This window comes from Podarcis cretensis (genome assembly GCF_951804945.1).
Source record: "Podarcis cretensis genome assembly, chromosome: 12".
NCBI classification, from domain to species: Eukaryota; Metazoa; Chordata; class Lepidosauria; order Squamata; family Lacertidae; genus Podarcis; species Podarcis cretensis.
Window position 1 is genome coordinate 17979010 of NC_137181.1, and position 1153433 is coordinate 19132442.

The window sequence follows — 1153433 nt, forward strand, 5'->3', positions numbered from 1 at the left end:
GGGGTTGGACTAGATGTCGGTCTCTTCCAAATTTGCAATCCTATGATTCTATGATACTTATTCCCACCTAAAACAGGAGGCGTCCTACTAACCCAGATGGAAATAATGTTATATGCTGCAATAAATCCGTGTTTTATTTTTTAAAATCATTTCACGGTTTATTATTGCTTTTATTTTGAATTGCAAAAGGTCAAGGGCCATACACTTCTCAGTGCTTGAGTGCCTCTACATGTCTGGATCTAGATCTGCATGTGACAGACAGACAGACAGACAGACAGACAGACAGACAGCAATGCTCTTCTCTTTCAGGACTCTGGAATTGATCCCCAAAGGAACCTAAGGCCACCATTTGGGCTTAATGTGGGTTGGGGCTATTTTTATAGTGGGGGTCGTAGGTGGCCTTTTTAAAAATATTTCTGAACTGCAGTTCCCATAATCTCTGACCATTGCACATGCTGGCTGGGGCTGAAAAGTGTTGTAATCCCACTCCTCTTTTAATGACTAAGACAGTTATGATCTTGAGGTTTCAGTATCTAACCTGTTAGTCAGCATTTAACCCTTCCATTTGTGATACTTTGCTTCCAATTTTTATTTCATTTATTTGCCAAAGGCGGGGTTGGATCGCACCCTTAATCATGTGCTCAACCTGTGTAAACGTTCTGAAGGCAAATACTTCCTCCACTGGCACAGAAGCTTTCTGTGACTATGCTCCTAGTTATGAGTCCCCTCTTAAAACACACACACCCATCCTAAAATTAATTTGAATAGCAACCAATAACCCATTAAGTGTGCAAAGCCACATTTTATCCTTTTTCTAGGTTTGTTCATGCTCTCCGTTGCAATCTGACCATGTGCATCTGTTTGTGCCAGAGAGAGATGTAGCTCTGAGGATGAATATTTGTTCTTCCTTTGACTGTGTTTTCACTGGGTCACTTCAGATCAGGAGCGTCCATCAGCTCTTCCACACCATGGACCCATCATGTTTTCATATGTAGCACTCATGTGATAAAATGGAGGGGATGTAAAAATTCAGTTTCTAGTCTTCATGGTGTATGCAAAATATATTTAGAATATGTGTCTCTGCATTGGGGTTTATATATCCTCCTCCCACAAGCTCCATGGCAAAGGCTCATCAAGTCAAGCATGCTTTTCTCAGAGACCAATGAGAAACCCATGGGAAGCCCACAAGTAGGACATGACTGCAATAACACTCTCATCCTCACGGTCCCCAGCAATCGGAGCATCCTCTCTCTGATCCCGGATTTAATATATAACGATCATGTAGCTGTTGGTGGCCATGAATTTGTTTAATTCCCCCTTTAAAGCCATCCAGGCTGGTGGCCACCAGTGCAGCTTGCAATTCCCTCCTTTAACTATGGCATAGGACAATATATTTTCAGTCTCTCAGCATTTATCTACATTGGATGACCCAAGGACATAGTAACATGATGGCCCAGCCACTTGTTCATGTCATGCCCAATTTTACACACCTCTTTCATGCAACCCTTACTCATCTTTTCTCTAAGCTGCAAAGCCCCAGATGTTTCTCCATCCCTGGCCCTTTCCCAGCACCATTATATCCTTGTTGAGGTGTGGCAACCAGAACGGCAGTATTCCCAGTGTGGCCGCACTGTAGACTTGTGACAATATTGGCATTTGATCTTCTTGACCCCTTTCCTAATGGGGCCTGACGTGGAATTTGCCTAACCCTTGCCAGCTCTGCAGGCTCTCTTGTATTCACACTGAAGGAACCAGCACTTGTGGAAGGTCCAAAGCTCTCTGCTGGAGTATGTTCAATGGTCCAATGGTCCACATCTCATTTCTTGGATAAGAATAGATCTCAGGGGGCTGGACTAGAAAAAAAGCTTTCCTACGATCCCAGAGAGCTACTGCCAGTCAGAACAAAGGTAGATAAGACTAGTGGTCTGATCTAATATAAGAGCTCCCGTTTGTTTGTTTGTTTGTTTGTTTGTTTGTTTGTGAATACAGTGGTACCCCGGGTTAAGTACTTAATTCGTTCCGGAGGTCCATTCTTAACCTGAAACTGTTCTTAACTTGAAGCAACACTTTAGCTAATGGGGCCTTCTGCCGCCGGAGCACAATTTCTGTTCTCATCCTGAAGGAAAGTTCTTAACCCAAAGCACTATTTCTGGGTTAGTGGAGTCTGTAACCTGAAGCGTATGTAACCTGAAGCGTATGTAACCCAAGGTACCACTGTATGTTTAACTTCCAGAGTTGCCAAAGTGTGTAGTGTGACTCCATGTATGATCTGCTGCTGCCAGTGGCCAGAAGATGGTCAATTCATCCTAAAAGTGCCCTTGTATGGAAGGGCCATAGCTCAGTGGTGGGACATCTGCTTTGGACACAGGAGGTCCCAGATTCAGGCCACAGCATCTCCAGGTAGAACTGGGGATGTTCACTGTCTGAAACCCTAGACTGTACTGAGCTTGATGAACTGTTGGCCTGACTTCATACAAGCACCTATCTTCCCATGCAACTTCCCTCTGTGTTTGAGACTCTGAGCAGAACCATTTTGCAGCTGCTGAAATAAGGAGCTTCATAGTTCCTGGGCTTTGGGTCACTGCCTGGGGCAAGCAGGCAGACAGGTCTTGTTAACTCCCTCTTGCTTTTCTTCCCCTGCCCCTATCTGGATGGAGCAGCTGTCAAACCCTAAGCTCACTGGTGAGCGAGACTGAAAGCAGGCAAGAATATGGAGGTAAGGGGAAGAAAATGGCAGCACTCCTGCTGAAAGTTATTTTAGTAAGCTTTTACCTCAGTTATTCAGTGCAACAATGGGAGACACATCTCTGTGCACAATGATCTCTGCTTACTCATTGGTTAGGCAGATGAGTGGTGGGTCAGCAGGGAAGCAAATGTAGAAAAAGTTTAGAAGTGGGGGGTCCATTTAAGCACACTTGCAAAACATTATCTGTAGTGGAAGATAAGTGCCATCAAAATAGATGGGATTTGTGTCTGCTTAATGGGCTTATCATGGGAGCACATGAGATCCCTTGCGCCTGCATGATAAACCCATTAAGCAAAAGTAAATCCCATTTCAAACTTGTTAAGTGCACAATTTGCTTGGCACACATACTAAACAACACACTTCCTATATTGTTGCTTCCTGGCCTCTGAAGGAAATTGACATAGCAAAAAGATGCTATGCCATTAATGAACAAAACGCTTAACATCCAAGTCAGGGTCTCTGCCCCAATAAGCTTACAATCCAAAATTCAGACCAGGAGAGACAAGAGAGGATGGATGCAAGAAGAGACAGAGTCAGAATACAGAGTCACACGCACTTAGGTTTAGCTGTCTGTGGTGCCGTAAGGGCAGGACTTCGGGGCCAAAGACCAGGGTCCCCAACTCAGTGGATTGGGCAGGATAATCCCTAAGCACAGGAGGACTGGTTAGCTTGCCAACTTTTGAAATGAGCGAACCAACACACATTGCCACCCAGGGAAGAGTTGGAAGACCATTAAGTCCAGAGCCCAACTGTGACAGTGGAAATGGTGCAATTAGCTAAGGAGAGTAGGAAGACAGGGTTTTGCAGAGGTCCAGGGGTAAGGCATCTCAGTCCCAGGGGGTGAATGTGACCCTCCATACCTCTCTGTCCGGCGTGCTGGACTCTCCCCAGGCCCCACCCCTTCACTAGCCCTTCAATTTGCACCCCCAGGTGGTTTTGCCTGGCTGGAAAGTGTCCTTTAACTGATTATGCCTCTTGCCTGCCTTGGATGGAGGATACAGAGTGACGTGTGTAGAAATTAGTCTCCTGGGCAATGCAGCCTTCAGGGCTGTGTATAGAACTGTAGAGCTGGAAGGGACCACAAGGGTCATCTGGTCCAAGCCCCTGCAATGCAGGGATGTTTTTGCCCAATGTGGGGCTCAAATCCAATGTGAGCCTCATGCTTATAGAGATGGGGTTGAAGAAGATTCCCCACTTCTGGTATGGGGTTGGAGTCAGGGTTTTTTAAAAAAAGGTAAAGGACCCTTCACAGTTAAGTCCAGTTGCGAATGACTCTGGGGTTGCGCGCTCATCTTGCTTTACTGGCCGAGGGAGCCAACATTTGTCTGCAGACAGTTTTTCCAGGTCATGTGTCCAGCATGACTAAGCCGCTTCTGGCGAAACCAGAGCAGCGCACAGAAATGCCGTTTACCTTCTCGCTGGAGCGGTACCTATTTAGCTACTTGCACTTGCCGTGCTTTCAAACTGCTAGGTTGGCAGGAGCAGGGACCAAACAACGGGAGCTCACCCCGTCGTGGGGATTCAAACCGCCGAACTTTCGATTGGCAAGCCCAAGAGGCTCTGTGGTTTAGACCACAGCGCCACCCGTGTCCCTTTGAGTTGGATAGGCAAGTCCATATTAAATAAATACATAATATAAAAGGTGACTGCCAAGATTTGAAGGGAGAGGGAGAGAAATGGCCTGAAGGATGAATATTTGCTGAACCTGGCAGGGAAGGCAATGAATAAACTGGTGCCACCTGCTGCCATCCCAGACCAAAACGTACTGGTTCTCCACATCCCAGTGAAATCTGCATAGTAAAGCCAGCAGCAGCAGTTGCTACCATTAGCCGCTCCAGCTAGATAGATGCCATTTGAAGCAGCGCCTCATCCCATTCCCATAATATTCCCAAGGGAGTGCCTCGGATGCAGAATTTGCACGAAGCCACACAGGACACCTGTTTGCAACACTGTTTATTAACTAAAAGGAAACGCTGTTGCATGCGCTCCTGCTAAGCTCAAGTATTTCAAGCCTGGGGAAAAGTGTTTTTATAAGCCCCACTAACAATGTAACACAGAACTTCTGGCGAAGAAATCTTCATTTTTATTATATGTGAATTGAATACTAGCCACTATAGGACTGGGAACGGGTGTTTAGTTTGGGTGTTGTTTGGAGCAGAATCCCATTTTTATGCAACTTACCTGCCAAAGTGTTAAAGCGGGACATTTACACTTTTTTTAAAGAAAAAAACACCGAGGAACCGACAGTGAGCCCAGGGCCTTAAAGGGCCAGCAGCGGCAGTCGCCTTCCCACCCCGGTGCGAAACCCGCTCCACCTTAAGCGAGCCTGCTGGGTCGGGGTCCCTGTTCCCCGCCCGGAGCCCTCGTGATAGGTAGCTGGGACAGGCGAGGCGGGGCCTGGCTTCCTCCTCTATAAATATCCCTGAGAGCGCGGCCACCGGATTGGCGCTGCTGGAGCTGGAGCGAGCGAGAAGTTGTGCCAAAGGGACTGGCGGGGCTGCTGCCGCCGCCGCCGCCACTGCCGCTCCGCGAGCCTCTCTTTCTCAGGTGGCAGCGCTTCTTCGGGAGCTAGCGAGGGCTGCAAGTCTCCCGCAGCTGCTCGGGGATCTGGAAGGCGACTCGCTGGGCGCAGGGGGACCGGCGATCTCCCGGGAAGCGCGGAGAGCGCGCTGAACGCCGCCGCAGCTTTCGGGGCTCCTCAGCCATCTTGACACCGCACGGCTGGGGGAAAGTTGCGGGAAGCGAGCAGCAGCAGCAGCAGCAGCCGCCGAGCCCGTCCTTGCGACAAAGCCGAGCGGGGAAGAGATGAACGCGAGACGGCGGGAAGCGGACTGAGCCGAGAAGGGAAGGAGCAGGAGGCGCCCCAAAGCGGCGGGGGATCCCCCGAGCCGCCGCTTCTGCCGGGCCAGAGGGCGCACTTGCTTCGCGGGAAGGAGGCGGCGAGGCGAGCTGGAGCTTGGAGAGGTGGCGCCCGGAGCAGCGGCGGAGGAGGAGATCGGCTTGGCAGCGGCAGCGGCAGCAGCAGCAGCAGGAGGAGGACCGGCGTGGCTGGCTCGTTCGGCGCCCGAGGAGTCTGCCTGGACGCGCCGCCGCCGCCGCCGCTCCGGGCCGAGCATGGAGCGCAGTTACCTGTTGGCCGTGGCTTTCCTCCCGCTCTTGCTGCCGGCTTGGTCGCCGGGGCTGCCGCGCTCTAGGTGCGCCGCCTCGGCCGCTTCTGCCGCCGCGGCTGCAGCCGCCGCCGCCGCCGCGTCGTCGTCATCCTCTTCGGCGTCTTCTTCGTCCGCGTCGGCGTCGTCGGCCAAGGAGCTGTCTTGCCAGGAGATCACGGTGCCCCTGTGCAAAGGCATCGGCTACAACTACACGTACATGCCCAACCAGTTCAACCACGACACGCAGGACGAGGCGGGGCTGGAGGTGCACCAGTTCTGGCCCCTGGTGGAGATCCAGTGCTCGGCGGACCTGCGCTTCTTCCTGTGCAGCATGTACACGCCCATCTGCCTGGACGACTACAAGAAGCCGCTGCCGCCGTGCCGCAGCGTGTGCGAGCGGGCCAAGGCCGGCTGCGCGCCCCTCATGCGCCAGTACGGCTTCGCCTGGCCCGACCGCATGCGCTGCGACCGCCTGCCCGAGCAGGGCAACCAGGACACGCTCTGCATGGACTACAACCGCACCGAGCTCGCCACCGCCGCGCCGCCGCCCCCGCAGCCCAAGCCGCCGCACCGCAAGCCCGCCGGCGGCGGCGGCGCCAGGATCCCCGGCGCGGCCGTCCCTCCGCCGCCGCCGCCGCCCGCCGAGCCGCCCCTGCGCAAGGCCCGGCCTCCGGCGCCGTGCGAGCCGGGCTGCCAGTGCCGCGCGCCCATGGTCTCCGTGTCCAGCGAGCGCCACCCGCTCTACAACCGCGTCAAGACCGGCCAGATCGCCAACTGCGCGCTGCCCTGCCACAACCCCTACTTCAGCCCCGACGAGCGCGCCTTCACCGCCTTCTGGATCGGCCTGTGGTCCATCCTGTGCTTCATCTCCACTTTCGCCACCGTCTCCACCTTCCTCATCGACATGGAGCGCTTCAAGTACCCTGAGCGGCCCATCATCTTCCTGGCCGCCTGCTACCTCTTCGTCTCCTTGGGCTACCTGGTGCGCCTCGTCGCCGGCCACGAGAAAGTGGCTTGCAGCGGCGGCGCGGCGGCGGGTGCAGTGCCGGCGGGCGCCGGCGGGGGCGCTGCAGGAGCAGCCGCGGCAGTCGGAGGGCGCGGGGCGGCAGGGGGCGCTGCGGAGCTGCAGCCGGAACTAGCCGTGGCGGAGCACGTGCGCTACGAGAGCACTGGCCCTGCCCTGTGCACGGTGGTCTTCCTGCTGGTGTACTTCTTTGGCATGGCCAGCTCCATCTGGTGGGTCATCCTGTCGCTCACCTGGTTCCTGGCGGCCGGCATGAAGTGGGGCAACGAAGCCATAGCGGGCTATGCGCAGTACTTCCACCTGGCCGCCTGGCTGCTGCCCAGTGTCAAGTCCATTGCCGTGCTGGCTCTCAGCTCGGTGGACGGGGACCCTGTGGCGGGCATCTGCTACGTGGGCAACCAGAGCCTGGAGAACTTGCGGGGCTTTGTGCTGGCCCCCTTGCTGATATACCTGGCCATCGGCTCCATGTTCCTGCTGGCGGGCTTCGTCTCGCTCTTCCGCATCCGCAGCGTCATCAAGCAGCAAGGGGGCCCCACCAAGACGCACAAGCTGGAGAAGCTCATGATCCGCCTGGGCCTCTTCACCGTCCTCTACACGGTCCCGGCCGCCAGTGTGGTGGCCTGCCTCTTCTACGAGCAGCACAACCGCCCCCGCTGGGAGGCCACGCACAACTGCCCTTGCCTGCGGGACCAGCAGCCCGACCAGGCACGCCGGCCGGACTACGCGGTCTTTATGCTCAAGTACTTCATGTGCCTCGTGGTGGGCATCACGTCCGGAGTGTGGGTCTGGTCCGGGAAGACTCTGGAGTCCTGGAAGGCGCTCTGCACCCGTTGCTGCTGGGCCAGCAAGGGGACCGCTGCCGCAGTGGCGGCAGGGAGCATTGGAGCGGTTGGCGGCGGTGGAGGGGGCATGGTGACTGCCGCTGCGGTGGGGGGACTGGGGGGCGGAGCGGGGTCCATGTACAGCGACGTCAGCACCGGCTTAACGTGGAGGTCTGGCACCGCCAGCTCAGTCTCATATCCAAAACAGATGCCCTTGTCCCAGGTGTAAAAGATGGAGTTCTTGGGGACAGGTGGGGAGAGGGTGCAGCTGACTATATTCCCCGCCTCCCCTTCATTCCCAAGCTTCTCAGTGGCCTCTCCAGGTGCAGGACGGATACAGCTGCTGGAGGCTGTCAAGTGCCAGGCCAGCTCCTCCTCAGCCCCCTTCCTACACTCCTTGTCTAGTCACGTGCTCCATACTTCAAGGCACCAGCCTCCCAAAGCAAAGGACTGTCTTGAGACGCTCCTTGGACTGGCAGGAGTCCACTTGGTTGTTGGATGGGGTTGCCCCTGCTTTGCTTTTTCTCCTACTTTCAAACTCAAAAGGTGACATCAAAGCAGCAGGTGTCTATGATAGGACTGCAGGGTTTGGGAAACTTGCTTTTTAAAAAACAAAAACAAAATGACTTTCTTTTTAAAAAAACAAAATCAAATGAACAAACTGGCAGATGCCTTAAACACATTCAAGTTGTGTCTTAATTATACACCCCAAATAAATACGGGTTTCCTATGTTAAAAGATGTATTTATATAATTATTTGGTACCTTGTACAAAATGTGTAAGATATGTATATAACCCAAATGCTTTACAGTCTGTAAATTTTTTTTGTAAAAAGAAAAAAGTTTAGAGGCTTACCACCAACTGCTCCCTCTTAAGAGCAAATATTTGAGTATTCTATTTTGTCAATAAAATAATGATAAATGATCTGTTTGACAGGGGAAACATCCCCCTATCAATGCCCTGATTATTCCTGTGGGTTGACTCTGGAGTAAGTGTGAAATTTTGCATATCATCTAAGAGCAGAGTTGACTAGGAAAAAATCATGGGAGGCTTAAAGGGGTCTAGGGTTTGCACCTTCAAGATTTAAATGGCCTTGTTCCTCTAAGTCAGGGTTGGAGAATCAGTGGCAGTCCAGATGTTGCTGTCCAACTCCCATCAGCCCCAGCCAGCCTGGTCAGGAATGATGGAAACTGGAGTCCAGCAACATCTGAAGTGCCACTGATTCTCCATCCTGTGCTTTAGTGTTCCTCTAAGAAAGGTGTGGGGGACCTTTGGTCCTCTAGCTGTTAATGAACTACAACTCCCATCAGCCCCAGCAAGCATGCTAATGGCCAGGGTTGATGGGGGATGTAGTTTGAACAGCTGTTCAAAAACAAGGATAGGGAGCCTATGGTTTCTCCATATGCTGTTGGACTACATCTCCCAACATTCCTGTCCACTGGCAATGCTGACTAGGGCTCATGGGAGTTGTAATTCAGCAACCTCTGGAGGGCCCATGTTCTTTCTTCTTTAAGATTCATTGCCAACTCTGGAGTTGAGTATGATTTGACAACGGGGAGCAGCCTTGTTAACTCAAAAGTATACAAAGGTTCCCAATCTACAAGTAGTTTGCTTTTGAATAGTGCCGTCTGAAATCTGAGGCAGGCTGGGAGGGCAGCTGAGGTATTTTGCCTCAGAGCTTTGCTTTTTAAACAGCAGAAAATCCTCAGGGTGGATGCAAAACTCCATACTCACTATGGTGAGGAAAAAAAGAGAAAAGGAACCATTCCAGAGTGGTACTCCAAACTGCTTCCTCCCAGAGACTTTTCAGGTCTCCTTTAGAGCAGATGTACTGGAGACTCGAGACCTTCCTTGTGGGCCATCATTTCTCTTGCAGCCGTTTGCTGCCCTGTCACAAGGAATATAAACAAGGGCCGGGTATTCGTCTCTCTTGGCTGCTTTGTTTTGACTTCTGCCCAATGAATGTTGCTTTAGGAATGCGAGAGACCTGCATGCTCCATTTTGCCTGTTTTTGTCCATGCTTGTTGGCGTGATCAGCACCTGCCCCTTCTGCAGGCTGAGGCAGAATCACTAAAGCTGGTTTAGGGAAGAAAAGTAAGCTGAGAATTGTCAGAAGCATTTTTTATTTTTATTTTTTGAGTGGGGGTGGAAGCACTTAGGGATAGCTATCTCCCTCCTGGGAGATGGAGACTGTCCTTGTCAAGGCTAAAGCTAATTGATTGGGGTAAGAGGCGGTGGAATTAGCAGAATGCCTGGGTGGGGGAAAGCTGAACTTTTTACCTGTCTACACCAGTGGCTCAGAACATCTCCTTTTAAATAGGAACTAAATGAATAGGGTTAATCTGTCAGGATCTTGGTTCCTTTTGTGATTGGGGAAAAACTTTGATCTTTTCTCTAAATGTACTGCATAGGACTGTGTGGTGTGGCTTTCTTTTCTTTTTTCCCCAAAAAAATCCCACCTCCTGCCCAGATTCTCTTGTTGCAGACCAATTGGCCACCACGGAGTCCTTCAATTAAAAAGAATGTGGGGTTTGCTTTTTCGTTCTTTTTTTTTTTAAGGGAGACTTGTAACAGTTTGTGAACACCAGAGGAAAAGGAGAGAACAGCCTTTTAAACAGATTTTCCTAGCATTGTTAGTCAGACTGCAGGCAGTAAGGCCCACGTTTTAGAGTATTATAAAGGTGGGGGGGGGGAGGTAGAGTAATCCATGAATACTCTACAGGTGGTCTTCTTACAATTGCTTCAATTTAAAGCATTTCTTTTTGCAGAGAACAAAATTCTTCTCTATAGCCACTAATTGAACCAGAGGAGAACTATTACCAACACGACATATTGTGTGTGTGTGTGTGTGTGTGTGTGTGTGTGTGTGAAGGGAAGTCTTCAGTGCTTGAAATTCTAGCACTACAATATTTGTTTTAGAACCAACGTTTCAATACACAAAAAGCTATATTCTGCTTCATATTTGTATGCCTGTGGCTTCTGTTATATCTTTATATCTTCTAGAATACATGCTCAATAGATCAGAGGGCATGTCAGCAGTAAAAAACAACAACCCCAAAACTGTCCCAGGACTGTTTGGTGCTAGGCAGCCATTTTGCTTAAGGCCAAAATTGCAAACAGAACTGTGAAAAGGGAAGGTCTACTCCGTTTTCTCCCAGTGTGGTGACATATTAAATCCCCTGACACCACTGAGTGAGAGAGGGTAGTCCTGGTATATTTTTCACATTTGCCTCCATGCTACCAGTATTTAACTCAGTTGTACTTTGAGCAGATCCATTGAAATTAACAAACATGACTAATTTCAATGGGTATTCTCTGAGTAAAACTTAGTTGAATGCAACCCATTATTATTTATTAAACAGGATTTATATACTACTTAACCATCAAAACCTCCAAGTGATTTACATAAAATATAGAATATACATTAAATTCACCAATAAGACCATATGTTAAAAAAGTTAGCCTAATTCCCCCCAAAAAAATAATAATATCAGTTTTAAAATAAGTGTTATGAAAGACATACTTAAATTATGTGTCTGGGTAGGTTTGCTTAAAGAAAAAGGGTTTCTAGTAGGTGCCCAAAAAGGTTCAGTAAAATGATTATCCATGGGCAGGGAGTTCCAAAGCCTAAGTTCTGCCACACTAACAAATCAATTCCTTGCAAGTGCAGAACTACCATTGTGTGACAAATCATTTCTCTTCCCTTCCTTTAAAAATCCCCAAACAGGGATTTTCTCATTTGATTATTGTACCCTGTATAAGGGAAAACTTAAGATGGGAAATTAACTTACCGTATGTGTTTTGTCCAAAGAAAATTCATTTATTTATTTATTTGACTCCTATGTGATTTCAGCTGCTGAAGCAGAACACAACCTGCTGAGTTAAAATAGCCCAGTCAGCATTTTTTTTTTTTTCTTAAAGTGAGATGGGGGTTGAGGAGTGAAGCTGTTGCTTTGACTTGTCCAAGCAGTAAGCTTAGAGCTTAGAGTGTGCATTTTCTAGCAACTAAAAGCAAATGGGGAGCAACTTGTGCTCTTTCCATGAGACGTTGTTGTTGTTGTTTAGTCATTCAGTCATGTCCGACTCTTTGTGACCCCATGGACCAGAGCACGCCAGGCACGCCTCTCTTCCACTGCCTTCTGCAGTTTGGTCAGACTCATGCTGGTAGCTTCGAGAACACTGTCCCACCATCTCGTCCTCTGTTGTCCCCTTCTCCTTGTGCCCTCAATCTTTCCCAACATCAGGGTCTTTTCTAGGGAGTCTTCTCTTCTCATGAGGTGGCCAAAGTATTGGAGCCTCAGCTTCACAATCTGTCCTTCCAGTGAGCACTCAGGGCTGATTTCCTTCAGAATGGATAGGTTTGATCTTCTTGCAGTCCATGGGACTCTCAAGAGTCTATCCAGTGCAACACAATGACGTACGGCAGGGGTAGCCAATGCTTGGGACTCCCAACTCCCATCAGCCCCAGCTAGTATGACTGATGGTCAAGGCTGATGGGAAGTTGTAGTCACCACTTTGGCTTACAGGCTGAAATAAGACATAGTGTATTGTAAAGTCATCCTTGGATTAAGCCCACTGAAATATATAAACTTGACTAGCTTAAGCCCACTGACTGCAATGGGTTTACTCTGTAGTAAATGATCAGTGGCTGCATGAATGCAAAAGGTACTGGAGAAACTTTGTTACTGTTGTATTGGTTGGCAGAATTGTTCTTTTCCTTATTAGCTGGAATAGTACTCAGAAATTCCATTTTTGTCTCACCACATGTCAGTCATTCGAAGTCTTAGGAGCCCCGAGGGTGGAATCATAGAACTGTAGAGTTGGACGGGACCCTGAGGATCATCTAGTCCAACCCCCCAAAATGCAGAAATATGCAGCTGTCCCATATGGGGGTTGAACCTGCGACCTTGGCATTATCAGCACCATGCTCTAACCAACTGAGCTCTCCAGGCTGAACTACAGTGGGACTGTTGGTTATTTCACATTTCAACAACACGTGTTTCTACATGTGAAGTGCCCTTTACAGCTTCTTTAAATTCCTGTAATTAGTTGCAAATCTAGGTGGTGGTCGGTTGGTTCTTTAAGAAATACTGCTTTCCCCCAGGAAGCAGATTGGGCTAAAAAGCAATGCAAATAAAAACAAGCCTGAAGGAATCTGTAGAAATCTGTGAAAGTTCATGACCGCATTGGAGAACTCCTCACAGTTAAAACAAATTGGATAAAATTATAAACACCTTACAAAGTGGATGTTTCTCAAGATCAGTATTCCTAATTAGTCAAGTTGGTTTCTTGTTGAATTCGACTTGGAGGAAATGACGAATTTAGAAAAGTAGAGGGAAACATCCTGTGTATAGTTAGGGAGCAGTGCCACTTAGTGGCCACACAGGAAATTAACCCCAAGCAAAGTGGAATAGAAAGGTTGCAAAGTGGAACAGAAAACTTACTTGTGCTAATTTAAATAGTATGCACTCTTGATAAAAAGAATGAAGGGAATTGGGTGCATTTTAACATTTGGTTTCAGAACAGGCAGTCATAATTTGCTTCTTCTTCCCACCTCCCACCCCCACTTCTTTAGATTTGCTTCGCATAAGATTAATACCCTGCATACAACTCACTTTAATGTAGGAAAATTGTGTCAGTCCACATTATGGCTTCATAATATATACGTGTACATCCTGCGAGTGCCATCTTAGGCAGGTCAACTCAGATATAGGTCTCATTGAGTTTAACGGGGATTATTCCGAGGCAAGTGTATATAGGACTGCATACTTGTCTTATCACCAGTAAGCTAATTCAGGCTTACATGGCTGCTGCATGGATTAGTTAGTGGGTATTTTTACTATGTGTGGTATTACAAGTAAATTCTACTCAGAGTAAACCTATTAAAATGAACCCAATTTAGCCATGTTCATTCATCTCTGTGTTGCAGCTCTGAGGAAAACTTAGTTGAATACTATCTGATTTTTGTATTCATATGTATAGGTTAAATTAGTCTGCATTTAAATTTATTTTAAAAAGAGTCAGGTTGCAATATGCTGAAGCTGCATTCAAATCAATGTGGTTTGCTTTCAAGTAAAAAAGCAATAGGACTGAGCCGGACACTTGAGGAGAAAGATACCAGAACAGGCTTCAAATCACATACCACAGTTTCCCTTTAAAGATTTCACTTCCTTTTGCTTACAGTTCTGTAATCACGACTACTAATATTAATTACCACTCTCTTCCTACCTACACATTGACCACTCTTTTATTTCTTTAGATTAGTTTTGGGGAACCTGCTGTGCTCCAGAACTCCCACCATCCCTGACCATTGGCCATTGCTGGCTGGGCATGATGGGAACTGAACCTCTGACAAGCCACAGGTTTCCCTCCCCTGGTGTAAGGAAGAGAGTTAATCAATGAACATCTAGACAGAGAATGCCATTAGCACTTGTGACCACAGAACTTACTGTGGATTAAGTATTCTGTATTTAAAAGTTTAACATTGTGCATGCACAATTCCGTGCACTGTGTCAAAAGAGGTTTGCTCCCTTTTGTGTTTAGAGATGCGGCTGATGTGGACCCAAACGCTACAATGTTTGTATTAGCAGAATGGCAAAGTTGTATGGCTTTTTAAACTAACCAATGCAGCATATGTCCACAGCATAGTACCCACTGAGGGTACTATCAGCTATTGGATCTTTGCAGCTTGCCTTCTTTGTTTCGAGTTGGTACCCTTAACTTTCTCAAAATATAAGAATGTGTGCCCATCATTCCTTCAGTCTCAAACTCCCAAGGAACACTGTTAATGGCAAAAGTACTGAGTTCCCTCTTGGAACATTGGTGGATACACAGAACTCTACAGGTTTTCTGGGTAAAAAGTCCCCTGACTTCTGGTACCAGAGTAGAACTTGCTCATTGGGGTGAAGTACTGATTTCTTGGTTCTGTGCAGGTTGTAGTCTGGGAAATATATGATCTGCCTCTTGCATTCTGGGCAAGTTGTCCAGGATTGTGTATCAAGAAAATGGCCATGGAGCACATCACTGCATGTGACAATTGTGTTTGTGTATTTCACAGCAAGTATTCAAACTAGGAATTTGCAAGTGGAGTTTCTTAGCCTTCTATTTACCATGTGTACATTTTTAAATAGGTAGCATAATGATGAGCTTTCCCTCTGCTCTTCTCACACCAGTACCATCCCAGTTTCCATGATGCTGCAGACATTCAGTAGGCATATATGACCAGTTTCCCCAGGTGCAACCACTGGCCTGGTTTGCATGTCACAAAAACTGAAACCATGACTTAATGCAAATGTGCATGTTCCTGGAGAGGACCTCACAGCCACTTTGCTGCTTCCTGGTTATTTGCAGCACAGACCTAAACCATGGTTTGCATGTCATTCAAACCCAGTTCGTGGTTTAAAGGTAAAGGTACCCCTGCCCGTACGGGCCAGTCTTGACAGACTCTGGGGTTGTGCGCCCATCTCACTCAAGAGGCCGGGGGCCAGCGCTGTCCGGAGACACTTCCGGGTCACGTGGCCAGCGTGACATCGCTGCTCTGGCAAGCCAGAGCCGCACACGGAAACGCCGTTTACCTTCCCGCTGGTAAGCGGTCCCTATTTATCTACTTGCACCCGGAGGTGCTTTCGAACTGCTAGGTTGACAGGCGCTGGGACCGAGCAGCGGGAGCGCACCCCGCCGCAGGGATTCGAACCGCCGACCTTTCGATCGGCAAGTCCTAGGCGCTGAGGCTTTAACCCACAGTGCCACCTGCATCCTAGCTCTCCTGAATACACAACCACAAGCCACAAAGCAGGTATGGGGAAACTCTGACCCACCAGATGTTGCTGAACTAAAACTGTTATCACCCCTAATCACAGGCCACACTTGCTAGAGCTGATGGGAGTTGTAAACCATGGTTGTAAACCATGGTTACAGTACATGGTTATTACACTCAAGCCAGGGTTTGGACAACAGCCTAAGCCTAGCACAAGACAGTGGCATAGCAGAATGACCAGGCAGGAGCAATCTAGATATAATAGCCACAGATGCTCCAAGTGTCCTATTTTATAAGGATGTCCCTGATTTAGAGAAGCCGTTCCAGTTTCTGATTTCATCCTGGAATGTCCCACTTTTCCTTAGGATGTCCCTATGTTCATTGGAGAAATGTTGGAGGGCATGGAGTTACCTGACCTCCAAGCTGTCTGAAGGCAATCTTGTATAGGGAACCATCTGGCATGGCTGGGGCAACCCAGTAAGATGTGTGGTATATAAATAGTAAAATTATTATGGAATGGGGTGTCCCTGTTTTCATCAGAGAAGTGTTGGAGGGTATGTAGCCATGTTTGCACTAAGCCATGGTTCGGTTCATGTAAGAAGTGGGTTCACATCAGGCTCAGTGAAGAGACAAGCTACTTATACCCAACAGAAGATGGTCAGCTGGCAGAAAAGCCAAGAAGGAAATGGTGTATAATATATCAATGGGAGCCCAAAGCAAAGAATATACCCAGGGAAATGTTAGGACTGGGTGAGGTGGAATCCTATATAGCACTAGCAAATTCATTCAGTGTGTCAATCTTTTAAGGGTTGGAATGGTGTGGGACTGGCTGGTGCTCTGAACTCCAGCCTGCAAACGCAGCAATGTTTCATTTCAGACTCCCAAGGGGAAAGTTGGGCTGCAGGTTCTGTCTCTGAAAGTTGCTCCACCTACATCATCCAGTTCTGATTTTCTGATGGGGCATCTACTCTTCTAACTGCAGGAATGGCAGACACAGATACGTGGGACAATTGCTTCCCGGTCAGGCCTCTAAAATGAGCCTGTGGGAGAGCAAAGCCTCTTTAACTGGGTCTCTGTCGTGGTTCATTGCCCCCACAGACCCCATTAAGAACGTCTGCAACCCCCTGGAATCTTGCACCACTAGAGGAAACTGGAGCAGCGTGTGACAATATTTAGCTGCAGGCACGCTTGTTAAGAAACAGTGCCAAACGTAAAGGCTCCAGGCAAACCAATATCCTACCCTATCTGGCTTCAGAGAAAGTTGCCTATATGGTGTTGCATGAGCAAGAAGTATCCTAATGTTTTCCCTTCCATGGAATAAGAGAACAGAACTTTGCACCATGCCCTCTGCTGGTAAAAAGGATGAAATTCATAAATATCTAGTAAAAGTGATTCAACTGAAAGGAAGTGTATCTTCAGGCCAGTTAGCTATGATAATTAACCAGTTTTTGTTTTATTTTGAATCTATGTAGAGAATTTATATTTTAGGGATTATTATCTTACTCCAGTGAGAACATTCAGAATAGTAACACATAAATGCAAGTTGTGTAAAATATTAGCAATATATATATTTTTTAATGCTATAATACTAAAATCTCCAGCTCATCCATAACTTAATGAAATGAAAACCTATTCTTGATTTTAGAGGTAACAGTAACTCTCAAAGAGGTTTAAAAAAATGTATAAACCTACTCACCCAATACACTACAAGACAAATATCTCACACTGATGTTTTAAAATCATGAATTACCGTAATTGTGGTGCATTTCAATCCAATACCAGGTTAGCAAAGTGTAAGAGGGTCACAACTCCTACCACCTTCCCTGGTAACCCTCAACAAAAACCCAAGTTCAGTCTTGGAACCACACTTGTCTAAAAAAAAAGGCAGTAGCTAAAATGATTAATAAGAGAACAGGAAAGAGAAGGGAAATAAAATAAAATAAAATTGGGCAGAATGAGATAGCCTCCCTATTTCATTCACAGGAAATTCATCCAGATTTTCTGGAAGAGTTTTGATTACTGTCTTCCATTATAAGCCAGGCATCCTTTCACAGCCTGGTCTATCAAACTCATCCTAAAACACTGGGCAGTTTGCAATGCTGTAGAATTTATCAAGGCCAACTTTTGTATGCATCCAGTTGTCAACGAAGCAAGAACATGTTCAACAACTTCTACTCTGCTAAGATATCTGCTAGTTCTTAGGGTGGACAACATGGAGGTAAAGGGTTGAATCCAATAATAGCCATACGAAGAGTAGACCCATTGAAATTAAACATCTACTGACTTATTTGCAACACCAAGGTTTAAATCTTACACTCTTCCAATTCTTCTAGAGAGTAGTATGTCAATTACCTGATTGTACTAAAGGGGAGATTTCAATTTAATAGCACAGACAGGCCTGCAATTGCACTTCTAGCACACTTTGGGGATAAATGGATCAGAAGCAAAGCTTTCCAAAATTCCAGCAAGAGAAAAATAAATAGGGCTGAGCTATCAGAATAATCCCACTCCACAGCTATATATTTCTGTTAATGTTGGACGTCATGCAACCAAACCAACTGTCATGAATGCAGGTTTGGAAGATATATGTTGCCATTTGGAGCACTGAAACCCCATCTCTGACCATTAGACATTTTAAACCAACCTTAAATTTTGAATTTTTCAGCAGGCATTGTCCCCACACTTTCAAGCATACGTTTCACAAATGTTGAAGATTAGATGCTTTCTCTTTCAAATATGAAAGCTGACGTTCGGAGCAATCCATATTCTGTTCTGATCTACTACATTCTGTGCACTTTTACAGAACACACGTTTTTCAAGATGAATTATTCTTTTTTAAAAATACAAAGTGGTATGTCTTCTGACACCTAAGTGATTCCAGAATGAGTGAAGAAATGTTATGTTTTATGTTGTGAACTGCCCTGAGATCTGCGGGTGAAGGGCAGTATATAAATTTAATAAAGAGTAATAATTATTTTTAAAAGAAATCTGAAATTGTGAATGTCAAAATATACAAGAAATGAATGAAATATTTGTCAATGCACATTTTGTACACATATTTTAATGGTTAATGAGCAATGGTGAATGGACATAAACAAACGTGGGACATTTCCTCTCTCTCCCCCCAACTTTCCTTTTGTAGCTGCTGCCATGTATGCACTTCTAAATTGTTCAAAAGCTGAAAATAAAAGGACTGCTACTAAGCATTCAAAACATACTGCTTACAATGACTTCTCTGCAACTAAGCCAAATCTCACACCAAAAGGCATGCAAGTTCCATCAGAGGAATCAAGGCATCCTGGGACCCCCATCCTCAATCCCTCCTTGAAAGTGAATGGGCCCTTTTTAAAACCAGCTTCTTGAACAAGGGGAATCCAAGCTATGCGACTCCACGATCCAAGTCTTGGTGCGTGGATTTGCTTTAGAAAAAAAACACAAAAAAACAGTCATGCCTCATGTTACGTCCACTTCATGTTATGTTCTTTCAGGTTATGTCTCGTGGCGACCCAGAAGTACCAGAAAGGGTTACTTCTGGGTTTTGCCGCTTGTGCAGGCAAAGATGAGCAAAATGGCATCACGCACATGCGCAGAAGTGGCGAATTGCAACCTGTGTGTGCGCAGATGCGCCTCTGCGGGTTGCATTCTTTTCACGTTGCGAATGGGCCTCTGGAACGGATCCCGTTCGCAACCAGAGGTACCACAGTATTCTATTTCTGCTATTCAGAGGAGGAGATGCAAAAGAGAGAGATAGGCAGAGCAGTAAAGACTACAGAAATTCTTGTTAAAACCACTTTGGAGTTCTGAGAATTCAACAGATATTTCAGTCTGCATTTTAGAGCTTCCCTTGTGATCATTAAGTCCAGAAACATGTTTGGGGTTTTTTTTGTAAAACACACACACAAGCCAATATTCTCAGAGTCCTGAATTTTGCCTCAAAAATGCACATTCATTCATTCTTAACAGGGGCTCTCCCTTTTATGATTACCTCCTCACCTCTACTTTGGGTCTCCATCAGCACCACTCCCCCATCCATGCACTGGGAGAAAGATCTGACGATGGGAGCCCCATCAACATGCACAGGTTCCCTGTGTGACTCTGTACCCCAACCACACAGGGTTCTAAACAGCATGAGAAGCCGGTTTGTGCAGAGCAGGATCCACTCCTCAGACCTTCTTCCCGAAGCAGATTGGGTGGCCAGTTGATGGAGGGGCCACATCCAGCAACCAGAGCCTTGCTGCCCCCACCCACCCAATTGCAAACATGTGGGAAGATTTAGTTATTTCCCCTTTTGCTTTAGCTACTCTGTGCTTGTGGCCAAAATGTATAAATAAGCACCTCCAGATGTAGCATGCATGTACACTTCATTAGCGAGTCTCCCTAGTAAAAGAAAACAAACCATCTAGCTGCATGCACAGAATGGCAAAACGTATATTCAACCAAGGAGTCTATTCCTACACTGTTCTTTAGATTGGCAGTATTTGGTAGTAGTTTTTCTGCCACTCTATTCTGACATTTTACACCCATTCGGATTTTTTGGATCTGGAGCAGCCAGCACTGCTGCAGACAGATTGGACATCAGAAGCCTTTCTCTCAAGGGAAGAATAATGAACCGAGGGCTTGTGGCTACTTGCAGGCGAATGGGCTCCATAACGGCACCCGTCCAGGGTTTTAAAAACCAACGCTCCTTTGAGAACGCCTGGCGGCTGCTCGAATCTCGATTGCTCACAGGAGATCTCTGGCTGCTCACTGTCATGGAAAGATACCCCTTTGCCCTCTTGGTGGGCAGCTCCAACACACGATTTGTTACTACTGTTGCTGCTGTTGAGGTTAGGGCCATTTTTTTGCTGAGCATTGAACACAGCTTGAAAGGAGCACACTTCCTTCACCTCTCGGCCAAGCAAACAGTTGCTGCAGTTGTCAATGACGGCTGTGTTGCCTTGGCCCCCCAGCAAATCGTTGCTTAGCTTGTCCCCTTGGTGCAGCAGGCCAGGACTGCATTTCTCTCCGGCCATGAAACTTTCTGACAGCAGCTTCCTTCTCCGATTCCTCACAGCGGTGGTTCGGAAGGCAAAGCCCAGATCAACAAGGCTGAGGAAAAATGAGAGGCTGCTGAGCCCCCAGATGAAAAGCATCATAATGGATTTTTCTGTGGGCCTGGAGATGTAGCAGTCCACGTAACTCGAACAAGGGGATTGGTTACAGGAGAAACGTCTTGGAACAAAGAATCCAAAGAGGTAATAGTGCCCCACTCCAAAGCTGGCCTCTGTCAATATTCTCAGAAGAAGGTGAACTGCATACGCCCTGGAAAAATCAGGAACAGCCATTTCGTTTCCTGTATGGGTGACTCTGCTCCTTTTCCCTTTGGACGATTTCTTTGCGACTTTGCCGCCCGCCGAAGGTTTGATCTCTTTGTAACGATGGTAGGCTGCGGAATGTGCCTTCACAACTTGCCTGCACACTTTGTGCAATACGTAGACGCCAAAGATGGCATAAGGGAGCAAGACGCACACGGTCTGAATGAGCCAGAAGCGAAAGTGGGACACGGGAGCAAAAATGTCGTAACACACATTGGAGCACCCTGGCTGTAAAGTGTTGCAGACAAAGCGTTCTTGCTCGTCTTGGTAGAGAGGGTAGGCTGCTAAGAATATCACCATAAACCTCAGCAGGATCACAAGAGTTAACCAAATCTTCCCTAGAAAGGAAGAACAAAGGTAGACATGTCATCGCTAAAGGAGTTGTGTCGTATTGTAGAATCCCTGCATATTTTTTACCCTGGTTGGCAACCACACACATACACACACACACACACCAGCTTCACCAATTGGCTCACTCATACACCAGCCAACCAGCAGGCAAGAGGGTAAATTACAGTTGCCATATTTCAAAAAGTGAACACAAAAGTTGTTGAGGTGTTGTTGTTGTTTTTTGAGAATTTAAGTTTTGAGCTATTTTTAAGGAAATTCGCCAAAATCTAGACTTCTGACATGAGTTGCCATACATCCGGATTTCCCTGGAGATTTAAGAGATTTCCGCCTGGACACTGTTTCCGACTGCCGTATTCCAGCTATGTCTGGGAAATTCCAGATGTATGGTAACCGTACTCTAGATATTCCATGCATACAGCAACAGAGGGCTTTGGTTAAGAGTTCACCCCTGACACTCAGCTGATCACATCCATTTATCTCTGTTGTCATGTATATGGGAGCCAACAGCTGAGATGCACAGACTTGAACCCCACGTTGGGCGAAAGATCCCTGCATTGCAGGGGCTGGACCTGATTATCCTCACAGACCCTCCCAACTCCATGATTCTATGATAAATTCTATGATGATAAATTCTGTGAAGACTCTGTTGCTGCTCACATTGGGAACGGGGGGGATGTGAAAGGGTTTTCACTCGCATCTTGACTCGCATGGCAGAAAGTGGCTGAGGTGCATAATGTAGAAATCCTTGAGAAACAAAATGAAGATCGGAGATTATCAGCCTTCCACAACCTAACCGACTGAAAACATTGTCAGACTACAACATGCTGTGTCCTCATTAGCCTGTGTTCTGTCCACACCAGCACCCACTTTAATGTTCTTTTCAGAAGGTTTTTCAATACCTCAGCAAAACTTGGGGTTCTTTTGAGCCTCCTGCAGTTCCTCCAGCACCTCATGGATGGACCACTTTGGCTATCTGGGGTGCAGCACTCAGATAAGAGTTTGCTATTATTAAAGACGATTTGAGGATTTCTCCTAAGGTGCACCTGGCAACATTTCTCAGGAGACGCTTCCCAATTTTGAAGCATAGGTGGTTGCTCTACCTCAGGTGAACATTTGAGAGAAGCTTTTCCCCCTTCCCCTTTTTTTAAATAAAGCATAGGAACAGAAGTAGCTGCCTTATGCTGAATGAGAGCATTGGTTCATCTAGCTCAGTATGGTTCACACTGACTGGCAGAAGCTCTCTGGGGTTCTTTCTTAGCCCCGAGATGCTGGGGGTTGAACCCGGGACATTCTGCATGTAAAGCAGATGCCCTACCATTGAGCTATGGCCTTTTGCCCAAAGACTTGGAAGTTCTGCACAGACAGAAACCAGAGGATCATCAAGCCCAACTTTTCATCACAAGAGAAGAGAAATGGAGACGGAGGAAATGCAAAGCTTTTGGTATGCACTCTTAGTACTGTTCTTGCTTGCTTGTTTGCTACCTTGAGGGTGGAGCCCCATTTGCTGGGAGAGAAAAAAAATCAGGGGGGAAAGATATATCATAAATACATAATTTTTAAAAAATAAAAATTCGGCACATCGGTTTGGGAACACAAGGCATCTCAGCTCTAGAGAGCGCCAATTCTAGAATGCCTTGAACCCATTAAGAGCTTAGCAATGACCTTCATTAATTTATTTACTCCAAATTGCTGTAGGCAATATGAATAGAAACACCCACAGAAATCACTCTCACCAAGAGGACTGACAGAATCAAGTTTTTCGATCAGTGCAAAGTTAAGGGGGGAACCAGATGTACACATGCTAGCTATTGGCCTCAAAAATCAAACAGAGGACTCAGTGAGAACTTGGTTCAGCAGTTGCCCATCAAATTACTTCAAGCCTCCTTATTTTCATCTGGGATCTGCACTGTTGAAATGATTGCTTAATAAAAGTGTAACTAGGCTATCTTGCAAGGCATAATAAGTTCATGCTCTTGCATCTACATTTGTCTTCATGTGCTATTTTTCTAGAAAAAGAGGTGTTCTCCTATAATGGCATTGGTGCCCATCTGAGAGGTGCTGGAACTGAGTTCCAGTGAGTTCCGGCTGAAAAAAGCCCTGAAACAACTAATGAGAAAGACCAAAACCAGCCCTAAATTTAAATAAAGGATAGACGTCAAACAGCAATATCAAGCAAATTTTTCATTTACAAGCAAATGTTATTAAAATGCAAATGAGTGAATTCTAGAAACAAGCAAAAATACACACGCACAAAACAAAAACCAGGACACAGTTTCCAGGAACTGGGTGCCAACCCTGAACAAAAATTAAGATGTGGGTTTTTGTTTTTTTAATACTCACCAATAATCGTCACATTGTAGCTGACAGCAATGATTAAAAAGCCGACTGAATCCCAACATTCCATGTTTGAACTCAGTTGCAGGGATCCCCTACTTACTGAAGGAATACGAAAAAATTGAGCATTTTCAAAAACCACGGCGATCTAAACGGAGAGGGCAAAAAACATTCGAGAGCTGGCCAAGAACAGGAGTAACAAAATCCTCTGCAGAGAGAAAAGAGCCTTCCTTTGGAGACCCAGCTAAATACCACAACTTCACAGTCCTATTGATTGCTCTTACCTCTGCCCCGACAACTGCAAGAAGACAAAAGGCAACAGGAATTATCTCTGCCATTGTCGGCTATTCTTACTCTCCCGGGGCATTCCAGCCTCCTGAAATTGCTGGGATAGTTCAGTGGTGAAAGAGAAATCAAGCAGTGGAAGAAATAATAGAAGCGGCTTTGTTTCTCCCCCGACAAGTGATAAAAATGGATAACGTGAGGAAAGAGGATACTGAAACATCAAGTGTTATGTCTGCAAATGGCATTTTCCTCTACAGCAGCGCCATATGAAACGAGAAATAAAATCCAGCTTCCAAAAGATGGTCACACGGTAGCGTCACCAACGGAAATCAGTGGTGTCTCTGCACATTCCTATTTCACTCTCCTCAGTAAATGAACAGGAAATTTATTCCTGTGGGACAACAAAGCCCTGAACCTGGGGACATGAAACCTGCCTTGCTCCCTCAGTGTTGGGTGGCCTGGTCTTTAAAAGCACGAACGCTGAGAGGTGGCGGCAAAAGTGTGTCTGTGCGGAATACCTTCCGCAGAGGTGCTCATAATATACAGTATCTCCTTCCTCACACATTCCGCCCCTCAAAGGAAATTAATGGGAGAGGTATATAAAATTATACATGGCGTGGAGATATAATAAAACTTGGTGGGTCAGCCAAATAAAACTGAATTTCAGAAGGTTCAGGTCAGACAAAAGGAAATATTTATTCACTCACACTGTGCCTAGTTACAACTACGGCTGTGGTGGACACCACATTGGAAGGCGATTTTAGCAGGGGATTACTCACATTTATGAATGATAAGGCTTGTCAATGCCCACTAGTCATGGTGGCTTATATATTACCTCAAGTATTAGGGGCAGTGTGGCAGTCCCTGTGAAACACGAATGGAAGAGAGATGTTGCACTCACATCCTGCTTATCGACTTTCCATAGATAACCGATTGACAGAGTTGGCCCTACCATTAGGCAAAGTGAGGCAATCGCCTCTGGCGGTAGATGGAGGTGGCAGGGTCAGCACTCCCCAACTGTTTGCACCATCTGAACTGTGTCTCCTCAGAAGTATGCCCTACTGAATTCAATTGAACAGACGCCCAGATATGTGGGGCTAGGATTGCAGCCTCCATCATACTTAAAAGAGCAGATCCAATAAAACCATTTCAATGGGATCTAGTCTACGTAGGACTAAGTCAGGATACAACTTGCCACATACATATTTCAATGATTTTACACCTGTATTATTTACTATGTTCTAGCTGAAGGAGTTTAATTTTAACCTATTTTTATTTACATGTCCTCTGTTGCCGTATATGTCCAAATCTCTGGTCTGTGACCGTAATAAATCGATTCAGCCTGTCACCTTAATACAAACACACCCAGCTCTGGGAGTTGTTTGGGTGAAAGGCAGTTCAGAATTTGGAAGAAAAAAAGAATATTACAAAATTGATAACAAAGCCTGTGTTAGGTGCTGTTCTTACCCCATCTTGCACATTATATTTCCTTACGGCTGGCAAGGAGGATCTCCAGCCCACAGACCTAATCCGGATAACCATGCCTCTTACTCCAGTCCCTGGCACTCCCATGGCCCATTTCCTGCAAACCACACTACTTCTCCCTCACCTCGTCCCCATCCTGTGCCAGCAAGACAGCCATACAGGAAGAAAAGAGTGGTTCCCTTTCCATCCTGTCTATCTGCCAGCTCACCGCATTTCTGTGCTGGCCTCGGAGGAAGAGACTTTCCTTCCTTTGTAGTCAGGGCTGATATCAAGTGAGCTGGCACAGAAGGAACGATCAGTCCTTCTTCCACCATCCCACTCCCTTGTCTGAATGGAACTGCTGGCCTAGGCTATGAGACTGTAGTTTTATGGCATTTCTCCATGCAGTAACTAGAGGAGGGTACCCAAGCACATTGCTGCTTTGCGGCATTCACCAAGTGTTTATTATTTTGGCGATGGGGGGGGCGGTCCTTGTAGGTGCATTAATAAAGTTGCTTTAAAAATATATATATAAGTCACCACTGCAGAGTTAAAATAAGAATCCTTTACAGATTCTTGGGTTTCTCCAGTGACCGTGTTAAAAGACAAAGCTCAAATCTGTTTATTCAGTTACTGAATGAAGATACTGTTTTGTGTGTGCTTCACCGCCTCCAGCCATTTGAGAAAGAGAGATGGTGGCAAGATGGGCCGCTGGATTTTGGCAAGAAAAAGTGATATCCACAAACAGAAGCTGCATTTCAACTAGGGCACAGAGACCAAAGCAACGATAATGAACTGATGCTATGAAACAGGTTTACTTACCTATAATTTTGCCTGTTCTCTTTTAGTAGCCACACACACAGGACTGCGAGTGTGTGGATCGTGGCAAAGAAACAACCAACGCTTCGAGAGGCATTCTTTGTCCTTCCCCTGTTGCAGAAAGCAACAAACACCTTTCCCCTTAATTCTTTTTTGATGTTCTTAGGAGGCTGCATAGAGACCACATTAAGGATACGAAAACACAGAGATCGGGTGCCACCCTACTCTTCATGTTGCTTATCCATCTTCCAGCGGTGCCAAAAGGAAACTCTGGGAATGCAGGATTTAAAACTGTGTTCAAAATCTATCTACTCTTTCAGGTTGAAGGAAAGGAGAGCAAAAGGTGAGATAGGCAGGGTCCCCCCCCACCCCCAATTTCTAGACCAAGGGTGACAACTCCAATGGAGACGTGGGAAGAGAGGGAGAGGATTCTGTAGTCACAAGTGCTGGAGAAGGCCTGTTCTCCACAGTAATTTTCACTATTCTGCACCATTTATTCTGGGTTTGGTAGTCATGCGCAGGAGCCAAAAGTACCCCCTCCAACCACTGGACATTTTATTCAGCCTCCTCTCTTGCTGCTGAGATTTCAGCAGGCTTTCCCTATACCAGGGGTCAGCAAACTTTTTAAGCAGGGGGGCAGTCCACTGTCCCTCAGACCTTGTAGGGGGCCGAACTATATTTTGAGGGGAAAATGAACAAAATTCCTATGCCCCACAAATAATCCAGCATTTTAAATAAAAAGACACATTCTACTCATGTAAAAACACAGAGATTCCAGGACTGTCCGTGGGCTAGATTTAGAAGGCGATTGGGCCGGATCCGGCCCCTGGGCCTTAGTTTGCCTACCCATGCCCTATACCTTTGCAAGCGTTTTTTTCTTATCTATAAAAGGGAAATATCACAATACCACATGCTAAGCTTCCACCAAGACCAACACCAGCTCCGCCAAGACCACGTGTTAAACAATGGTGCCACTTTGGGGCAGAAGACCAGGGTCCCAATCAGGAGAATGGACAGGGGGCGCCAAATGCACCAGAACTAGCAGTGAATCAGCTTGAAAACACAGGGCAAATTTAACAAGCCAGAATTTTTCAGCAGTTTTTAGCAACCTTTGATGAAAGGGAAACAGATCTCGTAGGAACAGTAAACTTTACGGAATCATCCAGAGAAGAACCCTAAAAAATAGTAATGCTGGAGTACTGCAAAAATGTAAAATTAACAAAAGTAAAAATAAAACCCACATTTAACAGATTTTGTTTTGTTTTTTAATTTTTAGTGCAAGAAACATAACCAAGTTAAATCACAGAATCAGTACTAATTGAAGAATATGGAAAATTCTCCTATACAGAGGTAGAATCCAGTGCACAAGGCTAAAACGATATCCAATATAGTCTAAACAAGACTGAGCCAGGTTTTACGGAATCCACTTGAAATTTTACAATAAATAGACTATACAATCTTTAAAGTTGTTTAATAAATTTCACAAAATTATAGTAGATGCATTGAGAACTTTACATAATGCAAACCTTGCTCTCTTTCTGATCTTCCCTTACACCAGCCTTCCCCAACCTGTTGCCCTCAAGATGTTTTAGATTACAACTCCCGCTGGTCCAAACCAGTTGTAGTCCAATGCATTCGGAGGGACTTGGTTGGGGAAGGCTGTCCTATACCCACTGCAAACTGTGCTTGCTAGAAAGTCAACCAACCAGCCCCAAAATGTTCTGCAGACTGTTGATAAAACAACTCCATGTACAATCACATTTCTATTGGGAGAGGCACCGTAACCCAATTCTAACAAAAGCTGGCCTTTTTCACTCTTGCTCTTCTCTTTTCTTTAAAGAATTTTTAAATTTGAAACAATCTAGTCAAGGAAAAAGCAAAGGCAAAAGGGGGACCCTCAAAACTCGATAAAATCGAAATTTCGCTATATTGGCACAGTAATAAAAATAGTAGCAACAACAATAGCAAAGTAATGAGAATTAAACTGATTGGGGAACATAGATGGGCAAAACCTTCATGTCATGTAATACATGTTAGTAGAAAACTCTACTTAGTTATTAGCAATTTAACCTCATCAGTGTGTGTTACCCTTTTAAGGCAGATAGCATAATCAAGGACACAGTTGTCTGATAAAAACCTTTAATGCTCTGGGGTCATAAGCATATTTAGGGAACACAGAGGGAGCATCATTCTGCGTTCCTGATTCGGCACTGTGGAACCAAGCTAGTAGCATGGTAAGTGTCTTAGGGAAGGGAAGGGAACCTGGGGCTCTTCTAATATTGTACTACAACTCCCATAATCCCTGACCATGCTGGTTGAGGCTGGTGGGAGTTGCGAATCCACCATCTGGAGGACCACAGATTCCCTACTCCTGTCCTAAGAAAACCAAAGTCTTCTGCCTACCCAGGACTGGGGAGCTGGGTATGTAGGTGATAAGAGCCTCAACTATAGGCCTGCTGGGAACCAGCATGTCTAAGCCACCCTAACTTGCACTCCTTAGTCAAGATCCCCAGACGGAAACATGAATTCACACGAGAGAATTAAGCGCTTTCTGTTTCTTATGCAGCAGCTCACAGCAGTAGGGAGCAGTTGTTCGGTTGCCTCTTTAGTAACAGGAGCTGTCGCAGAAGAAATTGAGAAAAAACTTTCAGGTGTGCAGACATACCTCCTCTTTGGCATCCTGTAGGGATTGGAAGCAAAGAGCTTCCCATAATCAGAGCCGCATGGATGTGCTCTTGTCACATGAAGCAGTTGGGTTGGAAATGTCAAGTGAACAATTCCTAATAGGGGTTTTAAGGCTCAATGAGACCAGATAAAGAAATGTGTAAGGGCATGTCTCCTGCAAGAGATGACACTGAAGCTAATGGTAGTAGCTCAGGATGATAGCTTGTCCTGCACAACACCCAAGGGGAGTGGGGTGCAAGTGCACATCTGGAATAGGAGTTTCTGCAGAAGATGCTCTGGTGGAATGTGGTGTGTATGGTTTCACTCGAGTAGTGCATGTAGAGCAAGTGCCACACATTGAAGACGAGGCCTCGTCTATTTCGCTGTGGCTTGCACAGGAGAATTTGTGGAGCTTCAAGATCACGGAACTTACTGTACAACTGATTTTGGTTTTTGTTTGTCTTATGCATCGTAAAATGGCATCCTTCTCAAAATGTGCAAAATAATTCATAGATGCTTATATAGAGCACAAGGCTTTTCCCCCTTTCCTTTTTTTTCAGAGATAACGTGATTTGCTTTATATCAAAAAGGTATTCAACTCGTTTATCCCATTAAGGAAAAGAAGAGTGGGAACCAGTAGTAACAACAACAGAAGTACAATAGAATCAACAAAGCAACAAAATTTTCTTCACAGTTTGCATTTTGTTTAAATTTCTAGAAGCACCTACACTGAAAAATGCATTTTAACGGTTTTTATTCTGAAATCTAACCTGTGACAAAACACTTGGTAAAATTAATATAGATTTCTTCTTCTTCTCTTCCTCCTCCCTCTTCTTCCATGGACCCTTTTCCACTAGAACAAAAACTCTTTTTTTCATTTTTTTTCTATTTTATAAAAACAGAGATTGGTTTCCATTTAAAGTAAACATATAAAAAACTTGAGGCTATTGCTTGCAACATTGAACCAGGAAGTGAAGGAAATCATCTGTCTCTGCCATACAAAAGAAGATTCTCTCTCTTTCTCTCCCACTTTCTCTCTCACTTAATCTCTGCTAAATCTATAAATGCAGTGAAAAAAAATTGCAAACAAAAAAAGGACTACTGCCTCCAATGCAAATTTCACCTCCTTGGCCCAAGTTCCACTCTCACCTGGATCCTTCCAACAACCATAACTTTATAGTAAGGAAAAATAAAACTATCCCAAAGAACATAGGAAGGCACATGCAGCCACATATACTATGAAGCAGCCAGTATCCAAGATGCAACCTGTGGGAACGCACCACGGACACGGTCGCTATAAATTAAAAAAAGAAAGAATTCCAAACAATCACCTGATCTTCTTTTTTTTTTGTATACTTTTGGTTCAGCACTAGAAATCAAGTCAAATTTTGTTTTTTCAAAAAATACAATAAAGGCATACGAGAAACAAAATATGCATAATAATTAAGGGGGAGAAAAGGCTAATAAAACAGCTTATGAAGGGAAGCCTAGTGGATGGAGTAGGATGGAGGCGAGGGGAGAGAAGAAAACAATCGATGGCGTCTGGTTCGGAGGCTTGTGCTACAGTAGATACTGCCTTCTTCATATTTGCTGCTTTGCAGAAGCAGGAAAAGCGAATCCCAGACAAACAGCAAGGGAGGAATGAAAAAAGATATAAAACCCAGAAAACCAATGGAAAACACTGAAGAGAAAGTGAAATACTTTCAAAATCCTCTCTCATAGTGCTTCTTCCAAGCCAATCTCGTGGTGCGTTTTTAAAATTCCCATGCTATTGTCTCTGCTGAGGATCTTTTTCTTTTTAATAACACACACACTTGCTTTTCTGTTCTTCCAAGCATATGTATGTAGTTTGCCTTTTCCTCACATAAAAAAGGACAAATCTGCAGCAAAACAACAGAACCAGCTTTCTTCCGAAGTTCTTCCCGATGTACTGACGTCTCTCTCCTGTCCGTATATTTATTCTTGTGTGCTACGCAACGGGGGAGGCACTGTAAAGGCAGATCTAAAAACAAGAATAAGGAGAAGGGGGGGGAAGAACAAGGGGGGAAAATAACAACCCCCTCGCTCCCAAAGTTGATGATAGAAACGGTATTTCTGAGGACTATCCAAGACTTCAAACATTAGGAGATAATCGCAGGTGACCACCTAACTACAGTCAGATTGTCCGAACTGACTGACCGTTTCTTTGCTGATTTCCTGAAGTCCTTATACTTGTCTTCACACAAGCGGGAGATGGCCTGTAGGGAGATGGGCAAGGGAGAAAGGTCAGACACGTGAAATAGCCTAGTTCTGACTGCTCCGACTGGCAGTAGCTCTCTAAGGCTTCAGGAAGAGGAAAGTCTTTCCCATCCTCTGCGTTCTACCTGACCCTTTTAACTAGAAATACCAGGGGCTAGACCTGGGCTTTGCTTTCCCCAAAAAACTGGAGATGCCATGGCTTTACTTTGGGGCCTTCTGCTTGCAAGCCCATGCTCTGCCACCTAAGCTATGACCCCTCCATCTTTCTTTGTAATCCAAGCCTGGCGAAGTTGAGACCCTAGCAATCCAAAAACAGCCTGTCTGCCATGCAGCCCACCCAGGTGCTCACTAACCCCATTCCTGTTCCATTACTCCAATTTTGTAGCCCATCCAGATAGGAGGAGGAGTTTGGATTTGATACCCTGCTTTATCACTACCCGAAGGAGTCTCAAAGCGGCTAACATTCTCCTTTCCCTTCCTCCCCCGCAACAAACACTCTGTGAGGTGAGTGGGGCTGAGAGACTTCAGAGAAGTATAACTAGCCCAAGGTCACCCAGCAGCTGCATGTGGAGGAGCAGAGACGCGAACCCGGTTCCCCAGATTACGAGACTACCGCTCTTAACCACTACACCACACCGGCTCTGGTGGTTAGCAATGGCAATGATCCCTCTCTCTCCCAACTTTGTGACATCCCAACTTTGCTCTTTCATTTATCTTGCTATTGTACAGTATGACACTGTTGTAAATTGATTGCTCTGTTTGTTGTGTGTGTACACACACACACACACACACACACACACACCTTAAAGCCTACACTCAAGTTTTTCTAGTGGGCTTACATCTTGTTTGAAAATTTTCAGAGAGTGCACAATAAAAGGTCAGCTTGCCACATCCACAAGGTGCTTGCGATGGGAGGAGATCAAGGGTCTCACCTCAAGTTTATATGCCCTGTCCCTGCTGAGCGGCTCCAATGGAAAGCTCAGGTTGTTTGCTTCTGCCAGGGAGCGCAAATCAAAATAATACTTGGCATAAACACTGGAGGGAACATTAATGTTGAACTGCAACAACTCAAGAAACTGGCGTTCCAACTCATTCCTGCAAAATAAATAGCAAGGCACGTTTTAAACTCTTGACCCGAAGGACAATAATTTACTTTGTCTTATAACAGGCTGACGCCAGAGAAAGAAAACGTATTTTAAGCTTGTCACAGACATCTCATGGGAACCTGAGCTATCTTCAGCCCAGGCAGTTTGGGGACAGTTTCTCCTCCCCACCCACCCAAATGTTCAGGTTCAACAAAAGGTTGTCATATGTAAGCTTTTATCTCATGTTTGTTAATGAACTATCAAGCATTCATTTCCATTGCATGCTTGTGCCTCACTTCCCAGCAATGGCCAAGTATGAAATTTAACAGCAGATGCTCAGTCGTCAATACAAAAAAAAATAAATTGTATTAGATCAGTCATGTGCTTCAGTTGCTTGTGATTTACTTGGTCAGACAAGTTCCAGCACATTTTGACTTGTATAAGGAATTTTGGACTGTAACAGGACTACACAATATAATCTGTAGGGGAATCAAATTCTCTTTGTTTTATGAGCTTTTAAATAGGGCTTTTTGTATACTGTTGAATTTCATTCCAAAGCAGCATCTGTTCCTCAAGCTAACACACATAAATATAAACAAGCTCAGATCGACTTTCCCCATTTTTGATGTACCTGTGTAGGAAACTCCAATGCTTCACAATGGAAGAAGAGGTATAACCAGAACACCCTGAGGCAAAGGGAGTGTAAGTCAAGGAACTATCCTACTTTGATGAAGTCTGAAAGCCGCTCCTTCACTTGCCTCGTCTGCTCTCTTCCTCTTTCATGCGTTTGACCAAAGCTTCCCTTCCTCCTTACTCTGTAAAACTAACCCATGTCTTCTTGAAAGTTGCAAAGATTTTAGAATTCTGCTTGATTTCTGTTTAGGTACACCAAGGTACATCAAGCGTGAGCAATTGCACCCACATAAAGCAGACCATAAAGAAAACCACTCTGCAATGTGTTAGACTGCCATCATTCAAGCCTGCAGCGAAGCATAACTAGAATAAGACTATCAATGGCTACCAGCCAGCATGGCTATCATCTACTGTCCAAGGTAGCATTCTTCCAAATACCAGTTCTTATGCAGCAATGGGAGCTCACCCCATCACGGGGATTTGAACTGCCGTGATGGGGTGAGCTCCCGTTGCTCGGTCCCTGCTCCTGCCAATCTAGCAGTTCGAAAGCATATCAAAGTGCCAGTAGATAAATAGGTACCGCTCTGGTGGGAAGGTAAACGGCGTTTCCGTGTGCTGCTCTGGTTCGCCAGAAGCTGCTTAGTCATGCTGGCCACATGACCCAGAAGCTGTACGCTGGCTCCCTCAGCCAATAAAGCGAGATGAGCACCACAACCCCAGAGTTGGCCACGACTGGACCTAATGGTCAGGGGTTCCTTTACCTTTACAGAGTGGTAGTTCTATTAGCCGTTGTGAGAATGCCAATAGTTAAGACAGAAGACCCATCTAACCGGGTTGAATCCAAGTTAAATTAGTTGAACTTACTTCTCTTTGAAAAATCAGCGGGACTTAAGTTATGGCTAACCTCCCATTGATTTAAATGGCACCTAATCTCAACTAATTTAGTCTAGCTCCAACCTTGTTTATTTATCTGTTGTGTTTATTTCTCTACCAAATAGCTCCAAAAGTGGTGTGCAATGCAAGATGGATCATCATAATAAATTTAAACAACAACAATTTATTTTATTTTTTTTAAAAGGCAAAATAATGGTCAGTTCTATTGTACGTCATGGGGACAACAGAAAGAACAGTGAACTCACATGTCCTCAACGGTGATATCTTTCAGAATCTGACAGTAGTCCACATTCCACACGGCCTGGTCGTCCCAAACTTTTGATGCCAGTAGAATTGCACCCAGCACAATTCGCTTCCAGTTTGCTGGACATATATCTATCTCCGCGTAAGTTAAAAGTCTTTCAAGATATACCTGAAAAGACACAGAATTTTCATTCGTTCATTCATAGCACTTTACGAATAACAGGTGTGACACATCCCTACCCCAAGGGGGCTTACAATCTAAAAACAGACAAAAGGAAAACAACAGAAGATGGGGGGGGGGAGAGATGGGTAGGCAGGGCAGGCAAGGGTTTATTTAATTTAAAAAATGCACAATGTGTTTCATTTAAACATGCTGTGGCTTAATAATGATGAGGAAGATAGTGATGTCAAAGTTGGCCCAAGTTATTGGTAGAGAGAAGGACTGGCCAAATCCAGTTCTTCACCTCTGGATTATGCTCTAGAGATTCATAAGTATATATCTATTGCCACTGGAATTTTCCCTCTCCCACCAGCTGCACATATAGTACCTTGAAACACAATCCTATGAAATTAATTCCCTCCATTCTCCTTGTGATTACTTGTTCCATATGGCCTAAAATACCAGATTGCTAGTACTCTGTCAGCATCACTTTACTGCCACATAATTGTTCCCTAGAGACTTGTCTTCCCTACATTTCAAAAGCTTCCTATACTTTCCTGATACAACATTCATGGGTCCATATTCAAGAAAAACCACAGCAATTTAGCCTCCCTTTACTGCTGGTATTTTCAGACTCCTACAGAGAGACAGCTTTCATCAGTACTGGTATGGTAATACAGCTTCAGGAGTCATAGGTAAAAATCAAGGTAACTTCAAGCATTGCATTTTCAAATCCAAGCCATCTAAGTAAGTGGGGAAATACTATTCTGAGGTATTTAGCCACACGAGAGTTTAGCATAGACAGGACTGTTTGGAGGACAACCATGAATTAAGCAGGACAATGTAGATCAGCGAAAGGCGCCAGAAGTGCCTTGCCACTTAACACAGGTTAGGTTCCCACTTAACACGGAAACGGAACACAGGTATCAGATGCAAAGTTAGGCTAGAACCCTGACTTGCCCTAACCATGGTTAAAACTGCTGGCAATGGTTAACTTCCCAGCAGGGGAAATTAGTATTCTGGAAGAGAGATAAGCCAAAAGGGAGCACATGATCTCTTCAGCTGCTTGCAAATGTAACCGTGATTAAAACAATCATCAGTGTTATTTATTTAGGAGACCACTGTAAGCAGATGAAAACATCAGCAGGATTCTAATCGCACTTGTAACAAATGTGATGGATAAAATAGACAGATATAAAATATAGATTATGATATAATATGCAGTTGGAAACACTGGCATTAGGACCCACAGAGGGGATGGTGGGAAGTCGCGAAATTAAGAGAAATCTCTGTACAGTGGTACCTCTGGATGCGAACGGGATCTGTTCCGCAGCCCCGTTCGCATCCTGAAGCGAACGTAACATGTGACTGCGCATCTGCGCATGCGCTGGTCGCGTTTTGCCGCTTCCACGCATACATGTGACATCATTTTGAGCGTCTGTGCATGCGCGAGTGGCGAAACCCGGAAGTAACGCGTTCCGTTACTTCTGGGTTGCCGCAGAGCACAACCCGAAAATATTCACCCCGAAGCTACTTCAACCTGAGGTATGACTGTATATGGAAATGTAATTGGTTTTGTTATACATTTATACTTGAAAAATCAAATAAAAATGATTTCAATATATATATATATAAAATAAAACAATCATCAGTGTCATATCTGCCTTGGCCTCTACAACTGGCAACATCAGATGCACTCAATTAAAACTTTATATCCTATATCAGAGGAAGCAATATTTCTAGCGGTTCTGGTGCAAAACAAGTACTGTATTTTTCGCTCTATAACACGCACCTGACCATAACACACACATCGTTTTTAGAGGAGGAAAACAAGGGAAAAAACATTCTGAATGAAACAGTGGATGTATCATTTTTGTGCTTCATGCTGTGGCCACAGACATGTGATCTGATGGTGAATTTGGGCTGACCCAATGCAAAGATCCTGAGGATCCATGTGGATCCATGTTTTGTAACCACGTTTTTGCACCATTGCAGCCCCAGGCAACAGTGGGTGCGTGATTTTGGGGGGGGGGCAGGCTGTAGCCATGGACATGCTATGTGCTCTGATGGTGAATTTGGGCTGACCCAATGCAAAGATCCTGAGGATCCATGTGGATCTATGTTTTGTAACCACGTTTTTGCACCATTGCAGCCCCAGGCAACAGTGGGTGCGTGATTTTTGGGGGGCAGGCTGTAACCATGGACATGCTATGTGATCTGATGGTGAATTTGGGATGACTGAATGCAAAGATCCTGAGGATCCATGTAGATCCATGCTTTTTAACCACGTTTTTGCACCATTGCAGCCCCAGGCAACAGTGGGTGCGTGGTTTTTGGGGGGCAGGCTGTAACCATGGACATGCTATGTGATCTGATGGTGAATTTGGGATGACTGAATGCAAAGATCCTGAGGATCCATGTAGATCCATGCTTTTTAACCACGTTTTTGCACCATTGCAGCCCCAGGCAACAGTGGGTGCGTGATTTTGGGGGGGCAGGCTGTAGCCATGGACATGCTATGTGATCTGATGGTGAATTTGGGCTGACCCAATGCAAAGATCCTGAGGATCCATGTGGATCCATGCTTTTTAACCACATTTTTGCACCATTGCAGCCCCAGGCAACAGTGGGTTCGTGATTTGGGGGGGGGGGGCAGGCTGTAGCCATGGACATGCTATGTGATCTGATGGTGAATTTGGGTTGACCCAATGCAAAGATCCTGAGGATCCATGTGGATCCATGCTTTTTAACCACATTTTAAGTGGGGAGGGAAGGAAAAACACAGAAGGGACAAGGAGCAGGAGAGGGGTGTGCAGAGAAGCAGCTGGCTAAGAATGCAGGAGAGGGGTATAGGGAGGAAAGGAAGGCAAAAGTTTTCCCTCACCTACCCACCCAAGCCAGCCAGCTCGCTCTCTCTCTCTCTCTCTCTCTCTCCCTCCTGCATGTTTTCAGCTTTCCCCTCTGCTTGCCTGGAGGGGAGGGGCTTTCCCTGCTCTTTGTTCTGTTTGAGCAAACACAGCAAGGAAACAGAGGTGGGTGGGCAGTAAGACCCTGAGGCAGAATGCCGGAAAGCAGCCGCTTCCTCTTTTCAGGTTTCCCTTCTAGGAGATGCGCGATTTGATTTTTGCCTGCTTTTTTTTGCCTCCCCTTGCAGTATTTGGCTCCAGGGACCGCACATTCGCTCAATAACACGCACAGACATTTCCCCTTCCTTTTTAGGAGAAAAAATCTGCGTGTTATAGAAGGAAAAATACGGTAATTCCAGGTGTTCCTGCACTATGCATCATATGTGTGTTATTATTTACACACCCACTTCACAACCATCTTTGTGTTATCTAATAGTAACTGCCTCTTGGCCAAGGTTGCTAGAACGCTAGGTGTATACACCTAATGGCTATTTCCATTGGTGTGTGTGTGTGTGTTTGCTGTTTGATGCTTAGGAAAGAGGTTTCAAGAAATAGAGCTTCTTCTCCAAGCAAGCAATAGTCAATGTCTCCAGGGAGCGGTTCTTGCAGGCTTCAGGGTCTGAATCCTATCCACTAAACTCAACCAATGTTATCAGGGGGAAATTCAGTGTGTACGTCAGCAAATTGCACTCCAAAAGCAGTATTCATGAGCCTGCTCTTCATGCTTCATTGCAGACTTCCCTAGTGAGCATTCCACTATCAAATATCCTCATATAAAAACACCTTATTTAAAGATGTCCTAATTGAGCTTAGTCAGCTGTGGTTTGTAGATATTAAACATCTGAGGCAACAAAAATACTGCTTATGGGCTTCTCACTGGCATCTAGTTGGCCACAGTGAAAATAGAATGTTGGGCCAGATGGGCCTTTGGTCTGATCCTGCACGGCTCCTCTTAGGGTTTTATGGCAGGCAGAGTAAGAAGTCACTTCTATGTTTTTCCCCCAGAGCTAATTTTCCACTTAATCTATGCTCAACATTGCATGTTGAGTGAATGGTGTTGCTAGTATTCTAATGCATGGCTCTTGCCACTCGCTTATATTTCTGCTCCTGGCCCATTGTAACGGAGTCACAGGATACACCAAGATACTATTTTAACAGGATTACCTGTTCACTCAGAAGCAAGGCCCAACTCTGTTCAATAAACCTAACTCCCAGGTATAATAAATGCACATAGAGGTTGCAGAGTATGGAGAAAATAAAAGATAAAGTGCAAGATTGGCTACATTATGCTCAGATTAAAGAAGTTTTTAAGTTGGATAAAAAGATAGGATTCCAGGTGGAAAAATCAAAGTTAGAAACAGAACTGTTAGAACCCAGCTCTAAGATACTGTCAAGAATGTATAACTTGCTGTTAAAATGGAATACACAGGATGAAACGGTCAAATCAGCTATGATAAAATGGGCACAGGATATAGGGTACAACATTATGTTTGCTGACTGGGAAAAGTTATGGACTACAGGTCTGAGATATACCGCATGTAACGCCTTGAAGGAAAATATTTTGAAAATGATATATAGGTGGTAAATGACCCCAGTCAAGCTTGCAAAGATATACCATTTGCCTGATAATAAATGTTGGAAGTGTAAAGAAGCTGAAGGAACATTCTTTCACCTCTGGTGGACTTGCCCCAGGGTTAAGGCCTTCTGGGAAATGATATATAATGAGCTGAAAAAGGTATTTAAGTATACCTTTCTTAAGAAACCAGAGGCCTTCCTTTTGGGCATTGTGGACCAGAGTGTGCAAAAGAAGGACCGAACCTTTTTTATGTATGCCACAACAGCAGCAAGGATAAAGGTAAAGGTAAAGGTACCCCTGCCCGTACGGGCCAGTCTTGACAGACTCTGGGGTTGTGCGCCCATCTCACTTAAGAGGCCAGGAGCCAGCGCTGTCCGGAGACACTTCCGGGTCACGTGGCCAGCGTGACATCGCTGCTCTGGCCAGAGCCAGAGCCGCACACGGAAACGCCGTTTACCTTCCCGCTGGTAAGCGGTCCCTATTTATCTACTTGCACCCGGAGGTGCTTTGGAACTGCTAGGTTGGCAGGCGCTGGGACCGAGCAGCGGGAGCGCACCCCGCCGCAGGGATTCGAACCGCCGACCTTTCGATCGGCAAGCCCTAGGCGCTGAGGCTTTAACCCACAGCGCCACCTGCGTCCAAACTCAAGATTTGCCCACATTGGAAGAATGGCAGATGCAACTGATGGACTATATGGAATTGGCAGAGATGACTGGCAGAATCCGAGACCAGGGAGAAGAATTGGTGGAGGAGGATTGGAAGAATTTTAAGGACTATCTACAAAAATATTGTAAACTGTATGAATGTTAAGAAAGATGTAAGATCCGCAATAAGATGGTTCCAACAAATTAGTTATAAAGAATATAAATTTAAATGTGATTGAAAGAAAAGGTAAATTTTGGATGAACAATATGTTAGAACTAGAGTGTTTTAAATTATAAGATTTGAGATTTAATATTGGATAATTAAATGATATAAATTGAATTAAGTGAATAATTTGCTAGAAAAATCTATGTGTTTAGAAAGCAGGAACAAGAGATGTGAGGAAGTCCAAAGATGTGAATGAAACGTGGTTAATGAGAAAGACCTTGTTGTTATCTATGTGGATTTTTGTTTTATAAAATTAATAAATAATATTATAAAAAAAAAATGCACATAGAATTTCATATATCTCAAGCCTTTCTCCCACCTGTTATATATGGGTTTGTTTCCGAAGATATATATATATTGCTGTACACCACCCTGATATTTTGTGAGATGGTGGTATAGAAATATTCTTATACACAGATAAACGTAGTTCAAAAAGTAAAAACAAAAAACCTAGCTTTATGACTGCGTTTTAGTTTAAAAAAAACCCCAAAAGCATTTCAGTCAGCAATTTGAAAAATAAAATTCATAAAATTCAATTAATGTTCATTAAGGCTTTTAATGCATGTGGGATCATAATTTAATTGTCTTCCCCTCCGATTTTAATTTCATCACCTATTAGAACACAAAATCTCTTGGCAGCTTTGGAAGCGGTGAGAAAAATTACATAGTTTGTGCTTAATTACGACTCGCCTTTTCTTGTGGAGTTAAAACAGGTTTTAATTGAAAGAACTTAATTAAAGGCACGGAGGGCTGGCAATTTGCCCCTCTCCTAGTTTTTCCCTGCTGGAGACCTGTTCTTCCAGTGCAAAGGAAGAACTCACCTAGCTTAGTGGCTACAGCAAATCCCACTGAATCTGACAAAAGGCTGAGCAGAGGAAGTCCTGAGCAGCAGCCAGCCGTGCTGTGCACCATCTTGAGCTCCTGGGAGGAAGGGTGGGGTAAAACTGTGCTTACCTTTTTATAATTAAAACAAGCTATCACCAGATTCTACCTACAGGGCAAATCTGGAGATTTCTCCTCAGATGAAACATCTGAAGAAAACAAAAAATATTTTAGCGTGATTAGTGAAATGTCTCAAGAGGGGTTGACACATCTCTTTCGTCCGCATGCCAACACAGAAATATGCAGCTGCACATTCAGGTCAACCTCTGGTCTATTGCAGAGAGATCAAGCAAGGAAGCTTGCTCACAACTAAAAATGTTATGTGCAAGAAAGCAAATGTCTAAGTTCCCTGGAGAAATATTGTAAACTGGTTGATAAGTCTCTAAAAGTAGGACCAATTCAGCCAGCTAGCCCTGGGGATTATCTAATTGATTTTTGAATTTTATTGTTATTCATGTTTCTATACTGTATTTTATGCTGCTTTTATAATTAAGTGTTTTAAATTTGTTGTTAGCCGTCCTGAGCCTGGTTTTTGAATCGGGAAGGGCGGGGTATAAATAAAAAAATATTTATTTTATTATTTTAAAGCCAAAGCACACAACAGACCTTGTATCCACTTACAGTATGAAGAAACGTAAGGACAGAGAGCCTCAGAACAATGCTCGGAAGACCTGGGGGTTCATGCTTGTAAAACGAGAACCACAAGCTAACACAGAATGATCATTAATTCTTCAAACCAGGATTTATTGGCCTAGCGCCACCCACAGGCTCTTCCCACTGACAGGATTTTGGAAATATATTTGATGTGGTTTTGGAATCCTGTAAGGAAAGGGCTAGTAAATGTTCTTTGCGTTCTGTTCCTGGCAGGCCTCGTCACAGAAGGGGACTCAGCCAGGTGTCTCCCAATTTCAAAGCAAGGAGCACAACTTCTTGTACATACAGTCCGAGGTCATGTTTTCCATCTTTCCAGATGCAGGGCTGCAGGGCAACTGTGCAAATGGGTCTTGATTTAGCAGCAACTGCACAAAGAACATGGATCCAAGTAGCTTACAATTGGAGACTGAATCTAGTGATGGTAGAGCAGTGGGCCTTGTGTGAAGCAGGGTTAAGTTTAAGCAATTCCAATTAGAGTGATTTATTCCGGTGTATGGAACAAGAAAGGTGGGAACTTGGGCGAAGGATACTGTATCCTCTCCCCTCCCATGCCGTCCCATATCCAAGTTCCTTGGGTGAGGTGAAAAGAACCCTCTCCCATTCCATGGAATGCCTCCTTGCATGAGTTTGAGTTTGAGTTTGAGTGTCAAACTCATTTTTCTTCCCACCACAAGTCTGGATGGGGAGGGAACTTCCTTGGATGGGAAAGAAACATATTACTGGGTCTGCCAAGTAGGTTCCTTCATATGCATGTTTGCAGGATGGTACAGGAAGACAGCACAGTGAAATAGCTCCACCACAGCTGTCCGTAAGCATGCCCAAATTATCAGACATCCCCAAACCATATTGACCTCAGAGGACTATTTTGTAAAGATGATCAACAAATAAGCCAAGGAAGGAAAGAGAGTTCAGCTCTCCTTTCTTTAGAACAGATATGTAATTTTTTTTGAAAATTATGCATCATAAAAAAATGTGTAGCTTTAAATGGAATTGGGGGGAGTATTGAAAAATTGGCAATACTTTCTTCGGCACCCTTTAAAGAGCTAAGGTCATTTTATTACTTTAGGAACATAAAATGCATTTATCTATAATTCTGTTATAGAATAAAATACAATTTATTCAGACACTGATTGCAAATTTAATTGGTGTTCCTTTTAATTTTGGTTACGAATGGAGCTACCCTAGCATGACTGAGTTTTTGCCTGTTTAAGAGAAGCAGACAAAAGAAGAAGCTGAAAACAGAAAAAAACCCATCAACATTATAGTAAAAAAGTAAAGTTATTGCATATTGCTGCCATCACATCTTATTTGAAAAAGGGGACAAAAATGAAGGCACAGTTTAAAGGAGCATTAAAAAAAAATATCACAAATTCCTTCCTTCCTTCCTTCCTTCCTTCCTCTGATCTTCCTGCAAATTGCTCAGGATTGCACATGGTTACCTTTTATCCTCACAACAACACTGTGAGGCAGGTTAGGTGAGAACGTGTGATCAGCCAATGACAGGATTTGAACCCAGTTGGGACAATCCTGTGTTTGGGCTCCCCTTCCTTGGTGGATGACCCTGGCTGTTTGAAAGGGGAACTGCCCTCAGAGCAGATCCCAGAAACTCCTTACCTACTGGAAATGCTTTTGCAAGAAGAGCTATGCAGCCAGTAATCCTCCGGCTTGAGAACATTGCACTGGTCTCCTCAGATTTGGAGGAGTCCATTTCAGAAGCCCCAGTGCAACTGAAGTCTCACCTTCTCTGCCAGACGTCAGTCTGCTGAAGAAGGCTGGGGCCCTTTAAATTAAGAGGAACCTCTCAGGAAGGCACAGGTAGCTGCTGAGACACGGTCCCTATATAAGGCTCATTCCGAGTGTAAGCCGCTGCTGAAGAGACATGTCTCCACCAAGCAGTCAGCGTGAGCCCTGCCTGGAGCTGTCCAGGGAACAGGGACCTCTGCTGAGGTCTCCCTGGCTGCAATCTTCTAGCCATTGATGCCACACACTGGGAGATATGGAGAATAGGAAGACAGTAGAAATCAGAACAACTGTGAGGCTATAATAATCCACAGCAGTTTTGATTAAGCAAGGAGGAGGAGGAGAAACATTCACATTTTGCAGCTCAGCCAATGAAGTAATGAACAACTGACAGCAAAGGCTAGACAACTTCAAGGGTTTTGCTCTGCCTCATCTTAAGCTGGCATACATGTGACACTGCTAAATGATTATGCCACATGACTGAAAGGCCCTGGAACATATCCAGCGCTGCTGAGATTAAATAAGAGAGTCACAGTGGCCCAATGGACAGAGAAGGGGTTTTGCATGCAGACGATCCACTTTCAATGATGGGGTCAGCCAAAGATTTTGCATCTATAGAACCTTTGCTCTTGCAGCTCCCAGCAACTGGTACTCAGAGCTATATGAGCTTTCCCTGTGGAGGCAGAACGGAGCCATTGTGGCAGATAGCCATCGATACCCTTAGCCTTCATGGATTTCTCCAATCCTCTTAAAGGCTGGTGGCCATTGTGGCATCAAATCCCATATTCCAGATATGTGTTTTGTGAAGAAATAGCTGAACCTTTCAACGTTCACCTTCCTTGGATGCATGTGAGTTTTCCCATACCGTGCATATTCCTACATGCCTTTATCAGCCCTCAGTCCTTTACTCGCCTTTTTCCCCCTTTAACGAAAAAGCCCCAAATAGTGTAAGCTCAGCTCCTGAGAGCTCCAGCCCCTTGATTGTTTTGGCTGCCCTTTTCTGAACCTTGTCCAGCTTTGCAATAGCCTGCTTGATCTTTAAGCAATAATGGCTTATTTTTAGGTGGGTGACCCTCGCCCTCAGCTATCAACATTGCTCGATAGTCCCGCACGCGCCAGCAAGACGCGTATGCAGGATTAATCCTTTTTTTTAAAAAAAAAAGAGACCTCACTTCGCATCAGCCACAAATGTGTGCCAGTCACTCACGCAGCCCTTTGTGCATCCATCAGCTTTTATTAATGCTCCTGTCTGTTGTTGACAGTTGTCCAAGATTCTTTGCTTGAAGCTATAATGATTTACAATCAGCCGCACACAAACATGGAAAAGTTCCAGACTTCAACATCCACAGGATGCCTGCACGACTACAACCCCCACCTGTGTATTATATGAATCAATCACCGGGGCAGAGTGTAACAGTATCCCTTCGCACAGCCAAGTTATAATCTAGGCTAAGCCCTCTTTAAATAGATTCCCTTACTGTATACAGTGGTACCTCGGGTTACAAACACTTCAGGTTACAAAATCCACTCACCCAGAAGTAGTACCTTGGGTTACAAACTTTGCCCCAAGATGAGAACGGAAATCATGTGCTGAGGGCGCGGCGGCAGTGGGAGGCCCCATTAGCAAAAACGCGCCTCAGGTTAAGAACAGTTTCGGGTTAAGAACAGACCTTCGGAACGAATTAAGTTCGTAACCAGAGGTACCACTGTATAGCAATGGCTACAACTCTCCTCCCCATTCACCCACACCCCAAAAAACACCCCAGTCATAGGTGCCTTGCTGCATATAACAACACTCAATCTCTTTACAAGGAAAAAATTGTACTTTACTGCCCCAAGGGAAAATCAACAATTGTGATATGCCATGCTGATCATGTTCATGCCTCAAGATGGGCTTCTTCTTCTTCTTTGGTGATATCTCGTACCCGAGTAAGATTGTCTTCCATGAACACAGTCTTAACAGTGAGTCCATAAGTGACTGGAGGCCAATTCTGGATCCACACGTCCTTCCACAGTGGGGACATTGGTTTCTGAGCAGGAGTTGATCACGGTGTGGATTTGCCAAGTGTACCTTCCTATTAGCACGTTCCTCCCTTGAGTCCTGAGTTCGAGCGTCTTCAAAGCCCATGACCCCTTTGGCAAAGGCTGTTTGCCAATTGGAGCTCTCACAGGCAGTGTTTCCCAGCTGTCAGTGTTTATACTACATGTTTTTAGATTTGCCTTGAGAGAGTCTTTAAACCTCTTTTGTTGACCACCAGCATATTGCTTTCCATTTTTAAGTTCAGAATAGAGTATTTGCTTTGGAAGATGATCATCAGGCATCCGAACAACATGACCAGTCCAACGAAGTTGATGTTGAAGAATCATTGCTTCGACACTCATGATCTTTGCTTCTTCCAGTACACTGGCATTAGTTCGCCTGTCTTCCCAAGTGACGTCTAAAAATTTTCGGAGACACCGTTGATAGAATCTTTCGAGGAGTTGGAGATGGCATTTATAAGCGGTCCATGTTTCACAAGCATACAGTAAGGTAGGGATGGGCACCTGTAATGGGGCATGTGGTTTTACAATATGCCCTAAGAGTGTGTACTACCAGAAGCGGCATCGGGGCAATCCTAAAGAGGCAGTAGCACTGCAAATCCAGGTAGCGGTACTTCCCAAACTTGGGGCTCCAGCTGCTGATGGGACTATTACTCCCACCATCCCTAGCTAGCAGGACCAGTGGTCCAGGACCTTCAGCACACGGAACAGATGCCTTACCAGTGAGATATGGTCCTTCCCCAATGAGTTATGGTTCAACCTAGAGGGTGGCACGGTGGCTTTGCATACTCACCAGGGTGACAATGGCACATTCAGCAGTCAGCTGAGCGGCGCTGAACAGCGTCCGCACAAAGCGGTAAATCTGCTTCTGCTCTGGGTCATGTTTGTCATAATCTGGCGGCACTTCGGATTTCTGCAGGAACAGCATTATTTAAAAGGTGAGCAAACTACAATCCATGGCTTTGAAGCAATTAGCGGGGTGGGTAGAATGCACCTCAAGAAGAAACAAATGAAAGAATGAGGCAGATGATCTTTACCGTAAGGGGGTGGAGGTTTTCATCAAAAATATCTAGGAGCATCCTTCCATCTGTGTCCCTGGAAAGAGAGAACGAAAAAAAGAAAAGAAAAGAAAAATACAAAATTGTTACGCCATGGAGGGCGTAAGAGGAGGAAGTGGGAAACTATTATTATGGCAAAATGGAAGAACTCTATACACTTGGAATCACTTCTCTCTGCTCCAGTAATGTATATGAAAGAGCCACATGGCTGCGGACAATAATAAAGTTTCATCTCATGCAAATATTGCCCTATCACATTAAATTAATCAATTGCTTAATTTCCAGAATAGCCCATGTGTTGCCCTCCAGATGTTATTGGACTACAACTTCCATCAGCCCCAAGCAGCAGGGCCAATGGTCAAAGATGATGGGAGCTGGAGTTTAACAACAATGGGAGGGCACCAAGTTGGGGAAGGCTGCTCTACAGAAACAACTGCAAGCATTACAGAAACTTGTGCTTATAATTTTGGTTGCGGAAGCACAAATGTAAATATTGTTGACAGAGGGTTGTTTTACTATTCCCAACTGGACCCCAGGAGAGACCTGAGCAACCCACCCAGGGGGTCTGTGGCACCATTCACAAAACAAAACTACCATAAAGATATCAAAATTTTCAAAAGCAGGGGGTCAATGGTTTAGGTTTTGAAAAACAGGGGGTCCACCATACTTAGCTAACTGGGAGCCACTGCTTTGGACAATTAAAAAAAAACACACACACCTCAAACTGTTAACATAATGTGAAAGTCTTTCCCATTTATTTTATGTTTTAAGTTCTTTTGAAACTTCACACAATGCATAATAGATGTGTAGAATTCACTGTCATTACATGCAGGGGTGACCAATACTTTAGATGGACCAATACTTTAGAGGATCAGGCTACGAATCATGATGGCTAATGGCTATATTTACTGTGATGTGCTCTGTATGAGCTTTAATTGGATTTGTTTGCAGAAATCTCACAGACCACCTGAACGAAGCTAATGGTCCACCAGCAGACCATGGACTACAGTTTGGGAAATCCTATTTTATAGGTTGTGGAGGGAGAATCTGTGCTGAAATGCAGAGGAGAAGTGGAATTGCTCCAGTCTTAAGTCACTGATTGTTCCGCAATAGAACTGTTTCAAAAGGCCTCTCTTAGTGGATGGGATTTGTTAGATTGGTTTTTACATATATCCATATTTTCAGTTTTTATTTTAATTTAGCTTTATGTTAGTTTTAATTTTTGTATTATATTGTAAATCACTTTAAGATTCCATTTCATTAAAAAGTGACTGAGTAATAATGATAATAATGATAATGATGATGATGATAATAAATATACTATTTCCAGGATCAGAGGCAGTTTGTTATGGAAAACCTGTTGCAATGGAACAATGGGGGAGGGCTATTGTCTTCCTGCCCTGTTTGAGGGCTTCCCATGGGCATTAGCTAGCTGCTTGTAGGGTCAAAGAGCATTCTGGACTAGATAGGACCTTTGCTCTGAGCCAGCTCAGAGCAAAGCACAATATCCCAGAGATCCAGCAGAGGGCGCATGGAGAACATGCTGTGTACTGACAACCACAATAAGATTCCCATAGCAATTTCCACTTGAAAAAAATTACGTTTTTACCAGTACATTTCCGAGCACAATTCAAAGTGTTGGTGCTAACCTTTAAAGTCCTAAACGGCCTTGGTCCTGTATACCTGAAGGAACATCTCCACCCCCATCTTTCATCCCGGACACAGAGGTCCAGCTCCGAGGGCCTTCTGGCAGTTTCCTCAGTGTGAGATGTGAGGTTACAGGGAACCAGGCAGAGGGCCTTATCGGTAGTGGCACCCTCCCGTCAGATCTCAAGGAAACAAACAACTATCTGACTTTTATAAGACATCTGAAGGCAGCCCTGTTTAGGGAAGTTTTAAATGTTTTAAGTTTTATTCTGTTTTTAGTGTTCTGTTGGGAGCCACCCAAAGTGGCAGGGGAAGCCCAGCCAGGTAGGCAGGGTATAAATAATAAATTATTATAAATTATTACTGGTTAGATTGTAAAAGAACAAAACCACCACCAGCAGCAGCAGCTCTTATCCGCCCCCAAGCTCATGCCCAGCTCATCTCCAGAGTTCTGAAAACTATTTTTAGAGCACACCTAAGTTTGTGATAATCAGTATAGGAAGAGGGGGAAATTAGAGCAAGCGGAGAGAGAAATGGCAAAGGGAGCATAATCCCCAAACCCGACTTGAGCCATCAACCCTAGTTAAGGGTCAGCTAATATTATGTCTGCAGAAACACCAAGAAATTAAAAGGGAATCTTTGGCAAGACTTCCAGTTTCTAGGAGATGGGATTTTAGTGGCTTTGCTGCCCCGCTACTTCAGGATGTGAGTATATTCTCCTTCCACCCTGCTCTCTGTCTAAGGAACTTGCTAAGCTGGTCTAAATTCTAAGGAAACTTAAAAGCCACCATCAGAGTTACGCAAGCTCAGCGGACAATGAACATTAGATGGAAGAAAGTTGAGACCTGGCCTTATTTTAAGAGCCGCATCCAATAGTGTTGTTACAGTGTTTGGAATCCCAGGGCCATATGGGCATGGCCAATTTACACGTTTTTTATTCTGTTTTTGCTCTTCCAGGTGATGATCAAGTAGGGAAGGATTCATATCACAGTTGCAGAGCAAAAGCTTCCAATAGTGTTGTTTTTGTTGTTGTCATCTTAAAAACATAAGACGAGCTTGTTGGATCAGGACAATGGCCCATCTAGTAAAGGACCTGCCTGGGTTTTGAGATCTTTGAGGGAAACCCTTCTCTGAGTTCCACCAGGCTACATGGGGACATGAGAGAGGGCCTTTTTGGTGGCTGCTCCCAGGCTTTGGAACTCCCTCCCTAGAGAAGTAGACTAGCTCCCCCCTTGCTGTCATTCCACTGGCAGGTGAAGACAGCTTTATTCAGACAGGCTTTTGGGGAACTCACTGCTTTTAATGAAAGGGCTGGTGGCATTCCATTCTTTCAATTATTGGTATGGTTTTAATAGATGTTATAAATGCATGTAAGTTTTAATCCTATTAATGTTTAATTTTTTAAAAATGATTTTCTCTTATGTTTTTAGCAGTTCTTATTTGTGTATGGGCAATCTATCCGGAAGATAAAATTGTATTTCGAGGAGTTAGTGATCTGACTCGGTTGCCCTCTTCCTGCCCTCTGTTCCTTCTTCCTCTCCTTGTCTCTTAAATTCTTTGATGGCATGAGAGCAGCCTTTAATGTCCTAATCTGTAGAAGGAAGTGATAGGGCTAGGTACCTTCTTTGATGCTGGACATTGTTTGGAGAAAGTGAGGCATTGGCTAATGAATAATCTGCACGTAGCCAGTTGGGCAAACCACACAGGCTAAAGGTAAAGGTAAAGGTACCCCTGCCCGTACGGGCCAGTCTTGATAGACTCTGGGGTTGTGTGCCCATCTCACTTAAGAGGCCAGGGGCCAGCGCTGTCCGGAGACACTTCCGGATCATGTGGCCAGTGTGACATCGCTGCTCTGGCCAGAGCCAGAGCCAGAGCCAGAGCCGCACATGGAAACGCCGTTTACCTTCCCGCTGGTAAGCGGTCCCTATTTATCTACTTGCACCCGGAGGTGCTTTCGAACTGCTAGGTTGGCAGGCGCTGGGACCGAGCAGCGGGAGCGCACCCCGCCGCAGGGATTCGAACCGCCGACCTTTCGATCGGCAAGCCCTAGGCGCTGAGGCTTTAACCCACAGCGCCACCTGCGTCCCTAATGAATAAAAGCACGTAGCCAGTTGGGCAAACCACACAGGCTAGCTATCTATAAATCGGATGGTTGTGGGCAGAGTTTTAGAGAGAAGCTCATGCACGGACTGACAGTTGTGGGGCCGTGCAACCTGAGGCTACCTGGGGAGTCACTTCGCCGCTTGAGGGCTTCCAAGTGGCAGATTGAGATGCTTGCTTGGTATGTATATATTGCTTGCTGTTTAGAATAAAATCTTTAATCTTCTCACTCACTTGTGTTTTGTATTATTTCTGAATCCCGTTTTAAAAGAACCACCTTGCATTTTGTAAGCTGCCTTGAGTCCCATTAGGGGGGAAAGGCAGGGTATAAGTAAAGATAATCCTGTTCTCACAGTGCCTGACCAGATATCTGTGGGACAAGCTGGACATGAGTGCAATACCACTCTGCCCACCTGCAATTACCATCAAGTGATATTCTGAGGCATAATGCCATTGTAGAGCACAGCCATTGTGGCTGGCCGCCACTGATTACCTCGCCTTCCGTAAATTTGCCTAATCCTCTTTATCATTTATTTAGATTTCTTGCCTGCCCTTTACCATAAGGTGCCAGGGCAAACTGCAGCCATTTCAAAATACAATATTTAAAACAGTTTAAAACAAATCACAGTCCCAACAATTTGATGGGCCCTAGAAATATATATATATATATATATATATATACACACACACACACACACACACACACACACACACACACACACATAAAGTGTCAAAGGCCAGGGTAGAGGGTTCCAGGTGCAATCTCTGGTGTCGGCTGACAGGGCTAAGAAAGACCCCCATCTGAAGCCCTGGAGAACTGTTGTTGCCGCTGAGGTAACATATGAATTGGTCTTACACCAAGTATTATTGCTTGCACACGTTAACTACAGGCAATTAAACAGAGGGTGAGAGGAAACTAATGAATGGCAGGGCAGGGGAATAATTAGTTCTCCCAACATAAACGTACCTGTTTCTGATGTGGTAATATATTGCAAGAGCTACACTGTAAAAGAAAACAGAGTGAAAATACAGAGTTAGTGATCTGGGATACCAATTTAATGTTTTCTACAAAGTCACATTGCTAAGCCTTGACAACCATTTTTAACCTTCCGAGGAGGCTCAGACAACCTGTAGGAACCGTTTCTTGCCAAGGGAGAGAGCAGGGATCAATAAACAAAGTGGTGGATGTTAACCTGTAGCACGCAGGGCTAGCTCCCATCAATCTGCACAGCACTAAATAAAGTGCTTCTTCAGATCTTTGAGAGAAGCGCATTTTAAAAGAAATTGATTCAAAAGAGGAGAGGGAATTGAAACCACCAGCGGTGGCAGAGGTCTTCTGTGTGCCGAGAGCAGAATCAGGCGGGTGGGGGGCAGGTCAACCTGCCTCGCAAGTAGTTCAAGTGGTAGCTTGGGAATGCAATACTTTTAGGGGCATCAGTGAAACTAGCACACCAGCAAATCTAGTGCAATTGGAGCAGTGCATCCCAATATCATTTGCAGCGCCACAAGCAAAGTGTAGATACTTCGACTTGCAAAATATTTTGGATAGGCCGTGGAGTTGTAATGGGGAGGAACAAAAGTGGAATGGGAAAAGGGGACAAACTGCAGAAACTGACAGGGATCCAGCGCAGAAACTTACAGAGAGGTCAAATGCAATTGCAGCAAGGAGGACAATTTCTGAACTGAGTGAAGGAGGGAGAGAGAGAACAGAAAGACAAACCAGCAATAGGGGGTATACTTGGTATAAGGATATCAGTTTGGGGAGAAGAGTTTTATCAATTGACTATGGAAAAGGAATAATAGCAGGTAATCTAGAGGAGGAAGCAGTAAGAACTATTGCTCTAACTGTTCAGAGGAGATGAACAGAAAACCTAAAGGAAGCAGAAAAAGAGAGAAGATATTTTATAGTATCTACTTCTTGAACAACAATCTACTTCTATTATCAACAATTTACTGTTTGCTAGTCTTATCTGGGCTTGCAACTTTCCACTGTGTCCTTTATAGACGTGTGTGTGTGTGTGTGTGTGTGTGTGTGTGTCTAGCTAGATTTTCTCCTCAAAAGGACTTTTACAAGAAAACCACTATTTTTCCAATGCATCATGAGTTAACACAGACAGCACGGTCCAATTATACTATGATTTGCCTTTTATGGGGTTTCAAAAGCTTTTGGGAGCAAATTGGGGAGGAGAGGGAAGAAAGGACACAAAGGGGTTATTTATGCCTCTTCTAGAAGTTTGCACTATTTTTTACAAACAAATATGCTAGAATTTCGGTGTCATGGTAATTGCAAAGCTCAACCACAACTTTTGAATATAAACATCAATGATGTTAATGGGTCAAAGGTTTATGGTGTGTTTGCATCCACATGTACATATTGAAAGTGAACAGATGACTAAAAACCTGACTGCAGCAGCAAAATCAAAGGTTTCCTTGTGGAAAAACAAATGTTTGTGTTCATTGATGGCACAGTTCTTTCACTATAGCAGTTTCACAAGTGTACAATTTGGGTACAGCATACTTGAGCTGTACACTCAGTTATTCACATGGAAAGTTCAATGTGTACACAATCTTGTGTTGCCGTATACACAATAGCTGAACTGGAAAAAAAGACTCTTTCACAGAAACACCTGTACGTGTGCAGAGATAGCCTGTACCTGTGTTTAGTTTAATGTGTAAAAAAACAAAACATAGAAGACTTCTGAAGCCAAATGTTGACTTCAAGCATTCAGACATCTGAATAAGCCAGCAAGCATGTGGTTTATTACTGGAGCGCTTCATTCAAAGCAAATCCAGCTGTTTCAGACTACAACTCCCATCAGTTCCAGCCTGCATGGCCAAATGGCCAAGGATGATGGGAGATATACTGCAAAAACATCTGGAGAGCACCCACCAGGTTGGGAAAGGTTGGATTAGGTCCTCCCTCCTCTTTTGGAGTGCCTCTGTTATAGAAGCAATTATGCAGAAATTACAAAAACAAAAAACCACCACCATACCCACCTTTTAATTGTATACTTGAGGTTGGGCTGAGTGACTGTGCTGTCATCCAGGAAAATAGTGGAACAGGAACTGTATTTCCTTCTCAGTTGACCAGGAGCATGCTAGAAGGCAAACATACAAGAATAGTGCCAGTGACGTTGGACCAAAGGCATTCCTTAGACAGCACAACACTGAGTAAACAGTTCCTCTCTGTCTCTTGCACACACACGTAGGCACACTCAAGTCAACAGGGGTCTGGGAATTCTTTTTTTCAGGGCTTGGGTACCTCATGAATCACACAGAAATGAGACTTTGCTAGTGGCTCAATAAAGCAAATGGGGACAATTTGATTCAAACACACACACACACACACACACACACACACACACAAAATGTTTGCATGGGTTCATAAGTAGAATCAACCACCACACTTTCATTTCAAAATACAATGACTAAAGGACTGAAGAAACTAGTTTACTTATTATTTATTTCTTTAAAGGCATTTCTAAACCCCTTAGTATTTTTAAATTTCCTAAGCGGTGTACAAGAACAACAAAGCAACAAACAATATTATTAAAACAAAAACAGTAGTATAAAAGCATATAAACACAAATAAAAGGAGGAATGCGGGGAATTCATGTAAATTATTTTTAAGGGTCTGGTTTTATGGGTCAGGAAAAGCCTGGGCAAAAAGAGAGGTCTTTACAAGATGACTGAAGCAACTGATAGTTGACATTTCACGTGTGTGAGATAAAAAGCCATTCTATATTACAGGGGAAACAGCAGAATGTACCTGCTTTTTGTTCACCACCCTATGATATTCTGCAGGCTGCAGTATCAGGAGTAGAACTTTTGAAATGATCTAAGTGGTCTATACAGGATCCGATTATATTTCAAGTAACTTGGTCCATAGTTGTTCAGGGATTTATATGTTAACAACAAAACTGTGAACCTGACCCAGCAGCTCATCAGCAGTAGCTGATCACACAGATGCTCCACACAGCAAACCCAGCTGCTGTCCCTCTCCGGAAGAAGGTCCTCCATCAGAGCAATCAAGACCGATTTTGTCCCAAAACCAGGCCTGAACCCATACTGAAGTGAATCAACATACCGTATATACTCGAGTATAAGCCGACCTGAATATAAGCCGAGGCACCTAATTTTAGCACAAAAATTGGGAAAACTTATTGACTCGAGTATAAGCCGGTTCACCACACCACAAACCTGGTGGTGGCAGCAGCGGCGGAGGAAGAACAAGCAGCCCAAAAGGGCTGCTTTCGGCCTGCTCATTCCTCCGGAGCAGCCTGAAAGGACCCTCACTCGAGTATAAGCCGAGGGGGGCTTTTTCAGCATAAAAAATGGGCTGGAAAAGTCGGCTTATACTCGAGTATATACGGTAATCAGTTTCCTTCAAGAGTTTCTGCAGCTGGACTGCTACCACCTGCGGTAGCACCTTACCCAGAAAAGGAGCATTTGTTACTGTGGCAACACACACACACACACCAACCACTCCCGGACCCACCTATCCAACTCAGCTAGCTTAAATAAAGTTACGATGCACAGGGGTCGAGGGAGCATGTTATACAAGCATTTGGTCTACCATTAAACTGATCCCACAAGACCAGGCAAGAAGTTGTGAATCTGTTATAATGGGAGCATTCAACTCAACAAGACGACAAGTTATTTTATTGCCTAAGTTCCAGTTATGAACTTAATTCGTTCCGGAGGTCCATTATTAAGCCAAAATCGCTCATAACATGAGGCGTGCTTTTGCTAATGGCGCCTCCCGCTGCTGCCACGTGACTTCCGCTCACATCCTGGGGCAAAGTCTGCAACCAGGAGCATCTACTTTTGGGTTAGCGGAGCTCGAAACCCAAAGCATTCGCAAGGAGGACGGTAAGTCCACTCTCCACATGGAATAGCTCTGCTGACCAACTACTCAAGGATGTGATGGAAAAACCAAATTAGCCTTCTTTGCCCCTTTCACCACCACACAATATGTGTGACTATGACATCTACCACATGCCCAATCAACTTCAGGCATCTCTGTACACAGTCAACACTTCTCCATGAGACAAAAGAAAGGAAGATTTGAAACCAACAACAACAAAAGAGGTTTATCCAGCAAAGGGATTTTTCTTGAAGGAGGTCATCTTGGTTTACCCCATCTTCAGAATGTTAACAACAAAACTACTCCAGTCCACACAGGGCTGCAGCCAATAAATGTGCAAGTGGTGAACCAGGCTTAATTGTGGAGCTATTCATGATCATTGGGGCTGATGGGAGTTGTAGTCCAAAATATTTGGAGAGCACCAAGCTGGCAAAGGCTTTGTGCTAAGCAATCAGATTATGGTGTGTAAATATTGTAGAAATACCTATTATCTGTGATGAAAGAAGGAAATGACTTAGGTGCCTCGCAACTTCTGTCCCACCACCTGCTACTTTACACATCTAAGCCTCTGAATACATATTAGAGCCAACAGGCTGACCCTTAAGAGAAGAAAAAACAGATCAAGCTGGCAAAAAGCTGAATTCAAATCTCATCGAAAGCTCTACATTAAAAAAAAAATCCAACACATTTATACAGAACAGATTGAAGCTGAATCATATCGTGTTGGACTACCGGTCCACCTCAAGCCCAATATTGTCCATACTGCCTGGTAGCAGCTCTCTTAAGGCTACTGCTGCAGATAATTGAACAAGGGACACTGGGATGTGAACCTGGGAACCTTGCAAACGCAAAACATGCACTTTATTACTGAGGTATAGCTACTCCACACATTTGGATCATCATTAGTAAAAAGCAGCATTTTTATATTGAGTTACCGTCTTGCATAGACAATGCTACAAATTTTATGGATCAATGAGGAACCCCATACTGGGAAAGATGTTCCATCTACCTTGATCGTGAACAGTGGTGGGAGAAAGGCTTCACTTGTTTCTGGCTCCCAACCCTCCCTGGAACTTTGTGTCCTCCCTATACAGTTTGAGACCCACTGGTCTTAAGATAAGCAGTACTGAGACCTGCAGAAACTATTTCAATTGAGCATGAACTCTATGGCACTGCTATCTTCAATGCTACCACAACAGTATTTATTTCTGACACTTTTGCATGATGCCAACAAACATCAGCACCTCTCAGTTGTCCTTTCCACATTGCCTTTTTAAAAAGCACACTGTATTAGGAAGAATGAGAGAAATAACTGCTCTGGAATTACAGTATAGGGGAGCCAACTTGCACTGCTCCGAGATGCACCATGCACTTATGGAGGAAAAACATAAAATACAAAAGCACAAACCAACAACTCTAAAAAAAAAAAAGTTTGACAGAAAGCGTGGGCACCAAGTCCACTGCTGCTTTATCCAAAACTATTAAGGGGCTTTAGAGATAATTGCTTTCCTAGATCTCCTGGGCTTCTACTCTCCTCTTCCACTATTTCCTTCTTTATTTCCATCTTCCCATAGAAGTAAGAAATGTTGAGTTGGAAGGGATCCTGAGAGTCATCTAATCCAACCCCACATCTAGACTACAAACAACCTTTATCCAGCAAACTGGTGAAGATTTCTTGAAGTGCTGTTCATTATGAACCAAGGCAACTCCGAAAACCTTCATCAGATTCTGGGAAAAGTTGCTGTGAAGGTTTTTTTTAAGTCTCTGGGAACATTGCTTCCAGGCTTAGAGACTTTGATAAGCTGGTAACAATCTGATAAGCTTACAGGCTTATAGAGACTCTGGTAAGCTGAAGAAAGGGTGTTGGCTACTTAAATACAATCATCATCACCATCTCCCCTGTGCTCCTTCAAGATACCTTTTTGTAAAAATAAATAAAAACCAAAATGAAGCCAGGACTACTAGCACAAGAGGAAGTGGCAGCCTTGGCTCCGGTTCAGCTCGTGTCTGCTGGATGGGTGCCTACTGCAAATGATTGCAGTCTAAAAACATGCATAATGAACCTGCAATAACCGGACTCAGGCCAAATGTCATTAGGTGATACCCTTGTGGGCAAATATAATGACAGTTGACTGGTATATGTTGGTAGAGTGCCACTACCACACACCCCTCCTCCTCTTCCTCCTCCTTTTGAGCTGTGGCTGGTATTACTGTGCCCTTACTGTGCCTCCAGAGGAAATATATAGGAGGGGGAGAGGCTCCGCACCTTCATGCAGAGGGCCTACAGCATGGAAAGGAGGTCACCAGAGGGTCTCATGTCAAGCCCTCCACCCTCTCACAAACCCCCCAGTGCAGCTGGCCCTGATCTGACTGCAAGAAAATATTGGTAGAAGTTGTTTCTACATTATTTCAGAAGGAAAGAAGAGCCCCACTGGTTCTGACCAAAGGTCCATCCACTCTGGACCTCATGTCTCAGAAGTCTGGCAATTGCCTTCTTCCCACACCATTACCATCAGGAGAATGTAACAAATGGACTGCTGGGCATTGCGTCCCAAGTTTGAAAAGGATGAAGTACAGATCCCAGGGCGTGGGAGAGTCCATGGCTGTGGGTGGTGTTATAGGAATATAGAATAAATGTTGGGAATTGCACAAGGTAAAACACACATACATAAGTATACAAACCACATGTCTAAAATAGTAAAAGGTAAAGGTAAAGGTACCCCTGCCCGTACGGGCCAGTCTTGACAGACTCTGGGGTTGTGCGCCCATCTCACTTAAGAGGCCAGGGGCCAGCGCTGTCCGGAGACACTTCCGGGTCACGTGGCCAGCGTGACATCGCTGCTCTGGCGAGCCAGAGCCGCACACGGAAACGCCGTTTACCTTCCCGCTGGGAAGCGGTCCCTATTTATCTACTTGCACCCGGGGGTGCTTTCGAACTGCTAGGTTGGCAGGCACTGGGACCGAGCAGCGGGAGCGCACCCCGCCGCAGGGATTCGAACCGCCGACCTTTCGATCGGCAAGTCCTAGGCACTGAGGCTTTAACCCACAGCGCCACCTGCGTCCCTATACCAATGATAGTACAGGAGAGCAATCCAAAAGCCATCTTGGCTCTTCTAAAGACTCTAGATATTTCCTCTACCTCCTTAATCCCCCTTGCCTGAGAACATGGGAAAGTTCCTGAAGAGATTCCTCTCCTGTATCTATGAACCTCCTTTGTATTGATTTTCATTGTTTGCCCAGATACTCTGCACTGAAGGATGTTTGACAGGCACTCTGATTGTCTTATCAAACGCTCATGTTTTGTGTAAACTGTGTCTGGAACTATGTGAAACTTGCTAAATCCTCAGGGATATCCCACCTTGGCCTGCCTGAGCCACAGAAACCCCACCTTATGTGTGATGTCATTTCTGACTGTTTGCAGCAGCAGCGTTTGGATTTGATATCCCGCCTTTCACTCCCTTTAAGGAGTGTAGAGGGAATGTCCTTCTTCTCCACTCCAAAATGCAAACCCTTAAGAGAGATGCTTCTTCTTGGTTCTGGGTCTCTCTTGCCTCCTTGCTAGGAGGGGAGGGAACTCTATTGCAACAGAAAATAAATATCTGCATTGCTTTCACTGCATCCTGCCTCCATTCATTCATCTCTGACCGATCATGGACTTAGGGGACTCACTCCCTTGGGGAGTTGGGCAGCAAAAGCCAACCACACCTATTTTTCTGTATCAGTTGAAATGCAGTTCCTGTGCTGCCAAGGTAGGAGCTGGAACTTGTGTCGGCAGAGTCAAGCAAACTTACAAGCCAGGAAGGAAACTTTCGCTTTCCTATCAGCAATGGCAGAGCCATCTAAAGCCACAAAAGGAAATTTGGGTATCAAATCAGCAGCCTTACCAGCCAGATTCAAGCACCTTCCCTTCTGGGGGCACCAAAGCAGCATGCCTGCTGAAGGATTTTAGGGCTGAACTGGGACCCAGGGTCACCGCTACGCAGTATCAGATGCCCCAACAGATGATCTAGTGGACCAATGCAGCTTTTCCTGGTTCTAAGAAGTGTCAGCCTTGAGGACCAATTGCTCTTCAGTTTCATCAACTTATCCCCGGATAAAAACATCCTGCCAACCTAAGTTCCCACTTTCCAGCCTTCCAAATACTCTGCCTCTGGAACCGGCCTATAGCTACACTGCTTCCGGCCTACCCTGGGCCCAGTAAGTAGTATCTGAACAGGGCCTCAAGATCACAAGCTGTGGTTGTGGAAAGCATTGTAAGACAGCAGGCAGAGAAAATGGAAGCAGTGGTTTGTGTTTTGAGGATCAAGTTGCATTTGCCAGAAACTGAGAAAAAAGGCACAGCTTGGAAAACAAGAGTAACCTTCCCCAACACCTGCTTTCAAGTGGCCTTTAAATCACAAAAGAAAACCACAAAGGAAATGACCAGGAACCAAAGTTCTGACATTATTGCTAGGGGCATTTTCTTGTTTTGTCTTTGCCACAACGCATTTGGAACTCTGGAGATATATTGCTGCTGCTATTTGGCACACAGGTTCACCACTGTGCATCATTTTTGAACTTTCAAAGCCCCACTGTTTAGCTCTGTTGTAGCAGCTATTCTACTTTATTTTATTTTTTGTGGGGGAAATGTCTGAACAGCTCTAATCTTCAGCAGAATGCCTCTTATCAAAATCAGAACAGTCAGCAGCCTGAGAGTCACTGATAAAAAGATTTTTAAAATGGACAAGCTCAGAAGCACTTGTAGTTCACTTTGCTGTTTTATCAATTCCTTTATGGCTCACAATTTTTATTCTAATGTTAACAGAATCTGGGGTATTTTAAGTTGTGTGCGGGGGTGGGAGGGAAAAGCCTTGATATCTCTACCCAAAGTACTGAAAGCCGAATAACAGATGACACAGTATCAAAAAACCAGGTGGGTTGAAAAAAAGGAGTATGAAAAGGTTTGGAGAGACAAAACAAACAGCAGTTGAGATCAGAATACTTCAGACTTTAAGCACCATATAAAAAAGCACCACAAGGCAAGGAGTCATTTTCAAGTATGATATGCTTTATTCAGTGAGGCAACACAGTCCAAAACTGGCTCTGATCCATACAAATCTTGGCCTTTTTTTCACTAGGGTTTGGAATTATGTCCAAACCCAAGAGCCTTTGCTTAACCATGTATTACTTGGCCATCCAACCCGGATGCTTGCCAAGCTGCAAAGGCACAAGGTAAGAGCAACTGGAAAATAACACCGTGAGTAGACTAGAAGTAGATGGGGGACGGCTGGAAAAAACAAACTTTGGAAGAACAAGCTATGGTTTGTTCGCTCATCTGCAAGCAGAGCAGAGTCAAGATATTTTGCCAACTGATGCAAAGGGTAAGATGGTGCCCTTCCTCATTCCATCTAAAGATGCTGCCTGGACAGGCAGCTGAATCTTCTTTCAACACTGGTGGCAGGATAACATCCTTCATAGCACCTAAAGTCAGTAGGCCAGTTTGGGTAGTGTCAGGACAGGCAATTTAGCATACACAGCTCTTTCATCCCATAGAGGGGAATGGCTGAGGGCTTAGGGGGAACAGCCAGAGGGTTGCTGTCACTGCTCCCCAGCACCTGCCAACTAAGGTAATTACTTTGCCTGATGGCTAGGTCAACCCTATCTGTGACAACTTGCAGTTTGCTGACCGAGCCATGGTTAAACAAACAATGGCTTCTTCACATTATGTGCAGGTACAACTATTAATTTATATCAGTTATCAGAAAATAGCCCATCTTAACCCTAGACAATGCAATGTCAAACTCATTTTAGTAGAGGGCTAATATCCACCACAGATTTTTTTTAAAGAGAGAAGCCACTGACATATACTGTTTGCTGAAAAGACCTTGTAGCATCTTGGCTCCAGCTAGAAATCCTTCGTTACACTAGCTCAGGAGCATGGGGAAGCCAAAGTGTTCTTCAGAATTACTGTCCTAAATGACTCAGCTACCTTGATTACATTTAAGTTGCTTCCTTCCTTCAGCAGGTCTGATATTATTTATTTATTCATCCTTTAATGAGCACCACTGCGGGGCGGGGCGGGGCGGGGCGGGAAGGGAAGGGAAGGGAAGGGAAGGGAAGGGAAGAAGGAAGATGAGGCTTTATGAATTTTGGCTGACGTGATATGGAAGTTCAGCAAACAACAACATCAGGGGGTGATTTTCAACAAGAAGGCAGCACCAGGAGCAAAGAGTTAACCTCTCTGCATGCTACAACTCCTAAGCACGCACAAACACACAAACACACACACAGAGAGAGAGAGAGAGAGAGAGAGAGAGAGAGAGCGCAAGCAGAAAAAATGAAACTGCAAACACATTAACAAAATTACTTATATCAACATGGGGGTAAGGAAAAGAAAACAGGAGAAGCTGCTCTCAGGTTTTAAAAGATATTTTTTTTCATATTTCTCCCTGGTTCTGCAAAACAGTATATTTATGAGGAAAGCATATGGACTGTTGTCAAAAGATGAATTTTCGCTTGCTGGAGTTTCACCTACATTTATATATTTCGGAAAAGGCCAGATATTAGGTTTAATATTATGTAAGTTTCTAGGAGCTGGGTGGGGGGTACTGGGGAAGGGAGGGAGGAAGAGAAAGAGAGAAAACGCAACACATTCGTATTAAACCCTGATAACAAAGGAGTCTCACCTAATCCTAGGACCACCAGTTAGTAAATGTTTAGTACTTAGGTACATACCCTTCACTAAAAATACAAGCACTTAAGTTCCATTTTATTATTATTATTATTATTATTATTATTATTATATTATATCCCAACCTTCTTCCCAAAAGGAAGCACAGGGCTGTTAACCTCATAAAACAATTCATTAATCTTAAAACACCTGAAACATCAACTAGATTCTCGTCTGTAAAAATAGCAGAAGCAGAAAATACTCCCCTAACACAAATCATACCCAAAGGCATGGATAAAAGGTGAGCTTTCAAATTGTGCCTGAAAGGAGCCGGAATGGGGAATAAGCAGATTTCTCATGGGAGGGAGTTCCATAGGTGGAGCACTGCCATGAAGAATGTTCTGCCTTGTGTGGCTGTCCTCTTTGCCACCTTCACTAATGGAACCACGATCAGAGGACTTCCCACTGATCACAAAGTCGGGTCAGAAGATACTGAGAAAGGTGCTCCTTCAAATCCTTGGGCCCCAAGTCATTCAGGGCTTTGTATGAACACCTTGAATCAAGTCAAGCAGATACACTAGCAGCCAGTATAGTGTTTTAAGAATTAGGGTGGAGATAATTCCCTCTCGCTGACCCTAAAACCAGCCAGGCAGCAGCATTCAATAGCAGTCACAGCTTCTGGAACTTTTTCAAGGGTAGCCCCACTGACGACAGCACATTGCAACAGTCTATATAACAGGTTATTGGAGCACAGATAACCAATCATGATAGATGACACATGCATATTTAAATTACTGCTTTGCTTGACTACACAGCAAGATGGCAACAGATCAGGTCTCAAGTTGAATGCATTTTGCTGAGAAAAAATGATAATGTAGATATATGTATACTATTCACAACTGAGCCTAAAATTCATCTGCAAAACCATTCAGCTCATTTAGCCTCGTTACCCTACTTTTCTGTTCTAATATGTGGCAAGAAGAAGTGATAAGAAAAGGGCATCTCCAGTCTAAAACTGCATCTAAAATGTATTTTTTGCACACTTCCTTGCCATAGGCTTCTGCAACAGATTCCTATAATACAGGAGGTCTCCTTCTACAGTCTCTAAATAACTTTTGGCACTCCACTGGCTATACATTTAGACAGCTGATTTGCTTGAAAACCAGACTTTTAGATTTAATAGTGTAAACTCAAAACATGCTATTCAGCCAGAAAAAGTTGCATTTTTTTCACTTACGTGGTTTATAAAGAGACTCTTCCGCTTTTCTCTCACTGTGAAAACACAAAACACATTGTAGGAATGTTATATGAATTTGTTTGATTTTAGTTAACTCTCCCAACCACAGAATCTATCATTGGAAAATGAAAAAACTAAATTCAATGCTAAGTTAGTGAATAATCAAATGCTTGGCATGTGTAAAGTAAAACAAGGTGTATTAAAATTCTGCTTTCTAAATTAAATGGTGCTAATGTTATGTTGTACATTGCTTTGAGATGTTTAAACATTAGATGGTTCATAAATGCTTATAAACAAAACAAAAAAAAGCACAGCCCATTTAGTTTAATTGGAACTTTGTTATAAACTCTAAGAAAGCTTTTGATGTACTCGAATGGCACCTGCCAATTAAATGTGTTTTTAACAATGTGAAAATGTTAACAGACATTGAGATTTACCCGTTAATAAACATCCTTGCAGATCAATTTCAAATATTTCAATATGCTAAAAAGACAAACCAAAAGTTTTTGATACCAAATTAGACACAAGCTGCCTCCAGAACCTCAAACTATTTCATTCAGGACTACTTCACTCCACCATCCCCTTTCCTTCATCTGTATCCTTGCTGCTGTAGATCCAAAAAGTGCGCTGATGCCAATCCAATGAATGGCTGATGCAGGACATATAACCAACATTCTAGAGTCCCCACACCTACAAGAGTTCCACCCCTGCTCCCCACAAGAATTCTTGAACATATCTCATATCATCTCATGCTGACCACATGGTGACCTTAGAACAAAATGCAATAATTATCTGTTTTATTTAGGTGCCAGGGACACCTAGCTGAAAAGATGGTGCATGATGAAAAAAGCAGGCATTAACAGTGCAACACTCTATGAGTATACTCAGAAGTAAGCCAGAATTCAAAGGGACCAGCTCCCAGGTGTAAGGCTGCAAGCCTCAATGAAACTGAATACAATCAAATCCAGGTTGAAAAGTTCAGCTGACAAGCTGCTGCAACAACCAACAAAAATTGCATTCTATGGTTTCTTAATTTGCTTTATTTTTAAAGCCAAGTGCCCAGTTCTAATTTCTGAAAGTGTAGTTTAACTGTTAAGGTTTTTAGTGCCGTAGGGTGAAATTAAGCAGCATTAAAATTAAGGGAGAAAAGGCACTTTTTCCTTATTATTGTGCTTTTCTGTAGTCTTTTGTGCAGTGTGTAAGAGACAATTTTAGTGGGAGACTTCAAAAGGACAAAAGGCAATATCCTTGAGTTAATAATTACACATCAATTACAACCTCTTGCATTTTGATAGCTTTTAAATAATTTAGTACAGAAATAAAAGCTTCTAGTTTCTTCTAGTTAAGGGAATTGTCTGGTACTGATCTAAGCAAAGGACTACACGAGTTCAAAGAAAAGCTGACTCGGTTTCTCCTCAACTCTTAAAATGAAAAGTGGAATTTTCTTTGGTCTTTTCAAGCTGACAAGTGCATACTGGCAACAAACAAGCACAATCTCACTCAATTGAGGCAAGCAAGCAGGGAGGGGGCTAAATCTAAAGCGGTGCATCCACAGAATGTACTCCAAGGCGAACAACATTGCTCTAGGGCAAGGGTTGGGAAGCTCAGGCCTGGGAGCAAAATGCAGGCCTCTCTATGTGGCCCTCGGGACTGTACACAGGCCACACCTCCTGTACTTGCCACAGCCTTAACTGGCCTTGCTCCACCCTGCTTGAATGGTTTTGTTTTTAAGGGCACTTGGACGCGGGTGGCGCTGTGGGTTACACCAAAGAGCCTAGGACTTGCCGATCAGAAGGTCAGCGGTTCGAATCCCCGCGATAGGGTGAGCTCCCGTTGCTTGGTCCCTGCTCCTGTCAACCTAGCAGTTTGAAAGCACATCAAAGTGCAAGTAGATAAATAGGTACCGTTCCGGCGAGAAGGTAAACGGCGTTTCCGTGCGCTGCTCTGGTTCGCCAGAAGCGGCTTAGTCATGCTGGCCACATGACCCAGAAGCTGTATGCTGGCTCCCTTGGCCAATAAAGCGAGATTAGCACCGGAACCCCAGAGTCGGCCACGACTGGACCTAATGGTCAGGGGTCCCCTTTACCCTTAAGGACTCCATGGAGCCCGCTTCCACAGTGAGTCCACCTCCTCACCATAATTATCACTAACTCCTGCAGTGGCTCTTCATCATCATCACTGATGTGGGCCACTCTGGGCATGCCATTTTGTGGTAGAGGAGGACTGCTTTGTTCTACCACTAAGTGGCATAGCTGAAGTGGCCTGCATGTCAAGGAAATGGTCGTTCTGGCCACACCACACTGTCGGTTGCACCAAAATGCCTCCAGGAGGTGAGAAGCAGTGGCAGCAGCAGAGGAGGTAGGCAAAGGGGAAAGGGTGGGAGAGGGGTGTATGTATCGTCACCTACTTTTTCTTTCTTTCAAATAAAGCACTGACGATGACGAGGAGCAGGTCCAGGGGGTTACTGCCTGTGAGTCCCATGCTGGGATTATGCCCTGTTATCACCTCATTCCTGTTCAGAGTTCCGTTTCACTTTTTTCCTTTTCCACTGCAACTTTAAAATTTATTCCTGGACCTGCATCATGCTCTTCTTCTGACTCTGCTAATCCCTCGGCTTCAAATGAGAGCACCACATGCATCTCAAACTGTTTTGTGCGCAACTAGCAAATTCAAATGCAACCTGAATTTGTTCCTAACACCAGAGCCTACTTGCCAACTGCTCTTCTCTGGCTTCCACAATGCCACCGGTTTTATTTTGGGAATGGAATTTCACATATTTTTGCAGGCACGGCCTAAATTTAGAAATTCTGAGCAGCATTTCGGGAGCGAGAGGCTGCACAACAATAAAAGATGTTCCAGTTTATTATACAAAGATGCGGGCTGCAATCCAGAGGATCAGAAATGGGCATATATATAGCCATGGTCTCCTCAGAGCAACAGCACAGAACCCAAATCCCTCTGACAAATGTCAGAAAGCCCAATATATATTTATTTTATTTATTTGTATTCCACCTTTTTAAATAAATAAAAAACATCCACAATTAAAAGCACAACAGCTAAGAAATCTAAACACAGCAAAACATGATTATAAAAGTGTCCAAAGTTACAAAAACAAAGTCAACATAGCAGCAGGAAGCATCATGCAACAACAAAACAGCATAATTAGTAAAATTCCAGCGGCAACAATAAAAATCATAACCACTGTTTATTCAAATCCCAGGCTAATCTGTTTTGACCCAGTGCCTATAATCTGAGTAGGCTGTAGGAAAAGTTGCTTCTTTTTTGTTTTGCCTTAGGCCATCTTTCAACAGGTTTCAGGTACTTGGTATATATTTTAGCACTCCCAACTCCTGCAGTACTGGCACTTGGTCAGCCTACATTGGCTTGCAGAGGTCCACACAGAAGACCAGAACCAGCATGCAACTAGGCGTCTGGCTGGCTTTTCACAGCAATTACAGAGTGTTGCAAAGCACAGGCTATCTCCCTGCCCCAAGGAAAATTCTTCTAAGTGGAAGTTGTTCTTAAAGCTACAACAAAATTGGACAAGGACGATAGTAGGGCTGGGCGATATAGAGTCGTACCTCCGTTAATGTAACCTTCTGGTTACGTAAACTTTGGGATGCGTGTGTGGCAAACCCAGAAGTATTTTACCGGGTTTCACTGTGCGCACATGCGCAGAAGCGGTCTGCACATGCGCAGAAGCGGTCCTCAGGTTGCAGAAACCTCGGGATCCGTATATCGTGATGTTTAGCTGGTGATATATATCATGATGTTGAAAACCAGATATTGCCCAGGCCTAGACAGTAGTATCCTGATCAACTGACATCCAAAAACAAACCTAGGAAGTAATCCACTGCGTAGCAGTGCTTTCCATTTGATTTAACTCTGCAAGTACAGGAAAACTACACTTGATTATAAAGGTGTTTTATAATTGAGAAGCTGTTCACACTCTGGGCGTTAATGTAAGACTGTGGTAGATTGTAAAGAAAACCAGAATTGGAACAATGGTCCGCAAAATAATCCAGTTTTACAATCACTGGAATGCAATATTCCCAGCTGACGCTGGAATAACAAATCACAAAACTGCAAGACTGCACCAAATGTTCATTTACAAACATTTCTGATGTGAAAACCTAGAACATAAGAAAAGCCTGCTAGAGCACATCTAGTCCATCATCCTGTTCTCACATTGACCAACCAGATACCTGTGAGAAACCTACAAGCAGGAACTGAGCACAAGAGCAGTCTACCCCTTCTGAGGTTTCCAGAAACTGGAATTCATGATGATATTGCCTGTGAATTTTTTCAGCTTAGCCCAATATTTTTCTGACCATTCACACTTCTCATGTCTATTTGTATTGGTTATCTCCCAAGTGTTTTGTTGCCAATTCTAGATTTTGTTGCCAATCCTACTTCATTTCACGATCTTAGCCAATGAGGACTTGCACACAGAACATTAGAATAACATGGTACCACAAAGTCAGACTACCTGATGATATAGAAGGGAGGCCAACATAAGCAAGTGCAATGCTGTAAATGGGCACTGGAAAGTGAAAGTGAAAGTAAGCTTGTTCCTGTTGCCCCAACTGATCAATATGACATTCTGTGGTTAACCAAACTGTGTAATTTACTTGTCTTGGTACCAGGCAATTGTGATCCTTCTTTCACACTCCATTAAGAGTGGAGGAAATGAGTCGGTCTTTAGTGAAACTATCCTGCAGCCAAATCTATTGTTATACTGTGCTTCTTCTACCCTTCCACTGAAGGGTGTTGTCATGGTGCAGAAGGGTTTACTGAAATCATTCCCCCATTGGGATTCATCTCTGTTTCAGCAACCACTAAAGGTTACATAAGTGTTAAAAGGATTTTAGAGATCACACATGGCACACCGAGGGTTGTATTCCATGTTGGTTCAATTCAGGACAGACCCACTAAAATTAATGGTCTGTATTCCAATGGGCCTACACTGTGTAGAACACAGTTGGATATAGTCCTGATTTCCCAATGCTCCTCTTGCATTAAGTCATAAGAAAACACTGCACAGAAAAACAATTCTCTTTTTGAAATCATATACCTCTGTATCAGTCTTTCCCAACCTGGAGCTCTCCATAAGTTTTGAACTCCAACCCCCTCAGCCTCTGCCAGCATGTAGTCCAAAACATATTGGGGACGGCTTTCATTACCCTCTTGTAGAGCTTATTCCCTGTCTTGATGCAATTGTTTTGTGAATATCTCTAGCAGACACACACCAGCCAATTATAGATGCATTCTTGGAAAACAAAGATGGTGGAAGCTGCAGCAGCCACTGGTAACTTTCTGCTGAGCATTGGGCTGAATGCAGAGAAGGGTGGCAGTGGTCAGCTTGGTCCTTGGCATTCAGCAACATAATATGCAGCAGGCACCTCTATCTTTCTTTCCCTTGAGGGTCCACTAGGTTGGGGGGGCACAGCTTATTTCCCAGAGCCACCACACCTCAGAACTGGCTTGTGATATCAGGACATAGCTGTCAATGTTTCCGTTTTTTAAGGGAAATTCCCTTATTCCAAATAAGGTTCCTCACAAGAAAAGGGAAACGTTGACAGCTATGTATCAGGACATGCTATCACAGCAGGGGTAGAGAAGACTTAACAGAGGGTTGACTTTTGTCAAGGATATCTAGAAAACATTTCAGAGACAAAATGATTGCCATTTATTATACCTGACAGCTTCAGAACAAGGGGGAACTATCATCACTGAGGCCCAGCACTACAGATTGAATAAGCCAACAGTAAATGAATCTCCCTCCACTGATTGCATCAAGGTTCACTCTAAGGCAAATACTGTTAATTTCCAGGTGCTGTAGAAACCCAGACTAATAAATGATGATGTTCGACTCCACTGATCAATGAGTGCAAGGAGAAAGACTGTTTTATTTTTAAAATGTGCAGCCTGCAAGCAAAATACTATAAATCAACCACCTCAGCTCTGAGGCCTCTCTAACTGAACTAACTTGTTGAAAAATTATTCCTAAAGTTTCCAATAAGTAACTCTTCCCTGTTTTGTAAAACAAGTCATCATTTACAACATGAGTCTGTGTGGTCCAGTGGAAAATTTGTTGCAAGTAGCTTCAGGTCCTTGCAAAGCAACAGTGCCTTGAGCAAAAGAACTGTCTCTCAGCCTATTTGGTACAAGAGAGGACCAGTCTTTGTAGATGTACTTGGTCCTCACCGGCCTAAATAGATGGGTTCATATAAAGCACAACAACTTAAGAACAAAGTGAGACCTTACTCCACAGTCTTTTCAAAAGGAAGATTTGTATCGAGTTAATATGTGAGAATTCTATGCTACAATACATCAATTTCAAAACACTTAACTATACAATTGTGTCTGTATAATGGGAAAAGATTAATTGTTGATAAACACAAAGGATTGTGGGGGGGAGAGAATCTAAATAAATAATCCAGTAGTCTAAACATAACAATTTGCTATGAAATATAGCCCTTATTGAGAATCAATAGCACATAGGCGCATAAGTGGTCTTGGAAAAAGGATTATGTGTGTATGGGGCCCTCATTTATCAGATTGCATTAAGCCAACTAGCTGATGGAATGCTTTAAAAACAGAGTTCAGATTTATGCCTCAAGATAAGTCAAGATTATTTCTCTCTCACAGATCATTTTGTTAAAGTCCTAAAAATGAAAATAAGTCAATAAGACTCTCATGCTAAACATGTTTAGGATCCTGAACATGTTTAGGATGAAAGACTTGCATGGTTAATTTCCATTTCTGATGCTGCTGTTAAAACAATCCAAGCCAGTGGCCCACTCTGAATAGCAGGTCAGCCACAAACCACAGCTTTTTAAATAAAATAAATATAATAGCTAATTATCTATCCAAATTGTTATCAGGTATGGTCTTGCAATAGGGCTATATGCATATTATAAACTATGCATGAAGCGTATGTTATAAAGTGCACATGAATCTTTTGTTGTTTGTATAATAAGACTGGTGACTTACCGTCTGTTTGAGATTTGCTGAGGAAGATTGTGCTGGCCCGTGGATGATCTGATGGGTTAAACTCCATGTTCAGATCTTGAAAGAAAAAAGAGATAACGTTAAAATAATGCCCCACGTGAGTCCATATTTAAGTAACTTTGGCCTTGAGACCCTACTCCTACATCCAATTCTTTTTAAAGAGCTGAGTCTATTCAGATATATTTTCAAGCAGGATTTGTAGTTGCAAAAATCAGTTGTACTGCAGCATAAACATGTATTGTGCAAATCGTTCATATAAGGACACCAAATACTGTCAGATCATTTTCAGATATGGAACTGACAGCTGGCAAGATCCAACATACTGCCCTCCCGCTGTTCTGATGCCTAGCAAGTAATATACCCACTTCACTAATAGGGAGGAATAATATTATTAATCTTTGTTTCACCAAATCCCATAATGAGTGGCTGTTGTTTTTTCCTGGTTAGCCTGAGTTAAGAGATACAGGAACCTAGGAAGCTGACTTATACTGAGTCAAGACCACCAGGTCCATGTGGCTCCATGTTGTCAACACTGTCTTGAGATTGAACACAGGAGCTTCTACATAGAACGCAGACACCCTGCCCTGAGCTACAGCCCTTTCCCCAAAATTCTCTTATTTGCATTACCAACTCAAGAGTAATGACCAAAGCAGGATGAGATGTGTCAGGGAACTGACATCAGAGCAAGAGGTGGAGGCAAGGCTCCAAAGCAATGCAGGAGAGGGGACCAGCAGGGGGGAAGGAATTCAGCGTAACACCAGTAGAGAAGGGAGGGAGATGGAGGATTCGGAGAGAGATCTCCAAGACTCTTCACCCAAGACTAGTGGGGAGAGCATGGGCACGCCTCTGCCTACTCCTTCCTTGCGCAGAAGAGTCCCGCGCAGGGAGAGTAGGCGGAGACTTGGCATCAAACAGCTTTTATGCTGAAAGAGGTTCAAGAAACACCCACTGACGGATTCTGCAAGCGACTGAACGGCCACGGAGTGAGGGCTGTCAGCAAAGGCATGGTTAGCCAGGCACTCTAGCCAAAAGTGACGGCAACTTACGCACAAGTAACCCCTTATAACCATTACAAGATGCATTGGGACTAAAACAACCTGAAAAGCATGGAATTGAGTATCGCACATTTTTATGAGTGTACCTCTACCCACCCGCTGCAGAAGACTTAAACCGCTGTAAGTAATGATGCGGCACTGAGTGACTATTAGCTGAGTGATTGCTAAATGCAATGCGGTTGCTAAAGAAGGGTAACTCCTTCTGAGTTTAAAAATAGGTCAACACATATGTGGGCAAAAAAAGGTGCATTTCCATTTACGTCCACTTCCTATGTATGAGGAACACACACAGGAGAGGAGAAAGAATAAGGGTGGTTTTCAATAGCTCATTTCTAATCTAGTCACACAGCAATGAATAGGTTCACACACAGTCAATGAAGGTTCCCCAGCTACCTCCCACCAGCTTAATGGCTGACTTGTAGCTAAGTATTAAGGTAAAGGTAAAGGGACCCCTGACCGTTAGGTCCAGTAACAGATGACTCTGGGGTTGCGGCGCTCATCACACTTTACTGGCCAAGGGAGCCAGCATACAGCTTCCAGGTCATAATAATAATAATAATAATAATTTATTATTTATACCCCGCCCATCTGGCTGGGCCTCCTCAGCCACTCTGGGCGGCTTCCATAGAAACCAAAAATACAGTAAAATATCACACGTTAAAAAGTTCCCTAAACAGGGCTGCCTTAAGATGTCTTCTGAATGTCAGGTAGTTGTTTATCGCTTTGACATCTGCTGGAAGGGCGTTCCACAGGGCGGGTGCCACTACCGAGAAGGCCCTCTGCCTGGTTCCCTGTAGCTTTGCTTCTCGCAATGAGGGAACCACCAGAAGGCCCTCGGCGCTGGACCTCAGCGTCTGGGCAGAATGATGGGGGTGGAGACGCTCCTTCAGGTATACTGGACCGAGGCTGTTTAGGGCTTTAAAGGTCAGCACCAACACTTTGAATTGTGCTCGGAAACGTACTGGGAGCCAATGTAGGTCTTTCAAGACCGGTGTTATATGGTCTCGGCGGCCACCCCCAGTCACCAATCTAGCTGCCGCATTCTGGATTAGTTGTAGTTTCCGAGTCACCTTCAAAGGTAGCCCCACGTAGAGTGCACTGCAGTAGTCCAAGCGGGAGATAAACAGAGCATGCACCACTCTGGCGAGACAGTCCACAAGCAGACAGGGTCTCAGCCTACGTACCAGATGGAGCTGGTAAACAGCTGCCCTGGACACAGATTTGACCTGCGCCTCCATGGACAGCTGTGAGTCCAAAATGACTCCCAGGCTGCGCACCTGGTCCTTCAGGGGCACAGTTACCCCATTCAGGACCAGGGAATCCTCCACACCCGCCCACCTCCTGTCCCCCAGAAACAGTACTTCTGTCTTGTCAGGATTCAACCTCAATCTGTTAGCCACCATCCATCCTCCAACCCACAGGACCTTCACCGCCTTCACTGGTTCTGATTTAAAAGAGAGGTAGAGCTGGGTATCATCCGCATAATGATGAACACCCAGCCCAAACCTCCTGATGATCTCTCCCAGTGGCTGCATGTAGATGTTGAAAAGCATGGGGGAGAGGACAGAACCCTGAGGCACCCCACAAGTGAGAGCCCAGGGGTCTGAACACTCATTTCCCACCACCACTTTCTGAACACGGCCCAGGAGGAAGGAGTGGAACCACTGTATGACAGTGCCCCCAGCTCCCAGCCCCTCAAGACGGTCCAGAAGGATGTTATGGTCAATGGTATCAAATGCCGCTGAGAGATCCAGCAGAACTAGGAAACAGCTCTCACCTTTGTCCCTAGCCCGCCGGAGATCATCAACCAGTGTGACCAAGCAAGTTTCAGTCCCATGATGAGGCCTGAATCCCGACTGGAAGGGATCCAAATGGTTCGCTTCTTCCAGGCGTGCCTGGAGTTGTTCGGCAACCGCTCGCTCAATCACCTTGCCCAAGAATGGAAGATTTGAGACTGGGCGATAGTTGGCCATCGTGGCCGCATCTAAAGATGTTTTTTTTAAGAAGCGGTTTAATAACCGCCTCTTTCAGCGGGTCTGGGAAGGCTCCCTCACGGAGGGAAGCATTCACCACCCCACGAAGCCCATCGCCCAGTCCTTCCTGGCTAGCTTTTATAAGCCAGGATGGGCAAGGATCCAGGAGACAGGTGGTTGGTTTCACTCGTCCAAGCTGCCTGTCCACATCCTCGGAGGTAACAGATTGGAATTGATCCCACTCAACTTGACTAGACAGAACTCTAGCACTCTCCCGCCCCGGCACTGCTCCCACGGTGGAGTCTACTTCTTCCCGAATCTGAGCGATTTTATCTGCAAAAAACTTTGCAAAATCATTGCAGGAGAACACATGGCCCGTACTGGGCCCCGATGTTGCAGGTGGTTCCGCTAAATTGTGAACCCCGATGTGGCCAGCATGACTAAGCAGCTTCTGGCGAACCAGAGCAGCACACGGAAATGCCATTTATCTTCCCACCGGAGTGGTACCTATTTATCTACTTGCACTTTGACGTGCTTTTGAACTGCTAGGTTGGCAGGATCAGAGACTGAGCAACGGGAGCTCACCCCGTTGCGGGGATTCGAACCGCCAATCTTCTGATCGGCAAGCCCTAGGCTCTGTGGTATTAAAGGCGGACCCATTCTGAATACCTCCACTATTATGGTAAGAGTCAAAGCTGTTGAGAATCTCAGTTTACTCCCTCTACAGTAGCAAGCTGTTGAGTTCCGTGTAATCTATGCTGCTTAAAAGGCCTGAACTAGAAATAACGAGGGACACATGGCTGCTGACCCACATCTCCCCAGTAATATATAGTGGAAGAAGGCTTGTGACCCAACATCATCCCACTTAGCATTTCCCTGACCCTTTTCCACTTCACTGGTTGCCATTTGCAAGACGTAAGCAAATGCTGAGGTCGTCAACACCACATCACATAATTTATTTTGCCAGCCATGATTTATGGTGGATTCACACAAGCATGCAGAAATAATACCTGCTACTAGTTTGCTCTGGACTGTACCACTTTATACTGCGTAGGGGCAGGGTTTACATGTCTGAATGCTTCTCCGTGTAAAAGACTCATTGCATGGGGAGAATGGGATATTATCCCAGTTTTCTCCTTGAGAGGTCCACAAGGAAGAATTGGGAAATGAATTGGAAGTGACAGGGATTTGCCAACTTGGGCAGGAATGAACACCCAATTTACTTGCTGGATGATTCTCTAAATGATACAGGACGTCTTCATGCATTATGTTTTCATGAGCGCACCTAAAAGGAGAAGCGTGTGACTTTGGCAAATGAGTGTTTTCAGACACAGGTGTCCCCTATGGTCCCCAGGAAGTCAGGAGTAGCTGCAGTTCCCTATTGAATGTACACTTAGCAGCAAATGCAGGGCAATGTGAGAAAATGGTCCTCTCCTTTGTGCCGTGATCTGCAAACTAACTGGGGAGGAAGGGACCAGTCTGATCTGTTCTTTTGCCTTTCACAGCAGAAGTCAGCCTGGGAATTTTATTTTAAAGCACGAGCATGCACACTATCACCTGATGTTAAAGGTACAGAAAAAGGGATAGATGGGGAAAAGTTGGCAATGCAAGGATGGCAATCATGATGTAAGCAGCTGTAAATCACCTTATTATATGGTTTGGGCACACAAATCAAACTGCCAGGCATTTCCTTAAGTTCATGCCAAAGGTCAAAACAGGAGCCATTTATCTTGTTTGGAAAAAGTTGGCATGAGATTGTGCCTATTAAAAATGCACTATACTTTCAGGGAAATGTAGCCAGGCAAACTTTCCATTCATAGGTCAGTGACCAAAGCAGAAGACTTCCAGGCCACCCAGCATATTGGGTACTCGCTCAGTCCAGTTCTATATATACTCTGATCCTCACAGGCACTCAGGACAGAACTGCCTCTTGGTGGCTCATTAGTAAATGTGACATATTAGTAAATAAGCTTGTTGTGTATTGTTCCAAATTTTCTCAATCCCTCACTTAAGGGACACTAGGATTTAAAAACAGTGACCAGAAAAATAATTATGCAAGTGAGGTGGAATGAAAAAGTGAAAGCCTACTGGCATCATTTTAAAGAAAGGGAGAGAAATTCCTTAAACTCATTAGTGCACAGGAAGGAGACAGCCATAAAAAGAATGAAGGCCAGGTATCCTAGCAACTAGCTGCTTCTGAAGAATTCTCATCACAGCTTCCCTGGGTGTGCAATAGGAAACACTAGTGATTGCTGCCTGGTTTTATCACAAATGTTACAGAAACAAGCTGAAGGAACAAGAATGCACACAGACACTTTGGAGGGAAAGTTCAGACTTATTTTCTGATACTTTCGCATGGGCCAGGCTTGCACTCAACTCCTGTTAACAAACGAAGCACTTTCAAGCAGAAAGCAGGAATGCCACTTCAAGTTTCCATGACCAGGAAAGGGGTGGAGGTTCATCTTCCGGCTGAAAAGCCTGCCCTTTGATATAGTCATGACTCAGGTACAAAGAGCACAATGCATCTTAAGAGCGCTTGCTGAGTTTATATTTTTATATATTATAACCAGAGATTCAAAGCTACTCCTGAGGAATAATCTAATGTGATCTGACTCATGATGTGCTTTTCCTAAATAATTGTAAGAAGAGCAGAAATCGTAACTTGCATTAAATCCCGATGCCAACTATTACAGTGGTACCTCAGGTTACATTCACTTCAGGTTACATACGCTTCAGGTTACAGACTCCGCTAACCCAGAAATATTACCTCGGGTTAAGAACTTTGCTTCAGGATGAGAACAGAAATCACGCAGTGGCAGCAGGAGGCCCTATTAACTAAAGTGGTACTTCAGGTTAAGGACAGTTTCAGGTTAAGAACGAACCTCCGGAACGAGTTAAGTACTTAACCCGAGGTACCACTGTATATTATTGTTTATCGCTTTCCATGCACATCTCAAGGAGATGTACCGACTGCAATAAAACAGCTAAAAAACCCCTCAGCAGACAAAGTAACAGTAGCAGATAAAACAACAACACCAAGTAGTCACCCATGGTAAAGACCTATTCATCCAACTTGGAGGGGTTATTGGGACCAAAAAAGATCTTCAATTGTTTAGGGAAAGTGCAGATAATGGGTGCCTGCTGTATCTCACCAGAAATACTCTTCCACAGAACAAGGACAGCCATGCTAGAAGCCGTGCTCTGAGTTACTGTAGAGAGAGCTCCTGAGATCTTTGGAACCTGCATCTTAGAGCAGTGTTGCTCCAGCTGTTGTTGGACTACAACTCCCATCATCTCTAGCTAGCAGGATGATGGGAGTTGTAGTCTGTCAACAGCTGGAGACCCCAGTTTGAGAAACAGTGCCCTAGAAGATCTGTAGGAATGGAGGCGATTTTTCCGATATTTGGGGCTTTAAAGATCCAACAACTCCCTGGCTCAACTCAGCTACCTACAGCTCACTCTGACTTTATGAGCAAACTCTGACCTGCACCTATCACCCTAATTTGGTTATCAAGCAGGGATTCAGTCAGTTCATGGCTACCTTTCTGTGGTCATGCAGAAGCAGCAGCAGGAGGATGAAAGACTTCCTTGCTGGTGTGGTTGACCACCAACAACCCAGAGCAGGTAAGGTAATATCCCCCAACTGCAAATCAGAGGTGGGGAACCTGTTTTCTTCCAGGTGTTTTGGGCTATAATTCCCACCATCCCTAACCATTGGCCACAATGGCTGAGGCTGATGGGACTTGGAGTCTTAACAAAATCTGGAGGGCCAAAGATTACTCATCAATGCTAAAAAGTACTTCTAGAAAGTATTGCTCACTAGTCCCAGCAACTAGTAGACTCTTTACTACAGACTTTGCCCATTCCTCAACTTGGTGTGCCATGTGCACATGACAGCATTCTGTACCCAAGAACGAATCCATGCTACTTTTCTGGAAGTGATTTTTAAATTCTATTTTTGTACGCTTCTTGTTCCAGCACATATTCTCAAATTGTCTCCCTAGATTTCTACAGCCTAAACAAATACCAGCTGGAGTTATATAATCCCTTGCTCACTCCTCTCAGCAGCAATCAAAATTCTATTCTTGCAGACAGCCTATGCTTGCCTCTCAGCAGGAATAAAAAATGGTGCACAAACATTCTGCACTGATAATGCCTTCAATCAGTTCCTTGCTATGGATACTGATTGAGATGAAGTTCCTAGACTAAATAGACCAAGGAGTCACACCCAGATAGTGTTTGGGGAGTCCTTGGGCAAGACCCTTGTAATAATATAATGATAATAATAATTTATTATTTATACCCCACCCATCTGGCTGGGTTTCCCTAGCCACTCTGGGCAGCTCCCAACAGAATACTAAAAACACATTAAAACATCAAACATTGAAAACTTTCCTAAACAGGGCTGCTTTCAGATGTCTTATAAAAGTCAGATAGTTTGTTTATTTCCTTGACATCTGATGGGAGGGCATTCCACAGGGCAGGCGCCACTATTGAGAAGGCCCTCTGCCTGGTTCCCTATAACCTCACTTCTCGCAGTGAGGGAACCACCAGAAGGCCCTCGGAGCTAGACCTCAGTGTCTGGGCTGAACGATGGGGGTGGAGACGTCTTCTGTCAGAGTTGCTTCCTCCCCCCCCCCCATAGTCACTCACAGCTCATTCATTTGCTCCATCTCAATCTGCACCATTGTCCAGAGCGAGAAGACAAGGAAACAGAGGCTCCTTCTCCTTGTTTTGTTCTCACAGTTTGAAGATGGCAGATGAACAGGCACCCGTAGCAATGGCAAGGAGAGGAGCCGGGGAGTCAGCAGTGTGACCCCTGCTAGTGTGTGCATGTCACAGCAGACACCTGACAATGCCACTAGTTCCTGGTGCAATCAATACAATGAAACTGAGGTTTTGCACTCCAGCTCTAAATGTGGACTGTCTTTGAAAACTGGTCAAAAGTTCAGCATACATGATGGTGATGATTAAAATTTCTATACAGACGTAACTTGGATCTCAAACGCCTTGGCTCCCAAACAAATCAGCTCCCAAATGATCAAAACCCAGGAGTGTGCGTTCCAGTTTCTGAACGATTTTTGGAAGCCAAACATCTGGCAAGGTTTCCACGGCTTCCGATTGGCTACAGGACATTCCTGCAGCCAATCAGAAGCCACACCTTGGTTTTCGAACAGTTCGGGAATCGAACAGACTCCCGGAACACATTCTGTTCGAGAACCAAGGCACGACTGTACCACTCTTCATCTGAGGATTACAGGTATAAAAACACAAAAACCCATAAAATAATTACAAACAAAAACAATTAACCCCCCCCCCACTGCTTAAAAGGCCATTTGCTGTTGTTTAGTCGTTTAGCCATGTCCGACTCTTCGTGACCCCATGGACCAGAGCATGCCAGGCACTCCTATCTTCCTCTGCCTCCCACAGTTTGGTCAAACTCACGCTGGTAGCTTTGAGAACACTGTCCAACCATCTCATCCTCTGTCGTCCCCTTCTCCTTGTGCCCTCAATCTTTCCCAACATCAGGGTCTTTTCCAGGGAGTCTTCTCTTCTCATGAGGTGGTCAAAGTATTGGAGCCTCAGATTCAGGATCTGTCCTTCTAGTGAGCCATAGCTTGTTTAATTAGCCAAAGGCCACAGAGTTGCCTGCCCTTTCAGGAGAGTGATAAAGACCTAAAATAAGCCATCTGTTGTTGCATTCTTACACACACAACCACACTCACACTGACCCCTGCATTTGATTCTGAGAAACTGTATTGAAGGAAGTCCCTCTGGTCTAACCATATAGGCATTGGCATCACTTATAAAGTTCTCTTAGAACACCCTGAAAGAGGCGAGCAAGACTGACTAATAGCACCTCTTCATTTCTAATTTCAGCTGTTTGGCAGTGAAACCCCTTTGGAATAACAGCTGCTGCTGAGTACCAGCTTTTCACTCAAGTACAAATGATTTTTAAAATTTAAAAAAATTCATTGCATAAGGCGATAACTCAAGAAGAGGAGAGCACAATGAAAAACAGGTGCTTGCCGGTTGCTTTTCTGTTCTAGTGAAATGAGGAAGACCAAGTCTCCCAGGGAAGAATGTCAGGTCAACTATTGTGAGAAAAGGGAAGAACCTATCATTGTGATTGCTTTATGTCAAGGCGGATATGCTCTGCTCCTGAAAATGTTCACATGTCAAAGGGAAAACTGAGCAGCAATTTGGTAACCAAAAACTCCCCTGCATATATATTAGGCGAACTGACAAGAGAGGGAGGGAAGCATTTTTATGGCTGCTGAATACATGACAGTCCAATGACGACAAAATTACCAGGGAGGTTAATTCCACCCTCTAATGGAATAAGGTGAAACTTATCATTTCATGCTGCTCCTGGAGAACACACTGCCTTGATTCTGTGACCTCATTAAGTGAATGAACGTAAATCTTGCTGAGCCCAGCGTTATCCTCTGTTATTAAAACAGAGATCTTTCTTTACCATTATTTCATTCATAATTTTTTCTGTTTCTTACAGAAAAAGTTAAAGATTATGCTCAAGTACAGGCGTATGCAAAGGACAACCCAGGGAAAATAAAGGCATTTCTTGCTTGAAGAAGCAATCAGCATTGCATTATGCTTGCTTTCAGAACGTAATTAAAGAGCTGGAACTGCAGACACAAACACAAATACTCTTCAAAAATAAGATACATTATCAGAGTTGTGTGAGCGCTGCCCTAGATAGCTAGATGATGATAGCTAGATGATAGCTAGATGATAGATAGATGATAGATAGATGATAGATAGATAGATAGATAGATAGATAGACAGATAGATAGATGATAGATAGATAGATAGATAGATAGATAGATAGATAGATAGATGATAGATAGATAGATAGATAGATAGATAGATAGATGATAGATAGATAGATAGATAGACAGATAGATAGATGATAGATAGATAGATAGATAGATAGATAGATAGATAGATAGACAGAGAGATAAGACGGGGGGGGGGGAGAGAGAGATTTTCATTTTTCATCCAACAGAACTGCCTAGGCAGTCCCTTTCTTCCCTTCTCATGACCTGCAGCAGCAGAACAAACAGCATTTGCCAAAAATTCTTAGAAGTAGCAGCAAAGAGCCAGAGAATTAAGGGTCATATTAAGGGTAATCACACATTACTGAACAGCAAATCTGGATTTGCCACGAAGTATACATCAGTGGTAGCTGAAGCCAATCACAACTCTGTAACAAGGGTACTTGTTCCCTGTTCTGTATTCATACTTTTTAATAATATTTTTATTGATGTTTCAATTTTTTATCACATCTGCAACAATTCTAAGAAAAACCCAGCAACGTTAGTAACAGCAAAGTAATTCAGAGCAGGGTGACATTTGTAAGTCCAAAAGATCTCTCTCCACATGTTGTTTAGGAACATTGCAATGTGTGAAGCAGCCTTTCAGCTCAACCAAATAGTCAATTTATATTATGTTTCCCCCAAACCATTTCATGTTCTGAAGTTCGCCATACCTTTAAAGCACATTTACACCACTTTAACAGTTATGAGTTTCCCTCCAAGAGTGCTGGGAACCAGTTTACCACTCAAAGACCTAAAATTCCCAGCATGCGTAACAAACTACAGATCCCATGATCCTTTGGAGGGAAACATGTGCTTTAAAATGTATGGTGTGAATGTGACCGAAGTGTTGAAAGAGGGGTGTTTTTCTTTTGTTAATACATAGAAATGTATTATATCCCTCCTCCTTTTGCTTTAAAAAATGCTTATCTGCTTTACACCATCTTCATTTTCCAGCACATTGAGAAGACTCAAGCATTCATTTTATGAGCTATAAGGACTCATTAAGCCCTTTGTTTTTGAAAAATTCTATCGAATCCCTGAAAGTCTTAAATCGACTTCATTTGTATATAGAATTGGAGGGGTGTGTGCAACTCATAATTATGCTGACCCATTTATTATGCCTAGTTACAGAGTACAAACCGAAAAACAAACCTTGTTCAGATTACTTTGAACCTTTTCACTCGGAAAATAATTAGAAGCTACTTGCATGGTGAAATCTGAGATTTCAAGGAAAACACAGCTGCTTCTTTAATATGCAGAATTATAATTTGCAATCTTTTCTGCAGAAGACAAAGGAGGGGGCTTGGTAAAGGACAAATGCCACCCCTCCCATCCCGTTTCCTCACCCCTTCCAAAAAATACATGCACATGGCAACAAGACGAAAATTACCAGGCTAGCAAATGACAGTATTAAAGCAGCTTTCCAAAAACATCACCATCTAAAGCGACAAAATGAGACAGAGGAGAATGTGTGGGAAAGGAAGCCCCTCTCTTGACAAACAGTATCTAAATAATTTATTGCACATATTTTTATGTCAAGGAGATAGTACAACAACCTCCAGATAAAAAAGGGAATAGGAGAACTGAAGCTGTACACATTTATTTGACACGCCGTTATGCGCAGTCACCCCAAAGCCTTTGAAGGCCTCTTCCCACATTTCTTTTAAGTATACACCTAGAAATGTAACATGTGAATGCAACGAATGTGTTTTTAAGAAGCATATGCATCGTACAGGTTTGCCACATGTATCTCCAGAGGTACATTTGATGGCAGACATGACCTTATTGCCATATAGTAATGCAATGTTGGGATGCGGGTGGCGCTGTGGGTTAAACCATAGAGCCTAGGACTTGCCGATCAGAAGGTCGGCAGTTCGAATCCCCGCAATGGGGTGAGCTCCCATTGCTTGGTCCCTGCTCCTGCTAACCTAGCAGTTCGAAAGCACATCAAAGTGCAAGTAGATAGGTACCGCTCTGGCGGGAAGGTAAACAGCATTTCCGTGCGCTGCTCTGGTTCGCCAGAAGCGGCTTAGTCATGCTGGCCACATGACCCGGAAGCTGTACGCCAGCTGCCTCGGCCAATAAAGCGAGATGAGCAGCGCAACTCCAGAGTCGATCACGACTGGACCTAATGGTCAGGGGTCCCTTTACCTTTACCTTTTAATGCAACGTTGCTCTAAGGGCATTTTCATACATGACACTAAGGCCACTTCCTGATGGTTGCAATTTTGCAGGTGGGGTTTGGTTACACAATTAATGTGGATTTGGGGCTCTCCCACCCCCCACCCCACTGCACTGGGAAAGTATGGGCTAACAACTGATTGATGATAAAGGACTCATCTGACCTCTGGACACCCTAACCTAGCAGGCCAATTTATCGGCCGCAGCAGTGGACTACACCTGAGTATACCATGATTCTACTGTCAGGTCTGTTGCAGAGCACCAGCAGCCAGCAGCAAAGATGTCAACATATCCCAGTGAGATAAATGTTGATTTGATGGATCTATTATTCCTAGCACAGCAAACAAAGGAGCTGGACCTACTCTTATATTACAAATTAATCCAATTTCTTTGAAGACCGATGATCAAAGGCAGTCCTCATTACTAGAATACGCCAATAGGAAGCTCACAAGCAGAACCTGAGCACAACAGCATTCCCCCGCGCCCACTTGCAATGCTCAGCTGTTATTCAAAGGCAGACTGCCTCAAGCAGTGGCTAGCGGTCATTGATAGCTTCATCCTCTATGAAATTGCCTCATCTTCATTCAAAGGCATCCATATTGTTTGTCATTACTACCTACATCTTCTGTGAGTGAATTCCATAATTAATTATGTGTACGCTGAAGAAGTATTATCTTTTTTCCCCCTGTCCTGAATCTTCCACCATTCAGCTTCACTGGCCTGAGTGCTCGTACAGTGGTACCTCGGGTTACATACACTTCAGGTTACATACGCTTCAGGTTACAGACTCCGCTAACCCAGAAATATTACCTCAGGTTAAGAACTTTGCTTCAGGATGAGAACAGAAATCGTGCTCCGGCAGCGCAGCGGCAGCAGGAGGCCCCATTAGCTAAAGTGGTGCTTCAGGTTAAGAACAGTTTCAGGTTAAGAACGGACCTTTGGAACATATTAAGTACTTAACCTGAGGTACCACTGTATTAGGAAGCAGCCTATCCACTTTCTGCACACTATGCAGAATGGCAGCTTCAAGAAGGCAAGTTTATGAATAATAATAATAATAATAATTTATTTATACCCCACCACGCTGGGCAGCTTCCAACAGAATATTAAAATACAGTAGTCTATTAAACATTAAAAGCTTCCCAAAAAGATGTCTTCTAAAAGTCTGGTAGTTGTTTTTCTCTTTGACATCTGGTGGGAGGGCGTTCCACAGGACAGGTGCCACTACCGAAAAGGCCCTCTGCCTGGTTCCCTGTAACTTGGCTTCTCACAGTGAGGGAACCTCCAGAAGGCCCTCAGCACTGGATCTCAGTATCCGGGCAGAACGATGGGGGTGGAGACGCTCCTTCAGGTATACTGGATCAAGGCCGTTTAGGGCTTTAAAGGTCAGCACCAACACTTTGAATTGTGCTCAGAAACGTACGGAAATGAACTTCACAGAGGAGCACTCTGAACCACACTCCTCATTACTGACTTCCTTTGCACACACAAGAAAGGGCTATCACGACATGTTATACAGGCAACTCCCAATTCACGCAGGGGTTACGTTCCAAGTCACTGCGTGTTTAAGTGAAAATGTATGTATCTGAAACATCATTGAAAAATCCTGCAGAAATATAAACTGCATAACACAGCACCCTGACTGGCTGGTACTGGCTGCCAGGCAGGGCATTACAGCATCAAGGTTGAAAATTTCACAGTCATCTTATTTGTTTCTGGTTATAACTCAAGAGTACTTGCTCTGGTCTTCAAAACTCTATATAGCTTGGGTCTGGAGTGCATTGAAGGACTGTCTTCTCTTTTATGAACTTGTCCGAGAACTAAGGTGAAGCAGGTGGCCACTGGAGAGGGGTCCTTTTCCCTAGCCTGGCACCTTCATCATTATGTTATATGTGTCTGGTTAAGATTTGGCTTCCCTATTTTGAATGATTTTAATCCACCAATTTATAATTAATCCACTGTGTTATCTGTCATTTGTATTTGTGTGTTTTATGTGTTTTTCCCTCAATTTACCTTGCTTAAGATTTTGTTGTTCAACTGTCTTTGTTTAAAATGTTTTATTATCACCCTCTGGGTATCTTTTACAAATTGATAAAGCAAACTATAAAATGATTATATATGACCTTAGGGCAGGGAGGAAGAGGCAAAATTAACAATAAATTGCTGTTTTCACTTAATTCGGCCTTAAGTAAACAAAATAAATCAGAATAAAATTTACCGCAGGGATTCACTTTAGCCCAATTATTTTTTCCTCTCATGCACAGAGATTAACTCTTCCATGCTGCCTATAATACTGGCATAATATTTATTTAATAAAGAAAGTGTTGGTGTTTCTCTCCTTTGAATTACATCCAGGTGATATCTTAGTATTATACTAACCATTATTGTACTTGGTTATATAATCCATATCAGACACTGTAAAGGACCCCCTTCATCCTCAATAAAATGATGATATTATCTGAGTTTTTAAAGATCTGTCAGCCCAAATCTGAATTATTCCTTCAAGAAATAAATCCATAAATTAACTATAGCCTGGAAACAGACTGATCCAAGAATCAGCATGTATTTTTAACAGCCAGATGAATTATTCATGGTCCACAGAACTGGTGAAACTAAATCCTGAGATCTGAAATTTGCAAGAGATACCTTGCTGCTAGGAAGTTGCTTATTGCTCTATTGTAGAATACTTTTCTTTGATTTTTTTTTTAATTCTTTGAGCAATTCAAATATTGAAATGCTGAAATAGGAAACACAGTGTGTCTTTCCATATATACACAGAACAAATACATCTAATCATCATTATAATTATTATTATTTACCTGTACTTTTCGTGGGGTGAGGAAATCAAGAAATGTCTCTTTTATAAGAAACTTATACAAGATTGTGATCTCAGCTTGACTGGGTTCTAGTCTAAGCGGGGTGATGTTAAGCGTGATCCCAGTTCTGGCGAGGCAAAGTCAAGCAAATCAGAAGTCAAGTTCCAAGATGGCAAAGTCAAAGAAAAGCAGGTAACTCTCTGGCTCACTCTATGTGGTGCTCAGCCCAAAGACTCATAGCAGCAGACTTCTGTCCCCAGCAGCAAGCAGAGGCAAGCTGCTTAGACCAGAGCTCTGTCAAGCTGAGACCACCACCTGGGATGAAGCAAAACCACAATATGACATTGGCTTGTTTCAAGAAGCAACAGTTGGACACAGTGACCAAAATCTGAATGTGGGTGCTTCCAATAAGCTCCTCATGGCCAAGCCAGACAACGGGGCAGAGAAGGGATGCTTGGTAATATTAGCAGGTTGCGTCCAATGTCCTACACAAACTATTCTTGTTGCTGTGACCAGATATGATATTTCTCCATCATTAGGTTGCAACAGATACACACACACACACACACTGAGAAAGAGAGAGAGAGAGAGAGAGAGAGAGAGAGAGAGATCACCCCCATCCCAGCACTTTTTCATTAAAGATCATCTGTTTCATGACATTTCCAACTATTTGTGCTTGTGAGAGTTACTAACAGGAGTTCCATATCCATTTGCCATTGTTTTAAAACAATTCTCTCTCACTACTGTACTTAGAGAGAACTTGTGACTGGGTGACCATACGTTTCCCCAGGCCTACATGGGAATATGATTTCCTGTATCCTCTTAAGTCATCGTATTTACTCTTTACAAGAGATTGCTGACACGACAGTGTCTCTACTAATGACAATGGCTATATGGGGAGAAATAAAGAGAGGAACGATAGCAGCCTCACTGTTGACCTTTCAAATTCATAAGGGCCTGTACAAACAAAAAATACATATCTTTACCTAACACAACTGCAGTTGTGAGTCTTTGTATAGGACAACTCCAGAGAAAACTTGCCATTCTCTTCCTCTAATTCAGGGGTCGGTAAGGTTTACCTTGCCTGGGCCGGTTCACTCCAGCGGAGATCCCTCTGTGGGCCGGATCGCGCATGCACATCCAGCGTCTGCGTCAACGCAGTTTCCAGGGTCTGCACAGATATGATTTTCGGCGTCTGCATCTGTGCAGACACGATTTCCGGCACCACAAAAGTGAGTCCCTGTGCCGTGCTGTGCCGGTTTAGCGCAACGTGCGTGGACTCGCCGAGTGGGCGGCTCAGTTTGGGGGCAGCTTGTGGGCCAGTTAAATGACTCCCATGGGCCGATTGCGGCCCATGGGCCTTAGGTTGCTGACCCCCGCTCTAATTCCTATTAGAATATGAACCATGAACTCAGTCAGTAACTGGCAACAAAAAAAACGATTTTGCAGATGCAATATTCTGCAGCTGACTACCAGGGACTGGCGGGACAAAGAGGAGTGGTGGCAGGCACCAGCCGGGGAACCCTCAATGGAAACTCCAGAGGAGAAATGTTTAGAGCCAGGGGATGGTGGCAGAACATAGAGGAGAGGTCAGAGGGAGAGGATTGAGAGGAGGGGCCAGATGCTGAAGGGGCAACAGGATTTAGTGAGCAGGAAGAGCTTTTGATAGGGAGCAGTTCAGACTCTGAGGCTGAAGCAGAGGAGGGGGGTCAAGAGGCCACTGCAGAATTCAATGACTCTCCCTCTCCTGCTGTGACAAGCACCCCACTCCCTTGGTCTCCAAGAACACGCAATATAATGAGGTGAGCAGAACAGAGGCCAAAGGTGCAGAGGCGTAGTTTGAGACTGCTTGGGAAACATTTGGGAGGAGCCTTAGAAAGGGTGGAAGGCAGGGACCTCCAGTCCTGGCAACTGCTCCATAGGGGCAAGACCTCCTAGGAAGTGTTGATGAGCTATATGCTGTTTCCTTGAATAAAGCGTTAACTCCACTGACAATGGAGCCCTGTGACTTTCGTGCTGACCAGAGTCTGACTCCAGCCCTGACACTGACCACCAGTGTCTCTGCAACAAGCAAGACTTCATTCTTAGTCTTAACACTGTAACGTGGCAGAGAGTCATTCAAGCTCTTTAGCAAAACTTTACAGGCAGCACTTGAAATTAGCCAGAGACAGGGTGTGATTGAAAATCTGGACAGTAAATTTAAAATTTGCAATTTTGTAGCATATTTTCAAATATTTATTTAAGCTCTTTATATGCCACAACTACCAAAGTGTCTCAGCAGTGTACATCATCATCATCATTAATGAGGCAAGTGGTCCTCACTGACCTGATGCCAGGGGTGTAGGAAGGGTGATGATGATGATGATGATGTGGCGCTTGGAATGTTGTCCAGGAGGGAATCTAGCCCTCAGGCTAAAAATGCTTCCCTGGCTGTACTCTAGGGTAAAAGAGATTTGGAAGAAATAAAGTTTTCAAGCAAATCGATTATTTTAATCTGTGCTATAGTAGCCCCACTAATCCTGCTTCTGGTAAAGTTTCATGTGAGCAAGACCCTAAGGCAGGGGTATCCAGAAGGGTATTCCCAGAACGTAGGGTAGGGGCTACCTCAAAGTTTTGAGCAACCCCTGAGAAACATACTCCCACAGTTTAATGCACACATTCCAGAAGAAGGAAATGAAAGATTCTGTTTTATATTTTCTTTAGGAGATAGAAAGCCATTTACAGCAGCAGTTCCTGCCTGCTACAAAATTTGGAAACTGCTATCCGCTGCCATCCTGCAGCTTCTCTCATTCAAACATCAGAATGCCTGCCATAAAATGTGATGAGGCTGAACTGCTGCTCGCCAACAATTTAGTACTGCTGGGATTTTATTGTTTTTCTCTATCAGTGTCTAATTCTGGTAAGAATAGCCCCATGTCAGCAGGGGAGAGAATAGCAGAGTTGTTGATTGCTGACTTATACAGTGGTACCTCGGGTTAAGTACTTAATTCGTTCCGGAGGTCCGTTCTTAACCTGAAACTGTTCTTAACCTGAAGCATCACTTTAGCTAATGGGGCCTACTGCTGCTGCCACGCCGCCGGAGCCCGATTTCTGTTCTTATCCTGAAGCAAAGTTATTAACCTGAAGCACTATTTCTGGGTTAGCGGAGTGTGTAACCTGAAGTGTATGTAACCTGAAGCGTATGTAACCCAAGGTACCACTGTATTCAATGAGGGTTATGGGGTTTTTTAAGATTTCAGCTGCAACTCAAAACAAGGTGGGTATTATCCCATACTAAGGAGGGGAGTATCTTTCACCAGAACACACACACACACACACACACACACGAGCAAAAAATGTTTTCCCCAATGCTTACTTGAAGGGGATATTGCCTATTATCCGCTTGCATTTACTAAGCTATTGTAAGATGTTGAATCAATTTAGGGATCTGCTTCTATCTACACATAGCCGACCTGACTCAGGGTCAAATATTACAGAATCCAAGTTGAAGCCACTAAAATCTCAACTGCACGGAGGCACTCCACAATGGGGTTTATTCGTGTTTTAAATGCACGTGGCAGGTGAACGGCTCAGACTGTGTGGAGAATAAAACAACATACCTAGGTTTCAAGAAACTGTATTTTGAAGATAACGTTTCAAAACTTCACAGTTGAGGATGTGCTGTCAGATACCTCTGGGAAAACTTCACATGATTCGCCCACTCAGTAGTAATCTGTTTGCAAAGCTGCCTAATGTTGAAAAAAGCAACATGCAGTTTTACTCTGTGTATGCAAGAGACTCTCAACAGAAGAGAGTCTGATGACACAAGCAACCAGAAAATAGAATGAGATGAAAATATATTAGAACATATATTGTTGTTTTTCTGGATGGGGTGGTGGTGGTGGTGGAAATCATGAATATTTTGACCCCTATGGGAGGGGAGAGTGGTCTTGTGCTGTTTTTCTGCTTGCTGGTTTCCCAAAGGCATCTGGTTAAAGGTAAAGGGGTAAAGGGACCCCTGACCATTAGGTCCAGTCGTGGCCGACTCTGGGGTTGTGGCGCTCATCTCGCTTTATTGGCCGAGGGAGCCAGCGTACAGCTTCCAGGTCATGTGGCCAGCATGACTAAGCCGCTTCTGGCAAACCAGAGCAGCACACGGAAACGCCGTTTACCTTCCCGCTGGAGGTACTTGCACTTTTGACATGCTTTCAAACTGCTAGGTGGGCAGGAGCTGGGACCGAGCAACGGGAGCTCACCCCGTTGCGGGGATTCGAACCGCCGACCTTCTGATCAGCAAGCCCTAGGCTCTGTGGTTTAACCCACAGTGCCACCCGTGTCCCTAGGCATCTGGTTAGCCGCTGTGAAATCATGACGCTAGACTAGATGGGCCACTGTCCTGATCCAGCAGGCTCCCAGCCAGTTATTGAGGTTACAGAGATAAATTTACCATTCTGCTTTATCATCCCCTACCATTTCCTACTGCTGGTTAAAGATTGCTAAAAGGTATGCAGATATTGGAAAAACAAATCCAAGTTTCTTAACTTCAAAACATCAATGGAGCTGACCCAGATTTGATACAAACACACAGAGGCAGCCAAACCCTGGAAAGATCAAAACAGACTTAAGAATTAAATGTCAAGAAGTGATAGGTCTCTTCTCAGTTCACAAGCTCTCAGCAAACATCTGAGTTCTTATTCACGCCAATCATCCTCTTGGGGTGGGGGTGGATTTAATAGTAAACAGCCAGTGCAAATCCAGACACCTCTCCAATAAGGGTGCTTGAAAGAATGAGGAAAGAATGGTTTCATATAATACCAGCATGGACAACAAGGAGTCCCCCAAGCTGTGGGTGCACACCAAAAGACTGCAAGACTTTAATATATGGCTCCATCATTGTGGTTGGGAAATAACTTCCCCCATTGTCTGCTGGTTCTTACACCATCTGTTTTATTGTTTGCAAGCTCCAAGACCCCACATACAAGCAGGGATGGAAACCTGCAGACTCCAATTCCATCAGCCCATTAGCATGGTCAAGGATAATGGGGGTTGTAGCTCAGCAACAATTGTTTCATTGGTATAGATACAGACAAAGGTGAGCAACATCAACATGTCTCCAAACACAGTGTACATCCAAGATGATGATGTGAGTTCACTGACTTCCTTCCTTAAATAATTGCCAAGCATAAAAGAATTTTGTCCTGAAAACCCACCTTCTACCATCTGAAGTATCTCCATTAGCTGCACACAATAATAGGGGCACACACTGTGAACTGTGTCAGCACAACTTGTGTATTAGGCTCCTGAAGTCCATCATAGTGAGCCTCCACTCTTCATGAGACTTACTTGGGAGCTACCGTCCTCTGAGTAAATAAGTAATGTGCAATACCTCACACACTTGTAAACCAAAGAGAAGTGGCCCACCACTAACCAAGTTGCATAAACTGGGAGAGGGGATACTGGCACTCCACCTGTTGCCCAGTCAAAGGGCTTGGGTGGGCTGAAAAAGTCTAACTTTCCTTAGAAGCTTTCCCCCTCACCTTTAGACCCTCATACCCTATCCTACATACTGTACACATACCACAAAAGTAGAGCTGTGCAACAAAGATGTGGCATAAAAATATAAACCTTATGGGCCAGTAAAATCCATGTCACAAAAAACAGAAGTCTTTACAAGGTATCTGAAGCAACTGGTGGATGATGCTTCATGCATAGCAGAAGGAAGAGAATTCAGAAGTTAAGGGGCAATGGGAGAAAATGTCCATTTCTGGATCCCAGCCTTGTGATAGTCTGAGGTGCCATGAGTAAAATTTCTTCAGATGATGTAAGTCATCTTGCAGGTCTATAGACAGGCAGTTGCTGCTTCTGGTAACCTGGTCCTCAGTTGTTTACTAGGTACTTACTAGATACGTCTAGTAAATCCACAAACAACAAGGAATGAAAACAACAGCCATCTTCTATTGTTGGTCTCAGCCATCTGATATTCAAAGGTATGCTGCCTCTAAAGAGGGTGATGTCATTTAGCAATTATGGTGCTCAAAATCACGCAAAACATGAACACATGCTCAAAGAATGAGACATGTGGCACTAAAATGAGTAGTCAACAGAAAACTGGCTTTCGTGGACCAGATTTAATTAATGCTGATAGCTGTTCTATAATTAGGCAGCTCTATATGTACAGAACGATCACATCCACAAACAAAAAATCATTTTTTTAAATGACTGGATATCAAAAAGGTAACTCACACAAAAGCACGTATACCAACGCAGACATAAAACTCATAGCCTCTGATCTTTAAAAATGACTGTCCAAAAATGAAAGTGATTTAGTTTCAAGCTGCCACAACTGTTCTAAAATACTTGACAGTTTTATCAACAGTCATAAATCATGCACATTTCATTCATCAAAGTCAGTGTTGACACGTCAACAAAAACTGCAGCCCCACCCCAAAATCATTTTCTTGCTCACTCGCGAGACATGAAAATTCTTCTTGAAAATGGGTTTCTGTTGGGCTTGAATGTGAAAGCAGGATACTGTAATGTAAATCCACATGGAATTTTATCTATCTAAAATATTTCTCCATTGCAAAGCAACCCCAGAGCAGGTTGCAATTAAGTCAAGAATATAACATATTATACACACACACACACACCAAAAATAATAAAAAACAGGAAAAGCAACCAATCATTTTATAGCCAGAGTTAATTAAGAACCAACAAGCTCAGCACTAAGATCCAACAGAAGTCAGGGTGAATAAGGTCTTCAGTTGATGCCAAAAACTTGGAACCCATCCAACATTCACACTTAAATCTATCTGGGACTCTAGTTGCTTCTACTATCCTGCTGGGAGGGCCTGAGATTTGTGCAGGCAAAGTGTGAGGCTACTCCACAAAAAAGGGCTTGCTTGTCAACAGGTCCTTCGCTCCTGTAATGTCTGTGGTTTCTGCCAGCCAGTCCCAGAGTGCCAGGACTGATTTTCACTTCTGGCCCTGCTTTTGCCTGTAACAACTGCTTGGCATCCGTCTGCTCGGGAGGTAACAGAAGAGTATGCCTTCAGGGGTGAAGTCAAACCACAGGAGAGTTACAGCACCTGCGGAGACCAATATAGGAGAGACGTGTTTTGTTGCAGGTGGGACAGATGGAGGCGTCCGGTTGTGCTGATGAAGGTGTAGCTCCTTCCTCGGAGGAGGTTGGATGGACATCTGTGATGGATGCTTTAGCTGAGATTCCTGCATTGCAGGGGGTTGCAGAGGGATGGCCCTTGTGATCCCTCCTTCCAACTCTACAATGTTATGGTGTTTCATCTTTCTGTGCTCCCCCAGCCACCATTCCAACAAGACTCATTTTATTCCTACAACCTGTTGCCTGGACCCTCACACCTTGGAAACTATTCCTTGCTATTTGTTGATTGACAAAACAGGATGTGGCAATGTTAATATTTAAGATGGAGCTTCTTGTCTCTTTGCCCCAGAGAATTGCTGCTGATTCTCAAAAGCCTCTTGCCTGTCCTAGTGAGGGCCATGAGCTTTGGAGAAACACAGACAAAAACTGGACGTTCAGGCTATTTTAGCAGGGCAGAGAAAAATCTGGTACCCTGTTGTCATGCTATTCCCCTCAACCATAACTGCGGGAGGGCAGCACACAGCTCATGTAATCCATGGAGAAACATGAAAGCTCAGTGGTAAATGGCCAACAGCATGTCTGCTCTGTCGTGTGATTAGCTTACACAGCCACAAGCACAGATCACATAGAAAGAAGCAAGTTGAGATGGACTGAGCCACATTCAATCTCTATGTTGCACTTACACTGAGAAGTTTGCTAACCATGCCACATATGCATTGCAATTATTTTTCTCCACAGGTATGCTGGTGTTGGGGAAGGTGCTACTGAACATGAGCAAGGGAAGCTGGATTGTGCACCTGCCAGTCTTAAATAATAAAGCTTCTTTCAGAAAGGAGCCTGCTTTCATTTCCTAGGACAAAATGAGCCTTTTTATCTATTAATATCAGTGCACTACTGAAGAGCACTCACTCTTCTGCAACCAACTTGCAATGCTTTCCACGTGTTGGAAAAACAAGACCTTAGATTTGCATTTGGGGATTTGTTTGTTTGTTTCAGTTGGTTTCCAGGAAGGCACTGGGAGCACAGGCCAAGGTGAATTAGTAATTCTTGCCCACACTGAACGACAAGGGGTCTATAATGACAGATCATTGAAAAACACCAATTCTGCTGCTATATAAAATATGGTATAGAGAAGCAGCATTATTGTAGGTGAAAGAGAAAGAAAGAAGGAGAAACACATACAATCAGACAGTACTCCTTATTTATCCTGTTTCCAATTCAGCTAAAACCTACTGCCTTCGTTTCTGCATGGTCTCCTTTCATATTCTGGGGGAGATTTTCAGAGGCGATTCTGTTTCCACAATATAAATAATAACTTACCGTAGTCAGCATGTGTGACCGGAATCAGATTAAGCTTCACAGAATTGATATGATAACATCATCTGTTACATTTGTCACACAAGGAAGGTAAAGCAAAGGACCAGGCTGTTGTTTTTAAGTTTCACTGCAGAAGAAATTTGCAAAGACTAAATACAATAGAGTTCGTTGCTATTACATACTTCACTAAAGCAGGGGTCGGAAACTCCAGACTTCCTGATCTGCCTTGACTTTTACCCAAACCCTGAGCTGCAGCCACGAGAAACAGCCTCTTAGAATTAAGGACTAGAATGCCTCTGAGCACATGCCAAGCCCAGGATTTTGTTTCTAGGACCCACACTGAGCTCGCAGTCCTGTTACTCAAAAATCCGCTCCCGTCTTTTATTTACAGTATTTATTAAATCCATATCCTGTCCTTCCTCCCTAAAGAGGCAGCAAACATACAAGCAATAAAAGAAGTGAAACATTTTAAAAACAGACTGAAAAAGACCTCGACTTAAAAGGCTTTTGGGAAGAGGGAGGTCTTCAGTAAGTGCTGCAAAAACAAAAATTGCCAAACAACTGCGAGTCAGAATCTTTGCTGATCTACTGCAAGTCACACAGAGAAGATCATAATCTACCCTCTGCCTGTCACTGCTATGAAGATCACTGAACTATCTTCCCAGCACCAGTTCAAAGTTTTGAGGGACCATTCAGCAAGATGTGCTGAGTAGACCCATTTCCCCCTTGCTATTGTCACTATTGCTCAGGTCTCCCTCTGGACCCATTCCACACAATGCTCTGAGGAAGAACACAATGCTTGCAGAGCATCACTGCTCTTTCTCCTCACTCTTGCCTCTGCTCGCATGCTTAGAGGGGGAAGATGGACAAGCATGGAAGCCAAGAGTCTTCAGATGTTGGCAATGGGCCTCCTGATGGGGTATGGTTCTCAGCAGCTGCCCAGCGCCTGGCATCCAACCTGTTCTTCCTGTAATCATCAACAAATACGAAGTGAGCAAATACCGGAACCAAGCTGAGCATTGCCTGTCATACTGCTTCCCTTTTCCTTCCATGAAAGGCTGTTGAGAAGAAAAGAACATGTGTGGCATGACTGCGAATGAAAGCCGGCTTCTAATCTTCTTCATTTAATTCTGTGGCACTGCCCTAATATATCCTCCTGCGAGTCAAGCAGCATCAAATTATTGAAAATATCACCTAATCACTTTCAGGAGCTCAGGAACTGGAATACAGGTGTCATGCAGTTGCTAACAATTCAGCTTACTGCTTTCATTTTACGAGCCAGAAAGCAGGGTCTGTAGGGGCCTTATTTTTAGAAAGGTTTTATTGCTGTTGTGCTGTAGACAAACATGTTCTAATGCTGTTCTAAAGAACAAACATCACAAGGGGCCTTTCAGCAACACAGTAGTATTTGGAATACCACACACAAAGTCTGCGGGAGTACAAAAAGCATATACTCCCTTGCTGTTTGAGAAATACCTCTGCTCTGCTAAGACAAGGTTTCTGCTAAACCTTGCAATTCGCAAGTCAACATAACATTACTTAACAACAACAACAACAACAACAGACCTCTTCCACCATGAAAAGAAAATACAGTGGTGCCTCGCAAGACGAAATCAATCCGTTCCGTGAGGCTCTTCATATAGCGGTTTTTTCGTCTTGCGAAGCAAGCCCATTGACAGCTTAGCGGATTAGCGCTATTAGCTGTTTAGCGGCTTTTAGCGGATCAGCTGATAAGCGGCTTTTCAGCGGATCAGCTGATAAGCGGCTTAGGGCTTAGGAAAAGGGGGGAGGGGAAAAAACCCCGCAGGAACTCGCAAGACATTTTCGTCTTGTGAAGCAAGCCCATAGGGAAATTCGTTTTGCGAAGCGCCTCCAAAACGGAAAACCCTTTCGTCTAGCGGGTTTTCCGTCTTCCGAGGCATTCGTCTTGCGGGGCACCACTGTACATTGTTTTGGTAAGTTTCCTGAATGTTCACTGCCAATATTTTTTTCTGTGCACCGCTTCAGGTAGCTCAAGTGGGAAAATAAGCCAAATTACCTGGGCGTGGTTTGGCTGTGACCAGAGCAAGCCCCTAGATCATGGGGGCCTAACATGCAGCCCATGGGCCACATGTGACCTTCTGCAACATTTGAACCCCCCACAGCCAGGTAAGTGAGGTGCCAAACTTCGGGAAGGAGGTGTGACGGCTCTGGCAAGGTCCTAGTGCTTTCCCCGCTTTGGGAAGGAGGTGGGAGCGCTCTAGGACCTTGCCAAAGCCTTGCACCTCCTCCCCAAAGCTGGGCGAGCTTTGATAAGGCAGTGGAAGGGTTGGGGGGGTTGTCAAATTTTGGCCTCACTCCCACCCCCACCCCACTCCCCGCATTTCGGAACGCTTAAGAGTTTGGGAGGTTCTCATGCACTGAAGCCATTTTTTTATGCAGTATAATTTCTATTTATATTGATGTTTAATATTACTGTAATTTAATCCTATGAATTGTTCTTTAACTACATCATCATTTCCCCACAAGAATCAAGCTACCACGGGATGGACTCATCAAGCAGCCAAAAATATTGACTGACACCATGAAGCCATAAATTCTGTTTATCCTTAGAGTCAGAGCCACCACTACCACCTTTGGCTATACTTAAAGAGATAAAAGAGCCCTCTCTCAAAGGATTATTTTTTTAAAAGAAATAACACATCACTTACATCAAATCACAAATGCCACTGATGTCCCTAAGCTGTCCCACTCAATTGGCTTTCTTACGTCAAACACCACTCACCAACTGTCACAAATTCATGAGACTTCAGACATTCTTTAACAAACTAGTGAGGACCAAAAACAATAATAATCTTAAGACCACTCCACAGAATTGCGAGCTAATAATATCACAAAAGCCGATCTCTCTTCCTCTGTAGACATACACCCACATATTTTATGGCACAATGCAAAAGCAGAACAAGTTGATCACAATATTTGAAAACTAAAGCAACAGTCTACGTGCAAGGCCAAAAGAGGATATTGAAAGCTGGAATGTGGAGAAATCAAGAGATAAGAGCAGAGATTTAGCTCTCTCAAACTCTGCAGGCAGTTTACAAGGTTATCAGCATAAAACACAGAAGACTACCGAAAAAGCCCAAAGACTAATTCACCTAGCATTTGCACAGCGCTTTCATAGCACATGAATTATCATGTTTAGGGGTAACCAAGAAGGTGTCATCCAGATGTTTGGACTATAGCTTCCATCATCTTTGACCACTGGCCCTGCCAGTTGGGAATGATGGGAGTTCCTAATCATATGGAGAGAACAATGATGGCTATCTCTGGTTTAGTTTTAATCCTAACAATAACACTGTAAGGAAGTCAGAATTATGACCCCCCCCCCAAATTACAGAGAGGAGGGACTGAAGCTTACAGAAAGTGTGAGTCGATGGCAGAGGCAGAGACAAAATTTGAACCAGGGCCTTCTGAGTTGTAGCTCAATCTCTTAGCTACTGTGCTGCATCAACTGGTCATATTATGTATTTATAAACGATTTCTGTTCTCATCCTGAAGCAAAGTTCTTAACCCGAGGTACTATTTCTGGGTTAGCGGAGTCTGTAACCTGAAGCGTATGTAACCAGAGTTACCACTGTAGCCCAAGCAGGAGACAACAAGAGCATGCACCACTCCGGCAAGACAGTCCACGGGCAGGTAGGGTCTCAGTCTGCATACCAGATGGAGCTAGTAGACAGCTGTCCTGGAAACAGAATTGATCTGCACCTCCATGGACACCTGTGAGTCTAAAATGACTCCCAGGCTGCACACCTGGTCCTTCAGAGGCACAGTTACCCCATTCAGGAGCGTTGAGCATCATGTTCAAAAATATGGCAGTAAATGTCAAAAAATGTAGAAACTGCAGGGGGCGATAAACAATTATCCCCCCCCTCGCCCAAAAAAGTCTGATGAACTAAAATAGCCAAAAGTTCAATCTTGTCCAAGAACAAATAGGCAGTCATAAGATCATCAGCTGCCTATGATGATGTGTGCAACTGTAAGAAACTCATACATTTTTACTTGCAGGCAAAAAAAAAAAATCTGAAATGTATCACATCTATGTCCCAGCATCACACCAAAGCCAAACAGATTACAAAAGCAGCAGGTATTGGGTTTGGTGTAACACAATACACAGACCTCATTTCCAAAAAGTGTATTACACTGTATATGACTTACTGCCCAGCTCATTCTTCAACCTAATCCATTTGCAGATATTATTGAAAAGACACGATGGATTATAACAGAATGGCCATCTGCAGACCGTGATTTTGCAGCCAGTAAGATTCGGGTGACAAATAATAACCAGAATATATTTCACTCCAGTAAACAGAAGCATGACCAATTCTGCTCCCATTTGTCATGACTCTGGACCTGAGCACAGACTCAGCGGGACTTGCTGAACCCAAGTCCCCCAAGCCCAAGATGTCTGAGAACTCCAGAACCAAGATGCCAGAGACCTCCTGAGTCTGGACTGCAGCCACCTATATTCAAGGACAACAAGTGCCCAGGATAACTGCCGCCAAGGGTCTCACACTCCATAGTTCAAAACAAGATTACCTTCACTTCCTCCTTCTGGCGCTCACTCTCTCTCTCTCTGTGCCATGGGATTGCACTGTGCTTGCTACCCATAAAGCAATTTGTGTGACTGCATGCATGTATGCACATGGATGTGTGCATAGATATGCAGCATTAGTCTAATGTCTCTACTATGCGCACAGATGTGCAGCATTAGCCTATGCCTCTACTATGGCCAAAAGTGTACACCTAAATCAGGGGTCAGCAAACCTTTTCAGCAGGGAGCCAGTCCACTGTCCCTCAGACCTTGTGGGGGGGGCGGACTATATTTTTTGGGGGTGAACATATTCCTATGGCCCACAAATAACCCAGAGATGCATTTTAAATAAAAGGACACATTCTACTCATGTAAAAACACGCTGATTTCCGGATTGTCCGCAGGCTGGATTTAGAAGGCGATTGGGCCACATCCGCCCCCCCAGGACTTAGTTTGCCTACCCATGACCTAAATAGAAGGGAAAGGACAACTAGAGAGACCTTCAAGAATGAAGGAGTTTGGGTGGTGTGGATTTCAGGTAGTAGCAAGGAAGGTCTCTTGGAGAAAAACTGAAAAGGAGCACCCCCACCCTGCCCAGAACATGCTGGAAGAATGTTTTGCTAGGGCTTGTGGTTTTTTACATGCACTTTTAACACACTGTTGATGCCATACTCTGTGGAACATTTTCCCACTTGCTGAAGATTTTTCAGTTGTACTTATTGAAATGGTTCTGAATTGCCTTTAACTTTCCATTTAAAAAAGAAAGCCAATATATAAGAGTCTAGAAATAAATGAAAATGTACCTAGCAATGACTAAGGTTATTGCAATGACAACAGCAAGCTGTATCTCCCTTTATGTCTCATATTGCTTCAAATTAATTTTATCTTGTGGAAGCGCAACAGTGATGATACTATTGCTAACTTACCAACTAATGATTGCAAGGGAAATGTTCAGAAAAGCTCTTTAATCAACAAGGTTCAAGGGAGGACTTGGAAATAATTGTCAGGGAGACGGCAGCAACTGAACAGCTTTGAATACTATGATTCCATGAATACGAAGCTTCAGGCATATAGAGAATGGGGAGGGGAAAGGGGAGAGAATTAGTGCAAAGCACTTCAGTCAGGGAAGGACCTTGAGAAGCCCTGCAAACAACCTCCTAGATCTTAATTAAAGCATTCAAGGTTGACTACTCAGAATTTCTGTTATTTTATACACACTTGTACTAGTTACACATTATAGAACTGCTGTTATATGGTCATCATGTAGGAAGCTACAGGGAGCTTATTCTCAGCAAAGCATCTGATCTGAGGGAAACAGCAGCTTTCCCCTAAAAACCTCAGAAGAAACTCTTAAAACTATGGAACAAAAGTGGGATCTGCCCTAAGTTGCAACTGCCATGATCTGGGAAATCGGCAGATCAGAACCTTAACATCTTTTTCCTGGGATCAAAACATGAGCATGTCATTATGAAGTTAATGGGCTGGTTTTGTTTCTTCCTACTCGTGCCTGGGAGAAACAAACCACAATCCCTGGCTCAGTGTTACGTCTGAATCAAGGATCACAGCCTCTTTTGCTCCAGTGGCAACCAAGGCAAAACTTGTAGCACCTTAAAGACAAATAAACTTTTGTAGACTAGAATCCACTCCATCCGCTGTCATTCTCAGCTTTTCAAATACGTATCAATTAAAGGTTAAACGTATTCAAAATAAGAACAGTGACCTTTCAGGAGTAATTGGTGATAAGGCAATTATTCCCGACCTGCTGTGTTAATGAACACCTGTGGAGGGACCAGAAACCCTTGTTTCTATTCATGTTCAGACTGATAGCATTTATCCAAGAGTTGGATTCTAATTTGGAAATTTCAGAAGCTTTTAAAGTTTGTTTGTTGAAAAATACAGTGTCATAAGAGTGAAATGCTGCTAAAGACTAATGCACCTAGCCCTCTGGAAAACAAATCTTGCAGTACCCGTATTTTTTGCTCTATAAGATGCACCAGACCACAAGACGCACCTAGTTTTTGGAGGAGGAAAACAAGAAAAAAAATATTCTGAATCTCAGAAGCCAGAACAGCAAGAGGGATTGTTGTGCAGTGAAAGCAGCAATCCCTCTTGCTGTTCTGGCTTCTGTGATAGCTGCGCAGCCTGCATTCACTCCATAAGATGCACACACATTTCCCCTTACTTTTTAGGAGGGAAAAAGTGAGTCTTATAGAGCAAAAAATACGGTACTTTTGCCTTTCAGCACCTTGAAACATGCAGGTCCCAGATGACAGCCTCCTCCTCAAAATTCCACTGGAATGGAAGTAGTTGCAACTGGCCCCACAGAGACCCAGGTGGTCTCCAGGGAAAAGTGTGTCTATCTACCGGCTCTTGAAGAGATACCTGTCTGACAAGCATTCCCCTGACCTCCTGACCTGAACCTCTTGTATTGTTTTAGTCACCGATTCAACTGTTTTAATGAGTGTGCTCTTTTAATGAGTTTGTTTCATTGTACATTTTAATTGTGGGTGTTTGTTGTCTTTATTGCACATTTAATCGTGTTTTTTAAAAAACCAGTTTTATACTTGTCAACCTTTCAGAAGCCACTTTGACAAGTAGGCAGTACATATGTTTAATAAAAAATAATAATAACAATAATATTAACAGTTTTGGTTGGTGCATCGACTGTGCCCTTTTCCTGGGCAAGGATAGCTTGGCCACTGTGACTCAAGCACTGGTAACCTCACTTTTAGACTGCTATAGTGTGCTCTACATAGGGCTTCCTCTATGTTTGGTCTGGAAACTACAGCTGGTACCAAGCACATATCAAGCCAGTGCTGAAGGATCTGCACTGGCTTGTCCATTAGCCACCAAGTCAGTTTTAAGGTCCTGTTACTTAAGTAACTCTGGACCAGGCTACCTGAAAGAGAAGATTTCCTCTCCATTGTGTAACTGGTTTTCATACTTTGCAAACCCACTCTAAAAGTCTATTTTGACATTAAGAGGTATACTGTATAACTAAATAAAGACTATTTGGATGAGCAAGAGTTAAAGTAGACCAAATTCTGAATGAGGATATCATTACATTCAAAATAAACACTATGCAGACATACACAACAAGGTCTGCTAAAGCTGTTGAATGAGTCCTGTATTACAATAATAAAAAATCTATTCTTTTTTTTTAAAAAAAGAGAGGCATTCATGCTGATTTATAGCGGCCGGCGGTTTCTGCTCAGGCAGCATCTCAGTCTGAACATGGCTCTCATGAGCAGAAATCCCCACAGGCCTGCAGCTTCTAATTATGTAAAGGTCTGGAATGAAACACGCACAATGAAGAAATCAATAAATATGGTAATAAGAGAAGAATCCCCTTGCTACCAAGTTCAGTAAGCCAAAACATAAAAATGGGAAATTGTTTTCTCTGTGAAAGTTGTATCATTGGAGGCAGCTTATTCCTCCATCAGTGTGGCACCTTTAAAAAGCATATGCAAAAGACCTACTGATCAGCACCAACAGAGAGACAAGGAGAAGGAGAAGGTTTCTGCACGTGATTCTAGTTGAAGATGACAGAGTCTTATGACATTCTGACAATATGTCAAAATGACATTATTGATGGTACCAAGGTCAGGAGTAGAGAAAGAGGACAGAAACTAAAGGCCACGTACAAAAAGATGCCAGAGATATCTGACTTTTTCTGTAACCAAGATAAGGGCAACAAATGGACTGAAGCTCACAAACATTCCCAAACACTTAATCATGGCTAAGCAATTGTGAATGGGATATGGGATCAGGAGCTCCTTCCCCACGGCTCCTCCTTTCCGCAGCTCAAATCCCAGCCCCTTTCCCTGCTTGCCTAAACCACAGTTATAGGATTGCAAGCAGCAGCAAAGAACCAGGATTTCAAACCAATCAGGGTTTCAAGTTGGTTACAAACTCTGCTAAAGAGTGTCAATAACACACTTAACTGCTGTTAAGGCTAGCAGGAGAGAATTTGCACTCAGAGGATACCATACAGTATACCCCCAAGGATTGCTTCCAGTTGTTTAACCATGATTAAGCATTACATGTTCCCAAGCCCATTAGCAACTATAGCAGCTCTATGGTGTCAGCCCATGTTATAATTATCTTAACACTGTAAGCATATAATTGTGCTTTAGTTATAATTACATTGTATACCTTCCTCCTCCTACATGCCTCCCAAAAAAGTATTAATGATTTCCTAAAAAATAAACCTTAAGATTGCCTAAAATTTTACTTAAGAACTTTGGAATACACACAGCACACACACACATTCACTGTATGAGTTGCCAATTATCTCTGTTATGAAGTGGCATAATTTAACCCACAATAGAACTATGATATAGTCCTATAAACTAATACAGTCCTTCTATGTGAACTAATCCTACTATATAAACTAATATGATATAGTCCTGTAAACTAATCACCAGCACTATCTTAAATTCAAATTACTGTTCTGCATGAGCCACAGTGCAGAATGAAGGCTAGTTTGGGTGAGACAAAAAGTGCCAAATTCTGAACAAATCTGTGAGATACTGATAAGCGCTGCTGGAGGCATTAAGACAAAAAAGATGGCAGAATTGCACACGCTTTTCACCTTTTCTTCCCTAGTTACCTGCAAAAGATAACCTACAACAAAGCACCTAATGAAGCAGACTCTATTCCATGAAAATTTCACCATTATAAATTTGTCAGTCTTTCCTGTGCTGTGAAGTCTCTTCATTGTTTCTACAGCAAACATGAAATGTAGTCCATTTACTGGCAACACCCAGGGATAGAATGCTACAGCATTAGCAGAGGAATACAAACGTTCTGGCAGCAATAGAGCCCTAACAATGCAATACCATGAGTTGTAATTCTGTAAAAAGAAAACTGCAACCTGAATTAGTAAAACAGACCTCGCTGATGGTACTGGTCCGCCAAGGGCCTTCAGACATGGACCACTTGCACAGAACCTATCAGGAAATGGAGATGGCACAGCTGGTGACAACGTGGCAGTGCTGATTTTGGAATTTACCAAAGCTACTGTCCATGTTGAGGACACAGGTGGCGCTGTGGTGTAAACCACTGAGCCTTGGGCTTGCCGATCAGAAGGTCAGCGGTTCAAATCCTCGCGATGGGGTGACCTCCCATTGTTCGGTCCCAGCTCCTGCCAACCTAGCAGTTCGAAAGCATGCCAAAGTGCAAGTAGATAAATAGGTACCACTCCGGCGGGAAGGTAAACAGTGTTTCCGCGCTCTGCTCTGGGTTCGCCAGAAGTGGCTCAGTCATGCTGGCCACATGACCCAGAAAAATTGTCTGCGGACAAACGTTGGCTCCCTCGGCCAATAAAGCGAAATGAGCGCCACAACCCCAGAGTCATTTGCAACTGGACTCAACTGTCAGGGATCCTTTACCTTTACCTTTTTACTGTCCATGTTTCATTCCTCTGATTCAGGATTGAGGAATTTATGGTGCTCCAGATGTTGCTGTGCTATAGCTCTCATATTCCCAGACCACTGGCCATGCTGGCTGGAGCTGATGTTTTAAGTAGGAAGTATGATTGACGAGTTCTTTGGCACAGGACAGAGATGGATGGCAAGCAACTGCAGCGCTGTATGGATCAGGCTATTAGTATTAACCACATTTATCATTTCAAGTACATACTACAACATACACCAGGAAATAATTTAACCAATAATTTCTCTTCCTGGTATTCAAAGATCGGCATATAGCCCAATGTACTACACAAGTGTGTGCCACAACATGCAGACACCCCACAAAAAAAGTCACACAATAAAATGTCAGTAAGAGTTTAGCACTTCCGCATGTGGTCGATATGTATCATTTCAGGAAATGTTTATTGTTCTTCTATTTTTGTCACACAGCTTTTTAGTTCTAACCCATGAGATCTCTTGACTCATCGCCAGTCTTCCTTTTTTAACCTTGATTTTACTGCTCACTTTCCACTACAACGTTGCACAGTTTCTCCAAGGCGGTGAAGAGTTGGAAGGTGTGTGCATCTCATCGTGTGCTGCAATGATTTTTAAAATATATAAATTGCATTAATTTATGTTGCCCAATAGCTTCAAAAACCTCTCATTACTGAAGACATGCTGGATAAGGCAAAAGGTCTATTGGTTCCAGCATCCTAAATCCCAGTGGCCAAAAAGATTCTGATAGGAAGCACCAAGGCAGAACATGACTGCAACTGCCCTCTCTTGCTCTTCTTATGCAGAAACTAGTATTTAGAGGCATGATGCATTGTGACAGCTGTCCACTTATCCCTGCTTTCTGCTTCCTGTTCTTCAGCTAGTCACCAATCTATAATTTTTATTTATCCAGAATATATATTAAGCTAATTGGCCTGTAACAGCCTAGTTCTCTTATCAAAATTAGTGTTCCATTGGGCCGATTATAGTCCTCTGGAGCAGAGGCTGAACTCAGGGACATATTTTTGTCAAAAGGTCACTAAGCATGATGTGTTCTTTTCCCCCCCTCCTTCTCTCATCCCCCCTTTTTGCCTCAGGTCTTCAGACTCCCTTCCTGTGAAAGGTACGGTAGTTCAGGCGAAAAATTCATTCAGCTTCTCTGCAATCTTTTTTCCCCTCCTCAGCAAACCTTAAATCTTTATTGATTATTGCTCATTAACCAGTTTCCTTCTAATGTATTTAATGCTCCTTTTTAATGTCTTTAGTGATATGCTCCTCTTTTTATACCATACTGCCTGCTTACGTTTCTTTTGTTAAAGTTTGTGTTCCTTTTCATTCTTCTCATTTGGGCAAAGACTTCTCAATTCTTGAAGGAAGTCTGCTCATTAACCATACTGTCATCCTCTTGGCCGTAGTGGCACCTTTCTTGACATGTGGAATACATTCTAGCTGAGCTTCTATTATTGCTATTTTTTTTTTCAACCCATGAGGATTCCAGAGCGATGTGGCCCACTTCAAATTCTCTTTCAACTTCCTTTTAACCAATCCCCTCATTTGGGAGAAAATTTCCTCTTCTGAAGTCAACTGTGATTGCAAGGACTTTCTTGGTGATTGTCCACTTACGTATATGTTGAATGCAATTGCACTCTAGCCACTGTTTCCAACTGCATCCACAACATTCAGCCACCACTTAGCATTAAGTTTGGGGTCACCTCTCTAGCTGACTCCATGTCCAACTGTTCTACAACAGTCACTTAGGGTGTCTGCATTTTACCTCTTTGTCATCACTAGAACACACTTTGATAATCTGCATGGGGGGAATTGTTGTTGTCACCCATTAACAACAACACTTTCTCCTTTGAATGCCCATTTGATTCCATCTCTTCAATATCACCCTGAAAATGTTGGTCCTCCATACCCAATTACTACTGAGGTCAAGTTTTGCCACCTATAGCCAACCAGTGAAGTCTAACCCCTTGGGATTTCTAGCTCATTTGGCTCCATGCCCTCTTTGACATATGGAGAAACACCCGTACACTCTTCCCTGGTGTCCCAATGAAGTTTGTAACCATATCCTATTGGTTCTTTCCCTCAGGGGTGAGCTTAAAAGCTACTCTACCACTTGTTTTGATATTAAGCATAAGGAGACGGGTACCATTTTTGCTCTCTCTTTTGGTCCACAATGCTTGAGAGGTCCAAAACCCCTCTCTTCACTTTCTCTTCCCCCCACTGACATCCTCCTTCCCTAAGACCCTCATCATCCATGATGACAGAACAGGAGCTGCCAGTTTGGGGGTGGGGTGCTGCCATCACATCCCTAAAAGCCCCATCTGCAAGCCTCTAAGCTTCTCCAGGTCAGCAACCGTGAGCTCAACGTGCAACTGGAGAAGCCAGGAGCTCATTGCACCCAGCACATGCTGCAACTTATGTTCAAGTGGGCGGGTAGTCGTATATGTTATACACTGCAAGAGAAAGGATAGCTCACATCCACCTGCATAACTGTTATATATTGATATGAATATAAATTAGCCATGTTACGAAGAGAAGAAAATACTGAATTTCTTTTTAGACCCCGCTCTCTGAGGCATCCCTCACTACCCCCAAGTCAAAGAGACAAGGAAATCCCTTATGCAGAAACCGCACAGCTGTTCTAACATTCTGACATATTTTTTTCATCTATTTTGTGATTTGTATAGTGCACATATTCTGAACACAATGCTTTTGATAATTACAAAACACCAACTGGAAAATAATTCCTTTGGCGGTGGCGGAGAAGGAAGCTTTCATCCCTATCCAACAGCATGCGCTCTGAACAAGGGACAAATTAGTACTATGCATACTGGCACATTTATGGCATTTGATAGTCCTTGGAAGCCAGCTGCTCTTCATCCATCAATAAAAGCAGACCCATGACAAATTTCATGTGACCAGTTGTAGGAAACATCATGGGATTTCTGCCATGAAGGCTATCTAGTTCTGCGGCTAGAACAAGCACTTTGCTTTTAGTTCCACATCGAAACCACTTTGTTTCAACTGCACCTTAAGTTCCCTTCCCCACTGTAATAGATAGAAGTCCCCAAGCTTAAGAGCACAGTCTGAAAAAACATTTCAGTGGTCAAAAATTGAACCCACACAACTCACTGCTGCCCTCCCTCCTCTTCGCTGTCATTCTTCAACTGTTTCATCTTTACTTGCTCTTCAACAAAACTTTTCATTTCCCCTCTTACTCTGCTATAGTTGTACCTCCCCCAACCAATCCTGTAGTCCTTGCAAGCTCCCACACATGGGCACCAGGGACTACTTTTTAAAAATTCCTGTAACTATTCATTTTCTGCAAGTGCCCATGAGCAGCACTTTGAATGACTCCCACGCACTCACTTCAGATGCATAATTTTGTCAGCGATTGGAACATAGTTATAACACAGTTGATATCCTCATTAAATCCAGAAACAAAAACAGGGTCATTTTTTCTAGTATAGGACGTGCCTTTAAAGTCAACATCTACCCAACTGAAGTAGGAACACAAGGGGCGTTATGAATCATCAGCCAACCGGTTCTGAGGAACATGCCCCTTCAAATTTCACACCAAAGTATTTAAAAATAATTACTGTCAGAATGCCTGTATTCTAAAGATTGTCAGTGCAACTCCAAAAGATACACCAGGGAGCCTCCCAAAAACATTAAAAATATATCCTAATTCAGTGCCAAGAGATTTCAAATAGTTATGTACCCATAATGACATGTACAAGTAGCTCTATATGTATATTATTTACTGTGCATAACTAATTCTTGCTTCTAAGATGCTGAGCTTTAAAATAAAGAATTTGGAATTATCTGACTGTAAAAGTTGTGGACAAAGCGTGTTCTCCTTCATGGAGAGCATGTGTTGCGGTGGGGGCCGCCAGGACACTCCAAAGTTGGGGGCAGGCTAATTGATCATTGGCCACTGATGCGATTGGGGCTTCCCTTGTTGTTGGGAAGAAGTTAATGTTGCCATTTGTTGATTGACAGCCAGAAATGCTAAAACTCCTTGCACGAGGCTAGGGCTTCCTCTTTTTGCCTGTGCATCGGACTGCCCGTCCCCCCCTCCCTAGAATTAGGGCTGTTCGCTTTGACCTTGATATGTCTGTCATGGGGTCGTCTGCTCTTGGGGCAGGGGCCCGGTAGGAATTTTGTCCATCTGGCTGATTGGCTGGGGCCATTTGGTTTTTGCCTACTGCATAGCAAATAGTCACAACTTGTAAGGTTGTGGTTCGGCATCGGTTTATGGTTTGGTTGGTTGAGGGGCATGGATTGGCTGTGCCTGCCCCTCTAATGCTGCTGCTGCAAGGGATTCCGTTAAAGGAATCAGGGGCTAACTATTGCTTGTCCACTCTGTCAAGGGGGCTCGGGCCATAGCAATGAGCTCCTGGTTGCATTTGGGGAGGGCTGAGGGCAGGTTCCCTGCTCCGTCGCTACCCCCAAGTGTATTCCCCTATTCTGACTTTCGCATCGTGCGGAATGTCAGTCTGTCCCCCATGGTCGCAACCAATGCCTAAGCAACCACTCACATTTTTCTATTTTAATAAAGTTGTGGCCAAAATTATGCCAAAAACCTTAAACAAAAAATTCTGTGTGATGTGTGAGCTATTGGGGTGGCCCTGGGGACCTCAACACGCAAGAAGAGGGAATAATGGATAAAGTGAAGGAGAAGAGGACAGAAACTGAGGATTCTTGAGAACTAGGGGCTAAATTTTGACACTCCCCATAACCAGACACCCCCAAAACAGCAGTGCCCCAAGGAGAGTTCTCAAATGCAGGCAACTAAATTGATCTATTATTCTACACATGCAGACATAGCAACACTTTATGCATGCCTGCAATCCTATGCATTTTCCCTGAGAGTAAGCTCCACTGAACTTAATGATACTACTTATTTCTGATTTGCATAGGTTCAACTTGAAAACTCACTGAACTTTAATGAAGCATCTTCTGACAGCTGGGTACTTATCGCTTACTTACAAATGGAAGCAAAGAAATGTTGCCCTTTAAAGTACTAGGCCCATCAATTAACCTTGCTAAAGGAAAGAGGGGGAAATAAATAGCTTGCTTAATTGTTTTCTTCTTTCTCCAACTTCCTGAATGCTAATCTATCACAAACAAACTAGAAAGTCTCAACATTATTCATTTGTCAGAGCCAGGGTGGTCTGTAAATTACTCCAACACAGATGAAATTATCACTCCTATTGTGGGGGGGAAAACCCTGGAGCTGCACTTTGCTATCTTCCCCTCCACAACACCACTAGACAGTCGTTTTGAGAGGAAACAAGGAGCAAGACAGACAGGCGAAGCGCCTAATGACTGCAAGACCCCCCCATCCGATAAGATATTTTAAAGAAAGATAACATATTCATGATTGCAGTTCTATTTACTGAGCATAAAATTCTCAATATACATACCGTATTTTTCGCCCTATAGGACGCACTTTTCCCCCTCCAAAAATGAAGGGGAAATGTGTGTGTGTCCTATGGGGCGAATGCAGTGCGCACCGACCCCTCTCGCTCTCCAGGCTTCGTGCAGCTCTTCGCAAGCCGTGGGAGCCCAGCGCTGGGCTCCCACGGCTTGCGGAGAGTTGCCTGTTCTGGGGGCTGAGGTCGGGGGAAGCTCGGGCTGGGGGGGGGGAAATGATTTTTCCCCCTTTATTTCCCCCAAAAAAACTGGGTGCGCCTTATGGGCCGCATCCTATGGGGCGAAAAATACGGTAAGTTTCCAATGAAGAAAAGGGAATCCCTTAATATACACAACTCTTTATCCAGCATTTCAGTACTAAACAATGAATTAATGTTCAGAATGAAGGAAATAGAATTAAGTTCATCAATGAAGGAAATAGAATTAAGTTCATCAATGGAGGTGAGGAAGGTAGACATCAATACAGAGAATGAAACAGAGGACAACCCTCCCATTTTAAAAAATATATATCAGTCACATATACCAATAGATCTTCGATTGCCCTACACCTACCGTATTTTTCACGCTATTGGACGCACCGGACCATAGGACGCACCAGACCATAGGAGGACCTCTAAAACAAGGTGCGTTCTGTGCGTTCAAGGTGCGTTCACCTGAAGCCTCCGGAGCCCAGCGGGAGTTCCCGCTGGGCTCTGGAGGCTTTGGGTTCCTTTCAACCTGCTCTTTGGGGCTGGGGGGGGAGCGCTGCTTTCCCCCACCGCCAGCCCCAAAGACCAGGTCGGGGAACAGCTTTAAGGCGGCGCTCCGCTGCCCCGCTGTCCCCCGAGCTTGTGGGGTTGGCGGTGGGAAGAAGCGCTGCTTTCCCCACTGCCAGCCTCCAAACCAGGTCGGGTTTGGAGGCTCCCAAGGCTTGCGGATATCTGCCCGAAGCTCGGGGCACGCTGTGCAGCGCTCCCCGGGCTTCGGGATGCAGGCTGTGGATAGCTTCCAGAAGCCTGGAGAGCGAGAGGGGTCGGTGCGCACCGACCCCTCTCGCTCTCCAGGCTTCAGCGAAAGCCTGCATTCACTCCCTAGGACGCACACACATTTCCCCTTCATTTTTGAAGGCGGGAAAGTGCGTCCTATAGAGCGAAAAATACGGTATTTCATTCTGCCATGGGTCCATTTTTAGTGCAGGTTCTTCCTGTGGGGAGCTGTAACATTTGAAGACCCACAAGTATAAGCATGAGGCCAGTGATATGGGTGAGCTACAGAATCAGCAACTTAAATTCCAGCAGGATACCAGTTTCCTATCATGTACCCACCCCACCAGCCTGTGGTTGTGGGTCTTGGAAAAACTGCAGATGCACCACGGGAAGAATATGCTTCAAAGCAGTTCCTGTGACAGAGCTGTAGTGTGCAAAAGGAATCCACACCAGGAGGGTGCTAGTTCCATGAGACAGATAAAATCAGTCAGTCCAACCCATGTGTTTTGGGGGCTTTAATTGGGATTGATGGGAGTTGTAGTCTCAACATCTGGAGGACACCATGTTGGCAGAGGCTGGGCTACAACACAACACCACACAACATATGCTACCTTAACTGTGTGTGTGTGTGTGTGTGTGTGTGTGTGTGTGTGGAATCTTTCAATCAAGCAAATTAAAGTAGTCATAATCAATAGAGGAACCGAATTCTAAAACCCAATATGGAGCACTCACTTGCTGAAAAGAGGAAATACAGGACCAGTGGCTATCTTACTGAACCATGCCCCAGTAAACTACTTCATGTTTTGCTATCAACTCTGCAATGAGGAAGGAAAAACAGTCTTCCTGTTACTGACGAAAGCAAGTTTTCCAGGGGTAAAAAGGACAACAAACAAAAGGGGAAAGTTTTCTAAGAGCAAAAGCAGCAGAACAGAGATTAACTCCACAAGCATGATAACTGGAGAGTGTGGGGGGGGGGAGCTATTGCTTTTCACAAACTTTTCCTGTATCACAGAATAGAATTCCATGCATACCTTGCACGCTCAATGTTTCCAGCCCAACAAGAGTTCAGTGCACTTATGCTCACAGATTTCACTGGGCTTTTGTTACAAATTCTGTGATGGATGGTGGTTAATACCAACTGCTTCTACACTGGGCATAACTAGAAAGCAGCAAGTATGTGTGCAGAGGGCAGCAGCAACAGAACGGGCCTTTTCTGTGGTGGCTCCCTGTTTGTGGAATGCTCTCCTCAGAGAGGCTCACCTGGCACCTTCATTGCATATCATACGTCCCAGTCAAAAGCATTCCTCTTCACCCAGGCCTCTGCTTTATTAATCAATCAATGGCCTTTTAAACTGTGGAGTGTTTATTGTTTTTGTTTGTTACAATGTTATATATTTTTGTGTTTTTATATTGCAAACTGCCCTGTGATCCTCAGATGAAGGGCAGTATAGAAATGTAACAAACACACACCTATTTTTTTATCCAAGTTGAATAACTCTTCCAGTGACTGTCTAGAGGTTCTCAAGCTTTTTTCTCTGCGACACATTTTCAGAATAAAAATTTGCTCACGCCATGTCCAATTTCTCATTGACAAAAAATACACTGGAAAGCACAATTAGGATTGTCCTCCGTATCACTTGATGCTCTTGCTCTTGTTTTGAAAAGACGTATCTCCATATTCTGCCAACAAATAAAACTATTTTTTTGATACTATACTACACTGAAATGTTTCAATGTTTCTGTAATTGTCCTGAAATCTTCCTGCCACTCTTGCCATCCTCTCCTACCACAACCTTTGAGAACCACTGGTCTAGAATCATGGTCAGTTCACACTGTCAGAATCAAGTAGCAACACTTTTCTGGACCACAGTAGTTTGGCTTGAGGATGAAGTTACATGTCCAAATGCTCCCCCACGGCGGGGCGGGGAATGAACACAACACCCTACATGGAGAATGTGATCCTTGAAATCACATGAAGCTACTTCCAAAGTTCTAACCCCACTTCCTAGGGGGCAGGGAGGAACCTCTTCTTTCTTAAAGGTAAAGGGACCCCTGACCATTAGGTCCAGTTGTGACCGACTCTGGGGTTGCGGCGCTCACCTCGCTTTATTGGCCGAGGGAGCCAGCGTACAGCTTCCGGGTCATGTGGCCAGCATGACTAAGCCACTTCTGGCGAACCAGAGCAGTGCACGGAAATGCTGTTTACCTTCCCACCGTAGTGGTACCTATTTATCTACTTGCACTTTGACGTGCTTTCAAACTGCTAGGTTGGCAAGAGCTGGGACCAAGCAACGGGAGCTCACCCCATCGCAGGGATTCAAACCGCCGACCTTCTGATCAGCAAGTCCTAGGCTCTGTGGTTTAACCCACAGTGCCACCTGCGTCCCTCTCTTCTTTCTTAGGTCAACACCAATACCCTAGAGCAGAGGTAGCGCCCTCTGGATATTGCTGGAGCCCCATCCAGCAGCATGCCAGCTGTTTATGGCAAATGTTCAGGGGCGTTGGGAGTTGTAGCCCAATCATATCAGAAGGGCAGACAAAAGGCAAAGCTGAGCCACTTGAGCTTTGTACATTTACCAGGATGGAAGACTCCTCCGGCAAGGCAATCCTGTATAGGAGTAATTCTGGTTGAGTTCAATAGGGCCTATTCCCAGGTACACATGCAAACAGGACTACAGTCTGAATATCTCGGAGCCAGTGGTGGATGGTACCCATTGGGACTGGCAGGGCAGAAGGCAAGGAGCCCAAACTGTAGGTGGAACCAGAGCTAGAGCCCATGACAGGCAGCTCTTCCAGTTTGGTCCCCATCCTCTTCCTTTCTGAGTTCTACAAGGGGCAAAACCGAGGCTAAGGAGGAGAGGGAAGCTTGATGGCCAGGGTTAGCCTCTATCCTAAGTAAGAAAGTAGGCAGGTAGCAGCTAGGTGAGGACAGACTGAGGGTGGTGGATCCAATGGATCAGCTCTCACTGCTCAAAGCAAAAGTGAATGTATTGTTGTAATAAAGAAATAAATAATAGACTACTCTGGTGCTGCCGTTGACTTGTTTTAATATTGTGATGAGTATACACAGCTGCTACCTCCCCGTTTTAATTCTCTCAAATGAGGAATTGAAGACAAAGGTGTTACAGGCTTCCATTAAAAGGGAAATTAATTATTGTTGTGGGCATGGCAAGAAGCTTGCAGCACACATGCAAAATAAGAAGGAAGAACAAACTGAAATGTGTGTGTGTGTGTGTCCTCTTGTAACTAAAACATATCCAAAGAGCCAATCGGACTTGGCCACCTTCCACTCTGAAACCAGGAATGAGATGCCAGAACCAGTAAATGTGGTAGATGAGAGACCATGTACAAGCAAGAACTATCCAACAGACATTTCTCCTGCTAGCACAGCAGCAAGAGAGTTAAAATTTATCCTGGAAAAGCAACAAAAAACCCTCAACTTCTAAAGTCTAGTGGCCCCTCTTCAGAAATTCCGGCACACCCTAACGGACACTGCATATTTCTCCCTTTGAAAAGGGCATCAGACTGGCAGACGTCCTAAGTGCCTTTTACACATCAATGATCACACATGAAATTTCCCAATGATGAAAGGAAAAACCCTAACATGCAGCATAAAGAAAAAATGTGAACTTTATGCTTCCAAACCCGAATTTCAGCTTAAGTAAACATGTTCAAATATGCATTGTAAAGAGTGCATTCTACAGTTGAGTAAGGTCATTTAAGTAATTTTCAAAGCACCATGAATATCCGTCAGCTTTATCTTCCTCTCTCCCACCTACCCTTAGAATGGGGCTTATCCCATTTTATCCTGTCCATTGGGTTCATAGGGGTGAGAGGTATGGCTGGCTCAAGGCTACCCAGGGAGCTAGACAGCAGTTTCAGACCAGCCCTAAGAGACAATCCACTATATCACACTGTTTTTAATATGTTAGATATTATATGCTAGTAACCCCATGTTACTATAGGTAGTAAACCTCAAACCAGTATCAACAGCTTGCAAAACTGCTCACCTAAGCAACAAAACATTAGTTCTTCTGATGCCACATAATCACAAATTTTCAATTCGTTGTACTCAGCCAAAGGGGAGAAAAATCTCTTCCACAGATTTGGTTCTCAAAACTCTGGAAAGGGAAACAGCAGACAGATCAATTCTCAGCTTATCCCTTGCAGGAGTCATGCAGAAAGAAGTATTTTCACCTGTCACCCTTTTCTCACCAGGCTCTCTGACATTACCGCTGAGATGCACTTGTTTAGAGAAACGTGATGTGATAGGAGTTTATATGATTATGCATGGCATGGAGCAAGTGGATAGAGAAATAGAGAAAAGTTTTCCCCCTCTCTCCTAACACTAAAACTCAGGTGCATCCAATGTAGCTGAAAATTCAAGACAGATAAAGTACCGTAGGTACTTCTTCAAACAGTGCAAAGTTAAACTATGGAACTCACTCCCACAGGATGCAATCATGGCCACTAACTTTGGGTGGCTTTAAAATTCATGGAAGAAGACAAGGCTATCAACAGCTACGAACCACAATGGCTATGTTCTACTTTCATTAGCAGAGTCATTACACCTCTGAATACCTGCTGCTGGGGATTGCAGGTGGGCAGAGTGCTGTTGTGCTCATGGCCAGCTTGTGAGCTTCCAATAGGCAGTGGTCAGCCACTGTGAGTACAGGATGCTGGACCAGATGGGCCATTGGCCTGATCCAGCAGGCTCACCTTATCTTCTTATATCACACAGCCTTGAATGACTGCAGCTCCCTGCTTAGTCCATACCTGGATTTGCCACTATGTAACATGCAAAGTAGTGCTCAGAGTTAATAGTGAATTGTTGAGCTGATAGTGACATTATTATTATTATTATTATTATTATTATTATTATTATTATTTTCTGGGCGGCTTCCAACATATATAAAAACATAATAAAACATTAAACATTAAAAAGCTTCCCTATACAGGGCTGCCTTCAGTTGTCTCCTGAAGGTAATCTAGTTATTCATCTCCTCGACATCTGATGAGAGAGCGTTCCACCAGGTGGGTGCCACTACCGAAAAGGGCCTCTGCCTGGTTCCCTGTAGCTTCACTTCTCACAGTGAGGGAACCGCCAGAAGGCCCTCAGTGCTGGATCTCAGCATGGGGTGGGTGGGAAGAGGAGGAGTTTAGAACAGTCTTCCTCAACCTCGGCCCTCCAGATGTTTTTGGCCTACAACTCCCATGTTCCCTAGCTAGCAGGACCAGTGGTCAGGGATGCTGGGAATTGTAGTCTCAAAACACCTGAAGGGCCGAGGTTGAGGAAGCCTGGTTTAGAACTTTAGTCTAAAATTTCCTATTCCAAATCTTATAGAAAGAGATTTTCCATGCACTATGCTTTACTTAACACTCAAAAGTTTGCTTATCTTTCCAGAAGTTAGCATTTTTAATAGTTGTGCTGCCATCCCAATTTCAGTGCTTGTTACTTTTGACAGCCGGCCTGGAAATGGAAGCGTTCACCAACGAGCTTACATGCTGCCATTCTGAATCAGCCACCAGAAACAAAACATGACATCATTTCCTTCCCTCCAACTTACAAAGACTGGAGTTTTATTCTTCAGTGATGAAATATGTGGCACAACATGCATGACTAAATCATTTGTTCAAAATTAACATGTGCAGCGATTAATCTGCCTGCTTCCTCGCATCCTTCTCAGACTTAATGACTGTGCATCAGATGGTGAAAAGAAATATCTGTAAACTCCATAAGCTATTCAGCATGGACACCAAGAAGTCCATAAAATCAGTTCTGTTTCACACAAGACCTTTTAAATAATTTTTTTTTGCCATGCATGAAAATCATCTAAGTAACTATATAGACCCAATCATACGCAGAGCACGGGGGGAGGGGGGAAGTGAGGCAAATCTGTGCTTATCTATGAAATCAGCTGCTACTGTACACAAACTGATGGATTGGAAAGAAGCATAATGCAATCTTGGGAATTAAAGAATGTGTTTGAGCCTTTAAGAAGGATGCTAACTTCCAGATAATTGATGGCATTAGCATTATTTATTGGGATTTCCCAGAAAATTAGAGTGCTTCAAGTTCTAAAAACAGGGAATCAAGTAAACAAGGGATCAAGTATTTTTAGAGAGAGTCTGTCTGCAGAGCGGCTGGGTTATGTAGCACAGCATACTTCCAACTCCCCAGGTTGCAATGTGAATAAAGATGAACCCGAGGATACAGGTTTATAGCATCCTCCAGTGAGGAGGCCATGACTAATTCAACCTGCACATATAACTTTGTTCCCCACACACCCAAATGTGCCAAATATCATTCCTTTGATATTCAACACACACACACACACACACACACACACACACACACACACACAGAGTTTGTTCCCACATTCTCTCTCTTTTTTCCCCCCACAGAACCATTAAGTAATGGAAATTCTTCTCGTAAGAAGTGGGGGCTTTAAGCTCAATGTCACACTGGCGATTTTTTTTAAAGCACGTCCATATGCCAAGAACGAAAAGTGCTCGTTCAGTAATATTTACTTGTTGCTCTCCTATGCCAGTTACAGCATGGTTTAAATTGAAGGTAAAAACCTGACGAATACATTCTCCACATATAACTGCATTACCAGCAGGTTTGCTGACCAAAGAAATAAAGCGAGGTGTGCTCTACCTGTGCAACTCTTTGCTGGATCAGGCCGGTTGTCCATCTAGTTCAGCATCCTGTTCTCACAGTGGCCAAACGGGTATTTGTGGGAACCCCAAAGCAGGACCTGAGTGCTGCAGTTCTGTCCCTGCATATGATATTTTGCAACTGGTATATAGAAACATGCTCCCACCAGCAATGGATATACAACACAGCCATTATGGCAAGCGGCCACTGATAGCCCTATCCCCCCCCCCCCCCCCGGTGAATCTGTCTAATCCACTTTTAATGCCACTCAGGTTGGTGGCAGCTACTAGATCTCGAGCGAGCAAATTCCAAAGTTCAGCTATACGTGCCTTGAACGTCCTGAATCTGATAGGATTCCAGCTAAGGATGATTGCAAGAGAAGATAAGAGGGCCAAACATTTGAGGCAGGGGGATGGGCTCCAGGCAATGTTGTAATGGCGCATCTGAAGTTTAGATGTGGTAGGGAATGGCTCCTAAAAGTTTCACTTTGATTTCTTGGAATCCATATTATCTTGTGATGCCCTGCTCCTCCCATCCTTTGGACTAGAAAACCATGAACAAGTGGGAGGAACAGAGAACACAGAGATGCAATATCACACTAAACAAGCTCTGTTTCCATGTTTTCCCTCACCTGGGATCAAATTTCTCTCCAGCTAATGATCTAGCAGCAAACCATTGTTTCCCATTGCAGTTGAATGGCAAACAATGTTTCACTACTAAATCAGAAGTGAAAGGGAAAATCATTTAGACATTAACAGGATTATTGTAAAAACTTGCAGTTTCTAAAAAGATATATAAAATAGATGAGGAAAAGAATAAATAGAGTCAATTGGGATATGCAGAAGAAAAAGAAAGAGGGTAAATTCACAGAACCGCTGAAAGAGGGGGAAGGAAGTCAAGGTTTGATATGTGAGAATTGTTTTTAAAAAATTGAAATGTTTGTTTTAAATGAAAATTATAAATAAACTTATTTTTTAAAAAGAAGTAGTAAATGGGAATTTAATATAATAATAAATAATAATAATAATAATAATAATAATAATAATAATTTATTATATGTACCCCTCCTATCTGGCTGGGTTTCCCCAGCCACTCTGGGCAGCTTCCACAAAGCCCAAAAATACACTAAGATGTCACACATTAAAAACTTCCCTGAACAAGGCTGTCTTAAGATGTCTTCTGAATGTCAGGTAGTTGTTTATCTCTTTGACATCTGATGGGAGGGCGTTCCACAGAGCGGGCGCCACTACTGAGAAGGCCCTCTGCCTGGTTCCCTGTAGCTTTGCTTCTCGCAATGAGGGAACCGCCAGAAGGCCCTCAGCGCTGGACCTCAGCATCCAGGCAGAACGATGGGGGTGGAGACGCTCCTTCAGGTATACTGGGCCGAGGAAAATCAAAGACCACATGAAAACAGTTTGGCATTATGTCTGAACCTATATATTTAAAAGGTGTACAGTCATACCTCATGTTGCATTTGTTTCACATTGCGGCTTTTCAGGTTACGAACGCGGAAAAGTGTTATTTCCGGGTTCACCGGAAGTGTTTATTTCCGGGTTCACCGCACGCACGTGCACAGAAGCGCTCTATCGCGCTTAACACACGCGCAGTAGCGGCGTTCTACCTATAGACTTTTCGGGCTGCAAACGGCACCCCGAAACAGATCGCATTCGTAAGTAGAGGTACCACTGTACACTAATAGATTTCTCAGTGCCTTTCAAACTACAAATCTTGGAATCGTCAAAAGGAGGAAAAATTGCTTTTTCTAGTGCAGTTCATAGCACTACAGTCCTACACAACTTGTGAACCACCAAGGCGAACAGAGAACACCCCCATCCACCTCCTTTATGAAGTTTTCAAGACTCCTGTCATCTATGGCTGCTGAGCCGCACTCACTTGGTGAGTAACAAGTCATGCGCTGTATTTGGCAATAATAGTAGAGATTTGAGAAAGTCCAGGTCAGGGCTCTCGCTTATGAGGTGACTGCGAGAATAGGATATATGCCAGGGGTAGGGAACTTCAGACCTAGGGACCAAATATGGCCCCTCCAGACCTCTCTATTCAGCCCTCAGAACTCTTTCCGGGCTGCACACTCTTCCAAGCCACATCTCTTGCCAGCCCTGCTCTGCACGCTCCTTGCATGTTCTGCCTTGCTGGAATGTGTCCTTGAACTCCAATAAGACTGCTTGCTTGTCTGGGTGGAGGATAAAGATAAGTAAGTGTGTGTGTGTGTGTGTGTGTGTGTGTGTGTGTAAAACTAGGTTATTACTCCATGAACTTTTAAGGGAAAAAGCATGTAATTTCATCCAATGACAGATTTATCTGCTAAACAAGTTGATTCATAATGGCATTAGCCTAAAAGTTTCATCTGCAGGAAATTCCCAGCCCTAAAAAGGTCTCCTGGGTCAACGTTCCCCATGTTAAGATGAACAAAGCTATTCCTTCTGTCTTAACTGAAAACACCAAAGAAAAGTTCCCAACAGGCCACAGCTATTTTTGATATGCAAAACAAGACTGTATTCTCTAACTTCTCATAAACATAGTGTTGTTCTTAGAATGCCAAGTTGTAGGAGGGAGTACAGGAGCATGGTTTTATATCTGACCTCCTAAGATAAAGGGGTAGGATAAATATGCAGCAAACTGATAATAAAATACTCACAGGTATAGGGAGGTTTCAGCACATGCTCATCTTGCTCAAATCAGATTCCTCCTGCCTTCTGCACCAGGGGTTACCAAACTACAGTCCACAAACCACCAACGGTCTGCAAGCTTCACTCAGGTGGCCCTCAGTCTGCTTGTGAATGTGCAGCTGAAGATGGGAGGTGGCACATCCATTGCACAAAACATTTAGTTTGATTTTTACTTGTATTCTTATTTCTTCTTATATTTCTCATATTATATTAAGATTTTAATTGTGTGGAAATCATACAGCATCTAACACGGCCCATTACAATTGCTACAACAGGCAGAAAAACAATTAAGTGGTCCAGCAAGAACATAAGCAATTTTCAAGCGGTCTATTGGGGTGGGGTTTGGGGAACCACTGTTCTATATGATTGTAAAAGACAGTATTTTAAAACACAGATCTGCCACCTTCATATCTAATTTGGACCCAAATGAAACCCCAGCAACTCAGCTGACACTGAGTTGTCGCTTTTGCTAAAAGCCATCGGCAACAAATAGGGTCATAAACCAACAAACCTACGCATGCTGACTCAGAAGTACCGCTCTATTCAGAGTGATCTATGCACATGTAAGTGTACATAGAGATGCATCCTGGAAGATTTTATTTTTCCCTGTGTTATTTCTTCAACAACTACTTCAGCAATAAAAAAGCATCGCAATTTCCATTTCCAGAACTGACCAAGGTGGGAGGGAGTCAAAGAAGGTTCACACTTATTTTATTTTTTGCAGCCAAGGCAATCTCTTGCTAGTTCATGCCAAGCGAAGGCAAAGCTATTCAGCAGCCTTTTACGCCATCATATCTTTCACCAGGTATTCCAAGCTAGCACACTGTATTCCAACCAAGGCTGGATTAGCCCAGCATGATTTACACAGGGAGAGATGCTTGTCAGAATGACTGCTAGCAACAGGAATGCTCATAACAGCAGGTGAGGCTCAGGAAGCAGCACAGGCAATTTGGGCAATTTCCCACAAAGGGCTTTGTTTCAACCATCATATGGAAGTTACCACTCTTGACAAGTGCTGGGAGAAGCACACGGTGCAAAAAGGGAGGAGGGAAAGCATGCTGCCATTTCCTGCAGACTATGCAGTTTAGTACTTTTCCTTCAGTTCAACGATCTCACAGAAAACTAAAAAGAACATGTCAGCAGCAAAAGACAACAGAGGCCAAAAGCAGCTTGCTCTTTGCCATTGGCAATCACAGTTTTGTGATGCCTTTGGAAGCCAAGCCCAACATTCTGGGTGCTTGCCCTTCCCTGCTGAAAGTGCCCCACCCCAACGCCAAAGCAGAAAAAGGGGGCAGATCACCTCCGTAGCACAGTGGCCAAATCCCTCTCAGCCATGTTTCCAACCATGGAGTGGGAAAGGGGTGGCGATGGCAGGACAGCTGCCAGAACAATCCCCACCCACTTCTCAGAAAGAAGGAAGGGGTTGTCCTGCTCACCAGACAAGACAGTGGCACACGGCCCATAGCAAGTGAAAAATGTGCCGCTGCTGCCACAAATGACCAGTCATCAGGTTCCACAGCTGCAATTCTGTCCATCTGATAATGTGGTGTTGCATCCCGAGGGTTGCTGGCCAGGAGGAAACAGTGGGTGTATCAAGCTGAAACATTTGGACCACGGCCCAGAACCTCCTCATTTAGACAATCAGATGACACCAAACAGCCAATCCTGTGCCACTGAGTGATCAAAAGCTCACAGTTCTGTCCATTATCCATGGAGGCAGTGAGAGATTTTACTTTCTTGGGCTCCATGATCACTGCAGATGGTGACAGCAGTCACAAAATTAAAAGACGCCTGCTTCTTGGGAGAAAAGCAATGACAAACCTAGACAGCATCTTAAAAAGCAGAGACATCACCTTGCCAACAAAGGTCCGTATAGTTCAAGCTATGGTTTTCCCAGTAATGATGTATGGAAGTGAGAGCTGGACCATAAAGAAGGCTGATCGCTGAAGAATTGATACTTTTGCATTATGGTGCTGGAGGAGACTCTTGAGAGTCCCATGGACTGCAAGAAGATCAAACGTATCCCTTCTGAAGGAAATCAGCCCTGAGTGCTCACTGGAAGGACAGATCCTGAAGCTGAGGCTCCAATACTTTGGCCACCTCATGAGAACAGAAGACTGCCTGGAAAAGACCTTAATGTTGGGAAAGATGGAAGGCACAAGGAGAAGGGGATGACAGAGGACGAGATGGTTGGACAGTGTTCTCAAAGCTACCAGCATGAGTTTGACCAAACTGCAGGAGGCCGTGGAAGAAAGGAGTGGCTGGCGTGCTCTGGTCCATGGGGTCACGAAGAGTCAGACACGACTAAACAATAAACAACAACAACATGGAATTTATCACCAAAGGAGACCACCAGCTTCTCCCTATATGAACAAGCTACTAACTTGTCTTCTTTTCTGCCTTTTCCAAATGCTGCTAATAATTGTTATTATTATTTCTTGTACTCCGCCCATAAGACTGAGTTGCCCCAGCCACTCTGAGTGGCTTCCAACAGACTACAAGAAAACCACAGCAAAACATCAAACATTAAAAGCTTCCTGAAACAGGGCTGCCTTCCGATGTCGGCGAAAAGTCATATAAAATAATAATTTATCTCCAGCAATATTATTTGCCTGCTTGTGGCGCTGAACACCTGACAACCATGTTCAAAAGTCAGAGGATCTGTGACAACGTGGAACAATCACAATTTTTGCACACCCCCTGAAATTGTGGAGAGACTGAGGAGGGAAGTCACTTGTGGTGTGCCAGGAAGGAACCAAACAAATGTATCTCCAAGCAAAAGTTATGAAACGGAGCTGTGCACCAACATCTCTTCATCTGGCACAACTCTCATAAATGTCAAAGGCGTTTTGCAAAGGAGGCATCCCTGATGGATTCTGTCCCAAGTGCACTGATGCAGGGCATCAAGAATCACACCTTGATTGGGTTCCTAAAATGCAAAACAAAAGCAGTTCAAATACCTCTAAGGAAAAATTACAACCAGCGGAGTGGATGGGGAGTCTCGTTGTTCAACTCGCCTCATTGACTGTAGGCATTAAAGGAGGTCAGTAAGTCATCTGTAGCAGGACTTGGAAGTTGTGTCGGCACACGCTGACTGGAGAGAGAATTCGCCAGGCAAGCTTCATTCAAACAAATGTGCTGCAGAACTATCTGGCAGGCACAGACAGGGCTCTTACATGCAACGTCTAAATAACCTTTTCCAAAATGACCATCAAAACAGTATGTAGCCTTGTACAAGGTAGCTTGGCTTGCACAAAGCTATACTCAGCTTTCTGAATGTGAATATTGTTTGTATTTTTTAAAAACACAGTGGTAGTGCAGGGAGGGGGGGAATAATGAGAATGAAAAGCCCCGGGTAGTGTCACCCTGGAGCAGAAGACAAAATTATTCAGCTGATATGAACTCCTGTGAAATCTAAAATACACAATTCCTTGAATGGGCCCAGAAATACAGAGAGCCTTTTCTGCTGGATAGGAACAATGCTCCTTAGTACCAAAGACGACAAATGGAGCTATATATTTATTTCAGCCCTGGGTTCTACCATTCAACCAAGAAACACTTTCATTTCCTTCCAAAAGCAACAGGCAAAAAGCTGAAAATGACCCTGGGTGGCAGAGGTGTTAGATCAAACACACCAAGCATTCTTGTTTCTATTCTAAATACCTGCGTATATTGTAGAAACGTTACCTTGTCCTCTGTCTACAACTCTATCTGTATTTTTTGGCTTTGAGGCCAATGCTCCTGCTGGATGCAAATACGATATGGTTTCTACCTACAGGGTTTACAGAAGAAAATACACATGGAAGGAGAAAGGAATGTTTAGTGGTAGGTCCCTTTTGTCCAGGGGTCAGCAAACTTTTTCAGCAGGGGGCTGGTCCACTGTCCCTCAGACCTTGTGGGGGGCCAGACTATATTTTTTTGGGGGGATGAACAAATTCCTATGCCCCACAAATAACCCAGAGATGCATTTTAAATAAAAGGACACATTCTACTCATGTAAAAACACACTGATTCCTGGACCGTCTGCAGGCTGGATTTAGAAGGCGATTGGGCCGGATACGGGCCCCCGGGCCTTAGTTTGCCTACCCATGCTTTTGTCCACAAATTCAATCCCCAGCTTCTCCAGGCATGGCAGGGAAAGACACCCTTTCTGAAATCCTGAAGATCTGCTACCAGCCAGTGTAGATGATAATGACCAAGATAGACCCATTGTCTGACTTGGTATAAGACAGATCTCCTTGTCCCTATGCTACCATTATGGGATGATAGGGATTCATTGCAGAAAACTAACTATGCATACTAGGAAAGCAGCAGAAGACATAGAAAAGGTAAGCCCAGAAAGGTCAGGTGAAGGGAGACTTTCTTAACAGGCTTTGCAATCATCTGATATCTTGCCTAAAGGTAAAGGTAAAGGGACCCCTGACCATTAGGTCCAGTCGCGGACGACTCTGGGGTTGCGGCGCTCATCTCGCTTTATTGGCCGAGGGAGCCGGCGTACAGCTTCCGGGTCATGTGGCCAGCATAACTAAGCCGCTTCTGGCGAACCAGAGCAGTGCATGGAAACACCGTTTACCTTCCTGCCGGAGCGGTACCTATTTATCTACTTGCACTTCGTGCTTTCAAACTTCTAGGTTGGCAGGAGCAGGGACTGAGCAACGGGAGCTCACCCCACTGCGGGGATTTGAACCACCGACCTTCTGATCGGCAAGCCCTAGGCTCTGTGGTTTAACCCACAGCGCCACCCACGTCCCAATATCTTGCCTACCTGTTTGGTATTTTCAGCTCACACTTAATGCTACTGTTTAGCTGAAGGCAGCACACGGTGCTGAGGGGTTTTTGTGTTTATTGTACACTCTGATCCACCCGGCCACTATCGGCCTCACCTCACCAAAAACTCAAGGCGCCATTTCTTGCCCTACTGAGGCTGTAGAGACCGATGCAGGAGAGACATGTTTTGTTGCAGCCGGGGCAAACAAAGGTGTCTGGTTGTGCTGCAGCAGATGCACCATGGCGTTTCTTCTCTCTGCGCTCCTCCCAGAAGTCATTCCTCCTCTGGACACTGCTATGAATCCTCTCTAAGGATTCTTAAAATCACATGTTTCTTGAAGGAAGAGGTCCCAAAGAAGGTAATGCCAGGCGTACAGGAAAGAGCACAGCAGAAAGCAGGAGTGGGAGAAGGCAACCAAAAGGAGACTAAGGAGAGAGGATGCGGTTATCCAGACCATAACCAAGGCCTGATGCTGACACTGGGCTGCAGCCAACTAACTCCTACTCAGAGTAGCGCCCCCCCCCAAATGAATACACCTAAGTTCTCTGTGTTCATTAACTTCAATGGGTCTACTCTGAGTAGGACTAAGCATGGATACAACTCATTGTCCTCATAGTGGGGATAGACCTGCATCCTCATTCTTTAACCTTTAGAAGGGACAATCACATACAGTCATACCTCGGGTTTCAGACGCTTCAGGTTGTGTGTTTTCGGGTTACGGACGTGCCAAAACCCGGAAGTACTAGAACGGGTTACTTCCGGGTTTCGCAGCTCGCGCATGCACAGAAGTGCTAAATCGTGCTTTGTGCATGAGCGGAAGCACTGAATCGTGACCCGCGCGTGCGCAGACCCGGTGCTGCGGGTTGCAAACGTGCCTCCCGCACGGATCACGTTTGCAACCCGAGCGTCCACTGTACTCTCAGCTGCAAGGCTCACCCCCAGCATTCACCAGTCAGTTCATGCCCTTTCCTCTGTGATCCCCAGAAGGTGAAACAATCACCAGGTTAAGGCAATTTCTGGGTGCCAGAACTACACATCCACCACTTAGCGCCAACAGCAGCTGCTCGTTCATCTAAGTGCCAGCTACTTTCACTAACTAAGTAACACGAAAATCAGTCTCGCAGTTTACTTGAGCAGGAGAAGAGGAAGGAGACATGTGACGCAATTATTAGACAGCCGCCATCAAGGGTGAGGGGGAAGTCACAAATCATGCCCCTGGCACAACCTGGCCCTCACAGTCGTCACATTCTCTAAAGAAGAGAGAATTGGCAATTACTGTCAGGGCCAAAGGGTAGGTTGTTACTTTCAGCAAGTACACTGTCAAGGTATACTGGGCACAAAGCCTCGATTTCACTGTACATTTCCTGCTGGACATATCTGACAGCAATTCCTTCCTTGCTGGTACACAAAGATAGTACATTGCGATTTACGGCATATATTATTTTTCTGATTGATCTGGAATGTTTATGAGGTAGGCTTCCAGGTGGGAACTGGGAGGGTCTACCTTTCTGTGTGTGGATAAATGAAATGATATATATGATAGAAATATAAATAAAAATTATTATTAATTATTATTATTATTATTATTAAATGTGATAAAGGCCCCTTATAGTTATTTTTCCCCTCCTTTCTCTTTTCTTTTCTCTTTCATTTCTTGGGTTTCTTAAATTTTTTGTTTAATTGGTTTAATTTTTATTTTATTTATTGAAAACTTTCAATAAAAATGCTTATTTTAAAAATGAAATGTTTGTGAACTACTACACATCACAGTATCATCAGTATAAAACAAGAGTGGTATACAATAATAAAAATAAAGCAAGAACAGATAGAATAGTTCTTTAAAAAAAGGGGGGGAGCAAATACTGCCTGCGAGTAAACTCATTCTTCTAAGAAAGCCTGAGAAAATAAAAAATAAAAAGTTTTTAGCATCTGACAAAATGCATACAGTGTTGGAATCTACCTTCAACAGGCACTCTGTTCCATAGGATAGCTGAAGGACCTTGTCCAAGCTGCCATGAAATGAACCTCTGGGGCATGCAGTATCACAAGCATGACCCCTTGTAGATAACGGCAGCGGGCAGGAAGGTATATAGTCATTGAGGTCATTCTTGAGATATCCTAGTCCCACATTGTTTAGGGCTTTATACTGCAACAGTAAAACCTTAAAACTTGGCCCGGTAGCGTAATAGTAGCCAGTGTAGTTCCCTCAGCACTGACATGATGTATTCACAGAAGACAACCCCAGCCATAAGAGGGGCTGCGATACATCCTGCACGAGCCGCAGCTTCCGGACCAAACCTAAGGGCATACATATTCACAAGACAGTGCACAGTCACACATCAAAAAGCTTCAAAGGGAGAAAAAAGGAACATGCCCATTTAGAACTCCCAAGCACAAGAAGCCACTGGGCACAGCCATATTTGTTTACACATTTGTTTACACATTTGTTTACACATGGAGGCCATATTTTTTTTTAAGGTTAAGCGTAAATAGTTCTGTAAGTATAGCGGCTGGACCTGGCACTGGGAAAGCTGTCAAGGAGTTGAGCCCAGTATACCAGCAGATTGACTGAGTGATGTTGCTTCATGAATATGCGCTCTCTGGTGTGAGCTCCCAAGTAGGGAGACTGTGTGCCATAGATCCCAGTTGAAAACAGCACGTGAGTTAAGTTGGATCTGTAAAGGAGAAGAAAGCAGAGTCTTCTCATATAATCCTTTTGACTGGAAATAAAAACGTACATTATGCATTATGCTAACTTTCTTGTAGAGGTAATGAATATAGGTAGATTTTTTAAAAAAAGAAGTTATAGAATGTTAATTCTCTTAATGAGGGGTTGCTAGGTGGCGACAGCAAAGCAATGACAAACCTAGACAGCATCTTAAAAAGCACATACATCACCTTGCCGACAAAGGTCCGTATAGTTAAAGCTATGGTTTTCCCAGTAGTGATGTATGGAAATGAGAGCTGGACCATAAAGAAGGCTGGTCGCCAAAGAATTTACGCTTCTGAATGATGGTGTTGGAGGAGACTCTTGAGAGTCCCATGGACTGCAAGAAGATCAAACGTATCCCTTCTGAAGGAAATCAGCCCTGAGTGCTCACTGGAAGGACAGATCCTGAAGGTGAGGCTGCAATACTTTGGCCACCTCATGAGAAGAGAAGACTCCCTGGAAAAGACCCCGATGTTGGGAAAGATTGAGGGCACAAGGCGAAGGGGACGACAGAGAATGAGATGGTTGGACAGTGTTTTCGAAACTACTAACATGAGTTTGACCAAACTGCGGGAGGCAGTGGAAGACAGGAGTGCCTGGAATGCTCTGGCCCATGGGGTCACGAAGAGTCGGACACAACTAAACAACAACAAAGGATGGCAGAGGGGAATGACTGGGATAATGGGAGATAATAAATGTGCATCAGCAAAAAGGGGGACAGTGGGACATGTGGTGAGGAACATTCCTTTAAAGTCACTATCAAGACTGTAATGAAACCTACAATTTTGTGTCTGTCTCTACTAGCTCAGGTACAGGCGAGGAGGCTGAGAAAAGGGTCTGTCACTGGAGCTCCCAATGGATTCTTATTCCTACTTAAAAAATTTTTTTAAAACCACTACTCCAACATAAAGGAGAGAGGGAAGCATCAGTTTTGCTTTCTTTACATTCTCAATGACCTTGCCCAGAGCAAAATGCAAAGTATCTACAGAGAAAGTGAATACATTTTAATCTGCGCATGCAAGTTCATGTACTAACAGAAATGAAGAAGAAACTTCTTCCCTACCCATCCTTCAAAAAAAAAAAAAAAAAAAGGTAAGCAAAAGTCACTGTTAGGTCCTGCAACACAAAATGGATATAGCTAGAAAGGAAATTAGTAATTGATTCCAAATCTAAATTGGCTTTCAAGCTACAGAGTCCTCTCTTATTATCCTCCTCTAACTTAGCAAGAGAGCTTGATGCAACATGGCAGGATTGTGCGTTCAAACATCTACATTTACCCTAAAGATTTCCAGAACTCATGCAAAGGGGTAGAGACAGAGACACCACATATTCTGTTACTGATTATTTGGAAATTGTGAAGAGGTCGCAGGACTGCAAGAACAATTTGCTAACAGACACCCATACCCATAAATTGCTGAATCAGTAATGCACAAGGGAAACTTTGCAGGGAAACAAATGAACTTTGATCTGGTTCCTTCACCCACTTCACTCTTCAACTTCCCTGTTCTCTCCACAATGACACTGCTGCACCTGGAAAAATGCAACTATATGCCATCATATATAATCCTTTTTATGCAAACTACATAACGATGAACAGCGGAGGAGCACACTGAATAGCCACTTAAGTATTTGCTACTCACTCTTTCTGGCATACACCACGTATCCTCATTAACTAACAAGACTAGCAAAGAGTTAATAATCCCTCTTTAAAAAGGAGCAGGTCTCTTCAGTTATACTTTGCTTTACTGCTGCATCCTCCAGGAATGAAAGCTGAGATTTAAGTTGGTGAAGGTCTTCGCTCTCAAAGCTATTGTTGTATGAGCAGCTTTACAACCACAGGGGCAGAACACTGCCTTCCAAAGTGGCTTTCTAGTGCCTTCCTGCACTTGACATTTAAGTGGCAATATATGCCAGAAACATTTCAATTTCTACACATTTACTCTTTACACAGTAGCAAGCTTCAAATATGTAATACAGCTGGTTTTTAAATGAAAAATGAATAAATTATGCATGTGATTTAAATTTACACCCATACAATGTGCCATGAATTAAGACCACTTTCACAGCTCAGTACAATCCAAGGCACAGTTTTGTACTTTTTTTTATTATAAACCAATGGCAAATATGCATATACAAAAAAATTCCTTGGCCGTTTATCAAAGTGGAAAGAATGGCAAGGTCTTGGCAGCCAGCAAGCACTGAATCCACGGCAAGCACTGAATCCAGAAGGGTTTTAAGAGACAAGAGTTTATAATGGGATGTGCAAACAGAAAAGTTTCTGGCTACCAGTTCCCAAGGCAACATCTCATGTATGGCAAGACCAATAGGAGAAATTATGCCATGGCTGCGGAATGACCACATAAGCATATCACACAACATAGGTGGAGCACTCAGTTCAATATCAACTATAATATATAAATTTCAGCGATCACATCTGGATGGCATGGTAAGCCATAAACCATGGTTTGTTGTGAATAAGCAGATAGTGTATGATGCCAAATGGTGCCAACCACAATCATCTTCTGGTGTGACCAGGAACAACAAACCATTTGGACATCCAAATCAATCCTCATAGCTGGTTTCTCTCCAAACCAATCATGATCTGAAAAGGCTACCTTTGGTTTCCCCCTGGAAGAAACAACCACAATCACTAGTCCAAATGCAATACTAACCCAAGGATTATGGTTTATTACCCTGCTTACACAAAGAAATGAGTGCAGCAGGAGCACTCAGCAGCATGAATTAGCATGGTACTCATTCCCATAGATAAGCCACATGGCTTCCCTTGTCGTCCCAATACAGCCAATGTGCGAGCCTTTTAACAAAGTACGATCACTTATACATTTTCAAGTATTCTTATGTCTAGTTATTAAAAATGACTGATATGCCAACTTCCTTACACCTTGTCTGCATATGCCTTGCCCAGACCTCTAACTGAATAATACACTAGGCATACAATTTATCAGAATTCATTCAATCGTCAACTGCAAGGAAATACCAAAAAAAGTATCAGCAGCGCTGAAAGGCTCACATTCCAGATGATGAAATTACTCTAAAGTTTGTGTGTACTGTATATATATATAAGAGGAAGATTATACTGTAGCAATACTTTGAAAAACTATAAATATTTTGATTCCTTAACAATGCACTCCATCCTTAACAGCACATGCACTATTCCAGACTCAATGGAGCTCTATGGGTATGCGTCCTGAATATGTTGCGACCCAATCTAACTGAACGTTCCTTTTTATTAAATTTTCTTTAAGCAAGCCATGCAAAGACTGCAAAACAATCTGTCTGCTGCTCTGAAACCCTGAGTCTTTTGCATCCAGTTCCACAAACCTAAAAGCTCTTGTACAATTCTGCCTTTGATCAAAAAATTTCCCACATACTTGGTTAAACAAAATAAACAGCCCTTGTCTAGCAAATAAATCATGTTGAAAAACAATCCCCAGTCAAGAGTTCTCCCACCATGCACAGAAAATTTAACACGCGATTGACATGCCATAAAAAGGAGGCCTGAATGGATTTTATTAGTGGCCCAGTTATATGGGATGCAGATTTCTGATCCGGAATTGACAGTGCAAGATGTGATCTAGCAGTACTGTGTTAGTGTTTCATTCCAAGCATGAGGGAGGAAAACACTGCATCAGAGCTGAAATTATTACGCTATTAATATTCAAACCCACCCCACAAACAGCATCTGGCATTGTTATATGGCTACAATATCCTGGATCAGCGTGTGACGTGAGTGGGAACATCACAGATAACGACGGCATAGCAGTGCAGAAATCATTGCATCTAATCTTAAATGCTAATTTGCCAGTGCTTCAACTAATAGGATCGTGTTGCAAGAGCATTTTAAGGATCAGATGATGCTTTAGCCGGTTCTTAACAGCATTAATCCCCTAATTAATGGAATTTATAAAACAGTTGCTTTTAGCAAAAGGTAGAGAGGGCCTGCATTTGTTGAGCGCAACCAGTTGTTACACTCGCCACAAAAAGGTCTTAATGGTGGCAAATATCACTTAACGGCTAAAGCATGATTAATGTATTATACATATGATGTTAGCTGCTCTGAGCCCAGTTTTGGCCGGGGAGGGCAGGGGCTAAATTATTATTATTATTATTATTGTTGTTGTTGTTGTTGTTGTTGTTGTTGTTGTTGTTGAACCAGGGAGGGCGGGTGTCATAAATTCAACATAAACTGAACCCTGAACATTACGGTCAAGAAGTAATCTTTTTCTTCAACAGCCAGTGATAAAGAGTAACTTCAGTAAAAGGGCAAGGCCAGACAAATTCCTCCACTGTGAGAATGTGCAGGATTTTTGAAGTTTCAAGTTGTAAACAATTAAAGACATGCAAGAATTATGGTGTCGGTCTTCTCAAGAAATGGCATGAGAGAGAGGATTTGTTTTATTGCATGCTGGAATCATTCTAACCACCTCCAACTAGGAAATCTCCAATAGTTATGACTGCAAAATTAAAGATACACAGTGCTATATGCCTGTTTGAGAGACAAAGATTTATTTCCCTTCCATCCTTTGATCCACACCAAACCTTGAGGTACTGAGCCTGAAACAAGTTTGTTGGTATCTAATTCAGAGAAGCAATGCAAATAATTAACAAAAAAGACACATGGTTATATACATTCTTATATATCAGAAAATATTTGTATATTGCTGAGCTATCAAAGTCCAACAAATACCAACATTTCTTTCGATCTATTTGACACATATTACATTGCTTATCTGGGTGGGACGCAGGTGGCGCTGTGGGTTAAAGCCTCAGCGCCTAGGACTTGCCGATCGAAAGTTCGGCGGTTCGAATCCCTGCGGCGGGGTGCGCTCCCACTGCTCGGTCCCAGCGCCTGCCAACCTAGCAGTTCGAAAGCACCTCCGGGTGCAAGTAGATAAATAGGGACCGCTTACCAGCGGGAAGGTAAACGGCGTTTCCGTGTGCGACTCTGGCTCGCCAGAGCAGCGATGTCACGCTGGCCACATGACCCGGAAGTGTCTGCGGACAGCGCTGGCCCCTGGCCTCTTAAGTGAGATGGGCGCACAACCCCAGAGTCTGTCAAGACTGGCCCGTACGGACAGGGGTACCTTTACCTTTACCTTTACATTGCTTATCTACTGGGGTTAATAGTCCCACATATAAACACACCTGAATAACTCATTAACTGAGAGCTCAGACTAGGCCACACCTCACCTCTGCTTTCATTCAAAATGAACCCTGTGAACACTCTGGTTTTCAGCCAGGGGTCAAATCAAGTCAAGTGTAGATTATTTCGCAAAAAGAAATCTTACACAAAACAATTATTTTTTAGAACTGTCATTTTACCTTGAAAAGGTACAAAATAAATACCACACAGCACTGAGCACATCTTGTCAGATGGTCAGATTTTTTCCCCCTACTAGCGTTTCATAAAATGCACTCATTGCTAACCTGGCCACTTCTGACGTTACAACATAAGAATTAATCACTCTGAGGGCATTAGGAATGCTCATCAGCTACTCATCTGTGGCCCAAAAAAGTCTACAAATAATAATAATAATAATAATAATAATAATAATGTGTTTTAATTGTCTCAACTTTAGCCAACATCCACACACTATTAAGAAACAATAGTCTGTCTATGCAATATTTCAAATCAAACCAATGCACATGGGGAAATAATGTGTTAAAATAAAATCTGGTGTATGAAAGCTGTTGAATGTTGAAGCTACCAGTTTTGCTTTTTTTTTTTAAAGAGAAACACATGTGTGGATGGACACACTTTTAAAAGAACTGACAAGATTCCAATTAACTCATACAAAGGACACCCACTTGACAGGCAAGTCAGGATTTCCCAGACACTTTTCAAATAGCTCTCTGACTCTAGCACAAGTGTTAATCCATTATGCCAATGTCTTGTCAATCCATGCAGGGGAAGGCATCAGTAAAGACTGCCACAGAAGAAACCTGCCCAGTATCTGTAACTGTCTACATTTCTCAGTGAAATTTAGCACAAACCAGCACAAACCAGAACAATTATCCCATGATACTAATTGAGATCCGATGGACCGCAGCTTGTTTCTGAAACTGAATATAGACAGATTCTTAAGGCTATGGTTTGTATCCAGCACTAGTCATACTTAGAATAAACCCAGTTAATGAGTAGAAGCCAGAACAAAAGTTAACAAAGATGACTAACTTAGGTCTATTACTTTCAATGGGTCTACTCTTGAGTAGTTAGTTGGTCACAACCCTACCAATTTGATTGAACTTGGGACGCTTGTATATTGCAAGAACCCGTATATGTCCACAACATGTTGTGAAGCCCAAAAGTATAGCATTCTTAAATATTACAGGTTTTCCCACAGATATACATCCTTTAAAAGGTTGGGGGGGCGAGAACCCAGATTTTCCTGTTGGACTATGCCCCATAAAAGGCAACACAAAAATGAGTGAAATTTGTTGCCTAGGAACACACTGCACCTTAAACAAAAAGTAACTATGGGATTTTGGGAGGGGGGGTTGCGAGGCTTTCCCTTCTAGAGTATGAGGAAAAATACTGACGGGCCCAAAAAGCCGTCCCCCAGAGTGTCATGATAACATCCAAAAGCTTCTTCCATCAAAAGCAAGAGCAACATATGCTAGCATTTCCCACAACAGAATGACAGTGATGCTCACATGTGGATGGATGAACAGCATGAGGTACAACAAAAAAACAAAAACAAGAAAACCCCACAGTATTTTGACACTGCCACTTTCAAATGAAAGCGCCGGAGGCATGAGCTACACGAGAGGAAAAAATAAAATTTCAGTCAGTAATGAGATGGAGGGAGGAAAGGCACACCCTAGTCCCTTTCCTACCCCACTAAAACAGTCTTCCCAAACCTAGTGCTCTTCATCATGGGAGTTGTAGTCCAAAAACCAGCAAAGTGCACCAGGTTAAGGGGTAAATTAGGCTACCCTAGAAACACACCCTGAGAACCATCTCACAGTGTCCATGGGACCGCAACAGTATTTTCAAGGTCGTCTTCAGTTTCTCTTCACAAAAAGGCGGTCAGGGGGGGAAAGACCTAGAGCTGCCCCTTCTCCTCCCTTCAAATACTGGCTATTTCTCTTAGTAACTCAAGGTCACACACATTCCTCTGTGAACTGGAGTTGGGAAACAACTGTTGGATACTCCCTTCCCTTCTTACGTTAAACACTTGAGAAGATTGGGAAATGGGCAGAAATTCCAACATTGTCCCAAGACCTCTTGCTCACAGACTGAAGGGTTAGCTCTCTTCCCCCTTGGTATGGTGGCAGGGCAAAAAGTGTGACCCTCCAGATGTTTAGACTCCAATTCCCATCAGCCCATAGCTGTCAACTTTTTCCTTTTTTTAAGGGAAATTTCCTTATTCCAAATAGAAAAGGGGGAAGTTGACAGCTATGCATCAGCCCCTGCCAGTACGGTCAATGGTCAAACACGGTCGTAGCTGCGGTAAAGCTGCATCTATGGGGAAAGAATGTGCTTACCTTGTGCCACCCTAGAAGTTGTAGGTTTTGTTTATGAAGTAAGGTTGGCCTAGCACAACGTACCACAAAACTGCACCATCCAGTTCTGCGGTACACTGGCTAGGTCAGCCTGGCTTCACCAAGAAAATTAGCAGGGCGAGGTGAGAGTCATTTTCCCTTCGCAACTCTGCTGAAGAGACCAAGGGAAGTGACCTGGACCCCAGGCAAATTGTGGGACCTGCTCCATGACAATTGCTTGAAGAAAGTCTTTGAGCTATGTCCTCCCCGCGCACAGCTCTCAACAAGAGAACATGGCTCCAGCGCTGACCCCCACACAAAAAGCACAAGCAGCATGTGGAGACTCACTAGTAGCCCATGAGGAAATATATTTTTTTAAACCAAGGCATATTTCTTAGGTTGGAAGTTTGAAAAATGGTCCACATCTGCCATCAGGATTTCAGGAGCTAGAAGAGACATATTGCCCCAGATGGCCTATTCCACCATGGCTGGGCCATTCTATCTACTACCAACTGCTCTGTGGCAGGAAGGATCCTGGGTACTTTTTATATGTTGGTGCTGTTTACTGTGATTAAAAAACAACAACCCACAAACCATCACAAGCTGCCTTGGAAGGCTTTTCATCCTGAATATAAATACATGCAGTAAATAAACAGAACTAAAACGATGGGAAGGCCTCAAACCTCTAACTCTTTGGTGGCATCTGCTAAAGGATCCTTGAGACACCCAGCAGTGTCCCAAATCAAGCCCTTTCCCCAAGGCTCTGTCATTAGGCAAGGGAGGCATATTTTGCTACCTGAGGGGGGGGGGGCAGGTGGAGAAAAAATATCAAAATGCAATCCTCTTATGCAACTGACAATCTGCAACCCTTAATAGAACCCCCAAAATCTGACACCTCAGGTGGCTTTCTCCTCATCATGCGTAAGGGCAGAGCCCGCCCGAAGAGCAATCAGCACATGCTCAGAGGCTACCGCTCGCTTAACACACACACACACCCAAAACATGCTCAGGAGCGCTCTTCCGCATTCCTTCTTCGGGGATGCCGATCTCTAGCTTGCAAAGAAAGAAAGGCAAAGAAAGAAAGACCGCTCCAAGGCTCAAGTTTTTATTAAGCCGTCTTTGGAATGTTGCTTGTTGCTTGACGCGTGCAGGGAGGCTTTCCCACGTGCATGAAGGTGGGGAATCTCTCTCTCTCTCTTTTCCCACATCCACGCCGCAAAATCCGGGGTCTCGCGCGGTTGTGGGCGAGGGGGGGTGGAGATCGGGGGTTTCTCCTTACCGTCGATGTTCTCCCTGTCGCTGATGTGCTGCAGGTTGCATCCCGTGTCCTCCCGGCTCAGCTCGGTGTCGGGGCGGTAGGACTCCAGCCGGGAATGGGCATTCCTCCGCAGCTTGGGGCTGGACGACACGCAGCATGAGGTCGTGTTCCCCATCTCCGCCGCCCGTGGAAAAAGGAGGAAGGAAGGAAGGAAAAAGAAGGGAAGGAAGGGTGATGGTAGTGAAGGAGGAGGAGGAGGGAGGCAGCAGTCACCAGCGACGTCGAGAAACCATCAGCGTGCTGGGAAACGGCAAGCGCCGCTGCGGGGCAAGACGACGGTGGCGGCGGCAGCAAGCGAGGCTCCCGCCGGCCGCGCTCCCCGGCGGCTGCTGCTGTGCCCCGAGGCTCATGCAAGCCGCCTTGCCCCGCCGCGCGGCTCAGTCCTCGTGCCCAGGCAGGCGCTGCTGCAAAGCCGGGCTATGCCTCTGCTGCTGCTGCTGCTGCTGCTGCAGAGCCGCAGCCCCATTGCCCTCCGCCGCTCCGCCGCCTCTTCTTCCTCTTCCCAGCAGCAGCGGCAGGAGGGGCGGGCTGGCGGCGGCGGCGGCAACACCGCAGCCTTTTCTCCCCCGCCAGCGAGCAGAAGCAGCAGCAGCGGCGACAGCGAACCCCGAGGCTGCCTTTTGCCAAAAGGAAAAAAAAGAAGCGGGGGGAAGAAAAGGGGGAAAACGGTTCCGGTTCAAGTGGGTGGGAACGCCGGGCTTGCTCGCTCTCGCTGCTGCTGCTGCTAGTCAAACAGGGCAGGCAGGCAGGCAGGCGGGCGTCTGTTTCTTTAAGCAGCAGCAGCGCCTCTTCTGCTGGCTCCTCCCGTCGGGGGAAGCCCGGCCCGGCCGCAGCCGAGCGCGAGAGGGAGGGGATCCCAGCCGCGGGCGGAGGGAAAAGCCCCCTGCACGGCAAGGAGCGGGAGAGCCGGCCGCGGCCAGAGACAGCACCGCCTCCCTCCTTTTTGCCGGCTGCCCTGGAAGGAAACGGGCCGGAGGCTCCTCCGCGGCCGGGATCCTCCTCTGCGTGGCTCCGCTGTGGGAGGTCTTTGCTCTGCTTTCGCTTTCCTCCCCCCTCCCTGAGCTTAGTTTTGGAAGTGACAAGCTGAGGGGCTGGGATAACCCGCGCCCCTTCTGGTTTAGGGGGCAGGAGGGCCCGATCCGAAAGACGCTGCTAAGGGAACAAGGTCTTGTGTTCGAGTTTGGGCACCACCAGTGCCCCAAATGGATGTAAAGGCTGGCTTCCAGCGGGGGCGTGGGGGGGGGCGTAATTGGATACCTGAAAGTTTCGGGGCAGGGGAGCATCAACACAAATCTGCAAATGCGCATTTATAGGATGCGGATTTGGCATGGCACAGAAGGCAAAGCCAATCACTGTAAATAAATTGTTTAGTTTGAACCCCACCTTAGATCACCCCAAATCAGCTTCTCTTCGATTCATTTTACCCCCATTAATTTCTCTCTTTTGCAAATCAATTACGGTACACTATTTCTCCCCAATTCATTACCCCTGCAAAGTTAAGTAAATTGATTACCCAAAATTTATATCCTACCCAGTAACCAAGATCGCACGCACACAAATTCAGTTTCTCCCAAATTCATAACCCACCCAGATATATTCAAGTGGGCACTCATAGAAAGATGGGGGGGGTCATGCCCCATTTGGATCCATGCCCACCCCAGGTATACCTCTGACGTCAAGCAATGGGGCCTCACCTGGATCACCTAGTCATAGGAGAAAGGAACCATAAAGGTAAAGGTAAAGGTACCCCTGCCTAGGGTTGTGCGCCCATCTCACTTAAGAGGCCAGGGGCCAGCGCTGTCCGGAGACACTTCCGGGTCACGTGGCCAGCGTGACATCGCTGCTCTGGCGCTTACCTTCCCGCTGGTAAGCGGTCCCTATTTATCTACTTGCACCTGGAGGTGCTTTCGAACTGCTAGGTTGGCAGGCGCTGGGACCGAGCAGTGGGAGCGCACCCCGCCGCAGGGATTCGAACCGCCGACCTTTCGATCGGCAAGTCCTAGGCGCTGAGGCTTTAACCCACAGCGCCACCTGCGTCCCTAAAGGAACCATACACATTCTCAAATACAGGGCCATCCCTACCATAAAACAGATTAAGACGGTTTCCTCAAGAGACAGATGGCAGGCATGACAGAAGTTCCCTGATTCCCTTAGGCTAGCCTGCTCTGCACATCCTAATTCATCCCACTGCCTTCAGATATCATGGAAGATGTTGTTTCACTGCCCATCTTGAAATAACATTCAGTGAGAAAGAGGCAGGATTTGATTCAGCTTGTATTAAAGGCAAACCTACCTAATGTCCACTTTCTGAAATAAAATGCAAACCGAAACATAGCCATGCTTCAAAACTCACTCTTCAGATTTTGCTGTGCAATTCTCAAAAACATGTACAAAAAATTACATATACCAGGATAAAGGGTGCATAAGTTTGCATATATAAGTGAATCTAACATACAAAAATGTTCTATAGTAAGGAAAGTCACTGCAAAAAATTGCCTGTTAGGGAATGAATTTTCAGGAGGACATTTTTTAAAAAATAAAATAAAACGTTTGTGGAAATGTAGAAAATTTAAGACTGGAAAAATGAGAAAATGAAAGAAATGAAAACTGTTAGATTTGTCTGTCTTTAAATTCAGCTGCCACAGTCCAGTTAGATTCTGTATGTGGAAGTGGGGGTGCCATCCTGTCCTTAGCCTCTGGCACCAAAATGTATTGGGATGGCCCTCCTCAAAAATGCAATGCTTTTCTATTTGGATTGCATGTGTCACATCCTACCTTGGGAAGCAGGCTCTGTTGAGGCCTGGTTCAAATTATGCTTCTTCAGCATGTAGCGCACACATGCATACCCTCTGACCGCACATTATGTGGTTTGCAACGCTTTCAGGAGTTAGGAGATCCTGAATCACAGCAATTGTTGTCAGTAATTTTCCTCTTCTTAGTGCGCAGCCAAAGCTTCCTGTGGCTGTTGTAGGATGTGGTTGGTTTGTATTTTTTAAATGAATTGTGTGTGTGTGTGTGTGTGTTTAAAAGGTTTTATTTCATTAGCTAGGGGGAAAATCCCTTATTTCATTTGAAAGAGAGTACCATGCTGAGTTCTGGACACCACATCTGAAGAACAGTACTAACAAACTGCATTGTGTCAAGAAGAAAGGGAAGCAGGATTATCTGGAAACTTAAGTCTTTTGAAGATTGGTTGGACGAGTTGAGCATGTTTAGCCTGGAGAAGATCAGATTAAGGGGTAGTCTCCAGATCTCTCCGAAGGGTTGTCACACTGCAAATGGGGCAGGTTTGTTCTTTGAGGGCAGGAATAGGCCCAGTGAGTGGAAAACTGCAGGCGTCCAATGAAACATCTTAACAGCACAGGCTATTTGAGGGTGAAGCAAATGGCATTGGGAGGTGGAGGGCTCTCCTTCACTCTTGGATCCGGCAGCCATAGTAGCTCCAGAACTTCTGACTGGTTGCCAAGGAGACACATCCACCAGCACTAAAGAAATGTGGAACATGCTTTGTTGGTGTGCAAGCCATAGTTCCTACACGTACAAATGGGTTGGGGTGTTTATCTTGGTGTGTTTCTTGTTATTGTAGTTAATGTTGTTGTTGTTTAGTCATGTCCAACTCTTCGTGACCCCATGGAACAGAGCATGCCAGGCACTCCTTTCTTCCACTGCCTCTCGCAGTTTGGTCAAACTCATGTTGGTAGCTTCGAGAACACTGTCCCACCATCTCGTCCTCTGTAGTCCCCTTCTCCTTGTGCCCTCAATCTTTCCCAACATCAGGGTCTTTTCCAGGGAGTCTTCTCTTCTCATGAGGTGGCCAAAGTATTGCAGCCTCAGCTTCAGGATCTGTCAATCCAGTGAGCATTCAGGGTTGATTTCCTTCAGAATGGATAGGTTTGATCTTCTTGCAGTCCATGGGACTCTCAAAAGTCTCCTCCAGCACCTTATTTCAAAAGCATCAATTCTTCGGCGATCAGCCTTCTTTATGGTCCAGCTCTCACTTCCATACATCACTAATGGGAAAACCATAGCTTTAACTATACGGACCTTTGTCGGCATGGTGATGTCTCTGCTTTTTAAGATGCTGTCTAGGTTTGTCATCACTTCTCTCCCATGAAACAGGCGTCTTTTAATTTCGTGACTGCTGTCACCATCTGCAGTGATCATGCAACCCAAGAAAGTAAAATCTCTCACTGCCTCCATTTCTTCCTGTTATACTGGCTACCAATTCTGGACTCCATTAAAAGTGCTAGTTTTGGCCTCTAAAGACCTTCAGAGCCTGGTACTGAAGGACTAGTGCTGCAGTTAGTCTAATGGAAAAGGACTCTTTAGACTGTGATGTGTTTTACTCTTCTTATTTCAAACTGTGATACGAGTTAACATTCTTGCCTTTGGAAGCCCCTCCTGTGAATCCTGCTGAATGGGGCCCTGCACTTCTGCCCCAAAGTCCTGCCTCGACAGTGTCAAGAGGAAGGATCACCCCTCACAGCTGAAACTTGTGTCAGCAACCAGTTGGTTAAATTAAGGAGAAGGTGGGGATTCTGTGGCCCTCCAGATATTGGACTCCAACTCCCATCAGCCCCAGCCAGTATGAGAAATGGATTGTGGGAACTGTAGTACAATGACATCTGGAGGGCCACTGGTTCGCAATCCCTGATTTAGGGTCTGATGCTGGTTTCCGTATTCCATATTCCATATTCCAAAAACACATTTATCTGTGTTTTTTGTTGATGTTTTGCTTTCATCTGATCATATGATTTGTGTGCCACTTTGAGATTTCAAAAAGCAGTTTATAATCTCTAAAATCAATCTGCCAGCAAATGCATTTCTGCCAACGCAAGTCAACACAAAAGAATGTTCAATAAAAAGGGGATTAGTTGTCACCTTATGTCTTTGAAAGCAAATGTCACACACCTCTGCTGCTGCTGCTGCTTTTAACAGCTGACCCAAATAAATGTGGGAATTAAATGTCAGAAAGGCATGCTCCAGCTTTGGTGGTGATAAATTAATTCATTTCAGCCAAACCAAAAAAGTGGGATGCTTCTGTAAAAATGGTCATCATGTGAGCCACTGTTCAACAAAGCCTCTTCACTGTGCCATGGTTGGCTTGCTTAAAGGCTTATTGAATGGCGATATTGTTTGGCGCATTTCATTCAGTTAGAGACCACTTACTATATAGATTGCTGCTTACATGCATGAACTTCCCTATTCTCTGAGGAGCTCTCTGCAGAAAAACAGGAGCATCAGAGAAGTCCAGAGGCTGTAGGGTGGCCCACCGGCTGTATTCACATGAACAAAAAAAGAATTGTATTCAAACTAAATGGAAATTTGTATTTAACCTTTCTTCCCCTAAACCACACTGGAACAGAGCCCAAACCATTACTTTGGAAGTCTTAAATGAAAATGAACAGGGACAGGCCTTAGAAATGCAAGTTACTAGTCCAGAATAAGGGTATATCGAGAAAGACTGAAGTGGTGGTATATTCACTGCTGCAAATCATAAGCATGTCAAGCGGCTGGTAAGCAGCGCCAGGATGGAAACCTGTTGCTTTTGAAGGAGCTGTGATTTACGGTAATCTCCTGCCATTCATTGGCCTGATTCTGCAGATCAACAGAGTTCAGCAGGCTACATCTGTGAGAGGGTGGACAGCCTTGCAGGATATAGCATCCTGCCAGTACTCAAACTGCAGTAGGTACATTTAGAAAAGTACCGGATTTGGCAGCATGAAGCTAGATAGTGTGACAGTAAGAGAACAGATGTGTGTATGTTGCGGGGGGCAGGGTGTAATAATAATGCTAACTATGCTTTTTCATTATATCTCCTTCAATATCCCACCAACATTCTAGCAAATCCATTTCTAAATGTTTCTCTTTTTCAAATTCCTGCAGGTGTAATTTTTTTAGTCTATTTCTTCTAGTATTAACATGAGTAGACAACATCCGTTGATAAGTTCTAGTCATCATCCCATGCATAGAATCATAGAATTGCAGGGTTGGAAGGGACCCTGCGGGTCATGGAGCCCACCTCAATTTCGGAATCTCAAACTAAAGCATCCCTAACAGAGGGCCATCCAGTTATATTAATATCAGTTATATTAATCACTCCTAGACAAATCAGCCTTTATTGAAAGGGTTCTGAGTAATGCATAAACATAGGAGACTGTGGGATGGCCACAGCTCAGTAGCAGAACATCTGCTATAAATGCAGAAGGTTTCAGGTTTAATCCCTGACATCTCCAGGTAGGGCTAGGAAAAGACTCCCTGCCTGCAGGTCTGGAGAACCTGTGCCAGTCAGTGTCAATAGATGTACAAATGGTCCGACTTGGCCCAAGGCACCATGCGATATTCCTATGTAAGCTTGCTTCTGCCAGGTCAGACGATTTGTACATTTGTTTAGGGAAGCTTTTAATGTTTGATGCATTACTGTATTTTAATATTGTGTTGGAAGCCGCCCAGAGTGGCTGGGGAAACCCAGCCAGTTGGGCAGGGTATACCTAAATAATTATTATTATTATTATTATTATTATTATTATTATTATTATTATGCATCAGAACTGCCTACTTTGACTCACAGAAGCTCCCTAGGCCCTTGGGCAAAGGTATTTTTACATTACCTGTGCTACATGCTCCTTTTAACTGAATAGCCCAGGGACTGAACCTTGGACCTTACACTGCATACAGTGGATGTCAGTGATCTGTGGTCACAGTCATTAAATCAATAGGGTTTATTATTATTTTTTTAAAAAAGATTATTATCTGTTGTTTTTTAAGTCCCCAAAATAAAAAGGATCTTTCTGAAGGATGCATGGGAGGCAGATACAAGGAAAATATAATTACGTGGCAATTAGAAATGTAATCTCATTCTCTTGCCTGTCTGGTTTATGAAGACACTTCATTTACTTAGGAACCAGCATGTTTCATCGGTACTTAATCATGTCCCACTGCGAGGGGTTGCATGATGGATGCGAAACAGCATGCTGAGACTTTTTATAAGAGCCGTGTATCTCTGAGGTTTAGTGGTTTAAGAGCTACCTGTTGACTATCACAGAGGTTGGGGGAAAGGGGGAATTTTCAACTTGAGAGACTTTGGTGGAAGGAAACAGACAAAAAGTAAGAGTTTGAAAGTTGCCACTTGGCAACCTTCATCTAATTACAAGCTGATGAACTAAGAAAAAATACTGGTTTTAGGTAGATTTTGCATGCATACCCCCTCTGCTGGGGAAAGAGTTGCTTGTTAAGGCTTCAGAGCCACCTGTTCCCGTCATCTCCAAATGATTTCCCTAAAACACATCTATATCATAATAACATAATGTCCTTGTACTTCCTGCCATTTTACTTCTATCTCAGCTTACACAGTCTATTTTTTCCTTCACCATATGGTGCTCCTTGATCTACTTTTGTTCTTTTCAGTGATTACTTTTTTTTATGCTCCGTGGAGTGTAGCCAGTAAGATCCAGTAGGATGCGTTTTTAGGTCAGGGACTAATTTTTTCCCAGGCTCACATTATAAGCTTGGGTGATTTATCCATGCTCTATTTATAGTGAAAAGATGGCAAGTCTCATAACTTTTATAGCCGTGGCATTGCAGTGCTCACCTTGGCGTTCCAATCTCCTGTTGATGGATTCTTCCCACCTGCTTGGGTGATGAAGCTGTGGCTCCGGTTCCTGAACCAGGGTGGTTTTGTGGCCCCCTGCATTGTGCTGCCGGGTTGTAATTGAGATGTACAACAGAGAAACAAGCAGCTGATCCATGTTCTCATAAGCAGTGTGTGCTACTCCCAGGACTGTGCCACTTCAGAATACAGCAAAGGCATGTGTGTTTGGGGAAAGGCCATAGCTCAGTGGTAGAGGCCCTGCTGGGTGTGCAGAGTACCCAGGCATCTCCAGGTAAGGCTGAGAAAGGCTCAGTCATGAAATCCTACCATCAGTGTAGACAACACTGCACCCTTTCCTCCACGATCAAACAGTCTCGGGGAGTTGTGTACCTTGTCCTTCTCATGGACATTCACATTTTTTGTGTGTTTATGCACATAGAACATAGAGAGCGTCCTTCTGGATCAGGCCCAAAGCCCATCTAGTCCAACATCCTGTTTTCTTTCTTTTCTTTTTGTGTATAATTTTTATTAAATTTTCTGTTTTACAATTTAAAATATTCATTTAAGCAACTTTAAAATGTCAGTGACTTCCCTTCTTCTCTTTCCATGGTTCATTTTTCATATCATAAATCCCTGCATATGATACATAAACTAAACCATTCAGTATTCCAGTATTACATCCATCAAAACTTCTTTACACTGTTGAATTTATCTTAATGCTGCCAACGTTTTTAAATGTACACAATTCCCCTCCTCCCATATATTCAATAAACATTTTCCAATCTTCTTTAAGTGTATGTTCTTCTTGTTCTCTTATTCTATATGTTCGGTCTGAAAGCTGCACATATTCCATCATTTTAAGTTGCCATTCTTCTTTAGTTGGGACCTCGCTCGCTTTCCATTTGGGGGCTAACAAAACATGGGCCGCAATAGTGGCATACATAAATAACCTTTGTTGACACCTCAGAATTTCCATCTGTATTATTCCCAACGAAAAGGACTCTGGGGTGGGTTTTTTGGGAAAAGAATTTTTAAACATTTTTTTCAATTCATTATGAATTATTTCCCAATACTCTTACCCTTTTACAGGTCCACCATATGTGAAAGAACGTACATTCCAGCATCCTGTTTTCACAGAGACCAACCAGACACCCATGGAAAACCCACAAGCAGAACCTGAGCACAACAGCACACCTGCGATTCCCAGCAATGGGTATTCAGCGGAGGGGGTGGATCACGCATCACTGTGATCCAGACTAAATCTGTGGGTGAGAGGGCCTTTCTCTCCATCCTGAATACCAGCAATACTAACTACATGTTTCTTTTCAAGTATGGCCAGAGACACATGGGAATATCGAAGGGTAGCACAATGACCCTGAAACTTCCAGCTTAACTTTTGTCACTGAAACACGGCTAGTGATAGCAGAAACGTACAATATTTTCAGTTTACAGTAGCTATGTATGCACTGTTTCAGCTATAGGTGCAAATGAGTGGCGATTCCAAAAACCTTACAGATTTTCCCTTCTCCCACTTGATCTTCCTATAATGTTAACAGTCAAGCAAGCATGACTTCAAAACAGAAACCTTGAAGCGACATAAAGAAGAGAAGAAGAGTTTGGATTTGATATCCCGCTTTATCACTACCCGAAGGAGTCACAAAATGGCTAACATTCTCCTTTCCCTTCCTCCCTCACAACAAACACTCTGTGAGGTGAGTGGGGCTGAGAGACTTCAGGGAAGTGTGACTGGCCCAAGGTCACCCAGCAGCTGCATGTGGAGGAGCAGAGACGCGAACCCGGTTCACCAGATTACAACTCTATTGGTCTTAACCACTACACACACTGGCTCTCTATTGCCTTGCTTGAAGCCATGTGATTTGGGCACAAGAGATGAGGAACATTGTCACATTGTCACACAGTAACATAGACTCTTTGGGCAAGGACTGTAGCTCAAGGGCAGAGTTCCTGCTTTGCATGCAGAAGGTCCCAGGTTCAATCCTCAGGAAGGTGAAACCTTAAAGATTTGGCTGCTGCAGCTACCCAAGTGTCCCTATTTTCCAGGGACAGTCTGGGATTTACAGAAGCCATCCTGGTTTCTGACTTGATCCTGGAATGTTCTGAGCTAAACAGCCCCGGGGTCTGAATCGGTATAAGATAGCCTCCTCTGTTCTGTGGCTTATACCAAGTCAGACCATTGGCTCATTTAGCTCAGTGTCTTTCATATGGCCAACCTTACCTAGCAGTTGGGAGGATGAAGAACTGGAAGATGAGCTGCAAGCTGCTGGATTCTCTTTGAGAGGCTCCAGATATGATGTGTTTCCTAAAATGATCCTGTAACCAGCAGACAAGCCACATCTTCAGCGGCAATGAGTATTGTAGTTACATATTCTTGGCCACAGCTCTGTAGCACGACAGTTGGAAATAGCAAATGCACGTATGGTTACCAGATTTTTTTCAATGAATCCGGGGGCCCTTTCCCCCCGTGTTGTTGTTTTGAAGCTGAGTAGCAACAGGGAGTCAGTAGTGGGGATGGTGAGGCAAAAGACCCTGGGCCCAAGCACACATGCATATTGTATAAAGGTGCAAAGCCCTTCTTTCGCACCCTGTGAAACATAAGTGCGGAGAGGCTTTTTTAAAAAAACTGGGCAATGTCTGCCTGCCTGCGGCTCCCGAGCCTCCCCCGATCTGTCAAACCAAAGGGGGCAGGAGATCAGGGGAGGCCTGGGAGTCATGGGCAGGCAGTACAGTACAGGGTGTGAAAGAAGGGCCTTGCACCTTGCCCGGCAGAGAAACCACGTGCCTTGCACCCCTCCTGGGCAACGTCTACCTGCCCGCAACTCCCGAGCCTCCCCCATCAATCAAAACAAAGGGGGAAGGGGGCAGAGGATCTGTACTGCTGGATGTCCCCAGTTCCCTTTCTGCGGTGGCGGCGGCAGTGGCAGTCAACAGCCTAGAGCCAGCCAGAGCCAACTGTGCTACCAGGCTGGCTCCGGGCTGCTGAGGCTGCCGCTGACACATTTCCCGGGGACAGATTTGCAAATCTGGGGACTGTCTCCGGGAACCGGGGACCTCTGGTAACCCTAAGCCCAAAGTCTGGGTTCCATTTTTCAAGAGGTGACCTCATCTTCTATCTGCATAAAAAGCAAATACTTATTTGTTGCAATCCATTTCTTGACCAGAGGGGTGGTGTGGAGTGTCCTTTGTTCCCCTGTAGATGCAAGAGGATCCATACAGAATACCCAGACAAAACGTTTTTGCAAATCTTTGTTATTTATCTACAGAATGCAATTCCTTTGGCACCAAATCTGTGTTTTCTTGTTGCAGTGTTATTTTCTGCTCTATATTTTATTTTATTTTTTTAAGCATGAATAATTTTGAGGTGTTTTTTAGCAAGACTAAAACGGTGGGGTTGAGACAGTTGCGCTGAATGTGGATGCTGCATTAAGTTAAATAATTCTTCTGTAATAATAATAATAATAATAATAATAATAATAATAAATCGGGCCTTTTAGCTTTGACAGATGAAACAGGCAAGGAGGTCTGGAACAGAACAGCCTGACACTTGTATGTCACGCAAGCACTCCAGATGGGAAACTGTTTAATGGCAGCACAGCTTGTTTTTGTGCCTCGGTTTGGTTTCTTACATTTCCCTTTTGAAAGTGCTTTTATTGTTCTCGTGGGGGTAGGGAGGCAGTAGCTCCCACCATTTTAAATAAATACTAAAGCCTACTATGACTGGATAATTATAGCTATGAAAACGTCAAGTCATCAGGACGGAAGAAGGCAGCGATCTCAGTGCCAAACACACACACACACACTGCAAACACTGGCACAAGGCGGCTAGAGTGTAAGAGAAGGATGAGAGCGAGCGGCAGCTGGCTGTGTCAGGTTAAAGCAGGGATGGAGGCCCTGAGGCCCTCTAGATTTGGCCAATAGTCAGGGACGATGGGACTTGTAGTCCAACAGCATCTGGAGCTCTACAGGTTCCCCACTTCTGGGATACAGCAAAAGTAGGACTTCTCCCTCACTTACAGCTTTTTACCGGGTAGCAAGAGTCTCAAGCACAGTTAAAACTAGATGTGGGGCTAGTCAAATGTGGTGCAATGTGGACTACAACAGCTGGGGAGCTGTTTTATTTATTAAATTTGTATACCACCCCATACCCGTAGATCTCAGGGCGATTCACAGCATAAATTTCACAATATAAAAAGCACAAAATGATAAAAATGGGAACAAAACTAACTAGAAATTCCCCCTTCCCCAACACATTTGAGAGGGCATCATTCCTGACCATTGACTATCTTGGCTGTGGCTGATGGGAGTTGTAGTCCAAATGTCTGGAGACCCCTATGTTGCCTCCCCCTGAATTAAAAGCATTCACCATCAATACTTGCTAACAATGCTCATAGCTCAAAAGGGGGTGGGAGGAGAGAGAGTCTCATTCTTGGGACCTTAGAGGCTAATAGATTTGTTGTAGCATAAGCCTTTTTGAACTAGATACCACTTCATCAGATATTAACTAATCTTGCAAAGATTATCAAGTTTGGCTCCTCTTTTCATGCTTCATGCTGTCAACCAGTCCCATCAGAAGGAGATGAACCAAGGGCACTTGAGTCACCCTGGGGTCAGTAAAGTGCTAAATCAAGACATGAGATGCTCCCAAGGAATAAACTGGAAGAATATCAGGTCAGCCCTTCTGGATTAGACCAAAGGTCCATGTAGTCCAGCACCCAGTTTCCATTGCTGGCCAGTCTCGGAGATGCTTACAAGACAGACATGCAGGTAACAGTCTTCCCCTTGGTTTGTTCTTGGTGCTTGGTATTCATAGATACATTGCTTCTGAATTCTGAAGTTCCATTTTGTTACCATGCTACATGAACGTTGATAGACCTCCTCGCAATCTCTGTTCATCAAAGGGAAATGTTCACTCTCTCCTTGTAGCAAGATTGGGGAATGTATGGCCCTCCAGGCATTGTTGGACTCCAGCTCCCATCAGCCTCTTACAGCATTGCTAATGGTTAGGGAATGATGGAAGTTGTAGTCCAGCAACATCTGAAAGGTGATAGGTTCCTCAGGCACACAACACCCTCCTAGCACTTTTTGTCACTTTTTAGATGAGGATTTGGGAAACTGTGTCTCTCCATATGTGGATTAAATACAACTCCCATCGTATCTGACCACTGGCCCTGAAGACTGGGACTGATGGGAGTTGAAACCCAACATCTAGAGAGCTACAAGTTTCCCATCCCTAGTTTCGATGCTTTCTTCCTCTATCAATTTGCCCCTTTTGGTCAAAACATGGGAAGGGCTGTGCTGGATCATATCAAAAGCTTTTCTAGTCCAGCATCCCTTTCACAGAGTGGCGAACCAGACACCTACATGAAGCTTCCAAGCAAAACACAAACTGGTATTCAGAGACATAAAGTGGTACCTCGGGTTACAGACACTTCAGGTTACAGACGCTTCAGGTTACAGACTCCGCTAACCCAGAAATAGTACCTCGGGTTAAGAACTTTGCTTCAGGATGAGAACAGAAATCACACTGTGACGGCGTGGCAGCAGTGGGAGGCCCCATTAGCTAAAGTGGTACCTCAGGTTAAGAACAGTTTCAGGTTAAGAACGGACCTCCAGAATGAATTAAGTTCTTAACCCGAGGTACCGCTATACTGGCTCTGACACTTGAGGCAGCAGCCATTGATAGCTTTGTCCTCCGTGGGTTTGTCTTAACCACATTTAAAGCCATCCAAGTTACTCATGGCTGTAGCTGCCTGTTTGGCACTTGTGTAGACATCGTTTGGAGTAATCCCACCAGTATTAGTGTGTGATTAAGTCCTAAATTTGCTGCAAGTTAAAACCAGAAGATTTGCATTTAATTAATCAAGTGAATTGAGAGAACGTTGGAAAATGTCGATTAGCAAAGAGGACTTCCGAAACAGGCAGTAATCTCATATTATCTTAGCCAAACATAACATGAAGCTCAGGGGGACTATTAAAAATGGTTTTAGTGCCCTGCCAGAAAATTACTGAAAACCTCTTAGTCAACACAAAACATTCTGGCCAGAGGGTTTATACCACCCACATAACGCACTATTCCACCTTGCCCTGATGTATAATTAAAATCATTTAGTAAGGGGGGAGGGGAATTGTTTCTCGCATCAATAAAATCAAATGAACTGGCACGCTAAAGGAATCCACCAGGGTTAACCTGGAAAAGATGCTGCAATAGCTTCCTTCAGTAACTTCAGACAGGTAAAGAGGATGTTCCTTGGCAGAGTACCATTATTACCTGTACAGTGGTACCTCGGGTTAAGTGCTTAATTTGTTCTGGAGGTCCGAAACTGTTCTTAACCTGAAGCACCACTTTAGCTAATGGGGCCTCCTGCTGCTGCCGCGCCGCCGGAGCACGATTTTTGTTCTCGTCCTGAAGCAAAGTTCTTAACCTGAAGCACTATTTCTGGGTTAGCGGAGTCTGTAACCTGAAGTGTATGTAACCTGAAGCGTATGTAACCCGAGGTACCACTGTAGTTTGATATGATCCAGCACAGCCCTTCCCATGTTTTGACCAAAAGGGGCAAATTGATAGAGGAAGAAAGCATCGAAACTAGGGATGGGAAACTTGTAGCTCTCTAGATGTTGGGTTTCAACTCCCATCAGTCCCAGTCTTCAGGGCCAGTAGGTCAGATACGATGGGAGTTGTATTTAATCCACATATGGAGAGTATCAGCCTTAGTAACTCAGTATCAGCCTTAGTAACATACTGAAGCTAGTTTGCAGGGTTGGGGCAGGTCAGAAATGAATTAGAACCTTGTATTAATATTAGAAATGCCAGACTACAGCCCATAGATGTCTTTTATATTTCAGGATTTAACAACATTACAAAATGAACTATGGAAAAACAAGGCATTCAGGATTATTTCTACTTAAACTCTAGTTTTCACAAAGGTGACAGCATATGCCACAATCAATGTGTTAGTCTTGAAGGGGCAACAGGACTCGTTTTTTACTGCAAGAGACTAAAACAGCTACCCCTCTGGAAATCTTCATTTTGTCACTCATACGCCCACCGCGTTGCCAAACTTTCTTTAAAATAAAAGTTAGGAAGTCCATGGTTCTCAGAAAAGATCCATGGGTTTTAAGGGCTGCAGAGGCGGGTGGAATGGTTTAGCAAATGCATTTGTCCACATCTCAGAACTTTGTATGGTTGAGATTCACATTTAGGCAACCTACCTGTCAATATGGTAGGGTACCTGTCATACTTGGATGGAGCCGACAGAGGGATTATGTCAACATCACTTTCTGTTATAGTTTGGAATGGACTTTGGAGCCAGTAATTGTAATGTACACAGCAACCTGCTTTCATCATGCATGGAAGAACAACTCTCTTTCCTTATTTTTGATCGGTAAACTGTATGAGTGTTACACAGCTAATGCTATAGACCAGTCATGCATTCAGTAACTCTATTAGGTGCAAAGACAGATTGATGTAAGGACCAGAGAAGTCACAGAGTTATGAACCAAGCGCTCCATTTTTTATTGCAATGCAATAAATCAAAATCACCACAAACAAACAAAGCAGGGAAATCTCCAGCTAGGGTTGCCTCTGGCTGTTGCAGTCGTGCTGTTTGATGAAGGTGCTAGCGTGAATTATTATTATTTTACTTAAAGCATTAAACAATAGAAAACAAATAGCTTTATTACTTTTACAAGCTTTATTGGAGAGTTCACAAATAATCACTGTAAATATAGTTACATGTAAATATAGTTACATCTCTGTTGAGAGGTAACAAGATTCCAGGGGCTTCCAGGAGATAGCCCAGGGTTTGTTTCTCTTTTGGAAATGAGGCACAGTAGAAACTGCAGAAATAACTTCTCCCCTTTCCACTTACAGAAACTTTCTGCTCCATGCCAGGTAGAGTGTCTTACGTTTGTGGATAGCTAACCATTATCAAACAAACCAAGCCATTATCAGCCTTTTGCGTCTTCAACAACCTACCCACAGTGAGCCATCACCAGGCTGGCCTCATGATGAAACTAGCTGCTGTTATTTCCAGCCTTTGCTAAATTCATGAATTTATGAGTCTACTCAAATTCTAACCCTTGACTGCACCTGGAAGTTTGTCCCACCCCCACAAAAAACACATATAACAATATGAAAATTCTGGATGACCTGGAAGGTGTAGAAAAATTTAATTTCCCAGTTATATATTTGGCCTTCTTGGCCTTAATTTGTATTTTCTGCCCTTATTATAGCTATCTTTTGCTCTCACGTGGAGCTACTGGTGGTGTCCCAGACTGATGGTGAGGCCCTCACCTGCTTATGCTCACAGCATTGCGGAGGCTGCATTTGCAGCATGCATTTAAAGAATATTTAAACCTGTAGGCATTTATGCACTTGAGTTGAAAGGGGTTTTGATGCAGGAAATCAAGAACTAGAGCACCTTCAACAGATGGTTGTTCCTCGCTGAAGGCTTTTAAGACAAGCAGAGATTGGAGAGCTCACCCGTTTTGTTCCATTGTCAAACCTCTTTTGTCACAAAGAAGTTCAATGGAGGTCTAACTTTCTGTAACTTCAGCCCTTTAGACCATTGGTTCCCTTCACCAAACTATAATTCCCAGAGTGGTTTTTACAGTCAATCCCTCTTCCCAGGGAACGCTGGGAATTGGAACTCTGTGAGAGGAACAGGGGTGCTGCAGACAGTTATTCAGAGGCCCCTAACAAACTACAGCTCCCAGGATTCTTTGGGGGAAGCCACGACTGTTTAAAAGTGGGCTAATACTGCTTTAAATGTGTAATGCAGATGGGGCCCTAAAACTGAAGCACTGAGAACTGGACACAGTCCTGCAGATGAGGCATGGCTACCATAGAATAAAGAGGAACTATTGTCAGTAGTTCCTCTTTATTGATGCCTAGACAGCATCTTAAAAAGCAGAGACATCACCTTGCCAACAAAGGTCCGTATAGTTAAAGTTATGGTTTTCGCAGTAGTGATGTATGTAAGTGAGAGATGGACCATAAAGAAGGCTGATCGCCGAAGAATTGATGCTTTTGAATTATGGTTCTGGAGGAGACTCTCGAGAGTCCCATGGACTGCAAGAAGATCAAACCTATCCATTCTTAAGGAAATCAGCCCTGAGAACTCACTGGAAGGACAGATCCTGAAGCTGAGGCTGCAATACTTTGGCCACCTCATGAGAAGACTCCCTGGAAAAGACCCTGATGCTGGGAAAGATTGAAGGCACAAGGAGAAGGGGGTGGCAGAGGACAAGATGGTTGGACAGTGTTCTTGAAGCTACCAGCATGAGTTTGACCAAACTGTGGGAGGCTGTGGAAGACAGGAGTGCCTGGCGTGCTCTGGTCCATGGGGTCATGAAGAGTCAGACACGACTAAATGACTAAACAACAACAACATTGTCAATAGTGCTACAGCATCTGTGCTCCCAGATCATTCACTGCTCACACTCAAAGTTATTTTTGTAAGTCCTTTTCCGAAATCAGCTTATGTTCTCCAGATATTATTCAATTACAATTGTCACCATCCCCATCCAGCTTAGCCAATGGTCAGGGATGATGTAGTCCCAAGTACAACTGGTGTGCCAAGGTTGAATAGTTCTAATCTCAGGGCCACCTTCCCCAGTAGTAAAACTAGGTTTGACACCAAGTGTCTACTGAAAAGAGAGTTAAGCTCCATGATAAGTGGGCTGCATGATAGTACTGAAAGCGTCTGTTTGCTGCATTTACAGTGCACAGGAAAAGGTGTTGGCTCTCACGGTACAGGTAGGAAAGCAATTTTACACAAAAGTTATTTTGCCCAGGGGTCAGCAAACTTTTTCAGCTGGAGGCCGGTCCACTGTCCCTCAGACCTAGTGGGGGGCCGGACTATATTTTGGAAAAACAACAACGACGAATTCCTATGGCGCACAAATAACCCAGAGATGCATTTTAAATAAAAGCACACATTCCGCTCATGTAAAAACATGCTGATTTCTGGACCGTCCTTGGGCCGGATTTAGAAGGTGATTGATTGGGCCAGATCTGGCCCCCAGCTCTTAGTTTGCTTACACACGATTTTGCCAATAAACTGAAGACGAAGCAATCAGAAGCTGAAGCAGTTTTACTGGCGCTAACACACCCAAATCATTCATGTGCCGCCTAAAAGTCTCAAACGTCTGAGAGATACAGAAGACAGCAGTTCTTTTCCTAGATTCAGAATAAGTTTGGCTCCCTCTGGTGGCTTTAACCTGGAATATCATTCTGTGTTCAGTCGCCACACAGATTGCCGTTCGCACATGACCGTTGCAGCTTGACCGTTCATTGTTTTTTAAGGCACTGATTATAAACAGCAAGTCATGCAAATTCAGCAGAGAGCACAAATAAGCATTGGTGATGGTGCACATTCACATGAGTGTGTGGAGAACGTACACAAACAAGGGACAGGAATTTGCATTATATTGAATCAGGCCATTGCTACATCTAGCGCAGTAATGTCAACACTGACTGGCAGCAGTTCCTCTGGGTTTCAGTTAGGAGTCTTTCCCAGCTGACATGGCAATGCAAGGGACTGAACCCAGAACATTTTGCATGCAGAACAAGTGCTCAGCTATGACCCTGCCCCTACCTTTCTTGGTTTACTTGCACTCTTTTTTTAAAAAAAAACATTTTTATTAAATTTTACATAACAGATCTTCTTGTTCCAGGGAGGCAGATCTTTGTCTCCATACTGTGGGGCAACCTTGACAGTCAGTGGCACAACCCACCTGTCAACCATCTAATATCAAAATAACACCTGATGATTGGTGGGTTGTCCCACCTACCTGCCAAATTTTTTGTTGAAACTGTTGCTAAAATGGAGCTTTCTCTTCTATTTTAGCAGCGGTTTCAATGCAAACGACTATCAAATGCAAACCAATATCTGGAAGGCCAGAGGTTGACGTAGAGCACATTTTAGTCAAAGTTAAGTGTATTTAAGGCAAAACACTTTCAGAACTGCAGATAAGCACATGCTTAAGTATATCCCATGAAATCAGCAGAACTTAAAAATACTTAACTTTAGCTGGAGCATGCCCTGAACAGATTCACAGTGCAACCCTATCTGCAACTGCTCAGAACCAAGCCCCATTGTTTAATGGGATTTACTCCCAGGTGTATAGGACTGCAACCTCAGTTACTTCTGTGCAAGCTGCAATCATAGAGCCCAGTAATTCCAGCACTTCACTTCACATTATTGTGCAGGGGATTCCCTAGTTACCAATTATTCTGGTTCCATCTCCCCATTCATGAGGTAAAACTTGCTGAATCACTTCCTATCAGCGTTATAGGAACACTTGAGCCTAACTGGCTGAATAGCAGGCCAGTGGCTTTGTGATGTCACAAATTTGGCCTTCAGCCACTTCCCTAAAAACCCTTTTCCTAATGTATGGGGGTATTACTGCTCTCAGGCCATATTGCACTTCAGAGTTCATTACTCAGTATTTCATTTCTGACAACTATCAGCAGTGGATAATTTGTTATCACACATTCATGCCAACACTGACCCATACTTACATGGTTAACTGGAAAGAAGAACATCACCACGAACAACTGCATATGCCTAGAAATTCTCATGCACACAAAATTATCCACAGATACAATACCTTTCATTTTCTTTATCAGGAAACATTCAGTGTCAAAATAACGGGAACCATTTTTAAAAGATGATGACACTTACCATCATGGTGTTGTTGTTTTGGTCTTTACCTTGAGCCATTTTAACTCTAGTGATCTTCTTGAGATAAATCTGTTGCAAATGCTAATTTTTGCTAAATGTTTTTCTATTAGGCTGCAAACTTTGGTTTCATAAACAAATTAACAAAAATGATGATTCATTAGCAGAGGCTAGTTTTAATCACTAAGGTAAATGTTTGTCAGTGTGAGGCATCTGATCATAGCCTGCATTTTTAATCAAGGCTTATATTTTGATCAAGGTTGTATCTTAAAAATTAGCTTAAATCCACAAATGTTTCTTTCGAGGCAGGAAACCAGCAGGCAGCTGGCAATCACTTGGGCAGGGGCCCTCTGGTTTATTGCAGTCATAAAAAGGCTGGAAGCAAAAGGTCAAACTGACCATACAAATTACAAAATACTGCAAAAGCACTCAAGTCTCTAAATAGAAACAGCATCTCGCTGGCAAGAGGGAGAGTGAAGAGCCGTTCTTTAAGCTGTTCCTTGTTCTTTTAAAACTTGAGATTCTTTTACTCTGCAAAGATTTCTTTTCCTTTTAAAAGGTTATTTATGTTATGTATTAAATATATTGGCTTAAATGTAATTATGCAAAGGATTTAGAAAGTAAGAAATGTTGGATTCTTATTTCATATAGTTGTAAGAGACCACAGGGGCCATCAGCCCAGCCCCCTGTCAGGCAGGAAAACACCATCAGAGCACTCCAGACATATGGTTGTCAGGCCTTTGTTTAAAGGAACCTCCAAAGAAGGAGATCTTTCATTGATGATGCGTGAGAATGTGAACACAAAGATCTCTGACATCTGTTTAAAATAAAATTAGCCACCATCTGTTTTATTTTAGAATTAAGGGGGCAAAGGTGATCTGGTAATTAAGGTGCCTTGTAGAGGTTAATGGCTACTTGTTTGCCAATTATAAATATAGCTTTTTATTTCCCATAAAAGGCAATAGGAAATGGGTGTATCTTTTGTGATTGGTTCCAGCAAACAGCCAATAGGAATTTCAACCAGGCTGATTGGACAGAGGCAGCCAAAGGAGGAGCAAGGGGCTGGGTTAAGGAAATATAAGTGCTGGCCATAATGGCAGGAGACCAGGCCAGAGCTTGGTAACCATATACCACTGTGCCTCTCATTTATTTGTCTGACAAATAAATTATTATTTTAATTTCTCTATTGCTGCGTTGAATATTTCATTCCAGCTAAGCGTTAACCACAAGCAGGGTGCTACAAGTGGAGCTGAGAATTAAAGACACAGATTCCTTTTTTAAAGTTAGTTTGGGCCTAGATGTGTTATTGCAACAGGAAATGAAAGAGATGTTATTAAAGATGTGCATTAAATTGCAAGTCATCATACACTTCCTTCATTGCTTTGAGAAGCCATGTACATATAGGTTTTTAATATGCAATCTTATTTGATACTTTTAATTGGGTAGTAGATTGGAGATTAACTATGTGGCAGTAAATGTTTTTCAATGCTAAGGTGAATCATGTGGCATTATAAACATAAAGTCAACTTTTACTTTGATCTCTTAAATCAGGGTTGGTTCATTTGTGGTCTTAACTACAGCTCCCATCATCCACTGCCATTGGTTGCTAACTACAACTCCCATCATCCCTTGTTATTGGTCATGTTGCCATGCTGGAAGTTGGAGTTCAACAACATTGGGAAGACCAGAGGTTCTCCTTCCCTGCTACGAACCTGGAAAAACTGACTTGTTTCAATGGCATTTAGATAAAAACATGTTCCGGCCTCTGCCACCAGCAATGGAAAGACTAGCCTCATCCATCAGCCAGAAAAGGAGCAGCTACAGAGAGCATGCTTCTCTAATTCTCTGCTTAAAAGAGCTCTCTACTTCAACTGCTACTTGTGAGGGTATACATAACAGAAGGGAATCAGGATGCTCTGACCCCATCAATCAATAAGAAGACAAGAAGACTGGGTTGTGTAAGCTTGGGACGGGGCCCAGTATTAATGCAACCTGTTGCAAACTCCCTTAAGAATTATTCAGTGGTAAGGCACACCATAAATCTCCAAAATAGTTAATTTTTAATCCTATGTGGACTCAGGCCAAATTAAACCCAAATATCCATTACAAAATTCAGAAATATTATTAATCAAAGAATCCGATTACTGAGGGAGAACAGGGCATACATTTAGGTATAGAAGGAAATTAAGGAAACATAGCATATTCTCACAGCTAAAAAGCAACAAAGTTTGTTCTGGTCTCTAAGGTAAAAGGTAAAGGTAAAGATACCCCTGCCCGTACGGGCCAGTCTTGACAGACTCTGGGGTTGTGCGCCCATCTCACTCAAGAGGCCGGGGGCCAGCGCTGTCCGGAGACACTTCCGGGTCACGTGGCCAGCGTGACATCGCTGCTCTGGCGAGCCAGAGCCGCACACGGAAACGCCGTTTACCTTCCCGCTGGTAAGCGGTCCCTATTTATCTACTTGCACTCGGAGGTGCTTTCGAACTGCTAGATTGGCAGGCGCTGGGACCGAGCAGCGGGAGCGCACCCCGCCGCAGGGATTCGAACCGCCGACCTTTCGATCGGCAAGTCCTAGGCGCTGAGGCTTTAACCCACAGCGCCACCTGCGTCCCTGGTCTCTAAGGTGCTACTGGACAATTTTTAAATTTATTTCGACTGCGTCAGACCCACACGGCTACCTACCTGAAGCTAAAAAGCAGGATGAAACAGAAAGTGTCCATTTAGCAGGATTCTGGAGAACCAAAGTGCTTTTCTACTTTTGCCAAAGCTAAGTGCTTCCAACACACTGAGGTATGTCTATGGAAACAGCAAAATGCAATCAAGTATTTCCAACAAGGAAACATCCTTATATGGAAAAGGGATTATTATTTCATTTGGTGCCATGCCCTTTTATGGTGTGTAGCTGATGAGGAGCAGTTATAATGCTCTCTAGCAGAGAGAAATTTTAATTAATATACCGGAACATAAAGTATACAGCTACCACTTTCAGAGATTTAAGGAAGTACACCCTGACATTTACATTTTTGAGCTCTTAATTCTACACCTGTACACCAGTGATGGCCAAACCTGGCCCTCCAGCTGTTTGGGGACTACAACTCCCATCATCCCTAGCTAACAGGATCAGTGGTCAGGGATGATGGGAACTGTAGTCCCAAAACAGCTGGAGGGCCAAGTCTGGCCATTACTGCTATACACTTTTATCTATATTTTAGGCTCCTTGTGTCCACAAGATGGCATTGTACAACTAATATTGAAAGTTTCACAAGGCATTGTCAGAGAATTGTGAAAGAACATCAGAGATAAAATGCTATTGTTTAGCAGATCGTGATGTATCAGATGATGAAAAAATGATGTGTCAACAGCAGGAGCTGTTCGCTTCACCTCCATCTTAAAATATGTGGTCAAGTCAGAGGCTGAAGTAAATTAAATAGTTATTCTTGAAGAGCCCTTAAGATTTCAACTGCCAGCAACTGAATTTGAAAGGCGTCTGACATAACTTTTTCAGACACTCATCTTAAGACCCATTTCTTCATACAAATGGATGACCATTCAACAGTTATGGTCAGGAATACCAACTAGTGGGGATGTTTTAAAACTCATCTAATTAACGCTTCTTTGCAAAAAAGGGCATTTTAGACTAAAATCATTTTAAAATGCTGATCGCTGGTATCTTTAATACCTTTTACTGGAATTTCTGGGAGAGAATATAAGCTTTTTGCATGTCTGAGAGCACCTTCTTTCAGAATAGAGAAGCAAAATAGATTTTCAGGGAAGCTGAAGAAGTTTGTCATTGCATACAAACCAAATTCATTAACACATGAAATACTTGTAACTTCGTATCAATATTGTATTTATAATAAACACCCCTGTTGTTATATAGCCTGATGGCTGTTGCTGTAATCCCAGGTATCTCATCCCCGCCCCCAATAAAGCACATTGGGTGTGGGTGTGGGAGTCCTAGCCCTTCTGGCCAGAGAAATCCTTAAACAGGCCACGGCAAAACACTTCAGTTGAGGTCCACATTTGCCTCCACCTCCTTCAGTTGCAGCCAATAATTTAACATGTATTAAATTGTGTGAACACAGGATAAAAACCCAGCACTGGAAATACAGCGAGCGCAGAGTAAACAGAAGTGTGAACACTGTCGAAGTTGAGATTCTGTAAAAACTTAAACTAAACCATGCTGAAGCTCTCCTCCCAGGCACGTGAAGAGGAGCACATGAGCCAAACATTTGCCTCAAGGTAGTTTTTGTTGAGAATTTCCATTCCAGCTTAAGGAATAGACATGGGATTGTTACGTGTCACATGTCTGTTTACATTCCAGCACAGTATGCTGGGAACTTCCGTTTGTGTGTAGCTTTTGCTTTTCTCTGTCTCTCTGAGGAGAAGAAAGGGAGACGACATGTTTTCTTTGTCCTGATTTATGTTTAATAAATCTTTAGCTATTAGTATGTTTCTACAAACGCAGGTGGCGCTGTGGGTTAAAGCCTCAGCGCCTAGGACTTGCCGATCGAAAGGTCGGCGGTTCGAATCCCTGCGGCGGGGTGCGCTCCCGCTGCTCGGTCCCAGCGCCTGCCAACCTAGCAGTTCGAAAGCACCTCCGGGTGCAAGTAGATAAATAGGGACCGCTTACCAGCGGGAAGGTAAATGGCGTTTCCGTGTGCGGCTCTGGCTCGCCAGATGCAGCTTTGTCACGCTGGCCACGTGACCCGGAAGTGTCTCCGGACAGCGCTGGCCCCTGGCCTCTTAAGTGAGATGGGCGCACAACCCCAGAGTCTGTCAAGACTGGCCCATACAGGCAGGGGTACCTTTACCTTTACCTTTACAAACCTCATGCCTGTTCTGTTTGCGCAGTATGCTCTGCTAATATAGCGTGCTCAGGCTTTTGAAGCCTGGGTCACTGATTTACATGGCACCAGAGATTGGGGGACTGTCATGGCTGGAAGGGCATGATCCAGCTGAGGGCTAGCCAGCTTGCATCTCAATCCCCGAAGGATGCTGACGAAAGTTTTGTCCACATATCACTAAACCATGGTTTAGCATTACATGCTGACACAGTTGCTGAGAACAGACGCTGGGAGCCTACTCTTGCTTTCATGCTCAGTTTGTGGGCTTCCAAGAGGCTGGTGCCTGTGAAAACAAGGTTCTGGTCCAGATGGACCTTTTCAACTGACCCAGGTGGCTTCTTAGGTTTTTATGTATGCAACTAGCAAAGGCAATGATGTAGAAGTGGCCTTTATCCAGTGACCCAAATCACACTGACCCAACTTTATGTTCGTGGGATTGATTTGAGATCCCAGCCACACAGAATCCTCAAATATCATGAAATTCTCTAGCCTGAAAACTTAAACTTACTTTGTGTAATCCACAGCATTTTGCCTACATAAAAGTTATTATGGTTACTAATGCCACTGGGCTGGAGGAGACTCTTGAGAGTTCCATGGACTGCAAGAAGATCAAACCGATCCATTCTTAAGGAAATCAGCCCTGAGTGCTCACTGGAAGGACAGATCCTGGAGCTGAGGTTCCAATACTTTGGCCACCTCATGAGAAGAGAAGACTCCCTGGAAAAGACCCTGTTGCTGGGAAAGATGGAGGGCACAAGGAGAAGGGGACGACAGAGGACGAGATGGTTGGACAGTGTTCTCGAAGCTACCAGCATGAGTCTGACTAAACTGTGGGAGGCAGTGGAAGACAGGAGTGCCTGGCGTGCTCTGGTCCATGGGGTCACGAAGAGTCAGACACAACTAAATAACTAAACAACAACAATGCCACTGGGACATTCGGAAGAAGTACAAAATTATAACATGTGCACTATCTACTCTTCCAAGGTTAGTAGAACACCCCTCCCACGTCATACACTTCTCTCCCCAACTCAGGCTGGTTTTAACAAGTGTCACGAATACATCTCCCAACGCTTCTTGATCCGGCATCATAAACCTGCCCATATTTCAGAAGGTGAGCTTCAAAATGTGGTTGCAGCTGCCACCGCAAACTTTTAAACAACAGATCACAGAGAAATTACAAGCCCTCAAACTGCAATGAACCACATGCCAAAATAACATCTTGGCTGGAAAAACAAAGATGTAAGAGTGACATCAATATCCAAACCCATCATTGTGTTGGGCTACCCACATCAAACACAATCAGCAGTCATTAAAAGGGCAGGAAAAGCCTCAGTGGGTAACAGCATTTCCTTTCCCTTGTTGTTGCCACCGATTTTAAAGAGACTTCAAGATGCAGTTAACGTGATTTAGAGTCCTCTCTGTTAAATCTACATGAGTCATATTTCCTAGTGCCAGCAGCTGTGTTAGTCATCGGTGACCAAAGAAGTGTGATGTGCAATGGCAAGAACATGTTGGGAATGAGTAGGAAACACCCAGGATCGAAACCCTATACACTAGGAGCTGCAATCCTGCCACAACAGAATGCTGATGAGGACAGATCCGGCAGCTTCAGAACCAGAATCAAGCAGTCACCTATACAGGAAACACCTACTTCCTCTCACTGGTGAAATCAAATTAAACATAGCATTTAGAACATTAGACTGAAATCAGATGGCTTTGGATAAGTTATCAACTCACAGCTGGTGGTGTTTCTTGGTAAAACAAGACCAGGAAAAAAAGGAGTAATGACTTACCTCACAGGATCAGCGGGATGCTGGAGGAGGCTAAAGAACAGAGCACACATGGGGACAAACATTTCTATAAAAATGGAGAACAACTGGAATCCTCCTTGCATGTGCTTTTACTAAAATGTAAGACGTCTGACCTCTAGGAGCACCTGTTAGTAAAACTGTAGGTAAAAATACTGTGGAAACAGACAAAAGCCTTTATTATTTACTATGAATATCTTTATCAATCTCATTGAGACTATAACAAAAGCTACTGACCAATTCTATAAGCTTTTGCAAGAATTACATACTCATTACACCTTTAGTACCCTATTTCTAAGCAAGTATTTTGTTCTTCTCTAACAACAGTGTGTGCTTTATTTTATTGAAGGTTAACTGCCACATCTCTTGCCTGTTGTTTTGTCTGGCTAGAGCTGTGAACTTGAAATGATAAGGCATTCCTTCCAATAAACCTCTAGAACTACATGTACTAAAAATTTGCTGCTGGCCAGCTAACTCCACGGATAGCGCTGTTGGTTAGAGCATGGTGCTGATAATGCCAAGGTTGCAGGTTCAATCCCATTTGGGAAAACTGCATACTCCTGCAATGCAGGGGATTGGACTAGATGATTCTCAGGGTCCCAGTACATAAAACATTATGGCACATAAAACATTTATCAAGTCCTCCTGCTTTGGAGCAGCCTGTAGTAGCTGTCTGAATAACCTGTTTGCAAAAGACAGGCATTCCAGGGTCTCCTTGCACATTTCCATTGACTAGGCCTGGACACACTGCAATTTCTCAGCTTCAGGTATACCATTTGTAAAGTGGAAGCAACAAGCACCTACCTCACCATGACATATTTATTGCACTTCACATATACTTTAAAAGAACTGAAACACTGGTCTTTTTTTGCCAAATGCAATGAGCTGAAGTCTTGAGAATCTATTTTCCACTGTCTTCTGAAAAGCAAATGGCAGCCAACTAGAGGAATTTCTTTTAGCAGATCCATCATCAAATCGGTAGAATTGGTACTCGTCGTTTACTGCTTTTATTTCATTTTTTAAAAACATAAGAATAAACTGCAATTCATTTTAATTACAGCACATATCCACAGTTCATCATCTAAGAAGGTGCTTGGAATGAATCTGTTCTAGTATTCTTTTTCAAAATATTTGTTTGCAAAGTCTTTTGTGATTTTACTCTATCCGGTTTAACTGCAGGCATTAAAAAAGGCCCAAGGATGCTATCACAGGGAAAGGAAGCACGGCTATGTTCACGCAAAAGGAAATCCCCCCTAGCTCCTGTTTGTGACAGCAATTGTGGCTGCATACACATCTCATGTTTAAAGCATATCTTGATAAACTGTAGTTTACCCCTCATAGAATTACATTCCCCAGCACCCTCAACAAGTCACAGTTCTCAAGATTCTGTTTTGGGGGGTGGGGAGGAAATGTGCTTTAAATGTGTGGCGTGTACACAGTTCCTGAAGAGTTGCTGGATGTCCCTACGTGCTTTCTCTTTTCAGAGCTCAAGATCAGCAGGAAACACTGCTTCAGCTAAGCAGGCATGAATGTAGGCCAGGAGGAAACACAAGAGAGACTGGCGTCACACAACTGCAAAGCAATATAGCCAAATGAAGAGGGCACGGAGGATGGCAGTGGAAAAATCACCTTCAGCAAATGTGGTTTACATCCATAGCACATATCAAACAGTAAAAATCACCTCCTACTAGGGGTATTTAATAAGATTTTGACAGGCAACAGCCACTGAGTAGAGCTGACTAACCATGGTTGTGCATGTTGTGTGAAATACCCTTTAAAAAAGATTGCTTAGCCTGGAAGATGATGACAAGGGAATCATTGGTATGACACAGACCTTTAAAAATACCAGCGCCAGTATTATTTACAAGTAGCCTTTGTGCAAACAGTGGGTCCGAGCATGAGCAGATTTTTAATCCCTGCATTACAATTCTGGTGGTGGCTTATGAAATATAAGACACACCGTAAATATATGTCTGCTAAAATTACTTCATAACATGCAGCATAAATTTTAAAATTTCTTAGCTGGGCCAGATGTTCAAATAAACACCAAACACTACAAAGTTTAACCAACATGGTTCTATTTAAAAACTAGTTTCAACCATGGCACTCAGTGACAGTAATACAATACTTTCTTCACAAAGTGATGAATATAAAAATATGCCATAAATTCATTTGTAAACTAGTATTCTAATACATGTATGTCATTACAACATACCTTTATATATATATTTATATATATAACTCTTTCCTGAGATACTTAGGGTGGTTTTCATTTTATTGTGTTGGATGCATTATCTTTGATCACTTTAAAATACTGGTGCAAGTGGGAACAACCAAAATTATACATTTAAAGTAATTAATGCAAAGATTGGGCAGAGGAACAGCTCTTACACATGTTGCATTTTGAAAAGATGGAACAGACACTGCCTTAACCATTTGACTCTTTCTGGATCAGAAAGAAACCTGAAGTTTCAATTAAGAATCTACAAAAATGCAGCGTTTCAGGAATGTTAGAGGCTGGAGTAGAAGACAAATGATACAAAGGAAAAGTCATAATTCTTGTTGACTAGACATTGCCTGCAGAAGCATCTGTACATGCTGTAGCCAGTTCACAGTTTCAATATTGATACTAGTCTGTCTTGGAAGAGCAAATGTCTTTTAAGGTTTCTAGCTCTTCTATAAGTTTCTTGTTTTGAACTTCTAACATCGCAACACGACTCTCCAGACATTTCACATATTCTTTCTTCCGCCGTCGACATTCTTTTGCAGCCTCCCTGAAAAAAGCAGAAGTAAAAAGGGCAAACAAAAACACTTTTTGGCATGCTACTGGAGTGGCGGGAGCAGGGAGGGGGCAGGGAAACGCAGTGATGATGGTCAATATAATATGGACACCATTATGCTTTCCAAAATTTAGAACAACTCTTCAAAAACACCTAAGGACAACTGGGATTGCAAGGGCAACGCACTGTCCCTTCCTCAAGGGCCACATGGCAATCTGTAGAATTGCTTCATCTCATGCCTTGATTAGCATTTTTAGCCAAAAAAAAAAAAAAAAAAAAAGGTCCATTGCCCATTGCCAGTTACTCTGCTTTATGGCAATAAAGATCTTTGAGGGCCTTGAGTTCCTCAATGAGAGTCTTGTTTTGGTTCTCAAGCACAGCCACGCGATTTTCAAGACATTTGACATACTCCTTCTTCTTCCTGCGACACTCACGAGCAGCTTCCCTGGAACCAACACAAGGCAAATGACTATAGGAAAAGGCACAGCACAACGACAACCTGGATTAAAAAAAAAAGAACCTCCAGCACCAGAAATGCTGAAATCAGCAAGTGCCAAATTGGTAAACTGTACAACAATCACACCACCAATTCTACCGACAATGCAGGGCAGCGGGAGAAGCATGATGATAAACACAGGAACACAGATGGATGGACAGCGTTCTATTCAGATGTTAACAAAGCACCGCTCGCTACATCAAAACTCGCATTAGAACAAAAAGCACAGGACTGACAAACATCCCACCTCATCTGTTTCCATAATTCGCCATATTCACATGCATAAACGGGGGAGAAGCATCAAAGCCCCGTCTGCCAAAATGTTATCAACTAAACTGTCTGCAAAGATCAATGTCATGCTTTCTCTTCAGACTGAAGTCTAGATACCAGACTGAAATTTTGCCCCCCAAAATCCTGTTTGGGGCAAAAGGTCAAATCAGTTATAAAGGCATTAAAAGGAACCCGAATGGGTTTGCAATTCGAATCTTAAGTTTTAAAATAACTATTATAGCTTAACTCACTGTACTGAAAGAGCATGGCTTGCCTGACTCCCTAGTAAGTTCATGGCTGAGCAGACCAGCTGGAGGTTTACTAGCTACAGTTCAAATTACAAGCCATTTTACTGTACCAGCTATGGCTAAATGACAGGAACAGCATTTAAACAAACATGTTGTGCTCTTTACAAAGGAAGGGAAAGTCCATCCCTTCCATCGATGGTGTATACAATAAGATCCAGCTCTTCTTTAGGTAAATATGGGAACCTTCCATCTTGGATTTGCTGTTATGGGCACATTTTTTCATACTATTTTGGGCACTCGGTTAACAATCTGAAGCACCTTCTCTCCTCCTCTGAAACTCAAAACAGCTTAACTAAAGCATGTTTGAAAGTCACCTATGTGAACAGCTCTGAGAACATTTTTGTTGTTGTTGAAAAGCAGTATATAAATATTGTAAATAAGCCCAAACAAGCAACAGTGAGAAGCTTTCAGCCATGCCATCAGCACCTCAGTTTCTGTTAACTCACCTAAAAGCTAGGGAGATTTTATGGGGTGGGATCCACCCTCTTTTTTGTAGGGTTCACAAACAAAAGGCACTTCTGCTTGCACGAGGGGGTGGGCAAGATTTCCCCCTAGAAACATCTGCACACCCAAGCTGGGATCCATTAGCTACCATATTTATTTATACAGAAAGAAAGTACACCTTAAGAAAAACTGGTGCGTGTTGCACATGTGTTACTGATGGCAGACACAAGGCTAAACCTGGTAAGAGAATGAAAGAGAAAAAGAGAGCGCAAACATCTGGAATCTAAGGCATGAGTTTTTATGGATGAGCAATTTAAGACAAAGGGCATGAGAAAAAGCAATACCATGGATGCAGTGAGCAATGGCAGGGTTAGTTACAACTGAGACGACTTTTTCCTACAAAGCGCATGCCAACAGCAGACATTAATATAAGAGTTCATGCACTGACACCAAAAACAAGACACACAAATAGCACAAATAAGCTGACCACCACCACAAAAGGGGGGAGGGGAGACATCCAAATTGCAAATTACAGCAAATTTGTTTTGCTGTAACAGACACGAAATCAGTTGTTGGGAAGTTAACAGAATACCCCTCAAATTAAGCAAAACACTTCCACCCTTCCTTTATAGAAGCAGATGCTACATTGAAACTGCCTGCCTCAAATTCATATCCCAAACACTGGCAATAAGAGAAATGCATAAATATAACCTCTCACCACATCTACACCATATATAGTTGTGTAATATATGAAAATACTGAATATAGCATTTCATAAGCTATAGATCTTAAGGGGGAGAACTCTACAAAACACCCAATAATATGCATTGCCAAAAGCCACCAGTGTGTGCCACCTCCGAGGGAGGTCCAGAGGGTGACAAAGACAGAACGGGCCTTCTCTGTCGTAGCCCCTTGTTTATAGAATGCTCTCCCCGTGTTCATACAATTCTGTTATTTTATATTTTACTTGGTTGTAAATCGCTTCAGGACTTCTTCAGCGGGGAGCAATGCATAAATTCAATAACCTAACCTCACTTTAACCTCCTATCTCCCCCTCAGGAACTATAAAGCAAAGGTAATCTAAGTTTTCCATGATCTCATAAGGAACTTCAGGAGGTTTGTTGCCATTTATATCCCCATAGCAAGTGAAGAAATTGTGTTTCTTTTCTATTTGGATAGTTGGCAGGTTGGTGAACTTAGAAACCTGCACAGACTAGGCTGACTCTTGTCCCAAACAGCCACAGCCTGTTTCAAATCCGCTACCACATGAAGTGGTGGAAGTTTGGCTGTTCGGCCTTTGGAGAACAGTTGTTCTAAAGCAGCTTTTTTGAACTTGGGGTCCTCCAAATTTATTGGGCTACAACTCTCACGATCCCCAGCCAGTGTGGCCATGCTTGCTAGAGCTGATGGGAGTTGTAGGCCAAACATCTGGGGAGGCACCAGATTGAGGAATCCTGCTTTAAAAGCCACAAAGATTCAGTAATGCAACTGTATAGTATTCAACGGCACTTTAAGTGCCAGGGCAAAGGTCATCAGCAGTCAAGAGAGAAGGCACTGCCCTCTTCTCCCCAGTAAATTACGTGGAAAAACCCACTGGCCAATTTTATCTTTGGGAAAATGTTCCTTAGCAACTATACTGATTTACCACCCCCATCTTTCCTGTCATCAGCTCTTGAAAGTAAATTCAACTCATTGCTTTTTCTTGAAATAGCAATACCTATTTTTCATGAGCCTTAGCTCTCTTTTACGTGTTGCTTCTTCTGCGAGCTGCTGTGGGCTATGCAATGTTCCTGGGGATGCTGCCATGACTACCCCTTGAGGTAAGGCTGTGGTTGGAGTTCGGATCTGGTAAGTTGGCATGTCACCTGTAGCAGCTGCAACAAAAGAAGAAAATGACACAAAAGAAATGTCACACAGTTCCATGATCTAAAACGTTGGTTAGCATGTTGGTTTCGAATACCAGGAAGAACTTAATTCACATTCTGTGACCAGTTCCTTAGATTTGAGGAGGTTCTCCCATTCTCCCACCACTGCGGTGTCACAGATAGGGCCTTCTCAGTTGTTGGCGCCCCAGTTACGGAATGCCTTTCCCCAGGCACCAAAAGTTTTGACATTTCAGCACCTGGCTAAGATCTGCTTTTTTGCCCAAGCAGCTTGGGGATATTAGTCTGCTGCTGAAGTTCATTTTGGTAGTTTTAACATGGTATTTTTACCTGATCTTTATTTACTTAATATGGATGTGGTGGTTGTGTTATTTTAAAGTTATACAATCCACCCTGAGATCTGTGGATGATGGGCAGCCTAAAAATATTCAAATAGATGAATTAAATAACATCCAGACGAGAATGTTCTCCATCTATTCAAGTGCAAACAGAACAAAAAGTGCATTGCTTACTGTAGAGAAAATCAGCAACACAGAAATATTCAAAGGTCTAAAAAGCACTACAAACATGTTTTCTTATAAAACAAAAACAATCAAAAACTAAGATGCCCAGGAAAATAAAAAGGTGGGATGGACAATACCACAATGTAGATGTGAGGTGAGCTTTTCATAGAATCATAGAATAGAATCATAGAATCATAGAGTTGGAAGAGACCACAAGGGCCATCGAGTCCAACCCCCTGCCAAGCAGGAAACACCATCAGAGCACTCCTGACATATGGTTGTCAAGCCTCTGCTTAAAGACCTCCAAAGAAGGAGACTCCACCACACTCCTTGGCAGCAAATTCCACTGTCGAACAGCTCTTACTGTCAGGAAGTTCTTCCTAATGTTTAGGTGGAATCTTCTTTCTTGTAGTTTGGAACCATTGCTCCGTGTCCGCTTCTCTGGAGCAGCAGAAAACAACCTTTCTCCCTCCTCTATGTGACATCCTTTTATATATTTGAACATGGCTATCATATCACCCCTTAACCTCCTCTTCTCCAGGCTAAACATGCCCACCTCCTTAGCCATTCCTCATAAGGCATCGTTTCCAGGCCTTTGACCATTTTGGTTGCCCTCCTCTGGACACGTTCCAGTTTGTCAGTGTCCTTCTTGAACTGTGGTGCCCAGAACTGGACACAGTACTCCAGGTGAGGTCTGACCAGAGCAGAATACAGTGGCACTATTACTTCCCTTGATCTAGATGCTATACTCCTATTGATGCAGCCCTGAATTGCATTGGCTTTTTTAGCTGCCGCGTCACACTGTTGGCTCATGTCAAGTTTGTGGTCAACCAAGACTCCTAGATCCTTTTCACATGTACTGCTCTCAAGCCAGGTGTCACCCATCTTGTATTTGTGCCTCTCATTTTTTTTGCCCAAGTGCAATACTTTACATTTCTCCCTGTTAAAATTCATCTTGTTTGTTTTGGCCCAGTTCTCTCATCTGTCAAGGTCGTTTTGAAGTGTGATCCTGTCCTCTGGGGTGTTAGCCACCCCTCCCAGTTTGGTGTCATCTGCAAATTTGATCAGGATGCCCTTGAGTCCATCATCCAAGTCGTTGATAAAGATGTTGAATAAGACCGGGCCCAAGACAGAACCCTGTGGCACCCCACTAGTCACTCTTCTCCAGGATGAAGAGGAACCATTGATGAGCACCCTTTGGCTTCGGTCAGTCAGCCAGAAGAAGGCATCGTACAGCTGGGAAGCCACTACAGTGGTACCTCTGGATACGACTGGGATCCGTTCCGGAGCCCTGTTCGCATCCAGAAACAAACGTAACTAGTAACGGCACGTCTGTGCACGCACACGTCGCTTTTCACCACTTCTGCGCATGCGCGTGACGTCATTTTGAGCGTCTGTGCATGCGTGAGCGGCAAAACCCAGAAGTAACGCGCTCAGTTACTTCCGGGTTGCCGCAGAGCACAACTCGAACGTGCTCAACATGAAGCATATTCAACCCGAGGTATGACTGTATTGAAAAAGCCCTCTCCTTAGCAGCTACGAGACATTTCTCCATCTCTGTGACAAAGTGTTGGGACTTTATACTATACTCTACATAGGGCTTAACACACTATAGATGTGACTTAATTTATAAGCAATAGCAAAAATTGCTGTAAACCACTCTGGTATTTTTTTATGAATAGTGGTATATAAATATTTCTATAGATATAAATAAATAAAAACAATCATAAGAGAAACCATAGAATCATAGAGTTGGAAGGGACCACAAGTGTTATCTAGTTCAACTCCCTGCAACTGAAGAAATATTTTGTTCAACATGGGTCTCGAACCCACCATCCTAAGATTAAGAGTCTCATGCTCTACCAACTAAGTTAGCTAATTAATGGGCAACCAAGTTCCTCAAGCCCTGGCAGGCCACTATATATAACTGTAGGAGGCCATTCAGCCTGGTGGGTCACATATTTTGCAGGCCTATTTTGAGAGGTACCAGCAATCAGTAACTCCAGAAAACACAGGGATTTTTTAACAGAATTTTAACAGGGCCTTCATCACCTCACATGTAGGAAGCAAGAGCCTCAAGTCAGCCTAGGTCTGTCCAGACAGATGGATGCTCTCTTGATCTCTCGAAGCCAATGATCACAGAAAGTGGGATGGGCTGCCAAACTGGCAGATTTTTCTTGGGCTCTACCTCACTTTTGCTAAACGTAGTTAATAGCTAAATGCAAGTAAATATCAAAAAGTACATTTTCTTCCTTCTGTCCTTTAACAGAACAAATGTCAATGCATCCAGATAAATTCTGCAATTATTATCTATTGAATCTGTTGTCATGGTGACCACTACCAAGCAATGTCCAATATTGTTCTTTGTAAAGTATGGGGAAGTAGAAGCAAAAAGCAGTAGGATAGATAAAAGAGATAATATTCCAATGAATGTCTTACCCTGCTAGTCCTTCTTCGGGGAATTTCAGGGACATAAAGACTGAACATTTAGATGTGCTGTCCATAGCTGTCAACTTTTCCCTTTTCTTGTGGGGAATCCTATTTGGAATAAGGGAATTTCCCTTAAAAAAAAGGGAAACGTTGACAGCTATGGTGCTGTCTCTTCCTATGGTCATAAGAAAAGCATTTTGGGGGGCAGGAATCTCATTCACCCTATTGTTTTTTTGCTCCTACTTCCATTTCCCGGGGGGGGGTCTGTTTTTGTTGCAGTTTGTAAAGTATTGCCTTAGATGCCTTACAAATATCAGCAATAAGTACGTGAATGGCCGCTGCTGTAATTATTATTATTTATTAAATTTATCAGGCTGCAATCTGGTAGCTTTACACAGGTAGGGATTAAAGTTCCAGTCAGTGATATCATTCTTCCTCTGCTCCTACCCCCCACCATATTATGAAGTTTTGACACTGTTGACCATTAACATTTTAAATTCCTGCGTGATAAAAATGGCTTTAAAACAGCATGCAAAAATGCAGAAGTAAAGAGATGGTATTCCGGTTTTAGGTGAACTGCTTTGAGGGTGTTGTTGTTTTTTCCCAATCAAGCAGTGTATTAATTTTATGAAATAAATAAATAAATTCCCAAAAATGTATACAGTACACTGTTCAACTTTTGCCAAGTTTGAGTTTGAGAAAAGCACAATAGCCATTGTGTCATTGTTCCCCTTTACCCTTATTGCAACCAGGAACCTATTTTGTACATTGCATGGGGTCATTTAATTAAGCTTTGCTTACAGAACTCCATCTCAAGACTGATACAAACTGGAGAACTCTGGTCTTGTCCATTATGCCAAACTTGCTCATGCTCCCCCATACACACCCCTTTTTGTAATTTTAACATCCAGAAAAAATATTGAGAACTCCAAAGCTTCTCCATGACTCTGAGACATTTTACTTGGCCCTAATAATTTTTTTTTACTCAACTGTGTCTTCTGGATTCCCTCCCCCCCCCCCCAGGTATCAATATGGCTATCGGCAATGTTTATAGCTGTTACTGTTTTTTTGCTATATAAATTAAATTGGGGAAGGGGGGGGTGAATCCAGGTTTCATTCTGTAACTAAACCATAATTCATAAAATAACCAAATAGCCTATGGTACAAAAACTACCTGCAAGGAATGATCAGTCCGCTCCTGATTCCCACCACAAATATTATTATTTTTTTAAAAACCTGCCACTCAGTACTGGCAAGCAGAACCAGGCATGCTACATATAACAGAAGTCTGAGTTTCACCCACATTCCCCTCCACACACGGCTAGCAACCTTTACCACAAGGATTATAAACTTCACTCAAGTCTGCTGCGCTGCTCCTGGTCCTTTGGCTCGTGTGAGCCTGAGGTCTTTTATTACTATTATTTAAAGAAAATATCCCGTTGGATCAGCAAACAAACAAAAGACACAAAAGCCAGGCTTACTTAGCTCCAGAGACAGCATGCAGGCTACTGAATTAACGCTGTAACAAACATGCCAGCAGCGGCGGCAGCACTGGTTGAAGCAGAAAGGAACTGACTAAATCACAGCATGACTCGCAGCTGACGTCAATGTGTTTGTTGTTTGTGGAGTTTAACTTTTCCAGCCCCGCTGAAACGCGATTCCAGGAAATCTATCTGACGTCAGCCTGCTGAACTCTGCTGTGGAACAGGCAGTTTTTTGAGTGGAGGAGGCGCAAAATAACTAAATCATAAAGCCCAAAGCATTGCTGGAGCACCCACGCGGGTCACTCAGATTTCATTTCTGCTCTTTATTACCTGTCAGAGATGGAAGACCGATTACATGGCTGAAGTGAGCACAGTCCACACAACTACATGCTGGCTGCCGGAAGCTGAAAAAGCAATCTTTCATATACTTCCAAGCTGTTTAATCATTCTAAAAAAGCACCAAGGGAGACAAGTTCCTTGTTCGCACTGCTTAAATAAAAGGATTGCTTCAAAGCTCATGTTAGCAAGGAAAAACAGCACAAAAACTGAAAGAGCACCCATCGGTCTAACTAACTAAAATGCTGCATCAGCTAAAGAAATGTTAATGACAGCTTCCAGGAGTCTATAAAAAAAATGTGCTTGGTAACTAAGTGCTCTAGACCAGCAACGCTGTCGCTGGGTGTTCTAGCAAACAATTCCCCCTGCTTGCAATTTGGCTGCCTAAATCCCACAGATTCCGTGGGATTTCAGCAGCCCAGCTGTGAACAGCACTACAGCCCCAATTTCCCCTTTCAAAAAATAAGCTTACAGAATTGCCTACCGGTTTCGTCTCTGGTTACAGCCATGGCCAGCGTCTGCTCGAAGGCTTCTCCTCTGCCACCAGCAGAACATGAAATGTTCCAAACAAGCAAGCATGTGCAGGATTACAAGCTCCAGCACTGACATCATAATGACCTCACTAGCCTACCCCGTCATTAATGTGCTTTCTCACTGGAACAGCTCATTGAAACAGGAGCCCAGGGAAAACCTTTGCTAACAAACAATCACTTCAGACTTTTTATATAGCCTAGCTTTGCTCTCCCCGCAATACAAAGGCAGGCACAGATCCAGGGAGCCGGCTATAAATCAGGCTCCACAGACGCATCTGCAGCAAGGGCAGATGTTATTTCGGTGCCAACGCTTTTCAAAATAAAGGTTCTGAAAACTGTACTTTAAACAATAATGCAATTCAGTATCTGTATGAATTAAAAGTTGGCAAGCCAGGGTAGAACTGTTTCGTACCATGTCAAGACACCATAAGAGGAGCCCTCCGGCTTCATGATGACAACAACTTAACATTTACTAAAACACCTACATTTCTCCAAGCACTATACATATATTAAAAGATGAAACAGCCCCTGCTCAGAGTCTAATAGACGTGATACAAAAGCGAAAAGGGAAGAGGAGGGAAGAGGAAAGGAAACATGGGGACAACTGCTTCTTCACTAGCTAGTGGAAAAAGTCAGGTTGGTCTCCTTTTTGTTCTAATTTTCTACCTGGGAGGCAGGGGAAGCAGCCTCCCAGTTGGTCCTAAGTCACTTTGCTAGTGACAGAGGCTAGAGTGTGCCTCCTTTCAGCTCTGCAAAACCAGGTAACAGAGCAAAGGACGTCAAGTTCAGCATCCTGTTCCTCACACTGACTAACCAGATATCCTACAATCAAGACATAAAGGCAATATCCTCCGTGGACTGCTGTTTCCCTGCAACAGATACTCAGAGGCACAATACCTCTGACCCTCGGGGCAGTATGTTCTTACCTTTATCCCCACTTCTGAGTAAGGATGAATATAAACCCACATGAATAAATATTCCATTGCTATTTATCTACTTTTCATGCATTGCCACCCTGCCTTTCAAGGCATGTTGCCCTCGGCAGTTTTCCCTTGGCATACTTGCACTTGATAAAAATTGCACAGCTCTTGGTAACTACTAAGAGAGAAAAAAGATGATGTTGATTTTCTCCAAACCCATCAGTTCACACTAACCTCTCATAAATATTTTCCTGCAGATCTTGTGACTGATAGGAATTTCTTCTTGTCTCCAACAGCCATGTTGTGAGCCTCTACCATTTCTGTACATAGACTCTTTCCAGCATCAAGGCAAACAACTATTATAGAGACTCCATTGCAGAATGTTACGGGGCAATAACCACTTGTATATAAACTACTTGGACTAAGAGGCTCTCATATGCAGTTTTTGGAACCATACTTCCATTCAGCCTCTGGTGTGATGACAATGGAGTGCAATCACAGGAGTCACCAGATGTATACGGTTATTGCTATAAAAAGTATCATGCACATTTTGGTCCTCAGCATGGAATAGAAACAGCAGCAAAGGAACAGAAGTGCTTTAGTACAGGGTGGGCAGAAGATAGATTGGGATCTACAGGTAAATCTCTGGGTGATTTTCAGTGGATCAGCAGGAGCTTTAGACTCCCAGAGGTTTAGCACTAGCAACAACTAAAAGGCTCTCTCACATACAATTAGCTTGCTGAAATGAAGAAAGCTTGTGGGGAAAGCAGGAATGGATTTATGTGAGAAAGCACTGCAACATCAGAGAGAACAAATGCCTTGGCTGAGCAGCAATTCTAAGTGTGCAGAAATCCCCCTGTGCCATCATTCTGATCTGGCTCTGGGTGGTAGATCTGGAGGTTATAGTAAAAATCAAATTAGTTCCATTGAGCCTCAAGTCTGTCCACCCCTGGCTTAGTTTCCACGTCACTGAAGAGGCAACACAAGAGTGCAAAAGGAAAGTACTCTAGTGCTGAAGTTAATGTAAGAGGTGCCTTTGCTTTGTTGTGTAAATGTCCACCCAGGTGTATTTTCAGAAACCCTCTGTTATGTACTGAGCTGAATAGGATCCAAAATGCAGCAGTCTGATTGGTCCTAGAACAATAGGATTCAGAATGCAGCAGTCTGATTGGTCCTAGAACAATGCAGCAGTATGATTGGTCCGCAGGAGCCACCCAATCCAGCTCCAGGTGGAAGTGAATCCACAACCTGATTGGCCTATGGAAAATCCCGGAATTAGCCAATCATGTGCAGTCCATTGTGTAAATAATGTATATAAAGCAGATATTTTGGGGGAACTTCCATTCCTCCTCACCACTATGAGCTGAATAAAGAGCATGGAGTCCACTCTTGACTCCGACTATATTTCACCCTCATATCCTCTCTCTCAACCTCCTTCCTATTTTGCTCAACAGGCCTGGTTTACTCTGTGCACAAGAGAAGTTAGCAATCTCTTTTCATTATTGTAGCAGCTTTCCAGGTAGTGTTCACAAAGTGGCTGCTTATCATGGTTTATTGCAAACAGGATTTATTGTCTGATGGCTCCTAATTCACTCCTCCTCCCCGGAGGGATAAACAAACCAGAACGTCATAATTAAACTCAGCTTTCCATGAGGTCTAGACCTCAGATCATTGTTTCTTCCTTCCTACCAAGCCAGTATTGCTAACCAGACTAAAACTGTTGGTTTAGGAGTACTGGCTAGTTGGGGAGCAAGCCACAATCCTGGGTTTGGATGTTACAGGAAGTCAGCAATAATTGTTGGCTTCCTGGTTTGTTTATCCTGCTTGCATCAGGGAAGGAGAGAAGTGGGTGTAATTTGACAGTGTTCAACAGCACACTTCCCTTTCCTAGCAAACCATAATAACCCAGCAACACTGGTTTATTGTGACATGTCAATTGAGGCAGCTGTAGTCTGAGCCATTTCCTTTGGGGAAACTGGTAACTAAATGAGATTAGAATTAAATGAGATTACCACTTTTGAACACAACTTTTACCTGGCACCTTCATTGTATATCCTTAGGCACCAGACAAGAACATTCCTCTTATCCCAGGCCTTTGGCTAATTAAACAATCTATGGCTTTTTAAGCTGGAGGGGAATTGTTTTTGTTTGTTTTTGTGTTATGTATTTTTTCCATGTTTATATTGTAAACCACCCTGTGATCCTCAGATGAAAGGCGGTATAGAAATTTAATTACTTAATAATAATAGAATACTCTTGACCCTGCTTCTTTGTGGCTTCACACTAGCATCTTAGGATCATCTTGCAGTTTATCGTTATGTCTAAGACTAAGAAACATTTAATCTAATTCCTACTCACACATCATCCATTGTACATAAGCAACACACAGTAGTATAGCATGACAGAATGTGCCCTTGTCACCATAAGCTGGGCACAATGTGTAGCTGAAGAGTATGTGGCTATTTTATTTATTAACAAAATTTATATACTACTTGCTTGTAACAAAATCGAAACAACAACAATTTTCAAACCTCTCCTCTCATTTTGCCTGGTAAAGATCACAGATTATCAGACTTCTGTGTATTACGTGCTTCATCTCTGGACATTACATCCAAGGCAATGAGGCATAAGAACCTACTACTTCAGAGTGCATTAAGTTATATGCAAATTTGCCAACCTCTAAAGAGAGCTTGAATTTCGCAGACTCTTGACTTTTAAATATGGTACTTGAGTTGAAGTTACCAACTGTTCTACCATCTACATTAAAACAAACCCTTCTTTCATGTCTATTAGAGGAAAGGCAGAAAGCAAAGTGCAAGAGACTTTTTCAAAGCAAGAAGAGGATGATAAAGGGAACAAGTTACTCCCTGGCATAGCATCCAAAAGACCACAGAAATAACCCTGGTGTCCTAGTAAAGGTATACATCAAAAAGGAACAAAAATAAGCCACAAAAAAGGAGCCACTCACACAGTGAAAAGGCCAACATTGATCAAATTATATACAGAAATATATTGCACCCACCTCAGCATTTCAGACTAAGTTACTGTATCATCCATTTATCCAAGAATCCATGCTATGTAAGTACACTGCTTCAATTTTTTTCTAGCAATGATTAAAGTTGATCAAACCATGCTCTGCTCCTTAGATGAATTGGCCATGAAACACATATATTTGCCTATAGTGCATATTTTACCGTATTTACTGTTAAACTTTATTTTCATGTTTGTAAGCTCATCGTTAAGTATTTTACCTTAACTCTGTCATTTTGTAGTTGTAGGGAAGAGGGTCCTTTCCTGTTTTTGTTTGTTATTTGCTGGCTACTTATAGCCCACCTTTCTGCTGAAAAATCTATTAAGTGTTCAAAACAAATAGAGACATACAAATGCCATTTAAAAGCAAATATAAAATGAAAGCATACCTTGGACAACAACTTGACTCCCAGGTACAAAGAACTGTTGTGTGCCATCAGCTGTTTGGGCTGCATATTGTACAATTGTAGCACCGGGCTGAGGAGCTCCTGAATTTGTCATTGTTAATGTCTGCAACCCCTGAACGCCGTCAGATGCCTGGTTAGAGATCTGGATTGCTCCACCTTGGGCTATAGCAACTTAACAAAAGCAATAATGGTATTAACCAACGGAAACAAGAGTCTTTGGAACAGCTCTAATCCAGCCATTCCTAAACTGTGTGTTGGGACACGTTAGTGCACCTTAAAAGAACTAGTAGTGTGCCATAAGAAATTAATAATGAAGAGCTTTTTTGAGGCTCTGCAACCACTGCTTTTCAGTCAGTCTTCTTCTACAAATGCAGGCAACACTGCTGAGTCTTTGCATCAGGAGCAAGTGATTTCACCTGATACAGACAGAGAACAGAATTACCTGTCCTCAGAAAAGGCCTCCCATTTCCCCTCTGCAATTCTCTTATCTTGGTTATGCTATTTTCTATCATATATATATAGTATTAAGAGTGTAGTAGGCCTCCTGTGTTGATTTGGAAGAAAATAAGGGTGACTTGGCTATCAGAGGTTTAGGAAACACTGATTCAGTGTGTACTACCACTTTTGTAATTTGGATACAGTCTAACTCAGGAAAGGGTCGCTTGTAGCTCTTCAGATATATTTGGACTCCAACACTTATCTGCCCAAGCCAGCATGGTGAATGGTCAGGAATTATGGGAACTAAAAATCTAGTAACACATTCCCCAGCCCTGATCTAAGTCAACTTTGTATTGCCTCAAGGGATGCTTTGCCGTGCAGAGACAACTTTTATCAGTGAAATCTTGTACAACAGAAGACAGTACAAAACGGCTGCATAAATTATATTTGAATTTTAAAAAGAGAAAAGAATAAGAATAAGCTGTTAACTTTTCCTTACATGACCTGCTACAGTTTTCATAACAAAATGCTACATTATAGGGTATAGATTTTAGGTGTCAGAACAGGAACAACGCGATGCAAAGTTAAATGTTCCATTCTCCAACATGACAAAACAACCTTTTAAATAAGTTCTCCGTCACAGATATTTCAACTCTGCTCATACTTTACATGGAAAATATGCTTATTGAAGATTTATCTGTCACCATGTACAACTCTCTACTACATTTTCCAGTCAATGCCAAATTGTTGGACTCTGCACTCCAAAGCAGAACAGTAAAAACTAGATTCTACACAAAATCCCCAAAGGGCACACTCTAGTGGGAACAACTTTTGTACAATTATTAGGATTTGGAGTGTTTCCTCCTTTAAGTCAAGGATGCTTAGTGCAGGATTAGTTCCCAGTGAACTGGTGTCTAATTCTAAACTCATAAAAAAGATTGCAAGTTGCATTTCTTTTTATCTTAAGGACTGTATTTATGGAAGAAAATTGTACAAACTTCCTTGTGTACCCTAGCTTCCAACACACATTAAGGAGCATAAGATTTGAAGAAACAGAATGGAACAAAGTGAGCAAAATTTAATTTTTGCTTATCAGATCATTACTGTAAATTATAAGAGATCTTTATTGATGTAAGCATGAATTTCACTTGGGTTTTAACTGAGACTTTTTCTTGAATATTCCCCCCACTCTCCACAATAGATCTAGCTTACTAAGTTAGCGATTTACATTTTGGTTTTAAGGACAAAAGCTAAATATCTTGTTTGATGTTATGGGATACATACTGTACTGCCCGGTGCTAGTCTGATAAAGGCTCGTTGGCACTGCCATGGCAGGGATGCCAGAGGGCGCTCCTTCTTCCTCTGGCTTTCCTTCTTCAATCTTAGTGACACCGGGTGCATCAGAAGAAAGTTCATTCAGAATTTTTCTGACACAAGTAAAAACACACATACATTTAAAAGCAGCTGGCCCATGAAATGAGTGACTCATTTTAACCGAAAAGCACCAATTGTTACAACACAAAATTATAGCTTACCGATATGAAGGCCTCCTTGAAAGTATCTCCCTCCGTTTCTGAGAATCAATGACAACCTCTGACTCTGTAGATTCATCTGCACTTGTAGCTGATGCTACCTAAAATATGAACATTAAAAAATTAACCATCTTAGGAGTAGACTCAGAAGAGTTAACTTGCAGCATGGAATCCAGATTTGCAGAGGAGATTTTACTACCAGTGATCCATCTCACAGGACTGTCATAAAACTGCTTTGAAAATTTAACAATGCTTTGTAAATTAAAGATAGCAGCACCAACATCTAATGGTAAGGCTATTGATAGGGGGTGGCCCAGAGGGCTGAAGCCTCAGGTGTTTTGCACTGGATCTTGGATTCCCTGCCTACACCACCCCTTTTTTTTAAAAAAACCCAACAACAACACTTTTTTAAACCTTGCTTGCAGAGCTGCTGGACATACTTCAAATCACCGTGCTGGTCATATCACCAATCAACTATTATTATTGGGTGGCACCCAAAGCAGTGCCAGAGGTGTTTTGCCAACACAGTGCCAGATCTGTCTCCTCTTTTCCCCCCAGTGTGATCTCCAAATTTTCTCCAGTGTGTCCCCCAGCTCTCCAGTGCCTATTTTGAGGGCAGGAAAGGGGGAGACTGCTGAGCAGAGGAATGAAAAGTTCTGATCCTCTAGTGCACGGGTGTCAAACACAAGGCCCGTGGGCCGAATCCGGCCCGCCAGACCTCGTCATGTGGCACGTGTAGCCGCCGCCGGCTGCCAGCCTTCACCTTTTATTCTCGCTTTTTTTTTTTTACACAAGAAAACCGCCTCTTCAGCGCATGCGCGGCAGCCTACAAGCCAGAGAACGTCTGCCCTCTAGCGGCGCGGCCGTTCTACACAGGAAACCTCCACTTTACATGCATTCAGGAAACCTCCACTTGTTTTTATATTGAGCGCATGCCATACTGTGATGTGACAGATCCAATGGCTGCCTGAACCCTTCTCTCCTGTACTGTAAGTACATATGATGTATGTGTGGGGGGGAGGGGCATCTGCTTATTATTCTGCTTAAAAGTCTGAGCGGTAAACTTTGGATATACTGACCACTTCCGGCCCTTTGAGGGTGACCAAACTGCTGATGTGGCCCCCGATGAATTTGAGTTTGACACCCCTGCTCTAGTGCATGTCTCTTCCATTAGCAGAACAGGAGTGTTGGATACCATACTTGCTTCTATCTATTTCTATATTAGCATATGCAAATTTTGTTTCATGAGCCTATACCCTGATTATTTTAAGTACCTAGCAATGCCCCTAACAGCATATGCAAAATCTTGATCATCTTGGCTTCCGAAGCAAACCCTGTGGTCCCCACAAATACACAGTTCTCTAACCTGAGAATGACTTCCCCTTTCCTGCTATGAGAGCAAAGAAACACTGATTAGTTGGGGGCACCTGTTTACCTTCACAGAACATAGAGAGAAATAACACCATCCTTGCTCAGGAGAAAGGATAAGGAAAAGATGGAAGGAGGAAACATTGAGGTGAATTAATGACAAACTAGAAATGGTTCTGCAGGTAGAAATGCATTTTTTCAGTAAATGGCAAATATATATCTTTGATGGGCAGAAGAGGAGAGGATAATCTACATATAATAGTATAATAATAATAATAATAATAATAATAATAATAATTAATTTTTTATTTATACCCCGCCCTCCCCAGCCAAGGCCGGGCTCAGAGCGGCTTACAAACAATAATAAAAACAAGAAGAATGATTACAACTTAAAAACAAAAATAAAATACAACATTAAAATAATGGAACATTAAAATATTAAAATGTAGCCTCATTGCAGGAGGAGAAGGAAAAGAAAAAGAGAGAGAGAGAGAGAGAGAGAGAGAGAGAGAGAGGGAGGGAGGGAGGGAATCAAATTGGCTCCAAGCCAAAGGCCAGGCGGCCTTTATTTATAAATTTATAAGAAGAGTGGGAGAAAGGAACAAAAGGGGGCTGGGAGCAAAACAGCTGGAGAGAGAGAAAAACAGAGCATAATGGCAGAGAGCTTAAAAGGTAAATGCAAAAACAGGTATGTAATCTATCTAGGAGTACTCAATCCATCATTGTCACTGGAGGCTTAAGTGACTGTAGTTGCTGGGAGTGCTTTACAATTGGACAACTTTGAAATGTGCTCTGTTGTGGCTGCCCTTACATTTGGTCCAGAAACTACACCAAGCGAAGGTAACACCAGTGCTGAAGGAACTACACTAACTGCCAGTATTCTGCTAGGTCAGTTTTAAGGTTTTACTGTTACTGTATAAACTAAAGCCCTAAACAACTTGGGACCAGGATCTCTGACTTACCCTCTATACCTCATTCCCCCAGTTTCAAATTTTGTATCTGAAATTTCATTTGAATACAGCAGCCCTCCTTGAGTATGTTGGGATCCTTGAAATTTTAGTGCTGTCCCACTCCTTGTACTTGAGCACACAGTTCAAATGGCATTTGGCACCTAACATTAATATGCTAAGATCTGTATGTGTGTTTAATTCTTTATTCTTTAATGCCAGGACAGGTGTGGGGAACCTCAGGTCTGAGATTTTGGCTCTTGGGACAATGCCCAGGTCACACTCCTCACCCATGGCCACAGCCCTCACCAATCCTGCTTCATACCCTGCTCAAGAGCTTTTACCTGGATCAAATTTGTACCTGAATTGTGATAATGCCTCCTGCTTAGACTCATAGAATTGCAGAGTTGAAGGGACCACGAGGGTCCAACCCTATGCAGTGCAGGGATTTTTTTGCCCAATGTGGGGCTTGAACCCAGAACTCTTAAATTAAGAGTCTCATGCTCTACTGACTGAGCTATGGGTGGAAGTGTGCTTGTGTAGGCATGAATATAGAAACCTCTGAAGTTTGCATGGCGGCAATATAGATTACTGCAGAAAAGTAAGAGTTACATATTGTCAGGGAACTGCCAACAGCTCAGAGGCGAGAGGTGGAAGGGCAGTTGGGTTATAGGGAGCCTCCGAAGATCGTGAGAAGCAGTTCTTCCTCCGGGGAGGAGGGAAGCCATGCCTCCGGTGGGGAAGGGATGCAGGGCTCGGAGGATGCAAGGGAGAGCCACAACACCAAGCCTGAGCAAAACGAGGGGGAAGGCAGATCCCCCTTTACCTATGCCCTCTCTGCGCAGTTAGTTTACGCGCAGAGAGGGGACGCGTAGGATGGGGGTCAAAAGACTGCTCTGCTGGGGAAAGTTTAAGGACCACCCACTCTGAGTTTGCTAGTGACTGAGCAGACATGGAATTGAGACGTTCTGTACTGTGAATGTTTTGCACCAATAATAAAGCCTTGAAAAGACCAGTGGGGGTCCTGCCTGTTCGCTCTCGAGCAACCACGCCGGCACACATAACACATATGTTGCCCCATTCACTTTTTCCTTTAGCCACACTCACTGGCATGTGACACACACCCCTCCATACTACTATGAGAGCTAGAAACATGTTGTGGGTTTTTTTAAAAAATAATAATAATAAAGTAAAAGAAACAATATATACAGAATTCTAAATATCACATCTATGCATGATTTTTTCCTAGCATATATGTCACAATTGGTGACATGCAGAGTTCCTGGCCACTGCATACCTTGCAATAGTGTTAGATTATCCACACACAAAAAAGGGGGAGCAGCAGCACATGGGCATAACAATGAGACAATTTTTATGTATGTATAAGGTACAAGCCTACGTGCTCTGGTTTGAAGTAATCACTCTTTAAAGAAGCAGACAGAAGTATCATCTTTATATTCTCCTGATGGCAGAATATGAGTCAACCCTTGCTATGAAATACAATGAAGCTCTTCTCTCCATTGCTAGGGCAAAAATTAGAAGTCAGTGATGCCAAGTAAATGTTAAGTAAAGCCGTCAGGAACGTTAAGAGAGATGCAACTAACCTGAACAGATTGCAACTGTGGTGACTGAATAACTGAAGGCTGAGTTGCTTGAATCACTCCCTGCACGTGGACCGTTTGACCAGAAGGCAATTGCACTACAGTTACAGAGGGAGATCCTCTTCCAGTTGTTGATCCCGCTACAGAAACCTATTGCATTGGTGAAAAATAACAGGAAGACATTAGCAGTGTGAGCACCTGCATACCAGTGATGATGATTTGGCAAAAGGTTTCCAGGGTGAAATTAAGGTTTAGCCTTTGAAACACGATGTGCTGTTTTCCAATACAGTAAAAGTTATATCAGCTTATATCATTTTAGTTATTTCATAAAATTTATACATTGCTTAATTGTATAAAAAAACACTTTAGAGCAGTTTACACAGAGAATACAACAATAAAATTACCAGGGAAACCTGTAAAAAACAACTATTTAAAATATTAAATGAAATAAAATCAGCAATAAGCCAAAAACAGATTAAAACACACATCAATATTCTACATGTCAGGGTAAACCTGCCTAAACAATAATGTTTTTAGCAGGCACTGAAATGAGAACAGTGAAGGCACCTGCCTGATGTCAATATATTACAATGACAATTGGGTTTCCAATAGCACATGAAATATAATTCATATTTCTGCTTCTTGCTTCAGAAATGTAACACATAAAGCTCTGGCACATGGTACTTCACCCCAGTGAAAACTGAAAGAGCCTTTTTTGGTTCAAATGACAATGCGGTCCCATATTGTATAACTTTGATGGGGACAGAGAGGTAATTGTTTTTGTAGTCCTTTTATAGCAAAAGACTGTCTATTTGTGCAAGTTAATGATAAAATTCATTTTTAATTTTTTCTCGTCTAAACACTACATTGCGTATTGAACACAAAGAAGCTCTGAGACCCATTTTACAAATGAAGAACACAAGAACTAGCAACTTGTCAAAAGGCGAGTCAGCAAGTCCATCATTTAATGTCAACTTGAAGGTGAATCTTCCCCATCTTAGTCCAACATTTCATTCATGGAAATACTGTACAGGGGCTATTAGTGCACCAAGCAGCTGCTTATACTGAAACTGCATAGGAAGAAAACTATGCCCAATGGTTTGCTCTATATGATATTGTAATGCTAAATTACAATATTTGAAAATGTTTGTGCCAAAAGTACCCAGTGTCTTCATTTTGGGATGTAAGGTAAAGGTAAAGGAGACCCCTGATCCTTAGGTCCAGTCGTGACTGACTCTGGGGTTGTGGCGCTCATCTCGCTTTATTGGCCAAGGGAGCCGGTGTACAGCTTCCGGGTCATGTGGCCAGCATGACTAAGCCGCTTCTGGCGAACCAGAGCAGCGCACGGAAACGCCGTTTACCTTCCCGCCAGAGCGGTACCTATTTATCTACTTGCACTTTGACGTGCTTTTGAACTGCTAGGTTGGCAGGAGCAGGGATGAGCAACGGGCGCTCACCCCGTCACGGGGATCCAAACTGCCGACCTTCTGATCGGTAAGTCCTAGGCTCTATGGTTTAACCCACAGCGCCACCTGCGTCCCTCTTGGGATGTAAGACAAGCATATAAAGAACTGAGCATGAATCACAGGGAAAAGCCCTCTCTCTTGTAACTCACATGCACAATGAGAAGTACTAAAGGCACTTTTCAATTTCTTAAAATGGCTGGATAATATTTGAAAGTTTACAAGGAATCTCCCAAGCATCCTGTGCTCCTTTTATTTTTTTGGATTTACAAAATTATTTCTCTAATGGTAAACTGACAGTACAATGAACAAGTTTAAATTATTTGAAAGATGCATTTGTTTCCTCCTCTGCTTTAGTTGCAATATTTTAAAACTGCACCCTTTCCTATTCTGACATTCACAAATGTTTGCTTGATTACTCATGTGGAGGTGGCAGCAGTTCTAGCAATCCTGACGTCAATAAGGCGAGGAACCAGCTATGGCACTTGCATTTGAATACGTGCAAAGACTCTATATTACTGGAAGCAGACAGTCTGCAGAACAATTTAGCAGACTGGGAAACAAAGTTTTATAGCGCTGCACAGAGTAATTCCAGAAATGGTCAGAAACACACATACACAGTCAGCTCTTTCAGGGGAAATTTATTTCAGATAAATAGGTATTCTGCAGCTTCTACTGCATATGCACAGTATTCCAGGCTTGTTAATGCTTAACTTCCAAAACTACACTTAATCCATTGTACAATATAGGCATTTAAATCCAGGTTAGAGCCAGCCTCTATGGTGTTTATTTAAAACTGGGGAAAGTCTCAAAGGTTTAAGCTTTAAAGAAATAAAATAGTATCATAATTGTTGGACTGGGGCTTAAGTTAGCTGAACTTAGGTTTGATAGATTTCAGTGGAACCTAAATGCAATTAACCAAAATTATCCAACCCTTACCATTATATAGCACTTTTTAATTGTTCAGAGTATGCAGTGTATATATTGCAGCAATTCTTCCAACAACCCTGTAAAATAGGTTAGGATTATTATCCCCATAAGGCAGATTTGAGGTTGAACTCAAAACTGGCTGGTTTGGACTACCTAGTATAGTCCATGGCTGAGATAACATTTCAAAATAGGGCCTTCCTGGCTTACAACTCATACAGTAAGGTAAAGGTAAAGGTACCCCTGCCTGTATGGGCCAGTCTTGACAGACTCTGGGGTTGTGCGCCCATCTCACTTAAGAGGCCAGGGGCCAGCGCTGTCCGGAGACACTTCCGGGTCACGTGGCCAGCGTGACATCGCTGCTCTGGCCAGAGCCAGAGCCAGAGCCAGAGCCGCACACGGAAACGCCGTTTACCTTCCCGCTGGTAAGCGGTCCCCATTTATCTACTTGCACCCAGAGGTGCTTTCGAACTGCTAGGTTGGCAGGCGCTGGGACCGAGCAGCGGGAGCGCACCCCGCCGAGGGATTCGAACCGCCGACCTTTCGATCGGCAAGCCCTAGGCGCTGAGGCTTTAACCCACAGCGCCACCTGCGTCCCTAACTCATACAGTACTAGCACCCAAAATCAGAGACAAATAATGCAAGTGACTTAAAGTGGAGTTTGTGCTGTGAGAGTGAATACTTTTTCATAAAAAGCCCTGGACAAAAGAAAAAAAAAAGAAAAAAGCAGAAACATGATGAAAACAACATAGAGGCAGAATACAGGCAAGGAGAGTCTGTCTCATCTCCTTGAATATCAATCCATGCCTGTCTTCTCAGTCCTTGCCCCCAAAGAAAACACCTGAGGATGAAAAGGTGCAACTTCACTGCATACAAAGGACGGTGGCCACGTTCCCAACAAGGCAGCCCCTCATGGCACAGATATTCCTAACACTGGCTTGGAATGGATGAAATAGTCACCTACTGCTAAGCTAAGCCAGAGATGGAGTCCGTGTACTTGAGGGGTTCTGGACAAAACTGGATATGTAAGTAGAGATTTCACCATCATTTTACACATACTGTAGTTCATGCATTGCTTATGATCAGAATCCCAACTACTAGAAAGGTCTAAACCTATTTTTTACATTTTGCTCAGATATTTATCTCTGTACCCCATGCTATCCCAATCTATCCTCACAGGAACTTTGCAATGCAGACTAGGCTGAATGGCACAAGACCTTCCACTGAGCTAAGTGGGCTTTTGAACTGAGAGGTCCAACATTTTATCGGCTTCCCCAAAGCCCAAAGTATGCAGGCAAGTCTTGCATTCTTCTACCTGCCTGTAGTAGCTAACTATATAGGTGTTGGTGTCAGGTTACATGTCAGATTACCTGTGCTATAGTAGATATCTGATTTTGGCCAGATGGAGACTGTATAGTAGCAGCATCACTTTCTGCAACAGAGTCTGCTGCATTGCCATCTTGCTGTGATTCACCTGTTTCCATGGTCATTTGTCTAAAAATGAGAGAAAAATGCACAAGATAGTACATGAAACAATTCATGCCTCTATCACCATTCACTTCATCTCTTCATTTTTGCCTTCTTTTTAATATGTGGTTAAATAAAGCATGACATCATAATATGATACCACAAGAGAGTTCCAGCGCATTTATCACCAGCTGAAAACCCAAATGAAGGAACACCACCTTTTGATATATGAATGTCCTCCCCATTATTTAAGACAGGGAACCTGTGGAACCTGTGCCCCTTAAAATGTTGTTAGACTCCAACTCTCAGATTCAGCCAGAATTTCCAACGATCAGGGATAATGGGAGTTGCAGTCCAGTAATATCTGGAGGGCCATCGGTTCACCATCCTCACTGTAAGACTGGAGGACAAGGCCTTCCTCCATATGCCATTGTTTCAGAAATAAAGAACTTCTAGTGATCAGAGTAGGGAATTTCCAGAGGTGGCACTAGAATTGTGAAATGCTGTCCCCAGGGAGATTTGGTGGGCTGCATACAGTGTCATGTATTTCTTGTTTTTTTGTGTGTGGGTTGGTTGGGTAAGCTGAGTTTGCTTCTCGGTTGTTGCTTTTGAATTATTATTTCTTTGGAAAATGTTATTTATTTAAAGCTTTTTAGCACCCAAGTAGCATACAGATATAGTTACCGTATATTTTTAAAGAAGTTGGTGGGACTGTACAGTTGCCCCCAAATACTGGAAGGGTATGTGGATTGCATTAAGAGTATTGCTGCCTATAAGATTCTGTGGTCTCCTTTCAGACTATTACTGAACTGTTTACATCCTACAGAAGAATGGAACTTAGAACTTAGGTTGCAAACTAATTTACTTCAGCTAGAATACTATTGGGCAAATACTAGACACCGGAGCAATTGACACCAATACAGTGGTACCTCTGGTTACAAATTTAATTCGTTCCAGAGGTCCATTCTTAACCTGAAACCGTTCTTAACCTGAGGTACCACTTTAGCTAATGGGGCCTCCCGCTGCCACCGCATGATTTATGTTCTCACCCTGAGGTAAAGTTCTTAACATAAGGTACTACTTCCGGGTAGGCGGAGTCAGTGGCGTAGCATGGGGGGTGCGGGGGGGGGGGGCCGGCCGCACCGGGCGCAACATCTGGGGGTTAGGGAAATCCACGGGTTAGGGGGCACAAATCCATGGGTTAGGGGGCGCAAATTACTTGCCTTGCCCCGGGTGCTGATAACCCACGCTACGCCACTGGGCGGAGTCTGTAACCCAAAGTGTTTGTAACCCGAGGTACCACTGTAGCAGAGAAAAGTGATGGATTAGTGTCAGCTTAAAACTATAAAAGACGCCAGGACAGCAGAATCAGCCCAAGCAGTATGCTACAATAATGTAAGGGCCATGCTTTATTTACTTGAATTGTGTGAGTGTGCCAGAAATCATAGAATCATAGAGGTTTTGGCTTTCTTATAAACTGGGTCCATTTGGATTATCATAGTATAAAAAGCCATTTCTGTGTGCTCTGGCTTCCGTCACGGTGTTCTGTTGTGCCAGAAGTGGTTTAGTCTTGCTGGCCACATGACCTGGAAAGCTGTCTGCAGACAAACGCGGGCTCCCTCGGCCTGAAGTGAGATGAGCGCTGCACCCCATAGTCACCTTTGACTGGACTTAACCATCCAAGGGTCCTTTACCTTACCTTTTTGCCTAGTATAAATAGATTGGAATTAGATTTAGGCTGCAATCCTAACCCCATTTACCAGGAAATAAGCAACCCCTCCATTTCAACAGGGTTTACACTTGAGCATACAAGTTTTAGTAGTATATCTCTTGGGCTTCATTGTTGTCCCAATAGCAGGCCTGTTAACTGGTTTTCTGAACCATCACCCAAGCCCTGAGACTTTGGTTGTAAAAAGAGACTGCTAAGAAAATAAAAATAGATTGGACCAGTTTAGCTTGGCATACTTGTTCAAAGGAATGGGCTTTGCATAGTTAGTTAGCCAAGTAGCCATAGGAGCAAACTGGTAGAGAACTTGATTCTCCACCCAGGGGCTGGAGGTGGTGTCCTCAAGAGGTTTGTTGTGCAGTTAAAGAGAACAAAAGGGAACAATAGCCTTGAAACTGGATTTGAAAGAGGCACAGAGGCTTGATTTACCGTATTTTTCGCTCTATAACACGCACCAGACCATAACACACACACAGTTTTTAGAGGAGGAAAACAAAACAAAACAAAAATATTCTAAACGAAATAGTGGATATATGATTTTTGTGGTTCATGCTGTGGCCACAGACATGTGATCTGACAGTGAGTTTGGAGTAGTCCAATGCAAAAATCCTGAGGATCCATGCTTTGTAACCATGGAGGAGGAACCAAGGAAGGGGAACCATGGATCCTCTGCTCACGACTGCAGCAGATCCCCCCCGCCACCCGCAGGCATTCGCTCCATAACACGTACGGACATTTCCCCTTACTTTCTAGGAGGAAAAAAGTGAGTGTTGTGGTGCAAAAAATACGGTACTTTCTGGGAGAAAGCAAATCTATGTACTTCCAAAAAATCTGAAGAGGAACAGGATCTATTGGAGTGTTAATGCAGTGAATTTTCCGTCACAAGTTTGTGCAGAGTATGTGTATAAATAAGACTTACATCACATTAGCATTACAAGTCTCCAATTACCTTCATTCTAAGAAAAGAAAACCCAAGGTTTTTGCTGGAAGCCCTGAAACTTTTCACTACTTAAGAGACTGGAGTGCATGTAACATATTATGTTTTGGTCTCTATCTTATATCTTGGGTTATGTAAATAGCAGCTGTTACAATATATATGATCTTACTTTTAAAATAGCATGATTTTCTTCTTTTTGTATTTAAGAAAACAAGTTAGAGGAGATAAAATTAATAATAAAAAGATGAGTCCTTGCACTGTTAAGGACAAGAAGCTCACAATAACCCCAAGTTTGTTCAGGTACCAAAAGAGATGTCCAGATAGGTGAAAAGATCACATCCATTTAAGGTTACAGGAAGTGTCTTTGACAAACATATGCTCAGTACATTTCAAGACGCCAGGACCAGCATGATGGCATAAGCAACCAAACTGGTACCTTTGGGTGAGAAAATGTTTTCGGAAATGCCAACAAGGAAATGAAAGGGCCCCCCATGATTCCTTGGAACATCATAGCAGATGCTGGGACACAATTTGTAGCTGAATGTGCCACGTTGGTCTGAAACAATTTTCCAGTACACACACACACAGAGGTTTTTCTTGCAGAAACTTCTGTTAAATTCATTGGTTTTAAAATAGTCTAAAGCCAATAGCTTTATGTATCACTTAGGAGAAAGGAAAGCATTCTGTTAAACAGCTGGCACTGGGGTGAAACTACTCTAGTGTAATAACTCAGTTGGAAGTCATTCAGCCTTTGTTTCTCCTAAATCAAGGTTTTGTCTGAAGATTAGTAAATTCTGCATGTCAATCTTTTGAGAGAGAAAAATATTTTGAAGGAACTGTAGTCGTTTTCAACCTGTAACATTGGCTTGTAGAATTAGCTTCGGATACATGAAGCTAATTATTATGGGTGGTATCAGGTATTAGTCACTCAAAGCAGACTCGTTGAAATCAAGAGTTATTAATGTCATTAATTTCAGTGGACATCATGACTTATTTATTTAAAAGCATTTATATACTTTATATTTTTAAAATCTCTTAAGCAGTGCATGATAACCATATATGGATACCACATGTCTGCAAAAAGTCTGTGTAATGCACCATATAATTCTCCTTATCCCAAAGGAAACTAGGTTATCACAGTGACCCCAAAACATGTGTCTATCTGTGTGAATGTGAATTATGTAGAGATGCAGCTGCCACCGTGATGGTGGCAGTCTTGGCTATCTGGCACCTGCAGCTATATGATATAAAGGGTTACAGAATCAAAGAACTGTAGACTTTGAAGGGACCCTAAGGGTCATCTAATCCAATCCCCTGCAATGCAGGAATTGCAGCTAAAAAATCCCTGACAGCCATCCAACCTGTTTGAAAACCTCCAATGAAGGCGCCTACCACCTTCCAAGGTTCCACTGTCAAACAGCTCTGGCCATCAGAAAGTTCTTCCTAATGTTTAGTCAGAATCTCCTTTCTCATAATTAGCATCCTTTGGTTTGAGTCCTACTCTCTGGAACAGCAGAAAACAAGATTGCGTGTGACAACCCTTGAGATATTTGAAGATTATTATTTCACTTCTGTCTTCTTTTTGCCAGGTTAACATACCCAACTCCCTCAGCAATTACTCATAAGGCTTGGTTTCCAGACCCTTGATCATCTTGGTTGCCCTCTTCTGCACATGTTCCAGCTTGTGAATATCCTGTGTGGTGCCCAGAAATGGATGCAGTACTCCAGGTAGGGTCTGACCAGGTAGAATAAAGGTAAAGGTAAAGGTACCCCTGCCCGTACGGGCCAGTCTTGACAGACTCTGGGGTTGTGCGCCCATCTCACTTAAGAGGCCAGGGGCCAGCGCTGTCCGGAGACACTTCCGGGTCACGTGGCCAGCGTGACATCGCTGCTCTGGCGAGCCAGAGCCGCACACGGAAACGCCGTTTACCTTCCCGCTGGTAAGCGGTCCCTATTTATCTACTTGCACCCGGAGGTGCTTTCGAACTGCTAGGTTGGCAGGCGCTGGGACCGAGCAGCGGGAGCGCACCCCGCCGCAGGGATTCGAACCGCCGACCTTTCGATCAGCAAGTCCTAGGCGCTGAGGCTTTAACCCACAGCGCCACCTGCGTCCCTACCAGGTAGAATAGAGTAGTACTATTACTTTCCTTGTTTTGGACCCTAAACTTACGTTGATGCAGTCAAGAATTGCATGAGCCTTTTTGCTGCTACGTCTCACTTATGTTAAGCTTGTGGACTCATTAAGACACCCCAGATCCTTTTCACATGTACTGCTGTCAAGGTGTCCCCCATCCTGAATTTGTGCAGCTGGTTCTTCCTCCTTAAGTGTAGAACCTTCTATTTGTCCATACCAAAAATCATTTAATTATTTTCCAATCTGCCTGGTTCTCCAATCTGTAAAACTCATCTTGAATCCTTGTTCTATCTTCTGTGATATTAGCTACCACTCCCAGTTTGGTGTCATCTGTAAATCTGATAAGCATCCTCTCTATTACCGTACTTTAGCCGTCATTTATAAATATGTTGTACAACACTGGGCCCTGGATAGATCCCTGCGGCATATTACATTTCATTAATTGGCTCCTACAAAAAAATCATGCCTAGCAAGTAAATGAGTATTTTTTTAAAAAAAGTTTGACATAAAAATTTCAACTTTGTTGCTAGTCAAATTGAGAGCATTAGATTGAATACATAAAGAAAAGCCTTCTTTCTAAATTTTAAGATCTTTATGTGCTTGGTTGTTCCTCAGGTTATCTGATCCACTAATATATGAAACACCTTCTACATACTTGCAGTGCGGAAACATATTTTAACAAACCCAGCCAGATGGGCGGGGTATAAATAAATAAATATATTATTATTATTATTATTATTATTATTATTATTATTAATTATACAATGGCTACCTTATGTTAATTCTTGCATGCTGTTTTTTGCCACATTTGCTCATTATGATTGAATTTTTTTTTAAGGACTTCTTCCTTCTCCAGACCACTCTCCCTCTTAGTGAACCTTGCAGTGAAGTTATGTTCCATTTATGATGTCATAACTAACTACCATAGCAACCAACACTCACAATGTTACAATACACAAGGTTCATTAGAATATTGAACAGAAGCGCAGAAGAGGAAAAAAAGCTTTCTTTCGATCACACGCAAGAGATTTTATAAGTATTATGGAACACACTCACCCAGTGAAGAATTGGGAGGGGGGGGAGCACCTTAGCTAAAGTTCTGAATTAAAGATTTGACAAGAGTTTTGAAGACCTAATTGCGATGCAAGGAAGGCTGTGTGATCCAAGGTACCTATGCCACAATGTTCAACTCAATTTCATACTCCACAACTGTGGTTTTCAAACTTTTGTCAGCAAGTATTTTCCATACATCAGGTAAATAATACGCATTCACTTGCCAGAGAATTTATGTCCATGGCCAGATTCTGGGATAGGTTTGTTGTAGGGCACATGCCCCATTGATTTGACATGTTTAGGAGGCTTGTTATCCCATGTAAAGTGAGAGTGCACCTCCAACACTCCCCAGCACAAATATAGAAGGGTTTTAACACAAAGAAGAGCCTCAAACTTTGGAAACAAACCTTTATTTGGGGAGGGACACCCGCCTGGATGCAAGAAAATACATCCTACAAAAAATCTACATAGTTTTGCACTTTATAGAATATATTCTCAGGAAACACGGAATCTTATTTCACATGCTAGAAACAAGAGTGGATCCAAATGTTTAATAATGAAAGTTGCTGAATAATTGAATAAGAATATGCAGCATTATGCTGATAATGTCTTAAAAGTACACTTTCAAAATTTTACTTTATTCCAAGTTATAGCTTTGTTTTTTGATTGTTTTTGCAAAGCCTTGTTATACTGTTACCATTAATTATTTGCAGTTAACAGTTTATGGATGTAGTTTATAAATCTTGAAGCTGGGTATTTTTTCATGTTCATGTGCAAGAGAAAGAAATTTCTCTCCATTTTTCATTGTGGCTTCAAAGACTCTGAAACCTTGCATTTCATAATTTCACACTTCAACTCGTGATGACATAAAAATCATATGTGCTTCTTCTCTGTACGTGATGGAGCTGCATCCTGGTCCAGGAAATGTTGAAGTATGAAGAAAAAACATAGCTTCATATACTGCACAGCCTGAAATTTTCCTCACTACAGTGACTTTGACTGAAAAAAGCATGAATCTCACATTCAGCTGAAAACAAGTCCTTTTCAGGTAACTATAGTTAATACAGCATCATTTTTAGGTGACTATTTACAGAAGAACATACTAAACAGCAGTTGTTTCATTTAACATTCCAAGTTCAAAAAAGCCAAAAAAGCCATACCCATAATCCAGGTGCAATGGAGGTATAAGGTACACTAAACAGCTATGTTTCTTGTTACAATACATACATAAACATGTTCTAGAGGAAAATCCAAACCTCATTATATGACATGGTACAGTGCAATGATTCTTGAGTTATGTGTTCCCAAACACCTTTTGCTTACTGTTACATGGAACCAAGGACTATTAAATAGCTATATCACCTCTGTCCCAGCAATAACATAAAGGGATGATCAACCTGATCACTACTGGAATTAAATGCCCATTAAGAAACTCACTAATATGTCATGTAAAACTAACCTTTCTCCTGTACCTTCCTTCCTCTGCTTCCCTTTTGTTTATACTTTTAGATTTTAAAATTAGTGCAGGGCTTGAGCTATTATTTTGATGTTCGTTTAAACACTAGAAATAACGGCAAAAAAACCCTATTCCTTGAAAGTTGTGAAACTTTCAATTCTGCTTCCTGTTTTTGTGTATAAGATTACTTTCACTGGACCAGATACTGTCTCACTTGCTCTGTTATTCTGTATAACCAACAACTAAACACTGTTATGCCTAAAGAGTATAGCTTTTGGGGGGAGGGCAGGATGAAGAGAGAAGCACTTCCTTTACTAGTTATTTTACTCCATTTAAGCAGTATTTAAAAGACACCACCCTGCAACAAATAAATTAGATATTTTTATCAACATAATTGAAAGTCAAAGTTATTGAAGACAGCCAGGGTCTGCATGAAGGCTTTCCATATACAGACTGAAGGGAGATTATGTATGCCTAGGTTGTTTGTAATATTACCCCTCATACAGTCCCTTTTTTCTAATTGAAGCCTAGTGTTTTCTATTTCAAGATAAAGAAAAACTGGTGGCTCCTTTGACAACTTCCTTCAGCCTTGCTGGAGAATATGGTGCCTTTGTTTCTTACATTTTCTCTACAATCTGTGGCAGGGTATGCATGGAAGACAGATGAAACAGTCAAACAAAGCAATCCTAGGCATGTTTACTCAAAAGGAAGCCCCACTGTGTTCAATGAAGAGCCAGTTATTTCATACTAACAGCCAAGCAGCTTCACAAGACTTGACCTATGAAACATTTATAAGGGGGGGGGGGGTCTGCATTGGGTTACATCACACCAATCAGCTAAAAATACACTTTGTTTTGTAAACTATCCTCTTTCCTTCCGTACACAGAACATATACTGTACTCTCTTTCTTTTGCTATCAGCAAATATTGCATTTCCCGGGCTCATCCTGTTAAAATTTAAACTGTAATATGCTTTACAATCTGTGTGCTCATGCTTACCAAAAGAGTGTGACAGATCATTGCTAGGATTCCTTTCTTGCCTTCAAACTGAGGCTATTGATAACATAACTTGACCAAGGCCAGATCAGACAGTGAGACCATAACATCGTATCTTCTGAATGATGTGTTTGCTTATTAGAGGCCAACTGCAGCCACTGGATCACAATGGAACTCTCCTTGCTTTATTTTCAAATTTTCCTTTCTCATTCTTAATTTATGTGATAAGCCCAAACCTATCACTAAGGGGAGGCCTCCCCATAACTCTGCTTTCTTATCTCCATGTGAGTTCTGACTCCACATGCCTAATGTGTTGCTTCCTCTTTCATATCTAGCCTAAGGCAGGGCTTAACTTAAGACCCCTTTCTTTCTATTAAACTCCTCACCCTACCCTCAGCAGCAGCATAGTTACCAAAGAGGAAATCTCTTGAAAAAGATGGAAACACCAGAGGAGAAAAAGCACAAACTCAGGATTAAGGCTGCAATCCTAAAACACGTTTTACTAGGGAACAAGTTACAGATAGGTAGCCGTGTTGGTCTGCCATAGTCAAAACAAAATAAAAAAATTCCTTCCAGTAGCACCTTAAAGACCAACTAAGTTAGTTCTTGGTATGAGCTTTCGTGTGCATGCACACTTCAGATACACTGAAACAGAAGTCACCAGACCCTTCTATATAGTGAGAAGGTGGGGAGGGGTATTACTCAGAAGGGTGGTGGGATTGGGTGATTGGCAGATAGAAGGGTCTGGTGACTTCTGTTTCAGTGTATCTGAAGAAGTGTGCATGCACACGAAAGCTCATACCAAGAACTAACTTAGTTGGTCTTTAAGGTGCTACTGGAAGGAATTTTTTTACTAGGGAACAAGTTTGTTTTAACTCAGGAGGGCTTACTCCTGCATAAACATGTTGAAGACTATGCCTTTAGGAAGGAAATACAGAAAGCTGCCTTCTGAGTCAGGCCCATTGGTCCATCAGTATTGTCTGCACTGACTGGCAGAGGGTTCAAACGGGATTTCTCTCCCATGCCTGGAGACCCTGCGAAGCAGATGCTCTGCCCCTGAGCTGTGGCCATTCCCCTACGGATAAAGGTAAAGGGACCCCTGACCATTAGGTTGAGTCGTGTCCGACTCTGGGGTTGCGGTGCTCATCTCGCTTTAATGGCCGAGGGAGCCGGCGTACAGCTTCCGGGTCATGTGGCCAGCATGACTAAGCCGCTTCTGGCGAACCATAGCAGTGCACGGAAACGTTGTTTACCTTCCCGCCGGAGGGATTCGAACCGCCGACCTTCTGATCAGCAAGTCCTAGCCTCTGTGGTTTAACCCACAGCGCCACACAGGTCCCCTACGATACTTACTGGCAAATATGCACTATAGAGGGACATAGTGGGACTTCCCCTCAAGTAACCCTGAACAGGATTGCGCTGTATTTTTAGTATTACTGTGTTCAGTGCTTTTATTCTAAAAATATATATATTTAGGGGTACTCTCATTTTCCTACTAATACTGAAATACGGCTCCTCAATGAGGCCAAACTTAGATTCACCAAATGTCATGGGGTCTGCAGGTGAAAAAATACTGTGTTTTCTGAAACCTGCCACGGTGCGTGGGACGGTGGCCACTCTGCACATGCGCAGAGGGGGGGGCAACACGGCCGGTCTCTGGCTGTCACAACGAAGCCGCGTTGATTTCGGCCTTCGTGTGTGAGGGAGAAAGCAGCCAGGCTTTGACTCAGCCTCCCTCGAGCGCCGCCGATGCTGCCCCCCCGCCCCGCCCCGCTTCTCCCGATCTTCGCCGTCCCGCCTAGCCCCTTCCGAGCTGCCTGTCAGAGCTCGCCCCGCCGCCCCAACCGCCTTCCCCTCCTCAAAACCCGGGCCGCCCCCTCCGAAGGGCCCGGCCGCCTTGCGCGCTCCCGCCTTGTCCCCGCCCCCTCTCGCGACTCACCCGAGTACGTGGCGCCCCCGTCACAGGGGAAAGTAGGTCGGGGAGGAGGGATTGGGCCGGGCGAGGCCGCGCGTCGCCCCCACGTCAGCGCTGATGCCGCTGCGCCGTCGTCACCGCGGGTGGGGAGGTGGGGGTTGCTCAGGAAATGGCGACCATCGCCGCGCCTTTAGCCTCGCTCACCTGAGCCGGCGGCGAAAGGAAGGGGGGGGGGAGAGAGAGAGAAAGAGGGAGCGTGGGGGAAGCGGAGGGCGGGGCCACGGCCAGCGAGGGCCAGCCTGGCCCCCCCTCCCCACCGGCCAACGCCCATTGGCTACTTAGGCGGTCTAACGGCTGGAACTCGCGCCAACCGCCGAGCCGACGTTTCGGCTCACTGATTGGCTAATCGGGAACGGCGGGGGGGGGGGCGCGCGGAAATTGAGCCATGGTGATTGCGGTGTTTTTCGTGGGTGTAATACTCCCCCGCCCCCGCTCGCAAGATGCAAAATGAATGTGGTCCCGAGGCGACCTGTCCGAAGTTTGGCCGCGCTCGCTGACTGACTAGGGATTTCAGCTCCATTAAGCAGTAGGGATTTACTTCCGAGTAAAGTTTTACAAAGCGATACGCGGCGTGATGATGATGATAATACTGTAACAATAATAAATATTTATACCCCGCCCATCTGGCTGTGTTTCCCCAGCCACTCTGAGCGGCTTCCAGCCAAATATTAAAATATAATAATTCAGCAACTATTAAAAGCTTCCCTAAACAGAAATGTCAAGGGCTGAGAGAGGTACTGCTGCGAGTTTGCAGATTTAACATATAGAATAAGAACCAGAATGTACGTTCGAAGAAGACTGGGAAATGTTTACTGAAGATATGGGTGAAGATTGTGTTCATTTAAAAACGCTGGTAGCATTAAGATAAATTCAACAGTGTAAATAAGTTTTGATGGATATAACAATGGATTACTGAACGGTCTAGTTAATGTAAAATATGCAGGGATGTATAGTATGCAAATGAACCATGGAAAGAGAAGGGAAGTCATTGATTTTATTTTATTTTTGCCATTCATCTTTATTGGTTTCTTTAGACATACATTTGTCCTATCACATTGTAACAAATTGATTTTTCTGTAAATTAAACATACAGTTGTTTACAACAGATTACATATTTATTTGATTCATTTGTAATCCATTTGCATTTGAGGAAGTCATTGATTTAAGGTTGTTTAAATGAATATTTTGAAATGTAAATTGGAAAAATTAATAAAGGCTAACCCTGCAGCAGCAGGTCTCTTTATAAAGAGATCTGCTGCTGCAGGGTTAACCTCGTGGGCACATTTCTTGAGTAAAAACAGGTAGGATCTAACCGTTAGGCTGGGCTCCAATATGACGGCCTGTGAAATTCATATTACATTGACAGGAAATGTGCCAATGGCAGTGAGCGTGCAGTGAGGGCTTTTTTTAAAAAGTTACAAAGCAAAGGTGGTGAAGCTCTAGCCGTGCATATGTTTTTGGACTACTATTCCCTATTAGAACTTCTGATCATTGCCTATGCTGGACATCTAACAGGAGCATCTGGAGAGCTACACTGAACAATCCCAGGACTCCTTAATGAGAGAGGGAGAGACTTATAGATAAAGCTGCAAGGACAAAAGACCCTTCTGTATCAGCTATTAGACCAGCATCCTGCGGCCAACTGTGTTTTGGAAGTCCACCTGGGCACAAGAGCATTCTTTTCTCTTGGAAGTTTCCAGTGACTGGTATTCAGAAGCAATAACGGCCTCCAGCTGGATGCAGAGCATAGGTTTCTTGGCTAGCAGCCACTGATACTAGTTGTTACCTGTTTCTTTGTTAAGCCGGGTAAGAAAGGGAGAGCCAGCTTACTTCATAGCTGGACTTGCTCAAAACAAGGTTTTACAACCTAATTCCTATGCTTATAATTTTGCTGCCAAGGATGAGACTTTGAAACTGTTCAACCCACATAGTGGGGTGCCTGGAATGATAAATTGCAATTAATATGGCATTTCCAAGGCAGTTAGCTGATTTACTTCTAGGCAGTTAGCTGGTTGGAGTGTGGTGCTGATAATGCCACGGTCATGGGTTCAAGCCACCAAGGATGGGTTCATATTCCTGCATATTCCTAGAAGATCTTCAGGGTCCCTTCCAACCTGATGATTAAAACCCATCCCCCAAAACACTGTTCACATGTATTTCTGATAGTCTCCCCAAGATCACTGAACTGTAGGAGTACCATACATAATTGAGAGTACGCCATGAGACCAGGAATGCACATTATCAATTTATATTTTAATGTGCAGTTTTATTTTCCTATTGCATCAGTTCTCCAATAAGACAAGCTATGTAAACTTTACTGAGATTGAGTTACTGCTTTATATTAAGTCAGAACATTGGTCTATCTAGCCCAGTACTGTTAGCAGTGACTGGCAGTGGCTCTCCAGAGTTTCAGGCAGGGGCCTTTCCTAGTCCTAAAGGTAAAGGGATCCCTGACAATTAAGTCCAGTTGCGAACGACTCTGGGGTTGCGGCGCTCATCTCGCTTTACAGGCTGAGGGAGCCGGCGTTTGTCCGCTTCTGCAGAGTTTTTCCGGGTCATGCGGCCAGCATGACTAAGCTGCTTCTGGCGAAACCAGAGCAGTGCACGGAAATGCAGTTTACCTTCTTGCCAGAGCTGTATCTATTTATCTACTTGCACTGCGTGCTTTCAAACTTCCAGGTTGGCAGGAGCTGGCACTGAACAACGGGAGCTCACCCCGTCGCGGGGATTCAAGCCGCTGATCTTTCAATTGGCAAGCCCAAACGGCACAGTGGTTTAACCCACAGTGCCGCCCATCCCTTTCCTAGTCCTACCTGGATACAAACATAGAACCTTCTGCATGCAATGCATATTATGAATTATTTATTAATTCCCCCACCTTTTTCCCTGACGGGGTTCAAGGGGACTTACATGTAAAAATGAGAACTGCTAAAAACATAGAAAAAATGATTTATAACAATTAAAATTTTTAGAAGTAAAACTATACACATACATAAAATCTGTTAATATACATATGGATACATATATGAAACCATACAAATAATTACAATAAGAGCACAGCACCAGCCCTTTCATTAAAAGCAATCGGTTCCCAAAAGCTTGTTGGAACAAAAAAGTCTTCAACTGCCTGAAGAAGGACAATAAGTAGGGGGCCAGTCTAGCTTCTCTAGGGAGGGCATTCCAAAATCTGGGAGCAGCCGCCAAAAAGGCATCTCCCGAGACCCCACCAGGCTTGACTGTGATATGCATATGCTGTACCATTGAGGTATGGTATTTCCTGGATTTGGAAGCAAATGCATTACAATAGGATTTCCTGGATGTTCTTTATACAAATTCAGCAATTCAGATTGTGCAATTACTGTACTCCTTTTCGTAAAGCTTGGCCTTGGGAGTAGGCTGTTGGCAGAATTCTGTAAGGCATTTGAGATTGCAAACTACATCATTTGCCACTAAGTGCTGCTTGTTTATAGTTTTGCAAGAACCCTGGTGTTCCTCAACCCTGTCACAACTTCCCCCCACTTGATATTTAATGTTTCATCAAGTTAGCTTTTTACTTGCACAGAAAATACACTTGAGAGTTGACCTGCTTATTTATAAAAGAGCCTACAGGTTTTTTTACTCCATGGGATTTACCAGTGCTTTTCCCCTAAAAAATTCTTTAGGGGTAGTCGAGAAAATCACCGGGAAAGGAAATGAAGCCGCCATCGGAGGTGGTAACAACGAAACTGACCAATCACCATGCTACAGTCCAACTCCTACTTCACATATTAAATGTTCGCTTCCATCTGAGACTCAGGAAACACCGTGACTGGAAATGAGGCCGCCATTGGGGTTAGCAACGGAACTGACAATTCACCGTGCTTTTCAACAGAACTGACAATTCACAGTGCTAGAGAAGAATCTAATTTTTTTTTTTAAAAAAAAATTAGTTTCTTCTCCCGTTAGATTAACAAAATGTTTAGGGGTATGTGTACCTCTGCACCCCCAGAAAAAAAGCACTGGGGTTTACTAATCACATTGGTAGCCGTAACTTCCCTGTTATTGTACCATGTAAGATATGCATTTCTTATGAGAACTCTGCACAAACTCAGAATCACTTCTATTTACTGTACACATTTTTATATCATTCATGTATCTCTTCTTTGTTATTGTAAATGTTTTCACTGGCTTATACTTTGATGATAATAATATTAATAAACTATGGTAAGGTGGAAAAACTGCACATTTTATGATACCTGGCTGCATGAGATGCTAGTTTTACTTGACTTAGGTTCGCTAAATAAAACATAGCAAACATGACACAATTTCTAGAGAGGTATCCTTATCTGTTGCAACAAAAGCAAGGAGCTTTGTGGCACCTTAAAGTCAAACAAATTTATTATGGTATACTGTATATGGTTTCATAGACTACAGCACACTTAATCAGATGTGTGAAGTATTATCCTGTCAAAATACTCTCCTCAGTTATTAAAGACACCCTACATTAGATAAAAATAATTTATCTTCACTAGTATCAGAACTTTATATTTGGCTGAATAGTGAAAGACATGAGGATTCTCATTCTGCAGTCTGCCAACTTTAAATTGCAGAGGATCGGGTGCCCTCTAGGTGGCTGCTGCTGCTGCTGCTGCTGCTTTTTCAGATTCAAGACAGTGAGGCTTGGAAGTATAACTGGAACCTATTCAGTGCTTACTTATTTTGCATGGGATTGCAAAGTTAAAATGTTACAGCAGCATTATCTTCATGCAAAGAGATAAAGCTGACCTGGATGTATAGTCTACTAAAATCAATTTTGTTGTTTAGTTGTGTCCAACTCTTCATGACCCCATGGACCAGAGCACGCCAAGCACTCCTGTCTTCCACTTCCTTCCACAGTTTGGTCAGACGTTGGTAGCTTCGAGAACACTGTCCAACCATCTTGTCCTGTCATCCCCTTCTCCTTGTGCCCTCAATCTTTCCCAACATCAGGGTCTTTTCCAGGGAGTCTTCTCTTCTCATGAGGTGGCCAAAGTTAAATCTATGTTAAATCGTCAATCCCAAATTTCACTAATGGTTGAAATTTCATTTCAAACTAATCAACTTGTATACCAACTTCTAACAACAAAAACACAGGTTTTGCTGAGTTTTCAGAGGGGATTCCACATCTGAGGATAAGCAGACCAGTGACAATCCAGTTCCACCCACCACAGGTTCATTGTAGTGGATACCTCAAAACACACACACACACACACACACACACACACGAGGGAGGACCTGGAATTTGGGGGAAATGACTCAGCCCCAGCAAAACCTGTTCTGCGGTATTCCACAACACAGATTGCCTATTGGTCATTGTGGAAACAGAATGCTGGAGAAGGGGTTTGGCTTGATCTAGCAGGGCTCATGTATGTATGAAACAACAGTGATCGCACTTGAGCATACGCAAAGCACATCACTCTTCACCATACTGTACAATCAAAGCCCAGCCTTCTCACCAGGCGTTAAGATACTGGATTTCTATGAAGTCTTGGGCCCCAATACTTTCAGCTGATACATCACTCGCACACAGAGATGCCTATTTCTATTTCTGTGCGATTTCGTGTGTTTGTTTTTGTTTTTACAATCAAACGGTATATACATAATTTTAAAAATACATTTTTTCTCTTTCACCACACCCCATCTTGCATTTGCTGACTTGAGGACTAGCGACAATACAGAAACGCCTACTTTGCTAAAACATTCCTTTTCCCGCGGGGCCACAATTTTATTTTTGCACGTCCTAACTCGTTCCACGCAAGAGCGCGGCAGCCCGCCCCGGCGAAAGAGCACGTAATCACGCACGGCCAAATTAGGAAGCGCGCGCATACAAAAGAAGAGAGCGGCGCACGCGCAGCCCAACCTCTCCTTTTCGTCTGCGGTAAAGGAAGCCGTGTTATTTATTTCTTTGAGGGGACGGAAGTGGCGAGGAAGATTGGCCTTCCGCGCTTCCCGTAGTCCGGGCGATACCAACTGTCTCTGCGATTCCGAGGGAGAGGAGAGAAAAGGGGGAAAGACGAAGGCGCGCTTATGAACGGCCTGCCTCCGGGGGCCGAACGCGACACCTTGATGGGGGGAGCCTGACGCGCCGAGAAGAGGGGAGAAGCGGCCTTGGCGCGCGCCTTGGAGGCGGCCGCGGGAAAAGGGTGAGGTGAATGGGCGCGCCCTCCCCTTCCACAACCTGCCCGCGTTGAGCTACTGGGAAGCCAGTGGGCGGGGCTCAACGGGCAGCCGTGGCGGCTGGGTAATGGCAGCCCTGTGAGGAGGATCCCGGGGAGCGGAGGGGCAGGAGCCGCAGCCTGCGCAGGAGACGCGCCGTGTGGGGAGGGGGCGGGGAGGCGACACTGACCCAGGCCTCTCCTGTTGCCAGGTAACCGGGGGGGGGGAGCGGGGCCGCCCTCTCTCTCCGCTTCTCTTTCCTCCGCCTCCCCCTCACCCCCCTCGCCTATTTCCCTTGTGGGTCAGGCGCCCCTTATGTTCTGCCTCGCCCCCGGCTTTCTTCTTCTTTTCTTTTCGGCCTTCTTCCCCCCATGTCTAGAGAACGGGCCATAGGATCTCCCTGCCGGTATGTGTCCCGCTGCTGCGACCCGTCCCCGTTGGCTGCCCTTTACCTCGAGCCCCGACCTCATGGATGTTTGCGGGCGTGTTCAGAATCTCCGGGTCGGATCCAGACTTGTGCCGCGCTTTGCATTGCTTTCCATGGGGCTTAAGCACCTTGGCTCGTTCAGGGCTCGTTTCCTGGGAGCATTGAAATCATCAGGGTTTACCTCTGAGTAGACACGGTTAAGGATTGCGATGCTAGTTTTGGATCATAACCTTACCTGTCGAGTGTGTGGCATCAAAGAACACCTGAATAAGACTGTGCTCAAGCAAGCACTACGAGGGTACAACCGCAGGCCTTTTGTTCCCATTTTGGAAATGGCAAGTCAGTCACAAACAAAGAAGTGTCTAGATGAATGGCAAAATGCAGGGAGGGTTAATGTTGTTTTAGTTCAGTGTTTCCGGTTTTGCTTTGCATGAGTAATACTGCTGGATTTTTAAACCAGGTACTGAAAGTGAAGGTGATGGTTCTAAGAATTCTGATAATGAAAAATCCGCCTTGCATGCAGTAGCACCATTGAAAATTTATGTATCACTTTTTTCCATTATCGCCTCAGCAAAACAAGAGTTTTATTAAATCCGCAGGGAGGTTGGGCATCCAAAATGTGTCCTTTGAAACACCACCAACTGTCTGGCCCATAAAATTAAATTTATCTGCAACACTTTTGAAGAACTTCCTCTAAGAAAGCCATAGCCTTATAAACAACTCCTCCAGAAAAAAGTATCATTGACAATATACTCTCCTGGCATTTATCCTATCAGAAAAAAATCCTCCTGCACAAGAGTGTGAAAGATATTAGGAATGAACATCATATTCCTGTTGTGGTTTACATTGCAAATAAGGAGATAGGTAGTTGACACTGCCTTGACAGAAGTCAATAGTAAGCCTTATTTCATTGCTTCCTGCTCTCTCCAGACCTCTCTCAAATGATTTGTGAGAGATGAATTAAAATAGTCAGTGTTGGACTGCATGTTAGTGAATGCAAGAATTATATCTCTTGCATTTCTTCTAGTTGAGAATTAACTGAATTATAATTACAGCATTATAAAATACAAACATCATGCTGTGTCATGCAGTAAACCAGGGATACATCTTATGCACATTTAACTTGCATGCAATCAGCTTTACATACTTGGCCAAAAAAAAATATTAAAATTAAAAATTGGAAAGGGAACGGGCTTCCAGGGGGAAATTTTTTTTGCAAACCCACTTGTCATTAAACCCACTGTGCTTTGACTATATGTGATTTTGGCTTTATATGCTATCACCAGAATGTAACCACCACATAAGTTGAGAGTCACCTGTATATATGTATCTCATTCCATTTTAGCATATAAGCCTTTTCCTTTTTTGGTGTAATCATATGTTTTGTACCTCTATTTATAAATCCATTCACACACTGCCAAATTCACCATTCACTTAATGTATCCTATCAAGATGACTTCAGCAGTGGACCTGGCAGACTACCTACCAGGCAGGATTTTTTCTTTAGCAGGTATCAATTTTCCAAGGCTTGGACAAAGTTAAGATGTGGAGAGATGTAATGTGCATACCTCAGTAATGAAGTACTACCACAATGTCGTTGTATTCTGTAGAATCTTAGGACCACTTCACACTTGATAGGGACTCAAAAACCTTCTCCATGGTGGCGCTCCTATTTTTGAAGTGCTCATGAGAAATGGCTGGCACCAACTCTTATTTGCTTTTACACAGGGCATTTGTGCTAAGACTCGGCCATTTGTTATTGATGGCTACTATGCTGGGTAGTTGTTTTAATTTATTAACTGACCCATTTATGCTATTATTGAATATTTTTTGTAGTTATCTTTTATTGTTTTATCCCTGAGCTAATGAGGAGTGAGCTAAAACATGCTTAGATTGACTGAAACAAAATTCATGCCCACATTTCCCTTAATGCACAGTTGTTATCTCCATTAGGGAAAATGTCATTATGACATCTGATATGGTGTTTGGTGGTTTTTGTTTTTAAAAAAGGACTGGACAGAAATTCATGAAAGATAGAGCCATGAACTGCTATTAGCCATAATAGAGACAATGAAAATTATGTATTTAGAGCTGGTATATTTTTGAATATCAGGTGATGGGTCAGCCAATATGAGAAAACACTTATCACTATCATGCTGTACATGGGAGTTATGGGGAAGAATCTAGCAGGCCTCCAGACACTTGTCTGATAAGTTCAGTCCTTGAGAATATTGTTTTCATATATTGTGTCTATCTTCCCCCAAGTTTTGTAGACTTCAGGATAAGCAATTTTAGTTCCAACTCATCTTAAGACATCTTTTAGATTTATCAAGAAAGACCAGTCTGAATTTCTTGTGTGTGAAGTATGCCTGGATAAGATAGGTATGCAGGTGTAAGTTGTTGTTAACAGAATTGCCTGAAGGTAAAATGTTGTAATTGATTCATAAAGAAGGAACCATACTATAGGAAATTGTAACTCTATAAATTATGCACCTTAAAGAGTTGCGTTAGGTTTGTTTACATAAACAGTTTTTTACTTATTGACATACCACCCATAGTAAATTAACCAATTTCCATCTTTCCGAAAAGTAATAGCAATTGATTCACCACTGTGAGAACTGTCAACGGTTTTATTCTGCTTCTGTTTCTATTCTATTTCTGAGTGTTTGCCCTTGTTTTCCATTGTTTCTTCTCTTCTTTCATTGTATTCTGGAGATAGTTATTGATACATCTTTGGTATGAGTAAGGAAGCATACAGTGTGCTGTGTTTTAAAATGGCGATTTCGCTTATTTGTACAGTATGGCAAAAATGCACTTTTAGAATAGTCAGCATTATCAGCTAAATTTGGGTTCATTGGTCTGCTTAGATAACTTGAAGTAATGTTGGTATTGCTGTTAGAAGTGAACAAATACAAACTTATTGAGGAATATTGAATATTCCACACCACTTGGAAATTGCTAGGAGTCTAGGTATAAATAGTCATTATAATATGTTATACAAATAAAACTACTTACACAACTCATATTTTAATAATGACAGTATTTTTAGTGGGGTGGATGCACCTTTTTGGAGTGCTAAGTTCTCTGAAGTGACTCTTGCTATCAAAAAACCAAAGTGCTATGTCAAGTCTAGATACTTTCAGCTGCTTCGCAACTTTTCTGTGGACCTGAATGGATTTTGTGAACTAGAGTTTGAGAATCTCTGCTCTAGCCCTCAGTGAGCCCAGGGTTAGTACAGTTATTAACTGCAGTTTAGAGATCGGGATATGGGTATATCTGCCCCCCCATCCTCTCTTCAGCTGGATATCCTTGCCTTGCCGTAACCACACTTAGAGGTCAGGTTGGCGCCAATGTTGACTCTGTGGATTATTTCAAATTGTGGTTCTGATTCTGTTTTGGAAGCAGACTGTTATTAGCAGTAAGCAGCAAACTATGGTTACTAGTGACCAGGAAGTGGTGGAGGGAGTCTGCTTGCATGAGAAGGAGGAGGGGTTGTATAAGCCCGCAGTAGGTTCCTGATGGCAGAAAAACTGATTTGTTGACCTGAACCAGTTTGCTTTGTAGAGAGTCTTGGATTCAGTGCTTGGTTAAGTGTACATTTCCCTATGGTTTGTGTTTAAATTCAGATTTAATTTTAAATCTATATAGCATAAAATGCACACACACCCCAGATCTTTTATATATACAGTATAAGTAAATGATCTCTTTGGGACATTAATACGGGACAGTGATTGTCCCAAGATCACCCAGTGATCCATGACTGAGTGGAGATTTGAACCTTGGTCTGTCCAGTCCTCCTCCAATGCACTTAACTGTTCTGCTACACTGACTCATTTAAAAAGTAATTTTCTGCAATTGAAGTGCAAGCTATTGAAGTGCAACTCAAATTTTCTGTTTGTTTGCTACTTAATTGCAGCATCATCGACCTCCCTATTGGCTTCCTGTTGGAACAGCAAAATCATTCATTGTTACGGGATTCCATTTGCTATTGCAAGAAACACCTAAAAGGAAACAGTTTGGCTACTTTTTCTCGGCTCTGTGCTACTCTGTGTACTTTTCCTAGAAACCTCTCTAGGTCTGATGCATGTAATTGACCCCGATCTACTCAGGCTCTTTCTGGGAATCACGCTGTTTGTTCTGTGATTCATTCTTGCGCGCATTATTTGTAGTATACATGGCAACAGTGAGGACCACGGAATATTGCACTTTGCTAGAGAAGTACCACAGAGCAACATTTCTGTAGCAAAGATTTCTAAGAGTACCAGCAGAAATCAGCCTGGGTAATAGAGCAGGTCGGTTGGGGAAGCTTTTAATGTTTGATGTTTTGTGTTTTTAGTATTCTGTTGGGAGCCGGCCAGAGTGGCTGGGGCAACCCAGTCAGATGGGCGGCATACAAATAATACAATCATCTACATCCTCCTCCTCCTCTAAATAATTATAAGGTTTAAAACAAAAGAGTTAAGCGATATAGTAATATTTTGTGGCTAACATTAGTTTGAAACTAATCATCTGGATTTTTCTCTTTTTTGCAGATCAATACTAACGCCCCACAATGTCCTTGAAACCACGAGTAGTTGATTTTGATGAAACATGGAACAAGCTGCTTACAACAATTAAAGCTGTTGTTATGTTGGATTATGTGGAAAGATCAACATGGAATGACCGCTTTTCGTATCCTTTTAATAGAAGCTGGCCTCTGATTGCATGTCATCGTGTGTCTTGCAGATATTGGTTTGGCGTAACCTTGCATAAATTTGTGCCCAGCATTATGCCAGCTGGAATAAAATGTCTTCTATGACCCCCATTTTTGACAACTTCTGAGAAAATGAGGACCTCATTGTAAAAAAAAGTTGTCAGAAATGTTGCATACAGTGAAATGGGGAAAATCTGAATTGATCACTTCCTAAGAACTGTTGCTATGGATAAATGATAATGATTGTCTAATTACATTGAGTTTAGTACATGACTTTTTGGTATATATTCTGAATGCAAGATGTGGCTTTTTTATTCACTTAGAGCAGCCAAATTGACATCCCTAATAAATATGCCAACAGTCCGACTGGCACAAGTAGCCTCATCTGAACTATTGTTTATTGCTTTACTGCAGTTGGGTTAGATTTCTAACTGTTGCTTTGATTGACTATGACAGTGGATAGCTTGATGTTTGGTTTGCTTTGGAAGAAAAGATAGCCATCCTTTGTATTATTGGTAACACTGACTGCCTTTTTCCAGAGAATTGTTCAACAAAAGGCCTTTTTGAAGGATTGTCAGTGTATTTGCAATTAATTATTTGTATAAGCTGGATGCAACCCATCTATATATGCAAATTGTGAATGTTTATGTTTGCAAGATAAGACACATGCTACTGAAGGAACTAGCAAAACCTCAAGCCAGGTGGAATCTGTCAGTAGCTATTTCCTTTATGACTCAGTAGCAGAGCGACTGTTCTCATCAGCATATACAAAGCTGGACACTTGGTCTATCTGTATAGTCTGCACTGACTGGCAGTTGCTCTCCAGGGTTTCAGACAGGATTCTTTCCTAGCCCTTACCTGGAAATGCCAGGAATCGAAGCTATATTTTGCTGGATGCATGACCAATTATCTTTTGGAATATGTAGTATAGGGGATGGAAACAACCTGCTTTTCTTACAGAAACAACCTGCCTACCTGTGATGTTGATATTGCATCCTGGTAAACTTAGTACATCATGATGCATTAGCAGAGGGGAATCTATTGTACCTTACAGATGGGTGCAAACAAGTCCTATGCAGGCAGTTGCTGTTCCTTTGCTCATATGATGCCCAAATGTGTTGATGTTCACAGCAGGTTTTAATTCAGTTTTTCGATAGTGTGTACCTTCCTTGAGACTGAAAGCAGAGTAAATATGCTCAGGATACTGTGCTCCGGTATAATACCAAGTCCTCTTGTAAAGAGCAATGGAGATCACATGCTACTTTTATTTAAAGCATTGACTCACTTTCAGCTACCTTTTGACCTTCAGATCTGTTCAGCCTGAACCCCTGCAGGAACAAGATATTTCTGGCACTGTGCTTCCCTCGCAGCATAACTTAAGCATGTTACTAGTAGTAATTTACTGTTTTATAACTTCATTCTAGAAAGTTAGTTTTGCTTTTTAAAGTAAAAGTCATTTCCAAGTTTCCATTGAATGGTTCAGGCTGGTAGAAACAGATTTTTGATGTGGCAGGGTGCCTTTTAACACAATTCTGGCATTCTGTCTTTACTCCATTTTTCACCCTAGTAAACGACTCCTGTTTCTTTATGTCCCTGCTCTCATTTCTTGGCATTGGTTGTTCTTGAAATTGGTGGATAGGCTTTCAACAAGATCTTATTGCAGCATTTGCAATGTGTTACCATAATACCAGGGACGCAGGTGGCGCTGTGGGTTAAAGCCTCAGCACCTAGGACTTGCCGATCGAAAGGTCGGCGGTTCGAATCCCTGCGGCGGGGTGCGCTCCCGCTGCTCGGTCCCAGCGCCTGCCAACCTAGCAGTTCGAAAGCACCTCCAGGTGCAAGTAGATAAATAGGGACCGCTTACCAGCGGGAAGGTAAACGGCGTTTCCGTGTGCGGCTCTGGCTCGCCAGATGCAGCTTTGTCACGCTGGCCACGTGACCCGGAAGTGTCTCCGGACAGCGCTGGCCCCTGGCCTCTTAAGTGAGATGGGCGCACAACCCCAGAGTCTGTCAAGACTGGCCCGTACGGGCAGGGGTACCTTTACCTTTACCTTTACCATAATACCAGTGGTTGCCAAAATACCACTTCTGTCCCCTGGAAACCTGTTTGTTGCTTCAGGAAGGTAGACCCCAGTAATCCATAAACTGCAGTGTAGTTCTGGTTCTAAACAGAAATCTAAATATAGGAAGAAGAACAAATTATGGAGGGTTCTGCTTTTTGTGGGTCCCCCCACTGCTTGCTACAGGAGTGTCCTCGCCAGGATGCTAAGCAAGGTGTGAAGGGAACTGAAACAGAATTTGGGTTAAGAGAATCAGACTTTGCAGCACCAAGCAAGGCAAATACAACAGGACCCAAAATTCAGCTGAGACCTTATCTCATCAAGCAGGTTGGATAGCCTCTAGAACTCCACCCATCAAATGAAGATGCTGGGTATTAAAGGACTCAGATGCTGTTTAATGATGTTGATAGCTTCTTCCTTTTAAAACTTGCTTTGGGTAGTGGGTAGACCAATTCAGATGTTTCACCCAAAGGTCAGCTGCCATTTCAAGACTTGAGGTCTAGTCACTTTTTCTTCTCCCTTTGGAAAGTTCCCACTGAAATTCTACATATTTTACATTCTGGGGCCATGAGACAAGCTTCTGATCATTATTGGAAAAGTCGCTATCAGAGGGGCTTGATCACACAGAAATATATGAGTTTAGTGAATCTTAAAGCTTAGGAATTGAAGAAGTCCAGTTCACAATTTGTTGCTTATCTTTGTATTTTTCAGAATAACATGGTTAGGGCAACTGCTTATTATTTGCTACAATGAGTCAGTCCTTACGAAAACTACTAGGTATGTAATAAACTCCCCAGACTTTCAAGGTTTCTCATAAATGCAACAGCAGCAACATTTTCTGGTATTCAGAAATAAAAAGCTGGCTTCATAGATGCCTTGTATAGGCAGGATTTTATTTTAGAAAGAATTATTTTTGTTTCATCCGTTATTTCATGCTTCTAGTCTACTCAGTTGCTTTAGAAAAGACCAAGAGTATAATAGTTCTTTTTCCACATAGATGCATCAGCTATGGATCAGATCCTTCTGGAAAAACCTTGCTTGTTTCAATGCTTTGTGTTTTGGATGGCTTATGGGGGAAACAAATTTGACAGTGTGTTTTTTATAATGAGCAATAATAACGTGGTGCCATTATCATTTTTTTGGCTAAATATCTTACTTTTCTGTCTTCCAGGAAAGCTTTAATAGAGGTGGGGTGTTGGGGGGGGGGAGGCTTATTTTAGGAACTATGTAGCCTGTTATTACAGACAAATTAGACTGCAAGACATTTTTCTGGAGGAGATATTATTTCACATATGGCTAACTGTTACGTTGTTAGTGTTGAGTATTCAAAGGAAGCAGACCATAATGAAGAACATCCTCTCGGAAGCCAAAGTTTACAAGAAGAACATGCTGAAGCTTCTACTAGTATGAAGTGGTGTATTGTTAAAAATTCTGTAGGTAACTTTGCTCTTGTTGTGAGGAACTGCTTCCTGCTCTAGATTTGGAGAAATAACACTGTTCTCAAAAAAGGATTGTTTGAAAGATACCGTTTCTTTACAGGTTATGCTACACTGTAAATACAGGCCAGGGCAAAAGGCCCATGCATGGCTTTCTGGTGATTTTCAGGCCCTACATTCCCACTTGTGATGCTTTTTCTATAGGCTGGGAAGGCCTCTCCTGAACAGCCTTCTCTGCAGTACATGGAACTGCAACTGAAAGAGAAAGCCAGCAACTTTTCCATGTGCAAGCCTTGAAACCAAGCCACATTGTTCATTTGTTTTTAAGATCTTGTTAAAAGTTTGGGTTAAGAGAATTTGAAAATATGTTTCATCCTTGACTTTAAACCCAGGGACATTTATGCTTTGTGTGTGGCCTATCCTGAACCACTGGGGGAGAGACTTTATATGGAAACAAAGAATTTTTTGGAAAATCATGTACGCCATTTGCACAAGGTAACTATAAAGTGTACAAGACGTGAGTCTTCTCACTGTATGAGGATTTCATGACTGTGAATACAAGCTGTTTCACTATTTGTTAAGGATTACAGTCATTTTTTAATTTGTAAAATATTTTGTGAATTACAACCTGGGAGTAGAGCTAGCCGATACAGTGGTACCTCATTTTGAGTCCGGGATCTGTTCCGGAGCCCTGGATGCTCGATGAAAGGGACGCTCGACAAAGCGCATCTTTGCGCATGCGCGTGAGCAATTTTGCACTTCTGCGTGTGCGCAAGCGACAAACCCAGAAGTAACCCGTTCCGGTACTTCTGGGTTTGCTGCAGACGTTCCACAAAATGGATGCTAAACAGGGCGGACTCACTACGAGGTACTACTGTATATCAATATATAGTCCAAAACCGGTATATCAATATATAGTCCAAAACCCTATTGTGATACTGGTTTTATAATTTTTGACCTGGCAATATATTATGCATCATGACTTGTGTGTGTATGTGTATTCACGCTGTGCAGAAATCACAATATAGGAAAAACCGTGAAGCCAGCCATTCCCTCAACATAGCTCCATTGTTATTTCAGACATTGTGATATATCAGTATATCGCAACGTTTAGCTGGTGATATATCATGAAGTTGAAAACCAAATATCACCCAGCCCTACTGTTTGTGTCTACATAGTTCCATCCTTATTTCAGACATCATTATATATTGGTATATCACAATGTTTAGCTGGTGATATATTGCAGTGTTGACAACCAGATATTGCCCAACCCTACCTGAGAGTAGCATGTAAATATGTATGGTATTTCCCCCCAAAAAAATTTGAAACAGTGCAGATATGAGAATGTATTATAGAATTTTGTTCTTCAGCATTTCTGACATTGTTACTACAGTGCAAATTGTGGAATTGATCTTTTTCCCTTATGCTATTTTTTGTAGAGAGTCATGGACTCTGAAGAACAAGTACTGGTAATGTATCATAGATACTGGGATGAATACAGTAAAGGGGCAGACTATATGGACTGTTTATACAGGTAAATTTTGGAGAAAACATGTTAAAAGTGTAATTGATGCAAAAAAAATTATAGAAGAAAGCTGAAGCTGTTGGGAGATGGACACAGTCACAATTTGATTTCAAAACTATGTTTAGGACAGGATTATGAAGTGCTTCCAGCATTATTTTATTTATGTAGGTTACAACATGTAGATGCTTCTCTTATTTACAAAACTCAGATTAATAAAAATATGACAACTAAAAAGATATTCTGTATGAAATATATTTGTTGTGTGCATATATGCAGAAACGTGGGGTTTTATAAAGGTTTGTTTAGCTGTTAAATGACAGTTTAGATCAGCAGATGCGCAGGAAGAATGTGAGCAGCTTGTCTATTTCCCTTGCAATCATTCCATGCCTTTCCAGAGAAAGCCTCACTATCCTGTGGATCCAGCAACCATAGATTTAAGATAAATATTTTTGGATAGTTTGTTGAATGCCTGTAGGATGGACACCAAGTGATCTCATTTAACTAATTCATTTAAAGTAACGTAACAGTGGAATGGGAAAAGAGTTAACTGTGCCCCTTGGAGGAAGAACTGTAAAAAGTGAGAGTGCACCCTGATCTTAAACATGCTTCTATGGGCATAAACCCTGTTTCATAAATCCAGCTGGAGCAGCAATTCATAAGCCTCTTCAGTACACAGCTAGGTTTCCAGTAGGCTTTCAGGTCTGCTCAAAGTTGAGGAAAACCATGTACATCAGGCTTCCATATAATCAGGCATTCATGTGGAGGGTCTGCTTAAGAATGTAATAAAATCCTGTTGGATCAGAGCAATAGGTCCTCTAGTTATCATCCTGCTCTCACATGGCTGACCAGATGCCTGTGGGAAACCCACAACCAGAATTCAAACACAAGAGCACTCTTCCCAGTTTCCAGGAACTGTTTTTTTTAGAAGCCTCCAACTGCAGCAGCAGAGCATAGCCATCATGGCTGTAAACCACTTTGCTATATATTTTTATGACACAGCAAATAATTTTTTTAAGATTTATAATAATTATGTCTAACACAGCCATTGTTTCCTGTGTGGTGTTGTCTTCTGCCTACAGCTCTACGATTTTGATAGTGAGATGTGTCTTTTTTTCCTGACCTAGATTTGCTTCAGAAAACATCTAAAAACACTCACAATATGTTTTGTTTTCATAGATACCTCAATACACAGTTTATTAAGAAGAACAAATTGACTGAAGCTGATCTTCAGTATGGTTATGGAGGTGTGGATATGAGTGAACCATTGATGGAGATTGGAGAGGTAGGCAGTCTATGGATGTTCTTCCAGAAAGTTAATAAGTGCATTTAATTCTCTCTTCCTCACAATAACTTGCCATGGTCACCTTTGTTGAAAACCGTATAGCCCATTTTGTTGGATCAGTAAAATAAATGCCTCATTTATTGCCTTCGTAAGTCTTCACAGTGAGGCATTCAATGCTTTTATTGGTTTTTCAGCCAGCCTTAGTGAACAGACTATTGTTGTGTATTATTTACTTGCTGTGAAATGAATATAGATTATACAGTATCTTGGTGGGATTGGTGGATACAGAAAGAGAAATGGGGCTCTGATGATAAAGAGCTGCAAAGAAAGAAGTACGAAATGCACAACACTTAATAATTTACAGTAGTGCCTTTAATATGAAGCTGACAAGAATAAGGGCTTGGTGAGGCATTGTTTTATTAACTTGTTTCATTAGAAGTGATGCTTGGGGTGGCATATACTTAAACCCTACATACATACTTTTCTCAAAGAGGAAAGTCTGATCTCTGAATGACACTCATCTCTGGACCCTGTTAATTGACCCCTGGAATTGACAAGTTTTTGCATCTCTGATGGAATAAAAGAAAGCCCAGATATAAGGAGGATTATATTAGGGCTGTTTCACATGTAAAAAATAATAGTGGGTTGTATCCAAACCAACAGTGCAGTCCTATACATGTCTACTTAGAAGTAATCCCGATTGAGTGTAACGGAACTTACTCCTAGGTCAGTGTTTATAGGATTGCAGCCTATGCCTGCAACCTAACTACACTGACCTGGGAGTAAGTCCCCCCTTGGGAGGAGTCATAGTTCATGTTAGATTATCTGCTTTGCTGCCTGAAGGTCCCATGTTAAATCCTCAGTATCTCCAGGTACGATTGGTAGAGATCTCCTTCTGAAACCTGGGAGAGCCGCTGGCAGTTATATCAAACTAGACTCTATATAAGACACCTCCTTATAACACTGATTACTTCTGAGTAGACACGGCTAGTTCATTGTGCAATAAGTTAGTTATCTATTCCCATTGATTGCAGTGGGAATTAACTTGCCCCGTTGATTTCAACTAATTTAAGCCCAGTTTGCCATGGTTGGGCTTAGCGTTATGTGCAAAACATGAATGAGTAACCATGCAAGTGCATGGAGCAAAAATCATGGCCACTTTGATCCCCCCCACCCCCGTCCTGCCCTCACATTTCCCAGAGCTCAGCTTTTGTGTCCGAACCAACTAGTGGTTTGTCTCCCCCAGACCAACCACGAGTGGTAAGGCAAGAACAAACCATGGCTATTGAGCGTACACTCGGAGGCAGCCTTAGTGTTACTACTGTTGGTTTCTTTTGCCTTGTACACATGTGCAACAGGCCAAAGAGGACTACTTTTCCTTTCTGCACATTCCAACAGTATTGTAAGGATTTTTCAATAGATAAATGCAAACTGGCTTTGAGTAGCCAAAGCTAATCTGAGGGGATGCTTGAGTTCGGTACTGGCTATTGTTGATCACAAGAGTTGGGAACCTGTGGCTTTCCAAATGTTATTGGACTTCAGCTCTCATCAGCCCCAGCCTGCAACACATATTTCCCAATCCTGGATTATGCTAATTTAATCTAATATTTTCTACATTTAAATACAATATTACCTTATTTTAATGCAATATTACCCTACAATCCATTAGGATTGAGCAGTTTTTAATTCTAAATAATCTAAAATAAACAAATGAATCATCTGTGCTTGACATGTTTCTGTTGTGCATTTTTTCATAACAGCTAGCACTTGATATGTGGAGGAGGTTAATGATTGAGCCTTTACAGGCTGTCCTCATTCGAATGCTCCTCCGTGAAATCAAAAAGTGAGTTAATCCTTTTGTTGTTGTTGTTGTTAATGCAAGTTGCCTGCTTTATATATGCTTACTTACTGTACTTACCCGAGAATTGTAATTGCTTGATTTAAGAACGTCACTATTCACTTCTTACTGTTGTTTCTTTAGATCGTAACTGGGTTTTTATATGTTGGCAACATATTCAGGGAAAGCAGAATCTTTTTTGAGACGTGAAATTGGCTCTAAAAGCAGGTAGTGTGTCCTAGCAAATAGAGGATGTTATTGGAGCCCTAAAGCCAGTGTTCATTTCTGCTACTTGCTGTGAAACCTTGATCTTGATCTAGTGATTTTGCAGTCTGGCCTAGAACATTTGAATCTATTGAATTACCAAACAAATGTACTTTTAAGTTCCTTCGAATTAGGTGTTATGGAGTATTGTATAAATGTTTTTCTTAAAAAGAGGACTGACACTAGATCTAGAATTCTTTCTGAAATTCTGAATGTATTACAGAACTGAGCAGCAGTACAAGCTTCAGCTACTTCTGTCAGTCAGCCTTGTTCCAGGGTAAGGCTCTGATTGCCAGCAATGTAAAATATTGCATATTCTATAGCTTGTTAGCAAATGCATAGAAAAGCCAACCAAATCTAACCAACCAACCTTCTATATTTCACCATGCACTGAGGTTTCTTTGTGACCTCCTGTCCCAAAGCTGCTGTCAGGTGAAACAGAATTTGCCTTATGGCACCTTTACAGGAGTTGTGAAGAGCAGCCGCAATCCAAGGCACAATTAAGTGTGCTTCAGTCTGTTGATCTTGCAGGTCTTCCGCATGCTTAACTGTGCCCTAGGTTATATTTGGTATCATTTGCAAAAATTAATGCATAGGGATGAAGTGCCCTATAGCTCTAAGCAACAGTTTCGGGCAGATAACAGTTAAATCTAGCTTGAATGTGCTCTTTAAAGCTCACATATGGAAGTAGCTTCTCTGAGCATACGAACAGAGGATTCCCATCTTCCTGGATGGGTGTTTCATAGAAACCAGTTCTTTTTGACAATTAAAAAAATAATTAAACTCCAGGGCCAAGTCATGACTCTTCTGTTAATTTTAAGAAGTGCAGGAGAGGAAAGAAAAAAATATACTCCCAATAGGAGTTTGCTCCATGGAGCCGCTGTGAAACCTGCAGTGACCCAGTGCTCAGCAACTGAGGCAGAATTGTAAAGTTAGCAGTCCTATGGCCACGATCCTGAGTACCACCAGATTTGTTCTGTGTGTACTGGCATTTGCATGATCAGTGTCTTCCACTAGGACATATCTTGCCCTTTTTATCCTGAATTTTAACTTCCTTTTCTTTTCATGTAAAGCTGTTCTTGATTGCTTCTTACTGTCCTGATCTAATATCTATAGAAGCTGCTATAGTTTGTACGGAGGACTCTTCAGGTTGGCCTCTGCCTGCCCCTAATGTTTTTTTCTCCTACCTAGCCTCTTGAATATTGTGCGGGTTATCAGTTTCTGTTTTGCAGATGTAAGTGTTGGTGTTTTAGTGGCCAGAAGGTTTTGTGTGTTTCGGTTTGCAACTATTGAAGGCAGAGATGTAGAAACGATATCATGTTTAAAAGATTGCAATAGAACTTTTGCATATTGGGCAGCTGGCACATGTACTGTAGTAGTTTTATGTATTCACGTTCCCCCTTCATATACAGACAAGTGTCATATCTGATGAAGAAAAAGTTCTGATGTTTACTTCTGTAGGTATCCTAGGCAGTTTGTGGTCATCTTAACTGACATGGTGAAAGGGGCAGGGTGAAATCTCTGGATAAGAACACCTGATACTTCTTTTAGTTAAGCTCAGCCACAGACATTTCTTCAGCTGTTAATGCTGCAATCCTAACCACATATAACTGGAAGTAAACCCCACTGAAATCAACAGGGCCTGTTTCTGAGTAAGCATGGTTATGATTGTGCTGTAAGAAGTTTATATATGGTAATCTTCACATTCACAATCAGTTCCGGACTTCCAGATATGAGTAACTTCATAGAACTGGGAGTTGACAGCCTAGAGGCTTGGTTCAGTTTGAATTAGGGTTTCCTGAAGAACTGTCTGTAGATAGTTTTTTCCCCTTACATTTTTTATTATTCTTGATTTTGTTATTTATTATATTATTCTTCAACACACACAAAAGCCTCCCAGAATGGCATACAATTATCAGTGAGATGACAGTTCCTCAGATATACAATCTAAGAGGCATGACACAAAAAGAAAAGGGGAGTGGGAATGACTTGGATATCCTGGAGCAATTCCCTGTGCCAGAACTTCATGTGACATAGGTTATATTTCATAAAATGTTAGAGTGGGGACAGACGCAAAGAGTCATCTAATGCAAGCCCCTGCAGTGCTGGAGTTTGATCCTAGGTAGTCACCAATTGGGACGCAGGTGGCGCTGTGGTCTAAACCATTGAGCCTAGGGCTTGCTGATCGGAAGGTCGGTGGTTTGAATCCCCGCGACTGGGTGAGCTCCAGTTCGGTCCCAGCTCCTGCCCACCTAGCAGTTCGAAAGCAAGTCAAAGTGCAAGTAGATAAATAGGTACCACTCCTGCGGGAAGGTAAATGGCCTTTCCGTATACTGCTCTGGTTTCGCCAGAAGCAGCTTAGTCATGCTGGCCACATGACCTGGAAGCTGTCTGCGGACAAACACCCGCTCCCTCGGCCTATAGAGCAAGATGAGTGCACAACCCCAGAATCATCCGTGACTGGACCTAATGGTCAGGGGTACCTTTATCTTTAGTCACCAATTAGAATTGTGTTTTGGACTTGGTTCTATGGTACTTAGCACCTCTATGTGACAGTGAGGCAGACATTGTCATGCAGGTTTGCGGCTTGAAATAACAGTGCATCTTACCAAGAGAAGAGGCAACCTGTCACGAGGAAGCACTCCATTTGGCTCTTGTTAAGCCTAGTTGTTCTATGGCTCTTTCTGTGACAGTCTCATGCTTGCGTGTACTGTAGTCAGGGAAAGATTAGCTCAGGCATAAGTGAGAGACCAAGGAACAAATCTGGAGAACAAAAGTTAAACCTAACTGATTATCTTCTTAGGTTATGATTCAGTTGGCCTCAAATTCACTCCTGGACTCCTGGATGGGGAGGAAGTGGCATGCTGGCAAGAGTTGTCCCCTTTAGCACAACACCTTGCAGGGTTCTAAATTGTGCAAGGAATTCTTGGAGGGCTCCAGGAGGGGCTGCAAAGACATGCAGTGTGATGTGCAGAAAGGCGTAGAGCTTGCTACCACACCCCTGCTATCTGTTGCATGATGATAATGAGCATCATAGAATACAGCTTGTGTCAAAGTGTAGCTGAAATGGTTTATACATTTGCCTGCCTCAAATGAAGCTTTTTCTGTTTTAAACTACTATAGGGAAGCCTAAAGCAAGTCCCTCTCAGATTTTAAGACACTTTGGGATTTGCCATTTGCTCGGGTTTAATTTTTGTCCTTTAGAAGCCCACCTTCTGCTTTTTTGCTGCCTGTTCAAGGAAGGTGGGAGGAAACCGAAGGTCTGCTACTTGTTGCTTCCAAGCCATTAGGTCAATTTTGTGTCTGTTTATTTTCACACTCTTCATTCTTGAGGGTACCAGTTTTGGTGGCAACACTGCTTTCAAGTTTTAATCTGCTTGGCATAAATAAGAATGTGAGGTCAGTGTAAGGTGTCAGCTATTAAACATTGAAGCCATCCTTCCCCCCTCTTCCTGTTCGTAATATGTGGTGGAATGAAAACACATTTCTCGACACTCTTCCTGCTGTTGTGCACTTTTGCCTGCGTCATATAATGGTGTCAGAACTCCTTATCCTTAGCCTGCAATGTGGGATGTAGTTGGAATATTGTACAGTATACCTTGAACTTTCTTCTCTTTCTTGGTCTACCTTGCTCTCCTCCACTCTTCTCTCTCTCATGCTTTTGCCTCACCTTGAAAACATTTTAAAAGGAAAAAGTGGACTGCTGCTTGTTCAACCCACCATAGATGAGCAAGCCAACCCAGGTGCAGGTCACCCTCACCTGTTTACCAGGTCTGAATGCTCATTGCCCTCTGGTGAGAAGGACTCTCAGAAGCCTCAATTGCATTGTAGTTTGCATAATAAAAGAAACATTTCTCCTAATGTCCCCCCCCCCTTATCCAAATCTTGTGTACAAGTGAGGCAAGACTCTGCCTGCTACTGCTAGCAAGAAAGCCATGCTTTCTGGAAATCTTGAATAATGATAGTAAGGAGAAATTGAGGCTTCCCTTCTGTTCTCAGTAAGAAATAGCCCAGCTTCTGCCTCCCTGAGCTCTGGCCAAGAAATCCAAAGGTGATCAAGGAGCACTTTATAAATTTTAAAAATTAAAATTAGGTGCCAAGTTCCATTTCAAATGAAATATGCTTGGGTAGTATTACAGAAATAGTATTCTAAGATAGTACTACATTTTTTGTGTGGTGGTATTAAACAAGCATACAGTTGTTAAATAATTTTAAGGTAAACGCGCTAACAAAGATTACCTGTTTTTGGTTTCGGCTGTTTGTGTTGAGAGGTTTTAGTGCTGCAGAAGGGGTGGGAATGGGGAACGAGATCCAAAGACTTTGCCTGAGGACTGGGAGAGTACAAGCCTGCACTTTAAAATAGGTGTCGGTTTGCATTTCGCTTTTTCCACTAATGAAATGCAGTCAATGTGGTTCCCTCCAGATGCTGCAGTCCAGCCACTCCCATCAGCCCCAGCCAGGGAGCTTTGAGGTTGTAGCCCCATAACATGTGCAGAGCCCCACACTGGCTACCCCTGCATTACATATGCACTCCCCAAAGGGTTTGTGAATTGAACAGCACAGACAGCAGACTGCTTGGTCCTTGAAAAGGCTACCAACAGCCAGGCCTATTTGTCTTTCTGGTTTTGAAGTCTGGTCCATGTGTAAAATTGCATGCATTATGAGAGCTTCGTTTTTCCACCTTTCAGTGATCGCTGTGGAGAAGATCCAAATCAAAAAGTAATCCATGGGGTTATTAACTCCTTTGTTCATGTTGAACAGTATAAGAAGAAATTCCCTCTGAAGGTAAAAGATCCTTTCTTTCTTTTTTCTTTCGTTGTCTTGGCTTATTGTTCCATCTCTTGCCTTATTTGTACTTGATCACCCTCTCTCGTTTTAGTTTTATCAGGAAATTTTTGAGTGTCCTTTTCTGAATGAAACAGGGGAGTATTATAAACAAGAAGCTTCAAATTTAATGCAAGAGTCAAACTGCTCACAGTATATGGAAAAGGTAAGACACTCATATTTATGTGCAGCATAGATGCCAATTATTCAGTGTTCCTCAAGAGAAAATATACACCAGCTCATTGGTTTCTGTACATCAAAGGCAGGGCCATCTCAGGGAGTATGGGGTGACTGCCCTGGGCCCTGCACTTTAGGGGTTCTGCACCTCGTGCCAGTGACCATCGTTCACTGCCAGCGCTTTTGCCTCTTTCTCACCTGTGGGAGGCTTTGTACCATCTCCCTTCCTTGAAAAAGGCAGGCAGGGAGGAGGTGGGTCCCCCTTGGATATACTGGCACTGCCAGGAAAAGGAAAAATATAAGCCACCGTAGAGGTTGCCACCATTAAAAGGCAGCAAAACAAATAAAATTAAGGCAAGTGGGAGGGGCTAGTATACTCTGCAAGTTATGTTCATAGGATCATGGAAAGAAAGCACTTTGCATTCTGTAAACTTTATCATATGGGGATCATTTGACCCCTGGATTGTCAGCTTCCATGGCAAATGAGAAATGTGGGTGAGCAACTGGTGTGGCAGTGGAACTTGACCATTTTCAGCGATGAGGCTCAGCTTTCTTGCCCCCTAGCAAGGTGGAATGCTACCCTTGGGTTCTGGAGTTGTGGACTTTGGCCCGATTTATTAAGGTACTTAACATGCTCCTCATATCCAGCCACCTGCCACCAGGCAGCAGAGAAACCCAAAATAGGGCTTCTGATCTGAGTGCTAAAAGTTGTTTGGTAGGGTGAAGAGGATATCCATTTGCAATGGAGATATCTAGCAACTGATTGCTTTTTTATTTTTCTAAGTAGGTTCCATTCTTCAAATGCAGCTGACTTCTAATGCTGATTTATAAGAGAGAGATTCAGAAGGCCTATTTCCATTCAGAGATCTCATGCTATCCATATGGACAATCATACATAGCTGATGATAGTTGAGAGAACTTAAGAAGATTGCAATAAATTTGATTAGCATCCTAAAGAGTCAGGATAAGGTCCACTGTTCTTTCCGTTTCAAGAATATGAGCAATTGTGACAGAAGTTTGCAGTGTATTGGGGCATCTGTTCTGCCTAAATAGTTCCCTTGGTCATAATTTGTTTCTGTTACTTTAAACTTGAATGTTTGTTCTGTCCCTAAATAACCATGCAGTGCTTCATTTTGTTCTCCCATCTCAAAAAATTCTTTTAGGTTTTATGTAGATTAAAAGATGAAGAAATGAGGTGTCGAAAATATTTACACCCCAGTTCCTATGGCAAAGTAATTAATGAATGCCAACAGCGAATGGTAGCAGATCACTTACAGTTCCTTCACGCAGAATGCCATAATATTATCCGACAAGAGAAGAGAAACGGTAAAGACATACAGGGTGATTAAGTTTGAATTCAAAATATAATATACCTTCTAAATATTTTTAATTGAATTTATAGTCACCTATGTTGTTTTCTAGTATAAATAAGCATAGTGATCCAGGAAGGGACACTCTCGAGTGTCTCGATAGGGGGGGAACCCTTTTGGCTCCACAGAGTAGATCCTTGTCAGCATCAGCCTCATGGATCAGAATTGACAAGTGGGCAGCCTACCTACCTTCTTATCACATGATGTCATTATGATGTGACATGATTAACAAGAAGGTTTTCCTGCCCACCAGAATCTCTTGCGGGGCTTCCAAGCACCCATTGCCGCTGAGGGAAACCTGACAAAGAAGGCTGCAATGCTATCAGTGTTTCCCACTTCTGAGAGAAGGGGAAACTATGGACCTACACTTCGTTCAAGGGCTATGGTGGTGTTGTGAAGGAAGCATCTCCTCAGTGCTGCTCAGTCAACATCTGTCTGGGGAGCAAACCTGCATTTGTCCATGCCTATAGGTCCTTCATGCACCCATTGCAGCATCTCTTCCTTTACAGCTAGGAACCACCAGTATAGTGCCTTTGAACAAAACTCCATCCAGCACATACAAGTCCCCTGCAAAACAGTTCTCAGGACTTCATGTGTTTTCCACATCCATCGGAATTGATTACTTGTATTATTTGTTTCAAAATAATATCCTGAGCTTGTGGCCCTTGTAGTTATGGACCACAACTGGTTAGAGACCAGATTTTCTTGTACTACTCCAGAATCTGAATTTGCCTCAGTCTTAGTCCCATCATAAGCTCTGGGCAAAGTGTCTTCAGTTACTAAGCATTTACCAGAGCTATATTCCGGTTGCAAATCATCTGATTGTACTTCAGAAAACAGTCTGTCCAACCTGGAAGATGTATCTGCTAAACTCAGTGTTACTTTTCCCCTAGGTGGGTTATTTCCTTAACTCTAAAGATCTTCATTTTTGTCTATTTCAAGCCAGCTTTACAAGCTCTTTCCAGAGCCTTCTGTAGTCTCTGGTTATGTTCATCTAATGTTCTCCTCCATATCAGAACAGCATTGATATAAACTTTAGTACCTTCAGGCCCTTCAAAGATTTGTTGTATCTTTCTATGAAAGAGTTCAGAGGTGGAACAAATTCCAAAAGGCAATCTAGTAAAGCAATACCTACAAAAAGGAGTATTGAAAACATACAGTCATTTACTATTTTGTTCTAGGGTCACTTTCCAGAATCCAGAAGATTCATTCAAATATGAAATAAATGTTGCATTTGCCATTTAACCAAATATTTCCTCTCTAGTAGTAATTGGAAAATGTTCTCGCAACTTATTTGTTCAGTTCTTTAAGATCCAGACACAGCCGTAGGGATCCATCTTTTTTTGTAACTATGACTAGAGAATGAACCCCTTCTTTGGGTTCTTCAACTTCCTCTATAATGTAAAGTTTAATGAGTCTATCTAGTTTCTCTTTTATCTCTAAGAGCCAGCCGGACATTCCTGGGTGCATGTATAACTTGAAAATAGGGTTCAAACAGTTTATTTTATAATCTGCTGAGAGCTTACCAATGCCAATAAAGACACATGATCTTCGGTGTTCATGTGACCCTGTCCTTCTGCACTGTACAACTTCCTAATAAAATCTATAATCTGACATGTTTTTCAGTCCCCATATAGGCATCCCATTTCCAGCAGCAACAACTCCAGATTATAACTTTACCATTTTGTTGCTTACTTGAACATTCATTTTCCAAACTCCCCTAGTTCAAATAAGCTTTCCACTTTTAAGTTGGAGCTGTTTGCATGCTCTATGGCTTGGCTTTCTCTCCCAAGTCTTTCACAGTAGCCTCAGATACAGATACATTTACTTGAGCTCCAGTATCCAATTTGTAAGTAACAAAAGTCCCATTTGTATTCAGAGTCCAGTCCAGTAACTGAATCCTGATGCCTCTGGAAGACTTCCCAAATAAAAGTTTTCTCCTGTGCTGGTGCTGTAATCTGAGCCCAGTCTGTGCTTGCTTTCAAACCTTTGCAAAGTGAAGTTGTTCTTTGCAAAAGTTGCAGGTCTTTCCAAATCCAGGACATTGGCTGGGTCTATGTCTGCTCCTATAGTGTGAACACTCAGTTATGCAGGAATTGCCAGAAAGAGGCGCCATCCAACAACCTTAGGGACCACTCTGGGTTTGTGTTGGGTTTACTCCTTGGCCTTTTCCTCTCCTGATGATGTCCCACAAGGCAGTGGGATGCGGATTATTCCTCAGGATTTACTCCCGAAGCCTTTCTCATGATTGAGTATAGCCACAAGGCAGCCAAGGTTTAAGATTAGAGTTTTCTTTCTCCTAGATGGGCTACCTTTCCAGGTTGATGAGCCCCATCTGTCCCTCACTTCCCTCTACAGCACTTGCAGAAACCAGATTCTTGACCTTGGTCTTGTCTATTCTGTGTGGCAGATTGACTGGACAAGTCCCTAATTTACCAAGGGTTTAAGACCCATTGGCTACCCTCCCCTGGTTTAGCTGGCCAGTCGTAGCCATTCCTGGGGTGTGGATACAGTTGCATGCAAACACTTCTAGGAACCACAGGTGAGAGCTGAGTCCAGGGTGGGGACCAAAGGTGGACAAACTACCCCAGAAACAGCACGACGGGTCTCCCAGCAGATGTACTCCCCCTCCCCCAACACCCCATATACCCCTTCAAAATTACATTTCTTGCTTTACAATCTAAGATGTGTAATGAGGAATTCAAATGTTTCCCCATCCTTTTGTACTCTCCTATGAAACTGGTATCTCTCGAAGTTTTCATTTGTCTGCAATATGGTCTCATAATTAGCTAGTTCTTCACTCAGTTGCAAATTGAGTGAATAAAGCTAATACCTCTCACCTATCAATGCCTTCTGCTCTCTGTCTTTCTCTGTAGCTCCACTTGCTTTCATAAAGAGGTCAAAATCTTGCCTGAATCTTTTCCAGCAGTCTGCTGAATTCCTGGAGCAAGCAAGAGGTTCTGGAGTTACTAGATGCTCCATCTTTTTTGCTTAATTAAAAAAATCTCCCTCTCTCCCTGGTCTTTTGTATCTTTTCCACCTTCTTTGTTACTCTGTGCAGTCAGTCCGGCCTGCGCCCAACCATTTCTGGTGCCATGTGTTATTCTTTGATTAATAACTTTCAGAATCCAGGATGTCCATAAACATAATATAAACTTTATTAACTACTTACAAAATGAGGAGTCTCTGTTAAGGGAAGCTATAGCTTCTCTATTGCTGCATCATTCTATCCAGAGGCCCCTTCCAGTCTCACCTGACTTGCTTAAGCACAACCCACTTAAAGGGATAGTGTCCTCACAATAAGCTTCCTTATCGCAAGTAAACTCAATAACACAGGGTTGTAACCTACCGAGGTCTACTGTGAGTATGACTAGCACTGGAAGGAATCCACATATACTTGATGATTCAGTATCACAACTCAGCAATCTGTTCCAGGGCAATTCTGACATTTTGTCTATAGCATCATCTCACACACCGTAACAAGGTTTCATAGTATTTTCTAGCAGGAACATTGGTAACAATATATTTACACATTACTTTAAAGCAATTCTGTAAGCAAGTGCTCTTTCTGATACATAACATCCATACAGAATACAATTTCTGACTACATCAAAGGTTTAGAAATACACCTTGAAGCTAGAAGAATGTTGTGCTGTGATTGCCCATGTTAGGAAGCAGAGGTGGTGAGCCTGTGACTCTCTTGATGTTGTTAGACTACAATTCCATCATCTCTGAGCATTGGCCATGCAGGCTGGGCCTGATGGGAGTTGGAGTCCAACGATGTCCGGAGGACCACAGGTTCTTCACTGGTGCTGTTTTGAATGACTTACGATAGCTTAACCAGTGCTTGTTCAGGTGGTGGTGGTCTAGGATATGTAATGATAATGGGGGGGGGTGTTCCTAATTTTTGTAAACTGCTCTGAGAGCCTTTCTGCTTTAATTTCAGTTAATTTTCATATTAATTACAGCAGGCATCATATTAATTACAGCAGGGGAATCTATTAGGATAACGGGATCAACCAGGGACACCCCTGAATTACAGCATAGTCTTGACCACAGCCTCTCCTTTGTTGCTCTTTTGCCAAATTTGCATGTATGTGGTACCTTCATTTTTTAGTATCATTATGCTGTTTAAACATTGGTGGTGTTATAGTGATTTTTTTTTTTGTACATCTGAAAACCTGGACCTTCCTTTTTTTGCAGACATGGCAAATATGTACACGTTGCTTCATGCTGTGCCAAGTGGATTACCTCATATGATTCAGGAACTACAAAATCATATCCATGATGAGGGCCTTAGAGCAACCAGCAATCTCTCTCAGGAAAACGTAAGTTTTGTCTTCAATGGGAATAGTGTGGAATTTCTGATCAATCTAAGCATAAAGATGATGTTGGGAAGTTGGGGGGGGGGTGCTTCTATAAGGTTGTCGCCATTTAGTCTATACTAAATCTGTGTGCTTTCTTTTCTGCCATTTTTGTTTTTTCACAAGAGCTAGTGGTTTAGCATACAGTGGAATAGAAACTATTATTATAGCCATGGCATTCCTTTATTGCTGCACATGTAATCAGTGTAAGAAAGTCTACTGTGTTTCTGACCCTGCCAAAAATGATTACATGGTAGTAGTGCTCCTCACTATTTTTTCTAACACAGCGTGAAATCTGACATTTCTTAATATGCTCATGTGTCCTTTAGTATTCACACACCCAGGGAACCAATAGGATGGGACTAGCTTAAAGTAAATGCATTTATAGCTGCAGTTTGCTGCCAATCTTTCAAGAAGAGAGCTGCAATCACTACATTTCTGTATGAGACATGTAACTGTACTTATTGCTAGCATAAACCAATGCAATGTGTGAATTCTGTGATGCACAGTTGTGTAAATTGAGTACAGCAAATATTCCCTGGAGGTTGTATTATTCTGTTATATTTTCACACCTTAGTAGCTGGGAATAAGCCACATCAAATCCAGTAGGACTTACTTCTGAGTAGACATTATAAGGCCTGTGCTGCACTTTACATTTTCTCTCTGGCATAATTCCCAACACCTTTTGGCCAAGCAAAGTGCCTGTTTGTAATATTACTCTGTTGCATTTGGAAAAAATACCTGTGATTCTATCCTCAGATGCCCACTCAGTTTGTGGAGTCAGTGTTGGAAGTACACAGTAAATTTGTTCAGCTCATCAGCAGCGTTTTGAACGGTGACCAGCGATTTATGAGTGCCCTTGACAAGGTAAGCCTAGTGAAAAGGCTTCGTCTACCAAATAATTGTAAGGAACATAATTGATGAGGAATCCTACCTGTTGCATTGAATAGTGAGATTGAATATCAGTCGTGAATATGGCTTGATGTATCATAAATTGGTGGGAATGATTTCACCTGGCATAAAGTAATTGGAACAGGATGGTGATCTAATGTTTTCAAGACAATTTGGAAGCAAAATCAAATAAATAAGCACAGGTTTCTTTAAACATATAAGGTTTTGGTACATGGATGTATAAAACCAGGTAGTGGAAACCTTTGGTCCTCCAGATGTTGTTGGACTACAAGTCCCATCAACTCTGTTGTTGGACTACAGGTCCCATCACCTCTGCCCACTGACCATTACTAGGGCTGATGGCAGTTGTAGTTCAGTAAGATCAGAAGGGCCATAGGTTTCCCACACCTGTGCTAAACTAATCTCCCACACTGTGTTAGATGGATAAAAGAGGTAACCATTGACATGTGCTACAGGATCTAATGTCAACAAACCATTCATGGATTGTGTTTACTGGGAAACTCACAAGCATAATCCATGGTCCTGAATTACACGTGCTCATTGGCTTTTCATAGTCATCTAGAGTGGTCTGTGCATAAGTTTCTATCCCAATAAATGAGCAGTTATAGAAAATGTGCACAAGTTTGGAATTGGAGGCATAGGTTAATGGCCTATACAGTACCATTGTGGTTTTTTTAGTCATTCAGTTATGAGAAGTATACTCCTTTTGGTAATAGGTAAAGGTAAAGGTACCCATGCCCGTACGGGCCAGTCGTGTCCGACTCTGGGGTTGCGCGCCCATCTCGCTTAAGAGGCCGGGGGCCAGCGCTGTCCGAAGACACTTCCGGGTCACGTGGCCAGCGTGACAAGCTGCATCTGGCAAGCCAGCGCAGCACACGGAAACGCCATTTACCTTCCCACTAGTAAGCGGTTCCTATTTATCTACTTGCACCTGGGGGTGCTTTCGAACTGCTAGGTTGGCAGGCGCTGGGACCGAGCAACGGGAGTGCACCCCGCCGCGGGGATTTGAACCGCCGACCTGACGATCGGCGAGTCCTAGGCGCTGAGGTTTTACCCACAGCGCCACCCGCGTCCCTCCCTTTTGGTAATACAGTGTTTTAAATACTTTCATTCCTCGCTTGCAGTTACACTTAATTATCATATGATGGCGTCACATTTTTTAAAAATCCTGCGTATTATCACAAAATACCTGTAAGTTCATTGCACATTGGAAGGAGACTAACTCCTTTCTAACCTACTTGTATTAGGTTTGTATCCAGTACTAGTCCTACTCAGAGTAGACCTGTTGAAGTTAGTGGGCATGGCTTAGTTTCATTTACTTCATTGGGTCTCTTCTGAACCTGTCTAGCACTGAATATAACCCACAATTTCTAAAATCTTGGAAATCTAGTTTTTGGTGTTCCTAAAACACATATCCTTTGCAGACATTGAATGCAGTCCTTAATAACAGACACCCATATTCATGTCTCCCAGCATGCTTTGCATCTAGCAGGTACCCTATTCCCCAATATTGTCCTGAGACTTAAAAGCAGTTACTTGAATGTTTCAGTCTTGAGTTAGTGGGAAGGGCTTGACTTTTCACCCTTACGTTTTACACTAGGTTTACCCAGTGGCCAGAGCAGGGGTTTTTTTGTGTTTGTTGTTTTTGTGTGTATACCTGATAGACACTTTTGTACCTTACAGCACACTGCTAGCACCCAATAAATGTTTAGTAATTGAAAACAGTTGTGAAGAGCTTGATTTTGCCAGGATCTTGTTGAAGAAGCATGATAGAGCCTATATGCATTAGTTGGGGACCCACTTGGAATTGGCTCTGAGATTATGTATGACCATGTGTGTGGGGCTGATATATTTCTTGTATTCCTAAATAGGCCTTGACATCCGTAGTGAACTATAGGGAACCAAAGTCTATCTGCAAAGCTCCTGAGCTGGTAAGTACCAGATACTTGTTTAAAGTGTTTAGATGTAAGCATTAACTTTATTCAGGTAACATCCTGTGGTTTTTCAAAGGCTTTTCCAGACCAGTTCATCTAAGCACTGAGATGCCCTGTTGAGGCAAAATGGTCCTTGCTTTGTCTTAACCAGGGGTAGGCAACCTAAGGCCCGTGGGCCAAATGCGGCCCAGTCGCCTTCTGAATCTGGCCTGGGACAGTCCGGAAAACAGTGTGTTTTTACATGAGTAGAATGTGTGCTTTTATTTAAAATGCATCTCTGGGTTATTTGTGGGGCATAGGAATCTGTTCATATATTTTTTTCAAAATATAGTCCGGCCCACCACATGGTCTGAGGGACGGTGGACCGGCCCACGGCTGGAAAAGGTTGCTGACCCCTGGTCTTAACGTACAACCATGGTGGGACACCTGTGTGCCCTCCAGGATGCCAGCTCCCATCAGCCCTAGCCAGCATGGCTGGTGGTAAACCAGTATCATCTAGAAGACTGCAGGTTGCCCATCCTTAATTTACAAGCCTGTTTTTAACAATAACTGAAAGTTTATGTGAAGCTCTTTGGACACTTGATCTGTGCATTCTTAAAAATACTCGCAGTGGCACGTACCTTTTCCAAAAGAAGACACAACTATGCTGCCTTAACTACATTGTTAAAAAGGTAAAGGTACCCCTGCCCGTACGGGCCAGTCTTGACAGACTCTGGGGTTGTGCGCCCATCTCACTCAAGAGGCCAGGGGCCAGCGCTGTCCGGAGACACTTCCGGGTCACGTGGCCAACGTGACATCGCTGCTCTGGCAAGCCAGAGCCGCACACGGAAACGCCGTTTACCTTCCCGCTGGTAAGCGGTCCCTATTTATCTACTTGCACCCGGAGGTGCTTTCGAACTGCTAGGTTGGCAGGCGCTGGGACCGAGCAGCGGGAGCGCACCCCGCCGCAGGGATTCGAACCGCCGACCTTTCGATCGGCAAGTCCTAGGCGCTGAGGCTTTAACCCACAGCGCCACCTGCGTCCCAAACTACATTGTTAGACCCACCTTAATACTATTCTGCTTGACGAATGTCCTTTTCTTCTTTCTTTACACTTGAGCTGGCCAAGTATTGTGACAACTTGCTAAAAAAATCTGCAAAAGGCATGACAGAAAATGAAGTAGAAGACAAACTTACTAGCTTCATTACTGTTTTCAAATACATTGACGACAAAGATGTTTTCCAAAAAGTAAGTAATCGCTATTTTTAAAATTATTTATATTCTAGTTTTTCCTCTCTCGGAGCGTGTCTTGAAATGCAACGAAATCTGAACTCTTGCTCTTCTTCTATACAGTTCTATGCCAGAATGTTGGCAAAACGACTTATACATGGTTTGTCTATGTCCATGGACTCTGAAGAAGCTATGATTAACAAATTGAAGGTAATTTCCAGCTTACTAGAACAGTAAAATCAACAGTACAGTAATAGCCGTTCTTGACACTTTTAAGCTGCTACTAAGCTGATTCTGAGGAAATGTCCCTAAACATGCTTAGAATCTGACCTAATTTTAGGAACCTGCTTTTAATTGTGTTTATAAAATCATATGATTGCAAACCCACCCCCACCCCCCAAAAAGATTCTGGTGGGATTGTCCAGTCTGTACGTTTTATCTGAGAATTAGCTAGCCGATGCTTGTCATTTTAAAAACCAACCAGCAGATGGTGCCCAAAAGCTGCAAGCTGACAAATTGCATTCCTTGCCATTCTCAGTACAGCTGAGATGTCCAGATGTTATTGGATCCTCAACTCCTGCCAACCCCAGCCTGCCTGGCCAATGGCTATGAGAGTTGTTGTAGTACAACAACATGTGGTCACAGCTTCCCCACCCGTTTTAGAGCTTTTGCTGCCTGAAATACGCATCTTAATTTTGTCTGCTATCACAGTCTGGTTCTGCAGAGCTCATCAGCCGATATCTTGAGAACAGCCAAAACTAGTCCTGGTACTGCTGCAATCAGTGTGTATATGGCTGTTGGTTCTGTTTGTGAGCCACATGGCACCACTTAGATTGAGCACCTCCTTGCTCTCATGCCTAAAGCCCTTTTAGGTGGTTTCCTAGATTACAGTCGATGGTGTGAGCATATCCGCTATTAACAAGTAGCTTTTAAAAGAGAAATACAATTGCAACCCTAGTGTCCCCACACCTCCAACCTCCAAGTGCTGGAGTGGTTTTAAAACTTGTCCTCAAAAGTGGAGATGGTGTGCCTGTTCAGTATTTATCATGTAGCTCTTTAAAACAAAAGCAGGCTACTCACTTGCTGACTGTCTATGTGTGCCTTAACTACAAATCTTGTATGTGCATTTTTTGTTTTCCAGCAAGCCTGTGGTTATGAATTTACTAGCAAGCTCCATCGAATGTATACAGACATGAGTGTCAGTGCAGATCTTAACAACAAATTCAACAACTTCATAAAAAATCAGGACACCGTCGTAGATTTGGGAATTAGTTTTCAGATATACGTTCTTCAGGTATTTAAGGCGTGTGTGTGTGTGTGTGTGTGTTGCTTCATTTCAAATAGCCTTCTTCATGTGTTCAGGGTGAACACATGTAGCCTTAAAGTGGGTGTGGGGTGTGGGAGTGGGCATGCAGGCCTTGCTACTAATATTGCTGTGCATGCCTGTTCCAATTCAGACATTATTATTAATTATTATTATTATTATTATTTATAGCCCGCCCATCTGGCTGGGTTTCCCCAACCACTCTGGGTGGCTCCCAACCAAATATTAAAAACACAGTACAGTACAGCATTATACATTAAAAACTTCCCTAAACAGGGCTGCCTTCAGATGTCTTTTAAAAGGAAAATAGTTGCTTATTGCCTTAACATCTGCTGGGAGTGCGTTCCCACATTCAGTGCATTGGGACTGGGGTTTGCATGTGCATTGTCACTCGCTCCCCACTTTAAGCCCATATGTGTTCACTCTGAATGCAGTTAGTTTGGCCAAGCTATATGTGTGATAGGGAGCAGCACTTACGAAGGAGCAACTTGGAGCGTGTTCAAAACTCCCAGGTTTCTCTGTATAATTGTGTCCAGAAATGCAGATATGGGGTAGATGGGTATGGTTTGTGGGGAACCTTGCAGGCCAAATTGGGACCCATGTTAGTAGGCCTACTTTAAACCAAGGCTCAAAGCGTTTTACTCAACTCCAGGAACAAGGTGGCAAGAGCAGAAAAGCAGAGTGATCACAACCAGGTATAGCTTGGATGGATGCAGTATGGGAGGGTAAACAGTCAATCTCTAGTCAACCCAGCCTTCCTTCCTTGGTTGCTAATAGGGAAAGCAGCCATAGTTTTCAGCCTGTAGCAATCAAGGCTGAAACCCTTATCAGCTGGCTTTGACAGATGGGAGAGTCTTTCTCTGCTTTTGAGCCAACTCTTCCTATGTGGAGAGCTTTTGTTTTGTGTTCTGAAACTTTTTTATGGTATTCCATGGGTTTCCATTTGCGCCCCATAATTTCCAATAAGGTTGCTGTGATTCAGCTTGGCTGTCATGGCGTGTGTGCGCACGCGTGTGCGTGTATGTATGTGTGTGTGTGTATATATATATATATATATGTGTGTGTGTGTGTAAGAGTGTTTGTGGGTGGGTGTGGGTGTGGACGTATGAGAGAGAGAATGATGGCTGGTTTATATGCCTTTTCTAGAAAAGTTTTAGTATAACAATGTATTTAATGTGTTTATTTTTCAGGCTGGTGCGTGGCCTTTGACTCAGGCGCCTTCATCTACATTTGCAATTCCTCAGGAACTGGAAAAAAGTGTACAGATGGTAGGTTAGTAGGAGATTTCTTGCAGATTTAATAATTAACAGTCTTACGTTGAGAATTGAAATTCTTCAACCAGCCCTCCCTGACCTGTTGCCTTCCAAATGTTGTTGGACACCAACTCCTATTGACCGTAGCCAGCATGGCCATTGGTCAATGATGATGGGAGCTATAGTTCAAACATATGTGGAGGGCACCAGCTTGTAGAAGAAAAGCCACCTTTAACGGATCAGTGTTAGTGTAGAAATAATTCACATTGCATATAAATACAGTGGTACCTCCGGTTACAAACAATCCATTCCGGAGGTCCGTTTGTAACCCGAAACTGCTGGTAACATGAGGCACACTTTCGCTAATGGCGCCTCCCGCTGCTGCCGGGGCACGACTTCCACTTGCATCCCAAGGCAAAGTTCACAACAAGGGGGCATCTACTTCCTGGTTAGCGGAACTTGTAACCTGCAGCATTTGCAAGGAGGACGGTACATAACACTAGGTTCCACTGTAACTTAAATGCTTGTTCAGCTTGGATGCTGTCACAAAGTGCTTGTATAGTTCTGTAAGGAACGTTAGGTATGATAACTTACATTCTGCTAACGGGACAGCACAAATCTCCTATCCTTTAATATTATGAGAATTCTCCTGTGGCAGGGAAATGGGCTGAGGTCCAGTCTAGCACTTCCAGATTGCCAGTAAACATACAGTGGTACCTTGGGTTACAGACGCTTCAGGTTACAGATGCTTCAGGTTGCAGACTCTGCTAACCCAGAAATAGTGCCTCGGGTTAAGAACTTTGCTTCAGGATGAGAACAGAAATCGCACAGCAGTAGCGCGGCGGCAGCGGGAGGCCCCATTAGCTAAAGTGGTGCTTCAGGTTAAGAACAGTTTCAGGTTATGAACAGACTTCCAGAACGAATTAAGTTCTTAACCCGAGGTACCACTGTATCTTTAAAATTCCAATTTTGATTCATTCAGATTTGAAGTTTAATTGTATTCCTCTGTAAGTTACAATGTAACCTGCAAGCATAAAAAAACCTACAAAGTGTTTGGAATACTATATACTGTCTCCAACAAGGGGGTGCATCAGTGTCCTTCCAGTATATGTTGCCTGCTACATATTTTCCTATGTGTTGTGATTTACAAGTTTATACTATTGATTAACTTGACCCCATTCTCATGGTTGTAGTATTGGTGCATTGAGACAAACCTGTGTGTTCATAAGTTCATTGCTCCCCTCTGCTGCTTTTAATTATCGGCATTCCATACTCACTTGCTGAGAAATTTATCTTAATTTCTAGACCAGAAAAATGTATTTGTTCCTGAGCACTGAATGCTCTGGACATTTTCACTGCCTCTGCCAACTTTCATCTTGGACAAATAGCTGCTTAATATTTTTTGGGAGCTAATTGTGAGAAACATCCCAAATTTAGCAGCAAATACTCAGCTTTAAGCTTCTGGCAACCATTAGGAACTTTTAACACCCTGGTATATTACAACTTGAAGGTGACTGAAATTTCAGTATTGTTGACTTTTCTAATAAACAAGAAGGTTTTTGTATGTGGGAATATCAGTAAGATGTCTGGATAAAATGTTCAGTTTCCAAATAGTTTGATTAAGGTTTTTTTTTCATGTGTACAGCTAGCATAAATCATGTGTTCCCTGGCAAGCACGGTTTTTGATGTTCTTCTGTATAATTTGAAAAACCACCTGTTCTTTCTGTAGGTTATAAGTTGGGTGCTTAGGAGAAGATTAGTTGTGTCATAAAACTCTTGCTGATTCTACTGAAAGATATATTCTCTCATACCTGCGTGCGTGTGTGCGTGTGCGTGTGTGTGCGCGCACACACGCACACAGACACACACGAAGAAAGAAACTGAATTCAACCCACTGGCTCATAGTTTGTTCCTAACAGTTTTGAAAACACTAATTGCTTACTGACATTTTATTTTATAGTTCAGAAACTCTCTGTTCCTTCTGGACTTTAAGAAAAAGCAAAATATTGTTCCTCCAGTGAAAATAGTTCCTTCATGTGATAGACTTTACCTCCTAAAACACAATGCAAATTACGTATGATATTTGATTGGAATATATTATTTCTAAGAGTGCTCCAATTTCCATCACTTCATTATGGGAAGATCTTTTGCATCTACATTGTTAGCACAATGGTCTTAAGAGTTCACATGTCATGTTTAGTGTCAGGGTTTATTTTTTCTTTCTTTCTGGCAACTTTGATTAACAGAGATTGGGTCATATTCCCATTATTAGAAACAATGAGACACATCTTTCTGTCTGCATTGTGCATTTTATAGCCAGAGAATTCATTCTTGAACATAGTTCCTGATTTCTTGTTGCTTTTGTGGCAATTTGGGGGGAAAGATGGCTTTTCCTTTTAAAACAGCCTTGTACTTGCAACCTGATGTACTCCAGTTGACATAAAGAAAATAACAAGCTCTCTTAAGGACCGCTTTTTATTTTCCTCCACTTAGACAGCCATCAGCTTGGCCCTAACCTCTTGATGCCACTCGGTGGCACCAAGGGAAGAGGCCACTCTGTTTCCAAGTGACTAGTTAAATGAAAAGAATCCGACCAGTTCTGTGTTGTTTGCAGATCTTGGATGGCTGCTGAATATCTTTTCAGATCTCTGGGGAAAGGAGTAGTCAGCCTTCAGACTGGAAGTTACTTCCGTTGTGGCACTTACACAGAACTTGTCAGATAAAATGAATTTGACACCCATCTGCTAGGGAACCTTTTCTCGTTCCCTAAGAAGTCAGAAACAGTTTAGCTTTCCTCTTCCACCATCATTTTCTTTTTTAAAAAACTGCTTTTTTCTCCCTAGCACTATCAGGATTGGTGGGTTAGACATAGTGGAAGAATGGGAAGTATCTGCTCTTTGCCCATGAGGTGATTTTTCCCATGGAGTCTTTAAAGCTCCTGTTTGCTGCTAGGCTATTAAGTTTTTAGGGAAGTTTTTAATGTTTGATGTTTTATCGCTTTATTATTATCATTATTAATACTATGTTGGGAGCCGCCCAGAGTAGCTGGGAAAACCCAGCCAGATGGGCGGGGTGTCTCTCTCTCTCTCTCTAATAATAATAATAATAATAATAATAATAATAATAATAATTTTATTTTATTATTAAATGTGAATGCTTTAGAGTTTGGGAAAAATCTGATCAGAGAGTATGAGGTATTCTCTGCCTTCATAGGCTGGGGGCCTGGGTACCAAGAACACTCTAAATAGCTACCTCACTTTTACCAGTGTGAGGATTGGCAGACTGCGTATATATTAGGAGACCAGGTGAGAAACATAGCTGTCCTATGATAGCAAACCTAAAAGGCATTGTTAAAGTTCCTAAACTTTTCCCATTCCTAACAGCTGGTTTTGTAGGCTTGTTCCTTCCATCCTTCATGTGGTATCAGTCGTTGTGTGGTTTTGGGTTGGAAACCGAGAACTACCACCACTGTAATTCGTGCATCTTTTCACAAGTTCCAAGAATTGTAGAAATCAAAGTGGCAAGGTTATGATAGTGGGTGGGAGATAATTCTTTTGGGTACAGAGAAGCTGGTCAATCCTAACTCGGGTCCCTGGTTTGTTCATAAACGGAGGGCTTCTTTCAGGTAAGGACAGTCTTTGTAACTAATACCCAGTGCTTGACACAGCCTCAGCAACCAACCACCTTTCAGCAGAGCCAACCGTGTTATCTGACCATGTAAAATTCACATTTTGGCGGCTTCTTCTGCAGGCAGCATAACTAATAAATGTTCCACTCTTTTCATCCTCCATTTGCACTGGATTCCTGCCTCCAAATACGATGGGGCTATATGGTTCTTCTACTCCCTCTCCTGCCCTAAAAAGTTGAAATAAAAAGACAGCAGATACTATCACAGTATTGTTGGATTTTTGCTGCCATTCCTTTCTACCCTTCCACCCAGCACACTTGGTAGGGATGCGAGAGAGGGACTTCTCAGTGGCTTCTCCCAGATTTTGCAACTCCCTAGAGAAGCTAGAGGGATGTGGGTGGCACTGTGGGTTAAACCACAGAGCCTAGGACTTGCCAATCAGAAGGTTGGCGGTTCGAATCCCCGCCGCGGGGTGAGCTCCCTTTGCTCTGTCCCTGCTCCTGCCAACCTAGCAGTTCGAAAGTACGTCAAAGTGCAAGTAGATAAATAGGTACCGCTCTGGCGGGAAGGTAAATGGCGTTTCCGTGCGCTGCTCTGGTTCACCAGAAGCGGCTTAGTCATGCTGGCCACATGACCCGGAAGCTGTACGCCGGTTCCCTCGGCCAATAAAGCGAGATGAGCGCCGTAACCCCAGAGTCGGTCATGACTGGACCTAATGGTCAGGGGTCCCTTTACCTTTTAGAGAAGCTAGACAGGCTCCCTCCTTGTAGTCCTCCTGCTGTTTATCCAAATAATTGTTATTGGTTTTCATGTAAATACAAGCACAACATATAACTACAGTAACTTGTCGAGTGGTACATTCTTACTAAGTTTCATATGCAGTTAACTGGGCATCAGGGTTAAGACTTTCTTGTTCCAACAGGCTTTTGGAAACTGGCTGCTTATAATGAGAGAGCTGGTGCGCTGCTGTTTTTATTGTAATTATTGGTAAAGTGGGGAGGCAGCCGAGATACATTTCAGACATCGTGATATATCAGCATATTGCGGTATTTAGCTGCTGATATATCATGTTGTCGAAAACCAGGTATTGACCCAATCCTGTGAAGCAGAAATACGTTGTGTGTCCTTACAGATGGCCAAGGGAAGTTAGTAGGAAATTTTAGTACTACAAACTGGTATGAAATGCACCACATTAAAATTCTATGGTTATTAGGAACAGCTTGATACCAATGGACTGTCCAGCATGACTACAAAGGGATACTGCTTACTTTTTTGTGTACATCCCTGGGGCCAGATGCTGCTACATAGTGAATGGTAATGACAGGACTGATGCACAAATTGTTAGTTGACATCAACCTTTCTTGCAGATTTGCAGAATTGAAATGTTAGCAACAGCCTTAATAAGGGCTTAACTCTGTGCTATTTAAATTGTCATTTTAATCAGTGATTTGCTTTCTAAATCCCGCTTTCTAATTTATTTGATCAGACAAAATTAACTAATGTACTTAGAATTTAGATAGAGTTTGCCTTTTTCTGAGCTGGTTTCAGACAGGCTTCAAAGGAAAAGGGGAGGCTCTGAAATGGAAAGTCTCCTGTGTTTTTTCTTTTTATGAACCTCCTTGTGTCAGTGGGAGATGGCCCCAATAAATTCTAACCCCTGAGGCTTGTGAATTAAATTAGACCGGGGTTTTTTGATGTTGTATTAGCAATCTCCACTGTAGCTATCAGTTTTATTTAATGAGCAATTAATGTAAGTAATGAGTGATAAATGTTTCTTAATAGGAAAGATATGAAATACAGTTCTAAAGGCTATTACTTGAATTGTTAACATGTACATTTGACTTTCATGAATATCTAGTGCTCAATTCCAGTAATAAACCTTTATTAATTATCATTAGTGAATTATTAATCTTTTGGTTTATCTTTTATAATAAGTATAGCATGAGGCATTCTTTGGATTTGCTTGAAGAATTGCAGGCTTTTCTCCCAATTCCTCCTTTAACAAAAGACAGAATGTTCAAAGTTCTGTTGTGGTGTTTAAAGATTCTGTGGCCGGTTAAAATAATATGATTTAACCCTAACTAGTGGGTGGTATTACATTCTACCATCTCCGAAGATACTGCTGTATAGTTAGTTAGCTCAAAGTAAGGGAAAAAGAAAGGAACTAGGAATACTCCTCTTGAAATTTTGTAGTCCTCTCATCCATGACTTGCTCTGAATTTAGAGCGTACCTAGCAGTTTTTGAAGCTAATTCTTAGAGTTAAGGGACCCTTAAACAAAGCCTGATTTGCTGGCTCCTCTAGTGACCTTTTTGCTGTCTTCCAAGAGGGACTCAATGGGGTGCTCAGGAGTTACCAACACACATTTCCTGAGAAACACTGTCAGTCGCCCAGCCAGTCTAAGCTTTAAGAAGAGCGGGAACTGCCTGCCTCGCAAGTTGCTTGCTTGAAATTGCTTCATGTGTCTTAAGGAGCTAGTTACTTTCTTCACAGGGTGGTGGCTGGTCATATTAAAAATCTATATAAAGTGATTAACTATGAATAAATAAAAAGGTATATTCTGCAGTGGAATGCTAATAGATCCAGTTAAAGATACATGTCAATAATTGTACTAATTAAAGTTGGCAGTAATAATAGTAATTATTATTCTTATTAAACTGTATTATCCACCCATCACCATCAGGTCCCAGGGCAGATTACAGCAATTTAAACTTCAATATTAAAAAATAGTTAAAACAGATTCGTCAAAAGAAGGTCCTGAAAATGCATAGTGTCAAAAGCCAGAGTAAAGATGCATGTCTCCAGCATACTATGCTGAATTTAACACCCAAGAGGGTCTGTAGGAAAGGAAGTGATCTTTCAGAGATGTGGGGCCTAGCCCAAACCATGCTATCAAAAGCACTGAGTGCTGGTAGCAAAGCAACACACACACACACACACACACACACACACACACACACACACTACCCCACTACCCAGTTCTACAGTGGTTAAAATGTTGTATTCAGATGGGGAGTAGGATGATTAAAATGTTAAACTCTTAATAAATATTCTTGCAATGCAGGGGGTTGGACTAGATGATCCTCAGGGTTCCTTCCAACTTTACAGTTCCATGATTCTGTGTTTGCACTTTCTTTGTGATTGGATCTTTTTGCTTCATGAGTTTACAAGCATACGTTGCATTATATCTGACATTTGAAGAAGGTTCATTGTATTATTGTGTATTATTATGCTAAGCTCTGCACTAACCAGAATTCTTTGTCTTGAGGTATTTGGCTGAGGACTTAATCTCTTAAAATATTTGACCCAAAGAATGATTTTGTTTTACAGTTTGAATTATTTTACAGTCAGCATTTCAGTGGGAGGAAACTCACCTGGCTTCATTATCTCTGCACAGGTAAAAATAAGTGTGCATGCTTTTTACCTTCTGGAAATTTCTAATATGCTAATACTAGTTTTTTATTATTGGAACCCATAAATCCTTTGGAAGTTTAGTAAATTTTTTAAAACCCTCTTAAAATTACTTTCGTTGACATTGTTAATATGGTTGTGCTGATTTAGCACTAATAGGTATCTTAATTTCATCTCCTTTGAAGCTTGCCTGTAGGATTTATTGCTTTACAGATTGTATCTTTGCGATATTAACAGTGTTCTTCAGAAATGAGCTGTATTTCGAGACAGCCTTTTGGAAAACACCCAGTTATTAGTATAGGTTGAAAAAAGTAAAATGTTAACATAAGATTCAGGTTGATTATACAGGCAACTCGGCATAGTTTGATTCTTTAACAGTGCATTGAGCTGGAGCAGTTTAAGGTCCTTGTTAGCAAGACCTAGAAAACTGGGACAGAAGGCCGTTATGGAAGTGTGTGTGCAAGGAACAAATTAATGCAGACACCGGGAGACAGGATTGGGGGGTAATGGATGTGGATATGACTACACTAAATGAAAGACAAAATGAATAGCCTGGCTGAATCAGACTGGCAGCTCATTCGGTCCAGCATCCTGTTCTTACAGTGACCAACTAGATGCCCATGGGAAGTCAGCAAACACAACCTAAACTCCACAATATTTTGCCCACTTACGTTTCACACCAGCTGGTAATCAGAGGCACATTACCTCTGGCAGTATAGGTAGTAAATAGCCATCATGGCCAGTAGCCACTGAGGTATTTCCATGAATTTACAAATAGGTGGCCAGCACTGCTACTTGTGAGAGTAAATTCCATTGTTCAACTATGCACTGTGTGAAGACGTTTGTTCTTTTGTCTGACCTGAATCTTCCAACATTCAGCCATATTGGGTGGTCTTGGGGCCTAGTACTATGAGAGAAGGAGAAAAATGTCTTGCTATCCACTTTCTCACACTGTGCATAATTTTTATATACCTCAGTATCCCAGCTGTGTACAGCAACATGCTTTATTTGAGTTATTTCTTTCACTGAGAGAACCAGTTAATAAAACCCTTAGCTCATTTCTTCTCTGCATGCTTGGTTCAGTTAACCACCAGGCCTTGGGCTACTCCATGCCTGGCCCCACGTTGAAGGAGAGTGCCATTTTTAAAATTTGTAATGTGAGCTAAACCGGTTCATGAAATGCATCGTTGATTTGCAGGTGAAGTTAAAATGAATTATTTGTGCAAACCATATGTAGCCATGGTTACAACATACCAAATGGCAGTGCTGCTTGCCTTCAACAACAGTGAAACTGTCAGTTATAGAGAACTTCAAGACAGTACGCAGATGAATGAGAAGGAATTGACAAAAACGATCAAGTCGTTACTTGATGTCAAAATGATCAACCATGACTCTGAGAAGGTACGTCGCCAAAGGGACATAGAATGTATTTGCTTCTGTCTCCACTTGCTGGACATTTGCAAGTGTTTTGTGTTTGTTTTATGGGGGAGATGTAGCACTGCCTTCCGTCACTATCGCCCACAGCTTGTATAGTAACGGAGGGCAACCTGTGCTTCCCCAGATGTTGCTGAACTGCAGCTCCCATCATATCTGACCATTGACCATTCTGGCTGGGAGTGATGGGAGTTGGAGTCCATCAACATCTGGAGAGCCACAGGTTCCTCATCGTTTGCTTATAGAATTTCAGATTGGCCACATTTTTATGTGGTTTTGGAACACTGTGTCAGGAGCTTGTCCTACACTCGAGTAGGACCCTGGCAGAGACACATGCCCGACTGGCATGTTCTCTCCTTCCTGGTCTTTCGTTCAGGAGCTTCAAAAGCTTTCTTCTGCCTGAACATCACAGCGACCGATGCCAACAGACATCAGCACACTTAGGGATCCACAGAGTCTTGGCAGCTTGCATAACAGACCTCAGCAACTCAGCATTTTGGCTAATCTACTTTATTTATGTATAAACACACACGGAGCACTGCAACATGGCTCCCTCTCTCTCTCTAGCATCAGACAGCAAAGAGAAAGAACAAAGGACAATAGTCCCACTTCACGGAACACAGTAACACAAACATCCTGTCTCTATCACTTCCCACTTCGTGGAGTCAAAACATACCACGTCATGTGAAATACAACAATCCCATAAGAGCCATCATGGAGCAGGAATTCTAACACATTGTCCATGAGAACAATGCAAATTACACCTGCCTAAAAACCTTGAACTTCATGCCTCTCAAGTAAGGTAAAGGTAAAGGACCCCTGGATGATTAAGTCCCATCAAAGGGGTGTGGTGCTTATTTCACTTTTCGAGGCTGAGAGAGCCGGCGTTTGTCCGCAGACAGCTTTCCGGGTCATGTGGCCAGCATGACTTAAACTGCTTCTGGTGCAACGGGACAAGTGCCAGAGTGCATGGAAATGCCGTTTACCTTCCTTCCACAGCGGTACCTATCTACTCGCACTGATATGCTTTCAAACTGCTGGGTTGGCAGAAGCTGGGACAGAGCGACGGGAGCTCACCCCATTGTGCAGATTCAAACCGCGACCTTTCGATTGGCAAGCCCAAGTGGCTTAGTGGTTTAGACCACAGCGCCACCCACGTCCCTCTCAAGTACCAGTCCCCATGCCCCTTTGCAAACTGCTTTTGAAACTCAGTGTTCTTTCAGAAAAAGTTGGTAAAAATGACATGAAGTTTTACTCCTCAAAATGGACAAAACCTCAAAAATCTCACCTACACCTAGGCCCCATCTAAAGTACTGAAGCTTGGAGTGCTGTGTGTGCCTGTTTCCTGTGCATCTGAGGGGACTTGAGCTTCCATAGTTAGCAAAAAGAACATCCTGAAGTACAGCTTACCCAGAACATTCCTGACTATGGGCCTTCTAGACAAGACAGTAGACAGTTATTACAAACCTAATCCTTGAACAGTGCAACAAACTCATGTTCTTAAAGCTATATCTATCCCCATAGGCTGAAATGAGATTATCTGTAAGAAATGGTCCATTTTTCCTCAGTGCCTTTTTGTAATTCAATTTAAGAGGACTAGGAAGTGCACTTTCTAACTTTCCCCAGGAATGTCACAGGATTGATAGACTAAAACATGTTCTAATTATTTTTCAGTAGTTGGTCTTGCTATATTTCAATCTTGTTAACAACATTAGGCATTTTTGTGTTCAGCGTAGTGGAACAATTGCACTGGGCTCGTTTTAAAAACAATCATATATGTAAAATGCATTATCTTGAGTGCCTTGAGTTGCCAAACTGCTCCATAGGGAAGTTAAATAATTCAGACCTGCCAAATTGAAGAAAAAAATAGCAATATGTTTATATTTCAACAGCGAAGATGTAAGCCATATGTAACTCTAGATATTTTTCATGCAAGCTGTTCACTGTTCTTGGGGAAACAGACAAGCTGTTAATGTGTTTGGCATCATTTGTGTGTGAAATACACATGCTTTTCTCATTGCAGGAAGATGTAGAAGCAGAGTCTACTTTTTCATTAAATATGAACTTCAGCAGTAAACGGACAAAATTTAAAATCACTACATCAATGCAAAAAGATACACCGCAGGCAAGTATCAACTTCTTTGATATGAACTAGCTTGAATTGCACGAATAGTATAAAACTGAAACCTATTTTTAAAACTGCTAACTTTTTGGTGTTAGAAGTAGAAAGAGTTATGGGAGGCAAGCAAGATCATTGCAATGAGGTTGCTAGTATAGACAGCATCGCATTTTCAAGGCGATCCAGTGCAAATTGGGCTTCAAATTGAGAAGTGTGGATTAAATTGGGAATTTCCAATTTACCGAATTGCTCTAAGTCTCATCAGTCCTTTACAGCTAACAGCATTAGTCATTCCAACTTGTTCACAGTGATTACAGCTTGAAAAATAAAACATTTGAACTAGGAATGTCATTCCTTTCAACCATGTGTCATGACAGATATCTAGATAAGCTAAGAATTAATATTTCTTGAATCTCAGTTGCGTAATGAACTAAACTTTTATCAAATTAGTCTTATTACTTCACTTATCCAATTGATCCACCACCTTCTCCAAAAACCGGATATTGCAACTGGCCGATAGCTGGGAGTCAGTAACCTCTGGACCTTCCATAATTACTCAGCTGGCTGGCTACTAGAGGACATAATGCAAACTGCAAAAAGAGCTTTATTCATAGCCCACACTTCCAGTGGCAAGCATGATTGTAAATACTTGCCAGTGTTCGGTTGGCTTCAGAGCGAGACTAGCCACTTGTGCTCCAGTCTTCTCCTACCTGGTCCATAGTCTAGAGCAGAGTTTCCCAAACTTGGGTCTCTAGCTGTTATTGGACAATAATTGCCACCATCCCTAACTAGCAGGGCTAGTGATCAGGGATGCTGAGAAGTTTGGGAAACCCTGGTCTAGAACTCCTTAGAGTCCCAAGGAGCTGCTCCAGCTCCATCACGCCTCTGAAGGCGGGCCATCTGAATGGGCCCACCATTCTTACAGGGGAGAATTGCCAGTGTCCGCCCAGATAATGACAGGGGTCTGACCATGACAAGGAAGTGCTTTGCACTCCTGCTACATCAAGAGTGTGCCCTGCCTGGTGTGTTGGACCAATGGCCATCTGAGAGAGACCCATGGTTGTCATGGATGTCATGAAGTCTCTAGCTGGCCTGACAGCAGCCTTCATGTGGATATGGATATGGAAATCACCCAAGATTATCATCTGAGGGTCCTCCTCAGAAACTACTTTAGCAAGCCTGATCAGGGATGTTTAGTAGACCAGCAGCACCCCTGTCTTTCTGTCCCAATACCAGATGCAGACCCTCTGAGCCCATCTCAAGATCAAGAGGCTTCCTGGCCAAGGAGATGTTGCTCTTATGGACAATAGCAACACCCCCACCTCAACCCCCTAGTTATGCACAATCAGGTTGTGCATGAGCATGGTTTTATTATGGACCAATCTAGCATTCAGCAACAGCACCACCGGACCAGAGGAGACAGTGGATATGCTACCAGTAACTTCTGATGGAGTCAGAGGGCTGAAACAAGGATCAGAGACCAAATCCCTAGGCCTCTGTCCCTGATGGTGGTCAGCCCCCACCCCTGCTCAAAATGTGCCTTCCCCTGCCCAACACCACTGAAATCTTGCCCAACCAGAAGCATTAGCACGCCATAATTCACCCCATATGCAGCTTGGAGATTTGAATACAGAATAGCAAGCTCAGGACCAGTACTAGATGCATCCTACACAGCCAGAAGTTGATGTTAAATCCCCTAACCACTCTCTTCCCCCTGCCTCTCACTCACAACTTCCACAAAGCAAGACTTCCCCTCCACCTGGCTCTCACCCTAGCTGAGGGTCACAGGCCTGTTTCACACAGTGCCTTCTATATCCTGACTGACAGTATGGGGCGCCCCTGCCCCTGTCTCTTCCTGACGTATGACTCAAAAGTGGCAAGCCCCTTTGGTGTCAAGCTGGTTATAGCAAGGCAAGCCCTGGGAACCCCCCCCCCAACTGCATTCACTCAGCCAGCAATCAGGCAATAACCCACGCTATTAAGCAGAGCAAACACTGTTACCTTCAGCCAGATGATACACAGGTCAAGCAAATGCTGCACACACTTGCTGGCTGGGAGGACAGACCAGGCAAGGACCAGGATGGTACAAAGTCCTCCCTGTTTTCTCTGTGAGTCTGCTGACTTTTTGTTAAGTAGCTTAGAGAGTGTTTCAGTGGTCTCACATCCAGACACTGCTGAGATCCAACTCACCTTAACTTCCAAGTGCACAATAGCATTAGCATCGCCATCAGGATTCACTAACAGAAACCATAGTGTTAGCTATGAGCACAATTCAATGCACAGCCTGAACATACAATTCCACAACTGCATTCCTGGTGCAAACTTCACAGCCAACCCCCTGAATTATACCTTGTTAGACTATTGAATCAGTCTCTTGGTATATAAATCAGTTAATATGTGTGTGTGTGTGTGTGTGTTGCAGGAAATGGAGCAAACCAGAAGCGCTGTAGATGAAGATAGAAAAATGTACCTTCAAGCTGCTATAGTTCGTATCATGAAAGCGCGGAAGCTTCTGCGACACAATGCTCTTATTCAGGAGGTAAGAGCATGTGCCGACCAGTGTTATGGACTTGATGAAAACATGTAACTTATTCTGTTCTGGTGGAAATTTGTAGAATGTAGTAGGAGATCTTGTTAAGGACAGTGGTTTGGTTATTGCTGTTTTTGGCCAGGTTGGAAGCCCCTAATGCTATATATAAATTGGAACTCTGGTGTTAGAACTGTCAACTTTAAATACAAAACATAGGGCACAAAATGCCATGTTAGGTATCCCCAAGCAGAGTCACAAGGCGTTCAAGAACCAAGGTACGACTGTATACTCTGTGGAAAGCTCAAGACTGTTCACAAGGAGGAAAAATAATATTATATGAACTATCCCACAGTTCAGGAAAAAAATGAATGTATGCCCTTTTAGAATGATGTGCAGAAGGTGACATTGGTTTTGTTTTGAAGCTTTATAACTCATTTGAATCAGGTATATGTTAAATAAAGCATCTCTCTCTCTCTCTTTCAGGTCATTAGCCAATCAAGAGCTAGGTTTAATCCAAGTATCAGCATGATTAAGAAGTGTATTGAAGTTCTGATTGACAAACAATACATTGAGCGGAGCCAGTCCTCAGCAGATGAGTACAGCTATGTAGCATGAGGGTAATATCCTGCAGGTATGGTTGTACGGAGATCATTGCTGTCACTGCTTGGTGTGTCCTGTGGGGGGGAAAAAAGCAGGCCTGCTGTGTCTCCATAATTGGTCACTTTGGCAGCCCCTGTTTTTTCTGCTGTTTACAACATCACCAGTGCCACGTCATGAGCGTCAACGAAAAGAAATGAAAAGCCTATAGATATTCCAAGCTCATGTCATTATGACATTTCTTAAAACTTTACTAAACGAGAATGAGTAAAGTATTGCTGAAATGTGGAAATTTTGGTTGGATACCATGCTTCCCCCCTTCCACCCCCTCCATGCCCCCCACGTTTGCAGTTGATGTTTTTTAATGTATCTTAAAAGACAAAGTTAAAACAGACTAAATATTGTAATATGGCAGATAACATAATAATTGTATCTACATTAAAATGTAAAAAGAACATGATACTGCTGCTTGTCAAATAAATAAAGAAATGGAATATGTTGTGGTGATTTGATTTTAATTAATAAATCAACTTTGAAGGACATCTAAATTACTGTTCTATCTGCACTTCCATCGATGGGTTCTGCAGCTGTGCAGAGCTACCTGCAGGTAGCTGTGTGTTTCTTATTTGGAAGCAAAGGCCCACTAAGCTCAGTGGGGTTTATCTCACGTCATTGAGATTGTGGTCTAGTTAGTTTTATTATGTTAAGGCAGTTGTTCATATTCCAAGTTATGCTGTCCAGCATTGAAGTGCAAGTCTGGAAATGGGGATTCTGATCATCTGCAATATGATTAGGGCTCTTTGTGTCAATTATCTAGTATTAAAAGAATTGGTGTGTGTGTGAGTACAGAACCATGTGACTAATGTGTGTAAACCAGTTATAGGGAGCCAGGAAACAGTTCTTTGTTTGTGGCTGCACTTTTTCTAGCAAATGGCACAATGGGAAATGATTAACCTTTGAACTTACATTAGGATTGCAAACAGATGCATTTGCGTTTTGTCAAACATGTCCCTAAGGATGTTTTAGCAAATATTTCCTTCAGTATGTCATCTCTTTTGACTCTCCTAAACATAACCGAAATACCTATTCTAAACATTGACCCATCCAGGAATCCTTAAAAGCCTCCTTTTGATCTTTTCCATTATTGTTCCACTTTTGGTTTATTGATGAGCCATTCAGAGACCATTAAACTTTGAGCAGGATTTGCCACCATCCTGCCTAAGTTGCAGTGGCATAGATTGTCTCCAGGACAACTTCACCCACAGTGCCTCACTCTTGAAGGACTCCTTACTCAGAATGAATTGTGCTGGGACCAGAAAGCCCTGTTGGAGGACCACCGCCTGTTTTTCTCACAGCAACCGCACACCATTTCTATCAGGCTCACAGTGCTCCATTCCTTTGCTCAGATTAGCAGCAGCTGCCGCAGGTGGGTGATCCATGGTACACCAGCAGCAGGTTTCAAGAAATAGTCTTGTGTAGAACATGGCAAAAGATGGGCACAATATTTCTTTCAAGACACATTCCTGAGTGTGTTTTTTTCCTTAACATTTTAAAAGTGACCATAGCAGTATAATAATTTTTAAACTTTTTTCCCACTCAGTGGTGGGGTGGGACAAAGCTACTGGAGCCGCATATAGCAGCTAAGAACTTGCATCACTGTCTGCTAGCAAATTGCAAGTATCCTTGCTAGGATAAATGAGCCTGCTCCATCCTAGTGCCCTCTAGATATTTTGGACTACAGCTTCAATAATCCCTGACCATTGGCTAGATATAAAGATGCCATGAATTCTTTGGATTGGCTCAGAGTACAAAATACCATCTTGATGAATTTTAATCTGCTAGAAACTTGTTAAGTCTTGCTGTGAAAAGTGTAGTGGAATTTAAATAGCACTAATGCCCTGGGGAAATGAGTCCACAAGGGCAAGCAGCAACAGCAGTTACATCAACCAGCTATTAAGGTTTTGGGAAAGAATAATATAAAGTCCAAGAAGGACCCGGAAGGAGATGGGCTCTTTTATTCATGAGATTTTTAGAACAATATTTGAGCACATGACATATTTAATTGTTGACATGGACTCTGGCTTAGCTACCTGACTGCCGGGTAAAGGGAAGGAAGGGGAGCTTGAGGCTGGGTATGAAGAAGAAAGGGGAGAGGTTTTAATTCTATACTGTGTTCTTGCAAATTCAACTACTTGTGGTCTAGTTGCTACCCCTAAAAATGTTTGGACGCTTAGGAGGTTGATATTATTGGCTTTCCCCTAATTAAATAGCATTTTTGCAAACCACGCAGCCTCCTACTCTGCAGTAGCACAAGGAAGCGTAATGCACTTGCTGCATGCTGCTGCTGTGATTTTTGCTCATTTTAGTAGAAGAAGAAGAGTTTGGATTTGATATCCCGCCTTTCACTCCCTTTAAGGAGTCTCAAAGCGGCTAACATTCTCCTTTCCCTTCCTCCCCCAAAACAAACACTCTGTGAGGTGAGTGGGGCTGAGAGACTTAAAAGAAGTGTGACTGGCCCAAGGTCACCCAGCAGCTGCATGTGGAGGAGCGGAGACGCGAACCCTGTTCCCCAGATTACGAGACTACACCACTACACCACACTGGCTCTCATACAGTTTGGTAGAATGGTCATTCCCCTTTCTCTCCTGTTTACTGCTGGTTGGATTTCAGCATCCTTTCCTTGCCCTTCTTATATGGCGTCTGACTGAAAGATATCATAGTAAGAAATGCATATCTTCCTTCATGTTCCTATCCCTGAGCAGATGTCAGGTTCTGCTTGGTGGTTTTACTAGAATATTATGATTGACAGGCTTCTGCGCTCTGGAACAAGGACCAAGGTACTTCTGAGCAGATGTTCAGCCCAGGAGCATATTTTTACAACCCAAACTGACCTGAAGATCCTGTCATACACAATTCCACTCCCCAAGCTTTATTTGGAAGGCATTTTGGTTGCTATTGTGAAACCACTTGGGGGGGGGTGTCAAACACTTTCTGATCTACTGCAAATCACCTTGAGATCTACCAGTAGATCCCAAACTACTTTCTGGCCCAGACCAACCCACCTGGCAGGGTGACACCACTGTCTCAGGTGGCGGAAGCCCCGAGACAGCACCGTCACAGGCACCCTGCCACCTCCGCCACTGGGGGAGAAGCAGAACTGACATCAGCGCTGATTTCCAGTGAGATCTCAACAGAAATTGGTGCCAATGTCTGTACCACTTCACCACTGGCAGAGGCAGCCAGGCAGGGAGACACTTCCCATTTTGCCTCAAGCTGTGAAATGGGACACAGTGCCCTTGTTTGTCCACCCCTGCTCTAACTTGCTTACTTGCTGTGCAACACCACTGCTGGAGCACTACCTCTGCCTCCTGTTTTAAAAGCATGACTGCCCCTCTGCTTTGCTACCTCTCTGCCTTTTCTGAGAGGTCAAGGTTTAAGGGAGCATTGAAGCCAAGTATAAAATGTTTGGGGTGGTGTGCATACTTCTTCTCATTGTGGTGGAAGGGCCAGAGTGAATCCATTGTACTGTGGAATGTACACCTGCTTATAAAAAGCAGTTCTATGGCGGCTGCATTCCTCTCTAGTCAGATCTCCTGAGAGCCTGTGAACTTGTGACTTTTGAAAGAAAAGTGGATGGAACGGGAGCAGTTAGCAAGCTAGATAGCTCGCCCTTTCCAGAGTATAAAGTGATGTCAATTTGTCTAATTCAGTGGTATTTTATTTATATATTGTACTCTTCCAAAACCTCCTTGGCACTTTAATAACCCAAATTCTCTGGTGCTTTCTTTTGCTAGAGCATGTTTTTATTTTTCATCAGGCTGGTTGGAAAACAGCAATGTAGCGCTAACTACTCCTTTTTTATTGCCTTTTTATTTATTACTCTTCCACTTTTTATGTCCATCTCTTGCAGCACCACATTTCCCCGAACACATTGAAATGGTATGAGCATCGGCCTCCTGTTAGACCAGCCGGGAATTAAATTAAGTTTGTATTGTGCTAGCAAAGTGGATGTCAAGTTTTCATTTCAGGAGGTGCCACACTTTGCCGGTGCTTGAAGCATCATTGCAGTGCAGTGTGCAAACACTTTCCTTTCCCCATTGAAAGGTTTTATGTTAAACAAATGGATAAGGTTGTAGGGTAAATGTGTGCCAAGATTGTGCAAGGTAATGTATGGAAGAATGTGAAATTCCCCCAGCTCTTAAAAACATTTGGCCTGAAGTAAAGAATACTTTTTTCCCAATATCGGCAAGGTAGAGACAGAATGAGAGAGGCAGTATGCTCAAACAGCTGCAGGTCTTGACTGAACATTCATGCCCTCTGCCCTACTCATGACCACTGTTCAAACTGTGTGTATGCCGTGGATGGTATGTGCTTAGGATGACCATATATCCTACTTGACAAAGGACAGTCCTCTGTTTTCAGAAATACTCTATTTGAAGCTCCAAACCTTGTCTGAAGATAAAAAACTGCTAAGAAAAGAGAATAGGGGCTGGACCAGGGCAGCTGACGTGAGCAGACAACACTGACCAGAGGCTTCCTCACTGTGCTGAGACGGATTGCATTTCTATTTAAATTACAGCGATTATTTCTAAATTTGCAACAATATTTTAAACCAGGCAAATTTTATGGAAGTCTGTCCACTTTTGTTCTCTTTTGTATGTGATCCATTCCCTCTTATTTGTTTTATTTAAGGCATTTATGTGTTGCTTAATCATTCACAACTCTAAGCAGTGTGCACAAAAACAATCCACAACATGCAATAAAATGAACAAAAATTCATAAAACTCAAACAATTCCAAGTTATGGTTATTGCTTGGGATCCCAGGTTGACTGTTCAACATTTCTATTAAGTTCTCAGCTAAATTTTACCATTCTTCTCTTGCTGTAATACGTTTGTAAGCTACTTTGGAAGCCCTGTTTGTACCAAAAGGTGAATAAACATATTATTTTGTAAGGCAAGGTGGTAGAGGTGATCTCCCTAAGAGAGGACAATACTTCCTCAATACAAATTGGAAAATGCATCTATCATCTCCGACACCCAGGCCATTCCTTCATTTTGATACTTCTCTATGCAGCTGAAGTTAAACTTCCATGAGGGAGGGGGCAGACGAAAAAGAAATTACATCTTAGACAATTATCACAAGAGGGATGGATGCATAAAAACACAAGGTTAAGAGGACAGCAGCTGAGATTACCCTGTTTTCAGCACATTCAGTGAATGAGAAATACTATAATTATTGGCCTTTTGAGTGCCCGTTATTTTCTTCAATATTGAAGTGCATTCTGCTGCAGCTGTGAAGCAGTTAGACCCCTTGCAATTGCCTTGCAATTTATTTTGGCACCAGCAATGGTGTCTTGTTTCAAGCCTGTAACTCAGTGTAATCCTAAATGTTCATTGTTTGTCAATAACATTATCTGCTAAACACAACTTGGCTTAGTGATGTGGAAGAGCTTGTTTGCTGAATCACATTCATTGTGAAATGCCACACCTTTATGTACAGTACTGTCAGGGGCTCAGGAGCAGAGGCACAGGGAAGAGAGAAGATGGAGAGCGAAGGAGAAGAGGACAGTGGACCGAGGGATTCCATGAGCCTCTCCAGCGAATCGGAAGATTCACAGAAGGGGGCGCCGGTGGCCAGGGCAAGGGGGGTCCCAAGGGGGACACCCCAGAAGCAAGGGGCCAGCGGGGACTCCCAGAGCAGCAGTTGGAAATCAGGACCAGCTTCCCCACCAGAGCATAGTGGGGGGGAAGAGTCACAGGTATCGGGAGTAGCGTCTCCCCCAGCAGGGAGAGGAGAGGAGTCAAGGCTGACCACGCCTCCATCGGAGAGTCAGACAACGGAGGGGAGGTCAGATCCGGCCAGTATCCCGGAAGAGGGAAGCAGTGACAGAAGTAGTGTAACGGTCAGGAGGAAGGTCACTGGGTTGGCGCGAGAGGCAAGTTCAAATGTACAGGAGTGTGGGACAGCAGAGAATGAGGATTGGGAACCGGGTCCTAAAGCCCGCCGGAGGCAGGGGGAGGAGCTAAGCGACTCAGAGTCAGAGGAGTCCAGAAAGGGGAATGCCCCAGCGGGCAGGAGGACCCAGAGGAGAAGAGAGCAGCGGAAAAGGTGGAGCAGGGCTAGGATCTTAAACTGGTGTCAGAGGGGAGGAGATTCAGACGGGACTTCGCCGATCTAGGGTTTAAGATGTAGGGCTGCGCGCTGCGGCTTTGAAATGGAAATTGAACTTCAATAAAGACTTTAGTACATTACGACAGCCTAGCGTTGGTCCTCTGTGAGCTGGGACCTAGAGGCAGCACTGACAAGTACCATGGAGGATAAAGCTATATTCTTGCTCCTGCATATCAGGTGTTGGGAATCACAAGCATGGAGAGTGCTGGTTTACTAATGTCCTGCTTGGAGGCTTCCCATAGGCATCTGGTTAGCCACTATGAAAGCAGGATGCTGATTAGATGGATCTTTGGCCTGATCCAGGAAATGGTTCTTACATTCTTTTGGCTGTTCCCTTTTCCATATTCTGGGCCATCACTGTTTCACTCGCTATACTTTGCCCTAGTAATCAAATTGGAATACTTGAGGAGAACCTTAATTTGGCAGTATGCCACATAGGGTGGTCAGATGCAAAAAAAGTGGACTGGGGTCCTGTATATAAATAAAATAGTCAAATAAGTAGGGCATGAGTGCCATAGTATTCTCCCCCTTAGGATGCTCAGCAACTGGTATTCAGAGAGGTAACCTGACACTTTAAGTAATATAGACATCGTGACCATTGATAGCCTTACCTGATCCCCATTTAAAGCTATCTGAGTTGCTGGCCATCCCTACATCCTGTGGTAGAAAATCCCATAGCTTAACACGTGCCAAATGAAGGTTCAGAAATCTCGTTTCTTTTGCATATGGTCACTCCAATTAACGGCCAACCAAATTACTTTATGCTGCATGTGTGCCTGGTTCCTGTTCCTGTTAAAGGATCCCTGAGTTAATAGAGTTTGGAAAGAAGCCTTGCCAGAAACACTTAAAAGCCTCTGTCAGTCGGAGAAGGCCGTGCTGAGCCAGAAGCACCACAGATCTGACGTTGGTAAGGTGCAGCTTTGTGTGTTCTGATGTAGCTTCTAAAACGGTGAAACAATGGTCTTGCTAGATCAAACCATCTAAAGGTTTGTTGCAGCTGGCTAGGTGCTTCCAACTGCTCTGACTGGTCCTTGAGAAATGCCAGTTGCTACAGCGCAACAGGGAGAGAGGGTTATAGCCCTCATGCCCTGCTTGTAGGCTTCCCAGAGGCATCTGATCAGCCCCTGTGGAGAAACAGGAGGCTTGACTGGTGCTCCATTCACACTATACATTTGAAGTACTAGGATACTACAGTGATACCTCGGAAGTCGAACGTAATCCATTCTAGAAGTCCGTTCAACTTCCAAAATGTTCAGAAACCAAGGCCAATCGGAAGCCACAGAAGCCATATCAGATGTTTGGGTTCCAAAGAATGTTTGCAAACCAGAACACTCACTTCTGGGTTTGTGGTGTTCAGGAGCCAAAACAAAGGTTTGACTCACAAGGCATTTGGGATCCAAGGTATGACTTTATAACAGTCATGGCTTACCTTCCTTCAAAGAATCCTGGGGGTTGTAGTTTGTTAAGAGTACTGAGAGTTGTTAGGAAACCCATATTCATTCCTCTCACAGAGTTACAATTTCCAGAGCGGTTTAGCAATTAATTCCCACTTTCCAGGGAATTCTGGGAATTGTAGCTCTGGGCAGGGAGCATGGATCTCCTAACAACTCTCATCACCTACAGCTGCCATAATTCTTGGTTTAAGGCAGCTGAAGTGCTTTGAATGTATGGTGTGAATGTGCTGTCATAGGTCTGTGATCTGATCCAGCTGGGCTAATTCAGTTAATTGACAAAACTTGAGGTTGTTAAAAGAAAAAGAAAAAAAAAGCCCGCTAGGATATTAGAGAGGGAAAATCCCCTATTTGAAGAGGAGCTTCACCAGTAAATAAAAATATGCACTGTGGGTGTTTCTTTCTCTTTTTACTCATTCTCACACCCAGAAGGAGCTCTGGAGTGTGGGCCTGTCAGGGCCAGTAAACCCACTCCTTCCCTTGTTTGTGCTGTTCTTGTGAGTGTGGGGAGGGAAGAATGGGTCCCAACATGCCTTGCTTTGTTGACAGCTCCGTGAGCAGATTTCATGTGGGAACATCTCTAAAGCGCTGTTAGGTTCAGCACCTTGCGACACAGAGTAATTCAGGTAATAATAATAAAAATAAATCAGAGTTGGCAGGGCTTGGACTGTCTGTGAAATAAAATAAGCATGGGCCGAAAATGAAATGCTTTGCGATGTCCCACAATGGGCAGAGGAATTGTCTGAGCGAATAATGTTCTGACAGTCAAGAGTTGTGAAATGCCTGTTTTTCATATTGAAGTATTCGGAGGAAGCCCTATCTATTTTAGTATTAGTATTTTTTTACAATATAAGAGAGGTAAATTTTAATACTTTGGGGAGCAAAAGGAATATTGAACACAAAACAAAATATGTTATCTTCATCATAGTTCTATAACATTGTGCCATAGATTTGTAGTTATTCCCTTCTAGGGAGCACTTATTTAGTTGCATGAAATGCTCTCAACTTACTCTTCTTAATTTAATCTACCCCCTGTGAAGTAGAGATTTAACCGAAGCCCTAGAGTGAAGCAGAGGATTTAAATATGGGACTGTATGCATGAATCAGACATCTCAGCCTTCAGTCTATCAATGTGTAAACAGGCACATAATAAATTGAAGTTGAGACCTCGCAGGTAATCCGGTATGGCATTATCATTGAATTTGTTTTTGTTCCAGGCAATTGGAAACTAGTGAACCTCATCTCTAGCAGCAGAGTGGCCTGCCATGGGCTTCTGACTTTACAATTGAACTTATTTATATGGAAATATGCCTAGAGGGCAAGAAGTAGGAGTTCTGTGGCAGCATCTGAAAATCCTAAAGACATGTGCTCCATTTGTTAATCTAACATGGCTTCTACCACCCCATAATAATTAAAGAAGGCCCTTTTAAATAACAGAGGGTGGGGGGTTAATTATATGAGGCATAGTTTCCTATTCCCATCTGCATTGACAGTAGGACTTGCGCTGTGTTTAAAATCAATGCAAATGAGTTTCCTGTCAACCACACTTGCCACCATTGTCTCCTGAGCCTATTCAGCTGTCAGTGCTTGCCAACTAATAATTGCCACGCTGTTTTGGGCTACGCCACCCTGCTGACCTGCTTAGCTGATACTACCATCTTCTCTAAATAGCCCTTGAGGAGGGAGATCATTTTCCCCTTAAGAAACGCTGCTTAAGAAACCACATGGTTGGGTTTTCCTTTTTTTAAAAAAGCTGTTTTACTTACTGCTTTAAAAAATTAATTTAAAATGGCAATTTATTTGGTAGCTAATATGAAGGCTGCTAAACAGGAGAGCGGAAGTAAAAGTCATAACCAATTAAAGCAGCCTCCCCCAACCTAGTGCTCTCCAAATATTTTGCATTACAATTCCTATCGTCCCTGACCAATGGCCATACTGGCTGAGACTGATGGGAGATGTAGTTCAAGATCATTTAGAGTGTGATATCATTTTGTGGCAAAGTGGTTAGAGATCTGGAAGACCAGGGTTCAAATGCCCCATGCACCCATGAAAGTGACCCTGAGCCAGTCACAGTCTCTCAGGTTAATCTGCCTTGTAGTGTTATTTTGAGGATTTAAAAAGTAGAAAGGAATATGGCACCTTGATTTATTGCACCTTGAGCTCCTTCAGGTAAAGGCGTCATTGTGTAACATTTAATTTACAACTTTGTACCAATTTGCAGGGGACAACACATTTGTTGCAATTAAAAGGGAAAAGGGAAAGCTGAAGCCCAACACAGGTTTTCTGTCTGATTATTGGATGCTGACCTCGTTTTCAGAGGATCAGTTCTTCTTCTTCTGAACATCCCACTTTCTTCTTGCGATATAGAAGGCTATTTTATGCCTGCAATGTGTTCCTTTCTCTCTTCCAGGATCAATTTAGTCTCCCATCTCCAGATGCAGTGCTTTAGCCCAAACTGAAGATGCCATTGCTTATGGCAGAAAATAGAAGAATTTGCAACATTACTTATCCTGCCCCCCTTGTCTTCATCATAACAAACCTCTCATTTCCACTCAGAGAACATATGACATATCTTAAAAAGTAGCAAACAGGCAAGCCAACTATCTCTTTGCTTGATAGACTTTTCTCCAGAACATTTTTGACATAATAGCATTGTGCATTTGAGTTAACTGAACACTATAATTAATTGAAGTGCATTGTATATTTGTCAGCTGATTGAGATAGTTATTCTTCTTTCTATATTTAATTCTGCTGTGAGCTTTTAAAAAAAAGAAGCAGCCATGTTTCCCCTTATTAACAACTAGTCCTCTTAAACTAGATAGGACTCTGAAAAACACTGTTGCCTTTCCTCCAAATTTAATAACATTACCCAGAATAAATGGTACAAAACTTGGAATTTCATCAGTTGTTTGGTTGCAACAGTGTGCATATTCCCCTTGGCATTCTCTTGTGAAAATTGAGGCTTGGTTCTAGATAGTGATCCTATGATAATGGCAAGACTTCCATGCTGTGGGAAGCACTCTGTAATTGCAGGATTTGCTCCTGCTTATTAAGTGAAGAGGAGCCTAGTGGGAGCATTTTAAATTATTTAAGGCAAAGCAGTTGTTTGTGTAGCTCATTATGGAAAAGAGCGGATGAAATCTGGGCTCTTCAGTATGAGCTGTTTATTTTTCAAGTCCTCTGGGAATTTCAGTGTGTGTTTGAGAAGCTCTTTTGACCAAAGTCAGAGCAAGTGAATTTTCTGCCCTTGAGATGATTTTTTAAAAATATATATAAAAAGGAAAAGCAAACTGTGTAATGAACATTTTCTTCAGGGAAGGAAACATGATCCTATGTTGCAATTGCTGTGTGTGTATTTGTGGCTGCCTTATATTAGGAAATGAAGGCGTTTGTATATATTTTTACTTGAATGTAATACAGTCGGGTTTTAGAGCAACATTTCCCACACTTGGGAGAATATTAAATATTTGTCCTTTTGGGGATTCTAACTTTGAAAATATGGGACGCAGGTGGCGCTGTGGGTTAAAGCCTCAGCGCCTAGGGCTTGCCGATTGAAAGGTCGGCGGTTTGAATCCCTGCGGCGGGGTGCGCTCCCGCTGCTCGGTCCCAGCGCCTGCCAACCTAGCAGTTCGAAAGCACCTCCGGGTGCAAGTAGATAAATAGGGACCGCTTACCAGCGGGAAGGTAAACGGCGTTTCCATGTGCGGCTCTGGCTCGCCAGAGCAGCGATGTCACGCTGGCCACGTGACCCGGAAGTGTCTCCGGACAGCGCTGGCCCCTGGCCTCTTAAGTGAGATGGGCGCACAACCCCAGAGTCTGTCAAGACTGGCCCGTACGGGCGGGGGTACCTTTACCTTTACCTTTACCTTTAACTTTGAAAATGAGATAAGAAACATTTCTCCATTTTTAAGAACAAGGCCAAACCACAATTGTTATGGAAGCATGGCTTAGTATTTGAACAAATCTAAAACAAATCTCAAATGGAACATCTCTTTTCCTGCAACAGTAGAGACATGCTGATGCATGATTAGATATAGTCCCTGGTGGATCGGTAACTATTAATGTCAGTGGCAAAAAGAGAATTGGGCAGAGAAGTGGAAAGTAGCAGAATTGGGGAAAATACAACAAAAGCAAATATGGAGTGAAGCATTAAGGTGTGTTGTTGGTTCTATGACTCCAGAAATAAGGGATTTCTTGATATAGGGTTCTAGCTGCACATAGGTATTAGAGCAAAGCAGCTAGTGGCTCGAGACTGGAGAAACATCATGAAAAATGGGGAAGAGTTGTAGCTGATCAAGGGTTGCATTCAATGCTAGCTACTTTGGGTAGGTTGCTACTAAACCAGCCCCTTCACCCCTACTTGTGATTTGAGGTAAAAAATCTATTCCCTGGGCACTTCACAGGAACACACAAGAAATAAAAAGCGCTTGTTTGCTCACTCATTATGTAGCCATGGAAAAAAAACACCTAATATACACGTATACAGTGTTTTAGTGTTTCGTAGCATTGCTGGCCTACTCTCTTGAGAACTAGATGTGTCCCTTTCCCAGAGAGCAGAAATTTCAGGTGCTTTTATAAGTAATTTGAAGCCAGCTCTAGTGTTAGCAGCTCTGCCTGAGCATCTGCGGCTTGGTCCTGAGGGAATCGTGTTAAATGCTGGCAACAAGTGAGACTCTGATATCTCGGATGAAAGAGGAAATAAAAATTAAGCTTTCCTCTGTGTCAAATGATTAAAGGCTGTAGTAAACAAGCCAGCAAAGCTTTCCTTCGGTAGCAGTCACATACTAATCTTCACAAAGGCGCAAGATGTGCTTTGTACAAACAAGCAGCTACTATTACGGACTTAGTGGCTCGGTACTTATTCATCCTAATGGCTGCTCTTTGAATTGTCTCAGTCCATATCATGCAAAAATAATTTTTATTACTGCCACATCTGCACTGTATATTTAAAGGAGCCATTTTAAACAGCTGTGTTTTACTCCTCCTGCCCCCAAAAAATCTGGGAGCTTTGTGGGTTTGAGGGTACTGAGTGTACTTAGGAGACCCATATTGCCCTCGTAGAAATTCCCAGAGCAGTTTTTAAAAAACAATCCTCAGGGAAGTCATTCTACTATTATAACGGGGGAGTTCTGTGGTTTATTGTTAGAAAATGGTTAAACAGATTAATTTGAAGCTTGACAAAACAGGAGCAGTAAGTTTGTGGACGGTCCATGCTGCACTTGGGGTAGAAGCAATAATAAATGGCTTATTTTTTTTAACAATTGCAACATTTGACGAGGGGCTGTTGACAAGTTCTGTGCATTTTTCTTCCACACGCTTTCCTGGGGTGTGCTTTCCATAAAGATTTCTCTGTTTTCACTACATTTATTGGGGGGGGGGGGAATTGTCTGATTCCTTAGGTTCAGGAGGCGTCTAAGATGTGCTTTTGTGTAGTAGATGTGTTACATGTTTGTAGTTATTAAAGGCTGGGGGGGGGCAATGCAAGACAAAGGGATTTCACAAGGCTCTTCCCAGAAATGCTCAGCATGAACCTGTTTTGAGAGGGTAAGTGGGGGGAGGGGGAGGGGTGTTGAATGGAATGTTGGGTGGAGTGAGTGTCAGGCAGAGAGGTTGACAGTTGGAAAATGACAGTTAGATGAGGCCGTGTGAGGAACAGGAAAAACTGGGGGGGGGGGAGAGACAAGAGAGATGCAAATAAATAAAATGAATATATGTCTTTATTATAAGGCCACAGCTGTAGTCCTATTTGTCAAGGGTGAGTCAGGAAAATAGCATTCTGCCATTAAGCTGGGGGAAAAAAATGGTGTCTTTTTTTTTTTTTTAGTAACTTTGATGGCTTGAAAATGACTGCATAGCAGTGGTCTGATTTGAAACTTGGCAGTGTAGTTTGAGGACAGACCACGCCAAATTTCAAGTTTGCCTGCTGAGGGTTGTTGTAGGCATGGCCTTCTCAAATTCAGTTAACAAACAAACAAACAAAAACAGTTCAGTTTGGCATGCTTTGTTGAGGGCATTCAATATTCATTCAAGCTCCAAAATGCCAAGGAACGGGTGCTGTCAAAGGCCACATTTGTCTCTTCAGTCTACGCAACTGAAGCGACCATTCCACATTACAAGTAAACAATGGCAAGCAGTGCCCTGCACATAGAATAATAGCGTTCAGTTCTCCCATGGGAAACACTCCCTGACTGAAACCCCAGAGAGCCCCTGCCAGTCAGTGTTGACAGTTCTGGGCTAGATGTTCCCATGGTCCCTGACTCAAGAATGAGGCAGTTTCCTGTGTTTCCTACACCTGGGCAATGTTAAATGATGATTGCCCTCAGAAGCTAGATAAGCTGTCAAAGGTCTGGTGCAAAAGGAACAGGGGCCACTGAAGGGCAAGTTAGTCAACAACTGCCTATGGGCCAGTGATCAGGAATGTGAGAGCAAAGGCAGACAGGTGGCAGCTGCCAACAGCTACACAGCCTTAACCCACTGATAACTCTTCTTTCCCTCCACCCCACCTCCCATTTTTGAATTCCTGACTCAGCTGTCTCAGTATAGCTGAACACTTGGCCTTGCATCTGGTGTCTGTGATTCGGTTACCGTTTTGTACACATTGATCTTTCCGCCCATGTTAGCCGATGCAGTTGTGGGCTCTTGGAGAAGGGGAGACACACACCACATGAACACAAAACAGATTCCACTTAGCAAGAAGTATTTGCATAAGGCTTTTCCACCAGCTGGCTAAACCGTTCTGCAATTGCATCATAGTAAAGAACACATTAATATATGTTTCTCTGCTTTGCTGGGTAAATGTTACATTATAGCTCTTTTCCTCTGAATTAGGGGCACTCTTGGGATTTAATTTAATCTCTGAGGCTCAGGAGAGCCCAAACCCAGTATCTATATTGATTGCCAGAGCTTAGCCCTGGACCCTGTGCATTAGTAATGAAAGAGAGTGCTTCTGAGCGTATGCAGAGTACAATTTCCCTCACTACAGCTGCCAATCCTCTTCACATGTGAGACTAGCCTAACTGCTTGTGTAGGCTCCCAGGTATGGGGTGCAGAAGAATTGCCCATTTCAACTACTAGTTTGTGTGCAATTTTAAAAGTGCATATATTGAACAAGTTATCACATCTATAGATAATAAACGGGTGGAAAAAAGGACCTTGAAACTATTTTGCCATATGACAATAACAACAGCCCCCCCCCCATTTTCATGGCACAGAAGTACAAGTGTATAAAGAGTGGGGAATGACATATCTGGTGACATCAGCTGTTATGTCACGTCACACTCAGATACAGTGGTACCTCGGGTTAAGAACTTAATTTGTTTTGGAGGTCCGTTCTTAACCTGAAACTGTTCTTAACCTGAGGTACCACTTTAGCTAATGGGGCCTCCTGCCGCCGCCGCGTGATTTCTGTTCTCATCCTGAAGCAAAGTTCTTAACCTGAGGTACTATTTCTGGGTTAGCGGAGTCTGTAACCTGAAGCATCTGTAACCTGAAGCGTCTGTAACTCGAGGTACCACTGTATTTAGCAGGACATAAATAATCCATAGTTCCAGAACAGAATGGGTACTGCAGTGTAAAAGGAGCATTTGAAGCTAGGACAGAAGTGCTAATAGCATCATAACTAGGAAAACTAATGCAATAATCCTCACAATAATAATCTGAATGCACCCATAGTAGTAAAATACTCCACATTTTAACATTGTTTTTCTCTTTGGGCCCTGGGTCCTGGGCCCTGGTCCATTAGGGCAAATGGGGCACTGCCCCAACAACCCTCAGCCTGTCTTCAACCCACCCCACCTGCCAGCCAGAAGATGGTTCCCCCTACTGTTGGTCTCCTTGCCTCCTTCCTTCCCAGTTCCTATAAGCACTAACCACCAGTGCTATTTTTCTAGAAAAAGAGGTGCCGGAAATCACCACATACACCTCCCTTGTTCTCTTATAATGGCAATGGCACCCACCTGAGAGGTGCCAGAACTCAGTTCTGGCTGAAAAAAAAGCCCTGCTAACCACTATTGTCTTTGGGAATTTTGTGTGTAATGCCCCATCATTGACTGACTTGTAAAACCCTTATTCCCAGAGGGCTCCTGGTTTAACTGGACATGATTTTTGATTTTTTATTATGAGCAGATGGAGAGAAGAAAAGAGAGTTATAAATTAAGAGAAAGTAAATAAATCAATAATTTAAACTTGCCAATTACACACCTTAATTTATAATGAGTGGGCTTACGGGTTATATGTAGTAACCAATCATTATTGCTAACTATGGAGAGACTTTGGATGTGTAAATTATATAAACCGCAGCACAGTCAGAAAAAACCCTGTAGTTGATCAAATCAGTATTTGATCAGAATCTTCACTGGCTTTCATATAGAACAGAAGCAGAAAATATGCCATCAGAGTATCTTCTGTAATTCTATGCTTGCTGGACTTCTTCAATGAATTTGTACATGGTTATCATTTCCCAGATTTTAGCTATTTATTTATTTAAAATATATACCATTGTATCATAAAAACATATCACAGTGGTTTACAACAGTATAAAAACATAAATTGTTTTATGCTGTTTTATTGCTATTTAGAGGCTTGCTTGGGAGACTTCTAGTTATTATATGACACATCCTGTCTATGAATGCTTACAAAAGTCTTTCTTCATGTAGGAATCCAGAAGCATGGCTTTTAGGAGGTACTCATTGCCTATGTGGAAAAATTCTCCTACCTAGCAACCATGTTCCAGATCTTACCCATATTTTGCTCCCTCCTCCATGGAGTATGAACCAACCTGCCCATGCTCCTTCTAACATTGTCGGCTATAACTTGGATACATTAGCAGAAGCTTCGCAGAGGTAATATATAACTTACTCAGAACTCTTATATCCTGTTTTTCCCCCCTTTGTATTTAAAATTATTTGTAAGGTGGCAAATGTCCAGATGTCAATCCAATTATTTTGCCCACCCTAGCCCAAGTCATCCCACCCCATTCTTGAACTCAGACGGGGATGTTGTCCAAAAATTGCATTTGGAGGATATTATAAATGCAGGTTTTTCTCTTGGATTTTTGACTGCTGGCTGCATCTCTGAAGGATTCAAAAGATACGAGTGGGAGTTTGGTCACCTACTTGATATGAGACTGGCAAAGAAAATGATTTATTGCAGGTATACAAAGATGGCAAGATTGGTTTTGCCTCCCCACCCCCTTTGTGACTGCAAACTTTATTTGCAGATCTTCCCCAATATCTTTAACAACAGTTCTGCATGCAGGTATTGACCTGTACATCTTTGCCCTGCGAGTGCCAAACTATAGTCAGAACAATGTGAGGGATTGTGGAAACGCAATAGCAGAGATGATTCTGTGTGCAGCTCCCCCCCCCTTTTCCCCCTGGAAATAATTTTTATTTGATTTTACAAACAAGAAGTTATAACAATATCAAATACATAACCATATATTGAGAGTTCTCTGAATCTCCTGACTTCCCACCCTCCCCTCCATGGGTCCTATTGTCAACATCAACAACTGCATTTTATTTCACAGGCCATAAATTGTATCTCTCCATATTATCCACAGTGTTTGTTACATTACAAGTGTTATTAAAATCCTGCTAGTGTTTTTATCTGCTTACAGTGGTCTCCTAAATAGACTGTGAATTTTTCCCATTCTTTCTTAAAGTCTTTTTCTTCTTGGTTCCTGGGCTTTCCAGTCAGTTTTGCAATTTCGGCGTACTCCAACTGCTTAATTTGCCATTCCTCTCTGGTAGGCACTTTGTCTTCTTTCCATCTGGTTCCACCTTTTTCAAGGCAGCTGCAATAGCAGAGAGGTTCCTCCTTATCTAATAAGTCAACCAGTCTACATATATTTGCATCATTTTATTATGGAAACTAGACTCTTTTGAGTTTATAGTGAACCACTGCCGGGAGAACAGAGCACCCCCTTGAAAGTTAGCCATCCCTGTTCATGTAGGAAATAGCTGTGCTCTTGCTTTTACCCCTGGAAGAGTCTGTAGCTCAGGAGTGGGGAACCTTTGACCCTCCAGATGTTATTGGACTCCATCTCCCATCAGTCACAATGAGCATGACCAAAGATCAGGAATGAGGGGAGTTGTAGTCCCATATCATCTGGATGACCACGGGTTCATCTCCATTGCTTGAAGCTCTACTTATATAAGAAGGACATGTTAATGTGGCGTCAGTTGGTTTTGAAGATAAAATTAGCCATTTTTCAGTTTAGCAGTTTTGGAGGTTCAGATTTTGATTTATTGTTTAGGGCTTCCACATTAACATTTGGAAGGAAGTTGTAATGTGTGTGACAAGGGCTGAGTCGGAATGAGGTAACCATGTAACATTTCCAGGCATAGTCCCTCTTGCACAGGCTTCAACAAGAATCTAGGGTGGCATCCAGAAGTCATTGCAGGAACATAAAATATTATATGGAAATGGGCCCTCAACAGATGAATATCTTTCCTTAACTTCACATTAGCAAATCTTTAAAAGATAAGTAGAATATGAACAACAGCCTTCTTACCCCCACACAAATGGTTGGCAGTGAGGCTTAACTAGGTAATAATCTGAAATGTCTATATAAGTGTAATTATTGATACTTTCACACCTCCTTGGCAGCTATCGGCCAATGCATGTTGGGAGCAATTTCCAGTTCCAGCTGAACTAAACTGATGTAAAGGTGGCTTTAAGCCATCTCTGTGCTGCTGCTCCTTGACTTGCACATTGCCTTGTGCCAACACCCGAGGCCCTGGCCCATTCATTTCTTTCTCAAGAGTGGATTGAGACAGGTTGAGGCAGATCTCTTAAAAGCCATTCTCCCTTTTCTGAAGTCATTGCCTTCAGCCTTCCCATGCACACACCTGCTGCATTGTCATTTGGGTAGAACTAACGTTTTACACACATCAGGTGGCTCTGGATCCTTTCTCTGGCACTCTCTGTGATTAATTAGAATGAGAATGTCTGTACCTTTCAGAGGTTTGTTTATCCTTGTTGGGGTCAGGATGTGATGTGTTAATTTCATAGCTCTTTTTTTTTTTTTTTTTTTGCTTCCTCCCACAGCCCATAGTCACTATTCACTTGTTGAGACTTGTCATAATTCTGTAGGGGCAAGCACTTTTTTCTTCTTATTTAGCTGTGTAGCTCCAAATAGTCAGGAGCTCTTCATTTTGGCTTTGTCTCACCCTTAGGCACCAGGTCAAATTCCAAGAAGTGGGTCTTCAATGGGAGCCTTCCTAAAGGCCACAATTGCACCTGCACAAACAAGAGGGAGAACATTTAATGAGAGCAAGTACACCAAGTCATTTGGTGAGGACTAGAAGCTTGCCAAGTGCAAGTAGATAAATAGGTACCGCTCTGGCAGGAAGGTAAACGGCGTTTCTGTGCGCTGATCTGGTTCGCCAGAAGCAGCTTGTCATCCTGGCCACATGACCCGGAAGCTGTCTGTGGACAAACGCCGGCTCCCTTGGCCAGTAAGCGAGATGAGTGCCATAACCCCAGAGTCGTCCACGACTGGATGTAACGGTCAGGGGTACCTTTACCTTTACCTTTACCTTTACCTTTACCAAGAAGCTTGGACCAAATAGCAGAAGCAAATTTAATGTTTCCATAACTAAATCATTTGCATACGGAATACATACATCCCAGGACAAGGTGCTGAGCCTTTAATGGTTGCATGATAGGCATAAATTAAATGTAAATATTTTCTCACTAATGCACATTCACTGGCAAATCTTTATTTATTATACAGTTGCTAAAGGCACAGAGTATCTGAGACATATAAATAGTGGCAAAATTCCTTTGAATATGTACATAGTGCTTTTCCTCATCACTAGCACATCACAACCTACCAGTACAGAGTTTCCAGGTCAAATGGTGTGATGCCCAGGTTGACTTGGAAGGTTTTAGAACATTTAAATTACTTGTTACTTATTCTGTGGGATTAAATGCTACTGATTATTCTGGGCAGTGCTTCTGTTTTCTTCATTTTGGATCATGTGTTTTCAGTCAGGCTGTACGGCCCTGGCCTGAGAACCATGCTGTTGACCATGTGTTGTTTTCTTGGCTCTTCCCCCAAAACTAGTGCTTACTTTATCCTCTAACTCTGTGTTCTTGGAGCTTGGAGCCAGGCACTCCCAAAGTCTAAGAGCTGATTCATTACTTAGCCTTCAGCAAGTCTAATAACTTGCCGCTTTGTATTTCAGGTTCCCATTTCTGTCTTTCATAGTGATTGTATTATAGCTCTCTAAGGGAGGGGGGGGGAAAGAAAAATATTGTGTTCGAGTGGCATTTTGGAAAGGTGCAGCCTGATCCTGTGTGCTTTCTTGGTTAGCCCAGTGAGGCTTTTTCTCAGGAAAATGTGGACAGGACTGCAGGATTTTCATATGGTGTTGGTATATTAATAATATACTTCAGCTTCCTGGCTTTGCTTTTAGATATGAGTAATCATGAGCTAGGGTTTCATCTGGGCCATATGGAGCAGTTGCAGCAACAGTGGGACCTCTCTCCTCCTCCAGCTTATATACTCTCATCTGATAGGTTGAAGTCATCACTGCTCTTCACTTTTCTGCTTCAGACTGCCCTGACTCTCCCTCGTCCCCTGGCTCCTTGTGGGTGGCATGATACTCCACAAATCACTGGTGCCCTCACCTAGGTCACTCTCCTCATCCCCTGCCTCCACCACACATACTCTTCAGAGCCCTGCCACTCCCTGATGTCTAATAATAATAATTTTATTATTTATACCCCACCCATCTGACTGGGTTTTCCCAGCCACTCTAATATTCCTGGAGACCCACTGGGCAACAGCACAGAGTGCTTTGGGGTGACAAGTGGTGGTGAGGTGTTGGTTGACAGAGTTGTATATGCCATACAGCCTGTCCCACACTTCTAACATAGCCTGCTGCCCATCACTCCCTAAATTAACCCTGTTATCTTAAGTCCTGCAGTCACAACTTCTATACACAGAATGGGGGTGGACACCATCTTGTCTATCATCTCAAACAACAAAATGCATCATGTCCATCCCAAATGCACAGATTTAAGCAATTGTTATAATTTATTTCCACAAAACAAGCTGGATACTTTGGAATTATAGACCCCTTTAATTACCACTGGGTTCATTGCTAGGCCTGGTGAAACGGCGTTATGTAATTGGGGTGTGACAACCATTATAAAATGGACTTTTGTGTAAACTGTGGGTGTTGCACTAGCTAGCAGAGAGGGCCCTCAAATTAAAATGGCTCCTGCTCCTGTGGATGAGAGGTCTGCAGCCTTCAATTAATCTCGCTGGAGCTGAACTCTTATAACCTTGTGGTTAGAGAATTATAGGATAGAGTGAAAAAGGAAAATGTCTGGGGACAAAGTATGGTTTTGGCATGGAGAGATTTAGGAGTGAAAAGAAAGCTAGCTATATGTTAAACTGTAGGAATGTTAAACTTCACATTGTATTCTCCGCCCCCCCCCCCAGCAGGGTTAAAAATACACACACGTCATTAGTTGCTTTGATGGGTTTCATATAAAAGACAATAACAAGCTCTCCTTTTCTGTCGTTACCCTTCATTTTGCAAGCATCAGTGTGGCCGAGCTGTTATATTACTGCATCTGTTAACAATTTGGTTCGGTTTGCGTATGTCTATATGAATGGTCGGCTCTTTACAGGTCTCCAAAAAAGCTCCATGCATGAGCTATGAGAAACCATGAAATAGCATTAAGTGTAGCAAAAGAAGGTCTTTAGATACCTAAGTATGGTTCTGAAATTAAATCACGAAAATGAAAGGCAATATGCCTAGATTCAATCAATGAGTGGGCCCCTAACATTCTATGTGGTCTTGGTACAGTAATTGGATCACTGTAATCTATAGACTACTCACTATGCCAATCCTCAAAACAGATGTAATAATCACATCCTATGAAAACACTTGGTGGTTGAGAATTCAAAAGACACACTAAAAAGTGCTTTTTAAATAGCACCAATGTGGAACATTTTCTGCTTGCTTGTCCCCATGCTTGCAAACTGTATACTAAGTTACACCAAAATTGCTTAATTTACATAAAGTACACAGGTTGTAGAATTCAGCTAATATACAGAATGTGGATCATCTTTTACACTTAAACAGAATTTTGCACTGAGCAAATAGAAACCTGGCTATAATGTAACAATTATGCCATGTAGTGAGTTGTATATATAAATATACAGTTTAAATATCTTTAGACTATTGTTACAACAAAGATCCCAGAAAGGCTGGAGGACTCCATTAATAGCCTATGATTGCTTACTGCCACATAGAATCATGATATGTTGTAATAGTGAGTCCGAAATCATGATATGATCTGTGAGAAAGAGAAAATAGGTCATGAGAAGAACAATTAAAACTTCTGATAGCAAACTTTACAATCAAATTGTTTCAATCACAGCACACTATATAAGGACTTCAGTTTATTAAGCCTGAGATCCTAAACACACTTTCTGTTAGGAGTAAGTCCCAGAAAAGACAGTAAACTTCTGAATGGACATATACAAGGTTGCACTATACAACTTGAGCTTGATGGCCCCCATTCTAATAAAGGTAAATGCTTCCCAAATCAGCTTCCCAAGCTGGTTTTATTTATTATCATAGTTATATCCTGCATTTCCTCCAAGGAGCTCAAGTTGGTGTACAGTGGTGCCCCGCAAGATGAATGCCTCGCAAGACAGAAAACCCGCTAGACGAAAGGGTTTTCCGTTTTGGAGGCGCTTCGCAAAACGAATTTCCCTATGGGCTTGCTTTGCAAGATGAAAATGTCTTGCGAGTTCCTGCGGGGTTTTTTTCCTCCCCCCCCTTTTCCTAAGCCGTTAAGCCGCTTATCAGCTGATCTGCTGATAAGCCGCTTAACAGCTGATCGCTAAAAGCCGCTAAACCGCTAATAGCGCTAATCCGCTAAGCTGTCAATGGGCTTGCTTCGCAGGACGAAAAAACCACTATACGAAGAGCCTCACGGAATGGATTAATTTCGTCTTGCGAGGCACCACTGTACATGGTTCTCCCCTACCCATTTTATCCTCACAGCAACCCTGTGAGGTAGGCTAGACAGAGAGATGGTGACTAGCCTAAGGTGACCCAATCAGCTGAGTGTGTATTTAATCTTGGCCTCCCATGACAAAGTTTGACACTCTAACTACTATACCACATAATATCCAAATATTATCCCCAGAAGCAAACTATTGTGCCAGACTCAAGAGACTTGTTATTGCCAGTGGACCAACATTGGGCAATAAAGCTTCCCTTCATTGACACTACAGGTGCACAGTGGGCTTAAATAGTAACTAATATTTACGTAATGCACAAGCATATATTTAATAGTGCAAGATCAATGCAATGTTTCCCAGCCCTCCCAAATGAAATGCATTGATTTCTCAGTCTATACAAACAGGATCTGAGAGGATATAGAGGATTTGACTGTGTTCGTTAAAAAAACTCATCAAGAGAAGAGTAGGAGTGTCATATTGTACCTCCTTAACGATAAAGCCACATTGTCCCCAGTTCATCTGGCTTCTTCAGATAGCTTGATGCTCATTCTTCTCACAGGCATTACTAATGCTCATAAATAAATACTGAAAATGCATGTGCTGCTCTGACACATTTATCAGCAGGTGCATGTGTGGGCATGCTTATAGAGGTGGATAGAGTATACCCCCAGTAACAGCATTAACAAGAAACAACTTCAGGGACTAGGTGTATATATAAATAGATTCCGTAACCATTGAACTACTGTGTTAATCAAAGAGATGCTGAGCCTACAGAAATGTTACGAAAACTGGTGAATGGGAAACACAATAAAGATTTACATTCTGAGATCTGGCACCTTTTATCCGTGCTAAAATTACCGCTACTCAAGTACTACAGACAGCCCATGGTTCTTAGCATTCCGTGGCATTCCTCAAGTGTAGGGTAGAGAAGGTGATCAGGATCGACCAGCAAATATCTGAGTCATTTGTAGTAGAGTGGCAAGGATGTCTGACTCCCAACTGTTTAACCAGTGGTGTAGCATGGGGAAGCATGGGGGGGGGGTGATATGCTAGGCCATGCCAGATCCTGTCCCCTTGGGAGCACACTCAGTGCCCGCCCTGGGCACTGTTTGATTACACTCTGCCACTGTGTTTTAACAACAGCAGTAAAAAAATGATTCTCCTTATCTTGGATTATAAGGCTATCAATGGCTACTAGCTACTAGATAAGCACCTGGTCTGATCCAGCAGAGCTCTTCTTATGAGCTAATATTCTCCTCATCCTGCTCTAAATTATACTAGTGAACTGAAGAAAGCCTGAGGTAACCAGGAGTGGAGATTTGTACATGTGGAAGGACAATGAGCTCCATTTAGTTCTCATACTCAAAACAAATTCCTGGGCTCTTGAGTTCTGACAATCTTAAGGTATGCCTTTTTTCATCAGGCTCCAGTTAACAGATCTCAGGGTTTTTGTAAAAAAAATAAAAATAAAAAGGAAAGGAAAGGAAAGGAAAGGAAAGGAAAAGAAAAGAAAAGAAAAGAAAAGAAAAGAAGAAAGAAATCACAAAGTAGAGTCTAGAAGTCTGCTCACTTCTGCTGTAGAACACTAGCAACTATTTTTGGTAGCTGTAAAAGTAGACCAGCTCACTGAATATGCAACATGAGGGTCTGAGCAGTGGTCTATGTAGTCCAGAAGTGGGGAAACTGTAACCCTCCAGATGTTGCTGGACTGCAACTCCCATCTTCCCTGAACAGTTCTTCAATCTATCAGAGTCTTCCACAAGTGGGAGAAAGGCAATTTTCACTGGTTCCCACTCACATCTGCATCCCCCTGCACCTTTCCAAATCTGCTCCAGAAGGTTGGGAGATCCCAGGAACTCAGGGAGATGCCTTATACCAAGTCAGATCATTGGCCCATCTAGCTCAGTATTCTCCACACTGACTGACAGTAGATCTCCAGAATTTCAAGCAGGGAGTCTCTCCCAGCCTTACCTGGAGGTGCTGGAGATTGAACCCAGGATCTAATGCATGCAAAACAGATGCTCTATCCCTAAGCTACACCCCATCCTCTAAAGTTTAGAACTGCTTGGGAAGTTATGCAGGGGTGGCTACAGGAGAAAGATGGAATGTGCAAAAATCACCTTATTTCCTATTCCCTTCCCAGAAGCTTCAGTTGTATCTAAAAGCCTTTTATAAGTGGAGGAAGGCAATTTGATATAACCCAAAATGTGCTATGACATCAAAACATCGTTAACAAAACTGGTAACACATCATTTTTAAAATATTGGGTAGAAAGAATTGTAAACTTGGGCTTGAGCACATTTTGAAATGCAGGCCTGGCAGGACTTAAAAGCTGAATCATACAACATAAATATTGCATTTCAGACATCTTATCTTGTTCTGTTTATTGTCAGACGTCTTCCTTATGCTCTGCAAAATGCAGATGTATTTACAGTATATGACATACTGTCAAATGGGGTTTAGCTCAGCAGAAAGGGGTCTCCTATTTCACTGCATTTTCTTGCTGCATCTCAAGAGCTAAAACTATAGCTTGAAAAGACAGGATGGGTGGAAGATGACGACAGTGGATAAAAGGTGAAGAGGAGTGGTAAAGAAAAGGATATACTGTATACCAAATAATGGTGGGGAAACAAAAAAAAATGTAGTGCAAAACAAAACAAAATGGTAAAGGAGAAAATAATTCAATAGAATTTTTTACTCTCTTGGTCTCTGTTTCTTAGACTTTGTTTCTGATTTTTTCTTTACATTGTTTTCTCACAATTTGGTCGGTCACGACTGGACCTAATGGTCAGGGGTCCCCTTTACCTTTACCCTTTACTGGACCTGGAAGCAGTCTGTGGACAAACACTTGCTCCCTCGGCCAGTAAAGTGAGATGAGCACCACAACCCCAGGGTCGTCCACGACTGGACTTAACGGTCAGGGTCCCTTTACCTTTACTAGAAGGGGACAGGTCTGAAGAAGTGAGTTCTTAATAATATATCACTGCCCCTTGACAAATGACTAGCACTCTTCTAAGTATACACATCTGGGAGAAAGTCCAATTTAATTAAGTGGGACTCACTTCCAAGAAGAAGTGCACTGGACTGCCCTGGGAAAACCGTTGAATACATAAATTATATGGATCTAGGTTTACCAGTTACAGTGGCCAGATGCAAAAAGAAGGTGGAGCCCCTGCATATTTAATAGTGATGTAGAAGAGGGCGTTTCAGCAGGTGTATCTTGCCTGACAAGCTACACCAGCTGAAATCCTTCTACACAACCCTTAAAGGTACAGGAGTATTGCCTTCTTTTCCATAGTAGCCAGATATGTTCAAAGTTACCGTATTTAAAAGTCATTTAATTACACCACAGGGAGGAATTAAGTAGAATACTGCCTGCACCTTTTTCCTTAGTGAAAGAGCTACAGATTTACTTTTTAGAATGAAAGTTGAACATTCATCTGCTCTTTCACATTTTTCAGTGGAACCTAAATCCAGCTAAGTCTGGATCCAAACTATTGATCTAATCACAAACACTCATGCACCTGGTGTTTATGAATGAGCACTGGTATGATTTGTTTTCCTGCAAACTAAAAAGTACCACATGCTCACACTAAATGAACATTGTAAAGAAAGACAGTGTTGGGGAAATAAGTCAGTTTTGCCAATTTGAAAATGAAGATGAACTGTTTCAGCTATTGTTTCACCTGTTGCGTGGATACTTAAGTACATAGTGCACAACAGGTGAGGCTTGAACTTAGCATCCCCCCAAGCCCAGTTGCCCAGCCAGTTGCCTAGGTCACATGCCCTTTACTGCAGCCCTAAAGATGTGTGCAGCAGTGCTTGAGAGGGGGGAAGAATACTGGTATGTGCATTTTCAAAAAAGCTACATATGTTAATAAAGGAAAGGAAAAGTTACCCAAAACAATGTGTGTTGCTGTGGATAAGAAAGGCCACTCTTGCTGAAATTGTCTACTTCAAGTGCCTATTTGTATTAGTAATGTAGGGTATACATTATAGAAAGAATGAAAAAAACAATTTATTATGGTTGTATTAGTAATATGCATTAATTATAAATAACAAAAATATGTACAGAAACATATACATATGTACATCTACATAGAAAAGGGATGTTGACATACTTGCATGTACAAATAAATAATTTTACTTATAAACAATATTTCTTACCCACTCTTTGCCATAAGGTCCCAAGGTGGGTTACAACAACAGAATCCACAATTATAGAAACAAATAAAATAATCATTCCAATTCTGAAACACAAAAGACCATTCCAAATAGAGCATGGTAATCTTAATACTAAATTAGTCCCACCAATAAGTTATGAGAGTTAAATCACGTGTTGCTTAATTTGGAAAGAGAAACATAAGAAACCAGCAAGCTAGGTAAGTATTTAGAGTTATAGAGCAGGAGAGTGGAGGAACTGTTTCAATAAATGATGCAAAAGTAACCCTTGCAAAAAGTATTCACAATGTGCAGATGGAGTTGGGTAGTTGTGTTGGTTACTAATCACGCTCCTACAGACATTGGCTAAGTGTTATACATGCTGTACTCTGAGCTGTAATTGATGTAGTAGGATTAGCGGTGTGGTAGGAAAGGAGTTGCATTTACTAAAGGGCAAAATATTGTGGCCTATGTGTTGGGAAAATACAACAATAGGCCATATTGGAGAAAAGCATTCTGGATCAGGTACAGCAACTGAGCAGTAGCTGCACAATTACTGAACTAAATTAACAATCTGGAAAGTCATAGTAAATCCTAGTGATGCCTCTGAGAATTAATTTTACTTGGTGTTCTTCCAAGAACAACCTACCCACATAGCCACGTGTTTACAACCTAAAACAATATGTTAATTCTCTGAGCAAAAGAGAATATTGCTCTGGATCGAATATTTACACAGGAAATGATATGTGGTTCAAATTTTGGTGACCGCAAAAAGCATCTCAATAAATTTTAGGAGCACATGCTTGGTCATGTTATTGTGTAAATCTATTTCCCTCCTTTTAGTCATCCTCCTATGATACTATAAAGTTGTGGAGGGGACATGTGGCTCTCCAGATGTTGAACTACAACTCCCATTGGCCATACAGGCTAGGGAGTTGTAGTCCAAAACATCTGGAGAGCCCAAGGCTGGGCAATTGTTCTTCAGTCCTGTTCTAATGACTTCAATAAGTACAGAGACTCCAAGAAGTCCACCATGTATTGCAAGTACATTGGGACTATAGAAGATCTATAAGGCCCTAGGTTGGGAGGTTAGACAAAACTGATTTCCTCACATGCCTCTTTCCCTTTTGCTGCTCCTTATTCTAGGAACTGCTTCTCAGAACACCTTCATGAAACCATAGCTGCATTCACACATGGAGGTTATTATGGTAGTTTTACTGGTTATAATGCTAGCCCTTCTGCCCTGATTTTTAATCTTCCATTTACACTGCAGTACCTGTTGTGCTATAGAACTGTGGCTCTTTGACGATATACTGCCATGTCATGCTACATTTCATCCACACCTGCAAGTGTGATGTGACACAACAATGAACACCATCAGACATATTGCAACTCTCTCACCCTTTCTACACACACACATTCCCCCCCCCCTGATTTACCATGCAGTATGTCAAAATAGCACCCAAAATTTCATTACATGAGCAGTGCGGGAAACTAACAATGCAAAACTCATGAGAAATTCTAGGTTCCAGGATTGCAAATGTTTTTCTTTCTTTCTGGAAACAATTACCATGGGAATGAGCACTAAACTTCTGCTAGATTTCCAGAAGTGGATTTTGCATTATGTGACATAAGGTCATTTAGGTCACATAAAACATGGAAATTAACAGGTAAGGAACAGTAGAAAGATAGAATTCAATGCTATCTGAATGCTGTCCTTCTGGTCCAGTAGCATTCCTCAACTTGGGGCCTCTAGATATTTTTGGACAATACATCTATTGTTAGACAATATTAGAGGCCACAGCATGGCCCATGGTCAATGGTTAGATATAATCAGTGCTTTTTTCTGGGGATACACAGGGGTACGCATACCCCTAAACATTTTGTGAATCTAAGTTTGGCCTCATTGAGGAGCAGCATTTCAATATGAGTAGGAAAATGAGAGTGCCCCTAAACATTTTTTTAAGGAAAAAAAAAGCACTGGATATAATGGTAGCTGTAGTTCTGCAAAATCTGGAGAACACCAGGTTGAGGAAGGCCTACTATGTAACTAAGCCTAAATATAAGCAAATGAATGTATATTAATCCATTCTCCAAACTCCTGGCTCTTTCTCTGTTGTCTCTCCCTGTGTCAAATTACAAACTGTAAGCTTCTCAGTGCAGAGATCTTTCCTCTTGTACTCTGCAAAGTGCATGTACATAGGGGAAGCTATGTAAACCGTGATCCACCACCCAATGCTAGGTTTCTGATGCAGACAGTTCCTCCCTCCACAAATACCCCTTCAATTAAAGTGGCAGGAATTTTGCTAGTAAAATACAGTCATCCCTTTTAAAAACCCAAGCTTCTTCCAATGATTCATGACTCTATGGAGTTCAGATGTTGACTTAAGTCGTGTCAAGTTCTTCCCTACTCATTTTCTGTCACAGCCTTCTGAACTCTTTCAAACTATTATAGAAATCCTGTCAATGAAAGTTATGAATCACTTCAAATATAGGAGGAGAGAGACGTCTCTACCCAAGCATCACCCCAATCTTAGGCAAACAGAAGTCCCTAATCAGCTAAGAAGCCCTCTTACAAATCCTTGAAAGTCATGCTTGTGGAATAGGATCTGAGATTGAAGTACTGTAATCTAACAATGCTATAGCATTGGAGAACTCTCTGGGTCTTAAGGCTATTTATCCAACAAGCCCTAATGCTACTGTGGTAAATGAAGCAATTCCTCCTGATTTCCTGAGGTGCTCACTTTGGAAGAGAAAGCCTTGGATTCAGTTTAAAAACAGTGTGCTCAACACACTTCTAACTACAAGTATTAGACCACTGGCAAATCATTTAAATCTACAACTTAAATAACTATGCTTGCATTAATATAAGTATTAATATTAGTGTGCATCCATACTTTCATTTATATATTCCTATATAATACAGTATGAACTGTTGCCAGTTTAGACTTCTGGGCAGGGGGCAAGATGCAGTGTCAGTGACAGCTCAGGCCACTCACCAAATTGCCAGAGGGAAATGCATGTCATGGACCTGTCTCCCAAGCTGCTTAAGTGCCCAGAAAAGTCTGCCAACATTAGGTACTATGTTGGTCAACTCAGTCCTGGCTCCACCCAAGCTTTCCCAGATCAGTGGTACCAGCCAGACCACATACCCAGATGGACCTTAGAGAAGCAGCCAAGTCTGAGAGGACTTTGCATGTGCTTGTAGATTTGAGAGTTGCTGGCTCTGGCCCTGTCATCATTTCTCCATACTTGTGGGAAACATTCACTGGTACCAAAATGGTGCCTTTTGGCAGTAGGCAATTGTCAATAGATCCCAATATGTAAAAGATTCATAGTAAGCATTGCCTGAAAACCCCTGGCTGAAATCCAGCTCAATGTCTTTGGAAGTATCCACATTTAACTCATTGGGAAACTACAGTACTTCCAAGTAAACTGGTCCAGTTAGTAAGAATATTCTTACCTTGCCAAAACTAGACCGGGATCTTCCATAGGCATCAGTCAAATTCTGTGTCATATGTATTCAACTACCAACTTGGAAAAATAAGTGCAAAAGAGCAATAATAGGTCACATCTACATTTAAACCACTCATTCCATTTTAACAGTCATGGCTTCCCCCAAAGTATATTGGGAACTGAGGTTTGTTAAAGGTGCTGAGAACTGTTGCCTTGAAGCTACAATTCCCAGCACCTTTAACAAACTACAATTCCCAGGATTTTTTGAGGGAAGCAACGTGCTTTAAATGTGTGTTCCTGCATTGCAGGGAGTTAGACTAGATGACCCTTGTGGTACCTTCCAACTCTACAATGCTATGATTCTGTATATATGATCCTCCAGCACTTGGTTCTCACAGTGGCCAAACAGAAGCACAAGCTACAAAGTTATTTCTTAAGTGACTCCACAAGGCATTTTTTTTTTTTTGGTAAAGGGATCTTTTGGTACTCTCAATACCTTCTTGTTGTCACAACAGTAATTGCCTCATAAAGGAAATCACCCAGTAACACTCTGGTTAATGAGGGATTTGTCATATCTTGAAGAATATTAGCCCTAGCAAAAAAACAAAACTGGCACCTGAAGAAACTTCAGATACTTATTTGCCACCCACACTGAAGCGGGGCGTTGTTCTAGTCAGCACAGGGAGAGAATTCCTAATTTGTATAAATCAGTAACCTGTGCCAGTTTTACTCTTGATTACTATAATCTGTTATGTTAGGAATGTTTTATATTTCAGGTATTTTGTGGTGTTAACCCTTGGACACTTTCAGAGATATGCTTAATTTTTCCTGGACCATTTTTTATTTGATCATCTGTGTGATGTCTCTTTGGATATATGATCACAAAATACTGGGCGGAGTTGAGGGATGAGATATATTTGCTCTACTATTTTCAAACCCCTTTTTGGGTTTAAGATTTGGCAGTCACATAATTCTTCCGCTTCCTAATCTTGAAAAACAACAACAACACTTTATTAACTTGAACTTGATAGTGTGATTACTTACGTAAAATATTCCCATGCGTTTGCAAGAATTGGCTTTCAGTCAACAAAACAGGCAAATCTAGTTTATCCATTTGTAAGGATATGATGAAATATTTAAAGTTCCTTCCAAGCATGTTTCTGTGTTGTTTAAGAGAACAGTACATAATGCTGAGAGAAATGAAGAAGCAAAAAAGGGTAGCCCTTGAAGGCAGAGCTTCTGATCCTGTTCAATTTGTTTAAATCCAATGTAATTTGCATGAGAATAAGACTACATATTTTCAAGTAACCAGATGTAAGAATGTGTTGTCTGTCACCCTAATGGAGCAAGTTAATCATGCCCAATTTCAGGTCCTTTTGCTTTAAATGGGCCAAACCAGATGCTATGATAAATATACTGCTGCTACTAAAAATGGTAACCTGCCATCATAGAATGGTTATCTAGTTGAACCCCCTGCAATGCAGGAATCACAACTAAAGCATCCCTGACAGATGGCCATCCAACCTCTGCTTAAAAACCTCCAATGAAGGAGAGTCCACCACACCTTCCAAGGGAGTCTGGTCCACTATCAAGCGGTTCTTACTGTCAGAAAGTTCTTCCTATGTGTGGTCAGAATCTCCTTTCAGCTGATCCTTCCTCTCCCTCTATAATGTCCAGTAAAATGAGTCTTAAAAAAAAAATGTGGCTTCCAACCAGCAACCTTATTATTTATATGTACTTAATTTTGCAAGAGAGAGAGAAATGGTTGGATATGCTACAGTGCTATTATGTTTCAGTAGTTAATGGATATGACAAGTGACACATTAAAGCTGCATATTGCAAAGTTTCCTATGCCACTGTAAAAAAATTACTTATTAAAGACAGTGCTTCTCTGCATTGCCTCTCTCAGGTTACTGCTCCTAAACAGCATTTCTCAGGTTGACATTTATTAATAATAATAATAATAATAATAATACCATGATTTATCCTCCTCCCCTCAACTAGGCACATTTTCCAGGAACGTCAATAGTCAGTGGAAAATACAATAGCAGGTTGATGGAAAACTTGATGGTTTTCAACAATAAATTTGATAACCCATTGCTATTAAACAGCTAGTGCATTTGCTCACTCTAGGCGTATCAGCTGTAAAACTGTTTATGCCAGTTTTAGTTTTACAAGGCACTACACATTCTGTTTCATTTTTAATGCAACTGGAAAATTATGGACAGCAAGTGCGCAACAGAATGTATTCTAATTTGGCAGCCATTGTTTTATTTACCAGTGGCTTGCATTAAAACTGTCATCCTTCAACAATCCAAATAGGATTTTGGTAGCAGCCTGAGGGTGTAATTCAGCCCCGGAGGGCTCCAAATGTGGCCCAGGAGTCTGTTTTCCCTAAGCCATGCCTACATGTCCTACACTTGACATCATGTCCATATAACCCATGGAACCTAAACATCTGGGTCCTTTGGCTGCAGTTCCCCACCCCTGGGCTATGGCTACAAACATGAGCACACTAACTTGAGAGCAGGCCCCACTGAACTTGGTGGGGTTTACTTCCATGTAAGCATGCTGCATAGGCTCACAATTAAGGTTATGATCATCTCCATGTTTACCTGGGAGCGAGTCCTGTTGAACACAGCTCATGGAACATTTATTTCTAAGTTCTACATGCATACAACCAAGCTTCCCATTGACAGGAGACAATCTTTTATAGCTGGCCCATCTGTCAGGCACACATTTATGATGACCTCTTGGACATGTCTGCTGGCAGAGGTTCCCAGAAATTTGGGCACATCTAGGAATGAATAATTATTTGGATCTGCCTCCCCCCCAAAATAAAATAAAAGAAGAACATAGCTGGAGCAGGCCAAAGGTCTTCTAGTTCAGCAACAAGATTCTCTCAGCAGTCATCCAGATGAAGTCCACAAGCACAGCTTGAAATAAATTCCTCTCACCTGTTCCCCCTCTCCAACAATTTGGTATCCTCCTGCTTGTCAACCTGGATAGGGAACTAGATCAAGGGGCAGGTCAAGTGTTCATTTCTAAACCAGGGTGGGGGTGGGGCATTTCCCCAGCTCAAGGACTGTTAGCTGATAGGCAGGTGGACATTGTTTGGGGAAAATGGTTTCGAGGGCCAAACTGGATCCCCTAGTGGGCCAAGATTGGTCTGCAGAGTGAAGATTTGTCACCCTTGGATTAGATACTGGTTTAGTATTTTGTTTTCCTTTCGATTGTGCGTAGTCTATGTTTCTTACCTTGTCCCCCACCCCCTTCTCCACTTATATAGATATTTAAGAAGATTTCTGGAGTGTAATTGTTTTTGAATAGACTGAGATCTATTCTGGCAACATTGTTTTGGTCTTTTGGTCTATGTTGCTGGTTTAAAATGCCTGAGACGTCAGGAGTGAATTAAGGCTAAAGTTGACAGAAAGGAGCCTTTGAAAAGGGCTGGCAGTTTTCTTACTCCTGAGTATACCACCATAAGGCTGTAGACATACTACAACCCATCTTCTAGGTGACAAATAAGCATGTGGGGTGGGAAGAGAGAGAGAAGCAGTATGGGTCACTGCTAGTGAACTACTCTAACTGGATTTGTGCAGCAGTGGGGTCTCCCCATTCATCACCATGGGCAAAGCAAGAGATGCAACTCTTACCTTTGTATAATAGATTACATTCCAGCCATGAAAAAGTCAGAGGTTCCCACCCACCTTCATCCCCCACCCAGGCCAGAGAACAGGCTTTGCCACATTTCAAGGGCACGTTTGAGAAAGAGAAGGACAAACCAGACGCAAAGGTGGACAGGCCTCCTGCTCCTTGAATTGTGGAAGGTGCAGTTTTCCAGATCACTAACAATGTACACCTACCATGGAAAAGGTACAGACAGTCCACATCTTTTGGCTGCAGCTCAAGGTGGATCCTAGTTTGAAAAATGTGAAGAGTACTGCTCAAAGGCATCCTCTTCATCACTGTTGCTTCACATGTCTGAGGGCCAGACATTGAAATATTATTGGCATTGAAAACATGATCTGGAGCTAAGCTCAGCTGAATGTCGTTGGCAGGTAACTCAGCATTGGCAAGTGGCTGCAGAAGTAAACAAAACTGATGAAGTTGGGACACATCCAACATGTCCTAATATTTAATCTGTTTCCTGCCCAGTGTATAAGATGCAAACGAACTACTTACTCTGGAATATGCATGAGGAATCTGTGACCCACAGTACATAGCGAAACGGTGGAATTTGCCCCCAGAAGATGTAGTAATTGCCACCAACTTGGATGACTTTAAAAGAGGATGAGACAAATTCATGTGCTGTTGACCATGATTGTTGTGTTCTGCCTCTACTGTCAGAGTTAGCATGTCTCTGAATACCAGTTTCTGGGAACCATGGGTCAGGAAAGTGCCACTGTGCTCAGGTTCTGCTTGAGAGCAGAACAGGATGCTTGACTAGATGAGCCGCCTTCTTATGTTTCCCATTGACCCCTGCAGCAGGGGTGATCTTGGGCCAGTCAGTTTTTCTACGCTTAATGGTCTTCACAGCATTGTTGTGAGGATTTAAAAAGGGGGGCGGCATTTTGTGCTAGCCTTCCCCAGCCTGGTGCCCTACAGATGTTTTGGTTTGCAACTCTCATCAGCACCAGTCATTAGAGTTGTGGTTCAAAACAACTTGAGGGCACTAGATGGTTGTTCTAGAGATGGATGTTCTATGTTGTCCTGAGATCCTTTGGGAAAGGGCAAGATAAAAGATAAAGGGGTGGGGATATATTGAAAACTTCTTGGGGCAGGGACTTATATTTTTAATTTATGCTGTGTCAACCACCATATACCTTGGTGATTCTGAATCTCAAGTACAACTGTTTCCCTGAAGTCAATGACGTTTTTCAAGAGTATTGAGTTCAGGGTTGAAGGATGTATTACAAGTAATGGCTTGAAAGTAAAGGAAAGATAATGAATCTTATGGCTACAGCCTTAGCCATGCTTATTTGGGATTAAGCCACATGGAACTCATGTATTTCTGTGTAGGATGCTTGCAGCTGTCTGTCCCTGACTTGCTGGCGCTGACAATGTCAAAGTGAACATTCTTTGCAGGATTGGGGTATAGCAGTTCAGTTAATCAGGACATTGTTTAGCTACACATTACAAAACCCGAAATGCTGTCCAACTATGACCTGCATTCCAAAAGCTCAGAAGATTATATTTTGTACCCATTTACATAGAAAGCTGTCATATACCAAGCCAGGCTGTTGGTCTATCTATTTTCGTGTTGTTGACATTGACTGGCATCAGCTTTCCAGGTTTTCAGATGCAGGAATCTTCCAGCCTTACCTGGAGATGCCAGGGATGGAAGATCGAATAAATAACAAGATCCTGAATCAAAAAGTAGAACTGTTTCCCCATCCTTTTAAAACAGTATATTGGCATAGTTTTAGACTAAAAGGAACACTAGTCTCTTCCACCCCCTCCTTTCTTACCTACTGAACTTCAAAATGCATAGCCAAAACTGGACATACTCTATTGAAGGAATGAGGAATACTGTTCTCAGAAGTGTCAACATGACTTTGACAAGTATCATAAGCTTTCAAGATGACTTACAGCATGATCTGCTAAAAATAGCAGGCTTGCACTTAACTCGACAACTTCCAATGAAATCAGTGGGACTAACTCTTCTTTAACCAGTTCTGATCTGAACTGTTTTCTCCACTCAGAGTAATTCCTTCCTAGAATCTTAATTCCTCAGCTCCTTGAAGGTATTTCACATACAAGTTTCAAGTTCACATTTGCTAATAAACATTTTATTAATGATCTGTTTTGTTGCTTATCTTTCTTCAGAAGACCCTCACCCTCAAGGTGACCCCTCCCATAATATAGGTAAATAGAATGAAAACATGTTAAAAGCATTCATATTCAGTGTAACAAGGGAAAAATGGCTATGTATATGTTGTCATTCATTTTTGGTGATCTTTTATAACAATACAATTGTACCACTGGTCTGATGCAGTGCAAGGCACCTTCGTTTAATACAATTCTTTAAATGTATTTATACATGGATCACTGCCTTGCTGTGGCGAAGGGGCTTGAATAACTCAGAGCAGCTATGAGCTATGCTGTGCAGGGCCACCCAAGATGTACAGGTCATAGTGGAGAGTTTTGACCAAACGTGATCCACCTGGAGCAGGAACCGGCAAGCCACTCCAGTATCCCTGCCAAGAAAACTCCATGGACAAAGACAACAGGCATATAAAAGTTAGGAATTAAAGAACCTTTTAATGGGGATGAAAGAGGAGAGTGCAAAATATGGTCTGAAGCTCAACACCAAAAAAACGAAGATCATGGCCACTGGTCCCATCAACTCCTGGCAAATAGAAGGGGAAGAAATGGAGGCAGTGAGAGATTTTACTTTCTTGGGCTCCATGACCACTGCAGATGGTGACAGCAGCCACGAAATTAAAAGATGCCTGCTTCTTGGGAGAAAAGCAATGGCAAACCTAGACAGCATCATAAAAAGCAGAGACATCACCTTGCCAACAAAGGTCCGTATTGTTAACGCTATGGTTTTCCCAGTAGTGATGTATGGAAGTGAGAGCTGGACCATAAAGAAGGCTGATCACCGAAGAATTGATGCTTTTGAATTATGGTGCTGGAGGAGACTCTTGAGAGTCCCATGGACTGCAAGAAGATCAGACCTATCCATTCTGAAGGAAATCAGCCCTGAGTGCTCACTGGAAGGACAGATCCTGAAGCTGGGGCTTCAATACTTTGGCCACCTCATGAGAAGAGAAGACTCCCTGGAAAAGACCCTGATGTTGGGAAAGATTGAGGGCACAAGGAGAAGGGGACGACAGAGGACGAGATGGTTGGACAGTGTTCTCGAAGTTACCAGCATGAGTTTGACCAAACTGCAGGAAGCAGTAGAAGACAGGAGTGCCTGGCGTGCTCTGGTTCATGGGTCATGAAGAGTCGGACATGACTAAACGACTAAACGACAACAACATAAATGTATACTTAGAAGCTCCATCAAGTTTAATGGGACTTACTCCCAAGTAACTGTATATAGGATGACAGCTTTACTGAGGAATAAACCACATTGAACAGAGTGTGACTTACTTCTGAGTAAACATAAATGTATTTAATCATGCTTTTGAATATAGACTCTGGGGCAGGTCATAATACATATCCATTTTACAGATGGAAAGCAGATTTAAAAAAAAAAAATCTAAGGTTAAATGGCACTGAACTCCATAGCTTAGTAGGAATTTGAAGCTGCATGCCATATTCCTTAAACTCACTACTTTATTCCAATAGGACAGTAACCAATTAATTTCAGAAACAAATATATCACAAGAAAATATGTAGTATGTTCAATTGCATTAGTATAGTTTTAGCTGCCTATCTAGCAGAAAGACAGCATTTTCTCAAAGAAAACACACATCAAATGTTAAGTGTTTGAAGAAATTGTTACAAATGTCATCTGGAATGCATAATGGTCCAGCCACCAAACCAGAGCAACTCTTTTCTGTTGCTAATACTATGCAGGTCTGGGCCCGTAAGGCTGCTGCAATCCTATGCACATTCATCAGCTGACTGGATCAGCTTTCCTCTTTATCATTTGATTTTGCTGATTGCATAAACTGGTTTTTAATGCTCTGGTGCTTGTGCCTTCAAGGGTCCCCTCTGTGTCTTGACTTGCAAAGGAGGCAAAGTTTGCAATGGGACTCTAGTTCGATCTTGCATCTCATGCAAAACCTTTTTCTTTCTAGTTGTCATAGTTAACATTGCTTAGAGCATTTCCTCAGCTGAGAATTTGAATCAGGGAGAGAGAAACCTAACCAAATGAAAATGCAAACTAGCAAATGAAAGAAAACACTTATTAAAAAAACCCCAACAACAACAACAACCACCCTAGGGCAAACTGACTGATCTATACTGATCTATAGTAGTAAGGCTGTCTAACAAGTGGTCATGTTGGCATCAAAATTATGACTCCCTGTGATTTAGTCTGATGCATGCTTACTCAGAAATCACTACTGACTTTGGACCTTCCAGACATCTTCGTTATTGTGCATTCATGATGACTGGTGCTCATGACAGTATCAGGGAAGTTATATGTAATCCTGCTTTCGATTAATTATTTTATTTATGGAAATTTTTGACATATAGCAATGTTGACATAAAACAACATTGTAAGCAGAGTATAGCAATAATGTACAGTAAAAAAATAGGGGAAAGTATAAGTAGACAGTGCTCTACTTCTGCATTTACTAAGTTCTGCCCCTCAGGGGGCTTCAGGTTTCCTTATGGTGAGAATATCCCTCCATAGTGGCATTATAGACTCATAGAGTTGGAAGGGACCCTGAGGATCATCTAGTCCAACTTGTAGTACATTTCCATCCTTGTTTAGCTATAAAGAGAGTCAAAATTGTATCAAAAGTTATCCGTTTTGGCAATTCCTTTTACCATCCAATTCTGATAAGTTAATTGTTCAGAAAAAGCCATATTCAGATTCTGCCAACCCTTTACCATAAACCCTGTGGTTTTTCAGTAACCTGCTAATTCTAGGTACCCCCCCAAGAACCACTAGTTCTCAGTATATTGAGCAGCTTCACATGTTAACCTGTGACAGGGCCTTTTCAGTGGTGTTTGCCCAATTGTAGCACACTTGATTCCATTATATACAACTTTCAGGAAGAATTTGAAAACATTCCTGTTTACCCAGGCATTTGGTGACTGAAGAATACTGTGACTGGCAACCCTGAGATCACTGAATGGAAGAAAGTTTTTAACTGTAACTGGTTTTAGATGTTTTTAACTGTAATTGTTTTTATAATGCTTTAACTGTTTTAGAACGCTTACGCTTTGTTATTGTTTTTAAATTGTGCATCTGTTTGCCACCCTGGGCTCCTTTGAAAGGGTGAGATATAAATTCAATAAATAATAATAATAACAACAACTGTTAAGGGTTTGACCTGGAGGCATAATTTGATCTGTGATAATCAGTGGCGTAGCGTGGGTTGTCAGCACCCGGGGCAAGGCAAGTAATTTGCGCCCCCTAACCCATGGATTTGCGCCCCCTAACCTGTGGATTTGCGCCCCCTAACCCTAACCCCCAGATGTTGCGCCCGGTGCGGCCGGCCCCCCCTGCACCCCCCACGCTACGCCACTGGTGATAATTAATGTATTAGTGAATACTGTGTTCCAGAATTCCTTTATGTAGTGACACCCCCCATCATAGACTGAGTAGCTTCCTCTCTCCCCACACCCTTTCCAGCAGTCCCTTAAAAGTATCTGGATTTATTCTGTGCATTTTGAGTGGGGTCCAGTATTAACTATTATAACTTTGAATGTTGCTTCCTAAATGCTTGCTGACATTGTCTGTTGGAGTGCTTTATCTCACTTTATCTTCTGGTAGCTACAGGTTTATGCTTTCAATGCTGTTTGCAACTGCAAAAGTTTCAGGGTGGACATGCTGCTGTGCACCAGTGCACACGCCATAACTTTCTGCTGAGAACCTGCACATTTTTTATCCCACAAGTGCTCCACTTTTGTGGTGCTATAGCATAAGAGTGCCCCTCTAGATGGCAATAATGTGATGATGCAGAGGAAGTATCACGGAACAACTAATAAAGTGGATGCATGGATGGTTTGGCATAAATCCACCACTAACGTACTACTTCTGTATAAACTGGGATGTTGCAAAATACACTTACAAAAAACCAGTCTGAAGGGATGCTTTGAGGAGACGAAGTCTGCAATCCTAAACCCATTTACTTCCCGACCACAGTCTACTTGTGCGTCAACATGCACAGAATCCTGCTGTTGCTCTCAGTGGAAAGTAAGCATGGGCCGGCAGCCTTACTCCTCTCCTAACGCTGCGCACATTTCCCACCGAGTAACCCGAACCAGCTGGGGCTGCGCATCTGTTGCGGATCACCCAATCTCTGGAGCCACAACTGCCGAGTGCTCACTTAATTCCACCAAGGCGGAGAGGCCTGGCGCCCCAGCACCCACCCCATTTAGGACTGCGGCCTCTCTGGGCAAGGAGACAGTTTGCAAGACGACAGTTACTCCGGAATAAAGCTGATAGCGGGAAAGCAAACAGCCAGGAAGTAGAGCAAAACTTTCAAAGTGGTGGGAAGGTGGAAAAGAACCAACTCTCCGAGAAAAGAAGAAGAGAGCTGGCGGGTACCTAGTGCGCCTGGCCATGCATCTGACCCCTTAACGGGGCTGGGTGTGGGGGGAGCCTTGGAGAGCGACTGGCGAAGAGCAATGCCCTGCACGGCCTTCGCGGGGAGACAGCCCGGCCCTTCCCGTGTCGCAGGAGTGAGGCAAGCCGCCGCCTAGCTGCGCGCAGGAGGAGACGCCGAACAGGTGGCCAGAGGCAGCGGCTGGCGCGCCAGGAAGGGAGCGGGCGAGCAGCGAGCGAGCGAGCGAGGAGCGAGCATGCCTGCTTAGCGCTGGCGACAGCGGCGGCGCCCCGCTCCTCCTCCCTCCGCAGCATGTGAACGGGCGCCCGCCCGGGCCTCCCCCTTCGCGCCGCCACGGGACTCCGCCGACTTGGTAGCTGCAGGCTCCGCCAGCCGCCCGCCCTCGGGCCGGGCTCCCGCTTGGCGCTGCTGGCCGGGCGCGGAAGCGGGGAAGCGCGAAGGGCCAGCCGAGCGGCGCTCGTCTCCCTCCGCGCTGCCGCCGATCTGCGCGTAGCAGCAGCAGCAGCAGCAGCAGCGGGCTCCGGGAAGCGGCGGGCCGAGGATCGGGGCCGGGAGCCGCGCTGGGCGGCAGGATGAAAGTCACCGTGTGCTTCGGCCGGACCCGGGTGGTCGTGCCCTGCGGGGACGGCCAGATGAAAGTTTTCAGTCTGATCGAGCAAGCGGTGACCAGGTACAGGAAGGCGATCGCCAAGGTGAGTGTGTGGGCGCGACGTGGGGGCCGAAGGGTGGGGTGGGGTGGGGGAGCTGGGCGGCGGGGAGGGGGAGAGAACTTGGGCGAGGTGAGCAGGAAAGACGGGCTGGAGGCGAAGGAGCAGCAGCAGCTGGAGGAGGAGGGAGAGCGAGCGAGCGAGAGAGGGCGCCTGGGATCAATATGGCGCTTCCTGGAGAGGGGAGGGAGCTGGAAAGAGAGGCAAAAAGTGGAGGCTGGTGGGGAAGGGAGCCGGAGGAGCGAGCGGGGCTCCGATCGGGACACCCCCAGCCCGGGGTTGGGAGCTTTGTCAGCTGAGCTGGAGCTGGGATTCGGAAAGTCTCCCAAGGAAGCGTGGACGAGAGTTTGGGGGAGCAGGGATCGCTTCCTCTCGCTTTCCGTCGTCGTCCGCTGCCGCCTCCCCCTTCCCGCCCCGGGACAGTAAACTTTCAAGCGCCCAGAGCTCTTGTATCCGTCCCTGTTACTGATCCAGAAGGAGGAGAGTGTGCGTGTGTGAGAGAGAGCGCGATTGGAAATGGGAAGCTTCCGAGTTTGGGGCTGGCTGAACATCATGGCTCCTTTCCCCCCCTTTTGTGCTTCTTCGCTGAGATTTGTGGTTCTTGCCTGTTGTTTTTTTAAGTCCGGTGTGGCCAGATACACAGTTGCAAAAGAGAGTCGCGCGTGGCTTTTGGGGCCTGAACTCTTTGTTGCAGTTTTTGTGTTGGGTGTGTGTGTGTGTGTTTGGAAGCGGCAAGTGGTCGTCGTGGCCGTAGTTCAGCCTCTCTCCCCCCATTCCCACTTATAAAGACCCCCGCCCACCCCCTCCAATCACGTAGTTCTTTCGAGGAGGATGGTGTTGGGGAGCTGTTGTGTTGCATTCATCGCCTATGCACGCCGAGGGTTGCAAAGCACAGCTAGGCTGTTAGATGTCACTTAAGGCTGACATCTCTCCAGTTGCAATTGTTACACGGAGTTGTAGTTCGGCGTTGTTGTTCAACAGCGAGTTATATCCACAGAGGTGTGTGGGTTTTCGAAAACAACAACAACGCTGTGTTATTATTTTTGAAAGAAAAAAACCCTTCTTTCATTCCTTCCTGCACCGGGTAAATTTCACCCCACCCCCCTCTCTTCGTGAGCTGTGGTTACTGCAAAGACTTGAAATCCAGCCCCAGGCTTTCCAGCTAGTCCAGGCCGGAGAGAGAAAACCCTAAACATGAAATCATGGAGTTCTCATGCATAGGAACAGTAACTGAGTTCTGCTATTAAAAAATAAATAAACTCCGAGCTTTATTTTTCTTCCACTTCCTTTCAGCTCTCAAACACAGAATTGGTTAACTAAAGCAAAAATTAGATTTCTTTTTTTAAAAATTCTTTCAAGTGAGTTCTATTTTCCTGTAAGATAAATAGCTGTGCCTTGATTATAATTGTGCAGGTCACATTTTCCACAAATTACGGGCTGTACCCAACTAAGTGCTACTCAGAGTAAACCCACTGATATTAATGGGCATAGGTTAGTCACTTTAATTCATTTTGGTGGGCCTTCTTTGAATGTGGCTTAACATTGGATGCAGCCATCATATCCTCACCATGCTTCCTGAAACACTGTCAGCATGTAGAGTGTGTTTGCCTACTTTTGTATGGGGAAGGAGAGAGTGAGGCTGTAAGACACCCCAGGGACCGAAATCCCTCCTTTGCACAATTGCCTTTTTGGATGGTGGGAAACATAAGCAACTGTTTAATTGTGGGTTTCATGAGGTGCTGAACAAAATTAGAATATGCCCAGAACTGTAACTGCTCTGTTGTTCTGGAGCACACTGTCCACTGGAGTTCACATGTCCTCCTGCCTCATATAAAGCTTGCTTGGATTTTTACTGGATTTGCAGGACGCCTGCAAAATAATAATAATAATAATAATAATAATAATAATAATAATAATAATAAATTCTGATGTAGTTTTGGCAGAATACATAGCTATTTGTAATGTTCAGCTCTTCTGCCTTATTGTAAGATACAATCCCTTTTCTAAAACAGAAAGAAAATACATTCTGTAATTCTGTAACTTTCCCTTTGACTGACAAGTTGATTGCAGGCTTTCATTCTAGAGATGTTTAGTTCTCATCTCTATCTTGCAGCTTGGGGAATTTTTTTTGGACTTTGTAATTGAGAGAGAGCATAGGTAATTACAGGAAGGGGTGTTTGGGTAAGCCATACAATCCTTTTCTGTTGATATTCCTACTTCCCAGTATATTTTAGAACCGTGCATTGAAAATAACAAAACACAGTAGACTCTAGATTCAAAGGTAGCTGGCAAATAAGTCTTGTGTGCTCACAGTGCTACTTGTTCTGGGTGGGGGACCAAATCCATGGGAAAATCCAAATGACATAAGGAAATACAAACAAAAAAGGCCCCTGTTAGGAAAATAAGCAACCTATTTATTTTGGAAAACAAAATAGGACACCCCCCCATCGAGGTATGTAAGCTCCTAAGAAGTGTTTTTATTCACAGCTTGAACCCCCATCCAAAGTGCAAGAAAATGCCTTGCTGTGAAGAGGAGAGCTGGCTTTTAGTGAGAGACAAGCCCAGCAGGTTGTGAGTCATATCAGAATGGCTGGTAGAGGCAGCAGCAGCAGCAGCAGCAGCATGTTGCCTGCAAACCGCAGGACAGCGTGAAAAGAAAGGTGCTGTTGCTTATATAGCACTTCCTTTGACATGCCCAGCACTTCTTAAAGCCAAATGAAAGGTGGTGCATGATGGAGTTTTCATTTTGAAACAGGCAACTGGAGATGATTGCAGAGGCACCTTGGGAAGTAGGGTATCACACATATAACAGGCTGGAGGTTGCTGCTGTTTTGCATGCTATGGATTTGCTCTAAAAAAACTTGCCTGAAATAGATTTTTATTATATTTATATTTATTATTATATTATATTTATATCTCACTTTTATTCCAAGGAGCTCAAAGTGGCATACCTGTTTCCCTCCCCTTCTCCATTTTATCCTAGCAACAACCCTGTGTGGTAGGCTAGACTGCAAGATAGTAACTCACCCAAGGTCACCCATTGGAGTCCATGGCTGAGTGGGGATGTAAACTCTAGTCTCTGGATCCCAGGTCCTAGTTTGATGCTCTAATCACTACACCACACTGGCAAGAATGTGAAGTAAGAATCTTGCTGACCTATTGCAGTCGTTAAGAGTCGTCAACAGGCTCATCACAGCTATCTGCCAATCACCCAATCCCACCACCCTTCTGAGTAATACCCCTCCCCACCTTCTCACTATATAGAAGGGTCTGGTGACTTCTGTTTCAGTGTATCTGAAGAAGTGTGCATGCACACGAAAGCTCATACCAAGAACTAACTTGGTTGGTCTTTAAGGTGCTACTGGAAGGAATTTTTTTATTTTGTTTTGACTATGGCAGACCAACACGGCTACCTATCTGTAACTGAATCTTGGGCTGTTACTCATGTACCCTTTGACACCTCCCTTTCCTTAAAAAATAATAAAATTGGCTTGTTTGGGCACTGCAGCCAACCCCCCCTTACTTTCAGCAAATGTGTTCATACTCTTGTTCTCAAGAAGTTATCTTCCTCTGTTATATCAGCCATTGATAACTTCTTGGAATACAAGGTCTTAACTCTAGCTGAATACAGTATCAGGTTATGCATGGTTGCACATGGGTAGGGAAAAGAGATTAGAGAGGTGGCTCACGAGACTCCTTCAGTTCTGTGGTTAAAAGGTGGGAAACGATTCTCAAAGGGTTTTGACAGAGTTTCAAGTTTGCTTTTCACTGTTTGCTCTCTGCTTCCCAAACAATTAACGTTTGGGATTGTTTCAACATTGCACCACAGCAAACTTGGATTTGCAACAAAGTGTTATTTGGAAGGAGGCTCCAGACAATCTTGTTTTCCTAAGTGCAACAACAGCATGATATACAGTAATGGTACACAAACATCAACCTGTAGCATTCGTGCTTAGTGTACTTAGGGGCACACTTAAGATGTTTAAGCATATACTTAAAAATCTAATGTATGAAGAGTCCCTTTGTTTTTGGAGAGAGATGCCTCTCACTCAGATATGCCAGCTCACAGTGTATGGGGTGTGTGAGTGTGTGAGGACTTTAAGGTGATGATGTTTTCAAGCTCTCAAACCCCAGAGGTGGTTCAGACATGTCAGAGGGCTGTAGCATATGCTTTTCTGCATGACTGAATAATAATTTCATATGGCAATATTTTCATTCAGCAGAGATGCCTAGGCATCTCCAGAACTTTATTAAGTTGTACATTAAATGTGCATCCTCTCCCTCTCCCAGAGCACCACATTATAAAAGTACTTAACTGAATACCTAAATGTGCATTATGTGAAATGTTTTGCAGTCAGTGCTGCCATCCATAAGAAAATACTATGCCACTAATTTAAATGTTTGCTTATCCTATTTCTAATCTGCTCTTTACCCTATGGTTATAGAGCAGATTATAGCAATCAAATGTACAATACTGAATGCTTTATGGGAAAGGGTGGGGAATCTGTGGTCCTCCCAGATGTTTCAAGCCCACAACTCCCATCTTCCTTGACCATTGGCAGTGTTAGCTGGTGATGATGAATTCTGGAGTTGAACAAGATGTAGAGGGTCAGCTCACAGGTTTCCCACTGCTGCGTTATGGCCTCACCCCATCTACAAAAAGCTTTATGGTATGGTTAAACTTGATTGGGAGAAATTGTACAAATAACTTCAAAATAAAGGATATGAAAATGGATGCCATATATTTAAATATTCAAATATACTGATAGATTGCCCTGCTGGTATTATTGGTCAAAATGTTTTGCATTTGAACAGTAAACCTTTGAAACACTCATTGTATTCTTTTTCTAGTCTTATGCAGGCAGTTGGCATCTACCGAAAGTTTATTTGACGTATTTGAATATGTTTTATACATAACAACTCCTGCCGGTGCCTGTGGGGTGTGTGTGTGTTTGTGTGCACGCACCTAGGGGTGGTGGAACGAAAATGAAATTCCTTAAAACAGCATGTCCCTCCTTTAAAACAATCTTGATGACAACCTTATTAAAGCCTAACATTATCCACAGCCATCTCTTGTTTCTCTTGCCCAGGGGTTGGCAAGGTTTACCTCGCCTGGGCTGGTTCACTCCAGTGGAGATCCCTCCATGGGCCAGATCATGCACCCGCACCTGCAGTTTCTGGTGTCTGCGCAGACGTGATTTCCAGCACTGTGGAAGCGAGTCCCCACGCTGCGCTGCACTGGTTTAGTGCAGCACATGGGGGCTTGCTGAGCAGGTGGCTTGGTCTGGGGGCGGCTCATGGGCCGGTTAAACAACCCCTGTGGACTGCTTGTGGCCGATGGGCCTTAAGTTGCCAACCCCTGCTCTTGCCTTTGCCAGTCCTTGTCTTCCTCTGTAGCAACTCTGAAATGTAGATTGTGTGCTCTTTGGGGCATGTATCTTCCCTTTCTTAAGTTAGTTTGTGACGTGTAACATACACTATGTAAATCATGGATGGAGAACCTTGATCATTCAGAAGTTGTTGGGCTTCATCATTCCCGACCACTGGCCATGCTGGCTGGGGAGTGAGAGTTGTTGCAAGTCCAACATCTTCGGGGGCGGGGTGTCGCGTAGGTTTCCTATCCTTCGTATAAATATTCTGTTGGGCTATCCTATTCATGCTTACTTGAAAGTAAATTCCATTGTGCTTAGTGGAACTTACTCCAGGTAGACACGGTAGATTCCAGGTTCACCTATAAAAATGCTTTTACTAGAGGAAAGAATTAACCCATAAAAGCTACCATCAATTTAGGCATGACGAGGTCTGAAAAGTGACTATATTATCCTATGCACATCTGCCTACTCACATTTAAGAGTCGTAGATCTCAATGGAATTTACTCCCAAGTAAGTATCTATGTACAAGTGTAGCCAAAGGCTTCAATCCTCCACACACTTGCCAGGAACTAAGCCCCATTGACCACAGTGAAGCTGACTTCCAATTAAACATGCACATGCTTGCACAATAGGGCTGCAGTTCTGTACATGCTTACCTGGGGCAAAATCTCATGGAGCTCAGTGTGACTTCTAAGTAGCAGACATGCATAGCATAGGGGTGTCAGAGAACTCATATAGAAACAGGAGCAGAAATTGGTGAAACTCACTTATTTGCTTCCATGTCTGGAAGGCAAATCAGTCAGGTGAAAACAATCAGTATTCACTTTTGTCTTTCAGGCTGTAAATGATAAGTAATTGATTGCCCCCCTTCCCATCTGCATTGCATTTCCTCTGCACTGAAATTGATGGCGTGAAATAATGTAATCAGTTATGTACTTTATTATTTAAAATTTTGCCCAGCCCAGCAGACAAAGAGATGAACAACAGTTTTTTTTGAAAGCCAAACTAACTGCAGTAGAAAGGAAACAGTGCTGTATGTGACAAACATGGGTCAGAATTTGATTTTTTCTTGCATCCCTAGCCTAAGATTACCTGTTGGATACCTCAGTGGCAGGATCAACTTTGTAGCTATATAGAACTTTGTAGAATTGTTCTAGCTCTGCTTTTCCTTTTCTTGACATGCCCTCGTGGCAGTAGTCTGTCAGAGTCATATTATTTTGCAAATTAAAAAGCAAAAGATGAATTCTCGGGTGCTGATAATACCTTTTATAGGAAGCAGTGCTCAAAATTAAGTCAAGTATAATACAAATGACATCTTTTGTTGTTGTTGGAATGGGATCATTATGCTAGGAAAATGAAAAGTTAATTACATGGCAAGAGACAGAAGTTGCTATAAAAAGGAGACTTAAGAAAACACAGGACTAAATGCACCTTATTTTGTCTACTGTATTTTATAATAATGGGGAGATTGAATAATGTCCCATCCTTGCACTTTGGGCTGTGGAGACCCAAAGACATGTAAGTGGAAATTTGTGCTTCTTGTTGAATGCAAAATAAGTCTGTAAGGTAGCGTTGGGAACCTTTCTTTAAAAAAAAAAAAAATTATTAAGAATTTTTAATACAATACATAAGAATAAACAGTATAACATATATCTCAGCATAGTTTCACCACTTCTTTGGACTTCCTCTCATCTCCCGCTCCTACCTTCATTCCAATAAAATTTGCCAGCAATTTATCATCTTGATTCTACTCTTATATCTAATTTTCTGGTCTCCAATCCCCTTTAACCAAATCTTAGAAATTTAACTATAATTTAATAATTATTCAAAAAAATTTAATTATTTTAAATTGTTACATAGCTTATCTTCATTACTCCATCTAGTTTAGTGGTGCCATATTATTTATGATCCAGCATCCTTCTTAACATTCAACCAAATTACAATGTTTTTGCAAATAAATCTTGAATTTCTTCCAGTCTTCTTCCATCCTCTCCTCTCCCAGGTCTCGGATTCTGCCAGTCATTTCTGCCAGTTCCATGTAGCCTATCAGTTGTGTCTGCCATTCTTCCAGTGTGGGTAGATCTTGGGTTTTCCAGTATTTAGCGATAAGTATCCTTGCTGCCGTTGTTGCATACAGGAAAAAAGTTCGGTCCTTCTTTGCCACCCTCTGACCGATAATGCCCAAAAGGAAGGCCTCTGGTTTCTTAAGGAAGGTATACCTAAATACCTTTTTCAGCTCATTATATATCATTTCCCAAAAGGCCTTCACTTTAGGACAGGTCCACCAGAGGTGAAAGAATGTTCCTTCATTCTCTTTACATTTCCAACATTTATTATCAGACAAATGGTATATTTTGCGAGTTTGACTGGGGTCATGTACCATCTATATATCATTTTCATAACATTTTCTTTCAAAGCATTACATGCAGTGAAATTCAACCCAGAGGTCCACAACCTTTCCCAGTCCTCAAACATGATATTATGTCCAATATCCTGTGCCCATTTAATCATGACCGATTTGACCGTTTCATCTTGTGTATTCCATTTTAACAGCAAGTTATACATTCTTGAAAGTACCTTAGTCCTAGGTTCTAACAGTTCTGTTTCCAATTTCGATTTCTCCACCTGGAATCCTAACTTTTTGTCATTTTTAAACATTTCTTTAATCTGAGAGTAATGTAACCAGTCTCGCACTTTATCCTTCATTTTCTCAAAACTCTGCAATTTCCAGTTGTCTCCATCTTTTTCTAGTATTTCCCAATATTTTGGCCATTTGGCCTCCATATTGAGTCTTTTTCGGGCCTTAGCTTCCAAAGATGAGAGCCACCTTGGAGTTTTGTTTTCCAATAAGTCTTTATATTTTATCCAGACATTAAACACTGCCTTTCTGACAATATGGTTCTTAAAGGCCTTATTGATCTTAACCTTGTCATACCATAAGTATGCATGCCAACCAAAAGCATTGTTAAAACCTTCCAGATCCAATACATCAGTGTCTTTGAGAAGTAGCCAGTCTTTTAGCCAGCAGAAAGCTGCTGACTCATAGTACAACCTTAGGTCTGGCAGGGCAAAGCCCCCTCTTTCTTTCGCATCAGTTAATATCTTAAACTTAATTCTGGGCTTTTTGCCCTGCCAGACCTTTCATTCCCCAGATGTTGCTGGCTCGCACATTGCAGCAATCCAGTTGTGCCAGCGCATAGGCAGCTGTGGCCAAGGTATCCCATGATTGACAACTGTTTAAAATCATAATACAGTGGTACCTCACAAGACAAATGCCTTGTAAGACGAAAAACTCGCAAGACGAAAGAGTTTTTCGTTTTTTGAGTTGCTTCGCAAGACGAATTTCCCTATGGGCTTGCTTCGCAAGACGAAAACGTCTTGCAAGTTTGTTTCTTGTCTTGCAAGTTTGTTTCCTTTTTCTTAAAACCGTGCATTCAGGGGGTGCAGTTGCGACTTGACTTCGAGGAGCAACTCATAGCACGCGGTGTGGTAGCCTTTTTTGAGGTTTTTGAAGACTTTGGTGATTTTTGAAGCTTTTCCAAAATCCGTGCTTCGCAAGACGAAAAAATCGCAAGACGAAAAAACTCGCAGAACGAATTAATTTTGTCTTGCGAGGTACCACTGTACTTTAAACCAGTTCTGGGGAACCAAATGCAGCCCTCCAGTCTTCTCTTTCCGGTCCTCTGGACTTACTGCCCTCCCAAGCCATGCCACCACTAGCCTTGCTGTGCACCAAAACTATGTTTTTACCTCGATGGAATGTATCCTTGAACTCCAATAATGCTTCTTTCTTGCTTGTATGGGTTGTGTGATTGTGAAGAAACTAGCCTACTGTCTAAAGACAAAATTCACGCTAGTTGCTCTGATACAGCACCCAGAAGGTTGCCAAGACGGGAATGTGGCTCTTAGGCCATGTTGCCCCACCTCTGCAATTATATGCACAAAACACATGACGTTAAAATTTATTTAAAAGCAACAACAGCAGAGCTCACAAGTAACAATGACCTTAGAAGGCAAAAGCCTGGCAGAATAAAAATGTTTATAACTAGCTAGGTGAAAGACAGTCAGGGAGGCTCCTATCCTTGATAGATTAACTTGGAAGTAAGTCCTGTCTATGAAATTTGCTGTAAATGGCAGCTTTAGGGGAAATAGCAGCTTTGTGCAGAGCACCGTATTTTTTGCTCTATAAGACGCACCAGACCACAAGACGCACCTAGTTTTTGAAGGTGGAAAACAAGAAAAAAATTATTCTGAATCTCAGAAGCCAGAACAGCAAGAGGGATCGCTGTGCAGCGGAAGCAGCAATCCCTCTTGCTGTTCTGGCTTCTGGGATAGCTGCGCAGCCTGCATTTGCTCCATAAGACGCACACACATTTCCCCTTACTTTTTAGGAGGGAAAAAGTGAGTCTTATAGAGCAAAAAATACAGTAATTTTCAGAAGAGAAAATGTCATGGGACGAAAGGGTTAAAAACCTCAGGACGCCATCAATCTGATCCAGATTGCTCCTCCCCATGCAGTTGTGAGTTTAAAAAAGAAAAGGAGAACCCCTGTTTAGGGAAGCTTTTAATGTTTGATGCATTACTGTATTTTAATATTTTTGTTGGAAGCTGCCCGGAGTGGCTGGGGAGGCCCAGCCAGATAGGGTGGGTATAAATAACAAATTATTATTATTATTATTATTATTGGATTTGAATTGGTCAGCCGTGGCTAGAGGGAGCCCAGCATGAAATAAAAATGCATTTTGGTTGCCCTCCTCTGGACACGTTCCACTTTGTCAGTGTCCTTCTTGAACTGTGGTTCCCAGAACTGGACACAGTACTCCAGGTGAGGTCTGACCAGAGCAGAATACAGTGTCACTATTACTTCCCTTGATCTAGATGCAATACTCCTATTGATGCAGCCTAGAATTGCATTGGCTTTTTTAGCTGCCGCGTCACACTGTTGGCTCATGTCAAGTTTGTGGTGAACCAAGACTCCTAGATCCTTTTCACATGTACTGCTCTCAAGCCAGGTGTCACCCATCTTGTATTTGTGCCTCTCATTTTTTTTTGTCCAAGTGCAATACTTTACATTTCTCCCTGTTAAAATTCATCTTGTTTGTTTTGGCCCAGTTCTCTAATCTGTCAAGGTCGTTTTGAAGTGTGATCCTGTCCCCTGGGGTGTTAGCCACCCCTCCCAGTTTGGTGTCACCTGCAAATTTGATCAGGATGCCCTTGAGTCCATCATCCAAGTCGTTGATAAAGATGTTGAATAAGACCGGGCCCAAGACAGAACCCTGTGGCACCCCACTAGTCACTCTTCTCCAGGATGAAGAGGAACCATTGATGAGCACCCTTTGGGTTCGGTCAGTCAGCCAGTTACAAATCCACTGAGTGGTAGCATAGTCAAGACCGCATTTTACCAGCTTCTTTACAAGAATATCATGGGGCACCTTGTCAAATGCCTTGCTGAAATCAAGGTAGGCTACATCCACTGCGTTCCCTTCATCTACCAGGCTTGTAATTCTGTCAAAAAACGAGATCAGGTTAGTCTGACATGACTTATTTTTCAGAAATCCATGCTGACTATTGGTGATCACAGCATTCCTTTCTAGGTGCTCACAGACTGTTTGCTTAATGATCTGCTCCAGAATCTTCCCTGGTATTGATGTCAGACTGACTGGGCGGTAATTATTTGGGTCCTCTCTTTCCCCCCTTTTGAAAATAGGGACAACATTTGCCCTCCTCCAGTCTGCCGGGACTTTGCCTGTTCTCCAGGAATTCTCAAAGAACCAGTGGTTCTGAGATCACATCTGCCAGTTCTTTTAATACTCTTGGATGCAGTTCATCTGGCCCTGGAGACTTGAATAGATCTAAACTAGCCAAGTATTCTTGTACTATCTCCTTAGTTATTCTGGGCTGTGTTTCCTCTGCTGAATCATTTGCTCCAAATTCTTCAGGTCGGGCATTGTTTTCTTTATCGGAGAAGACTGAGGCAAAGAAGGCATTGAGGAGTTCAGCCCTTTCTGTGTCCCCTGTTTGCATTTCACCATCTTCTCCTCTGAGTGACCCCACTGTTTCTTTCTTCTTCCTTTTGCTACAAACATACCCATAAAAGCCTTTTTTGTTGCTTTTAACCTCTCTAGCAAGCCTGAGTTCATTCTGTGCTTTAGCTTTTCTGACTTTGTGTCTACACGTGCTGGCTATTTGTTTGAATTCCTCTTTGGTGGTTTACCCCCTTTTCCATTTTTTGTACACATTCTTTTTTAATCTTAACTCAGTTAAAAGTTCTTTAGATAGCCACCCTGGCTTCTTTAGGCACCTTCCATGTTTCCGTCTCATTGGCATTGCCTGAAGTTGTGCTTTTACTATCTCCCTCTTAACAAACTCCCAGCCATCATGAACTCCCTTTCCTTTTAGTATTACTGTCCATGGGATCTCACCCAGCACTTCCCTAAGTTTTATGAAGTCGGCTTTCTTAAAGTCAAGAAATTGAATCCTAGTATGCTTGGCGAACAGCGGGAAGGTAAACGGCGTTTCCGTGTGCGGCTCTGGCTCGCCAGAGCAGCGATGTCACGCTGGCCACGTGACCCGGAAGTGTCTCCGGACAGCGCTGGCCCCTGGCCTCTTAAGTGAGATGGGCGCACAACCCCAGAGTCTGGCAAGACTGGCCCGTACAGGCAGGGGTACCTTTACCTTTACCTTTATGCTTGGCGAGAGTACTCATCACAGGTTCTCCTGGACACCCGTATCTGTTTGTTGACTGGTAGGCTTGGAGTTGCAGCTATTTTGTACCCGTCTTCCTTGCACTTAAACTGCAAAAATGAACAAGGTTTCATTTTTGAAGTACTGGAGAAGGAAGCCTGCATTTCAAAGCTCTGCAGTGCCCCTGTAGATACTAGCAACTCATTTCCTACTTTGAAGGCTTATATCCTATATAATAGTAGCAAACACAGTTTGAGTGCCACTTCTTACATAGCCAGTCACAAGATGGAAGTTTCAGCAGGCTTCAGAAGCCCCAAGATTTGCAGAAGTTGCTCCCCCATCTCCCTAACCCTAACCCCAAAACAGGCTGATGGACAACTGAGCACAGGACCAGCATAAGACATTCTGACACCTGAGGTGAACCACAAAATGACACTTCCTCTCCAGGGAAGAAGGGGGTGAGTGAGGATCAACATCAGGAACAAGCAGGGAACAATAAACATCCACCTTGGGATCTGCTGCCCATGTAGATCCTGCCGCCTGAGGCTGTTGCCTCACCTTGCCTAATGCATGGATTCTTGAGGGTTGTGTCCCTCTGTTCACAGGTAGCTCTTTGCTCCAGCAGATTGACTTCCAAAAAATGGAGAGGGCAGGGAAGTTGTTTTTTTAAAAAAGAAGAAAAATCTACCTTTCTCTTGCTGCCCCCATAGTATTCAAAACAGGTCCTCCAACCCTTTGATCTGAAGAAGGTTGCAGGGGAATGGGGGCACTGGCAAAAATTGCTTTCTCCTCTTCCATTCGTGGAAACCTCTCCTGGACTGAAGAACCTTCCATGAGCAGGAAGCTGCAACTGGTTGAAACCCATAGCTTTAGGTCCCAGTGTCAAGTATTTATTCCTGAAGGGATTACTCAGTTTTGTTTATAGTTGTATGTGCTAATTGTAAAAGTAGTATGCCACAGCCCCTCTGACAGTAGTTTGGCACCCATCAGGTTTTTTTTAATGTAAATGATACTTTTAATTGGGTGTGGGCACATTATTCAAATTAGCATTTTGCTGTCAAGCTCTTGGTAAGTACAGGCCTCTGTGGCTGAATCACCTTGCATAAGAGAGTGCTTTGAAATATTTAGTTATTCTTTGTTTTCCAAAGCCACCCTTCCTCCTCCTGGAGCCCACCAGCCCTAACAATAACAATAAAATACGAACACATAAAAATGTTTAAAATATCCATAACATCTCCATAAAATTTATCAGCAATCAAAACATGAGGCAGGAAGCAATAAAACTGTTAAATTCCAGCACAACTATGTTCCAAATACCTGGTGGAGGAGAAACATACATTTTGAATCCACACCAGAATGTTATCAGGGGATGACTTGTGACTCCATGGTGGAGCATCTGTTTTGCATGTGCAGAGTCCCAGGTTCAACCCCGGATATCTCCAGTTAGATTTGGAAGAGACCCCTGGCTTGAACCCTGGAGAGGTGCTAACAGTAAGTGTAGACAGTAGTGAGCTAGATGAACCACAATGGCTTAACTTGGCATAAGGCTCCCATCAGTATGGAGGGCACTGGGTTTCATTAAGGATGGACTTCCACAATAGGGTGGCCACCCCTGAAAATGCCCTGTTTCAGTCTTAACACTCCATGTGCCATGCTAATCAATGGCACAATGAACTGCTCCACCCCCAGGTATATAAACTTCATCTTTATTTTGTTTCTACTATTACAGCTAAAAAAGAAGTGACTTGATAAAACCACCTTTCATTTGCTTTTGTTCATGAAAGTTTTGCCATCTTGTGGGAGGCTTTTGTGTGTTGGCACATCTGTTAGTGCTTTTGTATATTGTCCTTCACAGCAGAAAGCCTGTGAATTCCATCTTTGTTGATTCAGTGTGCAGCTCTTTTTCTTGCGTAACTGGTTTTCAGTTCTGTGGGAAACAAGTGTTTGAATTATACCTGTTAGAAAACTCTAAGAGCAACATTGTACAGCCTTCAGTCTTTTGGCTCCTGATCAGTCTTCTAATGAAGGCTCTAAAGATAAGGTAAAGGTACCCCTGCCCGTACGGGCCAGTCTTGACAGACTCTGGGGTTGTGCGCCCATCTCACTTAAGAGGCCAGGGGGCAGCGCTGTCCGGAGACACTTCCGGGTCACGTGGCCAGCGTGACATCGCTGCTCTGGCGAGCCAGAGCCGCACACGGAAACGCCGTTTACCTTCCCGCTGGTAAGCGGTCCCTATTTATCTACTTGCACCCGGAGGTGCTTTCGAACTGCTAGGTTGGCAGGCGCTGGGACCGAGCAGCGGGAGCGCACCCCGCCGCAGGGATTCGAACCGCTGACCTTTCGATCGGCAAGTCCTAGGCGCTGAGGCTTTAACCCACAGCGCCACCTGCGTCCCAATGAAGGCTCTAGCTCCCAGTTAACTCCAGGCTTGGGGGCTTGATTTGGCCCCCAGGCACTTTTTCTGACACACACCCCGACTGCCCCTCCTGATTTTGACAATGATGGCAAAAAGGGAAAAAAATAAATAAATTGGACAGTGCACTGGATTGGGTGGAGAGGTTTAAATCTTGCCCAACCAAGCACCCTGATGGAAATGCAAAGCACCTTTACTTCTTGATCACCTGCATTGGATCAGTTGAGGTGGGCTGTTGTTGACTTGTACACGTGTGCAGAGAGTATGTGGTGGCCACATCAGCTGCTTGTGTGCAGTTCCCAGAAGGGTGGTCAACGTTGAATGGGATCCTTGGACCAAGAAAGGGTAACTACCCCCTACTTATAGCTTAATGATTGCTATGAAAAGGGAGAATATCCTGGGAGAAACATTGAGTTGGATCTCAGTTTTTCAGAGCAGTCCTAAGTACATCTATTTAGAAGTAGTTCATCCTATTGAATTCAGTGGGGCTAATTCACAGGTGAGTGGAGTTAGGATTGCAGTTTCAGCTGTGCTTGAAAGTTATTTCAGTGGGTCTGCTATATGCATGTCTTGAATCTGGATCCAATCCATTGACACACTCTAAGCTGAATATGGTCTTGATATGTGCCAGGGGCTATTTGACCTAAACTGTGAAGGTATAGAGGGTCCCTCAGAATTTGGGGAGCACAGGAGGCTGCATCAGAAAGGGTTGTTGTTGTTGTTGCTGCTGCTGCTGCTGCAAAAATTGCCTCCCCTGTTCTTATATTAGCACAGGTGTACAGAACCTTTAGCCCACATATGTTGTTGAACTACAACTCCCATTGGTCATGCTTCTGAGGACCAATGGAAGCTGTAGTTTGGCAACACCCCGAGAGCCAAAGATTCCCCACTCCTGCATTAGCGGATGTCTCTACTGGTTCCTGCACCACTCTGCAAGAGGAATGACAGGCTTGGATCTTTAATTTCTGGTGGGTGTAGGTGTAGGGGGGTGAATGGGTCACTGGGCTAGGAGCCATCCATTTGGTTTCTTTTACAAACTGTCTTAATTTTATTTGGCAAAATATTTTTAGCAGTTGTGGATTTATGGAATAGTAGCTCCAATTGTTGTTTTTGAATAATGTGTTCCAGATGTGTTCCAAGATAAAAGGAGATGTTTGAACTAACTTGTTTGGGTTTTTTGCAGTTTAAATAACATAAAATTCTAAATAGCCCATTGTTTATACCTACAAGGCTATATTTTTCTCCTTATTTTTAAAGGCTGTGTGAGATAGTTAAAATAAAATACAGCTATCAACTGCAAATATGTTTGCTTTTACTCAAAAGTAGCTAAAAAAGCTTACCTTAGCACATTTACACTGCAGAATGTCTACTTCTTGGCCAAAGTGTGTGCCTGTGTGTGTGGCAAACTATGCATTGTAAATAAATGAAGGTTTGGTTTTGGGTTAAGAATTGGTATGTAAATAGACTTGACATACTCATGTAAATACACAAGAAAATGTATGTTTCTGAAGGGGGCGAAAGTAACACAGAGTATCCCTCTGGTGGTGTTAGCGTAGTATAATAAATTTTGATAGCTAGAGAGAGAGAGAGAGAGAGAGAGAGAGAGAGAGAGAGATGTTTCCTTTGAAATTTCCAGTTCTCCTCTCCCCATTCTCATTGCCCTGAATTTTAGCCTTTTTTTTGCATTTCCTCATTTTTATGAGAACTGGAAATATCCTCAGCACTGAGAATTCAGTGCTAAAGGACCATCTTGTCTCCCAAGGAACTGTGCCCCTATTTCTGTGGAGTTGGAAGGAATGTTCATCTGAACCTGTGTTAGAAATTCAGATAGGTTTATTTGCCAAATGCTCCTTAAACCCAGGTTATGGGCACCACAATGGCTTGTCTAGATGCCAGTGAGTGTGTGATGTGGTCAGGGAATGGGCATGTTAGCCCCACCTGCAGCTGCTATGTCAGGGTTCCCAGTTGTTTGGAGAGGCCCTTTGGACATAAGGACATAAGGAGAGCCCAGCTGAATCAGGTCAGAGGCCCTTCTATTACAGCATCTTGTGTCTCACAGTGGGGAGCCAGACACCAAGGCAAGCCCACAAGCTGAACTGGAGTCCTACACAGTCCTTCCCGCTTGTGATTCTGAGCAGCTGTATTTGGAGGCATGGTGCCCCATCAGTGGAGACAGAGCACAGACATAATGGCTAGTAGACACTGATAGCCCTATCCTTCATGCAGCTCTGCTTCTCATTCTCCCTGTGGCTTTTGATCGACCACGGTATCCTCCTGGAACAGCTCTGCGGGATGGGTACTGGGGACACTGTATCATTGGTTCCTAGAGGGTCATATTCAGACACTAGCATTGGGAGACTGTGTTTCAGCTCCATGGTATTTGCACTATAGTACAATTTTGTCCCCAGTGCTGTTTAACATCTATATGCAGGGTGTGTCCACAAATGTAAGTTTGTGGGAAGCTGGGGTGTTTTGTAGTGTACCCAGCACTGTATTTTGTAGTGTACCCAGCTGCCCTCTGTGTGCATATACATTGACACCTCGGATTAAGGACAGTCCTATTTACAAACGATTCGGTTTATGAACTCTGCAAAACCGGAAGTAGTGTTCCAGTTTGCGAACTTTACCTTGGTCTAAGAACGGAATCCAAACAGTGGAAGGTCGGCGGTGGGAGGTCTCATTAGGGAAAGCACCTCTCAGTTTAATAATAGTTTTGGTTTAAGAACGGATTTCCGGAACGGATTAAGTTTGTAAACCGAGGTAGCACTGTATCTTGTTATGCAGGGCTTTTTTGTGTGTAAATAGCCTGGCAACTTAATCATAAACACATTATGCCATTAACACATTCCTACAAAATTATATATTTATTAATATTAATGAATGGCATGTGTTTTGTATGAATTAGTGGTGTAATGCATTTGGTTTTCAAATGCATTGTAAGTTGCTTGGAAACCTTAGGGTAGGTGTGGGGAACCTTTGGCCTTCCAGATGTTGCTGAACAACAACTTCTGTCAATCCCAGTAAACATGGCCAACGACCAGGGTTGATGGGAATTGTAGTCCAGCAACTGCTTGAAGGCCAGGCATAAGCAAACTCGGCCCTCCAGATGTTTTGGGACTGCAACTCCCATCATCACTAGCTAACAGGACCAGTGGTCAGGGATGATGGGAATTGTAGTCTCAAAACATCTGGGGGGCTGAGTTTGCCTATGCCTGTTGAAGGCCAAAGGTTCCCTACACCTACCTTAGAATGATGTTGGCAATGATGATGATGAAGATATAAAAAGGGAGGGAAGGGGACAGGGTCTAGGGTTCAGTACAGAAAGCTTGGGAGGGTGGACCCCCTTCTAACACAGAAAAAGCTAATGTGAAGCCTTCCTGATGTTGCTGAACTACAACTCTCATCATTCCTGGCCACTGACCATTTTGGCTGGTGCTGATGGGAATTGTAGTCTAACAACAGGGTATCCTGTTGGCTTCCTCTGCTCCAACAATACCCTTGCTAATCTACAAATTAGGTGGCATCACATTTAAGATGCCACCAGATGCTGTGTTTTCTTTTGCAATAGACTAACAAAGGTTTCTGCTCCCCTTTAATAGATGGGTAGGGGAGGGAATTTCAGCAAGTGCAGATTTGTATCATACCTGCAGGATTAAGACAGGGCAAAATTCCCCTGCAATACAACTGTTAAAATTCTGTCCACAGTTTCATCTGGTTTTCCTAGTGGTGGGTAATGGGGAGAAATAATTGAGATGTTGAAGGAGTTGTGGGGCAGGTGGCTCTGTAGGGCTGGATAAAAGGGGAAATGATTTGTTTCATTGCTATGAATAAGCACTTTCTACCCTACTCTGTGTATCTATCTGCCTGTCTCTTTTCCTTGTTCTAAAAAGCAGGATCAAAGCAGGAAGACCATAACAATAAGCCCTTAAAACACATAGTAGGTGGGAGAAAGACTGATTGGGGAAAAAAGGTAAGGAGCTGAAGGGGAAATAGTTAAAGGTGATGCATCCATCCTAATAAAAAGAGATAAGGGTGACATTTTTGAGAGACCTGGTTAACGTTTTACAAAATGAATGGGGGAAACGCTGCAGGACAAATAACTGGGAAGAAGAGTTTGAATAAAATGATTGGAAAGTAGAGACACATTATTCAAGGATAGGGTCACTATATATACCAGAAAATTCTGGTAATGTCCGTGGTGAGAGCTTAATTGGTGTCCAGGAGGAAATTTCAATTTAATAGTAAATGTCTGCGCTGTGAGGTCGCTTTCTTGTTGCTGTGCAGGGATGATTTTGCATGCATGTAAGGGACGCGGGTGGTGCTGTGCTGTAAACCACTGAGCCTTGGGCTTGCCGATCGGAATGTCAGTGGTTTGAATCCCCGTGACGGGGTGAGCTCTCGTTGCTTGGTCCCAGCTCCTGCCAACCTAGCAGTTCAAAAGCATGTCAAAGTGCAAGTAGATAAATAGGTACTGCTCTGGTGGGAAGGTAAACAGCGTTTCCGTGCGCTTCTCTGTCATGCTAGTCATGCTGGCCACATGACCTGGAAAAACTGTCCGTGGACAAACGTCGGCTCCCTTGGCCAGTAAAGCGAGATGAGCGCCACAACCCCAGAGTCGTTCGCGACTGGACTTAACTGTCAGGAGTCCTTTACCTTTACCTAAGTCAACCTTGCCCTTTAATTCAGTAACAACCCTAATGTGGGTTGTTGGGTTAATGTACCTAAAAATGATTGTGTTAAAGTTTAGTGTAGGTTCGTGTAGGTAAGACACAATTTTTTTTATTTCTGACTGTGCATCTCTGTGCATTTAAGTTGTGTGTTGAATTGTATGGCCATCCTGAGTCACTGTATTGATATAGTAATGAAACACATGTGGACTCCGTGGATCCACTGACATTAGCTTTCCTGCCAAGGATATTCAGGCCTTTTCATATGTTAGTGGTGCACAATCATATGATTCAAAAACAACTGCTATTTCTCCCATTTGTGGAGTGTTATAATAACCCCCCCCCCCAAGGTTCTTATGAAACCATACGGAATACACTTTGCACTTTCCTCTTTCTTCTGGTATATGTATATCTTGCATATGGATATGTTTATTGGATGGTAGTTTAATCCCCCCAAATCTCTTCATTCAGCACCACATTCATTTCCAGTATTCAAATCAATATGCTCCATGTCCAGTTTTGAAAATTGTCTCTCAGATAAAAAAGAAAATGTGCTTTAATACAGAGGTCTTTTGCTGTGCTTATTCAGTTCAGTAGTTTGATTTAGCTCAGTCTTATTTAGGAGACCATCCTAGTGAGTTGTGCCTTCAGACTTAAAATAATATGTAAGTGACTTTACAAAGCAAAACAGTTTTACCTATGTAGCTCTCTTTGCAAAATCCATATAAGCAGATGTTATGATGTCATGACACAATGCTAAGTGTTACCACATGCTGCAGAAAGAAAGGATCAGTTCGGCAAATGAGTGCTGCTTTTGAGGACAGCATCGTGCTTTCTGTAGCATGTACTTCTTCCCTTAGTTTTTCAGAGAAGTGCTGTGATATTGTCTGTTTATCATTGTCAAGTTGCACGAAACCTGTAGAGAAAGGAAAAACTCATTGTTGAAGGCTTAGAGAAAAAAGAAGCACAAAAGATTTGATACTTTCCTTCCATTAAGCTACACTTGAAATTTCTGAGACTTTGAACAAAGTAAATAATTTGAGCAGTTCCCTTTTTATTTTCTCTTTCCAATAATGAAAATGGAGCAAAGCAGGATTCATTTAATGAAAAACAAAATGTCTCTGAAAAAAAATCAGACCAAAAGTCCATCTACTCCAGCTTTTCATGTCCAATAATGACCAGCCAGATGTTTCTGAGCTTTCACAAATAGGATGTGAAAGCGTTTGGCGTTTTTCTTTTTGACTTTACCTGGCATCTGGTCTTCTGAGGTACACTTTCTCTGGAAGTTCATTTAACAAGGCTCTACATACTGTTCACTGTGATGAAGAGTTGCCTCCAGATGAAGGAGCTGAGCAGCAGTATTTTATGTGTCACATTACTCATCTGATACAAAGTACCATCACCTCCCCTCCCCTTACTTCCCATTGTCATTTTGTGCTGACATTCATGGCACTTTTATCAATATATGTGCACTTACTCATATTTTTACCAAAACGAAAACAAAAAACCCCACCGGAGCTGAGCCAATTAATTAAATACTGGCAAAGAAGAATTTCAACACTTGATCATAGAGCGGGTGATAAGCCTCGTGACACAATAAGTGTACTGAGCATTTCTAGTGCATACAACTTCATGTGCTAGAGAAATACATGTTTTTGCTTGTTCAACACACTTTATTTATTATTTTTCTTGAATATATTTTTCTTGAACAATTTTAGCAAACAAATTATCAATCAACATAAAGATTTACATTCCCCCCCCTTTCCCCCTCCCTCCCTCCCTCCCCTTCCTCCCCCCCCCCGCAGGACTTCCCTCAGCTCTCCTCCCTGGTTTCTTTGCACATATTATCCTCTGCATATTATAAAATTGTACATATTGTTGCCTTATCTACCATATTTTCAACTGATAACTTTGTGGGTGTTTATTCTGTTCAACACACTTTAGAGTGCTGGGCTCACATGTAATGCCATAGTGAAAACAAGCCAAGGTTTGTAAGTGAAAAAACAAGCCATGATTTCAGATCATACCGTTAGCAGTAAAATAACCATAGCTAAACTACTGGACAAAATCTGCACATAATGTTGAGCCGTGGGGTAATAGACCATAGTGTAATGAACAGTGGCTTAGTGTTATTGTGTGAACCAGGCTTATTGGAAGTAACTATCACCAAACTGCGGGAGGCAGTGGAAGACAGGAGTGCCTGGCGTGCTCTGGTCCATGGGGTCACGAAGAGTCGGACATGACTAAATGACTAAACAACAAAAATCATCTAGTTTGGACTAACTTAAATGTACACTTTGCCATTATTTTGCTACAGGGAACATGCATTAATGTGAGTTAGGTACATTTCCTCTGTGGGGTGAAGCAAGAGTTTTGACTTAAATTTGCCTGGGGTTGTTGTCCCTTGAGCTTTTACCCTTTTGAGTCCTCTTACACGGGCTGGTAAGAGCTCAGGTTGTTTAACACGCTACGACTGAGAGAAGTGCTACAGGCAGTGACTGATTTAACAAAATAAGTTACAGTGGCTGCATCAGCCAAATCTTATGGCAAAGAAGTCAGAAATGTCTTTTAAGCCGTGTTGTCTGTGAGTTGAAATATAATGTGTTTCGTTCTGCCTAGTATAACTCAAAGGCATTCTTAAGCACAGTGCCCAAAATGATGGGTGTCGCAATTTAAAGTGCTTGTTGCGCTGCAACCCAAAAGGAATATGGTTGTACTGTAAGCCCTCAACTTATGCAGGGGTTATGCATATCACATGTAGTTGAAACATATTGGGTGTAATGGTGGGTGCCATTGCCAAAACCTTTTCCCCTGGACATCTGCCCCCTTTCCACCACATTTTTTAAAATTTCTTTGTCAAGCGCCTAAAGCTGAATTTACACAAGTTAAATGTGCATAAGTTGCAGACTTACTGTAATTCATCCTAACTATGGGTGAATCATTTGGTACCTTAAAGGCAAGCAAGTTTATTATCATGAATATGATAGAGATAAAGGCGCTGGAGCAGTAGTTCAAGTTCAAGTTTATTTTAGCAAAAGGCTGTGACCAACTTGTAGCAATCATATTAATATAACAATACAGAACATCCATCCATTATAAGCCAACATCCATGATATAAGCAAGACAATATACCAGAGACACCAACAAGCTTAAATATAGCTTGATTTCAGATTAAACTTTGAACCACCAAAAGAGCTTATAGTGTTTTTATGTAAACCCTTTATCCTGATTTTTTTTTTTAAAAGTTTGCAGCTAGTGCATAGAGGGGCACTCTCTGTGTTATGAAGCTATAATTAGTACTTCACAGAAACCTTTTCTGCCAGGGTGTAGCCGCTTGCTTGTATGAACAAAGGTTGCAGAAAGCGATCTCTTGGGTCTCTATATAAGGCGCAGGCTAACAGTTAATGAGTGATATTTTCCTGAAGTTGACCAAAAATGCAAAGCCTGTTTTCATACCGGACCTTGTTGCAGAGGCCACCGAAGACTCATCATTTGGAAACACAGCTCAATAAAGGCAAACTGGTGAGGGTTTGGTCAATAACTAGCTCCGAAATGCTCAGTTCTCAGGAGTGGGATGCCAAGGGGGGGAAATTGTGTTTCTAATTAGTTTCAGGTCCCTTCTGTATTCCATCCAGAAGAGTCAATCACTTAGTTGACACTTACTCAAGGACAATGCAGAACTCAGTTCTGGAGAATAATAATAGCATATTGAGAGGCTGCTTTCCAGAGTTGGTTATCACCCTGTTTCATACAGAACAGCACAGGAAAACACTCAGGTGGGTTATTAATTTATTAATTAATTAAATTTGTATACTGCTCTTCATCCCAAGATCCCAGGACAGAGAAATGCAAAACGAGAAGTAGCAGTTCTTTTAATATACTTGAACTGAACACAGTATGCTCTTGCTTTAATTGTTGGCCAAGATAAAGGTGAAAAGACCAGTTAATGGTCACTTCACTGGAGGCCCATTAGACATGTGACTGCATGTGCAAAGCTTTTCGTGCTGCCTGGGGAGAAGAAAAATGAATTGGACCAATTTTTAAAAGCTGTTGTCCTGCAGTTTCTTGGAGCCCTAATTAAATATTGTTTGTATGGATTGTGCAGACTGTGGGTGAGTTCCCACCCCCTGTTGAAATAAATTTCTTTATAGGGATGGTAATATAAAGAGTCTGGTCATATCAACTTGAACCAGAAGGAGAGAAAAACATCTCTGTATGGAGATGCTCATTGATAAACTGGACTGTGTAGCCTAATTTTCAGTCTCATTGGTGCTCTGTTGCATCCCACTTTGTGTGCAGATTTGTTTTCTTAAGAATGCATGAAGAGTCTGCATGTCAATTGTATACAACTTGTTTGTGCTTTTTATGAAAAATGAATACTTACCAATGCATTCATTGGTTGCATACTTGTGCTCCAGTCTACAAGCATAGGATTGCACTGGTTTACTGTTAAAGGTAGACCTAATGAATTCGTTCTCCATCTCTATAGAAAACACGTGGAATCTGCAAGCTGCACATTCCTAGTCTTGTGCTACTGCAGGAGGAGGGACAGGAAAGGCTGGTCAGTTGCAGAATGAAGTACCATTTTCACTGCTGTCTCCAGGGCAAAAGTTAGACTGGTGGAGATCTATAGCTGTGGTGCTTGTAGTTGCAGGCTGGCTAGTTCTTAACAGCTTGCCCAGAAATGGGAAATTCCATGATACCATACCTGATCTGAATTGAACTATGTGTTATTGCAGTTGCTTTTCTTTTTTAATATGACAGGAGTAGCCAGGGTAGTGCCCTCTATGTTGGATATTGTCCGATGATAACTCATTATCCCTGGCCATTGGCCATGCTAGCTGTGGCTATTTGGAGTTGGGACTCCAATAAGATCTGGAGGGCACCATGTTTGCTACCCTTGTAATACACCCATGGACTTGTCTGCCTTTCATTTATTATCCCAGCCAGGATAGGCCTTGTTGCAGTTACTGTAAAATGTTTGGAAATGCAACACTGTGAGCTTTTGAAACACAGCACCAAAAATACTGCCGCTTACCTTTTTAAGTTTCCCACTGAAGCCTTTTCTCCGAACCTGTTGCCCTGATGGATGCAGTGCAGCTGCTTGCTTTAGTGTTTGGAACAGGCAACACAAGTGGCCTTTGCAAGCAGAAGAATCTGGTAAATACCCTTCAGCAACATGATAGCCATTGTTTGTGTTGTGTCTCCTTTGTCATCTTAAGAAGCCTTCTTAAGGCTACTTTGCATTCAAGATGATTTTTTGTGCTTTGGGGAAAGGCTTTGTGTATAGTAAATTAAGGAAGGATATGCACTTGGAAGCAAGGCTTGTAGTGATCAAAGGGTCTGCTTCACTACTATATTTTGGAATTTCTTATAATGCTTTCCCTTTGATATCATTTCAAGGCTCATTTTTGGAGCTGGTACCCACAACTCTTGGCCATTAATCATTGAACAAGCATATAAGATTGTGCATGGTGTGGAGAAAATGTATAAAGAAAGGTTTCTCTCTCTCTCTCTCCAATAATACTAATACTCAGGGGCATCCAGTGAAGCTGAATGCTGGAAGATTCAAGGTGGACAAAAGAAAGTAGTTTTTCACACAAGACATAGATATCCCACAAGATATCGAGATGGCCACCATGGAAGGCTTTAAAAGAGCATTGGACAATTTTGTGAAGGATAAGACTTAGTATAGCTACCAGGCACAGAGCCTATGTTCTACCTCCATTGTCAGAAGCAGTAAGTCTCTGAATACCAGTTGCTTGGAGACACAGGTGGGGAGAGTGGTAGTGTGTTCAGGTTGTACTTTCAGGCTTCCCATGGGCATCTGGTTGGTCATTGTGTGAATCACATGCTGGACTAGGTGGGCCTTTGATCTGATCCAGCAAGGCCTTTCTTTATGTACATTCAACCATCTAGGGACTCATTACTCATGCAGTGTTGCATCTTTGCTTCCCACCAATGCCCTATTCTGTCCCCCACCCCGTTTATTGGGAAACAGCATGGGTTGTATCTCTTAATCTGGAAAGATATTTTCACCCTATAATGGTTGAGTCCCCTCACCCATGATCCAGTTTTTCAAAGAGTTATCTCTACTTCAATTAGTTTCTCACTTTGACAGGCTGCTGCACTCCAGTTTGCTTCAGCTGTTATCACTCTGGTTTTCTTTTCCTTCCCCAGTTTCAGCCTCCCAAGTAAATAAGACCTAAATGAAAATTATCTCATTTGAAAGTTAAGCTTGTTCAAGAATGCTGTTCCTGCTTTCCTTTTGTTCTGTGGCCTCCTTTTATTTCCTTTTTCCATTGTGCTTTAAGTGTGCATTCTTAATCTTAAATGGTTTCACAGGTAATCTCAGTAGATTTTGTCAAAAGTCCCCATTGGCTTGAAGAAGACAGACTGAGGGCTAGGACACATCATATGGTTGCTGCATTGCAACAGCTCTCAGTGACTTTCCTGTGCCAGCAGTTTCTACGCAAGAGGCTGGTAACAGTTCTGCACCCAAACCATGTGACACCCCAAACCACGAGCTGCCTATCAGCCAAGGCTCTAGCTGCCTACTAGAAATGGGGTTGCCAAGTTCCTGGCAGGCTATGTTACATGCATACATTTGTCTTGGTGGACCACCTATGAGGTAGGTAGGTTAGCATGACTGACTCAAGATCACCCAGTGAACTTCATGGCTGAGTCGGGATTTGAATCCTAGTCTCCCAGGTCATAGACCAATACTCTAACCACTACACCACGCTGACACTGTTCTCCTAAATACGACTTAGATGAAACATTGGGCACATCTCTGCAATTAATTGTTAACAATACATGCACCATATTCTTTTGCCTGTTAGTCTTCCTTAAAAAAAGAAAATAGCTGCATCTTTCTGACACACGAAAAAAATATGTACCGGTACCTTTGTTAAATATATTATTTTGGACATTTAGGCATCATCCCACTAAATCCCACAACCAACTCTACTATCAGTTTTCTGCCCACCTGCTTGATTATTTTAAGATAATTGTATGCCACCATGCTGAATAAAAATTTGTCCCTAGTGGCTTCAAAATTAAAACAAGAGTAGATAAACTGCAACAGTATAAAATAGCACACCCAACCAAAATTAAATAACAAGATCTTTAAGACATATAGAATATAATCAGCAATAGAAGATCCCTACAGCTGAACATCACTGTCAAGCATCATTGACTACAACCAGCTGAGCCTCTGTTAGGATGATAACAAGTGGTAAATACTCGATGCCTCATGGAAAACACCTTTTAGCATTTGATTTGTCTTTACATTGTTACAAGCTGTAGTCTAGACAGTTTGAGCATTCTGGCCTGATGTATATTTAACAGCCTTATTCCTCCAAAGTGTCTTGTAAATGCAAAGGTTTTCTGTAAATAGTGTTGTGTCATTCTTTCCACAGCTCATATGTTCCGTAATTGGGATCTGAAACCATTGTCTCCTCTGCCTTGCCCATGCTTTGAAGTGCAACTCGCTTCTTTAATTTCAAGCAGTACTTGCTTTTGCATCAATGTGCTAGCACATTATTTGTCATTTCTAGAAGAGTTCTTGATCTAAAGACCTTACATCAGTCAGGAGCTTTTTCACTCCACTTTGTCAGATGTCACATTAATGCAGGAGTCACCAAAGCGCACCTGCAAAGGCCCTTCCTGGTGCCCATAGCACTCTCCCCATCAAGCTTGAAAGAGCAAGTCTATTGTAGCCAATAGAACAGGTGGCATGTGCTTGGTTATGGATGACCACAACAGGTTGGTTTTCCCCCAGTGTGCAAATGTGCCAAAGAGCCCCAAAAGATTGGCGACCCTGTCATTAAGGCTGCAATCCTGTGTACAACCAAGGGAACAAATCCTCTTAACCAGTTATTACATACTTCTGAGTAAATAACCATAGGATTGGGTCACATGAGGTTTTTTGGTTAAGTGTGTGTGCCTCACATTTATGATATCTAGCTTTTTATTATGTTGGGTTTGGTTTGTTTGTTTTTTTGTGATATCTAAGCATTTCTTTTCCCCTAAAGGATGTATAAATGTTTTACTGAAACTGTATCCCTTTACATTTTACTTTCTAATGCAATGCAATAAAATTATTGCATTCTTTGGATAAACAGTAGCAAGGGGTTTGAAATAAACCTTGAATTTTGACTGCATGTGTAGTGGTAGCTTATCTCTAATTGTGCCCATAAAAAATCTTGCCAAGTCAGATGTACTAGGTAAGTGTGTGTGTGTGTGTGTGTGTGTGAGAGAGAGAGAGAGAGAGAGAGAGAGAGAGAGGATGATTATTCTGAAAGATGGTCAATAAAGGCAGCTTTGCACCTCAATTAGTGTATCGACCAGCAAGCTATTTAAGGGCTAAAACATGGGACAAACCCTTTCCCCTCTCTCATTTTCCCCTCAGCAATTCCAAGGCATGTGATTCTGCAGTTTTCCTTTTCATTTCCTCTGAAGACCTGCCTTTTAACAGTCTGGTTCAAGACTCCCTGGTGTGTGTTAACATTCAGATAGGATAACACCTTGCAGGGTGAGATGCTGCTGAGTTTGCAGCCTTGAAAGAGATTTTGCTCTTTCAGTATCCAGGAAAAGTTGGGAGGTTTACCTATAGAGAACAACTTGCTCTCTTGGGCTATATAGAGTGCTCCCCTATGGGTGGGCCATGAAGTTAGTAAGGTGATACAGGAAGGACTCTGCCCATGTGGAACTTGTTTTAGGTTGATCGGTAGATCTTTTGAGCCTTTGGGGCACAGACTGCCTTATATTCTGTGTCTGCACAGCCTCCTAAGTAATGCAAATAATTACAATAATTAAATGCTAATGTGCACTGGTGTCTTTTGATCCTTTAGTTTTTCAGTTGCCAAAGAAAAGGCTTCGATCTTGTTCAGGCTTATGCTTAGCTTAGTTGCAAAATATGAATATGGTTATCTCGTTCTCTCTTGGAACCTGATTTCAGCCAGTGCTGATATGTGTAGAGGCCCATTTTAAAGTCATTGTGGGCCCTGCTGCAGAACTGGATTGGCACAAGTCAAGGGCCTGCTGGGGAACTGAACTGCAGATCCCAAGCCGAGAAGCTGTAAGGAGCTGTGAACACATAGGGAAGGATGGATGGAATATTGTGGTATGTGCTCTAATGGAATCAAATTGTTAGCCTGGTTGATGCAGGATTCAATATGGGGATCAGAAACTTGAAATCTCAGGAAATTTCTAGGTCCCCCCAAAGTACCATTTTTTAAATAAAAAACCCCTCAAATGATGAAAGGTCACTTTTCTGTTCTTGAGATCGCACACCATGTTGATCAGCTGATCAACATATTAGCCATCAAGCAACATGGCTATCAAGCAACATGATCAAGCAACTCTTATGTATATGCACTTTTATGCTAGCAAATGAGGGAGGTGGCATAATTACATGCTGTTTGTTGTGCCCTGGTATACGGTGGCAGATGTTCAAAATAGGGAAGGCCTGCTCCCTGTGCAGAAATGCTGTGCAGAAATGCTGTGCCCTGCATGACTTAGCTGTAGTTTGATAGTTGGGCAGGCATGACTATTTATGACATGTTAAATCCATGATGTAGAAAACCACACCTTGATGGTTGTGATTTTGCTTCCCAAATGACAAAATTCATCATTTTTTTTCAAGTTGGATGCCAGTTCCTCATTCTTACTCCACTACTGCTTTTAGGAGTCCCCTAGACTCATTATATGTGTGAGTTAAATAGAAATGGAATACCATTTATCCCGTCAATTTATTGTGACTACAGCTATTCCAAACAGCTTTTGATTCTTTCCACGTGTGTGGCAGTATTAAGGACCCCAAATGCTAAATTTTGAAGATGTCTAAAGTGGGCCCAGTTGATGTCATCACAAAGGCCCGGGGAATTCCAAAAGGAATGTCAGTTTCTTTTCTGAAAGAACCCAGAGGGTGCCTCTTGTTAGGTGCCGGCATCCTTCTCTTGTATGAAAGCCAGCTGTGTTTCACTTGCTGTCTTAACAGCTGCTCAGGCTTCCAGTCTCTATGTGGCTTCTATTGGAGAAGGGGGCGGGTGGGGAGAGGCAAGCTACTGCTGCTGAGAAGCGCTTGTCCCTCTCCACTGTTGCAATGAAAGCTCATTTTTTAAAGGAGAGTGATTCCTTGTTTGGTTTTTGGCACTAAAGACAGCGTTTCATAGTACTCTTGAGATGCCAGTTGATGACACTGAATCTGTGAACCGACGCTTGCAATCTGCTTGTGTGGCATTACTTCTGCCTGTGCTAGCTGATACATTTACTTGGGAACTATTCATTGCTTCTTAGGTATCAACAATCTCAGTGGTGACTTCCAGTTGTGTGTGGTGAATAACTCTTCTAAATAAGAATAACTGAAACTGGCTGCTTATTGTTTATATCTGAGCTCTTTGTTGCTTGGTTTATGATCAAACAACTTGCAGCCTGTCATCTTTAAATGCTAATTAGCTGCTTGTGGCATACAGTTTTATGTAGCAGCCCCCACTCCTGCAAACATGCTGCCCTTCATATGTTTTGGACTGCATGCTGCCGTCTTATGCAAGCATGAAAAGCTGGGATAGCTCAGTCAGTAAAGCATGAGACACTCAATCTCAGGATCATGGATTCAAGCCCCACATTGTGCAAACGATTCCTGCATTGCAAGGGTTCGACTACATGATCCTCATGGTCCATTCCAACTCTACAGTTATATGATTACAATTCCCATCAGCTTCAGCTAGCATGGCTGTGTTGTCCAAAACACATGGAGAGCACCAAATTGGAGATGGGTTGACTGAAGTCTGCTTTTATGGGATCATAGAATTGTAAAGTTGGAAGGGACTCTAGTCTGTCTGCCTGTCTGCCTGCCTGCCTGCCCCTCTCTCTCTCTCTCTCTCTCTCTCTCTGTATATATAATAATAATAATAATAATAATAATAATAATAATAATAATATAATTTATTATTTGTACCCCGCCCATCTGGCTGTGCTTCCCCAGCCACTCTGGGCGGCTTCCAAAAAAAATATTAAAATACTCTAATACATTAAAAGCTTCCCTGAACAGGGCTGACTTCAGATGTCTTCTAAAAGTCTGGTAGTAGTTGTTCTCTTTGACATCTGGTGGGAGGGCATTCCACAGGGAGGGCGCCACTACCGAGAAAATAGTGGTTTCTACATATGTTTTCCAAACATAACATCCCATTTTAAACAACATAACAAACCTTTGGTTATCACAACCTAGGGCTTCCATCAACATCGACTGGTGGTTTTCTAACTTCCTTTCTAATTTTGCATTTTATTATTATAGTTATTGCTATTAAATCCAAATCCTAAATAAACTCCTCCTTAGTCTTCTAAGGAGAACTATATGAACTATTGTGAAAGAGGACTAGGAAGGGACTTTAGTCTGACTCCCATGCAATGCAGGAATCCTCCCCACAGCTGTCTCTGTGGCTGAACCACCAACCTTCTCAGTAACAGCCAGATGCATTAACTCATTGCTTTATCAGGGAACTAAGCAGGACCTAGTCTATGAAAGTCTTATACCAGAATCAATAATTTGGGAGAAAGTCTAAATTTGGATGGGAACGGAATATAAGGATGATTTCAAGGCTCACCCAGTGCCCTGCTGGGCTTGCATTATCTATTTTGCAGGAAGGTATGGGGGTTTGGTGGGGGAGTGAAATTGTTTTGGATCCAAACTGCTACACCTTTTTTGGCATTATTGACTAGGGAGTTTTGTTGTCTGTTGGATCAGTGCATTGAGATTTCTGTTGTGCTCTGTGTTTGTGTTGGCAGGGGGCTTGGGGAGGAATCTGACAGCAGATTTCCCCTCCAGCATCTGAGAGGGTGGTCTGATATATCTGGGGTACCCTCCCAGAGACTGAAGGATTACATCCTTAGATATTCTTTTTTAAAGTGCAAGGGGACTAATAGATTTTGTTGCATCAGTCTAGCATGTTCACTGCTCTGAACTGTAATGTAAGACACTTGTACATCCTATTGCTTTTCCATTCATTTAGCAATTTTGATTTGTAAACTGTATCTGCAACCAATTTCACAGCATCCTTTTGAGAGAGGCACTGTTGCTCCCATTTTACTGAAGGGGATACAAGGCTAAGCCTGGTACAGAAGTTAACTCTGGATATCCCAGATTGCATTGAACATAAACTACAAACACTAGGATTTTTTTAAAAAGGTGATTGGAATTTTTTAGTCACTCATTTGGCCATTCATCATTTTAAAAACCTTTAAAATTCAAGTTGGTGGATACCTAATTGTAACACTTAACTCATGATCTCCAATTAAAGTTCCAGGTATAAGTGAAAGTAGTGTCTAAACCAAATTCAGTGGGAATGTAAAATAATAATATAATTTTTTTTTTTTGCTGCTACTGCTGAAAAAGAATAATAATGGAGCTGTAAATATTTTATTAATGCTGCAACACAGGCTAAAGGTGCACAGATTTTATCTTTCCATATATCAGCACAGTGGATATACAAACTACAGGTGCTGTAGTGAAAAAGCTAGAAGGTGAAATAACGTAGTGGTCTCTGTAAAGACTAGGGAGGTACAACAGTTCTGACAGAAACAGAAAGGGAAGTGGAAATTTCCAAAGTTCACTTATTTGTTCCAAGTTTGGAATGGAGAGCAGTCCAATGAATATGAGGGTTTTTTACTCGTATTATTGCTTTCAGTTTGCAAACAATACATAATTGATGGCACTCCTCTACTTAACATTGTGTTTTCTTTGCACTGAAATAAATGATGTGGAGTAACATAATTAAGTATGTAAAATTCCACCACAGGGGACAGTGACATAAATAATATAGCTTTTGTCAGAAGCCAAACTGCCACGGTTTGGAAATAGCATTGCATGCAACAGACATGGGTTGGAACAGAAATTGGTGCATTCTTACACCCCTAGAAGAGACCCCTTTACCCAAACTGTGGGTAAAGAGCTATAGATACCCTTTCCCTCCTTCCAGTGAGAATTCCACAGGTCTACTCTTGAATAACGTGACTTTCAGCTTATGATTAGGTATCATTGGCACCCAAGCATAGGTATCCCCTTCCTCAACTTTATTTATTGCCATTACTTTGTACAGCTGAATGCTCTCTAGGGTGACACACCCTATCGTCAAGCGGGAGTCGCTCACACCAAGTTCCCTCCTGCTTGGGAACAAAGGTTTAATTGGGCATTTGCACACAGAGAGTATCGTCTGAGTCACTTAGACTGTATGCGTGTTGAGTGATTTATTAAAAAGTCATTTCTGGGGATTTTTTTAGTCTCAGTTACTGCATTGTGCGTTTTGGTCTCTGGACAGGGTTTCTTTTGCAGGGTGACTCACTTTCTCATGTTTAACTTTCTAGTGTATGCTGGATTTTAAAAGAAAATAAAACAACATCTCTAAAAGAATTCAGAATGTTAACTGTTTGCACTAGAGAAAGGACTGTGGAATGATTTTCTGTCACTTACCTTTGTTTTTGCACTTCTAGCAAAGTACAGGTGATTAATTTTTTCAGCGATTGAATGGTAATATCAGTAAATATATTTACACAGTACTAACAGTATCACACAAACATTTAAGAATTGGCAAAGGAGTAGCTGAGGCAAACTAAGACCACCCACTCAGTTCATGACACATGCAGTACTGTATTTGAACTTCCTGGTTTATAGCTGAGTCTAGTTATACTACACAAACCCTCAAATTAGAAAGCATAACTCAGAAACACATTAGTAAGAAGAGTTGGGCTTTTTGCTGCTTTAACACTTACTGAAAGGGAGCAATAGAGGAGAACTGGAGACTGAGCCGGTTCAGTTCATCCATCATGACTCTGCTCTACTGCGCTCATGCAAGTGACTTCCTTCCAGGGCGAGTGACTGACTCCCATGAGCAGTGCAATATTAGAAGAGATTGCTCATGGAAGATGCAAGAGGAATGCTTGTCAGCAAAGGAGTTCTGTGTCCCTAATGTGGTCGGTTCATCAAAGGCGCCATTTTACCTGCTAATGCATATTGTTCTCTGAGGTTGCATGGGAAGTAGGCTTCTCACATGATGCACATTGAAGCTGATTCTTAGCATAGGAGCATATCCTAGACTTTATTGAATGGCCCCAGATATTCTGCTTTTCACCCAGATGTCAGCTCAGTGTGGTAAGACCTTGGTGCATGATCATTTATGACACTGAGCAGACAGGACAGAAAAGCTCAGGGGTGGAGGCCAAATGTGGACCTCGAATGCTAGGCCATGTCCATATCAGCCTTGGGTCCTTTCCCTTGGCTGGAATGTGCTCTTATTGGTGTATGGAGAGTGGTGTGTGCAGGATGTGTATAGAAATACTTTTGCATTGCTGGAATGCATCCTATTATATAAAAAGGCAAGAGTCACATCCATTGCTCCACCCACTTTCACCTCTGATCATACCCATTATTGTCATGTGGCCATGGATGGTTGCATATGCAGGAATGCAGCCCTCAGCAGAAAAAGATTTCCGACCACCCTCTTTTTTTGCTGGCTCCACTTCAGGTTCTGATTCAAGTCTCCAGTCCCAGCAATGACTGGCAGGGTTGCAAAATCACCAGACTGATTCTGGCTCTTCTCTTAAGCCAAACCCATAATCCAACCCCTACCAGGACCTGACCTTGACTTTGATAGCCTTCCTTGGGAAGGCTGTATTAGTAAGAATCTTGTCCGAGGAGTTTAAGATTTTCATTGCATCCTTTCAGATCACATTTCCTGGCCACAAACTACATATGCAAGATATCTAATGAGTAGTTAAAAATAAAGACAGAGATCTACAACCCTTAGCATGAACCTTTCCATTAACATAACAGCCTAATGTCCTCAGGTCAATTTAAATCAATGTAACAACTTGCATGTCTAAAGTCTATTTGCTAAAAGGGTCTGCAAGATAGCCACAAAGGAAGCTCATAATACAGACCTAGTCACATTGGGAAATGATGGATCAAATAACATTAAGATCTGGAAGAACGCTTCAATAATAAAGCTGTTTAGCATTTTTTTACCATGGAAATTATTAAAGTTGTTTGCTGGGTATACACCATATGATTAAAGATATTACTCCTCCAAAGGAATCATGGGAAATGTGGTTTACCCATTCAATTTCCAGCACCCTTAACAAACTATAGCCTATCAGATTCTTTGGGGAAAACGGGCTTTAAACGTGTGTGTGTGTGTGTGTGTGTGTGTGTGTGTGTGTGTGCAGAGCTTAGGGCTTCCAGGCTCCTTTGCATATGAGAGGAAGGCTTTTTCTATTTTGTCCTCAAACCACAGTCCCAATCTACTCTAGAATCCTGTTCTGAGGGCAAAATATAGCTGTCATCAAAACCCAGTTTGCTAAATTCAGATGACATGACAAACTTTAGTTTGCCCCTAAGTGGAAGCAGAATTTTCCCCACATGCACTAAGGAAAGACAGGAGGAGGCCAGCAGGGAGCATCTGAGCCTGAGGGCATCTGCTTCTCCTTCTCATACCAAGAAACCATGGTTTGCCACTATGAGTTGAGTCTTAAAGAGTATTTATTTATTTTTATATTTTTTTAAGAAAAGAAGGGTCACAAGCTAAAACGAAAAGTTTTCTGGAGAAGTGGTATACTGGAACCAGAGTGAATAATGCCAGATCATGTTTTCACAGTGAGCTGTAGTCTTGGGAAAAAAAATACACAAAGTTCTGCTAGATTAGAGAATGATTTTAATGAAGCTGTTTGAAGTTGTTGTGTAAACACTCATTTTGGATTCAAGTGATTCAACCTGGGCTTGAAGTTGATTCCAAGAAGGCAATTATAATCTAAGACAGTTAGGCCCATATAAAGAAGTTCATATTCTGATTACCATTACTAAATTAAGATGGGGGGCAAATGCAGTGGTTTCAGAATGAGTTCCAGATTGTCATTAGATGGCTGCTCTAGGCCAAGTATTTGCTCTTGTTTTGTCATTTGCAGACTACCTCCTCAGGGATGACAGTGGTATACAACATCATCTGATAAGGCTTGGGAGATGAGCCCTTTAGGGATTTATTTTAAAAATGCACAGTGCGCTCTCTCTCTCTCTCTCACACACACACATACACACTCTGTATTTTTGTAAACTGGGATGACCATATGAATATATACTGTACTTTCATCTTTAGGAATATATTATGAAGCATATAGGGGGACAGGGTTCTTGGCATACATGTTGGGATGAAAATACTTTTTAATGCAGCAATTTTCATATCACAAACTACATGTCTCCTTATGCAGAATAATCTATGCAAATCTTTAAAGGATTTCTTGGAGGCTATTTCCTGCTATTTGAAGGTCAGATTGAAAGGCCCTTCTTCAGGTCCTACTATTGTTAGAAGGTTGTGACCAGAATTAGTTTTGAAACTGTGTCTCCAGATCATTTTACCTGGCTGTTGTCTTTTCAGTGCCAGGTCATATCAACACTTTTTCATTCTCTAAAGCTGCGCACACACTACACACTGCACACTATACATTTGGAGCACATTCTTCCTCTCAAAGATTTATGGGCACTGTAGTTTAATCTTTATAGATTTACAATTCCCAGCAACCCTGAAACTGCAATATGCAGAATTCTTTGAGGGGGAAATCGTGCTTCAAATGTGCTTTGAAGGTATAGTGTGTACACAGCCATTGTTTGCTTTAGGAAAGACAATCAAGAGTTTTGTGGTACCTTTAATACCATCACACTTATTATGGCTCAAGCTTTTGTGGTTCACTTTGTGAGATGAATGAAGTGTTAATCCCAAGTTTCAGGCATACATGTCTTGTGGAGAGAGTGGAATCCAAAGGAGGTTCAGCTGGATAGTTTGCTAGTGGTCTTCATGAAAACAATGAAAACTTCTTTTCTTGAGGCTTTTATAATGTGACAGATGGCTGATTGTACTTCATTGATGCTGTCAGCCAACTTGTGGCTGCTCATCTGCTGATCTGATTTTTTTTTAACTGTTTGATTGTTTCTCATGTTTTATTAGGTGTTGAGTGGGTCACTGGTTAGTGGTAAATTTTAATAGAAATGAAAAAAACCAAAGCAGGTACGCAAACTTGTCATGGGAATCAGCCTCCACATTGCATTGGGAAAAGAGAGTTCCTTGTATCTCCCAGCTGTGGTAATGGCCTTTGAACAGATCTATTGTCATTCCTTATGAGTGTGAGGAGACAGAACATTTCTGCCTTGTGATGTGCAGGGGGAGGGCAATCCTGTTCAGCCACAGGAAAACCTTTCAGGAACCACATGCCGGAGGGTGATGGCAAACATGACTAAAGCAACCAATGCAACTCTCTCCTTTTGTACAATTAGCCACCTTCCAGCCACACAAAAGAAGTTCATAGGCTATGCTTATTCCACACATTTAAAGTGCATGACTTCCCCCAAAGAATCCTGGTGTTAGAAAGTGGAATAGTTAGAAACCAGAATAGGAATGCTAGGCACCTTTTGTGACTGGGTAGAGATGTCCAGGCCACAACCCTTGGCACCTATCATCTCCACCTGCCTGGCTGCAGTCAGCTGGTCTGCCTGCATCTTTTGCTGCCGTGCTATCCTCACCAAGCACCTGATATGCCCAGCAGCACAGCAGCAAAATACGTGGGTGAATCAGGTGTTTGGCAGGGATAGAGCAGTAGCAAAAGATGCACCTATTTTGCTGCTGTTGTGCCTGGCAGACCAGCTGACTGCAGCCAGGCAGGTGGAGATGCTAGGGGCCAAGGGTGGTGCCTGGACATCTCCATCCAGTTGCAAAAGGCCTGGGTGTTAATTGAAAATATAAAATGTAATTTGAATTTTTGACCATGCTAAAATTTGTTGTAAAATCTCAATAAAAATAATTAAAAATAAATGTATGGTGTCTATGCAGCTACACACAACTTTTCCATGCAGGCAAGCAGGAGACATCATCACAGTTCAAGAACACAATCTAGACAGGCAAAAGGACTGAAGAGGGATGTGGAGCAGCATTGGTGTGTGGTGTGGCTAGCGGAGGGTCTCAAAGTCTGACCTGGAGGGCTGCATTATGATTTGCCCTCTGCACTAGTTGTTGTTTAGTCATTTAGTCGTGTCCGACTCTTCATAACCCCATGGACCAGAGCACGCCAGGCACTCCTGTCTTCCACTGCCTCCTGCAGTTTGGTCAAACTCATGCTGGTAGCTTCGAGAACACTGTCCAACCATCTCGTCCTCTGTCGTCCCCTTCTCCTTGTGCCCTCAATCTTTCCCAACATCAGGGTCTTTTCCAGGGAGTCTTCTCTTCTCATGAGGTGGCCAATTTAATATAGAAGTGTCATCTGTGGTGCTGTAACAGCCTCTGTGATACTAGAACTAGACACAGTTCTAATTCTGATACAATACCTGTGATAAATTTAACACGTCAAATGCTCCATCCCCCTTTTTATTTATGCAGGCAAGAGCCGTATTGGCAGAATTTGGAGTTGCTATACTTGACTGTCTCCAGTACCAGCCTCTATTATTATTATTATTATTACTGCAAAATATTTTTGTGCCTTGTTTCCCCCTGGTTGCATTAATAAGTCTTGTGGGAGCTCAGACACGTTCATCTACAGGGACATAAAATCTGAGCTTATGAGGATTGTGTTTCACTGTCGGACTAAGTGGAGTTGGCAGCATCTTATCTTTTTTTGCAGCATGCGGGCACTGAGAGGTTGCCCATGAGGCAAATCTTCACTGTGTCACAGGTTCATGTTGTAACATGATAGCACACTGAGTGTTACAACATGGTTAGTCTTGCTGAGAGGGAATTTGGTGCAAAGGCATTAGCACAATGCGATTGGGACTGGCATTCCCTGCTTTTCCTTACCCTACCCTGCTCTGACTTCATGCTGCACCATTGGGTGGGATGCCTCACTGTTCTCCCTCCCTTCTTGCCCCATCATAGAACTAGGACAGTGGTGTTAGTTGTGACAATCCATATCTTTACATCCTGTTTCTCCAAGCAGGAAAGGCTCAAATGATGTTGTGACATGGAATGCATTTGTAGAACATGTACAGACAACACCCATTCAGGGTGGGTTTGGGTTTGGGAAGAGCTATGAGTCAGAGTGGTCAAAATGAATATGTATCAAAGACTCCCACACTAGGTCTTTCTCTCACACATGGCTGCCTTCTTCCCATGTCTGTGTGGTGACTTTAGTGAATGACAAAATCATGAGGCGCAAGCCTTAGTTCTCTAGACCTCACTATAACCTTTCCCTCTGTATCAGTGTTTCCAGTTTCCTGTGTTCCTGCCAGTTTCCAAATAGCCAAGCTCAAAAGAGTCACTTCAGGCAGTATTTTTAGTTTTTAGGCAATGAAAGGTAACTTTGTTACATTTTAAGGGTATGTAGCCTTTTGCCTGGCTAAGAATGATGGATGTTGCATGCACTGTTGGGCATCGCCCAAATAATGATATTACAGTGGTACCTTGGTTCCTGAACTTAATCTTTTCTGGGAGTCCGTTCAATTCCCAAAACTGTTTGAAAACCAAGGCACGGCTTCCGATTGGCTGCAGGAGCTTCCTGCACTCAACTGGAAGCTGCAGAAGCTGCGTCGGACATTTGGCTTCCGAAAAATGTTTACAAACCTGAATACTTCTGGGTTTGCGGCATTCGGAAGCCGATTTGTTCGAAAACTAAGCCATTCCAGAACCAAGGTACCACTGTATAGATAATCAGGGGTCCTGATTTAACCCACAAAATCATTCTGCTGCTCCAGCTGGGGCTGGGCAATGTATTGATACATTGTCCAAAATTGGTTTGAAGTCCACATTGCGGGAGCAGTTTCATAATATGCAACATGGCAATATATTGCGAATCACAATGTGTGTGTGCTATGTAAAAAATCACAGTATGGGAAAAACCATGAAGCTGGTCAAAACTTCTCTCATGATTGTTGCTTTAGACTATATGATAACAGTTGTAACAATATGTTAAAGGCAAAAAATAAAAAAATAAAAATCAGTTTAAGTAGTAGCAGTGGCCAGGATGTTACCCTATTTGCGTCTACATCGTTCCATTCTTATCTCAGACATTGTGATATATAGCTGGTGATATATCACAATGTTGTACACTAGACATTGTTCAGCCCTACCCCCAGCCATGCCTACCTGTCCCATCCTTGATATGGTAAATGGCATCAGGGGCTCAGGGGTCAGGCAGGTAAAGGTGTGGCTGCCTCATCTTTGAAGTCCATTTGCAGGCAGTTTGTAGTGAAACCTCTTGCAAACAAACTTAATATCCCCTCACCCTTCTGTCAAACTGGGACCCTGTGGGGTGGGAGAAGGAAGGATCCAGTGCCCCACTCACAGATTAAGGCATCAGTTTGACCTTTTGAACAATGCTTTGGCATGATATGAGCAGCCATGGTGAGTATAATAATTTAGTAGGATTCTTTTTTTAAATGCATTTTTACTTTCCACAGTATCCATTTGCTTTTTATAATTTTTTTAATGATTGAAGATTGTTGCAAGTTTTTACTTTGAGTAATATCATGGTGTAGGACAGTAGCTTTCTTTTTTAAAAAAAGAAAAATCAACAGCCAACACATGTATCCACATGTAGATTTGCTGTGCAAAATGCTGAGGTCTGGATTAGCTGGTCCTGTTTAACAGCAGTGTTATTCTTAGTAGCGGAGATAGGTTGCATTGGATTTTGGGAGTGGGGAATAACTATTGTTTTTACATATACTGTAGTTAGCCATTGCACAATGGCTATTTTATTTATTTATTTATTTATTTATTTATTTATTTATTTATGAGATATATAGATATTGGGAGTGCCCCATAAGTTGTTAGTGCTACTACACTACTGAACTGGCATTAATTTCAGTGTTGATGACCTAGTGTGGCACAGTGGGTACATTGGGTTTGGATGGGAGAGACCTAGCTACAAATCACTGCTCCACTTCCAAGCCCATTGTGTGCCTAGGGCATGCTGCCCTCTCTGAAGTCAAGTGGGGCCACCACCTAGCTACAACTCAGGAAATCTGAGTCTGGTATGACCACCCTGAATGGGTGACCATCTAGATAACTCCTGGATTTCACAGTAGAAGAAAGGCAAGAAAATGAATAAAACACCTGCCTTGGAGAACTGTAAAATGTACTTACAGTCTCAGGCTGCCCTGGTTTACTGGCTGCTGGTTTACACTGTGTTGTCCTTTTAACATCGGGTTGTTTTTTTCGATGGAACACCACCTTGTGATTTCAAAAGGAAGGCAGTATATTGATATTTTAAATATAATAATGATTAAAATATGTTGAATTGTATGTCTTGAGCACATTGGTGTCCATGCATATACTAATGTTTTTACTGAACAGACACTAGGGATGAGTGGAACAGAACAGTTGCATTCCAGAATAATTTTGAGATTCCCGGATCCTTTTGGTTCTGCTTTGGTTGACTCCCAGTTGAATGCACATCTTGTTGCTGCTTAATATGCTGTCTCTGGGTTCATGTGGTAATGGTAAGCCAGAGTTCAACAAGCTATGTCTTACCAGGAATGAGTGAGCATGCTGCTGCTACACACTGCTCAAATTCCTCCCTCCTGTGCCCTTTGTGATGCCAGGAGGAAACAAACCAGAGTGCTGGCTTAGTCTTGTGTACAAACCAGTCTTCGAGGTTTGTATCTCTTCAGACAACCCATAAGAACAAGCCAAGAACAAATAACCGTCTATTCTTGGCTTGTTCTCATTGTTTATTTGAGAGAAACAAACCTTGAGTGCTGGTTTGCATGTAAGCCAGTTGTTGTGGCTTGTTTCCTCCTAATGTGGCAGAGGGTAGTGGGTTCAGTTGGAGCACTGTGCACCCAGTATGTTTGCACATTCCTAATAAGCCAGGCATGTCCAAAGTCTGTTTCGGGGGCCTAATGCGGCCCATCGGTTGATTTAATCCGGCCCCCGAGGCTGTACATATCCTGGGGTAAAATCCTAAAAAGCTCAACAACTTTGGTCAGCCCTCACGCATGTTCACTTCATCAAATCTGGCCCTTTTTGAAAAAAGTCTGAGCACCCCTGTGTTTGGCTCACAGTTGAATGCAAACCAGTAATGTGTTAGTAAATAAAAAGAGCACCATAGGGTAATGAGGGATGAGGCAGCCAAAGTTAGCAACCAGTTCTTAGCTGTACAGAGGGGTGTCAACCTGGGACACAGGCATGCTGCAGGAAAGAGCCAGAAAACTGCTAGAAAAGAAGTCGCAGCAATTTGCAGATTCCTGAAGTAAACATTTTGCAATACTAATTAAAAAGGAAACGGAATAACATTTGCAGTCCTTTTCAAGTATAGAAAGGCCCTAAACTGTGTATGTATCTCCCCCCTCCCTTGTAGAAATAAATCCTGGATCAGTGTTGCAATTGATGGTTTAACTTAATATGTAACAAGAAACAAGAGCCTTTTTGTTAGTTTGTTTTGTTCTCTTGTTTTTAAAATTCTTACTAACTGTAAACATAGTTCTGGAACAGATGATCCTGCACTGTTAAGAACCTTTTCAGACTAATCTTGATCAAATAGCCCATTGCAGAGCACTCTGCGCTCTTTATTGCTGAGAGAAAATGTTAAATGCTGTATGCAAGAATCTTGCCACTTTGTTCATCATGTAGGGTGTGTGTACTTTTAAGTCTGTTTCTTGCATCTAATGGAAGAGACTGAAACCATAAGCCAACCACTGTCAATAAGGCAGTGGTGGGGAAATCTTATGCCCAGGGAGCAAATCTCCCCCTAAGGTCCCTTTATCTTTTTCTTGCCCTCAGAACTCACCCCAGGCTGCACCCTTCACTGGCCTTTCTTCACCCCAAGTGTTTTTGTCTAACTGGAATCTGCCCTTCTGATGCCTCTTGCCTATCTGGAAGGAAGGTTGAGGGGGCTATGTGAGTGTCTGTAGAAACTAGCTTACTGTGCCAAGGCAAAACTTACATTCAGTGCTCAACCCACTTTTTCCTCTGGCCCTGCCCACTATTGACATGTGGTCTTTGGAAGGGAATGCAGCGTATTCTTTATCAAAGAGTTGTCACAGTACTAGTTTATGGTATTATCAAGGTACTGGTGGGACATCATAGTCTTCAGAAAAATATTACAATATGACATAAAAACGTGAATTCTAAGTTTGAATACAGGAATGAACTAGTGTACGGTATTACACCAACAGGTCAAGCTTCATGAGGGCAGGAGGAATATTATGAAGGGGCTGTGGAGTACTCTGTGAGTCAGGATGATGAGCTTGAGCCATCAAGTTTCAAATAAAAGAAAAATCCACTCCTTTGCCTGCAATTTACTTGAGAGTCCTTTAGCTACTGTAAGATGATTTGGAATGGACTTAATTTTAATTATTCTACTGCTGCTTTGATTTTGTTTGATTGTGGAGAGAGTGAATGAAGTCTGCTATCCCGCTCCTTTACTAAAATTTGATGAAATTGATTTGCCAGTACATTCTTGATAGCAAGCAGAGTACCTCTTCTTCATGTAACATGCTGTTAATGTACAGAATTCACCACTTCCACAAAATGCAAGGATGGCTATTAACGTAAGCTTTTGGTGGATTTTAAAAAGAGTTGAATGCAGGGATTGGCCACGATACCTAAATGGTACCTCCATGTTTGCAGGTAGTATACAGACTCTCCTGGAGACAGGACTGTAGGAAGCTGCTTTATATTGAGTCAGACAATCAGTTGCTCTCCAGGGTTTCAGACAGGGGGTCCTTCCCAGCTTTGGCTGGAGTTGCCAGGAATTCATCCTGGGGTCTTCTGCATGCAAAGTGGATGCTGTACCACTGAGCTATGGCCCTTTCCAGATATATATGGTAATGTGGAAGGGCTGTTGCCTTCATACTCCAGTTTTTTTGTCCATGGAGGCATCTGGCTTGATGCTTTTAGCAGTAGGATGCTGGACTTCATAGATCCCTTGTCTGGACCACAGGAGTCTTCTATTCTTACTGTGCCTTTTTAAAAAAATGTTAATGATCTTTCATTTGATTGCATTGTACTTCTGGGGTATTTTAGCGTGTAAGTTAATTTGTACATAAACCTTAAAACCCCCAAACCAAATATATTTGAAATCCAATTTCTTGCCTAAAGATAACAAAAACAACTTCATCGCAAATCACCTGTTTTGTAGCCTTATGTAAGTATCTTTCCATAGAAAATGTGCATCATATTTGTCCTATAGATGCTGAGAAAACAAGGTATGTTCTTTAATGTGATGGTGGCCATTTTGATGATGTCATCTCAGCTGTCTGCTACACATGAGAGAGGGGCCTTAGATACCCTTCAACTTTGGAGGACTGTGAATCAAACAAACCCATCTGTATTTAATTATGTTCCCTGACTGTATATTTTTAAACAGAAAAGTTATAAATATATGTATGGTGAAGGGAGGAGGAGAAGAAGTTGAACATAGTGTGTTGTCTTCCTCAGGGTCTACATTCTCCTTGAAAGTTGTATAATGATGTTACTTTGCCTGTAAGGATTTCTGGTGCTAAAAGACCAGCTGCTCAGGCTCCACTATGATGTCCCAGAGTTCTGACCTGGTTCTGCTTATAGATAACCTCAGCTTCAAAAAAGCTAAAGTCTTAATACCAAAGTGGAATGCACTGGGTTTATGTTACAAAAGTCCTATAAAAATAATATTGAGTGTTCATTTTAATATCTAGCAGGATCAGAAAGCCCTGTACAATGCTTTCCTGAAAAAGCCTCAGTATTCCAAATCAGTACTGGAATATGCAGCAGCTCCATGTTGGGAATTTAAAGGTGATATGAAAGTCATTTTGTAGAAAGAAAGAAACTGTGTGGTCCTTCCTTCCCAGTTTGGTTATGGTGCAACACATTAAGCATTCAGTGTGTGGAATAAATGTAAAAGCCCCCCTGTTTTGTTGGGGAAACTATAGATTTCTCTCTGTGGTTTGTTTTTCTCTGTGGCAGGGATGGGCTCCCAGCCCCCATCAGCCCCAGCCAGCATGGCCAGCAGTCATGGATGATGGGATCTGTAGTTCAACAGCATAGGGAGGCCACAGGTTTGCCATCTCTGCCCCATAGCTTCCCAACATCTGGCTCCACAGTTATGTTCCTCCTGGCCTCATTTGAATAACAAAGCCATGAGCAGTGGGTTAGCTTCATTCCTTGCCCCCCCCCCCAATTTTTGAGCCAGCAGGACAGGTAGCTAGCTACATCCAAGAGTGCTGACAGCATAATTTCCGGAACACTAAATTTGCTAATGTGCTTGGTAAGGATGTTCTGCAGCTGTGAAAATTTTGTTTATGCTGATCTACAAAACTGAAGGTGTTAAGTCATTGTGACAGACACAAACATTTTTCTATTTTTATTTTTTCTTTGCAGGTATATGTGAGAGGAACATGCACACACATCTGGCATAATTGGCAGCAGTAGCTAAATACGAATCCATGGCCAGTTTAGCATATACCTAGTTAAGGGATTTTTTGCAAGAATTTTGGGATGCCTAGAAAGTGAGACTTGGGTTTTGGACTAGGGGAGAGATTTGCATGATAAATGAACACGCATTGCCAAGCTGATGCCTTCCAGCATATGCTGGCTGGAGCTGATGGGAGTTGTAGTTAAGAACAACAGGAGGGCATTGGGTTGGCAAATGCTGTATTCTGGTTTAAACTGGTTGTTGAGCTGGCTACAAATGGAGGCACTTTTTGTACTTCTTTGCTTGTGGATCTGCAAGATGTAGGCACACACCCACACACCTCACACACTCCAAAACTGCTTAGGATCTCGCTCCTGTTGCCAAGATGCAAAGTAGATACAGTGGTGCCCCGCAAGACGAACGCCTCGCAAGACGGAAAACCCGCTAGACGAAAGGGTTTTCCGTTTTGGAGGCGCTTCGCAAAACGAATTTCCCTATGGGCTTCCTTCGCAAGACGAAAGCCCATAGGGAAATCTCCGGGACAGCGGGGAAGCGCAGCGCGTCTTCCCCACTGTCCTCGGACCTCCTCCGAAGGCTGGCGGTGGGGCGGAGAGACCTCCTCCCGCCGCCAGCCTTCGGATGGCTGTCCTGAAGACTTGCGGTGGGAGGTGGGTTTTCCTTCCCACCGCCAACTTTCAGAATGCTGTTCTGAATGTTGGCGTGGGGAGGAAAAACCCTCCTCCCACCGCAAGCCCCGGGAACAGAGGAGAAGCGCTGCGCGCCTTCCCCTCTGTTCCCGTACCTGTCCTGAAGGCTTGCGGTGGGGAGAGAAGCCCTTCTCCGCACCGCCAGCCTGGCAAGCGGTCTCCATAGGAACGCATTAATTGATTTTCAATGCATTCCTATGGGAAACCGTGCTTCGCAAGACAAAAAACTCGCAAGAAGAAAAAACTTGCGGAACGAATTAATTTCGTCTTGTGAGGCACCACTGTATCTCTCTTTAACCAAAGAGGATCTGGCATAATTTGTCCTGTTTTGCAGATGACATGTGGTTAGGACCCTCCCCGCCCAGAGGCATTATGCCAACTGTCACTGAGCTGGTTCTTAGCAGCCATTCCTGATAAATTGCTTTTGAATCATTAGTGAGTTTGTATCGGTAAGTTGAGGTTATTTAGTCAGAAGCTGATATACATCAAATACAGAGTAGGGCTGTCAGGACAACCATAGAGAAAGGAAAAGGGGGAACCAGTATACATACACACAAAAATGAGTGGGCAAAAGTCTATAAAGGCATTGATATGTTAGGGTTCCCCGCCCCTTTACTGATATGCCTGTGTGTGTGTGTGAGAGAGAGAGTGAGAATATGAAATTGATACAGTGGTGCCTCGCAAGACGAAAAGAATCCGTTCCGCGATTCTCTTCATCTAGCGGTTTTTTCGTCTTGCGAAGCAAGCCCATTGATGGCTTAGCGGATTAGCGCTATTAGCGGTTTAGCGGCTTTTAGCGGCTTAGCGGATAAGCGGCTTAGCGGCTTAGAAAAAGGGGGGGGGGAGGAAAAAAACCCCGCAGGAACTTGCAAGACATTTTCGTCTTGCAAAGCAAGCCCATAGGAAATTCGTCTAGCGAGTTTTCCGTCTTGCGAGGCATTCGTCTTGCGGGGCACCACTGTAGAATGTTACTCTGGATACATACTTAATTTGTTCCGGAGGTCCATTCTTAACCTGAAACTGTTCTTAACCTGAAGCACCACTTTAGCTAATGGGGCCCCCCACTGCTGCTGCGCCGCCGCGCAATTTCTGTTCTCATCCTGAAGCAAAGTTCTTAACCCGAGGTAATATTTCTGGGTTAGCGGAGTCTGTAACCTGAAGCGTATGTAACCCGAGGTACCACTGTATTTGAATGCTCCATCATGAGTCGCTTTGAGGTCAACTTTGTTGCTGGAAAAGTGGCATGCAACTATCAAAGCAAAGCAAGTTCAAATGGATCCATGACATATCTCTGGCACCTGAAAGGCAGCTGTTTGCAGGAAAGGGGAGAGGTCAGGGGTTAGACAGCTGGTTCCAAAGCAACATGTGAAAGTACTACAAAATAACAACAAGAAAAAATGTTTATGCTTCAGGATGATGTGACAATTCTCCTGACTCATCATCTGAGAGCATACATGGATATGTTTTGTAGTGCATCCATTCTTTGTGGAAGAGCCTAGGTTTTTTTGCAGTCATCATAATCAACAATAAGAGTGACCCATCTGAGAGTCCCAACAACATACTACTACTATTTTGCCAAACCTTTATTAGGCATTACAAATATAGGCCACCATAAAGCATCCATTTATACAATTTAAAAATATATACAGTGGTGCCCCGCAAGACGAACGCCTTGCAAGACGGAAAACCTGCTAGACGAAAGGGTTTTCCGTTTTGGAGGTGCTTCGCAAAACGAATTTCCCTATGGGCTTGCTTTGCAAGACGAAAATGTCTTGCGAGTTCCTGTGGGTTTTTCCCCCTCCCCCCCTTTTTCTAAGCCGCTAAAAGCCGCTAAGCCGCTAATAGCGCTAATCCGCTAAGCCGTCAGTGGGCTTGCTTTGCAAGACGAAAAAACCGCTAGACGAAGAGAATCGCGGAACGGATTCTTTTCGTCTTGCGAGGCACCACTGTACAAATAAACAGCCATGTAAAAATATGTAATGAGGATTTCCATCCCACCTGAGTTTCTTCCTGCTAAATAGTGCCATTCACCACTCTGAGAGATACTATTGATAAAAACTCAGTCACTCTTGTGGTTATTTCCAGGTTAATGTCAGACAGATAGAATCTGATATTTTCATTGTTTCGTGATGTTAGACTACCTTAAAAAAGGGGATAGCACATGTTTGCATAGCCAGTTGTTGGACAGTAGAAAGGAACATGTTCTACTGTGTCCAGCGCATTCAAAAAACATCTGCAATGTCTATCGTTTCTGGAGATTTTAAAATATCTGCCCTTGACAAAAGCTGAGGGAAAAGCATTCCATTGGGCTAACATAAAGGCCTTGCATTGGACTAGAATTACAAATTTTGAAATATAAGTGAGCCTGTTATCTGTTGTTTTTAGACCATAAGACTTGGGGATGAATATTTATTTACAGCTGACTTGATGTTTTGTTTTTCAATGTCCCTTAATCTGATTTGAATATTACGATAAATATATTGCGCACTTGAATTATACAAGAGTTCTAAGTCAATACCATTACATCTGATTTTGCTATGTAGGAGTTGAAACCATCTGGATTTATAAAAGTCCTTAAGTAAGAAAGCAGACTAGAAGGTTGGCAACGGAAATGGCAACGCAACCAGGTTTTTTATAGTGCTAGCCCACACCCAATATTCCATTGTGTGTATACCTAGTTCTGCACGCATCATCTCATATCTGGGAATATATATATTTTCTAATTTGTGTAACCTTATTTGCAGAGAATTGCCACCAAGTAAAGGTCACTGGCTTATTCCGCACTCCATTCATTGCTGAATGAGGGCAAAGAAAACACTGGGCACTGGGTTAAAGGAGAATATAAGAGGATCTCTCAGTGCTCTGCTTGCCATCATCTTGTATTTGCCAGTTTGTGCTCTGTGATCGTAAAACTTGATGCAAGGAAGGGAGGTGATGCTTGATGTCAACACCAGATCAGTTACTGACAGCAAGTGCCAGTTTAAAAAGACGTTTAGGGAGATGTGCAGTGCTTCAGGCAAAAATGTTCTTGTGTTGCAAGCAAGATTCTGATCAAAGAATAAAGCAAATGTGTCTGGTGTAAAGAATAATAATAATAATAATAATAATAATAATAATAATAATAATAATGGTTGTGCCTATGAAGAAGGGGTTTTAAGTCTGATAAAGGCAAGGAGCTTACCATTTTTAGGAATTTGTTGGCCACTCTTGCCCCGTCCCCAGAATGGGAACCTGGACTACTTTTTTTGGTCAAAAAGCAGAGGGCCCAGCCTCTTGGCTGGCATAGCAGGGCCATTGCTCAGGAGTAGAGTACGTGCTTTGCACATAGAATACCCCAAATTCAGTCCCTTGCAACAACAAGTAGGGCTGTGAATGATCCCTGCCTGAAACTGTGGAGAGCCGTTGCCACTTGCTGCAGACAATACTGAGTTAAATGGACCAATGTTCTGACACTATAAGGCTCCTTCCATATAGGAGTAACATTTAGGAAGGTCAAGGAAGTACCTACTTGGTATGGTTTTGGGTTGAGTAGGTATGTGGGAGAAAAAGCAATAATTGGCATCCGAGAATTTTTAATAAATCCCCAAAATCTCATCATTATCTAGATCAAAGATGAGGAATATACTTTCCCCCAACTCCCAGCCTAGTGGTTAGGGATGGTGGGAATTGTAACCCAACAACATTCAAAGGGACACATCTTCCCAGTTCCTGCCCTAGAGAGAACATGGGGGAGCTGTAGTTTAGCTAGCAGAATCTAAGCTTCAGATTTTGACTTAGGTTTGGTTAAGAGGCTTCCCTGGAGCTGGTTAGGTAAAGTCTGAGGCTGTGTGCCATTTTTCTCCTAAGCCTTTGGGAGCTTTCCCCACCACCAGTTCCAAGACGGAGTATAGTTGCACAGCCTGTTGCCTGGTCTAATTGTATGCAAACCTTGGCCTACTTTCACATGCTCTCTGTGAGCAATCAGTTCAGATATCTGGCAAGAGTCACCTTGTCTCTTCCTCAGCAGCCTGTTGGGTTAAAAGGACGGGGAGGGGGCAGAGAGAATAGGAGGACATGGGGTGGGGAGACACCTACCACTGTCTTCAGCCCCAGCCCCAGTTAGCAGACGGGGCCCTCCTACTTGTGGTTCCCAGCAGCTGGGATGCAGATGGATAGTGCCTCTGACACTGGAGCCAATATAGCCACCATGACTAGTAGCCACTGTTAGCCTTATCCTGCGGGTATTTATTTATCTAATGAAGTGAATGGACCCCATTGATTCATAAATAGTTTTCATTCATTATGAAGTGAATGTACACCCCCAGGCCCAATTAACATTGCTTCCCATTCAGACACTGCAGCCCACGGCAAATGCTATTGCAGCATTCATTATCGGTTGCATTCATCATCTGTAGAAGTCGAGGCTAAGCAGCTGTATCTTCCTCCCCTCACTAGAGGAATCAAAGCTCTGGTTTCCCATCCTTCATCAGAAGCTGTCCAGATGCTTCCAGTTTGCAGCCTTCTCAGCCAAGACGATTTTAAAAAGAGTTTCCAGTAAAAAAAACCAACCTTCCATTGTAGGGATTTCAGTGAGAACCCTACAACATTGGCTTCTGTCCCTGATTCCATGTGCAAAGAACCCCTGCTGACCTGTTTTTGCTGCTGCTTCCATACATGCCATAATTTACTTTTTTTTATTCCAGGCTTTCCCCGGAGCTAGCTAAGATATTGCAATGCACATTTTACAACCGTGGGAAACTGGCAATATTTCTCTCTCTGCAGATATCAGTGACTTTTCAGTGCCTGAGGCCTTCAAGTGGCCTGTGATCACAGATACAGTTTTTACCTTATTCAAAACAAGAAGAGATGTACTGCCTCTTGAATCAAATCTTTTCCCTTCAGGCTGACTTTTTAGTTGTTTATAGGTCTAAATGTACTAAGCAAAAGAACTTGATTGTGCTTTCCATTTTATTTTCTCCAGATATATTTTCCCATTTTGGGGTGGCTTGTTGTTGTTATATTATATATATTTATTATATATTCACTTCCACTTTGTGTTCACAGATGGATATATGGATGGGAACCACTCTCCTAGTCTGTTCCCAAACCATTTGGGATTGTGTGGGAATGAAACAGCCACATGGAAAGGGTAGTGATCAGGTGTCAAAGATCCATATAACCATTCCTCTCCACACTCATCTGAGTTTAGAATTAAACACATTTTTAATTTTTTTAAATTATTGCATTTCTATCTTGTCTTTCCTCTGAGGGTTTCAGGTTGGTGTACAGGTTTCCCCCCTTATTTTATATTCACAATGCTTTCAGGTAGATTAGGCTGAAAGATGGTAACTGGCCCAAGGTAACTCAGTGAGGTTCCTGGCTGAGTCAAAATATATACCCTGGTCTCCCAATTCCTTGTTCAGTTTTTGAAGCATGACACCACACAGGCTTTCATTCTGCTGCAGTTGTGTGTGAGGATGTAGCAGGCATCTCTCTCTTCCTCCAGCCTTGTATCATGCTGTTAAAATTTTTTGTTTTACTCTCCAGATCTGCTTTCCCCTCTTGCTTATTTCAGGTATTGGAACTCTTAACCAGCTCAACCAAAAGCATAATTCTGTACTGGAAATTTTCCTTTTGCAAAAGCCCTTATTTCAGTTTTGAAACACTCGTTAACCATGCCAATGAGTCAGATTAGAGCATTATATATAAGCTTGTGCAAAATGCATGCTTTATTCTGAAATGGGTATTTAATGGTTTTTGGCAAGCAACAGTGTGTGGGCTGGGAAGAGAGTAGGACTTTAAACTGAGCAGGCAGTGGGGCTATATAGGTTGGAAATATAAAGCAGGAAACCACAAAGAAAGGGAAGGTCAGATAGCTGTGCTGGATGGAGCTGAAATAGTTGATTATTTATCCTCACTTTTTTAAAAAAAGTGAAACCTGCACTTGCTGCAGCTGTTTCTTGTGCCAGAGTCACTCCCTAACTGCTAAATATCAAAGAGGAATCCCCCCCTTTTTTACTCTTTCTATCTGTGTATCACCTTTCCTCCAAGCAACTCAAGGGGGCATAAATGCTTTTCTTCTTCCTCCCCTTTATTTTCACAACAGTCCTATGAAGTAGGCTAGGCTGAGAGACTGTGACTGGCCCAAAGCCACTCAGTGAGTTTCATGACTGAGCAGGGATTTGAACCCAGGTCTCCTAGGTCCTAGCCCAACACTTTTCCCACAGTGATGGAGGCTGGGATGGCCATCAGTTTGGACCACATTTAAAAAAGGAATAGAAAAAATTCAGCAGGCTCTTAATGATTACTAGTCAGGTTTGCTATATTCTGCCTTCACGGTTAGAAGCAGTAATGCTTCTGAATACCAGTTGCTAGCAACCACAGGATGGGGAGAGTTCCACTGGGCTGGGGTCTTGCTTGTGGCTTCCCACAGACATCTGTGAGAACAGGATGCTGGACTAGCTGGGCTGTTGGCCTGATCCATCGGGGTATTCTTACATTGAGAGATACATCTCTTTAGGGTCAGGCAAATATGTTTACTATCACCACCCTGGAAATACTGATGACAAGCAGTCGCCTCTGTGTCAGTTATCAGCCTGGCTGGACACTGGCTGAGGACTCCCAGGGCTCAGAAGGACCTTTGTCTCTCTGACCTACCACCTACTCACTTGCCACTAGTTCCAGGTGATCCACATGTTAATGACATCCATGTTAATGACAGAAGGAGGTCTAAGAGAGCAGGGAATAATTGAAGAACACTTTGAACATAAATACAGGTAGTCTTTTAAAGTTATTTGGGCTAGGAAGTTATACTCCCCTTTCTCCCCCCCCAATTAAGCTGAACTTTTAGGAAGAGGCCTTGAATATTCACAAGGAGCCTATCCCTGTTGTGGCTACTGCCTTGAGGTGTTCTAGGGCAGGGGTCAGCAACCTTTTTCAGCCATAGGCCGGTCCACTGTCCCTCAGACCATGTGGTGGGCCAGACTATATTTTGGAAAAAAATATGAACAAATTCCTATGCCCCACAAATAACCCAGAGTTGTATTTTAAATAAAAGCACACATTCTACTCATGTAAAAATGCCAGGCAGGCCCCACAAATAACCGAGAGATGCATTTTAAATAAAAGGACACATTCTATTCGTGTAAAAACACACTGATTCCCGGACCATCCATGGGCCGGATTTAGAAGGCGATTGGGCTGCATCCAGCCCACGGACCTTAGGTTGCCTACCCCTGGTTCTAGGGGCACCAAGGCATTTCCATTTCTACTTGCAAAATATTGTGGAGAGCATGAACTTGTCCTGTTCTCCTTCCCTTCCCTTCCCTTCCCTTCCCTTCCCTTCCCTTCTCTTGCTGCAGCTCTGGTCCAACAGAGGAATTATAAGGGCACAAAAGGAAAAGAGAAAAAGCAGTCAATAACATTGGAAAATATTTTCCTCAGTGTTCATTGTTTGCCCACAAAAGTTAAGAACGGTTTAATCTCTTTTTATTTCCCCAGTTTTAGTTATTTAACAGCTTTTCAAACTGTTTGTTGCTTGCTCTAGGTTGGGTTGTTTAGCTGGAGAATTGATTTTAAGAGTCCGTATAAGATTTTTGCATGCTGGATTATTATGATAACATTTAGGCACCCCAGGGCATACTGCAGCATTCAGTTAATACACTCCCTTTGCCTGTGACCTTACATTTGGCAATGAACCAGGTGTCTGTGTTAATGAGCCAGTGAAACAGGCCTTGTTATATCATCCCATCTCAGAGCAATACTTCTCAGCGATCAAGGGAATAACTTATAAGTGATTATTGAAGTGTGGATGTGTGAAATGAAGAAAATTTATACTCCCCATTAAAGTTTCTTTGTTTCCTCTTTTAGCAAAGAGTAGTAGCTTTTGTTTCTGAGATTTTAAGTTCTTACACTTTTTCAATGTATATCTAAAGGGAATCTTAACTGAGTTTTTCATAACAATAAAATGTGTTTTAAAATCTTTTATCATTTTTTAGACTGAAAATGGATCAGGCCTCAAGAAATGCTCCAAATCTTTGGGCAACTTCATTCAACATATGCCATTTTAAAGCGAGAGTAAAATAGCAGAAATATAAGAGACATTAAAAAGTCTCAACTCCTCCTGGTTTGAAAATAAATCCTTGGTGCAACCTGGTTTAAATTATTTTTAAAGAAAAAAGACTTGTTATGCTTAACAGCTTGAGTGTAGCTAGCCATTAATTCACTTTGGCGAGCCACTATGACAGTCAGTGTGGCGTAGTGGTTAGAATGCCAAGACAATGGAGATATGTAGTCAAATCCCTACTGCTCCTTGACACTCACTGAGTGACCTTGACTCATTTAGTCTCTCTCAGCCTAACCTTCCTGACAGGGTTATAATGAAGATAACATGGGAGGGAGGTGATAGGAGGGAGAGGACTTAGTAAGTCTCTCTGAGCAATTTGTATGAAGGGCAGGATTTTAAAAGTAAGTAAATATATAAAATATTCTCTTAAATCACAGTGGCTCCTTAGTCATATGGAACTGCAACTACGTGTCTATCTTACTAGCACCATTGTGAATGGTTCTTGAGATAATGACCTTGTTTGCACATCACAGCAAGCCAAACCATGGGTTGCTGGGATCACACAAACATTCTGGCTCCTGGGAAGGAGCTTGGGCCCACTTTGCTCTCCTCAATCAAAACCGTGGCTACAGGTTGTAGTCAAGAAAGAGATGCATTAAAGACAATAATCCCAGGTTCAGATGACATGCCGTGCTGTGTCGTGCGTCTCTAGGTTGCCGTGCTGTGCTGTGCGTCTCTAGGAGCAAGCATGTTCCATGCAGTCCCTATAAGCCATAGCTTGGTTTACTGTGATGTGTGAACCAGGACAATGTAATGTATGAGAAACCCTTGGCACCCTTATCGGACATTAGTTATTCTTATCAGTGTGGAATGTGGCACCCTGGCTCCCTTTCGGAGCTCCGTCTGGGTTGCAGTCCTCAAATTACCCTGCAGTAGACTCGCTGGCTATTCTAGAAATAAGTAAACAGTTGAAGGATGAAGTTGATGGTTCTAAATTTTGCTTCCTCTTGTCTTGGTATGTGTATATGCTACAAATGCAGATCTTAGTCACACATATCCAAAAAAAATCGAGGCACGTTTTCTAAAAAGTCTGGGAAGCTCTTGTTGTAATGGAGAACAAGGAAATCAGGATTCTTACAGCATTCGTCATTAAGGAAATGGCTCAAAACACAATTCTCCACAGAATGCTTGGCTCAGCAAAAATAGGTGCAGCCATCAATGCTTTCCATTGTTTCAAGGAATGGTGAGAACATTTTAAAGGTGGAAACTTGAGGATAATATTTTAAACATTCCAACTTGGAGCACAAATCTTTCAAAGTTGATTGCTCTGCTGCCTACAGATAGTGGTGTATGGTGATGTTGAGTGTTCCATGAAAATCCTGAAAGTGGAGGAAAAATACTTTAAAAAGAACGAGTAGATTGATCTACAAAGAGTTATGCATCTCTAGCAAAACAATGGATCTTATGAACACTTTGGGAATGGAGTGAGTTCAGAATTGCAGGGTGTTCATAATTGAGTACACTCTCCCTTCTATGTGCAGTATCTAATAGCCTACAAATCCAACTTGACAAATTTCTTGCTATTCCCTCCCTCCAGTTCTTTCCCTTGGTCTTTCTAAGGCTCCCTTTAATCTAAATCCTACCCATCAACTTCCATTTGCAAAAAAAGACAAGTACACATTATCAGTGGCTCTGAATCAACAGCCTTTGGGAAAGGGGCAATGCATCTGTGCATTGTGACCATGTAGCTGGGATAGGGTTTTCCGCTTTTAAAGCCACCCATGATAACAAAAAAGAGTTGAGTATACCAGTGCTATAATCTCAGTAATTATGGTTGCATTAAGTAAGAGCTGGAATCGTTATCCTGTGGTATGCGGAGACCAATAGTGTTAAGACATTGGTCTTCAGCTGGGGCCCTGTATTGGATCACAGTCTGGTGTAAAGTGGGTCACTGAATGTTGATGACATTGAAATGAAATGAAGGGGTTCTAGTAAATAAGGTAAATAAGAGTATGAAAGAAGGGATAGATATTGGATGAAAATCTGAATAGTACAACAAGTGAAGGAATTGTTAAAGGATAAAACTAATAAGAATGAATTTGCTAAATCAATTTTAAAGTGGAATACAAGAAAGGAAGGCGGGTGGAAGTCAGGAAAATAAGTTTATGAAGGATAAGAATACGAAAAGAGGCTCTCTTTTCTTTTTTATGTTAATTATTTAAGCCATTTATGTTTGTTATAATTTCTCTTTTCTTTTTCTTTTTTTGCTGTGTTCTAATTGTTTGTTTGTCGGTTGTATTTTTGACTTTTGATATATATTGTTTTTCTTTTGTGTTGTTTCTTTCTGTAAAACCTAATAAAATATTATTTTAAAAAAAAAAGTAAAGTGGGTCACAACAGCAACAATACTGCCACATAATTACAGTAGCAGGCATGTCCAAATATTTAATCCGTTCCCCGAAGCAGTAGCAGTATATGTTATGGGGTAAAATCCTTTAAAAAGCTCTGCAACTTCAATCCGAAAAAAAGCTCAACAACTTTGGTCGGCCTTCATGCATGTTCACTTCATCAAATCTGGCCCTCTTTGAAAAAAGTTTGGGCATCCCTGCATGTGTTTGGGCTAAAGGCGGCTCTGGTTCTGCAGAGGTTGAAGACTATAAAGCAGTCTATAGTCCTTCTCTTTCTAGTTATTACTTCTTGTTAAACCAGCCTTTGCCCTCCAGATGTTTTGGAATACCTTCCCCATCAGTCCCTGTCACTACTGGCTGGGATTGAGTAGAACAAAACATCTGGGGTATTCCAGGTTAGCAAAGGTTGCATTACACCTTTATCATTGCAGAAAAAGATGGGTTCATTGCTGTGATCTAGTCAGGGGTTTTCCATGGTATTGGTTGAAGTTACCATTGATATATTGTGTTGGTCCTTCTACAGATGGGCTGGTAGAACCATTCATAATGGTAACTCCCCAGATATTTCTTGTTTTATACTATATTTTCAGATTTTCTCACAACTCCATCTCCTTTTGGATGAAATCTGAAAACAAAATATCATGCTACCCAAAAAACCTGAATATTAACAACACTTCCTTTTTATTTATTTAGACATTTGTTTCTTACCTGCCTATGGTAAAATCAAACTCTTAGTAGCTTACAAATAAAAATATTAATTGCATAAAAAATTAAAAACAAACACCAATAAGAACAGCATAATAAAAGCCAAGTCTGAATATCCCATCCCATATCCCATATCAGCATTATTTTACTCCACCCCCCCCCCCCCAGTATGAAAAATGGATGTAGAGATAGGTCTCATGGAGGAACCTTACTTGGGAGAAATGGGTATATTTTGCCCAGTCACACCTCTACTAAAATCCCGGGAGTTTATTCCAATGAAGGTATTCCATTGGCACAAGGATTTCCTCCTGTGCAATGGGCTAACAGAACAACTTCATTGACTACAACCTCAAGCATCAGATTTCCCCCGATGGGGGCAGCAGTCACTTCTCCACTAGGGAAGAACAGCATAATAAAATATGAACCAAGAACTTCCTTACTTCCTTCTCTGTAGGCACCGTTTGTGTTACTCTAACCTTCTCGTTGCCTTCTCTGTTTTTCTAAAGGTCACTCTTTGCCATGACTTAATTACTTGGCTTAAAACATTGAAAGGCTGGAGCAGGCTAGTTTCTCACAAAATGAATGAGCAGAATAGTGGCTGCACACTTTGCCTCATATCTTTGGCTCTCAAAGGGCTAGAGTCTTGCTTTCTAAGGAAAAGAAGAAAACTAGGAATCCATAACATGGCATAATTGTGGGTGTCAGGGGGAAGCTCCTCTCCCCTTGACCACCTGTGGATGCCCATACTTGAGACCCTGCAGATGTTGTTGGCTCCAGTTAGTCACAGCTATCATGGCCAGTTGTTGGGGATGATGGGAGCTGGACTCCAGCAACATCTGGAAGCCACATGTTTGCCATCTTTGCTCTAGTCACACTAGAAGGGAGATGGCAGTGCTGTGAAAGGTCTTTCATTTGGAACCCATTTGGTTTATACATGCCCAGGAAGGAAATGAGGCTTTATGAGCAAGAAAATGATACTTCCTGGGCAACCTTTATATGAATGCTTAGTAATTTGCAGATTATTGAGATTAGATGTCGTGACATGCAAAAGTTCTCAAAATTGGATGCAGTGTTCTTGAATTTCAAAAATGCAGAAAAGATGCACTTAGATATTTTGCACATCAATTTCATGTAATATCAAAACCAGATTTTTTTCAGGGATTTCTTTTTTTTAAAAAAAGAGCTATAGAAAAAATAAGAGCTCTAGGTTTGATGCTGCAGTTTCATTTTAATGAAAGACTAAGTATTTGCACAGCAATTTAAGAGCATATGAAACATTACATTTATCTATCATCTATCTATCTATCTATCATCTATCTTATCTATCTAGTGCACATTATCTGAGTAATCCTCACAATAATCCTAAAAGGTGGGCCAGTATTACTGCCCATATATTGTAGATCAGTAGTCTTCAACTTTTTCAGTCCCAGAACCCACTTTTAACCCAAACATGCATTTGGGTACCCATTTCCTAATCTTTTACTGCATATTCACCTGTTGGTACTGCTCCTGTTGCAGCCCACCTTGGATCAGGCCATGACCTACTAGTAAATCCCAGCTCACCAGTTGAAGACTTGTAGATGATGTCTGTGTTGTAGATGATGAGAGGTGGGAGGGAGAAGCCGAGAAGAGAGTGGCCTGCTGAAGTAAATGAATTGCAGAGCAACATTGGAACTAGAGTCATTGTGATTCTTGCCTCAGTATCCTTCCCACTATTCTTAGAATTTTGTTAATGTCTAATAAAAAGACTTTCATCCCGTATCTTATAAACTGAATAGCACTGGTTAGTGTTGGCAAATTCCAGGGCAAGGAGACAAGGATTTGGGCTCTTAACTCTAATAAATAATAGACTTTTTATTCTATTCCAATATAACTCTGGACCTCTGTTACATCCCAATATTTTCCTGGTAATTTAGCAGATGATGAGCTAGTTTGGAAATGAATAGTGGTGGAACAGGCTACATTTAATATACAAACTGACTTTTCTCATTGTGCCCCCTACTGATTGAAAAATGGAAGTGTAGCATATGAGATCCTCATGCTCCTTCCTCAATTTTAAGGGGAGACAAAGAAGGCTTGTGTGTGTGTGTGTGTGAGAGAGAGAGAGAGTGCATGAGGTCTAGAGATAGTTTAGGCAGGAGTTTCAATTGATTACCGCCACACATTTGAAATCTTCAGAGGTAACTTTATTTAAGCACATACTTATCTACTTTTGGCCTTTGAATGATAACAGGATTTGAGACACAAGTAAAGCTCTGACACCACCTTGGCATGCAAACTTGCACTTCAGTTTATTTCTGTAATAGCAAAAGGACAAAGTCCTCGAAGTCAGTGGAAGCTTGTTGATACATGCATGGTGTTTAACAAGGAAGTCTTTTCTGACAAGAAAAGAAAAGAATAGAAAATCTCATGTTCTTTGTATACAAAGAAGGAAGATAAAATTTGAATTAAGTACTGTACTTCAGTTAAAGCAAAGCATCTGTATTGAGCCGGGGGGAAATAGTTAATGGCTTGACACATTTATTTATTAATTAAGTTGCATGTGTAGAAAAAAAATGATAATGGGACAAATAAGCCAAACAGAAAACACAAACAACTTAGGTAACTAACCCTGTGTAGAAGTGTGTGGGAGCTGCAAAACAACAGAGGTAGATGTTGGTGGGAAAGCCTTGCCTGTCAGCAAGATGCAATGTGTAACTGATCAATAAAGCATTAATCTCTTTCACTCAGCACTCATTGAGTCATTTAGTGAAGATTTGGCAAGTTTGGATGCACAATTATCTTCTAGTATGAGTGGTGGCTGGTGCCTGTAGGAATTGATAGGGTGGAAGGCAGGGAGACCAAAAGCAGGTGGGCTCAGAGCCAATGATAGGAAGAGCCAACTAATTCTAGCTTTGTCTCCATCCCTCTTCCATGCTGAGGTATCCAAAGGACAAAAGTGAGACTAAAGAGGAGGAACTTTAATCCCTTGGTCGAATTGAACAAAGAAGGCAGGTAGGTGAGGCTAGGTTGTGTTGTTCATACCAGGAGATGGGAAGCATTAAATTGACTCTGCTGGTGTGTTTGCACTACATAAACTTTGCTGTCGCCTTGCTCTTCCCTATCTACCCTTTCAGTAAACAGCAGGATCACCACACTGTCAACTGCAGGATGGAGGGCAACAGCAAATCTATTGTTTAATTTTTATTTTTTACTATTACTGTATTTTGGCTGCATACAATAAACTACACGTTATGCTAAGTACAAGCAGTAGCAATGCTATTCTGTAGTATTTTGGTTTTGGAATGTTACGTTTTTAAGCACTGAAAAGTATCTCTCCTATTTTTTAAAAACCATTTAAAGATAGTTTAAGCAGGGGCTGGATGGCCACTTGTCATGTATGATCTGCATTGCAGAGGGTTGGACTAAATGACTCTCAGGGTCCCTTTCAACTCTACAATTCCAATTCTGTGATTCTATAGTTCTATAAGACTAATATGCATTTTGGAATTTGTCTTCAGCTTCTTCCCTGTTTCCAGTTCTTTTGAACATGTGTGACAACATGTTTACAGCTTATTTTTTAGGACTAGTAACACAGTTAGCATATTTTCAGCTGTATAATGTTCCTGGTTGGTTAATCAGTGGTTATCCAGTAAGGCAAAACGAAGCCTCAGGCCCATGAGCCAAATGGGCTCCTCCAGGCCTTTTTGTCTGGCCCTTAGGACTTTCACTATCATTGACTCTGTTTCATATAATCCTTGGGGCTTTTTGCTGGAATGTGTCTTTGAACTCTGATAATGCCCATTGCTTGTCTGGATGCAGAACAGAAAAGTGTGTGGGTGTGTGGAAACTAGCCTGCTCTACAAAACTAACATTTACATTTGTTGCACCAATCATTTTTGCTTTTGGCCTCACCCACCACTGCCACGTGGCCCCCAGAAGGTTGTTGAGAAGGAATGTGGTATTTGGCCTAAAAATGTTCCCACACCACTGCAGAAAAGAGTTTTAATTTGCTTACATTTCTTTTTTAACTACAGTGTCCCAGTCCAGTTTTGCAATCATTGCTACTTTAGTGTTCAATAATTTATTCTCTTGCAATTTTGCGTGCGACATCCCACATTGAGTTTTAAAGCCCGAAATGATGCAAAGACAATGCCTCAGGCCCTGGAAGAGTGAGAGCTGTTCCATGTACTGATCACCTCTGATTTTCAGTGCTTGATTATTCCTTTTAATCTTGAAAGATGGAGATGCTCAAATAGCTGCACTTGATCACTTTAGATTATGGGTAATGCCATATAACATCTTGGCAAATTGCCTGAAAGATTTTTTTCCCTTTTAACACCATCTATGCAAGTAAAACCTATTGAGACTCAATTAAGAATTTTATTAGGTTTTCTTACAGTTATAAGGACGTGCAGTGGATGCTGGATAAAAGGCATTGGCTTTCCAGGCTCTACAGCGGTAGGGAATTTTGCTCACTTAATGATGCTACTTCTTTATGTTCTTTTGTGGCAGTGGAAATAGCTACTATCCATTACAGTCAAGAAACTGTGTGGAAACAAGTCTCTAGCTTTTAGTCCTCCATGTATGTGAGAGTTTTCTTCTAGTAGTTGCCCCATTTGTTTTATACTGTCTTTGGGGGAAGCCATGACAGTTAACATGGTATAATAGCACTTTAAAAGTATGGTGTGGGTGTGGTCTTGGATTCATTTTTTATGTTAGTTATGCTGCCCTTCTTCTCATTAGGAGCCCAGAGCCATGTACAACATAAGTACATTTGTTACAGTAATTTAGAGTATGTTAAATTTCATCTCTAAAATACATAATACCAGATTACCAATCTGCTGAAACCCCTCAGGCAACATTCATATCCCCAAACCCCAAGCAATCAAGTATACTTTCATTTTATGTCTAAATGATATCAATTTGTGGTGAACAAATTCAGTTCCTCAGGGAGCGAGTCCCAGAACTGGGGTGCCACCACAGAAGAGGCCCTGTTCCAAGTTGCCACCCCACAGGCCATACCAACCAGTGGCACCACAAAAGTTACCAAATTCAAAAGGGTTTGAGGTTTTGAATAAATCAGGAAAAAGATGAGATGTCTATTTTCAACATTTACAAAAATAAAATAGTTTTTCCCCTGTTCCAGATTGATTGTGAAACTTCAAGTCATTCCCCCTTCTTCATTACATGCAGCTAGTTGTGTGTGTGTGGGGGGGGATTTTGCCATGAGCTAGGAAGACTTTCTCACATCAATCTGCCTGCTGTTTCAATGAAAAGAATCCTTTATTAAAACCGGTTAGTCTACAGGGCTGCCGTCAAGATTTTATGTTTTGTTATTTTGCAAAGTTGGAGGCATCCAGACATGTTTAAGGTTAACTGAGTAGAGAACAGTGTGAAATTTGATTCAGGCGAATCAGAAAGTGGATCACTACATTTGTTTTTACAGGTCTTATGCAACCCAGACAACTCTTTTTACACTTTCTGCATTTTAAACCCAATGTATTTTTATGTGATTTCAGCAGTTCTCTTTCCAGAGCTGAGAATTCTTAACTTAGAACCCATTGTGGAAAAAGACTCCCCACCTCCCTTTCATGAACATTTTGACTCACTATGCACACACTTAAGCTGATTAGTTGTTTTGAATTAAGCTGCCATTCAGACTTTTACTATACAGATCCTTCAGATGTCTTTTAAAAGTAAGGTAGTTGCTTATTTGCTTGACATCTGATGGGAGGGTGTTCCACTGGGCAGGAGCTACTACCGAGAAGGCCCTCTGCCTGGTTCCCTGGAACCTCACTTCTTGCAGTGAGGGAACCGTCAGAAGGCCCTCGGTGCTAGATTTCAGTGTCTGGGCTTGAACGGTGGGGGTGGAGACGCTCCTTCAGGTATACAGGACCGAGGCCGTTTAGGACTTTAAAGGTCAGCACCAACGCTTCAAATTGTGCTCTGAAACGTACTGGGAGCCAATGTAGGTGTGATGGGATGATGAACTGCTTGTGCGTAAAGCTTAGTCCCTCAGAGTTTGCTCAACTTAGCAAGGCTCTGTTTTTAGCGGAGCCCTTAAGCATGGCTCCCTCAATCGCTGGCAGAATCCGACAGTGGGCATTTACGGAATCTACTCCAGCATAAAAGCTCCTTGACGGAAACGCGTCGTCTAGATTCTCGGCGCGACAGTTTCCGGCGAGGAGTGGGTGTACCTATGGGAGGACCTGAGACTTCTCCGCTGTTATCGCTGGAAGACTCCCTGAGCCATTCCTTCGTCTCTCTCTCTCCCTGATCTCCCACTCTCCCCCTGCTGCTGCCTTCCGCCGCTGCTGAGTCTCTCCTGACTTCTGAGAGCCCCTCCACCGCCTGTCTTTCCGATGGCAGTTCCCTGACAGTAGGTCTTTCAGGACTGGTGTTATACAGTCTCGGCAGCCACTCCCAGTCACCAGTCTAGCTGCCACATTCTGGATTAATTTCAGTTTCCAAGTCACCTTCTGGCGAGACAGTCCATGGGCAGGTAGGGTCTCAGCCTGCGTACCAGATGGAGCTGGTAAACAACTGCCCTGGACACAGAATTGACCTGCGCCTCCATGGACAGCTGTGAGTCCAAAATGACTCCCAGGCTGCTCACCTGGTCCTTCAGGGGCACAGTTACCCCATTCAAGACCAGGGAGTCCTCCACACCAGCCCACCCCCTGTCCCCCAAGAACAGTACTTCTGTCTTGTCAGAATTCGACCTCAATCTGTTAGCTGCCATCCATCCTCCAGCCCCCTCCAGGCACTCACACAGGACTTTCACTGTCTTCACTGGTTCTGATTTAAAGGAGAGTACCATCCACATATAGATGAACACCCAGCCCAAACCCCCTGATGATCTCTCCCAGCAGCTTCATATAAATATTAAAAAGCATGGGGGAGAGGACGGAACCCTGAGGCACCCCACAAGTGAGAGTCCAGGGGGCTGAACACTCATCCCCCAACACCACTTTGTGGCCAAGGCCCAGGAGAAAGGAGCAGAACCACTGTATAATGGTCCCCCCAGCTCCCAGCCCCGCCCCCCCTGATGATGCAGATGATGGTGCCATGATTGATGGTATCAAAGGCTGCTGAGACATCCAGCAGAACTAGGAAACAGCTCTCACCTTTGTCCCTAGCCTGCCAGAGATCATCGACCAGTGTGATCAAGGCAGTTTCAGTCCATGATGAGCCTGAATCCCAATTGGAAGGGATCCAAATGGTCTGCATCCTCCAGGCATGCTTGGAGTTGTTCAGCACCCACCCGCTCAGTCACCTTGCCCAAGAATGGTAGATTTGAGACTGTGCGATAGTTGGCCATATTGGCTGGGTCTAAAGTTGTTTTTTTAAGAAGCGGTTTAATAACCGCCTCTTTCAGTAAGCCTGGGAAGTATTCACCACCCCCCAGAGCCCAGCCCCCAGCCCTTCCTGGCTCACTTTTATGAGCCAGGATGGACAAGGATCAAGAAGATAGGTGGTTGGTTTCACTCATCCAAGCAGCCTGTCCACATCCTCAGAATTCTTTGTGGGAAGCCATGACAGTTTAAAGTGGTACCAAAGTGCTTTAAATGTATGGCATGAATGTGGCCTAAGTTTGTCATCCAAACAAAGACTCGTCCTCCCACTAAGCTGTAGCTGTGAAGTTGGGGGGGGGGAGGGACAGTGAACAGAAATAAGATGGATTTATTTCAAGTCAGTCCAGTCTCAATTTCCCTTGCCCCATTCACCATCTTTAGAGATGTAAACTGTTTGTTTAAGAGCTAGAATTACATGCATGAAACAGACAGAGTTGCTATAAATCAAGCCAAAACTATTAATGAATGTTGTCTAGTGTTAAGTATGACATGTCTTTAAAAAATAGTTCCAGATGTTCCTCATTGCACATTCTCATTGCAGGGTCTGGGCAAGATGTGTAGTCAGCATGTCTATGTCTTTCCCCCAAACTTTGTGTTTACATAATCTTCAGCCAACATGTAGAACTATGCCACTGCTGATGCCAAACCATCATTTGACATTACATCTGAACCATCTCAGATGATGTCTGCCCTCCCTAGAAGTAATTGGGCCGGAAACATGAAGAGTGAATTTTCTTGTCCCCAGGAAAAGAATTAGTGAATAAATAGACTTGCCACTTGGTTGCTAGCCTGTGAGAGTTTGTGGCCTTTGCTTGCCAAATGAAATTAAGCAGCTGGAATTGTGGCTTTTTGCTATTAAAACGACATCCAAGAGCAGCTAGTTAATTGACCATGACTGTCATTTTCAATTGAGTGGCTTGGGACTGTATCTTTTAGCCTGGTAGTAGCTAAAATGGGCTAATGACCAATTCATGTTGTTCAGCACCAGAAAATGAATAGGCACTAATTTTTGTCGTGAGCATTGGGGTGGTAGTTTAATGTAATTTGAGAGATTAAAAAATAAATCAGTATTGCTGGAAAATGTTCCATGGAGGAAGGAATTAGCATAATGTTCTGCCACATAAATTCCTGTTCGTATTCAGCAGCTATCTTTCTTTCTTTCTTTTTTTATTCACAAGAGTGCTCCATTTCTGTGCAGATGTCATTTGTTGCCTGGAAAAGTGTTCTAAATGACTATGTGGAAGAATTTAGGATTACTGGAATGAAGCAAACACTTTTTGAGCTGTGACACGGGGGTTCCTGCTTGATCCTGCTGTCAGATTTAGTTTCTGTTGCTAATTTCTTCAGCTTTCATAAAATTTCATTGATGTAGAAAAGGAATAGGGAACCCATAAGCCTCCAGACATTTCAGAACTAGAGCTCCCATCATCCCTGACCGTTGGGTCATGCTGGCTGGAACTGATGGAGCTGGAGTCCACCAACCTCTGGAGGGCCACAGATCTCTGATACATATTTTAAGTTATTGAGCACATGCTTTTAGAATTGACCCATTAAGTTAGCCTTGTTGGCCCTTAAGAAAAATTATAAAACCCTATTTATCTTCAAGAATCTAATATGTGTTGGCAAATTCACTTAAATAATGTAGATGGAGTCCAGAGACAAAAATGCTGATAACGTTACGTTACTGAGGAAATGTAACAAAACAATATATAATTTGAGGAGATATACACAGAGAGATTTTGGTCTTTCCTAGTTATTGCTTGGCTCTTCAGATCAAAATTTAATAATCTTCAACATAATATGCTAGCATTTTTTTATTTTATTTTATTTTTTTATCCTGCTATGGCTGTATGCTAATGCAATAAAGGTTTGATTGAATATGATGATGATGAGGCTAGTGGTGATGAAGGTGAGGACCTCTTTAATCTCTCGTGACCTGGCAATGGAATATGGTCCCATGATATGGTCTGAGGGCACATGAGGTTGCCACCTTCCTGATGCTCAGCAGGTCTGGGTCTGATCAGTGCCTGGATGGAAGACTTCAAGATTCCATGATGGGAGAAAAGTAGGGTGTAAATGTAAATAAAATAAATAAATGCCCTCCAAAAAGAGGCTCAATTGATACCCTAACGCTACTATTTTTTAGGGTTCAGTTTAAAATGTTTTTATTCTCTCAGTCATTTTAGGACCTCATTTTAACTGTTCCCCAAACTTTTCCAGTCTGCTCTTTTATGGTATATTTTATTGCTTTTTAAATTGATACACACCACCCATGTGCATGGTGCTTTTTGAGATACAAGAGGACAGATTCCTGCTGTGAGGAGCTTAGAATCTAAAATTCAGTGTGGGAAACAGCGAAAGAAAGGAACTGAAGTTGAAGCAAGGACTGAACAGGAAAGTGATACATGGTTGTTTCAAGTTGCATATTCTTAGGTGGAGTTACAGTGGGCTGTTTTGCATATTTGGGGGCAAACTTTTCATGCGTGTTTGTTGTAGCTGCTGTGGCAGCCATAATGGGATAAGATTTTATGAGGGATGGTCTGCAAATATTTTCAATATGAGGGCTGACTAGGGATGTGCTGCCACACAGTAATTTTTGCTTGTGAGTTGGGAAGCAGTTACTGCTAACAGTGTGCTCCTCTCCTGCAAACAAAGAACACACATTACACATTATATTGCAAACCCATTCAGCCTTATTTTGTCACCTTGTAGTTTTGGGACTCCATTGAGAAACCTCACAGAAAGCACTGTAACATGATTACTCTGAATCTGCTGTTTTCCCCCACCCCCAAAAGTCTCCCAGCTGCTGAGTTTTTGTTAGTTAGTTGCTTGATTACATTTCTCTAACTGAAATCCTGGAAGGCATGCCTTCTGAATGAGATGTAATCCAACCTCTAGTGTTTGTTGTTTCTGGGTTGTTGGACTGAAGAAAGTAATAGGAATCCAACTTGTACAATAAAAGCTGTGTCTTTTCCCACCTTAACAAACAACCCGAATGCTTGCTTTGGCTGTTCCTTTGAGCACAACATGCATGGAAAAATATGATTATTAGCAAATTAACAAAAGGGATGCTTGCTTTTTTTAAGAGAGGAAAATGGACATATTGGATTCCCTCCTTCCTTTGCACTGGTTATAATTCCAGGTCCTCCAACATTATGTTCCAAATGACTTAAAATCAGGGCAGAAGATACAGAGCAGATTTCTCACCCTTTCATAAATCCAGGCCTCTGGGAAGCATATCACTGGGTTTTTTCCCCAGCTCAAACCTAGCCTCCTATGCTCAGTACCACAAATGCAATGACCACCTAGGTAAATGGGCTATTATAATAATATATATATATTAAGATATGAAAAAAATTCCTTGTTTACAAAAGTGCATGCACTGTGTCTTTCTTCAGGTTGTGTTTGCTACAGATCAGTTACATTTGTTGTGAGACATTGGTGTTATATGCAGTATAGGGCCCATTTCCTACATTCCTTCATTCATTCTTTTCAGCAGTTCTTACACTGGTATTTCTTTTCTGTGGTTCCTTACTGACTGCCCACTCCTGGCATGCTAAAAGCAACTACTAAAGGCATGCCTTGCTATTGAGGAAATAAGTGCCCTCAGTGTGGTGGGCCTTGTAATGGCTGAGGGTGCGATTACATAAGAACATTTATGTAAGGACCCTGCTGAAAGGCCATCTAGTGCAGTATCCTGTTCTCATAGTGGCCAGCCAATTGCTCATGGGAAGCCTGCAAACAGAACCTAAGTGCAACATCAACTAGCAATTCCCAGCAACTGGGATGGAGGTAGTTGTTGGTGGCCTTATCATCTGAATAATCTGATCACCTTTTACAAGTAGTTCAGGAATCAGGATACGTTCCCAATTCAAGACAGATAAAACAAAGTGCTTCTTTCCACAGTGCATAGTTAAACTATGGAATTCACTCCCACAGGAATTCTCACCCAAGAAAGCTTATTTGACCCCCACTTTGATGGCATATTGGTCTGATATCTAGCAATGACCATCTGGTTTTGACATGCTTTTGATTTACAGAATCACTTGCTTATCTCATCCTTATCTGTACATTCCTTTGCAGCACTGTTCTTGTCATTTGCGGCTGATTCTGTTGCTCTGTGTCTTGCTTTCTATTTATATATTCTTTGCAGGACAGAAAGTGAGGATAAAAATAGTTTATTAATAAAACGTGTGCTTAGAATTGGTTTGATTTCAGTGCAGCTTAAGAGCTGTTCTGCCCTATTACACAGATTGATGTAGCTGGCAAGGATGGTAGATTCATGGTTTGTACCACTTCAGATTGCAGATGGGGATGTATGTATCACATTTTAAATATTTCCTCTACAGAAAAAGCTCCCTGAGTGTACTGTCTGAGCACTGGGATGAAAGGGACTTTGGTAAAGTTTTCGCTTTGTTGAGAATATTTTCTACACACAGGAAGTTTCTTATGAGTCTCCTACCTGCAGTCTGAGGTCTTACACATTGGAAAGCACATCTTTTTCTGTGTAATCTATAGATTCCCTTCCCTTAGATTCCCTTCAATAAAAAAAGGAAAACAACTAATAAACATTAGGGGATTTTAATTCAGGACGCCTGAAGTGTTGCGAGCTGCTGATTCAGAGTTCCATATGCTGAGTTGCTGCTGCTCACATAAGAACTGTTTCAGTCTTTTAAGTATAAGCTATTACTTTAGCTCTGTTCAGACAGTGCTCTCTGCTGGCCTTCCTGTAGGGACCTTTTGAAACATATTAGCCTTACTCAAATGTACTGTGAAATCCTTTGTGTTTGTGATGTTGACACTGTGATCATAAAGATATAAATCCTTGTTACTAACATTTAGGCATACACAAAGAAGCAGGGCTTTTTAAAGTTTACAGTGTCATGAAAAAAAACTGCTTGGGAAGTTTTAGGAATCTTTTCTTCTGATCATTAAGATATGTTGAAGTTTCTCCTGTCTGAGAAGGTTAGATGACATAGTGTTGAATTAAAATATTCCCAAAGAGCTACAGTTTGGCTGTGCCTTGTCATATGATACTTCATTGTAAAGAAGAGGCTTTCAGGTGATATCCAGCTAAGTCATTTTCAGATTAGACCCATTTGAAATGGTTACTGAAGTCTGCTGATTTCAAGGGGGTCAACTCTAACTAGTGTTGGATACCACTCTCTGTATTGTCTACGTTTTCAGAGGCAAGAGGAAGATTCTGTTTCATTTTTGTTGTTAACAGAAGAATACTGCAGTATCTGTTTTATTATTTAATGCTATCATTTCCTCAGGATTGCTTGGTGAAATAAAGAGCACATAACCATGATAAGTGCTGTTCATGGTTTGTTGCCTTAATCAGAGAAAGGCTGTGTTCACATGCAGTGCTAAACCACAGTTAAGCACTATGTGTGATAGTGAGCTTCAAGCTTTTGTGTTCTTCTTCTCCCTTCCCCTCAAAATCCTGAGGCCCGCATGTCTAAACTGTTGTTTAACTTTATATATGAATCAGATCATACAGCAAAGCTATGATTTAGCTCACTGCACTGCTTGTGTTGAGAGACACCAGTGACATGTGTTTGCTATCTTGAAACAGGCTGGAGAAGTGGCAAAAAGTGCCTTTGATGTGGCTTGCATGGTGCAGACATGTTGCTTAACCACAGTTAATGCAAACTCACTCCAAGCAGCAGTTTCCAACTTGGATTTTTGCAGTCCTTGATCATGGTTTCCATATTTAGATGCAACACATAACCATGGTGAAGAAAAGCAAACCAAAGTCACACATTATTTTATGGGTATGAAGACCATGGGTCTTTACATTTCTCTTTTACTATCAAGTGAGGAAGTTTTATAGCAAAGTTGGCTTTGTGTTTGAATGAATTTCCTTGAAATATTTTTAGTTTTACTTCTACATTTCTTGAAGTCACTGAGTAGTTGACATGCAATATTTGTGTTGGAGGTGAGATTCTTTCTGTATAGGTAGCAAAACATTTATTTCGTAGAAATCTCTGAGGAGCATGCCATAAACCTGTAAAATCTTTACAACCTTTAGGTGTAAACTTGGCTTCCTTGAAGTCCATAGATACCGGTAAGTGCGTTGCTTTAGTCTGTCGGTTGTGAAATACTTTAAGTCAGTTTCAGAATGTCATGAAAGGGGAAAATGTAGCTGGGTGTAAGCAGGAAATAAGAGACTTCACTTGTTTTTACTTGTGGGGTGTAGCTAAGTGATCATATTGTTGTGCTGTTTTATGCAGTTTCCTGATAAACTGGCCAGTCTTCTTACACACTGTGTAAGCTGAATATAAAGCAGTGGATATAGATCTTATAATTATAACTTCCCAATATATCAGGTTAAAAAGTATGCATCGTCTTACAGGTGCATATGCATTATACTTATAGCCTCATCCAAAAGTTATTGAAAATGTAACATTTAGAGCAAGGATAGCCAACGTGGTGGCTTCCTGATGCTGTTGGACTAGAGTTCCCATAATCCCTGACTATTGGCCATGCTGGTTGGGGCTGACTGGAGTTGCAGTCCAAACCATCTGGAGGACACTCCATTCGTGGCCCCTCATTTGGAGGTTTAGACTATGAGGTCAGGTGTGGCGAACCTTTGGCCCTCCAGATGTTGCTCAGCTACAAGTCCCACTGACCCTGGCCTTTGTCCATGCTTGCTAGGATTCATGGAAATTAAGGACATAAGATGCACCTGTTGGATCAGGCCAATGGCCCATCTAGTCCAGCATCCTATTTGCACAGTGGCCGACTAGATGCCTTCTGGGAAACCCTCAAACAAGAACTGAGCACAAGAGTACTCTCCCTTCCTGCAGTTTCCAGAAACTGGTATTCAGAAGCATCACTGCCTCTGAAGGTGGAGGCAGAGCATAGCTATCATGGCTAGTAGTGACTGATAACCAGTCCTCTTTTAAAGCCACTGAAGTTGGTGGCCACCACTGCCTCCTGTGGAAGTGAGTTCCATAGTTTAACTATGCACTACATGAAGAAGTAGGGTGGCACTGTGGGTTAAACCACAGAGTCTAGGACTTGCCAATCATAAGGTCGGCAGTTTGAATCCCCGCAACGGGGTGAGCTCCCGTTGCTTGGTCCCAGCTCCTGCCAACCTAGCAGTTCGAAAGCACGTCAAAGTGCAAGTAGATAAATAGGTACCGCTCTGGCGGGAAGGTAAACGGCGTTTCCGTGCGCTGTTCTGGTTTGCCAGAAGCGGCTTAGTCATGCTGGCCACATGACCCGGAAGCTGTACCCTGGCTCCCTCGGTCAATAAAGCGAGATGAGCGCCGCAACCCCAGAGTCAGTCACGACTGGACCTAAGGGTCAGGGGTCCCTTTACCTTACATGAAGAAGTACTTTCTTTTATTTGTCCTGAATCTTCCTCCATTCAGCTGTCCATGAGAGAGGGAGAAAAGACATTTCTGTCCACTTTCTCCATGCCATGCATAGTTTAATAAACTTCTATCATGTTTGCCTTTTCTCTAAACAGCCTTTCACAAGGAAGTCATTCCATCCCCTTGATATTATTTCTGCACTTTTTCCACTTCTACAATACACTTTTTGAAGGAAGGTGATCAGAACTTTACACAATATTCCATTTGTGGGAGCACCATAATTTGTATAATGGTATTGTGTTATTGGCAGTTCTTTTTTCACTTCATTATTCAATGATCCCTAGTAGGGAATTTACCTTTCACTGTCAGCTCAGACCCTACACGTTGTAGTTCGGCGACATCTGGAGGGACAAAGGTTCCCCACTTTTCTGTTAGGTTAATGCACCTTTAACTAGAGTGGAAGAGCTGCATATTCTGAAGTAGATCTGCATTCCCACATTATGATTACATATCTAAAGACTGAGCTATGAATTAGGAAGCTTCCCCCTCCACTCATTCTGAATCTTGCCCCAGCTGATTTACCTAGCTGCATTGTCGATATATTTATCCCTTACAATGTTGTTCTTAAGTACGAAAGAAAGTTTGAAAATCACTGGCAATGCAAGATTTGCTGGAAGAATAAGGCTATTGCTTTGAAGGAGAAAATAAGAACATTTTTCTTCACTAGAGAGCTGTTGAATGCAAGAGAATTGAGATTATTTTCATACCTATTTACGAGATCCTACAGTAATAGAAGCTGCTGTCAAACTAGTTTAGGGTGTTCCTTGCCTTGTCTAGTCTTGCTGACCTACTGTTTTATGTAATACCTTTGCTGAACAGGAAGAGTCGCAAGAGGCTTGCCTCTAACTGCTGGAGAATGGCATGTAGGGATTTTTTATGGTTGTGGTTGTGAAATAGAAAGAGAGCCTGTCTCCTTTTCTAAGATTCTTTCATGAAGGCAGCAATGCCTGTTACAAATTCGTAAGGCATTTGAAAGCAATGTGGGTTTTAACAACGACGCATATAAATGTAAAGCTTCTTTTGAAGATTGGTTTCAAGTGTCGCACTGATAAGAATCAAGTGTTAGGTTCAAAGTGCTGCCCACACAGTACTTCACTCTTTCCCAGCCTGGCACTTTCCAAACATTGTTGGACTACACTTCCCCCCAAGCTCCAGCCTGCATGAAGGGATGAAGGAAGTTGTAGCCTACAACATCTGGAGGGTGGCATATGGAAGATCTTCCAGGAGACAATAAAATGCTGTTAGTTAGTCAGCATCACTACCTGTTTTCCAGAAGGATAATTGTGGTTTGTGATTTGAGGATTCTGCATTTTCATCCTCTGATCAGTGGCCGTGTCCAGGGAAAGGGGAATTGGTGTACCTCTGTCATGGTACCTGGTTTAACCTTTCAGCCAACAATACTTGTTTATATCTACAAGCGTGCTGGTGCAAGACAATACTGCAAAACTATGCAGGTTCTCTAGTAGATATCAACAAATAACTAAATGCCTTGCTTAAAGTGCAAATACCACTTTGTTGTGGTTCTCACCTCTATTTCTCTGCTAGTATTTTCATTATGGTTATGGAGTATTTAGGACTTTCTTGTAGCAGTTGAGGTATATTGTACAACAGAATAATAATCACCTTTTGCATGTCGCTCCCAAGTTTAATGGTGACATTGAAGTTCACCCAACTGGAGATTCCTGTCTTGCTTTTCTTTATGATCTTCCTAATATTTGATTGCTGTGTAATGGAACTGATGTATCAGAAAAAGTTGTGTTTGCTAGTAATCTTTTAATATCAGCTTCATTGTCACCATAGGCAGCTGGGCATGGAGGAAGCTGGCGTGTGAATCTCAGCCTTACTGTACTGGAGCCAGAGTTAGAAATAGAGGAAGCTGACTTACATTGTGTCCGAGCCACTAGTCTACCTAGCTTAGTACTGTCTATGCTAACTGACAGTGACTCTCCCAAGATTTCAGGCAGGATTCTCTCCCAGCTCTACCTGGAGATGACGGGAATTCAGCTTGGGACATTATATTTGCAGGAGTTATGGCACTTTCTCAAATTGGATGGAGAACTTAGGGCAAATGCACTGTTAGGGTCAATCAAAAGGCAAATTCAGTCTCCAGAAACTTTCAAATATGGAACTTCTGCACTCTGAGTAGGTCTTGTGTCACTGCATGACATCTCCACGCCTCAATCCTTGTGACTAGAACTAGGCAGTGTTTTTCTAGTCATGAGTTTTCTCAACTAGAAGTGGACTGTAGTCCATCAAACAGTTTATGCCACAATAAAACTGTCAGCCTCGGCGCTGCTAGACTTTTTGTTCAACAAAAACATGTCGTGGGTACTTATACTTTGTGGATACTAAAAATGAGGTTGTCATTTGGTAGTTATATAAGAGGCTAGAAGTCATCTAAGTTTTATTTAACAAGATTTATATACTGCTTAATCAACAAAGATTAGCAGTTTACATAAAACAATATGATGTATTCATTTTAAAAAATACCGATAAAATCAAATGTTGAAGTATAGACACATGCACTCCCCCCCCCCCCCAGTTTTAAAACAAATGTATATGATAAAATTATATTTGCAAATCCTCATTTTGACTGGTTATTTTTATTTCATGCACCACTATCAAGATGTCAACTAATTGTGCTACATATATGCATAAACCACATGCACACATAGTGCTGTTTTTGTTCAAAACCTTCCTGCCCGTAGGTGGAATTAGCAAAGCTTCTATAAATATAAACTTTTGTGCAATGTATGAACTATGAAGGAGCAGCACAACCATGTCTTGGCTAATGAGATTAAAATAAGATAGTTTTGCTTTCTAATGGGTTTTCTTTCTGAGCATGAAATCAAAGTGTGTCCTCCCTCCCTCTGCCAGTTGTGCTGCCAAAAGTGATGTGATTGGGTGGGGAAAGTATGCACTTAGTACCACGTAGCTTGAGTAGTAGTTTGCAGGATGTTGTTTTCAAACAGCAGAGGGAGTGTAGCAGCAAAGCAATGGGCAGGGCAAGAACATGAAAACACCCAGTATGTAGATTTTGATGAAAAAAGAAAGGAAGGAGAAAATGCAGAAAACTTTAGTGACTTCCATTAAAGAGGAGCCTTGTCAATATTTTTTTTCTTTGCTGTGCTGGCAGCAACATAATTGACCTAATAATTATTTGGGATATATTTTCCTCCAGCAGTTTTCACACTTCCTTTCAACAGTTACTTTTAACCCTGGTTAACTCTACATTTCATTTATTGTGTAGAACTTGGGGTTGCCACCAAATGTACACTTAATAAGAATGCAGTTTTTAACAGGTGTACCTGTACAATTATATTTTCAAATATCTGGTTGTCATCATTCACACTCCTTGTTGGTGTATGCTTAAGAACAAAGGTTAGCTTCCCATATTTTAAAAGTGTGTGCATTGACTCTTCAGAGTGGTGTGGAAGAGAATAATGCCGACGAGGCAGAAAACTGTTTTAGTCTGCTGCATAGGTTCTATATAGATTCTGCTAGATATTTTGAAATGTAACTTCCACCCCTCATTTTATATATTGCCTATTTGTTGATGATCTACAAGAACTAAGAGTTCTACTACTCATTTATCCACCTCAGGGACCTGGTGACTTCCCACTTTGCAGAATGCTGTGCTTGACTGACATTACATGCATAAGTTATCACGGTTAAATTTCAGTGACCTGAAAGGGCAGAGGAGGGAATAGAACCACGGGAAATGGTGATCCATGGCATGCAAATTAAGCATCCAACTTGCACATGCTTTACATCATACAAAAAGCCTCAAGATCAAGCCAAGGTATCTGCATATAAGGCCGAAATGTCTCCTGCCTGAAATTCTGGAAGGGTGCTGCCAGTCCGTGTTGACAGTACTGAGCTAGTTTGGACCGATAGTCTGACTCAATATAGGATGACTTCCTTTGTTCCTATGTATCATTGGGAAGCAGGGAATGGAAGAGTTACAAACAAAAGGTTGTGACTGTGACAACATGTTTGGAAACTTTTGAGTATGGAATGGGGAAAAAAGATGAAATTATTCTAACAGCTTTCAAGCAGCAATCTTCAACAAATCTTAATAGGAATTAAGATTGAGGTTGAATCCTGACAAGACAGAAGTACTGTTTTTGGGGGGCAGGAGGTGAGCAGGTGTGGAGGACTCCCTGGTCCTGGATGGGGTAACTGTGTCCCTGAAGGGCCAGGTGCGCAGCCTGGGAGTCATTTTGGACTCACAACTGTCCATGGAGGCACAGGTCAAATCTGTGTCCAGGGCATTTGTTTATCAGCTCCATCTGATACACAGGCTGAGACCCTATCTGCCCGTGTACTGTCTCGCCAGAGTGCTGCATGCTCTGGTTATCTCTTGCTTGGACTACTGAAATGTGTTCTACGTGGGGCTACCTTTGAAGGTGACCCATAAACTACAACTAATCCAGAATGCGGCAGCTAGACTGGTGACTGGGAGCGGCCGCTGAGACCACATAACACCAGTCTTGAAAGACCTACATTGGCTCCCAGTACATTTCTGAGCACAATTCAAAGTGTTGGTGCTGACCTTTAAAGCCCTAAACGGCCTTGGTCCAGTATACCTGAAGGAGCATCTCCACCCCCATCATTCTACCCGGACACTGAGGTCCAGCACCGAGGGCCTTCTGGCGGTTCTCTCACTGCGAGAAGCAAAGTTACAGGGAACCAGACAGAGGGCCTTCTCAGTAGTGGCACCCGCCCTGTGGAACGCCCTCCCACCAGATGTCAAAGAGAACAACAACTCCCAGACTTTTAGAAGACATCTGAAGGCAGCCCTGCTTAGGGAAGCCTTTAATGTTTGATGGATTACTGTATTTTAATGTTTTGTTGGAAGTCGCCCAGAGTGGCTGGGGAAGCCCAGCCAGATGGGCGGGGTATAAATAAATTATTATTATTATTATTATTATTATTATTATTATTATTATTATTATTATTATTATCATCATCATCGTCATCATCATCATCATCCCCTGGAAATGAATGGAACTTCTTTCCAACTTAACGTACTACCATACATACCAGGAGAGTTTGTAGCTTAACTGTCACGGTTGCAATCTGTCAAGCAAGATAAAACTAGCAAGCAAATGGATAGTTGGCACACAGCTTGTACGAAAACTGTTGCCATGAAAGCTGAAGATTAATTATACCCCTCCCATTGCAGCTATATAGGAACATTCCTGGATTCATATGCTTCAAGATTAGGCCTCCTGGAACCTTAGTTGACCGAACGAGTTCAAAAGCTTCTTCTGTCTTAAACCAAAACAAATTCTGCCTATCCCTGATGCAGATCAGTGGAAAGCTGTGCAGGGCATGTCCTAATATTGGCTCCAAGCACAACAGGTTTGTGATTAACCGTTCAAGAATGTTTTAGTTGCTCATTTGCTATAGTCTAACAATGCCCTTGGCTCAGTACCACCTGCTCTCTCCATGACAGAGTTTGCAATCTGATTCATCTAGGGTAAACAAAGCACACTTGTAATAAATGAACTGCAAACCAGAGTGAAGACTTGGGTCTCTGTCTGCTCTACATTCCGTGTCCATGCTCTGGTCATCTCTTGTCTAGAAGAGATTACTGAATCTCCTGTCTCTTTGCTGTTTCTCCAGTCATGTTCTAACTTGCTTGGTTGATTGAGAAATGTGTCTCCTATGTAAGGTTCTTTTTCTGACTTAGTCCAGCAGCTAAGGCCTTGCAACTGTCCATTTTAACCTCTTCTGATAGCTACCTGTCAGTCTGCATTGACTTCAAACTCCCTGTCCTTGGCTGCACTCCAAAATGAGTGTTTATATGTGACTATAAGAGAGTCATTTGTGTAAGGGGAGATTCCTTTGTGCTGGTTCCCACCATCCAGTTGGTGGGTATTGTTGAGTTAGAAATGGATCAGAAAACGTCAACCAAAATGATCAAAGGGATGGAGTTGCAGTGAAGAAAGGCTGCAGTGTTTCAGACTTTTTAGTTTAGAGAAAAAGTGAGTAAGAGGTGACATGATAGAAGTTTATAAAATCTTGCATGGCATGGAGAAGGTGGATAGTGAAAAGTCCCACCCCCATAACACTAGAATTCATGGGCATCCAATGAAGCTTTTATGGTGCACCTGTGGAACAGTGGCCTGTTGGAGTCAGAGGATTGGACCAGCTAGCCCTGCCCATGAACCATAAGAACTTAGCTGTGGCTCATTTCCAGGGAACAAGGCTATTTGTGGGGTGCAATGAGGGTGAGGGCACACCCCAATCAGTGATTGTTGTGGATGGCTTCACTCCTGGGTGAGAGATTGGAGCAGCCAAGGTGGGCGGGCTGTGAGTTAACCTGGCTTCCAAGTGAGAGATGGATTGTTGGGGAGTTGTATTTGTGTTGAGAGCATGAATGAAGGTCACAAATGTGAAGTATTTGATGATTTTGCTATTTCATATTGCCTTGTTGTAGTCATTGCACTTCCTGCATCATTCTTTTATGTTATTCCACTTTGGGCCAAACAGAAGCAAACAAACAAACTAATATGGTGCTGATTTAAATGGACCAATAGTCTGAATGCATACAGGGCAAGTTGACATTTGGTTTTTCATTGGCAGAGAGATTTTGAGTGTGTGAGGAGGGGACACCTTCAAACAGGCCGTAGTTGTGGAGTTACCAACCGTGGAATAATTTCTTGTTTATTATGCTTTTTTTTGGTTTGCAGGATCCAAACTACTGGATACAGGTGCATCGTCTAGAACATGGTGATGGGGGAATCCTTGACCGTGATGACATTCTCTGTGACGTCGCTGATGATAAAGACAGAGTGAGTATAAATGCTTGGAAGATTGTTCTATATAAGCACCCAGAAGCTTTCACTCATGGTATTCACTGTATAGCTAGAGTACAAAAGGAAAGATGGGATAGAAAGGGCATTTTGCAAGGTTTGAAACAAATAATTTTGGGATATGAAAGAAATCATTTCACATATTTATGGCAGTGCTAGTCCTAATTGCAAATCAGAGTGAGCCTTGGGTCATCAGATGGTGTATGACCACAAACCTCATAGTCCCCAGGCAGCATGGTCAATGTTCAGGAATGGGAGTTGCCATCCACCCCCATCTGGGGGCCCAAGGTTGAGGAAAGCTGGGATAGATTGTGGGAGACAAACAAAAAATTCCAGTATTGTCACCGTAGCACACTCAAATAATTTGAAGGCAAGAATTAAATTAAGCAAGAAAGTATACTTAGTTGAAACATGAGAGTGTTGCGTGTTAAGATCTTTTTAAAGGCATAACAGTCCTAAAGACCCTGTGGAATGTATCTCCTCCTTTAACAGGAATGTGGCCCTGGTCAGTATCTGGTTTTACTAGAAAAAGGTGGAGGCCCTTTCTCATACCTCAAAGTGGACTGAAAGCAAGTCTCACTGATACAGCCAACCACTCCCTCCACACACCTCTCTTGACTCCAAGACAGCCGTTGGGAGGGGATGTGAGAAGTCAGATGACACACTCTAGTGGGTAGATTTGGCTGTGAGGCCTCCATTTGTTAGTCCTTTCTGTAATGAAGTGGATTAAACTTCCAAAAAGGCGGCAGCGGCAGCGGCGGTGTGTGTGTCTTCTGAAAAGATTGTACAGGCAGAACTCTCTTAAGATGACATGAATGCATGTAACTCCCCCCCCCCCCATTTTACTATGTGGCTTTTACATTTTTAAAGGTAACTTGTCATCGCTCATGGTATCCCAAAGACTTGAGCATATTTGAGGTTTTGTTCTTCTAGCACAACTTTTAATACTGACACTGTGTGTGGGTGTTTTTATGTCAACAGTTTATGGCTCACAGCTCTTGACTGCTGCATTAAACAGGCAACCTCATTACTGTATTACAATAGTAAATGCTATTGTGTCTGTGTCAGCAGGTGATATACCTGTCCGACAACTGAAGATTATCTCCCCCCACCCCCACTCCTCATTCTCCCAAGTTCTCTCCCCTTTCTTGTGATGACAGTCTCTCAAGTTGTTGGCACTGTGTTCATGGGGATGTTGTAATCACTCACAGTCGTTGTAGAACTGCTGGATTGCCTTGAATTGGTCATTTGAGTCTCCTTGCTTGTTTCTGCCAAATGCTTCTGCCCATAGTGTTTGCCAACGGCATACCTTTCTACACCCACTTGGAGTATAGCTGGCTTTTGATGCTTAGCCATTCTTTCCCCTTGTCATGAATGGTTTTCATTGTACATTGTTAAACCTTCTCTATTTATAGCTCAGTCAACTTGGTATTGTGTCCTCTGGCCTGCACGCTCTCAGGCGGGGTATTTGAACATGTGCTTTTGAGGATCTGTTTAAAGGCTACTGCACATACAAGTTGCAGTCCTAAATGTGCAGGGGCTCCTTGTTTCCCCACCCCCACCCCCATAAAAAGGAATGCTTAGCTCAAAATGGTTTCTTGCTGTCTTTATGTTCAACACAGAATGTCTTTCAGTTCTCCTTATGACTGGCTCAGAATGGTTTTCGGTTGTCTTCCGGTGAATAGAGTAAGCTGGAGAAGGGGCAGAGTTTTCTGGTCACAGCTCCTGATATCTGGTCCTGTTATTTTGCTGCAGTTGTTTTCAGTATATGGAGGGGGAGTTGATAATGACAGCCCACTAAGATCTATGAGAAAGCTAAAGCAGATTATAAAGGAGAGAGACCCACATATGTCTAGCATAATCTTGAACCTTCCTTTGGGAAAAGATGGGCTACGCATTCATTCAAGTAAGGAGCAAAACACTATAACCTCCAGACTGTCTTTGTATGAACAAAGCCAAATTTTCATTTCCGTATAACATTTTGTAAGCTGGTCACAGGTTGTGTTGAATTAAGTTCTGCTCAGAGTTGTTGTTGTTTGTTGTTGTTTAGTCGTTTAGTCGTGTCCTACTCTTCGTGACCCCATGGACCAGAGAACGCCAGGCACTCCTGTCCTCCACTGCCCCCCGCAGCTTGGTCACACTCATGCTGGTAACCTCGAAAACACTATCCAACCATCTCGTCCTCTGTCGCCCCCTTCTCCTTGTGCCCTCCATCTTTCCCAACATCAGGGTCTTCTCCAGGGAGTCTTCTCTTCTCATGAGGTGGCCAAAGTACTGGAGCCTCAGCTTCACAATCTGTCCTTCCAGTGAGCACTCAGGGCTGATTTCCTTCAGAATGGAGAGGTTTGATCTTCTTGCAGTCCATGGGACTCTCAAGAGTCTCCTCCAGCACCATAATTCAAAAGCATCAATTCTTCGGCGATCAGCCTTCTTTATGGTCCAGCTCTCACTTCCATACATCACTACTGGGAAAACCATGGCTTTAACTATACGGACCTTTGTTGGTAAGGTGACGTCTCTACTTCTCAAGATGCTGTCTAGGCCTGTCATTGCCCTTCTCCCAAGAAGCAGGCGTCTTTTAATTTCGTGGCTGCTGTCACCATCTGCAGTGATCATGGAGCCCAAGAAAGTAAAATCTCTCACTGCCTCCATTTCTTCCCCTTCTATTTGCCAGGAGGTGATGGGACCAGTAGCCATGATCTTCGTTTTTTTGATGTTGAGCTTCAGACCATATTTTGCACTCTCCTCTTTCACCCTCAATAAAAGGTTCTTTAATTCCTCCTCACTTTCTGCCATCAAGGTTGTGTCATCTGCATATCTGAGGTTGTTGATATTTCTTCCGGCAATCTTAATTCCGGCTAGGGATTCATCCAGCCCAGCCTTTTGCATGATGAATTCTGCATATAAGTTAAATAAGCAGGGAGACAAAATGCAGCCTTGTCGTACTCCTTTCCCAATTTTGAACCAGTCAGTTGTTCCATATCCAGTTCTAACTGTAGACCCAGTGAAATTAATGAACCTAAGCCATGTCCATGAACTTCAGTGTGTCATCATAGGTCTTCGGCTATTCTTCCATGAGCTGCAGAAAGTTTTATGGCACTAAACTCTAGAAATGTTTTTATATTGGTTTTATGTCATATCCACACTGGCATAACCTTTTGAGAGCCTTTCTGGAAGGTCAGATTCCTCGACAATCAGTTGCTCATTGAATTCAGATTTGCTTTTGCATTTCCAGATCAGGCAAAGCGTAGTTGATCTTTGTACAGTGCAAACATTTCCTAATAGTTGTCTCTTTCTGTTGTAGAGAGATACAGAAGAGATACATTTTCCTAAAGGGTTGGTGTGTGCTTTAAAACAATGTTGTTATTCTTTCAACAGTGTTTAAAATTAGTGTTTCTATTGCTACATTCATGTTTGAACTGTAAAAAGAATAACTATGAAAAAGTGAGTTAAGGATGTGATTGAACAAAATGCCCCCTCTCCCCCAAAAATCTGTGGCAAAGTAGCTTGCATAGGCATCTTAGACATTGTGCTGACATGGTGGAGGGGCTTTAACTAATTGGTAGAGCCCCTACAATGCATGTAGGAAGTCCCAGGTTCAATCTCTAGTATCTACAATTAGTCAATTGAAACCCTAGAGAGCCACTTCCTGTCATTGTGTAGGCAATACAGAGCTTGATGGGCCCCATGACCTGATTCAGCATAAGGCAGCTTCTTGAGTTCCTATGAGTGGTTTGTGTGTACTAGTGAAAGAAATCTTAAAAGGTTATAACTCTGAATAAATGAGCTTGAAAACTGTGTACAAGATTTGTACTCAGCATCACTTCAAGAGTCTCTTGGGGTTTATTCAAAACCACGATAACACAGGAAGCTCGGGTAAAATGTATACCGCAGATGAGGAAGCCAGGCCAAGAAGATGGCCTTGTGGTTGACTAGCACAATCAGGAAAGCCGTAATAGGCAAGAGCACTTCCTTTAAAAAGTGAAAGTGCTTTCCCAAGAAAGGAAAATGAAAAAGCTTCTCAAACTCTGGAAAAAGTGCTGCATGTTTTTATGCAAAAATCAATACTGCATTCTAGAGGACAATATTGCTATCAATGTTAAACAAAGCGTGTTCTCCCTAAAATGAGAGCACGGGTTGTGGTGGGGGCTCCCAGGCCAGCCCTCTGTTGCCAGGCAGGTTAATGGTTATGGCCTGGCGCAACGATTGGCTGACCAGGTTGCTGGGGCAAATTGCATGTAGCAAATTGGGTGGGACCTTAGGCTTTAAATATTGGGGCTCACTGCTTCTGCTTTCTTTCGCAGTGTGCATCGGATCGCCCGCCCGCCCGCCCTGTGTTCCAGTTGACCTTGCTTTGCCTGTCATGGGGTCGTCTGCCTTGGGGCAGGGGCCTAGTAGGATTTTTGCCATTTGGCTGATTGGCTGGTGCCATCTGGTTTTTGGCTACTACTTAGCAATTCGTCACAACTTGTAAGGTTGCGGTTAGGGATTGGTTATAAAAATTGGTGGAGGAGGGGTCAGGATAGGCTATGCCTGCCCCTCCAATGGTGCTGGAAGGGAATTCCATTAAAGGAATCCTGGAGCTTGCCACGATTTCGTCCAATCCCTGAAATGGGACCAGGGCCGTTAAGCCTTGGGGAGCTGGTTGGGTGAGCGGTGAGGGACTGTCGCTCAGCTCAACTGATCCCCAACATTGTTTTCCCTTCACTGGCGTCCGATGGAGTTCAGATAGTCAGTTCTGTCCCAGGCGGGGGAACAGATAGTCATAACCAATGCCTAAGCAACCACTCACAGATTTTGTATTTTAATAAAGTTGTAGCCAAAATAGTGCCAAAAACCTTAAACTAAAATTATGTGTGATTTGTGAATTATTTTGAGGGGTGGCTTGGGGACCTCCACACGGAAAGATCTATGAGGGAGGAACTAAATTGTTAGATAATAGATGGGAGAGCACTGTAGTTTTTTTAAGGGTACTGGGAATAGTAGCTCAGTGAGGTGAAAACTATAGTTCCCATGATTCTTTGGGGGAGCCATGTTCTTTAAATATATGGTGTGGATGTGACCTCAGCCTTCATTCTGGAAGACGTCAGGCAGGTCCCTCCCCCCCCCGCCCCCGGGATGTTATCTGAGGGCAAGATGTGACATTCTGTGGCAAATCGACAAATTGTTAAAGAACTTTAAATGTGAAACTTCTGATATTCTAAACAGAAATAGGCGACTCGCCTTTACAGTTTGCTGCCTTGACAGAGGGTTGGCGGGTAGCTTATTAATGCCATTAAAAAAAAAGATTCCTTTATCATTTGATGGAAAATCTCCATTATAGATGGAGGGTTCTAGCCGACTGCATTCTACTCAACGAAGACACATTGAAAGCAATGGATCTAAGTTATGTCTTTTAATTTCAGCAGGGTCTGGGCCCTACATATGACTAACATTGAGTACATCTCCAAATTACAAAGCGTTTAGTTGGGCTTGCTCAGCTGCCATTTTTTGTTGAAGTGACTCAAGAGGTCCATTGGGTGGCTGCGCAGCTATAAGGAGATGTGACATAATGTAAAAACGTACCTTCCCTGATTTGGCACATGCTGAAAGACTTTGAAGGTGCTTGTGCAATGTGAGGCAGCAAGCCTTTCTCTACCTTCTCTGCGAGTGTGATGATTTGAATAGATATGGATATGCAGAGTAGGGAGATGGTGTGCTTTCTCCTGCTGGCGTAAACATAAGTCAGTGCAAAGCCATATCAGATTTGTACTGGCCTGTTTAGGAATTATTCTGCTGGTATGCGGCTGGTACTGACGGCAGAGTGTGTCCCTCCCTGCCATAATGTGCAATTATTTCAGCAATTATTATGATATTTCTTACCACTCCCTCTCCCCTCACCCTGGTAAACCTTTACCTCTCTGATGCTTGAAAGAAGACTCTGATAATAATTTTTAAATGTATTTTTTTAATGAGCTGGTACATCATAGGGGCTAGGAGTTTGTGCTTCGGGTCAAGGAGTTCAAATCTTAAATAGCCTACTGTTCAGAACTTAGCCAAATTTGAACATGATGATAAACAGACTTTCTGGCTAATTGTGAAGGGTGATTGGGTGGCATGCACAAGCACACCAGTCACTCTGAATAAAGCACAATAAGCCAGAAAATCTGTCATACTGTTACAAGCAAATGTGACTTCACCCTCTCTCAGCTTTATCTCCCCGCCCCCCCAATCTCTGTAATATGGGAATAATAGTTCTCATCTACTTTACAGGGTTGTTATAAGAATTATAACCAGATAATGTATGTGAAGCACTTTGAACACTTCAAAGCACTATAATGGAGAATAAACATGTTCCCCATTTATCGTTGTAACAGCTTCCTTTGTGGTCTGTTGTGCTACGGTTGCTAAAGGCTGTCAGCTATTCGTTTCCTCACCTTTTGCTTAGGAATATAGAAATGATGTCAACTGTGTTTGCAGTCACCTGTTTTCCAGTGGAGAAGCATAAATTCCTTCGCTTGGCTTCCCATCCCTTAATATTCAGTCAGCATTTTTGCTCCCTTATAACTCTTCATCTCTTATTTATGCACTTGGGAGTGCCGAGATGCAAAGCGAGGCGATGAGGGGGTAGGAAAGTGGAGGTGTCTAGACCAGATTTCCCCATCAGTACATCAGCGTTGCTGCCCTTGATTTGTGAGGTTGTTTGTCCTGCCTCCTACTCCTGCTTTGCAAAACAGATTAGGGTGCTATCTTCTTCTTGTTGATCAGGCACATCCTCTGCAAAGACTTGAGAAAGGGAGCCCAAGGAATTTTGTTGTGTGCTTTTGTTTTGAGAACTGTAGGTGGTGGGGACGAGAAGTTCATTTTAGTAGATCAGTGCTGAACTGGAGTTCATAAAACATTCATTGCACAGAGCCATGTTAAGTGATCAAATTGCTGCTGAAATTTCCAGCGAGATAACAAATTGCTTTATGTGCAGAACCCCATTTTAAAGCTCTGCAAGGGTTCTTTATCCGTTTAATTAATGTCTGGCTGTTATTTGCCTGGCTGTAGAAAATGCAGGGTTTAAGCAGCTGAAGCGCTGTGAGCAGGGTGTGGGGTGTGGGGGAGAGACGATTGAAGGAAGTACAGTAAAGCAGCTGGAGATGAGGCTAGAGTATTTTACATATTGGTAGCCTGATTCTTTTTTTTAATTTCCCTTGACCCTCTCAGACTTCTATTTACACAGATGTAAGTCCTGCTGAACTCAATCAGCAGCAAGTGATTGAGGTGAGCAAAAGAAAGCTGACCTCTTTCCCCCTGTAGCCTCTGTTAGGAATCTGATTCATAATGCCGTATGTAGCTTGTGCCATTTGTTTCTAAAGCTCCTCATTGTAAGTCTGAATTGCTTCTAAAACACAGTACAGTCATGCCATATGTGTTGATGACCGGGAGAGCAGAAGCTTTCATGGTCCAATCTGCTGCAGTGGTAATTGCTGTTTGAAATACATTTTGTAGCAATGTTGTGAGCATTGCTCATGTTCTTCCACCAGCATTGCCCAGCTGCTTAGTAGTGAGGGAGAGGTCCTTTGCACATGCTCAGAGGCATCCTTCTTTATTATTTCACATGTTTGTGGGCTCCAGAATCAAACTGAACCCTGTGAGCCCTGTGTGATCAGCTTATGCTTATGCCTTCTTTGAATGTTCATCTATAGGGGGAGGGGTCATAGCTCAGTGGTTTCTGTGTTGCATGCAGAAAGTCCTAGGTTTAATCCCTGGCATCTCCAGGTAGGAAATCCTGCCTGCAGTCCTGGAGAACTGTTGCTTATCAGTGCGTAGTGCATACTGAGCTAGATGGACCAATGGTTTCTGCCTCTGTATAAGGCAACTTCCTATGTTTGCATTATTCCCATCCATCCCTGGAATGTCTAATGAATGATTCAGATATAGAATAGCAGGTGACCTTCTGCTGGGGATGGAACACCTCTGAGGCCTAGATTTGCCATTAATGTAAAGGTGCTCCTGCATGCATTTCTTCCTGTTCATGCTCTCTGATATGCTCACATAGCTGTGTTCTGGTTTTACTTTCTCTCTCTGTTGTCTTCCCACATTCTTTCTGTAAAATTGTTCCTTCCTTGGAGCAGAGATTTCTTTGTTTGTTGTGGCTATGTCATAAAGCATTGTGCTATTGCCATCATAATGTATGGTTATTTCAAATTAGAGCTGATGATTGGACTGCTTTCAAGTAGCAAAGGCCATTTCATTACTTTAGAGCAAGGGTGCAGAACATTTTTCAACCCAAGGACTACTTTATCTCAAGTCCAGCCTCCTGGTGGTCGAGCCAAAACAAAAATGCGTAGTGCCAAAGCCCGGTGGGTGGAGCTAAATCAAGCAGTGCCACCCAGCATGCTCTAAATCATATACAGTACCCCTCATACATAAGGGACGTGGGTGACGCTGTGGTCTAAACCACTGAGCCTTTTGGGCTTGCTGATCAGAAGGTTGGCGGTTCAAATCCCTGCGACGGGGTGAGCTCCCGTTGCTTGGTCCTAGCTCCTGCCCACCTAGCAGTTCAAAAGAACTTCAAAGTGCAAGTAGATAAATAGGTACCACTCTGATGGGAAGGTAAGCAGTGTTTCCGTGCGCTGCTCTGGTTTGCCACATGACCCGGAAGCTGTCTGCGAACAAACGCCGGCTCCCTCGGCCTATAGAGCGAGATGAGCGCGCAACCCCAGAGTCATCCGCGACTGGACCTAGCGGTCAGGGGTACCTTTACCCTTACCTTTACCCCTCACACATACACAATATACATCTCTATATGCTTACGTAGTGTGACTGCATTCACATCTTACAGCACATGGAATGCACAGTTTTCTGTCATATTATGCTTTCGTCTCAAATAGCCGACATGGCAGTATTCAGACATTTTAACAACAACTCTCATCAGCCCCAGACAATGTGGCCAATGGTAAGAGGTGTTGGGAATTCTAGGACAAAAAAACCATAGAGAGTACAATGTTAGCTACCCCACTCTAGTCAATAAGGCTGTTAGTGTTACTGTAGGTGCTGCCATCTGGAATAATGTATGGCTTTGACTCATTAGGCTTTTGACTTGGTGCAATTATTTGGTGAAACAAGCAGCATTTTAGAAATAATTATTTGGTGAAACAATAGGCATTTTAGAAATAATCTGTGTGCCAGTCATTAACTATGTTAGAAAAGAGATCTGCAAAATACAATGGTAAAACAGCTGTTTTATTTAAAGTGACATTTGAAGCTGTGTTGGAGTCAGTTTAAAAGAATGATTTGAGGAATGATAGCATTTGCACAGAACACTGGGTTTATGAGAATGAGCTGCATCGATCCTAGGGTTACACAACTCCCCCGGCCCAGTATAGCCATGAAGTGTCTGGAAGCTCTCACTCACGTTTTAGACTAAGCACAACTTGTGACATCTGAATTCAGACAAACTGTGGTTGGTTTTAACTATGGTTAGTAGAAACAAGTTTAAACCATATGTTGTGAAGCTGGCTTGTTTTCCCTAAGCAAAGGGGTTGGACCTGACTCTAAAGTATGGTTCATCTAAAAGAGGCCCAGATGTCTCCTGTCTTATGGACACACTAGCAGAGAAGGGAGGAAGTATATGAGCCTGGGGCTTGCTGCATGTAATGCTACATTATGGTTTAGTGTTGCATGTGAACTGGTTCAGTATCTCAGGAAATGTAGGTTTTTGATCATTTTTCTGTTTGTCCTCTTGCAGTCCTCTTGTATTCTACCTGAATACAAGGTAGAAAACATTGTTGTTATTATTAGGCATTTCAAAGGTTGTGAAATTTTTGATGCTGGAGGAATTCTGTTCAAAGGGAACTGAACGTATCTTCACAAGTTCCTTTTTGCATAGTACGTGAGCCTCTTCAGGTGTGTTAGTCTGATTTAGAAAAACACCCAGAGGGGAGCAATGGGATTGACTGTGCACTAGCTCCATCCTATATCACACTCCATGAATTTGAGAAAATTGGGATTCTGAAACACATGGGGAGCCTCTATGAGTACAGACGACCCCCTACTTGAGATCATAAAAACAGAAGAAGAGCCCCGCTGGATCTGACTAGAGACCCATCTAGTTGAGCATCCTGTTTTCACAGTAGCCAATCAGATCCCTATGCTGCCAGAATGGAGTGCTCTTCCCATCAGAGATTCCCAGCAACTGGTATGCAGAGGCAAAATGCCTCTGACAGTGAAAGTGGTGCAGAACCATCATAGCTTGTACTCCATAAGTTTGCCTTTAAACTCATGAAGGGTGATGGGAATCATAATGGGGGATAGACCTAGTGCGGTCATTCCCTTTGCCTGCCTTTCTTGTTTTACTTACCGGTAACTTGGAAGAAGAATATCTGAAGAAGGCTATGGCTTAAAACAGTAGATGATGATGATGATAATAATAATAATAATAATAGCAGCAGCAGCAATTGTAATTTCTGATGACACTAAACAAACATCTGAGGTGATCAAGTCTGACATTTGTCCAGTTTCTATAAGGTTATATATTTATTAAAACAAATGATCTTAGGGACATTTTGCTTTTACTTGAGAGGTTGTTGAGAACAGCAGATATCTCCATGTTATCCTGTTTACCAGGGTAAAGGAGGAGAAAGCAGAAGCAGTTTATTATAGTTGGTCTGCAAAGCAGATGTTGCATGCAGGCTGCCAGCATTTTGGCAAGAGTTCTTCTGATTCAAAAGCAAAACCACACACAAAAATGTGTTGTGGTTTCTGCCACCCTCAGTTAAAAGTGCCCCCAAGGAATACTAGGAAATACTTCTCTGCCTGTTTGGGTTTCCCCCCACGTTGGATGACTGTCTCACGCTTCTTAAGATCATGGCAATTCTAGACCTTCTGCTGTTGCTGGCCATGTGGCTCATTAGAGCCTTATATTCCTAGAAACGTTCCTAGGACAGGTTTTAACATGGCAGTGGGATCCCATGCTTGCTATACGTTGCAGAATATAAGTCTGCATCATGATCGTTGCATAAGTTGGATAAATAAATGAGGCTATAAATACAGCTTCCTAAAATGACTCCTACTTAACTCAGTAGGATTTATTACTAAGTAAACATGTAGGAACATAGGTACCTGCCCCATACCGAGTCGGACCATTGGTCCATCCATCTCAACATTGGCTATACTGACTAGCAGCGCCTCTCCAGGGTTTCAGGCAGGGAACATTCTTAGCCCTGCCAGGAGATGCTAGGGATTGAACCTGGGACCTTCTCCATGCAAAACACACAGTCTTACTTTTGAGCTATGGTTCTTCCCTAAATAATAGAAGAAAACAAAGGCGAGAGGTGCAAAAGACAAGGAAAAAATTAGAGGCAACTTACATTTCTCAGAACACACTTTTTGAATGCTGGTATATATATTTTTCTCACCCCTTACTGAAAAAGAAAGTCACGTTCCCTGTAGACAGAGAGGCCACTTTTATCTAAATCTGGCCTAGAACAATGGTGGAATTTGGGAGGATATGCAAAATGGTAACCAGGCTACCAATATAGTTGCTTTACTGCCACCACTGCTAATGACGAACTATTGGATAATGTTACAGAGGGGTTTAACAGTAATGTTAGCATGTGTTTCTTAGGACTGAGCTTCCTGCTTGTTGAAGCAGAATGTAATGTAGGTGTGGATTAACTGGTAGCCCATGTCTTAAACCGGAAGGACAATGTACGATTTGGATATGCAACACTTTTGTAGTCAATCACAGCATTTTATAGTTGAGCAATGATCTTCTGTGGCAATTCAGGTGAATTTACAAATCTAGGCCATGTTAGCATTAGCACACCCTGAACGCTGACTCCTCTTTTCCATTCATTCAGTGACTCTGCCATTAATCCTTATCTTGTAAAGAGAGGAGAATGCAGTTATACTTTAAAGCTGTGAGTGTGTATAACAAATCATAGCCCTTTTATCTCTTGACATTTGGAGGGTTTACTATAACTCCTCACATGTGTCTCCTAGAAACAGTGAGATTTATACTACAAAGCTCTGACCCCCCACCTAGTTTTGGTTAAGGTGGTCCTTTGCTAAAACCACATTGCCTATAAATTGTTTTCACTTGTTTTATGTGGAATGGATCACACAAACACACACAGGGGAAAGATCTCTTAACTCAGCACAGACCATGTTCTGTTTAAGGCAAGGCTAGTTCTCCTATTAGGGAAGCCTTATGTATTCTTGTTTACAGTCATTGGACCATGTGTGTAATTGATGGCACTTTTGAGTGGGAAACCCAGCCAGATGGGTGGGGTATAAATAATAAATTCTTATTATAAAATTCTTATTAGTATTTGCCTTCAGCAGAAGAACAGGTTGGGTCATGGGCTGGATCAGCTCGACCTATGAATATGTCTAAAGAGTTTCTTACACATTCCACAGAGGGAAACCTGGAAGGGCTCTGCAGCCAATTTCAGTTTTCTGATAAGTATACTATCTGATACATAGCTGTATGAAAGGGCAATGTGGCTCTTAGGGAAGAGCTGTAGCTCAGTGTCAAAGTATCCTCCCTGCATGCAGAAGGTCATAGGTTCAATCCCTGGCAGCTGCAGCTTAGGTTGGGAGAGAACCCTGCAGAGCTGCTGCCATTCGCTGATACTGAGCTAGATGGACCAATAGGTCTGGTTCAAGATAAGGTAGCTTCCTATGCCTTCAATTTCTTTTTTCATGCATATGTTTCCTGCAGCCACACTTTGCAGATTTGGTGCATTCTTATAATATCTTAGCGAAGAAATGTCAGCTATGAGCCTAAGCATCATTCCAAGTTTATGTACCATATGCTCATAAATGAAAGAGTTTGGGCTCAGTCATGCATACTTGATATCTCATTACTCAGAACATGGAATGTCTGAACTTTCTCCTTTGCACGGTTTTTGTATAGTGTCATGAAAGCTTTGTCTCTGATGGTGGCTCTTTTATACATGAAAGTCATCAGTTGATGTTGTGAGCATTGAAGGGTGATCATGCTTGTGAAAGCTTGCCCTGTAGCCATGACATTCCACAGTGGATTAAAACAGGGCTGAGGGCTGCATTTCATTGTAGCTATCCTTTTGGGGGGCTCATGCCTGCATTGAGCGGGGCTAGTCCCAAGCTGGGCTGGCCCAGTACAAAATGGGCAGAATCGTTTACAGTGCGTTTTTTCTAGAAAAATAGGTGCCGGTACTCACCATGAAGTTGTTACTGTAAGTGCCACAAGTTTTTAACAACAGAAAAGGGGGCTGGTACTGCGTACCTTTGAGTACCCCCTGGGGAAAAAGCACTGGTTATATACATAAATAAACAGACAGGATAGCTCAGTTGGGTAGAGCGCAGTGCTGATAATGCTGAGGTTGCAGGTTCAATCCCTCTATAGGACAGCTTCACTAGATGATCCTCAGGGTCCCTTCCAGTTCTATGATTCACACACAAACATGCACATGCATTTGTAACACTCACACATAACAATCAAGCATCATAATGTAATTACATAATTAAAAATACAGGACAATTGGAACGATGGCTGATATTCCTGTCATTATTTTCAATTAACTTGTCTGCCTTGGTGTAATCCTGAAGCCCCAAGTGTTTTTTTTAAATCTCTACTGAGAAGCAAAGTGCTTCATGAATGCTTGGTGGCTTCCAATTAAATGAAGAGCATCCTCTTGCTTGTAGAAGAGAAAGCTGAAATTATTTTGAATGTACAGAGCTCCATTTGAGTTTCTGGATCCTAGCCATTGCAAGCTGCTTTACTACTTTAGATCTTGTTGAATTGCATGCCGTCTATTTTTAAAAATCTGGTAGCTCCAGTCTGAATTTGCTTACAATGGCTTCCTACTAACACAGAGTCTGTGTCATTAATATGTTGCTGGTAACTTTCTGGCACATAATTCATAAGCTACTGCTCATATGAGTCATAAGCTACTGTATAAATGAGAGGCTAAGCAAATTGGAGGCGTCTCAGGCTCAGAAACATACCACATCCTGGAGGGCCAATCCAAATGATATATTTAATTTTAAGACAAAATATGTGCTAAGGGATTATATGCAAATTGAAATTTAATTAACATATATTTTATGGGTGGGCATGTTGCAACTTTGTTGTGGGCCTGTTGTTGTCTCAGCCTGATGTTGCCAAAATTGTACATACCCTGCAGGCCATGAGCTGTTGTTGTTAGTGTTTTGGGTAGGCTATCAAGCACATGATGGAAGCAATACTGGCACTTTTGGCATTGCTAGATCAGTTGTGCAACCCTTGCTAAGCCACATTCTTAGTTACAATTGGTTTTGTTGTTAAAAAATAAATACTGTATTTTTTGCTCCATAAGACGTACTTTCTTCCTCCTGAAAAGTAAGGGGAAATGTCTGTGTGTCTTATGGAGTGGATGCCTATGGACAGCGGCGGGATCACAATGATCAGTTGTATGGAAGTGAGTGATGAAAAATAGGGTCAACTTAATTTCTCATTTTCTTTTCCAAATGAAACTTCTTTTTAATATATTTTATTATAATATAGAAATATATTACTATATTTACACATTTTAGGAAGAAAGAGGGCTTCTGTTTCAACCTAGTGTCTTTAGCCAGGTGGCTCTTGATAGGCAGTGGATATGACAGTTCCCTAGATGTTAGGTGAGTGTTGCTACAAGGAACAGACCTTTTCTGGACTGATACTCCAATCACTGTACTCCTTCCGTTGGCTCAGTCACTGCTCATTATCTGTTCAGACACCAGGAGAAGCCTGTCCTGTTCACCCAAGCCATCACCCTCCATTAAGCTGATCTGCTGTTGCTGGTTCACATGTCTTTAGGCTGTTTATGCTTGATTTGCTCTTCTTAGTGTTTTATATTGCTTTCAATTGCACCTGTAAGCTGCCTTGAGGACTACAATGCTGGAAAGATGGGGGTGTAAACCTTTTAAAATAAACATTTCCAAGATGTTAAAACTGGCAGCTCTTAATTTCTGAGAAATTGAAAGCAGGCGGGCAAAGGATGAAAATGCTCAGCATCTTTGGCCTGTGTGTTTGAGGGTGGGAGCGCATTTGAAATGTGGCTTCAGTGAAAGTTCTAATGGTCGGTTTGTCTCTGGAAACTCAACCCAGTTAATACAATACAGCTTGTGCAATGAGTCTGTGCAAGGGAGGAGTTCAGAAGATGGCTTTGAACCCCAGTTGAGCTGCTTCACCTCCACCCTGTAGGTGCTGACACTACTTCCACACCCTTTTGGTTTGCATTAAGTTACCTTTCCTTCACCTTTGGTATGCTTCAGATGGATAAGCGCTGCGGCTTTACATCAGCATTGCATACTGCTTTTGGTATGAAAAATCTGCTCTCACTTCCCAGTGACAGCAACTCTTAGAAGAGAAGGTGTCACCATTTGAACACATGACAGATGCTTTCCGAGTGGCACCTGTTGGGCCAGGCTGCTTGCTTTCCTGTAAGACTGAAGGCATTCGACTCACCTGGAAAGTTGGAAGTGTCTAGAAGTTGCTGTCTGTGCACTGCAGCTTGGGGGATCGAAGGCCTGGCTTTGGCGCTGGCATTTGTGGATTTAAATGGAAGACAAACCCAGAATGAAAATGAAAAAGAAATCGAAGTCATTTTCTTTTGATCGCCGAAGGGATTCGGTGAAAGTTAAGAGGCAGACCAAATCTCTCCGCTTTAAGTCTGCTACCTTGGAAACCTGTAAAAGACAAGGGAAAGACAGGCAGGTTGGTACAAGTTCATTTTACATAGTTCCTAATCACATGATGTTAATACAGATCTTAATTTTCATCTACTAGGTGCAGTTCTACGTCTCAACCCCCCTCCCAACTGGTTGTCCTGCTTGCCCTTTTCATGTTTTGAATGATTTGTCTTTTCCCCATTTAGTGTAACTTTCCTTAATATTGAGTCCCCAGATCTTGCTGGGCTACAACTCTCAGCACTCACGGCCCATGTGGCTGTCAGGGATGATGGGGGTCCAACAACATGTGGGGATACCAGGTAGGCGAAGGCTGAGCTAGAGCAGCCTTGTTTGTTTTCTGAGGACTTTGTGAGAGGGTGAGATGTGAGCTTTTATCTGCTTTTTAAGAGCACTCTTGTGGATGATCATTGCTCTGAACTAGATCCTGGGCTATTTTGAAATCCAATTATTCAGGGTTTGGCTATTTCCTCTGCTAATTACTTCTAGTCCCAATTGAACAGAAGTTCAAAAAAGTCACAATCAGAAGTACCTTTCTGGGCGCTTTCTGGTTTGGCTTTGCTGCTAGGGCTGGCAGGTCCTAATTTACACATGTGTTTTGTGAAATGATTAAAGAATTTAGAAAGCTTAATGTTTGGCAGAGGTGTGTGCCCGGGTGTGTTTGTGTCACAGTGACCTTAAACTTTGCAAAGAAAGTTCGTGAGTACTATGGGCAGAATGGCTCCTAGGAATTCAAATACATTGTGTTAAGTTGTGTGGAGCTGAACAAACAGAAAAAAAGTGTCCCTCACCTGTTCTGGAGGGACCAGTTTTCTTTTACCTGTTCTTATCCTGCTTTTCTCCCTTAGGCACAGGCATTGGTGAGAACTTTAAGGAAAATAAATACATGCTATAAACATCTCGGGAAGCATAAATGGTGGGGAGTTACTCTTAGAAGAAGAAAAGCAAAGATAGGTGAGGAGATACAGGTAGCCATTACACAGGTGCCTTGCGATATTATTGTAGCATGGAAATGGGGTTTGTTGCATGTAAAACATAAAATTAAAAATGTCAATATACTTACAGATAACCCTAATACATACCTATTTTTTTATGAAGCTGATTTATGACTCCCACAGTGAACAGAACTGGTGTTATTGAATTCCACCTGGAGATACTATACTGCAGACTTGCCAAGGGATTCCATGTCCACTGCAGCTTGTGCATAATCTTTTAGCATACTCTCATAGAGTGCTTTGGAATAATTCATTTATGAGTGTACTGTAGCATGGATAACTGTGGTTAGGCTGTCCTGGTCCAGGAAAAACTTGAGCTGACAGACCAGAGCTGGGCATAGGCACTGCTAGCTACTGATGCCACTCAAACTTAAAGTGAGAGTTTGGAATCCAAGAGTACCACTAGTGAAACAGCTCCTGGTTGCACCCAGTTGTGGGAACCAACTACCATCAGTGCTTCCATCTTTCTCATTACTGCCTTGGTGCAGTGATTCAGTACCTGTACAGTTTCACCTTACTCAGATGGAATAGAGATAGAACTAGGTGTCATAGAATCATAGAATTGCAGAGTTAGAAGGGCCCCAAGTGTCATCTGGTCCAACCCTCTGCAAATTGGAATCTCAACTAGATCATATCCAACCTCAGCTTAAAAACCTCCAAGGAAGGAGAGTCCATCACCTCTTGTGGGAGTCTGTTCCACTCTTGGAACAGATCTTACTGCCAGAAAGATCTTCCTGATATTTAATCCGAATCTCCTTTCTTGTAACTTGAATCCATTGGTTTGGCTCCTAGCCATCGGAGCAGGAGAAAACAAGTTTATTCCATCCTACACATGACAGCCCTTTAAATATTTGACCATGGCTATCTTATCTCCTCTCAGTCTCATCTTTTCCAGACTAAACATACTCAGTTCCCTCAACAATTCCTCATGAGGGTTGATAATCTTGGTTGCCTTCCTCTGCACACATTCCAGTTTGTCAATATCCTTCTTCAGTTGTGGTGCAGGTGCCCAGAACTGGACACAGTACTCCAGGTGTTGTCTGACCAAGAAGAGAATACAGCAGGACTATTACTTCCTTTAATCAGAACAAAATAAAAGAAAAAAAAATTCCTTCCAGTAGCACCTTAAAGACCAACTAAGTTAGTTCTAGGTATGAGCTTTCGTGTGCATGCACACTTCTTCAGATACACTGAAACAGAAGTCACCAGACCCTTCTATATAGTGAGAAGGTGGGGAGGGGTATTACTCAGAAGGGTGGTGGGAATGGGTGATTGGCAGATAGCTGTGATGAGCCTGTTGACGACAGGATACTACTGTTGATGCAGCCTACCAATAGCACTGGCTTTTTTTGCTGCTGCATCTCACTGTTGACTAATGTTAAACAGTTGGTCAACTACGATCCCTAGATTCTTTTCACATGTACTTCTGGCAAGCCTGATTTTCCCCATCTTATATTTGTGTATTTGTGCAGCTGGTTCCCCCTGCCTAAGGGTAGAACCTGACATTTGTCCCTATTGGAATTCATTTTATTAGTTTGGACCCAGTTCTCTAATATTGGGCCCAGTTCATCTTGAATCTCGTTTGTGTCTTCAGCGGCATTGGCTGCTTCTCCCGTGTTTGGTGTGATCTGCAAATTAGATGAGCATCCCTTTCATATCTCTGTCCAAGTTGTTTATAAAGATGTTGAACAGCAATGAGAGCAAGACAAAATCCTGCGGCACCCCATTTGTCGCTTTTTTCCAGAATGACAAGGGACCAATAGTGAGCATCCTTTGTCATCTGCATATTGGTGACGCCAAGCCCCAAATGCCCAGATGACCTACCCCAGAATCATCACATAGTTTTCTGTGTGTGGGGCTTTATAAGATAATTAAATCCAGAGACAAAAATTACCATACTGCAGCAAATGCGTTAATGTGAGGAAGCAGCTGTAAGGCAGAGTAGTAGGCCAGACTTCCATGCAAAGGTTGCTGCTAGGAGGCACATAAGATCAAGACAGGCCTTGCATTTAAGACTGGAATATTGATTTATTAACAATAGGAACACTCCTTTGCATGTTCAAGAGTGTTTCTACTGTATACTACATTATTTGGATGAGTGCCACAGACAGTGCCTGACCTCTAGTGGTCAGTGGAAATAGTAGTTGAAATACAATATTGTTTTCATTGTGTTGTACAAATCACACACTTTGAATTCCAACAGCGTTTTCTGATCAGACTACATTTGCCTGATTAAAATCATTATTTTCTCCATAGTTTGACGCAAAAAATGCCAATCACACATTTAATTTCCCCCCCATTTGTAAAGGATTTTTTTTTAAAAAAACCCAACAACTGGGAATTATTGGATCCTTCTTTTGAGACTGTAATTGGGATGGGGAAACTTTTTCCAGCCTGAGAGCCTTATTCCCTCCTTGGCAACTTTCCAGGGGCCACATACCAGTGGGAGGCAAGCCCAGAAGCAAAAATGGAGTAGGCTAACTAATGTAAACCTTTGCCTTGTACAGTAAGCCACACTATGCAGAGTTTTCTGCACATGACATCTCTCCATCCTCTATCCAGAGAAGCAAGAGGAAGTATTATAGTTTCCAAACACATTCTAGCCAAGCAAAACCAGTCTGTGGTCTCTAAGCCCTGAAACCTCCTTCCTGAAATAAAGAAGCGTAAGTTTTTTGTTCTGGTTTTTAGAAAAGCTGTATAATGTTGCTATTGTTTCAGCAGGCGTTTGCCGGATCTATGCTTTTTTTTGGATATTATCCTGTGATTTATTTGTAATATCTTATTTTGTTATTTTATCTATTGGCTTTTTAAGAACAAAACAGCAAGTCTGTCTGTCTGTCTGTCTGTCTGTCTGTCTGTCTGTCTCTCTCTCTCTCTCTCTCTCTCTCTCTCTCTCTGTGTGTGTGTGTGTGTGGAGTATACAAAGTATTCTGGGCCATTAGTTGCATATCTAACATGAATCCATGTAGCCAGGGAGGGGCAGGCACAAATCTAGACTATGTGCTCAGGCATTCTGATCCCCATTAAGTATCCTAGAACACGCTACGAGCGCAAGGAGAGTCAGGGCCAACTAAACTCTATGACAATCCAGTTGTCCGTAAATACGGCAGCTCTGCTAGTATGGATTGTGCTTTCAACTTTATTTAGATATTTCTTTTCTCCATAGCAGCCAAAGCTTTGCACCAGGCTCCAGACGCAGCAGGGTTTCATGCTAGGGCAGTCAGTCAGTCAGTTTGCAATGGGCACCTAATCCCATGTGCTGCATCTGGCTGTGATCCTACAGAAATGGAGAGCTGAACACAGAAAGAGAGCTCGTCTTTACTATTTGTTGTTTGCATATGTGGAAGCTAAGAGAGAAGGCCAGTTCCCAAAGGTCCAAGGATTCTGTGGCTGATGTGGAATTTAAATTCCTTTCTGTAAATTTCAAGTTCCAGAGAATCCAAGAAGCAGAGACCACTCAAGATAGCGGGTTGGGAACCTCTGGTCCTCTGGACATTGTTGGACCCCAAGTCCTATCAGTCCCAGCCAGAATGGCCAGTGATCAGGGATGGTAGGAACTGTAGCCTAAAAACATCTGGAGGGTCATGGATTCCCCACCTAACATAAGGAGCATACCAGGCTTACACTGAAAATAATGTGCATTATTACGTGCCATCAACTTTGAATTGAAAACAATGTATGAGATGATTTAGATCATAAACAAGTTTCATGCTTGTTTCCTGGAGTTTGGGGTGAAGGTGTATGCAGGACTGATAGTGTGACATGCTTTTTACCACAGGATTGATTCTAATACTTCATAACAAAGTGAACATTCTGCTGTAGTTTAAAAATCAACTTGTGCTTCTTGACGTGTCTGTTTCTTCCCCCTTTTTTTGTGAGACCATTCTCTTTGCTTGGGCCATAGATGGATTACAATGGTACTGTATTAAGTTTCAGGGCAGTCATTCCCAATTTAATAGGAACATAGGATGCTGCTTTATTCCATATCAGGCCACTGCTCCATCTAACTCTGTATAGTCTACACTGACTGACAGCAGCTTCCCCAGGATTTCAAACAGGAGATTTTCCAGCCCTACCTGAAGATGCTGGGGATTGAAACTGGAAGCTTCTGCATGCAAGGCAGCTGCTCTACCACTGAACTGTGGCTCTATGCTATGTATGCTTCCCCCCCTTTGATTTGTGGACTGTAATTTTCACTGACAGTCTTAGTGGCTTTTAGAAGAACAAGTGCCGGCAAGCAACATCCCTTCCAACAGATGCTGCCTCATCTGACTATAGCCTAATGACTGTAGCATCTGGCAGAACTGAGGATACAGTAAATCCTAATGGTGTTTCATCTATTATTTAAAATAGATTGGGAGAAATGGCAAAGGCAGCTGCGCCGTACTCTGCATTGCTTTGCTGTCTAATGCCTTAGAAGGGATGTGTTAATTTTACAGCACTGTTCATATGTGGAACTGGGGTGTCTTGCGCCTGTTGACATTTCTATGGGAAACTGTGCATGTGAATGGCCTGTTGTGGTACGGATCTTTTCATCAATTTCATTAGGCTACTTCACCTTTGTATGGCCTGCATTACAATTTCCATAGAGGCTGAATGATTGCTGTAGGTGTTCCCCCTGCTTTTTTGGGCACCTTTTTAGTGGGCACCTTAAACCTGTCACAGACTGGTTTCTTGATTCTGGTTTCTGGAGAGTTGCTGCAAGTCCATGTAGACAATACTGGAGAAATGGTCTGACTTGGTAAAAGGTAACTTCCTTTGTGTCTTATAAATACAATACAAAACACAACATTTATAAAGCAGAAAGCCTATGTGAGGGAGGACACATAAATCGTTAGAGCCTGACATTTTCCCATCAAAAATGATTTGATTTATAAGTATCCTTCATGTTGTCAAAATGTCTTTTCTCCAAAATTTCCCCCTTTTAATTTAACACACATTTCCTATGCTACAAAGTAAGCTGCCAAATAAAGGACATCTCTCTTTAACAAAGAGCCCTGAAAGAACATTGACAAATTATACCCTAGCATTAGTACTTCAATTATTGGGCTCCAATAGATGCAGTAACAGGGAATGCAGATGTAATTTTGAGACATCAGTCTTTTTCTATCAGTCCTCAGCACCTGTTTGTTTTTGTACAGTATTGACAAATTGTTTTATAGACATTGATGTATGTTGCCCCTGTGAAAATATTACTGTAGCGTACACTGCCTTTCTCAAATCCAATATGGATTTCTGAGCCACAGAAAATGTTCTTCCTCATTGGAGAGAAAGTGGTTGCTGTTCCTCGACAGCACACATGAAGTTCTGAAGTACATGTGAATGTACATGGCCTTTCATTCTGTTTTATTGATGAAATAAGCTATATTGCTGTCATGTTGTGGCCTGATGCAAAATCTCATGGAGAAGGGGGCAAGGCTGGTCAGACGTTGCAGGATGATAGATAGCTTTGAGTGAGCAAGTTGGTCCGACAAAGACTGAGAGCAAACTGAGCCTTTTGAAGCTCCTGCTCTCAGACTATGTCTCTCAGGATGTGTCCCCCCTAGGCCATGCCTTGTGATGCTTAAAGAGCCAACCCTTCTGCCTGAAGATGGGCATTCCTCTGTCATCTAGTCTCTTGCCTCATGCACTCCCGGTACAGCTGAGTGCAGGCAGTGCACGACACAAGAGACTAGCTAAGGCTCTGTGCTCTGGCTCAGCAGATACAGGAGGTTCTTAGGGAGGCTCATGTTACTCATCCTCATTTGTTTCCTGATCTGAAGCAGCAGACCCAGAACCTTGCACCTTATTTTCCTTCATAGCTTGAAAGTCTGCAGCCACTGACTCTGACGTCATTAGCAATTGTTGGACTCTGAGGTCATAACAATTAAGTTGCATTGTGTGCTCAGTGGCTGAATTTATCCTGGGGTTGTTGGATGCTAATTTCTGGTCTCAAGGATCTTGAGAATTTATTCTTTGATAAAGTGTTTTTTATTATCATGAAGACAGGAGCATTAGGACATTTGTCTGTATCTTATCCCAGTTAATCAGTATGAAGGTCTGCATGTTCCACAGAAGTAGCTATGTTAGACTTTTGCAGCAACAGTCTACAATGTGCTAGTATTTTAAAATGTGTGTTATGAAACTGGCATTTATTCTGAATGGTGCAGTTCAAATTTTATCTGGCTATCCTTATTACAAGAATGTGTTAGTTAAAACGTTATTGGTTACGTTAATGAATTTACGTAATAATTTTTTGTAAGTTACTCCGGATACTTGTAAAAAGAGCAGATATACATAATAAATAGCAGCAAAATAACAGAATAGATTATGAAAATTGAGAGTAGAGGATTCTCATTCATTTTAGGACTCTGTTTATGCTACAAATTTTAACTTAATATGGCAGAACATGCCTGCAGGGTTCCAGCTTGTCTTGCATTCTGAATAATTTATCTAGTAGCTCAGTGGTTCCCAAATGGTGGTCCACAAAATTCATTCTGGTGATGTGTCTGTGAAGAACAGGGGCAGCAGCAACTATTCTGTAATTCTAAGAACCTCTTGGTCCACCTGAAAGGTGAGCAGGATGGACCAGAAGTTATGGGGACATGAAGCAACTTGAAAGGAGGGGAAAGGATTAGGAGGAAGAGATGATGATGATGATGATGATGATGATGATGATAGAAGCAATAAAAATACAACTAAAACCCATAGAACTTCTAGCACAATCACTACAAATGGCAGAAAAATCAATAAGTGGCACACCAAGGTGTTTAGGAATTCTCAAGTGGCCCTCACAGAAAATGGTTTGGGAACTACTTGTGGTAGGTTGTTATTTGCAGTTTTAGCTCATGTGTAAGCACCCTGGCTGAAATTCACCCAGCAGATTTATAAAACTCAAAACACAGTTGATTCTGTGCTCAGGATAAATGGAATGATGTACAGATTAAAGCTGAACATGTGAAATGCAAACATAAAACAAAACAACAAATATCAGTGGTGTGGTGATTGCATTAAAACATCAGTCAAAATTGAGTAAAGCAGCCTATGCAACATTAAATGGAGAATGTTTCCCCCCCTAAATAAAAATGTCTTCCTTTAGATGGCAAAATTGCTAATTGAAGGGCAGGGCCTGATCAACTTTGGAATTTCATTCATATTGTGTGTTGCTCAGTGTGTACAATTGTGTGCTTTTAAACAACAAAATAAAACAAAAACACTGCCTATTATCCAGTGTTAGCATAAAGAACCATGTACTTTGCTTAAAATGCACTTAAATGTTTTTTACATCACACACACACAAACACCACCACCACCATATTCTAGTAGTTTTTTGTGTGGCTGGTTATAGTTGATAAGTTTGCCATCCAGAATTCCTATAGAAAAGAGCTTCTCAGTCTGAATGTTTTTAGGAAAGGTTTGTATTTATGTGAGTGTAATAGTGAAGAAAGCCATTCAACAGAGATGAATGCATCAATAGGAAACTTTATGGGAAGCCAAAACTTTGCTGTTCAATGGACTTTTGTGAGCAGTGACCCTCTTTTAAAGAGCAGTGACATGTGGGACAAGTTGGCATGGGAACGGTACAGCAGTGTCAAGCGAGAATTTGCAGAGGGGCAGAATGGCTCTGCTCCTTTAAGCGAGAATTTTGCAGACGTATGTCAGGGATTGGAGTATGAGAGGGAAAAACACAGGCTACTCAAGCTTGATCTGTGGGGAACTGCGGTTGCTGCTTTTCTTGAGAGCACAGCAAAAAAAAATGCAAAAGAAAAAAATAAGTCAAGGTAGTAAATAAACACGATACCCACATATAACATAGACATGAAAGAATTTTAAAACTACAAAAAATGTTTGCCTATTATTGTGCAATCTTATGCAGTTTCACAAAACCTAATGTTATTGCTTTCAAAATAATTTCTTTTGGTACAGTGGCTTTTTTTACTGATCATCTCAGTAGGTACCCATATAAATATAGGATTATTATTATTATTATTTTGCACCCCCTTGGCTTGGTGCTCTGTGTGGCAAAATGGCCCACACCACCCTAAATCCAGCACTGGCAGTGCTCAGAGTGGTCTTGGAGCACATTTTCCCTCTTTTTCTCAATTTCAAACCAAGAAATTGTCATTTTCAGCTCAGTGTTCTGTTAATTCCCCCCCCCCCATTAATCTTAGTAATTCTTACAACAGGCCTGTAAATGAGGACACACCCTCCTTTTTCGTCTTCAAGATATGGCAACCCTAACACTGTAGTGATTTAGTAATGAGTCATAGTACAGTGGTACTTTGGGTTACAGATGCTTCAGGTTACATACGCTTCAGGTTACAGACTCCGCTAACCCAGAAATAGTACCTCGGGTTAAGAACTTTGCTTCAGGATGAGAACAGAAATCGTGCGGCAGTGGCGCAGCAGCAGCAGGAGGCCCCATTAGCTAAAGTGGTGCTTCAGGTTAAGAACAGTTTCAGGTTAAGAACGGACCTCCAGAACGAAGTAAGTTCTTAACCCGAGGTACCACTGTACTAATGAATTTAACGTCCTGAAGTGAATTCATTGCAGAAGGAAAGCAACATTTGAACCAGGGGTTTGAATGTCCATTGTCTTGACTGTGATGCTATACACCAGCTCTTTTATAAGTGTGTGTGTGTGTGTGTGTGTGTGTGTGTGTGTTTAATAAGACAAATTCAAAAAGGGAATAATCTACACTTTGGTAGCTGTGCTCTGACCATTGCTGTTAGACATTTATAGATTTCATTCCCTTTTAATGTGTGTGATTCTTAAAACCCCGAGCAGCTTGTGATCATTTGGAGGTTTAATTTAACCCTGGAAAGCATCTGTTGGGCTGGCCTGGTCACTCTAGCATATGAGCTGGTAGTTAAGGAAAAGGCTGTGCCAGTTAGTTCTGTACAAGTGAACATGGTGGGATTTTGCCGGTGGCCATCATTCAGACAAGAGATAATTACATCTTCAATTACACACTTTACACGAACCTCCCCTGTGTGCCTTAAAGCTTATACAGACAGCCGACTAACATGGTTCTTGTTTTTGCTTGCCCTTTTCCAATTAGTTCACAATTCTAAATATCAGGGAAGGGGGTAAGTAGATGGAAGAAAAATTGTCCTCCAGTTAATAACTGAGATAGAATAGGGTATTATTAATTTAATGGCATTAAATCAATAGCAGCGTGCCAGTGTCTTTTGATTTAGTAGTCTGAGGTTGGTATTGTGTTAACCTGACAAATGAGTAGAAATGATCACTTGATGGTTCAGTCTTAGTTCCTGGTAGAGTGCTGTTGATGCTGTCTTATTAGTTGCCAAATGATTGCATATTAGTGATAATGACTTATTCACTTTATTCCTTGAAGTGGGAGTTATGCATTGGCTTTGAATGAACAGTGTTACGTTGGAGGAGTAGAATCCAAGAAAGATGGACAACTCCTTCATGAAAGGCATCAGAATACATTTTGGATGTTGTGATACAATTAAGGACTCTCCTGTTGAAGGCAGTTTTTCTCTCTTGATTTTTTTGACTTTCAAATAATTATGGAATTGCCCCTTTACTGTGAAATTCAGTGCCTCAAGGTCAGTCTTAAAACAAATAAACAAATAATAATTAAAACTTATTCATAACTTACAAATTATAAGAACCAGTGTGGTATGCTGATTAGAATGTTGGAGTAGGAACTAGGAAACCAGAATTAAAATCCCTACTCAGCCGTAAAGCTCACTGGGTGACCTTTGGCCAGTCACTCATCTACTTCAAAGGGTTGTTGTGAGGATAAAATGGAGAGGGGGAGGAAAACTATGCATGCCACCTTGAGCTCTCTGTTATAGATTTGAAGTTTAGAAAGCTGTATCTCATTAACAGTTTTGAAACGGAAAAAAAGATACACAGTTTTCTATGTGATCAAGGGGCACAGCCATAATACCTAGAACTGTGTCTGAGTCGGACATGACTAAACAACAACAACAAAAGTTTGAAGTATTATTATTTAAAACAGGGGTGTCAAACTCAAATTCATCGGGGGCCGCATCAGCAGTTTGGTCACCCTCAAAGGGCCGGTTGTATCTGTAGGACTATGTGTCCAATCTTTATTATCAGTACAGGAGAGAAGGGTTCAGGCAGCCGTTGGATCTGTCACATCACAGGATGGCATGCGCTCAATATAAAAACAAGTGGAGGTTTCCTGAATGCATGTAAAGTGGAGGTTTCCTGTGTAGAACGGCCGGCGCCGCTAGAGGACAGACGTTCTCTGGCTTGTAGGCTGCCACGCATGCGCTGAAGAGGCGGCTTTCTTGTGTAAAAAAAAAAAAAAGAAAGCGAGAATAAAAGGTGAAGGCTGGCGGCTGGCGGCGGCTACACGGGCCACATGACGAGGTCTGGTGCACCGGATTCGGCCCGCGGGCCTTGTGTTTGACACCCATGATTTAAAACAGTAACTACCAAAGCTATTAGATACATTGGCACAGCTTCAGATGCCATAAAGCTGGGTCACCAGTGTGGTGCCCATGGGCTTGCTGGCACTCTTGAGGACTTCCCTGTGTTGCAGAGTATGTTTCATTTCATCGTATTGAAGACAAGCACAGCTGTAAAGGTTAAACTGGTTATTCTCACTTTCTGTTTGTCTGCCTATCAGGGTGTGGGTTAGCAGGCAGAAGCATCCAGAGGGGGTTGTGCCCGTGGTATTCTCAGATGCGTGCACAAGTGCAAAAAGGTTGGCATCCTCTGTCTTGGAGTCATGTGGCAGATAAATAGAAGTGAGATTGTATTATTTATATAAAATGTATCTTGTAAGGTTAATCATCATCATCATCATCATAGTCCTTACAAATATTATTAAAAGTTGGAGGTGGTTTTGTTGCAGTATATTTCCCATTATGCACTCATGCATGCATAAGCCTGGCCCTTTTGCAATTTTTATGTGGCATCTGTTTTCCAGCCAGCAAACATTGCCAAGGCCTTCAAAACAGATAGTGGCTAGGCCAACAGGGAGTTGCTTAGGCCATTTCACACATTCTCCTGCAGACATGTTGTTGTTCTTAATGCGTGTGTGCATAATTAATGGCAGAATCTACCCAAGAATGAAACGCAGACACGAACAGGTCATTTTTACCAGATGGTTAATTATTACAGTTAAAAGATTTGGAAATACCTAGTGTGCCCTTTTGGAAAGCATAACAAAGCCCAAATCGCCTTTGATTTTGATGGATCGCTTCTATTGTGTTAAAATGATGATTAAAATGATTACTCACACCAAGGAAAAACATTGATTAATCTTCGTGATGGCTTTATCAGACAGGTAATAATTATGCTGTGCTGGAAATGCTGTGTGTGCACACACACATTTGCATTTATGTGCTGGTTGACTCTGTCGCGGGTCCAGGCTTTAATTAAAATATTTCAGAAATCAGGAAATGTCTCCTTCTGTAATTATAGCTTCAGTAGCAGCATTTCACATGGAAATCAGTCATATGAAAATGCCTAACACTGCAGCTGGTAAATTTGTTTGACAACGATTATATATAAAACAAGTGCCTTTCTCTTACCAGCAGCAGAGAAACCAGTTCAGTATGTGAAGCTGCCTGGATAGAAAATGTTATATAATGAGAAGTCTTATAGGCATTTCAGAGGGTTCTGCAGACTTAGATCATTGAGCTTGCACTGGCAAACTTAAATGTGACTTCCTTCTGATTGTTTGTCATTTGAGTGTTCTCCTCAGAGTAAGAAAACATTGTTTTTGTTTTCTTGTATATATTAACCCCCCCCAACACTCCCATCTGGCTCCGTTTTACTCAAATGTTTGAATTTCTTCCAAATAGTCCACTGTTCTGTTCAGCATACTGCATTAAATGTGATGCCAATAGCCACCTCTAGTGTTCAATCTCTTAAACTACAATAGAATATTCCTTTTGCAAAGCAAGCACCTACTGTATATTTATAATAGGATAATATTGGTGATTCCACTAATAATATAATGCTTCCAGGTTAAGGGATTTTACTTTTGTAATGAGTTCTGCTTCTTACTCAACTAGAGCAGGAGTTCTATAAGCCTTTTAAAAAATATTTTTAGGAAGTGTTGCTATAATAGACAATTTATAGGTTAAAGGCAGATACTTATTAAAGATCTGGAATGGAGGATTTAGCGCAAAGTGAGTGCTAAAGCTCAGGAAACTGAGAATTCTGTGCTTAGGTTGTACAGTTCCTCTTTCAGTTGCATGGACCATTATTCAATAATGTGAATGAAAACTGAAAGGCACATATATCTTTCCAAGGAGTGGGTGAACTGTTTTATGACAAGCAATCATTGCATCAGTAAAATATGCCAAGAGATGGAATGCCACATTTAAACATGCTGCCTCCATGCCTTCACAATACATGTCTTACCTTTCTGGGGAAAGAGCTGCACCTCAGTGGTAGAACATCTGCTTTGCATACAAAAATCCCAGGTTCAATCCCTGGGATTTTCAGGGAGGCCTGGGAATGTCTCCTGTCTGAAAGCTGCTGCCACTCACTATAAATTATACTGAGCTAGAAAGACCTATGGCCTGGCTTGGTATAAGGCTGCTTCCCCATGTTAATTAGCATGCCAGCAACTTAAGCTAGTTTTGCACTCACACACAGCCCTAGTCCAGTGGTCAGTATGGATATCAGCTACCAAGTACTTGTGCTTACAAACTCCAAGAGCTGCCATGCCTGCAAGGTTCCTCCATATTCTGCAGAAATCAGCTAAATATTGATGCCATCCTGGAAATATTTTTGTTTAGGGTACAAAGCCCATTTTATTTATCTCTCTCCTCAGTTTTAAGATGTTAAATTAGGTTAGTTTATTTGTACAATGTTGTAGTAATTGATATTTTTTTTGTATTTACTTCTAGACTTACTGTTTAATGACCAACTCTGGGGACAATTTTGTGGAAAGGGGGCATATAAATAAATAGATGGATGAATGGATGCTTAAGATACTTTCCTTCTCCTTTCTTCTACCTGTCCTTTTGGTCCTGATCAAGAATTGGCAAATTGTACAAGGGATATCAGGTGTGTCCTATGCTGTCTGAGTTTTGAACAGTTGGCAAGTACAGTGGTACCTCGTGTTAAGTACTTAATTCGTTCCGGAGGTCCGTTCTTAACCTGAAACTGTTCTTAATCTGAGGCACCACTTTAGCTAATAGGGCCTCCTGCTGCCGCTGCATACCGGAGCATGATTTCTGTTCTTATCCTGAAGCAAAGTTCTTAACCTGAGTCATTATTTCTGGGTTAGCGGAGTCTGTAACCTGAAGCGTATGTAACCTGAGGTACCACTGTACTAAATTCTAAAACGGTAAAATTCAGCAGCATATTATGTGAGGAAGAGTTTCTTTGCTTTTCAGTAGCATATTCATTCTCTGTTGATGACAGCCCATCATGTTGGCTAGGGCTCCATCTTTTGCCCACAGGCACCAAATGCACCCCAAAGTTGAAGGACGTAGGTGTGACTTGGCCCTCCTCAACTCAAGTCCATTTCCTGCTTTTGTCCGAGGCAGTTTGGCTTAGCTCTTCCTTGCTGTTTTCTTGAGGGTTTTTTTCTGTTGTGTTCCTTCCTTCCTCTTCCCATTCTCCAAGAAGGTCTCCTTATCTTTTCTCTGCCTTCCCCCTGTCTAATGTTTGGTGCAGCTGGAATTGTTTTTCACCACTATCATGCAAAAAGAGTCCCTAGCACTTGTTGTTCAGAGGTATACTGCCTTGGTCTATGAAAGTTCTATTTAGCTTTGGCGTATAGACGTATATCCACATACATATATCCACATATCTAACTGGTCATTGCCACATCTTATGGTAGTGACTTCCAACCATTTTGGGTGGTAAAGAGGTTTGGCCAAATCCGTGTCTCATGCCACTTGAAAGTCAGCTAGTGCCTGAATTCTGAGGATTGAGACAGCATTTTTTTTAGCTGTTTCCCATCATTGTTTGGAAAAAGAATGAGAGGTGTGGATCATTCTGAGAATTAGTGTTTCTTCACAGAATACCTCACCTCATCAACCACCCGCACCAAGACATTAGGAAAAAATCTTCCACATCTGAAGGCTGTGACTTCCAGGACACTATGAGCCTGGAAGTGTGAGTTCAATATGTACTTAATTCTGGCTTTGTTCAAAGAACACTCTTTTTTTCATTCCTTTTTATTTGCTTTCTTCTGTGAACATGGCAACTACAGAATCCAGATGCTCTCCTGCCGAGGGATGCTGTTTTCTAGCCTCACGGCTCTCTGGCACACACCTCCAGGCTTCTGTTGTGCTGTAACTGTGCCAAATTCTCAGACTTTTTCAGTTGTTATGTTGTCTGGATGCAGTTTACTTGTGATCAACCCCCTCTGGATTCTTCTGATGTATGCCGTTTTACAGGTTGTGAATAAAGCTTTGACACAAATTGCCCCACGAGGATGGTGTGTAGCCTTTTTGCTTACTAGAAAGATGGATGGCATCTCATCACTGTTTCTTTTTGATGTCCCATTCAAAGTGCTTTGGGAATACTGAGCTCAAGTAAGAATCATGCACTCGAAAGTTCAGGCTTATAAAGAGGAATGTGAAATATCTGAATACTGATTGTGATTTCTCAGAGGGGGTGGACACCTTGACAAAGGTAACTTGAAAGCAGGGTATGGCTCAATGTTCGAAGGCTTTTTCATGTCTTGGTGTCCCTGAGTGGAGTTGGAGGGGTTTTATAGATGCTCATTTTCTTTTGTAGATGTTCACTCCCTCTCCCCCTCTCCAAACATTTCCAGAATTTTTATGCTGGGTTTAATACAAGTCTGCTGGCTAGTTATATACATTTGATTGACTGGCGCTTGCTTCTTAAATTACTTCAATCAATTGCTGTCAATAGACCAGAAATAAAAAGCACGCAGTACACAATATTCTCAGAGCAAAACAAAATTGTAACATCAAAGCAATCATATAAAGCTACAACTTCAGGGAGTTAGTCCCTGAAGATCTCTCTTCCGGTTTCAGATAATGAGTTGCTCACTTGTTCTCACTGCTGCTCCTAGAAATTTAGCCATTGCCAGTGACACCTTGGGTTTTTTATTTTCTATCAGATATTTAACATAAAATTTAACTGTCCTTCCTGGCAGTTTGCCAATCAAATGCTGCTGAAAGCCAACCTAGAAACTACAAAAAAGAGAATATGTTCTATGTCTTACATTACTTTGTTTAGACACAGAAAACCAGCTTTTCCATTATGGCAGGCATGGAATAACTGTGGCCCAACATAAAACCATAGGTCAACACAACCCAGAAACAAGAGCCGATTTTGCACTAGGAACTGCTGTGTCTGGGTTTAGAAAATGGTTCTGTACTTCGGTTAGGATTCCAAAGTTGCTCTTCAGCACTTGCTTCTAAGGGAGGACTGCTGTTCTACTTTGCAAACTCTAAATCAAAATCTATATATAAACATAAAGAATGTGATATTGGATTAGAATGCAAAACATTATCTTGCTTTTTTATTTAAAAATGTCAATTTAGCATTCAGCACAGTGGACAAAGATGCCTTAATACAACATTAACTCTGATTTCTTTTGAAACATATGATAGTTACAGAGCTCTCTGAACAATATAGTAGAAGTGCTTATGTTGCAATTTACAGCGAAGAAGAAAATAAATATACAAAGCTACAATATAATGAAAATTAAATCTCCCAAAGCCCTTAGTGTTCAAAATCAAGGCTTAAATTCTGTGCTTGGTAAATTTCCCTTATCCCAGCTCCACAAAGGTACCTAAATAGAACAGCAATTTAAATAGCCCATATGCTTTACTAAATGCCTCTGATAAAATCTTTTTATTAGAAGCTCACATGTGGGCTTTTGCCAGCTTATTTTGTTGTAAAGCACTAAGATGACAAATCTGAAAACTAGGACTGAGCCAGACTACTTCTCAGGGCCCATTTCAGCATATTGAATTTATGTGTAACATCTTACTGCTTTCTTCACTGTCCTGTACCTGAGACCGTGCTTCCCTAAAGTCCATATGGTATGAAGTAGTGTCCAGAAGCAATTTGAGAGGAAAGTATGGATGTCCTAGGGATCCAACATGGATAAATAAAGATGGCCTGAGCACCACATTTCTATTAAAGCTAAAGATAGGGAAACACTGCCCCTCCAGATGTTGCTGGATTTCAGCTCCCATCAGCCGTAGCCAACATGGCCTGTGATCAGGGATGATGGGAGTTGTAGCCCAACAATTGTAGGGCCACAGGTTTCCCATCGCTGCTTAAAGTATTGCCTTTCCTACACTGTGCAATGACCCTTGAAGCATCCTAGGGACAGTGCATGGGGAAAAAGATGGCTGCCTCCATGGGTACATTGGGGAGGCATATTTTCCCCAAGCAATGCATTGTATGGGGACATTGCATTGTCATTCCCGGGGGCCATTTTTAGATGCATTTTCAATGTGAGCAGCAGCTGAAGTGCTTCTTGATCACTTTTAACAGCCAGAAACTTGTGGTGGGGGGAATTAAGGGGGGGATTACAAGTGGTCCTCAGCCCACATCATAGAACTTGGTAGGAGTGCAGTTTCCAGAGCAGGCCATGTTTGAATTTGCCCATTAATCCAAGTTCTCAATGGCTGCTGAATTCAAATCCTTCCACAACAGCCTTGGATTTGTCTCTTAGCCTTACACAAACTTAAAGGAATGTTGTAGTAATAAAATGGATTAGTACTCCCTCAATGTACCGTATCTATCCCACCTTCAACTGTGTCAGTGAGTTTTGAGCTTTTAATAATTGGCTTTTCATCCTATGTTGTTTAAATTGACAGCTGCTGAATATGTTAATTTTTGGCCATTTCATTCAGGAGTTCTCTGCTTTAAAAAAAGCATTTCAAGGCTAAAATATTCCACTGAACTCTTGAAGACCCCTCACCTCATGACATGAAATGCCAGCACCTCTTGTCTAAAGAAGGGTAGAGTTTCACTTGAGAAACTATTTTGTTTTGTTAGACTTTTGTTGGGTTTTGCTTTGCCCTTGTTTTGCTCTTTTAATATAAACCAGGATATTGCATTATCACTGCAGAAGGACTTATGTGTGTATTTAAACATAAATGAATTAACGTAAATATTAAAAATAATTCTGCCAGAAAGAAGTAAACCAACAATAGTGTTGTCCCACAAGACCCTGCTCCCTTCTCTTCCCCAATGAATCTCTAAAAATATCATGGGCAATTTAAAGGAGAAAAAATTAATTATGTTATGAGCCAGCAATTACCGAATGAGGTATAGGAGGCATGGGAAATGTTCCTATCTAAATAATGACCAGAACATTTCTTGTCTCAAGTGATACACCATTACACATTTAAGGCCTTAGGATTAAAACACTTTCATGTTATTAGGAAGATGATAATAATACTATGTTTTACTACAAAATTGCTATCGTACTCTCTGAGGTACAAAGTGATATTAATGACCATTCTCAATAAGAATTAAGACTCTACAACATGGGTATCATCTCAATGTATTAAAATATCTTCTTAATGTGCAGTCTAAAGCCTTAGGGCACGCAGATGAAAATGAAACAGTTTAATTTTAAGATGCAATGGGGAAATATATTTGAATATATGAAAACAGATAAAGAGATAAAAATTTGATAATGATTTTTCCTCCTTTTGAAATTATTTCTACTGATGGAGATGCATTTAAATTACCAGGAAATAATTGCAGTTTCACATGACTTTATTTTAAAAAAGTAAACAGCCATGGTTTATTTTGAATGCTAACACTGAATGCAAACTCTAGGCTCAAGGCAGATTTGTTAACAGAATCTGTGAAGGGCAATACAAGCTTTGGGGCAGGCAAATTCTGATCAGGACACACATGATACCATTGATCTTATGTGGAAGTGGCTTGACCACATGTTCTCTATTTTGAAAACACTTCTCAGAATGCAGAGAATGTGTTCATAACATATAACTACCACACTTCAAAACAGACTTGGGGAACCTGTGCGTCTCCAGATGTTGTTGGACCCCAGCTCCTATCAACCCCAGCCAGCAGGACCTAGTCATCAGGGATAATGGGAGTTTGTAGTCCAGCAACATCTGGAGGTCCACAACCTCCTGCTTTACAATGTTTGCTGTTGCCCTTAAATAAAAAGAGATTAGGCTCTATAATCAGTATGGAGGGTATGCTTGGAAAATGTGTTAGGAGTGTTTCTCAAAACTGAAATCATATTGCAAAATAATTTAAAAATTATGGTATGATGGTATAGTCCAGGAATACCCAGCATGGCCAGTGTTCAGGGAAGATGGTAGTTAAAGATCTATGGAGGGGAGCGACAGTGTTGGTTACTCCAGGTATAGTCTATGAGGAGAAGCCAGCGACTATGAAGACTGGCAATAAAACAGGTTTTTTTTTTAATTGCCCTTTTCAGCTGTAAATACTCTTTTTCAGAATTGGTACCTGCATTCTTTTTACTTTGCACACAGTCAGTGCAATAATAATCTATAGTTTTGGGTGGGGAATTCAAAAGTATAATTCTTTGTCCATTATAGCTTTCTTTTGTGTATGCAGGGTGGTGCAGGTTGATATGTGATGGACGCTTTACAGTCTGAAATAGTATAGCCCAGAATATGTTTTGTCACATGACTATGTGACAGTACTACGAGCCAGAAGGTGTTTTTAAAAAGCGCCATGACACTAGACTCTGAAAACTAGCAACAACACTCAGACCAGCTGAATCACATGTGGAGAATGCCCTGTCAATCTTTTATGCTGGAACAGAAGGATGCTGAGAACTCACTTCACCTGCAAAAGAACATTTCAAATATTTTGAGCTACACCTATAGCATTCTGAATCACAGCCATTGTTGCCCCTAATAAGTTAATCATAGTCAGGTGGTTTTCCTAAAAATGATGATTAAACTTTGCTCTCTCTCTTTTGGCATGCAATTCCCTCCATCAATATTCTTTATAACAAAGTGGTATGCAGCATAAGAAAGGATTCTATTCTTATGTAGGTTTTTCTCAATAGGGAAAAAAGAAACTGGCAAGAGAATTATATAAGCTTTATTTAAAACTCCAGATAGTATGAAATGGAAGAGCTCTGTCATAAACTGGACCTGGTGGCATAAAATGTATTTAACTCAATGTGGCATTGTTTATACATCCTTGAAAACCATGTAATTGTGGATTTAAGGATAACATTTTATCTTAATTGTAACCTTTGTAACCCATGTCTTGGGACATGACAGGACCTGCTTCCATTGCAAAGACTGTAAATATGCAATATGGGTGGGCTTGAGCAGAGATGGACAACTTGAAATTTATAAGCAAAATCAGCCTTGCAGCCTATATCGTTATTTATTTGCTCTTGGAGTGAAAAAACATCTAATGATTTCATTAAGCTAGTCACAAATGAAAACATTCAGCAAATGCCTTCTGTAAGCACTAATGCTGTCCTGAGAATCTGTCCTCTGGTTTCTTAAAAGTTTTCTTCCTCTACAAAAAAGACCATTCCCCCACCCCCGCCACATTCTCAGTTTGCATTGTGCTTTTGAATTTTGGTTGAGAGACCAAATGGTTGAGATATAATGGGAAACTGTGGCTTGCTCAAAATGATGCCAGGAACTTGGAATTGTTCAAAGACCTGGATAAAAAACAATTTTCCCTCTCCAGAGATAAATGTTTGCATAAGTGTAGTGGGGAAAGCTGCACTGGATGATATTCTTTCTTCCTTATGTAAACATATAGAAGCAGCCTGTCTTTGTACATAGTTGTACTTTATTAGCCATACCTTGAACAGAAATACTTGCTTAAACTCTGCATATAGTGCAGGTTTTCCCATATGTTTAACAATATTCCCTGTTTTGTAGCTGGATTAAAAAGGCTAGTCGGTGTTAACAATATTTTGTCTTCCTTAATGTAATATACTCTGAATGCTCAGCAGAGGTCAGTCTAAGTTTGTGGTTTGAATTATTTTCTGGTCCTCATCAGGATGCCATCTATGTAATAAGCAGTTACACCCACACAGTGCTGCATTAGACTTGTAGAGAAAATTAATCCAGGTTCCTCCCTCCCAACCTCTTTTTTTTTTTTTTACATTTGTTGTTGATATAGGAATTATAAGAGATTAAGATTTAGTAAAATTTTAAAATCTAGAACAGAAATTAAAACAACACAAATACAGAACTGACATATTGTGAACCTTAGAGCTTCCAGTCGCCATTTAGGGGGCGTATTGCAAATCTGTTGTTGAAGTAAGAGGACACAAATCTATGTATCTTTTGTTGTTAGGATTGATTTGTCTGTGCCTGTTTCTGTAAAACAGATGTTTTAACTGTATGCCTAGATGCATGTTCCAGTATTCTCCACAAGGAGGACGGAATATAACTTTGATATGCAGTTGAATGATTAACTTGCTTTCCAAATTTTAATTAGTCTCTGAAGACAATTGAATCTTTATGACTCTGCACCCCCCAACACGCTTATTGTTCCAGAGAAAGCAATTTTAAAAAATCAGTTTGTTTTGAAACATTGCTGTAGAAATGTTGCACTTGATGGTGGGTGGGTATCTGCTGTTAAATAATCCCTCGCACATCACCACATTAAAATTAAACAGAAAACAAGACAATCCTTAATTAGAAGTGCTTTTGTATCTAATGAGAACCACTTGATTTTCCTGAGCTGGGATAGTACATTTCTTCCCACTCTTTAGCGACACTGTTTGCTGTGCTGCTAGTTTTAAAACTTTCTACATCCAGGGAGCAGTTTCTGTATAAGCAGTGAGAGACACCTACATATTTATCAGTGAACAGCTGTGTGTTCCAGTGCTGGACCAAAATGGCCACCCAGCTTTCATGACTTTTCGCAAGCTGCAAAAGTGGCAAGGCTGTCTTGGGTATTATCTGGGAATTTGGAGCAAATTTGGGAGGGTATAGATACCTCCATACTGCTTTCCCCCACCCCTTGCAGAATGTGTCTGCATCATGGAAATAGTGTTATTTTCTGGGGCAGGAAAGACTGCGAAAATGTGGGACCGGTAGGAGTGTCTGTTAGTAGTGTTCACACCCACCCTGAAATCTGTGCCCTACACCTGGAAGGTGAAAGAGGGAGCCAATTTATTCCTCTTTTGCACCATAGATAGAAGTGCCAGATTTTTGATGGTTTGGTCAAACACTAGTGTGTTCTAAAACATTTTGGGAAGTGGTTTTAGTTTAGTTGCCTTAATATATTGACTCCAGAGGCATGAGCTTGAGAGGGTGATTGGAGGGGGGCAGTGTCACATGTCCTGATGTGATGTGCATGATGTCAGGATGTTGGAAGGAGCCGGTGTTGGAGCAGAACGTGGCAGCCACATGGCTTCAGTGGCCGGCTCCTCCTCCTCCTCCTCCTGATACCACCACAAGTGGAAAGCTGCTTCAGTCCCTCTTCCCCTCCATAGCAGGAGCAGGAGCCAGCCACTGACACTGCCACCACACTTGGCTCTGCGCTTTGTTTCCATGCTTTTTTGGGTACCCCAAATATTTTTTTGGGGGGAGGCTTGCCCCCAGGAGCTGGTGCCCCTGATTGACTCTTTATATCCATCTTTCTTCCCTCTTTTGGTTGACCAGATAAAGAGAAGAACAGTAACTTAATGGTTTGTTTTTTTTAATATATATATATATCCCGCCCTATACCTGGAGGTCTCAAGGTGGTTCACAGAAACCATGTAAGAAAAGTGAGTTTATATAGGTGTAACTTTTCTCACTCTTCTGTAGCACAACTGCAGCTGTCAAATTCTTTCCCATAGCTATGGATCTATGGCTTCCTTGACATCTGGTCTATCAGTGCGCTCTCTCTCTCTCTCTCTCTCTCTCTCTCTCTCTCTCTCTCTCACACACACACACACACACACACACACACTGGTAGTGTTACCTGTTTAAGGCTGTTGGGACAACCCACTGGTAGATACTCACTCACTCACTCACTCACTCACTCACTCACTCGTGTTTTAGCAGACCTGCCCCACTGGGTTCTAGTATTGGGAATGAAGAGGTTGTGCCTTTGGTTAGACCTGGTGCTTCCCTGTGTTTGCACATTTTAGGGGACAATTGGAAGTGGAGTGATGCTCACTGCCATTAATGATAACCTCATTGAGGAGCTTTTGATAAGCTTTAATTTGTCCTTTCATCTAATGAAGGCTATGATAATGTCTGCCAATAATAAAGCACCCCCTTGCCCGTACCTTATCCCTCATTAAATTAGGATGTGGTGGAAGCAAACATCCATCATTCTTATTCCAATATGATGGGTTTTATTTTTAATCCTATAGTTGGTACATTAAATCCCAGCTGAATTGCACTTACTGAAACTGATTTCTTTCCCCCTAGCTAGTGTCGTTGGGAGATCATATTAACTTAACCTTTGTATCCTTAGGTGTCGGGGAGAGAGTTGTGGTAGAGAGGTAATTATAACAAGCCCTTTAAAAATGTTCAGAAAATGCTTGATAGGTAAGAAAATGCCAACGGACCCCCTTGTGCTTGTTAAATTACAACCAAAATAGGGGCTGCATTCATGATACGAAGCTTGTTATTTCAAACAGCATCATTGTGAGAATTTCCCCACAGGCATAGAAAAAACCGGGGGGGGGGGGAATATATTTATTCAGTACTTTGGGCTTTTTGCATAAATATATTCTCTCTGCGAAGCAAAGTATTTTCTGATGTGTCTACATTATTGATTTCTCATGTATATATCCTACATTTTCGCTTAAGGAGCTCAGGGTAGGTAGCATATAGGAAAGTTCTCCCATTATATCCTCACAAACAAGCCCATGAATTATGCTCTGCTGACAGCCCGTCACCAGCTCCAAATCATACATTGCACTTGATGGTTAAGCAGGGATTCAAACCCAGATCTCCCCCGCCTAAATCAGACACTCTAACCATTGTGCACTACTTTCATTCCTGATATTTACAGATTTTAAGTAATCCTATATTCTGCTCTTATTATGTTACATGGCATTTTTACATAGAATGAATGATTCCCAAAATGATATTTTTGCTTGCTTTCAAGCAAAACCTCTCTTTCATTGATCATACGGTCGCTATTTAAATCTATGGTATAACTGCATTTGGAATGCTGTGTACAAGGTCTGGTTGCCTCACCTCAAAATCTATATTGTGGTGCTGGATGGAGCAACATTTGGGTACAGCATCTGGGGCTTTTTAAAGGGAAAAGGTGAGCGAATTCATAGAATCATAGGATTGGAAGGGATCCTGAGGATTATCTAGTCCAACCACCTGCAAGGCAGGAATATGCAGTTGTCCCATACGGGGATTAAATCTGCAATCTTGGCATCATCAGCACTAAGCTCTAACCAACTGAACTGTGAGAGGCAACATGATCAAAATGCAGAAAATTATCCACTGCGTGGAGAATGTGGGTAGAGAATAGTTTTTCTCCATCTCAACACAGAAAGAAAGTAGTTCTTCACACGGTACATAGTTAAACAATGGAATCGTTCCCACAAGAGGCACTGATGGCTACCAACTTGGATGACTTTAAAAGAAGGCTGGACAGATTCATGGAGGTGAAGGCTATGAATGGCTACTAACCATGATAGTTGTGTTATACCTCCATTTTTAGAGGCAATATGCTTCTGAAAACCAGTTGCTGGAAACCGCAGGAGGGAAGAGGGCTATTGTGTTGCTTCTGGGCTTCCCACAGGCATTCGGTTGGCTGCTATTAGAACAGGATGCTGAACTGATCCACCAGGCTCTTCTTATGTCAGCTGAGCTTCTGCTTAGTTTCAGTAAAACTCATTGGAACATGGATTTATTGTGTTATATCTGAGAATTCTGTCATTTTCTGAGTGTTAGGCTGAAGTTTTGTTTATTGGTCTTTTAGGCTAAATCAAGGAAGCAAGAAACATGAGCTGATGTCTTTATTTTTTTAGTTTTTGACTGATTGCATTTTTATGAGGTAGCAGTTAGCAGCTACCAATGCTGAGAGTTGGTGCTGGTTTTTTTTTTTTGGAAGTGGCAATTATGAGCTCTGTGGTGTGGGTGGTTTTCCAAATTTGTCTCAGATTTTTTGTGAGATCATGGCATGACCATGAGATGCCAATTGGCCGTTCTCTGCAGTTTTTGAATGAGCAGAATAGAAAAACTACTTGCATATGTGGACATTGAGCATGGAAAATGTTCTGCTCTGGGAAATTTCACCGAATAATACAAAATGTTGAGTGAAGGAATCAACAACTCTCATACAATTTCAGTTGGAAAGAGGATTGCATGCAAGAACTGCAGACCACATGTTTGAGTTTCTCTTCTCACAAACCAGGCAGAGAAAGAAATTGTTCTAATGACATATAGTTGTGCAAGATCTTTCTTGGCTGCAGTGAATTTTCCCACCAAAAAAAAATTAAAAAGGGCAAACCTCAGATGTCCTCTGAGGCGAGTCACGTCACTTTAGATACATTCAAAGTTTTAAAAATTATTCAGCAGAAGGGAATGCTTTGGAGAGCTTTGATTGAAAATGATAATTTTGACTGTGGTTTCCTTGCTCACTTTTTAAACGAGAACTGTTGCCACAATGAGTATTAAAATAAATGGTATAATTTTGTAGGTTGAGATGACAAGCAGTGAAACATAAATATAACATGCAGCATTAGACATACTAATATTACTATTTTAACATTTATATTCTACATTTCCTCCAAGGAGTTCAAGGTGTAATCTTGAACCGTGGTCTCCCAGGTTCTTTGTTGTTGTTGTTTAGTCGTTTAGTTGTGTTCAACTCTTTGTGACCCCATGGACCAGAGCACGCCAGGCACTCCTATCTTCCACTGCCTCCTGCAGTTTGGTCAGACTTATGTTTGTAGCTTTGAGAACACTGTCCAACCATCTCGTCCTCTGTCGTCCCCTTCTCCTTGTGCCCTCAATCTTTCCCAAGATCAGGGTCTTTTCCAGGGAGTCTTCTCTTCTCATGAGGTGGCCAAAGTATTGGAGCCTCAGCTTCATGATCTGTCCTTCCAGTGAAAACTCAGGGCTAATTTCCTTAAGAATGGATGCATTTGATCTTCTTGCAGGCCATGGGACTCTCAAGAGTCTCATCCAGCACCATAATTCAAAAGCATCAATTCTTCACCGATCAGCCTTCTTTATGGTCCTCACTTCCATACATCACTACTAGGAAAACCATGGCTTTAACTATACGGACCTTTGTTGGTAAGGTGACGTCTCTGCTTTTTAAGATTTCGTGACTGCTGTCACCATCTGCAGTGATCATGGAGCCCAAGAAAGTAAAATCTCTCACTGCCTCCATTTCTTCCCCTTCTATTTGCCACAAGGTGATGGCCCCAGTGGCCATGATGTTGAGCTTCAGACCATATTTTGCGCTCTCCTCTTTCACCCTCATTAAAAGGTTCTTTAATTCCTCCTCACCTTCTGCCATCAAGGTTGTGTCATCTGCATATCTGAGGTTGTTGATATTTCTTCCGGCGATCTTAATTCCGGCTTGGGATTCATCCAGCCCAGCCTTTCGCATGATGAATTCTGCATATAAGTTAAATAAGCAGGGAGACAATATACAGCCTTGCCGTACTCCTTTCCCAATTTTGAACCAGTCAGAGAACCATAGAGATTTCTCAGGAGACAGATGAGGTGATCAGGCACTCCCATTTCTTTAAGAACTTGCCATAGTTTGCTGTGGTCGACACAGTCAAAGGCTTTTGCGTAGTCAATGAAGCAGAAGTAGATGTCTTTCTGCAACTCTTTAGCTTTCTCCATAATCCAGCGCATGTTTGCAATTTGGTCTCTGGTTCCTCCCAGGTTCTAGTCCAACACTAAAACCGGTACACTACATTGGCTGCCCACAGAGTGAACTCATTCTTTTAATGCCTATATTTACCATATGTTGTCAAAACAGCATTATCTACATGGAAGAGGGGTGAGTAAGCAGGAACCCCAAAGATTGCAAAAATACAAAAAAAAAATAATCTTTAAAAACCAAGCCTAAGAGTGAGGGTAGACAGCACAGTGAGCATGGATTGTTGACTGGCTGATTAAAGTAAAATTCCAAGAGGAATTTCTGGATCCAGAGATGGTTAGTTTTTAACTGTTATTCAGAGGCAACCTAGAGGAGTCATTTCAGTGCTGCTCACAGCTTTTTGCAAACTACTGTTCTTCCTGTGTGTTTCTCTGTGTTCACCACCCACCACCTTCTATATCTCAAAACAAGCAGTCATGCAATCATTCAAATCATCATGCCTTCTAGGATGGATGAAAAGCCAAGAGGAAGGTTTGAGTCTCTGTGTCATCTGTTGCATGTTCTAGTGAATTTAGGAGGTAAGTGGGGCTAGCCTATTGTCACCTGAGCTTCTAGGTTCTGCTTCAAACCATCATGTTGTGGTTTACTTCAGGGGTAGCCAACATGGTATCCTCCAAATGTTGTTAGGCCACAACTCCCATCAGCCCCAGCCAGCATGGGCAATGGTCAGGGATGATGGGAATTGTTGTCCAATGATATCTGGAAGACACCACATTGATTACCCCTGCTAACTTCTAGGTCATAGTTTCTTTGCATACATTGTCCTTCCTGGCTAGAGAACTATTACTTCCTCTTAGAAATTACACATTCCATTCCATTGGCCCCCAGACATTGGCTCCCCTTTCCCCATGGCTAAATCTTAAGCAAGGCAGATGTTGGGGAAGGGGGGTTCCAGGGGCAGCACCCTGATTGTGGAATGTTCAGTGACCTGCTCTAATGTGTTTCCAGTCCTCCATGAATGCTTTTTAAAAATTTTTCCCAGAACTTTAAACAGCTTCTATCATTCATTTTTACACAGCTTTTACCATCCGATTTGGTTTTTATCATTGACATGGCTTGTATCTTGTTAGTTATCTATTGTTATAAGGCACCTTGAAAATGTTTATATTCAAGGGCACTCTTGGAAAATAAATTCAATAACAAATATACCCTTTCCCAGAAGTCTCAGTTTGCAATGCTTGTAAGGGAGCTGATCATGTGATTTGAGCAACTCATGTTACATGAGGGCCAGATTGTGCCAGAACTGTTTTTCAGCAGGAACTATGTCACCATAGAAACGTTTGAATAGGGTCTTTGCAAAGTAATGAGAGGGGTGTGTTTGCATAACATTTTACCCTCTTGTCTTTTTCTCACTATAGTGTGTGTGTCCTTTAGAAGAATAGTATTTTCTCTCTGCATTTTCTTGGACCATAGTCTCTTTTGTGTGGGGGTGGGGGGGGGAGAGAGAAGCGGGAGTTATTTCCAAGAAGGTAAAAGAAATGATGAAATAGCAAAATCCCACCCTTGAGGAAGTTTTTAGAAATTCTCTTTAGAATTTATGAGGAAAACAATAAGTTTTGCCTTGAGGAGAGCATAGTAAGAATTGATGAACTTGAGCAAGCTCATTCATTAATGCCTTGGGAACACAGGAGGAGGTTAATTTCTTGCCCACACGCCCAAGAAAATGTTTTATTGACTAAATGCTCTGTGTGCATTTATTTTTCTTTAAGTTGTGTATGTAGCAATAGATTCAGTGTTTTCTGTGTTTTACAGTATATCTGATGTGAAATAATAGTCTATAAGCAGGCTTACTCAACCTTGGTCCTCCAGATGTTTTGAGACTACAATTCACATCATCCTTGACCACTGGTCCTGCTAGCTAGGGATCATGGGAGTTGTAGGCCAAAAGCATCCTGGTTGAGGAAGCCTGGTCTACAGCTGCAATCCTCAAAACAAAATAAAAGAAAAAAATTCCTTCCAGTAGCACCTTAAAGACCAACTAAGTTAGTTCTATGTATGAGCTTTCGTGTGCATGCACAGATGCATACACATGAAAGCTCATACCTAGAACTAACTTAGTTGGTCTTTAAGGTGCTACTGGAAGGAATTTTTTTTTTCTTTTATTTTGTTTTGACTATGGCAGACCAACACGGCTACCTATCTGTAGCTGCAATCCTGTTACCTACTTGCCTAGGAGTAAATCCCGTTGAACCCTGTGCTTCTGAGTAGACATGAAGATGATTGTTCTGCAAGTTATCTGACAAAGTCATACCCCCCAACATTTTGGGAGGGCAATTTGGGGCACCCTACCACCCACCCACTGACACCATCCCTTGCCTCCTCCCTGCCACTGCCACTTTCTCGCCACTCCTTCTGGAAGTCCACTCCTTCTGGAAGGCTGGCCTGGCCATTTGCAGGCTGTGGCTGTCCTCCACTGCCTTGGAATAGGTGGCACAGGCTGGGCAGACCTTTTGGCAAGCCTTGCAGGAAGGCCAGCCTGCACTGCATCTCCTGATGTGACGTAGACCCAAGCAACCTGGGAGAGGTTGCACTGGCTTGTGCCGTGTATTTTGATGCAGCACAGACTTAGACTTGCCTCCGCTGCCTTGTCCTGCACTGCAGACAGACTTCTGGAAGAGGAGGTCAGGGTCAGTTTTTCTTCCGTTTTTTGGTCCTGGTCGTCCTGGTCCTGGAATCGCGCCACAGCAGAACTAAAAAACGCCCATCTATTGCTCCCTCGCTCTAGCGCCACCAACGCAGGGGAGCAAAATTGGGACATTTGGGATTGGGAGGAGAAGCAGGGGCATATTCTGCCAATTTGGGATATCACGAATATTTCGGGACACTTGAGGGGTCTGCAAATTATTTGGGTAATATACTTTTAGAATTGTGTTTGCATTCAGCACTCATAATAAAACTGTAGAATGAATTTTAAAGAGACCAGTGGAAAGGAATTGCTCTAGAACAGGTTTTACAGTTGTAACATGACTGACAGAAGTTTTAGAAGTTGCTGAACTGTAGGACTTGGCGTTCTGTTTTTGATAAATTTTGTGGGGCGGCACTACCTTTGTTGTGGAGACTGTTGGCGGCATTCAGAAATATTGTCTAGTTGCATAAGCTCCTGCCCACAATATATGGCTAGTTCTGAATATTTCTTGAGCATCAAATGTCATTTATTTAAAATTCTCAGCCTCGCTTGAGACCATTTTTTAAAAGTTTGTTCCTTTGAACATTTATACCTAGGGGCCAATATATTTCTCCTCTGTATGTTGTAAAGATTATGTGAAAACCTTCTGCTCCTTGCATTTATTTATGATTTCCACTTATACTGCACCCTTTATTCAGAATCGTAGTAGTAGTTCACAGATAAAAGTACAAAAAATGTTATAATATAATATAATATAATATAATATAATATAATATAATATAATATAATATACAATATATAATCAGAAACCATCTCATAACTTTAAAACAGGAGCAAGATTATATGTTACAACAGACTGTTTAGTAACTCAGAAGATTGCAGAAACCCAATTAAACAGCAATATCAAGACAGCTCTAAAGCCTCAGTAAAGAGGTGCATCTTCAGTAAATGGTGAAACTTAAGCACTGATGAGCTTGCTGCACCTTTGAAGACAGGGAATTCCACAAAGTGACTGCTTCAGCTGAAATGGCCCTTGCATAGATCGTGTTGAGCTGCATTTCTCAACCTGGTGCACTCCAGGTTTTTGGACTACAACTCCTATCAGCCTGAGCCTAGTATGGGGAAGCCTCAGGGATGATGGAAATTGTAGTTCCAAAATGTCTGAAGGGTACTGGGTTGGGGAATCCTGACCAGCAAGTAATGAAGGGTTTCTTCTGCTTCAAAAAGTGGTGGCAATGAATTTCAGAGCAGAGGAGTTGGAATATGAAATCTATGTCTAGTTATGAGTCAGACCCAAACTCATAACTTGATTTTAGCTCATAATGGGATTTGCTACCCACCATCCCACTTCCCAAGCCAAATTATTCTTACGGAGAGCTTGGGGCAACAGTGGTAGAAATGGTAAGTTAAAGACAGGAGAGGCTTCTAAACACAGGCCATTTGGTTGCTTGGCAACCTGCTGTTTTGGATTACTTTTCACTTAATATTTGGAACTGGAACCATACTAATCAGCATGCAATGAATAATATGATTGGTACATTGCATAGTGAAGTAATAAAGGCACGAATGCTTGAAAACCTAGCTTGCCGTGCTGTGTTATATAGTTTCTATGAACATAGCCATTTCAGGCATGGATTTTTCTGAAGGGAGAGGTTAGAGGGACTAGGTCCAGCCTGTTATCTTCCTCTCTAGGAAAGAAGGCTGACAGATGTGTGTGCACAGGTGTGACACTTGAAATACTAAATAGATAGATAGATTCACAGTACGTTGCAAAGACATTAGTGATCTAAGATGGTGAATAACAGGTTGGATTTCTTGCCCTGATTTGTTGATAATATATGTTCAGCTATAACAAGCCCAGAAACAGTGGTTGCTTTCTGCCAGGAAACTTGTATTTTCCTCACCTTTTTGTCTTTGCTTCCTTCACAAATTAAATCTTGCATGCCTATTGTGATTGTGTATCTGCTAGTTATAGATTTCCCCTGACAAAGAGCCATCTTTGACCCAAAACATGTTGGGTCTTTGTCTGCTTTGTAAAAGTCTGCTTCTGTGCCCGCTTATGGGCTGTTTGTATGTTGCCTTCCTCCTTGTTAGACCATGTTAATTGTAAGCCAAGCCTATGTTGAGTACATGTATGATGTGATCGCAAATTCTATACTTTGTATTATATAATGCAGAGGAAAAGCTGGGTTAGTGCAGAGTTGTAGCTGTGATTCAGATACTGGTTTTAAAAATAGAAGCTCTTTTTCTCCCCCCCCCCCTTCCCTGGAAGCAATTTCTCACCTGATTTCTCAACTTTATAAAGCATCTCTATGATCCGTGTTAGTGCTTCTATTACCAGTTCTGAGTTTCTTGTGTGTAGAAAAGCTGAACTCCAATTTGATTTTTCTGTGTCACGTCTCTCTCTCTCTCTTTTAACAGCTACTTAATCAGACAGTGAAGAGAACTGCTGTCATGCTGTCTCTGGCAATGTCACATACTAGAGCAGTAATTTCTACACTGGTTTCTGGTCTATTGATCGGATTGCACGTGCCAATTGCACTGGTGGGAGATAGTGAGGAGTGCAGCCGGAGTTGAGAAAAGGGAGCTTGAATGATAGATAAGAGAAGCAGATCCATTTTAGCTTTATTATAGAGGTCACACAGGTCTGGGGTATATGTATCTGGTTTGCATTGTGCACAGTAATATAGCACTGGAAGTTGTGAAGCATGTTTTATGAATGTTTTAGGGAAAAATACTGCCACATTCACATCTTTAGTAATTAATTGTTTCATTTATATCCCAACTTTACTTTGAAGAATTTGTGGTGATGTGCACACTTCCAGTTTATCCTCACAATCCTGCGAGGAAGGTTAGGCTGAGAAACTCTGAGTGGCTCAAGATCACCCAATGAACTTCATGGCTGAGTGGGGTTTTGAGCACTGATCTCCCAAGTCCTAGTTCTGTTATATTACACTGCTTTGTGCATATGCATCTTCCTAGGCATATAAACTGTACTTCCTCCCTTTGATTGGTTGACCTGCCAGGACCAGGGTCTTAGAAGCTTTCATTCTCAAATAACCTAACCTTATCAGATGCTGAGGCATCTGAGGATGGAGACCCAGATCAGTGGGAGGTTATTCCGCCCCCCCCCCATCTTCACGATCCAGCTACTGCCGTGGGGGGATCCATTGGTATCTCTCCCTGGTTCCACATTTCTACATCCTGCATGCCCTGGGCCAGGAGAGTATTAGAACTCATCTCTCTTGAACTGTGTTCACATTACCGGGTTGAAAAGCTGCAAGGCCATTTGCCCTGACTGCATTTTCAAGATGCGTTCTTCCATTGCTGTTTAGAGTATGCTTTCACATGATGATTTGTTTTCTCATGCCGAACTCCAATTCAATGAAGCTGTCATCTGTGTATGTATCATCAACTGCATCTGTGCAAAAGCTGCCTGAACTGTTCACACCACAGCGTAACTGTGGTTTCTGTTTTCTAACCAGCTGGGAGTTGGTTCATAGTAAAGCACATCAAAAAGTCGGATTTTTCAGGAAGCAGCAGAATATTGCTGGATTATGGCTAATGTCATGTGGATGTGGCTTCAGATAACAGCAGTGGGAGGGTGCTGGAACCACAGTAAACAGTGATGTGAACACAGCCTGAATGGGTGGGTGTTCAAAAGTGTAAAGCATTGAACTATGTGGCTCAGCCATTTTCACAATAGTTTGCATTGAAGAGCAGAATCGAGGTGTTTTTTTGTCATTGTTGGCCAAAGCTACAGAATACATATTAGCTGTGGCACTGAATAGGAATACTTTGTATCAAAGCAATAGATGTTTCTGAATATCCATGTTTAACCGTAGCACTCTGTTGGATTAAGTCAGTGGCCCAGCTAGTCCAGCATCCTGTTTCTTCCAGTGGCCAAGTAGATGTCTCTCCCTTTAGTTGCTTATCCTTCTTTTGTCCTCCTTGTGATTTGGACGGTTCTAATAAGTCGAGTTGACCAAATCAAAGGCAATCAGATGTGATGCAGAGTTGGCACCCTGTAGTAATGCAAACCTTACAAACTAGCATGGCCTAGTTGCAACAGCTGTATGGCTTGGGGCACTCTTAGGCGGGCCTTGATTATACATTGTCTGTGTGCAGTGTTGTTAATCCGTTTTGCTGGTGGGTCATTATTCTTGAGGGGGAGAAAAACTCTTTAAAAATCTACTTTAACAAAGCCTTAAGGAAAGCAAGTTTCTGAAAATAAATTAAAAGAAATCTGATGAAATATTAGAAGGACATTATAAAGAAACATTTAACATCTGTTGCAATGATGAGCAGTGACACCACGTCAGTCGTTTTCCAAGGAGCCTGGTGTTGCCAGCACAGTTATACAGTTGAGGCTAATCATACTGCTGGGAACTTAATTCTAGCTTTATTGAACATCTGCGGGGTAATTGTTTTCCTATTTTTTCCCCTTTCTTAGAAAACCCACACAAAAATCCTGTCTTATTTTCCTTTTTCTTCAGCCGTATGGCATTTGTTCTCACTCTGCCGGTTACTGGTGGCTGCCTAATTGCAACGTTGCTGGAAATTTGCACTCACTTTAGGGTTTTGCTAATGGCAGCCATTGATTAACCAGGATGTACAGCCAACCCTGTACAGTTGACCCTTCTGAGACTGTAAGCACAGAAATTCCTCACGTGCTCCAACTGTGCTTGTTTAGCATTCAGGAAAAACGACAACAACCATCCTATATAACGACTATGCACTGAAAATTTGGGTCAACCTCTAGCCCTCACTGTAGAAGGACATGGAGCTGTTTCCCTAAACCAAGCACATAGTTTGTCCACTTATATCAGTGAGAGCATGGTTATGTTTGTATGTGTGTGCATACTTTCATGTGCAGGCACTTTTTTTTGTTTTGTGAGCCTAAAGAAAAGCACTTGGTATTTTTCAATACCAATAGGTCATATTGTTTATTTGTGCCTAATATTCTGCCTCTGAAGCATCACTGGAATGTTCCTAGCCAACGTTTTCTAATAAACTTCCACAGAGGATTGCACAGCCTTCCTAGAAAGATAATTATTTGCTGTAGTGGACTGGAGGACATTCAGTCAATAGGATGACTCCTCCTACTGGACTGGATAGGCAGGGCAGAACTATTAACTGAATGACCCCCAGGCCACTCTTCAAGCAAAAATTCATGGTAAGTACCAATTTTCTTTCCCCCATTGATTTAGCCCATTGCTTCCATGGATCATAGATATTGTAATGAAACAGTAAATCACTAGCATTACCAAAATGCATGATATTGTGACATGATCCAATTGCAGTGGAGAAGGGAGTAGCAGAGTGCAAGGACCTTGGGATGAGGGAGGACAGGATGTTTTGGTGTGCTCTGAGTGTCTGTGTTCAGATGCAGATGTACGCTGCACCTCTATGTGATCCCTGCAAGTGAGAAGTAGATGTCGGGGTGGGAGAGCAGGTTTTTGTCCTCACTACAAGAGACCACAAGAGCAATGTACTAGTAAATAGGAGCATTTCTGGGTAGTGTGCTTCCTTATCCATGTTAATATTCCCTATCTGGGCATAATGACCTAAGAGGGCTACTGTTTGGTCATGTTAGATCCTAACAGTTGAGAGCTTCCAAGTGCATCCAGGCCAATCAGGGTCAGAGCACCCAAGTTTTACAGTGCGATGGAACCCTGGGAACTGGCTTCTGTATGGGGTGAGGGCATGTATTATTCATGATGGGGTGCTGATGATTCATCTTATTTTCACTTTCAATCTTCAAGTAGAAAATGTGGGAATATAAAACTGTTTTCAGCATTAATGGTTTTCTGCAGCAGAAATTGCATTTGTTGGTTTCATCCCCCTCCCCAGTTTAGTGTTGTCCTACAGTCTAAATTTCCTTCCTGGATGCCAAATTGATGGGGATCTGATAACTCCGGTGGAGACAAAACAGAATCGTAAAGCTCCTATATTGTGTAATTGTTCTGATTTACTCTGCTCTGCCTTGTGCCGCAGGTTTCACTAATCATGATTAATTGTGAGACAGGCTACATGAACTGCCATGTAGAGTGGGCTGTAATTAAATAAACATATAATCATTTTAACATAATACCACTAATATGTACTTAATGGCAGATAGTCCCTTTCAAAAGACTCTGCTTCGCTTTGTGATTAAGAAGTCCACATATATATATTTTGAAAAGCACAGCTGTTGTTAAAAGCTCAAATTTCAGGTCATAAAAGGTTTATTTCATTCTTGGGGGTGGTATTGTATAATAAATAAGCTCTTGGGCATCTGTTTTGTAAAGTGCAAATTCTTTTTTCAAAAAAATGAAATGAAGTGAAAGCCTGCTGAGCAACTGAAAAAGAAAAAAGATTTGGTAGCCCAGTGGATGGAAAAGCATTAGTCTAAAAGCAAGGAATTATATATATCATATCAAAAATATAAGCATGGAGATTTCTGCCAGCTGATTTTTAGCTTTTCCTAGTGCAAAGGTGGATATTATTATTTGTATGTGAGGCTTTCAGTGGTCCTGGAAGTAAAATGGTTGTTCCTTTTCCGAGTTACTATTTTTATGTATAAAAGAACTGGGAGGCTATTCTCATGTTTGTTTCTGCAACCATTCCACTGCAAGCCCTGGCATGACCACCATTCATTTTCCGCCCACCTGGTGGGAGGAGGAGAGGCACACCAAGATCCTTCCCCTTTCTTCTACCTCCAATAATTCATTCTGAAAACTTCTGTACCACTTTTCAAAAACCTTTGTGCTACACATACTTAACTGTTGAATAATATGAGACGGTTTGTGCTCATTGAATAAGCACAGAAGAAGACAATCATGTAACAAATCTGGCTGTGTTAAACAAGTTGCTTGTTAATCTCGGATTACAGCCTAGGATTCCCAGAGTGTTTCAGCCACACAATCTTACTAGCTATCACGGGGTCATTGTGTTTGTGCAGGGAACTGTTGAAGTCCATCAACATGCCCCACCTCTCTCTTTGTAACTTCTTCACTTTATCTTCAGCTGATCGAGAGCTGGTAACTTAGAGTCCTTCATCTTGCCAGGATAGCAGGATCCACTATTGGGGAAAATAAGAGTTTAGTAGAATGCATTGTATGTAAAAGGTCACAGGTTGACTCTCCAGCACCACCAGTTAAAGCGATTTCTGGATAGGTGGCTGTGTTAGTCTTTAAAGTTCAACAAGACTCTTGGTTATTGCTGGAAGAGACTAACCCATTGATCATAGCGTAAGCTTTTGTGGACTCAAGCCCACTTCATCAGAAGCACGAGCTTGAATCTTAGTTGGCAGGAAGAAGTTACATTCTTGGTGTTTTTTTCCTGTTTGCTCTCCAGAGTGCAGATCAGAGAGGGAGAAAGTCATGCCTCAGACCTTGGAGAGCTGCTGGTCACAGCAGACAAATAACTGGACAAGATAAATGTTCTCATTTGGTATGAGGCAGTTTTAGATGCTCATATAAAGTGTTGTTCTGGTAGGTTCAGGAAGGGGTGGGAGTGGTAAGCTCAAAAACAACAACTTAGTAGCAACCACTTTTTAAAAAATTATTTTGTGAAGCAGTCCCAAAGTGTTTAGTCCGTAGGTCTTCCTCAGGGACTAAGAGCTTTCATCTGTCTTATTCTAGTACAGAACAAACCCCTGTGTTACAAAGAGAATGTCAGCAGTGTCTAGGCAACACGATGACCATGTACATATGCAATAGACAATCTTTATAGAATTCCTTCAAACCATAACAAGTACAAAATGAAATCTTTAGTCTCAAAGTCTCTGAAAATCTTTAAATGAAGCGAGGTACCAGACTGTGTATGATGAAAGACAAGCTGTGAAGCTTTGTGTATTCAGCAAATATGATGTCCAACACTGAACAGTGATTCCAGATATTGATGATTGTTTCGTAGAATTCTTCGTCAGCGTGGTGGGAGGATATAGAATTGCTTCATAAACTGAAAATAAAATTTTACAGATGATGACCTGCATGCACATATCACTTTACAAAAATTATAAACTATAATACAAACAGTAATGTACTCGCTTCATTTAAAGATTTTCAGAGACTTTGAGACTAAAGATTTCATTTTGTACTTGTTATGGTTTGAAGGAATTCTATAAAGATTGTCTATTGCATTTGTACATGGTCATCGTGTTGCCTAGACATTGCTGACTTCTAGTACAGGTCACTAAATAATATACTTGATCCAAAGAAAGATTCACACAAACATTTAAAGCAATTCCAATGTGTATTTAAAGCAACATATACTCATGGGAGCTGTAATTTATTAAGGTTGTTAAGAATTGTAGCTCTCTGCAAGGGAAAACTACATTTCTTTGTGGAGAGTTGTGTGCTTTAAATTAATGGTGTGGATCTGCTCCAAAAACTCAGAAGTATTTTCAGGGGTTCTTTTTGCAGAAAAAGTGTTTATTTTCTTATGGAAATTGCAGTACATTGGTTGTGTCTGTGCATGATTGGCTCATGCTGTGTGTAAGTGTGCCTGAGGGTGGTCTCTGTTCATCACATGGAACAGAAAAATCCCTTGTTAGGAGAAGCTCTAGGTGGACAAGAAGAGTGAATGGACATACCTTACACATGGAAGGATGTACTGGTAGCAAGAAGGAATATACTTTTAAAACAAGATGTAGTAAACATTGTTTTTCATAATCTTACTCAAGAGCAGGGGTCAGCAAACTTTTTCAGCAGAGGGCTGGTCCACTGTCCCTCAGACCTTGTGGGGGGGGGCAGACTATATTTTTTTGGGGGGGGGGGAATGAATGAATTCCTATGCTCCACAAATAACTCAGAGATGCATTTTAAATAAAAGCACACATTCTACTCATGTAAACACACACTGATTCCCGGACCGTCCGCGGGCCGGATTTAGAAGGCGATTGGGCCTGATCTGGCCCCCGGGCCATAGTTTGCCTACCCATGCTCAAGAGGAAAATACTTAAATGATTTTCAGTTTCATGGTTACACCTATAACACTATGTTCAAATGAGAGCATCACCAGCTTTACAATTCATATGCCTCAAATGATTGTCCTTTTGTCACCCTACAAATACATGCCCTGGCTAATTTGCTAAGTAATATATAAGGCTATTCTGATTAGAACTCTTGGCAAATATTCCAAACTGGCCTTAACATCCATTATTTCTACAGAGTGTTGTTGGGATCCGGAAGGTATGTATTAGTTTTTTTATTTGTACTGAAAACAAGTTGTATGGCTAGTTTGTGCATGCGTGATTATATATATTCAGCAATATTCCTAAAATATGATTGCTGTTAACAGTCCCATTTGAAAAGATGGCAAGCAGCTGTTTTCTGTTGTGGGAACATAATTGTTGTCATCTTGCTGAAAGCAACAGGGATGCCTGAATTATTTGTGTACGCTTAAGCTCTGAAATTCGCTCCCACAAGAAGTAGTGATGGCCACCAACTCAGATGGTTTTAAAAGAGGATTAGACAAATTCATTGAAGATAAGGCTATTAGTGTGGCTACTAGGCACAGTGGGTAAGTTCTACTGCCACTGTCAAGTCAGAAGGGGATATGAATGCCAGATGCTGGGAATCACAAGCGAGAGGAGCTTGGTTGCGTTCAGGACCTGCTTGCTAGCCTCCCATAGGCTTCTGGCTGGTTATTGTGTGTGCAAGGTGCTGGATCAGATGAGCCATTGGCCTGTTCCAGCATATTCTTATACTACAAGGGGGTACTAGTATACTGCGCTGTTTTTTAGTGCTTACAGTGGTGCCCCGCAAGACGAACGCCTCGCAAGACGGAAAACCCGCTAGACGAAAGGGTTTTCTGTTTTGGAGTCACTTCGCAAAACGAATTTCCCTATGGGCTTGCTTCGCAAGATGAAATGTCTTGCGAGTTCCTGCGGGTTTCCCCCCTTTCCCCCCCTTTTCCTAAGCCGCTAAACCGCTTATCAGCTGATCTGCTGATAAGCCGCTTATCAGCTGATCCACTAAAAGCCGCTAAACCGCTAATAGCGCTAATCCGCTAAGCTGTCAACGGGGTTGCTTCGCAAGACGAAAAAACCGCTATACGAAGAGCCTCACGGAACGGATTAATTTCGTCTTGCGAGGCACCACTGTATTACTAAACTGAAATCTTTTAGCTGTCAAAGTAACTAAGCCGTTTAATGATGCCATAATTGCATCCACTCTGTCTCTTTGCTTGGACTAGAATCAGCCCTGCTGCAGGCATGCATTTAGAGTCCTGCCAGGGAACCATATTTAACTGTTTAACAAACGTTTTATGTGACCGACACCTGTGCAGAGCCTGCGTGAATATTCAATATTCAACAGACAATAACAGTGGCATTTTAAATTTTCCTGTTCCTGTAAAAAAACAACACTCTATTTATTTGCTATTAAAGTCATAGTGTTTAAAAATGATGAAGTCTATTATTCAATGTGTCTCCAATTACATGGGGCTTTGCCAATAGGTCTTACCTTTTGCAAACTCTCAGCGGTCATTCTTTGCTAGAGAGGATAAGAAATCTTTTCAGCTGCTGCCTGTTGTGCTAGTTCAAGCTTGCATTTCTGCATCTGTTTTCTTTAAACATATCCACTGTCCCTTAAATCTATCTATTGTCTGTATGCTGGAGTAACCAATGTTAAGGACTGCAGATGCAAAGGACTACAAGTCCTATTATTCCTCACCATTGGCAATTCTGGTTAGGGCTAATGGAATTTGGAGTCCAACAACACCTGAAGGCTCCATGTTGGCTAACCCCAGCTATATTTTTACTATAAGTTTCATAAGACAATTGGCTTAACCACTGCTAACCACCACCTATATTTTAACTGTCTGAAACCCTGAAATTCTGAACATAACACTATTATTTCTGCCACCTTTTTTCTCCTTATCCTGAGATGCATCTTCTACCGATTTTGGAAATGGAATCCTATAGGCTGTGCTTTCAGTCCCCTTTCTTAATCTTCATGTGTTGAGTTGACTAGTGGAATTAGTTTCAAATGAGAGCTTAACTTTGTCAAACTGTTTGATTCAACCAAGTAACGGTACTGGAGCCAGTGACAACTCTATCAGCCCCACCCCCCAGCCCGCTCAGGAAAAGCAGCACTAGCGGCACATCTTAATTGGCTAGCTAGGTTTTTTCCCAGTCGGTGTGCAATCTCTGATAAAGCATTAATCATCTCAAGGTTCCATCCATGTCCATTGACAGAAATTGTGAAATGTAATTTAGCTTTGGGAATAGAATTAATGTTTTCTTATAGCTCAAAGCTATTCTGTGATTTATTGGTTTCATTGCTTGAGGGTTTTTTATAGTCTAAATTGGTTGATTACAAATGATACACAACAGTGTATATTATAAATAGGAATTATGTGTCTAGTGGAGACCATAATGAGCTTTGTAGCTTCATGTATGTTGGTGTAGATTAGGAGCTATAAAGGTAATCTGATCATGTCCACCTACTGCTCTTCCCACTCATGTGGTCTACATCTAGCCAGACACTTTGTGCACATTGAGAAAAATTCATTGTGCTCAAGTCAACTAAATCCCAGATTCCTGTGTACTCTGCTAAGTAGCATGGAAGAGTTCACAGTGCTGTACCACAACCATCTGTTCAGCCTCAGCCATTTCTGCTCATGGACTCTGTTGAGGGGCTGGATCATGCCGTATGTACTCCAAGTACTCCAAGCAAATTATAAGGAAAAGAATCCCTAAGAAATATCTGAGCTATTTCTCCCCTGCTTGGTGGTCTCTTCTATCTGCCAAGTGGGAACAGGAACTTAACGTTAGGAAATATTAGTACACAAAAGAGGTAATTTAAAGAGATGTATAATTTGTTTTGTGTTTTAGCTTATGGGATCTTACATACACAGTGGGATCGGCTTTGCGTGTTCAGACCCAGAAACCTCCCTCCTAAGTAAAGACACATTTGACTCAAATTTTAGTTTTGGTTTTTGGCAGAATTTAGGCCACAACTTTATTGATTACAGAAAAGTGAGTGGTTGCATAGGCTCTGGTTCAACTAGCTCCCTACACTCTTGCAGGTAGCGCTGACCCAGAGCTCCATCATAGGTCATCCAAGGGTGAACACCTGCGGAAGGTAAAAAGCCTGGGAGCAGACTCTATTCACTCTCCACATGCTCCCCTGGACTCAGGCACAGGCACATCCCCTTTTTGGGGGTTGGCCAAACCAAGTTGAGTCCCTAGATTCTTTAAACGGAATACCCTTCACATAGGGATGGCGAGACCATTCTCCCATCCCTATCACATGAACCAGTGCCTATCCGCAACCTTACAAGTTGTGACGAATTGCTACGCAGCAGACGAAACCCAAATGGCAACAGCTAATCAGCCAAGTGGGAAAATTCCTGCTGTGCCTCTTTTCCATGATAGACGACACACAACGGTATAGCAAGGTCATTCGCAAAAGGCCCTAAAATTAGAGAGAGGTGGGTGGGTGTTCCGATGCACAAGCTGAAAAAGGAAGCTCTGGGTCACGTGCATGAGTTTATATAGGTCCCTCAATCCGTTTAGACTGCAACCCCATTCGCCAGATTGAAACCCAGCATCGAGGGACCTACCAATCGGGTATTGTGGCTATCCAATGGACCCACCCACAACCAAGAGGTCAGTCTACCAGATCTCACTGCAACACGTGCCCTCTTTTAGGAAGGACACGATTTACAAATATGTGTGCTTGCTCACATAGACACATGCTAGTAGCAGAAAACAGACATCAAGATATCACTTTAGCTCCACATCTACATTAGAGAAGCTGAATTCTAGGGAAGATATTTTCCCAGTTAGGACTGTTCCAAATGTTCTGTGGATCATGCTTTAAGGCATTGATCTTCAGCTGGGATCCACTACTGGGCCACCCTGGCCCAAAGTGAATCATACTAATTGCACTACCACCATATGAATATATGGTGTGTTATGTGTGAAATAAGAAGCAGATTCCCAAAAGCATATTTGAGGGGAAGATAGGTCGCAGGTCTGAAAAAAGAAGAAGAAAGCTACTGTATTTTTCAGTGTATAAGACTAGGTTTTTTTCCTTAAAAATAATGTTAAAAATTAGGGGGTGTCTTATACTCTGGGCCATTTCCCCCCATTTTCTTAAATCTAAGTCCCCCAAAATAGGGGGTGTCTTATACATGGGAGCGTCTTATAGACGAAAAAATATGGTACTTCTTTAGATAATGGCTTGCAGATATTGGGGGTTATCCATGCTTCTCAGTTCTTGGGTGAATTGTGCTCCTCTGCTAGCTGCTGACTCCAGTTATGGATATGCTTAGACCTAACTAAAGGCACTCATAAATTTCAGTTCCAGACCCATCATGTTTTGATCAGGAGAAGATCTCTGATTCAGATAACTGGCTCACAGTGATCTGCCTGAGCAGTGGAAAGGTTCCATCTTCAGTATCTCTCTGTGTGACCTGATAAGTTGCTTTCATAGAAGATAACAGAAAGCCCTTGCCTCGTTATGATTTTAGAAATATATAAATGTATATCTAGGCTTTGTGGTGATGTTTAGATGATTGGTGATTTTTTCACAAAGTATCTCAAAATGCTTCTGTCATGAATAGTTCAGTGTGCACAAAAAAATTACTCTTTATCTTAGATTATGGAAACTTTTTTTAAGAACTCAAAGTCTTTAGCAGCAATGTTCAGTTAATTATTAGGGAATTAAGCAAAGCACAAAATTTGATCTCAAGAGGGGAGAATCAGTATTCATTTGTTAAGTCTCACACTCATTTTGCTAGCAATAAGCACTCTTTTGCCAGTTCTTTTACAGCAGCTCTAAATCAGATTTGGATGAAATGGTGGCTGCTATTTGATTCTAATTGGAACATATGCATGAGCTTCACTGGTTCATCTTATCCCAGTTTCAATCTACAGTGACTGCAGAAAGAAAGAGGACTTTTAACAGAGCACAGTGACTTTGAGATCATTTTTCATAGAACTGTAATTGTGGGAGAAGCTTCAGAGACATGTAGAGAATCGGAGCAGAAAGGAAATGACTTGAATGAGTATTTCCCATCTGTGCAGGAGCAAAACAAACTAGAAGCCTGCAGTCAAAGAATTGCTTGGTTCACATAAAAAGGTGGCCAGTTTTTGACTCTCATTGCCATGGTTCACTCTTCCTTTTCGGTTTGGGCTCCCTACCTGTTACCTTCTCTAGGTGAGAATCATTGGGTGAGGGGCTGAAATATTCTTAACAGGTAAATTATCTCCTGGAACCTCTTTCCATTCTTTAGCTTGTATCATGAAAATTTCTCCTCATAGCTTTTAATTCTCTCACTGGATGACATTCTGATACCTTTGTTTCCTTAGTGGTTTCCCCCAGAACTGAATATTTGTGAATGTTCCATGTCACAACAACAACTAAGCCAATCACTTCCACAAGCACAATAGAAAATAATTTTAAAAATGGCATCTATATAATGGCAAGTAGCCAATGTGGTACCCTCCATTTGTTGGATTTCAGCTTGCATCAGCCCTGGCCAGCACAGTCAATGGTCAGGGTTAGCTATCTTTCTATCTTCAGGTTTCTTGAATTGATACTCTTGCAGAACTGGTTGCAAACTGATACTTATTTCTACTAGGTTGATGATTATGAATATGAATATGTGAAGAAGTGCATAAACTTAAAGACCTGTACTTGGAGAAAAATTATATGCATTTCCTGGTCATCCACTATTTTAAGTGTGAATGAAGACTGCTTTTAAAAGCTGGTCTTTTTTATTCCTCTTCTGCCTGTGAGCATTCAGTGAAGCAAACAACACATTGAGTTGGGTGAATGATTTATAGCTCGATTATCAAGGCTGTCCCCAGAGACAAATTCATTAGGTGCTTGATGAGCCTGGCATATGGGACTACAAATGTTTGAGCGTTCTGCTTACTTTGGACTTCTTTTCCATTTCCTGGCCACAGAAAACAAACCTTTCCTGGTGACACACAGCATTAAGGCATCACTCTGCTTTGGGGCGCTTTTTCAGGATTCCTATGAAGCAGCTTATGCAAAGATAAAAGAGGGTGGAATGTTGTTGTTTTCTAGTTTTTGGATTTGTGAATGCATCCTCAGTTGCATATAATGTTAGTTCCCTGGGAGAGATAATTGTGGACTTCTATGGAACTGTCTTCAGAAATTTCCATAAAGACATTTATTATCTTTTGTCATGCTGTAATGATTTCACATATTTCTAGTCCAGTATTATGATACCAGCCTATATATTTTTAAGTTCTCATACACACTTACCAAAAACTGCATCTATGTGGTGAGATGATCCCACACTGCCACAGTAAGTGCTTATACACAGGACTCACATGTGTTGGCAATTGTTCATTGTCCAGCTCCATTGTCCAGCTCCATTATCCATGATCATGGTCCAGCTAGGAGGTATGGTGGTAATTTGGATGACAAGGAATCATGTCAGTAAGTAAAATAAGCATGTGTCCTTCAGAATCTTCAAACTTCTTAACCCCCCCCCCATAAATTTAAGAGAGAGAGAAGTGGTTGGGAGTTCACAAGCTTTATTTGTTTAAAATAAAATATTTTATGAATTTATACTCCATCCTTCAGGTAAAATAATTTCCAGGCTTGCTTTTTGTAAAGGGGGAAGAATAGAGCAATGTGGGATGGGGTAGAGATGAGGAAATAGCGCTTTTTACTCAGCCAACAGCATTTTTCATTTAATCACTTTTTGCACCCAATTTCTGGAATCACTTTGTGAAAAATACTTAATATACTATATTGCTTTCAGAGCTCTTCACATGCATTATCTAGTTGTAATCATTACAGGTACTCTGTAAGGTAGGTCAGTGGTATTATCCTCCATGGTGCAAATGGGGGCTGAGGCTGAAAGAGTGGCTTGCCTAAGGTCATCTAGTAATTGTACGGCTGAGGTGAGATTTCAACTAGGGACTTCTTGATCTGTGGTACAATATCTTAGCTGTTACACTACATCTGTGCTCTATGAGTCCAGTGCTTTATGGACTCAGAGTTGTAAACAATTTTAGTAATACTCAGAGTAGATGCATTGAAATTAACAAGCATAGCTAACTGTGGTCTATTAATTCTAATGGGTTTACTCTGGGTAGAATTTCATTGTAAGCAACCTTCAGGAAAGTTAAAAAAGCTGTTTGGGAAGAATCGCTCAGGACAGCTACTGAGAAAGAGGATCTGGAGAAAATTCAGGTACATGAAATTTTAGATCACAGGTGGGAATTGAAATAAGAGATCTGCCAGCAGATGTAGTAAATAATATTTGGAGCTGTGAAGTGAAAATGACACACTTTGCTTATGTTTACTTAGCTTAAAGAAAATGTAGTCAATAGTGTGTTTTGGTTCAGAAGTCAGTTCCGTAGAATTCTCCTTTTGGTTTTTCATTAGTATTCATAGCTCCATCAGACTGCAGTTCAAACTCGTTCCCTTGTTTTTGTCACAGAAGATGATGGAGCAAGGTTGCTTAGAAACACTTAGCCACACTCTCAATGGGAATTATCAATCTGTTCTGTGTATTCACCTCCACATGCAGGGGAGAAAATTGAGTTTAACTGCTGACAGTGTTAATTGATTGCAAGTTGTTTTAGTGGGAGTATTATGTCTCACCCCAGATTTCCTTTTATTCCCATTAATTAGATGTAGGAACAAACATACCAAAATAGTGACTTATGCCATTATAAAGAACATTTTAGGGGTACAGGTATTCAATTTGTGTGTGTGTGTGTGTGTGTGTGTGTGTGTGTGTGTGTGTTTTCCCTTCTGCCTTTTTTATTTTTGGAATGCAAATTGTAACCTCTCTTGGCTTTGTAGTTAAGTGCTTTTGATTGACATACATACAAAACTAATGTGCAGCTTGTAGTCAGCAAGCACAAATACATTTGTGGCTGTCACAGCAAATCCTAATCCATAAACGGTGTGTGAGGTGCATGAAGAAGCAATCCTATTGATTATTATTGCAAGGACAGAAGTTCCCTGTCTTCCTACCTCTCTCTAAGGCTTCTCCCCCTGTTCCTTCCCCAGCAGCCTAAGGCTCCCCCATCTTGTCTCTCTTTGCTTCATCCTCTTCATTTCTGGGAGGGAGGGAAGCTGGTTGCAGCAGTAGGGGGAGACTCCCTGGATTCTTCAGCAGCCTTCCTCATCTCTGTTTCCTGCTTCTCCTCCTCTCCTGCTTCTGATTCTGGATTCTGTCTGCCCTAGCTTCTTCCTGCTCACTGAACTCTGTTGCCTCTCCAGCTTCCTACACCTCCTCCTCCCAGTCTGCCCATCTTTTCCCTCTAACCACTTAATCATCGTCCCACCACCAGCTCCCTGGATCTGAGCCTTCTTCCCCTGGGGGTTCCCTGGAGGACTCCCCAGTTGGTGCCTCCCACCATGCCTCTGTATCCAGAAAGTTCATGACATCTGGGCATTTAAGGGTGATACCAGCACCTTGGAACAATACCTCTGCATTGTATTGGATATGTGACAAGGCTGCCTTGTTTTGCTGTCTGCTAGCCGTTGAAAGGCGTCGTGGTGTTCCCCACCAGCAATTCATTTCATTGACTACAATGGTACCTCAGGTTAAGTACTTAATTTGTTCCGGAGGTCCGTTCTTAACCTGAAACTGTTCTTAACCTGAAGCACCACTTTAGCTAATGGGGCCTCCTACTGCTGCCGTGCCACCAGAGCACAATTTCTGTTCTCATCCTGAAGCAAAGTTCTTAACCCGAGGTACTATTTCTGGGTTAGCGGAGTCTGTAACATGAAGCTTCTGTAACCTGAAGTGTATGCAACCCGAGGTACCACTGTACTTCTTGGTTATGGACTGATATGGACTGATATATAAAAAATTTTTTGAAGTTGATGAATCGTAAATTTTGGATGACATTCTAATACTAATAATAACACATTTACTGTATTCATTAGCCACGTGTTGCGGTTGTATTTGAGCAGATTATTCTGTATTGCAACACAGGGGTTTGTTTTTGTCATTATTGCTGTCTGCTAGAGCTGATCACTGTTAAGTTGATATCTTGTTGTGTGTCTTGAGTGAGAGGCATGTATGTGTTCGGTTTTTAACTTTTCTGGTAAGCTGCATGTGTTGTACCTAATTTCAGCTTTCTCTCTGTTGCTGAAGTGGCTTAATTTTTCTCCCTCTATCAATAGGGCCCAATTAGTTGCCATTTTAAAAATGCACTCTATTTAAATCTTCTAAAAAATTTGAACTTGAATGTACATTTTATTGTCCATATCTTGGCTCTAAGGCTCCTTGAGATACTTTCCCATGCTATTCTCAGAGTGATGAATGAGATTTGATGGGATAAGACAGTGATCCTCTGCTGGGCTGAACTCTAGATTCTGATCTGGGAAGGTGGATGGGCATGAGCTGGTTCTACTTGTTGAAAAGAGTTGTATGCTACTACTTATCGGCTTATGGCTAGCATACTGAATTTAGCTATTAAAACAGAAGATAATTCTTTGTGGTAGTTTTCGCCCCCTTCTGATTATTGCCTCTGATAACAGTTATTGCTAACAGGGATAATATTACTTAATGATAACTTTATTAAGTTTTGCTGTGCTTTTGAGGAATCTCGCATGCCAACGATATTTATTAAAGTCAGGCATATGCTGCTACTAAATGAGTAATTTCACTATTTAAACAAAAAATGTGGAGTGGATCAGTGCTGGGGCTAGACCGCATATGCAGAATTGCTGTTGTCTTTTGTAGACTGCACATTAATATGGAAGTTTTATTCTCTGAAAATCCACTGCCGGTTGCAGGTTAGCGAAACGCTATCTAGGCTTCCATGCCACTATATTATTAAGTATTTAAGAACGCGGTAACAATTTCACTTAAGATACTGCAGTCCTTTTGAGCTTAAATTTGCTGCAGGTAAAGACTTTAGTTATAGTCAACTGGAGCTGTTTATGCTGGGGTTAGCAGAGTGGCTTTTCTTTCCACTGTAGTAGTGCTGTTAGAACTGGTAAATAGGAACCACCAGTTTAATTGAATCTTGGAACCAATCCAGCTACTCCGATGGACTCTGGGAGCTGGCACCCATAGCCAACCAAAGCCATATCTGCACTATATATTTCAAGCACTATTATACTACTTTATCTGTCATGGCTTCCCCCAAAGAATCCTGGGACCTGTAGTTTTCCAGGGTGCTGGGAGTTGTTAGAAGACCCTTATTCCCCTCACAGAGCTACAGTTCCCAGAGTGGGTTTACCAATCAGCAGGACCAGCCCAAGACATTTCGGCACCTGAGGCAAACCACAGAATGGTTCCCTTTTCCCGCCAGTTTAGTGATGGAGGTGATAGTGTGGAAGACATTTTACGTGGCATTTGTTTAAAATCAAGAAATGGTTGTTGTGAAATATGTTGGCAGAACCTACTTGATTGAAGGAGATAATCTGAACTGCTGGATTCCTAAATGTATTACATTTTTTTCTTTTGGAAGCTGCAGTAACTTTTCATTTCAGAGTAAGCCTGAGGGTGGCAGTTGGCATTTTCAGCTTTTCTTAAATGTAATTGACAATAGTTATTTTTTTGGGGGGGGTGTAGGAAGATGGTCAGGAGTGAGGAAAACACAGAGAGAATATAATCTTCTGTACCAAACACACCAGCAAAACAAATGAATCTAGGGATCCCTGCCTTGTGTGAGATGCCTATGTCAGTCAGTGTAGAGTGTTCATTAATATATAATAAAGGTCCTTGTCTTAAAATTTTACATTCTAGTAATTGATAGACTCCAATTTTCAGTAACTTGGTGTCATCCACATCCCTTAATAACTTGTTTAAAGTGTGTAAGTTTGTGAACAGTGTTATTTCCCATACATTTTTATACTACTGCAAGATGTCAGCTGGTTATGCACCCTGCTCCATGTCCTACTTGAGTTGTTTTGCCTCTTATTTGTCTGGAAGGAAGTGTGTGTGTGTGTGTGTGTGTGTGTGTGTATGTGAGAGAGAGAGAGAGAGAGAGAGAGAGAGAGAGAGAGAGAGAGAGAGAGAGAAAACAAGCCTTCAGTTTTGTGTGGGGGAGGAATATAGTTTATTGTTCCAAGGGAGAATCACATCCATTGCTCAGACCACTCTTTCCTAACCCTGCCAATCAAATCCCAGAGGTTTGCCCTCAGGTTTAAAAAGTTTCCCTTTCCCGGATCTAGAAGGGCCACAGTTCAGTGGTAGAACCTACTCTCCATAGCAAAGGTCCTGGGTTAAGTCCTGGTGTCTCCAGGTTGGGCTGGGAAAGTCAACTGTTGGAAACCCTGGACTGCCAGTCAATGTAGATGAGGCTGAGCCAGATGGATCAATAGTCTGGCTCAGTATAAGGCAGTTTTCTATGTTCCTAGAAAACACAACAACCTGTGTCTTGTGACACCTTAAAGACTAACAGGTTCTTTGTGGTATAAACGTTCATGGACCAGAGAACCCTTCAAAAGATGCATGACGACAGCCATGGAAGCTGATGACACAAATGAGCCTTTTAGTCTTTTTAAGGTGCCACAAGACTTGTAGTTTTTTCTGTACCAGACTAACAGTGCAGTTCCTCTGGAAGATTAAGCAGAAATAAATGGTGTCTCCACTATGTTTGATGTGTTCAACTACAGACTTCATTAGTGAAATTTGCTTATCCTGCTTTCTTTATGGAGCTTGGTAAAATTGAATCCATTTTGTCCTAATGTGAAGTGAGAAGTACTTTTCCTCTTTTTTCATTAGAGTGAGAATCTACACTCCTTTTACTTTTGGCTAAAAATACTGTAGTGGTATAATATTGGATAAAGTGCATTGAATACACTGTTCTGAAGGTCTGTTTGTTTACTTAAAATCTCATCATCTAATCCCTCTGTTTCCTCTTCCTTTTGAGTCTTATTTCCTTTCTTCTCTTCCTCTTATATTGGGCCCTGCATTCTGCTTTATAGTCTTATCTTATTATTTTAAAATTATGTACGGTGCATAATTTTTGGTGTGCTGTATTAATTTTTAAAAGAAGATTACTTTGGTTATTCAAATAAAAATGTGTGCCTGCATTTTATCTGAAATCATTATTCATTTTACAGTTTTAAAAATAGATCAATATTTTGACACAGTTGGATTTATGATTGCAGCAACACCTAAAAGAAGATGTTATATTATATTGATATTTTTCAAACAGGACTGAATTATCTTCCATTTTGATTCCTTCTTATTACTCCATACTCTCCAGTGATAATCTTTTTGTCAGGCGACTCCCCTAGACTAACGTGGCTTCTGGAAAATCTGTTGAAGGATTTCCAGTCCATTCCCAAGTGTGATTCAAGGACCTGGTTTTTGCCTTTATAGCCTTAAACAACTTGAGATCAAGTTACTTTTGGCCGTCTTCTCCTTTGCGAATCTGCCTGCCCTTAAAGGTCAGATGCTGCCGCCCTCTTAAATATGACTGCTGAGGCATGGTTGGTGGGAACACATAAAAGGCCTCCTATGTGGTAGTGCTCTATCCATGGAATTCTCGGCCCCAAGAAGTTAGGTTTTCTTGTTATTTGTGTTGAGCAATTGAAGGCTTAAAAACCTCCTCCAAAAACAAGTTTTTGATTTTGTTGCTTAATTAAATCTTTATTGGTACTTTTGACATTGAGTTGCTGCTGCTTTTAGTCTAGTAATTGTGTTGTAACAATGAATTCTTGTTATTTTGAATGTTAGCTTTTTTACAATTTGTAAGCCACTTTAAGTGACTCAGTTTTGAAAGAGAAAAGCAAGCTATACATTGTTTTTAAATGACAGGTTGTATCCAACTAAGTTCTACTTAGAGTAGACTCATTGAAAACAGTGAAGCTAAGTTAGTCATGGCCATCAGTTTACGTTGCTCTACTCTGAGTAGAACAAACAGTGGCTATAACAAAAATAAATAGCAATGCAAGATAAATCCCAGATCTTTCCTTAAACTGATCTTCTTGGACATAACATGTTTCTCAATATAGGAAGACCATTATGCTACTCTAATTATGGGAATAAGGAAATCCATTTTGTTCATATTGCTGAAAGCTCACAGCAGCTACCATCTTCCCTAATTAAAGCAGCTGAGTGCTTTTAACCTTGATTTAATTACTTTTGGGGATTGAAAAATAGGTCATCTTTTGTCCAGTTTCCTACACATCACTAAAATGTGTTTTACAATGGGTGGGGTGGCAGCGGTTAACCACTCCATGTACAATATTATTCTGTATACCTGTTTGATGCAGATAAGCAAGTTTTCCGGTTATAGTGTACTGTGTTGTTTTCTAGGGCTGTTCAGCATATTCCCCCTGTAAAGGTATTGTGCTGTCCTGTAGTCTTAATAAGCCATTAAAAATGCATTGTGAGGGCAGTTTGACTGGAACATTCATTTTCAAATGTGAATGCCATGCCACGTGTCATGACATAATTTATTAAAAATGGCCAGGTTGGTTACAGTCCAGAGGTTACTGTATAGTGGAAGAAAACAGAACTATGTTTGTGTGAGTAATTGAATAAAACTGCTGCCTAGCTCCAAATTAGATTACCTTGTAAGTGAGTGTATAAACTGTGCTATTTAAATCTTTACTTAAACTAATTAATGAGTAGGAGTAAGTACTCCACAGGAGGTCAGCCTCGAGGCCTGTTTTCAAAAAAAATGTGTCAGGAACTACAGTTTAATTGTGAGAAAAAATGTATCTCTATTAAAGAACACGTGAGAGAAAATGCTCTTCATAAAAGTAATTGAGAATTAGTCATAGTGTAACAGTCTAAGGAACAACTACCAATTGCTACAAGCTCAAGGTATAGTGCAAACTTACATTGGAACTGTTAATGTATTGACTACAATCTATAGAGCTCTTTGAGCCATACTCAGCAGATGGTTCCCAGTGCGACTTCCAAATTCTTTTCTATGAATGACACCAGATCGTTTTCTATAAATGGCACCAACACTCTTTTGCAAGCTGTGTTTGCCCATTCCAAGTTGCGAAAAATCAGTTGCCACATGGTGAGGAGAGAAGTTGCTGAGAAAATAAATACACTGGCCATGTACAAATAATTGCATAGCTTCCCCTGGATATTAGGACACAATAGGAAGCTGCCTTTTACCAGGTCAAAAGAGTTTCAGGCAGGAATGCTTTTCAACTGTCCCAAAAGATGCCAAGGATTCAACCCCGGGACTTTGTGTGCAAAAGGCATCTGCCACTACCATCCTCATCAATTGCATCATGCAGGAGGGGAGCTGGATAGAGGTGGGGCTGTGGATGTTGGTCTCTGTCATGGGCAGGTTAAGGGTCACAGAAATATGGTTGGAAGTGATTATTGGTTGTAAGGTTCAGCATTTGCAGGTAGCAGCAATATCTATTATCTGTTTGTTGGGGCCAAAAACTAATATTGGTGCCTCTAATTGTGTTTATCTTAGTTGCCTGGCTGCTAATTGACGATTTTGCTGAAAAGGGCAAAACCACATGCTGCAGTTTGTAATTCATGCAGAGGTGCAAATAGCCCTATTAGTCAATGGGCAACACCAAAAGTTGTATGATGTAAGGTGGCAAACTGTCAGTATGATTTTTTGACAGATGTATGCCTCTGGATTATATTTTCATGAGGCAGCCCATTCTGACTGGTCTCTTAAACTTTTTATGATGTCACCAAGACAGCCGAAGCCATCTTTTTCTAAGTTTTATAATTTAAGCTATAATGTGTGAAGTGTTTGATTTGAAAAATTAAAACTGTGTTGAAAAGCTAATTAATTTTCTTACAGATAACTAATTGTAATAACCTTACCCATTACCATTTTTTGTGGGATAAGGATTTTTTACTCTCCTCATTTTTCTATAGTTTTCTGGTTATGACACTTTACTTGATTTAGACATGCTCCTTAAATATATTTAGATATGCTCCTTAAATATATTAGACAGCTGTACAGTACAGTGGTACCTGGGGTTAAGTACTTAATTTGTTCCGGAGGTCTGTTCTTAACCTGAAACTGTTCTTAACCTGAAGCACCACTTTAGCTAATGGGGCCTCCTGCTGCCGCCGCGCCGCAGGAGCACGATTTCTGTTCTCATCCTGAAGCAAAGTTCTTAACCCGAGGTACTATTTCTGGGTTAGCGGAGTCTGTAACCTGAAGTGTATGTAACTTGAAGCGTATGTAACCCGAGGTACCACTGTACTCCTTTACTTTTCAAATAAGCCATGAATAGATTAATTTTGATATACGAAAAGATACAGAAATAAGGAATTACTTGGTAGACTGATCAGGAATTCTTGATTTGCCTGAACATACAAACCTGCCCACTAATGCTACAGTTTACTGGCCCATTACTTGCCACCTTTTGGATGACTCCAAATTGTTATTGTCTTGCAACCCATGTCCTGTTGATCTAGAAGAGTGTTGGACCCATGCCTGGTAATGTTTAGATTAGACTCATTAACTCCCACTGATTTCAGTAAGTAAGATAGTAGCCTAGCAGTACTTTTCACAAGTGTTATGTTTCACTGGGTATTTCCACTAAACTGATGCTAGGTGAACTAGAAGTTAAAACAGACAGCACAGACTAATTTGTGTGTAGTAATGAGATCCCATTAACTTCTTGGGAGTTGTGCTGTATTCACTGCTTCTAGCAGCTATAACATGCCGTTTGGGGGCATTACTTCCTGCTTTTTGTTTGCTTTTTCCTAAATAGCCACCACTGCTACTCATTTCCAGCTGTTTATGGGGAAAGTGGACATAAATAGGAGAACAGATATAATGGGCCACCTTTATCCAGAAATAAAAAACATTGTTCTCTGTATCAGGAAACCTGTTAATGGCTTGGGAAGTGTCCTTTTTTAAAAAATTCTTCGTGTTTTGCACGTCTTTATTTCCATTAAGCACTGTAAACATTTCAAAAGAATGGCTTGATCTGAATTTGCATGAAACTATGTGCTTCACGTTGAGATTAATACAAAAAGCAGACCATCTAAATGTAGAGATATTAAATAAAATATGTGCCTTGTTGGATACAAGCAAACAGACTGTGGCCATTGATGAATGTTTCAATGAAGATTAGTATTTTCTCCTTTCATCTAAACATACATTTACTGAAGATGGAAGAATATTATGTGAATGACAGATAAACAAAAAACACTGCCTTTGGTGTTCTCATAAGTTATTTTAATTTGTTTAATAAATGTATCCATTTTGTTACCACCAGAAAATCATGTCTTTCTGTTCTCAGTATAAAAAACTTCATCTTATGAAACTAGTTTCATTTGCACTGGTTTTTTTTTGGTAGGAAATACATTTCAGGTGGTGTGCATAATTTTGAGTTGCTAGGTTAACAAACTGACCCATAAATCTTTGTGCCAAAGGAAGAATTATTGATGTCAGCATAGCTTGAGATGGAAAACAGTTTAAAAGTAGCCTTAGAATATCCAGAAGGAGTGATTAATTCTAGAAAACAAATAGGTGCTGCTAAGCATTAGGCATGGTTAAAAATCCATATTTTCTGCCCCCTGGTTGTAGATGTTTTATGGTTTGCTGTAACCCTTTTGAGCCAACACTCAGCACCTTTGAAGTGTGTGGTGGCCTATGAAATTGTAGTGTGGAATGACCCTTGTCCATTTATGATTGAGCTTTGGGCATTATCATTCCATGCAGACCAGACTGTGGGGTTGTAGGGTGTTGTTGTTGTTGTACCATTGGGTTTTGTTTGATTTTTTTAAAAAAAGAGTCCCCAAAATACTGAGCATGGTGGCCTCTGTTTACATTTGGCTGATCCTAACTAGGAATAGGGACGCAGGTGGCGCTGTGGGTTAAAGCCTCAGCGCCTAGGACTTGCCGATCGAAAGGTCGGCGGTTCGAATCCCTGCGGCGGGGTGCGCTCCCGCTGCTCGGTCCCAGCGCCTGCCAACCTAGCAGTTCGAAAGCACCTCCGGGTGCAAGTAGATAAATAGGGACCGCTTACCAGCGGGAAGGTAAACGGCGTTTCCGTGTGCGGCTCTGGCTCGCCAGAGCAGCGATGTCACGCTGGCCACGTGACCCGGAAGTGTCTCCGGACAGCGCTGGCCCCTGGCCTCTTAAGTGAGATGGGTGCACAACCCCAGAGTCTGTCAAGACTGGCCCGTACGGGCAGGGGTACCTTTACCTTTACCTTTTTAACTAGGAATAGTGCAGTGCTTTCAAGGAGTCACTGTACACGCATTAGTCATGAGAACTAGATCATAGTAGTGGTTTGTAAAATGCCCTCTGCACTCATTCAGAGGTGCTCCTTTTGTTACTGTGCAAATGATGGGACTGAATCCTTGTGCTGAATACAGGTTCTTGGGTTAAATTAAATTAAAGTAACACTCAAGATGGGAGGCAAGGGGAGATGTCTAGAAGTCTTAGAATTAACTCTGGTTAGCAGTGCCAAACCGTCTTAATAAAGAGAGGTGATCCTGCTTCTTTAGATAAAAGTGTAAGATGTCACAGGCATGCCCATCCCCCACAGTCCTTTTATTTTCCCTACTAAATGCAGCTGAACACTGAGGTTAAATGATGGCAGGGCACAACAGGGATATTGGAGACTCAAGGGGCTTGATAGTGTGTTCCAGACCTGGTCACCCAATGCTTTTGAGAGTGCAAGAGATTCCTTACCCTTGTTCTTGATAGGAACACTCATTTGTTTGAATGGAGGGTAGTGCAAAATGTGGACTTCTGGATAGTGGGAGACCTATTTCCAGCTTTATTGTGGAATCAGCCTTGAAAACTAGTCTTGAAACCAATGAATGATTTCTCCTCCTCACCCCCCTTTAAATGTTCTCTCTGCTGAGGTATACATCGAGTAAATTGAGATGGTGCAAGAGGATATGTTCTCGCTGTGTTTCTGGCATGGCTGCAGCATAACACAGAAGGCAATTGAAGAATTAGATGGAAAAGCATGCACTTGATTGCCAGACATCAGAGAGGTCTAGCCAAGCGGTTGAACTCTGGATGCCTTGCTGAGTTTCCCAGAGTTTCAACTTGCTTCTATTTAAAAGACACACACACACACACACACACACACACACACACACACAATATTACATGGTCACATTTGAAACTCCAGCTAGTTGTAGTAGCAGTGCAAGTTGTTACAGTTTTTAAGGAGGGGGAAACAAAACAGGGCTCTCTCCTCAAGAAGGACAAAGCAGGCTGTTGGCCTCTTGTATTTTTTAATTTCTCCTGCTGACCTTCTCCTTAGTTGTGTCTCAGATTACTATTGTTACTGCTAAAACGGCCTTAAAAAGAATTTGTCCCTTGTTCTTCTATACAGCAAAGCAATTAAATTGGTTGCCTGTTAGATTGAAGTTCTTTGGTTTGATGTGAAAGATTTGCTGCAGGGTGCAAAGGAGGGGACAGCTTGGGAAGGCGGGCAACATGTCAGGCTTCTTGTTACTCTTAGCTGAGTTCAGCCTTCCCCACCCAAGAGTCCCCAGAGAGAGTGTTGGACTGTAACCTTTATCACCCCCAGCCAGTGTGGCTAAAGGGAAGATGGGGAATGTAGTCCAACAACAACTGGACACCAGTTTCCAAAAGCTCTGCTTGCTTGCACCCTCACTTCCTCCAGCCACTGTTATTTGGTGTGCCCAATGAACCACTTGCACACTCAGTGGTGCACTGCATTTCATCTGTCTGCATTTAGAGCAAAGATAGCTGTGGTGCGGAACCATCTCTGCACATTCACCTTCCGAGGGCAAAGAATGCCACCTGTGGCTCCAACTTTTAGGCAAGAATGCACAACCCAGCTCCCAAGCTTAAAAACTAATGCGTTTCAGGGACATGCACAGTCGTCTGGCAGTTATCCTGGTCATTGGAAAATTGTCAGAGGGTTCTCTCCAGCCACTGCTAGACGCAAATCATCCCAACCTCTTCTTGCTGCCTGTTTGCACAAACTGAAGAATGTGTTGCTGGAGCAGCCTGGCTCATGACAGATAAATTAGTGACGTAGGACAGTTAGGCAATCTCTAGTATTCCAGAATGATAAAGGTAAAGGTAAAGGTACCCCTGCCTGTACGGGCTGGTCTTGCCAGACTCTAGGGTTGTGCGCTCATCTCACTCTATAGGCCGGGAGCCAGCGCTGTCCGCAGACACTTCCGGGTCACGTGGCCAGTGTGACAAGCTGCATCTGGCGAGCCAGCGCAGCACATGGAACACCGTTTACCTTCCCGCTGGTAAGCAGTCCCTATTTATCTACTTGCACCCGGGGGTGCTTTCGAACTGCTAAGTTGGCAGGCACTGGGACTGAATGACGGGAGTGCACCCCGCCGCGGGGATTTGAACTGCCGACCATGCGATTGGCAAGTCCTAGGCGCTGAGGTTTTACCCACAGCGCCACCCACGTCCCATTCCAGAATGATAGTTTATTTTAAAAATAATAAATGAGGGACAGGAAGGTAAGTGGGGCAAACAAGAGAAAATAAAAAATGAATTTTATTTTGTTTGGGGAAGCACTCTAGCTTTGCATGCAGATGGTCCCAGGTGCAATCACTGGCATCTCCAGGTAGGACTGGGTGACACTGGTATCCAAAAAGCTGGAGAGACATGACATAGCCAGTCAGTGTAGACCAAGGCCCACTAAGCTTTTTGGGCCTGTAGGCACATTTGCAAATGGACATGGCATCACACACATGAACACACAAACACACACTCATGGTCAAGTGCACACTGCAGCCTACTCCGTTGGCTATAAGCAAATGTTGCCTTCTAGCCACATTACAAAAAGGGGAGGGGACCCTGTGGATTCCATGGGTGCTGCATTGGTGGCTCCAGGTGTAGAGAGTTCTCAGTTAGATGGACCAATGGTGAGACTATGTAAAAGGCAAGTTCCTGTGTAAACTTAGCATTTAGCTAGTCTAACTCTTTAAGCAAATGTTGCGGTTCAGTTTATATGCCTCTAGTAATGTATGATTCTTCAAGATGTTATAATGATTAAAAACCGGGGGGGGGGGGGGGACGGACGGACGGGGACTTAATGGCAGAGGAATGGATGTGGAAAGCCCAACCACTGGGGAGAGAACCTAGAACAGCATGAGACAGGTAGTCTGCACATGAAACCTTCAGAGATGGGTATTGAAGGCAGTTGTTGTTTTGGATTCCTCTCAGGTGGATATAACTACAGAGAAACCATTACTGGGAGCAAGGATACTTGAATTGCACCTATCCACTCTTTGAGTAGTGGTGTCTTTGGTCTAAGGAAAGGGGTGGGTAGATAGGCAGGGGTTTGTGCAGGCCGTTGTGACTGATGTGGTGTTTCTCAAGTAGTCTAGTTTTGCATAGTTGCTTTTTCTTTCCTAAATAGTCATGTGGGGAGGGGTATACAGGAGCTCAAGTTAGTCTTGTTAGTATTTGGATCCCAGCTCACTTCCTGCCGTCACTCTAAACTGGCTTCATGATTGACTATGCCTGATTAGAGTGAGGGCAGGAAGTGAAACTGGGATCCATATATTGCAGCAACACCAAGAATACTGATGCTAGTTAAATTTTATCCAACACTTTAGGAACCTTAAGAATTGTTAGGGACAGAACCACCAAAAAGTTGACAAATTTTCACCACAGATGGGTCATACTTAAAAGAAGCCATAGTGATATAAGAGAATGAGGGTAGGAGATTGTTACCTCTTTGGGAGATGCGGGAGAACAGCACGGAATAAGATTAAGGCTGAAGTCAACATCTGTCCAATTTGTGCAGCCTGACCGTTCTGAATTTCATTCTTGGTGTTTTATTACTACTGCCACAAACTTCTTGAAAGCTCACATTTGTTATCATTTTGAGCATAATGAGTAGCCATTTTTATACGACTCACTGAATAGCATTGTGCATTTCTCCAACAAGCTTCCTTTTTTAAAAAGCTCTGGCTACTGAGCATGTATCAAGATGAAAAGTTTATTGGGGTATTACTGGTAAGTGATACTGCTGAAGAGGAATTTTAATGTTGGCTCTTGCATGTTTAATGACTGGGTATTCACCTTGACTAATGCCAAAGAAAAAGTGGTGCGGCAAATGGCAATAGTAGTAGCAGGAAATGTTATGTATGTTTCTGAGCCACATAGTGGCGGCGTCTGCCGGCAGAACATTTATGATGCTCAGTGTCTGATCATATTATTGCAATTGCATTATCATGCTCATTTGTAAGCAACCATTTAGTCTCTGAGTGATGGAGTTGCCGAAGCAATCGCATAGCTTATCCTTGATCTAGTAAGCATGAATACATATAAATAATTTAGGTACAAATGCAGTCCCATTGAGTTTAACTTTATGCTTTTGCAAGTAATAAGCAAGCATCAGTCACTTGGCCTGTTTGTGTGTGTGTGCGCGCACACACACAGTCCCTCTTCAGAAACTGGTTAACCCAGGATTTATCCTTCTTTGTTTTTATACCACCCATCAATTTTGTTCCCAGGACAGTTTTAAGAAGAATAAAACAGTCAGTGTTGTGCAGTGGTCAGACTTCATTGGACTAGGACCTGGGAAACCAGGGTTCAAATCCCTACCACATTATGAAACTAACTGAAACAAATCCTCCTTTCCTCTGTCTGTCACATACACACCCAGAAGAGCATGACAAAGTAACCTTTACGGAGAAGAAAACCAACGGTTTCCTGTTGATTTAATTTAAGGGAGGGGGGCAGAGAAAAATTATGGAGGAGATCCTCCCTCCCCAGCTATGGGCCAGCAGCCAACTGCAGCTGCTTTCATGCAACTGTTATGGTTCCTGGAGAGATCTATCCATTCGGACCCTGGGAACTGTAGTGCAGGGAGGAAAATTTCCCAAAGGGGAGCTCCCTCTTTTTCACATCTCTCGCTTGTCTGAAAGGATTTGCAAGGATTATTTCAGGCAGATTAAAAAAAGATACACTAGCCATTTTGTCAATAAAGTGTATTGACTTTTGCAGATATAATATGAATTCTTCCTCTGTTTCTTAAAACATATCCTTTAAGGATACTACAAAGCATTCCTTTCTAGAAGGATATGATGGCTGTGTGGTCAGCTTCCAGCTGCACCCCCTACTGGTATAACAAAGGCTTTCAAACCTATATAGATTTTTTGCAGAAGTTTGAGGTAGTGGATTTCAACCTGTGTTTTCTGAATGGAATTCTGCCCTTGTTTTCTACAGACCACAGGAACAACAACAACAACAACAACAAAAAATTATCACACCCTTCCTCCCAAAGGAGCCCAGAGCTGCAAAGAACAAGCAATAAAACAATTAAAAACATGTTTGAAACATATTTGAACCATTAAAAAAACCCAGTTCCAATACAGATGCAGACTGGAAAAGAGCTTTACTCTAAAAGGCTTGTTAGATCAGAAAGGTATTCAGCGTGTGCCAAAAAGGCAACAGAGGATTGCCTGATCTCTAGTTGCTGAAACCCTTAGACTAGGGGGGTGGAGAGGAAAAACCTTAGGAACTCAAGCGGGTGTAGGGATCTGGTGGACTAGAAGGCAGAACCTCACATTGCCAAGTAATTTTTTAAAACAACACTGGGTTTAAATCACCCCATGTTTTCTGTCCCATCAGTTGTTTTCCAAGGGTCTGATATACTAAAAAGAGTTGTCACTGTTGTGAAAAGGCAAAATAGATTTGCACCTGAAACTCCCCAAGTTCTTCGGTATTGCTAAGGGCCATCACCTGAGCAGTCTTGGGACTCGGTGGGGTGGGGTGGGGGAGAAATTTCTCTCCCTGACACAATCCTCACAAAAAAACCCTTCTCCAAAGCATCTACTTAGGCTGCTCAGAAGTTTGGGTGTGTTCTGCAGAGAAAGGATGCTGATGCTGCTGTTATGGAATAAGCTTGTGGCTGTGGTGAGCCTATTCCCCCCCCCCCCCACTGAAGGCTTCAGGATGTATATATGTATAAATAAACCACATAGACACATAGTCTCTGCTGTGCCTCATTCCTGGAGGAAACTCTAACCCTGGGTAAGCACCCCTGCTATCCCTGGAATATCATGCAGCCGCTCAGTGGAGAATGGGGTGGTGTGTAACATGATTATGAAATTGTTTTTGTAGCAGGATTTTTTTTTTAATGCATTGCTGTTTCTTTCTTGTTTGCTGCTTTGAGCATGAATTTTGTGTGTGTAGAAAAGTGGCATACAAATAAAACGAACGAACGAATGAATGTATTTATATATATCATGCATGTATATACATTAATTGCATCCAGTCAATTAATATCAGGTCTCGTTTGGCCCTGAAAACTGCTATGTCCGCACGTTCCCGTCCCCCCGCATAAAGTGATCCTGTGCATCTGGTGATTGCCACCCTGCCTTTTCCCCATGCTAGCCTAAGGAAATCTGATACAGACAAAGTGGATACTTAACCAAACATAAAATGCATTCTTTTATAACACAAAAGAGGTCATCCATAGTCCCTTCTGCATACTATTGAAAACCATTTTTGTTCGCAAATTGGCTCCGTTCTGATTGACATGGTTGAGATTTACATTTTTTTAATGGTTCTGCAGAGGCACATGTGATTGTCTAATAGATGCAGAAAAAAGTAATGTTCATATTGGCTCAACATGAAAGATAATCCTTTTGAGCTCACTTGAAAAACATAGTTCTTGGGGTCTAGGCTAGCCATAAACATGCTCTAAAAGACTACAGACATTGCCGGATGGACACATGCAGTGACCCATGGCTTTTGAAGCAGTTTGCTCAACTTCTTCTCTTCAACAGCTGGCAAAACATGTCAGCTTGAATTCAGCCCCTGTGGTTTATTTTTTAAAATCTCTCTTTCAAAGATGCGCTAGAAAAACACAACTTTTTTTTTTTTTTGCTTCCCTCTGGAATGTTGGCACTCCAGCGTTTGAGGCAATTGCATACTGCTCTCTAGAACTATAATTCATAATGTCCCACTAATTTCTTGCTGTGTACTAAATAGCCTGGTGTTTATAAAGAACTGGAAAGAGTGTAGGGTAATTTATTTTTCCAGCCTGCTTAAATTTTTCATTGTGACAACAGATTTACATTTCAGGCTTTGCATTCTCGAAGTTTTTTATTTGCTTCTGTCCTCTTCCCTCTGTCTCTTGCTGTTTCCCTACGAAATAATTTATTTTTTTGTCAAGTATATGGTCTGTGCTTTGAAACACTTTACCAAATTAAATACCTCCATATACATACTTAATTTATTTCTAACTCTCAGTTCATGACTCAGTAGAATTAATGGCCCTGGGTTTTTGCTTTTTTTGTGTTTAGGCCTGGGGCAACTGCTGAGAGAATGTATTTTCTATTCCCCATAACAAGCGTGGCTCTCCACGAATATGTTGCACTATTTGCTTGGCACAGTAGATGCTTGAGTTCTAGTTATATAAACCATGGAATGAACCTGGGAATGCTTATCATTCCACCTTTGTGCTAAGATAGCAAAAAAGGAAAAACAAAAAGGGATACATATTTAGTTATGTATTCTACTTCACTTATCTACTTGTCACTATCATCCAACTTGTAGTTGGCTGGTAGGGGAGATAAACATCTGGGTCGCCAGACAGATGAGGTTCTCCTTATACCTTATATGCTCACCAGCCCACATTCTGAAACTGCATGTTTGAAGCACTGATTTGCTCACAAGGATAGGTGATTTTAGTGTAAGGGACCTGAGTCACCATTGCACACTATGTGTATGTTATCGCCTGCATCTGACTTAATTGTGCATCAGGTTTTCCATTCAAAACACCTAACAAAAACATAAACCTCCACATCCCGGCACCTTCTGTGTTTGTTGTGTCTATGTGTGGGGATAGGGTGAGCAACCATTGAGTTTTCACACTTGATACCTAAAAATGAATGTGCAGTTTTCCCATTGGCCAAAGAAAATTAAGGATATTCTAGGCAAGCATAATAGAGGCAAAGCAGAAGATCTGTAGTAAGTTTGCTCTTCGTAGACGTGTCCACAGAAAGTGAATAGAAGTGAATTACTTTGACAGGCTGCTACAACTAGCCTGAAACCCTCAGAGTGGTGCTGCCAGATGTTGTTGAACTACAACTTGCACCATCTCTAACTATGGGTCATGCTAGCTGGGGCTGATGGGAGCTGTAATAATAATACAAAAATCTAGGGATAATGCATTGATAAATACACTTTCCTAGCAGACAGGAGCTAGCAAGTAGTCTGGGTTTAGAGGAGGGTGGTGGAAACTGCAATTTGTTGAATGGTCAAGGGATCAGAAAAGGGTATTTTCCACAGTTCAAGCTGTGCTTCAGGCCAGGACCTTGCTTGAAAATTAAAACATTGAAAAGGTCAAACTGTGGCATTGTGTAAACAGGTATAAAACCATCCCACCCACTCTGCAGTGCTTTTGCTACATATCTCAAAGTTTTAGCTTTACCGTTAGCTGCTATTGGACTCAGAGTGAACTCTGGAAAAGATGCCTTATGGGAAGAAGCCAGATAACAGAACTTTTGGAAGCTCTGTCAAAAGCTAACCTTCCCTTTATTCTGCTCTTGACACAAACACACTGGAGGACTGGATTTTGCGCTAAGCTATTCCCTCCTGCTCCCTTTCAGCTAGACTCTGTATTGTTTTTGGCAGAATACAATGAGATTTTGTAGAAGAGGAATTTAACCACTGCTTTTACAGCCATACGGTTTTCACGTTTTCGTATTCTATAAGTGATATATTGGGACATCCCTGTCCTCTAATTTTCGGCAGAACTTCGAACTGTGACATTAAGACTGAATTGACGTAGGTCAAATGGTCCCCTATATTGATGATGTATATTTGAAACACTATTTCAAATGATATAGCTCTTGATACAGCTCTTTTTATAAAAGTGCTGTGTGATGGTTTTTTCCAATCATTTTAGGGCAGAGCTACATTTTAGCTTGGCAAACTGTGTTTGCTGCTGTAACCCATATGTATTGATAGGAGGGATTTTAAAGAGACAGTTGGTGAATTTAGGTCCTTAACCCTTCTAGCTGCTGATTGTTCCCTGCAAATCCTCCCCAGTGTCCCCTCCGTTAGGTTTTCAAGGTGTTGCATTAGTGCAGAGAGCTACTTACCATGATGACTATGTTCTGCCTCCACAGTCAGAGGTACCAGTTGCTGGAAACGGTACGAGGGGAGGATGCTCTTGTGTTTGGGTCCTGCTTTCGTGTTTCTTGCAGGCATCTGCTTGGCCACTGTAAGAACATGATGCTGCACAAGCTTGTTAAGTTCATGACTATGAGCTGAATCAACAAGCCAGTTTTGTGTTATCAGTCGTAGGGCAGGGTGATAACTGGTTTTCAATATTGCAATATATCACTGGCTAAACAGCACGATATACCAATATATCACGATATCTGAAATAAGGAAGGAACGAAGCAGAGGCGAACAGGACAATGTCCTGGCAACTGCTATTACTTAAGGATCTAAAACTGATAAATGATGATATTATCAATCACCCCATGATCACTTTCAGCAGCATTTATCCATTCTAGACCCCTAAGTAGTAGCAGTTGCCAGGACATTGTTCTGTTGTCCTCTGTATAGTTCCATCCTTATTTCAGACATTGTGGTAGATTGCAGTGTTTAGCTGGTGATATTGTGAGCTTTAGCTGGTGATAACATTTCAATGTTTAGCTGGTAATATTGTGAGTTTTAGCTGGTGATTACAATGCAGTGTTTAGCTGGTGAATTATTGTGATGTTGAAAACCAGATATTGCCTAGCCCTTATACACATGGTGATTTGCAATATATTACCAGCTCAAATATTATGAAATAGTTATAATGATGTGAGCTTCAAACCAGTTTTGGATGATATATCACTCAGCCCTAATCAGTCATATTATCAGAAATGTAGGATTGATGAATAGATTATTTGCTGAAACAACAAGTGGGACTGCTTAAAATTCAAGTTGGAAGTTTGCATGCTGCTATGTTTATCTTCACAGCTAGTCTTTTGAATCCTCCCTAAACCCTAAATTACATACTTGCCATACATGCTATGTGCTTCCCTGGCGTGCTCCTCTGTATATTGTGTATAACTGTGGCTTCTCTGCCAATATGTGCTCCTTTCTGCTAGCACAAAAGGCACTGTTGGATACCTCTGCTCTCCTGGGTGGAAAGATAACTTGGCACTTAAGAGCCTCATCATATTTTTGGTGTTTAATTGTTGTGGATTTCAGGCTTTGTATATTGTGCAGCTCCCTAAATTAATGTTTTCTTTCTTTTTCTGTCGAAAAGCCAAGGAATTACTGGTTTAATAAAACATTCTGCTGTAATTATGCACGCTAATGGACCTTGATTTTATTGATGTCGTAACTGCAGAGACTTAACCTCAAATAAAGTTGTCAGTCTCCCAATCAAGCAAAGAAAGATAAAATAGAGAATTACAGTTGTTACTGTGAACCTTACATAAAACAGCTTTCCCTCCTTTTTCTTTCTCTTCAGCATGATTATCTTCTCTACTTATTTTGATTCTGCTATCAAAATTGGTATTTTAGTACAATATGACTGACTGCAAGGGATAGGTGAAGATGTTTTCTTAAAGCAAGGATTAATTTGGCATGATAGGCAATGTTCACCTTTTTTCCATTTTGAGAAATGCAAAGCTCTTTTGTCTTGAAGTGTGACTTTAATGGTAGAAGTAAAACTAAAAAGTCCAGTTGCCTTAGATAAATCCTGTAATCCTTTTATTGATATATATGGATTGAATCCAGTGCTAGTCATGCTCAAGAGTCAAGCCATTGAAATTAAGGGACATAAGTAACGGAGGTTCAGTAATTTTAGTTAGTAGAAGTTAGTTGGATACAACTCTTGTTATGTTATGTTATGTTATGTTATGTTATGTTATGTTATGTTATGTTATGTTATGTTATGTTATGTTATGTTATATGTTCAGAAGGTTGATTTATTTAAAAGATTTCCTAACTACCCTTCACCAGAAGATTCCAGAGCAGTGTGTAGAAGTGTGAAAGGAATTTGCACAGTTAGCAATACAATGTTAAAAAGGAAAGCAACCAACAAAAGCAACCAAGCTAAAAACTGCAGGTGATATTATTTACTGTTTGTTATTCTCAAGAGCAGACCCATTGAAATTAATGGACTTCTGAGTATGACTAACAATGGAAATCTAGGGATAAAACTAAGGAACAAAAACAGTTCTGACTAAAAATTTCATCTAAAATTATTTACCACCACTTAAAAGCCCCTTTATTTGGTTGCCACCCACCTAACCCTTGGAAGTCAGCATCACCTGATATCTGAGGATGATATCAATGTGTCTGCACAACTGTGTTAGGGAAGGGCAGCTTTTCAGATAGATACCTGGCTCCCAGACCATGTAGGGCAGAGGGACCAACCTTTTACCTCTTCAGATGGTGTTGAACCATAACTCCTTCTAGCCCTGACCATTTGCCATGTTTCCTGGGTCTGATGGGAATTGCATTCTAGCAACATTTGGAGGACTACATTTAGCCCATTTCTGATATAGGACTTTAAAGGTAAGTACCATCGACATGGATGGATAACAATATTAGGGGCACTTCACACATTGCATAGGTGAACACAGATAGCTGATGACTACAGTAGCTGCATTGCATGCAGGGAGTCCCAGGTTCATCCCCTGGTATAGTAAGAATTTATTATTTATATGTTGCCCATCTGATTGGGTTGCTCCAGCCATTCTGGACCTTCCAACAAATTAAAACATCGAACAATAGAGGTTTCATGGTAGAGGTGATAGGATTTGACTTCTGCCTGAATAACCACTGTCACTCTCAGCTGGCAATCCCGGGTGAGGTGGACAAATGGGGTTACCTAGAACCAGGGAATTGCCCATGTAATATTATTTCTTGCAGTAAAGGAATGTTGCAGTAACATAATCTGGGGAAGAAGAGACAGATGGATTAAAATAATGGCTTATGGCAACCTAATTTGGGTATCAGCGGTCTTCAGCTGGTGGTGGATCAGGACCCACAGCCACCATGCAGATGCAAGGTGATAAGATGTGGTTCTTCAAATGTTTAGGTTGAAGGTGGGCTTACATTTGAAAGACCAAAGGCTGCTAGGCTAAGTGGTAGACATTTGGAGCCATGGTCATCTCTGTTTATATAAGTCAGCATTCTGTAGACAACTGCATCTGTTAACCTTTCATTGCTCGAGTTTGTTGGCTCACTCTGGAGTTTGTACAAAAGTCTGATGAGGTTTCTTAGCATTTCTATGAAGCATATAGTAAACAATTAAGTATAGAGGGTTTCCATTTGCTCTGTTATGGTCATAAGAAGGCGCTTAAAAATGCTGTTTTATACTTTTCTGATAGCTCACAGGGTTATTACGCCCTCACTGCCGAATAATCACTTCTAGACAAATTCAAGAGACCTATCTCAAACTTTCAAGCACAGAAGTGGAAAGCTGTCTAATCTCCTGCATTTTCACAATCTAATATGTCTCCTCTGTTTAGCAGTGCAGACACTTTCTAAGTTGGCCCTGATAGCTTACTTACAATTTAATTAATCAGCTTTAAAACCTAATTTCAGCACATTACTGACCAAACAGGTAAGGAGAAACACCTCCTGCTGTTTTACCAAAGGTGTTATATTAAAAGGTGTGACTTGTTTTTCCAGCATTGGTATGCTAGCGTGAGCCCATGTTAATAGCTAAAATGGGATTATAATACTTTTTGAGAAGATAGGGATTGTCATTTTTCTCTCAGTGCAATTTTATTATTTGCAAGAGTTATATGTATAGATATCAGTATTCCATCACTCACTCGTATAATCAAGGAAATGATCTTCAGGTAGGAATAGGCTTAGTTTCTCAGTGAGTGAGTTTGCCAGAGTTGGGGAATAGTTTCACCCAATACCCCAATGATGTCCTCCAATTTACAGGGAAACGTGTACATGATGGTGCTGCTGCTGCAAGAAGAAAACTAGCCATCCCTGCCTTAAAACTCTATGGCGCAGAGGAGGGGTCAGGAACCTCAGGTCTAGAAATTGAAAGCAGTCCTCCAGTTACCTCTATCTCACCTTTGAGACTTTCATCAGGCCACACCTCTCCTTAGTCCAAATTTTCATCCTCATTGAGTATTTTTGCCTGGCTAGAACAAGCCCTTGAATTTTGATAATACCTTGTGTTGCCTGGATGGAGGATAGAAAGGGGTATGTGAGTGTTTGTAGAAACTAGCCTACTGTACACAGGTAAAACCTTTTTCACTGTTCTGTCTACTTCTGCCTGTAGACCCACTCACAGCCAGCAAGTGGCACTTGGAAAGTTGCCCAAAAGGGAATGCAGTCCTTGGACCAAAGGTTCCTGACCCTTGGGTCAGGGATCCCACAGTGTGTGCGCACAAGTGTGCAAAACATACAGGGATGCACTGCTTTCCACAGGAGCGCTCTGCCCACATGCACAATAGGTATTGCGTAAGTTTGTGGATAAAAAATATCATCCCCCCCCCCAATTCCTTTTTACAAATTCAGCCAGAAGGACATGAAAAAAATGTTTAGATCATGGGAAGTGATATTTATGTGATGATTATTTTTTCACCATATAATTGTTCCCCCTTGCAAAAGGAAACAACAAAGAAATCCTCTTTGACAGTGTTGTTCTCATTTGCCATTTCACCTAAAATCTTTTCCTGTTACTTATGTGGAATATTTCCTTTAGTTAATTGCTAACACATTTTGAAAAGTATTTACACACAATCCTAAAGGTGCTAATTGGCTCAAGAATGTGTGATGAATGGCAAACAGCTCCAAATAAAATTAAGCTAAAGCACATCCCTGTTAGACCTAAAATCCTGTGTGGGCCTTGCAGTTTGCCCTCCAGTGTTCCTAGAGGAATGGTCTTTCATGTTTGCTGTTCTCTGTTTCCATAGTTAATATTTATTTGAAATAAATTTTGGAAATAATTTGTTAATGAATGGGGCAAGATAGCAGTTTTCTTTTTCTCGCCTTGCTTACCCTAATTAAACTGTCACCAAATATTTATTCTGCCATATTTTGCTAAGATTTGTTGTAGCATTGCATTTGACACTTTGTTTATTGGGTGCTAGATAGATTCTTATTATACTGTAGATGCAAACTGATTGCTGGGCCTTGGTAGTGTTCTTCACTATGGCCCAGTACAGATGTAATGAATGTCAACTCTCAGGGAGGCTTATGTGTTCCCATCACATATTCCCCCCACCACATTTTGGAGTCAACTAAGGCACAGCATTGTGTCTGTATTTGTGTGTTTATGTATGTACGGTGTGCCCAGAACATAGTTTGCAGTCCTGCTTTTAACCTCCAGACAGATGGTAATGTGCCATCAGCATTGCTTATCAGGAACAGGACCATGGAGCATACTTGAGACATGTTCCTTACAGACTGTTCAAGAAGGAGGCATACTTTATGATAGAATTTGTTCATTAACTTGAGATGTTAAAAATTTAACTAGTCTACCCCCTGAACTATTTTTTAACGCAACCTTCCCTTGCCTACCTGATTGAAAAGAATTTTTTTAAAAAACTTCTTAAATCAAGTTTATCAAAGGAAGGAAGCAGAATTCCAGCTTGGTTCATCTTTCTTCTTCATTTTTGCTGTCTTTATGGGCCCATTTTGAAGTTCTCTGAGTTATGTCTGTAATATTTACACTGCAGAGCTCATAGGTTAAGTAGTGAGTAAAATCTTGACTCCATTGAAGCTGGTGCCAAAATTTCCAATGACTTCAGTCGAACCCAAATTTCTCTCTGAAGTTTATGTAAGCTATAACTTGCTGGGTTTCCTGCTTATTGTAAGATACACCCTTGAATTTGTTATAACATGCTCATGCTTTAGTTGGTATGCACAACCCTTGAATTTATTTAACATCAGCTTGGTATAACGTATTCAGTTACCATTTTGAAAAGACACATGAAGAGAATAATAGATGTCCATAATGAAAACCAGAAACTCCAGTGTTTTGCTGCTGCTGTTTTATTTGTAAAGTAAAAAAGTTACTAGAGCCGTAAACCTATTTACTGCTTTGCAACACAGGCAAAAGCTCAGCAATGATTCTCTCTGATAGGGAACAACTTAAACAATGCATATCCGTCATCTTATATTTTTTCATGCAGATTGGGAAATGGTGGGCTTCCATCCCAAAAACAATATAATGGCAGCATGACAGCATTGATGTTTTGCTTTTGACTCTTTTGCGCATTGTTTGCAAGATTTTTTCAGAAGAGCCACTAGAGACTAACCAACCTGGCTTACTGCAGAAATAACTGTTTTCAAGCCGCTGTACCTCCATTACTCTGGCAGCAGTTTCCTTTGCCTAATGATAAAAGGAAGACCAGCTGCTATCAGAGTAAGTGAGGTGTTGCTACCATGTGTTGGTAGCTCCTCCTTTTTTACATAGATTTTTACATAGATTTAGTGCTTTACAAGATTGCTTGCGCACTCATGCTTTGTTTTGGGGTGCTATAATTAAGAGCGATACATTTTACAGTGTGAGGACTTTTCACGCACAAAGCCTGTGTCAGGATGCCAGGCTGAAAGTGTCCCATTTCCAGCATATCCATGTGCCAAGCTTTTGAAATCAAAACGAAAGAAAGATAATAGGATGTCAGCAGATGAGAGGGGTGCTGGTGGGTTATTGTGGTATATGGGCTTACACTTCAAGGAACAATGGTTTCTTGGCTTGGGCCTTTCCTTCACAAACATTGCATTAAAAGGGCCATGAATAATTAAGTTGGTGAATGATGGGAGGTCTCCCCAAAATCACCCAAATTCAGAGTAGCGTTAAGTCTGTTAGTGAAAATGGGTTTCAAAAAGTAAGTAAGGGCAAAACTAGTGGTGATGTTCACATCATTGAACCTTGCATTTAAAAAACAAAAAACAACAAGTGTAGCTTTTCCAGAGCTAGATTAGCATTGTAGTGGTGCTAGAGGTTTTGCCCCTGCCACAATTCTGTCCTGATCTCGCTTGGTACCATGCCAGTATGCAAGGCCACATGATGTGCATAGCACCACATCTAATTTGGTCCTTGTTTTAACACTTTATAGAGCCCCACTTTCATTGATCAGTTTAGTACTGTCTTTAAGGAAGGTGACTTCACGGACACCTCCACCATTTCGTCTCATTTCCTCTCATTGCAGATAGCCAACAGGATTGAAAGCATGGTAAACATGGCTTTAACCCTTTGACTCCACTACAATTCCAGTATGAGTGGAAGGGGGCTACCGGATTTGTAGTGGGGTTAAAGGGTTAAAGCCATGTTTGCTATGGTCTCAGTCCTGCTTTCCCCTTCCCTGTTGACTATTTTTAAAGACAATATCAACAGCAACAACAACAGCAGCAGCAACAACAACACACCAGGTCAAGTGGCATGAAATACCCCATGGCTAGTTTGGTTCACAGTGAATTAGAAGTAAAATTCCACTGGTTTCCAATTGCATATTTATATTTTTCTGCCTGTGAACTTAAGGACATTGGTTTGCATAAAATGTTGTGTTTTTGGATAATAATAATAAGAAGAATAGTAATTCAGGTAGGTAGCCGTGTTGGTCTGACGCAGTTGAAATAAATTAAAAAATTAAAAAATGTCCAGTAGCTAATAATAATAATAATAATAATTTATTATTTATACCCCACCCATCTGGCTGGGTTTCCCCAGCCACTCTGGGTCCAACAAAAGATTAAAAATTCATTAAAACATCAGTCATTAAAAACTTTCCTAAACAGGGCTGCCTTCAGATGTCTTCTAAACGTCAGGTAGTTGTTTATTTCTTTACGGTGGATTATGATGGCTTCAAGTTAATTTACTTTTGAGAATATGCTCAGAATCCCTCTCCCCTGCACAAAGAGAATTAAAATAATTTTTAACCCATTGCATCTCATTTCGCAAACTTAAGTGCCTCCTCGTTACTTTGTACAATTGTAGGAAATGAAAAGGATTTTTTCTCTTGAAAAGTTTTATGCCTTGAAGCTAAGAATCCTTTTAAAACCTCAAATGAACCTAGGCAGAAAGCAACCTAATAAGTGAAAAATTAGCAATTTGCCTGTGTGCCATTAACGATGCCTTCGGAAATAGGGAGAAGTTGTCCTTATTTGTTGCAAGACTCATTCAGCAAAGTAATAGCGAGTCCACTGATAGTGGATTTAATTGCTTTACAAATGAGTTGGCTAATTAAAATGGTTTATTTTCCAGAAGAGCTATAGTGACATGGTGGACCTGTCTCTGTCAGGTGTCGCCATCAAAGTTGTCTTGGGGTTTGGAGCATGGCCTCTTTTTAGATGACCCTATTCCAGGTGATTTCTCGCTTGTTGATCAGAGGCAAGAGACTCTGGGTTGCTTTTAAGGGCATGTTTCTGGCCAGATGGCCAAATGAAAGGAATTGCTTTCTGTGAATTGTTATGGTTGCCTCTGATCTGTCAGCTGTGCAAGCTGCTCTTCACTTCAGTCTAATTAACTAGCCTACTGCTTTGACGGCCATGATGCATTAATTGAGAGAAGCTTATGTCTAGGGGTTGCAAAACCATTGTTCAGGCCCATACCTCAGATACTTTAAAAGTAGGACTGAGTCCTTAAAGAAGGGAAATTGATTCCTTTCTATCACTTCTCATTAAAGGTAAAGGTAAAGACTCTGGGGTTGTGCGCCCATCTCACTTAAGAGGCCAGGGGCCAGCGCTGTCCGGAGACACTTCCGGGTCACGTGGCCAGCGTGACATCGCTGCTCTGGCCAGAGCCAGAGCCAGAGCCGCACACGGAAACGCCGTTTACCTTCCCGCTGGTAAGCGGTCCCTATTTATCTACTTGCACCCGGAGGTGCTTTCGAACTGCTAGGTTGGCAGGCGCTGGGACCGAGCAGCGGGAGCGCACCCCGCCGCAGGGATTCGAACCGCCGACCTTTCGATCGGCAAGCCCTAGGCGCTGAGGCTTTAACCCACAGCGCCACCTGCGTCCCTTCACTTCTCATTAGGTAAAGGTAAAGGTACCCCTGCCCGTACGGGCCAGTCTTGACAGACTCTGGGGTTGTGCGCCCATCTCACTTAAGAGGCCAGGGGCCAGCGCTGTCCGGAGACACTTCCGTGTCACGTGGCCAGCGTGACATCGCTGCTCTGGCGAGCCAGAGCCGCACACGGAAACGCCGTTTACCTTCCTGCTGGTAAGCGGTCCCTATTTATCTACTTGCACCCGGAGGTGCTTTCGAACTGCTAGGTTGGCAGGTGCTGGGACCGAGCAGCGGGAGCGCACCCCGCCGCAGGGATTTGAACCGCCGACCTTTCGATCGGCAAGCCCTAGGCGCTGAGGCTTTAACCCACAGCGCCACCTGCGTCCTCTTCACTTCTCATTACTTGCAGCTAAATATGAGCACATGAGAGCCAATAGTTCTACTGAAAACTGGGATGTGCATTACATCTAAGGTGCAATGTTAATTTTCTTTTGTAGAGAATGGTCCTAAAAGTGATTGCGAACCAGAAACTATTCTTACCTACTACCCCTGCCCCCTACCCCTGGCTCTCTTAAATTTCAAATGGAAATTGGCTATTTCTGTGAGTGTCCTTGTAAACGCCACAGAGTGGCAGGTTTTCCCCATATTGCACTTGAGGGAGACAGCCTGCATAATGAAGGGTGCGCTTTTTAATCAGCTGAGTGTTGTGTCGGGGTTCACTGTTCAAGCAACAGCAGAATAAGAAAGGCAGGCAGAATAACCAATCGAGCATTTGTCAGTTTCTCTACTCATGTTGGGTGACATTTACAAGGAAACTGAGGCAGTAGGCCAGTTTTATACTCTTCCTGTAGCCTGGATGAACCAATTGCTCAGTGTGCCCTGGATATTTATTGGCAAGTCAGCAACATACGACCTCCAGACAATAAGTAATTAAATTTTGCTTCTCTGTTCCAGGAGCTTTGCTGTTCTAGTCTGCCATGATAGCAAATGTTTTTCCTAATCCATATTCAATGTGCTAACCAAACAGTAGCTTGTTTTGTGGCTTTCCCTCCTCTGCTGTCTGATAATTTTTTAAAAACTAAAATACTGGTAGCTGACTGGACGACTGCTGCTGCTGCTGCTGCTGCTGCTTGCGTGAGTGTTGGGAAGACCGCTCCCTCTCCTGCCAACTCCATCCGGCCTAGGGGGCGGGGCCTGCACTCGCACCCACAGCATAAGAGGCCTGAGAGAGGCTTCCGGGACACGACTGCTGCTGCTTGCGTGAGTGTTGGGAAGACCGCTCCCTCTCCTGCCAACTCCATCCGGCCTAGGGGGCGGGGCCTGCACTCGCACCCACAGCATAAGAGGCCTGAGAGAGGCTTCCGGGACACGACTGCTGCTGCTTGCGTGAGTGTTGGGAAGACCGCTCCCTCTCCTGCCAACTCCATCCGGCCTAGGGGGCGGGGCCTGCACTCGCACCCACAGCATAAGAGGCCTGAGAGAGGCTTCCGGGACACGACTGCTGCTGCTTGCGTGAGTGTTGGGAAGACCGCTCCCTCTCCTGCCAACTCCATCCGGCCTAGGGGGCGGGGCCTGCACTCACTGCCACAGCATAAGAGGCCTGAGTAGCTACCGGCAGCAATGGACAAAATGGTTTTAAATGTTTTAATCGCTTTTAATTTGCAGCACTTTAAATGGTGGTTGTTGTTTTTTATAATACTATATTATTTCATTATTTTATTTTTGCTTGGGGTGGGATAAGCACTGAGTCAGCACAATTGTTCCTTGTTTTGCTTTGTTTTGTTTTGTTCTGTTTTGTTTTATTATTATTATTATTCTGTTAAATTATTATATAGTTTGTATTTTGCCTTTTAAGGGGGAGGGTCATGGCTGCCTGGGAGTGGGCCTCAGCCAATAGATTGGGTGGGGCAGGTTCCACAGGGGGAGATGTATTGGGACACCCGATCTCAGTGATCACGGGCAGGAGGAGGAGTTATGCTAAGACCAGACCATGTCATTACCGAGGAGGCAGGTTTAGTCGTTGTTTGAGGACTATCCCTGCCTCCAGGTCTGGTCCTGACCGGAAGGATGCAGTAATCAGCAAGGGAAACCCACATGACCTGAAAGTGTTGCTGTGCAATGCCAGGTCAATGATGAATAAAACCACTGCCATCCACGACCTGATTGTGGATGGAGGATTTGACCTGGCATGTGTGACAGAGACCTGGTTGGATGAGGCAGATGGGCCTGTCCTTGCCGCTGCTTGCCCACCAGGTTTCTCTTACGCACAGCAACCCAGGTCATGTGGGCGGGGAGGGGGGGTTGCAGCGATTTTTAGGAAGTCATTAGTCTGCACCAGGCGTCCTATTGGGAAGACCCAGTTTTCTGAGTGCATGTTCTGGAAGTTGGGCAATAGGGGCAGTACAGGATTCCTACTGGTGTACCGACCTCCCCGCTGCACCAAGGATTCCCTGCCCGAGCTGCTTCAGGTCGTGGCGGATATACTCCTGGAGACACCTAGCTTGGTTGTCCTGGGGGATTTTAACATCCATGCCGACACGACCTTACAAGGGGCAGCTCGGGACTTCGTGGAAAGCATGGCCTCCATGGGGCTGTCCCTGAATAAGTCTGGCCCAACTCATAGCCACGGACATGCCTTAGACTTGGTGTTTACCTCTACGGATGTTGGTGATCTGACATTAACTAAAAGCGAAATAAAAGAAGTGCCATGGTCAGATCACTTCCTGGTGCAACTGGACTTCTCCGCAACCCTTCCCCTCCGCAGGGAGGTGGGACCGATTCGGATGGTCCGCCCCCGCCACTTAATGGATCCAATTGGCTTCCAGAGAGTGGTAGGGGATGCTTTATCCCAAGTTGATGGCCTTTCAGCTGATTCCCTGGTGGCACGCTGGAATGCGGAGTTAACCAGGGCTATTGACTGTCTGGCTCCGAAGCGCCCTCTCCGATTGCATGGAGCCCGGACAGCCCCGTGGTTCTCCCCGGAGCTGAGGGTGATGAAACAATCGTTGAGACGGCTAGAGCGCCGGTGGCGGAAAACTCATTCTGAATCAGACCGGACACGGGTTAGAGCTCAACGTCGAGCCTACCAAGTGGCAATGGCGACGGCGAAGAGGGCCTTCTTCGCCGCCTCCATTGCATCTGCAGAAAACAGCAGCAGGAGACTTTTTCAGGTGGTTCGCAGTTTATCGGAACCACCTGTACCACCGGGGCCTGGTAGGGACCCCAAGATCTCCTGCAATGCTTTTGCAAAGTTTTTTGCAGATAAAATCGCTCAGATTCAGAAGGAAGTAGACTCCACAGTGGGAGCAGGGCCAGGGCGGGAGAGTGCCAGAGTTCTGTCTGGTCCTGTTATATGGGATCAATTCCAATCTGTTACCTCCGAGGATGTGGACAGGCTGCTTGGACGAGTGAAACCGACCACCTGTCTTCTTGATCCTTGCCCATCCTGGCTGATAAAAGCGAGCCGGGAAGGGCTGGGCGATGGGCTTTGCGGGGTGGTGAATGCTTCCCTCTGTGAGGGAGCCTTCCCAGACCCGCTGAAAGAGGCGGTCATTAAACCGCTTCTTAAAAAAACATCTTTAGACCCGGCCAATTTGGCCAACTATCGCCCAGTCTCAAATCTTCCATTCTTGGGCAAGGTGATTGAGCGGGTGGTTGCTGAACAACTCCAAGCACGCCTGGAGGAAACGGACCATTTGGATCCCTTCCAATCGGGATTCAGGCCTCACCATGGGACTGAAACTGCCTTGGTCGCGCTGGTTGATGGTCTCCGGCGGGCTAGGGACAAAGGTGAGAGCTGTTTCCTAGTTCTGCTGGATCTCTCAGCGGCCTTTGACACCATCGACCATAACATCCTTCTGGACCGTCTAGAGGGGCTGGGAGCTGGGGGCACTGTTATACAGTGGTTCCGCTCCTTCCTCCTGGGCCGTGTTCAGAAAGTGGTGGTGGGGGATGAGTGTTCAGACCCTTGGGCCCTCACTTGTGGGGTACCTCAGGGTTCCGTCCTCTCCCCCATGCTTTTTAACATCTATATGAAGCCGCTGGGAGAGATCATCAGGGGGTTTGGACTGGGTGTTCATCAGTATGCAGATGACACCCAGCTCTACCTCTCCTTTAAATCAGAACCAGTGAAGGCGGTGAAGGTCCTGTGTGAGTGCCTGGAGGCGGTTGGAGGTTGGATGGCGGCTAACAGATTGAGGTTGAATCCTGACAAGACAGAAGTACTGTTTTTGGGGAACAGGAGGCGGGCAGGTGTGGAGGATTCCCTGGTCCTGAATGGGGTAACTGTGCCCCTGAAGGACCAGGTGCGCAGCCTGGGAGTCATTTTGGACTCACAGCTGTCCATGGAGGCGCAGGTTAACTCTGTGTCCAGGGCAGCTGTCTACCAGCTCCACCTGGTACGCAGGCTAAGACCCTACCTTCCCGCGGACTGTCTCGCCAGAGTGGTGCATGCTCTGGTTATCTCACGCTTGGACTACTGCAACGCGCTCTACGTGGGGCTACCTTTGAAGGTGACCCGGAAACTGCAATTAATCCAGAATGCAGCAGCTAGACTGGTGACTGGGAGTGGCCGCCGGGACCACATAACACCGGTTCTGAGAGATCTGCACTGGCTCCCAGTACGTTTCCGAGCACGATTCAAAGTGTTGGTGCTGACCTTTAAAGCCCTAAACGGCCTCGGTCCTGTATACCTGAAGGAGCATCTCCACCCCCATCGTTCAGCCCGGACACTGAGATCCAGCGCCGAGGGCCTTCTGGCGGTTCCCTCATTGCGAGAAGTGAGGCTACAGGGAACCAGGCAGAGGGCCTTCTCGGTAGTGGCGCCCGACCTGTGGAACGCCCTCCCATCAGATGTCAAAGAGATAAAGAATTACCTGACATTCAGAAGACATCTTAAGGCAGCCCTGTTCAGGGAAGTTTTTAATATGTAATGCTGTATTGTTTTTAACACTGATTGGGAGCCGCCCAGAGTGGCTGGGGAAACTCAGCCAGATGGGCGGGGTATAAATAATAAATTATTATTATTATTATTATTATTATTATGACTAGATTTTTAAGGGCTTATATGCTTGTTAGAACATAGGAAGCTGCCTTTTGCCAGGTCATACCATTGGTCCATCTAACTCAGTATTGTCCACACTGACTGCCAGGTTCTCTGTTGGGTTTCAGAGGGGTGTCTTTTCCAGCCCCACCTGGAGATGCCATTGAATGCAGGGACCTTTTGCATGCAAAGTAGAAGTGCTACCACTGAGCCAAGGGCCTCCCCCAATGACTGTGTCCCTTAAACAGTTGGTCTTCAGCTAGTGCATCAGGACCCAAAAGCAGGCCATGGCCTGAGCCAAATGGGTTGCCATATGGACAATGACACCACTGCTACCATTTTTGTTTGTTTAAAGGTAAAGGGACCCCTGACCATTAGGTCCAGTCGTGGATGACTCTGGGTTGCGGCACTCATCTCGCTTTATTGGCTGAGGGAGCCAGTGTACAGCTTCTGGGTCATGTGGCCAGCATGACTAAGCCACTTCTGGTGAACCAGAGCAGCGCACGGAAACGCCGTATACCTTCCTGCCGGAGTGGTACCTATTTATCTACTTGACTTTGACGTGCTTTCTAACTGCTAGGTTGGCAGGAGCAGGGACCGAGCAACAGGAGCTCACCCTGTTGTGGGGATTCAAACCGCCGAGCTTCTAATCGGCAAGCCCTAGGTTCTGTGGTTTAACCCACAGCACCACCCTCATCCCTGTTTGTTTGTTTGAGGTGTGTTAAATAAGAGAGAGGAAGAGGCAGGGTAGCTGATTCAGAGGAGACAGACCTGTGCTTTTTAACAGCCGCATAAAAGAGTAAATTTCAGCATTTCTCAAGACAAGGTGCCTCTATTAAATCTCCCTCTTCTATGCTGCTATAAAGATATGGGAGCCCTATCCTTATTTGCATATCTATAGACAGAAAAGGAAGAAGATAAAAAATATTAAAACTACAGGTTGTAGTTAAAGCTGAGTTCTGTGAAGTCTGTAGACTTAGAAACTATCGCAGCTTTGAAGTCTTTCAAATGCTTTTGTCATGAGTCAATTGTAATGTTTTCGCTTATACAGTCTGCTACCTCTGTCTCACCTGTTAAGGCAGAGAAATCTTTGCTACCTAGCAGGAGGCTGAGATCCTGAGGCTTTCTTGGGGAAGGAAGCTCCTAAAGTAATGTGATCAATGTTTGATGAGCTTCTTTGAGGCTAGGAAGTTGAACTCCATGCCAATTCAAGGGAAATCAAAGAACTTCTCTGACTCAGTGCTAGCACTGGTGTTCCTGTTCGATATAGAGTAAAGGAAAAGACAGTTTGCAGCCAGTGAGAGAACAGAATCTGCTTGTTCCTAGTATTGTGGAACCCAACCTGCAAGCTTCTCTTACTGTAAGTGTCAGGCAGCATCACGTGTCCCATTATCGCCTACTGACGTAAATAAACTTCATTGCTTATACATATGGTATTCCCTAATTTGATAACAGGTGGGGTAATCCTGCCTAGCAATCTTCATTTGTTAGTTCCTGGCCTTCAAGCTTCCTGCCCAGGTAGCAACATCCAGACCAGCTTTCTCACTCTTCAGACCTCCTTCTGTCCCCCACCAAGGGTAAACAGCTTTTGTGTTGCAAATCTGTGGAGCTGACTGAGCCACTTCGTTCATTTTTCTCTATCCTTCCCAAACCCGTGTTTCTCTCTTCTAATGTCTAATGACCATGCTCACAGCATTTAGCTTCTGCATTCATTGTCGGTACAGATACTGTGTCATGGAAGCAGACTGAAAAGCCTGGTCCCAGCATCTATTACACTTGAGCATCTTGCAAGAAAGCAAGTAAAGAGTGTGAATAGGCAAAGAAAGGCTGGTTCAGTTCTCTGCTACTTCTGTGGATGAAATAATGAGGCTGCAGCCAGCAAGACTGATGGGGGCAGCTCTAACTGCCTCCCCTTAGTAAATAGGGTAATCAAGGTGAGGATGAGATATCATCCTTACTCCAGCCATGTCTTTGAATAAATCCCTGTGGTGCCTTCTATAAAAGTGAATAGCTGCCACTTCGCATTAGCAGAAGTGCAAGAATTAGTATATACTACCACAATTAACCATTTAGGCACTCAGAAACCATAAGCAAATATAAATTCACACTTGCCATTTCTACAGTGAGTGTTGAATGTGTTTTACATTGAATATCTTAGTAATTCTTGCAAAAACCCTGTAATGTAGACCAATATTATCTTACAGATGGAGGAGTGAGGCTGAGAGTTTGTAAGTGGAGGTGAGATTTAGGGCAGGAGCACTTCCTATTTTACAGCTCACTTTCTTAAACACTATGGTACACTAAGGCCTGGTTCACATATAATGCTAAAGGTTAGCCATAGTTAATAAATCATAGTTAAAGCTGTGATAGATGATAACTTTAATTTTAGTTTAGCTGAGCCTTGAGAGTGGTTTCATGTTATCTAAGGTTTGTAAACCAGCTACAAACCTTGGTTAATGAGTGACCTGTTAACTTACTGGACTAGGTTCACTCATAGCACTAAGCCATGGTTTAATAAACCGTCGATGTAAATTTGAGACATGTGAGTCTGGTTTACTAAATTTAAAGTGTGTGAATGATGCCAGATCCAACAACTTAAAATATGTGTTATTGATACAAATGGATATTATATAGCAGTTGGATGAGTGTGGCCACAGGCAAGATTTGCCACATTAAATTGCAGAAGGAGATGCTGGCGTATTAGATGTAACAGATCTCTGTGAGAGAATTCATCCTGGATCAGTGATTTAGCTCCAGAACTTTTTCATGACATTAGCATGCCAGTTCAAAACATAGTTACAATACTGGGCCTGAGAGATCTGTTCAGTATAGTCATATTGAGCCCCAATGATCTAAAGTAAATTTAGTAACACTCTAGCACCACTCAAAACAAAGCAAAACATGAGATAGCATGAATGTTTAGCCATTCTCCCCCAGTTCTCCAGTGTTCTTTAACAAAGGCACATTAATTAATTAGAAATGGGTATGGTCTGAAAGGAAGGATCATAACCCAGAGGTGTAAACATACGATTCATGTATGCACAGGGATCTTTCATCACACCCTGTACAATTCTGATTTTGAAAGCTTTTCTGAATTTAAAAAGCTGTTTGTGCAAGTGTGTTTGCGTGTGAGAATTAATATTGCGGAAATTGCATCTGCTTTCTTGATTGCTACACACCAGACCATATGGTATTTTGCCCCTTCCAGTTGTTTAGGTGCTGCTATCTAAAGACAAATGTTTGCATCCCAGAATGTCCTATGTTTGGTTTTGTTTTTTGCTCTGGTGTGAGTCCTTGTGCCAGAGAGCTGGACCTAAAGACACTCACTCTGGTTCTCATCAGCAGGGTTGCACCAGAGTGCCGTCTCACTCTCTGGCATGACCCTGCTGATGTCCTGATTTGGGGGACGAAAATGTTGGAGGGTATGCACTTATCTGGGGATATAGAAAATGCAAAGTGACTGTGGGCACAGTCACCACTCAGTAGCATCCCAAAGAAACCAATGGAGCTAACTGATACCTTATAGTCATAAGAAATGACCTTGATTTATTTGTTTTTATTTAACAGAATATGTATATTGCTTGGTGGTGAAAAGCTCTAATCAGTTTACATAAATTATACAATAAAATTATAAATAAAAGTCAGAGTTAACCTAAAAAATATAAATATAAATAAAATAAGCAATTATACATATATACTTTATATTTTGTTTATTTTAAATCCACCCATAAAATGTATTCCTGTATTGAACTAGTAGGCCAGTTTTTTAAGTAGGGAACTGATCAAGGAAATAAATATGTTTTACTGATTCCATAGTAAGTAGAGGGGCAGCCAGACTTGTCTCAACCTCCATACCAAAATGTATTCTAGGTGAACAATCAACCCCAGGCAGCTCCAGCTTATCACCACATATCAAAGTGAGTAAGCCAGAGACCCACATCTGAAAGGAGGCTTTTCTTGCCTAGAAACCTTATAGCCCAAATTCCCAAAGCCCTTCCTTCTAATTCATCCAGGAATCGCAGAAATACCGCCTCTAGATCTGGGGGAGGCTGCACAACTCTGAATATTTCCAGGAAGCCTTGCAGTTTAAATGCTACTGTTTTCTGACTTTCGTTTTTGGCAAGCAACACTTGCAGGTGGGAATTGTAAATACTGCAATCTCTACAGGTCAGATCTGGAAAATGAAAGTTATTTGGAATAGTTGCATTTGGGATGGGGGTGGAAGAAGTTCGGCAACTCACCCATGTCTCAGATGCCTGCAGCTGCTTTAAGTGTAAACACTCCAGGTTATGTATAGGTCACAAGTCAAATTTTGTTAGTTCGGCTCTAGTCCTGGTTGGCAAGCCTGCTGATTTTCTTCATGACTTGAATTGTGCAATACATATGCTTTTCATTTTAAAGATGGGCTGCTGGATTTCTTGTTGGAGACATAAACAGTTCTGGATCAGTTTGGTCATAATAGTTCTGTTCTAAACCACATTGATGATGCAAGATCTGATATGTATTCTCATGTTTTTGGTATTGGTATTCAGGTGAATCAACACATAGAAAAAGCAAGGCTTACTTTAAAGCTATATGTGTACCCATTGAGCAGCCATTGAGCTGGAAAATGTTTCCCACCTGTGCAATAGTAAGATGTATATTTTAATATTAGGAATTTTTCCCCTAATGTGTACCTAATGTTGCACTATGCATAACAGCATGTAGCTATTTATTTTAATGAATGGATTTTGAACTTGGTCTTAGACATATAGATCAGTTGGTTATAGCATGGTGCTGATAACACCAAGGTTGCAGGTTTGATCCCCATAAGGGACAGCTGCATGTTCCTGTATTGCAGGGAGTTGGGCTAGATGATCCTCAAGGTCCCTTCCAATTCTGTGATTCTGTGAACAACTAACTTGAATCTGGTGGATCACCATAGCACTGGCCAGCGTTGGGGAAGCCTTGAAGTGCTATTGCAAATGTCTCTCTTGACCTTGAAGGAGCCGGTAGCTATAGCAAGTACAGTTCTTTTTCTGATATAAGAGTGTGCAGTTAGTGTGTGCATGTGCATGTGATGAATTGCATGTCAGATTGAATAGGGAAAGGAGTGAGGGGAAGAAAAGAGGCCCAGCAGACTGGATTGGGCAAGTGATTTTTTTTTATTTAAAAAAAAACCATTTACAAGTTATACTACATCTTGATACTGCAGTAACCTGAAAGGGCAGACTTGTACAATTGGAACTTAAAATGCTTACCTTAAAAGCAGCAGATCTTCAATATGATGTTCATTAGGACTAAAAAGAAACAAGCCCCCTTTGAAGTTAGGAACTGAAATAACAATAAAACGAGCTGTGATTTATTATTGAACTCTAATGAGTTTTCTGCTGTATATGGTATAAATATTAGATTATGCTTCATGGAATGTTTTCTATGGTCTCCGATCAAGGATTTTTTTTTAAAGCTTTTTGATATGTGGGTAAATTTTTAAAGATGCTTTCTGAAAATCTTTGACAGTTGAAGCAATAAAAGAGGATGTAGTACAATGAATATTCTCTTGAGCTTTTTCCTTTTCTGTTTCCTAACTCTGGCATGCTTTTGCCTGCCTTAAGAGGATCTGGTCTAGTAGCTGCTGGAAATTGTGTGTGTGTGTGTGTGTGAGAGAGAGAGAGAGAGAGAGAGAGAGAGAGAGAGAGAAGTTTTCTGAGTGATTACTCACAGGAGTTAACTCTGACACCTGTGCTGCTGTGGTGCTGCTTCATTCTGTGTTCGCTACCTGTCTGTATAGAAGAAACTGCACTCCCTGCATGTTTGTCTCGTTTACATTGTGAAGTGCTGCAAAATCCATCAAACACTCAGGTCTAAGGGCTGGCAAGAGCCTGGGGTAGACAGGCAGACAGGCCACTGGCAGGCTCAAATGTAGACCAAAGTGACAGCCAAGCTTTCCTGTAAACTTGTGTAAGGCTAAAACAGCAACAAAACAAACATCTAAAGTGTGGGTTGGGAAACTTTTTTCAACCCAAGGGCCACATTCCCTTCTGTGGAAACATCTGGGGGCCACATGTTGGTGGTGGATTGCGCCAGAAGCAAAAGTGGGCAGAGCATGAGTGTGAATTTTCCCTTTGTTACAGTAGATCAGTATCTATGCATTCACACATAAACACTCAAGGATGGTGCGAAACTAGGACAAAGTAGTGTGTCCTGGGGAAACAGTGGGGGCAGGGGAGCCCTGAGGGCCAGACAGAGAGATCTGCTGGGGCACAAATGGCCCCTGGGTGTGAGGTACTGTGCCTCTAATTTAAAACAACTAAAATGAAACAACAACAACAGAAGGCAATTCAATTTTCAGCATGGTTTTGATGAATATACTTTTAAGCTGATGCTGCCAATGATAGAATGACTTTACTTCTACTTCTGACGCCACTGATTATTCCTCTCACAGCCTTCATTGTGAGAGGAACCTGGTTGGGTCTTCAGTGAGTGTGTTCCAGCCCCTACTCATGCTTTATAGCAGGCATAGGCAAACCTGGCCCTCTAGATGTTTTTTGAGACTACAATTCCCATCATCCCTGACCACTGGTCCTGTTAGCTAGGGATGATGGGAGTTGTAGTCTTAAAACATCTGGAGGGCCAAGTTTGCCTATACCTGCTTTATAGCAACCTCTTCCCACCTTCCAGATAGTTTTGACTACCACACCTGTCATCCTTGACCATTGGCTATGCTAGTTGGGGCTGATGGGCATTGTATCCTAAATCATCTGGAGGGCACATACATACATGTCTGAATGAAAACAGGCATCCAGCTCATTCAGAGGAGCCCAGAACTTACTAGGAAAATCAATGTGAATGTGTGTCTATTCTGTGTCCCTTCCTACATTTCATAGTGATTAACATTATGCTAGCTATTTCAAAGCCAGTTCTCCATCAGGCTGTAGTCCTCCATCAGCAGTAAGGAAAAGGAATAACTCTTGTACTGTATAGATTATAGGGAAAAGAGTACATGTATAAAGCTGCTAGGCTCATCTCTGCCAGCTGACTAGGATGTCATATTTGATTGGGAATTATTTTTTATGGATTTATTGGTTTTTATTGAGTTCACTTTTGTTTATTGACACTCTCCTTAGAGTACACATTTATATTTAAAAAGTCAAGGGCAACCTTGGGGATGTTCTATAAATTTAAGGCTCTTAAATGTCCCTGGCTTTTCATTAATATTTGCACAGATAACTCTGACAAATGTTTCTATTACTAATGCCTGAGAGAAAGTTTGGTGCTGCTCGAAGGAACAAGGCCTGTGAAATTCAGATTTTGTGTGATGTGTCTCTGTGGCATCTTCCATATTTCTAGTGGTAGAACAGTTTTAATGAACAAATGATTTCCAGGGAGGCAGGTAATTTTAAAGTGATATTAAACTCTAGAAAATGTCTTTGCACGGTGGGGTGGAATGGAGGGAATTACACAAAAATGTCCTCTTCTGAAACCATTCCTTCAGTGTATTTGAGTTGTGTGCACTACTTTTAATTACCAAGGATGTTTTCATTAAAGTGGGATCTTTAAGGTATTATCCACTCCTGCTGTTTATTTTCCATTTTAAAGTCTAATCCTTTGTGGCAGCACAATAATTTCCACAGCAACGAGTCTCATGGAATAAGACATTATCATGTACCCTGACTTTCTCACAAGGAGCTTAAAAAATTATATATATTTAATACCTAAGTTAATAAGGTTACATATGGCAGAGTAAGTCTAGTAGAGGTATGGACAAAAGAAATTGACATATGAGAGAGAATAGATTGAGAATTGATGAAGCAGGGAAATATAGGGAAGAGATGGCAGGGGCTGTGGAGAAGACAGTTCTTGCATGGCTGATAATGAGATTTAACTGGAAATACACCAGGAGTTCACCACTGCAGGAGACAAGCTGGGGAAGAATTGAAAAGAGAAAAACAAGAACCTTGAGGAAGTCTTAGACCAAACCCCTCCAGAGTTTTAAATACATAAACAGGATTAGGATAAGTGGGAAATAAGCAAGGAGGGGGGAAAAGCTCTTTAGCACAAACTTCCTGTTTTCATGCAAATGGCATAGAGAGAAACAATGAAAGACAAATCGCATAGCTGTGAGAGAGAAACCGGATTTTTGAAGGAGTCCCAGGATATTGGCTTGTAGTTGAGAGGCTTAATTTGCATGGCTGGTGTATATGTGAGGCTCGCATGCTTCACACTTTCCCTTTTAAATACCCACTCAGCCCAGTGTGATGTTGGCTTTGTGCTTTATATACCAATGAGAGTCTGGAACTGTGCTTCCCCCTCACCCCCAAACCAGCCACTTCATGTGACAAGAGCATGCTCTTGAATACTGATGCTTTGACTTTGCTATCTCACTTGAAAGGTCCTGTCAGCTGCTAACTAAACACACGTTTGATCGTTGGCAATCTGCTATTCTCAGCTCTGAGTAGGAAAGGGTACTTGGAGGCGAAGCTAGCCTTTGGAAGATACAGCTATTGTCTTGAGTGAAAAGTTACTTCACTCCGCAGAGGGCAAATGGGAATTGTAGTCCAGGAGCCAAGTCAAAAAGGTCAGTTCTTGAGTTGCTTGGAGCAGCATGGCTTCCGCTCCACTGCGATCCTACCACGTGCTGCACACACTTCTTTGATGTTGAATCCCCAGGCCACATCAACATGTCTGGGGCATTGCAAGCGCTGCTCCAATTGGCTGCTTTCACATCACTTTCCCCATGCTAACATAAGCTGGTGTCACAGGAGAGCAGCAGCCGTGCTACACCCACAGAGATGCTATAAACATATCACAGTTAAGGTGTCTGAGACGACAGGTTCATCACAAAGCATTGACAGGAAAGCATAGCGGTGGTCAGAAGGCAGTCAAGGGTCTAGGACTATTTTGCCCTCTTTTAAATAGACTTAACAGTGAACTACATCAGGAGGCTTCTGGGGAAAGGCAATAGGCATGGTGGGGAAATATGCTTTATTTAGTGTATAACTTTTGTGTACAGTGTTACACCAGCACTATAGGAATGCTATTTTTGAGCAGCAAGGAACCCCTGAAAATCTAATATTGTTGGTGAAAGATGGAATGTTGATTTTTCACAGATTTCCTACACAGATAGCACAAGTGTTTTTCTAAGTATATGTCCCTTCATTTAAAAAGTTATGTGGAAAAATTCCAGGTCTAAGTTTGCTATCCAGTGGATAACACTTAACTCTGAGCTGGACCACATCTTTCTGCATAGGAGCAATGCTCCCCTGTTGCCTCTTCTTTACAGCCTTACTTTACAGCCTTACTTTCTGCTGCTGTTACTGGTAATGTCTTTTGGGGGGAAAGTAAAAAATAAGAAGGAGCAAGAGTTGGCCTGCATGGAACATCTGGCTGATCATGTCTATCCACACATGCTCGGTGTCTGCAATATGCAACTATTTAATCAAGCAAACGAGAATATTATCAGTTTTTCTGTTGACACTTTTTATACGACTGAACTTTTTGAATTTTTCTTGTAAATAAGAAGGTGTGTTCAGCCTTACTTCTACTTTTCCAAAGCCATTTTACGCCGTGTTGTCAGTGTACAGATATGCACTATGGGGGATGCAAATATGATTTATGGAGAATAACTGATCTGTTATCATGGTAGGAAGAGAAATCTTCGTGATGATGTGTTGCAGGGAAAAAAGTCGGAATATTATAAAGTCAAAACTTAACTGCCAGATTAAGCCCATAAATTTCCATGAGTGCGCTGGAAGAATTTTTATTGATGGAGATAAAAGAGCATTTAAATCTTGTTCCAGAGTTCAAACTGCTAATATCAGTGAGATGTGGATATCCAGAGTCCTTAGTAAATAACCTTCCATACAGTCTCTGCCCTTATGCAAAACTTAATGAAAAACAGACTTAGCATTGACTATATTGTTTTGCCTGTTCAACAAAGGAGTTATATTCAGAATATTTTTGCATAATAAAGATAAGTGTTGACAGTGTAATGATCCATTAGGCGCTGAGAGATAAAAATCTTGAATGATTTTTAATAAAAAATAAGCCAGCTTGGCATGCTTTGAATTCAATATGAACGATAAAGTAGGTGCTGAAGCCAGAACCTCTGTGAATTGTTGAATTGTACAGTGGACTACAAGCAGCTCCAGCTGTGTTTCTTCTGTGGTTTTCTGGTTGATGGAGGAGCCAAGCTAGAATGGATAAGACATACCAAGAAAAAACAACAGTCAAATTAGGATAGGGAACTATGATGTAAAGTTCCAAAACCCCTCTTACAAAATCTTTTAGACCCTTGACTGGAAGTTAATACTGTCGCCCCCCCCCCTTCTGCAATTTCAGCAATTCTTTCCAGTATTTTATTATTCTCTTTGAGGACCGAAAATATTGTTCTTCTTATTACCTGTGTGGTGTAATGGTTAGAGTGTTGGACCAGGACCTGGGAGAGCAGGGTTCAAATCCCCACTCAGCTATGAAGCTCAGTGGGTAGCCTTGGGCCAGTCACCATCTCGTAGCCTAAGCTACTTCACAGGGTTGTTGTGAGGATGAAATGGGGAGGAGGAGAGCCATATGCACCTCCTTGAAATCCTTGGAAGATAAAGGTGGTATATAAAATGAATGAATGAATATTTTACCCTATACATAATCATAAACCTGAAAGAGTAATTTGTTTGTTGTGTTTACCATTTGAATCAACCTTGGCAAGGTGATTAAAATAAGCTTAAATGAACAGGTATTGGATTGCACACCAAAGCTAATTTAGGCTAATGTCAAGGAATAGTATTATCTGCTCCTTTATTATGGCGAGGTGTTGAAATAATGAGCAGAACAGAAGGGAATCAAAAAATGTTTGAAGTTTTTCATCTCTGTCTAGATGAGTATTTCTAATTGCATTTTCCTGCCTTTTGCATGCAAATTAAACTGAAGAGCATACACTATGTAAAATTAGTGGCTATATTTTACAGATTCCATTTCCTTGAGCACTTTAATATGCTGCAAATATTGGTTTGTGTGTTTAACTGACTAGGATAGTTCTGCACTCTTGACTCAAATTAAACCCTTAAATTTTCAAGTAGCATTGTATGTGTTCAATGATCTTTTTTTATCCTGTATAAAGTTGAAGATCAGATGGTGTTTGCATTTGAGGAGCCTGCAGTGGCCATTATTTTCTTGGCGTTTAAGGCCTCCAGCTTCCAGTGACAAATGAGACGATGGGTAGACTTAATACATCTTTATTTGAACAATATATCTTGCAGTGTGACACCAGCCTCTCTAATAACACCAATGTCTGGCTTCCTTGCCATGTAACGTCAGTGCTTTAACTGCCAACGCTAGTGTCAGAAGTAAAAAGCAGAGTCTTCCGATTGACCTACATTTAGCGGGTCGAAGATGCTTTTTTCTTTTTTCTAGCTGAAAAGCCACTGACCTGCAGAGTTGCTTGAGACTCACAAATTCAGCTGAATGGAGGAGGAGGAGTAGTAGAAGAACAACAACCAGGGAGCCTTTTTAGAAGCATGGCCTTTTTAAAGAGGGCAGCAGGATTTTATAGAGCACTCACAAGAAGCTCCTGCTTCTATGGAATATAACAGCTTTGTACCTGACTCGTATCACACATGCTCAACTGTGGCGAGAGAGCAAATATATTCTTCCTTTTACAGCTGCCTTCTTTCTCTCCCAGTGCTTTCTTAACAACAGTTTGTTTATTTTCTTATTCTTCTTTTCTTTTCTAAATTAGACATGACACATACAATTGAGCAGCACATAATATGGTGATTTTTCAGTGTGTTATGTTCCAGATCTCAGCCTAGGGGGGCTCTTTTTAACAAAATGTATGTGCTCTGCTGCAGAATCGCTTATATTAGTTGGAAATGACAAAGGAACAAGGGGAGCCATTATGCTTCATATACCGTATTTTTCGCCCCATAGGGCGCACCGGCCCATAAGGCGCACCTAGTTTTTTGGGCGGGAAATAAAGAAAAAAAAATTATTTCCCCCCCCCAAGGCGCGAGGCTGGGGCGGGGGAAGCCCAAGCTTCCCCAGCCCCCAGAACAGGCAGCTCTGTGCAAGCCGGGGGAGCCCTCCCGCGGCTTGCGCGGAGCTACCCGAAGCCCCAGCGCGATTGCTGAGCGCGCTGGGGCTTCGGGATAAGAGGCAGCGCTGCGCAAGCCGGGGGAGCCCTCCCGCGGCTTGCGCGGAGCTACCCGAAGCCCCGGCGCGCTCAGCAGTCACTTCAGGTAGCTTCGGGATAAGAGGCAGCGCTGCACAAGCTGGGGGAGGGCTCCCACGGCTTGCGCAGAGCTACCCGAAGCCCCGGCGCGACTGCTCAGGGTGCTGGGGCTTCGGGGTGCAGACAGCTCTGCGCAAGCCGTGGGAGCCCGGGGGGAACTCCCGCGGGCTCCCATGGCTTGCGCAGAGCTTCCTGAAGCCTGGAGAGGGAGAGGGGTCGGTGCGCACCGACCCCTCTCGCTCTCCAGGCTTCAGCGAAAGCCTGCATTCGCCCCATAGGACGCACACACATTTCCCCTTCATTTTTGGAGGGGAAAAAGTGCGTCCTATAGGGCGAAAAATACGGTATTTCAGATGTGGGATTCATTTTAGAAATACTCCATACACCCAATATTATTATGTTTTAATATGTCAACTGAGCTCGCTTTCAGGGTAGAAGTCTGTCTTCACCTGGAATTCTCAGTTAGGGGCTCTATGTATCTTATGTCTTCTTTCCCTACAGAATCTTAGATTTAGAAGGGACCCTGAGGGTAATCTAGTCCAACTCTCTGCCTTGCAGGAATATGCAGCTCTCCCTTACTGGGATTGAACTTGCAACCTTGGCATTATCAGCACCATTCTCTAACCAACTGAGCTATCCAGCTGATGCCAAGATGATAGCACTTTTATGCTTTCCTTTTCTTCATTGCATTTGTCCTTTTCCTAATAGGAATGTTTTGAAGGTCTACTGGGCAGGGTTCTAAAGCAATGTGACAGTAATTCTGCACAAGCAAAGAAGTCTTGGGAACTGCACTTTTTGGACAAGCAGCAAATGTAGTTTGGGATGTGGGAGAGTTGTCTAGAGTTGACACCCACTGACTTGAACAGCATCCCTCCCACATGACATCAGAGTTTTTTTATTTGTTTGTGAGGGATTTCTGCAAAAGTGCCAAACAAGTGGTTGGACCTTTTCAGAAGACTGCCTTGCATGTGGATCTCACCACTGAACTACTTCAAAGATAAGTGACTTTGTGAAGTAGGCCTAAACATGGTTCAGGATATCATATCCTCTGTTAAGTAGGCAGGTAAGGTGCCTTCTCCCATATATGCCAATTCAGATATGTTCATGGTGTGTGATTCACAAATTCTTCTGTGAAACGCTTGTACATAGAGAATTTACATTAATATGCACAACCTAGTGAGACAGTGTGGTGTAGTCGTTAGAGTGTCAGACTAGGACCTGAGAGAGCAGGGTTCAAATCTCCTCAGTCTTCGTGGTCATTGGATGACCTTGGGCCAGTCACTGCCTCTCAGCCTAACCTACTTCACAGGTTCGTTGTGGGGATTAAATGAGGAGAGGGAGCAGCATGTATACTGTCTTGAACTCCTTGGAGAAAATGTGAAATATAAATGCAATAAAATAAATGAAATATAAACTCTTGGCCATATCATGCCTTTATAACTGAGGTTGTAGAAACTCCCTGTGTTTTCCTTCACAACATAGAAAGAAAGAAAGAAAGAAAGAAAGAAAGAAAGAAAGAAAGAAAGAAAGAAAGAAAGAAGCACGGGCTTGTTTGTGCTCTAAAATACGTGAGGCAAATTTGACTGTTCTATCAGCCACTATTGACATTTAAGACATTGCCACACCAAGTGGCCAAGCCATGCAATCACTTGTCTTCAGACATTTAATAGAGCAATAATAATTTATTACTTATACCCCGCCCATCTGGCTGAGTTTCCCCATCCACTCTGGGTGGCTTCCAACATCAGTCATTAAAAGGACAAATCACCTTGACCCAATGGCAACCAGAGGCACTAGCGGCAGACAGAAGAAGCATCTGTCTTGGCAACGGTGTGCAAAAAAAGGCAACCTGCTTTTTCTTTAATTGGGAAGCGCAAAAAGATCTGACACTTTCGAATGAATTGGGAAGGACCGGGGTCGCAGTCAGGAGATGCCCACGCTACAGATTCCTCCTGTGCCAAGCCCTGAAGTTCTCTGGCTCTGTTTTGGGATCCAAGGCGCTGCTGGAAGAAGATGAGGCCTCGGCTGCGAGGAGAGAAAGGGCTGTGCACCCAGGCAAGCTGCATTGGAAGTAGTCTCATGATCTGAACCTAGGTTTCCCTTGAACATGGAAAGCCAGATGGAGATAAAAACATATTTTTGAGATTATTAGTGAAGCAGCCCTCCCCATCCCTAAATATGCAAAAGTGGCTCTGAATCATTTAAGGGCATATGAAACAGCTTTTAAAATTCACTTTCAGTGGCAGAAAGTATGTTTTTCTTTCGATTAGATGCCTGATGGGTAGTTGTTTTGAAAGATAATTATGGAAAAAAAAGATGGGTTTGATATGAAATCTTGACAGTGGGGAACTAGGCAATATAATGGCTAATTGTTTATTAAATGTACTAAGTGCACATTAGATGCATAGACTTTCTAAAATGAAGCTACATTTTTTATTTAAAAAATTCATATCAGCTTTTGCATTAGTGCATGCATATATAGTTCATGTATATATTCATTTATTTAGGGATTTCTGTTAGGTACCATTCTTTGCCGTTTTAATTTTAGGTTTATGGGAAATAAAGGTGTGTTGGATGAAGTGTCTGTGTTGCTGCTATATTGCTTGTTACAAGCCCTTGGAATGTTAGTTATCCTGAAAATGGGTTTTTAATGATCCATGTAGGAAAGGAAAGCTCTGAGAATGCTTAAGTATTTGGGGCTGCCTCAGTACTATTTAAGTCATTCCAGTAATCAGAAAGCTTACAAATTGATTTTATACTTACTTTTCTTCTTGTCCAAACAATGATTGGTTACTCCCTCAATTATATGTATTCCCAGATTTTGTATTGCTCCCGTGCATGCTTTTGCATTTGTCATTTGCAGATACAACAAGATTATTCCAAAATTGTAATAATGAATTTTGGAGATTTATAAAAGCTGCTTTCTCAAATTAGATAGGTACTCTTATCATTACTTTGATTTTATAGAAGCCATCTATTCAGACATCTGTAGCATAGTATTTAGAATGTTTGGAGATATGTGTAAAGAGATACAAACCGTAGGCTATCACATTATACTTGAATTAGACTGGGGAATTTGTGTATGAGTTTGCTAATGAGAGAGAGAGAAAAATAGGGGGCATGCAAACATAAACCAGCTTCACTTCATATCAGCTTAATTGTCAGAACTCCCTAACTAGAATCTCAATAATAATAATAATAATAATAATACACACACACACATATGCTTGGGGAGGGAAATCATAGTGGTTCCATCAATAAAACATGTAGTAGGGTTTTTTCTATATACAGTGGTACCTTGGTTTATGACCTTAATCCATTATGGAAGTCCATTCTGAAAGCATTCTTAAACCAATGCGTGCTTTCCCATAGCAGTGAGGGACTCAATTTATAAATGGAGCACACTAAACAGGAAGTGAAACATGTTCTTATTCCAAGGCAAAGTTCACAAACCAAAACACCTACTTCCAGGTTTGATGCCTTCTTAATCCAAGTTGCTCATAAACTAAGCTGTTCTTAAAGCAAGGTACCCACAGTACAATGCTGTTGATCATTTCAAAACATATTATTACTTTCTCCTTTCTGCATTTGTGTGAAATTCTTTTCCTCCTCATTTCTTATTCTCATCAGTTTTGGTGTACTGTGATCTAACACATTGGGAGCCTCTTTGTATCAGAATACTCCCCTCCATTGGACTCTCACATTTTTATGAATGAAGAAGATCCACACCATATGGAACACAACACTGCTATCATACAATTACTCTGCATTATTTGTAAAGGTAGTTAGCCAGAACAACGTATCTGGAAGATGAAGTGGAAGGGACATGTGATTTGAGTTTCCTGAACCTGGTAGCAGGACCAGACCTCTTTCCTGAATAACATTACTGACTTTTTTTATGAAGGTCAAACAACAGAAATATTTTAGTTTATTATTTATATTTTAGTTTCAAGCAAGGTCCTATACAAACTAGACCTTCCCCAACATATTCACCTGTCCACTCTGAGCAAGTGAGCTGTAAAAGGAGGAGAAGCTGTAGCCTCAATTTTCTTTGCCCTCTCACTCTAGGTGAATGGACAGATTGGACATAAAGGGAGAGGGAAAGTGAGTAGTCAGCAGCGAGAAGAAGACTTTGTGTCCAAAGACCCTCTAAAACCTGGAGTAGACATTATCTAGTGCAGCCTTTATCAGCCTGGTCACTTCCAGATGTTTTGGACTACATATTTCTGTGCTGGCTGGAACTGATGGGAATTGTTGAGATGCATCTTTCCCCCCTTGCTTCTTTTACTGCTCACTTGCTTAACACTGGGTTGAAGAGGCAGGGAGAGCACCGAGAAGGAAATGTAGCATTCGGCAGTGGGCCATAACCTCTTGGACCTTAGAAGATGGACCTGCCATCAGCCAGGTTTGGCAGCATGCTTTGCAGAGCTGGATAAACCTACTTTGCTTCTTGTTTTGGTTGGTGGGGAGAGGGGCTTACACTTGAGAACCATTTTTTGGCGTTATGGGTTAATTGGTGGGGATAAAGGAGTGATACATGCACAGCCATGGGGAAGAATGGAGATTATGACCTTGTTGATATTTTCTATCTATCTATATAAGATAACTGATAGGGTTCCTTTCAGGTCCTAATATTCTGAATGTCCTTGTCTGTTTTCTTCAGTCCTCCAAAGTGTGCTGATACTCACAAATACCATTAGTTCTTTATTTTTTCTGTCTCTCAGTAATGCTACCAGGGATTCCTCTTTCCACATCCTTCGCCGTGCTCAGGATAAGAGAGCTATCCTCCATCAGTGATGGATGTGTACATGACCAGGGTTCCCAAAGCTGTTCTCGTCTCCCATCAAATGCTGTTAGTTCAATGTGGTTGCTTCCTCTGATGTAGTCTTAGAGAAATTCATGCTGTGAGACTGCAATTCTATTTTATTTATTTTTAGTTTCAAGGTGGTTGTAAAATTTCTTCTGTCTCACAGCAAAGAATGTTAGGATCTTGATTCATTTATATCAGCAGGAAGCTTGTGACAATTTAATAAAGATCCCAGGATGAGTAAAAGAAGTTAGGTTTTATGGCACATTTTCTCTTGGGAAGAGAAATTGAGCAGGACTTAAAGAGAGAGAATATTGAATGGGGAGCAGAGCAAGGGGGAAATGTTTGCTTTCCTTTTAATCTGTTTGCTTACCTGAGAATGAGGCAGTGGAGGATTAAAAACAAAAAACAAATGCATAGTTAGGAGACAATATGATGTCCTCAGTTTAAGAAATGCATTGCTTTTGGGTAACAATGGATTGCACAAGGAGAGATATCTTAGCCCTTGAAAGAATATGCCTATTTCTCTAGAGTGGAATACATTATGGAATGTTATCTAAACTTGATGATAGCAAATGTCTACTTGCCTTAATTCACTGTGTGTATATAATATAAGAAAGCACAATGCTGTTAAATGCCACTCTATTCATCAGAACGTTCACTTAATTGTATACTTTAGATTTGTATAGTTTTGCCCTTTTTGTTTTTCTAAAATAGAATGCCTTTTAGTTGAATATGCAAACATTCCATTCTGTTTATCTAAATGTTTTACCCCACTTTTCGGAAAGCAAGGTAGAATAAGCATTGAAGATCAATATAAACCCACTCATCTAGAAACACAAAGAGCAGAGTAAAATAGCAGTCTGAGCTTCCCCACAGCATAAAACTTTTAAACGGCTTCAGCAGACCAGGGAGCTGGCAAAATGTGAAGATTTTCTGATTTCAGTTAGGTTTGCCGGTTTCACAGGCACCCGCAGAATTATCCTCCTACTAAAATCTACCCATTGCTTTCACTGCATGCATTTCATCTGGTGCTTAAGTCTGTCAGACAGCACTTAATTAGACTTGGCAATAATGTACTGGTGGTTTGGCATTGATTTTTATCCCCAAATGGTGCTACCAAGTTCAGCAAGATGGTGATCCAAAAACAGCAGCCAAGTGCCTTACCATCGGGTGATGGAATTGAGCCAGTGTGGTTCCATGTACAGTGGTCAAGTGTGGTGTCAGGGAACCCCAGTGAGCATTGACTGACGCGCTCTTAGCAGCCGTTAAATAGTGGATAGAAAGGATAGGCACAATGTTTTACTGGCCTAAAATGCTGAACATGCTCTCTTCACGGGGAGGGATTATCTTCTACGTCTGTGTGCTTACCACCCCATGAATCATTTATTCAGCAACAGTTGGGACCTTTATGTCCCTATTTGATCATTGAGATCACCTGTAAGATTGCTGGGCTATCGCACCAGGCTGGTGAGGCTCATTTGACATCGACATGAGACCGAGCCAGTAGTGTCATTACCCTAGTCCTGTGGAACACTTTTCTGTGCCACAAGGCTTATGCTGTTAGTTAAGAATAAACATTTTCTTTAATAGTTTTCTGTAATTTTAAGTATTTGCGTCATTTTTATTGTGTGATAATAGCTATTGTAGATTGCTTGGAGTTTTTTAAAAAAATGAAATTGTGGTGTACAGGCATTTTTAAAATAAATAAATAGCAGTCAAATAATCACATATAATCACAACTGTGTTGTTTCTTAATGTGGGTAAATTTGAGTTAGCATGTTAGGAGGACATGGCTTCAGTTCCATCTCTCTGTGTGTTTTGGTTCTCTTATTGGAGCCATTTCTCCATGTCCATTGCTTTACTGGTCCCAGGTTCTGCTGTGCTTTTACATCTTTCTGGGGAGAGAGAATGGAGTAATCTTTCAGAAAAGGTCTTCACAGGCAGGTTGACAAGGGCCAACACAATGTAACGCAACAAGTATTTTGCTGCTCTTGTACACTAAATAATTTCCCGAGTGTCTCAGTTTTAGATGACGTGGAGTTGTTGTTCACATAAACTATGGATCCCAGTGGTGAGTGGGGCTAGAGGCAAACGGTGGCTGGAGACATGACTTTTATGTTTCTGTAGTCAGTAACATAACAGCTATAGGTTTCTAAATATACACAGTTGAACATAAGAGCCTGTTGGATTTAGTCCAGCATCTTGTTCTCCCAGTGGCCAGCTCCCAGCCTGTGGAAAACTCCAAAGCAGGGCCTGAGTGCAACAGCACTCTCCCCACTCATGATTCCCAGCATTGAGCTTTCAGACACAAGCTGCTTCCAACACCCCTCTCCATGATTTATCCTGGGAAGGACCTATTGTTGCCAGGTAAAAGCACTTGACGAGGGTATGGAGCAGGGGCAGTGAAGGCTGTGATCATGGACAGAAGTGTGGTTTGAGGAGAATCCTGGGGCCTGAATAGAAAGGCTCAAGTGGGGGCAAGTTTATTCTGTCCTGAGGTTCTTCACCTGTGGTACATAGGGGTGCAGTTTGAAATCAGTGGGAGCTTTGAGTAGACAAATGTAGAATTTCACTGTAATGTGCTCTTTGTAAGCATGCATTCTCAGAAGTAAGTCCCATTAGGAGTTCAGAGAGTCTTACTCTTTAGTAAGAAATGTTAGTATTAGATGCTTTAGGGTGGGCATACAAATCACATCACATTTTTCTGCCACTGGCATTTCCTTCTTGCCCTAAAACTCGTTGCTCCTGTTAACAGTATTTTACAAGTATTCCTGTTTGTTTCAAGCATCCCATTACAACAACCCTGTTTGGTCCCCCCACCCTTTTTGAAATTTGGATAATTTCGTTAAACTGGTTGCAGCTTTATAGTATTGCTAACCTACTTTTACTCTAACCCCAAAGTGTCAAAACATTACTTTAAAAGCAGAGCATTCTGTTGGTATCTCATCACTTGAATAAGGCTTATTCGTTTCTTTTCCTGGAGGGTATACAAAAATATGACTTCTCAAGGTGATTTTCACTGGAATTGATTTTTTTTATATATAAAGAAAGGTTGTGCTGTCGGCACTGGTAACTAACAGCTGAGATGTAGAAGATCAAAGTGGAAGCTGGAAATAAGAAATGTTAATTTTCAGGGAATGGGCGGCCAGTGAATAATACTTCAGGTAGGCAAGCTACTTGGAGAATAGAGAGAAGACCAGAGGCAATTTATGGTAATGGGAGTAGTACAAATCAAGGAAGCTTTGCCTACCAATCTTTATGGGATGGATTGTAATTGGATGGGCAAACTTCATATGAGTAGTGTCAGAATGTGGAAGAAATCAAGTTTGATACATTGGCTTCTGATCTTTTCAGTGTTCCCTCCCCTCCAGTCTTGATAAAATGAGGCCTGACTTGTTCACAAATTGCTTAGTATTGCTATTTGACACAACAGCTTTTCTCTACCAGTGAATTTGGAGAATGAATTAATTAAAGGACTGTCATTGCCAAATCATGACCTACAGATGATACTTGCACCTTCAGCAACTGTGTGTTATATGGAGGTATTCAGCAGATAGTGCATCTTCTAAGCCCTACAGTGTGAAAAAGCTCCACACCCCCCAAATTATTTGTTCTCCATTAAAAGATATGAATTGTGCCTTTTGTTTTCTGTTTCTCCACAACCAGTCAATACCAGTGACCAACCTGCCATGTAGCTAATGTAATGAAGACACTTCTTAAGTGTGTGCAGCAGTAGCAATGACTGGGCCTGGCTTTGCCATCTCCCGTAGATGCTGTTGCCTAGTTTTGTTGCTATAGGGGAGCCATCCCCAATCTTGGGTCCTTGGATGTTGTTGGACCACAAGTGCCATCGTCTCTTTTCATTAACCATGCTAACTGGGGTGATGGGAGTTGTAATCCAATGACATTTGAAGATCCAAGGTTAGTGAATGGTACTGCAGGTGAAGATCTGTCACTCTTTGTTATAGTCTTTTCTCACTACAGTGGTACTTTGGGTTACAGATGCTTCAGGTTACAGACGCTTCAGGTTACAGACTGCTAACCCAGAAATAGTACCTCGGGTTATGAACTTTGCTTCAGGATAAGAACAGAAATTGCACGCCTGCAGCCCGAGGCCCTATTAGCTAAAGTGGTACCTCAGGTTAAGAACAGCTTCCGGTTAAGAACGGACCTCCAGAACAAATTAAGTTCTTAACCCGATGTACCACTGTACCTCCTGGTTCTTTGAGTCAGGAAATCAGAAAAAAGGCTTGCACTTTTAAAGTGATGAAGTCATCTTTTGCATTGCTTGTGAACCAGTGAGGCCATTTGTGTTGTGTGGTTTTAGGTTATCCGCATGTATTTTGTATGCACGTGGTCCATTTTTTAAAAGCATAATTATGATGTGTGCACATGCATGCATTTCTATAAGGAAATGAGGTCTGAATATGAAGGTGGAGATTTGCACCAGGCTGATGCATTTTTTCCATATTCTGCATAAACAATGTCTGAAAAAATATGCATGTGCACATAACATAACATAACATAACATAACATAACATAACATAACATAACATAACATAACATAACATAACGTAACAAAAAGCATTTAAAACAGGGCAACCCAAATTTAAATAATGGATAACCTCAGGTACATACCTATGTAGAATCATAGAATCATAGAGTTGGAAGAGACCACAAGGGCCATCGAGTCCAACCCCCTGCCAAGCAGGAAACACCATCAGAGCACTCCTGACATATGGTTGTCAAGCCTCTGCTTAAAGACCTCCAAAGAAGGAGACTCCACCACACACCTTGGTAGCAAATTCCACTGTCGAACAGCTCTTACTGTCAGGAAGTTCTTCCTAATGTTTAGGTGGAATCTTTTTTCTTGTAGTTTGGAACATTGCTCCGTGTCCGCTTCTCTGGAGCAGCAGAAAACAACCTTTCTCCCTCCTCTATGTGACATCCTTTTATATATTTGAACATGGCTATCATATCACCCCTTAACCTCCTCTTCTCCAGGCTAAACATGCCCAGCTCCCTTAGCCGTTCTTCATAAGGCATCGTTTCCAGGCCTTTGACCATTTTGGTTGCCCTCCTCTGGACACGTTCTAGTTTGTCAGTGTCCTTCTTGAACTGTGGTGCCCAGAACTGGACACAGTACTCCAGGTGAGGTCTGACCAGAGCAGAATACAGTGGCACTATTACTTCCCTTGATCTAGATGCAATACTCCTATTGATGCAGCCCAGAATTGCATTGGCTTTTTTAGCTGCCACGTCACACTGTTGGCTCATGTCAAGTTTGTGGTCAACCAAGACTCCTAGATCCTTTTCACATGTACTGCTCTCAAGCCAGGTGTCACCCATCTTGTATTTGTGCCTCTCATTTTTTTTGCCCAAGTGCAATACTTTACATTTCTCCCTATTAAAATTCATCTTGTTTGTTTTGGCCCAGTTCTCTAATCTGTCAAGGTCATTTTGAAGTGTGATCCTGTCCTCTGGGGTGTTAGCCACCCCTCCCAGTTTGGTGTCATCTGCAAATTTGATCAGGATGCCCTTGAGTCCATCATCCAAGTCGTTGATAAAGATGTTGAATAAGACCGGGCCCAAGACAGAACCCTGTGGCACCCCACTAGTCACTCTTCTCCAGGATGAAGAGGAACCATTGATGAGCACCCTTTGGGTTCGGTCAGTCAGCCAGTTACAAATCCACTGAGTGGTAGCATAGTCAAGACCGCATTTTACCAGCTTCTTTACAAGAATATCATGGGGCACCTTGTCAAATGCCTGAAATCAAGGTAGGCTACATCCACTGCGTTCTCTTCATCTACCAGGCTTGTAATTCTGTCAAAAAATGAGATCAGGTTAGTCTGACACGACTTATTTTTCAGAAATCCATGCTGACTATTGGTGATCACAGTATTCCTTTCTAGGTGCTCACAAACTGTTTGCTTAATGATCTGCTCCAGAATCTTCCCTGGTATTGATGTCAGACTGACTGGGCGGTAATTATTTGGGTCCTCTCTTTTCCCCTTTTTGAAAATAGGGACAACATTTGCCCTCCTCCAGTCTGCCGGGACTTCGCCTGTTCTCCAGGAATTCTCAAAGATGACTGCCAGTGGTTCTGAGATCACATCTGCCTGTTCTTTTAATACTCTTGGATGCAGTTCATCTGGCCCTGGAGACTTGAATACATCTAAACTAGCCAAGTATTCTTGTACTATCTCCTTAGTTATTCTGGGCTGTGTTTCCTCTGCTGAATCATTTGCTCCAAATTCTTCAGGTCGGGCATTGTTTTCTTTATGGGAGAAGACTGAGGCAAAGAAGGCATTGAGGAGTTCAGCCCTTTCTGTGTCCCCTGTTTGCATTTCACCATCTTCTCCTCTGAGTGACCCCACGGTTTCTTTGTTCTTCCTTTTGCTACGAACATACCCATAAAAGCCTTTTTTGTTGCTTTTAACCTCTCTAGCAAGCCTGAGTTTATTCTGTGCTTTAGCTTTTCTGACTTTGTGTCTACACGTGCTGGCTATTTGTTTGAATTCCTCTTTGGTGATTTCCCCCCTTTTCCATTTTTTGTACACATCCTTTTTTAATCTTAACTCAGTTAAAAGTTCTTTAGATAGCCACCCTGGCTTCTTTAGGCACCTTCCATGTTTCCGTCTCATTGGTATTGCCTGAAGTTGTGCTTTTACTATCTCCCTCTTAACAAACTCCCAGCCATCATGAACTCCCTTTCCTTTTAGTATTACTGTCCATGGGATCTCACCCAGCACTTCCCTAAGTTTTATGAAGTCGGCTTTCTTAAAGTCAAGAAATTGAGTCCTAGTATGCTTGGCTGCTCCTTTCCGCTGTATAGTAAACTTCAGAAGAGCATGATCACTCGCGCCTAATGATCCTTCCACTTCTACCCCACTAACCAGGTCATCAACATTGGTTAGGACCAGATCTAAAATGGCTGTTCCTCTTGTTGCTTCTCCCACTTTCTGGACAACGAAGTTGTCTGCAAGGCCAGTGAGGAATCTGTTTGACCTTATGCTCTTGGCTGAGTTTGACATCCAGCAAATATCCGGGTAATTGAAGTCCCCCATTACTACTATCTCCCTTCCTTTTGCATGCTTGGCCATCTGTTCCAGGAAGGCATCATCTATGTCCTCCGTTTGGCTTGGGGATCTATAGTAAACTCCCACAATGAGGTCCCTGTTATTCATCTCTCCCTTAATTTTGACCCAGATGCTCTCACTTTGGCTTTGAGGTTCTAAATCTTGGATCTCTTCACAGGTATACACATCCCTGACATATAACGCCACTCCTCCTCCTTTCTTGTCTGGTCTGTTTCTCTGAAATAGATTGTAACCCTCCATTTTTACATTCCAGTCGTGGGACTTATCCGACCAGGTTTCAGTGATGCCTATTATGTCATATTTAGTTTGCTGTACCAAGAGCTCAAGCTCATCTTGTTTATTACCCATGCTTTGCGCATTAGTGTAAACACGCCAAAACTTTGGTGAGTATTTTAACAAAGATCACAATGGCTGTAAATATGCACATCTTTCAGCACCAGGAAATCATAAACAGCACCTGGAAATCTGAACTAAAGTTCTAAAAACCATGAAGATATTCTGCAAAAGACAGCCCTGTTTGTCACACTCTTTAGCTTAGGAACTTAACTTCTCCTCCCTAGGCCAAACTAGAGCTGGCCTGATTGCTTTTTCAAGCAGAAATAGCTTGTGTTTGGGTAAGGGAGCCGGGAACTGAGCCAGATTAGGAATGTGATGTATGTGTAGACTTTAAACCAGAAACGGGGAACCTGTAGCCTTCCAGTTGTTGGACTTCAACTGCCACGAGCCCCAGCCAGCATGACCAGTGGCCAGGGGTGATGAGATTTTGTAGTCCAGCAGCATCTGAAAAGCCACAGGTTTCCCACCCTTGCTTTTCATCTTTGCCATAGTACCCAATCAGAAACGATTTTTCAAAATGTCATGTTTTCATGCCCCTGGAAGCTTTCCTTCTTGTATTGCAAATATGTGCTAGTGGTGGGGTGGTGAAATCATATAATATTTTGTTAAAACAGAGGAAAGAAAACCATGGTAGAAAACTTTACTACTTGGTGAAGTGATTGTCTGGTAGGGCCTTTAGGATGTTGTTGTTGGCTGAAATAAACCCCCCCCCCCACTTCATCCCTGTACTTTTCACACCCACCCATTCCCATAAGCACATAGGCAGTGGCTGGGAGATTCCAAAACTCCCAAAGTACATAAGAAGGAAATGCAAGGTACTTCTCCTTTGGCCACCCTCTGTGTTTCTCTCTCTTGACTAAACTGGCCCCTAATTGAAGTACACTTGGGTGATATTGATTTCAGCTAGACTGAAGTAATATGGTTTCTCCTAGACCTAAGCACACATACTATGTTATTGCGTTTGAATCCAATCTTCCATTTCAGGGCTCAAAGCAACATGTCAGAACTTGAATAGTACAAGCAGGTCTAACATTGCAGTTTCTAGGCATTAGCTCACGGTAATAAGAGCTCCTTAGAGATTTCTGTGATTATAAAAGTTGGCTTCACTGTGTTATCTTCCTTGACATTAAGATACAACTCTCTCTGGGAAACTCTTGCCAAGTATTTCGTTGTTGCCAAGTTAATTAACCAGGAGAATCCCCACTAGTTTCCCATCCCTACAGCAGAACTTTCCAAATGGTGGGCTGGGACCTACCAGTGAGTTGTGGGAACTTCCTGGGTGTGTTTTCAGGCTAGCAGCAGAAGATTGGGGCATTGTAGGATAGATATATGTGGAAATATATTGCACCTGGTCCTGTTGACAGCAATAATACAGTTTGAATGGATTAATTTTATTCTCAGCCTAGATCAGTTACTGCCTGAATCTGGGACAGAAGCAATAATAATAATAATAATAATAATAATAATAATAATAATAATAATAATATCTTTATTGTCATTGGCCCCTCTCAGGGACAACGAAAATTACTTGGCTACTCCATCCACCCAGGTAGGGCACTCCACACAAAATCAGAACAACTATAAAAACACTAATTAAAACAATACAGTATAATACAGCAAGGGAGATTAGATGACTTTCAAAGTCCAGGTTTCCCATTCAGGGCCGAGATCGCTCTGGAGAAGAAGCTGTTCTTGAGACGGCTCGTTCTTGTCTTCATCGTCCTGTATCTCCGTCCCGACGGCAGGAACTTGAAGAGACAGTGACCAGGATGCGATGGATCTTTTACTATGTCCAGTGCCTTCCTATGGCACCTTGTGGCATAAATCTGCTCTAAGGTGGAGAGTGGGCAGCCAACAATGCTCTCTGCTGCCTTAACAACTCTGCACAACCCCATCCTGTCCTGGGTAGTACAGCTTCCGTACCACACACATAAGCCATAAGTGAGCACGCTCTCAATGGCACAGTGATAGAAGGCAAGCAGCAGTTTCTGCGGAATATGGTTTTTCCTTAGGATTCTCAAAAAGTACAGTCTCTGCTGCGCCTTCTTCACAAGCCCCCTTGTGTTGACACTCCAGGACAGATCCTCTTGTAATTCAATACCCAAAAATCTGAACGTTGTTACCCTCTCCACACAGACCCCATCAATCAAAAGTGGCTGGACATTGTTCTTCTGTCTCCTGAAGTCCACCACAAGCTCCTTTGTCTTCCTTGTATTTATGAGCAAGTTGTTAGCTCTGCACCACTCTGTCAGCCGCTCCACCTCATCTCTATAGTCCGTTTCACCCTCCCTTTCAGAGATGAGCCCAATCACGGTTGTGTCATCTGCAAATTTGACAACCCTATTACTAGGGTTTTCTGTTTTATCTGTTTTAATTTTTGTGTGTATATGAATCGACTTCTTTAGTTGTCTTTATTAATTACTGTCTTTCTTTCTCTCTCTCACACACAAACACTGTTCAGGTAATATGTGTTGCTGTATATACTGTATTATGGGTGCACTGTCACCACAGTTTCGGTGTAGAATTATATTTTAAATAACCCAGTTTCCATGGGGAAGGCCATTGCTTATTTCTCAGGGTCCAGTTGATCACCATAAGACCTTCAGGTCAGATAAAGCCTGCTCTTTAGTGCTCAATCAAAGCAAATGTCGATTTGGGTTTTCTGCAGATTGACCTTTGCTCTGATTGAGTGCTAAAGAGTGGGTTTTTCATGGGGAAAATTCTGGACCAAAAAATGGGCACCTGGGCATGGAGCTTTAAAGTGCAAACCTAGAAAGAGGAGAGGAGAGATAAGTGTGGATAAGCCCTATGGCTTGAAGTAGCAGCTCAACTAAAGGTTACTACTTGACCTCACACAATACAACTTTCCCAACTGGCAAGCTGATTGAAAGAAACAAATGAGAGTTTCTTCTTTCCACATTTGCCCCCACAAGAAGTGATGGTCACGTGTTGAATCATTATGGGATTTAGGGCTGTGCCAGCTACCCTTGCTCCCAACATCATGATGGCATCCATGGTGTCCTTCTAGATTCAGGTAGGTAGCCGTGTTGGTCTGACACAGTAGAAATATATTTAAAAAATATTAAAAAATTGTCCAGGAGCACCTCAGAGACCAACTAAGTTTGGTACGAAAGCTCATACCAAGACCAAACTTAGTTGGTCTCTAAGGTGCCACTGGACATTTAAAATCCCCCCCCATATATTTCTATGGTGTCCTTCTGACATTGATCAAAAACACCTGCAGCAAGAAAGCCTTCACATATACAGGAGTCTGTAGATGTTCATGCCAAGCATTTAGATGTCAGGAGGAAGGCTAGCCAGCACAGTGGTTCAGTGCATGAAAATTACTTCTGAAGAGGGTTGACATTTGTGGGTTGACATTTTGTAGTTTTATAGTTACTGAATCCTTATACTGTTGCAGCAGTTCTAAAGAGTTACATTCCGTTCTAATAACTTGTTTATCAATTATAAGAATGTGGAAAATACAGCATTTCCCCCTTTTGTTATGCAGCAATAACAAGAACACATTTAAGGAGCTTCCATGATGATACAATTAAGCTGCAGTTACAGGAATCCATCAATCAAGCTGTAGTTACAGGAATCTATGTTTTTATTGCAGTTTTTCATTGTGCCTGGATGCAGATAGTCTGATCTCATACAAGGGTAGGAGTATCTCTCTTGAGAGTCAGTTAATGAAGTGATATTGGAGACACACACTGTCAGGCAGTATTAAAATACTGCCATAGGATATTTTATAGCTCTTGTCATGTTCTGAGATGCTCCATACCTTTTCGCACAAGCATTACTACTACTTGCTTGTTAATGTTACAGGTATATATGCAAATTACCATTGTTTGTATGCAAGAAGAAGATTGTCCCTTCACTCTTGCCTAGAGATGCAAAGACCTGGAGAAAAACTGCTAATGATGTTGATACAAGCAATTCTTAGAACTTTGAATTAGTATATTGCTTTTAAATGTTGCTGTACATTGCCAGGTATTTCAAGATTCAGTCAACCATCTGGCATGAGTGAAGAATAGATTGGAAGAGATTTGCTAGCCAACACAGCCAGGCTTCTTAGCCTGCAGCAAAAGTCCTTTCGCTAAACCATATTTACACAATACATTTCTTAGGACTAGCCAACATGCTCTGAACCAACAGTTCTCACTCCTCCTGGCTTGCAGTGATACTGACTACCTCCACTTAAGAAGTTTCAAACTTTAAAACATGGCCAGCTCATTTATTTTTTGTCTGGCAGTACACAGAGATGTAGTTAGAAACAAGTAATTATGGACAAAAATTAGGATTTTCCCACCAGAGTGATTAACCCATGATGGGGTTAGGAAATTGACTTTCCCAGGCAGATTCAGATTATCTGAGTGTAAGAGACATTGATTCTGATTAGAGAAATTAACCTGAGTTTTGATAGTATTTTCAAAGCAATACTTACTGGGATGGAGTGGGATATCCTGTATTTTTTCATCTATAAGACTCCCCCATATATAAGATGCCCCCTATTTTTGGGGACTCTGATTTAAGAAAATGGGGGGAGATGTATCTATGTATAAGATGCCCCAATTTTTTTTTTTTACTTTTTTTGGGGGGGGGAAACCTAGTCTTATACACGGAAAAATACAGTAAGTGAAAAAAGTGTAGGTTCACATAGATAGTTTTTCCTCTATTTATTACGACACTTGCACTCTTGTGCTTCCTCCTCAGCAGAGTTTACATGGAATGGCTGTCTTACACTTAAGTAGGTGTGATTGACTGACTGATTGATTCATTCATTAATATATATATATTTGTCATTTTTTGGATAAGCAGGCTTATTTCCAATACAAAAGTGCACATGTTGGTGCTATGAGTTAATTGCACTTCAGCAGGCTCTGGTGGCATAAAGGTAAAGGTAAAGGTACCCCTGCCCGTACGGGCCAGTCTTGACAGACTCTGGGGTTGTGCGCCCATCTCACTTAAGAGGCCAGGGGCCAGCGCTGTCCGGAGACACTTCCGGGTCACGTGGCCAGCGTGACATCGCTGCTCTGGCAAGCCAGAGCCGCACACGGAAACGCCGTTTACCTTCCCGCTGGTAAGCGGTCCCTATTTATCTACTTGCACCCGGAGGTGCTTTCGAACTGCTAGGTTGGCAGGCGCTGGGACCGAGCAGCGGGAGCGCACCCCGCCGCAGGGATTCGAACCGCCGACCTTTCGATCGGCAAGCCCTAGGCGCTGAGGCTTTAACCCACAGCGCCACCTGCGTCCCACATGTTGGTGCTATGAGTTAATTGCACTTCAGCAGGCTCTGGTGGCATAACTGACCCTTATAGTTAGTTGGGGAAGCTCTGCCCTCCTGGCCCTCTGGGAAATGATAGAACTCAGAAAGCCATGTGAAACCTCTTTGGCAACGTCAGGTGGAGGTCCAGCACAATAAAAGGTCAGAGATGCTCCAGGTTGCTTATTCATTGGAAAAATGGTAGAAATCAGGGTTTCTTCATGCTAATAAGCTAACTCTTTGCTACTAAAAAGTGCAGTTTCTTACCAAATATAACTCAGTATCCAAAGTTGTTGCTGTACTAAGGTCTATGTGCCCTTGTTTTTTCTCCTACCTTTGGTGTTTCGAAGATTTGGGGGCAATTTGGAATGGTTTATGATATTGCAGGGGTGGGGGCAACCATACATATGCATGCATTGAAGTAACGTGTTTGGGGGGGAGATCTTTATTCCCAGCCATGGTTTTCCATCACACAAAGCACTTTATTTGTTTTTATTTATTTATTTACTTCTATTTATTTCATTTTATTCTATTGCCTATAGAAAAAAATCCCCCTGTGTAGTAAAGTAAGTTTTGGGTGTTTGTTATGAATGAAACTATTACCTCAGAGTATAAACCCCCTCAAAGTTCTGTGTTTTTTAAAAATAAAAAGAATAAAAAGGGAGGGGTGGAGGAGAATTCAGGTTTTCTAGAGCTTCTCAGTTTTACATCTTTATTCTTGCCATCTCACATGCACTTCTATTTCAGCTGTCATATTAATCACCTGGCATTTGGGAGAAATGGGACCAATTTATTTGCTTTAAAAGGGTTTGCTGTATGATCTTTGGCAAGATGTTTAAGCCTCCTTATGTCTGTCTTCTGTTTGAGATCTCTGGGTAAAGTCACATTCCTACCTTGCAGGTCTGCTGTGATAATAGCGTAATCAATTGTTGTAACTCATTTAAGATGAGAGGGTACAGAGATGTTCCCTCAGTATTTAAATGATGAAGTCAACCTCCCCTTTTCTTCTTTTCTGTGCTAGAAAATGGAAGTTACTTATTTTTAAGATGATAACATTCTGTTTTAAACAGTCTCTGCCACGGGTTGTACTTTCAGACTCCTTTATTTGTGCACTTAATGGGTGCTGCTGCTCTTAAGGATTTTCCCCACCCTGTGGGTTGCTGTAAAAATTTTAATTAACAACTATTCAGGCAATGGCACCTCCTAAGGCATGAGCTTTGTAGTGGCTAACCTTGACTCTGGAGCAAACCATGGGAGTGGAAGGTGTTGACGCAATATCTAAGTGGTGTGGGAACAACTTTAGTAGTTGCAGCAGGAACTCCCAATACGCATCTAAGTGAACAGATTCTTCCATTTGGGCTGTGATCTAGGTGGCATGCTAGCACACCCCTTGATGTGAGTGCTTGCACTTACTGGTCCAAGTAGGGGAAACTGCCACCTGTGTTCTGTGTAGCTGCTCTTCTGATGCTGCCGTTTAGTATAATTCCTCTACTCACCGTTGGCCCTTTTGTTATTCACAGCTTGTAGCTGTATTCGACGAGCAAGACCCACACCATGGAGGAGATGGCACCAGTGCCAGCTCCACTGGCACCCAGAGCCCCGAGATCTTTGGCAGTGAACTGGGCACCACTGCTGTGTCAGCCTTCCAGCCTTACCAAGCAACAAGTGAAATTGAGGTCACGCCTTCAGTCCTTCGCACAAGTGAGTAAAGGTTCCCGGTGCCTCGGCACATTTCATCTTCATTTACTGGGATGCCAACTTCTGTTACCCTCTCATGCTGCTGGGAATATGATTCATTATGTGTCTTTATCAGAAGCTGATTAAAGTTCAGAAAAGGGGTAAATGGTTGAGGCAGGCAAGTAAATAAGCTTCTGCCTTTTTGGTTTTTAATACAGTGCTTATGAGCTGCTTTAAACACTCATAAACATGTGTGTGTGTCTCTGTTGCATCCCCAATTCCTAAGTAGCCGAGCATGAAAACTTGTAGCACAGTTTCCAGATTGTAGTTTCCAGAGTGGCAGGATTGACCTAGCAAGTGAAGATAAAAAAGATGAAAAAATGAAAAATTGGTCTATAGTACGTGCTTTGAGTTGCAAGAGACTATGAATATCATGGAGGTTGCTTGCATCACCTGGCAGTTAAACATAACCCAATGGCACAGTGAGTTAAATGCCTTTCTAACCCTTTCAAATAAAAAAAAAGACCAAGGAGTTGTCTTCACATCTCAAGATCTGAATATGTCAAATTCAGGGTGAAAATAAGGACACGTTGCAATAGATATCACATTTAAAGTTATTTCCCTACTCTTATTTCATGCAGTACAACTTAGTGCTTGTTCTGATGTCATGTCACAATGCATTTGTTTGCCCATGCTACCAATCATTGTAGAGCAGGGACAGGGAAACTCACAGTATCTCTGTGTCAGGACATGGGGTTTCCTGTTGGAGGAGGTGGCAAAGGAGGGCAATAAATAAATATGCGCTCCTAATTTTGGTGGCATTCTGTTTCTTGTCCCTGGTCTCCCCCCCCCAATATCTGGAATAAGCCTTCAGAAGATTTAGAAAATGGGCTTAGAATATCGCTACATTGCTGGTCTACTTAAACACTGGTTCATGGCTACATTTCACTTAGTTGTCAGAAACCTAAGGTTGCAAGGAGGAGCTGAGACTGAACTTTATTGTTTGATAAGCTTGTCAACTGAGGAGTGTTGCCAACATATCATCTAGATCAACTTCCTCCAACTTACTCTCCATATGCTTTTGATTACAACAGCTCCGACTGGGGCTGATGGAAGTTGTAGTCCAAAACAACTAGACAGCACTGCGTTCAGAGAAGGTTGATCTAAGGCAGGCATGGCCAAACTTGGCCCTGCAGCTGTTTTGGGACTACAATTCCCATCATCCCTGACCTGTTAGCTAGGGATGATGGAAGTTGTAGTCCAAAACAGCTGGAGGGCCAAGTTTAGCCATGCCTGATCTAAGGGAAGGGTTTATCATCTTTCTTGTAGCTTGACTCTACCTTGATTAAACAAATGGTTTGCTGTTCCCCAAGAGTTAAGTAAGGCTCAAATAAAAACTAATGAAATGGAGAATCCACACACACTTCAAAAATGTCATCGGACAGATGAGTGGGAAAGGTAACAGCAGACGCATGGTATGCTTCAATATTTCCAAAGGAATTCCAGGGATACAGCACTTCCCCTCCCTTCCCCCCCCCCCAAACTATATTGCAATACAAAACACTACAAAAGTTTCCTTTCTCCATTGACTTTCCTAAGTGTTATCATTCAGCGAATAAAACTGTTCATGTTACATTTATTACAACATGAGAGGAAGGAACTTGTTCACCTCTTAGTCAACTCAAAATGCTAAGAACTTCTTACTGAATCACACCAAAGTCCATTTAGTTTATCATTCTATTTCTGGCAGTGATGAAGTAGATACCTCTAGAACAGCCTTCCACAAGCATGGCCAGTAATTGGGAATGATGATGGGAACTGTAGTCCACAACATCTTGTTGGGGAAGGCTGTTGCGTGGCAAGGCCCCCAAACCAGCCCCTCGTTAGAATAAAATTCACACTGACACAGGATTTTGGTTTAATGTTATTGGGCAAATTTTAGGCCACAACTTTATTGATTACAGAAATGTGAGTGGTATTGGCTTAGGCATTGGCAAAGGACTATATCGGACTCCTGCCCCCTTTGCAGGTAGTCAATAAGGGTAAACCACCCCAATAGGAAGCCACATCGGGGGAACCTGCCTGTAGCTTTCCTCAGTGTCCCCAGAGGCCTGACATGGCCCTAGTCCCTCAAGCAGACTTTGGACAGGATCCAGGCCCTGGATTCATTTAACGGAATACCCTTGGTCAATGGAGGGGCAGGCGATGGCTGACCTCCTCTCCCACACAAATCAATGAGCCAATGCCCAACCGCCAAACCTTACAAAGTTGTGACGATTGCTAAGAGGTAGGCGAAAACCTAGTGGCCAGTGCCAATCTGCCAAATGGAAAAATTTCTACCTGGCCCCTGTCCCAAGACAGGCGACCAACCACAGTCCAAAGCAAGGCCAGAGGACATCTAAAATAAAGGGTGGGTGGGCAGGTGTTCGACAGTGCGAAGCAGGTGCCTGACACATGTCATGCTGCCACTTTTATATCCCCCCACGATCACCCCACACAAAAGTGATTGGCCAGGAAGCTGGGGTGATTGTGGTGCCACCCTGGCATGACAGTATTGCTCTGCCCATGCCGGGGGGGGGGGGAGGAACCGGCCTGGGGGCCTGCCTGCAACCAGGACCATCCTTAAAGATGATCTCACCTCTAAAATTGTACAAAGGGGGCACTCACTGTTTGTGACATACTCTGATGTGGATAGCTTAAAGGTAAAGGTAAAGGTACCCCTGCCCGTACGGGCCAGTCTTGACAGACTCTGGGGTTGTGCGCCCATCTCACTTAAGAGGCCAGGGGCCAGCGCTGTCCGGAGACACTTCCGGGTCACGTGGCCAGCGTGACATCGCTGCTCTGGCCAGAGCCAGAGCCAGAGCCGCACACGGAAACGCCGTTTACCTTCCTGCTGGTAAGTGGTCCCTATTTATCTACTTGCACCCGGAGGTGCTTTCGAACTGCTAGGTTGGCAGGCGCTGGGACCGAGCAGCGGGAGCGCACCCCGCCACAGGGATTCGAACCGCCGACCTTTCGATCGGCAAGCCCTAGGCGCTGAGGCTTTAACCCACAGCGCCACCTGCGTCCCAATCGTGGATAGCTTAGGTTGTTCCTTTACCAAATTGTGGGTCCATGGATCTGCTTTACAGCTGAGGGATTAGGCTAGGGTTAAGCCAGATTTTTATAGTCTCTTCTACCCCTCATTCTTTTAAAATGCAGTTGGTTTGAACCTTCATCCCCATTAACTGTCACATGCATCTACTGCTTGTCCTCTATACTGAAAATGTTGCACATTGAGGAAAACTATTTAAAGAGACTAACTTAGCCAATGTATTTGCATGACATTTATGCTCAGGGAAGAAATGTGTGAAATATTTTGGCACAGATATCCTAGAAAATCAAAAGCAATGTTCTGTGTACCACTTAAAAGAATTTCTTTCTTTTCTTTGTGGAATATTTTTTGTTCTTTGGGATGCTGCACCCTGTGGGTAATTGGAGCCATACCACCAACGTGATTTGACATTAAGGCAAACCGATTTCAAATACCTGATTTAAATATACTTTGAAAATAGAAATAATATCCCTATTGTATTTCCTTTTTAACTTGTGAAGTGAAGCATGGCATACAAATGGTATTCTCAGGATTTCAAATAATTACCTTCTTATACTGTTCAGCTTCTATTCAGCTCATAAAACCCATCCAGTTTCATGGTAGTTGCAGATCCTGATTATTACATGTTGACAAGATCATATATCTATTAATTAGATTGGAGATGGGATGCAAAATTGCTGTAATTATTGTAATTTTCCAGCTAATTGTAGGGTTGGTGGTGAATATTTTACTTCTACCAAATGAAAAACAGTATTCCATCCGAAATTGTTTGGTAGCAGTTGTAGATATTTCTCTTTTTCTCCTTTGGTGCTTTGCATTTTTATTATTCCCCCACCCGCCTCCGCCTGCCCTGAGTATGCTTTTTCTAAGTACCAAATGGGCTACACCTTTTGACAATGCAGCTCATGTGGCAAAGCCTACATTTTGTTCTGCTGTTTGCATGCATCTGAGGGGTAACAGAGCAGCCTCTGTTTCGACGCACTGTCTAGGCGTGTTAAGCTAAGGCTGAATGATCTGCTGAGATTTTCATCTTCCTTTGTTCAGGTTGCCTTGTTCCCCCCCGCCACTTTTTTGGTTTGTGTTTAAATTGTACCACCTTCCCTAGAAAGGAAAAGGTTAGCTAGATCAGCTCCAGCTGAGAAAGTAATATGCATCTGGACTGTCATTACCCCCTATGCACAATACATAAAACCATGCATTCTCTGCAATAACCATGTACTGTGTGCATGGAGAGATGGCTTAGATTGGATTTTAGCAACAAATCAAGAATAATACTGGGAAATAAAGTCTTTGTGCTATTCTGTATACAAACACTACAAGTCTTCCTTCCTCCCTTTTTAAAAAAGTTTCTTATCTCCTTGTTTTTAACATCTATTTTTATATAAAACATTACCTAAACTAAATTTTCTGCTGCTGCATTTATTTAGTTTAGAGTAACTGTGTACTAGATAAAAGTGCATTTTTTATTATTACTAAGTGGGTATCTGTGTACTTTACAGAAGATGTACATAGGGAGCTTGCTGTGGAAGATGGGTTGAAGCAAACTGATGCTTATTCCCTGCTGAAATGTAGAAACTGGAGGCGCAGGTGAAAATTGCCAAACCTAATGAGCAATTTGGCAGATAAGACAGGATGTCAGGCAATGACAGTTCAGCCGCAGCGGCACTGCCTGTGAACCAACTTGTCTGTTTCAGAGGACTGAATTTAAATACTATAAATGTGATCGCTTGCCATCAGATAGCAAACAAGAGCTTTTCTCCTAAATATGTAGCTGTGCAAGCTTTAAAACATTTGAAGTGGTTTAGAAATGTCTGTCCTTCCTTTCTCATTAAGAGTTTATGTATATTTAGAAGTGGAGAAACTGGGCAGCTTAAAAAAATAGCAAGGGAATATAAAACAACTCATTAAATCTTCAGATCATCCTTATATTAAAACATAAGAGATAAAATGTGTAACTAAAATATCTCTGTGCTTATCCCCCACCAGTAAATGCCTGTTTCTTTTCTTTCTTTCTCTTCCATTCTTTTTGTTAAGTCTTAAATCACTACAGTGGTACCTCAGGTTACATACGCTTCAGGTTAAAGACTCCGCTAACCCAGAAATAGTGCTTCAGGTTAAGAACTTTGTATTCTGCCTCCACAGTCGGAGGCAATAATGCTTCTGAATAACAGTTGCTGGAAACCACGGGAGGGGAGGGGACTCTTGCGCTTGTGGGTTTCCCACAGACAAAGGGTTGGCCACAGTGAGAGCAGGATGCCAGACTAGATGGACCATGGGCCTGATCCAGCAGGCTCCTCTTATGTTCTTGTCCCATTATGGCTCTACTGTTGCACAAGTACTTCTACCCTGGCTCTTTTAATGCATTGTCATATTGTCTGTACCTGATATGTCAAATTCTCCCCCAGCCTGGCCTGGATCTACCATATTTTCCGCTCTATAAGTCGCACTTTTCCCCTCCTAAAAAGTAAGGGGAAATGTGTCTGTGTCTTATGGAGCAAATGCAAGCTGCGCAGCTATCGCTGAAGCCAGAACAGCATGAGGGATTGCTGCGCAGCGATCCCTCTTGCTGTTCTGGCTTCTGGGATAGCCACGCAAAGCCTGTTCAGGGTAGGGGGAGCCTTCCTCCTGCTGCCCTGAAGAGGCTTTGCATTGCTTTCGCTGAAGCCAGAACAGCAAGAGGGATCTCTGCGCAGTGATCCGTCTTGCTTTTCTGGCTTCTGGGATTCAGAATATTATTTTTCTTGTTTTCCTCCTCCACAAACTAGGTGCGTCTTATGGTCTGGTGCCTCTTATAGAGCGAAAAATACGGTACTTCGTCACTTACCCTTACCAATTTTATTTCAAAAATTGTCAGATTGAGTGCTGTTTCAAAAGGCACACATTCAAAGTCCAGTAGAAAGTTTAGATACCTGTAATGGAACAAGTATATTACAATTTTACCCTGTCCTTCCTTCTAGGAGATGGGATGTACAAGATTTCAACACTCCCCCTCCCCCCATTAGGATTGTGAGATTGGCTAAATGTGAGATAGTAGCTGGGCCCAAGCTCAGTGGTAGATGATCTGCTTTGCATGCAGAAGTTCACAGTTTCAATCCCTGGGACCTCTAGGTAGGCCTGTGAGAGAACCCTACCTGAAACCATGGAGAGCTGCCTCCAGTATTGAGCTAGATGAACCAGTGGATCTGACACAGTGCAAGACAGCTTCCTCTGTTCCTAAGTCAGCCAGAGACATGGGCACTTTGAGGTGGGGGCAAGGGGCAGATGCCCCCCAATGAACCATTAAAAAGTATGATTTTAGCATTTGTAGGACCTGGAGTATGAAGCAAAATGTACTGGCCTCTCCCTCCTCTTCCTTCTTTATGAGAAATTAGCCTGCTCCCCCTTTTATGGTTTTGCTTGGCGTCCCCCAACAACAAAATCCTGTGGATAGCTGAGTGGTGATTTGATCCTGGGTTTCTCTGACACTAGTTCAGTACCCTATGATCTACATCATGTCGTGGTTTTGCTCCATATTGATCCAGAGCAGACCTTGACGTATAGTTAGCAGGGTAAAAATGTAAACATGTTGCAGGGTTTCCAAAAAAATAACTCTGAGGCAATCAGCAGAGTTTACTGAAGGCAAATGAGCATAATGGTCACAAATTCAGCTCTTACGGATTGACACAGTCTATAAGAAATCCACTTCTGGCAAATTTAACTTAAATTTACATGAAGACTAAAACCTTAACACTTAAACATAGTATGTACAGAACACCACTCCAGAAGGAAAGAGAGACAGAAAGTGAAAACCAGGCTCATTCTGGCCTATAATTATAGGACACCATGACCTTGAGAGAAAGAGATAACAGAACCAGTTTGAACCAGCTGTTCAGCTTCTCTGAAGAAATAACCCAGACATCAGGAACCTTCTGCCTGTTTCCAGGCAGAATAGAAAATTTACTTGTCAGCTAGAAACTTCCAACTTGCACCAGCTTGTATAACACAGAGAAGCCTCCAGAACCTTCTTGAATTAATTAGAATAGGAAAGATCTCTACACTTTAAACCAATACTTTCTGTACCAAAAAAATGCAGACCTGACAGTATACAGCATAGTATCTTAATGGGGAAGGAAGAAGAGAGTCAGGCAGGCAGGCAAAGACAACATCAGGGGGTCTACTCCAGTCAGACTGTTCCCTCTGCCCCACAAGGGTAATGGACGCAATCTGCTCTGTATGAGGGAAGTGGAGAACAAGTGAGGCAGGCATCAGGGTCAGCTCCAGAGTGCTGCCTCCTCAGCACAAGGTCAACTGTGACACCATTTGCCCTGAGTGAAGGAGCAACTGTTGCCATCTCCTGCTTCTATGCTTAGTTTTGTGAGCACGTGTGTTTTCAAAATGTCATGAGGTTCTTTGGGGACACTAGCCAGAAAGCAGGATATAAATCAACTAACTAAATAAACAGTACTAAATTGTCTCTCCAGAGTAGACTTAGCGGGTGTCTTATCTTGACGTCTGTGGCTGACTGGCTTTCTGAAGGAGGACTGGCCAATTCACACCAATACTTGGGCTTGAATTTCCTAAGTGTGCCAGCTCCTTGACCCTAGCCTTGTGCTTGTGTTCAGGCACTGCACTGAATAGTGGGGATTTTGCACATCACTGCAACGCTACTGGGTTTTGTTTTGTTTTATGTTTGCCATTAGCAGTGGCATGGGAAAAGCTTAATTCTAAGCAGCTTCTATGAGTTCAGTGGTCATGTGAAGCCCCACAGAGACCATTCGCCTGAGGTGTTGATGAAGCTGAAAAGGAACCACCCACAGCAGGCGGCTTGTGTTGTTCTCTTCTTCACAAACAGATGTCATCCCCTTGAGACCAGAGAAGCGTGAGTAGGTGGGCCGAGAGATTTCATCTGTGGATACACCCTGTGGTGCTGTCTCATCAAGGGAGAGTTGAAGCAGATAACAAACTAGGGCTGGAGCACAGCTGTTTCTTTTCCCTGAGTTATCCAGGGAGCCGTCTGTGTTAGCCTCTTCCGTGGAAAGTAACACCCACCCTCCCAAAAGCAGGAGAGGGAAAACTGCATCTTGTCATATGAATCACATGCCAGAAACAGTTCCCCAGAAATTTAGCATTTAATTTAGTAGGTCACGTACCTCCTTACCTTCTCCATAAATTCACTTTCTTTTAAAATAAAGCCAGGTGCTTTCCTACCACCTTTAACTGGTGATGACAATTTCTGCTAGCCTCTCTCATGCACGATTTTGTAAGCACCGAAGCCCAGCAGATAAAAATCGCTCCTTTTTGCAGCTCTTGATAAGAATTTTTTTTTTTTGTTTATCTATCCCGACTGTATTTTTCATTTCCCTTTAGTGTGAGAAATTGCTTTGCAATCCCATTTTGAGTTTGCTTTTTTATCTTTTCTCCCCTTCTCTCCATCCCCCAAAAGTGGCAAGATATTTCTAAGTAAGTAATCCCTGTCCATCTTGAAATGGAAGCAGCGTGACTCAGGAAGAGCTACTGGCCCAGTATTTGTGACATGTTTGTGACAAAGATAGGTTAATGTGGTCCTAGGCTGGATCCAGGGTTATTATCTAAAAGCACATTGCACAGCAACTTTGAAGCTAAGCAGGCCTGGTCAGTACCTAGATGGGAGACCACCTAGGTCCCTAGGTACTTGTGTTCCACTCGGAAGACAGGGTATTAATGTATAATGACGATGATCATGATTATATATTAGATATGGAGGTTCCTTTGATAGCTTTTTTGGGGAAAGCAACACATAAATGATATTACTATTAATAATTTTATAACAACAGTTTGTCATGAGCACAAACATTAAGGTAAGTCCTACCCATTGTGTCTTCAGGCTGCGAAGTAAAAAACCACTGATGTATTGATACAGAGCTTCCTTGCTGGCTGAATTTCAGCTTTGCAAGACGTCCTTGAAAGGTCCCCAGTGTTTAATCTTCTTGCACAAATTTATTTTAGGCATGATTTTATATAGTTATTGGATGTTTTACTTTCTAGGGATTTGTTGTGGAATGCACACATACTTTAATGTGTCAATGTTTGGTTTGTAAGCTGCTCTGAGGTATCTCTTTCTGTAAGAAGCAGGAAAAACGTGAGGTAAAGAGAGAAAAGATACAGATTTAACCCTTTTTGTACATTGAGTTCACTAGGGATGGGCACATGCTTCCTTCTCAAATTGACTCTAGAGATGTAAAATTTAAGAAAATTTTGAAACTCGCCAAGGAGAATGGTGTCTGTTCGCACTGCCATGGCCATGGCAACTATCACTGCCATTAATGACAAGCCGAAGGAAGCTCATGGGAGAGGAGGTTTGGGACTCACATCAGCCCAGCAAATTTTAAATTCACAGGAAAAATAACCTTTTTTCCCAAGCATTCTCTGCAATTGCCAATCCCAATCCAAATTGAGCCTGAGGGAGCTCACTTATCTCTCATTTTGATGATTGCAGGCAGAACTTGCATTTCTTTATGTGGGTCAGGTTTACTATTAAACTCTTTGCTGTTGAGCTTTGATATATGTAATGCATTACACAGCTTTAACTGTCAGCTTCCATGATTTAGCTTTCTAGATGCGAAAATGTATGATTTACTGTCTTGTACAGTACTGCAATATTCTATATGCTGGATTTTATGTCCTCTAGCTGAGAATTAGCTTTTTGCTTTCCTTTGGCAGGATTACCCACCACACCACTTTTTATTTTATCCATTCAGATATGAAGCAGTTATGGAGTTTAGAGAGACAGGCCCATGAAGTATGGCAAATTAAGATTTTGGGAATTTACTTCAACACCAACCCAGTAGTATTCAGTGGGCTCAAGCTAAAGCTTTAACCTAGTAGGTTTCCTTACCAGGTCAGAGAGTTGGGTCCATTTTATTTTTTTTATTAATTACTACAGTGGTTTTTATGCTGCTTTTTAGTACCAAAATCCTTTCAAGTTGGCTCATGATGAAACAAAATCAAAACACAACATTAACAATCCAAGCATTGTAGCCACAGACCTATTAGACATGTTTAATACTTAAAAACTAGTGGAGCAGCATAAAAGCAAAAATAGCATACATCAAAATTATAGCTTCAGTGGAGTCTTGGGTTTTGCGTGGGCAGGGAGGGTGGTGGGTGGGTTGGAGAGCAAGAGAGGGGGTTTGCACAGCCCTGGTGGAGAGCAGTGGGGGGGGGGAGAGTTCTGTGTGCAGTCGGTAATGGTGACTGAGTCAGAGAGGGAGAAACGGGTGTCTCTGTGTTCCATGGGCCTGTTTTTCCCCATTGTAAACACCATGTAATGGCTTGCTTTGAAGTCGTTTTTGCACCGGATAAAGGAATTTTTCGCCCCCTAATTCCCCCCTGACCTGACCCGTATTTTGCCCATCCTCTTCTTTTTTTTTCCTGACCAAAGGTGGCAACCCTAGACAGCATCCATTTCACTGGAGTTGTCTTTCAGTTTAATAAATTGTAGTTTAAACAAATGGGAAATATTTCATCAAATGCTTTACATTCATGAAATTTAGTTAGAAGTGTTTAGATAATTAGGCCATAAATGAGTTTCATTCTAGTATCTCATGAAGTTGGTAATTGTCTACAGAAACTCATGCTCTCAATAAAATAATTTCAATCCCTCTTTTTAAAAAGTGCAACTGGACTGCCTTAATTAGTTGAACAATGCTAGCATCTGCATACATGCATTTAAATTGGGCTAATTTCATGCAGTGCTTATATTTATGCTGTGATTGGCCTAGATTTTGGTTTCCAAAAAGAAAATTGAATTCTGCACTAAACTTAATTTTCGCTGAGGTGTACCCTAGCATACATTTTATCCTTGCATTAATTGCAAAAGCAGTAGTTATTTGGAACTGAAATGACCTGCTGGTCTAAGTTGTTGCTTATATTGCTGTGACATGTTCTTTTAGATGCATTGCTATCATACTTCAGGGATGGCTTCTTTTATTGTGCTGAAGCAGAAGCCCTAAGATTTAGTGGGCATCCTCTACATCACAGTCCTACTGGTTCAGACCAAGCGCCCATGTAATCCAGCATTCCATTTTCCAATGATCAATCACAGTGCCTCTGGGAAGCCCCAAAGCAAGGCACAAAGGCAGTAGTCTTTCCCCTCTTTGTTCCATAACAGTTCTATTTTTAAACTGCTTTGAGGTTTTTGTTTTTGTTTTTAAAAAAAGCAATCAAGTGAGCCTGCAGGATAGTTCAGTCGGTAGAGCATGGGACCCAAGGTTGTGTGTTTGAGCCACATGTTGGGCAAAAAGATTCCTGCGTTGTAGGTGGTTGGATTAGATGACCCTCATGGTCCCTTCCAACTCTACAATTCTGTGATTCGAAGTGGTGCAAAATGTTATTAAATAAATTTTAAAAGTATTATTATTGTTGCGATATTTTATAACAAACATATTGCTCTGTGAGGCCAAGAGGGGGATCTTGTCATCTGTGCAGCCCAGGATCTCCATATACACTGCCCAGGCTTGCACCCGAAGGCACACTTCATTGTCTCTTGAGACAGGAGGAGGCCAACTAGCAATAAAGACATGGTTATAATCTGTATGATATATTTATTAAGAGTCTGGCATCTTCACTATACAGTTACCATTGTATACTAAAGTCCCACCTCTTTACCCTGGCCTTTGACCACCTCCTTACTCTGGCTGGCCTATTCTTGTGATTGTAATTAATTTTAAACTGTATTTTAAATTGCTGTCACCTGCCCTGGAACTTTAGGGTCAAGGATACATAAGTAATAAGTAATCAATGCCCATTAGCAATGGTAGATGCTGGACTAGATGGGCTGTTAGCACTTCTTATGTTCTTATTGTACTGTGCTGGCATCCATCTCTCTCTGGAGACAATGGAAGAGTGTGCCTGTGGAGCGAAGTCAAACTATTGGAAAGTTGCAGTGCCTGCAGTGGTTATAAAGAGCGATACAGGAGAGACATGTTTTGTTGCAGGTGGGTCAGATGAAGGCATCCGATTATTCTTATTATTATAAGCTATGTCCCAAAAGCAGAGCAGCTAACCTTTAGCCTAAGCTGCTGGGGATGATGACAGCTTTTTCTGATGAAGGAAAATGTGCAGTCAATGAGCATCATAACATCAGCAGGACAGACCATAGCTTTGTGGCAGAGTACATGCTTTGTCCTAGATTCAATCTCTGGCATTCCCTGTTAAAAGGCTCAGGTGGCAAGTGATGGGAAAGACAGGGGCATAAGACCCAGAAGAGCTACTTAAATACAGAAAAGGCAGCAGTGAATTAGATGGATAAATAATCCTCTCCAGTTACAAGGCAGCTTCCTATGTGGGCATGTTGAAAGCTGCAATTCTAGACCCCAACATCATCATTATTTTTCTACTCAAGGGGGCCAACTGCAGAGCATTAGTATTTATTAGGGGATGACATGCACTCATAAACAACTACGCATTTCCCTTGCCCTCTGCCAGGCACCCTCCCTTTTTTTCTTGTTGACGGCTGGCTACAAACAATTTTTCATGTCATTTACATGGGCACTCCCAATTAGAATGCAAGTGAATATTTCACAGAAAAATAAATGTGACAAGTTTTGCCTTTCATGGTATTTGCCAGTTGTCTGTGAGAAAATTGAGGTTTTCTAAGCTTAATGCACATTTAAGACGGATTATTTGTATGTCTGCTGCAAATAATAATGGTTTAGAGACAACTTAGTGGGAGACTAAAGCACTAAAAAGTGCCACCTGTCAGTAACTCAATCTGTCAGAGCCTGTCTTTGCATGCAGAGGAAGTTCCTAACTCAATGAGGGTTTGATACCCATTGGCTACCCTCACCTGGTTTTGCTGGCCAATCGAAGCTGTTCTTGGGGTATGGTCACTATCACATGCTGACAGCTTCTAGGAGCCACAGGTGAGAGCTGAGAACAGGGTGGGGACCAAAGGTAGGCAGACTACCCCAGAAGGAGCAAGGCAAATCCTCCACCAGAGATTATACCCCTCCCTTAACACCCCAAACACCCTTTATTGCAGTGGATCGTTTCACTGTCCTAGCATAGTGTCTAGTCTCTCCTATTGCTTTATTAAATCTTCTATCCATCCATTTCATTCCCTGTTCAGGACATACAAAAGAAAGTTCTTCACACAGCCCATTATTAAACTGGAATTCACTCCCTCAAGATGAAGTGATAGCCACTAACTTGAATGACTTTAAAAATGGATTGGGCAAACTCATGGAGGATAAGGTAGCCAATGCTTAATAGCCAGAATGATAATGTTTTACCTCCACTGTTAGAGTCAATATCCCTGCATACCAATTGCTGGGAATCACAAGTGGGGAGAGTTTTGTTGCACTGTATTTATTTGTGGGCTTCCGGTTGACATCTGGCTGTCCACTGTGAGAAGAGGCTGTGGGACTAGATGGGCCTTTTGGCCAGATTTTTTTTTTTTTTACTTTTATCTTACAAAATTGTACTTCCACCATTCTTGGTACCACCCTGCTCCTTTCTAAAATTTTCCTTGACTCCAGCTTGTAGTTATGGGTTGGAGGAACATGGGCTGGCTTTCATATTATTAGGCTGCCTTCTTCCCCTATTGAAGGAATGGGTAGATTTTTTATATAAAGAGTAATGTATGTAAACATAATACTTTTAGAACAGGGGATTTATACCACACCTGCATGGTTGCATGGTCTTCCTTTAAAACAAAAACAAAAAACCACCAGAATCTCATGTTTTCCCCGAAGTGAGAAGAACTTGATAGACTGTCATGGCAGACAATCTGATTTCCCTATCCACCAACACACTCAGATTTTATTGCCATTTTTGTACAATTTGCAGGTTGTACTAGTGGGCTGGGCATTAACTTTGTTACCTAATTTCCATACCAAGACTGTTTTGAATAATAAATGCAACTAATAATTTTAAGTTTGTTTATTAAATGCAAAGTGGTGCATACAGACTTGATACAAGGGGATATGATTATTATAGTGATAATAAGCATTATTTGGAAGCTGCATAAATAAAGAAATGGCTTGGGGCAGCATTTAGTTTATACTGCAGGAGACTAGGAATAGGCACAGAGTATTAATTCCAATTGGCATTTGGGTAGCATTCAATTTTCATCATAATTGTTCTCCATTTGCTTGGGCCATTATCAGTAATTTAAGGGAATTAGAGATTCTCCTCTTAAAAGTTTCTAGTGAACTCTTTAGAATAGGAATTGTCAAACACTTATAAACCTGCGTGCATTCACATTCATTTCCTATTCATGAATGCTGTATAGCAGTGAGATGTGTGGATATGCACAATACTAAAATTTTGTTTCCTTTCTATTATACAATGGTGAGCTTTTTTTTAATCTTAGAGAGGTACTTCATTCATTGGCCTGTTTTAAACATAATGCAAAACCATATGTTAAAGTTACATGAATGAGCCTGCTTGAGCCTTAGTTTCATAGCTATATTTTCCTCTGGTGTGCTCTTGAGAAGAAGATTAGAAGAATCCACTACCTGCTTTAAGCTAACCACAGTTTATCTATATACTGAGGAACAGCAGACTGTGGTCAAGCTAAAAACCATGGTTCATTGAAACAAGTAAAGATCAAACTACATTTTCTGATCTTTGCTTCTTGTTAAACCATAGTACAAACTTACCAAAGTTGATTAGATTGGGACCTAATAATAAACCAGTTAGTGTGCAAATGTGTCAGGAACTAGCAGGGTTCTGAGGAACGAATGGAAGAGGTAGCAGAGCCAGAGGCTGAACCAAAGGAAGGGGGTAGCAATTTGTGGGGTTTTGTGCCTTCCGCAAGGCAGGAGCCATAGTTGGAGGATGGGGAGGGGGTCTGAGCAGTCTGAGGAGGTGAAGGAAGAGAAATGAAGCATCCATGTTCAGAATAAATATACATCTTTTGCACCAGACTATAAAGGCCAGGGGAAGGTGCAAGGTATGTATAGCCAATGTGGTATCCTCCAGATGTTGTGGACTACACCTCACATAATACATGGCCATTGGGCATGGAGGCTGGGGCATGTGGAAATTATAGTCCACAACATCTGGAGGGTGCCAGCTTGGAGGAGGCCGGTTTATGGTTTCTCCACTTGGCTCATGGCCTAAGGGAAAGGCTGTAGCTCAGTTGCATGCAAGAGATCCTCTATTTAATTCATGCCATCTTTCTGCACCCCAAGCCGAGTGAGCTGCTGCTAGCCAGTGTAAATCAGCTTTCTCCAACCTGATGCTTTCCAGATGTTTTGGGCACTAGCACCCATCATCCCTGTCCATTGTCCATGCTGGCAAGGGCTGATGAATGTTGTAGCCCAACAGCATCTGGGAGCACCAGGATGTAGAATGCTCATGTGCATATTACTGAGCTTCATTGATGGTCTGGCTCAGTAGGTACCGTATTTTTCGCTCTATAACACGCACCTGACCATAACACGCACATCGTTTTTAGAGGAGGAAAACAAGGGAAAAAACATTCTGAATGAAACAGTGGATGTATCATTTTTGTGCTTCATGCTGTGGCCAAAGACATGTGATCTGATGGTGAATTTGGGGTGACCCAATGCAAAAATCCTGAGAATCCCTGTGGATCCATGCTTTGTAACCACGTTTTTGAACCATTGCAGCCCCAGGCAACAGTGGGTGTGTGGTTTTTGGGGGGCAGGCTGTAGCCATGGACATGTTATGTGATCTGATGGTGAATTTGGGCTGACCCAATGCAAAGATCCTGAGGATCCATGTAGATCCATGCTTTTTAACCACGTTTTTGCACCATTGCAGCCCCAGGCAACAGTGGGTGCGTGATTTTTGGGGGGCAGGCTGTAGCCATGGACATGCTATGTGATCTGATGGTGAATTTGGGCTGACCCAATGCAAAGATCCTTAGGATCCATGTGGATCCATGCTTTTTAACCACATTTTTGCACCATTGCAGCCCCAGGCAACAGTGGGTGCGTGATTTTTGGGGGGCAGGCTGTAGCCATGGACATGCTATGTGATCTGATGGTGAATTTGGGCTGACCCAATGCAAAGATCCTGAGGATCCATGTGGATCCATGCTTTTTAGCCACATTTTAAGTGGGGAGGGAAGGAAAAACACAGAAGGGACAAGGAGCAGGAGAGGGGTGTGCAGAGAAGCAGCTGGCTAAGAATGCAGGAGAGGGGTAGGGAGGAAAGGAAGGCAAAAGTTTTCCCTCACCTACCCACCCAAGCCAGCCAGCTAGCTCTCTCTCTCTCTCTCTCTCTCTCTCTCTCTCTCTCTCTCTCTCCTGCATGTTTTCAGCTTTCCCCTCTGCTTGCCTGGAGGGGAGGGGCTTTCCCTGCTCTTTGTTCCGTTTGAGCAAACACAGCAAGGAAACAGAGGTGGGTGGGCAGTAAGACCCTGAGGCAGAATGTCGGAAAGCAGCCGCTTCCTCTTTTCAAGTTTCCCTTCTAGGAGACGCGCGATTTGATTTTTGCCTGCTTTTTTTGCCTCCCCTCGCACCAATTGGCTCCAGGGACCACACATTCGCTCAATAACACGCACAGACATTTCCCCTTCCTTTTTAGGAGAAAAAATCTGCGTGTTATAGAAGGAAAAATACGGTATTTTCATGTCTTCTACTTCATTCCTCATCTCTGAGCTTCCAGCATAGCCACTGCTGGAAACAAAATGAAATGTTTGAGTCAGGAAGGCAATTCCTTTGTTTAAGGTCATAACAAACATAAATTCAATCTTTTAATCCACTTACCCACCACACTGGTTTGGGGAAATTCATCCTGGGATAAAAGTTTACAGGGAGGATTTGACTCACCCTGTCTTCCAGATAGTCAGCTTTCGCATTTGTAAGGCGCCACTCTCCCCACATTTTGTGAAATTTAGCTTACCAAATTAACATTCTACCCACATCCCTAGACATGGGTCTGAACGCTCTTTGGTGTCTGAAATGTGAGGCTTCTAAGGCTTCTAAGGCATTTCCTTTCGGTAGGTTTCTATGAAAACAAAATCAATTGTAGAAAGAAAGTTTCCCCATCTCTACTATACAGGCTTAAAACTGTCAGATGATACCCAATGTTTGGCTTCTGATCTGAAACTGTGTTGAGTGTGACTAGTAGATAATGAATGTTCTCCTCCCCTCACCCTGAATTTTTTTTAAAGAAAACAGTTGGGAAAGGGGGCCAGGAAGTACACATTAATCATATCCTTAAAATTCTTCAAAACACCAATTTTTGCTATGTACATTTGCCTTTTGGGTTAATTGTTTTGCAGTCACTTTTGCATATTTCTAGGGAGTCAAAAATGTGGGGGAGGGAGTTTGGTTTTCAGCTACTTGGCTTCACAACCACTCTGAGGAATATATTGAGGGATACAGTTTATACCTTGTTTAACAACAACAACAACAACAACAACAACAACAACATATCAACAACAACAACAACAACAACATATTATTATTTATACTCTGCCCACCTGGCTGGGTTTCCCTAGCCACTCTGGGCAGCTTCCAACAAAAGATTAAAAATACATTAAAACATCAGTCATTAAAAACTTCCCTAAACAGGGCTGCCTCACAGAAGTCTATGTTCATTTCATTTCACTTTTGATTTGTATACTGTCTTTCTGTATTACGATTCACAAGATGGCTTGCAAGCTTTAAAATAAATAAAATATCAAAGTAATATTCAGTAATTCATTTTAATATGATAGTACACAATAAAATTAATTCTCAAAATACTAGAAAATAATAATTAAAAATTCACTCTTAGCAATTACAGTAAATAATTACTAAACAATGATCAATAAAAATAACAGCAAGTCACAATGCATAAAATACCACAATACATACAGAACCATGTAAAAGAATCAAATTGAGCAACAAAGGCACACAACTTATATTATTATTCTTTTTAAATCCCTGAACTCCTCTTCTCCCTTCTCATTTCTTAGCTGTTTCTGCTGTTCTTAAAATTGTGACCTGGCTGTTTCTTACCTGGACTTGACTGAGAGTGGGTGAGGTGAGGCTACTTGCCCTTCTTTGCAAGATGATGAGGTGGTGGTAGATGTTAAACTTTCCAAGAGGAGATGTCATTCCCAGTGTTTTACACCCATGAATACAAAGGAAGAGTAAATGTATAAAGTTGTCCTATACTGAGTCAGAATTGGTCCATTTATTCCTGCATTGCCTATTCTGATTAGCAATGTTTTTCCAAAGTGTTTCTTAATCTAGTTTCTTAACCCCACCCCCAGACTCACACTCATACTCTTTTCAGTTTAGAAATACAGGCATTCTCTGATTTTAAATTTCCTGTAGTAGAATATTCCCCTGCATCTGTACAATCCTGTCCCCTAATGTTAGCTTCATTTGAATACACAAATTGAAAAATCAATAGGCTGGACAGGGATATCTGTAGCATCCGGAAGCTTTATAAACTGTAATGTTAACTATTGGGTTTCAGACTTGCACTGTTAAATCTATTGTTTTCCCAGGTGAGTTACAGTAACTACTTCACTAGGCTAAGAGATGTCTGTATTTCCTTCACGTGCAGCTCTCTTGTTTAATCCGCTGTGTAGATACTTTTTCTATTAAAAGATTTGAAAGAAGGTTTGTAGACTAAATGCTGCACAGGTATATATTCCAAAAAGGTAAAAACCTCATCTCTTTTTTTGTGGTCTCCTAAAATTAAAATGTGTGCTGTTTGTGAAGTATTTATATTCATCTGCATCTGGTAAATAGGCTTATTCATGTTACAGAGACCAGCAGACTAAAACATCTGGGTAATTCTATGACAAAGTTAAGAACAGCATTAAATTCTTTTAAGTAGTTGAGTCCTGGTAAATGTCTCTTTCTCCCTCCTGCTCTCTCACACATACACATGTGTACAGCAATGTATCAAAAGGCAAATACTGCAAACCAAAAATGTCTGATGTAGGAATATCGTTCCATTGAAACACTAACTTCCAGTGATTTGAATGTGAGAGAACTTAGTTGCCAAACCAAGCTGGAGTGTTGGGAGGAAGGCTCCTGCATACTTCAGCTGGATTCATGGGTGTTGTAGGAATGAGGAGGCTCTGGACCACCAGAATTTGTCATATTCCAGCTCCCATCAGCCTGAGCCAGCATGGCCAATGACTCAGGGGTTATGAGAGTTGCAGGCCAGCAACACCTGGAGTGCCACAGGTTTCCCAATCCTGCCTAGAGGGTGCCAAAATTTGTGTCTATAGTTTATGTGTTCTGACATCAAACAAAACACCGCCATTAGCAATAGTTGCATTTGTGGATGGTTAGGACTATACTGAGAAGTATGAATGTATAAAACCCCAAATGTTATGCACTGTAGAATGGCAAGCATCAACATCAACAGTGTTCTCAGCGATTTATATATACCTGTTTTGTTTAACACCCTGGTCGGACGCTGCAGGTTCTTCATGCTTTTCCTTTGCACAGTTGGTGTCTGTGCTTGGTTACCTAGGAAACTGCTGTTGCATGGAATTTGATTTGCTTGGTTGTTAGAGTTGTATGGCTGAAATTTGAAATGGGGAGTGGTGGGCAGAGAAGACAAACCAGCTAAATGCCTGCAAATTCAGCTGTTGAATATTTGACAGCTGAGGCAAAGCAAGAAAGGCTTATAAAGAGGTGGTTGGGATCTATATGTTGTGGCTTAGCCAAGCCAAAAACATTGTTGAATTTGGACATTTAGGATTAAATTCTGTTGCTCACCTTAAAAAATAAATACCACTCAGTGAAGTTAGTTCTCTTTCATTGATAGTCTACCAAATTAAATGGCATCCTTATGGAAGTGTTTGCCCATCCATCTATTTCTTTATTTGTAAAGCATTCTGCCTCATGCTTCAACTTAAACAAACAAACAAACAAACAGATCTTGGAGACGTTTCTCTGAACATCTCCATAGCACCTAACTGTGGTAATTGCCAGGATTAAGAATTGGGTAAACGGCTCATGCACTTTGCTGTCTCCATTGCATCCTCACTATTCCATATGGCAGAGTTTTTCTGGGTTCCTCCCTACTGAGATCATACTGTTTCACCTGTTATATGCATTCTGATAGCAACTTGAGACCTATTTGTCCTGACAGGTGTGTGGCCCTCAATGATATATCATTTGTACTCAGATTTGTATAATATAAATGTTATTTCTTTCTGCAGTACTTTGTTGTGCTTTTACTTTGTTTTAATGCTGTATCATTGTTGCTAATCTCCCTTGGCTCTGATAAGGGCAAGATATAAGGGCAGAATATAAGAAGTATAAGATAATTACAATGAAGCGTAGGAATGGGGAAGGAAGTGTTAGTAGTAGTTCAGCTGAGGTCAAACAGGATTTATTTTCCAAGATAGAATTCAGTTCAACCCACCACAAGTACTGGAAGGTAGATGCATGTTCATGCAAAAGCACACTTCTTATTACTACCATTCAACTTGCTACTGTGAAATTATTTCTTGTCACTATCTCCACTTTGTTATCTTGCAAATCCTATTATCTTTTGAGGTTTTAACCACAGGTAATAGCTTACTTAATCAGAAACCTGCTCTTCTGTTCAGGCACACAAAATTTCCTTCTCATATTTCATTTATCTAACTACTGTTGAGTTGATAGCAATAAATATGTTTTCGAAGCTACCATATTTTTCTCTCTATAAGATGCACTTTTTCCCTCCTAAAAAGTAAGGGGAAATGTGTGTGTGTGTGTCTTATGGAGTGAATGCAGGCTGCGCGCTAAGCAAGAAGCCAGAACAGGAAGAGGGAGCACTGCGCAGCGCTCTGTCTCACTCTTCTAGCTTCGGGGTTAGCTGCGCAAAGCCTCCCCAGGGCAGTGGGGGGCCTTCATCCCGCTGCCCTCCAGAGGCTTCGTGGGCTGTCCCAGAAGCCTCCGCAGGGCATGGGGATGAAGGCACCCCGCTGCCCTGGGGAGGCTTCGCACGAAGCTGTGCAGCGTTCCCTCTAGCTATTCTGGCTTTTGAATGGCCCCGTGAAGCCTCCGCAGGGCACGGGGATAAAGGCTCCCTGTGCCCTACGGAGGCTTTGCGCAAAGCTAGACCAGCTATCCCAGCGGCTATCCCAGAAGCCAGATCCCTCTTGCTGTTCTGGCTTCTGGAATTCAGAATTTTTTTTTTCTTGTTTCCTCCCCCCCAAACTAGGTGTGTCCTATCGTCTGGTGCTTCCTATAGAGCAAAAAATACGGTACTTAAGTTTCTGCACATCTTTATGATATTTCTCTCCTCTGCTTCTTTGACTTCGTAAAAAATTATTGTGCAGTGTGTTGTTAGATTTCCTATTTCTAGCGCTTATTTAAAATGCACCTTAGCTCCAGAAGCAAATCAATATTTACAGTGCATTAGTGCCACAGAGAATTTGAAGCCTTGTGATTAGAGTTCATTGCTGATTTATCCACTCTTCAAAGCAACATTAGACATCAAACACTATCTGCTATCATCCAGGAATTTGTGACACCGCACTGGGCCTACACATGCTTTCGTCTGGTCTTTTAATTATTTAAGCTCTTTTCCCTTTGATTTTTCTAACAGGGATATAATTCTGAAATCTCTAAATTAAGTAAACTAGGACATTATACCTAACAAACTTATATTAGGAAAAAATGTTCACAGTTCCATTCTTATTTGTATGTTGTCCCAGGTGGGTAGGAGGACTTGTATGTGGTTGGGAGAGGGAGGCGAGCTTAATGACTACAAAGCAAAACAATGCTGATGATTAATTAGAGGCTGGATGAGATGAATATGTCAGATCAGTTTCGGTGGAGTATTTTGTGTGTTTTGTACATATATCTCTGATTCTGGCCTTAAGCAAATGCTAATGGTAATACTCCCCCCCCCCTTTTTAATTCTGAAATGCATTTTGGATATGTTTAAGCAATTAGGCATCCTGATTGACTTTTGTTGGTAAAGTATGGATATTAGCACTAATCATTGACATTTGAATATAGATTCATCCTGTGGAAAGACTTCATGCTGGCAGTAGACTGAAGTTTCATGTCATGTCTTCTCATTAGCCCTGCATGTAAATCTTTTGGGAGGGGGAAGGGGCACATGAAAAGAAGCATAGAAGTAGTATTTAGGCATCTCATTATACTGACTTCTGGGTTGAGGAATTTATGATGAGATTTTGGAAATTGCAAGCTAATCAGTGAATGTATTATTACTGGCTTCATTATTTTTGATTTCTTCTGTTACATATTAAAATTTGGGAATCCCTTTTCATACAACTACACACAAACAGAGAGAGAGACAGAGAGAGAGAGAGAGCTTGGAGGATGCAAACTTAGATTGGCTTTGAACTGTGGATCTCTCTACAAACACCTAATTAAAGCATATGTGCTGTCTTAGACTTTTGACTATCCAGGAAAGAGATCTGGCAATGGTGGATAGCTCAAAGGATATGTCAGCTTGGTGAGCAGCAGCAGTGAAATGGGCCTATTCTGTGTCTGGGATTATTAGAGAAAATATTGGAAGTAAAATGGCTTGTATGGTATAACTTGTGTTATTGTGCTCAGTTTTGGCCATCCCTTCTGAAAATAAGATGATAGAACTAGAAAATGAGTGGTCAACCACACATCAGCCACAATTATCAGGAAGTGTTATCTTATTATCTTACCTTAGTGTTTGGGGCTTCAAATTATCTTAGTGTTTGGGGCTTCCTAGTAAGTGTGTGTGTGTGTGTGTGTGTGTGTGTGTGTGTGTGTGTGTATGAATGAGATTGGTCAAAATTCTCTAGTGAGAAAAATATATATAAATAAGATTGGTCAAAATTCTAGTCTCTCAGTGAAACTGATTGACAGTAATCTCAGCACAGACAAAAGCAGGCATTTTTCATGCTGCATATAAGTATCTTACTATATTTGCTGCCAAAAGCTGTGGTGGTGGGTTTTTTGTTTTTTTTTACATGCTAGCCTCAGCCTATTCCCCCAATTCCATCAGCTGGGTTTGCGAACATAGACTTAAGGTCTGAATTTGGCCCTGGCAATTTGTAAGACTGCTTAATATGCTTGAAAGCCTCACTGAAGCACATAAACTGTGTACTATTATTATGTAAGAAATAATAGATTCTTCTTGATATATGTTTCTAATTATTTTTGCTTTGTTTTTATATTACATTTTGCCTCATTAGTGGCGAACATATCTCTTCCAGTGTGTTTTCTTTGTTGAGCGTATTGGAATGTAATAAAAATGTGTGGTATTTAAACAGGGAAAATAGATAGCATTTTTCATTTTTACTTATTTTTCCTGTTTCCTGAATACCATGCTTGAGAACTTGCTGCTTTTGGGTTCTCTTGGGTGCTGCTTGATGCCAAAGAGGTTTAAAGGCAGGAAATCATGCTGCTAAACAAATATTCAACATAGCAATATCCTTAAACTATATAAACCTTTATGTTTGGAACCATGGTGCTCTTTTGGTTCTGTGCCAACCGCAACAAGTCTTTCAATCTTGATCAAGATATCTAAATGCATAAAAAGGAGCAATGTATAAAAGGAGCGTGAAGAATAGGCTGGTCAACTGTTGCTCCTGTATAGGAAAAGCCTCCTCCTCCATCAAATATATGTGTCAGCAATCTGTGCAGTGTCAAAACTAGTTAACAAGCCAGAACGTAAAACCAGAGTATAATCTGGGTTAGTTTAAACTAAATTTTAATGAAACAGGGATTAACAATGTTGCTAGACTTCTATTATCCTTCATAACTGGGTAAGCTGGCTGAGGCTGATCGGAGTTGAAGTCCAACAATCCCTCTAAGGGGCACAGGTTACCCATCTCTAGATCAGAACAAACCACAGTTCACCAAGTTCATATGCAGTGTGGAGCTGTGATTTGCTCTGAAGTGAAAACAGATGCTTTCCTGTTGAAACAGGAGGGAGAACATGTGAGTTGTACTACAATTAATTTTCAATCACCTAAATGCAGCTTATGCGATCATATGAAAGAGGCCACTGTCTGTTAGTATGCAAATGTTCATGATGATACCCTTCATCTACAAACAAGAAATTTAATATTTCTAGCATCTACGGCTTGTTTGATATGTTCAGTTTGGGCAGTGTTGCAATAAATTCATGGGGGAGAAGGGACACAATATCTTCTCCTCCCCTATATTGATAGCCTCTGGTAGGAAGCAGGTCCTCTGTGTGCTAGCAAAATGGCATGGAAGTCTGGACTGTGTGGTGTTTGTTTTGTTTTGAAGGGAGAGAAAGGATTACTCAGGATCTTCACAGTATTCCAGATAAATTATGCTATTAATCATTACTTACAAGGAAAGGAAATATTTATGGTATCTTCACTAGAAGGGCTGCTGAGACTTGATAATGATTGGTATGGGAAAGAAACAGAATTTCTTGTTGCTGCTTCAAAGAAAGCTAGATAGGCATCCATCATGGATGCTTAATACAAGTTGTCCTTCTGTTATGTCAGTTGATTGTGGCAGATAATTCATTGGAGTCGATACCATTATGCTGGTTTTGGATATACTCAGCAATTTAGTTTCACAGTGAGTGTGTTTCTAATTTCCACACTTAATGCAGAAAGATTAAGGACGTCAGCTACATATGATTTTTGTGTCCTTTTTATCTCTTCAGATATGCCTCTTCATGTACGCCGCAGTAGTGATCCTGCGTTAGTTGGTCTCTCAACATCAGTCAGTGAGAACAATTTTACTGCAGAAGAGCCTTCACGGAAAAACCCCACCAGATGGTCCACAACAGCAGGCTTCCTCAAGCAAAATACAACTGGTGGCCCAAGGAGTCATGAAAGAAAGGTACTATATTTTCCCCCATCACAAACATTTGAAGAAGACACTACTCAATGGCTCAGCATTATTGCTTTATTTGGAAACCCAAACTTCAAGAAGCATCAAAAACAACTAAAACTTTGATGCCAAATTTAAAATTCCTTTTAAAGTTGTTTAAATTTTAAATTGGCTTTAAGAACTATAAAAATACACATAGACGTGACTGTTCATGATGTTCTGTCAACCAAGTTGACTGTGGTGTTGCACAAATAACATTACTACAGACAGGCATTTTTACACATTATATATTTTTTTACTTCCTACATACATCCTTGAAGTATGCACATGCACAGGCCCTTCCATTAGAAGGAAATGACAAAATATTCTAACCCAGTTTACTCATCTCATTAAACCATAGTTTAAAACAAAACTGTGGGTTTAATGTGAACAAGCCGCATGCTTGGTGTACACTGCTAAAAGTCCCCACTGCACTTCTCCCCCAGTTCTCACACTGAATGAGACTGGTGAAATGAATTAAGCTGGATGAAATATTTGTTAGGCGGATTTGTAGCTGGTTGACAGACCAAACCCAAAGAGTGCTCACTAGCTATTTCTAATCACCTGGGGGGGGGGGGGGGGAAATGCCAAGTGGGGTGACACAGGGTTCTGTCCTAGGCCCGTCGTTGTTCTACATCTTTATAAACTACTTGGATGAAGGTATTTAGAGGATGTTCATGAAATTTGCAGGCGATACCAAACTGGCACTGTGGTTTAAACCACTGAGCCTTGGGCTTGCCGATCGGAAGGTCGGTGGTTCAAATCCCCACGAAGGAGTGAGCCCCCGTTGTTCAGTCCCAGCTCCTGCCAACCTAGCAGTTTGAAAGCATGTCAAAGTGCAAGTAGATAAACAGGTACCTATCCGGCAGGAAGGTAAACGGCGTTTCCGTGCACTGCTCTGGTTTCACCAGAAGCGGCTTAGTCATGCTGGCCACATGACCCAGAAAAACTGTCTGAGGATAAACGTTGGCTCCCTCGGCCAGTAAAGCAAAATGAGCACCGCAACCCCAGCGTCGTTCGTGATTGGAATTAACTGTCAGGGGTCCTTTACCTTTACCTTTACCAAACTGAGAGGGGTAGCCAATTCCACTGAAGACAGAATTGGGATTCACTATGACCTTAACAAATTGGAGAACTGAGTCTAAACTAGCAACATGAATTTCAATAGGGACAAATGTAAGGTTCTACACTTAGGCAGGAAGAACCAGCAACAGAAATATAAGATGGGGGGACATGGACACCTGGCTAGCCATGAGTACATGTGAAAAGGATCTAGGGGTCTTAGTAGACTACAAGCTTAACATGAGTCAAAAGTGTGATGCAACATCAAAACAAGTGAATGCTATTGTAAGCTGCATCAACAGAAGCAGTTTCCTGATCAAGGGAAGTAAAAGTTCCACTTTATTCTGCCTTTGTCAGAGCATACCTGGAGTACTGTGCACAATTTAAGAACAATTGTGACAAGCTGAAACGTGTGAAGAGAAGGGTGTCCAAGATGATCAAGAGTATGGAAACCAAACTTTATGAGGAATGGTTGAGGGAATATTTAGGTTGGAAAAGAGGAGACTGAGAGGAGATATGATAGCCATCTTCAAGTATCTAAAGGGCTGTCTCCTGCTCCGGAGGCTAGGAACTAAACCAAAGTATTCAAGTTACAAGAAAGGAGATTCCAACTAAACATCGGGAAGATCTTTCTCACAGTAAGAACTCCTGCAATCGTCTGGTTGATTACTGTGATAATATGATGCTGGACTGATCCAGTTTTTTCTTCTAAGAATCTGTGAATCCATCTTGCCCAAGATTTTGTTTTCAGTCAGTGAGTAGCCAGATTATTAGGGTTGCAGGATTTGATTGTGTGCTGTTATGGCATATTATTTGAAACTAAAATGATTGCTTTTGCAACAAATTTAGGTTCCTCCCAGTTCTGTTATGCATCCAGTGTAGCCCTTGCTGTTCTGCCATGTTGTTGTAGCACCAAACATTTCCCCGTATTTCCTTATAGATCTGTGAGCTTAACAAGCAAAAGTGGCAAAGTACTTCCAGACAGTCTGATTCATAATTTGTGATATTTTCCTCTCCTGCACATATTCTCTGAATTCAATATCTCCACATGAGCAATAATACTGGTAATTAAAGAAAGCAGCAGGAAGCTTGTTTTCTTATATACCTTTATTCTTAAACAGAGGACTTGAAAGGCCTTTCTTTGGTTGTTTTTTAGTTCCTCTGCTCTCCTTATTCTGACCTAATTCTGTCTGTGAGAGTACTTTATTTTATTTTATTTTAAAAAATAGTTTGATATGTTTCATTTTCAAAGCTTGGTTATAGAAATCAATTCTCCAGGCTAAACACATTATGCATTACTTTTTGAGTAATGTCTGAAACTTTACAAACACTCTGAAAATGCTCTTTTATCAACCCGGAGATTATTTTTTATAATACTTAGGTGTCCTACCTTCTCCATTCAGCCTGCCTTCTAGCAATAAACTGCTTACAGATCTTTGTTTGAGTAAGCAGTATATACAGTTTTGTTCAATAAAAATAAATTATTCACAATTTGATTCACCATTTGGATAACTTTAGGAGACAAAGGAGGGCACATTAAAATAATAAATTGCTCCACTTTCTATTATTGTCTTGTCCTTTTTCTCTTTTCTCCCCCAATTCAACTTTCCCATTAGTTCTTTTTCTCCCCAGTTACAGCTTTCTTATAATGTACTCTTTGTTGGAGTTCCGTTCATCTTCCAGTTCCCCAAATCTCAGACAATAAACAAAAGGCTAAAAAGGCAAACATTCTGGAACTCATTTTTGACCCCTCCATTGCTTCTAAACCTGTTGCAGTATGGAAGAACATAGTTGTACTTGCTGAATCAGTATCAGATAAAGTTATATTTGGTTTGCTTCTTTCCACCTCCTCTTTACAGAGCAGTTGATTTGAGAAAGTTGGCATGAGGGCTGAAGGGACCTAGTACCAATTGTTGGAATAGCAGCAGGTGGGGATGGCAGCAGATGGGCTTGTTGATAGGATATTTTTCTGGTTCACAGAGCTGGATATGCATTTCTGATGGTACACTTTGGTATGAAGTGCTGGCACCATTTTTACGAGCGGGGATGGCGAACCTTTTTTGGTTTAGTGGGACAGATTCTTATCTGCTTCGACCACATGAGCCAACTTTTGATGAGTGGCCAGAATGAGCCCACTTGTCAACCATCTGATATCATAATGATGCCATGTGAATGGCAGGTGGGTGGTCTTGCTCACCTGTCACACCTGGGGGTTGGGGAGATAGCAAGCAGGATCGAACTCCCTGTGTATCACCTGATGGTTCAGGCTGCTTTCTACAGGCTTTCTGCATTGGAAGAGCAATGGAATTCCCTGCAGGGAACCCCTTTGTGCACCCAAACTAAGAAGGATTAAATCCCTGTCTAAGAGATACTGCTCTTCCAGTGCAGAAAGGCTTTGGACATGGGAAGTCGCCATTGGGTACCAGCATCTCATCATTATTATTTTACCAAAAAACCACTGTGTGGCACACATACTGTTAAATGGTTCCCTGTATGTTAACATCTGTTGCTAGCATAATCTAACCTGAAAAGCCCAGTGGAAATCCTGCACAAGTAATATGCAAATACAAGGTGTTGTAATAGCCAGAGACTTTGATACGCATTTGGGACATTCACTTACGATGCTCGCTACACAACCACATGCAAGCCTTACCCTCCCAGCCTAACCTACTTCATAGGGTAAAAAGGTTGAAATACAATAACTCAGAAGTTTTCAAGTGTGGTCTGTGAGCTCCATCTAGATCATCCACAGGAAGATTGTTGAATAGTCAAGGATGTCTGTATTTAGTCGTGCACTTGGTTAAATTAGGACCAGATTATTGAACAGACTAAATAGGCTCTTAGCTAGAGTGAATGATTTTGATATCAACACTGAAGATTATTTTTTTTAAAAAATATTTTGCTTCACCACATAGAAAGGCAAGTCTAGGGGCATTAAAATATGAGTTGCTGATATGCTTTGTAGAACAAAAAAAGTAGTCTGCGAAGTTCCTCAGCAACTTTAAAGTGCTCCATGTGGTGTGCAGAGGAGAGAAGTTTGAGAACTGCTCATGTAATCCAATGGATGTCACCCCTGCACTATTTTGATCAAAGGGGGGATGATAAATCTCACAGGTAATAAATAAATAGGCTATTCTCCAGATACTAGTTAGTATTATCATTTTGGATGCCAGGCAATTACTGTTAGCTTTGGAATGCCATTTATTTAGTTAAACCTTCTGCAAGTAGATGCTTTCCAGATGTTTTGGACATGATGGGTGTTGTAGTCCAAAACATCTGGAGGGCATCTTTAGTTAACTGATCATGCAGTCCTCATATATTCATTCAAGTATTCTTCCAAAAAGACATGACCATTTTATAGTCAGGTTTTTGCAGGACTTTTTTTCAGCTGGAATTCAGAGGAACTCAGTTCTGGCACCTGTCAGGTGGGTGCCATTACCATTATAAGAGAACAAGGGAGGGGTTTATAATGAGTTCCGGCACTTCTTTTTCTAGAAAAAAAGCACTGGGTTTTTTTTTGCTATGTGTGACCAACAGTGTCTCCCTTCTTTAAAAACTATTTGCCTTTCACATTATTTGCATCTTATGTGGTGAGCTTCATAAGTAGAAAATATGCCGTCTTTCTGCCTAACACCTGATACTCATCTATCTACAGTAGTTACTTGTCACCTGCATTTTACTTTCTCTTGATTGTGAATGCAAATGTGGAGGCAATTAGTTCTCACCTTAAATGTATATATTTGAATATATGCATTTTAAATTATGTAACATAAAGTTTCATGCCCTTAAAATTTACCTAGATACACAGTACTGTGAGGTTCCATACCTTCCACGAAGCAGTCACATTTTACAGACTCCAGTTAGTAAACTCCAATATTTTTGCTTCTTTAACTGTTGAGTGTGTACTTACTTCTCTTCCATCCCAGCTGAGCTTTGACACACCGCATAACAGAATATTAGATATAGGTCTGCTGGATTAGATCAGAGAGTAGCCTTATTTCATATCTAGTAATACAGACTGACTTAAGGAATGGAAATGATGACAGCAAGAGTGTGTATAGAGAGAGAGAGCTTTTCATCAATGTGAGGGGGATGGGTTAACCTCTTCTGTCTGCACATTTTTGTCTTGATGGGCTCCTTTTTATTTATTTATTTTTAATGTTAAACAGGGTCAGACATTTAATGAGACATCCAAAGGCATACGGGTGTGCTTTGTGGGGCTTTGACCTCTCAGCAGCAGACCATGTCATATAACAAATCACTTTTTAAATTCCTGTCAGTTTCAAAAAAGTCTGCAGTAGGAATTGAGAGGTGATGGCCAAAGCAAGGGGTGGGGGTCAGGAGGTTCTGGTTCCAGAGGCACAGTTAACTTGGAGGGAGACCAAGATCATTCAGGACCATGGATAGTGCTTCTGCAAAGCAAGCCAAAGTTTTGTCAGCAAGGTCCTAAACCAAGTGACTGTGGTTTATAGCAGGACTACGTGGTCTCAGATTGGCAGCACTACTTCCTGGGTGCTTCCTCCTAAAGGGTTGGTAACTTCTGCCACTGTGGGATCCTTCAGAGTAATGGGGTTTCCAGATATATAGCTCCCTTATCAGGGCTTTCAGGATCCCCCAAGGAGTCTGTGGGTGCGTAGAGGTTTTTCACTGGGGTTTAGGGGATATTCTGGTGTCCATGCACCCACATGGGACAGACGTGGGAGTGTGTCCACCTCTTCCTCAGAACTGCAGTTATCAGAGGACTCTATTTCCAAGGGGTCCTGTCCTGAGGCCATCAAGAAATGCAAATCCAAAGCTCCACTGAAAATGCAGAAATAGCCACATAGTTCTTTGGATCCAGGCCATAATATATGATTGCACCATGCAGCAGTTTGTCATAGTTATGGAGCTGACAGAAGGAGAAATGACTCTTGTTTTTAATTCTAAACATCACCCAGAACCCAAATCCATTCTGAAAAGCTGCTGAATCTTTTAAAATGTCAATGGACATATAGCCTCTTGCCTATGAGAGCTCATGCTGTATACTAGTTAGCCTTTAAGGTGATACAGATACCGTTGTCTTTGTGGCAACTGCCTATTTTGGATACACTTCTGGAATAAAAACATTAAGATGTTTGCACATAAATTAACTTTTCAGACTAAATTCTAAATCTGCAATTTAATAAGTTTGGAAATATGAAGGGTAAATCAAACCAAACTTTAATTTACTCTGTTGACAGACTTTAATGTTTTTAAGTCCTTGTCAAATGAGAAGGGGAGCTGTACTTTTGCAAGGAGTGAGTGAGAAAATGTGTCATAATTGCTTAATTTTTAAGGCAATTAACACAGCTAGCTAATGTTGGGAAATGAAATATATATACAGTAGGTATATATACACACTTCTGTGAAGGAGATTTTATATTTATATATATATATATATATATATATATATATATATATATAAAATCTTTTGGACTTGATAATCTAATGTCTGCTTTTCATGTGGGGATAATATATTCAAAGCCAAATGTACCAAAACAGACATAAAAATAAAATTAAAAGAGCATGTGTGCGAAAGAGAGAGTTTATTATCTTATTACTTGGTGTGTAGGGATTCATTATTTTTATGTTGTAGCAGCTAATGTTTGGGGGGCATGGGATGGTAGTGGAATGAAACTAAAATCCTATTTACTGTGTAAGAATGAATTTCAACATTGCTGTTTTTCAAAATGGAAAGAAGTTTTTAGTTCCCAGTGATTTTCCCATTAGGACTTACGCAGTTCCCCCATGATTGATAACTGTTTTTTGAGAGCTAGTGCGATATATAACTACTGTCCCTGTCAGCAAGTAAATTGGCCTGCTAGGCATTCATGTACCAAGAACTGGATAGATAGGAAGTACACACACACACACACACACACACACACACACACACAGCATAAACTTACACACCTTCCTGTGCCACAGAGTGGCCCTGCTGTTGTTTCTCTCTTACCACCATTATGCCAATAGAAGAGGCAGATGATGAAGAGGATTAAAATTTCTATTTGGCCCTTTTAGAAAAAGGAGTTGCCCACTGATCTTAAAATGATAGGATTCTTAAAAGTAAGGAATAGAACATGGGTGGGGAACCTTTTGCCTTCCCCATACTGCTGAATTGCAACGCCCATATTCCCACTGGCCATGCTTGCCTGCTGGGTCTGATGGGAGGTGTAGACCAGAAACCTCTGCATGAATTAGAACTTGGCCGTTGTTGTTGCATTTATTTGTTGCCCTTTACCAAGAAAATATTCCAAAGTTACTTAGAAATACATAACATTTAAACAGCATTTTAAAAGAAAGCAAAATCTAGTGGGCAGAATTCCTGGAGTGCTCATCGAACAGTGTCAGTGTGGTATAGTGGTTAGTGTCAGACCACGACATGGGAGACCAGGGTTCAAATCTCCACTTGCGCATGAAGGTCACTGTGTGAGCTTGGGCCAGCCACTGCCTCTCAGCCTAACCTACCTAACCCACCTCACTGGATTGTTAGGATTAAAATGCAGAGGGGCGGAAACGTGTGCAACTGTGAGCTCCTTGGAGAAAAAGGTGGGACAGGAAGTGTCCAAGTGTAGTACTTCAGCCAGGCTTATGGTGGCTTGGCCATATATTGCTAAGCCCTGGTTTGAGCATAATGGGCAAATGCTGCCACAGGGTTTTTAGAAGCATAATGTGATCATAATGAAGACTGAGAAAGAAGTTGGAATTGATTCTTCGGTGAGTTTCATCTTGACTGACTAGGATTTGCAGAGCAGATATAATGCAGATGGATTATTTTGAATTATTGTCTACATAAGTAGGCAGTATTTCTTGTGGTATATGGTAGTTTTTCCTCTTTAAAATGCACCTGGGGGAAACAAACAGTTTTGTGTCTCTTCATTTTTTTGGTCTTATTAAACTACCAGCAGGATTAAAGCCCAGCTCGTGCATTGTAATTACACTACATCAATCACCATATGCTGTTTTGTTTGTTTTGCATTATCTTTATTGAGATTTTACTGTGAGATTAATGAGTAGAGAGTGAATTGGGGGGGTGGGAGTGGAATTCATCAGAGCTCTTGGGGCCTGAGAAATAACAATGTGAACTGTACTTAAGTTGAGAGTTTTTGGTTTTGCATACAAAGCCAAGCAGCATCTTATTTGTGATGGTTCCTTTGTAAACAAGATAAAATGACTGTGGCATTTTGACTTTTACTTTATTCTCCAGGTATGGTTCAGATTCTCTACTGCCGACTGTCGAAGCAGAATATTGGTTGCTTAGTGGAAGAGCCATTTAAAACGACTGACCTTAATAATTGCCTTTTCTGTAAAACTTTTTGGCTTTAGTCAGTTTATCATTCAAAAATATCAGGGAAACACATTTAACCTGGGATGGTGAGCTTTTTATGAGTGTAAGGGCATTGGAGTTAAAATACAGCACTGGCTTATGAAAGGGTCTGCTATCTTCTCACAGCATTGCTATCTAATCCTCTACTCTTTATGCGTAAGAGATTAGTTTTACTCATAGAGCTGCAGAGGCAGGCGGTTTTGAAAGGGTTTTGATAATCGGGTAACAAGTGGTCATTTTTTCCCAATGTCTTTCTCAGAATGCAAATTTTCTGGTCCTGCTTTTCATCGAAGAATCTGAGATGAATGCTTTCTCCCCCTCTTGACTCCCTAATTATTAGAAATAAATTATTATTTTTAAAATACTCTTCCTGTTACATCCTCCCTTAACCATTTTGTATTGGAGCAATCTTTACAGTGGCGTACATAAAAGACTAATAGATCCTTGATATTGTGCCATTGGAGCTGGCCCCTCTCTTATGTATGTCGTGGGGACATCACCTGTCCTGTCTGCTTTAGTTTACAAGGTCATGGCTCTAAAATCATCTGGAAATAGGCAGAGTGTTAAATTGCACTGTAGAATGATAAAATAAACTGAATCTACCCAGAGGGGAATAGAGACTGCCAAGCAATGGTGTCCGTCTCATTTAATATATACAAACACTTGTAACAAGTCACTCGCTGACTGACACAATTAGTCTCTATGTCCCCATTATAGAGGAAGCCTTGAAACATGTGCCTGACATGCTGAGTAAAGAGAATTTCTCCAAAGTGGCCTTTGTCTCAAAGGTCATGATGAAAATTGCTGGGGTGGGAGTTGTTGTTTAATTGCATATTGGTCCTTCAACTATTCTCACCTGTATGTTAGGGGAAACCTGCTGATAGCATGATGAAAAGAGTCTGTCTGTCTGACTGTCTGTCTGTCTCTCTTTGCTGGGAAGAGTGTGGGAACGGAAGACAGTCTCTTCCGCTGTATGTACTATTGTACTGTACTTTTGCTTTTACTTCTGTCTGTTTCCCTCTCGGAGAGAGAGAGAGAGAAAACACCATGATTCCTTTGTCTGTACATAGTGTGTAAATAATTACGTAGATTAGCTCTACGATGTCTCATGCTTCTTGCTGTGTTATGCTAGAAGATTAGTGTGCATATATCATTTGATATATGTCTCTGAAGCACACTGGAGAAGAGGGGAAATGCCTTTTCCAGAGCTGCGCATACCAGAGGACGCTCAGAGTTTGGGGCTGCAGGGGCACCCCCAGCGCATTCTCCAACAACCAGGACTGCATGATCATCCAAACTCCCAGAGAGTTACTCACAGCCACTTTGCCTTTCCCAGGTCTTTTGAAATCTTGTGTCACACTGAACTAAGCCAAGTTTTGACTGAGCATGCCATCTGAGCCAGGGCTCATGGTTAAGCTCTGTCTGGGAACCTGCATAGTTGCACCATCCTGGTAAGCCGTTGTTCACAATTTTAGTGGAAATATCCATGCAGCAGCGCAAATAATATGGTTCTGGATAAACAGCTGGTAGAAGAATGTTCCTAACGCCCTTCGAAAATCCAGAACCAAAAATCCTGCCTGGACATCCCTTCCTCCTGTCTGCTTCTCTTGACCTGCGACAAACATATAGCCCAGGAAAACAGCATTTATAACAAATAAAAAACTTGCATGTTCAAACATCAAAACTGTTTATAACCTACACATCAAATAATTGTCAGAATGAGATCTGTATGGCAAAGCACTAATCTGTTCTTGTTTTTGTTTTGCCATATATAATATCAACCCTACACAGAGTTCCACCTACTTACCCGCTGTGGGATATGAATAATATGCCAGTAGGATAAATTATTTGGAACACAGAGAAGCTCTAGTTAGCATGTCCACACTGTCTCATCACACAAACAGAAGAAGAACACTTGCAGAAAGTTCTTGTTGGAGATGGAAAAGTCCATGCATGAGAGCCCATGAGCAGGGACAGAATGCAATATTCACAGCTCATTGGTGGTCCCCAGGTTCCAGATTCATTTTTTTGTCTGCCCTAGCTCCTGCTAGCCAACTATAATTTGTTTCCCCCCCTTTCAAAAGTTAGAGGCTGTACAAGGTCTTGTTCTGAGATTACAAATTATTTGGTAAGACCTAGTTCTCACTGGGTGGTCAACTTGTGCCAGGGCTGTACTATTTTAGGCTACATGTTGCTGCTTCATATGCAGAGAACTCATTAGAAATCTTCCTACATCTTTATGTGGTACAGCTCAGTGGGAATTAGACCTTAGCTCTTACACAGAAAGGCCTAACCTTCTACAAAAATAGGTTGTAGTCCATAGTTAGATGTAGAACTGAAATACATATGTGTGCTTTGAGATTCCCAATATTGTTCTGAGATAATTTAAAAGTAGCTGTCTGGAGGTTTATTCTTTGCATAGAATAGGATTATGTAGCCTTGTTGGAGAAGTATGTATAGAAAATGGTAATTGCCAATCAATATAGTAGTGGGAGTTCATTATCCACCCGGTCTTCCTTGCAAGGATGCTCATTTGCTCAGTCAGAGAAGCCGGGGATCTGTCATATGACAAGGTCACATCAATAAATTATGGTTTAAAGTGGTTTTCCCTCACGTCAAGTCATATTTCTTTTTCCCAACTGTGATTTTGCTATGGCTTTGCACCACATCAGATGATTTAAATAGTTGCTGTTGGCTCTTAGCAGTTGCAGATATGTTTTTGACACAAAGAGGAAATGGAACGAGAAGCAATATTCTGCCACACACCTGACCTGCTGCTTTCTGTCAAGGCCTTTGGATGACTATTAAATTCCAGACAGCTCCCTTTCCACCATGGAGGGCCTTTTCCATGACTTGCTACTTTGCCTCTTGTTTCCCCATTGTGCATTTTAATAGGACCTTAATCCTGTTTTTATATTTATTGTGCTTCAGTCTGGGGACCAGAACCCCATATGTATCAGAGAGGGCACACATAAATAGGCAGAGTGCTTTGTTTATTGCTTTAAGGTTTGCACCATAGATATATAACACAACACAAAAGAGATTGTACTAGGATTGCCTTTGTCCCAAGCAGGATTGATATCCTTCCCCATTGGCTGAACCCTTCTCTCTTCTCCCTGGATTCAACATAAACATGATTTGAGAAAAACTTGTTTCTGCCCTTTCTTTCCCAGAGGAACTGTGTCTGTCCTTTTCTGGTAGCAGAATCCAGGCTTAACCTGTAAGCCAGGATACTCTGCCACATGTTTAAGCACTTCAAGATTCCTATTGATTGAAGACTAGTCTGTCAGGGTTTTTTCTTTTTTAAAAAAATTCTATATTCTTTTAAAACTAACCCCACTTTCTATATCTCTGCCTGCCTTAAATCTTAATAGCTACACCTTATTTGAAGCTGTTAGAAGCCCCTGGTGTGTTGTAACACAGGTTCTAACACACTCACTCACCTGCAGAGTTTGCTAACACACTCGCCATAGTGTTTGCACCACTGCTATAACTTTTTAAAGAGAAGGCCCATTTTGCACATGAGTTTTCCGGAACTGCTGTAGGGAAAACATAGCAGCCTGTGAGTGTGCAAATGCATATTGCATTTTAACAGCCCCTAGGACACACTGGATATAAAAGTGCCACACGTAGACTTGCAGTGCTAGTGTTCTATAGAGACCTAAACTTGGAAATGATACATTCTGTTTCATTTCCAGTCTGTCTCTGGTGTGTCGTTCTTTTGAAAACCTGCTGCATGGTTAGTGCCCTTAGACAGTGTTATTATGTTTTGCTTTTAAATTGTACCTTCTTCCCTGTTTTTGTTTTGAAACAGAAAGATGAAAATTACAGAAGCCTCCCACGAGACACCAGTAGCTGGTCTACCCAGTTTCAGAGGGACAATGCTCGCTCTTCACTAAGTGCCACCCACCCCATGGTAGATAAATGGCTGGAGAGACAAGAACAGGTAACATGCGTGTCTTTAGATAATCAAACCTTTATTTATGCATGCACACACAACGCCATGTGCCCTTACCTATATTTTAAATGGTGGTGGTGTTAGTGTGGGCATCCTGTTGGGTCATGTTGAAAGGATATGGTAATATTTTAACAGAAAACATGTTGGATGCAGTGCTATCTTTTGGGCCCATGTTCACATTTCAGACTGGAGACACTGTTGTGAACATCACACAGCACGCAGACTGCAGCCAAGGACACATGGCAACCTATTCTGTTGGCTAGAATAGAATGCTTTTTTCAAGTCATTTCAGGATGGGTGAGCAGATCCTGTGGGAACCAGGGTACGTCCCTGTGGGTGCATGTGTGCCAATGAGTGCTATGGTGGTAACCCTTGGTGCATAGGATGATCAGTGTTAGAGTCTATATTATTGGTTTCTTATTGTTAACACTAAATTAGAAATCCATCTTTCAAGGCAAGTTGAACTGGGAGTTTTTAAGAGTGGTCTTCTTTTTAAAAAAAAGGTATTCCATTTACATATTTCTGATAGCTTTGCATTTTGTGCATTTCCAAGCCCACAATTGCTGTTGAGATCAGCAGTGATATCAAAACATACTTGAATGGTGTTGCTTAACAGAGCGATCTTTTCACCTCTTTTTCTGAGTATCTTTTTTGTGTGCGTGGGCTTCCCCCCCTTAAAGATCTATTAAATTTGATGTTAATGAGTCTGTATGTACCTAGAAACGAAGGATCCTTTGGTGATTTCATATCAGTGGGGTAATTAATTAAACTGAAATTGTTTAACAGGGCATGAACAGTAGAAGCAAATCTATAATGAGAGCAGAATGGAGCATAACACTGTGGAGGGTGAGGATGAGGCTTGTAAATGATAGACCAGATGCAGGGAGAATTCCTGGTTTTAACCCTTTCCCTCCCCCTTCCTATATGTTTTAAATATTTAATGCATACATTTTTTAAAGTGTTTAATATGCTATGTCTGTCTTGCATTTGTTTAGTGGAATTTGGATTAGTTAACAAATTTATATTTAAGGTGCTCTCTCTTGTAAACACATTGGGCCATTTCTGGTGGTACTTCGCCCTGTGACAGTTATGGCATGTTCCCGTCCTCACTTTTCCACCACCCTTCTTATTTTTCTCTTCACCAAGGGGTGGACTTAATTAAACTGGAAGGTCCTGCATTAACATATTGGAGAAGTTATGGGAAGGAAGATAGGGAGCCAAAAAGTTTCTCCTGAATTAGCTGTGAGGATATAGGGTCTCAGGGGTGAATTTTCATCTAAACAGACATATTGATTACTACTGTGCACAGCCAGTGATATCAGTCAGCAAGCTTGGCCACTTGCTATGGCCCAGATCATTATCTTTACCTTCCAGGCGTGTTCTTAGATGTGGGTGGTCTAATCAGATCAGATGCAGTGCACACTGTTTCTAATCTGGCCAACACCCTATTTGATGCGAGATGACTTTGCATTATTGGGAGCCCTTTTTGACTTACTCTTAAATGTGCTCAAGTTTGTGGATGATGCCAAATTGTCCTCAAGGATTATCTCCAGACCTGGACAAATGGGAAACAAAATAGCAAATGAGATTCATTGTAATAAGTGTAAAATGATGCATGTTGAAATGAAGCGAGAAACTTATACATATGTTTATGGGAACTCAATTTGCTGTGACAGTTCAGAAAAAAGGTATTGGGGTGGTGATGAATACCTCAGTGCCTGCAGTGGCAGTGAGAAGGAAGAAAATTCAGCATTAGAGATTATTACAAACTGGATTGAAAATAAAATGGCTTGTGTCATAGTGAATTTATATAAATCTGGGGTGGAACTGTGCTTGGAATGCCGTCTACGCAGTTTTACTCTCCCTATCCCATGAAATTTATTTTACTACTCGAATAGGGCAAGCAAAATGATCAAGGACTGGAACATCTTTCCATGGGGGAAAGACTAAATTATTATTTGTTGTTGTTTTTAAAAAGGCGAATAAGAGCAAACATGACAGAGCTTTATAAAGTTTGGCATGGCAGAAAAAAAGTGGGAGTGACAACTTTCCCCTCTTTCTCATAATAATAGGAATTTTGGGCACCTAATAAATAGACAGACAGTGGATTCAGAACCCATAAAATAAAGTACTACTTTATGAAGTGCATGGAATTCACTGCTGTAGAAGTGATTATAGTGATCGTTGTTGTTGTTTAGTCGTCTTAGTCATGTTTGACTCCCTGTGACTCCATGAACCAGAGCATGCCCTGGAAATACTCACTTTCTTCTCAAAGCTTCTCCTTTTTTATGTCCATGGAGTTTTCTGGGCAAAATACTGGAGTGATTTGCCAGTTCCTTCTCCAGGTGGATCACATTTAGTCTAAACTCTCAGCTATAACCTGTCCGTCTTGGGTGGCCCTGCATGGCATAGCTCATGATCCATGAAGGGGAGTTACTGGCTTAAACAACTTTAAAGTGGGGTGTAGGAACATAGGAAGCTGCCTTACACTGAGTCGGATGATCAGCCCATTTAGCGATACTGACTGGCAGTGGCTTTCCACAGTTTCAGAGCAGGGTCTTCACCTGCCTAACCTGGAGCTGCCAGGGATTGAATTTGGGATTTTCTGCATTCAACACAGATGCTCCACCACTGAGCTGCAGCTCAGAGAAACTCAGGTGGTCTAGGTCTATCAACCATTATTAGGCATAGTAGTTAAGTAGTGTGCCTGGGGTGATGGACTTTGTGTATCTATTTTGGCAAACAATGACTTTACACCAGGCCCGCTGTAGTGTCTTGGTTGTTCAAACTAGGCTTGCTCTGTGGCTAAAGAGTACTTGCTTTTACTTAGCTTGTCTATGCTTTATAAATGATGAGCCAATGCTGACCCAAGCAAATGCTAGCCACAAGCAGGAGGTTGCAATCATCCAGTTGATCCCTGGAACCCATTATAGGATCTTACACAAACAATGCTTGTAATTCATCTATTAATCATCCAGTGTGAATGAATGGGAGCCAGCCAGCAAGCCTATTTGGCTTGTGGTGAACTCAATATCTATTTCTGTATTTTCTGCAGAGGATCAGGCTTGTCTCTTTTTCAGCAAGGACTAATTAGAATCATAGAATTATTGTAGAGCTAGATGACCCCAACAGTCATCTAGTCCAACTCCTGCAATGCAGGAATCTCAATTTAAGCATACACGACAGATGAGCATCCAACCTCTGCTTAAAAACCTGCAATGAAGGAAGAGTCCACCACCTCCCGAGGGAGTCCATTCCACCCCTGTGACTTGGCTTTAATCCTGCAATGTTACACTAAGTTTGTACAACTCTGGATGCCCCAGGAAACTCTCTACCTATGTTTTGTGTTATGTAATGACACTCAAGTCCTGTCTAGTTGTTGTTGGGTTTCAACTCCTATCAGCTCCAGCCCAATGATCAGGGATCATGGGAGTGATATTCAAAAATATCTGGATGGTACCATGTTATCTATCACTGTACTAAAAGTTAGTGACTGATGCAAGTTCACCCAGTAAGTGGGGATTTGAATTTGGGTCTTCCCAGTTGTAGCCTGACAAGACAACCAGTGCTCCATAGTGGCTCTTAAATTCACAGCATGGAAGTTCTATTTTGTGGGAAGGAATAAGAGACTACACCTTTTTTCCTCATTTTGCAGTGAATTTCAGATTTTTTTCACTATCAGTGCAAGCTCTCCTAGCAGATTGTCCATTTCTTCAGCACCATTATGAACAAACATGCACAAGGCTGCAGAGAGGGACTTATTAAGAGAATAGAGCTAGCCTTTATATAAAGAAATTGCTGCTGTTCATCACACTACTCTGGACCTCATCATCTGATCACTGAAAAAGCATTTGAAAATGTGTGTGTGTGCTCCTTTGTCCACTCAGGTGCATATTATCACAATTTTCAGTAATGTAAAATAATTGGAAGCCCATTTTTTGAAGCCTGGTGAACTAGAGAGTAGCATCTGTAGTTGCTGGTTAGGAAAATATGCTTGAATATATGTATTGCCCCACATTATATAACAAACCACACTTGTTGAAGAAAGCATGAATGCTCTGAGATAAAGGTTTTCTTTAATTCTTCCCCATAAAATGATGCATCCTAGATTAGCTTCTTTGCTATTCTTGGCTGCAAATATGTTGAGCTCATGAGTTACAGAATACACAGGCACTCTGTATATTAAGGGTGCCTGTGTATTCTATAAGGCATGTGTCAGAGCTGCCTCCAGGTCCCAGCTCACAGAGGACCAACGCTAGGCTGTAGTTATGTACAAAAGTCTTTATTGAGATTCAGTCTCCATTTCAAAGCCGCAGCGTGCAGCTCTACGTCCCGACCTTAGACCGGCGAAGTCCTGTCTGAGTCTCCTCCCCCTCCACACCAGTTTAAGACTCTCGCTTTGCTCCACCTCTTCCTAAATTCCTTTCTTCTCTGGGCCCTCCTGCCCGCTAGGGTCTCATCCTTCCTGGACTCCTCTGACGCTGACCCTGACGATTCTTGCCCCTCCTTCCGGCGGGCTTTAGGACCTGGTTCCCTATCCGGGCTACCTTCTGTGCCGCTCGCCTGTACCTTTGAACTTGGCGCGCGCGCCCAGCCTGCAACTTTCCTCTTAACCGTTAACTCGCTCTCCGATGGAGGCGTGGTCCACCCTGACTCATCTTCTCTCGCTGGTGGTGCATGTGTGGGCTCTGACACCTGGGACTCCTCCCCCCCACTACGCTCTGGTGGGGAAGCTGGTCCTGATTTGCAACTGCTGCTCTGGGAGTCCCCGCTGGCCCCTTGCTTCTGGGGTGTCCCCCTTGTGTCGCCCCTTGCCCTGCCCATCGGCGCCCCCTTCTGTGAATCTTCCGATTCGCTGGAGAGGCTCATGGAATCTATCGGGCTGCTGTCATATTCTCCTACGCTCCCCTCGGATTGCTCCCCCTCGCTTTCCATCTCCTCTCCTCCCTGCGCTCCCGCTGAGTCCCTGACATCCATCCCCCCCTCGAAGCCCCCCCTTCCCCCCTCCCCCTCTTCTGGCGTGGGTTCCGGGTGCTCCAATGCTGTGGGGGTGCATGCCGGATACCGGTCTTCCCCCCTGGCATGCTGCCAGTCCGTGACGGGTACATCGACGTCACTCTCCTCCGCTTCCATCTCGTTGCCGGCGTGCTCGAAACCAGGATCCTCCCCCAACCCGTCCATGCCCCCTTGTTCCCCCATTTCCTCTGGGTAGTCTGCGTGCCAGGGCCCTCTGAGCAGTCTCCTGCGCCACTCCTCCTCGGGTTGAGTGTCCCACCAATAAGAGCGCTCCGCACCCAAGTCTGAGACCGACCCCTCCGGCGAGGTAGTCTCTGGAACCGTCTCCTCAACCGAGGAGAACCCCTGAAACGTACTGGCTGAGAGTGTGGGGGTGAAAAGATATTCGTCAAAATAATCCTCCGGCATGGGCCTGTGTGGGAAGAGTGCGTGGAACTCGTCTTTGAGGTAGTGCTCCTCCACCGCATAGTACGGCACCCAGCTGTTGGCGCTGGCCGGGGCACCTTCCCTTGCGATGAGATATTCGACTCCCTCTTCCCCCCATCTCGAGTCCAAAATCTCCGTCACCTCGTTGAGTGGCCCCGCCCTCGGCGACCCCCCTGTCATGGGTGCATCTCTAAGCGGACTGGGAGCTGTCCCTGGCTCCTGAAACCTGTGAGGTGCCTTGTAGGGCGTTAGCACCGATCTATGAAAGACCGGGTGCATTCTGGAACCCTCCGGTAGTGTCAAACGGAAAGCCACTGGGTTGATCTGTGCCTCGACTAGGTAAGGGCCCAACTGCTTGTGTCCTAGCTTCTTCTTAGCTAAGGATCTGGCCGGCACTGCCTGGGCCGCTAACCAGACCCAGTCCCCTACCCGTATGTCCTCCCCCACTCTTCTGTGTTTGTCTGCTTGCATCTTGTATACGTGTTTTGCTAGGTCTAACTGTCTACGGAGCTGTTCATGGACCTCCTGTAACTCCTCTGCCAATGCCTCTGCTCCCTGTGGCTCCCCCTCCCCCTCTTTCTCTAAGCCCGGGAAGGTCCTGGGATGTCGCCCGTGGTTGGCAAAAAACGGTGTCACCCCCGTGGACACGTGTTGTGTGTTGTTGTAGGCAAACTCGGCCAGGGGCAGATAGTCCACCCAGGTCGAGGGCTGCTGGTTGGCGTAACATCTCAGGTACTGCTGCATGACGGCGTTGACCCTCTCCGCTTGTCCGTTGGTCTGCGGGTGTCTTGCCGACGCTAGGTTGACCTTGACGTTCAGGATCCCCATCAGCTTCCGCCAGAAACTCGAGATGAACTGGCGCCCCCTGTCAGACAGGATAGACCGTGGCAGGCCGTGTACCTTGAACACGTGGTCTATGAACAGCTTGGCCGTCTGTTCCGCTGTGGCCACCTTCGCGCAAGGAATGATGTGCGCCATCTTGGTGAACATGTCGACTACCACGAGTACTGCTGTTTTGCCCCTCGAGCTGGGCAGGTCAGTGACAAAGTCCAAGGCTACCCTCTCCCACGGTTCGGACGGGGTCGGTAGCGGTTCTAACAGTCCCGCCGGCGGTCTGTGGACTGGCTTGGCCCTTTGGCAGGTGTCGCACCTCGTGACGTATTCCGCGACTTCTCCCCGCATCTTGGGCCACCAAAAGTCTCTGGCTACTAATTCCACCGTCTTTTCCTTGCCGAAATGTCCGGCGCTGGGTGCGTCGTGTAGCTGTTGCAGTACTGTCGCGCGGAGTTCATCTCCCGGTACGTAGATGGCCCCCTTGCGGAGGAGCAGTCCGTCGCGTATCTGGAACTCGTCGTCCTTTGCCGTGCCGCTGCGCACCTCCTCCATCTTGGAGCGCGCGAAGGAATCTGTTCGCAGCTCGCGCCGTATCGCTTCCAGGTCTATTGTGGCAGAAGCGCATGCCCACGCCTTGGGTGCGAAAATGTGTTTAGCCGCTACCGGTGCTGCTTCCTCCAGATACTGCGGCTTCCTGGATAGCGCATCAGCCATGACGTTGTTGTCTCCGGGGATATATTCTATCCTGAAGTCGAAATCCGCAAAGAACTCCGCCCAGCGGATGTGTCTCTGGTTCAGGAACCGCGCCGTGCGCCAGTACTCCAGGTTCTTATGGTCCGTGCGAACTTGCACCGTGTGTTTGGCTCCGATGAGGAAGTGCCGCCACGCCTTGAATGCTGCATGAATGGCCAGCAACTCTCTGTCCCAGATGGTGTAGTTCTGCTCCGACTTGCTGAGCTTCCTGGAGTAGAAAGCACACGGCCTCCAATCCCCTTGCGGGTCTCGCTGCAACAGGACTGCCCCCACGGCTCTGTCGGAGGCATCCGTCTCCACCCTCATGGGCTTGCTGGGGTTCACATGCAGCAGTTGTTCCTCGGAAGCGAAAAGACGCTTGAGTTTCTGAAAGGACTGCTCCACCTGGTCCGTCCAGATGAACTTCTTCTTCTTGGAGCTGAGGGTGTCCGTGATGGCCGCCGTCTGCATAGCGAAACCCTTGATGAACTTGCGATAAAAGTTAGCAAAGCCGACAAACCTCTGGACCTCCTTCCGATTGCGCGGGCTCTTCCAGTCCAGTACTGATCGTACCTTGGCGCTGTCCATGGCGATTCCCTTGTCGGACAGCTTGTAGCCCAGGAAATCCACCTCCGTCATGTCGAACTGGCATTTCTCCGGCTTGGCGTAAAGCCTGTGCTCCCGTAGTCTTTGCAGGACTTCCTTGACATCTCTCTCGTGAGCCTCCTGCGATTCCGAGAAGATCAGAATGTCGTCCAGGAAGCAGACGCACTTCTTGTATAGGAGCCCCGCTAACACGTGATGCATGAAGGCTTGGAAGCAGTGGGAGCCATTTTGTAAACCGAAAGGCATAACCCTATACTCATAGGTGCCCAAGGGCGTGAACATGGCCGTCTTCCACTCGTCGCCCTCCCGCATGCGTATAAGATTGTACGCCCCTCGTAGATCCAGCTTGGTGAAGATGCGTCCCTTTCTCACCGTCGCGAGCAAGTCGTCGATCTTGGGCATCGGGAAAGCCGTGGGCTTGGTTTTCGAATTTAAAATTCTGAAATCAACTACAAGCCTCTTCTGGGGCGTGTCTTTTTTATTCACAAAGAAAACAGGACTGCCCCCCACTGCTTTGGATTCTCGGATGAATCCCCGCTTCAAATTGTGATCTATGAACTCCCTGAGCTCTTGCAGTTCGTCTTCAGACATGGAGTACAGTTTTCCGGTCGGCAGCGTTGCCCCCGGCAGGAGGTCAATCTTGCAGTCGTAGGGTCTGTGGGGAGGCAGCTTGTCCGCTTCCTTCTCGCAGAAGACCTCCAAAAACGCCTTGTACTTGTCGGGTACAGCTTGCAGCATGCCCAGTTGTAGCTGTGGGTCATCCTCTTGCCCCTCGTCCTCCTGGTTAGTCATGATGCAATGTTCTGCGCAGTAGGAGGAGCAGAAGGTCAATTTACGCTGGTACCATGCCAATGCCGGGCTGTGCCTGTCCAACCAGCTCATGCCCAACACTATGGGCGTGTCTGACAGTTGGGTGACGTTGAAGCTGATGACTTCGCGGTGATTTCCAATGCGCATCACCATTGGCGGCGTTTGCTGTACCACCTGTCCCCCCAGCAATTCTCTTCCATCGACTGTCACTACTTTCAGGGGCATCGTGGCAGGCAGGAGCGCTATGCTATGTTGCTTGATGAAATCCACCCCCATAAAGTCTGCATTGCTACCAGAGTCAATGGTAATAGGCACTTCCATGGTGAGCCCATTGGGAAGCTGGAGTGTTGCGGTGAGCTGCACCACTGGTTTGGGCGGGAGGGGGTCTGTGGGCTGTAAGATTCCTGGGGACTGCTTCACTGATTCGTCTGGCTGGGCCCCAGCGGCTCTGCTTCCAGCCAGACTTCGTCGTTTCCCTGCTGCGGTTCCCTCTGCTGAGCTACTTCTGTTACTTTTGCTGAGGCTGCATTGTGCTTGTGGAGCCTCTGGGGGCACTCTTTTGCCATATGCTGAGCACTTTCGCAGATGTAACACTTCCTGTTCCCTCTAGGAGGCTTCACCTTGGCTGCTCCTGGTGTGAGGGCTCTGGTCGCTGACTGAGCCTTGGCACCACCTATCTCCATCGGCTCCTCTCCCCCTCCCAGTGGAGGCGTGGATTGAGCGCGCGCTGAGTCTCTGGGGAAGAAAGGAGGTGCCCTTGCTGGCGTGCGTCCCCAACGCCCTTCATCTTTGCTCCAGGGACGTTCTTCCAGCCGCACACCAATCGTCAACGCCTTCTGGACCACTTCTTGAGTGCTCCGTGGCCTCTCCCCCCTTGCGATTTCGTCTTTCACAGCCCCGTTGAGCCCCTCCCAGAACAGGTCCCTGACGGACGCTGAGTCCTTTTCCCATCCCAGCGCGTTGACCAATGCAAAAAAGCGGGAATGATATTGCCTTACAGTGGCTCTGCCTTGTTTCAGACCGTGAATCTCTTTTCTAGCGACATCTACATCTATTTCCGATAAAAAACAATCGTCCATCGCCTTAATGAAGGCTTTTGCGTTTTGGAGGGCTGGATCATTATCTCTCCACAGATTGCGCAACCACGCTTTAGCTTCTCCATGGAGATGCGTTAGTATGAAGCCTACTTTCTCCTGCTCATCTCTAAAGTCCTTCTCCAGCAACTTTAGCGCAAAAACTACGTCTGCTCTGAAGTTAGGATATTGCTGCAGACTCCCATCGAAATGCGACACCAGGCTCCCCCCTCTCTTCCCGAGCCCGATCCCTTCTGATTTGGCTGCTGGTGGCCCCTGTTTAGTCAACATTTCCAACCTGTTTTGCAGATCCTTGCAGACAGCATCTGATTCCTCTTCTCTCCTCCTTGCCGCTCGTATTTCTGCGTTAAGTTGTACCACGGCTTCTTGCAAAGCTGCCAGTCGTTCTTCTGTAGTCATCTTGTGCTGCTTTTGTGAGCTCGCGAAGCACCAATCTTCGCCCCTCGCTGCGTCCTCTCACGTTGCGAGGTTCTTTGAAATTTGAGACAGGACTTACTGTCAGAGCTGCCTCCAGGTCCCAGCTCACAGAGGACCAACGCTAGGCTGTAGTTATGTACAAAAGTCTTTATTGAGATTCAGTCTCCATTTCAAAGCCGCAGCGTGCAGCTCTACGTCCCGACCTTAGACCGGCGAAGTCCTGTCTGAGTCTCCTCCCCCTCCACACCAGTTTAAGACTCTCGCTTTGCTCCACCTCTTCCTAAATTCCTTTCTCCTCTGGGCCCTCCTGCCCGCTAGGGTCTCATCCTTCCTGGACTCCTCTGACCCTGACGATTCTTGCCCCTCCTTCCGGCGGGCTTTAGGACCTGGTTCCCTATCCGGGCTACCTTCTGTGCCGCTCGCCTGTACCTTTGAACTTGGCGCGCGCGCCCAGCCTGCAACTTTCCTCTTAACCGTTAACTCGCTCTCCGATGGAGGCGTGGTCCACCCTGACTCATCTTCTCTCGCTGGTGGTGCATGTGTGGGCTCTGACACCTGGGACTCCTCCCCCCCACTACGCTCTGGTGGGGAAGCTGGTCCTGATTTGCAACTGCTGCTCTGGGAGTCCCCGCTGGCCCCTTGCTTCTGGGGTGTCCCCCTTGTGTCGCCCCTTGCCCTGCCCATCGGCGCCCCCTTCTGTGAATCTTCCGATTCGCTGGAGAGGCTCATGGAATCTATCGGGCCGCTGTCATATTCTCCTACGCTCCCCTCGGATTGCTCCCCCTCGCTTTCCATCTCCTCTCCTCCCTGCGCTCCCGCTGAGTCCCTGACAGCATGTAAAATTTTATAGATCTCTTCCAGGAATGACATTAGTGGTGTATAATAGTGTTTAATCCTTCAGAAATAATTTTAAGGAAAGAGTGAAGCAGTCTTTTGTACCTATTACACAAGCCTGTTGTGAAAAACACTACTTGCTTTAGAAATAACTACAGTATATTGCCAGCTTCATATGCAGTGAGGAATATCCAAATGTCGAGATTCTTCATGCAGCAGTTACAGATCCAGAGCAATAACCCAACAATCCATCATATTCCTGCAAGGATCAGATTGCAGGATAGCCTACTGCAGCTAAGTGGCACACGCTTGATTGTTAAAACCAGAGAGAGGTACACTAGGAGCAGCTAAATGCTATCCCTGGGTGAACTTCTCTATTTTCTAGATGTTGAGGAGAACTGAAGCTTTTGAATGAGGTGCGAGGTTCCTGGGCTATTCTTTCTTTATATCTAGTTACCTATCTATGTATCTATATGGTTTTTTATAATCTATGGGCCCTTTCTTCATTCTGGAGGAATCTCAGACAGACCTATTTAGTGAAAGTTAGTGTTGAATTATTGACTAGAATATTTCAGGGGTCGCACTTGCCAAGTGTCTAGTTTGGGCTCAGCAAAAATGGCCCCTTGAAATGCTGCAAAATTGCATGCTTTTTCAGGGAAACCCTCCCCCTTATAAAAATGTTTCAGAATACTATTTTCTGTGAAATTGAAGCTCAGCTCTACTTTGAATATGTAAGTCTCCCTCCCCTGCAATGCAATCTCCACCTGTTATGACAACAGACAGCCTTCAGAGCGCAGAAGCTGTAGTGTCAGTGATATCATGGTTAGAAAATGCATTTTTTCTCCTTATCCAACTATGTTACCACAGGCTGGCGATACAGCAGCTAATAGCCCTGGCCAGTTTAAGCAACCTGAGAAGAATATTGCTGTCATTTAAACAAGTGTGTGCTAAGGCAGTAAATTCACCACCGATCACCAGCTTCCAAGAGGTCTATTTAAAACCCTGAACCACAGTTTAGCATTATAAGTATGAGCCTTGGGCTTGTGTACTCTCCCCTATTGCAGTGTGCATGACATGGGAGACAGGGAGCCGAGGTGAGGTATTTATTTATTTCATTTATTTACTGGCTTTCTACCAAGAACCCCAAGGTGTCTTACAGTTCTAAAGGGCAAAGGCAAATAAATGATATAAAATATGAAGATGCTTCTCTTCTTTCTCACATGGCAGATGGTGGCCATTGATGGTAGTGAGTGAAGGTGTTGGAGGGCAAGCTCTGTGTACCACAAGGCCTGTTCTGCACTCTTGAAATTAGCTAGTATGCTGCCCTCAAGCACAGTAGAGGATGTTGTCCCATCACCAGCATTGAAGTCCATTTCAGCTGTCAGTCCAGTTGGCTTCTGTATGCAGAATGGCTTTGCTTTAGGCAACAAAATGTATTGGTCCATTCCTGTACATAACTTACATAAACAAAATTTGTAGATAATTAAAACATGGATCAGTAGACAACCTGAAAAGGTGTGTTGGGTTGAATACTAGTCTTTTGGAGCCAAAAAAGCAGGAGTAATTTATTTAACAGCTAGAAACAATTTCTTTGTCTAAACAAAACTATAGTTCACAAGCACACTTATAGGAAAACATTAGAAGAATGTAGAGCACCATATTAGTTCTTCCAATAAGTACAGGTTGTTTTCATTGTAAAAATCCACATGGTAATTGTTTATAAGAGGGCCAGTGGCACTGAAATGCTGTCAGCCAATGAACTGTTTACTTTTAAAAACTTGTTTTTAACCAGTCACATTGATCAATCTTTTAAATATGGTTTATTATTATTTTTTCTCACCATTGGGCATATTTGAATTGCAAATCCCTAAGTTTCCCCCCTTTTCTTCTTAAAAAATCGCTTTTGAGTCTGCATCATGACTCCTCAGTGAATTTCCATCTGATGTTTGGTGAGGCTGGTTCATAATGTAATGATTCTTCATTATTTGTATACTCTGAATGTTGCACTGTTTCCTGATTACATAAATGTTCTAATTCACAGTGCTTAAGGGCACCAAAAGATAAATATCTAGAGTGCTTCAGAATATATGTTTCAGGCTCACAAAATTAATATTTCCACACCTAAAATTATTACAAGCTCAACACTTCACAGTTAGGCCAAATTTTTGCTGTTGTCCCACTGGGACTTCAGCCTAAGTGAAGAGTGAGGGAACGTTGTTGAACAGTGCCCTTAATTACTATAGTGCCAAACGAATGCACAAGTGAAATACATTAGTAGAATTAAAATTTGTCTTTTATTCCCTTGGTGGGTAATACAGTTAATGAATATAGATCTGACCAAATTAAGATAATTTATTTCAATGGTTTACATCACTGTAAAAGTTTTAGTGCAGCATAGACTGTTCATACAAACTTTAAATAGAAGCAGTTCTTGTATCCGTTTCGAATATTGTGAAGGTTAAAAGTTTTAACTGTATTAAAGCAATTCACTTAATTATGTCTGTAGAGGATATTGTTTCCTCTGCTGTGGATTTTTTCATCCACAGTTCTCAATGCCAGTCAGAAGCAGTTTTCTAACATCTATTTAGAGATGTTTCTACCAATGATATGTACTGTAATTCAAAATATTAGCCCATATTTTGACCTCCTTAACAGTATGGCTGGTGCCTATCATAAATAAGCACTCCCTTCCTTGCAGGTGACCAGTTTTAATTAACAAACAATTAATTTATGGCATTCGCTGGAATACAGTCTACACAGCATCTACTGAAGGCAGAGTGGTGGGGGAAACCCAGCCAGATGGGTGGGGTAATAATAATCATCATCATAATCATAATAGTCAAACTAGCTGAGTGGCATCTATACCAGCGTCCTCCAATATGCTATCCTCCAAATATAATAATAATAATAATAATAATAATAATAATAATAATAATAATAATTTATTATTTATACCCCGCCCATCTGGCTGGGCCTCCCCAGCCACTCTGGGCGGCTTCCATAAAAACCAAAAATACAGTAAAATATCACACGTTAAAAACTTCCCTGAACAGGGCTGCCTTAAGATGTCTTCTGAATGTCAGGTAGTTGTTTATCGCTTTGACATCTGCTGGAAGGGCGTTCCACAGGGCGGGCGCCACTACCGAGAAGGCCCTCTGCCTGGTTCCCTGTAGCTTTGCTTCTCGCAATGAGGGAACCGTCAGAAGGCCCTCGGCGCTGGACCTCAGCGTCCGGGCAGAATGATGGGGGTGGAGACGCTCCTTCAGGTATACTGGACCGAGGCCGTTTAGGGCTTTAAAGGTCAGCACCAACACTTTGAATTGTGCTCGGAAACATACTGGGAGCCAATGTAGGTCTTTCAAGACCGGTGTTATATGGTCTTGGCGGCCGCTCCCAGTCACCAGTCTAGCTGCCGCATTCTGGATTAGTTGTAGTTTCCGAGTCACCTTCAAAGGTAGCCCCACGTAGAGTGCATTGCAGTAATCCAAGCGGGAGATAACCAGAGCATGCACCACTCTGGCGAGACAGTCCGCAGGCAGATAGGGTCTCAGCCTACATACCAGATGGAGCTGGTAAACAGCTGCCCTGGACACAGATTTGACCTGTGCTTCCATGGACAGCTGTGAGTCCAAAATGACTCCCAGGCTGCGCACCTGGTCCTTCAGGGGCACAGTTACCCCATTCAGGACCAGGGAATCCTCCACACCTGCCCGCCTCCTGTCCCCCAAAAACAGTACTTCTGTCTTGTCAGGATTCAACCTCAATCTGTTAGCCGCCATCCATCCTCCAACCGCCTCCAGACACTCACACAGGACCTTCACCGCCCTCACTGGTTCTGATTTAAAAGAGAGGTAGAGCTGGGTATCATCCGCATACTGATGAACACCCAGCCCAAACCTCCTGATGATCTCTCCCAGCAGCTGCATGTAAATGTTGAAAAGCATGGGGGAGAGGACAGAACCCTGAGGCACCCCACAAGTGAGAGCCCAGGGGTCTGAACACTCATCCCCCACCACCACTTTCTGAACACGGCCAAATGTTGTTGGACTCCAACTCCCATCAGTCCCAGCCAGCATGGCCAGATCAGGGATGCTGGTAACTGTAGTCCAAAACATCAGGAAGGGACCAGGTAGGGAAAAGCTGCTCTCACTGACAGCAGCTGTCCTGGTCTGCAAGCATGAGTCTTTTCCAGCCCTGTTTTGACCTTTATTAAAATTTAGCCCGATGTCCTCAGTTTAAAATTGTTGTTCAGGAATGTCCCCAAGAGAGGGAGAATGTTCTCTTGTCCACCCCACATGCACCTGGAGACTCCCCTTCTCCAATTAAGAGAATATTGGCATTGATTTCAATGGCACACTGTTGGATGCAGTTGCCTGTTTCTTAGTATGAAAACCCATGATCTTACAATGAAAGGGAAATAGTCTCCTAGCTTTAGATACACATAGAGGGAAAAGCCACCTGGAGGATTCTTGTTTAAGAAATTTTGGGACAAAAACTGGACTGATGTGTTTGTATTGGCTCTTCATGTGTTTCTGGTGCTGATTTCTCTCTGTTTATCATCCTCAACTGTTAATTAAGGATAGGAGTTCTGATCTGTATAATTAAAATTTTAATTGATTAATTACACTGATTGCTAATTTTAATGGCTTTCTTTAAACGAGTAATCATAAATTGTCTCAGCAATACCCAAGCCATGTGCAGTTATCCCTTTTTGTTTTGTTTCTTTAAATCAGGAGTCAGCAAACTTTTTCAGCAAGGGGCCGGCCCACTGTCCCTCAGACCTTGTGGAGGGCCAGACTATATTTTGAAAAAGAAGAAGAAGAACGAATTGCTATGCCCCACAAATAACCCAGAGATGCATTTTAAATAAAAGCACACATTCTACTTATGTAAAACCATGCTGATTCCTGGATCATCCGTGGGCCAGATTTATAAGGCGATTGGGCCGGATCCAGCCCCCAGGCCTTAGTTTGCCTACCCATGCTTTAAATGGTTCCTGCTATCACTTTGAATAGCTGCTTGCAGTTATGAGTCCAGTTTTTATTTCCAGGCATAACAAGTGTATAGAATAAATTGTTGGGTGCCATGCAATAAAGCATGAATGGCCTGCAAAGTATATTGAGTGAGCAGGCATGAACAGAAATCATTCAGATTCAATATTGGGCTTTCTCACATGCAAAGGATAATGGTGTCCCAGTTGTTCAGCTGCAGCCTAATTTTAGTGTAATCTATGGGCAATATATAAAATTATATAAGAAATAAACAGTATGTTGACAATATTTGCAAAGAAGAAGATGGGAGAGTTTGAGGAGAATTTTGGGAACTGGAAGTCAAGGGTACAAATCTGTAGGGAGCACTGTGGTTGAGCAATAATATAAACCAACTGTGTACACCCTTCTGATGTGTGAGTCCTGTTAGTGCAGGTTATCAGTATCAATATTGGGGAACAGTGGGTGCGGAAGTTAATTTGCTGGATAAAGTGGCCCTTGGTCATGGCCAATAAAGAGTGAACAACAACAGAAGTCACTCCATGTCAAGAGGTTATGACTAACTTCCTCTCAAGTATCTGACAATATCCACTCTGTAAGTCAGAATGCTGGTGAAAGGCATCATTTGGCCCAGTTCAGTAAACATTGTTCTTATGTGGTGATGACAATGGAAATAACAGACATTTGTTGATGCACTTGCTACTTTTGAGCATAGTTTTTTAAATAATTTATTTTGCCCTGCAGATTGTCTTTGTTTAGTAATTTAATAATAATAATAATTTAAAGCATCTTTCTCCATGAGCTGCCTTTTAGCATGACAGCAAGGGAAGAAAATTGATTTGCATTTGTACTTTCTGAAAAGACAGCTTGAAGGAATTTCATGCCAGAGCTATAGAAGAAAAAAGTTCTCTTCAGAAGTAATATATTGAACAGTACTTACTTTCAAAAACTATATGTATTTACCAGGAATCAAGTTTTTGGACCAAACCCCCAAGTATTCTATGCTTGGTTAGTATGATTGACATCTCTCCTCCCCCGACATCCATGCATAAGGGAAAAGTGTGGTCTGAAATGCAGAATGTAATTCACCACTTTTTGATTTTAACACATTTATAGAACTCCAAAAGAGGTAAAACGAAACATGGAAATAACTTAAAATAGATGTAGATAATATAGACACACATGTGTGGTTACATACATGATTTATATCCATCATAATGTTTCCCTGCCAGACCTAATTCAGTTGCATAGAATGCCTATATTTGGTCTCAGCTAAGTAATTCTTTTGCATGAAAATATTGTTTGTCCTTACATTCCATTCCAAGATGATGATATATTTGGATAGTTGTGGGAGCGGGGGCATTGATTAGCATCCACATGCAACTGCCCACTCATTTTCTAGTCATTCAAATAGTTTTCATATGTGTCTTACAACTGCAACTATTTTAAAGAAAAGAATCCTTGAGCAATATTTAAAGGAAAAAATGTTTTCAAGGACTTTGTAACGCACTTTTGAAATGCCCTTCCTTTCACATTGAGCCGTCGTTCATAATTCTTTGCTACCGTTGCCCCTTGATCTGTTTTCTTCTATTCCTTTGATAATCATATCAACCAGTAAGGCAGGAATCACCAGCATGATAGCTAAAGGTGTCAGTGTGCTCAATGGTATCTTCTGTGGCACCCACAAAAATATTGATCAATATTCCCTTAAGAATCCACAATCTATGTTCTTCCTGCTCTGTTCCTGCTTGCACTGGCTCAGCATCTCCTACTACTTTAAACAGATGTCAAAAACAATGGCCCAAACTACTTAAGCTATTTACAAGGCCTGGATGAATAAGAATGCCAGGAAGACCACAAAGATGATGAACCCCCTCCTCTGGGAAGTCTATTCGATATAACCCTGTGCAATCCCTAAAAGGTGCTGCACTCTTCAGGAACGAGTGAGAGTGTGGGAGGAGTCGGAGTCTGCCCAAGACAATAACATAGCTTAGTTGAGGTCCAGGCTTGTTAGGAGCACTTGTATGCTTGGTGGTCTTCTAGGTTATTCAACAGGAGCCTGACTCCACTTGCCTGATTATTCTTGCCCTCCACCCCTGCCGGCTCCCGCAGCCCCGGGTCTGAACAGGAAACCTCTTGGGTTCTTCCCCAAACAAACACTATAATGTGGGCAATATTTTTAAAGACCATGAAATGTTTGTAAAGCCCCCCCCCCCCCGGTGATTCAACTCAGCTCTAGATATCTAAAAGCATGTCTTTTAGGATCAACTACGATGTCACATAGCATTTCAAAATTATAAAACAAGATTGTAGTGAAAATCATATTTTGCTGATAGACTCTTTCTTCTTGATAAACATCTTTCCTTCAAGACCTTTTGTGGCACTGCAGAGGTGAATACATAAACTGTGACGTTCACTTTTGTGGAGTAGCGGCCACTTGGTAATATGTATGATGTGTGGTGAAGTGGGTTTTTGTCCATGAAAGCTTTTGCTACAATGCATTTGTTAGTCTTGAAGGTGCCACGGGACTCCTTGTGTTTACTGCAAAAGATTAGCATGCAGCTTTCCTACATTTTTTCTCCAGATGGCACAGGCTGGGGGCTACATATCTTTTGGAGATGGATCCCAATGGAGCAAACCACAATACACATAGCAACATGGCCAATTCCAATGGGAAGTTAAGAGCTTGAAACCCAGTAGATATAAATAATAAACACCTGGTAGATGAATATTCTAGCTTTCAAATTAAGTTTCTCAGTGCCTCTTTTGGTACACAGGGGTTCTAAATCATCCTTCTATATGCCACAATAACTTCATGTTCCAGTTTAGAATGCTTGGGCTGCATAAATGTCACACATTTAAAGCACATGACTTTCCCCAAAGAATCCTGGGAATTGCATTTTTAAGGGTTCTGGGAATTGTAGGCCTGCGAGGAATAAAGTTCAGTTCCCAGGATACTTTGGGGGGGAAAGTTTATGAAGCCTTCTTCTCCTTTCTCCTCCCAATAAATGTATGATTCTTAGAAAAGGAAACTGTGATAAGGCCTTGAAACATAATGAACCCACTTGTTTTATTTCATGTAGTTTATATCCCACCTGCCCTGTCTTCCACTCATAGACTCAGTTCTTGACCTCATATGGATTATTATTGAAGGCCCAACATAGATTGTGTTATAAATTGCACAGTTCAGAAGTTACAACAGAGTTTAGGATACATTGATAGGCGTAAACTGTCACAACCCCTGACATGCCCCCTGAAGGGTGTGCGTGGGCACAGTCATTCACTTGGTTGTCTTCCTGAGCCCCTGGGCAAGCAAGTACACACTCCTATGAATAAACTGGGTCTGCTTGTGCCATTGTAGCCGTTGCCACATCCTTGTCCTGCTCACTATTTGCTCTAGCCTCAAGGGTGAGGTGTGCTTTACTGTCATGGCGTGCTACTGGATTCAACTCAGGCAGCTCTGATGCTTGGTCAGGGCATCAAATGCCTCTAAGGCAGGGCTATCCCAATGACAACCTACATGTCTGCTTCTACAGTATCTAGACCAGGGCCTCCCAGACCACTGTGCCCCTCCTCAAGATCCAATCCCACACCCTTGTCTCCCTCCTCTGACCAGCCCTGTCAAGACATCTCCACAGGGTTCATAAACATCCCCCTTTGTCCAGGATGCCAGTGTGTATAAACTGCACTAAATCCAAGTGATGTGGCCAGGAAAATTATTTCACCCCACTTCTGTGTATAAATGGATACATCCTATTGCTGAAATGTTAAACTTGGTTATCTGTCCTCATGTCATTAGAATTGCATAGGCAAGAGATCTGCGCCCACCCCTTTCTTTGCATCCCAGTCCCACCACCCTCCATGTGTTCAGGGGTGGGGGGGTATGATATAGAGCAGGGAACTTGCCCTGCATGTGTGCTAGGCAAGAACACAGCAGGGAGATGAAGCTAGCAAGTGTGACCCCCCTTTCCCCCTTATTCAATACTAATCCTTTGAGGATTGAACACTCCAATAGGGTGAGTACCCACATATCCCATCCTTTTCTACATATGTCAGAGGCAAGCCTTCCAGAATAACTTTCTGCCAGGAGCCATTTTATTTTCAGTGTCTGGTATTTCTGAACTACACGACAACAGAGTGTTCCCAGTCAACAGAGGGTAGCAGTGATGGCTTTTAACATACACCATTAGAACTGCACGGGTGGCAGCTTTGGGAGATGTTAGCTGTTGGAAAAAGTCAAGGAGGAGAGTTGCTGGCTATTGTGATTGAGAGCATGCCAGAGATAGTCTGACTTAACTGTTTTGTCCTCTGAAGCAGCCAATTCCCCTCTATTGCTAGATATTTTCCCTCACCAGTTTTTGTCTGACTCATCAGGCATAATAATAAGCTGCATGAAATGCTTAACTTTATCTCTCCCCCCTCTTTTTTCTTCTTTTTGATGGAAAAGAGCAGTTCAGAATGCAGGAAAAAAACTGTTACCGGAGTCCGTGAGGGCATCTTCTTCATGATGGCTTGAGACTCCCTACTGATTAGAATAACTCTCTAGTCAGCTGTGTCATCTGTGGCGCTAATTTAAAGGCCATAGTAATGTCACCAAACAGCTGAACAGCGGCTGAAAAGGGAATCTCTTTAAAGCAGATTTTTATCTGCACTTTATTAAATTTTTCACAGATATTTACATCCTGCCAAATAAACAAGCAAAGCCATGAAGTGATATGTCGAAAACATTTGAAAGCCTCAGACCCCCCCCCCCTTAAATATCTCTCCATGGGCACTGAGCCCAAAGCCAATCTCCCATCTCTGTAGAGAAAATTTGCTTTAGCCTGCACGTTTTTCCCATTTCCAAAACCAGACTTTTGTAGTGCTTTGAAGTTTTATGGTGATAATATTTAACACATTGCTCCAAGCCAGAGTAAATAAAATATCTTAAAATAACCACAGCACTTGCAACATATCTATTTGAAATTAACTTTTAAGAATCCAGAAGGATAGTGCCGATTATATTACTTTTAATTAAATATTCCTTTTTTATGGATGTATAAAAGCTGCCTCATCCTAGTGTGGAGTAGGAGCTAAAAAAATATTGGAGTGGGCATTTTGCAGTCTATGGTGATAACAGGCAAATGTGGTTCTGATGTGGTGGGTTTCCTCACGTCTCTGTTGTAGCATTAACTTCTCTTGCCATGTGGAGACTAAAGTCACAGGTTCAATCATCATCATCTCCAAGAACACTGGCGTCAATGTATGCTAATTCAGTGTCCTGTCATTTTTCTGTGACCTGATTTTCAGAAATGGTGTTTGTTTCAGGATATTAAATGCACTGTTGACTCCTGGTTTTAGGGGGCTCTTTGCCAAGATACTTTCCATTGCCTTTCCTCCCTCAGTGAATCTACTGCCTCTGAAGCAGGTTCAAGGGTTTTTGTCAGTGGACCCCATGGTGGGGAGATTCCTGACCATGCAAACCTTTGACTGATTAAATTCCTCTTGAATCCTATATGTAGGATTGTTTTTTGGGGGAAAATACATATGTCTTTCATTCCCTTATATAAGCATTCATAGGATACTTCCAAAAGTAGTCTTGTAAGTACCAATTGAATGCCTACTAATTGGCAGTATCATTTCTTGCTGTTTTCCCAGCTGTCTTTGAGCATAACAAATAGGAATATCCAGCATTCTGTAGTATGCATTATACGAATATTGTCAGTTGCCATTTAACTAAATTAGATCTTTCTAGCTCTTCAAAATATTTTTTATCCTTTTGAGTGAAAAAAACAAACAAGACTACAACTGTATACTCGTTCACTGGATCTCTGCTTTGCAGCTACCTCAGATTATTTCTTTTAAAAATATCTTGATTTTTAAAAATTGCTTACTCTGGGGAAGAATGCACATACTGAGTTGGATCCAGGCATGCTGCTCCACAAATAGAAGAGCTTTTTCTCTTCATGGAAAGGACTCTGATCCAGGGGAGGCTCCTGGTGGAGGAAAGAGAGGCAGTTTTTGCCTATTTCTACCTGGAGCCCTCAGCAACACCTCATGAGCAGCTTCTTAGGGGATTTCAAAGAGCATTGGGGAGGGGGGAGATTAATCAGCAAAAATGATCTCCCCCCACTTCCTCCATGGAACATCCCAGGAGTAGAACCTCTCTCAGAAAACCTGGATCCAAACCTTTAGTTTAGACTTGGATTAGGCCAAGAGCCCATCTAGTCCAACACACTGTTATCACAGTTGCCTACCAGATGCCCCTGGCAAACTTGCAAGTGAAACCAGAAAAATATAGCGCTTTCCCGACCTTTCCCGACATGTTTCCCAGAAACAGGTATTCAGCAGCCTACTGCCGCCAACATTGGAGGTAGAACTTAGCCATACTTAAAACAGTGTTCAATAAATTCTCTTATGATTCTCAGAATTCTTAGTTGAACTAACCGTCTAATATTTTATTTGGGAACAGCCAAGGCTATGTTAGTGATTTAACTCTCTCCACTCCTGTTGGTAGCAGCTACATTGTGCAACAATTTCTGTTCTTTGAAGAATTATCACTTATTTGTGTTCAGCAGGTTGGGTGCACTTCTCTGCTGTTCTGTTTATCTTGGTAGCTTTTGAAAACAGTGCAAATTATTCTGTAAAGGAGGTTGGTCTGTGTTCTTTGTTCAGCACCCAGCATGACCTGTCTTTTTGCCTCTAGCTGGTGATGTGACCACCCACCCACCCCTTTACAAGCCAGAAGTTACTGTGCTTTGCTGTTTAATTCCATACAAAAGTTTCCACCTTATGCAAGTTTGCGACATGTCACATATTTATATGTTTGTTTGGGCAACAAATACTTTCTTTCGCATTACTCATTGCCAGTGGCATAATCATTGTAAGCACCTAAATGTTGTTAATGTAACAGGTTTGGCCTGATTGTTATAGTTCTTAGGAGAAAAACCATATAAGGTTTTTAACTTCAGACTTCATTGTGGGATTGACCAGTTTTGACACTGGTGAAGGGCACCGTACACTTGATGCTGGAGTCTCCCTTTTCATTTTAGTGATAGAGTAACACATCCCATCACAGTAAAAAGGGTGATCCTGTGTCATTCAGGCAAGGTCGCTTACTAGTCTCCCGTGTCTGTAGCTGCCCAGGGGAACAAAGGAAGCAAGGTTCCTTATCTGGAACTGTTACTTACCGCAAAGCAAATACCCTATTATGGAAGCACATACCCTTCTGCCTCCTATTGATGCTGCCTCTTACCCTGGCTCATTTCATACTGATACATTTTTGAAGCAGTCATGTCATCTTCACCTCTCTGGACTTGTACATTTCATAGAGCGTTAGGGAACACCATATAAGGTTCAGAGGTAATGGTCTGAACATTCGTGATCCAGAGTTTGTGACTGTTTACGATCATTGGAAGAACAATGCTTACAGATAAGCAATCTTTCTTTCTTACATTTTGGATGGAATCCCTGACTGTGTGTTTCCCTGTTTTTCTGCAGTTACACCAGAAGTGCACATGTTAGATTTTAAGGTAATTGTAGTGATTGGAATCGCTAAAGACTCTCAAAGAGATTAAAGGACCAATAAAGTTATTAAACTGAAAGGAGGGAGAGATCTCACAGAATATAACCTTGGAAAGCATGGCGTGCTTTCATCTGATACATTAAACATGGAAATGTATCTGAGAGAGAACAACTAAAAATGCCCAAATAGGCAAATCACAATCAGTTCTGTTGTGTTATAAATTACAAATGGATTTTATGCATCACCTTTTATTTCATTTGCAAAGGATATTTCCTTTGATCTGAGATATTACATTTCACAGTGTGTGGGGTTCTTTAATTTTCTTCCATTTTGGAAAGACTGGCACTGGCAGCATTGCAAGTGCAAAAATTCTTTCTTGTACCTCTTGCTTGTGCCAAGAGGAAGTCCAAGGTGGTTGTACATCCTGTATCTTAGATATTTGTACACTATGTTGCCAGGATAAAAACGGGTTTAGAAATGTATGCATTTAGATAAACTATGTTAAGCAAGAAGTATTTTGTAAGAAAATACGCTCAGAAATGCATATTTAAAGATACAGACATACCTCGGAGATATTGAGGGTTCAGTTCCAGAACACCACAATAAAGTGAATATTGCAATAAAGCACAGCACACTTTTTTTGTTTTGTTTCCCAATGCATAAGATATGTGTTCCATTTGCAGAAAGCCACTGTGGGTGGAGATTGAGTTTGTGTGTGTGCTTGTTTGTTTTTTGTATTTGGAACTTTTACTGAAAGCTGTTTTGAGGGCTCTATTGGAAAAGCAGGATATGCATTCCTAAGTAAAAAAAAAATTAAGCCTCTCATACTTGTCAGTATTTTGATAACTCTCTATGCTGTTACTGCTTACATTTTGATGTTTAGATCATACAGAGTTCAGTGGAGTTTCAGCCACCTAATTGTTCAGATTCAATGTACAGGATCTGAAGTGTTGCAGTAAACATGTGAACTGCTTTAAAGCTTTTAACACTCTTTTTTGTATAAACAGCTTGATATAGATGTTTAAAAGGAATCCCTGTGAAGCATTTTGGCGGGAAATGCTATCTTGATCACACTAAGCACATTCTAGTCTTTCTTCCTCATTTAGTTTTGAATGCTCCAGGGGGAATGATTTTCATGAGAAATTTGTGTTGGTAATCGCAAACAGACATAATTCTGTAATTTTCTCATGAATTATTGGCTAAAGTTTTGGCTTTAATGACCTGACACTTTTCCAAAGAGGAACACATTTTTGTTCAAACTCCAAGAAAAACAGTACATACAGCACTGGAGGTTTTTTTTAAAAAAATATTGTGCAACATTTTAAAGCTATTTTCAATAAACAGAGCATATAACCTATCAATTTGTAAAAGTATAATGAGAATTCAAGCCTGTTCATCCATTTCATTAATGGTCTGGTGGAGGCTGGGTTGCTTTCATCAGTTGCTCTAAGATTATATTTGAGTATAAAATTGCCTTATGGAAATAGCTGAGATTCTTGTACAAGTAAAAATGTGAAACTAGTTCCATCAGGGCCCTTGCATGCCTGGGCATGAATTCTGAAAATAATGCAACAACTTTCTCAGATGAGCAGGTTCATATATGGTCCCCTTTTGGCAGTACAGTCATTCCTTGTGTTGTGTCCACTTCATGTTGCATCTTTTTGTGTTACGTCCTGCGACAACCCGAAAGTACCGGAATGGGTTACTTCCGGGTTTCGCCACTTGCACATGCACAGAAGCGCCAAATCGCACCGCGCACCTGCACAGACACAGTGCTTCGAGTTGCGGGCATTTCACATTACAGACGGGCCTCTGGAATGGATCCCGTCCGTAACACAAGGTACCCCTGTAGCTATTAAATGGTTATTCTCTCAGAAAGAAACAGAATTGTGTGAGTTTCCGTATGTTTGTTTGTATGTATGTATGTATGTATGTATGTATGTAACAGCTTATGTGTATTGGGAATACAGTGGTACTTCGGGTTACATACGCTTCAGGTTACAGACTCTGCTAACCCAGAAATAGTGCTTCAGGTTAAGCACTTTGCTTCAGGATGAGAACAGAAATTGTGCTCTGGCGGTGCAGCAGCAGCAGGAGGCCCCATTAGCTAAAGTGGTGCTTCAGGTTAAGAACAGTTTCAGGTTAAGTACGGACCTCCGGAACGAATTAAGTACTTAACCTGAGGTACCACTGTACTGAATTGATATAGTAATTTATGAATACATATGCTTTACATTCTGAAGGATACAGGTACAATATTTGACATCTCCAGGTAAGGCTGGAAAAGGCTTTTGTCTGAAACCCTAGAGAGGTGGTGCCACTTGGGGCATATGATACTGGGTTATATGTCCACAATGACCCATCTCTTTTTTACCTTTATTTGAATTGTCTTTCCTTCCAGTGATCTTGTGTGTGTGTGTGTGTGTGTGTGTGTGTGTGATTGAGAGAGAGAGAGAGAGAGAGAGAGAGAGATATGGAGGTGATATTACTGTGGAATACCATGGGGTCAGTTATTCCTTGTAACAGTTTTGAGACGCCTGCAGTTTTTAATAACTCCTTTTCTTTCAAATGCATGCTGTTAGTTTTCTTTGAAAAGATTCAGCTGGGAACAAATGCTAGAATCACATCCTGTTTCTATTTCAGTGAATTATTTTTCAACTTTGAAGGCCCACACTAGATTTTTTTTTTTAAAAAAAATGTGTTTGAAGAGAGAAGGAAGGACACTGTTTGATGTTCAGTGATATTGTGAAGTCTCTTTGCAGTGTTTATCACTTGCCAGTAAATGCGTAAACATAATTATTGTGATTTTTAGACTTTCTTATCAGGCTTTAGGGGCCTCTGGATTTTCATTTGACCTTGCTTTAAGTAGTTGTCTTTTTCCTCCTTTAAGGATTTATCTTCACTTTCTTAAAAGACAGTAATCCTTTTACCGATTCCTGGCTGTTATGAAAGAAAGACAAAGATACAACAAGTATATGCCCTTTTCCTTTCAACAGCAGCCATCAAGAACTTGCGATTAGCTTAGAATGCATAATATTTGACCTAAGCTGTGAGAGGATGTCATTACTTGATGGGAGATTCAGGACAGATAGCAGGAAACATTTCTTCATAGAGTGCCTCGTTAACCTATGGAATTTGCAATCACATTCAGCACTGATTGCCACTAGCTTAGAGAAGTAAAAATTGGAAATTCATGGAGGGTGGCAGCTAAATGCTACCGGTGGAGGGCGCTATTGTCTTCCTGTTCTGCTTGTTTCCATCCCACAAGGCATCTACTTGAGGTAACCACTTGGGGAAAGAGGATGCTGTCCTAGATAGGCAGGGCTTGGCCTTTCACTCAACATCCAAAAAACCAAAGTGCTGCACCAACAAGTACAAAATAACCCCTCTGCAGTGCCACAAATCCAACTCAATGGTGTAATGTTGGAAAATGTCGATCACTTCTCCTACCTCGGCAGTTATCTTTCCACAAGGGCCAACATTGATGCCGAAATCCAGCATCGCCAGAGCTCTGCAAGTGCGGCTTTCTCCCGACTGAAGTGCAGAGTGTTTGAGGACCGGGACATTCGCAGGGAAACCAAAATGCTTGTATTACAAAGCTACCAGCCTTACTATGTGCTTGTGAAACATGGACCACTTATGAACGCCATCTCCAACTCCTCGAAAGATTCCATCAATGGTGTCTCCAAAAATTTTTACACATCACTTAGGAAGACAGGCGAACTAATATCAGTGTACTGGAAGAAGCAAAAATCACCAATGTTGAAGAAAAGATTCAATATCAACTTCATTGGACTGGTCATGTTGTTTGGATGCCTGATGATCATCTTCCAAGCAACTACTCTATTCTGAACTTAAAAATGGAAAGCGTCATGTTGGTGGCCAACAAAAGAGGTTTAAAGACTGTCTCAAGGCAAATCTAAAAAAATGTCGTATAAACACTGACAACTGGGAAACACTGGCCTGCGAGTCCTCCAGTTGGAGAACAGCCTTTAGCAAAGGTGTCATGGGCTTTGAAGACACTCAAACTCAGGACACAAGGGAGAAATGTGCTAGGAGTAAGGCACGCTTGGCAAATCCACACCGTGATCAACTCCCGGCCGGAAACCAATCTCCCCACTGTGGAAGGACGTGTGGATCCAGAATTGTCCTCCACAGTCACTTACGGACTCACTGTTAAAACCATGTTTATGGAAGACAATCTTACTCAGCTACGAGTGATCGCCAAAGAAGAAGAAGAAGAAGAAGAAGAAGAAGAAGAAGAAGAAGCACTTACATTCTTGATAACTTCATGGCTGAGTTAAGATTTGTTCTAGAGATTTCGCAGTTCACAATTCAGTCTGTTAGTCACTAAAGCACATCAGCACTAGCCAACTAAGCATATATGGTAATAGGTAGTATGCCAGTGTGGCAGGTCTGTCCTCTCCAATGTTAGACTGCCTATGCAGCTCTCAGACTGAATTCCTGTGGTAAGCAACCACAATGTCCAAATAATTTAGGAAATAATCCTAAGTGAAAGCCATGATTCAGTGGCTAGGCCATCTCTTGTTCTGTAAACGGCACAGGGGAAATGCAGAAGGGAGTGATCCAAAGAGGAAGAAAAATCAGCACAAAATGCAAGCAAATCCTCTGTTGGTTTTTGTTTGCATAGCACAAAGCCTTTACACTGTTTGGGTTATAGGGCTAGAAGGGAGATATTATACCAATATATATAAAACATGCTGTCATTCAAAGCAAGGATAGGCTGAAGGTAGGTTGTATTCTACTTGTCTCATCTCCCTTTCCATAATCAGGCTCTTAGAGTCACATATCTGTACTAAGTGTGTCATAGATTTCTCCTCGTTATTTGCAGGTCATCCCATTATGTGGTTCATGGGCTGTAGTAGGTAATCCACGCCACTCCCTGAACCCCCATTTTGTATCTAAGTTAACTTCTCCAAGCCACACTGTTTTTCTTCCTGGCTGCAGTTGATGGAGCATATGGTCTAGTAAAAAAATAATGTAGTTCACACAGACTGAAAACCTCCCCACACCTGATCTGCAGTTGTGTCATTCTCTTCCATTCAAAGGCTCAGGGAAGCTTAAATGGAGCTTCTGTGATCCAGACCACCTTTCTAATGACATTGTCCAGAGTAAGTAAGACTTCTTTAGCTGTGTAAAGAAACAGTACATCGTAAACAGCACAGTGTACCTTCAGACAATTTCCTGTGAAAAATGTAGGTGAGAATTAGGACAAAGTTTGCACCTCCTCTAGAAACATTTTGTTTCTCCAGTGGTCTCATGACACTTTGAGAACCCTGGATTTTCATTTCAGCTCTGGTGTTTTCTTGCCCCGTGTTTTCATGCCCAGGTTTATATTGAAAATTTGTTCATGTGCTAGGACACCAAACATCACTAGCATTTATAGTAAGTCATATATATGGAAATGGGCCATGAACTTATGGCAGCTTCTATTTTGAATTGATATTGCCTTCAGCCAGATCTCCATTTCAAACTATAAGCCTGAATTCCAGATTGAAATCTGATGCCGCCTGTTGGTATTCTTTAAATTTTTTTTTAATGAAAATTGTTGGGAAAATGCTTCTGCATATGTGTGGTTAATTCTGCCCTCCTTGTGCTTGGGTCTAGAAAGAGTCAGGATGGAATTCCTTGTTAGTCCCTGCTGCTGTCATTTTGTGCAGTGGAGCCTGAGAACTGATTACCATAGTAACAATGTTTTAGCTTGTATAGCTGCAAATGTTGTTAATGGTAATAGAATTATCTAGTTATTTTAAATCCAATTATGTTATTAGGCCATCCAGTCCATTCTCATAGTACAGCATGTTTTACTCTGCCATCTCCGTCCTTTTTTTTGGGGGGGGGGTGCTTATGTGAATTATTGAGCTGCAAGAATTTCCTTCTGTTCATTTGAAGAGGTTGTCACTGCTGGTCAAGAATTGTTTCACTTTGTGGTCACCTCTGCAGTGGAGTGGGGTTGGGGTGCAGATAGGGATCTTATAACGTCAGTTGAGATTCCCCTCCCCCCCCCAGTTCCTGCCCTGCTTTTTAAAACAATTGCTCATAAATCAGCTTCTCTGTCTCTTGTATCAGGTCCTATGTCTACACATGAGTCAAGTCTAGCATTCTTACCTGCTGTGTAAAAACATGCTTCATGTGGAAGGGACTTAAACTACTTGAGTTATTGAAACAATAATCTTTACCATGTATGAGAAGGCAGTGTATGCCTACATCCCACAACCAGGGAAAGGATGTGGAATCCGTGCTCAATCAGATGTTGCTGTACTATAACTCCCACCATCCCTGAATATTGGCTGTGTAGAAGGAAGTTGGAGAGCTATAAGTCTGGTCTAGGGATTCTTCTTCTGTCTCTTATTCCCCTTATAAACACTTTAAGTGTCAGGATCGTCCCCTGAGCAGTCCTGGGAATTATATGCAATAGGAAGTAGTCAGCAGTCTTTAATGGGAAATTTGTTCATAAAGCCCCTCTACTAAGATCCCAATGTACCATTTTGGAATTGCTTACCTTGGCTGATCTAGCCTTGGGAAATTTTATCCCCAGAAGAATTTTGATGTATCCTGTATTAATACATACTGTTTGTTCCTACCTGTTTAATGCAGGATGCTATCCCAAATGTACTGATTTTGATATCGTTTGCAACCCTACCCCAACTAGTTTAGAATGTATTTGAAACTCCTACACAATTAAAAGTAAGAATATATTTTTTATTTATTATTCTCACTTCATAGATCTCCAGTAACATTCACTTGTCTTTTGTTGTGCGAAAGAATTTTGCAGGCATGATTTGCAGATGTAGATGTAATTTACCATATTTGAGAGAAGTAGCAAATTAAGAAAGATTAATCTGAAATCCATTGGGAACATCCCTCTGTTATTTATGATTCTGTGAGTACTTTAGATTTCAAAATACTCAATGTTTCTAATTAATTGTCATAGCATTTCATATACATTTCAAGGAAATAAGTGTGCAAGCAGCAAAGTATGGGTCACATTTTTTCCAAATGTGACATTAGATTAATACAGAAAAGAGGAATTGAACACACATTTGTTTGTAGCCTTGTCTCTAAAAGAACTCTTTGCACTTTCATCAGAATCCAGCTGATTCAGTTACATTCTAGGGCTCTAATGTGTACACAGAAGTGTTATACAAGCATCCTTTCCCATGACTCATACATGAGTAGCTCCCGGTGCATAGTGCGGGGCATCCATATTTGGATGGAATGTTTCCCAAGACAATCCAGGCAGTTATGAGTGCTGTGTGCATTCAGGCATTGAATTGCTGTTACCTTGGACAATGCACTTTCCAGTTAACTTTCATATCAACAATATGAATAAAGACAAATGACATCCAAGTGAACGACAGCGGAGCTTGAAAATATTAATCAACAGAACACAGTCATTTTTCAGATAAGCCTTAGCCAAGTGTAGCACTCAGATACCAGAGCAGAATCCAGATATATTCACCATGCTGTTCTGCCATCACCCTCTAATATTGTCTTTTACGGGTACTAGCTTTTCCCACGGGGTTTCTAAGGATGCTCTCTGCATTTCCTTTCACTGTGAGATTTTGGCTTGTTCTGAGCTTTCTGTGATTATAGAAAGTTTAGGTTACATTTTCCCAGTATATTTTATAACAGCCTTCTAAGCCAATCCACTGATTTGATTAGATCCTTCTGGACTTTATCATAAAGAGTTACAAGACGGTTGCATAGTTACCAGAAAGGAAGAAAAGAATATCCAACCTCCATAACTTCGTGTCACCATCAAGTTTTACCACTTTGGTTTCCATTTCCTCATCTAGGTAATTAATAAATCCATTAAACAGCCATGGCCTCAGTCTCAATCCCCGGGGAAACAATTAGTAACTTCTCCCATCTTTCCTCTAACAAGGCTTTTAAAACACTCCATTGGTCTAAACTACTTAGAAGTGGGTGTGAGTTTTTATTGCCCTCGACATACCTATGTGGAAGCTGGACAGGAGGCAGGGCTGCTTTTAATCAATTTTATAGATCTTTGTTGCATTGCATTTTATATTATTGTAGTATTTTAAGCTACGTGAGTTTTCAAGGTTTTTCTTGGAGCAGGGAAGAAAGGCAAGAATTCAATAAAGTGTAGAACCCGCTAGGACAAAGAAATGCTGGCATATGTACTAAAGGATTTTTGTTTTGTTTTGGTACAAGGTGTTGGTGTTATGGAAAAACAAAGAACACCATCTAGAATATAACGAGAGCACTGAATCAGACAAAAGGTCCATTTAGTCCAGCGTTACGTGGCTATCCAGATCCCTAAAGGAAGCCTCTAAGCAGGATCTGAGCTCTCCCCCCCCCCCCCCCGTGATTCCCAGGGACTGGTATTCAGAGGCATACTGCCTCTAATACTGGAGGGGGAACACAGCCATTATGGCTAGGAGCAATTTTTATCCTTATCCTCTTCCTTCCCTGGAGGTTCCTGAATATTCAGGAACCCAGGAAACATATTTCCATAATGTACAATACAGTGGTACCTCGGGTTACATATGCTTCAGGTTACAGACTCCGCTAACCCAGAAATAGTACTTCAGGTTAAGAACTTTGCTTCAGGATGAGAACAGAAATCGTGCAGCAGCGGCAGCAGGAGGCCCCATTAGCTAAAGTGGTGCTTCAGGTTAAGAACAGTTTCAGGTTAAGAATGGACCTCCGGAACGAATTAAGTACTTAACCCGAGGTACCACTGTAATTGTTGGACCGACACTGGACCGACACTCTAACACTGGAGGTGGAACATAGCCATTGTGGCTAGGAGCAATTTGTAACATATTTCCATAATGTACAATAATTGTTGTACCGACAAGGACTGGGGCCCAAAGAACAGAACAAGTAGTTTCACATGCCCAGGGGAATTTGGGTTTGTATTTCTTAATACTGGATTTGAAATTAAGCTGATTTAGTGGTGTGATATGGGATCTATTAAGCAAAGAAAAAGGTCCCCCTCGACCTATTTCTATTGACCGTCTAGAATTTCTTTTCTGTACTCTCTGTACATTGCATTTTCTCAGCATGGGAGTGTATGTTTGCTTCTTACAGTTTTATTCTGGATTGTTTGGGAACATTAGCATAACATTTGCTCCCCTCTCCTCCAACTAACTTTTGGCATGTCTATCCTTTTGTTATGCTGCTGCGCTAAAGCCGCAAATAAATACGTAACTGGGAGCAAGTCCATTTGCATGCAGTGGGATTTTGGCGTTGCTCTTAATGTCATTGCTCCATTGCTATGGCTAGACATTCTTACTGAGCAAATAATACTTAACACAAAGGTGTATTATGGCTTAGGCCAGATTTTGCATGTCATACTAAGCCAAACTATGACTTAGTGCAAATGTGTGGTTTGCAGGCTCCTGGAGAGAAGTTTCCCCCATTGCTCTATTGCTGTGCTGCCCATATTTGGCTTAGCTTGTTTTCCAAACCCAGGTTCAGGTTTAGCTTTCCCAGGCAAACCACATGCTGTAAACTATAGAATAAATTGTTGTTAGGCTGGAAAGAGCTAAACCAAGATTTGATGTTTGGTTATCATGGGAAGCCAGCTATGTTCTGCTGGTTGAAATTATGGAGATCTCACTCACTCTCATACATTGATGCTGTTTCTGTCTAATAACAACAGGGAACATTATCCAGTACTAGGAAAAGTATTGACCACTCTCATTCCACAGAAATTGTTTAGAGGGTACCTCTTAGAGGGCACATTCTAGCCATCCTAGTAAGTTGTGAGAGACTTACTTCTATTTAAAAATGAAAGCATAATGTCCAGGACATGTACACAAGGCACCAATGGATGACATCATGGCTTCCATGGGCACCAGGTTGCTGTTCATGGGCATAGCCAGGATTTATTTTAGGGGAGGGCAGGCAATCTGTTAGGAGGGCAGAACCAACTAATTGGTGATGCAATTGGTCAGTTAAGTATTTTTATTTATTTACTTGATTTAGGGGGGCAGCTGCCCCCCCAGCTATGCCCATGTTGCTGTCCCCTATCCTAATGCAAATTTTCTGTGAACTCGGGCATTGCATTTTAGCCATGGGAATTCCAGTTGTTCTTTGATAATCTTAAAATGAAAATGATCCATTAATTTGTTACGAGGAAAGTCATTGCTTGTCCAGCATTATGATTTGTTGGAGCCTTGGACTGATTTGTGATTCCCTTCAGTAGATGGCTATAACTTAACCTGAGCATGTTAACTTAGTGAGCGTTTACATGTGGCAATTAAAACCCACCGGTAAAATGGGAGATGCAGACTGTCTTCAACTCCCATTAGGGTGCTATGCCTAGCAATCAGAGCAGGAAAAAAATAGTGGAAGTCTTTAGTGAGATTTCAAGAAGTTGTTTGTCAGAAATTGATTCACTGAATGACCTGTGAAGGATCTAATGCAGGCGTCCTGTGGAGTTAACACTCTGATTTTAAAGCTGCATATCTGCCCCCAGGACTACTTTGCACAGACAAAAGGGAGTAGATAGTTCTGGTTATATACATAATTGTGTCAGTTTTGTCATATTGGAGCTGAATGCTTGATTTGTAGTATTGCTGTGAATATTTTGTGTGCACTAAGCAGCTCTGTGATTGGCAACTAAGATGGTTATATGCATATGGCATGTTGTCAATAAGACCACCTAGGTCAGACTTCTCTTAAGATGGTGACCTTCACCTCAAACCTGAAGCAAACACATGCACAGGGCAATTTCGATCCCAGTAACAAGGGTAACCTGAAATAGTTTGAAAGAGGGGTGGTGATTTGGGAAAGGCAGCAAGGCTGCAGTGTCTCAGAACACTAAACTCAGAACTCCAGTAGTGTATCTGTTATACATTAAGAGATGATATGAACCGAGAATAGCCAAGAATCTAAGACAGAGGTTGGCAGCCTAAGGCCCATGGGCCGGATGTGGCCCATGAGGGTCACTTAACTGGCCCATGAGCCGCCCCCAAACCAAGCTGCCCGCTTGGTGAGTCCCCGTGCGCTGTGTTAAAACGGCGCAGTGCAGCACCAGGACTCTCTTTCGTGGCTCCGGAAATCACTTCTGCACATGCACAGACGCCGAAAATCACTTTGAGCAGGTGCGATTTTCAGCATCTGGGCATGTGTAGAAGCGATTTCCGGCACTGCAGACATGTGCAGACACGATGTCTGGCATCACGCTGCACTGGTCTGGCCCACGTAGGATCTCCGTGGGAGTGATCCAGTTCATTCCCGGTAAGCCTTGCTGACCCCTGATCTAAGACAATCCTGCTGGATCAGGCCAATGGCCTATCTAGTCCAGCATCCTGTTCTCACAGTGGCTGACCAGAATCATTGCTCTGTGCATGTGCTAGCTTCAAGTTTGAGGTAGCTCTGAGCAAAGTACATTCTTGGATTTCTCTGTTGGTGACCTGTGGTGGTCTTAACTGGGAAGTAGTGTCAGACAGCAGCACTCTAAGCAGTGCCAAATGATGGTGGAGGAGGGTACAGTTTTAATTTATCACAATGCCCTGGAGCAACCCTATGTTTGGGGATTGGGGGGAACAAAAGTGGCAGCTTGACTCAGTTGCTGGTGTTGCTTAGAGCAGTGTTTCCCAACCTAGGGTCTCCAGCTGTATTTGGACTACAGTTCCCATCATCTCTAACCACTGCCCTTGCTAGTGAGGGATGATGGGAGTTGTAGTCCAAAATCAGCTGGAGACCCAAGATTGGGAAAGACTGGCTTAGAGCACTGGGCCAGGGAAAACACTGAGGAGGATGGGGGGGGCAAGGAAGGTGTGGTCCCTTCCCAAGTTCTGGGCCCCAGTAGCTGTCCAAGGATACTGGATGCTCACACTAACCAAGTTTCCCAAGCACTCCTGGGTGAGCCACGCAGCTCTACCAATTTTCTGTTTCAATGGCATCACTGCTCCCAGTCAGAATATGGTCTCCCAAGTCCATATGCCCATGTGGAAAGAAATGCCTGCACAGTGCTCTAGATCTCAGAGATTGATAGTGAGGAATGTATTGTAATTTTGTAAATGTGCCTTTGATTCAGTGGGGGAAAGAAAAAGCTAAATTATACAACCAGCAGCTGTAGGCTTCTTCACTAGGGCAGTGTATGGGGACGGGAGGTATAAACCCTGAAGGCTAGCTCATTATTTCAAGGTGTAAGATTTATGTGTTTGGCCTTGGAGTTCCTGGATTCATATCCTGGTGTGGCGTTGGGTAGGATGGCAGCTGCCAGGTTTGCAAGGATTTAAATGTTGTAATGTTTCTCTCTTGCTTTACATTCCAGAGATAATTAAAGCCTTCACCTGCGAAGGTCTGTTAGCGTGCAACGACTGGGAGTGAGAGTATAGAACAGAAGACGGGTTTTTCCATTCTGCACTGAGCAGACTGAGATGCGATTAACTTAGCAAAATGAGTGGAAATGAAAACTAAATTGGATTTTAAAGATTCTTTCAGTTTTAATAATAGAGCAGAGTGTTAGTGACACAGGAAGGGAAAATGGTTTTTAAAATCGTGAGTGTTATTTTTATCTTGCCACTTTGCCCTTTTTAAAATTGCAGAGTTGCAGGAAATTTAGAATTATAGCAGACCTACCAGGGTTTTGACCCGTCCAGGATACCAGAATCCTGACATTATTAAAACATATTTATTTTCTGTTTAATTATGTTTTAATTAGAAATGCTATTAATTTCCTAATGACATCACCGATGACTCTATTGCAGGGATTTAAAAAATGAGAAGTGATTTTTGAAAAATACGGAAAGGCCATTTAAGTAAGGTCATTTTCAAGCGACAGAAAACAGAACACAAAGACTTCTAGCTTACGTCTAGGTTTACACAGGGGAACAGAATGAAACATGTTTTTCTGAAGTTAAGAAGAAGAGAACCGTTGCACTATGACAGAGGTTTTCAAGTTAAGGAACAAAGGAATGCTTCGCTTTATAAATAAAAATATAAGAATGAAAGCCAGTGTATGAAACCAATTGAAAGTTGCACTAGGGGTGCATTTCACTTTCAAAATTCTAACATATTTTGTATTCACAAATAATAGGCCATGAATGAATTGGGGTAATTTTAACTTGTTCTTTGAGGAAGCAAGGTGAATTGCATGCTTTCTGCTTTATATCCATAAATGAGCATCAGTTTCTGTATAATTTCTTCTCTTGCGTTGTCTCTCTGTGTCTAGAAAGGTCATAGAAGCCATCTATTATGCATCTGTCTCAGTGCTTCATACTTATACAGGTGATTTCTTTGATTTTAGTTTCCTTCTCTGTAGGGATAATTTTTGTGTCCCAATGCCATATGTTCAGTGTGGCTTGGTTTTGCCTTTTATTTTTTTTAATCACTCACTTAAATAAATGCTTTTGTTTGTTTTTACTGAATAGCCGTTGGGCTAGAATGATAGATAGATAGATACATACATACATAGATAGGTTCTACATTAGTGCAAGCAGGTGAACTCAAAAGTGTTCTATTTATAGAAGGGCTAATGGATGTGTTTATCCTGACCTACTTTTTTCAGAGTATTTCACTGAGAATGTACCTCAGTTGTGTGAATTCAGGGCTGCCAACTGACTCCTTGTCTCCATGGCTTACTTTCCTCTTTTATATAGATTCAATAATGCCATGCACTACAGAGCATGCTTTCCTAGTTGTTTCTCAGATGCCTCATCCGTTTTCTGCACGCTTTTGCATTGTATTCACTTGCAGTGAATAGGAAGTGTGGCATTCGCAAAAGGAGAGCGGTGTGCCTAGATTCAGAAGCAGCTGTGGGGTGGAGCCACAATGCTGGCTTCCCAGCAGCAGCAGTCTTACTGTCACTTACTGGAAGGGGGAGCTGTGCCTATTAAGGCTCATGTGGTGAGGTGAGGCAGTCACATCAGACTGCAGATCCAGCTGCATTTGCCACACCTGGTGGCGATGGGTGGTGGCAGAGGAGGCAACCGGGCACAGAGAGCCAACAAAGCATCCTGGGTTGGCTCTGGTGGCCATTCATCAGCAGAGCCAATTTGGGGCACCCATACCACCCCAACCTCTCCAGTGCCCTGCCCATCTGTTCTGGTAAGCGGCAGTGACTCTCCTGCACCTATCAAGCAACTTCTGACAAGATTCCACTTCATAGCAGTGTACTTATTGACATGGTAAAGGTAAAGGGACCCCTGACCATTAGGTCCAGTTGTGACCAACTCTGGGGTTGCGGCGCTCATCTCGCTTTATTGGCCAAGGGAGCTGATGTTTGTCCTTAAAAGGCTGTCACAAGAAAATAGATCTCTCCTGAACAGTAAAATAACTTGTCAAGAAATTGAACAAGCCATTCAAAACATGAAACCGGGCAAGTCTCCAGGGCCAGACGGGCTAACCTCCAAGTATTATAAGATATTAAAAGACCATTTGATTCAACCACTGATGGAGGTTAGCAATGAAATTATGGAGGGGAGGAGGGCGCCGGAATCGTGGAAGGAAGCTTTTATCACATTGATACCAAAATCGGAAGCTGAAAAGACGCAACTTAAGAACTACCGTCCCATCTCCCTTTTAAATGTGGATTACAAAATTTTTGCAGATGTTTTGGCAAGTAGATTTAAAAAAGTTCTAAATGAAGTAATTCATAAAGACCAGGCAGGCTTTCTCCCAGGTAGACACATGTTTGCTAATACAAGGAACATTATTGACATTTTGGAACTTTTGCAAACTGATATAAATACAAAAGCAGTGTTAATCTTTATAGATGCGGAGAAGGCCTTTGATAATATCTCTTGGAAATTTATGAAGGGAAATTTAAAAGAAATGGGAGTGGGTCGGGGTTTTGAGAATGGGATTGATGCAATATATTCAGAACAAAAGGCTAAATTGATAGTAAACAATGTGGTTACTGAAGAGTTTAAAATTGAAAAAGGAACACGACAAGGCTGCCCGATTTCCCCTTTGTTATTTATATCAGTTCTGGAGGTGCTCTTGAATATGATTAGAGGGGATCGGTTGGTGGAAGGGATTCAGGTCGGAGCGAAACAATATAAACTTAAAGCTTTTGCAGATGACCTAGTTTTGACCCTGCAGGAGCCAGAATCTAGTACAAAAAGAGTATTACAACTGATTCAAGATTTTGGTCGGGTGGCAGGATTTAAACTAAATAAACAGAAAACCAAGGTGTTGGGGAAAAATCTGACAGATGTAGAGTCGGCACAGTTTCAGAGAGAAACGGAACTAACTGTGGTTAAAAAAGTAAAGTACCTAGGGGTAAACATATCAGCAAAAAATCTGAGTCTATTTAAGGATAATTACGAAAAATGTTGGTCTGAAATTAAGAGAGATTTGGATAGTTGGACAAAATTGAAGCTTTCTCTGTTAGGCCGAATCGCTGCTGTTAAGATGAATGTATTGCCAAAGATGTTATTTTTGTTTCAAACATTGCAGATTGTGGACAAGACAGAGTGTTTCCGGAAGTGGCAGAGAGATATATCTAGATTTGTCTGGCAGGGCAAAAAGCCCAGAATTAAGTTTAAGATACTAACTGATGCGAAAGAAAGAGGGGGCTTTGCCCTGCCAGACCTAAAGTTGTATTATGAAGCCGCAGCCTTTTGCTGGCTAAAAGACTGGCTACTTCTTGAGGACACTGACGTATTGGACTTGGAAGGGTTTAACAATGCCTTTGGTTGGCATGCATATCTATGGTACGATAAGGTTAAGATTAATAAGGTCTTTAAGAACCATATTGTCAGGAAAGCAGTTTTTAAAGTCTGGACAAAATACAAAGACTTATTGGAAAACAAAACTCCGAGGTGGCTTTCACCTCTGGAAGCTAAGGCCCGAAAAAGACTCAATATGGAGGCCAATTGGCCAAAATATTGGGAAATATTAGAAAAAGACGGAGACAATTGGAAATTGCAGAGTTTGGAGAAAATGAAGGATAAAGTGCGAGACTGGTTACATTACGCTCAGATTAAAGAAGTTTTTAAAAATGATAAAAAGCTAGGGTTCCAGGTGGAGAAATCGAAGTTGGAAACAGAATTGTTAGAACCAAAAACTAAGGTTTTATCAAGAATGTATAACTTGCTGCTGAAATGGAATACACAAGACGAAATGGTTAAATCGGTTATGATAAAGTGGGCTCAGGATATTGGGCATAATATTATGTTTGAGGACTGGGAAAGGTTGTGGACCACTGGGCTGAACTTCACTGCATGTAATGCTTTGAAGGAAAATGTAATGAAAATGATATACAGATGGTACATGACCCCAGTTAAACTTGCCAAAATATACCATTTGTCTGATAATAAATGTTGGAAATGTAAAGAACACGAAGGAACATTCTTTCACCTCTGGTGGACTTGCCCTAGAGTGAAGGCCTTCTGGGAAATGATTTATAATGAGTTGAAAAAGGTATTTAAGTATACCTTCACTAAGAAACCAGAGGCCTTCCTTCTGGGCATTGTCGGCCAGAAGGTGTTAAAGAAGGACAGAACATTTTTTATGTATGCAACAACGGCAGCAAGGATACTCATTGCCAAGAGTTGGAAAACTCAAGATCTACCCACACTGGAAGAGTGGCAGATGCAGCTGATGGACTATATGCAACTGGCCGAGATGACGGGCAGAATCCGAGACCTGGGAGAAGAGAGGGTTGAAGAAGACTGGAAGAAATTCAAGATATATCTACAAAAGTATTGTAATTTGGTTGAAGGCTAAGAAGGATGCTAGATCATAAATAATTGCCTATCATTGAATTAGATTTGAAATTGACGATAAGTGAGATTGAGGGAAATATAAAATTTGTGGAGAATAGATCAAATTAATTGAACAAAATTTAAGAATATAAACAAGATGATAAATTGCTGGGAAAAATTTATAACGATGTAAGTGGGAGTGGGAGACGTGAGGGAGTCCAAAGAAGTTCTGAAAAATATGTCATGACCCATGTCATATTGTTTATTATTTTTGCATTTTGTATTTTAAAAAAAATCTTAATAAATATTTATAAAAAAAAAAAAAGATGTTTGTCCTCAGACAGCTTCCGGGTCATGTGGCCAGCATGACTAAGTCGCTTCTGGCGAACCAGAGCAGCGCACGGAAATGCCGTTTACCGTCCCGCTGGAGCGGTACCTATTTATCTACTTGCACTTTGATGTGCTTTCGAACTGCTAGGTTGGCAGGAGCAGGGACCGAGCAACAGGAGCTCACCCAGTCGCGGGGATTCAAACCGCCGACCTTCTGATTGGCAAGTCCTAGACTCTGTGGTTTAACCCACAGCGCCACCCGCGTCCCATTGACATGGTACTGTCTTCTAATCTTGGGATAGCAGTAGCTGCTTAAACAAGCAAGAAACAGATGGATAGGACCCTCCAAAGAGCCTGTTCACACATTACTTGCAAGTTGTAGAAATCACACTACAGTGGTACCTTGGGTTACAGACGCTTCAGGTTACAGACTCCAATAACCCAGAAATAGTACCTCAGGTTAAGAACTTTGCTTCAGGATGAGAACAGAAATCTTGCTTTGGCGGTGCGGCAGCAGCGGGAGACCCCATTAGCTAAAGTGGTACCTCAGGTTAAGAACAGTTTCAGGTTAAGAACGGATCTCCAGAACGAATTAAGTTCTTAACCCGAGGTACCACTGTATTCACCTTCCCTCTTCTTATGGCAGTATTGACCGGTTTTCAGGAGGCTCAATGAGGGCTTTAGGATGGGCTGCTGTGACTCTGCTGTGGGGAAATTGTTCTGCAGTGGCTTCCATGATGCGAAATGGGCTGTGAATTTCATACAGTCCAAGTGCTGCATTGTATATAGTATGAACATAGCAGAGGGTCAGGACCTGTTTTGTAGATTATTATTTTCAAAATTATTATTATTTTCAGATGTGGAGTAGTGCTAAAGTAGAATGGTAGTTCAACTGGTAAGGAGACTCTTATGTTGTTTTGTTTATCATTCAATATATTTTTTATAGCCAGAAGCTAATCAATGCTCAGGCCTGGTTTCAGTGGTGGAGAGTATGGGCTTGAGATCTAAATTGTTTGAAGAAGCAGAGCAAAAAGCCATTTTGATTCCTTTTTTCTCTGTCACTGCTGAGGAGGAAACTTGGAAAACATAACATCTCAGGAGAATTTAATACTTTAGCTACATACATGGGGCGTAAATGAATGATAAACTGCAGTGTAACTAGATACTGCCCCCATATATATTTAACCATTTGTCCCATGGTAATAGCAAAACTTAATTTATTGACCCTCCAACAATTATTTTGCACACATTAATTTTAATAATTTCCAGATGTTGGTATACAAATGTGTACACCAGGAATGTGCTATATAAGCTGTTACTTCAGGACGAAGTGACCTGAGGCCACTGCTGGAAGGTTTCATTCTCTTTTTAGGTACTGTGTGTGTGTGTGTGTGTGTGTGTGTGTGTGAGAGAGAGAGAGAGAGAGAGAGATGTGCTTAAAAGTGTGTTTGCTTTGCATATTCCAGTTTAACATGCACAATGTTTGTACTCCAAAGAAAAAATCTAGAGAGGCAAGCTACTTATTTTATTTATTTTATTTTATTTTATTTTTGGCTTTAATTAAATTCTTTGCATCAAAAGATTCCAGAATGTTGCACAAAAGTGTGGCTAAATAGTATCTATACCAACACAGAAGTACAATTTAAAATCAACAAATCAATATAACAAAAAACAACAAGACAAAATAAAAACCCCTCAAAGCTTAAAAGAAAATTAAACACAATTCCAACAAAACCAGCCTTGCAGTTTCTGTTTAGGAAATTATGTAAATATAATATTTCTTTAAATATTTATTTATAAATAAAATTAGTTATGTATACTGTGCTGCAACGGCATAAAATATGTGCATGAAATAATAAAATGGTATCTTCTATAATTTCTGAATTGATCATATTCTTAGAAAGCATGTATGTAGTTAATGGTATTGAAAATGCTACAGTGCCTGCATTAATTAGTACATCAAAGCAATCCTCATCGATTGCTTTTCATATGACTTTCCTTTCTCCCCTTACCAGTAGGTGTCACTTTTGGGACTGTGAAATCTATTTTGTTGATAAGGCATGTAAACCCACACTTTTAAATGATTGTTTTACAGCTGTGGATTCATCTGTAAGTGAGCTGTAATGATGATTACTCCCCCTCCCTTAGTTTTGTCTCAACAGAATAACAAGCAGTGTGTGTAATCTACAAATTGATCAATATTTTCTGCAAACCATGAGTTCTATCAGGTGCCTGGAAGAAGGAAGATGGAGTTTATTTTAGGAATTTTTTTTTAGGATAAATCATCCCTGAATTTGAAAAAAAAAATAGTATTTTTAAACTGAATACTTGGTACATACATCCCAATTATTTTAAAGAAGCAGCAGGGAATAGTCTGGGTTTAGTCTGCAGAGAACATTACAGCTGTAGAACATCTTCAAGGTCTTCTGACTTCAGTTTTTTTAAACTGGTAGGGTGGAGCTCACTATGGAACTGAAGGTACCGTATTTTTCGCTCTATAGGATGCAATTTTTCCCCTCCAAAAATTAAGGGGAAATGTGTGTGCATCCTATGGAGCGAATGCAGGCTCCTTGGCTTCAGCAATAGCAATGCGAAGCCTCTGAAGTGCAGAGGAAGCGCTCCCTCTGTGTTCCGGAGGCTTCGCGTTGCTTTCGCTGAAGCCTGGAGAGTCTTGTTCTCCCGGCTTCAGCAAAAGGAACCCAAAGCCTCCGGAGCGCAGCAGAAACTCGCGCTGCACTCTGAAGGCTTCAGGGATAGCCGCCTGAAGCCTCCGGAACACAGTGGGAGGTCCTGCTGTGCTCTGGAGGCTTCGGGTTCCTTTTGCTGAAGCCCTGCCAAATCCCTGCCAAAAATAATCAAGCACTGAGTAGAACCAGTATGAAATATAGATGATAGAAAAGCAACATGGAGCTGATGCACATGGTGTGTGAGCGTTTCCACACCTCCTTGGAAAAAGTGGCATTTCTTTGCCCTCCAAGGCACCCTGACTTGCGGTTAACATGCCTTCCTGTTTGCTTCCCAGTCCTCTCTTCCCTGCATTTCCCTCTCTGAATGACCCTGCTGTACCTAATTATTTTTGAGCACAAGATTTGTATTTCCTGATGCAGAACTTGTTTTATATACAGAGCCTTGAGAGTCGCTGACTGTGGCTGGCTTGAAGTTAGCTTTATTTTGCAAGATCTGAAGAGCAGTCCCGTGGAGCTCATTATGTGAGTTTCACTACACAATAGCACTTGGTAAAAATATTGTAGATAATTCAAGTTCGGTGTGTTCCTTCTGCAAGGTCTAATGCCAAGCCAATAAGCCAACTGTCTCTTGTTATTTGGAATACACCCAAGCCTTCACATATGTATTCCAGATCTTGTATTTGTGGGGCTTTCTCCTGTATGTTGAAAGGAAAATGCTTCCCCGCCTTTTGTTTTCTTTTTCTTAAATCAAGCTCTACTCTGCTCTGATTAAAAACATGTATTTTTCTTGTTTGCTTTGTTCATAAGGAGTGTGGAACAGTTTCCTATTTCCATTCCATCTTGCGTAAGCTTTGTGATTGTAGCCTTGCATGAGGTTCTCTGTGAATATATGTTCATCTTAGGAGTTGGCTCCTATTCACTATTGCAAGGATTGCTAATACAATGGGAAACCATCTCATCAATAGAACAATTATTGTTGTTTACTACTTATTACTGTTACTACAAATTTTATATCTCACTTTTCCTCCAAGGAGCATAAGATGGCGTACATAGGTCTCTCCCTCCCATTTTATTGTCACAACATCTCTGTGGGATAGGTTAGGCTGAGAGGCAGTGATTTGCTTAATTAAGGTCACCCAGTGAGTTTGGTGGCAGAGTGAAGATTTGACCCTTGGTCCTCCCAGGTGACAGTCCAGCAATCTAACCACTACACTGGAGTGCATAAGCTATTACAGATAGCTTGGCCATATTTTCAGTTCTGTGGCTTCTCATAAGAAATGCAATAGGCTAAGGGTAGCATTTATGAAGGTAGGGTTGTACATCTGAACAAACATCATGGTTCCTGGCTCATACACATGAACCAACTCTCTACCAGCTCTGAAGAGTAGCAAGTGTGTAAAGTATTTCAAGACGGGTATAGAAATATGAGCCTAGCCACAAGGGATAGTTTGTGTAATGCTGTATTGGGAAAAGGGATGCCAGTTAGCTGTGCTACTGTTTCCCTCTGTATGTTTAAAAATTGCTTCTCTCAGGAGATATGTGCATTTAATGACAAAGTGAAGGCAACATGAAAGCCAGTTAAGCGAGTGTGTTTGCCAGTTAAGGCAGAAAGCAGAAAGCAGGTGTCTTATGTATGGAGATCTACCAAGCCAGATTGTATTAAAAAAGAAATATTTCCTACGGTTTTGATTCTAACATTTTGAGTATGAAGTTACCAAGAGTAAATAATTATTAAGATACACATAACTATGTGGAATAAGATATTATTTGTTGTATTATTGCATCTGCAATAATCTAATGTATAATTTATAATGTATAATATAATGTACGACTTTGTAGCGATTTGCCAAACAGACTTCTGAACACTATCCATCCCCACTTGCACCATAACACTTTTGTGGAGAGAGGAAGGCATTTGCATGGAAGGACAATCAGAAGTCAAAGGTGGGATTGTGTTTAACCCTACCATTGCTCACTGCTTCTCCTCTGCAAACACCTTTCATACCTAGGCTGTCTTTGCCCTCCTTTTTTTAACCAGGCAGTGTCAAGGAACTGCAGTAAGTTAACCTGGAAGGGCATTTGCAGAGGAGAATAAATTAATGTGGGAAATGTTAAGCATTCCCCTGTGAATGAATTTTATTATGGGTTGGGGAGCATACCTTTGCTGAAAGAACTTAGAATTCTTCCCTTCCAATGACTTGTTTATTAGCATGGCCTTAAGCAATTTTGCCATTTTTATAAAAAAGTATGAAAACTGACATAAAAAGTGTGACAATTGTGAATCTTTTCCCAAAGAGTCACTAGCCCCTGCTGGGTGGGGCTCCCCACCCCAATATGTGAGTTCTCATTGTCTCCCTTTCTCAGCTATCTGTTTCTTTTCTGGTTTTGTTTAAGATTCTTTTAGCTCCTCGGATCCTTCTCTTGATTGCCTACCCTTTAGTCATTGTCTGCTGTCTCTAAGTTTCCCAAACTCCTGGGCCATTTTCTCACCCAACTTCTTCGTGTCTAAGTACCACTTCAGTCTCTAGCATTATGGGTTGAACAGGGGAGGTGTTTCCTGACCAGAGTGGGAATGGGGAGATATACACACCTACCCACACACCATTAAAGGCAGTTGTATCATCTCTGATGTCTCTGATAATGGTGGCACACTTTTATTATTATTGCAAACATTATTGATTTTTTAAAAAAAAGCATAAAGTATTGTCTTCCAAGGCAAAGTGTGTTCTCCTTCATGGAGAGCACATGTTGCGGTGGGGTCTAACAAGACATCCCACTGTTGCTGGGCGGGTAATTGTAGTTGGCCACCATTGCGATTGGGCTCCTCTTTGCCGTTGGGGAGAATTTAATGTTGCCATTTTATGATTGACAGCCAGGAGGTTTTATATTCCCTGCATGCAGCATTGAGCTTCCTCTTTTCGCTGCGCGCATCGGATCACCCGCCCACCCTCCCTATATTTAGGGTTGTTCTCGTTGACCTTGCTATGCCTGTCATGGGGTCATCTGCTTTTGGGGCAGGGGCCTGGAAGGAATTTTATCCATTTGGCTGATTGGCTGCGTAGCAAATTGTCACAACTTGTAAGGTTGCGGTTAGCTCCATCTTTCTCTCCAAAATGTTTTCCCTTTCTGACTTTTGCAGGCGTGCGGAAGTCAGTCTGTCCCCGGGCAGGGACAGATAGTGGCAACCAATGCCTAAGCAACCACTCACATTTTTTTGTATTTTAATAAAGTTGTGGCCAAAATTATGCCAAAAACCTTAAACAAAAATTCTGTGTGAATTGTGTTTTATTGGGGTGGCTTGGGGACCTTGACATGCAAATGGCACTCTAAGAAAGGCCTCAGTGTTTATACAGGTTATTATCAGAGAAAGCTATTCCTTGCCTCTCTTAGCTTTTCTCCCTGATAAGATTAACGCAGTAGCTGCCTCTTGGGCTGAAAGGCAACAGCCCCATCTTTCATACTGTGGAATTGTGCAGTGGTATCTGCTGTTTGGCAGAATTTCAATGAGGCAATGCGCCTTAGCCATCATGTAGCTCACTCAGGCTCACCTTCCCTCTGCTAAGTTTGAACTACATGTAAGAGCTTGTTTCACTTGAGACCTCTTCCACTGTGTGGTGTTGCATATCTAAACAGCAAGACACCCCACCCCCCTCACCTGAATGAATGATCCTGGTATAATTCTCCGGGCTCTGAGTGCTCTTGTCTTTGTTATTTCACTCAGCGTCTCATTTCACACTTTTATTTGTGGTGTTGGAGAGAACAGTGCCTTTCCAGGTAACTGAAAAATGCTAGGATAAGGGCATGAGTGTGAGGTAGGAATGGGTGAGGTAGTTGTAGACAGCGAAACCCCTCCGCAAAATAAACAAATAAAAGAATTGTGGACAGCAAACTTACTTGTGGTCCCTGCTTGGAACATTTTCTGCTGGTACATATTCCTTTTGAAAAAAAATCCCATTTTCCCTGAATGCATTGTTTCATGAAATTAATTAGCAACATAAAATTGATTAGTAACATAAGGGACACAATACCAATCAAAATCGACAACTTCACTATTGTAATTCACTTTCCCACCAAGCGACTATCCCTAGGAAGCATGTATTCATATATAATAAATGGGAATGAGAGCTCCAACAAAACATTGCTGTGTAGAGTCTTTCTCTTAATGGAGCCAGCCAGCCAGCCAGCCAGCCAACCACGCCCTCTTTCAGGTTATTCCCTGGACTGATCCTAGCATTAGGTAGAATGAGATAGCAGAGATGCTTGGTTGTCGCTGGACTTTCTGTCTTGCTCACATTCTGCCAGTATGCCAGAGACAGCATTACAGCAGAAACCCGTGACCGAGTGAGCCGGCAGAGGGACAGCAAAGCCAGCATAGGCCATGCACTACAGCAGACATCATGCACATTGCATGAGTTGCTCTGCTTACATGAAACACACTGGTACGACTACTGCTGCATTGCAGCATTTGATTGGATGGGCAGTGAGCATAGTGAGCACAGTCAATGGCAGCAAACTGTTGGGGAAAAGGGATTGTTGCATGCGCTCTGCATTCCCTAGTCAGCTGCCCTCTGAAGTGGTGGAAGTTGTGATCCAAATGGCAGTGGGATCCAGTGCCTTATCTGTCTGACTTCTGTATGTGAAGTTATTCCTTCATTTTAGGCAGCAAAATTTCTAGGGCTCAAGATTATAATTTGCCTTTGGGAAGGTATGATATAAATTGAATCAAGTAAATCTCAGTGTTGGACTGTTCATGGCTATTTAATAGAATCAATCATTTATTAGCCAATGAGGAAGAGAGGTGACATACAAGAACCAGGTGTGTTTTTTAGCCTACTATGCTGTTAACATATGACTCTGAAATTATATTGAAAATTCTGCATCCGTGCAAAAAAAGTTGGTACAGTAGTTCCTAATAATATGTAATTCAGTACATGCTCCTATGAAAATGTAGATTTGAACATACTTTTATGAAAACTATAATTGTACCAAATGTGTTGCTTAAAATTGCTGTATCATTGATTCTGGAACTTTCTCAAACCCCTAAATAAAGTATAGCATTTTCTAATTTTACCTCAGTAACAGGTGGGGTTTTTAATTTAAGAAGAAACTCATGGCAATAATTGCAGATATTTTCAAAGCTAGATGCTTTTTTTAGCAAATGAGAATTCTAAGTTACTTCCCTATGCAGGTGTCCAAATTACTCTACGTTTGGTTCTATGTAAAAGAAAGTCTATGTTACATGGGAAATAAAAGAGTAGCTGATTACGGCAATATTAAAGTTTTTTGTGATTTTTTTTTAAAAGACACATCTGTTGATTATAGCATCGTGATACCACTGCTCTAGTGAAGTTTACAAGCTTCTTTTACTCTTAAGGATCATAATTGAGAGACAAATTTTAAGCCTCACAGGATTACCAGACTCAACTTCCAAACACTATTCTGTTTCCTTAGAGTTTTAAAACTTCAGGGAAAACAGGTCTCCAAACACCACCATCACCAGTTCCACCAGTTATGGCTTCCTGGAAGACAGGACATTTTTCAAATGTCCAAATATATTTTGTACATCCTCTTAAATAAGTGTGTGTTAATTTTTTTTAAAAAAAATTATCCAGCTTTATTAATATAGGTTAGAATGGTGCTGAAACAGCAGAGGGAAAGAAAATCAATGTAGATAAAAATAAAACCCTCTTAATTAATTTTAAAACAAACTACATTAACTGCAATAGGGAACAACATAATGTGCTGTGCATAGCTACAACATTAAAATCAAGGCACTTCCCAGAAGACCTGTTAAAATGGAGGGCCCTTTACAAATCTTCCTTGTGAATATTTGCAGGATTGAGTAAGTGCAGAAGCAGGGGCCAGGTTGCCTGGGCTCTTCATCAATTGTTCATAGATCTACTAGTCTAGATCTAGGTTCCATGAAAAAAATGGATCTCTGTCAAATGTTCTCTCTCTCTATCTTACTCTCATTTTGGGATTCCATGCAATCTCCAGCTGAATCCTGGTAAAACAGAAGCCTCATGGGTGGGTGGTTCTCAGGTTCAGGATTGGAAGCTTGCCTGTTCTTGAGGGGTTTGTACTCTCCCTGAAGGAACAAGTCTATAGCCTGGGGTTACTCCTAGATCCATCACTATCACTGGAGGCAAAGGTGTCCTTAGTGGCCTTCAGTGCTTTTCTTAAAGTTTCAGTTATATCTGTTCCTGGACAATGATAGCTTGGCCACAGTGGGGGAAGCCTTCGTAACATCTTGTTGAACTATTGCAGTGGACTCTGCATGGGCATATCCTCATGAAACTGCAACTAGCGTGGAATACTGCTGCCCGACTTCTCCCGTGAGCACTGCACATGACTTCTCTAATCCCATGATTTTATTTTAATATCATCTCTCCACAGGATAACCAGTGGTTGTGCAGTGGTTGCAGTGCTAAAGTAGGACTTCTAAGGCCAGGGTTTATATCCCCACCCAGCCGTGAAGCTCACTGCATGACCATGGGCCATTCTCTGTCAGTTAGCCTGATCCTACATCACAAGGTTCTTGTGATTATAAATTTGGGAGGGGGAGAACCATGTCTGTTGCTTGGAGCTCTTTGGCAGAAAGGTGGAGTATAGATGTAATAAATAAATACACATTTTAGTGTCTCAAGTCATTCTAGCAGCACCCTTAAAAATCCGCCCCTGAAGGTGAGAAGCCACTCCAGAGTAGTGTTCCATGAGATGTGAGGGACGTGCTGTTTGAAGGGAAAACTTTCTGCTTTCCCATAGATAAGCAGGTATCTTTGGATCACAGCCATCTCCTTTGTATTCATAGGGAAGAGAGTATATAGCCTGCACTGGTGAGGTTTTGTCTAGTATCCTTAAATATTTATGTTTTCAGTTATGCTCCATGGAGCAAATTTTAACTCACACACGCTAAAATCAATACATCTGAAATCACTTATGATTGCTAACATGTTGCTGGAAGACTCAACTCTTTATATATTTGAACACCTTTTAAAATAAATAAATAACACCCACATCTTATTTGGAGTTTGTGTTTATGTTCCTAATGCAGTCTTAAGCAAGTTCAAGATGCTGGTTAACCTTTGAAATGTATTACTTGCCTGGTGCTTAAGAGAGATAGATGACTAAGAAGTGCATATTAGAGACTCTCAAAACACAGGATCATCAATCTTCAAGGAGCTTCGTCTCACGCAGCGAGCTTCCATCCAGCGCGTGCACAAAGCATCTACAACTCAGAGAGAAAGCTTGATGCATCCAGCTCCTTATTTTTGCAGACTCTCAGAGGAAATGTCAATTGGACATTACCAGCTGCCTCTGCCTTGCTTTAATATCTCTTCAATAATTTAATATATTGTCTGACTCTCTCTGCGCTGAACTCATAACCCTTCACCCACCACTTATTATTTTGCTGATTGATGCCACAGTGTGTAGAATCTAAAATCTGCGCTCTGAAATCTGCTGGCTACATTACAATAGTTTTTTGTGTCTGTGTGTTTGTACATGGGAGGAATGAAAGAAACACAAATGTCTGTGAAAGTTGCAGAGCTAACAATGCTGTGGCTCCTCCTCTTCTAATGAAAAGTCCCATAAATGGATGAACTAATAGCTACTGCATGCATAATTTTCAGATTAAAATGGAGTATGTATATGTAGCAACAGTTTAAATTTCCATTAAGGTAAACCAATGTAATACCCTTTAAAGTTTTTTTAGAATCCAAAAACAGTTCCGGAAATTGCTTAATTGCTCTTCCTCCATCTTCCTATTGCTCCAGAGTTTAATGGAAACCCTTTAAGCAATTGGTATTTATGTCGGGGCACAACAGCCACAGTGTGTTGGCTATGGAAGATGTGTCTTTGTGGTAACTGTTAAATTGGTAGTTTCCAAACCACTTAAACAAACTTCATCAAGAGAGTTGGACTTCTATTGCATTGTGTTCTGCAGAGTAGTTATTCAGCAAGCAGCAAATTCTGTAGGATTTCTTCAAGGAGCCTGAAGCATGGGCATTTGTATTTGGGGCGTGGTGAGGGACTTAAAAATACAGGCCGCAAATATAGGTCTTTGATGAGTCTGCTGTTTGTGATAGTTTCAGTGTTTCCTTCCATGTTTATGAGTAAGGGAACGAGAGTCTAGGCCTGTGTGGGGAACCTTTGAACCTTCAGGTGTTGCTGGACTTCCACCAGCCCCAGGCAATATGAACAATGCTGATGATGGGAGTTGTGGTCCAGCAACATTTGAAAGGGCCACATCTTCATCACCCCACCATAGGAAAACCAGAATGTTTGCAATCAGTATATAGGCAACAACTGATTAATACACTAAACATGTCACTAAAAGGGTGGAATGGGGGCAGAACGGAAAGGTGCAGGGCACACTTATACATGCTCTGCCAACGTGTCTGTAGCCAGGAGCGGAACCACTACACGAAATGGTCACTGACTGTAGTCTACCTTCTGCTGTCCCATACTCCCTTGCTATATGTTTTAACACCTTGAACATATCAGTCCTCAAAACTGTTTATTACAAATGACTACTGAAGTAATCTACAAAAATTCTGGGCATTATCCGGAAATGCCCTATTTGCCTAGCACAATCATGAGTATTTATAACCATCTCCTTTGTTTCTGATCTTTCTGTATTTTATCAGTGTGAGGGGTCTACACGTGAATGGGGCATGGGGAGAAATCTCAGGGTTGTGTGCTTTCTTCTTTATGTGCAGAACACGCAGTGTGTGTGTTTGTGGTATTTTAGGTTGTTCTTGTTTTTACACTCTTAAAAAAATAGTATGTCACCTTCCCACTTTTTAGGGAAGCTTTTAATGTTTGATGTATCACAGTATTTTAATATTCTTTTGGAAGCCACCCAGAGTGGCTGGGGAAACCCAGCCAGATGGGTGGGGTATAAATAATAAATTATTATTATTATTATTATTATTATTATTATTAGTGTCAATTATTGTAACTTAAGATTAAAGCTCACTGTGTTGTTTCATTTATCAAATTTATTCATTTGACTTTTTAAATAAACTTTCCTTTATATTAAGAATAGCACTTTGTGGAGCAATTTCAAATACTGCATACTTGAATATAAACCTTTCTTCATTACTGCTGAATACAAATAGTTATATCAAATTAATTTTGATATTTCTTGTGGGATGGGGTGAGGAAGCAATTCTGGAATAAATTTTGACATCCAAAGGTAATTCAAATGCTTATGTGGTACTATCACTCTTGTTCTGACCAGGATGAAGATGGAACAGAAGAGGAAAATAGCAGAGTTGAACCAGTCGGGCATGCAGATGCTGGCCTGGAGAATGCTGGCAACTATTCTTTAGAGTAAGTTTATTAATAGCATTGCATGTTTAATTATAACACCAAAGATACAGTACAGTAGCAACACTTAAGCTGCTACACTTAAATTATATTGTTGTTCAAATCCACTCTATACATTTTAAGCAGTATCATACCACTTTTGAACAGCCATAGGTTCCCCAAAAGATTTGTTAAGGGTAGTGATGGTTGTTAGGAGACCCCCCCCATTCTCCTCACAGGAGCTGCAATTCCCAGAGTTCTCTGGGAAAATGGTTTGATTTTTAAACCACTCTGGGGATTGTAGCTCTGGGAGAGGAATAGGGGGTCTCCTTAGCACCCTTAACAAATTACAGTTCCCAGGATCTTTGGGGCCGAGGGAGAGTAATAACATTTAATAAAGACTTTCGCAACATTTCATAATGGCCTGAATTCATCAGATGCCAGTTTATGCTAACTATGGTTAGCATAAACCATGTTTTTCACTCTGTCTGAATGCTTTTACTGTCAGTGTTCATGCTTAACCAAAATGGAATATCAGTACCGTTGAATATATCCACCTGACCACTTAGCCTGCATTGGAATATATATTTTTAAAAAATATATTCATGTATGTGACATTTTCAAATTATTAAAAATAATATATTGAATTTATGGGGAGGGGGAAATTCATTTTAACTGTTTGCTTTCATACAATACAATTATTAGAAATAATAGATTGAATTTTTATTGGGAGGGGGAATTGCATTTGAACTGTCTGTTTTCATACAATACAATGGCTTCGCTCTCAATCCATGCAAAAGCCAATCTGAACCCCCACCTGTCATTGTTGAACATAATACAATTCATATAATGGATTAAGCTTACCCAAAACATTAGTTCACATTTCATTTGATTTATTAACTGAATTATTTTTGATGATTGATCTCCTTTCATGCCATCAGATTAATACTGAGGTATGTAACATTCAGTGCTCCTATCATCACTACCAATTCTCAAATATCTTTGTGTGTGTGTGTGTGTGTTTGTGTTTGTGTTTGTGTTTATGTGTGTGTGGTCTTTTTTTTTGGTTCATTTACGGTACATGTTCATGTTCCCTCATTCATCATTGTCTCACAGTGATATGGTAAAGCTCGTTGAAGTCTCCAATGACGGCGGCCCTTTGGGGATCCATGTAGTACCTTTCAGTGCCCGAGGCGGAAGGTAATGTATTGTGTAGGTTTTTAATTGAATCATAGCCTCCTATATTTTCGCTTCCACTTTTATCTTATGTGTAGCCACCTATGGAGGGGCGAGGGTGTCTGTTTGAAATAAAGCACGATCTTTTCAGAAGAAAATCTTGCTGACTCTAAGCCATAAGAAAACCTGCCTGTAAGTTTAACTGCATTGGCCAAGGTGAGGATGACAGAACCTGCTTCCTAATTTATAACATAAATTATTTTCTGTCCTAATGTGGAGCTGAATTGCAAGGATGTGAATTATTTCCATCAGGGTGTCATAAAAGTTTCTTCTTGCCTTTTACCTTGGTTTAATATTAGAAATGTACTTCATGCAGCATTTATCCCTGGCTGCTTAGACCATCATTTACCACATTGGCAGCATCCAAAACCACGAAGACACACTTCTGTGTGTACATTTCCCCCCCACTCAGACTTGAAAGGAGTAAAATTTATAGTGACGGTGGTGTTAAATAAAGCCAGCGGCATGAAGTATAGCATGGTTTTTGATCTGCTGCTGAACACAAGTGTGTCTTGTATTGCATTGCATGCAAAAAGAAAAAGGAAAGGGGGGGAATGGGAAAAAAAGATAACTATCTATGAGTTCCGAGTGATGGAGATAAAATGAGTGCCATGCAGATGATATGGCCATTTTCCGATCTTCATCTGTAAAGAGAACACTCAGAATCATAATACTCACTTTATTGAGGCAGAGTTTTAGTGTTTAGGGTCTTTGATTGAATGTACTTGGAAAATTAAATGACCTATAAAGCAATTATGATTCTGTGCCAGGATTTAAAGCTTTGTGGTGTAAAAGAAAATCCTGGCAATTCCTCGAAGATGTAAGTAGGACTTCAGGAGGTGGGGTGGGGAAGAGAAAGAGATTACCTTTATCTTGGGAGAGTAATTGCATTCACATTTTCTGCTCTCTTTGGTGAGAAAGGACCAAACATGCATTTTATAAATGTAATCTTGGATTATATATTGAAGGGGTATTATGTTTTGACAAGTCCACCTATCCATCAGCAATTTCACTTTAAATTGATTAAAAGCAAATGTCACTGTATATCAAATATATCTTATCAACTGCTTTTCATACTTGATAAATAGGGGAGTTCTCTCTCTCCTTGCCCCCAAGAATGATGAATGTGGTATAGAAATCATTCATTCCTGAGTATTTTTATTTTTTTTTAGTTAATGGCTGACTAGGTACAATGGCATGTGGTGCTGTGACAAAGTAATAATTTTCTTACAGCAGCCTTCCCTGGGGACTTGGGAGGTAAGACTAAATGCTGCTATAAGACTGTCCCTCTTGTGAATGATCTGGTATTCATTTAGCTATGTATTCTAGGTACAAGTGGTAGTTGTTGCTGCTGCTGCTGCTGCTGAATGACAGCCCCTGCTCCCAAAGATAATAAACCAGGATGTGTTATGCTTTAATGTTGCTTGGCTGTAAAGAAAAAAGTAAGGCTTAGCTAAAGTGTTGCTTTTCCTCATCAATAGTCTGGCACCTCCCAAATTAAAAAAAAAACAAAAACAAAACTGATGAAAGTGTTAATTCATTGAGTTGTATCCAGAGAAGGCAACTTACAGAATTTTCTCTTCCCCTTTGTCTCTCTGTAGTCCTCGTGCCTGCCACAAAGTCTCTCCAGAGGGTAAGGGGGACCTTTCAGATAGTGAGTGCTGTGTTGTGCTTGGCTGCCACAGAAAGAGGCTGGGGGCATACAAAATTGGGCAAAGGAATCTTCCCAAGCCCTAGTTGGGAATCTGTGAGAATTTGCAGAGGAGCAAAGTTACCCCTCTATAGAAAAGGTACAGCTCCCTTCACTGCAGAAAGGATCATTGAGGGAAAGGGAATTGGGCTAGGCAGACAGGGGCAATAGCAAACTCCCTCCATTTCCTCACGTGACTCTGATTTTGGAAGTAGCTAAGTAACAAGTGATGTTTCAAGCCAACTTCTGTTAAGAGCAAAATTAAATTAAAATCATGATGTCAACGGGAAAAACCTTGCACCTTTCTTTAAACAAAAGAAGCAAAGCTCGTAAGGAAGGGCTGTGCTAACTAGATCATCCCTCCTTGTTTGGAGGAATCAGGGGAAACAAACTCCAAAGCCCAAGAAGGAGGGGGTTGAGAGAGGATCAGGAAAAAAGACAAAAGACATGAGATTCCAGTGCATAGGAGCATAGGTATGCTATCTTCATTTCAGTCATGGATAGAAAATGTATTACATTGTTGTGGAACACAAGTTCAAGCCTTTTTCGACGGCTTGGCCTTGACTCCTGTGGTGAATTGCAGCTGCTATCTCTGCCATCTTTGCAATGTTTTTGCTGTCAATGGAGCTTATGTTTTGCACATAATGGCGCTATAAAGGCTGCATAAATCAGGTCAAGACATTGTGGTGAGGAAAAATAATATATTTCAGTCTGAATGGACATTATAATCTCAAAGAGCAGACTCTCAGGTCAGCCAAGAAACACTTCTCAGTGGCAACTTTACTGGTACTGCCATTGCGAGAAGTGTTATGTTTTCAGGTTTTAGGCAAAGATGAATAGGGCTGCATATAGGCTGGGAGGGCAGGAACAGGCAACCCATTAGTTTTTCATAAAAACCGGGGAGCTTTTATTTTTTTGTATATTCTTCTTCTTGTGCTCAGTAAAACCAATTGCCGATGTCATCCCCAAGCTGCTAAACGTGGCATTTGTCACTGTAAAGATCAAGGTATTCAGAGTGAAGGGCATTGCAGTTCATCTATCATCCACATCTCTGTGTCAGGTATTTAGAAACAAAACAGGATACTAAGTGAATGGCTGCTGGTGGTATTCAGGACCTTCAGCTTGAGCAGGGTCAATTTGAACATTACAGCGCTATTGGGGAAATTCCACAAGTCCTTGGAAGTGCAGTTCTGACATCAGTTTTTTTAACTGTGTTTCAGGGTCACTGAATGGGCAGTTGCTGCTGTTATAATAATAATGCTGTCATAATAAATATTGTTGTAATAATAACAAGATATATAGCCTACTAGGGATGCGGGTTAAACCACAGAGCCTAGGACTTGTCGATCAGAAGATTGGCGGTTCGAATCCCCGCGACGGGGTGAGCTCCCGTTGTTCGGTCCCTGCTCCTGCCAACCTAGCAGTTCGAAAGCATGTCAAAGTGCAAGTAGATAAATAGGTACCACTCCGGTGGAAGGGTAAACAGCGTTTCCGTGCGCTGCTCTGGTTCGCCAGAAGCGGCTTAGTCATGCTGGCCACATGACCCGGAAGCTGTACGCCGGCTCCCTCAGCCAATAAAGTGATATGAGCGTCGCAACCCCAGAGTCGGTCACGACTGGACCTAATGGTCAGGGGTCCAAAGGGTATATAAAGAGCTTATATAGCCTGCTATACTCAATGGTCACTTTTATTGTGTGGAAAATAAAAGTAATCCAGTTCTGAAATACAGGTTTAATGGTTCCTGTGTCCTCTATGTTTAGTATGTCCATGTCAAAAGTCATTGTCATATAGAATGCCTGCCTTCTGCCTTGGAATCTTTGTCCGGACATCCTTTTCAAGGGTCTTCAAATTCTGACTGGCCTTTGTGACCAACCACAAATGGGTGTCTGTCAGGATCCAGGATCTTTCTCTTTCCACAAGGAGCAGGGTCTTGCCTCTGAGCTCAGGCTGCACCTCTAAAATGCAGTGGGAGGTCACAGACAATCCCGTACCCTTCTCTCCAGGTCCAAGATTGTATCTGGGGAAGTGGTGGACGATTCTGTGCAATGCAGAAACAAGGTTCTGCTGCTCCCTGCAGCTTGGATCTAGAGGTGTGGGGCAGAGGCTTACTTTGCCTCTGGATTTGCTCAGAGCATCCAGTAAACTGCATAGTTACAAGCCACATATCTCTGTCTCAGCAGGAGAAAGACCAGGGAGGAGCAAATTGTCTCTCTTGGAGCCCTCACGCTTATGAGTTTGTACTAAGCCATAGTTAGTGAGATGCGTGAACAGGTTCTTTGTGCAAATGATATACAAGAACAAATCCAGAAGAATCATTTCCCCTTTCCTTCAAATATTATATCATATAATAATTACAGTATAATTTTGTACTATAATAGCAACTGTAACCTAATTTGAGTGGTTTGGTATTAATCTATAGAAAACCAGCTGTGCATAGCATTGTTACAAAATATTCTCTCCTTGTTATAAATAAACCAATTAAATATCCAGGAATTTCACTTCAAAGAAAATTTAATCTACGAGCTCAGGACATTGATCAGAAATTATTAAAAGAAACAATGAAAGATTTAGGTCACTAGACAAGATAAAGGTATCCTTTTATCTTAGTCAGGTAAAATAGCTTTGATAAAAATGAATCTATTACCTAAAATATTCTTCCCCCGTTCAGAATCTACCAGTGAGGCACAATTTAGCTATTTTACAATTATGGCAGAAAGTTACTCTTAACATTCATGTGGAATGGTAAACCTCCAATAGACACTGGAAAGACATTATTTAAATCTGAATTACTTGGGGGTATAACATTATCAAAAATTAATTTATATTATTATGCATCTAAATTGATAATGAGAGTCTACTGGGTTTTATTGTATATAGTCACAAGCCCAGCAAAAGATGAATTAAAAATGCCCTTTAGTTAATTAACTTTGGTTTCCAAAATTGGATCTTATCATTGGAGAGATAGATAAGACTATACTAAATACATGGTGCAAATTAAAGGTTCAACGTATGTGCATCATTTGGAAAATCTTTCTTTATGGTACAACTTGGATTAGTTCAGTCTTAAATCTATGATGTACCGTATTTTTTGCTCTATAAGACTCACTTTTTCTCTCCTAAAAAGTAAGGGGAAATGTGTGTGCGTCTTATGGAGTGAATGCAGGCTGCGCAGCTATCACAGAAGCCAGAACAGCAAGAGAGATTGTTGCTTTCACTGCGCAGTGATCCCTTTTGCTGTTCTGGCTTCTGAGATTCAGAATATTTTTTTCTTGTTTTCCTCCTCCAAAAACTAGGTGCGTCTTGTGGTCTGGTGCGTCTTATAGAGCGAAAAATACGGTAATAACATTCTCTCTCCCCCCCCCCCCCGCCCCTTGGAAATTGTAAATTGATAAAATGCAAGGACCAAGAGCTATTTTTACTAGTATGAAATATTTCAAGAGCCAAACAAAGGATATGCTGAGCAAGTGGTATCAGATGCTTCAAGAGTTAGAAAAGTTAAATTTAATTTGGAACATAAATTGGAAACTGATCTGGACAATACCAGGATAGGGCTTGGAGAAACCCCTATCTGAAGCCACTCCGCAGAGCCAGTATTAGTTAGTTGATGATGATGATGATGATGATTAAATTAAATTTCTAGGATCACCGGGCAGTTTACAATACAAAAAACACAAAAGAACATAACAGTAACAAATAAAACAATTACACACACCGTTTTAAAGGCAATAGTTTGTTTAATTAGACAAAGGCATGGAAATAAAGGAAGGCAAACTCACCTCCTTGCCCTTCCACCAGTAGGTGAAGCCATTTGTTCCAACAGGCTTTTGGGAACAGACTGTATAGTTTTAATAGTTTTTATATATGCGTGCAGTTTTACTTTCATCAGTGTTTAATTGTTTTTTTTTAATGATAGTTTTTTCCTACGTTTTTAGCAGTTCTCATTTGTATATGCAAGTCACCTTGAGTCCCATCAGGGAAAGGTAGAGTATAAAGAAATAATAATAATAATTTCATCTGCTTGCTTGCTAATGGCATGCTTCTCTTACTAGCCACCAGAAGGCTGAGATAATTTCTCAAAGGATAAAATTCATCTAAATAAAACTTAAATAGCAACACAACAGCATGTTGTAATAATCTGGCTGTGCTGCCAAGCAAAAGTGGGAGAGCAGAAAAATGTTGGATTCCAAACCATGAAAGATTGGAAGAGCAGGGTTTTTTGGATGACTCACTTTTTTCATCCCAAGATCCTGGGATGGTAACATAGAACAGAAGTAGCCAATGTGGTGGCCTTCAGATGTTGTTAGACTGCATAGCTGATTGTCAGGGATGATGGGACCTAGTTCAATGGCATCTCGGGGGTACCATATTGACTAAGCATGTTGAATATGGAAGTGATGTGTAGAAAGGGGATGACGATTTTGTAGCTTTCCCACATATGTGACTAGTGCAATCAGCTGCTTGGCTGAGCCTTTTATTATATTGCTGAGATGCTTTAAAAAGTGTTAGATCTGAATGGAGAGTAGAGCCTATTTTACGGCAGAGGAGATTATCATAAACTAGAAGTGGGGGAAAGAAATCGGAGAAGCTCTGTATTCTTAGGAAAGTTGTCATGGATCATTAATTATCCTGACATGTTAGGAATTGCATTTTGACAGATTGACATACCATAGGCTTATGGATGGCTCGTTAGGGGATTTTGGTTGGAGGATAATCAAGTGGCTCTTTAAGATTCTGGAATGGCACACAGAAGACATCTAATTGTGGAGTAACTCGGAAAATCATAAATTGAGAATAGTGGGGGCTGGGTATCTTCACTCATTCAAATAGATCTGAGGAGCATAATCAGACAACCTCTCTAACAGTGAAGTTGCAAGGCTTGAAATTCAGTTGCAGCCCTTCAACAGATCTCACTGTGCAAATAATTTTATCCAGTTGGTTGAGAAGGGGTACAGGTAGGCTAACCCATCCCTACATAAAATACATTGTTACGGATTTTAGTCTTCCATATTGGTTCTATTTCTGTCATGTGGTTTTATTTTTATATCCAGTGTGTGCACGAGAGCAACTTTCAAAATCTAAAGCTCATAAATCTTTTAGAAATTGCTCTTGCATTTTTATCTCAGCGTGGCTATGCCACCTCTTGCTTTGCAAGGCTGCTTGTTTTTCTTTTATTTATGCTGCATCAGCTATGAAAGCACAGTGAGGACTAACAGCCTCATAACTGTAAATGGCTTAGAGGTGTTCAGCTCTTAATGCAACATGAGCCATTTAGGGCTTCCCGACATTTTAGTTAATTTATTGGTTCAGGGTCGTCATCCCCCTTTGTTTTTGCAGTTTTTTATTACTTATACTACCATACTTCTTGTAATATATTTGTTGATTGTGTTAATTTTTTATCTTGTATTCTTAGCTGAACATGGATTCTGAAGCATCTGTTTGGATTATTTAGTTTTCAATCCAAGTCCAAATACAGTACAGTCTAAAACCATTTAAGATACCCATTTTACAATAGCTTAAAAGTGAGGATTCACTGTCTACTAACCCAAGTCGTTATGTTCTACCCTCCACTGTTGAAAGCAGTATATATCTGAATAGCACTTGAAAGCCATCTCTAGCAAATGTTGTCCCCATCTTCAAAATGGTTTGCAGGGAGGGAGGAAAAGCCAGGTAACTACTGACTGGTCACTTGACCAGGAAAAGTACTAGAATAGCCAATTAAACAGTTGGTCTGCAATTATTTAGAAAATGATCCTGTGATTACTAAGACCCAGCATGGGATTCTCAAAAGCAAGTCAAATCTCATTTCTTTTTCTTTTTTGATACAGTTACATGCTTGGTGGATCAGGGAAATGCTGTGGAAGTAGTGTATATTGATTTCAGTAAGCCTTTGACAATGGCCTCATGATATCGAAGAGGATCAGAACCAGACAAGTACCATTTTAGGCCAGCAGCCACTATAGGCCAGAGGCCATGACCCTGAGGCTAGAGAATCACCTATTGCTTGCTCGCTTTTTGTAATCTCTACCCCCCCCTTTGGAATGTACTGTTGAGGAACAGCAAGGAGAACACCCCCCTGTAACAATAGTGAAGATAAAGAACAAGTAGAAAAAGCTGAATAGTGTACCTTGATTCTATGGCAACGTATATGTTAACATTTTGAAACCAATCGGCATGTAACACAATATACCCTCCTAGGCATGCCAACTCTAGAGGGCTGAAGGCACATCAACCCCCTTAATATTTGTTTTAAGAGAGCTGGGCCCACTCAGTCTTGAGGTGGCCCTGCCTATTGCAGGTCCAGTGGCTGGCTCCTCCAGAGTGCTTGGCGTCTTCTGTTTGCACGTACAGTCACACATGCACAATGCATGTGATGTGATGCATGCTGGGGGGGCCCAATCTTGGGGGTAACCTAACGCCTCTGTACTCTCCTGATGACTTGATGTAAGCAACATGTATAAAAATACCTCCTCAACACAATACCTATGAGCCTCACAACCTTGGCCTCGTGGTTCATGAGGAGAGATTGATTTGGATGACAAACTAAGCCAAATCTTGCCTTAGCCTAACACAGCTTGGGAGGGGGGAACCCATGGAATAGCAGAGAAGCTGTGAGTTCCCCTCTGGCCACAGTCATGTGAACTAGGCTAGTGATGGTAAAACACATACAGTAGCAAACTCCTCAGGGAAAAGACAGGACCGCTTAAGGGACCATTTCTGCTTAAAGGTCCATTTCTGTTTAAAGGCCACAGTGCATAGGTCTTATCTAAAGACTCTACAGGAATCTAATTTTATGAATGTGGAATTTATATATAAAACACCACTGTCCCACCTGGTCAAGGCAACTCACAATTTTATATAATGTATTAAAAGTAATTCTAAAACTGCTTCCTGAAAATATAGCCCCATCCTAAAGTCCCTTATTATTGTCATTATTAATCCATTCAATTGCTAAACTGTCCTTCATCAACTATAATCCCAGGGTGGTATGAAGAATCAACTTAAATACATTAAAATAATAAAAGTTAGTAACCAATTAAGCACAAAAAGTCAAAGAGACATAAAAAAAATTCTGGTTCTCTCTTTGGAAGAAAAGAAGAAGGCCTACCTTTTTAAATTATACCCACTGGGAATTATAGTGGGCAGGACTTTGAGCCAGGTTGCTGAATTTAACTACATGACCATATGTGCAGGTGCATGGCTACTTAGAAAGAGTTGGTGTGAACCGAGCCATATAAAAAGTGAGCTGGGGCAATTATGTGGTCTTGAATTTAGCAATGCCTACACAGATTGACATTCTAACCAGAGCCTAGCTCCCTTACAATAACAGCCTGCCCATGTTTTAAGATCTGCTAGTGAAGTTAAATAGCTTTAAGGAGTGAGTTGTCTCCATCTTGAAGCCCCAACCATGCAACACCCTCTCCAAGAAGTATTCTGACCTTGTTATATTTTCCAATTCCAAGTGAGAACTTTTATCTTTGCCGAGACATTTTAGTTGTGCACTCTATCCTATTGTATTTACAACCCCATAAAGTTGTTTTGATTTGTAATTTGGGTATATGACCATTTTTGGCTTTATCTTATATAGTGCCCTAGTATCTAATTGATGAAGGGTGGTTCTAAAATCTTTTAAGTGAATACATAAAAAAATACAATAGATGCATCTCATTTATTTAATCTTCTTTGATAATTGCAGTTTAAATAACTGCATTTAACTACCATGCATCTTTCAAAATAGCAACCTCCTAAATAAGAACTCCGACTGATTGTGTCAGCCTCTTTGTTTTCACTCCTTTCACCCCATGGGGTTTTGAAATTATAGTTAATGATTAGAAAATAAAACACAACTCAAGATGCTATGCAACAGAGTTCTAAAAGGGAGAAAGATAGCATTTGTAATTCTGGATTATAAATAATAGAGGAACCTACCAATGCAAAAATAGTTCTCAGATGTGTATTATAATTGTATATGATAATTGCAGCTGACATACCCTCTGCTGAATATCTTTTTATTCATTTTTTAAATACTCGTGACAGAAGAGTGGGAGCAGCGATCTTAGCATCTTCCTTAGTTTGGTGAACCTAGAAGTGAATTTTTTTGGAGAGAGAGAGAGAGAGATGTTCATGTGTTCTCTGTAAAAATAATTAACCAGATTTGTTTCAGACTTTGAACAATATATTAAACTGCTGAAAATAGTTTCTTATGAGGAATAGACCACCCACCGTCTACATTTAGCACAAAATGAATGTGTTAACTTAGGAGATATTATTGAAATTTCCAGAGTCAGACAATATGGTTTGGATTTATGAAATACAGTTTATTGACTTTCTTTGGGATTCTCAGTATGTAATAGATGACATTTGAAACTTAATCCTGGATGTTAAAGATGACATCGTAGGGAGGGAGAATAACTGTGTTAAAATTATCTGGCATGGCAATCAGTTGCAAAGAGCTAAAAGGCTTAAAAGTCATGAAAGGGTTTATAATCGGTAGAGGCCCCTAAAATGTCTGAAGGAGTGGCAGAGGAATAGAATCAGCCCTTTTGGGCTCTGAGCAAAAGTCAGGCTAGTCCAGCATCCTGTTTTCCACAGTGGTGAAGCAGATGCTTCTGGGATGTCTACAAACAGGATATGAGTGCGATTGCTGCCTCTTGTTGCAACCTCCAGATAAGTGGTAATCAACAGAATTCACCTTCTGAATCTGGAAGTTCCATGTATCTGTTTTGAGTAGTAGATCAACCAAACCTCCACAGTTTGTCCCACAAGTTCCAAAACACGTGGCTGTAGTTGCATTTTGCAAGGGGAACACCAGTAATGATCAAGCTGCCTGCCATGGCTCATCTTCTCATTGAGTATTCCCAAGGTTTTCCAGGTCACAGTTTGAAAGCCACTGGCTTAAATCAGGAAAGACACAAAAGCTTGCATATATTAGAGACAAGAATGTTCCTAATCATGGTGGATTAAATACAGTGCAATGGTTTTTGATCCAGTGGGACTCATCTGCTATTGAAAGAGTAAGGGAGATGATGATTGCCAGTTCCCCCTTCCTACTACATTTCTCTTTTTGTGAATCGGCCCTTGCACCCTCTTCTCTTATGTTAATGGATGCAGTATTTCCTTGGCAGAGGCTTGACTTATTTCTTAAATTAGGTGGAGGTACTGAGAATTTACTTAATTAGGCAGAGGATATTCTGGTTTAATGAATAAAACAAATACTTTGCTTTTTTGTCAGTTAAGGAGTTTCAGAAATTTAGTGATTTCACAAGTATGTTCCCATCCTGGGGCAACAGGTCATTTCCATCTTAATTTCTATAATAGACCTGTGGTTTGAAAAATTACATTTATGATAGGATGTTAATATTTCATCTCTTCTCCCAGACACCTCTGCATTTAATAATGAGTATGTTAATTTTATTTCTGTATAATGATAGCTGTTGCTTCCTGTTTTAAAGAAAGTTATATTTTGAATCTTCTAATAATAATGCAAAACACACCTTACTACCTACACAACGTTTCTCATTTCCACTAACTACATATGCTCTTAAACAAGTCAAAATCTTATTAATCCTGTCGTGCGATAACAATGTGTAATAATAAAAAAATCTGTTCGTCAAAACTGCAATTACTTTCATTAAACAAAACCCACAAGTTAAATTAATGTAAGAGAGCTCAGTTTAAATGCTGCATCTGTTATTCACAAATATTGTTTTGTACCTCCTTTCTATAGTTGCCTGGGCAAAAACATGCACAGCTGAAAAGATGTAATTATCACACGGCTGAAGGCCAACCACAAGTAGGCCCCACACATGGCAATTAGATGTTTTGTATATTCAATAAATACACAGCCGTGAGAGTGATTGGGTTCTATATGGGAAGTGAATGGGCATTTAATGGGGGGCTCCAACTCCAATAAGCAAGTAGGATAGCCTAAGCAGATTTGAAGCTGTGTTCAGCTTTGTAAAGACAACACGCACACGCACACACACACACACATGAGAGAGAGGGAGAGACCAGGAAGTATATAAATTCTGTGTAAAAGTTTGCCAGATACAAGTCTTCAACCCACTTCTAGTAAAAACTTCTCTGCATTTCTGTATCCTTTATACATGTTAATTTCTCCCCAAACAGTTCCCCCAAAACCTCACTTCTGCTGGAGAAGTCCTTGGTAAAAGGCATAATGTCTAAAAACTACAATTAAAGAAATCGGTCACAAAGATAGCTTGGTGCAAGGCTATTTATTAGGAGGATCAGATGAAATTTACTCTGCTCAGGTGTGGCAGTAATATTGGGGTCTGAAAACAAACTTGACTAACCTTGTCAAACATCAGTATTCGTTTGTGCCAGGTTTCACAGAGCTAAAGTGCCCCCTTCTTAGTCCTACCCCACATCAGTATCTCTGGCCATAGCTTAAGCTTCCAAGAACCCAAATTTGCTTCATTCCTTGATAACTGCAGAGGCATCATTCTCTTGAGCCAATACTGATATTAGCTTTCTCTACTTCTGTCTATAGGGCACATGTAGGTAACTGGGGAAACAAGGTCAAAAATGCAAACTCTATAATTATGGAAAGTTCAGAAGAAAATTTTGCTTGTGAACTTGGTAATGTGTTTAGTACCCTTTCTGCAAGGATGGGGAACCTGTGTCTTTTGTAGTCCAACAACTTCTGGAGGGACACTGTTTTCTATCCTTGCTTTAATTCATCTTGCCATTATGAATGAATATGTCACATACACGTATGTGTGTATGCATTCTGTGTTTCCAGTGTATACATAGTTGAAGGCAGCAAGGCTCCAGAATAGGGAATGGGTTTTCTTATTGACCTTCCATACTTTATAAATGTATGCCCCTGTTAAAAGTAAGAATCATAGAATCATAGAATTGGAAGAGACCACAAGGGCCATCGAGTCCAACCCCCTGCCAAGCAGGAAACACCATCAGAGCACTCCTGACATATGGTTGTCAAGCCTCTGCTTAAAGACCTCCAAAGAAGGAGACTCCACCACACTCCTTGCCAGCAAATTCCACTGTCGAACAGCTCTTACTGTCAGGAAGTTCTTCCTAATGTTTAGGTGGAATCTTCTTTCTTGTAGTTTGGATCCATTGCTCCGTGTCCGCTTCTCTGGAGCAGCAGAAAACAACCTTTCTCCCTCCTCTATGTGACATCCTTTTATATATTTGAACATGGCTATCATATCCCCCCTTAACCTCCTCTTCTCCAGGCTAAACATGCCCAGCTCCCTTAGCCGTTCCTCATAAGGCATCGTTTCCAGGCCTTTGACCATTTTGGCTGCCCTCCTCTGGACACGTTCCAGTTTGTCAGTGTCCTTCTTGAACTGTGGTGCCCAGAACTGGACACAGTACTCCAGGTGAGGTCTGACCAGAGCAGAATACAGTGGCACTATTACTTCCCTTGATCTAGATGCTATACTCCTATTGATGCAGCCCAGAATTGCATTGGCTTTTTTAGCTGCCGCGTCACACTGTTGGCTCATGTCAAGTTTGTGGTCAACCAAGACTCCTAGATCCTTTTCACATGTACTGCTCTCAAGCCAGGTGTCACCCATCTTGTATTTGTGCCTCTCATTTTTTTTGCCCAAGTGCAATACTTTACATTTCTCCCTGTTAAAATTCATCTTGTTTGTTTTGGCCCAGTTCTCTAATCTGTCAAGGTCATTTTGAAGTGTGATCCTGTCCTCTGGGGTGTTAGCCACCCCTCCCAGTTTGGTGTCACCTGCAAATTTGATCAGGATGCCCTTGAGTCCATCATCCAAGTCGTTGATAAAGATGTTGAATAAGACCGGGCCCAAGACAGAACCCTGTGGCACCCCACTAGTCACTCTTCTCCTGGATGAAGAGGAACCATTGATGAGCACCCTTTGGGTTCGGTCAGTCAGCCAGTTACAAATCCACTGAGTGGTAGCATAGTCAAGACCGCATTTTATGAGCTGTATTTTATGAGCTCATTTTAAGAGCTGTATTCTGCTTTATTATGGTGTTGTTGTTATTTTTACAGAAGGGAGATTTTGAGGGATGGGAATAAACTGAGAAAGCTTAAAGATGGGGGGGGGGCCCACTAGGGGCGCATCGGAAGATGGCTGACAATAACATCTCTCCGACCCACACGAGGTAATTAGGAGGCTGTGATGGGAGTAAATAGCCTCCCTGCCCCCCCAAGTTTGTGGGGGGGACTGCCCTTGCCTGCTGTGCCCTATACCACCCCCGAATTTTGTGGGGATGGGGGCACTAGGCAGAAAGCCCTCCTGTGGATCTCGACGCTCCTGGACGCTGTCTCTGATCCGCGCCTCTAGCTGCAATAACTTCAAAAGAAACAATTAGGAGGAAGCAAATGCACATATTTCAAGGAAGGAGGGGGAGTAAAGACTGCTAACTGAAGAGATCTCTGATAAACAAGACGGGTCGGAGGAACAAGAATAAATCATGAGAAGACACACCAAGATTCGGTATGGCAAAGGGACTGGATGGGGGAGGGGAAAAAACTTTCCTTTCTTTTCTCTATGTCAGGGGTGTCAAACTCAAATTCATCGGGGGCCGCTTCAGCAGTTTGGTCACCCTCAAAGGGCCGGTTGTATCTGTAGGACTATATAAAGGACATGTAAAGTGGAGGTTTCCTGTGTAGAACGTCCGGCGCCGCTAGAGGGCAGACGTTCTCTGGCTTGTAGGCTGCCGCGCATGCGCTGAAGAGGCGGCTTTCTTGTGTCAAAAAAAAAAAAGCGAGAATAAAAGGTGAAGGCTGGCGGCCGCTACACGGGCCACATAATGAGGTCTGGCGGGCCGGATTCGGCCCGTGGCCCTTGTGTTTGACACCCATGCTCTATGTGATTAACCAAGTATCCCCCCCCCCACAAGTCAGAAATGCCGTTTAAATGACTTAAGCTGTGGATTTATGACTGTGTGGAGATAATTTTCTAACCAAAGCATGTTGCAAGAAGATCGTGGAAAGTATAAGAGCTTTGGAATGACGCAGTAAAAAATACCATCGCCATGTTGGCAAGTTCTGTCGGAAGTCTTAAGTCTGGGAGGAGGAACAGAGCTCTTTTTATATTGTGGGTGAGACTCCTCAGAGGGGCTTAAGAGCGACAGATTTGCGAGATTAATGATGGAAAGAGTGATGTTATTTATGAAAGCGATGATATATGGAAACCATCTTGATATGAGGATTGGACAAACGTAAAAATTCACACAGGATTATAATTGGTGTTTATCTGCTTAAGGAGATTATCAGAAGAGATCATAAAGAAAAAAAGAAAAAATATACGAACAAGATGAGATGTGGAAACAGCAAGATAAGACTGGATAGAATTATGAACATTATTTGCACTGATTGGATATTAATGCAGTAGCAAGAAGATGATCGGAATCCCCCTTTGGAACTTGAAATATGGGTCCCCTCAACAAAAATTTAAAATTCGGCTTTGTAATTCGGAATTTATGTGATGTGATTTGATTTGATTGGTTGGTTAATAAAAATTATAAAAAAGAGAAAGCTTAAAGATGCTCTAACTCTTGTGTCTGTATGCACATTTATAGAGCTTAAGTCCAAGTGTTGAAATAGTAAAGCTCTTGTCACCACATTTTCACAAGCTTTTTTAGCCTAATTCTGTAACTGAAATAAACTCAATAACATATGCTAACACTCCCTTTCTACATCCAAATTATAGACACTGGTAAAACTGGAAATAAGCAGCTAATGTTTTATTGATGTCTAGATTGTTTTGAATTTATAGACATATTTCCTTTGAAGATATGAATGACCCACAACTGCCACCCAGCTGTATGAAAATGATTGTGACGTATCCTAATAAAAACTGACTGTGTTATTGCCAGCAATGTAATAAGAACATTACTTGGGTTTCCAAAGTGTGGCTTGGCCTTCTCTGGCCTCTATACTCATGTGCTGATATCGTCCCTTTGGATATAAAATTGAGTTGTAATTGAAATAACTATGGTATGAAGAGACACAATCCACTTAAAATTTAAACAAATATAAACAAATGCAGTCTGTACTTTTAAAACAAAAACTCTTCAAAAATATAAAATAAAATAAATCTCAAAGCAGACTGGTGAATTTTGTAATCACCTTTAACTCAGTCTGCAGCATGGGACCCACTGTTCAACTTTTTGCCGTCTTAATTTCTCTTTTTAATTTATTCCCCCCCTTTCTCCATTTTCTATACCTCTGACTCTCCCCACACTTCCCTCTTTCTCTTTTTACCAACATGTACACAAAGACGCAGGTGGCGCTGTGGGTAAAACCTCAGTGCCTAGGGCTTGCCGATCGCATGGTCGGCGGTTCGAATCCCCGCGGCGGGGTTAGCTCCCATCTTTCAGTCCCAGCTCCTGCCCACCTAGCAGTTCGAAAGCACGCTTAAGTGCAAGTAGATAAATAGGTACTGCTTTATAGCGGGAAGGTAAACAGCGTTTCCGTGTGCTGCACTGGTCTGGCTCGCCAGAGCAGCTTCGTCATGCTGGCCACGTGACCCGGAAGTGTCTCCGGACAGCGCTGGCCCCCGGCCTCTTAAGTGAGATGGGCGCACAACCCTAGAGTCGGACACGACTGGCCCGTATGGGTAGGGGTACCTTTACCTTTACTTACACAAAGATAGAAAATCGCATTGAGGGGAAGGGATTTGTTGACATTCATTTGCCTCAAGAGAAAATAGAGTGTGCCTCCAGGGGTGAAATCAAACCCCCGGAGAATCACAGTGCCTGCTGTGGCTGCAGAGGCTGGCAACTTGTAACTGCTGCCTTCCGCTTGTTTTTTGCTGCGTTAGCAGCACTAAAGTGACCTCTCTGGGTTTAAGCCTGGGCAGTGTGTATGGAGGTCCTGGGATGCCCAGACAACAAGACCCCACTCTCAGCCTCACTTCCCAAGGGAAGCAAAACAATACGTTTGACAACAGCTTGGCTGCAGGAGTCGGTAGAAGGAGGCATACAAGATACCATCCATATTTGTGTGTTTACTTCGCTAAGTGTGGTATACAGCCTCTGCAAGTGTTGAATAATGGGTGGAGTGGGTCAGGACAAGTAACTGAAGTTGTGTGTTAGAATAATTGGAGATTTTGGTTGGTGTTGTCAAGAGGTTGGTGTTGTCAAGAGGTTGCCAGGCAGAATCCCTACCCCCACCCTGTCTAGCTTGTTCAGGAGAGAGAAAACATCTGGAAAGACTTATCTCGACATCTCTTCTGAGCACGTGCAATGAAAGGGACTCTCTGAAGCAGCATTATGTTAAGGAGTTTATTTTTATTTTGAAAAAGGTTTATCTTACCATTCAGTACAAAAAGGAGAAAATAACATCAGTTTACAACACTAATATAATAATAGAACAGACACAGAATAACAGCAGCCAGTTCAAAACTCTACTCTGTCAAAAGTTTTAAAGACACAGGTTCTTCAGATATCTGGGTGCCAAGCGATATAGGGCTGATGAGAGTTGTAGTTCAAGAACATCTGGAGGGCCAAGAGTTCCCCACTCTTGCTTTTGCAAAAGTGCACACCTTCCTCTAATACAGGTTTTCCCACATTGGGGCAGAATCTACACACATATTAAAAAGTTCTGAAAATGCTCACAATTGCCATCTAGTGTCACATTGTATATTGCACTTAAAACACACTTAAAACGTTTTGTTTGCAGCTGTATAGCTGAGTCCTATAGCTGAGGGACGTGGGTGGCGCTGTGGGTCAAACCACAGAGCCTAGGGCTTGCTGATCAGAAGGTCGGTGGTTCGAATCCCCGTGATGGGGTGAGCTCCCGTTGCTTGGTCCCTGCTCCTGCCAAACTAGCATTTTGAAAGCACATCAGAGTGCAAGTAGATAAATAGGTACCACTCCGGCAGGAAGGTAAACGGCGTTTCCATGCGCTGCTCTGGTTCACCAGAAGCGGCTTAGTCATGCTGGCCACATCACCCGGAAGTTGTACGCCAGCTTCCTTGGCCAATAAAGCGAGATGAGCACTGCAACCCCAGAGTTGTCCACAACTGGACCTAATGGTCAGGGGTCCCTTTACCTTTACCTTTACCATTACCTGAGTCCTAGGTCACAGCCAGATCCAAGATGCGTGGCAACAGCAACACTACCATCAAAATATGTGATAAAAGATTAAGAAATGAATCCTGAAATGCATGTTTGGTTTAAATGTTGAAGAATATTTATCTGGAGTGACTTGTTTCTGAGGGAAGTGGGGGCACTTTGGCATTAGGATAGGGTTTATTCTTCTGACCCAAATCACTGGAAACTTTGCAAGTGTACTGATAATTTGTCATAATTTATGTTCCAGAACTTTGGGATTGTTAGTAAAGCGACTGGAGAAAGGTGGGAAAGCAGAACAAGAAAACCTCTTTCATGAAAATGACTGTATTGTTCGAATTAATGATGGGGACCTTCGCAATAGAAGATTTGAGCAGTAAGTGCATCTTTACAGTTTATTGCTTTTCTTAACCTTTAACCATCACACATGGTAGTAATTTGGGGAGGAATAAAATGCTCAAGAACAAATTGTCTAAGTAAGTTCTTTCTTTAAAGAGGAGTGTGTTTGTAGATCATTACAGTGTTTCTTTAATTACTCAGTTTACAATTGCTACAGGATAATGACTGCCATTGCATAACTTTATTTCCTCAATTTAAAATTGTTACAGGGCTGTTTTTCTTCCCTCTACCCCCTGTTAACTTGAATGATACGGTTTGTTTATAGGTGGAGAAGCGCTTAACATTAACACACCATCGAAACCATTGTGTTCACTGTTTCTAAAACAGTAATGTAATTTTGCACATGAAATGCACATGTGTGTATAAATGCTGAAACTTCCACAAATAAGTCAGTAAGATTATAACTTCTGGTTCTCATGAGTTCTAGTTCTCATGGAAATTTAATTTAAAAAATAAATTATGGGGCAGGAGGGAATTGTGCAGCTTATATCACCTGCACATTCAGTAATATTTGTGGTGCATAGATTTTTGTCAGAGGAACTATGCTGGAATCTTACTTTTTTATTTTGCAATAATGAATAATCAATCTAAATTAAAATATTTCTTGCACTATTAGTGATAATTTCAATCCTTTAATATCCTGCAGTGCTTAAGTGCTTATAAAACTGCTGCGTGTTTAAGGGTTTACCCAAACACTACTGAATTGAGGTCAACTATGCATCAAATAAGGACATTCAAACATCACACTCAAATGAAAGATCCACATCAAACCTTGGGTGTGTGCATACCCTCCTCCTGTGTGACTGGGAGGAGGGGTTTGGAAACTTTCAGTTCTTCAACTTTGTTAATCACAAGCTAGTTTCAGAAACTCATGGTTTGAATTTGACTTCTTTTAAACTAGCAGGCAGTGGCGTAGCGTGGGGGGTGCAGGGGGTGCCGGCCGCACCGGGCGCAACATCTGGGGGGGCGCACTCGCCGCCTCCAGAGTCGCCGAAGAGCCTCGGGGCTCAGCTCCTTTGGGAGGAGGGGTCGGGCTGGGCGACCAGGGGGAGCAGCAGGCGCCAGCAAGGAGGTCCGGAGCCGGAGCCTGGCCAGGATCGCGCGCAGGACGGGGCGCAAGAGGGAGGGGGGAGTCGAGCCTGTCCCCCCCGCGAGGACTGCTGCGAAGAGGTGGGAGGGAGAGGAGGCCCCTTGGGAGGAGCGGGCAGGTGCTGGGGCGGCAGCGCCGGGCGGGGGCCGAGGGGTGGGCACCCCCCTGCGCGGGCATCGCCTCGCCGCCGCCGCGGGCTGGGCTGGGCTGCCAGCCGAGGGGAAGCGCCAAACAAGGCCAGGATCCAGGCCCGCCCCGCTCTCCTTATTTGGCGCCCGGTTCCGGCTCCCCCCCCCCGCTCTCGCTACCAGTGGAAAGAGAGACGGAGGCGCAGCGGAACCCGCAGCCTTTGCAGGCGCCGCCCGGCCGGGGGAGGGGAGCGCGGAGGAGCCCCGCGGGGCCTGGGCCCGGCCAGCCGAGCCTCCCGAATTGCGCCCCGCAGCCAGGATCTTGTGGCGAGGAAGGAGCCCAGTCTGCGCCCTCCTTCCCCACAGAGCTGCAGAGGGAAATCAAGGTTCTCCTGCTAGTTTCTCTTCTTCTCCCCCCCCCCACTGCGTTGCAACCGTGCCCCCCCTCTCGGTGCACATAGCACGATTGCAATCTCTCTCTCACCCCCCCCCCAAGTTAAACTAATGGAGCAAGCCAGCGCCAAAGATTTGAAGAACTGTGAATACCCCAGCCCAGGCAGCAGCAAGAAGCTGGCAGCGGCGGCAGGTTAGGGGTTAGGGGCGCAAATTACTTGCCTTGCCCCGGGTTATGGGGCGCAAATTACTTGCCTTGCCCCGGGTGCTGACAACCCACGCTACGCCGCTGCTAGCAGGTATTTAATGTTGACCACAGTCCTGCGTCTGGGCGTATATAACAAAGCAAACAAAAGCTTCTTAACTCCTCCTTGGCTGCATGGAAAGGGAAGGGTTGTGTTCAGGTTTGCTCCAGCTCTTTCACATTGTGTTAAAACCTTTGTTTAGCATGGCATTCAAATGTGGTGTTTCACTTGGGAATAAAGAACTGTGAGTGTAAGGACAAATTGTAGTTATACTCTTCCATGAACTTTTGTGCAAGGTAGTAGAATGCTTCTCATAAACAGCTCCACCATGTATTGGTGGGTTGTGTTGTGGTATGAGCAGTATTGTGGATAAGGAACGCATCAGATCTAATACTGTAAACTGTTAATGGTTAATGCTATTAAGGGCTCTTGTGGTTATTTTTCCCCACATAGCACATTTCTTCTAAATTAGAACAAACTATGGTTGGATACTTTTTTAAAAATGAACAACAATAAAAATAATATTTTATTGATTTTGACATTACTAGAATCTATGCCTCATTCAACAATTGAAAGCTGAAGCTTTCATTCTCTTCCTTTTGCTTATGAGAAAGGAGGGAGGACAACATGAGACCAAGTCTTGTTATGGCTGATATAATGCTGATATATGGCTGATATATAATGCTGCATCATAATTTAGTGTGACTTCTTAATTGAGCCACTGAATGCAACTAGCTCAAATACAAAAAAATTAGCATGAAAATCTTTCCGTCTGTGGGACGCATGTTTTAATTTAACAGAAAGTGCTAACTAGACAGTTTAATATTATTTTGAAGTAGGTTTCCATGAACTTTTATGCAAGTTAATATATCATATTCTTAGATCACCTACATTTTGAATTAAGGAGATTTTTTAGGGGGGTGGTTACAAATTTCAAAGTCATCATTTATAAAATTTATGAAAAAGACATGAAACCTTATGCTAATTTTAAGACCACATTTATTAATCAAAGAAGATTTTTTTAAAAAAACAACTGTGCTGCCCTAAAAGAAATATACTTTTAGTAGAAAAGACATTTGTAGCAGATCACTCCAAGAAAATCAGCCTTTTAGTTTACAGTTCGCCTTTTTAGTTTACAGTTAAGTTTCAACAATATGTCTTGTCATTTCATGATGCCTAATTAACATCAGTAATTATGTTTGTAATGTCTTCTAGTCTGCCAGTCTTAATTTGATAATTTCTCATTCATTCTCAAACCTAGAGCACAGCATATGTTCCGTCAAGCCATGCGAACACCCATTATTTGGTTCCATGTGGTTCCGGCAGCGAAGAAAGAGCAATATGAACAGTTATCACAAAGTGAGAAGAATGCTCACTACTCCAGTCGGTTTAGCCCCGATTCCCAATATATGGACAATAAGAGTGTTAATCACACTGGACTTCACACATTACAAAGAATACCCCGAGTGAGCCATCAAGCAGATCAGACGGACTCTTACTCACAACTACCTCATAGTGTGAATTCATCAGGAAAACCACCCCTAGGCCTGGCATCGTCACCACAAAATGTCCTCGCCTCCACTTCAAGCACTGGCTATAATACCAAAAAGATAGGGAAGCGGCTCAATATACAGCTGAGGAAAGGTAAGCAAATTTGTTTTCTGCCTGCTGGGCATATAAGGGTGCATATGAAATGAATGCACATTTATTTGTTCCTGCACTCGCCAACCTGTGGTCCTTTTAAATGCTGTTGGCTTGCAGCTCCCATCAGCTCTAGACATCTTGGGCAAATGGTCATGGATGATGAGGGTTATGACAACTGCTAGGTCCACTGCTTCCCCAGCCCTTCTTCATCATATCTATATCGTATCTTGTATTAATACAGTAGAGTGGTATCTCGGGTTACATAGGCTTCAGGTTACATACGGTTCAGGTTACAGACTCCGCTAACCCAGAAATATTACCTCGGGTTAAGAACTTTGCTTCAGGATAAGAACAGAAATCGTGTAGCGGCGGCGCAGCAGGAGGCCCCATTAGCTAAAGTGGTGCTTCAGGTTAAGAACAGTTTCAGGTTAAGAATGGACCTCCAGAACAAATTAAGTTCTTAACCCAAGGTACCACTGTATATGTATCAAAGAAGATCATATCTTATTTAATACATATCTTGAAAAAATTCAATGTCCTTTTTCTATGCTGCTTCATGGCAGTGTAGAACATAAACTGGGTTTGGGTAAATTCTTTATGAGGACATAAGGAAAGTAGCACCTTAAATGGTTTTGACTCCATTATCAAGCTTATTGACTATAAAAAGTACTTTACACCTCTAGCAAAGCTGAGAATATTGGTCAAGATGCAAAGTACTATTCAGCTAGTAATGTGAGGCCCTGGGGCGCTTTTAGAACCTTGGCATTTTCTTCAACATGCTTTACCCTCATGCCACCTGTAAAATTCATTTGAACCCAAAGGAAATTTCAAAGAGATAGGAGTCAAAGAGAAAAGGTCAGAAATTGCACTGTGCTCGTACAAAACTTAGCTAATGTGTTTCCAGTGGTATGCACCGATCTTTTCCAAGAGTCTAGGTCAAATATTTCTCAACTGAGTTCTTATTAAGTCCCAGATAGGTGGGTTGTGACACAAGGATGTAAATGTGTAGCATTTTAAATCAGACCTTTAATGTGTGAGCATATCTGAATTGCAAGGTGCGAATATATGAATACAAGGTGCAATGTGTATTTGTCATAACATCTGAAAATAAGTTATTAAGTATGTAGCTGTAAGGTCTTTTTTTCATTTCAATGAAGAAATATCAGCTAGCTTCTCAATGCCACTTCTGTGTTGCTGTTGGCAAGCATTTTTTATTTATTTACATTTGCATGTAATAGTTAAATTTAGTGCCAGTCATTTTGTATTTTTATTATGAGATTTTTTCACATGGAACACATCAAAGGGGACTCTTACTGTGGCTTAATAATGATCAGTGATGTTATTTTCCTTCTATGATTATGTTCTATTTTCTGTGAACTTCATGTGAACTACCAGATTGCTTGTTTCTGGTTACTGGGTTTTAAGCTCTACAAACTTGGATGACATAAGGTTGAGTTGACAGTTTGCTTCTGTTGTTGATGCGCCTTCAAAAATACTTAAGGCCATCAGCTTAAGATGACATGCTTGGAGGGGGCGGGAGAAACCCTGTTACTAGCTGAGTGAGGAATTGCTGTGCTTATAAATATAAACTCAGTCAGTATTACGATATACCAATTTTTCACATTTAATGGAACAGATAAAGAAGAAGCCTACAAACACACCACTGGGACATTACACAGGCATCTGATTTTTCTCAGTCAGCAATGGAAATAGTGATCATACCGTTTATATAATTGCAGTACTTTGCAGCACTAAGTAGTGGACAAAAATAGTGTTTTTTAGCAGTAAGGGAGAGTGCACATTTCTTTGGCACAAAGTGAAACGTAATTACCACATTGTGGTTACGTGAAACTGTCTTTAAAGAAAACTACTGTTTATTTTGCAGCTGCTAGACTGCTGTAACTGGGGCCAGCCCTAGGAAGCATGTTCCAGATTTTAAACAGATTTGCTATCCGTGGTCAATTTACAAACACTATTTGAACACCTATTTCTTTTCAAATGACTTTGTGGTTCAAGAGGTAGTTACCTGGATATGTTTTCCCATGTATTTTGCCTATGCAGTATGATCGTTGTTGGAGCACCCTATCTTTTGAGGTCAGAGGAGTGGCAATCATGGAAATGACCTTTTTGAATGAGTATCCCAATTCCTGATTATGTTGTATTTTTATTCTTATGCTGCTTTTTAGAATGGTTTTGGTTGCCATGTTTTTATTGTTACAATCTTCGAGGTTTATTTTGTTAAAACATGGTTTTCAATTGTGTTTGACACATAGCAAGTATTTTTAAACTAAATATTTGGGGTAGACATTAGATAAATTTTATATTTGATTTTCCCATTACTTTAGTTCAGTTGCAAAATTTGCTTCAAAAATATCAAGTCTTTTCAATTCTTGGAGTTAAGAGATTGTGAATGTCTAATTAGAGTAGTGAATACTGGCTACAATCCAATCTGGAATTATGCACATGACATGTAATCTCATTATAGTGAATGCATTTTAAGTGTGCCTAATGCTCTGCCAAAATATGGCGTTTGCGTCTTGATTGCAGAGATTAGATTTACATCAGTTGAATTCAATTTAGTACGTTTGCATTTTTTTCAGCTTCTAACTTGATCTAGCAGTTGCTTATAATGCAGCCACCAAACAAAATGCCCATTGAGATGAAGTACCCAGGCCCTAAGCCCATTTGGGTTTTGAAGGTCAAAACAAGCATGATGAATTGAACCAGGAAACTTTACTGGAAAAAGATATTGCAAGATGGGTGTTAGATGATGAGCTATCTATGAGGTCTGCTCACTATGTTTTATGTCGATTGGTGTTCCCCAACTGTTTTGAAGGTCAATCCCACAATCATCTTCCAGCACCTTACAACAGTCTAACAATTAACATCTTGACAGCAATATAAGCATGATGTTACAGCCTTGGTAATAATGGTTTCAGGTCCATTTCTGCTTCTTCCAATAAAAAAAGCTGAGGTTGGTTGTTCTAACTAAATATCGACCATGCCAACATCATTACATTCTTGCTTCATGCAGAGCACCCAAGAAGGCAAGATGGACAGCGAGCGTCAGATAATTTTGAGTTTGTTCGGTTCAACTATTCTAGGTTAAGTGGGCCCACTAAATCATCTTGTCCTGGAGGTCCCCCCAAATATTGTAGCTGATGCTAATGTTGATGGGGCTCTTCAGATCCCAGTTTTAATATTCCATATGATACCACGTAATATCTGGAAAGTGTCTTCTGCAGTGACATTTGGTACAATGTGAGCAGACAGGATTCCCGTTCACATCAATTGCTTTTTATTGTTAATGTTCACCATGGAAAGATACATGTCTTGTGCCTGTTCTCATTTGATTATGCTGAGTGCATGCATGTGGCGCAACAAATGAAGCAGAGCGCTTAAGTATACCCCCAAGTAGTTTATTATAAATATGAGCAGAATGGAGATGTTGATTGTCTTTGATTATTTTTAATGAAGGATATTATAATATGACAGACTTTACAGAAACCTAACAAACGTGCTTTCTTTTCAGCTAACAGGCAGCAGTTATTTCACCAATTACCGTCATTAGATTAAAATTTCCTTGCGGGCACATTAATGCACATACACATACATATGCCATCATCATGAAGTTCTCTTCTTATTTAGCCAGTCTGTTTGGAATAATGATTTAGAGTGAGCAAATTCTTCCTCTCTGATATAGAAGGAAGAGACTTGGGAAAAGAGAAGTCTTCCTTATTAAAGCTGTTCTTTTTGCAGGCTGTGTGAACTATGTCTTCTCACATGACAAAGTGGGATAGTCCTACGGTAATTGTGCTTGCTTCCATTATGATTTCTTAATATTTATTGCCATTTTGGCATTTTCAAATAACCTGATCTTTCATAGGAATTAGTTGTTTAATAAAGTCAGAAGAGAAGGTCAGTAATATGCTTCTGTCAGATCAGAATGTTTGTTGGCTTTTTCTAAATGAAAATTGATATCTATTTATCTTTTGTTAAAGGTCGGGGCTTGAACGTCTAGCATACAGATTTGGGGTTATTGCTGATGTTCTAATGTTACTGGGCTTTTGCAGTTTAGCCAGTTTAGCCATTTATATGTAGTTCCTATAAACCAGGGGACGCAGGTGGCGCTGTGGGTTAAAGCCTCAGCGCCTAGGGCTTGCCGATCGAAAGGTCGGCGGTTCGAATCCCTGCGGCGGGGTGCGCTCCCGCTGCTCGGTCCCAGCGCCTGCCAACCTAGCAGTTCGAAAGCACCTCCGGGTGCAAGTAGATAAATAGGGACCGCTTACCAGCGGGAAGGTAAACGGCGTTTCCGTGTGCGGCTCTGGCTCGCCAGAGCAGCGATGTCACGCTGGCCACGTGACCCGGAAGTGTCTCCGGACAGCGCTGGCCCCTGGCCTCTTAAGTGAGATGGGCGCACAACCCCAGAGTCTGTCAAGACTGGCCCGTACGGGCAGGGGTACCTTTACCTTTACCTATAAACCATGTGGGACGCAGGTGGCGCTGTGGGTTAAAGCCTCAGCGCCTAGGGCTTGCCGATCGAAAGGTCGGCGGTTCGAATCCCTGCGGCGGGGTGCGCTCCCGCTGCTCGGTCCCAGCGCCTGCCAACCTAGCAGTTCGAAAGCACCTCCGGGTGCAAGTAGATAAATAGGGACCGCTTACCAGCGGGAAGGTAAACGGCGTTTCCGTGTGCGGCTCTGGCTCTGGCTCTGGCCAGAGCAGCGATGTCACGCTGGCCACGTGACCCGGAAGTGTCTCCGGACAGCGCTGGCCCCTGGCCTCTTAAGTGAGATGGGCGCACAACCCCAGAGTCTGTCAAGACTGGCCCGTACGGGCAGGGGTACCTTTACCTTTACCTTTACCTTTACCTATAAACCAAGACTGAATTCCTGCAGCCAATTTTGTGCACAAAAGATCCCCTTAATGTGTCACGTAGATTAATCTACCTTGCAGCATGAAGTTTGACGGCATTGTTTGCATCTGATTAAGTGACACTGAAAATAAACTCATTAGAATCAGTGGATTTAGTTAGTCATTACTAACTAAAGTCCATTAAGTTCAGTGGGTCCACTATGAATATTCAATACCAGAATTAATGTTTTACAATGAACACACAAGTGGTTCCTGCTTCCTCCTCTCTTAGTGCAGGTGGGTGGGAGCAACAAACCACAATGCTGGCTTCAGACTGTGTCCAAACTATGGGTCATGATTCATTCTTCTCCTAACAAACCATGATCTGAAGTCAAGATTTGTTCCTGGAACAAACCATGATCTCTGGCTTAAAACAAACCACAACCTCTGGTTTAGACAAATGCTAAAATAGAGATAATACTTTGTTGCTCCTGCTTGTGCTAGTGGAGAAGCAGAGTGGATGTGATCTCCATGTTCATAGAAAACCATTTACTTGTGACATGTGAACTGGGCCACTGTTCCCAGTATCCTAGTTATTGCCAAGAGAAAGAGTGAATTCCAGGGGCTCTTGCATAGCCTTCCCTTTTCTCTTCCCAAGCACATTCCTCCCTTGCTTCTATGGTTCCCTTTAGTCACGATGAAATGTTAAGTTGACAACACCAGCAACCAGATTTTCCTCTTTAACCAAAGCAGGGCTAGACCAAGACATCTTGCAGCCTGAGTTTATGTTTGTAGTCTTCAAGAAGCAAAATGAAATTAGAAACAGTAGCTTAAAAACCCCCAAAACTGTACACAATTTAGTTTTGCCTGTATGTAATCAAACGTTTGAAAATAAAAGGGGGAAAAATAACATACAGAAACTTTGGAACACATGTGAACAAAATAACTCATAAGTGGAATGATTCATAATTGTGTTCTTCTAATTAAATTATATACACAATTCCTTTATTCTTTATATTGACTACAGCTCCTGTCATCCCTGACAGCTGCCCATGCTGGCTTGAGTTGATGGGACTTGTTAGACTCCCAACAATATATGGAGGGCACCACACTGACTGCAACTGCATTAAACCATAGTGTAAATATACTATTATTTTACTATGAATGAGGAATGTCCCAAATGTGCACTGCTGAAATGGCAAGAAGTTCATTCCTCCTCTATTCCTGACATACTATGTGGAAACCAGACATAATCTAGCGCAACATGTCATCTGAATCTGAACAAATGGTTTATTTCTCTCCAAACGAACTACAATAGCTAAGTCAAGCTTCTGCTTCTGCTCATGGTTTGCTTTGAGAGAAACAACCCACAAGCCCAGATTTGGATGATATGATAGGCCAGACCATGGCTGGTTTCCTGGCCTTATGGGAACAGCAGGGGAGAAGTGATGTTTTTGTGATTTCAGCAGTGTGCACTGGTTTATTTTGACTGTGGTTTAATTTGACATGTGAACCAGCCTATAAAGGAAATGTAATATTTTAAAATTCAAAACGTAATTCCTGGTTTAGGCAATCCTGGATTATTATTTTTCTCTGGAGCATCTAATCCACTAATTTACGGTTACATGCTGCTGAAGAATACTGAAGGGTTGAAATGTTCCTGGCATTGTTATTTGCAATGTGTATTGGTGATTAGATTTATTTTTCTCTGCCTTGCAATAATAACATTATTTTGCCAACAGTGTGCCAACTCTTTTGTATTTTAAGCATTCTACTATTTATTTATTTGATTATGTACAAACAATAGCCAATTGTAACATTTCCTGTTTTAGATATATGTTGTTGTTGTTGTTTAGTCGTTTAGTCGTTTAGTCGTGTCCGACTCTTCGTGACCCCATGGACCAGAGAACGCCAGGCACTCCTGTCCTCCACTGCCCCCCGCAGCTTGGTCAGACTCATGCTGGTAACCTCGAAAACACTATCCAACCATCTCGTCCTCTGTCGCCCCCTTCTCCTTGTGCCCTCCATCTTTCCCAACATCAGGGTCTTCTCCAGGGAGTCTTCTCTTCTCATGAGGTGGCCAAAGTACTGGAGCCTCAGCTTCACAATCTGTCCTTCCAGTGAGCACTCAGGGCTGATTTCCTTCAGAATGGAGAGGTTTGATCTTCTTGCAGTCCATGGGACTCTCAAGAGTCTCCTCCAGCACCATAATTCAAAAGCATCAATTCTTCGGCGATCAGCCTTCTTTATGGTCCAGCTCTCACTTCCATACATCACTACTGGGAAAACCATAGCTTTAACTATACGGACCTTTGTTGGCAAGGTGATGTCTCTACTTCTCAAGATGCTGTCTAGGCCTGTCATTGCCCTTCTCCCAAGAAGCAGGCGTCTTTTAATTTGGTGGCTGCTGTCACCATCTGCAGTGATCATGGAGCCCAAGAAAGTAAAATCTCTCACTGCCTCCATTTCTTCCCCTTCTATTTGCCAGGAGGTGATGGGACCAGTAGCCATGATCTTCGTTTTTTTGATGTTGAGCTTCAGACCATATTTTGCACTCTCCTCTTTCACCCTCAATAAAAGGTTCTTTAATTCCTCCTCACTTTCTGCCATCAAGGTTGTGTCATCTGCATATCTGAGGTTGTTGATATTTCTTCCGGCAATCTTAATTCCGGCTAGGGATTCATCCAGCCCAGCCTTTTGCATGATGAATTCTGCATATAAGTTAAATAAGCAGGGAGACAAAATGCAGCCTTGTCGTACTCCTTTCCCAATTTTGAACCAGTCAGTTGTTCCATATCCTGTTCTAACTGTAGCTTCTTGTCCCACATAGAGATTTCTCAGGAGACAGATGAGGTGATCAGGCACTCCCATTTCTTTAAGAACTTGCCATAGTTTGCCATGGTCGACACAGTCAAAGGCTTTTGCATAGTCAATGAAGCAGAAGTAAATGTCTTTCTGGAACTCTCTAGCTTTCTCCATAATCCAGTGCATGTTTGCAATTTGGTCTCTGGTTCCTCTGCCTCTTCTAAATCCAGCTTGCACTTCTGGGAGTTCTCGGTCCACATACTGCTTGAGCCTTCCTTGTAGAATTTTAAGCATAACCTTGCTAGCGTGAGAAATTAGTGCAATTGTGCGATAGTTGGAGCATTCTTTGGCACTGCCCTTCTTTGGGATTGGGATGTAGACTGATCTTCTCCAATCTTCTGGCCACTGCTGAGTTTTCCAAACTTGCTGGCATATTGAGTGTAGCACCTTAACAGCATCATCTTTTAAAATTTTAAATAGTTCAGCTGGAATACCATCACTTCCACTGGCCTTGTTATTTGCAGTGCTTTCTAAGGCCCATTTGACTTCACTCTCCAGGATGTCTGGCTCAAGGTCAGCAACCACACTACCTGGGGTATATGAGACATCCGTTTTTTTCTGGTATAATTCCTCTGTGTATTCTTGCCACCTCTTCTTGATGTCTTCTGCTTCTGTTAGGTCCTTTCCACTTTTGTCCTTTATTATGGAAATCTTTGTACGAAATGTTCCTTTCATATCTCCAATTTTCTTGAACAGATCTCTGGTTCTTCCCATTCTATTGCTTTCCTCTATTTCTTTGCATTGCTTGTTTAAGAAGGTCTTCTTGTCTCTCCTTGCTATTCTTTGGAAATCTGCATTCAATTTCCTGTATGTTTCACGATCTCCCTTGCATTTTGCTTGCCTTCTCTCCCCCGCTATTTGTAAGGCCTCATTGGACAGCCACTTTGCTTTCTTGCATTTCCTTTTCATTGGGATGGTTTTCGTTGCTGCCTCCTGTATAATGTTACGAGCCTCCATCCATAGTTCTTCAGGCACTCTGTCCACCAAATCTAAATCCTTAAACCTGTTCCTCACTTCCACTGTGTATTCATAAGGGATTTGACTTAGATTGTATCTTACCGGCCCAGTGGTTTTTCCTACTTTCTTCAGTTTAAGCTTGAATTTTGCTATAAGAAGCTGATGATCTGAGCCACAGTCAGCTCCAGGTCTTGTTTTTGCTGACTGTATAGAGCTTCTCCATCTTTGGCTGCAGAGAATATAATCAATCTGATTTCGATGCTGCCCATCTGGTGATGTCCATGTGTAGAGTCGTCTCTTGTGTTGTTGGAAAAGCGTGTTTGTGATAACCAGCTTGTTCTCTTGACAGAACTCTATTAGCCTTTGCCCTGCTTCGTTTTGATCTCCAAGGCCAAACTTGCCAGTTGTTCCTTTTATCTCTTGACTCCCTACTTTAGCATTCCAATCCCCTATAATGAGAAGAACATCCTTCTTTGGTGTCACTTCTATAAGGTGTTGTAAGTCTTCATAGAATTGGTCAATTTCAGTTTCTTCAGCACCAGTAGTTGGTGCATAAACTTGGATTACTGTGATGTTAAAAGGTCTGCCTTGGATTCATATCGAGATCATTCTATCATTTTTGAGATTGCATCCCAGTACAGCTTTTGCCACTCTTTTGTTGACTATGAGGGCCACTCCATTTCTTTTACGGGTTTCTTGCCCACAGTAGTAGATGTCAGGGACTCAGCGGGAGCGCAGGGAGGAGAGGAGATGGAGAGCGAGGGGGAGCAATCCGAGGGCAGCGTAGGAGAAGATGACAGCAGCCCGAGAGAATCCGTGAGCCTCTCCAGCGAATCGGAAGATTCACAGAAGGGGGCGCCGATGGGCAGGGCAAGGGGGGACCCAAGGGGGACACCCCAGAAACAAGGGGCCAGCGGGGACTCCCAGAGCAGCAGTTGGAAATCAGGACCAGCTTCCCCACCAGAGCGTAGTGGGGGGGAGGAGTCCCAGGTATCAGAGCCCACATATTCACCACCAGCGAGAGAAGATGAGTCAGGGTTGGCCACGCCTCCATCGGAGAGCGAGGGAACGGTCAAGAGGAAAGTTGCCGGCTGGGCGCGCGCGCCAAGTTCAAATGTACAGGCGAGCGGCACAGAAGGTAGCCCGGATAGGGAACCAGGTCCTAAAGCCCGCCGGAAGGAGGGGGAAGAATCATCAGGGTCAGCGTCAGAGGAGTCCAGAAAGGATGAAACCCTAGCGGGCAGGAGGGCCCAGAGGAGAAAGGAACTTAGGAAGAGGTGGAGCAAAGCGAGAGTCTTAAACTGGTGTGGAAGGGGCAGAGACTCAGACGGGACTTCGCCGGTCTATACTTTAAGACGTAGAGCTGCGCGCTGCGGCTTTGAAATGGAAACTAAACCGCAATAAAGACTTTTGTACATAACAACAGCCTGGCGTTGGTCCTCTGTGAGCTGGGACCTAGAGGCAGCTCTGACAGATGGTCATCCGAACTGAATCCGAACTGAATTCACCCATTCCCGTCCATTTTAGTTCACTGATGCCCAGGATGTCAATATTTATTCTTGCCATCTCATTTTTGACCACCTCCAACTTACCCATGTTCATGGTTCTTACATTCCAGGTTCCTATGCAATATTTTTCTTTACAGCATTGGACTTTCCTTTCGCTTCCAGGCATATCCGCAACTGAGCGTCCTTTCGGCTTTGGCCCAGCCGCTTCATCAGCTCTGGATCTACTTGTACTTGCCCTCCGCTCTTCCCCAGTAGCATGTTGGACGCCTTCCGACCTGAGGGGCTCATCTTCCAGCGTCATAACTTTTATATGCCTGTTGTCTTTGTCCATGGAGTTTTCTTGGCAGGGATACTGGAGTGGCTTGCTGGTTCCTCCTCCAGGTGGATCACGTTTGGTCAAAACTCTCCACTATGACCTGTTCATCTTGGGTGCCCTGCTCGGCATAGTTTATAGCTTTTCTGAATTCTTCAAGCCCCTTCGCCACGGCAAGGCAGTGATCCATGAAGGGTTTTATATATATATATATATATATATATATATATATATATATATATCCCTTTGTTGCTTTGCTTACTTAGTACTCAAGGCCATCCAAGTTATTTTGGCACCAGAGGCAGAAAAAAACCTCCTTACACTTCCTGGCAGTATAAATACAATAATAGCAAAGTGAACCATTTATCATTTGCATTTTTTCTTTCATAGCACCCAGAATTAGCTGCCCTGAGTACCGTATTTTTCGCACCATAGGGCGCACCGGACCATAGGGTGCACCCAGTTTTTAGGGGGGGGGGAATAAAGAAAAAAAATCTTTCCCCCCCCCAGCCCCAAAGAGCAGCATACAGGCTGCGCACAACCTCTCCCTGCCGGAGGGGTTTTGTGAAGCTATGGCACAAGCCAAGGCAGCGAGAAGGATGGATCCCGCTCGCTGTTTTGGCTTCCACTTTAGCCCTGTGCAGCCCCTCTTTGCCGGAGAGGTTGCGCGCAGCTATGGAGCAAGCCAAGGCTTCCCATTTAGCCCAGTGCAGCTTCTGTTTTGGCTTCCCCTTTAGCCCCGTGCAGCCTCTCCCTCCCGGTGGGGGATTCCCTCACCTCTCCCCAAAGCCCACAGAAGCCGTGCAACCCCTTTAAAGAGATCGTGGCTTCTCCTGGCTTTTCTGGGAGGTGGGGGGATTCCCTCACCTCTCGCAAAAGCCCGCAGAAGTCGCGCAACCCCTTTAAAGAGATCGTGGCTTCTCCTGGCTTTTCTGGGAGGTGGGAGAAGGGACTGATGCGGTAGCTCTGTCTAATGGTAGGGCTGGGCCTGAAAGGCTTGAAGTGGGTTTTACACTCCTTGGCTATTAACAGCAATGATTAACAGTGACGGTCAGTTGTTAAAGGAAAGCATGGAAGAGAGCCGTCAATTCACAAGACAAATGTGTTAAAACCATATTATGCTCTCCATCTGTTAACCATGGTCTGGAGGCTGCAAACATTGTTTTGTTCCAGTTGTACCCAACAGCCAGTTGAATCGTTTCCATCCATTCTCAGCCTGATATACAACAGAACTTCAGAAACTAACCTCTCCTGTCATAATGCCATGGGAGCTATTCATCCTTCACCTTGTTACATATGACCTCTGCAATGCTGAAATTTTGTGAATGGTGGTGCAAGGTTGGAGCAACAATGCTACAGAGTTGAAACATGGGCTGGCTAATTTTTCTTCTGAGTAAACTGATAAAAGAACAGAAGGCATGCGACTAAGTAGTTTCTGGGCCTAGAGGACACGTCCTTTGCTGTGGATTATGCAAGATGGCCCAAATTCTCTCAATTTTTCAGCAAACAGGCATTCTGAATACTTTGTGTAATTACATTGATTGCGCATGCAGCTGCAGTAATTTCTTTCTCCGATGACCAGTTCAGGTTTCTAACTGGTCATTTCAGCACATTATTACTGTGATTGTGTATGCAGAATTCTAGAGGTGTGGATCTCCAATATAAAAGGATCTTAAAATCAAATCTTAATCCTTTCAAAAAGGGTATAATTTAAAAATATTCTTGATCTATGTGACAGTACAGTGCTTAGTTTCTCTCCCTTCCAAATAGTTGTGTGGTTTTTTTTAGGGGGCAGTATAATGGATTCCTAATGAAGCACACCAGACAAATAGTAGTTGTGTTTGATGAACAATTGACTAAATCAGAGCAAAATGGCACCTCGTTGCGGAGAAAAAGGCAGGGATACAAATGGGTCCATAATCATCAACCTATCCTCACTGTCATTGCTCTATTTTTATGTGGCATTCCTACATCCGTCACGCCTTTGCCAAATGTGGTACACTTTTCATACACTATGCTAAAAGCTTTCTGGTTGGCGGATGAAAAATCTAAAGATGATGATCCTTACTTTTTCTATACATTCCACTAAAGACTGACAATGGAGAACTTGCATAAAGGACAACAAACACACACTGCTCATTTGTACTGCCTGCATACTACTGTTAGAATTCTGAGAATCCCAATTGATAAGAAAAATGTTAGTATATCCTGGGTGGTGGTGGGGAATTGACCTCAGTTCCAATGGCATTTTACTCTTCTGATCCAGGCAGTGCCAAAGAGAAATGTTGTAGTTATGTACCATTGATTGGACCTAGTTTTAAAGTTTCTCTAATACGTGGCTTCCAATATTCAGTCTTGCTCCCATCATTTTGTGTTATGGGTTTGTGTTATGGGTTCCAGAAACAGAGCACAAAAGTAAGACTCTTCAGATAAGGTCTTCCTTGGTATTCAGAGGCAAAGTAAATGGACTCCCATCTGGAACCAGTTGGGGGCAAGGGGTGATCTAGTGTTAACTCCAGGTAGTAGGATCATCAGGGACAGAGGGAAGGATTAGCCACTTTAACTTTACTCAGGTTCTTTCTATAGATGCCAAGCATGGATTCTCCAGTGCCGTTTGAAGAATGTTTGAAGACTACACAGTGTTGTTTTTTAAAGAGTGCTTTCATACAGTTAGTATTTTGATTTGAGGAAGTAGAACTGGATTTTCAAAAATGTTCTAACCAGCCTTATTATTCAGTTTCACTTGTATCTAGAAAGCCTTTAGAATGAAATAATAATTATAATCAGTTTCACTCTGCCCAAAATAAGCTGTTTACTCCATGACGACCCCCACCTCTCTCTGTCTCTCTTGTGTATGGGGTGGGTGAGTAAATAAAGATAGCTTTCAACAACAGAAACCGAAGTGGGAACCTGCTGAAAAGTTTCATGAGGAAAATCCAGGCTGTCTCCTACCCATAACAAATTGTTATGTTCTTAACAAATAGTAAATACTAGGAAAACAGAAGGAGGGAGGGTGTAAATGGTCAGGGAATTGCAGAGTATTAAGCAATCAATACACTAGTCTCGCCATGTTAGCAGCCAGTACTCTCTGCTTTTGGAAGCCCTAGCACACAAAGCAGGAACAAAAATTAATTAGACACAAGACTGCGAATAACACTAATTGCAACAACGTGTCACTTTTTATTGGTTGCAAGCACTTAAGTCAAAAGAAGATGGGGACTTGGAGGGACTCCAGCTTGCCCCACATGAAAACACTCTGTGATAATAATCAGTTAATGGATGGAGACTGTGCAAAGTTCCTTTCTGGTATTAGCACAGTGGTTTTTCAAGTGAAGAGGAGGGGGGTCTTTGAGTGAGCACCCATTTTTCAAAGCTGATTGGCATCTGAACAGCATTAGCAGTTGCACACACTGTCTGGCCTAAACTTACTTTTTTTTGGTTCGTGCCAGCTCAGTTTATTTAGTTAATTTATGCCCCAGCTTTCCCCCATGACTGAACTCACGACAGCATGTATAGGGTTTCCTGGTGGCCTCCCATCCAGGAGTTTGAGCAAAGTGGTTGCATCCTGTGTCCTCAGACCATGCCCTGGAACTATGACATTTATGATTTTTTTAACAAGTTCAAATAATTAGCAAAATGTATAAATGGTGTGCCTATCTTAGTACAGGTAGCAATTTACCCAGCAGCCACATCAGTATTATCAGAAGATAAATAATATCCAGTTCTGATTTAAAACATCATCTGGTATAGTTCTCCTAAGACTTTACCACCTTGTGGGTTGGCAGGGAGGGTGCAGATCTGAATATTTCCCTGCACTAAAAACATAAGAAACAAACCCCAAAGCATCTCCCCGTCCCCTCCTCCCCCACACATAGAAAATTAGCTGGCTGGTGAGAAGGTTTCTGCCTTATAACTGATGTGCTGGTTTTGTAAGGTATAATTCTTCCCCCATGCTGACACAGGATTGGACAGAAATCTAGTTGCTCACTCTCTTTTCAAAGAAATAGATACATATGGCTTCACGGGAATTATTCTGAAAGCAGTATTATGGACCCAGGTATTTGGAAATAGCCCCTTATGTTCGGTATGCTCATATTTATTCAATCTGTCCATCGTCTCCGGTGCAACTTGATGTGCACATCCTCCTCACTCCCCTCCTCCAACACTGCTGGCAATGTAATATTGTTGTAGAATAAGAGTTTTCCTCCTTCCTCATTTTATCCTCACAATAACAACCCTGAGATGTAGGTTGGGCTGGGAGAGCATGATGACTGATCCAAGGTTACCCAGTGAACTTCATGCCTGGGCAGGAATTTTAACCTGTGCCTCCCCTAACACCCAGAGCTTTCCAAGCTTTTCATGTTGGTGACACACTATTTAGACATGCATCATTTCACAACACAGTAGTTCAGTTTTACTAGCAAACTGGAGCTTAAACTAACCCCTTTCTAGCCCCGGGAGGAGCGGGGGGAGTGTTTGTGTGGCACATAGCGTGTTCTCCTTCATGGAGAGCACGTGTTGCGGTGGGGACCGCCAGGACACTCCAAAGTTGGGGGCGGGCTAATTGATTGTTGGCCACTGATGCGATTGAGGCTTCCCTTGTTGTTGGGAAGAAGTTAATGTTGCCATTTATTGATTGACAGCCAGAAATAGTAAAACTCCTTGCACGAGGCTAGGGCTTCCTCTTTTCGCCCGTGCATTGGATTGCCCGTCCCTCCCTCCCTAGAATAGGGTTGTTCGCTTTGACCTTGCTATGCCTGTCATGGGGTCATCTGCTTTGGAGCAGGGGCCTGGTAGGAATTTTGTCCATCTGGCTGATTGGCTGGGGCCATTTGGTTTTTGCCTACTGCGTAGCAAATCGTCACAACTTGTAAGGTTCGCGGTTAGGCATTGGTTTATGGTTTGGTTGGTTGAGGGGCATGGATTGGCTGTGCCTGCCCCTCTAATGCTGCTGCTGCAAGGGATTCCGTTAAAGGAATTGGGAGCTAACTATTGCTTGTCCACTCTGTCAAGGGGGCTCGGGCCATAGCAATGAGCTCCTGGTTGCATTTGGGGTGAGGGCAGGTTCCCTGCTCCGCATAACCCCCAAGTGTATTCCCCCATTCTGACTTTCGCATTGTGCGGAATGTCAGTCTGTCCCCCATGGTGGGCGCAGATAGTCGCAACCAATGCCTACGCAACCACTCACAAATTTGTATTTTAATAAAGTTGTGGCCAAAATAATGCCAAAAATCTTAAACTAAAATTTCTGTGTCATGTGTGAGTTATTGGGGTGGACCTGGGGACCTCGACACGCAACTACACAATACAGCCGATACACTAATGTGTCACGACACACAGTTTAGAAAGCTTTGCTCTAACCACTATTCCATACTGGCTCTTTTCTGGGGAACTCTTCATCCAGGCAACTCAGAGTGGCATACCTTGTCATTTTGTTTGGTTATTATACATAACAGGATCCAGAGAAGCCTTACTTTTATGTCATTTGAAACCTATTTCCTAGTATAGTGATTATGGCGTTTGCATGCTATCTCTTTATATGAATGTCAGTAAACCCATAGGTCAGCAATGGGGAAGATACAGCCCTCCAAATGTTGTATGGCTAAACTCCCATCATCACTGACCATTGGACTTGATGGGAGTTGTAGTCCCAAACATCTGGAAGGCCACATGTTTTCCATCCTTGCAAAGGAGATGTACTAGGAAGCTTTTAGGAGAACTACTAGGCTATTATTCTGAAATTATTGTAAGGCCCCTGGATTTAAACTTACTTCCTCATCTCAGCAGCTCCCAAGGTATTTCATAAATAGTATGAAAACCTCTCCTGCCTCTGGAATAGCACAAAATCTATCAACACTATGAATTTCAAACATGCAAAAAAAATTCTTCTGCTCCAGAGGCAGAAGAGGTTTTAATACTATTTATAAAATACCTTGGGAACTGCTGAGATGAGAAAGTAATTTTAAGTAAAAATGGAACAGCAATATAATCAGATCAGTAATATCCTTGAAGTTTCTCTTATGGATTGTTTACATCCAGATAGTTTTCTGTATCTTGCTCATAAGGACTGGGCTTGGGGGTTTGTGTGTGTGTGGATCATCATAAGCTCGAGTCTCATGCAAAAATCTATCTATATACACCAGGAAGGGATAGGGACCCTTTGGCCCTTTAGGTATTGGTGGCCTGCAGCACATTTAACTCCTGCCCATTGGCCATGCTGGCTACGGTTGATGCAAATTGTAGTCCAGTATAATCCAGACAGTTGCAGGTTCCCCATCCTTGATAAACATGCACTCCCTCAGTCTCAGGCAGGTGAGGTACTAATTTGCTTCGCTCACACTCAAATAGCAACTTCCTTTTTTTACTTCTGGAGGTGCTTGTAGTTAGTGGTATAGCACATACTTTGCCTGCAGAAAAGTACAGGTTTAAGCCCCAGCATCTTCAGTTCGGGCTGCGAAACAGCCCTGTTTGAGACCCTGAATAATGGCTGCTAATTCAGTGCCTAGACAATACTGAGCTAAGTGGATTGACAATATAAGGCAGCTTTCTAGCTGCTTTAATGGTGTGTTTTCGGCAAAAAGTTGCTGTAAAGCAAGCCTTTTCCAGTCCTGACAGATAGTATCATGATGTATTTAAGTGTTTATCTTATATTTAAGAACATGTTCTTATGCTGTGATTTAAAAATAAAATAAAATTTAATGCCTGTTGATAAGGGTTGACATAAATATGGGTATGTCTGAATGGGTATATCCAGATCACTTCTTAGGGTGGTATCAGTTTTTATGTATTAATTGTGTGGCTATCATATCAATAGGATGGCTTTTGTAAATTGCTGCATGTTTTACTGGAGTGGTCACCAGAACGTCTGGAATTTATCTTTAGTTTTTGTTAGGGTTTCCTGCCTTTTAGTTGCAGAGATAAATTCCCCATTAAAGCAATAGACCTTATTTTCTGATACCATTCATTCATTAGTTTTTCCTAAGTTTTTCCTTTGTTTGATTATTTTTAGTCTAGCTGCTATGAATAAAATTTGTTTTAAATTGTTGATTTTTTATCTGCTTTTGTGTGAATTATCCTTAAAGACAGGGCTTAACCAGTAAGCTTTTTAGTTGTAAAATGTAGTGGCAGAGATTTTACAATTTGTTCTGTTTCATGGTAGCCACTTCTTAAAGATGGGGCGGTTTAAGATTGGCAAAATAAAGCTTTACAACATCATTTATGTGTGTTTGAAGTTAAAGCTTGAAGGTCTATATCCCACTTGATTGTAAAAAACGAAGAGGTTTACAAGAAGATAAAACCATAAAATCACAAAAATACAATACAGTCATACCCAATGCCCTCAGCAGTGCTGTACGGCAAATTTACGCGCGCACCAATGCATGTGCGTCTCTGCCCCTGTATGTCTAATAAGGTAGAATCTGTCACTCACATCCTTCTATTTTGCGAATTTTATAGTAAAGAACGAGTTCAACTTATTTTGCCGCTTTTATCAAAATTTATACCCCTACAACATTATTTGGAATCCTCCCCCGAAATTCTACGAAAATACCTTCTGGAAGATTCCTCAAGCTCAATATCATATGAAGTGGCCAAATTTTGCACTCTAGCAATCAGGAAGCGTAAATCTCTTTTGTTGAATGGCACACTGCGAAGTTCCCTTGTGTAATTTTTTTTTTTGATGTTGTTGTTGATTTCCTTTTGTTTGACCTTGTGGTGTTCTGTGTTGCTGGCTTTTGCCACAATAAAACTAACTTTGAACTTTGAATACAGTCATATCTTGGTTGCTGAACACCTCGGAACTCATACGTTTTGGTGAGTGTTCCAGTTTTTGAACGATTTTCGGAAGCTGAACATCCGGTGCAGCTTCCACAGCTTCTGATTGGCTGCAGATGCCCCTGCAGCCAATCGGAAGCCACAGCTTGGTTTCTGAACCATTCTGGGAGTCGAACGAACTCCTGGAATGCATTCTGTTTGTGAACCAAGGTACGACTGTACATTAACACTTACAAGAAGTTAAAATACTCAAACGGATTAAAATTCACGCCATATTTGTGCAAGTCTCTGTGTTATGTGCATTGCATGCAAATAACTGTGAATTTAATTGTACTGATGGTATAATATTTCTTCTAAGTATCTGTTAGTGGTTAAAAAATATTAGGCAGGGAGTGGGGAGATCCAGAGAGAGGTTTGATGTGAATAGATATATAGATATATAATCATACACAGATGGACTTAGGAAACTTACAGCATTTTAAAATCATTTTTGCAGGTACAGAAGGCCTAGGATTTAGCATCACTTCTAGAGATGTTCCAATTGGCGGCTCAGCTCCAATTTACGTGAAAAACATCCTACCAAGAGGTGCAGCTATTCAAGATGGAAGATTAAAGGCTGGTGACCGACTCATTGAGGTGATGAAATGTTGCAAAGCTGTTAGGGAGTTCTATTAGTCCTTTCAGCAGATTGCCTGCTTTTGTATATCATTTCAATGAATTTTCTACTGCTCCGCTGCCAGTTTCCCAGGGCATTGTCTTCTGGTCTTCGTGCTTTCTGAGTAACAATATTAATAAACACTCATATTCCAGTCAGCAGCTTCACTTGCTTTGCAAAAAGCAGTCTCATCTTGAAAGTTTGTTATTTTGTTGGATGGCTCAGTTTTTACTTGCGAGAGAATAATTGGATATGGCATCTATTGCTTTGTTCATGTGCTTAAGTTTTTTATTGTGGCTCTTTTCTGGTAAACAAAATGAACAGTATCACAAGTTATTTGGGATAAGGGATAAGGCTGCACTTCCAATATAAATCTTTCTCATGTAATGTTTCCCCGCCACCTGCAACGGTATCCTCCCTAAAGGCTGATTCATTGCAGCCTTTTCAGAAAAATATATTCATACTGACATAGAGCAGTTTCCTATCTACACAACATCAGATTTTTGGACTACAACTCCCATCAGTCCTAACTCTCATAGCCATGCTGGCTGCGGCTGATGGGAGTTAAAGGCCAAAGCATTTAGAGGGCCCCAATCTGGTGCTGGCTGCTCTATATTGTCACACGAATTAGAGATTTCCCTGCCTGCTCCATATTAAAGAATGATGAGTGCAGCATCAGACATGCATATAAGGGGTATTAGGATCAGTAGCAGAACTTAGCACTTCAAATTTCAGTGGTACCCTGTGCGATGCCAAAATCTGGCTCCCTCCAGCCTCTTGCCTTCTGTGGGATGTCATAGTTACAACACCTCATAAGCTTTGCACCCCTAGATCTGCCTTTGTTGGGATGCTTGGTGTCAGTCCTTTGAAAACATACATGTGTACCAGCATGAGATTGGGCAAGTACAGGAAGCTGGTACATAGACACCAGAATTTAGGAAGCAGAGAGTTTATGGGAAATCTGTGTAGATAAAAAGTCTGTAACTTAAGGAAATTGTTAAATTTATTACAACTTCTTAACTGAAGGAGTGTAGCTAATAATAATTAGTATGGATGAAAGTACCACACCAAAGGGTAAAAATATAGAAATCTAATAAAATTGGAAGGGGGGAATGTAAGATTGCAATACATTTTTCCTAATGCTATTTTTAGGGACGCAGGTGGCGCTGTGGGTTAAAGCCTCAGCGCCTAGGGCTTGCCGATCGAAAGGTCGGCAGTTCGAATTCCTGCGGCGGGGTGCGCTCCCGCTGCTCGGTCCCAGCGCCTGCCAACCTAGCAGTTCGAAAGCACCTCCGGGTGCAAGTAGATAAATAGGGACCGCTTACCAGCGGGAAGGTAAACGGCGTTTCCGTGTGTGGCTCTGGCTCGCCAGAGCAGCGATGTCACGCTGGCCACGTGACCCGGAAGTGTCTCCGGACAGCGCTGGCCCCTGGCCTCTTAAGTGAGATGGGCGCACAACCCCAGAGTCTGTCAAGACTGGCCCGTATGGGCAGGGGTACCTTTACCTTTACCTTTAATGCTATTTTTATTATCTGATATTGCTATAGGAAAGACCTAGAATTGTTTGGATTTCTTGAATAGTGTATATTTAACCTATTTGGAGCTCTTTCAAGGTTATTTTTTAGTTTAATGAGTTTTGTAATTGTTTGGCTTCAGATATCTGCAGCATTCATTGTAATGTTTCTACCTTTCCCCCAGTGAATTGTTCTCTGCTTTAACCTCATCCAAGTTTTTGTCTTGTGGGGATAAATATACAGTCAAAACAAAGGAGGAGGATATGGGCAATTCTGTTGGAATGTGTAGATTAGAAATCACAGTCTCAAATGGAGCAACAGAAAGGGGAGAAGAGTGAGGAAGCAATGAGAGGAAAGGGAAGTAAGAAAAATGCTCTTTAGTTGGTTCAGAATACCTTCTTTCTCACTCATCTGTGAAAGAACTTCCTCAGATCCTGGAGGTGAGATCCTAGTTCTTGTTTTCTTCACAAATTTCCCGAGGCTGACCAATGCTTTCAATGAAATTTGCACTGCAAATTTACAAGTGGTGTAAATTTCACTAATTTCTTCAACTCCATTTGTTATCTCTCTAGGCAGGCAGATATGAGAAACCTTGGCTAATTATTTATATAACAGTTGCGTTTTTCCAAAGCATTTTTTACCAGATGGAGGGGGGTAACATTCCTGATAAGGATAAATCCCCTTGCTGGACACAGGCAGGGTCTTCAGATTCTTGATCCCTCTCTGGGGCAGGGGGAGTCATCCCATCTCTTTAGATGCTAGGGGCAGTTAGGTCTTCACACCTCTCCCTGTGAGAAGCACTTGTCTGAGTACTTGATTCAGTGGATTTTGTGTACAATCTCAGTTGTCCTCTCTTTAGTTTTTGTTTTCCATTACCCCCCTTTGTTTTTCATCATATTTTCTCTCCTTCCCTGCCGTTCTGGAAAAGGGGAGAATGTAGTAGGTGGTTGAGTTCTGGGCCTGATTGCCAGACAACCATCTAAGGATGTCACAGAAGCAACAGGGACAGGAGATTGCATGCCCCCCCCCCTCGTTTTGGAGAGCAGGAGTGCCATTTTATTTTTCTCCTCAGCAGTTCTTCTGGAGGCCCCAACAGCTTGAGACCTGACTTCTGCATCTGGGAGTTTAGTGGCTTTCATGTTCTCTGTGCTCACTCCCTGACTCATTGGGCTAAGTTGGGCCTCTATCCTATTCCTTGATGATTAATTGGGAATTTTGAAGAAAGACAACAGTGGGTGAAGTCGTGTTAGGCCTTCCTGCATTTTTCATTGCACCTGTGCACCCAGAATGATTAACTTTCCCCTCACGGTGATGGCAAAGAGGAGGGAGTCTATGCACACTCCCTTGGAGGATCCAGGCAAGGGGCCCCTCATGATTCTCTGGGTCAGATGGGGGTGAGTATGGAGTGCTCCCCCAATGATTCTGAAACTTTTCTTCAGGCTCAGGGTCCGGAGGAATCTCTGGAAGTCCACTTAGTAGAGACCAGGGATAAGAAGAAGGCTCTGCCTTCTGTCAAAAAGCCGGAGAAGAAACCATGTCAGTCTCAGTTTTTTCAGGCACCTGCAGTTCTCTAAATCTTGACCTTTCTCTTCCTTTCAGTACAGATTGACAAGATAGGAACACCATTTTGGGAGTATTATCATAGAGAGTTTGTGCTACAAATATATATCTGTTAAATATACAAGCAGCAACAAAACATGAGACATGAAGAAACATAAGGACTCGCTGTCCCTTCGTAGGTTTTTTTTTTAAAAAAATCCTGATTTGTGCTGGTACTCATGCCGTGTAGAAAAAATATTCTTAACTGCCATGCCCATTATTTACTCACTTTCCTCTCAGAATGATGCAAAGTTATGAATACGACTTTCCTTAACAAAGTTTACAGTCTAACATGTAAAATGCTCCTGATAAGTGAGGCCGAGGAGGAATATGGGCTGAAAGACTGTGAGGGTTAATAAAATTACCCTGCTAATGTCATGCAAAGCCCTCTTCTTTTTTCTTAGTGGCCAAGCATCTCCTGTATGCTCCATTTCTTTTGTAATTTCTAAGGAGGGATAAGAAATGGCAGCCTCCTCCCACGCTAATCTATTTAAGAATGTTTAAGCAAAAAGGGGGAAATGCATTTACACATTTCTCTCTGTATTTTCACTATAGATTTTGTACTGCTCCAGAGAGCCTGCCACTTTGCCTTATGATCTGTAAGGGAAAATACAACAGTTCCTAATGCAGTCCTCTAATACTGTTGTCACATTATGAACTCATGATGCTTTCACTACTCCATTGCCTTCATATTGAGAGCTTAGAGTTGGAATAAACCATAGGAGCTATGCAGCCTGACACTGCTGCCCAGCAGCTGGAAATTGTGTATTTTAGGTTTCCTTGATGTATGACCGTTTAGACTTTGAAAAATCTCTAATGTCAGATAATGTTCCTAAACAACATACAAAAAAATAAAAATGATGGGGGAGGGGGAAAATAATGAGTATTCAGTCTTACATTGAGTTTCATGCTCTGTTGACTGAACTAAGCTGTGGTACTGCCTTGTGTTAGCCCCACCTAAGAAGAGCAGGTGAAAGGTCCATCTAGTCCACCATCCTGTTCTGCCAAGGGCCAAATAGATGCCTATGGGAAACCTACAAGTAGAATTTGTGGTCAGCACTACTCTCCCTGCTTGTGATTACCAGCAACTGGTATTCAGAGGCAAACTGCTTCCAACAGTGGAGGCAGAACACATCCATTGTGGTTAGTAGCCACTGAGAGCCTTATCCGTGCATTTGTCTAATCCTCTTCTACAGCCATCCAAGTCCACCTCAACTCTACAATTCTATGCTTCTAGATGATCCACATGGCTCCAAATCCATACTGCTGAATATTGCCATCACTTTTACTGAAGTAAAGATAGTTACTTCCAGTGCATAGCACTTATCTTCTAAAGTAGTTTCTTCCTTTTTTTCCAATCCAAAGGTAAAAATAAGCTTAGCCTGACAGCTTCTTGTTGCCTCCTTTGATTGCTGTTATAATAGCTTGCTGAGCACTGAAGTCAAGGTGACTGGTTCTTTGTAATTTTCTGGGTTTTCTGTTACACTTTTCAGCAGCAGCCACAACAAAGAACCATGTTTGCTTTCCTGGGACATTACTTGTCCTCAGTGAGTCTCCTGGGATATCACTCGCCCGCAGCGAGTTCTCACAGATAAATGCCAGTGGATCTCAAGCTCCGCCCCCTTCATCTGCTTCTTCTTCAGCTGTATTTTTTAGCATTTTCTGATGTCTGTATGTTCATTATGCTGACTTCTACCCACATTTATTTTGTGCCTTTCTACTAACTGAGCCTCTTGCTTTCTTAACTCTGCTACGTCCTTACAAATGAAAAGCCTCCCTGATGTTTTCTATCATGTCTGGTCAGTTTCAATTCAGTATCCCAGTTTCACTTATCTGTCAGGGCTTCACATGCTCCTGGGTGTGCTTGGATATATTGCAGACAAGCAAGCACACTTATCTTGGCATCCAACTCATATTGGGATGTTATTTGCAGAGTTGCAATTTGTTTTCCAAATTCAGGCACGCTGATCATATCTAGATATGTTCTGTGGTTGTGTTTCCTTTGGAAGTGCATCATCATTGCCTGAACCTGTGCAGGAGTAGTGTTCTCATATGTAAGAAAATGCTGATTTTTAAGACTTGTGTGTATTACTATTTAAATGCCATGAATAAACCACTGAATTGCTCTGCACATAAGTCATTTGTGCTGCTTCTGAACGTAGCTCCCAGTGTTTACCTATTTAAGTGCCTTTCAGGCTGTTTACCAGTATAGCAGCTTCTGAGTGCATCACAGTTTCAGCCCCAAACTATGGCAGAAGGCAGAAATGGCTGGCAGGGAAGGGCACCACAGTGGACCAGCACTGCCTTCTTGCCATATACTGGGGCGAAAGAGCAGTGAGGATAGAGCAATGTGGTCACACCGGCAGGAGTGCTTGATTGGTTCTGCTAACGTGCCAGCATCTGCCCAACTTCAACAATACACTGCCCTGGCATGTGGCAGCAACACTGGTGCTTGGAGGCCAGGTCCATGGCAGTGCCACTCTCCACTAATTGCTCTTGTTGATAGGGGAACACAATGGTTGTTCACACTGCCCCCAGAGAGAGTGAGAGAGAGCAGAATGGGGAGAGGAGGTGAATTAAAAAGCAGAGCTGGAGTTGCCACAATGCTGTTCTCTTTCTGCCTGCGTGAACAAACATTGCAGGGCTCTGTATCTGTATTTGCTGCTCAGGAATAATCTTGCAGGTTTTTTTCCTGTGTTGTGTGCAGCTGGAGAAGCCAGTGGGCTTTCTCCAAATTTCAGCCCCAAACATAGGCACGACTTTTCCCTAAGACAAAATATGTCACCTAGTTCTAGCATACGGTGTCCTGGTTTGTGCAAAGGACTAAACTATGGTTAACATAAACCATAGTTGATGAATCATAGTTACAGCAAAACTGTAACTTAGATCTTGTTTGTTAGGTCACCAAAGAGTTAAAAGCACCAGTGAGAGTGGTCAAGCCTTGAGAACATATGTGTGTGTGTGTGTGTGTGTGTTTCTTTTCACCTAGAAAATTGGATAACCTTTTGTGGAAAAATTGAGTGTTTTAAAATTTATTAGTGTAATAAGGTACAAGATAACGCAGACCCATACACATTATTGGGAACATTGACATCTAGTTACATGTAGGTAGCTGTGTTGGTCTGCTGTAGTCAAAACAAAATAAAAAAATTCCTTCCAGTAGCACCTTAGAGACCAACTAAGTTTGTTACTGGTATGAGCTTTCGTGTGCATGCAGACTTCTGAAGGTATCTGAAACACAGTTTAGCATTATAGGTGAACCAGGACACTGTGCTGCTCTGGTTTATCACAACAATCTTCACCTGTTGCACACAGGGTAATTCAAAATCTTTTCCCCACCCATTGCAGGTAAATGGAGTTGATTTAACAGGAAAAACCCAAGAAGAAGTTGTTTCCCTGCTGAGAAGCACCAGGATGGGAGGAAGTGTAAGCCTTATCATTTTCCGCCAGGAAGAAGCATTCCATCCAAGAGAACTGGTGCGTATTTTATTTTTATTTTTTTTAAGTGGCTAAGGCGCATTAGGTGAATATGAGCAAATAATGTGAAGACCTGCTGTCAAACATGTGCAGCTTGAAGTGGAGCACAGGAAAATAAACTTCTACTACATTTCACATGGACATTTCCTTTTAGCAGCGGTCTCCAAATTGGATTTCCACATTAATATGGGAACTAATGTTTTCAAATCATGGGTGACAGCAAATGCAGATTATAAACTGTTGCATGTACTTTGCTTGAGTGCCTACAGACAACTGATTATTCCCTGTCTTTTGCGTCCCTGTTGGAAAGCTTGCTGTTTGTCACACTACATGAACATTTCCCCCCCTGTCTCAGAGCATTTACAATTAATCTAGAACAGGATGTATGAATGCTATGATTTGGAAATGAAGAATCTGTAAGGGCAAAAATGTGGTTGTTTCTAATATTATAGCTACATGGGAAAGACACCCCACAGTTATTAATTTAGCAAGGCAATTCGGAGAATCCCTGTTGTACAATGTATCTTAAAGAAAATTATCATAGTATATAGGCTGTGCACAAATGTTTCCACAATAATTGCCTTTGTGGGTGTAGCAAATGTTGATTGTATAAAGCTGCCTTATTTTGGACCAAATAATTGTTCAGTATTTCAATATCTCCAATTAGGACTGGGAGAAAACCCTGCCTGAAATTAAGGAGAGTCACTTCCAGACAGGATAGACAATTGGTCTGACTTGGTATAAGGCAGCATCCTACATTCCTATCCCAGTTGTCTTTACTCAAGACTTCAAGCAACGATGCGACTAAAATTCATTTTTCTTTCTAAGAATTCAAACTCCTCCATCCTATAATAATCTTTCTCCCTCTATCCCCCCTTTAAGTTCTTCTAAATATAAGAACATAGGTCTCTATCTCTCTTCGGTGTATTGAATGCTGCAAAAGGAGTGTCCTAGGTGATAGGGAACTTAGGAAATGCAACTTTCCATGCCACTAGTATTCATGCTAAGGACATAGGTACCCAGGAAATCTATGGATGGAGACCAGTTGGTGCCCTGGCATTCACAACTGGACTTTTGACCCAGCAGGAACGTCTGATAATTGAAGAGAAGGGGTGGATTGTTTCTGATTTACCTTCCCCCTGCAGACCCCAGCACCCTCAAAAGCCCTCTTGTGAGTCCAAGATCATCAATTAGATTCTATGTTATATTTCCCAGCACCCCGCTCACTTGACACACTTCAGTGAAACTTCCCTGCCACCAACTACCATCACTACCAAATAATTCAAAAGGGTTAATGAGTCATGATGTTGGGACTTGTGGAAAGATAGGAGTGATTGTGGGTACATGGAAAAATATCTGTGTTCAGAGAGCATGATGAAGTCTGCATTTCAGCATAGGGGATGGTAGAGCAGGGTTTATTCTACTTTGGAGGGTGGGGAGATGGTAGCAATGGACAAATCCTTAGTGTGAATGAACTATTTAGAGGAGGCATGGCCTTTTGTACTTGCATGTGGGATAGATACTGAAGCCACAGGAGTGCGTTTACTCTCAAAGATATGCTAAAGTGTGAAAACATCCTGCTTCTTCTGGAACAGATGAAAACTCGTAAATGGGTTGTTAATCTAGAATTGGAAGGGAACTTGGGGGCCAACTGGTTCAACTGCCTACTCAATCTGCAACGCTGGATGCAGCATCAACACCCTTGACATGGCCATGCAGTGTTTGTGTAAATAACTTCAAGTGAACAAGAGCCTACTCTCTCCTGAGCAGGTCCTAGGTGAATTCCAGTAAACTGAGCCCTCAAGTAAACTGGCCCCAAGCTATTAAGGGATTTATATACTACTTGTCCTGGTCCTCACTGCAGGAAGGACAAGGCAGACACAGCACTGGGGACTGGGCAAGCAAACAGGCACTCATTGAGTGGTCCCACAAACTTTCTTCATGCTGACATCCCCATGTCCTTTGGAGGCAGAGGTGGCATCAGTGCCAGCTCAGCATCTGATTTATTTTCACTTGCCTTCTCCTTTGGATGCAGCTCCTCACTGACATAAGGAGACACCAGGGGACAACTCCACAGCAGGAGGTATCTGCCTTGGACTGTCAGATGTCATAGGGCAGAACACCCCTCTGCCAATTCCATTCTTCGTCAGGATCCGGCCATCCCCTCCATGACAATTCTATGGAATTTGTGACACTAATAGTAGCACGTTTCACTTGCCCCAGTAACAAAGTGGCAACCAGTGCAGATCTGTGATCACAGGGGATCAGACATGGTCTCTCACTCAACTTGCAAAATAGCATAATGTGGATCTCTATATTGTCAAATTATGCTGGAAGGATCTCATGCACACTTAGGATACAGTCACCTCGTAAAGTCTAGACCTAAATGGCAGGCTTGATATGAAAACAATTGTAGAGTGGTTTACACTAATAAGTGGAAACACTCTTCCAAGACGTCCATTCTTATTTGCTGCGGTTGACTCAAAGTTTCCCTCTCCCCATCATCATTTTGCCAACTTGTAGCTGTATTCATTTAGACCCAAGTGGCCAATATGGTTAAGGAGTTCATGTGAAAACAGCACTATTTTGCTTCTGATCAAGAATTTGGGAGATTGCAGGCAAGTTTCATTATATGTTTCTTGTGCCACCAACAAAACCTCCCCCCTTCTTCTTTTTTGCTTTGTTCTCCTTTTGATTTTAGGGATTAGGGAGTTCTTGGCTCTGTTCTCTGTCTTTTGTCAACCACAGTTGGGCTTTAACAAGTTATTCCCTCTAGATGAGCTTTGGTTGCCTTTGTCTGTGTGCAGGAGATTAATTAAAATTGCCCCTCAAAGGAGAGTTGTGTTTGCCTAATGGCTCTGAAGCACATTAACATGGCTTGATGGGCAGGAACTGTAAAATGCATCATTCTGTGTGTGCACGTTTAAGGAAATACATTATTTTCATGCTGTAAATTCTCCTGAGTTCTATTCTCTTTTTTAAATACTATTTTATTATTTTTTACAATAACAAAACCCCATCACATAACAACTCCCATACATGGGATTTCCAAAATCCCTTGACTTCCCTCCCCTCCCCTCCTTGGTTCTTTTGTTTTACATTTGTTCATGCACGTCCATAATATCTTTGATTCCAATCGTCTTTATCTTCATTGGTGGGGACTTCTTCTTTTTCATATTCCGGGATGATCGTGGCCGAGCAACTGCTACCATATATTCTTTTTGCTCTTTAGAAACATTTAGTCCTTTAAGCCCAATGAGGTTTTTTTGGACAAAGGTTATTTTAAGCATTTTCTTCAAATCATTATGTATCGTTATCCAAGCTTTTTAAATAGCCTTACACCGCCACCGATAAGATGCTCCAATGCCAAGCATTCTGAACTACCATACTTGTTACTGGGAACCACTGAGTTTGATGGAATGCTAGTTCTATGAAGGGTAATTGAAATTAGTGAACCTAAGTTATAAGAGCTACCTAAGTTGTGTAGCTCTGATCTCTTATCCTATGCTCCATTTGAGAATTAAACCCCTTGATAGTCCTCTTCTTAATCATTGGCAAATGTCTTTTCTACCCTTATTCTTATTTTAATTTTTGTCCCCGCTTCTTCTAGAGTACTGAACAAAGCCAGTCACAAATTCCAAAGGAAACGGTAAGAGTTTTGTCTTTCACGTGTCAAGAAAGGTTGCAATGATTTATTTATTGATTGATAATTAGCAAATTTGGGCCCGTCTGTCAAAATAAAAAAAGAGGTTTTTTTTAAGAGACAATTCTGTTCACTGTATAGGCTGTAGGTGGCTCTCTCCAGCCTTAAATTGCATTTCCCTTTATGTCTAGCACTTACTTCCCATGTGCTTCACGATCATTTGCGCCTCTATATGGGGCACATATGCATGCAGACAGTTCTTGTTTGGATACATAATAAGGTATCTGGTTCCTAGAAACTGAGATAGTTTAAGGCTGAAATAAAAACAGAGAGGTCTGAATTGCAATCTAACATTCCCCCTCACAAGCTGTCATTCTTATGTTTTGTAACCAGTTTTTAAAGTAACTCCAGTGTAGTTGAAGAAAGAATATCAGATTTATTTACAAGCTAGCTGTAGCAAAGCTCCTCAATACATCCTTAAAATGTTTCTGATGAATAATATCCAGATGTATATTACAGGAACAATTAAAGCACCAAGTGTTTCTGGGTTGTGTTTTCTTTTGCTTTTAGAAATGAATCATCATATGAATCAGTACATTGCAATGCAGTCCTGTTTACTTTTCATAACATCTTTCATAATGTCAGTAAGAATAATGGATATGAAAAAAGGGGATGAGAGAATTGCTTTAACTGAAAATTGCAATGGAGCATATGGTTAGTTGAGGTTTCTAGGATTTATCTGCTTCAGTGTTTTCCTTTTCATATTGGTGATTTGGGGCTTCATTAATGTTGTCTGTAGACGTTTCAAAGCAGTGCCCCAAAGCATCTTCTCGTATTGTCTCTTGTGTACAAGCTTTGACAGTGGTTTTAAGGAAAACAATAAATGTGATTGTTTGCTGGTTCCTTGGAAGAGGCTCCAAGGAAAGTAAAAGAAGCAGGTGGTGTAGAAGTAGGAGTGGTCATTTAGAAGAGATTGGAACTGTCCCAATACATTTCACTGACTGAGATGGAGGAGCAAACAGCAAGCCTGCCTTCCTCCCCTCTAGTCAAGATGCTTAGTGCTCAAGGCTGGCTAAGTTACTTTGGCACCTGAGACATCTTATCTTGCAAGCATCCCCCCCCCCGCCCACAGTAAAAATATATATGCAGTAATAATACGTTAAAACTACTTACAATAAATCAGATCACTAACAGTTTGCCCATTCATGACACCCCAATAGTGGGGTTGGCCAAAGGAGCAAAGTTATCTTTGATGGCTAAGCTATAATGCACAAAAAAGAAAATTAAGCATTTTGAAGCAATGCTCCCATTTTGCTGCTCCCTCCAGCAGGGAAACAAACCACAATGTGGCTGTCTTAGTGTTACATGTGCAGCAGCTTTCTTGGTTGGTTTCTCCCAAACAAATCATGAATAGGAAGCCAAGAAGAAACCTTGGCTAAAGAATGTGGTTTGTTTGGAACAGAAGAAATCACGAGCTCTGACTCACACCAAATGCTAAGCCAGCTGCTTCATGGTTTGCTGGAGAAAGGGAAGATAAAATTGGGAGAGCTCAAGCTTCATGAAGCAGTATGGCGCTCATGCACAACTGACTTAGCTTGCTCATGGTTTATATAATCATAACATTATAGAGTTGGAAGGGACCGTGAGGGTCATCTAGTCCAACCCCTGCAATGCAGGAATCTTTTGCCCAACGTGGGGCAAAAGCAGAGCTTGAGTGTGCTCAAGATTGTCAATTCAAATCCCATGTTACATAATGCAAATATACCAGGGGTCCTCTTTGTGGTGATCTTGGTTATTCTGCCCTTACAATCGGGGCTTCTTTAAAGTTTTTTAGAGATCAAATGTCATACCTGAACTCTTGTCATTATGTGACAGGGAAGTGATGGCTATGTTCCATGATTTGCAGAGGTGTCAAATGCTAGCAGCCTGGCCAATAGTGAAAAAATATTCTCTAAAATTGCCATAAATTGAATGTGGAGCTTTGGATAGGTGTTTTGAGGGCCTTCTTAGCCTAGGAATGCTGACTGGAGAGAGCATGTGGTAGCATCCCCACTCCCCCAAGTTCCTTAATCTTAAATGCATATCAAAGCTTTTCCAGCAAAAACTCAATTGCACGAGCTTGTTTTGTAATATTTCACATGCTGACTTCCTTGCCTCCCCCCAGCCTGCTGCCTCTTTGCTTGGTTATGCATCATTCCCCCTTTGGTTCTCCTGCCTCGTGTTGTCAGACCCTTCAGTTTCTTGTTCTTGCAGCTTTCTGTGTTATTGTACCACACATATGGTCTCTCTTGTGCTGTTAGTCGTGAGTTCAGTGAGTGCTGCTGTCACAAAGTTGACAGCAGAAGAAGGGAAAACTAAAAAAGTAAGGATAATGTGGGGAGAATGGGTGAAATACAAAAATGAAATGAGAGTTCCAACTTTGAAGCACATAATATCAAAAGTATTTGCAGCCTGAAGTTTTAAAAAAAAGACTATAATAATAATAATTTATTATTTATACCCCGCCCATCTGGCTGAGTTTCCCCAGCCACTCTGGGCGGCTCCCAATCAGTGTTAAAAACAGTACAGCATTACATATTAAAAACTTCCCTGAACAGGGCTGCCTTAAGATGTCTTCTGAATGTCAGGTAATTCTTTATCTCTTTGACATCTGATGGGAGGGCGTTCCACAGGGCGGGCGCCACTACCGAGAAGGCCCTCTGTCTGGTTCCCTGTAGCCTCACTTCTCGCAATGAGGGAACCGCCAGAAGGCCCTCGGCGCTGGATCTCAGTGTCCGGGCTGAACGATGGGGGTGGAGATGCTCCTTCAGGTATACAGGACCGAGGCCGTTTAGGGCTTTAAAGGTCATCACCAACACTTTAAATCGTGCTCGGAAACGTACTGGGAGCCAGTGCAGATCTATCAGAACCGGTGTTATGTGGTCCCGGCAGCCACTCCCAGTCACCAGTCTAGCTGCCGCATTCTGGATTAATTGCAGTTTCCGGGTCACTTTCAAAGGTAGCCCCACGTAGAGCGCGTTGCAGTAGTCCAAGCGTGAGATAACCAGAGCATGCACCACTCTGGCGAGACAGTCCGCGGGGAGGTAGGGTCTTAGCCTGCGTACCAGGTGGAGCTGGTAGACAGCTGCCCTGGACACAGAGTTAACCTGCGCCTCCATGGACAGCTGTGAGTCCAAAATGACTCCCAGGCTGTGCACCTGGTCCTTCAGGGGCACAGTTACCCCATTCAGGACCAGGGAATCCTCCACACCTGCCCGCCTCCTGTCCCCCAAAAACAGTACTTCTGTCTTGTCAGGATTCAACCTCAATCTGTTAGCCGCCATCCAACCTCCAACCGCCTCCAGGCACTCACACAGGACCTTCACCGCCCTCACTGGTTCTGATTTAAAGGAGAGGTAGAGCTGGGTGTCATCTGCATACTGATGAACACCCAGTCCAAACCCCCTGATGATCTCTCCCAGCGGCTTCATATAGATGTTAAAAAGCATGGGGGAGAGGACGGAACCCTGAGGTACCCCACAAGTGAGGGCCCAAGGGTCTGAACACTCATCCCCCACCACCACTTTCTGAACACGGCCCAGGAGGAAGGAGTGAAACCACTGTATAACAGTGCCCCCAGCTCCCAGCCCCTCTAGATGGTCCAGAAGGATGTTATGGTCGATGGTGTCAAAGGCTGCTGAGAGATCCAGCAGAACTAGGAAACAGCTCTCACCTTTGTCCCTAGCCCGCCTGAGATCATCAACCAGCGCGACCAAGGCAGTTTCAATCCCATGGTGAGGCCTGAATCCCGATTGGAAGGGATCCAAATGGTCCGTTTCCTCCAGGCGTGCTTGGAGTTGTTCAGCAACCACCCGCTCAATCACCTTGCCCAAGAATGGCAGATTTGAGACTGGGCGATAGTTGGCCAAATTGGCCGGGTCTAAAGATGTTTTTTTGAGAAGCGGTTTAATGACCGCCTCTTTCAGCGGGTCTGGGAAGGCTCCCTTACAGAGGGAAGCATTCACCACCCCGCAACGCCCATCGCCCAGCCCTTCCCGGCTCGCTTTTATCAGCCAGGATGGGCAAGGATCAAGGAGACAGGTGGTCGGTTTCACTCGTCCAAGCAGCCTGTCCACATCCTCGGAAGTAACAGATTGGAATTGATCCCATATAACAGGACCAGACAGAACTCTAGCACTCTCCCGCCCTGGCCCTGCTCCCACTGTGGAGTCTACCTCCTTCTGAATCTGAGCGATTTTATCTGCAAAAAAGACTACAAAATGACTAGTTAGAAAGAGAAGCCATTGCTATCAAAGTCAATTTTTCCAGCTATCTTAGTGCCTTCCCACTCCCAAACTAACTTATTGTGTCAGATTTAGATACTTTTCCTCATGGAAGTTCTTGCATTGGATGAGTCTGCATTTTCCAAGAACTTAAAATAGCAATTACTTGACACACAAATTGGGATACTGAAGGCATTATGGGATATATTTTGGACAATACCTTCTTGATTGAGAATACCAAGCTGTATCACTGAAATGCAGGAGCTTTCATGAAGTACTTTGAGTAATTTAAAAAGTAGCAAAGGCTCACTCTACACACAGAGAGAGACACAGACACAGACACGAATACACACACACACACACACACACACACACACACACACAGTCTCATTTAGTGAACCCTATTCTTTTTCTCTCCTGCAGCAAGACTGCATATAATTGCCTCTGACACTAATTATTTAACTTTGCTTAACTCTGGGTTTCTGGGATAGAAGAAAGGAAGTTTTCAAAACCATGGAACAGAACCCTTCTGGAATTGGACCTCAGATGACCCCAGAGAGTTTGTCCTGTGCTTTTGCATGTATATGGCTGACCTATTACATCTGGCCAACTCAAAAGTGAGAAATGCCGCTGATCTCTTTGGACTTTGGCTGGCTGACTGCTAACCTGCCTATCCCATCCTTAGGTACTCTAGGCACCTGCTACCTCCCAAGCTGTAGGAAGCTGGACCTTGCCAATACCCAGACCTATGTGCCTGAAAGCTGTAAATGAAAAAAAATATATAGGAAGCTTTTGGCATCAAGGAGAACAGTATATCGATATGATCTTAATGTCACCTGCCATGTGAAAATATTTTATTCGTCCATCCCTAATTAAGAAAGTACAGTACAATAAGTTACTCTCTTGATGAATGCATTCTGTGGTGTCCCAGCTGGGATTCCATTGGCTACCAAACAATACTAGAAAAGTGTAGCCAGCAACTTCCTGCTCTCATGTTGAGTTGGCTTCATGGATTCCCATATGGCAGTTCAAAATCTCTATTATATACTCCTATCCAAAACTGAGCAGATGCACCTTCTGCTAAGCATGGTGATTATTTTGATATGAAAGAGATTGACTGCAATATGAAAACCAGTAATTTGTCATTACATTTCTGTTTCTGAGGATAATTATCTTAATCTTGTTACAGTGCATAGAAATAAATTGTTAATTATGATATGAGAAACATCTGCCAATTAACCTTTGCCCCTTCTTCTCAAAAGTCAATAGCGCTAGGCTAGCATTGTGCATTTTGAGTTATTTTTTCCTCCCTGTTTTTCTTCCCTTATCCCAAATCTGACAGCAGTCTTTGTGTTACCATCACCTGTGGGGACTTAAGAGTGTATTTGCCCACCTTGCTTGATTTCCTTGATAGAGTCTAAATGGCTCCTTGGAAACATGTTTGAATAAAATAAATGCAAGGAGAATAACACTTCAATTTGCATGAAGGTTTTTTTAAAAAACAAAAGTCCCTTTCATGCATGAATCAGGTGGAAAGAGATCTCATGTAGAAAGGGGCTGTAGGAGCCATGCTGCGTACCTTGTCCTCAAGGTCAAGTGATAACTTAGTTTTGTCCCTGACATCCATCCATTGGGCATGGATGTCTGTAAAGGAAATCCTGTATGTCTCAAGGCAATATATAGACATACCATAAAACAGTTAAAAAATTAAAAACAATCCAAGCCCAACTGAAAATAGGTTATTAAAAATGCAAAATGAACACCTAAGGCCAAGACCTTTTCATTTAGCTGGAAAAACTTGTATAGATCTCTGTGTGTATGTGCCATGTGCACAGCTTGGGGGGTTGTTGTGTTGTTGTTGTTATTATATCAACCTGTTCATAAATTCTTACAAATTATCTGGAACCCTTCACAATTTGGGTTCCAGCTCACATGGAAAGCCTGTGAGCATAGAAGTCTACATACATAGTCTTTTTCCTAGAAGCATCCACACTTACTGCGTGACACTTGGGACCAGGGTCAGAGGTCCTCCTCCCCGGTTCTGCTGCTGTTGTGCTGCTAGAGACTAAAGCACAGTTTGGCACATACTTTGTCTTCCCCAGGCAAACCACAGGTGGTAAACCAAGAACAAACCATGGTTATAATTCATGATCTGTCTGGAATGAGGCAAACCACAAGCATGAGATTGGATGTCATGCTAAGCCAAATCATGGCTTAGTCACAGCAGAAAGAAGAGGAGCCAAGTGGCTGTGATCTCTCTGGGAACTAGCACATTTCCTTGTGTGCTCTAAGACCAACTGGTTGTGAGGCATTTGGGAAGCTCTGTGCAGAGGACCGAGCAAGCACTTTGAACTATCTCCCCCTATTCCCTAGGCTAGCTTTGACAGATGTCAGTCACCTGACATGGTTGATATGTCAAGTGAGGGGTATCCCACATTCCTCTCAAAGTTCGCCTGTGTGGTGTCATTGAGGCAGTTCTGACCTGCAAGGACAAAAAGATTCCACACACCTCCTTTAAGTCATGGTTAGGCCTGGTGTTACATGTGAAGTGTGTCTATAGGAAATTGTAAATTCAATCATAGGCATGTCAGTGATGAGCAGCCATATACTGAGGGCTTCCTCAAGCCTGAAACCAGCCCTGGACTACAGAGGGTTGAAGATGCACACCAAGGACAGTGATGTTTCAGGGGTTAAACATTATTTGGATACTTCTTGGATACTTCACAAAATCCCCTCATAAACTGGTTTTCTTTTTCTCTTCTCTTCTCTTCTCTTCTCTTCTCTTCTCTTCTCTTCTCTTCACATGCTGGGAATTTCTTATTTGCAGCTCTATAGACTCCTACCCATGACTGATTCACCATATGGTATACTGGGCCCTTTGAATGAGAAGTGGATGATGCAATATATTTCTCTTTTTGTCCACAATTAATAACTGGGTCAAGATTTCCCCCCCTAATTTAATAGCATTTATAAACTGTCCTTTCAACAATGTCCTCTGGGCAGTTCACAAAAATGTGCATAGCATATTTTGAAAATATATGCTTTTATACATGCAGTATATAAGGTGTTTCACCTCTTTTGGAACACATGTGGTCAGATTATGCAACATAAAATCAGGGCTCTGTCTAGTCTACTGTCCTGTTTCTAGTAGAGACTTCCTAGCTAAGTGCTTCCATAAAGCTCACAACAGCACATGAAGGCAACAGTCCTACCCTCTTGTTTAGCTTCCTTTACACACCCCAAGCTACTGGTATCTAGAGGAATGCAATCTCTGAACCTACTGGTCCTGTTTAGGTATCATGACTTACACACATTGGTAGACCTGTACTCCATGAATTTTTCCAATTCCATCTTAATAGTCCTAAGGCTGTGACCAGCACCAAATCTAGGGCATAGGAAATCCTTTTGGAGCAACTTTCCCCAGATGTAGAGCCCCAGATGTTGGACTACAAAACCCATCCTCCCCAGCCAGCCTGGCCTGTTGTCGGGGATGATGGGGGTTGTAGTCCAACAATATATGACTGGACAAGGCTGCTTAAGGTAGAAGATATTATTAAACCTCAACCAGTTTTTTTAAAAATAGGACTCTAAGGAAACTTGAGTATTGGGGGGGGGATTAGGGGCTCCTCAATAGGATGATGACTTTCCTCTTAATAACTTTCCTATCTCTACTGATTTTTTTCCGGCAGTGCTCAGGCTGCAGGCAATTGGATATGTTCTAGGGTAAACTGCATGACCAATGATGAGGTTCAACAGGACTCGCCAGCATGTCATACAAATTAACCTAAAACATGCCCCAGAATCATTTTATGGCAGAGGAGTCGAAGTTGCTCAGGCAAATAAATGTGGAGAACGGTCACCAAAGATCAAAGAGTTGACAGTGACTGACTGAAATTCATGTGTCTCAATTGGTTAGGATCCTGGAATTTGTACTTTAGCACAAAGTGATTTGTTTTGCTTACTAACCCAAAGAGTTTTGTGAAAGATACCCACTTGTAAACACTGTATACATAACGGTTGGGACTTTGATAAATACTTTCCCTCGTATATGATTGTATCATTTGGAGAGGAATTCTTATTAGCAGATGGGTAGAGGTTTGATACTGATGAGGTTGACAGTATTATTCTCTGCGTTGATTGGGAGTATTGTGAACACTGCTTATTATTTCTTGTGACTTTTAGAGAGATAAAGAAAAATGCAGCCTTTTGTCTTCCAATAATGTGAGACTGGTCACGTTAAACATGAGGGTGATTGCCTTTGGTTTCATATCCATTTGGGGGCCGTTTTGAATGGTTTCAGATTACATTTTTAATAAAGATGCAATCGGAAGAAAAAAAATTAAGAGAGGGAGAGGGAGAGAGAATATGCAATCCACCCCAGGGTACTGCTGTGTTTAGTTTATTTTACCAGAGTAGGCAAGCTGTTTCTAAATGGCTTATTGGGAATAATAATGCCTGGAGCTAAAGCAATAATCCATAGGGAATCGTTTTATCTAACACACAATCTCTTTCTCTGCCTAATTTGAATCTCTATGGATGTTGGAAATTAATCTGTTGAATTTTGGTGGTGTCCTTTACTGGTGGTTATTCCATATCAGTTTATGAAATATATGTATCTTGATGTGCAAAGTTAAGCTGTTTCATAAATTTGTACTTGGTTTGGTGGTTCGAATCCCCGCGACGGGGTGAGCTCCTGTTGCTCGGTCCCTGCTCCTGCCAACCTAGCAGTTCGAAAGCATGTCAAAGTGCAAGTAGATAAATAGGTACCGCTCCAGCGGGAAGGTAAACGGCGTTTCCGTGTGCTGCTCTGGTTCGCCAGAAGCGGCTTAGTCATGCTGGCCACATGACCCGGAAGCTGTCTGCGGACAAACGCTGGCTCCTTCGGTCAATAAAGCGAGATGAGCGCCACAACCCCAGAGTCGGCCACGACTGTGTTGGCTATTTGCAGTTTGGTAGCGCTGCAGAGAGCTTGCTGGGGAGACCATGCATTAAAAAGGGACTCAAAAATAACTTAAACAAGGTTTTAATAACAAAAACAAAAACTCCTTTTACACTAAATACATCAACAAACAAACATGACCCAACCACCAACCCACCCCCCAGGGTGATGGGAGAGCTAGGTGCTGCTCCTTATATACTACACCCAATTGCTGACACAGCTTAATCAATACAACTCAGCAGCACCTGCTATGTTTCACAGCTGTTATTTTGCTCTGGCCCTTGCTTTGGCCCCTTAAAGACATACACATCGGGTGGAACAATGATGAACCTTTACATTTAAAGAAACCATTCAACAGACTGGACCTAATGGTCAGGGGTCCCTTTACCTTTACCTTTACTTTGTCCATGATGGTTGAATGTATGTGCTAGTTCCAAACTTAGTTTTAATATTTACAAACACGAAACCAATTGTGTTCAGTGTGGCTTATTACCAGACAATGCTTTTTGGGTTAAAAAAGAGAGAGCGAGAGATACTAGCACTCATATCTTGATAAAAGTTCTGTGGGTGCCAGTACAAAATCACTACCATGGCATCACAAAAAGAGGTAATGATACCCTATACTAATGAGCTTATATGTGAAGTTTGCCTGCCTCCTAAGCCTTCTCTTCACTATATCTTGGTCTTTGTTGCCTCTCTAGAGTTGCTAGGTGACAACAAAAGTCAAAACTTCTCAAGTTCCTCTTGTTATCTTTAATTAAAGGTATAGCAGCCCTGGATACAGGGTCTAGACCAGGGATGTCCAACAGGTCGATCGTGGGGCGCCCCTGGTTGATCCTGGTCCGATTGTGTGATCCTGGTTGACTGCCCAAAGTTTTTGGGGTCTCCCCCCCAAAAAAAGCTCAACAACTTTGGTCAATACAATGGGTAGATCACTGCCAGTTTTTTGTGTTTTTTTAGTGGGAATAGATCACAGTCTAGTTGGACACCCCTGGTCTAGACCTGAGGTGGGTAACCTGTGGGCCACAGGCAATGCTTCCTCTTGTGCTAAGCAGCCTGCTAGTTGCTGCCTGCTGCTATGGCTGAAATTACACGTTCTTGGGCTATCAAAATTGCATTCACTGTTGAATTTGCTACGCCACTGCTGCCAGTTATTTTCTTCCTCTGTACTATTACTTCAGCCATCTTACTATTTGGTAACTATCTCTTTTAGGTTCCTTGGACCTCAGCCTGCTCCACAAAACTACCCCAGTCCATAAGACCTGAGTAGAGTATTAACACCATCTAAAACTGACAGTTATCTCTTTTTAAATTTATTTTATTTTTGCATTTTTAATTTTACAAGCAATAACAACAAAAAAGAAACAAAATGCAGACATCATATCCCCTTTGAGTGCCCCCTTTTGTGTATCCTTATATATTTGCATTCTGCAGCTCATCACGAACTCCAATTATATTATAAGTCCTTAATCAATCCATAGTTCTAATTTTTACTACAAGTTTTCTGTTAAACCTGCTAATGAATGTAGTTGTTTACAATAATTTTTCAAAAAACATTGTGTACTTCCCCCATTCTTTATTCAGATTTGACTCTTCCTGGCTCCTAATTCTTCCTGTAAGTTTTGCCACTTCAGCATATTTCATTAATTTTATCTGCTACTCTTCCTTGGTTGAAACTGTATTTTCTTTCAATCTCTGGGCCATCAATATTCGGGCAGCTGTGGTCACGTACATAAATAATTTCTTCAGGTCCTTCAGGATATCTGTACCTAAAATTCCTAAAAGAAAAGTTTCTGGTTTCTTCGGAATGGTTATTTTCAAAAAAAAATTCAACTCGTTATATATCATTTCCCCGAAAGCTTTTACAGTGGTACCTTGGGTTAAGATAAGACCTTAATTCTTAACCTGAAACTATTCTTAACCTGAGGTACCACTTTAGCTAATGGGGCCTCCTGCTGCCGCAGCGGTGCTGCCTCACAATTTCTGTTCTCATCCTGAAGCAAAGTTCTTAACCCTAGGTACTATTTCTGGGTTAGCGGAGTCTGTAACCTGAATCATCTGTAACCTGAAGTGTCTGTAACCCAATGTACTACTGTACCAGCTTGCATGACCACCATATATGATTATATGTGCCCTCTATCTCTTTACATTTCCAGCACATATTAGAATTTGATTCACACATTTTAGCTAATTTACTAGGAGTAAAATACCAGCAGTACATCATTTTCATATAGTTTTCTTTTGAAGTATAACATACTGTGTATTCCAGATCTATATTCCACAATCTCTCCCATGCTCCTAACTCAATATTATAACCAAAATCCCTCGCCCAGTGTATCATCACTGATTTGACCTGTTCATCTTTCATTTGCCAATCAAGTAGGAGTTTATGCATTTTAGAAATTAATTTGTTTTTATTTTCTAGCAACTCTTCTTCAGATTGAAGGGTTTTATTTGAATAACCTTTCTTTTTAACTGACTTAAATACTTCATTAAGCTGGTGATATTGCAGCCAATCGGTTACTAGTCCTTTTATCTCTTCGAACCTCCTTAATCTGAAATCTTGATCTACTTCTATTGATAAGACAGTTATCTCTTTCTTTGTGGAAGCTGTTGTGGAAACATTCTCACAGCTTTGTTCACTAAGCAGATGGGATGATGGTAGCATTCCATCCCACCTGAGTGCAGTACAGTAGGCCCACAATTTACACACATTTAAGTTATGTGCATTTGGCTTTACACACTTAGCAAATTAAAAATAAATTAATAAAATGGGGGAAGGGGACAGGCATCTGGGGGAAAAGACTTTGGCAACCCTACTGGCCATTGTGTTTTGACTATACACGATTTTTGCTTTAGGCGCAGTCCCTGGAATGTAAGCCCCATGTAATTTGCAAGCTTTTTGTACAATATGCAGATGCTACTAAGATGGGAGCTGTAACAGAGAAAGGTTTCAGGCCTTTAATTTGGATGCTGCTCTAGCATATTAAATAGTGTCTCAGTGATAAGATTAAAACTAAAACAGACTCTCCCAGTCTACCATGGAATCTCAAAAAAGCCTCCGCATATAGTTTCTGAAATTCTGCAGCTACTGTTAGATTTGTACTAATGTAGAGCCTTTGCCAGATGTGACATATTAACTTAGCTAATAAGAATAATGAGCCTCCGTCTATATGTGCAAATAAGATTAATTAATGTTTACCCTAACATGTGGCAGAAATTAGAATATTTCGCTTGGGAACAGCTGAAGAGAAGAGAGCAATGAGTCTTCTTTGTAGCTGTGATCAGCTGTATATGGTTTTCTAGTTATGCAGTGGGCACTCATGGTAGCACCAACTAAATCAAAACTATGATCACAGTTTGCCCATGAGGCTCTTTGGGCAGAATGTTTTGATCTACTAAAGAAAAACAGAAACTGGCTCAGTGAGCAAATTGCGTTAGTGCCCCAGTGTTTGAGGTTGAATTACTTAAGTTTAGTAGTTTTCAGTAGCTGTACCCAGAAAGAAGTTAAATGTGAAACCGTGAAGGAATGAGTTTGGCTGACCCCAGCAAACATGGTGAATTGTTAGGGATGATGGGACAGTTCAGCAGCATCTGGAGAACCAGAAGTTCCCCACCCCAACACAAAACATATTTCGGGTAACCAGATCCCAATGGCCTTCAAGTAAAGCACCAGTAATGCTCCTGAGAGCTAATGTAGCTGATAAAGAACTGGTGTTTGAGATGCTCAGTCCCAATGAATAATCTTGCAGCCCTATTTTGTTCCAGTCAGAGTTGCTGGATCAATTTCAAAGGAAGCTCTAAGTACAACATGCTTCAATAGTTGAAATGGGAGGTTAGATATTAATATTTATTATTATTATTATTATTATTATTATTATTATTATTATTATTATTATTATTACATTATTCACCTGCTATTTAACCTATAAATTACTTTACTCAGTTATATTCAAATAAATGTGCAATTACAAACGCTTCATCTTTGTACCTATCTGAGTTACACTAGGCCATCAAAGATTTACTCAGAATATAAGAAACAAAGTCTGCAGCTCACTGCTAGACGGAGAGGCCAATCTTTAACACGTCCTTATAACAACACACTTGGACCATAATAACCTCAGCATGCAGGTGCAATGGTGGGGAAAACTTCACCTATTAATTTTCTGCCCAGAGAATAGTGTGAATGTGACACAGTTCCACTGCTGGTCTAGCTTTGAGCACAGCCTGGGGCCAGCTAGGTAAAAGAATAAGGTAGCAACATAACAAATAAGTCACATGAGTCCAGCTAGAAAGAAAAAGGTGAAAATCTTTTGAGTACTTGTACTATACATTCTCTTTGCCTTTCTGATACAGTGTTTTGGGTATAGATTTCACAGGAAAGTTCCAAATCTCTGTGTGTTTAGTTATTGGAAATATTTTACTACAATTTTATAACAACAACAAAATAGAACTGTTTGGAACATTAAAAAGTTGGCCAGATAAGTGGGTCCTACAAAGCAAAATACCTTAACTGTCAAATGCCAGGGTAAAGAGGTACGTGTTCAACATATGAGAAAAGCTATACAACAGAGATGCTAGACACATCTGTCTGGGGGTAGGGAGTTCAGATTCTACATGCACAATCTTGTTTCTGCTGCCCCAATTTGGACTGCTCCTAATTTTTTATAACTTAACCTGAGCGAAATGCACACACCCATTTACTTTTGGCTTTGGTTTAGTCTCCTGCTTTTATTTTTCAATTCTTTTGTAACTTCTTATCTATGTGTCCCATTTCTTTGTGTTTCCATGCAATTCATTTTTTATTTCACTTTATCATATACACTTTCTAAACAGGTGTCCTTTACTTAAAGATAGGCACCATACCACAGTCAGCAATTTTTTCATGAGTTTGGTTAGCTTGATTTTTTTAAAAAAAATATCAACAGCATTCAGGTCCTTCATTTCTGCTTAATTTATGCTCCTTCAGTTTATTTCCTGACTGTTACTAATTGCTGCTGTCCAAACATGCGCCCCTTATCTACAGTTTTCTATCTGGCCTTGCCTTACTTTCCTTTCCCTTAGATGTACAATATCCTTAAGTTCTTTCATAATTTTGGTCTCTCTTCCTTCATGATTTTTTACAAATCCCTTTGGCCTGTCTTATTCTACACCTTAGGTGCTTCCTGTCAATTGAACATTCTTCTTGATTTGTTTGAAGGGAGGTAAACAACATTGGCTATTTAATGAGCATTCTGTGTGTGTAGTGAGGGTAGACAGCACTATGTGTAAGCATGTGTTATTCTGTACTTTGCATTGGCTTTTTCCATCACTTAACATAAAAGTCCAGTCTTTTGGGGAAGTGGATATGTTGTGCAACTATAATTATGCAATGTGATTTTGCTGTTATGTCATTGAACCCCACCTGAAAATAGTGACATTCTGGAAGCACCCGATGTTTCTTTTCCTCTCCATTCAGAGGAGGTCTGTGGTCATTGTTTCTCCATCAAGGTCTATAGTAACTGTGAATAGTTAGCTGCATTACACTCCCCTCAAAAAATAAACCCCTCTCAAACTGACTGCTATTTTCCCAACATTCATATTTTTGCCCTAGTATCTCCTCCAAACTTCCTTTCCATCATTTTTCTTTCTGTACATATCCCTTCTTTGTGGCCAAATACAGTCAGCCTCGTCTATCTATCTTAACATAATCAGGAATACAGATATGAACACTATATATTTTCTGATAGTGTTATTTGCTTTTGTTTTAACCTGAAAAGTATTCTGGTAATATCAAACTAATACCATAACTTGCATGGACTCTTTTCTGTGTGTTCCATGAATCAACTACTCACTTCACTTTTGTTTTGTTTTTCCCTTCTCCTTTTTCTTCCAACAAATGTTAACGCTGAGTGGAATGCTCTCTGTCTTCAATGTTCCTTCTCTGTGTGCCTGCACATCTAGTACTATTGCATGTTCTCCCCCCCCCCCTAAAAAAACACCAAAAATTCAAAATGTCCATTTTCCAAGAAGGGTTTCAGGGGCAGGGTGAATCTGTGCAGCATCATATTCACTTTACTTGGAGTGTGATAAGTGACAGACAGCTGTTACTGGTTTCAGATCCACAATACTTTTAGCCTGCTGCAAGGTGGCTTTGCAATCATTTCAAGATTCTGATGGAATTTAGTTTTGGGAATGAGAGCGTTGCACATTGGGCTGCTCCATCATCATGCATCAGGACAAGAGTAAGGATGTGTTTGCTGATCACATTGGGGCTGTGAAGTCACACAACAGATTTTTCTATTACAAGTTAAAAGTTTCTACAGTAATCTCAGTGCAGAATTGCACATGGTTCCCAGTCACTCTCTCATAATGGCTTTTTAATCTTCACATCCCAAAATTTATGGCTGGTCCTTTATGTTCTGTCATCAACTAACATTTGGAAATACTGGCTGCCAGTTCTTCTTTGCAAAGCAAAGAACACAATTTTCAGTTCCCTCCCCATTAGAAATTACTGTGTCTTCACCTATTTGTGTTCCAAACTTCAGCTAGTGGAGGTGCCATATCCATTTTGGGTACATTTCTTGGCTTCTTGTTTCTATGGACAGAATTAGAATGAGAATGGATTAGGGTCGCCACTTGTACATCACAAAAAAGAGAAAGAAGATACAGATTTGCATAAAATATGCATATGCTAACAGTTTTATAGATGCAAATTTAGAAACAATGTATATATTTTGAATACAAATACAGTACATTTCACCTTAATGGGGAAGGTTGTGAGCAGCTGACCTGTGTGCCTGCTTAGTCAGATGCCCAGATAAGCAACTTTAAGGCCCCTGTTGCTCTCCCTTCATTTTTAAACCAGACTTTGTCTGGACAGCTCTTCAGATAGACAAACCCCATCAAGCAGAGGACTCTTCTCAAATCTCTTCAAATAGAGGACTGTGTTCTTAAAGTTGGAGTTGTACACATAGGATCATAGAATGGCCTGTCTATAAAGGCATACAGGAGGCAAAGCTAACAAGAGCTGAAAATATACTTGGGCTTCATTTCAGGTGAGCTGGTGGGGGTTTACAAAATTTCTGGAAACAAATGATGGCATGTCACTTACTGTTCACTGATGCTAGGTTTGAATTTGAGGCAAAGAAGTCACCTATGTAGTTTATCACCCATTGCATTTTTATTGCAAATTACATACTTGAGCAGCTTCATTCATTCAACTGAAGTCATTTCAGGTGACCTTTTCTTCAGTACAGCAGCTCTGAACAGAGCATTGTGAAGTTGCTAATTGTTTTGGACATGGTATGCAAGAACTCTTGAGGGAGTTGAGCCTTGTTGTTCAACGATTACAGCACACAAATTGACTTGGGTGTTTTATTTCTGTGGTGACGGGGGCATGCGAAGCAATAAATTTCTTTCGCGGATCATCTAATCATGAAAATAATGTTGAGGTATTTTGATTGACGTGCTGAAGCTGTTAATTTGGAGCATATCAAGATCAAATGGAAGTTATTGCAATTAGTCAGTGATTGTGTTATATTTTCAGTTTCAGTTTTTAAATGCCACATTTTACATATTTCCCCTTGCGTTTTAAAGCCATAATTCATGATCATGGGATGTTGGTGACACTGTTGAGTTTCACATGGTCAGTGTTTCCTTCCTTCTCAAAATAAGAGTCTGCTTTAAGTTTTGGAGTATTCAGTCTCAGTATTTTATACTGCCAGTAATTACCGTAAGTGGTGGTTTGTGCCTGTTGGGCATAACCTGTAAGGCACTAACCTAGTGCAGCCTTCAGCTACCTGGTACCATCCAGATGTTTTGGACCACAGCTGCCATTTGCACCAGCCAGCATATGCTGAAGTCCATTAAAGTAAGTTCAGCTAATACTATGTAACCCAGTGCTGCTTATTTATCCTGGAGGAGTTCTCTCAACCAGAAGTCTTCCCCAGACCTACTTCTGGAGATACGGTAATTTCTTAACTAGCGATATGAAGGACTAAGCTTGGAACTTTATACCTAAAAACCATTTGCTCTCCCAGTGGCTTCTGCCCCCAAATAACATTGCTGTCAGTGTAAACTATAGTGCAGCATAACATCTGCACCAGTGCTAATGCTTACCATGCTTAATTTTTAACTGCTGCTTGAAGTTAGTTTCATAACACTGCCTGAAGCTAGCCATGTTTTACATTAGCTTTGATAACAGTGGTAACTCAACTGGGATGTGAAGGATGGAGAGAATTCACATAAGGTTGGATTGTCTCAGGAAATACTCGCATCATTGGGAAATCATTGCTCATAGCTGATAGAAATTGCTGGGAAACTTTAGTTCTTGACCCAGGAAGTACAACTGTTACAACTTCTATGATGTATGAATGACAACTGCATTAGCACTATGGGCACCTACTTATTGTTAATGAAGGACTTTGTGGCCAGACATGTTTTATCCAACTTGTAGGGGAAATGAATATTTGTTGGGAGTTCTTCGATTATACTCTTAAGTGCTGATTCAGTTCCAAATTGAGATTAGTTCCCCCCCCCTCACTATTCTATTCTTTAGAGATTTGCTGTTGTCATTAAGTATTGTGGATGCTGCTACTCTTAGTGTACTATTTCTTCTTCTGCTCCCCAGAAAGACATATTAGGAAATAACTGGGGAGTACTGAAGTCCCACATGTGTGGGAAACTGCAAAAGAAAAATGACTGACTGTCTGAATTCAAAAAGTGCATGGGGCTTGACTCACTCAGTAGCCCTTAAAGCCCACAGCAGAGTTTAAAACAGAGATATATACAGCATTTGCAAAACATAGGAAATATAGGTTGTTAGATCTTTGAATGACCCAGTATTGTTGTTGGCGTCTGTCTGTCTTGAGACAATAGAGTGCACATCTGCATTAGCAGCACCAAAGTGACCTCCCTGGGGCGCAAGCCTGGGCTGTGTATATGGAGGTCCTGGGCTACTCAGACAAGAAGACCCCTGTCTCAGCCTTGCTGCTGTGGTCCAGAGGAAAGCAGGACAATATGTTTGGCACCAGCTTGGCTGTAGGAGTTCCCAGAAAGATGTGTACAAGGAACTATTCAACTATCTTAGGACTCTGCTCTGGATTTGTGTAGGGTTTTGCTTTATTCTGAAGATATCCCACAAGGCAGCACAAGTTTATGTTCAGAGTTTTCCTTCTGCTAGATGGGCTATCTTCCCAGTCCGACAAGCCCCATTTGCCCATCACTTCTCTCTACAGCACGTGCAGAAACCTGCTTCTTGACCGTTGGATCCACTATTGGTCTAGTCTGCTCAATCTGCCAGAGCCTGTCTTTGTGTTCAGGGGAAGTCCCTAACTCACCAAGGGTTTGAGACCCAAAGGTTATCCTCACCAGGTTTAACTGGTCAGTTGAAGCTGTTCCTAGGGTGCGGCTACTGTTGTATGCAGACATTTTCTAGGAGCCACAGGTGAGAGCTGAGTGCAGGGTGGGGACCAAAGGTGGACAAACTACAAAGCACAACATGTCCCCATCAGAGGTATTACCCTTCCCCTTTACAGCTTCTCTAGAAATGTACTCCTTTGTGGTCCTTAGCACCTTCATCTACTAACTAGCATGGTTATGCATGGTTGGATTTGACTGAAAAATCTCCCACAAGGCACACTACACTCAATAAATATTGGTGGTATTATGAAGTCTGAATCTGCACTCTGTCTCCATCTTCTAGCAGGAGACGGAGCTTCCAGTACTTAGAGCAGCATACCTAAAGCAAATGGTTACCACAAGTGACCAAGCAAATTTATAATCACAAAATGGCAAGATATAGTTTTTAATTTTAATCTAGCAAAAACAACAACAACGTATTTTATTTCTATCTCTGAATTCTACTAAGCATCAACCACTCACTCTTTTTATGTCAGCAAGCCACCATCATTGCTATTTATTTGGAGTCAGGCAGTGTACTGTGAGCAACAAAGGTAGGAGTGTGAAAGTAGAACAGATGTGAAATGTCGAAGATATTTTTTTTTTTAGTATTCACAGCTGTGCCCCATATGACTATTCTGGCACCCAAGAGCAAAGTGGCTTACCGTTACCTGATCTCATCTGTAATGTTTTATATGACGTTTCTTTGAACATTATTAATAATCCCAACTGCAAAAGAAAAATGGAGCACATGACTAATGGGTGTTTATCTATTTGCCTGCTGTTTGTATCCTTCTTGCTGCTCAGAATACATAAATATTCAAATGTCATTATTTGGAAGGGCAAATGAACTTGCAACAGAAAATGTGTTGGTTTTTCATGCCGCCAATAATTATTTCCTGATTGGAAATGGAATGGTTCAAATTTGTATTAATTCAGAAAGTATTGTATTAATTCAGAATGCACACACACATTCTTTCTCCCTTTCTCTCTCTCTCTCTCTCTCTCTCTCTCTCTCTCTCTCTCGCTCTCTCTCTCTCTCACACACACACACACACACACACACACACACGTGCACACATGCACAACAACTGTTACTAGGAATTATTATTTGAAGGTGTTGCCAGATGCACTATTATCACAGATTTCTGCATAGAAGAATTTCAATAGGAATGTTCATGGTATTGTAGTTCTTACATGTTTAAGAAAAATTAATAGCTGTAGTTAGAAGATAATTACAAAGAAGAAATGCTTTTAAATAATGCCTTGGCTAATCTTTTCCTGACAGAAAGCAGAAGAAGAAGATCTTGTCCTTACCCCTGATGGCACCAGGGAATTCCTCACCTTTGAAGTTCCCCTTAATGATTCTGGATCAGCTGGGCTTGGTGTTAGTGTGAAAGGTAACCGGTCAAAAGAGAACCATGCAGACCTGGGCATTTTTGTCAAGTCCATTATTAATGGTGGAGCAGCTTCTAAGGTAAGTGGATAAATAATTAGCATTTTTAAAAGACCTGGTAACTTTCCATTATTTATTTTCTTTAACATGTTTTCCAATTCTTTCCTGATTTTTCCTTTGAATCATAAGTATATTTCATCATTTTATATTTTATTGCTATGGAACATCTACAGTTTCCACCTTGATCACCAATGAAACAGCAAGACACTATTAAAGAAAATAAAACATTATTCTTTTATGTGCAAAGTTCCAGACCTGCCTACTTATAAAATGTTCAGCAGAACAATGGTGTGGTCAATGGGAGATTTTGCAGCCGACCAGCCCTGCTCCTCAACAAGTTTCCTAGGACTCCTGTGGCCCAATCAGGAGGAACATCTACAATCCTGGGTTCAGTATTTTTGGAGGTCTTCTGCCTGACCACGCAGATTTAGCAGCAAAACCTGTCTGAACCATAGAGTGGTCATTGCCTGTAGCACCCAGCTAGTTACACAATAGACCTGAAAGAGGTGGGAATGAATGATACGAGTCGGGCGTATGGCAGCAAAGTGAGTACCCTCTCCTTTTTGCCAAGACTAGAGAGACCAACAAGTGTTTTGCTCTTATAGGAACACATGGTGTTGCCTTATATGGAGTTAGACCATTGGTCCTTCTGGCTCAGTATTGTCCACACTGATTCGCAGCAGCTCTCCAGAGGTTCAGACAGAAGACATTCCCAGGCCTTCCTGGAGATGCTAAGGATTGAACTTGGATCCTCCTGCATCCAAAGCAGATGCTCACAGCCCTTCCTCACATGAATTGCATTTGCTTTCAAACCATGGAAGACACCAAATTGGAAAAGAAGTTCATAGTGAGGCCAGGGAGAAAGCTCTCTTTCGGCCTTTTCTGGCCTCAGGGACAGAGGAGCCAAAAGTGATGACATACTCCTTGTACTCTAAATAAAAAAAAGAATTCCTTCCAGTAGCACCTTAGAGATCAACTAAGTTTGTTATTGGTATGAGCTTTCGTGTGCATGTCAATAACAAATAACCAATACCAATAACAAACTTAGTTGGTCTCTAACTAAGGTGCTACTGGAAGGAATTCTTTTTTATTTTGTTTCGACTATGGTAGGCCAACACGGCTACCTACCTGTAACTAGATCCTTGGACTCTGTTATAGATGGGGTTATTCACATATAAATGCACAATGCCACCATCTCATCAGAATATTGAATGTTGTAAGATGAAGAGAGGAAGGTCCCAATGTTCAGCAGAGCTATGTTAACAATGCTGTATAATTTTATTGTAACTAGTATGGCTTGGGGATTACTTTCAGGGGCTCATGGAGGAAAGACGGGAACAACTCTTAAAAGCACATTTCACTTAGTATGCTGTTTACATAAACAGATTATGATAATGATGTGAAGTTCAAATATGTATATAATTGGGAGCGATATGTCTGTAGTGATTTCTTCAAAAGTCATTATAGTTGTGTTCGCTTAACCATAAACCCTCAGGATTAAGATTTTACTTCCTAGCTAAAAGATGCCGGAAAGGTCCTTTATTTTTTCCTAACGTGAACATTATTCCCTTGCCAGGATGGAAGACTCCGAGTGAATGATCAGCTAATAGCAGTAAATGGAGAATCGTTATTGGGCAAAACGAACCAAGATGCCATGGAAACCCTGCGAAGGTCCATGTCCACAGAGGGAAACAAGCGTGGAATGATTCAGCTCATTGTGGCAAGGCGAATAAGCAAGTGCAATGAGGTAAGAGCTGTGTGCCTTTTATCACCGATAAGATTTTGTTTCATAGGGAAAATTATACGATGGGAGGAAACATGGAAAAGCCCATTCTTAGAAGTATAATTATCTGATTATAGTATAATATACCATAATATAATTGCACTCCAGTATCTGTAAGTAATTGGGATCATGATGGCATAGAAACAAATAAAATAAATTTGGTCATGTTTCACAGGGACCTTTTCTTCACACATACCCCAATGTAATTAATATGATAACTATTGAAATCTGTATAGCTTCAATAGCACTTGTATTATAACAGCTACTCTGGCTTCCAGTATGTTTTTCGGTCCAACTGAAAGTGCTGCTTTTTAACCTTTAAAGTCCTAACCAGCCTGAGCCCAAGTAATCCGACAGGCCACCTACTGCTGAACCATCCTACTCACACTCTGAAATCCCAGTTGGAGGCCCTCTCAGTGTGTCTATCTCCTAGGTCTGTGAGGTGGGGTATCATGGGGGAGAGGGCCTTTTCCGCAGAGCCTTTGGAACTCTTTCCCAGTAGAGCTTCAACAGGCAGATACACTTCAGGCCTTTTGGGAGAGACTCATTTCCTTTGATTGGCCTTTGCGCTAGCTGGATGGAGGTTGGAATATTATGTTGTTTCTATTGTGAATCTCATTTATTCTCACTTTTTGTAATTTTTTTTAAAAGTTTTTTTTAAGGTTATATTTCTGTAAGCCACTTTGCCTTAGAAGCAGAGGTGGGCTGGCCACCTTATCTAATGTTTAAAAAGTTATGGAAAGGTGTCGTTTGGCTAAAACTGAGTGGATTTGGGGCTTGTGAATTTCATTAAAGAGTTCTCACCCTTTGTTCCATAGTTTAAGTACTTAGAAAATCATTCTGTTTGAAGCCCCCTCTATTAAGAAATTTTTTTTTGGATGCAGGAATATATCTATTTTAAGGAAGGGGGAGATCCGTACCACACATGTACTGTGGTATGAAAACAGAGCTGACCATTCCTGATGTGGTTCTGACACCTTTGATGGCTCTGATCCATTCCATTTCTGCATTAATATGTGACTCTAAAATAAAAACAGAAACTGTACAAAATTCCTGTTTAACAGCCTGGATCTAGGCACATCAAAGAAGTGTTTGAGTTAAATATGTTGTAAATTTAAACAGGGAAAACAGGTAGAGAAAAATGGGACTCTAGTGGCACAATGTTTTATTGCATATACAACACATATAAATCATTTTTTCTTTACCAGTGTAGCCAAGTCCATAGTTTATCACAAAATATAAATTTAAATATGTGTTTAATCTTGATAGACACATTTCTAAACTTATTTTACCCTACTTTTTGAATACCTATTTTGATACATCCCATTTATTTGATACATTGAGATGAAAATGCATCAGAAAATTTGAAGAAGTTCAAGATATCAAGGCTGTAACGCCATCCTGTATTCTTGAGAACTTTTTCAACCGTCGTTTTTTTGAGCAGAACTGTATTTTTGCTTTGCCATGAAACTGACATGTACTCCAAATAGGCTCCTTGGTAAACACTGAGTAAAAAACATTATATAAAGACATGTGTAGTTATAAAAAGCAAATGAAACTGTTGATTTATGAGGGAAAATCCAAATTCCACACCGTACCAATACCATTTGGACCAACCAAATGGTGCAGAACAGGGAAAAAAGCTTTTGAGTTCTCCAAAACTATCAGTGGCGTAGCGTGGGGGGTGCAGGGGGGGCTGTCTGCACCGGGCGCAACATCGGGGGGGGGGGGTGCGCTCGCCGCCTCTGGAGTCGCCGAAGAGCCTCGGGCGCAGGCTGTAGCAGAGCCCCATTTCTCGCGGAACTGACGAGCTGTGTGTGCGTCCGGGCTGAAGGCGTCCGGCAGGCAGCGGCTCTCAGCGCTCACCGTGGTACCCGCGCGTCAGGGCCACGGAGGGCGCGCTAGGCAGCCCCTCGTCACAGCCCCGCCGCCGCTGCTGCTGCAGCAGCTGGGCCATGTTGCATTTTCCTTGCCTCTCTGCCCTCCTCCTCCTCCGGGCAAGTGGCGTCGTTTGGGCGGCAGCGCCAGCGGCAACTCGCCTCAGATCACCTGACACGGACCCGCCGCCGCTGCCGTGGCTACCTTACCGTAAATACCCCAGCCCAGGCAGCAGCAAGAAGAAGCTGGCAGCGGTGGCAGGTTAGTGGATAGGGGCGCAAATTACTTGCCTTGCCCCAGGTGCTGACAACCCACGCTATGCTGCTGAAAACTATTAATCAGGCTGGATATTAAGCATGGAGTCACAGTCTTTAGTTGTAGCATGGAAGGAACAGGGAATGTAAAGCAGACTTCTTTACATTATGTTTTCCTAGGTGTTGTGCAGTTTTCAAGTTGCAACTGGGTCTGGCCCTAGGATCTCTGGGGCAAAGAAGCATAGATAAAGTGCATATACATACATTTGCATACATATATTTAAATGTTGTATAAACACTGCTGTTTCTGCAAAACCCTGAATCTGGTACTGTAGAATCTTTCTTGTTAAGACTGGGTACAATTCAGGCAAAGCCAAAATTCAGAACCTGGTGTGTGTGTTTGCATTATTGTACACCCTCAGGATAAAAACTTATGCATATACACTATTGTACTGTTAGTGCTCAGGACAATAAGCATAAATACAGATTTAATGTCACATACTCTAGGAAACATGTAGCTGGCAGGTTGTTGCTCAGCTTCCACTTATTCCAGTGCATGGCCTCAATAAAGCATGTTTTAAACAAGTGTGTTGAACTTTGGCCCAGGCAAACAAGGTAGACGCCAGAAAGTCTCAGGGCCTATAAATAAAATGTGTAGCGGAGTTAAGCACATTGAGAAATAGCCTTGTGTATCACTGCACAAGCTGCCTTCTGTTAGAGCTTAATATTAGGGGATAGACAATGTCTGCCTTGCTTTTCTCCAAGCTTTTGTCTGGGAAAATTAAAATATGTTTCTCTTTCAGAAGTGGTTGCATAAATCCCCCAGATCTCTGTTGTTGAAATGGCTACCTCTGCTGTTCAGGATGTCACTGGTTTGTGTTAGGGCTGGAAAACAGTATTGGTGAACACAATGTGAAAGGTTATGTTCAACTTGTTCACCCTCATAATTGTTTTCTACATCTGATTCCAAAGATTTATAACTTTGTAAGTCTACATTTGAATCATGAGGGATGTTCAGAGAGGTGTTGCTGGAGGTGGAATTTTGATTGGAGAAATCATTGTAGCTGGTAATAAGTTGAAAAATTCCCTTTTCTGTTTTTAACCCAGAGGCCACTTTTTTCTTTGGCTGTTAGAATAATGATAGTACTTCAGACTAATGTGTTCTGGGATTTAAATTGGAGTTTTGTACATTGTCTTGTAATAAAAAAGAAGGTAAAATGTGACTGTTAGCATATTGGGCCACAGAGATTGTATTCATTTTAAATACTCCTAAATTGCCAGACTACTTCTTTTTTAAAAAAGGTTTTTAAGAGCAGTACAAGCCTTTCAGTGGCATCGTATTTTAGACCTCAATGGCCACTGAAAGACTGGGCTCTACTTCAGTTGACCTGAATTTTATTTTTTATTTTTTTACAATTATTTGAGTGAAACAGTAAAAAGGTTTAATTAAAAGGTAGTGTGTGTGTGCGTGCATGCGTGCGTGTGTTTGGCCATGCTTCTTGTGAAAGGATACAGGGTCTTCAAATTTGGCAGAGGGACCTGCTTCTCTTTCTCTTTGGTTTTTGAGTGTCTGTTCTGAATCCTCCAAAACCAAACATTCCCTGCTTCCCAATGTTCATTACCTACCTTCATGACAACCCTAGAAAGATGACAATCAAAGTAATGATGAGAGGAAAACTTAATGTTACCACGTACTGTTTTGGCATCGCTTTTTTTAGATGGTCATTCCCCCCTACTTTATTAATACACCACCTGGCAATTATATTGTTGAAATGCCAGTGGTCATTTAACTGTCCCTTTATCATTTGTTAGATAAGGAACGAACAGGTTCTGGTTAGAGCAGGTAGTATTTATCAAGTACCTAGTATTTATCGAGCAGCTTGTTCTTATCTAGATGATGAAGGACCATGTGGCAAAGTCCCATTTCTTATTTAAAACATGGCTCTGTCTGCATAAGGACAAAAGTGCCTGTTTTCGTGTGGGCTGCTTTCCTGCTCATGACTGATTTGTGCAATAACATTACAGCTTCTGACCAGCGACTAAGAGTGACGCTGTGATAAACTTTTGTTTTGTTGCCAGATGTCATTCTATTCTTGAAAGAGATTAGGGAACAATGGGCACCCTTTTTATTTTAACTCAGCCCAACCCCCACCTGTTTTGACTGTAGACACATGTATGACATTAAGAAAATAACTGCTGAATAACTTGTGGACAGTAAGGAAGGAGTGCATGCTTAAAAGTGCCATAAAATTTTTATAAATGCAATTAAAAGTTGAGCACCGAAGGTGGTTGTTGTTGTTTTGGAAGTATCTTAAAAATCCCAAGAGGGCTGTCTGGAATGATGCTAGGGTTAAGCAGGTGGGTAATCACTGGATGGTGGACTAGATGGGCCTTTGGTCTGACTCCTTGGGCAAGACTCTTCTCATGTTCTCCCATCTCAACATTTCTGTCTGCATGGGGAACAGGGAACATTTCAGGAGATGGTGTATATTCCGCAGCCCTGTTTGTCTCTGCTACATGAAACAGACCTCAAAGCAAAGTTCAGGAGCCACTAGACCACCTTGTCCCCATCCCCTCCCTTCCTGCCTAAGCTACTCCCTTGGTTTGTAATTAGCATGCATATGTCTTGTCTAACAGGGAAGTCTATCCTACTTGAAGCAGATGTCTTCACTAGTAGAGGAAGTTGTGTCATGGGTGTTTGGAGAGATGGTTGCTTAGGCTGGAGCCTTGCCCTGCCTGAGAGATTCTTTCCCATCATGAGCAGCTATCCACCACATACGATGCCGGGGTAGATAATAACATGAAGCTAATGTTTTCATACATATCTCATTAATATGTATTTCATACATATCCATGCAAGATTGGATTTAAATATATTGTTACGAAAGTTGCCCACCATACCCAGTCTCTGCCAAGCAGTAGCAAGATTCCAGGGTTATGTTTCTCTTGGGAATCAAGTTCTTAATAAATATGGCTTATTCCACACATATTTGCACCAGAAGCTTTCGATGCAGGAAGTGCACCGTTTACAGCACTCACGTCTCAAAAGGGGCTTGTTTCTCACAGCAGTGCAGCTTTGGATTCCACTACTGTATATCTCTGTGTCTCTGTCCCAGCCTGCCTTCAGCTAGCCCATCAAGATGGTCTGCCCTTCAGCCCCTGCATGGAGTTTTACCTATTTCTTGCTTTTCCTTCCCAGAACGCCCTTGCCAGACAACTCCCCCCTTCTGTCTGCTAACCCCATTCCTACCTGCTCTTCCAAGCCTAGTTTTAAAAGATGACAATTTTCCTGTAACCTATGTCATCTCTCAGCATAACATTGGCAACCTCCTTTGATGCAGTCTCAAGGATTTCTCTGTGATGGGCTATCAACGCCTTTTGTTATGCTTAACAGCTTCTTCTGTCCTGGCCTGGAAAGAGAGCTTAGCCTGTTTTTGGCACTGCTTTGCAACTTCCCTTCAGTTGTTCCTACCATTTTACTAATTTCTAACATTCACTAATTCTAGCAGTTATGGGTGCCTTTGCACCCCTAAACTCAAATCTGTAACATCATTATCATCATGTTGTAGAGGTGTGTGGGATGTGGGGATGGAGAGAGATCCATACCATGGCCACATTGCAAGTTCTTCGGTGTGCTGAGATTTGAACTGGAAACATTGGGCTCATAGCTCATGCCATTAACCACTGTGAACACAAAGTAAGGTCTGATGGTCTGAGGCCCAGGCATAAAGTTGTCAAAGTAGATAAAGCAGCCTGGGCTCTCCCATATGTTCTGGACTACAACTCCCATCATTCCCAGCCAGTGCTTGGGCAAAGGCTGAGATAAATGACAGAATAGACCTTGGTTGTGCACCTTTCCCACCCCTTTCTGTTCTCTTTCCGTCAGCAAAACTTGCCCTTGCTTTGACACATTTTCTTTATGCAAACCTTCTTGCAGAAGAACCAACAAAAGTGTTTTTTAAAAGGGCTTCTGTGCAATCTTCTCCTCCCCTTTTACAAAAAAACTTTTGTTGGGTTGTTGTTGTTTTTTTGCAAGTTTATAAAAGGCATTGTATCTTTAGTTAAATATTTGTGTGGCTGACTGTTGATGTCTTGATTTAAATCTGGCTTTTGATATGCTAATTTGTCACTGAATAAAGTCTTTTTCCCATGAAAGTGGTAAGACATGCCAGCACTCTTTTCAGAGTGCAGCCATTAAGCAACAGTGCTGTTGTTTACCCCTCTCTGTAAGCTGCTGCTTACCAGTTCACCTGGAGCGAATGCCTATTCCTCTCCCTAGGTTCCTAAGCTGCCTCTTTCTCTGTGCCTCTTTTTGAAAAGAATAGAGGGGGGGAAATCTACTCAGAGCTAGATAGTGTTTAGATATGCATTGTCCCTTGAGAAATGGTTATATTATGTGGTTCAATAAAGAACTAGACATTTGTTATATAAACTTGAAGATACAGTCCTATCTCCCTGGGAAAATAAGTCATGTTAGTCATTTAGGGTAATTTTCACCCTTTGTTTGAAGAAAGTTAAAACAAAGTACAGTTCATTTGTGCGAATACACTTGGCATGCAACTTTCAGTCCCTGGATAGTATCTCTTTCTCTTTCCTTTTTAATAGCATTTCAGAATTTTAACATTTTTATTCTTCTTAAATTTGCCTTTGATTCCTTTACATCAGAGGCTTTGAATATTGTTTAATTTACTTTTCAGTGGAACTGTCAGTAGTAATCTGCAATTTTAGGAGGGGGGGGAACCTGAATAAAACAAATCCTTGATTCACAATTTAAACCTTATTGAGCCTAATTCACTTGCATGGCAAGTTTATTATTCTCCTGCAGCCTGACGTGCCTCCAATGGTAATTGTGTTGACCCTTCTATGCAGTAAATCTCCCTAGTGCTGATCAAACTGGGAAAGATAAGGCTACAATTCAGAACTTCATTAAATATCTCATTTATATTAAAAAGACGATAGCTTTGAACAGAAATAATACTTTATACAGTCTCTCCTCTGATTATGCTTCACCCACTTTGAAGTACTGCAAGTTTTACAAATCCCTCCTGTATCCATCATACTGGTACTATGGGATCCCCTAAATAACATGACACAATGCCTTTGGGTCGATTGCAGAGATCTATCCTGTAAATACCACATGCACAAGGTCAGACCTTTGTAGTTCACATTAATTAGAAGTTGCTACCCCTTGAGTCCAGTCTCACTCACTGAAGCGGATTAGAATCCCAACTTTATCTATTAGCATGCATAGAAATAGTGGGAACCGACCATCTTGATTTTACCACCCGTGGCTGTTTAGGTGAATAGAGGATCTTAAGGAGGGATAATTAATCTGTATTTAATATCCTTAAGTATGTGGTGAAACATTGTGAGTTAAGAATGCTTGCTAAAATTCCTTTTCCAGAGAAAAACTAAATCAAAGCATCTAATAGTAGATAAAAATTGCTTACAACAGACAAATGATCAAGATGTCAGTGAAGTACCATTAAAACAGATCAAAGAGAGCAGCTCCAAAAACACTTTGGAAGAAGAGGGGTGCCTTCCCCCTTTCCCCTCTCCTGTCATAGCAACAAGTGGGGGCCAGGAAGAACAGCCCAGGCAGCCTCCCCTTAGGGATTCCTCAAACAAGAAGGTCTTATAAAGGCAGCAGCATGAAAATAAAGAAGGGCCCAGTCAGACTCCCATGGAGAGGGCATTCCACAGTGTGAGTGCCACAACTGAGAAGGACCCATTCCTTATGTGGCGTATCTCAGTCAGTGGGGGAACCCAAGCAGGATGTTTAAGGGCCTTCAGTAGAGCCCGTTATTTGCAGAGAGTCTCGGATTTAATCTCCACCATTTCCTTCCTGTAACTTTGGAGAGCCACTGCCTGGCAGTAGGTAGATAATGGGGCAAGGTAGCTTCCTATGTTGATTGGATTCAAGGAAGTTGTGGTCCTTCAAGTAAATAGATCCCAAACTTCTCAGGACTTTAAAGGTAAGAACCAGCACCTTGAATCGAGCATGAAAATGAACAGGTAGCCAATTACAATTACTAAGGGCCAAAGTAATATGCAGGACCAGGATAATATGTTCTAGTCCCAGACAACAATTTGGTGCCAGCATTTTGAAGCAAGGTTTCTGGATGCTTTGTAAGAGTAGCCCCACATTGAGCATATCCAGGGCTTTTTTTCAGCCAGAACTCACTGGAACTCAGTTCCGGCACCTCTCAGGTGCCATTATAAGAGAACAAGGGTGAATTCTGGCACCTTTTTTTAATAGAAAGATAGCACTAAACATAAATAACACTGGCCAGTCCATATTTGCAATGGTTAATGGATAGTTTGCGTTGTGTCACCAGGTAGTACAAATGAGTTAGAATTAAAATATTGGTTAAGAGATCTAAAATCTTCCCTCTGCACTGGCCCTTTGTGTGTGGCATATGTAGGCAGCTGAAAAGGGAAAACAGAGGGAGAAGCCACTTTATCACCTTCCTTTTGCTACATGATACCAAGCATAAATATCGCTCTCCTTCTTACAACTTCTGACTCTTCATAGCATGCTGATTTGTGGCACCCTGCTGGGTGCAAGGGCCTTTGAAAGCCACTACTGTGCCTGCAGGGGGCTGTAAAAAGTGGGACAAAATTCATGTGTAGTGAAGCTGATGAGATTTTGCCTAGACCCTGAAATGATGAAGCCTCTTACCCTTAGGGTCAGAATCACTTGAGTGCATATGCAGAACCTGTCTCCCCGCTACCACCAAATGCAAGCAATGTTCCTAATTGCAATCTGTGCAAAAATAATGTTAATTCCAGATCAGAGTTCAGTTCTAAATATGCAGGTTATTTATTTGTGTATGTTCATATTTATGGCTTTGGGCTTTATGGGTTGAGTGGAGTTGGGGAAATTGTGTAATGATTGCATATGAAAGCAAACGGTTCCAATTTTAGAATGTGGTTAGAAATCACATACCAAATGGAGTGGTTTTTTTTTTTGTTTGTTAAATCCTTTTTTATTTTGTTTCTGCACCTCTCCACAACTGCGCTGATGGTTCCTGTCCTGACAAGCTGTCAGTCTGCGAAAGAGGTCCAGGCCATCTGCCAGATAATTTTGAAACATACGAGGTTGCTTGCTTGCTCAAGGATATGTGCAGTACAGATAAACCAAAACATGGTGCTTTGTCTTTGCATGTTTCCTGCTGAAAAGGGATGGAGTCTGACAAGGCTCCATAGGAGGTACAGTGTGAAGTGGCACAGAAAGTTGGTCATTAAGCAACACTGTCATTGCAAATTATTGTGGTCCAGGGTGAAGAGTTCTAGCTCATTTGGTGCCCAGCCAGGACCAGGCCTAGAGCAAGTTGTTATTGTTCTCCCATCTGTTAAATGGACCTTCAGCACTGTTATTTCTCCCCTTTCCATACAGTTGGAATCACCTGGGAGTCCATCAGGGCCAGAACTGCCTATTGAAACAATACTGGATGACAGGGAGCGTAGGATTTCCCATTCACTGTACAGCGGGATAGAGGGCTTCAGCGAATCGCCCACCAGGAATGCCGCCCTGAGTAGGATAATGGGTAAGTCAAGCAGACTTGGCTAATTATGTCTTGGGGATCATCTATTTTTCTAGGTTTACAAAGAGGTGGTTGATGCATTATGTATGTGGACAGCATGGAGCTTGAAAATTATAGTGACCAATTTATGCCTTTCCCCTTTCTCCCAAGTTCGACATACAGGCTTCTTAATGCGAGTCAATAAATTGATATAATAAGTCTCGGATCACAGAGCAGGTGGCAGCCACAGGAACATTTTAAAACGTTTTACTCTGTCTGAGGTGGAGAGACATGCTTTATGCCAGTCTATGAGGGCCTGCCTAGTGCAGCTTCATTAAATGTAAAGTCAATGAATGTTATGATTAAGGATGTATCAGTTAAGTTTCCGCATTGATTTTACCTCCTATTTAAGTTCCCGCACAGAAACCAGATAAGCTCATGTGAACCTTATCCAATTTGTGCTTAGTATGACGTTTGTTTGGGGACCTTTTTGCTTTTCTGCTTTGCATGCCGTAGGTTTAATTTTATGCATCCTTTGTTTGAATTCAGTAGTCAACTCTCTTCATGGCCCCCAGTGGATAATGAGGTTATTAGTACTTGCTCTGTAGCAAGTCATCCCCGCCCCCCAACAGATTCAGTTAATAAAGACTTACTTTGTCACAGGATTGGCTGGGTTTTCCAAGCAGCTCAGACTGAGATTTAGTTTATTCAGATTTTAAACCATTTCAAAATGTTTAAAAACATGTAAAACCTGCCATGTTGCCATGTTGAAATACGTTTATTGGTAGATTCATCTGCAGCTCTGAAACTGAAACACAGATGTTAAAATGTCATTTTTCATGCATTGACAGAGTTGTTATGGGCATCCATAGATTGATTTTGGAAATCCTTTTTTGAGTGCCTACAGCAGTGGTGTATCTATTTCTAATTTCATTGTTTAACTTTAGAAAATGAATTCCCTTTTCAAATTGAAGTGCCATAGGAGTCCCACTGGTATGAAGGTTAAATAGATTAAATAGTTAGTATGCACAAGAAGTGTAAGTGAGCTCTTCCCACTTACATATTTGAAGGCTTCATTCCTGCACTCTGAATCACATGCATATATGACTTCAAGCAAATAAACAAGAAGCCAAAGTGCAGGATCTTATTTTGGATTTTAATACTGCCATGTTTCCCTTTTGCTTATCCTGTCTCCCATGGGGTAAAGGCAGCAAGGATATGGGCTAACCTTCATTCTTTCTTAAAGCCATATGAAATGTGCCATTAGTTTTCTGTGGATGAATTCAGCGTTTCTTAATCACTTTCCCACATGGAATGTATTCATTAGCAACAAGCCAAATGGAGAAGATGCTTCTTAAAAGTGCTTGAGTTTATTAAGGCCCGGCAAGTTTTGAAAATACAAATTTCCTTCTTTGTGGCCAATCTGAAAGACTAAGCTTCTCTAGGGCATTTTTGAATCAATTTCCCAGGGTATTTATTAGAGCAACTGATTATGGTGATGTGAGGGGTGCGGGGAGAGATCTGTATTTTTATTTACACACACACACACACACACACACACACACATACACACACACACACACACAAAACTTTATTGCGGTCCATAGACCCAAAATACACAGTACATTTTTAAAATTTACATTGTCACTGTTGTTTTAATTTCATTTTTACATTATTCCCTTGTATTTATGGATGCATATTTGTACTTACCTTCACACTGATTTGAAGCCACTTTGTGTCCTTCCTAAAAGAGGCTCCTGGGAGGTCGGAGGGACATTGCTGGAACAACTCTTGGATTGGAGCAACTGGTTAAAATGTTTTAAACGGTTCTAATTTTGGTTCCTGTTTTGTTTTTGTTGGGTTGATGTTGGTTAAATGTTTAGTTAGAGTTTGAGGTTGTTTTAATTTGGGTATAACTGTAAACTGTTTATTATTGTTATTATTGGTTTTTGTTGATTTATTGGTTTGTTTGTTGCTTGTATAAAATACTTTGTTTTGTAATGTTTGATGCTTTGTTGTGTTTTTATATATGTTGTAAGCTGCCCAGAGTGGCTGGGAAAACCCAGCAAGATGGGCAGGATATAATTTATTTATTTTTTAAAAAAAATATTATTATTTTCTCCCAAGTTTAAAACTGTCAGGGCTTTTTAGGAAAACATTGGGACCTAGGGAAGACAGGGGCCCTTTACCTTCTTTAGGTTTGTGTAATACATTTATATCCCACTGTTCTTATTTATGGCATGCAAGGAAACAGATATAGGGTTCTTAAGTACTCTTCAATCCAAACTCCAAACAAGAGTCAAGATTGATATATCATGTCTTCAGGTAAGAACTTGGAAGCACAGAATTCTAGGCTTATTCATGGAATCTTTGTATCAGTCTCTTCGTCTGCATGGAGCTCCAGGTGCAAGTAAAATAGCTTGTAGCAGTTTCCTGCCTTGGATGCTTTTGTTCTCACATCACAAGCAGCAAGCCAGCCTGGTGCTAGGTTAACAGGGAAATTATATCAGGGCAAGGCTGAGAAGTCTCGTGGCTGCATCCTTTTTCCATTCAAAGTTGCTTGCTCCCTGCCTGCTAGTTTGCTGGTGGTACCGCTGTTATAAACCTGCCTGGAGAAATGCTTGGGTGTACAGTGTGGGCCCAGAGCATCCCTAAAACTAATTTATTGATAAGATTTCTAACCTGCCCTTCACCATAAATGCTCGGGGCAGGGTTATAACAATATTACATGTCTTGATGTTACAGCCCTAAGGCAAGGCTAGAGAACCTGTGACCCTCCAGATGTTACTGGAGTGCAACTCTCCTCATCACTGACATTTGATCATAGTGATGGGAGCTGGAATCCAACAGCATCTGAAGGGCCATATGTTCCTTTTCTTTTCCCCAAGTCCTACATTTAGACTTTGCTTTGATGGAGAATGTAGGCTGGATTGGATTTATCTTTGCAAGGTGCTGCAGGTGTCAGTTTGCACATAGGATTATGGGGCAATACAATGTACATTTTATTTTGGTAAAAATTCTGGAACAAAGAACCTACAAAGCTGCCTTATGCTGAGTCAGATCCTTGGTCCATATGTCTCAGTATTGGCCCCACAGTTTTGGCAGTGGTTCTGCAGGATTTCAGACTAGGATGTGTCTGGGATTGAACATGGGGCCTTCTGCTAACAAAGGAGATGTTCTAGCACTAAGCCTTTCCCCAAGAAGCAATGGCCGAGTCACATTGTTTGAAGCATAAAACCTAGCAGTTGCCCACATCTGCATCAAACCTTTAGTGAAACACATAGATTCATGGTTAGAGATGTAGACACCTCAGATATGATATCTCCATGTTTTCTTGGGCTGCTACACTATAGTCCTGAAAAAGGAGTATATCTGAGTGTCCCTGATTTTTATTTTATTTTATTTTTGATGGAGGGAACCTTGGAGTTTGCTTTGTTCCTTGGAATCCTCCTAGCAGTTTTGTGAACAAATATGCCTTTCCTATCTGAAGGTTCTGAGCAGTGGTAATCAATGTGAACGACCAAGGTTGGTATCCGATGTCCTTGTTCTATTAGTGGAAGGATTTATGCCTTCATGGGGGGGGGTAGAATTATTCCTGCTACCTTCATGCATGTTCCACATTCTCCCCCAAGTTACTCTGACGGGCTTGAGGGAAAACACTGAAAACTGGGGAAGGGGACATCCGAGAGGGGAGAAAGTTCTGTTCTGGAAGCATAAATCCTTTCATCAATGGAACAAGTTACTTAGCACAACTTTGGATGCAATCTCATAAATTATTTAACAGATTGGCATGATGTTTCCTAGAACATTTCCTTGCACAATAATGAAGGAGTGCTACCTAAGCTGTAACTGTAGAATGATTTCTTCTCTGTAGCAATCCCTCCGATGTTTTCAGAAAGTAAGGATTTCCCCCTAATTATAGAATTCCTTGCTGGATTTGTGTTTCATACTCCTATGTTAATAAGTACATTTTTTTGAAAAACAAGTCCCAAAGCATTTGGTATTGCCACATGCCGAAACTTGCATCGATATATTTTTACCAACTGAATCACAGTAGTGTAAATTTGCCAGTTATTTTCCAAATTTCTGCAATAACTGAGCTTGTAAAGAAGAATGACATAAACAAATATGGAAAATGGATTGAAAAGTTTCTCTCAACCAATTAAAGGTTGAGCGTGTGTCGTTAAGACAGCATTTAGTGCTTCAGTATGTTTTAAGCGAACTGTAGTAATTCGATTTCAAGCTTAATCAATACACGTGGATTGTATAACTCTGCTCCTGTAAGAAGTCTCAAATATTTTTTGAAGGGTCCATTTTTTGACACTGCTTCTATGTTAATGAACAGTTTTGCAAAGCTTATGTTGCTTTAAATTGTGGTATCAAATGAAAATCACTACATCTTGCCACTGTGTTAGGCTGAATGTTGGACTACTTTATGTTTAACTGATTTCTATCCTGCCTTTAAATACAAATACAGTATAAATGCTACATTCTAGAGCAGCTTAGACAACAATTAGATAAAGATACCCTCTTAATCCATATTAGATGGAACAACCAATGCACAGGTACCATAATAACTACTAGTCGAGCCAAAATACAAGCATATAGCAGAGACCACCGGTCCCACTTGCCAATATGTATTTATAAAAAGCGGCTGTATGTTGAGGTCTTGCAAGGTCATTTCCTTCTTATGGGAATTATATGTTGTTATTTAGTTGGATAGTTTTCCCCACCACTTTATGCAGACAAGGTCCATGGGAAATTGCATTGCCGGAAGAGCCTATGAGAGTTCAGTCAACTTCAGCTTTGTTTTTAATCCTTTGTATGACGTGGCCCTTCATGGATCCTCGGTGTAAGGAGACCACACAACCAGCAGTCATGGTGGGGGGAGGAATCCCCCTCTTATGTACCAAGTGCATCATTATACCAAACAGTTAGGGTCGCTGTTCTTGTTATGTTGCCTGTCTATGCCCACAGCTGATTTTCTTTTTATTCTTGTAACACAGAGAATTGCCTTATTGACATATGAGGTTTCCATGTATTATTGGTTTTCTAGTCCACTTTGCTCAGAGTAGTACAGTAGCACTCCAGAGTTTTAAGGAGAGGTCTTTCCCAATTATGGTACACCTCAGCTGAAGATGCTTGTGACTGGGATCTCCCTTATCCAACACATGGCTATACCAAGTTATTGCTCATCTACAATATAGAATCAGAGATGTCAAAGGTCACCCGCTTGACCTTTGTAGGCAATCCATTGCTACAGCAACCCTGATTGGTGGCATTTGCTTAAAAATCTTGAACAAATGAGGATCTATTCTATTGTCGAACATCTTCTATGATCAGGATTTTTTGCCTAATGCAGGGATAGGGAATTGTAGCCCCTCTTAGACTACAATTCCCATTATCCTTAATTGTTGGCCATGATGGCTGGGGTCAACTGGAGCTGTAGTTGCATATGTAACCAATGTACTCCATCATCTATTTGAAGATGAAAGTCATATAGCATCTTAATTATATCTTCTGCAAGTTAGACATACCCAACTCAGAACTTTGTTTCCCAGATCTCCTCTGGACACATTCCAGTTTGTTAATATCCTTCTTAAACTGTGGTGTCCAGCAAAGGACACGGTACTCCAGATGAAGTCTGAACAAAACAGAATAGAGTAGTACCATTACTTCTCATGGTCTTTGCACTGTTGATGCAGCATGTTACTATTAGAAATAATAGCCATTTTTTTTCATTGGTGCATTGTATCTGGCATAAATCTGAAGGGTCATCTGCTTCTCTCTCCCATTCCTCTCCCACACAGCTGCAGTAAAATAAATGTATTTTCTTTTACATTTCAGTGCAACTACTAAAATGTCATCATTCATTCTTGCTGAAATATTAAGAAGTGCAGAGAAAACTTAGACATGCCACTGAATTGCTTTTGCCTCTCAACCTTGGAGGCTTCATCTAAAAAGTGCCATAAGGTTATACTGTTTCGCATTCAGCTCTTTGGAGACATTATTAGTCACAGAGTTAACAATCTTGTAGGCATTATGTTTGGAGAGGAGTGCATTACTAGGCTCAACATTAACCTGTCCATCAAAGAAGCTTTTGCTGGGCAAAGAATTAGCTGCTATGCAAACTTGAACACATTCATTTCAGTTTGACAATGATGGGTCTACGTGTAGTAGAGTTATTTTTCGTCTAACTTTCCCTGCCTCCCTCCACCCCCCAAAAAAACTTTTAAAAAGAATTGGATCTCTCTCTGACTCTATTTTTAAGTTGTTCATTTCTCACAGCTGAAATGACCAGGGCTAGCAATGTTATTATTTGAATGAATATATATGGAATGAATACAGACGATGCTTTGCCATATAGACACCATGCCCTACAGAGATGGAAGTCTATAGAACAGGGATGGAAAACCTTTTGACCTCCATATGTTGTTAGACTCCAGTTGTCATGTGCCCCACCCAGCAGTGTCCAATGGTTAAGAATGGTGGGAGTCTTATATGGTCCCCTGGAGGGTATATATATTTATCATCCATTTCCACAAAGTAAAACAGAACCTCGTCCTTTGCCTCTTCACATGGCATGCACAGTCACTCAACATACCAAGCCATTATGCAGAATATGATGTCTGTGCCTCACATATTAATATCTAGCTCCTCCCCCATGTCTGTTTAGTTCATCTCTGTAAAGGTAAATGTAAAGGTACCCCTGACCATTAAGTCCACTCGCGGACAACTCTGGGTTTGCACATTCATCTCACTCTTTAGGCCGAGGGAGCAGGCGTATGTCCACAGACAGCTTCTGGGTCATGTGGCCAGCATGACTAAGCCGCTTCTGGCGAAACCAGAGCAGCACATGGAAACGCCGTTTACCTTCCTGCCAGAATGGTACTTATTTATCTACTTGCACTTTGATGTGCTAGGTGGGCAGGAGCTGGGACTGAACACTAGTTGCACTCAAATGTGTTGTAGCATGCAGACTTAGAGACTGAGTTACAAATGAGGAAGTCCCTAGTTCAGTTTTTTTTCTCTGACATGAATTCACTAGGTGGCCTTATGAAAACTTTTTTTCTCTCTGTCAGTTCCAACCCTCCCACCACTACTAATCTTTAATAAGGGATCAAGAGACTGTATTTCTGGCATTTTGTTCTGTGTTGTGGTAAGGTTGTTGATGAAGTAGTCTGCAACCTGTGAAGACTTACAACAGTATAAATAGGTTCCTTTTGAAGATGCCTTTTGGCTCTTGGTTTGTAAATTGCTTTGTAAATTGCGACAAATAGCATAATGTTTGTGTTGAGTGCTCAGTATGTTTAGTTCTCTTCCGCTTCCCATTTTCTGCAGGTAAATACCAGCTATCTCCGACAGTCAACATGCCACAGGATGACATGGTCATTATAGAAGATGATAGATTACCAGTACTACCTCCACATCTCTCAGACCAATCATCTTCCAGTTCCCATGATGATGTGGGCTTTGCAACAGTAGATGGTGGAGCCTGGAGCAAACCAACAATTAATGAGTCAACAGAATGGTAAGGCTCATGTCCACACAAACCATTACTTCTACTTATCAACAGTTCATGTGCTTTTCACACCTGCATTTTTCAACACAGAGAGGAGCAGAATTATAGGCTTATCTTCGAAAGAAGACTTCCCAGCCCTCTTTCTGAGTTGCTTGTTCCTATCTAGGAAGCAGAGCAGAAGAGAATTATGAGAAGGTTTCACTTGGCCAAGATTTAAGTTACTGCTCAATTGTATCTGGGCTGCCAAAGATGCTTGTGTATCTTGAACCACAGCCCCCCCCCCCTTACTGCATATCAATATACTTCTGAAAGTGAGGAGCATTGTAAAAGCGGTTAGTGGCATCCACAAACTGAGATCTGAAGAGGGAAGTCCTTCTTCAAGTATCCTCTACCTTTGGGTGCTAAGGAGTGGTTAAGAGAGAGAGCTCATTTTCTGTGATAATCTCAAAACTTCAATTACTTTCATTTTGCTACATAGTGATGTTTTACCTGGATTTTTAGATGTGCTGTTTTTCATTATTATTAAATATTTCTTAGTTTACAAAAATATGTGTGATGTCTCTTTTTCAAGTTACGTTTTCTTCAGATCAGTTTTATTTATTGTGATACATTAGTGTAGCATGCATTCCCCACCTCAAAATATCTGCAAATCTGGGGACTATGATTATCAAGTTGTACTGATACACATTGTGTGTATATATCATGGGCTGGGGGTAGGTGTTACTTTGGCTTTGGGTTGTTTACTGTCTTCTGCAGGATAAATATTGCATAATTTTTGTGTGGTGCTATCTGTACTAATCCAAGAAAATGACATTATTTTGTAAGCCTTGTAATTATGTTCAGCAATAAGCAAAATAAAAGACCTCTCTGTGGAACCCCTGCTAGGGTGGTGGCAATAATTAACACAAGCAGGTTGAAGTATGAGAATTTTTCTGAGTCCCACACTCTCCTGGGTATAGTATAACTGTGTCAGCAATATCTTAATAAGAATTAGCACCAGCAAGTATCTCTTTGTTTGGATTTGCATAAGTCAGCTATTTATTATCTATATCTATATCTATATCAGTGTGGATTAGTATTAAGTGACATTTGCTCTTACCCCGTCTAAAGAAACTGTTTATTTGCTGTCTTAAAAGCAGCTTCTTTCTTTTAGTCTTTTGCTGATGACTTTTGTTTTTTCCTTCTGAATGTTGAACCTGTCCATTTGAAAGAGGCACAACTGCAATTTCAATCCTGCAAACACCCACCATTGTATTCACATGGGAAATACGTTAAAAGCAAAAAATTTGTGATGGGGTTGGGGAGTCAGATCACGAAAAGCATGCAAAATTGCATGTAATAGATTGTATTAGCGTGGATTTTTCCACTTGAGTGTGGCAAGAAAGCCTCAGCAGAATGTAAACAAACACACACATCTTTGACATTTAGGAATGCATAATATTTTCCTGCTCACACATTTCCCTGACACAGGAAGAAAGAGTGAAGCGCTATTAGCTGTCATTAAATTTCTTATGGAACCACCTTTAATGCCTTTTCTCTCAGAGGCAGAGATGCAATTATGAAAAGGGGCAGATCAGTTTGGAGTCTTACTTGTGTTGATTGCATTATATTTGTTAAAAAATAAACCCAGTGAAATTAAATAAACAGCAGTTGAGCGGATTTTTGTATTAATTTCCTGCTGCTAATGGACAAAGGAAGGCTTGTAAAACAAAGGTGTATTCTGTGAGTTTGCTGCAAGGCACCTAGGGGTGAAGTTAAGAATATGGATGAAGGGTTATCCAAACAAGAATGGCAGCTGTTCTGAATCACAGCACAAAATGTAAGCTTTTTCCAGCCTGACAATATCTCCCTAATCCTTGATGAAAATGTTATGAAAACAAAGGGACAATGAGACAGGATTAATAAGTGGAATTTTAATAACATTGAGGGTCACAATACGGTTACATTCTTTAAAGAGTCAACTGTCGTTCCAGAAGCTTTAGTTGTTATAATACGCTTTGCTGCTTGTTGGTTTTATAAATTACAATAATAATAGACAGAAAGTGACTTTAGCATCAATTTGAAATATTAAGAACCACTATTTGGCGATTTTACTTAGCTATACTCACTGACTTTTGTGCTTTTTTAGTTCCTGCAACAAACCTCTGTTCAAATTGTTACCATTTGAGGTGTGTTTTGCTTGATAAAATACACTACTTCTCATCAGTTGTGTATTACATTTTCACTGTATCCTGGGCATAAAATTCATTGTGTAACATCTGTGATAAACAAAGCACTGAATATTTTATTAGTTTGGAAATAGATAACTGAAAATTTTTTTATAAAGTCCAGATTACTTTGCATAGTGGAAGCAGTTTCACTACAGTTTCACTGTACCGCTGTGTAACACAGTGGTTGCCAACCTTTTGGGTCTGATGGCACATTGGAAATTTTGAGAAGGTGCTGCTTTCAAGGGTGTAGCCTAACTCAAAAAAGCTGCCACCATGAGGGTGCCCTAACACAAAATGGTCGCTGCCTCGCCTCCAAGAGAGCAGAAAAAAGAACATGGAAATATGGAAAGAAATATGGAAAAATCTATTGGTTTTGCTTGTTAACATTTTTTTAAAAACTTTTTATTTTGCAGATACTGCTAAATCTTGGTTGTTACATTGTTTTTTTCTGGTGTGTTGCTGTAGATTATAGCTAGAAAATAAAATATGATTGAATCCAGGAGTAATTTTTAATTACTCATGCATAGTCACAAATAAAACACCTGGGAGGCTGCCAAGTTTGTTTTTTAACTATCTCAGCAGCAGATATGATTGAATAATTAAAAACACAACCTTTGTCCAGTCACTCTCTCTAAGCCCAGCCTGTTGAATTCATCACATAGGGTAGCTGTGAGGATTTTAAAAAAGAAATGGCACAGACCCCTATAAGCCATCCTGAGCAATTTGGAGGAAGGGTGGGATGGGAATTTGATAATAAGCAAACCAACCATATTTATATCCCACTTTTTCCTCTAACGACCATATATGGGGTTTTTTACAAACCCATTTTTATTTTGCTGGTGGATAGACTTGTCCAAGGCTCCCCCATCAAACCAAATACTGTAGGTCTCTTGATACCAATCATTCCTTTATTTGTTCCACTTCCTCTTTGGCCACAGTTTCGTGAAGAGTGCAATGGATGCTGCATTTGATTATTGTGTTTCACCTACCTATTTAGAAGGGGAGAAATTTAATTTTAAACCTACATGAGCGTGATCTCGTCCTTGTGCTGCATACTAATGTAGAGTAATGATTTAGGAGAGAAGAACACAAAGTTACATACATACATATATCCTTTTATTTGTATGTCATCTTTCCATAGTTAAAGCCATGCTAAAGGTGGCTGACAACGTGAAAAAAATACATAATTACAAATATAACAACAGTATTCATCATCAACAAATAAAACACAACCAAAATGCAGTACAGTAATCGCAATAAGATCTGAAAATATCAAAAATTTATATCAATAACAGCAACAACTCCCACCCCAACAAAACAACAACAACAACAACAACAACAACAAACACCTCCTAAACCATAAGAGTTTGTTCAGTAGCCTCAGCTTTTGGAGCTAGTGTCAGTCAGGGCAGCACCCTCCCCTCTCATGTCAGATGGGAAAAGGCCTGCAAGGCAGAGAGCAGGTCTTCCAGGACTCAAAACCATGATGATCCCACACCAACAGTGCCAGTCCTCACGGCACTGGGCCATTGCTGCTTTATAACATGATCCATTCATGTGGTTCCTCATTGCAAAAATTACCGTATTTTTTGCCCCATAGGATGCACACACATTTCCCCCTCCAAAAATGAAGGGGAAATGTGTGTGCATTCTATGGGGCGAATGCTGGCATTCGCTGAAGCCTGGAGAGCGAGAGGGGTCGGTGCGCAGATCTCCGCAAGCCGTGGGAGCCCGCGCTGGGCTCCCATGGCTTGCGGAGAGTTGCCTACATGCCGAAGGCTGGGCGCGCTGAGCTCAGTGTGCCCAGACTTTGCGCGGCTCTCCTCAAGGCGTGGGAGCCCGGCGCCGGCTCCCACGGCTTGCGGAGAGTTGCCTGTTCTGGGGGCTGGGGTCGGGGGAAGCTTGGGCTTCCCCCGCCCCAGCCCCATGCCTGGGGGGGAAATAATTTCCCCCCTTTATTTCCCCCCCAAAAAACTAGGTGCGCCTTATGGGACGGTGTGTCCTATAGGGCGAAAAATACGGTACTGCTGCATTGCTGGAACCAGAAAAAGAGAAAGGGATGAAACACTAAACCAGGGATAGACTCCCATCTGCCTGGGCAGTATGGCCAGTGGTTAGGAATGATGGGACAATGCTACCCCCCACTGTAAAAAAAAATGGAGATGTTTTTGTTTGTGTAATATGCCCTTTGAATTTTGACTTATTCACTGTCCTAGTAACTTGTTATAGTATTTCATTTATTATGTTTTATCAGACTATAGATATATTGTGCATATTTCACATAATAAAATCTCATTTCCCCCCTCTGGGTCCCAGCAATGTGGCCGTTCCTCTCTCTCTTTCTTTCATCTTTTCTACATTCCACACCTTTCTTTTCTGCTCATTGGGAACAGCCCCTGTGGGTGTGATAGTTACACTGCAATGATGCACATGAAGCAGGCCATTCACATGAATCTTCCAGAGTTACATACATAGTTATTTCTTTCCACAGCATGAATACCCCTGTGGAAACTTGGACCACATAGTGTGGAGGATGCTTGAAGTGGATTTCCCAGCTGTTCTTTCCATAGAGTCCCATTGCAAATATGCTTGTCACTTGATATTTTGATATGGAACATTATAAGTTGCTATTTTTCAAAAATTGTTGCTGGCTGATATTTTACGTAAACATTTTATTACACAACTATGATATGTGTGTGCTTCGTATGCTTTAATTTCCCCCTTTCCCTTACAGCGCTCTGAGTCCAGATGTTGATCCAGCGCTTGCCTTCCAGCGAGAGGGTTTTGGACGCCAGAGCATGTCAGAAAAGCGCACTAAGCAATTTTCAGATGCCAGCCAGTTGGACTTTGTTAAAACACGGAAATCCAAAAGCATGGACTTAGGTATTAAATTTTGACTTCTTTCTTTTTTACCCCTCCCCCCGTGTTGTATTTCAACATGTTTCTTCAGGTTGCAATTATACTGTTTGTTTTTCGTGTTGCAGTTATATTATTTGTTATGCCAAACATTTGATTTGTCCGTGCAGCTGGATTCAATATGTGGCATGAAGAAGTCTTGATATGGTCTGATCCAAGAGCATTATGTGTGTCTATGCAATTTTAATGTTTATATATTTCAAACGTTATGCTTGTGCAGATGCATGTTATATACAATGGTTCAGGATACGTGAATGTGTGAGTGCATATGATGAGGTACTTTTCAGGAGACAGAAAAGCCAAATAATTCAAGTTTGCATTTTAAAATAATTCCTAAACAACTAACGTCTGTTCGGTTTTGGCACTGATAAGGCCTTGTACTTAGGAATGATTGTAACATAACTCCAACCTGCAACATAAGCTCCTGCAATTGGCAAACAATATAAAGCCTCTGGATTTTCCAGGCCTAGGGATCTGGTCAATGGGATCTGGTCCAGTGCACTCTGGACTCCATGGTCTAGCCAAAGTCCTGGTTCCACCACAAGGTCTCAGATCCATATTAAAACATCAGTGGGGCTTTGAGTTGTAGAAAGAAAAGAAAAGAAAGAAAACTTGTCCGGTTTGGCATCCTCAAACTGATCTTGATTACTCCAGAAAAAAGCAATGTGTAGGATTGCATCCTCAGGGGCATCATATAACGATATTTTTTTATACTGACAAATTCAAAAGCATTAGGCATGGTAGCCTGCTGCAACAATAACGATGAAGAGCCTTATGGCCTTTTAAAGACTGAAGAATTTATTGTGATGCAAGTTTTCTGAGCCAGAGTTCATTTCCTCAACAGCATGAAGTGGCACATAAGTGGATTGATATTAAAACCATGGAAACTGGAAGGGGGGGGGGGATTCAGAAAGCCAAAAATGCCAAGACATGAAAGATGCAGTAGCTGGTTTGTCAAATTACTATGCAGAGCACAATTAAATATAATATTCAGTTGGGTGAAGACAAGAATGGCTATGATCCATTCCTGACTAGAGGGCCCTCATGATGAATAGGCCTAGTAAGGTGAGTAGTGTAAGCGCATACCTAAAGACTGTGTTCAATGAATTTGACCACCCCATCAACCTATACATGGATCATGCCATGTGGCCAGTTGGCTCCACCGTGCAATTATGTATACAAACACCAACTTACCAAGAAAACAGTATACATGCTTATATGCATGTTCAGCTGTCACCCAGAGCACGATCCACTGTCAACAGCCAAGATCAACCATTGTTTTTTGCTCTGATCCTTCAGAAAGGAATGGACACCTGCAGGATTTACCTTGAGCATTTTGTAAACTATAATGCCCACCTAGAGAATTGAATAGATACGCTGACAAGGTCAGATAAGTTGTTCAGGAGTTACTTACAACAATACATATTTTCCAAAGTGCTGACAAAGTGCCAGTCAATACAGGAGACAATGGCAGAGGTGTCAGTTGCTATGCAGATGACAAATTAATATACGATCCAATCAGAGTAGATTCTCATCTACTGGTTGCTAGTCTTGGGTAGTATAAATAAACACGTAAAGAGAGATTATTAGTTTCTGTAGTGAGGTAGCCATTCCCAGTCTCCTTTGAGATCTAGGTTTGCAAATGTCAGATGTTACAGGAATTACAACATTGGCCAATATGGAGACGGTGGCTTGTATCCATTTCATTCACTGATGTTAAGGAGCTGTTTCAGTTTGTAGTCTGTAAGCAAGTATGGGTCCTGTGGGGATGTTGTGTGTTTGTACTCCCTCTGCTGGACCTGTTATGTGTCTTATGACTACCTGGCCAATCTGCTTCTTATTTTATTTATTTTAGTAAGATTTATAGACTGCTTAATCACTAAGTTCTGAGGATATATGGAAAATATGTTTTGTGTGTGTGTGTGTGTGTGCGCGCGTGCGCGCACCGCATGCACACACGTGTGTGTATGAAATATATATTGTCATGTGCCTAAGTTGGTGTTTATATGCATACTTTCACTGTATTGTCTAGAAAATAAACCTGCTGCATGGAATGGTCCTGACCAAAGATTTATGGTGTGGAAATTTCCCCTTACCCCAAATCCCTTCTCATGATATTTGTATATTTATCCACTTGTGCAATCACTTGATGAATTTGATGACCTTTTCATGGTGCCACAGTACTCTTCATTGTGGAAAGCTGAAATGCCGTGAGTGGTAAAATTTGATACGTAGCAACTCTCACTGAAGCACATTTTAATAGTAGCAAGATACCTGCTCTTTAGAAAATCAAAACAGGATACCATTTAATCAGTAATGGGATACATATGAACAGCATTATTTTCGTATTTAATCAGCAGTTGTGGGAATGGATCATGTAAGGAACTATATTCTAGAATCTGAGAACATTTTATAAATGCTCGCTTGTGGGTAGCATATGATAAAGTGCCATCCCCATTTTATTTGTATGATGTATGAATTCTCAGAAGGCTTAATGTTTCTGTAAGTAAGGGAGTGCCATGAACCTTGTAGTCCTGCAGGGATATTGTTAAGTGAAGGTAAAGAAAATTTGTTTGTCCACCTTGCCCCCTGTTTAATTGTTATAATCATATGTCTCAAGCATTTCTAACCAAGCCTTTTATGGCTTTCTTTTAAGTAGAAGACATTTCAGTGTATGCAAATACATATTGCTTTTAGAAGAGCCTACAAGGCTTTAAAAACTCAAATCACTGCATTCAGACATGTGTGGCAACTTGTCTCTGCTAGTTGTGTATGCTAGCATGTGAATAACATTGTTTTTGGCTGTGACATGGAAATGACTGACATAATGCATGATGGTTACTAGGTTTGTTGCTGGGCTTTATTTTGCCCCATCAAGATAGTCTGCATAACATTGCTTATTTGCATGAAGAATGATGTTTCCAGTGTCCTCTAACTTTAAAGAGAATATAAACAGTGGATGCATGTGGGATGTGGGCACTAACAGGGCTAACCGTTATACATTTACCTTTTAACAGTAGCTGACGAGACTAAGCTCAGTACAATGGATGACCAGAAAACAGGTAAGAATTGACTGTAGGGTGGTTGCCATAGAAACCTTGGTCAAAGCAGCTTACCACAATTACATAGCTGCCAATCACAGTGCATGGGAAAAATAATATTTCAATAGTTGCATGACTTTTTCTATTGTCACAAATAATTCAGATTATATGGAATATCCTAACGAATGTTCAGTATCATAGAAAAATAACAAGCGTGCAGAAATTACATGTAGATGAGTGAGTCTAGGAACTCAGTCCTCAAAATGTAGTTGTTAAAAGACAATATTATTCCCTAGAGCTTTTCAACAATACGTTCTTTGGGCTACAGACTCAACAGAGGAAAATGCCGTTAGAAATCCTTGGTATTTATCTACAGGCGCTGATGATGCCAGACTTTGAAATTTGCTTTTAACTGCAAAGTTCCATCATCTTGGGTTATGTGCCTAAATGGAACTTCTGTCTTTGCAACAAGTAGGCAATCGCATAATGTGGAGGTGCCGTTTCATACTGTCCATATACTCTCCTAGTTGGATATTAGAACAAAAGACTCAAATAAAGAGATTCATGTGCTATAAGGCAAGCATTGCAGGCCTTTTGCTTTTTTCTGTAATGGTCATGATGCCAGCTTCCAAAGAATGAATTTATTACCAATTAAAATAATGCACTAGCTGCAATTATGAGCCTTTATAATTTATTAATGCAAGTTAGCTTTTGACCTTTGGAATGTTGTTTTAATTAGGGTAGATCTAGAGGACACGGTAACATTCCGCACACAAAAACAGTAACATTACTTAGCTCTAATTAGGGACAATTCACCTTTTAGTCCTGAAAATATTACTTATTTCTAGCATGACTCATTGAATAGGGCGGCCCATGTACACTGATTATTAATTTTTCTATAGATAATTGGCTCTCTGTTTAATCACATCGTGAAACATAAACAGTCAACTGGAAAGCTAGATTTAAAAGAACTGGTGGGATGGTAGCATTTGTAAAACAACTGGAGTAGCTTGTAGATCTTAATAAGCAAGAAGGCACAGCCTTGCAGTAACTTGCATGCATACATTACATACTGAGATTAGTCTCGTTAAGTGGCATTTATCAATGCATGCAAAGTTTAGATGTGCTTCATTTTATATGACTGGTTGAGCTCTAAAGAGCTAGATTGATATTATTCAGCCCTGTGACTATTGCCTGAGCTGACAGGCATGAGTCAAAATGATGTGATGAAATGGTAATTTAACAAAAAATGAAATTTAGTTTTCTTACTTTTCAATCCTACACATTTTTGCTGCCTTTATGCCTGCAAAGCAGTTACAATGGCCCTGTTAATAGTTTAATATTCTAGTTTTATGACATTGAGCTTGTTTGTACATCTACCTTGAAAACTTAACATGCCTGAACAGCAAGTTTCTCTTTATAATTCATATCGTACAACACAGACTCCTGGGGTTTGTTTTGTTGTTGTTGTTTACCCACTGTGCTCACAAAGCAAACAAACCCACCCACACATCCACGAGTTCTTACCAGCTTTTCTTTGTTTTGGCCTAGATTCACATTTTCACATCCCTCCAGTCTCATCTATATTAAATCACCCAAAGAAACAGATTGATCAAACATTTGATCAAATCCTTCTTGATTTCCCCCCGGTTTTGTATACTACCCTCTTACTTTGAGCAAGTCAAATCAGGTCCAAACCCCTTGGGTTCAGGATGTTAGCATTCTTTGACTAAGTTTTTGGCACAACCTGTTATAAGTGACCTGACCACTAAAAGGACACCTAATTTCTGGAATTATTTGTAAAAATGCAAAGCGTTCCATGTGGCAGCCTCCGTTAACAGCCATGAAAACAAACTTGGATTACAGGGCAATGACCCTTAGCCACAAACCATCTGAGCCAACCAAAATAAATATTTGGTTTTTTTACTTAATGCAGAGCAGATTTTTCATATAACCTGCTGTTTTCAGGTTATGAAAAACTGAGATGTTGAATGAATCCATGTTACCAGTTCAGACAAAAAAACACACCTTAGGTTATTAAAGGTAAATGTTTAATATGTGTGGTAAAACTGATACATATTCACTGAAATATATAAACTTCAAAACAGTGGAACATATGTATGTTGGCAGAATAAACTGGAACATATTTAAAACTACTAGTTGGGTTTTATTGTGTTGGCCTCAAATGGAAAGAAAGATTCTCACTAGGATAGAATGTATTATAATAGTTTTTTAAAAATTATTTTTCTTTATTCAGTTCACTTGGTTTGCCTCATCATTGTCAGTGTTTACAATTTGTTCCAAAGGTCAGAAGTCTATTCAGTAGCAATTGAGCATGGCTCATTTATTCAACCTTAGCATACAGTAACTATGATGGGCTATTTCCATATTCACCTTGTCATAATGCTAACAATAGCTCTCTGGGAACAAAAAGCCTTATTCAAACACACTATGTTCATTACAGCCATTCATCAGTGGGGGGGAGGGGTTTAATGATCTTTTCCAGTAATGGATGTAATTGCAGTTCTAGGTTTTAGGGTCTTGTCCCCCCCCCGACAGGTCATAATACTACCCCTTTATTATGTAGACTTATTCAACACTGACTATCTAGTTTCACTGAAATTATTGGGACTGTACCAGTGTAATAGTGAAAAAAAGCTCAGATATCAAGAATCTGAAATGTTTGTTCCCAAATGTCTGCTTGTTGCGCTGATAAAATGTCCTTACGATGCTAATAAGACACCATAGCTAAAAATGATCTGTGATTAATGATTGTATAAATGCACTCAAGTCATTAACCTTAGAAGAATTGCATAGCAGGCCATAGCCAATTCTTAAGACTCCAGGGCTGATATGCTGATTTTGGCCAACTGGTGAGACATGTAGTTTTCCACTTCTGCACAAATTCCCCTTAAACCCTCTGCCTGGGTTACATCCATCTGATTGTTGTTGATCCCAGCTAGGCTGAACATGAGGAAGCATCTAAACACCATTTTGAAATATCTGTTTAACTGGGGTTTTGGAGCGCTTTGATTTAGTTTAACTGTGTTGAGCAATAGGCACATCTAATCTTGAACCTGAATACAGGGGCACTTTTCTGTCCACTCCATCTGTTGGCCCACTGGTTTTCCTATGGCGAACCACAGTTAGTAAGCCAAGAACAAAGCTTATGAAAAGGACTACCATCTCTGGTTCAGACATAACTCTAAGCCAGGGATCAAGGTTTGTTTTCTCCAGTGGTAGCAGAAAGGACAAAGTGGCCCAGATCAGCACATTCATAGTGATTGTTGTGAAAACAAGGCCATTATCTCAAAGCAATGTTGGCAGTTCAGAAACTCTATTAAAATAGGAATTCAACCTGATTCTCTCAGTTTTAGCATTGTGATTATTATAAAGTGCACTCAGCATTATGAATTATTGTTATTTGAGCCAGAACATTGTAGCTACGAATAACATTATTCACATTAATTATATGTTATGCATTTTATGCTCATATTATTGGCAACATCATCACTATTAAGCATTCTCTAATTCAGTAATATATTTCAGAAGAAAAGAATGAGCCTGTGCTAACCTATTCAGATGAGACATTGAATTAAAAAGGGACCTTTGTAATCAGGGATACAAAGTGAAACGGTGAATGTATGTGTTGTGAATTTCGAGAAGAAATGGTTGAAAGGCTGAATTTAACTCTGTTTGTTAGAGTATTCTGAACCATTGCAAGACTTGTGAACAATCTGTATGACTCCTGCCTGCTTCAGTGGGTTTTGTCTTGGGAGGCCTTTCCCAGGGGATTGTGCTCCTTTTCAAAAGCCCCTTAAGATGCAATCACATTCAATTTACTATGGAAAAAAGTCCCAATCCTGAAAAAAGTTAGTCATCTTTTGAATCCCATTGAAACCAATGGCTTAACTTACAACACAATGTTATATTTTTCCGTGAAAGAGTAAGCCCACTTGACTTTAATTAGACTTATTCCCAAACAAGTCTATACAGGATTGCAGCCTTAGTTGTGTCTTCAACCAAGCCCTGTGTTTTGAGAACCCTTTCCTTACAGTGAAGGTACCAGTGAAACTGAACTGTTAAGACAGAATTTGGCTTTTATCATCATGGTACATGTTCTGCTTATGTAGGGTTATTTCAGTCTTTCAGCGTCTGCAAACTGTCCACAGTTATGTTGATGGCCACCCAAGTTCAATAAATATCCTTACCATTTCTGCAATCCATTATTAGTTTTACAGTACTCTGGGAACATTAGGTCATATCCCATCACGCTTTTCCTTTGGGATAGTGCAACTTACATAAATATTGTTCTCACAGTGAGCCGTACTGGGTAGCAGGAAATGGGGCCTTTTCTTCAGGGTCCCTTATGAGCATAAATGGGTACGTAATGTAACTACTGTTTACAAAAGGAGCATGGAGCCACTTGGTAATTAGAAAAAGATTGATGTGCATTTCATTTAAAATATATATTGAAATGCTGAAACTGAGGGAACTTAAAGTTGCCACATAATAGGATAATGTTTTTACTCCCATTGGTTTAAGGAATAAATCTATTCAGCAGCTGCTTTATTCACGACTGCTTATCCTTTGCACTTTCAAAAAGTTCACCAACTTTTTTTGTGTTGCTGTCTCTCAGATTGAATTTGTGTAGACTTAAACGTTGAAAAATAAACCAATCATCAAACTAAATATGAGGGTTATATAACTGCAGTTAGCTGTATAGTTTTATATAACGATAGCTACGTTGATGTAAAATGCAGGGTAGTTACCTACAGTGAAGTTTTCTCTTAACACATTGACATAGGAAATAGTCCTCTGGAAATAATAATAATGTGCAATCTTCACACCAGACATTTCTTTGCAAGCATAGGCAAAGGATTGTTTATGCAGCTGGGAAGAACTGAACCTTCCTTTTCCTTTCTTGCTCATCCCACCAGCTGTCCTTTCTCTCCAGTTATACCCAGGTCTCTTCCCTTTCAAAAAATGGGGGACCTGTGGGATGGGAGGTATTTGGAGGAGGTGTGAATTCATTGTATTTATACTGATCTGTGACTCCACAGACACGTAGCTGTTTCCAGACAACTATTGGAACTGCTACATCAGCTCCCACATGCTCTGAATACAGCGGTGAGCATGACTTAAGAATTGTATTGGGTTCCCTATAGGCAGTGAACTCCATTATAGTTGTTTCCCTGTTCTGTCATTCAGCAGTGAGTAATCCCTTAGTAAATTGCCTTGCAAGGCGGTGGAGCAGATGCAAGTCTGGCTCCATGCTGACTTTGGTTTGCAAATTGGGAACCAACTCACCTGCCCCCTCACCTCAGAGCCTTTTCTCCCTGGAACAAATTCTCCCATAAGCCCACTTAAGGACACCGGTATTAACCACATTTGGAACTCACCAGGATTTCCCTTGATGTGGTATCTGAAACCCACTTAGTTTTCAGATCCTGGTGTAAGGATCATCTAACTGTATAAAAGAGCTTATATCCCAAGGATTTCATATGTAACTCGGGAACCTGTAGAAAAACTGCTCCACAATTGTGGAATTGTCTTTGGTGAACATCTGCAAAGGACATGGAATAGCGGAAGCTGCCTTATACAGAGTGAGACCAGCGTCTCTCTGGGGTTACATGCTATTCCTTACTTCAGCTGCCTTTGGAACTGGGGGTTAGGTTAGCATGGGAAGAATATCAACACACCACACCATGGTAAAGCTTGTGTTTTAATCTTGTGTTTTATCTTGTGAACTGCCCTTGAGATCTTCTCATGAAGGGTGGTATAAAAATATAAAGAAATAAAGAAATAAAACAGCGACCAGTACATTTCCAGCAACACTCACTAAGTCAGCATTGGTCATGACAGCTGCTACATAGGGAAATTGCACTTGGCTAACCCCCAACCTCAACCAGTTGACCACATGAGGGGGTTCTGCCAGTATTTGCATTTCAGGAAATGGTTTCACTTACTTAAGTTAGTAGTTTAGTTTAGTTTAGTTTAGTTTAGGCATAAATAACACTGACATAAAAATATTTCTAGAGAGTGAGTTTCCTTGCTTTGTTTAGAAACAGGGATTACCTTAGCATGGTAATAGCACCAATAATTCGTAGGAATTCCTAGACTAGCATTTCAAAAGTTACATTTTATTGGACCAATCCCTTAAGTTTTCAGTGCAGTAGTTTGCCCATGAAGTTCACGGAAATGATTCATACACATGCTATTAAAAAGATATTTTGTTTATTTTTCCAATGAATAGAGATTTTTTCTTTTAGTGTTGTTGTGAGCTAATATTCTCTTTGCGAGTGTTTGTTGGCAATTATTAGTGCTTTTATCATGCTGGGGTAATCCCTGTTCCTAATCAAGGTTAAAAAATTTACATTACTTGCATTTAGTCCATAATAAGTGTTGACATGAGTTTTAATGTATTATAACCATATTAACTAATATGGGTTAATTAATCCAAAAGAAAAAAAAATCTATGTAGACAAGCTCTTGGGAACAGTGTAATATTTAAGTGCAGGTTATTAAAATTCACTCCATGAAAGAAGCTAGTGAGGCAGAATTTTCCCTAGATACTGTTCTGAGAATGCAGGCTAATTTTAGGTCAATAAAATCTCCTTAATGTTCATTATTTCCAGTATTTGCATAGGATTGTTTTTGCTGTTTTAAAAAACAAAATTAACTGGCTATGCCAATCAAGTATATAGTGCTGACATCTTTGTACTCTATTTTTTAACCAGCTTGGTAATTATTTTATTCTCATTAAAATGGTTGAAATAACAGTGATGACTTTAACTTCCCACCAATTTGAAAAGTGGGATGTTACTAACCTTGTCAAATTCATAGTGTATGACTTGACACGCTCATTGCTCCAACCAACAAATCTGCCTAGAATTCCCTACAGAGTATAGAGATAATGTGAATAATGTTAAGCACATTCCCGTAGACTGTCGCTGTAGATGTGAATAATCAAGTGTGAGGGTCCTCCCTGCTAATCCTAATTATTATTTTTTCTTTTTAAAAAAATATTAAGGTTCTCCAACCAGAGATGTAGGCCCCTCATTAGGCCTGAAGAAATCCAGTTCATTAGAAAGTTTGCAGACAGCAGTCGCTGAGGTAACTTTGAATGGTGACATTCCCTTCCACCGTCCACGGCCGCGGATAATCAGAGGGCGAGGCTGCAATGAGAGCTTCAGAGCTGCAATTGACAAATCGTATGATAAACCTGTTGCAGATGAGGATGATGAAGGCATGGAAACCTGTAAGTAAACTCTTCCATGTACACTGCTTTTAAAAATTGCCTTTTAAAGATGTTTTCACTACTGATGGTTCTTTCAGTTAATTCCCCCCCCCCTCTTCACCCTGCCTGCCCCTTTGATCACACCATGTCTTTTGTCAAGGTAGCTTCCTGTTAAGTTCTCTTTACTCCGCCAAGATTTTTGTTCACCACCTTAAAGCTCCCACCTGCTCTGACTCTGTCTTCTTTGCAAAATTTCCACAGTTCACTTAAAAGCGGTGTAGCCACAAAGTCAGTTCACATTCGAAGCCTTCAAGTGAGTTCCTGTTCACAGTGTATAATAGATAATTCAGCCAACATCCTTCCTCCTCTAGCCAACACCTACTCATCTCAAGATTTCTTGCTTTCATTTCTCTTTCTCTCCCAACCGTGTCCCCATGTGCTTGAAAAGGCCTTTTTCTTTGTCTCTGTTTTCTTCTGCCTGACTCACACTGACTCAGAGCCAGTGTGGTGTAGTGGTTAAGAGCGGTAGACTCGTAATCTGGGGAACCGGGTTCGTGTCTCCGCTCCTCCACATGCAGCTGCTGGGTGACCTTGGACTAGTCACACTTCTTTGAAGTCTGTCAGCCCCACTCACCTCACAGAGTGTTTGTTGTGGGGGAGGAAGGGAAAGGAGAATGTTATGTTAGCCATTTTGAGACTCCTTCGGGTAGTGATAAAGCGGGATATCAAATCCAAACTACTACTACTACTACTTCTCTTCTTCTTCTTCTTCTTCTTCTTCTTCTTCTTCTTCTTCCTCCTCCTCCTCCTCCTCCTCCTTCCAAATTCTTCCACCCTTTGTAAAGCCTACGTTCAGCAACAACTTCGACCTTCTTTTACTTGGTCCACTCTGATGTCTTGGTCTCTCCCCTCCCAACCCCCATCCCTGCTGCTCAATATCCTGGCTTTTATGTCATGTGCAATCTCTCTCGGATAGAGCACCATCTCTTCTGTGTTCCGTATGGTGTGTAGCACATTCTTGACACACTCCCATTACCTTTGCCTCAATTGAAATGGTCGCTTCTGCCTTGATGTCCGTTTGGATCCATGTAAATACCATATAACGAAAGAAGAGCATCGCCCAAAGGGCCAGGCGGGGTATATGGAGGAACAATATGAGTGGAAACGTTTACATAAGGACTGCAGCAGTTGCAGGAGCATCTCTGTCTACCTTTGGGTAAAGAGAACATTAATGCTTGACAGTGTTAGCGTAATAATGACATCTCTGCAGGCTTGCATCACACTCTAACATGCTATGGATTTTGTGATTTGGTTGGTTTGTTTGTTTGCAAGCTCTAAAATTCTGGTTTGTCAAAATCAAGATTACTGCAAATTTTAATGTACTTGGACCTCAGCAGAAAAATGTATGTTTATGTAGCCAATATTATACCCTCCAACATTCCTCAGATGAAAATAGAGACATTTCCCACTCCCCACAACTGACCTTCCTCAACCCCCCATTTTTTGTCTCCCCTCCACAAAGCAATTCTACCAGTGAAAGGGCAAGAGCACCATGATTTCACCAATGGGACCCAGCACACATGCCCTCCTCTGTCCTGAAAAACATCTTAATCCCGATTTTATTGTATTTTATTCTTTGGTAGATTTACAAAAAGAAACACACACACAGCAATGAATGAATTTTTAAAAGTGGCAAGATTAGATGCAGACACGCAAAGCATTTTTTTAAATAAAAAAAAATCAAGATTCCTTGTGTACCATCTTAACAGCAAGGCAATGAGTTAAATGAAAAGGGAAGGCAAACACTTTGGTTCTAAAGTTTAATGAGAGAGAGAGAGGAAATAAGTTGCATTTAGGATGAAAAATTTCAGCATTGGAAGTTCATCCATAAAGTGAAGAAAAATTACGGCTGTTCTTTAATTAGAATATGTAAGGTTGGCAGATCTAATAAAGCATAAAGTTAATGATCAGCTATTACCCACCCTAATGGGCGTTCATTCACATTTTCAGTTCTTTAACCCTAAGAGTGACCCAACATGAGAAGAATGTCATTAACATAAAAGAATCTCCTGTATAATTATTGAATGGTGCAGCAATGGGCTAGTAAAATGACAGTCCATGCTCAAAAAAAAGAGTGAATAGCAAATGAACTTAAATGGGGCAGAATTATATGGAAATTATTAAATTTTTAACCTTAATGTTGTAGTATTTTGAATGTATCTCAGCAGGTGTCCCCCCCCCACCTATCTAGTTACTTTACCTTTAAATATTAAAAGTTTATGAATGGAACAGAGCTGGGGAAGCTGAGGTAATTAATTACTTAGCTTGTCGACTGACACAAGCAGTTGAAAAAATGAATCTGCAATCTCAGCTTTTTATTAATGTGTTTACATTTTAAGAAATGCCTGTCATAATGAGCAAATTTGCTCCTACAAGTTCACTGTTCTATTTTATATTAGTTTTTCTTTTTTAAAAAAAGCCTGCTTCTAAAAATATCGCATAATTGAATGTAAGGACATTTGAAATATTTCCTTCAATAGCAACATCAGAATTAATTCAGCTTCATTTCAAATCTGGCAGTTCAGAGCAGCTAAATGTTATCAGTCTTGTCTAATTGACCCAGTGACACAGGGTGGAATCTAGTGGAGGTACCCCATAACAGAAGGGTTTTTTTCTGATTCCCTTGGCAGCCCTTTATGGTACCTTTTGATTTGTTCTGCAGGGTTCCCCAACAACCTAGAGCTGGTTTTCAGAAGGTGTGTGTGCTCAGGTCTGCAAGAAAGAAAGCAAAAAAAAAAAAACCCTCCCCACCTTTTCCAAAAGTGGGTCAAAAGCCCTTCTTCTGAGACTGAGGAAACAGTTGGATTTCACCCATAGGAAGTGGGGCACAAAGGGGTGGATCACAAGTGCTTCATGTTTAAGCTTTTCTCACAGTGGGTCAACCCTTGCCCATAAGCAGCCCACAAACTGGTCCTGAGTGCATCAGCATTGTTCTCACGTGATTCCCAGCAACTGATACTCAGATGTAAACTGGAGGCAGAATATAGCCATTGCGGCTGGTATCCATGGATTGCATTCCCTTCCAAGCATTTTTTTAATCCTTCTTTAAGGCTGTCCAACTTGCTGGACATCCCTAAATTTTGTGGGGGATGAATTCCACAGTTCAACTATGTGCTGTGTGAAAAAATGCCTTCTTTTATCTGCCCTGTACTGACTGAGCTATTCAGATAAGTTGCTCTGAATTTTTTCATAAAGAAATCTTGATCAGTGTCCTGCAATGAGTTCTAAAAATATAAGCGCACACCATGTGACCACATTTATTGTGGGGGCTTTTAAAAAACCATAATATAATTGCTGCACTCAGAACAATTGGCCATTCAGACCACTGAACTGAGCCTGAAAGACAGATGGGAAGACCTTAAGTTTGGCAGAGGGTACCTATAGATTTTAATGGGTATAATCAGATAGTCACAGCTGACTGCTTGGGGTATTTGGATCATATGAATCACAGTGCTTGTTTTCGAAATCTTGGAATAGCTGATAAGAAACAGTTCCTTTCTCTGGTGCGTTGTCTGAGAGCAAGCCATTTGAATCTGAATAAATTGGCAGAGCTTTCTAATCTCTGTTGAGTCTTAATTGCTAGAGACTCTGCTTGTATTAAATAACACAATACACAGTCTAGCTCAGTTATGGAACAGCTTCACGTTCAATGACTACAGTTTCTTATGAGCATTTTCTCTGTTTTGTGACATAATTAGGAGAGCAGTTTCACAATACTTTTCTTGCAGTTCTATTAAGTAAAACACATCTTTGCTCTTGGAATCATACTCTTGGAACAATCTGATGTTTTGGTCTTATTGGCTAAAATAGGAAAGGGGGATTGTTGTCTGCACTTTTTGATTAACCCTTCCCCTCGACCCAGTGCTTTTTAGTAATGTCATCAGTGAACTATGAACTATCACAAAAATCAGAACTTGAATTTCTTGCCTGAACAGCAATAATAATGAGGCAACATTTTATTTCTTCAGGAATGCATACCCTGTTTTTCTCTTCCACAAAGGCGTTGGTCAAATCAACTTATGGATACAAAATAAAACATAAAACCATCAGTGACTCCAAACTTAAAACTCAAACAATCACACTGAAAACAGCAGCAACATCCCTTCCAATCAATACATTAAGCAGTGGTCGAATCAAAAACTTGTTTGAAAATAAATTATTTCAGTTGCTGGCAAAACGGTTTGGGGAGGACAGTGTGAGAAGGAAGCCCTTTGATCCCTGAGCTGGGCTCTGTGAAAGCAGTTGATAATAAGCTGTCAGTTGGCTAAAATAAAGTTCTGTTGTTGCATGGGAATTGTAGAAATGAAGTTATGTTAGAGATTGTATGAAATGAATTGCAAAGCAGCAGGGAAGTCCAAACCGACTGAATGAGTATGTTCCCTGACCCTCAGTGGATGAGATAAGAAAAGTCCTGCTGGAGTAGGCTGAAGGTCCATCTTAGTCCAGCATCTTATTTCCCATAGTAACCAACAAGATGCTCTGGAAAGCTACTGGAAAATGTTATTGGAGTGTGAGGTATACATCCCTAAAAGCAATGTGATGCAATACAATAAAAGGCAGACAAGTAAAATATGAGGGCAACAGCACTCCTTGCTGGTTGCCCCCAAAGCAAGTGATATTCAGAGGCATACTGTCTTAGAACATGTTTGCAATTTTTCGCTAATGTATTGGCAAAGCTGAGGTAACTGATGAGGATCACAAGTTTTGAATATTCAATATATAAATAATGTGATTTGCACGAGGTGTGATTGATTGTTTTTAATAGGAAGGGAAATGTGCATAGAAATACTTCAATGAGCAATTAAACAGCATTATTATTATTATCATTATCCTTGTTGAATGTCAAGTATTATAAATTAGTTTTAATTAATTTGTATTTTTAACATTGCCTTAAAGCACAATGTCCTTGAGTCCTCTCTTCAGATACTGCATATTGCATCTTTTTCTCAGCCTTGCTCTATCTTTGAAAATCACTGTGATACTCAGTGCCCAAGGGTGATATAGTATTACAGTATGTTTTACTTATTCACCAGCCTAAATGAAAGCCAGTATGGGACTGAGTTGGTGTTTGAACTTGAAATGTAGGATTGTGCCTTGAATATGAACATGCTCATTTTTCATTTCAATATCTCAGTCTTCAAGGTGTATGTTGCATTAAGAAAAATTTTGCATCCTTCGTTTTCTCCTGAAAATGGGTGTGAAGAATGAGCCGATATCCAAGGTTAAAATGGAGAATTATGTTGTAAATGTACATAGTGGAAAACATTGTAAACTCAACTGTCAATATATAGGCCATGTTCAGATTAGCATATCTTGTCTTAATCATATTAGATATGAATTGGTCTTTTGGACATAAAGCCCAGCCCCTTTGCCTGAGGGAGCAAGCAAACCAAGGTATTCCATTGCACTTTGTTTGCTATGATTAACAGCTTTGGAACAAGCCAGGATATTAAATCAGCTTCAAACCATGGTTTAATATCCTGGCTTGCTGTGAAGCAATTAAGCATATTTTCATGGTTAGCATGAAATAGCAAACTATAGTCAATGGACATCTAGTTTGCTTGCTTGCCTGCTTGGGCCAAGGGAGGATCAAATGAGCAATGTATATTTATCCAAAAGACTCGTTCATTTCTTGGCTTATTAAGCGATCAGAATATTGAGCAAGCAAGTTAAACCAAAAACCTCACCTTGTACAGTAAAATATGTGCAGTTTCATGGACCCCATGTGTGGAGCTTTCCAGATACAAACAGAGAAAGTCATGCAGTTTTACACCTGGGTGGTTTACTGGAGTGTAGTGGCTGTTCATTCTGGATGAACGGATAAGGGTTGTTCAACTCTATTTGTCTTGAATCACAGCAGAGAATTTTTTTTTAATCTACCCCCCCCCAGCCCCTACTAAAATTACCTTACTCTTTCAGTGGAGGAAGATACTGAGGAAAGCTCACGATCGGGTAGAGAATCTGTCTCTACGTCGAGTGACCAGCCATCCCATTCGCTGGAAAGACACATGAATGGCAGTCAAGATAAAGGAGACCGGAAAAAAATTGGGAAGGACAAGAAGAAAGATCGAGATAAAGAAAAGGATAAAATTAAAGCCAAGAAAGGAATGCTCAAAGGCCTGGGGGACATGTTCAGGTAGGATTTGTATATGTGACTAGAGTTTGGACCTATGATTTTCATGGCAATGTATATTTCAATATCCATTTTCAAAATGCCATCAATTTAAGCATGTTTTAAAGGGACCATTTAATGCTCCTTCACTCTGTCATCATCTGTAACATGACTCTAATTCTATCAGTGTGGATTCTATTGCACCAAGATTGACACAGGTTTATGTCATGTTTTAGTGAAGCTGCTTATGAGGTGGAATAAAACAAGTGACATCTATGTTGCATCTGCACAAGGATCAACATTTGTACAAAACAAAACAATACTCAAGTTAGCACTTGATGTTTCTTGCATGTATGGTGATTCATTATTGACACACTACTAAAACCCAGTTCATAGCAACAAAGGCTTCTTGAAATGTAAGTGTTTAGAGAAATTCATGTTGAACCCTGGAGATCCTCCATGGTTTCCCCAGTTTTCACTCCTGCCAATACAACCTTTCTGGTTTTGATTTGGAGTAGAGAACATTTCCCAATCTAAGTGAAGAGCTGGTACACATAATTACCTTGCCCTGTAAGGCTTTTTATTTTCAAGCAATTGCTATGCTCCAGTAAGTGTGGATTTATCTATATGTCTCTTTTCCAGCATTAATGTTGATTTCAAAGCTGATGACAACAATAAGAACACATTAGCAAACAAAAACACTTTCATCAATATAATCCTGTCAAAAAGCACATAGTGTATTAGGGGGGGGGGAGCAATCCAATAAAAATGATGCAGTTTAATACCAAAACCATAACAATTCAAAAACAATTTATCCGAAATGGCTGATAAGCCCCAGCCCAGTACCAGCTGACATAATCCCTCTAGGAAGGGGGTTCTGGACCTGCACAGTCCCAGCAGCAACTTCTTCCATAGTTTAAGGCACAAGGGAAGAGGGGCTGGTCTCACTTAGCCTTGAGATGGAACACGCACTGCTTTGCAAACAGGATTCATTGAGCATTAACAATGTAGAGTAACTCAGCTATGTTACACTCAGTTATGTCACCTACAAGTGATGACTAAGAACAAACTCCTTGTTTCAAACTCCTTGAAATATAGTACAAAAACAGACAAAGGCTATTGGGAAGCCATTGAGGAGTCACAGTATAGTACCAATTTCTTAATGAGAGAAACACTTTGTCTGTTTTTGTACATGTCTGTTGTGTTTTCAAGCCATGTTTTTCTACGGTATAAGGCAATGGGACAAGCAGTGGGGCAGCACACCTTCAAACATTACATCATACCCTTTCCCCTTTGTTTCAAACTCTGACCCGCTCCGTAGTGCATCTACTAGTACAATTTTTGCTTTGAGGGAGTATTGTATGCTTTCTGTTCTCAAAATATGTCTCTCATCTCCCAGCTTCCCTGAGGGAGAATTTGTTAGACACAAAGCTATAAAGTGACTTCCCTAGATCCCTACTAGATCCTTCGAAGTTGTGCCTTCCCATGGGTTTCCAGAAGGTTTTCATAACAAAATGCAGTTGTGTGCTGAGTGAGCGCCAATAAGTTGAGACTGAATCCTGACAAGGTGGGGCTCTGTGGACTGACAAATCTAGGGTTCAGGAATTAAGCATTCTTCTAGTTCTGGATGGGCTTGCATTCCCTCTGAAAGAATGGGTGGTGCTCTTAGATCCATCACTGTCGTTGAAGGTGCAAGTGACTGGGGTTGGCTTGTAAGGTAGTTATGGATGTTCCTAGATAGGCATTACCTGGCCACAGTGATTGGGTAACCTTTGAGATTTGTTCAGAAGCTGCAGCTAATGTAGAATTCCATGGCTAGGCTGTCATTTGGGACTGCTGATTGTGAACATACCACACCATGCCAAGTTCAGGGAGCTTGTATTGACATACAGTATAGAGCCCTATATAGATTGGGACCTAGATATCTAACAAAGCATCTTCTTTATGAGGAAGACCCTCTTACTGCCACAGTTAAGTGAAATTCACCAAGTGGCAACAAACAAGACAACCTTCTTGGTACTGGCACCTTGTCTATTCCTTACCTTCTCAGATACAGCTGATGCTAACTCTTATGAGTTTTTTTTGTGCCAGTTGCAGACCTACTTATTCACCAAGGTTTTTATACAAGGATTGCAGCATAGCTGTTTTATTTTTAAAGTTGCATTTTTCCCCCTTTCTGTTTTGTTTTAATGTGTATTATGTATTTGATTTTAATGTAATGCACTCTGGGATTGCTTTGGCAAGAAATGTTTTAATTAGATAAGACATGGAGCCAGGAAACCTATATAAACAAGGTTAAAATTCTTGGTTCAACTATGTAGCTCATAGGGTGGTCTGTGGCAAATTAGTATTTCTCAGCTTAGCCCACAGAGTTGTAAAGATGTCCTACTCTGCCCTAATTCCTTAGAGGATGACCAAAACACAAATGTACGTAAAATAACATAATCACCAAAATTGTTGTATTCCCTTGATTGGGAGACCTTTTTCGCCCCCTCTCTATTAGTCTTCCACTCTTTTTTTAATATAGGATTTCCACTTCCCTGATTTGAGTTCTTAATCACTGATCCACCGCTTTTTAATTGGTTTTTTATCAGTTGTAGTCATTTCTCTCTGTGTGTTTCTAATTGTTATTTAAATTGTCTTACTGAATATTTTCTCACTGAGCCTATCCCCAAGAAAATATATAAAACATTGGCCAGAGGTATCCAGGGAGGCTGTTGAGTGTGCTCCACAATAAAGGCTGTTCAGCATGTCTTGAGAAGATAGATGGGCATGCACAATGTAGTGAGACTTTGCTGCAATAGAAATAAGCTTTCCTTCATCTCTTACCTCTTTGTATATGTTAATTGTGTGCAGGGCAATGCCATTTCACACAGCAGCTGTGCTGTACTTTCAGCCTCACCCTGATGCAGGGCCATACTGGCATTGCCTCAGGTAGCAGGTTGGGCATGAGATGGAGGGCAGGAAGTGCCAGAGAGCTATTGGATAATAGAACTTTATGTGCTGCCTTCAAAGATACCCTACTGCATACAAGTGTGGTGGAGGTTGTGGTCCTATTGCCAGTGTCTTGTGAGGATAACCATGATCGTTGTGAGGATAATCTGAAGAGAAGTGTCATGTACATTGAAGTGTAGGTGGGTTCAGGCATGATCAAAGACTGAGATTCAGCTCAAAAGGGATTTATCGGAACATCAGGAACAAGAAGAACAAGAATGACAAACAGGGGCACTTGGCCCAGTAAGCTGGGCACTTAAGCTGGCCCAGGGCAAAACATGCACACCGCCTGTGGTAAAGGTAAAGGTACCCCTGACAGTTAAGTCCAGTTGCGGATGACTCTGGGGTTGTGGCACTCATCTTGCTTTACAGGCCGAGGGAGCCAGTGTTTGTCCGCAGACAGTTTTTCTGGGTCATGTGGCCAGCATGACTAAACCGTTTCTGGCAAAACCAGAGCAGCGCACGGAAACACTGTTTACCTTCCCACTGGCGTGGTACCTATTTATCTACTTACACTTTGGGGCATGCTAGAACTGTGATAGGTTGCCTTAATGCTGCAATTAGCGAATCACAAGTGTGGCCTTATCTCAGCAGGGATTGGCAGCCTGCCAGCTACTAACAATGTCATTGGAGGGTTTTAGAATCCTCTCTATCTTTTGTTATGCAGATGAAGCTCCTGAGCCTCCAAGAGGCTTGAAGGCCTAGGCCAGTATTGCATGCATACATAACATACATCACCCCTGACCTTCTTAGAATATGAGTGGGATAAAAGTAAAATCTCCGGGGTAGAGGCTTTTTTCTATTTGATTGTTTTTAGGGGCAGGGAAGGGCATCACACTACGTCTTAAGTATGGTAATACAACTACAGTGGTACCTCGGGTTACAGATGCTTCAGGTTACAGACTCCGTTAACCCAGAAATAGTACCTCGGGTTAAGAACTTTGCTTCAGGATGAGAACAGAAATTGCACTTACATGTTTGTCTTTTTTTTTGTTTTCTTATAATTAAGACATTCATAACTTAAGGTGGGCACAAATCTACCCAATTAAATATAATAAACTGTAAGATAATATATGGCAAACAAATGTTTTCACTTTTTAAAAGTTGTGGGTTTATTATTGGGTTATAACCTTATTTCTTAAGAGCACCGGCCAATGCAATCATTTTCCATATATTATCTGGCAATTTGTGACGTTTATTTGGGTAGATTTGTGCACCCTGTGGTAGTTTGGATCCAACTCTTGCCTGTCTCTCAGATACATTTTTTTAAGTTTTAGGGAGTTAGGCCCTGCCAGGGTGTCCCTAGGCATAAGACAGCAAAACACAAAGGCCAGGATACATATTCTGGGAACAACTCTCTGGTATGGGGTGACTCATTGCTTTGTAAATATCAGATTTTCTTCTCACGGAATAAGTAGTTAGATGTAAAAGCAGCACGGACCCCATAAACCAGTAAAGTGCAAGCTGTTTCCCTTCCTTTTTTAGTTACTGTCAGCTGCCATGTAAGCAAAGCCTGTGTTTCCTTGTCCTTAGCTGCTGTTGCATCATGTCACATAAAATATTGAAAAATCTGTTTCTCTGGCCTGATGTTCAAAGCTGTGCTTTTTTCCCTTTTTATCTCCTTAGTTTGTGTTGCTTTCTCCTCCCCTCTCCTCCTTGCTGTTTCACAGCTACGGATGTCTGGATGACTGAATTTGACATTTTTTGTTTTTCATTTTTAACTGCTTGTCTGCTCATGTTTTTCTAATGGCTGGTATAGAAGTAGCGTGACACTAAAAGCAGGGTTTGCCACATTTTTGGACCCAGAGGCACCCTTTTTGGACCCAGAGCGCTCCCGCTGTGCTCAGGAGGCTTTGCGTTGCTTTTGCTGAAGCCAGGAGAGCAAGAGGGATTGATCCCTTTTGCTCTCCTGGCTTCGCTTTGCTGGAGAGCCGCTGCACAGCCTTTTCTCTCTGCGCAGCGCCCCTTCAGCAAAGCGGCAGGAGAAACAGAGCTCCTTCCATTTCTCCTCCCGCTTTGCTGGAGAGGCACTACGCAGAGAGAGAGAGAGTGTGCAGCACCCCTTCAGCAAAGCGGGAGGAGAAATGGATGGGGCTCCGTTTCTCCTGCCACTTCGCTGAAGGGGTGCTGTGCAGAGAGGGAGAGCTGCGAAGCGTCCCTTCAGTGAAGTGGGAGGAGAAATGGAGCCCCTTCCATTTCTCATCCTGCTTTGCTGGAGAGACGCTAAGCAAAGAGGGAGAGAATATTTCTTTTTTGTTCTCCTCCTCTAGAACTAGGTGTGTCTTATGGTCGGGTGCGTCTTATAGAGCGAAAAGTTGGTTAGAAAAAAGGGGGGAAAGTTGGTTAGGAAAAAAAAGTTGGTAGTTGGTTAGAGCATGGTTCTAATAATGCCAAGGTTGCAAGTTCGATCCCCTTAGGGGATAACTGCATATTTTTGCATTTCAGGTTAGATTAGATGATCCTCAGGGTCCCTTCCAACTCTATGATTCTATGAAATTTAGATAGAAATAGTTATAGTAATATATAATACTATTAAAATACCTTGACTATAACATAGGGGAAGTATTATAATTTAAAGAGAAATACAGTACAACTCACTGTAGTGGAGAAGACTGTGCGCTCCGTCTGCTGTCACGGTGCTACAGTATTCATTTATTTTTATTATATATATATATTTATACACAATTATTCAATCATAATTTCAAACTCTGACTCCCTTCCCCCTCTTTCTGTGATCCTTTACATTTCTTTCAACTTCCTGCATACTCCAAATTATCTCAACATACTCTTTTACATATCCATTCCTGTATATATCCCATATATATTTTGAAACTGCAGGTTTTTACATTAATCTTGGCAGTGTCTTAATCTTTACAATTTCTTTGTAAATACTCAATAAACCATTTCCATTCCTTTCTTAAAAAAAATGGTTATCTTGATTTCTTATTCTCCCAGTAGGTTTCGCCATTTCTGCGTACTCCATTAACTTCTGTATCCATTCTTCTCTTGTCGGGACCTCTTCTTCCATTTTTTTGGGCAAAGAACATTCTTGCAGCCGTGGTTGCATACATAAATAAATTTCTATACTATTTAGGTAGTTCCCACCAGCCTATCTGGTGGGCTTTCTACACTGGATGTAGTATTGTATTTTTATAGATACAATGACCAGCAGTTTCTGTAAGGAATAGGGGAAACCAAAGGAGAGGAAGTAAGAGGATGAGAAGTCAGGTAGAAAAAAGTGTGAAGAGATTAGGAGAACTGTTACAGGAATAAATAGATGCAGCTTTCTGTCTAAAGAGGTTTCCTGTTAACTTGAGACTTAAGGGGTCTCCCCCCGCCCCATGTGTCAAGTGCATTTTGTTCTGAAAACAGACACTAAATCAGGAGTCCTTGTGATCTAGATTAGGGTCATAGTATGATCTGATTACTTTTGAATAATACATTGTTGTGGTTTTGTGATTGTAGTGCCTCAGGGCCACAACCAATGCTCCTTCCTAGGTGGGGATTTCCAGGTGTAGCTTCAAAGGATTTAGGGGAGCAGGGAACGGTGCTTCCCTTGTGACCAACACTAAGTTCTTCACCACATTGCCAAACCCCAAGGGTCTCTGTGTGCTTTAGTATCCTTGAAATCCTTGAATTATTAGCATCAGAAGAGTACAAGTTAAAACAGAAAGCTATTTTTAAGTTCAAAGAAGCTGTTCATTTATTTATGATGCGTATACTGCCCTTTGGTGAAAATTTCCCAGAGCAGATAATACAAAAATAATTAAAATACAAATAACAACACATCCAAAGCACAAAGTCAGTGAGATTTTAAAAGCTAGATTAAAAATAAAATAAAAATCAATAAGATTTGACTAGTTGTGGCAAGTATGTTCCTTAAGTAAACAAAATGTGCAAAAAGTGCATGTTTACATGACAGTTTATACAGGATATATGAAAATCAAGTATAAGGGGAAATTAATCATGAGACTCTTGAACTAGATTAGTGGTGTTTTTTATTTGCAATATTTCTTGAGAGCATAAAGCCCCGCTGGATCACACCAAAGGCTCATCCAGTTCAGCATTGTGTTCTCACATTGGCCAAGCAGTTACCCATGGGAAGCCTGCAAGTGGGATATGCATGCAACAGCACTCCCCCTAACTGTGGATCCCAGCAGCTCATATTTAGCCTCCAACCATGGAGGTAGCTGATAGTCATTGTGGCTAGTGGCCAGTGATAGCATTATCTTCCATTAATTTTCCAATCCTCCTTTTAAGCTGTTGAAGTTGGTGGCCATCACTACAGCTAGTAGTGGTGAATTTCTTAGTCTGAAGAAGTACTTCCTTTTGTGTATGAGTGTGGTGTAGTGTCAGACTAGGACTTCTGAGAACAGGATTATTGTCCCCACTCAGTCATGAAGCTCACTGGGTGACCTTGGGCCGGTCACAGTCTTTCAGCCTATCCTGTCTCACATAAAATGAAGTGGGAGTAACTATGCAAACCACCTTGAGCTCTTTGGAATATCCTGAATCTTCTGGAATGGTGACCCTGAGATCACTGTTTCAACTGAGGAAAGAGTTCAGTTATCCTAACTCAAATGTATCTGAAAATTCTACTCAATAACCACAGCTTGTATAAATTAGAAAATGAGATACAATGTCTTAACATGTGAAACCAAGAAACTATTTCCTTTACAAACCCTAAACCTGCAAACATCTATCTTTAGAATTCGAGCTGTATATGATACTCCACACTGCTGTTCTTGTTAAAGAAGTAAGTATGATTCAGAGGGGGTTTGCAGAGTGTGGGGTCTATATATCGAAATATGGTGTTTATGGCATTTAAAACATTGGCTGTGCAGTGTCTTGCTTTCAGTATTGTAGATTACAGATGGGGAAGCCATTCTACTGGGAACCAATGCAAATGAAATATTCCCATATTACCATTAAATTGAATCCTACAATTACATTTGAAATGATTACTGGGAGCCTTGCAGTGTTGCTCCATCCAGTCCTTCAAGAGGAAATGGATAATTTAGTTTAAAACCTTGTTTAGCTGAAATCAGATATACTGTTGTCTCTTCTTGTAGAGCCACTTCCAAAGTGCACAGAACACGTCCAGATTCATAAACATATTATTTGGAGCTTTGAATTACACATTCCAGCTGCATTAGCCACCTGAGACCTCTGACTGGGCATTTGGGAAAACAACATGCACAGACTATACTTTCCCACTGCGTAGCTTGCAGGTTTTATTGTCTGCTCCATGATTTTAATTTACTGTGGCTTATTATGTCTGGGGATAGTTCAAACGCTACTGAAAAAGCAGGTGTTTTCTTTTTTTTAAGGGTGGAAATCAATATAAATTTATAATTTTCCACTGTTTTAGACGCTAATCAACCCACAATTCCAGCAGCTACATTTCAGATGTTTCATTAACTTTATAATTTTTCCTTGATTGCAAATTTGATTTATGTCCCTTAATTGGAATGGTTTCTTAAACAAAGAGAAGCAGCTAAAAGCTTGGTGCTTTTAATCACCCTTTTGGTTCATGCTGCTGTCGAGTTTACATTTGTGTTTTTCTGTTAGTACACACACACACACACACACACACACACACACACACTTTTCTCCCTTTTTTCTTTTTAGACTTAGGCAGGAGATGGGCACCCTCAGCACATTAGGCTTCAATGCATTGAAAGCATAGAGGGTCCTCTGCAAGGATTATTTCACCATTTAAAAACTTGAACTTGTATATCCAGCGGGGTATAGTGTACAGTTTTCTAATCTGAAACAGGATCATAGTTTTGGTTTTCATGCACCAAAATAAGTGTCAGGTTGACCTGCTACTGAAGACAAGTCCACAGCTCCTGATAACATATTCTCCTAGTATTCTTCTTTGCTTGTCAGAGAGTTTAAGTGGAGAACCTCTGACATCGACAGCACAGTATCTGACTGCAAAGCAAGCCCAGAGAGGCACATAGCGTGACAGCTGAGCCTTCTAAGTCCCTTCCTGACGTTTTGGTAACGTTTCTTTACAGACCTGCCATCTGAATATAAAATGCAAGTGTCAGGCGTGACACCTACTTTATAATCTCTGTAAAGCAAACCTTTTCGTAGGAGAATTTGTTGACAGTTCAGAGATTCAAAGTCAATTTCAATTCAAGCCTGTGTACAAGGTGTGTGCTCCCCCCATCTCATCTGCAACTGATGTGAAAATTGAAGGCTGGTGACTATTCAGCCCATAGCGAAGTATGGTAAATAAATATCTTCTTGAGGGTTGAGGAATCTGCTAGATGAAAGAATATGTTAATGACATTCCTCCCAGTGTATGTTGGAAACATTTCTTTTGAGATTTAATTTGCTATACTGATAGTTGCTGGATTTCTGCAATAGTTAGCATAATCTTTCAGAGCTGTTTTTGTAGTGTTTTGCTTTGTTTTATTAACTCTTAAGCCTTCTGGAAATAGCCTTGTTGAAATTAATGTTTGCAATGCCATATTTATGATTTCAGGAGGAGACATATATCTGTGGGTGGGTATACACATTGATCATACCATAAATAAATTAAAGCTTGAGTGCTTCAGATTGACACATGCTTGAGTGATGACCTTATGTTTGGGGATACAGCTTTAACTTTAATATTTCATTTCAGCCTATATAAGCAATAGTCTTGGATTCCCATTGTGTTGGAATGCTAACATGTCTTGAAAGGATATCCTTTTGTTAATCATTGGTTTAGGAGCAAAGAGTTGCTTACAAAGGAAATAGCCATTGCACTTTAGCCTTTGGTCATAAACACAATTGAGTCCTGTTAACCAGAAACACATAGTTTAAAAGCCTTATTGCTATAAAATGTTGTACTAAAGCCTTGGGAATTGAGGTGTGGTGTTTCCTAGGCACAAAAGTGTACTTTGGCTGTGGCTTAGTGAATGCATTTCCAAATTCTGGTCTGATAATTATTTGTATACAAGATGCCCACTGTGGTTGTTGAAATTTCAATTAAAGATAACAAATCTGTAGTAAAGAATGGCACCATCCAGGCACAAGACAGATGTTTGAAAAACTGAACAGGTACAATATATCTTTAGGGGGAAATCTGTAAGGAGGGATGTGGGGAGGCATGCTCAGTGGTTACAGAATGTAGAGAGTGTTGGGTGGAAATTGGAAAACCAGGGAGGAATAGGAATGGAATGGCATATCCTTGGAACTCTGAACAGAAGTACTCCACACTGCAATGTTTTGTTACAGGTCCTATTTGTACATCCATAGAATCTTGTGAACTGCTAAAGTACTTGTTTGTGTAGATTTCTATTCTCCAGATTTCCTTCTCTAATTACAGTTCCTCCAGCCACATTAGAGGCCTCTAGGGTTCTCCACCTGCTCAGAGCAGTGTATGGGGGGTGGGGGTGGGATGTGCACACACGTGCAAGAAACTTTGAGCATAGGACCATCTCTGTGTTTGTGTTCTACATATGATAAACAGTAATAGTTTGGGAAAGGGCACCACCATTTCTTTGGAATGGAATGCACTCTTCTGTACAAAACCTCTTTTTAAGTATCGCTATAAACAGCAGGAACTAGCAGCAAAGGGAATATGCGACGACAGACATGTATCAATGTCACCATTTTGATAGCTTTCAGGTCAGTATTTTTTTGAGAGCTGCGGTAAACCTTTTACTATGCAGTAACATTTCAGTATACCATGATGAGCGTTTAATCACAGTTAACTTTTATAACCTAAGTGCCAACTTTCACTAGGTGGGAGGGCAGGGAAATTCTGCTGCACACAGAATAAAACATGTTGATGAAAATGAGACAATCCCACATCAGGAAAAGCATATGGGCTAGTTTGGATAATGAGTGGTACAAAATAGCTTTATGGGGAAATGGTGCTGTTTAAAAAAGTAGAAAAGAGGAGATACCCATTCTCCTTGTCTCCGAGGAAGATCAGTAGAAAAGGTAAACTTGGCTCAACTTAGGGCTAGTAATTTTACAAAGTTTTGCATGGGAGAGATTTAACAGACCCTCTCCCCATTGGTTTCAAGGCTTCTTCACCAGTTACAGTTTAATAAATGACCTTTGTGTCTCCTCCAGTAAGTGGAGTGGAGGTACATATTTATTTTGCCACATTACACCGAGCTAGGAAAAGCATCTGTCTAAACTACTGGACTGCAAAAGCACCGTCAGTCAGCACAGAAAATACGTAGCTATAGGCACCAGTAGTCTGATGCAGTATAAGGCACCTTCAGATGTGCTGTATTCTCTTTCATTCATTTCCCCATCCAAGCCTACCTCGGTATTTCCAAACGCCTAAAACCAATCCAAATGAACTTTTCCCTGCTTCTGCATAAGCTTGGGATCAGCTGACTCTTCTCTGTAAGCACTTATTTGTTGATGAATATGTAACAGCTGCTCTGTATACCTGGGCAATTGCTCTGGATAAATCTGAAGCAATGGCTTTTGGTTGATAGTTGCAAATTAATCAAGTGCAAATTAATCAAGAAGTGCATCATTTAGACCTACTTCCAAACCATTCGGTGGAATATAATGTTTGGTACTGTAGTTCCCGTTACACATTTGTGAAGGACATGAAGCCCACACAGCTGTTATGGTTCTAGAAATATATATTTCCCATCTGCTTACTTTCTTGTTATATTGGAAGACCTTAAAAGCTGGAGAGACAAGGAACATTTTCAGTGTCCTTTCTGTGTTCTCCCTGGAATGGGTTCCTAACACATTGAAATTGAATGTGCAAATCAGTTTTCAAGGTCTGAAGTAATATCATATATTGCTTAATTTATTCAGCAGAGGATGTTCCTTGGGAAAGCTACATCAACAATGATTTTTCTAGTAATTGACAGGAAAATGCTGACGTATACAAATGTTTTACAGATAATGAGGTCTGCAGGGAACTTTTAACGTTTGGGAGGTTCCAGGTGAACTGTCAAGAGCTTGGTTAACCTTTTGTGTGCATATGTAAAACTTTGCTGTAGAATCATTGTATTTAAAAAAAGAAGAATGGATAATCACTGACCATTATTCACATTAAGTTGCCATGAGATAATTTCTTATCCACCACCCATACCCTTGATGTTTCTCCTGGACATGGTGACTTGTGCTTTTCTTTTGTTACATTTGTAAAATCTCTTCTGTGCCCAAAAATGAAAGAGAAAACTCAACTTATAAGAGAAATACATAGCCCGATGAGGCTTTGCAAAACTGTGACTGATTCAACATTGCTGTCCCCATATTCTTACATTCTGCTTCCTGTTCCTTTGTCAAAAGGTAATTTGTCCAAAGTTTTGAAAGTTTAAATATACAGTGTTGACTGGATCACCTCCATCTGTATGCTTATTGGCAAAGAATGTTCAGAAGCTAGTGAGACAGGGCTTATCTTTGAATTAGCCATGCTGGTTTGGTTTCAGCAAGACTTGTTCTTCTATATCAGAGGTGCCAACCTGTTTGGACTAGTGGGCAAGAGAGTGCTGGGGGCATCGCTCACAAAATGGCTGTCCTGGAGGAGGCATGGCCTAATACAAAATTTGAGAGACAAACAAATCCATCAATTCCATATATTTATCATGGGATGTCAGCTATGCCTTGCTGGTCCTGATTATGTAGATAACATGCACACTCTGTGCTGTTGTTGTCTAATAACAAGGATCATTCCTCGGTACCAGGAAAAATGTGCCTGTGGGTGTTAGGTTGGCAACCTCTGCTCTATTCTATTTTTAATAGTGTTTTCCACCCGTTTTTCCGGAACAGACATCCAAATGCTCTCCGGATCACCTTTTAAAAATTGCTGTTAACGTTAGTTACTTTCCAGTTCTTAGGTGTGAAGACTAATTTTAGAGGCAAGCTACATATCTTTCTAGCAAGATATGTAGTTTTTGCCAGAACTGAGATTTGAACCTAGAAGATCCTGGTTCACAGATCACTTTCTTAAGATCTCTAATTGTGGTTTCTCTTTTCCATCCATAGTTAATGACATATTATGAAAAAAATGCCACTGTGTCATTGCATGATTGTTTTAAGTTACAGATTATTACTATTTTATGTGTTTTTCCTCCTTTTGAAATATGATTGCACCATAGTAACACTTCCTCTTTTTGACAGCATCCCCCCAAATAAATTGTTTTTGTTTTTACATCCACATAACTTGAAAAGTTATGTCCTGTGTCTCATTTGTATTTCCTATATTGTCCCCTTCTGGGAAAGTACCCATAGTTTAAATTGTAAGAAAACCATGGTAACCAAATGCAGTAGGATTTGTTGGCTGTGACATGTCAAAGTGTTGTTTTTAACAAAAGAAGCTGATGGCAATGTTCAAATGGACCCTTCTCATCATATGGCTGCTTTGCAGCTCAATCAATCTCTTATTATTATTATTATTATTATCAGAGTTATTCAGGCAGAGGCAGTAGCGCTAGTATTTCTCATAATCAGCCCTTGAGCCAGATGTAATTTGCAATTTGTAGCATTGTATTTTGAAACAATAATGCATTAAAATGTACAGAGCATGGAATTAGAAGTAGAGTTGCCAAGAGGACATATTGGAGTGCAGGCTACTGCCTGAATGCTCGTAAGTGGACACTGCTGATTTTAAAAGGACCATAATGCAATTTTATTAGTATCTAAATTGATTTAGACTAGCTGCCATCAAAGTCTCTCTCGTTTCACAAACTGTACAGCTGAATGGCAATAGAATGAGCACAAATTAACCATCTTTACACATGGTTTTTAGACACCAAACCTTTACTTAAGAATCTGTAGTGTAATCTTCATATTGCTTAAGTTTGACATTAACTACTCATGCTAAATCCAGCTGATCTCTTCAGTAATACAGGCAGGTGTCTTTACTGTATTGTTTCCAGCACCCACTAAAAACCTTTTTATTCCAGCGAGTATACCCAAGCATGGAATTTTAGCATGTAATTTTGAGACATGGTTTTAGTAAGTCTAACTGTTTTATAATTACAGTCGTACCTTGGAAGTCAAATGGAATCCATTCTGGATGTCCATTTGTCTTCCGAAACATTCAGAAACCAAGGCGCAGCTTCCCATTGGTTACTAATTGTGCAGGCGCACCGGAAACAATAGCGGAAGCTGTGCTGGACATTCGGCTTCTTAAAAAAGTTTGAAAACTGGAACGCTCACTTCCAGTTTTCAGTCATTCGGGAGTCGGAACATTTGACTCTCAATGCGTTTGGGAGCTGAGGTACAACTGTACTTCTTTTATTTTACTCCCCCCCCCCCTTCTAACTTCTTATTGGTATTTTTAATGTCTGTTTTAGACTGTTTATTATAAACCATTTAGAGTAAATTCTAGTAAGCGGTAACAAATGTTGTTAAATAAATAAATAAAATGTCTAAATATCCTCCTGTGTCAAAAAATTAACTTCCATATTGAATACAATTTGGATATTGCTGTCTCTACAGGCCTTCCTAAAACCTTATTTTTTTGGTAAATATCAACTGTTTATGATTTTTTTACAATGTCATACATGCATGCTACTTACACATGCAGTGTGATAGATTTTAGGTATACCTGAGTATAAATGCTATATGAAAATGTGTGATGTTTTTGAGCTAAAATTGACTCCCAAGTTAAGTTTATCTCTCTTATTTACAGCTGTTTAATAGCTGTCTTGGGACGCAGGTGGCGCTGTGGGTTAAAGCCTCAGCGCCTAGGACTTGCCGATCGAAAGGTCGGCGGTTCGAATCCCTGCGGTGGGGTGCGCTCCCGCTGCTCGGTCCCAGCGCCTGCCAACCTAGCAGTTCGAAAGCACCTCCGGGTGCAAGTAGATAAATAGGGACCGCTTACCAGCGGGAAGGTAAACGGCGTTTCCGTGTGCGGCTCTGGCTCGCCAGAGCAGCAATGTCACGCTGGCCACGTGACCCGGATGTGTCTCCGGACAGCGCTGGCCCCTGGCCTCTTAAGTGAGATGGGCGCACAACCCCAGAGTCTGTCAAGACTGGCCCTTACGGGCAGGGGTACCTTTACCTTTACCTTTACCTTTAATAGCCGTCTTAGCATCCTGCTGCTTAGATCTCTATAGAGTTCCCAAGTGTTTAGTTAGCTAACAAAGCACCACAGCCTTGATTGGATAATACTGACTGGAAAGAGAACATTTCTAAGTGCATTAAGTGACAGTAATGTAAGGATATGTTGTCCATTAAGAGTGCATTGCCCATTAAAAGCAGGTTTAACTTGTTCATATCTCTCAAGCTGTTGTTTTTTAAGGACAAAAACCTCTCTGGAGCTGAGCTCTATGCATAGTTCAAACCGTATCAAATCTGTGCCCACATATATTAAAAATAGTAGTTCTTGGGGGTTTTGCGCTTTTGCTGTTCCGAATCAATCTTAGAAATGCATGGGTTTTACAACATTTCCATTAAAATTCAGTGTTCTATTTCTGTGGTTGCACTCATCACTGCTGATTACCAAGACTCTTATGTTTCAATAGAAGCTTTTCTATTCATAATCCTTCCTCCTTGATTCAGTCATTGAAGAGGCAACCTGCTATTTAACACATTATAGTTTACTCCTTTCATGTAATTTACAAGAACTTTCAGTATTTAATGCATAGGACACAAACATGATGGCAAGGAAAAATACTAGTCCTTTGTCCCAATGGTGTACATGTTGAACAACAACTTTCCAGTATTCTTGCTCCAGGATGCTTTTGATAGCATATTCACCCCAAAGTGTCCTTAGTGTCATGTCACTTAATAAACAACATACATACATCTCTTTCGGTACATAAATGTGCTTTTGAACAGAGAGAACTCTACATAAAAGCTAGCTTAAATCTACTTAGTTTAAATTAAGTGGAAAGAAAAATGACACACATTATACCACTTTACTCCAACCTCCCCCACCAGTTGCAACTCTTCCAAAAAATGCAATTGTCAAGAGTTATCTCCCATGTAAACACTAGATCAACTTTACTTAATTCATAGATGGTGCTTTGGTGGTTGACAGTTTGGAGGTGTCGGCTCTCACTTTTAAGACCTAGATTTCTAAATCTTTGTGTATTTTTTTGGCTCAGTTTTATCTTCCTTTTGTACTGCTGCAATTTGCTGTGCAGGATGGATATTATTAAATCTTTTTCTGAATGTGTGTTGGGTTGGTTTTTTTAATGGATTCTATTGGTTTTATAACTTTGTGTTAGCCACCTTGAGTCTCTTTTGAGAAACAGGTGGGATAGAAAAATTTAAAATAAATAAATGCATCCCCAGAATGTGTGAGAGACAGAAGAATACCATGCAAACCAGGGTTCTCCGCCATAGGAGTTCACAGAGAAATGCAGTTGAGATCACATTTACAAAATGGACTCGGAACTTGTAAGACACGTATTCAAGTGTGTAAGAAACATTGGATTGTTGGGTCTGATCTCCTTGCTGCTGTTTTCCTTTTCAGCTGCAGAATTATCTTTTCTTTTTTTCCGACTCATTTCTCAGGATAAGTGGTTTCCTGGTTTGCAAAGCATGCATTTGCAACCTGTATTCCCCTACTGTCCTTTTTGTGAAGCAAATGCATGTTGTGGATTTCTGGGTCTTGAACCTCCAGCCAGTTACCATAGTAACAAATTTGCCAACCTGAGACAAGAACCTAACTGGGCAGTTGTTTGGGGAGACATTTGTAGAAGGTAGCGAGTGGGAAATCTAGTGGCGGGGGGGGGGGGAGTAAGGAAAATAAAGTGAGAAATAGCTGTCTAAGATAGATCAAGGACAAGAGAATGAAGGGCAGGATTTTCATTAAGCTGTCACATAAACTAGGAAATATTTTGAACTGTGCTGTTTAGAATATAATACATCGGCTCTGTACAGAGAACCAAGGCAACTTGTCAAAGTCCAGAATGTGGCCTGTGATATGACCCGGCTCCTCTACTCCATATGTTATTTCTCCCTGGTTAACGTGCCATTGCACAGGCATGTCTTGTGAATGTGGAAACCAGAGGATTGCCATTTCATTTTTGAAATGTTTAACATTCTTTTAAACATGCAAAAAATAAAATCTGGAATTGTATAGGAACATTGTATAGAAATTGTATGGGAAAATTCGATAGGAATTGTATGGGACGCGGGTGGCACTGTGGGTTAAACCACAGAGCCTAGGACTTGCCGATCAGAAGGTCAGTGGTTCGAATCCCTGCGACGGGGTGAGCTCCCGTTGCTCAGTCCCTGCTCTTGCCAACCTAGCAGTTCGGAAGCACGTCAAAGCGCAAGTAGATAAATAGGTACTGCTCCAGCAGGAAGGTAAATGGCGTTTCCGTGTGCTGCTCTGGTTCACCAGAAGCGGCTTAGTCATGCTGGCCACATGACCTGGAAGCTGTATGCCGGCTCCCTGGGCCAATAAAGCGAGATGAGCGCTGCAACCCCACAGTCGGCCACGACTGGACCTAATGGTCAAGGGTCCCTTTACCTTTACCTATAGGAACATAGGAAGTTCCCTTATGTTGCCTTATATATCAGGCCATTTGTTCATTTAGCTCAGCATTGTCTGCACGGACTGATAGCAGTTCTCAAGGGTTTTAGGCAAGGTCAGCCCTACCTTGAACCTGAGACCTTCTGCATGAAAAGCAGATGATCTGTGACTGAGCTTACAGCTCTTCCGTCTATCATTTACAATGATACACTGATGGGGGAAAGGCACACCTGGCAAACGACGCCCAGGCACCTAGCTATTAACAGCACAGGAGAAGCACCATTCTGGAGAAGCATGATCTAAGTCACTTGATGGTGGCTAATCAAGCATTATAGTTATATCCTTCTGTCTTTCAGTCAGAACTTGGACAAATATTAGAAGTGCCATGAGGTTGCTGTGGGAAACAACTTCTGCTAAGGCAAGCCATCCTCACTCAGGTTGTAACACTTAGCGAGACTGTCACCATCCTGTGTTGAGTTTTTACGCCCTCACTGCGTATTTCTGACATTTGGAGGGATCAGTAAACCCGGATCCATGTGGGAAATGCATCTTTGTGTTGCATTCAAGGAAAGGGAACATATCTTGAAGGAAGGGCACTTTGGTGGCATTGTCAGATTTTTAAGTGTGTGTGTGTGTGTGTGTGTGTGTGTAAACCACAGTGGCTCTCTCTCTTAGAATGCTAAGAAGATGGCTTTTCATCATTAAAATGTGAATATTTTCTTGTTGAAATTAGTGGCTATGTAAATATGCATATTATGATGATATGTAGGAAATCTCTTTGGTATTTTAGAATCAAGCCATTAAATCCTTTTTAGTTATTGTGAATATAATCAATGTTCTTATTTCTTTATCTTTTCTAAACGATGTCTTACCTTATTCTAGGATTATGTTGGACCATTCTTTTACATATACTTACAAAATGTTAAATATGTATAACATAAAATGCCATCTGTTTTGATTATAGAGTGGGAATTGTTGCATTGAGCGTTAAAGTGCTTTGATGGCAGACTGAATGCTGGAGTTTAGTTTTAAAATGTAATAATATTGCTTATTATAGGGGAACTGCATGCCCTTGGCATCACTGACAGGAGACCCAGACACTGTTTGTTAATTTTTAATGTTAGTACTTTCTCTGTTTGTGGTGGTGGTGGGGAAGTGCTGTTGAATTGTCTCAATCATTTGTGTGTGTGTGTGTGTGTTTTCATTAATCAACTACTGCATGCTTTCCCCATTGCTCTTTATTTTAATGAAATCTGTGAATGATTTGTCAGACAGCAGTGATCTCATCAGTAATGTGTCAGAATTAAATCCATTTAGCAGATTACATGGACATTATTTTTATTGTATCAATTTGTTCTTTCAAAGTGGTGTTGCCGCTGCAAACACGTGTATCTATTTCAAACTAGATTGTTAAAATGTAAACAACACAATTTGTTTTCTCAAACTGAAGCAGAACAAATAAGCTGTTGTTTGTACCTGCTAGCTTTCTACAGTGGTACCTCAGGTTAAGTACTTAATTCGTTCCGGAGGCCCGTACTTAACCTGAAACTGTTCTTAACCTGAAGCACCACTTTAGCTAATGGGGCCTCCTGCCGCCGCCGGAGCATGATCTCTGTTCTCATCCTGAAGCAAAGTTCTTAACCTGAGGTAATATTTCTGGGTTAGCGGAGTCTGTAACCTGAAGCGTATGTAACCCGAGGTACCACTGTATTTAAATCTATGCATTGGTTTTACTCGTCCTTTTAGTTCAGCACTGGGAAATATGACACCAACCAGATGTTGCTGAACTACAACTCCCATCATCCTCAAACAGCATGGCTGATAACAAGGAATTATGGGAATTGTAGCCTAACACCTGCAGATTCCCCATCCCCGCTTTGAAGAAACTGCTGATGAGCTGAATGAAACTAATCTAAAGCCTACCAAGGAAGGAAACTAATCTAAAGCCTATTTACATCTCTGATCAGTTTCATTCAAGGAATGTATCAGGAGCTGAAGGGAACTGATAGCTCAGTCAGTAGAGCATGGGACTCAATCTCAGGGCTGTGGGTTTGAGCCTCACATTGGGTGAAATATTCTTGCATTGCAGGGGGTTGGATTAGATTATCCTCGTGGTCCCATCCAACTTTGATTCTATGAAAGCCACATATCTATTTGATTTTGAGTAGGTCCCCAATGGTTTGGTTTTGAACTGGACACCTATAGTAACCCCAGCAAGAACTTCCATGGGAATGGGTTTCATAGTTGAACTATCTGTCCTGAATCTTCCAACATTCAACTTCCTTGGGTGCCCATGAATTCTCACATTACGAGTGAGGAAGAAAAACTTTTCTCACTCCACTTTCTCCATGCCATGCACAATTTTATAAACGTCAACCATGTCACCTTGTACTCACCTTTTCTCTCAACTAATGCCGCCACCTTTCCATATATGGGAGTTTCTCCCTCTCCTTCATCGTTTTGGTTGCCTTTTTCTGGCAGTTGCCTCCCTGTGGTGGCAGAATTTGTGCTGGATTAGGACAGGGGTAGGCAGCCTAAGGCCCGGGGGCTGGATGAGGCCCAATCGCCTTCTAAATCTGGCCTGCGGACGGTCTGGGAATCGGCGTGTTTTGACATGAGTAGAATATGTCCTTTTATTTAAAATGCACCTCTGGGTTATTTGTGGGGCTGCCTGGTGTTTTTACATGAGTAGAATGCATGCTTTTATTTAAATTGCATCTCTGGGATATTTGTGGGGCATAGGAATTTGTTCATTACTTTTTAAAAATATAGTCTGGCCTACCACATGGTCTGAGGGACGGTGGACTGACAACCAGCTGATAAAGGTTGCTGACCCCTGGATTAGGACATAGGTTTATACCTGGGCATCCCTTCATTGTCACAAGGAGAACAGGGAATGTAGTTGTTGTTGTTGTTGGCCTTCATTGTCATAAGTTTAAACAGTACAATCCAAACACAAACAATATATAAAAGACTAGGTGCCCACCATTGAATAAATCAGGCAATTTTAGATTTAGCTTTAAGAATCTCGAGGGAATGTAGTTACAAGTGGTTCCTTGCTCCATGGATTGTGCAACAGGGACTTACTTTGGAACTGGGCTGAATGCAAATGATTTCATTCTGAGGCACGTCCCTTCTGAAGCAGGTTAGAGAGGCTTCCCACAATTTTTTACTGTAAGTGCTTTGCTATGGCAATGGCAATGAAGTAGTATCAGTACTGAGAGTGCCCCTCCTGTTATGCTCTTTTAAAACCTGTTCTCCAGCCCTTGTGCCCCAAGGATTTCCCCCTTCCTACCCTTTTGTTTTATTCAACCTCACCAGGGCTTCAGCTCACAGAAATCCTACAATTAAAACAAAAAACTGCAAGCCGAATACCCTTGCACTATCCGGGAATGCAGATGTCTCTGCAGATGTCTCCCACCTGGAAAGAGGGCCTTTGTTCAAAATGCCTTCAGTTAAGAAACCAGTGGTATAGATAGATTCTTTATTGTCATTACACAAGTGCAACATTGCACAAGTGCAACGAAATTGGATGCCATCCCTTAAAAACAACAAAAGCAAAACAACAACAACAACCAAACAAACCACATTCCAGCCACACCCACACCCACACCCATCAAACTCCCAGGTCACACTATCGAGTTACAGCATTTAAAAAGGCCACAGCTCTTGGATAGAAACTATTTTTCAGTCTATTTGTCCTTGACTTGATGTTTCTATATCTCCTGCCAGAAGGCAGTAGTGCAAACAGACTGTATCCCGGGTGAGATGCATCCTGCAGGATGTTGTTTGCTTTCCTAAGACAACGGGAACCGTACAGTTCTTCCAAAGATGGGAGAGGATGACCAATAATCCTTTGGGCTGTGGTTATGACCTTCTGGAGCACCTTCCTCTTCCTAGCTGTACAACTGGAGAACCAGGCACAAATACAGTATGTGAGAATGCTCTCTATGGAGCCTCGGTAGAAGGACACCAGCAGTCTCTCACTCAGATTGTTCTTCTTTAAAAGTCTGAGGAAATAAATTCTCTGCTGGGCCTTCTTCACCAGAGCAGTGGTATTTGCGCTCCAAGTCATGCCCTGATCGATAGTCACTCCCAAAAACCTGAATTCCGCCACCCTCTCCACCCGTTCCCCTTTGATATACAAGGGCTGAATGTCCGCCTTTTTTTTCCTGTAATCCACCACCAATTCCTTGGTCTTAGCCGTATTAAGAGCCAGATTGTTCTCTCCACACCAAACACAAAGCCGCTCCACCTCGTCCCGATAGGCGGACTCATCCCCTCCTGAAATGAGCCCCACCACCGTAGTGTCATCAGCAAACTTGATGATTTTGTTGCTGGGATAGATGGCTGTACAATCATACGTATAGAGAGTATAGAGCAGGGGACTCAACACACAACCCTGTGGTGAGCCGGTGTTAAGGCTAAGGGCTGTGGACATATGTGACCCCACTCTAACCCTCTGAGAACGTTCTGACAAAAAATCCAAAACCCAGAGACAGGTGGAGTTGGAGAGTCCAATCGCCTCTAGCTTGGACACCAGTCTATGGGGGAGGATAGTGTTAAAAGCAGAGCTAAAATCCACAAACAGCAGCCTCACATAACTCCCCGGCTGCTCCAGATGGGACAGAGCAGCATGGAGAGTGATAGTGATAGCGTCTTCCGTGGATCTATTTGCCCTGTATGCAAACTGGTAGTTGTCAAAAGTTGATGGAAGACAGGAAATTATATGACGGCGCACCAGTTTCTCAAAACACTTCATGATGATTGGAGTCAGTGCAACTGGTCTGTAGTCGTTCAAACTACTGATTGTAGATTTTTTAGGCAGAGGAACAATAGTTGACGACTTCAGGCAGGGTGGGACAATAGACTGGTGTAAGGACTTGTTGAAGATCTTAGTAAAGACCTTCGCCAGCTGATCCGCACAGCCCTTCAACACCTTTCCCGTGATGCCATCAGGTCCAGCAGCCTTCCTCGGATTCACCATCCTCAATACCTGTCTCACCTCATGCTCCTCTACAGTGAATGAGGGGCCCCTATGGGCTGGTGGCTGTAATACCGGCGTCTCAGGTGGCTCCTTCTCGAAGCGAGCAAAGAAAAAGTTAAGCTCCTCCGCCAGCAAAGGGTCACCATCGACAGCACCAAGGTTAGGTTTGTAGTTGGTAATATGCTGAATCCCCTGCCACATCTGTCTTGTGTTGTTACTCCTTAAATTATCCTCAATCCTCTGCCTATAGACCAGTTTTGCCCGTCGAATACCCCTCTTCAAGTTTGCTCTTGCCACACTGTAAAGCTGCACCTCGCCCGACCTGAAAGCCCTATTCCTTTCCCGCAACAGGCACTGGACCTCTCTATTCATCCAGGGTTTCTGATTGGGATAAAACCGGATGGATTTATTTACTGTGACAGTGTCTGTGCAGTGATTGATATAGCACAGAACTGCCGCCGTGTGCTCCTCCAGGTCTGAACGATCGAAAATATCCCAATTGGTTCTCTCAAAACAGTCCTGCAGCTGGTGGATAGCGCCTTCAGGCCAGATTTTAACAGTCCTTGATATTGTGGGAGCCCGTTTCCTGAGTGGGATATATGCTGGTACCAGGAACAGAGACATATGGTCGGACTGGCCCAAATGTGGCAGCTGTAAGGCCCTATAGCCGTGATGTTTATCATTATTTTGTTAACTTAGATCTCATCCTACTTCCTGCAAATGCAATTTAGGACATTGTTGTTTGACATCATGAAATAAGCATTGGTTACGTTTCCCCCTCAGTATTTGTTTGAGTTTGTTTTATTTCTTTTAAGTTTTATGTTGGACTTCCTTCATGTCACTCTTGAAATGTCCCAGGACTGACATGTTTTTCATCTTCAGAGGGAAATACCCACTCTCTAAGCATTCCCAGTTGTCCTGACCATGCCATTTCCATTGAAAAGTCCTGTCATAGGTTTGTAGTACTCATAGGACAGGCTGGTAGACCTGCAGGTCTCTGTCTGTCTCAATAGTCAGATGGAGTGGGTGGAGGGGGGAATTGGGAGGAAAGTCGAAATGGATGGAAGAATGGGAGTGGAGAAACCTGAAACAAGCAATTAAGATTTCTGGCAAGAGTGATGTGTTCCTCCCCCAGCAGCTCTGCAAGACAGTGCTTTGCAAGGGATTCTGCAAGATGCCACAATCTAGGTAGCAATAGAGTGCACTGACATGAGGGAAGATGTTCTAGGATGTTTGCAAAGAGAATCATTTTTGCATATAGAATGATGCTTGTCCCAACTGTCACAAATTAGTTAACTTGAGGACTTACACATCATATCGTTTTGGAGAGCTCACAGGTATCTTCTCAGAGTGCTCTCTGACCTTTTTTCTCTTTTTTGCAAATGGAAAATGAGGGAGTTAAATTAACAACCCTGGAGTATCTTGGCAATTAGTGAAGAGGATTTCATCCGCTCACCCTCATCATTTTCTCACACTTTGGGACAGGCAGGATATTTTTAATTTGCAACCGTTATTTCAATCTGTCATAAAAATAATTCTGTAAAAAATTGCTTTCGGTCCAATTATACAGGAACTCTAAGCTGTGTTTTTATTTCCATCTATAAGTTAATGTAAAGCCTACATCAATAAATGGAAGGGAGAAACACATACACACTCAGAAAATCTGAGTGTGATATTCAGTTTGTTGATATTTAATGGTAAGCTATTCACTAGCACTGAAAAATACATTAAGCGGGGCAAAATATGACATCTTGAAGTATCTGGGGAGAAGAAAACATTTAACATTTCTTTTGGATGCATTTTCCTTACTGTGAATTAGAGTTCTCTAATCCCCCCCAACCCCCATTTTCTGATGTGGAGCTGGATTTTGACAGAAGTAGTTTTTTTTTAACAGATTATTTGCTTGGTGGTAATGGTGGCCAGCTGACTTTTGGTTTTAGTGACATGTAATGCAGCTGCCTTAGACCATAGCTGGACATTTAATTGTGGCTGGAATTCTTCACTCCGCAAGCTGAGAGGCCCAAGGTCATCTGATGTGTTTTGTGGCTTATTGAAGGTTTGAATCTTGGTTCTTGGTTTTGAAATCCTGGTTCAACGCTCTAGCCCAGGCATAGGCAAACTCGGCCCTTCATATGTTTTGAGACTACAATTCCCATCATCCCTGACCACAGCTAGGGATGATGGGATTTGTAGTCCCAAAACATCTGAAAGGCCAAGTTTGCCTATGCCTGCTCTTGCCACTACACTCTAGGGCTCAGCTTGCTCTTTCTTTAGATCAAAGTACCCCCAACCTGGTGCCCTCTAGTAAAAAGTAATTGAACCTTTGTACAGACAACTCCCACTTTACGTGGGGATTACATTAGGAGGCACCATGTGGTTACATGAAATCACGTATATATAAAACACCATTGGAAAAGCCTGCAAACATGCTGTAAACCTCTTGAAACCATTGAAAAACCCTTAAAAAAACCAGCAGCACTTACTGGATACCAAACTCCACCACAATCACTCCCTCCAAACCTCCTTGTTCAAACTCCAACTCTTCAGGCTTCAATGTTCAGTGCAAGGGCTCCTGGAATTGCACTTGCAAAGGCTTGTGGGATTGCTGGATACCGTTTTTGTACCTTTTTTTGCCCTTTCTGGGCTGTTTTAGGGCAGCTTCCACCATTTTAAAAGTCACTTCCAGCTTTGATGCAATGCAAGCTTGCGTGTCAATTGGTTGTTGACTGTAGTTGCAACATTTTTCTCTCACGTGTGAATATTCACCCCTGGATGTTCACATTCATCCAGTTGCCTGGATCCATTTTACCTGTAAGCTTTTTATTCTTATCTTACGTTGTGAACCTGTAGTGTTAATACTGCTGAGTGTGTTACTTTGTTTTTATCAGTTTCTGTGAATGAATTTATTTATTTTTTAAATGATGTGCAGTGTGGAAAAGTTTGCTTTGTACATGTTAATCACACCATTCCAGATCTTTCTTTCTTTCTTGAATTTTGATTTTTTAAACAGTTTGTAAGCAGCCCAGAGGACTTGGTTGATGTGTGATATATAAGGTAAAGGTAAAGGTACCCCTGCCCGTACGGGCCAGTCTTGACAGACTCTAGGGTTGTGCGCTCATCTCACTCTAGAGGCCGGGAGCCGGCGCTGTCCGCAGACACTTCCGGGTCACGTGGCCAGCGTGACGAAGCTGCTCTGGCGAACCGGCACTAGAGCAGCACACGGAAACGCCGTTTACCTTCCCGCTAGTGTGATATATACATGCAACAAATAAAATAAGAAAGGAGGAGCTAGTGGATTTAATTCAGTATGCAGAAGTGCTGTGCTGTAGTTTATTTATTTATTTATTTATTTATTTATTTATTTATTAAACTTAGGCTGCAGGCTTAAAACAAGAAAGCATTCTTGGGGTGGGGGCTTTGGATATGGCATAGATGTTGAGGCACTGCTAAAGAGGGAGATTGCCAGTGTGACAGCATATATGCCATCAGAAGACTGCATGGTGCACCCTTGGAAATGTCTGCATGAATTTGCTCCCAGCAGTGCTGGCTATGTGTGTCAAGGGTGGCAGAAGATTTGCAGAATCCTAAGCCTTCTGGTCCCAAAGTGAGCCCTCAGTGAAACCAGCCTTAGAGCTGGTGTACTTAATTCCCTTCCATCCATTGCAGTGAGGGATCAAAAAGAGAAGTGGTGGTAAAGAACAGAACCAAAATAGTGAAGGGAAAGGTACCCACCATACCCACTCACTGGATATGGCAAAGCAGAAGAATCTTTTCCATTCATGGAGTAATTTAACCTCCATGTACACTGCTTAACTATATCTGCATATTGCACTTACACATAAATTAAGCAGGACGTGCCATAAAATGGTTCAGGTATTAATCTAAAAATAAACATCTCACCAGGAGTGCTACTATAAATATAAGCATCACTGAGGCTGAACTGTTCAAACTGATATTTGTTTGATGATTACCTTGCCGTTCTATCCCGCCCCCTTTGTTTGAGTGTCATTCTATAATGAGCACACAGTTTTCTATGTGGAGAGTAGAAGCCTACACAATTATGGTTCATGTTGACAAGTTAGAACTTTTGTTTTGTTATTAACAGGTTTGGCAAACATCGAAAAGATGACAAGATTGAGAAAATAAAAGTGCAGGAAGCTGTTACTTCAGAAGAGGAGAGAATACGAATGAAGCAAGAACAGGAGAGGTAGACTTGGTCTTTTGCTTAAATCTTGATAGAGATTTTTTTTTTTTTACGTTTGGTAATTTACATTCCACTTGAGTTCATTTTTAGTCAAATGACTCAGATACAAATATGTTTGTAGAGCTCATGTAACTAATGGGAGAAAGCAGAATATATATTGGACATCAGCTAGGATAATTTGACTATATTCAGAGGCTGTTATAGCAACCAGGCATCTGTTTCATGATTTGTCATCCCCACTCCCCCTTCTTTACAGGGGCAACTGGAGTAATAAGTACACCTGTGCTAGAATTGATTGTCTAGACACTTTCAAAAACATTAATATTTATATGGAATTGGAATAAATTTTGTATCTTTTCCTGAAAACATTTGCGTATCTACTTTTGTTGATTTTACACTGTGTCTTCAATTGAATTTGAAACTCCTCGCTGGAAATAAATATTGTCACTGGAGATCAACCTTTTCCTGTTGTCCTGTAGTGTTGTGTAGATTAAATAGCTGGGTAAAAAATAACTAGTGAGTACTCCTTGCTGGAGTATTTCCCCCTCAAATTTAAGATCTTCATGCTTTTATATAATTACTTCTGTCAAATTCCATCTGTATAAACCCAGTTTTCCAGTAACCAACCAAATGCATCCCCACGTACCTAGCTAATGCATACTTCCTCAACTTTTCAGTGCAGTTATGCCCACAGAAAGAAATGTGTGCCTGGAATAACCTGTAATTGCATTGGATAAGGAGGCTTATATGAGGCAGGAGCTGTGCGTGTATACAGCACTGCTCCCATGTGCATAATGGACATCTGGACCAGAGTTCCTAGCTACAATCATGCACCAAATAACATTAATTTAATTCTCATAAATGCTTATATCTGAACGCAGGCCTGCAATTCCAGCCTGTCACTTCCAGAGCACTACAAAATCACATTGAAGTCAATTAACTTGATTAGCTTTATGATGCAACAGTTGATTCTAAATTGCTGCCACTATTCCTACAACATTTTACTTTGCAGTGAAGTTAAACACTAACAACGATGACTATTTATAATTCAAAAAAAATATTAATAGAAAATAGGTCGTTGACTAATTGCAGCGTGCTGCAGTATTGATGTTAATGAAGCTATTCCAGTTTAGATTGCATGTTGAACTGTAGTCGGATCCCTTTTTTAATTTGCGTCATTAAATTACCTTGGAATACAAATATGCGCATAATTTTATAAGCAGGACTACACATGTCTACGCATTTCATTGTTTGTTTCGATCAGAAAACTCTTAGTACTTTACACTGGATGTCCGCCAGCAGTGTTGAAAATTCTTCCCAGTATAAAGTAATTTCTTGGGCTGGGATCCAGAGAGGCCTCTATGTACATGAGGGGTGGGCATCGTTTGCTTCTGACAGCAGCCCTCATGCATTATAGGGTGCTGTCCTAGAGCTTAAACTTAGCAAGCTGCCAGTCTTCGGGGAGGCTTTTCAGGGGAAATAGAAACTGACGGGGAAAATATGGCAAGACACATTCCCCTCCTTTTCTGTTAGCATGGCTTCAAATGTTACAAAAAAAGAGAGGAGGGAACCTGATAAAGCAACAGAAGAAACAGTTTGCTTCTCATGGCTTTCTAATGTGGGCACGAATATGCATGCTTTTTTATTTCTGATTCTGGAAATATAAATTGGGCTAATTGTAAACATACCCTCAACAGTAAAATTAAATTCATGTCCTCCATTTAAAGCAAAGGTGGGGGAATCTGTGGTTCCCCAGATGTTGCTAAGCTGTAACTCTCATCGTTCCTGACTGTGGCTGATTGGAGTTGCGGAATTCAATAGCATCTATGTTCCCTAGCCCTATATTTAAAGAGAGAGATCTTGATAGCTAATCCCTGGTAAGGATCACTACCTCGTACCTTTATTCCTAGTATTGTGTAAACCCAAGGAACAGAAGCAATAATCCATCATAACATATATTTTAATAAGTGATGGTATGTTTGTTGTGCACTGTATTTACTATGCACTAATGTAACATAGGGGACGCGGGTGGCGCTGTGGGTTAAACCACAGAGCCTAGGACTTGCCGATCAGAAGGTCAGCGGTTCGAATCCCCGCGACGGGGTGAGCTCCCATTGCTCGGTCTCTGCTCCTGCCAACCTAGCAGTTCGAAAGCACCTCAAAGTGCAAGTAGATAAATAGGTACCGCTCCGGTGGGAAGGTAAACAGTGTTTCTGTGCGCTGCTCTGGTTCGCCAGAAGCGGCTTAGACATGCTGGCCACATGACCCAGAAGCCGTACGCCGGCTCCCTCGGCCAATAAAGCGAGAAGAGCGTTGCAACCCTAGAGTCGGTCACGACTAGACCTAATGGTCAGGGGTCCCTTTACCTTTTAATAATGTAACATATGAACTTAATGACACATCTCTCAAGAACATTTCACAAACTTGGATTACGCTCAAGCTAGGTATGATTGTGCCATAAGCATGTGATTCACCCCCCCCCCAATACTTACTTCACTCATACATTACATATCTAAGTTTACAAATGTTCAGTCTAATGTGCACATCCAAAATTGTACTGTGAGAAAGCAGCCCTATATATATATATATATATATATATATATATATATATGGATGATTTTACATGAATTGACTCCCACATTTTGTTCCTGCACCAAGCATATTCCAGCTGGAATAATTACTTTAGTGATACATTCACTGCGCCTGCATGATTACAGGGGAGGTGTTGGTCTTGGGATCTCCGATGGCACTTGTTCCCTTTTCCTTTGAAGTTGGGAGTTTCTTTCCAACCCACTTCCTACAGTGCCAGTTACTAACGTGTTTCCCAATGTAAATTGCCTATGATTGTTATATTCTCATGTTTTTCTCTTTCATTTTATTGAGTGATGATTGTTTAAGAAAAATAACAGTGTTGAGAATAGCTCATTATTATTCTAAAAAGAACAAATCAGAAAAAAGATATGTCAAGATCCAACTCATTGTAAACTGCTTGGAATAAATATAGTATATAATTAAGGGGACTTTAAATGGCTCCTCACAAGGAAACTGACCATCTAAAAGGGCTGCCCTGAAACTTACTGTTGTTAGGAGAAGCAGGGAGTGTAAAACAGTATAATAATAAAAAATCTGTGGCTGAAACTTTGGGCAATCCTTGAAAAATTTATTAGGGATCCAGCAGAACATTTCAATTTAGACAGTAGCTTGTTTTTAGAAATACTTCTGTTTTTCTTCTTCCTGTGCTGTTAATGACACAAATAACTTAATATCAAATTTGCTTGCTCTAATGATGAAATGCACGGGGGAGCTAGGTTTGGTGTAATGAATTTGCTGTGTAGAACCAAAATGCAGCGAGAGTCCACTGGGGTCAGAGAACAAGTGGATGCTCCATTAAAAAATCAATCAGGGCCACAATTATATAAAATTATTTTGCCCTGACTCTATAATTTTAATAGTGTTTTGCTTGCATTGTATTTTGCTCGAAGTCTTGAAAGTATTTTGTTCACATTGATTAGAAGACAAGCAAATTAATGTAGCTTAATTTTCCATTGAACGAATTGAATTAAGACTGCCATTTTTATACAGTATCCCACTGCTTTATTATGAATCCCATCTTGTATGAAGCAAGATTCCTTCAGCCATTCTTGGTGTATTTTTGAAAACCACATAAAAGGAAGCTATTTCGGAAAAGGAGATTTTTAAGTGTGCCCAAATATATAGTAAATATTTCTTTACCCCCTTTATATTTATTTATATTATATAAATATCAAACATGGCTGATAGTTTCAATTCCTGATACTGGCCAGTGAAAATAAGGCATGGTCCTATAATAGTACTCAAGTAATATGATCTTTCTTTTTTTAAGTACAGTAGTACATTGCATTCTACACCTGACACATATGTCAGTGCACCTGTATTGATAGAATGATAGCATTTTGATCACCATGTAGACAAAACTTGGAAAAACAGATACTCTCCCACAGATATATGACCCTTTCCCTTAATTATGCAATTATGTCATTCCCTATTAAGTGCAATATAGTAAGATATTCAGCAGAGACAGAGAGAATGTGTTAAGCCTGCAGAGGGGGTAACAGCACAGGATTATACAACTCCCATCTCAGTTTAATCTTTGCAAGGATTCTTGCTGGAGTCTCAAGACTTGCTAACTGAGAAAGAGGCAGCATGAAGCAAACAAGGTTTTTCCATACTTGTAAACTTCAGCTCCTGAAAGAAGCCACTTTCAAGGATTTAGAGTCCGAATCATAGATGGCAGAAGCATAATGGTAGTTTCCCCTGTCATCAGTGATGTCATGGAATCTATGCAATAGGTGCCCGTAAATCATATTCAAGACAGCAGTCTGTTGCAGCCTGCTAACTGGGAAAAGAGTGATATCCTCCAAGCAGCAATATATTGTGGCTTGAATGCGGGGGAAACTGTGACATTACCGAAACAGAATTGCTTCCTTAAGGGAAAATGTCTGGATCCCATGCAACAAATGGAAAACCGCTACACATTTATCACACTAAAAAATTGATTTTCCAGAAAGGCCCTAAAGAAGAGATTTGAGAGGCGCAAAAGTTTACATTCCAAACATTTATAATCTCTGTACAGCTTAGATATGCATCCTTGTCTGTCAGTTCTTTTGGTAGTGTGTATTAATTAAACAACAATAATAATACTATTTAGATATTTATTTATAAATGCATGTTTACTTGTTAATCACTTATCTATTGGCTGTCTTGGTTTAGAACAGAAAAAAATCATGTTGCCAGTGGTTAGCTCCCAAGGGCAAGTTGGAATGACATTACTTACAGGGATAGCTAGATTTTGGAGGGGGTCATGATGGAGTTTTCTTGAAATGCTGTTTTAAAATATTTAAGAGCTGCTGACTTTGTTGACTTGCAAAGAGCTTCGGGAGTTAGTGCTAAAGACTGATCAGTCTCCAAAAGTTAACGGTTGTATTTGTGCATTTCTAAATGTGAGCCATCCTTTGGGGGGAAAAACCAAATCAACCACCCTTGGTGTTTATTATTTCAAAACTTTGCTACCCTTTTGCTTCTTAGTCAAATAAGATTACATTTATGAAGTGAATCTGTTAGTATCCTTCTCTTTGCAAATTTAGTCAGTGGGTATCAGTGCTGAAATGAAAACAGCCTCTGTCCTTCACAGCTCCTGAACCAGAAGGGGGAGCTCCCCACACTGGTTTTGTGGGTCTTTCTGATCCCAAGTGTGAAGAAAGTGGAGACAGAAATTTGCCAAGTGGAATGTCTAAGAGCTCATGGGATTGAAAATAATGACTGCAGCAAAGATTCTCAGTCTTGGTTTCTAAATGTATTGTGCATTGCCAAGACTCTTCAGTTGTAAGGATGCCATTAGGACTCGACTTTATATTTAAGAATGTATTATAAATGGCTAAAAGGAGTACAGTAGTCTTTCCAAATAATTTGTACCATGATATTTTTGTCATCAGCCTGTCTCTGATTTGAAAAGTGATGTGAGAAAAGTTTCTCCCTTGGAAGCAGAAGGAAAGCTTAGTGAGGTTTTAAAAGTTATAAGCTTCACAGTCTCTGCTGGAAGTTATATTTGCAACAGATTACGGTACTTACTTAAGGCAGTAGGGACCTAAAACACAGTGAGACCTTCTTCCACGTCATGTAAACAAAATAACTAGAAACTATGTGGGTATATGCACTATGATTTGAAGATGCAATGCAGACTGATATGTGTATGTATGTACATGTATATATATTTAACAAAATTAATTAATGAACATAAGTTAAATATAAATAACTTACAGTAAAATGCTTTAATTGCCTCTATCTTACCTTTTGCACCATCTTGGAATGAAATTATTTCTCAAGTATGCATTTACACTGTCACCAGATTACCCTACAGCAGCATATAATCAATCCAACATTCCTAATATTTCTAAATCTCTTATAGTAAATTACTGATCTCTATGTATTCAGTAGGGTTGCTATCTTTCCTTAATCTCTTAGCATTATAGCCACCAGTTATTCCCACATCTTCCTAATTATATATTTTTAAAGTTTTTAATCTTCTTCCAAGACTTGCCATACAGAATTCTTGCCATAGTTAAAATATGAAGATTTCCTGAGACCCAATATGTTGATGGGGACATTCAAGTTTACATTGTTCAAGAAGCATACTGAAGAATCTAATCTTTCTGGAAAATTTAATTAGTCACATTTACTACCATAACTCCACAAATGGTAAAAAACTTCTTTTCTCTCTTTACAAAACCAGCATTCCTCAGTTTTCTCGTCACACCAGACTGTCCTATATAAATGTCATATCATCACAGCAAAATCATCGCATTCTTGCCCAATAGTACTTAGTGTTAGATGTCAGAATAAATTGCATTTATTTAGATTGTGGACACCCAAAGTATGATCATTAAATAGAATGTACATACATTTAAAGGTATATGTGCATGTACACATTTATTAATAGATAATGCATACTAATTAATAGACTATATTGATACCTTGTTCTGGAGAACTTGGTCCTCCAACAATGGTAATTTTATGTATTGTCTGTTCCCCTTAAGGGTGTTAAAGCCTACGCCTCTCAGAGATAATACAGCCTTTCTTCATCTTCCTTTAGTGCCATTAAAGCTACAAGCCTTTTGCTGTAAAAAAGTATACTAATGAATAGAAATGTTACAAGAACAGAAGTCTTGTGTTTTCCCTTCATCATGCATCATCCATTTTAATTAGAGGAAAGGGTAGTGAGCACAGTGACAAGAGTGTGGAATTAAAATCATTAATTGATGTCAAGCTGAAGAGAGGCTGCTAACATGAATTTAGTGACAGCAGGAAGGAAATTAACCTTATTACTTTATTTAGAGCATTAGTTTATTTAATATTTTTGTCTATGCAAATCCAGAGTGCTTTATTTATGACAATGGCAAAGGACAAATAATTCATTAAAAATGTGAATATTAATTATTTCACAGCAATGAATCTTACTATAGGCTCACTGTTCTTAGAACATTCTTAGAACAGTTGGTAGACATGGACCTTAATGCACTTAGATTTTTATTTTCAGGGCCAACAGTCTTACATAAATGAATAGGTGGGATTGCTCATGTGGTTTACGTTAGAAAACCACCTGATGAAAAAATGCATCAAATGGCATTGTTCACTTTAACATGGACTATAGTGGAACAGCCAGAAAAACACATTTCTTATAATTTTGCATATAGTTCTATTTGAGAAAACTGAATTGTATTCGTTTTGTCAGTGAAAGTATGGTCAAATAACAGCAAAGATTTAATGGGAAGCATACTAACATACTCTTGAAAGGACAATAGCACCATCCTTGCAGATCATTTGTGACCTCAGGGGTCATGATAAAAGAATAGTGAGAGTGTTGTCTTCCAGTAAAGGCCATCTGGAGCTATTAAAATATCAGATGGAGTCAGGGCTTCAACAGCAGGATGCTCTTCTGGTGTATTTCCAGAATTCCCAATGAGACCATAATATTTTTACTGGGAAATCTACACTTTGTTTCTTCAGAGCAAAATATTTTCATTGCACTTGTAGACTAGACAAAGAGATTTGGGAGTAGAAACTCTATCGACTGTAAATACAAACTGATATCTCACTTTGGTATTTTTAATTGGTGCAGTAATGTTTTTTGTTATATTCTGAATCCTACTCAACACACAATTACTTGCACTTTGGCCATGACTTGACACATATATTTGTACATGGACCACCCTATTTGACAGCTAAGGAAAAACAAATATCTGTGGGCCATGTAATCCATCCTAGTTCTCGGTCTTCTCTGTAATGTCCTTTCGCTTTCAAATTTCCAGTGGTCCTCTGCCTTAAAAAGCAACACCAACAAAATGAGCAGCCCGCATTGGTAATTAAGATTTAGTTTATTCAAATGTATCGTTCAAGGGTTTAACGGTGGCAGTTAGTTGGAAGCTGTTAGACTTTCATAGTTGCACTGCATTTCACATGTCACGGTACCAACAGAGATGTAAAAGTTCACAGGTGCACTCTGCAGCATCAGACCCTTGTCTGAAATCCTGCAGCTCTGTTGCTAGTTAGTATAGATGATAATGCGCTAGATGGCCCAGAGGTCTGACTTGGTATAAGGCAGCTTCACATGTTCCTGTGATCTTACATAAAGATTTGGGGAAATAGTCCTTTCTCTTGAGTGTCATGCCTAACAAACTGTGGCTTGGTACATTACAACATCCAAAGTACTCACTAAACCCATTCACACCCAGTTACTCTTTGCAGAGTCAGGGCAGTTTATTTACAGGATTAGTAGTACTGATCTATTTCCATGTCACATTGGTATGTTTACGATAGTTGCGAGGAAAGAACAACAGGATATGCAATATAGCCAAGCAGTCATGACCAAAGTACAGATTCCTTTCTAGGTAAAAATAATATATACTTTTTAGAACATCTAGAATACTGTGTGTTCTTTTGGGCAGGTGGAGATGGTAGGTTTGTTGGTCTGCCTGCCAAGACTGATAGCTTATAAAACAGAAACAGGGTTTCTCCAATTTGACCACCCCATACTTGCAGGGCTTAGGGCAGGCATAGGCAAACTCGGCCCTCCAGATGTTTTGGGACTACAACTCCCATCAACCCTAGCTAACAGGACCAGTGGTCAGGGATGATATGAGTTGTAGTCCCAAAACATCTGGAGGGCTGAGTTTGCCTATGCCTGGCTTTGCGTGATATAGATCTGAAGTCTTGAAAGGCACACCCATTACAACTCTTCCCTCTCCCTGCCACAGCAGATGAGGGACCCTCTTAATACCAAATAACCATTTAAGGATGATTCATTCTAATACGCAATTATTGGAAGTGAGCTGCTCTTATTGCTGTTAAATTTAACAGTGCCGGAAAACCTATCAAATTATCCAACTTGCACTACAGGAGTCCAATACTTTGCAGCTAAAAGCGCTTAAACATCATGTTTACTCTAATTTTTAAAGGCAGCGGCAATTATCTGAATAATCAAAGGGATAGTGAATTCTCTGCATGTGTCTCTGATTTGTAGCGTTAGTCAAGCTGTAACATGCATTTCTAAACTACTTACGCCTCCAGTCATTTTGGTGCTGCCTGTGTGCTTTCATACCAATTTTATACCTCCACCCTACCCATAAATGCAGTCGGGGGAATTTTGTGTTGCTGTCTCACATGGTAAAGTGCCCAAGGGTGCTGCTGTATCAGCCTAGATCTGTGCTATTTGTTCTTATTGTCTACTCCAGGGGGAACCAACATGCTGCCCTCCTGATATTGTTGAACTCCAAATTCCATCATGGCCAATGGCTAGGGATGATAGGAATTGTAGTTCAGCGATGTCTGGAGGATGTCAGATTGACTACCCCTGCAGTAGACAATAGGCACATGTAGTGTGTCCTGATAAAATGCATTTTTCTAAGTGTACCTGTATGATACACAATATTTGAAAATACGATCTTTTCAGATCTACACTTTCCATGTGCAGGTGCAAATATTAGTAATGCACCTAAAAAACTATAATGTGTAGTTTCTAAATGGGAATGGCTAATATTTCTAGCCATAATACTACTGTATTAAACATTATCTAAATTACATTCAAATGTCTATAATACATAATTCACAGAAGAAATGTGGCTGCAATATGTGGAGATGCTTATTTTCTTATTAATTATAGGTATTACTCAATGAGATATTTATACAGTCAATGAGATATTTATACAGTCAATGAATGAATGATATGCTATCCTCACCGAGTCAATGGAAAGTTTTCTATTGATTTAAATAACGTCAGCTTTTAACCTTCCGAGATATTCTTACGAGTTCTTTCTAGAAACCATAAAGTGGGATTGCTAAAAAGTATTAAATAATCTGTGAATAGATGAAGGGCAGAGTTAGATTAAATATAAGATTAAAACCTCCACCATATGCTTTTAATGGTAAAGGATACTGAAAGCATTGGGTTGCAATGTGATATCATTATGGTGTGAAATACATCATCATACAAACACCAATGATTAATAATTACCACATGCAACAGAATCAAAGCACTTGTAGTTTTATGAGGCAACCTGCAAGCCACATATGGCAGGGTAAGAATTGTTTGAGTGACAGCATCTTACCTAATGAGAAAGCAAGTTGAATATCCAGACTAAGGGAGTTCCAATGCTAAAATAAATAGCATAATAAAACTAAAACTCTACAATGGCTATATTCAATTCCACTGTTGGAGGCAGTATCTGAATATCAGTTGCTGTGAATCACTTGTTAGGAGAGTGTTGTTGCATTCAGGTTATGTTTCCAGGCTTTTCTTGGATATTTGGTTGGCCACTGTGAGAACAGGATGTTGAGCTAGATGGGTCTTTGGCCTGATCCAGAAGGTTCATCTTATGTTATTGGGTATAATGAGCCCATGGAGAAGGAGGACAGGAGGAATAACACCCAAACAGGTATTTGGTGTATCAGTATGGTCACATGGAAACATTGCTGTGCTGCCTGCAACTTGCAAACCTTGAGTTACGTATGTTATATGTGTGTCCCCATGCACAGAATTTCTAAAGAGTTAGGAAATGTACTCTGGAGTCTAACTCTGACTAAAGCCCCATGATTCTTAAGTACTGCACTCTAGCACTTTTGTGATTTTCCCCCTAGTAGGTTTTACTTACCCATGAATATGAGCATTTTTGCACCCAGCTTTCAAATATATTTCTAGCCTTATTTCTCATTTCCAGAATTCAAGCCAAGACTCGAGAGTTTCGTGAGAGACAAGCTCGGGAACGGGATTATGCCGAGATCCAAGAATTAAACAGGACTTTTGGATGCGATGGTGACTCAATGTATGCTGGAATTGCTTCATATAATTCCTCCATAAATAGTGGCACAATGAACAATAGACCACAGAGCCCTAGGGAAGGGCCAACGGTTGAAGCGTTATATGCCCAAGTAAAGAAAGCACGCAATTCCAAGTCTTCACCTGCAGACAGGTAGGCACCAGGCTGCAGTCAATATTCTGCTTCCAATGTCTGGTTTGTATTTTATTTTATTTTATTATTTTTGGCTGTGGGAGGTGACTGTTCATCAGCTGTAAAGCCAGAACTGCATTTTATTAATGGCTTTTTAAAAGCCTTTGTAGAGAAAAATATTGAATTCACACAAATCAAGTCATAATGGAATGAGCAGTACAATCTTTTCAGATGATCCTAACACAATTCATCATCTCCTGGAAATGCTTTTGGATCCAAATTGCACTGTTTAGTATAATTCAAATTAAAGTCAAACTTGGAACAGCTTCTGGTTCAATTATTGGCAGTTCTAGTAATAAGCTGTGGTGCTTGTGGGTAGCATTTGACTTTGGTTTTCCGGGCCAGTGCCTGGGAGAATATTGCTTTTGTTTTGGAAAGGCGGTGCAAACAGAATTATTTAGGCCACTGTTTCTTGACCCCTAGGTGGGTCTCTCTGTCAGCCTTTTGACCGTTTCACACCAATTCCTGCAATAAACAACACATTTTAATCTTGAAGCTTTAGATCTGACAACCTAGCCATACCCAATTCCTAATTTCCTTCTTGCCCAGTTTAAAAACTGTGGGGTTTTTTGTTTTACTGATTACCATACTAGAGATTGCTGCTAAGCTGTTTGTGGACCTTTACTTAATTTGATCTATGATTGGTATGCTAGTAACAATTCATACTAAGCAAAGTAATAAAGATACTCTTTCATTGTTGTTGCTCATATTCCAAACTGAACTGTAAGGCTGGAAAAGAAATGCTTTTTCCTGTTCACAGCCACTTCTAGGCAGGTCAAGTTTCACCAAATCCAGTGCCACGCATGTGAAAAGAAGGCAGGCAAAATATAGAAGGTATAAAAACCAAACCAAGGGGTAGAAGTAGAGAGTGGAAGAAAGAAGTGAAGGGAGTCAGGGTATATAAAGATTAAGAATTTGTAAGAACTCTGTGGGCAGAGGCCATAGAAAACATGCTTTGCATTCAGAAATCTCCAGTTCCAATCGTGATCATTTCCAGTTAAAGGTGACAACACAAAGAAAGATTCCCCTGACTTCCAATCACAGTAGACAATACTGGAATATATAGACCCAATGGCCTGACACTATAGAATGACTTTGTATTTTTATAGACTAAAGCAGTGCTGGGGAACTTTTGAACCACAGGCCAGCCAGGCCTCCCCAATTGGCCCATGAAGTCATTTGGGTCAAGCCACACCACTTGTTGCATATGGGATCAGGTGTGGGGCAGGTAAAGACATGGGTGAGCTAAAACAGAGGTTGATTATCAGTAGCACCTGCAAGGTTCCCTGCCCAGCATTTCTGAAGCACTGACAAAGAGCTGGTTGTTGCAGCTTACAGAGTGCTGTTCATGGCAGCCCTTTTGATCACCTAACCATCCAGGCAGTGATGATCATTGGGGCTTCCATGAACAGCACTACATTCGGCTAATTGCCAAGGCCTTTGTTCATACCAGTTTGCAAAAACTAGACACAAGACATCATTGTGATGTCACGTGATTGATGGGTGGTCACACCCCAGGATTAGGGACTATGACAAGTTTGACACTTGGCTTAGCAATGTTTTCTATCTGAGAGGGGCAAATGGCTTTTCTTGCACCTTTCCCAATAGCAGACATCAGAATATCTATCTATCGAGCTATTTTCTAACTGTAAGCTGCAGAACCTATTGTTTCCCTTTTCGTTATAGGCACAGACTGTGATCCATCCATCTCAGCCTTAATACAGGGCCATAACTGCACTCCTATAATTATGCTAAATATTACTGTAGATGGGACCAGTCTGCTGCTTCAAGCTTTTTGTTGCATTTCCCAGACCCAGCTTTGCTCGATCTCCTTTTACCTATCATTCTTGGTGCCGTAAGAAACAACAAATATCAGTAGTTTCCCAGAAGGTTTTATTGAGCTATTTAATTTCTAATAGAGCTATTATGGTGCAGCACAGTATGCTGTGTGTAATGCCAAGAAAAAAAAATACATTCGGACCAAAGGTTGTTTTAAAAGTTTTCACCTGAACTAAACTCTAAGGAAAATGGTCCAGCACATAAGTGCACTGTTGCTGAGAAAGCAATCTTAAATCTTTTCCAGATTTTCCAACATTATCATTATGCTTAACGTGAAGCTACAAAAAAGATTTGTCTTAAGTGCATTTTGTTAGTGTTTATATGTAGATTGGCAACGAGTAGCTCCAGGTTTCAGGACCCTTGGCGGGCAACCTCCTATATGAACGGGGCCCTCCTGAAGTTCACAATAAGAACCAGCTGCTTCTTGACATACACAATTTTGTATTTCCTATAATGTCCTAGATGTTGCATGTGCCCAGGGCATTGTGGGGAAAACAAAATGGCAGCAGACATTTGGCCATCATATGTTTATGGCATAATGCTCCAAACCAACACAACATCAAGGACATTGTGGGGGAAACAAAATGTCCACCGCCAGCAAATTTGCAGCCACCAGATCTGTGTTCTCTGGTAGTGGGGGGGGGGGGGGCTAGACCAGGTAGGCAGGCATTAGTACAGTGGGACCTGCTTTGATGCAAGCTGCCTGACCTGACAATGTACATGTTGCTGGGCTTGAGTCAAGATGTGGCTGAGTCTACAAGCAAGTCGATAGTCAAAAGTCCCTTTTTATATTAAGGGTCCCACTGAAATCACTGTAAAAGGTTAGTGATAACAGTGTGAAGGTTTTGTTAAAATTATGCCAGTTTCCATCCTGATCCTGACAAGTTTATATTCCAATAGATTTAATTCCAATCAAGTAATTTCCTTTGAAACATAACAAAATGTTCACTGGGTAATGTTCAGAGAAATTTAAAATTAAGGTATTTTCCATTACAAACAAATGAATGGATTTTTTTACCAAACATTTCCCATTAAGAATGCTCTGGCATTGTTCACCAAGAGTTAATTTTAAGTTCAGCTAAAGATTTATCCATGGTCATTGCTACATTAGTTCCTTGTTTTATTCAGACATTATTTGGGAATTCTAAGCTGTATTTCTCTCCCCCCCCCTCAATGGTTACCTCTTCATTATGAGCATCAGAGAGTCACAGAGAGTTTGGGGGGGGACTCTAGATGGAGTTTATAATTGGTTTATTTCCTTCTATTCCTTCTGTTTCCATACCAAACGGTGTCTGGAGAATTGTATTCCTGTAGCAAGAGCTTTTAGCCAAACTAAGAAGTGTGCTGCTGGTGCGTTTTACATCATAGGGAAGAAAGAAAGAAAAAGACTGATCAATACTGGCTGTGGTTTTTATCATTATTGCTATAATAATTATTTCAGATTGAAATGATGCTGCTAAATGTGTGTGTGTGGGGGGAGAGAGAGAGAGAGAGAGAGAAAGAGAGAGAGAGAAGAGTCAGGGAGAAAAAGAGAAGGAGGAGAGAGAATATGCTGTGACCCACCATCCAGAGAGAGAACCCCATGAAAAGACAGCTGCTAATGGACATTTACTGGCTGTCGCTGTGCCATCAGTTTCCACCAAGAGTGCATTGTCCTCAAATATAATTGAAATGAAATGGGCACCGTGCTGCTGTAAACCTAAATAGCTTCAAAATAGTAGGCTAGAATCACCCAACTTGCTGCGGACACTTTAATGGAAGCGTAAATACCGTAATCATATGCTTTTTGCATTCGCTTTGCCATTAAAAGGGAAAAAATGAAAAGGGGAACCTATGCTGAACTGGTTCCTGTTCCGCTAAAAGTGGAATGAGGTTATGTCATAGAAATATATAGACTGAAGAATTTTTGGCCAGGACAGAATAAGCAGGGAAAAAATTCATCTCGTCCTTTGTTCAGTCTATTGGAAAAAAAACATGAATGCTGAGTTTTAAAAATTGTCACACATGATCCTGATACACTACTGTCATAGGAAAGCAATAGACCATTTTATTTTGCTGTTGTTTATCTCATAATATTTACCTCAGCTTAACTTCTGAGAGGCAGTGGATTATTCAGTAATACAATTTAGAAATGCACTGAAAAAGAATAAAAAGACTTGCTCTCGCAGGCCTCTATAAAAAAACCACCTTCTGAGTCATATTTTACTAGAGCTGTAAAATATTACATAGCAATATCAAGGTAAATATTTCTTTAAAATTGAAAAGCAAGATACTAGAATATTATATTAAACTTCATTATTTGTAATGTCAGTCATGTGAATGATCTTTAAAGGCTGAGGTGCCACTGCATATAAATCTAAGCTTTCTGCCAAACCTATAATAGATGGAGAGATACGAGTTATTCCTCAGGATAACACTTTCTGTAAGTGCTGGAAATTTATTTCTTTTTTCTCTTTAATGGAGAGGTTTAGACTTGCTATGAAGTCGTACCTTAGAACTGCTATGGCAAAAGTGAAAGGTCACAATTTTATTACTATTCCCAGCCGCAATGCATTCTGGAGAAAGCCTGTGGATTTATTAACTCCCCCCCCCACCTTTTGCTGTGGTTACTTATAAGTCCCCAAATGGGCAAGCTTGCTTATGTTGAGTTGCACCTCGTTCTGCGAATTAGTCCCATTGAGGACAGTTTTAATGAGTCTGCTAGAAAGGGAATGCTTTCAATCAACATAGTTATGAATAACTGTGTGAGGTTGCTGTTTGTTACATGCGCCTCAGGATCTCAAAAGTTAGTTCAACTGCTGATGGCCTCAAGGACAGCCAGACCTGCTAAACTTTTTTTGAGAAAGGGGCCTGTTCCCTTTTGTGAAGCAAAAGAAGAGGCCCCTGAGGCAACTCAGCTTCTCACCTCCTTAAAACAGCATCAGCATTGCACTCAAACATTGCTCTCTAGTGTCCATGAGTAGGGCTATGAAAGCCCTGCTTGCGAATGAGTGTGCCTACTCAAAGGAACCTTGGGATTTGATACCTTTCATTTCACAAATCGAACCCTGCCAGATATCTAATGTGTTCCCTTTCAACTGACTTCAGAAATTTCAGTATAATAGGCTGAGATCCAAATGATCATGAACCTAAGCGATGGTTAAACTTGTTATCTTCAAACCTCTCTCACACACAAAACACCCACCCACACCATGGCAAACTACGTTTGAATCCGATAGGTGTTTAAGGCAGCTTATGATCTGCCATTGGGGTTTGCTGTTGAAAGTGTGGGTGTGAGAAAGCACTTTCAAGGCAAAAACATGGATGTAGAAACTTTGTGTGGCTAGAGAACATAGGAGCCAACTCCTAGCAGCTGTGGGGGCTTCGGCCAACCACAACAAAATATTTGAGGGGGCCATGCCCCCACAAATTTGATGGGCATTCCCATTCAAATGGTTTGTGTGCACTGCATCATGTAATCGATTATGTGGGGTGGGGCTTACCTGGGCCCCCACAATATTTTATTCAGGTTGGCCTCCCTGCTAGAGAACAAAAACTTGATAGACTTTCATGTCAGATTGGTAGCCAGCATACAAAGGAAGGCCCTGCAGGACAAACTGTACCTGCTATATTCTGTAATATATGTTGTCACATCAGCAGAGTTGCCAAATCCTGGAAGTAAAAAAAAATCTGGTATGTGGATTTGACCTGTGAGCATGTTATAGTAGCAAGCACAATGATAGCCCTGAAAAATGGAAGAATTCAGGGGAAAGGCCATTTTGTCTTGTACTGAGTATTCCCATCCATTTTTTTCCAGGTGGCAGGCATGTGTCAACTAGACTTGCACATTTATGCACTTAGGAGATGTCATTAAATTATCAGGTGATGTGGACTAGGTAACAATCCTGAAATTAGCTTGCCATTATGAGGCTTAATCCCCAAACCTGATTCTAGGAACCATAGCATGAGATCTGACAATCCAAAGGATTTAACAGATGAACACATTCAAACAGCCTGGCCTCTGATATGAAGCTGGACATGTTAGTTGGTCAGACTTTTAAAATTCCAGGTAATTTCCTTCAACGTACCTGTATTCTTGTTTGGATAACATGTATCTGATGAGTATTTTTTACTGGTTTTTCTTCAGCTATTGGTGGGTTCCCAGTTGTTACCACAAACCCTTCTGTGGATTCAATGGGAATATGAAAAATAACCTTTTCTTGTCGCCATAAGCAAGCATATCCTGCTGAGGAGCAGAGAATATTGATATTATAGACAAAGGTGGTCATGAGCATCACCAACACCCCAAAAAATCCTGACAATGACTGACTTCTGAATATTGCACTTGATTTATAGACTTTGATATGTAGTTTTCTATTTTACTGCTGCTTGTAACATGAACCAGCAGGTCCTTCATCTGTTCCCCAAACAGACCAATAAGAATTGTTTGCTCTTCCACAGACTCTGAGTAAAGGAAGCAATTGGTCCCACTAACTTTGGTATTTAGTGGTCTTAGGTTACTACTCTCCCTCCTGCCAAGACGGATGCAATAAAAATCCGGTTTTAATATAAATTCATGAGGATTTATGCAGAGCCCCTATTGTGAAGTATATTTGCTGTGACTCTGTTCAGTGTTTGGGTTATGACTTTGAAGGTATAGCGGAGAGGATTCATAATGAGTGTTAGACAGATATTCTTGAGTCTTTCTAGCAAGACTAAGCTGATATGGCTGCAAAACTAGTTAACTTTGCAGTTACAATGGACAAATAATTGTGGCTTTCTTGCCCCATTTTTTTTTCTGCCTTTATCGCCTTAATGAGGTTTGTTTTATAATCAAAGGGCTGAAACTGTTTGTTTATTATTCTTTTTTTAAAAGCCTGGCATGGTTCTTTAAGACATTCTATACATGGGAGAATGTATGGAAAGATAAGAAAGGAATGGGCTTCCCCTAGCAGGTTGCAAAACAGGAAGAAAATGAGAGGCCCACCCAAAAGTTCACCTTATAGATAAAATAATTGAAGGTCACTTAACAATCATTCTTTGTTATGAGCTAGCAATGGCTCAATCCAGTTCTGCAAATGTTTTACTTAAGCACAACAGCTGTCAGTAGCAAGCCAAGAGAGCTTTTTTAAAGTACAATTTACGTTAGGAGTGAGTCAGAACTTGTCACCCTTAATCAGTGTAATGCTACAATTTATATGCAGAAAAGGAATGGTAAGACATGTTACTGCTAGAAGATGAAAAAGGAAAACTACTTTTGTTTCCCTCATGTTACAGAATGCCGCTTGTTAATATGGAAAATCTTTGTAATCACAACAAACCGCAAAACTTGGTCATCTCAAGATAACCGGGGGTGCGTTTAAAAGGGTATTAGGTTAGCACACAATTATTTGCCTTCAGGTCACCTCGGTACTCTAAAAATCTCACATTTTTGAGAAAATTAAAAAAACCTTAAATGTATCTATGCACAGTCTGAGAAAATCCATATTTTGCTTGGTTCATGAAAAAAGTGGTGTTGGGGAAGGGCTGTCGCTCAGTAGTAAAATGCCTGCTTTGCATGAAAAAAGTCCCACATCCAATCCCTGGCATCTCATGATGGGGCCAGTAAAGACTTAAATCTGAAAATCTGGAGAGCCATTTGCAATCAATGTAAACTAATCTTCCCCTGAGACATTCTGTGTGTTTTCTTCATTACAACTCCTATCAGCCCCAGCCAACATGTCCACTAGTCAGGTACGAAAGGAGTTGTAGTCAAAACTTATGGAGGATAGCAGATAGAGGGAGGTGGCTGAATGCAGAGGAGTGGTGGAAGGCAACAGCTCAGGAACTCCCAGGGGAAGAAGGCTCAGAGCTCAGGGATTGGTGGTGGGACAAAAATAAGTGAAGAAGAAGAGAGAACAGACTGGGAGGAGGTGGTGTCAGAAGCTGAAGAGGCAACAGGGTTTAGTAAACAGGCAGAGGCTGTGGCAGAGAGCAGTCCAGACTCAGAGGCAGGGAAGGAGGGAAGGCCAGGAGGCACTAGGGCAGGAAGAGGTGGGGGGAGTGCACCGCCCCTGGCAGTGTGATCCTGGCAGGGTGCCATTGCAGCTGCTCCCCCCACCCACGCTGGGCACCACGCCCCTACGGGCAGCACACCACGCCCCTACAGGCAACGCTCCACGCTCCCGGGACGCCTGCTCTCCGCTCCCTGGTGCTGGAGCATGAAGCTCCACCACTGCCGGGAGGCAGTGGAAACAGGCTGCAGAAGAATCCAGGGCATCTTCCCCTCCTACTGTGACCAGCTCCCCTCCCGGTCTCCCAGAACGCAGAGAAATGAAGAGGGCAGAGCAATGACTGATAAGACAGCAGAGCCTTAGGCTGCTGGGAGGCGATCCTTAGAAAGCCGTGGGAAGGCAGGGTCCTTCGGTCCTCACAACAGCCTCATTGGGGCAAGACTTGCTGGGAAGAGCTGCTTTGATCAAGTCACTTTGAATGAAGGACACTGGTGTTATTTTATTGCTGCCCTATTCCTGACTCTGGCTCTTGACAGGAGGCTTGTGTAGACAATACTGAGCTAGACGAACTGACACGGTATATACAGCATCTTCTCATAAAAGCATCACAGGCATATTATCATGGTCTCTAGACATCCTTAACTGTCAATTCAGTTCAGCTGTTCATCCTTGTAAACCCCTAGACCTGTACTATCTCATGGATGACCATGGCGTTATACACCAAATTTCAGCTATGGGTTCCAGAATTTGACTCATAATGCCAAGCTTTCAATGAAATAAATACTTCTTCAATGTACAGTAATATATAATTGTTGGATGTACTCACTGCAATAATTGTCAAATGCTTGGTCATAGATTAAGGAACGGTAGCCAACCTGGTGCCTTCCAGGGGTTCTGGACTGCAATTTGCATCAGCCCTAGCCAACATGGGTAATGGTAGAGGATCATGGATGTAGCCAAGGGAGGACGGGGGGGTGTTTGCTCTTCCCTAGATCAAGTAAAATAGAAATACTTAACTGACCAGTCATGTCGGTTCTGCCCCCCACCCAACAAAAGTCCTGCCCCCCAAACAAAAATCCTGGCTACACTCATGTAATGGGAGATGTAGTCCAAAATACCAGGATGACACCATATTGACTAACCCTGGCATAATGACATAGTATTGGTTTTATTAGATTTGCAATTCTGTTACACTGATCTGAAAGTTTACATTTCATGAGATACACAATAAAAAGTGCATATGGCATTGGGTGGTTACATGCTAAATGGAGAACTGAAACTGTTCCTTGTGCATTATTGGTAAAATTAAATGGAAAGGGGGCCTAATGTGGCTGTTCACCTTTGCTGATGCAGTTAGAAGCCACATGGTCTGGCTACCTGGCAAATCACACAAATGATAGACCTGCAGGTTTCCTGACATATTCACAAACCATGCAAACAGCACCTGCCCCTTAGCATGTTCTATCACTTGGATGATTTGTAGACATGATGGAAGCTTAAGTACATGGTATACATATACACATACACATACACATATACATTTTCTGGCGCAGGAGCAGATGTGGAGGTGGTGTCAACCCACTTAGAAAGTATGACTAAAGGATAGGGATGAATGCATCCAAATTGTGTTAATTAATGAGATGTGATTTAAAGGTTGCTGAAATCAAAAAGGCTTATTCATTTTTCATCAATAATCACTCTCCTTAATATTTCATCAAAACTCGCCAATTTGCAGACCACCTTCTAGTCTTTGATTCATTAAGACTGCAGACATAATTTAATCTTCTCTCGATTCCCTTTTTTCTCATTCAAAGATAGCCTCTTTCATCTCCATGACACTATTTAGATGTTTCTAACATTCAGAGGTTGCTAATTGATCTAACATATTCAAAACTGTACTTAAGGCTTAGACGTCTGTTTAGCAGAAGCATTTGCTTCCTGGAATTTGTGTTTGTCTTCAAAGTTTCATTAGATTCTGCTTAATAGGTAACAGTGTGTACATTTTATTATATATATGGTGGAAATAAGAGATATTTGGGCTCCCCCCCCTTGCATTAGGAAAATAGAGTTGCATTCATAGGTGTATACTATAAAAAAGTACAGCTTACAGTTTCAAGGTGACACAACAACAGTGGCTCAAAAGCCATTTCATGCGTGAAACTTGTTATTCATGGTGTTTTCAAAAGCCAGATAGAAAGATGTTGCTAAATTCCCCATGGAGTTCAGAGGTTCAAATTAGATAGCTTGGGAGAAATGTGGAAATGGGACAATATTGGAGAATAAGCAGAAATGCCTGGAATGGAAAAGTTGAAGCCCTAAGTTCATTTGGTCATTGCTTTTAGGGCTTGTGAACCAACTGAAATGAACTGAACTGACTATCCAACATAACATTTCTCCTCAGCTGTACTCAAAAGTACTACAGCTACCGCTAGATTAATCTCTGGTGCCTCTCACACACAACCAAATAAAAGTGCTGGTATTCACACCACCACAGTCACCAGGTTTGTGTAGACCATTCCCCAGGCCAGGGGTCAGTCCACATGCCCAAAGCCCAAACTGAAGCACAGTCCCTTAGAGATCCTAGAGTATCCAAGCTGAGGTCCATCAACATGAACTGACACAGTACCTCACCTCTGCTGCCCTTTTATACTTTGCATGCTGATTGCAGCATCTGGGCTTGATGAGGCAGGTGACCCTCACTTGTTCCAACCCTGCTCCAGCTGGAATCACATGCCTTTTCCCAGAGATAGCGAGCTCCACCTGGCCAGCTGGGCTGTGGGCCTTTGCCTGCTTCAGCCTGCAGAGCAGTGCCCACTGCTCCCTACGCCTCAGAGCCCACTGTGTTTGTGAAACCAGGGGGCCCTCTGGCAATGGATCCTGCTTCTCTGGTTCCTGTGCACTGACCTCCACCTCTCATCTTCCTCCATCACCCTGTGAGTACTTCCTACACCACCCTCTCTAACCCCATCTTCCCCGAGTGTGTCCCAGTCCCAGCTACATCCCTCATTGAAATCCTCTTCCTCCTCCCTATTGTCCTGCCAGTTTAGGACACAACCTGAGCCTACGATAAAAGGGTTCAAAGCATTATATTCCCAGTGGGTTCTGTTTCTCCACTGGCTGCTGTCTTGGATTCCAACTGTCAGCCCACATTGTGTTCTGGCCCCCCTTTGTCCAGCCTGTCCCCACTTGCAAACTGCAACTGTTTTTCCTCCACTTTACATCATCCCCAGCGGCAGTCCTGAAACTCCTTCCTTGAAAGCCTTACGTTGTCTTCTGTGAACTACCCAGAGCTCAAGGCAGGGCTCAACCCATTTGCTGGCCAACAGTGTTAGCTCTGTGCTTGGGTTCCATCACACTTCCCTTTGTCTTCATTTAATGACCTCTCTCTCCAGGCAATTAACTTCACCTGGAAGCCAGCCTGGCTTATATTTTAAACATGGCCTAGATTTTAACATGTGCTGGGTTCAGGGCACCCACAAACTTATAACCCTATGAATACCCATAGTGGCCTTAGTCTTAAAATACACATTATGAAGTAGTTTCAAAGAGAGAAATACTGTTCACTTTCATTGTGACAAGTGCTAGAATTTGGAAACCACAGCTCTGTGAGCTACTGCCTCATAAGGTGACTCACTGAGAGCTGAAGCATTTCCTGGGTCATAAAAGTTGCCACTGCCCACCTATTGGTGCTGTGGCACTTGGGAAGTCTTATTGAAACTGGAAGTCAAATAGGGACTCTACCTGGGCAACAACCATATTCATTGCTTCTGACTTCTGGCTCCGATCCTTGGCTCTTGCTTGACACTCAGCTAAGTCTAGTCCAGTTCTGACATACTGTGCAAGCATTTTAGATAGGAATAGATATTCGTTGTTTAGTCATGTCTGACTCTTCTTGACCCCATGGACCAGAGCATGCCAGGCACTCCTGTCTTCCACTGCCTCCCGCAGTTTGCTCAAACTCATGCTGGTAGCTTCGAGAACACTGTCCAACCATCTCGTCCTCTGTCATCTCCTCCTTGTGCCCTCCATTTTTCCCAACATCAGGGTCTTTTCCAGGGAGTCTTCTCTTCTCATGAGGTGGCCAGAGTATTGGAGCCTCAGCTCCACGATCTGTCCTTCCAGTGAGCAGGAATAGATACACTCCTATCTAAAATAGATATACCCCCCCCCCCCGATCAATACATTCTGTTTTGTGCAACAAACACTAACTTTTCCAGCTTAGGCAGTTGGGAGTATTTTTCATTTGGTTTGGGGCTGTTGTCGGCCCCCAGAAATCCACAATCTTTGTGTGTAGATCTGCTGTGTTGCTTCTTTCTCGCTCTTCAGAAGCCTGTCACACTTGGCAGGCAGAGTTTCTGTCCATGTTTGGCACGCGTGCCTCTGGTTTAGAGGAGAAGCATCCTTTTCTGTTAGTATGCATGACGATCCACCTCAGATCTCATTTGAATTTCAAAAAATGTCCTCTAAAGTCTTGCATAGATGGTCATGGCTTAAATTGTTTGGCTTCTAAAGCCACACTGAACAGTTCATGGAGACTGAATTTCATTAACTGTCATTAGTTGTAGCATTTTTGATAGCGCCTAAAATTGCTGCAGTTTAAGGAATCAGAATTTAATAGGACAATAGGTAGAACCTAGGCAGGGATAATTTTGCTCCACTGGACCCTAAATTTCTGCCTTTCAAGCTTCCTTCATACGAGTCACCATTGCCTTAATTATCTAAATAATAATGTATGTGCTTCTTAGGTGAATGCATGAATGTCTTTCATTCTCTGGGACAAAGTTCAGATTTTTTTCCTCTTGGTTTAGTGGACTAAATATGAGTCCCAGCCCCATGATGTGGCTGGTGGTTTTAGCTCCTGTATTTTCTTGCTGTTTTTAGCTCTTGTGACTTGTATTGTATCATACTGAATTGTGGTTTTGGGGAGCGGAGCTGGGGTTATGTTGGCTTGACTTTTTAAAAGATTTATTGTGGATTGTTACCGTAGAAAGCTAGCAGAAGTAGTTGAAGTTCAAGATAATATATGAAAACTGTCATATTTCAGCCTATCACACACAAACATACATATGCATGTATGCTTTCGCCAATGTGTGAGCAAGCAGGTAAATTGGCCTTCAAATATGTTACATGTTTAAATTATTTGTGTATGTGTGTTCTTCTAAAGAAAAAAGAACTTACTAGTAGATGGCTTCTGGCAAAGGATATAGAAGTGGTGCATGGAATTACTTTCCTGAAACTTGATGGGTCTGGGAGGGAGGGAAGGAGGGGGGGGTACACAGGAATTTCCTGCTGACTTACCTGAGCACTGCTGTGATGGAGGATGGGAAAAGAAGGAAGTCAGTCATTTATTTCCTTCCTTTCACCCCTAAACCTCAAAGTCCTACATGCATGAATGCTATGGAAGGCAGGTGCTTTGTGTAATGAACCTTGAGATATTTCTAAGCCTTTTCATCTCTGCTGCATGGTGAATAGACCTTTGGCCTCTAAGGGTAGCTGAAGAAATGTAAACAAAGAGAGAAACCAAGTAAATTTCCCATACCTCCAATGATTAGGCAACCTCCTGTTTCAGAAAACCAAAACAAGGAGTGTTTTGGTAGGTAGATATTATAATCAGATGGGGAATCCAGTGAGGACATTTGAGTGGCCACTTCTTGATATATATAATAACATGTAGACATTGACACTGAATAAGTGAAGATTCTAATTAGGAAAATTTGTCACTGAAATAGCAAGGATATTCTATTTTAAAATTGTTTTTACTGAAGATTTTCTTGGGTTAAAAAAGTACACACATAGTCTCTGTTTTCAGATCATAAAGTCCTTTCTACAGTTCAGTTATATTCAATGTGAGGCATTAATGTTGTAGTCAGTATAAAGTTGTGGGAGAAGAGAGGTGGGAAGGGAGAGCCTGGGGGAGAGGAGGTGGTAGTAAACTTTCATTCATTACCAGTATCTTGCAAAACACATAACGTGAGCATAAACACATAAACTGGCCTGTTAAATACTCCTTCTAATATATTGCAGTGTAGGGTTTTTCTGAACAATGTGTGACAGGAACCTCTGTCTGGTTTGAAGCAATTTCCTTCTCTCAGAGCTGAGCCCCTGCACCTCATCCCATATTGTTCTGGGAAAGTGGAAGGGCTTTGCGGGCCATGGAGGGCTGCAGAATGGGGGAGAGTGTGGAAAACTTTGTTTCTTTGTACATCTTTATGTTAACTTAAATGCAACTGAAGCCATAACTTTTGCAAGATGTATCCCCTACATTCTCAATATAACAATTCTCTCATAGTAACATTCTGACTAGCTGAGGTGCTTTTGAGTTCCCATTGAAGTTCTCTGTGAAGCTATAGAGATGCAACTTTTAGTGATTTTACGTTTAATGTGTATTTGGGTTTTTTTAATGCATACATTTAACCTCTTAATCAGTTTAGCTCATCTGTAATTTTAATTTGTATAATCTTTTTCCTGCCAGCTGCATAATTCAAAGCCTTCTTTTGGAAGGATAAAAACATTCCAGAGGCCTCTTATATTGGATTTGCCAGTGCAAGGTTCCTGTAAGCAGGCAGCTTTAGGGGATGTAAGGAAGCAAAGGGGATCAGGAAGTAATTTGTGCTTTCTGTTTCTCTGTAAAGTTCATAGTGGAACTGTTCTTCTCTTCCTGCAGTTAGATATGCATGCTGTCCTCTGTTGTGGAGTTCACACATTTTGCTGCCAGGATAGATGCAAGAGTTCCAAATTATACGTTACAGAGAAGTGCAGAAATAAACTCAGATGTGGGTTTTCCAGAGCATTTTGCATTTGCATTTTTAAAATGCAAAATATGGTAATTTGCATCAGAAAACTTTCTGATGCCCTAGAGAGTGATCTAATTGAGCATGTTTATTTTCATTGTATTTAGCAAACAAAGCTAAAAACTTTGAAACTGCCAAGCTTGACTAGTATTGTATTGGCAGTTGGCACCTATTCATTATTATTAACCATCTTATAAAACAGAAAAAATTAGCACTGGAAATGTTTCTGTCCCATGTCACAGGAAACAGTACTGTTATAGGACTGAGGTGACCTGGTTTCAGTGGATCGGTGAAGAACTGATTACAAATCACCTGGGTCCTCGAACAAAACTCCCTCAGCCTAACTTTCCTTACAGGGTGGTGGTTATGAGGATAAAATGTGTGTGAGTTGAAAACTATGTTCGCCACTTTAAGCTCCTTGGAGAGTGGGAAACACAGATATAAATGAGATAAATAAATGCACAAATCAACATATATTAGCTCCCTTGTATTCTTTTAGCATTTATTAGTGCTATGCTATCAACTACTTCTAACTTTTTAACGTTGCTTTTCAATGTTGTTTCTTATACATGGTTCATTTCTCCTGGAATTAGCTGGCCAAAGTTCTAAAAGAGCCTGGCTGCTTCCTCTCCTTCTATAGCAATATTGCCTCTATTCCTTTCCCTCAGAGCAATTTAAACAAGGTTGACACAGCAGGGCAAGCAATATACGTTATTTAGATTCTTGCAGTTCAATCACATTTGTTGCGCCATGTCTATGAGGGTGTTACAAAAGTTGATTAAGAAAATTAATGACGAGAAACAAGTGGGAAGAGAGGAAAGCAGAAAGGGGGAGGAAGCAGAGTCTCTGAAATAAATTAATTGTGTAAAAGTCACAGAAACACCTCCCGGAGCTAAGATCCCTCAGCTGTGAACCTTCCAAAGTTGATTTCTTCTAAAACAAAAGCTGAAAGCAAATGGTGATGTGAAGCACATGGAAAGAGTAATTCAGCCACACGCACACAAACCCTGTTTTGCTTTTTTTGAATTTATTCACACAATTTCTTTCAGGATCTCAGACACACAAAGAAGGGAACATTAGAAAGGTCAGATTTTGGACACATCCAAGATGGAGTGTTAGGGAGCTGCCTGTGTGCTAAATGCATTTCTTTTCCCTCTCTAAGGGCCTTGGTCTGTCACTTCATGCAATTAAAACACTTTGAATCCTGGAGAAACATAAGTGTGCATGGAGGGGGGGAGTCCTTCCCAGAGCTGTGGGATTGGAAACTTCAAGAAAAATAAACAAGTTTAGAAATCAAAAGGGGAAATATTCCAGAGCTATTGTCCCATTGAGCTTTTTAGTGCTAATCGTGGTCACGGAGGGGTCATCGTGATCCTGTATGTTTAACCCTTTTTTAAAGCACTAAAAGAAGAATGGGCCCTTCTTCTGAACTGCTTTAGTTTTTATTGAACTTCTTTTGCTCTCTTTTCCCACTGACAATATGTCACGATTGTTTGTACGGTTACCAGATGCACATTGATTTAAAGGCTTGTTAGTTTCTTATAAACGCCATCTCCAACTCCTCGAAAGATTCCATCAACGGTGTCTCCAAAATTTGTTACATATCACTTGGGAAGACATGCAAACTAATATCAGTGTACCAGAAGAAGCAAAGATCACCAGTGTTGAAGCAATGATTCTTCAACATCAACTTCGTTGGACTGGTCATGTTGTGTGGATGCCTGATGATCGTCTTCCAAAGCAACTACTCTATTCCGAGCTTAAAAATGGTGGCCAACAAAAGAGGTTTAAAGACTGTCTCAAGGCAAATCTAAAAAAAAAAGTAGTATAAACACTGACAACTGGGAAACACTGGCCTGCAACTGCTTCAGTTGGAGAACAACCTTTACCAAAGGTGTCATGGGCTTCGAAGACACTCGAATTCAGGACGCAAGGGAGAAACGTGCTAAGAGGAAGGCACAATTGGCAAATCCATACTGTGATCAACTCCTGCCCAGAAACCAATATCCCCACTGTGGAAGGACATGTGGATCCAGAATTGGAATCCACAGTCACTTACAAACTCATTGTTAAAACCGTGTTTATGGAAGACAATCTTACTCAGCTACAAGTGATCACCAAAGAAGTTTCTTCCTATACAACTTCATAGCCCCAGTTTCTGTTAAGTGTCTCCTGTTTCAGGCATCACAGCTCCAACATCAGGACTGACTCACTGGCCAATTTGCATGATTGCATGCATGGTACAAGGTGAAGCCACCCGGCACTGACAACTCTCTGAACCTCATTCTCGGTCTCCTATGCACCCATTGATCACACAGAAACTGCAATATGGGAATACAGCTGGTTTTTAAGACTGCCCTGCTTCCTTACCAACCTTTTCTGGTTTTTGATTTCACAACTTTGTTCTTGACAGTTTCAACTTCATTGAAGGTTGCTCCACGTTATCAGCAAGAGCTGAGCTTGCTGAATCAACAAACAAAAAAACCAAAAAAGTTTAATAGCTCATGGCTTTTATAAACAGCTTCATAAACCACCCAGCTCCTTACTAGTAATTATCTTGCAGAGAACATGAGACATGTTGCAAAATATTTTGCTTTAAGCATACAAGCTATTGAGACCTTAAATACTAGTTTTAGAGTCTGAAGTGTTAGATCACACAAAGTATTGCTAAATCTTTGCATGCTACACACTTCTGATACTGTTAGAGAGACTCTTGGGTTTTAAGTAGAAACGTAAAGGCTGGGACTCAAGTCTAGTGAGCTGCCATGAATTATGTGCATCAGGACCCAAACAAATAGGGGGATAGGAATGCTTCAGTATTAAGTCAATGCATTTAACGGGCAGTATGAAGTCTCCAGGTTAGTTAAGACTAGTACAAGTAGTGCTATACAGTGGTACCTCTGGTTACGTACTTAATTCATTCCGGAGGTCCGTTCTTAACCTGAAACTGTTCTTAACCTGAAGCACCACTTTAGCTAATGGGGCCTCCCATTGCTGCAGCGCGATTTCTGTTCTCATCCTGAAGCAAAGTTCTTAACCTGAGGTACTATTTCTGGGTTAGCGTAGTCTGTAACCTGAAGCGTATGTAACCCGAGGTAACACTGTATTGTCCTCATCTAGTCAAGAGAGCAGTACTCTCTGCCTATTACAGTTTAGGCTCCCAACTTCCTAAACCCCCAGATCAAATAACATCCAGACACTGATACCATGCTTAGGGTGTCCGGCTAGGTCTGCAGATACTCTGGTTGAAATGGCAGTGGATGGGATGGACTGATGTCTTGGTAATGGACCAATAAAGTGAAACTCAATCCAGACAAGACTGAGGCACTGTTAGCAGGTGGGTCCCTAGACTGGATGAGTACGATGTGCTCTGCTTGGATTGGGTTACACTTCCTCTGAAGGAGCAAGCGCCTAACTTTGGGATACAGGGAGCCTGCAACTTACACATATTTAACGTGTGAGCATTCAGCTTTATGGGCCTGGCAAAAATTAAAAAGAGGTTGGAAAGGGGACTGGTGTCTGGGGAAAGGCCTTTGGCAATCCCACTCACCAGTGAACCCAGTGTGTTCGACTGTACACGGTTTTGGCTTTAGGCTCAATCCCCGGAACTTCAGTTGTGGGCTTACAGTACATCTGCATTCATACCTGTCACTTAAGGCTCAAGTGGTGTTGATGGTGTGAACTGCCTTCTATCAGCTTTGGCGAGTGGCCTAGTTGTGCTCCTATCTGAACAAGGACAGCCTAGCTTATGTTATCCGCACTCCAGTAACCTCTAGGCCAGATTACTTCAATGTGTTGTATGTGGGGCTGCCTTTGAAGACTGTTCATAAACTAAAGCAGGTGCATAATTCAGTGGCCTGATTGCTGACCAGCACAAGACAATCTAAGTATATAGAACTTATTTTGGCATGGCTGCACCAGCTCCAACTGGTTTCTGTTTTAGATTAGCTTTAATTTTGTGTTATCTTCTAAGTTTACTTTTTGTTTTGTTTTTAAAGTGACTAATAGACGCACAAAAACAACAAATTGGGCCAGTATCTTACCCCAGTCTCTTACCCCAACCTACCTCACAGAGTTGTTGGGAGGATTAAAGGGATCAGGCAGAAAGTAGCATATACATTGCCTTGAGCACCTTGGAGAAAAGGTGGACTACAATGAAACAAACAAATAAGCAAGTAATCAGGGAAACTAAATAAAAGAACTTGGACTCCAGTCCTAGATTCAGTGCGCCAAGGGAAACTAAGTGTGAACCGGCCACTGTTGGAGGAGGAACCTAACAAATCATTTCCAGGGAGAGCTGAAAATGTCAGTATACTTTTCAGCCTTGAAGCGCAATGGTATTAAGTGCCTTCATGATTTTTCAACAGAATGTAGTTAGGAATCTGGCATTAATGATGCAAATGTAAATATTTAGATAAAATATCTATTTGTGAGTACTTCGAGAGAGAAATGTTTTCATGGTTCTCTCCTGTACATAAATGTGAGGAAGAGCCTTATTGTTCATCATGAAGCTTCTACACCACACACTGTAGGGTGTATATGTATTATTGTATGTTTAGACATTGTGAAATACCAGGAGCAGGGTGGTGGGGGGTTAGATGGAGGGAAGAAGCTCTGTAAGATTAGAAGGAAGCGGTAGCATTTGATGTCACCAGGTGACAGCCACCTGGATATTAGCTTGTTCCCTAAGATATAATGTGCCAGATGTAATTTAATGCAAATATTCTCTAAAGTGGCAGAGTTTCATCAAAACAGAATTGGAAAAACACGCTCTTCCTCCAGCAACTGCAAGCCTTGCTCATGCAGAATGATTACACCTACATCTCACTTACTTTAAAAAAATATTAAATCTGGCTCATTATCCTTAAAGAAACCTAAACCCGCTCAGTGATGAATGATCACTGAAGTGATTTAGGCAGTCAAATCTTATTCTGACCGAATAATTGATGCATTTTGACAAGTTTAATATAGAGTGGTGTACATTTGTCTCTTCGTAGGTATGTGATGATTAATGCAAAGTGTAGGTATGGGAGATTATCAAGGGGGAAAGGAAACCCCAACCTATTGTCTAACATGAAAGACTCATGAAAGAAGCTTTGGTTGTGCATTTAATCTGTTGGTAACATCTATAAAGATTTGGCGCCTCATATATCTGCTATCTATGCCTAGATAACGCATAGGGAATATGCTTGTAGAATGTGAAACATTTATACCATTTCCACATATACTGTGCTGTACTATTAGTATACGTACTGTAGCTTGTCTGCCCCACTCACGACTCAGTTATATGTAATCAGTGCTTTTTTATGGGGGTACGCATACCCCTAAACATTTTGTGTATCTTTGTACTTTGTTCATTTACTGTATTTATTTTTCCTGATTTGTACTATAAAATGGTGATTTTCTTGAGTCAAAATGAGAGTATCCCTAAGCATTTTTTAAAGAAAAAAAGCACTGCATGTAATGATGTGCAAATAGCAATCTGTCCCCTTACCACCACCCGGAACTGATCTCCAAAGCCTTTCGGAATTTCAGACATTCCTGACAAATGCTCAAAAAGCCTTGAGTGTGTTTTTTGAGCAGCTGACAAGGGTACTTGAAAAGCCCAAATGGATGAAGGAAGCTTCCTCTTTCCTGCAAAATCCCCCTATGAGTTCACTAAGCAAAAAGGTGGGGCGGGGGACCCTTTATAGCAGTGAGCACTTCTTGCCACTTATCTTCTCTCTTCAATAAGGCTATAAAATTGGAAGGATAGGGTGAATATGTAGGGGAAGGCTGGAGAGCCACAGCAACAGCGTGTAAGCTCCATTTCAAATTGGATCCAGCTCAGAGGGCATTCTAAGTTGGTGCCAGAATGGGGCCGGTCTTTTTGAGCTGGGAAGAAAAGCAGAAGTTCAGAATTCAGCATCCTCCATTTCAAGCTTGTCCCATCTCAAGTTATGTGTGTCGGGAATCAAGCCCATATCAGGAGAAACTGGCAACTCTCCAGGCATCTGGCTTGATCTCCTGTTGACCTCCCTGTCTGCATTCCCCAGCAAGATCCAGACAGAGGTCACGATAGGCGATACTTCTCAGCATGAGAAGAACACCCCCCCTCTTTCTTGCCCCCCGGCAGGGGAAAGAGATAGACAGAAACGTATTTACATGCCTTTATTTCTGTCTTTGCAGCATTACAAAAAACATGACTGCTCTCTTCAAACTCCAGCAGTCGAGTGACAAACACTTCCTGTACTTCCTGGACAGGAACAAAAGGAAGAGCTCATATTACACTCTGAGCTAATTCCGGTGCTTCGTACTGTGAATTGACTGCCCCTCTGTTTCCCACGGACTGTCCCAACATCATGTGATGTTTTCAAGCTAGCAGCTCGCAGCTGCATTGCTTCTATATCGTAACAATGTGAAAGTCCCCAGTAACTGGGCCCTCTGTTGCTTCTGCTGATCCAGAACAGTGTCTAGATCAGATTATTTGCTTGGGAGGAAGCCTTAGTGTTGCCCAATTGACTAAGAAAATGTTAAAATGTGTATTACAGAAGTTAAGTAGCCATTGGACCTGAGATGTACCCCAATAACATGACCAAAACAACACAGAATTCATAACTAATTACACTTACTAGCAAATATAGTTGGGAACAGCAAACAAAGAAAATCACAGCCATGGTGTCCTGAAAGCTCTCTGAAAAACCACAGGGAAGACAAAGGGAAAGAGTTATACAGTGGTACCTCTGGTTGTGAACGGGATCCGTTCCAGAGACCCATTCACAACATCAAAAGAACGCAACCCGCAGTGGCACGGCTGCACATGCGTGGGTTGGGATTCGCCGCTTCTGCACATGCACGTGAAATCATTTTGTGCTTCTGTGCATGCACAAGCGGCAAAACCCGGAAGTAACCCTTTCCAGTACTTCCAGGTTGCTGCGGGACGTAACCTGAAAGAACGTAACATGAAGCAGGCGTAACACGACTGTAGCTCAGTGGTATGGCACTTGCTTAGTGTGCAATTGTGTTCAGTTCCCAGGGGAAAACATTGTCTGAGAGCCACTGCCAGTTGTTGTCAGCAATGCTGAGCTAGATAGAGCAATGATCTGTCTCAGTAAAAGGCAGCATCCCATGTTCATACAAGGTGGTCATACACACAAACAATCATCACAGTAATGGGTGCTAAAGGATATGGGCTCAGGTGAGGGAGGTGCTTGCAGCCTTCCTTGAACACGGAACAGGCTCTCACATGCTATATAGAATTCCACTACACCCCTAGTTGCTTTAATCTCCCAACTGCCTCCATCTTCTGATGGACCCACTTCACACTTTTTCTTAAAATGCCATGTGGGGAGCCATCAAGAGCTTGGTAACACATGGCCACTCCTCCCTGTGGTTCCCCCTTAATGCAGTGTTTCAGCCACCTGCTTTTGTGTGATTCTAACAATTTTAAGAAGCTCCAACAGTTTTTCTGCCCTCTTAATTGTCTGATTTAATCAACCGATTATCTCAATCTGCCATCATTGTGCTTGCAAAAGACTGTTTAAACTAATGGCATAGATTTTCTTACTCTCCTTCTCCTTTATTTGTTTGATTTGTAGGCATGCTTTTTACAGTAACAAATAGCATGTTAAGGTTTTAAAGCAGAGAATATAATTATGTCACTTCAGGGGCTGCGTTTTGTTACTGCTGACGTTGGCCGTTTTCAAGAACAGGGAGGTGTATAAAAATAAATGCAGTTGTGATGGTTTATTTTGAGAATCTGTAACACTTCTTGGTGGGATTTCAGCATAAATCTCTGCATAAGCATTCATTCATTGAGGCCACTTTTACTTAGACTTAATTATTTTTGCTAAATTTGCTTCCCCCTTTAAAGGCCTTCGTAAATAAAATGAATATTGCACCTTATTTGGATACTTTCTAATTACCGCTTACACTTAAGTCCTGTGTCAATTAGCTTTTACTGAAAAACAGAATATTTTGGAAATCCACATTTATTTATGTAAATAAGCAGCTTAAAGCTGACATCTCTTAATGATAGAAAGCCGGATTAGCCTGTGAATCCATAACTAAATTGGTGAGCCCTGCACCAGTGTTTCCAAGCGGTATTCTGGGACACTGGCGGACTAATACGCTCAAGATGTGAACTGGATACTTCTAGGTCAAATTGTAGAACCAACAAACAACTGCTGAACAAAGACCATTGATGGGGTCAATTTAATTAAAAGACTGGGCACCAATCGGGATTAATTTTAATTTGTAATTCTGTACATAATAAATTTCTGTCTTGGATCTGTATCAGTGCGTTCCAACATTCAAATTTGCTATGTTCTGGCTCAAGTCAAGTTCTTTTTCATGAAGGATGAGAAAATCCGGTCATTTGACTGTGGCATGTTATTCATACAAACAATCACAGATATCTACGAACATAAGGACAGACAGAAATTAGATTCCCCCCTCAGTTTAAGCTATATTACAGGGCCAAAACAGCTGTCAAGGCAGTTCACAGCATTTCAAAAAGAGCAGTTAAAATTTCAGCATCCATAGATAATGATCACTATCATTATCAATTCAAAGTTGGTGTGGACAGCCATGTACCGTTACTTAAACCCTGTTTATCACCAGTCAATGAGGGAGCCAAGTATGCTTCCTGTGAGAGGGAGTTAATCAGTAAGGGGGCCATGACAGAGAATGCCCCTTCTCTTGTGCCCACTAGCCTGCAGGATCTTACTGGTGGGCCTCTGGCCAGGCTCTCTGAGACCAATCTAGAGGACTGAGCAGGCTGCTAGGTCTAGTGGAACAACAGATTTCAGTATTCCTAGTCAGCATGGCTATTGAGAGGGGGCCATAGCTCCGTAGTACAGTGCCAAAATGGCACACACACAGTTCTGCTCAAATGGGACTTTCATTCCTTTTCCTCTCCCCATGTGTCCTCAGCAGATTTTGAAAGTATGTGAGAGACTGCAGGGCAGAAAATAGTCAAGGGGAAGAAAGTTTAATTGTGTAAGTGGAAGCCTGCTGTACTACTAGCACAGCAGTGTTGAATACGGCCCCCCCAGGAACCTCCAATTACAATTTAATTATTAAATTATCTTTGCCTATCTTGGAGAGCTACAGCTGATCATACTAGATAATACTGAGCTAGATTGGCCAATAGTCCAACTTGTGTAAGGTCATGAATTTGTGCTAAGTTGGTTTCATATGTTGATATTGTGCCTTCATGGAAAGACACATAGACACACTACTACGGGATAGTGCAAGCCTTTGCAGTTATGCATCAAAGTGTTTATCTTTATACTATACATATTGACATCACAGTATTTTGATCAATCTAACACAAAACAATGCATCTAACCCAAGTCTGTTGCTCTGATGAGTTTTGTCCACCCACTTCCTGGTTATTTTCTAGTTTGTGCTTTTCCAAATCAATATTGTTTTCCACATAATGTTATTTTGTTGTGATTTACCTTTTTTCATTTAACAAGTACTTTAAAATGAGCCAGACTGAGAACTTCCATTTTTTCACGTCATTATTTTTTCTGTGTATGCCTAATTTTTAATCAGTCATAAAGCAGTTGCAAGCAAAGGATTCTATCATATGCTCTTATAAATTGCTGTGCTCAAGTGTGTGTGTTTCCAAAGTTGGCATTCGTCTTTGTCATGTAGCTGTCTACTTTCTGAAGCAGACAAATACCACAAACCTATGACATTTGTTCATTAAATATATTAAGGGTGTTGACCAGATTATAAAATCCATCAATCCCCTTTGACTGGCTCTGGAGATACAAAGACTACCAAATGCACCAGCAGTTCTAAGGTAAAAGTGAACAAATTTCTTTCTTTAATTACTCATTTGAGGTACTACAATCTGTTGCCAAAGCTGGTTATCATCAGCTTTGATTAGAAATCATGAAAGACAGCTGCTGAAACACTGAGTCGGGAAGATTGTATTGGATTAGAAAGAAGTTCCTTGGAATTTAAAATAGCTGGAGGACATTGATGGGGAACCTGTGAATACTCATACATTTTAATATGATGAAACCGTCCCTAGCTTTTCATATATCATAAATGCAGCTTCTGCATGTCTTCAGTATAACAACTCTCTGCTAGTTTGTTCTGTGATCTTTGATTTGGCCTGCAGCCTCCACCCCACTGCCCTCTTTTAAGTTAGTTTAATTTATTGTACCCATATGTTCAGCTTGAAGTGCTCCAGCTTTTCTTAGGGATACCCAATACAATAGGTTTTCTTCCCTCCTCTCAAGTACTGTTTGGTTCTATCTCAGAAAAGATCAGTGCTGTTCCTTTACAAATTGGGTTCTGAAAGGTATCGGGGAAATTGTTAACGTTTGACGCTTTATTGTGTTTTTATATGTGCTGGAAGCTGCCCAGAGTGGCTGGGGAAACTCAGCCAGATGGGTGACATATAAATAATAAAATTGATGATGATGATGATGATAAATAATTTATTATTTATACCCCGCCCATCTGGCTGGGTCCCCCAAGCCACTCTGGGCAGCTTCCAACAAAACACTAAAATACAATAACCTATTAAACATCAAAAGCTTCCCTAAACAGGGCTGCCTTCAGATGTCTTCTAAAAGTTTGGTAGTTATTTTTCTCTTTGACATCTGGTGGGAGGGTGTTCCACAGGGCAGGTGCCACTACCGAGAAGGCCCTCTGCCTGGTTCCCTGTAACTTGGCTTCTCGCAGCTAGGGAACTTCCAGAAGGCCCTTGGCGCTGGACCTCAGTGTTTGGGCAGAACGATGGAGGTGGAGACGCTCCTTCAGGTATACTGGACCGAGGCCGTTTAGGGCTTTAAAGGTCAGCACCAACACTTTGAATTGTGCTCGGAAACATACTGGGAGCCAGTGTAGGTCTTTCAAGACCGGTGTTATATTATCATTATGATTATCATTATCTCATTGCTTCCATGTACCTGATTACTGTGGGTAGTAGACAAGGGTGCATTAGAAACACTGTAAATAATACAATCTTAATTTTGAAACAAACAAGGCACAGCACTTGTGAATTTTATTGTGATGATGGATTGGAAAGACCTGTGCGGTTTTATAAATGGAAACACAGGTTGAAGTAGCAGCTTGCCCCAGACTAGGTGTGTGTTTGATTGTCTATTTTTTATATATATATAATATTTATTAATAGTTTTTTTTTAATTATAACATAATAAACAAAACATACAAAAAACATCACATTTCATAACATATTTTCTTATCCTTTTTGGACCTCCTCACATCTCCCTCTCCTACGTTCCAAAATATAAAAATTAATTCAGCAATTTATCACCTTGTCCCCACCTTATCTAATTTTCCAATGTTATATCTTAAATTTTAGATATATTCATTTGACTTTTTAAAACTTTTTAGTTTAGCCTAATCATTATCTAAAAGTTGATTTTTTTCCTAAATTTAGCTTATCTTCATAGTTCAGTTTATCTAATTCAATGGTGCCAAGTTGTTTGTGATCAAGCATCCTCCTTAACATTCATACAGTTTACAATATTTTTGCAAATAGTCCTTAAATTTCTTCCAATCTTCTTCCACCGTCTCCTCTCCCAGGTCTCGAATTCTGCCAGTCATCTCAGCCAGTTCCATATAGTCTATCAGTTGCATCTGCCATTCTTCCAGTGTGGGTAGATCTTGGGTTTTCCAATGCTTCGCAACGAGTATCCTTGCTGCTATTGTTGCATACATAAAAAATGTTCGGTCATTCCTTAGCACCCTCTGGTCAACGATGCCCAAAAGGAAGGCCTCTGGTTTCTTAGGGAAGGTATACTTAAATACCTTTTTCAGCTCATTGTATATCATTTCCCAGAAGGCCTTAACCCTAGGGCAAGTCCACCAGAGGTGAAATAACATTCCTTCACTTTCCCTGCATTTCCAACACTTATTATCAGACAAGTGGTATATTTTTGCAAGTTTGACTGGGGTCATGTACCATCTATATATCATTTTCATTACATTTTCTTTCAAAGCATTACATGCAGTGAAATTCAGCCCAATGGTCCATAACTTTTCCCAGTCCTCAAACATAATATTATACCCAATGTCCTGTGCCCACTTTATCATAGCCGATTTAACCATTTCATCTTGTGTGTTCCATTTTAACAGCAAGTTATACATTCTTGAGAGTACCTTAGTCTTAGGCTCTAACAGTTCCGTTTCTAACTTCGATTTTTCCACCTGGAATCCTAACTTTTTATCAAGTTTAAAAACTTCTTTAATCTGAGCATAATGTAACCAATCTCACACTTTGACTTTCATTTTCTCCTGACTCTGCAATTTCCAATTATCTCCATCTTTTTCTAATATTTCCCAATACTTCGGCCATTTGGCCTCCATATTGAGTCTTTTCCGGGCCTTAGCTTCCAATGGTGAAAGCCACCTTGGAGTTTTGTTTTCCAATAAGTCTTTGTATTTTGTCCAGACATTAAATACTGCTTTTCTGACAATATGGTTCTTGAAATTCTTATTGATCTTAACCTTGTCATACCATAAATATGCATGCCAACCAAACGCATTGTCAAAACCTTCCAGATCTAGTACATCAGTGTCTTCGAGAAGCAGCCAATCTTTCAACCAGCAAAAAGCTGCTGATTCATAGTACAGCCTTAAGTCTGTCAGGGCAAAGCCCCCTCTTTCTTTCGCATCAGTTAATATCTTAAACTTAATTCTGGGCTTTTTGCCCTGCCAGACAAATTTAGAAATATCTCTCTGCCACTTCCGGAAACACTCTGTTTTGTCCACAATCTGTAATGTTTGAAATAAGAAAAGCATTTTCGGCAATACATTCATCTTTACAGCAGCAATTCGGCCTAACAAGGAAAGTTTCAATCTTGTCCAACTTTCTAAGTCTCTCTTAATTTCTGCCCAGCATTTCTCATAATTATCTTTAAATAGACTCAGATTTTTTGCTGTTATATTTACCCCTAGGTATTTTACTTTTTTAACCACGTTCAACTCTGTCTCTTTCTGAAACCGTTCTGACTCTGTAACTGTCAAGTTTTTCCCCAATACCTTAGTTTTCTGCTTATTTAACTTAAATCCCGCTACCCGACCAAACTCTTGAATTAATTGTAATACTTTTTTCGTGCTAGATTCTGGCTCCTGAAGGGTCAAAACTAGATCATCTGCAAACGCTTTAAGTTTATATTGTTTCGCTCCGACCTGAATACCTTCCACCAGCCGGTCCCCTCTGATCATGTTCAAGAGCACCTCCAGAACAGAGATAAATAACAGTGGGGAAATCGGGCAGCCTTGTCGTGTTCCTTTTTCAATTTTGAACTCTTCAGTAATCACATTGTTAACTATCAGTTTAGCCTTTTGTTCTGAATAAATTGCGTCAGTCCCGTTCCCAAAACTCCGTCCCACCCCCATCCCTTCCAAATTTCCCTTCATAAATTTCCAAGAAATATTATCAAAGGCTTTCTCCGCATCTATAAAAATTAAAACTGCTTTTGTGTTGATATTTGTTTGCAAAAGTTCCAAAATGTCAATTATGTTCCTTGTGTTAGCAAACAAATGTCTTCCTGGGAGAAAGCCTGCCTGGTCTTTGTGAATTACCTGATTCAAGACTTTTTTAAATCTACTTGCTAATATGTCTGCAAATATTTTGTAATCCACGTTTAGGAGGGAGATGGGGCGGTAGTTCTTAAGTTGAGTCTTTTCAGTTTCCGATTTTGGTATCAATGTGATAAAAGCTTCTTTCCACGATTCCGGCGCCTTTTCCCCCTCCAAAATTTCGTTGCTAACCTCCAGCATTGGTTGTATCAAATAATCTTTCAATGTCTTATAATACTTGGAGGTTAGTCCATCTGGCCCTGGAGATTTGCCCAATTGCATATTCTGAATAGCTTGTTCAATCTCTTGTCGTGTTATTTTAGAGTTCAAGATTACTCTATTTTCTTGTGACAATTTTGGTAATCCATTCTTTTTCAAAAATTGTTTTATCTCGTCCTCATCTTGCAGCCCTTGAGTATATAATTTTTTAAAGTATCTCTGGAAACACTTTCTAATGTCCACAGGGTTCTGAATGTTTCTTCCTTCAATCTCTAAATTTGTAACCGTGTTTAGTTTCTGTCTCTTTTTCAACTGCCATGCTAGCAGTTTCCCACATTTATTCGCCGAATCAAATGATCTTTGTTTCATTAATTTGAGTTTCCACTCTATTTCCTGGTTTATCAATTTAGAATACTGTGCTTGATGGAGTTTAATTTCTCTAAGAATCGGCTGTGACTTTGGATTAGATCTTAGCTTCTTCTCAAGTTCTTTGATTTTCTCCAAAATCTTATCTTTTTTCTCATTTTGTGTCCTTTTCTTTACAGCATTCTGTTGTATCAGGAACCCCCTCATCACGGCCTTACTTGCATCCCAGATGATTCTTTTTTCCACCGTAGTGTTCAAATTTATCTCAAAATAGTCCTTCAAAACTTTTTGGGCCTTCTTGGTAATCTCCTGATCTCTAAACAAATTGTCATTCATCTTCCATCTAAAGGAGCCGGCTGGTAGTAGTGTTATGTTCATCTTTACAGCATTATGGTCGGAGCAGGTCTTTGGGCAGATTTCCACCTTTCCAGTCTTAGGTGCCAGACCTCTAGATATCCATATTTGGTCGATTCCGTCCATGTCAGTTGGGCTTCAGAAAAGAATGTTCCTTCTCTTCCCAGGGGGTTCTTTGTCCTCCAAATGTCAATCAAGTCCATGTTGTCAGTTAGTTCAAAAAAGGTCTTTGGTAGTCTTCCATCTTTTGTAAGATTTTGATTTTGTGACTTATCCATGTTGGTTGATACCACGCCATTCATATCTCCCATCATAATGATGTTGTCATAGTCCAGATAGTCCAGGACATTCTCATGCAACTTCTTATAAAATTCCGATTTCCCTTCATTTGGTGCATAAATTCCTAGTATCAAAAACTTCTCTCCTTGATAATGTATCTCTATTGCCAAGATTCTTCCTTGCTCATCTTTAAATAAAAATTTAGGTGATAGGCTCTCCTTTGCATAGATCACCACTCCTCTTTTCTTCACTCGGTCCGAAGATATAAATTCTTGGCCTAATCTTTTATTTATTAGCACTTTTCTATGGAGCCTTGTCACATGTGTTTCTTGCAGACAGATAATGTCCAATTGTTCTTTTTTCAATATATGAAATAATTTCCTCCTTTTTTTCTGGAGAGTTGCACCCATTAATATTCCAGCTCAACAGTTGCAGAGACATCCTGAGCAAATCTGTTATTTCTCAAGGGGTGGTATCTTTTTCTCTGGATCTTCAGGTTCCAAGGGAGTAGGTACAGCAGATGCTCCAGGCCCCAAGGGTGTTTCGATTCCTTTCTGAAGGTCCTCTCCGTAAGCAATCAAAAATTTATCTCTATCTTCAAATGTTTTAATCTTGACTTTCTTCCCTCTGAAGGTGAAGGATAATCCCTGAGGAAATTCCCACCTGAAAATGATTGAATTACTCCTTAACAGTCTCACCAATTCAAGATAGGCGGATCTAAGGTCCAGCAGTTGTTTCGGGATATCTTTGTAAATTTCTTCTCTTTTATCCAAAATGTCCAGTGACTTTTCGTAGTGTAATCCCAAAATCTTGTCCCTTTCCTCCCTCGATCTCAAAGTTATCAAGCAATCTCTGGGCTTATCTTTCTTTGCAAATCTTCCAAGTCTGAAAGCCGATACAATTTTAAAATCCTTTTCTTCCTGTATAGACCAGAACTTGGAAAATTCTTTGATCAGGAACTCAGCTAGGTTTTCTTCTTCAGCTTCTGGTATTGACCTTAATCTTAAATTATTTTCCCGGTTCCGCAGTTCTATCATAGACAAATACATCTGATGTTCTCCAACTTGTTTACATAATGGTTTTACCTCTTGTTCTAATTTTTCAACTTTTTGGCTGGTAGCCTCAGCCAATTTACGATTCTCTTCAGAGGCCTCAGTTAACTGCCCAATTGCTTGTACGTTCTGTGCCACCTGTCCAGTTATTCTGTTTAGACAAGCTGTATTTTGATCAATTTTAGCTGTTTGTTCATCCGCTTTCTTGTCCAGAGATTCTACTCTTTTATCCAAGGATTCCAATTTTTCATAAATTTTCTCTAGGATTGAAGCAGTTGCTCCTGAGGCCATATCTTCCAACTGTAACTGCTCAGTTTCTTCTTCTTCCCCTGCCAACGGCAGAGTAGATACAATTTCTTCCTCCCCTGCTACCGGCAGAGTAGGTACAGATGATCTACGTGTCTGTAATGCTGAGGTTAAAGTTGTTTGTCTAGTTCTTACTCCCTTTTTTCTTGTGCCACTCATTCCAACTTTATCTAACAGTCAAGGTCAAGCTGAGTTGTTCCCATGAGAATTCCACAGCCCAAAAGTAAACAATCGTATAGGAGGAAAAGAAAGAGAAAGTAGAATAATGTCACTGCTGTAAGTCCAGAATCCTCTAGAGGGAGCTTGCAATGTCTTGAGAGAAGTCAAATCAAATAAAATCAATAAAGTCAAATTTAATGTCCATAGACCTTCAGTAGCTAGTGCTTAGCAGAGTTAGAATTGACAGCAAAACATTGTTTCTGACAAGTGTCAACTGGTGTTTCAAAGTAGCAAGTCTTAAAATGCTCTAAATGTTGCAAGTCCAAATCCACAATAGCCAAGTCTGCAAACTGACAGTTTTACTGTTCAGGCAGCTCAAGTACCTGGGCTTCTCAGTCAAAATCTATAGTTCCCATAGCAGAAGATTATCACAGTCCAAGTAAAGGTTAAATCCAGTAATTAAGTTAAATCTTTACTTTGTCTCAAAGCAGCTTCAGTGGGTGCTCAAATCAGATGGTTTAAAAAACCTCTACAGTGGCTCCACTCCTCCAGCTCTTTTTGCTTTGAAATTTAAATAGCAGCGGAAGACGGACTTCCTTTTAACATCTCTCCGCTTTCAGCCAAATTTCCATTAATTTAGACTCCAATTTTAAAAAGTCCTTCCTTACTCACGGGTTGTTGCTTTTCAGTTCCGAACGTTTCAAGGAAAAAAGGTCAGCGCTCACCGGCAGCAGCTGCGCGGCTTCACTCTGCAGAGTAGCGATCGACTCACAGCGCCGCAACCCCCTCCACGATCTGAGGCTCCTTACGGGGTCTCTTCAACGTTTTGAGGGTCGCTCCTGGCGCCCGCCGAGTCCCAGGACCACAGGCTCTTGCTGCCTGTGGGTTTCAGACGCGGGTCTCCGCTTTGCCGTAGCGGAAGACCCGATCTCCGCAGAGCTCCCTTTCACTAAAGGAAAAGGACCGCCATTGCCGTTCGCGCCGCCTCCGGAAGTCCGTGTGTTTGATTGTCTAGACTAGTGCAGGGATTAAATCTCATGATGTGATGGCCAGCAGTCTCTAGTATGAGCATTCTCAGGCTTCAGTGAGGTTTAATCACGATGATGAGTATGACTTGAAGTCAACACTCCCAGGGGAAGTGTAGGTCAACATAGACTTTGGCTTGCTCCCAATTCTGCATTATATCTGTGCAAGTTCCAGATATTATTTTCTTTTCATAACCTGGGTTGGAGGAAAGAGCATCCCAATCCATATTAGTTCAGTCTAAAACGCAAATTGTTGACTAGAAAGCATACTGTTTCCAGCCATAAAGAACCTTACAATTTATGCATCCTTGAAGGTCACAGTGCATCTTAAACTATTTATCTAATTTAAACAATAGCGTTTGTGGGAAATGTTCAATTATACGTCCCTATAGTAGACCGTTTCTGCTTGCAAACTCTCCATTTACGACCCTCAGTTTCTTCATAAATTAGCTACTCACGGATGACCTTTGGATCAGCAAACAAAGCATTGTTTAGTGCAAACAAACAATAAAATTTTACAAGAAGTGGTCAAGAGTGCACTTCTGTTTCAGCAGCTTTCAGTTCCTCCTAGCACATTTCCCACAAATAAGCCTTTTTTCTTTCACATGTTGATTTCAGGGTGAGTGATCAAGGCAAGTTAGGCTCTTCAATATTAATGATGCAGTTTGTAATGACAAAATTATAGAAGTATGGAAGAAAGAATATACCCATGAGAACTGCTGTACTGCAGTGGTTGAAACAGGAAGCCCACAGTTCAAATGTGGTGTCAACAGTAAACTCACTAGGTGGTCTTATACAAGCAGCATTTCCATTCATCTTCAGTGTCTGCCTTCCCTCCACCAATCCAACTGCAACAACCAAAGGTTTTTACATGGATACAGCTGGGTCTGTCCTTTTTTTGATGCTGAATTTCCCACTGCTAACAAGGTAAAGTGTACAGCAGGTTGGAATAGAGGAGTCATTTAGGCTACATCTTGATACCCAAGCTAAAATCAAAACTAACCCCAGGGTTCTTGTGAGAGTATACTGGATTATGTCACATTCCAGGGAGTAGAAAATGTGACCAGCACAGGATGGTACCTCTGCAATTTTAATGCTTGGAAGACAGATAAGAGCACAGTTAAGTTACATAATAAGTAGCAGTTACCCTCCCTGACTTACATGCTAGGCAACATACCGCTATCAAAGCTAATTTACCTATTGTCTTTTCCTAAGTCTGCAAACCCTGTTGAAGCCAATCCTTAAGCCCTGGTTGGCCAAGCAACAGAAGAATTCCATCTTTAAAAGTATCCTTTTGCAAGAGAGGTTTTCCCTTTAGTGCAGGATGGGGGAAGTGGTGATCAAGAATGGCTCTGAACTAATTGTGAGTATACAGGTGCTCAGTATTGGCTTTGTAACTTTCTAAAGCAAGGCTGGTTCAGTAAGCTCTCATCAATGCAGCGCAGGAGAAGTCCTTGGGTTAAATATCTCTTTGGTTTTGTTTCATAAGTGCCCTGTGTCTGTCAATGTTTTTCTCTTACCAATTAAAAGTAAACCTTTGTGGGTTCAATGTTCTAGGCCAGTGCAGCTCTGCAAGCTAAATATAACCTTATCAGATCTAACCAGGAAGAGTTTACTAGCTGAATTCTGGAGGCTAGCTGGGTTCAGGAGAAATCCGAAACATTTCAGTAAAGTCACAATTTGGTTTTAATTCCAGGGTACATTTATTTTCACACACGTATGTGGGTACTAGATACTCATAACATACACTAACTTTCCAAGCATTCATTTATCATTTCCTGTTACTTCAGATTTTTTTATTTTTTTAAAAAGTTTATATCTTTAAGTGCAGCTCAACACTGTGACACTTAAGTGAAGCCAATATAGAAGTATTTGACTGAAAGGATTTCATGCAGAATGGTTTCCTTCAGATAGCTCAATTGGTAGATTATGTGACTCTTAATCTCAGGGTTGTGGATTTGAGCCCCACGTTGAATGAATGATTCCTGCACTGCAGGAAGTTGGACTGGGTGATCCTCGTGGTTCCTTCCAACTCTATATATCTATGACTCTTATGATCCTCACTTTTTATCATCTGGTACAAAAGGAAGAAACCCCAGTAGAGGAAGCTAATTTGTCATCTGTGGTTGAGGGTTTTTAAACACATCCATATTTTCATAAGTCAGATATGTATGTACCAAGAGCTTCAATAGGGTTAATATTAGTATGCAAAATTTGGGAGATTTGATCTCAGCATCTGGTCAATACATACCTAATGTATACAGCACCGCAACCTGAGTCATCTGCGACTGGACTTAACGGTCAGGGGTCCCTTTACCTTTACCCTTTAAGGCAGGAGATGTGAGTGGCGCTGTGGTCTAAACCACAGAGCCTAGGGCTTGCTCATCAGAAGGTCAGCGTGACGGGGTGAGCTCCCCGTGACGGGGTGAGCTCCCGTTGTTCGGTCCCTGTTCCTGCCACCTAGCAGTTCGAAAGCACGTCAGGTGCAAGAAGATAAATAGGTACCACTCCAGCGGGAAGGTAAATGTTGTTTCCATGTGCAGCTCTGGTTCGCCAGAAGTGGCTTAGTCATGCTGGCCACATGACCCAGAAGCTGCCTGCGGACAAATGCCGGCTCCCTCAGCCAGTAAAGCGAGATGAGCGTTGCAACCCCAGAGTTGTCCACGACTGGACTTAACGGTCAGGGGTCCCTTTACCTTTACCTTTTAAGGCAGTGGAGGCTATTGGCTGATTGAGGCTGAAGGTGCAAAGATCACAGGTAGATACGTAGAAATGAAGGACAGAAAGTTAGGATGAGGCAAGGAGGTCATGATGAATTTTAGATGTTCATATCTCATGGTGAGATTTGATAGATTTGGCTCAAACCATATGAGTATTAGTACACAAAGGTGGAGACTACAGTGTGGGGATGTTATCTTGTGAAGTACTTGACAGCTTTATTATCCATTCTCTCGGAATGGGCTTTTTTTTAAAACAACAACAACAAACTACTCCAACAATTGCAGAAACTTTCAATATTCATATCCATGTTTTATTAAACAAATACGTGCAATTTAGGGCAAAAACTTTGTGATAAAATTTGACAGCATATGCTAAGTGGGAGGGTGAGTAATAAGCTGTGAAGATTTATTTTTTTTTTAAGGTGTTTAGCCAGTATTGGCAGAGATTGGTGTGTTTGAATACATGCAGAAGTACAACATGTGTTGCTGAATACTTATTAAAAAGAAGTGTCCATTCATGCCATATAACATAATTGTCCGACTCTTCGTGACCCCATGGACCAGAGAACGCCAGGCACTCCTGTCCTCCACTGTCCCCCGCAGCTTGGTCAGACTCATGCTGGTAACCTCGAAAACACTATCCAACCATCTCGTCCTCTGTCGCCCCCTTCTCCTTGTGCCCTCCATCTTTCCCAACATCAGGGTCTTCTCCAGGGAGTCTTCTCTTCTCATGAGGTGGCCAAAGTACTGGAGCCTCAGCTTCACAATCTGTCCTTCCAGTGAGCACTCAGGGCTGATTTCCTTCAGAATGGAGAGGTTTGATCTTCTTGCAGTCCATGGGACTCTCAAGAGTCTCCTCCAGCACCATAATTCAAAAGCATCAATTCTTCGGCGATCAGCCTTCTTTATGGTCCAGCTCTCACTTCCATACATCACTACTGGGAAAACCATAGCTTTAACTATACGGACCTTTGTTGGCAAGGTGATGTCTCTACTTCTCAAGATGCTGTCTAGGCCTGTCATTGCCCTTCTCCCAAGAAGCAGGCGTCTTTTAATTTCGTAACATAATTAACAGCTACCTATTACCACGAGCCTTAGTTGCATTCATTGCAATAAGCTAATATATAAAAATACCAATTACTATCTATTAGCGGGAGCTTTTCTTTTGAGCTATGCTTAAACAGGGAGACATAGGACTGCCCCTACTATTAGCCAGTGTGGCAACCATCTCAGGCAGTAAGTGCTGGGGGGTAGTGGCAGAACCACCCCGCCCAAGCAGTTTCTTCTGAGTCCTTTCAGGTGTTCCTTTCTGCTGGATGACAGAGCTGTCTGTACAGTGGTACCTCGGGTTACAGATGCTTCAGGTTACAGACACTTGAGGTTACAGACTCCACTAACCCAGAAATAGTACCTTGGGTTAAGAACTTTGCTTCAGGTTGAGAACAGAAATCGTGCTCTGGCAGCGCAGCGGCAGCGGGAGGCCCCATTAGCTAAAGTGGTACCTCAGGTTAAGAACAGTTTCAGGTTAAGAACGGACCTTCAGAACAAATTAAGTTTTTAACCTGAGGTACCACTGTACCATAGTTCCTGTACCTGCTTAACTACTGTGTGTATCTCAGGTGGGAAATTCTATTCATTTTGCAGTTAAAGGCAAACCTGTCAAATTCACAGTTTCTGGAACAATGTAAGAACTGAAGCAAAACTATCCATCAAAATTCTCTGAATTTTGCAGTGCTGTTCTCCAGCTAAGAAATGTGTAAAAGAAAATCTGCCAATTTCGATTCTCTCTGTTTTTCATTTTTCCAGCTTTAAGTTTAGTCCTCTGCATCTCCCCATCAGTCTGCAGTTTTACTATTTAAAAAAGGCATTATGAAGATTCGTCAGCATTTTAGTGTGCATTTCTGCTAATAGACACATATTTGCATGCAGCTTTCCCTAACGCGGGATGCGGGTGGCGCTGTGGGTTAAACCACAGAGCCTAGGACTTGCCGATCAGATGGTCGGCGGTTCGAATCCCTGCGACAGGGTGAGCTCCCGTTGCTCGGTCCCAGCTCCTGTCAACCTAGCAGTTCGAAAGCATGTAGATAAATAGGTACTGCTCCGGCGGGAAGGTAAACGGCGTTTCCGTGCACTGCTCTGGTTTGCCAGAAGCGGCTTAGTCATGCTGGCCACATGACCCGGAAGCTGTACGCCGGCTCCCTCGGCCAATAAAGCGAGATGAGCGCCGCAACCCCAGAGTCTGTTACGAGTGGACCTAATGGTCAGGGTCCTTCCCTAACATGATGGATTGTTGTATTTTCCCCCCACCAATATATGCACTTGAATGCATACTTTACCACAGTATATGCTTTTACCCTTCCCTACTCTTTGGTGTACTGTGGTATGGTGGAGATGGTGCCCCATTTCCAGTGTAGAAATTAGATTAAATGTCAGCCTAGTCAGTTTCTGTACACATGAAATGTATGTATGAGACATTTTGTCCTTTGCTTCTGGCCGCGAAATGTCTTGGGGCCAACCCTGTGTGTGTGTGCATGTGCATACGCACACACATGTCAATACACACATCTATAATGATATACGCTTCTTAAAAAATGGCAACTGAAATATGTGTGTCTGTTACATGAATTGCTTTGAGAATTAGACTTCCAAAAATCTATGTAATTGATATTACCAATTGCCCTCTTATCTCAGCACAACATACCTGTTGGCAATTACGTTAGCACTGCCAAGTCCTTTCAACTACTATTTTTATATTCATATGAAAACATTTTCTATTTATTTACTCAGCTTATCAACAAGGGCCATTGTATAAATGCGTGCGTGTGTGTCCCAAGGGTCAAAGCACCAACTCTATACCTTTAATGAGTTCAGTGACATCACTGGAAGAGCCTAGCAATAGTTGCTATTGTCTGAGGATATTGCATTAGTTGTAGGAGCAGTAGCACAGAAGTCAAGGTCAGGGCATTAACAAGTAAATAATCTTCAGGCAAAATAAAGACTGAAAGGGAACAATGAAGTACTGTTCCAAGAATGTGTTCTAGTCTCCCAAAGCAAAGTTTCCCACATAAAAATGTTTCTCAAGTGACCTGCCCTGGCCAAAATGTTCTGCATAACTCATTTATCCAGAAGGATGCTCCATTTTTTAAATACTTGGTAAAAAGCTTGTAAGACCATTAACATCATTCTCTTTCCCATATTCAGACTTTAGAATAATGTTTCCCAGACCACACCTGAGGCACATTTTTTCTGGATTAAAATTAGAAACACGCTCTGTAAAAGATACATGCATATTTTTCCAATCAGCTTCCAGTACAACTGGCAGTTATCCTCCTTGCAACTGCAAGATAACACAACTAATTTTGTCTCCTGACATTTCACCCTTCCCTTTGCCCAGCTACTCAGGTCTTAGGGAATAGGATTGTACCCTCTGGTCAATGGTGATGCTTATGGGATACTCTGTGCATATCAGCTAAATTCGGGATGTGTCACAAAAGCCCAGTTTCCTTACTATTCTTTGGGATGGTATCACTGGCGATAGTATTAGCTGAAAAGGGTAGTGACAATATTGTGACAGTCCTCCCCATGCCAATAAGACTGGTGAATGCATTCAACATGCTGGTCTCCTTTTTCAAGGCACATTTTTAATTTTCTTCTTGTTGGATGCCCATGTGGCTTACTTTACAGTCCTCTGTTTGAAGGTATCCTCTATTTGTAAGTTTTGGACTGGTCTGGTCCAAGCCCAGTTTAAAGTTGTTTGTTGTTATTTAAATACTACCTTTCATTTTGTGGAGGAATACCAAAGTCACAAACAGATTGTAAAAATAGAACTACCCATAATTAAAATACATGAACCATAAGATAGGAGAGCAAGGTCCTTGAAGTTGCTCATCAAAAGTTAGCATCTGGACAATAGTCTGAGCAAGCCCATGGGTCACAGTCACTCTCACTATGGCGAGATGTATTTCTGTTAAATTACAGTGATTATAACTTAATTTGCATCTGTACATAGAAATTAGTAGATTCAAATATGTTCTATTTTGTCCTCTTTTTTGGTGATGTGTAAGTTGAGGTACACACTCTTTGGGATTTCCTGCCATCCACATTTTAAATTTCAGACAGACAGAGATGGCAAATCTCAAAAAAATTGGAAGATCTGAGCATATCTTAATAAACCTGTGTAATAAAGTCTAGCAACTAAGTACAGGCAATTCTCAGGGGTTATGCTCCGCCCCCCCCCACACATCAGTGGGGATCCCATCAAGCATTCTGCCTTGCCCCTGTTCCAGCCTTTTAGTGACTTCTGAGTTTAGCACTGTGCACCTGTGCATGATTACATGTCAGTTGGACATGAATAAATTGATGGTTGCCTGTACTGAACACACTCATGTACACATACAGTAAGGACTGCAGGATCTACTTATTATGTGTCCCCAATGAATAGAACGTCATTTCCCCACCTTGTGCTCTCTAGATATTTTGGACTCCAACTCCCATCAGCACCCAACCAGCATAACCAATAGTCAGAAATGACAGCTGTTGTAATCCAGAATGCCTAGAAGCCACCATTTGGGAAGAATGTTGGAGTACGGTGTTTGGTTTAGCAGTGGAATAAGGGAGTGTGCATTCATTTCAGAATGAATAGAAATTTGGACGAAGTGGATCCCATGTTGTTCAATGTACCTTTGTTTTGAAATAAATCCATTAAGTGGCAAAGGGCACAAATATTTTGTTTTTTGTTACTTTGTCCCTGCCCATCACTTATGCTGCCTACATTGTTCTGGGAACAGGAGTCCGAGAACTGCTTTCAACTGCTGCCGGTTCGGCCATTCTGTACTAGAAATGAAGCTTTTGAAAGGGGGGGGGGTCTGTGATAATTTTAAGGTGGCTTGGCTACTGTCTTTGCACTTGAATTGAAAATTTCCCTGCCTTTAGAGCATGCATTTACATTACAACAAGGATTCCCAAACTGGGATCCTTGGTAGTGTCTAGTACAGCATATAACAAATTCTACAACTGGCAAAAAGTATTAAATTGTCCACCAAAACCTCAGTAATCTTCAAGTGGTCGATGGATGGGAACCACTGTGTTAGAGCATACTTGTCTGTACACTACCTTCAGATAGGCTGGGAAAGGTTGGCAGATATGTAGGAAGCTAAGGAACAATTGTAACTGCATGCAAAAAAGAGACAATGCACATTAAAAACAAACAAAAACAATGACCCATGGGGTGGGGGAGATAAAAATCCAGCCCTTCAGCCAGAAAAAGCTCCCTACCCCTCCTCTACAGGGTTGTTATTTTCTTGGATACCAGCCACCATGGCCTAGTAGGTACAGGACGTTGTTTGCAGGAAACTTGCTTTCAGAATTTCAAAGAAACAAGTATAGAAAGACAAATAGAAATCTCTTTCTGGGTAAGGAAAGCATGCAAAACAATCCACGGTTGTGCCTCTAGACAGGGTCATTGATTTCCTCACATTTAAAAAAGAACACAAGTTGTTTTGTTCAAGAAAGCATTCAAATGTAAAAGGAATAATAGATTTATTTTATATTATTGGAGAATGGCTTGTCATGGACTGTTTCAGGATTCCATTTAGCAGCCCACATGTTGCTAGATGATCTCATTGCACCTGTGGATTGTTCAGATTTAAGATATGGAAAGCAACTTTTTATCTTGTGCATTATCCAACATAACTCTGTGTCATGCCACACAGGAGGGATGACGTGCCAAGTGCAGTCATGCACTAGATGGAAATTTCAAAGTTGTTTTGAAGGTTGCAAATGGGATTTAAAGGTGAGAAACTTCTCTCTTGTTACTCACCAAGATGAAAGTGCTCAATTTTCACTCCACACACCCCCTCCTATAAAAGGAAAAAGAGGGAGAGGGAGAGTGTCAGAAGTTTCAAATGTATAAAATGCACAATGTGGTTTCTCTTCATATCTGCAATTCCCCTACGGATAAAAATTTTAATCAGATGTTTTTGTACTCCTAAAGATTTTTCATTTGATTTACAACTTGTAGGAGGGAGTTGCGGCAAGTAATCAGGGAGAATGCCAGGAGGAGGACAAAAGAAAGGTGAAACACAGCGTTAATAATTTAGTTTCAATAACCTTAAAAGGTTTGCCAGTCACTTTTAACCTTGCATATTTTTTTTTATATAAAAAAAGATCCAGCTACTGAAGTGAATCATAAAAATGTTTCGTTTAATTTGCAAACCATTCATCTCAGTTCAGCTACAAGCAAAATGAAGCATCTGGTAGAGGGAAAAGATTAAAACCAAAAGCTGTTTTTCAATTTGAGTGTCTGACACTTTAAGTCACTCCTGTGTACATACATTCTCTTAACATGGACAAGAGGATGGTGTGAATTAATGGGAAATCTCCCATTGGTTGGGAAACATACCAGAAATATTATCCCATTCGCTGGCAAGCAGAAAGAAATAGATACAGGCAAAGGGGGGAAAGCACAAGTGGCGCCTGGAGAAGCATCACGTGAAACTTATAGAAGGGCTACCTGTCACTTAAATAGTCTGGAAAAGAGCAATGTGGGAGAAAATTGGCATATACATTTATTTCCAGTCAAGCAGCTAGGAAACATAGGAAGCTGCCTTAGACCAAGTCAGACCATTGGTCCATCTCACTGTGTATTGTCCACACTGACTGGCAGCAGATCTCTAGGAATTCAGGCAGAGATTCCCTTCCAGTCCTACCTGGAAATACCAGGGATTGAATTGGAAAGCAGATGCTGTATCACTGATCAATTGCTCTTCCCCAGAACAAAGGATATGAAATATATACGCTCAGAATGCAGTGTCAACTTCAGCACTTGGCACCCTTGAGCAGTTGTTGAAGCTTAGGAACATACCTTATATTTTGTCAGACCTTTGCTCCATCTGGCTCCATATTGTATATATACACAGTGTCTGCAGTGAGAAGGGAGACTCAACAGATAAGAACATTTTGGCTGGAAAGAGCCTGAGTTACTTCTCACTGAACACTTTTTGTCAGTTTAAACAAGCCATTTGATGTAGGCAAAATGTAAGATACATAAAATGTGTGCATCCTTAGTACCCTGGGACCAGCTGATTTGTATTTGCATGCTCAATAGGAATCAGTGGGACATGTCAACAAAGCAGTCCATCAGTGGGTCGGGTAATTTAATTCCGTGGGTTCTAACTGACCCATGTTATATACTAGGTCAGCTCGAGGCAACCCTGTTGTTATCATATTTCCTTTCCTGACCCAGTCCATACCCCCAGTTCATCTGGCGTGCCATCAGGTTCAGTTACATGAACTGCTAAGAGCTGCAGAGTTGTAATTTGCACTGTTCTTTCTTCCTTGCTCCTCCCTATGATTACATTACGTAGCAACACAAATTGGCTGAACCCTCAGTCACTAGGGTTCAGTGTGAAAACAACCCTAGCATATTTGTGTGTGTGTTTTAATTGAACAATAACAGGGCTTCCTTGCAATAAATACCTTCTAAGCTCAGCAAGCTATCATGTTCCTTATTGTATACGTACGCAGAGGAAGAGAACGAGCTCCCACGACATTTGTGTATGTGCATGTTCTCACTGGACTTTAGATGTTACACCACTCTAAAAATATAAAAAGAGAAGTCCATATGCACAGCAAGGTCCTTTCCCCCTTCACCCCCTGTGTCTCGTGATAAGCACACTCTACACAAACAGCTGTTAAAAGCCTAGGGATTTTAAAATGTAGTGCAGGAAAGGAAGTTTGGGAAAGACAGCTAAAACCCTCCCTCTGCCTGTGCATTATCATGTCGGGTGTACAAAGGGGCTCTTTGGATTGGCTGCAAACTACATTGAAGCCATTACTCTGGTTTTCCATAACAGAATGTGGAATGTACTAGAAGCAGCATTGTTGACTAAATTGACTTTCCTGGTAGGTTTTGCAGCAGGCCTGTAAAATAGAAGGCATATCATTTATCTATCTATCTATCTATCTATCTATCATCTATCTATCTATCTATCTATCATCTATCTATCTATCTATCTATCTATCATCTATCTATCTATCTATCATCTATCATCTGTCTATGTATCTATCTATCATTGTCTGTCTGCTCTTTCTGCTTTGTTGGAGGTTTTTAAATTAAAGATTGGATGGCCATCTGTTATGGGTGCTTTAGTTGAGATTCCTGCATTGCAGGGCTTTGGACTAGATGACCTTTGAGGTCCCTTCCAACTCTACAGTTCTATAATTCTGTACAAACGGGGAAGTGAGAAGTAGCCCATAATCTCAGTACTGCAGCTAGTTCTCTTTCATTTCAAGCCCATTGCCTTAAGCATAGCACCATCCTTTCTCTCTAAACAAGTTTACACTTGTTCTCCAGTGATAAAGTAACTGTCAAAGCATTTTAAAGGTTTGTTATGGACTGAAGCCATTAATTCTATTTTCAGAGCAAATGGCAATCGAATAGTTTCTGCCTTGGTCAGCCGTGGCACTTGTCCCTCAAAATTGTCTGGAACCTTGAACCCTTTAGGGAAGAAACACAATTTGGATTTGCTCCATATTAAATTAAAAATCCCCAGGCATTTTGAGGCCATGAACACTTGCCAAAGAATGGTGAATATATGTGTGTGTGTGTTGCTGGAACATCGCTGACATATGCCTCTATTATGAGAGGGCCATTGCTCAAGGGGGTGCAAAGGATTATTTGGAATGAAGCCCACATTATGTCAAATCCATCCAGATATTCAGCTGAGTCATCCCCCTGCCCCAAGGGATAGAGTGGGTGGCAATGAGCTGGCTAAGGTAGACCTGCATTATATGCAGTATCTGTATTATTATAAATCCCTCCTGCATGTTTCCTAAAACAATTATACAAGTGCAAGTGCAGACTTGCAAAAGAAATCACATAAAAGAAACCGCATTCATTTTTTCTCTCCAACTACGTACATGTTGACAAAGTATAATAAGAGGAGGCAGTGGATATCTTCTGAAAATTAGAAAGAGGAGCTTCCATTTTAGGGAGAAGAGGGAGTCTCAATCCTGTGTTTCATACCACATATTCTGGCTACTATGAAATATAAAATTGGAACCACACATGCTCTTAAATAAGTATGCAATTTAATCTTAAATATATCAAGCAACAGGGCTTTGAATCTCCCCTCTCACCATAAAATTATTTTGTGTCCCCCTCAACCTGAAAGGGCCCCACAGTTTCCTATTTACTTGTGAATAAGAACAGTATGTTTCTTTAGGATGACTAAAATATGCACTACATGTTCTCAAAAACATCATTTTTTGCCTTTCTATTCCATGAGAAACCAAGTCACAGGCTTCGCTTTCCTGTGTGTTCAAAGAATTGCTTGCCCCACGTTTTCCCTTGCAAACACTGTCTATGCTGCTGCTGGATGCTGCTTGACATGGCTATTATTTCTGAGGAACCATGATGCGATGTGCTGGAAAGTCCCAATTTTTAGGGTTGTGGGGAAGAGCTGTTAATCTCCTGGAAATATGAAGGAGGTGGGGATTGCAAATGAATATCTGCTTCATATGGTATAGAGAGAAAAGGGTTGACTCCCAAAACACAACAAAGGCAGCTAACATTCCCCAACATCACACACATCCCAATAAAATTTCCTGCTTCCCAGGCATTCAGTCATAGGCTTAGTTCACACGTAACGTTAAAGCAAACTATGGTTTAGCCTAAACAAGCAATCATTATGTGCAAACCTGGGCTCGTGGTTTGTCTTCCCCAAACAAACAAGCAGTAAGCTGAGAAGAAATCTTGTGGTTTGTTTGGAGTGAGACAAACCACAAACCCTGGTTTGCACATAGTGCTAAAATCAAACCAGGAATTAGCTGTCAGAAGCCTGACAGCTGCAGGACTGAAAGGGGAGCAAAGTGGTCAGTTTTCCAAATATTTATCAGCACACTTGCTCATCCATGCAGCCATAGTTGGGCTTAGCATTATGCATAAACCAGGTGTGGGTGTGTGTCCTTGCTCCCCTAATGGTCTTTGTTACCCATTCACTCCCCAAAATTATTATTTTTTATGGTGTTGCCCCTGCACAGCAAGCACAAACAGAGGAATCACAAATTATTTCCCCTAGGTCTGTTTAGACTGCATGGTCATGGAGGATAAGCAAATGGAGAAAGGCAGAACCACATCAGTTTACTCTGTTCTTCACTTCAACACATTAGCCCCAACTTCTGAGTGCAGCTTACACATGTACAAACCTAACAAAAATAAGCTCTGCTCAGGAGTTATGATTCAGTACTATTTCTACGGCATTTATAAAAATATACAGGGCATATGCTGATATTTGCCTTAAAAACAGAAGCAAGTTAAGTGTAATTCGTCAAGGAGAAGTGTTTACAATGAGGCACGATGCCCCGAGAGCAGGGGAGAGAGAAGAGAGAAAACTGTTGTGATTGTCACAGTTTATTTTAACTTGGTGTCTCTGTACAAAACCAGTTTTCTGTGACCTGCAACTGGCTGGTAGTGTTAAAAGTCGCATTTCTAAGCTCATCGCCCTTGATGGCTTTTATAACTAAAAGTACTTGGAAGTGCCTTGTTTACATTACTGCAATTTATAAAACATTTAGAATGGCCAGTCAAGGGCCTGGAGGATAAGCATATCGCCCATCAACTTCTTAAGAGTAAACTTTCCAAACCCTTTCCTGCCAGAGGGGACCTCTGCAGTAAAATTGCAAACTCTGTGCTCCAAGATGAGATAGGCAGAATTAGATTAAGCAGCTTACTGTTGACATGTCTATTGATCTGGGTTCAGTACAGTTTCCTGCCTCTGCTAGCAGTAAGATTGCTGTATACAATAACATAGTGGCCTGGTTTATATGAAATTGGGGTCTCCAAGCATCAATTACTGAAGGAAGGCAGTGGCACTGGGAGATAAGGTTAAGCTCCTCACTGTGTTTAAGACTGCTAAAACTCAAGCAACACATTTGCTGTCTAAATTGCTACATATACATTTGGCAGTGCTCTTTTCCCCCACACTCTGCATTCCCAAGACAATTCTATATTATTCTTACTGGGTAACAATTCAACAGTAGTTCCTAGAAATCCCTAGTTTTAGGTGGCTTTTTGTCCTAAATAAAACGGATATTTCTTAAATGAGCTAGTGTGTATGTGCATATGAGAGAGAGAGAGAGAGAGAGAGAGAGAGAGAGAGAGAGGGGGAGATGAATATGAACATTTTAGGGCATTTCTACAAGTGGTGCCCAAAACAATGTTTTAATTTTCCTCATTTCTATAGAAAATGTCATACTCATTAGAAGAGAGATTTGATGTTAAAATTATTAGAAAGTGGCGATTCATTTTGAAAACCAAACTCTCATATTAATTATTATTATTACTATTATTGAAGTACCTTTAATTGAATTACCTGTGATGGCTTTTCCTCAGTGTGAAAAGCGGTCTTTATCTTTAGGAAAAAGACATTTACCAGGGAAATTCTTGAGCTTGGTCCACATTCCTAAAAAATGAATCAAGAGATGGCGTATTACACCTTCTGTTGACTGGCTTGATAGTTTTAAGAACCTGAGGATAATAAGCTTGTTCTTCAGGTTTTCAGAAATCAATGAAACCTGCACATTTCCCATTCCCAAAAAGCTTTTTCTTTTGTCACCTGAAAGTGTACTGTGGTGCCGTGTAGCTTTATTCCCTTCATGTTTGTCCCTAAGCTGATGAAGTTAATGGATGTTACAGGATAAACTTTCTGTTTGACTGATATTTAAGAAGAATTAGGCAGTTAGTTTCTTGACTTGTGATATTCCCCAATGACTGCCTCGTTTATTCGATTTCTTAGTTTGCCTTCCTCTAAAAGTGACCCAAGCTAACTTGTGGAAATATATAACAAATCAATATAAATAGAACACTGTGTAGAGATTTTTAAAGTGTTAAGTGGTTTATACATGCTTTTAAATAAAACAAACAAACAAACAATATATATATATAAAGTTTAAAGCTGATCAATAAACAACAGTGAATCATTCTTGAAGTTGCACTGAGCCACAGAGAGCAAAACTTATTACTCTTTTTGAGGCTCTTTGAGGTTCAGTGCTGGAGGCCTTTGGCAAGCCTATGGCATTTAGCATGATGCCACAGACAAAATGCTGTGAATTGGATGGAACCAATGGTGAGCACAAATTTTGGCTGCCTACAAAGGCCTACCAAAAATCTATAACTTTGAATTATAATTATCTTATTTGAGCTACAGACAAATTCAACAAGAGAGCTTAAGTGGGAATGGGAAGGAAGGAAGGAAGGAAGGAAGGAAGGAAGGAAGGAAGGTGTGAAAGAGAGAGAGAGAGAGAGAAATTGCTTTAGAAATAATTTGAATAGGGGGAAAAATACAATTATCTGTCAACCCCTCCACCATTTCTACTGACATAAATGCAACATTTGTGTCACAGGACTTAACTTAATAATAATCTAATAATGCACACCCCATTCCAAATTTTGGGAAGGTGTTAGGATATAATCTTTTCAGATAGGTTTCTAATGAACTTTGACTTCAACTCCTGACTCTCCCACTCGTTAAAAATAATGGGAAACAACCTGAACATTTAATGAGGAAGTATTAATCTACTTATGTGGGATGCAGGTGGCGCTGTGGGTTAAAGCCTCAGCGCCTAGGACTTGCCGATCGAAAGGTCGGCGGTTCGAATCCCTGTGGCGGGGTGCGCTCCCGCTGCTCGGTCCCAGCGCCTGCCAACCTAGCAGTTCGAAAGCACCTCCGGGTGCAAGTAGATAAATAGGGACCGCTTACCAGCGGGAAGGTAAACGGCGTTTCCGTGTGCGGCTCTGGCTCGCCAGAGCAGCGATGTCACGCTGGCCACGTGACCCGGAAGTGTCTCCGGACAGCGCTGGCCCCTGGCCTCTTAAGTGAGATGGGCGCACAACCCCAGAGTCTGTCAAGACTGGTCCGTACGGGCAGGGGTACCTTTGCATTTACCTATTAATCTACTTGGTTCAGTTCTGAGGAATGGAGCAACTACTGGTGGACTGGGATTCTTGGCCACACAGAACACCTTTTTTTGTGTGTGTAAACATGGGAAGAGAGTCATATTTGCATGGAAGGTATAAAGGGGTGGGTGGCAGTGAATGGCTGATGAAAAGGTTCTCATTCATATATATATATATATATATATATATATATATATATATATATATGAATGAAACTGCTCTGTGATACTGCCTCCTCAGTTTGATTGTTTATTTAAAAACATTGATGCATGATGCCTGGGCATTCCCCCCTCCCCCCCCAAAAAAAAATATGTGTTGGAGTCCTCAAGCTGATAAGCTCTGGAAGGGCTGTAGGTCAGTGGGTGAGAAATTGTTTTGCTTGGAGGAAGTTCCAGTTTCAATCCCTGGCATATTCACAGGGAGGACTCCTGGGAAAGGCTCCTGTTTGAAACCCTAGAGAGCCACTGCTGGTCAAGAAACAACAGGGATGGGAAGTCTATGGCCCTCCAGATGTTGTCGGACTCCAACTCTCATCAGCTCCCACCAGTGATCAGGGATGATGGGAGTTGGAATCCAGCAACATCTGAAAAACCATAGATCCCCCACCTTTGGCAATACCAAACTAGAGGAACCAAAGTTCCAACTAGGCATATAATTGTGAATATAGGAGCATTATGTTGCAGGGAAACCAGAAAGAGAAGCCTAGAGGGTTGCACTCAGGCCCTGGTCCTCAGGTTCCTTATCCTTGATGTAGACAAATGTCAGAGGAAGTCTTCCGCAGGCTGGGATAATGAACAGGGCAATAGATAGAGCCAGGGTATGAGTAGAAACACTGGAGGGTCAAGCTGATATATTCAACACCTCCCAATGTTAGTAGTGTTGATTACTTGTAATGTGTCTTTAAGAAGCATTATCAAGCTATAATTATGCTTTTACTGCATTAAAAGTGCACACGGTTTGACCTGTTGAATAGAGGCTGATATCACAAGACGACGGGAGCTTAATCTGTATGTTTTTAAAATGTGATTTGGCATTTTATTAGCATGGTTTTGGGGTGGTTATCTTTTAATGGGAAGTTAATTGGTTTTATTGCTTTTTTGTGTGTATGGAAGGCAAATGGAACATCTGAGGCAGACAGGCGTTTAATAAATAACATTTACTGTGAACAGAGATTAAAACTAGAAGTACAAAAGAAACATTTAGACCACTGCGGGGGGAATCTGATCCACAAAGTTAATTGTCAGTTAAAAGTTTCACGTTTTATCTTTGGCTTATGCTACTGTTGCAGGATTTCAGTAGGATGCATGATCTTACAAACTTACATAGATTTGTTGTACTGGAATCTTAGCTGTTAATGGTTTAATTTATTTATGTTTTAAAGCATTTTAATAAGGCTTTGAAACTGCCACCTTTTGCACTCCTTATCTTTCCGCACGCTCCCTCTGAGGGAGTCTCCTAGGGAGCCTGTCAAATCTTTGGGGGTTTCCTGACATCTTACTGCCCTTATTTCCATATGCAGTTAATCAAGGGAGCCAATCCAAATGGAGGTGGATTAACACAGGGTGGAATTAATCTTGTCTGCTTTGCTGTTAATTATGTCTATTGTTGTTGGGGAAAGTAAGCACTGGCGGAAGGAGCTCTCTATTCCTCATTACGAGACAGGCTGAGCTTGTAATACGATAGACAATAATGCTTTCTCACTGCAATTAGCAAACAGATGGATTTTTTCTTCTTCTCAAAATATGTAATAAAAGTCACTGGCAAGCATGGTGGTCTCATGATATCCAGCTTCTTTGCAATGGACAGAGATGGATGGGGCAACTCTAGCAGCCCAGGGATAAGGCCATAGCAGTACTATGCTACATATGCCCTTTGCCTCAGCTACTGCAAACTCATCCTGCCCTCTCCCTCATTGAATCTGACAAACTGTAATCCCCTCAAATCTTTCCTATGTGCACAAAGAAAACTGTGTTTAGCTTTGAAGCTGCCATTGCTACATGGTGGCAAACTATCCCGAAAGAGAGTACTGTTGACGTAAGAAGGTGACTTTGCAAATGTATTGTTTGGTTTACACTGTCATCAGCTGTAATGTATGTGCACATAAGCGCAACAGTGTTTGCAATGATGCTCTCAATTGCTCAGTTTCTAAATTTAACCTTTTGCAACTTACTATTGGATATGCATTCACACAACCTTTTGAAATGGAAGTACTGTATATTGTCTTCGACTTTCTCTGAGTATAAAATGGGAGTGATATATTAAAGTGCACCCAATTGCTGTAGAAATGGTTGGTTTTGGAAATGGTCTCTCATGCAATTCGAGGATTGCAATAAGGTAAGCATCATCCTGAAATGTCACTGAAGGAGTCTTCAGTGACATTTCAGGATGATGCTTATCATATCACAATCTTTGTTGTTCTTTCTTTCCAACTTAAAAAGGAACAGTGGAAAGAAGAAACAGCTTGGCTTTTTCAAAGTTACAGAGGTGAAAAGGCCTGAAGGCAAGAAAAGGCAAGAGCCCCAAAATGTATCCTCAAACCTAGGGAGGCAATTCCAAAAAGAACTTAGCCATTCTAAGCTTTTCCCCCTAGAACTAAATACACTTTGTTTTTCCTTAATGTTTAAATTCATTTTCCTGCAGTTTGAGGTCATTGCTGCTTAACCTATTCCTGAGTAGGAAACACTGGACATTGGTCTTGTCCTTAGTATTTTTTTACTTTTTATATCAGTGATCTCCTGCCTTTATAATCTTCTTTTCCATAGGCTAAATATACCAGGTCTCTTGACCCTTTAGTATGTGACTTGCTTTCTATGGGATGGGCTTCCCTAGGCTGGTTATCTTCAGATTATTTGTACTACCATTGCCATCATCCCTGACTAGTAGCTATGCTAGCAAGAGCTGATGGGAGTTATAGTCCAAAATTTGGAAAGATGCCGTGACTAAGAGATCACTTGGTGACTATATTTGACCATGGGAATCTACATTAAGAGTTGTCTCATATTGATGTTGTCATTCAAAAAAAGATTGGCTACCTGATCAGTGTAGGAATTTATACCCTAAGCAGAATTATTGAGTCCTGCAATCAATCAGTGGGTTGTCAGATACTTGCTTCATCTGTTTCTCTTGCTATGTTCTCTGTCCCATGTCTGCCTCTCTCACATGTTGTCAGTGCCCCTTATGTAGTACAGAATTAGGCCCTTATGTAGTATAGAATTAGGTTTGTGAGCCCTTTCCTTTCCCCATGTTTGAAAAGATGTGTGACCTCAATACAAGCCAACCCACCATATCACACAGCTGTCATTCACACAATTTCTCCCCCTTTCACTGAGGAAGAGAACTAGTGTTTTACCCTCCACAACTTGCCTAGGTAGAACTACAATAGGCAGTAAGCCAAGTATCTGGTTTTCTAAGGGAAACAGGAATTCCCAAGAGAGGAGGTAGTTTACACAAACAAGACTCTTTAGAATCCATTCAAACTGTAAAAATAAGAGTAGAAGAAAGCATGAGCTTCACATGCACACATCCATTCTTAAAACTGTAGTCCACAGCATCTTAGAAATGGTGTGATCATGGTGACTCAGAAAAAAGAACCTTTGCTCAAAGATTGGGTGCGCCAGGGAACTTAGAGGCATCCCAGCTGTTGGCAGGACTTCTGTAGCATTTGCTGAAATGATAGTTGTAAAATATTACTCTAAACGCCTTCTGCTTTTGCTAATGCTGGTTGAAATAGAAGCCAAAGACCCTACGGCAGTCTTCCAAAAGAGAGCTGTAATCGGCCATGTCCAGACAATATTTTACTTGGATACTAAGATTAATAATAGTAATCACATCGTAATGCTAGACGTAAGTATTTAAGTGCATGTAAATGTTCTTCGTATAGAGTATATTGTGCCAAGCATACTAGTGGTGCTCAGCAAGCACTAACAAATGACTGAACATTTAAAATTTCATAACAATTCTTTGTAAATGGCAATATAAGCTTTCAGAAATCAATAACAGCTGCACATTGGAAGTCCCTTGTTTGTTAATATGTGCATATTAGGCATTGAATTATCTTATCCTCAGAGGGTTCCACAAAACCATTTAATTTCTTATTTAGTGTTGCCTTTGCTTGTTTTGCATTGCGGGATATTGTAGGTCTTAAAACAATGAATGATTACAGTGAATGATTACAACTTGATTAGGTTTCTGAATTTACCATAATGGTAATATAAATTGTGCTGCAGATGTTTAGGAATGTGGACCATTCTATAAACATCAGCACCAGACCAAGATTTTTTGCTGCCTGAGGTGGAACAGGAAAGGGCTCCCCCTGTCAAATCAGCAAAGGACAGTTATTTTAACTCATGAGGCACAAAATCTCACAATCTCCTCTTCCCTCCTTGGCAGTAAAAAATATACTAATAATGACTGAGATTGCCAACAATTTGCTGCCCTTCCATGACACCCAAAGCTAGTTGGCTGAAGCAACTAATGGAAGAGCTGGCTCTGTCTGTTATAGAAATCTGCTCACTTCATGACACAACCCTAAGTGTGCTTTGGGTTTCATCACTTGACATTGGGAGAACCCCTGGTTGAAATAAAAGTTTCTGTTACTGGGAAAGGATCCAGGGGCAGTGTCTGAATGGATCTGGGACAAGAGCTGCAGAAAACATGCTATTCATTTATGTAGTATGACTCTTGCAAGTAGTTATAAGTCCCCTGTCCTCAGGTAATGGCACCCACAAATTATATCAGGACACTACAGATAACAACATGAACCAGACTACAAGTTGCGCTATAAAAAAGTAGAGAATAATCCACACGTAAAACAAAATAATTGAGCAAGGCCAAAGATGAGTCCCACATGTGTATTACATGATCAAGGAATTAACAGTGATGGAGAAAAGGAATTCCAGTGAAGGAATTAAGCAAGGAGGAAGCATAAAATCCTTTCACGTTAGTCATAAACACATACATGAACATGCACACAACACACAGATTCTATGAAATATAGAGCATAAGGCAGACTATGCATGGAGTAGGAGGGTCATTACTCAAAAGTAGAGCGCATGCATTGCATGCAACGCATCCTAGACTCAGTTCCTGGTGAGTCCAGAAAGGGCTGGGAATGATTCCTGTATGAAACCATAAAGACTCACTGCCCATAAGTGTAAACAGAACTGAACTAGATCCACCAGTGGTGTAAGTCACTGTAGAATCGCTGTTCCTGAGCAGCAACACCCCCATGTGGATCCTTGATTTCCCCACTGTGCAGGCTGGTGGGTAAGCAAACAAAATGGGAGCATTGATGGTGGTTGTCTTGCCTCTGGCTGGCTATGATGGTATAGTTGGGTCCCTGGCAAGAAGGTTAGCATAACTGGGAGTTACTGAGGATTACAAAACCTTTAAGGTGTGCTTGGGTTCCACACGCCCCCTCTTCCATTTGCTGATAGCTACAATCTCCTAGCTTGGCTCCCTGTCACTGATAGGCATCTGTACTACAACAGGACGTGCAAGCCAGCCAGTAGAGCAGTGCAGATAGGGACTTCCTTGTCATTCCCTTCCTGCCAGCTCCAGTCCACCAGTGGTGAATGGTGACCATGTTAAGCATCACAACCCATGCCAGCAAATCACCTTCAGCAGGGCCTGACTTCTCCTACCTGTTTAAGATGGTAAACTGTAACAGTGGCGTAGCGTGGGGGGTGCAGGGGGGGCCGGCCGCACTGGGCGCAACATCTGGGGGTTAGGGTTAGGGGGCGCAAATCCATGGGTTAGGGGGCGCAAATCCACAGGTTAGGGGGCGCAAATTACTTGCTTTGCCCCGGGTGCTGACAACCCACGCTACGCCACTGAACTGTAATTAAGCAAAACTATTGTGCCTACCTCATTATAGCAAATGCCAAGAGTAATTTGAGCCTAGGGAAGTTCAGTAGGAAGAAAGAACATGCTACCATTAAATGGGGTTGCATCATCAGCTTATTTCCAATGAAAATCAACATTGTGTGCCTGTAGTTTTTATTCCCCAGAGAAGCCTTTCCTGTGCTCTCAAGTGCAGTCTCTTGACCTTTCCTAGTATTCAAAGCAAAATAATGCTTTATGCATAGAACTGGTTTCCCCCTCCTCCTCCAGCAGCACTGTTCTTATAGCAGGGTGGGGGAATTTCCGGGTCTCCCCTGCCTGTTACTGGTTAACAAAGGAGGAAGGGATTTGGATCAATCTAAATCAGCTTCATACCCCTTAGAAAACTTAAGTCTGCTATCACATGTGACTCTTTAACATGTGGTACATGACTTCTTTTGGGAAGTACTTTTGGGAACATGTCCGTACTGTATTACTAAACACTGAAGCTATGATGGTGGGTGGGGAACACATTTTATATGAGGAATAAAAACTGTAAGCCTGCTAGGCTAATTTCCATCGGAAGCTGATATTGTACATGAAATTAAATTGATTACACTTTGCTTTAGGCTGCTGTTGACAAAGCATGTTTATGATGCAAATGCATTTAATGGTAGCATGTTCTTTCTTCCTACTGGTTCTCCCTAGGTTCCGATTACTCTTGGCATTTGCTATAATGATGCAGGTACAATAGTTTTGCTTAATTACAGTTTACCATCTTAAGCAACTTTTCCCTTGAGTCACTGAAAAGTTTTATTGCTACCCTTTAATACGATTATGAAAATTAATGGGCTTGCACTATCTTTTAATGTACAAGAGTAAGCAGGAATAAACTGCCCTGTCCCTAGCCTTTCTCCATTGCCAGCATGTTAAAAATATATTGGAGACACAGGAATACCCTGAATTCATTATCTGCTTATGCCATGTCATATCGCATGTTGAAAGACCATCTGCAACTGGAAGTTGCATATGTCAGATGTACAATGAAATTTTGCATTATGTAGGTACTGAACCATGTCAACAAAAGTCACAAAATGTGCATTTTATTAAACACTTTTATGAGATGTGAGGTGCCCTACCAAAACTAATAATGTGTTTTGCTTATGGTGTGTGGAAATGTCACAGGCATCTATTGGCTAATGCTTGTGACATCCCTAGTGCCTATCAATACACTTTTCCTAGGGTTGTCATTCATCCGAGTTTTCCTGGACATATCCGGAATACTGCAGTTGGCAGCAGTGTCTGGGCAGAAATTGGGCAAATGGACAAATGTCTGGAAAAATCTGGATGTATAGCAGCCCATGTTGGCAGTGCCATTTTTGCCATTGTCCCCAAGAAAAATAGATCAAAAAAGCTCACTGTTTGAAATATGGCAACCCTACAAAGGTACAGGTAAAGGACCCCTGACAGTTAAGTCCAGTCGCAGATAATTCTGGGGTTGCGGCGCTCATCTTGCTTTACAGGCCGAGGGAGCCAGTGTTTGTCCGCAGACAGTTTTTCTGGGTCATGTGGCCAGCATGACTAAGCCACTTCTGGCGAAACCAGAGCAGCACACGCAAACGCTGTTTACCTTCCCGCCACAGTGGTACCTATTTATCTATTTGCACTTTTCAGCATGCTTTTCTTTAAATCTAGATTAGTATTTTCTTATTTCTTTATTGCAGGTTGTACACACTCTGCTGTACTACTTCCAATAGAGTGAGCTCTCATTTATACCTTCACACATACACACTCGTGCACAACCCCCCCACACACGAGAAACAGCAGTAGAAAATGGATTTTCATCTCCCTAAGAGGGTGTGCCTGAGTGTCCTCAGTCCAATAAGCTCCTTACTCTCTGGGAACAAGTTCATGTCTTTGAGGCTGAGGTGGCCGACAAGGAAAAACTAAGAGAGGCAGAGGGTTGGTGGATGAGGCCTTCAGGAATGTTATAGTTTTGTACCACTACCAGGAAGATAGCTTCCCTGCTTGCAGAGTATGACAGTCTCAGGGAAGGAGGGTGTTACTCAGAGGAAGGGGAAATGATTCCTTAGAAGGGACCCATTCCCTGAAGGATGAGCAAGAACCATCTGGTACTGAGGGTGCTTCTCTGGAGTGCATGATCTAAGGCAAAAGGCTGACAATGTGTTTAGGACTCTTTAAAATGAGCAAAATGGCAGCTCTTTCGAAGTAGCCTTTACAGTGTCTCACTGAATGTGCTGAAACTTCCTGTGATTTTGAAATTCCTACTATTCTAGGGGTCTAACCCTAGATTTCAAACAATCTCCGGCAAATGGAATATAATAGGAGGAAGAAAATGTTCTCTTTTTGTTACCCTACAAAAGGGGTCTGGAAATATGCTGGTTCTCTTTAGCAAAATAAAGACAGCAGCATTGTGGAAAGAGTTCATATGTATTGCAGGCTGCAGCAAGAATAAATGATCCAGAGGGATTCTCCAAATTCTAGACCCTGAATACAAAATTCAAGACACTTTTACCTTTTCAGTAATATGATTGGATAACAGAATGCATGGACAGCTTGTGGATCCCTAAAACAAATTTCATTGGTCAGAATAGCCTTCCCCTAATTACTATGACAACAGGTATCTTTAATCAAAGTCCATACAAAATGTTATAGCCAGCTGCGGGAAATGTCCATTTCAGCAGAAACATATTGGGGGCCATTTCTTAGAGCATTCTGTTGTGGTTCAGAAATAGGAAGCTCAGCTGTAGCATTGCATCTATTTGCTTCTCTTTTCCCCTTCTTCTTTCACTTCTTTTTTCCTCTTCCCTGTTTTTTTACATGAGAAAGTAATGGGATTAATTCTAAACTATTCCAAATTTCATTTGGCAGACTGGATAGCTGGCCCCAAATCCTATATGCTAATATAAAGCCGATGTGGTATAGTGGTTAGAGCAGGTATGGGAACCCTTGGCCCTCCAGACATTACTGAACTATGGTTCTCATCTGCCCAAGCATAGCCAGTGGCCAGAGTTAATGAGAATTATAGTTCAGCAAACTCTGAATGGCCAAAGGTTCCTCACATCTGGGCTGGAATGTTGGGAGTATTTCTAGGGAGATCCAGGTTCAAATCCAAGTTTCTGCTGCTTCTAAAATCCATTATAATTTTGGAATGAAGCTTCTTCTGGAGTCTGTAGGTAGCTTTAATAGATTTTAATAGATTAAAATCTATAATTTTATCACAGTGAATTCAAAGTGATTTGGGATAATAGGACAATTGAAGGGCAGTGTAGAAAATATTACGTGCAAAGCTAAGTAATGTTAAAAGGTGATTTTAAAGGGCTGGGGAGGTCCCAGGTGAGATAGAAAATTGTTTGGTAAATCAGCTGACTACAGAGATAGCTGGTGGTGACAAGATCCAGACAGTTCTTAAGATCACTGTGATATTAATTCAGGTTAATAAGTTTTATTAAGGAAAGGGCAGATGCTTGAAAAACTAAGTACATGTATATTTGAACAAAAAAACCCCACTAAAATTATACTCAGTAACAATTGTATTAATCCTTACTTTTCTAGCTAATCTCCCCTGCATCCCACCCCGCAAAGAAAGGTCTGCTGCTTCCCACTGTTACAGGGCTAGTTCATTCCTAAGGGGCTTTGCTTTGAGGTCTACACTGTGGCGTTATTCAAAACCATTGCTTCCCTTACGCATCAGCAGCAACCGCTTATGAACAGTTGTGCTTGCAGTGTGTGATCTTCATAACTTTCCTACAAATACTTATGCTTCTGATTAGTCTTATGTCTGTGGTTAGTTATTATTTAAAATGTTCATATCCTGCCCTTCAACAATCTCAGCCCCCAGGGCAGCTCATATCCATTGAAAACAATTTATACTGTTAATATATATATATAATAGAATCATCACCGTCTTTCCGTTCCTAGCTCTCCTTTGCATCAATATGCATTTACTTAATGGCTTCCTACCTGCACCAGTTGGTCTAATGTAAAATCCCCTTCATTGGGCTCAGCCCTGTAGCAGGTATTTGCAAGATTAGGACTAACTAATCATGCTTTGCTTTGTTTTTGTAAGTGGGGTAGCTTGTGGTGGTCCACTGAACATCAGTAGCCTGTTGATGCTTTCTTTGGGAAGGTGCTTCTTTATTTGATAATCATCAGAGTCATTGACCCAGGATACTAAGCACTTCTTTGGAAGTCCTCCATTCAGAGGCAAAAAACAAACAAACTAATCATCAGCATTCTTAGGAATGGAAACTCTTAGTGCTCTTCCTTGTCTTCAGTGTTCAGCTGAGGTTCTGTATTTTGCCTTCTATCTTGTTCTCCTCTTCTGGGGAAGTATATGAAAGTATATGGGGAAGTATCTCTGCAGAAAACCTGTGCCGCTTGGATAACTTGAAAGTTGTTGACAACATCTGTTTCTCCAAGCAGATGGCTACAGTGTATTGGGGACATTTGGTGTAGACTTTCGGCACTTGTGGATGTCATTCATAATGAGCCAGCAGCAGATTAATCACAGCAAAGCCTGTGGACCTCAAGGTGCACTGAGATTACCTCTGAGCTGAACTTGCTTGAATGTTCTCCATGTGTGTGGATGGCTTTCATGACCACAAATAGAAGAGGCCTGGGGCCACTCACTTCCTGATTTAGAAAAACTGCATTCACTGGTCAGCAGCCTCCAGCCATAGACTATTCCCACAGTGTGTTTGCTATGAGGTCACTCTAGGGTGGTCATGTTCCCCCATTTACAGAAGACAGCCATCTATTTAATTGAATTCTCTGTTTGAAGGGCTCTCAAGTCCAATTCCTGTTTAAAGATAAAGACCCCCATAAGCAAGGAGAGGTGGGGCTTTGAAGTTCCCCACCCACAATGGCTGGAGAGCAGTTTGAGCAGTTATCATGGGTTGTGTGCACACCACACATTTATCCCCCTCCCCCAAATAATTCTTGCAACTGTAATTTACCTCTCACAGTTCCCACCACCCTTAACACACTAGTTTCCAGGATTCTTGGAGGTGGGGTGCTATAAATGTTCCTTAAATTATGGTGTGTATGTAGCTATGATCTTGTCATGCTGTGTGTTTCTATTTAAATTATAGCACTTATCTCCCTTTGTGTATGCATATGCACATTTTATGCAGATCTGTGTCCTCTTTTTTTGGTGATGCATTTCCTATGAGGAACAAGTTGTTTAAATGAGCTCTGCTTTTCTTCATTGAAAGGAAACTTCCCATCTATCTGTTTTTAGTTGATAATGGAGTACTTTCTTCTCTCTCTTAACACGCTGTAGAAAAAGAACTGTTTTGAAATCACTTAATGTTTCTGTTATGCAAATATCCACTGCAAACTTATAAGTACAGCATGTAAGCCAAACTGATGTGTTTCACAGAAATTACATATCTATTTAAGATTGTGGGTGCGGGGAGAATGGATTTGCAATTTATTTTGGTTTCTTCACTCCTTCAACATTTCCTGCAAATTGTGTAGATAAGTGTAAATAAGCAGTCTTTGCTACCGGTATGCTTAGAAGTGTAAAAAAAGCATAAAATTAAAACAGTGTGAGAGGAGTGTGCTTTTAATTAAGGTAAAGAAACATTAGGACTCACATGAGATGCCTCAGTTGAAAGAAGTAGTTGGCTCAGTTTATAGATAAGTATTTGCGTGCATACCAGAGAAGGTTCATTTCTTTATTGATATTTCCATTCTCTTCTGAAGAGCTTTGAGAGCACTTCTCCAGGTCAGAGTTTTCATCAATCCAGCCCTACCATTAGGCAGAGCAAAGTATCCTGCTTCAGGGGGCAGATTTTGACATGCCATTAAAGGGAAGTAAATGCTAAATTATTTAGTTGATTATTATATTTGTATCATCGTGTCTTGGGCCTTCTCTGATTTACACTTTTGAGATTAGTAATGAAAGGTAATGGCTTTGAATTAGGACCTACAGTAAAAAGTTGCAGTGTGGAATGTTCCTATTCAGTATTCCAGCCAACCAGCCATACTGTTCCCCCAGGATGCTCTATTATAGTCTCCTATAGTTTTCCACTTCTCTGCCACTCTCTCCCAACAGACAGTCAGCATTCTGAGGCCACTGATCACTTGCAGTCCCCATTGGATTGTCTGGGGATGTTTTGCCCTATTAGGGCTTTCACCCAATAAATTGATATCACCTTCTTGTTTGTGGTGGAGGCCATTTTGGCTACATAAGTATACTGTAGGCCAGGGATAGCCTGTCCTATTTTGCTACATGAGTCATTTATGTATGCAGATGTCGCTTGGATTCAGGGTAGGAGTACCTAGACTGCACTGAAACTAGAGGTTCTATATAGCCAACATGACAAGTCATCATTTATGGATTTGCCTTCATTAAATGTATTTAATTACCTTCTTAAGTCATCTAAAAACTTGTGGCCATTGCAAGTGTCTTGTGACAGAGAGTACCATAAATTAATTGTAACAGCTTAGTGAACTGCCACTTGGAGTCCAGATCTGATTATCTTATTTTGGCTATTATTGGAGCAGATATTATGTATTCAAATTCATTTTGCAATGGCAGAAATAGGCTTGTGAGATGTAACTAATTTTTATACTACTTTATCTGGATAAGGCCTTTGAATTCCAGGCCTTTATTGAAGAATATTTTCATGCATCATGAAGCTAGCCTTTGGAGATGATTTCATTATACACTGCTTGGCAAAATGCAAAATGTGGTGATGATATGATGGGTAGAAGGGTGGCTGGGTTCACTGGGGGGGGGGGAATCAGCACCCTGTGTCTCTGTTTTACCTGTTATTGACTAATTTAATGCTGTAAAAATTGCTCACGAGTGTGTGTGCGCGTGTGAGAAGTAGAGAAAGAATGGAGTGGCATTTTCATGTTATTTTCACTAACATGCTTTTTATGCATGCTATACACTAGTATGTGCATTTTTGCACACATTTAGCTGGAGAATTGGACTGCAGATTTCAAGGGATAGCTGCATTTCAATTCTCACATTGTTTCAAGAAGTGTGAATTTGGCAGATTTAAATAAAAACTGGATCAAACTTTTCCCCAGTCCTACATGCTGCTTTGATGCTTTACACACAAACACACACACACACACACACACACACACACAAGCCATACACATTCACTAAATGTATGAAAATTATATAAAGGCGATTAATATTTCCTGCATCACACCAGAACCCTCACCCTAGATTCCTGTGGACCAAGGGAGGGTGGTAGCAACACTTGCAGCATGCGCAAACCATTGCATTGTTTATTTTTGCATACTTATAGGGCTCACAACCATTTTGTGCAGGATCTTGTTGTGTTCCCCCATTCATGTAACATTTTGATCGGAGTGTAGTTTTATGAGGCTTTTAAACTCAATGGGGAAATGTGTGCTGTGTAACTAAAATGCTAAGAGGGTTTGTAAACCTGAGCTTCAGACACCACAGGATCGGAAAGTCAGGCTGCCCTTAGGGCCCAAGTTATAAATGGCTGTCACACTGAATTGCAGGTCTAAAATCCGGGAAGAAATATAGAGAAACTTTTAACTCTGATTCCATTGTGATTGATCTCACAGATTTTTAGAGTAATTGATGACATTGCCTTAGTTGAGTCTGTTAGTGCAAATAATTATTAATCAATATGCACTCAGCTCTTACTTTAGAAGATAATTTTAACACATGATTTATTCTGAACATTTCAATTGAGCTACCTTTACAAGGAGAAAATCAATTGGCTAGTGGTCTAAAGCACTTTAATTATCTCAAGAGCTGTGTTCTTTTTTGCTAGGCATTTTTCTACCATAGTAACTTATTGTCCCGTACAGAATAAAGCTCTTTCCTAGTTGGCACCGTCAACAGGATATTTTTCATTCTTTCTTTGAAGAAGAAAACATTGGCTTTTATTGACTTTTTAAAAAGTTGTTTAGTTTGATACTATAAAAATTAATTTAAGACTGACTGGAGGGAGTATGGAGCCGGGAGGATTGTACTTAATTTTATTGAGCATTTGTGTGTTTGTAAATAATGAGGTTCTTTTCAAACGCACACAGAGAGATAGTCTTGAAATATTTGCCAGGAATGATTTGCCCTAGATGCTTGCTCATGCAGATTAAGTAGAACAGTAGATAATTTGAGTTAATTTAGAGCTATAACCCCATGCCAGAATTGAGATTGGGGTGAGTAGCAATAGTTAGAGTTGGACTCGGTCACTTCACTAGTTATGTACTCTAAGCTTCTGTTATGTATCAACAATGGCTTGTGCATATGTAACACAATCCACTAACCATGCATGGTTGGTTGGTAGGAGCAACTGTTGCGGAAGGGTACCAACGCAGACTGGGTCTCCTGTCACTGATGTTGCGGCCACATACTTGGATGGTGCAGGGGTGGAGCAGATTGGCAGTGAGGCGATGCAGGCATACCACCAGAGCCAATCTGACACTCCTGCTGGTGTGCCCACAGTGCTTCAAGCTCCTGCTCCCCTGCCCTCATCCCAGAAAGTGATGCTGATGCTGATGCAAAGTGGTGAGGTCTATGGCAGCACGCCTTCCACCAGTTATACCTGATGGTTAGTCATGTTCAGATCTAGCACCAGGGATTGGTTTGGCTGGAAAGCTTCTGAGGTCCACTGCTAACTCCAGGAACCTCCTAGCCTTCCTCCTCTGCTGTGCTGTTACTTCCTGTTATTTCTGCCTCTCAAAATCTACAAGCATTGGCAAGAGCTGGATGGAGGAGCCTGCCCTTGGCTAGTGGTGTGGATGGGGGCCATAGGAGAGGACAAGGAAATGGGCAGAGGGAACCATGGTGAAGAGATGGACCCATTCAGACAAGGAGCCAGTGGGGCTTCCCCCCCCCCAAGGGTCCCCCAAAATCTGGAACCAACACAAATCAGGTGCTTGATAGCCCACCTCTCTCCCCAGTTTTTGTTGTTGTTTTACTCATGCAGGAAAAACTGAGATTTATCAAGCTAAAGGAGTAATGTCTGCAGCATAGCCTATCTTTCACATTGTGCAAGCCTTCTTTTAATAGGGACACAAATTCCCATTTACATCTTCATGGTAGCTAAAAAGGGGGCTTACTTCACTTGCATGATTGCAAGGAAAAATTATTAGAAGAAGAATGTTACATGCAACTTTGCAGCTACTATGTTAATTAGTATAGGGGAACCTTTGGTGTTGTGCTTTGGCCTTGAAAGGTTCATCCCTTAATGTTGTGAAAATCCAAGCAGTTAATTTTGTTAAAATATTTACTACCGGCCTTTTGACTGAAGGTCTCAAAGGCAGCTGGCAAAACATGTTGTACATAGTAGAATATTATAGAAAAGCATACTGAATTATAATTTTAAAGCTTCGTATAAAGCTGATTAGAAGCATCATTTCAGCAAGGGTAAAATCCTAGACTATTTCCTGCAATTAATCACTGTTTTATTCACCAGTTCAGTAAGTATGATTATATATAGTCTGAAGACACTTATCTGCTTTATAACTACTGGCTACTGTTTGCCATCAGAAAGTTGAAAGCATCTCTTTTAACCTTCTGTTTCCAACAGTAAGGTCACTTTATAGGGAGGGGGAATGATGGTTTCTTTCGAACAGTCTAACTTTAGAACAAAGCTGTTCTATCTCCAACAAAACTTCAACAAAGTCTGGCGGTGGTTACCTCTGACAGTGTGAAGGAGCTTTCGAAGAACAGGAAAAGATCTTTGGTATGTGTGAAAGATCAAACAGGTTAATTCAGGGGCTGTTCCCAGCAAGCCGCTCCCTTCCTCCCAGTTGGTTGCCTGCTAGCTTCACAGCACAGCCCTGCCAAGGCTTTGGAGATTTAAAACATCTGGCTTTTCCATCTAGTTTGTGCTCCAGAAAGATAGCTTAGAAGAGTTAGCAACAGCAGAGTTGTCACAGCACTTATCTGACACATTCCATTGACCTGAATACTTAGTGCTAGAATTGCCGACTAGAGATAAAAAGGCCGTGTAGGACTGCTTGTCTGACACAAGGCAGCCACCCAAGCTAGTGAGTAAACCCTTTGCAACTTATTGGAAGCAAGTTGATTCGTTAGAATCCTCTAATTAAGCAATCCAGTCTGGTTTGTCCAGTTTGGATTGTTCCTGGTAAGTTTCCCTTTTTATTTCCCTCTTAAAATAATAATTGAAAGAAATCACTCTTTGATAAGCCAAGCTTTGAAGCTGGCTTGTTTCAGTAAAGTTCACAGTAACCACAGTTTGGACAAAGCAACAAACTGTGGTTAGCCAAAAGGAGAATGAAAGCTTCCACTCTCTTCCAGAGCAAAGGGGGGACGGGCAGCACACACGCCCAAGGCTCACCTAGACTGGTTCCTATAACATTAAATCATAGTTTATACTGACATCATAATACGCCACTCTTTGTTTCATATCATAGTTTTCTTCACTGGTAGAGGTTTTCCATGTTTGACTTAAAATAAGGCCCTTGAACATCCTTATCCGTTTACAGTCCTACAATATGTTAAAACCAGGGTACATACAAAGATATGATAAAATTCATGTTTTTAGATTATCCAAGGCAAATATGATTTTAATGCTTTTATTACTTGCTGTAGACTTCAGATTTCAGGTTAAAACTCCCATAAAGCTGTCTTAATTTATTAGCTGTGTCATGTTAGTATTGGATAACTAGCTCAAAGATAAATCTGTGCTTAGTACAAATGTGTCTGAGTTGATGATGTTCAGTGTAATTTATATAGAAAATCTAGTTTGGTTATGAGGAGAAGTGCAATTTTATGTGACAGCTTTAGATGGTGGAATGCTTATTAATCCTGGTCTGTTGCATATATTTGGAAGAATATTTTCAACCATGTTTAGAATTTGATGAGGTGTCTGTCTGCCTCTCCCCACCCCACATACTGCTTTTTGGTTTGATTGATTGAAATACCAGTTTCTTATAGTGATGAATATTAGCAGCGGGGGCGGCTGCAGCTGTGACGTCTTCTTCTTCTTCTTCTCTGCATTTAATGTGCTCAACACCAGGTGTTTTTTTTAGGCATTTCTGTGTGGAGGCAGGTTCTATTTCACTTTGAGCTGATGAGTTATTTTTATATGGGGAAAGGCCATAGCTCAGTGGTAGAATTTCTGCCTTGCATGCAGAAGGTCCCAGGTTCAATCCCTGACATCTCCAAGTAGGTCATTGCAGACCATACCGATGCAGATGGATCAAAAGCTAGAGGCCCCAGAGCCAAAACTGAGCCCTGGGTAGGTTGTTATCCTAGAAGTAGGATAGGGGTGTGGAGAATGTAGTGGTTTGCAGCTGCAAGTTTTGCAGACATTGTACTTTTATATGATGGATAAGAGCTCTGGGCCACCACTCTTTGTTTGCTGCTCTTAGTATCCTTACAGTAAGACTAGTTGCTAAACTAGAGATGTCAGAATCCATTGAAAACAGACTATGTAGTGAATTTCATTCCTTATGCCCATTCAGCCCCTACTGCGGCACAGACTCTTGCCATAAAAACTATTTGCTTTAGTTATCTACAATGAACTTTAAAAAGAAAAAAAATGCACACATTATATGTAAATAGATAGGTAAATTGATTTGCAATATACTCTATTTACATATTCATTGATGTTTACAAGTGCTTCTTTGCTTTTCTTGTTTCTGAAGTGTTGTTTGTTGCCAAAGGCAGCCTATATGCACTACGGCTTCAATCCTAATCATGTCTATTCAGAAGGAAATCCCATGGAATTTAATGAGACTCATTTTCAGAAAGTTGGATAAGGGTTCCAGCCTCAATCTGCTTCCTGTTGTGAATTTTTAAAAACCAATGGAATATATCTCTCATTATTGCTGCTTTTCTGTGGAAAGAATTGATCATCTGTTATCTGTGGATTTTATCTGTGCTCCTCAGTAAAGTCCAAGCCTTTTTGTCAAAGTGGGGAGAACCATATGGATTTGCCTGCCCATTATGACCAATCTTAATCTTTAAAACTAAAATTAAAATTTCTTCTTTCTTTCTCTCCCAACTTGAAGTTTTCTTAACTTAAAACTAAACTTTCCTCCTTGATGCCTGAGTGAGGGAATTGAGATGGAATGACAGTTTGTTACTGAACTGATAAATCAAGGCAGGCAAGAGTTTTTGCAGTCCTAACTCCACATACTTTGGAGAAATGGCTTGGTTTGTAGCCATGGATGGCTTTGTGACGAACCATTAGTCACTTCATTAATTTTTCTTTAAGATGTTTTTGCTGCTATTCTTCTATAAATTCATTATGAAAGATAACACACAGGGAAGGTAACTGATTAGTAAATATATTTTGATAGCTGATATATGTGTGTCTTGTTTGCTAAATAAACATATATGTGTAAAATGCATATATTTCTGCACAAGTGGACAGTGAAATAGAACACAGACTTGTGCAAAATAAACCAATTGCAGTGGAAAAGAAATGCCATCTGAAAGTGTCAATGAATATTGGAATGGATTGATCTAAATGGATTTAATGCTGTATTGTTTATAACACTCGATTGGAAGCCTCCCAGAGTGGCTGGGGAAACTCAGCCAGATGGGCGGGGTATAAAGAAATTATTATTACTATTATTATTATTATTATTATTATTATTATTATTATTTTATTGAGGCATGTTCATGCATCCCTATTGCTAATCAGGTCACTAGATAGGTGGGTTCAGAACAGAGTTCATATTTAATGAGCATGGTAGGAATATTTTATTGAAAAGTCAGGATCTGCTAAGTGTAACCATTTTGGATCAGAAATGTAGCTTGTGTTAAAAGCCCATTTTAGAGTACCCAGATTAGTTAAAATTATTAGTTTGACCAAATTTGCATTCCCAAAGGTAATGCAAGATATGAATATCCCATTAACTTTGTGGAACGCAGCTCTTTAATGCTAGCTTTTCCAAAGCCAGCTGGCACCCGTAAAAAAGGTTGAGGCCAGCGTGTTTTATGGAGGTTGATCATCTTTCCTATTCAGATTAAAGTGCAGCAAATTTATCAGTTAAAGGACACTAAGACACAGGAAAGAGCTTATTCCAAAGGGAACATGCATTTTTTATTTACTGCTTTGTTCCAGGAACGTTGTCTTCTTGTAGCTTGAAACCATACCAGCCATGTGCTGTTTCTAACCTTAATTAAATGGTTGTTTAAACTTCCTCCCTGGAATCCTTGAGTAAACCTGATGCTCCCAGCAGCTCTTTTTCTCTTAACATGTAATCTAGGCACAATCTAAAATCTTGCATTTTAAACAATATTGAGTCCAAATAAAAAGTATCATCTCCTATCTGTTATTCTGTGCTACCAAATCAAATATGAAGGGTCAAACTAAATACAACTTTAACTGTGACTTTGAACTCCATGCTTGGGATTTTCCTCTTTGGAGGAAAATAGGCCATAGGGCTCCCCCCCCTCTCCATTTTGGATAGGGTGTATGGCTCTTCTCCAATAAATGATCTCTGAAGTTGCTACTTGCTCTTTCAACAAAGTTGCTATTTCAATAAAGACTCTCTTAGGAGCAGAGCAGTATAGCAATACAGTGGTACCGCAGGTTAAGTACTTAATTCGTTCTGGAGGTCTGTTCTTAACCTGAAACTGTTCTTAACCTGAAGCACCACTTTAGCTAATGGGGCCTCCAGTTGCCGCCGCGCCACCGGAGCACGATTTCTGTTCTCATCCTGAAGCAAAGTTCTTAACCTGAAGCACTATTTCTGGGTTAGCGGAGTCTGTAACCTGAAGCGAATGTAACCTGAAGCGTATGTAACCCGAGGTACCACTGTATAGTTTCATAGATTGGAATTCTGGAGTGGACCTGATTCAGACTTTGGTTCCTTTAACTTGAAATCTGCACTTCCACTCCATCTTTCAGACCACAAGAACTCTCTTGGCTGTGATGGCATTCCTTTGTTTGCCATTTATTATTCTTTCACTCCTTCTTTTTCCTGTTAATGTTGATGGAGTGAAGTCTGTGGAAGTGCTCTGCTTTGTAATTTGCTCAATGTACAATGGACTCACAGGTTCTTCACAATCCCACTCTGGGTCAAGCAGCCCACTGGAGGCCCCTCTTGCTCAGGGAAGACATTGCATGGAGACTGCCAGTCATATGAACTGGCCCAAGGACTCATGAGTTTGCACAATTGTGATGGTGCTTGCCTTTGATCCCGTTCCTTTTAAAGTGAGCACAGTGCATAATATCAATGAACTCCAAATAATTTTTGAGTTTCATGGGCAATTCTTGAAATGTCTCCTGATTTTTTAGGGCTGTGTAAAGTTTTTCATCTTTATATATATTGCATTCTTGCTTATCAGTCCTAGTTACTCAATTAAAATGAATTTTGTTTATGAAATAGAAATAGGTTAACTGTATTTTATAGATAGGGATGAATTCCATACTGTTTGAAACACTGCATTCAAGAAATCCTTGCACCCAGAGATTTCTTTAAATGTTATCTCTTCTAAACAACCATATTTTCATCATCAAATGATAAGTGCTTCATAGTTCACCTAGCTTGTGCTCACTGCCAAACAGCTAAGCTGCTAAAATTGGTTTCTTCATAATGTAAACAATCTGTTTTACTTAGGGTTATTTTTATATATCTCTAGTAAAGCTTCTTACTATCTGGGAATATATCAACAGCATCAGGCCATTTTGTTGTCTTTTATTTTTTATTAGAAATTGATGTTTCAGACTGTTTCCTTTATTGCACTTGCAAAAAAAACACAAAATGTCTTTTTATTTCTTCCTACCCATAGCTTTTAGCAGCTTTTCAGCTACCTATTTAACTATTTAGAGCACATGCTCTAAACTGTGTATTCTATTGACCTGCAATTAAGAACAAATGTATCTGTAAATTGCAAATTAAAAGTTGCTAAGTGTGAAAATGCTTGAAATACGCAAATTAGCTGGCCAGAAGAATATAACCCTAATTAAGGGGAAAGGGAAACTGTTGCTAATTGTTTTGGATCATTAGAGATTACTGGAATTGTATGAGATGTCTACAGGAAATGAAAAAGTATTGACTCTTCCCTTAAGGAATGAGCAGGCCAATACTCTGGCTGCTGCTATGCCATAGCTTACACCAGCGTAGCTAGTTAGGATCCTATGATTCCTCAGCAGTAGCTTTGAAAGCACAATAGCAGCAGTGTGTGTTTGGGGGGGGGGAAGAGAGATGTAATGTAACAATGACAACAGCAGACATTTTCCCTGCATCCCTTCATCCACAAGCATGATGTCATTCCTGATTATACCCTACCCCCCCCAGATAAGCCCCAATCAATGTCAGGATCATTGAGGTGACCATCAAGAGTCCCTTTTCCACACGGTACATACTTACTTTGGTACACTGGTCTTTCAAATTTCATAGATATACATCAACATTTTCAAAAGTAGGGGATCCATGGCTTGCCTTTTGAAAAACAGGGGTTCCACAGTAGTTAGCTAATTGGGAAGCACTGCCATAGGATGCTCCATTCTGAAGGAATCAGCCCTGAGTGCTCACTGGAAGGACAGATCCTGAAGCTGAGGCTCCAATACTTTGGCCACCTCACGAGAAGAGAAGACTCCCTGGAAAAGACCTTGATGTTGGGAAAGATTGAGGGCACAAGGAGAAGGGGACGACAGAGGACGAGATGGTTGGACAGCGTTCTTGAACCTACTAACATGAGTTTGACCAAGCTGCGGGAGACCGTGAAAGACAGGAGTGCCTGGCATGCTCTGGTCCATGGGGTCAAAAGAGTCGGACACGACTAAACGACTAAACAACAACAAGCCATAGGATGCATTGTTTTACCTGGGAAATGGGGCTGGACTTAGCTGGCTGCTTCTCTGCTCCTTTCTCATATGATCCTTACTCTGCCTTCATCCCACCCTTCCATCACTATCTTTCTTACTCTCCAATCCTTGTCAAAATGGCATAACTAAAGGATAAAACAGCACTGTGAGGTTAAGATTGACACCTACTATCCTATAATATTCCTTTAATTTTGGAAAAAAGTAAGAAGTTGCAGCAATTAGAATGGGGGAAGAAGCTCAGTTAAAACACAGAATGTAGCAGAACTGTCAGCATGAGGAAGAGAGCTATTTCCTGGAGTGTTTTATCAAGAAGTTGGGATAAACATTGTCGGTTGCTTGACCAAATGGATAGCTCTGCCCAACCTAATTTAGGCAAAAGCATAAAGGGTTTAAAAACAACAGCAGCAACTGTAGCTTTAACATGCTCATCTTGGGAAGAAACTGATCGTGGAAAGGCCCCCCTTTTGTAAAGACATGCTTGGCCACTCTTTGCTAAACAATTGAGATCATCTTCCATGAAATCCTCTCCTTGGCTCTTTGTGGATCCAGATGTTGCAGGATTGAAGAAAAGTTTACCACTTGATAATCCTTGTGTGCTTAATATTTCTGGCATCTTCCAAGCTGAGCCTAGAATTTGGCCAGCCTTTTTCTAAGCCCTGTCTGTTAGAAGCTTTCAAATGAACATCTTGTATCGAGGCAGCACATGGAGTTGCTTTAACCATAGCAACAGTTGTATTTATCAAACCCAGTGCTTAACAAAAAGGAGAAAACCATGACCATTGCACAAGCATCATTATAATTGGCTTGAGGGTTAAGTGGGAAGATATTCTGGATGCAAGTGCTGGAGAATATTACCCTTAAGTGCGCTAGTATTGCTAATCATTTTCTATTGACCACAGAGAAAGCTATGCATTTAATTGTTGGAAGTGCACGCACGCACACTTTTAGCAGCATTGAATATTAATGCTCAGAGAGACTCACTTTGTGCCAGATTGCAGCTTTACCTTTTGCGATCTGAGCCACGTCTTGTAGGTGTTTGGCATTCTCTGCTTCTTTTTGAATTCCCTTTTGATTGGCTCTGTGCATGGAAGCTTTCTCCTCTTAGGAAGAGTAGTATAGAACACAAAACCTGCTCTGAGGTCACTGCCTACGTTGCTGTATTGATTGGTAAAGCTGGGGTGCATGGTGGGGGGGAATGCAGGGGGCAAGCTGAGCCCAAGAGACAGAGCATGTCTCTTCTGTGTCTATTAAGTGGGTTGCAAATACGTAATGCAACCTTTCCCATAAGCGGCGGCTATAAACAAATTATACCACTTCCAGCGTCAGCAGCTTTAAATGCTAATTGTGCCTGTTGGTGGATAAACAGGTGGACTTGTGTCTAACAAGCTCATAATTCATCATTTTTTAATCACCAGATCTGTGCATATTCCCTTCTGCTCTGGTTATCTGCTGTACTTATATGGTTCCTTCACTTGGGGATATTATTATTTTTATTCAGTTCTTTCCCTGATCTATCTGAATCTTGTTTGTTCTTAAATTCCCATATAGCTGCATTGTCCAGGAGCTTAATATTGCTTTCTGTCCACACAAATAATATCAGCACTTGATCTTCTTTCTTAAAAAAAAGGAAACCCAGCAAGGAGAATTCCCTGTTGTTTCTCTAAATTCAAGTAAGTCCCAAACTGGACGACTTTATTAATTATTTACCATTACTTGACATAGATGAAATAAATTGATATGAGCCACCTTATTTATAATAATATATTTCTTTCAGATCATGTCAAGCTAGGAAATTTAATTTTCAGTAGACAACTGTTATTAAATAAAGGTGATTTGTTATTCTATTGAAATGATTTATGGTTGATTCCAGTGTTGTCTGAAACACTCATTAGCCCATTTTCATATATCTAATATGAATGCATTTTTGCAAAGGGCAGCCTTCATTGCTGAGCTAACTATATAGCATCTAAATTCAATGAGAGAAATACAATGCCATGAGCCTGAGTGTAATAAAAGGGATTTGCTTTCTCTTGAGATAAGGAATTTGGGGAGACTAAATAAATGCTTAGCACTTGTCTATTTCTAGTTCAAAACTCTCAGTAAGCCTGTAAAGCTGATTGTTTTGTTTCTCTCTAGTTTTACATTTCTTCATGCCCCTTCTACTGAAAACATATTTCATTAGCTTGGATCCAAGGAACCGTGACTGGAAAAGGAAAAGGTGCAATGCATGCACAAAAGTTGGCAGAAGGCAGACGTCAGACTCCAATTCCCATCATCCCTGACTGTAGCCCATGCTTTCTGGAGCTGATGCGCATTGGAGTCCAAAACTGCCTATCACTGCATTATGTTATAAGAAGCTGAATGAGGAAAATATAGACCATAATATATAAGCTATAAAACACATCTTGAGAATGACCTTGGGCAAAGTCTTGCACAACAGTTTGTAAAAACAGAGCAGGGGGTTGCTAACATGGCACCCATGGGTGCACCTGCACCCTTAGAGGCCTTCACTGGTGCTCACGGGATCTTCTCCGCTCACCCATCTGGCCACTGAAATTAAGCTCCAAAGGAGCATTCTGTTATAGCTAGTCAAATAGGTTGCTGTGTGGGATGCCCATAACAGTTTCTCTGCTTTTTCAAAAGTGCTCACAAACCCTTAAAGATCTGGAGACAGCTTTTCTTGTGCATTTTTCCTGACAAGTCAAAAACAGTCTTTCTGGGAGCAGTGCATATTTATTTCTTGAATCCAACCCATCTTTGTTTAAAAAAAATTCACATAACCAGGGCTACAAACATGGTTCTGCTTGTTCTGAGTTTCTTCACAAAAAGGCATCTTATTGGTCCTGGGCATACAATTCAGCATCTTCAGAATCACACCTTTCTTTAGTAGCAGGCAGTGGGCTGTGATGTCAGGGGGCATACTTGACTTCTTAGCAGGTTGGTCACTGCTGCTTTGGGAGAGAGGTAAGGAAGTTGGTGCTGTACAGTTGCACTGGTAGAGCAAATATAATGTTTCTGCTGATGCATTTGCACAGTACCAACCTCCCTGCTGTCTGACTTATCCCTTGCTATCCTGGTAAGCATCATGGACCTGCCACTAGCAGGTCAGGGAAGTACTTCCATCTCACCATCCACACTGCTACCTGCCTTTAACACACACACACACACACACACACACACACACATGTCAGGAGCTCGTCCTACACTTGAGTAGGACCCTGGCAGAGACACATGCCTGACTGGCATGTTCTCTCCCTCCTGGTCGATCGTTCAGGAGCTTCAAAAGCTTTCTTCAGCCCAAACAGCACAGCAACTGATGCCAACAGACATCAGCACACGTAGGGAATTGCAGAGTTTGCGCAGCTTGCGTAACAGACCTCAGCAACTCAGCATTTTGGCTAATCTGCTTTATTTACATATAAACACACATGGAGCACTGCAACATGGCCCCCCCTCTCTCTAGCATCAGACAGCAAAGAGAAAAAGAAAAAAAGGACAATAGTCCCACTTCACGGAACACAGTAACACAAACAATAATTCTTTAGCAACCCTTAGGTCCATTGTCTTAATTCCCTTTCATCAAAAATTTCTTAAGTTTTTTATTTACTGCTGCAATTCTTTACTTCTTACCCCCTGACATCTTAACACTCCTCAATTTTACAATTATTTTTAAGATATATTTTGAATTTCTTCCAGTCCTCTTCCATTGTCTCTTTCCCCTGGTCCCGGATTCTGCCCGTCATCTCGGCCAGTCCCATAAAGTCGATCACCTTTGTTTGCCATTCTTCCAGAGTAGGTAGTTCTTGCGTCTTCCAATACTTTGCCAGTAGAATTCTTGCTGCTGTAGTGGCATACATAAAGAAAATCCTATCCTTCCTTGACACCACTTGGCCCACCATGCCCAAGAGGAAAGCCTCTGGTTTCTTAGGAAAAGTCCACTTAAGGACCTTCTTAATTTCATTATAGATCGTTTCCCAGAAAGCTTTAACCTTTGGGCAGGTCCACCAAAGGTGGTAGAAAGTGCCTTCAGTCTCATTACATTTCCAACACTTATTATTAGGCAAATGATATATTTTTGCAAGCTTGACTGGGGTCATGTACCACCGGTAGATCATTTTCATAATATTTTCTTTTAAGGCATTACATGCAGTAAATTTAATACCGGTGGTCCATAACTGTTCCCAGTCAGCAAACATAATATCATGACCGATATCTTGTGCCCATTTAATCATAGCTGATTTCACCATTTCATCCTGTGTATTCCATTTTAACAGCAAGTTATACATTTTTGATAAGTTCTTAGTATTGGGTTCCAACAATTCTGTTTCTAGTTTTGACTTCTCTTTCTGAAATCCTATTTTCCTGTCTGTCTCAGTCACTTCCCACTCTTTGGAGTCAAAACGTATACCGTCATGTGATAGACAAAAATCCCATGACTGCAATCATGGAGCAGGAATTCTAACAACACACACACTAAACATTATGGCCTGCATCCAGTGGCAGTTACCCAAGGCAGTACACCTGATCTGTGCCAGTCCCTTGGAAGGAGGCCCTTGTGGCCCTGTCCCCCACAAAAGTCCTCAGGGTTGGGTTACCTTCCAGAACAATATGCAGTAAGACACAGGGGGCTGCAGTAGGAAAGAGAAAATTGGCAAAAATTGGGTGCTCCACTTTGCATAAGGAAAAACACTTTCAGCTAGTGCCAAGCCATCATTGGATACAAGTTGTGGAGAACTGTTTAAAGTGTGTGGCCAATAACAGGTGAATTATCTGAACCCTGAAGGGAATAATACTAACCAATTAATGGCTAGATAAATCATGGAGATGGAACCCTATATGGATACCCCTGGGCTACAACTCCCTGTCCATTCCTGTCCAAATGTGTTGTGGACTGGGCTGATGGGAATTATAGTCCAACAATATCAGGAGGGCGACCACATTGGGAGTGGCCTGAGAGTATATGATATTTATCATCTTGATTTTCTTCTCTTCAGATTTTATCTGGAGAGAATGATAAGCAGAATTCAAGTGTACCAATATAATTCTCAAGTTGCACTGGATAGCTTCCTCGCTGCCTAAATTACTTTATACAAAAATTGCCAAAAGCTCTTTCTATTTTAATAACCAAAAACTTATCCCATAGGAGAGGTACTTGCAAAAATTAAAACAAAATTCCTGCTTAATTTTTAAATAATAGGCTAGCAAGCTTGAGAAATTTGGAATCCTTCTCTTCCATTGTGGCCAACTAAGACACTGGGTTTGATTTTTCTTCCAGTAATTTACTTATGAAGGAAACCAACTAGTGAAATGAAATTGTCAACTGAATGGGTGACCTGAATAAACTGACTGAAGTCACCTACATTCAGATTGATAGAATTCTGTGACATGGTTGGTTGGCTTAAAATCTGAAATTTGCAAGATGGTGCATTTTGTATAAAGCATCAAGGTTCATCTATGAAAAGTTTGACATTTACTAGATTTGTTCCACTGGCGTTGTGTCATCTCAGACATCCTTTGACCCGTTTCTTTATTCTTTCCTGCTATTGATTGCTGCTGCTAATTGATAAAGTAATTGAAACATGGTCTAGCTCTGGTTTTTTAGGCAGTCATCTGCTATCATAAGCATGACATGCCCTTATGACATGATCAGCTCCCTCGGGTCAGAATGTGGTATGTCATACAGACGCATTGAATTTCATGACAAAATAGTATCTTGTGCTTTTTTTATATAAAAACACCATCTCAAAGAATATGCTAACAAGAAGAAAGAGCCACTGATTAATTATATGTATCTCATATCCTCACTAATACATAGTCCTGGGATATACCTTTTAAATATTTTATAAAGGAAGTTTGTGCAGCAGACATGTTAATGATTTAAAGTACCTTGTACTACATACCAGGTTTTTAGACACAGACACTTAGTCGTAATTTTGAATTTTGCATGAAAGCCTAGTAAACAAATTTGCTTGCTATGAACTTTGTGTTTTAAAAAATGTTTTACTCAATGAATGCCCAGGTAAAAGAAAATTTGAAGTAATAAATGTTCCAGCTGAGACTTAAGCTTGCATTTAGAGATGGATGAATGTCCATTCTATATGCTGAAATACTAAGATCAATATAGTGGTACCTTGGTTTAAGAACAGTCCAGTTTAAGAACGATTCGGTTTACAAACTCTGCAAAACTGGAAATAGTGTCCCGGTTTGAGAACTTTACCTTGTTCTAAGAACAGAATAAAAATGGTGGAAGGGCACCGGCGGCGGGAGGACTCATTAGGGAAAGTGTGCCTTGGTTTAAGAATGGTTTTGGTTTAAGAATGGACTTCCGGACCAGAAGAGATTAAGTTCGTAAACCGAGGTACCACTGTACTCCACAAACCATGTGGCCAGGGACACCAGCTTTAAATTCCTACTGATCATAAAGCTTATTAGCTGACTTTGAGCCAGTCATAATCGCTGAGCCTACACCATCTCACAAGGCTGTTGTAAAGATGTAAATGAGGTGTTTGTGTGTGTGTGGACATCACACAGTCTTTTAGTCACTGTTATACAACTCGATAATAGCATTTGAAAAGAATGTTTTCCCCACATTACAAGTAAAAATGGTGGCCAAGCTGATTATCATATAGTGATTAAAATTTGGTGATGGGAGCAGATAAAATGGCTTTGTGAGTCAAATCCGGTCTATGTGCCACCTCTTTGCCATTTCAGCTTTGAATCTAGCCGCCCCCATGCTCTGTTTTGTGGAAAATTCCCTTGGGTTATGCAAAAATCACTGCCAAAAAAGAGCATTGAGATCGAGCAGCCATGTTCCAATATGTCACTACAGTTTTGCCAATTCATAGATATGAAAGATTGTGTTTAGTGCCACGGTGCATTAAAATATGCAAAATTCAGATTAAAATATTCTCAGTGGACAATGTGTTGACAAGGTTGGCAGGCTAGCCGTGTTGTCCCCCCCCCCACCTCCCCACCCCCATGCAGTCGCGGGCAGTAATAAAGATCTGCTCCTATTTAGATTTGCTAATAAATGCAGCCATTCATATTTTAGTAACTGATATGGATGTAAGAGACAAGATATAGATTTTTATTCTAAATTAGAAAGCTCTTTGAACTGAAGGTTGATTAATAATCATTCTAAATTAAAGTGCTTTCATGAACTAACATATACTACTGAAAATTGCCTCACTTTTAAAAAAGAAGAAGAAGAAAGAACTCTTTCAAAGCTATCATTTTCATAACTTGATAGATCAATTATCCAGGGAGAAAAAGGAATATTTGTTCATTTTTGCTGCTAGTAAAATGTACTGAAATAAAGATCATCCGGCTAATGCACTGTATTGCAACACAGGTGAAATTGATCTCGCTAAGTGTTTCTGGAGTGCCCATTGGTGAAATATCTGGTCTCTGTATTGATATATATTGTGGTGAAGGAGTACTATACAATAATGAGAAATAGTGAGTAGTATATTGTACTCTGCACATAACATTGGCTAATCTACACTTGCCTTGTATTATAGCAACGAGCTTTGCAGGGGCAAATGCCAGAGTCTTCATCGAAGCAAATGAAGGCTGTGGGGTGGATGGAGCTGTGTATTCATATGGGAATGCTCTGGTGTAAAATGTGTTCTGGGAATGAAAGTGGGAACCAGATGATCTATGAGTTCATGTGCAAAACAACCAACTTGTATGGATTTTTTTTGTTCTGTCAGATTTGTGGTCTGAATGGATTCCTGTAACATGAGAGTGCCTATGCAAACCTTTGGCGATGTAGACAGGCCTTTTCAAACAGCTTTAGACTGGCAAGGGCTATGCTTTTTTCTGAGTTGCACTTGGGATTTGGGTTTCATACTGTTGAAGCTTGAAGATTAAGTGCTTTCCTGGAATACAGCAATACTGTGTGCTGCCTGAGATACATAAGGGTGTTAGAAGAGCCTGCTGCATCAGGCCCATGGCACAGTCTCCCAGTGGCCAACAGGGTGCCTATGGGAAGCTCAAGAGCAGAATCTGAGCGGAACAGCACTCTACTCACATGTGATTCCCACCAACTGGCATTCAGGGGCATACTGCCTCTGAAAGTGAAGGTAGAATATAGCCATCATGGCTAGCAGCTGTTCATCTTCCATGAACTTGTCTAAATACCATCCATGGTGTTGGCTGTCACTGTAAAAGGTAAAGGTTTAGGTCCTGGCTACCTTAATTCAGAGGCTCTGCTGAGATGCTCACCTGTATAAACCATTAGGTTGGTGCTCACATAGAACAGAGCCATTTCTGAAGTATCCCTGCCAAAGGATGGGATTTGATTCCAAGCGAGATCAGGCAAGCCTCCTTGCTAACTTTAAATGGGCCTTAAATACCCGTTTTTCAATCTAGACTTTGGATGCACTTCAAGATTATCAAACACTGTTCTTTAGAGTTGGAAGGGTAATTTTGTTACTATGCTGTTTTGTATATTCCTAGGATGGAATCTGTTATTCTAATTGTTTTAGATGGGTTTTCAGATGGATTTTATGGATTTATATTTGTAAATGGTTATAAATAGCTTTGTGTGGGAGTTGCCTTAAAATCGGGCTAAAGGCCTTTTAAATAAGCAAGCAAGCAAGCAAGCAAGCAAACAAGCAAGCAAACAAACTATTGTGCAGGGGTACGTTTACCTTTACCTTTTAGAAAAAAACAACACCAGAGTAAGTTAAGCAATCACCAGTTAAAACTGAGTAATGCCTGCAGCCCCCCCCTCCCAGTAAATAGCAGTGACTCAGATGTCCAGTCAAGTGAGAGCTCCTGCTCCAGTACACCATCCATTCCTGTTGCCCGTTTATCAGGGATAGTCTATTTTTTGGGACCTGGTAATGCACCTGCTTCCCATTTTTGCTTTTGAAGAATCCCTTATTGTGTGAATTGCTAGATCTCTCTCTCTCTCTGTGTGTGTGTGTGTGTGTGTGTGTGTGTGTGGTGAGGTGGTGGTTCTGGTTGAGTTCAGATGCCTGGGATTCTTAGAAATAAGAAGCTGGACTGACACTATGCTTATCAAATGATACTTTGCTTTTTCACCATTGCATACAGTCTGGTGCTGTCCATCAAGAATTCTCTCTTAAATCCTGGGCTTAGGCCAGAGCATTCTGGAATCCTAGTCTAGATCAAGGAATGGATCAGCCACCATTAGGGATGTATCTTGAAAGCATATTGTAGGGCAATGAGCTTTTTGAATCTATATTGGTCCAAAAGAACAAACTCTATTCTTTTAAATTGGTGGAGCAAGGCAGGCTATTGTAGAGTAAATTAATGCAGCAAATTGCAGCAGGACTAAAGCCTTTGAGAATGTGCATTTTTCAAGGACAGGAGGCAAACATTGGTCATTGATTGTAAGAATTGGGATATTGCAAGAATGTCCCCATTTCTGAAATGTTAGAGGGTACACACACAGAGAGCCAAACATCGAACAGGTTGGCTATTGCCTTAGTAATGACTATGGTTTGAAAAATAATCAGTTTCCAATCTTCATCAATTTAGCATGTTCTCATTCATGAATCCATCCCATTTTGCATTAATTTCTAAAAAAAATTGGGGGGAAAACTATCAGAATTTATATTTAAATACATATCTCACAAAATGTGTTTAAATATATATATAACCTCAGTGTACACATTTCTAAATGTATTTAGCCCTGAAAAACTAGTATTTTTAATGCATTAGACACATTTTTTGAACCAAGAAATATATCGCAGAATTTAGAGAAGTGCAAGATTCAAAGGTTAATTCAGTTCCAATGCAAATTTGTCCATATTTCTAAGCAGAAAGAACTAAGGGGAGTTCTCCAACATGCCTAATGACCCAAGCCCATGTCTCTGCACAGCTGCATATTGCTGCTAGAAGAGGTGAAAGATCAGGAATGCTTTCTTCTTATGCTTCATCCATTTTACCTCTATTTCAAAGTGAAACTCACTTTGTGAGGGCAGGAAGAGCAAAAATAATAACACTACCACAATAATCCTATTGAACACATTGAAACAAGGTTCCATCTCCAAACTGAATGCCGGAAAAATAGTCTTAGTAGTCTTTCAGCTCGTTTAGTTCGAAGGGCTAGTTAAGTTAATCACTCCGATGCCCTTTTACTAACTTGGTCAAATAACTGCATAGCATCGAAGGTCAGAGTTTGCAAACTGCTGGGCTCTGCAGTCTTTGGATGCTGCTGTTTTCTGGCTTCCATTTCCCATTGGAAAGTAATTGCTTCGAACACCAAAAAATGATTACAGAAGATTATACCTTTTAAAGGCAATTGTGGAATCTTGAGCAATGGAGGAACACAGCACGTTAGAAGTAGTATGACTTGCACAGCAATTACTCACCTTGTTGTATCTAATCTCAGAAAGCTCAAATTGCCCATTATTTGAGCATAGTCTTTCTGTGAACCCAACAACCATGGAGAAAATGGCTGCCTTGCCTCGAGATATATGAAAGAAGATGCAGGCACCGTTAGGTGGCTGCTGTCAATAGGAACAGAACTTGATTAGAGTCAAACAAGTCCTACTTGCTCAGACCAGGAATCCTGTGGCTCAAGCAGCTACCATTAACACCACCAATCCAAAAGGTTGCAAATGTCAGAGAGAACTTCCTTTTGAGGCTCACTCACTTACATACAGGGACCTTCAAGAACAAGCTCCATCAGCTGCCTCTAGCAAGGAGAGCTGCCGAAGCTTTGGTACACCTGACATCAGCCTTCCTCAACTTGTTGTTATCTAGATATTTTGGACTACAACTTCCTTAAACCCCCAGTCAGCAATGTTGTGCTGGCTGGAGCTAATGGGAACTGTAGTCTTAAACACCCAGAGGGCACCAAGTTGAAGAAGGCTGTCTTAGATTTGAACCATTCACCAAACAGATAAGTAGAGCTGTTCTGGGTGTTAAATGCTGCCTTGTGGTTTAGGCTTTAACTGTGGGTTGAACTGAACGTTTGAGATGTCATAATGAATAGAAAGCAATAGTAGTACTATAGAGAAGGGCAACAATCTTCAAGGCAAATGTGTTTGTGGATTGGTAGAGTGCCCACGTTTTCAAAATGCTTTTTGATTCACCTTCTAAAACAGCTCCATGAAGTTTGTGTGTTATGGAATAACATGGCTGCTGTTGAGAAGCTTTGTTGCAAAAGTGGAGGCTCTGGGCTTCAGCCACGAAGTATGTTCTAGTAATTGGTTAGATCAGCCCATTCCAGCACTACTGATTCCTAGAAGTGGCCACCAGTCCTTGTGTGATCAGACCAATGTATACGGCAAACTGATTGCCTGTGTTACAGCTCCTGCATACAGCCTCCATTCATTTGCCATTTCTCACTGGCATTAATTGGATGGGATGGTCATAAAGTGTGAGGCATGTCACAGTGGAGTGAAGGAACCCAAATCCCAAAGTTTGGAATGGAAATGTGACTTTTCACACATTGCTTGTTGTGCACATTCATGAAGTTGAACTAGAAAGGATTCTGAGCTGGGCGTTACTTTTCGGGTTCCCAATTGTCTGGAAACAGCTTCCAGTAGAAGATATCTTAGCTCAACTCATTTAGTAGTTCAAGAAGGTAACCCTCTTTTCTTGTGCTTTTTCTGCAGTGGGTTAGGTTTTTATTGAAAAGTGATCTCCGAACTAGAACACGAGGAGCCTGCAACAAAATGTTGCAGTGTGGACTGCCACACCCTTTTCCAGAACTCTCCATTCCATTTCCCCTCTCTATCAGCTTCACAGGGTTCCCCCTGCCAACAGACATATTTTGTGGCTACCGAGTATGTCCACTCCTCATTGGGCTGTTTTGGGGAATTCTCCTCTTAGAGTTCTCCCTCCTTGGTTTTTGGATACTGTATTTTCAATGCAGATAGAATGCAGTTCGGGTAGATGTTTCACTCTGCTTTATTTTTGGCTATAAAGATGCAGAAGTGTTGAGCATTTAAATTTGATCTTTGTCAATCTGAAGGCGTTTGCAGAAGCGGCAAGGAGGTATTGGAGATGTTCTTAACCTATAAAAGAACCTTTTCCAACAAGAAGTTATAATAACAGGCATGAATTACTCAATTTAAAAATGTGTGTAGGTGTGGAAAGGAAAAGATTAAAAGAATATGATTCATTATGGTAGACCCCTTGATGGTCAGTGTCTCTCAGACTGCAAGATTTGCCTCTGAGTAGACACGTATGGTGTTATACTGTTAGTGTACTCCAAAGTTTTGCAAAACACCCTTTAGCTGAAAGGCTAAAATATATTTTCATTTATAATTCATTTCCCATGCTTGTGTACTTTCTGTCTCTACATATAGTGGAGAATGAATATCGTTCTGTTCTTGCTGAGGAAAGGTTATTTGGAATCTGAAAGCTTTGGAACCCATAGAAGTTACTTTTTCCAAGTATTTATTATGCACCATTTATTCTACAGAACAATCTTCCCCAACCTGGTGCCCTCCAGATATTTTGGACTACAGTGCTTATAAGCACCAGCAAAGTTGGCCAGTAGTCATGGATGAAGGGAATTCTAGTTCATAACATCTGGAGGGCATCAGGCTGGGGAAGTCTGCTCTAGAACCAACAGATAAATAAACCCTATTTGGGCAATTTAATGCTAATGACATGGAAGATGAGGGAAATGTTCACTCTCCCGTCATGTTCATAATTGCATGAGAAAGAATGCCCTTATAGGGTTGTTCTGGCCTATAGAAAGCATGGAAAGGATGAGTGGCAAGCTGAAATAATATGCAGACTTACCTGGGTGTAAGTCCCACTGCATTCGGTTCAGACCTGCACATTTAGGAGTAGCTAAACATGCATGGGGGATGCAGGGATAAGCCTGCCAACTCCATCCTCCAACTCATGGGGGGCAACTGTTAGAAGCCGGGAACTTACAGTTGGCCCACCACTTATGCGATTCCAGGGACCCTTGCGCAAAGGCAAAATCACGCAAAGTGAGTAACCCTTGGAATTGCCCCTCCCTGGTGAGACAGAGGGCTGCTTACTGCCCTCTGGGACACTCCCAGAGCCCAGTAAGCATGAAAAACCCTCTGGGTGCATGGGAAGGGATACATATATGGAGAGTGGGGAAAGGCGGGTTTCCCCTGCACTCCATTTATTAATTTATCGTCCCTCTTCCCCCTTTTATGCTTGTGATAGTGTATGTAAAGCAAGTGTAAATTGCAGGCTCACTGTACTAAAGATGTGCATGTCTGAAGAGGGCTTTACTTTGATATAAAAGTACTTTCAGTGGAGTTTACTTTCATGTAAGCAGACAAGATCAATACATTTCTCCCTACATTTATCCATATAAAGCAGACAAGCTTAAAAGTGTAGGTCATCTTGGTAGGTTGGCAGTGTAGGTCATCATGGATAAGTAATGTTTGAGACCTGTTTAGTTTAGCTACAAAAGATTTATCTTCAGACATCCTTCAGTGAGGGATAAGATTCTTTTTGTGTTCTTTCATATAGTTGGGAAAGCTGAGAAAGAAAGGTTAAGTGGTTTGCTCAGAATCACAGAGGGAGTAAGGATTAGATCTCAAGAATATTTGATTCCCTCTCAGCCTATGACACCTCTCAAAACCCGATAAAGAGAGATTATGAGATAGCTCACTGTGTTGGAACAAGATTATCCTAGGATTTTGATGACCCTATGATGACTAAAAGATCAAAATTCAAAATGATTTGCCATATCTCCCTATGCCACTTCAAATATGTTTGGTTTTTAAAAAAGAAAGAAAGAAAAGACTGATTTTATTGGGTGTGAAAGGTACATAGGAGCACAGTAGGTGCCCTGCAAGATCTGACTAAATTTACCCATTTAATTCCGTCTCCTGTTCTCACAGTAGCCAACCAGCTTCCAATGGAAAACCCATGAGCAGAGATCTGTCCTAATTGTTGCTTATACTTCTTTTCACTCAAAGGGAAGTACGAAAGGCAGGGTGTGCATAACATACCTTTTCCAAAGGCTGTTATCAGCCTATCACTAATGTGCTGCTGTTTCCTGATACATTTCTCTGACTTGCTAAGGGTACCTAACTGAAACCCAAGAAAAGACAGGCGCAGTTAAGACTATTACAAAACAGTGACGAGATGGTAAAACTACTCCTGGACTATAGGAGAGGAACAGTGAAACTATAATATCACAGGCAAAATTATAATATCAGGAGAAATCTTAAGAGACTCCATGCTGTCTGATTTTCAATGGGCATGAGGCTTTATTCAATCATATGATGCCACTCTTTCTGGAAAGGCAGTTTCATCACCTTATTTGCTATTTCTCTGAAAGTATGCCTTAGTTGCAATTGAGACCCTGACTCAAAGCACTGTATGTGAAATATTGAATGCCTATTAATCAGAAGGACATTTGGGCTGCAATAACATACACACTTAAGGGATGCGGGTGGTGCTGTGGGTTAAACCACAGAACCTAGGACTTGCAGATCAGGACTTGCAGATCAGAAGGTCGGCGGTTCGAATCCCCGCGATGGGGTGAGCTCCCGTTGCTCGGTCCCTGCTCCTGCCAACCTAGCAGTTCGAAAGCACGTCAAAGTACAAGTAGAAGGTAAACGGCGTTTCTGTGCGCTGCTCTGGTTCACCAGAAGTGGCTTAGTCATGCTGGCCACATGACCCGGAAGCTGTATGCCGGCTCCCTCGGCCAATAAAGCAAGATGAGTGCCGCAACCCCAGAGTCGGCCACGACTGGACCTAATGGTCATGGGTCCCTTTACCTTTACCTTACCATACATACTTATTATTGAGGTTGGTGGGGCTTGCTTCTGAACTGATGTGAATAGGCTTGCACCACTAGCACATTTCTTCATGTCCCAAAGAGACACTTGCATATCTGCTGTCAGCAGCTTTGGTCATACTTGTCTTCTCCTGTAATTGCTGTCTCTGTGCTTCCTACCAACTCCCTTTCTATGCCTGGACCAGGATCCTTCCTTTATTCATGAGGATAATGTCACTCTCCAATATCTATTTCATTAACAAAGGCTTTTCTGAGCCTCCATTGGTCTCACCTTAACTGATCCTTCTCTGGGACTTCTCTGAATTTTGGGAGGTGGGCTTTGTGCTTGCTTTAGTCAAGCTATGGAGACAGTGGGGTTTTTTATCTTCTTCCTGCTGGCCATACTTTTCAGAATGTGTTAGGACTGATGTGACGTGATATGGCATTGCTCTCAAGATGTTTCAGGAAGCTTCCTACTGACCACACTTTCTATAAACACACAACATGGTTTGTTTTGCCCACACCTGTTGAAAGACTGTTCAAAAAATGGAAATTTTCAGCTGGGATGACTTTGTACAAGCTACTCTCAGTAGCTGGTCATCCCAGTTTTTGACTATGACTATATGGAACTTTGGGCACTTCCTTGCTGAGATGCAAATATTATGGCAACAGCATAGTCTTTATTTAAGATTCAGTACCAATAGGACCTGCATTTTTTGTATGTATTCCTTTTATTATGGAGCTAATTCTGTACACACAAACTTCCAAAACATGCACAAATCTTCAGGATGAAATTTCGCCATTGAAAAAGAGAAGGGAAGTGGAGATTTTAAAAGGTTTGTTCACATAGATCTGTAAAACAGGAGGGGGGAGCATATATATACTGTTCCATCTTTGCATATTGGTTGTTTTGAGACTAGGCTATTACCATGTAAAGTAAACTACATCAATCTTACATACGTTGTTGCATATGGTTCTGTGTTACCCATTACACTTAGCAAGTCTGTTTGTCAGAAAACTCTAATTGCTTTATGCGTGAGAACATTAAGCTGCAGTAAATTTCTATACACAGCTGTTCCATTACTGCAGAACAAATTTTATCTCCTAATAAATTGATGTTTCTTTTTAGTGTCAACTCAAACCAAAATTTACATCCCAGTAGGTGAACCTTAACACTGTATAATTAGTTCGCTGCTGGGACTGGTAATAAGAGGGTACATCCTTTAAATATATCAGTGAAGGAAAAGTTTTGGCTTCTGCTAATTGTTTCTTGAAAGCTTAATTGTGATTAAGAGGAACTTTAACTAGGGGGAGGGGAAGGAAAGGCGAAAAATTATGACCTTTAAAACACATATTGCAAATAGCATGTCTTCCTTTGGTCTAAGTTCCACCATAAAGAAGAAATACTAAAAGCTTCTTCTAATACCAAGGAAGAAAGATGCAATGCTGCTTTGCTATGGAGTCACATTTAGGTTAATGGAACAGGAGCTTATACAGCTCTGGACTTTGATTAATATTTAATTAATCTTCAGTAGAAGGCTGAGATTTTGAATTAAACAGGCCACTAATAAAAGAGCCAATTCACCAAAGAGTTCACATAAATCTGATCTGCCATTATGGGGATTTAAAATAAAATGCACTAAGTTTTGTTCTTATTTTAGGCTTGCTTCAGCCACAAGTAATTGGCCAGGAACAACTGGATCAGTGGAATGTGACCAGAAATGAATGGCAGTAATCCAGCTGCATGGAGACATGTCATATGGGTTTCTTTAAATTAAACAGCATTGAGGAGAGATTTGTAGTGGGCACATAATGCATACTTCGAATTCCTAATTCCTTGCTCTGAGAGCGCAGAGTTCCCTCTGAAGATGGATTGATCATTAAAGCACTCTGGGAATTGTAGGTTTAGAAGGGGAATAGGGGTCTCTGAGCAAAAAGCAACACCCTTCACAAACTACAGCTCCCATAATGCTTTGGGGGAAGCCATGACTATTTAAAGTGGGATCATAGTGCCTTAAATGTACAGTGTAAATGTGACCCTTGTCTCTGCCATGAATGCCTTAGGCCAGGCATAGGCAAACTTGGCCCTCCAGATGTTTTGGGACTACAACTCCCATCATCCCTGACCACTAGTCCTGTTAGCTATGGGTGATGGGAGCTGTAGTCCCAAAACATCTAGAGGGCCGAGCTTGCCTATGCCTGCCTTAGGCATACTTAAGGGTTACTGAGAGACTTTATTAGCCTCTGCAGTTGGCAAACTTTTAGTCCCAGCCTTTACATTTAGAATAAAAAAAAATGAGAATTGCAATTTTATAGCCATGATAAACCTATTTATAGTCCCAAAAATCCAGATTGGGGAAATTCCACCATATTAGAGAATAGCGTTTTCTCTCTGTTTAAGTAAAATAACTTCTGCCTCTGAAGCCAATGATACATATCTGAAACTAATGATCCAAACTGCACATTCTTGCACTCAAAATAGTGTTAAGGGATCTGAGAGGGAGAATTTTAAAAGCTTTTGGGAGGGAGGGGGGTCTACATGTTTACTGTGGCTATCAAATGAACATAACCTGTTGGCATCTGTCTGTCTTGAGAGACAATGGAAAGAGGGTCACCAGGAGTAAAGTCAAACTGTAAAGTTGCACCTGGGGCAGATGAAGGCATCTGGTTTTGCTGTTAGAGATGCACAATGGCAGACACTAGTTTCACTGATCTACATATGAATCACTTCATATGTTTTAAAACTGTTATAGTAATGCAATTGTTATTATTACAACTTTGTTATTGTACTAAAGCTATTATTTTTCTGTTAAATACCATGTGAGAGGTAAAGGGGGTGTATCCAAAGCTGTGTAAACCAAATTCCTTTGGTCCTAGAGATTCAATGAAGAAGGGGGATAACTGAGCCCCCAAATTCCGCTGTATAGACCAACCCAATTCTAAATCTTGCCTTCTCACTGAGGTTATAAACCAAATTTAGGAAAGCTTTTATATAACTCAGTCGCACCTGTGGCACTGACCATTCATTTTTAAATCTTTCTTTATAAATCCAGGATGAGAGAGACAGGAAGAACTATATAGATGTTCCAATACAGATGTTTGTTTTACTGTGAGAATCCAGTGTATAGAAATGCCCTCCTGACAAATGCAGAACGTTTAAAGTATCATTGTACTTTATTCATGAAGAGGGATCAGGGGATTGCTTCAAACAAACCTTACTAGCCTTTCTAAAATACGATAACATAGGCAATTTCTGTTGAACATGATGACTCTGGACTGATTGCAATGGGTAGGATATTCTAGAGGCTCTTATCAGATCTGAACACAAGGAGAGACTTATGAAGCCATGTGGAAACTTTAGAGATTTGTATCAGTGGTCATTTATAGGTAGAATGCTGAGTATTGTACAGAATAAATATGCTGCTTAGCTTACATTAAATGCAATAAATTCTGGAAGGATCCATTGGAATTTGCCATTAAAGAAGGAAAGGGACTGTTTCTAGAGATAGGTGGTAGATTATAAAGGATCTGGTAGGCCATTTTCTCCATGCTCTGAATTACTCCACTCTTATTGTCAATGGATGCATTCCAAAATCACATTGCCCTTTTAATACACATATTTTTATTCAATATGGTGACATAAAGATGCTGTGAAATAGATGTGAATGAAACCAATAGCCACTTTCCATCTCTATGCACTTATAGGTCAGCAACATTCAGGGAAAACTTCCTTCCACTACTAAGATGTTTCTCCTGGCTTTATTTTCCAAATTGTAAACTTGCACAGTTAATTTATTTAATGATTGCTCTTGCATGTACAATGTGACAGACTATTGGTTTTGTTTTTCTAACAAATCCTTTTGCACCTTGTTATAATTAATGATTATTTTCCAGAGCATCCAACTTGCTTTCCAATTTTCTCATTCCGTCTTCAGCTTGCTTTTTCAATATCTCAATTGTTTGATCAATATGGTGTTCTAACCTGCCAATTTCAGATAAAAAATATTTATTTTAGTCCTTTGGAAGTAATTGTAAATGCAGCATCTTTACTGCTGCATGTTTCTTTTGAGTCAAATTAGACACAGTTTACACCTTTGATAGCATTACAGTATCATTTCTGAGGTGGGGCACCCAAAAGTATATGGCTGCAGCATAGTTATCTATGGTAGGTCTTATTTTCAGCACCTTTTCCTCACAATCGTCAACCCGGAATTCACTTTTTCCAGAGCTCCTCTACTAACCCATTTGCATGTAACAATAAGCCATGGTTATAGCTTATCCAGATGAACCCCACTTCATTCTTCTTGTGATATGACTTGGCTTGTCATTACATCTAAACCTGGGATTTTGGTTGATTTCAGCCCTAACAAAGCATACCCACTAGCCAACACTTTAGTCATGCTTTAGAATCCCTGTATGGTTTGTTGCCCCTGCTTTTACCAGGAGAGGAACTAAGTAGAAGCAATTTGGCAGTTTGCACTAAGCCTTTAACCAAAGCTTATTGTTACACTGAGCTATGCACCACAACCTCAAAATCTCCCTCCTGTATAGTTTCTTACTCTTTAAATAATGAATAAAGTGCTATATCCATCACTGTAGATGTGATAAAGTTTTTTTTTTAATGCTTCACTTACCACATACTTAAATTGAGCCACATGTTCCACATTGTCACCATGTACCCAATATGGAGAAATCCACTTTGGTTTTCCTCATCCTGAATAGTTTTTTACATGTTTATAAAATAAGTTACAGGGTAAGCAGCATTAAGTTTCCCACCACTGATATAAGGCAGGCATCCCCAACCTGTGGCCCTTCAGATGTTTTGGACTACAATTCCCATCATCCCTGACCACTGGTCCTGTTAGCTAGGGATCATGGGAATTGTAGGCCAAAACATCTGAAGGGCCACAGGTTGGGGGTGCCTGATATAAGGGATAGTTTTAATTTTAAGTACAGAAGTTAATGTTTGAATTGGTTTTCTGATTATGCATACATTGGAGTGTGAAGAACAACAGTTAATACACTTTTTAAAAAATGAAGGGAGTTTCCAATTTTCTGCAGTGTTCTGCTGTTTGGCTGAAGTTTCTGAACTAGATTCATTTGGGAAAACTTTTGAAAGACATTTTTCAGTTTAATTTACAATTACCATGGGACCAAAACACTTCTGTGTGCTTGATGTATCTAAGGCTTACAGTTCTCCACACATAAAGAAGTGGAACCACTTGGATATGGCATTTCATAATTTTTCGGGCAAATTATTCTATTTCATCAATCTCTTTAATGAGCCTAAAGATATACATGCGGATTTATGGGACAGTATAATGTACGAGGGAGTTCAGAGGTGGCATTTTGATGACAAAATAAAATGTCATGCTAGCCTAATCAAAACAATATTGTGATGGCAAAATTAAATGGTATCAATGTGGCTATATTTTAACATGATGTCAAAACAATGTGCCATCTAAAATCCATGGAGATGCTATGTTGATATCAAAATGAAAAATTGTCAACACAAGTCAGTGGAGATGTTATACAAAAAAAAAAAAAAAAGACAAAGTGGTATCAATTTAAGTCTGTATCATTATAATGTTGCCATTCCCCCCAAAAAAGACATTTGACATGTTAAGTGGTATTTATTACATTTCCCCCCATTTCTTTCTATTTGCAGCTAAAAACGCAAATTATACCATTTAAAACAATTGCAAAGTTAATGACGTCTACTAGAATTGTTATTAGGGTTGAGATACAAATGAACTTAAACCAAACAAATGAACCTAAACCAAACAGCTCATAGGTTATTTTATTAAAGAGTTCCTCAGATAGAGGGTTTCTTCCTCTGACATGCTTTTCCCATCATGGGGTTTACTTCAATTATGGATCACATGTACACCTCCAAGAGAAAGGGAGTAGATTCTGTAATAGACAAGGAAATTGTTATAATACTGGGAAATCGAAATTGGTTCTGAAACATTTCCATTCCTAAGATCACTGTCATGCAGTTCCCTCATCTGAATGGCCCCATGGCACATTTGTATGGGAATCTCATCCTGAGGAATTCCTGTATGGGAGAAACATATCCTCCCCATTTGTGGAATACTCTCCCCAGGGATGCCTGCCTGACACCTTCATTACATATCTTTAAACGCCAGGTGAAAACATTTATCTCTTGGCGGATTAACATTCTATGCCTTTTTAATGCTTTTGTGAGATGAGGATTAATAGGTTGTTTTATTATGCATTTTGTGTTCTCATTTTGTAATTTATGTTGTGAACTGCCCTGTGAACTTCGGTTGAAGGGCGGTATACAAATTTAATAAATAATAAATAATAAATAAATGATGTGCAAGTAGGCTTTGGTTTGAAAGAAACTTTTAACTCCCCTGCTTTACATAGCTGGAGGAAAAGCATACAAGGTCCTAGCTTGATCTTCAAGAGGATGCTCATCCAATTATGGAGCAGAGACCTTGAAAAATAGCTCTTTGATGCTGTCCTGTGGTAACCATATGCAAGGCTGTAAAGTTCTTAATGCCTTCTGGAGGCCCCTCATATCTCCTTTGGGACAGCACCTTGAAGGGCTAGGTTTCTTTTAGAATCATAGACTTGTAGAATTGGAAGGGAACCAAGGGTCTTCCAGTCCAACACCCTGCACTGCAGGAATCTAAACTAGATCTTACATGACAGATGGCTATCTAACCTCTGCTTATAAACTTCCAAGTGAAGTGAGTCCACCACCTCTTGTCTGTTCCACTGTAGAATAGCTCTTACTGTCAGAAAATGTCTCCAGTCCACATTTTACCAGCTTCTCTGCAAGAATATCATGGGGAAATTTGTCAAAAGCCTTGCTGAAGTCAAGATACACTATGTTCACAGCATTCCCCTGATCCACCAGGTGTGTAACACTATTGAAAAGAGAGAGAGATTTGTCTCACATGATTTGTTTTTGAGAAACACATGCTGGGTCCTAGCAATCACAGCAACCTTTTCTAAGTGCTCACAGATCAACTGTTTAATTATGTGTTCTAAGACCTTTCCTGGTATTGATCTTAAGTTCACCAGTCAATAGTTAACTGAGTCTTCACCCGCTCCCTTTTTTGAAGATGGGAGACGACATTTACCTGCCTCCAGTCCACAGGGACTTCACTTTTTGTCCAGGAATTCTGAAAAGGTTATAGAAAGTGACTCTAAGATTACATTTGCACGCTCCACAGCTCATCAGGCCCTGGAGATTTGAATTCATTTAAAACAACTAGGTGTACCCTTACCACCTCTTTTCCTGTCTTGGGCTTCAGTTCCCTCCTTTCGTCATTGATCATGTTATGGGCATTGCTTTCCTATTCAGATTGGGCATTGCTTTCCTATTCAGTGAAGACAGAGGTGAAGTAGGTGTGGCACAGTTCCTCCTCCTCTCTGTCACCAAATAGCATTTCTTCATCTTCTCTACACAAGGGACCTACTACTAGCTTGTTCTTCCTCTTGCTTCAAACACAGCCAAATAAACCTTTTATTATTATTTTTAACCTCTTCTTGGAAAGCTGGTACAGTACTTGGTGACAATGTGAAATCTATTTTCTTTCTAAAGCCTTTTAAGTGAAAGAAGCTGAAGTTTAGAGAATTGCAGTGTTGGTTGTTGGACAAATATATAAAAGGATGATGACAAAGCTTGCACCTACACTTTTTTTTAATCCTGCCCTTGCTCAAAGGGGCTCTAGCTTTTATGCTCACAGCAGCCCTGTGAGTTGGTTAGGCTGAGATGTAGAGTGAATGGTTTGAGGCTATAGGATGCTGCCTTATTCCATTAAATCATTGGTCCATCTAGTTCAGTATTGTCTATACAGCTCTCCAGGGTTACAGACAAGGTATCTTTCTGAGTCCTACCTGGGGATTGAACATGGAACCTTTGCATGCAGTTCAGATGCTCTGTCACTGAGCCATGGTGCTTCCTAGATCACCTAGTGAGGTTCATGGTTGGATGGGGTATTTGAACCCAGTCTCCCTGCTCCAAGTTCAACAATCCGGCCACTACACCAGCTAGTTCTGAACTTTTTTTGTGACTTGAGAAGATGATGGTGATGTGCTGCTTTGTTGAGCAGTGACATGTGCTGCCATTCAGCACCTGCATTTTCCATCCATCATCCCAAGCTTTGATGAATCTTGTGACATGGATGCACTCCCAGCAGCTTAACAGATGTTCAAGGACAAACTATTTTGCTCATAAGATATTACTTAAAATGTTAAATTCAACAGAAGGGGAAATCTTGACTGTAACTGCAACAGATTTTTGACAAAATTTATTGTGTGTGGGGAAATATTTAAATCATAGCCTCATAGTTGATTTTTTAAAAATCAAATGTTTGCTGTAGGATCCTGAAATGTTCACTGCTACCACTTTTTTATTTTTCTTAGCATAAAGGAGAGAGAGAGAGAGAGAGAGAGAGAGAGAGAGAGAGAGAGGAAATCCCCTGAAGAGTAAAACAATTTTTTGTCTGCCTCATGTGCGTTCTGACAGGCTAATAAGGAAGAATGATAGTAGCAATAAAAAGGGGTCTTGGGTACATTCCTCAGATTTCACTGTTGTAAAATGATGTCCCTGTTACAAAATGACCACATAGGAACTCAAAGTGAAAGCTTAGTCCTGACTATTTGGGGAGTGTGCTGTAGTGACCTCCCTCTTTGCCGTAAAACATCCAGAGGACTCTGAGCTATCACATCAAAAGAAAGTGCTGTATTAACAGCTTTGGAGAGGGCCTTTTTAACCTAGAGGATAGAGCTGTGTGTTTTTAATTTGTGATGATTTACTACATTGAAATTGGTGTGAAATGCACAACAAATCACAGTGTCAAAAGTGGGAAGCGAATTTTATCAGCCAAAGGAAATGCGGGCTCGTGGGAATTAGCATAACTTCCTCGTAATATTGTTCACATTACAAGGTGATGGGCAAATCTGTTCTGAAAGTAAAGTCAAAGTGACAGAAAACTTCCTAAGAAGCTGATTTTATGCGTGTGCACACAAGCTGACATGTATCCCGGGTTTTAAAGCTGCCTTTGAATGGAAATTTGGCCATTGTGTGCATATATATGACCCAGGTAGACTGTGAAGAGCTCTGCTTTGTCACATTAAGTTGATCCATGAGTTTAGTTATGGGAAGGGAGTGTAAGCATTAAGGGATATATTTTAGGTATTCATCTTGCAAATGTGAACTAACAAATGGGGAATTTTATATACCCATACATAGTGAAAATAAGTACTTATGGTAAAGTATATGTAAAATGGTTCAAATATGCAGCTCAGCGTTGAAGAAACTGTCCTTGTTAGAAAGACAAACTTTGCATGCATTATCAGTTTGAGGCAACATAATCTGACACTTCAACTATATACAATATTGGATTCAGGCACGCAGTTATTGAACATATGGGTTGTTGTTTTTAACTGGGAATCTGTGGGTTGCATGTAAAACTCCTAGATATCTCCTGACAGAATTAAGTGACGATTTTAAAACTACTGTATTTATATCTGTATTAGTAAGTGATATTTGTTCTCTAGAAACCTTTAAATATTTCATGCAGTTTGAATTCTTTGTTTCCAGAGGAAATAATGAGTAATAAAAATCTAGCACAGTCTAGATAAATGAATTCTAAACTTAATGTGTCTTGTTGAAAGTACATGGATTGACTAAAGGCAGTGGCGTAGCGTGGGGGGTGCCAGGGGTGCCGGCCGCACCGGGCGCAACATCTGGGGGGGCGCGAATCCAGAGGGAAGGGACAAGTTCCTTCCTCCGCCGGGCTCCCCGCCGCCACCGCCAGCCTCGCAGGAGGAGCAGCCGCTGCAGCAGCGCCGACGCCGCCACCAACGCCTGGCCGGGCACGGGCAGCCTCCGCACCCCGACGCCGACGCCATCCCCTCGGCCCAGCCACAGGCGGCGGCTGCTTCTGCCGACTGGGAGGGAGGAGAGCTCCGAGGGGCCTTGCCGCGCCCTGCTCTCCCCAAAACCCTCCGAGAGGAAGCCGGCGGGCGGGCGAGGGTCTCCCGGCGGAAGGGGGCGCCGCTGGCTCCGGCTCTCAGCGCAAGTCTCAGCCGCGGGGGGGGGTCGGGCGAGGACGGAGCGTGGCTGGAAGCCCCCAGACCAGGCCGGGGGGAAGAGAGGCGCTCGCCAAGCCTGGATCTTGAGCGCCTCGGAGCGCGGGCTCCACCTGCAGCCCAAGGAGAGGAGGGGGCGGGGAGGCGCCCGAGGGGAGGGGGCTTTGGCTGCCTCGGCCCGCGGGGGCTCCGCAAATAATAAATTTAATAAATTCCTGCTGAGCCTTAAGGGGGGGGTTCTTGGCTCCTTCGCTCGCCCCCAGCCCCAGTGGCGTAGCGTGGGGGTGCAGGGGGGCGGCCGCAATATCTGGGGGGGCGCGCTCGCACTCGAGTGCTAAAATCCAGGGGTTAGGGGGCGCAAATTACTTGCCTTGCCCCGGGTGCTGACAACCCACGCTACGCCACTGACTAAAGGTAAAGGGACCCCTGACCGTTAGGTCCAGTTGCAGATGAATCTGGGGTTGCGGCACTTGTCTCGCTTTACTGGCCGAGGGAGCTGGCGTACAGCTTCCGGGTCATGTGGCCAGGATGACTAAGCCGCTTCTGGTGAACCAGATCAGTGCATGGAAATGCCATTTACCTTCCCGCCAGAGTGGTACCTATTTATCCACTTGCACTTTGTGCTTTCGCACTGCTAGGTTGGCAGGAGCAGGGACCGAACAATGGGAGCTCACACCGTTAGCGGGATTCTTTTGCACTTTTCATCTGTTAGTTAATGTACCTTTCTTGGCCTAAACCAAGGAAGCACCATGCTTCCCCTATTAGATAGCAGATGCTTTTTAAAAAGAAAAAAATGTCACGAACATAAATCAGTAAAACCTTTTAAAATGATACAATTCACTGTATTATCATTTAATATATCATGTAAAAAATCTAGCTCATGTAACATCAAAGACTTCGGGATACTTAAAATTGTGAGTGTTGATCATCGCAGCTGCTAATATTTTTTAACTTTCATACATAACTATCTGAGAGGGCTGCTGGATCAGTTCAAAAGTTAAGCTAGTCCAGCATGATGCTTTTAATAGTAGCCAGCCAGAAGCCCGAAACAGCCTTACTAGAAAAATTAACCAATAAAATGAAACTGACACGGGGACAAATAGAAGAAGACGCCTTCACCCCAGTATGGCTCCCCTTTATCACATACACAGCCCAACAAGACAATGACAAGAATCCACCAACAGCATACGAATCAATATGGCTAACCTGATCCAAAACATCCACCCACCTTACTCACACATGAAAACAAAGTTCACCACAGCCAACCACAAACAAACAACCACACCCTAGACCAGAGGTTGGCAAGGTTTACCTCACCTGAGCCGGTTCACTCCAGCGGAAATACCTCTGTGGGATTGTGCACACGTGTGTGCACGCACCCTCAATTTCCGGCATCTGTGTATGTGCAGACGCAATTTCCGGCACCGCCGAAGTGAGTCCCCACACCATTCTGCACCGGTTTAGCGCAGTGTGCGGGGACTCGCTGCGCGGGTGGCTTGGTTCGGGGGCAGCTCGTGGGCCGGTTAAATGACCACCATGGGCCGCTTAACATTGCACATACTATTGTAAACCAATAAATCTTTAATAAAAATACATTAAAAAGCAGGATATGCATAAGAGCTGGACCAAAATTTCTAAAAAAGATTATTCTGAGAAATTCCCTGAGAATTCCCTTAATAGCCAATGGAGGCTGGTCTATTAAAGCACATGGGATACTGTCCTACCAATCTGAGCCTGTCCCTAATCAGCCCCTACCTGCCTGCCTTCATTCTTCTAAGCCATTCATTCTAAGCCATTCATTCTATGCCAGCTTCTTGCTTCTTAATCTAAGTCTTGCCTTTGTAGAATCCTGGTGGGAGGAGGATGGGGTTCAAATTGGAAAGAGCTGCCTCTGCCTGCCATTGACTCTGGCTCCACCTACTGCTTTCCGCTCCCGTGGGCCCCAGCCACCACTGCTAATGACAGCCAATCCTGGATTTCGCTTTTAAAGCCTTTCATGCTGGTGGCCATCATCACATCTTGCGGCACAAATTTCCACAAGTCAGTTATACATTGATCAAAATGCTGCTCTATCTGTTCTACATCGCTATTCATTTCCCTTGCTCTGGCTGTGGCTGATGAGTTGTAGCCCAAAATGCCTGGAGGGCACCAGGTTGGTGAAGCCTGCTCTACATGGTACCTTCCATGGTCTATTATCTTCTGATTGTATGTAAACACACCAAACTATGTAATTAAACCGTGGTAAAATGCAGAGTCTCCTTTTGAAAACATATTTGCCGCTTTTTCCGGATAGTTTCCTACAGCATTTCACAGTGTGCCTGCACCTTTTTTTTAATGTGTGGCAGGTTAACATCTTCTGTTACAGACAGACCCATCTGCACTGAGTAAACACTTTTGGGATGGAGGAGAAACTGTTTGAGCTCCATTATACACAGCAAAAGCTTTTACAGTGGATTAACACTGCTCTGTGTTCTCTTTACCTATTTCATCCTGCCCAAGCAATGACAAGAGAGGTCCAATTTAATATACACTCAGCTTGCTTTGAACTTTGGCAAGCATACACTCTGCAGGCTTAATGCGTTGCCAGAAGAATGAGGATGCCATTAATAGTCAATGAGGCAACCTTTTTAAAATTCAATGGAACAGCCTTTGTTTCTCTTCCATTCTACCTGTGGATACAAAGATCTGTCACAAGTTATTTATTTATTTAAAGAAACAGAAGTTGAATGCTTCAAGTCTGCCATTTGACCATAACAGGGTTTAGTTAACAGAACAAGTTTCAAATGTTTGCTTACTGGGCTGCATTGGTTAAAAAAACCTAATAGTCCATTCACATGTTGAAGCTATTTTCTGTAGACACCTGCAGCTAGATAGATTGTGTGGAGTTATTATTATGAATTATTGTCGTTATTGATTTGACTTATTAGTTGTTTTTTTACAAAAGAAAAAAGCTTCTTAGCACCTTCTTAGAAGTCAAAAGGAGTAGCATAAAAGGCATTGTTTTTCTGTGTTTTCCCTACTTCCAGATTTGGTGTAGGCAAATTCTAGACAACATAAATGTTTATCTGCTAAGCTTTCTGTTGCACCTATGATGTTATTGCTTGACTGTATACTTGGAAGATGCTTCCTCCCCCCTTCCTATCCTCTCTCAGACCAATTTTTTTCTCCTTCCCAAAGCTTTAGTCATTCCTGTTCAGTAGCTTGCTTGTATCCACTTTATCACACTGACAATCTGTCCGTTCTGAAAGGATTACAACTCTGTACTTCAATGCATGACATCATAGTAAGATATTGCTTAACGATCTGAGACTCTTAACATTGCCATTGCTGTGGCTTCTTGTTACTGAAAATATGTGACAGCTCTGGCCTATATGAGCTTTGCTTACATTGCACTTTTCCAGCCCATGCAGACGATTTCATGTGTTGCAAGTGATATTCATGAAACTGCTGAGGGTGCATTAAACAACGTGTAGTTGGCAGGCATCGGAGACGAGAACATGAACCTGCTTTAAGTTTCCCCATCATTTAGGCAGTGGAACAGTTCTTGACTTACATCAGTGCTGAGTATGGAACTGAAAGTCTTTGTCTTTATTGAATAATATGAAGTAGTTCAGTTGCACAGCTTTTTGTACATGGCTTTATGCAGTGGCGAACTTCATGCTCCGGCACCGGGGGGGGGGGCGGAGAGCAGGTGGGGGCGGGGCTGGCACACACCCCCCCCCCGCAGGGCAGCCAGCACAGGCGGGGGGACAGCTGCAATGGCACCCCACCGGGATCGCGCTGCTGGGGCCGGTGCACTCCCCCCCACTCCTCTTCCTCCGCTAGTGGCGTTATGTCCATTTACCCAGTTGTGGAGAGGCTCATAAGTTACAAACCTAAGCAGCCAGTTGGCTACAAACAATATCTTGCCAGAAAGCCTTGGGAGAGATGGTGCTTCAGCAATCGTCTGGCCCAGACAATGTAATACCTGACCATTCCTGGCTATTGGCCAGGTCGTAACTGAGGCAGGCTTTACCCTTCTCCCAAATAGTTTCAGGTAAAAAGTAGCCTTATTTGACTGGCTAGCATTTCACCAGTAGCTCTGGTGTTGCAACCTTGGCTTGCAATCTCCTTTGCATCAGTGGTGTATATTTGATATTTGGCCAGAAGTCCAGACAAACGTAGGGGAGACCTTTGGTGCTGTGGCTAGAATGTCAGGGTCTGAAGGCTCTGCAAGGACGGCAGATGCTGCAGAGTCACTGGCAGTGTTCCTGTTCACTGGGCGGTGGTGCTCTCTCTACTTCTCATCTAATGAGACCTCTGGTTCAGGGTCTGTCTCTTCAGCTGAGTTTTCATACAGATTTGGGGGGGGGGGTATACTGTGCAGTTATTTGATTTTTAAACCATGATGCAGCATCCCAGTCAACCACATATGGTGACCTGGCAAGGGAATAATAGATTGCTGGGATTATTGGGTTGTTTTAGTTTTTATTAGGTATTTTGTGTTTTTATATTGTGATTTTATGTTGTGAACCACCCTGAGTCCTGTGGGTATAGTGCAGTATACACATTTAATAAATAATAATTAAAAAATGATATTAATACCTCTTATGCTAGCCCTGACAAAAGGTCTTTAGGATTGGGTTTGCCTAGCTGACTATAGAAGTTGTGAGAAATATATGTGTTGGTATTTGGGGACATTCCTAAGCGACATACTGTAGCATATGCTCCAACATTTCTCCAATGAAAATAGGGATGGCCTATTCCGTTGTTGTTGTTGTTGTTGTTGTTGTTGTTGTATTTATACCCCAGCCACTCTGGGCAGCTTCCAACATATATAAAAACATAATGAAACATTAAACATTTTTTAAAAAACTAATCTATACAGGGCTGCCCTCAGATGTCTTCTAAAGGTTGTATAGTTACTGATCTCCTTGGCTTGGGGTCACAAAACTCCATTTCCTCCAAATTCTCCAATGTAGATAGGGACGGCTTCCGTAAATCCAGGACTGTCCCTGGAAAATAGGGACACTTGGAGGGTCTGCTGTAGTAATGTTAACATGATTCCTTAAGGTCAAAACAGTTTCTTTAGTCTAGTTTTACTTTACTTTCAGTTTGTTAATACGTAGTTAATGCTCAGGCACTAGAAAAATTCTCAACCCCTCTTCTGCTGGGTATGTGTGGAATTACTACAGGACCTATAAAGTAATAAAATTCCAAAGTGAGGAAATTTAACTACAGAAAGAGAGAGCCTTGTGGCTTTAAATGCCTTTGCAAGCTTGGAGATCAGAGTTAGTAGAACTGAGTGCTCCTACTAATGGTATTTGCCTGGAGATTCTTAGCAATCTGGAGTGAGCCTTGTGGCTTCTTTGCAGTATTTATCACGGAAAACCTTGATTTTTGCATAACAACAGATGCATAACTGTAGCATCTGTTGAGTAAAGTTTACATAACCTAATGGTGATAGTGCAGACCTTAAACAGCTGACTTCTGTGCATATTTAAACTAAAGTAATTTCACTGACTTCAGTGGGTTTTCCTCCCAAGGACATGTGCAGCCTTCATCTCTGTTGATGCCCTGGTTTGTTTCCACATGGTGAAATGTACCACATGTCCATTAACCTTTTAATGCTATCAAGCTAATCAGTTCAAAGGACTTGTCAGAAACAGACCTAAAGGGTGACAGGATCCTATTGACTGGGGGAAATAATCCAATAGCGCCACCTCCAAATAGCGAGGAGCCCTGTGGGACTGAGGCTCTGACAGCAGCAGAGTAGCTGAAGTGAGTGAACAATTATCTGTCATGTTGTTTCAATAGTACAGGACCTGATAGAAATATTTATTTGTGCTCTTCTTTTAAACCTAAGTCATGTCTTTTAAATCCTCTTGATAACACAATAGAGGGTGTGCCTGTTTGTTTTGGGCGAGGACCAGTTCACAGAATCAATCAAGTGTCTGTTTTCCTTCACTATACATAGCAGCTGTTATATAAGAAACAATGAAAGTAGCGGCCTCCTTAGTACCTCAAACTCCCACCATCCCTGACCATTGGCCACCCACCAATGTCTGGAGGACCCCTCTATGGCTATGTCTGGCCTATCTAGGCCAGAATCTTGTTCCCCACAGTGGCAAACCAGATGGCTATGTGAAGCCCACAACAAAGACGTGAGAGTTTACTTTATCACTCATGATAAAACTCTCTGTCTTGGAAGGATGGGTTTAAGCTGATCTGAAGGTGGCTCATTTCTTCCCCATGTGTTTAATAAGAGGATGGGGAGGGGCATAGATAGATAGATAGATAGATAGATAGATAGATAGATAGATATGTAACTACCTGTGGTGGGATAATGAGCTGCTTGTGCGTTGAAACTCGATCCCTCAGAGCTCACTCAGTGTAGTGAACCCCTGCCTTGAGAGGAGCCCTTGAGCATGGCTCCCTCAGTCGCTGGTAGAATCTGACAGTGGGCGTTTGCGGAAGCGTTTCCAACATAAAAGCTGTTTCACAGACATGCGCCTCCTGGATTCCCTGCGTGACAGTTTCCGGCGGGGGGTGGGAGTTCTTAAGGGCTGTTCTGATACCTCCTCGCTGTTCCCACTGGAAGTATCCCAGAGCCTCCCCTCCGACTCCCTTTCCTTTGGAGCTCTCGCACTCCCCCTACTGGTTCCCTCTTCTCCTGAAGAAGAGGCTCTCCTATTCTCCTGAAGCCTTCTCACCACCTGTCCTTCCGATGGCAGTTCCCTGACATCCACCTCCCCCCCAGGGCCCCCTTCACCCCCTCCCGCCTCTTTTCTTACTGGCGGCGAGGACGGAAATCCCTGGAAGGAACTCCCCTCATCCTCCGAGGATTCAAACACTTCTAACCACGGCCTACCGCCTCTTTCCCCCTCTTCCTCTTCTTCGTCGGAATCTGTTTCCACCTCCACTTCCGACTCTGGGAACCCTTCAAATTCCCCTTCCTCATCTGTAGTCCCGAAGTGTTCCCTCCTAAACCTTGCCACTGGTTGTGGTTTACTTGGGAAACGCCGATGAAACGTTTCTATTAAAATCTCGTCTTTGACTTCCTCTGCCGGTACCCATGCGTTTTCTGACTCTTCCTCCCCCTCCCATTCTACCAAGTATTCCACCTGATTCCCCTTCCACCTGGAATCAATGATCCCTGCCACATCCATGTTGCGTTCTCTCTCTTCTATGACGGGTGTCCGGGTGACCTCCCTCTCATGTTCCCCCCACTCACACCCCTCTCTGTATGGCGACAGTAATGACCTGTGAAATACTGGATGCAATTTCATGTGACTGGGCAATCGGAGTTTGAATGCTACTGGGTTCACCTGCTGTATGACCTCAAAGGGTCCCAACCGTTTGGGTCTCAATTTCTTACACCCTCCCTTGAACGGCAGTCCTTGGGTGGATAGCCACACCCGGTTACCCACCCTTATGGTTTCGCCTTCCCTCCTATTTCTGTCAGCTTGCTTCTTATATTCTTCTTTGGCTTTCTCTAAGTTGAGTTGGAGCTGACGGTGGATCGCTTCCATCTCTTCAACAAAATTTTCCGCTGCAGGTACACTCCACCTTCCCCCGCCCTCTCCTGGAAACGCCCGAGGATGACACCCATAATTGGCTAGAAAGGGACTCATCCCTGTGGACACGTTCTCCGCGTTGTTGTAGGCAAATTCTGCCAGAGGTAACCAGTCCACCCAATCCGTTTCTCTGTCCTTTACATAACACCTCAGATATTGTTGCAAAACCCCGTTTGCCCTTTCTGCTTGCCCATTTGTTTCTGGGTGTCTGGCGGTGGAAAAACTTACCTCCACATGCAACATGCTCATTAGTTTCCTCCAGAACCTAGAAGTAAATTGTTTTCCTCTGTCGCTCAAAACCCTCAAGGGGGCGCCATGCAACCTAAAAATGTGCTCCACAAACAACCTTGCGGTTTCTTCCGCTGTCACTGCATGTGAACAAGCTATAAAGTGGCACATCTTAGTTAGTAGATCTACCACCACCATGACCGCGGTTTTCCCTTTGGATCTCGGTAGATCGGTCATGAAGTCTATGGATACCATCTCCCATGGCCTTTCTGGGGTGGGTAAGGGTTCTAATAACCCCGCTGGCGCCAACCTCTCTCCCTTTGCTCTTTGGCACCTGTCGCATCCCCTGACATACTCCCGCACGTCCTCCCGCACCTTGGGCCACCAAAACTCCCTGGTAACCAACCACATGGTTTTGTGCTGCCCGAAGTGCCCCGCCGTGGGGCTGTCATGCAACTGCTTAAGCACCCGCCCTCTTAGTTCCCCACCTGGTATGTAGAGCGCCCCTTTGTAATATAGTTTTCCGTTCTTTTCCTCAAACCCCCCTGCGTTCTCACCTGTCTCCCTGAGTTCCCTAAGTTTCTCTTGGGCATATTCATCGTTTTCAATACCCTCTACCAGTTCTCTTTGCCCCACCAATGCCGCCCCACAAACCCAGTGGTCCTCTGAGATGATATGTCTTTCTTCCGCCCCTCCTTCCCCCTCCAAGTACTCAGGTTTTCTGGAGAGAGCGTCCGCCCTGACATTCTCAGCCCCTGGCACGTAGCGAATCTCAAAATTGAACTTGGAGAACTCTTGCGCCCATCTTACTTGTCTCTGGTTCAACACTCGGGCTGTCCTCCAGTATTCTAGATTTTTGTGGTCTGTCCGCACTTGAACCTTGTGTTGCGCTCCAATCAACAGGTGTCTCCATCTCTTGAACGCTTCGTGGACAGCGAGTAATTCTCTGTCGTACACTGTATAATTCCTCTCAGACTTGTTCAATTTCCTCGAGAAGGCACACGGCCTCCATTCCGACGTATTCGCTCCTGGCTGCAGAAGCACGGCCCCCACCGCTCTGTCAGACGCGTCGGTTTCCACCCTCATCGGCTGCTGCAGATCCACGTGTAAGAGTTGTTCTTCCGAAGCAAACGCCCTCTTTAAACTTTCGAAAGCTCGCTGCGCTTCTTCCGTCCAGACAAATTTCTTCTTACTGCTGAGACAATCCGTGATGGGGGCTGTTAAATGGGCGAAGTTCTTGATGAACTTCCGATAGAAGTTTCCGAACCCCAAAAACCTCTGCACATCTTTCTTAGTTTTCGGTGGCCTCCATTCCAGCACCGCTTGCACCTTGCTAGGATCCATGGCCAGCCCCTTGTCCGACAACCGGTACCCAAGGAATTCCACCTCCCTGGTGTGGAACTGACACTTCTCCAGTTTCACCCACAGCTGGTTTTCTTGCAGTTTGCTCAGTACTTCTCGCACATCTCGCACATGCTGCTCTTCATCCTCCGAGTACACCAGTACATCGTCCAAGAACGCAGCGCAGTTCTTGTACAGCAATGGTCCTAGTACGTGATTCATGAATGATTGAAATACTGCGGAACCCGCCTGGAGGCCGAAGGGCATAACGCAGTACTCAAATGCCCCCAAGGGGGTGAACATAGTGGTTTTCCACTCATCTCCCTTTCTCATACGTATCAGGTTATACGCCCCCCTCAGGTCCAGCTTGGTAAAAATCTTCCCTTTTCTCACCCGGGTCAGAATGTCATCGATTCTGGGCATAGGGAAGCTCACGGGTTCGGACACTGCGTTTAGGGCCCTGAAATCCACAATTAATCTCGGTTTGTCCGAGTTTTTTTTGTCTACAAAGAACACTGGACTACCCCCCACCGCTCGTGACTCCCTGATGAACCCACGCTTGAGGTTTTTGTCAATAAACTCCCTTAGCTCCTGCATTTCTCTGTCAGACATTGCATACACCTTGCCCACTGGCAATTGCGCCCCTGGAAGTAAGTTGATTTGGCAGTCAAAGGGTCTGTGCGGGGGTAGTTTATCTGCTTCCCTTTCGCTGAAGACGTCGGCAAAATCTGCATATTGTCGTGGTACCCTACCTTGTTCCATTGCTTCTATCTTTGCTAACGTGGCCTGAGTCCCTACTTGGCCCCCTCTTTCTGTGCAGTGTCCCATACAATGTGCTGACCCAAAGGAAACCACTCTCTGGTGCCATCCCACAAGCGGATCATGCAGCGCTAGCCAGCTCATCCCCAAAATGATGGGCGCTCCTCCCAACGTGGCTATATTAAACGCTATCCGTTCTGTGTGTCTTGCCACCCTCATTGTCATGGGGACAGTTTGCTGGTCTACTTCTCCCCCCAACAGCGCCCTCCCATCAATCGTGGTCACCTGCAGGGGATTTTTTAAAGGAATGGTTTGTATCTGATGGGCGGCTGCAAACTCCTTACTCATAAAGTTGCAGGAGCTGCCTGAGTCTAGTAACGCCTTCACTTTTAGTGGGTGTCCGTTTGCCAGCTCCAGCAATACCTCTATTACAAGAGCTGGTCTTGGGGGTTCTGGCGTGGGCACATTTACTGTTCCTTGGCCTGGCTGCTGTGCCCCGTCGGTGGCAGCCAGGCGTTGGCTTTTACTTGCTCCTTAGCTCCTTCTCCCTCCTCCCCAACAGCTCCCGCCATTCCTTGCCATTCCTTTCTTTGCGGACAAACTCTGGCAAAATGACCTGGCTGTTGGCAGAGAAAACATTTCTTGGCGCCTTTTCCCTCCTTCTTCCGCCCTTCACTGGGGTTTGAAATTGCGCGCGCGCGTGCTGTTCCGATTTCCATCGGCTCTGCTGGCAGAGAAGGCTGCTCTGGCATCTCTGGAATGCGGAAATCCCTCCAACGCTCCCCTTTCCCTTCCCGCTTCTCCAAGGCTCTGGCCTCCTGGCGTGAGCCTATGGCCAGCGCTGATTTAGTCAGAAGGTCCATAGACTCCGCCCTGGGCCCCCGGGAAAGTTCGTCTTTCACTGCCGAAGATAGTCCTTCTTCGAACAGCATTTGTATCGGTTCCGCTGACAAATCCCATCCTAATTTATGGATCAACATGGTGAACTCAGTCCAGTACTCACGGACAGATCGGTTCCCTTGTTTACACGCCATTAACTGCCTGCGCGCCACTCCCTGCTCAATCTCGCTGGAAAACATCAGATCCATGGCGCGAAAAAACTTCCTTGTGTCCCTTAGGGCTTCATTATTGGCTGCCATTAGTGGTCTCACCCAATCTCTGGCCGGGCCTTCGAGATGCCCAATCACAAAAGCAACCCTCGAATCCTCATCAGGAAAATCATCAAACTGCAGATTGAGGGCATATTGCATCTCAGTCCTGAAGGCTTGATAATTCCTGGGATCACCCCCAAACTTCTGCACCAGTCCTGGCACTTTCCTCGAGAGCTGGGCGGCTTTCCCCTTTTCTGCATCATGAGCCCTCCTCTCCTCCAACCTCGCCGTTTGCAGAGCTAACTGTACCTCCAACATCCTGTACCTTTCTTCCAGGCTAGGACCGGCTGCAGCTGCTCCCCCATCTCCGGCTCCGGCTGGGTTGCTCATGATGCCTCTCTTTGCACAAGCTGCTTTCAGGGACTGTCAGATTGCTGTGGGGGGATAATGAGCTGCTTGTGCGTTGAAACTCGATCCCTCAGAGCTCACTCAGTGTAGTGAACCCCTGCCTTGAGAGGAGCCCTTGAGCATGGCTCCCTCAGTCGCTGGTAGAATCTGACAGTGGGCGTTTGCGGAAGCGTTTCCAACATAAAAGCTGTTTCACAGACATGCGCCTCCTGGATTCCCTGCGTGACAGTTTCCGGCGGGGGGTGGGAGTTCTTAAGGGCTGTTCTGATACCTCCTCGCTGTTCCCACTGGAAGTATCCCAGAGCCTCCCCTCCGACTCCCTTTCCTTTGGAGCTCTCGCACTCCCCCTACTGGTTCCCTCTTCTCCTGAAGAAGAGGCTCTCCTATTCTCCTGAAGCCTTCTCACCACCTGTCCTTCCGATGGCAGTTCCCTGACACTACCATATTTGTTGTTCTGCATTTTAATATGGAGAATCTTTAGCTGACAGGCAGTCTAAAAATATGGTAAAGAAATAAGCACTTAACAGAGAGATAAATGTTAATTTTGGATCGTTGCAGTAATTATTCCAATGTCTTAAGCCCATCTTTCAAAAAAAAAAATCCACCACTCTTCCCAGTTTTGTTCTGGTCATCTCTGTCACTGAAAGTGCTTTCTTTAGCCTTCTCAGATTTGCCTTGAGCTACAAGAATCACCAGAATTTTGCATATAATTCTGTTTTAGGAATATGGCTTTGAAATTTGACTGTAAGCATTCTGTCAGCTCATTATCATACGACTCAATCAAGCTGTTTTGTATCTGAAAAAGAAAAATGGTCTTGCTTTTCCCCCGGTATTAATCTCTTTTCTCCCTTCCTTTCTTAGTAACAGATCAACTCCCAGCAATCATGATCGGATACAACGCCTAAGGCAAGAATTTCAACAGGCAAAGCAAGATGAAGATGTGGAAGATCGGAGGCGGACCTACAGTTTTGAACAACCATGGGTAAGTGCTCATTTTCAGTCACTATATACAGCGCTGCACAAAGTCCTTAGGAATATAGGAAGCTTCCTTATACCAGCTTGTACCATTGGTCCATGTAGCTTGCTATTGTTTACCACACTGACCAGCAGTGGCTTTCCAGAGTTTTAGACAGATCATTCTTCTAGCCCTACCTGGAGATGCCTAGGAATGAACCTGGGGTCCTTCTGCATTCAGAGCAGGTGCTCTACAACTAAGCTACAACGTGTCCCCTGTCTTGTGTCAGTTGTTATTCTTAATCCTTGATGCAACTTCGATTCAAGGTCCTTGGTGACCTTTAAACTCCTGACCCTTTCCTTCTCCATCTGTGGCCCAACATTCCTAATTTCATTTTGTATTGTGCTCTGCCATCTGTCAATTCTGTAAAGGGTATTGTTTGCCCTGTGACAAGGCATAGCTGGGTCACATCAATGCAGACTAGCTTATCTGTCTTGCACTTAATGCCTGTAAGGGGGTTGTGTATGCGTTACTTTCAAGAACATGATTCTTTGCTTGTGTAAGCTGTGCAGTTTCAGATAAAATATGGAGGGATTTAAGGCATTTATGTTGGACTGCACTTGAAGAGTGCTTTTAAAAAGTGCATTAAAGATAGAACCAGCAACTAGATTTTGCCAAGACGGGAAGAGATGTCCAGAAACACATAGTTTTCTCAATCCCCCATTGACACATAGATAGCAAGCCTTTTTTAAAAAAAAATCACCAGTATTGTTCTTTTTAATACAAAAGGGTCCCCAAGGAAGCTTACAAAACAAAACACAGCTCCATTAAATCATTTAAAAAATCCAGTTTAATAATGTTGCAATTAAAACCACCAATCGCAATCAATAAGCCATTAAGAGAGAGCATGTAAATGTCATATAAACACTATCAGTAATTAAACTATCAAAGGATTTATGTAATAGGAATGTGTTGATCAGGCTTCTGAAAACCTGGAGAGAGGGAGGTCTCTGACAGATATTCCCGGACAGGGATTTCTGCCATTGTGGGGGCACCACTGAAAAGCCAGTAGTTCTCGTGGTCACTACCTGAGCCTGTGAGTTGGCTCTATCATTAGATACACTGAGGCAGCTGCCTCACGTGGCAGATGCAGTGAGGGGACACTGGCAGCCTCCTGACTATTCTTTCTGAACTCCATTCCCCCCCACAAGCTGTTCCCTTCTGTTGGAGGACAGAGCCCTTTAGGCCAATTGGGCTGCCCTGCGCCCTGTAACTGTCCTGCTGTCTCAGGTGAACTGGAGGAGACTATCCTGCCACCATTGTTGAATTAAGATTCAGTTGCCAGTCCAGTTGGGTGCAGTAGGAAAACATGGACTAAGGAGGGGCATAACCTGGCCCTTTGTCTCTGGCAACAAAATGTCTTGGCTGGCCGTGCTGAGTTGCAAAAGACACTTGAAGCAGGATGCTGATAACCTAAGTGTATGATTAGATTCTTTTGATAGTAGACATTCCTTGGGCAGCCATGCACACACACAAGAGTCTCACTGCAATGTGGCGATGGTATAATTCCAATGTGGGAAACCTTTGGCTCTCAAGATGTTGTTGAACTACAACCCCCCCCCCCATGAGCCTCAGCAAGCATGGCCAATAGTGAGGGATGACTAGACTTGCAGTTCAGCAACTTCTGGAAGGCCAAAGGTTCCCCACAAACCCAAATTGTCCCAAATAGACTATGAAAGCCTCTTAAGTATGCAGTACAATTCTGTGCAGATTTTTAAAAAGATTTAACATCCATGTCATTACCAGGCTACCTTAGAAATACAGAGAGAGATGACTTGTATTTGTAGCCATAAAGAAAAGAGCTGTGTCATAAATATAAACCTCATATTTTGTAAATATGTATATCATATTTGTTAACCTGGAGAACATATACAACTTTTATTCAAGTTGACTTTTGTCTCCTTAAAAGCGTTTATTTTAAATCCCAGCATAACTAATGACAACAGACGTAGCCCTTAAATCAGCTACTTCTGCAACTCTATGTAAAATACTCTATATATTTTACTGTGTTTAAAATATATGGGCTTCCTTTTAAAGCTCTGTTATAAAATATGCTTGGTTCTCCCTGGAACTAATTAAATAAAATGCTTGTATTATTTCCTTGTAAAGATAACTCAGGAACCTATTTTTATTTGCATGTAGAAGGTTCCCGAAAAGGGGCAGACATTATGTGGAGGCTTCTTCTGCTTCATCTCAGAATTTAACCAGTTAAGGGATCTTGGGGGACACTATCTGAGAAAACTGTGCACTCAGGAGGACTTGAGAACTTAACTACTGAGGGTCATGGGCCAAAATGTTCTCTATCCAAATACCATAGCAACTTTAAACAGGCAACCTTGGCGTGCATTATACTTTCCAGCAATGAATGAGTGGGAAATTATTTAGATGACAGGCTGATTACCTCAGGAATGGAATAATTTCCTAAATTGTGGGTCAGAATGCTGACCTTTCTTTTTTTCCTCTTTCCCCTCACCAACAATGAGGGCCTCTTCCCCATTGGGCTGATCATGTAAATGAGCTTAAAGTGACAGTAATTCTGTTAAATGTATTAATTTTAATCCTGAGCCGTATTGTTCCCTTGGCTGATGGTCTGCTCCTTTATTTAAGCTGCCCCCCTCTCTCTAATACCCCCCTTTACTCTTTCCTTGTGCATGTGTCTTTTATACAGACACATTCATTTAGATGTTCAAATTCTGGAGAAATAGGTCCATTGTACCTTTGAATTATTTTCTCCCTCTTGTGTATTCCAATCTGGGTAAGATCACTGTGCTGGGAAGGGATGAAACTATGATCTCATCCATTCTGAGAGTGTACAATATAGTTTTAGCATTGAGGAACAATAAACCCATCTCTCAAACAGCATATGCAACTTCAGGGTATTAAAATTATAGAGGTGCTTTTCCCAAAATGCATCCAGATGCAGTGAATACTAAACAATGGTAAAACGCACACACACCAGTGGTTTACTGTGAGGAAACTTCAACCGTATTCTTTGAATGCTTTCTCTTTTTTATCTCAGCGTTCTTGGCTACAAGTATGACTGTGGAAAAACACAGCTGTGCAAGTGTTAAAAAGTTTTGAATTAGCCTGAGGGAACAGGTTTGTGGCACCAAGTGAAAGGGAGGGGTTGGGGGACACGGAAGAGAAAAGGCTTGGATGAACATAAATAAAGGTTTACATCCATAAAAGTCCCTCAAATCCATGATGATACAGTGAGCTTTTTCCTCCTGATTTGAACAAAGAAGGTAATTTCCCATCCACAGAGCTTGGTGAATAACAGATATGTATTAAAGAACTGGGATTTGAGAAGCCGAGAGAGATAAGTGTATGTGTGAAAACAGAAGGAAATTGTCTGACATATAAAAATGACTTCTGCCTGAATCACAGTTTCCAGTTCCTGGTGGATGGTTGTGTCCATATGTCTTTTCTTGGATCATAGTGGGCAGATGTCCATTTCAAATTATTCTACAACGATTCTGTTGGCAAAACCTTTACTGATGTGCTGTGGGGTTCTGGCATTTCTTCCTGGGCTTGTATATCTGCTCTGCCAATAATTAATGAACTTCTGTCCTCAAAGCAATCAGTCCCGTAACTTTCATGTATACAGATACTCTTACTCAAAACTTTAAAATCACACTTCTGAAGAGAGTGGAGCAGAATAGTTAATGATGAGGACATGACTCAGACCAGTGAGCCTAGGGTGATGATTTATCTTTTCTCAGACATATTTCATTCCACACCATGCCAAGCCAGAGCTCTGTAGGGCTCCAGTGTTCACTCCTGCATGAGAAGGGTCTTCCATATCTTCATCCTGGGTGGGGTTTACTTGCTAGCTTATTTCTTTAAAAAGAATTACCCGGCTTTTGCCCTCTGCCCAAAGAGTTGCTCAGAGGCAATTACAACCAAATGCAAATATACATACTGCAATAACTCAGCCAACGAAGCACCAATGATCAAGGTAAAAACAGCAGCAGGGGACAAAGCAGCACTTGCTCTCAGCTCCTTAAGCAGCAGCAGAATCAAAAGATTGCTTTGAAAAGGATGCTTCCCAAAATATCAGCAAAAATGTAAGCATGGATTCCCATCAGCCCCACCTACATGGCCAATGGTCAGGGATGATGGAAGTTGTAGTCCAGCAATACTTAAGAGAGCCACAGTTGCCCCATCCCTGGGTTTGAGGTATTGATTTTGGCATGACAGAAGTTCAAGGAAGGGTTGTGTTGAAACTACTTGTCTAGTTCAGAATATGCTAAAATGTCAAAAAGCACCATCCTTTTCCAGCGCTCCTTCAGTGCTGTCCAGTGTTTCTCTATTCTTGCTGCGGCTGCTCCTTGGCACCATTTTCCTTCTTTTTCTTTGACCTCACTCTTCTTGACTTCATTTTGCTTAATTTGAATGGCTAAGCCAGGCAATGTTATTTGCTTGACCAGGTGAACAATTATATATTATAATTGTCCGCAAAGCCATGGGAAGTGAGTAAGAAATAAATAAATAAATAAAATCTATTAGCATCTTTTAATTAAACCACAAGTTTGAAGTTGAGAAACATCTTTCCAGATGGTAGCCAGTCCTGATTGATCTTAGCAATAGCAATATCTAAGATGAGGAGTAACCTTGAACCTGTCACTATCTTTCAGCCTCATTTACCTCATAGGGCTGTTCTGAGAATAAAATGTGTGGGAATGTACACTGCCTTGAAGTCCTTCAAGGAAAGAGGGAGCAGAAACGCAATAAGTTGATTAAACAGAAAGTTGGCCTTATTTAATTGAAGGTTCTTCCATCTTTGAGCAGCCGAGAATATTTTGGATTTAGCTCATTTGTAGTTTATTCGTGTCAATTCTAGATCACAAATATATAATAAATAAGTGATAGAGAAGTAGAATTCCAGTCCAAAATTCAACAGCTGAGTTCATTCCAGCCCTTGATTTATATTCTGCTACCTAGGATTGGTTTGTACTGGTTCTATGTGATGTTGACATAATATACTTAATTTAATAGGGAAAGCAAGCATTATTGTATGCTAACCTAATGGTATGCAATATTGATGGCACATATTATTTCATTATTTATTTGGAAAAAATAAAGAATAGATGCTTTCTTATAGACTTATCCTCCATGTCAGACTAACAATAATGTTTTGAAAGACATATACAACCCCAAGTTATACCCAACATTCTATTTTATACAATTAATAAGCATCACTGATGAATTAATGAAAAAACAGGTGGGGACATCATTAATTCATTATTCCACTTTATGTAGCAATTGCATCAGTTCTAAACCTTCAAAATGACATCTCCAGAAATATATTTTGGCTGCATAACCCTTTTCAACAAGTTATAAACCGATTTTACATCATAACCCCTAATAAATTATTATCATAACAATTTTATTTTTCCTAATTATCTTAATATGTCTTGTTGATGAAATCCTTGTTAGTCTGTCACATCAACCAAAATATTGCATAGCATTGTAAACCTAATAAAAATCACCAGCTACAACCAACTATAGAAGAGAACTTGATCGGGGGGGGGGGTGGAGGGGAAGAAAGACAGAGAGAAAGAATGCAATTTGTTGTTCATTGAAACCAAAATATGCCCAATGAACTAATGATTTTGGATCTACTAAATATGAAATACATTATGATATATGAGGCAGTATATAAACTGTAAAGAATCGTTATTATATTATAGAAGGCTAACATACTCATTGTGCCATATGATTTTGTGAACTAGAGACTATTTCATAATATGTCATCCAGATAATTTCCATCCAGCTTCTTACAATGACTTTTCTGCCTTTTCCCACATAGTGGCTACCTCCCCACACACTTTTTTTACCATAATATACAAGTTGATCACACTGTTTCTTGATGTTTCATCTTTAGACAGTAAATAAGAGGTTGTACCTCTAATTTCTTCATCTACATCCTTCCAAACTCCTGAATATTCTTGTGCATGCATAACATTTGCATTTGATTGCAACTGTTCTAATATTCTACATGTGCCTTCTACTGAGATCTTAAAGAACCACCACAATAAGGATCTCATATTGTCATGTTGTGCACACCAACCTTCTTCTTCAGCTTCCTTTTCTCCTGTGCTTTCCTTAACAAATCTTCAAAGCCATAATGATCATTTCACTTAAGGGTCATTGTGGAAGACACAAACATATATTTATTTGTATAATACAGCCTTGTGTGTTACGGCAGCCCTGACCACTATTTGATTTACAAGGTCAGCACTTGTCATGCATCTCCTCACAGACAAGGCTGGAGTTCTTTGTAATTTGCACAGTTAAGACGCAGGCAGCTTTGTTTGATAGCTTTAAAGAATTATGATAATTATACTTTGTCTTGTGCTGCCCTGTTTGTACAGGTGTTAACTAGTTTCAGAGTTATACTCTGAGCACACAGTTTGTGTCCCAATGCATGGAAATATATTTTTCCACTTTGAAGGGGTGGGGGTATTTTCCATCTCTCATATTGTTGCCAAGAATAAAAATTGTGTGCAGATGCGAGATGAAGCTGATGTGAAGTGATTTTCTTAAAATGCATTGTCAGGCCATTTACAAAGTGGCAGTTGTCTAGGAATTTCCATTTGTCAGCTGTGAAACGTATTTTCCAATCTAAGTGCATTAAGTGCAGATACCATAAGCACCCTCAAAGTTGTTTAAAAGTATATGTAACATGGAACAGATTTTTTTAAAACAGAAAAAGCTGAAACAGTAATTGTCAAATATAAAGCTAACATTAAAAACATATAAATGATGGTGCTATGCACACAACATTATCCCCATGTCGTCCCTGCCCCTGCAGTATTTGTTGATATGAAGTGTTTTCAGCTGGAATGCTTATAGCTCATTTTGCCCCCAAAAATGTCCTCCTGAGGAGCTCATGGTCTACATGTGTTCACAGATGGAGCATTCTCAGGTCACCTCCAATTGAGGCAGACTGACTGACTTTGCAGGGCTGTGCTATCTTCTCCCCGTGTTTAACTTGTCTTTGAATGAAATGCTTCAGCTGTGATCCCTACATTGAAGGGGGTTGGAACTAGAACACCCTCAAAAGAAGGCCTACAGTGCCAGGCCGCTTCATATGGGAGAATCCATCTTACTTTCTTTGGATTGGAAAGGGAAGACACACTAATAAGAATTTAGGTTTGCCAGTATGAACTGATAATCAAACACACATGGAGGCATGTGAAACCAACCCCTACTTAGGCATAGTTCCTTCTAGTGGCTAAAAAGAACATTGGAGTTAGCCAAACTCTACATGGATGGTGTTTTATCATTTATTCATTCTGGTACACTAATACCCTTCTCCTTTCTTCCAACATGGAACTCAAGACCAAGGTTCCCAGGTCTTCAGTTTATACATTTACCAGACCCAAATCTGCTTAGCTTCACCAAGATGGCTGCATTATGTTTCCTCAGACTTCAAAGCTAAGACTATAAAATATGTCAGCCACTTGATTTGAGCAGTGCCAAAAACAACTTAGTCCCTCATAGCTGTGTCCAGTGACTGATCTACAAATTCAGCCACATTGACTCTGTTCATATAGGTATTTGTATGATAACCTTGTCCTAAAATAGGTAGAACCTTTCCATACTTCTGGAATCCTGCAGATAGTCCAAATTTTATCTATCAAGTTTAAGAACCTAAAGCATTTATAATAAGGGCAGGGGGGGATCTCTTGAAAATATGTCTTCTACTGGAGTTTTTCTGCCATGTCTATCTCTCTGTAGTATTTTTTAAGGGTATGTCTGTAAATTGGAGCATACATGTTGAAAGTGATTCACAAATTAATACATTCATAATAATGGTTTAAACAGTTCATTTTGGTTAATAATGAAAGCATTTTAAAAATTGTGCCTTTGCAGAAAAATAGCATTATTTATCATTCTGAACGCTATTGTTGTTGTTGTTTTAAAAAACTCACCATGTGAACTTTATGCTTTTCCTATCCTAGCCAAGTTCAAAGTCATACTCACAGAGTGGCAGACATTCTGTATCGGTCGAGGTTCAGATGCAGAAGCAGCGTCAAGAAGAAAGGGAGAGTTTCCAGCAAGCTCAGCGGCAATACAGTTCATTACCCAGGTACGGCAAATATCTAAGGTGATCTGGCAGATTCATGCCTGGAGCCAGTTTATTCAAAGTGTTGCGTCTTCTTTATTAAGAGGAGCCCTCTGTTATGAATGGCGCAGCTTGCAGTTCTCCCATAGAATTCCAGGAAGTGTCATTTAGCTCTCACAGAGCTACAATCTCAAGCACCTATAGCAAACTTTAAATATATGGTATGTATACAGCTCAGGGTAACAAAGATAAATCTCAAGAAATTTTATTGTATTCAAAGAGAATTAGCATACTTCCCATAATATGTTAATAGCAGTGGTTTTTTCCTAAAAAAAAAAAAAAAGTGTTTAGGGGTACTCTCATTTTCCGTCTCATATTAAATTACTGCCCCTCAATGAGGCCAAACTTATATTTACAAAATGTTTAGGGGTATGCATCCCCCCACAAAAAAGCACTGGTTAACAGAATCAGTTGACACAGACTTTCACTAGGAACACACTAAGAATGGGCTACTGGGGGAAGTTTAGAACTAATAAAGGAGTTAAAACTAATCCACAAGTTGTCAGTTCTAAAAGCATGTATAGAAATGCATAGCTAGGATGCAGAAAGTAAGTGAGGAGAAAGAGTGGCTGTCTGCCCACAGCAATGGAGAGAAAATTATTACAAAACATAGGCCTTAAGGGCTACAGACGTGTTTGTGGAAAAGATAAGGAAAGGAAGGAAGAGGAAAACAAGTATGTTATTTTCACAAATGAGGGGAGTTTGGGGGTGATTAGTAAGGGAAAAGGCAAATACTTCAGTTCTGGAGCCAACAGTGTGAGTGATGTGACTTTCTTAATGGAAGCAGGGGGAGATAGAAAGAAAAGCAGGGTGTGGTGAATTCAGTGAAGACATTAGAAGTGGTTTGTGAGCATGCAAGAGAGAAATGTATTTGCTGAACAAAGTTTTGAGAAGAGAGAGAGGCCATTTTGAAAATGGCAAGTGAAGCATGGGGAAGAAGAAAAATCTGTTGCTTCGTTCAAAGTACTGACTTGGAGTATTTTGCTATGGTAAGGGATGCAGAGGAGAATTTGGTAGTATTTCCTAGAACCATCCTAGCAGTGCTTTTGTTCTAGAAAAAAAGGTGCCAATATTGAGTACCCTCAAGTATCCCCCAGAAAAAAGCACTACATCCTAGTACAGTGGTACCTCAGTTTTCAAACGTCTCCATTAAAGAACATTTCAGTTTTCAAACGCCGTAAACCCGGAAGTAAAATCTTCGGTTTTCGAACACACCTCAGAAGTCGAGCATGCAATGTAGCTTTTGTACTGAGTTTTCCGTACTGAGGCTTCTGTATTGAGTTTTGGGTTTTCAAATGTTTCAAAACTTGAACTCTCTTCTGGAACGGATTAGGTTCAAAACTGAGGTACCACTGTATATCAAAAATAGCAAAACAAGGGGGGGAAAGGACTTCCAGGAAAGGAGAAGTAATATAAGGAAGGGTTATATGACCCATTCTGTGTAGAACAGACCATACATAGTTATTTGTAACTGTATACCAGGTGAGAGGAGAATTGGCATGAATGTCACAAATTGCAACCTCAATGAGGCTCCTTGGAGAGAGGTGCCCTTAAATTTGAGCAGTTTTTGAACTACTTTTTTTGCCAAATCTGATCTTAATAAATGAAAATAAAAAACAAAGCTTACAAATGTTGTCTTCCTGGTAGCTATTGGGCATAAAGTGTTTTAAAATGGTGCCAGCCAGGAAAAATTAATTTTAGATTTCTGCAAATGGGTTTCTGAAGTACACTTCCTCTTGCTGCCCAGGTGTGGGTTGGAAAGAGATTAGCCTGTATTTGGCAGATGCTTCAGGCCATTCAAACTTCTTGGCTAGCTGCTCTGGAGAGGGGGGCAAAAGCAGCCCCATCTAGCATGGCCAGTGGTCAGCAATGATGACAGTTGACAGCCCTGCTGTAGCCCATAAAACGGGGTTCCAAAATTTTAGAGATTTAGGGGTTCTTCTGCATTATAGTTTCATGTAATGAAAATAAATATGAGCTTGACAGGAGGAAGTAGCAGTAATGGGAAGTCTTTCTTGTATAGCTTGTAACAAAGTGAATCTTGGATGTATAATGTGGATGTATGTCATAAAAGAATTAATTGAGTGAATAGAGAGATTACCATGAAAAGCTATATCAGATTGGGATACTTCCAGTTTTCTGACACATTTAATTGGTTCTAATATTTAAGTGCTGTCTATACACATATTTTAGTTTATAAGCAAAAAGTGCTCACAGGCAGTCTTGAGTCTAGGAGGGAGATGTATTCCAAAGGAAAGGGGTTGTTCATGACTACCCAAGCGCTGCACCTAACGCTTTCAGACATTTGCTGAATGATTGAGGCTGGTTTGGGACAGAGATTGTTTGAGTCATGTTTAAAGTAAATTTGAGAGTCTTGGGAAAATAAAGTATATTGCGGCAGAATGGAAGATTGGTTTAGAAAAGATCAGGTGTCCTTGAGAGTGATGGGGAGAACAAGTGGGAGAGTTTTTCATTTGATTTTGATCTAACAAGAACAACTCTCATCAAAGCCAAAGGCTGATTCTGTGATTTTGTGTTCTTCTTCTTCTTCTTCTTCTTCTTCTTCTTCTTCTTCTTCTTCTTCTTCTTCTTCTTCATTGAACTGATGTATTGGAGGATTGGATGAGGTTGGTAAGAACTGGGTTTGAATGGGGGAAGGAAACCATAGGAGCCCAGTGCGCTCCTGATGTTTTAGACTAAAACTATCATCAGCTCCAGTCAGCCGTGCCGATGGGAGTCGTAGTCCTAAATATCTAAAGGGCACCAGTTTGAGGAATGCTTGCGTAAGTCAATGAGTAGTTTATTCAAGGGCTTTGTCTGCATATCCTTATCTATAGTCAAAAAGGTGACATTTTATAAGTCTTTGAGTGCTCAGCCAGATATTATTGCCTTCTTTGCCCTGCTTGTGGGTGTCCCGGGGCAACTGGTTGAACTGGTTCCACTGTGGGACTAAATGCTGCACCAGATCAACTTTTAGACTGATCTAGCAGAGCTTTCCTTGCCTTCTCAATTAAGGGAAGATCACTACTGCATGACTGCATTTTTGCAGTTCCCCAAATTATGTCTATGATAAACTGTAATTTTTTTGTCGGAAGAAACATGTAGTGCATTATTATTTCATTTATGAATTACAGGGGACTGTGGAATAACCTTCTGCAGAGCCGCAAAATATATTCTCAGTTCAAGGAAAACTGTTTGTTCAAGGTCTGTGCTACAAAACATCTGTGCACAAACAAATTAATAAGTACTTCAGTCTTTGTTTCCTCGCTTCATGGATAATCTACATTTATGCAGTTATAAATATAAATTGTTTCCAGAATTCATACATTTCTCTGATATCTTCTCATAAAAGTGGTGTTAAAAGAGTCCAACCAATCTTACTTGCCTTATTGCTAACAGGCAGAGTGAATATGGTGTGAATCAGCTTAATCTATTGTCATTTTCAATGTGAAGCTTTTTAAAAGTAACATTTTCTCGAAGTTGGAACGTGCTGTTAAAAAGGTTTTTTGGATGCTTTAGAAAGCTTATGTGAACTTAAATAAAAGAGTGAATGATTCACACCATATTCACTCAGAAATCTCATTGTGCTATACATACTTGTGTTGACAATATGGCCTTTCGTTTTGTGTGGATGGAAAGGGAAGTATAATGGCAATGTCACAAAGCTGCCTGTCCATGTTGCATAACTACCAGTGATATTATAAGGTTTGAGTTATCTTCCACAGGACAAAGCATAATAAATTACCTGTAATTCTCCTTGGCATTATCCAAGGTCCCAGATCTACCTGGTAGCAGGGCGTCAATATTTCTTTCCTTCTGTTGTGTCAGTAATAGGAAAACTCAGTATCCCTGGAAGAAGAGGCCCTGGGAAATGTAGCTCTCAGAAATCCTGAGTCCAATGGACTCTGTTTTGATTTCTTTTTGTGTTGAAATCCTCTATTATTTGGTGGTTATTTTCTGTTTTATTAACTTCTTTGATATATTGCTGCTCTTCAGAGTTCCTGATGGACAGACTTGTGAGATAGAAATGTTTTAAATAAATCACTAAATGTTGGGTGACAACACAGAAGCATTAGAAGTTCACTCACACAAGAAGTAGTGATGGCCACCAACTTGGGTGTCTTTAAAGCAGGATTTGACAAATTCATGCAGGATAAGGCTCTCAGTGACTACTAACCAGGATGCCTGTGTTTTGCCTCTGTTGTCAGAGACAATATGCCTTTGAATGTCTGTTGCTTGGAACCACAGGAGAGGGGAGTGCTGTTGAACTCAGGTCCTGCTTTTCAGTTTCTCACAGGCATCTGGTTGTCCACCGTGTGAACAGCATGTTATGTTCTTTTGAGAGAGCAAAGGGGAATCCGATAAACAAGGAACTATCTAGAGCAGGGGTTGTCAACGTGGTCCCTACTGCCCACTAGTGGGTGTTTCAGGATTCTAGGTAGGCAGTAGGGGGTTCTACGGCACAAGCTGAATCCTCCTTCCATAGAGCACTGGTGGGCGGTAAGGAAATTTTACCATCAAGAAAGATGCATTAGTGGGCTGTTGGTATAAAAAAGTAGACTACCCCTGATCTAGAGTGAGAAGGGGAGGAACTGGTGCAATCTCACTCTGAACTACTCTCTGCTTGTTCTCTCTGGAGGCTTGTCCAGCTTTATATGTTGACGGACTGGGGACTGGTATACTCTCTTTATCTTCTCCACTTTCCCTGCCCTCATCTGAGAGGTAGGCAGAAGAAAAGAGGCTGTCCATGTGCATACATTGGCAGAACCAAGTGGAGCTGCATGCCCCCTATGAAGTCAGCCCTGTTTGCTTGAGGGTCAGGGCTGATGGTTTCAGGGCAACACTCTTTTGCTTACCTCAAGCCCAAGGAAGCTGGCACTTTAACTCACTTTCGTCTGTCTCCATTTCATCTCCGACTTCCATCGTCTCTGTGTCTTGCTCATGTGCATTAACTCTCTCTCTCTCTCTGCACTCTGACTGGCCCCACTTCTGTACGCAAAACAAACCCCTTTGTTGTTAATGCATGCACTGTTTATGGTGAAGTTTCACTATCTCAAGCACAATACCGTACAGATAGATAGCATTTCTGCTGCCATTTAAACTCAACAGTGATGGGCCAATGGCCTGCTATAGTCAAGGCAGCTTCATGTATTCCACTAGACAGTAATGACAGTCTGAGTTCTGCTCAGCTTGCTTAAATACCACGTAGTGGAATGTTCTGATACTACATATATTGGAAACAGTTTTCCTCTGCCGTTGCATGAGCATGCTGGGCTTCATAAGGCAAAAGACAGACCTTTGGCAATCAGGGTTGGTAAAGCCCTGCATACTAATGTCCCATGTACAGATCTATTGCAGAATTATTGTTGAAAGTTGTAATTGCTATTACAGTATTAGCTGTCAGACTGTGAATATTTATAGTGTAGTGCCTCGAGGAACACATGTAAATTGAAGAATAGCTGGTTACTCTAAGCAAAAGAGACAAGGGGATAAGTCTACCACCTGCCAAGCTGGCATCATCATCTGGGATTCCAGCGTGATATTGCCTGAAATGTTGCATCACGCCCTGGCAAACGTCTTCTGAAACCAGCAGATTCTTCTGCTATTTGGAGTTGATAGCTAGGCATTGGGAGAGGGGAAGGGGAGTTTCAATACTGCAGTCTTAATAGAACTAGACAAGCTTTATCTGGGCGATTGTATTGACATGTGAGAAAATCAGCATTAATAGTTAGGTAAGAAGCCAGAAATTGAAATTCTGGAATACATGTATGGAACACATAAAGGGTGTGCCTCCACAATGATGAATAAAAGTGATGTGAAATAAAATGTGCTAAGTCAGCTAACTCCGCTTTAAATCCATTTATTTATTTTCTTTAATTTTATACCTTTCAATGAAAAACAGCTAGTCAGCAGCTAATCATTATAAGCAAGTCACAAGTAACTTTATTTGGAGTGTTGCCATGCTCAGCATTTGAATCTATGGCCAAATCCATTACGAAAGAGAGTGGCCATGTTCAAACACACAATCAGACATGCTTAAGCCCTGCTGGGTTGTGACCCATGTCAAGAAATACAGTATGTCTGCAGCTAAATGCATTGGGTTTCTTGGTGCTATCTTTTGTACAAAACCTCCAACAAACTGCCTCTGCATGTGATTCTATGTCATACAATTCTATGTCATATTGATTATGGTTCAGTATTCCTGTTGGACTACACTCAGATGTGTTGTGTATGGTTATGTGGAAGAGGACATCCTTGGTCATAAGTGTGCCTAAAGTGGGATTCGTGGAGGAAAATACTATCCTTTTAAGGTTAGGTGTACTAGTCACAGGGCTTTTTTTCAGTGGGAACACGCCAGAACTGAGTTCTGGCATCTCTCAGGCAGGCGCCATTGCCATTTTAAGAGAATACAGGGAGATGTTCGTGGTGCATTCCAGCACCTTTTTATGGAAAAATGGCACTGACTAGTCGCAATGGCTATACAGCACCTCCAGTATCAGATATAAACCTCTAAATGCCAGTTGCTGGGGATCAGAAATGGGAGAGGAATAGTGCACTCGTGCCTGCTCATGAACTTCCCATAGGCTGCTGTGAGAACAGGATGCTGGGCTGAGCAGGACTTTGGTCTGAACCGGTAGGTCTCTTCTTGTGTTCTTATGTCCTTCCTGAAGGATACCCACTTTGATAGACTTCAGAGGGCAAATTATGGCCTGGTTGTTGGTAGAAGGCAAAAGAAGAAGCCTACTGAATTAGATTATGGGGTCATTCAGTCCAGCATCTAGTTTTCCACAGTGGCCAATGAATTACCATATTTTTTGCTCTATAAGACGCACCTAGTTTTTAGAGGAGGAAAACAAGAAAAGCCAGCAAGAGCCACAGACATGCTCACTCGGTGGGGCTCTTTAAAGATAGAGCGGCTCTTGCTGGCTTTTCCGGGAGGTGGGAGAAGGGACTGATGGGCTGCCCTCCATCCCTTCTCCCACCTCCCTGAAAAGCCAGAGCAAGCTGTGCAGCTATCTCTGAAGCCAGCACAGCAAGAGGGAGAGCTGCGCAGCGCCCCTTGTTGTGCTGCCTTCCCAGCGAAGCAGGATGAGGGATAGCCTGCATTCGCTCCATAAGATGCACACACATTTCCCCTTACTTTTTAGGAGGGGAAAAGTGTGTCTTATGGAGTGAAAAATATGGTACCTTCAGGAATCCCTCCACCCACAAGCAGAGAATGGAAGTGATAGCCTTTCCTCCAGCAACTACTCTTCATTAGTAGTAGCCAATGTTCAGTATTGATCGGTTGTTTGTTATTCTATGTTATTCTATTCTATGGAGAATGAGTGACTTGCCTGAGTGCCTCATACTGAGGCATAAAAGAACTAGAAAAGTTTTCCAGAAATAAAACAAGTGTTTCCCATAAGTGTAATGAAGTATAATAAATACCTTGTTCTGATTTTCAGGCAAAGTCGGAAAAATGCAAGCTCTGTGTCTCAAGATTCTTGGGAGCAGAACTATCCTCCGGGCGAAGGTTTCCAAAGTGCAAAAGACAACCCAAGGTATTCCAGCTATCAGGGCTCCAGGAACGGCTACATGGGAGGCCATGGCTTCAACGCCCGGGTAATGCTTGAAACCCAAGAGCTGTTGCGTCAAGAGCAGAGGCGGAAAGAGCAGCAGCTGAAAAAAAAGACATCTTCTGAAGGGTCCAGCAACTATGACTCCTATAAGAAAGTTCAGGACCCAAATTATGCCACTCCCAAAGGTCCTTTCAGACATGATGTCCCCCCTTCGCCATCTCAGGTTGCCAGGCTAAACAGATTGCAAGCGCCAGAAAAGGGAAGACCATTTTATTCTTGAGTCGAAGAAAAAGGTCAACGTCCCATGCAATAAAGGAACATTTTCATATGAAGAGACTTGTATTGGGGGGCAGGGGGGACTTCTTCTTCTTTTTACAAAAAGGAGGTACTAAGGAATTCTTGTCTGCTTCAGTGCCTTTAGCAATATAGGCAAAGAATCAGAGGGCCTTATGTCTTTGCCATTGTGTCTCAAGTGTTATATCATGGAAGGATTTTCCATCATTTGACAATCATACTCTAGGCAAGTGATGTGTCTTAGTTATCAAGTGTCCTAGCCCAGTTCTGTGCTATCACTGTCTGCTTCACTACATTTTGCTGTCAGGTGTTCAGTGCTTCAGTGAGGTCCGGTTCCAACATACATCATTAATTTGTTTTTAATTAAAAGATGCATTGCCATACCTTTGATTAAGGGAAAGGGGTACTTATCACTTGTAAGCAGTAAGGTTGAATGTTCACTCATGATCTTTAGCCCTTGATGTTTTACAGTTGATAAATATTTAAATATCTGTCTGCTGAAATGCTGTTTTTCTTTGACTTCACACGTTCACTCTTGAGTCCTATCAGAAAGCTTTATCCTCATTCCTAAGCAAAAAATGTTATGTTTCATATATCCTGGGGACCTTGTTGCATTTTTCTTATACTTTAATCATATATAGGTTATATTATCAGTGAAAACCTTGTATTTATAAGTTAACGTTGCCTAATAATAGTGGAGGGACATTGCTGTTTCATGAAGCATGTAGAATGGTGGAGAGAAAAATATCTCTCTGGTTTGGTTTAACAACTTTGGTGGGGATTTTTAATTATTATATTCCATTACAAAAAATGAACCCCCAAAATGAATTATAAATTAAACATTGCCCAGTTACTCCATACATCATGATAATTTAATTTGTCCTTATTTTTTGGGGGGGGGGGAATACAGGACAAAATAAATAAAAAAATCTATTTTTGCATTTAAAATAGTTTTTTTAAAACCTGTTTTTTGACGATTTGTAAAGCCTTGTGGACAATTTGCGCTGTGCTTCCATGTTACTGTATTTTTACACCTCAGTATCACGGTAAAGATCAACTATAAAGTGGATAATAAAAGAGAATGGGGAGGGGACATTGGTAAGCATTGTCATGAAAAGATGTTGGTGTCCAAAAAATAACAAACAAAAAGATTGTTCCAGCAGAGTTATTGTTAATGTGTATATTGGGTATATGAAATTTTCCTTTGCAACAGCTGGTTTTGTGTTTGATGCTCTGAACTTTGATTGTGAAAGAGACATGTGTACACACACATAACTGGATTGCTAAAGTGCCTGCAAATCCTGATGTGAAAGCTCAGCATATCATGCGTAAATGAACAAAAAGAAGTTTCAGTTATTGCTTGTGTATTGTTTGCCTTTTTTTATAAAAGACAAAACCCAGTCCATTTTACTTCTGCCTCAACCTTCTTTCAAGAATATATGTGACAATTCAGCACATGCTATATCTTTATGCCTGCTTGTTATTATTATTTTTTTGTTAATATACTCAAGTGTTAAAAATTTGCTACTAATGTAAGCACAAACATTGAATGACCATGACTCTTTTACGCAGAGACTTTACAACACTGTGTAAAATGGCACTCTCTGTAAATACAGAAATTTAGAATAAAAAGACTGTTTTCATCTTGGTTTCAATATCCTTCTGAAGCTTTCAAAAACTGTAGCCATTACTTGATTTTGAGAGAGAGAGAGAGAGAGAGATTTTCACAGATGTTGTTTTATAATGTTCCTAGTGGTTTGAGCTTCCCTTTCTTAAAAAAATTACAGGCATTTAACTTTTTCTTTCAAAAAAAGAAAAGATTTGTGGGGCCCATTAGAGTTCCAAAACTGATTCTAAGAAAGAGAAAGTGGTTAATAAATGCTTTTAGTTACTTCTATAAGCTCTGTAATTTAAGAGTTTCTGTTCTAAGACAGAACCACCATATTGGATCTCTCTCCCTCTCTCTCGGCAGGCTTTTGCAGCCTCATGCAGTGGGCCTTTGGGGTTTTTTGGGGGAGGCACTGTTTGGATCACAACCCAGCTAGGACAGTGTGGTGGAATCTTTTGTACGCACTGGTGTCTCTACATTTAATTGACAAACCTGTAATCCCAGGCAGGTGACAAGCCTGCCAGTGATGCCACATGATTCCTGAGGTTGCTCATTATCTGCATGAATGAGTGCTCTGTGGTAGGAATGGATAGGCTTTTGGTGCCAGAGGACTGCTTAACCAACTCTACAGGGGGTCACAAGCCAGTTGTGGGTGTGGCCACCCATACTCTCACATAGACTTGTATGGAGACACAAGCGTACACACACAGAAGCACACAACCCTTCCTCATGAAGTGATTCATACAGCTCAGCTACAGAGGCATTATTGCCCTTGCTCTACTCAGTGATTGATTCAACCATAGAATTGGAAGGGACCCTCAGGGTCATCTAATCCAACCCCCTGCAATGCTAGAATCTCAACTAAAGCATCCATGACACATGGTCATCCAACCTCTGTTCAAAAACCTCCAAGGAAGGAGAGTCCATCACCTTCTGATGGAGTTCATTCCACCATTAAACAGCTCTTGCTGTCAGAGCTTCCTGGTGTTTGGTTGGAATCTCCTTTCTTGTAACTCGAATCCATTGGTTCAGGGCCTACGCTCCAAAGCAGGAGAAAACAAGTTTGCCCCATCTTCTATGTGACAGCCCTTTAGATATTCGAAGACAGCTATCATATCTGCTCCCAGTCTCTCCTTCTCCAGGCTAAACATGCCCATACAGTAGTATATGTGAAAAGGATCTGGGGGTCTTGGTAGACGACAAGCTTGACACAAGTCAGGAGTGTGATGCAGTAGCAAAAAAAAAAAAAAAAAAAAAAATCTAATGCAATTGTAGGCTGCATCAACAGAAGTATAGTGCCCAGGTCAAGGGAAGTAATAGTCCCACTCTATTCTGCTTTAGTCAGACCACACCTGGAATATGTGTCCAGTTCTGGGTACAATTTAAGAAGGATGTTGGCAAGCTGGAAGGTGTGCAGAAGAGGGCAACCAAGATGCTAAAGGATCTGGAAACCAAGTCCTATGAGGAATGGTTGAGGGTGTTGGGTACATTTTTTTTCCTGCTCTCCTATGAGTGTTGGACCTGTGGCAATGGATTCAAGTTACAAGCAAATTGCATAATTGCAAAGGACACAAATCTCTGCAAAGGATGGATACTAGTAGGTAGGCTGACCTTCCAGTAGCACCATGGACCCCTCAGTGTCCATTATTTCTGCCAAGAAAGAGAAGGAAAATATTGGAAGGAAGGAAGATATTGACAGCAGAAGCACCAGAAAAATATTTTTCTCCCTGGTGTTTGTTCAGGTCCCCCCCCCTCCAGAGTTCATGATTCCCCTCCTAATGCAGAGTATTGGCACAAAGGGGATCAAAATGGGGTGGGGGAGAAGAGAGAACATCTGCTTAAAACAGATTGTACATTGCCAGTAATGTTCTGTTTTCCCCATTAACAATATTCAAGCTATTTTTCTCCTTTTTGCATTCCTTGTTCACACAGTATCTCCTTTTGAGCAATCCTGCAGTGAAAATCAGTGCTAATCCTTTATTTGCATGACATCACAGCCAGTTGCCATGGCAATCATGTCAGCTTATGTATTCTGACTATACTCCAGGTTCAAGGGAAGGGATGGAGGGGAGAAAGACTGCAAGGTGGATTTTGATTCATAATCTGAAGCTGATGCAGCAAGTAGGTTCTATTTTAGATGCAAATGCAAGAGAGAAGTGAACTCATAATTTTGCCCTCTGCACATCTAATGACCCAGCACCAATCAGCAAGCCGTAAAAATCAGGTAACGTGATAGCGGCAGAATTTGCACTTCTAAGTATGTGTAGATTGGACTAAGGTCCTTTCCAAAATCAAATCATTTATGCAGTGCAGTACAAAATGTGGGATGGAAAATCAGAAAACCCTGATTGAAAAGGAAGTATTGCAGAGATTGGCACTATCCTGTGAAAGATTTTTAGCATTTGCCATTGTTAAGAGAGTTTCTTATGAGAAAGTCAGATAGTCCCTTAGATCAATAACTTTCTGCTAAGGGAGAATTTGGCTATTTCCCTCCCAGCTTCATCATCATCCTGTGTTCTTGCCAAAGATCACATTTCTCACACTAACTATTTTCAGTCCCAGTGGAGCGTGTAATAATGAGAGGGAGCCACTTTTCATACAAAACTGTCTTTTGTTCTGATTAACAGGTTTGCATACAAAAGCTAATGGTAATTGCACTAGGGAAAGAAGATCCGGAGATATGATATAGAGGAAATACAGCTACAGCTTTGACAGATATAGTATATGAAGACGAGAAGCCTAAAATGGTTTAGTGTGGGCATCCGTTCAGACCTCCAGAAGGCAATCATCCCACTTGGCTCCTCCACTGCTCTGAGCCCACTGTACATTGGTCATCTCTGACCCTTCCTACCAACCGTATCTTCGTTCTCCAAGTTACAAGCCTCCCAGCATTGGCTGTGTCGCCTCTGAGTTCTGGAGCAGTCCTATTATCACAATGGTAGCTTCTGCAACTACGAGCCATATGGGATGGAGTGGCTCACATGGTACAGCTCACAGTATAAATGTTAAATAGTTAAAATGGACCCGTACTCCTTCCTAAGAATCTATTAATATGTGCCACATCTGCTACAGCATGATTGCCATTTCCGTTAATTTTAGTTTCTATTCCACAGCCTGTAATCAGGAACTATGTAGGCTAAGAAGATCACAAGGTAAGCTCCCATGCCAATTCTTCCTGAAAGGCAGCCATAAGGGCCACATCTGCCCTGGTTTCCTATTGCAGTCAATATTACCAGCGCAGAATGGGACCTAATGGGAGTAATGACAACACCACACTGGCATGTGTGAATTGGGTCAAGGGCTGATCCCAGACATGTCCAAAACAGGAATAACTAAGAGCTTGCATAGGAGAGCTTGTGTCTTTGTTTATTTCACTGAATTCTTCAACTTTGGGTCTACAGATGTTGTAGGACTTCAACTCTCATCATCCCTGACAAGTTAGTTGGCTGGGGCTGAAGACAGTTGTGAGTCTAACAATGTCTGGGGACCCAAGGTTGAAGACCTCTGTATAGTAACTAAAGTGGAATCTACACACATATAAAAACCATTATGAAAATGCTTTTTTAAGAAGTGTTTCAAAAAAAAATACATTGAATTTTCCATAAGGCTCACCATCGCCACCTGGTGTCACATTATATATTGCGCTTACAACACACTTGCAGCTGCATAGCTGAGTCCAAAGTTTCTTTGACTTATATCCCTGAAATCAATCTGCTCTTTTGAAGACCCAGCTATGCCACTTTGTGAAAACTGTCCCCAATGAGTTCACAAATGCACATTCTCTGCTTTGCATTTCCCGACAACTCAACAGGCAAGTTTCTGAGTGTCAGGTGATGTGCATGTATTGGTTTTTCTGTCAAAACACCGCAGCAGCCTCAACACAACTGGAGTCAGGATTCTTAAAGAGATGTGTATGTGTGCGTAGTTACATAAGATGCAGTCTACAAGGTGAAACTAGATTGAAGAAGAGTCCTGCCTGGAGATGTGAATGAGCGTCGGTCAAAAGAATTGTCTCTGCTGCTTCAACTGGAACCCTATCACTCCCAAGTTGTCCTCAGACCCATTGTAGTCTCTTGTATGTTATCAAAACAATTTCTTAATGCTATTCAAAGTTTCGTGGAGAGGTTTTTATTATTAATGTACTCCTGGGCTGCATTTCCATTAAAACATGTTTCCCCAATTGCTGTTAAGTCCTCTCTGGAAATGAGACATTAAACTCAATTGAGCTATTTTATGGTGCCAATATTTTAACATACATCTTTGAGGACCCTGCCACAATAAACAATTAAAATGGCCAGCTGCCCAGCATTATGCAAACTCGTAGTGCAATTGCCATTTATTATTGGCAACTATAGCTGCAACAAGTATCTGACATAGTGCAAAGATATATTTTTGGGCCAAGTTACAAACTTAGATATATAGTTAGGAAGACAATGTTTGGTTGATGTCTGACTGCCATTCATTTTGTTTACAGGGAGTTAGTGGCATATTGTTTCTCTTTGCTGCTTTTGTTGGGATGAGCTGCTAGGGGAAGAGGGGAAGTAGGAAAAAGCCCTTGGCCAGACAAGGAGACAAATTAGCTCCGTTGGCTGAGTTCAAAATACCCTTGAGTAATGCAAGGCTTTGAACTCTTCTTCTGGAGAAATCAAAGTAAATCTAGTGTTTGGATGGTCTGGCTTGCAAAGCTTTGTTTTCAAAACTTCTCATAATTTTATTTGCTGTGCTTTGATATATCCTCATTTCATTCTCAAAAGTCTGGCTTACTGGATGGATGCCCAGCACACAATAATGTAATACATACAGCATATAATATGTGCATGCCTCATGAGTCCAGAATCAGAGATGATTGACTGTGCTTGTTTAGGATTACGGGTCACAGATGATCATGCACACAACATAGTTGGATGACAAATAGTAGAAGACACATGTCTGAGTGGTTTTTGAACAACCTCAAATAGTCTGTGCTCTCCTTGTCTTCTGGCCTCCTTAATTAGCGATAATAAACCTTTGGCTCTGATGGGATTTGATGCCCAACAAATAGAGAGCCACAGGTTCCCCATCTCTGTCACAATAATTTTTGTATTTCCTCCTTAGCCCCATTCTGCCTGCCTCATTTTGCTGGTGAAGCATTTCTGGAAACTTTCAGGAGGAGACAGACACATGGCATATGTTCATTTCCTTTCCTGGATATATAATCAGCCTCATCCTATGGTCTTTGAAAAAATAATAATACATTAAATATAACAAGAACCCCTCATTCCATTTGCTGTATTACTGCATGTGCTAATATATATTCTCTGTCTAGCCTTTTCTTTCTCTGGACTTCTAAAAGGTTAAAATAGAATAGCAGTACCCAGTGAAAATATTTTCTGCCACTATACGATTGTTGTCCCACGCTATGCCAAATATACAAAGTACAAAAGGACAGTCAGTCTCAAGAGGAAACAACAACAAAACCCCAACTAGCTTTGAAAATTCAAACAGGGCAAGATCGATGTCAAGGAAGAAGCATTATGAAATGGCCATGAATATGTCATCAAAAGAAGCTACTGGAGAAGCCAGGACCCAAATGCTGACATGAGGTGTCCAAGTACAGTGGGGGGGGGGAGTATTTGATCCCCTGCTAAATTTGCCCGTTTGCTCGCTGATGAAGAAGTCCATAATTTTAATGGTAGGTTTATTGTAGCTGTGAGAGACAGAATAACAACAGGAAAAACTCTACCATTAAAATTATGGACTGGTCATTTCTTCGTCAGAGGGCAAACGGGCAAATTTAGCAGCGAATCAAACTCTTTCCCCCCTCACTGTAAAATAGATGGAACTTTATGAAGAAAACCAACTTCCAAATTAGTTTTCAGAAAACAAAAGTTGCATTGCTTTGACATGAATTCACAAAGCAACATGGTGAATACAATCTGAGGCACAAGACTGAAGTCATCCGCTGCGGTTTCCAGTTAATTCTTCAGACATTTGATTCTCTGTAATGATAACTGAATCGGTCCATTTTTTATGGTCTTCTCTCAAACAGGAGAGAAGTCCATGAAAAATGGACCGATTCAGTTATGTATGGTGGTGATACCAGAGTTCCTCCCCTGTTGAAAAGTTGCAGTGTCCCGTGCACAGCGGAATGATGAGGAGTACGTGCCACATACTCTATATTACTTTATTTACACTTCAAAGCTGGTAGGTTACAGAGAAACATCTTGCCTCTGCTGGAGCAGAGAAAGCATCCTCTCTCCTCTGAAGCACGGAGAGAAACACAGTGTGAACAGTGAAAAACAGGAAACCAGTGTACGTCACATCCAGTCTCCTTTCCCGTGGGAAAACCCAACAGCACAGACTGTGGAATGTAAACACCTGTCTCGTGACAAGCACTTCGCTGCACAGTGAAGAGAGCAGAACCCCCCACCCCCCGTTGAATACTACCAGGAGGAGAGGTTATGTAAGAAACTCACATTCTAACAGGGCTGGTCCTGCCAATAAGCAAAGGGAAGCAGTGCCAGTCCTCCAGCTGTTCCTCCTAAGCCTCCCCCTCAAGCCATTCACCTCTGTTGAAGAACAGAGCTGGGTTGCCTGTCCTGGACCTGTAAATCTGGTCTCAGGCGCAGTGGAGTGTAGTAGTGGTGAACACCAGTAGGCTTTGGTATGTGGATTGGAAAGGAGCTGCAATCGTGTCCTTGACCTCAGGAAGCAAAACATATCGGGCTGTCGCCCAAAGAACCCAAAATATCCATGTAGAAATAAGAAACCAGCTGCTTCTGTCACAAGTTTCGCTTGCATCCAGCCCATTATTTCTACTTAACAAATTTAGTTATGATCTGTTGAAGAATGACCTTACAGATCACTTCAGTGCTCACATACATAGTTTCTGGGGTGGTGGTATTCTGAAAATAAAATAGCAGTGATATGATAAGTGGCTATTGTTGCTTTGATGCTTTGAAATGAAACTGGCCAGAACTGCATTTGAAATGATCTTTTGTAGAACTATAAAACGCTTCCTTTCAAAAAAAGTTACTTAAGTGTATGTGTTGCTTTGCTTTGCTTTGCTTTGCTTTGCTTTGCTTTGCTTTGCTTTGCTTTGCTTTGCTTTGCAGGGTTTTTCTAACCACATGAAGAGCGCGCCCCTCTGCACCTATGAAATTTCTCTTCTAAATGTACAGAACGTTATTGGAGCGAATCACATCTCTAAGAAAGGAAGGAGAGAGGTGTGTGTCTGTGTTTAATGCCCCTTGCCATCACTGTAACTATATTTGGTAACATGTCAGGACTGTGGAAAAGCCTGAGGAACTTGACAATTTGCACATCTGGTTAAGCACTGCTTAGTGGGACAGGTTATTAATTATACTGAGGAGCAGCACACTTTTGCAGCTGTAAATGACTCAGCCTAACATGTTCCATTATGTTGCCCTGAACCAAAGAATTTAGGACAAAAGCAAGAAGTTTTGCAATACACCCTAGCACCATATAACTGATCTGGGCCTCACACCAAATGTTTATCTGATGAGCTTTGAGCTACAGGGACAGAGACTGAAGGATTAGGAAGGTGTGAGATCTTACACTGTACATTTTGTGGCTATAGTTCCTCACACCTAGACTTTAATCTCAGTTCAACTACCCCATTGTCTCCATATGTTTTTATAAGCATTTGCAAGTTGGCCAGGTTCCACCTTCCACTGAAGCAATGTCTGTCCTTCTGCTGAATCCCAGAGGGGGTGGAGGAAGAGTCCTTGTCTACTGAGACCTGTCCCAGACTCCTATTGACTTCAATGGATTGGAATCCAAAACCAGCAAAGGAAATGGATTTGCACTGTCACTTTAATGTTGACAAATTGCCTAAGGAAATGCTTTTCCAAAGCACTTAGCCTTTCTCCTCGGCCATTGGGTGGGAAGGGGGTGGGGATGGAGGGCGGAATCTACATTCGCAAGAGTTCCTTTTCAAGCTCTTAACCAAACTGCAGTCTACATTAATTTCACTTCATCTCTGATTGGTTGTTGCTGATTTGGCTAATCGTATGGATTCTTCTAACGACTGAAAGTACAATTGAGGATGATCGCAACTCCCCCATGAATGATCACAGCCCTTGCTATACTCATGGTTGCTATAGTATTGTGTTCAGGCACAAAGGAGATTCTAGAAAAGTACTATATTTAGTCAAATTTTCTGGGCAAAGGTGAGAATTACTAGAGACAGTGCCTGGCTCCCTCTGTGAGGGGGGAGAGGGGCACACACAAAGGAAAACATTGATGTTTTCTCCATGCAAACATCAAACATGTGTGTGGGGAAGCAGGATGATGTCCATTGGCCGCGCCCCCAAATATCAATGTGCCTGAAGGCCACTGAAGGCCAGTAGCTACACATTTGATGTTGATGAAAATGTATCCAGCTCCCCTTTACAGTATGGACCTCTGTTTGGCCCATGGATCCTGACTACACAGTCAAAAAAATTCTTTGCTTGGGAGAAAGGCTGTAGCTCAGCAAGAAGATATCTGCCTTGCATGCAGAAGCAGAGCTGGGAGAGACCATTGGCTGATACCCTGGAAAGCCACTGCCAAGAGCCTGACTCACTATATAAAACCTCTTTCTAGGTTGCATACACAACACCCATTTTAGACTACCCCAAAGAATCCTGGGAACTGTAGTTTACCTTTCACAGAGCTGCAATCTCAAGCACTCTTAATAAACTACAGTTCCCAGGATTCTTAATGCTGTACGTATAGCCGCTGGAGGAACACAGCCACCGTGCACGTAAGCATTAAAGAAGGGGCTAGCAGCTGTGATCCGGCTTCTTCCCCACTTGTTCTGTGGTAGTCTGGTCACACTTCATATGAATTAAGGCATATATGTTTCTCACAGAAGGGAAGAATCATACGAATTGGGAGCTTCTGCAAGAAGCTCCTGCATGGCAGTAGCAATGGCATGGCTGTGTGATGAGTGGATGGATTTTGGGACAACACACCTCAGGTAAGAGTTATTTAAGTGCTGCAATGGCTGAGCAGGGGAGTGCTGCTATGGGGAAATAGCTTTTTGGAACATATACCAAGTAAAGTTTAAACTGGCCTAGTGAAGAGAGGCCATTCTCATCTGTTACATGTTTTCGATCCAAAGTCAGCTGGACTTTGACCAAACAGTTTCTTGGCTTGCTCACTCTAGATTTCTTCATTTCTGCCTCTCTGCATGTATCAAAATGTATATTGGCCACAATCCAACATGGAGTTTGTCTTGCCCAAGCCTGTAGATTTCAGATGAGTGCATCTACATTCTGTGTTGGAAAACAGCCACAACATTCTGTTGACTGGATTGTCATTTTACCTGTTTCTACCTTTCTTAACTTTTGGCTTGGCTGCTATCTACTTAAGGAGCCTCCTAGGTTAGAACTGGCAACATCTGGCTTTGTGTGAAGCTGCCTGCACAGCAAACTACCTGAATCTAAAGCTGGAGCATCCTTTGAGCCAGTAAAGTATTCTCTAGCTTTGGACTGACCCTGCCTGCCCAAGATGGCTATTGTGTGCTCCTAGACAGGGAAGGCTATAAAGGGCTTCCTGTTTGGGCCGAGACGCATGAGTGGCCCAAGCCACTGCTCTGCTGCCTGAGGTGAAAGACAGGATGGTGCGTTCCCCATTCTGTGCACCAAAACTGACCAGACAGGAAGTTGAATATTCAGCACTAGCTGAGGGAAAGAGTCCTCCAGCTTAGGGGCTGCAGGGCAGACCACATGGCACACATTTCTAGCCACTTTCCACCCCTCAGAATTGGCCGCCTGAGGCAGCTGCCCCACTCTGTCTCACGGAAGAGATGGCCCTGCTAAGAAACAGTGGCTCTGGTGTGTGACTGTAGTGCTATTTGACACTACACAAGCAGGGAGAGTGAGGTTGAAGGCTCTGACATCCATCTCCTGGTACCACATGAGTGCAAAGATCTGAAGCAGGGAGCCACCTCTATTCATGCAGCACTTCTGTATTACCACTAGAGCTTTTTATTTGGTAGATTGCTAGTTCCACCATGCTCAGAACTAAACCAATCCACCTTTCTTTGGACTGTCACGCTGAACTCTAACAAGCTGATCTAATTTTTAGATATAGTAGAGGCTAATTGCAGATAAATCTAATCCCTGGTACCCATCAGGGAAACACCAGTCATCCCAGCTTCTGCGTAAAATATCACTCACTCCTGTATTCTGCTAGTTCTTTGCCTGGTGTGCCATTCAGTGTCTGTAGTTTTTTAAAAAATAAAAATAAAAAAATATGCCAAAGAAAACTGCACAGGGTAGGGCTCTGAAATAATTTGTATTCGACAACTCTGTTCTGTAGTTTTTTTTATTAAAAAAAGGAAAGAAAGAAAGAAAGAAGGGCAATGCTTTTGTGAGCAGACCGTGTACAGAATTTTGCAACTGCTCACTGGTGGTTTTCAAAGTCACTTGGCATGCATAATTTTCTCATCTTTATGCAGAATTTCCCCACATTTTTGTTGACTAAAATATTACTCATCTAATTTCCTATTTAAAAAACTCATTTCCAGCACCGCGGCGTTGAAAGGTGCTACCAAGCATTTAGCCTTCAATTTGCATACAACAAATCCTGTAATCTGATGGGGGCTTTCACACAAGGATGGCTGCAAGCAATTACATGGGCAAAGAAGTTTTTTTTTTCCAGCCGAGGTTCTGCCCTGCGTTAATTTCATCTGCTGAACCCCCATTGAGATTTCTTCTATTGTTAAATTGCTTATTGATGTGGATTTAGAAGGGGAGGGGGATAAAGTTTGCACCATGCTGGGGTATTGATATTTTCTAAGGTGCTGGTATTATTTACTTGTTTATTTATATATTGCCTGTCATGCAGGCATCTCAAGGAAGGGGGTGTAACACTTTCATGAAATATAATACAATAATGTAATGTAGCACAATAACAATTAAAATACAGTAAAATAATCAATAAGCCAGAGAGTAAATATTATCATTGAAATCCTATAATGGCCACTATGAGAAGCCAGCAGAAGTCATAGTGGCTTTAAAAAAAGGAAGGAGAGGCTATCAGTGTGCACCAGAACTGCATTACTTCTGCAATGCTTGTATTTTTTATATTACATGTATACATAATTTAATATTGCAATTTGGGGTGGGGAAATAGGTTTATTAGGAAAGGGCAAAGTGATTGGCTTGGAATAATTTACTTCATTTAACACTCATTGACAGAGTAACAGTGAACATTCTTCCCATGAAGTGTCATGAAGGAACAGAGGATAATCCCGGCATTACAACTCTAGTAAATTGGTTTCATGGTGGTATTTATTCCAATACTGCAGTAAGCTCGTACAAAACAATAAGGCTCGCATAATAAACTATGTTGCCTTTGCCCCAAACTATTTTAGAAATTATTGTTATGGCATAGAGTATTCGTATCTGCTTTTTTTCAAATGTGGAACACACACACACATGGGGAAACAATAGTGGGATTGTATGATACCATATATTATAGTGACAGACCTGTTGAACTAATCTAAATATTGTTAAGTATTTCCCCCAAATAAAATTATTTTATTTCACATGTTCACACCCTACCCATCCCTCCTAATGGTTGTATGGTTGTTATATGGCAGCTGCCCCATCACCCTATAAAGGCTCTGGGTGAGGGAAGATTTAGGACTGCTCCCTTAACTTGAAATGGAGTGGCTTGCTGAAGACAACCGCTGAGTTTCATAGCTAAGATTTGATCCTGTTGAACTTCAAACTATTGAGCCTACAAAACAGGTAATAGAAGTAATTCCAGAGCTTGCCTTATTAAATATCTCCCAGGATAACAATGTGCACACACGTGGCAAGGAACTCATAAGTCACTTACTCTCAGCAGCAATAAACATCGTAACTAGACACTGGAAGGACCTATCGGGAGTGAACATAGATCACTGGTACCAAAGTGTATGGGAAATGGCCCTTCTAAAAAGTTAACCAACAAACTTAAATTAGCACAGGGACAAGCAAAGGAGGATGCCTTCACCCCAGTGTGGTTCCCCTTTATCACATACACAGCACAACAGGACAATGACCTATCTCACCCTGCAACAGCATATGAATCAATATGGCTAACCTGACCCAACAACTTACCCCCCCCCCACATACCTGTATACAAACAAGCCACACTGCAACGTTGAATGCAACCAACCAAGCTCTAGAGTAGACCCCCTAATCTCTCAATAGTTTCCTTTTTGTGAGCTGTGATTAGACCTAATCAACCTAGCATAGAAAAAAGACCACAGGTTTGGTAAATTACAAATGGTTTGCTTACAAACTCTCCAAACGTCAGATTCATGTGCTGTTCCATATAGCATTCAGAAAACACAGGCAGTACATCCTGGCTTAGTATCAATGGTTTAAAGTGCCTAAATTATTGGCATAGGAACACAACAATGACTTCTAAGAGCCATGCAGCTAATTTGCAGCAACCAGCTTAGCCTCTTCACACACTGAGCTTCTCTGGTAGACTGGAAGGTGAACAAAGTCTTGATTACCTAGTCCCTCCCAATGTGAGCTAGACCTAGCAGGACAGCTTAATCTATGGTTTTAACCCCTTCATGCGTGTTGGTTATATGAGGCTAGCTATCCCACAATTTGCTCTGGAGAAAACATCAAAAATAGAAGAAAATAACAAAGTTGAGCATGGAAGTAATCTGTCACACAGTTTTAGGGGATCCTTACTGGACGCTTGGAATAAGAAACAAATCTGTAACTCAGAGTTGTCTTCTAATTTAATCAGAATGTGTTGCTTGTTTGTCTCATTCCAAAATGAAACTTTCCATCTCCAACATTCCATGCCCATCTTTGTGAAATATGATCAGTCTTTCTCAACCTAGGCCTTATTTTGCCTTTCCTGCTGTTTTCTATGCTGACACCACTGCCATCACAAAGCAATCTTGTCTGACAAGTGAGTTTACATCCCGTCCCCCAACTTATCATTCTTCCTCCATTTTTTGTGTGATTTCAATTCCATTTAACCCAGAGACCCACATCTTTCCAAAATATTTAAGACAGCAGAAAAGGTTTGCTAGTAACAGTGCAGTCAACAACCAAAAGTCTGTTTGCATATCTGTATTTTTTGCCCCAGTCAGATTCCCACTTTTTATTTTCAAAAGGATGCACTTGGTATGAGTGCATAATCAGAATCTGTGACATGTCAGAGCAGGCAGTAATCTCTGGCTGTTACATTTTTCAATAGTCTTCAGTTCCGAGCTGCTTTCAACCCAAATTTTCTCCCTTCATGCAACTTACAGTTTTTTTTTTCTTTTTTCTTTTTAAGTGCTCAGCTACTGAGATAATGTGCATGGGATAGTAATACCTGCCGTGATATTGGTATATTTATAAGCACCTTTCTCTGACACAATGTTACATGGTGTATCTCATTCCAGATGACACAAAAGGGATTATATTTTTAGCTCTTAACTAATGCGAAGTCTGATCCAGAGCCAATGTAACTGTGGCAGGGGGCCTGCCCTGCTGCAGGGACCATGCACAGCAGCCACAATTGCAGCAGAAGTGCTGGCTAGCTGGCAAACTGTATTTTCCTAGAGACAAAATATTGGCATGCTGCAATATTTCTGCAACAGAGGTGTTTCCTTGGGGGAAAAGGTTTCTAGTTCTCCCAACAACAACAACTGCATACTGCTTGTGCAAAAAGAACGGGGGGCGGGGGGCGGGGCGGGAAGATGCTCAAAGAAAAGGCTGTGTAGTAATTAAAGATGTGTACTAGGAAAGAGTCTCTTCCTCTGATTGAACTTTCACTGTATATTCATTTTGCAATTTTGGTTCCAAAATGGAATATATGGTGGCTGGAAAAACGTGTGTGTGTGTGTGTGTGTGTGTTTCTATATTAAAATCTATATATTCCTATGAGGTTTTTGGCGGGGAGGGGTCAGTCTAGATGGGACCCTGGGACTATTTCAGTTCTGTATCTGTAGGGGTAGAAGGTCAAGGCAATGGCTTTGGCTGCCTAGTTAAGTACTATGATTTAAAGAAGTTGCCCTGTGCCATTTTAAAAAAATGAGTGGGCCGCACCTGGAATGTAGGAAAACAATAGCCAGCGCTGTTGTGTGAATGTGAACTTGAAACTGTGGACACAGAGACGTGTTTTTGCTGTGTGCAGGATCCAAAGCTGTGACTAATGAAGAAGACTAAGGGGGTGTTAATGCTGTGAGTCCCTCCATCCTATGCTCAGGTTGTATATATGTGTAAATAAAAGCATATATCCAAAAGACACCAGAGTTTCCACTGATCTTAATTGCAAGGAAGCTGAACCCTGGGTAAGCACAGGTACCCTTGGAGTCTCTTGCTACTCAGAGATTGTGGTGGCATGTTAAATAAATAGATACATAGATGATGATAGATAGATGATAGATAGATGATAGATAGATGATAGATAGATAGATAGATAGATAGAGAGATGATAGACAGACTACACGCACCAGATCAGGGATCCCCAAACTTGGCCCTCCAGCTGTTTTGGGACTACAACTCCCATCAACCCTAGCTAACAGGACCAGTGGTCAGGGATGATGAGAACTGTAGTCCTTCACTGCTTCTGTCAGAGCAGAAAGCAGCCTGCTGAGCTGTGGCTATTTGTAGATTGTCTACTGAAATTTTTAATTGCCCAGTTTCTTCTGTGGAAAGGAACAGGCTGTGAGGAACTGCAGTTCAATTAGCGAACAATAATCCTGCAGGCACTTTCCAGTCCTTTCTTCTTTTTTCTTTTTTTAAAAAAGCTTTTAAAACATGGATTTAGTCTAGATCAACTTTTCCCAATCTGATGCCTTCCAGATGTTTTGTGCTACATCTGCCATCAGCTTGGACAAGCATGGCCAATAGTCAGGCATGGTGGGAGATGTAGAGGGGGTTACCAGGTTGGGGGAGGCTGTTAGTTGCATGTCATTCCCCACAGATAGCAATGGGGTTTGTATGAATCATGAGAACCTTTCCTACATAGATTTAAATCAGATCTAATTTTATGCTGGATTCACCTTGTTATTTCTGAAAGCATAGGAGCCGTTTAATCTTAAGACCCCAGCATCTTCTATAGAACCCAGATAAGGCAGTTCACCGCTTGCAAAATGTGAATAAATCAGAGGTTAAATTGAACGAAGATGTCATTGTTATTTGCTCAACTTTAGTCATGAAGTTATAACTCTTAAAGGAGCAGGAGTCTTCTTTGAGCCAGGAAAAAGCACTTAAGTCTAAAGTACATACAAACATCACAGGTTCATCTAGCCCGGCATCCTGTTTCTCAGATGCATCTGGCAGACACTTGAAACAAACCATGAAAGCAACAATCCTTCCCCACATTGTCCCATCTGCTCTACATGCAATTCTTTTTTCAGCATTCAGAGTGCTACAAGCTGCTGTGCTGAAATATAAATTTTACTTAAGACAACTGAGAAAACATCAACACACACACGACTGTGAATGGTTCAATTCAGGGCTCCCCCCCCCCAGCCAGAACTCAGTTCTGGCCCCTCTTGGGTGGGCACCATTGCCATTACAGTGGTACCTCGGGGTACATACGCTTCAGGTTACATATGCTTCAGGTTACAGACTCTGCTAACCCAGAAATAGTGCTTCAGGTTAAGAACTTTGCTTCAAGATGAGAACAGAAATTGTGCTCCGGCAGCGCGGCAGCAGCAGGAGGCCCCATTAGCTAAAGTGGTGCTTCAGGTTAAGAACATTTTCAAGTTAAGTACAGACCTCCGGAACGAATTAAGTACTTAACCTGAGGTACCACTGTATAAGAGATTACGGCAAGTTCTGGCACCTCTTTTTCTAGAAAATTAGCATTGGTTCATTTTACTTTCTCCAACAAATGTGATCTTTAACTTTCAAGGCTCAAAGAGTCTAAAAAGTTAGAAAACACGGAAGAGAATGAACTTGAAGATGAACTAGAAATCTACTCGAAAATGAACCTACTCGTGTTCAGTTAACTCAGCACGTTTTTGGTTGCAGTTCAGATATTTTTGAACTATTTCAGTGCATTTGGTTAATCCAAACTAGTTCATTCCAGGCCCTGACCAATCCTCCATGAAACTGTCAACAGCAGAACAGTGCAAACCAAATCCTGGCTGAAATGCTACTCAAACAGCAAGCACATTTCTCAATGACAGGTACAAAAAGAATGTCTTTGGGAACACCCTAAAAGCGCTGCCTGTACCACCGTATTTAGCAATCTGTTGATGTTTGCACAGGCTCTTCAGAGGGAGTATAAATCAGCTGTACATTCATTTTTCCCACAGTGCGTCTATAATAAGTAAAAGAAGCTCTGTTTTACAAAGTAATATTTTGCAGGCTATTAATCAGTGATATGAGCTATAGTCCTAATGATCTGATAATTCTTAATGCTACATTAATTTAGTATAAGATAATGAAACACTGTCACCTTGAATGTGCTATCTCCCCATTATGAGCTTTATCTCGTAATCCCCATTTAATAGAGGCATTCTCTGATGCTTTGTATTAGGAAGAAAAGTACTGATTGAAGATCTCTTCAAAGACAGAGTTTCATCATAATTTAAAAAGCTAAGATTAAAGTGCAATACTCATAATAGCCCCTTCCTTCAGTTGAAATTCCAGCAAAGACGCCAAGAGAGATTTTTTAAAAACAAAACAACATTTTGGACCTCGGGATGACAATCATCCTTCCTACTCTTGTCCTCCAGACTTCTCCATTTACTGCTGGGTCATGCATGGCACTTGATGTGCTAAGTCATGCATGCTACATCATCAAATAACTCATCACTCCTTGACTTTCAGCGCAGGTGTGAATGGACTCCATGGAAATGCTATGGTTACAATACAGCAAGAATTAAGCACACCTAAGGGGATGATTCACACACACTTGATGTCTCATGATTCAAAGAGATTTGGGGTAAGGGAACAGGGGCTGGCTCTAGATTCAGGCCAATGTTACTCATAATTATTTCTAAGTCCCATCTGCTTCAGTGGGAGAGTTAAACACCTGCTTAACTCTCTCCTGTTGAAATCAATTCAACCAAAACAGCTTTATGTTTGCTGGATCCGCCCCCCTACATTTGTTCCTTTGGACCTTCTGTTACAGAAGTATTGCTGAAATAATGCAATCACGCTTGTCTAATTTGACAGATAGTTGAACAAATTCACTTCCACAACTGCTTAAGTAATCTGTTATGAATCACTGCTATTTCTAGGTCTTCTTTTGATTCACAGAATATACTGTACTTTTCCATGTATAAGACGAGGTATTCCCCCCCCCCCCAAAAAAAGCATGCATTGTGAGGACGTGTGATTGGTTGCTGCCACGAGTTGGAAAATGTTATTGGTGGCTGTGTCAAGGGCTGGTGTTGATTGGCTGTCATTGCGGCAATTGGGCTGTCGATTTGCTGCTTTTTTTGGCGAGGGGACAGGGGATAGGTGGCTTTTTGCAATGCCGGCAGCAGCGGATTAAGGAACATATTCATTCCTCCCCCCAATAAATAGGTTAGCTTGATAGCCTTGGTACATTTCTACGGATGGCGTTGCACAGTTAAAAATAAATCTAATTGAAGCTTTGGCATGGCGATTTGAGTGCGCCAAGTATACCCGAGGCACTGAGGCAAACGGCTGATTAAATAGCTTTGCAAACTCCTTCATGCAAGGTTGGGGCAAACTTGGCGATGCTTCACCTGATCCCCTGGGAAGCGCGCACGAGGGGCTTTTCTTTTCCCTGTTTTTAATGACAACCCCCTAATTAGCAACTTTTCCCCAGCCCCGTGGAGGAGGAGGGAAGCAGGAGGCACGTTTGGACCCACAGGTAGAAGTCTCCTGCGCATAGCTGTCAACTTACAGATTTGAAAATAAGGGACCAGCAGCCTCGAAAATAAGGGACCAGCAGCCAAAATAAGGGATTTTGCGAGCACAGGTATGTTCAACTTCTGAGCCCCTCCGAGCCAAAGGCAGAAAGCCCAGCTAGCAGCCAAACGAAGCCGCAAGCAGTGGTTCCCACAGCGCAGCAACCCAGCAAAGGGGATGCAGCAAGGAAAACCACCATCACCTCTCCGCTGGGAAGCGCTGAGCAAAGGCGAGTCCCCGGCAAAGCGCCCGATTTGATCGGCACAAGGCATGCAAGCTCCACCCCCCAGTCATTCTTAGACTCCTTATTGGGTGAGCAATGCAGCCAAGAGACACAGCTGGAGCCTCCCTCCTCCCTGGCCGGCAGGGAGGGAGGGAGAGGAACTGCTTCCTTTGAAACCCGGGAAATTTAAGGGACATCATCAATAAGGGACAGCAGCGAGACACGGCGCTGGGATAAGGGACTTTCCCGCCAAATAAGGGATGGTTGACAGCTATGCAGCACTTGCATGGGGTTTTCGAGAGGGTTACAGTCCCGGTGAGTCCGAGGCTGGACTGAGACAGGAGGGGCAAGTGGAGGGCGAAGCAACGGTGGTGCAGGAAGAGGCTCAAAGCATGGGCTGCAAAGACCCCTCAGTGACCATGGCAGGTGGGCGATTTGTGGCCATGCCCCTTAAAGAAAGCTCAACAACTTTGGGGAATCCCCCCCCCCATTTTCAAAAATTTTAGTCTCCCAAAATAAGGGGTGTCTTATAGAAGGGGGCATCTTATAGACAGAAAAGTACAGTACCACCCACTATGAACCTTTGAGCCTCTCTCAGTGCAAGCCAATACACTTCCACTGAGAAGTACCGATATGCCCCACAATGGCAGTTATTGGCAGGTTAAGTAAGTATACGATAGAAGCTTAAATGCAGCTAAGAAACACATTAACAGAGCAATCCTAAGTACAGAAAGAAGACGCAATTTATACCGCTGTGAATTACACTGGTGTAGCTTACTCCCATTCCAAACATTGTTCAGGAACAATTAGATCTGAACCATTTTTTCCAGCTAAGTACTGCTGGGTTGCTAAGTCGTGTGACTGAGCTGACAAGGGTTTGGAAACATGTAAATTGATCCTTGCCCAGTCCTTCCCCTGCTATACTCCCAGAATTCCCCTCTGCCAGGTTAAATTCCACCCGCAGAGCTGGGGCGAGTGGCTTACACTGGCATAGCCCCAGCTCACCTGGGAAAGCCCAGCATCCACCAAACCCAAACTCTTTTATCCCAGGAGATCTTGGGTTTGGATTGTGTTGTAAGCTGCTATAAATGTGGGCACAGCACAGAGGACTAACAACTACTAGGGAACACATCATTTCATTGTTGAAATCAACATGACCTTTGGATATTTAGGACTAGGGTACTGGATTCCTAGGTGCTAGGTCTAAATCAGCAGCAGACAATAGCTATGCACAGTTAATTTCTAAGAATAAATGAATTACGTCAGAGGGCTTCATTGCTGCTTATGTACAACAGAATTTAAAAACCATCCTTCCCCTGCAACTGAAGCCTTCTAAACTGCTCAAATCCCACACGGAGTCCTTTTCCATAAGCCGACATTATGGAAAGGATTCTTCTATGTCAAAACAGTTTTATTAAAAGAACACTAAGCATTTGTCTTCTCTCCACAGTAGTCAGGAAATTTGATGTTTAGTGGCTGAAAAGTGTCCTCAACTCATCCCTTTATGCCCTGTGGATGGAAAACCTATTTGCATCTCATAAAACACTGCATGCCAATAGAAATCTCATCACTTGGCAATCCCAAATAAGTCTTAAGAGCGGAATACAAGATCCAGATGCTCTGGCAACAGAATACCTTCTGTTGGGAGAAGCAGCTTCGGGGGAACTTATATTGATTCTTGTTGTAGTTATAGATCGAACCATGTCAAACACTACAGGCAGGAAATCATTTTGACTCTGCATCAGTCAGCCCCAGTCTTGCCTCTCTCTCTCTCTTTCTCTTTTTAATAAACTAATTGTATATTATTCTGGTTTTTCCAGCAACATACATTAGAATTGACTTGTCTCGGTTGTATGTCACACAGACAGCTCCAAAGTATCCACCAGCGATTCAGAACTAAAATTTTACGAAGCATGTCAGTTAAGGAAGCAGAACTTTTTTCAAGAACTTGTTCTAATTGGAGCTTTTATTCAGAGAGCTGTCAGGGAAAAATCTTGCATCTGTCATTGATACATCACTGCGTTGCCCTGCTGGTATTTTTCCTTTTTTTTTGTTTTAGGGCAGCTAAACTGTGTCTCCATCCACATTGACCATGTGTGTGAGAGGCAAGTTTTAAACAATTTAAGTTCCTATTGAAAAGAAAGATGTGTGCTGAATCTTATCCCACCTTACTCCAAGGAGTTTTGGAGAACACAGGGCCACATTTCAGTGGCACTGCAACTCTTTGTATGCAAGGGGTCCCAGATTAAGCCTCCAGCATCTCCAAGTAAGGCTAGGATAGACTCCTCGCTGAACCCCTGGGGAGATGATGACAGTCAGTGCATGCAATACTGAGTAGATAAACCAATTACATTATTATATATTTATTTAGACCTAGCCTTTTTCCCTGAAAGGAGTCAATGTGACTTATAGATACAAGTAAGAACTACTAAAAACACAGAAAATCAATCTTATAAAAACAATTAGAAGAAGAAGAAGGGTTTGGATTTGATATCCTGCTTTTTCACTACCCGAAGGAGACGCTAACATTCTCCTTTCCCTTCCTCCCCCACAACAAACACTCTGTGAGGTGAGTGGGGCTGAGAGACTTCAGAGAAGTGTGACTAGCCCAAGGTCACCCAGCAGCTGCATGTGGAGGAGCGGAGATGCAAACCCGGTTCACCAGATTACGAGTCTACCGCTCTTAACCACTACGCCACACCACACCAAACATTGATAGAACCTAAAACTGTACACACATATAAAAACTATTAAAACCACACTGATAATTACAATAAAAATGGCACGGCACCAGCACCTTTCATTAAAAGCAGTCAGCAGAAGGACAACAATGAGGGAACCATCTAGCTTCTCCAGGGAGGGCACATCAAAGTCTGGGAGCAGCCACCAAGAAGGCCCTCGATGGACTCAGTATCAGATAGCTTTCTGCACCCTCCCTGCTTTTATCCCCAGAAAGAAGAGCCTGCTGGCCCATCCATTCCAGCATCCTGTTGCCACATTGGCCAATCAGATGCCCATGGGGAGCCCACAAACTGGACCTGGTCAGAACAGCACTCCCCAACCTGTGATGCCCAGCAATTGCATTCAGAAGCAGACTGCCTCTGCCAGTGCAGGTAGAACAGGGGAGGAAGTACATAGCGACTTGCTGGTGTACTGCACTGGGCTTCGTAACCAACTTGGGCAAACGCCAGGCAGCTGCGTTCTTCCCCCTCAAGCGCCCCTTGGGATGATCCATCACTCTTCTGTCCCAATGCGCTTCTGTGACACATATCCGAAAATATGTGCCCACAATACTGTAGCAGAGTCCAAGCAGAAACTAGGCATAGAGGTGTGGAATCTGAGCTAATTTATTACAAAATCCCAACACGACTGGCCCAGGATCACCCAGCAAGCTTGATGATTGACTAGAGATCTGATCTTAGGACTCTGTGGTTTAACCAGCACAAAGGAATGGTCAACCCCTGAGCTAGCCCACCCAACAAGCAATATTTTGTGGTGGACACAAACACACACACACACACACACACACACACACACACACACACACAGCACCAGGGAACATGAATACCCTGATAAGGATGCAAATTTACCCCTGCCTGCCCTCTGTGTGTGTCTTATATTTGTCTAGCCTGTGTACGTGTGTGTGTGTGTGTGTGTGTGTGTGTGTGTGTGTGTGTTTGAGTGAAAGAGAGATGGCCACACACCATTTTGTCTACATCTACCAATGGCTTTCCTGGAGAGTTGGCCAAGGGTGAATGTGGTTCTCGGGCCAAAAAATGTTAGCCATTCCTGCTCTAACCACTGCACTGTGGTGTCTGCCTTGGATGACTTCATCCAGTGATGGGTTTGGATGCATGCAGACAGGTGGAGAATCCTGCCAGAAAGAGCCATAGCTCTTCCCACACTCTTTGTTCCATAGTAAGAATACATGGCTTTTTCTGAATGTGCAGTGAAATAGCTGATGCTGCGAAGGTGCTGAAGGGAGAATTAATTCCCAATACTAACAGAAGAAGTTAAAGCGTGTTCCCATACTGGTGTTCAGACTATATACCATATCTTAGGAGACACTACCAACATAATTCATAGAACTAGATATTAGCAATCAGTTATATTTGCTTGAATTCTTCAGGTGCAGCTTAGACCTAACCAAGCAGAGCTTGAGGTGGCAAAATAGTTATCCGCAGTGGCGTAGCGTGGGGGGTGCAGGGGGGCCGGCCGCACCGGGCACAACATCTGGGGGTTAGGGTTAGGGGGCGCAAATCCACGGGTTAGGGGGTGCAAATTACTTGCCTTGCCCCGGGTGCTAACAACCCACGCTACGCCACTGGTTATCCGACTAACACTTTAGAACAGGCACCCCCAATCTGCGGCCCTCCAGATGTTTTGGCCTACAACTCCCATGATCCCTAGCTAACAGGACCAGTGGTTAAGGATGATGGGAATTGTAGTCCAAAACATCTGGAGAGCCGAAGGTTGGGGATGCCTGCTTTAGACTGTAGATGCAGGATTGTATGAATGCATGCTCCTCTATGTAAAAAAAAAAAAAAAAAGGAGGGGGGGGGAGTCCCTGAACAGAAAACTAGATGTCAAGATAAAGGGTTCCAGCATAGTTTACTTCCTGACATGGTTTCATCAGCATCATCTGCAACATCATTTATGTGCGAGGCAATAGCTTTTAATAACAATAAAAACATTAAACACAACTATAAATGCTAACACAAAAATTGGAATGCAGCATAACAACTGCAGAATAAAGATCAAGCAACAAAACTGTCAAGCAACACTGAAAAATATTTTAACCTTGCACTCTGCCGCACATACAATTGTGTGTGGTAACACACAGTTCAGTATGTTCTTCTCCCCCTATGCTCGGAATGCTGCTCCTTATTGAAGGCATGCATGGAATCCAGATTTATTTTTTTTAAGACTGATGCCAAATTGCAAAAAGCCACAAACATTCAGCCCCCAACCTGCAAACGACACCCTTGCTGTGTCAGCTCTTTAACATTTGCAGGCAATTAGAAAACACAGAAGCTTTTCAATAACATCACATGTCTCTGAGCCAAGGCTGTGTACTCCAGGTAGTAGTTCTCCAACCATATGTTGAGTAAAGAAGCCAGCTGGTTCCTACCACTGCCTCTTAATTACAGATGATGCCATATGAGGTATTATGCAATAAGTAATGGTTTTGTTTTCACTCAAATGATCCCAAGATAATAAAGGCCCTGTGTATACTGTCTACGGAATGGATTCTATGAGGGTATAGGACGTCCAGTAATTTGCTGATTGTTGCATTGAGTAAATTAGCAGTGCTCTGTCTCCTTAAGAACAAACCGGAAGCCAGCTGTAGAGCCCAACCCTAACAAGGGGCTTCTTTTCCCATTCAGACGATTTTTGTAGTCTTGACCTAGTATCACATTGCCCGTGCTCTGAATTGGCTTCTTAGTGACATTATCATGTAGCCAAATCTGTTGTTAGAATCGTTGTTGATTTTTTAAAACACAGCAGTAAAGCAAGGGCTGCAAACATGCATTAATTAATTATTATTATTATTATTATTATTATTATTTATAGACTGCCCTATACCCAGATGTCTCAGGGCAGTTCACAGAATAAAATCAAAATATAAAACCCCAAAATGCATCATTTACACCTCCTGAACACCCTGGCCCACTCAGTGTCTGAACTCTGACTTTGGGAGGGCTCAAAATAGGGCATTCTGGGTAGTATCTTGGATCCAAAGGAGCCGAGTTCATCCTAGTCCCCTGACCATGCCCCTCTCAAACTGTGGAGACATTTTGTTGTGCTCTTCAGCATGAGCAAACACCTCTCTCTTCCATCATTGATCCAACAAGAAGGAAAATGCTAAAATGTTTAAAGCTGGGGGGGTGGGGAGATGTAAACATGCACATCATCCCTCCATCCTCACTTGGGACCAGCAGGGCACTGGATAATGTAAAAGAATTGCCTTCATATTTTGTGCTCCCCTCTATTAAGACTGTGCTGTAAGGGTGTTATTTTGAGGAGAAATTATCAACAGCCTAAAATACATTGCAAATGTAAATGTCTTTGAATGCGAGTCTGATTATTGCCTTCTTTGCTGGTGCAGGTGGGGGCGGGGAGGTACTATCTGGAAGCTGAGAGGGAGGGAAAGGTAAATGAATGTGGAATTTACCGTTTTGCACCTGAAAGTCATATCGCCTATCTAAAGGACGTATCTAAAAGTGATGGAAGCTGGAAGGTGTCCTCTACCACACTTGAGTACAGCAAGATAGCTTAGGGGACACAAACACCACTCAGTAATCCAACAAAAGATAACAGAGTCAGGAAAAATGGGAGGGGGGGATGATGCCACTCCCCCCAAGCACTTAGCATCTATCACCTAAGGTGGCTGCCTCACTCAGGCCAATGCTAGGGTTAGCCCTATTGGTGATAAAATGGTCAATTGGCTTTCTAGTACTGACTGAGCCTACAAGTGATGGTCTACACCAGGGGTCAGCAACCTTTTTCAGCCATGGGCCAGTTCACCATCCCTCAGACCATGTAGTGGGCTGGACTATATTTTGAAAAAATATATGAATGAATTCCTATGCCCCACAAATAACCCAAAGATGCATTTTAAATAAAAGCACACATTCAACTCATGTAAAAACACCAGGCAGGCCCCACAAATAACCCAGAGATGCATTTTAAATAAAAGGACACATTCTACTCATGTAAAAACACTGATTCCTGAACCATCCACGGGCCAAATTGAGAAGGCGACTGGGCTGCATCCGGCCCATGGGCCTTAGATTGCCTACCCCTGGTCTACATTGGCAATGATGGCCGTCCTGTTGTGAGGAAAACTGACCTAATTTGATTAGATTGTTCACAGTGTGGTGAAATCCCTAAAGCACGGAGCCTAGGCCCAATATATTACCTGTGATGATACTGAAACCCAGTCTGAAGACATAACCTTAAACTTTAATTGTATCAATAACTTACCTGAATTGCTCTTCACTGGCTTCTCCTCTCCCCCAGCTAATTCAAAGGGAAACACGCAGTCTTTGGCTTGTAGCATGAGCTCTGCAAATCTGTCTCCGTGTCATTTTAATACAAGCTACTCAGATAAATTGCCTCACAAATTTCAGACTAATGACTTATTATTTCTCACTGATGTAACATGAAAGCGGGTGACATCCCATCATTGATGGCTATAATCACCTTCAGCCCAGATAAGGCACACCGAGCCCTGGCTTTCTCCAACTTGATAAAGTATTTGTCATTTCAAGTTCCTCCTCTTCTGCCAGAGATAACTTTGTTTTATCCAAACTGTCACACTTTGGAGTTCAGCAAGGACGTGGATGTGTCAGGTAATAATCCCCCTTCAGTCTGGGGAGCTGCTTAATGCTGCTAATATCAGAAACTATTAGTAGGTTGATTTACTTTTCCTAACATAATAATCCTCGGTGGCCCAAGCTTTTCCGTGAGCGCTGGTGCTGTGAAGGCTGAGCTGGATAAGCTTCTCTCTTCGAAGACCTCCGTGTGCCTTGGGAGATTTACAGAAATAAGCACCTTTCATTATTGTTGCTTTCAGCACATCTGTGGTTTTTTTTTATAAAAAAAAATAATACTTTCTTTAAATTACTTTTTAAGAAGGATCTCAGAAGCACCTACGTATTATGCATGCATATATTTCGTGCATATCTCTAGAGCAAGAGGTAGAAAACATTTTTCAGTTTAATGGCTGTATTCTCTTCCAGTCTCATGCCAGTGGGGAGGTAGAAGTGGACAAAACAATGAATGTAAATTTTACTTTTGTACAGTAGGCTAGTTTCCACACACCCCCTCTCTATTCACCCAGGCAAGCATCAAGCCTTATCACAGCTAAAGGACATATTCCAACTGGCCAAGCAGCCAGGCCAATGGGATGGTGGTCTGGGGAAGGGTGGGTGGGTCAGGAAAGAGTTCCAAAAGTCAGAAAGGTCCAGTGGGCCACAATCAATAAGCAAAACTGGGAGGTGGTGTGTGGCAAAAGGGTGTTTTTTTGGGGGGAAACCAGACAGTTGGTGAAATATACTCAGGAGTCGAGTGTGGATTTCATGCTCTTTATTTAGCTCATAGTAGTGAGGAATGAAAGCTTCCCCAAAATATCTGCTTTATATACATTATTTACACAATGGGTCGCACATGATTGGCTAATTCTGGGATTCTCCTGTAGGCCAATCAGGTTGCGGATTCACTTCCACCTAGAGCTGGATTGGGTAGCTCCTGTGGACCAATCGTACTGCTGCATTGTTCTAGGACCAATCAGACTTCGGCATTCTGGACCCTATTGCTCTAGGACCAATCAGACTGCTGCATTCTGGACCCTATTGCTCTAGGACCAATCAGACTGCTGCATTCTGGACCCTATTGCTCTAGGACCAATCAGACTGCTGCTTTTTGGATCCTATTCAACTCAGTACATAACAGTTGAAGAATTCAGCACCCTCACCTGTATATCCCATGTTGCTTCATTCCACCCTGCTACTGCTAGTTCAACATTGGTTAGGACACCTCCATATTTAAAACAAAAAAATTCCTTCCAGTAGCACCTTAAAGACCAACTAAGTCAGTTCTTGGTATGAGCTTTCGTGTGCATGCACACTTCTTCAGATACACTGAAACAGAAGTTTCCAGACCCTTCTATATAGTGAGAAGGTGGGGAGGGGTATTACTCAGAAGGGTGGTGGGAATGGGTGATTGGCAGATAGCTGTAATGAGCCTGTTGACGACTCTTAACGACTGCAATAGGTCTTACAGGAAAAAGCAAGGGGTGAAAAGGTGAAAAATGCAAGACAGACCCAAAAAAGAAAATAACAGAACACCTCTAGTCATCACATACAGCTCCCAAGTTAAAACAGTACAACGCATCATCAGAGATCTACAACCTCTCCTGGACAATGACAGTTCTCTTTCTCAAGCTCTGGGAGGAAGACCTTTCATTGCCTACAGACAGCCACCCAATCTTAAACAACTCCTAACCCACAATAATACTACAACCAGACCTAACACGGACACTGGCACCAGAGCCTGCAATAAACCCAGATGCCAACTTTGCTGCCACATACACCCGGACAACACCATTACTGGCCCCAACAACAACACACATACCATCTCGGGACTATTTAATTGCTCGTCGTCTAACATTGTGTATGCCATCAAATGCCAACAGTGTCCTTCAGCTCTCTATATTGGACAAACAGGCCAGACCTTACGCCAAAGAATAAACGGACATAAATCGGACATCAGGAATCACAAGACAGAAACCAGTAGGAGAACACTTCAATCTCCCAGGACATTCTATACAAGATCTCAAAGTAGCTGTTTTACTACAAAGGAATTTCAGAAATAGACTGGAAAGAGAAGCTGCTGAATTGCAACTTATCACCAAACTTAAAACCATGGAGAGACCTGGTCTGAACAAAGACCTTGGATTCTTATCTCATTATACATGACAAAGCCATTTTTCACCTTTTCACCCCTTGCTTTTTCCTGTAAGACCTATTGCAGTCGTTAAGAGTCGTCAACAGGCTCATTACAGCTATCTGCCAATCACCCATTCCCACCACCCTTCTGAGTAATACCCCTCCCCACCTTCTCACTATATAGAAGGGTCTGGAAACTTCTGTTTCAGTGTATCTGAAGAAGTGTGCATGCACACGAAAGCTCATACCAAGAACTGACTTAGTTGGTCTTTAAGGTGCTACTGGAAGGAATTTTTTTGTTTTGACTATAGCAAACCAACACGGCTACCTATCTGTAACTGGATCCATATTTAAAGACAGAGGTCTGCAGCAATCACATGTAATTTGCCTCTGAGGGCCAATCTCCCTGTGATCTTAATTGCTTGAAAGCAATTAACAGGCATGTTTCTTTTACTAATATTGTTGTTGTTGTTTAGTCGTTTAGTCGTGTCCGACTCTTCGTGACCCCATGGACCAGAGAACGCCAGGCACTCCTGTCCTCCACTGCCCCCCGCAGCTTGGTCAGATTTACTAATATTAATATTGTGCAAATACCAGCTGTGAGGAAGCCCAATTGGCCTTAGGACTATGGGTGAGGTGGAGGTTAACTCTTTCTCTCCTCAACATGGTGCCTCTCCTAAGCTGCTGTTTGCATTTCAAGGGAAAGCACTGGTGGGTGTCGGTGCAAAACACAAAGAGAAAGATTTAAACTCCTCTTCACCACTCCCAAGCTCCAAAGGCTGATCTTGTCCCAAGGGCCTCACCCCACCTCACAGTCCCAAAGCTAATCAGGGTTCATCACAGCTGTTATTTACTTAATTAAAAATGGCAATTGCATCCACACAATTAACAGCATATCTAGATTGTCCCTGAGAGTTGTTCAGACTAGTCAAGTGATTGTTTGGCTCTGCTTAGTGGTCAGCCTGATGGAATCAGTGGCACAGTTTAAAGCTGTTTTGACGATAATTGGTATTATTTAACTTACCTCAAAACATGGCAAGTTACCCCAGCTCTGTCTGCATTTGGGGGCCTTTCTGCTCATTGTGCTGAGTTGGGGTGCTGGACATCTGCTCCAAAGTCCTACCTAGATGGCAATGCTGGATAGGCTGTCATAAGTCTTACTCAGAAGTTCCACCCATTTAGAGCAGGGCTTGGAAATAGTTCATTCTGGCTCTGCTAGACTCAGTGACTGCAGTCTTTTCATTTGTTCCTTTAAATCTACAGCTGAATCAGGCAACGAAGCAGGTGCTGTTTCCCCCACTCATTTCCCTCTGGGTCTTGTCATCAATCCCTTCCCTCACCTGCTATCCTGCACACCTGCAATTTCTCACTTGTAGCAGGTGCACAGAGGGGCTAAATGTCAGGAGCAGTGGAGAAAGGGGAGAGAGAAGCCTAGGCTGTTTTGTTTCTGGATCCATTTGTAGTGGCTTTAAGATTACAGAGGCCATTTCTGGATTGCAGCTTGTCTAAGCAGGGCATTGTTGTCTTCTTATTACACATTTTGTCTCTTTCATTGTGTGGATGTGTGCTAGAAAGGAATGATTAGCCATGGCTTCCCCAGGCATGTACATTAAACGTACATGCTGTTTAATAGAGCCAGAAAAAAAGTCAGTAGAATTGCAAGTGAATTGCAATAGAATTGCAACTTAACTGTCATGGTCCCCCCCCCCAAAAAAAAAAAAATTATGGTGAAGAACAGAATGCTCCATTTGAGGAACCAGTTTGACTCTTATAATGGAGACATGTCCCCTTTGTTTTCAGCTTTCCATCATCCAAAGGAAATTGAGCTTACCAGGATTGGCTTGAACCCGTCTCTACTAGCAGGGGAAGAAATCAAAAGGGCAAGATATGTAAACTGGCCTTTTCTCTTTTATGTTGCTCATCGTGGTTTTTTCTCTCTAGCAGAAGAACTAGAAGGCACGGTTAAAATAAAACTGACCAAATAAGAAAGCTCTGGCTTTTATTTATGTGGTACTCCAGAAGTATACTTACATTGTGTGCTGATATTGATTTTAAAATATGAAACCGAGTCAAGAAAATGATTTGCATAATCATATCCTGGTGAGGTATGCTTTCCAATTATTATATTATATGTTGTTCTCTCTGTCCCATCTCCCCTTTTGTAATAGCATTGGATCATAGAGAAACAAACTATAGATTCTTTTTACAAAACAAAATTATAAGCTAATTCAAGCATGACATTGTATAGACACTGAACAGAAAAAAGCATTTGCTTTTATGTACCATCACTCCAATTTCTAAAATTAGGAGTGAATGCATTAAAGATATTCTGAAGTAGGATTCAAAGCAGTATTATACAGAATATATATAAAAATACTCCGCTCTGGAAACCCTGTCCTCTTTGACAATGGGCTAACGCTCAGCAAAAGGTATCTAACATTCGTCTGACTATGAACCGAAGCAATATTCACTTCTGTTGATGATGAAGTTTAATTACCTATAGGAGGTTGTTCAGTTATGGGATGGTGCTTGGACTGGATACCTTCTCATGATACTTCCTAGCCCGTTGAGTGTATAGTTGTGAGATTGGGGTCTGCTGAAGAGGAGGACTGTTAAAATGGTCCATCCAGTTTTTTTCAGCAAACAGTCCTGGCTAGTATCTCCTTCTATGTAAGCTTGGAACAATGTGTTGTCACAGAAACTTAATAGCCGGAAACACTTCTGGAGGGTGAACAAAAGAGAGCATCTCTACCACCCAGCCCACTACTTTTCCTGCATGGCGGGGATGATATTGAGGTGTCTCTTTGTATACAGGAGACCAAACCGGCAGCTTTGGGAAATACACAAAAGGTGCTTCCAAACAGTTACTATTATCAGATGGATTCAGTCACATACTGGCAAATTCTGGTTGCATATTTATAGTTGTTTAGTATGTGTTTCTTAAAAAAAAAACAACCCACAACACTTCTCCAAAATATTAGATGCTTTGGTCCATAGTGCCTACCGGCAGTGTAATCCTAGTCATGTTTACTTAGATGCAAATCCCACTGTGCTTAGCCTGGCTTATTCCTAGGAAAGTTTGCATAAGAGTACAACCTAAAACTGTCAGGAACTCCCACATTAGAACCCAGTATGCATGGTTCTCCATCAGGATTGGAGGCTGGAGGACAGGATTTTCAGGCTCTGAGCTGGCCACATCCACTCAAGCTTGTGACTCCTAGACAGGAAGGGCTCTAAACAGCTTCCTGTTTGTGGTGGAACTTTGCTTGAAAAACAGCGGTCATCCTGGCTTTGGTGGCTGTGTTGTTGTTTTTATCTAAATTTATTTTCATCTCACTTTCTCAAAAATGTACCAAAATAACATAGAATTATCCAAATCATAACACCAATATATTAAAACAGTAAGAACAAGAGATACATTCAAAAATACAAAAAAAGCAAACATCAGTACTAGAAATGACATTGAATAATTTAAGACAATAGAAATAATGGTTTCAAGTAAAAAAGCATTCCAAGCAGGAAGAGAAGGAGCCTGTTACATCTTTCTAGGGAGAAAATTCCAAAAATGTGGTGCCACCACCAAGAATGTCTTGTTTCTGATTTCCAGCGAAGATGAGCCTGCAACTTGGGTCTGCTAAGCAAAGTCCACATGGCCAAAAGGTGTCCCTTTCAGGGCATTAAAAGTGCTTCATCTTCTTCTACAGTGTCTCACTTCCACCTTTGAATGTATGTATACACTTTTTCAAGTTCTCTTCAAGTCTGTTATTTCTGGTGAAATTTGGCTTTAAATTTGGCTACCCTAAATGGAGTCAGACTTAGTCATGCTTAGAATTTGTTGCTGTTTAGTCATTTAGTTGTGTCCGACTCTTTGTGACCCCATGGACCAGAGTACGCCAGGCACTCCTGTCTTTCACTGCCTTCCGCAGTTTGGTCAAACTCATGTTGGTAGCCATCTCGTCTTCTGTCGTCGCCTTCTCCTTGTGCCCTCAATCTTTCCCAACATCAGGGTCCTTTCCAGGGAGTCTTCCCTTCTCATGAGGTGGCCAAAGTATTGGAACCTCAGATTCAGGATCTGTCCTTCCAGTGAGCACTCAGAGCTGATTTCCTTAAGAATGGATAGGTTTGATCTTCTTGCAGTCCATGGGGCTCTCAAGAGTCTCCTCCAGCACCATAATTCAAAAGCATCAATTCTTTGGCGATCAGTCTTTATGGTCCAGCTCTCACTTCCTTACATCAGTACTAGGAAAACCATAGCTTTAACTATACTTTGTCAGCAAGATGATGTCTCTGCTTTTTAAGATGCTGTCTAGATTTGTCATTGCCATGCTTTGAATAGACCCACTGAATCCAATGGGTCTGCTTTAAATCTGGATCTATTGACACCTGCCCCCCTTTTTTGCTGGGTTTTATGTAACGAAGCCATACTTAGAGCAGACCTCTTGAAATAGACGGACCTTAGTTTGCAATGATGAACTGAAATGCACTGATATTAGTGGTTCCTCTCTGAGTATGACTTGATGGATATAAGCCCCCTGGCGACTGGAGAAAGCCAGTATGCTGTATGAGATTCAATAACCTGCCTGGCAAGTCCTTCATCTTACCCCAGCCTTCCACAGAGGCACTCTTGATGTAGGCTGGAACGTCAACACCTGCTTTGCAGCTCATGATATAGTGCTTATCTACAAAAAACTCTTTTTGTTCTGGGAAAGCAAAGGCAGCCTTTCTAATTCTGCAGGGAGTTGTGCAGCTGCCCAGAGTGGATTCGTGCAGCACTGCACGGCCTCTTTCTTGTAGCCCCACTAATTAATTTGGCAGGCTCTTGAATAAAAACTACCTCACTATTGTCCCAGTGCCTTAAACCTCTAACATGAAAGTCATGCGATTTGATTGTCAGCGAGTTTTATTTGTCACCCTGCAGAGAGTAGAACTCCTTTAGAGGAGGGGGGCAGGGAAACGTGAGATTTTAATTATTGACTTTGAGGCACACATGATTAACAAGGATTTCTCATCCTCGGCTATCAAATCCCAAGTCTCAGTCCTGGCATCCGCTGTTTTCCCATAAGGTACCTTGCAGTTCTTGAAGTAGCCTCATTAAATCAACTAAGCGATAAGCCACTGGTAGATTAGAACTTGTTTGAGGGAATGTAGATGCAACACTTGATTACTTTCCTCAGACTGATGACATGAATTGATTTTTAAACCACCACCCCTGCCCCTCCCGCACCCCCTGCCAAGATTGGCCAGTCATCCTACAGCAAATTCCCCTTGTGATGTTTTTCTTGAGCTCAAGAAGGAGAGTTATATGTTAAACATGATCGGAACAAATGAACTCAGCTGCTTTGAGAAGCTTGCTAATATCAGGTGACACTTCAACTAGTGTAGCTGCTCCTCAGGAGCCAACTATTACTATGAAAAGAAATATGTGTGATGATCTTGATGATGATGATGGAAATATTCAAGTTACACAGTTTTCTTGGTTAGGCACCATACCTTTAAAGCACTATTATACCACTTTGAGCAGCAATGGCTTGATGCATATAATTGGAGGCTGAGACCAGAGGCAGATTTAGGGGAGTGCAAATGGTTTGCCAATACTGGGTGCTGAATTGAGAGGGTGCCACAGGGAGCGCTGCAGCAATAATGTAGAATGGAAGACGGAAGGTGGGAGGGTGAAGAACTTGGGCGTTGGCACAGGGTGCTGCTGAAATTTGAAAGCCACTGCTGAGACCCCTCTTGCCCTCACAGAGCTACAATTCTAAGAATTCCCTGGGAGGAGGAATTGACTCTGAAGATTGTAAACTCTGAGGTGGTCTCCAGCAACCTAAAGCAACAGCTCCCAGGATTCTTTGGTGGGGAGCCATGAATGTCAAAGTGGAATAAAGGTAAAGGGACCCCTGACCATTAGGTCCAGTCACAGACAACTCTGGGGTTGCAGCGCTCATCTCGCTTTATTGGCCAAGGGAGCCGGTGTACAGTTTCCAGGTCACGTAGCCAGCATGACTAAGCCGCTTCTGGCGAACCAGAGCAGCGCACGGAAACGCCATTTACCTTCCCGTCGGAGTGGTACCTATTTATCTACTTGCACTTTGACATGCTTTCAAACTGCTAGGTGGGCACGAGCTGGGACCAAGCAATGGGAGCTCACCCCATCGTGGGGATTCGAACCGCCGACCTTCTGATCAGCAAGCCCTAGGCTCCATGGTTTAACCCACAGCGCCACTCCCATCCCATGTTGTGTCAAAGTGGAATAATAGTGCTTTAAATGCACAGTGTGGATGTGGCCTCATTCTCTGTGAACAGAAAGGCAGTCGCTCTTTATAACAGACTGCAGAGTAATTTGAACACAAAAACATAGACTTGGCAGACCGCACCATAAATTTATTTGTTTGCTTAATTTTATTAGATTTCTTACCTGCCCTTCACCCTAAGGTCTCCCATAGTCAAATTCTACTGGACCAAGCCATCCAGGGGTCCTTGTCCTTTACCTTTATCTTACCCAGAGTGGGTGCAAAAATAGACTCATACAATTACAAACCTATAGTCGGTAATTATACAAACAAGTAAAACAATTCTAAAGGAAAACAGCACTCTATAGGTTAGACAAAATGGAAGAGGTTGGTCCCAGAAAATGAAACATCAAAAGCCAATGTAATGAGTTGGTTCTTCCACAAATGGCTGAAGATGAATAATGCTGGTGTTTGAAACACCTCTGTGGGGAAGGAGTTCAGTGGCTGCCACCAAGAAAAAGGCCTTGCTCCGTGGTCAATCCAGTGCAGTGGGAGCCCTTTGGGCAATATGCCCTCAGTCAACTCCCACTTCCCATTTGAGTGGTCTTTCTTCTCACCACTGCCCATTCACAGGCCTGTTTGCTCTGGGCCCAATCCACACAACTTCTCAGAGGAAGAGTGCAAAACAAGTGGGGGAAAACGCTTTGTCTCCTCCTCACTCTTGTCACTTTCTGCAGGTTTAGAGAGAGCAGCTGAACAGGCAGAGAGGGGATGGAGGAAGAACAGCAAGCCACCCTGAGACCTTTGGGTATAGAGCAGTATATACATTCAGTCATCATCATCCAAAACCAGAAGTGACAACCCCCCCCCCCAAATGTGTGTGATGGGTCTTGGCATGGGCCTTCCAATGCCTACCCCCGATGCCGGCCAAAATCAGCTGAACTAATTCCTGATTAAATTGTCCTAGCAGGTGAACTTAAAAGTCAATTAAAATGTGTTAATTAGGACAGGGGCCAGTTCTTAAGTAGTAGGCACAGAGAAGTTATTGCCAGTTTAATCACAATACAGTGGTACCTCTGATTACGAAGTTAATTTGCTCTGGAGGTCCAGTCTTAACCTGAAACCGTTCTTAACCTGAGGTACCACTTTAGCTAATGAGGCCTCCCACTGCCACTGCACGATTTCTGTTCTCATCCTGAGGTAACGTTCTTGACCCAAGTTACTACTTCCGGGTTAGTGGAGCCTGTAACCCGAAGTGTTTGTAACCCAAGCTACCACTGTATTAGTGAAAACAGCACATAATAATGTGCTGTATTTGTAACCCAAGGTGTTTGTAACCCGAGGTACCTCTGTAAAACTATCTAAGTTGTTGGCACTGTTGAATGAAATCAGATACAATAATGCGGGAAACATAGTGGGGATGCCATTTCAATGGCAAAGTCTAACGGACATCCAAAACAAGACTTTCCTCCTTTTTTACCCATATTCTAACATAATAGACACGCTCAATCGTCTATAAACACATGGCGATTCATTATGAGATGGAACAAAAACAAATATCCCTGCCTTGTTATTATATGGAATCATAGCATGCCTCTGTTTATGCTCATTATGACAGGCTTCGCTGCAGTATCCAATACCTGGAGAACAAAAGGCAATCTTGGCTTCATATCAGAGCCCCTTTTCATCCTTTCCCTTTAAGCAGGCAAGCAAATTGTCCATATTGTAGAATATGAATTAATGCTTATTAGTGAAACAAAATTTTCACCTGTGGGCAGCATGGGATCCTGTCTCTGTATTTACTGGTTTCATAATTAAATCAGCAGGTCAGTGCTGTGAGTCCTTTGCCTTTGGAGGGTTTTATCTAGTTTATCTGTCCCCTGCACGATATTTTGTCTCTTGTTCACTGGTTGTTTCTTTTGTTCAACTTTCCAGATGCCTTTCATCTGTACCCCTATGCAGAGCACAGCCTGCATTTTGTGGATTATATCCATTTGCACACAGCCTACCCTTAGCGCTGGGAGGTCATTATCTATCAACACTTCCAAATCCAACTGTTCAGTTTCCAGTCTCAAGTTATATTTGCAAAATGTTATTGATATTTTATCCCAGTGTTGGAACTCGGTGAAGCTCTCTTAAGTACTTTGTAAGGAAAGGTACTTAAATAGCCATCATTTATTAATAAAGCCCATATTGCTCGTAAAATTCTTAAATCTTTCATGAATTTTGCACATATATATGTATGTACGCATGTATGCAATATTGGGTTTATATTCTCAGTGACTCAAAGCATGAGCAAATGGATAGAAATGATTGGATTTAGCCCGGGAGACTTTAATCCAGAATTTAGCCAGCTCTAGCATCTCTGGGCTTTGGGTAAGTCATTATTACTATCCAGTGGATTCTGTGCAGTTGGGAATAACAATGCCTTTACTCTCACAGATATAAGATAAACTGAGATAAGGATTACAATGCAATTTGTGCAATAAGGCTCAATTTGTCAGGGTTGAGCCCTAGGGTGATGTCCAAGATGAGTAAGGTAGTGGGGTCAGAAGAACAAGCTGAAGAACACACAGCATCCCACCAGAGGAACAAAGATCTTGCTGTTCAGGCCTGGCCTAACTCAAAGAGGAAGCTATCATCTTATTGATAAGAAGGGTCATCTTATTGATTCTCTGGAGTCTTGAATGCAACATATCATTCACTACCAGAAACAATCCTGCTGGTCAACACTGTACTGACACAATGGTGGCAGATTTCTTTTCTGCTGCTGCCATGAAATACACCCTAAAATGTGCTCTTTCACCACTATCATGCTAGGCATGTACCCAAGTGTTCCATTGCTGCAAGCTCCTCAGAAAACCAAGGAAGTCAAGAGGGCATTTAAGAGCAACTGTGTCAACTACCGAGGTCATCCTTACATTCCACTAATCAACCATGTTTTGAAAGGATCCTCAGCTCTATTGGTTGGAAAATCCCACAGAATATTCAGGAATCTCTCTGAATCTAGTAGCCTCCAAGGGCAGATCCTTTCAATAGTCACACCCCTGCAGATGTTAGGAGTCCTAACAAATAAAAACCCTAATCTGGTAGTGAACTATGCATGGGATTCTTTCAAACTCTCTTATTTACAGGCCACATTTGCAAGTACCAGAGCAAGTGTGCCTTGCAATATATGTAGGGCAAGATACCATCTTAGTCAGGTCCATGATTATGGAATTAATGAAATCTTGCACGGCTCCAGATGATGGGGGCTTGACCTGGGTGTTGAAATCTCCTAATGCAACCACCCCAAAAAACAGCTCAGGTAGTGAGATGGTTGAGGATTGGGGTGGATCACCAATCCTGCATCAGTAACCCCACCAAAATACATGCAAATATAGCAGATTGTTTGACATGGTACCTCAACAGTACTCATGATAGATCACTGTGATTTGGCCTTTCTTCTTTATAGTAAGATACAAAAACAGGAAAACCAAGATCATAATCTATATATTGGAGTGAGGAACCTCAGGCCTGGATGACATATGTGGCCCTCAAAGCCTGTCTATCTGGCCCTTGAGAGTCTCCCTAGGCCACACCCCTCACCAGTCACTTCACCCCCTCATCTTGTGTTTTTGCACAGCTGGAATGAATGCTTGAAATCTTACAATTCCTCTCTGATAATGACAATGGTTCTGACAATGAGAACCTTGAGTTGAAAAAAAGTTCCCTATTTCTGCCCTGTACCCCGATTCAGCCAAATTAGAGAGACATTACCCTGATCCAACTATAGACAATGTGCAGACAGGAGATGGATAGGGAACTGCACGTGCAATGAATGCTGTGCAAATATAGTTTTCAAATGATGATTACTTTTTCTGGAAGGACCCTTCCGTACAAACTGCATACAAAACCAAACCATTCTGTCTCCGAGTGCAGAGAGGGAGAAAATGAAATTCCCCCAACTTCCTCTTTGAGGTGGCGACTTTTGACTAGGGTTGCAAGTTTCCCCAGGGCAAGTTTTCAAACCAGCAATGACCATATGAAAACAGAGGCTCCATCAGACTTGAAACTGCCATTCTATGGAATCCAAGAAACGTAAACTTTACATAAGGAGCCATGGGCCCTTCTGCTATTTGCAGTGATGGTTTGAATTGACCTCTTTCTTCCAAAATGGCCTCTTGGCATCTCGTCCAAAGTCCCCTCTTGTGGAAGTCCTTGTTCTTTTATCTCACACCTTGAGCTGCACTGCCGCTAACCTCCTGCTTTATCACTGGGCTCACTGTCCTGCTATTTTAGAAATATTCTCACGCTCGCTGGAGCAAATGTTGATAAGATGCCTAGAGAATGCGATAAAAACCAAGGAAAGAAAAGATATCTTTCAAACATGATAAATAAAGACGTTTTTTAAAGAACCTCCAGAAATGAAAGACTTCTGCCAGGGCATTATTGAGCATGAATCCTCTGTGGTGTTTGTAGAGTTGGGGGCTTATTGTTTGGTTGTGCTCTTTGAAAGGTTTAGGGCTCTTACTCTGTCTTTTGGAAAAAAAATATCTTTGAAGGTCATGTCTGAATTCAAAGCTGTACTTATTGTCTGAGTTTTCCATGCTATCTACATTAGGACTGCGTATCACACTTGGAAGCCCAGTATCTCCTGAAGCTAATATTTTCTAATTCCACTTTTATCCTACCCTCTGGTGTAGTATTTGTCAGTGCATGTTTGCATCTGCAGGTGCTGATAAGCTAGAAACAGCTACCTGACTAACATTATTATAGTGGGCTTTTTCTTCTTCTTTTTTCTTAGCTAGTTTGAAATGATTATTGCCTCCGGACTCTAGTCATATGCTAGAAGATAGCATAGTTTTATTCGGCGATCCCTCCCTCGTCGATTTGAAGCAATGGTGGTTGTAGAGATGACCAAGAGGAGAGAGAAAAACTGAAATCTTATTGCCACTAAAAAAAGAGAAAAGAATTAAAATAAAACGAGGAGGGAAAATGGGGCTGGGGGGGGGGCAGAGAGAAAGAGGCAGCTTCTTAAGACGAGCTGTAACAGTAGCAATATCATTTCTGTAACAAAGGCTGTGGTTCCTTGTTCAGGTTTCAGAGGAGGCAATTAATCTCTCTTGATTTGAGAGTGGTACTAAGCAGAACCATTCCACAAAACTGCTGCACATAATGATGCTTAGAGGAGGCCACGGGGGTGGCGGCGGAGAGAAGCAGGCATTAACCTGGAGCACATCAAACGATCTGTGAATGACTATCTGGCCTTGTTGTATTGACCCTTTTGATTCTGCATTAGTGAGGTAAGACAAATGTAAAGCCGTTATGCGACCAGCCACGATGCGAGTGGGAATCGATATGGCAAAAAAGAAAAGAAAAGAAAAGAAAGAACCTTTCCACCCTTTGGGGATGTAAGTAGTTTTCAGGCACCACTTGCGGTTTCTGCAAGAGAGACAGAATTCTCTGAGCTAACCTGGCAAATCGGTGGCACGCTGAATGCATTTGTTATACTAAAAATGGGCCCGTGCATCATTTCCTATGGTTTTCTCAACCCCTGCCCCATGCAGTTCTCATCCATCTACGTATGTTCAAGCCAAGAAAGCTGCTTGAGAAACTTGTCCTTCATTATTTTATTCCTTACGTTTGTATTCTGCTTTTCTTCAGTTCGGTTCCTTGTGCACATGTAGGGTTTGAGGCAGCTGAAATGATTAGTTCAGCCACTCGCACTTGGAGTACAGCTGGGCAGCACCTTGGCTCAGTTTACATTTCTGCACTTGCACAAGGAACTGGCACCTATATTAGGATGGGTAGACCCAATCCTATCAGCTATTGTCTCTTGGCACATAGATGTGATCTCCAGAGATGGGGACAAAGTTCAATTCACTTTGCATTTACAGGCAAACTTGCCTAATTTGTACTTTTCAAAACAATGTATGAACTGAAACACAGCCATCCCTTGAAGTCTGCACTTCTCCAAATCTCGCCATGCAGTTCTCCAGCCAAGTGATGTTTACAAAAATACATTAACTAGGGCAAAGTATGCATAAGAATGCACACATTAGTGAAAACAGCATATAACAATGCGCTGTATTTTTAAAATTGCAAAACGTGTAGATTAGGCCAAATTGCATACAGGAATGTGTGTATTAAGATAACTTTTGCACTAAAATGCTGATGAATTTTCACAAGGAGCTATTTTTTTAAGAAGCAGAAGCTGATATGAAAACGTAGAGAACAGAATTTAAGATTCGAAAAGCCATCCCTAGTGGTTCCCATCCAGGTGCTGACTACCACTTGACCTTTTTAGCTTCAGCAAGGTGTTGCATAATGTGATTTAGGGCCATTCCCTGGGAGTAGTCATGGTCAACAGGTCTTCATTCAAATGTCACTCTTGAGGGCCAGTTTTATCAGGAATGGTCTAGGCAGCCCAGCATATTGGATTAGATGCTCCAGCACAGACAATAGTTTGCAAAGTGGTATCTATCATTCAGCAAATAGAGCCTCTGCTCCACTTACCATAAATTCTCACTGATAACAGGAAAGCACAGTGTGAGGATGAGCCGATTTGATCTTAGTTTGATAGATGACACAGCGAACAAGGGAGGGAAGATGTGCTGACACAGAAGGAATGATTATTTCAGCCATCAGCTGTGGTGTGCTTGTGCCTGGACTCAGTCTACATTACTGTACCTGCACAAGGAATTAACACCTATAATAGGATGGGTAAGCCCAATCCTATGAGCTGCTGTCTCTGTGCAATGGGTACCAGAATTGGACTACTGCATTTTCCTATTCTATGCAGTAATCCTGAACGTGTTTACTAGAGAGCAAGCCCTATCGAACACAGGACCTGCTTCTGATCAAATATGCATAAGTTTGTGTTGCATATCAAGAAAAATGTGTGTGTATGCACACACAATTTCTGCAGACATGCAGCCCCCAAAAGCAGTTTATCAAGCTTTTTTAATGGAGCATCATATTTGACTGGTGGGCTATATTCAGCTAGATGGCTCACAAACCACACAGGCCTGCAATAGACACTGTGCATTTGTATTACAGAAAAGACAACTTGCCAGTTTTTCTATGTCACATATTTGATTGGTTTGACGCTTCAGAACAATTTGAAACTTCAGGGTAATATACTTTTCTTACACACCAAGGCACCAGCTTCCTTTATGAAGTGGGACACATACTTTCATTTGCTTCATTTGTTTGTTAATTGCCTAATTACAGTGTTTTAGTTGTAAAGGGGGGAGTATGTGCCATGTTGATCTTTCTGGCACGCACAAAGCTTTGTTGTGTTTTGAAGAAATCCCCTTCCCCTTTTGGGACGGCATTAGAAACTCTTGACTTGTTCCATAGGCATGAGCATAAATGCAAGCAGGAGCATTGATTTCCCCATTTCCTCACCTCTCAAGAACAATTCATAAAGCACGGAAGTTCTAACTGGTCAATCAATACTTGCTACTTAAATCAGAGGCACTGCGGTCTGCCTGAGTTATTAAAAGTGTTCCTTTTGAAGATGCTGCTCAATGAAAAGGGAGGAACTGATTCAACCTCTGGTCGGACTTCAAACTCATGCGCCGAAGGAAGCTGTGTTGTTAACTGCATTCAGGGCTTTTCCTGTTTGGTTCCTGCCCAAGTGAAATAAGGGAAACACATCTCCTTAAAAAAGCTCTTCAGCTGTTGCTGGTTGCTTCATGGGAACCAGGACAAAGACGACTGTTGGTCATTGTGTTTTCCCACCCCTCACCCCCATCCTGTAGTCTGCAATTTTTAAAACAGAAGCGAGCATTACAAAGTGACCTTTGGCTATCTCTTCCTTCAATGTAATTATAGAACCGTAAGATGGGCAGACTACTTCTATTTGTTCTTCAGCATCAGCTCTCAGGTCTGCTGCGGGTCTTGGTGGATCACTTAGGCTGCAAATGTATGGCTCCTAAGAGGCTGTCCAAGGGATACTCTGGTGCTCCGACACGGGTTGGAGCAGCGGCGTAGCATGGGTTGTCAGCACCCGGGGCAAGGCAAGTAATTTGCACCCCCTAACCCGGGGCAAGGCAAGTAATTTGCGCCCCCTAACCCGGGGAAGGCAAGTAATTTGTGCCCCTAACCCCTAACCTGCCGCCGCTGCCAGCTTCTTCTTGCTGCTGCCTGGGCTGGTCGGGTGTGGTTCTCTCCCGCGCTCAGCGCTGTGCTGGGCGGCCGCTGCACTGTCCCTCCCCCAGATAGTCCCTCCCTCGCTCTCTCTCTGCTCCGCACCGCACCGCACGCCTGGCACCCTCCCCCTCCACAGTGGGCGGTGACCCGGCAGCTCGGATCGGATTCGCACAGCCAGCACTGCAGTGAGAGAGAGTGAGTGAGCCAGGCAGGGGCAGAGAGCTGCGAGTGCGAGCGCGCGCCCCCCCCCCCCAAATGTTGCGCCAGGTGCGGCTGGCCCCCCTGCACCCCCCACACTACGCCACTGGGTTGGAGCACCAACATTGGTAGGACCAAAAAGGAGGTATTGGGGTGGGCAGGCATGTCAGGAGCAGACTGAGAAATAGCTTAGATCCAAAACTCAGCCAGCTGACACCCCTCCAACCAGGGAGACATTTCGACAAGACCAGGAGTTGCTCCCTCTGGTTTTCTTCCCATTGTTCTCAGTGCAAGGTAATTAGTTGAAAAAATATATTTAAAAGGATGGAGGAGCACAACTGCATTTGAAGCATCTGCCTCCAGTTTTACACACACACACACACACACACACACACAGAGAGAGAGAGAGAGAGAGAGAGAGAGAGAGAGATTTCAGGCTTAATAAAGCTTTTTTTCTTCAGCAGCATCATTATCATTGAAACCACTTCCATATTATGAAAAACACAGGCTGTAGGGCAGGCCATTGAAAAGGGCCCCTTTAACTGGTAACTATCTAGGGGGAAATTATTAGATTGCACCACAGGCATGTTATGAAAGGGTCAAGCCCTAAACCAGGATTTCATTAGCCTGCCTGATCATTTTGGCCCTGATCAGAATAGTCTCTATTTCAATTGTTGGGGGGGAACTAATCAAGTGCCAGGCCAATATATTCTTGATTTTCCCACAACCTTTCCTCAAAGTGGCAATGCCAGGAGGTGGCAGAAGAGGAGACACTGGCCATTGAAGCTGCATGGCTGCCAGGATTTTCTCTGCCCCCGGCTCCTCTCAATGTCCTGACATCATGTGTACAACACATTACTTTTGGCAGGGTAATGAGGAGGTATCCATCTTGAATAAGATGGTCCTATGTTGCATATTTAACCCACCTGGGAGGAACTTCAGAGATCCTTGGCTGTATCTCTTAATTTCCTTTGTTAGGGACCCATGGCTTAGTCTGCATTAGTCTGCAGTGTAAGAAGAAAGAAAGAAAGAAAGACTCAAAGGTCCAAAATATTAAAGAATTAATGGTCCAATGCATTTTGCAGATATTCTTCCCCATGGGTGCAACAAATGCAAACTATCACTGGGTATTCAGGGAATAGAAGTGCTATTAAGGTATATATGAAAAGAATTAGTCTCTAGGAGAGGGTATTTGAAATGCATTGAGTCATTAAATCTTTAATTTTGTGACTCTCACTCATCTGCACAGAGGCTGCCTGGTCCCACCAGAGCATCTTACATGGGGATGTGCAGCTGGCCTTATAAGCTGTCCTCCACCCCTACCTCTTCCTCTTTGCAACTGATGTTGCACCTTGCCTTCTCATCCCTTTGGTGGTTTAGCCAGTTGCCTTTTGGTGCTGTATGGGGATTTTTGAGGTGGTCTCCAGGCATGTTGACCACGTTTTCTTTTTACCAGCTCCATACCACAGTCTTGTTGGGTCCCCTGCCAATCGGCACTTGTCAAAACTGAACAGGCAAGGAAGGGGTTTAGCTTAGCTCTCACCCAAGGGCACCAAGTCAGTGACAGTATCTTCAACCAAGCTTACAGCCAGTCAGTTTGAGGGTGGGTAGGATATGAGGCAGACCTTGGTCATAGCATCCCTACAAATGGGAAGGACAGTGGGAGGGTCGTCTGTACAGGTTGCATTTCAGGGAAGTTTTTAATATGTAACGCTGTATTGATTTTAACACTTGATTGGGAGCCGCCCAGAGTGGCTGGGGAAACTCAGCCAGATGGGCGGGGTATAAATAATATATTATTATTATTATTATTATTATTATTATTATTGCATTTCAAGCAAGCAGGTAACTAAAGCCCCTACTCAGCAAACAGTCTGATCTGTGACCCAAGTTAGGGTGGTGTTTCCTGGCGAAAGGGTGAAGGAGATTTGCCTTCCACCATCACTATGTTAGGCTGACTGCATTGTTTTCTTGTAGGTCCTTGATTTTAAAAAAAGCTCTGGCCTTGTCTTGCATGTTCATTCTGTGATGTGGGGCCACCTTTAAGACTCCATCTCTCCTTTCTTCTTCTTCTGGTAGTGACACTTTCCATCCTTTCCTCTTAGTATTCTGCACTGCATCAGGAACTCTTTCCATGCAGAATGGAGGCTGCATGGTGGAGGTCTTCCAAGTCTGTGCTTGCTCACTTGGCTGGCTAATTCTACTGCTGGCCTTGTTTCACATCTCTTGAAAAAGAACAGAAGATGAGACCTGCTGGATCAAGCCAACAGCTCATTGAATCCAGCATCCTAGAGTACTGTGGCCAGTTCAAGGCACTGCAATTCAAGAAGGATGTTGACAAGCTGGAACGTGTGCAGAGGAGGGCGACCAAGATGATCAAGGGTCTGGAAACCAAGTCTTATGAGGAACAGTTGAGGGAGTTGGATATGTTTAGCCTAGATAAGAGAGGACTCAGCTAGATTAGTAAAGAAAAGAAAAGCATTTTATATGTATTGTATATGCAATATAACATAAAGCGGAGACATCACCTTGCCGACAAAGCTATGGTTAAAGCTATGGTTTTCCCAGTAGTGATGTATGGAAGTGAGAGCTGGACCATAAAGAAGTCTGATTGCCAAAGAACTGAGGCTTTTGAATTATGGTGCTGGAGGAGACTCTTGAGATCCCATGGACTGCAAGAAGATCAAACCTATCCATTCTGAAGGAAATCAGCCCTGAGTGCTCACTGGAAGGACAGATCCTGAAGCTGAGGCTCCAATACTTTGGCCACCTCATGAGAAGAGAAGACTCCCTGGAAAAGACCCTGATGTTGGGAAAGATGGAGGGCACAAGGAGAAGGGGACGACAGAGGACAAGATGGTTGGACAGTGTTCTCGAAGCTACCAACATGAGTTTGACCAAACTGCAGGAGGCAGTGAAAGACAGGAGTGCCTGGTGTGCTCTGGTCCAGGGAGTCACAACGAAATGACTAAACAACAAATGTGATATAACACTGTGACACCAGATGTCGCTGTGGATTTCTGTCTTTCCCAACCAGATTTCCCTGTGAGTTTACAAGGCGTTTGGCTGAAACGCTTCTTTGATGTGTCTAGATCCAACCTGAGAGGAGATATGATAGCCATCTTCACTTTAGTTGAGATTCCTGAATTCAAGGGGGTTGAATTAGACGACTAGATGACCATCAGGGTCCCTTCCTAGTCTACAATGCCCTTACTTTTCAGAGGATGCTAGTAGATAAGAAAGTGTGGCTTATGTGTTAACTCCTTGAACAAGTTTTGGCATAGGGTCCCTTCAGATATATAGTGGGTTCTCCCCTGCCTTCCCTCACACCTGATACTGTTGGTAAACTCTATAGCAAAGCTCCCTTCAAAAGTAGTTTTAGAATAGCAAGTTTTAAAATGTCATGTGCTCCAAATTAGGGGCAGGCTGCACATGTTCAATAATTTCTTTTGGTGGTAGTGATCTAAAGCCAAGCTTATGTAAAAAGAGTGGCCTTTTAAAATAAATAAATAAAAAGATGGTAGAAGTGTGATGTTTAAATTTAACAATACTCCTTTAAAGTTGGCGCTCTGAAAGAGAACGGCTGCCAATTTATGGTAATTTTAATGCCTCACAACCTTGAAAGTGTCCCTTTAATTAGCCTGTAAAAAATGAGGTAGCTTTTGATACGTTCGCTCCGTGAAAATGTCTGCAGGCTATCCGATATACGATGAATGTCAGCATTTGTCACTGAGAAGATTTTGTTAACAGACACTATGTGACTCTGAAAGGTTGAAGTAGACGTATGCCGATGCTGAACAGGGGAACAAAAGCAATCTGTACAACTGCTCTGTGCTGGGGCTGAATAACGAGGCTAATTTTGGGGACTGGGAATGATTTTACCCTTCCCCGAGTCAAGCCACAAAGTCAATAAAATACCCTGAGTCAGATCAGCTCCCCACCAAGCCTCACATTGCTCTGTCATACTGTTTTTTTCTGTCCTTCATATTTGTCTGTCCATTATAACTCTATACTTTTCTATGTCTCTGTGTTTCCCTACTCTAGGTCCACGGGCTTTGCAGGAAGTGAGGCTGTCTAAATGTGGCCTGAAAAGCACAGAAAAGCTGTGGGTTGGTTAAAGGAAAGCAGCAATCAAAAGACAGACAGACAGACAGACAGAAAAGCTTCTTTCAACTTTGTAAAGAAATTGTCAGCTGTTCTGCTTGGGGATGGGAGGAATTCTCTGGAGTGAGCAATATTAGGAATATCATCTTTTAATAATTATTGCAATAACCATTGAAGGACACCCCCTTCCAACAAAAATGAACTAAGCTGGTTGGTGTGAAGTTGCTAGTGCTAAAATAAAATATGTACAGGTAAGAATATACATTACTTGGCAACTTCTTTTTTTAGGTAAGAGAGTGCAAGAGACAATCTCCGTCCCTTGAAAATATGAAATCAATATGTATTTGGGAGGAAAGTGATTCCCTTTTACTTCCCCCCGCAATTGTCCCGGGACCTGCAATTTGGCCAACTTTAATTCATTCTGGAGGGGACCCTATACCTGCAGAATATGGGCTTATCCAAACTTCCTTTTGTGTATCACATTTCTAGGCACAGGTCTGCACTTTAAAACTCCATGTCTGAGCACTTTGTTTTTTGCCTCAGCACTTTCACGGGGTGTTTGCCTCCAGAAGTGCAAATATTAGGACATAACATTAAAGAAGTGAGTCTGTATGTTACTGCAACAGCTGTTAGGTGACCATCTTTTGTAGACTCTGTTGCTTACTAATGCTAAGTAGTGGTCAATTGATGTTTCCTCGGTGGATCCTGATAGCTGGTGGTGGATGTTTCTTCAGCTGGGCTGGGGCTGAGAACAGTGTCCTGCAGTGTGTGTGAGAGGGAAATTTGGGAGAATTGCAGTGTAACCAGTGAAAGTTGCAATTATCTGGAAGCAGGAGTTGTGGCATTCTTTAAGTGGATGCTGTTTGCTATAGGAGATGCTGGTTGATGGTCCACCATTGCATCTGTGGTCCTACGTCTAGATTTACTTCACTGATTACACCATAAATTCACATGTCTAAAGGTCATTTCCAAGGGAACGCTACTATATATTGCAACCAGAAAGGCTCCCTGCCTCCTCAGAATAAGATTTGAATTGTGTGTCTTTAAAACTGCAGTCATATAAGACAAGCTTTTGTGCTGTGCTAAATACGGCAACTTAAGGAATTTGAAAGCTAGCATGTATGTATATTAAAAGCCTGATTTGAGCTTCATAAAAGTGGTCTATGAATATCCGTAAAATACATTTTCATTTTACCATCTGCAAAAGCCAGTTAGAATATCAAACTGGAATGAATCAATAAAAACAGAGATGAGAATTCAGCCCACATATGTGGCTTAAAAAAAATAAAAACACCAATCGCGCGTGTGCGCACACACACACACACACACACACACACAGGGCAAAGAGTGTTAACTGTGCATTCAGTTGACAAAAATGACACGTCCGCCCTGCTCTGCTGAGACAGGCTGCTGGGGAGGAAGATTCACAGCATTTGTTCATTTAAAGATAAGGATAACTCCCTGCGCAGAGCACCACAAGCAGAATGCAATGAGCATTCCATCCCTCCCAAAAATTATTCTGCTCAAGTCACTGAAAGCCACATCCTCTGAATTCTTTATGAGAATTTTTACTCATCTCCATTCTGAAACTTCTCTGGTAATTGGGGGCTAAGGTGATTCTTCAGAATCTTTTTGTATTATACAGAAGCAGACAACTTGATCAGCACCAATGCCACCTTGGAAAAGAGGGATGCAGCCTTTGGAGCTTTAGTAAAGGCTGGTCATTGTTGGGGAACAACATGTGAATGGACTACTTAGTTGCTCTTTCTCTGAAGCACGTGGAATGATCTTTGCACCTATCTCTAGGGGACTGAAACTGATTAGCCGGGTTGACCCAAGAGGCCTTGCTACTTGATACAAAGGAAAAGGTGGTGCCCTTCCACTTCATATGCAGTTGCACTGAGGTCCTGCTTTCAGCCTGGTTGGTCACTGTGAGATCAGAATGCTGGTCAGATGGCTCTTCAGCCTGATCCAGCAGGGCTCTTTCTATGTTCCTATTGCCTTATGTAGTATCCAACTAGATTAGCAAGTGAGTCTTACTTCAGCACTGGCAGCAGGACAGCATCCTTTGCCACACCTGGGAACAGTGGGCAAGCATAGGGTAGACAAATTAGAAGTTTCAGTGGGAATAGTGGGAGCTTCTGGACAGCCCTCGGCATCTGCTGCTTGAAGGAGCTGCCTCACTCTGTCTCATGGTAGGGCTGGACCTACTGACTAGTCAAGGGCAGCTTGGGAATCTGTGTGCCAAGAAGCTGAACAGCAGCATTTTTGCATATGGTTGGGTGCCAGTTTCAAAGTGCATATGCTTCTCTGAGGACCAGGCCTACCCGCCTATGTGCTGGATTCTGTGGTTCCATAATGCCTGTACATTTTCCTAAAGAATCAGATTGCACACAGCTGTGTACAATTTAAAAGTTGTGCCCCAGCAATGTATGTGACATTTCAAAAAGGATCCTAGGTCGCAGTTTTGGAATGGTATAATGCATCTCTTTGGTGTGACAAAATTTCTTCGATGAGTTCAGGCATGGCAAGACCTTCAGCCAGCCTTCCTCCTATTTCAGGCTTTTCTCCAAAATTGTGACAGTTGGGAACGTCTATTTTAAACCAAGAGCTGAAATTCTCAAGCCATGAATAGCAAACTATTGGTATCCCCAGGGATGGATAAACCAGTCAATTTCAATTTATCTCAGTTTCTCATCTCTCCCTGACCTCCAATTTGAAGTCCACTGTTTTTGTTGTTGTTACTGTTATTAGAAGGGCTTTTTTTTCAGCCGGAACTTGCCGGGGCTCTGTTCCAACATCTCTCAGATGTACCCCATTGCCATTCTAAGAGAATGAGGCAGCACCTCTTTTTCTAGAAAAATATCACTAGTTATTAGTATTACATTTATTGCCCTCCCCTTACAGCAGGGCCCAGGGTGGGTTGCAAGAATTTTAAAAAAACTACTATTAAAAATTGTGAAACCAGCCTCAACCCTTACCAAAATCATTTTTAAAAATAGTTAAACCAGGGCAAGCCCTCACCAAAAGCTGTGAAGGTGCCTGACACGCCACTGAAGGGAGGGAGCTCCACAACTTAGGGGCTGCCAAAGAGAAGCCTTCTCTGAAGTTTTCTCCCCCCAACTTCTGAGGGAGGTGCAACAATTCAAAGGGCCCCCTCTGCTGATCATAACACCTGAGAAGGTATGTAGGGAAGGAGGCGGTCTCTCAGCTATCTGGGGTTTAAGCTGTTTAGGCCTTTAAACACATGATATAGTGGTGGATATAATAATAATAATAATAATAATAATAATAATAATAATAATATAGGCATTTTTTTGCTCCAATATGCACATTGTTTTGTTTGTTTTGCTGGTGAAATACCATGCAACATTCAGAGAAGTGTCAATTTCAAAGGATAGCTGTGTTTCAGTTCAGGTATTGTTTCAGGAAGTGCAAATTAAGTAGATTTGCATTAAAATGTGATCTGAAATGAATTCCTACGCCATCCTTGGGCCACCTCCCCACCACTGCTTTCATTTCCTCTGGAGTTCTGGTCCTGTTAACAAGAGAATCCATATAGTGATTCAGTTATTGACATAATTTATATTCTGAAAAACAAATATAGAGGGGCTCATTTGAGGAAATCAGATTCCCCCCTTTTAATCTGAAGCTCAAAATAGTTCCTGCACCAATTTCTCTGTGCCTCTATCATTTATTTCCTCGCCCATATCTTTAAATACAACTGCCATGCTGAAAGCTATAGATTTTCAAAGTGCTCCAGCAATGACAGATGACTTTTACCTGCCTTTTGCTATTTCCTTTCCAGGATTTGTATTCAAACTCAATTTCAGGACATGTTTTCCTAAGACTGACATACTAATATTGATACTTGCTTATTGCTGCAATAATTTTCAGGAGACAGAGGGGCAGGAGAGGGGAAAGGGGACCTTGCTCAGGATAGGATCTGCAGAACCAAAGTGGAATATATTCCTTTTTCCTTTTTTGCCTTCAGCTTTGAAGGCTTGGAAAGTCCCATTATCCTGAATTAAATTGGCTTAGTCTAATGCATGCAGATGGCAATTCCTTTGCAAGCTACAGCTGTCATATTTTTGTCCTCAAAGGGGAAGCAGCAGAAAGAGTGCTAGCTCTCGACAGGCAACAAACAGCAGGCTTTCATAACAGAAAGGTGACAGAAGGGGGTCTGATTTTGCAGGAGCTCATCTGTCTGCAATGGGATGCACTATGATACTTTTAAAATACCTCCAATGCAAATCCCTTCCTCAGACTTATTTGAGGTGGTTGTTTTTCTAGTAAACATCCTCCTTGCCATAAAAGATTCAGGCTAGCTCACTTGCTGTGAACCATTTTTTGTCAGCGTAGGACAAGAATGAGGAGCCTGCGGTCTTCCAGATGTTGCTGGACTACAGCTCCTATCATATTGGCTGGTGATGATGGGAGCTGGAGACTGACAATGGGCTCATATGCACCTCTGGTTGTCCCATGTTTTCTAAGCACAGGGCCGAGAGGTTTTTTGTTTGTCCCACTACTGTCCTTGGAGAAAACCCACGGTTTGCCACTGAATCAGAACCAATGTTCTGCAGAGAACCTGACTGACATTTTTCCAAAACAGCTGGTTTTCCAGGGGAAAGTGGAGGGACAAATAACATCTGTGTGGGACGCAGATTCCTTTGCAGATTGGTGCAAATTGGAAATTGGCAGAACAGCCCAAATGTCTACAGGGCATTTCTGTCTTCTGTCCATGGATGGGGTGGGGAAGAGTTATTGGTTTGTTTTGCTTTTGTTCTTGCTTTTATTATGTATTTTGTGTTTCTGTCTTGTATTTTTATGCTGTGAACCACCCTGAGATCTACGGATGAAGGGTGGTATGCAAATTTAATAAATAGCAGCAGCAGCAGCACAGGTTCTTCTGTCAGGGGTGAACTTCTCTCCTGCCCCAATAATTATTTCCCCACAATCTGCACATCGAAGCAGGGAATGAATGATTTGATTTTTTTTTTTTTGTCTTCTTTTGGAATACAAGCAAAAGCTTTCAACATTTTGCAGCTTCTTAAAGGCAATGCCCTGAGGGACGCAGGTGGCGCTGTGGGTTAAAGCCTCAGCGCCTAGGGCTTGCCGATCGAAAGGTCAGCGGTTCGAATCCCTGCGGCGGGGTGCGCTCCCGCTGCTCGGTCCCAGCGCCTGCCAACCTAGCAGTTCGAAAGCACCTCCGGGTGCAAGTAGATAAATAGGGACCGCTTACCAGCGGGAAGGTAAACGGCGTTTCCATGTGCGGCTCTGGCTCTGGCTCTGGCTCTGGCTCTGGCTCTGGCCAGAGCAGTGATGTCACGCTGGCCACGTGACCCGGAAGTGTCTCCGGACAGCGCTGGCCCCTGGCCTCTTAAGTGAGATGGGCGCACAACCCCAGAGTCTGTCAAGACTGGCCCGTACGGGCAGGGGTACCTTTACCTTTTACCTTTTAAAGGCAATGCCCAGCAAAAGAAAAGAATGCTTCTGATGTCAACAGGGAGGTGTCACCCATTGCTTATATAAATGCCTTTAATTTTAGTGGTTTGGGGGCACTGCATTTATGACATCATAAAAGTCATTGCCAAAGGGAATAAGCAAAGGATGGGTTGCCAACTGCTCAGAAGAGAAGCAATCTCTTGTGCCTTTATGATCAGCATGATCAGATGCAAATACATGCTGATCAAGATGCTGTTAAGGCACAGGAGCAGGGTCTATTAAAATTGTGGCAACCCTCACATGCTGGTTCTCAAATGCATACTTCTGAGACTGCTCAGTACCATTTATGAGTAGAGCTTACTCCCAGGGAAGCATGCAGAGAATTGGAGCCCGGCTGCTTTGCAACAAGGATATAAGGAAAGCTGGAAAGCTATGTTGTAAAAACATCTGCTCTGAGAATGTGGTTCTCCGACTTGTGATTTCAAATTTTAAAGTTCCACAACAAACAAAGGAAAAACAAACTTCTATGTTTGTATCAAATCCTGACACTTCTGGATGACAAGAAACAAAGAATGGATACGAAGATACAGTAAAGTACTTTGGAGAACTGGCTGCAAACCAGATTTTGGCTGCTTTACTATGAATCTTCCCCAGAGCAGATCCCTGAAGCGTTCTTTGTTGTGGCTTTGGAGAGAAATCTTGTCCGACGACCAAACGGTATGATGAGAAATACAGCTGGTGTTGTATGAATGTCATGCTAAATGAACACAGTGATGGTTCTGCTTAAATAAAGGTTATCTCATTTAGATTCTTCCCTAAAATCCCTTCTGGGCGGGTACAGTTTTGCTTAGACAAATCAAAGGATGAAGGAGAGAACTCCTATGCTGATAGCTGAGGGTGGAAAATATGCCAATAAAACATAATGAAAGAAATCTTCTCAACCATCATTTGTATTGGACAGTAGTTCTGAAATTCTCAGCTGGAGAGATGTTAGAAGGTCATTGTGGTGTACTGGGAAGAGTCTGACACTCTAAAAGGAGAGGTCCTCTTGTGGATCAGTACCTGGTTAAGAAAAAGGAAGCAAAGAGCTTAAATAATGGACAGATCTCCTGATGGAGGGATGTGGAAAGGAGAAATCCCCAAGGATTGGTGCTGAGCCCTATGTTTTTTAACTCGTTCCTAAAAGATTTGGGTAGCCGAGTTTGCTAATGATACAAATTTTTCAGGGCAGTTAAAACAAAGACTGTGAAGAGCTTTGAACAGGTTCTCACCAAGCCAATTTAAATAGGCAGTAAAATGGCAAATGCTATCCCATGGAACCAAATGTAAAGTGAGACACACTGGAGCAAAAAAAGGGGGAAATAAATCATTTTCACATATATGTTTATAGAGTCTGTACTGGTTGTAGTTGACTAGGAACCAGACCTTGGGGTTGTAGCAGATAGATCAATGAAGATGTTGATCCGGTGTGTAGTAGATGTGAAAGAGGCACATCCCATGTTAGTGATCATTAGAAGACATTGTCAATAAATATTGCAAATATCAAAACACCACTATACAAATCTTTGGTACAACCTCTTTGGGAACTGTGCAGTACTGGTCACCTTGACTCAAAAAGGATATTATAGAGCTGGAAAAGGTTCAGAACCACAAGGTCCTAGTCCAACACTGTAACCACTACACTACACTACACTGGCTGTTGTGAAGCACACATGGGTTACGCTTCCAAAGTTACTTTGGGCTAAAAAGTTACTTTGGGCACAAGGAGAAGGGGACGACAGAGGACGAGATGGTTGGACAATGTTCTCAAAGCTACTAATATGAGTTTGACTAAACTCTGGAAGGCAGTGGAAGACAGGAGGGCCTGGCGTGCTGTTGTCCATGGGGTCACAAAGAGTCGGACACGACTAAACAACAACAACAAAAAGTTTGAAGAAGCTGGCCAACATGACACCGGGACACGCCATGTGGTTGCTGTCAGAGAATATGGCTGCTGTTAGCAGTCAATCCTTATTTTTCCTGTTTAATTTTTCTCTTGGAATAGGTCCATGTGCTTGGCAATAACTAATTCTAAAAACATTTGTTCATTGCCTGAGAAGCAGAACATTTAAAATGATGCTGCATGTGGAGCCTAGTTATTGGGCCACAATTTCTTTCTTTCTTTTAATGGGTAAGTACATAACATTTCATTTTCCGCATCTGTAGAAAAATAACAAACAGTCTCATAAAGGCTGGAATTACATTAAAATAAAAATAAAAATTCACCCATCTTAAGTACATGCAAGGTCTGGAGCAACAGAACATCAAAGCTAACTTATTTCTAAGCATTTCTATGAGTATTTTTGGCCTAATATATAAACTCATTCAGATATCCTTAGTGTTCATTAACTGTTTCCCCTCACTTTCTATTTTCAGTTGTAAGCTCCTTGGCAGCAAACACCTACCTGTGTTGCCCTGTGAGGCACAGCTGGAACCAGCACTTAATATCCTTGGGCAGCTGCCAGAGGCCACTGATGATGGGCACCTAAACTCCAGTCAGCCTTTTGACATCCCACAATGACTGTGAACATAGATGTGAGGCATTGTGGGAAATTAAAAGACTGGCTAGGCCAGCTGTCCATCTCCATGGTTGGAGCCTTGTCAGCCTACTCTGTCTACACTGACACAGAAGAGGGCCCATTCCAAGAGTATTTCTCCCAGGAGGTGAATAGGGAAGCCATGACTGTTTAAAGTGGTATGATATGGGGTCACAGTCAGGAGTCGAAAACCTGTGGCTCTTCAGATGCTGTTAGGCTGTGGACATAGTCCACAGGTTCACCATCCCTATTTCATGTTCTTTTTCTTTCTAGGTAGAATCCCCACAGTTACAGAGGAAGGGCTGCAACTCAGTGGCAGGGCACAAATTATCATGCAGAATGTCTTAGGGTTCAATTCCTGGCATCTCCAGATCAGGGAGCTGATAATATGAAAGACCTCTGTTAAGACCTGGAAGCGCTGCTGCCAGCTGAAGTTGACAATATTGAGTTAGATAAGCAAATACAGTGTTACCTTGGTTTACGAACTTAACCCATTCCTTTAAAAAAAAAAAATATTTAAATTTTCCATTTTTCCAATGTCACGTTGTCAGAGCCACCCTGGGTCCCAGCTCACAAGAGACCAAAGTCCAGTCCAAGTTATATACAAAAGGTTTTATTGAAGATCATTGTCGTCATTACATCCAAACTCCGTGGCTCCACATCTGTTACCCTTAGATGTTAGAAGTCCCCTCTGAGTCCGTCCCTCCCCTGCACCAATTTAAGAGGCTTGTGCTGCTCCACCTTTTCCTCTCCTTCCTTTTCCGCAGGGTCTTCCTGCCCCCCTGTGTTCCCTCTTTCCGGGACTCCCCAGAGGCTGAGTCTTCTCCTGCCTGCTGCCCCCTCCTTCGCGCTGTAGCACCAGGCTCCTCCCCAGAGCTCTCCCCACTTCCGCGCGCCTCCACATTTGAACTTGGCGCGCGTACGTTGCTCCTGACCTTCCTTTCAACAGCCACACTGCTCCCGGTACTGCTTTCCGCCCCTTCCGGCAGGACGTCTTGCCCCGATCTCCTTCCCCCCTCTGCTCCTTGTTCTGTTCCTCCCGACACACTGGTAACTCCACCCTCTTCACTCCGTTCCGGTGGAGAAGCAGGTCTCGATCTCCAACTCCCACTGGCGGTTCCCCCTACGTTCCCCTGCTCCTGACTGCTTCCCCCTTGGGCTCCCCTTGGCTTGACCAGGGGGGCTCCCTTTTGGGAATCCTCCGATTCACTGGACGGACTCATGGACCATCTCGGGTCATTGTCGTCCTCTTCCTCGTCAGGCTGGAATCCTTCTCCCTCACTCTCGGTCTCCTCCCTCCTCTGCGCCTCTCTCCCTGAACCCCTGACATCCATCCCCCCCTCGAAGCCCCCCCTTCCCCCCTCCCCCCCATCGGGTGCGGGTTGTGGGAACTGCAGCTCCTCGGAGGTAGATGCAGGATACAGTTCGGCTACGTCCATGACCTCTGCTGGCAGCTCGGTGTACGTGTGTTCGAATTCGGGTTCTTCACCCAAAATGTTCGCAGTTCCCTCTTCCATTGCTACTTCGTCTGGTGCTGCCGACCAAGGCCCCTTCAGCCATTTCTTGCGCCAGGCTTCCTCTGGTTGCTCATCCCACCAATAAGAGGGCTCTGTGTCCACCCCCGAACACGATCCCCTGGGCGAGTTTGAGATCGGCGTTCTTTCCTCGGCTGAAGAAAAGCCGTGGAAAGTGCTGCCTGAACATGTGGGGGTAAAGAGCCAGTCATCGAAGTACTCGGCTGGCATGGGTCTATGTGGGAAAAGGGCATGGAACTCGTCCTTTAAAAGAGGTTCGTCTAAAGCGTAGTCCGGCACCCACCCACTGGCACTGACTGGTGCACCCTCTCTGACTAGAAAGTATTCTATTCCCTCTTCCCCCCATCTCGAGTCCAGGATCTCTGTGACCTCGTTGAGTGGTTCGACCCTAGGCGATCCCTCCCTCCTAGGTGACTCTGTGCGTGGCTGCGGTACTGTTTCAGACTCCTGAAACCTGTGCGGGGCCTTGTAGGGAGTGAGCACCGACCTATGAAAAACCGGGTGGACTCTGGAACCTTCGGGGAGGGCCAGTCGAAAAGCCACGGGGTTGATCTTAGCCTCCACCTGGTATGGTCCTAGCTGCCTGTGCCCTAGCTTCTTCTTGGCCAACGACTTGGTTGGCATCGCCTGGGCCGCTAACCACACCCAGTCCCCCACCTGGATGTCCTCTCCCACTCTTCTGCCTTTGTCTGCCTGCACCTTATATGCTTGTTTGGCTAGCTCCAAATGTCTCCGCAGCTCCTCGTGCACCTCTTGTAGTTCTGTAGCGAACTGGTCGGCCTCTTGCGGCTCCCCCTCTCTTGGTGCTACGAACCCCGGGAAGGTCCTGGGATGACGTCCATTGTCCGCGAAGAACGGCGTCACCCCCGTCGACGCATGCTTCGTGTTGTTGTAGGCAAACTCCGCCATCGGTAGGTAGTCCACCCAAGCTGTGGGTCGCTGATTTGCATAACATCTCAGGTACTGCTGCATGATCGCGTTGACCCTCTCGGCCTGGCCGTTGGTTTGTGGATGTCTTGCCGACGCTAGGTTGATCTTGACGCGCAGGATACCTAGGAGCTTCTGCCAAAAATTGGAAATAAACTGGCGCCCCCTGTCGGACAGGATGGCCCGCGGCAGCCCATGCGCCCGGAACACGTGGTCGATGAAGAGCTTGGCGGTCTGTTCCGCCGTCGCCACCTTCGCGCAGGGAATGAAGTGCGCCATCTTGGTGAACAAGTCCACCACCACCAGTACCGCCGTCTTGCCTCTGGAACTGGGCAGGTCAGTGACGAAGTCCAGCGCCACCCTCTCCCACGGTTGCTGTGGTGTTTCCAGTGGTTGCTCTGCTTGCATCATTTCTGCTGCAACAGTTGCTAAAGCTGCAGTGTGTTTCTGCAGCCTCTGGGGACACTCTTTCGCCATGTGCTGTGCACTGTCGCAAATGTAACACTTCCTGGTCCCTCTAGGAGGCTGTGCCTTTACTGCACCGGAAGCTGGGGCTCTGGCTGTTGCTTGAGCCTTAGCACCACCAAGTTCCATGGGCTCCTCCCCCTGCCTTCCCAGTGGCGAAGGATGTGACTGACTGATCTCCCTGGGGATGAAAGAAGACGTCCTCGCTGGTGGACGCACCTGACGTTCTTCCTCAGTGTGCCAAGGACGTCCCTCGTGCCTTATCCCAATCGCCAAAGCCCTCTGCACAAGCTCCTCCAGGGTCCGGGGTCTGTCTCCCCTGGCAAGTTCATCCTTAATGGGACCGCTGAGCCCCTCCCAGAACAAATCCCTCACAGGTGCACAATCCTTCTCCCAGCTTAGCGCAGTCAGTAAAGCAAAAAATCTGGAATGGTACTGACGCACAGTGGCTTTGCCTTGCCGCAATCCAAAAATTTCCCTGCGTGCAAGATCCACATCTACAGTTGACTGGAAGCAGGCATCCATTGCTTTAATGAATTCATCTGCATCGCGGCGGGCAGGGCCATCTTCACGCCACAAATTGCGCAACCAGTCTCTGGCCGGCCCATGCAAGTGAGAAACAATAAACCCCACTTTCTCCTCCTCATCTTTAAAGTCATGACGAAGCAAGTGCAATGCATACAAAACGTCTGCTCTGAAACTGGGGTAGTGCTTCAGGTTCCCATCGAAGTGGGTGACTAGGCTGCCCCCCCTCCGTCCAAGTCCAATCCCTTCTGATCTGGACCCTGGGAACCCTTCCCTGCTTGCACGTTCCCACCTGGTTTGCAGGTCCTGGCAGCGCTTCTCCATTTCGTCATGCTTCTTCTGAGACGCAAGGACTGCAGCAGTGAGTTCGGAAACTGTAGTTCGCAGAGCTGTCAACTGCTCCTCCGCACTCATGGCTGTCACCGTTCGTGAGCTTTGCAAAAAAAAATTTTTGCGTTCTTTGGAGGGGACTTACTGTCAGAGCCACCCTGGGTCCCAGCTCACAAGAGACCAAAGTCCAGTCCAAGTTATATACAAAAGGTTTTATTGAAGATCATTGTCGTCATTACATCCAAACTCCGTGGCTCCACATCTGTTACCCTTAGATGTTAGAAGTCCCCTCTGAGTCCGTCCCTCCCCTGCACCAATTTAAGAGGCTTGTGCTGCTCCACCTTTTCCTCTCCTTCCTTTTCCGCAGGGTCTTCCTGCCCCCCTGTGTTCCCTCTTTCCGGGACTCCCCAGAGGCTGAGTCTTCTCCTGCCTGCTGCCCCCTCCTTCGCGCTTTAGCACCAGGCTCCTCCCCAGAGCTCTCCCCACTTCCGCGCGCCTCCACATTTGAACTTGGCGCGCGTACGTTGCTCCTGACCTTCCTTTCAACAGCCACACTGCTCCCGGTACTGCTTTCCGCCCCTTCCGGCAGGACGTCTTGCCCCGATCTCCTTCCCCCCTCTGCTCCTTGTTCTGTTCCTCCCGACACACTGGTAACTCCACCCTCTTCACTCCGTTCCGGTGGAGAAGCAGGTCTCGATCTCCAACTCCCACTGGCGGTTCCCCCTACGTTCCCCTGCTCCTGACTGCTTCCCCCTTGGGCTCCCCTTGGCTTGACCAGGGGGGCTCCCTTTTGGGAATCCTCCGATTCACTGGACGGACTCATGGACCATCTCGGGTCATTGTCGTCCTCTTCCTCGTCAGGCTGGAATCCTTCTCCCTCACTCTCGGTCTCCTCCCTCCTCTGCGCCTCTCTCCCTGAACCCCTGACACACGTTATAACAAAAATCATAATTCTCAAATCTCAAATTACCCCTGCCCTCCCCCCCCCCAACCGGACTTCCCTCAACCTCCTTCTCTGGTTTATTTTAACATACTATCAATTCCTGCATATTTTCTTTACCTTTATTTTTTGTACATCTAATCTTCTTTATATAAATTTTGTTACTTGTAAGTGTTTAGTCATAACCTGCTAGTGAGTCCAGTTCTTTGCATTGCTTCTGTAAATAAGCCGAAAACGGTTCCCAATCTCGCCAAAACTGTTCTTAAACCGAGGCGCGCTTTCCCTAATGAGGCCTCCCACTGCTGGAGCCCTTCCACTGTTTGGATTCCTTTCTTAGACCGAGGTAAAGTTCTCAAACCGGGACACTATTTCCAGTTTTGTGGAGTTTGTAAACCGAATCGTTCTTAAACTGGACTGTTCTTAAACCAAGGTACCACTGTAGTTGGTTTTAGCTAGTATAAGGTGTTTCCTTTAACAGGGACCTTCCAGATGTTGCTGTACTCCCATCAGCTCCAACCAGCATGGCAAATGATCAAGGTTATCTACCTGAGTACCACAGGTTCTTAATCAAGGGGCTTAACCAATGCACTCTGCATGACCCAAGAAAGCCATTAAGGAGGTGTTCCTGGAGCATGCTAGAATTCCTTGTGTATGTAGTCAGAGATTGTTATCTTGGTAACAATAAGTCTGATGTAACAATCTCTGCTTCCTTTATTTTTTAAAAAGAAAAAGATAGGCCCATGATTATAGATCTTTCAGGCAAAACTGTGCCATCTCTTGCTATTCTCACAAATTAGATCGATGCATAAGGAAAGTGTTATTTCCATTATACCAGCAGGATCAGCCAAATGGAATCTTCCCTTGTTTTGTCATTACATGTTTCCAGGTACTTCAAGCCTGCAAGCTGCCTTGCAAATAGCATCTACATGTGTTTTGAAACAGCCTTCAATTTAAAGCGGCAGGAGGCAGTAATTAAATTTAATCGAAACCATGTCTGTGAGGCTTAGGGTCAAGAAATCTTTAAATCCATCTACTTCTCTGCTTCTTTTCTTCAGCTGATGGAAAGCACCGCAGAGGCTAGGCCAATAAGGACTCATATTAGATTATTCTGTAGGTAAGTAAGATTAGTGAAATTATTCTATTTGCCTTTTTTATTGCATTCTTATTGGCACCCCCCTCTATTTTGAGTTATTATTTGACCCTTCAATATGCACCCACTAATCTTCTGAAAATCGTTGCTCCATATATTCTTAGATTAATTGGATAGGGCATACACATTACCTGTCACAGGTAATTTCTGCCCATCTTTTCACTACTGGAATGGCTTCGTTTGAGTAGGCAGAAGGGGTGGAACGGCCTTGTACAACAAGGGTGGGAGGAGGCAAGTGTAATGACGTGATCACAAGTGGTACCAAGAAGCACTAAGATGCATATTCAAGATCTATATCGTTATGGAATTTGATAATGTCACCTGCTCTTCTCATCCTTCATGGAAGGTAAGGCTATCTCTCAGTGGCTACTAATGATGAGGGCCATGGCTTACCTCTACTGTCAGATGTAGATACCTAGTTGCTGGGAATTGTAAGTGGAAAGAGTACTGTTGCACTCAGGTCTGGCTATGGGGCTTTCCATCACCAATGTGAAATTGGAGACTATGAATTGACTCAGGCCAGTAGGCTCTTCTATATGCTGCCATTTCCTACATGAATAAAACTAGAGCTGAGCCAAAATTTCTCAGGAGACATTTTTCTGAGGATTTGACCAATGAGATTTTCATTTTGTAACCCTACCCCAAAAGAGAAGACACTTTGTAGAATCTCCTTCAAATTCCCACCACCATCAGGTTTTTTTGAGGGGGTGTCCCCCACCTGCAGGGCTCCAGACCAACACTAAAACTATGGAATTGTAAAGGGGGGAAATGAAATAGATGTGCTACTGCTGCTCCCCCTGAAAACAACAACAGTAAGATCATTCTATTTTAACTAGGAATACTAGGAACTAAACCTGTATATGCTTTCCCACTGGCCTGCAATAAGCAATGATACTTCATGAAGGAACATTGCTCCAGCATCACATGACGTCAGTGACACCTAGTTATTTCTGCACTCTTTACCCTGTTCTGTGAGTGCTCAAACTAGTGGGGAAGCCCAGAAGTGTCATGTCAAGAGACTGAATCAGTAGTCGGAGTCAAGGCAATAATTCAGAGGAAGAATCCAAGGCACCCAGAGTGCCCTCAGGACCTTGGAGAACTCCCAGCATCCTGAAAAGGCAGCTATGCTATACAAACTGCTGATCTATAAGCAAATAGATCCAGCTGAAGCCTTATGTACAGTGGTACCTTGGTTCTTGAACTTAATCTTCTCTGGGAGTCTGTTCGGCTCCCGAAACCACTTGAAAACCAAGGTGCGGCTTCCAATTGGCTGCAGGAGCTTCCTGCACTCAATTGGAAGCCGCGTTGGACGTTTGGCTTCCAAAAAACGTTCACAAACCAGAACACTTATTTCCGGGTTTGTGCCATTCAGGAGCTGATTTGATCGACAGCTAAGCCATTCATGAACCAAGGTACCACTGTATATGTTGATTGGCCTTGTGGTGTCAGCCCCGCCGCCCCAGAGGAGCTGACTAGCTGTTAAGGGATCCTCACCTTATTTTGCCATCTTTGGCTCCTATGGAGCAGGGGACTAAGGGGTCCTGTGTCAGACTGCTCCTCTGAATCAGATGAAGGTAGCAGGGTGGTGTCCTCTGGGTCCTGAAGAAGATCCTGGCACTTCTTACCACAAAGGCAGAGTCCTCCCTTGCACAATGCATTGCCCCCAGGTTTGTGGGTCGCAACACCCTTCTATCACTGCATTCTCTTTTCTCCTATTTAAGTGTGGTTAGTCTGCATCCCTGTGACACATTACTGGACTTGCATGTCCTAACAACAAAGAATCTGACCAGACTGAAACAGGAAGTTTGTTTAGCATAGAGGCAATCCAAATGAATCCCTTCTCCTCCTCCCCTTCCTCCCCTTTAAAATCTCCTTTAAGACTCCTGACTTGGGCATTTCTGCAATTTCGGTTAAGTAGCCATAGAAAGCTTTGCAACAGCATCACGAGGAGCAAACATGGTGTGGCAATGTGCAATTAATAGGCTCAATGGCAAACTCCTCTGTGATGAATCACGCTTTGTGATGCCGCACACCCTCTCAATTAGCTTCTGCTCTCAGATCCAGAGAAGTATGGGTGCATTGTGGCGAAGTGTGCATTAAAACCGACTCCGTAACTGTGCAAGATCAGTATAGCTGATAGTCAAACTACAATAGCCCTGTGTGAAAAGATCATCATATAGTGGAAAGCATGACAGAAGCCGTTCACTGTACTTTCACATTGTGCCTTCTTCAGAAAAGAAGTCTCCGGGGTATTTGTTAGCAAAGTGGAAGATATTTCAGTTACTTTTGTTAGGAGCCATAATAATAATAATAAAACCCTGCTATATTGTCCAGATGTCTGCTCCCCCCCTGTCGCTTTCTCCCTCTTTCCCAAAGTGCAGATCAGATCATTAGCAAGGTATGTGACTGGCAGAGAGCACCATTTCCTACTTCTTGCTCTCCATGGTAATTATTATTCCCATCACAAAGGTTAAGATTCTGACTTCCCGACCGAGCACAATGAAGGCCGCTTCGTAATAAGTACCACTCGGTGGAATCTCAACTAGAACGGGGTTTGTGGAACAATCCTTATAATTGAAGTTGTGCTAAAGTCTTTCAGAAAGGTAAAAAAAGAGGAAGGAAGAAGAGTGAAACCCCAGTTTCTTGGCAGCACGGGGGCCTAGGGAGTATAAGGCTTTATAATGTTGAGAGAAGAAAAGAAAAATGTGGCCATTTAGTCTGTCTACCACACAGTTTCTCAGAGTGGGATGCCTGTCTCCCAGTGGGAAGCTATTAGGTGAGTTTTCAGCAGCGACACAGGCAAGCAGTTGAGCCACTGCTAAACAACTATGCATATGTGTGAGTAGCAGAGTGGTTGAACCTATTGAGAAGTGGGTGTCAGGAACAGAGTTGTAGCTCACAGAACACAGGCTTTGCATGCAAAAGAAGCCAGGTTTGATCCCTGGCAGCTGGGAAGGACTTCTGTTTGAAGCTCTAGAGAGCCACTGCCAATCAGTGTAGATGATACTGAGTTGAGCCAAAGTGAATTCTGGAAGAGTGGTCAGAGCACCTTGTGTTGGGTAGAACAGAAGGAGATTGCTTTCAAGGTTAGCAAGCTACTTGCGAATTCAATGGGGCGCACTCCTAGGTAAATGAAATAAGGATTGCAGCCTAAGCCTGCCACTGAAAGTAGGAATTTCAGTGGATTTCATTTCTCCTGCTGGACTGGTAATGGTGGGTAATTCAGAAATCTCAATAACCTTCTCTGTGCATGCTCATGTTTAGTGTATTCTCTGAGGTGTGTGCATGAAAATAGCTTATGTTTCTTATGGAACTGTAAACTCTACCCAACAAGGATTACGTTGAGCCAAAAATCCCTGATCTTGCTCAGGCTTGTTCCTTCAATGTTTCTACTAAATTAAACCTTTGATTCATGAAATTCAATATTTGCTTGAACATATAAGCAAATCAGAAGCTGAAGCAAGATCCAGAGTTCTTAGTCCATGAAAGCTAACAATGTAACATGCCGGGAATATGCCATGCGAGGGGATGGATGCCAACAAAATAGGTTTGAGGCTCACTGATCTATTGAATTCTTCTCAAAGCAAATTATTGCCTGAAGAAAAAGAGTCTTTTTTTTGGGGGGGGGAACCCTAATCTGTATTCTGAAATGGTATATTCTCAGGAGGTCTACATAATGTGATTTTCGGGGTGGGGGCGGGCTGTGGGAATATGTAAATTGGTTCTCGGATATCTTTTCGTAGGAAATAAATTCATGAATTTTTCAGTATTGCGCTTTCAAGCTTAAAGTGCCCCACCCATTTCATAACCCCTTCAAATAAACTCCAACCCTAGAATCCATTAGAGGTATTAGCCACATCTCTCTAAATAGGTATAATCAAGACCAGATGTGGTTGAAGTAAAATTGCTGGAGGGGATGAAACTGGCGAAGTCGAAAAAGAAATTAACATGCTGTCTGAAAAGCTGGCAACTTAACGAAACAACTACTGTAACCCAGCAGTAATTAACATACAGCAATGCACTCAGCAGTGAGGGAATCGTCTTCTGTTCCTTCTAAACACTATGGCCTTAAGTGTGAAATTGAAACATAAGAAAGGCATCACACACACCTTGTCCCACTGCTTCTCTACTTCTTCCCCATGTGCCTTCTTTCTGAATTCTTTTCTGGTCCCCCCAGACACAGGTCTACACATCCAAAATGAGAAGCAGCCAAATAAAGGTGCAAAAAAACCCCAGATGATGACTAGGCTTCCCTATAAGCAACCCTACAGGCTTTTCAGCCAAGTGAGCCTCTTCAGCCTTCTGTGGGCCTAACTACTGTGGCATATCATCCAGCCTTTCCTGCATTGTTTAGTTGTTCAGTTGCCAGCTGTCTCTGCTGCCATGCTTTCACTTGGTGGCTGCAATAAGCTGGGTGTCACATGTCACAAACCAAGGGCATAGAGGAATAGAAAGCAGCTGGCTTTTTGGGAAGCCCAGGGACACAGAGAAAGAGAACCTGACAGCCTCCATGCATGATGGGTTGTACATTCTACAGGACAGAACTCTGCCCTCAGGAGGTACCCAGTTCTATCCCTGGAATCTGCAGTAGGTGGTCCCTGGTAGCTATCATCTGCCACCTAACACCCAAAAGATGGACCAAGGCTGTGCCAAGGCATTTTTGCCTCCTGAGGCAAAGGACAAAAAGCTGCTAGCATAGATAGCAGTGCTGATTAGTTAAGAGGTTCGGAGAACGTGGGCTACCCCCTACTCTTCACTGCCTGAGGCAACCACTGCACTCTGTCTAATGGTAGGGCTGGCCCTGGCATGGACAACTAGATTGTCCTGGTATAAGACATGTCCCTGTCTCTGAAGGAATGTAGAATTCTGGGAATTTTTGTATCAAACAGGCTAGGAGGATTCTGGACTGTTGTGCGTGCATTTCTTATTGTATTTTGTACAATAAGTATCCACAGTGCTTTTTTATTTCCCTAGAAAAAGAGGTGCTGGAATTCACCATGAATACCTCTGTTGTTCTCTTGTAATGGCAATGGCTCCCACCTGAGTGGTGCTGAAACTGAGTTCCGGTGAGTTCCGGCTGAAAAAAAAAGTCCTGAGTATCCATGGTATTCATGCTCCTTATACTTCTGTTATCCATACAATGCTATTTAATGTAATCAATCATAAGTTGAATGAGTTCTGCACAAACTGCTAAAAGCTCTTGATGGCTATCTCAGATGACTCAGACTTTGCCTTTGAGCTACTTTCCTTGGAATTTACAAACAAGGCATGAATTGACTGAATTTGCCAAAGAAGAATGTTTTTGCCTGTTGTATAATGAAGGGACCAGCCTTCATTGGTACTGCTGTAGTTCATCCCATCTTGGATTTGGTCACAACCCACCAGTTGAAGATCAGTGTCTAAAAACCAACCAATTCTGCTTCTGGCTGTTTTCACTTCATACCTCCAGCTCTCAGATTAAACCCTCCTAAGCAAAGGAAGAAGAACCCACCTGCACCCCAGAAAGGCCTTTTCTCTGTTTAAGCAGTGGGGACAACATTCACTGGATCAACTTCTTGATGGAATAGTGTTTCAGTTCGAAGGCGAGCATGTTACGGTTTTTCAAGTATGGGTAGCAAATAAAGCAAACAGCTCCAGCTCTAATATACTCAGACGTCTCTGCAGCCTTGAATTAGCAAAAGTCATCCTTTGGCTCAAATGGTAGCGCATATGCCTGGAAAATTTCCTGCCTCTTTTCGTTTTCTCTGAAAGTTAATTTATCAGTTGGCATTTGTGCTGTATATTGGGCTCAAACCTTCTCTCTTTGAACGGGGTGGGAATCCTGCCACTGATTTCAACAGGAGCAGGTGTGTGCCCTTAATGAGGCGTGTGGCAGTGTCAGTATATACACAGAAAGTCTGGAAGCCGTCAGGGTTTGAAACGCCAGGCAAAGCGATTTATATGAATCCTGAAGCCCATGAATAGTGCATGCTGGTGACATTTAAGAGCTGACAAGGAGAGTGAGGGATATCAAGCAGAGGAACAGAATTTAAAGAAGGAGATACTGTCATGTTGGAACTATTCACCCCTCACTTGGAGAAGTTATAAAAACCTTGAACAGATAGAGGCAAAGTGAATGTTAATAAATGAGCAGTGCCTAAGCTGTAGTGGATGATCAGAGTGTGGTTTTGCTTGTCGCTTCGGGATAATTGGGAGGGTTCCCACCCCTGAAAAACATGCACACACAATGTCTGCAAGTCAACCCCAGCTGACTTCTCTTGGTTCAGCCTCAGAGGAGGCAGGGAACATCACTCTGTGGTAGAACACAGGCTATGGATGCAAAAGGTTTCAGGTTCAATCCTTGGCATCTCTAAATAGGCAATTATTTGCCCTCCCATCAGATGTGAAGGAGATAAGTAACTATACAAGCTTTAGAAGACATCTAAAGGCAGCCTGTATAGAGAAGTTTTTAATGTTTAGTGTTTTATTGTGTCAGCGGCAACCCTGTCAGATGGGTGGGGTACTACTACTACTACTACTAAATGCAGTAGGCAATACAGTGCCAGCTGGACTGACTGTAGCAACTCTTCCCAGTAGGTCTTGCTCCAATTAAGCAGTTGCGAGGACTGAAGGTCCTTGCCTTCCCACCACACTCTAAGGTTCCTCCTCCCCTGGTTCCTTCCCCAGCAGCCTAAGGCTCTGTCGTCTTATCTGTCTTAGCTCCGTCCCCTTCATTTCTTTGCATGTTCTGGGAGACCAGTCAGGAAGGTTGCAGGAGAGGGAGACTCCCTGGATTCTTCTGCAGCCTGCCTTCCTCCTCTCCTGCCTCTGAGTCTGGACTGCTCTCTGCCACAGCCTCTTCCTGCTCAGTAAACCCTGTTGTCTCTTCAGCTTCCCACCCCTCCTTCTCCCAGTCTGCCCTCTCTTCTTTCCCTGGCTCTGATCTTTCTTCCCCTGGATATTCCCTTGTGGGTTCCTCAGCTGGTGCCTCCTGCCACTCCTTTGCTTCTAGCCAGTCCATGACAGCTTCATTTCCCACAGTCAAGGATGCTCAGTTCCTTGTTCTCACCAAATTAGGACTGAATGCATACTTAGCGTCCAAGTAAGGCCAAACTCCAGCACTTATCAAGCGTTCCGATTTCGGATCAAAATAAACTAATGAGTGTTTGGCCAGGCATGCTAAGCTTTACGTTCTCATCACTGTTCCTGCTTCAGTTGTCGTCCTCCAACTTATGGAGAGGGGGAAGAGTTAGGATACTCACCTCTGGAGTGCCAGCTAGCAGTGATTGAGTCCAAACCAATACATTCTTATTTGCATCATTTAGGTTTGGTGTTTGGGCTATTTGGGGACAATTTCTAACTTATTGGAGTGGTTAATAATCATGGGGAAATTATCCAGTGCCTTGCTTTTGTTAGGGAGATGGCTTTCACTATCAGGCCTTAACAAGGGTTGATGAAATGTCCAGAGGCTGTGTGACTTTCCCCACCCCTTCTCTTTCCCTTCTCTGGGGATGGTGTCATCAAGCTTTGTGCCTGTGAAGGACATGCAGTATGCAAGTAGCAGACCAGGAACAGAGAGATAGCTCTGGAAATATCCTAGGATGCTGGCTGCTCCCCTAAAAAAATGGTGTGGGAAGGCCCGAACTCTAGTCATCTGTCACAGTGTGCAATGCTTTGTCTCTGTCAACACTCAACCTGCATATTTGAAAATAAATGTAAAATGCCAGTAAACATGCAGTGCCCGCATTTCCACAGGAAACTGAACAAGCACTGCGCCAGTGAAGCTTCTCACAACTTGGAGAACCGAAGTTACCGTGTTCCCCACCCCCACCCCATTCCTTCCCCCCTTTTCTACTGTCCTTTCTGCTTAGCCAAGCCAAAAGTGCTTTTACAGGACCTATTCCGGTACTTCCCATTCTCTTTTGATGGAGAGGGGAAACTTCCTGTTTCTGGTAATGTATGTGGTGACCTTTCAATCTGAACAAGGCCCATTTTCTGAAAATTAGATGCTTACCACAGGCAGCCACAAAAGTCATTTCATTTTCACAAACAATTAGGTTCTCTGGCTGGGTTACTTTGATCAAATTTCAGTGGAGGCGCCTGCATTTCCTTACCTCATGCAGTTTAATTTAGGCATATGTTGTTTTGCTCTTTCCCCCCTTGTGCCAAACTGTTGAACTGTTATTCTAAGGGTGCTGGTATTCAGTAGCTGCAATCTTCCTCCATGCAGTGCTAAATTGTGTTTTGAGTTCCACATTAATTAGCTCAGTTTAGATATGTGCACTTTGTAGGGCCTCACGTCTGTAAGATTGAATCTGTGGGCTAGTACTGAGGGTAAACTCACGTAAATGGAAAGCACCCTTCCTCGTGGAGAGTAAGGAACACGGGCTAGGCGGCAACTCTAATGCATTGTGAGCAAATAAAATTGTCCCACAAAAATGGCACCCCTGTCTATAACACCTTTTACACATATAAAAATCAAATACATATCTATTGGGCAGAGGAGGGAAATCTACTATAAAATAAACGTTTCAGCCTGGACCTTACTGTTACAATATGTACCACATGTGAGTAACAAAATCAGTCTGTGGAAATTTCTCCTCTGCAAGGCACTTTATGAGGAGAAATAAAATGCTAGCCAAGAGTTCTGAGGCTTGTGCCTTTGTTTGCACTTTCTCCACAAAGGCAGGGCAAATCTGTGTATGTTTGGGGATTTTTAAGAGTCGGGTGCAATGTCAGAAATAACATTTGTGCATGTTTGATGGTTGAAAACTAAAACATATAAAGTGAGGGGGGAAATCACTGGATTCTTGACTTTTGAAGTGGCTGTATGTGTGTGCATTAGTATTAATATTCAGAGCTGAACCAGACTTTACAATGGAACAATTTATAAAAATCTAATTTAATTTATTAAACCATTTCAATATAAATATTGACTCCCCTTCATCAGAAGATTCTGGGGTGGCATACAAAAGTGTGAAAACAATTCACACAACTTGTAAGTGTGATATGTTTAAACAAACACAATAAAACTAAGAACAAAAAAAAAAAAAGAGCAAGCTAAAAACGGGAAAATAAACAAGAAAAAGAGTTCTGACAAAAATTCTCTCTGGGCAAACAGGAAACCCTTAACCTGGCACTGAAAATACTGTAACAGCAGGGAATCGCTGTGGGGCCCAATCCTGTATTTCTCTCATAATAGTAATGGAGGGGGAAAGGGGACCATTTGCAAGGGAGAACTGGCAGGTAGCAGGTGTGCTTAAAGCTTTTTGCACCCGCCAGTTCTTCGCTTCAGTTGTTCTGCCATTTTGTTAACCGTGCCACACAGGCACCCTAAAGCCATTATCTGAGATGAGAAGAAGCTTCATGGAAAAATGTCCTGAGGGGTGGGATGGCGGGGGGGGGGGAGGGGGGAGGGGGAGAGAAGAACCTGCCCTACCCTGCAAGCATCTCCTGCCTGCCCCTACAGTCATGTTGCATGAGCAGATGCATGCTTAGGAAACAAAAGCAACTGTAGATATATAGCACTGTTCCACTCCTAAGTTGCATGGTGGCAAGTGGGGAAATAGATTTGACAATGTCCCCAAATTACACCAACTCCCCTCCCTCTAAACTGGCCATCTTTTCACTAGGCTGTTTTTCAAGTAATAGTGGAAACACCAATATTCTCACATTTTGCCTCTAATTATATATTTAGAGCCATCTGTTTGTTTCAGGTTTTGTTTCTTACATTTTTTGCCTTCAAAATCTCAAGTGCCAGCATTACTTGGAATTAAGAAATTGCTATAACATTATGTAGGGGGTGGTAAAATGCCTGGCAATAAAGAAATGCTGGGTGTTAGATAAGCAGAAGTGGTTCACTGCTGAGGGTTGTGGGAGAGATTTGTGTCATTTGCCTTTTAATGAGAACCTGCTTTATTTGCACTTCTCTGCAGTTTGCCTTGTGATTCCCCATCATACATAAGACATACACAATACTTTTATTTGTATGCCACCTTTCCACAATTCAAACCATGCTCAAGGTGGCTTACAACATGAAAGAAATATATAATTGCAACATAACAAAATAATAAACAATAAATAAAATATTAAAAAACTGCAACCAAACCAAGCAAATCACATGCTCTAAGATAAAGATACAAAAAACTACAGTGGTACCTCGGGTTAAGTACTTAATTTGTTCCGGAGGTCCGTTCTTAACCTGAAACTGTTCTTAACCTGAAGCGCCACTTTAGCCTATGGGGCCTCCTGCTACTGCCGCGCCGCTGAAGCACAATTTCTGTTCTCATCCTGAAGCAAAGTTCTTAACCCGAGGTACTATTTCTGGGTTAGAGGAGTCTGTAACCTGAAGCATATGTAACCTGAAGCGTATGTAACCCGAGGTACCACTGTAACAGCAAAAACAGCAAGAACCCCTGCACAACACCACCCCCACCCCCAATAACTCCCTAGCCCAAGAGTCTGTTCAGCAGCCTCAGCTTTCATAGCTGGAGTCAGTCAGGCCTGGTGGAAAAGACCTGCAAGGCAGGGATCAGATCTTCCATGACTCGCAGCCAAGATCACATCAAAACGATGTGTAAGAAAATGTGTGTGTGTGTGTGTGCGTGTGTGTGCATAATTCAGTGGCCAGATTGTTGACCAGGGCAGGGTGGTCTGAACACATAGCACCAATTCCGGCGTTATTCCCAACTGAGTATTCTACCCACCCACCCCTGCTTTCAAATATACACAGCTTGCAAGGCTGCGCCAGTGGGATGGGAAACCCACAAAGCCCCCGACTAGTTTCTTGCTGCCTTTGAATTTTCAGGTTTTTCCCATAGAACTAAAGGCAGTTGGAAGGAAGGATTGCCGCTCATACATTTATCTACTTCTCACCTCGAGAAAAATGGTTTTGGCAGGGCCTTGTGTTTCAAAAATCAGACAAACTGGTTCGATCCGAAGTGACCATGAGACAAAGGTGTTAAGTGTGTGCACTGCGGGAAGCAATGCCTTTCCGAAACCCATTTTCAGTTATCTTGAAAAAGGCAGGCTGTTTCTAGCCTTGCAAAAATAATGCTACACGATCTCTGTAAATAGGAGCTAGACCCAGATGGCTATTCTGTTTTTACATCATTTCAGAGGCCATGAAAGTGATGGTGGCTTTGCAGCTGTTGGGCAGAGGAGCTTGTGTGGATTTCAGGTGTGGCGTGAAAATTACCCCTGCTTCTGCAGCTTCCCTGATGATCATGGATGCCATTCACTACCCACCCAGCGACCCAGAACAATGCTGTGTCATGACATAGTATCATTCTGAGTAGCATTTTTGGGGTGGGTGGGGAAATGGTAAGGTGCTAGCATTTCCTCCACCCACTCTGAATGATTTGTTCCAGGGCATTTGGGGAAACACAAATCCCTCTTTATGTGTTACTTATGTCAGTGAATGACATTGTTCACAGAGCATTATATGATCCAGAATAGATGCTAAGGTAGTGAGATCTCCTCCCCTGGTCATCCCCGCTGTGTTACTGAATGGTAGCACCATCCTTTTAGTGGCCAAGATCAGGAAGAAACCATGTACTGAGCCAGGGCAAGGGGAGCAGGAAGCCATAGCCAGTGGCGAGGTACAAATTCCCTAAATTTGCAGAGTCAGATTCAAGACCAGCTCCTTTTTCTGGGGATCCTTGTGAGTACAATGATAGCATTGTCCCCACGGCAGATATAAAAAAGTTCATTGTACACTATGCCCTAGGAAGCGGGGAAATGTTGGATTGCAGCCATGATATTTTGGTTCATATCTGATCCAGTCTAAACCTGTGTGCAAATAGTCTTATGGGTTTAATTGAACTGGCAGTAGCATGGAACGTCCCACATTAAGTCTAGCAATGAGTTTGATGTCACCCTCCAATTCCATGTATCATTGCTTTTAAGCTCTGTTAAAGTCATAACAAAAAAATAAATCTAAGACAGCAAGGAAGAAGGATGAATGATGTTTTCATTTTGGATGTAGCCGGAACAGCTCTAGACTGAAGAATATCTCAGAATCTTTAATCAACCCTTTTCTGAAGTGTGCATTTATTTTTCTTCTGCTTGCACAATTTATCTTTTATTTTCAGAGGAACTGGAACAAAGCTTTCCCCCTCCCTCTCTGACAAAAGCAAAGGAAGAGAGTTTGACATCTTCCCAGGTTTTCTCTAATAGCCATTACACATCTGCCTTGATGATGAGTTATTGGTTGTCAATATTGTGTGTATTGATCACAATCTTCCCAAGTTCGACCTTCATATATGTGTTAAAACAGAATATGCTGCAATCTATAAAACCATGTCAATTGCTTTGGTTCCAATCCAGAGATTCTGGGGCAAAACAATGGACTGTGCGCAAGCATATTGCTTGCCAGGCAGATGGTCAGCATGGTCAACTTTTGACAATGCTATTTATCTATTGGAGGATAGAATCCACTCCCTTCCTCCCTTTCCAGACAGGTGATTGGTCCTGTCAAAGTTAATATTGCTGATCAGTAATGTGGATGTAGGTGCAGAAGAACTGAGCATCACACCCTTTGACACTGGATGAAGCTTTTTTAGATATTCTGCACAGTACTTCTTGTGCATGTCTGGATACAGTCCAGAAGGACACTATATTTCTAAAAATAAAATAAAACAAAATTTCATGCATCTTTGTTGAATAAAGCATCCATCTTCAAAGAACTGGTGCTAGCAAAAGATATTCTAACAGTTCACAGGAACATATAGCACAAGCTCATTTATCCTGACACCTCTGGGAATAACAAACTTTGCATAAATAGAGAGAGGTGGCATCTTCTGTTTGTAATCTTACCATGCTATAACCCTCTCCTTCTCAGTAACTGACAGCAAACCTGGCATTGGGAAGCCAGATAAGCACACACACACACACACATACACACACACACACACACACACACACACACACACACACACACACCTGCCAGCCACTACTGATAAAACCAAACCAGGGCTTAGCTCTGAATAGCCTGGCGGTGGAAGTGGAAGTGAAGTAGCCACAACTTTCCAACTGCTTGCCTGTAGACTTTAAGGCAAACTTTGGCTTAGTTTTATGTGTGAACCAGGCCTCTGTTGAGACCGAACAGCTGGAATGGGATTTGGAGAGACAATTTATGCAATGCAGATGAAACGTTTGGCTTAGTTCTTGCAAATCTACACTCTGAATTGTCAAACAGCATAGGAAACAAAGGCGCTAGAACTTGGCAAATACCTCAAAATGCATAACCTCCAATATTTCTCTCATGAAAATAGGCATGTTCTATTATTATTATTATTAGTAGTAGTAGTAGTAGTAGTAGTAGTGGTAGTAGTACCCTATCCATCTGACTGAGTTGCACTAGCCACTCTGGGTGGCTTCCAACATATATAAAAACATAACAAAACATTGAACAACTTCCCTATGAAGGGCTGCCTTCAGATGTATTCTAAAGGTGGCATACTGTAGTTCTTCTTGACTCAGAGGTGCATAACTCCATACCCTCCAACATTTCTCCAATGAAAATAGGGTTGTCCTAAGGAAAAGCAGTACATTCTGGGATCAAATAAGAAACTGGGATGGCTGTCCCTGGAAAACAGGGACACTTGGAGGGTCTGAAAATGCTATCCTGCCAATAACCTCTGCCTTATATTATTGTTATAGATTTGGGGGTTAGGATTTTGATTGCAGTGGTACCTCGGGTTAAGTACTTAATTCATTCCGGAGGTCCGTTCTTAACCTGAAGCACCACTTTAGCTAATGCGGCCTCCTGCTGCTGCTGCGCTGCTGGAGCACGATTTCTGTTCTCATCCTGAAGCAAAATTCTTAACCCGAAGTACTATTTCTGGGTTAGCGGAGTCTGTAACCTGAAGCGTATGTAACCTGAAGCATATGTAACCTGAGGTACCACTGTATTTGGGTGGAGTATTGAAGGGAAGATTGGAGGCAAGTGCAAATGTATGCAGTAGGTTAAACTTCCTTCCAAGCCAGGTAGTGGTAGAGGAACCCTCTCCGGCACCCAGGGCAGGTCATCCCATATGGACTGCGCATGTGCGGCAGCCTGTACGGACGCCTGTATGGATGGCGCACGAGAGCGGCAGCCCGTACGGTCACCGTGCAAGAGGCAGCCCATACGGACACCCATATGGAGAGCTCGAGAGAGCTGCAGCCTGTACAAACACCATGCGAGCGGCGCCCGTACGGACTGTGCATGCCCTCAGCTGCTCTACAGCTGGGGGGAGGCAGGGGACATCTTGTCAACCTCCCAGAGTAGCACCCGGGGTGAACCGCCCCCTCTGCCCCCACTTCATGTGCCCCTGAAGCCAGGGCCTCCCCTGGGATAGAGGCATCAATATGACAAAAGGTATTGATGGCCCATCTAAGAGGAATCTTGGGCCTGGGCAGACAGAGGTTGCCATTGTGATGGGTATGTGTCTGAGGTCTCAGGAAAAGAGAGTCTTTAGAGCAAGGCATGCTGGGAAGAAGAAGGGAGAGAACAAAGATTGAGATCCATCTTGAGTAGGCTGGCTGCAGGCATGCTGGGAGAGATGCCTTGGACTCCAGGGCTGTACTGCTGTGGGGAACAAGCCCCTCCTGAAATGACCTTGCTGTAAGATCTGGACTCCCTCCATGCAGACTGAAGGCATAAATATGTGAATAAATCATATTTCTTAAAGATACGACAGTTTCCACCACGTCTTCAATTCTCCGAAGGAGCACAATCCCTGGGCAAGTGCCTGGGAACCCCTGGAATCTTGCTGCTGCTCAGCAAAGAGTGGGAGTGGTGCCCAACTTTTGTAATATTATCTTTCACTTCCTTTCCTGTATTTTTATTTGCATAGCCCTTGATGTCCAGGGATAAAAGCTGTTTTTAGCTAGTGTTGATTGGTGAAACTTTAATGCATTTCAAGTTGCTCTCCTCTCTATTAATTATAAATGCTGTAAAAGGTGTATTTCAGAGAGAGCTTTTTAAATTAAAATTTCTCAAACATTTTTCTGTTCTGCTTACAAATGTACCGTAGATGGGAGTTTTTGGAGGAAATAGTGCTGAAAGTCTCATTATCTTGTCGACGGCTGTGTTTAAAATAAACAAAAAGAGTTTCACAACTAAATAAACTTGAGTCAGCTTAAACATTATTTTACTTTAGAATTTTTAATGCATATTTAAAGCAGTGTGTGTAGTTTTTGCTTCATTTTACAAAGCTGTTTGTTCTTACTGTTATTAATGTTTTAGGGTGTTCTCCATCTCCCCATTTTTAAAAATTGTGTTCACTTTAATAGCTCCAAATGGCATCATTCTAAAGCGTCCATCAGGTGCAAGGAGTCAGCCAGAATTAATTTGAGTGCATTCGTTATCTGAATGTTCGCTGAATTGTACTTGCAATTTGCAAGGTTTGCATTTTTGACTTTCCACATTTGCTGAGATTTCCCAAAGTTCTCTCCGTGTGTCCCTCACAATAAGAGTTACAGATCTGGCATGCAATTGTTAATTTAAGAGTTGTTTGGTTGAATACTAATTAAAGACTGATTGCTCATCCATAAGCAGAAGTGATGGAAGAAGAAGGTTAGACAGTATCTTCCATGGGCAGCAATATCTGAGTACATACTGTCCTTGTTTATGCTCTTAAAAAAAAGCCATGCATTTCTCCATAGCTTCCTGACCCTGCCGTGTTTCCTAGAACACCCATGGAAATGATTCTATGTTGCTTTCTGAAATTGCTACCAAATGTCCAGTCTTCCATTTGCTTAATCAGCTGTGTAGTCCTAAACAGCCGATTAAGTTGTAATGGGGTAACATTGCAAAAAGAATATGACATCTCTGTCATGATTGTGAGTGTGGTTTGTTATTCCCAGAGGTGTTAGCATAAATGGGCTTATGCTATATTTAGTGTTATGATAGAAGAGATACATTATTTATAAATGAATAACCAAGATATGCTCAGCCCATGACTCTTAGGAGAATGGCTTTGTGAGATTTCTAGGAAAGGATAATGGTTGGTGGTGCACTGGCGCAGCCATCAGAATTATTAACAAGCGCAAGGAACTGGAAAAGTATAAGTGATCAGATAATGCAAACCTTTATTCTGTACGTGTGTTATGAGGAATTGTTATTCATGGCAACACTGTGGGCTAATCAGGCCTTATTTCCTGGGGCATTCTTTCATGTCAGAGGACTGCCAGAATTGTCAAGCATTCATTGGCGGAGGTCAGAAAGAGAGGAGGGGATTGATTTTTTTGCAAGAGCACATTGCCGTGCTTCATTTCCTTAGTCATTAAAAGTGGGGGAGCGGAATGATACATTTAAAATATTTAATACGGCAAGGTCCCTGTCCTTGCAGTCACGGCACATGTGAAACATCCTTTGATGTTGATGAGAGAGTTTTGCAGATGAAATGACTGATCAAGCTAATTATTTAGAGATAATTGGCTTCAATGCATAATAGATATCTCTGTTAAATGGCCAGACTTTCCAGCCATGGGACTACCTTAGAAATTAATTCTGATTCTGCTGTGAGCAGGTCTGGGCTTGCCTTGGTTCTGCAAGCTATTTCTGCTGCCTCCTCTTTTCTCTGCCCTGAGATCCATGAACTGGAAGGGCTGTAGCTCAGTGCTTTGCATGCAGAAGGTCCCAGCTTCAGTCCCTGGCATTGGGTTGGGAGAGACCCCTACATGAAATCTTCTCTCAGTGTAGATGATGCTAAGCCATATGGACCAAATGGACTGACTCATTTTAAGGGAACACCCTCTGTTCCTATGCTACCTTTGTAGAAAAGGAAGCAAGAAAGGTGAAGTCCAAGAAATAGCCGTACCGTGATACATTCTGATAGCCCCATGGGATGCTGTTTGATGGGGGAAGCAGTGCAAATGTTGCTGCAAATTCCCGTCAGCAACTTTTGCGATTGTGGCAGCATCATTTCCAACCAGCACAATAATGGGAGTTGCTCTTGGGGAGCTGCAGCTCTACCAGTATAGCCGGTATAACCATCACACTGTTAAGAGTATAAGAGCATGTTGATCAAACCAAGAGTTCATCGAGCCCAGCATACAGTTTCCAACAACGGTTAGAGAGATGATGGCAAGAAGCTCATTAGCAGGATAGGAAAGAATCATTTGTTTGTTTATTTCTCAGGGTTCCATTTATTGTTGTTGTTGCTGTTGTTGTTTCAGTGTATCTGAAGAAGTATGCATGCACACAAAAGCTCATACCAATAACAAACTTAGTTGGTCTCTAAGGTGCTACTGGAAGGATTTATTTATTTATTTATTTATGTTGTTGTTGTGTCATGGCTAATAGCCATGGATAGAGTTGTCTAGGCTTTTAAATAAGCCCAAAATATTTAGGAGATGGCTCTGTGACATTAATGTTTCAGGTTTTACTGATATTTTCTCTTGGTTATTGTTCTTATATTTGTTTGTACAGTGCCTAGTGATGCTATATGAGGTTTATGAAAGATGATGCTATACAAAAGACTTCCACTCTTCCTACCTTCTTCCCAACCCCATCTCGCCTTTTTTTCTTTTTTCTTTTTCCTACATGGAAGATGTCATTGAACTCTGATAATGCCTCTTACTCCCTTGGGTGAAGGATAAAGGATGTGGGGGGCGAGGTTGGCAAAAACTAACTTATTGTGCAAAGGTAAAATTTACAGTGATTGCTTCACCCCATTTTGCCTCTGGCCCTGCTCACTATTGACATGCCGGCCTGGATTGAAGGAGGGGGCAAGAGACGGAATTGCCCCAGTTGGTAGGTTGGCAGGGTAGCTAACCTTATGTTCCAGCCAGGTTCCACTTATTAGAAGAGGTGGGTGACCATAGAAAGGCCTGCCTTCTTGCTTATCCAAAGAAGTGTATTAGGGGGTTCAATTTATTAATTTTGTGGCTACATGATAAAGGTTTGGCATGTATACACACATATTAGCAATAAGCTTGTGTTGTCATATATGATGATTATAACTCTGGTTCAAGATGCTTGATATAAGTGAGGAGCTTTTAGAAGCATTTTAGCTGTAACTGTCAGGTTGCTGGAACAGAAAATAGGAACAAAAAGGGAGAGAACGTTCTATAGCTAAAAAGGAGATGTCAGCCAGTTTCAGGTGGCCCTGTGGTTACGAAATGTCACTAAGAACACAATGTAGTGATGAAAACCTTCTGCTGAACTCCTTGCCGTTTTGGTGACACCAGGGCCATGGGAATCATCCTTTCTGCTTTGCTGAAGACCCTGTAAGGGCAAAATGTTCTTGCTCTTGTATGAAAGGGTATGTTCAAGATCCATTCATTATCTTTCCAGCTAGTAATTAAAATGCCCAATTAGCATTTAACCATCTGTGTGTTGATTGTGCCTTATCCGTCCAGTTGATGTCCTGTTAATCCCCCGTCCCCATCTACAGGTTTGGTGAGTTCCTGAGTGTGAGCTGTGACCCCCCCTTTGGAGTTCTTGAATGATCAATAATTTTAATCCCGCCCCCTGCCCCAAAAAGGAAGGCGAGAAACAGCAGTGGTGCGATGGGACACAAACCTACAGGCTGCCTTCTCTTGGCAGTGATGGGAGGGGAAGAAAGGGAACAAAGCTCCCCATTATCATTGTCTCATGGCTGCTGCCATCAAGAGAAGGAAGCCTGCATGGGACACAAAGGGAAGCAAGGTTTTCTCCCTTTTGTGTCCACACTCACCCTGCCACCAGAGCAGACTTCCTTCTCTCAGTGGTGGTAGGAGAGTAGACAAATGAACATGAAGCTACAGGAGAGAGGAGCAGCAGTATAGACTTTGGCTCCCTGCAACAGAAAAAATGTAGATCATGCACTGCTGAGATATGGTCCAGATGGAGGTTCCCCACCCCTGCCTTAAGCTCTGCTTATGATTGATCCACCCTGTGCTCTACAAACAGAGTGGAAGACGAAATGCTTCATGTAACCAGATCAAGTAAAGCCAGAGTGGCAAAATGAAGCTTAAGCTAAATGTTCCTCATCTACCACCTCCAAGTTGGTTTCCTTGAAATGCTTGTAGTATGGAAAACGTGGGGGGGGGGCTTTCCCCTGTCAATCACTGTTTAGAAACGTCACCAATAATTTGTACTCTGGAAGTGCTTGACTTACGGACCCCTGGGTCTAATTGGATCTGCTGATTTCGGCTAAATCCCATTCTGTCAACAGCTCAGCAGTAGGTACAATATTGAAACTCTAATTAATCTAGTAATAACGTCAATTTGCCAGACTGGGTTTTATTTCTTTTTTAAAAAAAATCATTATTTTCCTGTGATCTTTGACTGAAAAAGCTAGAAGGCTAGCTAGACGCTTTTATTTTTCTTACCTGATCTCTTTATGTGTGTTTTATGTAGGTAGAATTGCCAACAAACTAAGCCAGCATCACCAGGTTTGTTTTTGTTTTTGTTTTTGTTTTTTGGGACCAATCTCCGGAAAAGCAAGAGGTTTGCTTGTTTTATCCCTCAGAGCTTGGGGTTTGTTTGATTTTCTTTTAGCCATACATGTTGTTGTTGTTGTTGTTGTTTAGTCATTTAGTCATGTCCAACTCTTCGTGACCCCATGGACCAGAGCATGCCAGGCACTCCTGTCTTTCACTGCCTCCCGCAGTTTGGTCAGACTCATGTTTGTAGCTTCGAGAACACTGTCCAACCATCTTGTCCTCTGTTGCCCCCTTCTCCTTGTGCCCTCAATCTTTCCCAACATCAGGGTCTTTTCCAGGGAGTCTTCTCTTCTCATGAGGTGGCCAAAGTACTGGAGCCATACATACAGTACACCTACTGTGAAGAGACAGTTTTTGCATTTGCCACTGACTTCAAATCTACTAGAAACCACAAGGTGTTGTGTCCTGAGCTTCTCCCCATGGTTTCTTCAGGGACATACTCAAGTAGCAGATAATTTAAAGAGTTGGGAATTATTTGGGAGATCACAAAAATCAGAAAAGTATCAGAACTGGGTCTACTTATGGACGTGTTAGTTAAAAATATGTGAAGAAGACACTTTCTTATTCAGTTTGGAATCCCAGGATCCAGGATTTAGAAAGGTCTCATTTCTTTGGCCCTCAGAACTCTCCCCAGGCCCCACTCCCTCACTGGCCCTTATCTGGATAAAGGATAGTGAGGGGTGTGTCAGGGTGTGCAGAAACCAGACAGTTGTACAAAGGTGGAAAAAGGCATTTCTTGCTCCACCCACTGTTGCTGCTGGTTCCACTCACCATTGGCATGTGGCCCTCAGAAGGTTGTGCAGAAGGGAACATGGCCCTTGGGCTGAAAAAGCTTTCCCACTGCTGTTTTAGGATGCAATGTCATGCTGTTTTAAGAGGTTTCTTACATAGATACATAGATGGGCCCCAAGAAAAAATAGGTTCAAAAACTAGGATTGTCCAAAGTCACATTTTTTTATTTTTCAAATATAGTTTTTTTTGGGGCGGGGGGATGATTACAAAGTACTCATTTCTTAAAGCCTCTCCCCTGGTAATTCCAGTATAAGAACATTCCCAGTAGGGATGTACAAGCATCCCACTGCTCACCCCAAAATGGGTCAAGCTTTTGCGAGTATTACAGACAAAAGGTCTCTCTGTTCTATTTGCAACAGTGAGTGGCAAGATGCTTTCAGGGAGCTTACAAGTAGGATTTGAAGGCAACTGGCCTCCCCTGTTGTTTCTCCCCAGCATACTAATCATCTAGTATTTATTAACCCCGTGTGAGTTGCATTATATTACCACATCAGCTACAGTCAAATCCTAGGAAATGAGCATGTCTGTAAATTAAGATGGGAGAAAGAATGGAAGGAGGGCAATGTTAGAAGAGGCACAAGGTGGAAATTCATTAGCAACATTTAGATAGTAACTATCTTATAAGTGCTGCAATAAGCATCCAAAGCTTGAGGGGATTACAGAATCAATTGCCAAACACACTGAGTTGCCACTTATAATTTTTGATGCATTTGTAGGGCAGCGAGAGACAAATGTATGCACAGTTGAAATGATTGACTGAGAGGCTAGCTGTGTTTGTACCCTTGAGATTTCTACACAACCCCCCCATTCAAAAGTTTTCCTAATGAAGCACATGGAACCTATGAAGAAGCGATGTTGCTTAATTAGTTAATGTTTGTAATGTAAATGTTGATAAATTAGTTAATAGTCTAGGCTCACTCCCAGAAGAGACATGCTGAAGTGATAAGTCCACAGGGATTTGGGAATGGAACAATCTGAGATTGCTGCAGTGGGGCGGGGAAAAATATATTTGCTGTGATGGCCTTTGTGATAGGCAGCTGTATGTGAATAGAATTCTGGGCTCATCTCAATTGCCAGCAGCCCTGGTTTTTGGGAAGAGAGCAAAGGAAAGAAAATGGTCATGCGGCAATTTCTGTGGCTTACATTACAATGGAAAGCAACAGTAAATACTATTTATTGTTTCAATAGCATTTTGAAAAGCTAAAGCTTAATATTTCACACTACTCAAAACAATAAGAAATTCCGGAGACTATATTTTCCTTGTGAGAGGATATGGTAGTCTTATGGTGTGTGTGGGTGTGGGTGTGTGTGTGTTGATGCCTGTTTGTTTCTGAATATTTAAGCCGAGCGTGACTTTTACAATTAATTTATTAATTGCCTTCTAAACTGCCCCCCTCAAGGTGATTCACACATAAGGTAAAGGGACCCCTGACCATTAGGTCCAGTCGTAGCTGACTCTGGGGTTGCGGCGCTCATCTCGCTTTATTGGACGAGGGAGCCGGTGTACAGCTTCTGGGTCATGTGGCAGCATAACTAAGCCGCTTCTGGCGAACCAGAGCAGTACACAGAAATGCCGTTTACCTTCCCGCTGGAGCGGTACCTATTTATCTACTTGCACTTTGACGTGCTTTCGAACTGCTAGGTTGGCAGGAGCAGGGACCGAACCATGGCAGCTCACCCCACCATGGGGATTCAAACTGCTGACCTTCTGATCGGCAAGTCCTAGGCTCTGTGGTTTAACCCACAGCACCACCCGCGTCCCTTGATTTACACATAAGGCAACACTAAACACACACACAAAAATAAGTACACTTAAAGCAAAACTGAAACCCTAACAAGTGGACCCTTGAGGTAAAGACCAGCTGGGAAATCCTGTGGGAACAAAAATATCTTCAACTATATGCAGAAAGTGCAAACAGTGGGTATCTGTCATATCTCAATAAGAATGCTATTCCACAGAAGAGCGGCAGCCACACTAAAAGCACACCAGCAATGCAAGTATTTCAAACATCATCCTCACTGATCCAAAGCAAATAGCATCTCCTTCAAGTCCCCCAGACAGCAGCAAAAATGGCTTCTGAGTTGAGTATATTCCAAGCTCTGAAACTCCCTCTCTCCAACCCCTACTCAAGTAGGTGGGGTGTGCCCCAGTTCCTACCTCTACTACCTCTACTAGCCATCGAAAGACAGTGTAGAAGATATTCTAGTCCTCCAAAGACGCATATTCAGCATTTACACTAAAGACTAGACTAGAGCAGAGGTGTCTAACCACAGGCCCTTCATACATTGCTTGCCTATAATCCATGAAGAAGAAGAAGAGTTTGGATTTGATTTCCTGCTTTATCACTACCCGAAGGAGTCTCAAAGCGGCTAACATTCTCCTTTCCCTTCCTCCCCCACAACAAACACTCTGTGAGGTGAGTGGGGCTGAGAGACTTCAAAGAAGTGTGACTGGCCCAAGGTCACCCAGCAGCTGTATGTGGAGGAGCGGAGACGCGAACCCGGTTCACCAGATTATGAGTCTACCGCTCTTAACCACTACACCACACTGGCTCTTGTGATCATTGGCAAAGCTGCCTGGGGATGATAGGAGTTGGAATCCAAATGGATCATCACGGGTTAGACTAGAAAAATTGTATTCTTAGCTTGCTACCCTAACTGTTGTTTGTAATTCCTTTGTATATATTACCAAAGCTATCCTGTGCAGCAAGTTAGGTAAAGGCAGCTTCCCCCAACCTCTCCAGATTTTGAAGGCTATGCAACTTCCACCTCTACCATCCTATTGCTAATGGTAAGCCTTTGGTCAGTGCTGGCTGGCACTAATGGGAGCTGAAGTCCAAAATCTATGGAGGGCACCAGGTTGTGGAAGGCTGGAGGACAAATCCCATTGCGTGCAGATGGTCCCAAGTACAATTCTTGGCAACTCCAGGTAGGGAGATGATGATTGGCTCAATGTTAGCCAGTAAGCTTCATGACCGGGTGGAGATTTAAGCCTGGGTCTCCTCTGCCCTTGCCTTACACTCTAAACCCTACATCATACTGGCATTGTGTATAACAAACTTAAGAGCTCAGTTCACTTTGAAGAATTTAGTTTGCCCCACATTTTAAAGCAAACTGACGTAATTTGCACCTTTCAAATAAATACACTGATAAAACTATAACTAGCCTTCAGATTTTGCACATCTTTGAATTTTGCGATAGGATTGTCAAGAAGAAGAAAAAGTACCAAGCTGTATAAAAAGCTGTATTTCTGGATAACATACATTTAGAAAGGCATACACTGGTTGTTTTTTTTTAAAAAAAATGTATTTAAATGTGAATTTTCATGTGGACTTTTAATTTTTTAAAAAAGAAAAATAAATAACTTTCAGATTAGTGTGGAAATGGGATGGAACAAAACTGACACAGAATAGGAAATAACTGATCTCTCCACCCCTAGGTACAGTGCAGTTTATTTTATATCATTCCAGATTGGAGGTTTAGAAAATATTGTAAGTGCTAAAGTAATGCTATGAATCTGTATGCTAAGGGAATGTGGTGTAGGAAGAGCCTTTGGGCTCTCACTGAGAGGATACCAGCTGCTTGCTTACCTTGAAAAAATTATCCTGTAACTCCACAGAACGGGTTGGGGAAATCAGGTTTCTTTTTGGTGTGGGGCAGGATGAAGAAGGAAAAGAGCAGAGAGCAGGAAGTGTAACAACTTCTCAACACTTCTCTGCTCCAACCCATTCCTTTCAGACACTGTTTTACAGTGAACAGGAATGTCATAATGCGCATGTAACATTTAATCAAACCCTTCCTCTCATCACACAGGACCCCAAGGAGCAAGGAGTGTTTGGGGGCTGTTATAAGGAAAAATTCCCACAGTGAAAAAGGAAGGTGGGGGAAGCATATGTGTGTGTGACAGAGAGCAAGCGAGCGAGAGAAGGAGAAAAATGTATCTCTTGGCAAGGCTGGGCTGCATGATCATTGTAGTCTTTGGCTACACCATAACCTAGAAGAGTTGCCATGGGAACCATTGCAAAAGAATTAAATATATCAAGGGGCCTTGATTGTGAGAAATGGGTGGAAATAAGAGAATTCAATTAACATAGAAATGGTGTTTTTGTTTGCTCCCCAAGTCACGGTAGGAACCTTTAAATTCACAAACATCTAATTAAGAGGAAAAGTTGTAGTGAATGTCTGTGAGGCCCATTCAGAGGAGCATGATTGCTCTATAATTGAAGCAAAATAAATAGTGTTTTATTTTTCAAAATGAAAATTAAATGGTTCAGATTCTTTTGTGTTCCACTCTCCCCTTGAACGTTATTCTGTATTTTGCTGGTTGGAGGCGGACCAGCTGCTTTTGACCTACAAGAGGAGCTCACAGGTGCAATGGCTGTCAGCCATGCGGTAGCCAAATGGGTTCTCCACCCCCGCATACTTTAAGTGGGAGAAACATTTAATTCCCAGTTCACATATGGGTGCAAATATCTGTGAAGCCTGAGTGGGAACAGGTGGCAATCTGTGAGGACGAAGTCAAGACAGCTTTTCATTATTTCTGATGCAGGGAGTTGCCACTTAGGCTGGTTTCTGGGAGTGAAAAAATAAATGTCTACTTGGGTCACTTCAGGATTATGCATTTAAAGCACTATCATACCACTTTAAAAACTATGGTTTCTCCCATAGAATCCTGGGAACTATAGTTTGGGAAGGGAATAGTGGCCTCCTAAAAACTCTCAGAATTCTTAATGGATCTACATTTCCCAGGATCCTTTGGGGGAAGTGACGACTGTTAAAGTAGTACAGTGGTACCTCGGGTTACAGATGCTTCAGGTTACAGACGCTTCAGGTTACAGACTCCGCTAACCAAGAAATAGTACCTGAACTTTGCTTCAGGATGAGAACAGAAATTGTGCTGGCGGCACGGTGGCAGCGGGAGGCCCCATTAGGTCAGGTTAAGAACAGTTTCAGGTTAAGAATGGACCTCCAGAACGAATTAAGCTCTTAACCCGAGGTACCACTGTAGTTTTTTGTATCTTTATCTTAGAGCATGTGATTTGCTTGGTTTGGTTGCAGTTTTTTAATATTTTATTTATTGTTTATTATGTTGTTATGTTGCAATTATATACAGTGGTGCCCCGCAAGACGAATGCCTCGCAAGACGGAAAACTCGCTAGACGAAAGAGTTTTCCGTTTTGGAGGTGCTTCGCAAAACGAATTTCCTATGGGCTTGCTTCGCAAGACGAAAATGTCTTGCGAGTTCCTGCGGGTTTTTTCCCCTCCCCCCCCTTTTTCTAAGCCGCTAAGCCGCTAAACCACTAATAGCGCTAATCCACTAAGCCGTCAATGGGCTTGCTTCGCAAGACGAAAAAACCGCTAGACGAAGAGACTCGCGGAACGGATTCTTTTCGTCTTGCAAGGCACCACTGTATTTCTTTCATGTTGTAAGCCGCCTTGAGCATGGTTTGAATTGTGGAAAGGTGGCATACAAATAAAAGTATTTTGTATGTCTCTAAAGATTTGTGCAGGGCACCAGGGAGGTTAACAAATGCCCATAACTCATGGAACACTATGTCAAAGGTTCTCCTCATGTGTCAAATATCAAACGATACTGGATCTCCATTGAAGGTATCCATGGTGATTTGTTCTGGCCTGTGGGGCTGAGAAAGACAAAAGGGTCCAGGGCTCTTTCCTCAGCAAATTCAGTGGCAATAGCTCAGTGTGCTCCTATAGTAAACCGTATGTCTGAAGATACAAAGGATGATGCCTGGCTCTAGACAAGGAATAGCTAGCATGGCTGCACTCCACATGTTGCTGGGCTCCAAGTCCCATCAGCCCAAGTTAGCATGGCCTCGGATGATGGAAGTTGTAGTCCAAGAACATCTGGAGGTTACCACATTGACTAAACCTGTTCTAGACTGCCTGAAGCTCTCTTCCTAACATGATCCACTTATCACCTTTGTGACTGTTTTCAAGAGGGCAGCCTCTGCTTCATAGTGGTTCAGCAAAGGCTGAGCTCAATTCAAGTGTGTGGATTGATCTGGGTCTAGCGCAAGTCTGCCCAGTCGTACCCAGGGTGCTTATAGTTTAGTTATTTCATAAAACCATTTATATACCACCACCCCTTTGATTTAGTAAGTTTTTAGGGTGTTTGTCAACAACGTAGCAAGAGTCCATTAATAATACACAGTGCCACAAGTAGTTTATGTTCTGCCATATCCTCTCATATTTCCATTGTTTGACTTTCTGGCAATAGTTAATATATAACTTTTTCAGTATTATGCATATTGGAAAATAAATAAATAAAGTGCAATGAATTAAAAAACGAATGCCTTTGTGCCTTTTGATTTAGGAAGACGAGAGGAAATGTATGGAAATGAGGTGGGGGGGGGACTTCAAACTATTGTAATTATTCAAGGTCATATTTCAATGTGAATCCATGCAAAGAATATCCAGTGCTGGAAGTTTTCTCTCCATAGCATTTCCTCCACCACCCTCCCTGAGCTGTTGTATTGTTAACTTTATTATAGCTGTCACAGTCTGTTCTGCATCCAGCATGAATTGGATCCCCAAAGATTCCCACCCCCAATAGCAAACATCCTGTAGTAGTGACCCAGCTTCAAAAACAGGAAATTTATTTCTTAAACAATACGCTATCTGTTCCATTTTAAGTTGTGCCATTTCCAGAAAGACTCTGACATGAAAATCAAGTAATGTTTGCCTAACATTTGCTCTAATCTCCAGCTAACTTCCAACCAAGTCAAGCCTATGATTGTCTGCTCATTTTGAATAGCAACCAACCATTTCTTCGTCTTCTAATCAATACGTACTAAATAATAAGTAACAGCAAACAACATCAAATCAGACAAATATCAAAAGGTCACTGCCCATCATTCATTTTCTGTCTGCCAGCGACTTGGCAGGGCTCAATTTAATCAACTATTGTTCTAATATTTTAACCCCTGATGGGCTCTTACTAAGTCCACTTATAAAGGGGTTTCTTTTGTTTAATCTCTCAAGCAACTGGATTTTAATGGGTTGGTTGATTAATTTAACCTATTAAAATAAATACCACTTGATGCCTACACAAATGACAGCTTGATAGTTCCTCTTGATTGCAGCATGTATTGATCGAGAGCTTTTTGTCTTGATTATATAACACGGACGAATAATTTATCATTAAAGGCAAATTGCCCCATCCAAAGATTTCCTAGAAGGGTGCCTTATAACAAGCCAAACCATTTCCCCATCTACTCTAATGCTATCTATTCCCACTGACAACAGCTCTCCTGGTCCCAGGGAGATTTATTTTGTACAATCTCCTACCAGATACCTTTTTAACTGGGTTGCCAGGAATTGAACCTGGGATTTTCTGTATACAAAATTCTCACCAGAAGATCCAGTTCTAACCCCAGTTCAGCACTTTGATCTTACACACTTTAGAGGCTACCTGATTTGGTTCAGGTCTGAATCCATATGATTTGGGGAAATGAAGCTTTGTGGCTTCCCTATTAAGAGGAAAATTTAAAAGTGGCTACAACTTTTTTCTCTGTTGGAGAGAATTGGGTGAAATTTGCAGGCATAGCTCCCCCACCCCTACCTCCACCAGTGGATAAATGTACTTTGCTACAAAGTACAGACAAAAATGTCATGGTTTCTGTGCTGGACAGCTTTTAAAATGTATTTTTAAAATGTCAGGCAGAGGAGCCCAGCAACTTCCTTCCTTAGCAGGTACTGAAAGCACTCGGCTGCTCTCATTCTAATAAGGTTGCACAGAATAACTTTACAATACAATGAGCATAAACTGACATTGTTTTTGTCTGTGCCTGACCTTGGTACTACACTAGGGGTGGGGGATGTTTTTTAAGACCAAAGGATACATTTGATGGCCATTTTTAAACCACCACCATTTATGGATATGAATAAATTGCTCAGACTTTTGCTGGCTTGTATTTTAAAAATGACCCCCAATACTCCACTCAAACTGTTACATTTACAAAATATTGAGCTTGCCCCATAAAGAATTATAGGGATGCAGATTCAGAAACCAAAGCTACAGCATTAATGGGGATGGAATGACTTCATTACAAAGACTCAGAGTGGGTGGTTGTATGTATGTATGTATGTATGTATGTATGTATGTATGTATTGCATGTATGTATTGTATGTATGTATGTATCTAGATTCAGGTAGATAGCTATGTTGGTCTGACATAGTCAAAATTAAAAAATTGTCCAAAACCAACTAAGTTTGTTCTGGGTATAAGCTTTCGTGTGCATGCACACTTCTTCAGATACTTCTTAGTGTGCATGCACACGAAAGCTTATACCCAGAACAAACTTAGTTGGTCTCTAATGCGCTACTGGACAATTATGTATGTATGTATGTATGTATGTATTGATTTGATTTGATTTGATTTGATTTGTATGCCGCCCTATACCCATAGGTCTCTGTCTCCCCTTTCCCAATATCAGCCATTTATTTATTAAGTTGGTTAGTTAGTTATTGGATATTTCTTACCTGCCTTTCACCACAAGGCCCCAGGGTGGGTTTACAACCATATAATCATTCAATATTAAAATTCAACAATGCAATTTATCAAAGCAAAGAATTTGCATCAGAAAAACTTAGTTGCTGAAGGCCAGGAAAAAGGGGTGTATTTTGAGAGACAACGGAGACTTTGAAATGAAGCTGCTTGTTGCATCTCATATTTTGGGGGTTGCTACAGAGAATGCCCTCTTCTCCTGGGCTATCATCCCTCATGCTTCAGAGGCCATCAGAATTACCATGAGGGTCTATGGGGAAGGAGGTGATCCTTCATATATTTGGGGCTTCGGTAAGTCATTTAGGGCCTTAAACACCAATGCAAGCACCTGGAATTGAGCTCAGAATCTATTTGCTTGGAATGCCAACAAATGTAGGCAGCCTAATGCAGCTTCAAAAATCCCCACAAATCTCCATGGAATGAATGCACTGCTCAGCCTCTCTAGTGAATTGATTTAAGCCCTTGGGGTATGCTATCACAGGGAAACGATATTTTAATACCCCTCATCCTCAAGGGTCATGATATTGAGTTTTTCTATTCCGCCAAAGTGCTTTTCAATAGCCTCTTCTTTTGGCTCCCTTCATACATGGCTTGACGTTCGTTCTGCTAGATCCATTTTAAATTCTGTATTTGCCTGCCTCAAGGACATCATATGCATCTACATCTTAATGAGGTTGACTTCTATATCTGTGACTAGATTACTTTTCTCTCAGATAAATCATCACATCAGATTTTGTCAGTGCAGTTCAAATTTAGTGTATAGATGGCACTATCATGAGATATTCCCCTCATACACCTCTTTCCACACACAGTCTCTGCACTGAATAATGGAGATGAGTAACCAATTCCCTAGAGACTCTCACAGCAGCATTATGGCAATGAACACCCTTTATGCTTCATGATTTCCCCCTTTATAACTCTGAAGGGAAAGTTCACAAGCAATTCATAGGACCACTCGTGCTGATGTTCTGACTCAGGTGTGCAGAAAGAAACCTCCTTCAAGTGATTTGTGATCTCTGGAAATGCTAAAAGAATGATAATAAGGTATTCAAGTCAGGTGATTCTTTACTGACTTATAAAATGCAAGTATGCTTTTACTTACCATGATCCTTTAGGGCATGGAACTAGCACAGAGGCTGCAGGCAACTTCTTGGAAGTTCAAATCTAGATTGACAGAAGGTCCAGACTGGTCATTATTGGGTATATGCTGTGGTATCATCTGAACTCAGAATCCTATGCACACAGCTATGTACACACATGGTGAATGTTGCGACAATTATGAATGAATTTTTTAACAACAAAAACTGCAAGGGAATTTTCAAATATTATTTTTAAGAGGGGGGAATCATTCCTATATCTGCATACATAGGAAACTATACAGTATTGCATAAGCTGGTAACACGTGCACAACTTGCCAAATCTGAAAACTCAAAGTTTTGAATACAGGAAAAAAGGTTGGTTTGTGGAAAGTAGAAGAGTTAAGTGTTATTATGGAGTAAGAGTTTTGCATAGGTTTTTAAAGCTGATAGACAGAGAATCAGAAGTCTTTTCTTTTTCTTGTCTTCTTTCTTTTCTTTTAGTTTTTATGTTAAAAATTGCTTGATATTTGATGTTGACTTCTGTGTATTGATTTTTCTTTGTTTGTTTTTCAAGCTTTAATAAAAATAACTTTAAAAATAAATAAATCTGAAAACCCAGAGCTAGGCAGGGACTGAATGAGGAGCAAAGCAGACGTGATGCATAGAATTTGTGACTGGGGCTGCCCACTTTTATTTATTTATTTTTAAAGGATAATACTAGCAGCTTCTGGGTCTCTTGATTTGGATTAGAAACACTTCACAGGGGGAGGGATTTTAAACCCTTTCCCTTTGCTCATTAATATTCGAGTCATCTGCTGTGAGCGATACAGGCAACTTTATGGCTTCTGATAACAATCTAGGGAGATCCACTTCCATGTCACATCTAATTGTCTTACTTGGTTGGATGGGCCTGTGAAAAAGTAACAACTAAATCATCTTCAGCCTTGTCAGATACACCAAAGAGAGCCCAGTCCAAAAGCCATACAGTTCAGTATAAAGCATGTTCATCTGAGCACATAGTGAGCCTAGGAATTTGTTTCCAGTACCGGAACTAAACTGAGCTAGCTGTACTTTCACCCAAACTCATGCCTGGTAACTTTCTTCATTTTGGCAGCCTAATTTTGCTGTTCCCATCGTTAAAGCAGTTGGGAGATGGAAACTCTCGCTGATGTACTGCAAATCACCCAGAGATCTGCCAGCAGATCCTGATCTACCTTCTGCCCCTCTTCTGGCTCCTTGCTTGATGGAGGAAATGGAGAGCTACATGGCCACAGAGAACACCATACAGGAGCAGAACATTCCTCCATTCTGGGCAGTGGGATCAGTTCTGGTTGTGCAACCAGATGTCTTTTAGCTCATCCAGCCCTGCCTCCTGGGAGAGAATGCAATCATGATGCTCCAGTTGTTCCAGTCTGAGCTGGTAGGATTCTCAGGTCCAGTCTGGCATTTCAAAATAATTTTCTAAGGAGTGACAGTTTGAAGAACAGACAGGAGTCAGTAAGAGAATCAGTTACTGGAAGCAACCCATCTGGAAGGGGCAATCACAGCTCAATCCCAGATAAAATGTGGGATGCTTCTCCTCCCCCCTCATCTTATTTTGTCAGACTCTGGAAGCTGTAGGCTAATCTAAAGTGAATGGCAAATAGAACTCTTCTGTTTCATCTCTACAGTAGATAAACTAGTACAAAGAGACAGGTAACGGGTACGGAAACTAGATAGCCAGGGTCTAATACTCAGTTTAGGTGGCTGAGATCCTAGGAGATGTTTAAACTCTCTAAATGGGGGGGAAATGTCATTTGAGCTTCTTTTTAATAATGTGATTCACATTAAGAGCATCCCTTTAATAGACTCATTTCTTCCTGTACCCTTCTCATACATTTTCCTGTCTATGCATTTTGTTAACTGGAATTGCTTTCCTTTCCTTTCCTTCAAGCGACACATTAGTGAAGAGTCTTTTGTGATGATTTAAAATGCTGGCATAAATTTGTGTGTCCTTCAGCCTTTTGCTGGGGCAGAAATGTGAAATGAAAATACTGAAAGAGCTATGAGAAATAGAGGATATATTCCCACCACATACGGCTGCGTCGCATAGATTCGCATTTGTTAGAGCCAGATTTAATGTGTTCCCCTCAAATGTTCTGAGCAATAGATTTTCTAATGGTAAAACCTCAGTTTTATGCGCATGTGACAACAAATCAATAGAATCCCTCTATCATATCTTGTTTAATTGCCCCTTATACATTGTTCCCCGATCAAGGATCCTGAGTTCAATCATTCTGGAAATTGCTGCTAAACCACCTGAATTACATCTAGCTTATCTACTCCAGGACATTGACTCTTATAGAACATTACAGGTTGCTAGATTCCTGATTTCAGTTCTTTCATATAAAAGACTTCATGGAATGCTGCATGACTATTAAAAATCCAGTAAACTCTATGCACCATCTTGATCTTCAAGGCCATAACACGGTACATTTAGAGATTGTAAATAATGTGAAAGAGATTATGCGTTGAAATATTTTAGTTGATATTTTAGATTGTAAAATGCTATTTTATCTATTGATTTGTTTTACCTTGTGGGCTTATAGCCGAATAAAGTATTATCTCTATCTCTATCCCACCACATAGAGAGCTTCAACTCTGCTTGCCCACTTCCATCCTTATCCGTATTTTTAAAAACCACCCCTCCAAGTGAAGTAACACAGGCATTTCCAACATGATGCCTATGGGCATCAATGTGCCCAGCAGTACCACCTATGACACTCTGTAAATATCCCCTCAGATATCCACAATGCTTGCTCTTCCTGTTCAGTTCCTTTATGTCAAGCCACAGCGGCCATTTAATGTTATAATATGCACCACAGCAGCCATTTTGTGATATGCCACACCCCTACAGCAGCCATTTTGTGACCACCAAAGTGTAAATGTGAGGAATGACTGCTGGGAGGAGCACAGAGAGAAGAAACACCATGGTGCATCTGCAGCAGTACAACCAGACTCTTTCATTTGCTCCAGCTGCAAGAAAACATGTCTCTCCCATATTGGTCTCTTTAGCCACAGCAGGTACTGCAACCTTCCAACAGTTTGACTTCACCCCCAAATGAGCACTCTTCAGTTGTCTTCCAAGACAGACGGATGCTGACAACAACGTAACAGTGAAAAGATAACTGCATCTATGTATGGAGTTGGAACTGGCAGGTTGTTCTTGTTGTTTTTAAAAATAGCAGGCTGAAAAGGGGACAAATCTGGGACTGTTGGTGCTTTAAATATGTTGGTGGTTCCCCTTGAAGACCTGATATGGGTGCAGTGAACCTTTGGGGTGGATCTGTTGGGATATCTAATGCTGTATCTCTTCTTATGATGATCCTGTATATAAAAAAATGCCAACAAGCCTCTGGGGACTTCATTTCAAAGGTGACCAAACCTGTGTAAGTGCTGAAACACCATTTCTGCAGAGCTGGGGTATACGTAACAACATCTAAAGTGACTTCTAACAATACAGAGTGACCAACCACACCCAGTTCCCATACAGCAGGGATCAGGGGCCAGGATTCCCAGGATGTCCAGCTACCTTAAGGTCTGGCAACCCCACAAAGCTTTTGGCAAGGGGGAGGCAATGTAAACCACAGTGTTCTTGTAGTGTGTTGTATTATCAGCTACAATCTGACCAGTAGGTGGATCGTCTGTAGTGTTGCTTAATAACTATGTTTATTAGCACAATGTACCAAGAGTGTATCAGACTGTTGGACCAGGTTTACTCTCCTAAGTGAAGAAAAGTGCCAAAAGTGAGGGCCAAATTGGAGGAGTTGTACACCAGCTGACGCCACAGATGGAGGACAGAATACTGGGATCTGTTAAAATTGCAGCTGAGCCCACAGCTCCTCTCAGACCAAATCAAATTTGGTACTACAGTGCTACTTGCAGTTAACATTGCCTGGCAAATGTCCCCCACTGTTTTGCTCTCAAGAGATCCCTTTTGCACACACACTATAGTAACAGCTCCCTATGGTTATCTCTCATATAGAAAGTCCCTGCTTGCTTGCCCTTAAAGAACAGGATATGGGAGGCTGAGATGCCATTTTACAGCACTCGCTTCTGTTGGTGAGGGTATGCCAGTCGTCGTGCTAATCTCTTCAGGGTTTACTGACAGGAAAACTCTGGTTACAAACTCTTCGCTGTGGAAATTGGTTCATTAACTGTGGCAGTGACATGAGAATACATAGCTTAAGGGAGGGAAGTCATAATGAATACATTTAGAGACTACAGCTATCAGAGACCAAAGATGTTGATACCTTTATATAAACAAATAATGGATGATCCAGGAGCAGCAATTGCTAGGCAATTATTAACATTTATTTTCCTCATTCCCTCTCTGCCTCTGCCTCAACAGAAAAACCATAATGTTGGCCTGTTGTGTTTATGCCCAAGCTATGAGGCAGAATTTGGCTGAAGGCCTAGCCTAGGCCAAGGCCTAGTTGTATTGCTTCTTGCTCTGGATAATGGGAGTAGAAATATCTCTATCACAGTACCCTTCATTTGTTTTGTTCCTGAAATCCTACATTAAATGTTGTGGAATCATATATAATAAATGCGGTATGAATTACAAATGTGAATATTTTCACATAAATCTCTTCATTCTTTATTTTTGCTTCCCTGGAGGCTGATGCGTTACGCTCCATATATTCACTACCTTGTGCAGAGAGCTCTTCATCTAAAAGATCATAAACTAATGTTTTTCAACAATGGGTGCATATAGCCCCCATGGGTATGTGTCTGATTGGTAAAATGTACTCAACCCAAAACAATTAAGTCTGTCTCCATCTTGGAATAACAGCCAATGACAAAAGAGGAGAGGTCAGAAGAAGCTCATTGTGTGGAAATAGGAAACAAAATGCTGTTTGGGTTGCACTCATCCAGCATCCCATTATTGCAGGTACCATAGCTCAAACCTTTGCCTGCTAGGTGTGGATAATGTGTGTGCCTCTGTCTGATGTGAGTTGTGAGAGAAAGGTTATGTGCATGTCTTCCTATCTGAAGAGCCACTGAGATAGGTAACACTTTTCCCCCCAGAAAAAAGCCATTCACTGTGTGAGTTTCATGCACCTGAACCAGAAAACTATTGCCTATGCAAAATGCAATAATATGCCTGTGCATAAAGCCTATGCAAAATGCCAAACTATGCTACTATTATGTATTATTATTATTATTATTATTATTATTATTATTAAAGTGTGTATCCCACCCTTCATCTGTAGACCTCAGGGTGGTTCACAACATAAAAATACAATATAAAAACCATAAAATATGTAACAATAATAGTAACAACAACCCAATAATCCTTCCTCCCACAGCACATCTAAAAAGGCATTGGATGTCAATCAGCCAAAAGTCTGATTGAAGAGAAATGTTTTTGCCTGGCACCTAAAGGTGCATAATGAAGACGTCAGTCTAACCTCCCTATGGAGAAAATTCTACAAAATGAGCACTAAATTTGTGCTATATTTCTTTTTTAAAAAAGTTCTCATGAAAATGTGTCAGCATTGGTGCAAATATCTCCTAATATATATTTTGTTTGTAGATTTGTCTCACCTACATATACACATTTTGCCAGCAATGTTCCTTAATTACAGCATGTTATATATTATTTTCAGTAATAAATGCATTTTTCTGCACACTATCTTTAATATACAAATTCCCATACACCTGGTTTGGTTGGGGAACTACATCACAGTTTTTTTTGGAGAAGTGTGAATTTCGAAAGATAGCTGTGTTTTGGTTTACATACTGTTTTGTATTATGTGAATTAAATTGAATTTACATTAAAATGTTAACCAAACTGACTTTCTCTCCCATCCTTACTAGAAGGAGACTTGGAAGTTGGAAAGATCCAGCATAGCAATTGTTACCTTAATAAGCACAAAGTGTTCCTCGGTTTACTTTCATTATTCCATATAGAAGACTGTCCATTTGATTATATAGACTAGATAGTATTGGAACTCACAGAGAGTGATGTTTTCATCTTAAAGAATTATGTATATATTTGAGGGATCTAATATCCTGCCCATCCGTTCAATGAACCCCTAGGCCATCTTACGACAAAATGAGATTTAAAACAAACTTGCTAACAAATTGCAGGGATCCTATGCTCTGCTGCACCGCCTCCATGCAATACATTGACAAACTTTTCTGCTTATTTTTGTTCTGGAGGATGGCTTTCTATTTTACTTGATAAAATATGTTATCTTAAAACCGATGCTCCAAGTGGGACAGGAGTGGCTTTTAACATTAAAAATGAACAGGTTGGTGTTTTTTTAATTATTAAGCAAAGCTATTCTGTGACACCATTAAGAGTACTCGGCTTACTTGGAGACATAGCAAAAGCTAATATGAAAGGGGGGGGGGGAGTAATGTGAAGCAAAGGTCTCCAGCTCAGTGTACATAATAACTTCCTTTCTGTTTGAAAGGTAAAGCCAAAATATTTTGGCCAAGTTTTAAAGTTTTCTATTGTGAAATATCCAGTTTACAAAATGTACTTGTATTGTACAATGTGCATGGTATTGTATTTTACAAAGGTATGTAATATTGTCTCTTGGCTGGGAGGAAGTTGTTAAACAATTGTATTTCTACATCTGTCAGCTCAAGGCTATTCAACCTTGTTCCAGTGGAAAATGAACATTTCAACTATTTCCTTCCTTTCATTTGTCCGACTCCCTTTTCAGAGTCAGACATCACCAGACAAGGCAGGGACTTGGGTAAATGGCTGTGGTTCCTTGGGAATTCATAGAATCCCACACCAGCATAAAGAAACAGATTCCGGTATGAGCATTTTTCACATATTTTCTCGTACCTTCCTGTTTTTGGGGTTCTCGTGTTACCTTTGGGCAGGTTTTGCTCAGATGGCTGCTGTTCCCACATCTTTCATTCATGAGAACAATGTAAACATGTGAACTGGTAGTGTGTTGATGTCACCTTTGATTTCATCTGTGATTTCTAACAAATCCTGGAGCGCTACAGGTCTTGAAAGACGTGCAGGTGACATATGTGAGCCTGGAAAGAGAAGCAGGGCGAATTTATTATCCACAAGTGCAAAATCTGCCCCAACATAATGTGAGGGTTGGGTTGCAGGCAACAAAGTGGGGAACTTTCTTTGCTTTGACTGCCCTAGTTCTGAAATTCAGACTCTGCAAAGGAAGAACAAGGAAGCAAAGAATTAGAGTTCTGCTTAAAGGATAATTTTTCAGGAAACTGTACGTGCATCAGGTGAAGGAGCTTTTGGCAACAGAAACTACTAGAAGCACAGATGAAAAGTCACTACAGTGGTACCTCTGGTTACGTACTTAATTTGTTCCGGAGGTCCATTCTTAACCTGAAACTGTTCTTATCCTGAAGCACCACTTTAGCTAATGGGGCCTCCCGCTGCTGCTGCTGCGCCGCTGTGCCGCCGCATGATTTCTGTTCTCATCCTGAAGCAAAGTTCTTAATCCGAGGTAATATTTCTGGGTTAGCGGAGTCTGTAACCTGAACTGTATATAACCCGAGGTACCACTGTACAAGGATCCAGATAAGGGAAAACATATTCTGACACGGGGTGAAGAACCTCAAGCTCAGAGGTCAATTGTGCTCTCTATTTAGCCTTTGGGCCTCACCCTAGACCACCCTCCATCAGCCACCCCTCTCTCCCCAGGGCATACCCCTCATCAGCCCTACTTCATACACTGAGTGGAACGTATCCTTAAACTCTGATAGTAACTCTTGCCTGCCTGAATGGGTGGGTGTAGAAACCAACTTACTTTATAAAGGTAAAAATTGCATTTGTTGTTCTTTTACATCTGGCCCCACCCACTAGCATGTGCCCCACCCCCTGATGAAGGTTTCCCCAATGGGAGTATGGCCCTCAGTCAGAAAAAGGTTCCCCATTCCTGGTCTAAGCACATCATTTCCCTGTAAGTACTTCGGTGTGAAAAGTAATCCCCTTTTCCTGGCTCACATCCTATCATGGTCCGGGACCTCTGAGCCTGAAGACATGGAGGATGCATTTGGCTTGTCACTGTCAGTCAATCTGACAAATTCCAAAGTGAGCTATTGGTAGTGCTATCTGCTGGTCACTCTGGATTCTGGCTTTTGCTTAGGGCAGGAGGAAACAAATGACTCTCCCACACATTCAAGGCATATGTGGGCTGGTCCTGTCCCAGCTGCATGGCTCTACTACCACCTTCTCATTTGGTGTGCATGAGAATGGCTTCTACACACTTACAACATGTGTGCATAGAGAACGCCTGCAAGATCTCTTGTTGACACCTCTAGGTAAATAAAGCCACTTCTCTCACACATTGAATGAATGGATAGTGGAGGATGTGACAACTAGGGCAGGGCTGGCCTACATGGCCCTGCAACACAATCACACACCAATTCCTTAAATATTTGAGAGGCATTTGCCATAACTCTTTCCCCCGCATCCCCACTGCAAGAAAGGGATACCCAGAGAGGAAAGATTTGAGCATCTTCCCCATCTTAGCTAACTTTGATCTGTAGGTTCCATATATGCACAAAAAAGATGATTCTTTGTCAAAAAGACTCACTGTTTAAAATAAACAAAGGATGTGTGCGGGAGAAGGAAGGGAGACAAAGAAATTGTGGGAATACTACCTGAGCATTTCCTTAGCTTCTCTAACAGCACTTTCTTTGAGTTTTTGCTCAGCAGCCAATCTATATTAATTAGGTAAGTGCAGCTGTTCCCTTCACCCATATGGATAGCATTAGGCCTATGTAGCTCAAGTACTGTAGTCCACTGGGCAGTTAAGGATGCTCCAGCCCTATTGAAATCAATGGAATGTATGCACACTCACAACGGTGCATTTAATTGCAGCCTGCAGTTTCAACTGCTTCCATGTATTCACTTTCCATTCTGTAGATTCATTCACAATTTCCCAGGCTTGGTAATCTGAGCAGCTGATGTACAGCACTGTTGATGTAGTCTTTTTATTGTTTATAGGAATGAATCTAGTGAGCATGCTACTAACTGATAGAAAGTAACAGAAGACCAGCAAGAGACTAAGAGAGTTCCAGCTTCAGGGTCCCCAAAATGTAGGTCCACCACTGCCCTTAAGGGTCAGCTGACTGCTACTGCAACCTGCATGGCAGCCTTGATTCCCAGATCTCCATCTACCAGTTTGGTGCAGGAATTAAGTTACTGGAGACTGGCATCTTGGAACCCAGATCTGATCCTTTTAAAGGGTGATATGTTCTGGTGCCTTAAAGAGTAATATGTCCAGGAGCAAATTAAAATATGAAAAAAGAATAAAGTGGATGGGCTTCCATGCCTTTGGAATGACCTCCCTTCTCAGATGCATCTTACCACCACATTGTTTTCATTGCAGACAGAACCTTTTGCCTAGGCTCTGGGGAATCAATGAGGTGTATTGGGGATTCATGTTTTAGCCGCCACCACTGTCTTTAAACATGTGCTTTGAATTTTATATTTTTGTTGTTTCATGTGGTTTTTACTTTTATTTTTACTTTTGATTTTGAAGTTTATGAATTTCTGCCCTTGGGGGAAGAGTAGAAGATAGATGATAGATAGGTAGATAGATAGATAGATAGATAGATAGATAGATGATAGATATTTAATTCATAAACTGTTTCTAATCATGGACTCAGCTATACAGCTGCAAATAAAATGTTTTAAGTGTGTGTTAAGTGTGTGTTTAGTGCAATATACAATTTGACACTAGATGACGATGGTGAGCCTTATGGAAAATTCAATATATTTTTAAAAACACTTTTTAAAAAAGCATTTTCAGAATGGTTTTTATGTGTGTGTAGATTCCATTCATGGTGCACTTCTCCAAGTTAGCATTCTGCATAATTCACATGTGTACACACAGCACAATATTCCAGCATATTAACCACATGGAAAGGTCCATATGCACAGAGCTGTTGGGTACCCCACCCCTCCCATTTTTAAGACAAGCTCCATGCTGCTTGCAAGCTATTACTGAATGCTGAGGGACTCAGCACCAACCTTTCATGCAGACCAAACACAAACAAAATTTTCTTGGCAGAGTATCATGTCAAACTCTGCCAGATAGGGCAGTTGCTTTCCTACTCTGCAGACTCTGGCTTGTCTCGACTGCTGCAACCTCCTTTAGAGGCCTTCAGTACATTCAGAATGCTTCTGGCACCAGTTTCAGGGTGTCCACACTTTGCCTGGGGACCCTCCTTGTGCTTGACTGGTTCCCAAGACCCGGCCATCTGCATGAGCGTTACCTAAACATACCTGCACAGATGGACTGGTTCTGTTCCCTTTGCCTGCATAAATATTTATTTTGGCGAAGGAAGCAGAGGAGATGGGGCAGAAAGACAACAGGGAAAGGGGAGGGAAAATGTGGGACTAAGTAAATTCAGTGAATAAATTTACCTGATCCTCCAACTGATTTTGATCCTTAAATAACTGAGGAAGCTGGAAACGTCATGAAGTTACTGGAGCTTTGCAACTCAAAGCAGTGGTGGTGAAAGAAAGACCTTTCACTTGCTCCAACAAGGCTCACCTTATGTTCTTATTATTAGTGAAATGATTTGTACAGAGTCTTAAATAAACCCCAACAACTTTCCCTAAGGTGGTTCATTACACTGGTCAACAACAAATTTGTTGTCTGCGTTTTTTTTCAGCTGATTTAGGATGAATCTGATGCGCTGAATCAAAAAATCACATTGGTTTTGCTCAATCAGGTCAAGTTTTTGAGCTATGGCCACATGTCTTTTTTTACGTTTTTGTTCACATGTACGCTTGTGTGGAGCATTTTAGAAGAAGTTGGTGGGGGTAAAATGCCTTGTCAAATAATTGTTTTGATTGGAAATGATTATTTTAATGACAAGAAGTATTCAGGACCGATAGTTCTGGGTGATTATGTCGAAAAGGGATCAGTTTGAAGTCATAAAACTTCGAAATCTTCCATAAATTGGTCCAGCAAAGCATAAAGTTGGGGGATCAAAACTAAGTTAATGGGGCAGCCGCCCCACGATTTATCCTGATCTTCAATCAGCACGTCATCCTGTAGCTCATTGTGATGAAATTCCAGTGCCTATCTTCGGAGAACTTCCTGACATTAGTGACAAAGATACCTCTGGTGTTGAAGGACATGAAGAAGAAGAAGTGGTTCTTGAAGATGATGCTCCACATCCATTTTCCCAAAAGGAGTTGAATGATCTAGTTCGCGACCTCAGCTTGTCAAAGGACTCTGCCGAACTGTTGGCATCCAGATTGAAGGAAAAAACCTCCTCTCTGACAGTGCTTGCATCAGCTTCTTGCACAACAGGCATCAAGAGTACCTCCGTTTTTTCTCGGAAGAGAAGGACTTGGTGTACTGTGCAGATATTGCGCAGATTCTGCTCAAGCTTGGAGTGCCACAGTACGAACACAAAGACTGGAGACTGTTCATTGACAGCAGCAAGCGATCACTGAAATGTGTTCTGCTACTCAACGGCAACCAGTTTGCCTCTATACCCCTGGGCTCACTCAAGTACACTGAAGGAGAACTATGAAGCGGTGAAGTATGTGCTGGAGAAAATTGGTTATGATCAGCATAAGTGGTTTATTTGTGCTGACCTGAAGATGTGAACTTCACCAAGTACCCATGTTTTCTGTGCATGTGGGATAGTAGGGACCATGCTCAGCATTACACGAAGAAGGACTGGCCTGTGTGGGAGGAATTGGTGCCTTGCAAAGAAAGAAACGTCATCAACGACCCTCTGGTGGACAGAGACAGAATACTCTTCCCACCGCTGCACATCAAGCTCAGCTTAATCAAGCAGTTCACCAAGGCTCTGGACAAGGATGGTGACTGCTTCATTTACTTGTGCCAGGCTTTTCCAGGATTGACCATGGAGAAGTTGAAAGCTGGCATCAGAAGATTATATGCACAAGGGCCAGAAAACGAAGGAGAAATGGAAGAGTTCCTCAAGAAATATGGATTACAAAAAATTTCGCAACAAAGCACGTTGGCCTTAAATGAGAAAATAACTGAACAAGAAATAGAGGGCGCCATTCAAAATATGCAATTGGGGAAATCTCCAGGACCAGATGGATTAACCTCCAGATACTACAAAGCTTTGAAGGACTGGTTAATACAGCCGCTTAAGGAGGTTTGTAATGAGATATTAGAGGGGAAAAGGGCACCCGAATCGTGGAAAGAAGCTTTTATTACACTTATACCAAAGACTGAAGTTGATAAAAAACAGATCAAGAACTACCGCCCTATATCATTACTTAATGTGGATTACAAAATATTTGCAGACATTTTGGCAAAAAGATTGAAGAAGGTGTTAGTGGAGGAGATTCATAAAGACCAGGCAGGCTTTCTCCCGGGTAGACATTTATCTACCAATGTAAGGAATATAATTGACATTATAGAAATGTTGACAGTGAATATCAATACAAAGGCAGTTTTAATTTTCGTGGATGCGGAGAAAGCCTTTGACAATATATCTTGGAAATTTATGAAGAAGAATCTCCATGGGATGGGGGTAGGCCAAAAGTTTGAAAATGGTATAAGTGCAATTTATTCGGAACAAAAGGCAAAGTTAATTGTAAATAATGTGGTTACTGACGAACTACTCATTGAAAAAGGGACACGGCAGGGGTGCCCAATATCCCCATTACTTTTTATATCGGTCCTGGAGGTTTTGCTAAACATGATTAGGGGGGACCAGCTGGTGAAAGGGATCCAGGTCGGAGCCAGACATTATAAATTGAAGGCTTTTGCAGACGACTTAGTTTTGACTTTGCAAGAGCCAGACACTAGTACCAAAAGAGTCCTAGAATTAATTCAAGTATTTGGTCAGGTCGCAGGATTTAAGTTGAATAAATAAAAAACTAAGGTACTGGAAAAAAATTTAACAAATGTTGAAAGAGAGAGATTCCAAGAGGAAACTGGGTTAATGGTGGCAAAAAGAGTAAAATACCTGGGGATTAACATGACATCTAAGAACGTAAACTTATTTAAGGATAATTATGATAAGTGCTGGACAGAGATAAAGAAAGATTTAGAAATATGGTCGAACCTGAAGCTTTCCTTGTTAGGTCGAATTGCAGTAATTAAAATGAATGTATTGCCTAGAATGTTATTTTTGTTTCAGACATTACAAATCGTTGATAAACTGGATTGTTTCAAGAAGTGGCAGAAAAATATATCTAAATTTGTCTGGCAGGGCAAAAAGCCCAGAATAAAGTTTAAGATACTCACTGATTCCAAAGAAAGAGGGGGATTTGCCCTGCCGGACTTAAGACTGTATGAAAATGATTTACAGGTGGTACATGACTCCAGTCAAGCTTGCGAAGATTTATCATCTGCCCAATAATAAATGTTGGAAATGTAAAGAGACTGAAGGTACCTTCTTCCACCTTTGGTGGACCTGCCCAAAGATTAAGGCCTTCTGGGAAATGATTTATAATGAGATTAAGAAAGTACTTAAATGCACCTTTCATAAAAAACCAGAGGCATTTCTCTTGGGTATGGTCGGCCAATTGGTGCCAAGGAAGGACAAAAACTTTTTTTTGTACGCTACTACGGCAGCAAGGATTCTTCTAGCAAAATATTGGAAGACACAAGAGCTACCCACGCTGGAGGAATGGCAGGCGAAAGTGATTGACTTTATGGGATTGGCAGAAATGACTGGCAGAATCCGTGACCAAGAGAAAGAGACTGTGGAAGAAGACTGGAAGAAGTTTAAAATATATCTTAAGAGCTACTATAAAATTGAGGAGTGCTAAAATGCTAAGGGAGAGGAAGACGTAGAATTACAGCGGTAAATTTTGTTTGATTTAGGGTGAAATTGAAAAGAGAATGAATTTAAATTTAATTGGTTAAAAGGGTTGTTGAATAATTGCTAAAAACAAAAAAGGATGCAAAAAGGGGAAGGTATGGGGAAGTCCGAGAAAAGAGGCTTATGAAAATAAGGTTAAGAAATTATGAATTTATGTGTTTGTTTGTATGTTGTTCTTGTTGTTTTTTAAAAATTGGAAAACTAATAAAAAAATTATTAAAAAAAAAAAGAAAGCTGGCATCTTTGATGGTCCTCAGATCCGTCAGCTCATCAGAGATCCAGAGTTCGGAAACTCAATGAACGAAGTGGAACTGGAAGCGTGGAAGGCATTTGTTCTGGTAATGAAGAACTTTCTTGGCAACAATAAGGCCAGAAACTACGCAGAACTTGTCAACAACATGCTGACTGCTTTCAGAAACCTGGGCTGCAACATGAGCGTCAAGATGCACTACCTATTTTCACATATGGACCAGTTTCCTGAGAACCTGGGTTCAATGAGTGACGAGCAGGGGGAGAGATTCCATCAGGACATGAAAGAGATGGAGACCAGGTATCAGGGTCGCTGGGACGCAGCCATGTTGGCTGACTACTGTTGGACTCTGAAGAGAGACCTCCGTGCTGCTGAGCATTCCAGGAGTTCCAAGAAACAGAAGTTCAAGCCCTGAAGTTTGAAAAATGGTGAAGCAACATGCGCTTTACGTGTACTTACCTTTATCAATGCCCACCATTCAGTTTACAGAAAACCTGACCTGATGGAGAGAAATGGATGCCATTTCCTGATTCAGCAGTGCAAAAATACCCTAAATCAGTTTACAATCTATTTTTAAAAAACTGAAGAATGGGGGTGTAAAACTACTCCTAACCCAGAGCAATAAAACAATATCAAAATGTGAAAGGTAGCACAGAAGAGTCCACTTTTGTACTGCCTCACTCAAGAACTGCAAAGTCAATGGCTTGGAGCCTAAGATAACTTACAGAATCTCATGGTAGGCAAGTGTCTCATCCTCTCCTATCCCACTTCAGCCACCTGTGACCCCCACAAAGACTTTCTGGAGGGTTATGGGACCTCCTTCAGCAACAGAATGCCCCTTTCTCCATCAGAGAAATGTTGGAAGATATGTGTGAGCAACAGTCTGCCAGGGGTGGTTGGTAAATCGTCCATAATTGGGACTGGATCCTTAGGTGAGTTAGATCATGGAAGGAAGTCTCTCCACTCTCACCCTCACCCTGATATCACCCTACAATGAAGCCCACATGATTCCATATATGAATCAACAGAGGATCTGGAGCGATGGAGGTTCAAGTGTTTCCCTCTGTGAACTTCCTTCAGTTAACTTATATTATGAACCAAACCACTATTGGTTAGTCTTGATGGATCAAAATTTCAAAGCTAAAGCCATTTAAAACTCTTAGTCTGTATATTTTACTGCCTGAAAAGTGGTGTGAATTGATATGAACGTTTATGTACTGTGAATTGAGATTACGCTGAAACAAAGCATATGCAATTAGAACGAGGGTCACCGGGCTGATTGGCAACCTTAGTAAGGAACTGTACAAAGAAGTTGTTGTTATCCAACTCCAATTTTCAAGCACTGGAACATGTTAGGTGCTAAGAAAAACCAGGATTCATAAAAGTGTTGATTTCCATGGCATCAGAATATGTCTGGACTTGTTTTCATTAAGTGTAAACAGACTTTTATTTGCACTTCGGGAGTGGGATGTGAAAGGTTAAAAATAACAATAATTCATTACCTGGGTTCCCTTTGTTTGTCTCCCAGAGAAACTTTAATTTGTGCCCTGGCTTACTTCTTATAGTATCCTCACAGTCCCAAAGATGAAGTTACTGAAAATTAATGAGCTGTGGCCATTCAGAAACCATCTTGATCTCTCTCTCTCTGAGAATGGAGGAGGAATCCATTTCAAACAGGTTTAAACACAGAATCTGGTAGTGTTGACTCAATCAAGCTTCACCTGCATCAGTGACCGTGCCTTGTTTTTAAAAATAAAGCCCAATTAAATATATAGAAACATATGCATATAATGTAGAGGGAGTCATCTCAAGCAATACCCTACCATATTTCTGAAGCATAATTTTATAAATATTAATACATGAGTATATATACACACACACACACAATATGTGTATAATATTATAATAATGCATATAATTAATATGAGACAATTGTTTATATTTTTGGCAGATTCTTTTTAAAAACCCACCTTGTTTTGTGTCAAGATTAAAGAAACAGGCAGGTATTAGAAGAAATCTGTGCAAATTAGCTCAACACCAAGATGTTCAGAAAATCCCATCCCTACACCTTTCAGCCAGAAACCCAGACTTGTGCAAAGTTGCTGTGTGTGTTTTGTGAGTGTGTTATTTATTGTTTGTTGAAAGGTGCATTGATAATTTTACAAGACAAGATTATCCACTTCCCAAAGATACATTTAGTGCTACAGGACATGCAGACAGCAAGTTTTAGTAGGTTTGGTTTTGGAAAAAAAAATAATTATGGCACACTGAGGCTGTTCTTTGTATTTCCTTTCTGTTTGCTCTCCTCTTTCCTGTAGATCACTTCAGCTAGCATTTCTTTAACAGCCGCCCATCATAAAACAGTAACCCTAAGCAATGTCAGCTGCAGGATTAGATCAGGCTCTGCTAAGGACACTTTTAATATCACTGTGTTCACACCTCATTCCCTTGGGAGAAATGTCTGTATGCATAACTAGAGCCATTAGTTCCACCCAGGATTTCAGTTTTTGAATGTGGACAGATGATCAGGCAGGCTAGAATCATTATTCTCAACCTTTAGATAACATTGCATTTGCAAGAGAAATGGGATTTTATCTCCCTCTTTTTCTTTTGCAAACTCAAGCTGGCTGCTGATTCAGTTTTAATGTGAAGCAAGTTACCTTCAGAATGGATGATTTGGTTGCACAAAGTGTATTCATGAATTTCCCTCCCTTCCTACATAGGTGCTCATGTATCAGGATGTTATTCATTGATCCTTATCTACCCCACTCCCTTTCTGTTCCTGTTAGCAAGTAGAATAGCTTTTACACATGTAAGTTGCAAAAGCAGGAATGAGTTCTCCGATAACGTGCCGTTCTCTCATGCCTCTTGTCCATTATTTTCTGGGAGCTATACTTTCATTTGTGTTGTGTTTCTGCACCTTTTGTGTTTTATGATGTTAGCTGTTGACTGCATGTGTATTTTAAAAATACCTTTCAGGCAGCCTGGACATGCACAGAATAGAAGATTTTGTATATAATAATATGAGGGTGGAAGCTGCTACTTTTGAAGTTTCAGCAGAGTTCATTGCATGCATATGGTAACTCTACTTTCCCTGTTTGGGCATTCTAATCCCATCTCTCACTGCTTTACTTGTCACCCTTCAATGAGTTGGAGGCAAATGTCTGCAACAGGGAGCCAGCTTTGTTTAGGGTTCTAAATCACGCAGGGAGCCTTCACAAGCAGAAAAGACTCATGATCCAGCAGTCATCCCTCCAACTCAGGAGAAAATTATGGTGTCATGGAAGGGACAGAGTTAATGCACTCATCCCCATTCTGCCTCATTGTGTGAGGGATTGAAAGCCTGACAGGGCTACTGAGGCACCTTTAAATTTAAGTCTTGGGTGTTTTCCAGGAACAAATTGATTGCTTTGTGCAGCATGATCCTCTACACCAGGAATGGGAAACCTGTGTCCCTCCAATGTTGGTTGAGTAGAGGTAAAGGGACCCCTGACCATTAGGTCCAGTCGTGACCGCCTCTGGGGTTGCAGCGCTCATCTTACTTTATTGGCCGAGGGAGCCGGTGTTTGTTCATAGACAACGTCTGGGTCATGTGGCCAGCATGACTAAGCCGCTTCTGGTGAACCAGAGCAGCGCACGGAAATGCCATTTACCTTCCCGCTGAAGCGGTACCTATTTATCTACTTGCACTTTGACATGCTTTTGAACTGCTAGGTTGGCAGGAGCAGGGACCGAGCAACGGGAGCTCACCCCATCGCAGAGATTCGAACTGCCAACCTTCTGATCAGCAAGTCCTAGGCTCTGTGGTTTAACCCACAGCACCACCCGCGTCCTTGTTGCTTGAGTACAACTCCAATAACCCTTGACCACTGGCCATGTTGGCTGGAGCTGATGCGATTTGCCGTCCTGTCCTGTATTTTGCCAGAACAAAGGTGGCAACCCTCACCTACACAGTATCACAGGTTTGAAGGGCACCTGTGGGTATCATCCAGACTGACCCACCAAACCTATAACACTAGGAAGCTGCCTTACATCAATTCATACCCTTGGTCCATTTTGCTCTACATTGACTCGCAGTGGCTTTCCCAAGGATTCACACCGGGGTATTCCCATCCCTCCCTGGAGATTAAACCGAGAACCTTCCACATGCAAAGCTGATGCTGCACCAGTGAACTAAAGCCCTCCAGTCTGGCTGCCATTTTTTCATCCTCCACAATGCCTTACCTGGGACACGATGTGTGCATAGGGGCAGGCAAGGGGTGGCAACTGACTCAAAATAGTGGAGAATATTCAAAGAAAATTCTGCAAAGAAAAATCTCAGAGATATTCTTAGAAAAAAGTATCCTAATTTTTTTTTTTTAATTCAGCTCTAGGATGAAGATATATGGCACATTCAGAGGTGGAACTATTTCTGAAGCATTTGTAATTCTTGAGTTGTAAAAAGCAATAAATACTTGTTGTTTCAGTCTGAAATATAAAAATCAGCCTAGTCTAGTGGGTGGGTAGTTGCTGTTTAGCCTTTTTTGAAAAAAGCTTTTAATATAAGTCTTTTTTGTGTGTGGGGTAAAAGCAATTCTAGATGGAAAATATGCGTTTGGATAGTGCATTCACATTCCCCTTTGTCTGCACAGAATTGCTTCCCATAGTACAGCATTGTCTTCAAAGCTTTTGTCTAGCCTTGCTCTAAATAATAATGCAACTGTACAGCTGATTTGCTATCCTCTGTGCCGTATAACCAAAAAGAGCAGGTTCCTATAGCAGGATGTTTACTGGAAGGACAGATGGAATAGATATGATTGTATCTCTGGCTTTTGTCTTTTTATGGCACAAAGGAGAGGAAGACAAAGGAAGTGTCTGAGGTGGGGTAGGGAGGAGGAAGAGAAATGTTTGTTTAGCCAAAGCGTATACAACCGCGGAGAGATGCCCAAATGTTCTGAATTACATCAATTTGCCTGGATCTATTCCAAAGATGCTAGGATGCTTCAATTGCCAGATCCAGCCACTGCAGCTTGGGAGAGTAGTTGATTTCCATTTTCAATACTTATTAGGATTTCTTCCCACGCACACCAGTGTAAACACTTGTCATCAGTGCTGGCAAATGCAAGGGATACTTCTAGAAAGGTGTGTGATTCAGAGGGGGTGGAAGCACATATTTTCCTAAATCTGGGCACTGTAGAAAGTCCAAGAGCTTGTGAGGTCTGGATATGTTTCAGCAGAGCAAGTGCTGAGAACAGCGGGGTTTTTCACAGCTTTGGGTGTGTTTGCAAGGATATGAGAAATCAATGAGTGTTTCTTTTGCAGAAGATTATATAACCTGCCCGAGCCAGCTCTAAAATACATTTCACAATATTAAAGACACCCCTAATCTGACACATAAATCGCAAAGAACATCTGCCATTTCTCAATGGGGAAGCTATCTTTAAAAGAGGGTCTTTGGGGTGTCTGTTATATGCATTCATTGCAGAACAAAACAGTCCCTCTATATCCAAAGCCTAAGCAAGCCCAGGCAGAATATCCTGACCTCATCTCCCCAAAGTCTCCATCAACCCCCACAAGCAATTAAAGTGAACCACCCCCAACAGAAAACCAAATGTATTAGCTGGAGAGAGAGGTCAAAGAAGCAGGTTTCCAAACACTTACTCAGATTTGTAGAGAAGAAAACCTGAATGCGCAAGCTTGACTCCAAAGAATAGCTATTTCTTGTTGAACATTATTCAACATGTATGGCAAGGGATTATTATAAGTATGGTCCCTCCAGGTTTTATTTGGTTTTTTGTTATAAGTCTGAAATCCTGTAATTATTGGAAACATTGGAGGGGAAACTAGGAACAATTGAGGGTCAAGTGTACTTTGGTCCCCCAAAATAGGAGAATGCTTTTCATATACCTCTTCCTTTTGTGGGGCTGGGGGGAAGCAGGTTTAGCTGTTTCCTCCATCCTATTTCACCCATAACAATCTCTTTCCTCACCCCCCTCATTTAAGCTGCTGCTTGCTGTGTGATTACCATATGCACAGGCACAATCTGCAACTTTCACTGGGAAAATGGCACAGGGGGATGGGTTAGCCCATTTTTTTAGTGCCATGGTTCTAATCAGATTCCCTGCCCCCTCTCTTACAGCACCCAAAGACCCAACCCAAACAGAGAGCCTCTGCCAATCAATGTAGAAAATTCTGGTTTCAATGGAGAAATACAGTGGTACCTCAGGTTACATACACTTCAGGTTACATACGCTTCAGGTTACAGACCCCGCTAACCCAGAAATAGAGCTTCAGGTTAAGAACTTTGCTTCAGGATAAGAACAGAAATCATGCTCTGGCGGCGCGGCGGCAGCAGGAGGCCCCATTAGCTAAAGTGGTGCTTCAGGTTAAGAACAGTTTCAGGTTAAGAACGGACCTCCAGAACGAATTAAGTACTTAACCCAAGGTACCACTGTAGTCTGAACTAGTGCAAGCCATTTTCCTGTGACCATTATCCTCTCCCAAACATCCAGTTTCAGGCTGATCACATCAAGGAGAAACAGCCACTACACACATCCAACAACTGGACCAACTGCATTTTTATTGGGTGGTTTTGTGTGTTTTAGAAAACCTGTTCTCAGTGTTTGTTGCATTAAAAAGTATGTTTATGGTTGTAAACTGAAATGTGACATATATATATATTTAATATAAATAAACAAATCTTCCCTAATTTTCATTCTCCAACCAATTTATGGCATGTTCCTGTGATGCACAGTGTAAGGTTTATGAAGCATCAATGTGTGTGTGTCTTTCCAGAGTGCCCCACAATGGCATTTAAAGTGTAATCATATGTAGCACATTACTAGCTCAGACATTTATGGTGCCATCTTACCCTGCCAATGTTGTCGTGCTTTCTCTTTGCCTTGCCGGAATTAAGTTACCTAATGTTGCATTATTCCTCTAAGTGGTTTAGTCCCACAAGTATGCTAAAACTTTATTCAAGCTGGTATGCACTACGTTCTATGTGCTTTCAAACATACTTGTTGCCTTGTGAAATCAGAAATGCTGGTGGATACCCCCCCCTTCCCCCACCAGTCTTAATATTAAAATTCCAAGACTGCAACACATAGGTGAAGCGTCTGTAGAGTACATTTCACATTTAAAGCCTGCTGTTGTTTATATGTCACAAAGATGCAAAGGAGCCTGGCAGGCCTTTGTTGGTAGCATTTTGCCATTCTCACTGCCTACATTTCTGCCAATTTTCTATATCCTGTTCCAAAAAAATACATCAAAATGTCATGGCTGATTTAAATGAAGTCTGCACAATCCAGGCAAACCAGGCCAAAAAAATGTATTTCTAAACTGCTACAATCCTGTTTATACCGGGATATTGTTACAAAAGATGGTGTCTATATGCTTTATTTTGATGGGGAAATCTCATGAAAATATGCAACACAAATTGGAATTAACCAGATGACTGCATGGTTTAATGTTAGGTGTAGTAAGTTCATTGGTTTCATGGTTTTTGCAATTATTTAATAAGAGAGTAATCCTTCAAATTGCTGTGCCAAGAAATAAGTGTGGAATGTAATAAGCTGAGTACAATGATAAGGTCTCTGAACCAAGTGTTCAAAGTTGTGTTTTTTTCCAGTTTGCAGAAGGGAATGGATGATCCCATATGAATGGGTTGCTTATGTGTTTCATGGCTTACACATGTAGGGATGGGAAAGAAATTCAATTCACTCCACATTTGTAGGTGAATCTACCTAATTCAGAGTTTCTAAATATGTGAACTGAAGCACAGCCATCCTTTGAAATTTGCAGGGGAGGTGGGTGGGTGGCTGTCAGGGAAAGGGCTTCAATTATGATGTACTATACCAGTTTGTTCCTGCCGTTTTTCTATAGACAACTTTATAAATACATCAAAACATAGTGGCTCAAGTAAATTGAGTCTGCACAATCCAGGGTATAAGAATACTTCTCAGTTGTGCCAGTCCTGTTTGCACTGGGATGTTGTTACACAATATGGTGTGCCTGTGCTTTAGTTTTGATGGGGAGAATATCATGGAAATATGCAGCATAAATTGGAATTAGCAAATTGAACTACTCAGAGAGGTATTCCTGGCCTCTACTTCATTGCCCTTTTGGTGCAAGACAAAGACTTCTTTTGTTTTTGTGTTTTATCCCAGGCCTTTTAGATTTAATTTTACCCCTACTGATTGGGTTTATCTGGCTTTTAAGGTCTTGCTGCAATTTTAGTCTTTGCATTTTATGATAGTGTTGCCTGATCCTTTTTTGTATTGTTGCTATTTTTGTGAACTAAACCTGGAAATTTCTACAGAATAGGTGTATATATAATAAATAAATCCTATGGAGGCAGACTGTGACAAGACGACTTGTGTGTGTGTGTGTGTGTGTGTGTGCGGGGAAAGACTGAATGAGTCACTTTCATACCATGTTGAGAGCAGTTTTCACCACCAAGGAGCCATCTAAGTTAGTGGAACCTTACATAACCTCTTATAATGGGATTTCTACTGATAAACAGCATTGCAGGACATTTTTGCCCAACATATGTCACAGATAGGGCACTGCTGTAGCTATATCAGTGCAAGACAGTCCGCAGTTACCCATATCGTTAGAAACAGTTGTTAAATTGGCTATGAGATTATGTGATTATGTGTGTGTGCCATATTGCAAACCCCAGTCTCGGAACAGTGTACAGCTCTGTTTGTGCAGACGTTTCCATGTTTTGAGTGGAATTGCTAAATCTCCATTGAAAAAATTATATTAGCAGAAAGGCAGGAATCCCTTGGGTCTCTTGCAAAGGATGTCAATAGCTATAGGAGAGAATGAGGACCTAAGTACATAATATATAAGAATGGATGGAACCAGACATTGAAGGTCCCTATTTTTCTCCCAACAGCTGTTTCAGGAGGGGAAATAGAGGAGATGGGGATGTGTTTAACCCTTTCCCTGTCTCTGACTGCCACCCCCTCAGCAGCGTTGCTCTTCCAAACTCATGAATCCTGCTGAGATTAACCAATCTATCATTCCCAGGTTTCTTTGCGGGAAGCCATGCTAGTGAAAGTGGTGTAAAACCTATATGCATTTGTAGTGTAGAGATATCGTTCCCCTTTGTTTTTGAACAATCTCTGTCATTGTTATTAGACAGAAACAGTGCAAGTGCAGACTCCAATGTCTATTCATTTTATGCCGGAACATACATGCAATTTTGTATGCATACTTATTTCTAGAGAATATGTGCAAACAATGGTTTTCTAGGTTTGGGTCCTCTGAAGGTTGCGAGTCATGTCTTAGACAGACTCATCTAAACACACACTTTCACACTTCACATGGATGTCTCTTCCATGTTCTTTATCTGTTATGTTTGCATAGCTAGAACATTTCCTGATTGTGCCCCCCCCCAACCCAGCCATTTAGGGCACCTGATAGCTTCCATCTCCAGGGCACTATAAATCCCAGGTCCTACCAGGGGGAACCATATGCACACCAAAATTACAAGTAAAAGCCACTTTGTAGAAATAGGATCACATCGAAAAATTGCCTGAAGTCTGGATCACATGATTGATTCTTGAGAGTCTTGAGAGTCAAGTTGAGACTATTTATTTATTGCATTTATATACGGCCTTTCTACCAAGGCACCCTAGGTGGTTAGGATGACTATGTCTTTAAGGGGAGGGGGAAGCCTGATATCAACACTGCATATCTTTCTATCCTTCCACTTCTCCCTGATTAATTTAACATCAGCCACACGACCTACCATTGGTCTTCCATGTAATATTTAAAACATCATCAGGAGCACTGGCACTCTGAACAGTGGTACAGCTAGATAATTTTAGATTTGTGCAGCAAGGTAATTTTAGCCTCTGGAGGTAATTGTGTTATGGGAGTCCCATCGTTAGATAGTACTGTGTATATTGCTTCACTTATTTCAAAATATGGTAAGCCAGCCTTGCTGAATTTGGAGAAATGGATTTCTCCCATTCTGCTAAATGGTCCTCCTAGACTCCTGCCTGAACTCCTGAAGGCACTACTGATTCTGAATGCAAATGTTCAATACCACACCCATCTATTAATTCTTACAGCTCAGAAGAATGAATGAAGATGGGGTGCTTTGCAGGTGATGATGAGCCAGGGATGACAAGTGTAATGATATGGAAGTGCTTCTCAGAAATTTGATTTCCTACGAAATAATTCTTCTCCCACGATAGCAACTTTTTTTTTGTCTATTAGATATTCTGACAGGAAACTCTGAAAGTACACTAATAATTGTCTGTTCCTGATGCGCTTCGTGAGTCTCAACAAAAAAATTCTAATGTTAATCCATCTGCTGACTAGGGATTGGTCTTGTGTAGCAACAAATGACATGTTTATAATTTAATTGGATGATGATTACTGTAATGTTGATGATGTCTGGTCATCTAATCCCAATCCTTTATCCAATCTAAATCTGCAAATAAATCACTTTTATGCAAGCCTATTATCCATAACATTGTTGATCATGTCTTAGTTTTATACCACCTTGCCCGGAAATATTCCGCCCCAAATAGAGGCCAACTTTGTGCGGCCTTTATTGATTTAAAGGCCGCTTTTGACAGCATCCCCAGGGGATTACTTTGGGGAAAACTAGCACGATGGGGAATAGACAAAAGACTTTTGTGGCTAATAACTAAATTGCATGACGGATCAGCCGCAAGGGTGAGAATCACTCCGGCCGGCGACCTCTCAAATTCAGTAACCATCAATAGAGGTGTCCGTCAAGGATGTATCCTTGCTCCGACCCTTTTTAATCTATTTATAAGTGATATGAGGGCGCCTCTGATAGATTCTCAAGAAACGATCCATGCCCCCCGCCTTGCCCAATATCGCTGCCCCCTTCTACTCTACGCAGACGACGCAGTGATCCTATCTTTCTCAAGAGTAGGCCTTAGGAGGGCACTGAAAATTTTTGATGCTTACTGCAAATCAAATTTTCTTACAATTAATCATGCCAAGTCCAAAGTTCTAATTTTCACCAAGAGTCGAAAAACCTATAATTGGAGAATAGACGGAAAAGCCATTGACCAAGTCTTTAAATTTCAATACTTGGGAGTCCTTCTCCAATACAACATGGGCTGGAAGGTCCATCTGGCATATGTATTAAATAGAGCTAAAGCCCTTTCCTTTGCGCTACTGCGTTTTTTCTTTTCAGATGGGGCTTTCCATATTCCATCAGTGTTAAAAGTTTTCAAGGCAAAGGTGATTGCAACAATAGCATATGCAATCCCAATATGGGGGTCCTTTGTTAATCTAACCCAATTGGAGGTAATCCAAAACCAGCTGCTAAGAAGGTTGCTAAAATTACCCAGGTGTGTAAGCAATACTGCTATACGTCTCGAACTAAATGTTACAGCTCTAGAAACCACATTATGGAAATGCATCCTCTGTTACTGGTTGGCATTATGGCATAAACTTCCAAATCTCCACTTGATACAGTGTCTCTGGAGAGACGACTTCCCTAGCCCTTGGGCAAAAATAATACATGGGAAACTTGTGTCCTTAGGACTATCTCCATCTGAACTACTAAAATTGGATTTAATTTCTGCCAAGAGAATTATAACTCACAAATTAGAGGAGATGGATTTACAATTTAATATTGCGACAGGTGGTGGCACCTGTTCGCCAATAAACCTTGGCTTAACACCACCAACGAAGCTTCCATCTTATTTAACTACCTTATCTGTGGTGATGCACAGGTATGCCTTTATAAAGGCTAGATTCAATGTTTTCCCATCAAATGTGTTGGGTAACAGACTCTCCAACGGACAGATCTCACTCCTCTGTGACTGTAAAAGTGGATCTATAGAATCGTTATATCACATAATCTTCTGTTGTCCTATACATTCGGCTTCACGGTCCAAGTTTCTGGCCCCATATCTATCGAGAATAGCTGACAGACCTCAGGAAGCCCAAATAATATACTTATTAAACGACGTCAAGTAGATCCCTTGCAGTCGCTAGATACCTGATTAATGTCTTATTTCATAAGAGGAGAAATGGATCACTGTATGACTCGGACAGCTTAGCCAAACTTAAGAACCATCAATAAGTGCCAGAACTAAGACGCATATCCCCCAAAATCTGAGGGATTTGAATTGCGGTTGACATAGAGGGAGCTTATTGTGTATAGTTTACTTAATTGAAGTAAAATTGGTTTTATAGGGGTGTTTTAACTTGGAACTGTTTAAATTGTATTGTTTATGGATAAATTTTGATGTATTGTTTTTAGATATGGGCCAATGGCCGTAATAAACCAATCAATCAATCAATTGGTATGCCTGCTTCCTTCCAAACTTGATATTTGTGTTGCTTTGTTTTTCATAATTTGGACTGTCTTGACATGAAGCAAGAGGGAGTCCATGGACAGATGGATAATAGTCAGATCTGGGGCGAGCAATATGATCAAAGCCATGAACAGTCACTTTATAAAGCATGTAACTCCCATTGCTAAACCCAAGTGTCTTTTAAAACATTCTTCCCAATTCAGTAATACAGTGCTAGAGCTTTGATGAACACAGAGTATTGCTATGATGGAAAGGTTTTCTCAATTCACTTCTCCTTTTTTGGATAATCTTTGGCAAAGCTGATTCTTTTAGTGAAGTGAAAGGGGAAGTTCTGTTGTGCAGAATCTCCATGTGGGCATTGGAATACAAGGCTTCGTGTTAGAGCAACTTGGTACCTGCTTTCAAAGCATACTTGCATGATCATGGGTGTGGGTGGATGTAGACATTTGCTTTTGCATTTAAATGAAACAGTCTCCCAAATTTGCAGGTGTCAGATACTGTGCTAGAGAACAAATATCTGCACAAAATGCCATGCATGTGGAACTCCTGCAAGCCAACACCCCCACTGATTACTAGCAGCTACTGTCTTTGTTCGGGGGGGGGGGGAAACTATAAGCTCTGGGTTTTTCATCATAGAAATGAATCTAGGCATCTGGTGGTGTACCTACAAGTCCTATCGTCCTTAACCATGGCTATGCTGTCTGAGACTGATGAAAGTTGGGGTCCAACAACATCTGGAGGGCCACAGCTTCCCCACCCCTCAGGTACATTTTAGATGGTCATTGGCAGGTTAAAAAGTGATGCCATTAAAAAATGTTATTTTAACTAGGTGGTGCTCTTCCAAGAGATGGTTTTCTTTTTCAAAAGTTTTCATTCTACTAGGCATTGACTTACATTAACTGTCTCCAGATCTGTATCTCCAGGATACCCCTGACCTTTTAAAAACTAAATGCCACAACCTTATCATCTTAGATTAGATATCAATTTGGCATCACATTGGTATATCACTGGCCTGCCTTCAACATAAATACTGTACGTATGAGACAAACCCATATTCTTTCATTTTTTTGTAATCTGTTCAAAATCCTTCATTTTAAGGCCTTGGATAAAAGTGATTACAAATGAACTTTTTGAGATATGCCAAAACATAAATGGACAAAAACTCATCCAGAATATATGCACGGCTTACATTTCCAGAGAATATATAACACTATGGTCTAATTTATTGATTTTATTTTTATTTATAACTCAACTTTCTGTCACAAGACAATTCACAAACCTCTCAAGTGTCAGTGTAAAATCAGCATTAAAATATAAGTCACCAGCTCATTGCAAAGCCTAATAACATTTTAAACAGTTTTCTAAAGGAGAAAAGAGAACAGGATATTTCCTGGGGGGAAAGTTCAACAAAACAGGTTGAACAAAGAAAACTGCCTTATACGAAGCCAAACCACTGATCCATCTAGCTCAGTAATGTCTCCAGTGACTGGCAAGTTTTTCAGGCAAGAGTCTTTTCCCAGCCCTACCTAAGAGGCAAAGGGATTCAACCTGGGACATCACACATACAAAGTATATGCTCTACTGTTGAGTTATGGCCTTTCTCAAAAAGCTGTGGCAATTGCCAACATCTCTGCTCCCTGTAACTGGTACTCGAATTTTGTATTATGAGCAGAGTCAACACTGGGATGTTGATATTCATTATGTGCATTAAGATATCCTGGCATTTGAACAATGTTGATTGAACTGAGCAATAATTGGCACAATCTGTTTCTGGCACATGTGTCTCAGGTACACTGACACAGTCAAGTGGTTCCTATATCATCCCTGCTACAGTATCACAGATATCATGTGTTATGCTGGGTGTGTCTTCTGTCTTCCTTGGAGCAGAAGGTAAGATCTACTTCTCTGAAGGGTTGGGCCTTTTCTAGTGAGAAGGTTGGGTTGAGGTATCTAACTGAAGGACGAACCAAAACCATGTCAGAGGGGAAAGCTGGGGGGTCAGTTCCAAAAAGAAGTTCCAGACAGGTATAGCAGGTGTTGAGAGAAATGTAGTGGAGCTAGTAGACCAAGGAACCAGGAAGAGAACAGGTCAGGAAGAGCAGGGATAGACAGATGAAGAGAAATGGATTCTGTGAGCTACATATCTCAAGTGCTTTGTGGAAATAGGAAAGGGCAGTGGCCAGTCTTAAGAGAAACAGGTCATGAGACCATGAGGTGATACTACTATTTGGACCTGCAAAGGCCTGTTGTTTTCTTAACAGCTTCAGTGGCTCAACGAGTACAGCATCTCCAAAGAAAGTCTGAAGTTTGAGTCTACCACTTTTGTGGGGTTTTTGGGAAACCTATGACATTGCCATTTTCAGTGTTGGAACCTAAGTGAAGACAGGATATACAGTTGATTGCATCTGTCCCATCCAACTCTATGATTCTATTGGTCTTACTCTTATCTTATGAGGCTCCACTCACATTCAGGAATGGTGGACCTGCCATCCTCCAGATGTTGAATTCCAACTCCCATCACCTCCAGGTCAAAAGGTTAGGAATAATGGGAATAGAAACACAATGACAACTGGAGGGGAACCTTTCCCAACCCCGCTTAAATTAATGCATGGCAGAATATAATAGCTTCCTGTATTTAGGTTGTAGTCCTAAGTACACTGAACAGGAAGTTATTTGCCACTGAACTCCTTGGGAATTAACATGTTTAAGGCTGGGTTGTTTAAAAATATCACTTGTTTTAGGTAAGGTTATCATAATAATCTCACTTCCAATTCTGTTTCATGGAGTTGAACATCTATCAAACACACACTCATTACTGTGGCCAAGGGAATAGTGAAAAGAAGCTGCGAGTTCTCACATTGTTCCATACCATGCTGTATTATCCTGAGAGAAGAAGCATTTTTAAAAAAGATACTTCTATCATCCCTTTGTGAATGTCTGCTACATGCCTCATTGAATGATGTGTCCTAAATTAAGAATATTGTTTCTTCTGTTTCAGAGGAATCCAAGAAGCTAAGTTGAGTGCCATCATATGTCTGAACACTCAAGAGATGTTCAGAAAGCTTGCACTGGGGATAAAACTGGTATTTGAAAGGTGGGGGCATCAAAATAATTATGCCAGGAAAACTTGAAATGCTATTACTTAAGTGTTGTACTTTTTGACAGCCTGGAAGGTATTGAACGATTTATTGCCCTGGAGGAATTCCTTGCATTGAGATATTGTAGAGATTCTGAAGTTGGTAATTGCTAAGTTTATTCAGCAAAGTTAAGATTGGACTGGAATTTGGGACTAATTCAAAAAAAAAAATGATGTGTACATAGAATTACATTGCTTTAGGGTGGCATCATTGGCCTCCCCCAGATATTTATTGGACTGACTAGAGTTATCATGTATCTCAGCCCCTAAGGTCCTAGGATGTCACAGTCCTATGCTACCAACCACAGCAGAGTTCAGTGGAGGGAGAAGCCAGCCAGACAGCCAACCAAATCTTAGGGGAGTACTTGCCTGGAGGCAGAGTCCATATACAAGGTCCAGTCCAGCCCTAAGGTCCAGGAGTATCCCAGTTCCTGTAGTCATACGATCCAGGGGTCAAGAAGCAGCAAGGTTAGGAACAACCAATGTCGTTTCCAGCAACTGACTGAGGCTGGATACCTTGCTTAAGAAAGCTGGAGTCAGCTGCTTCTCATCAGGAATAAAAAGGCTGATCAGCAGCAGGTGGAGTCACTTTGCCTTTTGTTCCTTCAGGCTGCTGCTCAGCAGGTGGAGCCAACTCCTGGCCCATGACATACAAGTACTCTTTAGAGAAACACCTGTTGGGAGCCTTGCCCATTTTCTTTTCCCCATTTTAAATTATTTTATTGATTTTCGAAATGATTACAAATGAAACCAAATTACTTTGATTTAATACAATTTCTTAAAATCAGGTTTCCCACTCTCATTGCAATCATATGTCCAAGATTTCCCCCCATAGCTGCTTCATTTCTTATTTAGTCTCCAGTTGACATCATTCACTTGCCGTTAAACCGTTCTTCCAGCTGTCCGTTCTTTTCACCTTACAAAACAGCACCTCAGTTTCATCTTGTTTACCCATTTTCATCACTGGGCACCCCTCTTTCTATTGCTTTTATTTTATGTTTCTGGCCAGTTCAGTCTCTTGCTCCCCCTTCTTCCCTACACAGTGCCTGCATCTCTCCATTCTCCCTCCCCTTTCCTTTTCACTGACACATCCCTGAGGATGAGGGTCCCTTTTTTCCACCTCTTCCTGTTTTCCTTCTTCCAATATGCTCTTTGTCGCAGCCCAACTTCCCTTTGTAGTCTATCCTGTTCCCTTCTACCTCATCCTTCATCCATCCTGAAGTCTTTTTGTTTCCTTGGGGTTTTACCTTCCCCCCTCAGTAGCCCTTCTCCTTTGCTCCTGTCCCCCTCCCCCTTCTGCTTCTAGCCGGACTGAGATAAAATGCGCTCTGATGTTGCCCTTTCACCTGCTGCAAGACTATTCTCAGCATCCTTCCCTACCTCATTTGGGTGTCAGCTCAGTCACAGTGTCTGCTGGATTCCCTTCACAACATGGTAGCGAAGTTATCATCACACACCTTCCACCCTCCATATCAATAATGCAGTTGCTTTTCATCTAAATGGCCTAAGTCCTGTATACCTGAAGGAGCATCTCCACCCCCCAACGTTCATCCCAGACACTGAGATCCAGCACCGAGGGCCTTCCGGCGGTTCCCTCATTTTGAGAAGTAAGGTTACAGGGAACCAGACAGAGGGCCTTCTCGGGAGTGGCGCCCGCCCTGTGAAACGCCCTCCCATCAGATGTCAAGGAAATAAGCAGCTATCTTATCTTTAAAAGACATCTGAAGGCAGCCCTGTTTAGGGAAGTTTCTAATATTTAATGCTGTATTGTTTTTAACACTCGATTGGGAGCTGCCCAGAGTAGCTGGGGAAACTCGGCCAGATGGGTAGGGTATAATAAATTAATAATAATAATAATAATAATAATAATAATAATAATAATAATAAATCAGCCTTCCCCAACCTGGTGCTATTTAAATGTTGTTGGATGACAACTCCCACTGCCTCTTATGGCACCCTTGAAAGGAATCAGTATCTGATATCTACACCCCCCCCCCCCGCCGAACAAAATCACAATGCACCAGAGAAGGTAAACCACTCTGTGATCTTTGGATGAAGGACGGTATAGAAATGTAAATGATGATTATGATGAAGGGGTAGTATTCAACTAAGATTTACAGAGTAGACTGACTAAATTAATGGACCTAACTCAACCTGCATTCACATGACAGTTTATTCCATCTTCCCAATAATTTCCTACCTGCTGATTTTTTGCATTTTATTTGATTTTTCTAGAAGGCTATCGGGATATAGCAGAAGTTTAGCACTCAGTTGCAGAGCTTTTTTTAAAAAAAAAGGAAAAAAAGGTGCCAGTACTCACCATGAAGTTGTTACAGTATGTGCCACACTTTTAACAATCGGGGCGGGGGGGGGAGGTGCCAGTACTGCATACCCTTGAGTATCCCCAGAAAAAAGGACAGTTTATTCACATGTTCTTTGCTTCCAGGAGAAATTTGTGTGCATCCCCCTTAATCTGGAAAATTATGGGATTTTCACATAGTAATTTCCCCACTATTTTAATGGATCATGTCATGTGATTAAATTGAGGGTGATACTGTGGCATATACTTATTTCTCACCATTTTCATGGGTGGTTCATGGAGGAACAGAGGCACACATGTGCATAAAGGGTGGCAGCGTGTCTAACCACATCCACTGTTGCATCACACCACATCCACTGGTGTGAATGAAATTTAACTCCATAGTGGAACAGGTATGGCAGTGTGAAAGGAATATTAGAAAAACAAGGCAGAAGTGCTAGCATTAAAATCAGGAAAACTAATGTGATAAACCCCACATCTGGATGGACCTTTAATCATGTTTATTAATTTCAACAGGTCTACTCTGAGTAAAATGTAATTGAATCACACCCTAGGATTCTACATTTTTGTAATGGCAACAGGTAGCATTGATGGAATTAAGCAGGAATTAAAATAGCTGGAAGAAATATCAACAACCTTGGATATGCAGATGACACAACTTTGATGGCAGAAAGTGAGGCGGAATTAAAGAACCTTTTAATGAGGGTGAAAGAGGAGAGCACAAAATATGGTCTGAAGCTCAACATCAAAAAAACGAAGATCATGGCCACTGGTCCCATCACCTCCTGGCAAATAGAAGGGGAAGAACTGGAGGCAGTGAGAGATTTTACTTTCTTGGGCTCCATGATCACTGCAGATGGTGACAGCAGTCATTAAAAGACGCCTGCTTCTTGAGAGAAAAATGATGACAAGCCTAGACAGCATCTTAAAAAGCAGAGACATCACCTTGCTGACAAAGGTCCATATAGTTAAAGCTGTGGTTTTCCCAGTAGTGATGTATGGAAGTGAGAGCTGGACCATAAAGAAGGCTGATCGCTGAAGAATTGATGCTTTTGAATTATGGTGCTGGAGGAGACTCTTGAGATTCCCATGGACTGCAAGAAGATCAAACCTATCCATTCTGAAGGAAATCAGCCCTGGGTGCTCACTGGAAGGACAGATCCTGAAGCTGAGGCTCCAATTCTTTGTAAACCTCATGAGAAGAGAAGACTCCCTGGAAAAGACCCTGATGTTGGGAAAGATGGAGGGCACGAGGAGAAGGGGATGACAGAGGACGAGATGGTTGGACAGTGTTCTCGAAGCTACCAGCATGAGTTTGACCAACTGTGGGAGGCAGTGGAAGACAGGAGTGCCTGGCGTGCTCTGGTCCATGGGGTCATGAAGAGTTGGACACGACTAAACAGTGAAAGCATTGATGCAGCAAATACACTCATCCCTGGTGCCTCCTCACACATGTACTTACAGTCTCTGATTTGTAACCCCTGGACAGGACTAATGAGCAATTAAAATCCAAATGCATTTAAACAAAAAAGCAAAAGTGAAGGCAGAATTTGTAAACTAGCAGCGTCTGTGCTTTTTCACTCGAGAGGATGACTTTCTTATGTGATGAGGAAGTCTACTTCTGCTTTCCCTGTAGTAAAGCTTGGGAATCATTGCCAAACTTACTCTGCATACATCAAGGTGGAAAAGCTAAATCAATGTATCGGTGGCGGCATTGCACCCAGAAGCCAACAAATTGTATCAGATCCAAACGAGGTGGAGGGTATGTTTGTGAGGATTTAAAAAATTGGCCCAGTTTCTGCAAATGAGAGCCAAAGCTCTTTATTCCACAAAGCTGTAATAACCAGCAGAGCAAGGTAAATGGTGTGAAAGGGACAGCATTAGGCTATTATAGCCGAAAAGCAAAATGAGCAAAAATGCACATCTTAATACACACAGCCACATAATGGGTGTTTTGATACAAAACAATGTAATTATGCAGAAACATTGCAGGCATTTAAATGTCAGGGCTAGGAGATGCTTAATGAACTTAATAACACGGACGCAGTTTGGGATGTAAAAATAAATAAATAAATTTGAGGTGTTAGAAGCATAAGCAGGGGAGGAACCCAGTCACTTTGCCTGGTACAAATTATAGCGGATATTTTCAGATTCTTTTACATCTTCACGCAGGGCCAAAAATTATTAACAAATCAATTCTGCATGCTCCACGCATGATACATTTGCTCATTTCAGACCTACAGTAAGGAGACCAGCCAGCCGGTATTGTAAAGTATGCAAGAACACAGAAATCAGTAAGCAGCCCAATCCTACAGATCAGATTAAGGTGCAGAGGTGCCAGCTGCAATCCTATTCACCATGCCTTGATCGAGGCTGTCTGATGTTGCACCGCTATGGTTCAGCCCTGGAAACAGCTTCTCTTGTCCTTCCCATCAGAAATGGCCAACACAGTTTGTTTTAAATTGCTGGCTTCTGGATTTCTAGGATGTAAGAATGCTCCAAAAAGTGACAGGTGATAAAGTGTGTGGCAACTTTTCTCCCCACCTGGAAGAATGGTTCAGTGGTATTCCTATGGCCTGAATTTGCTGAGTGGTGGTTGACGGAAGAAAGGAGCTGGGTAGCAAATGGCAACAGTAGCACATATGTCTAAGGTCTTGCCGCTTGTACAACACCACCTTTTTGCGATTTAGCAGTTGCAAAGTGGTCCTTGAAGCCTGATCCCATGTGCTGAGAGGAGTACAAAACAATCTTGTCCCTTTCCAGCTCTTGGACAGTGGAAAGGTGTGCAGGCCTAGGTGGAGATGGGTAAGTATTATGCATAGCCTGGCAAGGAAACACCTTTGTTCAGCAGCTCACCTGTACCACAGCTGTTGTTCCTGGTTCCTTTCTTGCTGCTGTTGGACAGTGGAAAGTCCTTCAGTCCTGGATGGTGTAAAGTAAAGACTGTGCAGCTCAGCATTGTCAGTAGTCAGACGTGTGCGATGGAATGAAATTTACAACAACCCAATGAAAACTTTTTTGGGGGTGGGACAATATGTTATCCCAAAGCAATTGTGAATGTTGGAGAGGAGAGGAGGGGCTGCAGTGCAATTGTGTTTTATTCTATTTTTTTTTTAAATCATAAGCTACCTTGAGGTTCCTTCAGCACAGAAAGGCAGGGAAGAAACCAAACACTGGGTTGTGTTAGCGTTTCCTGGAGATGCCACAGACTGAATGGATTCCTACCTCCTCCTCCCAAGATAAAACCCCTTACTCTCAGGTAGCGTCTCACACCTCACCTTGATGGCAAATTCCAGGTCATCATCTTCCCATTTTTTCTCTCAAGAAAGAACAGCAACCATTTTGGACACTGTGATCTCATGTGATTTTGCACCGTGATCCCCCCACCCCCCGTGCACTTTGGAGTAGTGTGCAAGATCATGGCCCCTCAAAATCTTTTTCCAGGGAGGCGGGGTATGGAATTGTGGTGCAAAATCACGCAAGATCATGGTGTCCCAAATGGCTGCTGTTCTCTCGTGAGAAAAAAATGGGATGTCCTGGTTTTTCTAGGACACTTGTTGGGTATGGTCTCCTAGTCAGGGCAGAGGTCCAGGGGTGGGGGGAATTGTGCTGCTCCACTATTCAACTTGAGTAGCCCAGTGGAGTTCATATTCATTCATATCCATAACTGCAAAGGTGCTGAGTATGAAAGAAACTGCCCAAGAGATAGTCCTACCAGTGGGCAGAGTGAGGCAGCCACTGCTGGCGGAGTGTTATAAGTTGTCAGAAGACAGAGCTTTGAGTTCTGTGTGATCTGTCCTGTGCCACTCAGGTAGCCTATTGCAACATAGAGTTCCCTCCCATTACCAGTGTTGACGTAAGATCCATCTGTTTGTTTGGTTGGCTTTTGTACGCAGAATGGGAGGGCAGACCACCTTTCATTTGTCTTGGGCAGCAAAATGCCTTGGGCGGGGCCTGGTCTGCCCATCTGCGGAAGGGTTTGGACTGTATGTCAGAATGAATTTCTACTCAGAGATTAAGCAGCTGAAGAACAGAGTGTGCAGGGCCCGTGGTACAAACTGCCTAGAGATTTTTAAGGCTCGTCCTGATATTGCACAAAACAGCAGGAAAATGATACTGGATTTCAAATAGCTCTGATTATGAACAAAGAAGGATACGCTCTGTCAGTTTAACAGAGCAGCGTCTTTGCTTTGGCACCTTCATGGCCACTTTGGTTTTTAAAATGATTAAACCAATCCTTGCAGCTCAGTGGGGAAAAAAAATAAGATTATAAGAGAATCAAGATGATGTCTAATTATTCAGGTCTAAATGAAGCAGGGAAAAGCAAAAGACAGAGCAAGGTAGAAGAGGGCTCATAAATGAACAGAGAGAGCTGAAAAAGGCAGAGATCCTTGTTTTCCTTTTCGCAGTGTTTTAGCAAGTCTAATGAAAAGAGAGAGAACGGAAAGTGGTGACAAGAATGGCAGCTTCTTCAGCTCTTCAAGTACATGAAGAAGGTGATTGGGAGAATGAGTGGGCAGTGACAGGAAATCTTTGGCAAGTGAATTTAATGGGCATTCAATGAGATTGTTGCTGAACTGCCCAAATGCTATTACAACATGTGGCTGAGGAATGAATGCAGCAAGAGCAATGGAAAATGCTGACATTCTTGGAGAGGTGGCAATCTTCATACAATTAAGACTGTAAGGTGGAGGCCCCACCCTGTACATAAAACTCAGTTCATGCATGAAGTGTTATAGCCCAGTCCTATGACATGGGCCCTGCTGTTTGCACAAGCACCCCTCCTGAATTGCTTCAGCTTGCATTTAAAAGTGAATCTACTTAATTTGACCCTTCTGAAACAATTTGAAAATTGAAGCGTAGCTGTCCTTCGAAATCCCCATTTCTGAAGTTTGTAGTGCAGTTCTCCAGCCAAGTAATGTGTACAAAATTGCACATACTCAGGTAAAGTGTGACTAAAAATTCACCCGTTTGTAAAAAAGGCATGCAAAAAGGCATGCCTTGTATTAGGGAAATTCACTTTGCAAAAAATGTGTTTAGGAAAAATTGCAAACAAAAATGGGTGCATTAGGAAAAATTTGCACTAAACTGCTGGTGAAATTTCACGAGGGTTTTAAAACAAAACAAAAAACCCCCACAATTGAAAATGTACATTTAAGATTGGAAAAGTGAGAAATAGAGAAAATGAAATTAACAGATTTCCCTATTCCTGAATCGGGACCCATCCCCAGGAACAGCACAATGATATATTGACAACTGTGTTAGTTGCTGCCTGCTAAGACAGATAACAGCCGGAGCTCAGCAAAGATATCACTTGCCTTGAAACTGGAAATGAAGCTTCGAGTTATAGATCAGAGGGTGCTCCACATTATTCACTGCTCTTAATCTGTATTTGCATAGCACTGATGGGGCTGAAGGGTAAACTTGGGACAAAGGGGCCAGCATAACCCTATGGTAGAGCATCTGACTGTAACAATGTGATGAAGGGGGGTGGGGTGGGATAAGCTGTCTCTTGACAGTTTATTGTAAAGTTGTCTGGAGATAATGTGAGTGCTTGCAGTTTAGTAGTCACAAGTCTTGAATTTCAGCTAAGCTGGCTGAATATTTAAATCCTACCTATTCTCCATATTTCCACATCTATAATATTTTAGTGTAATCTCCAAGGGTATTCCAGTAATCAAAGTGAATCTAATTCAGTAAGGGGAATTGCACCAAAGTCTCAAACGGCTTCTTTGCTTTATTAATTTATAGAAGTATTTCTATGGAGCCATTTCATAAAATATCAGGGTGGCACACAAAATTTAAAAATGCAGCACCATTAAGAACAATACAGATAATCATTAAAGTGACTAGCTAATAATAATAATAAAGTTACAGATAGGTAGCCGTGTTGGTCTGCCATAGTCAAAAAAAATAAAAAAATTCCTTCCAGTAGCACCTTAAAGACCAACTAAGTTAGTTCTTGGTATGAGCTTTCGTGTGCATGCACACTTCTTCAGATACACATGTATCTGAAGAAGTGTGCATGCACACGAAAGCTCATACCAAGAACTAACTTAGTTGGTCTTTAAGGTGCTACTGGAAGGAATTTTTTTTTTTTGTTTTTAATAATAATAAAAGTAAAGAGCTACAAAGGCCTGTCGGCATAAAAGGTGCCTCAAAGTCAAAAGCGAAGGAGGCTGCTTAATATATGCATTCCACAGCATGGGACCAGCAACACTAAATGACTGACTTTGAGTTGAAGTCTCTGTAATATTGACAACAATGCTCCTCTGGATTATCTCATGGATTGAGTTGGGATATAAAGGCTCAGGTGTCTTGGACTCGTGTTCTTTACAGCTTTGTAGATCAGCACAACAACACTGAATCTGGCCTATGGGCAGCCAGTGCAAATGCTCTAGCAGAGGTGTCGTATGCAGTCTAGCTGCTGTTCTTCACCAGTTGAAGCTTGTGGGCTGGATCCAAGCTGCCCCCAGATACAATGCATTGCAGTAATCCAGTCTCAAGGTCATGAATGAATGGACTACAGTGGTCAAGTGATCCTGATCCAGATATGGCTGTAGCTGGCATACCAGACAAAGCTGGGAAAAGGCACTCCTGGCCACAGAGGTCCCTTGACAAAGAGGTACAGTGGTACCTCGGGTGACAAATGCTTTGGGTTACAAACACTTCAGGTTACAGACTCCGCTAACCTGAAAGTAGCACCTCGGGTTAAGAATAGAATCATAGAATCATAGAATCATAGAGTTGGAAGAGACCACAAGGGCCATTGAGTCCAACCCCCTGCCAAGCAGGAAACACCATGAGAGCACTCCTGACATATGGTTGTCAAGCCTCTGCTTAAAGACCTCCAAAGAAGGAGACTCCACCACACTCCTTGGCAGCAAATTCCACTGTCAAACAGCTCTTACTGTCAGGAAGTTCTTCCTAATATTTAGGTGGAATCTTCTTTCTTGTAGTTTGGAACCATTGCTCCGTGTCCGCTTCTCTGAAGCTGCAGAAAACAACCTTTCTCCCTCCTCTATGTGACATCCTTTTATATATTTGAACATGGCTATCATATCACCCCTTAACCTCCTCTTCTCCAGGCTAAACATGCCCAGCTCCCTTAGCCGTTCCTCATAAGGCATCGTTTCCAGGCCTTTGACCATTTTGGTTGCCCTCCTCTGGACACGTTCCAGTTTGTCAGTGTCCTTCTTGAACTGTGGTGCCCAGAACTGGACACAGTACTCCAGGTGAGGTCTGACCAGAGCAGAATACAGTGGCACTATTACTTCCCTTGATCTAGATGCTATACTCCTATTGATGCAGCCCAGAATTGCATTGGCTTTTTTAGCTGCTGCGTCACACTGTTGGCTCATGTCAAGTTTGTGGTCAACCAAGACTCCTAGATCCTTTTCACATGTACTGCTCTCAAGCCAGGTGTCACCCATCTTGTATTTGTGCCTCTCATTTTTTTTGCCCAAGTGCAATACTTTACATTTCTCCCTGTTAAAATTCATCTTGTTTGTTTTGGCCCAGTTCTCTAATCTGTCAAGGTCGTTTTGAAGTGTGATCCTGTCCTCTGGGGTGTTAGCCACCGCTCCCAGTTTGGTGTCATCTGCAAATTTGATCAGGATGCCCTTGAGTCCATCATCCAAGTCGTTGATAAAGATGTTGAATAAGACCGGGCCCAAGACAGAACCCTGTGGCACCCCACTAGTCACTCTTCTCCAGGATGAAGACGAACCATTGATGAGCACCCTTTGGCTTCGGTCAGTCAGCCAGTTACAAATCCACTGAGTGGTAGCATAGTCAAGTCCGCATTTTACCAGCTTCTTTACAAGAATATCATGGGGCACCTTGTCAAATGCCTTGCTGAAATCAAGGTAGGCTACATCCACTGCGTTCCCTTCATCTACCAGGCTTGTAATTCTGTCAAAAAACGAGATCAGGTTAGTCTGACATGACTTATTTTTCAGAAATCCATGCTGACTATTGGTGATCACAGCATTCCTTTCTAGGTGCTCACAGACTGTTTGCTTAATGATCTGCTCCAGAATCTTCCCTGGTATTGATGTCAGACTGACTGGGCGGTAATTATTTGGGTCCTCTCTTTTCCCCTTTTTGAAAATAGGGACAACATTTGCCCTCCTCCAGTCTTCCGGGACTTCGCCTGTTCTCCAGGAATTCTCAAAGATGACTGCCAGTGGTTCTGAGATCACATCTGCCAGTTCTTTTAATACTCTTGGATGCAGTTCATCTGGCCCTGGAGATGCTCTCACTTTGGCTTTGAGGTTCTAAATCTTGGATCTCTTCACAGGTATACACATCCCTGACATATAACGCCACTCCTCTTCCTTTCTTGCCTGGTCTATTTCTCTGAAATAGATTGTATCCCTCCATTATTACATTCCAATCGTGGGACTTATCCCACCAGGTTTCAGTGATGCCTATTATGTCATATTTAGTTTGAACTAAATATGACATAATAACTTTACCTCAAGATGAGAACAGAAATCGCGCAACGGCAGTGGGAGGCCCCATTAGCTAAAGTGGTACCTCTGGTTAAGAACAGTTTCAGGTTAAGAACGGACATCCGGAACAAATTAAGTTCTTAACCAGAGGTACCACTGTATTGAGGAGCACCGCAAACTATGTACCTGCACCTTTAGTGGGAGTGGAACCCTATCCATAACAGGTAATGGGCCTATATTCTTAGCAAAGGAACAACTTAGCCAAGGTCTCCATTTTGTGTTGACCTGTATCTTCGAAATTCAGAACCATTTGCCAACTTTGGAGTTTCTGTAATATTCCCCGTCCCCCAGTTCCAGTAATGGTGCCGTGGTCGCTTTCCATCTCCTACATACAAAGGGAAGGTTAGTGGGTGAAAAAGCTCAGTAGTTCAAGCTAACAAACACACAGTATCTCTTGGGCAATTTTTGCGCTTCACAATAATTAGAAAGGAAAAGCAAGTTAGCTGGTTTATTGGAGTTTCAGAGTTTTCTTCTTTTATTGATACGAGGTAGAGGAAAAGCTAGCTGAGAGATGAGGGCTCTTAATTTATTATGACAGGAAAGCCAGCATTAAGGATCATCCTTTCCTCTTGTCGTCTGGAGGATGGTGGCTCGAAAGTACAGCCTCGCTCTAATTGCTGTATTGTTGGCAAGGAGCAAGGATCCTACTGGGAGACTCGAATCCAGACATTTCAGGTAAAGGTGAAAACATGTTGCCAACTGAGCCATGGTAGCACTCGCAAAAGAGGTAATTTAACAGTCAGTTTCTTCAATAGGATGGTAGTCCAAAAGTCACTAGTTATAGGTCATCACTGATTTGCTGCCTGTTGCACAGACTTTTTTTTATTGAAAATAGCATCACAGTTTATGCAGTGGGCTTTGGAAATTTTAAGGTATTTATTTATTTCATGCCCTCCTGCTCTTCAGCCAAGAAAGGCTTACAAATTTCAGTAATCTATGGCCACCCCTGCACCACACGTTTAAATAATGCCTTCCCCCAAGGAATCTTGGGAACTGTAGTTTGTTTAGGGTGCTGGGAATTGTGATTCTGTGAGTTCCCAGGACTCTTTGAGGGGAAACCATAATGGTTAAAATAGAATAAATGTGCTTTTAAATGTATGAGGTGGATGTGCCTTATATGACAAAAAGAAAAAAGAAAAGAGTATTGGGAGGGAAGATGAACATTCAAACTCAGGCACTATTTCTTAGTTAAAGGACTACTGTAGTGATCAGCTGTAGTGGAAAGAGTTCAAGGTGAGGAAGAGCCAAAAGATTGCTGGTCTTTCAGCACAGCTGATGGAGAGGTCCCACAATTTACCTCTTATCCTCTCTTACAGTCTGAGGGGATGGCTACCATAGCTGATAATAGTGAGAGAGGAACTTGATGGAGTTGCTTTTTCAGGAGACTGGATGGTGACGCCTCTAAATCCCATCTTTCTTCCTCTCCCATAGCTTGATGAAAGTTTTTCTGTAAATGATAGTTGAGAGAGGAGCCTGATGGAGCTGGTCTCTCAGTACTGGAGTCCCACAGATGGAGGGGCCCCACAGTCCCATCTTTCGTCTTGTCCCACAGCCTGTTGGAATGTGGAGTGGAAAATAGGATTGACTATGTTGCCATCCAAATATGTTCATTTGTACAGTCAGTGCAGTTGTGTGGGTGTTTATTCATAAGCAAGTCATGTTGACCTTAATGAGATTCACTCATTGCTAGATGTACAGCCTAAATCATAATTTGTACCCTTCTTGTTTTTCAGAGATATCTGCCTTTAACTGAAAATTTTAGTCTAACCTAGCACTAGGTTACAGAAGACTGCTTTATTATAACCAAGCAAAAGTATGTGTAATCAAAATATGTAATCACATATTATTTCGTTGCCTAGCCATTCTTCAATCCCCCCCTTCCCCCTATTGTTTGCACGTGCCTATTTTTGGATTATAAACCTCTTGTGGGCAGGGACCTGCCATTCCTGTTTTTTTGTATAACACCATGTACATAAATGGCAGTATATCAATAATAACAGCAATAAATAATAAGGCTTTCCCCTTTCCCACATTACATAAAGCATGTTGAGTATACATAACAAAACTGGGCATACTCCATAATGGCAAATAACTAAAATCCTGAGAAAATGTGGCCATTGCCCTCTGCATGTCTCAGTTTATTATCCCAGGGACAATGGAGAATCTAACTCGCATCGCAGGGATGTTTCCAACCTGCTTTTGTGCCAGAACTCTTTAATGTTGTATTGTAGGCCAAGTAAGCATATTAGGTCTGAAAACTGGGCTATGAGCCATTTATATTGTGAGTGGCTGCTAGAAGTGCAGATTGTATTGTAATCAGTGCTAAAAAAGAAAAGAAAAAAGAAACCATACAAATTACAAACCAGCTTAGAAATAACAATATCATAGAGGTCTGGAGAAAAAAATGCTGTTTCTTGCGTCTGCTGTGAAAAGATTACAGTTAATGCATTTTCTGTGAAATCTGTAAAATTTGGGATTTTTCACTTCATCAGCTCTGAGGACATGTGGAGATACACTGATTTTCTCGAAGAAATGGCTGTAGATTATGTGACCATTTTATATAAGCTATCTGGAGAAGGTCTTTTTGCTTTGCTTTTGTAGATGCATCTTAAACTGGATATAAAACCCATCATTTCCATTTAAAAAACATTTTAACATCTGGGAGCCATTTGTTACAATGTAATCAGCATTGTGCTCTTTTTTTAAAAGAAAAGAAAAGAAAATGTTTCATTGTAACTTCTGTTATTGTTTAACCCATGACTGACTGTGTAATTTGCCAATCTAACCCTGACCAGCCTTTGAAATTTGTCATTTTTGGCTGGTGACTTACATAAAGACCTTAAATGGAATGATTTATTTACACTCATTCTGCCTTGAAGACAATAGTGCCCCTGTCTGAAACAGGATGTCCTAACTCTACCCATTTCTTTCTAAAGCATGGAAGCTTTAGGAAGAAAATACTTTTAAATCCCACAGAAAAAGTCCTGTGTGAGAAAGTGAGGATGGGCGGAAGTAGCATGCCGTTAATGTAGTATCAGATCCTGAGAGAGCTTAGCTCTTTGATGAGTTCTGTGCTCTCCTGTTGTTTCATAGTACAGATCTTGGTCAGAGGTACATAATTAAAGGAACAAGTTTGATGAGGTATGAGAGGAAAGAGAAAGGTGAACTTTAGAGCAAGGCTAGGGAACCTCAGTCCTCCAGATCTCTACATCCAGCCCTCAGGACTCTCCCCCTCTCAGGCCATGCCCCCTCTCCTCAGGCCACAACTCTCACCCATCCTGTTCCACATCTTCCTCAAGTGATTTTGCCTGTGAAACTGCCTCATGCTTGGCTGGGTGGAAGATGGAGAAGTGTGTCTGTGTCTGTAGAGAACCCTCTGAATCTTGCATGGCTGAATTGTACAGTTACATCTGTACAGTGGTACCTTGGTTCTCAAATGGCTTCGTAGTCAAACAACTTGGAACCCAAACAATGCAAACCTGAAAGTAAGTGTTCCGGTTTGCGAACTATTTTGGAAGCCAAACATGCTCGGTTTTGAGTGTTATGCTTCCGTTTAGAGTGCCACAGTTCCGTTTAGAGTGCCACGCTGATGATTTGAGTGTTATGCTTCTGAACTGAGTGCCACACTTTTGTTTTGAGTATTACGCTGAAGTCTGTCTGTTTTTGCTATTTATTTTGCGTTTTTGTTTTTGGAACTCTTTTTGTTTCATTTTTGTGACTGCGTGGAACTCAGTTCAGCTACTGATTGATTGATTGTGTGACTGCAGTACATTGTTTTTTGCTTTCATTTCATGGATCAATGGTCTCATTAGATAGTAAAATTCATGTTAAATTGCTGTTTTAGGGGGTGTTTTTAAAAGTCTGGAATGGATTAATTCATTTTGCATTACCTTCTATGGGAAAGCGCGCCTTAGTTTTGGAACGCTTTGGTTTTGGAACAGACTTCTGGAACGGATTAAGTTTGAGAACCAAGGTACCACTGTATGTTAGTCAAATGTTGCATACAAAAAGGTATATATTAAGATAAGGAGAAAGGAGTAACTGACAGAGTTGTCAATACCTGAATCTGTCTTAAAGATGGTCCACTCTCCAGTAGTGTTTTACTCACAATTGTCCACTTCCTGTTCAAGCTTGAACATACTTTAATTGGTTTACTTTGCCGGAAGGTTACTAAGCAATGAGAAACTGCTTCCACACTACTATGTGCATAAACTGCAGTTGTGCTAGAGCTTCAGCATCACCAGTAGTGCCGATTATGTTAATATATATGATCAGAAGACTTCATGGAAAGACACACTTGATCCCTAAGTGACATAACTCACTGTACTGCAAGTCAACCTCAGTCGCATTAAGCCCAATGGCCCTTGAGTGCCAGCTCTTTTTCAGAGTTAGTAAGAGGTATGAGGCAGAGCATGCGATGGCCCCTTCAAATGTAAAGGGCAATATATGTCTTTTAAACAAGGTCCAGCAAAGGTCAAGCAATAAAGAGGCGAGAAAAAGAAACAAAATAAAAAGTGAATGGTCAGATGAAGAGAGCCTTTAAAACAGAGCTGGAATCAAATTAGGGAATAAATCAAACGATGGAGTCCTGAAACAGTGAAAGGTTATAACCCTGAAAGTGTTTGGAGAGGGAACATGTCAGCACAGACAAGCCAAATCATCATTTACATATATAAAAACCAAAGGAACAGACTGTAGCCATTGAATTCAGGGAGGAGTTGTTCAGTGTGTGAACCACTTAACATTTTAATACGGACGCGTCATTCAGCAATCAAAGACGTTAAATAGCGAAGGTCAAATTAAACATTAATGTTGATTCTCTGAAACCTTTTGGGCCCCCAGTGCTTCTCAGACCAATCTATAGATTAAACAAGAGAGAACAATGGACTAGAAATCGGGCAGTCAGGTTTGCTAAGTTGCACTGCGATTTTATGTCAGCCCCCTTTGTCTTTTAAAATAATTTCGCTTAAAACATATTCCTTCCTCCCCTTTCCCGCGCAGCAAATGTATACCATTATTTAGGTTGGAACCAGCTTTTACTTCCAGTTAGTGATGGTCAATGAGCACAGCGATGCTTCCATCGTGTATGGCAAGGGTGTCAAAGACCAGACAATGGGAGCCTTATTAGGCCCTCAGTGGATTCTGCAGCATCCTCTCCACAAATTATGGATTTATCTTCAAGGCCACAATTCAGGTGCCCTTCAAAGGGCAAAGGTGATGACTCATTGGTTGCTACTACTCTATCATCCCTCTCCCCATCACAATTCCTTCCTTATTAAAAGCCAGGTGTCATGGATCATGTCAAGTACTGGAGAATGAAGGGCAGTGCACAGGAAGTAGTGATGGATTCTGGTTGAGCTGACGTTTTTCAGTGGGAAAACCCTGGGCTCAAAGCCCTTGGGTGTCTGCTGAGTGCAGAATTGGGCATGCCAGACAATTTGATATCTCTGGTGCATAAGATGTGTAGCAAGTTCTCTTGCTGTGGGCTACATCTGAACATAAGTGTGGGAGAGATGTCCTAAAAAGACATTCCAATTTAAGGGAGCGATCTAATGATCAGTAGGAAGAGATTTGTACATCATAAAGCCATATGGTAATTTCTGAGGCAGCAACAACCACTGTCAATTTCAGTGTCTCAGCCTCTCATTTTTGCAATCCTAAATTCAGTTTTCCACATTTCCATTTTTGCCTTTGGGTGATACTTTCTAATAAGAAAACTTAAACCATAGGTCCTGAGCAGGTTGAAGGTAAAGCCTAATATATCTTTGTATCCCAACAATAATTCCCCATATCATTGTAGGGTTAATATGGGGGAAGGAGTACAGTGAAACTTTAGGGACATAAATCTAGAAAATGGAACAAACCTGTTAATAATAAGTCTTCTATCTGGAGCAGCAGTTGATTCACTAGCTACCACATTTGGAGCAATATAATCCACTAAGTGCATTTGATCCCTTTAAGCCACATGTGGGAAGAACCATTTGTATTAACCAGGACTGAGAAACTTCTGGCCCTCTAGATATCATTAAACCCCAACTCCCATCAGCCAGGCTAGGATGGATAATGTTCAGGGCTGATGGGAGCCATAGTACAAATTAAATTGTTGCCCTGAGTTTGACATATATGGCTGTGTGGCTGTGTTTTCAAGTCTATTCTATTTTGTTCATATCGTGTTTTAACACTTTGAGCTCATGTGTGTTGAGGGGTGGGGTGGGGGAAAATAAAACACCTAATTCACCCCTGCTATAAGCCAAGGCAGAATGACTGGTGCAGGTTTCTCTCAAATAATTGTACTAATTATCACATTTTGCATATGTCTCAAGGTCATTTTCAGAGGTAAAAACAGCTGAAAATGGTTTTAAAGTAGCTCAAAACACAAAAGAAGGTAGGTTTTTTAAAAATGCACAGTGACACAATGGTTCTTTTTTTCAGGGAATTCCCAATGTCTTTTGCTTTGCTAGCAGAGGAACTATAAGCTGCCTTATACGGAGTCATCCACCTAGCTCAGTATGATCTGCACCAGGGATGGGGAACCTGGGTGGACCCCTGGATGTTGTAGGACTACGGTTTCCATCATCCCTGACCACTGGCCAAGATGTCTGGGCCTAATGGGACTAGGGAATTCAACAACATCTGGAGGGCCACAGGTCCCCATCCCCGAGCTACATGCTCCCATGCTTCAAGCATGGGACATATCCAGCCCCACCTAGAGATGGCAGAGGTTGAATCTGGGTGTCATGCCTAGCCCTGACCTGGTACGAGACACTGATTCCTCAGAGAACAAGAACCATACAGCCCACACGTTAAGGACCCTGAGAAGCAGGCAGGGGCCCCTGAATCAAAGGCTGAGGATGACCCTTGAGGGACCCCCCAGGTTAATACCTGATGAAGAACCCCTGGCACTTTTGCAAAGGCTTATGACTTCTGTAACTGGGACCCTAGCCCCTGGGGTCACTCCCTGGAGCATGACACTGGGACCTTTCATGTGTTAAGCATGAGTTCTTCCCATAAGTAATGGTGAAAGTATATCTATTTTACTTTGAGTTTGTTTCTTTAAGAATGTGCAGGGAAGCGGCTGATGAGGATGCGGAAAGAGCTTGCACCACAAGGCATCAATCATACAAAATGAACATGGCAAGAGAAGATAATAATTATAGTGGATAGAAAAAGTGACAAGGTTCTCTTGTAATTAATAGGAAGAAGCAAAGGTTGTATATAAAGGACCGCAGAAGGAATAGCTGACCATTCCCCTCCCTATCTTCTATTCCACTAGCTGTCTGCCTCCCCCCCCCCCCAGTTCTGTTTTAGTACAATATGTTTCAAGGATATAGGACAACACAGTGAAACTCTTCTGAACTATAGTCTTAATTTCATTGCTGATTCATATATATAGCCACCACCGTGGGGAAGCAGCTCACAGTTAGTTCTAAATTTGATTGCCTCATTGTTGAGATATTTCAGCCATAAAGATACACTCTGCTTCCCCCTTTTTTGTGCGTGTGACTCTGCTTGAGATAAATTGTTCATATAAATGAGACATTTTTCTTTCCGTGCCAGCCCTCAGCATTTTGGTGCTGTTGCTTGGAGTTCTTTTTTTAAAGCAAGAAAACTTCTAACACATGAAGAGACTTGGTGGGCAGGGCCAAAGCCAAAAAGGGGGCAGAACTCTTATCTGTGCACCTTAGACCACATTCCAGTCACACACCAGCCAGATGTTTCCATTTCTACCTCCATGCACACCCACAGCTCTTCATCCTCTATGCAGGCAACCAGAGGTGGAGGAAGGGGGATGTGGTGGGTACGGGCCACCCCAGGTGTCACCACTGAGGGGGGTGACAAATGTTGGGCAGCACTCACCGCAGGGCCAGCAGTTCTCCTGCAGTATCTCCTTCTGCCTTCAGCTCTGCTCCTGGGAGAGACGCAGTGGCTTGGTCTCGCGCAGGCTCCGTGCTGCCCAAACAGTCTGCCCGCTGCCTCCCCCCAGCTGTAGGGTGGCTGAGTGGGAGGAGGCTTGTGCCACCCTCGACTCGTGCCACCCCTGGGCATGCTGCCCCAGGCACCCTAGTAGCTTCCTCCGCCGCTGCAGGCAACCAAGAAGCATTTTCACAGTTCAATGACACATCCCAGACAAGGAAATGTATTTGAGAAGGATGCAGAGTAGGACCAGTGAGGGGTTCAGGCTGAGAAGAGAAGGGCGGAGTCTGGGGATGGATGTGGCCTGAGGGGAGTCTCAAGGGTCAGATAGCGGGCATGACTGTGACTACTAGTTGCTGGGAAGAGTCTGGATTTGATATCCCGCTTTATCACTATCTGAAGGAGTCTCAAAGCGGCTAACATTCCCTTCCATCCCCACAACAAGCACTCCGTGAGGTGAGTGGGGCTGAGACACTTCAGAGAAGTGTGACTAGCCCAAGGTCACCCAGCAGCTGCATGTGGAGGAGCGGAGACACGAACCTGGTTCCCCAGATTACGAGACTACCGCTCTTAACCACTACACCACACTGCAGTTTGGAATCCCATATGTTCTTATGGGAGGCCGGGAGCCTGCATTTAGTCCCTGGGTATGAGGTTCTCCACCCCTGTTGTAAAGAGGCTTGTGCCTGGCGATTCCTGACTGAATTGAAATTCGTGGGCTGGTTTCCTGGATACATCTGAAGCATCTGCTTTGCACGCAGTGGCTTCCAGGTCCAATTGCTGGTATCTCCAGGCAAAGATGGGCATGTTTCCTTTCTGAAAGCCCAAAGGGCAGCTGCCAATCAGTGTAGACAATCCTGATTTAGGTGGACCAGTGGTCAGAATCGGTATATGCAGACACCTACTGAGATCATAAGGTTTTCTCTTTTAAAACTGTGGTATCTTTCACAGGGCAAAACAGTATCATTGTGAATGAGACTCTTTGAATTGGATGCCGAGTTTTCCGAATGGTCACAGATTATCTGGCTGCAGCAGGATGGAAAGGTTTTAGCTAATAACAGTGTTTTGAAGAAAGGCAGCTGATAGAAGAATCTATTTTGCCGGTCACGTTCACAGAATTATCTATATACCTCCCAGTCTGAAGAACAAATAATAAACCTAAGGCCAGCTCTTTGAAGATAGTGGAGAAAAATAAATACGGGAGCATCTGCAAGTAATCCCTTCTAGCTGCAAGAAAAACACAAAGATTAATAATAAAAAAAACCACTGTTGCACAGATACTTGTTTGTAATAGGAGTGATTTGGAAATATATTTTGCAACATAGAAAGATGCTTGTCATGGTGACATTTGTGATTCCTCCATTTGTGTACCAGAGCAGGAGATGGGAAGGAAATTTATTATAGAAGGAAGGTGTGTATGCAATGTTTTTCTATAGGTATTTTGCATTTCAGTACTTCCTGCACCTACAAAATGGGAGGAGTGTTGGTTTGCATGTCTTGGTACAGAAAATATTGATCTGATGTGTAAAGATTTTTCCTATTCTAATTGATTCAGGAGGATTCTGGAAGCTTCTCTGTGTGGTACAAACTAGTGCAAGCTGGAAGTTTCTAGCCGACAAGCAAGTTTCTGTTCTGCCTAGAAAACAGGCAGAAGGTTCCTGATGTTTGGATCATTCCGTCAGAGAAGCTGAAGGTTCTGTTATCTCTTTCACTCAAGGTCATGCTGACTATAATAATAGGCCAGAAGGAGCCTGAGTTTCAATTTTCTATCTCTCTTTCCTTCTGGTGTGGTGTTCTGTACATAGTATGCTTAAGTGTTAAGGTTTTAGTCTTATTGTGAGTTTAGGTTAAGTCTGCTGCAACTGGCTTACTTATATTTTCCTTGACTTTCTTTCTTTTCACCATTGAAATTTCATGCTTGGCAACACAGTCCATTGTAATAAAATAAAATGAACTCCTACATTCATTAAGACTAATTTATGGCTATGGTTAATGTTCTTAAAGTGAGTGCTAATTTCCATCAGAACATCCCTTTGCAATCCAAAAGTGATATAAAGACGTGCCTATAAAAAGGTGACTAGAACTCTGGTGTTTTCCCCCCAATGCTTCGTTGCAGTCATACTTTATTTATTGTGACATATCATCCATTCACAACCCAGTTGCACACTGGGTCAACATCTTCATCAAGCTTCATTGGACCATTTTCTTTTTCCACTTACAGACTGTCCTGGTGGTATGGGAAGTAAAGCACCTTGGTCTTGCTGTTAAGTTCCCAGGTTCCAACCTTAAAGCTATTGACTCAAGCTCTATCAGATAGTATACAAAATTATTTTAGCCTCCCTGAAGAGACTAAGCCTGTTGACCCTGAAGTATTTACAATGTGAAATGCACTGGGCCTAAATGTACGGCACCTTTGAGGGCTTCTATCTCCCTTGTCCTTGTGCTGAATCCTTCCTCCTTCCCTCTCCGGAGCAACTTGCACCTTTAGAAGTTCCTGAACTATTAAGGACAGGGCCGTCTTAACTGTTGGTGCTAGGGGTGCACGGCACCCAGGCACTGGGCTCTCAGGGGCACCAGGCCGAGAGTCTGGGGCTGAGCATTGGAGTCCGGGGAAGAGCCGCCGACAGCTGAGCAGAGCAGAGCCCGTCTCAGCGCTGGGGTGGATCTTCCCCGGACTCCAACGCTCATCTCTAAACTCGCACCGAGCCATCACTCTGCTCCTCTCGACTGTTGCCTCTTGCCCCAGCTGCATGGTGGCTAACGGTTTCGGCTGTGCACGTCATGCCCAGAGCACCATGTAACATTGTGGGGGCTGTGTGATGCATTCTGTTGCGTGCGCCGAGCTGTGGGTTCCTTTGCTGGCTTTTCCGCTGTCGGTGCACGTTCCTAGTGCTGCCCAACGTGGGGTGCCAGTGCAGAATGACGAGGAATGCAAGCAGCAGCAGAGGAAACATCTCCGGACAGGATCCACCACACGCCAAGAGCGCCAACAGCAGCAACAAAACCCGACGAATAGGAGCGCATGGATCACCTCCAGAGAACTTTCCTCTGCTGCCGCTTGCATTCCCCATCGTTCTGTGCTGGCACCCCATGTTGGGCGGCACTAGGAGCATGTGCCGACAGCAGAAAAGCCAGCAGAAGAACCCACAGCTTGGTGCACGCAACAGGATGTGTTGTGCAGCGCCCACAACGTTACACGGCACTAAGGGGACAGCCAAAACAGTTAGCCGCCATGCAGCTGGGAGGGGGGAGACAGCAGGTGGACAGCGTGGTGACTGTGCCGCCTGACATTCCCCCTCCAGAATGGAACCCACACGCACCTTCGCACTGTGCGTGGGGCGCTGGCACCCCCGTTGGTTGGTGCTGTGAGTCCTGCATCCCGCAACCATTCTAAAGGTAAACAACTATTTCCTAAAAAAATTAAAAAGGTCGACAAGTCTGGGCAACCTAGAGGCGCCGGGCGGAACTTTGCACCCCAGCGCCGCATATGCTTAAGATGGCTCTGATTAAGGGCAGCCTCACATAAAAGTAGATTACAGTAGCCCAGCCTCAAATTGCAAAGGTTGCTAGATGAGCCATCAATTTTCTCTCTCCATCACTTCTGCAGGTAACAGAAAGGTATAATTCCACTCTTAGAATGGTGACTTGCAAAATTTCTTACATGTACTCCTGCACATGTAAGAGTTGTGTCGAAGATGGAATTGCCATGCAAGCTGCACCTGCTGAAATTCCCTCTTTTCTAGAACTAAGGAATGCAAGAGGCCACCCTGTCCACTCTCGTCCAAGTGCCACCATTTGGCATTTGACAGAGATCATCCCTGAGTCACTGGCTGTGCATCTGAGAGAAATGGCTTCAGGTCTTTCACCAAGGATAGCTGACAGAAAGCACTCGTGGCATATTACCTTCAGAGCTTTGTTCAATGTATGATGGACAGGGGCCATTAATTCATGCAGCTTGATAAACACACAGGAATCTGGGCATTGTTTGACCAGCTTCCTTGGCAATGTAGCTCATCCTACTATAAGCACTTTGGACAGGACAAAAAAAAAAAAAAAAAAAAAAAAGCAAGCAGATCCTCTGCTTTCCATATCTGTTGCTTACATGTGTTCAAAATTCATTTAGCACTTCTGGCTCTTCGTTTATGAATATGTCTTATTATAGGAGGGGAGGTTGTAAATGACAAACAACATCATCTGTGAATCAGGCTGAATAAATATGGCTTTTAAAATTCGTGATTCAAATCCAATATGGGTCCTATGACAAGGATTTGAATTTGTACGCTCATATTCTGAATACAGATTAGGGCGGATAATTTGAATAATTCACCATGCATCATTTTACTCATTTGCATTTTACTAATTTGCTGTTCATTAATTTGCCATGGGTAATGAAAAATGTCCATTGACTTGAGTGATTCAGGTCAAGTTTTTGGGTTACACGTCATGGGAAGTTCTAGAATAGCCTGGGAGTTTTCTAAAAAGAGACTAGAAAGACTTAGAAATTGAACTTTAGATTCACAAGGGACCTTCACATCAGCTGTTGCAACTCTTCACACTAAATAGAATTCTTCATGCCAACACCTGTAAAAAGTAGGGATATCCTTCTTCCTTTATTTATCCAGTGCTTACTACATTTATATCCCGCCTTACCTTCAAGGAGTTCAAGGAAGCCTACATAGCTCTCCATCCCCCTCATGCTGTTCTCACAACAACCTTGTGAGGTAAGTTAGGTTGAGTGATAGCATCTGACCCAAGGTCACTCAGTATGATCTGTAGCTGAATGGGGATTTGAAGAGGAATCCACTGCCAGTCACAGTGCTAGTTCCAGAGATCAACGTGGTAAAGTATGTATGGGGAAAAGCAATCTTACAATATAGGAAGGGCACGTATGTATATATCTTTGTGTCATTCCCTACATTATGGATAAATAGTGATGTGTAGGCAAATTTTAATGTGAAAAGAGCTCCTTATTCCCATTGTTTTAAGAGAGAAGCATAGTTAGTCGTCAAAGACAAACAGCTTTGAAGAATAATGGCCAAAATGGACCTGGGAAAACTCAAGTGAATATCCATGGATTTACTATGTGGCTACAGGAAAGTCAGTCTTTCTGTCAAACTCACCTTCCCTTCTGTCAAATGAGAATTATAGTGGCCTAGCTCAGAGCAGGATCATTGTGGTGAAAATAAAATGTGCAATTCACAAATTAAGCATGCTATGTGCATGAGAAATCCTAAGCAGCATTGGAGTGATATTCAGATGGCGGTCTCTAGATTTGTGCTGTATGCATGGAGTTTGTTTCCATGCTGAAGTTTCACCCTCTCTTATTCAAGAGAATATGTAAGTGGTTGAAACTCTATTAATACTGCCTACTGACATATATACTGTGAAGATGCCTTATTTCTAGAAATTGCTGAATGCTCAGGGCTCTTTCTCATGTTATATTTATGTGATGTGGGAGTAGTGCAGGATGTCACTCTCAGCTGAAAAATGTTCTTTTACCGTAATTGAGGAAAAGCATGTTTACCTTTGAGGAAGACATGGTGACTCCTAAGCCAACTTCTTTGGTAGACGAAGTGTACAGTGAGCCTTTTCACTTCAGAGTTTAATACCATTTAGGTACGCAAGATCAGTAAATGTTCAGTATCACTCCAAGAGCTCATGGGGTTTTGGCCCCATGGGGGAAGCACTATATGACATGCAAAGGTACACTTGCAGGCTGATTATAACCCAACTACTCATCACGTGTGTGTGTGTGTGTGTGTGTGTGTGTGTCATGTGTCTAAGGGGTGTGGCTAGCTGGCACATTTTTATAACCCTATTTACACATTCAGTGCCCAAGTTACCGAATAACAGAAGAAGGCTATTGTCTTATCTGAGATTGTCCAATAACAGTAGAGCTTGCTTTCATTGCAGCCTGACAAAAGCTAAAGCCTAATAATATTTTGCTAGGGCTGTAGGGTCTTCCCTCTGGAGTTTAATATTATGACAGAAGGGTTTTTGCATCTCATATCTGCATATCTGTTTCATTCTGGCTTTATTTCTTTCTGGGATATTTTATAAATGCCTATTTTAAGCCGAAGCTATCATTTGCTGTGAGCTTTGAGGATGATCAGGTGGGCTGCAGTTTTAAATAAACAAACAAATGCCCTCAGATCACAGTTTTAAATCAAGCTTTCTGCATCTGTTACGAGCTGTGTGGATTCAGTAATAATACGAACTGGGCTCCATTTTGTGAACACATTGTTCTTTGCTGCAGTTTGACTGTACACCATCTGAAAAGCTAAGGTTTATCTCAGCCAAAGATACAGTATTTATCTTTCCATTAACAGGGGAGAAGGGGGACTTATTCAGATTCAAAATGATTTCTGAACTCTTTACAGTTCTCCTTAACGCATCAAAACATTTGTCCTATAGTTCCAGCAACTGGGCAGCCATTCTGAGCTCTGTTACCTGTTTTTAATTTAACACACAAAATAAATGGGATTAGCTTTGCTATGTGAGCAAAATGGCTTTAGTTATCATAGCCAGAGAACATATAGTGCTTTGGTATTTCAGCGTCCTCTTTTGGGTTCCACATTTTGTAAACATGTTGGTTTTCATTTCGTTCCCTGTTGGCTTCCATGACCAATAATATGCTTAGCTTGATGCTCTTCAGCATTGGTTTTGAAAATGTTGGACCTGCAGTGTCCAAGTGTTGGTGTAAATATATATAGAGAGAAAGGAGAATACCTGGATGCCAAGATCCAAGTTTGGGGCAAATACTATTTGATGAGAGAACCCTAGCAGAAAGTCACAAAATATGCAGTGGAAGTCTGGTCCAGAAATACTCAATGCAGAATGTTGTTTGTTTTGTTAGAACCTGATTGGCTCCAGCAGTGCTTGCAAGATTGGGATGCCACATATAGATCCATAGAAAAACGTAAATATATTGCATCAACACCCATAAGCATGAGTTTCAGTTTAACCATTAATTTAACCATTAATCATGGTAATTGGGCTTTTAGCCAGGATCAGACCCCAAGTAAAGTGTGCCTGGGACCCCATCTCCATGCTTGTGCCTTACACAAACTCAACATCTAAAAGCCACACACAGCAATCATACACAGAACGTGGTGCTAATTCTATTGTATTGTTTTTACTGCTTTGATCAGATTATGTCAATATGTTTAGTGTTTTTTTCCCCCCACGATCTCTCTGGTTGCTGCAATAAATCCTTCAATTTCTAAGAAGATAATCTCTTATTTGGAGGCATTTTGCTATCCAATGCATATTCTACAATTCTTGGCATGCTGGATAATGCCATGCATTTTGTTAGTATCAATCCTAAGGGGGTCTGTTTTGGTATGAATTACTTTTAATCCCATTAGCCCCAAATATCCTTTGCCAGCAGTCTGATTCTGAACTATCCATAGTACTCTAAGTCCTGTTGGTAGGTCCTGACTCATTCTTTGGGAATCCCCTTTCTAGGCCTAGAGTGCTTTGTTCTCGGAACAAGTTGCAGTGCAATTAAATAACCCCCAGTTTTACTATTGAAGCACTTCCCGCCATAAAACATATCATGAGAAAAGAGGTACAGTGGTACCTCGGGTTAAGTACTTAATTCGTTCTGGAGGTCCGTTCTTAACGTGAAACTGTTCTTAACCTGAAGCACCATTTTAGCTAATAGGGCCTCCTGCTGGAGCACGATTTCTGTTCTCATCCTGAAGCAAAGTTCTTAACTCGAGGTACTATTTCTGGGTTAGTAGAGTCTGTAACCTGAAGCGTATGTAACCTGAAGTGTATGTAACCCGAGGTACCACTGTATTCATAATGTTGTGGATTTCAAGCAGAGGGACATCATAGATTCCTCCACCCCAAACGAAGTTGAGAATAGCTGATGTGTGATTCAGATCATGTAACAAATTGTGTAAGTAATGAAAGGCCATGCTCTATGGATGCAATCTGCTTGAAGAAATAATTTCCACAATTCACTGAAGACTTGATCTTTTGAGAGCTGCAGCTTTGGTTACATTTATCATTTGCATACTTCCACATCTTCCTATTGGGTTACAAAGCTCTTCCTTGTCTTCTCAGTCTTTATTTACTCCCATTGCGGTTTGTCCACCTACCTGTAAACTGTGCAAAGAACATTTCATTAGAAACATCCACGCATGCACACCGATTATTTTTTGCTGTTGCCCGAATAAGTAATGATAAGTGACAAGAGCCAAAATCTGTTTGATAATTTAATTCCCATTGCTGAATTATGATTCTGTATGCATCATTAGTTCAATCAAGAACCAGTCACAATAGGAACTACTTCTGTTTACAGCACGAGGCAGGCAAGGCTGCTCAATGAAGCAGTCAAGGGTATTTAATGTTACATTTGTTCTTTACTATGAAAACAAACAAGCGTGCTCCTGATCTACAGCAATCTGAATATTTCAGCCCAGACATGACAACGCAGCTGGAAATTAGGCAACCTCTATGTGGGCTAGTGATTTAGTGATCTGAGAATGAGGCTTCTGAAGCTCAGTCTCAATCACTTGGGTTGGCTCTGAAACAAAAAAAAAATATTGAGTTGCATTTGTGAAATGGGCCATCATTTCACAGACAGATTTGTACATCATCTGGAAAGATTCTTTCCTTTGGAGCCACTTCATATTGGTGCAATTCACAATTGCATGTACATACCTTCATTTCTCAAGAGGACACTAAACTGAATTCATTGAGGGGGCATTGCACACACTGTTCCTGCAGGCCATCTCCTATTAGAGTTCTGTATAAGACTATATGAATGTTGAGCTTGTGATAAGACTATATGAATGTTGAGCTTGTGATAAACCCTATGCATGTGCACTTGCACAGGTGGGCTCTGTGTCAACATTCATCGAAATGTGTGGTCAGAAACAAAGACAACACAAATGATTCTGCTGCCTCCTATGACTTCACTTGAACATCAGGATGTGGTTTAAATTACTTAAAGCTTGATGAGTGGCCGGGGAATGTGTTAACTGATTGTTGAAAAATGTTACATATCGGAGGGATTTGAATGGATCTCAAAAACACCATCCAGTGAGGATATTTAAGCACCATTATTCCACTTTAAATGGTAATGGCATCCCTCCTAGTGAATCCTGTTATGGGTGCTGAGACTTGTTAGAAGAGCCCCATTCCCCGCACAGAGCTATAATTCCCAGAGTAGTTTAACAAGCAGTCCCTCTTCCCAGGGGACTCTGGGAATTGTAGCTACGTATGCTATGTCTCCTAACAATTCTCTGCAGCGCTAACAAACTACAGTTCCCATGATTCTTTGGTGGGAAGCCATGACTGTCATAAAATGATACCATAGTGCTTTAAATGTATAGTGCAGATGGGGCCATATGCATATATAAGCTTATTAACCCATACACGCATGAGTATTGTGTCCCAATACTCCTTCACACTACCTTTTGTTGTACTACAGTTGAAAACCATAGATAATTAACCATAATTTCCTACTATGGTTTTCAGGAGTGGAACAAGCCATGATCTGAATCCTACTTTAGACCATGGTTTCAGATCCTAGTTTATTCTAAGGCAGGTTTTAGACATTCAGACATAATGGGAAACTATGATTAATCAGCTCTGCAAATTTTCAATCATGGTACACAGAGAAGGGAGGAGAGAAGGGGTGGCGCAAGGACAGGGCATTTAGGTACCAAGCTTGGGAAGATCTTTGCTGAATGAGCAAATAGATGCACCACCGAACAGGGCCACATCCCTTGAGAACAGCACCATAAGGTGGTGATTTGCATTATGAGTGAAAATTGCAGACTTAACACCCCTGAACTTTCATATTGTATGAAATCCAAAACTTTCCAATAGAGTCGGTCTGTACATTCAGTCATCGGGGTGGAGTTCTGAGATATTGTAACATACATATGCATTTTAACTGGTCTATAGTCACTCTGGCTGAATATAGTGTGGGGAAACACTGTTTTGAATTTAATTTCCACCCTGGGCCACACAAAGTACAGCCTTCAGAGTAATGCATCTTTCATGTCTAATAGCAGATTTGTCCCTGAGATGAGTGAGTTGTTGTTGTTGTTTTATCAAGTTGCAATCTCAGGGGGAAGCTGGATATGGCAGGCATCTGCAGATATTTCTTCACTTCTTCCATTACCTTGCCTAACTTAGAACAAAATGTCAGAAGGATCAGCTACTCAGAAAACTTGGATCTCCTCTGAAAGCCCTTTCCTTGCCCTGTTATTGTGTGATGAGTTGATTCATGATGATAATAATGGAGTCTTTGTCAGCAGGTATTCATTTTATTTCCAAGGCTTATAGTTGGGAAATATAAACACATAATTTTAATCTTCATATTGTTCGTTCACTTAATTTATTGGTTTGTAAATTGCTGGAACTTAGCAGCAAGAGAAATTTCCTGATCTCACCAAGGCTGCTCTTGTTGATCTCGTACAGTTGTGGTAGAAAGGCAGTTTGGTGTGGTGGTTGAAGTGTAGTGGTTAGAGACTTAGACTTGGGAGAGGCAGGTTCGAATCCGCACTCAGTCAAGCAGCTCATTGGGTGACCTTAGACCAGTCACCCTCTTTCGGCCTGATGTATCTCACAGGATTGTTGTGAGGAACCCTGGTAAACATAATTTCCCCAGGACCCACAAGTCACTTGCACTGATGTCAGGAAACCAGGATACTGCATGCCTAGGAACTACGCATTCTTACCACAACCCCCATCAATTTTGGGTGGAAAATAGCTTGGTTTGACATGTCCAGGTCTGAGTAGAACCAGGAAGTGTGTACTTTCACTTCTATATATATCATGAGTGGTGAGCTGTCATCTTTTTCTTATGGTATCAATCTATCATCATCATCATCATCATCATCATCATCATCATCTTGCATTCTGAAATATTTCACAAAAAAGACGATATATTGATTCTTTCCTTTCTTGCTGTGGTTAGCACTGATGTCTCACAGTGCAGAACAGTGAACAAAACCTTCCCACATATCATGGGGGCAGGGGAAGTTTTCTTTACTTGATGTCAGCTGGAAACAAAAATATGTGATAAAAATTTAAGGTGCGCCTCATTTATTGCAATGTGGCTACATGTAGGAGTTAGGCAATCATCATTTGGCCTGTGTCTTTATGCTGTGTTGACTTTTTCACACTTACTCATGAAGGGTTGGCTGGGTAACGAGGTCCAAAACATCACCTCAAATGGCTGAAGGCCAACCTGTGTTTGTTGTCCATTTCTTAGATCTCCCAGTCCAGTGTTTTCTTTGGAAGGGGAAATCAGAGTCTGATATTTTCAAGGAACGTGGCTCAGATTTACTGCTGTGGGATATTTGGCATAGTGAATATACTATTCTTTCTGCAGCCAAATGTTTCAGGGAAAGTCCCTCCTCTTAACATCTTAAAAGAATGCCTGCTAGACAGGTCCTTTGCAAAACCTTTGCCTACAGCTTGGTCACTAAGACAAACAGTATTAGTTAAAAGTGAAAAATTCAGTCCTGAGTGACTGAACACCTCCAGCAGGTAATATCACCTGCAGGTTGTGATGGTCAGCATGGTTGGAGTTCAGAGTTCTGTCTAGCTGCTAGTCTTTCTGCTCTTTTCACTCACAATGAGCAGCTGCAGGCATGCCACTCCACCAAGCCTGCTGTCTTCACACTATACTTTTGAGCAAGGCAACCTGAAATAAGTCAAAGTTGTAACTGCAAGTTAAAAATAATCATTGCTTATTTTGCAACTTGGTCCAGGTTAAGCTCCAACATGCACACACACGCCAGTGACACATGTAATACTTGCCACATGGCGGTGGCCTTAAATAGCCACCTTGTGGTGAGTTCTTCATGCCACAGCAAAACATTGTTATTTGCTGCCCATTTCCCAGATGGTGAGAAGTCCCAGGGGTTTGGCTTCTTGGAAGAAGATGTCACTGGAGATTTATGGTGTTTGTATACTATTTTATTTACATTTCATACAAGTACAGTTTGGGTGTAGAGACAAGCAGCAGCTTACATGCCCGTACTAAGTAGCACAAGCTCCCTTAAGGACTCCCAGCCTTTAGTGTGCATTTCCCTCTTTCCCTGCTTCTGTTATTCTTTCTCAAACCACCACTTTTTCATCAGCACATCGACTGTGGTGACTGATACCCACTAGTGGAGTGGAAAGCAGAGATACCCGCAGTGGTTGGAGCCAGAGCCACCAAGAGCCAGAGTCAATGACATGCAGAGCCAACTAAGGGCTCAGCCATGTTTGCTCTTGTCTCGCTGTTTCCCCCCTGGGGAAAACCACTCTTTAGCACTCAATTGGGGCAAACGACAATTTGGGTTTTCTCTGGAAAAATGCCCAGCTCCATGCTTTCTAAGCACAGCACAAGCAGAAGTGCCCTGATTTTGGTTTTTTCCCCATCCTCTCCCTACTGAGTTTTGCAATGGCAGCACTAAGAAACAGGAGGAGAAGGAACATAACAGGTACTTCATCCCCTGTAGCTAAGAAGGCAGACGGATGGAGCTGGCTGAGGGAAGATGGAGGACGGTCGAGTGATGCCCCATGGACCAGTTCCCCACTACAAAGAGGCCTCCTTCTCCACCCCTTATCTGAGGGGGAGAGAGATGGACCGCCTTTCCCGAGCTCTGATTGATTTCCAATTCCAAACATTCCAAGGTTCTGTCAAGAAATCTTATTTTAAGAGTTTGCTCTCACAAAGGGACATCATTAATGGCCACCTCTTTCTTCCAGCATCTCACTGACACTTCCTGTCCCCTCAACAACTGCATCGCTCTGCCTAACAGCAGGGCTAGATTTGAACTGAGATGTCAAAATCGTGCCAAAGGCTTAATGGAAAAAAACTATTGAGGAGGGTTTTGAGGGTAAAGAGTCGTGGTGCTGGGATTCCACCATTTTTAGTGTACACAATGTTATCAGTTGTGAAGAGATCCAGGTTCAGAGCTGAGGGTGCCCAGAGAGACTTGGGACAAGTGGTGAGGGGGAATTCCTCAAAGTTCCCTTCACAGAGACCCCCTTGAACTATGAAGAGCTGCTAGAGTTCCACAACTGACTCAGAAGTTGTTTTTATCCCCCCAGACTGGAGATCTAGCAGTCAGGTTGTGGTAAGCAGAAACCAATGTTATGAGACAGACAAAAGAGTATTTGTGGCCTGGCTTCACCACAAAGGAAGTGAAATACTCATATATCAATTGTTGTATTGGTCACAGTTGGTGGTTTCAAGCAGCTTTTGCCACTTGCCGGGGCTACACATGGTTCCTTCCACTAATGCTGTCAATAGAATTTGCTGGATTCTATCATTAAGTTCCAAACAGACATTATTGACTTATTACATTTCCCCATTGATCCTCCTCCCCCACCCTCCATTTTATCACCACAACAACCCTGTCAGGTAGGTTATTAGGCAGAGACATGGTGAATGCTGCAAAGTCACTCAGCAAGTTTCACAGCTGAGTAGAGAACGGGGTCCCTCCTTTAACCACTACACCACACTGTCTTGTGATATTGAATAGCAACGTTGGTTTATCTTACTTTGATATGTATCACCCATTCCAAAAATAGATGTATGTCAAGAGGCAGTCCCTGTCCCAAAGAGATTATTGCTCATCTCATTCCCACAGAAGTGTTTTATTGACATGTATTTATGCTGCAAACTCCCATTAAACTAAAAAGGCAATAAACTGATGATGTTCGTGCTCTTTACGGTTTGGATCATTACATTTCTTTCAAAAGGCAATATAAATGTCTAAGCTCCTATAAATATCTCAGCCTTGCTGCTTATCTTCCTAGTAAAACTGGCAGTTGCCTAACCTCACTACACTGTTGTTGTGTAATCTTTTGCGTCTATCTGGCACAGGCTCTGTTTTCTTAGTTTCCCTGATAGGAGAAGAATGCTAGACAGCCTCCTGGAAAAGACAACATTGCAGTTGCTGATCAGAAGTCTGTTGTTTATCTACTGGACTGACTAGTGGCCATGCAGCCATCTTTCACTGGTTTGGTTTATTAAGATAATGTGTAACAAACAGCAATGGAATAAATTATGGTTCTTTCCACCCAGAGAGGGTGGCTGCTCCTCTATTTTATACTAGTGAAATTCTTCCTTTCCTGCAGTTCTTGCATCCTGAGCTTCTGCATATTGAACCAGTTTTATCTATGGATTTGAATGGGATTTATTGCCATGTGTGTACAAAAACATGATCTTAAAGATACTGGAGCCTGTTCAGGGTCTTGACATGACATTCCCACTTTTGATTCTGTTCTGTGTCAAACATCAACTTTATTATTGTCAGAACATGGGTAAACTGCTATCTCATTTATGGCAACCATTACATTAAAACATATTCAGATGTTTTCTTAATTTCAGGGTGGATCCAATGGCAATTTAGCATAAAAACAGTTTGGCTTGAGTTACCCAGATGGGGTGTGTGTTAAAAATGCTGTTAGTGATATATAGATGAGTATGGGAAAATAAGCCATTGTAATCCACAGAAGGATTGCCTCTACATGTTTGCTTTTGCTGTAGCATTGTAACTTAATGACATTCTGTGCTTGCCATCAGAGCTGGCCCATTCATGAGGCAAGGTGAGGCGACCGCCTCAGGTGGATGGATGCAGGGTGTCCCAATATAGATACTTATCCTTCCCTTATTCCTGATGTAGATCTTCACTCATCCTTTCTCCCCTGGTGGGGAGCGGGAAGTACCATTTTGTGGTGCCAAAATGTCTTGGCTTGACCATGCTTGCCATAGAGTCCTCCTGAACGTCTTAACTTATTTTTATTTTATTTATTTATTGTTGCATTTGCACCCCACCTTTCCTCCACAGAGTTCAAGGTGGCACCCATGACTATCCCCCTCCCCATATTATCCTCCCAACAAAACTGTGAGGTAGGTTCATCACCCAATAAGGTTCAATGCCAAGTGGGGAATGGCCCAGCACTCTAACCACTACTCCACACTTGCCAAAGGCTCAGGATCCATACGACCCCCCCCCATACTTATGGAGAGAAATGGCCTTGGTCCACTGGTGAAGCTCATGTACTGCATGAAGAACATCTCAGGTTCAGTAGACATAGGAAGCTGCCTGAGGCTGAGTCACTATTGGTCCATCTCACTCAGTAATGCCTCAACTGACTGAGAGGACCTCTCCAGATTCTCTCTCAGCCCTACCTGGGGATGCTAGGCATTGCACCTGGGGCCTTCTGCATGACAGGCAGATGCTGCACCATTGAGCTATGGCTCTTCCTTGGAATCTCCCGTAAAAAAAAAAGATTCGGTAAGAGGTGATGAGAATGGTCCTCCACTGCCTGAGAACCCACAGAGCCACTGCAATCCAAGTACACAATTCTGGACTAGGTGAGGAAAAAAGGTTGTCCTGGTATAAGACAGTTTCCCATGTACAGTTACTGCCAATGTCCTGGATCCCAGATGTTTGCATAACATGGGCTATTGCGCCACACCCTTTGGACCTGTCCAGATATCCTCATACAGCACTGAAGTGAGGTCAGAAAGGAAATGCCAGCATAGGAGAACCAGTGACTTTAGCCAGGCTGCGGCTGGATTCCAATAAGAGTGTGAGAGCAGCGGTGTGCGAGTCCTCTTCCCACACGGTGATTCATAGAATTGGGCCATTAGCAAGGAGAGAAGTAGGAAAACACCGACAAAGACATGTGGTTGCATGAATGGGACAGATGTTCCAGCCAGAAAATGGACAGGCCAGCACTGCATGACTAATTCCTATTGGAATGGCCCTAAGTGCTGGGAGAAGAGGTGCTCCTGATGGTTTTCTGGACTGCACAGAGGTGGTGATGTGGCTTCTGTAGCTCCAAGTCCCAAGTCAAGAAGTCCACTCTACATAATAGTATGAGAATTATTCTGGTCAAGGGAGATAGCTTTTAAAAATGGATTGAAATAAATTAATAGAGGACAAATCTATCAACAGCTACTGCTCATGGTGATACTATGGAATCTTAAGGTTCAGAGCCTGTGTGACTCTCAATAGCAATTTCCAGGGAGCAATAGTGGAAGAGGGCTGTTGCCACCGTGCCCCTCTTTGTGCGCTTCTCAGAGGCATTCAGTTGACCATTGTGGAAAACAGGATGCTGGACTAGATGGGCCTTTGTCTGATCCAGCAGGGGCTCATACGTTTTTACCTTAAAAACTTTTAGTCCAGGACATAGTGGGACTTCAGCTTGTTTGCTCTTGGAGACACTCAAGGTCTACTGATCAGGCCTACTGTGGCTCCTATTTCTCTCCATTTACCTCAGCTATATCCCCACACTGTTGCTTGTGTTCCAAGCCAAGGATATAAGAACATGTCACAGTGTGGGGAAGCTGGAAATCAGAGCCACTCCTGCTTCTCAGCTGAGATGTTCTGGTGTTTTCAACAGTGGCTGGAGCCTCTAAAGATATATTAGGTGAGAGGGAGGCTGATGGAGGGGGGTGGGTAATGGGGCAAGAGCCCTGAGGTCACAGGTCTAACCCAAGTCATCTTGTCCTAGTCTCTCATCACTGCAACTAACCTACTTCTGAAAGATGGCCCAGCATAGTGCAGATGAGCCATGTGTTATTGTTTCAAACGTCTGCTATGTTGAGTTTTAACGTTTACATTTTACAGTGTCTAAGAGGAAGTCAAGAAGCCACAACCCATGTTAATAAGGGTAACTAACTATTATGGAGGTTTTTCTTTTACAACATTACCTAGGATTTTGCTGGACAGGGGTGGGGTGGGGAGAGGAGTGATGTTCAGACTTTATTAATGTGTCCAGACACAGCTAGATTAATGATGAGTCACAGGAGAAATAATGTGAGGTATTTTTATGAAGTTTCTTTCCTCCTGCTGCTATTTTCCTTTTATAAATCAGCAGTGGTAAGCCAATTTTATAGTTCCACCTCCATGAAATCTCCCTTTATACTGGATGACTGGGAACCACAGCTCCATGGGGCTCTGATGTGTGTTTGAGGCCTGTCGGAGTAGGGCATGCCCTATTAATATTAGTATCAAAGACTTCTCAGTCTCCAGGACAGGAGTGAATAATACAGCAGCAGCTGCTTACAAGATGCTCCTATATGGGCTTCAGGTGATCCAAGTGACGAAGACCTAATTTCTTACTCAAGGTTGTCCACCTCTGTCAGAGCTATACCATATCAGACTGCAAGGTAGCTGGGGCTTACTGGCTCGATAATTTTCCACAGAGACTTTCCTTTACATACAAAACTTGATCTCAAGGAAAAATGTAACCAAGTGCAGCTTGATTTCTGACATGTAGTTTATTCATCATCAAACCTTTTATTGGCATCACATACAAACATCCATAACATAACAGTACAGAGTTACCGCTTCCCCCGTGGCACAAAACATTTACCAAAAAAAAAAAAGCAGTTTACTGTGTGGCCAGGATATTTTTGGATGGAGGAAGTAGGAACGGCTAGGCTGGGTGTGTAGCAATTTGTAATGATCTGGAGCAGTAAGATTCTCATGAAAAAAAATTCCAAACCAAAATTTTCTGTTTCATAAGTTCATTAGTAACAATGAATAGATGCCAATTAGACAGGCTTGGCAGTTTCAAATATTTTTTTGGTATGCTTACTAAATACACATAAAATAAGCGTGGCATATTGGGTTATTTCTAGGCCACTAGAATTTTTTCTAATGTAAACTGACAATTTTCTGATGCAAATTGACAGCATCTATGAGCCACAGGTGAGAGTTGAGTGCATGGTGAAGACCAAAAATGAACAAACTGTGGCAGAAGCACCACGATGTGTCACCCACCAGAGGTACTATATCTCTCCTAACACCCCTAATCCAAACTGGGTCTAAGGAAATGCTGTCTCAGGGAGTCACTTAGACTTGCCTTGAATTCCTTATTTTCCTTATAAAGAAGCTAGTTCTGCTGGCTACAGAAATGCAGATTTCTCACAGAGGCTGAAGGCAAAACTCTTGTTCCTTGTCGAGTGTCAGTCAAAAAATGTATTGGATGTTCTCAATGGCAGCTAAATTGGTCTTGAAGAGAGCAGCGCTCTTGGCTACAAGCCATTAGTAAGTGACCTCCTGGAAACTTAAGGGAAAACCTCCTACATGCATACAACCTGTCATAACTGTGTGATTGGAATCATATGCTCAGCCTTCCTGGGGGGAAAGTGGTGGGCTGGTGAATTAAAAAAATCATTCTGCCTAACATTTTCCAGAATTGACACTGGTTCTCATTAGCTGGTATATTGCATGTGTAACATTCAGATCAAAACGTCTGATTTCCATCAAGCACTTAATGCTGCCAAACTCAATGTTATGGGATTATTTTATTTTTTAGAAGGCCAAACCATGAATGTTCGGGAGTTCCCCTCCCTCCCTCCTCACCCCAAGTCATCTTGCTGGTGGTAGTTTGTGAAGGATGTGCCTTTATTTCACAAGCAGCGTGGATTGTGGACTCCATAGCCTTAAAGTGAGCTCTGTTAGCCTATCTTCTCATTTTTGCTTCATTTGCTTGCAATTTTCCCCATGGACTGCCCTATGTCTGAATCTCAGACTGGAGAAGGTTGGGACCCAGATAATAAGGAAGCAAGAGCATTACTTTCATTTCTATTTGTGGCATGTCTTTGCTGCAAGGAGTGCAAGGTGTCTGTAAGATGTACTTTTTACCTGAAGGGTGGAGACTAAACCCACTTTATTCAAAACAACTGTAACACACCTTAAGCAAAAGGAAAGCCCATCAGAAATCCATCTCTTCAGCTGTCTCAGGGCCTAGGCTCTAGAGCTTTATGAAAAAAACGAGACTGGAATTACTCCAGCTGGAACACAGACTGTATTCCTTTACCTTACAGTGACATATATGATTTTTCCACTCCCAACTCTCTATTCTATTGTCTCAGCAAACACAAGAGGTAGATAGGGATGGATGAATATTTCTCTCCACATGCACTGGTAATTGTATGAGGATAATTTCTCAAACAGGGCCACAGGGACACTGTGATACTAAGCCAGTGTGGTAAAGTGGTTAGAGTGTTGGACTAGGATCTGCTAGACCAGGGTTCAAATCCCCACTCTTTCAGGAAGCTTAGCTTAGGCCAATCATTGCCTCTCAGTCTAACCTACCTCACAAGTTTGTTGTGGGGATTAAATGAGGAGCAGGAGAAGAACTTTGTACGCTACCTTGAGCTCCTTGGAGAAAAAAGGTGGGATATAAATGCAATAAATAATCAATCAATCAATCAATCAATCCAGAAAAGGTCAAAGGGCAAGGCACCATGTTCTAAGCCTGTTCTAGGCCCCCAATCTGGGGGTTTATACTGTCTGCCAAAATTGCAAAAGCCAAGGTTTCATGTGCCTATTCCTTCATGATGTCTTCTAAATAGGAAGAGACCGCATACCTTCTCAGCCTGCCAAAGACTTTAAGTCCTAGGTAGTTCACCAAGTTTAGCTTACATTTGTGACCCTGAGATTCCCAGTTCAAGCCCTAGAATTCTGACATACCGTTTGAGTATTTAGAAAGCAGAGTTCATTTAGAGGTTGCTTTTGAAGTTACACTTGATAAAAGATACTGGCTTTGAAAGCCTGCCCAATTCAGTGGACCACTTGAAGCTTCAGTAGCACAAAAAGTGACTCGCAAGCTGTGTCTTGCGGTGTGATCCTGTGCTTAGGGAGTGGGCAGGGTAAGAGAGCCTGTGAGTCAGAGCAGTGCCTCATCGGCACATGGAAATGTTATGTGGGAGTTTAAATATAGGCAACTTTCCCAGGAACAGTGAGATTCCTCATGCACCTCACTAGTAGGAGATTCTCCCTCTGAGTCCATTGCCCTTTTGTTTTTCTCACAGTGTTTTTCTTGAATATGATATTCCTTTCCCCAGTGTTCTGTTAGCCCCTTTCTCTCTGGCACTAGTTAAATTTCACTTTATTATTTTTTTGGCAGATTTATAAACTGTTTCACAGGCAAAAGTTACTGAAGCAGCATACAAGGTAAACTACCAAAGTTTACAGATTCAACCTAGTTTCTAGTATATATGCTAAGTTCATCTCTGGTGTTTCTTGCACTCTAAGCACTGCCTCATCTCAGAAGCGCAGTTCCTGTAGGTTTTATTACTTAATTAACATTTTCCCCCCTTCCATTAGGTATTTGACCTATCAAGCTAAGCAGCTTTAATAGGCCGATCCTATGGATTTTTTTCTGGTTTCTGTATGCTGCTCCTGTGCCTCATTTCTATTTATGTTTAATTTATTTTATTATTACATCTTTAGCCTGACTTTACTCCAAGGAACTCAAAAAGGCACACCTAGTTCTGCCCCACCTAGGGCTGTCATACGTCTGGATTTTCCCGGACATATCCAGGATTAGGCCCTCAGAAATTGCATCTGCGGGGGATTTCCAGTAAGTGGTAAAATGCCCAGGAAAACCCAGGCGTATGACAAACAGATTCAGCCTCACAGATGCAGCATCAAAAGGTAAAGGTAAAGGTATCCCTGCCCATATGGGCCAGTCTTGACAGACTCTAGGGTTGTGTGCTCATCTCACTCTAGAGGCTGGGAGCCAGCGCTGTCCGCAGACACTTCCGGGTCACGTGGCCAGCGTGACAAGCTGCATCTGGCGAGCCAGCGCAGCACACGGAACACCATTTACCTTCCTGCTAGTAAGCGGTCCCTATTTATCTACTTGCACCTGGGGGTGCTTTCGAACTGCTAGGTTGGCAGGCGCTGGGATCGAGTGACGGGAGCGCACCCCGCCACGGGGATTCGAACCGCCGACCTTTCGATCGGCAAGTCCTAGGCGCTGAGGCTTTTACCCACAGTGCCACCTGCGTCAGCATCAAAAAGGAAGGCAGAAAAGGAAGCAAATGCCTAAGTGAGTAATATTTATTTGGGGGGGGGATCTGGCTACAGCCTAGCTGGGCAGGCACCCTCCACTTCCATCAGGGCAAGCGGAGCAACTCTTCAAGGAGACCCACCCCTCCAACCCAGCCCTTCCCTCCCCCTTGCTGAGCGCTGGAGGCAGACAGGGCCACCCACAGGCAGGGGGGCTCCTGGGTGGGGCTCAGGATCCCTGTGGCTCCTGGAAGGGTTTCCTAAAGTGAGGTTTTCTGAAAGGGGCCAGCGCTGGGACGCTTCACTGTAGGGAAACCAGGAGACCACAAGGGTGTGCACACCACCCTTCAGGGGGAAAAGGAGTCCAGCCGCAGCACCATGCTCAGCTTCACCCACCGAGCCAAGGTGGACGGGCCTTCCTGTCGGAAGCTCCGCTCGGCCAAGCTGATAAAGCTAATTTTCTTCCCCGAGTCTTCAGAATCACCTCCCGATGTGTTTAACGGCCTCGAGCCTTTGATGAGGCTCCAAGGCACATTTTTATCCAGCAGAGTTCCCAGCACAGGGAAGGATGAGATAGTATGAGCTACATTTTAAAGAGTTTTATTTCTAAAGTATGCAGAACAGAAAAGACATCCTCTCTCTATGGAAGCAGAGAGCAAGTGAACAAAGGAACAAAGAAAACAGGAAACCACTAACGTCACATCCCGTCTCCTTTCCCGTGAGACTCCAATAGTATGGAATCCCAGGAATGTAAACAGAGTCTTGTGACTCCATGCAGCTGCTCAGTGAGAAACAGAAACTAACACTTCCTTGCCGGCTGACTCACTAGCCCAGGATGGCCTTGCCCCAGCAGGCAGCCTAAGGGGCCCATGGAGTCTCCCCACAGGGCCACCGAGAGCACCTCTGGCCACCTTTCTTGCACCCAGTGTGCAGCAAACTGCCCCTGGCTGGATCAGACTCAGCCACATGCCCAGCGGGAAGCACATCGAGGCAACCCAGGGAAGGGCACAGACGTCCAAGATTGCCTGGAAATGGCACCCCTGCCTCCCCAAACCCCAAACAACCAGCAGAGTTCTGGGGGAGCTCTGGAGCGAAGAGGGCGCTGCCACCTTGGTGCCTCAGCTGAGCCCAGCACACCAGTGGCCACAGCGGATTGCCTCAGCACAGGATACAACCTTAGCCCCACCCTTCCCATTTTATCCTAACAACAAGCCTGTGAGGTAGGTTAGGCTCAAGGTCAGTCAATGTAAATATTTTATTTTCCCCCCCTAAAGACAAGCATGACCTGCTAGGCTTTACAATGTCATAGGAGCCCTACCCCTTGCAATGGATTTTGGGACCTGCTCTCCATAGGTATCACAAGTTTACACTACACACCATTTTAGGTCTTTTTTTAAAATACTGCTGATATAGTTTATCAAAGAACCCTGGGAAGTGCTGTGTAGCAAATTACTGAGCATTTTCAGTATATTGGCAACACAAAGCCTCTCTTCCAGGATTACATTCCCCAGGGTTCCTTGAGGAGATTGAGCCTCTGAAACTGCAATCTTATACCCCTTGGAACTCATGGGGACTATAAACCCCCTGCCAGGGTGCAAACCTGCTGATGCACATAGGGATGGAAGGATCTGTCAATTTTGGTTCTCTTGGTTTTTCATTCCCCCCCCCCCCCAGTCTTAAATTCATTTCTCCACATTTCTGCAAATTTGTCATTTAAAAAAACTTATGACAATTCGTCAGCATTTTAGTGTGATTCCCCCCCCCCCAATAAACACATTTTTCTATGCAGTTTTGACTAATGTACACATTTTTGCAAGGAATTTCCCCTAATGTAATGCATTTTGTATGCTTTTTATCAATATTTTCATTTTTATGCACACTTTCCCCTCATATTTGTAAACACTGGCTGGAGAACTGCACCATAAAATTTAAATATGGGAGCATTTCAAAGGATGCTTGGGCTCCCATATTGTTTCGGAACATGCAGATTTGATAGATTCAGCTTTAAATGCAAACTGAACTGAATTTCTTCCTCATCCCTTGCTACAGCATATGTGATAGATAAAATAGTCTTCCAGCCTCTGCTGAAAAACATATGTCAAAGGAGAGTCCATCCTTTCCAAGACAGTCAGTTCCGCTGTTGAATAGATTGCACCAGCAGGAAATTCTTCCTAACAGTTAGCTGAAATCCCCATTTCTTAGAATTTGAACCTATTGGCCTGGGTGTAACAGCAGAAACCAATTTTGCTCCACCATATATGTCACAACCCTTCCAAGTAAACACTGTGAAGTTTAAATTGGTCCGTAAGGTCAAGCACTGAAAACAGGACATCAAAGTTTACATGGGAGATGCTATAACTCTGAACTGCATCTGAGTTCATCCACTTTTTTTAAGTATTCGAGCTGTACTTTGAATAAGTCCTCAGCGCGATCCTTTCTTCTTGCCCTTGGAAGTTGTTTCTTCTTTTCAATTAGCCCCTGCAGAAAAAAAATATTTAAGGGGGGGGGCTATGACTAGTTCTTAGGCAGGGGGTACTTTAATTAGTGGAGATAGGATGTTTGCTGCTGATTTGCATTCCTAGAAGGTGCTGTAATTGCTCTGTGAAGAGCAACTTGTGTCAGCTTCAGCAGAGCTGAGCTTTGTTAGTGCAAGACTAATAAATATATATGTCATTCTCCCCTCCACCCCCACCCCCAGTGACTATTTGCAGTGCTTCTTGTGGTAAGATAGGAGGAAATCTTTTCAAAGGTGAGAACAAGGCATGATTTTTAATGAAGAGTCACATGCATATCTGTCTGTGTGAGCATATCTATAAATTCAGCAGACCTTCCTGTCACCTGAACACCAATTATTCTGATTCCATGACAACTTAAGCCCTTAGCAGATGACATGCTCAATGTACATGGGGAGGGGGGAGGATTGCATCTGCTGTGCCCCTCCCCAACCTATCCACATTTAGCCTACTTTTTGAACACCCCCTAACTGCATGTCTGTTGGGACTGGGAATGTAGCACATAGGGGGAAAGTTACCGTATTTTTTGCATCATAACACTCACTTTTTTCCTCCTAGAAAGTAAGGGGAAATGTCTGTGCGTGTTATGGAGGGAATGCCTACGGGTGGCATGCCTACTGATTTTCCTCCTCTAAAAACTACGTGCGTGTTATGGTCGGGTGCGTGTTATAGAGCGAAAAATACGATAAATTAAGCTCCTTTCTCGCAACACCTAGTCCAACTCGAGGGCCTCAGCAACTGCATCCAAAATGCATGTTTGCAACAATATATTTAAATTGCACCTTCCATTTACCCAAATGTGCTAGAGCTGTGCTTTACAGAACCAAATGCGGCAGTGGGTGCTGCCACAAGGCAATTTATTGTCGATGAAGTGCACCTCTTCTACAAATCGGTGACCTATGGCTAGTCACTGCCCCTCACCATAATCTAAATTACAGGGTTGTTGTGGGAACAAGCAGGTACACCACCTTTAGCTCCTTGGAGAAAAAGGCAGGATATACATTAAAAAGTAAATTAAGAAAGTTTTGCATAGTGTCCAAGCAGCAACATTCTGGGATTAGGAAATTCCAAAGTTGGAAAGAAACCAGTGCCTTTACTATATAAGTACATGGGTGTGTGTGTGTGTGTGTGAGAGAGAGAGAGAGAGAGAGAGAGAGAGAGAGAGAGCGCTTTCAAAGAGACTTATCCTGTTTATCTGTTGAGATTGCAATCACAGAGGCTGACACAGTGGGTAAAAGTTCCTTGGATATGTAGGAATGTATAAGACAAAAATAACACATTGAATTGTGTCTGGAGGGTCGCAGCAAACCTGTGTACAAAAGGATTGAAATATAAAAGCACAGGAGGAACCAGAACAAAAGTTTGATTATTTTTGTGCCAGTTTTGAGAAGAAAAAGTTTAATAGACTATTTCAAACGCAACAGGGTAAGGGGGGGAAATCGCACCAGAGAAGAGTTGAAATTCTCATGCTATATTTTCCCCATTATTTCCCACACAATTTTGAAATTAGGAAATCATATAGGAACAGCAGGAAGAATCCTAGCCTGGCACAATTTCCTTCCCCTGTGATCATGAGTTCTTATTGCCTCGCGAGGCCCTGCTGCCTCCCATTTCAGAGAAACCCAGCAAGGAACGAGATTGTTCTAAGAGTGGGTGGGTAACTAACATGTATTCAGCAGAAGTAGTGGAGCTATTCTGCCTTGACAGAAGACTGCCCAAGATGAAGCATGGAATAATCATTTTCAAAGAGCAAAATAATAAGGAACAGAGAAAAGCACTCTGGGATCCCATTCTCAACCTCCTCTTTCATAATGCAAAACCATTTATAATTACCAGGAGAGAGGTCAGAGCCGTAATGGTATTAAGTTAAGGTGCCCCATTCTCCTGCTTGTTCAAGAAAATGGATTTAAAAAATATATATATGAAGGAATAGCGCTGGGAGGGGAGGAATACACTAGTTCTTGGATAGTATGTATTGGAGGGTATGTATTTTGAATCTCCTAGATGTTTATTACTACTGGTATTACTCTTACTAATAATTGTCACTACAGCTCTGTAAAGTTATGTTGTTTTACTGTCAAGAAAATTCCTCACTAAAGCCACCTTACATTCAACAAACATTTTAAAAAGCATGTTTCAAGTACGTGTCTTTCCCCTCAGAATTTGAGGAATTGTAGTTTGTTATAGGTGATGTGAATTGTTGCTCTGTGAGGGGTAAACTACATTTCTTGGGGGTGGGGCTTTAGGTGCATGTTAAGTGTGTTTTAACTGTATGGTGTGGTTGTGCCTTGAGTTTTACCCTAGAGATTTTTCAGTTTGCAGTTAATTCTTAATCACACACACACACACACACACACACTTGGGCACTGTCAACCAGGGCTGCCAGTTCAGGAGCATTCCAGATCCTGTGATTTCAGGGTCCAAACCTGAGACCTTGAGGCAGCCCCTGATGATGTCATGGGGCAGACCCTGGTGATTGTGCTCCCTCCCACCACTGAGCCTTGGAGACAGTGGTTAATTGGGAGAGGGGAGGAGGAAGCATAGAAGGGTTGACTTCCTCCCACCCCAAGAGAGTCTATGCAATATTTTGCAGCCAGCTCCTATTGAGCTGAAGCTTACAAGTCTTCTTCTTCTTAATAATAATAATAATAATAATAATAATAATAATAAATTAAGGCACTCTTGCTCACCTGGAAATTCAATCACTCCTCTTTCCACCTGGAGGGGTCCAGGCAAACCAGGAGAGTTCAGGCCAGCCCTGGAGATCTGGCAACTCTACTGTCAACTGATGAGGAAGTTGTGTTGCTGTTCAAATGTAAAGTTAGCAGTGTGGTCTTAACAGAACCTGCAAATATATATTATAGATAATTCCAAGGTGCCCAGCGGCTTCATTCTATGTATATCATAGGGCAATGTTGTATAGTGATTAGAGGACCAGGGGGACCCAGACTCAAATCCAAAATCATACACAAAGTTTGCTGGCTCACCTTGGGCCCATTGCCCAACCTGACCCCATGGGGTTGCTGTGCAGATAAAACAGGTTGAGGGGAGAACTATGTGAACCACTTTATGCTCTTTATGGGATTAAAAAGTGTAACAAAATATAACGATCGTTCCCTCTAATAGCAAACATAGGTGATTGGGTACAGGATTGGAGCCAAAATGGGCCATTGCGAAACAAGGAGGAGGTATCAGACTGCTTGGATAAACCCCAATCATAGAAAAGAATGCATGCATGCAAGAAAGACCATAAAACGACTCAATGAAGACTACACAGGCTCAGTAGCCTCCAAAGACCATGGGCTGCTGAGCATCAGGAGACCAGGGGAATGTGGAGAGTGAGCTGGACTGCTTGATATCTTGAAAGTTTCTAGTATCCCAGAGTAAGGCACAGCTGGCTAGCTAGTGAAGATACATGGCAACAGTTTGTTGTCAGTCCGATTTGCATTAATTTGGAGGTGTGGTCCAACACTCTCTTTTAGTTTTTCCACCCCAACTCCAATCACAGACATCATGGTCCATTCTCTGTGAGTAAAGCTGTTTGCAGGCTGGTGAAGGATGAGTTCAGTGTAGTGTTCAGTGGGCTTCTCTTCCCCCTCCCCTCCCCCCTGGCCTTCAGCCATCCATTCACCATCCATTAATTTCAGCAGGAGGCATGTGTGCCTCACATACATGCATCTCCATGCCCAACAAGCTTCACATGTGTATAAATTGGTCTTGATCACACAGAAAGAGGAAACTGTGTCGACTTAGCACTTATTGCCTCGGTAACCATCAACACAAGGAAATAAAGGTTATTGAAATGAAGGGGAGGACGCAACCAAAAACAGCTATCTATTGTCTAGAGGAAAGACTAACAGATGCCAGGTGTGACATATGGAGCTGGCATCAGACAGATATAAGATGGATTGCTTGAATTAGTTGTACTACCCTCAGGGGTGTTTGTGAGACCAACTCAGCAAAGTGTTACTATGTGGTGTAGTGTATTCTAGTAATACTGCTTATGTGGCTGTGAACTACTTGTGGGTGGTAGAAGCAGTAGCTTGTGGGCGAGTTCCCACCATCGTGTCAGATGAGACATCTGTACAGTTCTTCAGTAGTTAATTGATTTATTTACAAAAGTATTTATATCTTGCCCCACTCTCATAAAATATCAAGGCAACATAGGCAAGAAAAAATAAGGTACAGTGGTACCTTGGGTTACATACGCTTCAGGTTACATACGCTTCAGGTTACAGACTCCGCTAACCCAGAAATAGTACCTCGGGTTAAGAACTTTGCTTCAGGATGAGAACAGAAATCGTGCTCCGGCAGCGTGGCGGCAGCAGGAGTCCCCATTAGCTAAAATGGTGCTTCAGGTTAAGAACAGTTTCAGGTTAAGAACAGACCTCCGGAACGAATTAAGTACTTAACCTGAGGTACCACTGTATGTAAAAACAAGCAAAATAAATAAATAAATCATAAGAACAATTGGCTCATCTTGCGGGGGACGGGGACGGGACCAAATGAATAGATCATGTTTTTAAATGCCTGAAGATGTTAGCAGAGAGGATGCCTGCCATAGCTTTGCAGGAAGAGTATTTGACAAAGGACTAGTGCTACTAAAAAATGCCCAACTTCTAGTTGAACCAATCAGGCTTTTGAAATTTGCGAAACAGTGGTCTTCCGGATGAACTTGGAGCTTAAGCTGAAATATTTGAGTTCAGATGGCATTTAAAGGTATCCTAGAGCCAAGTTGTTGAGTCCACTGTGTATTGATACATGAACTGTGAATCTCACCTGGTAGCATATGGGCACCCAGAGCAAATGTTTTATCAGAGGTGACTCATAACATTGGCCTCCCACCCCCATCAGCAGTCCAGCCACTGTATTCTGCCCTAGCTGGAACTTCTAGTTCAGGTCCAAGGGCAGCCCCACATAGAATGCTTTGCAGTAACCCAATCTGTAGAATACCAGGGCATAGGCTACAGTTCATTGTCTTATAACAGTGCTCCCACGTGGTGAGAATGAAGTATTTCTAGAGCTGGGCAAATCAGTCAGTTTCTAGACTGTGTCACTTTTGCACATGTTCACGCATAAATCTGTTTTACTTCTTTCCACATTAAACTGCAATTAAAAAAAAATATTCTACATGAAAATGCATGGTCAGATGTATAGTTTTCTATTAAAGTAAGCATTTCTAAATGCATTTTCTGCTAAAGTATTTGTTTTTAAAATGCATTTTGAGGGGTTTTTTTGTTTTTTGTTTTGAAATGAACTGAGAAGTTCATCGACATACTGTATTCAAGGAAGGGGTTGCAGATCAGCTCAGTTCATGTTAGAGTCAATGAAGACTGGATTTCTCACACAACCCATGGGATCATTATAGGGTTTTGTTTTTTTTCCTCCTATTAAAAAAAGCCAACAGTCCCTTATCTGTGACTCTGGCTCCATCCAGACAGTGTGCCAAACCATGCAAAAGCCAATCATGTCTGAACAGCTTGCAAACTGTCACTTGAAAGGAGCTGCCAGCCAACCTAGGATAACATACAGAAAGCATGGGGATTGTAATGTTCTGTGCCTCCCAGTTCAATGAATTGGTCTAGGAAATAGGAAATCCTATGAAATTGGGCAGGAAATGATCCTTCGGTATGTGTGTGTGAGTCAGTGAGTGAGTGAATGAATAAGTATAAGAAAGCTTTTTTTTAAAAAAAAATAACAAATAACCCTGGTGTTATGTACTGAGTTGAATAGGATCCAAAAAGCAGCAGTCTGAGTGGTCCTCGAACAATAGGGTCCAGAATGCAGCAGTCTGATTGGTCCTAGAAAAATGCAGCAGTATGATTGGTCCGCAGGAGCCACCCAATCCAGCTCCAGGTGGAAGTGAATCCGCAACCTGTTTGGCCTACAGGAGAATCCCAGAATTAGCCAATCACGTGTGGCCCATTGTGTAAATAATGTATATAAAGCAGATATTTTGGGGAAACTTTCGTTCCTCACTACTATAAGCTGAATAAAGAGCATGAAATCCACACTCGAATCCGAGTATATTTCACCTCATATGTGACTTCAAGCATTACATCTTGTAGGGGGCAGGGTGAAGTAATGGAAGAGAAAGCAGTAGGTCACAGGTAGAAATGAAGGATCTCCAAAGCATTTCACGTGTTGCGGATCATGCGTTTTGCATTTGCCTCTTGTGCTCTGTTTTGCCCTGTTGAGCACCACAGGTATTATTTGGAAAGAAATTTGCTTACTGGTCTTTATTTTCTTTCCTCTTTTCTTTTCTTTTCTTTTCTTTTGCAAAGTAATGGTTTTTCAACATTTTCTTTCACTGTGAGGTTGTAACAAGTGATGTGCAACAATGTCCTTACAGTCACTGTCTACTTTGCAAACTGGACAGCCCTGCAAAGCCAAGGGGTTGTGGATTTTGTTTTGCTTTTTTTGGCGGTGGTGGCAGGTGGAGCCACAGAAAAGGAAAGGAAGAAAATGGGTGGCAAATAATAGTTCTTCAATCAACCTTCATTTTGTTCCATGGCTTCTCTCTTCATGCCTTCAAAAGAATGCCACGCATTCAGTACTTGTAGCAGAGTGAGCATCAGTTGCCAGTCTGGATTATAGGGAACGTGTGGCAAAAATGGGATTGTTACACGCTGACAAAGCCAATGAGGATTCCAAAAGGCATCGGCTAGTCTAAGCTTCAGAACAAAGTGGTTTTAAAACTTAAATGTCTCTTGTTGCAGTAGGGTATATTTGTGAATGAAGCCCCATTTAGTGCAAAGAAATCAATTTTAATGGTTCATTAATTGACATTGCTGAATACAATGTTGCAGTATAAAGTTAGCCTATTTTCTTAGTTTAAACAAAGAAGAATGCCTTTGTTCCTCCCTTGACTGGCAAGGAGCTGGGAGATCCTTTGTCAACATATTTTATTCCTGAGATATCATCATTTCGTTTATATCCCACATTTATTTTCCTCCAAGTAACTCAAGGCAGGTGAGCTTAATGGCTGAGAAGATATTTGAAACTAGTCTGGCACTACACCAGGACCAAAAATCTGTGGTCCTTCAGATATTGTTGGATTCCAACTCCCCCAACCAATATTGTCAATGGTCAGGAATGATGGGAGTTGTAGTCCATCAACATCAGGGGGACCGCAGATCCCTCTACCCCAGCCTTTCTCACTCTTGAGTCACCATGATCCCTGACCACTGGCAATGCTGTGATCTATTGTCCCTTCCATCGCCACCAGCTTCTGCCCCTCAGCATCTGCCATCTGAGGGAAGCTGGTTCACTCAACCTAATAATAGGACTGGCCCTTTCTGGGTAGCAAATGAAGTGTTTATGTTTTTGAAATATTTTTGTAGCAGTGTGTGGTTGGACAGATGGGAAAAGTTGTTTGAGGGTGTGTTTTATTATTGAAAATATTTATGGGAATTAGAATCCTCAGAGAGATTGAGGGTACATTTATACATGCATATAGGGTGGGGAGGTCACTAGTCCCAAAACAGAGGAATTTCCCCATTGGCATCTGCTCTTCCCATTTACAGATTATCCTTCCTTCCTTCCTTCCTTCCTTCCTTCCTTCCTTCCTTCCTTAATTTCTGGTGGAAATTGAGGGAATCCTTCGAGTTTTGTAATTAACTGTACATAACCAAGAATGACATTTTGGGTTTAGCTGTTTTCAGCAGCAGAAACTAACACCAAATAACAGAACATTACAACTTGGATTCCCTGTCAGATGAAACTAGCTGTGACAAGGTATTTTTCTATTGTGATTTATCTCCTTTGAAATCCACAGTGCTGAGGTTTTTCTTCTTTTCACATCATCCATTTCTCCCTTTCCTATCACATTATCTGTAACCAGGCAAATTATTCTGTTCTGTCATCAGCTGGAAAAGAAGTCTTGCTTCTTTTAGAATTTAGATTTTTTTAAAAAAACTCCCTGTAGATTTTATCAAAGTAATCCCAATAAACTGTTTTACACAATTCATTTCCCTCTCTTCTGTTATACCTCCGTGCAGCTTTCTAGAATAAAGTGACCGTTAAGAGGTATTAGCCATGTGCTAATTATTTCTTGCAATAAAGGAAAGAATCTCTATCTCCAAAGGACCATCACCTTTGTAGCCCTTTTAAATTTACCTTTTCCATCGCCTCCCTCTTTGCACCCATATCAAGCAGCAGAGTCCATTTCCAGCACTTAGGCATATTCTTTGTACCATTTTATCTTTTGCTTTAAAGGCTTCTTACCACACCTCCTCTGTAACAGAAATCCTGCATTAAAAAGGTCGACTTTTAGAGAGTCATTGGTTCAGAAATTAATGTGTGCGCACACACACTGTTGCAACGTAACAAGACACTGTCAGCTGCAGCAACTCTTCACAACCTTAAAAGGAACGAAAGAGGGTTGAGAATCCCTAAGCATCCCATCAAACCTACAGGACTCCCTTTGTGTGTTATCAACACTCAGTCACAATTACTGGCAGTCGAGGTGCAGGATAAGAAAGAAGAAGGAAAAAAAACCTCACACATAAATTACAGCCATTAAGGCACTGAAATACATGCGGCACAAAAAAAGGCACATCAGATACAAGGAAGAATAATGCTTAAGCAGCGTGATGGATAATATAGAGTGTTAAGCTGCAGACCCAACAGAGGTGTTCAGCTGCAAGTTGCTTTTTAAAAAGTGTATTAATGTGCATTTTGCCCATTTCTATTACTTTCTGGAAGTATGTTTTTCCTTTATTGTATTTTTCATAATACCTAAAAGCATAAGCGTTTCAAAGGCAGGAGTTGTATTCATTCTACCATTTTATCTTCTTCTTAAAAGGCAGGGGTATTATCCTTCCCCCATCCCATATAAAAATCCCCAGTGAAGCAGCATTAAAAAGGTAGGGTGCTTACTGTAAAATATCTTCTGCGCGTGCAAGAAAGGAAGTGCAGATGGTTTCCAAATGGGGCTTGTCCAGTTGTGAAACAATATTCTTTGCATAAAGTCTATCAAAGGCAGCCTGGGTCGTCATGATCAATCTGGTTTGCTTTAGGTTTAAGTGTATGCTGTGTTTTGACCCAGCAGGAAAACAGCTTGGACAGCTGAAGAGTTTAGTAATAACGTGGCCATGGTTCTGGCTGGCATTTCATGATGAGCTGAATTATGAGCCTTTCTATTTGCCAATTCATGGCACAGTGCAGTAGTATTGATCTTTCTTTCTTTTTATAATCACAAAAGGCATTATAGATGTTGTTTTCAGTGATTTCTCTTGAAATTCAAAACATCGGGCTGTGCATAGTGGAACATGCTGGTAGTCCAAACTACTTATGATGCTAGTATGGTGCAGTAACCAGGTACTGCAAGCCTACTTATAAAGCCCGGTTCTGGGGCCAATCCATGGTTACAGCATTACAGCACATGTAATGCTACCACCATATTAAAAGAAACTATGGAAGGGGATTCATTTGAGAGGGGAAATAAAGAAGAAAATATGTAAGCCCCCAGACTCCAAAACCATGGTTAGACCATCAAGAGCATTACATCTGTATTGGCTTAGTGTATGTGTTTATAACTGCTTTAATATGCATGTCATGATTTTGGAAGAGGTCTATGATGTGTTTGGATTGTTGATGATAAAAGAGATTATGAAACCAAGGGTCTAATTCATGGTTTATGTTAATTTTATTAGTAACATCTGCCCACTGCCCACCCAGTCAGTGCAGGTGTTCTTAAAAGGCAAATATGTTTGTCTGAATTGTAGGGGGTAGGGTGGGAATATTTCTCCCGTTTTCCCGTTTTCCCTCAAGAGCAAAATATCAAAACAGCTTCCACTCCTAAGAAACTATTATAGACTCAGAAGCTCTTGAAAAAGGGCATCAAAAACTGGAATTTTGTTTAGAACACAAGGGATGAGACAAATTTTCCGTTTATCACTGATTTTCAAACTGTAGAATCAAGACTAACTAATTAGAAAAAGCTCTGTCTGATGTTGGAAAATAAGAAAAATGTTTCTGGGGCTTTTTGACAGAAAAGTATGGTACATCACTAGGAAACTGGCAGAGAGTACTGATACCATACACTTCTATATTTTGTGCATCCTTGAATCACAAGGGAAAAGAATATCATAGCCTCTGAGTCATTTCTATATAGTCTACTTAGACATTCGCATCCCCCTAATTAGGCCTTTGATGTAGCTTTGTCCAGGTTACATAGGTAGCTGTAATCCTGGGAAACCTCTGACTGATGGCTACATCAGTCAATCCCACGTCTTTCTTTCATCTTGCCAGACTAATGTCTGGTAATACATTCTAAGATATACCATATTTGTCTTTATAGTTGATCATAAGCAGGTGCATTGTAGAAATCTGGTCTATATTTGGAGGAGTGAAAATTGTTCAGAACAAAGGCTTCATGGTGATGATGATAATAAAAATAAAAATAATGTGAAATCTTCCTTTCAAGAGTATACATCTAGCTAATCCAGGTTGCCTTATATAAAAAAAGTTGTATATCTTATAAGGAGAGGAACTGTAAGGCACAAGTTCTGAGCAGCATCTCAATGGCTGCCAGATACTATCGTATTATAAATTCATCACACATTAATCATACATTTCCACAAGAGAGTTTGCTGTTCTATGCCTTATCTGCTTTCAAAAGAGGAGGAGGGGGGATATTCAGAAGTCCCAAATTATTCCATTTATTTTATGGTTATAAATAATCAAATACAGTTTGTGACTCTGTGGTCCGTAATGCATTTAGATTGACTTGGAACATGATAGAAGGGAACAAGCCTGGTTTGTACTTGAGGTTCACTAAGGACTATAATTCCCTCGATGTCTCTTGCTCATTATGTAGGGCACAGTTGTGTTTCAGAAACCTCTCTCCAAACCCAGGGGAAAGCAAGACTATCATTAGGCATGTCCCAGTGAGCACTGCTGATGGGAGTTGGTATGGCAAAGCTGATTGGCAGACTCAGATGAGACAGATCAAGATTTTGCAAAACTGAAATTGGTCTAGTCCTATCTGCTAAAGGCTTCTTCTTTCTTTCTTTCTTTTTAAATCCAGAAACCTCTGATGCAAAGGCGAAATGCATGGTGATAATGCACAGTCAAATATGAATCTGCTCTGACAGAAATATGGTCAATAGCTTGTTTTTCACAGTTCGGCAAACATTTATTTCAAGGATGAGAGGAACACACTGTGGAAGTTTCGGCCCCATTTCAACACCGTGAGGTCAAAAAAGTCTAACAGAATAAATTCCTTCCTCCCTCCTTCCCATCTAGCTCCCTTTTTACTCCTGTGATCCTAGCTTCTGTTTAGCGGGATCTCTCTTTAAGGCCAGCCATTTTGATGTGAGTTTGATGGAGGAGTGATTTGGAAAGAAGTCAAAGGCGGCAAAGAGCACTGTGGCACCTTAAAGGTTAACAAATTGCCCAAGCTTTTGCAGATTGGAGTTCCACTTCATCTAATGCACGAAGCGTAATTCTCAGCTGGTAGATAAATGAGTTTAAAGGTGAAATGATGTAGAGGTTCAAGTGACAATGAAATGCAAAAAGTACAGGAATGTAGGTAGCTGCCTTATATTGGTAATCAGAGCAGTGGTTCATCTAGCTCAGAATTGTCTCTACTGACTGTGGATCCCCAGAGTTGCAGGCATGGGCCTCTCTCAGCCTTTCCTGAGGTCCCAGGGATTGAACTTGGAATCTTCTTCATGCAAAGCAGATGCTCTACACTGAGGCCCTTCCCAAGTGTGTGACAATTCAATGAAAGCTTCAGTGCATGCCAAACAAGCACAGTGACCCTTTGCGGCAGCAACAGTTTGTAAAAACAACCAACCAACCAACCAACCAACCAACCAACCAACCAACCAACCAACCACAGTCATCTTACCAATGTTTAATAAATGCCATGAACACCTGGACTGTGACAATAAACCATTGTCTTCATTCAGAGGCATATAAATGAAATTGAACTTTGTAGTTCGAATAAGGTTGACATCATTAAGTATAAGAGACCGCAGTGTCAGAGCTTATGGGACCAATCAACTCCTCCAATGGTTAGGTATGGGGCTAGACCTTGAGAACATTGGAGCGCACCTCCATTTAATACGAGACCTGAGCAAACCTATGTTTGCTACAGCTGCATGCTATTCCCTATATAGAATGAAGGCAGGGGCGTAGGAGGGGGGGCAGTGGGGCCGGCTCACCCCGGGTGTCATCCATGGGGGGCGTTGACAAAACCCCCCACGGGCGGCTCGCCACGCCCCCAGGTGCACGGCATGTGCACAGCTCTGGGTGCCCAAGTGCCTAGCTCCACCACTCAATGAAGGAATGTATTTTAATTAATTGACTGTGATTTTGTGTACACTGTGCTATTTTTACTTGTTGTTAGCTGCTCTGAGCCTGGCTTTGGCCAGGGAGGGTGGAATACAAAAAAAACAAAAACAAAACATTTTTATCATCATCATCATCATGCCCTGCCCTGTGTATGCTTTTTACTGCATCGCCGGTCTATCAATGGTTAGTTCAGATATCTCAGAGGGGTTGCCATGCAAATTACTTAAGCAGACAAATGTATTAAGCTACTACAACCTCCCTTGACTGCCTTAGGTCATTCACAAAGTTGCTATGTTTCCATAATAAACTGTAAGTTTCACCAATTGTAGTGATGGGTGGATCTGTTAATTTTAGTTTCTCACTTTTCCATACTTAAATGTTCTCCATATTTCAGCATCGCTTTGGAATTATTATTTTTTAAACTCCTCATGGATATTCATCAGCACGGCAAATTTTTCTTAATATGTACCTTTTCGTATGCAATTTTCCTAATAGGATGCATGTTCTTTTCACTACTATACACACATCTTTGTGGAAATGACTCTAGTATATTCATTCTTGTACATATTACCGGTACTTGCCTGGACAACTGCACTTTGAAATTTGGAAAAGTGCAGGTGTTGAAGGATGGTTGTGTTTCAGTTCTCATATTGGTTCAAAAAGTGTGAATTAGGAAGATTCACCTTTAAATGTGAACTGAATCGATTTTCTCCCTCAACCTTACCAATTAGCCAAGAATACAAATTTGGCAACAGGACCATAGGTTGGATAGGAGCAGGTGGGGGGCAGGGGAAACATTGCCTTGCTCATGATGGATGTTTAACATGGGCTTATGAAGCATTAGGGAATGGGTATTATGGATAGACTTGAGAAATCTATTGCTGTGTCCTTTCCTGTGAGGTTAATAGCTGCACCTGCACCTCGCAACGGGGTCCCTCTTCTAAAGTCTGCTTTTCAAAGTGGTTTGTGTCTGTTGGGCCTATTGTTATTGCCCTCGGTTAAGTTCCTTGGTTCATTCGTTTTGTAGAGGGAGGAAAAATTCCTCTGGTGCCTGGCCCTTAGCTAAAGTTCATGGCTCTGCGCCCTTTCATATGTAACTAGCTCAGGCGGCCTTGTACTAACTATCCTCTCTTCTTCCCATCGGGAATGCGAAAGGCAGCCCTCTCTCCTTTTCATCTTGTGTTTCCCTCCCTCCCTTGAGATTTCCAACAGTTCAGTCCAAAGAATTGCTTTCACTCTTCACTCCCATTCTAGCCATGTCATAGCATCCCTATACTATGTTCTGTTAATGATACACAACAATAATGTATAGGTGGATGTAAATAAGAAATGTTCTGTCTGCAGTCTGGGAGACAGACAGACAGACAGACACCCACCTCCCCCAGTTTACATCTGCCATTATGTTATTGTGGAGGAAAGTTATCCCTGCCCCCCCCCCCAACTGCTCTATTCAGCATTTTTGCTAATGGAGCTACAGCCTTATCTACCACTAACCTCAGATCTACTCTTGCTTAATGTTTCATAATATATTACTCTTGAGTGTATATTCTATTCCCCCTCCCCCTTGCTGGGGCTTTTATTTTATTTTTTCATTCCCAGACTCATTACCTTACATTACGTACTTTGAATTTCATAAGCTACTTATCTCGCTCCTCTGTTCTGAATTTGGTCGCCCTCCTCCTTTGTTTTGACTGCCCTAGCACTTTTCTGTTGGCGGCGAGCATAATCCACTTACAGCTTCTTCTTGCTTGATATATAAAGTGAACAAAATTGATCCTAATACTAATCCTTGTGACTCTCCTCTAGTCACAGCCCTACATGCTGAACTCACATTTGTCATTTCTTTCTGATGTTCAAGCAAGTTCTTTCCCTCTTTGAAGTCAATTATCATTTCTTAAATTCCGGGCAGGACTTCATGCCAGACAGCTATTGGACTGCGAGCAGCAATCTAGTCCACTTAAGAACAGAGCTTACACGATTAATTATTGCGTGTAATTTCCAGTTGTGTCTGTTTAATGGGTGCTATAGCTGTTTTCTCATTGGCCTCAATCCAAAGAAGCATGCGTGCACCATAGGCCTGCACACTGCTGTGTGGGCCTGCACAAATGGTCTGCACACATATTAGCCAGTGCTGTTGTCTCTGATATCATCCGTCCCCTGTTTCTCAAGTGAGTGATTGACACATGCCTGGTTCATGGCTGCTAGCTATGTGCAAAGCACTAATGGGGCCAGTCCGGGACATTTTGTTGTCCGAAGCAGAAGACAAAATGGTGCCACCTCCACCACCATTCCACATACAGAAACCAAATAGACTGTCACGGTCCGGTTCATGGGTAATCAAAGTCCCAGCAGGGGATGTCAGGACCGGGGGCAAGATGGCGGGGTGGGAGCAGGAACGGGGGTCCAGAAGCCAGGAGTCAGGAAGCCAAGAGTCCAAAGGTCAAAGAGCCAGGAGTCATGAAGCCAGGGATCCAAGGATCAGGAAGCAAGGAGTCATGAAGCCAGGGGTCCGAGGATCAAGAAACAGGGAGTCAAGCGTCCGAGGATCAAGAAGCAGGGAGTCAAGAAGTCGAGGGTCTGAGGATCAAGAAGCAAGAAGCCAAACACAGCAAGGCAGGAAGCATGTTGCTGTGGCAAAGAGCTGAAGGGAAAATGCTGACCTTATACCCCTTCCCAGCTCTTGCCACCAGGCAGTGGCGTAGTGTGGGGGGTGCAGGGGGGGCCGGCTGCACCGGGTGCAACATCTGGGGGTTAGGGAAATCCATGGGTTAGGGGGCGCAAATCCACGGGTTAGGGGGCGCAAATCCATGGGTTAGGGGGCACAAATTACTTGCCTTGCCCTGGGTGCTGATAACCCACGCTACGCCACTGCCACCAGGTGCTGTGAGTTACCAATCGGCCTCACCTTGCCTCTTCAGAACAAACTTAGGAAGGCCCCAGTCCTGCAGAGTCCTATTGGTCGCAGGACCTGGCTCCTGCACACATACCTGACATAGACCAGCACCTGAATTATACTTTGTCACTGGTGATGGGACATCTTCCACTCTCCTTGAGGGCAGCATTCTAGCTAGTTTTGGAGGGTGCAGGGCCAGTGGCAGAGCGACATGCTCTGGCACCCAGAGCGGCAAACAGGCAGGGGCTTGGCTGGCGTGTGTCACAGGGGGCGTGGTGTGCATCGTGGGGGCATGGCGTGTGTCTTGGGGGTGCACGGCGAGCGGTGTGCGTCCCGGGGGGAGGCCGCAATGGCATCCCCCCAGCATGGCACCCAGGGTGGAAAGCTTCTCCCGCCCCCACGTTCGTCTGCCGGTGTGCAGGGCACGACAAGAGACGCACATGGTGTTTCCCAATACCTTACCATCACTGTCTGCCTCTAGGATATGCCACATAAGGTGGCTTCCTCACTCAGCCTAATGGTACAGCTGTCCCTGAGTACTAAATAATCTATATATACTCCACTCCCAGGAGCCACACATAAAACACCCCAATCCAGCTGGGGCATGCAGACTCTTGCTTCCACGAAGAACTCCCCTGGAATGATCATGAGATGCCAAAAAATGTTGAAGAGGACAGTTGGAGCACCACTGCCTGGCTCTGAACTTAATGCCTACTTCACATGCTAAGTTATGAAGGTCACATCGGAAAACTAGGGGAGATGTTTGAATATTTGCATTAATTCACGCAGTATCCCTAAATGAACACCAAATGCAAAATTGCAAAGGCACAATGTACTCATGTTTTCAGGCTGATTTATATATTCTGCTGAATTATGAGTTTGGAATATCCCAAACCACAGCGTTCGATCTGAGCAGTCCAACCGCTCAGTTAACCCAGTTTATAATGAGATTTCATTGTAACAACAATTTTGTAAACAACTTTGACTTGATCTGGCACAGAATCCGAAAGTTTGTTAAAATGAAGCTTCCAGGTAGGTGAAATTGACCAAAGCAAAAGTAAAATTGGGAGAAGAATGGGAGGAAGAGAAGAATCAGAGCTGAAAGAAGTCTCACTTCAAGGCCTGTTCAGCTAAAATTAATCATGACTAACAAGTGGGTTCCAAGATAGTAATGAGCCTAGTCCTGGCCTGAGAGTAGGCCCCAATGACACCTAACTCTGAGAAGACATCTATAGAATTGCAGCATTAATTGCAACTAGCTTTAGCTGGATCAGGACCTGCATTAGGAACTCGAATCATGATTTTGTACCACTTCCTTTTTCTGATGGTATAAAATTGCTCCAGAGCAAAAATTGATCCTTGATTCCAAATGCTATTTTTCTAAACTTGGGAACATTCATGTTTTTAATATTAAAACTGGTCAGAACTCAGAAGGATTGTTTGGTGTTGCTTGAAGTTGTCGGTATTGACTGGTTTTATTCTCTGCTGCTGAATATTTTCTGCTCTCTATATATGTATACAGACACACACATGCACACACACATGTATAGTTTGCTACTATTGCATTGTGTCTCTTGTTGTTATAAGCCGCCCGGATAACCTTGCTCTTGGGTGGCATATAGATATTGTCAACCTAGAATAAGCCACCTCATTGATGAGAGCAGCTGTCTGGCAACACCATTTCTCTAGGAAGTTCTACCATGGTGAGTGACAGAGTCCAGCAGCAAAACTGTCTTTGCTTTCCAACAACGTTTCTTTTACAAAGGTGGGGCTGTCGGAGACAGACAGTTCCTCGTGGCTTCATACACTTTCCATGCTCCCACCAAGCTTGGCAGGGATGAGAGTGGGGGGAGGGGAAAAATAAGTCCCTTCACACACTTTAAAGGGTATGTATAAAAATCCAGGTAAATTGCAACTATCTCTTTCCTCTGTCAGCAGTTTTTATTACAGCTCCGGAAATCCCATTATCGTTTGTTAAGCACGAACTCCCTTTTGTGAATCCATGCTGACTTTTCCTAATTAAATCATTATTCCCTTTATTCTCTCCCCGACTAGTGCTTTGAGTACCTTCCATGCAACTGCCTGTCAGGCATATGAAATATACAAGCCCTTTGTTTTGTAGAGTTCCCTCTCTTTTCTGCACAGCACAAAGGAAATATCGGAGGCACAGTCCGTCAGGTTCAGCTCCTGCGCCGGCCACGTTCTTGCTTTGTTTGCTATTGAGCATTGGCGCAGCAGGATAACTTTACACCCTGGACATAATGGTCTCACAGAGGGTGGCTGGGGTGAGGAGGAGTTAGCTAGCCATGTACATTACTTCAGCTACTGTGAAGCACACTGTTAGCATTTCTCTTCTCCCTTCTCCCCTATCTGATACGTTAGAGCAAAAAAGCAGACGAAAAACACTTTGCCAACCCTGATTTATTTTTTATTTCTTTTAAAAAAATCTTCTAAACATGTTCAGCTTCACATAAAGTGGATTTTGCTTCTGATGCTCCATACATTTATTTAGGAATAAACACTATTTTGTTGTATGAAAAGATAACATATTTTAAAAGTAAAAATTAAAATGACAATGTATGTGCTTGCCACCCCCTGACTTTAATGGAATGTTATAATAATAATAATAATAATAATAATAATAATAAGAAGAAGAAGAAGAAGAAGAAGAAGAAGAAGAAGAAGCTGCAATGACCAGTGTCAGCCCTGATGCGCTCACACCCACACATTCAGGAGTTGGCATGAGACCTGTTTAGCATTGCCATCATTGTTTGTTGCTCTCTTGGTGTTCTGAAGCTGAGCTGCGGGGTGCCAGTCTTTGGCCTTGAGGTCCAGCCCAAAATGCACCACTGCTGCCATTTTAATGTGACTTGGTGCTCTGGTTCATCTTGGTTATAAAATGAAGTTGTAATCTGCTGTAGGGAACAACCCTTGGATCCTAGAAAATGTGCTGACTTAAACCATACAGCTTCCTGACACACTGAAGTGATGTAGTGAATCACCAGAACCATGTTGTGAAGTCAAATCATTGCTTCGTAAAGGATCCAGAAGATCTAGATTGGTATTTATTTATTGAAAATATTTTATATAGGTTCATTCCTAATAGTAGGCAAAGTGAGCCACCTGCTTCAGGTGGCAGAGGATGGGAAGTGGCAGACATCTTTCTCTTCTTTCTCTTTCTCTTTCTCTTTCTTCCACCCCACTCTCCCTCTCCCAGACACAAAACATAATTCCTTGTGTCCCCTAAGCTATCCTGCACTTTCTAACCTAACTGGTTGCCATTGCATACAGTGGAAGATGCTGTCTCATTGCCAGTGTTGACATACATAAGATCAGCTGTCAATCTGCTCAGATTCCCTATGTGAAATCTGGAGGTGCCAATGTGTACTTTGCCTCAGGCAGCAAAAGGATCACCCCTGCTGATACTCCCGTTTGTGCACAGGTGGTGCCAGTTTGGTTACATGTGCCGTGGCACACATAGCCTCAGCAACAGAAATACAGGGGATGATTCAGGGTTGCTCTTACTTGTGCAGCAGTTCCTGTTCCTACTGCAGCTGGCAAATGTAGGTTGAAAATGTACTGCATGGCATGTTTTCTGCTTAGAAGAGCTCTACTGTGTCACATTTGAAGGCTGGGTGGTGTTGTGGGTTAAACCACTGTGCCGCTTGGGCTTGCCAATTGAAAGGTCGGCGGTTCGAATCCCCACAATGGGGTGAGCTCCCGTTGTTCGGTCCCAGCTCCTGCCAACCTAGCAGTTTGAAAGCACACAGTGCGAGTAGATAAATAGGTACCACTCTGGTGGGAAGGTAAACGATATTTCCAGCCACCAGAAGTGGCTTAGTCATGATGGCCACATGACCTGGAAAAACTGTCTGTGGAAGTGGACAAACACTGGCTCCCTTGGCCTTTAAAGTGAGATGATTGCCGCAACCCCAGAGTCGTTCATGATTGGACTTAATTGTCAGGGGTCCCTTTACCTTTACTGTGTCACATCATTGGTCCATCTAATCAGGATCCTCCTTCCCACAGTGGTCAGTGAGATGTCTCTGGGAAGTGCCTTGCATGCTCAAAGACCAGAATTTCCTCAAATTAATGAAATGGTAATACTGGGGAGCAAGCATGGCCCTGTATATCCCGGGTAAAGAGCAAGGTAAAGCTGTCCTGCTTGTGAACTTTCTAGCAGCATCTAGCTTGCCCAGGTTGGAATGGTAGCACAAGGCCAGACTTTGTGGACCCCTGGTCTAGTCCAGCCAGGCTGTTCTTCTGCTCCTGTGTGCCAGCAGCAAATTGAACAAGTAACTCAGACTACACACAGTTTAATAATGTAGTAGGAAATGCAATATCTGCAGAGAGACATCAGGACCAATACCTTTTTTAAAAAATAAAACAGGCACTCAGTAGTCATTTTTGCATTTTTTGAAGGTCATCAAGATTGGGACAATGCAGGGAATAAAACCCAGAGCTGATGGCTTGCTAACCCCTGATCTAATCACCAGCAGTCTCTAGTCCTGCCTTTTTCTGTTCCGTTTCTATTTACACAGGAGGCATGCAGATGAAATAGATCAGGCTTAGGACTGTTTTCTATTCACAGCACATTCCAGAAGGTGGGAATGTAAAAACATATGTTCCAGGAATTAGAAGACTGGCAGGTCTCCTTTCAGATTATGGAGGGAGAGGACATGGTCACAAGGTATGGTCCAAAGGCACATAAGGCCACCCCTTTGCTGAAGCTGTGTCTAGTCCAAGGACGAAGAACCTCTATCTCATTGGCTTAATTTGGCCTAGCAAGATTACTGCCAACTTGGATGTCTTTAAATGGGGATTTGATAAGTTTGATGGATACTGGCCCAATGGATACATGTCACCTGCAATATCAGATGAGTCTGTCTAAAAGCCAGTTGCTGGAAAGCATGGATAGGAGAGAACTATTGCTCTCCTGCCCTGCTTGCAAGCTTCCCATAGGCATCAGGTTGACTACTATGTAAATAGAATGCTGTCAAAGGTATGTATTTAGTCTGATGCTATGTAAGGCAGGAATGGGGAACTTGTGGCCATCCCTTGTCCCCAACCAGCATGGTCAAGAGTTAGGATGGTGGGAACATTAGTCCAACTGCATCTCAGGGGCCACAGGTTCCCCACCACTGTTCTACGGTTAAGGCTGATATCAAATGCCCAAATGGATATTTCATGCAGCTGCATTTGATATGAAATATCACTCCAAATATGCTCAGCCTGAATTCAACTGGAGTCTTGATGATATGGAATAAATTCTAAGTTACAGAACAATGAAAGAGAAAGATATAATCTAAGAGGTGTTATGAAATCTTCCAATAATTTTACCTCAGAGTAGCCCAGCTGGAATCTGTGTGTCTGCCTGCAAGCAGACTGAGGGTTGCAGCAGAAGCAACTGGTTTGGGGAACCAAATCCAAAAGTGAAGCTGCACTCTTTGCATGTAAATGATAAAATGTTAAGTAAGGGAACATAGGGCAAAGTTATGCACTATTCAATATTTCCCAAGTGCAGCATCCACAGGTGCTGCTTTTATGGATGCAGATCATAAATCTGTTGGGTACTCAGATGATTAATTCTTCCTCTGTATCTCTCTTTACCTCCTCCCCCTGCTTCAGCAAGTTGGATCCCAGCTGGTATGGAAACCTTATCATTTTTCAGACATTTCCATTTCTTGATTATGTGTCAGGTCATGACCTTCATTGTGTCCCTCCCCCCCTTTCCTTTTCTTTTTTTTAAAAAAATAATATTTCTACCTCCTCACTAGGGAAATTTCCACATATTTCTGACATGTTTCTGACATGTGTCACCCACTTTATGAACTCTGAGTTTAACGCATCTGTTTATTGTGGTAATGTTGTTTCTATTTAACTACAAAAGCCTGCTCTTTCTTTTGATATTCTGAATCCACCTGAGTGCACTTATACCTTGCAGTTCCATTCTTCTGTATATTCTAACAGCATCAGCAGGAGAGTGCCTTTTGCATCCACAGAGGATGGTCCCTTCAAGGTCACATCAAACATCACTGTTTTTGAAGCTATCTGTGGTGTGTTCGTGTAGAGGACAGTCTGATTTCCTGTCAGAGCGCCACAATATACATCTAATCCTATGAGGCTCTGTATGTTTGCAGCTACCCAAAATCTATGCAAAATAAACCATTGGATCTCTGTAATTATTCAAATGAAAAACAGCCTTGTTTTCACAGAACTATGTGTCATCTCAAAGTACCAATCTAGCTTCAGCATCCCATTCTAGATTCTTTTCTCCCTTCCTTGTCTACATGGTAATCACATGAGATTGTGCCACACTTGATGTGATTATGCTACAATGGAAGTAAGTCCAAGCCCTTGCAATGAAGGCATCTCAACTAAAGCATCCATGACAGTGGTCTCTTCCAACTCTATGATTCTATGATTCTATGACAGATGGCCATCCAACCTCCTATAGATTTAAAATTTCAAGTGTGTCATGAGATGAGTGTAATATCAGCAAAGGGGTAGCACATTAGTGCCACTATGCTAGCACAGGTATTCAGCTCTGAAAATTGCTGAGATGTTCTAAAGTAGGGGTAGCCAATGTGTGTCCTGCTGATGTTGCAAATGGCAGCTCCCACCCTCATTAAAGAAGGATGATGAGGGATTAGGGAGGCTTCTGAGAATGCTGCTATAGATCTCTGGAACAGATTCTAGGGTGCTTCTGACAGTCCCTGCTCAGCAAATATTTTCTTCTGTGGTATCCATGTGTGGAGGATTGTGAGGGAGTTAGGATGGTGTTGCTTACAGACAGCTCTTGTGACTGGCACCAGCAGTGTATAAAGGAGAGAGATAACTTCTTAAGGAAGATAACTTAAAAAAACCCCCTAATCTTATTAATTTTCATACCCACTTCACTGCTCCAACATTCTGTTCCCAGCATTTAGCCTTTTACTTTCACCATAGCCATGCATTTTATATCAAAATAATTTTGAATAGCTATATGACTAAAGGTTTTGCCAGCAATAGATTCACGTCAGCTTCACAGGAAATTAATGGTTTTGCTTCAGTTCCAGCGTGCATTGGTCATTGCTCACACAACAAGCCTCAAGAGCAGCTGTATTATTGATTTTTAATTCTTCACACATGAATAGTTTTGCTTCATTGGACTGAAACCGACTTTGAGATCCCACAAGGCTTCTCCACATCACTGAGAAGAGGCCTGCATAGGTCACAACAGGCAAATCTCAGCCAGAGTCCTGACCCAAACTAGGGCTAGTTTCAGGCAGATGTGAGGTAAAAACTGATAGGCTGATTTGAGTTCTTAACCTCTTGGACTATGCCTGTGTGCAAAATATGAGGCAGACATGAGGTAAAAGATGACCCAAATGAGGTGAAATCTAACGAGTTGACCTTGATTTCTTAACCTATTTATTTATTTCAAACATGTGTTGGCTGCCCAATCAACAAAGCCCACTGAGCAGGTCACACCAAGTTCAATCAATGTACAATTAATACCTTAATTAGTACATTTAAAACATTTTTAAATCAATTTAAAATGATTTTTAAATGTTAGAAACCAGCATAAGCAATGCAGCAGTACTTAAAACCCAGCAGAAATCTACTCCAACAGCAAAAGAAATAGTAAAGGGCCTGAGAGAATAAAAGGAACCTAAATGTAGTCACAAGGTGTTCCATGACCAAGGTGCCACCACTGAGAAGACCCTCTGCTTTGTAACTATCTGCCTGATCTGAAAAAGGGACTCCAATGAACATCTCAGGGTCCAGGCAGCAGTGACCGTTCAGGTAGCTTGGCGCCAAGCTGCTTAGTATTTTAAAACCTAATACCATCACTTTGGATTGGTCCCAGAAACAATTAAAATAATGAATTGGGGTAGTATATATGCACCAGCAGTGAGACATGGCACCTGCTTTTGGCCTGAGAAATGGGTTCTCATTGGGTTCTGAGAGCAAGTCCGGTGTGCTCAATTTTAGCCAAGGGAAGTTAGGTAAGCCAATCTTAGTGCATCAGGAGACATGAGTATTCTTCAGGAAGAATCCCATCCACACAGTTATCCCCCATTTCCCTCTAGAAAACCACTTGCTAAGCAAGAACAGTAAAAGGGTCAGAGAGTGATGAACAGTTGTTGCTGGCTTCAATTGGCTTGTGTTAAACTGGGGATAAATTCTCCAATGCCAGGAGCCTCTTTGGGCTGAAGCCTGCAGTAATGAAGTGTACAGAGAACACAGCTTCAGTTATCTCATTATCTTACAACCCGGAGCATCCTCCTGACATATTATGTTGAGTAAAGCAAGACAGACTTGGGCATCTCAGCATAATTTATGCAAACACCAACCAATAATTAAAGCAGCTAATTAGCTATTGGTATCTGATTCTCTAATAATCTGGAAAGCGAGATAACAGACACAAAGCACAAACGTCTCGGTGCAGCCAGTAATAAGGAGTTTGGTCTGTACATCCTGGCACTGATCATTAATTTGGCTATGTTTTGATGTAGTGTTTGCATTAATGTATTCCAGTATGGCTGAGGATGTGAAGTGAACACCTGGCACGCAAACTGCTTCAGGAGGAGAGCCAAAGGGGACTTGCTGCTAGACCTGGAGCATCTTTGTAAACAGACTTGGGGGAATCAGTGCCCGGGTTTTCTAAAGCCAAAGAAAAACCGACCAGCATGTGTGAGTTAGAAAAACAAACCTCCCACCCAGCCCTCACATGCACAGAGATGTATATTGAAAGATATAAGCCAGAGAAAAGTTTATCCATGCAGGGTTTTGCTGTTGCAGAGCTCAGTATCAAGTTTGATCACTACATAATTCTCCACCAACCCTACTCATGGGGGAGGGGGTCATGATCCAGAAAACAGGGCTTGTTGTTGGTAAACAGAGAGAGTCAATATGTTTGGAATGGCTGGGTTCAGGTCAGTAGATTATCAAAAAGTGAGTTTCCCTTTCAGAGTTGAGCAAAATTGAGTTGCAGAAGGCAAAAGCAGGTCTTGCCTCAGCAGCTGGCATCGCAGGGCAGGTGCTGGGGCTCTACCAGAATTGAGATCTGCCCCAGGCCCTCCACACCAGGCAGCTAGTTATGCAAAAAAACCCCACCCCACTGTCATTTCTCCAATGCCCCAGAGTTATGTAATGACACAAGGGCATTGTGGCAAATGAAAATGGCAACTCCCAGTCCGTCTTGGACTGCTACTACCCCTCCTTAAGAAGAAGGTAAGCCTGAGAGGGCCTCAGCAATGCTGGCTTCAGGGGGAGTGAGGGCATTTCAGGGCACTGAACTGAGGGGATGGCAAGCAGAGGAGGCACAGAATGGAAGGCAAGAAGGAGGAGAGCATGACCATAAAGAATATTTAGGGGGTGCCAAATTTTGTCTTCGCTCAGGGCACCATATTACCAAATCAACCCCTGGCCTCTGAATATAAGAGGGGGCCCACCAGATGGAAGGGACAGGAGCCAGGGAAAACACAAAAGTAAACAAAGCAATCCGTCACTTTTGGCGTTACCAAAATGGGAAGTCTCTTATGCATTTTCTTTTTGTGTTAGTCAGGCAATCACAATTTGTTGTTGATCACTATAGGCTAAAACTACCCAGCAAAATGCATAAAGTACAGGATTTCTGAAGAAGAAGAAAGCGAGGATAATGATGAATACATAAACATATGGGTTTTGATTTATTCCTATGTCTTCCCCCACCCTGAGGCTTGTATTATTTTATACATTTTGCTCTGTTGCAACAGCCTGCGGCAATAAATGCCTATTGCTTATTCCAGCCATGACTTCTTCTAAAATAAAATAAAATTGGTGGATGGATACAATTTTGTAGCCTGACGTTTTCCCTCCAACACATGGCCATTCTTACTGAGGAAAGCAAAATTAGTCCAGCTGTAACATTCCTTAAAACAACGTTACCTTAAAAATTCTCCCAGAACTGTATTCTGTGCAGACAGAATGACAAAACGACAGTTCAAGGCAAAGACCTCATTCTGTCTCTGGTCACATTCTGTGGTGAACTTAATCTGTATCGTGTTCAGTGGGACCACATAAGCAATGGTATGCATGACAGGCACACATTTCATTTTATGTGCGTCATGGTGGAGGTCTATGACTAACAACTCCATAGCTGAGCAAGCAAGAATGGCCTCTTATCCAACTTATTTGAGGGGTGAACTGAGAGGAGTCATCCAGCAGCGGAATACTATAACAGCTTATTGGGGAGGTGGCTCTTCACTAGGAGAAGCACAACTCTGTTGTGACTATTGTTATCCCAGAAGGCTCCTGAGTTGATAGCCCAGCCACCATTTTGTATATCTGTGGGTAAAATAGCAACTGCCACCATAGGAAAATGGCGGAGAATAGCCAAGAAAATTATAGTTTAGAGGCGGGAGAAAATTTAAGAGGCCTTGTACTTTGGAACACAACATGATGTCTGAGGTTCTTTTATCCTGAATTAAACCAGACAACTTTTCTAATAAGGTCTATTCTGTGGCAGCCCTTCCAAAAGAGGTTGTCACATCATGGCCACCCTAGCTGAAGACAAACAGGGAAAAGCCACCACTCTCTTATTGTCCTTGTGATCTTCTAGTGGCACCTGAATGGCTGCTGTTGGACCAGATAGACCTTAGTCTGGTCCAATATGGCAGTCTTTCCTTTTTTATATACTGTGTGGGTAAAATGGTTCTTCGGTCCAGCCTCTGCCCACCATTTCTTTCCTTTTCTCCCCATGCATGCACACACTTATTGAGATTGACAAGCTCTTCAGGCAGCATTAGCACCTGGAAACTGGAGTTTGTAGCATGGAGCACGTTTATATGCCATTCACTCATGAAATATACATCTCTGGCTGGAGAAGAGGTGCTTGGGACTTCAGCAGGAGTCCAGTGGTGCACAAGGTGAATGTAGCAGACTGCTGAGCTAGAGTGCTAGCTAATTAATACACTGCTGAACGTCCTTTGGAGCAGAGAGGGAAGAGAATATAAGCAATAAATGAGCTCCACATGCTGCAACAAGCCTCCTCGCAAGCCAGTGGGAAAACACAAATAGATACGGAAATGAGCTCCCAAATCCAAATCTTCTGAGCTTGAACAGGGAGAGAGGTCCAGAGTTTTCATTTGACCAATCCCTAGCAGGCGGAATTAAGAGTCAATTTCATTGTGATCGAAAGCAGTACCTTAAATCTGCATTAAAATATGAGCAAGCTGGATTTCCTACCCCCCTTCAGAAAATGAAGCTGAGAGACAAGACAATGGCTTTCTAAAGCCTTTCAAAGATGCTTCAATCAAATAAATATGGGTGAATGCAAGGGTTGAGCCAAAAGTCCTTCCTGCTTTTCATTTTCATCTCTGTCAAAAATCAGCATCATTTTTCAGTTGGCTTTTGCCTCTCTTTCAGACCTTTCATTTGGACTTTTTGTTCATGCCGATTTAGACCTTTGCTGATGCTCAGTGAACTCTTCACATGCTCATGTATGTATGCCTAGCATACAGTGGTGCTGTTAGGCAGGGATGGATGAACCTGTCAATTTCAGTTTCAGTTTTTATCCCCCCCCCCCCGATTTTAAATTCAGTTCTCCACATTTCTGCAGAAGCTTGTAATTTTTTATTTTAAAAAAGCTGTATTTCAGTGCAAGTTTCTCATAATATTGCTGAATATAGTGCTGATGAAAATGCACATTCCCTTATTGTGCGCATACTGGTACGCATTACTTGGCTGGAGAACTGCATTGTGCAATTCTGAGAAGTACAAATTCTAAAGGGTTGCTGTGTTTGGGTTTGCATATTAGATTGAGAAGTACAAATTAGGTCATTTCCCATTAAAATGCAGAAAGAATCAAATCTCTTCCCATCCCTGCCCTCTGAGCAAGATTTTGGGGTAGAAGTCAAGAACCCTAGAGCACTGTGTAGCAATGCCCCCAGAACAAGGAGGGCTGCTGTATTGCATTCTGAAGTATGTGAAGAAATATATATTACCATCTAAAGACCCCCCCCCCTCCATGCAACTGCAGGGCTATGAGGTCCCAAGTTTAAACCACCTAACTGCACCACCGATAGCATGCCATTGACAAGAGGGCCCATACAGAATGTTCCAATTTCAAATGGCGTCTCCAGTTAATATGATCAGTTGATGGCCCTGCTAGCTACAGAATTAATCAGTTGCAGACCCTCCAGGTTTTCCCTATTTTCAGATTTCCAGAAGTCGTCACAGTTTCTGATGTGATCCCAGAATGTCCCGCTTTTCCTTAGGATGTCCCTATTTTCATTGGAGAAATGTTGGAGGATATGGAATTCTGTGACCCCTGAGCCAAGGAGATTCAGTAAGTAACTCTATACAACTTTTAGAAGACATCTGAAGGCAACCCTGTATAGGGAAGTTCTTTTAATGCTTTATGTTTTATTATGTTTCTGTATATGTTGGAAGCTGCACAGAATGGCTGGGGCAACCCAGTCAGATGAGTGGGGTATTAATAATAAAATGATGATGATGATGATGATGATGATGATGAAATAGGCTGTCTGTATTTTCATCGGAGAAATGTTGGAGGGTATGTACTGTAGTTTAGTGCTTGAAAGGTGTAGTGTGACCTGAAACAGAACTGATTCCTTCGAAAAAAACAAAGAGCTCCATTGCAACAAATGAGCAACAAATGTTCACATGATTCTTATGAACTGGCCCTCTGGAAAGGCCTCGAGCAAATTCAATGGTGGCTTCTTCTAGCTTCAAGTAAACCTCTGCTACCAGACAATGCAGTGGCTTCAAAACAAACAAATCCTCGTAGGAATGGTGTGAGTCATTTCTCTACTCTGTTCGTTTTTCTTTTGCTTTGCTGACAAGGAGATAAGCTGTTAAGTGTGCAGCTGGTGGCTGTGCAGAGCAAACAGTTGCAAATTCACAAATCTGCAATCCTTAGTTGCTGAGCTGCTGGAAGCTGCACATATGTGTTGCTTCTATCGTACGCAAAGCCCCGGTAGTTGCTGGGGAGCCATCTTCTGACAGCTGGCTAAGGACGGGTCCTGATGTGGCACAATAGTTTACAAACCTAAGAGAGAGAAATGGCTTTCAGCAGCAGTCAGAGGATAACGGCAATCAATATGAGAGAAATATAGTGAATGGTGGAATAGGGTGTTGGATAATAAGGTTTCTGATAAAAGAGGCAGTAGAATCTATTTCTATTTACTTCCTTATTCTTCTCTCAGCCACGAACCAAGGGCTGCCATGGGACCAACATCTTCCCCATCCTTAGGGTCACTGTATAATGTCATTATGGATAAAAATTGCTTGGGGCAAGAGCAATTGCTTTGCATACAGAAAGCTGCAGGTTCATTCCCCAGGTTAGGACTCCTGTCTGAAACTCTGGGAAGCCATTGCCACTGAGACAGAAGGACTAATGTTCTGACTCAGAATAAGGCCACTTCCCATGTTCCCAAGTATCTGCTCGACAAAGAGCTGCATCCAGTCCCAGTTCTCTGACTTGTACACTTGCATTGTACAGCCTTTACACATTTTTAGTGGTACATACCTGAAAAATTGATAGGATATGGACCTCAAACCAACTCTGGGGATAGCTTTAAAATGGCAGGATAATATATAACTTAAGAATGGGGCTTCCCTAAAAGTATGCTTTCCAACTTCACAATTTACAGTGCAGGGTATTTATTAGCACCTGCGATGGAAGTGTCCACTAGTCAAAGAGGTCTGGACTAAGATATATAAGGTAATTATTGACATTTTAAAAGGCCACAGTTGCCACTTTTATCTTTATTTGAGAATATAAGTGCGGGTCTTAAAGACAAGGAACTTTTGTTTGTTTGTTTGTTGTTGTTGACCATTGCAAGACTTTATATTTAGCAAAAAAATTGGAAGATTTGAAGCTTTCCTTATGATACAAAAACATGGGGCATTGCTACATCTGAGATTATTGTGCATAATATGAGAGTCATGCAAAGGTAAAGAGTCACCACAGGCCTTTTAAGCAATTTGGTGGAACTTCATTTCATACATCAATAGTAACAATCTACATCGATCCATGGAAATTCAAAACTTATGATAATATCCTAGCCTCTTGTTCTTTAGCTATATTTTTATTGTATTTCTTTTATCTTTCATTTGTTTAACAACGGTGTGTATTACGTGATATGTGACACTGCTTCCCTGGAACTGTTCTCCAGTTTCATTGTTTGTGTAACTGAAGAAAACTCAATAAAAGTATTTCTTTATAATATACTCCTACAGATGATTATATCAAGGAACTTAGGAAAAAATACATAGATACTGGTAGATAATAATAGATTTTTCTGAGGTCTTAGGCTACTGACTTCCCAAAACAATACTCAGTAGATGTCACAAGCTCAACGGCTAACTGCCTAATGAAATCAGAGACACAGAGAGCTTCCTCCAGTTCTGGCCAGTCCCTGACAGTAGAATTCTTAAAGAAGGTTTATTTAGGAAAAGGGCAGAAAACATACAATTGGGTATATAAGAAAGCAATCCCAAATGGCACCACCACTTCTGTTGCTAAGATGTCAAAAGCTGCAAATGGCATGATACAGGTCCCTTGGTTACACAAGTCACCATGACTAGCCCATTTCAAATCGGGAATGGCTGTAGCTAAATGGTAGAACATCTGTCTTGCACGCAGAAGGTCCCAGGTTCAGTCCCCAGCATATCCAGGCAGGGGTGCAAGAGATCCCATATGAATTCCTGGAGAGCCACTGCTAGTCAATATAGTCCAGGGGGCAGGGAACCTATGGCCCTCAAGATGCTGTTGGACTCCAGCCCCCTTTATCCCCTGCCAGCATGGCCAATGGCCAGGGATGATGGGAGTTGTAGTCCATCAACATCTAAAATGCCCATATGTGTTGCTTCAATTGTACACAATTGTACACAAAATCTCAGGGTGGGGGAAACTACCTTCTGACAGTTGGCCCATGAAGGGTCCTGTTTTTTCACTAACACTTTTAAAAAAAACCACACACCCTTGTTGGCTACTTATTACAACCAGCAAGGCTCCCTCAACTCCAGAACCTTCTATACTCTTGCCAACTGGGTTACTCTTCCTGCAGCAGATCACCATAGTAATGCTATGGAGCATCATTTTCATGGTTATTTCTTGACTGCAAAGTAAATTAAACCAAGCCCGAATGCCCCCCAATTCTCAGAAATCTCTCCCAGCCCCATCTCAGTTTTGGGTGGTCTTTTCTTTTTGCCCCTTCCCCATGAAAGAAGATTGGTGGGAAGAAAAACAGTGGTTTTACAAGGTCCTTGGAGACTTAGGGGGTGGAGGAAGCTTCCCGCATGGGGCTGATGGGGTATCCTTGGCTTGTCAAGTTGTAAGTCAAGCAGGCCTAAGTTACATTTCAAATGCAACATTTGAAAATCTGCCACAATAGGTATAAAATGATTTGAATGCAATTAGCAAATTAAAGTTTACATTCCAGGATGGTGGCTGCTTGGTTTCATGAAATGCCAATCAAGTCATTTCCTGTATTTCATGCAAACATCTTTCTATAACGATATAACAACCTTCTACCTCTCTCCTTACCAACACAGTCAGTCAGTCTCAGAGCCTCTCCCACGACGGAGACGCAAATCGAATGTTCTGTCATTCACATGAGCAATAAACATGAAGACCCTGCTTTTTACTCCCAAAATAACCATGTGTAAACAAGATGCATGAGATAGTTAAACAATATAAGAAGTGGTTTGCGAAGGAATTTGTTCTTCTTTCCAAATTGAGTTTGTGCCTTTATTTGCTCCGTATGGCATACCCCAGCAGATGTGCGGGTTGTGTTGATTTGTTTCAGATTTTTGATTTATCGTGTTTGATGCACCAGGAACCGCTCTGGCCTTATCAACACTGGTTTTGCTTAGGACTGGAAATGCATAAACTCTCTCCAGATAATTGAGGGGTTTTTAAGCAATACCATTCATTAGACAAAACAGTAGCAAAGCACCGAAATGGGATGTGCTACAAACAATCCAGCTTTAAAATCCCCCACTGGCACACGGTTGCTAAATCTTTCCTTGTTTTATTCATGTAAGGAAGTCATGTCAGGATTTCTTCTTTAACCCTTAACTGCATAAAGTCTTTGTTTGCTCTCAGTCTTGTGGCACTGTGGTGACCCCAAAGACGGTGGCGAGAGTGGATTTAGACTTTGCCTGGAATGTGCTGAAGCCCCCATGTCAACAGTCACTCAGATTATACAAAGCATTTTAGGAAGGGACACAGCAAGTTGCTACATATTCTGATGATACCACATTGGCTTCCTCCAAAGAATTCTGTAGTTTGTTAAGGGTGCTGGACAAGGGCTGTATGCCACGTTTCTCCACCTGAGCTGAAACAAGTAGGTGCTGCCCCACAATCGCCAAAGCTTCCCTTACCCAGATGGCGTGGTGGTGCCTGCAAAGCAGCAGTGGTGGGTTCTGGCCAGATCTTGCAAGCTCTTGTGAAAACTCATGGAGATTTCTTGTGAAAACTCATGAGATTTCAGCAAGATCTCACTGGAAGTCGCCGGTGGCAGAGGCAGCAGGGCACCCACAACACCACCACCTTTGGAGCTCTTGCTACCCAAACCACCTGCCTCAGCTGTCATGGGTAGGTCAGCCCTGGTGCTGAGAGTTGTCAGGAGACCCCTATTTCCCTCCCAGAGCTACAGTTCATAGTAGGGGTGCCGACTCCTAGGAGGCCAAAGCAGCTTAAGCCCTCTGAATATATATTTTTTGTGAGGGGGCTGGGCACCCTCAATTTTTAGAGGACGTCATGCATGAGACATCAGGATACCGTGCAACATGGAACACACACACACATACCCGGTCCTCTGGAGAAGCTGGCACCTCTGCTTCACAGAATGGTTGAACAATCAATCCCTCTTGTGTGTCAAGACACCGAGGCCTCCCCCCCTATGTTGAATAATATACCAGGACTCAGTATTTTAGGTTCAATTGGCAAATTTAAGCCACAACTTTATTGGTTACTGAATGTGAGTGGTATTGGCCTAAGCTTTAGAATTGAACCGACTATATGTGACTCCTGCCCGCCATGCAGGGAGCAATAGGGGAACATCAACTAGAGCTCCCCCAGGGTCACCGGCAAGGTCGTGCCATGGCCCTAGCCACCACCCAGGCTTCGGACAGGAACCACGGCACCCGAATTCCTTTAACAGAATACCCTTTAACAGAATGGCCACACCTCCCCTCCCCCAAGCAAGGCTTTACCAATGCCTAACTGCCAAACCTTACAAAATTTGTGATGATTGCTATGAGGTAGGCGAAAACCAAATGGCGAGTGCCAATTTGCCAAGTGGAAAAATGCCTACCGGGCCCTTCAACGGCGACCAACTGTGGTCCATAGCAAGGCCAAGAAAGAGGACACATGAAAAGAGGGTGGGTGGGTGGGAGATCTGCAGAAGCCAGACAAACAAGGGAGATCTCTCAGCTGTGCAGCAGCTTGAATCACCTGGATTGGCTGGCCGGAGTCCGTGATGCAGCCAAAGGATCTCCAATGATGCAGGGGCTAAGCTCAGCCCCCGCTGCATGTGAGAGGCCACGCAGTCCGTCTGCAACCCTGCCCCACAGGGAAGTGGACCGGACTCCCCAGACAATTCTGGAAATGATAGCTCTGTGACAGGAATAAGCGCCTCCTAACACTTTTCAGCAGCCTTAACAAACTACAGTGGTACCTCGGGTTAAGTACTTAATTCGTTCCGGAGGTCTGTTCTTAACCTGAAACTGTTCTTAACCTGAAACACCACTTTAGCTAATAGGGCCTCCTCCTGCTGCCGCCGCACCACCAGAGCATGATTTCTGTTCTCATCCTGAAGCAAAGTTCTTAACCTGAAGCACTATTTCTGGGTTAGCAGAGTCTGTAACCTGAAGCATATGTAACCCGAGGTACCACTGTATAGCTCCCAGGATTCTATGGGGAAAGCTACGATTGTATTTTTTTTTTAATTTCTTTTTATTGAGTTTCATTTACAACATACACAAAAAAGAAATAAATTAAAAGAAAAATACAACTACACATGGTACAAGAAAAAAAAAGAAAAGAAAAAAGACTGATGTACATAACAGATTTAGGTACATAATTTAAATACACAAGGGAAAGCTACGATTGTAGCTTTAATTGTATGGTGTAAATACAACTTCAGTCAGTCTATTGGTCTACATAGCCCACCGGACGGAAAAGTTGTTGAGCAAAAAAAAGACATTTTAGAGATATTTTTAAGGGCAATTGGCAAAAATAACACATCCAGACACTGCTTCTGACCACAGTATTCTGGGTATGTCTGAGAAATTCCAGACATATGGCAACCCTAGTACTGGTTGGCAGTGGCTCTGCTACTGGTACTTAACTTCATTGGGGAACCCTGACTTTGGCAAAATTGGATGTGAATCAAAAGGAAGGAGCACAGAGCATGCTTGTGCTGTTGTTTGTGCTGACTGTGAAATGGTCACCTAATGACTGTGTGCCTGAAAATCAGTCTGTTTCTTTGATTACTGTTGCCCTTTGAATCTGTACCTTGCTGTCACCAACCAAGAAGCGACACAAAAAGAAACTTCTGCTTTTTGGTGCAAGAGGACAACACAACCACCTTGATATTTGGAAGTGTTTATGGAAGGAGCTTTCTACACTATTTTTTTTTAAGTTCAGGGAGGGAGTTGTAAATTATTCTAGAGCTCTAAGCACTTTTCAAGCTAATAAACAGAAGTGTGGAAAACAGATTGTGCTTGAATCCAAAGTAAATACTGCTATATGTTGGCATGATCAATATATATGATTGGTTCTTGATTTCAGGTCTGGAGCTGGTAATGTCTGTCAGAGCTTAGAGTACAGCAAAGGAAGATTATGTTGCCTTTATAGCTGGCTTCTCTGTGTACACTGCTAATGTTAGGCACCCCTTTCTGGCCCTCTTATCATCCACTGTGTTTAAAATCAATTGAAGTTAATCTGCAATTTGCAGACTAGGAAAAAAGTAGACCCTGCAAATTATTTAGACACATTTTTACATTTTAAGAAAATCTATTTTTGCTAAGGCATGTAAATATCCAAATGTTTTCTAGATGGAAATCAAGAAAGTGTGTTCCAGTGTGCTGACTGCAGTCCACATGGAAACCCACATGAATATTTGTGAATAGATCATGCATTTCAGAAAATAAATATGTACCATGAGGAAAGCAAAAACAGCTGAGGGAAGGAATTAAAAAAAATCAGAGTGGATAAATGCATTCTATAATTACCATTGTACTGTTGTATTCTGATTAGAACAGCTTTTCTTATTTTTATAATTGTCACTATTTTACCTGTTTCTTATATCTGTATATTATACTGTATTGCTGTAACCTGCCCTGGGGCCTTATGGTGAAGAGCAAGTAAAAAAAATCTCATAAACAAAGAAAAATGGGTAAAATCTAATAGGAAACGTCACAAGAGTCCTTTAAATACAAGTAACATATTTTAGTGAACTCTCTAGAACTCATTTTGAATTGCATCAAAAAAACCTAGGGGTTGTATCCAATGCTAGTCATACCCAAAGCCTTTCACCCAATAGAAGCTCCTGCAAATGAGTGAGATTATTTTTCTTCACCTTTTTTCTTTCCTTCCACAGCCCCCTCCATGACTTCTCATGCTATTCTGGAAGATCTCCAATAAGCTTGGGCAAATTTTCAAGGGGCGTAGGGGACTTCAGGGGAATCAAAAACAAGCACCTCATAATGCCCTTCCATCAGTGTAAACATTTTGTGAGCAAAATCGCCCTGCTTGGGATTCCTGGGAATTAACAACCGCCCCCCAAGGCCACCCTTAAGTTTGAGCCAAAGAAAAATTGCAACAGTAGTTCCAGAAATTGGGGGTGAAGGCGTTCAGAGTCAGGGACAATTGCTACAAGAGCAGAATAGACACTAGAGCAGTAGTAGCAAAATTGTGGTTCAGGATCCAGATGGAATTCATCTTCCCCATCTCATATCTCTGGGTACTGGGACAACTATAGTGAAAATAAGCATTTTTCTAAGAAAAAGAATTGCACATTTTGTGCTGTACTGAATTCCTTCCTCCCAAAGTGCTTAAGAAGTGTTTCCCTCTTACAGTGTTTATGACAACAGAAAAGACAAGTACACACTAGGTCAGGTCTCTAAGGTGCTACTGGACATTTAAAAAAAAATTTTATTTCGACTGCATCAGAATAACATGGCTACCTACCTGACACTAGGTCAGGGACAGCCAAAGTTGGTGCCTTCCAGATATTGTTGAACTTTGACACTCATCACCCGTGGCCATTGGTCACGCTGGCTGAGGCTGATGGGAGTTGTAGTCGAAAAAATATTGTGAGCACTGCATTGACTACCCTGAAACTGGTCCACAGTGTTCAGAATCAGTTTTCCCCAGAACCCACCGCACCTCCTCATATTGAAGACTTGTGCATCTAGCATAGACCAAGTTGTATTGTAGGCACCTGAAGGATACAGTAGCTTCACAGCACACACAGTGCTTTATCTAAGCAGGCTTCCCCAACTTTCCATGTTTTCTTAGCACCTCAGGATGTGCAGTTATGCAGTCACACTCCCATAGACCACTGAACCGTACCTAGGCTGGCTGCATACAGTCACAAACAGAAGGTCTGTTCCCTTTAATAGGAAGGAGAGGGAATTTCTGCTACAATGCTTTTTTGGTTCTGTAGTAATATGACATGACAGGCTGTGCTTGCTGATATTCCCGTCTCCCCACCACCTTTGAGGATGCAGGTCACCCCAATCTCTTAGAGTCCTCCATACCTGTCTTGTGTTTCTCCAGCTGGTCAAAGGTACCTGCATTTTCTTTGTACAATGCATCACTTCCCAAATTCATTATATCAAGAGACTAGCCTTTTGACAAGCTGATATTTTCCCTGTGGTTTTTCTTGTGAGTTAATAAATTAATGGCTAACTGTGCTTAAGTACAGTGAATCATGTAAATATCTGTATCAACACAGCACATTCATTTGTTTATTGAGGAACAGCAAGTTCCATGGGAAATATGTTTTGAAATCAATTCAGTAGAAAAGATAGATATTTTTTCTGGGAAGACAGATGGGTGAGAATGAGACTGGGGGAAGGGAAATAGAACATAACACATGCTTTTAAACAGGTTATACCCAGTTCTCATCCTACCCAGGATAGACCCCTCGAAATGAAGGTACCTAAGTTAGGCATGTTCATTAACCTCAGTGGGTCTGCTCTTTATAGGGCTAGCATTGGATAAAGAGGTAAAGGTAAAGGGACCCCTGACCATTAGGTCCAGTCGCGGACGACTCTGGGGTTGCGGCGCTCATCTCGCTTTATTGGCCAAGGGAGCCGGCGTACAACTTCCGGGTCATGTGGCCAGCATGACTAAGCCACTTCTGGCAAACCAGAGCAGCGCACGGAACAGCGCCACCCACGTCCGCATTGGATAGAACCCATTATATCCCAGTAAAAAGCAAGAGATTGCCCTCTCATGGGCAACATCTTTGAAAAGGGCCATTTTGGAATGCTCAGAGACTAAACACATGATCAACAAATCCATATAATGTGATTCTTGCTGGAATGTACCGCCTCACAGAGGATTATTTGCACTCTTCTCCCACATCAAAAACTTCATGCAACTCAACAAAAGTAGATCTTCAGAGCAAGGACTAGGCTAACGGTTGACATGCTGGTTTGTATGAGCAGAAGGTTGGTTCTTTCTTCTTTTCATCTGCAGCAAGCGTTCAAAGATCCGATCCCCAACCAGCAAGCTGAAATAAGGATTTTATTTATTGCAGGTATTTCATAATAGCAACTGTGATTTTACTTTGTTGAGTAGAAAAATTGCATAGTTGCAGGAGCAATGTAATGGCTATAACAGGAGTGGCTATTCTTTTTTTGGCCTGAGAGTCACATTCACCTTTGGCTTGGCATGGTGTGGACATCTTCTTATCCACATACTGCCATATGCAGACAGAGAGAGACAGAGAAAAAGAGAGAGAGAAAGAAAGAAATCTGCAAGCCAGTCCAGTCTGATCAAATGATTGATCCAATAACTGGGGAGTGCACAATCTGCATCCCCATCTGGGTGCTGGGCTCCACTCATTCCATTGCTCTGTATACATTAACTTTCTTTTTTCTGCCATTTCCAAAATCAGTGGGGTCTTGGTAAGTCCAGGGAGGGAAATGCAGATTAGACCACTAAAGCAGCAGTTGACCACTCCTGGAATATAGCAGAAACAAGTTTCAGAACAGCTATTATTGCTCTGTAGAAAAGAAGGGCTGGCATATTGTGTCGTTAAGCCAATTACATGGTGGAAAAGCATTACACAATAGCCTAGGGGCAGCTGACAGGGTGCCCTCCAAATGCTGGAGGACTCCCATCAGATCCAGCCAGCATGGCCGTAGGCCAGGGGTGATACAAGTTGTAGTCCAACAACTTCTGGAGAGCACTGTGTTGGCTACCCCTGCAATAGGCTGACCTTTTCAGCAACCTCATGGTAACTAATACAATAGGGAAAAGCTTGATCACTGCCATGAATGCTTGAGGCTGGCCACAGTTTGGTGAACTTTGATTCCTTCCAAGACTTTGAAGGAATGGTTTGTGGAGCATACAATACAACAACCATATGGCAGTCAGTCTGAAATCTAAATGAAGGAGGGGGGCTGTTTTGCTGAATGTGAATTTTAGAAACATGGCCCTCTCTTCTGTAAGGCTTCTAAAATGCTTGAGGTACATTGCTTATGCAGACTATGCAGATCTCTATGGCTTCTTCCTACAGTGACTGGGTAATGATGCTCCTCGCACTCTCTTTTCACCCATGAATGGAAGCTATCTGGGACAATCGTTATTTCAAATCCCTTGGCTTTTTAAGATTAATGGTGGCAAATGGATCAATCTTCCTTAAAGGCTCTGTTTGCACCGGCTGCTTTTCAGAAATGCTGCATGCATGTATTGTTTTGGCAATGGCTCGCAGAGATCCTATCCCAGAATGCCAAGGAGAGCCTGTTTGTGTATTCCAAAACTTGCAACCGCCTTAGGTATGATGGTGGAATCGCAGAAGAAATTAAGCAGCTTATTTGATAAGACAGTGACTGAAAATACATATTAAGTCATCATGGTGGTTGTAGGGGAACCAGGCGGTATTACAGGAGGCCCTGATGCAAATGGTAGCAAATGAGAAGGAGCCTCAGCCTTCACAGAGGTAGGATTACCAGATCTGGAGTGGGGGGAGGGATAAGCAGCAGTGGCAGGTGCCCATTTGGGCTGGTAGGGTGGAAGTCAGCAAGCTGAAACAATAGGTGAAGCAAGAGCCAATGACAGGCAGAGCCAATTAATTTTAATATTGTTGTTTTTTAGTTGTTTAGTCGTGTCCGACTCTTCATGACCCCATGGACCAGAACACGCCAGGCACTCCTGTCTTCCACTGCCTCCCGCAGTTTGGTCAAACTCATGCTGGTAGCTTCGAGAATATTGTCCAACCATCTTGTCCTCTGTCGCCCCCTTCTCCATGTGCCCTCAATCTTTCTCAGCATCAGGGTCTTTTCCAGGGAGTCTTCTCTTCTCTTGAGGTGGCCAAAGTACTGGAGCCTCAGCTTCAGGATCTGTCCTTCCAGTGAGCACTCAGGGCTGATTTCCTTCAGAATGGATAGGTTTGATCTTCTTGCAGTCCATGGGACTCTCAAGAGTCTCCTCCAGCACCATAATTCAAAAACACCAATTCTTCTGTGATCAGCCTTCTTTATGGTCCAGCTCTCACTTCCATACATCACTACTGGGAAAACCATAGCTTTAATTAATTTTAATTTTAATATTGTCCCCATCCTCTTCCTGGCTGAGTTCTACAAATGCAGCTTAAAAAGTAGAAGGGAGCTGGCCTGGGTGTCAGCAGGAAGACAGGCAGCTAGGCAATGGTGGTGGGGCAGTTTCCTATTAGCCTGAAATTCAGAGGTCATTAGGAGCAATTCAAGGTATCAGTGGCAAACCAGCTGTGGAAGGGAGGGCCAGGAAACAGCTGGTGCTGTTCTGAAAATGTATTCTCTTTTTTTTCCCCCTCCTCAACTACTCTCCATCAATAGATGAGAAAAGAAACGTCCTCTAAAAATTATTAAAGGTGAGAGAAAGTTTTGGTGAAACACTCCTGAGTGGGGAGGTTGCAGAGCACTGGAGAAACATTCAACAGAAAGAAAAGCAAACACTCTGCCCCCACCCCCAGTTCTAATGTAATTCTAAAACATCCTGAGAGTGAGGCAGCAACACAGAGCTTCTTTTTAGTGGGGTGTGTGGAGGGAATTCAAGAAACTGGAGGACACAATTTGGCATAGTACTTTGTGCCGGTGTACGTGTGTGTGTGCATGCATGGACGTGTGTGTGTGTGTGTGTGTGTGTGTGTGTGTATGTATGTGTGTAATTGACAGTCTTCAAGCATTTAAAAGGACCTTATGTGAGGATATGTACTCAACAAACTCAGTGATTTCTTAGCAAACTGCTTTCCTTCCCAGAGATCTATTAGAAGCACAATTGGCCTACATTTGAAATTTATTTGCTACATTTATATAAGCTGCCTTTCTGCAGTGCACTCAAGATACTTCACAGCTTAAAATAATGGCTTACAACCTAATAGGCATGATTCAAAAGGGATGGGGAGGGAAATAAATGGAAGTGAGGTTCTTCTGTAGTCACTGCCTTGAGAGACAGATCTGGAAATGAAGGAGTCAAAATGGTAGCTTGTCAATGGTCTCTCCTCTGCCTTGGATGAAGCCAGGTGGGTGGATTTCAATTTAGACCATTCTGGAAGAAGATGAGCCAAATGGCTCTTGGTCCCAACTAATCTATAGTGTGTACCTTACTTTGCCACCTCTCCCTCAGATGCAGCCGGATGGAACAACCACCAATGGACTTCAAGTTCTTGGAAAGAATGAGCCAAATGTCAGTTCCAGCCAGCCTGATGGAAGACTTGATGCTTGTCATAATGATATGAAAACTTTGGCATGCAAATAGAAAACCATGTTTTACAATTTGGAAAGTAGATAGATGAATAGAATTGGATAAGTAATGGGTTTATGTTTACTGGAAAATTTCATCTATCACAGAGGTGAGGAACCTCAGGCCCAGAAACCAAATGTGGTCCTCTGGGTCTCTCTTTCTGACCCTCAGGTCTGTTCCCGGCCCATGCCCCCTTCCTAGGCATGTTCTCCTCCCTCATTCAGTACTTTTGCCTGGCTGGGATATGTCTGTGAACTACTCATTCCTCTTGCCTGCTGGGTGAAGGATGAAGAGATATGGGTGTGGAAACTTTTGCATGGCTGAAATGTAGCTTATTGTACAAAGGTAAGAGTCACATCCATTGTTCTGCCCACTTTTACCTCTGCCCAACCATTTTTGCATCTGGCCATACTTACCACAGCCATGCAGGCCCTGGAAATCTGCCCATGAGGGAATATGGACCTTAGGCTAAAAAAAGGAGATTGCTTTGCATCTCATTTCTCCTTCATGGAGGCTCATTGGGTTATCCCAATGTAATCCACCAGAGGATGAATGTGTGAAATTGAATATGAAATTGTTTTAACCTCTTGGGGTGCACATCTGCCCACAGGTCTCTGAGTATAACACACATTGCTTAGAGTACTTGTGGGATTTTTCTTGCCATCTTAAGAGGGCATTAGAGCAAGATCAGTCATGCAATGGCACCACTGGATTTCTCATTGCTATTTAATGGTCAACTGACCCATTGAAAAGCATTGGCTTTGCGATGACACTACATGATATGAAAGTTGTTGCTATGATTTGAGATTAATTCACACATGCAAATTGCCAAGGGAAGAAGGTGCATATGTGAACTAAGCTCTTAAACCAAGCACTGGCATATGTTCCTTTTTGTAGCTAAAGTTGTGCTGAACCAAGAATTGCAAATCAGTCCTTCCTATTGCACAGTGTCATAGCATAAAGATCTCCTGCTCAAGGCAATCCAGTGAGCCTGAGTTACCTACCATCAGCACAAGGAACATGATGTGACTTGCAGGCAATCAGTTTGCAGCACACTTTGAGCATGAAGTTGCTCACCTCCAAAATGATATTGACACCATTGTTACTGCAGGATCTGTCCACGTGTCTGACATACCATCTGAGTGTGGCGGATCAGTTCCAGTTACTGCAGCCTAATGACCTAGGCAAGGGGCTCATCACAATGCATCAGACAGCCTGCTCATATACACCACTATTTACGCCATCCTGTTTCATTTATACATTCTTTTCTCTCTCCATGCATACTAAGTGGCCACCCGTAATTAAACAGAATGCTTCTTGTCTTTGGAAGATTCCCTTTGAGAGCTGGTGGTTCATTTTTACTACTCATAAAAGTCATATGGCTAATAAGTAACATTTGTGACCTTTCAACATGGTGATCATTCTGAACCCACCAACAACTACCGGTACCACGTGTTTGGCCCATCTGTCTTCCTTCAAATCAGCTTTTTCTCTCTTCTGCAGAAAACAGAAAAAAACATTTAAAAAAACAAAAGACACTGCATATGGGGGCAGGGAGGAATCACTTGAATAGTTATTTAAAAGTGCTTTAATTTTCAATATTTGACGGAATAAAGTTCAGATGTTTCCATGCTGGTCTCAGGGTGGGTGGATATTTGAAGTTCTCAAAAAACAGGACATGCAATTTCCAAAAGATAGATATTTTAATCTCTTTCATCTGCTCCAAAGCATGCTATTCACTTAAAAGCAAAGATTCTCTGGTGCATATAAGTCAATTGACTTATTAAAATGGGGAGAGGGGAAGGCTCACGCAACAATTAACATTTTCCTTTATTCTCTTTGAACTCTCTGTGCATCTGTCATTTATTCTAACAAATGGTCTTGGGTTGTCCCTTAGGAAATAAGGAGGCCCAGACAAATTGATGCATACAGAAAGATAGTATGTAATAAAAACATATTTGCATTGTTCAAAAATCAGCCATGTGTTTCCAGTTTTCATGCGAAACCTTAAAAAGCCTAACCTTCAAGTGATTACTTGATGACAATTGGATTGGGGACTCATGTTGTGCCTTGGGTGTGGTCTGAAGGCACAAAAAGCCACCATCTTGCTGAAGCTAAGCATATCTGAGTCTGGTTTGTGCTTTGATGAGTGCCCAACTGGAAACCACATGTACATTGCTCTGAGTTCCTTGAGAGAAGGAAGGTGGGGTATAAATGTCCTATAATAAATAAAATAGGCCCAACCCAAAATGATACAGTGCTGTATTTCATTGCAACCCTGCTTTGGGGAAAGTGGGGGCTGTGATCATAGGAATCCCTGAACACAAGGTTCAGGGTTGTAAAGGGAAAGTTGTAAAGGTAGCCATGTTGGCCCATAAGAAAACCCCAAAATTCTTATTGGAACAATACCTTTCTCAGGCCAACCAAAACATCACAGAGTGATGCACAATTTTTAAAGTTTGGGAGTGGAAGGGGTGGTAACACCATGAATCTGCATTTGCAAAGTTTCTTGGTTAACCCAATAAAGATATTGCCCTAAAACCATGACTACAATAGGTGGGGAAAACCATGTGAGCCTTATGATCTTATAGACAGCTTTTAAAACATGTTGGAAAAGTTTATGCTTTTCCATTCTCCCAGTTGGCAGTTTGATCTGCATGTCTTTTTTTCTTATACTCACCTACACATTGACTCCATGCCCCCCCCCCAAATCAAGCCTTATAGCTCTAGTAATAAAATACTTCCAAGGAAAGTCATTCCACCTCTTAACTGCAGAAATATGTTCATCCTCCTTTACATGATAACTCACTTTGATCTTCAGCTTTGCTTTTTGGCACTTGGAAATGAAGAAAGCAATGATGGATGGGAAGGTAAGAAGCAATAGCATCCTGCTTGGTGAATGGAAAGTATTTGCTAGTTGGAAGAAGGAGGAATTTGGGTTAGACTGATACTCCTAGGAGATCTGGGCAAATGAGTGAAATTTCTTATCTAGTAGACAGATAACCTCAGCACAATTTGGCCTTTATTGCTGCCAGTGAATCTCACTGTAGGGCTTCTGTGGTCCACAGAATGAGGCACCATTAAATGACTCACTAAATAATCTCACACTGTCAAAACAAGCAGGTGATCAACACTAAGCTTCTTTTGGCTAGACATAGTTTTTATCACTGTTAGTTTAGTATGCACCGTTTCCTCCATGCAATTCTTCAGCAGGTGAGATTTAGCCAAATGTATCTTTCAGACAGCAGGTAAAGTGGTAACACGGCGGCTCCAATGTAATTGAAACAACAGTGGGCTGTGCCAACAGAATGAAGGTTGTGCTAGATAAGACTAAGGCATCTGTGGGATGAGACCCACAGTAGATGTTGCAGCCGTTAACTTTCTCAGTCTTTATCTTTTCCATTATTGTTTGAGAGCTTTATTCCAGATTAGCGGCTTCATGCTTAGCAGGCAGGGGAGGTGAGAATTTAGTGAGATCCTTTTTACAGGGGGAAAATGTGTAGCAAATAGCACAGTCAAGGTAATATAATGCTCTGAGCATGCAGTACTCTGTGAGTTGTATATGTTTGGCTTTGTGCAGTTTTCGTTAGCAAGCTTCACTTTTTGTAACTTCAGAATTCAGGCACACAAAACTTAGGACCTTAAACAACATGATGTTAAAATACGCTAGTTGTTAAAATCATAACTGGAACATTACTCATTTGCCTTGTTTTACAGATGGCAAGGTGGCAAGGAAGGAATAGTAGCTGGCTTGCCCACAGTCAATGTCAAGATTCCCCTTTCACACTTAAAAAATGTAATCAGTCAATCCTGGGCATTTTATTACAGGTAACTCACAACTTGCAAATATTTAATTTGTGTTCATTCAGCTTTACACACTTGGCAGAAAAAATAAAAAGGGGGAAGAAAAAAGACTATGGCAATCCCAACCACCACTGAACCCAAGGTGTTTTGACTGTATGTTATTCTGGCTTTATGCGCTATCCCTGGAACATAACCCTCTCATAAATTGAGAGTCACCTGTATGTTCACATTCACTGCCAGACTTTTTCAAGTATGGCAGCTGTCATTCACTTCTATTCTCATTGTGCCCAGGATCAAGAAATTGCCCCAATCTAGATATATCATATATAACATGGGGGTGGGGTGGGGACAACAACCGCTCACACTTGCACTCTAGCTAGCATGATGAAGAAGAGACAGTGAAAAACAGAGAAAAATTCTTACCTACCAGCACTTAGATCCAAAGCAGCCATAGCATGTTATGTTTTCTGGATTATCAAGATCTAGATGCTTAACATCATGCTCTTATACTTTAGCCCATTACATGGCGAAAACAATGTTGGAGGGAACGAAATGCACTTCCTTCTGCTGTGATGACGAGAACATTATCTGTAAGTGGCAAAGCGTAGCCCTTAGATTGAATGAGCTAGATAAGTGTAAAGTGCACATCAATTTAATTATTTACCATCATTGGCTCACTAATTACCAAAGTTAAAGAGCTAAGAAGGCAAGAAGCATGAGCAACATCCCAAAGTAGCAGCAATTTCAGAACGGAAAGCAAATGAGGATTTTAATTTACACAAGGGCAGCCAATAACACCGAAGTTCAGAAATAAGTGTCTGTTCCACTTCTGTGATTTGTAAATGGTCTGATTTGCAAACAAACGGAAAACTCTGTGGGGTGTTTTAAAAGCTGGGTGTGCAACACAGTGCAAAGTTCATCTCTGTTGTTGCCTTTAAATGCGGTGGCCTCTAGTTTTGCCCTTAAAATACAAGGCTGCTCCAAATTATGAAATATTTAGAAGTGGCTTGAAAAGTATGATGGGAATGTTCCAATCTGGTAGGTAGCTGTTCAGTTAAATGAACTTAAGTGGCACAGCCACTTAATTCAGTTGAACTATTTGCATTAGGAAGTGAATTCCATTCTAATCTCCAGTGTGTTTTGGTAATTATTAGATACAAATTTAGATAGCCTACTTTGGGGGGGAACCTAAAAAGGAATACTTTTTCAAGACTATCTATTAATACAAACTTTTTGCAAGTGATTTATTCTTGTTTTAACCATCCTGAACAATTTAGTCGCATCAGCAAACCTGAAGGGAAATTTGGTTGGCCACTTTCAGGCCCACCCTTGACCTCTATAATTTGATTGGGACTTGTGCAAAAGGGCTTGGCCATACGCTTTGTGTAGTCTGAGAATGTTTGATTTGAACCCTGCAAAATTGAGAGTACAGATCACATGTTTGAGCAATCTGTGTATGGGAAGGTTCACAAATAGGTTCTTGTACATACTCTTTCCCATTCATTGAAGTCAAGGTCAGGCCCACTGTCTTCCTGTCTTCCTTCTGGAAGTTCATCTATATGATGATTATCTGTGTAGGTCTCTATAGTTCTTTAAATTAGTGTTTGCTGCCTCAACTTCTTTTCCCATTCTAAATCCAGCAGAACGATGCTGGAATAAACATGGTCATATCAGTCTTGGAGCATGTCTATAGGCTACCCCATGATGAACAATTCCTGTTTATTCTTTCTGTTATAGGTATAAAATATAAATTAAGGGAGTGGTGTCAGCACTTAGTTTTGAGCTGCTGGGTTGTTATGACTCACTTTCTTATATAATAATCGTGGCTTGCTTTGGGTGATTAAATCTTGTGCATTGCATTGTGTTTGTATGCTATTATCACTCGGCCACCTGTAACTGTAAAAAAAGAGGAAAAAAGCAGGGGAGCCCTGTAAGCAGACATGACGTTAAATGGTAATGGAATCATTTTATAGCTCCTAGAAATTGCCTCACTGACAAGAATGCTTGAGAAGAACCAACAGCAATAAACACTATGTGGAATCAAATTAACAATATCCAGGAAGCCAATGATTAACGCCATGCCAGTTGCTTAAAGCTGCATGTAGACAAGAGGATGATGGCAGGATAATAGACAACATCGTTGGTCTTTTATAAATGTGTTAGTAATAATGAAATCAATACCTTAATCCTGAAGGGCAGTAATGCAATAAACCTTATTAAGTGTGTACAGTAACAGTGGATTTTCTGATAACAGAGGAAGAGGACAATATATGAAAAAGGGGACCTATTGGAACTGAAAAGGAAATAAGGAAATCTGGAATTGAGCTTCACAATGCTAAACTGGGAAAGCAACAATTGAATTCACATGCCCAGAAGCATACATATATTCTGCTTTAACTTTTTGAAAAGTTAAAGGCAGCTATTTCTGGGAACATTATACAAATGATTCTCCAGAGTTTGGGGGCATCAGTTTGCACCCTAGTCATCTTGATTTGGGCTGCAAATGATAATTATGAAAATAATTTAAGGAGGAGAAGAGAGTGCTATTCCCTCCCACCCCCATTCAGATGAGGAAGAGCAAAGACATAAATTGTAGAGTAGATAAATTGTAGACATAAATTACTGTTTCTCTCTCTTCCTGTCTGTATTCTGACCCTTTTGTCAACATTGTCTGTTGAATACAACTGGAATGAGGAGAATTGGAAAATATCTCAGTAAACATTCTCCAGTTTTTCTGGACTACTGGAAATCAAGGAGGAACTGGAGACAGATTTTGTTGATGCATAAAATTTGGAAGATTCAGAGAAACATGATTCACTAGAACGATCCTTACAGATTGCACAGCCTTCCCATCACTGAACTACGGAAACAGAAGAACTTAAATAAGTTTCCGTGTAATAGGAAGGCTCTTTGGATCAGACTATAGAGAGATCACAGACTTGTGCGAACTGTAGTATGCCAGCAGGCTTAAACTAATGCTTGTAGAAAGATAAGAGTCTGGCTCTAAAGCACTGGCAAAACAAAGCAAATATTTTGCCTGCCCCTTCTTCTGAGATTTCTGTGTGGTTCTTAGAATACAAAATATTTAGCTTCATTTCCTCTCTTTTTTATTTGATAAGATGCCAACTCTTAACCATTGCTATTTTTCTAGAAAAAGAGGTGCTGGAACTTGCCATGAGCACCTCCCTTTTTCTCTTACCCTGTTGGTGTGCTATGTATAGATGTTGTGTTCTGAGGAGGGAGGTCTTTCCTCCTTGGTATCCAGTATACCAGGCATGTCCAACTTCCAAGAGACTGTGATCTACTCACAATATAAAAAGACTGGCTGTGATCTTCCCATTGTCATTGCTAGCAGTTGTTTAGGGGAGGGTTGGCCAAAGTTATTGAGCTTTTTGGGAGGGAGGGTTTTTCTTTAAGGGGAAGGGTACTGCGATCGACCTCAGACATCCCCATGATCGACTGGTCGATCACGATCGACCTGTTGGATATGCCTGCAGTATATCAAGGCTGCTCAGCTTCCCTGCCTAACAGCTGATAGATGGGGCAGTGCAGCAGCAGCTACTTTCCTATGCATCCTCCAGCCAGCCCCAGAGCTTCAACTCCAGATATTTTGGGGGGAAAGTGGGAAGGAGAGCCGGAGAGTAGGAAAAAACAGGCATGTGGAGGCTTTTTAGAAGGTGCTCCCCACTTTACACAATTTCAGTTATGGGGGGGCAGACTGCAACCCTAGTGTAAGTGAGGGAACAAAACCCCCAAAGAGAAAACTTTATAAGTTGAAGGAAGACAAAACGTTTATTGTACCCTGATTATCATTTGGTAGGGCCACTACAGGCTCAATCAGCCTTCCCCAACCTCATACCTTCCAGATGTTTTGGAATGCAACTCCCATCAGTCCCAACCAGCATGACTGGTGGTCAGGGGGGTGATATGAGTTGAATACCCCAAAAAAAATTTCTGGAGAGCACTATCTTGGGAAAGCCTGGCTTAGATAAAAGTGCAGTGTCCATAGACAAAATAAAGAACTGACTAAAGCTGTCCATCTCTGATTTAATTGAATCATTTCTGTGCCTTTTCTCTTAGAGCCCTTAATTCAGAGATATATACATTCATCATGTTCTCATATAAATCTCTGTAGGGCTCTGCTTAAGTGCTCTGTGAACAGCTAGCATCTGTTTCCCATGTATCTGCACAAAATGAACATTCTCTCTCTCTCTCTCACCTACCAGGGGGTTTATTTCACCATTTCTCTATGCAGACAATGCTTCTCTGCTAGCTTCCAAAACTCTTAAGCCACGTAAGAAAGGAGCCATTTATAAATAACCCAATTGTTAGAAAACACCCTCAAGCACATCTTCTTGCAGTGTGTACTAACAGCTTTTCCTTGTTGTTGTTTATTATTTATCCTTGCTATAAAAATCAGATTTTATCGTGGTCGTGTTCAATAGTCTGCCGTGAAATATGTATGGCTGGTCTTGTTTCAGCAGCTACCATTCACAAATTGCTCGCAAAAGGCAACCCAGAGGCATTAGAGGCAGAAGTGCAACTGACACACGACTCTTGAATGCCATTACCTTCTGCCAAGTATCCAGTTGTGCATAATGTTAGTTTCTAAATGGTTCAGCAAATACCCCTTCCTTCCTTCCTTCCTTCCTTCCTTCCTTCCTTCCTTCCTTCCATCCATCCATGAGATTGCTGCCATAGTATATCAAGGGTCTAGCTGCTTGACAGTGTGACAACCTTGAGTGCAGTAGTGTGTCGTCATAGGACTAAGGGGACTAGGCTGTTCCTCTGTATGTTCCCCTGGTACCTCCTTCCCAAAGCCCCGGAAGATTCTGCCCGGCTTAGGGAGGGAGGTGCGAGGTTCTGATGGGTCCAAGATCCATCCTGCCATCTTTCCAAAGCCCATCCAAATTTTGGAAGGAGGAAGTAGGGCTCCAGCATCCTGTCAGAGCTCTGGCACTTCCTTCACAAAGCCTGGGGAGCTTCTGCCTGGCTTAGGGAGGCACGATGCTCACGTGCACGATGTCAGGATGTTACAACATCACATGCATGACATCAACCCCCCACGCCCCTCTCATGCTAGCACCACTAGCCCTGTTGCCCTATGAAAAAATTAATGACACTCCACTGCTTGAGTGGGTCAACTCATAGCCATCAACTGTTCTAGAAAAACCGGGGCATCCTGTGAGATTACGGCAGCCATTTTGGCTGCCTTGTTCTCACACAATTTCAGACCAAGAACTACTCTGGAAAAAGTTTTTTGGGTCTTCAACCTTGAGTGGTGCCCCAAAATATATGTTTTGGGGTACCATGCTTCCCAAAAGTGCCTTTTCCAGGTCCACAATCTAGTGCTGGTCACATGACTCGCACAAGATTCCAGACCAACAAATGATGTCCCAGATTTCGGCCGCTTCACGTTGGAGTGTATGTCAACTTGAGGTGCTATTGTGGGAAACTAGGGCCACATTCATGCCATACGTTTAAAGCTCAATGAAACCACTTTAAACAGTCATGGTTTCCACCAAAGAATTCTGGGAGTTGTCGTTTGTTAAGAGTGCTGAATGTAGTTTGGAGACCCCATATTTCCTTGTCGGAGCTACAATTTTCAAATTGGTTTAACAATCAATCCCTCTTCCCAAAGAAATTCCTACACATGCTGCGTTCCCTGTATGGCACTGCTGCAATTTTCTACAAAGATGGTATTGATTTTAGGAAGTCCTTTCACAACAGAACCATAAAACTTGGTAGAGTTCCTCCAGAAAATGCTGCTATGCAGTGTCAGTCACTGTTAGTTTTTATTTAATTTGTGATTAAGCTTGCTATTGATTTCCCTGCAGGATAGAACATATCAATATCTTTGGTTTCAGAGGAGCATACAATAAACCATTTTTTTTTTTTAAAGGACTGAGCGACATGCTTTATTTTAAATTTATGAAACCGCCATTCTGAGTCCCCTGAGCATGTCACCAGAAATGCCACTCAATTGTGCAGTTCAGTCTTTGCACAGAGAATCCATGTCCCCTTGGTGCTGGCAGGTTCACAAACATACTTTTTTAACTAGAAAAAGAGAGCTTATTTAGGACTTAGAAGGAACTAACATTATTATACAGAAAGCTTTTAAGCTATCAGATGAATTCCTTTAAATGTTATCATAAATCACGTGAGCCTATCTTTCTTATGCTACTGGAAGTTCAATATATGCTGCCGGAAAAGGAGAGACCCTTCTATATATGTGTACAGAAATGTTCTGCTCATCTTTCCCGAAAGAATCACATCCCTTTTGGGCTCAAAGCAGATAATAAAAACCCAAAGCCTGGCCCTTGACTGACACAGCTGTGACTTCTACAGCACCTATAAATCCATAATAGTGATCTCTGCTACAGCAACCTTTGCAGCACTTATTCAGCAAGTTCCACATCTGTGTGGTTGGGTTTCTGGACAGAAGGAAATATAGGGGCCTGATGCAAGGAAATTGTTGAAAACTATGGCTTCGTTCATATGAGGGGTAGACTGGTCAGTCCATTTCTGGGTTGTATCAACACTGCATATTTTTCATTCATTTCATCCTATTTCTACATTAATCTGCAATTTTAAAAATGCAACAGAGATCATATTTAACTACATCGTTTCATTTCAATGTACACATTCCTAAACATATGTCACCCTAAAATACACATTTTAAACATGTGTTGATATGTTTTTGAGACAAGAATTAAATTTCAAAATTTGAGGACATCCAGGTGGCATGGATCAGATCAGTTCCCTTCAGAATTCACAGAACTCAAAGCTCACACGTATCATATATGTTCATTTATATATATTCAGATAAATCCATAGCTCTTTAAAACAGCATGGAAGGAGGATAAATGGCTAGAAAAAGAATTAATCCAATTCAAATTCATTGGTATGGCCTAGAGGTCCCACCTGTCTAGATTGTGAAAGCTAGTGTGGTGTAGTGGTTAAGAGCGGTAGTCTCGTAATCTGGGGAACCGGGTTCGCATCTCCGCTCCTCCACATGCAGCTGCTGGGTGACCTTGGGCCAGTCACACTTCTTTGAAGTCTCTCAGCCCCACTCACCTCACAGAGTGTTTGTTGTGGGGGAGGAAGGGAAAGGAGAATGTTAGCCGCTTTGAGACTCCTTAAAGGGAGTGAAAGGCGGGATATCAAATCCAAACTCTCTCTGTAGCACCCGTGCCTTGTTCTTCCTGCTGTTTAACCCTGCTTTTGGAGAGCATGAACCAGTATACTTAGTAGACATTATGTCCCTCCTAATGATTCACCATAGCGTGCTACTATCTCTCCCCCCCCCCCATATATATCTTAATGATTAATAAATCATATGTTAATGCTGTTGACACATTATATAAAAGCTATGGATATGGTCTAAGAACATGTAGGAAATATGATAAAGGCAATCATAACCCACTGCCATTAGTAGCATATTGAACTGCCAGACTCTATAGCAATACAAAACCATTGATTATCAATGTATTACCACTCCAAGAGACCCACTTGTTTTTCATTAAGAAAGGATTCATGAACAGATCTTCCATGTAATGTGTGACCTATTTATCTAGCAACAGATTGTTTAGGCTTCAGATGAAAATCAACACAGGATTTGGGTTATGGTGAATCTTGTCTCTGTGCAGAGAAGTGGACAAGATGACCTTTCAAGGAGTGCTCCATCCAGCTGTGCAGTGCTATGAAACTAGAGACATTGTAAGGCAAAGCTGTAGAAAAACACCAGAAACAGGAAGAAAGGTGATGTTTTTATTTTGAAATGAATGAGCAAGCCTTTCTCTGTGAATCCATTGTCTATTCCATTTTCTTCCTTTAGAACAGGTGTGGGGGACTTGTGGCCCTCAATATCCCATCAGTTCCAGGCAGCATCTGGAGAATTGCAGATTCTCCTCAAATGTTTAAAACCAGGGGTTCCCAAACTAGTCAGAAAAATCATTAAGTGGTCCGCCAAGATCAGTGTTATTTTTCTAGAAAAAGAGGAGCCAGAACTCACCATAAACACCTCCCTTGTTCTCTTAGAATGGCAATGGCACAAACCTGAGAGGGGCCAGAACTGAGTTTCAGTGAGTTCCAGCTGGAAAAAGCCGTGGCCAAGACCCTTGGCAATTTCCAAATGGTCTGTGGGGGCAGGGAAGCTGGAAACCACTGTTTTAGACACTGACACAGCACAGCATTTATTTTATTTCTTCTCTTTTTTCTTACCCTGACGACAAAATATGAGAAGCAACACACTCGAATCATAAAAACAATTGAATAAAATAATCAAGTCATCAGTACAACAGCAGGAGATGACATAATTCATAAAAAAAAAACCCAGCAGCTTAAGATTCGAGACTCAGTGGCCTCGCAAGGCAGACTTTTAGAGGTCTGTGGAAATTCTTTTGAGCCACAATATCCACAATCTCAGCACATTTTGAGCTATGCAAATATAAATGTTCTTTATCAGATTGCAGCAGCACCTTTGACATTTGAAGCAGTGCTTGGTGCCATTATCCTGATTTGCGGCCTCGCAAGAGGAGGTCTCTGTTGTTCTTTTAACATCAAGGCTAGAGTTACACAACCACAGAGGAGCTGTTAAAAATGGATGTCTCCTAGTGATGAATGATGTACCGCCAGTACAATACAACCTTCGTCGGAGAGCATGGGGCGGGGGGAGATAATCTGTTCCTGAGACTGTTCTCTGTTTGTAATGCCAGCACATCAGTCATGTAGCATGTGTGTGCTTTATCATGTTGCCTGTGGATGCTTCCAGGCAACCTGTTTATTGACCATCCTGATATGTTTGCACAGAATTTGTGTGGAGGTTATACAACGCCACTGTGAATTGAAAAACCATGGTGATTTGTCTGCATGGAGGACACTATATTGCATTGCCTGATGCCACTGTTATCTGGGGATATCGGAAGAATTTCGATGAACACAGAAATGGGACTGGACATTGCAAATGTCCACTTATTTGTCCCACGCCTGAATTGGAAATCAACCCAGAAAACACAATTGGTATTTGCTGCCACAGTTGCTGCTGCTTTCAGTCCACTAATGGCATGTAACTGATTACACATACACCCATCACAATTTGCATTATGTTTCATTTGAAATGAATGGGGTGGAAGAACATAATGATAACATAATTTATGGATTTATGTAAAATACATAAGTTACCACAACCTAGCTCTGTAGTAGTTGAGCAGCCAGTACAAGTGTTTTGACCATGTTGTCCCATGTTGTCAGCTAGATGCCCCATTAACAGCTTGGCCACCACATTTTGCACCAGCTCCAAGCGCAGCTAATTGCAGTAAATCCAGCCTTGAGGTTGGACTACAGTGCATGGACTATAGTGATCAGGCTATCTTTGTCCCCTTTGCAAAGGCATCCCTGCTTGTCAACTCGTGCTGGTGTGTACGAAAACCAGAAATGAATCTGACACCTATGAAGCCATGCTTACGTAAACAGTGCATCGAAACATACTGAGGTGTGTGAGGAAACAACTTCATTGAGCTCTAAGGCAGTAATGTGAACACACCCTAAATTGCCTAGGCGGGAGACAAAAAACTGTTAGTGTAGTATGTAGTCTATTCAAGAAATGGAGTCACTATTGTTTCTGGCTCCACGCACTTGTTGTCCCTCATTACACTCACCAATGGCATGTGGACCCCAAAAACTTGATAACGAGAGACTTTGGACCTCAGGCTGAGAAATGCCCTTGTTATAAGCCAAGCAGTTTCTTTTCTTTTTTCTGCAGATGAATTTGATATAAACCTTAGAAAGTAGCTCCAGCGTGCTGAAATGATTCATATTCTTCACAGTTCATTCCTGGTGAACAGTATTGTCCACAAGAAGATATCATGAGGATTCTTTAAAAGCAAAACAAAACAAGAAAAACAGATGCCACACATTATTTTTATACTTCCTGTTAAGCAAGCGAATATGAGCGCAATGGTTTTGGTGATGTTTTTGTAGGACAGTAGGAAAGAGTGTTTGGTGGGACCACTCCATAGCAGGGCCACTTTAACCCAGCTGTTAAAATCAGCAACTGCATAGGAATGTCTCCATGCCATGGAAAAGCACCGAGAAGTGTCGGCCAGTGATAATTGCTGCCAGGTGGACTACAGATGTGTTGTTCTGGTCGATTTAGATGGTGGCCCCCACCTTGGAAGATGCTAATTTTGCAGCACGTATCTAATGCATGCAACACAAACTGCACATATTAATTCTATTAATGGTGACGCTTTGATGTCCCTTATGAAAGCACTCAGTAGTTGCAGGAGTGATGCAACCTCAACATTAGCCCTAATTCTGGATTTGCTTAGGAAACCACCCTCAGACGAAAACCTTTTATATGGAATTCACTCTGCAGAGAGCTGTGGCCAGTACCCTGCAGCTGGGGACTGGCAGGAGTGGGGAGAGGTAAGGAAACATTGCATGTGCCTCACCCCCCCCTTACTCCTGCTTTCATATGGCTGAAAGTTGTTGGGTGGGAGAGAGCCAAGAAAAATGCTCCATCTTGGTGATCCTTGGCCTGCTGCCAAGATAAAGAGACCTGCAGATTTCTAGGGACGAGAGGCCATGAGAAAAGATTTTTTTCCATCTTTCAGGCACACATCAAAATCTACCAGAGGATATTTTTCCTGCACTTGCCAGAGGTTTGACGGGCCAGCAAAGGAACACAAGTGTAGAAGTCAAATCAAGTAATTAAAAGTGCAGCCTGAAGAAAACAAGGGCATTTTAAAAAGAAACTGCAAAACAAGGCAAGGGAATGTGGATTGTAGCTTCTAAAGGTATTTTCTGTTTGTTTGGGGTGTTTTTTTAAAAAAAATATGCTTATAGAAAAGGCATTCTTTAGAAGTTGCGCTAACGTGAACACTTCCATTCCTACTCTCAGGCATAAAACATGCTGAATTTTATTGAGCAGGTGTTAGGATCATGAGAGCCCTGTAAGTCCCGACAAACAGTTTCTCCCCAGGAAAAACAGATCCTGGGCTGATCCACTTTAGGTTGGAGGTGAAGGGTAGCATGCTGGTGGGGGGAGTAAGAGGGAGAACCATAGAACAACCCACTTGTAGCATGCCCAGTGGCCACTAACTGCCTGACAGTTGAGAGGGGAGAAACATAAAACCAGAGAGGGATGGGGAAATGGAATGGGGTATCTTGGAAGATGGAATGGCTGGCTGGCTGGAATCCTGATCAAGAGACCCTACACTGCAACATTTTGGGCTGTCTCCAATGTGGCACTAAGTTAGCAGTACAGTGGTACCTCGGGTTACAGATGCTTCAGGTTACAGACGCTTCAGGTTACAGACTCTGCTAACCCAGAAATAGTAGCTTGGGTTAAGAACTTTGCTTCAGGATGAGAACAGAAATCGCACGGTGGCGGCACAGCGGCGGCAGTGGAAGGCCCCATTAGCTAAAGTGGTACCTCAGGATAAGAACCGTTTCAGGTTAAGAACGAACCTCCAGAACAAATTAAGTTCTTAACCTGAGGTACCACTGTATACTTGTTCCACCAGCAAAATGTTTTGTCCTAGCTGATTATTTTTTGTGCAAGGGAATGCACAGACAGGTTGCTGGTAACTTTGTTCCCTGGTGGATTGTGCAATCTGTTCTCTAACATGTTTCTGCTAGTGCAACTGTTTCATTGGATTCCTCTGTTGTGCAACATTAAAACTCACTCATTTGCTAGTGCAAGAGCCCTACAGTCCTAAAAGTTTGATTGCAGGTGACGTAGCGGGTCTGTGATCTTTTTCGTCAGCTTTAAAACAAGAAACCCTCAGTTAGGCTGGAACCATAGAACTGGCAGATGAGACCTTGGGATCGTACTGGAGAGCTTGATAAAGATGTCAACCCAGTGTATGGCACTTACGAAAGGAGTTTGAAATTGCCAATATGATCATGTCATTACACAACTCTGTGGTATGGCCACAATTAACCTCAAAAAGAATATTGCACAGTTGGCAAAGCTTCTGGAAAGGGCAACCAAAATGATCAAGGGGCTGGAGCAATTCCTCTGTGAAGAAAGTCACAACATTTGGGGTTCTTTTCTTTATGAAAAATGGGAAGCAAAAGGAGGCATGATAGAGATGTCTAAAACTAGGAATGGTGTGGTGAAAGTAGAGAGCCTCTCTCATATTGCTGGAACTTGGAGTCAAATACTGAAGCTGAATGGTGGGACATTCAGGAATTTGCTGTTTCCCCCTTTAAAGTTATCTAAGTTAGTGGCTGCTGCCATATCTCATGACTGTGAGTTCCTCAGATTAATGGATTCTGTGAAAGAGTATTTTCCTTTATCTTTCCCGAAACTACTAACCATCAACGCCATTGGATGACCCCAAGTTCTTATAGAAGCTTATTTCCATTCACTTTCTCTATATCACACACAATTTTATAACCCTCTCTTACAGCCTTTGCCAACCTGGTGCCCTCCAGATGAGGCTGGGAGCTACTGGGAGTTGTAGCCCATTAACATATGGAGGGCACCATGTTGGTGAACGCTGCTCCATTATGTTGCTGCTTGCAAGTCATCACTACTCAAAAAAGCCCTTTCAACAAACTGCTGAACTAAATGCTCTTGCTTTTCAGGGACTGTTTATATACTAGAGAGTAAACGTCAAAGTTCTTTTGACAGGAAGTGAGTAATAAGACTCTGAGCACAAGAGAAAGCTGTAGAATTTGGAGAATGTTGTTTTATTTTTCTGTTTGCTTAATGTTTATTTAAATTAAAGGTCAATGGAACACTAAGGGGGAGGGGAGCATTTAGTCAAAATGGATAAACCGTTATAAAATTCCAAATAAATTAACAAGTTCCATATGTACATCTTGTTCAGAAGAGAAACAATATTCTTAGTTTTTTTAAAAAATAAAAACTCTCATAGATTCTCTATTTATTTGACAAGCAACAGTCATGAGCCAAACCATATAAGGTTTCCTTAGGAAAAAGGAATCCATAAAGTCTAATGAGAATTTTCTTTCCATTAAGTATCTGTGTTTATTGTTGCTTTGTAGAGCTGTTGATATGATCCATGCGTTGGTCGGGGATTAAAGCCATACTCAGCAGTAGCTTCTCACATGACGAGAGAGTGCCAAGTCTGTGCCCATGTGACCATTAGCACACAAAGAATTGGCTTCTTGCCGGTGTTCCAGAAGGAACAGAATCTTCTAGAAAATGAAATTCTCTGCCTGGGAGGAGAGCTGGCCAAAAGATTGAGAGAATTATTTTGTCATGGATTCTCATCCAAACACCCATTCTAGTTAAGGAGGAAACTCCCAATGACAACTACAGATGTTGTAACAAGATAACCTTTCCCAAGTATTTTTTCCCAGAAGAAAGTCCCTGAGGTGTTTTGCAGAAGAAAGTCCCCAAGGAGACACAAAAATTCACTTCATTTGTGCCCAGACCACACATCAAATACACACAGAAGCAGGGCTAGAATGAGATTGCCACCTCAGGCAGCTGATTCTGGGTGTTGTGAAAGGGCAGCCAAGTCTTTGTGATTTAATCAATTATTATTATTATATTTTTATCCAGAAAGTGGAGATTTTCTTGTGAGATTTTCTGCCTCAAGTTCCAAATTAACTCTTTCTGTCTTGGGAACTGCCATCTGCCTAGACATGTGGAGACTGCCCACACCTCTGTGTCCTCTCCACAGCTAGATTTCTGCTATGGAAGCAGGAAAGAAAGAAAAACATTTCTTATTTAAATGATGTTTATCTGGTGGTCTTCTCTTGGTTGTGGTTCTGTTTTTGCTCTGGAGTATTAAGCTGATAATACTTGAAGCTGCTACACCAGAGGAGGGCAACCCTTTTCAGACTGAGGGCCACATTCTCTCCCAGGAACTGACAATGAATGTTAGTTTTACAGTTTTGCAGTAGCCTAGTTTCTAAATGCATGAACTCACCCCTCCATACCCCTCCATCCAGGAAAGCATGAATCATTATCCAAGTTCAAGGTTTCTGATTCCCCAACCCATTTCCAGGTATGATTGTCAACATGTTGCTGTTTAGTCATTTAGTCGTGTCCGACTCTTCATGACCCCTTGGACCAGAGCATGCCAGGCACTCCTGTCTTCCACTGCCTCCCACAGTTTGGTCAAACTCATGCTGGTAGCTTCAAGAACACTATCCAACCATCTCGTCCTCTGTCGTCCCCTTCTCCTTGTGCCCTCCATCTTTCCCAACATCAGGGTCTTTTCCAGGGAGTCTTCTCTTCTCATGAGGTGGCCAAAGTATTGGAGCCTCAGCTTCTGGATCTGTCCTTCCCATGAGCACTCAGGGCTGATTTCCTTAAGAATGGATAGGTTTGATCTTCTTGCAGTCCATGGGACTCTCAAGAGTCTCCTCCAGCACCATAATTCAAAAGCATCAATTCTTTGGCGATTAGCCTTCAACATATCCATGCTTAAACAAATAACGCTTTGGTCTCCCTTCCTTGGGGGGTTGTCTGTATGAGTCTGTATTTTATTCTGTATCTATGCTATGGGTCGCTGGACCGCAATAAAGATTATTATAGTCATGATTGTAAAGAGATCACCCCTGTTCCAGATACATTCAATCCATTCATGCACCTAACATATGGGGCTGCTTTGGATGAATGTTCCCAGTTTCATATTCTACTTACCAGACCAACATTAAAAACATAGTTCCCTGGTTTTGGTGCAACAGGGAACTCTGGTTTAAACAAAGGAGGAGCTTTGCATCAAAGTGAATGTGCAAGGTCATATGATGATTCGGTGAGAACTGGCCCCTTTTGTAGTTTGGCCCTTAGGATCTTATTATAATCAAACTTATTAACGAAGAAAAGTACTAACTGGAAGCGAGATTTCTGAAAGCTAAGACCTTGTTCTGTTCCCTGTCAAATGTCACTCTGTTAGCTTCTTTGCTACTTGGAGTGGTTCGATAACTCAAAACTGAGTTCTAAATCCACATTCACGTTCTCAAGCCTAAAACTGTGATCTCTTTAATTCATTCATCTGTGTGTCATCTGAGTCTGGACTGCATCTTGCAGTTCTGTAGCCATCAGTCCTCTGCCACATTTTCTTCACTTTCATAGTATGCCAAGAAATGTTTTGACAGAGCAAAATAGCCCTCCCCAACCCTGCTCACTCCGTATCTTCTGGACTGTCACAGTCTACAACTTCAAAACATCAGGAGGGCACTAGGGCGGTGAAGGTGGATCTAAAACAACTTCCAAAAGCCAAAACTAATTAGGGCATCTCACAGTTCCTGGAAAGAACAGTGGCGTAATCATATTTGCTCCATTCATTAGGGAATAGTTAAAAAATTTCCAAAGCATTCACTTCTGCAAGCCAAAACTGTATGCAAAAGGATTCTCAGAAGGAAACTTTTCACGTATTCCAACTTTGGTTGCCTCAGTCTACTTTCTCTAAATAAAATGTGATCTCTTAGCTCAATTCTTGTGAGCAAAATCAGTGCTAATCACCACCTTTCAAGGCAATCACAACAGAAGATGTTAAGGACAAAACGGGCATGGAAACCTTTTTGCTCCTACAACGAGCATCACACAGGGGGGATGATGAGAAAGACCTTTGTTGCTTCTGTTCTTTTCAATGGGTTGAAAATTTAGGTCTCTGAAGTTGTCAGGCTGACACATTTCACCAGTAATGACAGTTATTACTTAAAACATTTCAAAGGAAGGAGAATGCAAGGCTAGCAAGAAGGTTCTCACTTTGCAGCAAGATGATCAAAGAGTGTTATAATTTTGCCACGTACTCTTCCAGACACTGATCTCTTGGCTCTGGAGAAGTTACATTCCATTGTTGCTTCTTCCTGAACACTTGGAGGCTACTGAGCCAAATCTACTTGCCATATGAACGACACTTATAAACTGCCCCCACGTAGTGATTCTGCTGCCAGTGCCATCTTAGATTTAGCTTTTAGGTTTAGATTTCTCAAATTTGCATGACACTTTCCATTAAAAATAAAAAAGTGATTTACAACTACGTTTTGTGTGGCTATCCCTTCCCCCCCACAGGTGGAATAAATGAAGACAACGGACACAGAATTTTAGGTTAATGGGCGAAAATGGCCACAACTTTATTGATTACAGGAAAGAAGGGTATTGGCTTTAGGCATTGGCCCTAACCGACTATCCGGTCTGACCGGGAAGGGTTAAACACCAAGGAAGAAAGGGGGCGAGCCAGGGGCTGCCCTGACCTTAAGTGGCCCTACGAAGGCCCGCCCCTGCCGCCAGCCGATTGGCTGGCGCCACAGGGTATGCTAATTGGGTGAATCCCTGTCTCCCGCGAGGCTGACGCCAGCCTCGCGAGAGCGAGTGTGGGCGGGGTCGTGATCCCACAACCCCCCCTCCTCCTGAAGATCGGAAGGGGCATTAAAAATACAATAATAAAATCACACAAGTAGCAAATGTAACAGTACAGTAACATGTTATTGGTGCTGCTCAAATGCCCAGGAAAATAAATATCTCTTTGCCAGGTGCAGAAATGATGGCAAGGCTGGTGCCAGGTGGGCCTTCCTGTGGAGAGCATTCTATAAATTGGTGCCCCATTGCTTTGTCTCCCAGCTTGCAACTCTCCCTTGGAGGTGGTACACAGAAAAATGTCTGAGATGATCTCAAACAGGTTCATAGCAGGAAAGGTGTTTCTTTATGCATAGTGTTCCCAACCTCTAAAGGTAAAGGTAAAGGGACCCCTGACCATTAGGTCAAATTGTGGACGACTCTGGGGTTGCAGTGCTCATCTCGCTTTATTGGCCAAGGGAGCCAGCGTACAGCTTACGGGTCATGTGGCCAGCATGACTAAGCCGCTTCTGGTGAACCAGAGCAGCGCACGGAAACGCCGTTTACCTTCCCGCCGGAGCGGTACCTATTTATCTACTTGCACTTTGATGTGCTTTCGAACTGCTAGGTTGGCAGGAGCAGGGACCAAGCAATGAGAGCTCACCCCATTGTGGGGATTCAAAGCGCTGACCTTCTGATTGGCAAGCACTAGGCTCTGTGGTTTAACCCACAGCACCACCCACGCCCCAGCCTCTACAAGGCCTTAAAAGTGCCAAAAGGTAATATCGCAGAGTTGCTTGGAAAATCTGGACCTTGCAAATTCTGATATGAACTAATCTTATCCACATGTCCTAGCCTAGCAGATGGGAATGTAGCTTTCCTTTGTATTTTGCACTTCTCTGCATGTTGTGAAATGTCCCAGTAGCTGCTGGGCTTCTGGCAGTTACATTAGGGCTACATGAATAACATGAATGTTATTGAACCTCTGTGCTAGGGAAGCACAGATAGACTCTGCCTAAGAAGAGAATGGTATTCTGAGTGGCTGAACATATGCTTTGCTTGCATAAGCACACTCAAGGTCTTTGAGTACACTTAAGGCAGAGATTTCCAACCTTTTTGAGTCCACGGCTCCCTTGACCAACCACACAGGGATGGGAATGAAGTTCAGTTCAGTTTGCATTCTTTATCTACTTCATCACAAAGGAGCCCAGGGCACCACCCTACCACATAGGTGAATCTACCTGATTTGCATCGTCCATCTCAGCCTGTTCCCCACCTGCCTGTTTATAGACAGTGCAGGGTGTGGTACTGCCTGTCTGTCACCTTCCTCCTCCTTAGTGTCAGTGTTGCCCCTTGTTATTCTTCCTCATCAGGGTAGAAAACAGGGACAGAACGATAATGAGCTCAGACAAACTCTGCATGGGCCAGCTGGCTCTGTCTGTCGTGAGTTCTGTGTCTATCTACAACTGACACAGGGCCTGCCCAAGACGTTTTAGCACCTGAGGTAAACCACAACATAGTGCTCCCCTCCCTGCCAGGGAAGAAGGGGTGAGTAATGATCCACACCAGGAGCAAGGGGGGGGGAATAAAGATCTACATTGGAATCTGCTACCCCTGTGGATCATGCCATCCAAGGTTGTCGCCTTACTTTGCCTCATAGGTAGGCCAGCCCTGAGTTGACTTCCCTGCCTTCTGCCCTACCAGTCCCAATGGGCATCACTAGCAATCACTGGAGGAAGGCATTAACAGGCCTGTGGTCCACAGAAGTACATTTTAAAAGGGAGGAAAAACCCTAAGGGAGAAGAGGCCGCCAACAATCTACTGAGGAGTAAGCATGCTACGTGGCCATGGAAGACTGGTCGGGAAGCAGAACTGGATGGGATTTCATGGAGGAAGACTTGGACACTGAAATGGAGTGCTCAGCACTGCAAGATTTTGTTGCAGTTGTCACATGTCTTCAATACTCATTTTTCATGAGCCACTTTCAATTTTTGAAAAGTAGCATACAAATTGCAATGTAGTAAAGTAACGCAAGAATGCCCAAGAACGAAAACCAGCTTGATAAGTAAACAAATGTGCCCTTAAAACACGTGCCAAAGTGCATGGAGACTCCTGGGCTCATAACAAATTGATGGCGCTAGTCCATCTCAAATGCAGATGTTTGGCATTGTGCTTTTTTATTATAAACATTATCTCATTTGTTTCTGTGCTTCTTGTTTTCATTGGTAATGCATGTAAAATGGTGGGGTTTTTTGAATTGCATTTATTGGAAGAATATGTGCGAACTCAAAAACTCAATACAAAATCTATCTGGGCATTGCATTAAGAAGTAGTCAGGTTTTAATAATTCTTTACAAATGTTTAATGGGAGCTGCTTTCCTCCCACAACTTGGAAATAACTCAGCTTCATTATGCTCTTTAAATGCAAAAAACCCCACTGGATCAACTGAGTCTTAAAAAATAAAGAATAAACAATACATTTGTAACGCAACATCAAACAATCGTTCCATTGGCACACCTTCATAATGGATTCTTTATGCAAACTTTATAGCCTTTGTGCCATTTTCTAGTTGTGCTGTTTCCAGTACATTTATTTCAATGAAAGCTGCTTGCTGCAAACCTTGTAAACAATTTTAAAGGATTGGCCCTTTGTCCACAGGCTTTGGTGTGTGCATTTACACTAAGAACTTGCACAAACTATCAGTGGCATAAGAATGCCACTCACAAGACCCGCATAAATGCATATTTTTTTCCAATACATTCTAATATTTCTCTAATTTCCTACAGTGAGCTTTGGTTAGGTTTTATAAAGGCAGAAGAGCAGAGGAATAGGATACACTGATTTGCGTCAAGAAGAGGAACTGTCTCCTTTAGACCCTTCACCCAGATCTTGATGTGAACTGAACCTAAACCATTAAAAACGCTCAGATGATTCACATGCCTCCCCAGTGTCTTTATTTCATCTGCTCCTATAGGAAATACTCTTACTGAAGTTGATCTGATCAAGAGAAGATCAATAGCCACAGGAGTCTTTAAGATACCCATTTTCTCAAGGTTTCTTTCATGCTACTTCCCCAATTTCTAAGCCAAAGCCATTGAATAATAATATTTATTTATTTATTGTACCCTGCCCGTCCAGAAAGCTGCAAAACATAGCTAAAAAAAGAAGTTTCAATTGAAATGGGTGATGGAGGTATATATTTACCCAGCATTTTAAAACTATAGTATTTCACGTTATTTTCCATCCCATCTGCAGATATTACTGTGGGTGGTGCACCCCAAAGGAGAAAAATATGATTAAAAACTCAGTGGCCTTGGAAAATTAAATTCCTTCTTTTCCCCAACTGACTGCATCTTGCCTATTTATCAATATCTATCATCTATCTATCATCTATCTTTCTATCAACTATCTATCTATCTATATCTATCTATCATCTATCTATCTATCTATCTATCTATCTATCATCTATCTATCTATCTATCTATCACCTATCATCTCTATATCCTAACTCTGTATCTATCTATCTATCTATTATATCATCTATCTATCTATCTATCTATCTATTCATGCATTCCTTGCATCCTCAGTCCTAATCAACAGAGGGGGGAAATGAGAAGTCTAAAAATATTGGGGGGAAATACAAATCTGCTACATTCAGGCACAGAGAACCACAATATGAATAAGCAAAATGAGCCGCACTAGGATATGTGGGCTTGCAGGGCCAGTATCAAGGCTTGGCATGATTGGGGATCTGCATGCCAGAGGGGGGGCACTGACAAGAGGCCCCCTGAACCTGCTTCTCCATTGCAACCTGTTTGTTTGTCCATCTCTCACTCTCATAACTTGCCTTCCAAGTTATGTCTGAAATAAGAGCACAAGAAATCAAGGGAGAACGACCAAAGTTGGCTTCTGCTGTTATTCTTCAGCAAAATCTCCCCCAAATCTCATAGGAAGGAGGCTGATAGCAGCTAGACTGGAACGGGCAAAATATTGCATTGGTGACAGGAAATGGACATACAGGGGCGGGGTGGCCAATTGCTTTAAGGTGAAAAATGGACATATCTCAACAAGCTTAAGAACAGAAGGTGGGCCTGCTGGATGAGGCCAATGGTCCATCTAGTCTAGCATCATCTCTGCAAAGCCCACCATCTTCCCAAGATAAGTTTTGGAATGTTGCTTTCTGGGACATTTGAGTCTGTAACTCCAAGCCCATAAACGCTTGGGTGACATCTTCACTGTTATTTCCAGGGGAAATAAACAATGACCGTTCTGTCTCCCCAGACTTTCTGCTATTCACTTCTTGTTGTATTTATCTTGTTCATGGTGATATTATTGCCGTTACGCCTGAAAATGAAACAAAAACATATGTCTTTAGAAACCCCCAAAAACATATACTATCCTTTATCATCAAAATCAGCTTCACTTAAAAACAAAGACTTTGGTCCAATGGCTACTGTTCTCTTCAAGCTGAAAGAAATCATTGCAGCCAGCCATTGTGTGTGCAGCAATCTCTACACAGCTCTGAAAAGAGGGAAGAACCGTTTTTCAAAGAGGGGATGCAGTTAAAGTGAGCATGTGGACTTTGCTATCAGTGCCCAGGGCTAGAGTTTACAGAGATCTTTCATTGCTGTGTTCACTTCCCAACTAAGACATTCTTCTTTTATTTCTGGAGGTTTTTCATGCCGTTCCTTTTACAGCACCCTTAGGCACAGGCCAAGGCTAAGGAAGAGATGAGAGGGACATTATTTGTGGAAACTGCCAGATTTAGAACACCCTGACAATTGTCACACTTCTTCTTCCCCAATGTGGCCTGATAATGACCAAGGAAACCCCAAACCAATCTACTGAATTAATTTTTTGAGGAGGGTGAGCATATCAGGATGTGGCACAGTTAAAGTGCAGCAGCCGGTAGTTATGGAGTGATAAGGCGAATCTGAAGCGTGAAGATTTAAAAACAGAGCAATGGGATTGGAGGATAAGGCTATTGGAGGATAAGGCCATCAATGTCTGCTAGTCTTGATGGATATATAAATTAAAGGTAAAGGACCCCTGACAGTTAAGTCCAGTCACGAACGACTCTGGGGTTGCGGCGCTCATCTCACTTTACAGGCCGAGCGACCCGACGATTGTCCACAGACAGTTTTTCCGGGTCATGTAGTCATCATGACTAAGCCGCTTCTGGTGAAACCAGAGCAGTACACAGAAACACTATACAGGTTAAGAACTTACTTCGTTCCAGAGGTCTGTTCTTAACCTGAAACTGTTCTTAACCTGAAGCACCACTTTAGCTAATGAGGCCTCCTGCTGCCGCCGCGCCGCCGGAGCACAATTTCTGTTCTCTTCCTGAAGCAAAGTTCTTAACCCGAGGTACTATTTCTGGGTTAGTGGAGTCTGTAAGCTGAAGTGTATGTAACCTAAACATCTGTAACCCGAGGTACCACTGTATATATATATATACCTCCATAAACAGAGGCAGCATGCTTCTGAATACCAGTTGCTGGAGAACACAAGCACCATCATGTCCTGCATCTGTGGCGAATCCGAGGGTCTCAAATTTCAGCGGTACCCTGTGCAAAATTTGGTGGCTCTCTCTTGCTCCATAGTAAATCATGGATCCGCATCCAGTGCAACTGAACCAGTCATGCTCCCCTAAATCTGCCTCTGCCTGCATTATATATGGCACAGGGAGACATCTGGTTGCCCACTATGGGAATAGGCAGGCCTTGGGTCTGATCCAGTGGGACTCTTTCTATGTTCAAGGCACTTGTGTGAAAGCTGCCTTGTCCTTCACAAATCCCTCCTTGCCTCCACCATCTTCTCTGCCAAATCTTGGTTAACCACATCTCTTTGTTTACTGATGCATGCCATTGTGACTATTTCATTTGGGACCAGCTGATTCATTTACAAAGCAGGCGTGAACCGATCTCTTTTGCTTTACCCAACATGGCATTTTTCCACATCTCATTCCGGCTCTGCCCTTCCCGTCTCGGACACAGCGAGGTCATTTCTGACAAGGGTCTCAAGAAGATAAGAGAAATAAATACTAACTGGCTGTTGTGGGAGGGTTCTTCCTTTTGGGGTGGGTGGTGCTGTTCCTTTTGTGTGTGTGTGATTTTAAATGGTTTTCAGTGCTGATTTTAATAGGGCAACCTATTTAATTGTTTCTTAATATTTATATCTGTTGTGTATTTTAAATTGTAATTTGTGCTCTTAGCTGCCTTTGGTCCTGCACTTGGAGAAAGAGGTGGGGGGGGGAGTATAAGAAAGAAAGAAAGAAAGAAAGAAAGAAAGAAAGAAAGAAAGAAAGAAAGAAAGAAAGAAAGGAAGGAAGGAAGGAAGGAAGGAAGGAAGGAAGGAAGGAAGGAAGGAAGGTAGGTAGGTAGGTGACGATATGGCCTGGTGAATGTCACCCTTATTTTGGCAGTACGAGCATGGCCCATCCAAGACACCAAACACCACAGGAGCAAAAGGTGCCACCATTTTGAATGCAGTTACCTGCACTCTCCCCCACCCCACCCCTGTCATCATTAGCAGTAAACAATAATACCACACAGAAGAAAGTTAAGGGGAAGACAGTTCCTAGGAGAGACAGGTGTTTGAGATAAACAGAATTTGGCTTTTTTTTCTTCCTTCAACCCCACTCTGTCACAGAAATGAATACTGCGAGAAAAGTTTTGGTTTGAGCTCATTTGCCTCTTCTGGAAAAAAAAGAACCTCTGCTGTAGGAAATCAACCAGCTAAATAAGCTAAATGCTGCAGAGTACAGTGGCACATTCTTTTGTTACCTTAGCTTCTCGAATTGCAGTGTTTCTTCATTCTGCGATATTGGAGCCAGTCACCATGGATGGTTTCCCTGTTGCCACTTTCTCAAACTCGAGTATGTTTCCTTTTAAAAGGACGACACTTAATACAGAGTGAATTATCCGGGGCAGACAGAGTGATTTATTTTATAAAGCTGTGTGTTGTGAGCTGAAATTGGTTTTTCTCCTCTCGGCACGTGGCTATCTAGAATAACCCCACTGATGCATAGCCCAAGACAGAACTAGCGGAAGGCACAAACACTGCAGCCACAGCAATGTTAATATTAGCTTGCAATACTCACGGCTCTGCTTCAGAACCAGGAATGCAGGAGAAATGAAAGAAGGCCTTTCTTGTCCCCACAGCACAAGCTTTTGAAGGAACTGAAGACCTCTGATTGACCAACCCTAAAGAGGTTTCAGACAGACAGCTGAAAAGAATGTTCAACTCCCACATCATATTTCTGAACAGGGAATAATCAGAATAATTTCCACCCTTGTCCTGCTAATTCGGCGACAAGCATAAGACAAGAGCATGAGAACAGGCTTATGAGATCAGATGTGTAACCAATAAAGCTTTCTTCTACCATGTCACCGGCAGTTCCCAGTACAAAATGCCACAAATGAAGCGTATCATCTTCCAGGAAGCCCATAACCCCCCCAGGCACTAATAAAATGCTTCTGATTTGCCAGCCACTTTCCATAGTGTCTTTCCAACACCATGTGCAAGCAGTTTAAGAAAGTGGTTAGAAACCTATAATGTTTCAGCTCCTGATCATGGTGGAGCAAAAAGCCCCCAGTTTGTTTTTGTTTTTTACTGGCATGGATGAGTCCTATATGTTTTGTTCATTTTTATAATGAAAACGAAGGGAGAGAACAAATTTGAATCCACTGTTTCATTGTTCCCATTGTTTCCATATGTTTGCAATTGCTTGCATGGCAGGGCCACTTTGTGTTGAATGCATTGCCTAGATATCTGGGTACAGGTCAGAGAAAGGCCCCCAAGAGGGGGAAGAGACAGCAGTAAGAGAGACTAACTGGGAAGCTCAGTTTGGTTACGCCGAAATTAGGCCATATTTGTCAGCTTGTTAATTTCCTATAGAATGGATCCTTGTTGTCTTGTGTCTATGAAATTGAGACAGACTAATGCCCTGGGTGGTGATGGGAGAATTCTGAAAATTCGAAGACATTTGGAAGACAAACACCAAAGTCACAGCTAGCAAAAGGTTGTCTGGTTTTTTGTGTTTTTTTTTTTGTTATTTATTTCATAAAAAATTATACACTGGTTGATTGTAAAAACCAAAGAAAACCCTCAAGGTTGTTAACAAAAATGTGGAACATTAAAGTCAGAAAAATTTTACAAACCATGCTTTAAAACTTATGAAAGTTAAAATGCTAAAGCAGATTAAAAGTAGTACCCCAACTTTCTAAGCATCTGGGTGGTTGTTGTTGTTGTTGTTTAGTCATTTAGTCGTGTCCGACTCTTCGTGACCCCATGGACCAGAGCATGCCAGGCACTCCTGTCTTCCACTGCCTCCCGCAGTTTGGTAGTTTGGCAACTGGGTAGGCTTGTCTAAACAAAATATTTTTAGCAGTTGCTGAAAAGGGTAGAGTGAAGACACCTGCTTGATATCAATAAGCAGGGAGTTTCACTGCCACAATTAGATGGAATGGGTATTATGTGGCACCTATAGTGTGTGCAAATTCCAGTGGTTGAGTGGGAAAATGTAGGGTAAGATGCTCTGGTAGGTACACTGGTCCCAAGTTGTTAAGAGCTTTATATATTAATAGTAACACACTGAACTTGGCCCAGTAGCAAATCAGAAACCAGTGCAGATTACACAGGTGTTAGATGTTGACAAGGCTTCATTCCTCTCAGCAGTCATGCTGCAGAATCTGCACTAACTCAAGTATGAGGGAAGCCCCACACAGAGCACACTGCAGCAATCCAATATTGAAGGAACCGATGAATGAACTACTGTTGCAAGGCTTTCCTGTTCTAGGAACAGCCCTAGCTGTTGAACCAGTTACAGGTGGTAAAAATAATGGGAATCTTACATGATATCTTATATGAGCCAATGTGATGTCATGGTTAGAGTGTCGGACTAGGGTCTGGGAGACCAAGATTCAAATCCTCACTCAACCATCAGGCTCACTGGGTGAGCTTAGACCAGGCACTGCCTCTCAGCCTAACCTACCTCACAAGATAGTTGTGTGGATTTAATGAGGGGGAGAATTATGTACACCACCTTTAGCACCTTGGAGAAAAAGTGGGATATAAAGGCATCAAATGAATCTATGAATTCTAAATTGGCTCTAAAATGGCAGATCCAGTCTGTTTGGAATTTTGTAGGTCTGATGCCATAAGGAAGAAGTAGAATGCATGTGAAATCCCATGTCATTGGGACTGAAAATACCAAAGTTACATGCAGCAGAATCTGGCAGGGTTGCTATGGAAATCAATGGAAAACTGAATGAAAATGAGAAAGGAAACTCATATGATTCAAACAAATGGAAAATGTTTTTATGCCCCTATATCAGTAAGTGCATCTATTTCAGGAAAATCAGATTTTCTCTGCTCTCAAACCACAGAGCTGAACTGTCGGCCAAATGTCACTCCCCTTTCACTGCCCTGCAACTGAAAGTTTTCTTGCCCACTACCTACCCAATCTATGAACAGTTAAATTCACCCCACTGTTTCAGTACTTTGCTTTCCTTGTATTTTCTTCCCTTCCTGTTTGTAGATTCTACGCTTAAGTTTTCCAGCACTAAAGTGCACATTTCTCTCCCACCTCTTAAATCCTGAGCATCCCCATCACCAGCAATGCTTTAATGTTCCTTTTTATTACATGGGAATTGAGAAATAGTACCACTAAGGATGGATCAGGGCCAGTGTTGCAATAGAACCTGCAATTACAAACACTTGGGGGGCCTGTGTATCTGAAGAAGTGTGCATGCACACGAAAGCTCACACCAATAACAAAATTAGTTGGTCTCTAATGTGCTACTGGAAGGAATTTTTTAAAATTTTGTTTCGACTTTGGGGGCCGTTGGAAAGACCCTTACAGAAACATGCATTAGAGAAGTGGGAAGCCCGAGCTGTATAAAAACATTTTCGCCAAGGCAAGGCACAGCAGTAGAACAGGAAAAGGCAAAGAAAAGGAAACCTGAAATGATAGTGGTGGCGAGAGAGCTTGTTGCTTTTTTCATTTAGAAGAGGATGCAAAAAAAGATGACCCTGAGGGATTATTAAATCATGTTGATACAGATAATAAAAAAAGAAATCATCCATTCTCTTTCAAAATGCAAGAACCCAAGGTCATTCAATAAAACTGGTAGACAGGAGGCACACATTCAATTCGAAATGTCAGCAAGCCATGATAAGAACACAAGAACGCTTCTAGATAAGACTAAAGGTCCACCTAGTCCAGCATTCTGCTCTCCCAGTGGCCAACTAGATGCCCATTGGGAGCCTGTAGGCAGAACCTGAGCGAAACAATACCCTCTCTACCTGAGATCCCCAGCAACTAGTATTCAGAGACATACTGCCTCTGACAGTGGAAGTGGAACACAGCCAGCATGGCAAGTAGCCAATGGTAGCCTTATTCTCCATGGATTTGTCAAATCCTCTCTTAAAGCCATCCCAATGGATGACCATGACTACCTCATGTGGGAGTGAATCCCATCATTTAAACATGTGCTGTATGAAGAAATGCTGAAAGCCATTTTGCAATGAAGGTAAAAAATAGATAATTGCATCATAGATGGAGGTAATGGGAAGTAGCCACTGATTCTCGTGTACTGTAGCAGTTCCTTGCCCCACCACTAAAAGGATGGACTAAGGTGGGGCAGAACCTCAGATCAGACTGGCGAACCAGACAAATGGTTTGATTTTTATTTGATTTAATAACTTAGTAATGCTGCTTTTCCAACATCAGAGTTGAGCTCAAAGCAACTCAGAACAACAGCAAAGAATTGAGAAGGAAAAGGAATTGTCACAAAGCAACAACCCCTAACCCAGAAAAAGCAATGAGTGGAATATAATCATTGGGTTTTTGTTTCTCTGTTTTTATTAAAGAAATTTCTGGTGGTTCCTTTTTTATAATAATAAAAAAAATTGGCAGTATGTATGGGAATGCAATGAGTTTCAAATTCTAGAGGCCTCACTTTGTATTTTGGTCTCTGCAAAGGTTTGTACCGGTTTTGCATTTTTAAGAGGTGCAGCAACAGATTCACATGCTTGGGATGTCAAATGTTAGATCAGTCAGGATTGCTCAAGCAGGAAAAAGAACTCCAAGGGAACAGAAGCTCCAAGGATGTTAAGGGAAATGACTCAAAATTTTAAATGTGCAATAAAGTCTCCAATATGGGAAGTTTAGCATGGTGTCAAATTTCATTCAGAAACACTCCATGTGATTTCCACAGTTACCTAGGCTGGAACTATGCAGAGGCACAGAAGTGAAAAATGTTTGTTTTTAAAGAAAAGGTTCAGGCAGTTAGTCAATATCCTATGATGTGTCAGACCTGTGCCATTTATTGCCATGTTTAAATTTAATGCAGATGACATCTTTAGCCCATGGACTTTATATCACATGAATCAATTTAAATTTGAATACTACAGTTTAACACATCTGGTAACTTGTTTAGACTCCTTAAACCTGGATACATTCTTCCACTTTAGAAACCAACAAACAGCATGTAGCACTTTTTTTAAAAAAAAACTACAATTATTTACACCCTGAAAGTATTGTTCTGCTATTCATTCACCGCACATTTTTCATGCTCTTTTCCTTTTTACAGCACTCATAGTAAGGCTTGCCAAACCACTTATTTCTGTTTCTTTAGCCAAACCACAGTGTCTTCATCTATTGTTCCCAAGATCCTTCACCCTTCATCTAACATGGTTAGGGGGGAGCCTTGAATTATACAAACTATGCCCTGTGCTGCATTAGGTTCTCTGGCTTATTTGTAAAGGATCATCTGATATGTCTAGTTGCACAGAGGAACTGTCAAGTGACACAGTGCTTCCATAGCATATAATTGTGGTGGTTCAACTTCCCAAGGCATAAAATGTTTTGGGAGCCCGATTAATTTGTTCATTGTAAGTGAGAAGAAAGCCAAGAGCTTTGCATTCAGCAAGGATGCCGGATAATTCATAGCCCAACCGAGCTCTGTAACTCAGCTGAGCTATGTAAAGGGAAATTATACCTCACCAACACTGAATCAAAAGTACGCACTATTTTTTGTGTAAATGTTTTTAATGATGCTAAATATATAGCTATCACATTTTCAAAGGTTGTTCCCAATATTTCTTGTGAAAATGTTTTCTTATGGATTGAAATTGTCCTCACTTGTCTTCAGTGATGCCATCATGCATCAAATCTTATTGACTATAAAGCATCAGGTTCACCACATAATCTCTGGTGATGAGATTGTACCTGTGTAGCAAGGAAGGGGGAGAATTCAGTTCAGTTCCCATTTTATTTCAAACCTACTTAATTCACACTTTCCCCAAAAAAATTGCAAACTGAAACAGAGCGACACTTATCATTTCCACATCTCCAAACTTTTTGATGCACTTCTCAAATCAAAAACTGTGTATCAAGATGAGTCTATTGGGGGAAAGTGTGCTTTAAGATTCATATAATGCTAAAAATAACATACAATAATGCATTGCGTTAGTGAAATTGCATACCAAATGTGTAGACTGTATTAGGAAAACTGCAAACCTAAATGATGGTGATTGGTGGTGATAACAAAATGCAAACTGGTGTGGAAATGTGGCAGACTGGACTTACAAATGGACTCACAAATGGAAAAAAAGAGAAACAGAGAAATCAAAATTGTCCATCCCTACTCATGTGACTAATTCTGGAAGAATGAAAAGGAAGGAAACAGTCAAGAAATCAAAAATGGCTCCAGAGTAGTAACAAAGGCACCAAATAGATGTGGTATTCACACAATCTTACACTATCTTTCAGAAGGAATTTTCATCACTAGCTTTGGCCCCTAGATGGAAAGTAGATAATATTCAGCACAGGCCTATGCCTTGCAATTCTATCTAATTTCTACGATGTCAGGAAGCATATGTTTATTTTTAAAGGCTTTGACAGTCCTCAGCAAGTGTTGTGCTGCAGTCTAATAACACATGTCACATTTACAACTGAAATTCATGACAGTCTGCAGACCACAGAAATGATATGTGGGCCTTTCTTCCCTGGCTTTTAATAGCTGGCTAATTACTGCATTCTAAAAAAAGATCTACAGAAATTAACTGGGATAGATATATATATGAGATAGAGAGAGAAAAGAAAAAGTGCTTGATATAAAGCTTGGATTCTATTGCATATTAGTATTTTATTTATTTACCACTTACTATTCAGGATTTCTAAGCGGTGTACATAAAATGATTTTTTCAAAACTGTACAAAGAATAAGGATAATTGAAATTCATGCTAAAACAGAATACTACCTTGCAACACCTGCTGAAAAAGGAAAGTCCTGTCAACTGCTTTGTCAAGGGCGATGGGCTATCTAATCTTGGTTAGGTGGAAATTCCACAAAATTGGACCCCCAACACTGAATGCACAGTTCCTGATGGTTGCAGCCAATGCAATACTCTCTTCTTACACAAAACATGTCACCCACTAACATCACTGGAGGAAGCCTTTCTGTGCGCCCTGACAATGACAGAAGTGAGATGACCCTGATGTTGGGGAGGACATTACTCATGGCTGCATGCCAGGAAGTGGAACTTTGATGGCATTTAGAAGTTCCTGCCCAAGATCTTTTTGCTCCTTGAGTGTTCACTTCATTCCACGCACATAAACCAAGCAGAGAGGCAACTGAGCCTTACTTCAACACTGACGATGGGAAGGCATCCTCCGCCACAACTGAGGACAGCAAGATGAATTAGTTAGCCTGGGGCAGGCTGTGGGGTTTGCTTACCTTACTGGGTCTCACCAGGAAGTGCAGCTGGTGGGAAACGATGGAGGAAGCTTCATGGCCTTCCCCACCAGCCACCCTTCCAAGAAGGCCTGGGTTCAAGGCTGACATGGCACTGGTCTTGAGGCCAAGGGGAAGCTGCAGAGAACCGGCAGCACTGTGAACAGCAAGGACCACTTTCTTAAATAAGGAATGCCCTTGGCCATATTGTAAGGTTATTTCAGGTAAGCGGAAAGCCTCTCTCAAAAATTTCAGAGAAATTGCTCTCCCCTCCCCACATTTTCAGTGTAGTTCTTTCAAATCTGTTGAAGATATGATTGGACTTTTGTGTGTTTCCTCTAGAGCTTCTCACTGAGTAGAAGGAAGCTGATGGATGCTGTTCTTATATTTTAATCATGCCTGGAGATTTTATTTTTATATATACATAGAGAGAGGGAGAGAGATTCCTAGTGCAGCCTTCACATTGTCTGATATTACTTATATTCTGAGATATCATGTCAAACCAAACTGCATTTGGCTTATCTAAAATAGTGGCAAATATCCATTAATTTATTTTTGTATGTGTGAGAGATAAAGCTTTTTTTCCCCCTTAGGAAAAGAAAGGATATATTGTAAGGTCACACTCCTCTTTCTTTCTCTCCCCACCCCCAAACTGTGCTTGATAAATTATTTCTGTTTCCTTTAATCCATTTTTTATTATTCTTCAAAAATCTCTCCTTTTATCTCCCTAGTGTTGCTGAAAACAAATCCTTTCCAAAGCTCAGCTTTATTATCATAAGGCCTATAGTATATGGACACTGCTACCAGAGTTAATGAATTAGAAAATGAGCAAGTAGCGATTTGAAATTACCTAATTGTCTTAACTTTAAAAATCTATGTATTGATGAATTCCATTAATTGAGCTGCCATTTATTGCCTTTGACATATCCCTGACTTGATTTCTCTGGGTGTCTGTGTTTTAGTGCTTAGTGCCACGAAATGAATGAACAGAAGGAATACACATGTGCATAGAGATTTCTGCATGCGCTAATCAGAAGTTTCTGGACACTGCTTCACTCTAATATTCTCATATAACTGTTTTGTAGGCCATTGGTTGAAATGTAGGTGGGGGGGAAACAAGGATAGTTGTAAAACATGAATCCCAACTTTAGAATACTCTTCCCAGTGAAATTCACCTGGCACCAAACTTGATGTCATTTCAGTACCAGGTAATTCTCTCTGACCTCTTAAGTGCTGAGTTTTACAACATTTCCCAGCACAATCCTGTGTCTATGAACTCAAAAGTAAGCCTCATTGAGTTCAGTGGCACTTACTCACTGGCCTGCAGGCTATTAAAATGCAGCCACACAGCACAATCCTCTGCATGTTTACTCAGAAGCAAGTTCTGCTGTGTTCAATGGGGCTTACTCCCCGGGAGGCTAGATTGCTCTCTGAGCCAGCCATTTTATTGCTGCTTCCCTGGAAGCAAACTCCATTGAACTCTGTGGGACTAACTTTTGAGTGGTTATGCCTAGGCATGCATTGTAAAGTGGTGGTGGTGGTGGTTGTTTTGCAGCTGCTGTTTCTATGCAGTGTACGTGTTACCGTGCTTGTGTCTCTGTTTTTATGGCACTTTTAGCCTCCCTGGGACATTTTCACCTGAAGAGCGAAGAACAAAACATCTTCTGTGTAAATGAAACATCTTCTATGCAAACAAATGAAAATAAAAAACAGCATAAAAATAAAGTAACTCAGCACTGAGTTGTTCTTGCAACATAACAGTAGCTATTCAGGTGTCTTGACTATGTCATGGTGAAGAGGGAATTTCACCAGCTAGTTTAATGGGATATGGAGACCGTTGATTCTCATGAAACATTTGTCTGAAACCAGCTTGGGGCTTTATATGCATCACTGCTCACTATGGATCTAGAACACTCCCTACTGGTGGCCAAATGTGTTTTTCAGGACATGCCTGAGTTATAAACTCCTGAAACCCTTCCACTGAACCCATGATGCTACTCTCAGGAGACAATGGAGGAGTGTGTCTTTGAGGGTGAAGTCATACTCAGTCCCAACAGCAAGGGATTTGCAGACATCTTTGTAACACAGAGTTGGTCTGCCAACAGGCCAGGTGCCAGACATCAGCTCCCCATAGAGCACATCCTTGGGGATCCTGCCATCTTCCATTCTGTGGTCATAACCAAACCAGCATAGATGTTGTTAAACAGGAGTGTGAACTTGCTGGGAATATGGGCTTGGGAGAGCGCATCTTTGTTTGAATCTCTGTCCTGCCATGTGATACCCAAAATCCTCCTGACCCAACACATCTGGAAGGCACTGAGGAGTTGCTCCTGATGGTGGTAAGTTGCCCACAACTCGCTTCCATAAAGCAGAATGCTCAGCATATAAGTCTGAGCATCATCTCAGACCTTCATCTTGGTGTTGGTCATTAGCATCACATTATCCCAAACCCTTCTGCAGAGGGAAGCCATTGCCACAATTCCTTGCCAATACTCTTGTTCAGTTCAGCATCGATGGAAAGGTTGCTGGTTATGTTAGTGCCCAGGTAGACAAAATCCTACTCTGCAGAATAGTTCGAAAAACCTTGGTATGTCATATGTGACAGCATTTGATTAGTGGTGCATCATTTTAATATTAGATAACATTTGGCACTTGACATAAATACCTAAAATTAAAAAGTCATTGGATTCTTTTATCCACCAACATTTGATAAATAACAGGTAACATTAGTCAGTATTTCTTACTTGACAGCTTCTGAAATTTCACATCTGGATGAAGTTTGGGGGCAGTTACATCTGAGAACTTTGCTCTATGGTGCCAGGCCTTAGCAAAGGGGCCCGACATACCTGGCAGTATGGCAGGTTTCAACCCACCAAATCCATCACTGCATTGCTCTGCCCCTCTGATGCCCCAAGCTATGATGGCTACTGTAGCCATGAATACCTCTAGATTCTCGTGCTAGCATCACTTAATTTATGGTGCTATTTATGGCAAATAAAAATAGGGACAAAAAGAGGGAAAGCGATTTGCTACAGACAGTTATTCGAAAACAGGGTCAGCTATAGCATACAAATGGTTAGCTCTTAGTCCCCAGGGGAGTTTTGGCTTTAAGTTGCTTGAACAACATGTCTCCCTGCACCTTTCAATTTACATGGCAGCAAGCCTATATTGAACCTGAAGGACATGCCAAAGGTATGAAAATGGCAGAAGTAAAGGAGTCAACACTGCCGGAGGGTAAACATAAGACCTTGGGTTCTTCTAAAATATCTGTATCATGGGCATGCTTTCACATACCCTCCAACATTTCACAGATGAAAATAGGGACATTCCATTCTGCATCAGGAAGCTTCTCCCACGTTTGATCTCCTGCACACATAGACATGATATAAACATGTACATCTGTCACCTTGAGCCAATTGCAACCTCTCAGCCTAACCTAGCTCGGAAGATTGTTGTAAAGAAAAAATGTGTGAGGGAGGGGATCATGTACAACAGGGGTGTCCAACTGGTTGGCCGAAATCAACAGGTTGATCCCCGGATGATCATGGTCGATCGCAGTCGATTGTGGGATCCTTATTGCTTGCGTTGTTTAGAATCATGTCTCTGCCCCCACCCCCTCAGTCTTTCATCACTTACCCTAAAAGAATTTCAACAGCTTTGATCTGCTCCCCTAAAAAAAGCTTAACAACTTTGGCCTTGCCCCCCCCCCATCAGTTTTTCCCCCAGAGTATAGATCACAGTCTCTTGGGAATTGGATGTCCCTGACGTGCAACATCTTCAAGAAGAGGGAGAGAAAGAGAAAGAAGGGCCCATTCTCCAGCAATTGCTACAAGCTGCCTAAGGAAGGAGCCTGGCGGCAGCCATGAAGACACAATAGGATGCTCAGTTGCAGCTGCTACCACCATTGTCATCATTGATCGGGACAAGCACCTGCTCTTCCTCCTCTCAGAGTGCGGTGCTGGCAGGGGAAATCAGGACATTCAGGTGGCTTTTGTAATTCCGGGACTGTCCTGGGAAAATCAGGACACTTGGAGAGAATGCTTTCAATATATGCATAGCCCAACTCGTGCTAATAATGCTGTGTGACAGCAGTGGAGGTCTAAGACTTGCTTAAGACACTTTGTGGACTTGGGCCTAGACACTGAACTGATAAATCCACTACCACATGCAAACATATTACTCTGTCACATTCCAGGGAAGCTATATCTATATATGTATTAAACACATACATACATTTTATTCCTCTGGGAATTCTGCGGAGGAGGGAGCTATTTATTTTCACACTATTAATGTTCTCCTGCCAGAAAGCAGCAGTGCAAGTTTAATAGCACATTATTTCTGTGTCTCGGGGGAAGAGGATAGGAGAGGATGGAAATGTGTTTATGAATGTAATATACTTTGGATTAAGTTATGAGGCTCTTTTATCAAGGATGGCCTTGTTACAGATGCTACAAGCACCTGTTGAGGATGAAAGGAATTAGAAAAAAGCAGCTCATGGCACTCCGGCAGTTGGGCCTCTATCAGTCTTCCCATTCGAAATCCCTTTTACACAGAAGCTCATTGCTCAGAGGCAAAGGCAGGTTTCTGGCTAGAATTTCATAAGCAGCCTCAGCTCCTTGTAACACGTGTGCTCTTTTTTTCCTCTTTCAGTAATTAGTTTTAATCACTTCTTTAATGTATTCATATTCTTAGAAGAGTTTGCAAGTTGTAAGCACCGGGTCTCCTTCCATTTCCTTCTTGCTAACTTTAGAAGATTTAATTATTTAAGCATAGGGATGGAGCAGGAATTCATTTGGTCTGCTCTTCACTGACTCAATATGGCATCCTTGCTTACAGATTGGAATACAGCTTTCAGACTGTCCACTTCTCTAGATTTGGGGGAGTAGTTTCAGTCTCCAAAAGTGTGCATAAACACAAGCATACATCATTGAAAATGTGTACAAAATATACCAAAAAGCACCACAAGGCATATTATGCAGGAAGAGAGTGCACAATATGCATACATGTCTTATTTGTTGTACAGTGGTACCTCAGGTTAAGTACTTAATTCATTCTGGAGGTCCGTACTTAACCTGAAACTGTGGAAAGCACCACTTTAGCTAATGGGGCCTCCTGCTGCTGCTGCCATGCCACCGGAGCATGATTTCTGTTCTCATCCTGAAGCAAAGTTCTTAACCTGAAGCACTATTTCTGGGTTAGCAAAGTCTGTAACCTGAAGCGTATGTAACCTGAGGTACCACTGTATATTCTTTCAGAAAGTCAATTAGAAAATGGGATGGGATGGGATGGGAAAATGGCAGGGATGGGATGGTTTTATGCTTGAAAGCCATTGAAGCTGAACAGAACAGACTTTGGCCCATCCTTAGTTATGCGAAGACAGATGAGTAGTTCAACAGATAGATCGGGGCAGTAATGAATGCAAGCACAAGTGGAGAATACTCTCAAAAATCTTATCCACTGCTCTCAGGGTAGAGTTTTAAATTTGCTTGTAAATGATCCAGTGCTGTTTTTCTGGGGGTGCAATACTGACACCTTTTTTTCTAGAAGGAAAGCACTGGATACATCTTGTGAGCCCCCAAATATGACGGTGGTTAGTACTGCTGCCACTGCTCCAACAGCAACAATGGGAAGACTCTTTCACCACTCTTCTTCTCCAGCAGAGAATGGAGTCAGTCTGCCCCTCTGTTCCATCCCACCCACCCCATTCCTCCTTCTATTTTTTCCCATTTAAGGGAGAGCAGCACATTTCTAATTAAGGGTCATAGCTCAGGAGTGGAGCATCTGCTTTGCATTCAGAAGATCCCACTTTCAAACCCCAGCATCTCCAGGTCAGGCTGGGAGAGACTCTTCCCCAAAACTCTGGAGAGCCATTACCAGTAAGTGTAGACAATACTGACCAATGGTCTGGCTCAGTCTAAGGCAGCTTCTTATGCCCCTAAAATGAAGGACACCTAAATGGAACTGATTGCAATGGAAGTTCCATGTGAGCAGCTAGACCCCAGTTTGTCTCATCACTCTTAAATTCATTATAATGTAGACGGATTAGTGCTGTGGGTCTTGTGACTCACTCCAGCAAGGCCCCAGACTAGAAGGACAATGGGAAGTTGTGGCTGCCAGGTAGAAGAAAGGACTGAGTGCTGAGGACAACAAGGTGAAGCCGTGGGAACAGAACACTAGAACCTGAGTCATGCAAAGTGGCATGGAGGGTAGCCAAGGGCTTGCCAAAAGAAGGAAAGACAAGGTCATTGCCACAGGAAGCGGGAGTCAGATGGGGTCACTCCCTGGAGTTTACTCTTCATGACACCTGAAACTTGGCCAACAATAACCTATGCCAGGCATAGGCAAACTCGGCCCTCCAGATGTTTTGGGACTACAACTCCCATGATCCCTAGCTAACAGGATCAGTGGTCAGGGATGATGGGAATTGTAGCCCCAAAACATCTGGAGGACTGAGTCTGCCTATGCCTGACCTATACAGTGGTGATCCATGTAAGGCCTAGATCAACATAGAAACTTGGCTTCTTCTATGTAAAGCCTAGATCAAAGAAAAGGGTTTAATCCAGTGCAGGGCTTAGAATGGGTTGAACTGTGCATCTCATCCATGGCCCTATCCTGATCTATAAGAGCATTCCAGTCTTAGGGTGGCATTTAAGCAGGCCTAGCCCACCCGTGAAGCTAGGTGAGGCCCCCGCCTCAGACAGCAGGATCTACAAGGGCAGAAGATACCAATGTTGATCTTTCCTGATGTTGATCCTGATGTAGATCTTCACTCACCCCTTCTTTCCTGGCAGGGAGGGGACACCATTTTGTGGTTCATCTCAGGTGCCAAAATGTGTTGGGCTGGCCCTGCACTCCCCAAAAAAGAAAGGAAACAAAGTAAGCATATCACACACACCCCAAATAACCTGAACCCATGACATGGATTTGCATTCTTAAAATGGCCAACGCTACTTTAAATTATGTATGGGTGCACATTTAGAAATATTTATTGTTATTTTAATAGGAAGACTATGCATCTCAATACAAGACTCAGACAGAGGCCTACTCAGTTTGTCCTCTGTGAATTAAGTTTTGCAATACCCCTGCTCTCCCTGCTTGAGGTTGTTCATTTTTCAGCTGACCTTGGATTCAGTCAGCTCTTCAAATAGAGGATTTCTTCAAACAGACTGTCCTCTGTAACGTAGAACACACGGCCCCCTATTCAATCTGCCATGGTTTACATCTTAGGCTACAATCCAATGCATACCTACTTGGAAGTATATTTAAGTGTACTCAGTGGGACCTACTTCTGAGTAAATGTGCATGAGGTAAATCTCTCTCTCTCTCTCTCTCTCTCTCTCTCTCTGTGTGTGTGTGTGTGTGTGTGTGTACTCAACATGGATATAGTTGAAATAGAAGGGTATAGTATATATTTTTCTCTCCCTAATGATGTTTTTAAAGCTGTCTGCATTTTCTATTGGTAGCCAGATTTTTCCTCTGAGATCTAAAGGCCTGTGATCTATATCTAAAGAAAATAATTCGAGCAAACTGGAGCCTGGGCCCACAATTACTTTAACTGATATAAATCAGGAGTAATTGTATTGAATTAAAATGATTTATTTTAAGTAGCGTAAACAGGCAATAATGAGATGCAAGTATTTCACAAATGGGCTTAAACTGCAGTAGGAAGTTTTCTAAAGCAGTCTTCTGACTTCCAAAGTCACCGATGCCTGTCGGAAGACTGCAGTGGGGTTTGGAAGTAATAGATTTGGGGTGGGGTAACATTCAAAGTATTCAAGATGTGACTGTGAAAACAGTTAAGAAGGGCTGATTTCCTAACCACCTACTTCTCAGAAAGTCCAAGTGGTGTGAATAAGAATGCAGTTTGAAGAAGACCACTGAGTCAAAGACATGCCCTCCAACGTTCCTCAGATGAAAATAGGGATGTTTCTCACTCCCCCCACAACTGACCCTCCTCAAACCCCTCATCAACTTGCTCCAATGAGAGCTATGTGGAGCTGCCCTTGACTTTTGTCCAAAAGTTGTAACTAGAGCAAAAAGCAGGGGTTCTACTGCTTGCTGGGGTAGGATATAAATTATAATAATTATAATAGCCTCTAGGGATCACTTTTTGCTAGCGGGGTCACAAAGTGTCCTATTAGGTTGGTAGTTCCCCAACCCCTGCGAATAGTCAATCTCTCTCTCTCTCCAACTGAAAGTATGATGGCTGTATATTTGGGTCTAGCTGCTATCTGAATGTGTGAGTTCTCATATTTTGGTAAACTGAAAAAGCAGCTTGCCTAGGAGATCTTTGGAAAAAGTAATCAAAATGATTATTTATTACAATAGTTTATTGTAATACATAATTACCTTGTTTTTGGCAATTAGGACCTTTCGCTCCCTCTGTCCTTCCCTCCCTCCTTCTTAATTACAGTTTTAATATTTATCCAGACAAGCAATGGTGGTTGTTTCTGTTTTTGTTTAGAGCTGCGCCAAATGTTCACGTAGTTTGATTTCAGACTTGAAACACAGAAGTTTTGTGGGGGTGGTCTTCAGTTGCCCCCCTCCCTCAACGGTAATATTTCTTCATGCATGCCTGTTTGCTGCTGTTCGCTGTTCTGCTTAAGTGATGCTGAAGCATCATTATTCTTCCTGGAAATAGTGATTCCCAGGCAGTCAAGGATCACATGATCATACAGCGTCTCATAACTCATCAGATTTGGCTATGTGATGACATCACCTTATCTGGTGTCCCTGCAGGAAAAGCAGCTAAAAGGTGAGGCACTTTTCATGCCTCCCAGAAGTTTTCTGTGAAAAGCGGCTCAGCCTTATTTCTGATGAGCCAAAAGATCTAAGTGGAACATAAAGAACTTCTGAAGTCATGCAGAAATGATATAATTTTAAGGGTTTTAAATATTTTAATTAGTTTGTGCCTCTTAAAATATCACAATTAATGAACTAAAAAAACATTAAACTTTCTGTAGTTCCATCATCTATGGTGCATTTTTAATTTCCAGAGAGCCTATAGACTTAATTATATTTGACTTTACAGCAATTGTGTAAGAAAGATCATTATTGTTTTCATTTTGCAGATGGGCAACTGAGGCTGAGATAGTGGCCTGACCAGGGCCATCCAACAAGTGTGTGGCAACTTGAACCAAGTCCCACAGATTCAAATCCAGGTTGCTATTCACTGTCGGTACTCTCACTGTCCTAACAAATTACATTTCCCGGGATTCTTTGGGAGAAACCATGGCTGTTAAAGTGGTATACTAATGCTTTAAATATATGGTGTGGCCTCTTTTCTCCTTTTTACAGAGTGTGTCACACTGTACTACAGAGTGAGACTTCTCACAGAAAGAAACAGTGAGAGTGAGACTCCTCACAGAAAGAAACAGTTTTCATAAGAGTAACATTTCTTTATAACACCATTATGCTAATGGTTTGTACATATGACACCCATGGGAATTTCACTTTGCCAAAGTGCTGGGAAAAAATTAGTAAGCTGCCTCAAAAAGAAAAAAAAAATCAATATTCAAGAACACTCTGGAAATGAACTAGCTTCCTAGGCCCACATACACTGATTTGCAGGGGCTGGCAGTCCGCATCTGGGGCTTGTTCCAGTGAGCAAACTGGCCACCAAATTCTGCACCAGCTGAAGAAAGGTTGGCTATGTATGTAATAAATAAAAAGCAGCTTTAATTTTTATTTTATGGTATTTATTTTTAAATATGTTTTTTTCTGGTCATGATGTACCCTTTGCAACTATCTTGAATTAAATTTATTCTGTAGAATGAAAGAAGAGCCAGGAAATCCACCTGAAGCTCATTTGACTGATGGGGAGGGGAGAAAAAGGAACTCTGACGGATGTTGCATTGTTCTCCCTTAATTTCCATCATCATCGTTACTGATGTCTACATATTGAGACTTCAGTGGTGAGGTGAGGAGGGGGCACTCTCTGTCTCCAACCCTAACTCATCCCTCTTTATCTTCATTATCTCCCTGCTCTCTCCGAAAGGCTTTGTTAACTGACACCCCGTTAACAAATTGCAAATATCCTAATTGCTTGTCCCCGATCCCATTTTCCATGTCTACAAATGTCCAAGCCTCCAGCCTCTTCAGAAAGGTGACCCCTACAAAGAGCTGCCTGTCTGAGGAATCCAAGAGGTTGTGACTCACACAGCAATTTATTATGAGCAATTTGCTGTTGCAATGCAACTTTCTGGCTTGCTGAGAACCAGCTCCAGTTTTCCCATAATGACCGCTCTGTGTAATATAGCATTTTAGGGTGAATATAAGCACTATAATAAGAAAGGATTGATTTTGCATCTGGCACGGGATTCTAGTGATTGGAAATAATACATTGATTTTTTTAAATTAAAGCCATCTTCACATTCATAATGGAAGGTCCTGCCCTGCTTGAAATTTATTGCCAAAGCCCCTGGGTGGTGATTGCAATTACGGATGCCGTACACTGAGCCTGTGGAATAGAAAATGGGCTACTTAGGCAGAAACATTTCTTTTCTTTTTCTGAAGTTCGCTTTGGCCTTCACCGTTAACAGACTCTCCTGACAAAATACAACCGTCTGCATGTGTGCACAGAAAGCAGGTGGAAAATAAATGGTTAGAGTCTCGATCTGCAAAACAACACCTGTTTTCTCACAACGTGAGTGCCACTCTTACTCTGACACACCGTGAAGGTGTCACGTAATTTCACGTGCACCTGGTGGAAGAGAAGTATTTTATAGCAATTGCCTTGACCCCATGCCTGTCTCTCTCTCTCTTAAAAAACAAACAAACACTTCAGCCTTTTTCAACCTTGGGTTCTCGGATGCTGTGGGACTACAGTTTGAATCAACCCTTCCCATTCACTAAACTGACTGGGGGTGATGGGGGTTTTAGTCTCAAAACATCTGTCGATCCAAGGTTGAAGAACTCTGACCTAGGCAGGTTAGTGCACTCTCCAAATACTGAATGGATGGATTGGAATACAAATAAAACAAATGGTCTGTACTGGGTTTTCATCTCTTTCAGCATCAATTACAAGCTCCTGTGCCTTACCTCTAAAGTTTCCCATGGTTGCCCCACTAAGTGATTTCAGCCTCATTTTGCATTTTTTTACCCATGGCCTATGCTCCTCCAGATAGATAGCTAGATACTGTATGGAATGTTAATGTTTACATGAATTCTGCTTTATAATCTATTTATACATATGTTCTTCAGTGCAAGTTGTCAGAGCTATCTTACTGTGTAATCTTTCTCCAGTTCAGGTCCTCTTTGGGGAGATATGCATGTGTTCTTTTGACTACATGATTACATTAAAGTTTCCTGGCATTCAGCAGAATGGGGCGATGCCCATATGAAAGAATAAGTAAAAAATATATATTCTTAAACAGTAATATAGTGGTAAATTTTAAGGTATGGAAGTTCAGCATGACAGCCCTCATAGCTAGTCTTCCAAGGAGTGTTCATGGCCATGTCCCAGAGGGTGTCCATAATGTGAAAAGTCCATGCTGGCATAGAAATGATAAGAAATGACTTGTTATGAGCAGGAAAGTAAGAAGGCATTATTTCCCACTCAGCCTTGTAGTGCCACAGTGTTTGCTTTCCACTGCAGTTAGTTGTCCACCAAAAACTACATTGTTTGGCTCACTGTCTACTGAGGAAAAATTACATAACTTACATAACTTACACAATTTATATAATTAATTATGCAAATCACCTAAGTTAGATTGTCATTACATTATTCCACCCCATTCATTTCAGCGTAAAGGGAACACAATGCAAATGGGGAGAAATAAATATATTGCATATCAGCTGCAGACTGAAAGCAACAACAGCAGTGAATAATGACTGTAAAAACTGGATTCGTTTCCGTTCCAGAAACGGGACGAGTAAGTGAACATTGGCAATTGCTGCTCCCATTTCTGTTTTCATTTAAATCTCTGACATCACTAATTCTGAATGAGATAAAGGTTTGACGAGTGACTGGCATTTTGACAGATAGTATCCATTTTTCCACTGGCTTTGCTGAGGTGGACTTTAGGAAAATATTTCTCCATTTGTACTGGGTTGAGGGTTTTTTGTTAGATCAGGGGGATTGTCCAGTGTGTGTCATTTAGCGTAACATGTTTGTAGTCTTAATTAACAAGGATTTTCCCCAAACGATGTAAGCCTATGGAGATGATAACAATATTCACACACATGTGCTCAATGTGAACCAGCCCTGCCTCTCGATGGCTTGAGAGGAAAGCCATCACCCATCACTGTATAGCCTTTCACTTGGACCAATGCCAGGGGACAGGGAAGAGATCTCTCACTTCTCTGAGGGAGAAGACTAGAGGGGTGTTGAAGGAAATTAAACAAGAGATAATAGCTTGGTTTGTTTTTTTAAAAAAGTAAAACTGAATGTAATAGGATGGATGTGGGAAAGTGGCAGTTTGTGGGGGGATGTGATAAGATTCAAGCTAACTATGAAAGGAGAAGGGGAGGACAGATTCTGAGAGGCACAGGGGGAAGAGAGATATTAGATGAAAAAAAAGGTTCTGCCTAATTTGAGTGCATGGCTCAGCACATTATTCAAAAAATGGGGAGCTGAGACAGAATAACTCCAGACCTAATGTCTGTAACTAATGTGAGGAATGCTGAACTATGGAACTCTTTGCCACAAGGAAAATGCTGTGGCAAACCATTTCCAAAGAAGGATTAGCTATCAATGGAAATGCAAAAGAAGGGGTGAGATAAAGCGGAAGTTTGGGATGGGAAGTAAGATACTAGTTAAATGTGAAAGGAGACGGGGAGGAGAGACTACAGGAGATGAGTAAAACTGATTTGAGAAACGTGAGGGGGAGGTTAAAATATAATAAGTTTTTTATTTTCAATTCCAGGTTCACCTGATCAGAAAGTTTTAAGCATGGCCTCCTCAAAATGCAATCATATTCAAGTAGGGGAAAAAATCTTAACGTATGTAAAGATTGCCGGTTGGGTGCTTAAAATGTGGAGTGGTAGCTTCAGTTGCACAATAGCTTCAGGTGCATAGACGCCATGTGTATGTTCTAGTTAACAAACACAGGCCCACCACTATGCCACCCAGCTCCAAAGTAGTGGTAGATTTGGAAATAACCACGGGATAAAATACCATATCCATATTGACTAATTAATGGGACTCTTAAGAGCATGATCCTGAACAGCTGGAATTTCTCAGTATTTTGGATCTTGACTGAACATCAAAAACCTTTAACACAGTATGTTAAATTGAAAGGTTTTTTTCTTAATTGAATACACATCCACTCACCAAAGAACAGTGGTAAAATTTATTAGGATCATCATGATAGCAACCCTGTGCATAGTCTCCTGAGACTGCATCCTTGAGTAGGGGATTTAAAATAAAAAAAAAGTTAAAGGTTTCATTTATGTCTTTAAAAAAAACAACACCTAAGCTTCCCTCCCCCCCCCCCTCTATACTCTCCATGAACTAAGAAAAATCCAGAGCTCTTCATAATTCCATAGGGAACATTCTAGACAGCCTCACATTTTAAGGTCTGGGAGAGCTGGGAGACATCAGAGAACACAAAGAAGCACCAAAAAAGTAAAGGCCAGTGTAAAGCTATAAAGTTTTTTTAAAACACACAAGCAAAAATAGTAATCCATATCACTCAGCCACCTCTGCCTGAAAAATCTTTCAAATTTGATCACTTTCACTCCTGGACCTATTTGTCTGCAATATGGCAGGCAAATAACTACTGTGATGGGGCTCCTGTGCCTGTACATTTTATCCACTTTGGCTATAGCTTTTCTGCCTCTTAGTCATTTTCAGATTTCCCATTAATAGTGAATAGTGAGCACAGAACTTTGTTTCATGCTGTTATGAGTTTGTGGAGCGGCGGGAGGAAGTAGGCTGCCTGAGATATCCTTCTAACCCCTGGATCCAGCAAATGTTAAAATATAAGCCAGGCTACCTTCCTGTGTTCAGGTGATCGCCTGGGTGACGAGCCATTAAGGGAAATGAAGGAAAGGGCCTCTGTGTAAGGCGACAAATGGGTAGGGCACCTCCCTCAACTCAGAGATAGTTAGAAGACAAAGCCCAAGTTTGAACTTGAGTTGCTGCGATGTAACCGAGAAGGAAAGCAGCAAGCCGGAGAGAGAGAGAGTCGGAGCAACATTTGACAGCATCGTTTGATTTCTCTTTGAATCCAAGCCTGCAGGCTCAGGTTGTGTGTGTGTGTGTGTGTGTGTGTGTGTGTGTGTGTACAGTGGTACCTCAGGTTAAGAACTTAATTTGTTCTGGAGGTCCGTTCTTAACCTGAAACTGTTCTTAACCTGAGGTACCACTTTAGCTAATGGGGCTTCCCACTGCTGCCACCCGATTTCTGTTCTCATCCTGAAGCAAGATTCTTAACCCGAGGTACTATTTCTGGGTTAACGGGGTCTGTAACCTGAAGCGTCTGTAACCCGAGGTACCACTGTATGTATGTATGTATGTATGTATGTATGTAAACCATATATCATAAAGGCACCACAGTCTCCGCTGTGCTTCATTTCCAAAGGAAACACAAAACCCAGGCCCAAGCTCATGCAGGGCTAGGGCGGCAGCTGGGTAAACTTGTATTGGGCCTTGGAGGGCTAAGATTGTTAGGGGCCCCCACCAGGGACAGGCTGCTTTTTTGTTTGAGTTTATAGCTTTATTCTAACAAGACTTGTGGCCCGCGCCTCAGACAAGCTTTGCACAGGCCTACATGAACCCGGGGTAAGTGCCTGGAACCCCTGTAAACTTGCACCGCTCGGGGATTGGGGTGCCGTGCAACAATACGGAACGACTCAGAAACAAGAGCACAAATCGAAGTGGAGAGTGCACAGAGCACCTCAGGTCAGGGTGCCTCTTTAAAAGGACAAATACAAGCCAAGCTTTGGTTCCAAGCACACCCCTGACAATTTAACTCTCCTTCCCTATGTGTGTAGGGACCATAGCTGTCATCTTTTCCCTTTTCTTGCAAGGAATCCTATTCGGAATAAGGGAATTTCCCTTAAAAAAAAAGGGAAACGTTGACAGCTATGGCAGGGACACACACACACACAAGTGTGTCACAGTTTCTTTGGGAAATACATCCCTGTGTAAAGGATTCTCTGGAGGTAGAAAGTTGGAATAGCAGCTGAGCAAAGCTACACAGATTTGATGGCAAATGGGGAAATTTAATTTCCCTCTTTTTCTTCCCTGTGCCTCTCTCACTCAAGGCTTTCCTCCTTAGAAGGAGGATTTTGTACACAAAACCTCATGGAAAGAGTTTACAGCTCTCTTGTTTCCCAATCCTCCTCCTCCTGCTTTGTTAAAAGAAAAGAAAAACCCTCCCAACTCCCATTAAGCATTTTCAAAATGTTCCTTCTAATGCAAGGCTAACAAAATGTTTTCTGGCCCACTGCATGTTTACCATTGACCAGTGTATTGTTTTAACAAGAAATGCTTGTGTATCCCCCTGATTAAAACATAGTTCTCTGGCTCTCGTTAGAAAACAGATTTTCTTCCAGAATTAAATTAAAGCATTGCTATTCTGGCCTAAACTTTTCAGGAGAAATAATTTTCCCCTTTACTCCCACCAAAAGAAACTTGCTGAATGTCATGAAGTTGCTGTGCTAAAGTCCTGGCTGAATTTCAAACCCCTCAGAATATGTAAGACTATGTGCATTTCTTTTTAAAAAATAAATTAATGTGAGATGCACTGTTTCCACTGTGAAATGCTGTATGTGTAATTTGGCAACTCTGGGAAGTACCAGTAACTCTTCTGTGAAACCCCAAATTAGTGTCCTTGGCTTTTGGGGGTTTGGTTTTGTTTTTTTTTAAAGGCAGTTGGTGCTTCGACTGGGAAATAACCACCAAACCCATCTGGCAATCTTTTCATGGTTTTCATGTCTGACTAATGCTGTGGTCAACAACTGGCTTTTCACAGGCACCATATTTAGACTTGAACAAGACATTAGGTCTGACCCCAGTGGTGGCCAATGCAACTGTTCTCTGGTAAGAACCTCTGGCTACAACTGCTGGACAGCTGAAGGGCTGGGAGTTCCTGGTCTTTGCGGTTTAATACTTGGCACACTCACTTATGAAAACATAGGAGGTATAACATTAGCAAAAGATGAAATTGCACAAGCAGTTGTGCCAGCAGTAGCACAAGAGGTAGTGTGCAGAGTTCAACTGTCCCTGGGTACAAGCAGAGCAGCTTGGTTATTTCCCATTTATTTGTTAAATTTGTATGCCGCCCTTCGTCCACAAATCTCAATAGCAACATAAAAAGACACTATAAAAGCACTAGGGGTTGCACAACAGCTTTTATAAGACACCCGCTGGAGTTTCTTGTTGTCCTGTTCTAAGACTGGGGCTCCTGCTAGTGAAATGGCTCTTGCACGAGTGGGCTACCACAACTGGCTATCACCAAAGGTAATATCCAATTAAGTCACACTCAGAGTAAATCCATGGATTTCAACGGATCCTTTCTGAGTAAGGCTGACATTGGATATCACTCATAGTACGGCAAGGTGCCATAATGGAACTAGAAAGATAGCAAGTCTGGAAAGCCGGCAGTTTTACTGGTTAGATTTTTCCTCTTTTGCAAAATTATTATCTAAATTTAATGAGTTGAAACTCACATAAGTATAATTAGCAATGGGCTTAAGATACTACCCTCTAAATGTAATTTAATTTTCAGCCTGAACAATTGCATTTACATGGTAAAGCAAAACTCTTTCTCAACCCCCACCCCTGCTTAAAACTTTCATCTCCTTTTATTTGCTGTGCCTCTCTCTGCTGAGGTGAAAGTTCACTCATTAATCTTCGTGATTTCTAAGGAAGTCTGGCTATGCAAAAATCTGGATTTGTGAAATGTGATCCCTGGAAATATCATGTAAAGGATTTAAGCCCCTCTGAACTAAGAAATGTTAAGAACCTTTAAAGTGCATAGGCTTAAGACTTTAAAGTATGGAGAGTCTGTTGCTTAGCATGGTCATATAGAGGAGAGTACTTAGTACAGTATTGTACAAAACTTTTGCAACAATTAATGGATTTTAAGCCCTGGTGGGTTTATCCCATTTAAAATCACAAGTGATGTTTATAACCTTATTGATTTATTTAAGAGTATTTCTAAGTCTGCAACTTATTTTTAAAAACCATGGTGGTGTACAATAAAAACATTAAAGCAACTTACAAATAATGGATCAAATTACTGAGGGGCGATTGGGCATTTTCTTTCTTTAAGTAAATCTTACTAAAAACACATTTATTCAAAAGTTACCATTCAGCTTTGTCCACTGCTATAATACCACAGAATGATCACTCCAACCCTCAGTCCTTCATCCCTGTCATGTTGGCTCGCCAATTACCCTCAATAGGAACCCAACTCCCGTCTGGTTTACTAGACATTTTCAATCAATGCATCCACTCTACAGACACCTCTGAGATGATGATGGCATTAAAATATCTTGTTCTTCAATACAAGAGAAAAAAATTCTTTAAATTGCATCAGTGGCATATTGGCAAAATTGTCTCCAGTGTCTTGAATCTGCCACAATGTTCGTTAGAACACATTTATAGTGCCATGCTTCAACTTATGATTCCCGCCAAAGAGAACTTTACTGACTCGTCAGGAACTCCTGGCCCACATCCCAGAGTAACAAGGAATTTATCCTGAAGCCTATAAAATACTAAAAGAGTGGAGTAGCTACTGACGCCACATTCCCAAACATGACACTCCTTATTTAAATATGCTTGACATGTTCTGGTCTGATGATGGAACCCAATGGAGAATGCGGCAAGGTGGACCAAACATTGCTGGTCCACAGAGCGCTCCCGGTAACAGTTCTCACAGTAGTTTCTCAATCAATCCTTCTTCCCCGGGAACTCTGGGAATTGTAGCTCTGTGAGGTGTGCCTCCATATTTGTTGCCTGAGTGACAATGATGCTGCCTCTGTGATTCTTCAGCCACCTTTTTGGTAGGGATTGGATTGCACTCTTAATTTAATTTCTGATGGTGCAATGAAGGTGCCAGCTAGGGATGGGCAAATCTGTCAATTTTGCTTTCTCTTGGTTTCCAATTTTTCCCGTTTTGATTTGAGGTCTCAACATTTCCACATCAACTTGTGATTTTTGTGTCTGAATGTCTCTGACTATTCACATTCCTATATACAGTTTTGTCTAATATACACATCATTGCAAAGCCACATTCCTTCCGGTGGATATGCATTTTCACTGATAGTTTCACTGATTATTTTTAAGCACACTTTGCCTCAGTTTGAAATGCATTTTTGTACATATTATGGCTGGAGAAGTGCATTGCAAAATTTGGTAACGTGTGAATTTCAAGGGGTGGCTGCATTTCAGTTCATGTGTTGCTTCAGAAAGTGAGGCCTTTGAATATGAACTGAATCAAATTTATTCCTCATCCCTAGTGCCAGCTGAATCTCCAATGGGAGAATGGGCTAAAGAACAAGGGCCAGCACAGGCACATTTCATTGTTACTTGTCTTTCCAGCTGTAGGCCTTCCAGCTCACCACGAGACAATGAAACTCAAAGTGTTGCGTTATACGTTATTTTCCTGAGAAACACACAAATAGCTCTTTGTAAGAACATATGAGTATTTTGTAACTTGCAACTTACAACATAGGGCTGTGTACGCCCAGATCAAGAACTAAAAACACGTGGAAGCCAAAAATGATTGCAGACAAAAATAAAATCATTTTGCAATGCATATATTGCCAAGTACATTTCGCCTCGCCTCTCAGAACAAAGGTTGATCTCTGTACCAACATATAATTGCAGGGGAGGGAGTAGCTCTTTAGTAAAGATACATTAGAAAAGTTGTGTGCTTGCTAGATTATTTCTTTCCTGTTTTAGTTATGATTTAATAGTAAATTGCCTTGGGTGATATTCTGCTGAGAACATTAGATAACAAAAATTAAAATAAATTAATGCATATGAAGCAAAAAAATCATCTTTGCAAGAGCTAATGAAAGTTTAGTGTTTTCTGAACAAACTAAAATGAAGTAGTTACACAGAATTTGTGGAGCTGGAAGATGCCTAGTACAATGTTAGTCAGCCCCTGGCACACCTTAGAATCCAATAGTTCAAGTAGAGGATGACCACCATTTTAGAAATGCTGCTCTAGAACATTCCCCAAGCACCAGTGTTTAGTTGTTTTTTTGAGATAGCTGTATACTTTGATACAAATTCACTTCCTCATCATGATATGAAATTTGACACATTCCACAATTATACTTGACTTTGTACAATAGCGTTCTGACAAGATCTTTTACCGCTCTGCCAGTCTTTGATTCCTTGGGCTTTGTAGTTTGAGCAAACTTTTTTTTAAGTGCATAACTTTTACTGACACAGATACTGAGAATTGCCACCCTCATCTTGTCCCCATTTGCCAGAAGTTCATGGTTATGTCTGTCTACATACTGCTGCCAGTCTGGATTAAATCCTTCAGCTTTCCTGTAGGAGGATATTGTCACGGTCCAGTTCATGGGCGATCGAAGTCCCGGCAGGGGACGTCAGGACCGGGAGCAAGATGGCGGGGTGGGAGCAGGAACGGGGGTCCAGAAGCCAGGAGTCAGAAAGCCAAGAGTCTGAGGGTCAGAGAGCCGGGAGTCAAGAAGCCAAGTGTCCAAGGGTCAGGAAACAAGGAGGCACGAAGTCAAGGTTCTGAGGATCAAGAAGCAAGAAGTCAAGGGTCTGAGGATCAAGAAGCAGGGAGTCAAGAAGCCGATTTTCAAGGATCAGGAAGCAAGAAGCCAAATGCAGCAAGGCAGGAAGCATGTTGCTGTGGCAAAAAGGTGAAGGGAAATGCTGACCTTATAACCCTTCCCAACTCTTGCCACCAGGTGCTGTGAGTTACCAGTTGGCCTCACCTGTGAGGCCACGCCTTGCCTCTTTAGAACAAACTTAGGAAGGCCCCAGTCCTGCAAAGTCTGATTGGTCACAGGGCCTGGCTCCTGCACACACACCTGACAGACGTGTTACATCTTCTCATTGCCACTGTTCAGTTCCGCACTGTTAAAGAGAGTAGAATCTACTCACTGTTTGTAGTGTAGGCGCTAACCATTTATTGAAGAAGAGGCAAACACACACGGAATAGGAAAATGAAAGGACCACTCACCTTTCAAAGCGGACGGCATTGCAGCTGGGCATCTGGGCTCTTGCAGTGATCTGGCTTGGGGGCAGGGGATTGATGCCCCCATTGCGCCAACCCCGGTCACATCATGCCCCCCCCCAGCCTATCAATGCCGCAACTTCCCTCTCTCACCTCCTTGCTGGATCTCCCAACCCACCCACCTTCTTTTAAAGCTTTGGTATGACATGGCCTTGCTATGGACAAAACATCAGCCACCTTATTGTTGGGGCTGGGTAGGAATTTTTCCACTTGGCAAATTTGCACCTGCCATTTGGTTTGCACCTACCTTGTAGCAATTGTCACAACTTTGTAAGGTTAGGATTTGGGTAAGCCTTTGTTTAAGGGAGGGGAGGTTGTAGCCTCCACCTGCCCTTCCTCGATAAAGGTATCCTGTTAAAGGGATCCAGGTTGTGGATACTGTCCAAGGCCTGGATGTGGGCTAGAGCCATGCCACGATCCCAACAGAGACCTCTCAGGGTGCCCCTATTTGATGTAAGTCATAGGGCTCCCCCTTTCGCTGGTTAACCCTTAGTTTGACCCCCTGCAGATGGGCTAGAGTCAATATATAGTCTGATTTCACCCAATGCCTAAGCCAAACCACTCACATCTGTAACCAGTAAAGTTGTAGCCTATTTTAGCCCATAAACCTAAATACTCATGTCGGTGTGCTTTTTAATGAATAGGGAACTGTGGAGCATGGGACCCTGGCACATAATAAAACAGAAGAAAAGTCTGAGGGTGGAATCTTTAGCGCCAACCTCCATTGAAAGTTGAACCCTTTTCCCATCTGACGTTCACATGTAAGGATGCATTTAGGGATATAACTAGTTAATTTAGTCTCACTGTTGATCTTTGTTAATCAATAAAGTTGTGCTTCTTTAACCTGTATCCAGCATCCTGTCCTTTCAGGGTGGGGGGCCAATGAGCTTTGAACTTTGTGGTCCATGTTCTCTGCGGCAGATGAGCAGCATCAGTTCACTGACCTGTAGAGAACACAGAGCTTCTGTATGTCTTTCCCCATCTCTTTGCCACATACTTTCCCACCCACATTCAAATACCATTTAGCCCCAGCCCTGTGGTCCCCCCTGATTCCTCTTCACTTATACCTCCCACAATGTAATCATTGTTTGCAGGGGGTGGAACTTAGCATTAGGAGACAGAAAATTAGCTCCCCAACCCCTTGTGATAAATTAATCTGCCAAAAGGCACACCCCTCCCTCATAACTGGAAATTTTAAAAGACCTACCACTTGGCTTGGAGCTATCCTGAATTTGAATGGGGTAGATTTGGAAAGAAATGAAACCTGAGTGTTTCCTTTTCAAAACAAAGCAACTCTTTGCATATTTTAAATGCACTGCAATCAACCTCCCCTAGACAAAACTCTGAATGCCATTTCCTAGCAGAATGTCTAAAGAGCAAATTCGGCTACAAAAGAAGCTTATTAAAGAGTAATGAAGACTGTCAAAAAATTGCACACTTAAAAGCTAGTAAATAACAAAGTGAGGCTTTTAGTCATTCTGGCTGGACAATGTGAGGTCAGAAAGAAACAACATATTCAGCAGCACTGCAATTGGGCTTTTGATGATGCACATCTTTAACAAAGGTTACTTATTTACGTCTCCAAACCTAGACAAATTGCAGTGGTTTATGTGAATACCACTGGTGTTATCCACTGTTTTTATATATGTGATAGAGGACAGCTGCATCAGAAATGCAGGCATCCATTATGTTCTATACAATTGAAGGGCATTCAACATGTCTGTGTCCCTGTAAGACTTTGATGTTCTCACAATCTCTTATTATACAGCAGTGTTTTTATACCTGTGGGAACAGCTAGGTGGGTGGGTATGGCAGCCCAAGAACAATGGGCAGTCAACTTCCTCGCAACAGTCCATCCTTGTACCACCATCACCTTCACTCAGTGCTGGATTACCAAATAGGAAGAGAAGGCACCGGCCCAAGGGCACCACACCTATTAGGGGGCCTGTGACAATGGACCAACATAATTTTGATTTGAACTTGAAAGTTAATTACAATCAAGCCAAGCAGAAGCTTCGAGATGATTTGTGAAGGGGACCGAGGGGCATCCACAGGGTTAAATCTGGCACTGCCTTCATGCAGTTATTCAAGGTTCAGATGGATGAGACTGTGCACATGGGACAGATTCGCTTATGCCTACAAGATTTAACAAATACTCCACCAAAGAATCCAGGTGTGTTTATAACTCAGGAAGATGACGAAAGAGGAGGGGTGAAATCAGTGCTGGGTGGGTCTCCCCATGCTGGTAGTGTGATGGGTACATCCAGCATATTTCAAGACCCTCTCGTGTAACCTGGTGCACAGTTTGAGAAGCACTGCCATAGGAGTTCTACAAACGTCAGAATTCAGAGGAGCAGGACAGATTCTTCTTCTAACCAGCTTCAGCAAGGCCAGGACTCCCCATTGCCTTCTTCCACTCTCCTGACACTGACACATCAATACAAGAACTCAAGGTAGACATTGGGCTCAGAGTGGAGGACAACAAGGGGACCATTTGGCCTTTGCTTATGAAAACAGGGCTGTCCCACCTGTCTGACGTGCAGCAGCAAACACCCTTGCCTCACAAGTGCAAGGCTGGTCATGTTATTTTGCCACCAGAGGCAGACAATCCTACAAGTGCCTTTCTCCTTCCCTGGCAGTATAAATGCAACACTAATGAGTGTAATAAATGAGTTTGCTGCCCTTTCATGATCCTCAAGGTCAAGGACTTGAGGTGACTGCCTCTCTCTGCAAGCCAGAAGGCACTTTCTGGTGAAGCAGCCAACAGCTAGTAGATTAGCAGCTCGTGAGAGTCTGGCCTCTGCACATCTTAGCTACAAAGGGTTTCTCTTCCTTACCCAACACACACCCAGTCTCCCCATTCTGAAAGAGCAGGAAAGTGAGGGTACTGAAGTGCAAAAATGGACAGAGAGAAGATGTTTTGCCTATTCTCATAATAGTGGCTGATGGGAATATAGTTCATTCCCACATCTGAGCTTCCAAAGCCAGCCTTCACTTTTGGAGCGAAGAGAGCAGGGTTAACAGGAGAGCTAATGGTAACTATAGCTCCACTGGATGCTTTTCCCAGCAATCGAATTCTTGTATTTGTTATAGGTCTGCTTATTCTTTCAAGTACGGTTTTTGATTTGATTAGTTAATAGGCTAAATCCGGTGCCATGGGAAATATTTTCCCCATCTTACCCTCCTCTGCTTTTAATAGCCACGCCATAATTGTACACAGTGCCTTGAGCAAAACTTAATTCACTTGAACTGATTTACATCTGTATGCACTGATGGGGGAATAGTTGTTTTGAAATGTAATGGCGCAACAAGTGTATGCAGCCGTAAATAACCAATTGGGTTGGGTTCAGATCAAACTTGAGTTGTGCAGGAATTCGGCTCGTTTTAATGGCTTCAGTTGATTTTATTTTTGTTCATCCCTTAATATCCTGCCTCTTTTTCTACCCACTAAGCCGGCAAAACATCTGCAGTTATCAGATACCGTTTCATCTTGAATATCGTTTGACAGCCTTAGGGTTGACAGCAGAATGCTCATAAACTTATTATGATGTGAGCAGAGCCTTGGAATCCCATGCTCGCTCATGTAAGCATGACTCTCAAAAGTAAGTTAAACAAAAATCTTCGAGCAGACTTACATTTTTTTCAGAATATAGCAAATGCATTTCCTTATAAATCCAAAGGATGTGTAGATAACGTGGGTGTTCACACAGAATCATACAAAATTAGGTTACAGTTTCTGAAACTTTAATAAGGAGAAGAGGAGGTGTGGTACTTTTTGCCATCACCATGTGACATAACCATGACAGGTAGTGTTATCCAGCTGATAAATATTGGTTTTTAACTCCCAAGTCCAGAGTTCAAATCTCCATAGAATTCACTGGCTGCCTTTTGGCAATTCCCTCTCTTTTCCTCTCAGCCTATCCTGTTGCAGGGTTGTTGTGACAACAAAAAGTAAAACCCATCTAGCTTCCTGAGCAATCTGAAAGGAAAGCAAGGTTTATTAAAACCCAACTATGTTAAAGAAGGAAAAATGTTGTGGTCCAGTGTGATCTAGCTGCTTCTCTAAATCATGGGTGGAGAACTTTTTTCAGCCTGAGGTCCATGTTCCCTTCTGGGCAACCATCCAAGGACTGCATGCTGGTGGTGGGTGGGGCCAGAGGCAAAAGCAGGCAAAGCAATTAATGTGAATCTTACCTCTGGGCAGTTTACTAGTTTCTACAAACACCCACACACTCCTCTCCATCCTCCATGAAGGCAAGCAAGAGGCATGATTGGAGCTCATGGACACATTGCTGCCAGGCAGAATCTCTCAATGTAGATTCAAAGCCAAGTCCATGAACAGTGTGACTCAGGAGGATGTGGGGCCAGGGGAAAGTTGCAATGGGCCAGGCAGCTGTGTTTGGGCCCCAGGGCTGAGGCTCCCTACTCCTGCTTTAGATGTTAGCAAAGTGACCACCATTCTGATAAGCAGGTTCTGTGTGAACAGGGAGGACTCCCCCCTATGATCCCTGCCACTAAGGTAGGGCTAGGAGAAACCCCTGGTACCTGGGAGAGTCAGTGCCAGTATGCATAGACAATACTAAACCTGATAGACCGATGGTCTAACTTGGTATAAGGCAATTTCCTAAGTTCGTACAGGACTGCAATCTTAGTCGTGACTAATGCTAATTAAATTGGGGTCTGTGCCTTTAATTGGCTGTGAAAAACAACACAGTTCTATGTCAGGAAATTTCTTAGCAAGAGCTGGGCATCTCTTTGTCCCTTTGGCATGCCCTTGTCCATGGTGCTATCATTTACTGTATCTTCTTGCATTGTTACCACTCTTTGAGCTTCCCTAAAATGATTTTCTAATTGGCTCGAATGAAATGACTTTGTGCTACAGAAAAGACTCTGGGCAGTTGCTTTTGGCTCCTACCAAAGGGGCAACAAACAAACAAACAGATTTGGGTGGCTGTTGACAGCTGTTTTATTTGTGTTCACGTTATCAGGCCAAGCACATGCAAACGATATGAATAAATAACATGCAAATGTCCCCGGGTAGGGCAAATTTCAGCTTCATCAGATTATCCCCAAGCTAGTTTTTGACCAAATTTAATGGCACTGAATCCTTTTGCAGTGATTGCCACAGGAAAAATCTGTTGTGGAAATATAAAGAGGGAATTAGTTGGCTTTTCTCTTTCTTTGTTTAGCAGTATTATTATGTCCATGTGTGTTTCCAAACAGCTTGTCTCATTGGTGCCTGTGGAGCAAGAATGACTCATGTCGCCACCATTATAGCTGGCTAATCATCACTATTATTTAGCAATGCAACCATTCCACCATTCTGCCCTTGAACAAGCTGACTGAATTGTCGATCCATCGTCATCTACAGGTAAAATATCTACAGGCATTTTAGAGACTGGCAGTAACACCATATTGCTGGCACCATTTGCTGCAAGATATTTTGATACCTGAATGATTAGATTCATTCTGGATGGATGGAGCTATAAATTAAGTCTGCCTGATAACTATGTGCCCGTTCGTATATGCAGTTCCATTCAGCCATGCGTGCCAACACAGGATTGTATGGAGAATCATTGCAGTTTTCTTTTTCATATTGCACTGTCAATTGGTGACCAGGAAAAGTGACTTTTCAGTGTGGATGCCCCATGCATAGGAACACAGGAAATACCTTTACATTGAGTCAGACCCATTAGCCCAATACAGTGGTACCTCAGGTTACAGATGCTTCAGGTTACAGACGCTTCAGGTTACAGACTCCGTTAACCCAGAAATAGTACCTCAGGTTAAGAACTTTGCTTCAGGATGAGAACAGAAATTGTGCAGCGGCGGCATGGCAGCAGCAGGAGGCCCCATTAGCTAAAGTGGTACCTCAGGTTAAGAACAGTTTCAGGTTAAGAACGGACCTCCAGAATGAATTAAGTTCTTAACCCGAGGTACCACTGTGGTTGATGTAACTCAGTACTATGAGTACTAGCCAACATTTCAGACATGGAACTTTCACAGTCCGAAGTAGACATGCCAGGAATTAAACGTGATACCTTCTAAAAGCAAAGTGGATGCACTCTCATCGAGCTACAGCCTTCCCATGCAATGCTCTTCCCAGAATGTCCAGGACTAACCAGCTCTGAAGTCCAATATGCATCAAACTGACCATTTTATCCTCCGGGGCTTGTAACCGAGTGATAGATTCCCTGCTTCTGTTATTTGTTCTTACCTGCTGATTCCCCCCCCCCCCGCTTTTTTTCTCCATTGTTTTTATTGTTTATTGCTTTTAAAAAAATTTGAAAGGTTTTAAAAAAGACATTGAAAGGTGTTTTGTTTGTTTTTTTACAAGATGCTTTGGATATTTTTAGAATTTTCATCTTTATTTTGGAATAAGTATATGCAAAGAATCTGAGATACATCAATCAAAAGCAAGTTGCAAGTATTTTAAAACAAAATAAAAACATACCAAATGTTTGTCCTGTCTCTGCGCATGGCATGTGCCTCTAGCACATTTGAAAGATAAGACCATTACTTTTCAGAATCAAAGACAAATGGAACCTGCAAGGGAAATTGTTCCTGGGAAATGCCAAGAGTCATTTTTTTTCATCAGAAGACCCCTGCTGGATCAGACCAAAGACTTAGCTAGTCCAGCATTCTGTTTTCACAGCGGCCAATGTGATGCCTCTGTGAAGTCCACAAACAGGAGGACATGAGCACAATAGCACTCTCCTGTTCGTGCCCCAGCAACTGCCTCTGTTAACAGAGGCATTGCAATATATATAGTTTAAGATTCATAGCATTGTGCGGGCGAAATGGTAATGTTAGGTTCTAAATCTGTATTTGCCTGGGATCAAATCCAAAAGTTAAACTTCAGATTAATTTGATCAGCCCACCACATCTGACCCTCTAAGTATGAGCTGTGTGATCCTAATTGGAATGCACTGTGATTGCTTCCCATTTCCTGTTAAAATTTCTTAACTTATTCAAAACTTGGCATTTGGCTCCAACTGTGTGGTTGTCTCCTAAGGAGCCCATTATCACAGATTACATTTATATTTTATAATATCTCCTGGTGTACTCATGAATAAACGACCATGTAATCCAACAAGTTCACTCTCCATTACAAGTTTTCAAGGAGCCTGGTGCCAAAATTACTTTCAGGTTCAGAGAAGCAAATGTAGTTTGTCTGACCTCCCATAACATTGTTAGGAATAGGGATGCTTGAAGGATTTTTTCCTTGTGGATTCTGATATGAACCAACTGAATCCACACCTCCTGAACTAAGGAAATACAATTTTTCCTTCTGATTTTGCACTTCTCTGAATTTTTGTGATGCTGTTCTTTGCTAAAAAACAACAACCAAAAGCGCCGATTTTACCATAAAATACTTTAACCCTGCAATCCTTTGGTCTCAGCGTGGAGAGAAAGGTTCAACCTCAGAGATGCAAATGTGACGTCGGGCACATCTTCATTATCTTCATCATCACCATGAAAAGCTCTGCAGCCTACAAGCCCTACAGATGTTGGTAAGATTGGACTAAAAAGGAGTGTGACAAGAGAGACTGGATGCATGCAATAGGCAGATTGAGGAAAGGCACACAGCTGAAAGATCTGTAGTCTTACAAGTCCCTCAATGTTTCCCCAAACCCACGTATGAACTACACCATTAGTCCCAATGGAAGGGAAATAGTTAAGGAAAGGAAAGGAAAGGAAAGGAAAGGAAAGGAAAGGAAAGGAAAGGAAAGGAAAGGAAAAGACTGAGGAACTCAAGAGCACTGATGTGAGCTTGTCAGTACATTGGAAAACGTTGGGTTTTCTCTGTCTTTGATTACCTTACCACCTGCCCCTTCTCCTTTAGGGTTGAATCCTTAGAAATCCGTATTTTCAGATTAAATATGAGTATAGCTGCAAATTTGGTGAGAAAATACATACTTAAATATATACAGAGGTACCTCGGGTTATAGACGCTTCAGGTTACAGACTCTTTGGGTTACAAACTCTGCTAACCAGGAAGTGATTGCTCCAGGTTAAGAACTTTGCCCCAGGATAAGAATGGAACTCCTGCGCCAGCGGCGCAGCTGCAGCAGGAGGCCCCATTAGCGAAAGCGCATCTCAGGTTAAGAACCATTTCAGGTTAAGAACGGACCTCTGGAATGAATTAAGTTCTTAACCTGAGGTACCACTGTATTCAAATATCATTTTTTGTGCATTTTTTAAGAAGATATACAGATTAATGAGGAAATAGGGTGGAAAAAAATATATGAACACATGGGGTAACCGCACAGAGAAGAAAAAGACTGTCCATCACTCATCAGGAATTCACTTCTGAAATTAGTTGAATGAAGTGCACCTAAGTGTGATTGATCGTGTCTTGGGTATTTTCAAATTTTCATCATAACCAATATTGAATATAGTATTGCAACAGTTTCCACAAACAGAAACAGAGAATGATTCGACATCAAAAAAATCCCAAATGTACTCTTCCAAATAGGAGAAGCAATGATTTCCCTTTGGTTTCCAGAGATGGGAAGCACATTTATGAAGTAGGGCTGCAATCCAAGAAATACCCCTTTCTGAACTCAGTGGGACTTATTCATGAGTAGATATGCACGGGCTTGGCCAGCATAATGCATATATCCAAATGTAGGTTTCCAAGTCAAATTTACTTTTGAAAGTGCATCATTTACAGGAGATCTATATTCATTAAAGCAGAAATATTGAGCCTCTGCCAGATGTTGTTGGACCACAGCTCCCTTAATCCACAACCATTAGTCATACTGGCTAGGGCTGATGTGAGTTAGAGTCCCAAAACATCCAGAGGACACCATGTTAGGCACCCCTGCACTAAACTGATGAAACGGCTGCTGTTGAAGCGTGCTAAATATCTGTGTTCTAGTTCTTATTATAGGCATTTCTATTAGATCTCTAAGTGGCCACTTAAGCTAATAAATGTCATTCAATTGTGTGAAAAACACCGTAGTTAATATATGTCACTTAATAGTGAGAACAGATGCTGAATGGCTATATAACCAGCAATGTATTTAAATGCTATTAATATGTATAACGCAGTCATTTGGAAATGATAAACACAGCTCCAGAATACACTTTTGCCCAATGTAGTAAATTTCTCCACCAACAGCATTCTACCCCTTTTTCCTTCACCCTCTATAAATCCCAATTGCTTATGTCCTACAGCACCTTGGTCCAGGCCACCAAATATGACAAATAATTCAAATTTTGCTAATGAAGCCAGTTTGTATGCTTTGATTTGCATTTTATATTCTGGACAAGGACTCTTGAGTTTTCTTCTCTGTGGAACTGGTAATTCTGCAAAGCCCCAAAATATCATAAGCAGAATAAATTATGGAAATTGCACAAACCATGTACTAATTAAATAAACATTTTCTGTGTCGTATATAGATTTTCTGGTTGTGTGTGTGCGCACACATATCCATCCTCCTCCATAACATCTTGCTGTGTCCAGACATTACAGCATCAACTTTTATAATCTCAGGCTAAACAAGATGAGTTATGACTCCAGGGAGGTGTAAATAGTCAACACAATATTTGAAGATTTAGCCACTCATCTCTCTGGGCAAATGGTGCTTAATATTTACACACAAATCTCTTTCTTTCTGTGGGTATTAGTCAGATGTTTAATGCCATTTTGATAAAGTGCTATGTGGTTTGCCCTAGTTTATAAGATCCTTGGGGTTTCTGTTGTATTTAGCTTTTTTTAAAAGGAAAAAAAACTAATGAAAAACTTTGGGTTATATTTAGCTTCCGGGTAGGATCTTGAAGTTCAAGAAAGATGTAAAGACATCCCAATGTCACTGGCTGGAAACAAATTGTGTGTGTCTGTGTGTGTGATTTGTATTAGCATTGATCTTATTTGTAAACAGCTTCTCAAAGTGATATAACAATAAAACAACAAAATCTATATAAATGCAATTTCAATCCAATGCAAATAAAAATTGCATCCCAAATGGAAGATTCAAGGGAAACCTTCAAGGGAAACCCTGGATCTTCATTGCAACAGTTATTTAAAAGAGAAGCCTCCCAATGTCTGCAAACCAGTCCATCTTGCAAAATGGAATGAGGCCACATGTATATCCCAAGGAAACCAGAGAATTGTGCACAATATATATCTTTTCTTTTTTTATAAAATCTGCCCTATGATTTGCTGCTTGTGTGGCTGAATTGTTTTACCACTCCGGAAGTTCTGAGCAGCAAAAGTGCTGAACTTTGAGCAAAACTGTAGTTTCCCATTCCTCCTCCTGTTATCCTTTTTTTTTTTTTTTTTTAATGTTGAGTTAGCAGAGTTTCAGATTTATGGAGTGATTTGTCAGATTATTTTCACTGGTTCAATAAAGCAAGAATTCTTCTATGCTTACCACATATTAAGGAAAATCTAAATAAAGGAACTCTTTATTTCTTTCATTTTAATTTTTTTTAAATCTATATAATTTAGATTAGGGGAGAACAAGTTTATGGGCTCTGTTATGTTATTATTATTATAAGACAAAAATCCACCGGTCAGAATCAAGTGAAAAAGACATACACATAATTAAAGAATGCTGGGTCCAGGAACTTTGTGTATCTTAACTAAACTGAGCTCACAGTCTTTCCACACAAAAATCCACTCCTGGTTGCACACACACACCCCACCATACATTCACATATGTTTACCAGTGCAACGCTAGTCACAACACATTCAAACCTGAAAGTCAGTTTAATTCAGAGTAGACTGTTAAATGCAGAGACTCTTCCATGTTAACTAGATTGTGCACTGCAGTTGGCATTTCTGGGAATAATGCTGCAAAAACAGAATTGCTGAGTGATTTGACCTGATGCTTTTCTGTGGTTCCAGGAACTTGTAAGAGCAATTTACAGTCACACATTGGCTTTTTTTTCTGAAGGAGTCCATAAACAGCTCTGTAATCATTTGCATATGATGTCCTAGTGCTTAAAGACTTTATTAAAAATGTTCACTTAAATAATTCCTCCTATTGTCTGCATTCTTCAGTTTCTATATGAATGTAATTTATATGTACTACCAAGGTATGTGACTATAGCTTCCCATCCTTGCTGCAGAGTAAAAACCTTTGTATAATTTAAGAATATCACCAAGGTTTTTCATACCGGCACTAAAAGGATACAGTATATCCAAATTCTACATCAAAACTCTGTTTAAAAAAATAATGAGATAATTGAGCAAGCATTGCACACTCACAAACCAAGCATGAGCAGGAGGTTGCTGGTAAAATTGCCAACTCCAGAGGCCTACAAACAGTGTACAGAAATAATAATAATAAATTGCTGAAATCTATTGAGTTTAGGTTGCTGTTTTTAAAAATAATAATTGTAGTCTATTCTTGGGCATCTTATTTAGAAGTAAATCTTGCTGAGTTCAATATGATTTATTGCCAGGTTGTACATAAGACTGAAGCCTGTCTCAATAAATACTTGATTTGAATGCAAATTTTGAACTGTGCATATTGACTCATTTGCACAGAATAACTCTGTGTGCTTCATATTCAAAGGTTGGAGATATAGGTGGTCATGACATTCCAGTGTTCTCCTCTTAAAAGGTGGACTGGAAATATAGAAAATGGAATGGTTGTAAAATAATAATAATAATGTGGAGGACATCTGGCCATCCTGTCTGACGTAGAAGGCAACAGCTGTTTGAATGTCATAGCCATGCTGGAAAAGAATACAAGATTTGACACATTGGAACGGATTAATGGAACCAGTGCCAGATGTTTCAGAGGATACTGGATAACTCTCAGAGTTGTGCAAAAATGAGGAACCAATGAGGGATGAATTTCCATGTACTATATACAGTAGAACCCCACTATCTGTATGCCAATTAGCTGAAGATCTTTGGGAACCTAGTGCACATCATGTCCCCTTACTGACAGATGCACAGTGTGGCAATTTGTACTCATTCACATCCTACATTCCTACAAGAGTAGCTCTTTTCCTTTGTCCATCACAACATTTTTAGACAAGTGAGAAAGTTATTCTTTCAACAGATAGAGAAGAGAGCCACCCTCAGTTGTTTAATTTGTCCTCGCCTTTCTCCAGATATTCATACAAGTAAGGCTTTCAGTCCTGGGCCTTGTCTTTCAAGTTCTACCTCTAGGAGAAAGAAGTCAGTTCTGCACTCCCCAAACAGGTTTGCTTGTATCATCTTATTTTCAGACATCTGGGGCTGGTCCAAGATGCCTGAAGTGAAGGAAATGTCATTCCTAACCCCATTCCACAAACAGAAGCTGACAGGACATCCTGTTAAATCAGGAGTAAAAATACAATAAGAACAAAAGCAACTGACAATCCCTTCCCTTTCATGACACCAAAACCTGAAGCAGCCGCCTCATTCTGCCTTGCGGTAGGACTGGAGATTCGCTGCCAGTCAGTGTAGACCAGGGGTGGTGGGGACTGTTTTGAGTCCAAGGGCCACGTTTCCTCATTGGGAGACTTTCCAGGAGCCAGATCCTGAAGGCAAAAATAGGGTGGGGTAATAGATGTGACTTTTGTATGGTAGGTATTGTTTCAGCTAAACATCCCTACGTCCCGGCCTCTTCATCCTCTATCCACGCAAGCAGAAGCCATTCTCACCAATCAAGGACACATTCCAAGGCCAAAGAATGTGAGGAGGGCCCAGAGCAGAGCCAGTGGGGATTGTGGCCTGGGAGAGTCCTGAGGGCCAAAGAGAGAAAAATCTAAGGGTGCCTTTGGCCCTTGGGCCTGAGGTTCCCAACCCCTGGTGTAGACAATACTGAACTAGATGGACCAAAGGTCTAACTCATTATAAGGCAACTTCTGACTTTGCACTACACTATGATGTGATGGACGGGTGGGAGAGAAAAGATGGAGATTCCTGCATGAACAAAAGCAAAAACAAACAGTGCAGTAACCCAAACCGCAGCGTGCCCAGAGATAATCTTGAAACACATGGCGCAGGTTCTTTGAGCCTATCACAAATGACTTTGCATGTAATCTCCAAGCAGTGTCCTGGGTCACTGGGTCGACACTCACTTGAAAGGAAGGATGTCAGTTTATCCATCAGTCTCCCTTGGCATAGCATTAGATACTCTCCTTTGACATCTTGCCATCTGTGCTGCCAAGGCCTGCATTCCTTGCGGAGGCTGGTAAAACTATACACACTGACAACAGACAATGACACTTTCATTGTGGTAGCTTTTTTCAAAGAGAGACACACACCCCCCTCTCGATCAAAGAGCTATATTTAGCCTACACAATTTCCTTCTCCCTCCCCCCAAACCCACACCTTCCCTGACAATATGAGTTTGCATTATAAACTATTTATGTTTGAACAGCATGTGCCAAGACTTAGCATGCATGGGAGACGTGGTGTAGCATCACAGACGCATATGTTTAGCTGGGTACCTTCCTCTTGTTGCCACATACCTGCAGCCTCCACTGAGTGGGAAAAGATTACTCACTGCGTTGTCACCTTGGAAAGCAGCACAGCTAGACTGCAGCTTAAAGAAGATCAGGAGCAAGCAGAGGAGTGGGTGGGCGGGCAGATTCTCCTAATTGGAATTTGATTGCAGATGTTTACATTTTGCATAGCAATTCCATGCATGTTTACTTATAAGTAAGTCGTGCACAGGCTGCAGTTACACAGCAGTTCATTCTGTTTTTCTGATGTTTCCCTTACTGTTAATTTCCACATTATATTTGAGCTTTCACACAATGTAATGGACACTTTCAGAAAAATAATGGAATATAGCATGTGCTTAGTGCTCATTTCTGTGTTATGAGATTCCAGAAGACAACGAAATTTGTGTGCAGCCCCCTTATCCTGGAAAATCATGGAAGTAAAGTGATGAAATTTGGAATGGTATAGTGGCATAAAGTTCTTTCCTGCCATAGGCGCCAAGGCTGGAAAGGGTTCTCCCAGCACACTCATTTAGCTCCAACCTTGAGTGAAAAATTGCTTACTGCAGGGCCACCTTTAAAAAAATGTTCTAAGTAGTGTTGGGTCTATACCATAATGGGCAGCCAGTAGCCCATCAACTTATAGGGCAAGCTGAGTAGCACCATGCTCCAAGGAAGCAGGAGTCATGATTAAGTTGGGCTTGCTGTGTGGTCAACATCTGCAAACAGCTGGCTCCCCATGCAGTTATAGCTAAGTGGGAGATTTCTAAGCAAGTGGCCACACTGTTAAGTGGCCATCTGTTTCTCATCCCTTGTCCAACTTAAGAAGGAAGCCCTATCCTTTATTGAGTAAAGGCTACTCTTGCGGGAAATCAGACCCTTCTGTAGCATTCCACATGGCTTCCCGTTCAGCCAGAGCAGCCCAAGTTCATCAGGGTAAGGAGTGAGGACTAGTTTTGGCCAATCAAAGGCCCCTTCCGAGGTGTCAGTGTCAAATGTTCTTAAGCACAGCCTAGACTAGCACTTGCACCATTTCTTGCAAATGAGGGCAAGGATTTGTCACAGATAAAGGCTACACCAAATACCTTTTCACATTATAGTGATGAAAAAGTAAAAGGGTGCCCATGACTCAGATTGCCTGTGGGAGAAATTCAGCACACTTCATCCAGTTTCTTTCTAACATTTGTAGCCTACGTCTGTGATTACATCGATTGAAGAGATTCTTGTGCCTGGATTAGATTTAATGGGCCCTTGCCCAAGAGCCACGATCAAACAGACGAGCAGCATGTGTACTAGATTTCAGACAGCAAATTACACACACTGTGAACCAAATTGTCTCTAGAATTTTTCTTTGCAAACTCTCAGGTGCTTCGGTGACCTCCATCAACCTTCATGGGTTGTTATAGACAGAAAATAAGAGATAGCATTTTGGTTGGAAATGAAAGGTATGGGAAACCGGCCCAGTGGCCATTGCCTGATGTAGCTGAAATGATACAGCAATTGGGAGAAGCAGCTTTTATGAGAGACAAGAGACAGAGAGATGTTTTCCCACATACAGAAAAAGGGGCAACTAATTTTTGCAACCAAAAAAGTAAATATTTGTCTGAAATCAACTTCTTTTTCTTTTTTCCCCATATATTTGACAGGAGCACACTGTACACTTCTGAAAGAATTTAGTCATCTGTGCAGATTGACTTCTGAAGTGTAAAATAAACCTTTACTTAACAGACGTCGAGGCTGTAACTTTGTGATATAATGACAGTTTTTGTAATCATTTGGTTGCAGCAGTTTCTTTGTGGAAAGAATAAAGTTTTGGTGCCAACTCTTCAGAAAATGACAACATGATTATTAAGAATTGAACGAAGACTAGAAATGGAAGAAGAGAGGAAAGGAGTGGAGAAGGAAATACTCAGCACTTTTGCATATTTAGGAGGCACAAACTGCTTGATAAGTAGTTATGTTTAAAGAAAAAGAGGTTGTTCCTTGTTTGAGGGTATTTTGGTGTATTTGAAGCTGTACCTGAGCAAAATTTCCCCTTTGGCTACACTCTGTCAAATTTTCAACTGATCTGTGGTGTCTACATATTTGAGAAGTGCTTTCCAGGAGCTTGGGAAATGCTTATTTTGAAGGTAAGGTTTTTTGTTTTTAATGCTTTCATGTGCCTCAGACATCAGGCTGTAAGGCAATGTCATGTCATAATATAAAACCTTGCCAAAATAGAAAACTTTTTTTTAAAAGAGCAAACCTGACAAGTGCCAACAGGGCATTAGAAACAACGAGGCTTTAACTGTATGTCTTCTATATCCAACGAACAGTAGCTTGCCTTTCATTTATTCCGCTTCAAGTTACATGCTTCCCTGAAGTAGCATAGGAAAGCTAAGTAGGCACATTCCAGTCTTAAGATAGTTGCTGCCAGCCAAGCTCTGAGGAGGAATCCAAGTGCAGGGAACATATCTCCTCCTTCTGAAAGACTGGCATTCTTCAACTGTTTCCTTAGAATAAAGAGTGGATGTGACAAAATGGCTGCTGAGTTGCTAGAAGGCCTAAGGCTGCATAACTTTCACTTGTCAGTGTGAGGGTTTGGGGAGTGAGGCAGGGCTGGCTCACCCATGAGGCAAGGTGAGGCAACCACCTGGGGCAGCAGGATCCACAGGAACAGCAGATCTGGCCTCCAAGGAATGCATCTCCTTATATATCCTACACAGACCTATGGTGTGGTAAACACTTGTGTTCTATACAAGGTTGTGCTCATTATATCACATGCAACCTTTCTGAAGGATTGAGAAAGTTGCCTTCTGGTTCATTCAGCGATCAAACTGAGGTGTCAACTACACAACATGGCCAGACTATGTGCTATGTTAAACACATAATTTCCCATGTTGATGTTTTATAAACCTATGTCTTTTAAAAATGTGGGGTGTGGGGGTTTTTGCGGTTGTGGTTGTTGTTGTTGTTGTTTTTATTCTGATAATATATTTTGTAATTTTATATTTTGATTTTATTCTGTGAACCGCCCTGACACCTGCGGTTATAGGGCAGTATATAAATTCAATAAACAAATTCAATAAATAATGATTAAAATTGCAGTCACACAGGACTTAATCAGGATGGACAATGGAAGGGAATTAACTCTTTCCTTCCACTCTATGAAACCTCCTCCCATCCCCATTGGCACCAGCATTGTACAAGCTCATGAATAGGATATTTGAATCAACTTTGGAAGCTGCCTTATACCAGATTATCCATCTAGACCAGGGGTGGGCCAAGCATGTAGATCCACTTAAAAAAAAAACCTAGAACATTGAGGTCAACCAAACACAGCCAAGTCCATTTTGGAGACAAAATAGTGGCTCAGCAGGTGGAGCACCTGATGAGAGTCATACACTGGAACAATCCGCATAAACAAGGACAAAATTATGGTCACATCCACAGCTTCACACCATACATATAAAACACATGGTTCCTCCCCACCCCCCAAAAAAGAACCTTGGGAGCTGTAGTTTAAAGCTTCAATTCTCAGTGCTCTTAACAAACTACAGTTCCTGTTATTATTTGGGAGAAGTCACGTGCTTTAACTGTGCTTTAGATATATGGTGTGGATGTGACCTGCATATGAGTAACTGCAGATAACAGATTCCTACACAAAACTTTAAAACCATCCAGCAGAGCTGAACTAAAATCTGATCAAACCAATTCAGAAAGACAACTATTTTACAGCTGGATAACAGTGAGGCTCCAAAATAAACAATTTGCCCATGGATCAGGCAAATAGGTTTGCACAGGACTGCAGCCTTTTTTTGTTGCTGCTTCTGTTAAAACAATTGGGATTAAGAAACCCTTGCTGATCTGCTACAAATCAGTTAGGGGTCTACCAAGTAGATCCTCCTGAACATTTTGCACACACCCTGACCTAGTCCGCTTCATCAGCTCTGAGTGGCAGTAACTGAAGCAGAAGCCTTTCCCCATCATCTGAATGGAGATGTCAAGGACTGAACCTGTGATGAGCCTCATGCAGACCATGTGTTCTGTTCCTAGGCTATTGCCCTTCACTTCAAGACCAGCTCTACCATTAGGCAAGACTGAGGCACTAACAAGATTTTGGAGGGCCAAGCTGTGTATGCCACACCTTGCACCCCCTCTAAGCTAGCCTGCTACCCTCAGAAAATTTGGAGGATTCTGTCTTATCATCAGTGTTAAAGCAAGATTCAGATACCAGTCTGGTAGGCTTCTGTAAGTGGAATAGAAAGGTTCCATCTTGCCCTTTGCTTCAGGCAGCAAAATGTCCTGGGCCAGCCCTGTCTCCCATATTGAACCAAGTATCTTTTCACTCTGAAGTGACTGTTTGTGCTGTTTAAATAACATGGTTGCTGCCTTGTCTTGTGAATGGTTTGGCTGATACAAATCACATTAGCCCGGAAAATGAGTCCTCTCAACTCACGTTGGCCCATGATTGGAACAATTATTCATATACGTCAAAAAGATGCTTGCAGAATGCCACCTTTTGAGTTGATGGAAACAAAACACCTGAGCCCACCCTTTAAATTAGCCAACACAATCTGCCAGTTGGAGACAGTCAGTTTTGCTCAGGGAGTGATTTGTGTTTTACAAGGCTGTAAGAAAATCAGAATCTCATTCTGGCAGAATGAACAGAGAAATCATACGCCCCACTTCCACATGATGAGTCTTCCTTTCCAATAAGAAATATCCCACTGCATCTGAGGGCAACTTCACACCTTAAAAGCTAGTCTCTGTGTCTGGAGGATGAAACTCATAATGCATAAATACCAGAAAGGATTTATTTTTCCCTTGGATATATAAATGAGGAAGCTGATGCATGCAGCTACTTCTCAATAGGTATAACTGAGGCAAAACGAAGGCTTCCGCTGGGAGTCATACATGTTGCTTTGACTGCATTTAAAAGCACATGAGAAACAACCCTAAAATATAACACCACTGTTAAGGGATCTTTATTGGCTGCCAATTAGGTACCAGGCCAAGTTGAACGTTTCACTATTGGTATATAAAGCCCTAAACAGCCTAGTCTGGCTCGAATGTGTCTTTGATGACTGTTGTTTACTTGGATGGGGAAAAGAGAGGGATGTGTGAGTGTGGGTGGAAATAAACATACAGTGGTACCTCGGGTTAAGTACTTAATTCATTCTGGAGGCCCGTACTTAACCTGAAACTGTTCTTAACCTGGAGCACCACTTTAGCTAATGGGGCGTCCTGGTGCCGCCGTGCCGCCGCAGCACGATTTCTGTTCTCATCTTGAAGCAAAGTTCTTAACCTGAAGCACTATTTCTGGGTTAGTGGAGTCTGTAACCTGAAGCGTATGTAACCTGAAGTGTATGTAACCTGAGGTACCACTATACTGTACAAAGGTAGGCTTTATATCCATTGCTCTGCCAACTTTATATCCATTGCTCTGCCCCACCAAATCCCCACTGGGATTTGGTTCTCAGAAAAGTCTTGGTGCTCCTTGAGTCATCTTGGGCAAGTGATCTTCAGCCATCTTGAGATCTTTCAGCATGCGACAAAAATGAACATAATATCAGGTGACTCTGTGCACGCTGCTCTGGGTTGGCTATTCCTATTGCACATGTATCAACTTTCTGGATGCTCCTCCAGCTATTCCAGCATCTGGCCATTTGTCTCAGAACTGCATGATATCCCTTTTCTCTCTGAGTTTGCCATGTTGACTTACCACCAGTAGAGAACAAGAATTATTCAGTACTGAGAATTTAAGGCAGGACTTGAGGCATGCAGCGATTCTCCTGATGTCCCCCTCAGTCACAATAGCCATGCAAGATTGCTCTTAAGTATACGTCCCAAGTGTTTCTGCTACATGTAAACTAATGCCTTGTGCATGACAGGCCCATCTGTCAAGCCTCTTTCATGGCCACAGGTGGAGATGGAAAAAATTTTTGAATTGAGCATCGTAGGCTGTGGGAGGACAGCATGCTTGATCCTGAACAGTTTGGCCTCCCACAGAGCCAAGAGCCTTCAGCCTTCTGCAGCTCCCAGGCTTGCTTGGCCTTTAGTCAAATGCTGCTCTGCACAAGCCAGGATTTCATGCCTCCCTTAAATTCTAATTAATTGGAAACAAATATTAACCTAGCAGTTCCAAGGCACCGTCTCATCTTAGGCAGACCAAGCAGACCAATAACCCTGAAGGCTAGTCCAGCCTCGTGGTCCTTTTGTACATTGTCTTCCATGCCATCAATTCATAATGCTACATTTGGCAGCATAGTCAGTAGTTCTTTGTATTAGTGAGAAGCCATAATTTATTTATTTATTTTAAAAATTAACATGCTATGTTGGGGGGGAATGAATAAATTGGTGAACTATTATAGAGAATACACACATACTTATGGTTTCTTTTTAACCTGTAAAACCTGCTAGTAGTCAGCTTCCCAACAAGAACAAGAATTTCAAAAGTGCTCTCGGCTATGAGCAAACCATCTAAAAAAAGTGAAAATAATAAAACTACCCAAGATAATCAGAGCAATAAAACAGACTGATATGCTCATCAGGATCCAGCAACAGTATTTGAGAACAAAAATGCTTTAACTTGTCAATGGAAGCGTCATAGAAATGTGGGTGTGACCTAATCTCCTGAGGGAGAAGGAGTTCTGCAAAGCAAGAACCCCAGCAGGAAAGGCCCAGCCTGAGAGTTCACACCACTGCAGAGAAGGGCCCAGTTATGATTGATTCACTAACCTTATGCAAGCATTGGGATTCGGTGTTCAGCAAACACATGAGGAAGTGACAATGGATGTCCTTGCTCCACCCTTCTACTTTGTCATTGCCATTTCCCTCAACTCATGGAGGGTGGCTGTGTGAAGAGGGGGGTGGGAGCCTCCTGTATCGGTTGAGGTTCTCTGCATCTGTTGAAACCCTTATTTTCAGTGTTCAGGGATTCTCCAAAGATACAGGAAGTTCTTCTCTTCACACAGTCATCCTCCATGAGTTGAGGGTGATGAAAATGATGACCTACCCCCCCCCCCGCGCGCGCCCATGCAGAACCCAAGAATCCACCATAGAGGCCTGTGCTGCTGTGGCAAAACAAAACAAAACAACCCTTGCTCTCACCCTCTGCCCATGCAAAAATGCTCTCAAACTTCTTCACCTGCCCTCCCTCTGCCAGTGTCCCTTGATAACTCCCATTCACAAGCTCCCTCTCAGGCTCTCGCTCTCCTCCTTCCACCGAACCCATCCTCTGCCTGCACAGTTTTGAGGGAAAGAAGGAGGAAGATGGGCATGAATATGGGAAATAATGTGTTTAAAGAGGACAGGGGACACTTTTGTCCAAAGAATGGACAATCCCATTTTTCTGTGGACAGGTGGCAACCCTGCAACCACGCATCTTTCTTCTTAGATTAGGGAGGGAATCCTCAGCGAAGTACAGGTGCCTATTTCAAAGACCCAGGTGAAAGGCATGGCAGCTTATGGGCTTTGGGGTTGCACCCATATAATGCAATAATATAATAAACAGACCAACAGATAACATAAAGGAGCAGTACAGAATCACAAAAGAGAGGCACAATCTGGAGAACTATGATGACTATGTTCTGCCTCCACTTTTGGAGGCAGTATATTTCTGCATATCAGTCGCTGGGCATCACAAGTGAGGAGAAATTTGTTGCAATCAGATACAGTCCCCCATCACCACCCAGGGACTGTGGGAACAGGATGCTGGGTTAGGTGAGCTTCTGGCCTGATCCAGCAGAGCTGTCCTTATTTTGTTGTTGTAGCATCATCATTATCATCCTCATCATTCCAAGAACCCTACAGGGAAACCATGAGAATTCAATCTGTTTACATCTGCAGAGTACCATGCTTCTCTTTTCTGTAATATACGGCTGTAATCTTCACATATGCTTTTTTCGAAGGACAAGGATGAGGTGGAGATTCCAGAAAAACACATTTCTACAGATCATTTTTAATTCCACCATCTGATCACCTCTGTGTGAACTCCATTGTGTAGTAGTCTGTTGACAGACAACTTTCTTATATACTTTGTATATCATGTTTTTACAGCGTGACTGCCAGAAATATAAATTATTCCAAGCTCCGTCTGTGGAAAGGCCCCACAGCACTTCCTTATCTATCCCTTTCATCTCAGTGTTTTATTCTGCAGCTAAGCGTAGGATCCATATTAATGCCTAACTTGATCTCTTTCTTCCCTAGCTGAACTTTGGTAGCAAGACCACATGCCTATGGTGTAGAAATGGATGCAGATGAGTTATATTTCTGTGGGATGGGGAGGTCTGGGTCTGGGGTGCAGTAAATTACGTGAAATAAACTGCAATATTAAAAGATTTTTTTTAATTGCCAGACACCTGTTAGCCCTGTAAAGCCAATGCGAGGTGAAGCCTCACTGGTGATGGATTGAAAGGAGTAGCATTCAAGGCGAAGCCCCAGAAACATCTGACACCTTTAGTGACATAATAAATAGTGTGCAGGTGTTTTGTGGAGCGGTCAATGTTTTCTTTTCATACACTCAGTTAGAACAAGAATAGCGCTTGGGAACATGATCCCCATTTCCAGTGACTTCAGAGGTACAGGAGGAATGATGCTCACACTCAATGCCTTTTTTCTAGGAAAATAGGTGCCGGTACTCACCATGAAGGGATGCGGGTGGCGCTGTGGGTAAAACCTCAGCGCCTAGGACTTGCTGATTGCATGGTTGGCGGTTCGAATCCCCACAGCGGGGTGAGCTCCCGTCGTTCGGTCCCAGCTCCTGCCCACCTAGCAGTTCAAAAGCACAATTAAGTGCAAGTAGATAAATAGGTACCACTTTCTAGCGGGAAGGTAAACGGCGTTCCATGTGCTGCTCTGGTGCCAATTCACTGGAGCAGCTTCGGCACGCTGGCCACGTGACCCGGAAGTGTCTGCAGACAGCACTGGCTCCCGGCCTCTAGAGTGAGATGAGCACACAACCCTAAAGTCTGTCAAGACTGGCCCGTACGGGCAGGGGTACCTTTACCTTTACTCACCATGAAGTTGTTACAGTAAGTGTCACACTTTTTAACAATGAAAAAGAGCTGCTGATACTGCGTACCCTTGAGTACCCCTGGGGGAGGACGGCTCACAGTAAACAGCAAGAGCGTGCTCCTGCTTCTCTTCCTTCTGTCAGGCAGGTGTAGGGAGATGAGCAGAAGGTGGAGTTCTCAGGGCTGGGAAACCAAGGAAAGGCTTGCAGAAACCATGAACAAAATCAGGAACATGCAGGGGGGATTAAGCAACAAGAACTGTGAGCAACATATGGTTGCACATGATTTAGTACAGGGAGGGAAAACTCTGCTGGGGAAAAGTTTCAGAAAAGAAAATAAGGGCCCAGCCAAATCAGGGAGGAAGGAGCAAAGCAAAGTGCTTCTAATCTTGGGCCCTACCATTCTGGTGGCTTCCCTACACAACTTAAGAAGAACTTGCCAGATCAGGCCAATGGCCCATCTAGCATAGTATCCTGTTCTCACAGTGCTTAACCTGATGCACTCTCCCCTCCTGTGACTTCCAGCAACAGAAGCATTACTGACTCTGACCTTCCAAAGATGTCTAAGTCCTGTTCTGGTGTTGACCACACTTGTGTGTGCACAACAGGGATGTAAGAAGGCACTGTTTTCTGTTCCTTCCTGTATTTGTCACATGCAACACAAACAGTTCTGTTCCACTGCAGTTCCTCTTCCGCAAAAGCTTTGTTATTTGTCTCACTGTCCACTGTGGAAAAATTATGTAACTTACATAATTTATGTAATTCATTAGGTAAAGGTAAAGGGACCCCTGACCGTTAAGTCCAGTTGCGGACAACTCTGGGGTTGCGGCACTCATCTCGCTTTACTGGCCGAGGGAGCCAGTGTACAGCTTCCGGGTCATGTGGCCAGCATGACTAAGCCACTTCTGGCGAACCAGAGCAGCGCACAAAAACACCGTTTACCTTCCCACCGGAGCGGTACCTAATAATCTACTTGCACTTTTTGGTGTGCTTTCAAACTGCTAGGTTGGCAGGAGCAGGGACCGAGCAACAGGAGCTCACCCCGTTGCGGAGATTCGAACTGCCGACTTTCTGATCGGCAAGCCCTAGGCTCTGTGGTTTTACCCACAGTGCCATCCGCCTACCATAATACATTACATAGGTTGGGTAAATTGCTTTGCCATCACAAGATTCCACCTCATTCATTTCATTTTAATACAAAGGAAACACAATGCAAATTTTTTTATTATTTTTTTTTTTGAGGGGGAGCAAAAATCAATAGTCTTGTTTGCGGGCTGAAAGCAACAACTATAGAAATATCAATCATATTCACTGGATTGATTTCTGTTCCAGACATGGGATGAATAAGCAAGCACTGGCAATTTCTACTCCGACTTTATCAGAATGCTCCGACATCCCTAATGTAAAATCCCATCAAAGGGAGTTCTCTTCAGTGATCCTTATTCTATGTATAAGTTTGAGGGTGGAGGACTCGGCAGGAGTCTTCTCAGCTCACAAATGCACTTGCGCAATTTAAAACCTTCATTGTGCAATGTACTAAATCATGTGCAGACCCTGCATGAGGAGATGAGATCTCCCAATAGCATATCTTTGCCATCAGATTCCAGGGTAAAGGCAGGACAGATATCATGGTGTACAACAACTATGGCCATATATTGACTTTTGAGAAGAATTTCTGCAAATTATACACATTTTTGTATGCAACTTTGCCTAATATACACATCTTTCAAAACAATTTCCCCTTATATGATTCATTTTTGTATTTGTATTCACAAATGTATGTTTCATCATAGATGCTTCACCCTAGTATATGCATATTTATACAAATTACTTGGCTGGAAAACTGCACGACAAAATTCATAAAAGTGCAAATTTTGAAGGACAACTGTGTTTTGGTTTGCATACTGTTTCAGAAAGTATTAATTAGGGAGGTGCACTTTTAAACACAATCTGAGTAAAATTTATCCCTCATTCATACACACACATTTGCTTCTTTTATAGAAGATTGTAATGTGTGAGACAAAGCTTGTCCTGCATCCACCTAGCCAGAATTTGCCTTGCTCCTTCGTGTGTGTGTGTGTGTGTGTGTGTGTATTAGAAGATGTCTCTGACAAGTCTTTGAAATTGTATCCAGACTCAGCTGTGCTCTGTTTTCGTCTCAAGAGAACTCTGATAGATTGCCTCAACCATCTAGATGCTAGTCACTGTAAGAAATGTCCATATTACTTCTGAAACTAGTAATAAATCAAAGTGCCATAACCAGTCATGTTGTAAGGCCCAAAACAACGATCAAACAAACCCTTCTTTAAAAGCATGGGATTTTGCTTGAGAAAATTATCTATCTTGAGACATCCTGGACAACTCTAAATTTAGAGACAGGGAGCTTGCTTTTAGAACATTCAGTTCCACAATCCAGATGTGAGATTTGATCGTGCCTATGCTGGAGTTACCCTAGACAAAAAGGAAACTGACTGTAATGAATGTCTGCATGTGTGTATTGGGTGTGAGAGAGAGACTTTCTGCGGGACTCTAATGTGTTCTCAATCCATTGATGGCTACCACCCTGTGCTCTTAGCTGGATCTAGAGAATTAACCCAAATGTAAAGCTCTTGACTTATTAGACAAAAACAAAACAAAACAAATTTTGACTATTGCAGAAAGCTATCCAGACATGTCATCATATCATGGAAGGCTGTGTCTCCATGATAAAGATGGGATTTTCTTGTTTTAAGCTCTCATTCATGAATATATTGCTGGTTTTGCACATGACTACCTGTAAAATATTTTAGCAGTGGTGGCACAGATAAACTGCTATCTTCTGTGTGTGCTTTACACTGGCATGGGTTACCACTGTGTTACATAAGGAGGAGAGGTCTCAGAAGGCAAAAATTTTGACAATCGATGTACACATGGGCACTTCGCACGTACGTGTGAGGCCAGCAATTGAGAACTCGTGAGCAATTTAAAGCAACAGTGGGGAACCTTCAGCCCATGCACCTAATTGGGCCCACCAGACCTCCCCTTTTAGCACATTCTAGTCAAGCCACATGCACCTGTCCTAAAACTGATATCACATCTGGTGTGGAGCAGAGAAAGACAAAGCTAGGCCAATGAGGTGTTCGCAGACCCCACAGATGCATGCAGAACTTTGCACAAACCACCCTGTACAGCTTTTTGCAAGTCTTAAAGGTCAGCTGATCATCAGTGGTTGCAGACAACCATGCTCAATGCTCTGAAGCCCCAACAATCAGCTGATCATCTGATTGTTAGAGCTTCACTACAGTAAAACAGTAAGGTAACCAAAGAACTAGTATTCCAGATATTCAGAATGCCATAGAGCTGGTACAACAGAGTACTTGAGAATACCTTTGCAAATATAATTAATTGGGTGCAGAGCTGTCTTTCCCATTGGTGTTAGTGGTTTGTTGTGCCAGGGCGCCGGCCTCTCAGGGGTGCCCTAGCGAGTGGGGGAGCTTTGCCGGCAGCCTCCCCTTTCCCTACAGTGTGGTGTAGTGGTTAAGAGCGGTAGTATCATAATCTGGAGAACCGGGTTCACGTCTCCACTCCTCCACATGCAGCTGCTGGGTGACCTTTGGCTAGTCACACTTCTCTGAAGCCTCTCAGCCCCACTCACCTCACAGAGTGTTTGTTGTGGGGGAGGAAGGGAAAGGAGAATGTTAGCCACTTTGAGACTCCTTCGGGTAGTGATAAAGCGGGATATCAAATCCAAATTCCTCTTCTTCTTCTTCTTCTTCTTCTTCTTCTTCTTCTTCTTCTTCTTCTACATGCCCACCAGCTGCGCCCCACCAACTATACGGCTGGTGGGCGTACAGATTCCTTCCCAAGCCTCCACAGTGAATTTGACTGGGCTTAACCATCAAGGGGTCCTTTACCTTCACCTTTTTGAATGGAACTTACTACCAGGTAAGCAGGTGCATGATTGCAGACCAAGAGTGCAGTACTTTATCCATGTCTACACAGACATGGGTAAAGTAAGTTCACATTAAGTTCACAGACCCATTGCAATGTCATAATGCAGTGACATTCCCTGGCGGGGGAAGATAGCTATATCCCATCGTTTGCATGCCTGCATAGGAACTGAAAACTGTGGGACTTTCTTTTGAACTAATGTGCATCAGATTTCACCACCACTGCTTCTTTTCTTTACAGGTGTAATTGTCTGAGCAAAATTGTTTTGCCATGCCTTGATTAAAAATGGCTAGGGCCACCAGGGTGAGATAAAGTTGATTTGGTGGCTGGAGTTGGTTGTGTAGGAGATAGCAATGCTCTTATTCACACTAGACATTTGTTACATCCTCTGGAGACACTTGTTGAAATCTCTTTGCTGGATTTACAAATAACTTTCAGAGCTCATGATGAATATCTCAAGTTCAACCACACTTTATCAACACATTCTTTGGGCTGTTAAAATGGAAGTTCTCTGAAACCGATTTCCTCCCAGCAGGGCAATTATTGCAGGGAAGCATTTGCAGGCTGGAGTATCTCACAATGGAGTTCTTCCTATCCGTCAGTGCTGGAGAACTATAAATCTTTGCCCATGACATCATAATCTGTTGCTGTGGGAATGCTTGTGGTATCACAAAAAGAGGATTACAACCTCAACTTCGGAGTAAACGGAAAGAAGAGATTGGCTCAGCAAGATAAAATGCCATCCCCACGGAGGATGAATAGATCATCCCCCCAAAACCTTTCAAGATCAGGTTTGCTCACATCTTATAAAACCAGGATCAGATTCCTTCTTGATATGTCAGAGTAACCTCATTCACAGCCAAGAAAGTCAACTTTGCCTTTACAAAAAAATAATCACTGGGAAGAGCAGCTGAGGGGAAATGTGAGCTTACAGAGCACTGTTGCTAAAACAGGATGCTTTTGCTTCTTGCTTTTGGAGGAACCAAATTGTAATGACAGCATGCACCTTTTAGCAAGCTGAACATTTGGATGTGCCAGTTCTGGGCACCATAATTTTAGAAGGGTATTGACAAGCTGGAATCTGTGCAGAGGAGGGTGGCCAAGATTATCAAGAGTCTGGAAACCAAGCCTTATGAGTTACAGTTGAGGGAGTTGGGTATGTTTAACCTGGGAAAGAGGAGACTGAGAGGAGATATGATAGCCATCTTCAACTGTCTAAAGGGTTGTTACATGGAATATGGAGCAAGCTTGTTTTCTCCTGCTCCAGAAGGCAGGACTTTAACTAATGGATTCAAGTTACAATAAAGCAGACTCCAGCTAACCATCAGCAATAACATTCTGACAGTAAGAGCTGTTTGACAATGGAACAGATTCCCAGGAGAGGTGGTGGAGGTTTTTAGGCAGAGGTTAGATGGCCAACCGTCATGTATGATCTTGTTGAGATTCCTGCATTACAGGAGGTTGACTAGATGACTCTCAGAGTCCCTTCCAACTCTACAATTCTATGATTCTATGTGGCTTTATTTATGTGTTTGGTAAAGTTACATTGCACCCTGCCTCCCTGAAGGGTGCCCAGGGCAGTTAGCAACATGAAATCAAATAAAAAATATGCAGTATATACAGGGCTGTCTTAAGCATATCCGGCGCCCCCTCCCCCTGTTTCCCAGAGTTTTTTAGGGAGGACGGTGCGGCCGGTGGGGCTGAAGGAGGTGGACAGCGGCTGGAGGGCAGCTCCTCCAGTGGGGAAGAATTGAAAGCTGGTCACTTGTGGTCATGGCAAGCAGAGGCTCCGGACATGGCACTGAGGGCGAAGGCGAGGGCGGTGAGCTGATGCCGGGAGGTGGCACACCCAGCCTCCGCCTCTTCCCTGGCACCCTCCAGAACTTGGCACCCTGGTGCCCCGCGCCACTAGCCTCTATGGGTAAGACGCCCCTGAGTATACAATAATTTTTAAAAGTCATAAAACTCCAGTGCCTAGCAATACCTATCATCTTCCAAAGGTCTTCAAGTTCCAAACATGATCAGGGAAGGGGACTTCCTTCATAGATGGAGCTCTAGAAACAAGGCGCTCAGTATAGAGGAAAGGCTGCTCTGCATATGATCTAAAAATGGGCCTGGCAGATCTAGAAATGGGTTCTGGAGATAACCCTAATGCAACATAACTTTTAAAAGACTACATAGGACAGAAAGGGTTTGTATATACACAGAAAGTGCCGGTATTGCATGCCCTTGAGTGCCCCCTGAAAAAAAGCACTGCCCAGGAAGTTCAGGATCTACCGGTAAATGGATCTAAATGGAGCAGTAGCCTGACAAAGTAAAAGGCAGCTTCCTATGTTCCTGTGATGATGTTCATCAAGCAAGTGACGGATGGGCCTATTCCACTCTTCAAAACTCATAAGAGTAAGCAGCTCCTTGAGGGATTCTGGAGCTGGCTCAAGGCAGAAATGTTATAATTTTCTTTCCTCTGTAGAATGGGCTGTTGTTTCCGAGGAGTCGATCTGGCCCTGATAGAGTCATAAAAATATATTTGCAGAGAGCAAACAATCCACTCTTCGCTAAACTAACAATGTTCTCTCCTCCACATTGTCCCCCTGCCAGTCATTTTCAGCTCTCTCGCTGCTCGATAGTTGTTGCCAAGAAGGCCTGCCGGAAAAAAACTGGCTTCTTGTCTGTGCCTTGCAAGTCTTCCTGGGCAGTTGAAAACTACAGGTAACAGTGCAGTATATTACATCTTGAGAGAGTGCTGGGCTGAAGGGTACTTTGGGAGTCTGAAATAGTTGTTGAAAGCTATTTGCTGTCTGGTTTCTAGGAGACCGCATGACTCACTGCATCTTTCCTCACCGTCTACACTTCTCAAGCATTTATCAACTAATGTCCTTGATAAAGACTGATAAAAATCTGGGGGGTTGGGGTGGGTGGAATTAGAGAAGGCATATGAAATTATTATTGAAGATAAAGACTACTCAACAAAAACCCAAGGGTATATTCTTGCTACAGCTGGGAATAGAAGCATGCAAAATCATTTATGAGGCTTGTTCCTTATTTTTCTTGCTTCCTCAAAACTTAATCCAGCGCTTGCTATTTTTACTTCAAAGAGAAGATGGAGAAAGAAGAATGGGCATGATCCAACCAAAGTTAATGTATAATCCTGTGCACGTTCACTCGGAAGTACTTCCCAATCTGTACATCAGCTTAAATGATCTTGCCAAAGTCTGTCTGTCTGTCTTTCTTTCTTTCTTTCTTTCTTTCTTTCTTTCTTTCTTTCTTTCTTTCTTTGGCGATCACTCGTAACCGAGTAAGATTTTCTTCCATAAACATGGTTTTAACAATGAGTTAAATGAGGTGACTGTGGAGGCCAATTCTGGATCCACACGTCCTTCCACAGTGGGGACATTGGTTTCTGGGCGGGAGTTGATCACGGTGTGGATTTGCCAAGCATGCCTTCCTCTTGGCACATTTCTCCCTTGTGTCCTGAGTTCGAGTGTCTTCAAAGCCCATGTTTCATGCTCATTGATAATATTTGGGATGTTGTTGCTGCAGTGGGGCCGTGGTGGAGCTATTAAACACCTAATAGTTCTGCTTGAAGATGAATCTGCATGTTGAAGCTCAGTCCAAGGCTGGTGAACTATTGTGTTCCATAATGTTGGTACAGTGAGCTGTCCTGGCACGTTAAATCAAGAGGGCAAGGTGGACCTGCTCCATCACACTTATTAAAGAGGAAAGCGCCTTGTCTGTCCCAAAGGCACCATGGTGATCACAGAGCAACTTGCTGTAGCTGTACTGCAACATGTAGCTTCATATTGATGCAACTTTTTTGGTGTGTATCTTTCCATATAAAACAAGGGCTTTATACATCAAGTCATGCTCTTTGGACATGCTCAGCTGGCAGCTGCTCACATTGCTAGCTGGGCATTAGAGAACATAATCTCTCACCACCTGGCTCAGAGGTTGAGGCTCTAGTAGCCTCAGTGGCCCAGAGTGCCTTCCATCAGCTTTGGTTGGTGGCCCAGCTATGCCCCTATCTGGACAGGGATAGCCTAACTACTGTTGTCTATGCTCTGGTAACCTCAAGGTTAGATTACTGCAATGTGTTATACATAGGGCTGCCTCTGAAGATGGTTCAGAAACTTGAGCTAGTGCAGAATTCAGCGGCCAGGTTGCTTGCAAGACGGTTTGAGCATATTACACTGATCCTGGTCTGGCTGCACTGGCTACCAATTAGTTTTCAGGCTCAATTCAAAGGGCTGATTTTGACCTATAAAGCCTTAAACAGCTCAGGACTGCAATACCTCAAGGACCGCCTCTTTCCATATGAATCTACCCAGACCCTGAGATCACCCTCTGAAGCCTTCTTTCATGTGCCTCCTCCTCAAGAGGTCTAGAGGGTGGCAACATGAGAACAGGCCTTGTCTGTAGTGGCTCCCCATCTCTGGAATGCTCTCCCCAAGGAAGTTTGCCTGGCGCCTTCATTATATACCTTTAGGCGCCAGGCAAAAACATTCCTTTTTAACCAGGTCTTTGGTTGATTTGATTGACATCCTATACCCTTTTAAAATGTGGGTTGGGGGTGTTATTGGGTTGTTTTTTTATTTTGATTATGTATTTTGTGGTTATATATTTTGATTTTATTCTGTGAACCACCCTGAGACCGCCAGATATAGGGTGGTATATAAATTCAAAATGATAATAATAATAATAGGGAGCTCAGAAAGTGTCCCAGGAAAAGTGTCCCTGCCCCCTGCTTGGGGATATCCTGTAATCACAGTGAGAAGCCAGCCACGCAGGCAGTATACTTGCCCCACAAACATCTTCATTAGACATGAGGGCTGCTGTGCTGTCAGTGAGGGCATGAAGCAGCATGCGCCATATACATTACAATATAAATACAAGAGTCAAATAAGCAGCTTGCTCTAAGTAAAATGGGCTCTGCTTTGTCAAGGGTTCCAAACAGATGTTTGTCCTAACCCTGCTTCCAAGGACGAAGCTAGCATTTTGCCTCCGCTGCATGTCTCATCCCTGCACTGTTCGTGCATACAGCATGGAGGAGGAAGACTTTGGCTTAGCAGCAGAGGGATATTTTGCATGCAGAAGGTATCAGATTCAATTCCTGGCATATCCTGTTGAAAAGGTTCTCATGTAATGGGTCTGGGAATGATCTTGGTCTGCAACCATGGACAGCTGCTTCCAACAAGAGTAGACAGTGATACAGAGCAATGATCAGAAAAGGTGGGGACCATGCATCCTATTCAATAAGTCAATACACAATAAGTGGCAGCCATACCCTTACACACTTCCCCCTCCAATCCCAATGCACCTCTAAAAAAAACCCATGGTTTGCAAGGACCAGTCAAAAGGACTCACTTCCCACTATAACTTAGCCATCCAGCAAGTGCCAGTCATTTAAGAAGCCCAGATATAATGGTTAATAAACATCCAAATAGGGCATATTCTTTGGGAGGGCAGCTTGCCTGACAAAGCACAGTGAATAATTAAAGGAAGGGATTGGTCCCATGATACTAGTAATAATGTAACATTAATACTTCACAGCTTTGCAACACTTTACCTCTTCAAAACACAGAGGAGCAGTAATGTATGCAGACCATTTATGAATAAAATTGTAAATGGCTTGCAACTTGTTTGTGATGGCCTGCGAGTGGGTGCAGATTAGCATGCAGAAAGGTCAGCGAGGGGTGGAGGCAAAGGGGTAGGATTTTGATGTAGGCTACAAAAGAACGGTCAACTGCTATTGTAAAGTGTACAGATTGTATCTAATAGAAAGAGAGTGATATTTGAGTGCATTTCCATAACAACAGGTAACTGTTGTCAAATATGAGACCTGCGTAATGAGACCTTCACCCTTATAGTGCAAAGAAGACAGTCACCGTGTTAACAAAATGCTGGGGAAAAGGAGAAGAGGCTCTTGTTGATAGTAATAGGGTGGCAGGAATGAACCACAACATGCAGAACAAGGCCATTTTAATGCATGCTCCATTATGTCAGCCAAAGTTCGTCACCACCTGGTTTAGGTGCAAATTCATCTAGCTCATAATGTTTGAATTCAGACCAATTTATCCCAAGTGTTCTTCCCCAGTTCTAAACATAACATGAGATTCTGCATGTGTGCTGTCACTAACTCAGCGCCTATTGGGTAATTTCCAATTACTGTATGCCCTACTGAGTATACCCATTGAAATTAATGAACCTAAGTTAATTATACCGTTATTTTCAATGGGTCTGCTCTGAGTAGGACTAGCGTTGTATACAACCCATAGTTTTGTAGACCCACAAACAATTATTGTAACAGTCAATCACTTTGTCTCACTGAACTGCTTATTGGTTTCTGAGAAACTATGGTCATCTCCATAAGGACGCAGGTGGCGCTGTGGTCTAAACCACAGAGCCTAGGGCTTGCTGACCAGAAGATTGGTGGTTCAAATCCCCATGGCGGTCCCAGCTCCTGCCCACCTAGCAGTTCGAAAGCACGTCAAGTGCAAGTAGATAAATAGGTGCTGCTCTGCCGGGAAGGTAAATGGCGTTCCTGTGTGCTGCTCTGGTTCACCAGAAGTGGCATAGTCATGCTGGCCACATGACCCGGAAGCTGTTTGCGGACAAACGCTGGCTCCCTCAGCCTATAGACCGAGATGAGCACGCAACCCCAGAGTCATCCACAACTGGACCTAACGGTCAGGGGTACCTTTACCTTTTTATAGTCATCTCCATGTGTGAGCCACAAATGGGGCTACATGAAAACCAAGGGACTGTGTTGGTAGCCCCACCATCAAGATTGTGCAGCTCCTTCCAGCCCCTCATGCACTGAGAGTTAACTTCTGAAGTGAGGGACCATTTCTATGCATCTAGGTTTCCTCTGTGATTCCAAACTGTGTGAGGAGCCTCCTACATAAATAGAAAAGACTACTTAATTCAAAACTTAATGCTCAATATGTGAAGGGCCAGGGATCACATGATTTCAACAGTAGAACTTAAAAGTGCAGCCCCGCAGCTCTCTTTCATATGTGTTGTACTATTGTATGAGTAGTACATGGACTGGGCTTATATGAGCAGACCATCCAACTCTGCAGCCTTTTGTGTGCTGGCTTTTTTTCCTTCTGAGTTTGGGTCAGTGAATTTCCTTACTTAATTCTTGCAGACATTGTATGGGACTGCTGTCCCCCTTCCACAGCTAAAACCCAGGGGTGTTTCTGGGCACTTGAGTGAGAGGGGAGGTTCAGTTTCCAAGTAAATTTCTGCCATGGCTGGTGCTGGGGAATGCAGTTCTGACGGGGGGAGTGGGGCGTGTAGTAATAGGATGGGTCACAGGTTAGCATTTCGCTTCATAAAGGCTCAGACAATTCTGTTTGAGCAGAGAAAAGCTGCCCATCACATGCAGCTTCACAGGACTGCCATCTTCTTAGCTAAAAACATATATGTTTAAGACGCAGCCTAAAAAGGCTTACTTAGTAACTATGGATGGAAGTATGGTTGTTGGAGAAGTCCATGGAACTGGGAGTGGACATTGCCACAACTTGCATGTTCATTAGAGAACAGGAATGGAAATCACACAAGCAAATATTAACATTATTCACTACCAGCATTTTTAAAGTCTGCAAGCACCATGTAAATAATGTTATCATTTTCTTCATTTTTTATGTTTCCCTTCCATTGAAATTGATTGTGTAATTAATTACATTAGTTTCAACCATTGCAAAGAGTGAGATGCACAATGTAGGTTTTAGCGGAAGCTGAGCTGCAGTGGAACAGCAACTGCGCTGATTGTGACAAATGCAGGATAGGATGAAAAATTGTCCCGCTGAAATAAAAGCAAGGCTTACCCCAAAAACTTCCATTAGACCTGCTGTTTTGATGCACTCAAGAGAAAGTCATTCCTACTAAACTTGAATTCATTTTTTTCATCATTGCTGTCTGCTCTGAAGGGTGTACAATTGTGAAGCCTCAAAGGCAGATGGGAGCTTGTAATTGAATGTGTGAGTGGTGTGCGATTTGACTAGCATTCAAGAGAACACAGTTCTGTTCCAATACTCTTTTTCCCCAAGCTGTCATGGGCACTGGATAGTAGCCTCTCCAGCTGATTAACCAGTGACATTGACAGCCTTTACCTGCAGGCCTTGCCAGTCCTCCCAAGCCAAAACAGCAGTTTCACCACAACAGGGTTATTTAATGGAACAAAATACAGTTCCGAAAAAGGTATGAGAGCAATAGAAGCACCACAAGTTATTTCACTGTGGATTTCTCATCTAAGAGAAAGATTCACATGGTTTGTTGCAGTTTTCAATATCTGGAGGCAGAGAGTCAAGCTTACTGTTGTGCTAAATTTTCAAAAGCAAATATTTTCACTACAAAAGTAGTGCAAAATGTTCCCAAAAATGTTTGCTTGGACACTTTGTTTGGCCTTGGTCACAACCACCAGTCAGTTGCTGTCTCAGCACCATTAAATAATACAACAAAACCTTTCAGACTAATGATTCCAAGCCAGTTAGGAATTGTGCTTTCCGGCAGGACACCGCATAGCAATTCACATTTGTTTGTGCGTGGTGATGTCACAAAGCAAATTCAGATTCAAGCCAGTCCTTCCTGCTCTCCTTTGGAAATGTCATTGGCACTATGTAGACAAACAGATTTTGCTACATAACATCCCAAAGCCAGTTTAGAGAGAGGGTAGGAAACACTGTCCTCATTTTTACTTTAATTCTTAGTTTCTCCTCAATTGTCAAAATGTAAAAAGCAAATAAATGCAAGTAGTAATGGATTTCTGTGGAGGGTTTTAATCAGTCCTATATAGTCCTAAATTTCTCAACACCTGCACCTATCGAGAAATAAAGTTTGCAGTCCAGGTTTACCCGGGTTTTCTAGGGAATGGAATTTTGTCAACTTATATCAAGTATGCTTAAGTTTGAATTCCCAATAATAAGTATACTGGAGAAATAAGGAGGGGGTAGGCAGGTGCAAAATTTGTAGAAAGAATCACCAGAGTCCTCTCACTATTAACCTGTGGAATACTTGGGTCTCTTTGGGGTATTGTTTCTTGCTCTTGGTATTAGCAATCTGCATAAGATAATACAGAAAAGGTCAAAATGATGAATTTATAGCCTGATGCAGGCAACTGGGGGGGGGCATGGTGAATTTGCTGAACTGCAGTATGCTAAGATGAAACTTTTATCATCCAGGCCTTCATTAAATGGTATAAATAATAAGAGAGAAGTCTCTGCCATTATAAATTGCACCCCGACAGAGTGCTGTTTATGGACTAAGCTTCATGTCATGTATCTAGAATAGAACAGAAGGTACTTATTCTCTGTTTATAAAAATTTTACCTGCAGACACAGAGAGTCTCCAGGTCAATATCATTAAGGTAAGCAGGCGTCTGCTCTGAGTCCCTCAAGCTATCTTCTTGCTACATTTCTGTAAAAGACATTGTAGGAAGGGTCTTCAGAATGAGTTGGAAAACAATGTAATGACATGCCAAATCGGGCAGATTAATCATCGTTCAATCACAGATGGGGCAGGGAGGCCACTTATCTTAATGTACGGAAAGCCAGTCTCCACTTAGTTCTGCTTGACGCAGTCTCAGTGTTCCCTTTTAGCCTGGCAGAGACCCAGAGAGATGTGCTGATGCTCTGATGCTCAAACACTCCAGTTGCTGAATACTGGAGTCTGATCCCTTGGTACGTCTGATTAAAGCCAATGATCAATACTCAACTTTGAGAAAAACTGGTGCTGGGTGTATTACAGATGACGTCCCATGAATAAATAAACTTCGATAATGGCATTTGTCTTACAATAGAGCTCATGTATAATTGAGCACAAATAATGCGCATTAAAAGAACACCTAGCATGCTCATTGCCAAAAGAAAGAGTTAATTGATTTCTCTCTTCTGGGAACTCCTCTCATAACAAGGCAAGAGATAGGAAAAAGGTTGTCTGCTGTTATAATGAATGCAAAGTACCTGCTTGGTGCATTACTGTAGTTGCACCAGGTCTTTCTTTCAATTGCCATTTAATGGCCTTTATAGAACCCAGTTCTTTAACTCGCTAAAGACTTCAGATAGATCCCACACTTCTCATCTGGATAGAAAGGGTCTAGGACCTGATCCAACTTTTGCTGAAATCGAGATTTAAATTTGGCCTGAGGTCAGTTCCATGGAACACTGCACTTCCCTCAGCTTTGCAAATGTATTTAATTGAATCAAAATGAATTCAAAAGGACACTTGGGGGAAGAACAAACTCAGTGCATTTTTTGGACTTGAACAAAGCACGGCTGCCTACTCTTAACAGAACACCTGTATAAATGATCTCTCCCTCTCTCTCTCCTTTATAGATGAATGACTTTTAATCCAGTAACATTCCCTTTCCCCATCAAAGGCAAAAAGGCAATCCTGGGTTGCAACCTGTGTGAGATGAAAATTAAAGTGATTTGTACTTTGCCACAAGGCTGGTGCGCACACAGTAACACATCTGTTCATTATGCTCTCCGAAAAGTTGGAATGGATATTGTTGTTGACTTTGGGGATTAATGCCAGCTAGCCTAGGATACCAAATGATTATGTTTTAGCAATCTTTCCAAGACGGAGAACAAAACAGGACATAATTTCCTCTGACATCATCTCAAAACATGGCACACTCTCTAACTTTGCCGTCCATAGGTGATCTGCCATCTGGATCCAGTTAGCACATTGCATTTAATTGCTGGATCACAGCACTGAAATTAGAGCGTATTCCATATTACTTGCAGGGAAATTGCATCGAATCCCATTTCATCTGCACGTTTACAATGTTTAACAAGCTACATTTCTTGACTTCCTCCATAGTTCTTTGACACGGACAAAGTTACACCGACAGTGATATGGCCAGCTTTTTATTAGGGGGCTCTGCACATTTTTCATGTAGTGAGCTTTCAAACAAAATTGGGCCGAGGAAAGATTGAACTGTTCTGACATATATACAAAATGGGTGGTTTCTGTCGCCCTTTGAAGGAATGAACGAGAGGAGGAAATTTCTAGCAGGAAACAGCAAATTTATTTAGATACATTTCTCTTTCTGTAGCAATGCTTTACATCCTGTGTTTTATTAAGTTCAGTCTTTCTTGTGTTTAAATTCAGATTTCCCAGATAAGTGTGGCGGTGGGGGGGGGGGAGGCGTCACTGCCATGCTTGTGTGGATTTCAAAGCGTTAATGATCTAAAACCTCAACTTCTAGGAGGCTGTTGGTACCAAAGGTGGCAGAATAGTTTTTGCACAGGCCCAGACTTGAAAGACAGTTCACATAAACAGTTTCTGAACCCGGCAAAGGAATGGGAGAGCCAATCTGTGCTGGTTTCCCAACACTTCAACTCTTGCCCCCTTCCTCTTCTTCAGCCTTTTAGTATGAGCTGCTCACTGTCACAGGCTCTCCTTGCTCACTAAAGCCTGTTGCTTCTTCAGCATCCAACCCTCCCCCCCGGCCCGTTCTCCCTCTGACCTCTACTAAGTGTCCCACCACCAATCCCCAGACTCTGAGCCTTCCTCCTCTGTGGCTTCCCTTGGGGGTGCCCCAGCTGGTACCTCCCACTACTCCTCATCATCTAGCTAGTCCCTGACAAGCAGATTGAAGTACAATCCTGTCCCTTGTGCCCACAGCCCATCACTTACCAAAGCCCTCCTCCTGTCCATCACATGTTTCCAGTAACTCAGATACCCCGGGATGTTCACCTTACTTCAGCCTAAGTTGTACATGTGCGAAGAAGAACAAGCAGAGTCCTGGATTTTATTTATTTATTGTGTGTATTTTATATATTTTTATAGTCTTACTGCAAACCACCATGATGGTATAAAAAGGTAAAGGTACCCCTGCCCGTACGGGCCAGTCTTGACAGACTCTGGGGTTGTGCGCCCATCTCACTTAAGAGGCCAGGGGCCAGCGCTGTCCGGAGACACTTCCGGGTCACGTGGCCAGCGTGACATCGCTGCTCTGGCCAGAGCCAGAGCCAGAGCCAGAGCCAGAGCCGCACACGGAAACGCCGTTTACCTTCCCGCTGGTAAGCGGTCCCTATTTATCTACTTGCACCCGGAGGTGCTTTCGAACTGCTAGGTTGGCAGGCGCTGGGACCGAACAGCGGGAGCGCACCCCGCCGCAGGGATTCGAACCGCCGACCTTTCGATCGGCAAGCCCTAGGCGCTGAGGCTTTAACCCACAGCGCCACCTGCGTCCCTCCATGATGGTATACAATCAATTAATAAAGTGAATTGATAGGGACAGGTAAAGGATCTCGGTCCAGTATATCTGCAGGAGCGTCTCCACCCCCATCATTCTACCCAGACACTGAGGTCCAGCGCCAAGGGCCTTCTGGTGGTTCCCTCACTGAGAGAAGCCAAGTTACAGGGAACCAGGCAGAGGGCCTTCTCGGTAGTAGAGCCCTCCCTGTAGAACGCCCTCCCACCAGATGTCAAAGAGAACAACTACCAGACTTTTAGAAGACATCTGAAGGCAGCCCTGTTTAGGGAAGCTTTTAATGTTTGATGCATTACAGTATTTTAATTTTTTTTTTAAGCCGCCCAGAGTGGCTGGGGAAGCCCAGCCAGATGGGCGGGGTATAAATAAATTATTATTATTATTATTATTATTATTATTATTATTATTATCATCTTGCCTTGACCAGGGCATATGCAGACTGCTCCCAAGGGATGGATATAGCAATGGGGGGTGAAATTTAATTCAGTTTAGATTTATAGATGAACCTACCTAGTTCTCATTTTACGATTTTTCAAGAGGACTTGCTTTCTTTATTTAAAAATGCAAATTGATGCGGAAGTGTGGAGAATTGAACTTAAGAGTGGAAAAATGAGAAATTGAAATTTTCATATTTGTCCATCGTTATCTGGATGATCATTGGGTCAGGGTTCCAGGAATTGTGTGTACCAATTCCCTTCCCCACTCCGCCCCCAGTGCCCTTGCATGAATGGGTGTCCGGCTTTTGTACCCTGCTCTCTTGGTGCGCAATCTGACAGGGGAATTATCACAGCCATCAGTATGATTAGTATTATTTATTTAGATGACTACAGAGTTGCTTCCTTCTTCTGTTTTGTATGGGTTGTGTGCAAAAATTATGGAAATGCTTTCCTAAACTTTCAAAAATATTGAAGGGAAAGTGGGGCAGTGTTTATAGTCTCAGGAAAACTTGCCCGCACTTTAAATCCGTAATTCTTGAATATAATATTCTTGTTTCATGGGAGAATGAGCTTCCAGCCACAAAGCAACAAATCAGTTCATTTTCCATTGAACCTGTCACAGTCCATTCTTTGAACAAGACCACAGGTGTCACCATTGTCAGCTGTGTAGAGTATACACTGGGGGGGTAGGGGGTGGGGGAGAAGTTGGAAGGAAAGCACATACATTAGAGAGTCCTGTACTGGAAAGACCAAATGGCTCTAGGGACTGGAAATAGGATAAAAACCCTTTCGTGAGGTCACTGTTTTCACATCCAGCTCATCTAATAGCTTTGATCGGCGACCTAGATGGTGTTAGTTCAGTTCCGAGAGGACATGTGTCAACATTACAGGAACAAGCGTCACTAATTGGCACTCTGGTTACTAATAAAAGATGTGAGTCCAACAACTCAGAGGGCATAGAAGCTGAACTTATCCCTTACTCCTTGGTCTGCATCCTCTCCCTAAGACTAGAGAACACTGACAAGGTGGTGTGTGAAATTTCACACTGCTCCTTCGCATTGGAATATAGAGAAGACAAGTCCCCAAAGACACCTGCCTTGACATCTTTAATGAGGTCCAAAATCTAAAGAGCAAAAAGCAAGAGAGAGAAACAACACTTTGTACCGGCAAAGGAAATCCAGCCAATTAGGGCCTATTATTCCCCGCAGAGAGAAATCTCACAGACTCAGCAGAGTGCAGTGGAAGAGGAGGAAATCTTTGTAGTGCTTCCCACTTCCATTAGTTGGACCAAGACTCCTTTGGTAAGCACGGTCACCTGATTTATTTCTCCAAGGCATAAAGTAACTGCACAGTTGTAGGGGAAATGGTCTGAATAAAGTAAGGACCAATGCTAGCTTTATTTCTCAATAAAATAGGAATCCCAGTTGGTTATTTTGCTTTAATAGCAAGGGCTGAAACACACAGCTCCTGACAGCAGTCCCAATCTATCCATAATGCGTAAGATCACACAGAGAAGGACAATTTGTAAATGGTGGATCAAAAAGAATATTAACAGCAGTGGAGCAGAGGGCTCATTGGCAGGAATTTCCAACCCAGCAATGGAATGTACCATATCCCCACCCACAACTTTTATTCTGACCAAATGTAGATCTACCAGATTAGATATTTAAAGCATACTGGGCATACATTTAAAAGCATATGACTTTTTCCAAAGAATTCTGAGGACTGTATTTGGTAAGGGTACTGGATATGCTAGCTCTGTGAAGGGGAAACTACAGTTCCCAGAATTCCTTGGGGGAAGTCTTGTGCTTTAAATGTGCATTGAATTTGCTTTAAATGCATAGTGCGGCTCTGTCCCCAAATCTATACAGAGCCCTTATATCCCCGGTTTGATCACTGAGATAATCTGCAGTCATGTCGTTGGTTGTTCCCCAATTTGGCAAGGCTCATTTGACGACAGCAAGAAACCGAGCCTTTAGTGTTATCAGCCCAAGCTTATAGAATATCCTGCCAACAAAGGTTACTCAGGCACCTTCTGTTTCACCTTTTAAATGCCTACTGAAAACTCTGCTATTCTGTCTAGCTTATTATGAATATATATTTCCATAATAGTTCCACTGTTGTAAACTGCCACATATATATATATATATATAGAGAGAGAGAGAGAGAGAGTAGTAGTAGTAAATAAATAAATAAAACGAGGAGGGAATATGTCATTATTAAAGAAGCTCATGATTCTGGAATTTCTACAGAACGTGGTTTGACTGTCCCAGTCACAGCACTATGATAGTACCTTGGCTATTTCTACAAACCACATCAATGGGTTCATTCCGATATTTCCCCACAGATGTTTCACAATAATCATAAGAACGAAACAAATAGTTATATTTCATTATAGCAACCTAATTTTAAAGGGTTATTGTCATAACAATAAGTTCACTTTCTGCTTCCCAGGAAAAAAGAAGCATCAACATCTGTTGCTTTCACTTCTCCCTTTTGAAGAAAGCACCACTTGTGGTGACAATTCCATCCTGTCATTTGGCTCTGTAATAGTACAGTCCTTGGCATGTTTCTACAAGAGAAAAAAGCTGAGTTCAGTGGGACTTACTCTATCATAAGTATGTTTAGGATTGCAGCCATAATGTGCTCAGATGGGAAATATATCCACATAATCAGGGCCAGTCCTACCATAAGGCAAAGTGAGGCAACTACCTCAGGCAACAGATACTGGTGGGTTGGGAAGTTGGCAACACAGAGGACACGGCTGTGTGAATCATTCAGCCTGCCTTTTGTTCTCTAAGATCACCTGCTGGCCTAAGGAGGCTGCTGCCCTATCACCAGGGTTGAAATAAGTTCCCGTCCGTTTCTGCCTGTGGAAATGAGGGGCATCATCTTGTCAGTTGTCTCAGGGAGCAAAATGTCTTAGGCCAGCCCTGCACATTGCACATGCTTCCTGGGACTATTCTGCTTTAAACTGGGGTGGGTGGGGTGTCTTGAGTTTGAATCTTCCCCCATGCAAACAGAAACTAAAAAAAAAAAGTAGTTGCACATGAAAACTGAGCATGTCAGGAGGGAGGACCAACCTGGAATGTTTCTGAGTACTATACTATCATCCCATGGCAGAGTGTTTTCTTTTTGGGTGGAGCATTTAATTTTGTGATTCCCTTACTTGGTTGTAAAATGGAACAGTCCTATGAAGGCTAGAAAACTGAGCTTTTCTAAAGTGTAAATTGCACCCAGCTTTCTATGGCTGTATATACACACCATACATTTTAATCACATTGGGAGCACATTATCCCCTCCCCCCAAGAATCATGGGAACTGCATTTTACCCTTCACATAACTATAATTCCCAGCACCCTTAACAAATTACAGTTCCTGGGGTTTGGGGGGACATGTGTCCTTTAGATGTATTGTATGTGCATAGACCAGATATTCAGTATTGATGCATAGAACATACAGGCAACCCCCTATTTACATGTGCTCAGTATGCACGGGATTGCACATATGTGCAGAACCCAGAAGTGACTCAAGAACGACACAAAAACATCAGAAAAAGGGGGCAGAATGGGTTGGGGTGGAGGCAGAATGGAATGGAATGTTTGCAGGCTTTTTCATTTGTGTTTCAAATATACGCTGATGCGTGTGGTGCCTCAGAATGTAACTCCCATGCTTGTATTTAAATATTTTTAACTCTTTGCCCTAATAAGGTTACTACCAAGGGTGAAATTGTATTAATAATGGCATCTGA

General features: G+C 42.2%; 6 protein-coding genes and 1 long non-coding RNA gene across 24 annotated transcripts; 3 read left to right on the forward strand and 4 right to left on the reverse strand.

The window, feature by feature from the left end:
• Positions 1-4345: 4345 nt before the first annotated feature.
• Positions 4346-8666, forward strand: FZD8 (frizzled class receptor 8). The gene has a single exon (XM_079946749.1). It carries the CDS (start codon positions 5861-5863, stop codon positions 7967-7969), a length of 2109 nt encoding a protein of 702 aa, XP_079802875.1. The 5' UTR covers positions 4346-5860; the 3' UTR covers positions 7970-8666.
• Positions 8667-16976: 8310 nt separating this feature from the next.
• Positions 16977-26433, reverse strand: GJD4 (gap junction protein delta 4). Its single transcript, XM_079946989.1, has 3 exons — positions 26107-26433; positions 23542-24684; positions 16977-21188 (listed from the first exon to the last, which is right to left on the reverse strand). Exons 2-3 carry the CDS (start codon positions 23603-23605, stop codon positions 20011-20013), a joined length of 1242 nt encoding a protein of 413 aa, XP_079803115.1. The 5' UTR covers positions 23606-24684; positions 26107-26433; the 3' UTR covers positions 16977-20010.
• A 1124-nt stretch (positions 26434-27557) lies between these two features.
• On the reverse strand, positions 27558-134868 carry CCNY (cyclin Y). The gene is made up of 10 exons (XM_079947021.1): positions 134543-134868; positions 69243-69317; positions 62247-62281; positions 52491-52591; positions 50461-50496; positions 45726-45783; positions 45482-45601; positions 33863-34029; positions 31938-32100; positions 27558-31004 (listed from the first exon to the last, which is right to left on the reverse strand). The coding sequence occupies exons 1-10, from the start codon at positions 134694-134696 to the stop codon at positions 30888-30890; spliced, it is 1026 nt and encodes a 341-aa protein (XP_079803147.1). The 5' UTR covers positions 134697-134868; the 3' UTR covers positions 27558-30887.
• Positions 134869-162590: 27722 nt separating this feature from the next.
• CREM (cAMP responsive element modulator) lies at positions 162591-196647 on the reverse strand. 9 transcript variants are annotated; one of them, XM_079947011.1, is made up of 8 exons: positions 191666-191799; positions 186000-186123; positions 182243-182389; positions 178327-178424; positions 178076-178218; positions 176336-176524; positions 166545-166701; positions 162591-163303 (listed from the first exon to the last, which is right to left on the reverse strand). In XM_079947011.1, the coding sequence occupies exons 1-8, from the start codon at positions 191707-191709 to the stop codon at positions 163159-163161; spliced, it is 1047 nt and encodes a 348-aa protein (XP_079803137.1). In that variant the 5' UTR covers positions 191710-191799; the 3' UTR covers positions 162591-163158. The 9 variants fall into 9 exon arrangements, with proteins under 9 accessions (XP_079803137.1, XP_079803143.1, XP_079803138.1 ...); XM_079947012.1 differs by lacking the exon at positions 191666-191799 and adding an exon at positions 196337-196647 and having other exon boundaries at positions 163075-163754; XM_079947010.1 differs by having other exon boundaries at positions 163075-163754.
• Positions 196648-196874: 227 nt separating this feature from the next.
• Positions 196875-247655, forward strand: CUL2 (cullin 2). 7 transcript variants are annotated; one of them, XM_079946720.1, is made up of 22 exons: positions 196875-196898; positions 207506-207644; positions 211555-211657; positions 212602-212696; positions 213864-213969; positions 215730-215812; positions 216294-216347; positions 220759-220855; positions 220950-221060; positions 222235-222412; positions 226645-226769; positions 227565-227672; positions 229589-229648; positions 230751-230879; positions 230985-231071; positions 232003-232155; positions 233376-233453; positions 240396-240462; positions 241675-241877; positions 243934-244035; positions 246452-246568; positions 247043-247655. In XM_079946720.1, the coding sequence occupies exons 2-22, from the start codon at positions 207526-207528 to the stop codon at positions 247172-247174; spliced, it is 2307 nt and encodes a 768-aa protein (XP_079802846.1). In that variant the 5' UTR covers positions 196875-196898; positions 207506-207525; the 3' UTR covers positions 247175-247655. The 7 variants fall into 7 exon arrangements, with proteins under 7 accessions (XP_079802846.1, XP_079802845.1, XP_079802844.1 ...); XM_079946719.1 differs by lacking the exon at positions 196875-196898 and adding an exon at positions 202308-202538; XM_079946718.1 differs by lacking the exon at positions 196875-196898 and adding an exon at positions 202308-202533.
• LOC307199373 lies at positions 242405-261771 on the reverse strand. The gene is made up of 2 exons (XR_013831939.1): positions 261366-261771; positions 242405-243756 (listed from the first exon to the last, which is right to left on the reverse strand). It is a non-coding gene; the product is annotated as an uncharacterized lncRNA (long non-coding RNA).
• A 26238-nt stretch (positions 261772-288009) lies between these two features.
• PARD3 (par-3 family cell polarity regulator) lies at positions 288010-855162 on the forward strand. Of its 4 annotated transcripts, XM_079996385.1 has the most exons (25): positions 288016-288286; positions 366085-366186; positions 491304-491484; positions 516095-516273; positions 528525-528656; positions 580849-580940; positions 582033-582116; positions 600134-600259; positions 603400-603782; positions 622546-622685; positions 629166-629294; positions 632905-632943; positions 652808-652996; positions 654552-654722; positions 664290-664440; positions 671758-671947; positions 676883-677031; positions 680082-680126; positions 687139-687366; positions 693325-693541; positions 720020-720121; positions 730867-731118; positions 837376-837496; positions 845500-845627; positions 853112-855162. In XM_079996385.1, the coding sequence occupies exons 1-25, from the start codon at positions 288167-288169 to the stop codon at positions 853503-853505; spliced, it is 4044 nt and encodes a 1347-aa protein (XP_079852511.1). In that variant the 5' UTR covers positions 288016-288166; the 3' UTR covers positions 853506-855162. The 4 variants fall into 4 exon arrangements, with proteins under 4 accessions (XP_079852514.1, XP_079852511.1, XP_079852512.1 ...); XM_079996388.1 differs by lacking the exon at positions 730867-731118 and having other exon boundaries at positions 288010-288286; XM_079996386.1 differs by lacking the exon at positions 680082-680126.
• The last annotated feature ends 298271 nt before the right edge of the window (positions 855163-1153433 follow it).

Excerpts from the sequence above, each read along its gene's own strand:
- CREM (XM_079947011.1), bottom strand. The coding sequence starts at position 191,709 with ATGAGCAAATGTGGCAAAAAACAGCATGCAAGAATTAACATAAG. Across the intron at positions 178,219-178,326 it reads TCAAGGAGGCCTTCATATCG|AAAAATTCTGAATGAACTTT; the intron begins GTAAGCTATAAT and ends TACTTGTGTCAG. Across the intron at positions 163,304-166,544 it reads CTAAGGCTCATGAAAAATAG|GGAGGCTGCAAAAGAATGTC; the intron begins GTATTGCTATTT and ends TGCTTTTTTCAG.
- CCNY (XM_079947021.1), bottom strand. The coding sequence starts at position 134,696 with ATGGGGAACACGACCTCATGCTGCGTGTCGTCCAGCCCCAAGCTGCGG. Across the intron at positions 62,282-69,242 it reads CAGCAAATCTCAAACAGACG|TGAGAGAAAAGCGGAAGAGT; the intron begins GTAAGTCACCAG and ends GTGTTTTCACAG. Across the intron at positions 31,005-31,937 it reads ACAGGGCATATAAACTTGAG|GCCATCTCCCGCTTGTGTGA; the intron begins GTGAGACCCTTG and ends ATCTCCCTACAG.
- FZD8 (XM_079946749.1), top strand. The coding sequence starts at position 5,861 with ATGGAGCGCAGTTACCTGTTGGCCGTGGCTTTCCTCCCGCTCTTGCTG.
- GJD4 (XM_079946989.1), bottom strand. The coding sequence starts at position 23,605 with ATGGAATGTTGGGATTCAGTCGGCTTTTTAATCATTGCTGTCAGCTAC. Across the intron at positions 21,189-23,541 it reads CTACAATGTGACGATTATTG|GGAAGATTTGGTTAACTCTT; the intron begins GTGAGTATTAAA and ends CTTCCTTTCTAG.
- CUL2 (XM_079946720.1), top strand. The coding sequence starts at position 207,526 with ATGTCCTTGAAACCACGAGTAGTTGATTTTGATGAAACATGGAACAAG. Across the intron at positions 232,156-233,375 it reads TTCAGATATACGTTCTTCAG|GCTGGTGCGTGGCCTTTGAC; the intron begins GTATTTAAGGCG and ends TTTATTTTTCAG. Across the intron at positions 240,463-241,674 it reads GCTTCATTATCTCTGCACAG|GTGAAGTTAAAATGAATTAT; the intron begins GTAAAAATAAGT and ends GTTGATTTGCAG.
- PARD3 (XM_079996385.1), top strand. The coding sequence starts at position 288,167 with ATGAAAGTCACCGTGTGCTTCGGCCGGACCCGGGTGGTCGTGCCCTGC. Across the intron at positions 603,783-622,545 it reads CAATATACAGCTGAGGAAAG|GTACAGAAGGCCTAGGATTT; the intron begins GTAAGCAAATTT and ends TCATTTTTGCAG. Across the intron at positions 720,122-730,866 it reads ATGAAGCAAGAACAGGAGAG|AATTCAAGCCAAGACTCGAG; the intron begins GTAGACTTGGTC and ends TCTCATTTCCAG.